Genomic DNA, 1,084,347 nt, shown 5'->3' on the forward strand with positions numbered 1-1,084,347 from the left:
CCAAACAGAGTTTTTGCAGAAAAGTGATTTTATTTTAGGTAGAGGAAGAGAAAAAGGAGAAGAGAAAACTTCCATGAAGAGTGTGGAAGGGGACTCCAGAGGGGAAATCCAGGAGAGAGAAAGACAGCTTCCACGAGGCTGGAAGGGGATCCAAACACTGTGTCCGAAGAGGGGCGGAAGAAGGGAACTTTTAACCTGGGAGGAACCCCCACATTCTCCAAGACCTCTGGCCAATGAAAGGACTTCCTTAGAACTTCCGCTGAAGTGATTGACTTTTTGATTCTTCCTGCGCCTGCGAAAATTAAAACAGAGACCGTTAACTCTCCCGGATGGAGAGAGATGGGAGTGGGGCATGGCGCTGGGAAGTTCTTGCCCATAAAACTACACCCTCTTGTGGACCCGGAAAGCGAACACATTCCCTCACTGGGATTACAGGCGTGAGCCACCACGCCTGGACTAATTTTTGTATTTTTAGTAGAAAGGGGTTTTCACCGTGGTGACCAGTCTGGTCTCGAACTTCTGACCTCAAGTGATCCGCCTGCCTCGGCCTCCCAAAGTGCTTGGATTAGAGGCATAAAGTGCTTGGATTACAGGTGTGAGCCACCATGCCTGGCCGTCAGTGTTCTTTTTTTTTTTTTTTTTTGAGACGGAGTCTCGCTCTGTCACCAGGCTGGAGTTCAGTGGTGTGATCTGGGCTCACTGCAAATTCCGCCTCCCAGGTTCAAGTGATTATCCTGCCTCAGCCTTCTGAGTCGCTGGAACTACAGGCATGTGCCAACATGCCCAGCTAACTTTTGTATTTTTAGTAGAGACAGGGTTTCACCATGTTGGCCAGGACAGTCTCTATCTCCTGACCTTGTGATCTGCCCACCTCGGCCTCCCAGAGTGCTGAAACTACAGGCCTGAGCCACCACACCTAGCTTAGTGTTCTTTATATATCTTTAGATACAAGTATATTGCCAAAGTAAAAGGCAAGCAAAAAAGTTTTTTCAAGAATGCCAGGATTACATAATATTTCAAAGTTATAAAAGGTTGTTTCCATTTAATCTTTCTCCTTTGCTGTGATAATGAAAATAGAAACACAAAATTTTCATTACTTTAAAAATATAGAGTAATAAAGATGTGTGTTAGAAGCTACAAGTACGGCTGGGCGCAGTGGCTCACGCCTGTAATACCAACACTTTTAGGCAGATCACGAGGTCAAGAGATCAAGACCGTCCTGGCCAACATGGTGAAACCCCGTCTCTACTAAAAATACAAAAATTAGCTGGGCTTGGTGGCGCACGCCTGCAGTCCCAGCTACAGGCTGAGGCAGAAGAATCACTTCTGAGGGAGGCTGAGGCAGAAGAATCGCTTGAACCCAGGAGGTGGAGGTTGCAGTGAGCACAGATCGCACCACTGCACTCCAGCCTGGCGACAGAGCGAGACTCCATCTCAGAAAAAGAAGGTACAACTACTGAAAAACAGGAGATATAGGTGAAATCAATAAAGAAACAAGTCATTTCTTAAGTAATTTAGAAGCACCTGTTAATTAAAAATCTGTCAGCTTTTTATTAAGGAAAAATTCAAGACAGCATCTGTTCCACTCGGTGGCTGCTTAAGCACTCACCCACACACACAGAACTGTATGCCAAAAAAAAAAGAGCATTTTATTTGTTGTGCTAAAACGTTAAATCTATAATATAAAGAGGTTTATTAACCTTGCAATATCTCAATGATGTACAGCTAAACTCAGAACTCAGGACCAGGTTTAGTCAGGATAGTTTGATATGAATTCTTTCATCGGGTTACACGGGATGAATTCCTAAGCCCTTGAGTTCACAATTTGATGAAGTGACAGTTTGCAGAAATAAGCTGCAAGGACTGCAGAGGAAGAAGAGCTGATCTGGAATTCAATTCCAGTGATTGTGAGTAAATAATCACTGAGGTAGGGATTAAGATTGTTCTCATAACTTTCTCTAATATTTTGTTTTCCTTTTCTGTTGGTTTAGGTTAGAAGCAAAAGCAAAACTGGGTAGGAAAAGTGGGCTCTAGTAAAAATAAAACTCTTACTGAAAAATCCAGAGTATCAAAAGTCTTAGTCCTTCCCCCCAAACTTTCTCTAATAATTTCATATGCCTTGGATGTCATCAGCCAAGTCTAGGCACACCTGAGGTATTGCTGGCAGGCCCAAGACAAGTGTAAAACAAAAGAGGATGGGGGAGAAAGGAAAACAGAAAGTGTGAGAGAGCTCAAAAAATGCTGCCAGAGATGCAACCTAAGTGCTCTCAGTTGCCCATCTAGGAAAGCGAGCCAAACACTTTTAAAAGAGAATTGGGGTCAGGCAAGGTGGCTCACTTTGGGAGGCAGAGGCAGGTGGATCACTTAAGGCCAGGAGTTTGAGACCAGCCTGGCCAACAGGTTAAAACTTTGTCTCTAATAAAAATACAAAAATTAGCTGAGTATGGTGGTGCACACCTATAATCCCAGTTACTCAGTGGCTGAGGCACAAGAATCCCTTGAACCTAGGAGGTAGAGGCTGCATTGAGCCGAGGTCACACCACTGTACTCTAGCATGGGGGACAGAACCAAACTCTGTCTCAGAAAAAAATAAAATAAAATAAAATAAAATTGGCCAGGCATGGTGGCTCACACCTGTGATCCTAGCACTTTGGAAGGCCAAGGCAGGAGGATCACTTGAATCCAGAGTTCAAGACCAGCGTGGGCAGCATAGTGAGACTCCATCTCTACAGAAATAAAAATAAAAAGCCAGGCATGGTGGCTGGCACACACCTGTAGTTCCAGCTACTCAGGAGGCTGAAGTAGGAGGATCACTTGAGCCCAGGAGATCAAGACTGCTTTGAACTGTGATCACGCCACTGCACTCCAACCTGGGTGATAGAGGGTTACTCTGTCTCTTAACAAAACAAAGCAAAACCAAAAAAACAGGACAGGTGCGGTGGCTCATGCCTGTAATCCCAGCACTTTGGGAGGCCAAGGTGGGTGGATCACCTGAGGTCGGGATTTCGAGATCAGCCTGACCAACATGGAGAAACTCTGTCTCTACTAAAAATACAAAATTAGCCAGGCATGCTGGCACATGCCTGTAGTCCCAGCTACTTTGGAAGGCTGAGGTAGGGGAATTGTTTGAACCCAGGAGGCAGAGGTTGCAGTGAACCGAGATTGCACCACTATACTCGAGCCGGGCAACAGAGCGAGACTCCGTCTCAAAAAAAAAAAAAAAAAAAAAAGCTTTTTCTTTTTCCCAAGCAAATGAAGAAGAAAATAGGCATGAGATTCTCAAAAGTCAACATCTACAGAGGTTACTAAGAATGTTAATTCTGGCTGGGCATTGTGGCTCACTTCTGTAATCTCAGCACTTTGAGAGGCTGAGACAGGAGGACCACCTGAGTCCAGGAGTTCAAGATAAGCCTGGGCAACACAGTGATACCCTTTTAAAAATAGCCGATGTGAGCACACTTGTGGTCCCAGCTACTTGGAAGGCTGAGGTTGGAGGTTTACTTGAGCCCAGGAGGTCAAGGTTGCAGTGAGCCAGGACTGAGCCACTGTACTCCAGCCTGGGCAACAAAGCAAGATCCTGTATTTAAAAAAAAAAAAAAGTCAATTCTCAGATATTATCCCAGAGATTCTGGTAGACCCCAGAAATTAGATTTTTTTTTCCAGTCGGATTCCCCAGATTCTGATTTGTGGGCTCGGCCTCGCTTCCTGGGTGGATGAGCTATGCTGTTGTTGCTCAGGGCCCGGTACTCAAAAAGGCCTTATGCTTAGGGTTGTTTTTTGTTGCGGGGGGAATGGCATTTCGCTCTTCTTGCCTAGCTGGAGTGCAATGGCGTGATCTCAGCTCACTGCAACCTCTGCCTCTAGGGTTCAAGTGATTCTCCTGCCTCAGCCTCCCAAGTAGCTGGGATTACAGGAATGCACCACCGTATCCAGCTAATTTTGTATTTTTAGTAGAGATGGAGTTTTATCATGTTGGACAAGCTGGTCTCAAACCCCTGACCTCAGGCAATCCGCCCACTTGGCCTCCCAAAGTGCTGGGATTACAGGAATGAACCACCACGCCTGGCCCCTATTCTCGGTTTGATGCTCTGTTGTTACTGTCTTGAATTTTTTAATAACTTTTGAACAAGAGACCCCTCATTTTCCCTTTGCGCTGAGCCCTGCAATTTATGTAGCTGGTTCTGTCCCCATGGACTACAAAACTGCAATGGGAGTTAGACCTTAGGCTTCAATCTTTTACTGCAGAAAATATTCAGACAGTTACATACATATATATTGGATTTTAAACCTGATATACAGCATCTGAATTAAATCACTTTACACAATTTCTACTTGGCACTTTGGGATCAGGGATCCTTGAATGAGCTTTTTCGAGAGAGAGAGCCCAGGCAGAGAAGTAGCTGTTGTTAAAAGAAGCAAATTCTGCTTTTCTAAACCCTTGGAAAGTGGAACCTTAAAAAAAATAAATTTTAAAAAATAAATAAAAATAAAAGAAGCAAATTCCTGGGGGCAGTGGCTTCAGGAACTCTCAGTTCTTTGTGCAAGGAACGGATAAAGGAAAAAAAGGCGAGACCCCCAAAAATAATTCCTGAAAAAAAATCACTCTCAGGTATTTGAGGAGAGGCGAAATTGACCCAACAAAGATGATCAGATAATCCTGAAACTCAATTATCTAAAAACTCTGATCATTAAAAGCTAGAAAAAGTCTGCTGAGGCAGAAGAATTGCTTGAACCTGGGAGGTGGAGGTTGCAGTGAGCTGAGATTGCGCCACTGCACTCCAGCCTGGGTGACAGAGCGAGACTCCTTCTCAAAAAAAGCTAGAAAAAGTCAAAGACCTTTGGAATGAATTCTAATCTGATTTACTTCGTCTAACCCTTTCAGCTGGGGAAGTCAGTAGGTGGAGATGGAGATAAAGGAAGTGTTTCTTAGACCGTCAGAGTGTTTTGTGGCAGAACTAGGAGAGATGAGCTTTAGGCCAGCTAATAAAAGTTCCCGTTTCCCCACTCGCTGTTTATCATGGTAGAGCATCAGCAATACACATTCCACGGGGGAAAAACAAACCGCGGCAAAGAGCCAGTTCCATCCAAGGCTGAAAAATAGAATCAGAATATATTTCAGCTAAATCTAAAAAACAGATAGCTTTTGCCGCTGTGCTTCAACCGGAATACAGCCCTCTCAGCAGTTGAGTCAGACTACCAAGCCTTTAGAGCCTGGCTGGTCATACACTAGAACAGGAAGGAAAGGGTGGTGTCAGCTTTACCTAGAATGACCAGCTGGGTAACATTTCCTGGGGTTGTTCATTGTCATTTGCTCCTTTTTTTTAAAAAAATCGTTTATTCCTAAGTAACTTTGGCTGTTGTCACTCTCTTAAGTGGCTTCAGGAAGGTAGAAGTCATCATAGTTGTCACCATTATTACCATCAATGCCACACCCATGTAATTATTATAATAATAATAGCTGATATATGTATAGAACATTTACATTACTATGCGCTGAGCATTTTCTGAGTTATTTATAGACATTAATTCATGTAATCCTCACCACAACCCCATGACATAATACTATTGTTATCCCCATTTTACAGATGAGGAAACTGAGGCACAGAGGGCTTAAATGACTTGTTTAAGGTCACACAGCTATTACACAGCAGAGCCAGGATTCAAATACAGGGAGTGTGACTCTCATGCCCAAGCTCATAATCACTAGTCTATGAAACAAAGGGCACTATTCTGGTAGCTGCATGAAGCAAGGCAAACAATTGCTCTGAACCTTTTTTGGGTTATAGACTCCTTAGACTATCTAAGTAGTATGCCCAATGTGATTTCAAAATGTCATTCAACTTTTAAATATATATGTTAATAAATTATATATAATAGATATAATAACTCCATTTCTTCACAACCATGTTTTGATCACCCAACCTCAGAATCAAGTAATTCAAGTTCTTCTCCAAGTAACTGCTTAGCTTTGTAGTCCTATTGCTTTTCATTCCGCAATTAAATGCTAAAAGTGACATCTCCAGAAAGCCGATGTTCATTTACATTTAGCTGATTGACAAACAAGTATGATACAATCCACAACAAATTGAGAAAGGGGAACTCACAGACAGGATATATATGAAAGCAACCTTAGAATATAGCAGGGCAATGGGAAAACAAATGCAAGCCAAGACATTTGGGTTGTCACCATGCTCACTAGCTATATAACCCAGTAGAAATAGGTGATTAAATTGTCCTGCTAAGAAATGTTAAGATTGAAAGTCCAGAGCAATAATTTCAGAAGATCTTATTAACAGTAGAAGCAAACAACAAGAGACCGCTTAAAACTCTTTGGACCGATGCTAGAAACAGTTGTTTATACTCTGTAGCGCTCCAGATTATTTGTTTTATTCTAATTTCTCTATTTTAATACTGTTTTTCAAATTGCACTGATGCATACTTTTTCGAGTCTGGGTTCAGATCAAAGGAGGGCTCTGGCTGGCTCGACAGGCTATTTAGCCAACATTTTATAAACAGCATGTGACTTCATTAGAGGATATCAGCAAGTCTCTAAGAGTTCAGAATGCTACTCTGCTGGGAAGTGACTTACTCTAGAGAATGATGTCATATGTCTGTATTGGCATCTCCTCTTGGCCCCAGCTTGGTTAATAACTACAATTATGCTTTGATCACTTCAACAGCTCTGAGTCTTTGTCAGACCTTATCCCTATTATGTGCCTTCATGCATTCCTGGACTACTGCAACAGGTTTCTAATTGGTCTCCCTGCTGTCAATCTCACCACCCTCCAATCCACTCCATCTACTGCTGCCAAGACCAACTTTCAAAATGAGTTAAGTTCAAAGCCTTTCAAAGGCTCTCAAAGTCCGAATTCCTTCAAGCTGAAATTCAAGGCCCTCTACAATCTGGCCCTAATTTACTATTTCAGAAATTTACTCACCTTACTACATGTGCCATGTACCAAGATCCTGCTAAACCAACTGTTTACCATTCACAGAATGTATCCTTCACTTTCTGCCTATCATTCCTTGGAAACCCTTTGCCTCCTACCAACTTATTACGAAGTCCTTCCTCATACTGAAACTATAATGGGCTCTCTCTCTTTAGCTATATTATAATGTTTTATTTATTTATGGGGAAAAAGTTGTACACTGGACAAAAGTATAACAATTATAAATTCTGGATTGTGAGAATAGGAGTGTTTGTCTTATTATTTATGCTTTCTATGTTATTATTTGTGCTTACATTTTTAAAATATCTTATAAATTTCCTAAAATTATAAAAATCTATGTATGTGCATATATTTACAATATTTTTATATTTAATATGTATTATATAAGAGTATATTTCTATATTAACATACATATTTACTTAAGGACAATTAAGGAGTCTGCAGAGCAATCTCAGATTTTGGCCTGGCTGGGTGTGGTGGCTCACACCTGTAATCCCAGCATTTTGGGAGGCCAAGGCAGGCGAGTCACCTGAGGTCAAGAGTTTGAGATCAGCCTGGCAAACATGGTGAAACCCTGTCTCTACTAAAAATACAGAAATTAGCTGGATGTGGTGACAGGTGCCTGTAATCCCAGCTACTACTTGGGAGGCCGAGGCAGGAGAATAGCTTGAACCTGGGAGGCAGAAGTTGCAGTGAGCCAAGATCTCGCCATTGCATTCCAGCCTGGGTGACAAGAGCAAAACTCCATCTCAAAAAAATAAATAAATAAAATTTTGGCCTAAAGACACCTATTGTTTTTTATTTTTGAGACAGAGTCTTGCTCTGTCACCAGGCGCCAGGCCAGAGTGCAGTGGTGCGATCTCAGCTCACTGCAACCTCTGCTTCCTGGGTTCAAGGAATTCTCCTGCCTCAGCCTCCTGAGTAGCTAGGACCACAGGCATTCGCCACCATGCCCAGCTAATTTTCGTATTTTTTAGTAGAGACGGGGTTTCACCATGGTCTCGATCTCTTGACCTCGTGATCCGCCCACCTCAGCCTCCCAAAGTGCTGGGATTACAGGCGTGAGCCACCGCATCCGGCAAAGACACCTATTTTATATAAACTATCTGGCTAAGATGTGTACTTTGTTGGAGTTATGGACCCACCCCATGAATGGGCACCTGCCAGTTTTCCTCTCCATTCTCCCATTTCTAAATTCTGACAATAAATTGATCCACATTTTCAGATGGCATGTCCTCAAGAGTTTAACTCCCGAAGAGAAGTCAGGGTAAGTTAGAGAGGAACGTTCTAAAGCCAAAGACAATGTGGTGGATGACAGAGACTTTTTTCTCATACTGATTTACTTGACATTTACTGTACTACCAGTAATGTAAATTACTAACAGTACAGTAAATGTCAAGTAAATAAATGCACTGCCATAGTAGGAATGGATTCTGTTTGAGATCTGTGGCTCTGTGGGCAGGGCTGTAGCCAGATACTAAGTAGACCAAAGGAGCTGGAGAAACAGGTCAGCATTCAGGGATTAGGGCAGCTGTCAGGCCTGAGGACAAGGGTCAGGTAGCCTGTTTGGCAGCTGGGATACAGCAGTTGCCTTAAGAGTGTTGGGTTTCAGGTAAGATTAAAAGTCAGGGTGTGGGGGCTGGGTGTGATGGGTCACATTTGTAATCCTAGCACTTTGGGAGGCCAAGGCAGGCAGATCACTTGGGGTTGGGAGTTTGAGACCAGCCTGGCCAACATGGTGAAACCCCTGATTCTACTGAAAATACAAAAATTAGCTGGCCGTGGTGGCACACACCTGCGGTCCTAACTACTCAGGAGGCTGAGGTAGGAGAATTGCTTGAATCCAGACAGCAGAGGTTGCAGTGAGCTGAAAAACGCACCACTGCACTCCAGTCTGGGCAACAGAGCAAGACTCTGTCTCAAAAACAAAAAAAGAGTCAGGGTGTGGCAACAGTGTAATTGCTGGTGGCCTGACCATTTATGGCAGGATCTCAGTGTGTATGCAGAGCTACTATTCTGTGGGGAGGAAGTGGATGATAGCTAGTCAAGGTATGACAACTGCATCCTAGGAGCTTAGAAAAGGTTCCTGCTTTGGTCAAGACTTGTTGGGTTCCAACAACAGAAATAATTGGGTGGCTTTGGCTTCTGATGCAATGAGATCGAAGGCTTGTTAGTTTTGTTTTGTTTTTGGGTTTTTTTGGTTCCTCTGTTGCCCAGGCTAGAGTGCAGTGGCATAATCTCGACACACTGCAATCTCCACCTCCCAGATTCAAGTGATTCTTGTGCCTCAGCCTCCCAAGTAGCTGGCATCACAGGTGCCCGGCTAGTTTTTGTGTTTTCAGTAGAGACAGGGTTTCACCATGTTGCCCAAGTTGGTCTCAAAATCCTGACCTCAAGTGATCCGCTCACCTTAGCCTCCCAAAGTGCTGGGTTTACAGGCATGAGCCACCAGCCATGGCTAAGATTCAGGGGTTTAAGTGATGAAATTGGAACTTTTTCACTTGCCATCTATGACAGTCAGGTATGCTATAATCATGCTATGTGATGACAAGTAGCCTCAGCCTCTCAATGCTATGTAACAAATAACCTCAAAATCTTGATGGCTTACAATAACAAGCATTTCTTTCATGCTCACAGGTCCACAGGTTGGCTGTGATTAAGCTAATAAGCCGCATTGGCTGGGCTTGACTGGGCTCAGCTGGACTCCTGACTTCAGGTTGGCTACAGAAGCGAGGCCTGCTGTCTGCTAATGAGCTCCATGTCTCCATCCTGTGACCAAGGCAGAAGGATTAACTGGGACATGTTCTTTTCATGGCAGAGGGGAGAAGCTTCAAAACGGTTGGTGGAAGGTCTTAAAGCCTCAGCTGGACATGTCCATCCGCAGCCTACTGGTCAAAGCAAGGCATGCCACCAAGCCTAAAGTCAATGAGCAGGAATTTGAATTCCATTTACTTTTTTGGGAAGCACTGCAAGGTCACAGGCAAAAGGTGTGGAAATTAAACAAACAAATTTTCAGGGAAGGCGTGCTGAGCTGAGAGTAATCCAATCCACCGTACTATGTCTGAACTTTGCTTGCCCTCGCTTGGTTCGTACTGGTTGCAGGCTCTGTTGGCAAGGGCCAGAGGGCTAGTAGTTGTCTCTGTTTTACTTTCTCCAAGTTTAGCAGCCCTGCTGGACAAAGACCATCTTTCCAGGTAACTATTTAAGAAAAAAAAAAAAAACTCTAAGAAGGACTCCAATTGAGCTGACGATGGTCTATACTTTCACCCTACCAATCACCACAGCCAAGGAGGATAAAGTCCCCTGATTGGCCAGCCTAGGCCACATTTCCGCACCTGGTCATCTGAGGGCTGGGCAGGAGATGGCGCCAGCTTTGCTAGCCTCACCGGGATCACATTACATTGTAGAGAATGCCTAAAGGAACTGATGCTGGCCATGGGCACTACAGGCTCTAATCATCATAAGAAACTAGAGGCCTGGGAAGCCAAGTAAAAGCCCAACCCAATGAAGTCAATGTGAGTGAAGCTGTCAGCGAATGCCAGGCCCCGGACACCTGAGCCACAGCAGCGGGGCTTAGGCTGAAATTTCTGATGTGCTTCTGATCCCTGTTGTGGACCCGGACAAGGACCCTGTGACGATGTGGAGCTTACTTGGTATACGTCCAGCCTTAAAAGCTAGAAAAAGCAATGGTGGGAGCAATGATGTCTGTGAAGCTGTATAGATAAAGTTTTATTTATTTATTTTTAATGTGAAAAAGTAAATGCATCTGAATCTCAGGGAAAAGCTACACCACTTCAGCTTCCAGATTCAGTCATTCCTGCTTGTTCAGAACCACAGGATAAAATGAGCACTGCATTTACAAAGGTCTAATCACAAGTGAGGACACCGTCTCAACCTTTCACCAGGCGTCAAGGTGCGGCGGCCTCTGTAGACTTCGTGACTCAGAACACCAGGCGAGATGCCTGGGAGCACATCTAGACTTTCTGACTCAGAACACCAGGCCAGATGTGCCTGGGAGCACATCTAAACTTCCTATGATAAAAAGGTATAATTTAGTTGAAGCAATAAAGTTGGTGAGTAAAGCCTTTTCAAATGAGCTGTAAGTGAGCGGAGGGGAGAGGACGCCCCAGGGGCACTGTGGAGTTGCCCAGAGTGGAAGCGAGGCGGGCACTCTGCTAATGAGCGCCCAGGCAGGAGGAGGGAGGATGCAGGCTGAGAACCTTTGGCCTCCAAGCAAGGCTTCCAAGGAAAACCAAAGGGCTGAGCTCCCCTTTCCTCCTGGTCTATTCTCTTTCCCTCGGGAGCCTGCCCTGCTCCCCACTCAGATTCTTAGCCTGAGAAAGTAATAGCACTCACCTCTACAAATTCTTCCAGAGATTAGAGTGTGGCAGGAGGACAGTGCGCTTCTGGCCTGAGCTTTTGGAGGCCATATGACTCCAGAATGAGTCCGCCTGGTTTTTGTGAATGAGCCTAACTAAAATGAATCCTCTTATTTTTTCACCAGAAAAAACAAGATGTGTCGAGGGGCTCTTCCGGCTGTGAAAGGGCTGTATCCCAGCAACAGCTCATGATGTTTCTGACAACTTATTAGCGTTTATTTGAGGGTGATTAAAAACAGCATGTGCAAAGCATTCAAATTGTACTCTATTATTGCAACAGTCTACTTCTCCCCATTCCTCCTCCCTAAATCAGAGCTCCTATTTGCCAGTTAAATAAGCTACAACCAAAATGAAAGGTCTTTCTAGAAAAGGATCAAGCCAGGTTAGGAATATTATAACTAGGCTTTCCAATCAATGTCAGGAGTTTCCATTTCTCCCTCTATCTGAGTCTGAAACCAATTGCACTTCCAGGCCGTGGGGCCCCAGGTGCTGATCTCGTGGCACCACGCGTGGGGCTCTGGGTCCAGAGGACAGTCTTTGCTGGCTGAGGCTGGAAGAATCATTTCATTGGTAGAAGTGACTTAGCATGACTTGGCCACAGGACATCTTGGCTCTCACCCAGACTTATTTCAAAGGCGAGACTAAAATAAAGAGGGCTGATCAGAGTTGGGACAAGCAGAGATTGGGCCATCGCTACAGTTACAAAAGCAGCACTGGCTCCTGTAGGGCAGCAGCGTCATCTCCTTGAGATACCAGATTCCCTCTGCCCTAGTTCTTTTCATAGACCAAAGACCAAGGCACTCCCCGAAGCCCAGCACTCGAGATATGCTCACACTCACGTATTATGACACTGGCTTTGGAAAGAAATTCAGCAAGGATACTGGTTAAAAGCTCAAAAAGCAGTGAAATGCCATCTGCCTGAACTGTAGCAAGGGGTAGCTTGGATTGGGTAAAGGTTTCCTTTGTGGTTTTTAAGTCGTTGGGTTGTTCTTCATTGGTTTTTGTTTTGTTAAAAAGCATTGTGTCTGTTTGGAGGGTGAAGGGTCGAGTGGGTGTCTGCAGTGTGGCTTTACTCCCTTGGCCAGCGTGGAAAAGCAGTGGGTTTACTGGACACTTCCACTTTGTGTGCAGGAAAGCTGAGATTCACTGCCTACAGCACATACGAGCTGTCTGTTGTTTTTAGTTTAGTTCTGTTGTTATTAGGTGTTTTTAAAACATATAACTGTGTGTCAAAGTTGTATTTCACACTCTTGGAAGAAAATTTACAGGAAAAAGATAAAGGAGTGTTTAGTTGAAGGTCAGAAGGAGGTAGTAAGACTGGTTAAATGTCTAGTGGAAGGTTTTAGGCATGTCAGGATTGTCAGTCAATTGGGTGGGTAACTCTTTTGCTTTTAAAATTGTGATAAAATATATATAACATAACACATACTATTTCAACAATTTTTAAGTAGACCCAGGCACAGTGGCTAATGCCTGTAATCTCAATGCTTTGGAAGGCTGAGGTGGGAGGATCATTTGAGGTCAGGAGTTTGAGACCAGCCTGGTCAACATCTCTAAACGTCATCTCTAAAAAAAGAAAAAAAAAATTGTTTTTTATATTTTTTGTTTTTTTTTTGACAAAGTTTCACTCTTGTTGCCCAGGCTGGAGCACAATGGCATGATCTCGGCTCACAACCTCCTTTTCCCAGGTTCAAGCGATTCTCCTGCCTCAGCCTCCCAAGTAGCTGGGATTACAGGCACACACCACCACACCTGGCTAATTTTGTATTTTTAGTAGAGACAGGGTTTCTCCCTGTTGGTCAGGCTGGTCTCAAACTCCCAACCTCAGGTAATCTGCCCACCTTGGCCTCCCAAAGTGCTGGGATTACAGGCATGAGGCACCACACCCGGCCAAATAAAGGTTTTTTTTAATTTGCTGGGCATGGTGGCACGTACCTGTAGTCCCAGCTACTTGGGAGGCCAAGGCAGGAGGATCACTTGAGCCTAGGAGTTCAAGGGTATAGTGAACTATGATCACACCACTGCCCTCCAGCCTGGGCAACAGAGCAAAAGTCTGTCTCTAAAGTAACAATTTTTGAATGCTCAAGTGAACAGTTCTATGACATTGAGTGCACTCATATTTTTGTGCCACCATCACCACCATTCTTCTCCAGATATTTTATTTCTTTCCCAACTGAAACTCTGTCCCCATTAAGCACTAACTCCCCAGCCTGCCCGGCCAGCCACTGGTGGCCACCGTTCTATCCTCTGTTTCTGAATTTGACTATTTGTAGTAGCTCGTATAAGTGGAATCATGGATAGTCGTCCTTTTGTGACTAGCTCATTTCACTTAGCACAACGCCTTCAAAGTTTATTCACATTGGTAGGTAGTTCTTTATGGTTTGTTTGTCATTGTTTGGACCCTTAATCTTTGTTTCTTGTTGAGGACTTAGTAGTCTCAGACACTGAGGACAGGATCGCAGACTAAGTTTGGCCAGGAGGCTCCCTGCTCCTTCTCACACCCTAAAATATCTTGGCCACACTGGATATATTTTTCTTTTTGAAATGGAGTCTCCCTCTGTTGCCCAGGTTGGACTGCAGTGGTGCAATCATGGCTCACTTCAGTCTCAACCTCCCAGGCTCAAGTACTCTTCCTGCCTCACCCTCCCAGGTAGCTACGCCACTACACCTGGCTAATTTTTTTTTTTTTACTTTTTGGGAGACATGGGGTCTCACTATGTTGCCCAGGCTGGTCATGAACTCCTGGCCTCAAGCGATCCTCCCCTTCTCCAACCTCCCAAAGTGTGGGGATTACAGGCAAAGAGCCACCACACCCGGCCCGTCCTGGACATTTCTCAGGGTTTTTTCCTGCCTGGCCTACTACCTAATTGGTGTGTTAATTAATAGCTCTCAGGGCTCTTAGCTTGGCCCACGCTGCTTGCTCCTCTAGGCAAACCATGAGGATTTCCAAAGCAGACCAGCCTTTCCGGGGTCTCTGTCTCTGCCTGTCTCTCTCTGTCTCTGTCTCTGTCTCTCTCTCTCTCTCTCTCTGGGTCTCCATCTCTGTCTCTGTCTCTCTGTGTCTTTCTCTCCTCCCCTCCTCAGCAACAGTATTTACCCACTGGCCTCAGCCAAAGGCTTCAGAGAGGGGAAAGAAGGCTTTTCTTTCCTCTTCCCTTCCTCTCAGGCTCAGGAGGCATGCCTTTTGTTTGCTTGTTTTTATAATCATTATTTGTAGGTAGTATATTCAAATGACAAAATATATGAGCAGTAAAAATGTGCAATGAAAAACCAGTCTCCCCACCCGCTTCCTGGTTGCCCTTTGCCAGGCCAGCCACAGTGACCTTGACTATCTTTCTAGGGACGTTTACACATAAACAAGCTCAGGGGGCCTTTTTTTACACAAAAGATACCATCTTATACCCAACCACCTGTATCAGGCTTTCTGGAAAAAATACAGAAAAATAAGAGTGTAATAAATGACGTCTCCACCAACCAGAGTTGATTAAAAAAAAATTTAGTATAGTTGTTTCTTTCTTTCTTTTTTTACATAAAATGAGTAAAACACTGCAGATGAAGTTGAAATATTCCTTGGCCTTTGTGGCCAGTCCTATATCTTTCCTCCCCTCTGAGAGGGGAGCACTATTAGAAATTAGTTATACCCTTTCTGTAATGTTTTACATATCGTATACACACATAGCTATATCACAGATGTATCTACGTATGTATATAATGCATATGTATGTATATATGTATGTATATAATGCATCATTTTGCACAGCAATCATGTTTAATATCCCTTCCCCCTACTGACAGGCATTTAGGTTCTTCTAGACTCTGCTCCCCAAATAATGCTGCAGGAAATTTCTTGGGCAGACGTCTTTGTGCACATGTGTGAGTGTATCTGTAGGATAATTTTGTAGAAGCAGGCTTACTGGATCAAAAGATAAGTGCTTTTTTATTTTGATAGGTTGTTTCAAAGAAAGGGTACCAATTTTTACTCCCACCAATAATGCATGAAACACCTATTTCTCCACATCTTCTTTCACACAGTAGTTTATCAGAATTTTTACTCATCTAACACATAAAAAATACCTTTTATACTTTGAATTTATCTATTGGAAACTGTGTGTTGGTAATTATTAGAAACATGATAAAAATATTTCTTTGGTTGTAAATGAGGGTGAGCACTTTTCATGTGTTTGGAAGCCAGGCATGTTTCTTTTTCTGTGGTTTTTTTTTTTTTTTTTTTTTAATTGAGATGCAGTTTCGCTCTTGTTACCCAGGCTGGAGTGCAATGGCGCGATCTCGGCTCACCGCAGCCTCCGCCTCCTGGGTTCAGGCAATTCTCCTGCCTCAGCCTCCTGAGTAGCTGGGATTACAGGCACGCGCCACCATGCCCAGCTAATTTTTGTATTTTTAGTAGAGACGGGGTTTCACCATGTTGACCAGGATGGTCTCGATCTCTTGACCTCATGATCCACCCGCCTCGGCCTCCCAAAGTGCTGGGATTACATTCTGTGGTTTTTTTAAGGTCCTTTGCCCATTTTTCTTTGGGGCTGATTATCTTATTCAGTAAAGTACTCTTAATGTACTTTGCATGTGAAGAAAATTAGCTGACGTATGTGTTGCAAATATTTTCTCATTTAATTGCTTATATTTTGGTTTGTCTTAGCTGTTTTTGCCACATGGACATTTTTAATTTGTATGCAGTCAATTTTATCAATACTAATGTTTTTAAGTGGTGATAAATTTACTGTTTTCATTTAATTTTCCTCATTTCTCCCTGCTTCTCATTTCTAACTCAAATCATACCTCAGATTCCTGGGTCTAGGGTGAGATCAACAGCTGGAAGCCACACCCAGAGTTAATCCAGGTGAACCCTGGAGGGTCAACATAACCCGGAAGGCTCCAGGGGCCCTTGACTCAACTTTGCCCTGCTGTATATTTATAGGGCATCCTAAATCTGTCCTAAACACTGACACTTCCCAGACTTCTTTCAATCTGAAGAAACTTCTGGTTCCAAGTTGGTCTCCTTAAATGACCTTTGCCCCAGGCAGGTCTGCACCCTTGGAGGCACCACGGCAGGGCTGGTACAGGAAAGCTGGGACCCTGGTGACCTACTGCTGCCTTTTCATTCTTTTCACTCCCTGTGGAACAAGGTTTCTTACTGGCAGAGAAAGGAAAGGAAGAAAACAAGAATGGACTCATGCTGTTGGTCCAGACTTGGAGGTTATCAGTGTGAACTCATGGTTTCCAATACATAAAGATATAGAGAGAGATACAGATGTAAAAGTATGTGTAATATTTTGAATCTACTTTTATGTGTTCTTTATTTTTTATTATTTTATTTTATTCATTTATCTTTAGAACAGGGTCTTGCTCTGTCACCCAGACTGGAGTGAAGTGGTGACATCATTGCTCACTGCAGCCTCAAGTGATCCTCCCAACTCAGCCTCCTGAGTAGCTGAGACCCCAGGTGTGCACCACCACACCCAGCTAATTTTTCTATTTTTTTGTAGAGACAGGTTTACATTATGTTGCCCAGGCTGGTCTGAAATTCCTGGGCTCAAGCGATCCTCCTGCCTCAGCCTCCCAAAGTGCTGGGATTACAGGTGTGAGCCGCTGCACCTGGCCTTGTGTGTTGAAATGTTTTACACGCACATCCTCGTCATCTTTTTCATTTAATCACCCTCCTGTAGTGTGTAAGGGCAGGGCCATGGTGGGCCAGTCCCAGTGTTCTTTCTCCTTCTCTTTACCCAAACACAAAGATCTGCACAGAACACCAGCATTCAGGCATCGGGGACTAAAAATTAAGACCAAAAAAGCAAAATAAAACAAGATCATTATTTGTCGTTGGGGACTGGGTGGACATTCCCTCATTCTTGCCTTCCATGATCCACCTTAGCAGCTTGACATTCTGCACCTTCTATTGGCTCTTGGCCTGGCTGCATCGTCCCTACGGACATTTTACCCCTAAGCAACCTCCTTCCTTCCTCCTTCCTTCTCTCCTGTTTTCCTCCTTCCTTCCTGTCTTCCTTTCTTCCTTTCCTTTTCCCTCCCTTTCTTCATCCCTTCCCTCCTTTCCTCCCTCTTTCCTTCCTTTCCTCTGTCTTTGCTTTCTTTCATCCTTCCTTTCCCTCCTTCCCTTCATCCATCCTTCCTTCCATCTCTCCTTCTCTCCCTCCCTTCTTCCTTTTTTCTTTCTCCCTTCCTTCCTTTATTCTTCCTTTAATTCCCTCCTTCCTTCATCAAATGTTTACTGCGCTGCTGCTAACAGAGTTCATGCTAAGCTTGGTGCTGGCAATTCTATAGTTAACAGTCTAACAGGTAACTGACGCTGCCTTCAGCAAAGGTACAATCTAGCAGGCATTCTACAGTGCATCAGTCACTACGTAACTTAGACCGCTTTTCCAGAGGCCATCTCTCTCTCCAGTGGCCACAACTGTAGCCACTCTCAAGCCTCCAGCATCAAACTGTGTGTCCTTAAGAAATATCATTGTTGGGCGGGGCACGGTGGCTCACGCCTGTAATCCCAGCACTTTGGGAGGCCGAGGTGGGTGGATCACGAGGTCAAGAGATCCAGACCATTCTGGTCAACATGGTGAAACCCCGTCTCTACTAAAAATATAAAAAAATTAGCTGGGCATGGTGGCGCGTGCCTGTAATCCCAGCTACTCAGGAGGCTGAGGCAGGAGAATTGCCTGAACCCAGGAGGCGGAGGTTGCGGTGAGCCGAGATCACGCCATTGCACTCCAGCCTGGGTAACAAGAGCGAAACTCCGTCTAAAAAAAAAAAAAAGAAATATCATTGTTGGGGCTTGGGTGCAGTGGTTCATGCCTGTAATCTCAGTACTTTGGGAGGCTGAAGCGGGCAGATCTCGAGGTCAGGAGTTCGAGACCAGCCTGGCCAGCATGGTGAAACCCCGTGTCTACTAAAAATACAAAAAATTAGCCGGGCATGGTAGCCTGTGCCTGTAATCCCAGCTACTTGGGAGGCTGAGGCAGGAAAATTGCTTGAACCGGGCAGGCAGAGGTTGCAGTGAGTCAAGATCACACCACTGCACTCCAGCCTGGGCAACAGAGCGAGATACTGTCTGAAAAAGAAAAATGAAAATCATTGTTTTGTCCCCACCAGAGGAGAAAGCTGCTAAGTGCTCTGACCCCTTTGCTTCCAGAACGTTAATACAAATTGGGATTTGGTGGCTTCACATGCATTGGCTCAGGATCCTCAGGGGAGAGGGAAGACGCCACGATCTGCATTTTACAGAAAGGAGGTGCAGGAGCGTGCTGGAGACCACAGGGAAGGGTTGGTGGGAAGCGACTGTCAGGCTGGGAGAGACATCGAAGGCCACCCTGAGCAGTCAGCCGTTTTCTTGGGGTTCCTGCTTCCGGACGGCCTTCCTGGACAAGAGAGCAGGCTGGGGCGGCCCTGCCTCCCTAGGGCCGCGCTGAGTGCCTGGTGCACCCCTTCACTCCGAACTCTGCCCAGCGGACCCCCCGCGGCCTCATGTTCACGGGCAGGTGCGTTGGCGGGCACGGAGCAGCGGGCAGCTTCTCCGGGTTAGACCGCAGGCCAGGCCCGGGGCGATGAGCGATGAGGACGGCAGGGTCCCCACCCTTGCAGCTGGTGGGTGAGGGCTAACCAAGCTTCAGAGAGCTCTGCTTGTGCCCTGAGGGGATCTCTCCGAGGTTGGGGGGGAAGCCGAGCACACACCAAGTCCGCCCTCCCCACAGCGGGTCTCTCAGGAGGGAGGGGAGGGGGGCGGCGGCACCTCAGGAGGCGCAGCTCGGGCAGAGCAGGTCGCGGCCGCAGGGGGCTGGGGCTGCGGGCGAGAGGAAACCCGGGAGGCGAGAGGAAAACAGCTGTGGGGCCGCGAGGCCAGGGATGAGGAATCGGGACAGGGGCGAATTGTCCCAAGTCTGCAAGGTTCTTTAGCCAACTCTGCAACGGGAGAAAACAGGAAGAGAGGGCTGGACCGCGGGCGGTGCAGGGGAAGGGTGAGAAGATGCACGAGTGGACGCTCTGCGCCCGCGAGGGTGGCCGTCTGCGCTGGGAGCAGCTGGCAGGGCCCCGCGGGGAGTGGCGGCTGACGGCGCCTGCAGGCCGTTCCCGGCGAGGGAGGCGGAGCCATCCCGGGGGCGGAGCTGCGCCCCTCCCCCCGCCTCCCGCCTCCCGCCCCCCGCCTCCCGCCCCCCGCCCCCCGCGAGGCGGTCTAGGGGAGAGGGCACTCGAGGCTGCTGCTGGGGCGGGGTTGGGGTGGCCGGCCGTGGGAGAGCCAGGCAGGGGAGGGGCGAAATGAAGTCCGGGAGGGCGGTTCAGAGGCGAAGGGCACAGCAGGGGTGGGGTCGCAGTGGGCTGCAGGGGGCGCTGAGCACAGGCTTCGGGTCCTGAGGGAGCGAGGTGGGGTGACTGGTGCCCAGGCGCGGCTCAGCTCGCTGGCGGATGAGGGGCTGGGAGGAAACGGCCTCGCGCCCCTGACCCTGGGTGCTTTGCAGAGATGCCCCACGGTGGGTGGAGGACAGGGACAAAATGCGGAGAGGACGGTGGGGCTGGAGAGACTGCCGAGCGAAGGGCTGCAACCCCGGGGTGTGAAGACCCCGAGAGCACCACCTCCCGCCCGCATGGGGGTGCCGGGAGGCCAAGAGCCTTTACTCAGAGGGTTTTCAACTGAATGACATTGTCAGAGAAAAGCCAGGATCTATATGAGACAAGAAGTATTAAAAGTATATTAGGAAAAGTAATTCAAAGCTCTATAAGATTGTATTTTCATGGAATCTTCTACATTCTTTCCCGAGAACCAGAGTCGCATTTTCCATTAAGTGAATGAAGCTCAAGTTTCAGGGTCTCTCCCTTGCCTTCTGAGCCCCTATTCATAATTTCATATTTGTAATTATTTAAACTGCCCTACCCTGATTATATAACATTTAGGTCCCGCAAAAGCTTAGCCAGTCTCTACCTTAGAACTCTAGGGAGTTTCTTGTTGCCCAGGCTGGAGTGCAATGGCGCGATCCCGGCTCACCGCAACCTCCGCCTCCCGGGTTCAAGCTATTCTCCTACCTCAGCCTCCGGAGTAGCTGAGATTACAGGCATTTGCCTCCACGCCTGGCTAATTTTTGTATTTTTAGTAGAGAAGGAGTTTCTCCATGTTGGCCAGGCTGGTCTCGAACTCCTGACCTCAGGTGATCTGCCCACCTTGGCCTCCCAAAGTGCTGGGATGACAGGCGTGAGCCACCAGGCCCGGCCTGAATTTTTTTTTCTGAAGGTGTTACTGTGACCTTGGTGAGGACACAGTTACCCAATACACTCTAGCTCAGCTCAGGGTGAAGGTTAGGTGGCATGTTGGCAGGACATGAGACTGTCACATGCACAGGTGTGTTCCTTGGGGCAGGCTTGGACTAGGCACCTGTGTGTGCCCAAGCATTTCTAGCAAACACTGGGACCTGAGTGGCTAAGCACAGGCCCACTTTATAGGGGTGAAACCCTACCCACCTCCCCCTCCTGAGAACTGTGCCTTTCCAGCCAGAAGTCACTCATACAGAATGTTCCCAACTTATGAATGGGCATTGTTCTCAGAAAGAGAATTTGTAAGTCAGTTGTTTAGAACGGGAGGGCATCTCCACAGATAAACAAGTGTATGTGTGATCTTTGTTATTCAGGACAGCCCAAAAGAACATCTTGTGTCCCAGAAATCAAAGACTGTACAATGGTAACTTTGAAACTCCAGCTGGCGTAATCATGTGGCCCTCAGAAAATGCCTTCCAGCTTCTAGCCTGAGATCCTGGGAATCTTATCCCCTGTCACAGACCTTCTGTGAGGAGGAGGGATGCTTTCCATGTGGCTGCCATGGCCTGGGGCAGAGGCCAGTGGGGAAAAGCAGCTGGGTGAGGGCCGCCAGACCCAGGGGTTGAGGGGCAGAGTCCATTCCCAAAGCTCCTTTCAGAGTCGGCTGCCTGTCCATGTCCTCGGAGGACACAGGGGTGGCTCCTTCCCTTTGCCTTCTTGAAGTCTCCTTGGCTGGGTGCGGTGGCTCATGCCTGTAATCCCAGGGAAGCCAAGGTGGGCAGATCACCTAAGTTCAGGAGTTCAAGACCAGCCTGACCAACATGGAGAAACCTCATCTCTACTAAAAATACAAAATTAGCCGGGTGTGGTGGCACGTGCCTGTAGTCCCAGATACTCGGGAGGCTGAGGCAGGAGAATCACTTGAGCCTGGGAGGCAGAGGTTGCAGTGAGCCAAGATCATACCACTGCACTCCAGCCTGGGTGACAGAAGGAGACCCTGTCTCAAAAAAAAAAAAAAAAAAAAAGAAGAACAAGAAGTTTCCTGAGGTCTTCATCCCTTAGGACAAAGTGGTAAACAGAATAGGGGGTTAAAAAAAAAAAAGGTCAGGCACAGTGGCTCACGCCTGTAAGCCCAGCACTTTGGGAGGCTGAGGCCGGCAGATCACGAGGTCAAGCTCTTGAGACCATATTGGCCAACACAGTGAAACCTCGTCTCTACTAAAAATACAAAAATTAGCTGGGCATGATGGCACACGTCTGTAGTCCCCGCTACTTGGGAGGCTGAGGCAGGAGAATCGCTTGAACTTGGGAGGTAGAGGTTGCAGTTAGCTGAGATTGTGCCACTGCACTCTAGCCTGGCGACAGAATGAGACTCTGTCTCAACAAAAACAAAAACAAAAACAAAAACAAAAAACAAAAAACTCCCATGTGAGGGGGATGGAATGCTCATTTTTCAGGTATTGGCCTTCTCAGGAAAGACCAAGGTCAACACGGAGAAAGATGGTGGATTTCTGGGTCTACAAAAGACCAAACAAATCCAGATCATCAAGGTTAGACCCCTTGCAGTTGTGGTTGGCTTCAATTGAGATGATTCCCAAGAGCTTACATAATACATTTTACTTTTTAAAAAAGCGTATTTTTATTGATCTTGCCATGATGAAAGCTAGATATATCTTATACACTTATCTGTATCTATATAAGATATACTGGTACTTTTTTCTTTTTCGCTACAAGGTCTTACTATGTCATCCAGGCTGGAATGCAGTCGCTTGATCATAGCTTACTGCAACCTCGAACTTCTGGGCTCAAGTAATCCTCCTGCCTCAGCCTCCCAAAGTGCTGGGATTACAGGCATGAGCCACCATGCCCAGCCTCAATATTTTAAAAGTTTATATTTTACAAAAGCCTTTCACATCCATTATTTAATTTAAGGTAGAGAGAGTATTGTTTCTGTTTTATTACAGAGGAAACTGCCTAGAATCACTTAACCAGTTGGTTGGGAAGCCAGGTCCTCTGCACTGAATCCTGTGCCCTTGCTGGCCCTTTTTTTTTTTTTTTGGAGACAGAGTTTCACTCTTGTTGCCTAGGCTGGAGTGCAATGGTGTGATCTCGGCTCACTGCAACCTCCACTTTCCAGGTTCAAGCGATCCTTCTGCCTTAGCCTCCCGAGTAGCTGTAATTACAGGCACATGCCACCGCACCCAGCTAATTTTGTATTTTTAGTAGAAATGGGGTTTCTTCATGTTGGTCAGGCTGGTCTCAAACTCCTGACCTCAGGTGAATCCCCCCACCTCAGCCTCCCAAAATGCTGGGATTACAGGTGTGAGCCACTGTGCCTGGTCACCCTTGCTATTTAGAGGCTGGTTAACTCCTGAAAAGGAGACAGGACTCACAAAACCTCTAGTTGAAATGAATCTCCGGTGAATGTCTGGTTTTCTCCCTGGCTCTAGACTCTACTAAATTCTAAAAACATCTAAATGCTCTTATTTTCTTAAACTTCTCTGGGGAATGAAATCTATCCTCTCAGTTACCTGTCCCAGCAACAAATAGCCATTCTGTTTAGAAAGCCATGCTGTAAGCCTGGGGGTGGTGGCCCATGCCTTTCATCCCAGTACTTTGGGAGGCCAAGGCGGGCAGATCACTTGAGGTCAGGAGTTTGAGACCAGCCTGGCCAACATGGCAAAACCTTGTCTTTACTAAAAATACAAAAATTAGCCAGGCATGGTGGCATGCACCTATAATCCCAGCTACTAGGGAGACTGAGGCAGGAGAATCACTTGAACCCGAGAGGCTGCAGTGAACCTAAATTGTGCCACTGCACTCCAGCCTGGGCCACAGAGTGAGATTCTGTCTCAAAAAAAAAAAAAGAAAGAAAAGAAAGGAAAGAAAGAAGGAAAGCCATGCTGTATTTCCACCTTTGGTCTTTTTGTTACCACACACACACACACAAAGTTTGTTTAGCAAAGAAAGTGGTTTTTGTTGTTGTTGTTGGAAAAAAGCAATAAGGGGCCTAGAAAACAAAGAACTAGCCTGTGGATACTGGGTCAGTACACAACAGTCAACAGCAGAACTGAAATAATAGTGAATGCAAGAATGGGATCATAAACATTTTCCAGAGCTCTTTCTCACTTCCTATGGCAGCTAAACTTTGCAAAACTCTGAGCTGGCACCGGGAACTGAGGAGCAAATAAAGCCTGGAAGCCTGATGCTTCTTCCTCAGAGGCTTTTGAACAAATTGACATCGGAGCCGGGGCTACAATTCTGATTTCTCTACCCTGGGATTAAAGAACTAAATCTCTGACCTGTCTTGGTGGTTTATGCCTGTTATCCCAGGACTTTGGGAGGCCAAATGCAGGACGATTGCTTGGGCCCAGAAGTTTGAGGCCAGCCTCGGCAACACAGTGAGACCCCAGTCTCTACAAAAAAAAAAAAAAAAAAAGGGCCTGGTGGTGCACATTGGTGGTCCCAGCTACTTGGGAGGCTGAGGCAGGAGGATCATTTGAGTCTGGGGTAATACAGCGAGACCCTGTCTCTACAAAAAATAAACAAAATTATCTGGGCTTGGTGGCATGCACCTGTAGTCCTAGCTACTGAGGAGGCTGAGATGGAAGGATCTCTGGAGCCCAAGAGGTCAAATCTGCAGTGAGCTATGATTGAGTTACTGCACTCCAGCCTGGGTGACAGAGTGAGACTCTGTCTGAAAAAAAAGCCAAATCTCTTTGCCCATCGAAAAGTCAAATTGACTTTACAGAGTAACTGAGTTTTCATTTGGCTGAGCTCTTAATTCAGCGTGCGGCCCCAGTTCCCAAATGCAGAACTACTGAAGACAGCCCCTGGGGACTTTCCCAAGAGAGAATATGAAGCCCCAGTTGGATGCTGGGCCAGTGCTGGGGCAGAGCCAGCAGCATGTGCATCTGTGTGGCTGCTGGCTTTTCCCTGCTCGGCCTTCATAGGAGCCAGCAACATTCACAGGCTTCTCTTGAGATATTATCCTTCAGGTCTGTCCAGATTTATGAGCTCTGTGATCTTGTACAGTCTGATTGCAAGGCTGGGTTTTTTCGTTTGTTTGTTTGTTTGTTTGCTCTGTCACCTGGACTGGAGAATAGGGCACCATCTTGGCTCACCGCAACCTCCACCTCCCAAGTTCAAGCGATTCTCCTGCCTCGACCTCCCAAAGTAGCTGGGATTACAGATGCACACCACCACGTCCAGCTAATTTTTTGTATTTTTAATAGAGATGGGGTTTCACCATGTTGGCTAGGCTGATCTTGAACTCCTGACCTCGTGATCCACCCACCTCGGCCTCCAAAAGTGCTGGGATTACAGGCATGAGCCACTATGCCCTGCCTTTTTCTTTCTTTTCTTTTCTTTTTTTGAGGAGGGTATCACTCTGTTACCCAGGCCGGAGGAATGTGGTGGCGTGATCACAGCTCACTGCGCTTTTGACTTCTTGTGCTCAGGTGGTCCTCCCACTTCTGCCTCCTGAGTAGGTGGGACTACAGGCAGGCACCACCATGCCCAGCTTGTTTTTTGTACTTTTTTGTAGAGACAGGGTCTCACTATGTTACCTAGGCTGGTCTCGAACTCCTAGACTCATGCAGTCCTTCTATTCAGCTTCCCAAAGGGCTGGAATTACAGGCATAAGCCACTGCATCCAGCCTTTTTTTTTTCTTTTTTCTTTTTTGTAGAAACAGGGTCTTGCTGTGTTGCTCAGGTTGGTCTCAAATTCCTGGTCTCAAGTGACCCCCCCACCCCGCCTCAGCCCTGCAAAATGTTGGGATTGCAGGTGTCAGCACCTGACCTGTTTACTTTAGATTCAGGATCCCCAAATTCCCCCTGCCATATGCCCTTATCAAATGAAATCTCCCTAGTCACTCTTCTTGTTCAAAATTCATGGTGGCAAGATAGGGAAGATTATTGTACATTCCCTGAGACTTAGAAGACACCCATTTCAGCTGACTGGATTCCTTACCTAGAAATCCACTGAGGAACCTGAAAGAGGTCTGGAGTCAGCATCAATTAATGACAGTGTGAGGCGAAGGATGCCACTTCACCGCTTTCAGTGTTAGTTTTCCCATCTGAAACATGTGGAGAATCCTGGCTACACAGCAGAGTCCTGAGAGGCTTGCATGTAATGTATGTAAAGCAGCTGGTACACAGTAGTACTTGATAAATGTCAGCTATAATGATTACTCACCTCCTTCATCATAACCTTCAAGCATGAAAAGTACTGTGGATGTCTTGAGGGTCCAGCCGAGCAAGACAAGGCATTCCTTTCATGTTTTCTTTCCTACTGCATTGCCCTCCTCACTCAATCTTTTAAAAATAAGTAAAATAAGACTGGCCTAATTCTTCCCATATTTATCCAAATGAAAAATCTAGAACTCAGCTTTGCTGCTGTCCAGATTCTGTTCTCTGCCATCAATCTGCAAGGACCCACCACCCAACTTTTATTTTAATTTACAATTATAATTTTTTTTTTTTGAGACGAGTCTCACTCTGTTGCCCAGGCTGGAGTGCAGTGAAATGATCTACACTCACCACAACCTCTGCCTCGCCGGTTCAAACAATTCTCCTGCCTCAGTCTCCTGAATAGCTGGGATTAGGCACAGGCTACCGCCCCCAGCTAATTTTTTGTATTTTTAGTAGAGATGGGTTTTCGCCACGTTGGCCAGGCTGGTCTTGAACTCCTAACCTCAAGTGATCCGCCCGCCTTGGCCTCCCAAAGTGTTGGGATTACAGGCATGAGCTGCCGCGCCCGGCCAAAATAAAATTTTTTTGAACCAAGGTGCGAGCCGGAGCTTTTCTGCTAGAACTGAGAGGACAGCGACACTTTGTGGCCAGACACAGAACTGCAGATCAGTCTCTAGTGCGTTCCGAGTGGATGATTTGCTCCGACCTAAGGCTGTGTTCTCAGGTCCATCAAAAAATTTACTTTCATGTTGGAAAATAAAATGAGGAAGGAAACATAGCACCTAAAAAGTGTGAGTGTAATTACTTCCTACTTTACAAATGTGTCCTGCCTGTCATAGCTTAAGATTCAAGGCTATATGGCTTTTGCTGTCAAAACAAAACAGACAAAAAAGAAGGCCAGCCACAGGAGGTAGGTCAGTTTCAAATGCCGCTGGGTGCCCCCAAGAGCTGTGGAAGATTTACAGAAAAATCCTGGCAACCCCTATTCCTCTCGGGTTTTCCTTTTTGGCATACGCAGGCCTTGAAGAACTAGGAAAATGTATGAAGGAAGCAATTGATACTATAGAGTGGTCCTGTCAGACTGAAAGTACCTTTAAATCATCCACAGGAATGACTGGACTTCAAATACAGCTTAATACTAAAAAAATGAACACACCTGTAGGGCGGAATGCCAGCCAGGGGCTGTCCTGACTCTAATCAGCTTCTTAGCAATTCTGCTCCCTCGACCCTACAAAGTAGAGGAATGGGTGTGTGTCCCATCCTGGGTTATTCAGAGAACAGAAGGCTTCCTCTTCACACTAGTGAGCTCAGGTTTTTACTTATTTTAGACAATCCTCAGGACTTTTCCTATAATTGTGCATTTTCACAGATAAAAGACTCCTCAATAAAGACATCATGAGAATTTCCAGGGTAAATACGTAGGGATCTCTGTTCACACCAGCCAGATTATGTGTTCTCTGGATCTAACTATCCACAGAGAAATTTATGAGAATGTGAGCAGCTCCTCTCACCTTGATGAGTTCTTCAGCCCCTCCACTCATTGACTAGACCGCTGCAAAGTCATGCAATGGCGGACAGAGCCCTGACCAGGAGCCCCTCCTGTGAATTTGGGACAAGGACGAGGAGAGATTCAGAGTCCCTTCCTGTGGCTGGAACTGTAGCCTAACTGGGAAGCTGTGTCCTGCCTTGTTCCCACCATGGGAGGCAGAGGAAGCTGGTTTGCGGAGGGAGGGAGGGAGGGAGGGAGAGAGGAAAGGAGAGAGAGGGAGAGAGAAGGGGCAGCCCTCAGAAAGAGAAAGGAGGAAAGGAGAGGTATCCAGAAGTGTTCAGGTCCACTCCTGAAGACCCTGGCATCTTTGAGACTCTTGGGATCCCTTGTGCCATACTCCTTCGTAATCTGGCTCAAATTGGTTTCTATTACTTCCAATTTTGATAGAACAAATGACATGGTGAACCAGGCAGTTAATCACATTATGCCTCAGTTTCCTCATCATTCATTCATTCACTCAGCAAATATTAACTGAGTGCTTGCTTTGTTCTAGGCACTGCTGTGGGTGCTGGCAGACATAGCAGGGAACAAAAGAGATTTTAAAAATTCCTTTGTGAAATACAACTTCTACTAAAAAGGTCTCTGGATATAAATATACGAAAGACATAACTTTCAAATCGGGTACCAGCCAAAGAGCCGGCTGACCCAACAGGCAGAGCACCAATATGGGATGGGGCCAGGGTCACTTAAAACAGTATTCATTCCTTTTGGCTTTACAATAAGATTGAATGAAAAGGGTTCACTCTTTCCATAGCATCTTTTCTTTCACATCTTTCCTTGGGACCTGGCTGAGGGCCCTCCTGATACTCTGCTGAATGCCTCCCCATCACCCGGTTTCCACGCCAGCAAACCCTCTCTTGCCCTGAGTGAGTCTTTTCTCTCTCTCTTTCTTTCTCTCTCTCCCTGTCTTCTGCAGTTTCTTTCTGGCTTTGGCTGTGAGCAGCTTTCAGTCTATTTTCAGTTCTCCTGTGGAGCTTCAAATAATACACATGCGTCTGTAATTCTTAAAATCTCACTTGAAGCACCCCTCCTCCCACCCAGTTGTTTATCAAAACGACTTAGGAGGCCTCAATGAACTGATTTGGCTCTGCTGCTGCTGCTGCTTCTGGTAGGGCTGCAAATGAGCAGCGTGAAGACCAGAAGGCCTGCAGCAAGGGGGAGGAAGCGAGGAAGGAAAAATCTACATGAGGAACGCCCAAATTCTCCAACAGGCTAGAAAATTACCTGTGGATGGGGTTCAGTCGTTCACACTGCCTGATGTCCGATCCTCCATGCTGGGCCCAAATCTTCTTACTTGAGAGAAAATTGGGCAAACTCCCGCGCTTCTTATGTAAAACCAGAATTAAAGCACCCTTTACTTACTGTTTTAGTATAAACACAATGCAGAGATTCTTACATAATACAGAACCAAGAGTAACACTTAGCAACCATGGCTCACAGCCCTTCTCAGCTCCCCAACATTCCTTCTAGAGATATGAAGCCTGTCATCACCAGCCAGGCAGAGGACAAACATTTCCAATAAAGATAGACAACCCATGCTCTGCAACGCCTCAGCCAGAAGTGTTGAGTTGTTTTTAATTTTTCACATACTCCATGCCTCTGGTGCGTCTCCGCCTCCACCTCTAAATTAATGAAAAACATTCATTCCTGTGGGCATAAGTACACGAGCGCAAACACTCTCTCTCTCTCTCTCTCTCTCTCTCTCTCTCTCTCTCTCACTGAGGTTCTCCCAAAATCCATGCACCCAGTGTCAGTGGTGTCTGGCAATGCAGCAGAGCCTGTTTTAAGATGGAAGCACTATTCTCCCCACGAGCTCAGGATGGTGTGGCTCTCTGCCCAAGGAATAGGCTTGTCTGATAAACTACTGCATCCGCAAGATTTCTATCTCACAGAGCAGTCATAATGACAGGACATCTTGCTAGCTCCTAAAACCCCAGGGGATGATGGAACTTAAATAAGGTACTAAAGATTAAAGCGAGGGAGCACGGCAATAGCCAATTTGAGGTTTCAATACAAATAGCAAGTTTTGTTTCTTACCTCAAAGGATGGAGAGTGGAAGAGAACAAACTGGGCTGTCCAAGTAAGGCCTTTGAACCCAAGTTCTGGGGACTTTGTCCACGATGCTTGGATGAATGGAGGCCTGCCCTAACCTTAACCACACCTGTGACTGCCTGCCTATCTTCCCATCCTCTAGTTGTCCATCCTGTCTTTTTATTAAATGGAGGCAGTCAGGCATACCTTTCTCTTAATTTTATCTTGAAGTTAAGGCAAAGACAAATAGCAAAGAACATATTGCCTTATTATAGACATTCAGGAATTGGATTAGTAGGCCCTTACCCATCCTAGGTGGAGAAGGGAGGTGGAACACAGTTCTGCTCTGGGGCAGAAAGCTCTTTCCTACTCATCAGAAAGGTTCCCCAGGATGGCTAGGACTGTTTGGTCCAGGCATTACACCCAATGCAATGATCTGGTTAGACTACGTGTTGATTATAACACATTTTGGATACTAGGGAACCCTGCCTGGGGCTGCAAAGAGCACTGGGCTGAGAATCAAGACCAGGCTCCCTGACTCCCGGCAGGTCTTAGCTCTCCGTATCCAAGTCCAGTGTAGCCTTTGAGCCAACAGCATCGGATCCCTGCAGGTCCCAGGCTCTGCCCCAGAGCAGCTGAATACAAATTCCTGGTGTTGGGGACCCAGGACTCTGCCTTTTTACAAGCACACTAAGGTGTGGGACCTGCTCAGGATCTGGAGGTCCTTATCTGGACCTTATCTAAAACTCTAGGGGATGACAGAGGTTAGCAACCATTACTATCTTATCTTAGCTTAAATAAGACAGTAATGATTAAAGAGAGGAAGCACGGCAGGAACTTTAATAACGATTAAAGCGAGGAAGCACGGCAGAATTTCCGAGGCGATAGCCGATTTGAGGTTTCAATACAAATAGCAAGTTTTGTTTCTCACCTCAAAGGATGGAGAGTCCCATCCTTTATCTGGAGCCCCAGGAACTTGAGTTGTAACTGTCACATTCCCTTCCTGCCCCAGCATTCTATGGTTCTGCGCAGAAGCCCACTTGCTTTTCTCAGGTTGGTTTCTACATTCTCCACCCACATTCCTACAGCATTACTGGTTACTTCACAGACAGCTGTCAACCAGCAGGATTCAACAGGCAAGTGACAAGTAACTCTAACTGTATTCCAACCAACTTAGAAAAATAGGTTGGTGGATGCAATAACCACACTGGTATTTGAACACAACTTGCTTCCACGTCAGAAAGAAAATTGGTTTACTCCACCACTTGCCGTGACTCTGCAGGAAAACCTCACTCTGATAAGGATTATCCATCTCCCTCCGTGAACATGGAAGTGATTTTTAGGGGTTGTGGGCAATCATTCTCAGCTAATTTCTGGGGGCTTCTGATAGATTAGATTTCAGCTCTTCAACAGTTTGAGCACCGGATACAAAGTAATTCCCCCAACCTCTAGCACTGATGTGGGGAAACGTCAAGTTAGCCAGTGCTTCAAAACCCTATTTTCATGGTTGATCTGTGCAGCTGGATAGTTATGGTTAAAGGCGGTTAAAACGGTTAAATGTTAACCAATGAAGGCAAGGATGTGGTGTTCATCTTTTGTAGACCAATTAACTTCAATCTTTTTTTTTTTCTTCGAGACAGGGTCTCACTCTGTTGCCCAGGCTGGAGTGCAGTGGCATGATCTCTGCTCACTGCAACTTCTGTCTCTCTCCCAGGTTTAAACAATTCTCCTGCTGCAGCCTCCCAAGTAGCTGGGATTACAGGCATGCACCACCACGTCTAGCTAACTTTTGTATTTTTAGTAGAGATGGCCAGGCCGGTCTCAAACTCCTGACCTCCAGTGATCCACCCACCTCAGCCTCGCAAAGTGCTGGGATTACAGTCATGAGCCGCTACACCTGGCCATAACTTCAATCACTTTCTTTCGTGAAAATGAAATGTCACTTTGAAAGTGTCAACCAAAGGAATCTGAGTAACAGCGTGAGTTAGCTGCTGGAAAAATAACTCTAGGTCTGAGGTTCTTGGTTGGGTCAGAACACTCTCTGTTAGGTACTAAAGAGACCAGTAGGATGTATGGCCATAAATGTCCTCAGGCAGAATCTCTTTTAAACAGTTTTGCAATATCGTTTTCTCATTATAACCAAGTTAACTCATTAATTTTATTATTTCTCCAGAAGTAAAGTTCTCTAGAATAAAACTGATGTCTTTCTGTAATTACCACTTAACCTGCAGGCTGGTCACTGTAGAGCTCAGCGTCTCTGTCTCAATCACTCCTTCCTCCCTTTTTAGGATAAGAATATCTCCCTTCCTGAAACCCCAAGCCTTACTCTCCAGGCCCCAGATACTGAAGTCCAAAACTACAGAGAGCAATGCAGAGGAGACAGCAAAGGGCATCCCCATTGCCCAGGCTTTACCAGGGGCCAGGGAACAAGCCAGTGTTTGCTTGGTAGGCTATCAAATGGGAGAAGGGAAAGGGAGGTAAATGTGAGGTTTCAACTTAAATCTCTGAATTTCCTTGGCCATGGCTCACACCTGTAATACCAGCACTTTGGGAGGCTGAGGCAGGCAGATCACCTGAGGTTGAGAGTTCAAGACCAGCCTGACCAACATGGAGAAACCCTGTCTCTACTAAAAATACAAAATAAGCCTGGCATGGTGGCACATGCCTGTAATCCCAGCTAGTCAAGAGGCTGAGGCAGGAGAATCACTTGAACCTGGGAGGTGGAGGTTGCAGTGAGCTGAGATCGCACCATTGCACTCCAGCCTGGGCAACAAAAGCAAAACTCCGTCTCAAAAAAAAAAAAAAAACCTCTGAATTCCCTTGTTCATAGTAGTAATATTAACAGCTACCACTTCTGGAGTGTTTAACTGTGTGCTAGCCCTTGGGGTGAATGCCTAAATGCATCACCTTATTTAATTCTCATAACATTCTTCTGTCCCTCTCCCTAATCACCAGACTATACAGTCTAAGGAGTCACAATTTCCTTACCCTCTTCCACACTGCAGAGCTCTAAAGATCAAATAAAAAATAAAAGGAGACTCATGAAAGATCAGCACGGGTCCAAATAAGGAAAGGGAGCGAAACCTCCGTGAAGGGCATTTAATGTCAGAGAGAAACTGTACACCTGGGGCAGAGATGATGAGTGCGCCGGCCGCCAGCCTGACCCGTTGCCGCGGCCTGGGGTTGCCAGGCCTCCCTCGGGTGGACGAGTGACAGTGGCAGCTTAAGCTTCCCCTCGCCGGGGGGAGGACAGCACAGTGTCCATGCAGCCCGGTCATGCCCCCAGGCTTCTGCAGCCCAGGCACAAACATTCAGTTCAGGGCTTTCCTGACACGTCAGGTCAAATGGCCCCCTTTCCTCCTCAGGCGGGGGACTTGTGGCAGCAGCTAGTCAACCGTGCAAGGTGAAGAAGTCACACTGGAAGGCAGGCCCGAAGTCTGGGATGTGCAGATCTCTTGGTGGTCACTGGGCCAGAGATGATATTGGACTTCTCCTCATTTTAGGGAAGGAGCCATTCCTGTAACTGTAGATACTGCACATATGAACGTGAATGAAGAGTAAGAGAGCACCGGGCCTCTTCTGCAACCAATCGACATTCCAGGCAAGACCCTGAAGACATCGGGGTTGAAGCTGAGTCCCCGCCACCTTCACAGGGCCTCTTGGCCTAGTGGCCAGGGTCATGGGCGGTCATCTAACCAACAAAGACTCCAGACTTCCAGACAAGATCATCTCCTCCATCCAACCACAACCTCCCTCCTCCAGGCCACAGTGGACAGACAGTAAATATTTCCAAGTCCCTACATCCTGAGAGTCCTCGCCAGAGAAAAAGCCCCGCCTCTCACCCCCCAGGAGGAGAGAACCAGCAAAGCCCACTCCTCAAAGACCTCCAGCGTCTCTTAAATAAGCTTTCCTTTCTGTTTGCATCTTTCCATTATTTAGCATCCATCCATTTATTTACACAAATATAAAATAGATTTATATAAATTTTTATAACATAGACCTTTGTGAGGCAGAGTGTGGGCGGGGCCGGGAGCAGGCCCCCAGGGCTATTTACAGATGTACTGGTCCACGATCTCAGCGCACTTCTTGCACTTGACGAAGCAGCACCAGTGGAACTTGCAGTGGCAGCGCTCCACCTGCACGCTCTTGAACTGGTTGTAGCCTCGGCCGCAGCACATGAGCTCACAGCCGTCCATGCCCTCTGAGGTCTTGTTGCAAAGGCGGCCCTGCGTGCCCAGGGAGCCCGTGCTCTCGTTGCGAAGGCAGTAGTCAGGGCTGGGGTCCACGTACACAAGGTCCTCTGGAGTGGGCTGGGTGAAGCGGCTGTTGACCAGCTCCAGCCGGCCCTTGCGGGTGATGCGCATGGCGGCCGCGCTGTCGTACTTCTCCTTCAGCCGGTCCCCCACCTTGCGGAACTCGGCCAGCTGCAGCCAGCAGGTCTTGAGGCTGCAGGACCCCGAGACGCCGTGGCATTTGCAGGCTACATCTGCCATCTTATACACAGCCTAGGGGAGGAGAAAGAAGTGGGTAAGAAGGAGGATCTGGCGGAAGAGGCCCAGAGGGTGGCTGGGGTAGCCACAGGCCTTATACAGAGACGGGGCAGGTAGGGTAGGGGAGAGACAGCTTTTCAAATGCATGCAAAGAGCTTTCCAGGATCCTCGGTGCTCAGTGGGAAAGCATAAAAGGGGCACCACAGAAAAGAACCCTGGGGAGGCAAGGCAACTTGTCCCTATCAGCCGGGAGGATGGCACTGAGGCACTTTCACTTTCTACTTTATCGGTTTCTCATTCCTCAAAACCTGTTACAATCAGTGCGTCGTTTTCACGATCAGAAAACAAAGGTATCTCCATCTTGATCAAAGTCTCAAACAAATAAATAATAGCCAACAAAGTGTAGCCAGGCACTATAGCGGGTGCCTGTAGTCCCAGTTACTGGGGAGGCTGAGGAAGGAGGATCACTTGAGCCCAGGAATTTGAGGATGCAGCAAGCTATGATCATGCCACTGCACTCCAGCCTGGGCAAGAGAGCAAGACTCCATCACTAGAAACAAAGCAAGACAAAACAAAACAACATGTGTCCAGCTTTTGCATAAATAGGAGCACAAGTCAGAAAAAAGAATCCAATTGTATCACAGAAATCACTGGCATAGCCCTGATTAGCTCAGAACTCTCCCTGATCCTGTCAAATACCCTGAGAATTAAATGGCCCCTTTGCCCACGTTACCATGCAGTCACTAACTCCATAAGAGTCATCAGCGGTCTTGCCGTAGCCATCCCATTTGTAAGCAAGACCACTTTCTTCCTCCCTAGCAGCCCCCAGGTCCTCCCTTGGGAGAAGTGGAGTAAGAAAGTGAGGCCAGGTGAAGGGAATGGTAAGAGGCTGGGCCTGCCGGCAGGAGCAGTTCACCCAAACAGGTCTACCCCAGAAGTCACAGGACCGCCACAACGTGGAGTAGACTGGAACTTGGGTTGTTATCCCAAATCAGAATGTCAAAGCAGGAGCAGACCAGAAAGCTGCTTACAGAGTGCTTTTCAGTGGCAGCAGACTCATGCACCATGGCAACCAAATCTGGCGGCAGGCCCAGACGTGCAGATGGCAGGAAGAAAACGCAAGCCGGCTGCAGAACGTTTTCTTATGCACGGCTATTGTCACCAACTGAGTCAGGACTCATTTTTCAAGGGTTTCTCTTAGATTTCTTTTCAAGAGCCCCTGGATTGTGTCTTTATTCAGAGCTAAGCAGAGACCACTGCAGGTGCAAGAGACAGCACAGCCATCATCTGGGCTTATGACTGTTGTCAAAAGTCTTCCTGAGTTCTTTCTGGTATAGAATTATTCCCACTATTTTATGGTGGAGAAACTGAAGCTCTAGAGAGGCTCACTAACCTCCAAGGCCACCCAGAAGGGAGTCAGAATAACAAGCACTTATCCACTCCAATCTCGGGGCTTAAAGGTGGCTTAGAGCAGAGGAGGAAGGAAGGCTCTTCCCAAGGTTAAAAGCACCAGCACTTGGCCAGGCAGCTCCAGGCCCAAGACATAAAGGAATTGACACCCCATTCCGACAGACACTTCAAAGACGGGACCTGCAATTACCCTTCTGGCCCAAATGCCCTGGGTCTGAGCTGCAGCCTGACATTCCTCTGGAAATGGTCCTTGGTTTAGAGAGGGATGGCAGGCATCTGGCACTGCTGAAAGGAGGAAACATTAAGGGTTGAAAACTGTGTACCTTGCCACTTAGCACTGGGGCACCGGATAAGCATCTCTTGCAGGGCAAACACTCAGGCTGCGCTGGGGAAGGAAAGTGGAAGCAAAGACTCCAAGGACCAGAATTTCAGGAAAACAAATCCGAGAGGAAGCACGCCAGTGCTCTCACATTTAAACACAACCCCCCATACTTCCCCTAATTCAAAGACATTGTAGAGATAGGAATATCTGTATCTTTTTTCACACGTTACTATTGATAATATATATAAGCTCCTTTTGTAGGTGATGGGGGAAATGCCAATTTTCGGCCCAGACTGCTAACTCAAAAAGAAAGAAAAAATGCTTTAAAAAATGTTCTGGTTCCACGATCTGTCCCTGGAAAAGCCCCCTCTAAGCTCCTCTTCCACTTCTATCTAATGGTGTCCCAAGCCTACTGACAGACGGGAATGTTACAGGATTAGGCACCAGGCTTTTATCTGGAAAATGCTTCGAAACCCTTGAGTGGCAAAACAACGTCAACCACTGGTGTTGCCATTACTGTCTAAGAAGAAGCTTCTAGAGGCTCTTGGGGGCCAAGAGAAACTTCTGGCAAAGTAGCCTAAGATTTACTCTGTGTCAAGACATCGGATCCTGGATAATCCTTTTTTCTTTTTAATCTGGTTTTAAAATGCTTGTCTATTTTCCATCCCAGCCACCACTCAGTCCTTGTTGGAGAACCTTGTACGTAGGTGTGAGGAGGCAGTGAATACCTCCGGCCTCAGACGGTGACTGATGACTGAGGCCTGTTCCTTGGAGAGGGGATTAAAAAATAGAGAGGGCAGGGGTCAGGAGCACTTTGGGAGGCTGAGGTGGGCAGATCACGAGGTCAGGAGATCGAGACCATCCTGGCTAACACAGTGAAACCCCATCTCTACTAAAAATACAAAAAAAAAAAAAGAGAGGGCCAGGAATTCCCAGCCTGGAGCAGATACAGGCAAAGAGAGAGATAAGGAGTTAAGGAAGAGGAGAGGTGTGGGGCCTGGAGGAAGGGGCTAGGAGGGAGACAGGGAAGGTGTGCAAGCCAGGAACAAGTCCAATGGGAGGGAAGGCTGTCAGATAAGAGCCTGGACAAGCAAATGAACAATTAAGGGCAATAAAGTGAGATGGACCCAGCAGCAGGGGAAAGGGGAAGAGTGGGTGTCACCTGCCTGGTCAAAGGCACCTGCGGACACCACAACACGGCTCAGCAGAGCCACAAGCGCCTCCGTGAATCTGACCTCTCCCGAGGGCTCCTGTCTGCATATGCATGTACCTCACCCAATACGGTACACGGAGGGTTAAAACAAAGAGGTAGAGAGGGCGATCCCTGCCCACAGGAACCTACCGCCAACCTGCCAAGGCAAAGGTAGAGCAGGGAATACCCGCGGAGAGCATGAACGCCCGAGCGAAGTTCAGGTGGGAGAGAGACAACTAACAGTGGGGACTGGGGCGGGCAGTGTTCCAACCAGGACCTCAACAACTGGATCCACTTCGGGCATTCCAGAGATCAAGTGTGGATCTTAACCCCTTCACTGACGTCTCTGCTCATCGGGCTCAGACACCCAAAGGCGTGGGCAAACGGACTGGGAGACAGGATGCCTGAGAGGACTGGGTGGCTCCACACCCAGCCTGAGCAGAAGTCACCTGAGACGGCTCCAGTCTCTCTGCCCGGGGTTAGCCCATAGAGATTAGCAACTACCAGAACTCCTCACGTCACCACAGACTGACACCACATTACACACACACTTTTCTGTGAAACAAAAGTAGCCTCCGGCTAGAGGAAGTGTAAGAAAGACCCTGTGCAAATAACCCACCCTGGTCCCTACCTGATGTCCCATGCCCGATGATGCTATGCACACAGGTGCACCACATTCTACCCAGCCGATACTACAAAATCCCCTTTCAGACCAAAGACACTTCCTATCCCATTTCTTTGATATGTGCTCCAATACATGAGTTCACTTTTTTTTTGAGACAAAGTCTCGCTCTGTTGGCCAGGCTGGAGTGCAATGGCGCAATCTCAGCTCACTGCAACCTTCACCTCCCAGGTTCAAGCTATTCTCTTGCCTCAGCCTCCCAAGTATTGGGGATTATAGGCATGCACCACCACGCCTGGCTAATTTTTGTATTTTTGTAGAGACGGGGTTTCACCATGTTGGCCAGCCTGGTCTTGAACTCCTGACCTCAGGTGATCCTCCCGCCTCAGCCTCCCAAAGTGCTGGGATTACAGGCGTGAGCCACCACACTGGCCGCCATTCTCATTTTTTAGTGAGTTCATCTTTGTTACAATACCTCACCTGTGACCTAGAGCAAGCTGACTTGACATAGACCCCAGTGGGGACAACACTCAGAGAAAGAAGTCCTTGCTGTTTCCCAAGAGGTCTTTTTCCAGGAGAAAGAGCCTCTCACCACCCAGCTCTCAGACCTCAGCCCTTTCTCAAGGGAAACCCAGTGCACACCCATGCTGCCCTCGGTCCCTGTCGACACTGGCTATGCAGAAGCAGCAAAAGGCAGAGCTTCCTGCAGGCAGGTCATCCAGTCTTGTGTGGCAGAGGCAGCCATGATGGGGGTGGGTAGCAAAGAAAAGAGGAGGCCAGATCTGTGGAACCAGATGCAGGCAGAGAGGGGCCACGCTCTCCAGCACACCACCTAGGGACCGTGACGCTGCTGCCCAGGTGTGCTCTGCAAGTACAATGAATCAAGCTCCCCTCAAACTGTATTGCCATCCCTACTGAAACTGAGGCTGAAAAAGTGGTCACATCTTACACGAGACTGGGGAGGCTGCTTGAGCCTTAAACAGACGGCTGTCTTCTCACACTTCTACTTAGGTTTAAGAACTCCTAGCACAGAAGGGTGTTTGTCATTAGTAATTGAACGTGTTTTTTGACTGGGTTTCTGGATGACTGGGTTTCTGTGATAGCAGTTCTTAAAAGTCGACTCTGGTTTTACTTGAGCCTTTAACACACCATAAACTCCAGATAAGATCTAATAGCGTAAACATCCAATGGCCTTATCTGTTCAAGTGGCAAAGCAGGGGTGGCCAAGACAAGAGCTCTGCTTTAATCCTGTGTCTGGAATTCGGATCCCAACATTGCAGCTAAGCCCTCTAGGGACTGTGGAATAATAAATAAAGTGTAAAAAAAAAAAAAGCACGTGTGCCCATTGGGAAGTGGGGCATTTTGAAAAGGATTTGTTCAATAATGTGGACATCTAAATTTGCAATTGTAGGGCAGAATCTTCATGGTCAGACTAGCCTGCTTCCCTCATGGCCAGGCCACAGCTGATGGCAGGGCCAGGGAGCAGCCCCGCGGGTCTGCAGTGCCGGGGAGGCTGGGGAGGCCGGGGAGGCCGGGGAGGCCGGGGAGCAGCCCCGCGGGTCTGCAGTGCCGGGGAGGCTGGGGAGGCCGAGGAGGCCCAGCTTACCCTGCGACCCGCCTCGTTGTTCTGCAGGTTCATGAGCACGCGGCCCTGCTCCTCCGATCCCTTAGCAAAGTTCTTCTCTCGCTCCCGGGCGTCGACGAACTCCTTGGCAAAGCGGTAGCCGTACTCTACATTGTCCCCACAGCCGCCCCACAGCCAGTCCCGGGGCAGGTCCTTGGGCCGCGCCGTCCTGCTGCAGCCACAGGTCGAGAGCTCGCCCTCGCGGCAGGCCCGGCTGATAGCGTTGACTACGCCCGCGGCGCTCACCGCGTAGGTGAAGGCGGTCTCTCGGCTACCTGCAAGAGGAGGCAGGGGCAGTAAGGGGGTGCACGCTCCTCTCCCGGAGACCTGTCCTGCTCCCCATCGCCCCCGACTGACCTGCACACCACAGCGTCCGCCGACACTCCTGGGGCAGGAGATCAGGAGGAGCACTTTTCACTTCCCAGAGCTCGAATGCTTGAAAACGTCCTTATAATGGGCTGAAATCGGCTCAGTTTTACTTCCGCCTCTTGGCCCTAGCTCAGCCCTCTGAAACCACACAGAATAAAACAAGTCCCTCGGCCTCGGCCTACACTAATACCCACTGCAGAAGAGCCTGCCTGACCAGTAGATTCCTGGGAGGGAGACCTCAGCGGAGGGGAGAATGGGCATTTGGAGACACACGGAAGTGCGAGTCCAACTGAATGAGGCTGAGGAAGAAATCGTGGGATCAATGACAGGACGTTGTATCCTAGCAGGAACGTCTGCCGCATAGATGCCACTTCTCACCACTCTCTGAGCTACACATCTGTCTGTCTGTATTGCTGCCATTATCTAGCCAGATAGTGGCAGAGGCCAGGAGTCAAAAGCAAACCAGAATTACAGTCTTCAAAAAATCCAAGCTGTCTCTCTCTCTCTTCCATAGGGATCCACACTGCCTCCTAACTCAGGAGCACTGGGAATCACATCTACAGCACCGACAATTCCAGGCACTCATCACGGTCCCTCCAAATACCCAGATCATTTTCCAGTAGGAAACCCCAACTATGTTCCCCTTTACTGCTGTGGCAAACTACCTAAAAATTCATATAATGTATGTTCTATCCCAATAAAACGTCTGTTTCACAATACTCAGCTATCAGGGAAATGTAAGCCCAAATCACATCCACTAGGATGGCTAGCATCAAAAAGACATCCAGTAACAAGTTGGAGAGAATACAGAAAAACCAGAACCCTCCCATACTGTCGGTGGGAAGGGTAAGCGGTGCTCCTGCTTTGGAAAACAGCCTGGGAGTCTAAGGCTAACAGTCAAAAGGTTAAACGTAGAGTCCCCATAAGACCCAGCAAGTCTACTCCTAAGAACATAGGCAAAGCTCCTCGTATTTGCTGTGCTCAGCTTTCTTGTGCTGTGCACGTGTTGTGTTATTTTTACAGACTGAAGGTTTGTGGCAATCCTGCTACACACCCATCACTGCTACTTTTCCAACAGCACGTACCTACTTTGTGTTTCTGTGTCAGCATTTTTTAGCAATAAAGTATTTTAAATTAAGATATGTATCTTTTTAAAAGATGGAATGCTGTTACATACTTAATAGACTATAGGATAGTGTGAACATAACTATTACATGTGCTGGAAAACCAAAACATTCACTTTATTGCATTATTCACTTTATTGCAGTATACTGGAACCAAACCTGCGCTATCTCAGATGTATGCCTTTATACCCAAGAGCAGTGGAAAACACATGTCCGCATAGAAACTTACACATGAATGCTTCTGGGAGCGTTATTCATAATAGACAAAAAATGGACACAATCAAACTGTCCATCAATGGGTAAATGGGTAACCAAAATGTGGTATTATCCATGCAATGGAATATTATTCAGCCATAAAAAGTGACTGGGCATGGTGACTCACACTTGTAATCCCAGAAATTTGGGAGGCCAAAGCAGGAGGATCACTTGAAGTCAGGAGTTTCAGAACAGCCTGGCAACACAGCAGTACCCCATCTCTAAAAAAGCATTTAAAAAAAAAAAATTAGGCCAGGCACGGTGGTTCATGCCTGTAATCCTAGCATTTTGGGAGGCTGAGGCGGACAGATCACCTGAGGTCAGGAGTTCAAGACCAGCCTGGTCAACATGGTGAAACCTGTCTCTACTAAAAATATAAAAACTAGCCAGGCATGGTGGCGGGCTCCTGTAATCCCAGATACTTGGGAGGCTGAGACAGGAGAATCATTTGAACCCAGGAAGCATAGGTTACAGTGAACTGAGATCGCACCATTGCACTCGAGCCTGGGCAACAAGAGTGAAACTCCATCTCAAAAAAAAAAATTAGCTGATATGGTGGCATATGCGTGTAGTCCTAGCTACTCAGGAGGCTGAGGTGGAAGAATTGCTTAAGCCCAAGAGTTGGAGGCTGCAATGAGCTATTATTTCACCACTGTACTCCAGCCTGGGCAACAGAGTGAGACCCTGCCTCAAAAAAATATATATATATAGACTATAACACAGATGAACCTTTAAATCATTATGCTAAGTAAAAGGACCCAGTCGCCAAAGGTCACGTATTATATAATCCCATTCATAAGAAATGCCCAGTAGAGGCAAATCCACAGAGACAGAAAGAACAGTGGTTGCCTAGCATTGCGGGTTGGGGTATGGAGAGTTGGGCAGCTCACGGGTATGCAGTTTCTCTGTGGAGTGTGACAATGTTATGGAATTAGATAATAGTGACAGTTGTGCAACCTGTGACTGTGCTAAAAGCCACTGAAGTGTGCACTTTAAAATGGTGAATTTCATGGTATGTGAATTACATATCTCAATAAAGCTGTTATAAGAAATAATAAATGATATTCATAGGGACTTAGAAATGGACAGAAGGGAGCGATTCTTGGCAGGAGACAGATTCAATCCTGATCTCAGAGATTAAACCAGGTAGAGTCCCACAGTCCCGTCTTGGAAGGTAGAGGGTGAAGCAGTCTGAAATCAATCAATAGGCCTAGAAAAATCTCCCCCTTTGCCCTACTTCTTGATTATCTGGGCATGACACAGTGAAGTTTACAAGCAGACCATGCTGAGTGAGTTTGCTTTTCTCTGTTAACCAGTGGCTGGCTTTTGGTCAGTTGTGAAATAAGAACAGCCCAAGAAAAACAGAAATGGTGGCAGGAAGTTACACTCACGATTCAGCCAATAAGACCTGGTCTAGGGGGCTCAGAATGTGACAAGGAGCACTGGGGATGGTAAGATGGCCAAAGAGGCTCTTAGGCAGGAGGGTCTGGGCCCCACTTGGAGGAACTCATCTCCTGAAAATGCAGCCTCAACTGCCTGACATAGCATCCTGGAACAGGAGGGAGCCTCCCGAGCTTCAGCCTCGAGCTATCCTCCATATCCACCGGGAGCTTTCCTTCTGCAGAGTTCCTCAGAGAAGCGGGCTGGACTTTCAAGACAACCCATTCCATCTTTTTGTAATGACTCTAATCACCAGAATGCTCCTTCTTGTATTAAGCTGAAACATGCCTCCTGTGATTTCTGCCTGCTGCGGTTGCACTGTGCTATAATCCCTTTCCCATTTGACAGCTCTTCAGTGTTTGAAAACAACTAATACGCCTTTTACATTTTCACTTTTCCACCCTACATATGTCTGATTTATTTCTGTCATTCTTTAGCAAACATATTTTTCAGAGTTGAATCAGCCCTCTCAGAATTGCCTTCTAAAACGAGGTACCTGCAGTTGAACTAACACACCAGACGTGATGCACTCTGATGGTTCTAACCTATCCTTACTCTCTGGGGTCCCAATTTGTCCTCCGCTGCACCGCCTGTCTCTTTCAGTTGGGTCTCCATCAGAAGCTGGGTGTGGGTAGCTCTGCCTTCATGGAGCAGCCTTTGGGCCCTTGGGTAAGCCCAGTGAGTACCCTCTACTGTTGCTACCCTCGGCAAGAAAGGGATAATTCGGAGCTTCGGAATGGATATGCAATATGGTGGTTTATCTATATATGCGACAGTTCAGAGTTGAAACTGTAACCATCTTAAGGATAAATGGCTAAAAAAAAGCAGCCATGGAGCTACTAGAGGGACACGCACCTTTCCCCTAGGGGAGACAGCAGAGCAATTTCATGCCCTCTCTCTCCCACAGGAGCCCGAGGTGCCTCCAAGCTTCCTAGGCAGAGGCTGGGCGACTTGGAGGCTCCTCCGAGGGGCTCTGCCGCCCTCTGGTGACTGACTTTTGCTACGGCTTCAAAGGCGAAAGGAAGCCTTAGAAAGTCATTCTCAATATAGGGCAAGGACTCACCAGGAGCTACTCTGGGCTCAGTGGGGAGGAAGGGAGGACAGCTTCCTAGGTAGCATGAGCCTTCAGGGAAGCTATAAAAAGGAAGGAGGAAGATGAGGCAAACAGAAGGGTTCCATTTTGTAACAGAATAGGGCACAGAGAGATGGGCTCTCTTCAACAGGGCGTGCTTTCTCTGGGCACCCAGGGCACCCCTGAACCCAGCGTGGTGTCTTTTCCTGCCAACCCCTTTCTTTCCTAAAGTACAGCCTCACTCTGAGGCTTTTATGCACATGAAACACACATGAAAAGGATCTAGCTAATAGCAGGCCTACATTAGGTCCCCAGTAAACATGAACTCCACTCAAGAGACTAGAGAACACTGCACCGAGGCTGTCCTAGTTTCCTTGCCCAAAACACAGGGCAGGGAGTACTGCCAAGGCTTTCGCCAGGGAGAAGAGGCAAATACCAAGTGGATTTGAGAAGAATCAAGAAACTGTGTGTGAATCACACTAAACCCCCAAGTCCACTCTTTTGGGAAAGCAGCCCCGTAAGACTGTCCCAGGAACACCAGGACCTTCCTTTTATATATCCTGAGTTACTGCTGAAGGAAGCAAGAGAGCAGCAAGTTTCAACATGTACTTTCCCCATCTTTAATTCCCTCTCCCTCTTTAAAAAAAATTTTTATAGAGACAGGGGTCTCACTATGTTGCCCAGGCTGTTCTTGAACTCCTGGTCTCAAGGAATCCTCCTGCCTCAGCCTCCCAAGGTGCTGGAATTACAGGCGTGAGCCACTGCCTTGGGCCCTACTTCTCAATATGGGACAGAGAGGGTAGGGAAAGAGGTCTGGAATAAGTGGGAGGGGGAAGGAGCCTTCCAAGTATTCTCCCTAAGAGAGGAGCAGGAAATCTCCACCTCCCCAACTCCCCTGCCAGGCTAAAATCCCTCTCTGGGGTGACTCCAGCCTCAGGTAACCTTTTCAAGGGAGGCGTTCTGGGAGAATGTTAGGGTGGAGGAACACAGCGTTCTAACACTTCCCTTTTATGGCCCTGGGGATAAGACCCAGTAGAATAGGGCCGGATTTCTCAATTTCTCGCCAGAGAGGGGAGGATTGCATTTCAAAAGGACGTAAAACAATTAGACCTCACATCACACCTCCAGCTAAGCAATTGGGTAGCCCAGGAATCCTCGGCCAGCAGTGGGAGAGGGGAAGGGACAGGAATCCAGGAAGACTTGGCCCTCTCCCTCTATCTTTGTCTTTCGTCTGACCCCTTCCCCCACGTTCACACGTCCCTTTCAAATGAAGAAGCTGGGACTGGATGGGGTTAGGGTAGTGACAGCTATCACCAGTTTGGCCCGATATTTCTATCCCTCTTTGGAAGGTTCAAGTGGAAGAGGCAAAAATCCTACAGACACTCAGGGCTGTAATTTCTTGTTCTCTACCCAAGGCTCTTCTTTGCACTGAGAGACAAAGGCCGTGGCAGTGGGCGGGCCTCCTAATCCACTCTAAATCAACTCAGATATTCTGCCCCCTCTCAGGTCGAGTCCCAAGCAGCCTGCCCCAGGTGAAGCTGGAAGGCAGAGGACTAGGGAACGCCAAGCTGTGGTTACTGCAGTCTCCCAGAGCCCGCTGCCTCGAGTGCCTCTCTCGGTGCACACTGCTGCCAAGCCTAGAGAGAACCCCATTAGGCTCCATCTGGGCTCTCCCTGTGCCAGTCCTGAGGGAGCTTAATTGCTCCCAGACAAGATGAGTGCAGTTCCTTAGCCCAGCCCTCTTACCTATCTGCATGACTCTCCCAAAGACAGACGCGTTGTCCACTGTGCTGCAGTTCCACCGCCGCTGCCGGAACTGGTGCTGGCATTCCTTGATGCCCGTCTTGGCTCCCTCCCCTATGTAGGCCATGTGCTCCTGGTACAATTGGCACAGCTTCCTCTGGCCAGGGGAGAGCCCAGGAAGCTGGCTGCACACAGGCTGGGCACCGATGATAAACATCTCAGGTCTCTGCACCGGGTTCATAGCTAATGACCTACAACAGCAATCCAGACAGGGGAAAACAGGCCCAGGAGTGAGCATACACCTGTGTGCAGCATGAAGTCATTCATTCAACACATTCATTGAATGCTTCCCTGTGTACAAGGCGTTGGAAAGAAAAATTAGTAAATCAGAGTGCTGGCCTTCAAAGGACAAATGAAGGAAACTGAGGCATGCGAGATTGCCAAATGCCTCAGACAGACTCGAGCTTCCTGATCTGCTGTGATCAGATAGGAAAATAGCTCTTACAGCTGAAGAGAAGCCTTTATAAGGAGATGGCCAGAGTTTGAACTGACTCTTAAGAATCGGGGAGCAGGCAGATAAGAAGACAAGGGGTCGGGGGCAGCTCTTCATTTTAGGTAGAGAGCAAAAAGAGCCAAACCTTAATGGGAGAGCACAGGCCTCATTCAAGGAGTGGGAGTGACTAGTTCAGGGCAGCCCAAGTGCACGATACACCATGGAAAGCATCAATTCCTTCCCGTGGAGCTCCCTCGTGCCTTTAAAATCCAATCGCTTTCCATACATCACAATCTATTCTCCACGTTTTCACTGCCATGTCTCGCTTCGAGCATCCCCTCATCCACTCTTCACCAGTTCAGAGGCTCTGCCTTTTGCTCTCAACTACCAGTCACATAGAGTGTTAGATGAGAAGGCTGCAGATTTGCCATCTGAGTAAAAATGCCAGTGGCAGAGACCATGCAAAATAGGTGGTGATCGCGTGTCATTTCCATGTCAGCTTGGCAATGACAACAGCCTTTAAAACACAAGAAGAAAGCCACCCATGGTGCTGTGAACCCCTCATCTGCTCTTCAGACTTAGAAAAGAGGAATTCTATCTCCTACCAGCAAAACACACAAAACCAGGGAACAAAAAACCACCAAGTACTGATATTCTTGTTGACCCAAGAGCAATTTCTAACAATTCATGGGCATGAGGGAAGGTCCAAGGAAAAGGGAATGTGGACAGGATTAGAGAAAGAAAACCAAATGAATGGGTCCTTTAACCTCAGGGAACCCTTACAAAGGTAAGCGTTCTTGAGAGAGACACAGAGCGTTCTTAGTTTTCCTGGGATAAAAGAGGCCCTTAGTATTCCTAGGAATCAAGGCATAGTGGTGACACACGGTGCCCTTCCTTCTCATCTCGGTCGCTGAAGGAGCCCTCAGGCTGTGCAGGCAGGACCTCAGCCCTTCTTACTCACCACCAGGAGTTGGCTTCTGTCAGAAGCTGAAGCCAGCTGGACAGCAGAGCAGCCGTGAACAGCAGCAGCAGGCTGGGCATGGTCGGCCTCAGCCCTCCCCAGTGCCCTGGGACTGACAGCTTCCAGAGTAGGGCTCCCTGGAGAAAACAAAAATGAAGGGAGAGTCGGTGTGGAAACTCAGCGGATAAGGGCAGACCAGGAGCCAGGGGTGAGGTGGAGAAAAGTGCGCTGATGCTTACACGCTGCTCACTCCCCACAAAGAAGCTCAGCCTCTTTCCAGCCTCCACCTCCCGCCGCTCATCTTCCCACCCTAGGGCTTCTGTCTCTTACCCCAAACTGTGAGAACCCTGCGCAGGACCTAATTCCCAAAGAAATAATGAGCTGAGAAACCAGAAAGAGAAATGAAAACAAATCATTTCAAGGGCAGAGCTTGCGCCGTTCCTCCGTTAGGTATCCGGGAGGCCACTCTGGCTGTGGCAAAGCACACCTGCCCGTGCTGCAGAACATCCACAGAAATGAGGCCCATCCTACCCAGTCCAGCCCCTCCCTGCCTCTCACTCCAGCCCAGAGACTTACTCCTCTGACCATCAGGCTCTCCTCTGTGAAATTAAAAAATGTTGGTGAATTGAATTTACCTGCGCCCAAAGAGGAGTGTCCCCTCTCCATCTGTACCCTTCTCACCCTCAGCAAGTTTTCCGAGCCCCAACCCTTGTTTACAGATCAAGGACTTTTCACTTTCTCAAGGCACCTTCTTCGAGAAATGTAAAAGTCACACCGCGAACCGCCGGCCCAGAAAGCTTTGGTGGCTGAGGTGGTGCCTCCCCAGGCGGCCCCTGCCCCTCCTGGCACCGTGGCCCTCGAGGGCGGCACTGAGCACCTTGCCCAGCAGCTGAGCCAGGGACACTGCCAGCGCCAGGCGGCAGTTCTGGCATCAAATGCCTGAGGACGCATCTTCCAGAAGCCACAGCCCTTCCCTGGTAGCTCCCAAGTCTCCCACCTCTTGGCCTCCTGCCTGCTCTAACTCAGTCTGTGCCTCTATCCATCCCCAAGAACCCCGGTCCCCAGCCCCTCAGACCCACGGCAGATCCGTGCTGCTGGACCCCAGAGCAAGCCTGCGCCTACAGACACACGCCCCCTGCGGCTCCCCCGCAGTCCTCCCGGGCCTCCATCTGGGAGTGACCCGCACCTCCAGCGACCTCCCCGGGGCCCCTGAGGCCCCGGACCTGATGCGCGCAGCCCCGCGCGCCCCGGCTCACTGCGCCACTCTCGCGCATCGGCGTCCCCAGGCTTTCCGGGAGGGGGCGGCAGGTGCTTCGGGTCATCAGCCCAGGAAGTATTTTTGTGCTGGGAACACCAGGAGAGGGAGGTGGCCCGAGCAGGGTCCAGGAGAGCTGGGACACAGCCTTTCCCCCACCCCCTTTGGGTTTTCCTTTCCGAAGTCTCAGCTGGTGCGGGGGCACCAACAGGCAGGTGTGTGGGGCCGGCAGGGGACAGATCAAAGAAGAAACTTGCTCTTTCCCTTTTGTCATGCAGAGCCAGCTCGGAAATGAGCCGGCCTCCAGCCAGGGACTAACAGCTCCCGCACCCGACTCTCCTCAGACCTCCCCTCCTCTGAAGGATGCCCCTCCTCCTCCCCTCTACCCCCATAAATCCTCCTTGTCCCCCAGGGCGGGAGGTATGTGAATGCACCGACTGGAACCAAGAGAGATGGAGCAGAGATAGGGCTGGCACCAGGAGCTAATGGTTTTATGGATGGGAGGGGACCAGGTCCCGGGTAGGGAGGACGAGAGAAAAGCTTCAAAGCGTTTCCTTGTCCAAATATCCTTAACTCCACCTACCAGTCCTTCCCGGGATTGCAAAGCTAGGGCTGCCCCAGGCCCTCCAGCTTCTCCAGCCTTCTCCCTGCGCCCCGCAGCCTCCTGCCCAGCCCGTGCCCAACACACCACCCTGCAGCCTGCAACACCTACTCTCCCAAGGGACTTTGATCCTCACACATTTCCACCGCCAGGTAGCAGAGTTCTTCTTCCCCACCTGTGACACTTGTCCCTCACACTAGTGCCTCTCACCTCTGTCACCCTTCCATCAGGCTCCAGTGAAATCTCTCTGGCCCTGCAGGTCCTAGTTGCAGCCCAGGCTACATTGTTTTCTGAGCCAAAGACAGGCGTTGGTCCCTGCTGGTGGTCACTGTGGCTTTGACTGCCTCAAGGACAGGCTGACACGGCAACTAGGGCCAGAATTCCCAGGAGCTGCTAATCCCACCCTCAGTGCCTAATAAACATATATGGAGGCAGGAATCACTCCCGCAGCTGTTTCCACTCCACCCCTCGACCCCCACCCCTGCCCTCAGCTTTCCACCAGACTCGCAGCCCATTAAAAATGTGTTTTTAAAATTGCCCCCAAAAATGGCTCTAACATGTGCAGTGGCTTCTTTCTCTGACTTCCAGATGTGTGGTATGTGAAATTGAATTCCCCCATACACACGTGGGTGCACGCTCGCACACATACACACACACACCAACCCCCTCAGGACGCTCTCTATCCTGGTGGACAGATGCGAGCCAATCCTTGAGTGGCCACAGAACTGAAGCCAGGCAGCTGTTTGCCCTCTCCTACATTCTTGTGCTGGGGTGGGCTGGGGTGGGAGGAGAAAGGACCCCTTAAAAGGTAAATGCTGGCGACTGGTTTCATCAGCATGAGCAGAATGGAAACTTCTTGCCTCAACCCAGCTGGGGAGGTAGGAAGCTGTATGCGGGCTGATGGTTTTGTGTTAATGAGCAGGTCACATCGGGACCCCATTTTTGGGTCACTATTGAGATTTATAGCAGGATTGAACCAGGGGAGGCTCTCTGTTGTGTAGGAAGAAAGATCTGGTAAATGCCCAGCAGGCAGGGAAAGGTCTTTGCAATAACTACAGACTTCCCCAGAGATCTAAAAAGTTTCCCCTTCCTAAGACGCAAATGCCAATTCAAACACACCAGACACAGTAGTTAAGAATGTGGGGCTCTTTGGGAGGCTGAGGTGGACAGATTATCTGTGGTCAGGAGTTCGAGACCAGCTTGGCCAACATGGTGAAAGCCCGTCTGTAATAAAAAAACACAAAAATTACCCAGATGTGGAGGCGCACACCTGTAATCCCAGCTACTTGGGAGGCTGAGGCAGGAGAATCACTTGAACCCATGAGGTGGAGGTTGCAGTGAGCTGAGATCGCACTACTGCACTCCAGTCTGGGTGACAGAGCAAGACCCCATTAAAAAAAAAAGAATGTGGGAATCAATGTCTCTATTCTTTAGTAATGACTGGAAGGCTGTGGGGAGGGAAAGATGCAAAATTCCCAATCAGGATCCTTCCACAAGCCAGAATGAGCTGGTCAGATATCTGCTCTGCTCCTCCTCTTCATTCAGCCATTCAGCCATTCAATACATTCATGAATCAAATGAATTATGCACGGGGTGCCTAGTATGTGCGAGTTGCTGCTCTAAGTGCCAGAAATATGGCAGCAAACAAACAAATACATAATACATTGGGTCCAGTGAATACTATGAGAAAAATAAAGGGGGGACCAGAATCAAGTATGGGAAGGGGTGGCAGTACACTTGTGCAGGTTTCTTGGGAAGACTACTTTCTGAAATATCTGTGCCCCCAAAACCACTGTGTAGGCAGGATGCTGGGAAGGGGTGTAACCCTGCTATACCTCCAAGACCCCCTCTAGGGCACATCCAAGAGACCGCACTGCCTCACTTCACCATCACAACCAAAGAGGCGCGTGTTTGAAGACAGGAACTCCAGGATCTCTTCCTTTTTCTGCTAGGACCTTCCTTTTTCTGCTAGTCACCCATTTTCATTCTTTTAAGGGGCCACATCAGACCTAGAGTTGAGACCTAAAAGAGGGCCCGGGACAGGTAGAGCTGAGCCCCCAAGCATGTCTGTGCTTTCTACCATACTTCAGAGCAGTGCCTGAAAAGAAATCCCTGCCCCACAGACAGACGAGGGGTGATTCCAGGTCCTCAGCCATTCACACAGTCCCACTGAAGCCTAGGACTGACTTCCCAGTGCCCAGAACTCCAGCATCTCCGGACTCCTTCGGGAAATGTAGCCACCTCCTGCCCCTGCCCCTCTCCCCAGACAGGCAGCCTCACATCTAGAAACCTATGCAGATATAGCCATGAGCCTACGTGGGCACCTCTTCAAGGTTGCTGAGTTCCTTTGTCATTGAGGTCATACCTTCCAAGAGGCCTTCCCTGATCATCCCTCCCAGAGAAGGTCCCTACTGCCGTTATTTTACTTCCAATTTCTCACATGCTTTTGCCGCAGCCTTTAATGTGACATGGAAGAGTGTGGCATGCTCATCTGTTGTGGCTTTGTTTCTTTCCCTCCTATGCTCTGGGAATGGTCTTATTTACCATTTTCTCCCCAGTGGATAGGATAGTACACAAGGGTATGTGGGAGGTGCTAGAAAAATATTTGTTGACTGAAAGAAAAGAAAAGCACTCTTACTTAGTCACCCAGTGGGGAGCTATTGAATGTGTGATTTAAAAATACACTTGGGGCCAGGTGCAGGGGCTCACATCTGTAATCCTAGCACTTTGAGAGGCCAAGGTGGGAAGCTTGCTTGAGTCCAGGAGTTCAAGACCAGCCTAGGCAACACAGCGAGACCCTGTCTCTACAGAAAATTTAAAAAGTTAACCGAGCATGGTGGTGCATGGGAGGCTGAGGCCCGAGGATTGCTTGAGCCGAGGAGTTCGAGGCTGTAGTGAGTCGTGATTGTGCTACTGCACTTCAGCGTGGGTGACAAATTGAGACCCTGTCTCAAAAAAAAAAAAAAAAAGAAGAAGAAGAGAGAAAACAGTCTGGGTGTGGTGGCTCATGCCTGTAATCCTAGCACTTTGGGAGGCCAAGGCAGGCGGATCACCTGAGGTCAGGAGTTCAAGACCAGCCTAGCCAACATAGTGAAACCTCGTCTCTACTAAAAATACAAAAGTTAGCTGGGCATGGTGGTGGGCGCCTGTAATCCCAGCTACTTGGGAGGCTGAGGCAGGAGAATTGCTTGAATCCGGGAGGTGGAGGTTGCAGTGAGCCAAGATTGCGCCACTGCACTCTAGCCTGTGTGACAAAGTGAGACTCTGACTCAAAAAAAAAAAAAGAAAAAATAAGAATACATTTGCAATTTTGTTAACATTCCTGGCGTAACAGGGTAGACCATCTTAACAGTCTTTGGAAAGGAAATGCTTCCCTTTGTGAACTCCTGGTTGCATTGCTGTCGAAGGGTGGGCCTCGGACTGGATGATTTCCATGGGACAGGGGCAGGGGCAGGCGGAGGAGGAGAGGAGTTGCTAGCTGGAGTCCTGTGCCTTCTCTCCCTTTGGCCACTCATTTATCCTACTGCAGAGGAAGACTGTTTATGGACCTCAGAACAATAGACAAATACCTCCTAAAATGTACATCAGGTTCACTCATATCCTTCCCAATTTCCAAGTGAGTACTCATCCTCCTGACATCTAAAAGCCAGAGTAGTTCTTCGTGGTCTCACTCACAACTGCACATAGATACAATACCAGTTTTCTCTAAAATACTAATTTTACATCATAATATTCTCCTACTTGAAAACTTATAGTGGTTCCCAGTTCCTTGTCTCCAACTTGGCTTCATCTTACCTCTTATTGTTTTCCTGACTTTCCCAATACCAGGTCTTCTTTTCCAATCTCCTTCCACTCCTAGTAGAACAAACCCTACTTTTCCCCCAAAACCTCATTCTGATCCTCTTTCCAAGGACGCATTCTCCTCTGCTCTGCTGCAGCCCGAATCTTAAGCTACTTTCCAGTTCATGCTCAAGATTCACTCCCTCCATAAAACTGTGCGTGATGGGCCTCACCCATGAAAATCTCATTCCCTGAGACCTCTTTGGCTTTTATGAATCCACGTATCTGCTCTGCACCTCCCTGCCCCACATATGCTGCCTTGGGCTGTTTTTCAGGTGAAGTATATACTTCTTACTTCTCTAGTAGATCAAACGGTTCCCGAAGGTTCAAACTTACCTTTTCTGCTTTCTCTGAGAGCCCTTTTGTGCCCAGCATTGTTTTACCCGGCAGTTACAAATGTCTCTTGATTGACGACCAGTGACAATAGCTAGTATTAATCAACGTTGATTGAGCCCCTTCTAGTGCACTGAACTAAGTGTTTTACATCTATTTTTCTCATTTAATCTTTACTAAAATTTGTGGTCTATGTCATTATTATTCTCACTTTGAAAATAGGAAACTAAAATTAAGTAATTGTTCATACAGCAATTGAATGGTTGACCCTAGCTTGGAATCCAGATCATTCTATTTTTTCCCAAACACAGGTCCTCTCTGTCACTAGAGCATAACGCCTCCTCTGCTTTCTTTTCTTTTCTTTTTGGAGACAGTTTTACTCCATTGGCCAGGCTGGAATGCAGCGGCATGATCTCAGCTCACTGCAACTTCTGCCTCCCAGGTTCAAGCGATTCTCCTGCCTCAGCCTCCCAAGTGGCTGGGATTACAGGTGTGCACCACCCCGCCCAGCTAATTTTTGTATTTTTAGTAGAGACAGGTTTCACCAGGTTGGCCAGGCTGGTCCTAATCTCCTGACCTCAGGTGACCCATTTGCCTCGGCCTCCCAAAGTGCTGAGATTACAGTCATGAGCCACCGCACCCGGCCTGCTTTCTTTTCTTCATCGCACCATTGCCCTGTTACTAAGGCTGCGAATGGCATGACAGTCAGAAAACAACATTCTGATATACAAGAGGTAACACAAAAAGCAAGGTTTGTAAAACATGCCAAGTTACTAGTATAATACACACATACATACACACAGAGCCTTGTGGGCGGAAAGAGCTAGACTTCTCCCCTAGCCAAAATGCTATGTGGGTTGAGAATAGGCCAGGCTGCTTAAAGCTGGAGGAATTAAAATATAATAGTTTTAAAGAGGTGGTACTTAATTTTACTTTGGGATGGAAAAGACAAACCAGGCTAAGAGCTAAAGGTCTGGCAGGGTGGACCCTGGTTTGGTGTGAGGGGCTCACGGGAGACACTGGCAAAGCTGAGGTACAGAGTGAATGTGAAGACACACAAGGTTTGGAGAAAACGTAGAAGGACGTTTTAGATCAGCCTTAACAGTGAAACTGACCAAGAAACTATGTCCTCAGCAAGAGAAGACTACTTTGATAGCACAAAATTGTCTTGCCTTTCCATGGATACAGCGACCAAAGAGCTCTTTACAAAGCCTAGATTTGACCACGTGACTTCTCTGCTTAAAACCCTTCAAAGGTTTCGTATCTCCTAAAGGATGGAGTCATGACTCCTCACCACATTACACGAGGCCATCCAGAATCTGACCCTGCCAACCTTGCCAGCCTCTTTAGGATTTCACTTTTTGCTCTAGAGCACCAAACTCCTTATATCTCCTCACCCAGCCGCACCCTGTTTCTCCCCACTGTGCCTTGCTGCCTTCTGGGAATGGTTTTTTTTCCTCTGTGCAGAGAAGCCTTCTTTGACATTGAGGTCACACTTTCCAAGAGCCCTTCCCTAACCATCCCATCCAGAGAAGGCCCCCAGCACCATCATTCTGTTTCCAGCTTCTCGTATGTTTTTGCCGCAGCATTTAACGTGACGTGGAACAGTGTGGCATGCTCATCCGTTGTGGCTTTGTTTCTTTCCCTCATATGCTCTGGAAATGGTTTTAAATAAATACCATTTTCTCCTCTGTGGATAAGTGCACAGGGGCATTTAGGAGGTGCTAGAAAAATATTTGTCGACTGAAAGAAAAGAAAAGCCCTCCCCTGGCTCTCAGGGAAAGAGGAAGCAGGCCACGAAGCCCAGCCTCTCTTGAAGACAAGGAGAGTCCCTTTGGCTTCCGTACAACTCGGTCCATTCACCTTGAGGGAGCTGCTTTGACTGTGCCTCCCCTTTTTGAGACTCCACTGCTAATTGAGATTTTGGAGATTTCTGGTCCCAGACGTATCTCTCTGACTTGAAGAATGTGAGACCATTTCCATGTTTTCAGTATTGCTTGTTTGTGAAATTTATGAAGTCCCTCCAAAATCTAATATGGCCCAGGCATGGTGGCTCAAACCTGTAATCCCAGCACTTTGGGAAGCTGGGGTGGGAGGATCACTTGAGGCAAGGAGTTTGAGACTGGCCTGGCCAACATGGTGAGACCTCATCTCTACCAAAAAAAAAATTAGCTGGACATGGTGGCACATGTCTACAGTCCTCGCTACTCAGGAGGCTAAAGCAGGAGGATCGCAGGAGGTCAAAGGTGCAGTGAGCTATGATTGTACCACTGCACTCCAGCCTGGATGACAGAGGTCTCCAGAAAAATAAAAGTTAGGCCGGGCACGGTGGCTCACACCTGTAATCTCAGCACTTTGGGAGGCTGAGGGGGGCAGATTATGAAGTCAGAGGTTCGAGACCATCCTGGCCAGCATGGTGAAACCCCGTATCTACTAAAACTACAAAAATTAGCTGCCCATTGATAATTCAGTATCAATTACCCAGGAAAACTCCCATAATGACATGCTTCCAGTTTCTGGGGCAACACTGCAGGAATGAGGTCGATGACCTAGGGGAACAGTCACCCTGGGTGCTGCCCTTCTCGTCATAAAATATGGGTTGAGTGACTCTTCCTAGAGAGCCAAGTATAGAAGTTAAAATGCTGATTGATTACACACTTTCATTTCAATCATGCATGTTCTCTGTCTTCCAATTCTCATCCTGGGTCCAGGACTGAAATCTTGGTATCTTTCTGACCCCTCCCTCTCCTTTGCCTTCCACGTCGAATCGATTGCCAAAGTCTCTTGATTGTATCTCTGTAGTGTTTTTTTAATATATTCCCTATCACTATTCCTACTGTCATGCTCTAAGCTACTAAAAGAGCCTGCTAATTGAACTCTTTTTTTTTTTTTTTTTTTTTTTTGAGACGGAGTCTCGCTCTTGTTACCCAGGCTGGAGTGCAATGGCGCGATCTCGGCTCACCGCAACCTCCGCCTCCTGGGTTCAGGCAATTCTCCTGCCTCAGCCTCCTGAGTAGCTGGGATTACAGGTACGCGCCACCGTGCCCAGCTAATTTTTTTGTATTAGTAGAGACGGGGTTTCACAATGTTGACCAGGATGGTCTCGATCTCTCGACCTCGTGATCCACCCACCTCGGCCTCCCAAAGTGCTGGGATTACAGGCTTGAGCCACCGCGCCCGGCCTTAATTGAACTCTTTTTCTCTAACAAATTGTAAGTGTCTTATGTCCCTTTTTTTTTTTGAGACAGAGTTTTGCTCTTGTTGCCCAGGCTGGAGTGCAATGGTGCGATCTTGGCTCACTGCAACCTCTGCCACCCAGGTTTAAGTGATTCTCCTGCCTCAGCCTCCCAAGTAGCAGGGATTACAGGCATGTGCCACACACATCTAATAATTTTTTATTTTTATTAGAGACAGGGTTTCTCCATGTTGATCGGGTTGGTCTCGAACTCCCGACCTCAGGTGACCCGCCCGCCTTGGCCTCCCAAAGTGCTGGGATTATAGGCATGAGCCACTGCACCCGGCCCTTATGTCCCGTTCTTGTCTCTTGAAAGAATAAATGAATTTCCCCGCGTCCAGTTATCTAACTTTCAAAGTAACAGCCAGTACCCAGGTTTCTCAAAGTGTGGTCTGCTGTATCAGCATCATTTAGAAACTTGTTAGAAATACAAATTCTTAAGCCCCACCAAGACCTAATAAATCTGATGCTCTGTGCACGGAGCCTAGCAATCTGTCTTAACAAGCCCTGCAAGTGATTCCAATGCCCATGAAAATTTGAGAACCACTGTAATTTAAGCCATCCATGGAAATAAGGAATGAATTAATACACTAAGCCCTTCAAGTAACATGTATGTATTTTATTTTATTATTTATGTGTTTATTTATTTTTGAGACAGAGTTTCATTCTTGTCACCCAGGCTGGAGTACAGTGGCATGATCTTGGCTCACTGCAATCTCCATCTCCCAGGTTCAAGTGATTCTCCTGCCTCAGCCTCCCAAGTATCTGGGATTACAGGCGCAAGCCACCACATCCGGCTAATTTTGTATTTTTAGTAGAAAAGGGGTTTCTCCATGTCAGCCAGGTTGTTCTCAAACTCCTGACCTTAGGTGATCCGCCCACCTCGGCCTCCCAAAGTGCTGGGATTACAGGTGTGAACACCTCTGCACCTGGCCTGAACTGTATACTTTCAATGGGTGAACTGTATGGTATGTAAATTATATCTCAGGAAAAGCTGTTACATTTTTAAAAGTGTCACTGATGATGCAGTTAATTCCACCCCACCATAGATGTCTGTGCATCAGGAAATAGATCAAGAATAGCAACACTCTTGACTGGTTGGGTGCAGTGGCTCACGCCTGTAATCCCAGCACTTTGGGAGGCTAAGGTGGGTGGATCATTTGAGGTCAGGAGTTCGAGACCAGCCTGGCCAACATGGTGAAACCCCACCTCTACTAAAAATATAAAAATCAGTTGGGTGTGGTGGCAGAAGCCTGTAGTCCCAGCTACTCAGGAGCCTAGGCAGGAGAATCATTTCAACCTGGGAGGTGGAGAATAGAATGGATAGAACAATTAACTGTGATATACTATGACAATGAATTATTATCCAGGAAGGAAAACAAACTACAGTTATACTCAACCACATGCATGGTTCTTATGAACATAATGTTGAGAAGAAGTAAGTCACAAGAAAGTATATGAACTACGGTTCCATTCATAGCAAAACTATCTCACTTAGGGATCCACACATTGGTGGTTAAGCCATAAAGAAAAGCAAGGAAATTATGATGTCAGGGAGGGAGGGGGCTGTGATGAGGAAGGGGCTGGAGGAAGTTCCCGGGATGCCAGCGATGTTCTATTTCCCAACCTAGTGGCGGATATGTGGCAGTTCACACTAGAGCTATTTATTAGGTGGTGCATATATTATGCTGTATGCAATTTTCTGCATTATATTATACAACAAAAATATTTAAAAATAAAAAAAGTCTTATTAATACCTAACGGATTGAATGAAGGTCATTATATATTATATTTTCTTGGTGGAAAGTACAATTATAGTCTCACGGGGCATGTGACTTTATATTTTTCGACTTAAAAAAGAGGATCGTCATACTCAAAAAGAAATAAATGTTGGGAAATTTAGGTACAGAGACAACCGAGTGAGATAACTATTTGAGGGCAAGTGGGGCTGGTGGGAGGGAGTTCTGTGCAAACCACATGGATATCTCGCAGACAGTGCCAGGCCTGGATCAACTGCACATGAACGGCAGCCACTGAGCCAGGGGCCGACTCAGCATTTCGCTTCTTCTCTTGCTCACTCCAGGAAATGAGGATCTGGCAAAATCACCCTCTGTCTCACTTTTTTTTTTTTTTTTTTTGGTCAGTTATTACTACTTAGTCCCTTAGCTAGCTGTTTCTCTTGCATGCATTTTTTTTTCTAGATACCATTCTTCCCTAAAAAACATTTTTTAAAAGTAGTAACCAAAGATGAATGCAATAATGTACCAATGACTTTATCTGCAAATTCCACCACCTCTTATAAGAATCCCCGGATGCTCATCTTTCTTCTCAGCTCAATTAACACAGCCTTTCCCTGCCAGCCTTAATTATTTCTCCCGAGGGTCTCTGTCTCTAGGTCTCTCTCCAGTTCTTCCTTCCAAGCTTTGCTCAATGAATCCACCTAGCCCTGAGGCATAGTATTCCTTTGTGTGATCTGCTTGTGTGTGTGTGTGTGTGTGTGTGTGTGTGTGTGTGTGTGTGTGTAATCTACAGTTGGTAGAGATGAAAATAAAAAATTGGGCAGGGAGAGGCTGTACCAGCTCCACCATGATTGCAGCAGTCCTTTGGGAAGCCTCATCTCCCAAATATTCTGTCTTTTCTCGTTGTTTCTCTATCTTGCAGGAGAACAAATGTCTTAGGGGTGGGGAGGGGGTGGGGGCTTGGTAGGAATGATGAGATTTAAATTCTGGCCCTTAAGAAAAATGCTAAACTACCTTTCCCCAGAAATGTGTATGTCATTCCCAATGATAATGTACATAATTTGGGAAGCATACAGCAAAACAGACCCAATGACAGTGCAGGGTGGCCGGGGCACAGAAATAAATTCTGAGGCCTCCACACTACAATCTAATGCTTGATGTTCCAGAGAATAGAGCTTCCCAGCTTTCAGCTCCTGGTGCCTGGAGCAGTGTGAAAGTGCCCAATTCATGCACTGTGAGATTCCACAAAGTAGGCCCAGCATATCCCTAACACTCTGGGTCACTGTACAGTTCCCAGAAATGGCAGATCCCAGCTGACTCATTTTACTTGGAAAAGCACAATTTTCTTCCCAGGTATTAAGCAAAAGTCCACTGGAAGTCTTATTCTGTGCAGATGATAAGAAAGAGGAGTTTTCCTTCTCCTGAATACTGATGAAATACTTTAAAAGATGTTCTAGAAAAGAAGGCGGAAGTGTATGGGCCACAGGTCAGTGTGGTTTAGGAATTGTTTCAAGAAACATGGCTGTGGACTTTCTTTTTTTTTTTTTTGGCTGCGGACTTTCTTTTCAAGGGCTGTAGGACTGAGGGGTGTTTAGATGCTCTTGTCTTGCAAGTAATCTATTTTTACCAGATCTAGAGTATAGCTGTACTCTAGGGGACCTCAATATACATATTATATATATAAATATATACATATAATTGTGTTTCTTATATATTGCATATATAATAATCATTGTACTAAATGCATTTATAAATCTGGATTTTCACATGTGGTGTTTTCTGAAAGTAGTTATATTGACTCTTTCCAAACAATTCTGTAATTCCCCCCCACCCTCAGAAACTCAGATAAGAAGTTATGGCCTAGGGCGCGGTGGCTCACGCCTGTAATCCCAGCACTTTGGGAGGCTGAGGCTAGTGGATCACGAGGTCAAGAGATCGAGACCATCCTGGTCAACATGGTGAAACCCCGTCTCTACTAAAAACACAAAAAATTAGCTGGGCATGGTGGCGCGTGCCTGTAATCCCAGCTACTCAGGAGGCTGAGGCAGGAGAATTGCCTGAACCCAGGAGGCGGAGGTTGCGGTGAGCCGAGATCGCGCCATTGCACTCCAGCCTGGGTAACAAGAGCGAAACTCCGTCTAAAAAAAAAAAAAAGGCCTCACCTAATTCCAGTCCTCTTGCTCTCTTGACATCTTACTGAAGCTGTCAACCTTCTCCTTCAAAAATTAGCAATTTCCGTTTGGAAGAGTAGGATAGTTATTTTATTTTTGTAAACAGGCAGGAGATGAACGTTGCAGTGAACGGAACAGCGGAGGTACAGCAGCCGGGCCCACAGCACTTTCAATGCGGAGCCCCAGAGCCTGTCTTCATCCGTCAGGACGCAAGGGCAAGGGCAAAGGCAACATGGCCGCGGCTAGAGGACTCTAACGACAGAGGGGAGCGGAGAGGCTGCAAGCGAATTCTCCTCGCCACTCTCTGCTCATGCAGAAATGACACATGGGTTTTTATTTGGGGGGAAACCAGTAGCTCTAAGTAATGTGGGTCTCTCTAATGCTGTCCCCAGCCGTGTGTCTCAAACTGCTCCTTCGATTGTGTGGGGAAGACCTTCCAGATCTTCTGAGAGAAGACAAGCCAAGCAGCTTGCCAAAGAAAATCACAGGCAAAACAGGTTCACGCCTACTCAGGCACAGCACCAGCTCCTTCCTCACCGATGAGAACGTTCAAAGTCAAGCTGCTCACCTTTCCTGTCTCCCCTTTCAATGCTAAGCAGCTTACATTCCCTTTGCCAAAACTAGAGTCCCTGCCAGCAAACCTCAGACCAGGTTTGTGAGTCTCACAAGCCCTGGTTTTGAGATTAACTTCTGTGGCTGCCTCAGGCAAAAGCATAATCACCAAATTCAGGCCTGGGCAGGTTACAGAGGCTTTTGGTTCACCATCAAAATTCTTTTTCTTTTATGGCTCTGCCGGGCTTCTTTTCACGGAACTCCTGACCCTCTTGCTAAATTGCTCCCTCGGCTGCCGGCGTTCTTGGTGAGGGCTGCAATGATGGGGGTCAAGCATTGCTGTCTATGCTGCCCCAACAAGGGACTCCACAGAAAATGAAGGTAACACGAGGACAGCCTCTGGGAAGCACCTAGCATTCAGCAGGCACTCAATAAATGTTAACTGTTCCTCATTTAACAAATGCTTATTGTAGGTTTACTGAGTACACAGTACTGGATAGGATATTTCAATAAATTAATAAAAAGCTACTCTCCTAGGAACTCAGTGTCACTGCCCAAGATGGTAGCCACTGGCCACACGTGGCTATTTAAATAAAAAATAAACTAAAATTGCTGGGTGAAGTGGCTCACGCCTGTAATCCCAGCACTTTGGGAGGCCGAGGCAGTTGGATGAAGGTCAGGAGTTCAAGACCAGCCTGACCAAGATGGTGAAACTCCATCTCTACTAAAAATACAGAAATTAACCAGGCATGGTGGCAGGCACCTGTAATCCCAGCTACTCGGGCGGCTGAGGCAGGAGAATCTCTTGAACCTGGGCAGCAGAGGTTGCAGTGAGCCGAGATCATGCCACTGCACTCCAGCCTGGGCAACAGAGACTCCGTCTCAAAAAAAAAAAAAAAAAAAGAACTAAAATTAAATGTTCATTTCCTCTGTTGCAGAAGCCACATTTCAAGGGCTCAGTAGCCCCAAGTGGCTAGTGGCTACTGAGAGTTTATGGACTCTCTTGTAGTGCTGGTCTAGAGTGGAAGCCAGGCAAGAAAACAAACCATCACTTGTACAAAACCAAAAGCTCCATTCGAAACGGAGCAGTAGGAGCTTTAACAGAGTCACTTGCAATGTACCATGGCACTCAAGGTAAGGGTGGCAAACTCTAACCTACTTGCCAGGAGTGACACCCCACCTACCAGCCATGGAGATAATCATTTTCTTTTTTTTCTTTCAACCCTAGCAGATGAAGGAAGAGACCACCATTTTCTATTCCAGTGACAACCTATACTTCCCATTGTAACAGATAATCATTAGGAACTAAAACAGTCATTCTGTAATGATCTTGAGAACAATTTCCCATTATCAGAACTAAATGATTTGCTATTTTAAATTTTTTTTTTTTTTTGAGACGGAGTTTCGCTCTTGTTACCCAGGCTGGAGTGCAATGTCACAATCTCGGCTCACCGCAACCTCCGCCTCCTGGGTTCAAGCAATTCTCCTGCCTCAGCCTCCCGAGTAGCTGGGACTACAGGCACGCGCCACCATGCCCAGCTAATTTTTGTATTTTTTAGTAGAGACGAGGTTTCACCATGTTGACCAGGATGGTCTCGATCTCTTGACCTCGTGATCCACCAGCCTCGGCCTCTCAAAGTGCTGGGATTATAGGCGTGAGCCACTGCGCCCGGCCTGCTATTTTAAATTTGTTAATCAGAGTAATCGAAAAAGTGTGGACCCAGTGAAAATGCCAAAAAGTAATTTAAATGGAATTCTTTCTGTGACTCTAATTCAAATCAACTAATATTATTGAGCATCTATTTGGTCTTACTCAAAGGTGAGTAACAGAAACTCTGATAATCTTGTAGCGGTGAGGCAGACATATGCGATTATGATATTTAGCAGGGCAATACTTTCTAATGAAGGTATCGATTACTATCCAAACACCTGAGAACGACTATGTTGTTTCAAGGGTGGGGATGCTTCCTGGGGGTGATGGTGTTTGAATCTGTCCCTAAGAGGACAGGCGGGGTTCCCACAGCTGGAGACAGGAGAATGAGACCTGCCCACTGAGCAAAGTCACAGAGGCCTGAAAAACGCATGACACGTAGTTTCAAGTCCAAAATTCAACTTCAGAAAACAGAAAAGTGAAGGGGGAGAGAAAGAGGGACACACAGAGAGAGAACCAAAGTCAAAATCTAAAGACAAACAAAAGTTATTAATTGTTGGTGAAGTAGAACCTTCCTACTGGGGCCCCTTACAAGGAGCGGGGCATCTCCCGTATCTGCAGGAGACCTCCGAGGCATTTGAACAGGGGAGGAATCATCAGATACGGATTTAGAAAAACTCTGGTAATCGTTTGCTCCAATCATGATGGACAGAGTGTGGAGGGTAAACGTCTGGAGGCTGGGAGCCCAGCTGGGAGGTCTGATTAGATAGAAACACTACAGGATACAGAATGAGAGCACTGCCAACCTGAGCAAAACGGAGGGGAGGAGGTGTGGTCTGTGCCTTATGCAGCCACGGCATGACGAATGTCATCTGCCAGAACCAACCACCAGCACAGGCCCCGGGCCGCTGGCCTCTGGTCACTGCTGAATGGAGATGAAGAGTCCTGACTGTATGCTATTGGCATGTGGCTTTGGCAGAGCCCACTGTTTCTGTGGTCACCTCCTCAGCTGCATGAGATGGCTGGAGCAGGTGTGATCTCCATGGGATCCAGCTATCTTGTAAGCACAGGCCATGGATCAGAAAGAGTCGCCACTCCTGAAAATACAAACAGTTTGAGGTACATATCCCATCACCTAGGAAGAGTCAGCAGACCCTCTTATTAAAATTAAGACAAAATGGGCCAGATGTGGTAGCTCATGCTTGTAATCCTGACACTTTGGGAGGCTGAGGTGGGTGGATCACCTGAGGTCAGGAGTTCAAAACCAGCCTGATCAACATAGAGAAACCCCATCACTACTAAACATACAAAATTAGCCGGGCATGGTGGCACATGCCTGTAATTCCAGCTACTCAGGAGGCTGAGGCAGGAGAATCTCTTGAACCCAGGAGGCGGAGGTTGCAGTGAGCTGAGATCAAGCCATTGCACTCCAGCCTGGGCAAGAAGAGCAAAACTCTGTCTCAAAAATAAAAAATAAAAATTAGGACAAAATGACTGTTAATAGTAGAAATTATTATTAATTATTTCTGCCTTCATAGGCATGTATGTATTTGTCCAAGAAATTACTTCACCCTCATATGATATTCCCTCCTTTGGACCCTCAAAGTCCATTGTAGCAGAGATCACTTGATGGTCACTAAAACTGCATGCTGCTGGACTACATCACCCAGCATCCATTACACTCAGAGTGGTCACACAACTGGGTGCTATCTAAAGGCATGCTAGAAGAAGTGATGTCTGCAACTCCCAGGCCTGGCCTCTAAAAATCTCCAGCCAGGAGTCCTCCAAGCTCGTTTGTCTTCTTTCAGCTTGATGCAGACAAGCATGGTGGCTTTCAAAGCCAGGCCAAAGATAGAGTGATAAGTCAGAAGCAGCCCAGGCCCCAAAATGACCAGAGAGAGAGCTGCCTGATAATAATGAACATCTATTTTAGCTTTTACATGGGTTAGAAATAAATTTCTATGATTTTAGAGCCAATTTACATTTGGGGGATTTGTTTGTTATGGGAACAGCAAGAGCTTAACTAATACAAACTCTTACAACACTTATTCTGTTTTGTATTAGACTCAGCTATATACTTTTTAACCCCTTTTAGACTGTAAACACCTTATTTTTATTTGTAGTTTCTCATGGGATTTCTAAGATTATCAAAGGGACATCAATTGTTCAAGGATTATTATCCCCATTAAACAGATCTAGGCTGGATGTGGTGGCTCACTTCTGCAATCCCAGCAGTTTGGGAGGCCAGGGTGGAAGGATCACTTGAAGACCAGCCTGGGCAACATAGTGAGACCCCTAACTCTACAAAAATAAAAACATTAGCCGGACCTGGTAGTGCACGCCTGCAATCCCAGCTACTCAGGAGGCTGAGGTGGGAAAATTGCTTCGGCCTAAGAGTTGGAGGTTGCAGTGAGCCATGATCATGCTGCTGCACTACAGCCTGGGTGACAGAGTAAGACTGTATCTCAAAAAATTTTTTTCCTAAAGATATAGAGGTATCCAGCCACTTAATCATCTAAGGACAAAGAGTGAATGAGGCAACAGTGTCTGATTCCTATTCTTTGAGGCCTAGGACATCTTGTCCGTCTGGAAAGACAGGGAAGAACACCCTTGAGGTATTGAAAAAAAAAGGTTTAATCCTATATGAAGCTACTTGCTGAGAGCAAGATCTAAATAAGAGCTCATCGTGTTTTACTAATGCAATTCCAGCCTCCGTACAATTGTGTGACCCTAGACAAGTCACACACGGTCTCTAGGTCCCAGCCTTCTCAGTTAGAAAATGACGGGCAGAGCCACAGAAGCCCTGAGGTCTTCTCCAGTCCTAACTTCTCTAGCATCTATTGACCAGTCAACCAATCCACTTAAATTGGACCATTAAGTTTATTGGGCCATTCATTACTCTTTCAAAATAAGTTATTTTGAGAACTCTCAACCTTTAATGAAAGTAAAGCCTAATAAAACGCTAAACTGAGTTTTAGTTTTAAATGACAAAAGTTAATTAAGATGTTTGGATATTATCATTTAAAAAAATTCCTTCTCACAATAGGGAAAAAATGCTCTCAAATTTTAAACTGCCTTTCTTTGATTATTCGTGAGGGTATACATTTTTTAGATGTTCACTAATCACTTGTATTTCCTCTTTCATAGTTTTTTTAGTTGTAAAAGCAGAACACTTGCGGTAGGATAACAGGAGGAGGTATTACCGCCTGTGTGTTTTAGCCAGCGGCCAACTAAAGAAGACTAAAGTATTTTGCCCAGAACTGTCACCAGCTCAACCTACTTGGAATTGCAGGACTCGCAGCATTGGTTCAGCTCTGTGCCTCTCAGAGTATGCCTGCCTTTCATTATGTGTGAAATTCAATGGAATAAAAGTGGCTGCAAGCATAGCATTGTGGGGTTCCATATTTATTCTCTTTCTGTGACAGCCGCATCCAATTTTCTCAGTTGAGAAGTCAAAGGGGTTACAAATTCCATCCAGGACCTGGAAATCCAGCTGGGCTGTTTGCGTTTTCTTCTACTTCTCCATGAATAAAGATTCTACAGAAGCGGCCCTAAACAAACAATGCTGCTAACGATGTGTGAGCCAGATGGGTCCGCAAACTCAACTGGCCAGGGGGACGCTGGCTTTGCCTGGCTAACTCTAGTGCAAAAATTTGTTTTTGCCAAAGAAACCTTGTAACTAGATATGTGCTTGAATCACATGGAGCGGAAGTGTTGAATCAGAAGGCATTTTTTTTTTTGTCCTGCTGCTTTTCCGAACCTAACCATGCTTTGTGGCCACAGCTGTCCTGAAATCACCCTCTGTTTCTAGGTGATACCATGCTTGTGCAGTGATTCAAATGATGGAAAAAACAAAACAACTCCCTCCTCCTATGTGGGTTCTGTCGGCAAAATAAAACAGCACTGTTGGTTTCAAAAGCATTTACAAATTTAGCTTAAAAAATAAAGTTAAATAACTGACAGAAAGAGAAATACCCTGTGCAAAAAAATGCCCAGTGGCCAGTGTCCTGAAGTTCAAGTCCAGGAAACATGAGTAAGGATCTCCTGCAGATCTCAACTACTGGAGCAGGACAAGGGAGGAGTGCCCTCTGTCTCCTGCAAAAGGGCCTCATCCTTGTGGACGCTGCTTTCTGGGACGGCTGGATCTGAAGCTCAGATACACCACAAATAAATGCGTGCTACTGGCACACGGCATCACTGTGGGTTCCTTGTCTCCCGGGCTGCATAAGAAAAGCGTCACTTCTTCTACTCATTTGTAAGCACATTCACTGTTCCACAGAAAGCCTAGGCTCCGGGTGGCACCCGCAGATGAAAGTGAGAACAGGAATGTAAAAACGCATCCCAGTGACCATCTCCAACTCAAAATGACTGAAGCCCTAGGAAAATTTCAGTGGTACAATGTTTTCATGTTTGTGTGAAAAGAAACCACACACCCAACACTAAAAGCCAATATCAATAACCAAAAAGTCAATGGAAAACAGCGCAGTATAACATAGCAAGTATAATATGACTGATTTGGTTCAGTAGGGAGCAGCATGGGGCGGTATGTGGCAAATGATAAAACTATTGCATTTTTCCAACATTAAGAAAACATTGTCAAATACAGAGTCAAAACCAGAACGCCTTGTGTCTTCACCCCAGCTCCTACACAGCCCCAGGCTTCTCCCCATCTGTACATTAGAAATTAGAAATCCTTTTTCCCCTTCTTTCCCATGCTCTGCCCACCCTCAACATATATTTTTTAAATTATTTTTAAAAAGGCCGGGCACGGTGGCTCACGCCTATAATCCCAGCACTTTGGGAGGCCAAGGCAGGTGGATCACGAGGTCAAGAGATCAAGACCATCCTGGTCACATGGTGAAACCCCGTCTCTACTAAAAATACAAAAATTAGCTGGGCATGGTGGCGCGTGCCTGTAATCCCAGCTACTCAGGAGGCTGAGGCAGGAGAATTGCCTGAACCCAGGAGGCGGAGGTTGCGGTGAGCCGAGATCGCACCATTGCACTCCAGCCTGGGTAACAAGAGTGAAACTCCGTCTCAAAAAAAAACAATTAAAAAAATAATTATTATTTTTAAAAAGATAGAGACTAGGTTTCACTGTATTGCCCAAGCTGGTTTTGAACTCTTGAGCTCAAGTGATCTTCCCAACTTGGCCTCCCAAAGTTTTGAGATTACAGGCACGAGCCACTGCACCCGGCCCCTAACACATATTAACCAGAGAAAAATAATCAAAATTAGAGTAAATATTTATTGAATGCTAACTGCATACGTTGTACTAGGGGCTGAAGGATGGGAGGAACAGCGGTCTGGTGAGATGAAGGTTAATGAAGAGAAACAAAATCCTTGCCCTAGTTCAGCAGTGAAAGCAGCCAGGCCAGAAAAGGCCAGGGAAGGAGTGGTAATCACAGGCAAGAGAAGGTTGTAGGGTTCAAGGGTATGGCCATGTTCCTATCTCTGTAAAACTCTGGGCAGCAGCTGCTGTAGAATCTGTCCCTGTTTGGTTACCTCGTTTGAACAAACAGACCTTGAGATAATTTGTATGCACAGAAGTAAACTTTTCTTGACCCATTAAACCCCTTCTGACCTAAAAATAAATAAAAACTTTGTTTTAATTGAAACAAAGCACACAGAGTAAAATGCACAAGTCTTAAACATACAGCTTGATGAATTTTCACACATGCATAGATCCATGAAACTAAGACCCAGACCAAGAACCACCTAACCATGGGCAAACCAAATTGATATACTGCAGATAAATGTAAGAGTAGAATCTGGTTGAATCTCCAATACACCTTTTAAAAGTTGTTTTAGCTGGGCACCGTGGCCCATGCCAGAAATTCCAGCACTTTGGGAGGCTGAGGCAGGAGGATCACTTGAGACCAGCCTGGGCAACATCGGGAGACCCTGTCTCTACAAAAAATTTTAAAATTAGCTGAGTGTGGTGGTGCATTCCTGTAGTCTCAGCTGCTTGGTAGGCTGGGGTGGGAGAATTGCTTGAGACCAGGAGTTCAAGGCTGCAGTGAGCCACGATTACGCCACTGCACGCCAGCCTGAGCAACAGAGTAGAGACACCCTGTCTCAAAAAAAAAAAAAGATAAGAAAAAGAAATAAAAGTATAAAAGTTGTTTCATTGTTGCTGTTTATTCTGATATTTAGAGATAGTTTATTCCTTGGGGGTTTGTGGATGGGAAATCAACTAACAAGGATCCAGGAAATACTAGGAAATATTCTCCTAGCAGGCACACATACACTCATTCAGGATAGAATTTTCTACTTGTTTGGGGATCGCTCAGAATCCCTAACATTTAAGAAATGTTTAGGAAAACAGGCTCTGACTTTCTGCCACCATGTATTTTGCATCCCTAATATTTAGGAACAGGGTGTGAAGCAGTGGCCTTTTACATGTAATCTGGGCGCTTCCTCTTACGTAACACCACAAACTTCTCATTCTCTCCAACTTTTTTTTTTTCCTTTGCAAGACATTTCTTTCCCACGGTAGGACGGTGACAGTTGGCAATGTCTTTTTCAGATTTCCATTCTTCTGTTTCTGGCTTTGTCTTAGAATTGAAGTGAACAGGTTCAAAAATAAGCTTGATTTTCTTTAAAAGAAAAAAGCAAAACAAACAAACAAAAAGCCTCAGTTTGGAACACAACCTATCATTGGAATTGAACCACCTGCTCTATCCCAGAGCCATGGATAATTCAATGTTAACCATGGGATTATGTTGGTGGAGGATTTCAAAATGCTCATATTTTAAGCACTTACTATCTTTTTTTTCTTTTTTTGAGATGGAGTCTTGCTCTGTCGCCCAGGCTGGAGTGCAGCGGCACAGTCTCAGCTCACTGGAACCTCTGCCTCCCAGGTTCAAGTGCTTCTTCTGCCTCAGCCTCCCGAGTAGCTGGGATTACAGGCATGCACCACCACGCCCGGCTAATTTTTGTATTTTTAGTAGAGACGGGGTTTCACTGTGTTGGCCAGGGTGTTCTCAAACTCCTGACCTCAAGTGATCCACCTGCCTTGGCCTCCCAAAGTGCTGGGATTATAGGTGTGAGTCACCGCGCCTGGCCCAGCACTTAATATCTCTTCTAAAGATACAAAGAATTAGCTGGCGTAGTGGCACACGCCTGTAGTCCCCACTACTCGGGAGGCTGAGGCGGGAGAACCTCTTGAATCCGGGAGGGCGGAGGTTGCAGCGCCACTATACTCCAGCTTGGGTGCCAAGCACGAGACTCTCTCTAAAAAAATAAATAAAAATAAATAAAGGCAACAAGAGCAGATGACTGCAATCCTGAGCATGCACCTGGGTGAGGAGACTCAAAGACGCTTGCGGGTCCGAGGAGAGATACTCTTAACCTGACTTGTTCCCATGACCCTGAGAAAGTGACTTCTCCTTCTATGCCTTAATTCATTTGTAGACAAACAAACAAAAAGCAAGCAAACAAAAAGCAAGCATTGTCATTAAATGTCTACACAGTGCTTTTATTAAATATCTACACCCTGCTTTGGGTGTCATCTGGTTACTAAGATTTGCTATTGGCCTAGCGCAGTGGCTCATGCCTGTAATCCCAGCACTTTGGGAGGCCGAGGCGGGCAGATCACGAGGTCAGGAGTTCGAGACCAGCCTGGCCAATATGGTGTAACACCATCTCTACTAAAAATATAAAAATTAGCCAGGTGTGGTTGTGTTCTCCCATAGTCCCAGCTACCGGGGAGACTGAGGCAGAAGAATCACTTGAACCCAGGAGGCAGAGGTTGCAGTGAGCCAAGGTTGTGCCACTGCACTCCAGCCTGGGCGACAGAGCAAGACTCCGGCTAAAAAAATTTTTTGCTATTATGTGACAACTCTCATTTAGGTTCCCTGAACCAGTTAAATTAAGGAATTCTTGATGGTTACAACAGTAGCCACTGATTTCTTACGTCAGTGACCTGAACTCTTTGGCTTTCAAGAGTAAGTTAGTTAGTTAATTTGTTTTTTTATTTTTTGAGATGGAGTTTCGCTCTTGTTGCCCAGGCTGGAGTGCAATGGCGCAATCTTGGCTCACCACAACCTCTGCCTTCCGGGTTCAAGTGATTCTTCCACCTCAGCCTCCCAAGTATCTGGAATTACAGGCATGTGCCACCATGCCTGGCTAATTTTTGTATTTTTAGTAGAGATGGGGTTTCTCCATGTTGGTCAGGCTGGTCTAGAACTCCTGACCTCAGGTGATCCGCCCACCTTGGCCTCCCAAAGTGCTGGGATTACAGGTGCGAGCCACAGCACCCAGCTCTTATTTATTTAGAGATGGTGTCTTGCATCGCCCAGGCTGGAATGCAGTGGCTCAATCTCAGCTCACTGCAACCTCCACCTCCCAGGTTCAGGTGATTCTCTTGCTTCAGCCTCCTGAGCAGTTGGGATTACAGGTGTAGGTCATCACGCTGGTTAATTTTTGTATTTTTGGTAGAGACAGGGTTTCACCATGTCGGTCAGGCTGGTCTCGAACTCCTGACCTTATGTGATCCGCCTGTCTTGGCCTCCCAAGTGCTGGGATTACTGGCATGAGCCACTTTGCCTGGCCAAATAGTAAGTTTAAAAATAAAAAATAAACAACAAAGAATCTCATTGAAGCTTAAGACTGAAGCCCCAGACAAGCTGTTCCAACTTTAGAGAAAATGTGGACAGAGTTTTTATGACTCTTCAATTTCCTGCACACAAGGGGGAAGGCCAGTGCTCGGTGTTGCTGACCTCTTTAGGAATGAATGGATTCAGGAAGGCATGGCATCACGTGATATAAAGGTGTGGTTTTATCTCAGAACCATCTTTTCTGGAGTGTGAAGAGTTAATGCTAGCAAGGCTGAGCCTTTGCTTTTCTGTCTTTTGAGATTCTGGCTGTTTTTTTAAACCTTTAACCCTATCCTCTTGGCAGAAAAGGGGCCCTGGCTGTGAACTCTGCAGCAGGGCCGATCCCTAAAGCTCCTCTGGGTATGACATTATGTAAGAAATGTAAATGCTTTGGCTCATCCAGATAGGACTTTCCAGCAAAGCCTGGCCCGGCGCCAGCACCTTTTCAGAAAGGGACTACCCTCTGCACTCCAGCTCAGACAGGCTTTAGGCGGCAGGGTCCTGCCTAACGTGGAGTTCCAGATCTGCTCTGAGTAAGACTCATCTTGATCCCCGCTTGCCTTTGAAATATGTATCAACATGCGAAAGCCTGTGAGGACCCTGATAAAAATGACCTTTACTGGCAGAGAGAACACAGCCCCAGGCTAGGCAGAAGCAGCCACGTCTGCTGTCCGCTGTCCGTTGTCCACTCCACGGTGGAGAAAGTTTGGAATTTAGTCAGCTCTAGGCAATCTCTAATTCTGTGCCTACTTCCCTTGGAAAACAGAATTGAAACTGCTTTAAAATATTGCCTCTCCATTCCCGCTTCGGCCCTCAGTATTGCAGTAATCATCCCACCCACAAACATAAAATGGCACTTGACAAAAACTGACATGCAAGAGCCTCCCTAGAGAGCTTCTTCTCTTCTTTCCTCTCCAGATGCTCTGCCTTGCCGGCTTCCCCTTCTGCTCTGCAGGGGTGCACTAATCATTATTCCTATTTGTACTTTTCACTCTCCCCAGATCCTGCCACTCTTTCCGTGCCCGGCCACACCTGCTTTTCCTAGCGCTGCCCCGCCATGCCGAAATCTCCCTGAACTTTTGCTGACTGGCTCTCGTTGGGAAGAGAGGTCACCGACACCAGGAGTGGGCTTTTCAAGCATAAGGGGCTAGCAGGGAAGTCACCGCTAGAGGGTGACATAATTACACACAAACACATTCCTTGTCATGCAAGGCCAGAGCCAGCTGTGGGCCTGAAGGCATAACACAGATATCAGCATATCTGCCCTCAGTACACACACTCACACAGGCACAAACACACACACACACACAAACTCTCTGTCTCTCCCTCACACACACACACTCTCTCTGTCTCTCTCACACACATACACACACAGTCTCTCACACACACAAACACACACACACAAACTCTCACACACACACACAAACTCTTTTTCTCTCTCTCTCTCACACACACACACCACAGACACAAACTCTCTCTCTCTTTCTCATACACACACACGCACAAACTCTCTTTCAGTCTCTCTCTTACACACACACACACACAATTTCTCTCTCACACACAGACACACAGACTCTCTCTCTGTCACACACACACACACACAAACTCTGTCTCTCTCTCTCTCTGTCTCTCTCTCACACACACACACACACACACACAGACCTACTTTGGCTAGCAAACCAACCAGAGCAGTCGAGTGTTTTGCATGATCACCACACCCCACCGTGGCCAGGTCCTGCTCACAGTATGGTCAGTGTCACTCACTGTTAACTCTACTTTTTTTCCCAAGCCAAAGGTACTTTATTTTATGAGGAGTTGTTCAAATACATAATGGACAGCAGTACTCTTCATAATAACGATCAAAACATACCGTACATTTACATGACGCTTTAAAGATTTCAAAACATATTTGCACATCTTCATTCCCTTTTATTTTCAGGTGACGTGTAAAAATTGTATGTGTTTATAGAGCACACGTTGCTATTTCTATCCATGTATGCTATGTGTAATGGATCCAATCAGGGTAATCAGCATATCCATCACCTCAAAAACCATTCCTTGGTGTTGAGAACATTGAAAATTCTCTCTTCTAGCTTTTGGAACAAATACAATAAATTGTTAACTACATTTGCCCTACAGTGCTTTATAACACTAGAACTTACTCCTCCTGCCTAGCTGTAATTCTACGTCCATTAACCAGCCTATTCCTGTCCCCTCTTCCCTGCTGCACTTCCCAGCCTCTTTCTTTCTTTCAGACATGGCCTCCCTCTGTCACCAGGCTGGAGTGCAGTGGTATGATCGTAGCTCACTGCAGCCTTCACCGCCTGGCTCAAGCAATCCTCCCATCTTAATCTCCAGAGTAGCTGGGATCCCTGGTGGGCATCACAATGCCAGGCTAATTTTTGAATTTTTGTAGAGATGGAAGTTTCCACATGTTGCCCAGGCTGATCTCGAACTCCTGACCTCATGTGATCCACCTGCCTTGGCCTCCCAAAGTGCTGGAATTACAGGCATGAGTCACTGTGCCTCCTCCTACTTCTATTTCTATGAGTTCAGTTATTTTTAGCGCCCACACATGAGTGAGAACATGTGTCATTGGTCTTTCTGTGTCATGGTCCCCTCTTGATGTGGCATCATAAAGTAATTCCACTCGCAAGGTGGCATGCTAAACTTATATTCTTAACCCAGCAAAGCATGACGGTTTGGATATGGGCTCTAGGTTCAGATCACAGAATTCAAATTCCAGTTCGGCTAGCCATTTGGTCTTGAGCAGATCACTTCTCTGGGCTGTAGTTTCCTCATCTGTAAAATGGAGATAATAATGAACTCTATTCATAGGTTGTGAAATGAGCTGTTGTGACAACTAGGTAAGTTTACATATGTAAAGATGTTAAAAGAAGGCCTGCTACTCAATAGCTGCTCAATAAACGTTATGCTGTTCTCATTACGGTCTGTCATTGCGCTAAGAGATTACACATATTATCCCAGTCAGCCCTCACCAAACTCCCAAGATTTGGAAATCACTAGTTCCACTTTAGAGATGAGACAATTGAGGCTCTTAGTGGTTAAATAACTTGTCCAAAGTCATCGAGCTAATAAGTGATACAGTCAAGATTTTATCCTAGAATTCATCTGACTATGAAACTTAAGTTCTTTTCACCATACCACTGGGGAAAATTTCAACCTTTATATCAGAGGAGCTTAGGTTCTAAAAGACAGAAGATAGAGTTGGGGGACTATAGTTTTTTCCTATATTATTTTTATTTTGCCAAAAACAGAGAGCTTTTAAGAAGTATAATTTAACAAAAGTTTTAAAGCAGGAAAAAAAAAAAAGGTAGTACTAGGAGGTTCTACCAGTGATTCTCAGTTCTGTGATCCCCAGTTTGCAGGTGATACTGACAACAATGTCAGCACATTCTCAAGCCTCTCCCCGTCCCCAGATATCCTGCATCGAGAAGCTCTCAAGTTTATTCTGACGCCTAGTCAATCCTGAGAACTACCACTCTAAGCAAAAGAAAGAGTAAGAGTTGGGCTGGGTGTGGTGGCGCACGCCTGCAATCCCAGCACTTTGGGAGGCTGAGGTGGGCAGATCACCTGAGGTCAGGAGTTCAAGACCAGCCTGGCCAACATGGTGAAACCCCATCTTTACTAAAAATACAAAAATTAGCCGGGCGTGGTGGCGGGTACCTGTAATCCCAGTTACTTGGGAGGCTGAGGCAGGAGAATCATTTGAACCCTGGAGGTGGAGATTGCAGTGAGCCGAAATTGTGTCACTGCACTCCAGCCTGGATGACAAAGTGAGACTCTGTCTTAAAAAAAAAGAACGAAAGAAAGAGTAAGAGTTGGCACTGAAGCCCTAGGTCAAAAGCCACAGGACGGATGGATGTCTGGCAGAAGAGGAGTTCTGGACTATTCCTTTGCGGGTGAACGGAACACGCTATTCTTCCTGACTTACAGAGAAGATAAGATGCAAGCAGGCGGCTGGCTCTACATGACGATCATTCTCTTATGCTCCTGCACTTTTGTTATGTTTCCGGTACATTTCTTTAAAACAGGAAATAAAGTTTAAAAAAAATTTAACTGTCAGCAAATGTACATCTGTATAATTTTGAGGCACATCTGTGCGGGTTTGTTTTTTCTTTTTCACAGTGCATCTTTATAAAAGAAAAAAACAAAAACGGCATTTACTAGGTCCCTACTATGTGTTGGGGAGGCACTAGCCCTTGCCTTTCTTGTAGATGTTTTCTTAACAAAGTCTCACTATATCTCTGTGAACGGCAATCACTTTCGTTTTATAGATGAGGAAATGGAAGCTCAAAGAATTGAGTGACTTTGTCATGCAACAAACTGCAATGGGAGAGGTAGGATTGAAACACACAGCTTCAGACTCCAAGTGTGGTGTGAATGTAGCTCATAGGAAACCAGAACAGAAGGCACGGGCACTCAGGGGAGAGTCACACGTGGACGCTGCAGGCAGGACGCCTTGAACCTCTCTCTTTCCATCCTTGTCTGGCTCTATTGTTAGAGAGAGAGAATGGGGCAAATGAGGAGAAAGCTGAAACATATATATATTTTTTTGAGGCAAATCTTGGTTGGAAAAACAGTTGCCAAGTCCAGACTATGAATTAAAATTTTCTGACTTCAGATACTGAATTCCAATTCTAGATACATAAGAGTTAAAATAAAGCTTTCTCTTTTTTCTCTCTCTTCTCTCTCTTTCTCTCTCTCCCCTTCTACCCCCTTCTCCCCCTCTTTTACTCAGGCTGGAGTGCATTGGTGTGATCACGGCTCACTGCAGCCTTGACCTCCTGGGCTGAAACTATCCTCCCCCTTCAGCCTCGTGAATAGCTGTGACTGCAGGTGCACACCAGTGTGTCTGGCTAATTTTTTTCTTTAATTTTGTAGGGATAGGGTCTCCCTATGTTGCCCAGGCTGGTCTTGAACTCCTGGGCTCAAGTGATCCTCCTGCCTCAGCCTCCCCAAATGCTGGGATTACAGGAATGATCCACCATGTCCAGCCAGGTCTCTTATTCTTGGGAAAATTAAATTTCCACTATAATGTAATGATATTCTTCCCATCAACACCCATTCAAATTCTAGGTTTCACTATGGATCCTACAAACTGAGAACTTTACTTCCATCCTCTGCTGGCATTTATAACACTAACAAATACTGTCACTGTCGCAGGTATATTCTACCTCACCTGCTGGATCCCAAGTTCTTAAAGGCAAACACATCATCTTCTACATCTTTTTTTATTTCATAGCACACAGAAATGTATATAATTTGTATTAATATTTTCCTGAATTTTTTTTCTTGAGAAATGGTCTCGCTGTGTCACCCAGGCTGGAGTGCAGTGGAGCAAGCACAGTTCACTGCAGCCTGGACCTCCTGGGCTCAGCGATATTCCTGCTTGCCTCAGCCTCCTGACTAGCTGGGACTACAGGTGCGTGCCATCACGCCTGGCTAATTATTTTTATTTTTATTTCTTGTAGAGATGGGGCCTTGCTGTGTTGCCTAGGCTGGTCTCAAACACTTGGGATCAAGCGATCCTCCCACCCTGGCTTCCCAAAGTGCTGGGATTACGGCCACCCTGCCGAGGCTGAATGACTGAATAAATTGAAAGCCCATCTTTCTAAGTGTTCAGTGACCTGGATATGGCTACATTTACAACACACTTTATTTTTCTAGAGTTCTTCTATCTACCTGTTTTGTAACAAGCACCTAAGGTGTTTGTCAACATTAACAAACAATAGCTGGTATTTGAGATTATTCTTTTACTGTATTTCTAATTATTTGGTTGGGTGCCTGAAACTATAAAAACACCTATTAGAGTTAACACTCAAAAGTTGCAAATAGGGGCCGGGCGCGGTGGCTCACGCCTGTAATCCTAGCACTTTGGGAGGCCAAGGCGGGTGGATCACAAGGTCAAGAGATCGAGACCATCCTGGTCAACGTGGTGAAACCCCGTCTCTACTAAAAATACAAAAAATTAGCCGGGCATGGTGGCGCGCGCCTGTAGTCCCAGCTACTCAGGAGGCTGAGGTAGGAGAATTGCCTGAACCCAGGAGGCAGAGGTTGCGGTGAGCCCAGATTTCGCCATTGCACTCCAGCCTGGGTAACAAGAGCGAAACTCCGTCTCAAAAAAAAAAAAAAAAAAAAAAAAGTTGCAAATAACAAATTACAAATGGCAATCCCATTTCAAGAGTAAAAGGGCATGACCATCTTGGGGCAGGGGTGTGTGTGAATAGTAATAGCATAGCCCTCCCTTTCACCTCCATGAGTTTTCCAGTGTGGACAATATAGTGCACATTCACCCTCACGAGAAGGCTCTTGCTACCCAGATCACAAGCCCTGATTTTTACAGTAGTGGATAAAGATAACCCTAAACCTACATTTACAAGATACAGCAAGCTAATAATTTGGGAGAGCATAAACAAACATCTCGGGGTTCCCGGCAACCTGTTGATGTGAGAATACTTTTCACCTATTTCTCTCTCTTTTTCTATCTTTATTTCAAAATGTTTGTCCTGCTAAAATATTTTTAAAATTTTAATTGTAAAGTACACATAACAAAATCTGTCATCTGAATCATTTTTAAGTGTACAGTTCAGTAGTGTTGGGTATATTCACATTATTGTGCAACCAACTTTCAGAACTTTTCCATCCTGTAAAACTGAAACTCTATATCCATTAAACAACTCCCCGTTCCACATCAACCCTCTCCCCAGCCCCTAGCAATGATTGTGTTTTCTGTTTCTATAATTTTGACTACTCTAGATACCTCATATCAGTGGAATTGTACAGTATTTGTCCTTTTGTGACTGGCTTATGAACTTAGCATAATGTCCTTAAGGTTCATCCATGTCGTACTATGTGTCAGAATCTCTTTCCTTTTTAAGGCTGAATAATCTTATTTTGTGTGTATACACCACAATTTGTTTATCTATTCATTTGTCAATGGACATTTGGGTTGCTTCTACCTTTTGGTATTATAAATAATGTTACTATGAACATGGATGTACAAATAGCTCTTCGAGCCCTTGCTTTCAATTCTTTTGGTTACATACCTAGAAACAGAATTGCTGAATCATATGGTAGTTCTATTTTTAATCTTTTGAGAAACGTCCACACCATTTTCCATAGCAGCTGCAAAACTTTTTATAATAGAGATGAGGTCCTGCTATGTTGCCCAGGCTGATCTCAAACTCCTGGGCTCAAGCAGTCCTCCTGCTTCAGCCTCCCAAAGTGCTGGAATTACAGATGCGAGCCCCTATGCCTGGCCCACAACTTTACATTCTTACCCACAGTGCACCAGGATTCTACTTTCTCCACATCCTCACCTACACTTGTCATTTTCATTTTATTAATAGTAGCCATCCTTATGGATATGAGGTGGTGTCTTATTGTGGCTTTGATTTGCATTTTCCTAATGACTAAGGATATTGATCATCTTTTCATGTACTGTGGGCCATTTGTATCTTCTTTGGAGAAATGTCTACTCAAATCCTTTGCCTATTTTAAAATAGGGTTTTTTTGGTTGTTGTTTCTGCTTAAATCTTTTATTTGCAATAAGTGAATCAAATCCTCACCCTCTCTTATCTTTACTATTCTGTCACCAAGAAGTGTCATGAGAGAGATGCTTTCCTACTTAGAAATACTTAGCAATAGAATGAATGTTACTCTCAGGAAACCTTGAAGTTGGAAAGGCAGCATTTTATTATAAACCCCAGATTACCACTGGCTGCCCAGAACTCTCCAAGAAGTTTTGATATATATGAAGTCTTTCATAAAGAGATTATTATTTATATTATTCATCTCATTCATTTCAGTTCAACAACATTGACAAAGTGTCTACTACTTAGCAGGGATTTTGCCATAAACACATGAGACTTCAAGGAAAATAGACACAAAATATTTTAACTTTTTTTTGAGATGGAGTCTTGCTCGGTCACCCAGGCTGGAGTGCAGTGGTGTGATCTCGGCTCACTGCAGCCTCCGCCTTCCGGATTCAAGCAATTCTTCTGTCTCAGCCTCCCCAGTAGCTGGGACTACAGGCACACACCACCATACCTGGCTAATTTTTCTATTTTTAGTAGAGCCAGGATTTCATCGTGTTGGGCAGGATGGTCTTGAACTCCTGACCTTGTGATCCACCTGCCTTGGTCTCCCAAAGTGCTGTGATTACAGGCATGAGCCGCCACACCTGGCCCAACTCTTACTCTTTATTTTGCTTATTTATTTATTTATTTAAGACAAGGTCTCTAGCTCTGTTCCCCAGGCTGGAGTGCAGTGGCACAGTACTAGCTCACTGCAACCTCTGCCTTCCAGGCAGAGGTTCATGTGATTCTCATGCCTCAGCCTCCCAAGTAGCTGGGATTATAGGCATGTGTCACCATGCCTGGCTAATATTTTTATATATTTTTTTAGTAGACATGGGGTTTCACTATGTTGGCCTGGCTGGTCTCAAACTTCTGGCCTCAAATGATCAGCCCACCTCAGCCTCCCAAAATGCTGAGATTAGAGGTGTGAGCCACTGCGCCTGGCCTATTTTAACTCCTTTGACCCAACCCATAAACTAGACTCTGGATCACTATTTTTGGAGATGTATGTACTCTTGAATGAGGAGTTAAAAACTACAGAGCTCTTCTGATCTTTCCTGCCAGGCCTTCCCCTTCTGAAGGAGAACGTATGAATCCTTAGGTAAGCCTGATCTTTGGCTTGGGCCTCTCAATTTTCCCACCCTACCCAGGTGAAACGCACACGCCATCTGAAAAATCTAGAATTTAAAAAAATTCTTGGTAAGGTTTTGGAGCAACTCCCTATACAAGGCTATCATTTCTGCTTTTAAATAGGCTGTAGTTCATTCAGAAAAAAAAATTTCTGGTTGCAACTTGTTAACTTATATACAAAAATCTCAATCAGTTTTAAAAATATGAACAGCAAGCCCCGGGATTTCCTATATTGGTATACGTCTTTGCCAGACAATCAGAGTCTCTTGTCTATACATACTCTCCATATATTTTTGTGTTCTAAGTCTGAGCATAAACCAAAACTCCCAAGAAGTTATTGTATGTGAAATTATTCTTAATATCTGAAGCCTTCATTAGGAACAACGCATAATTCCATGGGCTAGGTTCTTGGCTTCACTGAGTGTTCCTCCTGGAAAGGTCCCTGAAGGTTACCTAGTCAAATCACCCTGGTGTTACACAGGGAAACCGAAACCCAGAAAGGAGAGTCATTTTCTCAGCGGCATAAAGTCACCAGGTGCTCAGATTCTGCATAGGGCTCATTCTACGCCCTAGTTCCTTTTCCCCATGAATGCTTTTCTGTGATACTTCATGATGCTATATTTCTTAAATAAAAGGCTCTGTGTTAATAAAATTCTAGAGGTCAACTCAAGAAAAACTGTTGCCAGAACGAGGACCAGATGGCCAACTTCTAGAGAAAGTGCTTCCAGGCACCTCTGAATAACTCTCCAGATTTGAGAACAAAAGGCCTTTCTAGAGAAGAAAAACCATTAAGCTCCTTCTTAGTCCAAGCCTGGTCAGGCCCCCAGTCTAAAATTCCCCCCAAATGGGTGGGGTACTTTGTTTTGTATTAAGCAGGATTTCCTAAGTTACACTAAGGTGCTTTGGATTAAGGCCTTGATATCAACCCAAACACATCTAGGTCCGTAGAACCACCAAAAAGTGACTTTCACGAAGAATTTAAGGTAAAAGTTTAAGCAAAAGTGAGAGAAGAATAGAAGCCTGGATAAGCCCAGGAGAAGAGTGAGGCCCAGGCACACCCCAGAATCGTGACACTTAACTGCCACCGTCCATCTGGAATCATGTGGATGACTAACAGTACAGTCTATTTTTTCAGGAAGGTTATAAAAATCTATGGGCTTCACACTGCGTGTAATGTGGGTGAGGTAACAAGCTGGTGAGAATTTTTGCTTCTGCATTTCCTGATTTAGGAAAGAGGAGTGGTGGGGTGTAAAAGGTGTATTATGCCTATTTCTCAATCTGTATTTTTGGTCTAGTATTGGTTGCTTGGGCAAAAGTTACTCTCCTACACTGAATATGGAACCCCTACCAAATCTTGTTCAGGTCCTCAAAGAATCAATGAAACCATTTTCCTTTCTGATAAATCAGATTGTCTTGTATCTAGTTGTGTGGATCCATAAATTAAAATACAGAGGGTCATTTTCTCTGATCCAGAAATGCTTGGTTTGGGAGTAGTTAAAATGAAACTTCTGAAATTCTATCCTTAGTACGGACATTTAGGACCCAGGGGCTACATCCTAGAATGGAATATTGCCCTGTTTCCATAAAACAGCTCATAAACCAACAGACACGACTGGAGTGTCTTAAACCAAGTTTAATTGTCATTCTATTTTTATCAAAAAGTAAATAGGATTCAACATATACGAATATATTGACTATCAGTACAACTGAGCCATACAACTGATGGTCTAAGGCTGATGACAAGGAGAAAGCTCCTAAAACAAGACTTGGAGAAGGCTGTTACCCTCCAGGAGCAAAGCAGGCTGAGGGCATTGGTGGTGCAGCGGCTGCAGAAGTGGAGGGAAGTTTTGATGTATCAAGTACTAAGGGAAACACACACAGAGTGTCTGGAAACTATCAAAAGATGCTCGAAGAAAGTAGTCATGGATAATTCTAGAAATTTCTAGAACACCGACTGGAGGGGGTCATTGTTTACCTAAGATGAGTAAAGCCGTGTTTCTCTCCAATTTAAGACACAAGACTGGAGAGAAAGGAGTCGTAGTAAACTGCCCCTACTGCGGAGCTGGGGTGTAATAACGAGACGTAGTGAAGGGGCATTAGGGACAGTAAGAAAAGGAGAGTTGGGGTGATGATTACTGAGCTATAGGAGGAGGCTCTCGTAGAGATAATCAAGCGAGAGGGGTGTAAAGTAAGGGTCAGGAATTGTAGGGGTAAAGTGTGGGAAGGGGCTGCGCAGACGTCTACAGTAAAGAAAAAGAGAAGGGACGGGGTTGGGGCGTGGCCCAGAGAGGGAACAGCTCAATAACCGGCTACGGGGTGAAAAGAAGCCGGGTGGGGAGGTGCTCTGCTGACAGCTGCGGCTCCAGCACGGCGCCCACAGGGTTAAAAACCAGGGGCCACGGGACCAGGCCGAACTCGGTTTCCAGGGCAACGGCTCCACAGTTCCGGCAGCGCAGGCCCGTACCATTGCGCGGGCGCGGGGGAGCAGGAGCGGCGGAGGGGACGCGCGGCAGGGCGGCGGGGCCGCGGCCGGCCCGGACGCTACCAAACGCGCGGCCCGCCTGCTCACCCGGGCTTTGCGCCGAGCCGCGCTCCGGCCGGGCGGCCGCGGCGTCCTCGGTGCGGGGGCCGGCAGCTTCCAAGTGGCCACGGACGGCGGGGGAGAAGGAACACGCGCCGCCGGCCAGGATTGGCCTCCTGGTCCCCCCGCCTGGGTGGCGGAGTGCGGGCGGCCCGGGGCTGGGAGGTTTGAAAAGCGGGCGAGAGACAAAGGCAGCAGGAAGCCTCCTCGGCTCCCGGAGCCCGTGCGCCCGGCCCCGGGGCCCCCTCGCCGCCCGCCGGCCCGCGGAGCAGCGGCGGCGGCAGGAGGCGGAGGATGCGGCAGGGGGCGTGGGCGCGGCGGCGCGGGCGGAGCGGCGCGGCCCGGGCGCGGCGTGGGTAGAGCCGAGGCGGCGGCGGCGGCCGGCCTCCGGGAGCGAGAGCGAGGCGCCTTCCCCGCCCGGGATGTGAGAGCTGCGCGAAGCCCGGGGCGGGGGAGGGCCGGGCCGGAGGCGCAGCCGGCAGGAAGGAAGGACGGACGGACCAGGAGGAGGAGCGGCGGCGGCGGCGGCGGCGGCCGGAGCCGGAAGGCGGGGAGGAGCCGGCCGTTGGGCCCGAGGCGGCGGCGGCAGCAGCAGAGGCAGCGGCTGGGGAGAAGCGCTCTCGTCGCCTGCCCGGGGCCGGAGCGGTGAGGCCCGCGCCTCCTCCCCCCAGCGCCGCGGAGGGGGGAGGAGGAAGATGGAGACCCATATCTCGTGCCTGTTCCCCGAGCTGCTGGCCATGATCTTCGGCTACCTGGACGTCCGGGACAAGGGGCGCGCGGCGCAGGTGTGCACGGCCTGGCGGGACGCCGCCTACCACAAGTCGGTGTGGCGGGGGGTGGAGGCCAAGCTGCACCTGCGCCGCGCCAACCCGTCGCTGTTCCCCAGCCTGCAGGCCCGGGGCATCCGCCGAGTGCAGATCCTGAGCCTCCGCCGCAGCCTCAGCTACGTGATCCAGGGCATGGCCAACATCGAGAGCCTCAACCTCAGCGGCTGCTACAACCTCACCGACAACGGGCTGGGCCACGCGTTTGTGCAGGAGATCGGCTCCCTGCGTGCTCTCAACCTGAGTCTCTGCAAGCAGATCACTGACAGCAGCCTGGGCCGCATAGCCCAGTACCTCAAGGGCCTGGAGGTGCTGGAGCTGGGGGGTTGCAGCAACATTACCAATACCGGCCTTCTGCTCATCGCCTGGGGTCTACAGCGCCTCAAGAGCCTTAACCTCCGCAGCTGCCGCCACCTCTCGGATGTGGGCATCGGGCACCTGGCTGGCATGACGCGCAGCGCGGCGGAGGGCTGCCTGGGCCTGGAGCAGCTCACGCTGCAGGACTGCCAGAAGCTCACAGATCTGTCTCTAAAGCACATCTCCCGAGGGCTGACGGGCCTGAGGCTCCTCAACCTCAGCTTCTGCGGGGGCATCTCGGACGCTGGCCTCCTGCACCTGTCGCACATGGGCAGCCTGCGCAGCCTCAACCTGCGCTCCTGTGACAACATCAGTGACACGGGCATCATGCATCTGGCCATGGGCAGCCTGCGCCTCTCGGGGCTGGATGTGTCGTTCTGTGACAAGGTGGGGGACCAGAGTCTGGCTTACATAGCCCAGGGGCTGGATGGCCTCAAGTCCCTCTCCCTCTGCTCCTGCCACATCAGTGATGATGGCATCAACCGCATGGTGCGGCAGATGCATGGGCTGCGCACGCTCAACATTGGACAGTGTGTGCGCATCACGGACAAGGGCCTGGAGCTGATCGCTGAGCACCTGAGCCAGCTCACCGGCATAGACCTGTACGGCTGTACCCGAATCACCAAGCGCGGCCTGGAGCGCATCACGCAGCTGCCCTGCCTCAAGGTACTCAACCTGGGACTCTGGCAGATGACGGACAGTGAGAAGGTCAGGTGAGGGCGGCAGCACCAGCTCCCCTTTTCCCGCCCTGTTCATCCTCCCATCACCACCGTCCCCCACACACTCACACGCACACGTGTGCACAGATCATTGCAGCGGATGAGATGGGGCTGCGACAGAAGCCTCAGGCTTGTTTTCTCCTCCCTCCTCCAACCCCCTCCCGGCTTCCAGCCCATTCTCTTTGCAGCTGGGGTTCCTACCCTACCCTACTCCCAGCTCCTTTTCCCTGCGGATGGAAAGATGGACTCTGCTGCTTACCCACCCACTCCCCTGCAGGGGGTGGAGGACTGATTCAGCTACTGTATCCCCACTGCTACGACTGGAAATAGGGGTGGGGAGTGACTTGTCTTTTCAACCCTGGGGAGTTGAGGAAAATGTCTGCCTTCACTTCAGCTTTCATTTGAATACTGTGATCTGGTTTTTATTTTGAAATGTATAAAAAGCAAACCCAGCTACAATGAATGGCCTTTTCACCCTTCTTCCACTTTGTGACTAATCCCAGTCTCTTCTCATCACTCCTCCTTTTACAGTACTCTGCTATTCACACTCATTTCATTGTCTTAATTGTCTTTCCTTTTTAAAAATTTTTTTGGAAGAAATTTGAAACCATGGTCCTTTTTTTTCTGCTGAATATATTCTATATATTATATATATATAAGTTATATATATATATATACATATATGTGTCTGGCTACCTCGTTTTAGTTTACTTTTTTTCTGAAGCCCTGGAATTCTACAAGAGAGATATTTTGAGACTGAAACATGTTTGTGCCTAGACTGGAAAGATGCCCTTGGGTTTGTCCGTCTTTTTGTGTTGGCTTCTTCCCAGCCTCCATCCGTCCAGTGTGCCCCACTTCCACCTTCTGGCTATAATTTCTTTCTTCTCCTTGTCCATTGGGATGTGAGGACCTGTTTCTAAATCTTGACTTAATTTATAGCACAAATACGTGGGCGCAATGAGAGTTGAACCGTTGTTTTTGTTTGAGATGCAGATTGTGTCTTGAAAATGATGATTATATATGCAAATTCTGTCCTACCCTCATCCTCTTCCACGTTTCCCCACTAAAAGGTCACACAGTGCGGCTTCCACAGGAAGCAGGAGCAGAGCTGGCCTGCAGAGCCCCGGGGCTGTGATGAAGCTCATGTCTTATCTCTGTTCTATTAACAAAATGAGAGTTTGTGGGTTTAAAAAAAATTCTGTTTCCAAATGGAGGAATAGATGACTTTCTTTACTTTGGTGGGGATTTGGACTTGTGGCTTTAAAGAAATCACTTTTGAGTAGGATGTATATTTTTGTTGGATTTTTTTTGTTTATTTTTTTAGAATCCTCCACAGCAACATGAGAGACCATGGAGTTAAAAGAAACCCAGAGACCTTTATCAATTAATTGTACTGTTTGTGAATTTGTATAAATAATAACAAAGATCCTCTTAAAACGTTTATATTCTTACAGTAAAAGGTTAAACTGATATTTATATAATAAAAGAGGAAATATGAAGTATGTTTTTGAAAAAAAAAAACAGCCTTGTATCTTCGAATTATTTTTAAGGCATTGTGTGCTTGGGTACATGCCAAGGTAGGAGGTGCTGTTTGTATACTAAGAGGACGCAAGGTGGAGTTTGGTGCATCCTATGTGGGGGTGAGTCAGCTCATGGGTAAAATTTTATTCTGTATAAGGTTTACTACTGACATGTTTTGTGTCTAGAAATGTGATTAGACTGGAGATTTATATAATTTTTGGCTTTAAACTGTCAACGTGGAAATTTAAAGAAATTGAACAAAATGAAACTTTTTTAAAAACCAGATTTGTATGTAAGTCACAGTTTCCCCGAGTGGTCAGTTTTTCTTTGGGTAAAAGTGAGATCTAGGGGTGATGTTGAAAAAGTGGATCATGAGATGTGGACGTGGGGAAGAAAGATGGATTTCTTTGCCCTGGGTGTGGGGAGGATGTGAAGGTGGAAGGACCGAAGCCATTGTTCAGAAAAGTTAAAAAGAGCGCTGTCCTTGCGTGCTTGCCGGCTCAGTCATGCATACTGAATCTCCCAGTGTGAGTGAGGGTCCTGGTGGAAAGGAGGAGGGCAGCTCTAGCCCTCTTTTTAACATTCCCCTCCAGGCCCGGCTGTAAGGAAGCACTTTCCTGGGGGATGGGGAGCTTGGCCAGGATTCTTGCACATTTGCATTTTAGCACTTCCAACAGCCAAGGCTGGCCACTGGATTCACTCTGTCAAGGTTTTTTAGACTGAAACCGGGGCAGATTAATGAATACCAGCAATTCCAGCAAAGAGTTCCCTTTGGTAGACAATAACGAAATAATCTGACACCCTGTGGTTTGGCTGTGGAGACCTATGGGTATAAATGTTGCAGCAGGGGAGTGGTTCATATTCCTGGTTTCACATTGGTCTTGGTTGTTTCTGAGATTGTTTTTAAAAAAAATACTGATCTCAGCAAGAGCTGATAAGAGTGGTATAAAACTTTCCTGGATCAACCCCTCTTTCCAGGAAGAGGGCTAGAACCCAGGTTTCTCTTTGGGATAAGATTGTTTTGTAAAATGTCCAAGCTTTCTGCGTGAGCATATCACAAAAGCTGCATTGTTCCTTTTTGGAGAGCCATCACAATTGGGTCTAATTGAGCCTGACACTAGATCCATCTTCTGTTTCTTTGGGGAAGGTGTGGATCTCTTTCTTCCCACTTAGGTTACAGTGCTTAATGCCTGGAAAAAAAAATGTGTGAAGCCTATTAAGAAGTAGGGACTCTGAATTAGGGTCAGCTTTCTAATTTAGCATTTGACACAACTCATAAAGTTTACACAAGCTGTGAGTTCTTAGTCTGTTTTTCTTCCAAGAGACTGCATGGCTGTATAGATTCAACTGATAAAAATTTGAGCGCCTAAGTCTTAGGCTCTGTATTCACATTCTTCATTTTAATATGCAAAATAATCCTACCACCTGTAACTTGAAGCATGTTCTGTTTTGTCTCGTTTTTATGTTAAATATAAGCTTGACTAAAGGTTGGCAAATTAATGTTTGAAAGTTAAGACCATGGGTCTATAGTTATCCTGAATGAGGCATACTTAATAGAACTGGAGCTTCTCTGGAAAGGATGATAAACTACGGAGAGTGGTTAGTGAAGGTCAATTGCTAATCTCTCAGCCTTTTTGGATGGAAAGCAGTTAATGTGTTGAGAACCTATGTGTGCTTTACAAGGTACTTATAAGTTTTAATTTTCAAAGCAACCTGCTGAAACAGGTATTATCCCTGTTTTCCAGATAAGTCATAATGCCTGCGGTAAGTTACCCAACCAGTAAGTGAGGGAGCCAGGATTCAAACCTATTCAAACCTAGGCTCCATTTCCCTCCCTCCTTCCCTCCCTTCCTCCTTTTTTTCTTTTCTTTTTTTTTTTTTGACAGGGTCTTGATCTGTCACCCAGGCAGCAGTGCAGTAGTGCAATCAATCACAGCCCACTGCAGGCTTTACTTCATAGGCTCAAGTGATCCTCGGACCTCAGCCTCCTGAGTAGCTGAGACTACAGTTGCAAACCAGCCACTATGGCTGGCTTTTTTTTTTTTTTTTTTTTTTTGGTATTTTTTTGTAGAAATGTTTCTTCATGTTGCCCAGACTGGTCTCAACCTCCTGGGCTCAAGCAATCTGCCCACCTTGGGCTCCCAAAGTCCTGGGATTACAGGCGTGAGTCACTCTGCCTGGCCCAGGCTCCATTTCTCAAGTTCAGCTCGCTTCTGCTTGATGAGAAGGTTTAGTTACTCTTCATACCTTGGTTTCCAGTAAGGTGACCCTCATAGAAGTGAACAGTAGCTGTTTGAACACCATATGAACAAACTTATGCCATAAGGCACTACTTCAAAGGGAATAAGGGTGATTCTTGGTGGTATGAAAGGTTGATCCCCACCATACCCACAGGAATGGGAGAAATGCATTAAAGAATAGAAGAGCTGGCTGGGCACGGTGGCTCAGGCCTGTAATCCCAGCACTTTGGGAGGCCGAGGTGGGTGGATCACGAGGTCAGGAGTTCAAGACCAGCCTGACCAACATGGTGAAACCCCGTCTCTACTAAAAATACAAAATTTAGCTGGGCGTGGTGGCACACAGCTGTAGTCTCAGCTACTAAGGAGGCTGAGGCAAGAGAATCACTTGAACCTGGGAGGTGGAGGTTGCAGTGAGCCGAGATTTCACCACTGCAGTCTAGCCTGGGTGATAAGAGCGAGAATCTGTCTCAAAAAAAAAAAAAAAAAAAACAGAAGAAGGGCTAAAGGACATGAGCTGATAGTACACTTCGTGTGGTGGTACAAAAGTTAAAAGGCACTCCAGGGCAGTTCTAAAATAAATAAACTTGGTTAAGGTATTTGCTGAAACTTGAGAACTGAAAAAACATAGCGTAAACTTTGTGTAAACCTTATCATTTAGAAGTAATAAACCTCAATAGAAACTGGGTAGTCAAGGGACAGCTTCATTTCCCTTCTTTTTGTAAGTCTTAACGTGCATAGCCCTTTAATGTTCTTACTGAAAGGATTATCTACAAATGTACCTGTGGGGGCTCAGAGAACTGCTGCTCCCAAGCTAGACCTCTAACTTGTCCAACTTAATATTTACTAAAACTGAAAGCCAGTATCAGTATATCCTTAAATAGTTCAGAAAACTCAAACTGATCAGGTTCTTTCATAATACAGTTGAACAGCAAAGATCTAAAAAAGCAAATGTTCCTTTTTCTTTTGAAAGGTACAAACTTTATCTTACATTAGGACATGTGATGTGTAAATTAAAGCATGGCCTAGCTTCCAAATCCTGCTGCTTTCCTGAAGTGGTCACTAGATAGGTGCTGGTCTTAAAATATAAATAAAACCTTTCACTTTTGACTTAGAGAATTTGAATTCAAGTTTTCAAAGGGAAAGAGTAGTGGCCCCAGGGACCACTGTGTTTCTAAAGAATAAGAACCTCTTGATTAAAAGATCAGATTTGTAAAACAAAACCAAGACCTCATGCAGCTTCTGACAACTGTCTCTTCCCAGTTCTATGAAAGGGAAAGCCCTGGCCTCTGATCTTTGCTCTGTTCTGCGGTAGAAAGGGAGGGACTATAGTGAGTCATCTAGTGGTTCCTTCTCTCTGTTCTCTTTCTCTTCCCTGCATCAAACATCACCCCTTTTAAAAGTTAATTCCATCCCTTTAGTAGAGGGCAAGACCTAAATTTTGTGCCATTATGAACCCCTGAGGAGTCAGAGGGATGAAGCTTTTTGATGAAATAATGTGGATCATGAGTAAAGCACAGGATTAGAAATTAGCTGCATTCAAACCTAAGCTTAAGCTTGGGCTACGTATTTACCTCATTTCTGTCAATACTTGTTCAAATATTAGGCAGCAAGTTAAAATTTTTTAAAAGTGTTGTAAAACAGATGGTACATGCATATTTAGATCAGCACCAAATACTAATAATTTACTTAATGAAGTATCGAAGGTAAGTGCACAGTTGGAATAAGAGCATATATTCTTAGCTCTTGTATGGAAACAAGTATTTCTAGACAATTGGTAAATTTAAATGTCCACAAATGATCGGTTTCAGTCTTTTCCTCTTTTCTAGGGATTGCTCTGATTTTTGCCTGGTGGAGTTGCCTTTACCAATCCAGAATATTTGGTCGTATGTAAAGCCAAGTCCTCCAGTTGAGTTGCAAAAGAAAGTAAGCTTGAGATCTTAACTGAGCAGCACTAGAGTGGGGTATGTTAAACACCCCTCCCAATAAAACGGTAGAAATGGAATTCCTCTGCCTGCTATTTGTTAACCCAGAAAAGTGCATATATTTTCTTTAAAAAAAAAAAGACAAGTTTCTATTATTTCATTACTCTTCTACTTTACTGTTTAAGGAACAAATGCTATATATCCTTATAACAAACTTACAAGGATACTTGCATTTGTGATAGTGGAAACGAAGGCGTCTCAGTTACAGAGAAGAGAACTGGGTCTGCAGCAGCAGTGGCAGCATAGACACCCAAATGAGACAAGGTTAGGAATGTGAATGTGATCTGCTGAAGAATTCGCTCATAACGTAGTGTTCGGTTTCTCTGTCTCAAAATTTTTGTTTCCCCAAATTTGGCAGATACGGTGCTTTTATAAATGGGGAAAGATGCTTAACAAAGTGGAAAAGATTTTGCCTGGGTAATTAGAGGAGAACCTAGTCTCAGAACCAGGGCTGCTCTAGACTTAATGACCATCGCAGAAGGAGACCGACATGGAGACGGCTCGCAGAGGCACTGCAAAGCACCACCCTGTCTCTCTTCAGAAACGTGCTGCACCAAGCCAGGCATGCCACACATCTGTAGTCCCAGCTACTCACTAGGCTGAGGTGGGAGGATCACTTAACAGGGGAGTTCAAGAGCAGCCTGAGTGACAGAGCAAGACCCCATCTCTTAAAAAAAACAATTTTTTTTGGTCTTTTTTTTTTTTTTTTGAGACAGTCTCACTCTGTTGCCCAGGCTGGAGTGCAGTGGCATGATCAGAGCTCACTGCAGTCTTGGACTCCTGGGCTCAAGAGATCTTTCCACTTCAGCCTTTTAAAAGTTTCTTTAAAGGTGCTCCACCAAATCATATTATTTTCACTAGGAGTAAAAAAAAAAAAAAAACCAACGTGCTCCAAGTTATTACTATTTACTATGCACTACATTATACAAACCTAGATATGTTTGCAAGCATTATATAAGGTTATTTGGGAAACCAGAAGGCTAGTACAGGTTGTTAAATGGTCCGTTAGCTACCGTGTGAATCTGTTGCCTGTTGCCCTCAGAGGATTTGAGCCAGTTTCCAAAACACTGCCTTGTCACACATAGTAATGCGGAGTACTAATGCTGGTACATGCTTATGCTAGTTTCGAAGCTAAGAACTTACACGTATTTCACGGACTATCACTATCTGCCGCACAATCCTTCTATAAAATAGAATCGAGTTGCAAAAACTAGCTATTTTCTCTTAATTCAAGGGTAAAAAGGCTTGACTTCACAGATGTTTTAGTTACAAATCCCACTTGTCCAGAAAGAGGAAAAGGGTCTAAGTTGTTAATATTAGGCACCTTCTTATGTTTATTACTCCCCCATTTACGTAATCCACACTCCAGAAGGATCAGACCTACCACACAGCGGTGTGTCAACAATTACTTCTTACATCATGGATCTGAGACACTGGAACTGGACTGTGGGAAAACAGATCTTTGAGACCAGATTAATTTTTCATAAATATTATTATTTCATATGGCTTGGAAAACACTGATTTTCTCATCTAAAAAGGACATGAGGAAATATTTACTACCAAGGTTCATAATAGTTCTCCTTAGGAAATCTTGACCCCAAACTGGCATTATTTATGTACACACATGCTACCTTTTTCCAGACCAAGGCAAGGCTTTTTGAGAAGTGGTCACTAAACAGGGAGGAGCCAAAAAATTTAGTCCTGCTATTTCTCGGAATATCTAGAAAAATCACTGAGGCTAAAATTGGACACATGGTAAGAGAGAGAGAAACTGCAACAGTTACGCCCCTCAAATAAATGCTTAATGTTCTTAGATGGAAGACAACCATTTCTACTTTCAATAGTTTAAACCTTAACTTCGTTGCCCAAAAATCCACTGCTGTGAACTACAAAAAAAAAAAAAAAAAAAAAAAGATGGCTAGTAGGTGTGTCTTAAACGACATGAAAATGGCAAGATGAAAGTGACAATTTCTGCCTCTTCTAATTTGTTTCAAATGCACAGAATTTAGCCAGTTTTCAGGAATCTGTAAAAACAGGATGGCTAATTTCTGTGGACCCCTGAACTTTATCCACTAACAGCTGACTGTTGTAGGAAGCAGAGAAGGTCTTCAAATTTCCAGAGCCTGGAGTAGATAGAGGATTGGCTCTTCCAGCCCTAGCTGACGCCTGTGCACTTGAGACAGATGCCCTACCATTGTGCTCAGGGTCAGATGTCAACAATCAGAACAGCATGATCCACAGGAAGGCAGCTGGCCTCTCTCTTCCCCACACAGAAGAGTCTAATTTTCAATGGAATCGCAAGAGGAACTGCAGAAACTCATTAACGTAAGACACAGGATTTAGCAGCAAACAGCTTCATCACTGCTTTATTTATTTTTAGAGTTGAGGTCTTGCTCTGTCCCCCAGGCTGAAGTGCAGCGGTGTGATCATAGCTCACCACAGCCTCGACTTCCTGAGCTCAAGCAATCCTCCCATCTCAGCCTCCCAAGTAGCTGGGACCACAGGCATGTGCCACCACGCCCAACTAATTTTTTTCTTTTTTTATAGAGACAGGGTCTCGCTATGCTGTGTGGGCTGGTCTCCAACTCCTGGGCTTCAGTGATCCTCCCCCCTTGGCCTCCCAAAGTGCTGAGAATACAGGTGCCTACAACTGCTTACTTTAGAAATAAAAATGTGCTTAGTGGGTTAAGAGGTAAAAGTCAAGCACTACACATCATTGAAAAATAGGGCTGGAAAACTGTTATTGTCTCCTGAACTGTTCCTCAGCCTCCCCAACCCTCTGAACAACAACAACAAAACCCTCTTACACACGATTTACATTCCCCATTATGAAGCAGGTATGAAGCATATCCAAACCAGTATTGGAGGTAATAATAGCTAGGAGTCTGACCTTGTGTTTTCCTTTACTCCAAGTTTATGAAAATGATTTTAGGGTTCAATATAACGTAGTAAAATAAAACATGGTTAACGCAAAACTATTTGTTCTCCACTGTGGAAGCTAGGAAGTGGAGAAATCCACAAAGTCTGCAAGCCTTGTGTTTTGTCAGTAGGTGGCAGCATTGTCTGCGAGTTGGAAGCTATTTCCAGTGGGGAACCACAACCTCCTCCCATCTACAAATCCCCTCTGGTCCTTTCCCCTTCACCCACACCCCCAAAGTGTTTCCTCAGGGCATAAGAGTTGACAAGCGAGGAATCTCACTTCCTGGAAAAGATGAAATTGAATTTTAAAATATCAGTGAGGTTACTCCCTAGAGCCAGGTGCTATTTTGCAGCTCTCTGCTTTTGGAGCTAAGAGAATCAAACATCAACTTATAATGCTTTTTTTTTTCATCTTTAAACTTTGAATTCTTCTTAAAAGGCATTTCATACAAATCCTTGTTAGATTGCCATATCTGGGGAGTTTGGGAAAATGAAAAAATAGGGAAAATTTTAGTCATACACAGAGGTATCAATTTAAACAGCAAGAAAAAATGAGCTAGTTTTTAAATTATTATTACAAGAGAAAAATCAAAAGTGTATCATCTGTGATGAAAAATTCTAGAGATCCTTTGAGGAAAAACAACTTAAAAATTTTAGGATTATGTTTATTATTATTATTAAAAGGAGTATCTTTATTGCCCAGATGAAGACATCTTCATAAAATCTAAGAGTCTATGAAGATGAAAATAGTAAGAGCCCTGATGAAGAAGTAAAGTTGATCGCATGACCTAAATTCCTCCTACAGAAAACTGACATTAGGACAAGGTAGCAGAACTTAAAACAAAAAGAACTTCTGAGCCAACATGGCCAGATTCCGTAGAATGGCACAAGAGAGAGGCTGAGGGCAGGAGAGGCCTTTGAGTCTTGCCCTCCTGGCACTCAACAACCTGGCCTCAGGGAATCAGAGTGTGAATGGGAAGGGAAGTTGTATAGAAGTGGGGCAAAAAGATGGAGGTGGCTATCCCCTGCGGATGCTTCTACGAAGCCATATTGGCCAGAGAAGCCACAGCTTATAAGCTCTGTAATAGAGAAGTCATTTTTGGTAAGAGAATGAATAAAAAAAGAAAAGTTTCAGGGACTTGGGGCCTATGCATGAGGCAAATTACATTCCTGGCACCATTCATGAAAAGTCTTACGAAAGCAGAAGATTTCCCTCGGGCAACTTTTGGAAAATAATAGCTGAAATACACCATTTTTAGTGGCTATACTGGGTGCGGTGGCTCATGCCTGTAATCCGAGCACTTAGGCAGGCAGATCACCTGAGGTCAAGAGTTCGAGACCAGCCTGACTAACATGGAGAAACCCTGTCTCTGCTAAAAACATAAAAAATTAGCCGGACATGGTGGTGCGTGCCTGTAATCCCAGCTACTTGGGAGACTGAGCCAGAAGAATCACTTGAACCCAGGAGGTGGAGGTTGTGGTGAGCCGAGATCAGGTCACTGCACTCCAGCCTGGGTGACAAGAGTGAAACTCTGTCTCAAAAAGAAAAATACATATTCAGGGAAGACACCCCAAACAGAGAATACAGGCTGTAGAGGAAAGAAAAGAAAACACATATCATCCTGCACAAAGCCAAGGAGGAGAAAACGGGGCTGGCTGAGGAGCCAGAATGAGAACTGAGTGAGGGGAATGTGTGAGCGCTGAGGACCAGCAGTTCCTAAAGCTGCTCCTCAGAAGAAATGGGAGGGCTGCTCCTTGATTCATAGCCTCCAAGAACAGCTTTGCTGGACTTCATTTTCTTTCTTTTTTGGGTTTTTTTTTTTTGAGACGGAGTCTTGCTCTGTTGCCCAGGCTGGAATGCAATGGCACAATCTCAGCTCACTACAGTTTCTGCCTCCTGGGTGCAATTCTCCTGCCTCAGCCTCCTGAGTAGTTGGGACTACAGGCGTGTGCCACCACGCCTGGCTAATTTTTGTATTTTTAGTAGAGACGAGGTTTCACCATGTTGGCCAGGCTGGTCTTGAACTCCTGACCTCAGGTGATCTGCCGAACTTGGCCTCCCAAAGTGCTGGGATTACAGGCGTGAGTCACCAAGCCTGGCCCTGGGCTTCGTTTTCAAGAAGGTAGGCCCAATTCCTGTGGCTGCTTGAATTTGACTTTAGACAAATCTCCTGCAAATGTGGCCACCAGTCTGGCATGAGGATGTTCCTGTGACTGGACCTCTGAGGTAACAGCACTGCAAGCCTGAAAACGTCTTGGGCACAGACACGCAGCCCTCACTCTAGCTGTACGCTCACAGCAGTCAGGACCAACGTTGTTTAATCCGTACCCCGTTTTTGCCGGGAAGACAAGCTAGAGCAACAGTGTAGAGAGGGACAAACAGGAAAAGGTGTTTCTGGGGCAGGCCGGCTCTGACATTCCTCACATGGCCCCCTCAGGCAGCAATTACTCTACTGGCCTCAGGAGTCTCCATCCAACCCATGCGACTCCGGTTTCTGGGCTCCATTTTGTGAAGGAAGGTATAGCTGAGAGCTCCAGTAATCCCAAGAAGACCAGGTTTCGGTTTTAGGTGACCTTCCTCAAACCTTCACCCCAAGAGGCTCCCGCGGCTCAGTCTGCAAATCCACACAGCCCGGACACTGAATTGCAGGCTGACGGCCACTGCTGCTGCTTTCCTACCTTGCTCTGTGCTCTTGGCCTCTACCAGAGCACCCGCTCCCCAGCCTAAAGGTGTCCGTTTGCCCTTTAAAGGAGTCCAGCATGGCCACTTCCCACTTTTTGAATTTCTGATCGCCGTCTATGGAGACTGTCAAGAGGGGTGGAGTGTTGCGGGTGGGGGATTCCAGGTGATGTGGCCATACCTAACAGCAGTGAGGCCAGTCCCGTGGCTGTCTACACGCTGAAGCAGGTGTCAACAGCACCTTGCAGTCCTTCCTGATTTGGGCTGCCTTCCACTTGATGCCTCAGAGATAAAGCCTCCCTGTGCCATTTTCAAGCCTGTTAGTTCCCACTCCTGTATCCATTCCTACCTCTGCACCTGCCAGGAACTTGCAGAGAAACCAAGGAACTTGTGAGCAACCAAGGAACTTGTGAGCAAGTGGCTGCAAACACCTTCCCACTCTTCCCAGTGCCAAAAAATAAGCCCGCTAATGCTAATCTACCCCCTTACTTGCAGCTCAACAGCTTTTCTCCCCTAAGCCCTGGATAATGGTTTTACTAAAATCTCCCTTTGATGGGAAAAATCCCAGCTGGACATTTCAGGCCCCAGCACAATATACAAGTCTGCAGGTCCCTTTCCCCGCCTCACAAAGGCCTCTAATCAAGTGGAAAGTGTGCTGGAGGCCAGAGGTTTGGGTCTGCAATTATTTTTTAAGGGATTACTAGAGAAGAATAGGGGGCAGCAAGGACCCCTCCTCACTTTGTTTTCCATTTGGTCCTGCTTTTAGACACACGGAGCCAGGAGTAGCCATCCAGTTCTCCAAGCACAAGAGCTTTGTCTCTCTCTTTCCTGGTGGAAGAATGTCATCTTTGAACACTATTGCTTCAGAATGATGCAGAGAGTTTGGAAGCAATATGCAGATCCTATTTTGACCCCATTTAAGCCCTTATTTATAAAACCGCTATTGAACAGGATCCGGAGTGTGGAGAGAGCACTCATTCATTAACCTCTAACCTCTGGTCTGTTTTCAGAGGGGAGAGTTCGCTCTGTGTCCATATATTGCTAAGATTGGGGGCATTCACTTGGGCATCCCAGGCTTTGGAGGGCAAGAGGTCACGTTCCCAACCCTGCCAGATAGCCTTCTTCCTAGTTACACACATTCACCCTTCCCTCAACACTGAGCGAATGTCCACGATGCTCCTAATGTTTAATCTTGGAGCAAAACATGGATAAAAATACAAAATGTTAACTCTGTATATCGGTCTATTGGAACCTAAAATGTTAACTATGTGTGCCGGTCTACTGGAGGCTTCCTTAAGAATGTACACGATGGAAGGGGTCTGTCTTCCCTGTAAATTGCAAAGGACCTTTGATGTCATCTATGCATGAGTGTTCATTAAGGATTAATCAATGAGGATGAACATTTCAGGCCAGCCCTGAGTTCTCATCATTCTATTTCAGCATCAAGAGACTGCTCATTCTAATCCCAGCTGGTTAGTGATGTATGCAAACACCCAGTAAAAAGGAAATGACTACAAATTCCTAAACTCACTCTGGAATGATCAAGGATCAGCTCTGAGAGTTAAAAGTCAGCATATATTTCAAACTAAATACCAGCCTGAGTAATAATTTTCAGGTCCTTTCTTCAAAGTTCCTGAAATACTTTTGGTCAAAAACAAAAAATTGGTAACTACAGATTTTTTTTGAAATGGAGTTCCTCTCTGTCACCCAGGCTGGAGTGCAAGGGCACGATCTCGGCTCACTGCAGCTTCCACCTCCTGGGTTCAAGCAATTCTCCCATCTCAGCCTCCCGAGTAGCTGGGATTACAGGCATGTGCCATCACGACCAGCTAATTTCTGTGTTTTTGTAGAGACGGGGTTTCACCATGTCTCCCAAAGTGCTGTGATTACAGGCATAAGCCACTGTGCCCAACCCAGATTTTTAAAAAACCTCTGGTTTTGTTTTTGTCAGTATGAATGCCTTATTGATATATTTTGCTTTATTGACATTTTTGGTTTCCCCTCAGAAGACCCCTAAACAACTGAGAACTGGGCAGGGCACAGTGGCTCATGCCTGTAATCCCAGCACTTTGGGAGGCCAAGGCAGGTGGATCATGAGGTCAGGAGTTTGAGACCAGCCTGACCAACATGGTGAAACCCCGTCTCTACTAAAAATGCAAAAATTAGCCGGGCATGGTGCCATGCACCAGTAATCCCAGCAACTCAGGTGGCTGAGACCGGAGAATTGCTTGAACTCAAGAGGTGGAGTTTGTGGTGAGCCGAGAGTGCACCATTGCACTCCAGCCTGGGCAACAGAGCAAGCCTCCCGTCTCAAAAACAAAAAAACAACAATTGAGAATTAGATGAAGCACAAATACTACATTTAAGGTATTATGTTTAATACTTAATGCAAATATCATATTCATATTTTATGTTGGCTTTCATACTTCTTTTGGGGAGTGTTACAGGAAGAGGGGACCATGTAGTTTCCCTAAAGAAAGCAAGTAGGAGTGTGTTATCTGGAGCCCCCTCCCCAGATAATGACAGGCCCACTGAAACATACCAGCTGGTTGTCCCAAAAATGTCAGCTTTTTCCAGGAGTGAACAAGCTTCACCCTACTTTAGATGAAGATGAGCACCTCTAGAAAGGTGAAGTGATACAGTCATGAGCATCAAAGGAGACAACAGAATATCTCTAAAGCAAAGCCCCAGTGGCCTTTTTGAATGAGGAGGGAACCATGAGAGAAGTCTGCCTTAGAGGGAGAGCTGCTCCGAAGCCGCCTCTCACGGACACACATCCTGTATCACTGTGCAGATGCCTGTTTAGTTCTTTGCTTATCCTCATTAGTCTTCATTATCATTCTTCAACTTTGCCAAAATATCCGTTATTTTATTTTATAGACGGCATCTAGCTCTGTCACCCAGGCTGGAGTGCAGTGGCCCAATCTCGGCTCACTGCAACCTCTGCCTCCAGGTTCAAGTGATTCTCCTGCCTCAGCTTCCCAAGTAGCTGGAATTACAGGTGTGTGCTGCTACACCCAGTTAATTTTTGTATTTTTAGTAAGATACAGGGTTTCACCATATTGGCCAGGCTGGTCTCGAACTCCTGACCTCAGGTGATCCACCATCTTGGCCTCCCAAAGTGCTGGGATTGCAGGTGTGAGCCACTAGCACCCGGCCAATATCCATTGTTTTAAAAATCACTCTTCCTACTAGAAGAGTAAAACAGCATTTTGGAAACAATAATTTGATAAAATAGTAGCAACAATGCATCTCAGGTCTTTCAGGGCCATTGAAAATGTTAGTACTGTGGAATGTAATCATCTTTCAGAGTCTCATTAGAGGTGGCTAAATAATTCAAAAAACAAGATGAACATAATTAGAATTAAGTACAAAATATGTGCTTTGCAATTAAATAAAATTTTGTTCAAAGTCTAAAAAGGGAAGGAAATTATACCGAATGATGAAATGTTATCAGTCTAAAGTTCATTGCGTTGAACTGGCATGCCCAAAATAGGTGGGAAATGCCCTGAGTCCACGGATAAAAGAAATATCAGCTTCTCCCAGTCACAGTAGTTGGGGTAACTTCAGGGGGCAACGGAGGCTTGCTTCTCTGTAGTGTTGTCATTAGCTCCTCTGTTTATGCTCTTGATATCCAGGGTCTACACCAAACTCCTGCTCAAATATCTTTAGCCGTTGCTGTATTGCTTCCGATTTCTAAGTGATCCCTGTTCACTCTTCTCTCGTCATTTTTGGGGCATACGTACCTGTTTCACCTGCCATCTCCATGCCTGGCCACCTGAAGTCAGCATCTGCACTCCTGCTGTGAGCTCCCTGCTCACCCTGCCCTGCCCTCAGGGTCCTCCTGGGCTTCTCCCAGCAGCCATGAATGTTCCAGAACCATTCTAACTCTGCACTCTGTTTCCTCCAGGCTGGGGGTGGGCAGGTGACTGATAATGACCATCACTGTATTTGACCAGCAGTCTCTACACCACAGGGTTAAAAAACCATTTTATTAAAAGATGCCTGCCTATTTAAGGCTGCTCTTTAAAATAACACATAAGTCCTTTTTTAAATCCTATTTAAAATTCCCCCAGAATAGGACAACTAGATGACAAGGGAAAGAGAAGCTCTTGAATCCTCACCTAACCCTGCTGCCCTCCCCTGAGGAGGGGCTGCATCCTGTCTCCAGAGTTCCAACAGCAGTGAGGTGGTAAGCGCCCCACTCTCAGCGCTGCTAGGAGACAGTTGCTCTTGATTTGTGTAAGATCTTGAAATGAAGCATTTGTCCACACAGGCCAGGCCCCCAAAGGGTCTATGGTAAGCAGGCGGCATCAAGATTCTTTCTGCCCTGGCCTCCTGCTTAAGCATTGCTAGAAGTTTCTCTCTGGGAAGGATGAGGAGTTTATCCATGTAGTGCTGACAGCCAACGGCAGGACTGATAAAGCCTGTGGCTGGCTTTATCAGTGACACAGCTAAGGTGACTTTAAGAGCCCATAAAAATGCTAACAAATACTCCTGCAGATCAAGGCACTGCAGTAGTTTCACAATCGCAAGATCCTACCAGTTGATTGGGATTAATTACTAACTCATAGTTAAAATGCTAAAGTTTATGAATGACTTTTAAAAAATACAAATTAGTGTGGATTCAGGGCTATCTTTCACTCAGTAAATATTTATTTGGCAGCTTTTACAGGCCGAGTCCCACGTCGAGGGCTAGGGCGACAAGCTACATCTCCCACTTACTCGTATGGAGGTCTGCTTTCTTGAGTGGGAGAGAAAGAAGTGGGGTTTTACTGGGAACTGCTCCCAACCCACAGCCTGATTTATCTGTGCCGCAGCCTGCAATCTAGATATGCCCCATGGGAGTTTGTCTCATGCATTTTAGGGAGAAACAGTTGGGAATTGCTGCTTTACAGAGCTGGGCTTAAGATTCTTGGCGCAGAAGGGAGCCAGCCAGTCCCGATAAGGAGCGGGAACTGAGGTTAACATGTATTCAAGACTGAATTCCTTCTCAGTCCCCGAGCAGTAGCCCCAGAGGGTGACAGCCTCTGTCTGCACTGCTGCCCTCTTGGTCTCTCCCTGCCTTCTGAAAGCTGCTCTCAATGTCAGTTTCAACCTGATTTTACTGGTACGGAAATATGAGGAGTGAGGAGCCAACCCAGCACACAGTGACCGATGCTGCCCGCCCCCACACTGGCCACCCCACCACAGACACTGCCACCCTGCCTTCTGCCCTGGTCGGTTTAGTCTGTACAGATGTTATCAGCATAGCGCAAGCTAAAAAGTCTCCCAGGGAGGCCAGACCAAACCAGGTCCTTGATTTAAATGACAATTTGAATCACTCCCTGCTTCATCTGCAGTAATTTTGTTTTATTAGATAAAGGATTTGTAAGAAGAAAAGGAAATATTTAAGGTTTCCTCCCACTGTCCAAAGCTAGTTAAGTGTAAACAGAAAAAACCTGCTGGACTGTGCTGAGGCATTGCACACAATTTGTCATGTGCATCTCAGTGCTGACAAAAACACACATGCTGGCAGGCTTCATCAGCAAGAGAAGTGCTTCTGATCGTTTACTCAGGACAGGATCTTTCTACTGAAGATCCTGCAGAGGGAGAAAGTTCAGAGTTCATGCCAAACCTGCAGACCCCAGGATCCAGGCGAAAATGGTTCCCTAAGGACACTACCACAGAGACAGTGGCCCTCTCACGACTGTTCCTCAAACACGATCACACACACCACTCGATATTTTCCTACCGAGAAGTCACCAGGTAACTTTCCTAAACTCCCACACCTGTGGGCTGCAGATCCTGACCCCAGCATGGGCGGAAGCCAACAGCAACCTCCAGAGGCAAGGACTGCAGTGGTTTGGAGCTGGAGAGGCTGATTCGGAGGACCCCAGAGTCCTGCAGGGGCTTCAGATAGGAGGTTCCCAGGGCGGGTAGAGCTGTGAGCACAGGATTATCACTGACCAGTGAGGAAGACACTGTTTTCCCTGGGGGATCCTGAATGGCTCAGTGTCAGTATTTGCTCAAAGAACCATTAACCCCAGGGATGCAGATCTACTACTTATGACTGGAATATGGAATATTCAAAACCAGATAGATAGTATCTATCTCTATGTAATCTATCTTATCTATCTGTCTTGTAGATAAGATAGATTACATAGAGATAGATTAGATACACAGACATAAATACTTACTTTTTGTTCAACTCTTAATCAACCAACCTACTTTTATCTCAAAGTTAAGTAAAGCAAACTCAGTGAGCAAAGGAGGAGGAAGCTGTAGGGGATCTTTATTTTTATTTTAAAAGAAGTTTTTTTCTCCCTTGAGGTTTTGTTTATCTGTCCATACACATCCATAGAAAAATATTATTCTTAGAGTCCTGAGGCTATTCACATTTGTTTGCACAGACTTTAAAGGGCAAATAAAAGACAAGCAGAGATATTTTTCAGACATTGTTGTACTTAGATGATGTGTTTAGATCCCTCCATCTAGTTCAGGAGCAATTTGTTCATTCATTGCTGGCCAAAAAGTACTTTCAAAATAATTTTGAATTATTTCAAAATAAATTTATCAAAAATAATTTTTTTTTTTTTTTAAAGCTAACTTTTCAAATAAACTCCTACCAAATCCTTTCCAAAAGCCAAAGTAATACTCACATGGCACTGAAATGACCCTCTGGACACCAGGGGCTGTGACTAGATTAAGTCCCCAGAGTAAGGCGGGATTCTGCTGGCACAGCCAACTCCCACAGCCTCCTGCCCATGTCCAGTTGTTCAGGCAGGCTCGGGGTAGGACCGCAAAGCTTCCTGAGGTTCTGAACACGATGCTCTGGGGCATTTGAGAACTTGAATTTGAGATCCCTCAAAAGAAGGTTCTGCAAACTTTCTGACTACTTAGCGGGGTGACCTGTACCTGCTCTCAGTTGCTGTCCTTGTCCCTGCCTCCCAAGGTGCCTCCACTGCCACCAGCCTCCGCTCAGCCCAGCCTCCATCCACACTGCTGCCCTAGCCTCCCCCACCCCAGCCTCCATCCACACTGCTGCCACCAGCCTCCACCCACAGCACTGCCACCAGCCTCCCCTCACCCCAATCTCCACCCACACCACTGCCACCAGCATCCCCTCACCCCAATCTCCACCCACACCACTGACACCAGCCTCCCCTCACCCCAATCTTCACCCACACCACTGCCACCAGCATCCCCTCATCCCCAGCCTCCACATACACCACTGCCACCAGCCTCCCCTCGCCCCAGCCTCCATCCACATGGCTGTTCCTCCAGGTATGCTCTCTGGATGACTCACAGGAGAATCACTTGGGTGCTGGCCAAAACTGCATTTTTCAGGGGGCAAGTTTCACCATCTCTGTATTCTATCCCCAGAGATTTCATCCTAAAAATGTCATAGGATCACATGACTATCTTGTTTCAAAGTGCATTGACTTCCTGTTTCCTGAAGAACAAATCCCAACCCCATTACAGGGGCCCCAGTTACACCCATGCTACCTCTCCTGCCTGGTCTCATCCTCCTGATCACAGCCTCTTACTCTGGTCACACACAACCATTTCACTCTTTTGTGAACTTCTGTATGTTGTACCCATGGACCTAGAATGTTCTTCCTTCTCTGTTTGACTGGAGAACTCTTCCTCACCCTTTAAGTCCTGGCTTAAATGAACACTGTGCAGCCTTCCATTGCTGCCTCTGTGTCCCCTTGGCTGCCTGAGGCTCCCGTCCTGGTGCTTCTGGCCCGGCACTGTTACATCCTCCTTATGTCACCGCTCTCCCTAGAAGGACCCCCTAGTTGTGCGTGGCTGGGGTCGCATTCAGCTGACGAGGTTGAAAAGACCTTGGTTCCAGCCTAACAAAGCTTACAGTCTTGTGGGGAAGACAGACAAGAAATATAGCACCAGGTACTAATGTAACCCCATTCAAGAGGCCCTAACCTGGTCTAGGGGTCAGAGAATGCCTCCCAGACAGCGCTGGCATTTACCTTTGTGTTTCTAGCACTGTGCCTTGCACTCTGGAAGGCTCTGAGTCAGTTTTCTTAGCTGAAGTGTCACTCAAATGCTAAAGACCCTCAAATATTCAGCCCAGACCCCTGGACCCACAGACCAACTATTAGACATCTCTACTAGTGTATCCCACAGACATAGGAGCCCAAAATTAAACATATTTCCTCCCAAATCACTCTACTTGCCCAGATTTACAGCCTCCATAAAAGGCACTGCCTGACTGACCACACAGTCAGCCTGGAAGTTATGAATAACTCCTCTCTCTCTTCTTACCCGCTGTGCTCAAAGGATTGTCCCAGCCCTATGGATTCTGCCTTCTGGATTCTGACTGCATCATCTCCTCTCCTTTCCTCCCTGCACCGCCACTGCCCTAAGGCAGTCCTCATCATTTCTCATTCTGACCCACTTCCCAAGAGTGAATTTTCTAATGTACAAATCTGACTCTATCGCTTCCTAGTCACAATCTCCAGTGGGCTCCTTCCTGCTGATAGGTTAAAATCTAGACTCTGAGCACACTGCCCAGGGCCCTCGATAACTGGCCCTGTCTTCCTCTCCACTGCCCCCCATCCCGACCCATATGCGCGTCAGCACCGAGCGCCTGCAGTCACGGTTCCTCCAGTGATATACCACGCCCTCTCTGGGAGTGGGGCGGCCCTCTGGACTTGGTGGTCTAGTACCATATGGGCTCAGACCTAGGGATGAGGGTGCCTGGTGCATCTTACTTTGTAACAAACAAAAGCCGAATCAAAATGTTCTTGTGTTGAAAGAGGCACATTATTTGCACTAAAACATACCCTGCATCGGTTGCAAATGTGCAGTAGGAAACTCTTGGGAGCCAAGCAATGTTCTGTATTGTGACTGTGGCGGTGATTTTATGGGGGTATGCCTCTGTCAAAACTCACCATATTGTGCACTTTAAATGAGTGCAGTTTATTGTACATAAATTACGCCTCATAGTTATTGAAAAAGCTCCCTCTATCAACACTGGCTTGCACGAAGTGTCATACTCTCACCTAAAATGCTCTCTCCCCACCTATCTGCATATAAATCCTACTTTTTTCTTCACTGCCCCTCTAAAGCCTTTCCTGACTCCCCCACGTAAATGTGACTGCCACTTCTCTTGTTTCCCATAGTTTCCGTCATCCCTCCCCATCCTTGGCGGTAAAGTCGCCGAATTACCTCAGTGGGAATTTGTAGTTAAGGAACTTAGCACTTCATAGAAGTAATAGGCTTGGGGTGGTGGGGTCTCCAGGGACTAGAGCACAGAACTGTCTTCATTCTGGTACTCCCTGCACCCAGGAAAGTGCTGGATATATAGTAGGTGTTCAATCAATATTTGAGGAACAAGGAGATGGGAAGATCTGGAGTTGGTATACACACTCAGTATATTAGGCTCAGCTGATTCTTACTTGAAGAAGACAGATTGAACTATTAGTAGTGACTTCAAATGGGATAGGGACAATCTTGCAGTAACCTTGCTAGTGAGAAATCTATTAAAACCCAGCATATGTTAAAAAGTCACTCTTTGATAACTGCTGTGTCCTTGTCCCAAGGTAATCATTTTAAAGTCAAATAAACAACATGCATGATGAGGATATTTTAAGTGTCTTTTTCAAAAGCACTATCTCTGTTTATGCAACTGATGAATTGTGTTGCTTAAGCTCTGCTAACTAAGAAAGTGTTTTACACCAGCCGGGTGCGGTGGCTCACGCCTGTAATCCTAGCACTTTGGGAGGTCAAGGCAGGCAGATCACCTGAGGTCAGGAGTTTGAAACCAGCCTGACCAACATGGAGAAACCTTGTCTCTACTAAAAATACAAAATTAGCCAGGCGTGGTGGCGCATGCCTGTAATCCTAGATACTTGGGAGGCTGAGGCAGGAGAATCGGTTGAACCTGGGAGGTGAGTGAAGGTTGCGGTGAGGCAAGATCGCGCCATTGCACTCCAGCTTGGGCAACAAGAGCAAAACTCTGTCTCAAAACAAAAAAAGAAGAAGAAGTGTTTTACACCTAGTACCATGCAAAAGCATGCTTTTGGATATACACATGAGTGTATATAAAGTATAATATATACACAAGATTCTAAAATAGTGGCTGAAGGACCATGCAGTCAGGCAGTCATAGCAATGATAGCAGTGACCGTCATTAAATAACGGCCTATTTAACCTGCCACTGTCCTGCAGCAGCCGCTCACCGGGAGGATCAGCAGACAAGGGCAGATGGAGCTGTGTTATATGGCAACACTGGGCAACCTGGTCCAAACCATCACTGCCCCTCCCATCATTACCACACCACCTGGGAGACTACCAAAGGGAAGAAGATCAAGAGAGACGGAGGAGAATTATTACGACTCGGTCTCGATGATCATGTCATCAAAAATTCATTCACTGACTATTCGGCGTATGCTCTGGCTAAAATAGGCGCAAGTGATTGAGACACTGGATTCTGTTCTGCTCTGCTCACTCAGTCCCAAACTTGGCTGCCCTTCCCCGCACCGCCTCACTTTTTTCACTTGCAAAACCAGACAAAATGCTAGACATTCTACTCACCATCAGATCCAGGAAAGCCTACGGGGAACCACACGGTGTGAAATCAGCTCCAGCTCAGCAGGAAGGTATTGCAGGCAGAGCACGCAGCCGTGCCCACCCACATTTCCCACCTTCACCCTCAGGCACAAGACTGCACCTTCTAACCACCAGCTCCTGTGTTTCTTGGCGAAACGCTCTTGCCCACCTGGTAGGAAGGAGGTACCAGGGACGAGGGCTCCCTGTGACAGCCCTCGACCAGGGACAGGCAGGAGCCATTGTATAAGGACACGTGTTCTACCCTGGCTGAGTTCCCAGCAGGTTGGGCTCCAATGGCCCACAGCCATAACCAGTGTGATAACCCACTCTTGACTGGCTGCCTTCCCTTCCTTGTCTCACTTTCCCACTCTGATCAGTAGCTCCTTCAGGTCACAAGTAATCTTTTGACTCAAACTTGCCTTTGAGTCACTGTTTCAGGGTGGGCTTCTGCAGGAGCGCAAATTAGGACAACAGGTCTTCTCTGGACAGGACACCACATTAGACAAAGCTGGGAGGGGTTTAGACGAGAGAGGAAAAAGAATTCAACTTCAAACACAACAATAGCAAAACTGGTTCTCTTAGGAAGAGTCTGAATGTCATAAAGCCATCCTTCTTGTCTGAAAAGCTTCCTTGCAGAAAGAGCTCAGTGGGTCTGAGGGAAGGGGTGCACCTCTCAAGGCGGATGCCGGCTCTGCAGTGGGCATGCGGTGCCCCCTGCCCTCCGTTGGCTCTGCGTGTGCCTCGCTTCCTTTGCTCAGGGGACTGTGGGTGAGTGGCACAGCCTTCAACAAAAGTGGCTCTGCTCTTTGACAATGGTGTGTTTTCTGTGGCACAGCATAAAATGAGAATTAAACAAACTTCTAGGATGAGCTATGCTCAATAGCTATAAAGAACCAAGTGGTTTCTTAGCATATGAGAGCGTGGGGTCGAAGAGGGAAGAAGGAGGAGAAGTCTGGGGAAAAGGAGAGGGAATGGGAGGAAGAGGAGAGAAGAGGCAGAGAGAAAGAAAACATCAGAAATAAAATTAAGTTGATAAAAGTAAATGACCGCTGCACAAACAACCACTATCCTTCCTGAACCTGGGGAGGAAAATGAAAAGAGAAGCAAAACAAGCCCTGATTATGTAGATTAGCCTGTACTGAGAGGAAGATGCACCAGGTTTTCCTTTTTGTTCTGTGAAAACCTCACTGTATTCTTTATATCTCAATCCCATGAAAATACTTGTGAGCTTATAATTATGCTTACATTATTAAAGATAAGCATTCTGGGTTATTCTTGATGTCTCAGGACTGTGCCTTTTGCTACTCAGCCCGAAGTGACCTCACAGAAACACAATTTATGTGTGAAGTGGGTTTCTTGTACACAACGTATAGCTAGGTGTTGTTTTTTGGCCCACTATGACAATCTGTCTTTTGACTGGTGCATTTAGACCACTGACATTCAACGTGGTGACTGACACAGCTGGATTAACAGCACCATATTTTTTACTGTTTTCTATTTGTTGTTCTTATTCTTTGTTCCTATGTTTGTCTTCCACTCTTCTGCTGCCTTTTGTGGGGCTGTGTGTGTGTGTGTGTTTTGAGACAAGGTTTGCTCTGTTGCCCAGGAAAGAGTGCAGTGATACTGTCACAGCTCACTGCAGCCTCAACCTCCTGGCTTCAAGGGATCCTCCTACCTCAGCCTCCCAAGTAGGACTATAGGTATATGCCACCACGCCCAGATAATTTTTTATTTTTTGTAGAGACGGAGTGGGGGCAATCTCACCACATTGCCCAGGCTGGTCTGGAACTCCTGGCCTAGAGTGATCCTTCTGCCTTGGCCTCCCAAAGTGCTGGGATTACAGGCATGAGCCACTGCACCCATTTTCTCTCCTTTCTTAGTATATCAGTTGGTCTTTTTAAATTTTTTAACTTTTTTAGTGGCTGCCCTAGAGTTTGCATGTACAACTCATCTACAGCAATCCAAGTGCACTTTCTTTCTTTCTTTTCTTTTTTTCTTTTTTGAGACAGAGTTTCACTCTTTTTGCCCAGGCTGGCGTGCAATGGTACAATCTCGGCTCACTGCAACCTCCACCTCCCGGCTTCAAGCGATTCTCTTGCCTCAGCCTTCCGAGTAGCTGGGATTACAGGCATGTGCCACCACACCCAGCTAGTTTTGTATTTTTAGTAGAGACAGGAGTTTCTCCATGATCAGGCTGGTCTCGAACTCCTGACCTCAGGTGATCCACCTGCCTTGGCCTCCCAAAGTGCTGGGAGTGCTGTAATCCTCCCAAAGTGGGATTACAGGCATGAGCCACCGTGCCCAGCCCCAAGTGCACTTTCAAACAACACTATGCTGCTTCACAGGTACTATGAGTTCCTTATAATAACAATATAATCCTAATTCCTCCCTCCCATCCCTTGTAATATTGTTGTTACTTATTTTGCTTATACATAAGTATATATTTAAGTATACATAATACATTGTTGCTATTACTTTGAACAGTTATCTGTTAGATAATTAAGAATTAGAAAAATAAGTTCTTACTGTGCTTTCACCTATTCCTTCTCTGCACTTGTTCTTTATCTACGTAGATCTAAGTTTCTGACCTATATAATCTTCTTTCTCTCTAAAGAATTTCTTTTAACCTTTCTTGCAAGCCAGGTCTACTAGCAACAAATTCCCTGAGTTTTTGTTTGTCTGAAAAAGTCTTTATTTTCCTTTACTTTTAAAGGATAATTAAAGAATTCTAGGTTGGTGGGTTTTCTCTCTCAACCCTTACATCTCACTCCACTCTCTCCTTGCTTGCCTGGTTTCTGCGGGTAAGTCAGATGCTGTTCTTCTCTTTGCTCCTCTAGAGGTAACGTACTTTTTTCACTCTGGCTCCTTCCAGGATTTTTTCTTTATCTTTGATTTTCCGCAGTTTGAAAATGATACGCCCAGGTTCAGTTTTTCTGGCATTTTCCTGATTATCTGAGATTCCTGGATCTGTGGTTTAGTGTCTGACATTAATTTAGAGAAATCTCAGGCATTATAATTTCAAATGTTTCTTCTCTTCCTTTCTCTTCCTTCTCCTTCTAGTATTCCCATTACACATGCTACGCCTTTTGTAGCTGTCCCACAGTTCTTGGATATTCTGTTCTCTGTGTGTGTGTGTTTGTGTGTGTGCACGCATTTGTGTGTGTGAGTGCGCGTGTGTGTGATTGCGCACATGTGTATGTGGTTTTTTTTCTCTTTGCTTTTCAGATTTGGAGGTTTCTATTGAGATAAACTTACGCTTAGAGAGCCTTTCCTCAGCTGTGTCTAGTCCACAAATCCATCAAAACCCATCAGTGGCATTCTTCATTTCTGTTACTATGCTTTGCTCTCTGCCACTTAATTTGCTTTTTTCTTAGAATTCCCATCTCCCTGCTTACATCGCCCATCTGTTCCTGCGTGCTGCCTACTTATCCATTACAGCCCCTCGCATTAATCAGAGTTGGTTTCAATTTCCTGCCTGATAATTCCAGTATCTCTGCTGTCTTTGAGTCTGGTTGTGAAGCTTGCTCTGTCTCTTCGGCCTGTGTTGTTTGCCTTTTACTTTATTATTATTAATTCTGAGACAGAGTCCCACTTTATCACCCAGGCTGGAGTGCAGTGGCACAATCTTGGGTCACTGCAGCCTCCACCTCCTGGGTTCAAGTGGTTCTCTTGCCTCAGCCTCCTGAGTAGCTAGGATTACAGGTGTGTGTCACCACACCCAGCTAATATATATATGTGTGTATGTGTATATATACATACATACATACATATATATATATATATATATATTTTTTTTTTTTTTTAGTAGAGTCAGGGTTTCTCCATGTTGGTCAGGCTGGTCTCGAACTCCTGACCTCAGGTGATCCATCACCTTAGCCTCTCAAAGTGCTGGGACTACAGGCATGAGCCACAGTGCCTGGCCCTATTTGCTTTTTAGTATGTCTTATATTGTTTTCTTGATAGCGGCTCTGACTGGGTAAAAGGAACTACCATACAGAGGCCACGAGTGTGTGGTGGGAAGGTCTATTCTACAGACTACAATCAGGCCTCAGAGTTTTGGTGAGCTTGCACCCCTCAGCTAAACTTCACAAATGTGTCTCGGTCCTCCCTCCCACCCCCACCTTAAGTGGGCCGGGAGATGGCTAGAGTGGGCTGACGAGGGGGCTTCCCTTCCCCCAGGTCAGTTAGGTGCTGGCAAAGCAGCAGCGAGGTGAGGGGTGGCAACCTTTTTAGGAAGAGCAGAGTGCTCTGGCCTCTTTCAAAATGGTCCCTTTTCTTCTTCCCACTGCAGGAGGCACGAGGGGATTTTTCTCCATTATTCACTGTGAGAACTCGGGGAAGCTCCAGAAGGTGAGGGACAGGGGACGACAACTTGGTTCCTGCGGATCTTTAACTGTCAGACGTGGCCACTCTGCACCTCCAGCAACTTGGCGATGACAGCTAAGGTCTCCCTGCCTCAGCACTGCCCAGGGCTTCTGCTCCGGTACCTTGTGAAGCTGCATTCTCCTGAAGCCGGTTTCTCCAATTCTGGGGACAGTGGTTTGCTCTGTGACCTTGCTTCCCTTATGGATCCAAGGAGACTTGCTTTTTCAGTTTGCTCAGCTTTTTACTTGTTAGGATGGAATTGCAATTTGCAAGCTTCTTATATGCCGGAGAGGAAACTGGAAGTTCCACACTTTAATTTTATACATATAAATATATACATGTGTACATATATATGTATAGGGGTATTGTATATATACACATAAAATGATGATACATATAATGATGATATGTATTACTGAGAACGTAAAATATAATTACATAGTGATAGCTGGACATACAAGGAATTCTCAACTCCCCAAAGAAAATACATCTGGATGACCTGCCTAGGAATTTCCCCATGAGAAAGAGGAATGTCTCCGTATTTCATTCCCTGTTCCTGCCCTAAAACAATTTCAATCACTTGACAAATCATTATCATTCATTAATAATGTTTACCGAGTGCCCATATGTGAAAGAAATCCACTATACATTCCACAGATGCAGTTCCTCTCCCCACGGGGTTTCCATTTTAATGGGAACAATGCCGACTGTATCTGTCTTCCCTTTATATATTCCGTTTGGGTTTTTTGTTGTTCTTTTTGTTCTCTCTCTCTCTCTCTCTGGTCCAGAGGAATAATTTCCTGGTTTTGTAAACTAAGCTGGATCATTTCACTTCCATGAATCAGGGAATACTTTATGAAAGAATAAGGATTTACAGAGAACTGGGGATAAGAGATGGAGGGAAGCTGAACAGAAGGCAAACAAAACTGGCTGAGCCTCTTCAGAACAGAGGACAATTCCTGGTGGTGAGTCAGTTTGGACGGGGGACTGGGACACCTTACATGGGGATCAAGGAAGAATCAGTGGGGTCAAAAAGAGCATGTCAAGAAGAGATCACACTGATGACAAGCAAATATTGCCCCAGTATTACAACTCCTGTTGCCCAACTCAAAATTACCCTGTCAGTTTGATGGGATAAAATTCTCAGACCCCATTTCATAGCCAAAGACACTGAATCCCTTATTCACAGCTTAGGAAATCCGAAGAAGTAGACTGTATTTGTCTCTTCCAAAGCTCTCTACCAAAGATGATCGAGGTGTAGGAGAACTTTGTCTCTCTTAATCGTTCTGGTAACTGCTGTGCACATCCAGGCTAAAAATTCATTGATGATAAGAATTCTTTCCCTGCTGCCCCAATGCAACTTCTAGATTGTACACTAGTACAAGAGTACCAATGCAGGAACTTGTCTACATGCAGAAACTGGCTGACCTGGGCTTTCGGTGTAGGGACCCTTCCTAAAAACATGAGTATCACCCAGGGGTCTAAACAATTTGATGGGTAGACCATATATTGAATCACAAAGGTTTAGGAGTAGGAATTATCTAATTCAGTGTTTTGTTTTGTTTTTAAAGAAGTAGAACTCTATTTTTTCCACTAAAATCATATGTTGAAGCAAAATAAATAACATTTGTGTAGTTGAAAATTGGGGAGGGAATGGGATCTCCACTGGCCGCCAAGTAAGAACTGTCTCAAAGTTCTCAAAAACCACTTACCTAGCCCAATCCCTCAATTTTCACTCTTGTCACCCAGGCTGGAGTGCAGTGGCATGATCCCAGCTCACTGCAACCTCCACCTTCTGGGTTCAAGTGATTCTCATGCCTCAGCCTCCCAAGTAGCTGGGATTATAGGTGCGCACCACTACACCGGCTAATATTTGTATTTTTAGTAGAGACAGGGTTTGGCCATGTTGGTCAGGCTGATCTCAAACTCCTGACCTCAGGTGATCCACCCACCTTGGCCTCCCAAAGTGCTGGGATTACAGGCATGAACCACCGTGCCTGGCCTATTTTTATTTTTTTAAACAAGGTGTTGCCCTGTCACCCAGGTTGGCGTGCAGGGGCACTATCATAACTCACTGTAGCCTTGAACTTCTAGCCTCAAGCGATCTTCCCACCTTGGTCTCCCAACAGTGCTGGGATTATAGGCATGAGCCACACCGCACCCTGTGCAATCCCTCCATTCCTATAGGTGAGGAAATGGATACACAGAGAAGTCAGGTAAATTACCCAGGGTTACAGGACTAGGGGTAAATCTGGTTCCTGAGGCTTAATCTTCTGCTCTTTCTACTATAACACCCTGTCTCTGAGAATCTATTCTGAACCCACGAAACTACACGTGGTGATATTAAGCCACAAAAATTACTGACACAGTGCTTTCATTAAAGACTCCCCCTGCCCTGTCCATTTCCTGAGAACGAGAGGTTTCTAGTTCTTTGTACCACATTAACTCCAATTGGTAATTTTGAATTCCTTCTTGGCAGAAGTAATATAGATCAGATTCCATTAAACATATTGCTACAGTGAAAATTTATTTTATTTTTAAATTCAAACCCAGCTTATGGTCTACAGACTTCAGTGAGATTTAATCAGCGAAAGTTTAGTATTATAGTACAAAAGAATTTGGATGGTGTGTGGGATTTTACTATAAAAACGTTTTGCCTATATTGTGTATATTGGCCTCATGTTGGTCTCTTCAATAATTCTGACAGCAGTTGGCTTTCAAGTCCCTCACCATAAAAGTGGTTGCATATTATGAAATCCAACACTAGGATATCACTATCCCAGGACCCCAAGGAGTTTATCCCCATATCTCATTTAGTTACTTCCAAGTAATCTGCTGTGATATGCAATTTGCTACCCTGGCATAGAGAGGAGGAAAAGAACCATCAGCCACCCTAAGCCTAGAGTTCTGAGTCTCCCCCAAGGTTTCCTAGGCTCCCCCAAGGCCTCGATGTGGCCCTTCTAGGAGGTGGCTCTGTGATCCCAGCTTTGTCTGCAAGGAATCGGGTTATTTAAAAGATCAGAGTCCTTATTAATGTAATTCTGTTCAAGGCAAGTTAAATGAATGAAACAGGTATGGTGATGCGTATCTGTGGTCCCAGCTACTTGGAAGGCTGAGGAGGGAGGATAGCTTGAGCCCAGGAGTTCAAGGCTGCACTAAGCCGTGATAGTGCCACTGCACTCCAGCCTGGTGGCACAGCAAGACCCTGCCTCTAAAAAAAAATTTTTTTTTTTAATTTTAAAAAAAGAAGGGAATATAAGCGAGAATTTGAAAGAAATGATATACATATTTGAAAGACACAGGGGCAGGGTGGAAGCAGCCAGGGAGGACAAGGCGGGGCATCGGCTTGTGGGACTAGAAGTTCCATGTGAGCACCTCAGAGCGAGGTCTCTCATGGTCATTCCCACACCACTGAGATTGGGGTTTCAGTAAGGACTGATTGAGGAAGCAACAGCAATGAAAAGGAGGCCACAAAGAACGAGGAAACTGTCTACAAGAAGTATAAACTCAAGGCCCGCATCCAAGTAAAATATCAAATTGGAAAGAAAGAAACAGAAACATTTCAGACGGCAAAGCTGAAACTCAGTCTGCGATGTGGTGACTTCGGTCTCCCTCTCATGCCTGACAGTGGAGTCAGAGCCCTGTCATTTTAGAGGCTGCATCCCTGGCATGCGATGCCTCTGGTACAAAAGAACCCACTCACTGCGCAAGTGGTCTGGGCAGGGAAGTAGGTGTGTGGGGCCCACTCACATCTCTGACTCCTGTTTCTCAGCCATTAGCTCATATCTGAAACCTGGTATTAGAACAGTTCATGCCGGGACACTCTCTGAACTCCGTTTGCCCTAGTCCTGGCACTGCTGCCTTACAAAGGGAGGAGGATTTTAATAGCATTAAAAGAAAAAAGAAAAAGAATGAAATACTTGTAAAGCTTTTGATAGTATTGAGTCATATACATATAAGCATGCAAATGGTAAGAGTACTGAATATTCTAGAACATACACAATAAAAATTGTAGTAGAACTACCTTTTATATTGCCTCATGGAGCAGCAAGGCTAGGTTAGAGCTGAGAACAAAACTGAGGCTTCTAAACTGAGGCTTTTGAATATCTCTCCCCATATATTGTTTTGGAGTGACGCCCAGCTTTCTGAAGAACGCTGAGGGTGGAGCTTGGGCATCCTGCAGCACTGTAGAAAGAGCAATGGGCTTTAGAACTCAGTTATGCTGATTGGGCCAGGCGCGGTGGCTCACATCTGTAATCCCAACACTTTGGGAGGCCAAGGCAGGCGGATCACAAGGTCAGGAGTTCAAGAACTCAGTTATGCTGATTGGTTTCTGCATGACATAGAGCAGATGACCTAGCCTCTGGTCCTGTTTCCTCATCTTTATTTATTTATTTATTTATTTTTGAGATGGACTCTCGCTCTGTTGCCTAGGCTAGAGTGCAGTGGCATCATCTCGGCTCACTGCAACCTGGCCTCCCAGGTTCAAGCAATTCTCCTGCCTCAGACTCCTGAGTAGCTGGAATTACAGGTGCACACTACTGCGCCTGGCTAATTTTTGTATTTTTAGTACAGACGGGGTTTCACATCTTGGCCAGGCTGGTCTTTAACTCCTGACCTCAGGTGATCCACCCACCTCTGCATCCCAGAGTGCTGGGATCACAGGTGTGAGCCACTGCACCCGGCCTTGTTTCCTCACCTTTAAAATGGGACTATGAAAGCCTACTTCACAGGGTAGTGGTTGGAATAAATGAAATGAGATGATGTATGTAAAACTTCTACTCTAGTGCCTGGCATAGAGCAGATGCTTCATTCATTTGACCAATATTAATGAAACACCTTACTACATGCCAGGCACTGTGCAAGGTGCTGGAAATAAAAGTTAGTATGAACAGACTTGGTGTCTGTCTTCTCAGGGCGTGCAGTGTAGCCACCCATTGTGTCAGTAACAGTGCCACTTACTGTGAGTGGCCTGTCTTGACTGAGGTGCACAGGTGGTACTTACAAGATGATCAAAGTACAGGCACTGCTTCTGAAGTGCTTACATCTGATTGAAAAGCTAGGACAACCACAACCACATAATCAGGTGGCTCTGCCACTAATTAAGTGAGTGATCTTGGGAAAATTATTTAACAATTTTGTACCTCCGATTCCCCATAAGTAAAATAAGGAGGTTGGACTGGATTAAAGTTTCCCAAACTTGACTGAGTATGAGAATTGCCTGGGGAACCTTTTAAAAGTACATATTCCGGGGACCTACCCAGCCCCTGTGGGGCTCAGGGATCTGTAATGATTTTTTAAATGTCCCCAGGTGATCCAACACAGCTATCTTGTAAATATGTCCATATGTAAAATCCCTCTTTACAAAAGAGTTCTGGGGTAAATTACTGTAATCCAAAGCTGGAGCAAAGAGTGCCACAGAAAAGGCACCAGTAAAATGTCATGAGAGTTAGGAAAAGGCAAACATCTCTTGGGGTGGGGGGGCAGCAGCACTGAAGCAGAACTTGAGCTGGGCCTTGGATGAGGGCTGGAACCTGAACTTAAGAGGACAGAGAAAGGGAAGAGGATGGAGAACTGAAGCCAAACATTTGGTGGAGGACAGACTGCTTGAATGGGAATGATGGGGTCTAAGGCTGGCAAGGTAAATCAAAACCAACTTCTTTAGTTATTCCATTCATTCATCCATCCGTCCATCTGTCTGTCTGTCCATCCATTCATTCATTAAAATGTCCATCCATCCAGGCATTCAGGAATGCCTGACAGTGTGAATATGTACTATTCTAGGCCGTGAGGGTGGAAAGAGAAAGACAGAGTCCTGGCTTACCTAGCAGGGCTGCCGGCACCCAGGCAGTGACAGAAGCTAACGGTGCTAAAGGAAACGCAGGGCAGGCTGGGCGCAGTGGCTCATGCCTGTAACCCCAGTACTTTGGGAGGCTGAAGTGGGTGGACTATAAGGTCAGGAGTTCAAGACCAGCCTGGCCAACATGGTAAAACCCCATCTCGACTAAAAATACAAAACTTAGCTGGGCACAGTGAAATGCGCCTGTAATTCCAGCTACTCTGGAGGCTGAGGCAGGATAATTGCTTAAACCCAAGAGGTGGAGGTTGCAGTGAGCCAAGATCGCGCCGCTACACTCCAGCCTGGGTGACAAGAGCGAACTCCGTCTCAGGTAAAAAAGAAAAAAAAGTGCAGGGCAAAGGCAGCCCAGAAGACTAACTGTGCCCGGAAAAGACAGACATCTGAAAGAAAGGAGAGATAATTGGGTGTTACAGGTTGAACTGTGTCTCCCCAAAATGATATGCTGATGTCCTAACTTCCAGTCCTTCTGCAAATGACCTTAGGGGCTATCTGACTACAGAGACAGACATGCACTGTCTTTCTGAAAACAATGCGAAGACACAGAGAGAAGGCTACATGAAGGTGAGGGACTGAGTGATGTTCTGCAGCCTAGGAAGGCCAAAGACGGCCAGCAAATCACCAGATGTGGGGAAGAGGCCTGGAGCACCTTCTCCTCCCAGCCTCAGACGGAACGAATCCTGCCAACACCTTGATCTCGAGCTTCGGGCCTCCAGAACTGTGAGAAAGTAAATTTCTGCTGTTTGAAGCCCTCCAGCTTTGTGGTATTTTGTTCCCACAGCTCTAGGAAATCATACGCAAAGTAGATGCAAAAGGAGAGCTAAAAGATTGCATATTGTAGGCTCGGCGGCTCATTTTTGAATTGTTGGGTTAGCCAGCTAATTAAGCAGCTAGAGTGGTGCCTAGCACACAGCAAGAGCTGAATAAACACTTGCTGAGTCACGAATGGGAGACTGGGGAGAAGGAGTAAAGATGGGTTCCCGGGGAGAATGCTGGGAGGTGGAGGAAATGCAGACCCAGTCTCAGGCACGTCGAAGCTCTCCAGAGAGAGAGGGATCCAGAGGCAGCTGGAGCACAGCCGTGAAGCTTGGGGGCCAGAGATTAAGTTTTGGGAATCATCCATGTAGAGATAATAGATTAGATGCAGTTAAACATTATATAGAGAAAATACTAGAATGCTAAGGGCAGACACACTGTAATTTAGAGTCTCTGAAAAGGACAGCAAAAGAGAAGAGGAAAGAGACAAGTCTAGTATCACAGAAGACAGGAGAGGAGATTTCAGGGAGGAGGATCTAGCCACAAGAAAACAGAAAAAGAAGGCCTGTTTCAAGTGATTTGCTTTCCATGTCACAATTGCTATGTGTGTGTGTGTGTGTGTGTGTGTGTGTGTGTTAACATAAACCCATGACAATTCCTGAATGATTTCCAATAGAGCAGCTTTTGAATATGTTAATTTCAAGAAAGATTCTGGAGGAAAAGATGAAGATGTTAGTGTTTTAATCCTGAGTGTTTCAACAGAAATCTCAGCCTGTGGGATCAGGCAAACAATCTAGGAATGAATATTATGTCCCTAATAAAAAGACTCAGAGAAGTGAATATTCATGGCTTGGTTTTATGTAGAAGATCAGGTTCCAGTGAAAAGCTGGGTTCTGATTCTTGGGCAAATATCCAAATCAGAGCACCAGCCATTTATTTATTCATTTAACACATTATTGGCCACTTGGCACTGAGCTAGAAGCACAAAGATGAATAAACTCATCAAGGAGCTTACAGTTTAATGGGGAAGTCAGAGACATTATCAGGTAGTTTAAAAATATGTTGAAGATTGGCCTGGCGCAGTGGCTCACGCCTATAATCCCAGCACTTTGGGAGGCGGAGGCGGGTGGATCACGAAGTCAAGAGATCGAGACCATCCTGGTCAACATGGTGATACCGTCTCTACTAAAAATACAAAAATTAGCTGGGCATGGTGGCGCACGCCTGTAGTCCCAGCTACTCAGGAGGCTGAGGCAGGAGAATTGCTTGAACCCAGGAGGTGGTGGTTGCAGTGAGCCAAGATTGTGCCTTTGCACTCCAGCCTGGGTAACAAGAGCGAAACTCCGTCTCAAAAAAATAGAAAATAAAGACAAAAAATGTTAAAAAAGAATGTTGAAGACCTTAGCTAAAGAAACTTTAGAAATTAATAATATGGAGGTTCCCCAAAAAACAAAATATTCTGCCCCACTGTGTCCACAAGATCAACATGAAGGAAAGATTAATCTCAAGCCTTGTTGTTGTTTTCCTGGTTGGGTTTTGGACTTACTTGCAACTCCTTTCTTCTTATTTCTCCCTTTTGGAATGAAACATCTATCCTATACCTGTCCCACCATTGTATTTTGGAAGCACATTAACTTGTTTGATTTCACAGGTTCATAGCTGGGGAGCAGTTTGCCTCAAGATGAAAGACACCTTTGAGTCTCATCTGTGTCTGATTTAGATGATATTTAGATAAGATCCTGGTTTTTAGACCTTTGAGTTGGTGCTGGAAGAATTTAAGACTCTTAAGACTACTGAGACAGAACGAATGTATTTTGTATGTAAGAAAGACATGAGTTTAAGGGGGCCAAGGTTGAAATGCGATGGTCTGAATGTGTGTCTATACCCCAAAAATTCATATGTTGGAACTTAACCCCCAAGGTGATAGTACTAAGAGGTAGGGCCTTTTGGGAAGTGATTAAGCACCTTATAAAAATGGCTGAGAGGAGTGCGCTGGCTCCTTCCCTCTTCCATCCCTTCTGCCATGTGAGGACACAGGACACAGTAAGGTGCCATCTTGGAAGTGAAGAACAAGCCCTCATCAGAAGTCAAACCTGCTGGTGCCTATCTTTTGAACTTCCCAGCCTTCAGAACTGAGAAATGAATTTATATTGTTCATAAATTTTTTAAAGCCTAAAAATGGAATTACAATATGATCAAGCAATCCCACTTCTGGATATAGATCCAAAATCATTGAAATCAGTATGTTAAATAGATATCTGTACTCCCATGTTCATTTCAGCATTATTCATAATAACCAAGATATGAAATCAACCTAGGTGTCCATCAATGGATGAACGGATAAAGAACATGTGGCATATATATGTAATGGATTACTAACAGCCTTTAAAAAGAAGGAAATCCTGTCATTTTTGACATGAATGAAACTGGAAGATACTATGCTGAGTGAAATAAGAAAAACCGCCAGGCAAGAAAGATAAGTACCATATAATATAACTTACATGTAGAATCTGATAAAGTCAAACTTATAGAATTAAGAGTGTAGAATGGTGGTTACCAGATGCTGGGGGTGGGGGTGGAGAATGGAGAGATATTGACCAAAGGGTAGAAAGTTCCAGGTGGACAGGAGGAATAAGTCTTCAAGTTCTATTACCCAGGATGGCAACCACAGTTAATAATAATGTATTATATATCTCAAAATTGCTAAAAGAATAGATTTTAAATGCACTTACTACAAAAAATGATAAGTATGTGAGGTGGTGGATGTGTTAATTAGCTTGATATGATAATTCCACAATATGAAAACATCACATTGTACCCTGCAAGTCTACAATTGTTATTTGTCAGCTACAAATAAAAATTAAAGTTAAAAACTAAAAAGGTAATATTCTGTTGGGGGATAAGTAAACAAAACGTTGTATATACATACAAGGAAGTTCTGACGCATGCTATGACATGGATGAAATATTGATAAGTTTCATCCATAGATAAAACATGGGTGTTAGGTGAAATAAGCCAGACACAAAAGAACATATTTTATAATTCCACTTCTAAGAGGTATCTAGAATAGACAAATTCATAGAGATAGAAAGTCCGTCCAGGTGTGGTGGCTCATGCCTGTAATCCAGCAGTTTGAGAGGCTGAGGTGGAAGGCTCACTTGAGCCCAGGAGTTTGAGACCAGCCTGGTTAACATAATGAGACTCTGTCTCTATAAAAAGTAAAAATTAAAAAATTAGCAGAGTGTGGTGGAACACATCTGTAGTCTCAGCTACTTAGAAGGCTGAGGTGGGAGGATTGCTTAAGCCCAGAAGTTTGAGCCTGCAGTGAGCTATGATTGCACCATTGCACTCCAACTTGGGCAACAGAGCAAGTCTCAAAAATAAATAAATACATACATACATAAGAAAGTAGAAGTAGACAGAAAGAAGTGGTTGTCAGGGGCTGGAAGGCAGGAGAGACGGGAAGTTATTGTTTAATGTTAATTAAACAATGGTGTTAATTCTGAACAGAATTTCAGTTGCAGAAGATGGAAAAGTTTTGTAGAGAGATGTGGTGATAATTACACAACAATGTGAATGTGCCTAATACCACAGAACCGTACACTTAAAAATGGTTAAAATGGAAAATTTTGTTAAGTACATTTTACCATAATTTTTTAAAAAACCAATAATGTTTGTGAACCTATCTGATAATTGAAGAAACTGAAGGTCTTTTTCCATGAGTCCCTATTGGAACATAAAGCTTCTTCAGTTCAATGAATGAACTGGTTGTATCTGCTCAGGCAGATACAACCCAACACTGAAAGGAATGCATCCCACATTCGATTGCCCAATTTGATAGCTAGCAGCACCCCATGGGCCAAAAGACATATGAGGCCGGGCACAGTGGCTCACGCCCATAATCCCAGCACTTTGGGAGGCCAAGGTTGGTGGATCACCTGAGGTCAGGAGTTCGAGACCAGCCTGGCCAGCATGGTGAAACCCTGTATCTAGTACAAATACAAAAATTTGCCAGGTATGGTGGCGGGCACCTGTAATCCCAGCTACTCAGGAGACTGAAGCAGGAAAATCAAACCAGGGAGGCGGAGGTTGCAGTGAGCCAAGATCACGCCACTGCACTCCAGCCTGGGCAACAAGAGAGAAACCGAGTCTAAAAAAACAAAAGACATATGAGTCCTTTTTGTACTGTGACCTTATGTAACAGGTTTTACCCTGCACCACTAGGGATCAATGAAGCTGATAAACTGTTCCAGTGGGTTAGGAACCAATGCCTATAGTCAAGGAGAAATAAGGACTCTCCCAAGTGGCCCCCTCCCTCCCCCTGCCATGGAAGGGAAACTTCTACCATTGCCCCTCAGAAAGAGACCAAACTCAGACTGCAACACTCTGCCCTCTGCCACTCAGGCAGGTGATCTAGAAGGGTCGGGTGGCTTTCCCAGCGTCTAAGCCTATCAGAGGCAAGTCAGAATGAGAATTTAATGCCTACTCACCTACAAGAGCCTCCCTGCCACTCCAGTAACCAGGATAACCGGAACGATCGCCTAGCACATCCGGAGCCCCTGGCTAAAAATACAACCTTCTCTGAGATGGTTTCAGTTATATAAATGTTTGAGAGCCAGGCAGCACCTGAAAACCGCTGGGCAGCTGGAGGCCATATGTGAACTGCACCCCTACAGCCTCATGGCCCTGTCCAGCTCCCGGCACTTCTCTATCAAGGCCTTCCTTCCACCCTTTCTTCTGCCTGATTGCTGCTCTCCTTCACTCTTCTACCCCACCTGGCTTCTCTCCTCTGCCCAGGATGGAATTTCTCCCGCCACCTTTGTTCATCTGTTCCCTGCCACACCCCTATCATCCTCCCTTTCTACTCTACCCTCACCTGGAACGGTGTTTCCCTCTCTCGCTTGCCAGTCCAGGGGCTTCCTCCGAGTCCTTCTCAAATGTCATTTGTCTCGGAAAGCCTTCCACGGACCTCCCACACGGGTAGCTCTCCTGCAGCATCTGCTGGCCAGTCAGTCTCACCAGCGAGGGCTCGTTTATTGAACAAAATTTGCCCAGACCTGCTCCAGACCAAGCCCTTCATGAACGCAGGGCCACGGGCACAGTAGTAAATGGAAGGGGGTTTCTGACCTCAAAGACGGGGGTCCGCTGAGGAGGACAAACCGAAACCAAATAGTTAAAGGAATGTGCTAGGTTCGATATCAGAATTTTTGTGTACATGTGTCTTCAGGAGCTCGGAGGAGAAAGCAGCCCACTTGGAGAGGTCGGGAGGTGTGAATCTTGAGTAAACGTGGTCATCCCCCAGGCCTGTGGTTGCAAAAGGACACTGCCAACAGCAGCAGGGCATCACCAGGGCCACCAGGGTGGCTCGTCCAGCGTCATGCTCAGGAAAGCGGCAGGTGGCTCTGCATCGCCGTGATGCCGGGTCCATCCAGGAGGGATGTGGGAAATGGAATTGAATCGGGAAGGGCTTGGAACTCCAGCTCAGGAGTGAGTCCAGCTTCCTTCTGGGGCCACAGTGTGCTGCTCAGTGCTCCCTAGTAAAAAGGTTGTCACTGGCTGTGGTCTCACCCGACTGTGTGTCTAATTCCTATTTTTCATTTGGGAAAGTTCAGAGCAGTTTTCCCTTGGCATCAGTTCACAGCAGAGCCAAACTGTTGCTAATCGCATGGTTAAAGATTCACAAACATCACAGCAAGAGTCACTGTCACAGCGGCTCCTGTTAGAGCCACAGCGCCTGAGAAACGTCAGGTCCCCAGAACCTGAGAAACCTCAGCAACTGACCTCAGATGCTCAGGACGTGCGAGTGTGCTTGCCCACTAAACGTGGCAGAGGATCAGATCAGTGACGCGCTGTGACGAAGCATTCCACAGTCAAATAAGCATGGGATGCACGCCCTCCTGCTCCTGTGGGAGTCACACGGCATACGAACACATTAAAGCTCTGTGGTTTTAAAAACTGTGTTTAAACCGGCATTTCTCAAACTTACTTGATCACATAACCTTTTTTTCCTCCACGTGCCTACGAACTTCTCAGGAGGAACAGATGTTGGGAAGCGCTGGATTAGATGATTTCCAGCTGACTTTTCAACCATTAAAATCCACTGCTTTATGGCTTGAGAATAAGTCACGGGCCTGGAACTTGAGTAACCAAAATATACTTGGATTTTTAGATATACTAACATTGATTCCGAGAAGGCTTCAAAACCGGAATCAGGCATGACTTTATGAAGCATGATGATGAAAAGGGTCCACGGAGGCCAGATGGCCATGAGCGGGAGAATAACACAGAAAGCAGGAGAAAGAAAAGGCCTGAGAGGAAGGCATACTGGTTGAAAGATTCTGATTGGAAGAAGAAAAGGCTCTAGTAACTTAGGAAAGTTTGGAAAGCATGAGACAGCTTCACAGAAATTCTTTGGTCACCGAGAAAGGCTGAGATAGGGATCAAGAGGCTGTAAGGAGAATGGCCTCTGCTTCATGGCAGGGGAAACCTGTTCCCTTGTGGGCCACTGGAATGGAGAGAAGGAACCATGGCACAGCACGATGTGCAAGCCAGGAGGGCCTAGCAAGAAAGCACACTCAGACCCATCGAGAGAGGGGCCAGAGAACCATGGGGTGAAAAGTCGGAGAGAGGAAGGGCTAATGCACAGCTCAGACTGCTGAAGAGCAAGGGGCTGGGTACCTGTCATCTGCCCATGTCGCATGAGTAATTCCAGGCTAACTCCATTGCCTGACTCTCGATCCCCTCCCCTCTTGCAGTGCTGGGACCCTGCCCCACGAATCACCCTCCTCTCTAGCACACCTTAGGCCCCTGCCAACCTGCCTCCATGTTTTCATGGACACTGCTACTCCCTCCAATTACTGCCCAATTTCTATTATTTGTCAAACATCTTGAAAGAAGTTCCAGTGCCACATTTATAACTGCTTGGATAGACTAGCCACCTCAAAGTCAGCAGGTCCAAAAATGGCTCCATCCACCCTTTCCTCCATCCAGCCCCTAACTTAGTTATTCACCACTGCTCCAGCCATGTGCTGCCGGTCAGCCAGGCTCAAAGCTGCAGCCACCTCCCATGTCTACTTCAATGACAAGTCTGACATCTTCTTCAATGATCTTTTACATCTGTACCACTCTGCCCTCTCACTGCGCTGCCCTGACCCCAATCACAGTGGCCTTCTGAATGTTCTCCAAGGCTGGGAGGGCAAATCCTCATCCTTAAACACATGCCCCACCTCTTCCTCACCTGGAGACGAAGTGGAGGACATGAGTGATGGAGCAATGGAGTTCTTTCCCGTGGATGGCCTCACAATCCTCCCGAATGAAGTGTAGGGTCCTGGGAGGCCACCACCAGTCAGCTAAAGAGGGCATTCAAGATGACACAAGCACACATCTCATCCCAGCTAATGACTCCAGAATCCACATAGGAATTTAATGCTGGAAGCCAAACCATAGTCAAAACACAGTTGTTGCTGTCTCCGAATGGCAGAACTTGGTCCTAGTTGTCCTGTTCTTGTCACTCCAACTGAGTAATGTGCTTTGGTGGTATAAACAAGCCGAGTTTAATTGCCATGTCATCAAAAAGATGACAGCACGATTCAGCATTGAAACACAAAGTTTCAATTGTACACAGAAAGGCATGAACCTACATTTTATATTAGTGAATCAAATGTTTTCATTGGAGGAGTGACCAAAATTCTATTATTTTCCTGCAAATCAGCAACAAAAAGCTTCTTGAGACGTAAGAAAGGAGGATACCCATAGGTAGAAAAGCCTGGTTACCTCTCACTAAGATCTGCTTATCACAGGCTGTATTCATCCGTTCTCACACTGCTATAAAGACATACTTGAGACTGGGTAATTTATTAAAAAAAGAGGTTTAATTGGCTCATGGTTCTGCAGGCTGCACAGGCTTCTGCTTCTGAGTAGACCTCAGAAAACTTACAATCATGGGGGAAAGGTATGGGGAAGAAGGCTTGTCTTCCCAGGGCAAACAGGAGCCTGGGGGAAGAGGAAGGTGCCACACGCTTTCAAATAATTAGATCTCAAGAGAACTCTATCTCAAGATAGCAGTAGAGGGATGGTGCTAAACGATTAGAAACCACCCTCATTGATCCAGTCACCTCCTACCACGTCCCTCCTCCAACACTGGGAATTACTATTCAATGTGAGATTTGGTTGGAGACACAGAGCCATACCATATCATTCTGCCCCTGGCCCCTCCCAAATCTCATGTCCCTTTCACATTTCAAAACACAATCATGCCTCCCTAACAGTCCCCCACAGTCTTAACTCATTGCAGGATTTACTCAAAAGTGCAAGTCCAGAGTCTCATTCGAGACAAGGCAAGTCCCTTTCACCTATGAGCCCATAAAATCAAAAGCAAGTTAGTTACTTCCAAGATGCAATGGGGGTACAGGGATTGGGTAAATGCTCCCATTCCAAAAGGGAGAAATAGGCCAAAACAAAGAGGCTACAGGCCCTGCGCAAGTCTGAAACCCAGCAGTCAGTCATTAAATCTTAAAGCTCGAAAATAATGTCCTTTAATTCCATGTCTCACACCCAGGCCACACTGATGCAAGCAGTGGGCTCCCAAGGCCTTGGGCAGCTCTACCTCTGTAACTCTGCAGGGTACAGTCCCCATGGCTCCCTTCATGGGCTGGTGTTGAGTGCCTGCAGCTTCTCCAGGCACACAGTAGAAGCTGTCAATGGAGCTACCATTCTGGGGTCTGGAGGATGGTGGCCCTCTCCTCAGAGCTCTACTAGGCAGTGCCCTGTGGGGACTCTGTGTGGGGGCTCCAACCACACATTTCCCCACCACGCTGCCCCAGTTGAGGTTCTCTATGAGGGCACTGCCCCTGCAGCAGAATTTTGTCTGGACATCCAGGTATTTCCATAAATCCTCTGAAATCTAAGCAGAGACTCCCAAGCCTCAACTCTTGCCTTCTCCACACCTGCAGTCAACACCACATGGAAGCTGCCAAGGCTTGTGGCTTGCACCCTCTGGAGCAGTGGTCTGAGACATATCTGGGGCCCTTTTAGCTGCAACTGGAGCTGGAGCAGCTGTGATGCAGTTGCCATGTCCTGAGGCTGCATAGAGCAGCAGGGCCCTGGGCCTGGTCCATAAAACCATTTTTTCCTCCCAGACCTCCAGGTTTGTGATGGGAAGGGCTGCCACAAAGGGCTCTGAAATGCCCTAGAGCCACATCTTCCCCATTGTCTTGACTATTAACATTTGGCTCCTCTTTACTTATACAAATTTCTGCTGCCTTGAATTCCTCCCCAGAAAATGAGTTTTTCTTTTTTTTACAAAATGTTTAGGCTGAAAATTTTCCAAACTGTTATGCTATGCTTTCCTTTTTTTCTTTTTTCTTTTCTTTTCTTTTTTTTTTTTTTTGAGACAGAGTCACTCTGTCATCCTGGCTGGAGTGCAGTGGTGTGATCATGGCTCACTGCAACCTCTGCCTCCTGGGTTCAAGGAATTCTTGTGCCTCAGCCTCCCAAGTAGCTGGAATTATAGGCATGCATCACTAAGCCTGGCCAACTTTTTGTATTTTTAGTAGAGACAGGGTTTCACCATATTGCCCAACTGGTCTCAAATTCCTGACCTCAAGTGATTCCACCTGCCTCAGCCTACCAAAGTGCTAAGATTACAGGTGTGAGCCACCGTGTCTGGCCTGCTTTCTTTTCAAATATAAGTTCTAGTTTCAGATAATCTCTTTGCCCATGAATAAGAACATAGGCTGTTAGAAGCCAGGTCACATCTTGAATGCTTTGCTGCTTAGAAATTTATTCTACCAGATACCCTAAATCATCTCTCTCAATTTCAGAGTTCCACAGATCCCTAGAGAAAGGGCACAATGCTGCCAGTCTCTTTGGTAAAGTATAGCAAGAGTGACCTTTACTCCAGTGTTCAATAAGTTCCTCATCTCCATCTGAGACTACTTCAGCCTGGACTTCACTGTCCATATCACTATCAGCATTTTGGCCACAACCATTCCACAAGTCTCTAGGAAGTTCCCTCATTTTCCTGTCTTCTTCTGAGCTCTCCGAACTATTTCAGCCTTTACCCAGTAGCCAGTTCCAAAGTTGTTTCCACATATTCAGGTATCTTTATAGCAATACCCCACACCTGGCACCAATTTTCTGTAGTAGTCTGTTCTCACACTGCTATAGAGACATACCTGAGACTGGGAAATTTCTTAAAAAAGAGGTTTAATCAGCTCACAGTTCTGCAGGCTATACAGGCTATTCTTCTGGGAGTCCTCAGGAAACTTACAATCATGGCAGAAGGCAAAGGAGAAGCAACCACATCTTCACATGGCCAGCAGGAGAGGGGGTGAAGAGGTGCCACACACTTTCAATCAGATCTTGTGAGAACTCTATCATGAGACAGCACTAGGGGGTTGGGGCTAAACCGTTAGAAACACCCCTATTACCCCTGTTAAGCTAATCAACTCCCACCAGGTCCTACCTCCAACATTGGGAATTAAAATTCAATGTGAGATATGAGTGGGATGCAGAGCCAAATCGTATCACAGGCCAAACAATATGTCTGGAGGCAAGAAAAACAGACAAGTCCCCCAGAACAGACGAAAGAAAGTGCAGAGCAGGAGAGGCCTGCATGACTAACTCACATGTTTGAAATTACTCTCTTAAAGGCATTATTTTATAGGGAATTGGCACTGTTTTTCCTTCTTCGTGGCTCACACCTGTAATCCCAGCACTTTGGGAGGCTGAGGCGGGCTGATCACCTGAGTTCAGGAGTTCGAGACAAGCCTGGCCAAATGGAGAAAGTCCATCTCTACTAAAAATACAAAATTAGCTGAGTGTGGTGGCATGTGCTTGTAATTCCAGCTACTCAGGAGGCTGAGGCAGGAGAATCACTTGAACCCAGGAGACGGAGGTTGCGGTCAGCCGAGATTGTGCCAATGCAGTCCAGCCTGGGTGACAGAGCAGTGCTCTGACTCAAAAAATAAAATAAGATAAAATAAAAGTGAAGTCCCTCAATGGCATCTTAGAGTCAATGAACTTGGTTCATGTTGTCTTTAGCATTGTAGTAATTTTTACATAGAGTCCCCAGGCCAAAAGAAATACTTAGTAGTCTCCTTTATTAAGCAGTGAAATACAAACAACTTAATAAGAACTTATGTCTCAATAACACAGTAGCCATCTGAAAAGATGATACACATCAACTGAAAGAAAAACATTCTTATTCCATTCTTATGTAATTATGTCATAATAACCCTTTGAGGTGAATTTTCATAGCCCCTTTAAGGAGGAGGAAGTTCAAACTCAAAGAAGTTCAGCAACTTTCCCAGGGTCTTAGAGCTGCAAAATGGTTCTGCCTTGTAATAGTACTGTATGCAATTTTTAAATTTCCACTTAGACTATAACCTCCTGAAAGGTGAGAACTATGCCTCAGTCATGTTATAGAATCTTGCCACAAAATGAAGAGTAAGAAAATCCTTCTGGGATTAAACACTCTCTAGCAAAAGCACCCCTCTTCTTATGGCACCTTTTGCATTTTTAGTAGCTAACTTTGTGCCTGCCACATTGAAGAGGATAATGGAAAAATGGTACCAAAGGAAGTGGAAAGAAGAATGGATGGTTGACTGTAGCACCCTGGATAGAAGTGGCTGACAGTCACCCAAGTGGTGACCCCTCCTTGCCAGCAGCAAGCACACCCGGGGAAGCCTTAAACTCACGAGCCACTCCTGGGTAGCTTGGCCTTTTCACATCCCCACCTGGGGTGCCCCAGCCAGCTCTGCAGCACCAACATGAACAGAGGGACATGAGTCCTCAGTCCGCCGCGCATGAGCACCCTCACTGTGAAACCACATCAGTGTGACTGCCAAGGAGCTAACCACATGGACGCTAAAGCCAGCTGCACCAGAGGGCAAAGGGCGGACGGCAGAGGTTCAGAGCCAATGTCGGACACCCAACTCTCCTCTCTGCGGCGGTGTTCAGGGTCTCTGTGAGAGAGACTGGCGAATTTACAGGTTTGTGGAAACAAAAGCTTCCATCACAACTATAACCATCTAAGCACAATTGCAGCAGGACCCTGACAAGACGATGCATTGCTGAGCAGCACCAGTTGCATTTCAGGAGACCCAATTTGACTCCTGCTGTAACAACCAAACACAGTACAAGTCCAATCTTACACACTTAGCTGTGGCATGGGTGTGAGCCACATTGCCCAGTTATCTGTCCTAAAAAGGGCTTTTATTTCTCCTCTGAAGAAAGATCGCCTCTGAAGAAAGTGCAGAGTATGTTGGAGGGCAAACAGCTCCCCACAGGAATTCATTTAATTCACTTCACCTCACATACTCTCCTAAATCCTGAACCTGAGGTCTGTATGCATGTTTAATAGGGGGTGGCTGACAGAAAATGTGTCCCCAGGGACACAGCCAAGGAGAAACTCCATGAGGATTAAATGGATCTACCATGCCGAAATGCTGACAAGCCCCTGCAGTTCTGAAATGACAGCAAGTTAAGAACAAAGAATTCATAGACCTCCTGAGACCACAGAAGCCATCCAGTGGAAGTTACATGTGAGACAGAATGCTCAGTAAACAGGACTGGACAGAAACAACCTGGGGCCACGCAGCCCATCGGTTTGGAGACCTTGCAAAAGTCCCAAAGTGGGAAGCTCCCTTGTCCTTCTCTGAGACCTTCTGCTTCTCTGGCTGCTTGTCCTGATAGGGGCAGTCAGGGCGACACGGTGGAAAATAATCCTAGCAGCACCTCCACGAGGCTTCAGGTTTGTGGGAATGAGTGCAGTGTTCACGGCACTCTCACGTGTATCACTTCATTTGATCCTCACAGCACCTCTGGGAAATGGCAGATCACACATTAGCCCCCCAAAGAAACTGCTACTCATGAAAGCCAAGTGTGAGCCTCAGGTCAGACCGCTGGGTCTCAAATCCAGATCTCCTCAAGTCAGGACCTGTCTACCTCATCTTTAATCCAAGCTCAAAGCATTCTCACCCCACACCAGCAGGCAAATGGCAGGAGGAAGCGATTTGCTCGACTCACACACACACACGCAAAGCATTATCATCTTATTAATTGCTCTTGGAAAATGCTTCCCATAGACTCCACGGTTGCTGGCTGATTGAAATGGCAGCCAGGGCTGGACGCGGTGGCTCACACCTATAATCCTAGCACTTTGGAAGGCCGAGGCAGGAGGATCATGAGGTCAGCAGATTGAGACCATTCTGGCTAACACGGTGAAACTCCGTCTCTACTAAAAATACAAAACATTAACCAGGCGTGGTGGCAGGCACCCGTAGTCCTAGCTACTTGGGGGGCTGAGGCAGGAGAATCGCTTGAACCTGGGAGGCAGAGGTTTCAGTGAGCCGAGTTCGCGCCATTGCACTCCAGCCAGGGTGACAGAGTGAGACTCCGCCTCAAAAAACAAAAGAAACAAAAAAAAAAGAAAGAAAGAAAGAAAAAGGAAAAAGGAAAAGAAAAATAAAGGCCAGCAGTAAAAACAAAAACAAAAACAAACAAACAAAAAGAAAGACCAGCCATGTGTGGAGAGGGAGCCCTCACTCGCCACCGGCAGGTGTGCCATTGAAACGTGACTCCTGGAAGTGCGTTTCAGGGATTTTAACAAGATAGTAATGCTCAATTAGAAGTCTGTATTATCTCTGATTAGCTCCAATTATCTTACGAGGTATCATGACATATAAAAGTAAATTAACTTCCATTCTTCTTTCTTTAGTTATAAGATGCTCTTGCTCTGTCACTTAGGCTGGAGTGCAGTGGCACAATCATAGCTCCTTGCAGCCTCGACCTCCTGGCTTCACGCAATCCTCTTGCCTCAGCCTCTGAAAGTGCTGGAATTACAGGTGTGAGCCACCGCACCCAGATGATTTTTTTTTTTTTAACGTTTTTGTGGAGATGGAGGTCTCGCTAATCACATTTCCTTAAAAGACACACACCATGTGGTATTTTGGGAGAAGGGACAGCTGAGTTGTCACAACATATAATGATAAACACTTCCATTCCAAAAAGTTTGCTTACTTTTATTTTGGAGGACTTTCACTTCCCCCTAAACTTCTAAAATTGTGAAAAGATATTATGGGCATCAATTCAAATTCTCATGGAACTTGAACATCACTAAAATCCCTGAGGTCTAACCAGCAGGTGTCTCACTTAGTCAGTGCTCAGATTCAATAAGCCAATTGCCAGACTGGGCTTTGATGCACAAGTCATCTGTCCCAAAGGAAAGTCGTTAGGTTTCTTGGCTCCTGAAACTCCAGTGATATCAGTTAGTAATGATTTATAATTTTTTCTACTTATTATATAAGAAAACAATATTCAACATGCCAAATATACAAAGATTTACATTTTGTCAATTTATCACGGCTTGATGAGATTGTCTAAAGACATTCAGGTTACTTCCTTCACCAATAACTAATGCAGGCTGCCTCAGAGATCTATATTAGCTACCTAACATGTTGCAAACTTTTGTCTTCAGTGGAGCAAGCAAAGTACCCAAAAGTAAGTGACCCACAAAATGGGAACAACTATTTGTGAATCATGTAAGAACTCTTACAACTGAAGAATAAAACCTAATTTTTTTTTTTTTTGAGACGGAGTTTCGCTCTTGTTATTCAGGCTGGAGTGCAATGGCGTGATCGCGGCTCACCGCAACCTCCGCCTCCTGGGTTGAAGCAATTCTCCTGCCTCAGCCTCCCGAGTAGTTGGGACTACAGGCGTGCGCCACCATGCCCAGCTAATTTTTATATTTTTTTAGTAGAGACGGGGGTTTCACCTTGTTGACCAGGATGGTCTCGATCTCTTGACCTCGTGATCCACCCGCCTCGGCCTCCCAAAGTGCTGGGATTATAGGCGTGAACCACCGCGCCCGGCCAAAAAACCTAATTTTTTAAGTGGGCAAAGGATCTGAAGAGGCATTTCTCCAAAGAAGATATTCAAATGGCCAATAAACACATGAAGAGATGTTCAACATTAGCCATTGGGGAAATGCAAATGAAGGCCATAATGAAATACATTTCCTCTCTGCTTAGGCTGCCATAACGAAATGTTTTCCCACAGTTCTAGAGATTGGCAGTCTGATATCATAGGGCCAGAATTATCGGCTTCTGGTAAGGACCCTCTTCCTGGCTTCTCTTGGTGTCCTCACAGGGCACCAATCCTATCATAAGGTAGGATTAGTAATCCTAATTACCTTTCAAAGCCTCCATCCCCAGACACTACCACATGGGGGTTGGAGTTTCAGCATATGAATTTAGAGGGAACACAATTCAGTCCACAGCAATACCCTTTAGGGAGGCTACAATAAAAAAGATAATAACAAGTGTTGACAAGGATGTGAAGAAATTGGAACCCTTGCACACTGCTTGTGGAATTGTAAAATGGTACAGCTACTTTGAAAAACAGTTGACTATTTCCTCAAAACACTAAACATAGAGTTACCATATGACCAACAATTCCATTCCCAAGTATTTGCCCAAAAGCAGTGAAACATATTTCCACTTCCACATAAACACATATGCACAGATGCTGACACAGCATTATTCATGATAGCCCAAAGGTAGAGACAACCTTAGTGTCTGTCAGCTGATGAAAAGCTAAATAAAGGCGGCGGCTCACACCTGTAATCCCAGCACTTTGGGAGGCTGAGGTGGGTGGCTCACTTGAGGTCAGAGTTTGAGACCAGCCTGGACAACATGGTGAAACCCTGTCTCTACTAAAAACACAAGAATTAGCCCGGTGTGGTGGGGGGTACCCTGTAATCCCAGCTACTCAAGAGACTGAGGCAGGAGAATCGCTTGACCCCAGGAAGCAGAGGTTGCAGGGAGCTGGGACTGAACCACTGAACTGCAGCCTGGGCAGCAAAGGGAGACTCCGTCTCAAAAATAAATAAATAAAAGGTAAAATCCTTATTCAATAAAATATTATTTGGCCACAAAAATAAATAAAGTACTAATACATGCTATGATACGACACGGATGAGCCTTGTAAACATTATATTAAGTAAAAGAAGGAAGTCATAAAGACCACATATTACATGGTTCAACTTTTATGAAACATCCAGAACCGGCAAATCAACAGAGATGAAAAGTAGAGTATGATGAGGGAGTTGGAAAGAAATGGGGAGTGACTGTTAATGGGTATGAGTTTCTTTTGGGGAGGATGAAAACATTACAAAATTGATTATGTTGGTGGCTGCACAACTTTGTAATATACCAAAAACCATCCACTTGCATACTTGACATGGGTAAATTCTGTGGTATGTGAAATACATCTCAATAAAACTGTTATATATTTTTTAAAGTAAGTAGCAGTTAACACTCCTGGAATCCAGCTGAGACATGCCATAAGATAAGGAGCATGGCCTAGGGTAAGACATCATCTAGACCCAATCAAATAAAGTCTAAAACTAAGCCCTAACAAGACCTACAGGAAAGGTGGAATTAGAAGTTGAGTCCTGTCAAGTTAAAGTTTGTGCTTTTTACAGAGCCACACAAACAAAGTGTCCAACCAAGCCTACACTGGCATGAAGTGATCAGCCAGTCGCTGCACTGCCTGCAAAAACAACAATCAACACACTTCAAAGAAGAATGATAAAACCCAGAGTTTAAAAAATACATCACATTGTATAATATTTAATCAAAAATCACTAGACCAGCAGGGTGTGCAGGCTCACACCTACAAATCCCAGCACTTTGGAGGCCAAGGTGGGAGGATGTCTTGAGCTCAAGGGTTTGAGACCAGCTTGGGCAACCTTGTCTTTATTTAAAAAAAAAAAGTTAGCCAGACATGGTGGTGCCTGCCTGAAGACCTAGCTACTTGGGAGGTTGAGGTGAGAGGATCACTTGAGCCTGGGAGATTGAGGCTGCAGTGAGCTATGATTGCACCAGTGCACTCCAGTCCGGGTGACAGAACAAGACCCTGTCTCAAAAAAAAAAAAAAAAAAAAAAAAAAAAAAAAAAAATCCTTAGACCAATAAATAAATAAACAAACAGGAAAATGTTGAGAAAAAATAGTCAAAAGATACTTGACTTGACATGGCCTAGATGTTGAACTTAGCTGACAAAGACTTTAAGGCAGCTATCAGAAATATATTTAAATAGGGAAAGGAAAATATATTCAAATAATTTTATAAAAATATGGTCTTATCATAAAAATAAACAGGGAATTTCAGCAGAGAAGTGGAGACTATAAAAGAACCAAATAAAAATTCAAGAATTAAAGAAACTAAAATGAAAAATTCACTGGATAATCTTAATAGGAAGTTGGAGATGATAAAAGAAAGTGTCAGTGAACCTTTAGACATCAACAAAAATTATTGAATCTGAATAACAGAAGGAAAAATGGATTAAAGAAAAATTAACCAAATTTCGGGAACCTGAGTGACAGTATCAATCAGTCTAATATAAGTAGAATTGAAAGCATCAGGATGAGAGAAGGGAATGAGTTAGAAAAATTTTTTTGAATGAATAATGGCAAAAATTTTACCAAATTTAATGAAAACCACTAACTTACAGATCTAAGAAGCTCACCAAACTCCCAAGAAATATACACAAAAAAAGAACCGTGCCCAGACACATTACAGTCAAACTGCTAAAAAATAAATATAAAATCTTGAAAGCAGAAGTGGAGAGGGATGACATATTATGAACAGAGAATGATGATTTAAAAGAAGACAGTCTATAACTTGATCAAGACAGTCGAAGGTGAGCAAAAAAAAAAAAAAAAGACAGTTGACTTTTTAAAAAACTAGAGGTTGGCGGGGTGCGGTGGCTCATGCCTGTAATCCCAGCACTCTGGGAGGCTGAGGCAAACCAATCATGAGGTCAGGAGTTCGAGACCAGCCTGGCCAACATAGTGAAACCCCAACTCTACTAAAAATACAAAAAATTATCTGGGCGTGGTGACGGGTGCCTGTAATCCCAGCTACTCGGAAGGCTGAGGCAGGAGAATCACTTGAACCTGGGAAGTGGAGGTTGCAGTGAGCCGAAATCGTGCCCCTGCACTCCAGCACAGGTGACAGTGTGAGACTCTGTCTCAAAAAAAAAAAAAAAGAGAGAGAGGTTTTGGAGTTTTGTTTTTGTTTTTGAGACAAGGTCTCACTCTCTCATCCAGGATGGAGAGCAGTGGTGTGATCTCAGCTCACTGAAGCCTCAACTTCCCTGGGCTCAAGCGATCCTCCTACCTCAGCTTCCTGAGTAGCTGGGACCACAGGTGTGCACCACCACGCCTGGCTAATTTTTTTTTAATAGAGATGAGATTTCACCGTGTTGCCCAGGCTGATCTCAAACTCCTCGGCTCACGTGAGTCACCCACCTCATCTTCCCAAAGTGCTGGGATTACAGGCAAGAGCCACTGTGCCCAGACCAAAAATGAGAGTTTTTAAATAATGCTTTTAAAGTGCTTAAAGAAAAAAAAAAAATGTTTATATCCAGCAAAAATACCTTTCAAAAACAAGGATGAAATAAAGATGTTCTCAGATAAATGAAAGTTGAGATAATTTGTTATCAGCAGATCTGCACTATAAGAAATGCTACATATAGGATACCCATCAGGCTGGAAACCTTGATCTGCAGAAAAGAAAAACAACCTGTAATCCCAGCACTTTGGAAGGCCGAGGCGGGTGGATCATGAGGTCAAGAGATCGAGACCATCCTGGTCAACATGGTGAAACCCCGTCTCTACTAAAAAAAATACAAAAAATTAGCTGGGCATGGTGGCGCGTGCCTGTAATCCCAGCTACTCAGGAGGCTGAGGCAGGAGAATTGCCTGAACCCAGGAGGCGGAGGTTGCGGTGAGCCGAGATCGCGCCATTGCACTCCAGCCTGGGTAACAAGAGCGAAACTCCGTCTCAAAAAAAAAAAAAAAAAAATAGAAAAGAAAAACAAGCACCTGAAATGGTAAATAAGCAGGTAAATATTAAATACTTTCCAGTCCTTTCAAAATTTACTAAGAGACCACAGACTAAAGCAAAAATTGACATTTGGCAGATTGTCAGACATATATTTTAAGATAGACAATCTGCTAAGTGGGGAGAGGTAAGTGGAATACACTGTGGTAAGTTTATTATATCAGTGAAGTGTGGCCTGGGAAGAGGTACAATGTTGATGCTAAATAAACGCCGAAAGTTAAGGATGCATGTAGTTAGCCCCAGAACCACCACCATAAAAAAGGTGTGGTGCAGAGGGAGAAGAATGGAAATCAAATCGCAACATGGTAGACAAACAAACAATGATCAAAAGTTAATGTCACCAGTAATATCACATCATGCACTCCTTGATACGATGCACTGAGAAGGATACAATATCCACTTTTGTGATATGCTTGCCAGAACTGTGTAAATACATTCTAATCAGGAGAAAACATCAGACAAGCCCAAATAGAGAAGAACATCTTATAAATGTATCTTCAAAAATGAGGTCAGGAGTTCAAGGCCAGCCTGGTTAATATGGCAAAACCCTGTCTCTACTAAAAATAAAAAAAATTAGCTGCTGGTGGCTCACACCTATAGGCCCAGCTACTTGGGAGGCTGAGGCAGGAGAATTGCTTGAACCCAGGAGGTGGAGGTTGTGGTGAGCCAAGATTGCACCACTACACTCCAGCTTGGGTGACAGAGGGAGATTCTGTCTCAAAGAAAAAGGTTGAGGTAATAAAAGACAAAAGTAACACTAAGGTACTGTCACACACTGGAGGAGATTAAGAAGACATGATGACTAAATTTAATGTGAGATACTGGATTGAATCTGGGGCCGGAAAAAGACATTAGGGAAAAACTGATGAAATTGGAAGGTCTATAAATTAATTAACAATACTGTAACAATGTTAATTTCTTCTTGTTGGTCATTGTACTATGGTTATGTAAAATGTTAGTGTAAGAGAAAACTAAGTGAAAGGTACTCAATAATTCTCTGGGCTGGGTGTGGTGGTTCACACTTTTGGAGGCTGAGGCAGGAGGATCGCTTGAGGTCAGGGGTTTGAGATCAGCTTGGGCAACATAGTGAGACCCTCCCTCTACAACATTTTTAAAAATTAGCTAGGCATGGTGGTGTATACCTATAGTCTTAGCCGCTCAGAAGGCTGAGGGGGGAGGATAGCTTGAGGTCAGGAGTTTGAGGCTGCAGTGAGCCATGATTGCAAGAATGCACTATGGCCTGGGTGACAGAGCAAGACCCTGTCTCAAAAAAAAAAAAAAAGAATGAACTACTGATATCTGCAACAACCTAGATAAATCCCACAGATATTATCTGAGCAAAAGAGGCCAAAAACCAAAAAGCTGGGGAAAAAAAACCCCATAATTCTGGTATAAATCTGTTCATGTGAAATTCTAGAACAGGCAAAAGTAATCTCAAATGACACAAATCAGGTCAGTGGGTGCCTGAGTTGGGGTGGTGGTGGGGTGTGGCTACGGGGAAGGGAGACAAGGAGATTTGTGGGGAAGCAGAAATGAAGATCTTGACTGGGCTGATGCTGCATGAGTATTTGTCCAAATTTATTGATCTGTACATGTACAATGTGTGAATTTTATTGTATGTAAGTTATACTTCAATAAAGTTGATTAAGAATAAAAAGTCAATAGTATCTCCACCATTCAGCTGTGGCAACACAGGGTAGGGAGTGGAGAAAGAAATACAGAGAGGGCAGAGTGTGTGAAGCTAATGAATTTTGCACACTGCATGGAGCTAATGAATTTCACACTGTAAGACTCTCTCAACCGTGAAAGTAGGTTTGTGATATCTTCTCAGAAGTCTGTATTCCATACTGAATGCGAGAGATCAGTAGGACAGCATTTCCCTACAGCACATTTTTTGAGGGAAGGTCTTCTAGGTTTTTTTTTTTGAGATGGGATTCTCACTTTGTTGCCCAGGCTGGAGTGCAATGGTATGATCTCGGCTTACTGCAACCTCCACCTCCTGGGTTCAAGTGATTCTCCTGCCTCAGCCTCCTGAGTAGCTGGGGTTACAGGCACCTGCCACCATGCCCGGCTAATTTTTATATTTTTAGTAGAGACGGGATTTCACCACACTGGCCAGGCTGGTCTTGATCTGCTGACCTCAGGTGATCCACTCACCTCAACCTCCCAAAGTGCTGGGATTATAGGCATGAGCCATCGTGCCTGGCCAGGTCTCCTAGGCTTTTAAGCATAAAAGTGGGATGCTGCTTACGACTTCAGCACGTGGAGTGGGTAAAAGTGAACTTCAAGAATCTCATTTGAAAGGAAATATTTTAAAGCTGTCTGGTAAGGTTTTGGCCAGGATTCTTGATTTGGTTACTATATAAGACGCTATATGTGTCAAAAATGCAATCTTAGTTAGGTCAGGCTATTGTTGAACTGATATGTTTGTGAGGCTTATTAATGCCATGGTTAGGTATGAAAATAACACCACTCTATTCCTTCTTCCCAGACATACCAAGCTTTTGATTCTGTCAGCAGAACCAGTCACTGGCAATTGCACAATAGCATGTTTTGTGGTTGTTCAGAAGCATAAGAGCCAACGTCTTCCGGTGCCTTCTAAGTGCAAGGCCCTGCATGCATTTATAATGTAAGTGCTTTCTATTCATTTCATTTCATCCTCACAACAGCCTTTTAAGATTTTAGCAGATGAGGAAACTGGGGTCGAGAAAGTTTGGGTAATTCGCTCAAGGTCACCTCTGTGTGGTGGTTGCACTGCCAGTGAGGTTCTGGAGCCAAGATTAAGCCAGCACCTTTTGCACTGCAGAACTTCACTTTTTTAAAACACTGTACATAAGAGATTAGACTTACTCTTTCATGATAAATATATTTGTGTTAATGTTAACAATATTTTACACCACATTTTCCAATGCCAAGGCAGTGAAACAGGAAAGTATAAAATGAAAAAAGAAAAAAAGCTTGCATTCTATTTACAGGATGTAACTTCTTTTTGATCTTTTAGGATACTATTTCATCTTGCCAGACAAGCTTCTATAATTTCAAAGCCTCTCTCCTAGAAATAGACAAATAAGACAAGTGCCAGGTATGAATCAACACTGAGTCACCTGGGGCTGTGTTCTGTCAGTCTCTGGGTCACAAGTTCCCTTCTGCATATCAGGTCAGAACAGCACCTTATGTGGGTTATAAAGCACTTTCCTGCACACCACGTCGCTTGACCCTAACAATTCTATGAGATAGAAAGGGGTTACATTGTGAATCCATTTACAAATGAGAAGAGGAAGACGGGCAGTGATAAGCACATTTGCTCAAGATCCTCAGGAATGCAAGGGCAGAATCCTGGACTGCTGACTCCCAGGTGGCCACAGGCAGCGCAGCAGGTTCAAACATCAGGGTTCAGGGTCCATGGGACATCCAGTCTTTGCCTAGAATTTCCTCTCTCAATTTTAACTCTTAGTTAACGGATGTTCAATATGAAAGTGACAGGAAACAAATATTCTATTTGGCAAAATACAAAAGTGCATTTCCATGGAAACACCAAGGTAGGCACCAGGAAATAATGACAACAGGTCACCTTAGTGAACAGCGATCAATTACCTTATTTCACCAAACCTAAGAGGCTACTGATTCTAGAATCCACCATTATTTTGTACCACTAAGAAATAAAAGCACTTCTCATCAAACTGTCATACAATATTGATTCTGAGATGCATTCCGACCTCAGATATGTTGAAATGCATCTTAATATCAATGAAACGTGGTAACTCAAGGCTGACTTTATTGAAGTGGGGATGATAACTAGCTTAGAAGTCACTGGCTCATTAACTTGTCAGTATGGCTGAGTAGCAGCAATGCTGAGCAGTGGGATTATCAGCGAGGAGAGAGGAGCACGGACAAGGAGGACATCACTTCTGCCATTGAGGAATCCACATCGCCATTGGGAGGAACGTCCAGGAGAAGTCCAGGAGCCTGGAGCTGCAGAGCTCTCAACAGCTCTTTGGTAAAAGTCGCTGTCATATAAGTGAAATTTCAGGTCTCCTTTGTCTCCTTAATTGTCAAAATAAACCAAATTATGAAACACTCAGTTCTTCTGCCCAAACTCTGACTAGGTATTTGAGCATCTAGGGGACGATTTCTTGACACTTGCACTTCTTTTTCAATAAAGTGTTAAAAAGGAAGCTAACATTGACTAAGTACATAATATATGTCAGGCATTGCCCTAATTCACATAAATTATCACATTTAATTCTCAAAAATGACCTTAGGAGTTGGGTATTATTACCCCCGTTTAAAGAGTAAAGAAACCGGAGTTCAGAAAACCTAAATAGCCAAGGCAAGCCAATCAGGCTTGAACGGACAGCTGAGTTAGTTCAAACCTAAGTCCACCTGAGCCTCGAGGCCATGCGCTTTCCACTGGACAGGACGGAAAGCACAAGCCTGCAAAGACTTGCAAAAGCCTGAAAATCACCGCCAGACTAAACCAAGGGAGGCTGATACACAGTAAATAACAAAACCTCTTCTGCTACAGGACACCTCACTCAACTTGAGGAGCTGTTTAATCAGCAGGGCGGCCGTTCATGGGTGAAGAGGGTGTCGGCATGGTCCACCTGGGAGCAGTGGGGAGATGGCCTTGCGGGGATGGGCCAGGGACAAACAGCTAGTGAGAACGTGGCTGCCATAATTCACATCAGCTCCCCAACGGCCTGCCCTTGGGCAGTAGCATGGAAATAGGATATAAAACGGATAATATATCCACAGGATTCAGGGGAAGCAAAAACAAGGGAAGATTGTCAGGAAAAAAACAGAGAGACATTTTGGAGCAGCAGTCCCCACCCCCCAGGGTGATTCTGCTTCTTCCCACTGTCCCCAGGGGACATTTGGCAATGTGCGGAGACATTTTTGGTTGTCATTCTTCGGAGTAGGGTGCTACTGGTGTCCAGGTTTATTCTCAGACATCCTACAATGCACAGAGCAGCCCTCTTCAACAAAGAATTATTGGTTCCAAAACATCCAGTGTCGAGGCAGAGAAACCTGACTCCAGAACAACCTTGGGGAAACAAAAGTGATGAAGACGTTGTCCTCACCAAGCAGCTTATGAACCAAAAAGGCAAAGAAACTACAGGGACTGGCTCGGCAGGGACTACAGGTGCTCACCAGGAAACAGACCACACACTTGTCCAGTCATGCCTGTAATCTCCCACTGTGTGCACCTGATCCGCGCCAGGCCCGAGAGAGGACCTGGAGAGGAGGAGAACAGGCACAGCGCTGCCCTCAAGGTGTCACCGTCTGTCCGGAGAAGACGGGCATGTGCAGAAACACACAGCTGAGCCTATAAATACATGTGTGCTTGTACACATGGGCAGAAAAAAACGGAAAGGAAGGTTGTTCAGGCATGGTGGCTCACTCCTGTAATCCCAGCACTTTGGGAGGCTGAGGCAGGTGGATTACGAGGTCAGAAGATCAAGACCATCCTGGCCAACATGGTGAAACCCTGTCTCTACTAAATATACACAAATCAGCCAGGTGTGGCGGTACACACCTGTATTCCCAGCTACTCTGGAGGCTGAGGCAGGAGAATTGCTTGAACCGGGGATGCAGAGGCTACAGTGAGCTGAGATGGTGTCACTGCACTCCAGCCCAGGGTGACAGAGAGAATCCGTCTCAAAAAAAAAAAAAACCCACGAAAATGCACCAAAATCCTACCAATGATAACTCAAATCACCATTTTCTTCATATTTTCAATGAAAATATAAATAAATTTTTTTAAAAAGTCCATGTTTTTAAAACAGGCATATCCCAGGGCCACATGTTCTCACCAGCTGCCCACCTCTGTGGTGTGGTAAGGGGAGGCCAAGATGGGGAGGGAGCAATGGAGCAGAGGAAGAACCTACAGTTTTGTCTGTTGGTTTTTCAGACAAGGTCTCCCTCTGTCACCCAGGCTGGAGTGCAGCAGCACAATCACAGCTCACTGCAGCCTCAACCTCCCAGGCTCAAGTGATGCTCCCACTTCAGCCTCCCAAGAAGCTGTGTCTACAGGTGTGTGCCACCACACCCGGATAATTTTTCACATCTTTTGTAGAGACGGGTGTCTTGTTCTGTTGCTCAGGCTGGTCTTGAACTCCTGGCCTCAAGCCATCCCTCCCAAAGCACTGGGATTACAGAAATGAGCCACCACACCCAGCCTGTACCTACTATTAACACTCTTCCCTGCCAACTGGTGAAACCGCTGTCTTTCATCCACTTAAGTCCTTCAGCAAATGTTTACTGAACACCCACTGTGTATCAGGCGCCCCATGTAATGAAGATACAACAGTGGACAAGACAGGCAACAATCCCTGCCCTTGTGGTGTTTCTATTTTAGCAAGAGGAAGCAGAGGACCAACAAGTGAAATATAAAATACCTGTATGTTCCATGGGTATAACAGAGAGAACTAAAGCATAGAAGAGGGCTAGAGAATGGTGAGGGGGTCATGGTCTACATAGGAAGGTCACGGAAGCCCTGGCTAGGGTGTGGTCACAGAGGTAAGTGGGGGGCGGGCCACCAAGGGCTTGTAAGCCAGTGTGAGAACTTGCCTTTCTCCTGCATGAGATGGAAGGCCACTGGAAGGTTTTGAAGGGAAAAGTGACAAGATCTGACACGTTACAACAGAGTTGCTGCCCTAACTAACTCAGAAAGACCAATTAGGAGGCTCCTCCTAATGAGCCAGGATGAGCTGGGTAGAGGAGTGAGATGTCAGCAGGGTGCTGGGAATGTTCTGAATTTGGATTTGGCAAGAATCACTGATGGATTTTATGTCGGAAGGGAGAGAAGGCAAACGTCAAGAGTGACTCGAGGGTTTACAGCATGAGCAATGAGGAGGGTGAGACGGAGAGGGCTGTGGGAAGACAGGGATGAGCTCAGAGGCATGTAATTCTGCACAGGAGGCGCTGTGTCAGCAACACTGGTCTGGAGTTCAAGGGAGAGAAGCAGGCAAGACACAAAATGTGAATCTCCTAAGGGTAGAGACAGTGCTTACAGTCATCAGAGTGCACAGTACATCACACGTCGCCTAAAACAGGGATGCACCCTGAGAAACATGTCATTAGGCAATGTCACCACTGTGTAAATGTCACAGACCTAGATGGTAGAACCTATGACACACCCAGTGAGATGTTCCAGCTGATTGCTCCTGGGCTGCTAATGTGCACTGCTTGTGACTGTACTGAATACTCCAGGTGGCTGGAACACAGTGGTGAGTATTTGTGTATCTAAACAAATCTAAATATAGAAAAGGCAATGAAATACCTCATGCGACCCCTGTGGTCTATGCAGTCCATAGTTAACCGAAACGTCTTTATGCAGCATGTGACTGTACACAGAGAAGATAAGAGGTCCAAGGAGATAGAAAAACCAGGTAAGCAGCCACCAGTGAGTGAGAAGGGAAACTAGAAAAGGGAGGTGCCCTGGCAACCAAGGGAAGATTGTGCAGCAAAGGGGAGGCAATGGGCCAGGAGTGGTGGCTCACACCTGCAATCCCACAGCTTTGAGAGGCCAAGGTGGGAGGATCACTTCAAGCGGAGTTCAAGACCAGCCTGGGCAACAACATAATGAGACCCTATCTCTGCAAAAAAATTTAAAAATTACTCAGACATGGTGGTGCATGCCTGTAGTCCCAGCTACTCAGGAGGCTGAGGCAGGAGTATCCCTTGAGCTTGGGAGTTGGAGGGTGCAGTGAGCTATGACTGAGCACTGCACTCCAGCCTGGGCGACAGAGAGATACCTCTAAGAAAAAGAGTGGGCAATGATACACCTGCCAATGAAACTGGAGGCCTCTTTCCTATTAGTTCTTTTCTAATTGTATTTAATAAGGTCTTACTGAATACTAGTGCTGGCAACCTGGAACCAAAGAGATGAGCTGGAGATGGTGACGACAGTGTGGAATCTGGGCCCAGCATTGTTTGATTCAGCAATGACAGAGAGCCTGTGATGTGGGGCATTGGATATGGAGCACTCACGGAATCCCAATCCAGTTCCTTTCACCACTTCTCAATCTGATCCTACAGATAGGTGAAAATGGCAGCATCTGAGGACCCAGCCTGAGCAAGGGGTCAGCTCTGTGCTTCCTCCAGGTTCCGCTGCTCGGCCTGGGCAGCTTCCTCTGGTTTCCTGTTCTCTCTGCATTTCTACTGTATACTGAAAACCACCTTCCACGTGTAGCATCACAAGCTGGATCTCAGGGACAGGGTATGGGAGAATGGAAGACTTGAAGGTTTTGGAATACTGCACACTTCCTACTTGTACATCGTGGAAGTCACCAGAACAAGAGCTCCTAAAGTTTAGGAGCTATATATCTTTTTTCCTTTCTTTTTCTTTTCTTTTTTTATCTGTAGAGACAAGGGTCTCACTCTGATGCCCAGGCTGGAGTACAGTGGCACTATCATAGCTCACTGCAGCCTCAAACTCCAAGGCTTCCACTGGAAGAAACAGACAGGAACAGAGAGAAGCTGGGGCCAGTGGCTACTCCCAGGACAGGGCCTTTTTGAGATGCCAGAGCTGAAGGGCAGGGAAGAGCCACACCAGCACGGAGGGGAGCGGGGCCAGTCCGAGCAGAGGGAGCACAGGTGTGAGGGCCCTGAAAGAGCACGGGGTGTTCATGCAGCTTCAAGGAGGCCCCCATCAGGAACTGGGTGGGAGAGGGCGCTGTGCAAGATGAGGTTGCAGAGTCAGGGGGAGGCAGACGTGGAGGGCTTGGTAGGCCACGGTGCCAAGTCTGGGTTGTGTTGTAAGCTGCAGTGATGGTAAGGAGGGTATTCTAGGGCAAGTGTGAAATCTCCCCATTGATATCAGGAATGATACACAAGACTGGTAAGAAAGAGGACTAAATGTGTGCTTGCTCAGTACTTGACACCTCTCTTAGAGAAGCTGGGGGATTGTTTAGGTTAGAGCAGGGCTGGGGACAGTTGTTCCTGGGTCCTCACAAGTTAAAGGACCTGATCCAACCCCTTAGATTGGGTACTCACCTCCACACTGGAAAAAGGTCTTTATCAAGAAAGCAAGTTGGTCCCGCTAGTCAGCCAGAGACCCCTGCCTGGCAAGGCGCATGCTCATTAACAAAGGGTCCCTCACAGCACCCAGCCTGCTGCCGGGTGTTTGGGTGTTTGGTAGGGCTGACTCGGTGAGTGCTCATAGATGAACAAGATGTCTTTAGGTGGGAACACATTCGCAGGTCAGCCACAGGGGGCGCCCCTCCATTCCCTCTTGTATTCTAAGCCCTCTCTTCCCTCGCTCAGTTCAGCCACCTCCCTGGCTCCTGGGGCCCCCAAGTGGGAGGCCCTCAAACCTTTCCCTTCGCAGGCACACTGCCCTGTCTCACAGGATCAGCAGTCCTGGACTAGGGAAAAGGAAAAGTCTCAAGTAGGGTTTCACCCACCTTGTATTTAAAGCCAATTTTTTTTTTTTTTTTTTTAAATGGAGTCTTGCTCTGTCATCCAGGCTGGAGTGCAGTGGTGCGATCTCAGCTCACTGCAACCTCCACCTCCTGGGTTCAAGAGATTCTCCTGCCTCAGCCTCCCAAGTAGCTGGGATTACAGGTGCCCACCACCATGCCCAGCTAATTTTTAGTATTTTTAGTAGAGATGGGATTTCACCATGTTGGTCAGGCTGGTCTCAAACACCTGACCTCAAATGATCCTTGGCCTCCCAAAGTGCTGAGATTACAGACGTGAGCCACCGTGCCCAGCCTAAAGCTGATTTTTGATATGACTTCACAGAGGTTACTTTTTTAAGAATTACAAAATGCAACAAGTTAAGATTTTGAGTGATTTTAAATCCAAGGAATGGATCAGCATTTGCTTAGTTAAAACTACAGATGCCTCTGAGATGGGGTCAGCAGGACCCCTTCATTTCCACGCAGGGACTGGGCGGATTCTCAACCGTGCAGGGCCACATCAGCATCAAGCTCTCCTCTCCCATTCACCTGTCTCCCTCTTCCCCTCATGACAGCCCACCCTGAGCATCTGTGCTCTCCTAGTCATTCCACAAACCTCTGTTCCTGTCATGTCATGATCAAAATGACTCCTATGCCTGGTGGGACAGTCAATGTCCGTGAGACGCATTTCCCTGGAGAAGACCTGATACAAGCTGGTATAAACAGTGGGTGATGCTAGTGTCCCACATAAAGCAGCCTCCCTTTTTCAATCCAGAGCAAGTCCAAGGCAGGTGCCAAGGGGTTCTAGTGGTCCTGCCGGCCAGCTCCTATCAGTATCACCATAAAAGCTGTCATGTCTAGGGCCGGGCAAGGCTCCAGGTATGGTCCGGGGGCACTAATCCTAGGTATAGAGTTACTGTTTCCAGTATACAAGTAAGGAAACTGAGGCACAGAGAAGTTAGGTAACCTGCCGTGCCTCAGGTGACGTGGCTGTGCTGGGTTTGCATCCAGGAAGTCTGCCTCAAAAGCCCTCGTGTTGTCCTCCTCGTCCCAGAGTATACCCTGGCAGTGCAACTGAGAATGCCCCCTTTTCCCTCACTCACCAGCCCCCACTCTCAAGGGTGATCTTCTAGTTCTAAATTTATATATGCAATCTCTTTAAAAGTTTAATTGCTTTGATTGCAGGTATCATACCCCAAAACAGGATTTCTAAGAAAATTTTAGTCATTCTTTACTCAAAATTTCTCGGGAGAAACTTCTCAACAAATAAGGGTGAAATCTATAACCTTAGGGAGGAGTCTGTGACAGGCACTCAACTTTGCCCCAACCTCCCAGAGCAAGGCAAGCCTCCTATCATCTGGGGGTTATTCATCAGTAAGAGAAATGGGTGGGGGGCCAATGGCCTCTTGGCCATGTCCATCCACTGGTTAAGTTCAGGATGCGCCACCAGAGTAGGTGCCACACCAGCAAGAGCCCAAGAGCTCAGGGCTGCTCTGCAGCTGCGCACCTTTGGCCCTGGGCCTGACCTCTCTAAGAGAAGGCAGACAGAGCAGCGAACAGCATGGCCACGAGCTGGCCTCGGAAAACCTTTGTTACATTTCTCATGACATATTTTTGTGTTACAGTTTTTGCTCCCCCAACGGGACTCTGAGCAAATCCAACAACTGATTATTTGCAGATAACTCTAAAGTGACCTTCGGGGGCTAAAGTGTGTAAACCAAGAACTTTTTCATCCGCTGCCTTTTCTAAGCTAAGCCCAGCAATCCTTTCCCAGTCAATCTACTGTGTAAATTAGACAGGAGTAACCTTTTAGGAGTTAGCATTTCTGGGGCCCAAAGAGGCTACTGAGGAGAAGGGACTGCATCCCTTTAAGAATGGTTGGGGTACCTCCCCCTCAGGAACTCAGGCACCAGCCCTGAAGTCACCCAAAGGTGGAGACAGAGGCTTGTCAGAATCCCCTAGATGCTAGCAAACCACAGAGGCCTCTGGCAGGCCCAAGCCCAAAGCACAACCTGAGCCTCCAGCCTGACCACAAACCCTGCCTCTGAGACCACGATTGGTGAAATAGTAACTGTGAAAGCAGCAGGTCCAGAGCACCCCACCTCTCTGGTAGGGACACCCCAGGCCTGCCCACAGCAGAGGGATGCCAAACCTGAAACAGCTGGAGCTGTTCAGAGTGACAGGATGTTAGAGCTGGAAGGGGCCTCTGGGACCAACTAACCAAATGCTCTCGCTTTATAGGAAAGACAGGCAAGGCCGGCGAGGTGGCTCATGCCTGTAACCCCGGCAGTTTGGGAGGTTGAGGCAGGAGAATCACTTAAACCCAGGAATTCAAGATCAGCCTGGGCAACATAGTGAAACCCAATTTCTACAATTTTTTTAAAAAAATTAGCCAGGTGTGGTGGCGCATGCCTCCTACAGTCCCAGCTACTGGGGAGACTGAGGTGAGAGAATCACTTGATCCCAGGAGGCTGAGGCTGCAGTGAGCCATCACACACCACTGCACTCTAGCCTGAGCAACAGAGTAAGACCCTATCAAAAAAAAAAAAAAAAAAAAAGGAAGTCCGGGTGTGGAGGCTCACACCTGCAATCCCAACACTTTGGGAGGCCAAGGTGGGCAGATCATGAGGTCAAGAGATCAAGACTATCCTGGCCAACATGGTGAAACCCCCTCTCTACTAAAAATACAAAAATTAGCTGGGCATGGTGATGCAAACCTGTAGTCCCAGCTACTCAGGAGGCTGAGGCAGGAGAATTGCTTGAACCTGGGAGGCAGAGGTTGCAGTGAGTCAAGATCACACCACTGCACTCCAGCCTGGCAATGGAGCAAGACTCTGTCTCAAAAAAAAAGAGGAAAGAAAAGAAAATATTACTGAGACCCAGAGAGGAGAAGCTACTGTGTGCACCCCCACCCACTCAAACACCCTCCCCAGCAAAACCTCTAGAAAAGACAGTGATGGAAAGAACAGGACCTCCAGGTGGGTTGGCTTCCTTGGGGAGCTGGAGGTTTGGGGTGCCAAAGGCCATCTTAGACAATGTCCCTGTCCCTTTAAGGGCTGCACTGCTGCCAGCACCCTATGTACCTACTCACAGGGGATCCAAGAGCCTGGCAGCCAGGCTGCGTAATGATTAGTCAGCACAGCCCCCTGAGGACCTTAAGTGACAGCTTGAGTCTAGGCCTCCTGAGATCTCCATGCACAGTATCTGGAAGGGTTAGGGGAGAGTATCTTCCCCCAGTACCGAACCAGGTTCCAAATCACCCAGGAGGAAAGAGTTGGGAAGAGAGCCACATGGGTGGAGAAGCAGTGGGGAGAGAGACCAACTTTAGAAAGTCTAGAAGAGGATTCATGCAGCACAAAAAGACCAAACTGCAACCACAGGGGCGAAGAAGTCAGGAAATGCTGCCGCAGCAGCCAGCCCAGTGGCGAGACCACAAGCCAGTGGGTCAAACTGGGATGGAGGGGGCGGAGGTTTAAATTTAGCCAGGTAAACAGGGCTGGCCAGGGGTGGAGAAGGCCTGGTAGGAGCTGTGCAAACACCTGCTCTGCAGAGTTGGGACATTTCTCTCTGAAGGAAACAGTCCGGCGAGAATTGTACCAAACAGCAGGTCCATTTTCAGAGTTCCCCCAGAGTGCTGCTTGGGGGAGTGCACAGGCTGCACCCTAGAGATGGACAGAAGGTTAGTTTTACTTTAAAGGGTGGCTCAGATTTAAAATGAGCATGTCTTTTCATCTTTATGGCAATATTGATGCACAGTCCCTCTGCTGGATGTTTCTAGGCTCCTAGATTCGGTGATGACACTCAATAAAAACCAGCCAAGGCTGCCCTTATGTGGAGCTCCCACCTGCTCTCACCGCCCAGGGGGCTTTTACATCTATTGTTGTTGTGTGTCTTCAGAGACCTGATGAAGTTACCAAACAACCACCAACTACCACCACGACTGCATTCAGGAGTGAGGCTGGGGCAAAGGTGGGCTCTGAACACCTGGTTAGAAGATTAAGGAGATAAATGGCAGGAGGTCTGAAAAAGAGCCAGAGAGAAGAAACTCATGAATTGCGGACACGAAAGCTTCTGTGGACTGACTGATTTCTATTTCAGAGAAGACAAGGACTATCACTTCATGTAAAAACTTTCCTCCATGCTAGAGAAGTCAGACTGTGGAAATCCAGAAACCAGCAAAACCATCCTAGAATTAAAAATTAGAACAGACTAGCCTAGTCCTCTGCCTTTCTTGAACCTGAAGAAGGGCAAACAAAAACATCTTTCAACTGCCACTAGAGTCAGAGAGGGTGAAATACACAAGGGAAGAAGAATCCTGGATTTTTTCCTTTTCGCAACATATGGCTCCCAGCAATTTTGGCAACATTCCTTTAACTTACGCTTTTTGGACAGAAAAAAATTTAGAAAAGGGTAGTTTGAAGTCAGTAATGAAACCCTTGGTGATATTACAATGACCACATGAACTAAAGAGGGGACTGGTTTCAGTCACCCTGGAGAAACACAGACACACACCCTCACTCACCTATTCATATTCACATACATATGATATCAGAGCCTGGGAAAGTATTAAATTCATGGGTGGAAAAAGACCAACAAGCTCCTCCGAGCCTGGCTGCTGCTCCCCTGGCAGGCAGATCCCACAGAGCGTCGCATGCTCTTGGCCTGACTGTCTTTAAGAAGAGAAAAAGGAAGGAGAGATGTCCCTCCTGGCTGCGCTTGGGTATTACCCATCCATTGTCGCTTCAGGTTCCTTTACTCCCTTCACCTCCTGCCCTGGTGTCCGTGCCATCTGCACCTGTTAGTAAGAAGCCCTGGTTTTAATTGTGACCCTTCCCTTGGGCTGCTAGACTTGTCATCACCATGAAGACTCCAGCTCCATCACTCCTCTCACAAGGGTGCCTAAGAGGTCTCTTTCAGCACTGCCATCCTTCCAAGGAGACACACCTTCTCCTTCCTGCTATTTATAACCACAAATCTTGTGTGTCAAAGAGAGAACAGACACTTTTGAGATGGAGGAAAACCACCCCTCAGTCTTCCACTCTAATAGGTGGGTGTGTTTGCCAGGACTTGTGTGTGTGAGCCTAGGCAGGCGTGCGGGTGCAAGCTCCAGGTCTGGCATCTGCTCGTCTGTGCCTGAGATGGGGAGTACTGCCTTTGATAAGTGAATTCTGCAGGTTAATCGGATGGCAGGAGAGGCTGGGTCCTTAGGCTTTCTGAGGGTGTGCTGGCTGCTGCCTGGGCTCTCTGTTGCCTTAGGGGCCAGCCACAGGACGGGGCTCCCTAGACTTCCTGTGTGCCTGGATGAGTGCTGGTGGCTGGCCAGCAGCCAATCTTGCCCTACTGAACCAGGGTTTTCGACTCCACACTGCCAGCATGGGCACAGATGTCCCATTGCAGCTCTGGTGAGTGGGCACTTTCCGGGAGCAGTTCAGGGGATTGGTTCCATGACCCCAGCCTTTCTCCTCCAGGTACCAGGCTGAGCCTCTGCCCAGGGGAGTAGCAACTGGAAGCTGTTGCCAACGTGGCCAGGTGGGAAAAGCAGTGAAGAAGGGCCCGGATGAAGTGGAGAGGAACCGCCGACAAACACACCCCTTCAGCTGAGAAACCAACCCAGGGCCAGAGCCACCTCAGTTTCCCTCCCTGTAAAACAGAGCCAGTCAGCCTCCCCGAAAACTGAATTGCCTCTCCCAGCGATTTGCAGCATGCAAATATCCGGGAGTTTGGCTCTGACTGGAGCGCTGGCCACATGTCCACCGAGTCTCCAAGAAGGTGGAGGAGGAGGTCACGTCCCGCCTCTCCCACGGCGGGGACGTGGAGCGCTCAAGCAAGCGGAGAAACACAAAGCTGAGCGGCACTCGGGCTCTACCTGCCCGGTCGGGGCAGGAACGCAGGAACCAACTCGCTTCTGGCGGGTAAAGTAATCCAGATGTGGTCCTCGCGCGGGGCTGCTCGATGCGGGCGCAGACCTCGGCGGAGGGTCCAGGCCGGGCCCGACCAAGCCCGGGAGAGTGAGCGCGAAGCTCAGGGGCTCCCCCTCCTCGGACAGCCGCGGGCAGCTGCCGCCCCAGAGCCTACCTGCCCGAGCCGAGGGCCCGGCGGTCCCCAGCTTTGTTCGCGGCCCGGGCCGGGGGTGACTCCCTTCCCCCCACCTGACCCCGCCGTCGCCGCCGCGGCCCACCCCGGCCCTCCCCGACCCTCCCCGACCCGACGCCCGCGGCGCGCAGACCCACCCGGCAGAGACCCAGCGGGGCCTCGGGGCCAGGAAGGCGGGGAGCCACGCGAGGCTCAGCGGCCGGGGCAGCGGCGGGGCCGTCCCCGGGGGCGAGGGCCGGCGCTTACCTGCCTGTCCCGCCGCTTGTCAGGCCCGGGGGCTCCGGGCGCCGCTCGGCCCGGCCCGGCCCGGCTCTTCCTGCACCCGGCTGCGCTAGGTCGGTGGGTGAGGCGCGGCCCGCGGGGGCGTAGGGGGCGCAGGGGGCGGTCGGGGGCCCTGGCCCGCCGGCAGAGCCCGGGGCAGACCCTGCCCGCTCCTCTCAGCGCGCGGGCCGCTCTGGCCGCTGCATCCGACTCTTCATCCGCCGCAGGGGCGCGGGGCTGGCGGCGCGGGCGGGCGCGCTCCGCTCCCGGGGTCCCGCCAAGGCGTCTCGGGCCCCCCAGATGCTGGGGCAGCCTCCGAGGGGGCCAGCGGAGCCCAGCCAGGCAGCCCCGGCGCTCGGAGTCTGCGCACCCTCCTGCCGCCGGGAGGGCTCCCTGCTCCGCGCCGGGGACCCCCGAACTCGGCCAGCGGGGACAGTCGAGGGTGCGGAGCCCGCGGCCGAGCCAGAGGGAGGCCCTGCGCCCAGGGCGCCTGCTCGGGCGGCCGCCGACGGTCTCGCTTGGCTGCTCGCCCTGCTCCGGAGCACGGTACAAGGGGAAGTTTCGGCCCAAGTTGGCTGCGGGACTGGTGGCGGCCGCGGCTCGGAGTGCAGGGGCTGGCGCTGGGCGAGTGGATCCCGGGGGCGCCGCCGCCTCCGCCCCGCCTCCCGCGCCTCCTCCCCGCCCCCCGGCAGCCGCGCCGGCCCCAGCTCGCTCCTGCCCACCGGCCGGGCCGCGACACCCTCCCGAGGGCTCCTCCCAGGCGCTGGGACCGCGACCTCCGCACCTGCCTCCCGCCCGGCCCCCTGGGCCCCTGAGTAGAGCAGCCTGGGGGTCTCGCCAGGGGATTCGGACGGGGAGTCCCCGCCGCCCGGCCCCCTTTCCCCGGCCCCGCACGCCCGCCGCCTCCTTCTCCCGGAACTCGACCCGGTCCTCCAAAGGGACCGTGGGTCTTACCTTGGCTAGCAGCCCCCTCGGGGCGCCAAGGAGCCCGCGCCCGCCCCGCGTGATCCTGGCACGAGCGCCCACCTCGGGGTTTGCGGGGCCAGAGGTTCTGAGAGGGAGAGAGAGTTATGTCCTCCACTTTCTTGCTACGCCTCCTCCTTTGAATCCCCCAAAGAAGTAGAGAGATCCGGGAACTGCTTTGCCGCTTTGCAAACCCAGGTCATTTCCCTCCCAGTCGTGGGTCCTTCCCTACATCGCCCAGCTCAGAAAGACCCCTGGATTTGAGAGAAATGAGGAAGGTTTCAAGGGGCAAATGTGTTCTCTCAATACTTTTGTCGTGCATATAGGGCTAAATAATTATCCTGACGTTTTATGGGGAAACTGAGGCACAGAGCAGAGCAACGACCAACCCATAGTCACTAAAGAGGCTAATAGCTTGAGAAGATCGCTAGAGTTCAGTGCTCAGCCTTAGTTTAGATCCAAATTTAAATACTTTTCTGGAAGTCCCATGTCCTTTTGTAGGTAACGTCATAGCACCCCATGTGAGCTACCCAAGAGAGTGTCCCAGGAGACAAAGCAGGTGAGCTGAGGTCTCAGTGGAGCTGCTGGTCCTTGCTCCAGACCTAGGTAACAGGGACCAACCAAGAGCAGCCAACAGGATCCCAGGCCTGCCCTCCACCGCCTTTGGTTTTACATTCCGAAAAACCCAGTCTCTTTCATGAGTCTCTTTCATAAGGTCGCCTTGCTAAAGAAATTGCTTCCAATGCCGTACAGTGAGGGAAGGGAAGATACAATAGTAATAATCAAAGGCTTTGCCTTTTTAAAATGAGTAATCAAACAAGGTGACAGCCTCCCCCTTTCAATGGGGGAAGGGGCAGCAAGGAGGCAGAATGGATGGGGCCAGGAACCCACCACATTGGTCAGGCAATAAGGAGCTATTGTCCTCTGGATTTTACAATAGGAGGGTAAGAGCTGTGGTAGCAAATACCCGACTAATTAGAGGGCAAGGCTTCCTTGGAACTGTGCTGGCTTGGGCCGGAGGTGCACCGTGACTTTTCTCACCTCAGGTGCACCGTGACTTTTCTCACCTCGGAGTGAATGGGGTTTATGAGACTAGGTCCAGCAACCATAAATGAATGGCCTATAATTGTTGTGGGGGACCTGCCTGCACGGGAGGGAAGCTAGTTCAAGGCTTTATCTTGGGGACAGATGAGACAAGGAGAGCTGGCCTAAAGCAAGCAAAAAAACTTTGAATCCACTTTGTCAACAGGCTCAGTTCCTCTCTTCCTCAGAATAAAACATCAGTTCTGGTGTTAGGGTTTTTTTTTTTTTTTTTTTAAAACAGATCTCTTGTTGCCCAGGCTGGAGTGTGGCGACACAGTCTCGGGTCACTGCAACCTCCTTCTCCCAGGTTCAAGAGTTCTCCTGCCTTAACCTCCCGAGTAGCTGGGATTACAGGTGTGCACCACCACGCCCAGCTATTTTTGTATTTTCAATAGAGATGGGGTTTCTCCATGTTAGTCAGGCTGGTTTCGAGCTCCAAATCTTAGATGATCCACCCACATCAGCCTCCCAAAGTGCTGGGATTTCAGATGTGAGCCACTGTGCCTGGCCATGGTGTTAGGGTCTTTGCCAGAGGTCAAGGGAAAATCTTATCCAGGAGCCCCTGATCACTCCAGAATGCAACATGGGAGAGTCTGAAGATTCACTTCATCTGTTGAGCCCTAAACACCCAGAGATGAATGAGACCAGTTCCCACCCTCAGAAAGTTTACAGTCTAAGAATGAGGTGTGGGAGGCTGACCTCTAATTTGAAGCCTAGAACAAGCAACAAGGGATGACTGCTTGGCCCCGAGCTGACAGTCTAGGATGAGAACAGATGACAGCAACCCCAGCTGAATGCTCTGCAAGTCCCATACTTCCCGCCATCTCTGTCCAAGATGAGTCAAAACTTGTGGCACAGGGAGGGAAGCTGCAGTGCCCCCAGGAAAGGAGCTTGTGGCTGAGTAGCTGGAAAAACATTTGAATGAGGAGACAGCAGAGACGTGGGCCAGATTCCCCAAGGGAAGTGGTGAGCACCCCATAGCTTGAGTCACTGGACTGCTGGGGCATCTACCTCCAGCTCTGAAGGCAGGCACTGATGGGAATGCAGACAGATGTCACCCATGTTTTGTCTGTGACTGTTGGGTGGGGTCTCTTGCCTTCTTTCCCAAATAAAACACATCCCAATTTGGCATTTGTGATTAAAAAAGGACAGAATAAAGTAAGGAAGGAAAGAGAAGAAAAAAGAGAAGAGAAAGAAAAGAAAGACTATTTGGCCTAATGTAAATATGTAATGATCACTGCTCTGTTTATTGAAGACACTGTTCCCCTCTCCTGGTCATGCCCTCTCCTGGTCATGCCCTCGAAGGCCCCAATCCACATTCGGAGGTCCCCTCCCAGCCAGAAAGTCTAACGAAAACCCCATCAGAACTAGTCAGAGAGGAGGCTGAGAATCCTCCATATGTTTAGATCTCAGCGGCTTTCCTGTGGGGTGCATCTGGGGCTGAGCGCTGGTCCTCAGCCATGCTCTTTGACTGACTGCTCCATTTCAGCACCTCCAGTGCCAGGGGGAGGAGCTCTGGGAACACTGCTGTTCAGCTGCTTCTGGGTGCAGGAGGAAAGCACCCCTGTTGCAGGGCAACCCTCCACTCTATCCCAGTCCGCTTCTCTGGCACCTTTCAAAGGTATTTATTTTTTTTATTTTTATTTTTTGAGATGGAGTTTCGCTCTCGTTGCCCGAGCTGGAGTGCAATGACAGCCTCGGCTCACCACAACCTCCACCTCCCAAGTTCAAGCAATTCTCCTGCCTCAGCCTCCCCAGTAGCTGGGATTACAGGCATGCGCCACTATGCCCAGCTAATTTTGTACTTTTAGTAGAGACAGGGTTTCTCCATGTTGGTCAGGCTGGTCTCGAACTCCCGACCTCAGGTGATCTGCCCGCCTTGGCCTCTCAAAGTGCTGGGATTACAGGCATGAGCCACCACACCTGGCCTAAAAGGTGTTTTTTAAGAAGCACAGAAAACTTCTTGGAGGAACTGATGAGCCTTCAAAGCCCAGAACAAGACCGAGAGGCAAAGCTAATAATAACCTTTTATCCCAACAGCTCTTTCACAGGCACTTGACCCCATTGCCTGTGGTATTGTGTTATTCAGTGTTCAACTTCTACTCCTTGTCTGGATGTCACGTAGAAGTCACAGTTTTGCTAAGAAAGAGGGCTTTTTAAAAACTGGTAGAATCTGACCCAAATATCCAGACACTATCCATGGATTACCAACACTGACTCACAATAGCCAAGACAATTTGGGACAGCTGGATCAGGGGAATTCTAAGTGCTGAAGGCAGCAGGGTTGGTAAGAAGGAAACTGCTATCATGAGTTATAATCTGGTTCTGCAGTGAACCTGTACAAGGCAAAGTTCATACCAAGATGGCAGCAGCATAAAGGAATTTCTGTAACAGCAGAAGACAGTTCTTAACACCTCACATGTGCGTAGAGCTTACCAGTTTATAAACGGCTTTTCTTTTCCCTCTCTCCCTCCCTTTCTTCCTTTCTCCCTCCCTCCTTCCCTCTCTCTCTCTTTTTCTTTTTCTCTTTCTTCCCTTCATTTCCCTTTCTCTTTCTTTCTGTCTCTCTCTCTTTTCTTCTCTCTCTCTCTTTCTTTCTCTTTCTTTACCTCTTTCTTTTTTTCTTTCTTTCTTTTCAGGGTCTTACTCTGTTGCCCAGGCTGGAGTACAGTGGCATGATCATGGCTCACTGCAGCCTCAACCTCCCATGCTCAAGGTATCCTCCTGCCTCAGCCTCCTGAGTAGCTGGGATTACAGGAACGTGCCACCATACCTGGCTGTTCATATTTTTTGTAGAGACAAGGTTTTTCCATGTTTCCCAGCCTGGTCTCAAACCCCTGAGCTCAAGCGATTCTCCCACCTTGACCTCCCAAAGTGCTGAGATTACAGGTGTGCACCACTGTGCATGGCTGATATGGTTTGGCTGTGTCCCCACCCAAATCTTGTCTTGGATTCCCACGTGTTATGGGAGGGACCCTGTGGGAGGTGATTCACTCATGGGGGCAGGTCTTTCCCATGTTGTTCTCATGATAGTGAATAAGTCTCATGAGATCTGATGATTACTATAAGGGGAAATTTTCCTGCACAAACTCTCTTTTTTGCCTGCTGCCATCCACGTAAGATGTGACTTTGCTCCTTTGTGCCTTCCACCATGATTGTGAGGCCTCCCTAGCTATGTGGAACCGTAAGTCCATTAAACCTCTTTCTTTTATAAATTGCCGAGTCTCGGCTATGTCTTTATCAGCAGTGTGAAACCGGACTAATAAGGTGGCCCCCCCTCTAGTTTTATCTTAATGACGATTCATCAAAATGATGACAACCTTACTCATCTCACTTGGAGGGCTCTCCTCTAACCACTTCTCCCCAAAAGAGAAGTTGGTGCCCCTCCGGGGAGAAGACAGAATGGTTACTGAGCACGGCTGCAAGTCAGTGCTCACAGGTGAAATTCAGACTCACCACCTGTGTGATCTTGAGCAAGACTTTGATCTCTCTAAGCCTCAGTTTTCTAATCCAAAAGATAGGGGTGGTAAGATCACCTACCTGATGGCAATGTGAGAAGTCAGAGAATACATATAAAGAATCCAAGTACTGACTGGGAGGGGTGGCTCGCGCCTGTAATCCCAGCACTTTGGGAGGCCGAGGCGGGCAGATCACTTGAACTCAGGAGTTCCAGAACAGCCTGGGCAACATGGTAAAGCCCTAACTACAAAAACTACAAAAATTAGCTGGGTGTTGTGGCATGCACCTGTAGTCCCAGCTGCTCAGGAGGCTGAGGCAAGTGGATCACTTCAGCTCAGGAGGTGGAGGCTGCAGTGAGCTGTGATTACAGACCACTACACTCCAGCAGCCTGGGCAACAGAGTGAGACCCTGTCTAAAACAAACAAACACACAAACAAAAATCCAGTATTCTTTCTTTCTTCTTTCTTTGTTTTTTTTGTTGTTGTTGTTTTGTTTTTTTTTTAGATGGAGTTGCCCAGGCTGGAGTGCAGTGGTGCAATCTCAGTTCAGTGCAACCTCTGCCTTCTGGGTTTAAGCAATTCTCCTGCCTCAGCCTCCTGAATAGATAGGACTACAGATGTGTGCTACCATGCCCGAATAATTTTTTGTATTTTTTAGTAGAGACAGGGTTTTACCATATTGACCAGGCTGATCTTGAACTTCTGACCTCGTGATCTGCCCGCCTCAGCCTCCCAAAGTGCTGGGATTACAGGCGTGAGCTACCGTGCCCAGCCCCAGTACTATTTCTTACACATAGTATATATTCAGTGAGTATTAATAATTATATTATTATTATTAAATAGACATGACCTCATTTTCTGTTTGTCCACTCTAATGGAATGCTCTATCCTTGAACTCCTGGATTTTAATCCCTAGTTTTTTCTCCTAAGAGAAGACAGAGTTCTAAATTACCCCTTCAAGAAATTACTGCTTTATTAATACCTAGAATGAAGCAGTTGAAGGCATCACTGAAAACTGGCAAAATCTGGAGGCTCTAGACAACTGCAATGGGAAGAGTTTCATCGTTTCATTAGAACCACTCGCCAAGATCCTATTAAGAGAAAATGGGGGCCAGGCAAGGTGGCTGATGCCTTGTAATCTCAGCACTTTGAGAAACTGAGGTGGGAAGATCGCTTGAGGCCAGGAGTTCAAGACCAGCCCGAGCAACAAAGTGAGACCCCCTCCATCTCTTAAAAACAAACAAACAAACAAACAAAAGAATGGTGAACACATGGGAAAAACTAATGAATGCAATCCTGTTAATGAACTACTCAAATGCTTGACCAAAACACAAGACACTCTCTGGAATTATGATTGGCAAGAAATACATTTTCCCTTTGGAAACTCTAGCATCCCCATATGCCTCCTCTTTTTCCCCCATCTCAACTTTGACTGAAGCCCTTTAATGCTTTCTATACTGAGGGGCTTTTCAGAGGAAACAGAGACAGGGTGCTTTGCTCTGTGGTGGGCGGGTCACAAGTATCCGACGCCCAGGCCACGCACCTCTGGTGCCAGAGCCCTGGCAGCTCAAGGCCATTAGGACTAAGGGTGGTGGCCGAGCTGCTGCTTCCCTCTCTCCAACTAAGGAGCTGGTTTCCCCAGGGCAGGTCACTCGCCTTCTCTAGTCCTCACCTGTAAAGAGCATGGGTCTAAATACTCTCCAAGAGTAAACAAATCTATGATGGAGTCAAAGGGGAAATGGAGAAAGATGGAGGTTTGAGAGGAAGACAGTGAATGTGATGCCAAGACACTTACTTTCAAGGGTCAAGGGGGGCATTCAAGTGTCGACGACAAGAAATAGAGAATGGAAGGAGCGCTAGAGGTCAGGGTGGCTAGAGGTGCAGTTTCCAGAAGTGAACTGAAGAAGGACAGAGGGCGAGGGGTGAAGATGAGCGAGATGGCGGAGTAAGTGACCTGTGCAGACAGGACCTACAAGTTTAGGAGGAGGAGAGGGTGAACTGGAGGGTGCAAGAGGGGGCCCCAGTGTCCAGTGATGTGTGCTCCACAATAACGGAGTCACAATAAGACACGCACAAAGGCAGAAAGAGGCAAAGCGAGGAGCGAGGAGCATTAGCAGTTCCTGTTGGTAGAGGCGGCTGGGAACAAGGGGGAGAGGGAGCCAGGAACTCGGCAGGGGGCTGGCATTCCAGAGCGGGAGCAGCCCCTTCTTCCCTCCTCTCCAGAGACTGTTAGGAAAGGGAGAAGGGACGACCACAGTGCTCCCACAAGCAAAACTGATGTGGCCTCTCCAGCTGTCAGGGGAGGCTGACCCCTCCAATGTGGCTGCCCAGTGTGGGAGGAACACCCGTGCCAGGTGACCAGAGGGTGTCTCAAAGTTGTTCACTCACAAACACCTCCTTGAGGGGCTTCCTAGGACACTGAGGGTTGAGTCCCTGGTTTATCAGAATCTCCTGGGAAAGAATGTTTAAAATCCAGTTTCCAAGGCTGCGCCTCTAATCTGTGACTTCTAAGGCTCCACAGGCCATTCTGATCCTCAACTCAGCCAGGGATCCCAAAGGCCCAGCACCCAGTGAGGCTTGCGGGAGGGGAGAGGCTTGCTAACAGGTTCACCATAGCCCAGAAGAGCCGAGGCACCCCCCGCCCCCACCACCCAGGCCCAGGAAACACATCACTTAAGTTCCCTAGGGCCACATTGCAGTAAGGGTGGCAGAGGGGTGGTGAGAACTGGAGTCTGCTAGCTCTTCCACCATCCTGGCGTCTTCCTGCTTGGCCTTGCTGAGAACCAGGGGTGCTCAGCCTGAGCTGAGACTGGGTCCTGGGCCCCGCCATCATGTTAGCTTTTGCTAAATGATACTAACGAGGACGATAAAGGAAACCCACAGGTGATCCGGGCGCCTCAAGGAAGTCATGGTTTGTCTTCTGACCCACAATTCTTCTCAAAAGCATTTATAAACTATTGAATTCCACCCTATGAGCTGTGATGCTTTGCTAGAATGTCTTATAGGAAGCACTTGTTTGACTTCAGAAAAAAATGATTGTATCACCAGAGACAAACAGTAATAGGTGGAAATGCATCGTTGTCATGGACAGTTGTGTTTTTTTTTTTTGAGATGGAGTTTCGCTCTTGTTACCCAGACTGGAGTGCAGTGGCGCAATCTCGGCTCACCGCAACCTCCGCCTCCTGGGTTCAAGCAAACATGCTAAGCTTAAAGCATTTAGCCCGGCACCCTTCCTTTCTCTCTGATATTTTTCACTCTATGTATTCATACAATTGGCCCTCTCTATTCATGGGTCCCACGTTCACAGAGTCAATCAACCTCAGATTGAAAATATTTTTATTTTTTAATTTTTTTTTTGAGACAGTCTCACTCTGTTGCCCAGGCTGGAGTGCAGCGGTGTGATCTTGGCTCGCTGCAACCTCCCTCTCCTGGGTTCAAGAAGTTCTCCTGCCTCAGCCTCCTGAGTAGCTGAGATTACAGGCATGTGCCACCACAGCCTACCTAATTTTTGTACTTTTGTAGTAGAGATGGGATTTCACCATGTTGGCCAGGCTGGTCACGAACTCCTGAGCTCAAGTGATGCACCTGCCTCAGACTCCCAAAGTGCTGAGATTATAGGCATGAGCCACCTCGACCAGCCTGAAAATATTAAAATAATAATAATGATAATGCAATAATAAAAAATAATATTAATAAAAACCAATACAGTATAACAACTATTTATGTAACATTTACATTGTATTGAGTATTATAAGTAATCTAGATTTAAAGTATTTGGGAGGATGTGCATAGGTTATATGCAAATACTATACCATTTTATATCAGGGACTTGAGCATTCATAGATTTTGATATCATTGGGGTCCTGGAACCAATCCCCCAGTGGGTACCCAGGGACAACTGTATAAGCAACTGGGTCCTGATACGTAACTAACATTAACATCCTTTATTAAATGTTGAGGTTCTTAAGTATGTTAGTCAATGAAATGACCCATAGAAAACAGCAGTCAGGGTGATGGGCACGGTGGCTCACACTTGTAATCCCAGCACTTTGGGAGGCCAAGGCAGGTGGATTACCTGAGGTCAGGAGTTCGAGACCAGCCTGATCAACATGGTGAAACCCCATCTCTACTAAAAATACAAAAATTAGCTGGGTGTGGTGGCACATGCCTGTAATCCCAGCTACTTGGGAGGCTGAGGCAGGAGAATCACTTGAACCCGGGAGGTGGAGGTTGCAGTGAGCCGAAATCACATCACTGCACTCCAGCCTAGTGACAGAGCGAGACTCTGTCTCAAAAAAAAAAAAAATTAGTAAATAAATGAGGATGATATAGACAAAGGTGATTAGTGAAGAGATGGAAACTATATCCAGTGATTTTTTTTTTCATGTTTCAAACATGAGCCTTGAACACCTTTGTGTTCTAAGAGAAGAATGAACAGATAAATACCATAAGTTTTTATAGGCTTAGAAAGGTATTAGGGGTACTGATTTTCATGCTCCAAATCTGAGTTGACAGGAGGGAAACTGTCGATAGGAGGGAAGCTGATAATGAGAGAAAAGGGCAAGAGGTAACTTAGCCCGAGAGGGAGAAGCACCATCTAGTCACTTCATCCTCATGCAAAATGCTGACGATCTCTTGTATACCCACACTCCTACGTCCCCCTCCCCAGTGGCTTTTTTTTTTTTTTTTTGAGACAGGGTCTTGCTCTGTTGCCCAGGCTGGAGTGCCGTGCATGATCTCAGCTCTCTTCAACCTCCGCCTCCTGGGTTCAAGCAATACTCATTCCTCAGCCTCCCGAGTTGCTGGGATTACAAACGTGCACCACCACACCTGGCTAATTTTTTGCATTTTTAGTAGAGACCAGGTTTCGCCATGTTTTGCCATGTTGGCTAGGCTGGTCTCGAACTCTTGGCCTCAACTGCTCTGCCTGTCTCAGCCTCCCAAAGTGCTGGGAATACAGGTGTGAGCCACTGCGCCCAGGCCCTCTTCTCCCACTTTAATTTTCCTTTTGACTTTCTTGTAGCTTGATAACATACCTGTATCCCCACCTGCGTATTTTATTCTTGGGCTGACATTTGTGGTGTACTTTAAGCTGGAATTTCTGGAAACAGAAAGCTATGAGATCCACAGCAAAAGCTACAAAATGCAGTGGTGGAATTTCAGACACCAAGGCATCTGCATGGAGGAGACATTCCGGGGCCCCAGAGTGGGTGGGGAAGCTGCTAAGAGCCATCCAGTACCCTCAGACCCTATCACCCAGGCAGCAGCCTGCCCAGAGTCCACGTCCTTGGGCGGCTCTGCTCAGGGCTCCCCCATCATCTAGCAGGTGGGGAGATGATGGGGAGCTACTTTCCTTCTTTAATTTAAATGTACCTCCGGGTTTGCAGTAAGTTACAGGGACAAGGGGCTCTAGGAGTCGGCCAGGGAAGGGCCTGCCCAGGTAAGCAAGCCCATGTCAAGCAATCCACAGTCCTCAGGATTCTTCCTCCGGGGGTGGGGTTTTGACTGTGTGTTTTAAAGATGCCTTCATTGTAACAATTAAAGAATCAGAATAAATCTGGCTTCACTCAGAACTTTAAAACCTTCTTGCTTTGCACTTAAAAAACCCTTGGCATGGCCCTGCTTGCCACGGTGACTGATGACAGCAATCCAGACAGACAAGGACACTCACTCGCTACAAATGCTGAGCACATCAATATTTACTTAAGTACAAGCAATGGCCCGAGTGCCTTTTATGTAGTGGGGAGAGAGGAATGAATCACGCAGGTTGGCAGCTGGAACAAGACAGGGAGAGGAAGGGGAGTCTCTTCTCTGGGGAGCAGCTGTCTAAGAGCTGCCAGAAATAGGAGAGGGGGGATTAGAGCTGGGGGAACTTGAACATGGAGCATCCTGAGAGGATGTGAGAGAGGGTGGCCAGTGGGCAGCCCTGGGAGGACCTGATCTCTGCCTGGGAGGAGCCTCAGGCTGCTGCCTGGCAGCCAGTGCCAAGGACTGGAGGGGCCCCAGCCAAGTCTCACTACTGTTTGGAACAAAGAGTAGTTGAATCTCAGCCCTGCTCCCAGAGGGCAGAGGACGGGAGGCAGGGAAGAGTACACCTGGTGAGGGAGGGTTACCCATGGGGCCCCACAGAGCTGCCAGGGGCCTGCAGTTCCACCCTGCCCAGTCCTGGGCTCCAGAAGCCATCTGCCAAGAAGTTGTGTGTCTTCTCTCACATCAGTAGCACCATCACCCCTACTCACACCCCGCCCCTGGCCTAGACCCGGTTTTTCCCACAGAACCCCACTGAGACTTTATCTTCCATTTCACCAGGGTCAAGGAGTGGCTGACGACTGGTAGCCATAAAGGACGTTTTAAGCAGCAGAATCCACAGGTATCCACTTGGATCCTGGGGCTGGGAACATAAGTCCAAGCACTAGGCAGGGAGAGGCCCCAGGACAAGGTGGGACAGCCCAGTATGCACCCCTTCCTGTCTAACTCCTTGTCATTCAGCTGGCCACCAGCAAGAACTGCTTAACCAGCCAGGTGCAGTGGCTCACGCCTGTAAACCCAATACTTTGAGAGGCTGAGGCAGGTGGATCACCTGATGTCAAGAGTTCGAGACCAGCCTGACCAACAGGGTAAAAACTCATCTCTACTAAAAATATTTAAAAATTGGCTGGGCGTGGTGGTGCACGCCTGTAGTCCTAGCTACTCAGGGAAGCTGAGGCAGGAAAATTGCTTGAACCCAGGAGGCAGAGGTTGCAGTGAGCCAAGATTGCACCATTGCACTCTAGCCTGGGTGACACAGGGAGACTCCATCTCAGAAAAAAAAAAAAAAGAACTGCTTAACCTGAGGTGCTTTTGTGACTCCCGATTTGACCACTTCTCTGCTCCAAAGGGCAATTGAGAGAGAAGGAGGAAGGAAGTGGACTCTCTTTGGTCCTTGCTCCTGGCTTGGATAAGAGAAAGGGGGTGTTTACTCCTCCCGAGCCAGGACCTGGCCACCCCCTCTTTCTGCTGTCCCTCAGTAAACACCTGCACTGTGATCCTAGGCATGGTGGCTGTCATGAGGTGGAGGTGACGGGGTCATGGGAGGTGACAGGGTCAGGGAGGGAGCATCTTCTCCGGCACAATGCAGCTTTAGAACCATTGCCTCGGCAGCACAGACTCTGGAGTCCAGCTCCCAGAAAAAACTCCAGATTAGGATATTTCTATTGTTACTACATGTAGGCACTTTATCAGTTGCACTGTAGCTTTTCTGTACTGTACTGGCACGGGGTGTGAGAAAGTGACGTGCAGGGGCAGCAGCTCCCACCCAGGACTAACTGCTGCAGCAGAATTGTGATAACATTGGGAAAATAACAGTAATAACCCATTCTAATTGAGAGTGTATGGTGTACGAGGGAATTTAATCCTTACAGCAACACGATGAGGTTGGCTCTACTATCCCATTTCACAGATGAGAAAACTGAGGCATAGAGAGGCCAAATTACCTCCCACACTCACACAACTAGCAGGAGTCCAAGTCAGGCTTCACACCCAGTTGTAGAAAAGCCTGTCTGGAGAGAAATCTGGGAGACACCTGCTGCTGTTTAGGCCAAATTCTGCCCTGAACCATCACCACCTGGGAAGTGGTTCTTTATTCCTACTTTTCAGTTCTTTATTCCTACCTTTCTACAATTACTCAGGGCAGGAAATCTACCACTCTGGCCTTAATTCTATAAATAGGGAGGGGATGGGTTGGCTGGAAAGCTTGAGAGAAATGTCTAAGATGAAGTGCTTTTTTAATAATCTGTTCAAGTTCACAGTGAGGCAGGAAACCAATTTTCCCCAAACTAAGAACTGAGGAAAGGGCCGTCCTTTGATTCTTACCCCCATTTCTCACCCTTGTGGCCAGAGAGGTGTTGCTTTTAATAAAAGCAATTTCCAGGTGGTGCTTGGAACTCCATGGAACAAAAACCCACGAGAAATGGCTTGGGGTGGGGGCTGCCATGTCCTTCATTTTTCTCTTACTGTTTTCTTACTTCCACCAGGCTGGAGATCACAAAACAAGCCAGAGACCCCACCAAATCCCAGGGTGGGGAGCTCCCCCTAGTGGCCCAATGGGCCCCCTTGTAGATGGCCCCTGGGGTCTTGACAAAAGAAGGGAAAGGAGCGGATGTTTGAACAAGTCTAGAGTTTGGCATAGGAGAGAAAGGTCCACTCCTGAGCGTACACCCAAAGAATAGGGCAGGGACTCAAAGAGATATTTGCACAGCCATCCATAGTAACGTTATTCACGGTGGACAAAAGGCGCAAACAACCCAAGTGTCCATCAGTGGATGTGCGCATAAACAAAAATGAGGTATAACCACACAATGAAACATTACTCAGTCCTAAAAAGGAATGAAAGTCTGCCACAGGCCACAACATGGATATCCTGAAAGACATTATGCTAAGTGAGGTAGTCAGACACCAGAGGACAAAAACTGCATAATTCTACTTATATGAGGTACTTAGAGTAGTCAAACTCAGAGACACAGAAAATAGAATGGTGGTGGCCAAAAACTTGGGGGAGAAGGGAATGGAGAGTTGTGGTTCAGGTTCAATATATACAGAATTCCAGTTGGGGATGATTAAAAGGTTCCGGAGATGGTGGACTTGCACAACAATGTATGTATACTTAATGCCACCGAATTATACACTTAAAAATTGCTAAAATGTCCTGGCACAGGGCAAATGGCAATTTTATGTTATGTATCTTTTACCAAACACAAAAAATAAATAAAAAAGAGAAAATAGTTCCATTCATTTTTTGTGGAAAAATCACATCTTTTTCCAGGTTTTTAGAAATTTTGCCAAATCACTCAATTTAGGTTGAAATTCTTTGTACTTAGTCTCAGCCTAGAATGAAATCTAGGGTAAATATTGTATTGAAATATATTTCATTTAGGAGAATAAAATGTGGTCTTAGGCTGGGCGTGGTGGATCACACCTGTAATTTCAGCATTTTGGGAGGCCAAGGTGGATGGATCACTTGAGATCAGGAGTTCGAGACCAGTCTGGCCAACATGGTGAAACCTTGTCTCTACTAAAAATACACACACACACACACACACACACACACACACACACATTCGCCAGGTGTGGTGGCATGTGCCTGTAGTCCCAGCTACTTGGGAGGGTGATGCAGGAGAAGTGCTTGAACCTGGGAGGCAGAGGCTGCAGTGAGCCAAGGTCACACCACTGCACTTCAGCCTGGGCAACAGAGCAAGACTCTGTCTCAAAAAAATAAAAATAAAAAGGCCTTAGTGGAAGGATAGACAGGTCAATGGAACCGAACAGAGAACCCAGAAACAGGCCTACACAAATAATGCCCGACTGATTTTTGTCAAAGGCGCAAAATCAAGTCAATGGAAGAAAAAATTGTCTTTTCAACAAATGATGCTGAAGCAATTATACATCCATAGATTAAAAACATTAATCTAGATCTAAGCCTCATATTTTGTACAAAAATTAATTTAAAAGTTTCACTTGTTTCTCAGTTATTGAATTGTGTCTTTGTGTGCAGGATATCTTTGCAAAAATCAATAAGCATAAAACTTGATGTAAATTGTACCATGAATATGTAAAGATACAGTGACAACATTAAACTTGTACAAGTTTTAAAACTTAAAAAAAAAAAGATTTAAATGTAAAATATGAAACTATAAACTTTTAGAAAACCAGGAGAAAATCTTTGGGACCCAGGGTTAAATAAAGAGTTCTTAGCCTTAACACCAAAAGTATGATCCGTAAAGGGAAAAACCAGTAAAGGAAAAAGCCCTGTTAAGAGGATGAAAAGATTGGTTACGGACTGAGAGAAAATAGTTTTAAACTGTATCTAACAAAAGTTTATATCTAGAAAATATGAAGAACTCTCAAGACTCAACAGTAAAAAAAATCCAATTAGAAAATGGGCAAAAGAGATGAACAGGTATTTCACTAAAGAGGATATAAGGACTGCAAATAGGCACACAAAAGGACATTCATTGTTAACCATTGGGGAGATGGAAATTTGAAATCACAGTGAGACATCATTACACATCTATTAGAAAGACTCAAATAAAAATAGTGACAACACCAAATGTTGACAAGGATGTGAGGAAACTGTATCTTTCATACATTGCTACTGGAAATGTAAATTGGTTCAGCCACTCTGGAAAACAGTTTGGCAGTTTCTTAAAAAACAGTTTCTAAACATAAACTTACTATATGATCCATTAATTGCACACCTGGGCATTTATCCTGGAGAAATGACAACTTATGCCTACACAAAAATATATACACAAACTATCTGTAATAAGAGAAAACTGGAAAAAGCCCAGATGTCCTTCAGGGGGTGAATGGTTAAACAAACTCTGGTACATCCATATCATGGAATACTACTAAGCACAAAAAAAAGGAAGAAAGGAAGAAAAAAACTACTGATGCATGAAACAATTTGGATGGATCTCAAGGGCATGAGAAAAGCCAATCTCCAAAGGTTACTGGAAGAAAGATACTCTGTATGACTTTTGCAACTTCCTGTGAATCTACAATCATTTCAGAAACAACAAAGCCTGGGGGTAAAACCCAGTGCAATGCTGCAAGACACAAGGAAGAGAAGGGAAGTAAGCTTATGAACCATTTGCCCTGTGCCAGGACATCCAGGACGTGAGCCAGGCACTCTGTATGGGCCATCTTGTTTGATTCCCGTCAGGGCCCTGTGAAGTTGTGCCGTATCCCACATTACAGACAAGGAGACCAAGGCCTGAAGTATAATCATGTCAAACCAAGTCTGTCTGGCCCTAAAGCCTCTCAAAAGGGAGTTGAAGTGTATATGAAGTTTTGAAGTTGAATAGTCACGTCAAAGAAAAGTAAGTTTTTTATTGTTTGCCAAAGTTACCACCATCTCAGAGGTGAGCCTGTGCACTTTATTTCAATCAGTCTTCATCAATCGAATGGTTCATCTCCAGTTTATTCTGTTTGATATCATCCATATAAGCTAATCAGAACAAAGTCCTGCCTTCTGACAGTTTGTGTCCCTCCTTAAATGCCACTTTTGTTATGTCACTTTCTAGCCCAAATAGTTTCTAGGTAACTATTTTTTCTTTTGTTGATACATTGTATTTTATATGTTTATGGAGTACATGTGAGTGTTTGTTACATGCACAGAATGTGTAGTGATCAAGCCAGGGTGTTTGGGGTATTTATCCTCTTAAGTATCATTTCTATGTGTTGGTGTCATTTCAAGTCCTTTCTTCTACTTACTTTGAAATATATAAAATATTGTTGCTAGATATAGTCACCTTGTTCTGCTATCAAACATTAGAATTTATTTCTTCTATCCAACTATACGTTAGTGCCCATTAAACAACTTCTCTTCATCTCCCCTTCCACCAACCAACCCTGCCCAGTCTCTGGCACCTATCAATTCTACTCTCTGGATCCATGAGATCAAGTTTGTTAGCTCCCGAAAATGACTGAAAACATGCAGTGTTTCTCTTTCTGTACCTTTCTTATTTCACTTAACATAACGACCTCCAGTTCCATCCATGTGGCTGCAAATGACACGATTTCATTCTTTTTATGGCCAAATAGTATTCCATCGTCTACATTTATGACATTTTAAAATTCATTCATCTGTTAATGAACTTATAGCTTGTTTCCTTACCTTTGCTATTGTGACTAGTGCTGCAATAAACATGTGAGTGAAGGTATCCCTTTGATATACTGATTTCCTTTGGGTAAATACCCAGTAGTGGCATTGCTGAATTGAATGGTAAATCTATTTTTAGTTTTTTGAGAAATCTCCATATTACTTTCCATAGTGGTTGTGCTAATTTACATTCCCACCAACAATGTTTAAGAGTTCCCTTTTTTCCCACATCCTCCCCAACATCCATTTTTTTTTTGGTTTTTTATTACTTTTTGATAATAGCCATTATAACTGAGGTGAGATCTTATCTCTTTGTAGTTTTGATTTACATTTCCCTATGGCTGGTGATATTGAACATTTTTTCATATATCTGTGGGTCATTTGTATGTCTTTTGAGAAATGTCTATTCATATCCTTTGCCCATTTTTAATGAGATTATTCTTTTTTTTAGTGTTGAGTTGTGAGTTCCTTGTATATTCTAGATATTAGTCCCTTATTGGATGAGTAGTTTGCAAATATTTTCTCTCATTCAAGAAGTTGTCTGTTTCTTTTGCTGTGCAGAAGCGTTTTAGTTTAATGGGCTCCCATTTAGTTATTTTTGTTTTTGTTGCCTGTGCTTTTGAGCTCTTCGCCATAAAATATTTGTCTAGTCCAATATTCTGAAGAGTTTTCCCCTAATGCTTTTATAGTGTTTGGTCTTATGTTTAAGTCTATTTTTTTTTTTAAAGACAGGTCTCACTCTTGCCCAGGCTGGAGTACAGTGACACGATCATGGTTCACTGCAGCCTCCATCTCCTGGGCTCAAGTGATCCTCCCACCTCAGCCTCCTGAGTAGCCAAGAGTACAGGTGCACAGCACCACACCTAATTTTTAAATTTTTTTGTAAAGGTGGGGTCTCATTATGTTGCTTTGGATGCTGTGTTTAAGTCTGTAATCCATTTTGAGTTGACTTGTGTACATAGAGTTAGGGGTCCAGTTTCATTCTTCTGCATATGAATATCTAGTTTTCCTAACACCATTTATTGAAGGGTGTCCTTTACCCAATGTATGATAGTGGCAGCTTTGTTGAAGATCAGTTGGCTGTAAATATGTGGATGTATTTAAGGGTTCTCTGTTCTCTTATCTATGTGTTTGTTTTTATGTCAGTACCATGCTGTTTTGGTTACTATACCCTTATAATATGTTTTGAAGTCAGATAGTGTGATGGATCCAGCTTTGTTCTTTTTGCTCAAGATTGCTTTATCTATTCTGGTTCTTTTTTGGTTCCATATGAAATTTAAGACTGTGTTTTCTATTTCTGTGAAAAATGATGTTGATATTTTGATAAGGATTGCATTGAATCTGTAGATTGCTTTGGGCAATATGGTCATGTTAACAATATTAATTCTTCCAATCCATGAGTATGAGATGTTTTTCCATTTGTTTCTGTCCTCTTCAAATTCTGTCATCAGTGTTTTGTAGTCACTTTTAGAGATCTTTCACCTCATTGGTTAAATTTATTCCTAGGTTTTTAATTTTTGTTAGCTATTTTAAGTGGGATTGGCTTTTTGATTTTTTTTCTCAGCTAGTTCATTATAGGTGCTTAGAAGCACTACTGACTTTTGTATGTTGATTTTGTATCCTGCAACTTTATGGAATTTATCAGATCTAAGAGTTTTTTGGTGCAGTCTTTAGTTTTTTCTAGATATAAGATCATGTTATGTGCAAAGAGGGAAAATTTGATTTCTACTTTTTCAATCTGGATTCCTTTTATGTCATTCTCTTGCTTGATTGCTCTGGCTAGGACTTCTCGTACTATGTTGGATAGGAGTGGTGAAAGTGGGCATCTTGTCTTGTTCCAGTTCTTAGAGGAAAAGCTTTCAACTTTTCCCCATTCAGTATGATATTAGCTGTTGGTTTGCCATATATGGCCTTTATTATGTTGAAGCATGTTCTGTCTATGCCTAATTTGTTGGAAGTTTTTTTTTTTTTAATTATACAGAGATGCTGAAGTTTATCAAATGCATTTTCTGCATCTATTGAGATGATCAGATGGGTTTTCTTGATGTGATGTGTCACATTTATTGATTTGCATATGTTGAACCATCCTTGCATTCCTGGTATAAATACTACTTGATCATGATACATCATCTTTTTGATGTGCTGTTGGATTTGATTTGCTAATATTTTGTTGAGAATGTTTGCATCTATGTTAATCAAGGATATTGGCATGTAGTTTTCCTTTTTTTGTTGTGTCTGTGTCTGTTTTGGGTATCAGGGTAATGCTGGCCTTGTAGAACGAGACAGGGAGAATTCCCTCCTCTTCAATTTTTTGAGATATTTTAAAGAGGATTGGTATTCATTTTTGTAGGTTTGGTAGAATTCAGCAGTGAATCCACTCAGTCCTGGGATTTTCTTTGTTGGGAGATTTTGTATTACTGATTCAATCTTGCTATTCATCATTGGTCTGTTCAGGTTTTCCATTTCCTCCTGATTCAATCTGCTAGGTTGTATGTTTCCAGGAATTTTTCCATTCCTCTAGGTTTTCCAGTTTGTTAGCATATGGTTGCTCATAATAGTCTCTGAAAGACTGGGCATGGTGGCTCATGCTGTAAGCCCCAGCACTCTGGGAGGTTGAGGCAGGTAGATTGCCTTAGGTCAGGGGTTCAAGACCAGTCTGGCCAAGATGGTGAAACCACATCTCTAATAATAATAATAATAATAATAAATTTAGCTGGGCATGGTGGTATGCACCTGAAATCCCAGCTACCTAGGAGGCTGAGGAAGGAGAATTGCTTGAACCAGGGAGGTGGAGGTTGCAGTGAGCCGAGATTGCACCACTGCACTCCAGCCTGGGAGACAGAGTGAGACTCCATCTAAAAAAAAAAGTCTTGGATGATCTTTTATATTTCTGTGGTATCAGTTGTAAGGTCTTCTTTTTCATTTCATTTGGGTTTTGTTCATTTGGGTCTTATCTCTTCTTTTCTTGGTTAGTCTAGCTAGTGGTTTATCAATTTTGTTTATCTTTTCAAAGAGCCAACTATTCATTTCATTGATCCTTTGTGTTTTTTTTAGTCTCAATTTTATTTCATTCTTCTCTGATCTTTATTATTTAATTCTTCTGCTAATTTGGGGAATTAATTTTGTTTTTTTCTTGTGTTTCTAGTTCCTGAGGTACATTGTTAGATTGTTTATTTGAAACCTTTCATTGTTTTTGATGTAGGCATTTATTGCTATAAATTTTCCTGTTAGGACTGCTTTAGGTGTATCCCACAGGTTTGGTAGGCTGTGATTCCATTATCATTTGTTTCAATACATTTTTAAATTTTCATCTTAATTTCTTCATTGACCTAAGTATCATTCAGGAGCACATTGTTTAATTTCCATGTATTTTTATAGTTTCCCAAGTTCCTCTTGGTATTGCTATCTAGTTTTATTCAATTGTGGTCTATGACTTAGGTTTTTTTTTTAGATGGAGTCTTCCTCTTTCACCAGCTGGAGTGCAGTGGTATGATCTCGGCTCACTGCAACTTCTGTCTCCCAGATTCAAACAATTCCCGTCTCAGCCTCCTGAGTAGCTGGGACCACAGGCGCACACCACTACGCCTGGCTAATTTCTTGTATTTTAGTAGAGATGTGGTTTCACCATGGCCAGGATGGTATCGATCTCCTGACCTCATATCTGCCCACCTCAGCCTCCCAAAATGCTGGGATTACAGGCGTCAGCCACCACACCCAGCCAACTTAGGTTTTTAAAAATATGTTGAGATTTGTTTTGTGGTCTACCATATGGTCTATCCTGGAAAATATTCCATGTACTGATGAGAAGAATGCGTATTCTGCAGTTATTGCATAAAATGTTCTGTAAATATATTTTAGGTCTATTTAGTCAAAAGCCCAGCTTAAAACCAACATTTCTTTTTCAATTTTCTCTCTAGATAATCTGTCTAATGCTGAGAGTGGGATGTCAAACTTCCCCACTGTTATTGCATTGGAGTCTATCTCTCTCTTTAGATCTAGTAATATTTGCTTTATGACACTGGGTGCTCTAGTGTTAGGTGCATATATATTTAGAATTGTTATATCCTCTGGCTGGATTGATCCCTTTATCATTATATAATGACCTTCTTTGCCTTTTTAATTTTTTTACTGTTTTTGACTTAACGTCTGTTTTACCTAAGTATAGCTACTTCAGCTTGCTTTTGGTTTCCATTTGCGTAGAACGTCTTTTTCCATCTCTTTACTTGCAGTTCTTATGTGTGTTTTTTGTAGGCAGGTAAAGTGTGTTTTTTGTAGGCAGCATACAGTTGGATTATTTAAGAAATCCATTCAGCCAATCTATACCTTTAAGCAGAGAATTTAATGTATTTACATTCAAAGTTGTTGCTGATATGTGAGCTTTGTTCCTGCCATATTGTTAATTGTTTTCTGGTTGTTCTATATGTTCTTTGTTCCTTTTCTCTTATTGTTTGTCCTTATGGTTTGGTGGTTTTCAGTAGTGATACCACTTGATCATTTGTATGTTTGATTTCTCATTTGTATCTTTAGTTTACCAATGAGTTTTATACTTTTATGTGTTTTCATGATGGTAACTGTTGTTCTTTGCTCCAAGTATAGTATTCCTTTGAGCATTTCTTGTAAGGTTGACCTAATGATGATGAATTCCCTTAGCTATTGTTTGTTTGAAAAAGAATTTATTTAACCTTCATTTATGAAGGATAATTTTGCTAGATATAATATCCTATAGTGACATTATTTTTCTTTAGTATTATCTCCTAGGCTATAAGGTTGCTGCTGAGAAGTCTGCTGTTAGTCTGAGGAGGATTCCTTTACAGATTATTAGAGATTTTTCTCTTGCTGTTTTTAGAATTCTTTTTCTTCGACTTTAGACATTTTAGCTACAATGTGCTGTAGAGAAAACCTGTTCACCTTGTATCTGTTTGGGGATTACTGGGCCTCCTTTATCTGGTTGTGTAAATCTCTTGGCAAGTTTCATCTATTATTTCATTAAATAGATTTTAAACCTTTTTGTTTTCTCTTTCCCTTCTGGGGTACTGATAATTTGTATGCTTGGTTGCTTTATGGTGTCCCTTATATCATGAAGGCTGTGTTCATTATTTTTGTTTGTTTGTTTTTCCTGACAGGGTTATGTCAAATTCTGAGATTGTTTCTTTTGCTTAATCTCATCTATTGTTGAAGATTTTTTATGTACTTTCTTCTTTCTTTCTTTCTCTCTCTCTCTGTCTTTTTTTTTTTTTTTTTTTTTCCCAAGACAGAATCTCGTTCTGTTGCCCAGGCTGGAGTGCAGTGGTGTGATCTCAGCTCACTGAAACCTCTGCCTCCTGGGTCCAAGCAATTCTCCTGCCTCAGCCTCCTGAGTAGCAGGGATTACAGGGCGTGCCACCACACCCAGCTAATTTTTGTATTTTTAGTAGAGACGGGGTTTCACTATGTTGGTCAGATTGGCCTTGAATTCCTGACCTCAAGTGAGCCGCCTGCCTCAGCCTCCCAAAGTGCTGGGATTACAGGCATGAGTCACTGCACCTGGCATTTGATGTACTTTCTATTTCATTCAATGGATTGTTCAGTTCCAGAATTTCTGTTTGGTTCTTTTTTTAATTATGTCTATCTCTGTGATAAATCTCTCATTTTTATCCCAAATTGTTTTTCTGATTTCTTTGTGTTGTTTTTCAGAATTCTTTTGTATTTCAGTGAGCTTCTTTGAATTCAACATTTTTAATTCTTTTTCTGAAGCCAAGCATGGTGGCTCATGCCTGTAATCCCAGCACTTTGGGAGGTCGAGTTGGGTGGATCAGTTGAGCTAGGAGTTTGAGACCAGCCTCCTGGGAACATAGTGAGACGCTGTCTCTACAAAAAGCTTACAAAAATTAGCCAGTCTTTGCATGTGCCTGCAATCCCAGCTACTCAGGAGGCTGAAGTGGGAGGATTGCTTGAGTCTGAGAGGTGGTGGCTGCAGTGAGCTATGATCCTGCCATTGAACTCCAGCCTGGGTGACAGAGCAAGATCTGTCTCAAAAAAAAAAATCTTTTTTCTGTGATTTCATGAATTTTTCTTTTTTGGGGTGGGTGGTGGGTGGATGGGGGTCTTGGTCTGTTGCCCAGGCTGCAGTGCAGTGGTATAATTACAGCTCACTGCAGCCTTGAACTCCTGGACTCAAGTCATCCTCCCACCTCAGGCTCCCAAGTAGCTGGGACTACATGTACATGCCATTATGCCTGGCTAGTTTATAAAGTTTTTATAGAGATGGGGAACAGGACAAGGATGCACACTTTCCCCAATTTTATTCAACATGTTACTAGAAGTTTTAGCCAGAGCAGTCAGATAAGAAATAAAAGGCGTTCAACTAGGAAAAGAAAAAGCGAAATTGCCTCTGTTTGCTGATGACATGATTTTATATATAGACAATCTTTAGACTGCACCAAAAAACTGTTAGAACTGATAAACAAATTCAGTAAAGTTGCAGGTTTCAATATTAACATACAAAAATCAGTAGCATTTCTATACACTAACAATGAACTATCTGAAAATGAAATTTAAGAAAACAATACAACTTATAATAGCATAAAAATACTTAAGAGTAAAATTAACCATGGAGGTGAAATATCTGTACACAAACACAAGATGTGTCTTTGAGAAGACAAACAAATCACAAGATATCCCATGTTCATAGATTGAAAGAATTATATTCTAAAAATGTCCATGCTACCCAAAGCAAACTACCAACTCAATGCAAATTTCTATCACAATTCATTTTTCACAAAAATAGAAAAAACAGTCCTAAAATTTGTATAGAACCACAAAAGACTTCAAATAGTCAAAGCAAACTAGAGAAAAAAAAAAAAGCTAGAGGTACCACACTCCCTGATTTAAAAATAAATTATAAAGTGATTGTAGGCCAGGTGCAGTGGCTCACTTTGGGAGGCCAAGTCAGGAGTTTGAGACCAGCCTGACCAACATGGTGAAACCCTGTCTCTACTAAAAATACAAAATTAGCGGGGCATGGTGGTACATGCCTGTAATCCCAGCTACTTGGGAGGCTGAGGCAGGAGAATCACTTGAACCCATGAGGCAGAGGTTGCAGTGAGCCAAGATCACACCACTGCACTCCAGCCTGGGCAACAAGAGTGAAATTCCATCTCAAAAAAAAAAAGTGATTATAATCAAAACAGTATGATGCTGTCATAAAAACAGACACATTAACCAATCGAACAGGAGAGAAAGCCCAGAAATAATCCCAAATATTTACAGTCAATTGATTTTCAACAAAGGTACCAAGAACATACAATGGGAGAAGACAGTCTCTTCAAAAATGGTGTTGGGAAAACTGGATATCCACACGCAGAAGTAAATTGGACCCTTATCTCACACCATACACAAAATCACTTCAAAATGGATTAAGGACTTAATTGTAAGACCTGAAGATATGGTTGGGGGGGTGCGTGGTAAAAAAAAAAAGACCTGAAGATATAAAGCTACTAGAAAAAAATAGAAAACTCCATTACATTGGTCTGGGCAACGATGTCTTCACTAGGTCTCTAAAAGTGCAGGTAACAAAAGAAAAATAGGCAAATGGAATTACACCAAACTAAAAAGCTACAGAGTGAAGAGGCAACCCATGAGTTGAGAGAAAATCTTTTCAAACCTTACATCTTAATAAGGGACTAATATTCGAAAAATAATTGAATTACAAAATGAGCAAGGGATCTGAACAGAATTTCTCAGAGATAGAATTGGCCAACATATATATGTGTGTGTGTGTGTGTGTATATATATATGAAATATGAAAATGTGGGGCCCCTTGTTTAAGAAAGAGTATTAAATTTATATATAAATAATTTATATATATATATTCGAAACACATTCTAGCACACAGTAGGTGCTCAATACAGGCTTGTTGAATAAGTTCATTATGAACTTATCCCGTATGACCTGTTATTTGGATTCAGTGTGTATTTATAAACTGGCTTTACCTTTCTAACCAGATGGAAAGTTCCTTGGCTTACATTGTTTTATGTTCTCAGCAGCCCTTAGCCCAGTTGGTTAAACGATTTTTAAAACAGCCACTAATAATGAGAGCTCATTCTCACTCAGCACTGAGTATCCACTCTCACTGCAGTCATCCACGTGGATGACCTTGTTTCAGACACAGTCACTGGTGGGGTGCTGGTGGGCTTGGGGTCCAGCTGCCACTTTCTCCTTGTTCCTCCTCTGCTTTTGTGGAGAAGTTTGAGTTGCCAAGATCTGAAGACACACAATCTCTTAGCCGTAGCCCATCCACCCACCTCCCTCCTCATTATTTCCTTCAGCAACTATAGCCTTCCTTGGGGGGCTGACTTGGCTCCTTCCGTTTCAAGCCTGCATCTGGAATGAACTCACACACCAGCGCTCACAGCCCTGGTCATCCATCTCTGGGGATGAGAAAATCAGGAAGGAGCCATGCAAAGCGTAACTGAAGAATGGGTTAGCGGCTGGGGAAGGGACTGGGGCTAGTGCCATGAGTGGGCCTGACCTCACGGCCTTTCATAAATCACATGCGCTGGACTGAGGCTTGAGAGAGACACGCCAGAGGGAGGAAGGTGTTTGGGAAACTCACGTGACTGGGGAGAATGAGCTTGCGTCAGAGACAGTGAGCGGGAAGAGCTGCCTCTCCTTTCCGTTACCCAGGTTCTCTGAGCCAGCATCGCAGGGCTTGGAGACCCTCCTGAGGCTCTTAGACCTTAAGGCTCGAGGGGGCTTTTCAGAGGAGCGTTCTGGTTGTTCTTGAGCCTTGGAACACAGGAGTCAGGCTGGGATTCTAACTTCCAACCTCATTCCCCAGGAAAGCACTGTGGGATCCATGCAAAGAGGCTCTAGTGAAGGATTTGGCCATGTGTGCCTTGCTGCTGAGTCTGCTCAGGCAGAGGAGGAGAACCAGGATCATAACCTTGGAGACCAGAGGGACTTTGTATAGTGAGAGGAAGGGGAAGGGAATGGGGGCTTCACAAAGTGGCCCGACTTCCATCTCTACTGCCCTCATGTGGGTCAGGTCCAGGGTGTCAAAGGAATAGGTGCCGCAGATGCACGTCCCTCCTGTCACAGCGGTGTAGACACACGCAACTCTTGGTTACTGCTGACACCTCATTCCTGTGCCCCAGTGAGGTGGCCTGCTAGCACACACTGTGCAGAGAAAGCTTAGTAGCTTCCCAGGAGTCTGGGCCGCCACACAGAATTGCAACAAGAGGAAAATTATGGTATCCCCAAAGGTTTCTCTAAGGCAGGTGTTGGCAAGCTATGCCTCCCCATTCAAATCCAGCTCTGTACCTATTTTTGTAGGACTTGCAAGCTAAAATGACTTATATTTTGAAGTGGTTGGAAACAAAATTTTTAAGAATAATATTTCGTGACAAGAAATTCAAATTTCCGTGTACACAGATAGTTTTATTGCAACACGTGCAATCTTCTATGTGTTGCTTTAGCGCTCTGATAATGGCATCAGAGACCGTATGGGTTGCATATGCTAAAATCAAGACTGGCCACATCATTTGACATATGATATGAAAATGTGGGGTCCCTTGTTTAAAAAATTTATTAAGAATTCCACAATGGCAACAGTTGAGCATTAAACCAAGTGTGGCTCCTAAACCCAGGGTCCTGTGTGATTGCCTATGAATCCAGCCCTGACTAAAATATTTACTCTCTAGCTTTTTTTTTTGAAACAAAGTCTTGCTCTGTCACCAGGCTGGAGTGCAGTGGCGCGATCTCGGCTCACTGCAACCTCCTCCTCCCAATTCAAACAATTCCCCTGCCTCAGCCTCGTGAGTAGCTGGGATTACAGGCGAGCATTGCCACACCCAGCTAATTTTTTGTATTTTAGTAGAGGCGGGGTTTCACCATGTTGGCCAGGATGGTCTCAATCTCTTGTCCCCATGATCCGTCCACCTTGGCCTCCCAATACTCTCTGGCTCTTTACAGAAAAAAATTGCCAACCTTTGCTGTAGGGGCTAAAATACCAACAAATTTTTTCTCTTTTCTTTTGTGCTATTAATGTTAATTTCCAGCAAAAAATCCAGGAGAAATTATTAAAGTGTTTCTGGATACTTTGGAAAGGAATTATTAACCACTAGGACCCAATATGGGTTGACTAAAAATAAATAATTCTGGCCAGGTGTGGTGACTCATGTTTGTAATCCCAGCACTTTGGGAGGCCGAAGCAGGTGGATCACCTGAGGTCAGGAGTTCGAAACCTTCCTGGCCAACATGGTGAAAATTATGGTATCCTCAAAGTAATACCATAACTTTTAGTAGAGATGAGGTTTTCACTAAACATTAGCCAGCGCAGTGGCGGTCGCCTGTAATCCCAGCTACGCGGGAGGCTGAGACAGGAGAATTGCTGGAACCCAGGAGGTTGAGGTTGCAGTGAGTCGAGATCATGCCATTGCACTCCAGCCTAGGCAACGGAGTGAGATTCCATCTCAAAAAAATTAAATTAAATTAAATAAGTTTTAGAAAACAGCCAGGCACAGTGGCTCATACCTGTAATCCCAGCACTTTGGGAGGCCGAGGGGGGCAGATCGTGAGGTCAGGAGATGGAGACCATCCTGGCTGACACAGTGAAACCCCATGTCTACTAAAAATACAAAAAGTTAGCTGGGCATGGTGGCAAGTGCCTGTAGTCCCAGCTATTCGGGAGGCTGAGGCAGGAGAATTGATTGAACCTGGGAGGTGGAGGTTGCAATGAGCCGAGATTGTGCCATTGCACTCCAGCCTAGGCAACAGAGCAAGACTCTGTCCCAAAAATAATAATAAATTAAATAAATACATGAATGAATGAACAAATACATACATAATTTCAAATTAGACTCATTTTCTTTTTTAACAAAATGACCTATTGGGATGGGAGGGTGTGTGAGGCTGAGCAGGGAGTGCCGTAGATCTGTGCAGCAGCCCTTCGACTCAGGCAGCCATCCATATTGACACCAAAACTATCAGGAAAATTGTGTGACAATTTCTTCATGCATGAAGTTAAATTAAATGTGTAAATATTTCTTATTTTTCAGTCGCCATAATAGTTCATTCAAAAGTACTTCAGGCCGGGCGCGGTGGCTCACACCTATATTCCCAGCATTTTGGGAGGCTGAGGTGGGCGGATCACTTGAGGTCAGGAGTTAGAGACTGGCCAACATGGTGAAACCCCATCTCTATTAAAAATACAAAAATTAGTCAGGCGTGGATGCTTGTAATCTCAGCTTCTCGGGAGGCTGAGGCAGGAGAATCACTTGAACCCAGGAAGTGGAGGTTGCAGTGAGCTGAGATCGCACCATTGCACTCCAGCCTGGGTGACAGAGCTAAATACTGCCTTAAAAAAATACTTCAGATGCTTTATAATTGGGTTAAGTTACTTTTGAAAGTTATTTCAAGTCTTGGGCTTTTTCTCAAGCCATTTTCAGAGGTCATGAATGAAATTGATGCCTATGAGCATTTTTTATAAAAGGCATTCATCAGATTTGGTACATACAAGGCAGCCAATATAGTTTATGGCTCAAAACTAGGGAATGAGTGAATCCCGATGTTCATCCCCAAAGGCTCATGTCTATACTTTGTAGTTGCTGAATTTTAGAATCTGAGCGACGGTAGCAATTGGAAGCATCACACTGTTTTTTGCTGTCTCCACCAGATGACATCAGCTTATTAAATAAAATGTGACATGTAGCTTCTGTAGGAGATCACAATGGGGAATTCCGTTCTGGTTGAAGCAAACAGTATTGACCTTTGCTATTCTTTTTTTCTTTCTTTCTTTCTTTTTTTGAGACGGCATTTTGCTCTTGTTGCCTAGGCTGGAGTGCAATAGCGCAATCTCGGTTCACCGCAACCTCTGCCTCCTGGATTCAAGTCACTCTCCTGCCTCAGCCTCCCGAGTAGCTGGGACTACAGGCATGTGCCACCATGCCCGGCTAATTCTGGTATTTTAGTAGAGACGGGGTTTCCCATGTTGGTCAGGCTGGTCTTGAACTCCCAACCTCAGATGATCCGCCTGCCTCGGCCTCCTAAAGTACTGGGGTTACAGGTGTGAGCCGCCACACCTGACTGACCTTTTCTATTATTTCTGATAGAACAGATTTATGCTTACTGAGGTAGAAATGGACTGTGGGATGGGATTCAGGCTCCACCCATGATGACCAGTGTTTAATTGCTCAGCTCTTGGGTCAATCTTAGAAAGACACGCTCTTCACTTCCTGTGGACAGGGAGGTTCCCAGAGCAGGAGAGCACACTGTCAGGGCTGAGGCAGGAGGAAGAGCTGACTGTGGGGGAGCACATTAGCGGGTGTCCAGGTTAGCCGGGGCCAGCGTGCCCCAGCTCCGAGACCTTCTGCGTGCTACTGGAGGAAGCCTGTGGCCAAGGAGCAGGGTCTGGGTGCTGCCACGCATGGCTGTGTGACCTTGAACACATGGTGGTATTTTTGAGACCTGCCGTGTTTAGAATGAAGAGACTGGACAGGATTATTTCTAAATTCCTTTACTGCTTTAATCATCTATGAGTCTTTAAGGAAGAATTTTTTAACATAAAAATCTGTTCAAAAATAGAACTGGGTTGGCATGCTGGCTCACGCCTGTAATCCCAGTACTTTGGGAGGTCAAGGTAGGAAGGTCACGTGAGGCCAGGAGTTTGAGACCAGCCTGGGCAACATGGTGAAACCCCTCTCTACAAAAAATACAAAACAAATTAGCCAGGTATGGTGGCACATGCTTGTCATCTCAGCTAACGAGGAGGCTGAGGCAGGAGGATTGCTTGAGTTCAGGAGGTCAAGGTATGATTGTGCCACTGCACTCCAGCCTGGGTGACAGAACAAGACTCTGTCTCAAAAGAAAAAAAAGGGCTGGCTGCCGTTGTGAGGTAGAGGGGATATGTGCATGGAGGGGATTCTTTTAACCAGAGGGAAGTTGGGGTGACCCCCACTGCCCTCCTGCGGTGCCCTTAATAGAAAGCAGCCTTTCCTTTATTCTTATATAAAATGAGTTTCTCAGGAGGTTTCTGCTGTAAATCAAACAAATCAAGTAAAAAGTCGTTTACTCAACCTCCTCGTGCCCTATTCCCCATTCAGAAAACGGAAGACATTTCAGAGATGCCTGTTGACTGGGCGGGAGGGAGCCGGCACAGTGGCTAGACCGCCTGGGTCCGCAGGGCTGGGGAGGAAGGGCTGGGCATGGGGGCCAGGAGCCTCTCAGCAGCCCAGGGACACCGCCCTCCACCCAGCCCAGGGTAGGCACCAGCCCTGGCAGGCCCAGGGGTGCTGGGCCAGGGGCCTGTCCGGGGGAGGGGCCTTGGTGCCAAGCCAGCAAATTGGTTTTTCAAATTCATTAATTTCATTTTTTTTGGAGACGCTGTCACCCAGGCTGCAGTGCAGGGGTGCGATTTCAGCTCACTGGAACCTCCGCCTCCCCTGTTCATGCAATTCTCCTGCCTCAGCCTCTCAAGTAGCTGGGGCTACAGGCATGTGCCACCAGGCTGCATTTTTAGTAGAGACGGGGTTTTGACATATTGGCCAGGTTGGTTTCGAACTCCTGACCTCAAGTGATCCACCTGTCTCATCCTCCCAAAGTGCTGAGCCACCGCACCTGGCCAGAATTCCATAATATTTTTCTTTTTTTTGAGACGAGGTCTTATACTCTGTCGCCCAGGCCAGAGTGCAGTGACGTGATCCTGGCTCACTGTAACCTCCACCCCTCAGGTTCAAGCGATTCTCCTGCCTCAGCCTTTCAAGTAGCTGGGATTACAGGTGCCTGCCACTGAGCCTGGCTAATTTTCGTATTTTTTTAGTAGAGATGGGGTTTCACCATCTTGGTCAGGCTGGTCTTGAACTCCTGACCTCGTGATCCAGCCGCCTCAGCCTCCCAAAGTGCTGGGATTACAGGCGTCTGCCAGCACACCCAGCCCACTAATTTTCTGTTGTGGTAAAATGTACATATTTACTATCTTAGCCATTCAGAAGTACACAAGGACACCGTGAGTTATTTAATGCAGTGGCACTAAATACATTCACCACACTGTAGAACCATGACCACAATCTGCACCCAAAACGTTGCCCATCAGCCCTAACAAAAACTCCAGCCATTAAACAATAACTCACCCTTCCTCCCTTCCCCTCACTTTCTGTCTCTAGCTACCTTTCATTCATTTTTTATTGTGAAAATTTACACAACACAAAAGTTGTCACTGTAGCCATTTTTAGGTGCACAGGTCAGTGGCATTCAGTACATTTACATTCTTTGCGACCATCACCACCCTTCATCTCAGGACTTTTTCATCTTCCCGGATTGAAACTCTGTATACGTTCAACCGTAACTGCCCGTTCTGGACTCCCCCAGACCCTGCAAGCAGGGGCTCTATGAGGCGTGTAGAATGGACAGAAAGGCTCCGCTCTGTCTCTGTCACTTTGCCTATCCTAGGTGGCTCCTCTAAGTGGGATCCTACAGTATTTGTCCTTTTGTGTCCAGCCGGTTTTGCCCAGCATGTCTTCCAGTTCATGTATGTTGTGGCATGTGTCAGAACTTCAACCCTTTTTGGAGACGGACTAGCACGTGTATGTCTGCACCATCTCTCACGATCGGTTCATCTGGAGCTGGACTCTTGGGTGGGTTCACCTTCCAGCTATTGTGAATGCAGCTGCTATGAACAAGGGTGTAAGTGTCTCTCTGAGACCCTGCTTTCAGTTATTCTTCGTATATGCCCAGAAGTGGGATTGCTGGACCACAGGGTAATTCTATGTTTGATTTTTTTTTTAAAGAACCACCATACCATTTTGGGGTGTTCTTTGAAAGAGCACCACAAGCTACACACAGAGACGCTGCCACCAATGCAGGGAGGTGGCCGAGGAGGCGCTCTGGCTTGAGGACAGGAGGCCTGGGCTTCAGTCGGCCAGACCACTGCCGGGCTGCCCAACTCTGTAAGTGGCATTGCTGCTCTGAGCCTCAGTTTCCCTCATGTCCATTTATGGAAAGCATTTTTATCGAACACCTAGAATGCTCGGGACAGTCTCCTAAGCACAGGGATGTACTGATGATAACGCAGATGTGGGCCGTGTTCTCATTCAGCTTTGCATGGAAGGTGGTAACAGATGTGAAGGACAAGCTCAGCCTGACCCATCATAAGCACTTCATGAACTTGGTAGCTGGGAGTGTGTGTTGGTTGATCAAGGATACTGTATATTCTCGTATGAATAACCTCCTGTTGCAGTTTTCATATAAAGAACTCCTTTATAATTCCCTTTTTTGTTTGTTTGTTTTGAGACAGAGTCTTACTCTGTTGCCCAGGCTGGAGTACAGTGGCGCAATTTGCTCACTACAACCTCCATCTCCCAGGTTCAAGCGATTCTCCTGCTTCAGCCTCCTGAGTAGCTGGGATTACAGGTGGCCGCCACCACACCGGGCTAATTTTTTGTATTTTTAGTAGAGATGAGGTTTCACTACATTGGCCAGGCTGCTCTTGAACTCCTGACCTCGTGATCCACCCACGTTGGCCTCCCAAAGTGCTAGTATTACAGGTGTGAGCCACCACGACGGGCCTCTAATTCCCACTTTTAAAACTCAGAGAGGCCGGGCGTGGTGGCTCACGCCTGTAATCCCAACACTTGAGGAGGCCAAGGCGGGCAGATTGTCTGAGGTGAGGAGTTCGAGACCAGCCTAACCAACATGGTGAAACCCCGTCTCTACTAAAAATAAAAAAAATCATCTGGGCATGGTGGTGGGTGCCTATAATCCCAGCTACTCAGGAGGCTGAGGCAGGAGAATCACTTGAACCTGGGAGGCGGAGGTTGTGGTGGGCCGAGATCAAGCCATTGCACTCCAGCCTGGGCAACAAGAGCGAAACTCTGTCTCAAAAAAAAAAATAGAGAGGGCCACTGTGTAAAAACACAAACAAATCTATGGGGTGCTTGGTGTGGAGCAAGGAGCCATCTGTGTGAAGGCCAGGTTGGGCAAAGAAGGCCACAGCACCTCAGGCACAGCCCATGGGCGCGGGCCACCTGTGTCACACCGGTGCGAGTGGTGGGAAGTAGCAAGGTGGAGGCTGGCCATCCCGGGTTGGTTTGGTAACTAGAGTCCCTGACAGTGCAGTGACTGATGAAAACCTGAGACAAACACATGCCAGCAAACGTCAAAGGGCATCTCAACAAAAGCAAGTGAGCGACACAGAATGTAAATCATGGGGCTTGGGTCAGGAAACTCCTCCACCAACCCGGCCCAGCTGCAGACAGCTGCGATTTTGTGTCCTTGAGACCCAGGAGAAATTCCTTCCAATCTTCAAACCAGCCCTGAGCAGCACTCGAATAAGGAGAACTCTGGGCCACAGGCCCCCACGATTTCCACCCTGCGGTTTCCTGATCCTGGTTGCTACAGAGGGAGGAAGAGAAGAAAACATTTTTGTGGTGGGATCTTTTTAAGCATAGGAAAAAATAGGAGAGAAAGAAAACAAGGGGCTGGGCGCAGTGGCTCACGCCTGTAATCCCAGCACTTTGGGAGGCCGATGCGGGTGGATCGCAAGGTCAGGAGTTCGAAACCAGCTTGGCCAACACAGTGAAACCCCATCTCTACTAAAAAATACAAAAATTAGCTGGGCATAGTGGCGGGTGCTTGTAATCCCAGCTACTTGGGAGGCTGAGGCAGGAGAATCGTTTGAATCTGGGAGGTGGAGGTTGCAGTGAGCCGAGATCGCGCCATTGCACTGTAGCCTGGGAGACAGAGCAAGACTGTCTCAAAAAAAAAAAAAAAAAGAAAAGAAAAGAAAAAGAAAACAAAGGCAGCTCTGGGTGAGGGCCTGACAGGTTTGGAGTTGGAGATGCATCCCCCCAGAGCCCAGCTGGTAATTAGCAAGCAAGGGTGGGCGCAGGCGAGGTGGGCAAGCATAGGTGAAGTCACACAAGGAGGCGGGTACAGGTGACGTGGGCCAGGGTGTCGAGCGAGGGCAAGCAGAGCACTTCTTCCCTTGCTGCTGCCTCAAGAAGGGGTTCACTCTGCCGAGGGTCACACGCAAGTGGGAGCAGCCACTCCAGCCTGTGTGCGCTGCCTCTAGCATCTTGCTATTAAGGAAGAGGAATTAAGAGGAATTCCAGGAAGAGGTAAATTCACTGAATAGAAGCCCTGTTTTGCAGACCTGATGTCCAGTCTAGAGTATTTAATCATTGTCTGCAGAGACACTTACATTCACACATGGGTGAGGAATGAACCTGAAGGTCTTAGGTGAAGCCTCACAGGGCCCACCCCATGCCACAGACCTTCCGAGGTTGCAGAGATTCTGGGCAAAGCACCCATGCTCTCATGAGATTATCCTGGGGAGATTCAGAAGAATTTTGTGGCCAGTCCCAAGCTGTGCTGATAATTCTTAACACCTAATACTACTACCAATACTTTTGTTAAAACAGGAGAGACCAGTGGGTCTCCTGAAGCCATTTGGCCACTGAAGTCTAGGTGGCCAGAGAAAGGCATGCACAGAGCCGTGCCCACCACCAAGACTCCCTCCCCCCTTCCTCCATCTTCACTGCTTCCCTCAGGCCAGGAAATCAGAGATGCCAGCTCCACGGAGGCAGGCTTTGTCACATATAGGATGGGGTGGTCCCTGTCCTGGGTGCCACGAGGTCCTGTCCTTGGCAAGCTTATGTCGGATTGTGGGGAGGAGATGCAAGTTCAGTGATGCAGAATCACAAGAGCCTCTCGTGGTGCAGAAACGTCATCAATTCCAAGCCTTCTGGAGTTCAGCCGCCAAGGGGATAAGGCTGAGTGGGTGTGGGGGAGGTGCCTGAGTGGCAGGGCACTTGTCGGGAGTCATGGAGCCCACTGGGTGGAGGTGGAACCAGCTCTTCGCACTGTGAAAACTCTGGCTGGTCTGCCGCGCCGGGTCCTGTCCTGAGTCCCATGCTCACTGCTGAGTCGTATCTTCATTCTGATTCCTGCCCTGGGCGTGGAGCCCTCACAAGCAGGACTCTCCCATGTGTGTCTTGTGGGAGGCTGACATGGTCCCTGCCCTGCTGAAGCAGCATCTTGTGTCTGGAGGAGGAAGGGTCGCTCTAGGTGGGGGGTAAGGAACGGGTGTCCTTCATCAGTGAGGGGACCCACTGGGACTTCTCTCTCTTGCTAACCTAGCAAGTGGGCAATTCTGGCCAGTTCTCAGTCTCGCTGGAGTTGGCCCTCCCCTGCCTTGCTCTGGGCCCTGTAGGCATGAAGGAGGCTCCATTTGCTAAGGAAACAGTATGAGGAGAGTAGAACCAGGAACAGTTTAGAGGCCTGGTGGGCTCCTGCGCCATCCTGCTCTGGCCACCGGGTGGGCGGCTGCGTCGGGCTGTGCCTCGCTCTGCCGGTCCTGGTGGGACGTGCGGACTCACCCCCACCCTGCCGTCTTCCTCCACTTGATTCCTTCTGGATTAGCTCAGTGTAGCATTACCCCAAAGACTCTGTCCAAGTTGGCAAGAGTCGCACGTTGGGCTGTTTGGCTTTTAATAAAGTTTATGATTTAAATCTTGTGCTCTTAACACCTTCTTTGCAAGCCTCAGAGGGAAACAAAAATGTTGAAGTTGTTTACTCGTTTCCTACATAACGTGGAGACCCTCACACTTGGCCAGGGCCCGTGTGCGCGTTGACACAGAGTCAGGTTGTGTGGCTGCACACACATGCGCGCGCACACGCACTCACATGCACTCAGAGGAGAGGAGGAATCTTTGGGAAGACTGGCTGAATTTCAGTACCTGGCGAGTTTCCAGAACATCAAATGAGCCCTTAAGCAGAAAGCCTTCTCTGCAGCACTAACACCTGCGGTAGATTTTGAGCGTCTGCTTCCTCACCAGTCAGTAATGTTTCCAGGGAAGTAAGGAAGGAGACGTATCAGGCCTCTTGTGTGCCCCTGGGAGGAAATACAAGTTTAAAGAGCACCAGAGGACCTGTGTGGAGACTTCAGTGCAGGGGAGCGAGGGGAGGAGAGGAGGCCATGGTTGGATCTTCACACAGGATCCCGAGGCTCCAGGGTCGAGCCCCAGCTGCTTCCCTCCCGGCCGCTTCCCTCCCGGCTGCTTGCACTGGAGACGCAGTCAGGCCTAGTACCAAGGCAGCTCAGGCTGCAGCAGCCCCTGCTGTCCCGGACCCTGGCCTGGAAATAAGGAATTCTGCTGAGGCAGCAGATGGGATTCCCCTTGACATCAGGTAGCCACAGCGCAGGCTTGCTCTGACCTGCCCCACCCACAGGGGAAGCTGGGGTCATAACAATGTCCATGCTAATATTTCAAGGCCCGACATTTCCAATGACATGGGCTAGAACTGTGCCAGCTGTGGAAAAGAAGGTCCTGGAATAGGAAGCCCTGGGAAGCCTGCAAGTCCTGAAATCAGTGCTGCTCACTTGGCAAGGCCAAGTGTGTGTACAAGCATGCTCCACTGGGTGTGCAGAGGACCCAAAAGCAAGAACAGACACCTGCCCTGCCCTCAGGGGGCTTGCAGTCAGTGATGGGACAGGAGAAGGAAAGCAGGCTGCTTGTTTTAGGTGGGAGGCGACAGAGATCAAAGTGTTCTCTCGCTGCGGAGGCTGCCTGGGGACGCTTTGAGGGCCTTTTGCAATGTTTAGTCCATGTAGGAGAGTTTAGAGATATTGGAGCCAGGGATGTCTTGCACACTGCAGCCTGAACCCCATGACATGACGTCCTGACAATCCAATGTTAGGCTCCAGCTTCCTTGGGTCCCTTTTGTCACAGTGAGCAATAGGCAGGGCAGACAAAGCTCTCATTCAAAAGATCATCCTGGCTGGGTGTGGTGGCTCACGCCTGTAATCACAGCACTTCGGGAGGCTGAGGCGGGTGGATCACCTGAGGTCAGGAGTTTGAGACCAGCCTGGCCAACATGGTGAAACCCCGTCTCTACTAAAAATACAAAAAGTTAGCCAGGCATGGTGGCGGGCACCTGTAATCCCAGCAGCTACTTGGGAGGCTGGGGCAGGAGAATCACTTGAACCTGGGGGGCGGAGGCTGCAGTGAGAGGTGATCGCACCACTGCACTCCAGCCTGGGTGAAAGAGAGAGACTCCATCTCAAAAACAAAAACAAACAACAAAAAAAGAGCCCCTCCCTGCAAGAGGAGGACTCGGCCCCAGGTGATGAGGCTGGTGGATTGACATCTGGGCTCTTTTTCCCTCCTCGAGCAGAAACAATCTGATTGTGGGCATCTGGCTCCCTGACGGTGGGGTGGGGTGGGCATCACAGCCCTGCCTGGAGTGGCCTCCCAGGAAGGTGGGCCCAGAAGCCTCTGTGAGGGCTGGAGGGGGCTTGGAGCAGGGGTAGTGGGAAGAGGCCAGTCCGCCCTCATGTCTCTGGGAGAGCTCCCATTCCAGGCCTCAGTGCTCCCGTCTCTAGCTGGCTTCTACACTCATGGAGGATTTTAGATGCAGGAAATGGCCCTTGGAATAGGATCTGGTCAGAGAGGGATGTCCTCCAAAAGAGGGTGATGGTCCTGTTCTCAGGATTCTAGGCCTTAGGACAAATGATCCGAGGGTTTCCTCACAGCCCCTGGGGATGATGCCACCGACTCACCGCAGACACCGCCCAGCCAATTCCCAAGCAGGAGCCAGCCCGCCAAGGCCGACTGAATGCAACCATGGGGGCTGGGCCCTGCTGTGTGTGCGTCGGGGCTCATGTGGCCCCTAGTCCCTTGCCCACCTGCCTTCATGTTCAAGGCCAAGGTTCCCACAATCCAGGCCCCACTCTGCCCTGAAATGGAGAGCTGGTTCTTTGCCATTCCGCAGCATGTAGGTCCCACAGAGGCTGTGCTCCGGGAGGCCGGCGCAGTCGGAGGCAGCCTCCCTTGAGACAGGTCAGTGGCCCCTGGAGCCAGCCTCCCCCATCCCCTGCAGCTGGCCCCATGGGAGTGCCCAGGCCTGACCGTGGGATGAGCAGGGCCGACTGGCTTCTTGCCTAAAGGGCCAGATGGCTCCTCAAAGCTGCTTGGTCATCCTGACATCAGTACTTAGGATAAAAACCAAGAAGAACTTCGGGATGGAGAGACGCGGCGCGCCTTCCTGCACCCGTTCACCTGGACCTGCCCTGCTTGGCTAAGGTCGCTGCCTGTGTCCGCTGGGGTTTACCGCTGACCTCAAGGCCTGGCCCTGGCTGCCGCAAGAGGTGAGATGGCGGCTGGGGCACCGTCACACAGAAGTCCTCAATTCTGGGTTGTGTTCCCGGCACAGGAGCCTGCACAAAGGCAGAGGAAGGAGTCTGAGCTCTCCAACCCATTACAGCCTGCGCAAGGCCAGGTCAAGATGCAGATTCTCAGAACCCTGAAGAATAAGACCATGGTAACAAAAAATCGTGAGCCCAAGATGAACCCAGCAGGAACTATCTTTCAAGTGTGAATTCTTTCAGATGCCAGAGACCGCTTTTCATTATGGAAGAAGTTTCTCAGACATCTGATGCTTTTTTTTTTTTTTTTTCACACATCTGACTCTCCCTCTTCAAAGGAGCGAGTCTCAAGTTTTTCACCCGCACGAGCAAGGCTGAGGTGACCAAGTGCGGCTGAGACTGAGACCAAGGGTCTGGGAAGGGGCCAGGGCTGCCAAGACGGCACTGAGCATTAACTCGAAGGGAAAGATGAACGTCGCATGCTGGAAACAGCAGAAGAAATGGGAATAACACTGCTTCACGGCTGGAACTTGCCGAAGGCTGCGGGTATCCCAAGCCACCCTGTAAGCCATTGCCTATGGATGGGGATGGCTTCTTCCCCAGATGACAAGGCAAAGGAATGGTCCCTGTGGACAGGGAGGGCTGGCAGGGCATCACCAAGCCTACAGACCTCATTCCTGTCCCGTCAAGGGCCTGAAGGAGAGAATGTTCATAGGGCTTCATCGCCTCCTTCCCAGGAAATACAGTGCCCAGAGCCAAATGGAGCCTGAAATCCTGGTGTGACTCACATCCACCATAACGGTGACCAAGCCACTCATGGTATTTCTGTCTCTCCTCTGAAGCCCCCAGCCCCAGGGTGGCCCTGATGCCTCCACCTCTCTGAGGCTGTCGGGCAGTCTGAGGCCAGAGACAGCTTTGGAAGCTGATGGAGCCACTCTGAACCCAGGTCCAGTTAAGTTGCTGTGTAACTCAGGGCAATTTAATCTTTGATTTCTAGTTTCTCTGCCGGAAAAGCAGGTGAAGGGAGGCAAAATACACACGTACTGTTGAGTAACTGAAGATGAAGTGATGGCCTTTCGAAAGGGCCCACCTGCCTGGATGCAGTGAAGCTCTGCTAAATAATGTCACATGTCAGCTGTGCACAGTGGCTCCCACCTATATCCCAGCATTTAGGGAGGCTGAGGTGGGAGGATCACCTGAACTCAGGATTCAAGTCCAGTCTGGGCAACATAGTGAGACCTCATCTCTACAAGAGTTTAAAAAATTGGCTGGGCGTGGTGGCACATACCTGTTAGCCCAGCTACTCAGGAGGCTGAGGCAGGAGGATTACTTGAGCCCAGGAGTTGGAGGGTGTAGTGAGCTATGATTGCACCACGACACACCAGCCTGGGTGATAGAGCCAGAAGTGTCTCTAAACGTATAGATAAGAACATCCTCCTTGCCTTAGGGGAGCAGTGTCCTCTCCCATAGCTTCTCTGCATGCAGCCTGGAAGGCTTCCCTCAGGTCACAGTAACTCCAGAGTGGGTGTGTCCCGGTGTGTTTTCTTTTTTATATCAGCCCCTGGGGAGGCTTTTCTTCATTGGTAGCTGGGGAGGGGTCAGGACAACCGGGGCTGTGAGATCGTGTCTCTTAAGCTGGCCTCCTTCCTGGGGCCCTGGGGACCTGCTTTCATGCTGCACCTGTGGCCACCATGCCTGCTCCTTGTCGCTCTGAAGCCAGGCAGTACACACGTTCTCTGCCCACACTGGGCCCTTGTTGTCCCAAGTGTCCTCCTTGTACTTCCCTACCTCCCTGGTCTTGCTCATCTGTCTTTTTGGCCTCCCTTAACCCCTTGTCTGGTAAAATCCACCAGTCGAAGCTCTGTGATGAGCACTGCCTGCTCTTGTGCCCTGCTGCACTTCACTGGGCTGAGCTGTCCCCAGCAGACTGTCCTCCCTGGGAAGTGGCACAGCAGTGGGCTGAAGAACGCACACTCTGGAGACAGAGCCAGTGTGAATTCCGGTCTCACCACTAACACGCTGTGTGTTGCTGGGAAGGTCGTGAGTCCACTTTGCGCCTCTCCTGGAAAAGGGCGTAAGAGTACCCACCTTGTAGGACCGCTACACAGGTGAACTGACACCAAACCTGTGCAGTGCTCGGAACTGAAGCTGGCAGGTGGCCCACATGTCACTAGCTTTTATTATTTGTAGCCTGGAGTCTAGAACATAAGGGAGTACGGATTCTGAATGGAGCACTGCGGTGGCCATTTCTGAATGCAGATTGCTTGGATCTGGGGGGAAGAGGCCTGTATATGTTGCTTGGGCAAGTACAATTGAAGGTTGTGAATATTTAACTGATTCAGGAAAAATTCAAACACAAGAATAAGGAGAATGAACTAACAAACCCCATGCACCCAGTTCCCCAGCTTCCTAATTACCAACCTCTGGCCCATCTTTCTGTCTCCACATCCTGCTCCTCACCCTTGCTCCTCCCCAACAGACATGCTGGATTATTTTTAAGCAAATCACAGATGTGAAGAAAGCAATTTGTGCTCCTAGTCTTAAAGGAAATTTCAAAAGGAAAAAGATCATCCTATGGCATCTTCATTATGACCTAGGCTGCGGGCAGGGATGAAGGCATTCTTTCAGAGGGGAAGGAGAGGCTGGGAGGTCAAGGGCTGCAGTCTGCAAGTCCAGGCCTTTCCAGGATGCCCAGGAAAGCTCACAAACTGCAAACCAGCTTCTCCTTAGCCCCAGAGGCTAACTAGTTATTATTGAGACAGGGTTTCTCTCTGCACTCCTAGGCTGGAGTGCAGTGGTGTGATCACTGCAGCACACTGCAGCCTCAATCTCCTGGGCTTAAGTCATCCTCTTGCCTCAGCCTCCAGAGCAGCTGGGACAACAGGCACATGCCACTACACCCAGCTAAATTTTTAATTTTTTGTAGCAATAGAGGTCCCACTATGTTGTCCAGGCTGGTTTCGAACTCCTAGCCTCAAGTGATCTTCCCACCCTAGACTCCCAAAGTGTTGGGATTAAAGGTTTCCACCTGGTTGGGCACGATGGCTCACGCCTGTAATCCCAGCACTTTGGGAGGCCGAGGCAGGTGGATCACGAGATCAGATGGAGACCATCCTAGCCAACATGGTGAAACCCCGTTTCTACTAAAATACAAAAACTTGGCCGGGCGTGGTGGCACACACCTGTAGTCCCAGCTACTCGGGAGGCTGAGGCAGGGGAATCACTTGAACCCGGGAGGTAGAGGTTTCAGTGAGCTGAGATAGCACCACTGCACTCCAGTCTGGTGACAGAGCAAGACTCTGTCTCAAAAAAAAAAAAAAAAGTTTCCACCACAGCCCCTAACTAGTTCTTAATCATTTTTGAGCCAGTCTGAGATACTCCAGTTAAAACAAACAAACAAACAAACAAGTATTAGTAATCTTTTCTCAATTCAGAAAAAAAAATTAACGGATGGAATTCTTAAAGTTGTCACATTCTCCCTAAATCTATTGTCTCTGTGTCCACTTGCCTGCAACTTGGTGCTGGTAGAACGCAGGGTGAATAAATAGTAAAAAAGATGAATGGAAAACCCTGCAAACAGCTTACAGTGTAATCTGACAGTTTTCTGTGGACACATCTGCTTGTGGCTGTGATTTTATATTGTGCAGAATAATACATGCTTTGCTAGTAAAATTGTTCCTGCTTCATATGATGAAAGTACAAGCAACCTCAGCCCTGCAGCCCTGTCTCCTGGGCACTCCTTCCCTGGCAGAGCTTCCCAACAGCTGCTCTGGCTGCAGAGAGGGAGGCCAGGGTGGGACCCGGGCACTGGGAAGGCCGACCAGGAACGAGTGTGGACTTTCCTGCTACAATTCCCAAGTGCCAACACCCAGTGCACGACAGAATTTACATGGGAGAGGGAAGGAATGCAGGAAGCTGACTTGATTCCTTTCTGGGGTAGACACAGAAGTGAGGCTAAGCAAAAAACTAATTCTCATAAAAGATATTCCTGGGCCCAGAGCAGTGGCTCATCCTGTAATCCCGGCACTTTGGGAGGCCGAGGAGGGCAGATCACGAGGTCAGGAGATCGAGACCATCCTGGCCAACATGGTGAAACCCTGTCTCTACTAAAAATACAAAATATTAGCTGGGCGTGGTGGCACATACTTGTAATCCCAGCTACTGGGGAGGCTGAGGCAGAAGAATCTCTTGAACCAAGCTGGAGGTTGCAGTGAGCCCAGATCACACCACTGCACTCCACTCTGGTGACAGAGTGAGACTGCCTAAAAAAAAAAAAAAAAAAAAAAAAATTCTCAGAATAATTTCTTATTGAGCTTAAGGCCCAAGACAAACACCAAAGCTGGAAACGACAGCCACATCCAAGCACAGGGTTTCTTGGCTCCTTTTACTCTTGGCACTCACATTTTCTGTTGACACGGCCCGCACGCCCGAGTCAGTGCATCAGAGCACGCCCCACTGAAGCTTGAGTTCCAGTTCTGGGCAAAGCCCTCCCTCAATGGGCCATCCTCACAGCTCTTCTATCTTGGCATGAGAGCAACCCCATCCCTCAGCGCCAGGCACCTACCCTAAGCTCTGGAAGAGTGAGATATAACATGGAAAACCTGGCCTGGGGCTTAGGGTGTAAAGCAGGTAAAAGGGAACTGGGAATAGAAAGATGCAAACCCGGAGGTCAGGTGGGAAGGGAAAGGAGGCTCACTCTTCTGAGGTCACAACAGGCTGGGGGATGCAGCCCCATGCCCACCAGGGCTATGTGCAGTGACTCCCACACCCACTCTAAACTCTGGGACTCCCGGCTCTCCGGTTGCCTGCCACTCTAGTTGGCCTCTTGGGAACTGCGGGCCTCATCCATCTTTTCCAGCATTTGAGGACACATCTTGCCTAGATGATCAGCTGGGTGAGACTCAAAGAAGGACACAGCACATAGTTTTTAAATAACTTTATAATTCCTGGTGGATTTAGTTTGTGAATAAAAAAGAAAAAATGAACAAAGTGTTTACAATAATTATCAAGGCAAAGTTGAATATAACACGATTTTTTTGTAATGTCATTATCCTGTCAGTAACACAACTCCAGCAGGAACACACACATACAGTTGAAGGCAGCGGGTGCATTTGCATCACAGACACCACCATGGAGGCTGCTACTGTTACCAAAAGGAACTCAAGCTACAAGGGGGTGGGCCCGGTGCTCCTCAGCTCCTCCATAAAGTGCAACACTTCTCTTCTGGTGCATAGGGGAGCGAACCACAGGCCCCACTGGACATCCTGCAGTGCCCGGCAGGTGCCTGGGCCAGTCCTGCAATGGGCCACCAGGCCAGAGTGGGTGGTGCTGCCCTCAGGATGTGTAGCTGCAGTAGATGGATGCAATACTGGCGTGGTGTGGAAAGAGGGGCTGGACCCAGAGGTCTTGCTCTGGCCAGGGAGATTCTCTGGCTTCAGTAGGGTTCACTTCCTTTATCGACAGTGGCATTTCTGGGGCCAAGAGAGCGAGCCTGGGCCTAGGAGATCTGGGGTCTGAAAAAGCTCAAAGGGAAATAATCGAGGGCCCGAAGCCAGAAGGAACTGACATGGAGTACAGTTCGTTCCACCTGGATTGCAGGCTCCAGGCTGGTCAGTGCTCACCTATGCTGGGTGGGTCACTGGATGACATAGCACCAAGTGGGCAGGAGAGGTCCTGTGGCCTGCCAGGCAGGGGCTTCAGGGTCCAGCCCAGGTTACCATGCAGTATTAGGCACACTGAGCTAGGACCCACGTGGGGTGAGGGTGGTTATGGGGTCACAAACTGTGAAACCTCTACCCAGAGATCCTGAGCATGTATAGGAAAAACCTGGCACAGTGCGAGGCTCTGAGCCCCGAATTCTCGTTCCCTTTGCTCGGCAGGTGTCTCCCACCCAAGCAGTCACTACCTAAGCTGCCAGCCTGGGGCCACCTATGCCTGCTTGGGAGGAGGAGGGGAGTGTGGCTGCCCCATAGCTTGAATTCCTTTATTAACAAAATATTGGTTTGCATTTTTAAAACACAGCTCTTTTTCATTTCTACAACTACGTTTTAATCTTTTAATAATCTCAACAACAGACACAATGTAACTGCCCCAATTCTCTGAATCACACAGACAATATCGACAAGCAGAGAAAGAAGAGAGGAGGTGGGATGGGACAAAAACCCGCTCCCCCAAATCAAGCCCTAAAACCACTTCTCCCCAAGAGTCAGGAGAAGTACCTACAACAGGGTCACAGCACTTGCCAAACACGTTAGAAAAAATCAGGAGACAGTTGGTTACAGTTTTGACACTAAAAAGTCAGAGACAGTTTTTGCTTAAAAAGAGTAAAGACAGCCATTTTGTTCAGAAGGATTTCCCTGTAATGTATGTCTTTTCTTGCCTAATTATTCCCTAATTTGCAAGGGGGAAACTCCAGATTCTTTTTAAGACATTCCTTTGAGTGGTTCATGTCCCTTCCTGAGAAGCCCGGGGCTGGCAGTGATGGATGGGCTGGCCTTGCTCTGCGGAGGATGCTTCGTGTACTGCAGTCTCTTCTCATCCTTTTTCCTCAGTTCTGAACTCAGGCAGGTGAGGATGAGGCCAGGAGCAGATGTGAAATTACTGGTATTTGCTGACACGGGGTCCCCTGGGCTTGGGAAATGCCTTGTGGTGTCGCACTCCATGCAGCGAGGTCTTCCGCTTGGCTCTTTCCTCAAAGACTCCAAGGGTAGCCACAGGGCCTACACCCAAGTCACGCGGTCAGCAGGAGGGCAGGATGGCTCCGGGAGGAATGGGACTCTCCGGCAAATCCAAATGCCAGTGGATGGGCAGCTCGGAAACATCTGTATTTTGGGTTGACACATTATGGTTTCCTTCACAACCCTGACCCTCAATAGGGGAGGTCTTAGTTCAGCAGGTGGCTAAGACTGTGTCTGTGACAACTTGGCCTTCCTCTTCTCTCACTCTGGGGGTGGGTGAGCCCGCAAGTTCCTCATGGAAAATCAGACTTCAACTGACAAAAAATGGCAAATCACGATGCCACTCTCAACACTGGAGGCGGCCTTGGGTGTAGTCTGCTTTACAAGTTACTTCTAAAACCCAAGTGTGAGGAAGGCGGAGAGCCATCCATAGATCTTCTTTAGATTGTAAAGTGCAAGGACAAAGGTTAAAAGCTTAGAGCTGAGATGAATTTGGTGATTCCCATCCACATTTCTTTTTTATTTTCCTTTTTGTGGAGAACGGGGTCTTTCTATATTGCCCAGGCAGGTCTCGAACTCCTGGGCTCAAGCTATCCTCCTGCCTCTGCCTCCCCTAAAAGCTCAGTCTTGCTCTGTCACCCAGGCTGGAGTGCAGTGATGTGATTTTGGCTCACTGCAGCCTCCACCTCCCAGGCTCGTGATTCTTCTGCCTCCCAAGTAGCTGTGAGTACAGGTGCCCACCACCACGCCTGGCTAATTTTGTATTTTTAGTAAAGATGGGGTTTTGCCATGTTGACCAGGCTGGTCTCGAACTCCTGATCTCAGGTGATGTGCCTGCCTCAGCCTCCCAAAGTGCTAGGATTACAGGTGTGAGCCACCGCGCCCGGTCCCATCCATATTTCTTAACATGTTAAAGCCCATTCAAAGTCTTTCCCATTCCAAATGGTATCAAAGTCCTTGCAAATCTCAATGGAGACCCCTCATTAGTGATTCAATGAGTGCAGGGGTTAGAGGCATATGAAAGGATGGGAACCTCACACTGCACTTCTTCAGTTACAAAACCCCACTGGGATCACACCCACTCTTCTTGCCCTCTTTATGGTGACACTGACTTGGGGTACAGATCTTTAGGTGCTAAAGGGCAACTAGACTTGCCAATGGATGAGTCTGGGGAAGATTAAGGGCAACCCACAGTGGATTTTCAAGGCTATGTAACGTTAGAAGCAGGTGCGTGACCTTATGAAACCATGACTACTAGGAGAGGGCCATGGAATGACAAGTCCTAGTGAGATGGGAGTGGGACATTTGTTAAGTGTTGGTTCAGGGAATGTTCTAGACTCAGTGAGATACTCTGAATGCTACAAACTGCATCCACTCTGCCCTGCAGCGTAAAGGCAGGCCATGTTTATTACTGAACTCTTAGCCAGGCTCCAGATCATTAGAGATGCCAGACCAGTGCCCAAGAGGGACCAAGAAGATTCCTTGCTGTTCATAGAAACCAGAGAGATGATATCTGTCCCAGAAATTTTCTTCTCAGAAGCACTGTCACAGAGGGCTTCCTTCCGCAAGTTTTTCTGGAGGGGAAGTGATGGAGAATGTTGAGATGAAGAGAGAGTCACTCACCCAGTGGGTGAGAGTGGAGGTGCTGTACCTGATGAGAAAGGCCACGTGGGTGGGATCTGGGGCACCTGCTTGATGCCTTCCCTGATACACCAGAGGGATAACAGCTGGCCAGGGCCAGGGTCAGGCCACTTTAGACATGGCCTCGCCTGCTTTCTTGGTTCTGCTGTGGCCTGTGAAGGCTGTTATCATACCCCATTCCTTTACATTATGGTGGATAAAGTGAGATTCTAATACTCTTGGCTTGAAGTACTGGGAGCTTTCCACATGATTTATAGGTCCAGCAATAAACAGAATTGAGGTAATAGACCACAAAGGACCACCACTTACTGTCTAACTCCTGCACCCCTCTCTGGCCAGCCTCGCTATCAGGAAGCATCTCAGTAAGAGGTTTATGAGCAGAGTCCATTTAAACCTTCAGTAAGAAACGCTCCACAGTTTCTCACAGGGAGAGGAATTGTTTCACAGCAGGGAATAAGGGGAGCTGGAGATCTGACCATATAAGTTAATGAGACAGTCAAGGGCTGGTGGTGGGAAGTTCTTGGACTGATGGGGCTGTGCTGACTTTACAGAGTTTAAATTCTCTAAGTAAGTGGGGAAGGTGACAAGAAAATGCAAAACAAAAACATTTGAGTCCAGCAAGCAATTCTTATCAGAAGATGTGCGTATCTGCCGGGTTCTGGTGGTAGAGGTGGTCAAAGGGCTGGATTCGGGCTAAGTGGGCTACTTCTTGGTGCCTAATTACTTATGACTGCCACTGTCTATGCTTGGGAAGATGCCCTTAACAACGTCAATAACTTCCATTGGATTTGCAGTCTTGGGGTCCGCTTTCTGATTTGCAACATGAAGCTGGCTGAGTTCTACGAGGTACATGCAGGTGTCAGGAAATGGCCACCCACAAGTAGATACTCAGAGTCCCTCTAAGGGCAACAACGAACCGCAAAAATCCAGAATCATCAAATGGAATCCTACAGGCAAGTGGGTGACTGAGGCCCCCAAACTCAGGAATTCCATTAGGGAACTTTTCTAGAAAAGACACCTTTTCTTAAGATGGGGAGAGGGAAGGGCAAGCTACTTAGTGCTCCGGCTCAGGCAGGTGTGTCTCACAGACGCCACTACACCTCTCCCTCACTGAAAAGTGGCCCTTTCAAGGATGGGTGACTTGGACACAGTAGGCATTTTATAAATATTCTCTGAATGAAATGATCAAGGAAGGAATGTGTGTAGAACGAGAAACCTTCATTTATGCCAGAAGAAGGTTCCAGGCAATGCACAAGGCTGAGGTTATGAGAGGACGAGTCAAGGGCAGAGCTAGCAGGGTGAGTGACAGATCAACACTTCAGCGGCCACTGGGCCGCAGAAGTTCGGGACACGGGTGCGGGGCAGGCAGGCAGCCTCCTGGAGATGATCAGGGCATCTGCTACTGGGGCACAGCTGAAGGTGGGGACAACAGGGCCTCAGATGTCAACTTTGTATGTTTTCTTTTTAGTTTTTTGTAGAGACAGGGTCGCGCCATGTTGCCCTGGCTGGTTCTCTTTCAACCTCATATGCTCTCCTTCAATTAGAGATATTTGATCTAACACCTCACTGTGATAAGGTCAGCAGTCTCAAACAGGACAGTCTGGTGGAGAACAGTTCATACCATCTTCTTGTTAACTGGCTGAGGAACAGAGTGGCTGGGACAGACAGGCAGGGCTGGGTGAAGACTCAGACCGTGGAGGACAAGCACTCCCAAGCCGCCGTGAAGCCTGCTCACAGCTCCCTTGTATAAAGCATCTCACTGTAAAAAGAAGAGTCGATTTTCTCTTCCCTCCCCCTTTCTCTTTTTCTAATATTCTTTTTGAGATTGTTTTTTACCCTTTTAGGAGAAAGCACCTAATGTGATATTAAAATAGTCAGCTCTCTGGTCCGTTGGAGGCGTCGTCTCAGCCCAGTGAACTCCAAGTAGATTCCTGGTTTGTTTTCATGTCAGAGGACAGGAGGTGAGAGGCTCCTCTGCTCCATGGCCCTCTGTCAGGGCAGAGCCACCAGCTCCATAGTTCTCCACTGCTGATGACCAGGTGGCACTTCTTCAGAGACTCGGCCTTTTATCCACCCTGAACATCAGGAAGATTAGTGTAGAGACCACATACAAAGCAGAAAGGCAGAGTAAGATGGCAGATGTAGAAACGGTGCTGGAATCACACTTCTTCAAGTGAGCAAGGTGGGATGAAGTTTGTAGTGTTTGGTGCCAAGAAGGTTCCGGGCACCTGTTCCTTGTAGTTCTCCTTTCTTGGCTCCTGGGTCAACCACCTCAGGCTTCCGCAAAAAGCAGGGTCAGGAGGACTCTTCCAGTGCGTTGACCACTTGCTCTAGGATGTCGGGGCAATGGTCTGCTATCTGCTGAAGAATGGCGTTGGCAAACTCCTGCAGCTCTGCGTTGTCCCGCTCACCTTTCTCTAACTCATTCTGAAGCTGAAAGGAAAAGGAAGATGGGTTTCAGATACAACAATCCTATTTGCACTGAGCTAAGAATTATTGTTCATCAATAAATGACAAAAAAGGCACTTTCTATGTGAAGTGTCTCTGCATCAAAATTAACCGTAAGAAAAGTGTAAAAGTCAGTATCAAATGTGTCTTCATGAAAGTGAGGCCTGAGAAGTTAGTCACTGGTTTCAGGCCCAAAGCGGATCATTTGCAGAGCTGTGACTTCAGCCCTGGCCTCTCACTTTAAACAGAATGTTCTTTCCACCAAGTCAGACTCCTGAATGCAGGTGGGAGTGGGAGACAGGGGCGCTATGATCTCAGATGGGATCTTAACCTTGACAAGTGACCCCTGCCCTAGAGGAACTTATAATTAAAGGACTTCTCCATTTGCATGTATCACTTTCATTCGGTATATTAGCCTACCCTACCTGAGGCCTGCTGATTTAGCTAAAGAGATTACTTTGAGAAACACAGATAATCCCTTTGTTTAGAAGAAAGTATAGTTCTAACTTCCTGTTGTTTTTAACAACCTCTTTCACATTCCTTCAAGCATTTTAACCAACATTTATTGAGCTACTCTGTGCTGGGTGCTAAAAGCTGAAGGGATTTGGTCCTTGTCCTGAAGACCCATTGGAGACAAGGACATAAACAGATAAATGACCACCCAGCAGAGTGAGACCACAGCTGAGGCTTGAGCATGTGCGGGGCAGCCTTAAGAGTGACTGTCTCACCCTGGAGGAGTCTGAGGAAAAGCTACTCAAGGGGCATGGGGTCTGGATCTTGAGAGCTAACTAGAGTCTGCCTGGGAGATCAAAGACAGAAGAGGCTTAGAGCAAAAGAACAAAGGCTGATGCATGGAGCAAGGACAGGCCTGGCCCATATCTTGTGAAAAGGGAAGCCTCAGGATGGCAGGAGTGTAAGCCATGGGGAGTGGGTGGAGAATGACAGGAAATGGAGCTGAAGACACACTTGAGGGCCAGACTGAGCATGTGAAATGAGGGAGTTCCAGTGTGATCTGCTTAAAAACCAAACCAAAACCACAAAAAGGGAGTCCATGAGTTTTTAAGTGGTACAGTGACACGAGCATCTTCACTTTCTTAGATGACAACTTAGAAGATGTGAAAGACAGACTGAGCAGAAGGAAGAGTCCGTCAAGGGCAGTTCCTCTTCCCAGCCCAGGTGGGGCTTAGGCAGGGCTGAAGCCAAGGGAGGGACAGTGACTTGAAAAGGACACACAGGACTGAAAGGAGGAGGTGTTATGAGAGGGAGAATTGGAGAATCATTTCTGACAATTCTAGCTGGGGATATTGGACAAATAAGACAGAAAATGTAGGAGCCAGAGCAGGTTTTAGGAAGGAAAGGAGGAAAATGAAAAATGGAATATAAAGTATAGTTAAGAACATAGGCTCTGGAGTTAGGCTGCCTGGGTTTCAAGGTCAGTTCTGCCAATTACTTTATCTGACCTTGACCTCTCCGAGTCTCAGTTTCCTCATCTGTAAAATAAGGCAATAATAACATCAGGCCAATGTTTTAAATTTTAATTTTTTGGAGAGATGGGGGTCTGTGTTGCCTACGCTGGTCTTGAACTCCTGGGTTCAAGTGATCCTCCTGCCTCTGCCTCAGCCTCCCAAAGTGCTGAGATTACAGATGTGAGCTACTGCACCCTATCTTATAGGGCTGTTTTAAGGATTTAATGAGATAGTCATATAAAGTGCAGTGTAATGCCTAACACAGAGAAAATGCTTGACAAATGTTACGTATTCTGTTATTAAATGGATAAGATCACCCAGTAACAGCATATAGATGAGAAAGCAAAATGAGAGCTGGGTGCAGTGGTGCATGCCTATAATCCCAGCTACTTGGGAGGCTGAGGGTAAGAGGATCGTTTGAGTCCAGCCTGGGCAACCTGAAACCTCATTTTTCTTTCTTTCTTATTTCTTTTCTTTCCTCCCTCCTCCCTTCATCCTTTCCTCTCTCTCCCTTTCTCTATTTATTTGAGACAGGGTCTCCCTCTGTTGTCCAGGTCGGAGTGCAATGGTTTGATCAGGCTCACTGTAGCCTCGACCTCCTGCTGCAGCCTCTTAAGTAGCTGGGATTACAGGTGTGTGCCACCATGCCTGGCTAATTTTTGTATTTTAGAGATGGAGTCTAATTATGTTGCCCAGGCCGGTCTTGAAATCATAGCCTCAAGTCATCCTTCTGCCTCAGCCTCCCAAAATGTTCAAATTACAGGTTTGAGCCAGCTGAGATTCTATCTTAAAACAAACAAACAAACAAACAAAGGCAAAGCAAACTGAGAACCAAGTTTTAATTCCACGCAAGAATCTAGATGCTCAGCACCACAAGACAGGGAGGGGAAAAAAAAGAAAACAAAAAAGAATCTAGATGCTCTGAGCCAAGAATTAGCACAGTGCTTTTTAAACATATCAAAGAGTTAAGAACAGACCTAGCAATCTTCTTTCTGCTAAATGGTGACTAAAAGACCAGGACACTGAGGGGCCACATTTAGACCACACTGTCTTGGTGCATCTCAAGCTCTGGCTGTGCCACATGAATAAGAACCTCTTCAACAGGGAAACCTAGGAGGCTGGGTGCCTTGTAAATACAGTGCATAGAAAACCCAGAAATGCTGCTAAGTGAAAAGGCTACAAACTCTCAAGTCTCAGTAGAACTGACATCAACCAAGCTACAGAAGAGGCTGTGGGGCAGTGTTGCTTCAGTGTCCCATCTCGATCCTTCCCAGGAATATTCCAGACAATTCTAGTTTACATTCTGAGCCAGGTATCTCTTCTTCACTCTCTACAAGTCACTTATTTATTTTCCATGAAATATTCTTTATTCTAACTGGACTTCTGTTATGTTAAGCAGATAATCATTAAGTTACTAAAGGATACAATTTAGTTTAAGAACCTTTTTTCAGGAGTTTTCTGCAATTTAAAAGTGCTTCACAGCTGGGTACAGTGGCTCATGCCTGTAATCCCAGCACTTTGGGAGGCTGAGATGGGCGGATCCCTTGAGGCCAGGAATTCAAAACCAGCCTGGCCAACATGTTGAAACCCCATCTGTACAAAAAATACAAAAAGTAGCCAAGCGTGGTGGCACCCGCCTGTAATCCCAGCTAACTGGGAGACCGAGGCAGGAGAATGCGTGAACCCAGGAGGCGGAGGTTGCGGTGAGCTAAGATCATGCCACTGTACTCCGGCCTGGGCCACAGAGCAAGACTCCAACTCAAAAATAAAATAAAATTAAATTAAATTAAAAGTGCTTCACAAATATTGTAAAAACTTTGGAAAATAAAGAACTAAGAAAAAAATCACCTAGAATATTACCATCATCTAGAGATAACCACTGCTATATATTTTATCATGCATTATGTGAGGCATTGTGTACATGTGTATTTGTGTGTATAATACATTTCCAAACAAATTCTAAAAGTTCTTTTTGGAATTTGATAATGGATTCTAAAATTTATCCTGAAGTATAAGTATAAAGAAGAGCCAAGAACATATTTTAAAGAAAGAAGAATGATGTTAAGGCTTGCTTTACAAAGGCCAGGCGCAGTGCCTCACGCCTGTAATCCCAGCACTTTGGGAGGCTGAGGTAGGTAGATCACGAGGTCAGGAGATCGAGACCATCCTGGCCAACATGGTGAAACCCCCTCTCTACTAAAAATACAAAAATTAGCTGGGTGTGGTGGCACGTGCCTGTAGTCCCAACTACTCAGGAGGCTGAGGCAGGAGAATTCCTGAACCCAGGAGGTGGAGGCTGCAGTGAGCCAAGATCATACCACTGCACTGCAGCCTGGGCAACAGATCCAGACTCTGTCTCAAACAAACAAAAAAAAAGACTTGCTTTACCAAATAAAACATACTATAAAAGTACAATAATTAGAAAAGTATTAGGTTGATATCATTAAGTAGTAAGTGGGATTTAGAAGATGATCAGGAAGCATATGAAGTCAATGAACTGTCCCGGGTTAACAGGCCCATTTATGGTTGTATTCTTGCTCATACCACACAGAAATATACATTCCAACTGGTTAAAGATGCATACTTAAAAACATGCTGTGAAAGTACTGGCAGTAAATTTAAGAGCATATTTTTTATAATCTTGGGATGAGGGACAGAAAAGTATTTTAAATTTTATTTTGGGGAGGAGGGTAAGTGCTTTTAAATTCGGAAGTCATAAAGGAATAAAAGGGCAAATTGGACTATTTAGATATTTAAAATGTCTGCATGGAGACAGAAGAGCTATAAATTAAAGTACAAATGATTGGCTTGAAAAACATAATAAATACAAAATAAAAAGGATTGACATCAATGTATTATGAAGTGGTACCATAAGCCTAAAAACCTATAACCTAATTAAAAAACCAGGCAGAGAATATGAACAAAAAACTCACAGAAGAAATGCAAATAGCTAACAAGCACAAAAGTAATACCCAACTTCACTAATGATTAAAGAAATATGGCCAGGCTCAGTGGCTCACGCCTGTAATAATTGAAGCACTTTGGGAAGCTGAGGCGGGTGGATCACTTCAGATCAGGAGTTCGAGACCAGCCTGGCTAATATGGTGAAACTCTGCCTCTATTAAAAACACAAAAATTAGCCAGGTGGCTGGTGCCTGTAATCACAGCTACTTGGGAGGTTGAGGCAGAAGAATTGCTTGAATCTGGGAGGTGGAGGTTGCAGTGAGCTGAGATTGCACCACTGCACTCCAGCCTGGGTGACAAAAAAAAAAATACAAATTAAATAAATAAATGTAAACTTGAGGTATAGAGACTCACGCCTGTAATTCCAGCACTTTGGGAAGCTGAGGCAAGCAGATCACTTGAGCCCAGGAGTTCAAGACCAGCCTGGGCAACATAGTGAGACCTGATCTCTACAAAAAATTAAAATAAAAAATGTAGTCAGGCGTGGTTGTATGTGCCTGTAGTTCCAGCCACCGGAGAGGCTAAGGTGGGAAGATCTCTTTAGGCCAGGAGGTTGAGGCTGCGATGAGCTATATGATCGTGTTACTGCACTCTAGCCTGGGTAACACAGTGAGATCTTGTCTCAAAAAAAGAAAAAGAATGAAAAACTCAAAACAAACAAGAAATATAAATTACACAATATAGTTTTATATTTTTCCCCCATCACACTGGCAGACTTTTCAAGGTCACTGACAATCTGTGTTGGTTAGGGTGTGGGAAGTGGGAATACTGAAGCAATGACCAGTGGAATGACTGTAGGCGGGTGAGCAGTTTGGTCTCATCAGCCAAATTTAATTGTATATGTCCTGTGACCAAATAATTCAACTTTTAGAGTATGTTCAACAGAAACACAAGTAATAAATTTAAGAAGTTATATATAAGCATGTTTACCAAAGCAATTTATAAGAACAAAAATTTTTTAAAGACCTCAGTGAGACTAGGTGCAGGGGCTCATGCCTGTAATCCCTGTACTTTGGGAGGCTGAGGCGGGTGAATCACTTGAGGTCAAGAGTTTGAGACCAGCCTGGCCAACATGGTGAAACCCTGTCTCTACAAAAAAAAAAATCAGCTGGGCGTGGTGATCAGCGGTGGCTGAGGCAGGAGAATCACTTGAGGCAGAGGTTGCAGTAAGCTGAGATGGCACCACTGTACTCCAGCCTGGGTGACAGAGGGAGACTGTCTCAAAAACAAAAAAAACCCGAAAACCTCAGTGGATGGAAGGAGTTTCAATTTTACTGTACATATTTCTGTTCTGTTTATTAGCACAAGCAATATCAATTTTGCAATGAGGGATATAAACAAAAATATATAACATAGATACCCTTTAAAACTGTATATACTAACACATGGTTTCCTAAGGAAAAAAGAAAGAAAGAAAAAAAAACTGTATATACTTTTAAAGTTACAATTCTGATATACTATGATATTAAGCAGGGAAAAAGTGAAGTGTATAAAATATCCACTGAAAAAGTATTAACTGACTGGCCAAAAATAAGGAATAAGTTCTGACACATGCTACATTATGTAAAGCTACACTATGTAAAATATATAAAAACATTATGCTAAATGAAAGAAGCCAGCCTCAAAAGACCACATATTGTATGATTCTATTCTTTTTTTATTTTCAAGACAGGGTCTCATTCTGTTGCTCAGGCTGGAGTGCAGTGATGTGATCTCAGCTCACTGCAACCTCTGCCTCCCAGACTCAAGTGATCCTCCCACCACAGCCTCCCAAGTAGCTGGGACTATAGGCGTATACCACCGCACCTGGCTAATTTTTGTATTTTTTGTAGAAATGGGGTTTTGCCATGTTGCCCAGGCTGGGCTCAAACTCCTGGGCTCAAGTGATCTCCCCACCTTGGCCTCCCAAAGTGCTGGAATTACAGGCATGAGCCACCATGACCAGCCTGATTCCATTCTTAATGAAATTCCAGAGTAGCCAAATCCAGAGTTGGGAAGTAAAATTAGCAGCTGCTCGGGGCTGGGGTGGGATGGGGTGATTGCCAGTGACTGCTATGGGTGGGGCTTCTTTTTGGGATGACAAAAATATTGGAAAATTGATTATGGTGATGGCTGCACAACTCTGAGAACACACTAAATCTACCGAATTATGCACTTGCAATGGGTAAATTATATGTAAGTGAATTATATTTCAATAAAACTATAAAAAATTGGCCGGGCATGGTGGCTCACACCTGTAATCCCAGCATTTTGAGAAGCCCAAGCAGGTGGATCGCCTGAGGTCAGGAGCTCAAGACCAGCCTGCCCAACATGGCAAAACCTCGTCTCTACTAAAAATACAAAAAATTAGCTGAGTGTGGTGGTTGGGTGCCTGTAATCCCAGCTACTTGGGAGGCTGAGGCAGAAGAATTGCTTTAACTCAGTAGATGGAGGTTGCAGTGAGCTGAGATCACACCATTGCACTCCAGCCAAGAGCAAAACTCCATCTCAATAAATAAAAAAATAAATAAACAAACGAAACTATAAAAAATGGACAGAGTGGTCTATGCAAAATGCTGTGTAGTGAATGTCCACAAAGAGGTAGAGATAAAATGCTGTTGCCTTCAGTTTGGACAGAAAGGAAGGCAGGGGTTCAGGGGGTGGGGGCGGGTATTTTCTTGACAGCAGAGGCCAGAAAAGGGTCATTTCAAATGGAAACACAGTGTGAGCTGAGGCACAAAGGAGGAAAGGCACTGTGCTGCTCACTGCAGTTCAGGGGCACAGGAATTCAGGGGCACAGGAATCACTGGATCTTGACGGAAGCAATTCTAGCTCTTCAAGAGAGAAAAAAGGCCCCTGGGCTGGCCAGACGGGCACCACTCCTCAGCAGACCCCCATTCCATTACACAGTTTCAGCGAGGCCACACCTTAAGGGCGCTGTGTTCCATTTCAGACACCTCATTACCAGAAAAATGGAGACAAACTGGAGTAAGTTCAAAGAAAAATGGCAGCATGACTAAGAAGCTAAAATAATCATTTTATAAGGCAGGATTAGAAAAACTAAACATGTAGACCTGAACTAAGTAAAAATGAAGGGCAGGGAAATGTGATTATTACCTACAAATGCCAGGAGGGTGTAAACAAGAAGGGGGACGAGTGATTTAGCACTGAAGGAGGAAGTATAACTAGAAGCGGCGGAATAAGATTAAGGAGGAAGAAAAACCAGAGGCAGACTATAAGGCTATGCTTTTTCCAAGGTGTAATGTATGGTATACCTCGGAAAAGGTGTTTAAAAATAGAGGGAATCACAGAATCACTAAGTTTAGAGAAGGAAGTGCTCCTTCATTAGCTGGAGTTGCTTTCCATCTGGTAGGCCTTTCTCTGTTCTCCAGGGATTACACATGGTTCAAATTTTATCTGAAAGCAGTATTAAATGCGGGCACAGCTGAGCAGGGAGAGATTTCATTGGCACTTGATCCATTATATTCTTTCTTGGATTGAAAGAATCTCAAAGATCAACTTCTCTCGTGTAACTGTGATTACTTTTAAAATGACGATTTTTATTTTGTTGACTTTGATTGTAAAGCTTCAGTCATTCTGAAGTCAAAGGAGTACAGGCATGTGTTGTTAAAGCTTTCAGATTGCTCAGGAAAGAGAGGCAATGTGAAGAAACCAAACTAAAAACTTATATGGATGTGTTATACAGCACAGGTGTGAAAACAAAATCCGAAATGGATTAGAACCTCATTATAGTAAAATACAGCAGCGCCCCCTTGTCCACGGTTTCCCTTTCCACGGTTTCAATTACCCTCAGTCAACTGTGATCTGAAAATATTAAATGGAAAATTCCAGAAATAAACAGTTCATAAGTTTTACAGTGCATGGTGTTCTGAGTATTGTTATAACTGTCCTATTTTATTACTAATCGCTTACTGTACCTAATCTATAAACTAAACTTTATCTCAGGTATGTAGGTATAGGAGAAAACAGTATCTGTAGGCTTCAGTACCATCTATGGTTTCAGGCATCCGCTGAGGGCCTTGCAACATATCCCGCAGAGTAAGGGAGGACTTGCGCATTTCTTTAGCATGTGCATGAAAAAAGGCAGTTTTTGTATGGCTTTGGAATGCAATGGATTCTGTTGATAAGCTGGGAAAGGTGTATTTTAGGGTCTGAAACTTCCCGGAACAGATCTTACTGGAGACAGTCTTGTTCTCTTCTACCCCTTGCCCGTTACCCACACCCCCTCCCACACCTGCTTATCTTCCTCACCTCCTCCTCAAGGAAGGCCCCTTAGGCTTAAAACCAGAAAAGAATTTCCCAAAGAGTACAAATTAAATTGTGATTTAATGAAAGTGCTCACTACATTCTAGTCACGATGAACTGATTCCTTCTCTCCCCTTCCTTTTATTGCCTTGTTAAGGCTACAAATCCAAAGGTAGTAGATCTAAGATGGAGTAATCCAACGAGATTTTCCATTCTCCATTTTCTAATACTGGCAAGTAATCCCACTACTGCAAGTATGACAGTGAAAAATATTGTTTTCTTGTTTACTTTCTTAAAAACACCGTAATTATGGGCAGCACATAAGTTTACCCCATCACCTCCCTAGCTATGCAGATGCCACTTTCTGTGCATGTGCCTAAAGCTTTGTATCTAAAACCAAACAATAACAAAACACCTAAAACACCTCCAGAGTAAAACAATTTTTACTAAACTGCAAAACAAGTTTGTTTCCATGAATTCTGCCAGCCCTGTCTATAACTTAAGCATGAAGCCTCATATCTCAGCACCTTAGTTTCCTCCACATATAAAATTTCTACGACAAAATGTTCCTCAAGCCTCCTGGGCACTGCAAGATTTTGCAAAAATGCCCCTTTCCACCAAACCTTACATTAACTAAGATACTCTGGAGGAAAGGACTGTTGGAATGACAGATGCACAAGTATGTACCTCTAATAGAGAAAATGTGGAATATGCTCTGTTAAAATAACAAATTCTATATTCCAGGGGCTTGGAGGTGTGGCTGAGGACAGCCATGAGGGCAGCGTCCTCATGGACGCTGAGTGGTCCATGGACTGAGTGGCTGAGTCTTGCTGCTGCTCTCAGTGCAAAGGGCACTGCTCACAATGGTTCTGTGCTGTTGACTATGTGAGCACCCGGGGAGTCTGAGGTAATGCTGTACTGGATCCATCCTGCCTCAAAATGACCCCATCTGGCTTCTCCAGGCCAGCAGGGCTCCCTGCCCATACTCTTGAGCTAACTCTCCATGTCTCTGTCCCTTCAATGAACTCTATGTTTCCAAGGCCTCCTATCCCCTGATCTTTCTTTATGGCTTCTAAGGGCACTGACTCCTGCGTGTCCTGAAAATATGTTCAGAATCTGCATCTCTCAAGCTAGTAGCAACTTTTCTCTTCCCATCACCAAATTTCTCAAAAGAATAGTCTACATGTTCTCATTTCTGAGTTTTCTCCTAATAACTAAGAATTTAGTTTCTGCTATTTCACTGACATGCTCTCTCGGAAGATTACAAAAGCCTCTACACTGAAACTATAAAATATTTGGAGAAATTAAAAATGTCTTGAATGGAGGAATAAACATGATCAAGGATTAGAAGCCTCAGTTCTGTAAAGCTGTGAATTCTCCCTGAACTAATCTAGAGACTCAATGCAAGCCAAATCAAAACTGGCAGGTGTATATGTGAATAGACAAGCTGATTCCAAAGAGTAAGTGGAAATGCAGAGAGCCAAGAAAAGCCAAGATAGCCGCCAAGAACAAAGCTATACAAATGTTCCTCTCTGGAAGAAGACTGTCACTGCAAGGCAGCAGTGATGAACATATGTAACACTGGCATGAGAACAGACACACAGAACAATGGGACAAAAAGAGAATACGAAAAAACCCTACACATACATGGCCACTTGACTGTGGAGTGGGGAAAGGACAGTCTTTCTGATAAATGCAAAACAAATCTGGATTTCTAGCTTACACCATTCACAAAAATCAATTCACGATGAATACATATATAAATGTTAAGGGTGAAACAATAAAGCATTTACAAGAAAATATAAGAGACCATCTTTAGGGAATGTAAAGATTTCTTAAACAGAACATAAAAAGCAATGATCACAAAAAGAAAAAATTGATAAACTGTATCTACATTAAAATTAAGGATTTCTGTCTCTTAAAAGACACCATTAAGAGAGTGAAAGGGCAGTCCACAGATAGGAGAAACTACATATCTCATAGAAGATGCATATCCATAATATATAAAGAACTCCTATAAACCAGTAACAACAACAGTTAATAATAAAAAATAGGTAAGACACTTGAATGACCACTTCACGAGAGTATACTGAAATGGCTAACAGACATATAAAAGGGTAGATAACTCATTAGTCATCAGGAAAATACAAGTTAAAATCAGAAGGAGATACTACTAAATACCCACCAGAATGGCTAAAATTTAAAAAGACAGACAATAGCAAGTGCTGACAAGGATGTAGAACTATTTGACCTCTCTACACTCCTGGTGGGAGTGTAAATGGGCACGACTAGTTTAGAAAAACAGCTGGCAGTATCTACTAAAGTTGAATGCCAAGGCTGAACAAGTGGACTTCCAGGTGTATGTAAATTCACTTGAAGACACTGATAACAGTAAAAACCTGAGAACAACCCAAACGTCCATATTGAATGATGAATAGATGACAAATATTTTGTGGCATATTCATACAATGGAGTATCATATAGCAATGAGAATGAATGAACTATATGTATAACAAAACAGATACAGTTCATAAGCATGATGTTAAATGACAGAAGCCAGACACCGTAAGAGTCTATATGGTACAATTCCAGGCATAGAAAGTTTAAAAAAAGGCAGAACTAATCTGTGGTATTTGAGGTCAGGTTATCCTTGGAGGATGAGGAGTGACTGGAAGGAGGATGACAAGGGGCTTCTGAGGCACTAGTAACATTCTGCTGCTTGTTCTAAGAATCTGCTACATCAATATGTAATTCAGCTACATACATATGATTTGTGTACTTTTCTGTATGCAAGTTATATTTTGAAACTTAAAAAATACCCACCTAGAACCACCAAGGATTATCTAACTGTACGATCCAATCTGACCCTGAAAACACCTGCTAGGCTGTCTGTCCTAGACGCCCCCAACACCCATATGTTTCTGATTCTCCTCTGCCTGCCCCAACATTTCTTCCCTGTCCTGATGCTGTTCCTCTTCTTTCTGCTCAGTCTCACATGTGCAGGGGTTCCCTGAGGTCTAAGGAGTTTGTCCACTCTTCTTCCTCTCAGATCCTCTGCTTAGGGAATCTTGTTTACCTTTAGCTTTAAAAGGGGTGATGATAATAACAGCAATTAACTTACTGGGCATTTATTATGGGCCAAGTATTATTCTAAGTGCTTTAGTGCATTCACATATTTAATCCACTTTCTTTCAAATTTATTTCTTTTGAAGTAAGCATTTGTTCTTAAAAAATGTTATATCACAGAAAATATCACATGTATACAAAACAAACATAACTCTTCTATGTCCACCATCTACATGTAGCCATTATGAAGGTGGGTCAACACAATTAGAACTCTAGTTTCTTTCTCTACTGAGTTTCAGACTCACATCTTTCCAGTGCCTGGTAAACATCTCTTGGTGAATGTTCCCTTACACATCAAATCATACTGTTCATATTATTTAATGAACTGTTCTTTTCACCTAAGAATTAAAGTTTTTCATGTGATAAAATATTCTTTTAAAATAATTTATAATGGGCTACATTGTAAACCATTTTATTAATATATTGTAATTTATTTAACTAACTCCATTAGACATTTAGCTTGTTCTCAAGTTTTCATTACTATAAATATTAATGTATTATATTTTCCCATACATAAATCTTGGCATGTCTATGATTTTTTACTTAAAATTCCTGAGTCAAAGGGCATAAACCTGTGTAAAGCTTTTGATGAGTAACCAGACCATTCTAGAATAGCTGTACTAATATTCAGCCTATAAGCAAGAATACGGGTGCACATTTTCCCACTTTCTCAACATACTGGGGACTCAGACATATCCACCAATCCCAACCTCCCCAGTATGACAGCACTGTTTTCATTTGAGGTTCTTTCCATCTGTAGTGAAGCCAAAAATTGGGGTAAAACATTAAAAAATATATTTATTGGCCACTTCTTCTGTGAGTTTCCTATTAATGCTCTTTCTAGATTATGCTACTTCTAATTTAGTTTTTTCTTTTTTTCTTTTTAAGAGAAAGAGATTTGTTCTGTTGCCCAGGCTAGAGTGCAGGGGAGTGATCATAGGTCACTGTAACCTCCAACTTCTGACCTCAAGCCTCCTGAGTAGTTAGGACTACAGGAGAGTGCGACCATGCCTGGCTAAGGTGTTTTTTTTTTTTTTTTAATAAAGAGACAAAGTCTCACTATGTTGCCCAGGCTCTTGAACTTCCGGCCTTAAGCAATCCTCCCACTTCAGCCTCCCATGATGTTGGAATTACAGGTGTGAGCCACCACATCTAACCTAGTTTTTTCATTTCTGATCTCCTTGTCACAGTCCTAATTCAAGCTCTCATGTCCTAGCATCTTTTGCTTATTACAATAGCTTCATAACCATTTCTACCCTGGTGTAAGAGTAATCTTTCTAAAATAGGCTGGAACAGTTTCGTCCTCCTCTTCCGATATCTTAAATGATTTTCTTCCTACAAAATAAAAGACTAAGCTTTTTGGCATGGGAGCCACTGCTCCAATTTCATCTCCTGGTACAGACCTGCCATTCCTTGTCTTTGCTCTTCCTTTTCTCTCATTCTAGAATGTGGACAATCTTGCTTCCTACACATCTTTCTTCTCTTTCTCATCCTTCACTGTTGAGCTCAATTGCCCTTTTCTCTGTAAGGCATCCCTAGTTAGGAGTGTATACTGCTACAGTATTCATTTTGACCCCTCTTTCAAGAGTTGGTTATATGTTTAATTCTTCAACCGTTCTGATAGCTCTTTGGCAAATTCTTTTTTGTATACCAGGTCACCTAACAAAAGGCCTGCAAATAGCAGACAATCTGAAAATGACTGGTGAATAAAATAATGGAATAGATACTAATTCTGGGGAAGGCCTTGATAACATTCTAAAGAGCTATTTAAGATCAAATTTGAAGCACGTCCAAACCAAAACAGTCTGATGATACTGGCCCTTTGATAGATGGCAGAGTACAGCATCCCACTCTGTTTAAAGTTCTTAAGAGATGGAATATGGGACAAGTATAGGATACAAAGGTGGCCTCTGGCAGAAATTTTCTGGCTTTTGTGTGTTGAATGTTATTAAAATGTATTCCGTTCTTAGTAGCTGTTCCAGCCCTCCTTGAATTCAGAGTAGTAATATGATTTCTAGAGGGACTTGAGCCAAGAATCACAAATACAACAGCAACTCAATCTGAATGCTTAAAGCAACACACGCTGGAAGTGTATGCAGCAGAGGGAAGGGGAGAATGCCCGAGCCCCTACCACTGCAGGGAAGAAAGAGACAGAGGAAGCTCTGAGGAACGGGAACACTTCAGAGATGAGGCTCTCCAAGCACATGCTGGACAAAAGCATGGCTACGGCTGGCTGCAGGGAAACGGCTCAAGCCCCTTTCCCTCTCTGAGTGTTAGGATAACTGCCAGAGAACAAGCTGACAGTCTAAAGAATAAGGAATGCAAGGAGGCTGAATGGAGAAAGAGAAGCAGACTTCAGGGGTGGGCTGCTTGATTCAGGGAGATTGCCCCAAACATTTACTGCTCAGCACAAGTCATGATTTTAGAACAGGCACAACATTTTCTCTCCAGTAAAGATGTTAGAGAAAGCTACTAGAACTCCGTGAAATAAATTCGTAAAAGAGAAAAAAAACGGTTAAGAGCTCTGTAGACTTGGCCTGATTTCAAGGTAAACAACTCTATTCATAGTCACAAAGCATGAGGTGGAAGGGAGGATGTATTGATGGGTATAAGGAAGGGACGGTTACAAGAGGGGTCACTGAATGAATTCCGTTGTGGTTGGCAGTGACTCAGATTAATTCCTTTCTGCAGATGGTTTGGTGGAGGGCAGGAAATTATTCAGATATGCCTAGTTTGGTTTAAGCAGACAAGAATCTAAACCTGAGGTTCTAACAGCTAAGTCCCAGGATGTGTAGGCCGTGAGGTTTGAGATATAACCTGGCATGATGGTCAGAGCCTTTTGGAGCTGACAGGTCAAGTGGAAAAGGTGCCTGACCTGGCTAGATCTGGCCCACAAGCCCCTAATGTGAATCTGCAGGATTCTTAGGAGATATGAAGGGATAAAATTACTTCCTAGTTTGGAATTTTACACAACTGGAATAAATGGAAATGTATTTTGCCATAAGAGCATCTATTGAATAAGAAATAAAACTTACATGGTTAGAGGGATCTGTAATCTCTCTAACCCTAAATATTTTTTGCCCAGACATCTATTTTTCTACAGGCATCTGGTTACTTTTTTACTCTACAGAATCCCTTTAGTACCAGGGAAAACTAAAATTGTTCTTGAGGAATTTATCCCATGGTTATTTCCCACAGATTAAAGTTAACTCCAAAGTCCTCTACTCCTTACTATTTCCAGTCTGCACTTGCAGCAGACTCTGTGCAGGTGGGCTGGAAGTGGTAATGATTGTGAGGTTGCTATGGGGGCTTCTTCTCCCTCCCTGCCCTTTTTGTCTTTTTGAGATAGGGTCTTACTCTCTCCCCAGGGTGGACTGCAGTGGCAAGATCTCAGCTTACTGCAGCCTGGAACTCCTGGGCTCAAACTCTAAGGCTTCCTGCCTTAGACCCCCGAGTAGGTTGGACTACGGGTACGTACCACCACACCCAGCTCCCCTCTCTACTTTGTGATGAACTCCTTTGCCAGGTAATGTATGAATATGTTTTTACAGGAAGGAAAGGCTGTTGCTTAGATCAAAAGTAAGTAAGATGTTACTACTCTCCCATGACTAACCTTGAACAAAATGGCATAATAAAAACAAGAGTTTGGCTTCATTCGGGTCTGTCTATCCAAAGTCAAAATTCCACTGCTAAACAGCTTGATAGTCCACAGTAATCTCCTCCAGATTCAAATGATGATATAAAGGGACTTCCTCCTTTCCTTCCCTCATGATAGAAGATGGGATTCCCTGGATAGGAGGGAATCTCAAGTATGTAATTATTTTCCAATATTATCAACAACACTTTATGCCTGGCATGTAGTTAAGTGTTCATTAAATATTTATTGAGTGATGCTAGCCATATGCCTTAGGGTAGCTAGATTTATCGTCCTTCCTTCCTCCCTCCTTCCCTTCCTTACTTTTTTCCTTTCCTCTCCTTTATCCCTCCCTTCCTTTTTCTCTCTTTTCTTTTTGGAGACAGGGTCATACTCTGTTGCCCAGGCTGGAGTGCAGTGCTGTGATCATGGTTCACTGTAATCTCTACTTCCAGGGCTCAAGTGACTCTCCCACCTCAGCCTCCCAAGTAGCTGGGTCAACAGGCACATGCCACCATACCCCGCTAATTTTAAATTTTTTTGTAGAGAGGCAGTCTCACTATGTTGCCTAGACTCATCATGAACTCTGGACTCAAGCAGTCCTCCCACCTTGGCCTCCTGAAGTACTGAGATTATAGACATGAGCCAAGTCTATAGCTTGGTCTAGACTTTTTAATGTTAGGTCATCATATATTTCTACCACTCATTTTTAAAGGTTAAAAACAAAACACGCCAGGCACGGTGGCTCACGCCTGTAATCCTAGCACTTTGGGAGGCCGAGGTGGCTGGGTCACCTGAGGTCAGGAGTTCAAGACCAGCCTGGCCATCAAGGTGAAACCTCATCTTAAAAAAACAAAAACAAAAACAAACCACAAACAAATCAAGAGCCTCTGTTTCCCAACTATGGCACTGAAAACTCTGCAACTGACAGTGACTGCTCCCAGCTCTAAAAGAAATAAAACCATTAAGATTTCTTGTGAATTCTATTAAAAAACACAGCTCATCATTTACTTTTCCACCCTGTCCCTGTCCTCTGTCTGCAGCTCAGGCAAATACCCAACAATGGAACAAGCAGACAAATGCTACACCCAAAACAGGCCAATTCTGGAATTTAGACTCATCAGCCCAGAAGTAAGCTACAAGAAGTACCAGTTCCATTCTCTAACATTATAAGACAGCTGAGGTCTCAAGAGGTACAGGGCTGGGTACACAGGTTGGACTGATAGATCTGTCTGTTGTAGGAGAACGTAATATGTATCTATCAAACTCGGCATGGTTAGAGGATCAGGCTGTACTGCATCCAGGTGTACAAGCTCTCCATGGAGAAAAAGAGGAAGTCTTCCCTGCCTCAGAGGAAAGCTTTACAAGGAATCTGGTGTTGCTAGCTATCAGATCTCTTTGAGCTGTCACATCACTCACAGTTGCTTATTATTCTTTGGAAGGTTAGAGTCAACCATTATTTTGTGAAAGTCAACAACTGAGAGGCCAAGTAACCCAAGCAAAGGTGGATAAACGAATTGGGGTCAGTGGCAATCTATAGGACCAAGAAACACATGTTGCTAACACCTGTCATTCCAAATTAATCTCCTCATGCATGAGGAGATTAGCAGGAGCTGGAACCATGCAGTACAATACATGCAACAATTCAGTTTTAAACCATTATCTGGACATAAACCAGCAAAAATGTTTGCTTTCTGATGATTATATTTTGTACTTGCAGATGTCACCAACATAGTCATGTCTTAATTTCTAACTTACTTATGTCTAGACGCTTCTAAAATTCTGGCTGTCTTCCTGCCTAAAGCATTCTTCCCTAGCTGAGATAATCTCAGTTTTTTCTGTGTGATATACTGTGCCTACAGCAACTTTCCAGATTATCCTCTCTCCTGAAAAGTTATATATTTCTAATTTTTAAAAAAAATTTTTAGAGAAATGGTCTCACTATGTTGCTCAGGTGAGTCCCGAACTCTTGGCCTCAATTGATCCTCCTGCCTCAGCCTCCCGAGCAGCTGGGACTACGAGTGTGTGCCACCATGCTCGGCAGGTTTTATCTTGATGTGGGTATTATACCTTCTCTGAACAAGTTGGGAAGGGAGGGGAATAGAGGGTTTGGCAAGAAAACAGAAAACATGACTATAAAAGACAAAAATGGAAATAAAAAAATAAAACTCAACAGAATATTTACATTGTTCTGATGGGCCTCTTAACATTAAGAAAACAGGGAACCACGTCTTGTGTAGAAATGTCCCTGGGACACCAAAGAAACTGTGACGTGGTATGCCACTCAAAGAACAAGCCAGTTACCCTTCTGTGTGGAATGCTTGGATGAAATACAGTCCTGAAGGAAGAGATGGATGGATGGACTCTAGATGGTTATCAGGCCAAAGATTTGCTGATGTAGGCTTGAGAAAGTGTGGAGTATTCTAAACAAAGAACCAGATTTCCCAGCTAGGCAGAATTTTAATCCAGTTGTCTAAGGTGGTTTGGTAATATCTCACATTATTTCTTACAAATCTATTAACTGAAGTGAACAGAGACATTCAAATTTAGGGCCCGTCATCATAAAAATGGAGAAAACTTTCCTTCCTTGCCAAAGGGACCCATCAGAACAGCAGCAGCGCTCTGGGAATCGCAGACACAGCCAGGTTAGTTAGTCAGCCTAGTGTATTTGGTTTGGCTCTCAGAAATGAAAAGTGTCAAAAGGGAGAAGATGGAAAAAAAAAAAAAAAAAAAAACCCAAACCCAAACAACTAATAAGAAATCTAATGCTCAAACTGTCAGGGCGGTAAGAACAAGGCTTTGTTGCAGTTGAGATTTAAGTGCTAAACCAGCACAAAGCCTGATCCATGTCCAGCCAATCTCTCTGGCCAGGCAGGAAGAGAGAAGGAAGTTTCCCCCACAGCCACAGTGGCACGTGCTCAATGCACCCTCTATGTCCAGGACAGCACTCTGCTATTTCCAGTGCATGGTATCTGATTCCAGGGCCAGTGTGTCAGGGAGAGACTGGAAAGGCTCCCACAGAGAGCTATGGATCTTGCCGGATTCTCTTTTTTTAGTATAAACCCGATACATTCTATGAGTGGTATCTCCTGACTCCCTGGTGAGATGACAAAATGACCCTTTAATGTGATATAAACTCCTGGCCCAGTAACTCACAAGGGCCATGGAAGGGGTTCCATGGCTGCCAGAGCTTTGGGGTCCAGTAGGTTGCTCTGAGTGACCCCTGGGCATGCCTGCCCAGTTCATGGCACACCACAGTGATATGGCAAGTTGTGTCTGATTTGGCTGACACTGAGGAGGATGGGGGTGGGGGTGGGGTAGGGTCTGGAGTTGCATGTTACTAATTTTGGATTGCTAAAGGGAAGAAAGTATGTGATGTGATTTGAAAGCTCTTGGGGAAGGTTGGGGTTGAAAGAAAAATATTCCCACAGCCCCCTAAAGCTCAGAGAATTTTGCTGCGAGTGTTTACTTAGGTGAAGAAGGGTGAGAATGAGGGACTCTGGGAAATTTCCAGTCCAGTCTGGCTCAAAGAATGCTTAAGGCTCACCACACTTGTGAGCGTAGTTCCCCCAGAAAGTGTGGGTGAAGCCATGGCACTCCAGGCCCCACGTGGCTTCACACAGCTTTATTTTCACACGGAGGGAGGGCAAAGCTCGCACCACAGCAAGCACTCTGGAAGGATCGCCAGGTCTTCCTTCTTTGCTTCTCTTCCCAAGGAAACAGCTGGAGAGGGCGGTGGGCCCATCCCTCAAAGGAGCCGAGAGAGAGTAAGCTCCACACAGCCCAGAGGCATGGAATCACCCCACTGCACACAGCTCATGGAGGCTGATCCCACTCAACAGGTGTCCCAGCTACTCCCGTGTGTGGCACTTTATGACAGCTGCCTGCGGGCTGCAGGGTGCTGCACCACACGGTGCTCAAGAGCTGGGCTCAAGGAGTCCACCAGCAGGACAGGGAGCAAGAGAGCTGCACGTAGTCACAGCCTGCAGGAGACTCTTAATAAGATATTCTTAGTTATCTACTCTTCCTTTTTCTCCCCGCAAGAAATCCATAGTGCTTGGTTAGCACACAACACCTAGCACAGACAGACATGTGTCTATCTGCTGTTACGGTTTACTGAAATACTCTGCTTGAGCTAGAAGGCAAATGTCCCTGTGGCATCCTGCAGAGGAGTTAACGTTCATGAAGGAGAACAGTTACAGCCAGAGATGCTTCCGACGGGCTTTGAGGACTTTCTTCCCAAGGTTGCATGGGGAAGTAGTGAGAAAAGGTCTGAAGTGGAAGAAATGTCTAGTCCTAACTCTGGCACTTAGCTTTACTGTCTTGAGCCTCAGCATACTCTCTAGCATCAGCTTCCTTATGTGTATTAAGGGGAGATTAGATGATCTCTAAATTCTTTCCACATTTAATAATCTGTGACTAAACATAGCTCATCCCTGTTTTGCCTTATAAAATAACAGTAGAACAGTGATTCCCCAACTGAGAGCCTGCAGGCTATTTTTTTCTTCTTTTTGTTTTTTGAGATGGAGTCTTGCTCTGTTGCCCAGGCTGGAGTGCAGTGGCACGATCTCCGCTCACTGCAACCTCCACCTCCTGGTTCTAGCGAGTCTCCTGCCTCAGCCTCCCGAGTAGCTGGGACTACAGGTGTGCACCACAATGTCCAGCTAATTTTTGTATTTTTAGTAGAGACAGGGTTTCAGCATGTTGGCCAGGCTGACCTTGAACTTCTCACCTAAAGTAATCCACCCGCCTTGCCTCCCAAAGTGCTGGGATTACAGGCGTGAGCCACTGCACCTGGCCCCTGCAGGTTATTTCTAGTTGGAGTTTTTTGCTTTTGTGAAGGCTTCCCCCTGCAGCTTTTCTGTGTTGTATCATACAATGCTAAGAAAACTCATTACTCCATCTTTTCCATGAGTCCTACCTTCTTGCTAGTTGTATTCTGACATCTATCTGTGGCCTACTTACTTTAAGAAATAAGTATTTTTTTATTCAAATTTAGGCTCAATCCTTGTAAAAGGTTGATGTGATTTCTCATATACTAGATCGGGAGTCCCCAACTCCTGGTACTAGGTCCGTGTACTGGTCCAGGCCCTGTTAGGAAATGGGCCACACAGCAGGAGGTGAGGGCGAGCCAGGGAGTGAAGTTTCGTCTGTATTTAGAGCCGCTCTTGACTGCGTGCATTACTGCCTGAGTTCCGCCTCTTGTCAGATCAGCCGCAGCATTAGATTCTCACAGGAGCGCAAACCCTATTGTGAACCCTGCATGTGAGGGATCTAGGTTGCATGCTGCTTATGAGAATCTAATGCCTGATGATCTATCACTGTCTCCCATCACCCCCAAATGGGACTGTCTAGTTGCAGGAAAACAAGCTCAGAGTTCCCACTGATTCTACATTATGGTGAAGGGTGTAATTATTTCATGATAAATTACAATGTAATAATAATAGAAATAAAGTGCACAATAAATGTAATGCACTTGAATCATCCTGAAACCATCCCCTCCCTGCCACTCCCCTGTCTGTGGAAAAACTGTCTTCCATGAAACTAGTCCCTGGTGGCAAAAATGTTGGGGACCGCTGCTCTAGATGTATTAGGTAGCCTAAAATCAGAGAATCCTAAGAATAAAGATGCTTAATCATCAGGCCTGGGCTACAATGAAGAGGTCAAGACGGTTTTTAATCTGGCCACTGCATCCCTTTTTTGAATCTTCCTTTTCCCAGTCTCTCACTGTTTGTATCATCCTAGATACACTGGGCATGCTAAGGAGAAACTGACAACATGCTGCCCTTCCTAGAAAACTTGCACTTAAAAAGGCAGTACCTCAGAGAGATGCTTAATTCAAAGGAACAAATCGAACTAATGAAATTACAGGCATGCAGGTAGGAGCGATAAAGTCAGGCAGGACCCTTATCCAATATCCCATCATACTTTTCTGTTAAGTTGGCAATAAGATGGTGGTGTCTGACGTTTGGTTTAGAGTTTACATTAGAAAAGAATAAGATTTTTCCAGTCCGATAACATTAAAAACGACTATTTATCTTTAACAAGAACACCATGAAAAATCCCATCAATCTTTAGGGCTATTAAGCATCACTGCAGTTTTACAGCAAGATCTGTTATCTTTAGTGTTAAAATTAAAGGCCCTCTTTCACCAGTTCAGCATATGAGAGGTAGGGGCACTTCCTTTTGTGCCTAGGTGGTCTTCTGTATAAAAAGAGGTAAACAAAGCAGTAAGATAGCATTTATATAGTGTAGAAGAATACCATAATCTTATCTCCAGAAAAATTCCTGATTTCATTCACTTGCTAAACAAGCACCTACTTCACATATTACAGCTTTATGTCTAGTACACAGCTCTTTTAGAAAGGGCCAGTCACTAAGTGCCTTTCACACAGCGTTCTTTACTGAATTAACCAGCAGACCTTGAATGGCCCCTAAGGGAGTATTCAGTAATTAGTGGACATAACAGATTCGCCAGGACCCCCTACCTTTTAACAGGCAGAGCCCCACAGTTTATTTGGAATGCAGTTTCCAGAGCTTGTTTGGCAGTCAGTTATTTGAAACCCTTAACAATTACCTAAGTAGTAGTTAGGTTTGGAAGTTGTTACCATGAGCCTATTTTACCCATAATGTTTGTTATGGGCTGAGCTGTGTCCCCTCCTAATTGATAGGCTGAAGCCTAAATCCCCAGAACCTCAGAATGATGTGACTGCATTTGGAGACAGGGACTTTAAAGAAGTGATTAAATTAAAATGAGGCAGTTAGGGTGGTTCCTAATCCAGTATGACCAGTATCCTCATAAGAGGAGGAAATCTGGAGATACAGAAAGACGCTGGGGTGCACAGGAAGCGAGGTTAGACCACGTGAGGACACAGCCAGCAGGCAGCCATCTGCATACTGAGAGGGGGCCTCAGGAGAAACCAACCCTGCCAACCCCTTGATCTTCAACTTCCAGCCTCCAGAACCATAAGAAAATCAAATTCTGTTGTGCAAGCCATGCAGTCTGTGGTATTTTGTTACGGCAGCCTGAGCAAGCTAGTATAGTGTTGCTGGTGTGCAGTGCCACAGGACCTAACCACCATTTCATAAGTTTATACACTGCAAGGTGCCTTCTGAGTTCTAACTCCAGACATCAGGAATATATCTTCACCTGTCTCAGCGGCAACAGAATGTAGCCTGGCCCCATCTTTCCTGCTTAGCACCAGAAGGGGGTCTGGGAGAAAACCCCACCTCTGTGGCTGTGGCCCCAGCATCAGGACATTCTCACAAGGCACGCAGGAGACTCTCCAGAAGGCTCAGGGAGTAACAGCAACAATGACTAGTGCTGCTGTGGAGGGCTGGGCTTTTGGTGCTGGTGGTGGTGGGAAGGGTGGCTGTGGCAGCACTGCCCTCTACTCTCTGGGGGAAGTGAGGCTTTCAGGCATGGGCACAGGGGAGTCAACTGGAGAACAGCAGCAATGTCTGTCTGTAAACTGGAGATGGTTCATATTTCAGGGTTCCCGTCTGATTTTACAATTGGGCAGTCATGCCCCACTGGGAGAAGGGTGTGGCCCCACACCTTTTTCTTTGTTCAAATTTACACTGGTTGTCTAGAGATTACTGTTGTACATAGCTTCTGTTCTGTTCCTACAGAAGCTTCACATCCTTCAGGTGTTTTGAGTGTCCCTGGCATGCACCATTGTAGACACTCTATAAGAAATTTAAGTTACTTGTATTCCTAGGCTGTCTCAGTAAGATTGGTACCACCAAACCTTTTGTAAAGAACTTAAAAGTTGGAAGAAAACTGGGCAATCTATTTCAGATGCTCTGACCGGATGGGAAAACTATCATTTCCAAAGTTTCTAAGTCCCACTGGCTTTAGGTCTGCAGTGCCTGTGCAGGCTTCGTTCATGTTTTTTTGGTATTCACAAGGACTCATTTTCTCCTCTGCTTCGTTGGGGGAGCGTTATCTCTGGAAGATGACATTGGCGACAACAGACTCATGTTCAATGTCTGGATTATAGTAATTGTCAAGACTCATTAAAATTCCAGGATGGTAAATAATTGTTCCTGCAGGAACTCAGGGACTCAAGAGGGTAAACTTTCTTCTCTCATGGGAATACGTTCAACACAAAGGAAAGAAGCAATTAGGGCAGCTAAAGACCACTAAGATCTCCATAAGTGCAGAGCTTTGTATTTTATAAAGTATTCCATATTCATATTTTAGGACTCTAAAGAGTCCAGTGTGAGGCCAAGCTAATAAAATTAGATTAAAAAAGCCTTTTGTGGCCAGGCATGGTGGCTCACGCCTGTAACCCCAGCACTTTGGGAGGCCGAGGTGGGCGGATCACACCGAGACCATCCTGGCTAACATGGTGAAACCCCATCTCTACTAAAAATACAAATAATTAGCTGGGCATGGTAGTGTGTGCCTGTAGTCCCAGCTACTCAGGAGGTTGAGGCAGGAGAACTGCTTGAAGCTGGGAGGCAGAGGTTGCAGTGAGCCAAGATTACGCCACTGCACTCCAGCTTGGGCGACACTCTGTCTCAAAAAAAAAAAAAAGGCTTTTGCATTCTTTGCTGCAAAGCTGAAGGCATCTGAGAACTGAATTGAGAACAGGCATTTTTATGCTCAGTTTCATTTAAGCCTGGTGAGTCTCGGATAGGTACCGGTAATGAGAACCAAGAGCTGCCCTAGTGTAGAGGTGGACAGAAAGACCTGATAGGCGAGCTGTGAACACCAGAACTCCCCTTCTCTAAGATGAGCGGTAGAAGGAAATGGTTGGAACACTTGTATCGAAACGTTTTGGTCCACAGAGGTCTCCTAATATTTTCTCTTTCTTTCTCTTTCTGCACAAACAAGATATATTCTACATTTAGCACAAGGTCCCACATATACACCAAAACTGCATGAGGCTGTTCTCAACATCCATTGGAAATGAACTGCAAATAATACTCAGTATCTGTGTAATTTCAACTATGTAAAAGAGTTCCTTATCTCCTTTATACTCACGTGCCCATTTCCTCTTTCTTTCCCCAACTTCATTTGAGAGGATTTTGTCAGAAGGCAGCCATTCTGCATCCTAAGGTCCAACTTAGTACCCTGTCTTCCCATGGACCTTTGGTGCATCTGCCCATCTCTTCTCCATATTCCCCCCCGCCCCCACCTTTTTTTAAAGGAAGCTTTTCCTTGCCAGAGATTTCAACATCCAATTGGCAAGATACCCTTGTCTTTGCATTAAAAGGTTAATGGCAGCTGTCACAGGAAGAAGAAAGTGCCAGGCTGTGTGAGGGCAGAGAGGAGAAAACTACTCTATAGTGTTTCTCATCAGTTTGTCAAGACACACACACACACACACACTCTCTCTCTCTCTCTCTCTCTCTCTCTCTCTCCATCTCTCTCTCTCTCACACCCCATTCTCCAGCCCAGTCCCAATACAGACACACATTTATCTTCACGGCTCTGCAATTCTTTTTGCTGGATTGATGGACCTGCCTCCCACAGTCTCTCACACTATGCTGCCCTTAGGCTTTTGGACAAGAGTTCAGCATCTGAGCTGAGGGAACAAGTTCAGACATCACAAAAAGAAGAAAACCAGATCAGAAACATCCAGGCTGGGAACCAGAACAAAGTTTGCTGCCCCACAAAGAACCATTCTTTTTTCTTTCTTTTCTCTCCCTGCTGCCCCTCAGGCCCTGCCCCCAACAGCTATGTTCATTTGGCTACTTGTGCGATACACCCATCTCTTTATCTCTATGTATATGCCACCCAAATTCCATCACATCCTGGAAAATCTCCTTTTATCATATCCGTTTAAAATCCTCTCTCCTTCTGAGTCCTATGGAACCTATTGCCTGCTTAGTTGCCACTTTTCACTATTGCCTTATGCATTTTCATTTTTTAAATTTTATTTTTCTGTTGATACATAACAGATGTACATATTTTGGGGTACACATGATAATTCAATACACTGTATGTATTTTTCATATGGACATATGTATTTTTCATCTCTAGAGGCATTGTCTCATCTTCCTAATTAGACTGTAAGTTTGTGGACTGTAGGGCCATTTTCTTTGATATCCCATAATCTCCCATAGTAAAGGGAAAGGGAAACTAACATTTACTGAATTCCTGCTCCATGCCAGGTACTATGCTATATTCTTCACATATATTATCTGGTTTAATTTTTACACTACTTTGTGAATTATGTGTTATTAACTTTATTTTAGAGATGAGGAAACTAAGGCTCAGAGAGGTTAAGTACATTACCCAATATCACACAGCTAGAAATTAACTGAATTCATATTCCAGCCTAGTCCTGTCTTCAAAGCTCCTGGTTTTCCCAATACACTTTCCACATATTAGATAATTATTGACAACAGCAATTTTCATCCATCCTCCCCCTCTAAGTGCAATTTTATAGTATTTCATGTTGGTACTGTTTCTTAACTGTTTAAAGTGCACACTATTATTTATTCAAGTAGGTTGCCACCTTTGTGGGCAATACTATGTTCCATGCTTTGTGCCTTCATGTATATGCATTTCTCTGCAAATAGAGAGCCTTTGATATATATTTGCAGGATGCTTGACCAATGAAAGTCTTTTTAAAAACATAAATTTAAATAAAGAATCAATTAAAGTATGTTTTAAAATTTTTACACATGAGCAAAAAGAATAAAACTGAATTTAACAAATATTCTCTTTAGCCATCAAAACTCCTGATAGCCTCAATTATATTCACCCAGGTGACTTGTATTTCACTATTCTCTATTTAAAAAAAAAAGTCTACAAAGTCATGTCACCTGACAATTGAAATAGCTCTAAATCTCCTGGCAAACTAAATTCCCAAGAAAATCCACCCCTTATGAAATAAAACTATAGTGACAGGGAAATGTATTAAATTTTTATTACAGAGTCTTTTTTTATTATAAGTTCTGGGGTACATGTGCAAACATGCAGGTTTGTTACATAAGTATATATGTGCCATGGTTGTTTGCTGCATCCATCACTCTGTCATCTACATTAGGTATTTCTCCTAATGCTATCCCTCCCCTAGCCCCCCAACCAGCCCCAGTGTGTGATGTTCCCCTCCCTGTGTCCATGTGTTCTCATTGTTTAACTGCCACTTACGAGTGAGAACATGTGGTGTTTCGTTTTATGTTCTTGTACGTAGTCATTTTAAAGTATTTTATGATGCTTACATATTGGTCAATGATAACCTCCTGGGATCCATGTTAATGTATTCCAAATGTACTCATGAAATCAGCTCAAATTTTATTGTCTTCTCCCTCATTTAGCCATGTATGCAAATTTATCTACCACCTCAACTCCACTTGTTACTTTTGGCTCTGCTGGATTGATGTTGGGTATGGATGTTCTGAAACTAACAATATTGAGAGATGACTTTTGGGGTTTCTGAGCAGCTGAAGTGCCTGAGAGTGGCAGGTGTGGCAAAGTGGAAGGCAGCAGTGAGGGAGCTCACTGTAGCAGGTCAGCAGCTTTTCTAAATTAGTTGCAGTAATGTTTTCCCACCACTGGAGTAGATAAGGGAGCTTTGGATGGAGCTGCTGCTATGCTCATGGCCAGAAGTTCAGGATCTGTAATTCTACAGTAATTGCAATTTTTTTCTAGTACCTCAAAAGGCTGCACACATGCAGTGGATACTATATCTCAATCAGATCCTGGATTTGTGACTTGTTGTGCTTGAAATTTGATATTTCATATACCAGCAAGGGGCCTGGAGCTTCTCACAACCAGCTCAGTGTTGCCATGGTTATGCTTGCCCCTTTGGACCACTTTGTAATGAGGTTATTTGTGAGAGGATCTTTTGTTGTTGTTATTGAGTTGTTTCAGTTCCTAGTAAATTCTGGATATTAGTCCCTTGTCGGATGTGTGGTTTGCAAATATGTATTCACATTCACATTCTGCAGATTGTCTGTTCATTCTGTGGATTTTTTTTTTTGGAGACAGAGGCTCTCTGTCACCTAGGCTGGAGTGCAGTGGCATGATCTAGGCTCACTACAACCTTCACCTCCCAGGTTCAAGTGATTCTCGTGCCTCAGCCTCCCAAGTAGCTAGAATTACAGGCTTCTGCCACCACACCCAGCTAATTTTTGCATTTTTAGTAGAGACAGAGTTCTGCCATGTTGTTCAGGCTGGTCTTGAACTCCTGACCTCAAGTTGTTTGCCAACCTTAGCCTCCCAAAGTACTGGACCATCACGCCTGGCCAAATATTTATTTTGCTGTGCAGAAGCTTTTTAGTTCAACTAAGTCCCATTTGTCTATTTTGATGTCCTAGTGCTTTTGATGTCCTAGTCGTGAATACTTTGCATAAGCCAATTTTTTGGGGTTAATTTTTGTATATGTTGTGAAGAGTCCAACTTCGCACATCTGCAAGTGAATATCCAGTTGTCCTAGCACCATTTGTTGAAAATGTTATTCTTTCCCTATTGAATTATTTGGACACTCTTGTCAATTGATCAAATATGTAAGAGTCTATTTCTAGATTCTCACTTCTGGTGTATACATCTATCCTTATACTAGTAACATACTATCTTGATTACTGTTGCCCGGTAGTAGGTTTTGAAATTGGTGTGCATGAGTCCTCCAAATTTATTCCCCCTCTTCAAGATTGTTTTAGCTATTCTGGGTCTCTTGAAATTTCCATATGAATTTTAAGATCAGCTTGCCAATTTCTGCAAAAAAGGCTGCTGGAATTTTTATAGAGACTATTTTGAAACTGTGTATCTGTGGAATGTTGCCATCTTAACAATACTAAGCCTTCCAATCCATGAGCACAAGATGTCTTTTCATTTATTTAGATCTTTGATTTCTTTCAATTATGTTTTGTAGTTTTTCAATGTACAACATTTATACTACCTTTGTTAAATTTCTTCCTAAATAGGTGTTCTACTTGGTGTCGTTATAAATGAAGTTATTTTCTTTTTTTTATTGTTGGATGCTGCTAGGGTATCGAAATAAAGTTTTTTTATATATTGATCTTATATCTACATCCTTGCTGAATTCATTTCCTAGTTTAATAATTTGCACATGTGTGTGGCAGTGGTGGGAGAGGATACCTTAGGATTTTCTATATTTAAGATTATGTCACTGTGAATAGAGACATTTTCACTTCTTTCTTTCCAATTTGGATGCCTTTTATTCCTTTTTCTTGCTTAATTTCCCTAACTAGAACCTCCAGTACAATATTGAATAAAAGTGTCAAGAGCAGACATCCTTGACTTGTTTCTGATCTTAAGGAGAATTATTTCAATGTTTAGTCATTGAATATGTTGTTAACTGTGAATTTTTTTCTAGGTATAAGTAGAAGGTTATGTTATTGTTTTGAGATTCTATTTCTTTTTTCATACAGGTATTTTACAGCTATAAATTCTCCTCTAAGCATTCTGTGCTGCATTCCATAAATTTTAGTATGTTGCATTTTTGTGTTCATTCATCTCAAAGTATTTTCTAGTTTTCCTTGAGATTTGACTCACTCATGATTTAGGAGTATGTTGTTTAATTTCTACATATTTGTGAATTTTCCAAATTTCCTTCTGTTTTCTAATTTCTGATTTCTAATTTCATTCCATCATGGCCAGAGACTATAATTCAAAGGATGTTAATCGTTTTAAATGTGTTTTGGCTTGTTTTATGGCCTAGTACATGTTTTGTGCTAGAGAATAATCCAGATGTGCTTGAGAAGGATGTGTATTGTATTGTTGATAAAGGGTTCTACAGATGTCTGTTAGGTTGAGTTTTCACAAACTATGCGACAATACACAAATAATATTGTTCAAGTCTTTTATTCCCTTGTTAATCTTCTGTCTGATTGTGCTACCCATTATTGAAATTGGTGCAATAAAGTTTCTGACTCTAATTATTGAATTTTCTGTATCTTTCCTCAAATTTGTCCATTTTTGCTGCATACACTTTGGATATAAGCTGTGAGTTGGATATCTGCATTTTCTGTTTGCTGAATCATTTGGAATTAAGTTTCAGACATAGTGACACTTTACCTCCAAGTACTTTAGCATGCATCTCCTAAGAACAAGGACTTCTCCATCAAAACCACAGTACTATCACCACACCTAAGAAAAATTAACAACAATTCCACAAAAGTGGGATAACTACTTCATATTCAAATTTCCCCAAGGTTGTTTTTACAGGTGTAACTACTTTTTTATTTACCCAGCTGAGGGTTCAGTCAAGGTTTGCATTTTATAATGGGTTTCTTTAAGTGTTTCCTGATAAGCACTTTCAACAAAAAATAAAAGCTTATTTTCTTCATCTGATTCAGCAACTGCTGTCTCAAACCAATAAACGAACATTATAGAGATGGGTTTAGGATTAAATAATAAATAACCTTAAAGGCCTCCTTGCTATGCTCACGTGGGAAGTGGGGTTGCTAGGGTCAGAGGCTGGCCCAGACTTGCACCTGAAGCCTGCCTTGTTTGCAGTGGCACTGGGTCTCCGCCTTGCAATTTGGGGTGTCTCTTAAAATGGTCCCCCGGGGATATGATGGAAAGTAAAGACAAAAGCGCCACCCAACAGAGTTGCTCCTGGTGCTGGGTCCCCTAGTCACCATGGGGGTGCTCTGCCTTTGGTGGGGGGCCTCATTTTAAGGCCCCCTCACGTTGCATTGCCTTGTGGTTCTCAGGGCCTTTCTCTTTGCCACTTTGCTGCTGCAGCCCCATTTATGTTACAGAAACCACCAACATCGAGGGGGCCAGGGTCCTGCTTCCAAGTGTTTAGCGGAGCCGCCTAGCTTTGGCCAAGCCACAGCGTGAGAAGGCAGCATGTGCATCACGGGGAGAGGTAGAAGTTGGGTGAGGTAGGGTCCCAGCCGGGCCTGCAGCCCGGGCCGACTTTCTTTTGGCGGGGGGGCTCGAGGTGGAAGTGGTGGGTAAGGAAACCCCTGCAGCTGAGTGTGCTGTGGGGCCCTGGGCTGGCTGTCCTGGAGCAGAAGATGAGGCCTGGGCTGCAGCTGAAGCAGCTAGATCTGAAGATGAACGAGCCCGCTTCAAGCCGCGGGTTCCCTGCTGCTGCCCATGAAGGACCACAGGTTTGGGCTGGGTGGTGGCTGCAGCGGTAATGGGAAGTTTCAGTCCTGGGCTGGGACCACTGACCCTCTGTCCGGCCAGGGTGGTGGTGTCCTTTCCGGAGGCTGTGCTGGGGCCCTGGGCTGGCTGGCTTGGAGCAGAAGATGAGGCCTGGGCTGCAGCTGAAGCAGCTAGATCTGAAGATGAACGAGCCCGCTTCAAGCCGCGGGTTCCCTGCTGCTGCCCATGAAGGACCACAGGTTTGGGCTGGGTGGTGGCTGCAGCGGTAATGGGAAGTTTCAGTCCTGGGCTGGGACCACTGACCCTCTGTCCGGCCAGGGTGGTGGTGTCCTTTCCTGAGGCTGTGCTGGGGCCCTGGGCTGGCTGGCTTGGAGCAGAAGATGAGGCCTGGGCTGCAGCTGAAGCAGCTAGATCTGAAGATGGACGAGCCCGCTTCAAGCCGCGGGTTCCCTGCTGCTGCCCATGAAGGACCACAGGTTTGGGCTGGGTGGTGGCTGCAGCGGTAATGGGAAGTTTCAGTCCTGGGCTGGGACCACTGACCCTCTGTCCGGCCAGGGTGGTGGTGTCCTTTCCGGAGGCTGTGCTGGGGCCCTGGGCTGGCTGGCTTGGAGCAGAAGATGAGGCCTGGGCTGCAGCTGAAGCAGCTAGATCTGAAGATGAACGAGCCCGCTTCAAGCCGCGGGTTCCCTGCTGCTGCCCATGAAGGACCACAGGTTTGGGCTGGGTGGTGGCTGCAGCGGTAATGGGAAGTTTCAGTCCTGGGCTGGGACCACTGACCCTCTGTCCGGCCAGGGTGGTGGTGTCCTTTCCGGAGGCTGTGCTGGGGCCCTGGGCTGGCTGGCTTGGAGCAGAAGATGAGGCCTGGGCTGCAGCTGAAGCAGCTAGATCTGAAGATGAACGAGCCCGCTTCAAGCCGCGGGTTCCCTGCTGCTGCCCATGAAGGACCACAGGTTTGGGCTGGGTGGTGGCTGCAGCGGTAATGGGAAGTTTCAGTCCTGGGCTGGGACCACTGACCCTCTGTCCGGCCAGGGTGGTGGTGTCCTTTCCGGAGGCTGTGCTGGGGCCCTGGGCTGGCTGGCTTGGAGCAGAAGATGAGGCCTGGGCTGCAGCTGAAGCAGCTAGATCTGAAGATGAACGAGCCCGCTTCAAGCCGCGGGTTCCCTGCTGCTGCCCATGAAGGACCACAGGTTTGGGCTGGGTGGTGGCTGCAGCGGTAATGGGAAGTTTCAGTCCTGGGCTGGGACCACTGACCCTCTGTCCGGCCAGGGTGGTGGTGTCCTTTCCTGAGGCTGTGCTGGGGCCCTGGCCTGGCTGTCTTGGAGCAGAAGATGAGGCCTGGGCTGCAGCTGAAGCAGCTAGATCTGAAGATGGACGAGCCCGCTTCAAGGTGCTGCTTGCAGCTGGGAAGCGGGCAGGAATCAGCGAGGTGACCTGGGCTGAGTCCCGGGAGTGTGCAGAGGTGGCAGGAAGGGGGTCTGAGGAGGAGACCAAGGGGTCTGCTGACTTGCGCTTCCTCCCAGACACAGGAGGTCTAGAGGGGGACCCTGCAGCAGATGGTAGGAGGGCCACGGGGTCCCGGCGGTCTTGGGACTTGCATCTCTCCTGCTGTGCATCCCTGCTGGGTGCTTTAGGGACAGAAGGCAAAGAAGACGTCCCTGTTGCAGGTGAGGCCAAAGCGTGGGAAAGCAGTGAGGCTCTGCACTCAAAGATGCCCTTGGCCTCACCCCGCAGTGCACTGTCAATGCACAGCAACGCCACCTTTTTCTCCAGGTCCAGGTCTTCAGCAGTGACCCGGAACCCCAGCTGTAAGGGAGGTGACAGCATCAGAGGCTCCCCTTGCCTGCGTGGCAGCAGAGGGAACTTTCGTCTAGGAGGCCTAGAGGCCTGAGATGTCTGGGAGCCACTCCTGGGGGCCGGTTTCTCCCCAGGTGCTGAATCTGCCGCCTTTTCACACTGGGTCTGACCCCGAGAGACAGCCGGAGGGCTGACCTCACTCACTGTCTTTGAAGAAGTGAGGGGCAGCTGGCAGTGGGATGAGGCTGGCCCCTTCCTCCTCTTTAGCCACGGGAAGCCTCCCGTGGAGCTGTAGGAGCTGGAGATGGCATTTCGTTGGGTCCAGCAGCTCATCCCGGAGGGCTGGTATTTCTTATCAGATGGGATTTCTGACCTCTGGGTATGGAGGTCTCTGTGCAGGGGCCCAGGCCTGGGCACGAAGGGAGAGAGGCCTCCATTGTCCCGCAGCGGCCTAAATGCAGACCGTGCATCCCTGGTGCCCTCAGGGCCCCCTTTCTGATCATCAGGCTTCTCTTGGGCTCTGGGGTCCTTGTCCTGCACAGGCATCCCTGTCCCACTCACCTTGAGGGCCCTCGACGTGATCTTCTCTGGATAGGAACGTGGGGCACAGCTGGGTGTTGTGGGCCCCGAAACGGTGACTACCTGCTCCAGTGCCTCACTAAGAGTCCTTAGGCTCAGTGCACTCGCTGAGCTGCAGGACATTCTGCTATTGCGAGCACACAGCACTGGCTTGCTGCGGTACCTGTGCCTCAAATTGAAGGCAGGATTGCCGGAACGGAACACAGGACTTGTAGGATACAGAAAACCTTGGAGTTCTTTCGACACCAGGCTGATTCCGTGTGTCTGGGTACTCGTAGGATGGCTTGCCACTCCGTCCAGGGGCAGGAGCAACGGAGAGGTCCCACAAGGAAAATGAACTGAGGGATGCGGGCAGCAGGCTCAAGGCACCTGAGTCCTACTGGCCGGTCCTCGGCCCCGGGACGGGACCGGGACAGGGATAAGGGGCACAGAGTGTCCAGGTAACCGCTCCTGGGAGCAGTGGGGTATTTTCAGACCCTTGAACTCTCGAGAGCTGGGCTCTGAGCGTCCTCTTGTCTGCTGCCAACTCGGCCGAAGGCTAAGAGAACATTCTCCTGTTGCCAGGAAACGCATCATTCAAATCTGAGCAGTTGTGACATCGACAGATGAGAGTCACAATCAGTGATCTGCAGGTGACAGATCCGCACCGGAGGTGCAACCTTACGGGATTCCCGGGACAAGGTATGCGCGCCAGGCACCCGCTGGCAATGCGGAGTCGGCGGACACAATATGAGTGCGAGGCACCTGCGGGCAATGGTGGCGGGGGAGGGCGCGGGGGTAGAGAGGGCGCCTGATAGGTACTGGAAGGAGAGGCGCGCACACAAAGGACGCCAGACCTTAACGGTTTGGCCGGCAAGGTTCGCGCGCAAGGCACCTGATGGCAACGGAAGGGGTGGCGCGCGCATGAGGTACTGTAGGGAGAGGCGCGCGCACTAAGGACCTGGGACCTTAACGGATCGGCGCGGCAAGGTATGGGCACAAGGCACCTACTGGCAACTGCGGGATCGGGGGCGGGGTAGGGAGCGGTGCGCGCACTAGGTACTGGAGGGAGAGGCGAGCATAAAGGGCTCGGCATCTTAACGGATTGGCGTGGCAAGACACGCGCACAAGGCACTTGCTGGCAAGGGCAGGAAAATGGGGGTCCGGGCCGGGCGTGCGAAATAGGTACTGGAGAGAGAGGCGAGCACAAAGGACCCGGGACGTTAAGGGATCAGGGCGGCGAGGTATGCGCAAAAGGCACCTGCTGGCAGGAGCGGAAGAGGGGTCGATGTACACGCGCGAGGCACCTGCTGGCAATGGGGGGCGGGGGACAACCGAGGCGGGCGGAGAGGGGCGCACAGTCGACCAGATAGCTCAGACTACAAGTGTGGGGACCACACCCGGCCAATGTTTTGTATTTTTTTGTAGAGCCGGGGTTTCACCTTATTGCCGAGGCTGGTCTCGGACTCCTGAACTCGAGCAACCTTTCTGTTTCTGCCTCCAAAAGTGTTGGGATTGCAGCTATGACCCCCACCACGTCCCGCCTAAATATTTTTGAGATTCATCAAACAGGTCTCTAGATGGACCCCAACAGGTCTCTAGATGGACCCCAACCTCTGGAAGGGCTGGGCCAGAGAAAAGAATTCGCCACTTCAGGGTCTCACACCTTCCTCTCCTCCAGCACATTTCTCTCTCCCTTTGCCTCACCTTCACTTTTTCTGCTTCCTCTCTGCCAGCCTCTCCCCTTCTCTTTCTTTCTTATCTGCTTCTCTTCTCCTACCGGCCCGACCGCACCTTCCCAGTATCGCTGCTTCCTTTTCACTCACTCACTCACTCACTCACTTTTGCGTCTCGCCAGTCAGATTCACCATCCTTCTACAGTTCCCTGCATTTATGCTGCTTCCCTCCCACACCCGAAGGTCTTGCTCGCTTTCTCCCTCTTCTCTATACCCGGCGAGTAAGAGCCTCCTCTGAACGCCAAGACAGGAGGGGCTGCCCTGGGTCATGGCACCGCCCCGCGGTGGGTGTGTGAAGGTCAGGGTGGCCGTGAGGCGGCGCCAGCGGCGGGAGGGAAGCTAGGTCCGGGGAAGAAGGAAGCTAGCCGAACGCTGGGCTGCCAGGATCCCGCTCCCTCACGCTCCCCGTCACCCGCCCAGGCGCACGCAGGGCACAGGCGGCGGGTGGGCGGCTTGGAGAGGCTGCCGGAGAATCTGGTGCGCCGGGCTCCACCTCAAGGAGCTCAGGGCCATCGTGCAGAACCAGCAGAGCCTCGCCGAGCGCTGTGACTCACGCCTGTAATCCCAACACTTTGGGAGACCTAGGTGGGTGGATCACGAGGTCAAGAGATCGAGACCATCCTGGCCAACACGATGAAACCCCGTCTCTACTAAAAATACGAAAATTACCTGGTAGTGGTGGCACGCGCCTGTAGTCTCAGCTACTCGGGAGGCTGAGTCAGAAGAATCGCTTGAACCTGGGACGCAGAGGTTACAGTGAGCTGAGGTCGTGCCATTGCACTCCAGCCTGGCAACAGAACGAGACTCCGTCAAAATAAAAAAGAAATAGAACCAAAAAGAACCAGCAGAGCCTTGTCCACACCCAGCGCCAGAGCGTCGACGAGCTGGAGCGGCGGCTGGAAGAGCTGAGCGCGGAGAATCGCTGCTTGTGGGAGCATCAGTTGTGTGTATCAGTAGTTCATTCTTTTTTTATTGCTCAGTAGTATTCCATTATATGATATATAATCATTCTAAAATACCTATTCTGTTAATGGACATTTGGGTTGTTTCCACTTTTGGACTTTTTCCAATAAAGCTGCTATGAACACTCTTACACAAGTCTTTTTGTGGACATATGTTTTCAATTCTTTTGAGTAAGAATGGAATTCCTGGGATACAGGACTGATGTACATCTATAAGAAACTGCTTATCAGTTTTCCAAAATCTTACAAAATTTTACACTCTCATCACAACGTATCAGAGTTCCAGTTGCTCCACATCCTCACCAACATTTGGTACTGTCAGTTTTGTTAATTTTAGTGATACTGTAGTACTATCTCTTTGTGGCTTTCATTTGTATAAACATTTATTAATGTGCTTACTTTGTATATTTGGAGAGTCTGTTCAAGTCTTCTGCCCATTTAAAAACTTATGCTGTTTTAAATATCTAATAGATATTAAATATACATTAAATATATTTTGTTACTGATTTTTAAAATATCTTCTCGATACAAGTACTTTGTTGTGTGTGTGTATGTATGTATGTATTTAGTAAGTATTTTTCCCCAGTGTTGGTGAGCAGAAGTTTAAAGTTTGATAAAGTCCAATTTACCATTTTGTTCTCTTAAGTTTAGTGATTTATGTCTCTATGTCTGCTGAATTGGGGGTAGTTTTAGCAATATATGTTATGTGTCTTTTGGTTAATATCTGGAATTAAAACACATTCTGTATTAAGGCTTAAAACAACCACCCATTGCTACAAAGACTCAATTTTATTTTATTTTAATTTTTTTATTATTATTATTTGAGACAGAGTTTTGCTCTTGTTGCCCAGGCTGGAATGCAATGGTGTAATCTCGGCTCACTGCAACCTCTGCTTCCCAGGCTCAAGCAATTCTCCTATCTCAGCCTCCTGAGGAGCTGGTATTACAGGTGTCTGCCACCAAACTAGGCTAATTTTTGTGTACACTTTCAAAAATATTCAATCATTTAACATACAAGTCATACATGTCTCATCTAATTGGCCATATATTCCATGTGGCTAATTAGATGAGATGATCTGTATCAAATGGGTACAATATTGACAAGTATGGTGAGATTGGGGAGGGGGCACTAAATGTTGGGGATTCAACCTTAGTTTTTAAAACTCTCCAAAAGGATGTGGGAAAAATCTTGGAGAATTTGGGCACTGAAATAAATGATTATAACATATTATAACTCTCTGAGTAAAACAGAAATCTATGAGTCTATTCTGGTATAGACTTCACCCAGATTTCTTAATTGCTAACATTTTACATTTGCCGTATCATTCATTCATGAATTCTCTATCTTGATAAATAGACATGTGTATTCACATCTGTCTATATCTGTATCCTTATCTGTGTCTCTATCTGTATCACTCAGTGAATGTTTCCTAGTGTTAAATTCAGGTGATAATCGTTTGGCAAGAATACCACCTGTGTTCTTTTCAGTGCATATGACCAAGAAGCACATGTTGATGTGTCCCATTATTGGAGATGCTAACCTTAATCACTTGGTTTAGATGGTGTGTGTCAGATTTTTCCAATGTAAATTATAAATATTTTGTGCTAATTAACTGAAAGACATTTTTGTGTGTTTGAAGAGAAATTTTCAGTCTATGCAAATAGATTGTTTTTAGCAAACCTGTACCCAGTGGTTTTCACAATCATTGATGATACTTGTCCAAATCAGTTACTACTATAATGGTGCCAAATGGAGATTCTCTAATTCCGTAATTCCGTCTACATTATGCTGGCATTCAAGTACAGGGTAGAGTTTTCCTTTCTCCTCCATTTATGTGTTCACTCATTCATTTCTTTATATCATCACAGATTCATAGATTTCTATTTTATTTAATAGAATATTGATTATTTCTAGTCCTGAGATCTGAAAGAAATTTCTCCCCCATGGGTCCTCATAAAACATCTAATTGTAAACGACATCTTCGGTATCCTTCCATATATACAGCTATGAGGTTTAGAGACTTTTTTTTTTTTTTTTTTGAGATATAGTTCACTCTTGTTGCCCAGGCTGGAGTACAATGGCACAATCTTGGCTTACCACAACCTCCGCCTCCTGGGTTCAAGAGATTCTCCTGCCTCAGCCTCCCAAGTAGCTGGGATTACAGGAATGTGTTGTTATAATCTGTTACCATCATTACTTATTTTGATGCTCAAATTCCTCAAGATTTTCCCCATGTTATTTTGATATATCCCCGCCACTCTTGGAATGCTTCCTTACTTTCTGGGATTATCATCTGCTTTCCCACACATAGCCCTAGACTCAGTCATTTCTCCAAAGAGCTCTGGTTCCTTCTGGTGAGAAAAGGCATCTAATAAACCAACATTTGAGTACTAAGTGAGCTCTCTGTTACTGGGTATCACTGCTTTCAGGTCACTTCAGCAGAATAAGGTTAGAAAATACATACATGCATATGTATGTATATATACACACACACACAGAGAAATCTAAATCTATTTATCTGTTTAAAACCATGAATTCATATCAATACCTCTAAAAACAATCCAACACGGTAGGGTTTTCTGTATCTGGTACTCTTATTTCCTATCATGACAAACACATTATCCTCAATATATTAGCCCCAATAATTTACTCATTTGCTTGATATCCTGGTATGTAACCAATCTCTCAACCATGTTAGCTACCTTCTTGGCCCTGGCCTGCTATTTCCACTCATGCTAGCTGAGTCCTCAGCCCTTGCCTGCCAAAAATGTTGGCTATTCGGGTTGGCTTCTTGGTCCCCAGCCTGACAAACACACCAGCTATGCTAGCAGAATCCATGGTCCTGCCAAATGCCCACGGCCTGATCCTGAGGACCAGCTTCACTACCAAATATATCAACCATGCTGGTCAAATCCTGTGCCTCTGTCCTGCCAATCATTTTGGCTGTATCAGTTGAATACTTGGGACCAGCCTCACTGACCATGAAAGGTGATTCCTTGGCCACAATAAAGGGGAAGGGGCAGATTGACTTTTTTTTTTTTTCTGTTTTTTTTTTTTTTTTTTTGAGACAGGGTCTCACTCTATGGCTCAGGCTGGAGGGCAGTGGTGTGATCTTGGCTCACTGCAGCCTCAACATGTTGGGCTCAAGTGAGGCTCAGCCATCCAAGTAGCTGGGACCACAGGCATGCACCACCATACTTGGCTAATTTTTTTCCCTTTTTCAATTAACTTTTAAAGTGTATGGCTCTATACTTGAAAGGAACACTGAATAACTACATTCTGGTAACTGTCAAAGAGTAGATCCTAAACATATTGCTGCTTAATATACAAAAAAATTTGGTTGAGACAACTAATATTTAGAGTATTGCCTAAATCTTTCCAAATACTTGAAAATGTATTCCCTATATTAAGTAGTAGATTAGACATCTGAGTGCTTGGGCAGCAATCTTTAGAGTCTACTAGGAAATAGTTTTTATGAAATGTACTTTGGCATTATGGTATTGCTGAGATGTTTCTTAAAAAAAGAAGTCTTCTGAGCCTCATGGCTGTACATACGGAAGGATGCTGAAGATGCTGCTTACAATTACATTTTTTATGAAGACCCGTGGGGGGGGAATTTTTTTCTGTTTTTGTCTTAATCTTGTGGGAGACTATAAACTGCATACTACAGACGTGTCACTTAATGATGGTGATATATTCTGAGAAATGCATCACCAGGTGATCTTGTGGGAACATCATAGAGTGACTTACACAGATCCAGGTGGTATAGCTACTCCACACTGAGGGTATATGGTACAGCCTACTGCTTATAGGCTACAAACCTGTACGGCATGTGATTGTACTGAATACTGTAGGCGACCGGAACACAGTGGTATTTCTAGATCCAAACATATCTGAACATAGAAAAGGTACGGTAAAAATATGGCATTACCATCTTATGTGAGCACTACGGAATATGGAGTCTGTCACTGACTGAAACATTGTCATGTTGCACATGATAATAATTAAATCTCTGACAGTGCCTGTGACCTCACTCCTGACTTCCCCTTACTTTTTCTATCTTCATTTTCTCTAGATTATTAGAATTAGGGGGATGGGAATGCAGAAAAGAACAAAGTTCTTCTGGCGATTCTGATGACCCACCCTCTCTGACAGCTGCCACCGTCTCTGAGAAGCACAGCTCCAGAACTACTTACTGCATCTCGAGGACTGTGAGACTCAGACCCAAGTTTCTGTCTGCTTATTCCATCTTCTGACGTGTGCTCCCCCTTAGCCTTACATTACAACTATATGATATTATGAATATAACTTCCAATTTTATATAAAGAAGTAAAAAACATCACATGAACTAGATAAGAAAATTACTTTGAAGAGATAAAATAATGGCTGTTCTTTCACATATGCAAGATATTTAGGAACAGTATCTTCTTGGTCATAAGGTGTCTCCAATCTGACCTGGTCCAAGTTTACTTAGCTGCTGGAACTTGACAAGATTGCAGCTAGAGGTAAAGTGGCCCTGAATTCATTATTTCAACAACATAAGCTTGGTAGAATCTAGAGACAGGAAATCCAAAGAAATAGAAACCAAATACTTAAGTCTTCAAAAAATACCTGCAAACCAAAATAAAGTATGCAGAATTAACTACATATAGGTAGCCAAAACCAAATCTACTGAATCAGACTATCCAACTCTGACCAATGTGTATAAAATCACAATACATAAAATTTCTTCAAACTAGGATACTTTTGAGGAACAATATTATGCCCCAACTTTGTTACCACATTCACTTTATAATTACATGAGCCATTGCACTGGTGACAACTTGAAAAGTTGAAGTTTATTGTTGCAGGAAAATTGTGTTACACAGCACAGTGGTGTATGAATAACAGAGCCATAGGAGGCTCATAAATGTTTCTTCACCTCATTGTAAAGCTGAACACAATCACTTGCAGCTATGAGAAAGATCACATACTTTAGTGTGGTCTTTCTAATATCTGCACCTGTGGATATAGAACTTTCCCACTCTGTTGCATCTTTCAAAACAAAGGAATTAATGTGTAGCACATGTTCACTACTGCCTTTCAAAATCATACACAATGTTTATGTAAAACCCATTGTTACCCTTCACAAATGCAGCAGGACTCAAATCTGAGTTCTATGAAAAGGTTTGAAATTTTCAAAATAAAAAACTTTGAATTTATATACAAGAGATGATTTGTCAAAAATGTTTTCATTGAAAATTTCTCACAATTTTTTTTTTTTTTTTTTGAGATGGAGTTTCACTCTTGTTACCCAGGCTGGAGGGCAAATGGCGCGATCTCGACTCACTGCAACCTCCGCCTCCTGGATTCAAGCAGTTCTCCTGCCTCAGCCTCCCGTGTAGCTGGGACTACAGGCGCATGCCCCCATGCCCAGCTAGTTTTTGTGTTTTTAGTAGAGACGGGGTTTCACCATGTTGACCAAGATGGTCTTGATCTCTTGACCTTGTGATCCATCTGCCTCGGCCTCCCAAAGTACTGGGATTATAGGCGTGAGCCACCACGCCCGGCCTTCTCTTTTTTGAGATGGAGTCTTGCACTGTTGCCCAGACTGGAGTGCAGTGGCATGATCTTGGCTCACTGCAACCTCTGCCTCCCAGGTTCAAGCGATTCTCCTGCCTCAGCCTCCCGAGTAGCTGGGATTACAGGTGTGTGCCACCACGTCCAGCTAATTTTTTGTGTGTTTTTAGTAGAGATGGGGTTTCACCATGTTGGTCAGGCTGATCTCAAATTCCCAACCTCAAATGATCCTCAGTCTCCCAAAGTGCTGGGATTATAGGCGTGAGCCACCATGCCCAGCCTTCTCCCAATTTTCATGGAGTTCAACTTAAAAGCCACTAACAGAACTCCCTGAGTAGATTTTAGTTCTATGTTAGCTAATGCCAATGCTGAGTTCATGGAGGCACTAACAAGGCTTCCTGTCCAACAGATGGCAATAGGGCTTGGCAGTGCAACCAGGGCATCTTATATATGAGGAGAAGTTCTAAGTGCAGTGCAGAACCCCTGGACCTGGAATTTCAGTGATCTGTGATTCTAAAAGCTAACACAGTGGTCAAATATGGGAGCGTCCTAAAGTAAACAGAGAAGATGCTTAAATCTAAAACTGAACTTGAGAGGACAGTAAAGGGGTTGGGGCGAGCTGAAGAGAGGTTGATTAGGGGGTAAAAATATAGTTAGATAGAAATAAGACCTAGTGTTCCATAGATCAATAGGGTGACTACAGTTAATATTAATCTGTTGTACATTTTATGAAGATTAGAAGAGAATTTCAAGGTTCCTAGCATTAAGAAAGAATATTTAAGGTGACAGATATTCCAATTATTCCCATTTATTACACTATATACGGATGTATCAAATTATTATCCATACTCCAAAAATATGTATATCTATGATATATCAATTGAAAAAAACCCTTAATTTAATAAAACCTTTTTCTTAGTGCTAGGTCAAGACACTCTGTACCACAATAGTGTTCCACCTTGACATTATCTCTGTCTATTTTTTTAAAAAAAAGCTTCTTTAGGGCTCCAGGACCATAAATAAAATGGTCTAAGAATCACCTTCTCTGAAAAATTTCAATAATATGTTTTCTTCAAATATCAAATGACTAGAGGGCCTGAGTTCAGTGAGTAATAATGAATTGCCAGCCTAAGTAGTATGAGACAATATATTTCAAATTTATATCACACTAAACAATGTTGTACATTGTTTATGGAAACATGAAAAATGTATTAAAAAGCTAAAAATGTGGACTATAAAAACGCCCACCAATTTAGGACAGTGGCTGCCACTGTAGTTGAAAAAAGAAAAATACAGCTGAGAAGAGGTACAAAGAAGACTTTAATTGTTATTAGAGGCAGGAAAAACCAGTGTTTTTCCTAATCTAACTCAGTCAACACAACTCTTCTGACAATGGAGGCACCAACTGGATGTCCTATAATTTAATTTAATTCTGATACTAATTACCTGGAGACAGTGTCAGACCCCATAGATTAAGGGCTCAGTCCCACAATATCCACCCTCCAGCTTTAGATGCCAATCACAAGCCCAAGGTTGTAACCTGTGCTTCTGACTGACCAGCTATAAACTGGAGTTCCCATGATCCCTTCCTTGGATTAGGTTAATTTCATAGAATGGCTTACAGGACTTGGGGAAAGAAACACTTTACTTATGTTTATCCATTTATTACAAAGGATATTTCAAAGGATACAAATGAACAGGCAGATGAAGAGCTGCATAGGGCAAGGTATGTGGAGAGGGGTGTGGAGCTTCTACGCTCTCTCTGGGCACTATCCTCCAGCACCTCCATGTGTTTGGCTGGCTATCTAGAACCCATTTGGACACTATCCTTTGAGTGTTTATGGAGGATTCATTTAGTAGGCATGATTAATTACATCACCGGCCATTGGCAATCAACTCAACCTGTAGCTCCCCTCCTCTCCCTAGAGGCTGGGGTGTGGGCTGGAGAGCCCCAACCATCTATCACAGGGTTGGTTCCCTTGACAACCAGTCTCATCCAGAGCTCCCAGCCACCAATCATCTATTAACATTAAAAAAACACGCAGCACTCTGGAGATTCCAAGAGTTTTAGGAGCTGTGTACAAGGACCCAGGGGCAGAGATCAAATATATATTTCTTATTATATCACAATATCATACTATATTTAGCATTAAAGAAGATCTGAAGCAGATAGGACAAAGTAATATTTGTTAATTCTGGGTATAAAAGTAATGTTATATTAATCTCTATACTTTTCCAAATGTTTGAAATATTTCATTAAAATTAATTTGATACAATCACACACAATAAAGAAAAAAGCCTGGGGACAAAAATAGAAATAATATATATATTATGTAAAAAATGATAAGTGAAGGTTTTCACAGAAGAAATCTTCTGGAATCCTCTGCAATTAATTTTTGTGACTCCTAAAATATGCATGTTTAAGACTGCTTTCTTGGATCACAACATGGACACAGAATGACAGGGAGCTTGACATTAAGAAAGCCCAGATGTGAGTAGATATAAGGTCGAATTTTCCATACTCAACATTCTAGAACAAGGAAAAATTCCAAAGTTGATGTGGGGCTATCAGGCTGCTTCTTGAGAAAATACTAGCTGAAAATGATGATGATGATAAGAGCAATAACCACTACAACCTCTAAGCATTGTAATTCTCACAACAGCATTGTGCCCACTGCAAGATGAAGGAATGGATATAGAGATGTACTGGTACCAAAACAGAGATATAGACCAATGGAACAGAACAGAGACGTCGGAGGCGACACAACATATCTACAACCACCTGATCTTTGACAAACCTGAAAAAAACAAGCAATGGGGAAAGGATTCCATGTTCAATAAGTGGTGTTGGGAAAACTGGCTAGCCATATGCAGAAAGCAGAAACTGGACCCCTTCCTGACACCTTACACTAAAATTGACTCCAGATGGATTAAAGACTTAAACATAAGACGTAACACCATAAAAACACTAGAAGGAAACCTAGGCAAAACCATTCAGGACATAGGCGTAGGCAAGGACTTTATGACCAAAACACCAAAAGCATTGGCAACAAAAGCCAAAATAGACAAATGGGACCTAATCAAACTCCACAGCTTTTGCACGGCAAAAGAAACAGTCAATAGAGTGAATCGGCAACCAACAGAATGGGAAAAAATTTTTGCAGCCTACCCGTCTGACAAAGGGCTGATATCCAGAATTTACAATGAACTAAAAAAGATTTACAAGAAAAAAACAAACAAGCCCATTCAAAAATGGGCGAAGGATATGAACAGATACTTTACAAAAGAAGACATACATGAGGCCAACAAACATATGAAAAAATGCTCATCATCACTGGTCATTAGAGAAATGCAAATCAAAACTACATTGAGATACCATCTCACGCCAGTTAGAATGGCGATCATTAAAAAATCTGGAGACAACAGATGCTGGAGAGGATGTGGAGAAATAGGAACACTTTTACACTGTTGGTGGGAGTGTAAATTAGTTCAACCACTGTGGAAAACAGTGTGGCGATTCCTCAAGGACCTAGAAATAGAAATTCCATTTGACCCAGCAATCCCATTACTGGGCATATATCCAAAGGATTATAAATCGTTCTACTATAAGGACACATGCACACGAATGTTCATTGCAGCACAGTTTACAATAGCAAAGACCTGGAACCAGCCCAAATGCCCATCGATGATAGACTGGACAGGAAAAATGTGGCACATATACACCATGGAATATTATGCAGCCATTAAAAAGGAGGAGTTCACATCCTTCGTAGGGACATGGATGAACCTGGAAAACATCATTCTCAGCAAACTGACACAAGAACACAAAATCAAACACCACATGTTCTCACTCATAGGCGGGTGTTGAACAAGGAGAACACATGGACACAGGGAGGGGAGCACTATACACGGGGGTCTGTTGGGGGGAGGGGGGATAGTGGGGGGGGTGGGGAGTTGGGGAGGGATAGCATGGGGAGAAATGCCAGATATAGGTGAAGGGGAGGGAGGCAGCAAATCATACTGCCAGGTGTGCACCTGTGCAACAACCTTGCATGTTCTTCACATGTACCCCAAAACCTAAAATGCAATAAAAAAAAAAAAAAAAAAAAAAAAAAAAGAAAGAAAGAAAGAAAAATATAAAAAAAAAAAAAAAAGAAAATTCAGATCAAACAGGAAGTGGAGGGGATGCAAAGCAAATCCAAGTCTGTCTGACTCTAAAATGTAGGCCCTTACCTTCCAACATGCACTGAAGCGGCCACCACAGCACGTGGCACTCGTGTACATCTGTCTGCCTATCATCCACGTACCTGTCTACTAATTCAGTTCAATCCAAATGAATATATCATGCCCAAAGAAAACTCCAAATAGTATAAAATTTGGGGGCAGACTTACAAAATGCAAAAATGAAAAGTCACTGCTATGAACAGATTCAAGGGAGAACCTAGAAAGGAGTTCATCATGTTCTGCCAGCTAGCAATCCTGTAACTGTCATTAACTTACCACAGGAAGTCTGATTTAAAAAAAACTTACTAATTTTATGGGTTTAAATAATCTGACTTTCAAAAATGGAGCGTTTTACTTGGAGTAAATCCATGCCAGTTCAGTCTACTGTACAGCACCAGGAATAAAATGACAGCAATCATCATATTTCCTAAATAGACAATTACGGAATTCTGACACAATGATAAGACTTTACTTCCTAATTCCTTCTCAGGCTCTGCCTTGAATCTATTCATAGCAGTGACTTTTAATTTTTCAGTTTATAACTCTGACAAAAAAGTTCATATTCTCATCTCTTGATTTCTTTTTTTAAGAGACAGTGTCTTGCTCTGTCACTGAGGCGAGAGTGCAGTGATGCAATCATAGCTCACTAGTCTTGAACTCATGGGCTCAAGTGATCCTCCCATTTCCGCCTCCTGAGTAGCTAGGAATACAGTGTGTGCTGCCATGTCTAATTTATTTTATTTTATTTTAGAGACAGGGTCTCACTATGTTGCCTGGGCTGGTCTTGAACTCTTGGCCTCAAGTGATCCTCCCATTTCCCAAAGCACTGGGATTATAGGTGTGAGCCATTGTGGCCAGCCTGGGTTTTTTTTCTTTAAAGATAAGATTTATTCATTGTTCTGAATTTATTTTTCTTTTTTTCTTTTTTTGAGATGGAGCCTTACTCTGTAACCAGGCTGGAGTGCAGTGGTGCGATCTCAGCTCACTAAAACCTCCGCGTTCTGGGTTCAAGCGATTTTCCTGACTCAGTCTCCTGAGTAGCTGGGACGACAGGAGTGCACCACTATGCCCAGCTAATTTTTGTATTTTTAGTAGAGATGGGGTTTCACCATGTTGGCCTGGCTGGTCTTGAACTCCTGACCTCGTGATCCACCCACCTCAGCCTCCCAAAGTGCTGGGATGACAGGTGTGAGCCACCGTGCCAGGCCTATTTTTATCTTTTATGATATAATACTATGGGTTGTACAAGAACAAGTGCCAAATGTACAACTGTCTTAAAAAAAAAATCTTAAGGAATTGAGAAAGGCTGACTAGTCTATAGGGAGAACCTTGGATGAAGTGATTCACAATTGAACATATGGCCTGATATTCACCTGAAAACACCATTACAGAGTGTTTCTTTGTAACTATTTAGGTAATAATATCTCATTAAGCCAAAAGCAATCCTGGGGGCCAAGTATTATCCCTGTTTTAGACTTGAAAAGATTAGGGCTCAGAAGGATTAGGAGTTCTTCCATGTCCAAAGCCAGAAAGTGACAGAGCTGAACTTTGAACCCAGATCTGTTTTACCAGGGGTCATTATTTTTCTACTATGCCACTCTGTGTGCACTATGTGTGTGTGTATGAGAGAGGGAGAGGGAGAGGGAGAGAAGGGAGAGAGAGGAGAGAGAGGGGAGAGAGGGGAGAGGGGAGGAGAGGGGAGAAGGGAGGAGAGGGGAGAGGAGAGGGGAGGGGAGGGGAGGATAAGGGAGAGGGGCGGAGAGGGGGAGGAGGGAGGGGAAGGGGGAGGGGGGAGAGGGGAGAGAGTGTAAGATGTGGGGACCATTCTCTTGAGTATGTTCCTTGAGTTTTATTTCTACTTGGTCAAAAATGATTTTTCAAACTGGTTGAGCAGAAGGAACACCTTGTTTCCCCTCTGATTCTTCTCATGCTACAATTCTTTTTTGACGGGGAGGGGTGAGGGGTGGAGTCTCATTCTGTCCCCCAGGTTGAGTGTAGTGATGTGATCTCAGCTCACTGCAACCACCACCTCCTGAGTTCAAGTGATTCTCCTGCCTCTGCCACCCGACTAGCTGGGATTACAGGAGTGTGCCACCACGCCCAGCTAAATTTTGTATTTTTGGTATAGAGGGGTTTTGCCATGTTGGCCAGTCTGGTCTCAAACCCCTGGCCTCAAGTGATCCAGCCGCCTTGGCCTCAAAAAATGTTAGGATTATAGGCATGAGTCATAGCGCCTGGCCTCATATCATTATTCTTTAAGGACATGAGACGTTACCATGTTCTCTCTCTTGCTGTTCAAATAGTCCACCTCGCCTATCCAAGTAAGCACAAATTAAAGTACCAGTAATCTGTCAGCATTCAAAAAGCCTAAGAATGCATATGCAATGGGCTGTTTTAATCATCTCTCTTTTATATGTATTCTATACAGAAATGTATTTTAAAAATTGGCACATAAGTTTAATAGACTGCAGCTGTCCAAGTAGGCAGAACTTGAGGGTGCTAGATAAAGAGAACTTTGTGTAAACATGTGCAAAGGACCAGGAGATGCTGAAAGCCTTAAAATAATGCCCTTTGTATACTTTCTTTTCTTTTTTTTTTTTTTTTTGAGACGGAGTCTCACACTGTTGCCTGGGCTGGAGTGCAGTGGTGCGATCTCGGCTCACTGCGACCTCCGCCTCCTGGATTCAAACGATTCTCCTGCCTCTCAGCCTCCCAAGTAGCTGAGACTACAGGCATGCATCATCAGGCCCAGCTAATTTTTGTATCTTTAGTAGAGACAGGGTTTCACCAAGTTGGCCAGGATGGTCTTGATTTCTTGACCTCGTGATCCACCTGCCTCAGCCTCCCAAAGTGTTGGGATTACAGGTGTGAGTCACCGTGAAGGGTCCCTTTGTGTATTTTCTTCTTTTACCTTGAAAACTGACAATAACCCAAGTTTATGAGGAGTTCCACTACTGCACAGAATGTAGAAATCCCTAAAAGAACATTGTTCCCACACTAACAAGAACAGGCTGGACAAGCTACAAAATAAAAAAAAATTTTTTTTAGCTCATCGGAGTGGCAATCCCAAGGTAACGAGGTTAACTGAATTGACAGGTGATGAGCCCATTTGAGGAGAGATGGGACACACTTCTGGTAGCACACTGGAGGAAGAGGTGGCAGCCGTAAAGCGGGTAGAAAGAAAAGAGCCTGACAGATCCAAATCCCTCAGAGCCCCAGACACAAAGGAGTACACACCCACTGTCCAACTCTTCCACTGGCTCCCACTGGCTTTGTTGGAAAGATTGGGCACAGAGCAGGAAACTGAGAGAGCGCTCCTCTATGGTGCAGAGGTGTGGGCCTGCCAACACTGAGGGCAGAGCAGGAGCATGACAGAAATCGAGCCATGCTCTGGCCTGCGTGAGCACAGATGTGACTGGCTCCGGTGGTGACAGGCCCATGAGTTCCACCTGTACCCTGGGCTTTCCTTTGATATGAAGAAAAAGAAATGTGCCAGGGAAGAGATTTTCCAAATTGGGCAGAAAGAGCATCTTAAATCTCTTCTGATTCTTATGCTACTGTACTTTAAGGACACGAGACCCAGAGAAGGGCAAGAAAGACTTCAGTGCCTGGAACCCAGCCCTACTGTGACAGAAAAAGCTGTGTGCTCCTGGGGGCAGGGAAGAAACCTTCACGGCCTCTGTTCCTAGGCTAGAAAAGGAGTATAAAATCTGCCCTACCTCTTGTGCTGACATTAAGCAGCAAACTGTTGCCAGGAAGGAGACAGGGAGTCCAGTAGGCCCCCTAAATTATGAACCGATTCAAACAGAAGTCTGCTGCTACTGCGGACAGGGTGGGAAATGGGCCAACAGTCTAGACCTGTGCTGAGTAGGCAGAGATGTTGTCTGTCATTGGAGGTGGGACAGAAGCACCAAGATCAAGACTGGAGCAGGAAAATGAAGAAGCCACCCCTGACCAACCCTGAGTCTTATAACAACAGCAGTCTACTGCTTGGAGAAGGACAAGAGCATGGAGAGAAAGCCCTCTGCGGTGCAGGCACGAAGGACACGCTGAAAGCTGAGAGAGAAGCATGAAACAGAAACGTCAACACCATAGAACTCACATTAAGCGTATGAAAGTGGCAATCCACTGGAAATCTTAGGGCCTGTGGCGCAATGAAGGTAACTATAGTGGAAAGAAGCCCAAACACAGCTCAATTAGAGACTTGATTCAGTCCCCAATGCTAATGGCCTGACAGAAGAAGAGGAATGTATATTTCCAGATATAAGTATTATTTACCTTGGTTTCTACTGTTCTTTTTACTTAGACTATTAACATTTAATACACTTGATCTTAGCCAAAAGGCTTCGCAATGACATTTAATAAAAAATTATGAGAAGCACACAAAAAGAAAGTGAACTTAAAGATAGATCAATAGAAATTATCCAAACTAATAACAGAAAACTTCAAGTTTAATAAGAAAATGTGGAAAACAGAACAGAACAGAAATCCAAGAGATATGGGACAATCTCAAATGATCTAACAAATACGTAATGGTAGTTATAAAAGGAGAAGAAAGAAGCGGGCAGAAGATACATCTGAAGAGGTAATGGCCAATAATTTTCCAAAACTAATGAAAGACAACAAAACGCAGATCCAGAGAAGGGGCTCAGATAATTCCAAACAGGATAAATATACAGAAAAACACAACTAGGTACATTATCATCAAATGGTTGAAAATTAAAGATAAAGAGAATATCTTGAAAGCAGCTGGAGAAAAAAGAACATGGTTTATCAACCAACAAACCAGACAACCCCCCCACCCACCCACTCACCCCAAAACAAAGCTATATGAATATAGCAGACTTCCAGCTGGGTGTGGTGGCTCACACCTGTAATCCTAGCACTTTGGGAGGCCAAGGCGGGTGGATCACCTGAGGTCAGGAGTTTGAGACTAGCCTGACCAACATGGTGAAATCCCACCTCTACTAAAAATACAAAATTAGCTGAGTATGGTGGCACATGCCTGTAATCCCAGCTGCTTGGGAGGCTGAGGCAGGAGAATCACTTGAACCCAGAAGGTGGGGGTTGTAGTGAGCAGAGATTGTACCATTGCACTCTAGCCTAGGCAACAAGAGCGAAACACCATTTCCAAAAAAAAAAAAAAAAAAAAAAAAGAAAATAGAAGACTTCCACAGAAACTATACATGCCAAAAGAAAATGGAACCACATCTTAAAAGTATTAAAAGAAAGAGGAAAAAACAAAATCCCTGTCAACCAAGAAATCTGTGCCCAGAGGAGAACATCTCACAAACAAGGTGCATTAGTTTTCTAGGGTTGCCACAGTAAAATACCACAGTCTGGGTGGCTTGAACAACAGAAATTAATTTTTTCACAGTTCTGGAGGCCAGAAGTCCAAGATCAAAGTATTAGCAGGTTTCATTTCTTCTGACGCCTCTCTCTCCTTGGCTTACAGATGGCCTTTCTTGCTTTGCCCTTACGTGGTATTTTCCTCTGTGTGTGTACCCTGGTGTGTCTCTTAAAAGGATACCAGTCACACTGGATTAGGGTTCACCCTAATGGCCTCATTTTAACTTAATTATCTCTTTAAAGGTCTTATCTCTAAATATAGTCACACTTTGAGGTACTGAGGGTTAGGACTTCAACACAGGAATTTTAGGAGTGGGGACACAATCCCAGCCATAGCTAAAGGTGATTAAAAAACATTTTTTCAGACAAATAAAACAGAATTCATTACCAGGTGACCTGTACTACAAGACATTTAAAAGGAAGTTCTTTTTTAAAATTTATTTTTAATTTACTGAGATAGGGTCTCATGCTGTGGCCCAGGCTGGAGTGCTGTGGCATGATCATAACTCACTGCAACCTTGAATGCCTGGGCCAAAGTGATCCTCCCACCTGAGCCTCCCGAGTAGGTGGGACTGCAGGCACACACACCACTACATCCAGCTAATTTTTAAATTTAAGTTTAAATTTTTGTAGAGGTAAGGGTTTTACCATTGTCCAGGCTAGTCTTCAACTCCTGGCCTCAAGCAATCCTCCTGCTTTGGCCTCTCAAAGTGCTGGAATTACAGGCATGAGCCACTATACCCAGTCTCAATAAGTTATGAGACTTCACGAAAATAAAAGAATTTATACATCAAAAGACATTATTAACACAGTAACAGTAAGAAGGTAACCACAGAATGGGAGAAAATATTTACAAATCAGATATCTGATTAGGGATAAATATCAAAATATGTAGAGAACTTCTAAAACTCAGTAACAACAACAACAAAATCTGATTCGAAAATAGGCTGAAACTTGAATAGATATTTCTCCAAAGAAGAAATACAAATGGCCAATAAGCACATGAAGAGATGCTCAACATCATGAATCATTAGGGAAATGGAAATCAAAACTATGAGACGGCACCTTACACCCATTAGGATGGCTACTATTTAAAAAGCACACCAAAATAAATAAATAAATAAAAAATAAACAAACACACCAAAGACCACAAAATAACAAGTGTTAGCCTTATGGAGAAATTGGAACCCTTGTATACTGCTGTTGAGAAATTGGTACAGTGGCTGTGGAAAACAGCAGGAAGGTCACTCCAAAAACCGAAAATAGGATTACCACATAGCCCCACAATTTCACCTCTTTTGATTTTATACCAAAAGAACGTAGAGCAAGATCTCAAAAAGATATTTATATACCCATGTTCACAGCAGCATTATTCATGATAATAAAGCTAAAACGTGGAAGCAACCCAAGTGTCCATCAATGGAAGAACGAATAAGGAAGATGTGGTATATGCATACAACAATAGCCTTAAAAAGGAAGGAAATTCTGACACAAGCTACAACAGAGATAAACCCTGTGAAACCCTGATGAACCTTGCTAAATGAAATAAGCCAGTCACAAAAAGACAAATACTGCATGATTCCATTTACATGAAGTCCTTAGAGTAGTAAAATCAGAGAGAAAGAAGATAGAATAGTGGGGGAAGGGAGGATGGGGAGTTATTGTTTAACAAGTATAGAGTTTCAGTTTTGCAAGATGAAAAGAGCTACAGAGATAGATGGTGGTGATAGTTTACATTATAAATATAACACTGAACTGTACACGTAAAAACTTTTAAGATGGTAAAATTTATGTTTGAAAAAAGTTAACTGATTAAAGCAAAAAGAGTAACAATGTACTATGGGGTTTATAATACATAAAGGAATAAAATGTATGCCAACAACAGCATAAAGTGTGAGACAAAGGAAACAGAAGTGTACTATTGGCAGGTTCCTATACTATGCCTGAAGTGGTGTGTTTTCAAGATTTGACTATGATAAGCTAAAACTGTATATTGTAAACCACAGAGCAATCACTTAAAAGGGGTGGGGAGTTGAGCTTTAAGCCACTAGTGGAAATAAAATGAAATAATAAAAAATAATTAATTTAAAACAGAAACAGAGGAAAAAACAGTAGATGAAACAAATAAATAAATATAAAGATGATAGATTTAACTCGACTATGTCAATAATTATAACAGGTGCAAATGTTCTAAACATTTCAATCAGAAGACAATTACTGATTTGATACATGCTCTCTATAAGAAACCCGCTTTAAATATAAAGACACCAGCCCATTCTCATGCTGCTATGAAGAAATACCCGAGACTGGGTAATTTATAAAGGAAAGAGTTCAAATGACTCAATTCTGCATGGCTGGGAAAGCCTCAGGAAACTTACAATCATGGTGGCAGAGGAGAGAAGTGCCAAGCAAAGGGGAAAAAGCCCTTATAAAGCCATCAAATCTCATAAGAAGTTACTCACTATCATGAGAACAGCATGGAGGGGTAACCACTCCCATGATTCAATTACCTCCCATGGGTCCCTCCCACAACATGTGGGGATTATGGGAAATACAGTTCAAGATGAGATTTGGGTGGGGACACAGTCGATCCATAGCTTTCTGCCCCTGGCCCCTCCCAAATCTCATGTCCTCACACTTCAAAACACAATCATGCCTTCTCAACAGTCCCTCTAAGTCTTAGCTCATTCCAGCATTAACCCCAAAGTCCAAGTCCAAAGTCTCATCTGAGGCAAGGCAAGTTCCTTCCACCCATGAGCCTGTAAAATCAAAAGCAGGTTAGTTACTTCCTAGATACAATGAGGGTATAGGCATTGGGTAAATAGACCCATTCCAAATGGGAGAAACTGGCCAAAACGAGGAGGCTACAGGCCCTAGGCAAGTCCAAAATCCAATGGGGCAGTTACAAAACCTTAAAGTTCCAAAATGATCTCATTTAACTTCATGTCTCACATCCAGGTCATGCTGTGAAAGAGGTGGGGTCCCGGGCACAGCCCCCCTGCCAGCTGCTTTCATGAGCTGGCATTGAGTGCCTATGGCTTTTCCCGGTGCACGGTGGAAACCAGTGGTGGATCTACTGTTCTGGGGTCTGGAAAACGGTGGCCTTCTTCTCACAGCTCCGCTAGGCAGTGTCCCAGTGGGGACTCTGTGTGGGGGTTCTGACCCCACATTTCCCTTCTGCACTGCCCTAGCACTGAAAAAGACAGACAAAGTTCTTGTCTTGTCCTCATGGGGGTGGTGTTGGGGGGAGCATGGTGGCATGAAATGCACTGGAGATATGAGGTGAAAAATACAAATGTCAGGAGCAGAAGGCTCTGCATCACAAAAACAAAACCATAAACAAAACATGCACACAAAATAAAACAATATGCATATTTGGCAGTGACTCACATCTTATGTTTCTTGGCCTTTAAAGCTGAAGTCAAAACTCTGATCACAATACTTTCACAGGCAAGTCATTTTGTATTGTTAGACAACCTATATTACCCCCTTACATTCTTACTTGGATGTAAGGAAGCAGGAAATGGGTTGGTTTCTCCACCAATCTTTAGAAGCTATGAAGAAACTTACAGTAGGGATTGTTAGTTGTTGTATTCCTCTGTAGATGACCCAGGTCTCTCGTTTCTCAGGGACTATTGAGGAGAATACAATTTCACACACCTCAAACAATAACTTCAGTAACGGAAGTACATTCTCAATTAAGGGGAAACATGACAATATTAACAGAGTTCATGTGTGTGAGCACAATTGTTTGGATGAGTGCAGTAGCTTGACTGTAACACAATGTGCAATGGGAAGTTTATTAATCAGGTTTCATTCACTCAAAACTGGCTGAAAAATCCTTAGTTTGAAATTTTCTGTCTTGGTCTCACCCTGAAGATGTTTTTTTTTCCCTTTGGTAAGATTAAGTCCATCCAGGCATATTGAAAATACAAGACTAAGCAGAAATACCTTTTCCATTTCAAAGACAAGCAGGCCAGGCATGGTCATTTATTCCTGTAATCCTAGTACTTCAGGAGGCCGAGGCGGGCAGACTGCCTGAGTTCAGGAGTTCAAGACCAGTCTGGGCAACATACTAAAATACAAAAAATTAGCCAGGCATGGTGTGGTGCACCTGTAGTCCCAACTATTCAAGAGGCTGAGGCATGAGAATTGCATGAACCTGAGAGGCGGAGTTTGCAGTGAGCCAAGATCGCATCACTACACTCCAGCCTGGGTGACAGAGTTAGACTCTGTCTCCAAAATAAAGACAAGCTATTTTACAAAGCAATAATTTAATGCCAGTTAAACTTTAATACATTAAGAAGCACTAAGGTTTTTTTTTCTTGAGATGGGGTCTTGCTCTGCCACCCAGGCTGGAGTACAGTGGCACAATCTCAGCTCACTGCAGCCATGACTGTCCAGGCTCACTCCATCCTCCCACCTTAGCTACCTGAGCATCTGGGGCTACAGGCATGTGACACCGTGTCTGGATAATTTTAATTATTTGTAAAGACGAGATCTTGATATGTTGCCCAGGTTGGTTTTAAACTCCTGTGCTCAAGAGATTCTCCTGCCTCAGCCTTCCAAAGTGCTGGGATTACAGGTGTGAGCCACTGTGCCTGGCAGCACTGGTTTTAAGAAGCACTGTTTTTCTGCAAAATTCTGAAGCAAAAGTCTCTAAAATGAATAGCCATGGGCCCTGTTTCCGATGGGCTTTTGATTGCATTGCAATTATGTATATATTTATTTATTTCCACTACATTTTTACTATATGGTTATCAATATAAAAAGGAGCTATTAGGAATTTAATATGGTCCTTCTTTTTTTCCTTTCTTTTCTTTTTTTTATTTTTGGAAACAGGGTCTCACTATCTCACCACCCAGTCTGGAGTATAGTGGTACAATCATATCTCACTGTAGCCTTGAACTCCTGGGCTGAAGCAATCCTCCTGCCTCAGTCTCTTGAATAGCTGGGACTATAGGTGTAAGCCACAGCACCTCACTGAATTTAATACTGTCCTTTACATTTTTTTCCTCTTTCAAGAAAGAAAGAAAGAAATTAAAATTCCTGGGCCAGGTGCGGTAGCTCACGCCTGTAATCCCAGCACTTTGGGAGGCTGAGGTGGGCGGATCACCTGAGATCAGGAGATCGAGACCATCCTGGCCAACATGGTGAAACCCTGTCTCTATTAAAAAAAAAAAAAAAGAAGAAAATAAAATTCCTATGGCAACATGCTAAATTTGAGAAGTAGGTCTTATCTTTTCACATCAAATAAACGAGGTGCCTTGGATAACTAGTTGGGCTGTGAAATATGTCTATGAACTATTAGGCAATATCCACATCACGGGAAAGAAAGTACAGCTCTAAGTCTCACCAGGTTGCATTTCTTGACTTGTGGGTTGTCACTGTTATCTTTAATATCATACCACAGGAATTTTTGTATTAAATACAATTTACCTTCACATACCATGAGTAAACAAACAATATTTAAGAAATAGAAAGTATTTAGCTAGAAATAGTGCATAGCTTCAAAGTTCTGATGAAGAGTGTTAGTAAGTTTATAACATCTGTGCATTTCTTTAGACTTCTGTTGGTATGATTAAGTCTGAAAGGGGTAAGGAGTATCACTGACCTCTATCAGTAAACTAGGAGCAAAAGGAGCTTTAAATTTAAAAACTGACCTGTTTTTCTCTTTTTCTATTTCTCAGTGTTTATCCACTTTTTCTTTGCTTCCCTTTCCATGTCTGTACTCTATCCCTATCTTCATCCTGTCTTCTGTTTCTTTTATTCCTGATTTTTGTCTCCAGGCTAGTATTACCCTGTCTTTATTGAAATAAAAATCATAACATGTAAAAAAAATAATCACTGGATTTTTATAGGTGACAGTAAACAGAAAATGTAGTATAGGGAGTACTATGGACGGAATGTTTACCCTCCTCTCCTTAATTCATATGGTGAAATCCTAACCCTCAATGTGATGGAATTAGGAGGTGGGCCTTTGGGAGGTGATTAGTTCATGAGATCAGCAGAATGGAATAGGGAAAAAGGAACCAGGAACCAACCATGCTGGGGCCCCTGATCTGGGACTACCAGCCTCCAGAACAGAGAGAAATAAATGTCTGCTGTTTATCAGCCGCCCAGTCTGTGCTACTTTGTTTTAGCAGCCTGAATGGACTAAGACATGGGATTAACCTAAACTACTCAGACCTTCCTTCAGTGGCTACCACTTCTATGTAATAACTTATGACAATGTTAACAGATTGTCCTTAGCCTTCTCCCTTATGAATCAGCCCTTCCTGATACTTGAGTAAGTTACACTGAGGCAAGAATTGAGTGGTATTTCCCTCAAAACGTAATTCCAAATATCTGTTGAAGACTATTCATTGTCAAGAATCTTGAATCTAAGAGGAAAATAGTGGTTACCAGGGGCTGGAAAGATGTTGCTGAAAGGTTTCAAAATTTCAATTAGACAAGGAGGAATAAGTTCAAGAGAGCTAGTGTACAACTGGCCAGATCTGGTGGCTCACGTCTGTAATCCCAGCACTTTGGGAGGTTGAAGTGGGCAGATCACTTGAGGTCAGGAGTTTGAGACCAGCCTGGCCAGCATGGTGAAACCCCATCTCTACTAAAAATACAAAAAAATTAGCAGGGCATGGTGGTGCATGCCTGTAGTCCCAGCTACCTGGGAGGCTGAGGCAGGAGAATGGCTTGAACCCAGAAGGTGGAGGTTGCAGTGACTGAGATCGCACCATTGCACTCCAGCCTGGATGACAGAGCAAGGCTCTGTCTCAAAAAAAAAAAAAAAAAAAAAAAAAAAGAGATCTAGTGTACAACATGCTGACTACACTTAACAACGTATTGCTGAGAGTAGATTTTAACTGTTTTCACCACACACACACTCAAAAATGAAAAGTATACGAGGTAATGCAAATGTTAATTAGCTCTATTCAGCCATTCCACAATGGATAAACATTTCAAAATTAAATGTTGTACATGAGAAATATATATTTTTAATTTGTGAATTAAAAAAATAAAACAATAAAAAAGCAATTAAAAATCATTAAAAAAATGGTATCTGGAAACCCCTCACCACCCCAAAATCTTGAATCTGAACATGGAATTCCCCAAGGTAGCTCCACTGCATCAACCTACATAGCAAATGGATTTTCACAAGCTCTTGTCAAAGTATGAGTGAGAGGCTCACCTGCCCCTGGGTCATCTTCTGCAGCTCATTCTCCCAAGCCGCCTGGTCATCGTCCAAGTTATAGGAAGCTGGTGGAGTGAGTCCACGGAGGATCAGAGGGTCTCGGTCATGGCAGAGGGCTGTCAGGTGTCCAATGTACAACTTTAATTTACTTCTATTTTGGTCAAGTTCTAAGAGGGGCTGGATGATCTAAGGCAAAAGAAATCATAACAATAAGAAAAGTCAAGGTCAGTCTGAAATGAGGGACTCAAATATTCTTTATGCCTCCCAAGTAAAAGAAAATTGACCAGAGACTAAAGCTCTTCTAATCACTACTGAAATCTTCAAGATTATAGAAACATTGTCACACAGTGTCACACATTTGTGCTGTCACACCCAGCTGCCCTTCTGGGAGACAGGAAGAGAATGCTGGCTTAATATATCCACACTAGAGGATAGCTTTGTATTGAGGCAGGGATTAAGCACAGGACTGATTTGTTTTTACAGAGATGCTATTCCTGATACAGAAAGACTCCAGTTACCTCACAATTTCTCTTTTCACTTATGTATGAGTGAATTACAAAAAACTGCTGGTGAAAGCTGCTCATCTGAAATCCTGGACTACATATACTTCAAATGTTCCTCCACCTCCTGGAATGGAAGAAAAATTCCATCTCTGGAGAAAGTGCATGTTTTTCTTGGCCAAGAGATGTGATGAGGGAACTCATTATGAATTCTGCCTCATCCTGGCTTATGCTCCCCTCATTCATTTCACAGAGGTTATCCGATACTCTTCTGAAACAGTGACTGATAAATCCTTATATAACACCAAACACCTGACTCACAGTCAAGGACTTTAAAATTCTTAGTTGTAACATTGGTTCTGTGTTTTTCTTAAGGAACAGACTTGCTCTCCATTTTTTCTTTTCTCTTTCTTTTACCCTGCATGAACAGTTACTCCTTTGATTCCTTCTGGAAGCGCACTAAATGACTGATGACTCCTGACCCAGGATTTCATTTGACAGCTCTCGTGACAATAGTCTGGTCAGGTATTTGGGAAGTGGTCAAAGCCTGGAGTGTTCAGGAAGAGAGTGGGGCCAGACCTCACATCACAGAACACTGAAGCGTTAGAGCAGCACCTGCTTGACACATAGCAGCTGTGAGCACTGCGAAGCACTGCCAAAACGCTGGCAGTTCTCAGTGTGTTCCCAGGGCTCACACTACAGAGGTCTGCACCTGTTGCATGTCACCAGCCTGGCAATTTTCATCAACAGGACACCTCTGGCCTAACTAATGAATTGGGAGCTCAATAATCTTCAAGTCAACAGAAGCAAGGCCTGGTATTACTTTCCACAGTAACAGTGATTCCTCCTTGGACCCCCTCAGAGGACTGCTCCTGTCACCTTCCGTTATTTCTTTTTAAGTAAGAGTTCCTTAAGCAAATATAGTTTTATGTTTTTATTATAAAAACAATATACATTTTACTCCAAAACGCTGGGGAAAAAGGAAAAATATAAAGGAAATAAGACAACTGCATACACTTCCATCAAGAAGTAATCATTTGTGACATTTTGGTAATTTTTCTGCCAAGTCTTTTAATAAATTTATATAAATCAGCTTCTAACAGTATCATACTTCACATTTCGTTTGACACATTCTTTAACTAACATTGTATTGTGAGTACTGTTCACTGCATTATATATGACTGAAAATATGTTTTCAATGGCTGCATAATAAATACAGCATATTTCCTTTGTTTCTAATATTATTTCCAGGAAATAATTAAGAGAGAATAAAGAGCAAGAGCTTAGTGGCTAAAACAATCTTTAGTTTACTAAAAAGATCAGAGTTCAGTTTAGGTCTATACAGTATAAAATAACATAGAAGCTGGAGTCTGGCTAGACAAACCAGAGAAAATGAATCAATTTAGCATTATAATTTTTTTTTTTGAAATGGAGTCTTGCTCTGTTGCCAGGCTGGAGTGCAGTGGCGTGATCTTGGCTCACTGCAACCTCTGCCTCCTGGCTTCAAGCAATTCTCCTGCCTCAGCCTCCCCAGTAGCTGGGACTACAGGCATGTGCCACCACACTCAGCTAATTTTTGTATTTTTAGTAGAGATGGTGTTTCACCATGTTGGCCAGGATAGTCTTGATCTCCTGACCTCATGATCTGCCTGCCTTGGCCTCCCAAAGTGCTGAGATTACAGGCGTGAGCCAGTGTGCTAGGCCAGCATTATTTTTGTTTTTAAAACTCTCTCTCTCTCTAAGAATAAAGGATAAACACCAAAGTGCTGCTGTGAAAGGCTCCTGGCCTCTAGAAGAGACTCCTAATCAGCAGGTTTCTGGTACCAGTTCTGTGCTGGAATTTCCTACCTACGACAGGGATGTCAACACAGCCTGTCACAGAAAAAAGAGAATGTTTCAATCAAGCAGAGAATTTAGAGTGGGGAAGTTGGATAGCTTTTGGCAAACAATGCCAACCTTTCAAAAATATTGTATTTTATTTCTGAGCATAAATATATACTTGTTGTGGCTGGGCATGGTGGCTTATGCCTGTAATTCCAGCACTTTGGGAGGCCAAGGCAGGCAGATCACTTGAGGTCAGAAGTTCAAGAGCAGCCTGGCCAACATGGTGAAACCTCGTCTCTACTAAAAATACAAAAATTACCTGGACGTGGTGGTGTGTGCCTGTAATCCCAGGTACTCGGGAGTCTGAGGCTAGAGAATTGCTTGAACCCAGGAGGCAGAGGTTGCAGTAAGCCAAGATGGCACCACTGCACTCCAGCCTGGGCAACAGATTTACACACACACACACACACTGCTTGTGGAAAATTTAAAAAGAATTCTAAGTGCAGTCTTTAAAGGTAACATTATTTTAACTGCAAATACGCTTTGTGCACCAATGACGAAACAGTTTGATCATGGTTCTATTACTATATCCTCCATGATGCCAGGTAATTCATCCCTATTCTGTTCCTCATTTTTTAAAAGCTTGGTTTTCTCTATCTTCTTTCACAGATAAATTGATTTTAAAAATCACTTTTGGGATTTTCATTGGGTTTGTGCAATTTATTCCCATTCTCTTAGTGCACACAAGTATGTTTGTGTGTATACAGCTGCCATTACAAATGCCACATCTGGGCTGCAAAGGCTGAAAGAGCTGATTATCTTAGGTAATTATTTTTGATTGACAAACTGGAAGAAAAAAGTATGACCATGAAGAAGGGGACAATGTGATAAATGGTCATATTGAGAAGGTCAAGTTCCTTATAGTAAAATGGAATTTTAAAAGCTCACTCCAACTACTACTTTGACTAGGGATCCTGACTTTTTAGGCCCTTATTCTTAATAAAAAATAAATTTCGGCCTGGCACAGTGGCTCACGCCTGTAATCCCAGCACTCCAGGAGGCTGAGGTGGGCAGATCACTTAAGATCAGGAGTTTGAGACCAGCCTGGCCAATATGGGGAAACCTCGTTTCTACTAAAAAAATACATAAACCAGCTGGGCATGGTGGTGCGTGCTGAAGTCCCAGCTACTCGGGAGGCTGGGGCAGGAGAATTGTTTGAACCTGGGAGGAAGAGGTTGCAGTGAGCCGAGATCTTGCCATTGCACTCCAGCTTGGGCATCGCAGCGAGACTCTGTCTCAAAACAAACAAACCAACAAACAAAAAACCAAACCAAAAAAATCAAAATGATTTAAATTCATTTTATGCTGAAGGATAATTGATTAAATAAACATGATGGCATTTGATATTCTGAAAAATTTCAGAGTCCATAAAGCTGAGGTTGGGTGTGGTGGCTCATGCCTGCAATCCCAGCACTTTGGGAGGCAAAGGTGAGTGATCACTTGAGGTCAGGAGTTTGAGAGCAGCCTGGCCAACATGGTGAAACCCCGTCTCTACTAAAAATACAGAAAGTAGCTGGGCGTGGTGGCATGTGCCTGTTAGTCTCAGCTACTTAGTAGGCTGAGGCATGAGAATTGCTTGAACCCAGGAAGTGGAGGTTGCAGTGAGCTGAGATTGTACTACTACACTCCAGCCTGGGCAACAGAGTGAGACTGTCACAAAAAAAGAAAAAAGTAAGGGTGAGGCAGGAGGACTGCTTAAGGACAGGAGTTTGAGACCAGCTTGGGCAACACAGCAAGCCTCTGTCTCTACTTAAAAAAAAAAGAGGAAAGAATGGAATTTTAAATAGCTTATCCAGGATAAAAATTCATTTTACAAAGAAAAGATAAATGTTTGAGGTGACAGATATCTAGATTACTCTGATTTGATCATTTATGCTGTATAGAGGTATAAAAATACCATATACACTCCCAAAATATATACAACTAGGATATATCAAGAAAAAATACAAACTCTTACTCCAAAACAAAACAAACAAACCTCATTCTATGCAATGACTAGAGTATCTATTATTTTCTTCCCCTGTCAAAGGGAAATGTCTTAAAAACAAAACTATTGAGCTTACTTTGTGAAAGCATATGGAACTGCCCAGCTAGCATCGTCCCCAAATCTATCTATAAAAAAACTACTTAAGCCTCTCTGGAACACATGAACCATGTCAATCATGTGGGAAATGCCCTTATCTCTTCCTTTTTCTCCCTATCTAATTTGAGCAGGCCACTTAGAAAAGAAACTGTGTTTCCCACAAGGTAGAACTGCCATTGCCTAATCTCAAGAGGGAAGAGGGACATTTGCCAAGTAGAAAGAGAATGCCTTATAGGACCCATTAAGTTATAACTTTTTTCCACATACAACCTCAATACATTGGCAAGGAGTCATACTAAAAATTATCAAATATGTGGTCAGGCCAAATTGGTTGTACAGCTATGCTGAACTATAGTTAAATATATTTTTCTGCACTAGGAAAAAAGAAGTTAAAAAATGAACTTTTCACAAGAACCTTTGCTTGTACCAAATACGATGCCAAAATGTCAATATGGCCTCAATGTTACATTTACAAAATTGTTAAGGAAATTTAAATTATAAAAAGGGATGAGATATTTTTGGTTAAGTACTAAGAACTTTGTTTCATCTTATAAAGATTTATTTTTTTATGCATTAGATTCTCTAACAGGTTTCAGAGGTCAGCATTTGATGGCATAGTGACAAGACCAGTAATCTTCCAAAGGTGTTTATTTTGACCTAGTTTCCACTTAAGTGAGGTTAGATAACTAATGTTATTTAGGAAGACAGATAAGTTGTTCCTGTGTCATTCAATACAAATAGTAACAGAAGATTCTACAGCATTCCATTTCTGCAACTCATTTATCTATGAGATCTAAACATACTTTCTTGGGCCATGTGACTTCAATACCTGGATGAAATGTGCAGTGTGAAAGTTCTGTCCAATAGGCCTGCTTTTCTCTTCCCACTCTACTGTTTCTGTGCCAGATAGTTACTCGAAGAACTCATTTTGAGAGGTATAAATTTTATTTTCTTGCATCTTCTACTTTTCAGAGTTTAGCTCTCAGCTGGGACCTTCGAACAAGAATGCCATTCTAAGATGATAATATTTATGGAAAGTTAATCTGTTAGTTATTCTGGGACTTTCTTAATGTACTCTACATTGAGAGACAGCAGTGCAATGATAGTCCAACAAGAAATCAAAACTACCACTAGCATTTACGCAGTTAATATATGGACAGTTGAATGTGCCTCTGAAGACTTCAGCAGGTAGGTAAAAAGAACAAAAAGATTTTGTAGCCACTTCAGGGCTGTGAGCTAGCCACAGAAGCCTCCTCATAAAGATTAGATGAATAAGTACTGAGTATTATTTGAGGCTTAAGGTATTTGCTCATGGGGTACTACTATTTTGTCCTTTGAAAGATGTCATTTTTTATAATAATTTTTTTTTTAAATTAAGACAAGGTCTTGCTTTGTCACCAGACTGGAGAGCAGTGGTGCAATCACAGCTCACTGAGGCCTCAGCCTCCAGGGCTCAGCGATTCTCCTACCTTCCACCTTAGCCACCCAGGTAGCTGGGACCATAGGCATGTACCACCAAACCTGGCTAATTTTTAAATTTATTATAGAGAAAGGGTCTCACAATATTGCCTAGGCTGGTCTTTAACTCTTGGGCTCATGTGATTCTCCTGCATCAGCTTACAAAAGTGCTAGGATTAGGGGCGTGAGCCATTGCACCCAGCCTGAAAGATGCCATTATTTTTTTAAAGCTAACATTTATTGATCACATATTGTCTTCCTGGCTAATTATTCTTAGGTCTACTATGATTCTTCTGTGGCTAGCTCACAGCCCTGAAGTGGCTACAAAATCTTTTTGTTCTTTTTACCTACCTGCTGAAGTCTTCAGAGGCACATTCAACTGTCCATATATTAACTGCGTAAATGCTAGTGGTAGTTTTGATTTCTTGTTGGACTATCATTGCACTGCTGTCTCTCAATGTAGAGTACATTAAGAAAGTCCCAAAATAACTAACAGATTAACTTCACATAAATATTATCTTAGAATGGCATTCTTTTCCAGAGGTCTCAGCTGAGAGCTAAACTCTGAAAAGATGCAAGAAAATAAAATTCATTAAGTCTGCCTCAAAGTCTTCACCCTCAATAAGTAAGATATCTTCTTGGTCAATAATGTATGTCAGGGTCAGGAAAATGGAGAATAGTGTGTCAAGCCTTGTCACAAAGGTTTGGAGCAATGTGTTACGTTCTCATTTAAGCACTGCTATTTTGTGAAAGAAGAGGTCAGAAAATCTTGTAATTCAGTTGCTACTAGGAGTTCGGGTCCAGGGACCACTAGGTCACTGAGATGAATAAATGTTAATCAGAAATCTCACTACTAATAGAAATATCTGGTTCTAAAAGCAGAAACTTGCTCCAAAGGTTTCAGATTTTAAAGGGCTTTATGGTCTGTCAAAGCGTAAGTGTGCCTATAAAAACCACAAAAGATTATAGGTTTTGAAATGTGAAGAAACGTGAGAATCATTCTTGAAAATAACAAATGATCATTTCTTCTTAGTTTTACAGCTCACAAATCTGTTGCCAATTTTTCTTTAAGGATGCATTACCACTCTAGCAAACAAAACAAAACAAAACATCCTCTATTTCTGGACTCTGATATGGAGAGAAAACATTATATCCTCAAAGCTGTAAGGAGATAAGAAACAGTGTTCAAAATAAAATAAATCTTTAAAGATTTATTTCAACTATATAGCTGCTATAGAGCTGCTAACTGCATTCTGCCTATTCAATCTTCCTTCAGTTAAAATCTCTTTTACCTTATGCATTATAACAAATGCTACTCAAATGAAATCTAAGGGATGTGCATAGGGAGCAGACTGTTAGGGGCTTGCCCACTGGTGAAGGAAGGACATCTCTGGTTGAGTGTATCTATGTATCTCTTCATATGCTACAAAGGATGTCAAGACTGTAGGCATCTCTATACTTGCTTTAGTGCTTGGAAACTTAAGATATATTAAAACCAGGTCATTCACCAGCAGGTGGGCTAACATGTATATACAGATGAGGACAGCACATAGAAATGGGGTGAAGACAATGCTACGAGGAAGCATAGAAGCTATTACAAACCAAGCCATCAAAGGTACATACAGTATGCACCCTGAAAGGATGGCTGCTAAAAGTCAATGAGATAACCAGAATCAAGAAGTCAAGAAAGCCACTCAGAATGCCACTTACTGCTGCACTCAGAAATTCCAGGAGCAGAAATGTGTTCCAAAACTCTTTCTTGCTGTTAAGAGTTAACAAAGATGAGAAAACATTTTCAATTCGGTTCTTGGCTTGAGGCTTGCCTCTCCACAACAAATCACTCGTGTTTTAGTGAAAAACGGGAGTTAAAGGGAAGTGCTCTCTCTCTATATATATATGCTCTCTATATTAGCACTCAGAGATATATATATATATATGAATGGCTTCCCTACTGTACAGTTCCAGGACTACAGATTTATGAATGAGACATTAAGGGAATAAAATCTAGGCATGTGGAAGAAACATGAAGCAAAAGAGGGCAAAGAGACAGTCATAGTTTTTGAGCAGGCAAGCCCAACAAGTACTGATGCTGGATTTCAAAGGAAAAGCTAGGTAGGCAGTTGACCTCAAGGAAAAATGGTGGCTTGTAACTCCCTGCATGACTGTGTAAACATGTAAGCACTGAAATTGATAACTCTCACTCCATTCTGACCCTCTGAGGCCTGGTACCTCATGTGCCCTGCTATAACTGCTACAGTCAAACACAACAGCACCTTTTGGCATTATTACATGTCTGCTAGACAGATGGATCTGAAAAACAGCAATATGTTTGTTGCCTACTGGGCAAAACAGTGTAATAACCTCATTATCACATTATATTTTCTCCTTTCTCTCCTATGGCATTGAGAGTGGAGGGGAAGGGCAAGCGAAGTTACCCAGGTTAAACAAAAGGGACCTCCTGACCTTGACAGCATCTCAATAAACAACGAACAACGTAACAAAGATGTGAACTGAAATTATGAGGAACACGTTTACTGGCTCCTTTTCAGTCCGTGGACTACAAAGAAGAGCCAAGTATGATCGTCTAGTCACTATGAGATTTGATAGCTTATCTGTACAAAGGTTCCCAAAGACAGGCCAGTCTCTGGAGGAGATGTCTGTGAGTGGCAGTTATTTCAAGGTCAGGTTAAGAGGGCATGTGTGTGTGTTTGTGTCTGTCCATCTGTCTGTACATGGAAGGGGTGGAGGAGTAGGCAGAGACAATTTGCCATTAGTCACCTTATTATTTGAACTCTAGTGTCAAACCAAACACAATAGACTATGCAGATATAAGTCTACTACTGAGTGCTCACAGATAGGCTACAGCCACTGAGGGTCTCATTCTGCGTCTAGAGCCTGTGGCAGACATGGCTTCTCATTAGAGTGCTTAACAAGAACACAGCCTAAGAGGGCACAGGTGGCAGGGAAGAAGAGATGGGTATCACCCAAAATCCAGGGGAAATTATAAATGTATCTGTAGCTGTGTGTAAATAACAGAAATGGGCATCTTTTCATTGGAGAAAGGAAAGTCACATACAGGAATTTGATCTTTTTTTTTTTTTTTTGAGACAAAGTCTTACTCTGTTGCCAGGCTGGAGTGCAATGGCGCAATCTCGGCTCACTATAACCTCTGCTTCCCAGGTTCAAGTGATTCTCCTGCCTCAGCCTCCCAAGTAGCTGTGACTACAGGCAGGCACCACCATGCCCAGTTAATTTTTATATTTTTAGTAGAGACAGGTTTTCACCATGTTGGCCTGGGTGGTCTTGATCTCTTGACCTCATGGGACTGCCTGCCTTGGCCTCCCAAAGTGCTGGGATTATACGTGTGAGCCATCGTGCCTGGCCAGGAATCTGATCTCTTAATGCTAACATTGGAAACAACCAGAAAACTGTTTCTCACTGTAACAGGTGAGAAATTGTTGTAATTTGGTGTTTAAGAATGCATGGGGGCACGAAGTCCAGATGGGAGGAGAAATCTGAGCAAAAGGGCCTTCAGCCAATATTTTCAGCTTAGTATAGCTTAGTTTTCTCTGAAAATAGTGGCACAAGAACTTTGTATCACCAAGAGGATGAGGAAATGTTTCTTAATATTATTAAAGAGCACTTCAAGAATGAAAACATACCAGGACAGAAGGCACTAAGGGTGTCTCCCTAGCTTCTTGCTCTCAGTACTATAAACTGAAGTAAAGCTGTTTTTTCAGGGGCACAGCAGCTAATTCCAGGAAAGCCATGGGTATATACAGCTGCCTCCCCTGACCTTAGCACCTTTGCTTTGTGTCTATGTACTATTATTCTCTTCCTTTCTTCTCCTACTTCTCCTCTCTCTGTCCAACCTGCCCACGGGAAGACTCTTTTCTTCCACTCCACACATGCACTAAAAAAATCTCATACATCTGAGAAGCTAATAAGGATCTTGGCTACTCTGACAGAGTTGTACTTCCTGGATTTATGTCTGCTATAGTCAATCAGGAAATCATATTTAAAAAGCAAATTCTTTCTGAAAATTTTATACACCATGAACAAATCCCATGAATTAACGATTTCCAGACATCACCCCTTTCACCTTGGGAGTAATCCAGGCTTTGGGTGGAAAAAAAGACTTGGGAAAAACAAACATGAGAAAGACTGCTTTCTCTACCAACTTCCTTTATTTGAGAATAAAACCACCCATGCAGTCACTGAATTACTCTCTCTCTCAAAATGCTAAATTGCTTAGCACAACACAAACTCTGATGGTCATCACCACTTCAATATTAACAGTTGTGGATGCTGAAGCAAAGCTTTATTGTTTGAGGATATAAAATTGACAATGACAAAAGAGGCTCAGCATGGTAAATACCAGAGATCCTACAAATGGTGGCTGATGTTTTAAGTTAACATCCAGGAGAATTCAAGATTAAACAGCGTGGACCATGATGAGCCTCAGGATTTCCAGTCAGACGACCCTTTGTGCGTATGTATCACTCATCTCTGGAAGAAGAACCCATGTGCCCTGATTCCCTCTGCTACAAACAAGATTATTAAGCACGAACTGGTTCTGAAGGGTAGTGGCAAAGTGGGGCAGCCCCACTGGAAAGTGGGAAATGAAATGTGCAGAAAGAACAAACCCTAGCATTTGACAGAACTGACTGATCCTCATGAGGGAATAGCAGAGTACTGGCAAGTGAAAAAATGGGGCACAGGCAGGCCACAGAAGGAAGTTCCAAGGGATACATGGTGTATACATCTAGACTGAAGCACGGGAAACTACATGAGTCAGTAAAGACTAAGCAGGCTCCTAGTTCAGCTGTAAAGTGACCCAAAGTTAAGTTTATATAGAATCTTCATATATCTATTTGTTAATCTCCCAGGCTCTCATACCAGTGCCACTTTTTAGTACTCATAAAAAAGCTACTGTGGCCGGGCGTGGTGGCTCACGACTGTAATCCTAGCACTTTGGGAGGCCAAGGAGGGCAGATCATGAGGGCAGGAGATCAAGACCATTCTGGCTAACACAGTGAAACCCCATCTCTACTAAAAATACAAAAAATTAGTTGGGCGGGGTGGCGGGAGCCTGTAATCCCAGCTACTCAGGAGGCTCAGGCAGAAGAACTGCTTGAACTCGGGAGGCGCAGGTTGCAGTAAGCCGAGATCATGCCACTGCACTCCAGCCTGGGCAACAGAGCGAGACTCTGTCTCAAAAAAAGAAAAAAAAAAGCTGCACAAATGAAGCCACATCCAATTTTAGTGAGGAAGTCCAAAGGATGAAGATCACATTTTTTTATATAATCTGAGTACCTAAGGTGTTTAGAAAGTAGGAAACAGAATAAAGAGTGAAATGATTAATTCTAAGTCTTTTTTTTTTTTTTTTTTTTGAGACAGGGTCTCAGTCTGTTGCTTAGGCTGGAGTGCAGTGGTGTGATCACAGCTCACTGCAGCCTCAGCCTCAGGGAGTATACTTTCGATATCACAGACATTAACAGCAATTCCTACTTTAACAGAAGAAATAGCTCTCTCTATGCTTTAAGCAGTCTGCCAAATTAGACACAACATACAGCGTTGAGGAATTCTCCATACTCAGTTGCCTTGTGGGCTTCAGCAATTGTAATCTTCTTGCATGAGGCTGACAGGAAATAGAAAACCTTTGTTGGACCAGCCACAGGGAGCAAAGCCTCTGCCATCTTGTTCATTTAAGCAATAAAATCTCATGCCATTGCTCAGATACACTTCTAATTAATAATCTTCTAGCTAGCAAACCATTTACATCATTTCTCAGATGCAGCATTTCAAGGAATACTGCAAAGCCATTCTAAGGTGGGTGTGTGTGCCTGAGACTACCTGTGAGTTCAGTGCTGTACATTCTATGTACGTGAAGGTTTTTACCTTCCCCTGATTTCATTAACACATTCTGTCTCAATGATTATGTATCTCTGTACACAAGAATAAAGCATCAGGTTAACATGCTATTTAAAACACACATGTGCATATAGCTACAAAATGTCTGATTGGCTGAAGCCAGGCTCATCTGAACTAGGACTTCTACATCCTGCCATCTCTTCGAACAATTACAACTTGTACCTTCTAGGAAAGTGCAGCTGTTTGCCTGGATGCTTGCCCTTATCTGCTCTAATGTCAGTTACTTCCCTCACGGAATTTCTAAATTAGCCTGGAATTAAATTAATTTAGGTGATCTTCTGCATCTCATAATCTTAACTAATAATTGCACTGGCTGGGCGTGGTGGCTCACGCCTGTAATCCCAGCACTTTGGGAGGCCGAGGCAGGTAGATTACGAAGTCAAGAGATTGAGACCATCCTGGCCAACATGGTGAAACCCCGTATCTACTAAAAAATACAAAAATTAGCTGGGCGTGGTGGTGCACCTGTAGCTGAGGCAGGAGAACTGCTTGAACCTGGGAGGTGGAGGTTGCAGTGAGCTGAGATTGCACCACTGTACTACAGACTGGCGCCTGGAGACAGAGCGAGGCTCTGTCTCAAAAACAAACAAAAAAAACAAACAAAAAAGAACAAAAAAAACTAATAATTGCATCGACCTGAACATTTCTTTGGCAACAGCTGCTGTGGCATCACAGCACCTTACAGTACTACAGTGGATGCAGACATAGTAGTCCATCCTTTAGTTACCAGGGAAGGCAATGTGGTTGCTGTGGCTATAGCCGGAAATAGGACCCAGCCAAACACTGTTGAGCCAGGAGCATGCAGGCTCTTTGGCTGATGACATCATGTTAATGACTGGGTATTCAACTTCAGAGACTGCGGTGAAAAAAGTTTTTTTGGTTTTTGTTTTTTTAACTCAGAGGCTACCCTCACTAGAGACAGATTTGTATCAGTTATGTGCTATGATATTTTTGCACAGTATTGATAGTTCTGTGCAACAGAGCAGAACTACAGAGTGATACAGAGGTGAAGAGCATGGGCTCTGGAGACAAACTGTATGGCTTGATTTCAAGGTTACATTCTAGGTAGGAGACCTGGAACGAGTTGCTCTGTCTAAAGTTTATTAGTTAATAGCCTCATTCATTCATTTACATATTGCCTATGGCTGCTTTCACACCACAACAGTAGAGTTAAATTGTTTTGACAGGAAGTACATAGTTTGCAAAGCATAACTATAGGCTGAGCCTGATGGCTTACACCTGTAATCCCAGCACTTTGGGAGGTTGAGGTAGGAGGACCACTTGAGCTCAGGAGTTCGAGACCAGCCTGGGCAAAACAGGGAGACTCATCTCTATAAAAAGTTTAAAAAATTAGGGCAAGGTGGTGCATACCAACAGTCCCAATTACATAGGAGGCTGAGGTAGGAGACTGCTTGAGACTGGGCAGGAGGTTGAGGCTGCAGTAAACTGCGATTGTACTACTGCACTCCCTGTCTCAAAAACAAACAAAAAATGAAAGTGTAACTATACACTATTTACTATCATTAAAAAATGTTTGCCAATTTCCACAATAGACCAATCTCAGATAATAGGCTAAATATAATGTTGAAGAAGAAATTCTTATAATTTTCTAACAGATTATTTTTAAAAAATAATAATTACAATCTTAAATATCCATTCACAATGAAAATTACTTGTATCAAAAATAATATTAACACAAAATAAAATACTGGCTAAATGGAACACTGGATTTGGCAATAGGCATAAAACAAAAACTGACAGTTGCAGGAAGTTATAATTAGTAAAATCTATAGGCCAGGTGTGGTGGCTCATGCCTGAAATCCCCTAGGCAGGTGGATCATGAGGTCAGGAGTTCAAGACCAGCTGGGCCAAGATGGTGAAACTCCACCTCTACTAAAAATACAAAAATTAGCTGGACATGGTGGCAGGCACCTGTAATCATAGCTACTCAGGAAGCTGAGGCAAGAGAATCGCTTGAACCCGGGGGGCAGAGGTTGCAGTGAGCTGAGATTGTGTCACTGCACTCCAGCCTGGGTAACAGAGTGAGACTCTATCTCAAAAAGAAACAAAAAACCAAAGAAACAAAAAACTCTGATAAATAAAATCATACAATTCAAATATGAAAAAGAACTGACACTAATTAAAATGATTCAATAGTATAAGAAAATTTAAAAATCTGAACATTTTCAACTACATGTATAAATTGATCAAGATATTAAGTTAACTTTGTTTCAGCTCCAGAAAACAGTAAAAATTCCTTGACATTGGTATAACCTGAATTAAATATCTCTGAACAGGTTAAATGTTTCTACTGGGTCAAATGTTCTCAAGGTTAGACAAGTCTAAAACACTAATTGGATCAAATCAGCATCCTGTGCTTATTTTGAGTACAGAATATAAAAGATGGAAGGAATTTCAGAGATCATCTACCCTCTTCCCCTTGCCTAACTTTCTAAATGAGAAGTTCAAAATCCTGAGGTGACTTGATCTGCAAAGATGACCAGGAGTTAAGTTCTCAGTCAGCATCAGCACATCACAGGTCGTGGTTCTTCCCTGGACTGATTACAGAATTTTTAGGCTTTATTTCATTGTTTTTACCTGAGTAGTTCCTGTGGGCAAGTTAACTTTCTGAATTATAACTGGGCTTTCAGATGGTGTTCTCTATTTTCTAAACCAAGAGAGACTGGAAACCATTTGGGACATTCCCTAGAAGAACCAGAGCTTCTTGATAATGCACATATTCTCACTTCTAAACTCTTTCATCACTGCACCCATTTAGGCCCTTGGCACCACTCTCCAGGATAAAGTAGTAAGCTCTGAACTGGCTGTCTTGTTTCCAGTACACTGCCCCGTGTACCTCCTTCTCCACCTGTCCATCCTCTACAGATTGCATGCTAACATCTTCACGATCCACCTGCAGCTGACTGCACCCACCTAATGGCTTGTTTCTCCCTCTCTGACATCCTGTAGTAATTTAAAAAATAAGCCTGAAAATTATTTAGCATTCCTTCTTTCAAAAAGTGGTGCCTAAGCCTTAATACCCCACTTAGTGAGGGATGGTCTAAGTGACTCACTTCTAAGGAACAGAATGTTGCAGAAGTGATGATATGTAACTTATAATTCTAGATCATAAAAGGCATTGCAGCTTCCTTCTGGCTCTCAATTCTTGGACCTTTCATTTTGGGTAAAGCTGGCCTCCATGTCACCACATCCAGCAGCTCTAAGGAGAGGTTCCATATGGCAAGGAGCTGAAGATTCCTCCCAATAGGCAGCACAAACTGTGGGTGCACAACCCTGGAACTGGCTGTTCTATCCCCAGGGAAGGTTTTAGATAACTGCAGTCCCATGAGAGACCCCAAGTGAGAACTACCCAGCTAAGCTGCTGCTGAATTCCTAACACATAGGAACCATTGAGATAAAAATCATTTATTGTTGTTTTATGCTGCCAAGCTCTGGGGTAATGTGTTGTGTTGCAAAATATAATTGATATACACCCTAAGTACTATCTATAATGAGCTACCAAGAATATACTAAATTTGTTATGTTGTTTATGCTTCTGTATCTTTGCAAATATCTTTGTCTAAAATTATTTCTGCCTGGCAAATGCCTATTATTGCTTCTTCAAGAGTTAGCTCAAGTGTCACCTTCTCTGTGAACCCCTGAATCTCTTTGGAGACCTGGGTTTTTCTATTGCATCTTGTATAATTTTTTTCTGTTGGAGAAATCCATCATTTAGCATTTGTTTCAATGTCTTGAAACACGTATTTTTTACCATGTACCTAATGCAGTGTTAGGCACATGGTAGATGTCCCCAAAATATTTTTGAATTAATCTTATTTCTCATTTCAGTCAGTTTAAGCCAAAACAATAACAGTTTTATATCACACTTACAGAATTATTCTACATAAACTTGAGGACTCAGATGTAAATGATAAAGGAGTGTAGAGAATGTACTTTTCACTTAAAACATGAAATCAGAGATAAACATCCTGGTTCAATTCTTAGAAGATATAACAATATGACACTAGATTTTTAAATAGTGACCCAACAACAAAATGATTATGTGACCAAATGTAAGATGTTTTCATTTGATTCTAGAATGCCAAAAGCAAAATTGTAATAACCTATTTTATATTCACATGAAAACCCAGACAGTCTGATATCTTTCTAGGCTTGCCAAATCCCTCCTTCTGCAAAAAATTTGTGATCCTAGTCTTGAAATTCAGGAAGAAACAGTGGTATGTATTCAGTGGTGACTATCTTTCAATGAAAAGAAATGAAGTCTTGCTAACAAGTGTTTTGCCTTAAAACCTGAATTTTCACCAAAAAGAACAAGCCATCTGTTTTGAATATTTTATAGACCAAGCCTCTATTTGTGCTCTGCTTTGATCTCCTGGCATAATAGGAAGCCAGTGATACAGTCCAGCTACACCTCAATCAAGTGTGCTCATTTAATTTATCCCAGAAATGCCAAGCCAGATCCAGCTGGAAACTTTTGCCTTGTTGTCTTAGGATGAGGAAGAAGAAGAAGGAAGACACATCAGGGAGAATAGCTCTTTTGTTTTGGTTGATAATGCAGTTTTGTGTCTAAGAAAATATTCCTTTAACCCAAAACAGATAGTAATCCTGCAGACAGAGAGTGGGTATAGAAAGTAACAAATTAGTGGGGAGTTGAGGACAAGTTAATGAAAGCAGTACTGCAGAGTCCTATCGTAACGAGTCTGCTGCTTAACATTTCAGATCAAATATGAGTTGAATCATATCTTCCACAACATAACTCTATAAAATCAAAATGTGATATGATACGCAAGGGTCAGGCCTGTCTTCCAAAACTCGTATAAAAAAAGGTCAAATCATAGGCTGAAGGACGTGAGTAATGAACTGAATGATATAATATTCTAGAAAGCACACTAGGTATTGACTGGAGCTAAGATCAGCATGGGACACTGATACACATGAATGGAATCAGATTATAGGATAACCTATTAGGGTGCAAGGAGAAACCAAAAGATTAAAAACAGCTACTATCACTGCATAAAACTGTAAATAACATACAAGCAACTTTAGGGTAAAACTGACCAATGTTTTCATTTAATAAATATTTATTAAGCTCTGTAGCATCCCCACATTTTCAGATGACTGTGTGAGAAACAAGAAATACATGAAGAGTTTTATTTGCAAAGTACAAAGATATTTTGTTGTCTAGGAAGAATATCTAACTCACAAATAATACCACATATAGGGGAAGACAGATCTTCATTAGTAAAATGCTCCTAATCATTAAGATATGAACCCAAAGATCTGAGTGCCTATGTTCCTGAGATACATAAAATGCTATATAATTTTCAGTCTAAGAAATAAATCAAGTGAGTCACAGGACAATGTTACCTTAAATCATTCAACAGAAAGCACAGAAATGCAGGATCTACCTGTGAAACACTATAAATGATGTCTTAAAATATAGTAAGTGAAAGGTTCTACCCCAAATTACTTACAATGCACTCGTGTAGCCTAAGAGGTCTCTGCCTCAATGGTACCCTCACTGTCATTTATTAAGCATGTCCTATATGTCAGGCCAAGGGCTGAGTGCACTGACTACATTATTACATTTAATTCTCACCATAACCTCTGGTATACGTTTTATGACTGCCATTTAACAAATGAGAAACCTGATGCTTAGAGAAGAGGTTAAGTGACTAGTGGGCAGATAGCCACCATGCTGAATTCAAATTAGGTCTTAGGGCAAAGCGTACTCTTTACCACCAAGTTAAAGGGCCCTCAAAATAATACAACTGCCCTGTAGGGGAAGCAAAAGAAAATATATTTTGCCAGTTTTATAGGTGGGATGTAATATATTTAAAAAAATAGAAGACAGAAATTTATAGGTGCACTATTGTCATGTATCACAATTATGACAACACCACAAAAGAAAAACAGTAATGCTGATCTGTGATACACCAAAATATTAACTGAGACTGCATCAGGGTGGTGAGATTATGGTCGATTCTTTTTCTTTTCTATTTTCCAAATTATGTGGTTACTGTTGACTATAAATCTCTCTTTCAATCCAACTTCCTTATGTAAAAGTTCTGATATGCATTGAGGCACCTAGATTTCACACAAAGGAGGCCCCCAATAGTAATTTACACAGTATGTGTAGTGTCTGCCAGGTAGAGAGCACATGTTAGACCTACTCCTTTCTTGTCAGCTTCTGGAATGGGAAAGTGGAATTCAGTATACTTTTGTCTTGATGGTCATTTAGTTCTGGAAGGGTTTGTCTGGGATTTAAGAACACAAAGAGTAGGTAAAAGCAGGTCTGAGACACTTCTAGGCTGGTGTCCAGTTATCAGAGAAAACCTAGTCGAGAATAAAATACATAAACCTGCCTGTAGTGTCCCCAGCATTGCAGCTCTCTGGACATACATGTTCTAGTGGGGCGCTAGAAGGAGGGCAGACACAGCTGTTTTGAAGGAATCCCAGTGGTTCTTATACTTGTATGGAGAAAAAATGCTTTTTATGAAAAAAGTGGAAGACAGAATCTGGTCCAGTCACAAACCACTCTAAATTATGAAGATAAAAAAAGAATAATACACTGAATTTAGAGGTACAAAGACAGAACATGGTAAGAAAAATTGGAGTAGAATTAGGAAATAAAAGCAGCATTCCATTGCTATGATAATGTTGACAGAGCTTTCAAATCTGAAATAGTATTATGCATTACTATACCACGTTATATGAATTACTGTAGTTCACAGTCTAAATTTGGCAAAAACTGTATAGTCTAGAGCAAAGATCCTAGAATTCTGGGAATTTCTGCAAGTTATCCAAAAGTAATTGAGTTCTAGAGAATTTTAATGTTTAAGAAGAGAGACTAACCCTAAAAATACAGAAATCTGGTATCTTCCAACATTAGTAAACAACTACACCCTGCTCCCATTGACATTCCTCTAACTTACCTGTAAAGAATGTTCTAAAGGCTGGGTTTGGTGGCTCACACCTGTAATCCCAGCATTCTGGGAGGCCGAGGCGGATGCATCACCTGAGGTCAGGAGTTTGCGACCAGCCTGACCAACATGGTGAAACCTTGTCTCTACTAAAAATACAAAACTAGACAGGCATGGTGGCATGCACCTGTAATCCCAGCTACTTGGGAGGCTGAGGCAGGAGAATCACTTGAACCCGGGTGATGGAGGTTGCAATGAGCCGAGATCGCACCATTGCACTTCAGCCTGGGCAACAAGAGCGAAATTCCATCTCATAAAAAAAAAAAAGGCCAGGTGCGGTGGCTCATACCTGTAATCCCAGCGCTTTAGGAGGCTGAGGTGGGTGGATCACGAGGTCAGGAGATTGAGACCATCCTCACCAACATGGTAAAACCCCGACTTAAAAAAAACAATGTTCTAAAAACTCCGTGTTAGACTTTAGATACTATGCAAAAGGTATACAGAAGTACATGTTGGCTACCTGCAGGTTAGTAAATAACAGCTATTAATTATATGGCAAATTATGGATTTACAAACTACTTTCACATTAATTACACCAATGCCTCAAGAAAAGTAGGATAGTTATCATCACACCCATTTCAGAGATGAATTAACAGAGGTACCAAGAGGTTAACGAATTACTTTGAAGTCTCTGACCCTGATTCAATGCTTTTTCTATTACTTTAAGTAGATGCCTACATTTTTATTGGATAATTCATATTACACAGAAAAACAGACATATCTGAACCTCGAGGAATTTAATAGCTGAGTGTATCAGGGCCAGAAAAATGATAGTTGATCCTAATACTAAGTCTGTCAGAAAAAAAGTAACTTTGGCTGTTAAAGGTTGTGCTAAAAGCTCTAAGTCATGTAAACAGATCAACACTGTCCCACAGTCATTCTGTAAAGCCAAAATCACATTGAGGAGAAATAACTCTATGAGACCTTTGTTCACAGAGGAATGATGATTACTGTAACCAATTCCTTTTCTGTTCCAGTCCTTGCTATGAGTAAAGGCTGGATAGGTACAGATGACTGGCATGTTTTAGTAGAGTCAAAGATTCAGGAATTTGGGCTGGTGAGAATGCTGGTACAGAAAGTTTGTTTCTTTGCTCTGTTTGTCAAGAGTTTCTCTAAGTCTATGGGGAAAGGGAAGAAAGCAGAATGCAGAAGAGGTCACCATCCACTGAAATGGGAAAATATTCCTATAGCCACAAGAGATGTGGCTATGCCATCACACTAAAAACTGCTCTCACTGTCAACTACCACACACAATCCAGCATAAGTGCCTACTAAAATTATGCATGTGCTTTATATTCCAGGAAGTAGATAGTTTTCTTTACCCAACAGAAACACAAATTTAAAAGAAATAATACTCCTGGCAGCAAGAATTTTAACCCTGTTCTACTCTAAGCAGTAGCATGCTATTCCAATCCCCACTACCCACAAAAAATTAACAGGCAACTGAACAACACGGAAGGAAAAAAAAGGTTCTTAGGTTTTAAGAAACTTTTAAGAAAAAGCTTCTTGAGGTCTCAAGCTACTCTGACATCTCCTTGGCTATGTGTTAGTGAGCTATTACTGAGCAGTAGAGATAGATTATGTGTATATACATATCGAGCTCTTCTGAAGACATACTTTTAGCAGACAGCTGGGTAAAGAGAATCACATGGGATTACTTCAGTGTTTACTTCTTTTTCAAATGTCAGAACCAGTTTTAGTTTGTTTACTTCTAGGGATAAAGAAACAAGAGAGGAAAAGGGGAAGATTATAGTGAGCTTCCTTAAGGCTGCATGGGTCTCTCCTATTTTCATGCTTAAGACACCGCTTGAGGATCTTTAGAATTAAGAAAAACTACTCTTTTTTTCCCTTTTTCCAATGGTTCTTTTAGAGACATGAGCAATTGATCTTTTTAAATAGTGATACGAAGTAACCACTTTGTTTTAAACAACTAAAGAACAGAACAGAATTGTACTTGTGTTGGTATATAGACAATGAGCTTTGGTTTAAGTAAATATCAGGAAAGCAGTAAAAATGTAGGCAAAGGTCATAAGATCATGTATTTATGAAGCTGCCCTTCCTGACCTGCTCTAATCCTTCTATTCTGCCTCTATTGAAAACATCTGACATTGTATGTGCAATCGTTTAGTTTTTTTCTCTAAAGATTTCAGCTAGATTGTCTACACATTCATTATGTCATTATGAGCTGCTTCTTCCTTCAATATTAGATATTAGAAGGCTAGGACCAATGCTCAGTCAACCTTGGAGATAACTAACTTCCTGAAGTGAGTACTGTTTTATCCAAAGCCTCTCATCCACTCCAAAACTTAGAAAATAGGTTACTAGAAAAGAAACACACACACACATACCCCCACACCCATATTATCTGGCAATCTGCCACCCAGAAAATACTAAAATTCAATATTCAACAAGTATCCACTGAATGCCTATTACTTGTTACACAATACTTACATCTATCTTTACTGTCACTTTGTAGAATCCCTTGCTGATTTAAGACAGGCAAAGTGGACAAATAATATTTCTAAAAATAAAAAGGGATGTTTCATAGTGATAAGAAGGCCAGTTTATCAGGAGTATACACCAATCATAAATGAGTTTGCAAACAACGCAGACAGAGTTTCAAAATACAATGTAAAACCTGAAAGACTTCAAAGGACAAACAGAAAAATCTCCAATTTTTGTTGGAGATTTGAATGCTCCTTTCTCTGCAATTAACAGACCTCTCCCTCTACAAAAATTCAGTGAAGACATGGAAGATCTGACAAACTCTATCAACACCCTGACCTAGTTGATACTTATAGAACACTATATGCGACAATTAAAGATACCATTCCTTTAAGAGCATAAGGTATATTCAGTGAGCTGAATCATATTTTGGGCCATAAAACAAAAGTCTCAAAAATGTAAAATAATTAAAACAATACAATGTATGGTTTGTGATCACAGTGAGATTAAACAGGTGTTCAAAGATAAACAAAGGCAAATTAAAATTTTAAAGAGTTTATTTGAGCAGAGAGCAATTCATGAATCAGGCAGCATTAGGCCATAAGTGGTTGGGGGTTCTGATGAAGAGACTGGGAGAAGACTTTTGTAAGGTGAAAGCAGAAGCATGGCAAAGAAAATCTCTGATTGGTTAAAGTGGGGCAGTAATGCTTTTTAGATCATTCCAGTGGAAAGTCCCTGGTTAGAGGTTAGCCAGGCAATTTCTGATTGGTTAAACTTAACTATTGGAGAGCCCATAGGTAGGGGGTTAGTTGATGGCTTCTGATTGGCCTAGAATATGACTGTTTGCAAAGAGTTGGGTTTCAGTTTGTTTATGTAGGAACTCAGGGCGTTGGAGGCGCCTTAGCCTCATGGCCTCCCAACCGAAATTATACTAAGTTCGCAATAGGTATATGAAAAAAATGCCAAACATTGCTAATCATCACACAAATGCAAACCATGATGAGATACCATCACACACCAATTAAAATGGCTATTATATAAAATCCCCAAACAACAAAAAATAAATGCTGAGAGGATGTCTTATAAGCTGTTGGAGGCAATATAAATTAGAACAGCCATTATAGAAAACAGTATGGAGGTTTTTCAAAATACCAAAATAGAACTATCATATGATTCAGCTATTATACCACTGGGTATGTATCCAAAGAAAAGGAAATCAGTATATCAAAGATATAACTGTATTTCCATGTTTAGTGCAGCACTATTTACAACTGCCAAGATATGGAATTAACCTAAGCATCCATCAACAGATGAATGGATAAATGTGGCATATATATACACACAGCAGAATGCTATTTAGTGATTAAAAAAGAAAAGAACAAAATTCTGTCATTGCAGCAACATGGATGAGCTTGGAGGACAATATGTTAAGTGAAACAGCCAGGCACAGAGAGATAAATACCATAGGTTCTCATTCATGTATGGAAACTTAAAAAGTTGATCTTATAGAAACAGAGAGTAGAATAGTGATTACTAGAGGCCAGAAAGGGTAGGGGGAAGGGGAAAGCCAGAGGTGGGTTAATGGATATAAATTTGCTTTTGCAAGAATTATAAAAGTGAGAGAAATCTAACCTAACTGACTCCATCTTCTTCTAAACTCATAAGCTAACTCCCCTTGCTCATTCCTGGGCATAGGCCAAGCTAACTATGGGAGGAATTTAGTTTATAGTTTAACTTTGAAGCAAAGGATGATAACAGTCCCTCCGCAAGCTGACCCCCTCTGGGGACTGAAACTGTCTTTGAAAGATGAATGAAAGTCCGCAAGGTTGGGATTATGGCAAAAGACTGAATTCTGCTAAGATGTAGGTGTAGTTAAATGATAATCAGCCATTGTTCCCTAGCTTACTTTTCTATAATTGCTTACTCCTCAAGAGTCATGTAGCTGGAGGTTATAAAATTTGTAACTTCCCCAATTGCTCCTATAGATAATATCAGTGTTATAAAACCTAAGATTGGTCTTTAAGATATTTGTCAGACTTCTGCATTCTGGCAACCAACTGACTCCACTCGAACCTGTTACTCATACCAAGGAACTGACTCAACTGGTCCTGTGACCCTCATCTAGAAACTGACTTAGTGTATGAAGATAGTTTTTGACACCTCTATGATCTCAACCCCAACCAAGCAGCAGTACTCATTCCCTAGCCCTCTGCCTACCAAATTATCCTGGAAAACCCTAGCCTCTGAAATCTTGGGGAGGTGGATTTGAGAAATATCTCTTGTCCTCTGATCAGCTGCCTTGAGATAATTAAACTCTTTCTCTACTGCAATGCTGCTGTCTCAGTGTATTGGCTTTTCTGTGCAGTGGGTGAGAAGAACCCACTGAGCAAGCAAAGGACAGCTAGATAAGAGGAACAAGTTCTAGTGTTCTATAGCACTATAAGGTGACTACAATTAATAACTAGAAGAGTGGATTTTAAATGTTCCCAACACAAAGAAATGATAAATGTCTGAGGTGACAGATATGCTAATTACCCTGATTTGAGCATTACACATTATACACATTTATCAAAATATCACAGTATCACTGTACTCCATAAATATGTAAAATTATTAGATGTCAATTTAAAAATCATAATAAAAGATTTAAATACAACAATAGTATGCTTTACAACAACAACAAAAAAAAACCCCACAATCTCCCTCCCACCAAAAAAAAAAAAAAAAAGCCAACCAAATAAACCAAAACACTGGGCTTGGGAAAGTAAACCAATAAATGCATACCCTTGCCCTCCACACACTGTTCTTCTTACAAAGAAATACACTCATTTTGTAAAGCGGTCCAGATAACTCTCCTGTAGGGTTTTGCTTAAAAATTTAACCTCACAAAACAAAACAAAAAATGTTAAAAAAAAAATCATTTAATTGATGTTGGAAAATTATTTAAAAGTTAGTACCTGGTTCAGAGTATTTTTCTAAAAGTATTTTTTCTAAGAGATTTCAGAGTAATTTCTAAAAGTTGGTCACCAAATTTGTATCTTTGTTGAATGAAAAGTGCTTCAATTTATTAAAAAGTTCAGTTTGTAGCTGTTAAGTTGCCTAAATAGTCACTCTTTGCAAAAGGCACAGGTGTGTAACTTTGTTAAGGGAAATGCTGAATGTGAACATATTTTAAAATAATAAATTTTGCGAATGCTTCTTTTAAAGACTTCTAAGCAGTTCAAGTGAAGAACAAACAGTGAAATGCTTTAGTATGCTAATAAAGCAACCAGTTAAATAAACAAACAAATAGTCCAGTTCCCAAGCAGAGAGCAAAAGCCTAAAATAAAAGTCTCAACGATAGTTCTTTTCCATTTCAAAACCTTGAAATATTTACCTGGGAAAGAGAAAGATGCCCCTTCCTCTTCATTAAGAAAAATTTTCCAAATAATATTCAGCTCATATTTCGAATACATTTTTTTTTTTGCCAGAAAATCACCATTACTTCTTTTTTAATTAGGAAAGTTTTAAAACTGTAGTAAAATACATGTAACATAAAAGTCACCATCTTAACCACTTGAAGCTCACAGTTTAAGAGTGCCAAGTACATTCTCATTGTTGTGCAACTATTCTCCAGAACTTTTTCATCTTGTTAAACTAAAACGCTACAGCCATAAAACAACAATTCCTCATTTCCTCCATTACTTTGGTTTTTCACAAGGTTTTATGTTTTGAATGAAATGATGAAAAACATGGCTTCCATTTTGATATAAAACATTAAGGGAAAAATAAATGTAAATGTAGAAATTTATTTTATTGTCAGCTTTTTTTTTTCTTCTCAAGAATGAGACCTGAGAGATGGTTTACTAGATAGAATAAAGGATGTGAGTTCCAGCTTTAAAAAGAACACATTCCTGGAGGCTTCTTACACTACATTGTATTGATATTTGAAGCAAGAAAGGTATGTCATATCAACATAATGTATCCAGGACTTATAATTTTGAAGAAAAAGTACATTTGTAGTATACTAATCCTAAAATGCATTATTAGAAAGATTAAGGTAAACACTTAGGAGAATAGTTATAAATTAGTCTAACATACATACATTGCTACCATGGGGTCCCTTTCTACTCAGCTAGATTTTAAAAGGAGTTTATCGACAGTCTTCATTATTTAGAATTGGATATTCTTATGGGAATATTCTTACAGGAGAGATTTTCTTTTCTCATCCATTGCTAGGTTAACGGGGGAGAACCCTATAACAGAGATTAGAAAGACATATTTATTTACCGTAAATTTTACGTAACATGGGAGCCTTCAGAAATGAAGACCTCAGTCGGGCACCTGTGGCTCAGGTCTGTAATCACAGAACTTTGAGAGGCTGAAGTGGGAGGACTGCTTGAACCCAGGAGTTTGAGACCAGTCTAGGCAACATAGTGAGACTATGCTTCTACAAAAAATACAAAAATTAGCAGGGCATGGTGGTGCATGCCTGTAGTCTCTGCAACGTAGGAGTCAAAGGCAAGAGAGTCCCTTGGCCCATAAGTCTGAAGCTACAGTAAGCTATGATTATGCCACTACATTCCAGTCTGAGCGACAGAGAGAGACCTTGTCTCTAAAAAAAGAAAAGAAAGAAAGAAATGACGACTTCAAAAAAGAAGAAAATCTGTGTATTTTTATACTAAGTTAGATGAAGAGTAGACAGTCATGGAGAAATGGATTTGAGGACAAAAGGGTATAATCTAATGGTAATAAACTGGGGGAAATTTAGCAAGGCCTGTTTGTTGTTCTTTGTGTTCCTCTGTCTTCAGAGATAAGGACATTCTTTTCCTCCAGCTATAGGGTGGGTACCTCTGCAATGAAGGTTTTATGACTTACTTTAGAGGCAGGTCAGAAAATTCTTTTATAACTTGCTTCAGGAGAGAAGGGTGAGGGGAGGGTCAGAGAGACCTTCCTGCTTCTGTTGTTTTATCCAGTGCCAAGGTCCCATATTCTGGGTTAGCATGTTCTGAATCCCATCATTTACTCTCCTTTCTCTTGTACTCAGTATGAACACAAGAGCATATAAACCTCTTTAAAAAAATGCTTCTAGCTATGTTTTCTTATCAGAGGTAGGTCAAACTGTGGTATAATTAGACATATCTGGCTTCAAATCTGACTTCTACTATTTACTGGGTATGTGAACTTGGATAGGTTAGCTAACTTCTCCATGGTTCAGTTTCCTCGGCAGTAAAATAATGAAAATGGTATCTATCTCCTAGGATTGTTATATTGGTTTCAATGAAAACATGCTTACAATGTGCTTACAAACTTACAACTCATTGTTTGGCACTTAGTAGGTATTTTTAAATGGTAACTATTAGCATCACCCATCATTTAGTCTTTATTTCCCAATGTCTTTGCCAAAAATAACTATCTTTTCCAAACTCTTTTTTTTGTTGTTTTTCTGAAAAGCAGTCTTCCTCTGTTGCCTAGGCTGGAGTACAGTGACATGATCTTGGCTCACTGCAACATTTGCCTCCTGGGTTCAAGCGATTCTCCTGCCTCAGCCTTCTGAGTAGCTGAGATTATAAGCACACACCACCACGCCTGGCTAATTTTTGTATTTTTAGCAGAGATGAGGTTTTGCCATGTTGGCCAGGCTGCTCTCGAACTCCTGACTGCCTGCCTGGGCCTCCCAAAGTGCTGGGATTACAGGCATGAGCCACTGTGCCTGGCTTCCAAAATCTTTTTTGATTTGACACAGGTTCAAGCTGCTTGGGACAGGGGGGCGGCGGGGGGGCGCAGTTATGTGTTTCCGTATATGCTCATGAGAAGGATAGTGGCTCAGAGAAGATGGGGGCCCATAGAAGGAATCTGCTGAGTATGGTATGCAAAAAGGGCTGGTGGAAAGCTTGGCATTTAATAGCAGAAGGCAGAATTCTGAGACAGCTAGTGAGAATCTAGGACAGAAGGATGAGGTGTAAAGGGAGTAAACCCTCTGGAAATAGTGAAAAGCAGAAATGAGGATTTTAAATTTCTTTGTGGAGAGGAGGGTAGAAGAGAAAACTGAAAAGCAGAAAGCAGATAGTGTATGTACCGAGGTCAAACAATAAACTAGTTAAAGACATTTCTGAGCATATAGACAAAACACTATTAAACTGGAGTTCAGGTGGTACAAGAATAGTTTTATTCCAGAATTGAAAAGTAAGAATGGTGTATGTACTGAGGTCAAACAATAAACTAGTTAAAGACATTTCTGAGCATATAGACAAAACACTATTAAACTGGAGTTCAGGTGGTACAAGAATAGTTTTATTCCAGAATTGAAAAGTAAGAAACTCTCATTCAATCCTCCCATTAAAAGAGAGTCAAGAGGAAGACAGAGAAAGTGAGGAAGGGAATTAACGCTGTAAGTGGTCAGCTTGTGCCTTCAGGTTAAAGCCAGTTAATAGCTAACATTAACTGAGCAACTATTGATACGCAAAAGCACTGTTTTAAGGGCTTTATATTACTTCATTCAATCATCAAATAGCCCTCTGAGACAGGTATGTTATTATCCTGATTTTACAAATAAAGAAAGTGAGGCACACAGAAGTTTGAAAGCAAGTAGTCTGGTTCCAAAGCCCACCTTCTGACTAGGACCTGAAAGCAACAGAACTAGATAAAGGGGTAATCAACTTAGAAGACAGTGTTCAGACAATGTCCAAAGGAAGCTGATTACTATGTTAATCCTCTGTAACGCTCGATATGTAACTGTTCTTGTGAACTCCTCACATTTGTAATTATTCTATTTGAATTATGGGTGCCCAATATTAAAAGTGTGGGTGGGGGATAACCATGGAACGAATGAAAGGACAGAGACACTTTCTTTCAGAGGTTCCAACCTAAGAATGAGAATATGATGTGTAGGGGCTGGTGAGGAAACTAACTTCAAGGAGATAATACGACGTATAGGGGCTACTTCCAGCCCCTACACATCATATTCTCATTCTTAGGTTGGAACCTCCTTGAAGTTAGTTCCTATCTAAGATACTTTTCCTGTTTCATCTTCCCAAACTACTCAACCTTCAAGACCCACTTTTTCTTCCTTCTATGGTTCCAAATTCCTCACTAGATTCCTGGTTAGTCACATTTATAAAAAATATCAGTGAAGTCAGAAATTGCTTAGTTTCCTTTCAGTGAGGGGCTGTCTTGGGTTACCTACAGACATTCCTTACCAGCAAAGCCCATTTTGTTATTCCCCCAGTTAGGAATGTAATTCAATTCAACCTGCTTCTACAGAGTGTCTACTATGTCCAAGGAACTAGACTGGAAAATGGAAGACTCCTCTTTTTGGTATGGTGTAATGAAAAGAGCAGGGGGTCTGGAGTCTGTCTTGGATTTAAATATCTGCCACTTGTTAGCTGTGTAATCTTGGAAAATTATTTAACATCTATGAGCTCTGTATGAGATAAGATATATGAAAGTGCTGGGCCCATAGTAAATGCTTAATAAATGTTCACTTTCTCCCTCCTAATTTCCTGCAGCTAGATCCTTGTGCTTCTTGAATTCTACTGGCTTTTCTAAGCATTCCAAGAGAGAAACTTCTTGCTAAAATCTCTGATCCACTTCTGAAAATAGAGGATCAAATTTGTCTTTGTCTGTCATATCAAAAGTCAGTCCTGCTATTCGTCCAAATTGATTTTTGGACCATTTTCTCCATACCAAGAAAATAGTGCAATTCACTGCTTCATTTAATTCTGCAAGATAATTTAACACTTCCCTTCTACAGATGTATTCTCTAGAGATTTAAGACTTCCATTGTTGCACTATTGCAATGAGAATAATTATAGGATGTTTCAATCTGCTTAGGACATTGACAACTCCACTAAGACAGACAAAAATAAAATGCCGAAAGAGAAAGAGACACTTGTTATACAACACTTGTCTTAAAAGACTGTGTTAATATTTACATCATTCTAAGGAGATAAGGAAAGCCTCATAACATATTGGTCCAAATCCTGTTGTGAGATGCTACAGTGCTGATCTAATAGGCATGCCATTTCCAGATTTTAGTAAGTGGCATGTTCTTATACCAAGACCAACTTCTAAGCCCCTTGGTAGGTACATCTTTTACTGGAGGGACCTAGCACCAGTTTACACAAATGCTCCACAGGATAATGTCCAGAAAGACCACATGCTGCTCTTCTTGATGGCTATGAACCCATAGGTTATTAGAAAGAAAGTTTCTACCCGAAGGATTTTCAGTTGGTAAATGAAAAAGATTTCAGAATTACATTCAACTCCATTTTATTAGCATAAAATTTTAGGAGGCAGGACTTCATTATGATTTTCCTTTAAATTTTCAACATTTCTCTAAAATTCTTTTGTTTCTATTCATCTTTCTTATCTTCCCTTTCTAAACTTCCCTTTCTTGTAATAGCAGTGCTGACATTAAAGCTAACAACCAATTTTTATGCTCCTGGTTTCAATGTAAACTTTATTTTACTTTTCTGGATTTTTGTCAATTCAGTAGTTAACTAAATAAATACACACATACACACACACACACACACACACACACATATATTTACTGAGGACCTACTATATCCTGGGCATTGTTAGTGTAAGGTCTGACCGTGCCATGAATGGCATGGTAATCTCTGTGACCTGCAGGTACATCCCAGATGAGTGCCAGTAAGAAATGATCAACCCCTGCTGAGCCTAACTAACCTGAGACATTCTTCTATTGTTTCTTATTCTGGCCTCAATTGACAAGGCCACCGGCCTTTGTAACCGACCTTGGCCAACCTCCTGACTCCATGTCCTACGACCCCCTGATGAGAATCTAACTGATGGCTGATGAAGCAAGGTAGAACAGTTTCATCCTGAAGCCATCTCCTCCCAGCCCCCGTTGTGGAAAAATTGTCTTCTATGAAACCGGTTCCTGGTGCCAAAAAGGTTGGAGACTGCTGGTTTAAGCCATCCAGTCTATGATATTTTCAATAGCAGCCTGAGCTGACTGAGATAGTAATGCAAGACTTCATGCTATTAGACCCAATGCCATTTAAACAAATTACAATACACACATTTATTCAAGTGATTTACTGAACAGTTATATAACCATTATCAAATCATGCTCAAATTCTACTTAGTTACTGAACTTAAAACACCTAACATGAATGTCTGGGCAGAAGAACATGTGTGAGAGAGAACCAATTTCTTTTTTCTTTCTTTTGAAACAAAGTCTCACTCTGTCACCCAGGCTGGAGTGCAGTGGCATGATCTCAGCTCACTGCAACCTCTGTCTTCCAGGTTCAAGTGGTTCTTGTGCCTCAGCCTCCCAAGTAACTGGGACTACAGGCGCCCACCACCATATCCAGCTAATTTTTGTATTTTTAGTAGAGATGGGGTTTTGTCATGCTGGCCACGCTGGTCTCAAACTCCTGTCTTCAAGTGATCTGCCTGTGTCAGCCTCCCAAAGTGCTGGGATTATAGGTATGAAGGAACTGTCATTTTTTCTGAGTGGAGGCAGTCCTTGCTTCAGTCTGTGTCTTAGGAGGGCTCTTGACAGTTAATTCTTTCAAAGAAGATTTCACTGACTAAATGTCATTAAATAGGGAATTTCTTTATAAAACTCAAGGTGTTTCCCCAAGGGAAAAAATTCCTCAACACATAGGAGATCAAACTTGTGGTGATGAAAGAGAGCTATCACCATCAATATGTCTTCACTATTTCTTCTACTGTCAGCTATTAGTTATTCCTTCCAGACCACAGAAATGCCTGGGAACCTTAAGTCACAACTTTTAAATCTTTGTTTTGCAGCCTGACCTATAAAATGAGGGCACTGGGTTAGATGATGATATTAATAACAACAGTAACTAACATTTATTGAAAACTTACTATTTCCTGGAGGTGGATCTAAGTTAATGATGACAACAGCAGCAATAGTATAATAACAGCACGCAATAACAGCATGTATAATACTATTCAAAACATTCTACAGATATCAACTTATTGATCTATCCAACAATCCTATGAAGTAGGCATTATCAAGCCCCCTTTTTAGATAAAGGAACTGGTTCAGAGAGTTTAAATTACTTTCCCAAGGACATAGGGCAGGTGGAGAGGTCTAGATTCAAAGCTGTGGAGTCTGGCTCTAGAGTCCATGCGTCTTACAATTCATCTACTCCCCACAACAACTTCCATCCTAATGATGAAGAATTGAAGTACAGCATGATTACATACCGTGTCCAAATCAGAATCTAGTACATGGTGTTGTTAGAATTTGAATATAGGCATCCTGCTCCAAAGCCTACACTCTTAAGCATTATGCTTTACCACCTCTCCTGAAATGGTCTAACTTCAGAATCCTTTCAGCTCAGAATGTCTATGATTCTCTTCCCATCTATGGATTATATCAAATAAGGCTCATACTTGATTAATATGTACTGGTGTCCTAGAAAATGTTTCAGATGCAAAACACATGTTCTTAAGTTTGATAAGGTAAATCATCAATTTCAAAAGTCTGAATTTTTAAAGATAATCTATTTTCTGTAAAATTAGTAAGAAACAGGAGAAGGAAAGTGGATAGCCAGTCAAAACTTCTGCAGTGTTTTAGGGGTCACTCACACATTTCTTTAGGTAAAATCTCTGTGATATAATGAGGTTTACAGCATATTTTATAAAGTTGGAAACACCATATCATAGAAATCCTAGCTATGGCTGGCTAATTGCAACTGCATGGTATTAAACCAATGAAAGTTAATATATTAATGCAGTATGCTCAATAGTGTGATAACTGGAATAAGCTAAGAGTTATTCTATTTTGGTAAAGAAAGGAAAATGAAGATTTCAGGAACAAGTTTGTGTGCTGGTTTGTTTACTTTTTAGTCTCCTGGTGAAGTTACCTATGAGTCTGTTTCCCAGAATACTAACAGCCTTCCTCTGATTCGCCAGAAAAAGGATTCGCATCAAAAATATAATCGTGTCCACGTATGTAGTGCTTCCAGCTGTGGGAAGCTAAGAAGCTCCTATGTTCTGCCAAAATAGACAAGGTAGAGGTAGAGGCATGCTCATTTCTAAGAGACCAGTAAACTACATCCAGCTACTGCATGGCCTCACATGGTTGATGATGACAAATACCTACCCTTTTAGGGTGCAGATAAATTAGCACACTGGTTGCTCTCAGTGTTAGCTTTCTCTGACGTGCAGCATTCTAACCTGAAGAGCTTTCTGGTTGATCCTGTGCATTTCACCTTCATTCATGCCATCAGGATAAAGCCACCTGGAAAGCTTCCCACCTCACAGTCTAGGGCCCCTTTCCACAACTTACCTCTCCATCCTTCTTGGTTGTGTTTGATAGTTAAGAGGTCTACACATGTCCTCATCATTTTAAGCAGTTTAACACCAAGACAAAGACATTTCAGGGAGAACTGACTCCAAAAGAGTGAGATCACTGATAAGCATGGGCAGTGAATCCAGGGAGTGCAAGGCCACCAATATGTGTGAACTTATTAATCATAATTATTATTTTTTCTAAGAAAAGTATTTCCTTAGTCAAGCCTCAAGGGCATCAGATCAAGGGGAGATACTGCCACAGCTGGACTACACTTTCCAGCCAATTGGCCTGAAAAGGAGAATCTAGACAGTGTCCTGGCAACTGTTGAACACAGCCGCAATCCATGAAAAGGGAGGGAAAAGAATTTTTAAAATGACTTCTAAAAAAAGTCTCCTTGTACTTTGCTCCTCCCTATTTTTAGGGGTAGTTTGAGGGTAATGTCAAAGCCCTAGGGGATGTGTCCTAGGTGCTGACTGTGGAGTTCATTCTTCTATAGATAGAAACAAAAGGAGGTTTTAGTTCACAGTACAGTTTTTTTTTTAAACACCATGCATTTATAGTTAATCATCATAAAAAGTATACCTCAAACTCGGGCCAATGGCAAGAGTATTGGATCAATTTTCTATTGCCAGTTTCATATAAGTTACTATAAACCTTGCCAGGACACTGTAAAATCACCCTAGAAAGGGTAATTTATTAATAAAATCACAACTGGAGAAATTTAGTTACAAGTCCTAGAAGTTCTCCCAAAAATGTATAAAAAGAAATTATAGAAGTGACTATTAACACACACAGAGAAAAAAAAAAGCCACAAAATCCAAACCCCACTATGTCAGAAGCACAGCAATACACACAAGAATCATGTGAAAATGAAAAAACAGAAAGCACACCAGGGATTTCATGAATTACAGCGAAATGAGACGTGAGAGTTACCGTGTAGAAAGAAAAATGAAAACAAACAAAAACCATTTCTATAGTTAAGGAAAACTGTTTCTCACCGTTCTGAACAAAATGGCTGAACTAAGAGCCTCTGATTGGCTATGCCCATATACCCTCCTCCTCATCCTACAGGGAGAGAGATGACAAGGGGGCAATGCCCCAGAGCAGCATGGAATGAAAAAGAGGTGGTTAGTATTTAAAACAAAGATATAAGCATAATGTAGCAGAAGAGAATTTCTTGACTCTCTTATACAGATTGTAATTCCCTAAACTATCAAAATTAGTAGCTACTGTTGGTCCTCTGTATCTGCGGGTTCCACATCTGTGTATTCAACCAACTGTGGATAAAAAAATATATATGTATATATGCATAAATAAAAAACCAATAAAAAATAACAATGCAATGATAAAAATAAACTAATTTTAAAAAATACAGTATTAACAGACCAGATGCCATGGCTCAAGCCTGTAATTCCAGCACTTTGGGAGGCTGAGGCAGGCGGAGCCCAAGGTCAGAAGTTTGAGACCAGCCTGGCCAACACAGTGAAATTCCATCTCTACTAAAAATACAAGTATTAGCTGGGTGTGGTGGTACGTGCTGCCAGCTACTTGGGAGGCTGAGGCAGGAGAATTGCTTGAACCCAGAGGTGGAGGTTGCAGTGAGCTGAGATCACGCCACTGCACCCCAGCCTGGGCAACAGAACGACACTCTGTCTCAAAAAAAAAAAAAAAAAAAAAAAAAGACTAGCAACTATTTACATAGTATTTACACTGTATTGTAAGTAATCTAGAGATGATTTAAAGTATATGGGAGGGGCCAGGTGCGGTGGCTCATGCCTGTAATCCCAGCACTTTGTGAGGCCAAGGCAGGCAGATCACCTGAGGTCAGGAGTTCCAGACCAGCCCGGCTAACATGGTGAAACCCCATCTTTACTGAAATACAAAAATTAGCCAGGCGTGGTGGCAGGCGCCTGTAATCCCAGCTACTCAGGAGGCTGAGGCAAGAGAATCGCTTGAACCCAGAGATGGAGGTTGCAGTGAGCTGAGATCACGCCACTGCACTCCAGCCTGGGCAACAGAGCAAGACTCCGTCTCCAAAACAAAACAAAATCAACTATATGGGAGGAGGTATACAGCTTATTTGCAAATACATTTGCCATTTTATATAAGGGACTTGAGCAACCATAGATTTTGGTGTTTGTGAGTGGGTTTGTCCTGAAACCAATCCCCCAAGGATACTGAGGAACAACTGTAGTTTGTCATTATACTTCTATTCTTCCTACTTTCCAAGATGCCATTTCTATCTCAGGGCTAGATCTGGGCAAAATTATCAAGTTAGAGGTTTTTCTTTATGTTTAGCTTTCCCTTCAACCTTTCTGTTTGCCTCTTCCTACTCCAGGCATCCAGTTCTCTCTATTATCAAAAAACTGTTTTCATGAGGAATCTAACGTGCATCTTATATACATTGGCATAAATTCAATTCCAAGTATCAGGAAGCAGGCAGAAAAGGTAAAGTGATCTCTTGGCAGGGAAGGACTGCTGACGCCAGGCAGACAGCTCTCCATTCTGCCCACATTAAACACTGATACTGTTTTCCTTCTAAAATACAAAACTTGCCTCAACTGGCTTAGTAAATGTCATCATAATAGGACTATACCTTCTGAATCTTAGAAACAACAGCAATTTGAATACCACTGCTGCTTTCATTGCACTATTTCTGCTGCTTCTGCTAAGACAATGCCATAGCTGTTATTTAGTGGAGATGTTTAGCAGGAGTTTTCCTCAATGCTTTAGTCATATGGAGGTAATTACTTGACTGTTTTTTTCCCTTAGCTATATATTTTAAGGCTGGGTGTGATGGAGATGTTAAAATTTGATTTTTGGCAATGGGATATGAGGTAATCTGTTCACCACTCTCTCCCATCCATCATTTTCAAGATTTTGGGAGAGTTCCCTTCTTCCAAGAAACTAGAATTGAATATGGTTCCCTTCAGATTCATCAATGTCTCTTTTGCATTGATGAGAAGTTGAAGGCAACAATTTTCCTTGAGCATGCCATGCTGGAGGGATCCACAAGAACAGGGAGTGAAGAACTAAGTTTCAATCTTCACTTTTAATAGGTAATGAACACAGAGTTCATACTTTACAATTAAACAGAAATAACCTCTAAATTAAGCTGTGCCCACTAAGCTTGCAAGGAAAGAGTCTTGTTTTTCTAATAAGGCACTATTTCCTTAAAAAGGAAATCAAGACAGTTAAAAATTAGTATGTATCTCTGAGGTTAATTTTTTTTCTCAACCCAATTCAAGGATTCTTTATTGTTCAAGTCTTACAAATATCTGCTCTTAAAATATTCAGAATCACTACCTTTCCATAAAGAAATTGAATTTTTTTAAAGAAAAGTTTTCAGAACTGAATTAGCTATTTATTTTTCTTCTTCTAACTTATATCTCAGAATTTGCAATATGCTAGTATAAAACACGTCAAAATTCAAGTTTATGGGTTTTAAAATAAAACATTCCAGAGCCATCTTACCTGGTCCGGGGAGGGCTTGTGATTTGTTTGATTGGAATGGGAGGATTTGAAGTGGTCATCCTCATAGTTGTCGGCCATTAGCTTCATTCGATTTTGTGTCTAGGAAGAAATTATTGATAAGGTTAAATTTAAGTTTCTATGACACACTGTAATGAGCATTTTAGGGATTTCATAAGAAAGGATAAAACTAATCCTGTCTGCAGTAAAATAAACTACATATAGGATTTCTGAGGATACTGGAAAGAGTTTAGGCACTACTATGGGGTGAATTGTGCCCCCCAATATTCATATGTAGAAGCCCTAAACCCCAATGTCACCATACCCAGAGACAGGGTCTTCAGGAGGTAATTAAGGTTAAATGAGGTCATAAGGGTGGGGTCTTAATCTGATAGGACTGGGCTTTGGAAGAAGAGGAAGTGAAAAACAGAGGAATTTCTCTTTATTTCTCTGCCATATGAAGATCCAGTAATTAGGCAGCCTCTGCAAGCCAGGAAGAGCCTTTGCTAGGAACTAAATCAAACAGTACCTTGATCTTGGACTTTCCAGCCTCCAAACTATGAAATAAATTTCTGTTTGATTAAGCTACCCAGTTTATGGTATTTTATTATGGCAGCTTGAGCTAAGACCGGCACTTAAAGTGATACAGAAATTTTGGGGGAAGAGGCCAGGCACAGGGTCTTATACCTGTAATCCCAGCTACTTGGAAGGCTGAGGGAGAAGAATCGCTTGAACCCAGGAGGCAGGGGTTGCAGTGAGCCAAGATCACGCCATTGCACTCCAGCCTGGGCGACAGTGCAAGACTCTGTCTCAAAAACAAAAAAGAATTTTTTGGGGAAGAGGCAGTATCACCAAATCAAGTACTTCATGATTTATTTTTTTTCCAAAGAGGCAAGGTCTCACTATGTTGCTCAGGCTTGTCTCAAGCTTCTGGCCTTAAGTGATCCTCTGGCCTCAGCTTCTCAAGCAGCTGGGACTATGGGGACAAGCCACCATGCTCAACTGATTTTTTAAAATTTTCTTTTTTTTTTTAAATTGCATTATAGGTTTTGGGGTACACGTGAAGAACATGCAAGATTGTTGCATAGGTACACACGTGGCAGTGTGATTTGCTGCCTTCCTCCCCTTCACCTATATCTGGCATTTCTCCCCATGCTATCTCTCCCCAACTCCCTACCCGCTGCTGTCCCTCCCCTATTTCCCCCCAACAGACCCCAATGTGTAGTGCTCCCCTCCCTGTGTCCATGTGTTCTCACTGTTCAACACCCGCTGATGAGTGAGAACATGCGGTGTTTGATTTTGTATTCTTGTGTCAGTTTGCTGAGAATGATGGTTTCCAGGTTCATCCATAACCCTACAAAGGACACGAACTCATCATTTTTGATAGCTGCATAGTATTCCATGGTGTATATGTGCCACATTTTCCCTGTCCAGTCTATCATTGATGGGCATTTGGGTTGGTTCCAGGTCTTTGCTATTGTAAACTGTGATGCAATGAACATTAGTGTGCATGTGTCCTTATAGTAGAACGATTTACAATCCTTTGGATATATACCCAGTAATGGGATTGCTGGGTCAAATGGAATTTCTTTTTCTAGGTCTTTGAGGAATTGCCACACTGTCTTCCACAATGGTTGAACTAATTTACACTCCCAGCAACAGTGTAAAAGTGTTCCTATTTCTCCACATCCTCTCCAGCATCTGTTGTCTCCAGATTTTTTTTTTTTTTTTTTTTTTTTTTTTTGAGACGGAGTTTCGCTCGTTACCCAGGCTGGAGTGCAATGGCGCGATCTCGGCTCACCGCAACCTCCGCCTCCTGGGTTCAGGCAATTCTCCTGCCTCAGCCTCCTGAGTAGCTGGGATTACAGGCACGCGCCACCATGCCCAGCTAATTTTTTGTATTAGTAGAGACGGGGTTTCACCATGTTGACCAGGATGGTCTCGATCTCTTGACCTCGTGATCCACCCGCCTCGGCCTCCCAAAGTGCTGGGATTACAGGCTTGAGCCACCGCGCCCGGCCGTCTCCAGATTTTTTAATGATCACCATTCTAACTGGCGTGAGATGGTATCTCAATGTAGTTTTTATTTAAAATTTTCTTTTGTAGAGACAGGGTCTCACTAAAAAAAATCAATTGAAAAACTATTATAATTTACTACAGAGTTTAGTGAGGTGATCAGACAGAAGCTGTACATACACACACACACACGCACACGCACACACACACATATATGTAATCCAATAGCTTTTCTTTATACCATCAATAAACAATTTGGGTTTTAAAAACAAGTAAAAAAGTTCTGAAATCCTTCTCCTCAACCCTAAGCCAGAAGAGGGCTATAATTCCATTGTCTTTTCTCCATCTTTACCAAAAAGGAAGACTGGATTGGTGATTCTGTGTGAGTGGTTAATTTAGGCCTTGAACAAATGAACAATATATTGAACACTTTAGAGAATTAACTCTGCAGAGTAAGCAACTTAGAAAACGCAGGGTACATGATGCATAAAATCAAACAGCAATATGTTACACCAATAAAATATTGTTAAAACTTGAACTTATAAAGCATTAAAAATAAACTTGCCGATACCGAATGATTTAAAAATGCTCACTATAGATAATTTGGATTTTCTGTGTTGTTATATTTTAGAGAGAGTCTCATTCTGTCACCCAGGCTAGAGGGCAGTGACACAATCACAGTTCATTGCAAACTCAAACTCATACGCTCAAGTGATCCTCCCAACTCAGCCTCCTGAGTAGCTGGGACTAGAGGTATGTACCACCACATCCAGTTAATTAAAAAATTTTCTTTTGTAGAGACAGGGTCTCTATGTTGTTTAGGCTGGTCTTGAACTCCTGGCACTATAGACAATTTAAAAAATAAAGTACAAACAAAAAAGAGGAAAGAAAGAAAAAAAAACCATCTATAATTCCTCCAGCAGTGATTATCACTCTTAGTATTTAGGTGTACCCAGTCTTCCTGTGAACATAAAAAGTGCCAAGCTCTTCTGATTTAGTCTATTTCATCTCTATTTCAGCTACACTGTGATATTTTAAAAATTACTATATCTTATAGCATATTTTCATACCTGGTGGGATATGTCCACCAATTCTGCTTTGTCAAAATTTGATTGGTTATTTTTAACATGTTTTCTTTTCTAGATAAATGAAAAATAATTTGTCTAGTTCCATAAAAAAAACTTACAGAGATATGTAATGATGTCTGAGCAAGGGCTTTAAAAGTTGCCTGAGTTTAAATTCTATCTCTGCCTCTCACCAGCTGACTTTAGGCAAGCTACTTAAATGCTATAAGCCTCAGTTTCCTCACCTTTAAAATGGGGATAACAATGGTATCTCTTACATAAGACTGTTGTGAGGATTAACCTGTTGAATTAATACAAGGAAAGCACTTAGAAAGGTGCCTGGCATAAAGCTGACACCCAATACATGTTAGCTATCATCATTATCATGACCATTTTTTCATGTCATTAAATAGTATTCTAAAATCCTGTTTTTAAAAAATTACATATATATGTATATATATGTGTGTGTGTATATATATGTGTGTGTGTATATATATGTGTGTGTGTGTGTGTGTGTATATATATATTTATTCATTTATTTTTTGGTTTTGGAAAGTGTATTTTCTTCTAGAAACTGTAGAAATGGGGTCTTACTATGTTGCCCAGACTGGTCTTGAACTACTGACCTCAAGTGATCCTCCTGCCTTGGCCTCTCAAAGTGTTGGGATTACAGGCATGAGCCACTATGACCAGCCTAAAATCTACTTTTAACTGGTTGCACAGCACTTAGCTGAATGGATATCCTTTTTTTTTTTTCTGAGATGGAGTCTAGCTCTGTCGTCCAGGGCTGTGGTGGTACGATCTCAACTCACTGCTACCTCTACCTCTTGGGTTCAAGCGATTCTTCCGCCTCAGCCTCCTGAGTGGCTGGGATTACAGGCGCCTGCCACCACACTCAGCTAGTTTTTGTGTTTTTAGTAGAGACAGGGTTTCACCATGTTGGCCAAGCTGTTTTCGAACTCCTGACCTCAGGTAATCCGTCCGCTCTGGCCTCCCAAAGTGCTGGGATTACAGGTGTGAGCAATTGCGCCCAGCCCTCTGAATGAATATTTAATGAGTACCATATTGTTGGAGATTTAGGTTCTTTACATTTTCACCTAATGATGGAAGCACATTTTAAAGTCAATTTCTCCCTCTAGTATATAGCAATAGGAAAAAAACACCTATTAATAAACTGTGAATCAAATTTCTCTTTTCTGGGATGACCCCCAGTGATCTTTGCTGTGTCTGAATGTTTCTGTTCCCCTCAAATTCTTTTTTTTTTTTTTTTTTTTTTGAGGTGGAGTCTTGTTCTCTTGTCCAGGCTGGAATGCAGTGGCACCATCTCTTATCACTGCAACCTCCGCCTCCCCAGCTAAGCAATTCTCCTGATTCAGCCTCCCAAATAGCTAGGATTAGAGGTGCATGCCACCATGCTGGCTAATTCTTTTGTGTTTTTAGTAGAGACAGGGTTTCACCATGTTGGCCAAGCTGTTTTCGAACTCCTGACCTCAGGTAATCCGTCCGCTCTGGCCTCCCAAAGTGCTGGGATTACAGGTGTGAGCAATTGCGCCCAGCCCTCTGAATGAATATTTAATGAGTACCATATTGTTGGAGATTTAGGTTCTTTACATTTTCACCTAATGATGGAAGCACATTTTAAAGTCAATTTCTCCCTCTAGTATATAGCAATAGGAAAAAAACACCTATTAATAAACTGTGAATCAAATTTCTCTTTTCTGGGATGACCCCCAGTGATCTTTGCTGTGTCTGAATGTTTCTGTTCCCCTCAAATTCTTTTTTTTTTTTTTTTTTTTTTTGAGGTGGAGTCTCGTTCTCTTGTCCAGGCTGGAATGCAGTGGCACCATCTCTTATCACTGCAACCTCCGCCTCCCCAGCTAAGCAATTCTCCTGATTCAGCCTCCCAAATAGCTAGGATTAGAGGTGCATGCCACCATGCTGGCTAATTCTTTTGTGTTTTTAGTAGAGACAGGGTTTTGCTACGTTGGCCAGGCTGGTCTCGAACTCCTGACCTCAAGTGATTTGCTCACCTCAGCCTCCCAAAGTACTGGGATTACAGGAATGAGCCACTGTGCCTGGCTCCCACCAAATTTATATGTTGAAACTTAACCCTTGATTTGGTTAGGTATTATGAAATGGGGCCTCTGGAAGATGATTAGGTCAGAGGGTGGAACCCTCATGAATGAGATTAGTACTCTTATAAAAAAGGCCTGAGGTATCACACAATATACCTAGGTAATAAACCTGCATCTGTATCTCCTGAATCAAAAATAAAAGTTGAAAATAAAAAGAAAATAATGAGGAACAAGGTTCTGCTGAAGTTTGTACTTTGATTTGGGAGATACAAATATCTAGTTGTATCACTGGTAGGAGATTGAAATCCTAGAGGATAGTGTCTTACTCAAAAGAGAAAATATGAAAACAATTTGTTTTTTTCCTTCTGTTTTTGCTTTCCCAGCACACTTTGCTTGTGAGACCAACTATAGATTTTTTATATAGAACTGTTATCTTCATTATCAAATTAATGGCAAATAACATACTTTTTTTTGTTTGCAAACAGTAGTTGCTCAAAGGATAATTGTAAATGAATGAATAAATATGAATGAGTAAATAAATGTTTTCATTATGCTTGGAAAACAAAATGGCCCGAAGGAGCCTGTTTGCCCTTCTGCAGTGTGAAGATGTGGCAAAACAGCACTATCTATGAAGCCAAGAGCAAGCCCTCAGCAGACACTGAATCTGCTGCTGCCTTGATCTTGCACTTCTAGCCTCCAAAATGGTGAGCAATAAACTTCTATTGTTTTTTAAAATTACTCAGTCTAAGCTATTTTATTATAGCAGTCTGAATGGACTAAGACAATCATGAAAAGATGTAGGCTAATTTTTCTCATGGCATGTGGTATTTCATGACAAAGTCTTCTGCAAAGCAGCTCTCAGGAAAAAAGGAAAAGAGGAAAAGAAAGAGGAATATGCAGAAAGTGAGCAAAACATCTGTATCATGTCATTCATTCAGTTAGGAAACCTTTCCATGTTCACTTTAATAGGAATGCCAAAAGTATAGTTGACTATTTATTTTCTTAGAACATGAGACAATCTTTACTATCTGACATCCAGCATAAGTTTAAAAACTTAAAAAGAAATCCTAATAAAGTACACAAAAATCCATTTTCAAGGCAGAATGCATTTAAAGTACTTCTTAGGAATGAGTATGTATGCTTGCCTGAAGAAACTGATCCAAGTGGATTTATCTGTCCAAAGATTACTAAGATTAGTAGATTATAAGATTATAAGACCAAAGATTACTTATTTGATCCACGTCAGAGAATGAAAAAAATAACTGTAAGAACTTACTTCTCCATTTCCAAAAGACATGAAGATGATCAAAGTTTAGCATTCCTTGGTCTAGTATGAGGAAACTTGGTGTGAAGTCTGTTCCCTGCATAGTTATGATGTTGAGCACTAAGTATCTGACAGCTCACAGAGCATTAGATGTTACACAGATCATATAAATGACTCTGTGCTCTTAAGGGGCTCTCATAGTATGCTCTTCTCAAGATAAGACCAAAAGGCAAAAGGAGTAATTCCTTCATGTTTCACTGACATGAAAGATATTTTATATCCAAAAGTTTTTCCTCTTGACCATGCCAGGTGCATGTGCAGATAGATGAAATCCTCTGGTCCCAATGACATAAAGAATAAGATTGCCTGAAGGAAGGAAGGAAGGGGGAAGAAAAAGGAAGAAGGGAAGAAGGAAGAAACCTGCTGAAATAGACTTCTTTAGCTATCAATGCCTATCTGTGTATCCAGGAATACATACTGTCCCAGAGGAAAAAGGAGTGGTTTATTCTGTGAATCTTTTCTTCTAAGACAAAAACGTCTATGTCCCAAATGTTAAAACAAGTTGTTACAGAAACGATATTCACAAAAGAATACATAAGATCAGAAACAGGATAGGTTTCTGGTTATCTAAACCCAGCTATTAAAAGAGAAAGTTTAAATTTTAATCAGATTTATGTTTTAGTATCATAAAAAATCTGAGAGTTCAGTTGCAGGTTCTGTTTACCAGACTGAAAGCAGACTAATTAATTCTATGGTAGTAGAAATCTGAAGGGACATCAGATAAAGTCACTGTTAAAATTATTATAATATCTGGTCTTTTCTTCTTGAACAATCTGTCCCACTAAATATTTCACATCTAATTAAGTCATTAAATCCTGTCATGTGCCTCTTCTCCAAGAATCAGCTTTTAGTTTCACTTATCTTCTCTATAGATTCCTCCCCTCTCCCCTCTTCCTCTCTCTCTCTCTCTCTGTCTGTCTCTGTTTCTGTCTCTGTCTGTCTCTCCACATAGTCTTGCTCTGTTGCCCAGGCTGGAGTGCAGTGGCATGAACTCGGCTCACCACAACCTCTGTCTTCCACATTCAAGTGAGGCTCAGCTAACTTTTGTATTTTTACTAGAGATGGGGTTTCACTGTGTTCGACAGGCTGGTCTCAAACTCCTGACCTCAAGTGATCCACCCACTTCAGTCTCCCAAAATGCTGGGATTACAGGCGCAAATCACTGTGCCCAGCCACTAGTTTTCTACTTCATTTAATTTCTGCTTTTATTTTCTTTCTTCCGTGTGTGTGTGTGTGTGTGTGTGTGTGTGTGTGAAGGGGGTTACACAGATGTTCTTTTTCTAATTTCTTGATTTGGATGCTTAGCTCATTAATATCCTTTTTTTTAATTTTTTTGAAACAGTGTCTCTTTCTGTCGCCCAGGCAGATTTCTATTTAATGTATGTGTTTAAGAGTATACATTTTCCTCTAAAAACTTCTTTAGCAGCATCTCACAAATGTTGATGTATAGTGTTTTCCCTGTTCTAAATATTTTGCAATTTCTTTTTATAATATTTGCAATTTCCTTATATTCTAATTTGCAAAATTTGTAATTTCCAATTTTTAAAATGTATACTTTCCTATTTTGCAATATTGGTCCTTCTGAATTTTCTCTATGGTCTTTCTCAAAACTCCTATCAGATGAATGTACCTTCTCAGTCTGTTTTCCATGTTTCCTAACCCCTCTTTGATATTTTCAATTTTGTTTTATCTTTCTGCACTGCATTTTGGATAATTTCTGCAGTGTTATCTTCAAGTTTATTAATTCTCTTTTCATATACATTAACTGGCCACTAAGTTTTAAACTGAATAACTAGATTTATTGATTATTTGGTAAATCTACATGTACTTTTAAAAATAGTCTTTTTTTATGCCCCTCCCAAAAAAATAGTCACTTTCCAAGCCAACATTTATTGAATACTTAGTATGTGCCAAGCAATATTCTAACAGCCTTAGGTAATTTAATCCTCATAACAACTATATGAAGTTGGTACAATTTTCATGTCAATCATGAAAAACTGAGGTACAGAGAGCCTAAATAACTTTGTGACATTCTCATGATGAATAAGTCACAGGGCTAGAGCTGTAATACAAACAGTCTAGCTTCGGAGCCTGTTCCCCTTTTAAAACTAAAACAATTCTATTTTATATTGAGAATTTCCAAACATACACAAAAGGAAAGAATAGGAAAAAAACCCATACATCTACGTCCTCCTTCAGAAATGATTCTACTGCTCTACTTGTTTCCTTTATCCTCCTTTCCCTTTATTTGCTGCAGTATTTCTTCTACTGCTACCACTACTATTACTATTAGTACTGCTTCTATTACTACTTCTTCAATTTTTTACAGAATTGTAAATTCACATGGGGTTTTAAAAAATAATACAAAAACGGCCAAAACAATATTGAATGAGAAGAATAAGTTAGGAAGACTCATACTTCCTGATTTCAGAGCCTACAGTAAAGTAGGTTTACCTACAGCATGTTATTGGCATAAAGATAAACAAAGAAATCAATGAAACAAAATTGAGAGTCCAGAAACAAATCATAATTTTTTTTATGGTCAACTGATTTCCAACAAAAGTACTAAGACAATCTAATGGAGAAACAATACTCTTTTTATCCAATGGTGTGGGACAAATAGAAATCCACATGCAAAGAAAATGATGTCAAACCCATTATGTCTCAGAACATATAAAAGAATGAACTCAAAATGGGCCAAAACCTAAATGTAAGAGCTGAAGCTATAAAAACTCTTAGAACAAAACAGAAGAGTACATCTTTGCCCTGGGTTAGGCAATAATTTCTTAGATAAGATACCCAAAGAGCAAAAAGTGGCAAAAGAAAAAAAAATAAATTGGAACACATCAAAATGTATAAAATTTTATGCTCTAAACAATATCAACAAGAAAGTGAAAAGAGAATGACAGGATAGAACATGTTTATAAATCATATATATGATAAAGGACTTTTGTCTAGAACTCTTACAACTCAATAAAAATCCAAACACCCCAGTTAAAAATGAGCAAAGGATTTGAATTTTTTCAGTCAACAAAGAAGATTTACAAATAGGCAGTAAGCACAAGAAAAGATGTGCAACATCATTAGGGAAATACATATCAAAGCCATAGTGATCTACAGGAACAATGGAGAAGCAATAAAATATAAAACAAAACAAACAAAACCCCACAATGAGATACCACATCACATCCACCAGGATGGCTATTTAAAAAAAAGACAATAACAAGTGTTGGTGAGAATGTGTAGGGATGCTCATATACTGTTGGTGGGGTTGTAGAGTGGTACAGCCTCTTTGCAAAACATATACATATATGTTTTGTTTTGTTTTGTTTTTGAGATGGAGTCTCACTCTGTAGCCCAGGCTGGAGTGCAGTGGTGTGTTCTTGGCTCACTGCAACCTCCGCCTCCTGGGTCCTGGTTCAAGCAATTCTCCTACCTCAGTCTCCCAAGTAGCTGGAATTACAGGCATGAGCCACCATGCCCAGCTAGTTTTTGTATTTCTAGTAGAGATGGGGTTTCACCATGTTGGCCAGTCTGGTCTTGAACTCCTGACCTTGTGATCTGCCCGCCTTGGCCTCCCAAAGTGCTGGGATTACAGGTGTGGTGGCTCACGCCTATAAATACATATTTTTAAAATGTATTTTAAAATTTAATATATTTAAGGGAGAAAATTATTGGTTAACAGTAATGTTTTAAATTCACATTTAAGATTCACAGATCTCATATCTTGAAAACTGGGTTTTTACTAAACTATTTTGATTTTTTTTTTTAAAGACGGGGTTTCACCATGTTGGCCAGGATGGTCTTGATCTCCTGACCCTGTGATCCGCCCACCTCGGCCTCCCAAAGTGCTGGGATTACAGGCGTGAGCCACCACGCCCGGCCAACTACTTTGATTTTATACTTTATATCTTTTTCTCTTATGCTGAAAAACTTTAGTTCCTAACAATAACATAATTACTTATTTGTTTTATCTATCAATATAATGCTTTAAAAATACCAAAACCAATACAGTTACTATCAATATGCCTTCAGGATAAACTCTCAAATTTATTTCAGCTAGGTGTGGTGGCTCACGTCTACAATCCCAGCACTTTGGGAGGCTGAGGAGGGAAGATCATTTGAGCCCAGGAATTTGAGATCAGCCTGGGCAACATGGTGAAATCCCATCTCTACAAAAAATACAAAAATTAGCCAGACACAGTGGCATATGCCTGCAGTCCCAGCTACTTGAGAGGCTGAGGTGGGAGTAGGGATTGAGCCTGGGAGGTTGAGGCTGCAGTGAGTGGCAATCATGTCATCGCACTACAGCCTGGGTGAGAGTGAGACCATTTAAAAAAAATTATTTGCATTTTATCCTTCTACTTGGAGTTTATCCTACTAAGGATGTGCAGTGAAAAATCAGTATTATAAAGTTAGCTGAAATAATTATTTGCACAATGCAAATAAGTTAACAATTAATATATAATTAGATTCATTTGTTTTTAAATTTCAAGGATTGCTTTTTTCCTTCTTTCTGATCTAACTTCATTTTTTATTATGTAACACATTCAATTAATTTTAAAGTCAATATAACCAGGTCCAATCACAGAAGGCTTGCTTCCACCCCTGTCTCCTCTATCCTGTTCCCTCCTTTTTATGGGTAATTTTTTTGGATAAATTTTTGATTTATCCTTCAATTGTTTATTCTTGCAATTATGAGCAATCATATACTCATATAATTGTACATGTTACCCCTTTTCTTATATAAAGTCATATGTTAAACACATTATTCTGCATATTGCTTTTTCATTTAACAGTATATTCTGGGAATGATTCCATATCAATAGAGATCTTTATCATTCCTTTCTACAGCTGCACAGTATTTCACTCTGTTGGATATACTACAGTTGACAACAAATATTGTACTGTGTAACAACTGGGTTATTTTTAATCTATTGCTATTACAAATATTATAGCAGTGAATTACCTTGTGTATATGTTACTTTGTATATTTGAAGATGTGTCTGTGAGACCAACTCCTAGAAGTAAAGCTACTGGGTCAAAAAGGCAACTCATAGATAAACAATTTTGCTACATATTGCCAAATTACTGGTTCTATCAACTCAGTACCTACTAAAATTGCCAGCACAGATAAGATCCTTAATATATATGTTTACTGAATTCAAGAATCATTTTTCCATAATCGGTACAAAATGATGATAGGTTTGTAGCTCCCACCTTTCCTATCATTAAGGACCATTTTTTTTTTTCAGCAATTACCTTAACATTTTGAATGCTTTTTCTATAAAACTTCCTTTATTAAATAATTCATTTTCCTCTTTGTATTAATAAAAAACAGATATATCATTACCAATCAGAATTTAAAACCCAGTGTTACCACAATGAGTTATCTCAGTCAAAAGCAAAGAAAATAGACATTTTAATTGCACAGTTTTTCCCCAGATAAAAAGACAATTTCTGTTCCTCACACTAGTTTCGAAAAAGAACTGCAGAATCCAGGGACTCCAGTTTACAAGTATTTATAAAGTTTTCTCCTTCATTTCCTTATACACAAACAGATTTAATATGAAAAGAAAAACTTTTGATTATGTATATTGACTACTTTACTTTAGGACTCAGTGAATTTTTTTTAAAAAAGACTCCTAGTAGTTTTTCTTCTATCTCAGGGTATTCTTGGACACATTACCAATTATGGCATTAAGCTCACAAGATATCTGTTCTTTCAACATATTCTGTATTTCCCATGAAAACTACTTTTTCACCCTCTTTTGGTAGAAAGCAAAGAAAAAAAACAATTTTTTTTTGTTTGTTCATTCTTAAGAAACTGTTCTCTTCCATCTCATCATGACCATTTTCGTAATCCTTAGAAACTCTTGTATGGGATTCCTGGCTTCTGTAACACAGACACATAACCTAGCTGGGTGGACTTATAGCTTATAGTTTTTCCTTAGCTGAAGATATTCCTTCTTAGCTGCCAGAATGAGTATGTTCATCTTAATGGTTAATTCTAATTACCATATATATTTAGCACTTTCTCATATGCTGTGCAGACTTTAACTTCAAACTCTGGAGAGGAGCAGCCTGTGTTTTCTGTCTTCAAACATATACTAACACAAGGATAAAGACATAGTCAACATTTTAAAACTAAAAAAAAAATTACAAATTTCTATTCCACTCCTAATTTTTGAGAGTTTTCCTGTTTTCTGGCAAGGCCATGGTATATAATTATGGTACATTCTGGTGAAAAAGTAACAGATCTAAAAAGCCATTCCTAAAATTAGGTCATGAACTTAAGTTCCAGGAATGAAATACTTTGTGGGCCAATTTGCCCGTACCGGCCCAGTACAGTATCTAAAATGAAACTGTTCAAAAAGAAAGAGTGGCTGAGCCTTTGCTCCTGATCTCTGCCACATTTTAGAGTACCGATCTCCACATCCTTGCAATAAACCTGGCACAATCCAATTCTAGCTTTAATGTCATAGGATCATTTCTCCCAGCTGTCTCTGTTCTCAAAGAACAGAATGTTTAAAGGGAATTATTAGCTGGATCCAGTGAAACTCAACACTGTATCTAAAGAAAAGAAGAAAATGTAGGCAAGTGTTTTCTGTTAGCCTAAAAATCAGTGAACAATGGTCAAGATCCAAGAACATTTACCACAGTTTGTCTATAATTTAGGTTATCTGAGTGGCTGAGTGTATTAGTCCACTCTCACACTGCTGTAAAGAACTAACTGAGACTGGGTAATTCATGAAGAAAAGACGTTCAATTGACTCAGTCCCTCAGCCTTAACAGGAAACATGACTGGAAGCCCACGGGAAACTTACAATCATGGGGGAAGGCAAAGGGGAAGCAAGCACCTTTTCCACATGGTGGCAGGAGAGAGTGAGAGCACATGCGATGGGGAAGTGCCACACACTTTTAAACCATCAGATCTCTTGAGAACTTGGGAGGAATGCTGCCCCCATGATCCAATCACCTCTCACAGGCCCCTTCTTTAACACTGGGAATAACAGTCAACATGAGATTTAGCTGGGGACACAAAGCCAAACCGTGTCACTGAGTACACAGTTGTATTTTACAGATGCAGAGGCCATGAAAACCGGAAGTAATACCAAATTTCTTCACCTCTAACAGAAAGACCATTTTTTTGTGTGTGATTTTAAATGGTGCTAAAACGCAAGTTAAAAAATTATTTTCTCAAGGATAGTGGCACAAACTGCATCCCAACCCAATTATTTTACTACTGCAAAGTAGGTAAGTTTAGTAGTTCCTCTTCAAATAAAAGTATAGGACAGGAATGGTGGCTTACACCTATAATACTAGCACTTTGGGAGGCTGAGGTGGGAGGATCTCTTGAGGCCAACAGTTCAAGACCAGCCTGGGCAACAAAGCAAAACCCTCCTGCCTCTATAAAAGCTTTAAAAAAAATTAGTTGGGCATGGTGGTGGGCACCTGGAGTCCTAGCTCCTTGGGAGGCTATGATTGTGCCACTGCACACCAGCCTAGGTGACAGTGGGAGAACCTATTTCTAAAAAAAAAAAAAAAAAAAAGTTTTTTGAAGTATGATCATTTCCTTACTAAATATACAGAAATTAAATTGCTTAATGCTTTTCATAATCACATAAATACAGCACATTTTCTCCCACTTGAAGAAAAGCTAAGGAGAGAAAGTGACCAAGAATCCAAGCACTTTAAATACACACACACACGTGCTCTCTCTAAAGGAAAAAAAAGCACCTTAGATCACAAGAATAAAAGTTATTTTTAATATTTAAATTGAGACAGGGTCTCCTCTGCTGCTCAGGCTGGAGTGCAGTAGCACAATCATAGCTCACTGCAGCCTTGATCTCCTGGGTTTAAGTGATTCTCCCATCTCAAGGAGCTGGGACTACAGATGTGCACCACCATGCCCAGCTAATTTTTAAAATTTTTGTTGTGTAGAGATGAGGTTTCCCCATGTTGCTCAGGCTGGTCACAAACTCTTGGGCTCAAGTGATCATCCTGCCTTTCAGTTTCCCAAAGTGTTGGGATTACAGGTGTGAGCCACCACGTCCAGCCAAAGTTCTTAAAGCTAGAAGTTCTGAGGAAATTTTGTCTTTTCTTCTTACAAAATCATGGTCCATATGTGGTAAGAAAAGAATACAACTGACTCAAAACATAAGCCAACTATACACTTGTGTGTACATATAGTGAAGTATCTTTAAATAAACCCAGAGGATATAAAAGCATTTTTAGATTCTTTCTGAACCATTCAGATTGAAAGCAAATGATATAAGGCCAAACTCTCCAATACCACTTTTTCCTCCTATTCTGACCATTCATTATAAAAGGATTTCTCTGTATACATGTATTTGTACAAATGTATATGTGGTTATATTGTTAAAATTTTCACACAACTACTATTGCATTCTTGATGTTTTTTTCTGTTCTCCAAAGTTTTTTTTTTGTACAACTGAGCTAAATGGCTTTCAGTCTTTTGTGTAGAAGAAAAAACAGAAAACCACCATTTATTAAAATCAGGCTTTTCTAAAAAAAAGTTATTGTACCTTAAATGATCTATCTCTTCATAGTTGTTGAAATATTTCCATTTACAATTTGATAAATTCAAGAATTTGAAAAACTTTGATTTCTAGAAATATATAAGTATCAGGTATAGATTGATTCTGATAAGAGATGAATATCCATTAAGGACTACTTAAAATGAACTGGAAGCTGAATAAAGTAATGACACTAGACATCAAAACTTAACTGCTGCCAGATAGAGGTATGGTTTTCCAAAACACATAAATATGTGACTGGGGCTAAGGGATGAGGTAGTAATAAAAATTATGGCTTTAAAAAATTGGTTATCTGCATGTAAGCACTAAAATTCAACCTACTGATTACTTAGATATCTAAGCCCAAAACATACATTTTATTTTCCTAAAGAGAAAAGAAGTTTGCTTCCTTCAAAAATAAATCCCTACCCTTGATGTCTGATCAATCATGAGATCCGATCTGATCAAATTTCTCAACTCCCACTATCAATATGTCATCACCCACTCCTGTTGAGTGGGTCTGGCAAGAATACCCCAGCTATGACGTTTCTTCTTAGTAATTTTCCATCACTGATCCCCACGCTGCTCCTTGGATACACATCACTATTGGTCCTTGTGTATTCTGATTAAGCCTGATCTCTGTTCTCTAACACAAATCCCCATCTCAGTGGTCCCCTGAATACAGTATGCCTTCCCATCTTTAAGAAGTATCAGGAATATTTTTTCCCAGCACATTAAGTATAAAAGTACAATAAAAACTACACACAGAGAGAAACATTATTAAAAAGGCAGAGAGAAGGCAGATCGGTCAGGAATGCTGTGACCCACAGCTTCCTGGATCTTCTTTTTGCCTTATATATCCAGATGTGGAGCTGAAAAAGTCGACAGCCTGGAAATGCCAACAGGCATAGACAAAAAAGCCTCAACACAGAAGCCCACTCTCTCTAGCCAAAGAAGCCTCTAAAGGAAAGGGACAGCCTAGCAAGATAGAAATCTGTGGGACAATAATCACTCTATTCTAAAGACCACAGAAAGAACTGTGTTAATTATAATTTAATTATAATTAAAATTATTAAAAAAATTTATGATTTTTCATAACAACACTGTCACTCATGTCAGTAAAGACCAAGTGGCAGGTCCCGTGCTCAGTAGGTTATGAGGAGATGCTTCGGCCTCTTCTGGCTCCACTGGAAGGTGTTAGGGAAAGCCGGGGGTGGCAGGGCTTTAATCTCCATCTGTCAGCAATGAAGTCTCCCCTCCACAGTGTCACTGGAGACTAGGTGAAGATTCTAGAATTCCACCCCCATGGAGCAGTAACAGCTGTGTCTCCTAGTGGAGAGTCAGGACCTCCACTACTGCACAGCAGTAACTAAGCCCCCCTTCCTTCACCCCCACAGCGTTAGTGTAGGCCTTCCTACCCCAACCAGGCAGGGATACATCAGTGAAGCCTAGTGGAGACATGAATGCCCATCTCTACCCAGGGGTAACAAGGAGACTCTATCCCTTGTGTGTCAGCAGGGTCCAAGTAGGGAACCTGGACTTCTACCTCCACTGGGTAATACTGAGGCAGCACCCCACACTTCCCCTGCTGGAGTGGTAAAGAAAACCAGCTAAAACAGAAGTCTAAATAAGACCCAGAGTCACATAGCATAACATCCAAAATGTCCAGGTTTCAACTGAGAATCACTCAACATCCCAAGAACCAGGAAGATCTCAAACTGAATGAATAAAAGACAATTATGATTAAAGGCACAGCAGGGAGCTAAAACATTCATCTTACAAATAGGGCTAGGTAATTAGACAGCAGCGGATTAGCTACCATAGCTGGGCTACTGCTGGGCGCCAGGAGTTACAAACTGCTCTCACAAGACACACCAACATAGCTGCTCCCTCCCTCATCAAACTTGTCATTAAGGTTTCATTAATTTCCTCTCCACTCCTGCGGTGGGATGGTTGAATCAGAGCGGGGCTGTGTGTGTCTGGAAGTGATCTCAACTTAATCAGACTTCAACTCAATCAACCAGGAAACTTCTAGGGCAGAGCAACCTATTCCAGTCTCAGTCCTTGCAGTAATTTGACCACAGTGAATTTACAACTGGCTTCTTTTAATACTACAAAACTCATTGTTGACCACAGTTTTATTTTGGTGGTGATTTAAACTACCCCCACCTCTGGGAGATGAACCAACAATACCTCTGGGCATCCTAAGCATGTTCTGGTAAGTCCTTTTGACTTTCCTTCCAGTTTTTAGGTCCAGAAAAATTCATTCTTTATCCCATGTTTCACCTTCTCATTTAGATTAATAATAATAAATGTTAATTTTATTAACTCAGTAACATATCGATTTAGTAATTTTTACTTATATCAATTTGAAAAATTAAATTTTATTATTTTTTAAATTTATTGACTTATTAATTAATACTAATGGACAGTTGGTATTTACTATATCCTTGATTAAAAAAAAATTAATTTATGTCACTGTGAGTTACACTGTCCTAGAAATATATAGAGACATACTGGCTAGTGATCAGTTTTAATTATATCAAGAGACAGGTTTATCACTAAACAGGCTGACTTATCCTTGTTTAGATGTTTGTTATAAGCTAATCACTAATCATAACATACCAGTGTTTACTACCATAATTAGAAGGAAATAATCTACCAAAGAGAACAAAATTTTAAACAAAACATCTACTGGTATTTTGAAGTATAATTTACCACCCAAATATACAAAGATAAGTTCATGAAATAAGTGTGGCACTTAAAATGGAGATATTAACCTACCCAAGAGTTTCTTGGCTGTTGTTTCTTTAAAAGCACGACATATTTTTGCTAAGACACTGAATGCAAAACAGATTTTTTAATTTAAGATGCTTTCAAGGAAAGCAGACAAAATACCCTGGAATTAATAGCATTTGGACAGAATTCTTTTCCTGAAGGACTGCTTTTCAAGACTACATTTATGTTAACTCTTTGGAGTATTCATGTAGCATTATCCTCATTTCCAGGAACAGAGCTTTATTAATTTATATATCAAAACAGCAAAATGGCTGTGGGGTACATAACATCACAATCACCTGCAATATATTGTGCCATAAATGCCTAAAGCATTTTCAACACACGTAAGACATAAAAAAAAAAGTCTTAAAAATCCTAGAACTGAATAAAAACTTCTAGCAATGACCACCCAGTAAAGCAGTTCTGAAATCCATTGCCAACAGGCTGTACAGAGGCCATATGCTCATTGAGTTATAATCTATAATGATGAAAAGAATGGCCTGTGTTAATATTTATGTCAGAAAACAGTAAAAAGTAAATATAACTTGCGTATATTATCTCTTAAGTAAGCTATTCCATTTTCACAAGTTTAACTAGTATTTCTGTTCTGATGACTCCAAAATTGATATTTCTAGCTCTCATCTTTACCTGGAGTATCTCTAGCCAATGACCTTCTTGACATATCTATTTGCATATAAATCACCTCAAGTTTAACTCTACTAAAAAGAAGCATGTTATATTCTCTTCCATATATGGTCTTTCTTCTTGATTACTCATTTTAATTAGGGAGACCACTTCCACTTACTTGGCCAAACCAGACATCTGACTGGCCAGTGGTCTGTGGGTAGTGACCTTGGGGCCTAAACACAGAAGAAACAGCACGGAAACCACCAACTATTTGTTCCTTTGCCACAGTGACCAAGAAGGTCTCATACTGAAAGAGCTAAACTAGAAAATTTTAAGTAGAGTTGGATCACTGAATTGCTGCATGGAGGACAACTTCCTCATAGAGTCAGCAAGATCTGCAGTGGGCTTTGTATAATCAAGAAATTAGTGTTTACTGTGTTAAGCCACTAAGATTAGGGGGTGTTGATACACAGAATGGCCTAGTGAATACATTACTCCATCTCAACTATCCTGTATTCTTGTACTCATCATTTCATATTTGGGTAACTGGAATAGATTCTTAAACAGTCTCCCTGTTTTTAATCTTACCATCTTCTTACTCCAGGCTCCCCTTAACTTCCTCCATTAGCTGCCAGAGTGATTTAGCTAAAAAAGAAAACTCTAAAAACATCAGTGAGACTGAGAGCCTCTCCATGGCTTGGCATTACCTACAGGAGCAAGTCCAAACTATTCTCAGCACTGTCAATACAGGGGTCTCCAAGACCTGTCCCCTCCTAGCTCTGGAGTCTCACATCACTGCCTAGGAGCAGTGTAGACTTGGTAATAAGAAGCTTTGTATAGCTCCCTGATCTCATGATGCTTCATGCTTCAGCATCCCCGGCCACACTGATCCCTCTGCCTAAGAGGCTCCTTTTCTAGCTCATTCATGAAGATAGATAGTATTCTCCCTTCTCTGAAAATGTTATTTGACTTCTTCTGCCCCCCAGGCTGTCTTAAAGATGTCTTCTTTGCAAATATCTATCAACAAATGCTAATCATTAAGCAGAGATAATTTATTTACCTTTTTCCTTCAAATAAAGGGAACCCTAATACACTCAGGGGCAACAAGCTTGTCATACTCATACATGAACTTGAGAAGCTACTCCATGTGTTAGTTTCCTGGAGCTGCCATAAGAAATGATCACAAACACATAAACACCACATAAATTTACTCTCCCACAGTTCTAGAGGCCCCAAGTCCAAAAGTAAGGTGTTGGCAGGGCCACATTCCCTGTGGAGACGCTAAGGGAGAATCTTTCCTTGACTCTTTTGGCTTCGGTGACTGTGGACACTTCTTGGTTCATAGCCACACAGTCTAATCTCTGCCTCTGTCTTTATATCACCTTATTTTCTGTATCTGTCTTCTGTCTCTTATAAGGACTTGTCATTGGGGTTAGGGCCCCACCTGGATAATCAAGAATGAGCTTTTCTTGAAATCTTAATCTAATCCCATCTGCAAAGACTCTTTATCCAGATATGGTTACATTTACAGGTTATAGGAATTTGGATGTGGACATGTTTTTTGGGGGCTATATGTTTGGGGAGGGCATATGTTTTGGGGAGGCATTCAATCGATTACAGCCTGCCTTCTAGTCTCACCAAATTCATATGTCTTATACACAAAATATGTTCACCCCATTCCAGTATCCCCAAAAGTCTTAACCCACTACGGCATCAACTCTAAATCCAAAATTCTGTCTAAGTAGCATCACTCAAAAGTCCCAAACCTTCTTATCTAATTCATCTGAATTGGGTATGATGGAGACTGAGTATGATCCATCTTCTCCATCTCTGGATATGTGAAATAGAAAACAAGTTATCAGTTTCCAAAATACAACAGTGGGACCAGTATATGATAGGCATTCCCATTCCAAAAGGGAAAAACTGGAAGAAAAAAAGGGGTTATCAGTCCCAAGCAAGTCTGAAATCCAGCAGAGAAAATTCCATTAGGTTTCAAGGTCTGAGAACAATCCTCTGTGGCTCAAGGCTGTGCCCTCTGCATGTGGTGGCTCCATTGGCTTCTGCCTCTGGGTCCCTGGTTGCTGTGCTGACACAGAATCTTAAATTTAGATTTTTAAAAAATATAACTAACCAATACTGTTAGAATTCAGAAGAGTGGTTCCTCTTGCAGGAATAGGCAGGGGATGGTACCTGAAAAGGAAGTGTAAGAACTAGTTGCAGGGGTGTTGGCAATACTCTGCTTCCTGGATATAGAAGCTAGTTAAATGAGTGTGTAAAATTTCACTGACATGCATACTTATGACATGTGTACTTTTAAATGTATGTATTTCTTTTTCTTTTCTTTTTTTTTTTAGATGAAGTCTTACACTGTTGCCCAGGCTGGAGTGCAGTGGCGCGATCTTGGCTCACTGCAACCTCCAACTCCCAGGTTCAAGCGATCCTCCTGCCTCAGCCTCTGGAGTAGCTGGGATTACAGGCATGTGCTACCATGGCTGGTTAATTTTTGTATTTTTAGCAGAGACAGGGTTTCACCATGTTGGCCAGGCTGGTCTCAAACTCTTGATCTCAAGTGATCCGCCTTCCTCACCCTCCCAAAGTACTGGGATTAGAGGCGTGAGCCACTGCACCTGGCTGTATGTATTTCAATTAAATTTTTTTTTTAAAGGCTGTATTGCAAGAAGCTTTAAGCAATGGAGCAAATGATCTCTGACAAGTAATTTCTGTCAATCATGGCTCATGTTTTTTCTTCTATAGTTATATCATTATGGTAATAAAAAGAAAGATATTTAAGTTATGGCTCATCTTAACAGATGACATAAAAGTGAGAGACCCACTTAGTCTCAGATTGTTAAAATATGTATTAAGGAAATAGTTATTTCAGTGTACAGCCATAAGAACAGCTGCAAGTCAGTTGCTGGTAATTTCATCAACCATTCAGGAGGACAATCCAGGCTTAAGGAACATTGCTGTGATTGCTGTCTTGACGTGTAAATACAAAGAGAGCTCTAGATGGCAATCAGCTGAACTAGAACCAGCCTTAAAGACAGGTTTCCTTCAGTTCTCCCTAGCTATTGTTGCTCAATAATAAGACAGATAGGAAGGTAACTGTGAAGAAACTTGTTACGAAAGATAACTTGATTATAAGAATATTCCTTTTAGCAGAAATTGAAATTAAGAAATGTTAAACACTATAGACTAGGGGAATATGATGCAACTGTGTCCTTGGTTTCAGGCCAATGACTGAGAACCAACCAGGCTTCTCTAAGTGTGTTTTATAATCTGGGTCTCAGGAGACAGTTCGGTATTTGTTTCAGGTCTGTAATTTGGGTATGCTCGTAACGTGCATATGTAGAGTTAAACATAGTATTATCCATTCAATCTCTTTGTATATTTCTAATGAAATAGTTAAAAGTTAGGTAGGCCCAGATTGTACATGTTCAAAATTATTTTCGGAGAACCCATAATTTTAGATTTAACCATTAATAGGTTGCAATTTCATGCAAGTCCAGGAAAAACATCATATCCAATTCAAAATGCTCCATTCAGGAACAATACCATAAACTTTAAGCATTCTCTGCCTTGAAAACCAACTACCAAAAATACTGTTTTGGTATTACAGCTAAATTTATTGCTTTAAATTCTTATATTTCATATAATTTTTGAAATACAGGGGGAAAAATACTGAACTTCATGTATGATAGATGTTCCTTCTTCAACAGTCACTATTTTCTATAAACTTTTCAACAACACTTTTCCAATCTCTCATCTCGTCTTATGAGCTATGTGACTTAGAGCAAGTTACTTACCCTTTTTCCCTCTCTGTAAAATGAGGACAACTCTCAGGGCTGTAGTGAGGATTAAATGAATCGATTCACATAAAGAACTCAAAATAGGGCCCAACTGTCTAGACTTTAAATATTGTCTTCTTTGAGATGACTAATGGCATGAATACTGTTTTCTAGAAAGTCATGTGATAGTACATTTGGTCATGTAAATTACAGCTTCTGAAAACGGCACTCACTGACAGCTAATAGTTTAACACCACTCCTCTTGTCCTTGAATGCAAATATCATTTAATTCCACGTTTGCTTTTTCTGTCTGTGTGTGTGATGGAGTCTTGCTCTGTCACCCAGGCTGGAGTGCAGTGGCGCAATCTTGCCTCACTGCAGCCTCTGCCTCCCAGCTTCAAGTGATTCTCCTGCCTCAGCCTCCCTAGTAGCTGGGATTACAGGTGCATCCCACCACACCTGGCTAATTCACATTAGCTTTTAATGAGTATCTAAATTAGTTCAAGAGACCAAAAGAGGTAGCAGGAACAGATTTTTGGAATATATTGGTCTGACTGATTCCCACCAAGAGAAGTTTAATGGAGGAGAGAACGACCCTCAAACTAATCTTTCTAGTTTTACATATGCTAATGAGATCCTCAGACCAAGGTCAGTGAGCACAGGAAAGGCAGCTATAAATTATACCACCTGACGGACACAGAAGAAATAGGGAGAGGAGGGCACCAGCATACGGGCAGGAAACCTAGGTTGATTTATCTGCATTGAGACAATTCAAGAGGGATCAGGAAACTCAGAAGATTTATAAATTAATGCCCTGTGGCATCATAAAAGGCAGCAGTTTGACGATAGGAAAGGCAAGTTAGATTTGATGCTGGAAGTGAAGGGAAGAGTCTTATCAAATTGTTGTGAGGGATTTTCCTACATCTGGAATTGATGACAAAAAAAATGCAACAGATGGATGAAAGGAGACTGGGATGAATCCAGGTTTCCCACATTCCCAGCCTCTGGACTTTTTACTTATTAATAACTCCAATCAAGCAGAATTCATCAAAATATGATCCATTTTGTGAAGGATTAAAAAAAACCCAGGATTTTTTCATCTTCAAAATGCAATACTTTTTTAGTAAAAGTAGTAATACTTTCATTAAAAAAAAGTGAATTTCTATAGACAGATTTAAACTTTACACAAGTTTTCTTATGCTTTATGATTGCTTCTTTTAAAACTCTTAACATCAGCACTTAGCAGATGATACAGCTAAAGGTAAATATGTTGATTTATCGAAATAAAGAAAATAATGAATTTTAGACTTTAAAATCATTTGATCTATCCACCCAATATTATAGACGAGGAAAATAAAGCCCAGAGAGGTGAGTTAGGCAGCTTGTGGCCTTATTTATGCTAAAAAAAAAAAAAAAAAAAAAAATTAAATCAGCCTTGTGGCCTGATTTATAAAAAAATAAAAAACAAATTAGTTGCCAACACTTAGACATCAAGAGATTTATATAACAATCTGAATTCTCCAGGGAAAAATGGATGCTTGAATAACACAGGGCTCACATCTTACATCTTATGTGGTCACAACGAGCTGGAATTAAAAGCGTCTGCCTCTTTAGACAACAGCACGTGGCCCCTAGTTTATCACAGTTCTTTCTCCTGTGGCCTTAAACCACTTCACTCACTCCTTTTATTTATGACATCTGTCTGGCCCATACAGCCCTGGGGTTAGGCACTATTAAGTATCTGAATAGTACTTTGTAAAGTGTGAAGTGTTTTATATTCGTTGATGGTGTTACTATGTTCAAGATTATATAGTTAGTTATCAACAGAGTTGGATCTAGAGCTCAGGTTTCCTGACACTCAGTTTAATGCTATTTTTGTTGTACCACCACTGTACATACAAACAGGAAAACAAGATAGCAATGGTTGCAGAATGGGAATTCTTACATTTGAATAAATAATCACACCAACAAGAATAACCTGGCTTAACATGAAGAATAAATAAAATTACCAACTCTAGTCCAAGTGAAAAGTTTCTTTCTCTTTCTCTCTGCTCCCTCCCTTTCTCCTTTCTTCTCAACTTAAGCCCAAGGGAAAATGAACATTGGAATGAAAAAAAGCACAGAATGGCTTTGCTAGTGATAAGGAAAAATATGGACTTCATGGCTAGGAAATTCCAACCTATGATGATGAGTCTTGAAGAGAAGCTTAAAGTGGAGATTAAGCCAAGGAAGTAAAGGGCAATTCCAAAAGTGAGGACAGTGAATGGAAAACGGTTTGCATCTAGTTCCTTTCAAAACAATCTAGATACCATCAGAAGAAACAACCTAGTTGATCTTCGTATTTGTAATGGTTCAAAGGAAGACATTTGAGTACTTAATATGCAAAAATTTAGGGTTAAAAGGAGATAAAATAATTTTTAAAAGATAAACATTTTTATATTAACTAGTCAATAAGGGCCACTGAGGCCAGTTGTGGTGGCTCATGTGTGTAATCTCAGCACTTTGGGAGGGCAAGGTGGGAGGATGGCTTAAAGCCAGGAGCTATGATCGCACACTGCACTCCAGCCTGGGAAACAGAGTGAGTCTCTGTCTCGGTTAAAAATAAATAAAATAATAAGGGTTGTTGAATTATTAAATACTGACTGAACTGTAATCTTCTGAATTTCCTGAATTGTAATCTTCTGTCAAATTCTGAATATTCTAACCAAAGTTTTTATATTCTAGGATAAAACAGCAGTTACCATCAAGGAGATAATATCATACAGGACAGCTGGGAGGATGATGCTCATGTACACAGCAGATACAATATGAAGCAGGCACTGTCAAGGGCAAGGTAAAGGGCCCTGGCAGTGCCTAACATAGATATGTTTTGAGGAATGTCTGTTCAGTCATACAAAAGGCACCTGACATTATAAATGACAGATTTATATATAAAACAAATGGGTACATAAATGCTCTTAGAGACTGGCCTCATTATCAAGAATTTAAACTAAGAGAGATGAACCGATGTTTACAACATTTTACTTTCCACAAACAGCTTCTGTAGCACTCAAGCTGTTGTAACACTTGCTATTTAATTTTCCCTTTTTTCACTAACAACTCAAGAGTTCTCTGTAGTTTTATTCCACCACTGTTATCTTCTTTTAGAATGTAAGTAAAACAGTTTTAATAGTATGATAAACGGGCTTTTCCAGTTGTTATAGAATTGTTGACAAAAAAGAGGTAAGCAACCAACATGTATAAAGGCAGCTTAGTGGCCAGTGGCTTAAAAGATACTACTGTCAGCAGTCCAATGCTTCAACAGGTGCCCCTTCATCCATGTGTCTAAGACTGGTGTGAGCATAGTGCTAAGGCTGGCAGAAGGACTCGTTATATGGAGAGTATGTGTTCATTCACAAGAGAGTCCCCTTTGCCTTAGCTAAGAGAGAGAGGGCTCAAGGAGAACCACTCCTAAAGATTGGGTGTTAGTACAAGACAAGGAGACCGGCATCTCATTCCTTCATTTCGTATCTGCTTAGGCATCAGACTTGTTCATTTGCCTTGTGCTTATCTGAGGAGGAGACAGATGGCAAATGGAAACAGAAGTACCAAGGCGGCCTATATTCTCACCATTTGGGATGGCAAGGATGCATGAGCTTTCTGTGGGTCAAGTGATGTTACAGAAAGCTTCCAGGTTTGTCTTTTGGCTGCTGCTTCACCCCAAAGGAAGCAATGTTGGCCAGAGAAGCAGCATCAGAGGATGAAGAAAGCAGAATGGAACTTGTCCCTTTCCCCCTGCAGGTCCCTCAAGTGAGTTGAGGAGGGGAAGAAAAGATGAAGTAAGTTCTGCTTTGTTGTCTGATCTGCTTTCTTACACTCTATAGTATGGTGGAATCATACAGTGTGTACCTTCCTGTGTCTCCATTTTTGCTCAGTGTGTCTTTGCGGTTCATCCAGCCTGTTGTGTGTATTTGTAGCTCATTTCTATCTACTGCTAAGCAGCATTTAATTGCATGAACATACCAAATTTGTTTATTCATGCACTTGCTGCGGTAGTCAGCCTTCAGGATGGCCTGCAAGAATACTGTCTCCAAGTATTCACATCATTGTGCCGTCCCTTCCCATACTGTATAAGGATTGGTCTGTGTGATCAACAGAATAAGGTAGAAGTGACAGTATGTCACTTCGGAGGTTAGGTTATTCCATTCTGGAATTCCATTTTGGAGGCCCTCTTTTTCCCTCTTGCGTCACTTTTCTGGAGAGGCTGGCTGTCATGTCCTAAGTAACCTTACAGAGGAGTCTATATGGTGGAGAGCCAAACTATCTCTGAAGAGAAAACAGGAACCCCGCCCCAGGAGAAGATGGAGGTGTTAAGGTTCCAGATGTCACTCCCTGGCCACAAGGACTGCGGGACCATCCTCATAGTTTAGAACATTCCACAGGGCATTCAGGGTCCCGAGCACCCCAACCCTGGAAAGCCGTTCACCACCAGAGGGTTTCCTGCCAGTGCTACTGTCCAGACAACGCCCAGAGCCACAAGGTCCCAGAGCTCCTGAATGTGGCCCGGAAGGGGCGGCTCATCTTCACAGTGGGCATGTCTAGCACCATGGGCGAGACCAACACTGTGCTGTGGAATGAGATCTAGCGCAACATGACAGGCCACAGCCACCATGACCAAAACTACCTGCAGAATGTGCTGGTTGAGCTGGCCTCCCAGGGGGTGACTGAGGACCGCCTGGAGCAGCAGTGACCTCTCACCACAGCATGCCACCTCTGATGGCCGTCCCACTGCCCCATGGCTGGCTGGGTGGGCAGGTGGGAAAGCACCCAGCCTAAGAGGCTGGAATGTTTGTTGGGGCATGGGGTGTGTCCCACCTGAAGCAAGGGCTCCACCTGCCTGCCTCTCCCTCCTCCTCCCCTCCAGACAGGGATCTGCATGGGAATTGGGCAACCCTGAGGAGTTGTTGGGGCTTAAGATACAGCTACCTCAGTGTGCCAGGCCTGTTTGTCCTCTGGGGACTGCTTTGGGCCTGAGGTGCTTGGGGTCTGATGTGGGGATAAGTAGAGATAGCCCCAGCCTGGGTGGGTGTGGGTTCTGGGTCAGATTCTTTTACCTCAATTTTGTTTGCAATAAATGCTCTATAGCTGAATGAATGAATGAATGAATGAATGAATGAATTGGAAGTGGGTCCTCCATCCCTAGCCAACCCTTCAGATGACTGAATACTTAGCCAAGAGTCTGACTGCAAACTCATAAGGGACCCTGAGTCAGAATCATCTGCTAAACCGCTTGCAGATAGATTCCTGATCTTCAGTCACTGTGTGAGACAATAGTTATTACTTTAAGCCACTAAGTTAAGGGTAATTTTTTTTTTTTTTTTGAGACGGAGTTTCGCTCTTGATACCCAGGCTGGAGTGCAATGGCGCGATCTCGGCTCACCGCAACCTCCACCTCCTGGGTTCAGGCAATTCTCCTGCCTCAGCCTCCTGAGTAGCTGGGATTACAGGCACGCGCCACCATGCCCAGCTAATTTTTTGTATTAGTAGAGACGGGGTTTCACCATGTTGACCAGGATGGTCTCGATCTCTTGACCTCGTGATCCACCCGCCTCGGCCTCCCAAAGTGCTGGGATTACAGGCTTGAGCCACCGCGCCCGGCCAAGGGTAATTTTTATGCAGTAATAGATAACTAATAGATTTTGGTATAACTGGGAATGGGGTAACACTGTAACAAAAACTTAAAAACCCGGTGTGGCTTTGGAGCTGGGCAGTGGGTGGAAGCTGGAAGATGCAGACAGATTCTGAGGAGAGTACTAGCGCAGACCTAAAGTGCCTTGAATTGGCTGTTCGCTGAAATAGGGGCTTTTAGGAGGCTGCCACTGGATCTTAAAGGAAGTGAGGAACTTGTTACTGGGATCCTTGATATGCAGTACCAGAACTTTAGCAACAATGTCATCTACAGTTGTGTGGAAAGTGGAGAATGTACTGAATGAACTGAGAGATCTAGCTAAGTAGATTTCCATCTAAAGTACTAAAGGTGTGGGCCTGGTTTCTTCTTGCTGCTTAAGGTAAAATGCGAGAGGAAATACACTAGTGTGGCCACCCCAAAGACAGCTTAGCATGACCCTTTTATGTATTTATGGGAATTTACAAACAGCGTAAATCTAAAATACATGTATTTACAAACCTCCCTATGTGTGTTACAGCAACAAACTGAAAGTGAAAAATTAGATCAAAATATCACATAATATATTCCCTAAATTAGTCAATATTTGGCCTGAAAGTAGTGTTCTTTGTGATGTACTTCCCTTTGATAGTGTATTTATCAAAACCATGAAGCCCCTAATGGGAATCATAGGTAGAAAATACTCTATGCAATTTATTTCAGGATGTCATCTGAAGGTTCAGATGCAATAATGTAACCAGTCAAAGGTATTCTCTACCCTCATATTCCTTAAATTTTAAGTCTTAACTTCCTGCCTCTGTAAGAAAATTTAGTTTTCTATTGGTTCAGAAAATAGGACAAAGAAAAGGAAGGGAAGACTGCTGTAGAAAATAGTTAATAAAACTGACTAGACACACTTGTATGTCTGGCTCACCATTACAATATAGAATAACGGCAACTTGAGATTCTACATCATGTATGTGGCTTTAAAAGTTGATTCTCCATTATTCTTATTGGCAACAAGCTTCCATCATGGGTTTCATTCATAAGGAAAAGCCTTTAAATCACTAAGTAGACTACAGACAGATGTATTTTCTTGGCTAGTTAGGAGAATTTTTCATACAACAATTCTTTTTCACAGAACAAAATAAGTCCCAAAAGGTGATTTTCATCAAACTGAGTTCATATTAGATCATTAGTATATCTTCAAAGGATTTTAGCTTTGTTCAAAAACAATTCATGTATACTACAGAGAGCCAACAATCAGTTTGACAGATAAGAATCCGATTATTTATTGCCTTCCAACTTGGTGGTCCTAAATATTGCTCCAGTGAGGAGGGGTCAGGACCCTGGGCTAAGAATTTAAAAACCAAATTTGAGCATTTTTTTAAAAAAAGTATCTGACCCTTAAATTCTTCAGATCAATGTTAAGCCAGTTATTCCTAAATTTTGGTAAATAAGAACAAGTCACATTTTTCATATACAAAACAACATTTTATATTCTTTACAAAAAACTTCGAGATAGGAAAACGAAGATACATTTCAAACCAGTAAAATGCTTTGAGTTTGGCTAGAGAAGAATGAATAATAAAACTTCATTCTCTCATAAAAGATGTGATCAAAGAACATGTGCACCAAAATTGAAGCTGAAACAGATACTTTATCGTTGTCATAACCCTCCATTCCAAACAGAGAGTTTACTGAACCTTCAAAAAGGTATTCTCCTTTGTACCATAAAAAATCCTGGGAAATTTTAATCCGAGTATATTTATTTGGAAAGTTTCAAGTGCCTAGAGTGTCTTTTCAACCACAACTTCATAATTAATACACCATGCTACTATAATAGACATTGGCCTTCAATGCCACAAGGAGGAAAAGATGATATATGGCAATTTAAAGGTAGGCCAATGGCCAGCCCTACATCATGTGAGAAAAGATGTTAAAGTCAAAATAATAAAGGTATTAATCTATATACATTTTCTATTCGCTAACAATGAAGGAGTAAAATAATCCTAAATAAGTGAATCAAAAGAAATTGTTTCTGAGTGGGATATGTGGACAGAGCATTGAATCCTGTTATTGTAGTAACCAGCGTAAGAATAGGGATGGGGAAGTGTGAAAGCATGTACAAATGTGGGTTCACAGATGAGTGAAGGTGTGCTAGAATGTCTGTTAGATTGCAGAAATGGCCAATTCAAAGCATAGGGTGGTTTTCCCGACCTAATCAGCAAATGTCAAAGTACGCAGCTTTACCTGATGAAACAATAAGTAAGAAGAGTAAAGGTATGATACAAGGTATCATATGCAGTGCCACAAGAAAGACTAAAAATTGCTAACTAGATAGTGGACAGAAGTTAATAAAAGACAGTTACTCAAAATATCATTCACTGGATTCAGGTATTTTTTCATACCATACCTACTGAAAGTACTTGGGGCAACAGTGAAATACTCTTTCCAACAAGAACTTAGCGATTAGGGAAATAAAGCAGTCTTGGGAGGATTAAACAAGTAAAATACACACAACACAGTAGAAAACTACTCCACGGAAATACTTGACTGAAGAATATGGGGTCATTCCCAACACCAACTGGATCACCTGATGTAATCTCAAGGAAGTAGTACTGGGATGTCTGGAGAAAGACTGCCTGTACAGTAATGTGAGGCTCAGCCTGGAACAGTGAAAAGGAAAACAAATCACACCATTTCTTTTTTGTTTCTGTTCTTTATAGACAGATGGGAAGGGCTGGAGTATAAATAGATACCCTTTTCTGTCTCTCAGGGGAACAAATCAGTATTATAAAAACATAAAATAGCATTGTGTGTATTATTCTAATTCTAATACAATCTAATTGCTAACCATCTGGAATCTTCACATAAGAGAGAACAGTGAGAAGAGAATCAATTCTAATTCTAGGCCCACTATTTCCATATTTTGTGGAAATTTAGCCACACTTTTAACCTTTTTGGGTCTGAAGTGCTTCCTCTACATAATGAAGACACTATCCAGACCTGTAGGGAAGATCCTGTGATAGAAAGCCCTTGTGCCCCACCTGCTACAGTCAAATGGTACATGGTGGCCATTACTGTCACTGCTCTATTTTTACAGAATTCTGAAAAGTTATACTACTCAGGGATATATGGAATAGAGAGGTAACATGGGGAAAATCACAGAACTAGAAGGCAAGTGAGATGGAATGTATGCTTGGGAGTTATCATTTTCCTAAAGTTGAGGACTTCAAGCAGATGGGCATTTAAATGTTCTTCAGTGACGAAAATGTAAGATTTAAGAAAGATATATTAGAATTTAGAATTATTTTTTAAAAATTCTATATTACATCCATATTATTAAAAAGAACAAGTAGAAAAAAGAAAGGATAAAAAGTACCTCTACCTCTTTTTCCTAACTGCCCTGAGAAATACATTCTCCTGAGAGAAGTGGAACACCATGTGCTAGTTGTGTAATTCTGAACACTACGTTAGTCTGCACATTAAATAAAGTCGTTAGAGATAACCAAGAATGAGGGCCATATTTACGGAGACTACCCCTCTCTCAATGTACAATGTACCATGTGTCACCTATGCCATAGTTCTCACTATGAACAGGGCTATCAGTGATAGGGAACGGAAATGGGGATTCTAAGCACTTTAGGTTTGCTATCTTATTTAATTTCACACCAACTCTGTGGGGTAAATCTGAAGTAAATGGGTAAATAAGTTACATAATGTTTGGATGACCTGCTAAAGCTGTCAGTACAAAAAGATGGGAAGGCCAGGACTACCATCTATAGAATGTGATATGATTCGGCTCTGTGTCCCCACCCACATCTCACCTTGAATTGTAATCCCCATGTGTCAAGGGAGGGGCCTGGTGGGAGGTGACTGGACACTGGTGGCAGATATCCCCTATGCTGTTGTCAAGATGGTGAGTTCTCATAAGATCTGATGGTTTGAAAGTGTGTGGCAGTTCCCTGTTTGATCGTACTCTCTCTCCTGCCATCATGTAAGATGTGCTTTGTTTCCCCTTCAACTTGTGCCATGATTGTTAAGTTTCCTGAGGCCTCCCCCAGCCATGTGGATCTGTGAGTCAAGTAAACCTCTTTTCTTTATAAATTACCCAGTCTCAGGTAGTTCTTTAGAGCAGTGTGAACATGGACTAATACAGAATGGTTCTGCCAAATGTCTAGAACAACCAATGTTTTATGCATTAGCCTGAGTTCCTTTAAGACCAGTACTGTGCCTTTTATCCCTCATGCCTATAAAATACTGGAATCAAATAATATGTTGTATGACAATTAATTCTAATGTAGAAGATTACAAAATTGCAGTTGTAAATGAGATTAACTAGATTCAAACCAAATCAGTTTAAGTTTGTAGCCTTTACTTTTATACTGTTATAGCTGATGCTTAAAAACAGAAAAAAAAATCCTAGCCTGTCTTGCAAAGCCCAGCCTGCCTATGACACATCTGTGTAGAGCACACACGGGCAAGGCAAGATTTCACACTAGCAACCAATACAATATGGAGGTTGTAAAATTCTGGAGGTGAAAAGAAGAAAATAATGCTGAGAGAAAGGCCATCTTGTGACAGCTGCTGTGACTAAACAGATTGTATTAATGCTTTCCAGGGTTCTATCTGAGTTTACATTAAATCTCGTGCGGGGGCCTGACAATCACAGTGGGGGCTCTTCTTCATGACTTAAGGTCTAAACACACTGGTTGGCACCCACCACAGAACATCTGGAGTTTGTTAGACAACCTTTAGTTTTTATTTTTTTCATTGGCCCTGACCCCCTTCCTCTGATGCAGCCTTTCCAAGTGCTGCTTTGCCATGAATGAGTCAAGGAGAAGTTACCCTGCAGGGGGCAGGGTGGGGGGTGGTGAGAGGGGATAAGTAAATTGGGACCATATTAGAAGGTGACCCCCAAATCTATATATCCCTCATTGCTTCACCTCTTTCTGACGATAGGAATCACATGTGAACGCCAAAAGCCTATCAGGCAGCTCCATTTGCTGGAAAGCCTGGTCAATGCTGACTGCTTCCCTGTTAGGAAATAGCCTTTAGATTGAGGCACATTCCAGCAATTCAAGTACTAGAAGCTTTAAATTAAAACAACATTGATACCATATCCTCTTTCCAAAAGGCTGCTCCCTTGTCCAAAAGTTAGTACACACTCTTGGAGGAATTAAGGAATCAAATGCCTTTGGCAAAACTCCTTCCTTCTTGCTCACAGCATCCAGATACATTTTGAAAGGGCAGGAATGTGAAAGGGAGACAGGAGAAGACTATAGGAAGGACTGTTATTATTTTTCTCTTTATAAAGGGTACATCACTACAGAAAATTCAAGGCATATAGTCTGATATAAAGACACTGAGAATTTTTTTAGCTACTTCCTTCTAAGATTATAAGCTCATAGATTAATTAATTTCTTTTCTTTTCTTTTTTTTTTTTTGAGATGGAGTCTTGCTCTGTTGCCAGGCTAGAGCATCGTGGTGTGATCTCAGCTCACTGCAACCTCCACCTCCTGGGCTCAAGATTCTCCTGCCTCAGCCTCCCGAGTAGCTGGCACTACAGGTGTGTGCCACTACACCCAGCTAATTTTTGTAGTTTTGATAGAGATGGGGTTTCACCATGTTGGCCAGGATGATCTCAATCTCCTGACCTCATGATCCGCTGGCCTCAGCCTCCCAAAGTGCTGGGATTATAGGTGTGAGTCACTGTGCCTGGCCAATTTCCTTAACTTTCATATAATGAAAACATACGGTCTTCAGAGAGCAGTAATCAAAAACCACTACAAATGAGGTATAGAATTCTGGTCTGCTAGATATTCTATTCTAGCTGGTGTCTTAAGTAAAAGGATCATAAACTGCTTAAATCATATGCCTATGTATTCAAGACTATTTAACTGATATTGCTAAATATATAAACACACAGCGGTAAACTCCTTTCTTTAATAACACCCTCCAATTTGCTATTATCAGCTTTGATGAGCCAAATTTCAGTTTTCAACTACTGAACAGATGTCTTTAATAATAAGCACATTCTTCCTATTTTACATAACAGGTAGTCAAAATATTAGATGATGTCCTGTTCTTATTAAAAAGTATTTTAGGACCCTGGAAAAGTTTCTTTCACTTGTGAATGAGCAATGGGTTACTTTTTGCTAGTCAGCTATCCATCCTGCAGAAAAGGAAAATTTTTTGGTATTTTCTCTGCAAAGTGTGCAACATAAATACATACATATAAAGTCTATTTCTAAGTAGTTTTAATTTGATCCAGAGAGAAAATAACTTCGTTGTTTAAATATTGATTCTTGTTAATATAAACATATGCCAAAATACCATCAATTGATGACTGACCTTCAAATATAGAAAAAAAGGAATTTATTCACTTGAAAAGCTCTTTCTTGGTCTCATTACTTGAGGGAAAAGAGCACACTTGGCAGCCAAAATGTAAAGATAATGTGACTAGGAACGCAGGGTATGGTCACAGAGGCTGGGATGCGGACACTGCGCACAGCCAGGAGCACGCAGTGAAGAGCGCTGAAGTTCAATCAGGGCTGTGATGTAAACAACCGGCACTCTCCTTATCTTCAAAGGGAAATGTTTTTCCCCTTTTTTTTATTGTGGTAAAATATGTCTAACATAAAATGTTATCATTTTAACTATTTTTAAATTGATGGTTTTGTGTATTAGGTACATTCATACTGTTGTGCAACCATCATCAAAGGGGAACTTTTTAGCTTTTATTTTGACAAACAAAAGGTGTTACATTAATATTAAGCATTAAATTTTGAGAGGGTTTAGGCTGGAAAAGAAAAGGGCCAACCCTTTGTTCTTATCTTCAGAGCTTACCTAATCCTTAATAACTGAAAATCTTTTAATGAAAATATCCTTAGTACCTGCTGTCACAGAAATCGTTGGATGTTAAAAAAAAAAGCCTTTTCATGTCAAATGGGCTAATTTCACTAATTTCTACAATCCACTGTACAAAGTTAAAAAACATCCTCATAGAAGACCTGTGTGACATTGTCCAAAATAGCTCTCTTACCAAAAATAATCTGCATTTCCTAGACACAGTCACAGATTTGTGGAGATAAAAAGTCTCTAATGATGGAAATTAACTAGATCCAATTATTGGATGTCTAATATGAAACATGAGACCCTTAAAGTACAAGCTGGCAAAGACCTGTGTAGAGAATGCTGTGAAAGCTGACCCCACTGACCCTCCTCCTGGCATTTAATAATACCTGCTGCTTAAGTTGCTGTACTAGACGATCCTTCTCCCGCTTCAGTGCAGCCACTTCCTCTTGGGTCTTTTTCTTAGAGGATGAAAGCTCCAAGAGGGCTATATTGGCATCTTTTTCACTAATGGCAGCCAGAAGAGCTTCTTGCCTACAAAAGAAAGAAAATGCCAACAGTGTGATTAACCCCTTCTAACAATTCTTTGAAGTCACTATTATCATTACCTCCATTTTAAGGGTGATAAAACCAAGACTTTAGAGTTTACACAGCTTGCCCAAGTTCACACTTGTAGTAAATGGTGCAACCAGGAATCCTGTTCAGGCTATTCTGACTCTAAATGTCTTTATCATGTTATATTGCTATCTCAAAAAGTTCCCCTATATTATGCTAAGTGAAATAAGCCAGTCACAGAAAGACAAATACTTCATGTTTCCATTTACATGAGGTATTTAAAATAGTCAAACTCATGCGAACAGAGAGTAGAATGGTGGTCACAAGGGAGAGGAAAGAGGGGAAAATGGGGAGTTGCTAATCAATGGGCGTAAAGCCTAAGTTATGTAGGATGAGTAAGTTCTAGAGATCTTCTGTATGACATTCTTTCTATAATTAACAATAATGTATTGTACACTTAAGTGAATAAGAGGGTACATCCCATGTTAAGTCTTCTTACTACAATAAAATAAAGTTTAAAAAACATTTAGGCCAAGCACGGTGGCTCATGCCTGTAATTCCAGCACTTTGGGAAAGCAAGGTGAGTGGATCACTTGAGGCCAGGAGTTTGAGACCAGCTTGGGCAATATGGCAAAACCCCATCTCTACGAAAGACCCCCCAAAAATTAGCTGGGCGTGGTGGCACATGTCTATGGTCCCAGCTACTCATTATTCGGGAGGCTAAGGTAGAAAAATATCTTGAGCCTGGGAGGAAGGTTGCAGTGAGTTGAGATGGTGCAACTGCACTCCAGTGGGTGTAACAAAGTAAGACCTTATCTCAAAAAATAAAATAAAATTGTTAACCTTAAAAAAAACTTTATTAGTAAGAACTTAGTATTTCATATTTCAAAAAAAGAGTTCTTAGATATAGTTGTAGGTGAACTTAGAAAGTAAAAAAAGTTACTTTCTTTTTGTTCTTAATATTGTCACTTATATGCTTTATTCATTTAGCTTATTCTTTTGATAATTATTCTGTAGCTTCCAAACAAACTGAGGCATTACTGACGCTGAAAGCATTTTCATGCATACGGTGTACAACAAATCACAAACTTTAATAAAGTGGATATAGAAACACAGCCATCTATTCCTAGTGCACTATGAACATCAATCATTCTTTTAATCTCATCAATGCAATTAAGTTTGCAGTTGTGGCTTTATTGGCAATGATCTGCACATTTTGAAATAGTAATTTAAACTTTACTGATTCCTTGTGATTTAGCTAATAATTACTTTATGGTTTATGTCCAAAAGGTAAAAAAGGTGGATTTAGTGGGGAGGCTGATGTAAGAAATTTACAAAATAATCAGAATGAAGTTGTTGAACCATTAGTTTCATAATCTAAAATGTATTTCTCAGTAGCTCATCTTTTATGAAAGAAGACGTATTTGATTTATAGGAACTATATAAGTGGCCTGAGCTTTTGACCTGAGGAAATGCTGAATCTGAGAACACACTGCCCAAGTTTATCCTTGCTTCTGTCTTTTGTTAAGATAATTGAGCTTCAATAGCAGTCATATGGAAGAGTTTTAGTTTAGCCACAAACTGGAAGACTATCTACTGAATGTTCTAATGGATATTCTTTATTCCGGATGTGTAGGTATACTCAACTCTGAAAGCAGTACTAACAAATGGAAGATGTATATACTCAGTTTACATCATGAAAATAAAGATTTGTTTCACTAGTTTTGCTGCTAGAAGAGGAGAGAAGATTATTAATGCACTGTCCCCACACTATGTAATTCTAAGAAATGGAAGGCAACTTATACTACGAGGATCCAGTCAAAGCTAAAGGGATAATGACAGTCTAAATATATCCACTGACCACTTGAAAAAAATATGTTAAGTGGTGAAACGAGCTTAAAGGTGAAAGAGTTCAAGATGGTCTAACTATGCAGTTTCCTGTTGATTGTGGTCTTCTGTTCCCTTTCGGGAAGCTCAAAGACTGACAAAGCTGGAATAAGAAGCATGCTTTCCCAATGAGGGTGCTACATTTCTGTGCACCAATAGTCAGAATCACACATAGTAGCAGGCAAACAGGAGAAAATGAATGACAAATAAATTACTCTATCTAATTAGACTGAAATAGCAGCAGAAGATGAATGACAGATAAATGACTCTATCTAATTAGATTGAAATATCAGCACCTTTGCTGAAGGCAAAATACAAAGGTGATTGGTGAGGCATATTTTGTGCTTAAAATATCGTAATATGACATAGTAAAAATGATTCCATATTGCTGAAGCTTCTTGACTGCATTCCAAACTCTCATAAATGGTATGCTTGGCCAGCCAGTGTGGTACAGTTAATCTCTGGGGTAAAATGTCAAATTTGCAAATCACCATATAACAGATGACAATTTAGATTTCTAATTTCAAAGTTTTAAAGAATGTGGCATTGGAGTCTGAGCCACTGGAATAATGTCTTTTTAATAAGATATATAATTTGAAATATCTTTTATGCAATTCAAATAGAGATTTTATTTCATTGATGCTATTTTTTACTAAGCAATAATATGCTATGGAGTGTACAGAATCAAATTTTCTCTATGGCCATGGCTCTCATCCTCTAAAAATTCCCCAACAGATTATCATCCAAAAAGTCTTTGTCCTTTCCATTTAAAACGTATACTCACGATAGTGATTTCTACATGTGCAGGTGCCTAAGAAGGGCAATTCATAGTCAAGAGAATAAAATGTTTTGATTATGTATTATAAATATAATCACATAAATTCTGAGTAATGTCTATCTTTGATAGGTATACTAGCTTTTAGGTTTCTATTTTCCAAAAAGGACAAAGATAATATCGTTCTCTTGGTTACAGTTTTGGTATGTGAAGTGGATACTGTGAGGGAGAATAACTTCTTGGAAAAAAATTTGGAAGATAGGCAAGAATGTGAAAGCTAGTAAACAGTAACAGCCATGACTTTTAGGGAATAAGAAAAAATTGTTGTTCCTCTAACACATCTCATAGAAAGGACCATATGGTATAGTTGAACTTACATGATGAAGTTTTACATGGCACACTTGAGAGTGTCTAAACTCCAAAATTTTGTTAAAAATACTCTGCTTTTCAGAGGGAATGGAATTCACAGTGGGGAAAAAAAGCAAACTGAAAAAGAATCTTATTTTAGTAGCTGTCTACTCAATATAATTGCTTCTTTGAAAAAAAAGTATTTTCTGATAAAAGTAGTACACAGTCATTGAAGAAAAACTGAAAGATACAGAGAACTATAAAGAAAATAAAAATTACCAGAAATAAGTCCTTTTTATAACTTCTTTTAATATGAGTCAATGATTTGAGATCATCTATTCTAATACTGATTTAAAGAAACTGGACCTTAAAGGGAATTAATCACTGACTTTAAGAGCTTTACTAACTAAAGACTATCCACAGAAGGGGAGACTTGCTAGGGTAGCACATTCTGACTTCATTCCCATGAGTCCCTAGGGAGTAATACAAGCACATAAAATGTGAACGGTAATAAATGTATGCCACAAGCCCAGGGCAAAATAAGAACTGCAATGCTCTTCCTGTCAAATTCTTCTCCTTGTTCTGTTCCCTTCTTTTCCACAGTTAAAAAAAAATGTGGAAGCGAAACCTTTCAAAGTGGTTAGTAATCGCCCCCTGCATGACCAACATGCACATTACTAGCATAATGAGTAGGCAGCAGCAGAAATCTAACTTCAAGTTATTACAGTAGTCTATTCACTCTATCCCTGGTGCTTTCAACTACCAGGCCAGTTGGACCTGCCCTTTGACTGCAAATTCTAATAGAATCAAGATGTCTCTAAAAGGACTATGCTGTGGCATCCGAGCTTCAGGAAATAGTAAGACCACACCCCCATCCCCTTCCCCCATCTGGGCAAATTTCAGAAACTGGACACAAACATCAAAGGCAAATGGAGCTCAAAATCCTTTTGAATAAAATTTCTGAATCCTTGAGAACACTACCACATTAGCCTTCTATTGCCAGTAAGTAAGAAACCATAATTAGCGTTGGAATATAGTGGCTAAAAATCCGAGTGAATCCTAAATATGTATGTATGTTTAACAGAAATGCAAGACAAAAATAGTATGAACGAAGTGATGTGACCAAAGTTTATTATTCACTCCTCCAACTGAGTATGTTAAATTGAAGGATTACATAATCATGTTATATACATTCTATAATCCTGAAAACATCAGGAAAAATATCAGGTGAAAATTAGAACAAGATAAGTAGCTTTGGACATTTTAATGTCATGGACATGTAGGAAAAGTTTAATTTACTCTAAGATAAATCTGAAGTCTAGATTCTCTTACTGATGGACTAAATAAACCATTGATTCTGATGTCCCCTTGCTATTTAACCAGTTAACTACCCAGAGTGACTAGTAAACCACCAGTATATCTTTTCTACTCTTTTATCTCTTCTCCTGAAGAAATCCTCTGATGATTCTTCAGCTTCCCTTGCAGAGATTTCAGAGTATGGTAGATACACTATCTTAAATAAGCTCTGTGAAAACCACAGTCCATAGGAAAGCCTTTGTGGGTGAACCTCACTGAAATACCTGCTCTCTCAAACTTTGGTCCCTGTACATCTTATGTCCTCTCTAGGTCATCTTTATTTAGGTACCCACAAAAATCTCTTTAATGTAAAATGTCAACACTTAATTAACCTTTCCTTCCAACATAACAAATTACCCTTTTAATGTTAATAGAGCCATCATATTCCTGGATCCACAGGTCAACATTTAAATAATTTGATTTTGTCTTTGCTCTCACTGGCTAATATCCCAGTTTTGCTCATTCTTCTTTTCTAATAGTTTTTAATGTACCCACTGTTTTGTATGTGCAGGTCACTCTCACCCTTTTATCTTGGGCCTACATTACTCTTAAAGCCTCTTCTCTGACTTCTCTATCATTCTACACTGTCCTACTTTTCCAAGGTCACTGTTATTAGGTTTCTTGCCACAGCAAATATTTTGGCCTAATATTCAGTATTACATACAATTTTTTAACCCATTTCTTCCTTATTGTCTTCCAAGGACTCTCTGTCATACAGCTGCTGTGTTTTCACTTAGGTTTATGTTATGTCCTCTGCCTGAAATGCCAGCAGCTTTCTCTCCTTCAAAATCTGGCTTCTCACTTAACTGCTAATTTTTCTCGATTCAGCATCTCCTTTCGGCACTTACATAGTCTGGATGATATTAACAGGCATTTGCTGTTAATCAAAATGATTTTTGTTTCTTCTACATGTGCAGGTTCTGTTTCTCTGATTATAGTATGTTTATGGTTTACCTCTTCAAAATTGTTTAATGTCTCTAGTATTTGTCTATTAGCTCATTAATTTTTATCTTTCAGATTTTTTTTAGTTGTAGTAAAACACACATAAAACTTACTATGATCATTTATAAACAAACAGTTAAGTACATTTACACTGTTGTATGACCAACCTCCAGAAATCTTTTCATCTTACAAAACTGAAACTACACCCATAAACAATAACTCCTCCTTTCCCCCTCCCCCAGCCTCTTAACAGTCATTTATTTTTTATCTCTATGAACTTGACTTACCCTAGGTACCTCATATAAGTGAAATCAAACAGTATTTATCTTTTTATGACTGGCTTATTTCACTTAACACAATGTTTTCAAGGTTCATCCATGTTGTAGCATGTAGCCGAATCTCCTTTTTTAAGGTTGAATAACATTCCACTGCATGCACATACCACATTTTGTTTATCCATTCATCCATCAGGGATACTTGGGTTGCATTTACGTTTTCGGTTTTATGATAATGCTGCTATTTTTACGTTTAAAAAATGTCTTCCTTCTAGAGTCCTGGTTCATAAATTTTACTAGAAGCTTTCAAATATTGTTAACGCTCTGGATTGCATTAGCCTAATCTGCTTAAACTTTCTTGTTTTACTTTATTTAGGGCTGCAATTACTGTATAAACTCTATACTCAGTGCACTCTGTTATTTGCTAGTCTTCACTGTTTCCCCAAAGCTTAGGAATACTTGGAATACAAACGCCACAAAGACAGGATCTTTGGGTATTTTGTTCTGTAATGTATCCCAAGTACTAAGAATGGTTCCCAGCACAGTACGCTCATAGTAAATATATTTTAAACCGATAGCTCCTCTGATTCTCACTTCATTTCTATCTGTTGTGGTGGTTTCCCAGCTGTTCAGTGTTTTCACTTATTTTGAAGCTGTATGCCACTGTACTTTTAAGGTCTTTTTTTTTTTTTTCAGGCCAGTAGCATCTAGGCAAGTAAGCAGAGTGTTAGCGTAAAAAAGAAAAACATAAAAGAAACCATGACTAGAAAGAAACCATGAGATTTGGGCAATTTACATTTCATTTAGAGTTGCGTTTTTCTCTAACTGAACAGCTGTCTGTTCACTTATAACAGTGACTGCTCTAAGTTCACTAGGTTCAATTCTATATGCCATAATTTAAGAGGTAGTACAAAAGTAGAAGGTATCAAAGGAAGATGACATAGTGGGATTACATAAGGGTATGTTAATCTAAAAAGATTTACTAACATAGCACAATCATTGCTACCAACATTTTAAAGGTAGGTTTTGCAAAAACAAAACACTGAATCTTTGTTTGTCCAGAGGGCACAACCGTTACCAAATCGGGGGAAGTCACAAAAGAGAGAGATTTTGGTTTATAAAAGAAACATCCCGAAAAGCTAAAAAATTATAGACCTTCCCATGACTAGGTGTTTAAAGAGATTATCAGAGATACTGTGTAAGTGGTTATGTTTTCAGGGGTGAGACTGTCCTTTTCAACTCTAAGATTTTAATATAACTAATGAGATGAAACAATAAGTGATAAGTGCCAAATACACTATAGGCAGTAAATGTCGAAGTACGACAGCAGAGAGAAATCACCTTAGGCTAACGACGTGGGAACTGAAATGGGACCTATTTTCACAGAGAAAGAAGAAAGAGTGGCAAGTGTAAGAGCAACAGTCACATGTGAGAACACATTGTAGAGCTGGATTAGAGTGTCTACAGGGACAGGAAATGGCAGAGAAGCTGAAGAGGTAGCCCTAAATCAGAATAGAGATGGTCTGGAACGGCAGAATACGGAATAAACACTGAATGTGAAATCCTTGAGGGTTCTAACTGGAACCCGGCAGGCAGAGGGTACACAAAAATGTTGAATGAGACATGATGTGCTTTTGTGTATAATACAGAAATACCAAAAGTTTTAAGACAAGTAAAGAAAGGTCTCAAACTGAGTTGAAGGTAACGAGGAGAGACTAGAAGATTCTGCAAGGAGAAAGGCCAGGATGCTACTGCTAGAGTAAAAATATTATATTACAAAAACAGTTCCTAAAGAATGAAGAATAAATGCTGCTGTCTGATTCTTGAATTCAAGAATCGCAGGTAAGACTAAGTGAAAGACTGCTATGCTAGCCAATGAATATACAACACAAAGTAAATATCACATTTATGCTTAAATGTTGCAAAGAAACTTTCAAAGGTCACCAAATGTAGACTATTTTAGGGCACTGTTCCAACAGTGCATGCTGGGGTCCTTCCTAGCACAGCCTTTCTGCAGCACAATGGCAAGTCCCATGCAAAGCACAATGTCCAAGTCTTCTCATTTGCTGTTCACTTCATGTTTCTCTATCTCCTGAAACAAGGGAAAGGAACTGACCTACATTGAGAAATACACTCATGGTTGGGCAGGGTGGCTCACACCTGTAATCGCAGCAATTTGGGAGACTGAGGTGGGTGGATCACTTGAGCCCAGGAGTTCAAGACCAGCCTGGGCAACATAGTGGAACCTCATCTGTGGGAAAAATAAAAAAAAAACTAGCTGGGCATGGTGGTGCATGCCTATAGTCCCAGCTACTTGGGGGGCTGAGGTGGGAGGATCCTTTGAGCCCAGGAGGTCGAGGCTGCAGTGCACCCTGATTGTGCCACACAGCATTCCAGTCTAGGCGACAGTGCAAGATCCTGTCTCCAGAAAAATAAAAAAAAAAAAAAAGGAAAGAAATACATTCAAAGGGAATGGGTAGAGAAGCTATCTCAATATGAACTGACTTCCATTTTTCATAAGTTCTTGAAAAGGATCAAAATTAACACCATAAAGGCAGAAACTGCTGGTGATTATAGCTCAGTAAATGACGCTGACTGAACAAAATTGTAGGTGGAAAACTTGCATTCAGTTTTTTCCTTCCCCTTTTCTGAAAAATGAGCATGTTCATATAAGACCATGGCAAGTTTAGAAGACTGTTTTACTGTGCTATTGAGACTTCTGCTATAAAGCCTCTACCTGCTTCTCAGATGGGCAAAATCTCGACATTCGTATCTCTACTTGTTGAAAAATAAAAGTTTATATATTCCGAAATTGTTTAAAAAATATAAAAATGAATTGTAATTTAATCACAAGGACAGAAGGCAGAGCAGTCGTTGCCAGGGCCGGTAGTGGAAATGGAGAGTGACTGGAAAGGGGCAGTGAGAAGTTCCTGGAAATGACTGTAGCTTGACACACTCACCAAAATGTATGTCTAAAATGTGTGCACTTTATTGTACTTATATTATACCTCAATCAAGTTACTTTAAAAACCATAAAATCTTCTGAATGAGGAATGTTCTAATATAGCAAACATGATTAAGTATAAGCAGTTTTTTAAAATTTTGGTCAAATATATATAACATAAAATCTACCATTTTAATCATGTTAAAGCATACATTTTTGTGGCATTAAGTACACTGACATTGTTGTGCAACTGTCACCACCATCCATATCCAAAGATCTCATTTTCTCAAAAAGAAACCCTATACCTGTGAAATACTAACACCCCACCTCTGCTCCCTCGAGGCCTTGGCAGCCACAATTCTACTTCTGTGTGTTTGAATCTCATTACTCTAGGTACCTCATATAAGCAGAATCACACAACATTTGGCCTTTTGTATCTGCTTTATCTCATGTAGCAGGATTTGAGCACAATGTATTTTTATAGTTCCAAATTTAAATAATGTTGAAGATAAAAATTACCCTATGAATATTTTTTCTTCAATTCTTCTTTTCAAACTCTTCATTACTATATTCTTGAGAGAGAGAGAGAGAGAGAGAGAGAGAGAAGATTTATAAAGATCAATGGTTCTTATGTAGCCACTGCTAGATTAAGAAGGCAGAGTTGTCAAGTGCCAAGATCAGATGGACTAAGCAGATGAGAAAAGGTCTAGGGCAGAACTCATAAGATCTGGTGAACTTTGGCAACTTTGCTGGGGTCCTGATGTCCTTTTTTATTAAGTTTAGTCAAAAATATACAACCACAGCTTTAGTGCTGTCAGACTGAATATGATGCAGAATCTCTGTGAAAGACTTGTTTTTGGTCACTTAATGTTAAATATCATTTATAGTGATACTGAAAAATTGTTCAAGAAATGTGATACTTATTTAGAGAAATTCCAATATTTGGTTTAAATTCACATGCACATAGTAGCGTGTCTTATCTTCTACAGGGCTGTCAGATAATGACACCTGAAGAAATACTAGCAACAAAATAAAGCAACTTGGAGATAAAAGGTCTAAAAGCAAATAAGGAACTGCATGGAAAAACAGAATGACTTTAAGAAGCGCTGGAATGCAGATCCTTTTCCATGAATATTTTCAATAAAATTCAGCCCCATGGCTCTAACGAAGGTCCCAGTGAATTCTGGACATTCTTTCCACTCTTTCTCCCATACTTCATACAGAGAGTCAAGCTGCTAGTTTCATCCCATACTGTGTTGATGAGTTGATAGTAAGTAAAGGCCTTCCAAAAACTACATCCTCGGTTTTTTAATGAATAATCATGGTCTTATAAATGCGGTACTCTGTAGCCCAATGTTCCTAAGTTTTGCTTTCCTGGAGGTGCTTTCATGAAAAACAACTTCATGAGATATTTCCATTCCATATTTGTGACAGTGGAATGTGAATTTAAACTAAGTTTTTAGATATAGGTCTTATTTTTAGTGCTCAAGATTAAGAAGGTAGCAGGGCTCCTGGTATTTAAGCACAGTTCTAGCTTCCCTTATGAAGGTGGCATCTAAAACTCATTTAATCGAATCATACATTTCTATAAATTGTTTACTAAATAAAAACAGGCAATTATTTTTTCAGATCAGAGACTGAAATAGCATATCCTCAATTTAGTGGGTCTTTGAGTATCTTTCATTCTTCTTTCATTTGTCTGCTTATTTATTTATTTATTTATTTATTTTTAGAGATGGGGTTTCTCCATGTTGGTCAGGCTGGTCTCGAACTCCCAACCTCAGGTGATCCCCCTGCCTTGGCCTTCCAAAGTGCTGGGATTACAGGTATGAGCCACTGCGCCCAGCGCTTCCATTCATCTTCTATGCCCTTTTTTTTTTTTTTTTTGAGACAGAGTTGCACTCCTATCACCCAGGCTGGAGTGCAGTGGTGAGAACATGGCAAACTGCAGCCTAGATTTCCCAGGCTCTGGTGATTCTCCCACTTCAGCATCCTGAGTAGCTGGGACTACAGGTATGCACCACCATACCCAGCTAATTTTATTTATTTATTTATTTTTACTAGAGAGGGGATTTTCACCTGGTGACCTAGGCTGCTCTTCTGGGCTCAAGTGATGCTCTCACTTCCGCCTCCCAAAGAATTACAGGTGTGAGCCACTGTACCTGGCCCTATATTTCCTTAAATGTTGCTTCAGCAAAATTTATCTACCTGTTTCCTTTGTAAAATATACCTATACTTATACTTCAAATGAAAGATATGTTCTTCAAGGAATTAATTTTGAGAAGTTACACAAAATTTATTCTAGTGATGCTGTCAAATTTGTCTCTAAGCTGGCTCCAAAGTTTTGTTGCATTATTTATGTATTTGGAATTATCACAAATATTCTTTTTATTAAACTGAATTTTAATTTTAACACCGAATCTTGTGCACAATGAATCAGAGTGATATGTTCTGGATCATAATGAAGTCTAAGTACAAAGTTATTTTTAGGGGCATCCTGTAAACTGGCTCTGAAAGCAATTCTCAAGAAAAGGATCACAAATATATTTGAACCATGACAGCCCCAATGAAGTAAGTGTAAAACCACCTATATGACTATTGTGAGACTCTACTGGATCCTACGTTCCAACATTCTTATTTTTGGATAGAAATATTCTTCTACTTCATAACCAAGCTTCACTTTCTTCATGACTAGAGATTCCCTTCTGCTGAATATGACATCCAGATCCTTGTTTTTTATATTCTAAGCTTCTTTACTTTTGAATTATACTTAATAAGGTCTTTCAACAGTAAAATAGACAATATAACTGAAATCAAAAAATCAGAAGAAAAATTAAGAAATTACAATAGGATAGAGATCCAAGATGGCCGGTTAGGAGGAGCTCAGGATTGCAGGTCTGAGTAAAAGCACAGAGGGTGAGTGGACGCCACATTTCCAGACGGATTTTTACTGCCCACAGACCAGGAGATTCACAGGCGGAGAAGCCCCACGGGTCACCAGCGCGGCTGTTTTGGCCAGTGCGGCTGTTTGGCCTGCACCCTGGCACAGCAGTTCCCAGTGCAGAGTAAACGAGACTGTGTCCCCTCTTAGCCAGCAAGGGGAGCTGAAGCAGGGAGCCAGGCCAGGAGATTCCCGGGCAAAAAAGCACCACGAATCTCAGAGGCTCAAAATAAAGGGATGGAGGAAGATTTACCAAGCAAATGGAGAGCAAAAAAAAGCAGGAGTTGCAATTCTCATCTCTGATAAAATAGACTTTAAAGCAACAAAGATCAAAAGAGACAAAGAAGGACATTACATAATGGTAAAAGGATCAATGCAACAAGAGGAGCTAACGATCCTAAATAGATATGCACCTAATACAGGAGCACCCAGATACATAAGGCAAGTTCTTAATGACTTACAAAGAGACTTAGACTCCCACACAATAATAGTGGGAGACTTCAACACACCATTGTCAATATTAGACAGATCAACGAGACAGAAAATTAACAAGGATATCCAGGACTTGAACTCAGACCTGGAACAAGCAAACCTAATAGACATTTGCAGAACTCTCCACCCCAAATCCACAGAATATACATTCTTCTCAGCACCACATCACACCTACTCTAAAATTGACCACATAATTGGAAGTAAATCACTCCTCAGCAAATGCAAAAGAACGGAAACCGTAACAGTCTCTCAGACCACAGTGCAATCAAGTTAGAACTCAGAATTCAGAAACCAACCCAGAACTGCACAGCTTCATGGAAACTGAACAACTTTCTCCTGAATGTTGACTGGATAAACAAACAATGAAATGAAGGCAGAAATAAAGATGTTCTTCGAAACCAACAAGAACGAAGACACCACATACCTGAATCTCTGGGACACATTTAAAGCAGTCTCTAGAGGAAAATATATAGCAATAAGTGCCCACATGAGAAGAAAGGAGAGATCTAAAATTGACACCCTATCGTCAAAATTGAAAGAGCTAGAGGAGCAAGATCAAAAAAACTCAAAACCTAGCAGAAGACAAGAAATAACTAAGATCAAAGCAGAATTGAAGGAGATAGAGACACGAAAAACACTTCAAAAAATCAGTAAATCCAGGAGCTGGTTTTTTGAAAAGATCAACAAAATAGACAGACCACTATCCAGATTAATAAAAAAGAAAAGAGAGAATAACCAAATAGATGCAATAAAAAATGATAAAGGGGATATCACCACAGATGCCACAGAAATTCAAACCATCATCAGAGATTATTACAAACAACTCTATGCACATAAACTAGAAAACTTGGAAGAAATGGATAAATTCCTGGACAGTTGCCTCCTCCCAAGCCTAAACCAGGAAGAAGTCGAAATCCCGAATAGACCAATAACAAGGTCTGAAGTCGAGGCAGCAGTTAAGAGCCTACCACCCAAAAAAAGCCCAGGTCCAGATGGGTTCACAGCCAAATTCTACCAGACATACAAAGAGGAACTGGTACCATTCCTTCTGAAACTATTCCAAATAATCCCAAAAGAGGGAATCCTTCCCAAATCATTTTATGAGACCAACATCATCCTAATACCAAAACCCGGCAGAGACTCAACAAGAAAAGAAAACTACAGGCCAACATCCATGATGAACATAGATGTAAAAATCTTCAATAAAATACTGGCAAGCCGATTACAACAGCACATCAAAAAGCTTATCCATCATGATCAAGTAGGATTCATCCCGGGGATGCAAGGCTGGTTCAATATATGCAAGTCTATAAATGTAATTCACCACATAAACAGAACCAAAGACAAAAACCACATGATTATCTCAATTGATGCAGAGAAGGCCTTTGACAAAATTCAACAGCCCTTTATGCTAAAAACCCTCAATAAACTAGGTATCGACGGAACGTATCTCAAAATAATAAAAGCTATTTACGACAAACCAACAGCCAATATCATACTGAATGGGCAAAAACTGGAAGCATTCCCTTTGAAATCTGGTACTAGACAAGGATGCCCTCTCTCACCACTCCTATTCAATATAGTACTGGAAGTTCTAGCCAGAGCAATCAGGCAAGAAAAAGAAATAAAGGTATTCAATTAGGAAAGGAGGAAGTCAAATTGTCTCTATTTGCAGATGACATGATTGTATATCTAGAAGACCCCATCATCTCAGCCCAAAATCTCCTGAAACTGATAAGCAACTTCAGCAAAGTCTCAGGATACAAAATCAATGTGCAAAAATCACAAGCATTCCTATACACCAATAACAGACTTAAAGAGAGCCAAATCAAGAATGAACTGCCATTCACAATTGCTACAAAGAGAATAAAATACCTAGGAATACAACTAACAAGGAACGTAAATGACCTCTTCAAGGAGAACTACAAACCACTGCTCAAGGAAATAAGAGAGGACACAAACAGATGGAGAAACATTCCATGTTCATGGTTAGGAAGAATCAATATCATGAAAATGGCCATACTGCCCAAAGTAATTTACAGATTCAACTCTATGCCCATCAAGCTACCAATGACCTTCTTCACAGAACTGGAAAAAACCACCTTAAACTTCATATGGAACCAAAAGAGAGCCCGCATAGCCAAGTGAATTCTAAGCAAAAAGAACAAAGCGGGAGGCATCACACTACCGGACATCAAACTATACTACAAGGCTACAGTAATCAAAACAGCATGGTACTGGTACCAAAACAGAGATATAGACCAATGGAACAGAACAGAGGTGTCAGAGGCAACACAACATATCTACAACCATCAGATCTTTGACAAACCTGATAAAAACACGCAATGGGGAAAGGATTCCCTGTTTAATAAGTGGTGTTGGGAAAACTGGCTAGCCATATGCAGAAAGCAGAAACTGGACCTCTTCCTGATACCTTACACTAAAATTAACTCCAGATGGATTAAAGACTTAAACATAAGACCTAACACCATAAAAACCCTAGAAGAAAACCTAGGCAAAACCATTCAGGACATAGGCGTAGGCAAGGACTTCATGACCAAAACACCAAAAGCATTGGCAACAAAAGCCAAAATAGACAAATGGGACCTAATCAAACTCCACAGCTTCTGCATGGCGAAAGAAACAGTCAATAGAGTGAATTGGCAACCAACAAAATGGGAAAAAATTTTTGCAGCCTACCCGTCTGACAAAGGGCTGATATCCAGAATTTACAACGAACTAAAACAGATTTACAAGAAAAAGACAAACAAGCCCATTCAAAAATGGGCGAAGGATATGAACAGATACTTTACAAAAGAAGACATACATGAGGCCAACAAGCATATGAAAAAATGCTCATCATCACTGGTCATTAGAGAAATGCAAATCAAAACTACATTGAGATACCATCTCACGCCAGTTAGAACGGCAATCATTAAAAAATCTGGGGACAACAGATGCTGGAGAGGATGTGGAGAAATAGGAACACTTTTACACTGTTGCTGGGAGTGTAAATTAGTTCAACCATTGTGGAAGACAGTGTGGCAATTCCTCAAGGACCTAGAAATAGAAATTCCATTTGACCCAGCAATCCCATTACTGGGCATATATCCAAAGGATTATAAATCGTTCTACTATAAGGACACATGCACACGAATGTTCACTGCAGCACAGTTTACAACAGCAAAGACCTGGAACCAACCCAAATGCCCATTGATGATAGACTGGACAGGAAAAATGTGGCACATATACACCATGGAATATTATGCAGCCATCAAAAACGATGAGTTCGCGTCCTTTGAAGGGACATGGATGAACCTGGAAACCATCATTCTCAGCAAACTGACACAAGAACACAAAATCAAACATCGCATGTTCTCACTCATAGATGGGTGTTGAACAATGGGAACACATGGACACAAGGAGGGGAGCACTATACACTGGGGTCTGTTGGGGGGGAATAGCGGGGGAGCGCGGGGTGTGGGGAGTTGGGGAGAGATAGCATGGGGAGAAATGCCACATATAGGTGAAGGGGAGGAAGGCAGCAAATCACACTGCCATGTATGCACCTATGCAACAATCTTGCATGTTTTTCACATGTACCCCAAAACCTAAAATGCAATTAAAAAAAAAAAAAGAAATTACAATAAGTTTCAGAATGCCTTCTTAAACAAACAAACAAAGATGCCAGAGGAAAAAGGAATACCTTGTTATAATGCCTGCTCATTTGGTATAGTTTCTTGTTTAGAAAAAGATCCACTAAAAATTTTTAAGATCTAGATTAATTTGCAAAATAATGGCACATAGTATCTTTCTTTAAAAAAAGTCTACATTTATAGAATTAGTCAATTATCAAACTGTATATAAAATGTATCTATATATTCTCCATGTTAGAAGACTGTAATGATGATGTAACTCTTTTGTGATACACAAATATACAGAGCCCAACAGTTCTTTAAATATAATATGTAGGGAACTACAATTTACAGTGAAACATTATAACAGAAAGGAAAACAACATCAATTCAGTTAAGACTGGGCCAAGGTTTGACTATTTGTTCCCTCCCAAACCATGTTGAAATTTAACTGCCATTGTAACAGTATTAATGGGTTGCACCTTTAGGGTATGTTAGGCCATTACCCATGTGCCCTCATGAATGGATTAATGCCATTATCATAAGAGTAGGTCTGCTAACAAGGAAGCCGGTTCTCTGTAAAAGGAGGAGTTTGACCTCCTTTTGCCTGCCTTCTGCCTTTCTCTTACCCTCTCTTTGCCCTTCCACCACGGGATGACACAGCAAAATGGCCCTTGCCAGGTGTCAGTTCCTTGCTCTGGAATTTCCAGCTTCCAGAACCATAAGCCAAACTTTCTGTTCATTATAAATTACCCATTCTGTAGTACTCTATTATTGCAGCATAAAATGAACTAAGACCATGTTAGACTGTTCCCTACAGTCATAGTTCTAGTAATTTGTCTCTATTTCAGTTGAGTATATAAGTGATTACTGGATTCTACTTTATGTCTACCTATTTTGACAGAACTCATAAAAATAAAGAAAATGTGTTTTATTTGACCTAAAATGATTTATTATTCAAGCCCTCACCAGGCTCTAATTACTGATGCTCAGGGAGAAAGCCTCTACTGAGCCTACTTTTCCTTAAAGCTGTTATGCTTTCTCTTTCCCCACCTTGGTCAAAGTTTTGAGGACTCCAATATAGTACTAATGACAATTTTGGATACCTGACTTCAAGGCAGCAGAGCAAAGACCTCTCAGTGACATTTTCCTCCAGAAAATTACTCCCAAACACAAGAACAAAAAAAAAACAAAGCAAACTCTATCTTTCTTGATATAAGATGATTTATGAAATGCCAAACTATAATGGTTAAAGTGAAAAAGGGTATGGAAATTCTAAATGATTTAGCATATGAAAATCAATCCAGAGTGCCTATACAGGGAAGTATCTATGAGAGGGAAGCAGCTTTTCGCTGCAGAACCCAAGAAGTGCTCACGAATAGGTCAACGGCTGTGGAGAGTTGTGTAGCTTATTAAATGGTATCAGATTTGCTTTACAATAGTGGTTCTCAAACATAAAAATACAAAATCAAAATGGAAGTGTGTGCTTTATTCCAGACCTACTGAATTTCTGGAATGGACATCTATACTTGAGATTCACTGTTTTAGAGGAAGATGAGCTAATTTAGACCAACATTAAGCTATTAGATACTTCTGATTCACAACATCCTTGCCAAGACTGGATTTTTAGCATTTGTATCTACTTTCCTAATTCAATAAGTATATAAAAAGAATCTTTCAATTCCTTAGTGAAAATGATCAAAGTAATTTTCAACTTTTAAATTCTGATGATATTGCAGGCACTTATAATGTTAATCATTACTAGACTTAGAAATATCATCTAAAGATGACTTCTATGGGTTAGTTCTATCTAACAGATTATTTGAAAAGAGTTCAGGATAATTTCTTTTTTCTTTCTTTTTTTAAATAGACAAGGCCTTGCTATGTTGTCCAGGTGGGGGTGCAAGGTTTTGTATTACAGGCATGATCATAGCTCACTGTAGCCTCAAACTGCTAGGCTCAAGCCATCCTCCCAAGAAGCTGGGACTACAGGCATGTACCAAGAGAACATCCTATAATACATTCTTGGGCAAATCTCCTCCTATCTTCCTGGCAAGGGCTATCACAAGACAGATAGGTGAATTTAGAATCTTCTGCTTTCTATATATCTGCCTTTAAAAACAGCTGGCAAGCCAAGGGAGTTTCTGTCAGGGATTTACTCAAATCCTATCAAAATCTCTACTGAATTATGTCTTAAATCCACTGATCTGTGCTGGAGATCTGGGGATGGAGTTGGAGGAGGAGAGGCTGAGCTTCAGCCTCAAGAGATGAAGTTAAGTAGTAGGTTCACAGTAACATCTGGAGATGGTCTGATAAAAAGATTTATATTGGCTTTTTCTCTCATTTTGTCTTTATTATTTTACAATAATATGCCCTTTCTGCTTCATGTCTAACAGAAAATTTCAGAATACAATCTTCCCATATGAAGATGCAGTCCCTTCAAACTAAGGTACACCTGTGATTATATATTCCTACGTTTGGGCTACACCATTTATCTTGTCTTCTTTCCTTAGGAAGTCTCTGTCTCCAAAAGAAAATAAAGTCTTACATTGTCTCTCAGAACTCAAACTCCAGAATGCTTCCACTTATTTAGATGTCTGTTTTAAGAATTATTGAATGCTTTCAGCAATTAATCTCTGCACTTTGTCACTGTCCCACTGTTTATTTAACCTTTCCCAGTTTTAGATGGATAACATGTCCATACCAGCTGTCCATACTGTGCTACCGAGGGGGCTGGCTTGCCTTTCTTTAGCCTGTGCTGCATTCCAAATCTGTTTGCTATGACATTTGCTAGAAAAATGCCAGCAGTGTCAGGGCACTCAGTTCTCTACCTCCAGCATAGTCAAGATCCAACTGTGTCTTGATCTCATAAAATAGCCAAGATTATATAGAATATCTAATTTTTGGATTTGTGGTACACTTAAAAGTAGGAACCGCTCCAATCAGTAAGTATCCAAGATATACTCCTATAGCTGTACAGGAAGCTTATTAAAGCTGTCAGGGATATATATGAGTGCATGCTGGGATGTGAAGACAGAACTGAAGACACTGGGGCTACTGAGATCTTGGAGGACATCAAAAACATTTGTTGGCCAAACGGATAAAAACAAACCCTGTAATTTATTACCTTCTTGCATTAATTATTCAATAATTTTATTATTCATCAGCTATCAATTTGTTGGCAAAAACTATAAAAATGCCTTTTCTTCTACACTGGTTTGGAGTGAGACATCTGGTATGTAAATTCTGGGGAAATGGCCAAATGACTATGCTTGTATTAGGTAGATGAATTATCAGCTGGGATGATCCCATCTTTTCTGCAACCTCCTATTGGTCTAGCTGCTTGTCAAATGCTAGACGAAATTTAAAAACAATGCTTACTATACCAATTTTTCCTTTTAATAAAGGGCATATGGTTAAAGTAGGTATAAAAAGATGGGAAGTGCAGACTTTTAAAATGAAAATGTTTTTGTTTTTAATTTGAAGGTTCTCTCCTTAGCTGTGGCATTATTTTTATTAGGGAAAAATATGCTCAAAATAGTAAAGCAATAACATTTACTGCCTACTGAGTCAGTCACATATCCTACTTCTCAAAGATACAAAAACTAGCAACTGAAAATATTATTTCAAAGCAAGTTTTAGAATTTTATTATATGCAAACTCAATTTTTTTAAGTTTTAAACTTTTGTATATTTTTAAACAATAGCAGTAAAGATTTCGAAACTTTAGAAACCGATACCTATTACTGTTTATATTTTGCATATGGCCTCTGCTCACTGCAGCATCGACATCCTGGGCTCAAGTGATCCTCCCACCTCAGCCCCACAAGTAGCTGGGACTACAGGTATGTGCCACCAGGCAAGGCTAATTTTTTTTGTAATTTTTGTAGAGACGGGGTTTCATCATGTTGCCCAGGCTGGTCTTGAACTTCTGAGCTCAAGCAATCCACCCACCTCAGCCTCCCAAAGTGCTAGGATTACAGGTGTGAGCCACTGTACCTGGCCAGGACTGAATATTTTATCTCACTTAGAGCACTTCTATTTTATTTTATGTTATAGCCATTTTTCCCATTTCTGAAGCTGGTTAATGGAATTAACTTCATCATGTCCACCCTCAATTCAGCCAATCTTTGACTCAGCTTCAGTGGTTGACTGGTGCCTACCTCACAGAGTGAATTCAATTTCCCAAAATACCATTCTGTCTGTCACCAGTTAGTGCTGATGATCAGAGCAAGAGGAATAAAGACGAGATGCTTTCTCTTGTTATTTACAGTCTGCTCCACAGGCCAGACTTTACTTCTGGTGTATATAGCTATTCTCTAGGTCAGTATTTCTCAAAAGTATGTTCTACAGAAGTACAGCAAGAGGTAGTAACAAATGAGCATGGCAAAAGATTCCCATGATCAAATATGTTTGAGGAACACTGGTCATAATAGCACTGCTGCAGAACTTAGAAAAACTTTTTATGGTGTAGGTTGCATATCTTTAACAGGAAACTATAAAAGAATGGCTTTTCCATTTTTAAATGGTTGAAAAAAAGAAAATAATATTTTTATGACCCAAAATATTATAATTATATTTTGTGGAAATTATATGAAATTCAAATTTTAGTGTCCACAAATAATATTTTAGGGGAACAAAAACATGCTTATTTGCTTACATATTTTCTATGGCTGCTTTGGTGCTACAAGAGATTTGAGTAGTGTGACAGGGACCAAATGGCTCACAAAGCCCAATAAGTTTACATTATGGCATGTGAAAAAGTTACAACTCTACCTATAAAGTATTTTCCAAACTTAATTAATCACAGAACCCCATCTTCTTTTTTTTTCTGGGTGGAATATCACCTAACACCTTAAGGGATACTAGTATACAAGAAAACAGTTTGGAAACTGGTGATTTAAAGATAATCAGTGGGCGGGCTGCTGTAATCCCTGCATTTTGGGAGGCAGAGCTGGGCAGATCACCTGAGGCCAGTAGCTCGATACCAGCCTGGCCAACTTGGTGACACCCTGTCTCTACAAAAATGCAAAAACTAGCTGGGCGCACTCCTGTAGTCTCAGCTACTCAGGAGGCCGAGGCAGGAAAATTGGTTGAACCCTGGAGGTTGAAGTTGCAGTGAGCCGATATCGCACTTCTGCACTCCAGCCTGGGTGACAGAGCAAGACTCCATTGTCCCCTGACCCCAAAAAAGGATAAATGGTTCTTCAACAGTACGAATGAACTGGATAAAAACTCACTATATTAGCATTACCAGCATGATTACTATAGAGCAAGATATTTTACTAGGCACCTTCAACCACATAATTTTTTTTTTGAGATGGAGTTTTTGTTCTTGTCACCCAGGCTGGAATGCAATGGCACAATCTTGACTCACTGCAACCTCTGTCTCCTGGGTCCAAATGATTCTCCTGCCTCGGCCTCCTGAGCAGCTGGGGTTATAGGCACCTGCCACCACGCCCAGCTAGTTTTGTGTTTTTAGAAGACATGGGGTTTCACCATGTTGACCAGGCTGGTATCAAAATCCTGATCTCAAATGACTGGCCCACCTTGGCCTCCCAAAGTGCTGAGATTACAGGTGTGAGCCACCATACCTGGCATCAAGTAAGTAATTTAATCCTTACATCACCCGTATGAATTTTGGGAGATATCTGGTAGGCAATTGTACTGACAGTTCTGGAAGACTATATGGGAAGGATCAGCATTGAAAGCAATTGAAATCACAGGAGAACATGAGACCACCAAGATAACAGGAGGGGCACACAGCATGGGTGGAAGAAGTCTATAATAAGTGAGGGGGAACAGTCTCAGAGGTAAAAGAAAACAAAAAGAAAGTGTTCTCTTGGAAGCTAAAGAAAAAGAAAGTTTCCAGAAATAATAAGAGATTAAACATGTTAAAGTGTTCACAGGGAGGTCAAGATAAAGAACACAACATTTCCACTGGATTTAGTTTTTTGAAGGTTACTGCTTTTGAGAGTAGTTTCAGGGCTGGAGGCAGAAGCTATATTGCAATGGGCTGAGCAGTAAACAGCAGTGAAGAAGTGGAAAGAGACCATAAATTGGTCTTTTAAGATCACACACAAAATCAGAATCACAAACTCTTAGCATAACAAGAGATATTACAGATAAAATCCATTCATGAAAACCACGACTTGCTTTTGATCCACCACATGGCTACCAAGTGGCCCTCCAGCCTATGTTTAAACACACTGAATGAGTTGCAGTCTATACCAGCTTTGACAACCTCTTAGAAAATTACTTATAGAACTGATCTTGAAAGTTGTCTCTGTTTTTAATTTTATTTTTTATTTTCTTGCATAATTATTAAGAATGAAAGAGCTGTCTCTTTGTAACCTTACTTCTATTCCTTTAAGTTCCGTAAAGAAATTTTATCACTTTTTCAAATAACTATTCTTAGTGTTCTCCTGTCTCCTTAGTGTTAAAGAATTATTTGTCAAAAATTTGACCAACTTGGCTGTGGCTTAATTTAGCTCTTCCCTAAGCTCAAGTATACTGAATCAAAGTCTTAAAGAGCCAGGTAACCTGTATGAACTGGTGGTTGATGGGCTGATTTGTTGATGTATTTTTCTAGGATATGGAAATATGTCTGGAATATTTTATTTAAAGCAATTATAAACTGTGTCATGTGTAAAATCATTTCTTAAAATCTTAGACCAGACATGGTGGCTCTCGCTTGTAATCCCAGCACTTTTGGGAGGCTGAGGCGGGTGGATCCCTTGAGACCAGCCTGGCCAATGCAACAAAAACCCTATCTTTAGTGAAAATACAAAAATTAGCTAGGCGTGGTGGCGCACGCCTGTAATCCCAGCTATTTGGGAGGCTGAGGCATGATAATCACCTGAACTCAGGAAGCAGAAGTTGTAGTGAGCCAAAATCGTGCCACTACACTCCCAGCTTGGCTGACAGAGCAAGACTCTGTCTCAAAAAAAGCAAAAACAAAAACAAAAACCACCTCAATTAAACAGTCAATACATGTTGGAGGCTCCTGTCCTGATGATTTTATAGAATAAGGTAAGCCTTAAGAAATTAGTACAAAGAGTACAAACAACAAATATGGATCCTTAATGGCTTGTTCATGATTTGACTGATTTAAGGAAATTAAATCAGTCAGATATTAAATCATAACATCTTCTCTTAATTTATAAAGATCATTATTTTTCTTGTTCAAACACATCTCTAGAAAAGAAGACTTGATTGCTTCTCATGCCCAAGAATTTTATCAAGGTGAGAGCTAAAAGATCTGACTGAATATACATACTTAAATCATACTCACATCTATATTTTTAAAAGAAAAAAGTCATTTCAAACTTAAAGTAGTCCTTTAAATACACATTCCCTTACATAAGTTATAATGAATATGTATTTGTACATACTTTGAGAGAAACAAAAAGAGAAAAGCAATAGAAAGAAAGTAAAAACAAGTGTTACACTCTCCAAGAAAATAATCTCTAATTAAACACATTATTTTCACCCTCTCAAATTTCTGCGATCACTATGTGCATGTGCAAGTGTACTAGAAAAAGTGTACTAAGAGCTTTGACTGAAGGTCAATGAGTACAAGAAATTATTTGGGGGCTGGGGCCTACTGACAGATCTCAATGTGATGTTTTCTGAATTAAGAAGATAAATTCTAAGAACATTCTAGCTATTATAATATGAAAATTCACTGTTCTACAAGAAAGGTAAGTATATATAAATACATAAACTCACATGACAATATTTGAACCATTTGCAGTTTGGTGCCAACCTAAATTTTCCAGCCTGATGCTCCAGTGATTTAGAAATTTCTCATATTCCTCCAATAGATGCTGCCTTTCCCAGTGTCTTTTTAATCCTTTTCAATTAAAATGGCAGTCTTCTAAATCCCTTTTGCCCTTGCTGATTCAGCTCAGTTCAGCACACATTTATTAAATGCCTTCTATGAGACAAAGCTCACAAGAAGCACTGAGAAAACCAGGATGGGTACTCAATCTCGAAATGCTATCCTGAGAAAGCTCCTAAGCAACAGGAACAGGGTGATATGATAAAGGCTTATGGAAAATGGAGCCTGGTGAGCTCTAAGAGTCCTTGATGCAATGAGATGGGTAAGGCCCGGGGACTTTCGAAGCTCTGGGGAGAACTAGGAATTTCAGAATGTTGTGCTGGGTTAAAGCTGGAGGCCTAATGGATCCTTGGGCCCTTCGAAGCAGTATATATACTCAGTAGTGATTTACTTACCAACTCTTTAACCATTATTACATGTGTTTAAATATTCAAATATTAAGAGAATGAGAAGTCACAGACTGGGAGAAAATACTTGCAAAAGATACATTTGATAAAGCACTGTTATCTAAAATATACAAAAGACACTTAAAATTCAACACTAAGAAAATGAATGATCTGATTTAAAAATGGGCCTTATAATACATTGCATGTATTAAAACATCACTATGTACCCCATAAATATGTACAATTAAAAATTAAAATTATAAAAAAAAATGAAAAAAATGCATCAGAGACCTTAACAGACACCTCACCAAAGAATATATACAGATGGCACACAAGCATATGAAAAGATGTTTCACATCATATGTAATCAGGAAATGCATATTAAAACAATAAGATACCACTACATACTTATTACAATGGACAAAATCCAGAACACTCACACTACCATATAATGGCAAGAATATAGAGCAACAGGAATTCTTATTCACTGCTGGTGGTAATGCAAAATGGTACAGCCACTGTGGAAGACAGATTGGCAGTTTGTACACAACTAAACATACTCTCAAGATCTGGCCTCTTTCTCTAAACGAGACATAAAGATTAGTTAAAAAAGAAAAAAAGAAAAAAGATCTGGCTACTGTACTCTTAGTATTTACTCAAAACATAGAAATTATTTGAAAAACATGGGCAACTCTTTATAGAAATAAATCCAAGAGAAAATATCAGTGAGAACAGTACTAGACTATATTTCAGAGCTATTCTTTAGATTTGTAAGCAGTAAATCCAAGACTGGGTAAAAAAACACACACACAGAAAGTCCTAGGTTATTGCTATGGTGTGGATATGGTTTGTCTGTCCCCACCAACACTCATGTTGAAATTGAATTCCCAGTCTGATGGTGTTGGGAAGTGGGGCCTAATGGGAGGTGTTCAGCTCATGAAGGTGAATCCTTCAGGAATGGCTTGGTGCTGTTCTTGTGACAGTGAGTTCCCACTCTGACAAGACTGCATTAGGTACTGAAGGAACAAATTAGTTCCCAGGAGAGTGGGCTGTGATAAAGCCAGGATGGACCCTCAGGTTTTCCTGTATGCATGTGGCGCTTTCCCCTTTGACCTTCTCCGCTATTTTGTGAGGCAGCATGAAAGCCCTTTCCAGAAGCCAGGGCCATACCCTTGAACTTCTCAGCCTGCAGAACCATGAGCTAATTAAACCTTATTACATTATAAATTACCCAGGTGCAGGTATTCTTTTATAACAACACAAGACAGACTAAGACAGATACATTCTAAGAAGGATGAAGAACTTAATTAGCTCTAGAACTCTAAGTCCCTATAAAATAGGAAGAAATCTTATAGACGACATGAGCTGCTGCTGGCTCTGTGCTATCTGTCCTTATGGATTTGTGGCAGTTTCCCAGTTAGAGGCCCATCCCATAGACCATGTGTGGCTTACATACTTGCCATTCCTACTGTGGTATGGCATAAATAAATCATGAGGCTTGGGTCAGTACAGCCAGCCTGTAAAGTGATTCATGGAGCCAGAAGTACCATCCCCTAGGACTGTGTACTTTATTACAGTAAACCTCAGAACAAGATACAATTTCCTGACTTAAGAAGCAGCCTTTAAATCAGGACACCTGGACAGCCTTGGAACCACTTAAAAAATACAATAGGTCTCAACCCACCACTGTTTCTCAGTGCTGGCCTACGCTTGCCCCAGGCCTGTTCCTTTAAACAATAAATACTAAATTCAGAATGAGTCCCTTCTGAGTGAATTACTGTGGTGAAAGAACTACAGAATAAATTTAATGCATCCCATCCTCTTATCTCCATTGTTTTCTGGTTTTTACCTGATTTTACTTACCCACTAAAGAAAATAACATTCCCCATGACAAATTTTTTCCTGATCCTTTAAAACTCATAAACCAGGAGCCCCTTTTGGTGTCAAAAGAAGAAAGCACAAGACTTTGAACCTACTTTCCCTCTAGAAACTCAATAAGGAGAAGTAGAGTGGACCTGGAGACCAAGTTGTCAGAGTATTCTCTGCTTGGAGACCTATGCTTCGGTCAGTGCTATTTATGTAAATTATATATACTTTAAACCAAGATTGGCAAGAGACCATACTCCTGTTTAGGAAAGCTGGAACTTTAAACAGTTGTAAAGGTTATGTGTTTATTGAACTCTTAAAAGCTCTTTAAGATCTAAGTATAATCACCAAGCTATCTTTTACGTTGTCAACTCTTTGAATAAAATACTGGAAGCAGCTAAAATGGCCAACATATTCCGAGGTATCAAAAAGCTCTTTTTAAGCCAAGATCTCGAACACTTTTTAGCTAGACAAAAAGCTATTAATTCTAATCGATCTCACTTTATGGATGTACTGAAGCCTCTAAGCCAAAGGCCAGTCACATACTAACACTGTTTTATGCTTCTTCTTGTAGAAACCCTGGAGAAAAAGAAATGTTGGGACTCTATTATAAACATGGAACTGACTCCAATGTCATAGTTTTCTTGGGTACAAATGAGGCAAATTTACTTTTTTTCAATAGACATCTACTTATTGCATATGGTTTGGGGACATACAGCCAACAACAGACACAAAAAGGACATTGCATTACTACATTCCTTTACAATAAGAACATAGGACAGAAGAAATACGAAGTCTAGCTCATCCTCTTCACATCTCCCCAAGTCATTGAAATGAGTGGACTGTATAAGTGCATGAGGTGTGCAGAAATCTGAGCATGGCAATGGGAAGACAAAGTATATTGAAAAAATCAAATCAGAAACATTTCAAGGCTCGAAGCTTTCCAGTGAATCATAAAATCGAGTTATCAAAAAACCTACATTCTGGTGACCAACGTATTTTAAGAGACAAGGGTCAGCAGTTACCAAAAAACCTACATTCTAGTGACCCAAGTATTTTAAGAGACACAGGTCTTTTTATGTCCTGAGTAGGAAATCTTGTTGCATTATATTGTGAGACATTGTACATTCTTTTTTTTTTTTTAGACAGAGTCTTCACTCTGTCACTCAGGCTGGAGTGCAGTGGCGCAATTTTGGCTCACTGCAACCTCCACCTCCCAGGTTCAAGCAATTCTCCTGACTCAGCCTCCTGAGTAGCTGAGATTATGGGCACCTGCTAACATACCCAGCTAATTTTTGTATTTTTGGTAGAAATGGGGTTTCACCATGTTAACCAAGCTGGTCTTGAACTTCTGACCTCAAGTGATCCGCCCACCTTGGCCTCCCAAAGTGCTGGGATTACAGGTGTGAGCCACTGTGCCTGGCTGAATATTATAGATTTTTTTTCCCCTTAACCTGATCATTGGCTACACAGGCAATGTATGGTTCAGTAGGTCTCCTAAAAAGAATTCAAGTAACAGAAGTCCTTTAATGAATAAATATAAACACTTTTGGAAACAAGAGTGGCAGACATGCTCCTCCTTAAAGACGTCTGGCTCCTGTCTTGTAGCTGTATTTTGCTAGGAAAGAAATCCAAACCAGGAAGAGGCACTGGTAGATCATTTACATCGGTCAGAGTGGTTCCTTATTAGCAAATGCCACCAACCTTTGTAGTCTGCCAGACAGTGTAAATAAACACTGCAGATAACACATTGTAAAATGTATCACACTCTAGAGAATCAACTAGGTGGAGAGACATACTAGAAACCTGTGTTCATTTTTAAGTTTTATTTTTTTTTTCTTGGGACAGTCTCACTCTATTGACCAGGTTGGAGCGCAGTGGCATGATCGCTGCTCACTGCAACCTCTGCCTCCAGGTTCAAGCGATTCTTGTGCCTCAGCCTCCTGAGTAGCTGGTACTACAGGCATGCGCCACCATGCCTGGCTAATTTTTGTATTTTTAGTAGAGATGGGGTTTCACCAAGTTGGCCAGTCTGGTCTCAAACTTCTGACCTTAGATTATCTGTCTGTGTCAGCCTCCCAAGTGCTGGGATTACAGGTATGAGCCACCGTGCCTGGCCCTGTGTTCAATTTTGTAAGCCTTGAATTCTTAACCTGGGAGCAAAAAGGACAATTTATGTGGCTAGCGTGAAAACTGGTATCAGTCTCAAAATTTATACTATATATTTTTAAAATACATCTTACGAACCTTCGAAATAGACAAGCCTGAGTTCTACAGATTTTCTCTATACAGAAATTACATCTTGAAAATTGCTGAATATAGATTTTAAGTGTTCTCACCATGAAAAATGAGAAGCATATGAGGTATGACTATGTTAATTGGCTTGATTTAACAATTCTACAAAATGTACATATTTCAAAACATCATGCTGTATATGATGGACATACATAATTTTTATTTGTCAATTAAAAAACTAATTGTTTAAAAAATAAATTGTTGTACTGTATTATCTCTACTTCCCTTTTCAATTGATCTTAGCCAAATGGCCAAGAAACGATTGACTTCCCTTTTCAAAGTAGTTAATTTTGCATTGGTGCATTTTACACTGACTAATAAGCAAACTTTGAAAAGGCAAAAAGGTACCTAAAATATGCTAGTATTTCACTGACACATTTCAAAAAAGGTACATTTGAAAATTGCCAGGAGTGAGTCTTCACAAAGATAAATAATTGTGTTTGCCTCAATTTTATTACCTTATCTCAATTCTAAATATTTTCTCTGGACTGTAACATACCATTCTCAAAGGATCAAAACAAACAAAACCCAAAAAACCTGAAAGCCATCATCTTTTAAATAAACCAATGTCACAACATACCCTGTTTCCTATACACTATAGTAACTGACTGATAGAATGTATTTATTCTATTAGGGTCAATCAGTGGTTCTCCTAGAAATGAAAGAAAGATTGTCAGTGTTTTTGAGTTAGGCTGCAGGTAAGAAAATGAAACAAAAATTTTTGTAAAAAATAGTGTGGCTATTTACACTATTCTAAGCCCAGAAACAATACAGAAGTGAGGTGATAAAAATGTGAGAATTCCCAGTAATATCCCCAAATATGGAGAAAAACGGATTGAAAGGGTGAATTGGTGGTTTAAGAGATGGGTCAGGACAAAACATTTAACTATAGCAACCTCATAAAGGCAAGACAAATTACCATCATTCACAGATGAACTGAACCCTACTCACGCTTACCAGGATGAATACATGACATTTATCAAATTTCTGGGGAAAAAAAAAACACCTGAGTCTGGACTTCCACAAAGACTGTGCAGATCCCTAGCTAAGCATGGTCCTAGCACCTCACATTTCCCAGGCTACAGAAAAGCAGAGTGAATTAAATTCCTAGCCCTTCTGTTCTGACTCAGAGGGGTGACATCAGATACAGTGATGGTAGGAAGAGAACATCAGGGAACATTCATCCACTTTGCATTAGAAGAATACACCTAAGAATATCACAGCCAGCTAAGTAATACTTCAAGTAGAATGACAAACAAAGTACTATCAAGCATGCAAAAATAAAATTCAGTATCAGCCTTTCCTGAAATAGTCAAGTGAAGATAAAATTCAATAAGCAAAAAGATAAAGCAAAAAACTCAGAGGTAGGAAAAATGTGGCAAAAGGTGATTAAGTGCTGAATTTAAATGTAGAACCTAGACTAAGTAACCTGAGAGTTATAAAATAAGATGTAAATGTTATAAACCTTGGTGACGCTGCTATAAAAATGTATCTTTAAAAACTGGTGGTCAGGCATGGTGGCTCACATCTGTAATCCCAGCACTTTGAGAGGCCAAGGCGGGCAGATCACGAGGTTAGGAGTTCAGGACCAGTCTGGCCAACATGATGAAACCCAATCTCTACTAAAAATGCAAAAATTAGCCAGGCATCATGGCATGTGCCTATAATTCCAGCTACTCGGGAGGCTGAGGCTTGAACCTGGAAGGTGGAAGTTGCAGTGAGCCAAAACTGTGCCTCTGCACTCCAGCCTGGGTGACAGAGCAAGACTCTGTCTCGGAAAACAGAAACAAAAACAAGCAAACAAATTGGTGAGGAGAAGTGCTAATTTCATTTTTTAGAGCATGGCATAAATTAATATTGATTGAAATAAAAATAAAAGATGCTGTTGTAAAATAAAACCAACTTCTTTTTTCTTAACCTTGGAAGGATGGCTTAGGAATTCTTCTCCTTTATAGTAAAGAAATATTCTACTGAAACTCTCTTTGTTTATTCTGCTAATGTCAAGTAAAATTAAATTCAATTTTTATTTAAAATGGCATGTTATTATGATCATGTTAATTTTTTTCTAATGTGTGTAGGAATAGGACAAGAATCCTGCTTACCTACTACAAATGATGATTATTTTCTAGGCAGTTGACTTCGGGGTTATTTTGCCTTTATTCTACTTTTTACCACCACTGCTTAAATTTATAATCATACAAGCTGACTGAAGAAGTACTAAAATACAGAAGAAAAAGCATGTGGTTTGGAGTTGAATAGTGCTGCATAAACTAGCTGCTTACTAGTTGTATGACCCTAGACAAGCATTTTCCTGACCTTCATTGTTTTTATCTATCAAATGGAAATGGAAATGTGTAAACTTACCAGAGGTGTTATTAAGATTGAGATAGTATAAAATAATAATCACACCTTTCTTACAGATATGAATCTGACACATGGCAGGCTCTTAACAAATGTTAGTTTTCCTAGAGAGCTCAGGTTCCAGCAACAGAAAGAGGAAATGGAATTACCACTCTGGGTTTTAGATTTATTTTTAATTGTATCTTTTAACCTTGAGTCAAGAGTTAAATGGATATTTGTTTTAGTTCCCAAAATTGGTGTTGTTGAGAACTGTCAGCTTTGTTAAAACACAATGACCAAAATGTACCGTCAGGGTTTCAGGGTTCCACAGCACAAACCTTCATGTGGTTCCAGTCTCTCTTTTCCTCCTTGAGAGAACAGCTTCTTCACTCAATGTAAAGAGAATATTATATTAAAACTGTATTAAAATCCCTCTTTCCCCCACTGAGATGCTGACTGAATCTACTGCACATTCAAAGTAAAGCTCATGATTAGCGAAGAAAAGCCACCACCACAGAACTGGGCCAGATATCTTTTAAAAATAAGTAAGTAAATAAATGACAGACCCCACCCAACCCTGACTCCCCTCTTAAAGTATTTTAGTAAAATCAGATGTTTTATTCATAAACAAAGATGAAAACGTTTTTACATATGAAATCTACAATTTAAATGATAAGCCTCAGAATATATTTTATTTCAGCACATCAGCATGTAGTTTAGAAGCTTTAAAGTAAAGCCCTGCAGTCACTGGTATTAGATGATGTGCTCATCTTTCCTAGTAATATAAAGAATGAAAAAGCATCTAAGACTTGGGTGAGAAGTGAGACAGTGTTAAGTGGCACAGATGTTCAGAAAGGGTAGTTAAGTGAATGAGTGATGAAAACACTGAGCCACTAACCACCACAGAACTCTCTAAAAATAACTCAGTATCAATAGGAAGATAACTAAATTCTTAAGTTGTGAGAGAATCTGCTTCAGGGAAGAAAGACATAGTTTTTATACTAGGTATGGTATTTCTGGTGCAGCTCATAGGAACCTTTTAATTTAAAGCAGCATAATGACTGCCTGGGATATTTTCATGCCAAAATAATCAGCAGAGCACTGAAACTGAAATATAAAGACTAATACCAAAGCTGCTATAATGTGAATGTCCCATGAACTAATTTAGCATTAGTAATACAGATAAACAGGGAAAAAATACCAGTTGGGACAAATTGTACATTCTTTTGAAGAAGTCCAAAATGGAAAAAAAAAAATGGTCATTTGCTTATGCTTGTTTGCATACGGCTCTGTTGGCCTCACGGTGTCTACAAGAGAGGTCCCCAGAAGTGCTGTAAAGCCTGCTTTAAGTCTGGGTGCTCTAACTCCTGTCTGTTAAAACAGGCCTGTTTTCTTAATAAACATTTCAAAGCTGCCTAGTGCCTGGACTGATTAGTTTAGGGGCTGGAAGGAGTTGTGAGGACTGCATGAGTGACAGGCAAAAAAGACAGATCACATAGATACTGGCATTTATTTCATTAGGTGTGTTTAACAAATTTCATGTAATGGATTATACAGTCAGCATTATCTTCCTGAAATATGGATTGGATCACATCACTTCCTTGCTATAGAGTAATAATTTAAATTGGTGGCATGGCATATAAGGCCCTTCTAGCCTTTTCCCTCAAACATTCTTTGTTCCAGCAATACTAAATTTCTTATAGTTCCTTAAATACAGGTTAATATTAATATTTCATACCTCTGTGACTTTTCATCTGCTATTTTATCAATTAAAAATACCTGTAATGCTCTCTTCTCTGATTTAACCTTCAAGAGCTAGCTAAAAGACTAGGAGGTCTGTACGATACCAGGTAGACTTGGGATGATGTACTCTTAGATTTAGTCTGGGTTCTACATTTAAATTCATCACATCACTTTTTGTCGCGGTTTCTCTATCCCTGAAATTTTGCTTTTTTTTTTTTTTTGAGACGGAGGTTTGCTCTTGTCACCCAGGCTGGGGTGCAATGGCATGACCCTGGCTCACTGCAACCTCTGCCTCCCAGGTTCAAGCAATTCTCCTGCCTCAGCCTCTCAAGTAGCTGGATTACAGGCACCTGCCACCATGCCCAGCTAATTTTTTTTATTATTAGTAGAGACAGGGTTTCACTATGTTGGCCAGGCTGGTCTCAAACTCCTGACCTCAGGTGATCCACCTGCCTTGGCCTCCCAAAGTTCTGGGATTACAGGCGTGAGCCACTATGCCCAGCCTCCTTTATCTTTTTGCTTACCGAATTTTATCTTTACTTGACTTTTTCAGGAAAAACTCTCTAGAAGCTCCCAATGAAACATGTTCATACTTCCTTTATTTCTATTATTACAGTACACTATTAATATAATTTCCTGTTTTGCATATTTCTTCACAGTAGATCTGGAAAGGTAAAAACCATGACCTTTCATCTATGAATTCCAAGAAGACAGTACAAACTTTACCATTCAATGAAATATAAAAAGAAATTATTACTTTTCTGAAGTTCAAATGAAGTTTTGAATATCCATTCAAACTGTTAACAATTTACCCAAAGTATTCCAGGCTGATCTCAATGCTTCAAATTTCTTACCTCCTAAAAAACATAAATCCTGACACTTGGTATTTATTGTTCTGGAAGAATAACACTTAAACAATGGTAGCATACACTGGCAATGTACCACTTAGAATTGAAGTAACAAGAAATGGAAAACACATCCTTAAAGGAGAGCACTAGGTTGGACATGGTGGCTTATGCCTGTAATCCCAGCATTTTCAGCAAGGCAGGAGGGCTGCTTGAGCCCAGGAGTTCCAGACAAGCCTAGGGAATATGGAGAGACTCTGTCTTTATATTAAAAAAGAGGGGGAGGGATAGCCGCCAAGATGGCCAAATAGGAACAGCTCTGGTCTGCAGTTCCCAATGAGAATGAGCCAGAAGGCGAGTGATCTCCATATTTCCAACTGAGGTACCAGCTTCATCTCATTGGGACTGGTTAGACAGTGGGTATAGCCCATGGAGGGCAAACCGAAGCCCAGTGGGGTGTCACCTGACCCAGGAAGTGCAAGGGGCCAGAGAACTCCCTCTCCTAGCCAAGGGAAGCCATTAGGGACTTTTCTGGACACTCTGGTACTCTGGCTCAGATACTGCACTTTTCCCACAGTCTTCATTACCTGCAGACCAGAGATTCCCTCCGGTGCCTACAACATCAGTGCCCTGGGTTTCAAGCACAAAACTGGGCAGCTGTTTTAGTCACAGCAGTTTTTTCTTTTTTCTCACATACCCTAGTGGCACCTGGAATCCCAGAGAGACAGAACCACTCATTCCCCTGAAAAAAAGGGGGCTGAAGCCAGGGAGCCAAGTAATCTGGCTCAGCAGGTCCCACCCCCACCAAGACCAGCAAGCTAAGTAAGATCCATGGGCTTGAAATTCTCACAGCCAGCACAGCAGTCTGAGCTCAACCTGGAACATTTGAGCTCATCAGAAGGAGGGGCGTACACCATTACTGAGGCTCAGTAGGCGGTTTCAACCTCGCCTGTGTAAACAAAGTCTCCAGGAAGTTTACACAGCAACTGGGCAGAGCCCACAGCTCAGCAAGGCCTCTGCAGGCCTAGACTCCCTTCTTGCTGGGCAGGGCATCTCTGAAAAAAGGCAGTAGCCCATCAAGGACTTATAAATAAAGCCCCTATCTTCCTGGGACAGAGTGCCTGGGAAAAGCGGTGATTGTGGGTTCTGCTTCAGCAGACTTAAACGTTCCTATTCAGCAGCTCTGAAGAGAGCAAAAGATCTCCCAGCACAGTACTTGAACTCTGATAAGGAACAGACTGCCTCCTCAAGTGGCTCCCTGACCCCCATTTATCCTGACAGGGAGACACCTCATACAGGAGAACTCTGGCTGACAACTGGCTGGTACCCTTCTGGGATGAAGCTACCAGAGGAAGGAACAGGCAGCAATTTTTGCTGTTCTGCAGCCTCTGTGAGTGATTCCCAGGCAAACAGGGTTTGGAGTGGACATCCAGCAAACTCCAGCAGACCTGCAGCAGAGTGGCTTGACTGTTAGAAGGAAAACTAACAAACAGAAAGAAACAGCTTCAACATCAACAGAAAGGACATCCACTCAGAGACCCCATCCAAAAGTCACCAACTTCAAAGACCAAAGGTAGATAAATCCATGAAGATAAAAAGAAAAGGATGAAAAGCACAAAAGGGCTGAAATCGCCAAAAACCAGAATGCCTCTTCTCCAAGGGATCACAACTCCTCACCAGCAAGGGAACAAAACTGGATGGAGAATGACTTTGACAAATTGACAAAAGCAAGCTTCAGAAGGTGGGTAATAAGAATCTTTTCCAAGCTAAAGGAACATGTTCTAACCCAATGCAAGGAAACTAAGAACCTTGAAAAAAAGTTAGATGAAATGCTAACTAGAATAACCAGCATAGAGAAGGACATAAACGATTTGATGGAGCTGAAAAACACAGCACAAGAACTTCACGAAGCTTACAGAAGTTTTAATAGCTGAATGGATCAAGTGGAAGAAAAAATATCAGAGGTTGAAGATCAACTCAATGAAATAAAGTAAGAAGGCAAGATTAGAGAAAAAAGACTAAAAAGAAATGAACAAAGTCTCCAAGAAATATGGGATTATGTGAAAAGACCAAATCTATGTTTGATTGGTGTACCTGAATGTGACGGGGAGAATGAAACCAAGTTAAAAAACACTCTTCAGGATATTATCCCAGAGAACTTCCCCAACCTAGCAAGGCAAACCAACATTCAAATCCAGGAAATACAGAGAACATCACAAAGATATTCCTCAACAACAGCAACCCAAAGGCACATAATTGTCAGTTTCACCAGGGTTGAAATGAAGGAAAAAATGCTAAGGGCAACCAGAGAGAAATGTTGGGTTACCCACAAAAGGAAGCCTATAAGACTCACAGTGGATCTCTTGGCAGAAACCCCACAAGCCAGAAAAGAGTGGGAGCTGATATTCAACATCCTTAAAGAAAAGAATTTTCAACCCAGAATTTCATATCCAGCCAAACTAAACTTCATAAGTGAAGGAGAAATAAAATGCTTTACAGACAAGCAAATGGTGAGAGATTTTGTTACCACCAGACCCGCCTTACAAGAGCTCCTAAAGGAAGCACTAAACATGGAAAGGAACAACCAGTAGCAGCCACTGTAAAAAAATACCAAATTGTAAACACCATCAACACAATGAAGAAACTGTATCAACTAACCGGCAAAACAACCAGTTAGCATCAAAATGGCAGGATCAAATGTAAATGGGCTAAATGCCCCAATCAAAAAACACAGACTGGCAAATTGGATAAAAAGTCAAGACCCATTGGTGTGCTGTATTCAGGAGACTCATCTCACATGCAAAGACGTACACAGGCTCAAAATAAAGGGATGGAAGAAAATTTACCAAGCAAATGGAGAGCAAAAAAAAAGCAGGGGTTGCAAACCTAGACTCTGATAAAACAGACTTTAAACAAAGATTAAAAGAGACAAAGAAGGGTATTACATAATGGTAAAGGGATGAATGCAACAAGAAGGGCTAACTACCCTAAATATATATGCACCCAATACAGGAGTACCCAGATACACAAAGCAAGTTCTTAATGACTGACAAAGAGACTTAGACTCCCACACAATAATAGTGGGAGACTTTAACACCTTACTGTCAATATTAGAGAGATTTATGAGATAGAAAATTAACAAGGATATCCAGGATTTGAACTCAGATCTGGACCAAGTGGACCTAATAGACATCTACAGAACTCTCCACCACAAATTCACAGAATATACATTCTTCTCAGCACCACATTGCACTTACTCTAAAATTGACCACATAATTGGAAGTAAATCACTCCTTAGCAAATGCAAAAGAACAGAAATCACAACAAACAGTCTCTCAGACCACAGTGCAATCAAATTGGAACTCAGGATTAAGAAACTCACTCACAACCACACAACTACATGGAAACTGAACAACTTGCTCCTGAATGACTACTGGATAAATAATGAAATGAAGGTAGAAATAAAGATGTTCTTCGAAACTAATGAGAATGAAGACACAAGGTACCAGAATCTCTGGGACATATTTAAAGCAGTGTCTAGAGGGAAATTTATAGCAATAAATGCCCTCATGAGAAGCAAGAAAAGATCTAAAATTGACACCCTAACATCACGATTAAAAGAACTGGAAGAGCAAGGTCAAACAAATTCAAAAGCAAGCAGAAGACAAGAAATAACTAAGCATTCCTATATGCCAATAACAGACAAACAGAACCAAATCATGAGCGAACTCCCATTCACAATTGCCACAAAGAGAATAAAATACCTAGGAATACAGCTAACAAAGGACGTGAAGGACCTCTTCAAGGAGAACTACAAACCACTGCTCAAGGAAATAAAAGAGGACAGAAACAGATGGAAAAACATTCCATGCTCATGGTTAGGCAGAATCAATATTGTGAAAATGGCCATACTGTCCAAAGTAATTTATAGATTCATTGCTATCCCCATCAAGCTACCATTGACCTTCTCCACAGAACTGGAAAAACCACTTTAAACTTCATATGGAACCAAAAAAGAGCCCACATAGCCAAGAGAAATCCTGAGCAAAAAGAACAAAGCTGGAGGCATCATGCTACCTGACTTCAAACTGTACTACAAAGCTACAGCAATCAAAACAGCATGGTACCAGTACCAAAACAGAGATATAGACCAATGAAACAGAACAGAGGCCTCAGCAGTAATGCCACATGTCTACAACCATCTGATCTGTGAAAAACCTGACAGAAACAAACAACAGGGAAAGAATTCCCTATTTGATAAATGGTGTAGGGAAAACTGGTCAGGCACATGCAGAAAGCTGAAACTGGATCCCTTCCTTACACTTTATATAAAAATTAACTCCAGACGGATTAAAGATTTAAACATAAGACCTAACACCATAAAAACTCTAGAAGAAAACCTAGGCAATACCATTCAGGACATAGGCATATGCAAGGACTTCATGACTAAAACACCAAAAGCAATGGCAACAAAAGCCAAAATAGACAAATGGGATCTAATTAAATTTAAAAGCTTCTGCTCAGCAAAAGAAACTATCATTAGGGTGAACTGGCAACCAACAGAATGGGAAAAAATTTTTGCAACCTACCCATCTGACCAAAGGCTAATATCCAGAATCTACAAAGAACTAAAACAAATTTACAAGAAGAAAACAAACGACCCCATCAAAAAGTAGGCAAAGGATATGAACAGATACTTTTCAAAAGAAGACAAATTTGCAGCCAACAAACACGAAAAAAAGCTCATCACCACTGGTCATTAGAGAAATGCAAATCAAAACCACATTAAGATACCATCTCATGCCAGTTAGAATGGTGATAATTAAAAAATCAGAAGATAATGGATGCTGGAGAGGATGTGGAGAAATAGAAACGCTTTTACACTGTTGGTGGGAGTGTAAATTAGTGCAACCATTGTGGAAGACAGTGTGGCAATTCCTCAAGGATCTAGAAATAGAAATACCATTTGACCCAGCAATCCATTATTGGATATATACCCAAAGGATTATAAATCATTCCATTATAAAGACACATGCACACATATGTTTATTGCAGCACTGCTTACAATAGTAAAGACTTGGAACCAACCCAAATGCTCACCAAGGATAGACTGGATAAAGAAAATGTGGCACATATACACCATGGACTACTATGCAGTCATAAAAAAGGATGAGTTCATGTCATTTGCAGGGACATGGTTGAAGGTGGAAACCATCATTCTCAGCAAATTGACACAAGAATAGAAAACCAAGCATAGCTTGTTCTCACTCATATGTAGGTGTTGAACAATGAGAACACACAGACACAGGGAGGGGAACATGATACATTGGGGTTTGTTGGGGAGTAGGGGGCTAGGGGAGGGAAAGCAGGGTTGGGGGGATTGGGAGGGATAACATTAGGAGAAATACCTAATGTAGATGACAAGGGGATGGATGCAGCAGACCACCATGGTACATGTATACCTATGTAACAAACCTGCACATTCTGCAAATGTACCCCAGAACTTAAAGTATAAAAAAAATAAAAAAATAAAAAAGAGGGAAAGGGCAATATTTTTAATAAAACTAAATGCAGCCAGGTGCCAGCGAGAAACCAAGATGACTGGCACAATCCTAGTAGACCTTCAGAGAGAAGGCAGTGAGAATCGATGAGGGGAAGACACAGAAGCTAGGCTGAAAGGGGAGAATGCTGGGAACCTTGCACTAGGCTACTGCACATTGGGACTCATTCCTAGCCCCCAACAACCCCGAGGGAATGAGTGAATTGTATGTGCAAAGAACAACCCATTCTTGCTACAGGCCTCTGGAATTCCAGCAGAAGATGACCCCTCAGCCACCACAGACACCAATTTGGCAGGGAGAGCTGCTTAGAGAAGTGAGGGCAGCAAGTCAGCTGAGGTGGAACCCAGAGGGTTTGGTGTGGTAGTGTCTGTAGTGGAGCATGGTTACAGAAGCCTCTCTCCCAAGGCTCTACTTGCTCCCATAGGAGACTTTAGCTCTAGGAGAACAGTTGGACCCAACCTCTGCAGAATGTGAACTCTTGTCCATCAGATGGGGCTGGTCCAACCTGGGCACCCCTTGGTCTACTGGACTCTCCAGGGACTACAGCCTAGCTGTCCCTGGTTGCAGGACAGCCTTGGGTACCCTTGGAGGCCATGATTATAGCTTCTATGCTGGTGAACTATGCCTGACTGGCAGAGATCTCCAGCAGGCTGGCCTCCATGGTCACACACTGGCCATGTACCAGGCCTGCCTGCTTTCTCTGCACATTGCAGCTTCCCTCAGGCCTACAGCAACTCTCCACATTTCTTTGCCAGCACCTATGTGCGTGGGCAGATTTTGCTTTCCTTGCCCCGCCAGTGTGCATGTGTGTGTGCAACCTGCCCTTCCACTGCTGTGCACCCTGCCCCCTGTTCCCTGCTGCTGGACCATCAATGCAGTTGGAAACTTGGTGGGCACAGAGCCAGTCAGCCCCGCCCTTGTGCCAACACTGTCATGGGAGTGAAACTAGGCACAGAGGAAAGCAGACCCTCCCCAACCGTGAGCAACCACCCCTGCCTGGGGCACAGAGAGACCTGTGCCCACCAGTACTCCACCCCCATGTAAACACCACCACCAGCGACATCACATGCACAGTCACCAGCAAAGCCTCCCCAGCTCTCCAAGCTGAGCTGCATCTGCCACTGTGGTGAAGGCCTGCATGGGGGCAGGCACCCTGGCACCTGCTAGCACACTGTCACAGTTGTCCAGTGTGCACTCTGCTGTGCTGCTGCTGTTACTGGCATGTGCAAATGAGGACAAATCTTGCTGCTACTACATTATGAAACAAATTGGCAGACACCACCCATTGCAGTGTAGTGACCAGCAATCCTAGAGCACCTCGGTCCCCCCAGCACAGTGAACACCTAACCTTGAGGAGCCAGAGAACAAAGTCAGGGCCCAATTCAAGTCCCCCATAGTTAGAGCACACAGTCTAGAAGTTTAGAGCTGAGTGTTGGCCCCCTAAAATCTTCCAGAAACAAAGTCAGTTGGCTGAATCCACCTTGTACCACAATCAAACCCTGAAGGTCATCAAATAGTATAAAACAAGAAGAAAAAAAAAACCTATCCAAAGGTCAGCAATTTCAAAGACTGAAGAAACATCAGCCCAGAAAGATAAGAAAGAACCAATCCAAGAACTCTGACAACTCAAAAAGCCAGAGTGCCTTCCTTCCTCAAAATGACTATACCACCTCTCCAGCAAGGGTTCTGAACCGTGCTGAGATGGCAGAAATGACAGAAACAGAATGCAGAATATGGATAGAAATGCAGATCGCTGAGATGCAGGAGTATGTTGAAACCGAATGAAGGAAGCTAAGAATCACGATAAAGCAATACAGGAGCTCACAGACAAAATAGCCAGCAAAGAAAAGAATATAATCAACCTGACAGAGCTGAAAAACACACTATAAGAATTTCATAATGCAATCACAAGTATTAATAGCAGAATAGACCAAGGTGAGGATAGAATCTCAGAGCTTGAAGACTGGAGTTCTGAAATAAGGAAGTCAAAACATAATAGAGAAAAGAGAATATAAAGGAATAAACAAAACCTCTGAGAAATGTGGTTATGTAAAGAAACCAAATCTATGAATCAGGTATCCCTCAAAGAGATGGGGAGAGGGTAAGCAACGGAAAACATATTTCAGAATGTCATCCATGAGAGCTTCCCAACTCTAGCTAGAGAGACAGATAATCAAATTCAAGAAATGCAGAGAACCCCAGTAAGATCCTTCACAAGAAGAACATCCCCAGGACATAATCATAAGATTCTTGCAGGTTAAGATCAAAGAAAAAAATAAAGGCAGCTAAAGAGAACGGTCAGATCACTTACAAAGGGGAAGTCCATCAGACTAACAGCAAACCTCTCAGCAGAAATCCTACAAGCCAGAGATTGGGCACCAATAATCAACATTCATAAAGAAATTCCAAGCCAAAATTTCATATCTAGCAAAACTGACCTTCATAAGTGAAGGAAAAATAAGATCCTTTTCAGATCAGCAAATGCTGAGGGAACTCATGACCACCAAACCTGCCTTACAAGAGCACCTTAAGGAAGCACTAAATATGAAAAGGAAAGACTATTACCGGCCACTTCAAAAACACATTTAAGTAAACACACCAGTGACACTATAAAGCAACCACACAAACAAGTCTGCATAATAATGAGCTAACATCATGATGACAGGCTCAAATTCACACATGTCAATACAAACCTTGGATGTAAATGGGCTAAATGCCCCAATCAAAAGGCACCAATTAGCAAGCTGGATAACAACCAAGACCCACTGGTATGCTATCTTCAAGAGACCTATTTCATATACAATGACACCCACAGGCTCAAAATAAAAGGAGAAAAATCTACGAAGCAAACATAGGAAACATAAAAAAGCAGGGACTACAATCCTAATTTCAGACAAAATAGACTTAAACCAACAAAGATTTAAAAAAAAGAAAAAGAAGGGCATTACTAAATAGTAAGGGGATCGATGCAACAAGATGACCTAACTATCTTAAATATATATGCATCTAACAGAGGAGCACCCAGATTCATAAAACAATTTCTTACAGATCTTCAGAGAGACAGACTCCCACACAATAATAGTGAGGGCTCCAATACCCCACTGACAGTATTAGACAGATCAAAGAATAAGGCCAGCAGTGGTGGCTCGTGTCTGTAATCCCAGCACTTTGGGAGGCCGAGGTGGGCAGACTACTTAAGGTCAGAGTTTGACACTTGCCTGGCCAACATGGTGAAACCCTGTCTCTACTAAAAATACAAAAAAATTAGCTGGGCATGGTGGTGCATGCCTGTAGTCCCAGCTACTCGGGAGGCTGAGGCAGGAGAATTGCTTGAACCCAGGAGGCAGAGGTTTCAGTGAGCTGAGAGATTATGCCACTGCACTCCAGCCTAGGCAATGGAGACAGACTCTGTCTCAAAACAAAACAAAACAAAATAAAACAAAACAAAGATATTCAGGACCTGAACTCAGCATAGGATCAAAGGGACTTGATAGGAATCTACAGAACTCTCCAGCCAAAAGCAACAGAATATATATATATCCTTCTCACCTTCACATGTCACATACTCCAAAATTGACCACATAATTGGACATAAAATAGTTCTCAGCAAATGCAAAAGAATTGAAATCATAAACACTCTCTCAGACCATAGCATCTAATAATCAATATCAAATTAGAAATCAAGGCTAAGAATTTTGCTCAAAACCATACAATTACATGGATATTGAATTACCTGCTCCTGAATGACTTTTGTATAAATAATGAAATTAAGACAGAAATCAGGAAGTTCTTTGAAACTAATGAGAACAAAGATACAACATACCAGAATCTCTGGGACACAGCTAAGGCAGTGTTAACAGGGAAGTTTACATCATTAAATGTCCACATCAAAAAGTTAGAAAGATCTCAATATGACAACTTTGTATCACAATTAAAAGAACTAGAAAGCCAAGAGTAAACCAACCCCAAAGCTAGTAGAAGGCAAGAAATGACAAAAATTAGAGCTGAACTGAAGGAAACTAAAACATGAAAAACCATTCAAAAGATCAATGAGTCTAATAGACTAATAGACTGCTAAACAGACTACTAAGAGAGAAAATCCAAATAAACACAATTAGAAATAACAAAAAGGATATTATCACTGAATCCACAGAAATACAACCACCAGAGAATATAGGAACACCTCTATGCATGTAAACTAAAAAATCTAGAAGAAAGGGATAAATTCCTGGACACATACACCCTTCCAAGACTGAACCAGGAAGATCCCTGAACAGACCACAAAAAAAAAAAAAAATCCCAGGACCAGATAGATTCACAGTTAAATTCTACCAGATATACAAAGAAGGGCTGGTACCATTCCCACTGAAACTATTTGAAAAAAATTGAGGAGGAGGGACTCCTCTCCAACTCATTCTATCAGGTTGGCATCATCCTGATATCAAAACCTGGCAGTGATAAAACAAAACAAGAAAACTTCAGACCAATATCCTTGATGAACGTCAATGCAAAAATCCTCAATAATATCCTGACAAACTGAATCCAGAAGCACATAAAAAAGCTTATCCAGCAAGATCAAGTAGGCTTTATCTCTATGATTCAAGGTTGGTTCAATATACAAAAATTAAAAAAATATGATTCATCACATAAGCAAAACTAAACACAAACTACATGATTATCACAATAGATGCAGAAAAGGCTTTTGATAGAATTCAGCATCCCTTCATGTTAAAAAACTCTCAATAAACTATGTATTGAAGGAACATATCTCAAAATAATAAGAGCCATCTATGACAACTCCACAGCCAATATCATATAGAATGAACAAAAGCAGAAAGTGTTCCCCTTGAAAACTGGCACAAGACAAGGATACCCTGTCTCACCACTCCTATTACAATGTAGTATTGAAGGTCCTGGACAGGGCAATTAGGCAAGAGAAAGAAATAAAGGGCATCCAAATGGGAAGAGAAGAAATAAAACTATCCCTGTTTACAGATGACACAATCCTGTATTTAGAAAACCCCATCGTCTTGGCCCAAAATCTTCTTAAGCTCATGAAAAACTTCAGCAGTTGGGCATGAGGGCTCACACCTGTAATCCCAGCACTTTGGGAGACTGAGGCAGGCTAATCATCTGAGGTCCGGAGTTCGAGACCAGCCTGACCAACATGGAGATACCCTGTCTTTACTAAAAATACAAAATTAGCTGGGTGTGGTGGTGCATACCCGTAATCCCAGCTACTTGGGAGGTTGAGGCAGGAGAATCGCCTGAGCCTGGGAGATAGAGGTTGCAGTGAGCTGAGATTGTGCCATTGCACCCCAACCTGGGCAACAAGATTGAAACTCCATCTCAAAAAAAAAAAAAAAAAAGAAAAAGATAAAAGAAAAAACTTCAGCAAAATCTCAGGATACAAAATCAATATATAGAAATCACTAGCATTCCCATACACCAACAGTCAAGCCAAGAGCCAAATCAGGAATGTAATTCCATTTACACATACCTGAAAAAGTATAAAATACCTAGGAATATAGCTAACCATGCAAGGAGAACTACAAAACACTGCTCAAATAAATCAGAAATGACACAAATGGAAAAACATTCCATGCTCATGGATAGGAAGAATCACTATCATTTAATGGCCACACTGCCCAAAGCAATTTATAGATTTAATGTTGTTCCTATCAAACTACCAGTGACATTCTTCACAGAACTAGAAAACTATTTTAAAATTCATATGAAACCAAAAAGAATCCTGAATAGCCAAGGCAATCCTAAGCAAAAAGAAAAAAGCTGGAGGCATCACACTACCTGACTTCAAACTATACTACAGGGATATAGTAACCGAAACAGCATGGTAACTGGTACAAAGACACACAGACCAATGGAACAGAATAGAGAGGCTCAAAATAAGGCTGCACACCTAAAACTATCTGATCTTCAACAAACCTGACAAAGCAAGCAATGAAGGAAAGAACTCTCTATTCATTAAATGATGCTGTGGTAACTGGCCAGCCATATGCAGAAGATTGAAACTGGACTCCTTCCTTACACCCTATACAAAAATTAACTCAAGATGGATTAAAGACTTAAATGTAAAACCAAAGATATAAAAACCCTGGAAGACAACCTAGTCAATATCATTCAGAACATAGGCATGGGCAAAGATTTTATAAGGAGGATGACGAAAGCAACTTCAACAAAAGCAAAAATTGATTAACATTATCTATATAAACTAAAGAGTTTCTGTAAAGCAAAAGAAACTTTCAACAGTAATTATACAACCTACAGAATGGAAGAAAATTTTTGCAAGGTATGCATGTGACAAAGGTCTAATATCCAGGATCTGTAAGAAACTTAAACAAGAAAAAAACAACCCCACTAAAAAGTGGGCAAAAGACATGAACAGACGCTTTTCAAAAGAAGACATACATGTGGCCACAAGCACATGAGAAAAGCTCAACATCAGTGATCATTAGAGAAATGCAAATTGAAGCCACAATATTATCTCACACCAGTCAGAATGGCTATGATTAAACAGTCAAAAAAATAACAGCTGCTGGCAAGCTTGTGGAAAAAGGAAGCTGAAACCTTACACGTTGTGGTGGGAGTATAAATTAGTTCAACCATTGTGGAAGATAATGTGACGATTCCTCAAAGAACTAAAAACAGAAATACCATTTGACCCAGCAATCCCATTATTGCACATATACTGAAAGGAATATAAATTGTTCCATTACAAAGATACATGCACATGTATACTCACTGCAGTACTATTCACAATAGCAAAGACACAAAAAACCTGAATGCTCATCAATGATAGACTAAAGAAAATGTGGTACATATACACCATGGAATACTATGCAGCCACAGAAAAGAACAAGATCATGTCCTTTGCAGGCACATGGATGGAACTGGAAGCCATTATCCTTAACAAACAACACAGGAACAGAAAAGCAAATACCACATTTTCTCACTTATAAGTAGTAGCTAAATGACAAGAATACATGGACATGTAAAGGGGAACAAAGGACACATAGAGGGGTACAACAGACACTGGGGCCTAATGGAGGGTGGAGGGTGGGAGGAGAAAGAGGATTGGGAAAAATTATGACTAATGGATACTGGTTTTAATATCTGGGTGAGGAAATAATCTGTACAACAAACCTCCATGACATAAGTTTACCTATGTAACAAACCTGCACATGTATCCCTGTACTTAAAATATTTTAAAAAAGAAAGTCTATTTTGAATAGCTGTAATAGTTGCCCCTCCTCACCTCTCTACATCCTTATACAGGACATGCAGTTTATTATTTTCTCTACCTATAACAAGTAAGCAAACAAAGAAACCTGAAGGAATCTTCTCTATGATACTAAATAAACTACTGGAATGATCTAGGACTGCTTATATCACAGTTGGTCCTCCAGAGTAAATTCCTTTTCATTCTCAAATTTGGGGGGGTGCCTCCAACCTAACAGCGGATCCACACCATCCATCATAAAGAGATGTCTGCCAATGGACAGGTTCTGCCAGGTATATAAAGCTGCTAGTTAACTGTACCACCTAGAGCAGAGGTCTAGCAGAGAAGTAAACCTACAAACACCACCAAAGGAATTTCAATTCAGCCATGAACCACAATCAATCCAGTTCTCCTTAAACATGAAGGGACAATGAAGGATCATCAACTAATATGTGAAAAACCTCTAAAATAAAAGAGAAGATATGAATCTAGCAACTAAGGCTGTAGGAAACACAAATAATTCAGGAAATAGAAGAACATTTCCAAGAGGAAGCTAAAGCTACATAACAGATACAGCAGGTTATGAAAAAGGACATTCCAATAATAAGAAAGTTAAAATTGTCTTTAGAAAAAAAAATTCAAAAGTACTGTAAGATAAAGTCAAGGATATTTCATCCCCCCAGCCAAGAACTAGAAGAAAGAAAAGGAGATAAAAAATACAGAGTTAAAAATTTAAGAGAAATGTAAATCCAACAACTAGGAGTTTTAGAAGGCGAGAATTAGTGAAAATGAAGGAAAGGAAATGACCAAGGAAGTAATACAAGAAGTTTTCTGAGCTTAAACAAAGGAAAAAAAAGAAGTCATAAATATATCCCTAAATCCAGGAGTCTTCAGATTCAAAGAAATACTTCTGGCTAAGATGGTTTAGTAAAGTCACGCTCTGAGATATAAAATACATAGCAACGACAGTAAGGAGAGATCTAGAAAGCTATAGCTGGGCTCAAATACAGCTTAAACCTATGTGTGGGGCATAAATGGAACAGAGCTGCAAAATGATACAACATGGCCTGCCAGGAACATGGTTCCAAAAGCAGCCTGGGGGAGCTAGAAATCTCACTCCTACTGGATGATAGGGACACTTTATAGAAAATACAGGCTCATCAGTTAACACCAGGAACTACAATTGTGTACTCAACTCCTGTCCCAATTACTAATTACTCATTAGAATCAGGGCATAACAAATCAACCAGATGGATTCAAGAACAGAAACAGAACCAAGATATCTACAGGCTCTGTGACTGGATCTCTGTGACAGCCTCAATATCTCCCTGGGTCAAGAACCACTACTATATGGGAAATGTTCATGGTACCACTATTTGTAAGAGCCCCAAACTAAATGATCTCTGTCTCCATCAACAGTGAATAAGTAGACAGATAACTGCCAGACAAATAAATATTATATAGCCATGCAATATAATATCATATGGCATGAAATTGAAAGAACTATTGGCTGCATGTAAAAACATGAATAAAGAGTACTTATGTTATAACTCCATTTATATATAACACAAAAACAGGTAAAATTAAAACATGCATTCAGAAGTTAGAATAGTGATTACTCAAGGGAGGTGTTGCTCACTGGAGGGAAGCACAAAGAGGGCTTCTAGTACTAGGAATATTGTTTCTTTATCTGGTTGTCGGGTTACATAAATTTTTCAGACTGCAAAAATATATTTAACTAAACTGACAGTACACACATTCTTTCAGAGGTATAGCATACACTTCAATAAAAAATTTAACAAGTATGTTAGTAAAATTACAGACAAAAACTAAGTAAGTAGGAGACAGTACATTGAATGTAGCTGAGGACAGAATCAGTGAATTGAAAGATAGTACTAGGAATTTACTCAGAACATGGAACAGAGAAATAAAGAGAGAAAAAAGAGAAAAAAATAAATTAAGAGACATGTAAAAAGACAGAGACTCATTTAATATAAGTGTACTAGGAGCTGCAGAACAAAACATTAAACAGTATTTGGGAGAATAATTGTGCATAATTTTCCAAAATAGAAGGACAAGATGAGTCTTCAACTTTAAGATATTGCTGCATGTCTTGTGTAAATGAATAAAAAGAAAAATTCAACTGTCAGAAGTTAGAAAAGGGGAAGAGAGAAGCAGGGAGGGGAAGAAAAGTGGAAGAATAGAGATACGGATAACCGTATTTTACATGGTGACTAGGCAGACAGCCTGTGGGAAGATGATGAAGAGAAATTAAGAGTTTTAAGTGTATGATTTAAAGTTACAAAGGTAACAAATAGGAGTACTAAAATAATAATAATAATAAAAACTGGGAGAAAGAGTGAGGGAAGGCAGGGAGCAATTTATTGACTGTCAGTAGCAAGGAGTCTATAAAAAATAACATTATGAGTCTGAAGTTTTGAGTGATGACTGCTTGTCAGCCTTAGCTAAGATCAAGTGCAAAATTTTGACTGGAGAAACCTCAAAAGGATCATTCACTATACGACGTGGAAAGGAGGACAGAAAAGGCAGAGGTGTTGTTGATTCTCCTTACAGGCCTTTCTGTACTGACTTTTCACCATATTATGTATTATGTTGCTTATGTATTTCACAGAAGAAAATAAAATGTTGATACTGTAAAAGATGAACTTGCTCTTTCTAGTTAAATAACAGATGATATTGGTTCTTAGTCATAAAACAAAGGATACTGCTTGAAACTTCAGGGTTGAATCCATTGCTGCTGGGTCTAGGGTTTAAATATCCCCATCTCAGCTTTTATAATTTACTTCCATTGGGAACTGTTAAACTATTCTCCAGAATGTCTTTGAAGGAGAAACCAAGAACACTAAAGAGTGGGGTCAAAAGTCCTGGGAGCTTTTAGCTTAAATCATCTTTAACTCCTCCCTTTCCTTCAAATTCCACATATCCCTTTGTCATTAAATCTTCTGTTCATTCTACCTCCTCAATATTTCTTGATCCTCCACCTCTGACATAACCCTAATTCATAATTTCTTGCCTGAATTACTTTAACATCCACTTTTTTGGTATCTTATTCACATTTTCCTCTCTCCCAGCTAGGTAAGATCTAGAAGAGCAACATTAGATAGCAAAAGGAAATCAAAGTAATGGATCTGTTCCTTTCCATTTATTGGTATAATTGGGAAAATTACTCACTTTATTACAGTCTCAGTTTCCTCAACTATAAAACAAGTACAATGAAAGCAGCTTTCTCCCTCATAGTCACATGGAAAATGTAAAATAATATATTATTATTGTTTCATTTATTACATCATTTTGGAACCCCAATAGAGATGGAAGGCCATTATTAATATGTGTGTAATTGATTTTATTTAGGCTATTATAAAATTATTTTCAGATTAGAGGAATTTATATTGAAAAATTTAGTAAAAAAAAAAATCTTTTCTTTTTTTTTTTTTTTTTTTCCTGGAGACAGAGTCTTGCTCTGTTGCCCAGGCTGGAATGCAGTGGCGCGATCTCAGCTTACTGCAACCTCTGTCTCTGGGGTTCAAGTGATTATTCTGACTCAGCCTCCCGAGTAGCTGGGATTACAGGCATATTCCACCATGCCTGGCTAATTCTGTATATTTCAGTAGAGATGCGGTTTCGCTATGTTAGCCAGGCTGGTCTCAAACTCCTGACCTCAAGCAATCTGCCCACCTCAGCCTCCCAAAGTGCTGGGATTACAGGCATGAGCCACTGCACCTGGCCTCTAAGTCTTTTTTTTTTTTAAACTCACTTTTAAATAGACATTTATTCATTTGTCAAATCAGCTCTAAAAGGTTCCAAGAATGAAAAAGACAAGGACCCTCCCTCCTCAAGAACAGAAGCTATCTTATTCCAGGTGATACTGCTAACAGGTAGAACCATGTCTAACACTGAATTAGATGCTCCTAATACAACAGAAAAGAAAACATGTATATAGATAGTTTTAATCCATGATAAGAAAAAAAAAAGCAGCAATAATAGAGGTTCAAAGCAAACTCAGAGAAGGAAATGACTTCCTGCTGTAGCATCATTTGTCATGGAAGAAGTAGCATCTCAATTGAGGGAGAAAATGGGAGAGGGGAGACAGGGAAAAGGGCAAGAGAGGGAAAGAACTGAAAGAGAGAAAGGACAAAAGTGACGTACTGTAGGCCAGGGAATGGTGCACAACAGGAGAGGCCAGATTAGGGGGAACCTTCAACGCCAGGCTTAGGAGTCTGAATTTTATCCTGAAAGGATAAGTAGCCTTTGGAGAATTTTAAGGGGAAATAACATGATCATATATGTGTTTTCAAAAGCATTAAGGCTAGGTGCAGTGGCTCATGCCTGTAATCCCAGCACTTTGGGAGGCCAAGGTAAGAGACTGCTTGAGTTCAGAGGTTTGAGACAAGCCTGGGCAACATAGTGAGGCTTCACTTTTAACAAAAAAAATTAACCTGGGCACCATGGCATGTACCTGTGGTCCCAGCTACTCGGGAGGCTGAGGCAGAAGGATCACTAGAACCTGGGAGGTTGAGATTAGAGTGAGCAGTGATCATGCCACTGCATTCCACAAAAGAAAAAACAAAAAACAAAAAAACAAGTATTAATCTGGAGGAAGCAGAAGAAAGGACTGGTAAAAGGCAAAACTAGTTAGAAATTAGCCAAGATGCTGCTGCAAAAACAAAGTGATAAAATAGAATAATTTCTGTGAGGAGAGAAACAAAATGATGTGGAGATATGTCTTAAAGGTTGAATCAACAGGACATATGATTGAAAAAGCTGTGAGAAGCAAGAGAAAAAAGGTTGTTAAGAACAATTTAATTAGTTTCTGGCTTGAACAACTGAGTAAACAGATTACTTTTATTCATGCTGAAAATATTGAGGAGCATATTTGTAAAAAAAAAAAAAAAATGAGATAATTTTAGATATGCTGAGATTGTTTATAAAATGTTCAAGAGGTCAGATGCAGTTGGCAGCTTATAGAGGCCCAAAGCTTAGAAGAGAGATATGGGCTAGAGTAAATCACTTGTGTATTTATTTGTACTTGGACATCATGAGCATGTATCAATAGCAGTTGATGCCACTGAACAGATAACAATACTTTGGGAAAAATATAGGAGAAGAAAGTATAGAAGGAGAAGAGAAAGGAGCTAAAAGTGTACATGGGGACCATCAATCGTAAGGGAGAGAAAAAGGAAACTTTTAGAGAATGGCTAAAGACACAGGAGGAAAACCAAGGTAAGTATTGAACGAACCAAAGATCAACTGTCAAATATAGGCAATGTGAAGAATTTCCTACAGAAAAATTTATTTGGGGGCTACGTATCACTTAATGTTACATAATCATGGATATAAAAGACCTCCAAATGCTACTGCAGGTAACTCTAAAATACTTGTGTAAATATACACACATCTGCTAAAAGTAGGTTACAAAAACTTTATTGTTAGAACATAAAGATATAAGAAATGATTCCAGGGGATTGATCCATAAAAATCACTCATGAATATAATAGAAATGTCTAATATTTTTCTTTTCCAGAGTGACTGGGCCTCAAATTATAAGGAGGTTACACATTTGAATTAATATGGTAATTAGTAATTTAGGACACAAGATTTAGAATCAAAACAAGGCCAGTAATGTGAGATGAAATTTTAAATTGTGTTAATTTTTAATATTAGATATAAAAGAGTTAAAGACCCCCCGCATTTATGAACCAATGACCATTAATGAGGTAACATAGACATGCATTTGTCACAAACTGATAAACATTAGTTCCAGTAGGATGTAAGTCAGCTTACACATTATCCACAGATTTTTGGCATTATTAAAAAGCACACACAAAGTGTCTACAATTGAGTCTGGAGAAATGTGACTATGTCACACACTATTTCAGAGAAAAACATGCAGAGACAGGAAGTTCTACTTTCTGTTAGCAATCTATAACCTTTCCAAGAGGGAGAAATCATGAATTTAAAGTGACTGACAGCAGTACCCTGTGAACTATTCATAAACACAGAAACTAAAAAATACCAACTTTTCAACCTAAAACATTTGCCCTTATAAGCAATTTTTTTCAAAAACTCAAGGGAGACTTTTTGTCTCTACATCTAAAGTATCACCTTTCAAACACAAAGAATTACAGTACCTGGTCTGTTCTAACTTCTTATTGCATATAGTCTTTCTAGCTTTGATAAAGAATGCTGGGCAAGGTATAATTGGAAAATGGTACTGTCAGGAAGGATCAAAACTTAGTTTGCATCCTTTTTTGACACAGATGAATTGCTTTTCTGCTTCAAAGGCTAAGCTTTGTCACGAATGTCTTTGGCATTGTAGATTCAGGATTATCCCAGTCTGACTAGAAGTTACCAGTTGATAAACAGACAAAATAGGTGAAATAATGGGACTTAACGCAGTTGATAATTCAATCTAATTTGAGAGGTCAAGGACTTAGGCCAGACTCTGACTTACCTTTTTCATTTACTGGTATTTGAGTAAAATGTCTTAATTCTAACCTTGTTCACTTTACCAGAGTCTGCAAGTCAATAAAATAATGAGGATTTTTTTTATCTTACTTTCAGAAAATAAGGATTCAGAGATAAGCTGGTGAAAGTTTCTGGCATTCTTCCATGAAAAGAAATCAAAACGTATTTCCAGGATGACCACTAACAGGCTAATTTTCTCCAAAGGAACAAGAAGTTTTTGAATCATGAGTATCAAAATAGAAGATTGCTAGTTTCACATCACAAGCATATCCCTGAAGCCTGTAAGGTTTATCTGACTTTAGCAAATATCAAACTAAAGAGACTTTATACAATGGTAACAATTAATGACCAAATAAAAAATGAGACACAACCAAAGATGCAAACTGGTTTGGAGTAGCAAAAAGGAATGAATAGACAAACTGGTGCATATCTTGTAGTATAAAAGAGATAAAGGAGAAACTATACTCATGGAAGAACTGAGTCAAAACTATAATCCTCAGATTACTCTTTAATGTCTATAAATTTTTGTTTATTCCATTTGTTTTTTAAGAAAGAGGAATAAATGATTGGTATGGTCAACTCTAAGAATTACAATCTAAAATATCTAATTTGAAAAGTGAATAGAATCAAAGAAAGTTAAAAAATATATAATACCCTCTTTATTTGAACTGTCTTCTCAAAATTCTGTCCTTCTAATATTAAATTTATAGAGTTTTATGAAACATGCCCTCATTCATATATTTACCAATAAAATCAATAAAACTAAGGAAAATCAGGTCTGAAAAAGGAAGTCAGAGATAATTTGAGATAGCTGAATTAATCCAGCAAAATCACGGATGTTTTGTCTGTTCTAAAATGGACAAATTAAGGTTGCCAAGCTGGAAAACCAAGTTAAAAGTTCTGAAAATATAAGCATGTTCAAAATGGAAAAACAATTACTGAGACAAGTTACATCAAATTTCAATCAAGGTAAAGAGCTTAGAATTGGAAAATTTTATCAGTTGAGAGGGGTCAACCTAAAATAAACAACTGAGAATTGGGGAATTATCATTATTAAAGATGTTTGTACTAGAACTCAACATCCACCTCTCTGGCATGGGTTTATGTAATAAATGCTTACTTCTTAGCAATTTCTGTAAGTACTAGATTATTATCAATTTCTGTAAGTACTACATTGAAGAAAGATGAACTGATAATTTCTGCTCATTCTTTTCTCATACAAAATTGTACAAATGAAAATAAATTAATATGAATGCTGCTTGGTATAATGGAAAGAATCTAGCTGCAATCAAAGTCATGGATCTAGTCTCAGTTCTATCACTAAATTAGTCTTTTGACTATGCACAAATCACTTACTTATTCTGAGTATCAGTCTCTTTAAATGTAAACTAAGAGAATAGAAAGGAAGAAAACCAGCATGAAGTGTGAGCCTACTATCTACTGTACATTCTTAGTTAATAATACTCATTTTATGTTTATAGCATTCTTATGAATTAGTTATTATTATGCTCATTTTAAGTGATAAAACTTGGTTCAAAAAGACTAGTTTGCCCAAGATCACACTTTTTTTTTCAACTGGTTTTTTATTAAATCCACAGAAGTACAAACCGTATTAAGAGGAACTGAGGGATGGGGCCACCAAGGAGTGGGAGTCAGGCCACCAGGGGAGTGGGGATAGGGTGACAGGACAGAGAATGGAGTCAGACTGGGTTGGCCACCAAGATCACACTTTTATGACAGGCAGCTGAGCAGACTTTGTGTTCATCTCTATTTTACTCTGATTTCCATAATAAAACATTAATTGCCTCTTAACAGCCCCCAAAGGTACCAGTAGCCTTAATTCTCTGTGGTTTTGCTAGTTAGAAATTTGCCATCCCTATTGCCATCAAGATTTTTCTGCTAGCATACTCTGTGCCAGCTCCTGAGAGGGTCTCCTGCCCCTAGCCTCTAACCTCCTTGATTTAGTTCTTATATTGTTACCACAGTGATACTCCTAGGAAATACAAACTTTGTATTTTCACATCTTTGAACAAAGGCTCCAAAGATAGAAAAAAATGATGCTAAAATCTTTGGAAGCACATATGGATGTCTTCATAGTCTGTTTTCAATTCTCCCTCCTAATTTTCATTGTGATGGTTAATATTAGGTATCAACTTGATTGGATTGAAGGATACCTAGATAGCTGGTGAAGTATTGTTTCTGGGTGTGTCTGTGAGGGTGATGCCAGAGGAGATTAACATTTCAGTCAGTGGACTGGGAGAGGAAGGCCCACCCTCAGTGTGGGTGGGCAACATCCAATAGGCTGCCAGCATGGCTAGAATAAAGGAGGCAGAAGGTGGGATAAGCTGGTTCACTGAGTCTTCTGGCTTTCATCTTTCTTCCGTGTTGGATACTTTCTGCCCTTGGACATCAGAATCCAGGCTCTTCTGCCTTTGGACTCTTGTACTTACACCAGTGGTTTGCCAGGGGTACTAGGGCATTTGGCCACAGACTAAATGCTGCACTGTCGGCTTCCCTACTTTTGAGGCTTTTGGACTTGGACTGAGCCACCACTGGCTTCCTTGCTCCTCAGCATGCAAACGGCCTATCATGGGACTTCACCTTGTGATCGTGTGAGTCAACTCTCCTTAATAAACTTCCTTTCATATATGCACATATTCTATTAGTTCTGTCTCTCAAGAACCCTAATACATTCACCACTCCAGCCACAATGACCTACTTGCTATTGCCAGAAAACGTCTATGCCTTTGGGAAGGCTGAAGATGTGCCTGGCATGCCATTCCTCATTCATCCATACAGAAAAAATGTCCTTGACCTTTAAATGTAGTCTGTTTTTACCAAGTACTGTAACTTCCTCCATGCAATTACCCTGCTCACCAATCCAGACTGTATTTCTTCCTCTTCTCTACTGGCAAAATCTTAAATCTTTAAAATGCCACTCAACTGTCACCTCCTCTGTGACTTTCCCTTCCAAATTCCCACTGAGCTGATTTTTCCTTTGAGCTTCCATATAGCATGTCATGCATACCTTTATAAGATATTATCTTACATTACTTTTTGAGCCTGTCTTCTCTATTGTCCTTCTCTTGTTACCCAGCACTGTCTAATAAATAATTATTACATTTAAGTTTGTTAAATGAATTAACAAATCTGAAAAGGATGTTTTCATTATCAGTAAATATCATTACTTCTTCATTGATACTGCAGTGGTCCCATTTCCAGCAAGACATATCAAGTCAGGAGAGGTCAAAAATCATCTTGTTTAGGATGTATGTGCATATGGTGCAAGAGTAAGGGAAGGGAGAAGAGGAAAGAAAAGAAAAAAGAAGGAGTAGAAAGACGGGTTAGGAACAAATTGTGCAGGGCCTAGTGAGGCTAGAGAAGGGATGAACTGCAGGGGCAAGGAGGCGTGGTCAGGAGTAGGAATCCAAGTTTTAAAGTTTAGGGAACTCAGTTGAAGCTAGTGCCTTTTCTTTTTTGAGATGGAGCCTGGTAACAGCAGAGGATAGTTTTGAGACAGCTAGTGAGAATCCAGGACAGAAGGATTAAGAGTAAAGGGAGTGGGTGTTCTGGAAAATCATGAAAAGCAGAAGTGAAGATTTTAAATTTCTTTTTGGGGAAGTGTTAGAAGGAGAAACCATAAAGGCAGAAAGTCTGGGACAAAAAATTATCTAGTTAATGACATTTCTACAGGAGACATTATTATTATTATTTTGGGTAACATGGTCTCGCTCTGTTACCCAGGCTGGCGTACACAACCAGAGCTCACTTCAGCCTTGAACGCGTGGGCTCAAACAATCCTCCTGCTTCAGCCTCCTACAGAGCAGAAATTACACGTGTGTGCTACTATGCCTGGCTAATTTTTAATTTTTGAGACAGGATCTTGCTCTGTCACCCAGGCTGCAGTGTGATGGCATGATCATTGCTCACTGAAGACCTCCAGGGTTTCAAGAGATCTTCCTACCTCAGCCTCCTGAGTAGCTGGGACCACAGGCACACATTACCATGCACGGCTAATTTATTTTTTTTGTAGAGACAGGGAGGGTCTCAGTATGTTGCCCAGGCTGGTCTCGAACTCCTGGGCTCAAGATATTCTCCCGTGTTGGCCTCCCAAAGTGCTGAGATTACAGGCGCAACCATGCTAGGCCTAATTTTATTTTGTGGAGACAGGGACTTACTATGTTGCTCAAGTTGGTCCTGAACTCCTGGCCTCAAGTGATCCTCCTGCCTAGGCCTCCAAAGCACTGGGATTACAGGCATGAGAGCCACTGTGCCCGGCCAATACCATTATCTAAGGTAGGAAATATAAAGGCAGGATACATGCACAGGTAGAAATCATGACTTAAGCTTTAGTTTAAAATTCCTGTAGGGCACTTATTTGAAAATGCCCAATGGCCATATGAAAATGTAAGTCTTGAGAGTTTCAGGATAAAAGGTTTGGAAGTTAAAGATACATACACGGCAACTGAGGATTAGGAAGAAAAAAACAAGCACTCAAATCTGACATTGATTAAGGGCTTTCTAAATATCAGGTATGATTCTAAGAGCAAACGGGGATCAATGCATTACATCTTTAGAATACAGGACAGAATTTTTATTATCTGCATTTTAAAAATAAGGAAATAAAGAAGAAAAGATTTCAAGTATTATGTTGCCAAGCTTATATGGTTAGAAACTGGTAGAGCTGGGATCTGTACCCAGGAAATCTAGTTTCAGAGCCCCGCTCTCTAACATAACGTCTGAGTAGTTAGTTTAAGAGAGGAAAAAATGTCCAAGGTGAAACTGCATATGGGAGATGAGCAACCTCAGGCTGGAGGGGGAACATCAGCATTTAAGGAGTGGCTATAGCTTACTTCATAAACATTTACAAAGTATCAACTACATACCAATCAATATGTTCTAGATATTGGAAGGTAAAAAGGTAAATAAGAAACGATACACAGTTAAATAGGGAAAACAGACTTTTAAACAATGAACTAAAATATGTAACGATGATTCAGTAAAAAAAAAAAGGCCATTATCAAAGGATTAAAAGGAATAGTTGAAGAAAAGTACGAGAGTGAGGTAACACACAATCCAAGGGAGGAAACAGTTTCAAGAAAACATTTTAAAGTTTTAAAGAGTATTTAGTAGGGTGGCAAATGCTACTGAGTAGCCACATAGAATGAGAACCAAATAGATGATAATGGCCTGCTTCTTTCAAAAGTTAATTTGAAAGAAAACAAATTCTGAAATTTCATTTTGAAAAAAGTCGCATCTCTGGTTAGTATTTTCTCCCAGGTATAGATTAGAAAGTCCCATTATTCTAAACCCTACATATGATTAATTCAAGCATCAAAGACTTTTAACAGTACAGGATCTAAGTTCTACTGGTTTCCTCACTTGCATCAGTGAGACGTATTATTATTTAAGTATATTATTCTGCATGAGCACAGGGGCACTTATTCAATCTACTATCACAACCTTAGAAGCAGATGACTACTTCTCAAAAGCATCAAAACACAGAGGATGCCTTGATTAGTAGGTCTAAAAAATATTACCACTGCTGAACATGGCATGGAAAAAAAGACCATTTTTTAAGGAATATGCTATGAACTTGGGAGTAACTGTCTTTTGCTTAATTTTATTAGCACAAAAAGAGATTAAATGCTTTGCACTGTATAGATGTGTACAGTGAATTCAATAAACTTACAGAAGAGATGTAGGAAATGGTTAAGGAAGGCAAACATTTGTTATGCTGAACACTCAAGTATTATTTATAAAGCCTTCTAAAGCAACTGCATGCTTTTGCAGTATATTACCTAAAGACATGAGTAAGATACTCTATTTGAAGAGCCCAAAGAGAACATTCATCAGGAAGAGAACAAGCTTTAGAGGTCTCAAGTTTCTAGGAGTGAAGCCATTTTGCCTTTAAATTATACTCAGAAGTAAAACATAATTCAAAACAGAAGCTGCATTTTCCATGCTGACAACTCTATGTATAATTGATTAAATAAAAGCATCATTGACAAGCAGGCTCCACACTGTATGAATGCAACAGGCAATTACTACCTTTATAAGAAATATCTGTGCCACATATGGCACAATATAGAGCAAATATATATATATGGAGCAAAAAAAAATAAGCTGGAGAAAATCTGATGCTGAGAAAATAAGAATGAATCTAGCTAGCACCAGAAGTACAAGGCAATCAAATACCGTTGCTACTCCTTATCCACGATAGCTATGTTGTATAAAATAGCCGTGAACACTGAATTAGCGAACACTGAACCAGTGGTCCTAAAAGAAACACGGGTTTCTGGAAGATTAGGTTCCTGGAAGCCTCTAGCCACAACATTTCTATCATTCAATCAATGCATAACCTTGTTTTATGTATGTTTCTGTTTAAAAACACCTTATTTAGGCCGGGTGCGGTGGCTCAAGCCTGTAATCCCAGCACTTTGGGAGGCCGAGACGGGTGGATCACGAGGTCAAGAGATCGAGACCGTCCTGGTCAACATGGTGAAACCCCGTCTCTACTAATACAAAAAATTAGCTGGGCATGGTGGCGCGTGCCTGTAATCCCAGCTACTCAGGAGGCTGAGGCAGGAGAATTGCCTGAACCCAGGAGGCGGAGGTTGCGGTGAGCCGTGATCGCGCCATTGCACTCCAGCCTGGGTAACGAGTGAAACTCCGCCTCAAAAAAAAAAAACACCTTATTTAATACATACATGTGTGTATATAAAATATATATATTTGATATGTTAACATTGAAATCACAGCCAACAGCCCTATAATGCATGCCTGAAAGCTTATTTAATACAGTATTTTCCCTGTACAGCACATCACAGCCTTCTTGTGCTTAGGAAGAGTAGATTAGCCTTTAGCACTATGCTTGGGGGACATTTTTTAACAGGGAAATCACCAACAAAACATACAAATATGAAATATGTGAAAATGTGGTGCTAAACAGACCATGAAAAGGACACTGGATTACCGTAGGAGAGCTGAAACAAGAAGACAGAGCATCACCTTGTTTTTTTGTTTGTTTGTTTTTTTGAGACAAAGTCTTGCTCTGTTGCTCAGGCTGGAATGCAGTAGTGCAATCTCTGCTCACTGCATCTCTGCCTCCCAGGTTCAAGCAATTCTCCTGCCTCAGCCTCCCGAGTAGTTGAGACTACAGGCATGTACCACCACACCTGGCTAAGTTTTGCATTTTTAGTAAAGAGGGAGTTTCACCACAACGGCCAGTCTGTTCTCAAACTCCTGACCTCAAGTGATCTGCCTGCCTCCGCCTCCCAAAGTGCTGGGATTACAGGCTTGAGCCACCATGCCTTGCCCATCACTTTGTTTGACTGCAGCCGGGAACATGAACATTGAGGGACTCAAAATTTTCTGCTGCTCTGCCCATGTCTGTGAATGACTGTGAAAACATCATGAGTATTGATTTGGGCATTACAAATACATTTTAGCAAGGTGAATTCACAAATATGAAATCTACAAATAATGAGGATTAACTTGTTTCTAAAGTTGTACTTGTTTCTAAATACAATAAAAACAAACTAATTGATTTTCCACCCCATCAATCAATACTGCTTCCTATTAGAGTGACCATCAACTGACAGGGGCTACATCCTCTTTTTGCTTCTAGTTTAGAAAAGAAGGAATGAGGCTGCATATCAAGAAATGTGTCCTAAGTCTAGGACAAAATATCTGAGGGATCTACCAGCCTTCAATCAGAACATCACGGAGTCATGAATAAGGACTTGTAAAAAAAACTGCAGGTAAATAAAGACCAAATTTATAAATGGATCCAAACAAGAAATCAGAATTCACAATTTTTTACTCCCTCAGGTTACACTTCATATAATAAGGATTCTCTTGTGCCAATTCTAAGATAAATTTCACTCCTAGTGAATTCTTGAGATAGAAAGGTTCAGAAAGGTAAAGGTCTGATCATAGCTGTTATCAGTATTCTTCCAGCAACTGTAAGAGGTTAATTTTATATGTAAATACTCTATCACTGATTTCACGTAGCCAACTTTGCTTCTAAGTTAGAAATAAAAATGTGTTCAATGGTCATAATAATGGGAGAATTTGGCTAAAATATGGAAAAGTTGCTATTTAACAAACCCTACTATTTATAGACAGTTTACTTTTCCATTACAAAGGCCTATGAGTGAATATTAACTAAAGTAAAGAGTCTGAGAAACAGGGCAGAATTTTTTTTAGGTTATTTTAAGAATGGCAGTGAGTATTGTCTAATTTGTGTTTCAACACTAGAGTAACCTCCTTCCTCTTTCCCTCTATATACTCTATGCTATTTAATACTCTAGAAATCAAAGTTACAAAAATAAAAATAACATGCCTTCAATAAGCTCAGAATCTGCTGGAAAATACTGTAAGAGGCAAATAAAACATAATGTGGTCTATTTGTATTATCTCCAAACTGCAACAACTCAAATTTCTATTTATGGTTGAATGGATAAAGTATAATATAGTCATAGAGTGGAATACTACATAACAATGAGAGTAGATAAATTAGTATTACACCCAGGGATAGCAGAAAGCAGGGACATAGCATGAAGAGCTGTATATGCATATCAAGAAAACACTTTTTTTTTTTCCTGATGAAATGAGGGGAGAGGATGGGGACACTGAAGAAGTTTAGGCAGAAGATTCAACACACCTGAATTTTATGCCAGTAATTTTCGCAGGCAATGTGAAGACTGTATTGCAATGGGACAAGAAGACTGATTAAGAGGCCATTAAGGAAATAAAAGCTAGAATGATCATGATGATACAAATTCAGCAGTGACAGCAATGACGTGTTTAATACTGGAATCTGTTTTTTAAAAGTATTTTTGAATGTTATATAAATTGAATAGTTCTTCTATGCCATATAAGTAGAATGGGATAGAAATAGAAAATTGCATACCTGCTCCATGTTGTGTATGTTGTAGTTCACATGCAAAAACTGTAATATTTACAGAAAACCAACCTACATGGAGGCTGACCTTACAGGGAAAATATCTGAAAACCACTGAAGAGTTTTATCTTCAAAGACTTATTAAGAATAGAAATACTGGTCATCAGAATTTGTGATGAACAAAGAACATGGTAGTATCCCTTACTTCGGTGCTGTTCTAACTATATTAAAACAAATGAAACAATAAAATACCTGAATGTTCTGCATGTAGACTGGAAAAGTCTTTTTTTTTTTTTGAGACAGAGTCTTGCTCTGTTACCCAGGCTGGAGTGCAGTAGTGTGATCTCGGCTCACTGCAACATCTGCCTCTCAGGTTCAAGCGATTCTCCTGCCTCAGACTCCTGAGTAGCTGGGACTACAGGGGTGCGCCACCAAGCCCGGCTAATTTTTTTATTTTTAGTAGAGACAGGGTTTCACCATATTGGTCAGGCTGGTCTTGAACTCCTAATCTTGTGATCTGCTTGCCTAGGCCTCCCAAAGTGCTGGGATTAGAGGCGTGAGCCACTGCGCCTGGCCTGGAATAGTATTTCATAAAACATTTTTTCAGAAATACAGAATGTAGTGTGGGTGTATACATTATACATTCAGATATTTTACTGAATTTGAATAAAGGTCATCCAAAAATGTATAAGTAGATACTATATGTATAAGTAGATACTATATTAACTTTAGAATAAGTTACAGTGCTTACATATGTTTCTGAATATGAATTATTATAACATTTCAGAGGAAGGTATACAGAACAGTCAGATTAATAGTCTATCAAATCAATCTAATTACGGCACTTAAAATCACTTCACTCTGTTCTTTTCAGCAGTAAATATAAAAAGAGGGGCTTTCAGGCAGGCGTGGTGGCTCATGCCTGTAATCCCAGCACTTTGGGAGGCTGAGGCGGGCAGATCACAAGGTCAGGAGATCAAGACCATCCTGGCCAACATGGTGAAACTTTGTCTCTATTAAAAACACAAAAAAAAATAGTTGGGCGTGGTGGCGTGCGCCTGTCGTCTCAGCTATTCAGGAGGCTGAGGCAGGAGAATGGCTTAAACCTGGGAAGCGGAGGTTGCAGTGAGCCAAGATCATGCCACTGCATTCCAGCCTGGCGACAGAGCGAGACTCGATCTCCAAAAAAAAGGAGCTTTCAGAACTACACATATATTTGTGTCAGTAAATAACTTATCTGTTATAAATGCTGACTATCTGAAGTGGTAAAAAGTTATCAGGTAAGAGGAGACTGGGTAATCTGAAGCATATCCAAGCAAACTGATACAGAGGAAAAAAAGATAAAAATTAGTATAAAATATGCAAAATTTTAGCAAGAGCAAAAAGGAAAAAAAGAAAACAACTGCACTAGAAAAAAACTGCACTTAGGGTTTCTTCAATTATTTGGGGTTTGTAACTATGCTCAAGGGCAGCTTGGATGTCAACAAATGGCTAGGAATAAACTCTTTAGCAGTGTTTTCTAATTTGACATCTTTGACAAGATAAGTTTTATGAAGTCTTTGTGATTCAAATGATTTGGAAGGGAAAGGTGAAGGAGTAAATCTGGAAGGAACACCACACATTTAAAAACACCGTTGGTGATAACATGTACTTGTTATTTAAGAGTTGATATTTTTGCACTGTTTGTGTGTGTGTGTGTGTCACTAATTCAAATTTATTTCTGTAGCAATTACTCAGAAGCTAAATGGCACTGGCTTATAAGCAGATCCAGTTCTATGCGTGTGCGCATGCGCGCGCGCACGCGCACTCACACACACACACACACACACGCTGCAAGAGTATACACACGCCTGGTAACGTATGAAACTGGCTTAAGGATTGCTTGCAGCAGCCATAGCTTCCAAGTAGGTGTTTTCCTCACTGAAGTACTACAACAGCTCTATTCTATACTTTTTTTTTTTTTTGAGATGGAGTCTCACTGTGTTGCCCAGGCTGGAGTGCAGTGGTGCAATCTCAGCTCACTGAAACCCCTGCCTCCCGGGTTCAAGTGATTCTCCTGCCTCAGCTTCCAGAGTAGCTGAGACTACATGTGCCCGCCACCATGCCCTACTAATTTTTGTATTTTTAGTAGAGGCGGGGTTTCAACATATTGGCCAGGTTGGTCTCAAACTCCTGACCTTGTGATCCGCCCGACTCGGCCTCCCAAAGTGCTGGGATTCCAGGAGTGCGTCACTGCACCTGGCCTCTATACTCACTTTTAGGCATATCAGTTTCCTGCTCATGTTCATTTTTCCACCGTCTGGTAACATTTTTATGACTTCTTTTAAAGTTACTATCTTGCTGCTTTAGTTGTGTGGTGGTTTTTTTTTTAAAGTCACTGTCAAAATCAAGCCAGGGTTAATGGCCTCCTTTCCGGTAAAACAAATGGGTCACTTGTGCCTCCATGTTCACATTTAAAAAGAGAAGAATAGACAACAGACATTCCATGACTAAGTTTTCTCTCTCTAAATATAATCTCTCAGGGATTTCATATTACAGAAATAACTTTGGCAGAGTGAAGGAAATCTAAAAGAACTTACTACATGCATCATATGCTGGCCATGGTGTCATATAATTTCACATGCAATTTTTCATTTAATTATCACAATACTACCAAACAGGCATTTATTAGTTTCATTTACAAACATGTGGGAACTGAGGCTCAGAGTAAATTAAATGTTTATGTCCTGTTGTGACCTAAGTCACAATATACCCTTAATTTTAATTCTAACTTGAAAGTTTATTTTCCTCCACACTCACCATGTTAATTAACATGTATGCCTGCACATGAATATTCTTATGCCCTTCACCTTGTAAACAAATGGTAGCATACTATTTTCCATCTTCCTTTTTTACTTAATACTATCAACTAGAATTACGAATACATGCACCCTCTGTCACATTTTAGAATTTATCCTGTAGCCATACTTGCATATATATAAAATTACTTTTGTAATAAGGTTATTCTTAAACTTATGAAAATTTCATATTCCAAATTTGTTAAGATTTTGTAGCATCATATGTAATGGCAAACTGTTAGAAGTAACTTAAATATTCATTAATGGAGGACTAATTAACTGTAATACTGGGAATACCACTCTGCTGCAGGGAAAAGAGTGAGCAATGGTGTAGAAAAATATCTCAAATATAAAAATCAGTTGGCAAAAATTTAAAAGATGGATAGTATCCAGTACACCTAACAAGGTGAGGAAATGTACACTCTCATACACATGTGGGTGAAATCACATGTGAGGCAGAGCCTTTTTTAACAGCGCTTGAGCAACAGGTATCAGAATAAAATATGCATTATGTTTCGACCCAGCAATTCCGTTATCTATCCTAGAAAAATACGCTTACATATGTGATAAGATGCAAGTATAATGAGTTTCTTTACAGTATATTCTGCAATACTACACAACTGGAAATAACCCAAATAACGTTCAACCAAGAAAGGATTAAATAAATAATGCAGTATCTATACACTGGAACACAAAGCAGTTGTTAAAGAGAATACAGCAGATCTTTATGCTGACATTAAAAAATAACCATGAATATTCTTCCATTGAAATATAAATTGTAGAATATATCTAACATTGTATTTACATAAAATCATAAAAAAAGGCAAAAATAAGACCCCCCCTGCCTACAAACACACACAAAAGTATTCTATATGCTCTTCCATTTCTATCATAGCTTTAGATACTTTGAAAAGTTATTACAGGTGAGTGAAAAAAAATACAGATTTTTTCTTCTTTTGAGATGAAGTCTCACTCTGTAGCCCAGGCTGGAGTGCAGTGGCACAATTTCAGCTCATTGCGACCTCCACCTCCCACGTTCAAGTGATTCTCCTGCCTCAGTCACCTGAGAAACTGGGACTACAGGCACCCACCACTATGCCTGACTAATTTTTAAAAATACAGAATTTAAATATGCCAAGCATATTTTTGTGACGGCCCAAAGTATGAAAACAATTACCAAAATTCTGAGGCCTTCATTTTCTAATGATGAACTCAATTAATGAATTTGTTTCAATAATGATACCAAAATGTAATATATATGAACCTAAATGGAAAGGCAAAGTCTGAAATATATCATTACAATAAAGTCTTGCTAACAAAATAATCCAAGTGATATTTTTAGTAATGTAAATATATGGAACTGACCAGCTATGCATGGATATTGCTTGTTTATTTACTTGAAAGACAATCATAAATATCTCATATAGGACCTAATAGTATCTTGCATATACAGAGAGCTTAGTAGATAAATAGGAAAAAGCAATGTAAGAAACAGAAATTCTGTAGGATAGAAACTCAAACTGAGTCATGTGATAACAGGCACATGCTTTGAGACTTTCAAATTAGTTACCAAATTAGAGATGGGGATGAGTGAGTGAGAATTTTTCTATTTGGTATATGAAGGAAAGCAGAAAGCTAACAAATAAAGGTAAATACTATCCTTAAAGCACATATAAAAAATATACTCACGTATAACATAATATGGGATGAATTAAAATCAAAATTTATAAAGTTTCACTCTTAGCATAACTGGATAGTATCACTGTTGACTCTTAAAAATAGGCAATAAAACTGACACTGACTTGAGACGAAGGGATGAAAAATGAAGAAAATGATCACGATAGAACATAAAATAGCAGAAATAATAAGACAGCTATCATAAAGCAAGCATCAGTTCAGAAGTCAGGAACATGGAATAAATAGGCCAAAAGTTCTGTGCTTTGTGAACTTTCCTCTTTTATTGGGGAATGGCATTTTCTGACACATAATTACTCCCACAGAGGAAATGCTCTTCTATAACTTCTTCTTCAAAATTACAAAGAGCTGAGAATTACACAGTAAATTTTTGGCAGTTAACTTGGAGAGACTGTTGCTTGGAGCTGCTGCACCCAAACACTGAGCTTTCTCAGAAAACAGAGCCTGCTGCAGCCCATAAACTAATCTCTGTGGAGGGCCCCACTGAGAGACCCACATGTTCTGCAGCTCAGTGCCAACACCCTTTTCAATACTCCAAAGGTTCACTTGCAACTCTGCATAAATTGCCAGTTTCTCTTGGCTCCAGAGACAGCTTCACCTGCAGGGTTTCATTTTTCTGTTTGACACCTTAATGTTGATTTTCCTACGCACTACAAAAGAGCCTCTCCAGTGCTTCTCACACAATTACACAATCACTCTATTGTAACTCAGAAGAGGATTAATGATTGAATTTTATTTGATTATAGTCTTGATTAATCCTGACTTTGTTTAATTTGTGACCTTTGCTGGAATCCCAAGGGCTGGGAATTAGAAAATGCACACTGTACCACTGTACTCTGAACAGTTTCAGCTTGCCAATTTATTTCATGCCTCATTAGCCACAAAAGCTATAAAATTTTAGTCCAAAAACAGCTTCAGATTTTTTCAGTGTACGGGTACAAAATTTTGTATGAGCTTTTCATTTTGATTTAAATACAGTAAGCCAATAATTAAGTCTACCCTAGTTATACCCATAGGGTTCTAATTCCAACTGGCAGGTTATCTCAGCAAAATACCAAACCCCAGGCAAGTCACATCATGATGCAGCTGCCCTGATTTCCACAGGCTCAGAATTAGTTTTTGTGAAGCGCAGAAAAAATAAAATCTGTTTTTAAAAACTCCTCTCAAATTTTAATATTCCTTGATAAATAAATCTTAAAAGATATCACATCATGGAAATTTTAGTTCTGACTTGAAAGCTCATTTATACTTATTTACTATTAAGAATAGTATTGGTAATTTTTTAGTTGTTTACTATTTCAGAATTAGGTCTTTTAAAACATTTTCATACACAATTTACAATATACACATGCTACATTAAATATTTACCTTTTAGAGTTCCCAGAATTAGCAAATTATTTATGAAAAATATAAAAGAAGCCTTTTTTTCCTTTTTTTGAGACGGAGTCCTGCTCTGTCACCAGGCTGGAGTGCAGTGGTGCCATCTTGGCTCAATGCAACCTTCGCACCCCTCCCTGTCCAACCCCAATTCCCCTGGCTCAGCCTCCCGAGTAGCTGGACTACAGGCACACCTCACAACACTTGGCTAGTTTTTTGTATTTTAGTAGAGACGGAGGTTTCACCATGTTGTCCTGGACGGTCTTGATCTCCTGACCTCATGATCCGCCCACCTCAACCTCTCAGAGTTGGGATTACAGGCGTGATCCACCGCACCCCGCCAGAAGAAGCCCTTTTATGTGACACTCAAGTCAGCTGGCTGATTAACTAAAACGTTTCTTAAATGAAAGAATGAATAAAGTATGTGTAGAAGTATACGCTGCTTTGCTATTTTTTTATGGAGGCAAGATCCAAAGCTCATCATATAATCTGATGACTTAGGTTCAGTCCTATCTTTTTCACATCCTTTCCAGTTCTGCTTTTGTGAAAATGGGGCTAGCCAGTACATAGACATTTGAAAGCCAGTGTCAATTTCAAACTTTAAGATTTCCAAAAGTCTCCCAATATTCAGTAACTATTTGTTATCTAATTCAAAAACAGCAATTCTTTTTGGATTTGATTTTTTAAAATTATTACTATACTTTAAGTTCTGGGCTACATGTGAAGAATGTGCAGGTTTGTTACATAGGTGCCATGTTACATGCCATGGTGGTTTGCTGCACCCATCAACCCATCATCTACATTAGGTATTTCTCCTAATGCTATCCGTCCCCTAGCCACCTCATCTCCCAACAGGCCCTGGTGTGTGATATTCCTCTCCCTGTGTCTATGTGTTCTCATTGTTCAATTACCACTTATGAGTGAGAACATGCAGTATTTTCTGTTTCTGTGTTAGTTTGCTGAAAATGATGGTTTCCAGATTCACCCATGTCCCTGCAAAGAACATGAACTCATCCTTTTTTTTTATGGCTCTGTAGTATTCCATGGTGTATATGTGCCAAATTTTCTTTATCCAGTCTATCACTGATGGGCATTTGGGTTAGTTCTAAGTCTGCTATTGTGAACAGTGCTGCAATAAACATATGTGTGCCTATGTCTCTACAGTAGAATGATTTATAATCCTTTGGATATATACCCAGTAATGGGATTGCTGAGTCAAATGGTATTTCTGGTTCTAGATCCTTGAGGAATTGCCACAGTGTCTTCCACAATGGTTGAACTAATTTACACTCCCACCAATGGTGTAAAAGCGTTCCTATTTCTCCACATCCTCTCCAGCATCAACAGCAATTTTAAATGACTCACGTGCATCCTTTTTCAAAAACATTTTGCTTTAGTGTCACAGAAATATTTTTTTAATATGAGTAGTCACTGTTTTTTTATAATAAAAATGTATAATTAAAATATCAAGAATAACTGAAATAAACAAGCTTAAGAACAAAATATAATTTTTAGCAATAATACAACTCAAAAGGTTAACAGAGCCATGCCTGGTATATTTGAGAGTAATCTAATAGCTTTTCCAGCATGCTCTGGGCATTATTAATTGGCAAGGTTAACAGAGAAAAGAAAGTCTCAACCTAGCAAGTAGTTATGAGTTAAGTGGAAGTTGGTTTAGAAAGCTTCTTATATTTAATAGTGGTTACTACTCAGCCTGACAGTGCCCATTAGCTATAAAAAGATGCTTACCATTTCAAACTGTAAATTCATGTTTCTAGAAATGATATGATTATCAGTTTTGTAAGTGATGAAAGACCCATGATTCACTTCACTGTCTTTCTATGAACTCGATTATATCATCTGTCCCACCTTGTTCTTCCTTCTTCTCTCTCTGGCTCTCTCTCTAATGTCCCATTCACAGAAAAAAAAAAAAAAAAAAACTAGGAAGGAAATAGTCTGAGAATAAATTTGGGAAGGGGCACAACTTCATGTTTTAAAATACTGTAGAAAACTTCTGAATGTGGACTGGGTGCAGTGGCCCACGTTTATAATCCTAGCACTTTGGAAGGCTGAGGTGGTTAGATCACCAGAGGTCTGGAGTTCAAGATCAGCCTGGATAACATGGTAAAACCCCATGTGTACTAAAAATACAGTTAGCCAAGTGTGGTGGTGCATGCCTATAGTCCCAGCTACTCAGGTTGCTGAGGCAGGAGAATCGCTTGAACCCAGGGACGTGGAGGTTACAGTGAGCAGAGAGAGAGAGACTCCATCTCAAAAAATGAAGAAAAAAAGAGAAAGAAAGAAAATTTATGGACTAAAATCCAATGAAGACAGAAGACAGAAGCAGAAGTCTTTATGGCATTAAACCATTATACAAGTTTCATTTGGAAATACTTCATTGAAATAGTTAGAAGAGTACTTCTCAAAGTTGGGAGAAGAGTTAGGAAGACTGGTTGCAGTAAACATAGAGACCAGAGGTAAAACAAACAAAACCAAAATGGACAGATGGATTGAAATAAAAATGAAATAAAAATTGAAAAAAATGAGCAAAGAAATAATAATTTTTATTTTTAAAAGATTGCCATCATCCTCCTAATACCATGTAAAAGAAAAACATATTAAATGTTCATGGCTTAGATTTTCTAAAAGAAAAAAGGTTTGACAGTAAATTATATATTTACTTGTAAGGACGCTTCACATAAATTACTACAGGAAAGAAAAAAACTGGCTGGAGTTAAAAATACCTTATGTCAACTTACCAGGGTCAATCATTGTGTGCTTGTCAAAAATTTTGGTAGGAAAGTTCCTCAAAGTAGAATTGCAGGGCCAAAAATTTTTGCACATTTTTAAAAACCTTTGATAAATATACCTAGTTGTGCTGGTTTACTACTTCAGACTATATTTAAACTAAAGTACTTGTTTCTTTATATTCTTATTGGCACTGGGTATTATATCCCTGCTACTATGTTACATTTTTAGAAAGGAATTTTTTATTTAAACTTCATCTTATCATAAGTAAGGATTAATGTTTTCTTATAGCTTTATTGGTCATCGCATGCATGGTTTTGTGAATTGCTTGACTATGTTCTTTGCCGACTTTTCTATTATGATTAATGTTCTCATTTCATGGATGGAGAAACAGAGGCCCAGATAGGGTAAGTATTTTTCTTAAGGCTCTACAGTAAATGAATCACCTCTATGGAGTTAAAATTTAAGCAACCTTCTCACCTTTCAAATAGAAAATATTGCTGAAATAGGGAGTGAGTTAGCAGGTCAGCAACGTAGACTCACCATACCCTCCAGCCTATTACAATCACCACACACAAAAAAAGAAAAAACAATTCTATTTTATTTTATTTATTTTTTTTGAGACAGAGTCTCACTCTGTTGCTAGGCTCCAATGCAGTGGTGCAATCTGGGCTCATTGCAAACTCTGCCTCTCACATTCAAGCAATTATCCTGCCTCAGCCTCCCAAGTAGCTGGGATTACAGGCGCCTACCATGCCAGGCTGATTTTTGTATTTTCAGTAGAGACAGAATTTTACTATGTTGGCCAGGTTGGTCTCGAACTCCTGATCTCAGGGGATCCGCCTGCCTTGACCTCCCAAAGGGATTACAGGCACAGGCCACTGCATTCAGCCAAAAAAAAAATTTTTTTAGAAAGAATATTTGATAATTCCAGAAAAATACTGAAATGTCAAAAAATAAAAATGTTTTTGGTCTTTACATGTATTTTGTTCAATTTTTTTATACAATTTGACTTACATATGGGAGGTGATTAGCCTCTTTTCAGTGGTTAGTGCCTCTAAATGTCTGATTCTAGTCTTGTAAATCTACATAGAATAGATAGAATTAAAGCAATATATGAACTTATAACATGTTTCTGAACAGGAAAGCTGAGGTACACACTGCTACTTCTGCTTAATATCCATCCACTCCATCGTCATCCTTTACTAATGGGATCTGGATTTTGCACTGGACAGTCACAGCCCAACTAAAACGTGACATTCCAGGCTTCTTTCCAGCTTGTTGTATATGGTGGGTGGGCATGCTACGTCCCTTTTTCCCCTTGTCTTTCTTCATAGTCTGGAGTATGTATGAAAGGCTTCTGTATACCACCATTTTGCAAGCATGAAGAAAGTCATATACTAAGGACAGTGGAAAAGATAGAGCCCAGAACCATTTGGTGTTATGGAGCCACTGTAGCAGCCCCAAATTGCCTATTAATAAACCCTTATTCTATTAATGTTATTAATAAACCCTTATTCTATTAATTTTTATCATTAATAAACTATTATTCTATTAATATTTTCTTACGCTTTTATTGCAATAGTAGTATCTTTGGGATTTTCATTAAAAATGAACTAAGACAATCCTAAATGATACTGCTGTAACCTGTCAAAAGTAGTAACTGAGAGAAATAATTCTAGCATTTATATGTTAGGTAGATCAGAGCTAAGAGAAGAGTTAAGAAGACTGGCTGCCAAAAATAACATGATAAATGTTACAGTGAAAGTGGCTGCAGTAGAAACAGAAGGGCTTTTAAACTGACCAACTCATAATATAGTGGATGATTCAAGCCTAAAAATAAATGTTAATTTAACCGAGGCAATTATCTTAGAAGTGAGGCAAGAATCAACCAAAGTCAATATATTAAATGCTTATATATCAAAAAATTGCTTTGGCCGGGTGTGGTGGCTCACACCTGTAATCCCAGCACTTTGAGAGGGCAAGGTGGGCAGATCACTTGAGGTCAGGAGTTCAAGACCAGCCTGACCAACATGGTGAAACGCTGTCTTTACTAAAAATACAAAAATTAGCTGGGCATGGTGGCAGGTGCCAATCCTAGCTACTCAGGAGCCTGAGGCATGAGAATCGCTCAAACCCAGGAGGTGGAGGTTGCAGTGAGCCAAGATCTTGCCATTTCATTCCAGCTTAAGTGACAGAGTGAGACTCTGCCTCAAAAAAAAAAAAATTGCTTTACTTCTCTGAGAAACAAATAATACAATGTCAAGGACTCAGAGGTGCCATCAGTGGGTTAGGAGGACACAAGCAAACAGACTGACTCTGGCAACTGCTTTTCTCTGAGACCTTTGCTGCTTAAGGCTAGAGGTCAAGCTCAAGGTACTAAAGAGGCAGTTGGCAGCACTAACTTCAAAAGAAAAAGTCCGTATGGGGTATGCGATCATACTTTTGATTACAGATAGATGTCAAGAACTCCACTTCTTCCTGTAGCTTGATGAAATAATAGAAATAGTAGCTACAAACAGCAGAAAATGCATTTCTAAGAGAAGAAATTATGCTATCCAATCCCTGCACTGAGATGCAAAAGACAAAATGATGTTCTTGAGGAAAAATGGGGATACAGTTTTCAAATAATAAACCATAATAAGAAATAACTAGTTTAATTTTACATAGTGGAAATTCAATCATATAAAGCCAATGGGAAAGTTATTATATTACTCAAATTTTATCAAATTTCATATTATCCAGCTGGTGAAAAGACTTACTTTTGGCCATGTATCTCCACAGGAAAAAAGACAAAACATGGCTATTTCAAGTGAAATAACCAGAAAAATAACTGATAACTCTGAGTAAAGCAATTGCACCTTTTTGAGGAAACAACAGAATAGCGCTTGCAAATTTTATGCCAACTGGATAGGTACCATTTCCAAGAATTTCTGGTCTAAAGTAAGTTATTAGTCTTAGTTGCCTGATACATGAGAAAAACCATTATCACTTCACCTATATAGAAAAAAAAAGACTGTTTCAGATACTCACAGGAAAAATAAAAGGTCCCCATTAATAGAACAATTGTGTATTTAGGTTAGAAGTGACGATAAAAATTAGATTAATAAATTATTTTCCTATAAATAACAAAGGTCAAAGGCCTTTCTTGCTATCTTAGGCACATAAAGTCTTTCTTACTAATCAACTAAGGCTGATCTCATATCGCTAACACTACCGAAATTTGTTAAAAACAAACATTAATAAATTTAGGGGAAGAGAAGTCAGTGGTCAATTTTTCTTGCAAAGCAGTTTTGTCTGTTTTACAGCTGTTAGAAATTCTAGGATGCCTGCGCCAGTTCAATTAAGTGACATAGGCAGGATTCAAACCCTGGCATATCTGTTCTTAAAGTTCGCGCCAGAAAGGATACCTAACTACTAAAAGTTACGAAACATGAACTTGACTATGGGCCTCCTGTATCCCTATAAAATGTTCCCTTTGTTAGGGTGATATTCTCATTCTCCACATTTCTGTGCTTATGTTTCCAGTCTTACTCCCTTGTGAGTGACCTCATTGGCAGATTTTGAAGAAACAGGTGAACACAATCAGTTCAGCCCTTTCTGCTCTCCTAAGACCTGGCTGTCTATGCAGAAGGTCCATCCTGTTCTACTCTCTGCCATGAAGTAAGAAGCCTGCAGTTATACAGCTGTGCTGGTGGGCAGATCTGTCTACTTCAGGAGTAATATACTAGTGAAGCTATTTGGGTGCAAATATAAAGTCATGTTCTCTAATCAGCTTTGTCAGTAATGAAAGACAGTATTTTCTTCTCCCCTATTTTGACTCCCCTGTTTACCACTCAACTGGATCCAAATTCAGGAGGATAAGTATGAACAATCTTTGGCAAAGAATACATAATCTATCTGCCCAGGAGCAGAAATTCAGAAAAGCCTTTTGCCTGTATGTAGTAACCTTTAGAGGAGAGAACTATTGCATCTCTCTAATTTCCCAAATGTTTTAGCCTCTGATTATTCATTGAGATTCTAGTAATAAAGCAGTAATTACTGATCAAGAACTGTTTAAATGGCCGGGCACGGTGTCTCCTGTCTGTAATTCCAGCACTTTGGGAGGCCGAGGCAGGTAGATCACCTGAGAACAGGAGTTTAAGACAAGCCTGGACAACATGGTAAAACCCCATCTCTACTAAAAATACAAAAAAAAATAGCTGGGCATGGTTGCTCCCACCTGTATTCCTAGCTACTTGGGAGGATGAGGGAGGAGAACTGCTTGAACCTGAGAGGCAGAGGCTGCCGCAAGCCAAGATCATGGCATTGTACTCCAGCCTCGGTGACAAGAGCAAAACTCTGTCTCAAAACAACAACAACAACAACTGTTTAAAGTGTTTTACATGTATTAAATTCCTTAAAATCCCCTCAGCACTAGGTACTATTACAAATTCCCATTTTATTGATGAGGAAACTGAATAACTCAGAGATTAAATATCTCGCTTGCAGTCATAGATAGGAAACGGTGAAGGCCATTTTAAAATCAAGTCAGGCCCTCGAGTCTGTGACCTTAATTAGTTTTCATCAGTTCTGTAGGTCTTAAGGAGAGACACACACACACACACACACACACACACACACACAGCGAGAGAGAGAGAGAGAATGTTAAGAGTGCACATAGTAAAAATGTTGTTTTGTTGCTTATTTCATTATGTATGTGTCTGTTAGAGTGAGAGATAAAGAAGAGACAAAAAGGGAGAGAGAAGGAGGTACAGAGTATTTTTTTTTATTGGGGTCAGAGTCAAAAAATAGGCCACGCTGTCTCTCCACAGGTGGGTGAAGAAATTCATAATCATTCTGTTAACAGACTAGTAAATGATTTATTCACTTCCCCTATAGTCTGACATACTAATAATTATTCCTAAACTAAGATGCCATCAATACTTATTATTAGATAATCTTACTATCTGCAGTACTACCACAATTCCCAAATTGTGCACTGTAGCACCCCAGGGGAATTAACGGAGTACTGTAGAGTATTTTAAATTTTGAAAAACACAGTGACCTGTCAGAAAGTGTGCAAATTACTAGCTTGTGATATTTCACAGTTCAATACAACATCATGCAACATTATTGTCCACTATGTTGTATCTTTTTGAAATTGAGTTTTTGATGGTTGCTGTGTATCTTAGTATATTTGAGCTGCTGTAACAAAATATCATAAACTAGGTAGCTTATAAACAACAAAAAATTATTTCTCACAGTTCCAGAGCCTGGAAAGTCTGAAATCAAAGTGCTGTAAGATTCAATATTCTGGTGACAGTCCACTTTCTCGTTCACAGATGATGTGTACTCATAGCTTTTCTCATATAGTGGAATGGGCAAATGAGTTCTCTGGATCTCTATTGCAAGGACACTAATTCCATTCATGAGAATTCCACCTTCAAGACCTAATCACTTCCCAAAGGCTCCACACCTCCTAATATCATCACCTTGGGGGTTAGAATTTCAACGTACGAATTCTGGGGGGACATAACCATTCAGACCACAGCACTGTGACTAACAGCACAACACAGTTCTGCACAGAAATTAGTATGGGACAAGAAATGAAGTTGGCAGTGTCCAATCTGATTCCAAGGTTTAAAAAACTGTGCAGTGCCCAACAAGCACACATTTGTAGTAATTAGAATGAAATTAAAATATTTTATTTCAATTTATTATGAATATGTCTATTATTTTTTCACATAATTACAAACTGTTAGAACATAAATATTTAAACTGTACAAACCTAAGTACTGTTAGGAACTGTTAAGTATTTATTTTGGCCTAAAGGTCATGAAAAATTTAGTGATTGTGCTGGAAACCTCTGCCCTACCACAAAGAAATGGACCTCCTTTAAGAAAGCTGTAAGCTAATGACTACCATTAAAGTTGAAGAATTTTCAAGTATTCTATCAATTTGTACATGCAGAACAACGTAAACTGCTTTAGTTTTTTTATTGAAATGTCCTCATTTTAATATAACTGAATATAAGCATGTTTTTCCCTTTATCTCAGGTCTTTATTTGCTGCTAATCTGTTGCAATACTATGGGATTCAAGGGGAATTTGCCTGTGAAGTAATTGGTACCATTCATGCAATAATAATAATAATAATAATAATAATAATAAAAACAGCTAAAGAAGAAACAGAACCTCAACTACAAAAACATTACTATTTGGCAGCCACTGATTCTCATCTTACCTCTATCCCTGTCAGAGGTTAGGACACTGCTCTATCTTAAAAGCAACATTGCTATCTTTAAAATAATAAAACAATGTCTTATATGCTCAATGACCATTCACACAAATGTGACCTTTGAGGTTTATCTCCTGATATTTTGAACTATGTTGTCAGTATTTGGATGGGATTTACAATGAATCAAAGCTACTGCTGTTCACACTACATTACATCTACAATAGAGTGCAATGAGATACCATAATGCTTTCATTTGGTACTTTTTATTAGCCTACAGTTCAGTTCAGTTCAGTTCAGTTCTAGTCAATGAAGTACAGAGTATTTTTTTGGCTGAAAGCCTCTATTTAAAATACTGCTTTAAGAAGCTGAGATAGAGGAGGAATACCACAGAGGACATCAATCCTAGGACCTAAAAAGCAAGTTAAAGATGCTCAATTTTAAATAAAAAAGTCTTGGGTAGGATAAAGAAATCATCAACTTACCTAAACAGTGATTGATGACTAACTAAAGGGGTGCTCTGGTATTAGTTTAAAATAAAAACCAAACAAAGCTCTGGAACGGTCTTATGCTTTAAAAGTGAAAACAAGAATATAATTTTTAGCAAGATGCAGAAGGGATGCACCCACAGCTGAAAGCAGAAGGGGAGAAGCAGCTACGACAAAGAAACTCCTTCGAACCAATGACATCCAAGTTAACTGTGCAGAAAAGTCATTTCACTCAAATTCAGTGTGTAACTTCTACTTAATTCCAACTACTAATAAACAACAAACACCTTATCTAACATGGTTATAGGGCCTGTGGACTCATTATTCTACACAACACCACAAAGTGGGCGGCAGGGAGTTGAAAAGGAAGAAAACTCATGCCACCTCAACCTGAGGTCAAATCACAAAGAACTTCTTTTATGCAACACTTATTAAACTCAATATTCTTTTACTTATTAGTCCAAAATTAAATGACCTGGTTAGCTGTCTTCAGGAAAAAAAAATACAAAGCTGATTTATCTTTCTCTTTAAGACAATCAATCCACAGAACCTGACAACACCTAAGCTTTAGTAAAATAGCTATCTTCTTAGTGATCAAAGAGATGAGACACAAATGAGCACTGACGTGTCATAAACAGTCTCTAGGGCCTCACTTGCTCCGGAGCCTGTCAGCACTTTCCAGAATGGCAACTGGGAAGAAGAGGGCATGTGCCCACATTATCTCCATATGAAACCTCCCAACTACAACCATGCTGAAGTTCACCTACTGTTTGCATGTGATGTATCCATAAAAGTTTATGTATATTGTGCAATTATTCAGGTACTTTCTAACAGATGAAATTATAATAAAATGAGTAATTAACCCACTGAAACAAGTATACATGTCTGGTCAAAAAGCTTTCTGAGCCAGGCACCTATCTCAAGAAAACAAAACAAAACTGTCTGATTAGGCCCTCTTCTACATCTGGAAATTACTAACAGCTTCACACAATATTATTTCACACAATCCCAAGCAAGCTGAGCTGCAGCATCTATTTAATAATGTAACAACTTCATTCATCTCCTCTGCCAATAAAATAACAACAAAAAAAAAATCAGTCCTAGAAATAAAAATAAATGTTTTCCAACACAGTTTTACATAGAGAGATGGAAATACACAAGCAGTGTGACTGTCTTATCGCCACAGGAAATTAGCAGCTGAAAGAGGTTTACCCCTCCAGTTTCTACTTCAATATTAACGGGTTGAGCAATTGCCACATGGAACAAGCCCCTTTAATACCACCTGGTCTACTTCCCAGCAGCAAGTTCCACTCCCAGGTTTGTCATGGCTCATTTAAATAGTACAGTATGCTCCCTCTGTAAGTCTGCTCCTAGAGCTTAGAGAATTTAAGATATAATGAGATACGAAGGTGTTTATCATGAGGTAGAATGGAACTCTGAGCCAAAGCAACAGGAGCTGGATGTCATGAGCAGGCTGAGAACAGAAAGTTTTTTTTTCTTTAAAGTATACTGGAAAAATAAACTATTCCAGAAGACACCATAAAGTTTGGGTAAAGGCAGAAGTTTTAAGCAGAAGTAACTCTTACAGAAACTCAGAGAAAAGAATAAGATTTCAGAAATAGAGATGAAGAGCAGGAAGTACATCTTTCATCATTGCCTCGAGTGCCTATCCACAAAAACTGTTGTTTAAGAGAGTTGTAATTCATCCCATCCCATAAGCAATGGCAAAAACTTTGCAACAGACACTCTATCCAAAAACCAACAATCAAATCCATGTGATGCATTTTGAAGACTTCAGCAAGAAAAAGTATGATTATAAAAGTAACAGCTGACAAAAATTAGGACAGAAGGAGAAAAGAAAACCTAACAGACTGAAAATAAATTAGTTTAAATTGGAACTTACACGTGTGATAAATATTGTGAAGGAGCCCAACATAAAAGGACCCCCCCCTTCTTCCTCCAAACTCATAAAAATAGTGCATAAAAAGAAAATAAAAATTAGGTATTGAACTTTAGCCAAACCAGAAGTGCTAATAAGAAAGAAAGAATTCAGTTATAGCTGACAAACTTAAGTGGAAATAGTTTATGGGGCTGGGGCGAAGGAGCAGTAGGTAAAAAACTGGGTTATAAGCCTCAGGGAGGAGATCCCAGGATTCAGGCTCAGGAGGAGATGGAACTAACCTTTCTGCATAAAGTTACAGTCAAAAAGGTTGACTACCTCTGTAAAAACAGAGACCTTCAGAAAAACTCTACTAACTAGCCCAATGAAGCAACAAAGACTCTTTGGCTACGGGTAGGAAAAGAATTACTCATGAGAAATCATTAGTACATGACAGACACACAGAATCCCAAGCACAGAAATTAACATAAAAACTGGTCCAGAAAGAGTAAATGCACTAAGTCCCCAGAGAGAGAAATCTGAAGCTGATCTGAAGGAACAGGACTCAGAAGGAAAGTAACTCCACAGAAGCAGAGCTCATAATCAAAGATTACCAACCAGATGAGAAAAAAAGTCCTCATTAAGGACAGTTAAGAGTTACAACAAACAGAAGACTTCACATTGTAAAATTAGAAATAACAGAACTGTGTGAAAAGGCCTTTAAGTAAGTATAACAGATGTTCTCCTAACAGAATGCCAATTATCAGACTCTCCAGATCAACCAATATTCTTTCTCCTTCCAATAAATTTGCTGATACTCAGGCATATTAAAAGACTGCAACTCAGAGAAAATTGAAGATTCATTTGGCTGATTAATCAATATCCACACTCTTAATTTTGTGCTTCCAGTTGTTTTTTATGTATCTAGCCTTCAACAGTATGCCTTAAAGACTATCACTAAACCTCAGAGGTAGATGCTGATTAGACTAAGCCAAGAAAAGTCCCACTTTTCCCACTCAATGACTTGGCATGGGACTCAGTTTGGCCTAACAAATGTGGAGTAAAAGTATACTGTTGGCGGAGGATGGATATCCAGACTTGTGAGAAACAATTTGAATATCTAAGAAAGAGACGTAGGAATATTTAAAAGGATGGCATCACTTGACACCAGCCTGAGGACAAAATCGACTAACAGTCCAATGCCAGTACATCTGGTCAGTGGATAGTTTTTAAAATCTTGACTGTGGTTGTATTTATGCCTCCTGTGATTTCCTTTTATAGACTATGCTTTCTCACCACAATACAGTGATACTGTGAAATCAACAACGAATACATCATTCCCAACCCCCAATTTTATGAAATGAAACCACCATACTGTAGATAGGTTAAAAAGAAATGCTTACAAATCCAAAGACTTCATCATATATATATATATATATATATATATATATATATATATATAACCTTGGATATAGCTAATGGAATTCTTTTTTATTGAGACGGGGTTTCGCTCTTGTTGCCTAGGCTGGAGTGCAATGGCGTGATCTCGGCTCACTGCAACCTCTGCCTCCCAGGTTCAAGTGATTCTCCTGCCTCAGCCTCCCAAGTAGCTGGGATTACAGGCATGTGCCACCAAGCCCGACTAATTTTGTACTTTTAATAGAGATGGGGTTTCTCCATGTTGGTCAGGCTAGTCTCGAACTCCTGACGTCAGGTCTGCCCACCTCAGCTTCCCAAAGTGCTGGGATTACAGGCATGAGCCACCACGTCCAGCTAATGGAATTTTTAAAAGAAAAAAACATAGTCTTTTATTATGACTAAAAATATTCAATACAGTTAAGCTAGGGGGAAAAGCATGATAAATATAAGAAAGTAATAATAGAACAGAAACCAATGGCGTAAAAACAACAAATACAAAATAGAGAGTCAACAAAATCGAAATCTGGCTCCTTAAAAAGAAATATAAACTAGACAAACCTCTCGCAACACTGAATAAGAAAAAAAGATAAAAGTCACAAACTGTAGGAATGAAAACAAGGCATAAATACAGTACAGATTTAAAAAGCACTCACCAGTCAGAAATAATAGCACTGGAATGCTGGGCAAGTAAGAAATAAAATTCTACTGTAGTAAGCCACTGAAAGTTTGGGGGTTCGTTTTTTATAGCAGCTTATGTTATTCTAATAAAACAAATAAAAGTATGATAGGGTATACAATAGCAAATTTTAAAAAATAGCCTTTCTACACACCGGGGATAAAAAAGTTTTAAAATTTAACAGAAAAATATCATTAATGATAGCAGCAAATGAGCTATCTAGGCATAAATTTAACATGGGTGTGTACGTAGTTTCCTGAAAAAATGTGTAAGATATTAGGAAAGTCATAAAGGAGAAGTTAAATGAACAGATAAATAGGTCACATTAGTGGATGACAAGACTCACTGTTATAAAAATACCAAATTTTGCCTAACTGCAAATTGTTATCAAAGTCCCAAAAGGATTTTACAGGAACTAGTCAGCGTCATTATAAAATTCATATACAAGAGTGAACATTTTAGTCATTTCTGACGAACATTAAAGAGAGATTTGTTCTACTATGTACCAGAATTCAAACAGTAAGTAAAACAGTAATAAACTAGTACAGCAACAACAAATAGGTGAATGAAAAATTGTACAGAGACTAGAAACACACTTAAGCACACACAGGACCATACTACATTATGTGGGTAGTACTATACATAACCAGTTTTCCATAGGGAAAAACAAAAATAAAAAATTTTCCTTGTACTAAACAGGTCACTATATTAAAATCCTACATGTGAAAACAAAACTTAAACCATATACAAACAACTCTATTAAAATATATTGTCTCTTCCAGGATGTCTTATCAAAAGATGTATCTCGTTCACATTGGCTATTTATGTTTATGCTTATATTCACCAAGAGAACTCTATGCATTGCTCTATAATATACTCATTTTTCAAAAAACATTGTGTTTGTGTGTGTGTGTAAGTCTGTGAGTTCTATGAAGGAAGGAAACATCATCTCAATGAGTATTTTATCCACAGTGCCTTGTACAGTTTTGGAGCATGCAGTCAGTCCAGAAACAAGGCATTAATAGTTTAGCTCCAAAACCCAAAACGAAACCAAACAAAACACAGAGCTAATTTATGTGGAGGGACAAGTGTTGACTGAGAAGATTTAGGCAGGTTTCTTAACAGGCAGCATCATCTGCTGTAAGCCTCGAAAAAAGGGTGGAACCTTAAAAGGCAAAGTTGTGAGAAAAGTATTTAAGACAGAAGAAGTTTTAACAAAAGCATGAAAGAGACAAATATAAGGTAAATCTGAATAGGCAGATGTTTCTGGAGAATAGTGATAAGAAGTTTAAAGCGAAATAACGCCAGAAATGTATCTAGAAACAGTATTAAGGAAGGCTGAATGAAAAAATGGAACTTCCAAAGGTTTCTAAACTTAAGTGCAACATGGACTTATGTTTCTAATAAAGTATAAAAATTTATCTCCATTGAGCAATTTAGAAAGGGAAAGAATGTTCTGAACACAAATCCTTGTATTAGAAAGGTCATCACAGTACTTTCATCTAGTTCATATTTAATTCAGTAATGTGGATTATGCTATACACAACCTGAAGATAAAAAGAGAAAAACAAATAAAAATAGTAATATGAGATTTATTACATTTCATGTTATAGGAGGGGAAACCATGGTATGAAATAAATACTTCTAACATCTGCCTTTTACCAAAAGAAAAGTGACAATGAGTAGAGATCCTGATTGTTATTTAAATATTAATATCCATGTACATATATGAATCAATTATGCTTTTCCAAAAAATGAGAACTCCCAACTCCTAACAAAACCCGGAGTTAACCCCTAACTCCAGGTTTTGACCATTAGATAAAAGCATTTTGGCAATCCCGAAGACTACAAACATTTTATAAATAAGCTGAGAAAAGGTAAACATAAAAAAAATATAAACAGGGAAGACAGTAAGGTAAAAATCTAAAACAAAAGGCAGGCATGCAAGGTAGATGTCACCAAAGACAAAGTAACAACAAGGGGGCTACAATGTATCTGTGGATGCTTTGAGCTAAAAAGAGAACTCCAAACACAGTGCCAGAGCCCTGCACAGGCAGAGGCATTCTCACAGGTTCTCTCCAGATGTACACACTGCCACCTGGGAAACTCAAGCTTAATTTCAAGATCAAGAGTATTTGCTATCCTGCTAACTAGTAACCACCTTGCTCTTAAAACAGTATTTATAAAGAAACTGACTCAGAACCACACAACTTCATGGAAACTGAACAAATGGCTCTTGAATGTTGACTGGATAAACAATGAAAAGAAGGCAGAAATAAAGATGTTCTTCGAAACCAACGAGGACAAAGACACAACATACCAGAATCTCTGGGACACATTTAAAGCAAGGAAAGATCTAAAATCGACACCCAATCATCAAAATTGAAAGAGCTAGAGGAGCAAGATCAAAAAAACTCAAAAGCTAGCAGAATACAAGAAATAACCAAGATCAGAGCAGAAATGAAGAAGATAGAGACACAAAAAAGCCTTCAAAAAATTAATAAATCCAGGAGCTGGTTTTTTGAAAAGATCAACAAAATAGACCACTAGCCAGATTAATAAAAAGGAAAAGAGAGAAGAATCAAATAGATGCAATAAAAAATGATAAAGGGGATATCACCACAGATTCCACAGAAATACAAACTACCATCAGAGATTACTACAAACAACTCTATGCACGTAAACCAGTAAACCTGGAAGAAATGGATAAATTCCTGGACACTTGCACCCTCCCAAGCCTAAACCAGGAAGAAGTCGAAACACTGAATAGACCAATAACAAGGGCTGAAGTTCAGGCAGCAATTAATGCAAGGCTGGTTCAACATACACAAGTCTATAAATGTAACCCACCTCATAAACAGAACCAAAGACAAAAACCATGATTATCTGAATAGATGCAGAGAAGGCCTTCAACAAAACTCAACAGCGCTTTATGCTAAAAACTGTCAATAAACTAGGTATTGATGGAACGTATCTCAAAATAATAAAAGCTATTTACAACAAACCAACAGCCAATATCATACTGAATGGGCAAAAAGTGGAAGCATTCCCTTTGAAATCTGGCACTAAATAAGGATGCCCTCTCTCACCACTCCTATTCAGTATAGTATTGGAAGTTCTAGCCAGAGCAATCAGGCAAGATAAAGAAATAAAGGGTATTCAATTAGGAAAGGAGGAAGTCAAATTGTCTCTATTTGCAGACAACATGATTCTATATTTGGAACATCCAACGTCTCAGCCCAAAATCTCCTTAAACCGATAAGCAACTTTGCACCAAAGTCTCAGGATACAAAATCTATGTGCAGAAATCACAAGCATTCCTATACACCAATAACAGACTTAAAGAGAGCCAAATCAAGAATGAACTGCCATTCACAATTGTCACAAAGAAAATAAAATATTTAGGAATACAACTAAGGATGTGAAGGACCTCTTCAGGAGAACTACAAACCACTGCTCAAGGAAATAAGAGAGAACACAAACAGATGGAAAAACATTCCATGCTCATGGTTAGGAAGAATGAATATTGTGAAAATGGCTACCATATTGCCCAAAGTAATTTATAGATTCAACACTATCCCATGAAGCTACCTATGACCCTCTTCACAGAACTGGAAAAAACCACCTTAAACTTCATATGGAACCAAAAGAGAGCCCACATAGCCAAGTCAATTCTAAGCAAAAAGAACAAAGCTGGAAGCATCATGCTACCTGACTTCAAACTATACTACAAGGCTATAGTAATAAAAACAGCATGGTACTGGTACCAATACAGAGACATAGACCAATGGAACAGAACAGAGGCGTCAGAGGCAATCCCACACATCTACAACCATCTGATCTTTGACAAACCTGACAAAAATAAGCAATGGGGAAAGGATTCCCTGTTTAATAAATGGTGTTGGCAAAATTGGCTAGCCATGTGCAGAAAGCAGAAACTGGACCCCTTCCTGACACCTTACACTAAAATTAACTCCAGATGGACTAAAGATTTAAACATAAGACCCAACACCATAAAAACCCTAGAAGAAAACCTAGGCAATACCACTCAGGACATAGGCATAGGCAAGGACTTCATGACTGAAACACCAAAAGCAATGGCAACAAAAACCAAAATAGACAAATGGGATCTAATTAAACTTAAGAACTTCTGGACAGCAAAAGAAACAATCATTAGAGTGAACCAGCAACCAACAGAATGGGAAAAAATTTTTGCCATCTACCCATCTGTGAAAGGGCTAATATCCAGAATCTACAAAGAACTAAAACAGATTTACAGGAAAAACAAACAAACTCATTCAAAAGTGGGCAAAAGACATGAACAGACATTTTTCAAAAGAAGACATATATGAGGCCAACAAACACATGAAAAAATGCTCATCATCACTGGTCATTAGAGAAATGCAAATCAAAACCATATTGAGATACCATCTCACACCAGTTAGAATGGCGATCATTAAAAAATCTGGAGACAACAGATGCTGGAGAGGACATGGAGAAATAGGAATGCTTTTACACTGTTGGTGGGAGTGTAAATTAGTTCAACCATTGTGGAAGACAGTGTGGCAATTCCTTAAGGACCGAGAAATAGAAAGTCCATTTGACCCAGCAATCCCATTACTGGGTATATATCCAAAGGATTATAAATCGTTCTATTATAAAGACACATGCACACGTATGTTCATTGTGGCACTGTTTACAATAGCAAAGGCCTTGAACCAACCCAAATGCCCATTGATGATAGACTGGACAAGGAAAATGTGGCACATATACACCATGGAATATTATGCAGCCATAAAAAACAATGAGTTCGTGTCCTTTGTAGGGACATGGATGAATCTGGAAACCATCATTCTCAGCAAACTGACACAAGAACAGAAAATCAAACACTGCATGTTCTCACTCATAGGCGGGTGTTGAACAATGAGAACACATAGACATAGGGAGGGGAGCATCACACACTGGGGCCTGTTGGCGGGGATTAGGGGAGGGACAGCAAGGGTAGGGAGTTGGGGAGGGATAACATGGGGAGAAATGCCAGATATAAGTGATGGAGATGGAGGCAGCAAACCACATTGCCATGTATATAACTATGCAACAATCCTGCATGTTCTGCACATGTACCTCAGAACCTAATGTGCATTATATATAATATATATATATATGAAAGAAAAAAGGACACTAATAAAGTTAATTTCATATATATATTTGGCAAATATAAATGCCAATAAATAAAAACAGTATTTATAACCAAAAAAAAAATGCATAGTCATAAACACATTGAAAAAAACCTTTATTCTGTGTTGAACCAATGTTGATAGGATATAATAAGAATGTCATCCTGTGAAAGAAAAGGCAAAGAAGAAGAGAAAGAATGAATGTAGCCACAGTTGCTTTCATATGCATGGCAATGTTAGCTTCTGCTCAAGTGGGAGGTTCGTCTGTTTTCTGATAATTTCCTATGTGTAAAATTGATACATACATCATAAATATTTTCCATAGCAACTGTTTGTAAACAGAATGTATCTTTTACTTAATTTCCTAGAATCTTTTTTTTTTTTTTTTTTTTGAGACGGAGTTTCACTCGTTACCCAGGCTGGAGTGCAATGGCACGATCTCGGCTCACCGCAACCTCCGCCTCCTGGGTTCAGGCAATTCTCCTGCCTCAGCCTCCTGAGTAGCTGGGATTACAGGCATGCGCCACCGTGCCCAGCTAATTTTTTGTATTTTTAGTAGAGACGGGGTTTCACCATGTTGACCAGGATGGTCTCGATCTCTTGACCTTGTGATCCACCCGCCTTGGCCTCCCAAAGTGCTGGGATTACAGGCGTGAGCCACCGCACCTGGCCCTGTTTGATAGCATTTTACCCACAGTAGAACGTCTTTAAAAATTGGAGTCAATCCTCTCAATCTTGATGCTGCTTTACCAACTATGTTTATGTAACATTCTAAATCCTTTGTTGTCATCTCAACAATGCTGAGAGGTGAGGAAGAGAGGTGAAGAAGTTGCAGAGGGTTTGAAGCTAGCAGAAGCTGGGTCATGGGCTTTAGGAAAGAAGCCATCTTCATAATATAAAAGTGCAAGGTGAAGCAGCAAGTGCTAATGGATAAGCTGCAGCAAGTTATCTAGAAGATCTAGCTAAGATAATCAACGAAGGTATCTAAACAACAGATTTTCAATGCACATGAAACATCTTTATATTGGAAGATGCCGTCTAGGACTTTCAGAGCTAGAGAAGAGAAGTCAATGCCTGGCTTCTCAGCTTCAAAAGAGTTTCAAAGGACAGGCTAAAATTCTTATTAGGGGCTAATACATCTGGTAACTTAAAAGCTGATGCCAATGTTTATTTATTATTTTGAAACTCCTAGAGCCCTTAAGAATTATGGTAAATCTACTCTGCCTGTGCTTTATAATTGGAACAATGAAGCCTGGATCACAGCCCATCTGTTTACAACATGGTGTACTTAGTGTATTAAATCCACGCAGAGACCTACTCCTCAGAAAAAAAGATTGCTTTCAAAATATTACAACTCACTGACAATGCATCTGGTAACCCAAGAGCTCTGACAGAGCCGTACAATGAAATTCATGGTTTTTTTCATGCCTGCAAACACAACATCTATTCTGCAGCCCATGGATGAAGGAGTATTTTGACTTTGAAATCTTATTTAGGAATACAATTTGTAAGGTCACAAAGCCATAGACAGTTATTCCTCTGATGGAGTTGGGTAAACGGAAAAGCTTCTGGAAAAGAGTCACCATTCCTGATGCCAGTAAGAACATTTGTGACTCATGGAAAGAAGCCAAAATATCAACAATAAGAGTTTGGAAGAAGCAGATTCCCACCCTCATGGATAACTTTGAGGGGTTCAAGACTTCAGTGGAGAAAGTAACTGTGGATGTGATGGAAATAGCAAGAGAACTGGAAGTGGAGCCTGAGGATGAGACTGAATTGCTACAGAGTTGCTTCTTGTGTTTTATTTTGAGACAGAATCTATTACTAGTGAAGATGCTATGAACGTTGTTGAGATGGCAACAAAGGATTTAGAATGTTACATAAACATAGTTGGTAAAGCAGCATCAAGATTGAGAGGACTGACTCCAATTTTGAAAAGTTCTACTGTGGGTAAAGTGCTATCAAACAGTATCACATGCTTCAGAGAAATCTTACGTGAAAGGAAGAGTCCACTGATATAGCAACTTTATTATTATCTTAAGAAATTGCCACAGCTACCCAAACCTTCAGCAACCACCACTCTAATCAGTCAGCAGTCATCAAGACATAGGCAAGACCCTCCACCAACAAAAAGATCACGTCTCCCTGAAGACTCAAGATGATCACAAGAATTTTTCTAAAGTATTTTTAAAGTATGAACATTTTTTAGACACAATGCTACTGCACACTTAACAGACTATAGCACAGTGTACACACAACTTTTTCTTTTTGAGACAGGTCTCACTTTATCACACAGGCTGGAGTGTAGTGGCGTGATCACAGCTCACTGCAGCCTCAACCTCCAGGGCTCAAGCAATCCTTCCACCTCACCCTCCTGAGTAGCTGGGACCACTGGTGTGTGCCACCATGTCCAGCTTTTTATCTTCTTTTTTGTAGAGACAGGGTCTCCCTATGTTGCCCAGGCTGGTCCTGAACTCCTGGGCTCAAGCAATCCACCTTCTATGGCTCCAAAGTGCTGGGATTACAGGCGCAACCCATTGCACCCTGCTTATGTGTAACTTTTATAAGCACTGGGAAACTAATGAATTTGCGTGACTCACCTTATTACAATATTCACTTTACTTCAGTAGTCTGGAACAAAACTTGTAGTATCCCCAAACTATGCCTAAAATGCCCTAAACAACTATGTTTATAAATAAATACAGTTTTAGAATTTCCTTTTGAACTTTATTCTCCCTCCCTCCTTCCTTTCTCAAATCACTAGTATTGAATAGGGGTGTAAATGTAGACATCCTTATCTCTTTTTCAACTTCAGGGTTCAGCTTACATCATCAGGTATGATGTTAGCTGTAAATTTTTCGTGATTCTCTTTATTGAGCTGAATTACCTTCTATCTCCAGTCAGCTAAGATATTTTATCACAAATGGGTGTTGCCTTTTATTAAAAGCCTCTTCCGAATGTTCTCAAGTGACTAAATGATTTTTTTCTTTATTTTGTTCAGGTAGTGAATTAATTCGTGAATACTGAACAAATCCTGCATTCTGGAAATAAGGCCAACCTGGTTGAGATATATTAGCTTTCTTACCTTGAATTCAAATTGCTAAGACTTTGTTAGGGACTTTTATGCCAATGTTAATGAGTGACACTTACGTGTAATTTATTCTTTTGTAACATCTTTGTGAAGTTTAGGCATAAGGGTCACAATTCTAAGCTGACTTGGGAAGTATTTCTTTAATACCTTTTTTATTTTATGAATGCGTTTCTCTATATCTTGCTCACACATTTGGTAGAATTCAACAGTAAAGCCATCTGGGCCTGGAGTTTTCTTTGTAGGAATGTTTCTGATTATGAATTCAATTTCTTTTTCTTCTTAATTTTTATTTTAAGTTCAGGGGCATATGTAAAGGTTATATAGGTATACTTATGTCATAAAGGCTTGTTGTACAAATTATTTCATCGTCCAGGTATTAAGCCTAGTACCTATGATCAATCTTCCTGATCCTATCCCTTCTCCCAGCCTCCAGCCTTCAGCCTCCACCCTCCAATACGCCCCAGTGTCTGTTGTTCCCCTAGATGTGTACATGTGTTGCCATCATTTAGCTCCCACTTGTGAGAACATGAGGTATTTGGTTTTCGGTTCCTTTGTTAGTTTGCTAAGGATAACGGCCTCTAGCTCAATCCATGTTCCTGCAAAAGACAAGTCCTTGTTCTTTTTTATGGCTGCATAATATTCCATGGTGTATAGGTACTACATTTCCTTTATCCAGTCAACCACTGATGAGCATTTAGGTTGATTTCATGGCTTTGTTACTGCAAACAGTGCGGCAATGAACATATGTGTATATGTGTCTTATTTCAAATAGCTTTTGGGGTGTAAGTGGTTTTTCGTTTCATGAATGAATTATACAGCTGTGAATTCTGAGATTTTAGTGTACCTATCAATGGAGTAGTATACATGGTACCTAAAATATAGATTTTATCCCTATCTTATCTCTCATCCTCCCCCTCAGAGTTTCTAAAGTCAATTATATCACTCTGTATGCCTTTACATACTTATAGCTCAGCTCTCACTTATAAGTAAGAACATAAGGTTTTTGGTTTTCAACTCCTGTGTTACTTCACTTAGAATAACAGTGTCTAGCTCCATCCAAGTTGCTGCAAAAAAACCATTATTTTGTTACTGTTAATGGCTGAGTAGTATTCCACGATGTATATAGGATAGAATGATTGATAATCCTTCGGGTATATACCAGTAATGGGATTGCTGGATTGAATTGTATTTCTGTTTTTAGGTCTTTGAGGAATCACCACATTGTCTTCTAATGGTTCAACTAATTTATACTCCCACCAATAGGATGTAAGTGTTCCTTTTTCACTGCAACCGCACCAGCATCTGTTACCTTTTGGCTTTGCAATAACAGCCATTCTGACTGACGTGAGATGGTATCTCATTGTGGTTTTGATTTGCATTTATCTAATAATCAGTGATGTTGAGCTTTTTTTCATGTGCTCATTGGTCACATGTATGTCTCCTTTATTTTTTTATTACATTTTAAGTTCTGGGGTACGTGCAGATCTTCCAGGATTGTTACATAGGTATGTACATGCCATGGTGGTTTGCTGCCTCCATCGTCCCATCACCTACATTAGGTATTTCTCCCAATGTTATCCTTCTTAAATCTCCCCACCCCCTGCTATCCCTCCCCTAACTCCCAAGCCCCAAACAGACCCCAGTGTGTCATATTCTCCTCCCTGTGTCCATGTGTTCTCATTGTTCAACACCCACCTACGAGTGAGAACATGCGGTGTTTGATTTTCTGTTTTTGTGTCAGTTTGCTGAGAATGAAGGTTTCCAGATTCACCCATGTCCCTGCAAAGGACATGAACTCATCTTTTTTTTATGGCTGCTTAGTATTCCATGCTGTATATGTGCCACATTTTCTTTATCCAGTCTATCATTGATGGGCATTTGGGTTGGTTCCAGGTCTTTGCTATTGTAAACAGTGCCACAATGAACATAAGTGTGCATGTGTCTTTATAATGGAATGATTTATAATTCTTTGGATATATACACAGTAATGGGATTCCTGGGTCAAATGGCACTTCGATTTCTACATCACTGAGGAATCGCCACAGTGTCTTCCACAATGGTTGTACTAATTTACACTCCCACCAACAGTGTAAAAGCATTCCTATTTTTCCTCATCTTCTCCAGCATCTGTTGTCTCCAGATTTTTTAATGATTGCCATTCTAACTGGCATGAGATAGTATCTCAATGTGGTTTTGATTTGCATTTCTCTAATGACCAGTGATGATGAGCATTTTTTCATATGTTTGTTGGCCACATAAATGTCTTCTTTTGAAAAGTGTCTGTTCATATCGTTTGCCCACATTTTGATGGGGTTGTTTTTTTCTTGTAAATTAGTTTTAGTTCCTTGTAGATTCTGGATATTAGTCCTTTGTCAGATGGGTAGCTTGCAAAAAAAATTTTCCCATTCTGTTGGTTGCCGGTTCACTCTAATGACTGTTTCTTTTGCTGTGTAGAAGCTCTTAATTAGATCCCATTTGTCTATTCTGGCTTTTGTTGCCATTGCTTTTGGTGTTTTAGTCATGAAGTTCTTGCCTATGCCTATGTCCTGAATGGTATTGCCTAGGTTTCCTTCCAGGGTTTTTATGGTGTTAGATCTTTTGTTTAAATCTTTAGTCCATCTGGAGTTAATTTTTGTATAAGGTGTCAGGAAGCGGTCCAGTTTCAGCTTTCTGCACATGGCTAGCCAGTTTTCTCACCATCATTTATTAAACAGGGAACCCTTTCCCCATTGTTTTTGTCAGGTTTTTCAAAGATCAGATGGTTGTAGATGTGTGGCATTGCCTCCAAGGCCTCTGTTCTGTTCCATTGGTCTATATCTCTGTTTTGGTACAAGTACCATGCTGTTTTGAATACTGTAGCCTTGCAGTACAGTTTGAAGTCAGGTAGCATGATGCCTCCAGCTTTGTTCTTTTTGCTCAGGATTTCTCTTGGCTATGTGGGCTCTTTTTTGGTTCCATATGAAGTTTAAAGTGGTTTTTCCAGTTCTGTGGAGAAGGTCAATGGTAGCTTGATGGGGATAGCAATGAATCTATAAATTACTTTGGACAGTATGGCCATTTTCACAATATTGATTCTGCCTAACCATGAGCATGGAATGTTTTTCCATCTGTTTCTGTCCTCTTTTATTTCCTTGAGCAGTGGTTTGTAGTTCTCCTTGAAGAGGTCCTTCACGTCCTTTGTTAGCTGTATTCCTAGGTATTTTATTCTCTTTGTGGCAATTGTGAATGGGAGTTCGCTCATGATTTGGTTCTGTTTGTCTGTTATTGGCATATAGGAATGCTTGTGATTTCTGCACATAGATTTTGTATCCTGAGACTTTGCTGAAGTTGCTTATCATCTTAAGGATATTTTGGGCTGAGACAATGGGGTCTTCTAAATATATAATCATGTTGTCTGCAAACAGAGAGTTTTACTTTCTCCTTTCCTGATTGAATACCCTTTATTTATTTTTCTTGCCTGATTGCTCTAGCTAGAACTTCCAATACTATGTTGAATAGGAATGGTGAGAGAGGGCATCCTTGTCTAGTGCCAGATTTCAAAGGGAATGCTTCCAGTTTTTGCCCATTCAGTATGATATTGGCTGTGGGTTTGTCATAAATAGCTTTTATTATTTTGAGATACATTCCATCAATACCTAGTTTATTGAGAGTTTTTAGCATAAAGGGCTGCTGAATTTTATCAAATGACTTCATTGCATCTATTGAGATAATCATGTGGTTACTGTCTTTCATTCTTTTTATGTGATGGATTACATTTATAGATTTGTGTATGTAGCATCCCAAAGATGATGCCTACTTGATCATGATGGATAAGTTTTTTGATGCACTGTTGCATTCGGTTTGCCAAAATTTTATTGAAGATTTTTGCATCAATGTTGATCATAGATATTGGCCTAAAATTTTCTTTTTTCATTCTGTCTCCACCAGGTTTTGTATCAGGATGATGTTGGTCTCATAAAATGAGTTAGGGAGGATTCCCTCTTTTTGTATTGTCTGGATTAGTTTCAGAAGGAATGGTACCATCTCCTCTTTGTATGTCTGGTAGAATTTGGCTGTGAACCTGTTGGGACCTGGACTTTTTTTGGTTGGTAGGCTATTAACTGCTGCCTCAACTTCAGACCTTGTTATTGGTCTATTCAGGGATTCAACTTCTTCCTGTGTTAGTCTTGGGAGGGTGTAAGTGTCCAGGAATTTATCCATTTCTTTTTAGATTTACAGGTTTATGTGCATAGTGTTGTTTCTGATGGTAGTTTGTATTTCTGTGGGATCGGGGGGGATATCCCTTTTATCATTTTTTATTGCATCTATTTGATTTTTCTCTCTTTTCTTTTTTATTAGTCGGCTAGCAGTCTATTTTGTTGATCTTTTCAGAAAACCAGCTCCTGGATTTCTTAATTTTTTGAAGGGTTTTTTTGTGTCTCTATCTCCTTCAGTTCTGCTCTGATCTTAGTTATTTCTTGTCTTCTGCTAGCTTTTATATTTGTTTGATCTTGCTCCTCTAGTTCTTTTAATTGTGACAATAGGGTGTCAATTTTAGATCTTTTCTCACTTCTTATGTGAGCATTTAGTGCTATAAATTTCCCTCTAAACAGTGCTTTAAACGTGTCCCAGAGATTCTGGTACATTTTGTCTTCGTTCCCATTGCTTTTGAAGAACATCTTTATTTCTGCCTTAATTTCTTTATTTATCCAGTAGTCATTCAGGAGCAGGTTGTTCAGTTTCCATGTAGTTGTGTGGTTTTGAGTGAGTTTCTTCATCCTGAGTTCTAATTTGACTGCACTGTGGTCTGAGAGACTGTTTGTTATGATTTCCATTCTTTTGCATTTGCTGAGGAGTGATTTGCTTGCAATTATGTAGTCAATTTTAGAGTAAGTGCAATGTGGTGCTGAGAAGAATGTATATTCTGTTGATTTGGGGTGAAGAGTTCTGTAGATGTCTATTAGGTCCACTTGTTCCAGATCTGAGTTTAAGTCCTAGATATCTTTGCTAATTTTCTGTCTCATTGATCTATCTAGTATTGACAGTGGAGTGTCAAAGTCTCCCACTCTTATTGTGTGGGTAAATCTTGTAGGTCATTAAGAACTTGCTTTATGAATCTGGGTGCTCCTGTATTGGATGCATATATATTTAGTATAGTTAGCTCTTCTTGTTGCATTGATCCTTTACCATTATGTAATGCCCTTCTTTGTCTCTTTTGATCTTTGTTGGTTTAAAGTCCGTTTTATTAGAGACTAGGATTGCAACTCCTGTTTTCTTTTGCTCTCCATTTGCTTGGTAAATTTTCCTCCATCCCTTTATTTTGAGTCTATGTGTGTCTTTGCACTTGAGATGGGTCTCGTGAATACATCACACCAACAGGTCTTGACTTTTTATCCAATTTACCAGTCTATGTCTTTTGATTGGGGCATTTAGCCCATTTACATTTAGGGTTAATATTGTTATGTGTGAATTTGATCCTGCCATTTTGATACTAGCTGGTGGTTTTGCCTGTTAGTTGACGCAGTTTCTTCATTGTGTCGATGGTCTTTACCATTTGTTGTTTTTGCAGTGACTGATACCAGTTGTTCCTTTCCATGTTTAGTGCTTCCTACAGGAGCTCTTGTAAGGTAGGCCTGGTGGTGATGAAATCTCTCAGCAATTGCTTGTCTGTAAAGGATTTTGTCCTTCACTTATGAAGCTTAGTTTAGCCGGACATGAAATTCTATGTTGAAAGTTCTTTTCTTTAAGGATGTTGAATATTGGGCCCCACTCTCTTCTGGTTTGTAGGGTTTCTGCCAAGAGATTCACTGTGAGTCTGACTGGCCTCCCTTTGTGGGTAACCCAGCCTTTCTCTCTGGCTGCCCTTAGCAGTTTTTCCTTCATTTCAACCCTGGTGACTATGTGCCTTGGGGTTGCTCTTCTTGAGGAATATTTTTGTGGTGTCCTCTGTATTTCCTGGATTTGAATGTTGGCCTGCCTTGTTAGGTTGGGGAAGTTCTGGATAATATCCTGAAGAGTGTTTTCCAGTTTGGATTCATTCTCTCCCTCACGTTCAGGTATACTGATCAAATGTCAATTAGGTCTTTTCACATAATCCCATATTTGCTTTGTTCATTTCTTTTCACTCTTTGTTCTCTAATCTTGCCTTCTCATTTTATTTCATTGAGTTGATCTTCAATCTCTGATATCCTTTCTTAGGCTTGATCAATTTGGCTAATGAAACTTGTGTATGCTTTGTGAAGTTCTCGTGCTGTGTTTTTAAGTTCCATCATGTCATTTATGCTCTTCTCTAAGCTGGTTATTCTCATTAGCATTTCATCTAACCTTTTTTTAAAGTTAATTTCTTTGCATTGGGTTAGAACATGTTCCTTTAGCTCAGAGGATTTTATTACCCACCTTCTTAAGCCTGCTTCTGTCAATCTGTCAAACTCATTCTCCATCCAGTTTTGTTCCCTTGCTGGTGAGGAATTATCCATTGGAGGAGGAGAGGTGTTCTGGGTTTTGGCGATTCATCCATTTTGTGCTGGTTTCTTCCCATCTTTGTGGATTTATCTACCTTTGGTCTTTGGAGTTGGTGACTTTAGGATGTGGTCTCTGAGTGGGTGTCCTTTCTGTTGATGTTGAAGGTATTTCTGTTTTTTAGTTTTCCTTCTAACAGTCAGGCCCCTGTGCTGCAGGACTGCTGGAAGTCCACTCCAGAACCTGCTTGCCTGGGAATCACCCACAGGGGCTGCAGAACACCAAGTATTCCTGCCTGTTCTTTCCTTTGGTACTTTGTCCCAGAAGGGTACCTGCCAGATGTCAGCCAGAGCTCTCCTGTATGAGGTGTCTTTCTGGATATACAGGGGTCAGGAAGCCGCTTGAGGAGGCAGTCTGTCCCTTATCAGAGCTCAAGTGTTGTGTGGGAAACTCCGTTGTTCCCTTTAGGGCCGCTGGGCAGGGACGTTCCAGCAGAACTCACAACCGCCTTTTTTCCCAGGTGCTCTGTCCTGGGAAGGTGAGGTTTTATTTATAAGTCCTTGACATGCCTTGCCCAACAAGGACGGTGTCTAGTCACAGTCCGCCTGTAGAGGCGTTGCTGAGCCGCAAGGGGTTCCAGGTAAACTTCCTCGCACTTTTGTTTACAAAGGCAAAGAAAGTTAAACTGCCTCGGCAATGGTGAATGCCCTTCCCTGCATCGAGCTCAACTGTCCCGGGTTGAGCTCAAGCTGCTGTGCTGGCTGTGAAACTCTCAAGCCAGAGGGCATCAGTTTCCCGGTCTTTGTGAGGGTGGGAGCCATGGAGTCAGATCACTTGGCTCCCTACCCTTATTTCAAGGGAGCAGAAGGCTCTGTCTCACAGGCGTTCCAGGCCCCAGCCACAATGGCCACCCAGATTTGTGCTGAAAACCTGCAGTGCTGGCTGCAATGGCAGCTCAGATCTGTGCTGGAAACCTGCAGCTCTTACCTACCCAGTGGAAATCTCCTGGTCTCTGGGCTGTAAAAATTATAGAAGCACAGAATCTGAACAGGCATGCCAGAGTGGCTGGAAAAGCCCCTGACGTCCTCTGTTGGGTGGAGGGGGGAGGGGGATCCTCCGGCTAGTTGCAATTCTCGGCTGAGGCAGTGTCCCACCCTGCCTCAGTTTGCCCTCCTTGGGCTACACCCACTGTCTAACCAGTCCCACTGAGATAAACCTGGTACCTTGGTTGGCAATGCAAAGCTCACTCGCCTTCTGCATTGCTCTTGCTAGGAACTGTGCTCTGGAGCTGTTCCTATTCGGCCATCTCAGTGGACTCCTGTATGTCTTCTTTTGAGAAGTGTCTGCTCATGTCCTTTGCCTACTTTTTAAGGGTTTTTTTTCTTGTAAATTTGTTTAAATTCCCTATGGATGCTGGATATTAAACCTTTGTCACATAATTTGGAAAAATTAACCCCCATTCTGTAGGGTGTCTGTTTACTCTGTTGATAAGTTTTTTTGCTGTCCAGAATCTCTTTAGTTTAATTACATCTCATTAGTCAATGTTTGCTTTTGCTGCAACAGCTTTTGGTGTGTTTGTCATGAAATCCTTGCCTGTGCCCATGGTATTACCTAGGTTGTATTTCAGGGTTTTTATAGTTTTGGGTTTTACATTTAAGTCTTTAATCCATCTTGAGTCAATTTTTGTATATGGTATAAAGAAAGAGTCCAGTTTTAATCTTCTGCATATGGCTAGCCAGTTATCACAGGACCATTTATTGAATAAGGAATCCTTTCCCTGATTGCCTTTGTCAGGTTGGTGGAAGAGCAGATAGTTATAGGTGTGCAGCCTTATTTCTGGGTTCTCTATTCTGTTACTTTGCTCAATGCATCTGTTTTACTACCACTACCATGGTGTTTTGGTTACTGCAGTCCTGTAGTATAGTTTGAAGTCAGGTAGCGTGATGCCTCTAGCTTTGTTCTTTTTGCTCAGGATTGCCTTGGCTATTCGGGCTCTTCTTTGGTTCCGTATGACAAATTCAATTTCTTTAATAGATAAAGCCCTGCCCAATTATCTATTCCTTCTTAAGTCAGTTTAATGAATTGTATTTTTCAAAGAATCTGTCTATTCATTAAATTTATTGGCATTTAGAGTGCAAAATATTCTCTTATCTTTTTAAGTGTCTTTAGAAACTGGAGTAATAACCTCTCTCTCATTCCACATATTGACAATTCATGTATCTTCCTTTTTCCCTTGATCCATTTATTAGGGACTTATCAATTTTTTAAATTCTTTGAAGAAAAATGGTTACAAATTTTGTGAATTTTCTGTGTTGATTCTCTGTCTTCTATGTGTTTTATTTCTGTTATCTTCACTATTTCTGTTATCCTATTTGCTGTGGTTTACTCTGCTTCTTTTTCTGGTATCTTAGTGTAAAAACTAAGATCACTGAAATTCAACTTTTCTTCTTTTCTAATGTAGGTATTTAATGGTAAAAATTTCATACTAACCACTTCTTCAACTGTGAAATACAAAATTTCAGATTTGAATTTTCATTCAGTTCAAAATGATTCCTAATATTCCTTATGACTTCTTCTCTGAGCCATAGTATTTAGAATTATGTTATCTAATTTCCAAACATTTGAGAAATTCTCTAAGTATCTTATTAACTTCTAACTGAATTCTACTACGGTTAGAGAACAACTTTGATATATCTCAGTCTTCTGAAATTTACTGAGACTTACTTTTCATTTTAAGGCCCATATGGTGTGTATCTGTGAAACTTCCATATGCACTTAAAAACATATATATTCTTCAGTTGTTAGAAGTAGTATTCTATAAATGTTAAAGAAGTTAACAGTCTTAAGATCTTCTATATTTTGGATTGCTTTTGTTTACTAATTCTATCAATTTCCAAGAAATGGAGCTCAAAATCCTCAGTGATGATTGATGACCACAGATCTGTTTTACCTTTAGTTCTGTCAGGCTGTCCTTCATGAATTTTGAAGCTTTATTAGATATATATTTATTAAGAATTATGTCTTTCGGATGTGTTGTCCCCTTTATCTTTATGATATGTTTTTTATCTCTGGGAATACTCTTTGTCTAGAAGTCTCCTTTGTCTAATATTAATATAGCTATGCCAGGTTTCTTATAATTATTATTTCTAAGAACTACTTTTTTCCATTCTTTAATTCCAGCCAGTGTTTATGGTAGTATAAGTCTTACATACAGCATTCAGTTGAGCTTTGCTATTTTCCCCTAATAAACCCATTCTAATATCTCTGTCCTTTACTTGGTGTGTTTAGTATATTTCACTTTGCCATAAATATTGATATGGCTGAATTTACATCATCTATTTGTTGATCCTTTTATTGGTTCATTTGTTGTTCCTTTTCTGTCTCTATCAGTTGGATAAATGAAATAATTTTTAGTATTACATTTTATTTCTTCTATTAGCTCTTCAGATTTTTCTTTTTGGTGACAGTCTCATTCTGTTGCCCAGGCTGGAGTGCAGTGGTGCCATCTTGGCTCACTGCAACCTCTGCCTCCCAGGTTTAAGTGATTCTCCTGCCTCAGGCTCCTGAGTAGCTGGTATAACAGATGCCCACCAACATGCCCAGCTAATGTTTGTATTTTTAAGAAATGGGGTTTCAACATGTTGTCCAGGCTGGTCTCAAATTCCTGACCTCAAGTGATCCACCCGCCTCGGCCTCCTGAAGTGCTGGGATTATAGGCATGAGCCATCATGCCTGGCTGCTCTTCAGGGTTTAAAAAATTTTTGTTGTTATTATTTTGGTAGTTGCTCTATAGCTAACAATATGCATGTTATCAAAGTCTATTTAGATTAGAAACTGTACTACTTCAAATATAACACTTCATATATTTTTTTTTTATGTTAGAGACAGGGTTTTACTCTGTCACCCAGGCTACTGTGCAGTGGCACAAACATAGCTCACTGTAAACTCAAATTCCTAGCTCAAGTGATCCTCCAGTCTCAGCTTCCCAAAGCACTAAAATCACAGGCATGAGCCACCATGCCAAGTTAACACTTCGAAGTTTCTACTTCACGAATGTAACAACAACCTTACAATACAATTCTACCTCCTAATATTTTGGGATACCGTTGTCCTATATTTCACTTTTACAAACATTACAAATGCTCATCATGTTATTTTTCCTTTAAACAGTTGTCTTTCAAGGAAATTCCGAGAAGAAAAAATACATTTTCTGTTATGTATCAACTGATTTACCATGTCTGGTGTTTCTTTTTTTTTTCTGGGTGGGGAACAGAGTCTCACTCTATCACCCAGGCTGGAGTGCAGTGGTGTGATCTTGGCTCACTACAGCCTCCATCTCCTAGGCCCACGAATCTTCAATTTCAGCCTCCCAAGTAATTGGAACTAGAGACATAAGCCACTATCCTCAGCTAATTTTTTTTTTTTTTTTTTTAGTAGAGACAGGGTTTCGTCATGTTGTCTAGGCTGGTCTCAAACTCCTGGACCCAAATGATCCTCCCATCTTGGCTTCCTTAAGTGTTGAGATTACAGGCATGAGCCACAGTGTCAGCCCATGTCTGGTATTCTTCATTCCTTCCAGTAGATTCATGCTCCCATCTGGATTCATCTCCCTTCAGCTTGAAGAACACCCAATAGCCTTTCTTGTTGCATACTTTATAAATTCTTTTCATATTTGTTTATATAAAATTGTCTTTAATCCTAGTTTTTAAAGGATCTTTTTCTTTGGTTACAAAATTTTAGGCTAACAATATTTTTTTCAGCCTAAAACGAAACCCTAAAAGAAGTTCCATTTTCTTCAGGTCCTCGCTGTTTCTGACAGGAACTCCGCTATCATAGTTTCCCTTTATGTGCTGTGCTTTTTTTCTTAGGCTGCTTTTATTTTTCTCTACATATTTTGTTTTCAGCAACTGGATGTTTCTAGTTGTGATTTCTTTTTTTTTTTTTAATCCTGCTTGGTTTCACTTCGTTTCTGGGATTTGTAAATTAAAGATTTATGATTTCAAATTAAATTAGAGAAATATTTTGGCCATTTAAAAAAATATTTTTTATCTGCTTCATTCTCACTCTTTTATCCTTCTAGTGTTCCAGTTACATGTATGTTGACCCATTTGAAATTGTCCTACATGTCACTGAGGCTCTGCTCATTTTGTAAAAATCCTCTGACTCCTTCTTCTACAGATTGAGTAATTTCAATTGATCTATTTTGAAGTTCACTGACTCTTTGACAGCTTAATTTGCCATTAAGACTATCCAATAAAATTTCCATTTGTTTCAATTATCAAATTTCCATTTTTTAAATTATTTTTTTGAGACAGGGTCTTGTTTTGTTGCCCAGGCTGGAGTACAGTGGCTCAATCAAACCTCACTGTAGCCTTGATCTCCCAGGCTCAAGCAATCCTCCCACCTCACCCTCCCAAGTAGCTGGGACTATATAGGTGTACACCACCACACCTGGTTGATTTTTAAAACAACTTTTGTAGAGACAAGTTCTCACTATGTCAAATTTCCATTTTTAAAGAGTTTTCCTTTCTCTGTTGAGATTTCCTATCTATTTCATCATCAACATGAGATTTTTCTTTAATTCTTTGATGCATATTTATAAGGGTCAATTTAGGTTTTTTTCTGTTAAACCAAGTAGGACTCCTCCATGGTGCATGCTCCTTTTCTACACTAGAGATTGTATGTTCCTGATTCTTTGCATGTCTGGCAATTTTTAAAAGTTTAATATGGGATATATTTCAAATACGGTTCTGTCAATTTCTTCTAAGGAGCAGTGATTTTTATTCTAGTACATAAGTCAGTTAATAGTTGACTCCTTGAACTTGTATAGGTTTGGATTTAACCTTTGATATGCTGTATTTCCCAGGCTTCTCTATCTTGGTAAGACTCATCCTCCAAATTCAGTCTACCCTGTAGGACCTACTTGGGGCCATGTTTTACTTGTCTTAGCCTGGATCTAGAGAAGGCCTTATATTGGATCATGGTCCTTGTTCCTAAAACCTATCTTCTTTGTTATCTCGGCCAGATAAATGGAGTGTTAACAAGGATTTCTCCATGCTGACTGTGCTAGAACTCCAAATTCCCCCACTGTGCTATCTCTAATATTACAATTCCACTCTCATTCTGTAGTATCTAATCTCTTCTGGTAAGCCTTTGGCAGTCACATTCAGTGAACATGTAGCCTAGCCCTCAGCCAGGAATCATATCTGGCCTCCAACTTCTCCTCAGTATACTGTTTATATATGAATTATTTCCCTGATTTACTCAGGACATTTACAACTACAGAATCATGGGACCTCAGGAGGTCATCTGGCCAAAGAAGTACACAATTTTTAAATTGATGGGAGATCTTAAGATTTAGGAAACCCTTTTAAATCTGAATGAGGGCCGGGCGCGGTGGCTCACGCCTGTAATCCCAGCACTTTGGGAGGCCGAGGCGGGTGGATCACGAGGTCAAGAGATCGAGACCATCCTGGTCAACATGGTGAAACCCCGTCTCTACTAATACAAAAAAAAATTAGCTGGGTATGGTGGCGCGTGCCTGTAATTCCAGCTACTCAGGAGGCTGAGGCAGGAGAATTGCCTGAACCCAGGAGGCGGAGGTTGCGGTGAGCCGAGATCGCGCCATTGCACTCCAGCCTGGGTAACAAGAGCGAAATTCCATCTCAAAAAAAAAAAAAAAAAAAAATCTGAATGAGAAAACTGCAAACCTGAAAAGTTAAGTGGTTTTTCCAGGTGAAAATAAGAAGGTACAAATTGGATTTTCAGTTGTAAATATCATGCTTTGCAAACATTCAGCTTTACTAACCTCCACGTTTTTGCTGTCTCATTTGATCCTTACAATAACTTCATGAGGTGGGCCTAAGTATTATTACACCTGTTTTACAGGTAAGCAAACTGGCTCAAAATGTAAGCACATTCTTTGCTACACAGAGCATCTTCTAATAATAATTTTTCCTTCAGTAACCTCTGAAAGAAAAGCTCATGATTAAATGGATAGATTACTATCTTTGACATTCATGGCTTGAGGGGAGTTTTACTTATTTGCAGAGTGAGTAGCTACCTATAGGATACATTCTGAAGGACAACGAAAAAGATGGTCCTAAAAAGAAAATTTAAAAAAAAATCCAACAAAAATTCAAACAAAACAAAAAAACCCTGCCATACTGGTAAATTATATATCAGATTTTCTTCAAATGAGTATTGCAATTAGGTTAAGGCATCAGGTTACCTACCATTGATAATTAACCTTTTAAATGATTCATTTATATTTAACAAAAGGGATCAAGGTTGACCCTATAACTACAGCAGAGAAAAAAGGAAAACCTAAGGAAAAAGTAGGACAATAATCTCACTTGCTTCCTCTTGTGAAGAGGAGATGACAGACATTCTTAATTTCATCCCTACACAGGTAAGCACATTTTTACATGTGAACCATATATTGACAGAGGGAGAGAAGGAATTTTGAAAGCTGAAAACAAAAGGGACTGTGGGGACCTTTATCTGAAAAGATTAGTTCTTTATTTGCTACTTAGACCTTATTCCAGCCACTTGAGGTTTTTTACATAAAAATATTATTAGGGACCAGGCGCGGTAGCTCAAGTCTGTAATCCCAGCACTTTGGGAGGCTGAGGTGGGCAGATCACAAGGTCAGGAGTTTGAGACCAGCCTGACCAACATGGTGAAACCCCATCTCTACTAAAAATATAAGAATTTAGCCAGGCATGGTGGCACCCGCCTGTAATTCCAGCTACTCAGGATGCTGAGGCAGGAGAATCTTTTGAACCTGGGAGGCAGAGGTTACAGTGAGCAGAGATCGTGCCATTGCACTCCAGCCTGGGTGATGGAGTGAGGTTCCATCTCAAAAAAAAAAAAAAAAAAGAACATTAGGAAGCATGGATTTTTTTTTTTTTTTTAAATGTGGTTTCTTCTATTTGGAAGTTATGCCTGACCTTAAAAAGGTAAAATGTGGAATAAGTTTAAAATTTAAAGAAGAAGAAAGGCAAGGAATCTTTAGAGTTATTTGTAATTTATTCCAATTCAGGTCACAAGAAAGTAAAAAAATTTCTATAGGGTGGGCCACATAAGAGCACTGAATATCAGGGCAAAAAAAAAAGGGAAGCACAATGAGAGAGTTCAGCAAAACTGAGAAGTCCCAAAGGATAGCTGATTGTAGATATAAACTTTGCTTTATAATTTTAACTAGCCCCAGACCTACTAACGCTATTTGTTTAGAGCTATACTGTACAACATATTTTGTTTTCTTTTTCAAGTGTAAAATAATTTTATATTAATTTACGTGGGTTTCCTACAGAACATTTAACCTCATTATTCTAGCCCACTGTGAAAAATGCTCCCAAGTCCACTAAAAGCTCTTTATCATATGTCTTCAGACTTAAAAAAAAATGTCTTTTGGTGGAAGTATAAATAAATATGGCTTTGTGATGAGTTTACATGCTCCTATATAACTCAGAATGTATTTTCACTTTTATTTCCCCCCTAAATTGTTACTAGGATATAATTTGAATAACTATTTACAATTTTGTGGCTAATCTGGAATACTATGTCATAAATCCCCAATGAGATTTTTTTTTGAATGTCAGCAACCCTACAAATTTTTTTAGAGTTTCACTCTTGTTGCACAGGCTGGAGTGTACTGGTGCGATCTTGACTCACTGCAACTCCTGCCTCCTGGATTCAAATGATTCTCCTGCCTCGGCCTCCTGAGTAGCTGGGATTACAGGTGCATGCCAACAAGCCCGGCTAATTTTTTGTATTTTTTAGTAGGGACAGGGTTTCACCATTTTAGCCAGGAAGGTCTCGAACTCCTGACCTCAGGTGATCCACCCACCTCCGCCTCTCGAAATGGTGGGATTACAGGTGTGAGCCACCACACCTGGCCAAAAATTTTTTAAATAAAATACTACAGGATATCAGAAGATAAAAAAACTCAAAATACAGTTTCATTTTAATTATTTGAAGCATAACAGAGTGATCACCCAACTATAACTATCCCCAAATAGTCTGAACATTTTCCAATAGCTACGTTTTACAGCTCTGTTTTTTTCTTTCTATTTTTGGAGATGGAGTCTCGCTCTGTCACCCGAGCTGGAGTACAGCGACATGATCTTGGGTCACCGCAACCTCTGCCTCCCAGGTTCAAGAGATTCTCCTGCATCAGCCTCCCGAGTAGCTAGGACTACAAGTGCCCGCCACCATGCCTGGCTAATTTTGTATTTTTAGTAGATGGGGTTTCACCATGTTGGCCAGGCTGGTCTCAAACTCCTGACCTCAGGTGATCCACCCACCTCGGCCTTCCAAAGTACTGGGATTATAGGCATAAGCCACCGCCCCAGCCTGTTAATAGCTCTCTTAATCGCGACTGTACTCTACTTTTCTCTCCTAACAGTTAAAAATTTTTTAAATGTCAGAATTCAGATGATAGTACTGGACTGTTCTTAGGTACACAGGAAAATGTATTCTCTGGATGTGGGAGACCTTTTCTTAGCCAAAAAGCATCTAATGAGTATATAATTTAACCCACAGATATTTGGATTTCTCTGCCAGCTTTACTTGTTTCCAGAGAAGACCAGTCTTCTAAACATGTCTGTCTAGTCAGTTCAGGAGATTCTAATATTTTTCCTTTTTCATCTGTGTTGACATTACCTTTTAAATTATATTTATTTATTTATTTATTTATTTTTTTGAGACAGAGTTTCGCTCTTGTTGCCCAGGCTGGAGTGCCATGGCGCGATCTCGGCTCACCACAACCTCCGCTTCCTGGGTTCAAGCAATTCTCCTGCCTCAGCCTCCTGAGTAGCTGGGATTACAGGCACGGGCCACCATGCCCAGCTAATTTTTTGTATTTTTAGTAGAGACGGGGTTTCACCATGTTGACCAGGATGGTCTCGATCTCTTGACCTCATGATCCACCCGCCTCGGCCTCCCAAAGTACTGGGATTACAGGCATGAGCCACCGCGCCAGGCCATATTTATTTATTTTTAAGCTCCTAATCAGTATAATGATTTAACTCCTACTCATTCATTTCATTCTTTGAATGAAGTCATATAGGAACTGCCTGCATATAAGAGGTTACCTACTGAATAACTCTAAACTCTGAGTGAGACCAAAGAGCTCTGCCACCCCTTCCCTGAACAAACCAGTTTTCAGGGCAGTCAAATTCATAGCTTAATAAAAATTTTACTAAAAATAAAAAACGGACCTTGTAAGCTTTATTCTGAATGCTAATGTAGGGTGGGACTGCAGGAGGAGTTTGGATGCAGGGCAGCGTCAAATGAACTAGCTCATCTAGAACTCTTAATGGTAAACCTCATGACCTCAACTGATACTTAAAATTTATTACAGTTATTAGAGTTGTTATTTTATTATTTTTCCCCTGCTCCCTTTTATCCTTCTTTCTTAAGGGAAAAAGGCTAACATAAAAGTGGAATAAAAAAGTAATGGTTAACAAAACCACAGCATAAGGAAGAGAAGAACCACTGTGGGATCTGCCAATAAAAATGTTCCTTCTCTTCAGGGCTGGCTAACCAACACAAATGTTTCTAATGCACCACTGGCAGGCTACCAAGTGAACCGTTTTACATTTCCCCAAACTCATGGTCACTTATCTGTAACAGACGTTCAAACATTACAATAATATATGCTAGGAATGGAAAATAACGATTAATTCATTTCTCTCGGCTTGATGAGGTCAGGATTATTCTAGAAAACAGGATATTCTAGTGCTTTGCTGAAGAATTTTCTATACAAATGGGCCAAATACCTTTTCCTCAGGGAAGACTATTTCTTATTCTAGATCCAAAGTCACACATATGCATGTTTCAGTCTCCCTGCACATTTCACTCCCCTCATATTTCTACCTCTTAAGTTCTCTAAGTAGAGAACTCTAGGAAGAGAAGTCTTTTTGCTTGTTCAATCAATAACTGAATATTTTAAACCTTTAAAATATGGTGGATCCTGCAATGACTACAGAGTGAAGAATCTAGTGTCACTGCCAATAGTCATAGGGAGGACTTTCCTTTCTCCTCTGAAATTTGCAAGCTTTTTTCTCATGATGCTACACAGAACTCTAACCTCTCCGAATTCTCCCCGTATAACAATCGACTTCTGGCTTCACTTACTCATTACTTCCAAGACATATTACCTGTAATGCTTTTCTAAAAGGAAAGAATCTCTTAGCCTCGCACTGTAGCCCAGGAACCTGTAGGCACAGAGGACACATCAACATTCTTAGGCTGCAGTCACAATATCGCAATCATCGCATCCCATGAGAATTCATGAACAGGGTATTATGGCAAGATCCTCTACTGCTCTATTATTCAGGTATTCAAAGTTTATTGACAGCTCATAGCAGAAAAGTAAACTGATGTCAGTTTACAGCACTGTTGGAGTGAAAAAATTTATTTTAGGCCAAAGACAGACTGTGTATTTATGAAGAGAAGTGAGCAAGGATTATGTGAGAGAGAACTGACAGCGAAAGGTTGCTCAGATGGGGACTTAAAATCTGTGACAGAAGTAAGAATCTGGCCTTATGAAGAAGAAAAAAAAATCTCTCCTCTGAGACAGAAAAGACAACAAAAATAAAGATAACGCTGACATAACGAAGGTAACTGAGGAATCCTGGGATAGACCTGGTTTCAGTAAAATAAGAGTAGGACCTTTAGGTAAGGGGAAGGTTTAGGAATGGCAAATGAGAGAGTACAACTGGATATTCAAAAGAGACATGTTTGTTTTAAACAGAAGGTCACTGAGAAGAAAAAGAAACATCTACTATGTATGATTAGATGTATACATGCTTCACAACAGATTATAGTCTCAGCAATCTATAAAATGTGGGGGAAGTAGGAAAATGTTGTATAGCAAAGTTTTGCTAAAAGTGACAATTTTCTAAAAATTTGCTTCCAGTGTGGCAAAATGTTAACTGCTGAATCTTGGAGATAGGTATATGGGAGTTCATTCTCTCTACTTGTGTGCATCTTTGGAAATGTTTACAATAAAAAATGTGTTTAAAAATTGCCTAGTCTTCATTTGACCTCAGAACAAACAGCCCTCTTCTCCAGTAAGTTCACCATTTTGCCTGAACTTTCCAGAAGATCTTAGGAATTTCAGAGAGGTAATTATACACAGATATGTGTATGTTAGAAGACTTGAAATTTATTAAAGAGGAGTCAAATATATTTCTTTTATTTTTTTGGAGATGGAGTCTCACCCTGTTGCCCAGGCTGGAGTGCAGTGGTGCAATCTCGGTTCACTGCAACCTCCACCTTCCCGGTTCAAGCAATTCCCCTGCCTCAGCCTCCTGAGTAGCTGGGATTACAGGCACATGCCACCATGCCTGGCTAATTTTTTTTTTTTTTAGTAGAGACAAGGTTTCACCTTTCTATTTGACCAGGATTTATTCCACCTTTGACCAAATTTATCGTAGAGAGTGAGAAATACAAGTTAGCATTAAAATTAAGTAAGTGTATTGTGGTAATAAACAGAGCCAGAAGATGAATGCAGGGAGAAAAGGTATTTCCGCTAAGCATGTTCTTGAAGAATAAGACTACAAACACTTACTTCATCTCCAGAACTTCCTCTAAGTGTTTCCTTCTCTCTGCCCGAAGATTAGTCAAGTGAGTTTCCTTTTCTGCTAGAGACTGCTGGGTAGAGGACAGCTTTGCTTTCATGGATTCTAGTTCCTGCTTTACTTTCTCCATGGCCATCAGTAACTCCTCCACCTATCATAAATATGGGAAGGAGAAAAACAAAACATCTTGATAAATTAAAGTCAGAGGACCTGGGTTAAAAGAAAATTGAAGAGACACAGGAATATATTAAAAATTCTGTACCTTTTCTGGATATGTGTATACATATCAAGAATCAATACAGCAGATGATAATATCCCTACAGTATAATTATTTTCAGTTTAGGTCAGAACGAACCTAATACATGCAAGGGCATCCAAATCATCAGTTTAAGAAGTCACACTCTGCCACAGACAATACCTTTTAAAGAAGTTCTTTGGAAATGATCCAGAAATTTCCATGGAAATAATACAAATATATATATTTTAAAAATCATATACAGAATGATTTTAGGAAATAAAAGACATAAACTTGACTAATAACAGATTCCCCATATACATACATGAATAATTTTTAGTCTTCTAAACTAAAATTTTCCTGTTTATATCATTAAGAATTTCTTTTAAAAGAAACTGCTAGAATTCAATCAGATAATTTCTTGCTCTAAAGCCAGGTAGGTAGGGTTTCTTTTTTAAGTAAGGCAGGAAGGAAATATATACCTATATAGATATATGTATGTATGTATGTGTATGTGCATATATATAAAACCAGATAGAAAAGAGACAGAATGCTTTAAAATGAAAAAAATAAAAATAAAAAAAGCCTTGACAGAAATAGACCTGAAAAACAACAAACAAAAAAAACCACCAGAGAAGAAAGACAAAATGCTAAAACAGAAGGAAAAGAAACAGAGAGCAAGATAAGTACTTTATCAGTTGTTTCCACTTACTCGAGGTGGCTACCAAATCAGAATTATTTAAATAAACATGTTCATTTTCATTCAGAAGCAAATGTAATCAAACAGCCAACTGTATCAATTACATGGATTTATGTTAGACTGTTAATTGCCAAGAAATAATCCTGGTAATAACCAGTCTTTTCAGAAGTAGATGGTAGGGCAGGTAGAGATGGTGCATTTGCCGTTCATTGACTCCTACGTAAAACCCATTTGTGTGGTACTAAAACAGAGAAGCCTAGAGTCAAAAATCAGCATGAGAAATCAAAGTTGTTTCACTGACCCTTGGAAATTAGTGCTTCATACCTAAACAAAGTTTCCACGTTGATTGGTAACAGCTGTTAAACAATGATAGTAAGCAGATGCATTTAGTTTTTTTGGCACCTAAATTACTTTATCCTTCCAGAAGTGGGCTAGGTAAATGTCTTCAGCTAACAGCATCTTCACAGTCCCGGCTGCTGTAATTAAGGCCAGGCGAGGTGGCTCACACCTGTAATCCCAACACTTTGGGAGGCTGAAGCAGGTGGATCACCTGAGATCAGGAGTTTAAGATTAGCCTGGCCAACATAGCAAAACCCTGTCTCTACTAAACCAAAAAAAAAAAAAAAAAAAAAGGGAGAATATATTACTATGTAATATATCCACATATCTGCAAGCTTTACATGAACATATACCTATTGATTCCATTTTATCAGTTTAATTCATGTAAAATCTTATCTAAAATTGGGTACAAATCATACACCAAGCTATGTTCTTATAATATCAGTAATGGATAAGAACCATTTATAGGAGGTCTGATGCATAAAGCATAAGATGTGTCCATCTTTTATGAACTTATCTTAAACAGATCTCAAAAAATCTTCCTCCCATCATCTTTTGCCACTCCAGGCAACCAACACTGTCACTTTCTTACATAACTTGGACAGATATTTTACATATACACAAGCAAGCATGTATAAATAACCTATTCCTCCCTTTTCTACACAAATGGAAGCCCATTCTATAAATACCCCTATGCATTTAAACACTTTGGGAAACTTTTTATTAAAATACAAAATAAACACATAAAATAAATGTACAGCATGAAGAATTTTCTGAGTGAACATATCTATGTCATCAGCACACAGAACAATAAACTAAACGTTACCAGTACCCCAGAAACTGCCCGCATATCCCCTTTCCAGATAAAGAGTAACCATTATTCTTTTAACACTCTAATTTTGCCCGTTTATTTTAAATTTATACAAATGAGCTTATGTAGTATATAATTTTACAGATTTTTAAACTCAGTCTCAGCCACCCCACTGCCAGCTAATTTCTTTATTTTTAGTAGAGACAGGGTTTTGCCATGTTAGCCAGGCTGGTCTTGAACTCCTGACCTCAAAAGATCTGCCTACCTTGGCCTCCCAAAGTGCTAGGATTACAGGTATGAGCCACTGTACCTGGCCTTTGTTGACTACTTTTTAATGGTGCCATTTAATGTCCTGTCCTCATTTTTCTTTAAACTGAAAGATTTAAAGGCTTTAAGGCTTCACTAGATCTGGGTTCAATATTTTTGGTCTTTTTGATAATAATATTTCATAAGTAAGGCTGTGTAGTTCATAGTATATCACACAAGACACATAACTGATTGTCTTTCTTTTTTTTTATTATACTTTTAAGTTCTGGGGTATGTGTGCAGATGGTGCAGGATCATTACACAGGTATATACACACATTGACTAGTGACTTCAGATGACAGCAGTATAACAGAAATCTTTATTTTCTATTTTAATTTTTTTAATTTTTTATTTTTTTCAGACAGAGTCTTGTTCTGTTGTCCAGGCTGGAGTGCAGTGGTGTGACCTCAGCTCACCACAACCTCCACCTCCTGGGTTCAAGCAATTCTCCTGCCTCAGCCTTCCAAGTAGCTGGGATTACAGATGCCCATCACCACACCCAGCTAATTTTTGTATTTTGGTAGAGACAGGGTTTTACAATGTTGGCCAGGTTGGTCTTGAACTCCTGACCTCAGGTGATCTCACCGCCTCAGCCTCTCAAAGTGCTGGGATTACAGGCGTGAGCCACTGTGCCTGGCCTTATAGAAATCTTCATTAAAAATTTATTAATTAATCTTTTATCAAATTATTTAATCATCTAAATAACCATCAGTGAAGTTACACGTTTTATTTGTTTAGGAGCCATTTATACTTCTTCCTTCAAATTCCTAGCCCCACCTTCCCACACCACCTATCCCCATCTTCCCATACCACCAACAGCTTGTTTTTCTTAGTCTTGTTGATTTAAAGGAGTTATAAACGTATTAATGAACGTATATTCTAGATACCAAGCCTTTATCAATTACATGTGTAGCAATTTTCTTCTCCCAGATTATGGCTTATCTTTTCCTTTCATTATACTGGCTTTAGATAATCAGAAATACAGTTACATGCCACATAACACTTTGGTCAACAACAGGCCACATATATGATGGTGGTCCAGTAAGATTATAATGGAGCTGAAAAATTCCTATTGCCTAGTGACACTGCTGCCATCATAATGTTGCAGCACAATGCATTACTCACGTGTTTGTAGTGACACTGGTTAAACAAACCTACTGCACTGCCAGTTATATAAAAGTATATAGCATATACAATTATGTATAATACATAATACTTAATGAACAACTGTTACTGGTTTATGTATTTATTGTACTATACTTACTACTTCAGAGTGTACTCCTTCTACTTATTTTTTGAAGATAACTGTAAACCAGCCTCAGGCAGGTCCTTCAGGAGGTATCCAGAAGGCAATGACATCCTAGGAAGATGACAGCTCCATGTGTGTTATTGTCCCTGAAGACAGACATTCCAGTGGGACAAGATGTGGAGGTGGAAGATAGTGATATTGATGACCCTAACCCTGTGTAGGCACAAGCTAATGTGTGTGCTTATGTCTTAGTTTTGGGGGAAAAAATGTTTTAAAAGGTCATAAAGAAGTAAACATTTTTCAAAATAGAAAAAAAGGTTACACAATAAGGATATAAAGAAAATATTTTTGTACAGCTATACAATGTTTGTGTTTTATGCTAAGTTATTACAAAAGGGTAAAAAAGCTTTAAAAAATTTAAAAGTTTATAAAATTAAAAAGTAAGCTTAGTAAGCTAAGGTTAATTTATTATTGAAGGAAGACAAACATTTAAAAAACAAGCATAGTGTAGCCTAAGTGTTTGGTGTTGATAAAGTCTACAATAGTGTATGGTAATATCCTAGGCCTTCACATTCACCCACCACTCACTCACTGATTCACCCAGAGCAACTTCTAGTCCTGCAAGCTCCACTCATGTTAAGTTTCCTTAACAGATGTATCTTTAAAAAAAAATTTATATTGTACTTTTACTGTACTTTTCTGTTTAGATATGTTTAAATACTAAAACACTTACCTTTGTGCTACCACTCCCTACATTATTCAGTACAGTAACGTTTTCTACAAATTTATAGCCCAGAAGAGAAAGGCTATACCATTTAGCCTAGGTATGTAGTAGACTATACCATCTAGACTTGTGTAAGTTCACTCTATGATGTTTGCACAAGAAACACTGCCTAACAATGAATTTCCCAGATGTAATTAAAGTCTTTGTTGTTAAGCAATGCACGACTATACCATATATAAATATATTTAAATTTATCAAACATTTATTTTAGAATGTGTGACATTTACATTCTGTTTAACAAATCCTTTCTTATACTCAAAGTCCTATTTCTTTTTATACTGCCTTCATTGGTAGACTGAATTCGTGCTCTCAATTATTCATTCCTCTATACTAAAAATATATATCTATATCCTTGCTATGGACTCATGATGGGCAGATTATCTTGAGTACCTTTGGCTAGGCTACATGACTTGCTTTGGGCAAAAAGATGTTTGCAGATATGACACAAGCTGAGGTTTACAGTCTAAGTGGCTAAGTTGCATTTCTACCATTGCCAGGAGAACATTTTGCCTAGCTGCTATCCCTCAGTTGGGCCCTAGAAAGAGCCATGTGGAGCAGAGCCACCCCATTTAAAACTAATGTAGAGCCCTCCATGCTCACCCTCCATGTATGTGAATGAGAAATAAATGCTTGTTATTTTATGTATATTAGTCAGAATTCTCCAAAGAAACAGAGTGTATATGTGTAAATAAAGACAACTTATACGAAACTTGCTCACAAACAGCAAGATCTATAAGGTGAGATGGCAAGCTGGAGACCCAGGAAAGTCAATGACATGATTCTAATCCAAATCCAAAGGCCTGAAAACCAGGAGAGCCAATGGTATAGTTCCAGTTTGAAGGCTAGCAGGCTCCAGACTGAGGAAGAGCCAATGTTTCAGTCTGAGTCTGAATAAATGCAAGGAAAAGCTAATATCCGAGTTTGAAAGCAGTTAGGCAAAGGGAATTCTCTTTCCCTTGGGAAGGATCAGAGTTTTGTTCTACTCAGGCCTTTAACTGATTGAATAAGGCCCATCCACATCAGGGAGGGCAATCAGCTCTACTCAATTTTGCTGACTTAAATGTTAATCTCATCCCCAAATACCCTCACAGAAACACCCAGAATACTATCTGAGCAAGTATCTGGGCACCCTGTGGCCAGTCAAGTCAACACATAAAATTAACCATAACAATATGCTACTGATATTTTGTGGTTGTTACACAATGTCTGATTGATAAACTTTCTAAAAGTTTTAAAGTACTGCTTTTCATATTTAGTCCTTAATCCATCTGGAATTCATTTTTGTATATGGTATAAGGCAGGAGTCTGATTTCATTTTTCCCCATATGGATAGCCAATGTTGCATTACCATTTACTTAAAAATCTATTCTATCTTAACCTTTGACATACATCAAGTATATTCATAAGCATGGATATTTCCATACTTTCTATTATGCTCTACTCTCTTGCCTATTCCTGCACCAATACCACATTCATTATCTTAATTATTATCACGTTATAAAGCTTGATATCTAATAAAATAAGTCTCACCTTGTTCTCTTCAAGAGCATCTTAGCTATTCTTGAACTTCTGTAAAAATATTTAGATTTTTATCATATGCCTGGTACTATTCTAGAACAGGTAATGAATATATTTTTAGACCTTTAATATCAAGTTTAATAATTTTTCCCATTAAGATGTTAAACATCCTAATAATATTTATTCCTAGGTACTTTATACACCTCTTAATGTTCTAGCAAATAGTATAATTTTTACAAAAAATGTAAATTTTCTATTCAGTGCCGATTATAGAAACTGAATTGATTTTTTTATACTGATTCTGTATCTAGCAGTCTTCTTAAATGCTCTTATTTACTGACAGATTTTGAAGTTTACTATATAGACAACTATGATAGTTTTATTTTCTTGTAATTCTTACAATCCTCATTTCTTTCACGTACATGCCTTGTTGCACAATCTAGAATGACTACTACAATGCTGTACAGACATAATGATAGCATGCACTCTATTTTATTCGTATTTTTAAAAAGAATGCTTTATAAGTTTTATCTATAAGTAGTACAATTTTTAATAGATACCCTTTTTAAGTTAAGGAAATTCCCTTCTATTGCTAGGTAGTTAAGAAATTTTTAAAATTATAAATGAATGTAAATTTTCTGCATTTCTTGAGATGATCATATAACTTTTCTTCTATCATCTTTTACTGTGGTGGATTATAGTAATTATTTTCCTTTTTTTTTTTTAGATAAAGTCTTGCTCTGTTGCCCAGGCTGGAATGCAGTGGTATACTCTCAGCTTATTGCAAACTGTGTCTCCCTGGTTCAAGCAATTCTCCTACCTTAGCTTCCCGAGTAGCTGGGATTACAGGTGTGCGCCATCACACCTGGTTAATTTTTGTATTTTTAGTAGAGACGGGCTGGACTCGAACTCCTGACTTCAAGTGATCCACCTGCCTTGGCCTCCCGAAGTGTTAGGATTAGTCCCAAAGTGCTGGGACTACAGTCATGAGCCACGACCCTGGCCCCCTATTGGCTATTTTTATGTTGTCTTTTGAGAAATGTCTATTCAGATCTTTTATTCATATTTTAATCAAATTTTTTTTGTTTTGTTTTGGAAGAGTTTTGAATGAAGGGTAAAATGTGTCTTTAAACATGAGACTTGATGCTGGGAAGTAACTTTCACAGAAACAACTGAAGATAATAAAACATGCCTTTATGTGTTGGTAAAACGTAAGAAATTCTCAGATCAGGGATGAACAGGCAGAGAATTCAAAAATAAGTACTTGATAAGCTGTTGAACATTGGATTTTGTATCTTCATAGGATAAAAGAAAAGATCAAGGCAGCCCAAGTTAGTCAAGTGAGAAACCAAATCCCTCTCACCCTTTTATAAAATGAATCCACAAAGCCCAAAATTCATTCTTTGAAAACACTAAGAAAGTCAGCTGGTCTTTCTTGAGACTAAAAGAGAAAAAGAAAAATGGCACAACGAACAATATTTATTTTAGAATGATAGAGGGTTCACAACTACTAGTCTTGCAGGTGTTAAAAAGATACAAGGGTATCTTTGCCAGTACATTTGAAAATGCAGACTAAATCATGAAATGCCAAGGAAAACTGAACTTAGCAAAGCCAGCTAAATATGAAAAAGAAAACTTGAGAAAAATGAGTCAGTAACAAAAATTTTTCACACAAATTTCAAGCCCAGAGATTTATAGTGGTAACTTTTGGCAAATATAAAAGGAACAAATAGTTTCAATCTTGCAGACACAATTCGGAAATATAAAAGAGAGGGAACAATCACTCAACGATGTATTTAATAAGGCTCACATAACTTCACATCAAAACTTTACAAATTAATACGGGAAAAGAAATTAACACAGGAGAAGAAAAGCTTAGGCCTGTCTCAATCCTGAACATGTAGCAGAAGTTCCTAAACATAATCACACCAATCCAGAATTAGTGTACACAAAAAAGAAAAATGTGCATGAGCAAGTTAGTTGTATTCCAAGAGTTCAAGGCTGGCTTAACAGTAGAAAAACTACTATAATCCTGACTGGCTGCGGTGGCTCATGCCTATAATTTGAGCACTTTGGGAGGCCAAAGCAGGAAGGAGGAGTTTAAGGCCAGCCTAGGCCACATAGTGAGACTCCATCTCTACAAAAAAATTAGCCAGGCACCGTAGTGCACACCTGTAGTCTTGCCCATTCTGGATGACTACCTGAGCCCAGGAGTTTGCAGTTGCAGGGAGCTATGATCACGGCACTGTGCTCCAGACTGGATAACAGACTCTGTCTCCCACCACCAATCACTCCTAAAAAACCCCCGCAATGAGATACTATCTCATCCCAGTTAAAATGGCTATTATCAAAAAAGTAGACAATAACAAATGCTGACAAGCATGCAGAGAAGGGAGAACACTCATACACTGTTAGTGGAAATGTAAATTAGTACAGCAACTATGGAAAATGCTATAGTGTTTCCTTAAATAACTAAAAATAGAACTATCTCGTGATCCAGGAATCCCACTACTGAGTATATATCCAAAAGAAAGGAAATCAGTATATCAAACAGATATTTGTACTCCCATGTTTATTGTGGCACTATTCACAACAGCCAAAATATAGGATCAACTTAAGTGTCCATCAGTGGATGAATAAAAGAAACATGGTATGTATATACACACACACACATGCACACACGCACGAATATTCAGCCATAAAAAGAATGAAATCCTATCATTTGTAGTAACATGAATGGAATTGGAGAACATTATGTTAAGTGAAATAAGCCAGGCACAGAAAGACAAACGTTGCTTGCTCTCACTCATATGTGGGAGCTAGAAGAAATTTGATTCCATGGAGGTAGTGAATAGAATGGTGGTTACCAGAGGCTGGGAAGGGTAGGAAGGAGAGGGGGATGAAGGGAGGTTGGTTAATGGGTACAAAAATACAGTTATATTGAAAAAGTAAGTTCTAGTGTTCAATAGCACAGTAGGGAGATTAGAGTTAACAATCATTTATTGTGAATTTCAAAATAGCTAGAAGAGAAGATTTGGAACGTTCCCAACACAAAGAAATAATAGATGTTAAAGGTGATGGATACCTCAGTTACCTGGATTTGATCATTATACATTGCATACATATAGCAAAATATCACATGTACCCCATAAATACCTACAACTATTACATATTGTTAAAAAAAGTTTAAAAATCTCTAACTTCCAGAATTTTATCTGTTAGTAAAATCATTTTCTTAAAGATTGCCTAATTTTCTCATCCATTTGAGTGCCAGATCCTCAAAGTATTTCTGCCTCAGATTATACATATATCCAAGTAAGTTCTAAGCATTTTGATATTCAAGGCAAGAATGGCACCATAAACCAGGATTTCCAACTAATCATCCGATTTGCTCTCTGGTTCTAAGCCAGGGAAACAGTTTCAAAGTCAAATTCAATTACTTCATTTTCTGTTACCTTTCCACAATCCAGGAGAACACTTTCAGCTAGAACCATTTGGTTCCATTTCATGCCTACCACTGGGCAGTTGTACAGTATGGGTACAGCCAGAGAAAAGAAGATAAAGACCGCTGAGTAGAAGAAGAGATAAATCCTATACAAAACAATAAAGAATTTCTCTACACTTTTAAAATATCCAGGTCACAGCACAATTTTCAAAAGCAGACGTTTTAAAACACAGAAAGGCTCAGGCCAGAGCTGGGACTCAAATATGTAACTTAACCGCCTCCAGTAACATATTAAGGAGAAAGCACGGGGCTTGACAGTGCGCAGCGCCAGCAGGACCAGATGGTTTGCTTAAATCACAAGCTAATAAACTTTTGCTCTGAATAAGAAGGGAACAAATTATGACTTTACCAGAGACCTATTTTCCTCAAGAAAGCAGCACAACAGGGGGCTTCGGAGGCAGGCAAAGCCTGCTTCTTCAAGTTTCCCAGCTTCTCTTCCACAACCAGGAGAAAAACACATTTTGTAGTTTCTAAGACGCATATGGAAAATCTTGTTATACTCTCTTAGAAGAGTAAAAGGCTTAAGTCTCCAAAGGAAGAAAACAATTAGAAGAAAAAGGGAGTGGTACAAAAAGATTATCTAAAGGTTCAGCAGTCATCACGTAAGTCAGATTGCCACTTGAGAAGTCCACTAGTTTCCCTAACTAGAACAAAATTCTAGATTAAAACCTACTCTGTTTTATAATTACAAAGAAAACAAGGTATCAATATCCTGGGTTGAGGAGCATTTGTGAAGTATTAGCGAGAAAATACATACATATATACCTACATAGATATATTCTATCATCCTTTCCTAGGAAATTCCTTTAGGGGAATCTCACAATCATTGCTAATGAAAATTTAAATTTACATTTCCCAAGAGAGCTTTAGGCTAGTATTTACACTAGAAATCTCTTTTTTCCAATATGTTCTTTTTGCCAACTCATGGTAATTATTTTACAAGATATATACCAGTGGTACAATATAAGTATGGAACAGCAATAGTTGTTGCAATAATAATTACTTACATTATTTGAATACTTTGAAGGACACTGTTCTAAGTGCTTTAGATGTATTGTCTTATTAAAGTCTCAAAATGATCCTATATAGTGGTATAAAGTATTATTATCCACATTATTATGCGAGAAGAAACAGGGTTAGTGGGTTAAGTGCCTTGCCCGAGGTCACGCAGTCAGAGAAAGCAAAGCTAGGATTCCAATCTAGGTAGTCTGACTCCAACCTACTATACACACCGAATGCTGCTTTGCTATGATACATGAGTGTTCAGGACAAACATCCACAATAGCATCTAATGAGTCACTCTGGGGAGTGTTCCCATTCCCACTCTTAAAAAGAGAATGGAAACATATCAGTGTGAGAGAAATGCTTCTTTTTCAAGCCATCTCAATTTTCCTTTTCTTTAAAAAAAAAAAAAATCAACTCAGAAGGCTTAGGTAGATAAATCCTGTAATAAGCACTCATCACTCCTAACCAGAGCTTGAAAAATCACACACAATAAAATGTGGCTGCACATTTTCAAAGCAAACATCACCCTGCTGCTATGACTGCCAGCATCTTGTGTCACTGATGTTGGAAAGAACCTAAGACGGACTAATGTTTCATCACTGCCAATTCTACTTAGGTGACTTTGACAGCATGCACCAAAAGTAAAAAATAAAAACCTGAATTAATGCACTGAAAAAGTATGTTTTTCAAAATATTATTTCATTTTTTTCTCTTTTTTTAAGTCAGTCTACATCATGCTGTTTGACAGCAAAATATTATTTATCTCCCATAATTTGCTTATTTCAGCAAGAGATTGTAACAAAATTAATTAGCACAAAAAAAATTAATGATTACTGGTACACATAAGCTCCATGGTTCTTCTGTCCTCCTGGAAGAAAGGAGGACAGAAATAATCTAAGTAACAGATTGCATTTTCTTTCTCCAGCAGCAGTAACAAAGAGATGTGGCAACTACCATTTTATGCTTTCTTCTGCATCTGGGTCTGAGAGCTCTTTATATTTCATGAGGGTTTCTGATGAATGTCTAATTTAGGAAAAGAAATTTGAATAGAGGTAGAATGACAAAGACCATCCCTAGAACTCTGAGCTCTGGTAAGTTCCCTTCTGAAAAGGCATTTTTTTTCCTGTTTTGCTAGGCAGTTAAGACAACAGGATAAAGCAGGTGTTCAATGGCTATATAATTTGTCCAGATTTTGGAAAGAAATTTTATTCTTAGTTGAAATAATCTGATCATTTCAAATGGAGAAAATATTTATTACATTCTACTCAGAAAACAGCAAACAAAACAGATCATGTAGGGCTTGAGCCCTTCTTCTAAGATCAAATGAAATAATGTTTAAGTAAAACAGATTCATACTGTTTCCTTAAGTTTTCAACAAAGATAAAAGTTCACTGGCATTTTAACTGGAAATTTTAATCCTTCTTATTTGCAATGCTGAAAAAAATCAAACTGCCCCCTAGAAATAAATAAAGTTGACATTTTATTAATTAGACACACACTTTGTGGAGAAAATTTATTTCAACATAACCCTGGACAATTGTTAGAAACACAATGTTGGCAAATAAAATGACACTTACTTGACCTTATCAAAAGTATACTATTAGCCAAAGGAGAAAAGTAAAAGGATGGGATTTTATGTCTGGTAACCCTAGAACATCAAGAGGGAACTCATAAATATCATGTAAGTGTATGTATAATACATGTGTGAATGTTCACGTATGATATATGTGTGTATGTGTATGTCTGATATGTTTGTGATTTTGGCCATAATAAGGTTCAACACTTGTATGCTGCCTTTATAAGCTACTAAAACCCTTGCAAATACTTATTTCAATGTGAGGTAATGAGTGGATACTTTTGGGGATAATAATTTCTTCAATCTAGGTGAGGTTACAGATACTTAGAGAGATTACAAGACTTATGCCAAATCACTGTTAGTACACAGAACAAGGATTAGAATCCACATCACTTGACTTCTAATCCAAAGCACTTTATACTAATTTTATTGCATCTTTATTCATTTATTAAAGAGGGTGAAGAGGAAAGGACAACTGAATGCCAAAATAGGGCTTGGGACATGACACACACAAACTATCTGTTGAATAGAATAAATCCCACTGTACACATTTTTCCAGAAAAAAATATCTTCCATTGAAACATCCAGGAAGACACAGCCAAGGAGAACATAAACTGCATATAAAAATCAGCGGGAAGCCATCTGGCTCCCATGGCTTCACCTTTAGCCATAGCTTGGATGACTGCTTCTATGATCAACAACTTGGTTTATCAAACTTCTCAGTAGGAGAAAAGAAATAAGAGCCAAACACCCCAGGAACTCATTACAAGCAAATGATATATTACTTGTTATAGATCTGCCGCATAGACTCCAAGAGTGCTTCCTTGTATAGAAGTTGTTCTGCAGTTTAGATAGAGTACATAGTAGGCCAGGTACGGTGGCTCACGCCTGTAATCCCAGCACTTTAGGAAGCCAAGGCAGGCAGAGCACAAGGTGAAGAGATCAAGACCATCCTGGTCAACATGGAAACCCAGTCCCTCCAAAAAATATAAAAATTAGCTGGGTGTGGTGGCAAGTGCCTGTAGTCCCAGCTACTTAGGAGGCTGAAGTGGGAGAATCACTTGAACCTGGGGAGGCAGAGGTTGCAGGGAGCCAAGATCACGCTACCGCACTCCAGCCAGGCAATAGAGCAAGAATCCATCTCAAAAACAAACAGAGAGAGTATATAGTATAAAAACATGTCTGGCTGGGCACAGAGGCTCACACCTATAATTCCAGCACTTTGGGAGGGCAAGGCAGGTGGATCACAAGGTCAGGAGTTTGAGAACAGCCTGGCCAACATGGTGAAACCCACCTCTACTAAAAATACAAAAATTAGTCGGGCGTGGTGGCATGTGCCTGTAGACCCAGCTACTTGGGAGGCTGAGGCAGAAAACTTGCTTGAATCTGGGAGGTGGAGGTTGCAGTGAGCTGAGGCCATGTCACTGCACTCCAGCCTGGGCGACAGAGTAAGATTCCATCTCAAAAGAAAAAAAAAAAGTCTGCTTTGAAAACCAGTATCTATAGACTTCTAGCAGTCATTTCTGCAGTTTAATTTTGGAAGTGCCAAAGCTTTGTTTCCACTGTAGTTCATTTTTTCATGTGGCTATAACTTTTGAAAACACCTATAGTCCTTTTGCTGAATAAAAAGAAAATTTAAGCCTAAATTTAAAGGCATAGATATTTCTTGAACTTCTAGACAATACTATCATGTGTTACATTTGCTACTTTGTCAAAAATTTTTCTGGAGGAAGAAACTAAAAGAACAAAAAAAAGAGACAAATCCAAACACATTATTTGAAGAGCAACTACTTATGTTTCTAGAGAACTTTTTGGTCATACCATGTCATGTGGTTATTTCCTGGGGGCTTCAGTCCTGCTTCAGAATTTCTTTAGCAGTTATCTACTGACCCCATCTGGCAAAATTATAGAGGAAGTTACAGTCACTAAAGCTTCTGTCAACTCAATTTCTAAAAATTTTATGTAAAGAGAAATTTTAAGAGAAATAAGAAAATAGGAGATCAGGACAAAGCAATCTGAAGATCTTTAGTTTTATTTTCCTATAACACATAGAATGAGAGAGAAAACGCATAATTAGGAAAAGGTCATGCCATTCACTTAAAAGGATTTTAAATTCCAACTAATCCACACTCCAGTTTCCTATCACATATAAAATCTCTATATTTTTTACTGTCACAATATTTATAAAGTTTCCTATTTTCTTTTTCAAGTATACTAAACATTACTTCATGAAAGGGATGTCTTCTAGGGCTATCCGTATTCTAAAAGAAAGAGTTCATATTGCTGCCTTTTCCCTTGTTATTCTTGAAGATGCTTGTTAGTACTCTGACCTTTTATTAAGGGTTCTATTAAAACTCTGAGGCTTTCTTTGTTGCTTAACATAAACACAAGGTAATTATGTCAAAATTGTATCTAGCAGAAAGGGATGAATATAATTTTAAATACAGTACAAGGTAGCTTCAAATTTTAAGTACAAAGTCACTAAAAATGGAGAAATGTCAGTTTTAATCATGCAAATTAGACTTAACGATTAAAGATTTGTGCTGTTTTCCAATCTATCAATATTCAGAATCTGAGTCTACTAAAAGGGCTAGAAACTACATGAAGAAACAAAAAGTTTTAAAAACATATCGAGTTTCATTTTCTTTACCATCTTATTTCCACATTTTTTTAAGGCTGCTACAGCAATACTATGGAGTTTCAACTCTTCCTTTGGACATTCATTCTCTGAGACATTGAGTTTTTAAACCTCCTGTTTTTAGAACATATTTCGGTAATTTCCATCAATAAATGGATCAAAATGCAGAATACTGGGTTGCCATTACTAGAGACTTATCATTGCTCTAACTTAAGACATTTCATACATTTTTCTAAGATCAAAAGAAGGAGAAGTCTAAACATGGAGATTTCTGGTAGGGCAGGGTACAGCTATTTAACAACTTCTTTCAACAAGCCAGAGATGGCAGAATTCTCTTTGAAGTGGCAGCCCTGTTGGCCTTTGAAGTCCCTTGTCAATTGTAGAATGGCTGTGGTAGGGTTTGTTTTGTAGCCAGCTGTCACCATGAAGGCAGACATGACGTATTTCCAGTAGTCTCACTTCAGGGTCTGTCAAGTGACTGATTTCATAACCAGTCACCATAACAAAGGGGATTCAAACTCCTTGACAGTAGAGCAAGAGTCTACAATGAAATTTACTAAGTTCTTCTTGACAGAACTTAATTCAAATAGTGAACTGATTACACAATGGCAAAGAGAAAATGATTGTGAATTTAACTGTCATATCTCTTAGATACCTGAAACATTAAAAATATACTTTCTATATGCTTATCAATATCATGTTTCATAGTAGCATCTTACATTTTTAAAATGAACTATCTTTGAGCAACAGTATCTACAATCTGTGCATTGACCAAACATGATGAACTTCTGCAGAAACCCGTAAACTACTTTACAAGCATAGGTTATGCTGCTAACTTAACACTATATATTTTTGTGAGACAGAACGATTCTACATAGTTCTGAATAACGCTTCTAACTCTAACACTTTTGGACTGCTTAGCTACTCATTTCAAGTACCTTTCAGAGAGATTAAGTTTAAGACTTACAAAAGTAAGTAAAAGAATTTAGGATATGTTAAGAAGAGACTTCTGTAAACTATTAAATGTAACCCATTACAGCACTATATAAAATGACCCATTCTTAATAATATTATGAACCTAATTCCAAGTCAGGGAAAGATGACACAAATCTTGAAAAACCTAATGTCAAATTTACCAATGACAGTCACACTAAAAGGAAATAAAGTAGGATCAAAAAGATTTTCTTTTTTTTTTTTTTTTTGAGACGGAGTTTCGCTCTTGTTACCCAGGCTGGAGTGCAATGGCACGATCTCGGCTCACCGCAACCTCCGCCTCCTGGGTTCAGGCAATTCTCCGGCCTCAGCCTCCTGAGTAGCTGGGATTACAGGCACGGGCCACCATGCCCAGCTAATTTTTTGTATTTTTAGTAGAGACGGGGTTTCACAATGTTGACCAGGATGGTCTCGATCTCTTGACCTCGTGATCCACCCGCCTCGGCCTCCCAAAGTGCTGGGATTACAGGCGTGAGCCACCGCACCCGGCCAAAAAGATTTTCAAACTAATCTAATCAGTTTATATCTGCTCTGCAGAATGTTTTGAATTATTACATGTTTTCATAAACATGGTTGTCTGGTATTTCAGAGTGGAAGGCTCACTGCTACATAAGACTTTCAGTTAGCTCCCAATAGTTAAAAGGCCAACAAAAATGGGCCTAGAATTTTGCACATTCATTTTTGAGACATATAAGCTCTCTGTTCTCCCACTGAAGGACAGGTCAGGGATAATAATAATTTCTAAATTTTATTTTTCCACTCTGGCTACCATGTTTTAAAATCAAGCACAAAAAAATGTACATAACTTTCAAATAATTATCTGTTCTGATTCTTTAAACTTACAATTCTGACATCTTTTAACTTTTTCTGTTCAAATGAAAAGGTACTTTCTCAAATCCAGTGAAAAAGCAGTTGCAACAAAGAATAAAAACATTTCAAAACACTGTTTAGATAAGTACAGAAATATGATAAAATTACCATTAAATCCTAAATTGTTTAGTAAGTACAGTGATGCTGCAAACATTAAAAAGTCAGAACAAAATTTCATTCATTCATTCATAAGTTAATTTATTTACTCAGTAAATATTCATTGAATGCCATTGTGTACCAGGCACAACCGTAGACACTGAGGATAGAATAGTAAATAAGACACAGCTCCTGCCCTCAAGGAGCTTTCATTCTGTGAGACAAAATGAAGACAGTCTCTTAAAGTAATAGGTGGTAAATATGTAATAATAATGCAGTGTTATTTTAAAAAACATAGGGCTAAGTACGGGTGTAGTTCAAAAACATGAGAGACCAGGCGCGGTGGCTCATGCCTGTAATCCCAGCACTTTGGGAGGCCGAGGAGGACAGATTGCCTGAGGTCAGGTGTTTGAGACCAGCCTGGTCAACACGGCAAAACCCTGTCTCTGCTAAAAATACAAAAAATTAGCCCGGCGTAATGGCAGGCGCGTGTAATCCCAGCTACTTGGGAGGCTGAGGCAGGGAGAACTGCTTGGAGGTTGCAGTGAGCTGAGATCGTGCCACTGCACTCCAGTCTGGGCAACAGAGCGAGACTCTGTCTACAAAAAAAAAAAGGAAAAACATGAGAGAGATAAGTAACTCAGATTTGGAAGGTCAGAGAAGGTTTTATGGAAGAAGTAGGATTTATCCAGACAAGGGAATAAGGTAAGGTTGAAGAGACTGCTTCACTCAGAAGGAACATGTAGTTTAAGAAATGTAAGCCATTCTTTTTTTTTTTTTTGGAGACGGAGTTTCGCTCTTGTTACCCAGGATGGAGTGCAATGGCACGATCTCAGCTCACCGCAACCTCCGTCTCCTGGGTTCAGGCAATTCTCCTGCCTCAGCCTCCTGAGTAGCTGGGATTACAGGCACGCACCACCATGCCCTGCTGATTTTTTGTATTTTTAGTAGAGACGAGGTTTCACCATGTTGACCAGGACGGTCTCGATCTCTTGACCTCGTGATCCACCCGCCTCGGCCTCCCAAAGTGCTGGGATTACAGGCATGAGCCACTGCACCCAGCCAAGCCATTCTTTACTCTTCTGAAAAAGGACCCAACAAGCACTGATACTTGTTTTCTGCTTAGAAAAGATTACATATATATGAGAATCTGTTAACAACTGACTAATATTATTAAGAAAGTATGTATCACAGCGACTGGCAGGCAGTAGCTAATCAGTAAGTGTCCGTAAATCTACAAAAATTGTAGTTTGTATTAAGAATAAGAGGTACTCTGCCTTCTGACACAAGTGGAAGGAAGCCTGGTTTTGGATTCCGGTTTTCTTTTGGTTTCCAGATTCTATCAAGCTATTTCCATCATTAGGGTCTCCACACATGTGCTTCCTGTTGAAGTAAACTACTCGCCATTCTTAATTTCACTAATTCCTACTTACTTTTCATGTCTCAATTTAAATATCAATGTGTTAAGAGATGCCTCCCAGCCAGGGGCAGTGGCTCATACCTGCAGTCCCAGCACTTTGGGAGGTCCAGGTGGGCGGATCACAAGTTCAGGAGTTTGAGACCTGCCTGACCAACAGGGTGAAATCCCATCTCTATCAAAAATACAAACATTAGCCAGGTGTGGTGGTGTACACACTCATATGCAACACTCATGTTATAACTTTAAGCATCTACATGACACTACCACATGAATATTGAAGAAAACACTCATATGCAATTATAATATCCCTTGAAAGTGATGTCTTCTACCATTATTTCTTAAAGGAAAAATTACTTTGGCAAACATGGTTTTAGGTCACATATGTTTTTCCAAAAACAAAAATTTTTAAAATGACCAACTATTTCAGAAAATACTTGTATTTGAATATCCTAGTATCACAATTCTGCCAGGCTTAGGAGGAAAAACTAATTAGTATCTGCTATGGATGGATGGATGGATGGATAGACAGACAGATAGATAGATATCCATGGATCTGTCTGTCCATCCATCTGATCATTTGACTGACCATCCATCCATCCATCTGTACTATAGAGTTGAACCGTCCAATATAGTAGCCACTAACCAGATATAGCCATTAAAATTTATTTAAAATTAAACAAAAGTAAAATATCAATTTTTCAAGTGCTCTAGCCACATTTTAAGTGTTCAATAGAAATGTGGCTAGAGGCTACCATCTAGGTAGAACAGACATAAAACATACCTCTGCTTTAGAAAGTTCTATTCAACAGTGCTGCCATAAAGAATACAGAGGTTTCAGAAGCCAATAAGCACTTGTGAAGAAAAATGTATACAGTATTCACTTTATGCAAAAAAAAAAAAAGCCATTTCTCTTTAGATTTCAAGTCCTTCTAATATTGAATAGTATTCAGAAACCGTATCCGAGCACTAGGAATGAACACTGCTTCTGAGAAGACAATTTGTTTTCTAGGTATTTGCAGTACATAGGAAATGCATGTGTGACTATGTGTTTAAGAGAAGCCATAAATTTAAACAAATACTTCCAATTCCAATTTAAGATTACAAAGACTAAACCCTTAAATCATTTTTACAGTCTTAAAATTTCCTTATCTTCTTGCTTTTAGGAATTAGATCTAAGGATAATGTTCTAAAACTAATACTTTGTTTTAACTAATGCTAAGAAAGTATTTTTCCCCTCCCTCCCTTCCTTCTGGAAACTACAGAACATCTGGCTTAGTAAAACTGAAAGCACTAGAACTGGATTTTATAGCATATATTTCTAGCAGTTTACTAAAGCTATTCAAGCTATTTATATGAGAAGAGCATGGATGTAAAATGGGAAATAATGTACAGATTAAGAACCTGTATGTATCTAAGAGATACAGAGAATGAATAATCCGTCGATAAGAACAATGTCTATCTGATCAGCCTATTAGGTGACTGTGTTATTCTCATTTGATGTAAATATACAACTTCTAAAATATGAGACTGGATGGGAAAGAGGACAAGAATTTCCTTGAGTCACAGTATTAAAACTTTACATAATGTAAATTAGAATTTAACAATAAGTTTGTCACTACTGATGCTGAATCGACCAGATAAGGTCTATAAATACCGTGTTTCTCTGGGGCCTTCAACCAACCAGTCAGAGCAATGCCTTCCACTGGAACTACAGAGGACAGTAGTGGTGACAACATAAGTACCAATAGTGGTAGATGTTCATTATGGGCCTACTACGTGCCAGAATCTGTTATAAGTGCTTTATACAGATATCATCTCTTTAATATGGCAGATAAAATAACTATTTCTTTTATAGTTCAGGGAACTGATCCACAAGTAACTTACCTAAGATCATAATTTGTAAGTGGTAGAAGCCTAATTCCAACTAAGGCTTCTAACTCCAGAGTCCACTTTCTTAGCCATTACGGAATACAGCTTCCCTAAGGTCCTGGAATGAACTTCTGAACTAGAGAGCCACAGCATAAAAATTTCTGTACCTAACCTATCACTTCTCCCTTTCTTAGACTTGATTTCCCTCACATTCAGTAAGCCTATTTTCAGCTTTGTAAAGATTACAAAGAAGTTCTCTCAGATGAGATGAGCAAGCCTGAAGGAAAAACTGGTTTGAAGGTAATAATCAAAAGATGGAACCTGGACAGTTTCTGGTTGAGATATCAACGAAACATTGGTGTAAAGATATGAAGTGGGCTGTTGTCTGTTACATACATTTGGATCTCAGAAGAGAAAACTGGGCTAAAAATATAAACTGTGCATGCATACAGTCCCAGCTATGTTGAAGGGTAGCCTGAGCCCAAGAGTTCGAGGCTGTAGTGTGTTACATTCATGCCTGTAAATAGCTACTGCAGTCTAGCCTGGACCATGCATCAAGACCCCATCTCTAAATAAATAATAAAAATAAACCTATCTGATATGGTAACAATTCTAAAATTGATGATAATGTAGCTAACATTTCTTTAACACCAGGTCTTGCTTCTTATCCTCAAACAAATTTTTCTCTCAGGCTTTTTCACCTCAAAAAATTGTACCACCAGTCTCCAAGTTGGTTAACCAGAAATCCAAGGGCCTTATTTGTTCTTATCTATCCTTATCCATACGTGTAATTCACCAAATCCTTTTAGCTCTATTTCCAAAAGACATTTTAAATCTACCTATTTCTCTTTATCTCCACTGTCACTGTGGAATCTCTTTAACAATTGCCTGATCTGCCCAACCTCTTGCGTAGACCAAGATTCTCTACACATTTTTACTTGTATACCTCCTAAAATAGTTTATACAACTATGATTTTAAAATTTATTTTTGCATTTTTTTTTTTCTGCTCACAAACATACTGAGACAGAATGATTTTAACTTGATATATAAATTTTTTACATCGTAAGTTTAAAGAGTTGTAAAGGATCTAATTTTATGGTATTAAAGACTTTTTTTTAAAAAGCGTCACTTTTTTTAAAAAAGGAAGTATCCAATAAAATACAAATACCATACTTGGTATCCATCATCATCTATTTAAAAACTGTAAGGAGAAATTATTATTTACATTTTCCTTTTTCTCTTTGACCTTATGTTTCCATTCTACTTCTCCATAATATTTTATACTAATGTAATTTACTTTGTGCTAGACTGTTTGCGTGGATCCTTTCTTGTACTTTTCTCAATAAAAAATATTTATATAAATTTAAATTTGATATTTTAATATTTTCCTGTGGTCATAACGCTTAAAAATTCTTGTGGACTGAGCTGTCATTAGAATCACTAGTACTAAAGTATCAATGAAAAACCAATATACATATTAAATATGAGAAAATTATTAAACATAAAGAATACATTTTAATTAAAATGTATTAAATACATCTTTCTTAATGAAATTAATGGGACTTTTATACTTTTATTAGTTTAGCTATTCCTTGTTAATGTTACTTATTAATAGAAAGATAAAAGTTCAGGCCGGGCACAGTGGCTCACACCTGTAATCCCAGAACTTTGAGAGGCAGAGATAGGCAGATCACCTGAGGTCATTTTGAGACGAACCTGGCCAACATGATGAAACCCTGTCTGTACTAAAAATGCAAAAAGATTAGTCAGGTGTGGTGGTGGACACCTTTAGTCCTGGCTACTGAGGAAACTGAGGCACAAGAATCACTTGAACCCAGAAAGCAAAGCATGCAGTGGGTCAAGATGTCACCACTGCACTCCAGTGTGGGTGACAGTATGAGACTCCATCTCAACAACAACAAAAAAGGAAGATAAGGGTTCAGTATCAATTCTATTGGTATTTTTCACTTTCATAGATGTAAGCACTAAGAAAGCATTTTCACATATATAAATGAATAGGAATGGAAGTAGTTTTGTTATAGCAATGTATCTCAATTTTTTGTATTACTTCAGAATTACATGCCTTAAACCAGATGGTAACCTGTCACTGAAAATTATTTATAATAATCTACCAACTGGCAACTTAACTAGGTTTTATTTCAATTCTGTTGAGAACAAAGAACTGAAGAAAACCTGACAGACTCATCCATTATTTTAACACCAACATGCTGAACTGTCCCTTTGCTATCACTCCAGAGTTCTTTCACCTCTGAGGAATATAGGATAGCAAAAATCAGGAGAGTTGTGTCTGTCATAAAGTGAGGGGTGCACAACTGTGAAGGAAAAAGTGAAAAAGGAGAATCTGTACACCTTAGGAGCCTTTTGAGCAGATCAATTTCAGGTATACACATGTTGACAGGCTGAGAGGCTGTGTCCATCTGCCTTTTGGGAAAGTGCTCATGCACTCAGGTGTATGCATACCTCAGTTAGAAGATGTCCAGTCTACGCTTCTTTAATAACCCATCTGATCTTCCCCCTTCCAGTCTTACCCTCCACCAATTCATCCTCCACCCAATACCCAGAATGATCTTTTAAAAACATAAATTGGATGATGTCATGCCCTCTTTAAAACTCTTCAATGGCTTCCATCCCTCTTATGAAGCACAGACTTCTACGACGGCTTACATAGAAAGCCATGCATAGCTCGCACTGTTCTTGCCCACCAGTCATATTAGTCTTCCTTAGACATGTTCAGCTCTTCTCCACCTTATTACCAATGTAATTGCTGCTTCTGCCCAATTGTCACAAGACAAGCTTATTCTCAGCCTTCAAGGCTCAGGAAAAAAGCTACTTTCACAGAGGATCCTCTCTGAGCACTTAACCTAAAATAGTTGCTAACTTTCAATAAATTATTGCGTATTTCTGAAAATCTATTCTTTTCTTTTGTCACAACTAGTAACTAAATGTTATTTGCTGGGTTAGTGTCTGTGTCCCCATCTGAACTGTAAGGTCTCAGGCAAGAAACTACAGCTACTTTATTTATCACTATGTGTTATCCAAGACTACCATAGCACCCACTGAGTAAGTAATAAAGATCTGTTGAATGAATGAATGAGCAAATAAGTTAATAACAAGCATTATTCTCTGCTTCAAATGCTTCAGTGGTTCTCCACTACCTTGAATATAGAACATGCTTCATACGGCATGATCTGACTGTGCACACCTGTGCAAATGACCTCTCTTACTCTCTCATCTTTTTCTCTTCTTTACATAGTTCTTGTCATTCCTATTTACACTCAATAGTAGCTACTAACAATCATTTGGTTTCCTAGACACTTCCAGCTTTCACCTCTGTTCCCTCTACATGGAATACGCTGAACATCTTTCACTTCTTTGCCTAATACTTTGTTTTTAAGACTCAACTCACACACAGACACCTCCTTCATGAAGCCTTCTGTAGACCTCCCAAATCTAGATTTCAGGCTTGCCCCTCTTCCTTTATTCTTAAAGCTCTGTATTAAGATCTTTATCATGGTAGTTATCAAACAGAACCATAATTATAAATTCATTCTTCAGTCTTTCCCAATAAACTACAAGCTTCTTGAAGACAGAGGCTGTATCTATTACCTTTGCATTTTCAGTGCCTAATGTGGCACTGGAAAAGTACAAGATATTTTTTAAACTTTTGTAGAAAAAAAAGCACAAGTGAAAGTATAACTTTATTTTCAGAGTATCGCTGCCATTTAATGAACAATGAGGAAAATATAACTTAATATTCAGACCAGTAAAGAATTATGTTTAAAAAGTAAAGAATAAATTGTACACTCTGGGAATTGCTAAAAGTTAAAAAGGCAATAAGAAAGACTAAGGAATACAATTATAATTCTATTAGTGCACATCATCTTCTACAGACATACCCTTCTACTAGTTTTGCTTCTGTAGTGGGCAACTGTTCGTTGTGAAAATGAACTTGGGTATTCTGGTGATAACTGCTGCATAAATGACAGGGGAGATTTTTCAGCCAGTGAAGAACTTTATGTATTAAAAAAAATATGTAAGCCTTAAAAATGCTCAATAATGTATATTTACCTAGCAAACCATTATACAGATATAATCCTATGACCTCGAACGTCAAGAATTTATACTTAACATATAAGCCATATAATGTCAAAATGGCAATCTGAAAAAAATCACTGTTTATCACTAAGTATCGCTGTTAAAAATGGGCTTTTAATAGAAAAATTTAATTAATATGTGCAAATGTTGCTGTTGTTATTATTATTTTTAAAGACAGGGTCTCACTCTGTTGCCCAGGCTGGGATGTGGTGGTACAATCATGGCTCACTGCAGCCTCAAACTCCTGGGCTCAGGTGATCCTCTCACCTCAGACTCTCAAGTAGCTGGGACTACAGGCATACCCCATCATGCCCAGCTAATTGAAAAAAATTTTTTTTCTGGGACAAGGCCTCGCATTGTTGTTCAGAATGGTCTTGAACCCTTGGCTTCAAGTGATCTTCCAATTTCTGCCTCCCAAAGTGCTGGAATTATAGGTGTGAGCCAACTCTGCCCGGCCCCAGTGAAGATATCTAAATCATTCTTTTAAAGTGTTAGAAGAAAATTCAAAAATTTAAAGTTCATAATAGCACAGCTGAACTAAGCATGCTGCTCCTTAGCCCCTGGCAATTCTGAGACTTATTTAGGAGATGTTGTTTACGCTCAGTTTAAGAAAACAGACACTCACATTCAATAGAATACAAAACCTACCAAAAGTTAAACAGAGAAAGTTTCCGGAAAAAGAATCGCCACGTGGAAAGGGACAAACCAAAAGTAAAGGAGCCGCTGGGTTCTCCCCTGTGGGGATCATTCACTTCCAACTCTCAATTTGTTCACACAGGTTAGGGGGAACCTTCCTTCATTAGGACATTACACAACTTCTCTAAATTTCTAGCATGGGCTCAGGGTGGGGCAGCATGTATCAAGAATAAACAAACTATAAGGGGATCTTGTGAGAATAAAGAAAAGGTGGCCGGGCACAATGGCTCACACTTGTAATCGCAGCACTTTGGGAGGCCGAGGCGGGTGGATCACGAGGTCAAGAGATCGAGACCATCCTGACCAACATGGTGAAACCCCATCTCTACTCAAAAAAATACACAAATTAGCTGGGCGTGGTGCCGCACACCTGTAGTCCCAGCTACTCGGGTGGCTGAGGCAGAATTGCTTGAACTCAGGAGGCGGAGAGAGCAGTGAGCAGAGATTGCGCCACTGCACTCCAGCCTGGCGCCTGGCGACAGAGTGAGACTCTGTCTCAAAAAAAAAAAAAAAGAAAAGAAAAGAAAAGGCAACAGGAGATGTTTTCTTATGGGAGTTCTTCCTTTCTCGAACTTTGGAAGGTTCTACGTCTTTTTTTTTCTTTTGAGACAGAATCTCACTCTGTCACCAAGGCTGGAATGCAGTGGCACGATCTTGGCTCACTGCAACCTCCCCCTCCCAGGTTCAAGCAATTCTCCTGCCTCAGCCTCCGAATAGCTGGGACTACAGGTGTGTGCCACCACACCTGGCTAATTTTTACATTTTTTAGTAGAAATGGGGTTTCACCACATTGGGCAGGCTGGTCTCGAACTCCTGACCTTGGGATCTGCCGGCCTCGGCCCTCCAAAGTGCTGGGATTACAAGCGTGAGTCACCATGCCCGGCTAGTTTTACATCTTATTTTAATAAGAACTATGGCTCCCATACAATTTTACTTTGCTCTTGGATGAATTCAGAGATGTAGATATCCTACCTTTGACAGAGGGAGTCATTCTTTCCCAGAAGCTAAATTTAAGTGAGAAAGAGGTAACTTTTTGATCTGAGAAAGATAAGAATAATGTTCTTAAACAAAAAAGCTTCATTTAAGGCATTTCAAAAGAACATTTGTAGAATATCTCAGTACATATAATTAATATACATAAGTAAAATTAATAGTAGAGCTAGGCTGGGTGTGGTGGCTTACACCTGTAATCCTAGCACTTTGGGAGGCTGAGGCAGGTGGATCATGAAGTCAGGAGATTGAGATCATCCTGGTCAACATGGTGAAACCCAGTGTCTACTAAAAAACAAAAATTAGCTGGCCGTGGTGGCAGACGCCTGTAATCCCAGCTATTCAAGAGGCTGCGGCAGAAGAATCGCTTAAACCTGGGAGGCGGAGGTTGCAGTGAGCCAAGATCGTGTCACTGCACTCCAGCCTAGAGACAAAGCAAGAGTGTCTCCAAAAAAAAATAATAAATAAAATAAAATAGTGGACCTAAAAGACAGGAAAAGATGGGCTGGGCATGGTGCCTCATGCCTGTAATCCTAGCACTTTGGGAGGCTGAGGCGAGCAGATCATTTGAGGTCAGGAGTTCTAGACCAGCCTGGCTAATATGCCAAAACCCTGTCTCTACTAAAAATACGAAAATTAGCTGGGTGTGGTGGCACATGCCTGTAGTCCCAGCTACTTGAGAGGTTGAGGCAGGAGAATGGTTTGAACCTGGGAGGCAGAGGTTGCAGTGAGCCGAGATCGTGCCATTGCACTCCAGTCTGGGCGAGAGAGCGAGACTTCGTTTCAAAAAATAAAAATAAAAAAGACACGAAAAGATTAAAAATAAGAATAAAAAATGGGAGAGAAGAAGACAGTAGATAAATGTTGTAAGCCTTCAGAAGTATAAACATAAAAGCAATTTCTTCATACCTCGAACCACTTAAAGTTCAAATAACTGGTCTCATGCAATATCTCATGCAACAGCTTCAGATAGGCCATGAGTAGCAGAATGGTAGAAAATGAGAAAACCGAAAAGGCAAAAAGCTTGCAATTAAAAGCAAAATATACACAGCCACTTTGGAAGGCAGCTTGGCAGTTTCTTCCAAAACTCTTACCATATGATCTTACCACAGAATCCAGCAATCACACTAACAGTTATTTATCCAAATAAGCTGAAAATTTATATCCACACAAAAGTCTGCATGTGAATGTTCACAGCAGCCTTATTCCTAAGTGCCAAAAACTGAATGGTACCAAGACGTCCTTCAACAGGTGAAGCAATGAACAAACTGGCATATCCGTACAATAGAATACTATTCAGAGATAAAGAGAAATTAGCTATCAAGCCACAAAAAGAAGAACCTTAAATGCAGATGCGAAGTGAAAGAAGCCAATCTGAACATGCTACATACTATATGCCTCCAACTATCAATAAAGGAAAAGGCAAAACTACAGAGGCAGTAAAAAAGATCAGGGATTGGGAAGATGGGAGAGGAATAAATCAGTGGGGCATAAGACTTTCAGGGCAGTGAAACTACTCTGTATAACACTGTAATGGCACATACATGTCATTATACGTTTGACAAAACTGATGAGATTGTGCATCACAAAAAGTGAACCCTAAAGTAAACTATGGACCACACAGTTAATGATAATGCATTAAAACTGATTCATTAACTTTAACAAACACTACACTAATGCAGTATGTTAAAAATAGGGAAAACTGAGGTAGAAATGGAGTAAATGGAAGCTCTTTGTACTTTCTGCTCAATTTTTCTATAAAGCTAAAAACTGCAAAGTCTATTAACCATAAATAAAACATACCCCCAAAGCATATTATAATCAGTTCACACAATAGCCTCAAAAAGGAAAATAAATAACAGAAGTCTATATCCCATAATGGCATAATCTATTATTAAACTGCCAAACTCTCTGCATGATCTCTGATTTTGTGTGTGTGTGTGTAATAAGTTGGGTGTTCACGGGTCTCCAAGAGGAAGGCAATAATTTGTGGTGTTTCCCAAACTTATATACCAGAAGAACCTTTGTCCAAGAAACATCTTTTGGTTCAGGGGTTTCTCACTCTGGGAAATACTGATTTGTGGTGGTGTTCTTGCTGCTGCTACTGCTGCTGATACTGAATCTCGGGAAAAATGTGGAGGGGGGTTGTTTAAATGGTGTATTCTACAGTTCAGGCTTTATGCCTTTTTTTCCCCCCTAGTAACCTAGTTTTTACCCTTGGAATGCTCAGCACTTTTTTTTTTTTAAGGAAGAAAGAAAGAGAGAAAGAAAGGCCAGGCATGGTGGCTCACGGCTGTAATCCCAGCACTTTGGGAGGCCGAGGTGGGTGGATCACGAGGTCAAGAGATCGAGACCATCCTGGTCAACATGGTGAAACCCCGTCTCTACTAAAAATACAAAAAATTAGCTGGGCATGGTGGCGCGTGCCTGTAATCCCAGCTACTCAGGAGGCTGAGGCAGGAGAATTGCCTGAACCCAAGAGGTGGAGGTTGCGGTGAGCCGAGATTGTGCCATTGCGCTCCAGCCTGGGTAACAAGAGTGAAACTCCTTCTCAAAAAAAAAAAGAGAGAGAAAGAAAAAAAAAGAATGAAGGAGAGGAAGAAAAAGGAAGAGAAAGAGAGAGAGAGAACGGGAGTATTGCTTTATTGCCCAGGCTAAAATGCAGTCTAAAAATGGGAATTGAAAACCTCTTTTATGCCAGTAATTGTGCTTAACAATGGAGACAGGAAGGAATAAGGGAAGAAAATAACAAACAAGCAGTCAACCAATATTTCATTTAAACCTATGAAATGCTATGCAATTACTGAGGAGTGATTTACTTCCAATTATGTAGTCACTTTTGGAATAGGTGTGATATGGTACTGTTAAGAATATATGTTTTGTGTATTTGAAGTAGAGAATTCTATAAATGTTTATTAAGTTTACTTGTTCTGGGTCTGAGTTCAAATCCTAGATATCCTTGTTAATTTTCTGTCTCGTTGATCTGTCTAATATTCACAATGTGCTGTTACAGTCTCCCACTATTATTGTGTGGGAATCTAAGTCTCTTTATAAGTCATTAAGAACTTGTCTTATGTATCTGGGTGCTCCTGTATTGGGTGTGTATATATTTAGGATCGTTAGCTCTTCTTGTTGCATTGATCCTTTTACCATTATGTAATGTCCTTCTTTGCCTCTTTTGATCTTTGTTGCTTTAAAGTCTATTTTATCAGAGGCGAGAATTGCAACTCCTGCTTTTTATTTATTTATTTATTTTTGTTCTCCGTTTGGTTGGTAAATCTTCCTCCATCCCTTTGTTTTGAGTCTTTGTGTATCCTTGCATGTAAGATGGGTCTGGATGCAGCATACCAATGGGTTTTGGCTTTTTATCCAGTTTGCCTGTTTGTATCTTTTGATTGGGGGATGTAGTCAATTTAAATTTAGGATTAATAATAATATATGTGAGTTTAATACTGCCATTTGATGCTAGCTGGCTGTTTTGCCCATTAGTTGATGTAAATTCTTCATCACATTAATGATCTTTACTTTTTGATATATTTTTGGAAAGGCTGATACTGGTTGTTCCTTTATATATGTAGTGCTTCTTTTAGAAGCTCTTGTAAAGCAGGCCTGGTGGTGGTGAAATCTCTAAGTACTTGCTTGTTCGCAAAAGATTTTATCTTTCCTTCGCTTGTGAAGCTTAGTTTGGCTGGATATGAAATTCTGGGTTGGAAGTTCTTTTCTTTAAGGATGTTGAATATTGGCCCCCACTCTTTTCTGGCTTGTAGGGTTTCTGCTGAGAGATTTGCTGTAAGTCTGATAGGCTTCCCTTTGTGGGTAACCTGACCTTTCTCTCTGGCTGCCCTTAGTATTCTCTCCTTCATTTCAACCCTAATGAATCTGACGATTATGTGCCTTGGGGTTGGTCTTCTTGAGGAATATCTTTGTGGTGTTCTCTGTATTACCTGGAGTTGAATATTGTCCTGCCTTACTAGGTTGGGAAAGTTTTCCTGAATAATATCCTGAAGAGTATTTTCCAACTTGGATTCATTCTCTTCTTCACATTCAGGTACACCTATCAAATGTAGATTAGGTCTTTTCACATAGTCCCATATTTCTTGGAGACTGTGCTCATTCCTTTTTATCCTTTTTTCTCTAATCTTGTCTTCTCATTTCATTTCATTAAGTTGGTCTTCCACCTCTGATATCCTTTCTTCTGCTTGATCAATTCGACTGTTAAAACTTGTGCATACTTCGCGAAGTTCTCGTGTTTTTCAGCTCCATTAATTCACTTATATTCCTCTCTAAATTGTCTATTCTTGTTAGCATTTCATGAAACCTTTTTTCAAGGTTCTTAGTTTCTTTGCATTGGGTTAGAACAAGTTCTTTTAATTCAGAGAAATTTCTTATCATCCACCTTCTGAAGCCTATTTCTGTTAATGGAACACACTCGTTCTCCATCAGGCCTTGTTCCATTGCTGATGAGGAACTGTGATTCCCCTGTAGAGGGAGAGGCATTCTGATTTTGGGTATTCTCTACCTTTTTAGGCTGGTTTCTTTCCTTCATTATAAATTTATCCATCTGTCATCTTTGTAATTACCAACTTTCTAATTAGGTCTCTGAGTGGACATCCAACTTGTTGATTCCCAGCGCCAGAATCTGAGCAATCCACTGCACTGGCCAAAACAGCAGTGTTAAGATTGATGGTGCTTTTCTGCCCGGGAATCTCCAGTCTGGCTCCCTTCTTGAGGCCATCCTTCAATCAGCTGAATAGGCGACTCTGCCTTCCCAGAGCTCCAAACGTCGGCCAAAAGGGGACCCAGTCCCGCTTACTCTGCACCAAGGACCACCGCACCAAGGTGCTGGCAAAACTGCCAAGCCGGCCACAAGAGTCGCACTGGCAACCTGTGGGGATCCTCCGCTGGGAATCTCCTGGTCCGTGAGCAACAAAAATTCATCTGAAAGTGTGGCATCTTCTCGTTCTCTGCGCTTTCACTGGGAGCTACAATCCCGAGCTGCTAGTGATCAGCCATCTTGGATCTCTCCTGATCTCTGAATTTTAATACTTGTCAATAAATAATGAGGCCAAAGCAGAAGAAAATCTTTATTTGAAAAATGACAGAGAGAATGTAAAAAGGGTAAAATCAAGATTAAAGAAAATTCTTCCCCACCCTTGGGTGACACAATGGCTGTTGCCATCCCTCCTCTGAAGCTCTCCACTACCCAAGTTCTATGTGACTGTGCATTACGAACATATTTGAAGAAAGAGTAGACAAGGCATTTATCTAGGAACAGGGCACTGAAAGGCACTCATTCTGCAAAAAGTTAAATTCTCTCTCAGTTTTGCTAATAAAGCTCGTCTTTCTTTCTATACTTGACACAAAAGAAACAATATCCTTGTATCTCGCACAGCTATGAAGGGACTCCCTGGGGCATATGCTATGTTTGCCTCAGAAACATACCCTTCTTTACTATAGCTACCTTAACTCACAATAACACCAGTGGTCTGACCAAGGGGGTTCCTCGAAAGATTCCTGTTAACCTTTTCATTGAGCATTTTTTTCCTGTTTAACATTTATATTTCTCCCACAAAGAAATGGAAAGGAAACAATTACTGCAAAATTAAGTGTTATGAACCTCTGTGTCAGATAGATTTGAAATCTTAAATCACATTCTCATAATGGGAACTGGGATTATAACCTCCACTTGTTAAAACTATTTCTTCCATTCACATTTCCCATCTATAATTATTCTTCCTGATGAAAAGTCAAAAGCAAGAGTATGGGGATCTTAAAAGATACAGAAATATATAAAACAAGCACCACAAACTGCCACAGCAGAACTCTTCAGCAAGTCCCTCCAAGGCTGAGACATGCTTATCTGGGACTCAAGTGCATGGTTTCTGTGTCCTTCATGCTCACTATTAATCTTAACTTGTTACAACCTTAAGTGTTCTCTTGAATGAGGCAGGGTATGAAATGAATAAACTATTAGCTATTTGAAATAAACATTTTTCAGTCAGAAATGTTTGTGTTTTTTCATTCAGTTTAAAAGCCAGGGTTGTGCCCAGTCTTGTAGCAGACAGACAAACTCCATTTCATCTCATCCAATACATTAGCACACACTACGTAAATATATATGGGATCAGACCTAAGTTATTAATGCAGAGACCTCTTGTGTTACATGAGTCAATTCTCATACAACTTTATTTCAATTCTTATTTAAGAAAGAGTAGACAAGGCATTTACCTAGGAACAGGGCATTGAAAGGCATTCAATCTGTGAAATAAATTCTCTCTCAGCTTTGCTAATAAAGTTGGTCTTTCTTTCTATACTTCACATGAAAGAAACCGCATCCTTGTATCTAACACAGCTATGAAGGAACTCCTTGGGACTTATACTCTATGAAGTGGTTTTGAAATCATATAAACATAAAATATGTATAGTTTACCTAAACTACACTGGTTGTGTTTTACCTTTTGCTTAGCCAGCAGCATTGCTAGGAACTGTATAAAATAGCAGACCTGTTTTTCAGCATTGGTCCTGGCTGATTCCTCTTGTGCTAGCACCATTTCCCGCTCTGCAGTTATCTGTACACTTTCTCTTAGTGCTTCTTCCAGCTCTTCAATCCTGTCATCCTTCTTACGGAGACTGTCCTAGAAAATGATGGAAGACTAGGTGAAGTAGATTAATTAGTTGACCCAGGGAGAGCCTATTTATTAAGAAAGGGCTATTTGCTTATTAAATGTTCTTCCCATCAGAAGCAAATCCTTGTCAACAAGGTATCGTCACAGAGGAAATAATAAAGCAAGGAAAGTAAAGAAGCCTGAAGAAGTATATTGTTAAGAGCAAAGGGTCAAGTTAGTTAAGCAAGATAAATGTGAGGAATTTGCTCTCTGTAATAGAGGGAATAAAACTGTATTAGACAGCAGAGGCAGCAAGGGCTTGATTTTTAAAAGCACAAAGTTGTTTTTGAACTACTCTCTAAGCGTAAGCCAGCTTTGATGAAATAGTAATTAGATTGAATATCAAAACATTCTCTTTTCCTGCAGTTAAGCCTAGATGAAAAAAGTTCAGTAAACAGCATGATCTTTCAGATTATATTCTTCATAGACAATTGTTGGCAAACAATTTCTTAAAAGACATTAAAAAGCAAGTGATACTTCCTAACATTTCAAGAATGTGTAGTTTTCTCATCATCTCATATGAGAAAACCAAAAATGACAACTGGATATAAGTGACTAAGAAGGAGCTAAGAAGGAGCAATTTTATTAGCCAATCAAGCAATTCCCAGCCCTCATGTTCTACACAAGTTTAAAACACAGCTTCTGAAGAGATGAAAGTTGACCTATTAGAAAGTCAAACAAAATCCCATGGAACTTTGAGTTCATGTAAGATAGGAGAGATCTTAAGAAGACTAAATGAAGAAGAGTTCAAGTAGGACGGAGAACTGGATTCATCAGATTATTATAAGCACTTCCCTTTTTAACTTATGAAACTAAAGGATTAAGAGTAAAGTGTTTCCTTTTAAAAATATATAAAATAAAAGAACAAGATTTGCTAAAACATTCTCCAATTTTCAGAATACTCTTATCAGGAAAAGATATCAAAGAATTTTTTCTTTTATCTAAGAAACTCAATTATACTGCAGTCCACTTTGGTAAGTCCTTTTTGACAACTTTGCCTTCAAAACTCTAGAACTTGCAATCTGTCGAAGATAAGTCAGATTTTTCTCCCCATTTTGGAAGTACAGAATCTATTATTTAACATTCTTTCTAATAAACAGTTGATAAACCATTTGCTCTCTCATTTTTCTAAATTTTAAAAAATGAGATTTGGAAAAAAATATTCACAGTTTGAGGATGTACGTTATGTTCATCTTAAGAGACAAGTTTTCATTCTTCTCAGAGATGTTATAAAATACCGTGATCTATTCCCATAAGTAAGGTTCTGTTTTATGCAGGGCAATTTAGCTGTATCAAAAAAAATGTTCTTTGTTGAAATCCTTGTTCCCTCTGTTGACTTGCCATGAACAGCAGAGTACAGTGAAGGTTTTTAAAGGGATGCCACGCAGAGAGACAAGGAATGATGCCAGTCAAAACAAAGGCCAAGGTGGTTTCTTCAGAATCAAAGAAAACTAAACATAAAAGAAGGATTATGGAGTATGAAGGATTACGAAGTAAATTATCAACAGACAAAGTTGATAATGTTTCTCATTAGCAACTTGGGGAAAACTCAGTATTATGTCTTTGTGCAGTCTACCATATCCCATTCTTAAACTGTTTTTTGGAAGTCTAGTGATAGGCTTCTATTATCTAATTCAGGCTGAAACAGTTAATTCCAAATAACTTCCCAGGAATCTATTTCAAGCAAACAATTTTACTTGTACATCTGTGTGGGGTCAAAAAAGCTTTGTGGCTTTATCAATAAAAAAAGTTTAGGGAGAAAATGATTAGTAATTTGTCACAATGTAGGAATCAGGTTTTCATAGTATTTCATTACAGAACTTATTTCATAACTTTATTTGAAACCAGCAGTGAAACTATAGCCTACCACATGAGCTCACTACTCATGGCCATTTATTTAAAAAAAGATTTCTGGACTTAATAGCAAATCTGGTTAAAAATCTTTCTTGATAATAAGGATACAAAACAAAAGGCAAGTGAAACTACAAATAAAAGGAAACAACTGGTAAGTAATATTTATGTGATAAGTTGCATAACATTTTAATGTAAAGCTAAGTATGGAATCATTTGCTCTAAGGCAACTGTATCAAACTTGGATACTATAATACAAGAGAATGAAGATAGCAAATCCCCTTTTCACCTTCATTAACAAAGTCCCAAATTACTTAATCTATCTAGTGAGTAAAATCTGGCACCAGTTTTAGTTTTGGAATATTGAGAGATCTGCTAAAATAAACCAAGGAAGTTTATCTTGTGTTGAACCACAGCTTGAATCTCCTATTTAATTTAATAAAATATTGAGCCAGTGTAAGAAATAAACAGTAAAGCCTTTGTGTCCTACAAATACCCGAGTATCAACAGCACTGCTAGGTAATATTACTAATCATTCTTTCTTGTCCTTGCTCTTTCAAAAAGTTATTAAATCCATCACTTGGTGCTTGGATGATAATATGAATGCTTTTTGAAAAAAGTTTAGAACACTAGAGGAAAGAAAACATCTTGAAAACTTTTAGAAAGGTCAAAAATGATCACTCGTAGGATCAAAAAATCAGAAGACACTGGAGTTTTTAATGGCAACACAGGAAACTAAAAGACAATTTGAATAATACTTTCAAAACTCTGAGGGAAAAAAAAGATTACCAATCTAGAATTCTGTATCTAAACTACAATCAAATATGAGAGTCGAATGCAAAATCCCTAAAAGAAAAGTACCTCGCTCAAAGACTCTCTCAGGAGGCCCCTTGGGTATACTCTACTAAAATGAAGAGGTAAACCTGGAAAGAAGATGTGAAATCCAGAAAAAAGGAGCTCTACCATAGGTGAATGGTGAAGAGAACCACAAGGATGACAGGAAACTTAGAGGCTAAGTACACATTACAGTGGAGAAAAGAAATTAATGTTTCCAAGAAAAAAAGCAGATGTATAGATTATCTGAAGGCGATCAATAAGGTGTGATGTATTTTATAGTAGTAATGATGTTGGGAGGAATTTCACAGGTATAGACAGAAATTTGGGAATAGATACCCAAGAAAGGAAAAACAAAAAGGAAAACTAAGGCACATCAGGAAAAACCAAAATGTAAATCATAATATACTATGTGCCTCAGATTTAATAACGTAGACTTAGATATAATTATATTGGGAGGGCAGAAAGAAGGAAGCGTGTGTGTTGGTTTGTGTAAAAACACTAATTCCTCATCATCTATAAGAAGTCAACAGATGATGCCCAAATAAGAAAAATAACAGAACAATAATATAAAAATGTCATTTGGAAAGATAAAAATAAACAGCAGTAGAAACAACCAAAAGAGGTGATAGTAGTCATCTCAGAGGAAGAGGAATCAGAGTTAGACAAGAATGAGAGAAGCGACTATTATTCTAAGACATGTAAGTATTATTTCATTGTGCAAATAACATAAAATGTATACTGTTCTGATATAAAAGTAAAAGCAAATTGGAAAATATGCTAAAAGAGTATCTTGCACAGCAGGATATAAAGACCTTCTGGAAACAGTTACAACTGTCATTGTTTAGATAACTGATACTCTAAATATGTAAGTTAACTGTTTACTGTGAAAAGAGAAAAGCAGACCAGGCAAATACATCCTCAGGCAGTGCTCACAGTCAAAAAAAAAAGGTAAAGAGAAAAAACATGTATGGATTATATGTCATTGTGCTCTTCAGCTTTTTATTCAGAAGTCCTATGAATTTCTTCATAGCAATATTTTACAGAAGTGGGTCAGAATTATGATGAGAAATTCCTTTCAACTCTTGATAACCATGGGATATTCTAAATAAGAACATTTTTTAAAAGGGACAATATTATCATAATAAGTTCTTCCATAAATTCTGAAGATTCTGAAGATAAATCTCAAAAAGAAAAATCTCTGTCAATATCAGACTTTGAGTTGAAGAAGTGACAGTTATCATTAGCTTCCTTGAAAATGAGTGAGCCAATAAGATGTCATATTAGACTTTAGAAAGTATAAAATGCAATAGACTTCACATACTTGTATTCTCAGGACCACATCTGATGAAGTAAGGGGATGTGCTAAAACCCCTGGAAGGTGCTTCTTGGTGGCTCAAATGTGAGAGTGATTATACCACATATAGCCTGAGGCTTGGAATATATGCTTCACATACTAAAGTGTATTTTCTCCTTCAAAAGGTCCACATTCACTAACCTTCATGATAAACTATGAGACAGTAAAACCATTCTGAGTCTGTAATGCTAAAGAAATCTATGTACGCCATCTACTATGCCTAATTTCTCCGATCCCTATATTCCTCAGGTTTGAAGAATCTGAAACATCTGGAAATTAGCTGATTTACTGAAACTAAATGTAGCTTGAGATTAAGGTAGGACATGCCACACTTAACTTGAGAAAATAATTCCTGTTGTTTATAGGCATTCTTAATCTGCTGCTAGCTTAGAAGAAAATATTCTTCTTTAGCTAATATACTATTTGTACTGTCCAATGCAGGAGCCAATAGCAACAAGTGGCTAGTCCAAATTGAGATGTGCTATAAATACACACTAAATTTCAAAAACTTAGTCTTAAAAAAAGGAGGTACACTTTAATAATTTTCATATTGTATGTTGAAATAATATTTTGGATATTAAATAAAACATTATCAAAATTAATATGTTTCCTTTTCTTTTTTTTGAACCTATTGAAAATTCAAAATTATACATGTGGCTCACATTATATTTCAACTGGAGAATGTGGCACTAGTTAGAGCAGTTTTTACATATGAAATAAATCTGTAAGAGGCCATATGACACATCATGTTTTACATACGTTTGTAACTCTCTTCCCAGTTTACAGGCTATCAGCACACAAATATGAGTTATATAGGTAATAAACACCAACAAAAGCTCCAACAGTACTCAACCCTGATAATTATTACCATGGTGATAATATTAATAAAACAATTTAAAATAGCATTTACTATTCTAACTGAGAAAACCAAACTGTGGACTTAGGGGGAAAAAAAATCAGACTATGGTAGATCACCTTAACACTTAAAACATAAAATACCTGTATTCATTGTTTATTGTTGTATTAATGAGTTACTTCAAAACTTAGCAGCTTAAGAAAATAGTGAACACTGATTATCTCACACAGTTTGTATGGGTCAAGAACTCAAAAGCAGCTTTGCTGAACAGTTCTGGTGCCAGGGTCTCTTATGAGGTTGCAGTCAAGATGTCAACGAGGCTTCAGTCCTCTGCTTCCACTTAGATGGCTGGCGAGTTGGTGCAGCTATTGGCAAGAGGCCTCTATTCCTCTCCACAGGGCTGCTTGAGTGTCATTATAACATGAAGGCTGGCTTTCACCAGGGCAAGTGATTCAGGAGTACAAGGCAGATGCATCAATGTCTTTTATGATCTAGCTTCAGAAGTCAGCGCCATCACTTCTGCCTTCTTGTACTGTTCACACAGACCAATCCTGATAGGGTGTGGGAGGGGACTACACAAAGGGATGAATGCCAGGAGGTAAGGATGATTTGGAGTCAAACTGAAGGATGAGTATCACAGAACCTGAGGATGTAGCTCCAGTATAACAAAATTGGATTATCGTTGAAGACAAAATTTCTTCTCAAAGAAAAATGCTTCTGTTAAGCTAATAAGACCTCTACTACAAAAACACAGCCACTGGTATGAGACTATATTAAAATGGAACCCAAACATACCTAAAATATAAACGCAGATATTAAGGAAACTATAGAATTGAAATATGGCTCAGCATTTCACTAAATGTGAAATCAGCAAAATATGCATTATGTCAGGAATTATTCAGAATAAAATCTGCAAATGAATTGAATTCTAATCAGAGATATCTTCCTATGACTATGATTATAAATTAGAGTAACTCAACGTATTCGTGAATAGTTCAACACCAAGAATACTCAAGAATACTCAGTGACATTTGATAATCATCAAAGTTCAATTGAAAAAAAATTGGGCAAATGTTTTAAGAGATATACACTGGAGGTTTAGCAATAAGCTTAGTAATCATATTTGAATGAATCCTCACATTTGACTGTTTGGAGAATCAACTCTTTTTTTTTTTTAAAGACGGGGTTTCACCAGGTTGGTCAGGCTGGTCTTAAACTCCTGACCTCAGGTGATCTGCCCAGCTTGGCCTCCAAAGTGCTTGGATTACAGGCGTGAGCCACCACGCCCGGACTTTCTTTTTTTTTTTTAATTGAGACTTGAGTCTCGCTCTGTTGCCCAGGCTGGAGTGCAGTGGCACGATCTCAGTTCAGTGCAACCTCCGCCTCCTGGGTTCAAGCGATTCTCCTGCCTTAGCCTCCTGAGTAGCTGGGACTACAGGCACGTGCCACCATGCCTGGCTAATTTCTTTTACTTTTAGTAGAGACGGGGTTTCACCGTGTTAGCGACGATGGTCTTGATCTCCTGACCTCATGATCTGCCCACCTCGGCCTCCCAAAGTGCTGGGATTACAGGTGTGAGCCGCCACATCCAGCGCTTTTTTATTTTTAAGAAATATGAGAATGAAATACTCAGTCTGTTGGTCCCCAGTGAATAAAGACCTTCTTTAAACTCCTGGTTCCTCATGAATTTTCATTACAACTGATTCTAGTCTTAAAGTAGACAGGGGAAAAGGGTTAAAAAAAAAATACGCCAAAAACAGATTCTAATTTGAAGTTACATACTGTGTATTTCAAAATTGTTTCCAAAAAAGCAGATTTGAGATGTTTTCACCACAAAGAAATAAGTATGTGAGATGATGGATATGTTAATTAGCCTGATTTTATCATTCCACAATGCATATATGTATTCAAACATCACAATGTACCCTATACAATTATTACTTGTCAATTAAAAATTAAGCCTGCAATCCCAGCACTTTGGGAGGCTGAGGTGGGCAAATCACCTAAGGTTAGGAGTTCAAGACCAGCCGGTCAACATGGTAAAACCCCGTCTCTACTAAGAAAATACAAAAATTAGCCAGGTGGTGGCACACACCTGTAATCCCAAACACTCAAGAAGAATTGCTTGAACCTGGGAGGCAGAGGATGCAGTGAGCCGAGATTACGTCACTGCACTTCAGCCTGGGGGAAGGGAGCAAGACTCTGGCTCAAAATAAATAAATTAATTAAATAAATATAAAAAAAAAATTTAAAAATTACAAGGATGAATTATTAGGTTGGTGCCAAAGTAATTGTGGTTTTTGCCATTAATACATGTAATGTTTGGAGATAAGCCATTTTATAGCACTCATTAATTAGAAAAAAAGCATTAAATTGGCAGCCTAGGGAAATAAGATTAAGTAGAGGGAGAGTTTTATTTCATTCACCTGTCCTAACTTGGCTTTTTTACTCTGCTTAAACAATTCAGGAAACCCAAAATTTAGAAATGTATTGTGTGTCAGACATTTCACTTAAAAGCTACCTAGAGATAGTAAAGGAACATGCTTTATAATTTTAAATAGTTCATATCACCTAAAATGAAAGCTGTATCTTTAGAGTTTTACTTCAACTACTATTAATCACATTTGCACTCACCAAAATGAACCCAGACTATTTTTCCTACTACTGGATTATGTAACTGAAGCCTACTTTTGCCAACCTCATCATATTTGCCGAAATCAAATAAGAATACTTGATTTACATAGCATAGGGTTCACGGCAGGAGGTTTGTGTGACTACTTTGAGGGATCTGGTAGAGTGAGAAGGAAGACCTATCAAAAAATTCCTCATTTCCTTAAATAAGAAGACTCCTATATTGAAAGAGGTAAGGGCAGAAGTTGGGACAGCCTAACTATAGCTTCACTCAGCCAGATTAACAGGGAGAGACTGGACCCTACAGCAACTCCCATGATACCACTCCTAATACATCTCTCAGAACTTCACTTCTTGATATCAGTTCTATCAACACCAAGCTACGCAGCACGGCAGCTGTAAGACTCTAGCCTCCACTGCCTTTCTTTCCAATCAAACATTTAATCAGGATAGCAAAGGCAAACAAGAAAGAGCAATTAAAAATTAGTTTGTTGTTCCCTCAAACATCTCCCTCAAAAATCGTTAAAAGGCTCTATAGTATAGTAACATAAAAAAGAACTACTTGATAATGGCAGATCTTACTATGCTTTTGCCCTTTTCAGCAACAGAAAGAAGGTCAATTCAGATTTCACAAAGATTATCCAAGGTAACAATCTCCCACATTCTCTCCCCGCTCTCCCAACTCTCACTCTGACAAGGTAATAGAAGTCATTTATTTGAATTAATATTAAGAGCTGCTTCCTTGGGAGTAAACACCACTTACCAGATAGACTTTAACCTGTTCTGAAAGATATTAACGTTAACTGTTATCCATTATCCTTAATGTAAAGAGACAGTAATTCTTTATTATCCTCGACTCCACTGCTTATTCTGCCTCCCTCTTCCCCATTCCCTAAGCATATATACACATGCAGAAGATTTCATTAAAATCATTCAACATGTCAGAATTCATTTACCAACTTCTTAGACATTTTGTGTGAAAAAAAATTAAAGCCAGATGCGTTCATGAAGTCAATTTTAAGAAAAGAAAGCTAGCATAATATAGAGACAGAATTTAGTTACACACCAACTACTTTAAGACAATACTGTGGATTAAAATTTAAAAACATTCTCTTCCCTCTTCTCTTTAAAACCCCTCAAATATCTCCCCTCAGTTAGAGTGGTGCTCTGTTATAACCTCAATTGTTAAAAACCAAAGTCAAAAGCAGATGTATTTCATCAAAGAAACAGAAAAAATACACAAATAAAAATGATGCTTTATATCAACAAATTTTACAGAGCATATAGCACAATTATCCCATATAGACTGGGGGGATTCTCATCTTGAAAATCATGGTAGCTGAGTATAAGAAACTTGGGCAAGGACATGGGGTTTACCTAATCCTAGGGCACTATACATCTGTGATTTGTAATGCTTATAAAAAGAACAAGCACATGTTTTCAAAACCTTTACCAAAAAAATCCCAAAAATAACTTTTCCTTAAAATAACGGACAAATGATGCGGTCCATAAGAGGTTGACCTTTGCCACTGAGTCATAGAAAATGGACTATTTGCATACCTGCTTCTGGTCTCTTAAAAAATAAAAGGACTAGGCCGGGTGCAGTGGCTCACACCTGTAATCCCAGCACTTTTGGAGGCCGAGTTGGGTGGATCATGAGGTCAGGAGTTCAAGACCTGCCTGGGGAAGATGTGAAACGCCATTTCCATTAAAAATAAAAAAAAATTAGCCAGGCATGGAGGCAGACACCTGTAATTTCAGCTACTTGGAAGGCTGAGGCAGAGAATTGCTTGAACTCAGGAGGCAGAGGTTGCTGTGAGCTGAGATCATGCCACTGCACTCCAGCCTAGGGAACACAGTAAGACTCCGTCTCAAAAATAAATAAATAAATAAAAATAAAAGAACTAATATTCAGTGGCATAAGACAAGTATAATTAACAACACTTTGTTGTATATGTTAAAATACCTAAAAAAGTAGAATGTTCCTAACAGAGAAATGATAAATGCTTGAGGTGATGAGTACCTTAATTATCCTGATTTGATCATTACACATGGCATGGTTGTATCAAAACATCACAGGTACCTTGTAAATATGTATAATTACTATTATGTAGCCATTATAATTAAAAATAAAAATAAAATTTAAGAAAAAAAGAATCTTATTGGAGACTTCTTCCAAACACAAACCAAGAAGAGCTCACACAACACAAAGGCAAGGAGTAAACCATTTCACTAACGTGAGAACTTAGTAGTTCACTTTTTAATAATTTTAGTGCCTAAAATAATTTTATTCATTATTTTATGGAGAGCACGTTAGTACTGTCAATAAACAGTCTTTCAATAAATTTCACTGCTATCAAATTGAACTGACATTTGGTCAGAGGGAAAAGTACTATACAGTCCACTTCAAACACTGCAGAGTTTTAAAAAAATAATATTAAGCCCTGTTTTGTTATTTTTCTAAATGGTAAAAAGTGGCCCACTTTGAGATGGGAGTTTTTAAAAGTTGCACACATAACTAACAATTTGTATAGATGCTTCACCTGCAGTAAAAGAGAATATTCACGTGTAATTTCAGCAACTATCCACAGGGATGTAAAAACAGATGCTGATTTATACGCACACTTTTCTTCTATTATGATCCGTTATTCTAATATTCATTAAGAACACCATAAAAACTCACACATGACAATATTCTATATAGAAAAAGCCCTGTTTTACTAAGAAAAATTTTTTATTAAAAGGAAGAAATGATACAGGATTAAACATTTAAACAGGTGAAGGAGAAGTTCTAGAAACAGAAAACCAAAATTTATTTTTGCAAAAACAAGAACCTTAACATATTAGATGTATCTAGCATGTGACAAACCACATACTATTTCTAGAAATAGTATTTCTAAAAAGATGTCAATCTTAATTTTTAAAAAAGGTTTCCTTAAATAATTATCCCCCTGGCAAATCTAAAAATTAACAATAAGCAGTGTTCATTTGAGAAAGGAAAAAAATCTCTTATCAAAATGAAGAAACTTTTTTTGTAGACAGAGTTAAATCAAATCTCAGAGAAAAACACAAATGTTTCATTGACTATATAGCTAAGAAGAGAATATGCTTAAATATATGTAAAGCTGATTTTCCTCATCTCTATTTCTATTGGTTTCACCTTCTTTGAACTTTATTCTTAATATTCATTGGTCTCCGGAGAGCTGACTCACAGCACCACAGCATTCTTTTAGCAGTTCCATTAATCTCTCTCACAGCAACCTCTTTCAAGGTTAAATTCAGATACTTATCTTTGTTATAAAGAAAAACAAAGCCCCAAACCACCATTGATAAGAGCCTCATTTCAGTCCACTCTACTTTGCATTATTAGCATGAGACTAAAACTTACAGCCTTGTGGAAAGGTATATCTGAGTGTTACTGCTCAAAGAATTAATATTCTCAAATAAGGGAAGATGGCATTTCCTTTGTTAAAACGTATAAGGCTCTTAAAGGATAAGCTATGGAATTTTAGAGAATATTTATTAGGATGCTGAACTGAGTATCATTCAGTTTCAAAAAACATAACTAAATTAAATTTTATTATTTATAACTCAGTAAGTACAGCTATAATTAATGAACCTATGTAAAACAATGTTTAAGAGAGACTGAAAAGAAATTTTAAAGTAATTCTTCACTTATGGCAGATATAAACTAGTTGAGAAGGGAAAATTAAATTGGTTAAATCACACAGAGGCAATTATAAAACAATGTGTATTGAAAAGTATAAAAACAATAAAGCATGATTTAACATACAGGCTAAGGAACAATGGATAAGACAGTAACAAGTTCAAGGAGAGTTCATCAACAAAGGTTAATTTTAAGGCAGAATCTTTAGTAAAACTGGAAATCCACAGGAAAAAGATTCTGCCTAAGTAGAAGAGTATACATTAGGAAAACAATATGTTATATTCAAAGAACACCAACACTGTTGTCACCTTGTGTAAAACAGAGAAGCCATGAAGGTGAGCATCTTACCTAAAGATGAGGTTAAAAACACTTAGCTTAACAGGAGACTCCAAATGCCAGGTGCAATGATCTGAATCAGATCAGATCAGAATCAGAATCAGAATTTTGTGTGCCCCCAAAATTCATATGTTGAAATCTAATCACCAATGTGATAGTATTAGGAGGTGGAGCTTTTGGGAAGTCATTAGGTCATGAGAGCAAAGCCCTCATGGATGGTGTTAATGCCCTTATAAAAGAGGCCGCAGAGAGCTACCTTGCCCCTTCCACCATGTGAGGACACAAGAACATGCCACCTATGAACCAGATAGTGGGCTTGTACCAGACACCACATCTGCTGGTTCCTTGATCTTCGACTTTCCAGGCTCAGAAATGTGAGAAATAAATTTCTATTGTTTACAAACTAGCCAGTATACAGTATTTTGCTATAGCAGCCCAAATAGACTAAGAGACCAGGCTAAGATGCATGTGACTGAAAGTTCTTGACATCTATAGATAACAATAAAAATCAATAAACATTTATGAAGTACCAACTATATGTGAAGTACCAAGACATGATTCCCAAACTCAAGTATGTGAAGGAACCAGCACATAATTAGTATATCATACCAAGTAATATAAAATAAGTCCCAAAATCAAAGCAGAAACTCATGAAATTACGACAGAAGGTATGATCAATTCCAACTGTGAGGATTTAGGCAGGCATCACAAGAAAAAGTATTTGACCCTTAGAAGATGGGTAGGCTTTCAAGAGAAAGCTTTTTTTCATCCTCAAATCACCAACAGTCAAATCAGCTAAGACTATGCTTCCACGTGTTTTATTTGAAAAGTTCTTGGCCGGGCGTGGTGGCTCACACCTGTAATCCAAGCACTTTGGAGGCCAAGGCGGGCGGATCACCTGAGGTTGGGAGTTTAAGACCAGCCTGACCAACATGGTGAAACCCCATCTTAAAAAAAAAAAAAATTAAAACAACAAAAAAAGTTCTTGATGTTGCTGGAATTTACCTGATTGAGTTCTGTGTGTGGCAATTACTATAACCGAAATTATTGTAATTGTACTATAACACATCTTTTGATGTCCAGCAGAAAAAAAAAAGTTATAATAAGTAATGTAAAGTATAATCCATGCACTTTGGAGGCCAAGGCAGAAGGACTGCTTGAGGCCAGGAGTTCAAGTCCAGCCTGGGAAACATAGCAAGACTCAGTCTCTACTTAAAAAAAATTAGTGCTCTCTTCGGCAGCACATATACTAAAATTGGAATGATATAGAGAAGATTAGCATGGCCCCTGCGCAAGGATGACACGCAAATTCGTGAAGCATTCCACATTTTTAACCGGGTTGTTCACCTTGTTGGCACTTGGAGCAGAGCCACTGAGCTTAGTACTTCATAAAATTTGCTTGGAAGAAAGTAGGGAGGGCATTCCAGGTAACTGAAGCATTGCTATGCAAAGTAAGCATTTGCTCTCTAAAATATTTTAACAATTTTTATAGAAACCTTTCTCAATTGCATTAAACTTTATAAACTGTAAAATTTATTTGGCTCTGTTATACCTTTCTATCTTTTTACTCTGCACAGGCAGCCATAAGTGCTGGATATGTTTTGAAAACATTGAACCTCGAGTGTACATATCATTCTGTGCCATTAAATATTCTTATTTCATCATCGAAAAAAAAAAAAATTAGCCAGGTATAGTAGCAAACACCTGTAGTCCCAGCTACTCCAGAGGCTGAGGCAGGAGAATCACTTACATCCAGGACTTTGAGGCTGCAGTGAACTATGATCATGCCACTGAACTCTAGCCTGAATGACAGAGACTGTCTCTAAATAAAAACCTCTCTCCTCAGTTCTCACAGAGCCCTTACCAGAATGTGAGATCTTGAGAGTAAGGAGCTTGTTTGTCTTGTGCAATATTACTACTTCTAGCATAGAAAACTGCACAGCACAAAAAAGGCATGAAATAAATAGTGAGCAAACACTTTCATTATAATGACTCTTGTCCTACTCCAACCATTCTCCAAATATTGCAAACAAACAGTATCCTGAAAATGCAAATAAGATCCTGTCAATTTTTCATGTAGAATGTTTCGCTACTTATAAAATCTAAACTTATCATGGCCTACAAGGTCCCTTTTGATCTGATCCTTACCTATTCTCTACCTTGATAATGCCAAGCTTTTCATTAACCTCCATTTTAAACAGTTTTCTCCACTTTTTATATGGCTTTTTCAGATCTCAATGTTATATCCTTTGGGAGAATGCCTCTGATGTCACTACCTAAATTTGTTGCCCAACATATTTCCCTCCCCCATCATCTATCACAGTATTCTCTTTATTTCTTTGTAGTATTTACCCTGGTTGATACTTACTTATTTGTTTAGTTTTATTGTTTCTCCAAGAGACAATATGCTCCAGAAGGGTGGAGAACATGTCTTTTCAGTACCGTATAACCAAAGATTAGCAACAGTGCCTGACACTTACAAAGTATTCAATAAATTTATATTGAAAAAATGAAAGACATCTCAAGTATGTCTAAAAATGAGTAAAATTAAACCTTCTGTGCTTGAAGGATACAGGCAGGTCAAAGTTCATCTCTAGGTCTAGGTATAACTCTACTAACAGTCATATTACATCATCATGGCTTGAGGATTTGAGTCGAATCTTTAGAATGATCAACTTGATCAGCTACATTCTTAATTAAACTATGGGTTTAGGAAGTCAACGAGATGGAGAACATAATATCTGCATTACAAATTCAGGAATAGTACAGGAAAAAAGCCTGAGCTAACTATCCTGTAGTGCTAATTTTGGAAGTAAGACATTTTTAAATTCAAAAGCATACTTATTTCAAAGGGATTGCAAAGTGAAGTGGGTGATTAAAAATGCTGAGATATATAAATTTCTTTTTTTTTTTTTTTGAGATGGAGTTTCACTCTTGTTACCCAGGCTGGAGTGCAATGGCGCGATCTCGGCTCACCACAACCTCCGCCTCCTGGGTTCAAGCAATTCTCCTGCCTCAGCCTCCTGAGTAGCTGGGATTACAGGCACGCGCCATCATGCCCAGCTAATTTTTTGTATTTTTAGTAGAGACGGGGTTTCACCATGTTGAACAGGATAGTCTCGATCTCTTGACCTCGCACCCGCCTCGACCTCCCAAAGTGCTGGGATTACAGGTGTGAGCCACCGTGCCTGGTCCATAAATTTCTTAAATAAAATTTTTATTCTGAACTAATTACAGACATACAGAAAAGCTGCAAAAACAGAGCAGAGCCCATCTACTCCTTATCGAGGATCCTCTAATGTTAACAGCTTACATAACCATAGTAAAACAAAGAAAACTAGGAAATTAACATTGGTACACTACTATTAACCAAATAGAGAATCATACTTTCGTTGTTTTTCCACTAATGTCCTTTCTGGCTTTTCTTTTCTTTTTTTTTTTTTTTTTTGAGACAGGGTATCACTCTGCCCCGTAGGCTGAAGTGCAGTGGCATAAACAGGGCTTACCACAACCCTCAAACTCCTGGGCTCATGTGATCCTCTGTCTTCAGCCTCTCAAGTAGCTGGTACTACAGGTATGTACCACTATGCCCAGCTAATTCTGTTCCTTTTTCTGAAATCTGCTTTAATCCAAGATCCCACAATTCATTTATTTGATATTTCCCCTCAAATCCATCTGAAACTGCTCAGTCTTTCCTTGTCTTTCATCATCTTGACATATTTAAAGTGTACTGCTGAGTTATTTTGTAAAATGTCTCAGAATTTGGGTTTGTCTAGCATTTTCTCATTATTGTAATAAGGTTACGCATTTTTGGAAAGAATAACACGGAAATGACACTGTGTCTCTTTCAGTGCATTATATCAAGGGTTCATGATGTCAATGACTCTTTATTACTGGTAATGTTAACTCTAAACACTTTGTTAAGGTCCTCTGGTAGGTTTCTTTACTGAAAAGTTATAGTCTTCTGTTTAAATAAACATCTCAGGGAAAACATTTTGAGACTATAAAAGTCATGTTTAACCTCAATCTTTCACACACGAATTTTCACAACCATCAGTTTGTCTCATGGTGATTTTCTTTTGGTCTATTTCCATCTATACTTATTAATTGAAATTCTTCTATAAGAAAGAGCTGTCTGCCCATATGCCATTTATTTTTATATTTGATTACTTATTTATATCAGTATAAACTCATGGATATATATTTCATTCCACCATTAAAATACTATCTTTCTTTTTTCAAATATTTCATTTCTTTTTTAAAGTTGCCAGTCTCTTTTGTGTAGATTCACCATAGTGAATTTAAGCACTCTCCTACCTACAGTCAATTAGGTTTACAAAATTTTGCAATCACCAATGTTATAAGTCACCTTGTACATATGTATTTTTGTATTTTTGGACATGAATATTCATATAAATCTAGACATGGGATAGCTGGCTCAAAAGCTCTGCACATGTATATGATATGATATATTAAAAAATCACTTTGAGGCCCAGTGCAGTGGTTCATGCCTATAATCCCAGCACCCTGGGAGACCAAGGTGGGAGTATCACTTGAGGCCAGGAGTTCAAGACCAGACTGGGTAACATAGCGAGACTCGGTCTCTCTTTAAAAAAAGAAAAAAAAAAAACACTTTGGGAACTTTAATAATATTTAAATGTAAAAAGCCTTCTGATTCCAAAAAGTGTGAGATAAGTTACTACAAATCACAGCAATTAACTGTCCAAAACACAAAGGTACAAATAGGATACAACTGAGTGGCAATGTGACATAAGGAAGAGTATTCATATCTAAGACCATGATAAATGACAAAAAGTGTTTGGAATTTCTGACATCCTTAGATTCTCTCAATTTTTCAGGTATCATTTTCATTTCACATGTAAGACAGCTGTTTAATCTAATCAGAACATCTTTAATGTGCTAAACCAAAAACAAAAAGCAAAGTAACCACTTACTTCCAAACCCACTTTCTGCCAAAAGGAATGCTTTTGGTACTATCTGAAGTATTCAAAGAATGGATGATTGTAAAGAAATGAAGTTGTCCTTTCAGAACACTTTCAATATAAAATGGAATTCTGAATTAAATAGAAAACACTGTACAAGGACAATAAAAGAGTGGATGCTACATACAACTAATACAAATGAATCTGACAAATAATGGTCAACAAAAGAAATGAAAAAACATAAATATAATAATTCCATTTATTGAAGTACAAAATATACATAACTAAATCATTTTTGTTTGATATATGCGCAGGTCATAAGAAAAGCAAAGAAGAAAAGTCACAATAGTAATCTCTGGAGGAACAGAAGAGAAAAAACATTGCAAAGGAATATACATATGATTTCTGGGAGATCAACAATATTCTAATTTCTTGAGATGATCATTTTATAAGTATTCTTTACATGGTTTATTTGTATGTGCATGTACGTACTGTTAAAAATGTATTTTATTGTTTCAAAGTTAAAAAAGAAAAAAAATAGAAAAGTTGTACTACTGCTCTCCGGCAAACTGTAACTTCTACCTGGAAGAGTGAAGCCAATGATGAGCTCCCATCACAACTGGCAGTCACTGAATTAACAAAAAATGAAAATGAACCTTCCAGGTTAAGTGTTAATCTTCACAAATAAAATACATTTACTATGTGCTTATTAAAGTAAAATTGATCTTTGAATACCAAAATGGGATCTGATAAAGATTAAACATTAACTAGTCAACAAAATTCAAAACATTAAGTATAAGGCTAGGCATGCTGGCTCACACCTGTAATCCCAGCACTTTGGGAGGCCAAGGCAGGCAGATCACGATGCCATGACCAGCCTGGCCAACATGGCGAAACCCTGTATCTACTACAAACACACATACAAAACTAGCCAAGCATACTGGCACATGCCTGTAGTCCCAGCTACTTGGGTGGCTGAGGCATGAGAATCGTTTGCACCAAAGAGGAGGAGGTTGCAGTGAGCTGAGATCGCGCCACTGCACTCCTGGCTGGGTGACAGAGCAAGACCGTGTCTCAAAAAAAAAAAACTCAGAAACCAAAAAACAAAACCCATTAACTATAAAACACTTAACACTTAATGAATATTTTAATCCTAGAGTTATTATAAAAGTAGAAATACTAAAATTATTCCTTCAAGAAACAGAAATAAGGTAGTAATGTTTCCCTTTACTTCTCCTATATCATGAAAATATCAACAGATCACCCAAACAGCCAGAAATTTAAAACACAAAACATTTCGATAAAAATGTTTAAAATAAGAAGCCTCAATTAATCGCTATTCTACTATTCTATGACACACCAAAAATATAACCAAAGTCATTCGATTACAATTGTGTGACAAGTATTAAATATTTCTAGAGCACCCAGTCTTCTTTAACAATAATACAGAATACTTCAATCACATGGTATATTTACTTCAATCTGGAATTATATGCCTGAAAGTGATGGTTAATGTGTATGTTATGTAAATTACTCACTCACCACAACTTTCCTAGCATTATTTCACACCAAATTAGAGTATGATACCCAAAAACTATGTGCCTAGGCAATATTATTTGGTCCTGTGCCACTTTCACTACAGAGTTTTAACTTAAAAACATTGGTCTTAGCTGTACATAGAAAAAAATATAAATATGACCATATGTACTAGATTTCCAAAGCTAATCATGAAAACTTCATCCACAGTAATACTTTGGATAAAGAACTGGTGTTCAAAGGGTGGCTAAATCTGGTTTCAAATCTTGGCACTACTTGCAATGTGGGCTGAATAATTCTTTGCTGTGGGGGCTATCCTGTGAATTACAAGATATTTAGCAGCATGCCAGCACTCGACTCACTCGATGCCAGTAGCACCCCTCAAGTTGCAAACATCCCTAGACACTAACAAATATTCCTTAGGGCCAAAATTGAGCCCTAATTGAGAACCATTGCTGTAAATGACGTAACATGAGGCAAATTTCTCACATAATTCTATTGGAAAAATTAAAAGTTCTCTCCTAATGAAGTCAGTGCCTCCTTTTACAAAAAAATTACAGAATCTCTCATGTTTCGTTACATCCCTAGAGTAGCACCTCAGTATCTTTTGAGATCTGATTCTAAGACTCCCCTGGAATATGAAAATCCACACATGACAAGTCCCTGATATAAAAAGCTGGAGTATTTGCAGACAATCTATGCACATCTTCATATATATTTTAAATCATCTGTAGATTTCTTCAAATACTCAATACAATGTAAACACTATGTAAATAGCTGCTATACTGCATTAGTTTCTATTTATTTTTTATTGTTGTACTATTTTGTTTAATTGGGTGTTTTTTTCCATATTTTCAATCCATGGTTGGCTGAATCCAAAAATGCAGAACCTATGGATATGGAAGGCCCACTGTACCTGTTATGTTACTACTAGCTAGTCCAATCCTGTTAACATTTGCTCTTATAGAAGCTTTTACATGTATCATCTCATTAATGCTCACAACCTTTAAAGACAGAAGCTCTGTAAGGAATTTGTCTCAGTTTTCATATGAAGAAACATTATTTTACAAGTGAATACATTGCAGAGCATTTCCTAATTTTTTTTCATCTTTTTTATGGCTCGAAGTTTCATTTACCTTTTTCTTCTCTGTGATCTACCAAAAATCTTTAATAATTTGGTTGTAATCTGGATATAAGATTTATTTAGAAAATATTTTATATTCCTTAAATATTTTTAACATAATAAATAATAAATACACATAGGAATAAAAGAGGAATGAATTTAGTTCCTGGCTGGAGATGACTGAATAAATTACAAGGGATAATATTCTTTTTTTTTTTTCCATGCTATTCTCGGTAAACAATATAAGATATTCTTTATTAGTATAATTTAACAAACTAAAGAGACTCAAATGATATTTCAAAGGTTATTGAAAAAATTGATAAATTCATCTAGAAAAAAGGTTTTGAGATAAAGTTAATGATGCTGAAGACGACCTACTAACTTTGTAAACAAAGTACAAAAGAAATACAAAAAGGCCAGGCGTGGTGGCTCACACCTGTAATCCCAGCGCTTTGGGAGGCCTAGGCGGGTGGATCACCTGAGGTCAGAAGTTAGAGACCAGCCTGGCCAACATGTTCACCCCGTCTCTACTAAAAATACAAAATTAGCCAGGTGTGGTGGCTTATGCCTGTAATCCCAGCTTCTTGGGAGGCTGAGGCAGATGAATCACTTGAACCCGAGAGGCGGCGGTTGCAGTGAGCTCAGATCACGCCACTGCACTCCAGCCTTGGGGACAGAGCAAGACTCTGTCTCAAAAAAAAAAAAAAAAAAAAAAAGAAGAAGAAGAAGAATTGGATTAAAGCCAAAATAATAAATCTAGAATAAAATGGAAATTTCTATGTTTAGAAGTTCTATGTGATTATCCACCTATGTGATTAGGTAGATTTAAATTTTTTTTTTTTTTTTCAAGAATAACTATTTACTAAATGCTACCAAGAGAACTGGGTATCAGGGTAAAGAAAGAGTACTTTAAATCTATGTTTTATAAGATATATCAAATAAATTCCACAGGCATTAAAGCAATGAATATTTACAAGAAACATACACATAGCTAAGGAACTAAAAGAAACTCATATGTCTCACTCTATTGCAAATGAGAGATTAAATGGAAAAAGAGCCTTGAAAGGACAAGATAAGCAAATTAAAAGATTTTTTGTGAAAAGAAGTTTAACAACAAAATCTAATAAATTCCAAAAGAAAAATGACTGAAAAAGAAAAAATATATAACAATCATCATTCCTCAATGTAATTCATAACATAATCAATTCAAAGTAGGTGACATACAAAGATCCTCATAAGTAGTATATGTAATTAAAATTTGACAGAAATTTCAGATAATAAATCATTACATGTGAAAAACGAAACGTGTCACTGAAGAAATCAAATATAACAACTTGAAGACATCATTATATGTGTGTAAAATGAGCAAAAAATTAAATAGAACCAAAGTGGCTATCGAGAAAATAGAATGCCTGCAAACTGCCACCTTTGGTAATAGAAATTTGGGAAAAGCTACAACACTTCATATACTTTGACTGAGTAAGTTTGCTCTGAGAAATAGCCAAAGAAAATCACCAAACTGAGAACAATTTATCTGTACAGATTTGTTCTGGGAAAATTGAAAATTAAGAAATGCCCAGAGAAAGGGGAGCGTGTACAAAACTACTGAACTCTGGATTCAATTGAAAATAGTAAGTATAAGCATCATTTTGAAACACATAACTCTTGGAAATGTTTAAATGATATAATATAAAGTTTTTAAAAAGCAAGATACAAAAGAGTATATGTATACATATAACTATTATGAATAAGTAAAATTAAAGTTTAAAAAAATGTAGAGGGATATAAACAAATAAATACTATGGATTAATTTTTCTGGTATGTTAATTAAAAATTATAATTTTAAACAAAAGCAAAGGTATATTACCTTCAGTTTAAAAACTGAAGAAACCAACTCCATGAAATTCTAGCAAAAATTTGAAAAAAAAAGTTACTTGGAAAATACAGAAAATATTTCTCAAGTAAAGGGAAAATACAAATAAGGAGTTTGGCTAAGAAACTAAGCCAGAGTTGGCTGGGTGCGGCGGCTCATGCCTGTAATCCCAGCACTGTGGGAGCCTGACGTGGGTAGATCACGAGGTCAGGAGATTGAGAACATCCTGTCCAACATAGTGAAACCCTATCTCTACCAAAAATACAAAAATTAGCCAGGCGTGGTGGCACATGCCTGTAATCTCAACTACTCAGAAGACTGAGGCAGGAGAATCGTTTGAACCAGGGAGTCAGAGGTTGTAGTGAGACGAGATCGTGCCACTGCACTCTAGCCTGGTGACAGAGGGAGACTCCATCTTAAAAAAATAAATAAATAAAAGAAGGGCCAGGCGCGGTGGCTCACACCTGTAATCCCAGCACTTTGGGAGGCCGAGGCGGGTGGATCACGAGGTCAACAGATCGAGACCATCTTGGGTCAACATGGTGAAACCCCGTCTCTACTAAAAATACAAAAAAATTAGCTGGGCATGGTGGCGCGTGCCTGTAATCCCAGCTACTCAGGAGGCTGAGGCAGGAGAATTGCCTGAACCCAGGAGGCGGAGGTTGCGGTGAGCCGAGATCGCACCATTGCACTCCAGCCTGGATAACAAGAGCGAAACTCCGTCTCAAAAAAAAAAAGAAAGAAAGAAACTAAGCCAGAGTCAAGGGCTCCGTTCCAGTGCTATGTAAATATGGTTAAAAAGCTAGTTTAAAACTGAAAGACACACTAAATTCCAAGGAGTGAAGTCTTAATCTGTCTTAAGACTCGTTTTAGAGACATGAAAATTTCAAGCGGTTAAGTGATATCTTTCTTTTTCAGCATTTTATTAGGGACAATTTCAAACATGCAAAAGTATAGGGAAAATAATATCATAAACCTCATGTCACCATCATTCAGCTTCAATAAACTATCAAAAACTGGTGAACGTTTCCCTCACTACCATTGGAATTTTATAAGTAAATCCCAATGTTAGGGCATTGGTGCCCCAGCAATCTCCAAATTATTTTTATAGTCTCATTATGAAGTTTCTGGATTTAAAAATACTTTATTTGTTTTAAACAACTGTACCCATTAGTCTTTCTTAGGCTCTAACTGTCTATCCTAGGCCAAAGATAGCCCCTTCATTCTTGCTTCTCTGTCCATCCTTATATGACCCTAGTAGTCTTTGGTAGGTTCTTAATTTTTGATATCACATGATGCTATAGTGCAGTGCTTTTCAAAATGTGGTCCCTGGTCCAGGAATGTTATCATCACCTAGGAACTTGTTAGAAATGCAAATTCTTGGGGTTTTCCTCAAACTTACTGAATCAAAACCCCTAGGGACAGGAGACAGCAATCTATTTTTCTAATAGCCCTCCATGTAACTCCAATGCACTCAAGTTCGAGAACCACTAATTTAGGTTTACCTTGTACATTTCTTGCTCCAATCCTGGAATGAGTCATTTCTCCAAAAATTTCTAACTTCTTTTATTTCTATTTAATTTATTTTAAAGACAGGGTCTTGCCCTGTCACATATGCTGGAGTACAGTGGCATAATCATAGCTCACTGCAACCTTGACTCCTGGGCTAAAGTATTTCTCCAACCTCAGCCTCTAAAGTAGCTGGGACCACACGTGTACACCATCCTGCCAGGCTAATTTCTTAAATCTTTTTTAGAGACAGGGTTTCACTATGTTGCCTAGGTTGGTCTTGAACTCCTGGTCTCAAGTGATCTTCCACCTCACCTCCCGAGTCACTAGGATTAGTATGAGCCACAATGCCTGGCTATATTTCTTAATTATGTTGTTATAAATGACAACCCAGTGGTAGCGAGTATCCCTAATTCCCAGATTGTGATCTCTGTGATTCATGGGGCCAGGCACAGTGGCTCACACCTATAATCCTAGCACTGTGGGAGGCTGATGCAGGAGGATTATGTGAGGCTAGGAGCTCGAGACCAGCCTAAGGCAACATAGTGAGACCTCATCTCTACAAAAAAACTAAAGAATTACAAGCCTGCAGTCCCAGTTACTCGGGAGGCTGAGGCAGGAGGATCATACCACTGCACTCCAGCCTAGGTGACAGAGTGAGACTGTCTCTAAAGTAAGTAAGCAAGCAAATAAATAAATAAATACATAAATAAAAAGAAATATACTTAAGTAACTGAGTAGTTAGTAAAAGAACTGATATCAGATCCTAAGTATCCTAACTTGTAGTCCAGTGCTCTTTTCACTGTATTTGAATGAATTACATCTCTGTGTAACTTGCACATGGACATCAGCTATCTTTTTCATAACTTTGGTATCCATAATTTAGTTAGACACCTTGGAGAAGTCAGTAATCCACTCTAAATTAGTTTTCCTTATGTGTAAAATATAAATAAATAATATAATCTATCTTATTTATCTTTTAGTTTATATAAACAGGAAATAAGAGATTACATATGAAAGCACTTTTGGTGTTATCATTAACAACTGACAGAGGATTAGAAGAGTATCTTTGGTTTATAAAGACAGACGGCTAAGAGAAAACATATTAAATGGCAGCCAGGAGAAGAGAAGACAAATGAAACAGTTAAAGTGCTAACATAAAGATGGGCTTGCCTTATCACAAAATAAACATTTTCTATAATTAAAAAACAATGTGGCCATAGTTCAAGAAGGGAAGTTAAACTGAAATCTTAGATTAGTCATCAATTTCATAAAATATAAAGACATCAATTAAAGTTTGTGAGCAATGAAATAATTTCCTATAAACATTCTAGTGAAGTTAGCAATAAAGAAAAAATATCTTCACCATACAAATACCATAGAATGAATTAAATTAAAAAGTAAAAGTAAAAATATGAAAGCACAGAACAACTTAAAAGTATTTATGTATAAATTTATACTCTCAAAATGGGGACAAACCAAGCAAAAAATCCATGGAAGGAAAAGCTAACATGGAAGAGAGATTTAATTTATATTTAAAAACAAAAGAAAATTCAAGACATGAAAAAACAATGTCACTGGTAATCAGAGAAACATAAATTAACACAAAATGAAATATTTTCCACTCATCAGATTTGTATTTTGTTAAAAAAAAAAAAAGGAGGAAAAACAGAAAGATGAGAACATTACCAATATTAACTGCTATTGGCAAGGATGAGGAAAACTTGGTATGCTGCTTTTTACAAGATTTGATGCATTTGAGGAAATTTATACTTTTCTATAATCAGTAAAAGTTACATAAAAGAGGAATAAGAAAAAGAAGTAAAAAGTAAGGTCTTCATGTCTTAAATGAATTTGCTGTAAAGCCTCAAAATGACTTCTAGATAGTAACTCCTCCAAATCTATCTAGTAAAGATTGCAATTGCGGCATACACATGGTATCAGACCCAGTTAGAAATTGTTAACTAGAGAAAAACAATCTGTCAGTGGCTTAGCAGTCTTAGCAAGAGTTTCAGAGACTCCAGCATGTTTATGGTATTCTTCCCTATAATCTAAACCTTCATTCTGAAGCATTATCATCAGGACAAAGAGGATAGTCTACAGATTCAGAAAGTCCCAGTTAAAATCATGGCTGAGCTACTTAGAAGTCATTTGTGTTTATGTAAGTAATGCAATGTTTCTGAATTTATTTCCTCAGGTGCAAAATGTACACAATACCACCTGCTCCATTTGAATTACTGTGCAGGTTAGAACAAAATTAATGACCCCAGCCTAGTTTCAAATACTGAGGACCTAACTGGCCCTTATAATATGGTAGGTGCTACTGCTGCTATTGAGTCTCATTTAATTAATGTGTGAATAATTAGGTTTACGCATCAATTATCACTCCACTGAAGTAAAAAAAATGTAGTTTATAAGTCACATCCTGTATGACTGTAAAATATTCTCGCTAAATTGAATATTTAAAAAAAGAAAAGGAAGGAAAGATAGAGGGAGGTTAGAGAGGTAGAAGGAAAAGAGAAAGGAAGAATGGAAAAAAGGAAAAAAGACACAAACTAAGATTAGCAATCCATTTTAATGAATGGAACTGGCCAAGAGTTATACTGACAACCCTGAAGCCTAATATAACCCACTGATTAAACTGTCATTGAACTTACCAATTACGTGTGGTCAACTTGAAGCAAGATGAACTTTCTCCTATGCTGAGGTGTCCTCATAAAGCTGTGGAATAAAACTTGCATTTTCTATTTAAAGCCATTCCTTCATTGCTAAACAGTTGGTCTGAGAGGAAGGCAGCAAGCAGGGTTAGAGAAAAAAGAGGAGGATAAAGATGAAGAGAAAAACAACATGCGATTATGGATCAAATCTCTTCACCCGATCCTTTCAGATTCTCCTCATGTTCTAACCTGTAGCTGCTGAGAGCTGTCGTTGAGATTGTCCTCCCGTCGTCGAGCCTCCTCTAGCATTTGTGCACTCTTCTTTTTTTCCACCTGTTCCTTATGCTTCAGATTTGCTACCTTCTTATTCTGGTCTTTCACTTGCCTAATGATAGAAGGAGAAAAATGAAGCTTTGCATATGTATGCATAGAAATGAATATATTTATTTAGAGACTTACACCAGTGACAATAAGGAATCATTGAAAATCAACAAATAAATATATGCTGCAAATTTTCTCAACAATTCCAAATTCTTTTCCATCAATGGTAGCACATTTGTTCACAAAAATAAGTTTTACCCTAAAGAATATGTATTTCAGCATGTACTCTATAAAGAACAATGAAATCATAAAACAAAAGAAAGGCATGGGATAATTTGAAATGACTAATAAGAAACTGAATTGGAGATTTTGGAAATATGGAAGCAGTCTCCTGACATCAATGTGCTGAAATATTAGAATGGCTGATAGAAAAAGAAAGTTTTGTAAAACAACTTTAATTTTACCATTATTAAATATTTCAAACATTCAATACACTATATATAATGTAGATGTATATAAAAAAACAACATAAAAATCTAGAAACCTAGCTTAAGAAATGGAACATTGTATTTACTTCTGAAGCTCCCTATTGTGTCTCTCTCTACTATTGGTCTATCCTCCATTAATAAGAACAACCTATATCTCAAAATTTATGTTTAAACCCCTCTTGCTTTTATTATTGTTTTGCTATATATGTGTGTGTAAATATATATATATATATAAACTTCATTTATAGTTCATATGTTTTTGAGCTTTGTAAAGTTTACTGATGATTATTCCTTTTTTAGTACAGAATGATATTCGACATTATTTCTTTTCAATATGTTTCGAGACTTAGACCATTCAAAGAGTAATGTATCTTTTAATCCTCTCCACTTTCACTGAAGTAAGAAATAATATATGGCAATTGGGTTGTTTCCATTTTCTTGCTATTTTAAGTAACACTGCTAGGTACACTCTGATATACCTGTGAAAGAACATCTCCAATGTGTAGGCCTAGGGACTAAAGTGCTAGGACATACAGCAGGTACACCTTATTTTATTTTCCAAGAAGCTATATTAATTTATATTCTTGCTAGCAGTGCATAACAGTACCCATTATACCTCTTGCCATCCACTAATGCATGGTACTGACTTTCTAAATGTTTCCAATCTCGCAGAAAAAAAAAATAGTACCTTATTATAGTTTTAAAATGCATGTTTCTAACCACCTAGGCTGAATATCTTATCTTACAATATTTGGTCATTCCTGTTTCCACTTCTGTGAAATAGCTATTCATGTCTTTTGTCCATTTTCAGAATTAAGATATCTTTTTCTTAATGATTTATAGGTATTCTTTACATATTAAAGATAATGTTTTATGTTATATGCTATGTATTTTATTCTAGTCTATGATTTCTTTACATCTTTTCATTTATAGAATTAAAAAAAAATTTTCAAGATGGAGTCTCACTCAGTCGTCAAGGCTAGTGTGCAGTGGCACAATCTCAGCTCACTGCAGCTTTGACCTCCCAGGCTCAAGATTTCTCCCACCTCAGCCTCTTAAGCAGCTGAAATTACAGGCAGGTGCCAACACAAATAGCTAAAAATAGCTAATTTTTAGTAATTTTAGTAGAGATGAGGTTTTACTATGTTGCCTATGCTGGTGTTGAACTCCTGGACTCAAGCAATCCACTGGCCTCTGCCTCCCAGTATTGGGATTACAGGCATGTGCCACTGCGTTCAGTCTAAAATTTTTAATTGTTTCAAATGTATCAGTCTTCTCCTTTATAATGTACAATTCTGTGACATTTCTACAAAATCTTGTCCATCCCACGTTTATAAAGATATTCCCCTAAAACTACATTAAACTTTGTCTTTTACATTGTAGTCATTAATCCATCTGAAACTGATGTTGTGTATGTTATGAGTTAAGAATATACTTCCATTTTGGGGGATCTGGTATAAGACAAGAATAAAATTTCATTTTTTACATGTATTTATAATGAATTTTCCCAGGAATACTTACATGCATTGCCACTTCTGGCATGTGTACAAAGTTTCTATATACATATGTACCTGTTTTGTGGCTATGTTTGTATATTTCTATGCCAGATCTATATACCACCTTAATTACTATACCTTTACAAGAAGTAACTAGTAAGGTAAGGCTTCCTACCTTTTTCTTCTTCAAAACTGTCTTAGCTATTCTTGGCCCTTTACACTTCGCACAGAAATTTCAGAACTAGCCCGTCAAGTTCCACCAAACCAACCAACCAACTACAGTAACAAAAAACCCAACAGCAGCCTCTGGGATTTTGATTCCAATTACACTGAAGCAATATAAGTTTGGGAAAAACTTATGCTTTGGATCTTTCAATTCATTAACATACTATAGACGATCCTCAACTTACCATTGGGCTATATCCCAATAAACCCACCCTAAGTTGAAAATATCCTAAGTCCAAAATACATTTAATACACCAAATCTGAAAGTATCAGTTGTTTACCCTCCTAGTTGTGTGGCTAACTGGAGTCTGTGGCTCACTGCCACCGTCCAGCATCACAAGACAGTATCATACTACATATAGCTAGTATAGGAAAATATCAAAACTCAAAGTATGGTTTTGCTAATGTGTACCACTTTTGCACCATCGTTAAGTTGAAAACTTGTAAGTCAGTCTGTATTATCTATTTGTTTAGGTCTCCTTAAAAGGCTTCTAACAAAGCGTTATATTTTCCTCCATAAAAGATGTGTATGTATTTTATTCCTAAGCACATTACATGTTTTGCCATCATTTAAAATTCCAGACACCACATCATTACACCCTTACACATGCTTCTTTATGCATCTCCAAAAAAGGAGCATTTTTAACAATGTAAATTGTAACAAAATTAATAATTCCTCAATATAAATATATAGTCCATATTGAAATTTCCACATTCGTCTCAAAGTTTATTTTTACAGCTACTTTATTTGAATCAAAATACAAAAAATGCCCACATATTTTGCTTATTTGTTAGATCTTTCAAATCCCTATTCATCTAGAGAAAAGTCTCTTACTTCCTCCAAAGTACCCTTTTTGAATGCCAGTGATTTTTTTATTATAGGAAATCAATTGTTACATACAATGACTCACACTCTAGATTGTATGTTTGCTTCTTCATGGTGAAATTCAACTTCTCTATATCTCTTGCTTTTTGTTTGTTTTGATACTGAATATTAGCTTTTAAAGACTTGAATATATTCCATTTCCATTTTTAGATAAAAATAAATAAATAATGGTGTTGTATAACTGACACTGCCTCAGATCTGAGAGCATATAATGTCTGATTTTCCTCACTTTTTTTGCTGTTGTTGTTGAGACAGGGTTTCGCTCTGTTGCCCAGGCTGAAGTGCGGTAGTGCAATGTCGTCTCACTGCAACCTCCACCTCCCAGGTTAAAGCCATGCTGATGCCTCAGCCTCCCAAGTACCTGGGATTACAGCCATGCAACACCAAGCCTGGCTAAGTTTTGTATTTTTAGTAGAGAAGGGGTTTTGCTATGTGGGCCAGGCTGGTCTCAAACTCCTAGCCTCAAGTGATCTGCCAGCCTCAGCCTCCCAAAGAGCTGGGATTACAGGCGTGAGCCACCATGCCTCGTCCTTGGTTTTCTCACTCTTAACAAAGCTAAGATTAACCAGTGCTTTAAGGCAGTGACAGAGTGGTCTCTTGTGTGTGTAGAATTCACCTTTTATCAACCTTTCACCTAGTGACTCCATGCACTAATGAACTTTTCCTGAATAACTTATTTTAATAACTTTTTAAAATTACATTTTCTAGGGGCTTTTTGCTGGCATACAAACAGGAACATGATTCCTGTATATGAGTATTATATCTGGAAAACCTGTTAAATGCTCTTGCTAATTCTAATTATTTTCCTACAGATTCTTTTCAGTTTTCTATGTATATAATTATATAATACATCACTGAACTAAACCAATAAAGCCCTTATGACTGATCCCAAAGGAATGGAGATCCATGAAACGACTGAGAGAATTAAAGATAATCATTCTAAAGAAGCTTAATGAGATTCCAGAGAACCCAGAAACAAAAATCAGGAAACTCAACACAAAACAGGACAACAATACATGAACAAAACAAATAGTTCAATAAAGGAATAGAAACTCTAAAGAACCAAACAGAAATCCTGCAACTGAAGAACACACTGATAACTGACAAAAAAAAAATTAATAGCTTCAATAGGAAACTAGGCTATGCAGAAGAAAGCATGACTGAACTCAAACACATTATTTAAAATTATCCAGTTAGAGAAACAAAAAAGAAAAATGAATTAAAAAATGACAAAAGCATACAGAGACGATGATGCAGCATCAAATGAATGAACATGTGCATTATCAAGGTCCCAAAAGAGAAAAGAAGAAATATCTAGCTTACTTAAATGAATGTTGCCTGAGAATTTCTCTCTTGAAAGAAATATAGACATCTAGATTCATGAAGCTCAAAAGCTCAAGTTAAAGATTACACTGAAACACATTATAAGTGAATGTTGAAAAATCAAAGGCAAAGAGGAAATTTTGAAAGCGGCAGAAGAAAAGCAACCTATATAATACAAGGAAACCCCCAATAAACACACATACCACCATTACCACCACCAATAAAGCAATCAGTGGATTTCTCAGCAGAAACCTTGTAGAATAGGAGGGAACGAGATGATTCAGTCAAAGTGCTAAAAGATAAAAAATTGTCAGCCAAGGATATTATACATAAGAAAGTTGTCCTTCAGAAATAAAGAAGAGATAAAGACATTTTTAGACAAACAAAAGCTAAGGGAGTTCATTGCACTAGACCTGCCTTATAAGAAATGTTAAAGAGAGTTCTCCGAGTTGAAACTAAAGGACACTAAATGAAAACAAGGCCAGGTGCGGTGGCTCACACCTCTAATCCCAGCACTTTGGGAGGCCAAGACGGGCGGATCATGAGGTTAGGAGTTCGAGACCAGCCTGACCAATATGGTGAAACTCCGTCTCTATTTAAAAAATAAAAATAAAAACAAACAAACAATCAATCACACGAAAACGCATTAAAGTATAAAACTCACTGGTAAAAATAAATATACAGTCAAATTGAGAATACTGTAATGCTGGTACAAAAATCAATTTTAACCAGTATAAAAGTTAAAAGACAAAAATATAAAAAGAACTATAGCTACAATTGTTAATAAGTATACAAATATAAAAAGATGTAAAGGGTGACATCAGTAGCATAAACTGTGAAGGAAGGAGAAGTAAAATTGTAGAATTTTTGTAGGTAGTTAAAGTTTAGTTATTATAACCTTAAAACAGCCTGTTGTGTTTTATGTAACCTTCATGGTAACCACAAAGAAAACTAACCTCCAGTAATATATAAAAGACAGAAAGGAATTAAGCATACCACTACCAAAAAAAAAAAAAAAAAATCATCAAATCACAGAGGAAGGCAGCAAGAGAGAAAGGAACAAAGGATCTAAAAAACAGCCAGAGAACAACAAAATGGCCTTACCTGTCAATAATTACTTTAAATGAATTAAATTCTCCAGTTAAAAGATACAGAGTGTTTAAGATTTTTTTTAATAATAACTTTAAATGAATTAAATTATCCAGTTAAAAGATATAGAGTGTTTAAGATTTTTTTTTTTTCAGTATCCAACAATATGACGCCTAAAAGAGACTCACTTTTTGTCATAAGGATACACACAGGCTGAAAATAAAAGGATTAAAAAAAGAGATTCCACGGAAATGGTAACCAAAAAAGAATAAAAGCGGCCTTACTTACGTCAGGTACAATAGACTTTCAGTCACCATCAGTCACAACAGACAAAGAAGGTTATTATACAACAATAAATGGGTCAATTCATCCAGAGAATATTACAGTTGTAAATGTATTAATACATATGCATCCAACCTTAGAGCACCTAAATATATAAAACAAATACAGAATTGAAAGGAGAAACAGACAGCAATACAATAATATCAGAGGACTTTACTACTCTACTTTTAATAATAGATATGTCACTCAGTCTACCAAAAAGAAAACATTAGACCTGAATGAGAGTATAGAGTAAATAACAGACTATATGGAACATTCATCCAACAGCAGCAGAAAACATAGCCTTCTCAAGTACACACAGAGCATTCCCCAGAATATATCATATGTTAGGCCACAAAGTGTTAAACCTGACTATGCTAAAATCATATCAAGTATGTTTTCCAACTACAATGGTATAAAATTAGAAATCAACAATAGGAGAGAAATTATAAAATTCACAAATATATGGAAAGTAAACAAGATACTCTTAACAAAACTATTGGGTCAAAGAAGAAATCAAAAGGAAAGTCAAAAAGTCAGGTCGGGCGCAGTAGCTCATGCCTATAATCCCAGCACTTTGGGAGACCGAGGTAGGCAGACCACTTGAGGTCAGGAGTTCGAGATCAGCCTGACCAACATGGTGAAAACCCATCTCTACTAAATATGCAAAAATTAGCCAAGTGTGGTGGCACATGCCTGTAGTCCCAGCTACTCCAGAGGCTGAGGCAGGAGAATTGCTTGAACCCAGGAGGCAGAGGTTGTAGTGAGCCAAGATCGTGCCATTGCACTCTAGCCTGGGTGACAGAGCGAGACTTCAACTTAAAAAAAAAAAAGAGAGAAAGAGAGAGTCAAAAAGTATCTTCAGGCAAATAAAATGGAAACACAACATTCCCAAACCTATAAAATAGAGCAAGCAGTTCAAAGAGACAAGTTTATGGCAATAAAGTTGAAGGAATAAAAAGATCTCAAATAAACAACTTAACTTTATACCTCAAGGCAATAGAAAAAAAAAAAAAAAAAAAAAAAAACTAAGCCCAACGTTAGCTAAAGTAAGGAAATGATAAAGAGAAGAAATAAATGAAAAAGACTAGAAAGACATTTTTTTAAAAATCAACATAATAGTTGTTTGTCAAAAGATAATCAAAATTGACAAGCTTCCAGCTAGAATAACTGAGAAAGAGAATTCAAATAAATAAAATCAGACATGAAAGAGAAGACATTACAACTGATAAACAGGAATACAAAGAGAATATTATGAAAAATAATACATTAACGACTTGGATAACTTACAAGAAATGGATATGTTTCTAGAAACATATATCCTAACAAGACTGAATGATTTAAAAAAAAATGAAGACTTTTTTTTTTAAAAGAGATTAGTTCTTGCTCTGTTGTCCAGGCTGGAGCACAGTGGCACCATCATAGTTCATCAAAATTATGGGGTCAAGGGATCCTCTCGCCTCAGCCTCCCAAGTTGCTACAACTACAGGCATACACCACTGCAACTAGTTATTTTCTTATTTTTTTGTAGAGACATGGTCTTGCTGTGTTGCCCAGTCTGGTCTCCAACTCCTGGCCTCAAGTGATCCTCCCGCCTCAGACTCCCAAAGTGCTGAGATTACAGGTGTAACCCAGTGTACCTGGACAAGTGAAGAAATATTAATAGCTCAACAGACCAATAACAAGTTAGAAGACTACAGCAGTAGTTAAAACCTCCCAACAAAGAAAAACTGAGGACCAGATGGCTTCACAGGTGAATTCCAGCAAACGTTTAAGGACAAACTAGTATCAGCTCTTCTCGAATTCAACCAAAGAATTAAAGAGGCAAAAACACTTCCAAACTTATTTTAAAAGGCCAGTATTGATCTTATACCAAGACCAGATAAGGATACTATAAGAAAAGAAAATTACAGTCCAATATTCCTAATGAAACTAGATGCAAAAGTTTTAACAAAATACTAGGAAACTGAATTCAACAGCACATTAAAAGGATCATTCACTATAATCAAGTGGAATTTGCAAGAATAGTTCAAAATATACAAATTAATAAATGTCATATACCACACTAACAGCATGAAAGATAAAAACCACACAAACATCTGAAAAAGTATTTGACAAAATTAAATATCCTTTCATAAATTAGGTAAAGAAGGAACGTACCTCAATACAATAAAGGCCATATATGATTAGCCCACAGCTGATATACATAATGGTGAAAAGTTCAAAGCTCTTCCCCTAAGATCAGGAACAAGAAAAGGGAGCCCTACTCTCGCCACCTCTCTTCAACAGAATATTGGAAGTCCTAGTCTATTAGGCAAGAAAAAGAACTAAATGGCACACAAATTGGAAAATAAAAAGATAAATTATCTCTATTTGCAGATGACACGACCTCATACATAGAAAACCCTAAAGCCTACACAAAAAATTATTAAACTATAATAAATTCAGTAAAGTTGCAGAATATAAAATATATAAAAATTAGTTGTTTTTATACACTAACAATGAACTAGCTAAAAAAGAAATTTTAAAAAATATTATTTACAATAGCATCAAGAAGTTCATAGGAATAAACTTAATCTTAAGTGGCTGAAAGATTTGTACACTAAAAACTAGAAGACAAAGGAATTGAAAAAGATACATACAAATGGAAAGAAAATTTATGTTCATGAATTGAAACAATTAAAGTTGTTAAAATGTCCATAGCACTCAAAAGCAATCTACAGATTCAATGCAGTCTCTATCAAAATAAAAATGGCACTGTTTCACAAAAATAGAAATAATAATTCTAAATTTTGTATGGAACCATAATAGACCCTGAATAAGAAGAACAAAGCTGTAGTCATCACACTTCCTGATTTCAAACTATATTACAAATCTATAGTAATCAAAACAAACACTATGGCATTAGCATAAAAACAGACATCTATACCAATGGAATGGAATAGAAAGCCCAGAAATAAATCCATGCATTTACAGTTAATTGATCTTTGATAGAGATACCAAGAACATACATTGGGTAAAGTATGCTCTCTTCAATAAACGGTGTTGGGGAAACTGGCTATCTACATTCAGGAGAATGAAATTGGACTTTTATCCCTAACCATATACAGAAACTGACTCAAAACTGATTAGACTTAAACATAAGACCACAAACTATAAAACTAGTAGAAGAAAACATAGGAGAAAGAAAGCTTCCTGATGTTTACAATGATTGTTTGAACATCACCCCAAAAGCACTGGCAACAAAAGCAAGAATAGACAAATGAGACTGCATCAAACTAAAACGCTTCTGCACAGCAATGCAGACAATCAACAAAGTAAAGAAACAACCTACAGAATGGGAAAATATGCCTGAAAATCTATCTGATAAGGAGTTAATATTCAAAACATCTACATAACTCAACAGCAAGAAAACAAACAAACTTATTTTAAAATGGGCAAAGAATCTGAATAAACATTTCTCAAAAGAAGACTTTCAATGGCCAAAGGGCCACCAAGTATATGGAAAAATGCTCAACAGACCAAAGGATAGCTAAATATGAAAATATGCTCAACATCACAGGAAGATGCAAATCAAAAACCACAATGAGTTATCACCTCATACCAGTTAGAACGGATACTATGAAAAAGACAAAAGATAACAAGTATTGGCAAGGATGTGGAGAAAAGAGAATCCTGGTACACTGTTGGTAGGAATGTAAATTGGTACAGTCATTACAGAAAACAGCAAGTTTCCTCTATCAACATTAAAAACAGAACTACCATATGACTCAGCAATGCCACTTCTGATACATAAAAACAACTGAAATCAGGATCTCAAAAAAGGTATCTGCACTCTCATGATCACTGCGATATTAGTCACGATAGTCAAAATGTGAAAACAAGTAAGTGTGCATCAGATGAATGGATAAAGAAAATATGGCATATATAATCAAATGGAATATTTATCAGCCATAAAACAAACAAACAAAAAAGGCCAGGCATAGTGGCTCATGCCTGTAATCCCAGCACTTTGGGAGGCCAAAGCGGGTGGATTACTTGAGGCCAGCCTGGCCAACATGTCGAAATTCCATCTCACTAAAAATTAAAAAATTAGCTAGACTTGGTGGTGTACGCCTGAATCCCAGCTACTCAAGGGCTGAGGCAAAAAAATTGCTTGAGCCCAGAAGGTGGAGGTTGCAGTGAGCTCAGACTGCTTTGCTGCACTCCAGCCGGGGTGACAGAGTGAGACTCTGCTTCGAAACAACAACAAAAGGGAAATACTGCCACTGTGACGTGAATGAACCCAAAAACGTCAAACTCACAGAACTCATAGAGTAGAATGGTGGTTTCTAGGGGATTGGGCAAGGGGGAGATCATGAAAGATGTTTGTTAAAGGACACAAACCTTCAGTTATATGAATAAGTTCTAAAGATTGAATGTATAGTGTGGTGACTATAATTAATAATACCGTATGGTACACTTGAAATTTGCTAACAGCAGATCTTAAGGGTTCTAACCACACACAAAATAACTAGTATGTGAGGTGATGGATATGTTAATTAGCTTGATTGTGGTAATCCTTCACAAAGTATACATAATGTATCAGATCATGTTGTACACCTTACTTAAATGCACACTATTTTATCAATTTATACAATAAAGCTGGGAAAAATTATTCAAGATAAAATCGTGAATTAATGACATAGATGGTAAGATCAAAATTCATTCTCCATTGAAAAGGTATACAAAGAAGTTACATTTCAGATCTTCACTTTTGGCCATCTTCAATATCTACAGAAGAATTCAGCCACAGACAATATAATAAAATCTGTTATCACCAGAGGAAGTAAAAAGAGAAATAATGTTTATATTCATTCTCCTTACTCTATAATTTTTTATTTCTCATTTTAACAATCTGATATTAATCATATTAACTAATGGATAAAGCAGACTGGCTCTTGGCATTAGAAAAGAAAAAGAAATGGAGCAAAATTCTGTTTTTATGAATCAAATTGCTTTTTCTCAAAATTAAGTTCCTCATAACATTCACTTACTAGATGCAAAAATTTTGCTCTGAGAGAGAGAAAAAAAATTAAATGGTGTAGAAATTCCTTTCATCTTGCATTTCTGAATTATTCCAGATGGTGCTGGCAACCATTAATGCCTGTAGCAGTAGCCTGGTTATTTGGGGCATTATGACACATGGAATAAAGAACTGAATTAAAACTACTAGATTATGTTTTGATTAGAAGGCAGATATTTAATCCAATCATAGCCAATTTCATTCCTCAGTACTTCTTACCACAATTATATCAGAGTAATTTTTAAAATCCTACTTTACCTACAAATCATAAAACTAGGTTATGGTGTTTTCAGCTGTGTTTCACAAAAAAGAATTCAAGAAATTCATTGCCCTCATCCTACCCAACCACACCCCGTGTGTGTGTGTGTGTGTGTGTGTGTGTGTGTGTGTGTGTGTTTGTTTTTTAAGAGACACAGCCTCACTTTGTGTCCTGGCTGTAGTATAGTAGCATGATCATAGCTCACTACAACCTTGAACACCTAGGCTCAAGTGATCCTTCTGCCTCAGCCTTCCAAGTAACTGGGATCATAGGCACACACCATCAGGCCCAGTTAATTTTTTAATTTTTGTAGAGACAGCACCTTGCTATGTTGCCCAGGCTGGTCTTAAACTCCTGGCCCCAAGTGATCCGCCAGCCTCGGCCTCCCAAAGAGCTGGGATTACATGTATGAGCCACCATACCTGGCCTTTTCTCTTTTTTTAAATTCAATTTTTTTCCTTTTCTTTTTTTTTTTTTTTTTTGGCATCAGTATTTTTATTTATTTATTTATATTTTTTTAAAGAAAAAAAGAAAGAGAAAGAGAAAGGGGGAGAGAGAACAGGAGACTTGCTCTATTGCCCAGGCTGGAATGCAATCTAGAAATAGGTATTAAAAACCTCCTTTATGCCGATAATTGTGCTTAACAGCGGAGACAGGATGGAATAAGGGAAGAAAATAACAAACAAACAGCCAACCAATATTTCATTTAAGTCTGTGAAATGCTATGCAAATGCTGAAGAGTGATTTACTTAGAATTATGTGGTCACTTTCAAAGTAGGTGTAATGTGTTACTGAGAAAAATGTATGTTCTGTGGACCTGGGGTGAAGAATTCTATAAATATTCACTGAGTTTACTTGTTCCAGGTCTGAGTTCAAATCATAGATGTCCCTGTTAATTTTCTATCTCGTTGGTCCGTCGAATATTAACAATGTGGTGTCAAAGTCTCCCACTTTTATTGTGCGGGAGTCCAAGTCTCTTTATAAGTCATTAAGAACTTGTCTTATGTATCTGGGTGCTCCTATATTGGGTGCTTATATATTTAAGATCACTGACTCCTGTTGTTGCATTAATCCTTTTACCATTATGTAATATCCTTCTTTCTTTTAGACTTCGTTACTATTAAAGTCTATTTTGTCAAAGACGAAAGTTACAAGTCCTGTTTTTTTTTTTGTTTTTTTTTTGTTGTTGTTTTTCATTTGATTGGTGAGTCTTCCTCCAACTCTTTGAGTCTTTGTGTGTCCTTGCTTATGAGATGGATCTGGATACAGCGTACCGATGGGTTTTGACTTTTTATTCAATTTGCCTGTCTGTGTCTTTGATTGGGACATTTAATCCATTTAAATTTAGGATTAATATTGATGTTTGTGAGTTTAATATTGTCATTTAATGCTAGCTGGCTATTTTGTCCATTAGTTGATATAGATTCTTCATTATGGAGATACTCTTAACCTTTTGGTAAGTTTTTGGGATGACTGATACTGGTTGTTCCTTTCTGTGTGTAGTGCTTCTTTCAGAAGCTCTTGTAAAGCAGGCCTGGTGGTGATGAAATCTCTGAGTGCTTGCTTGTTCGCAAAAAATTTTATTTTTCCTTCATTTATGAAGCTTAGTTTGGCAGGATGTGAGATTCTGGGTTGAAATTTCTTTTCTTTGAGGATATTGAATATTGACCCCCACTCTCTTCTGGTTTGTAGGGTTTCTGCTGAGAGATCTGCTGTGAGTCTGATAGGCTTCCCTTTACGGGTAACCTGACCTTTCTCTCTAGCAGCCCTTAGAATTTTCTCCTTTATTTCAACTCTGGTGAATCTAACGATTATGTGTCTTGGGGTTGCTCTACTTGAGGAATATCTTCGTGGTGTTCTCTGTATTACCTGGAGTTGAGTATTGTCCTGCCTTACTAGGTTAGGAAAGTTTTCCTGAATAATATCCTGAAGAATATTTTCCAGCTTGGATTCATTCTCTTCATGACATTCAGGTACACATATCAAACGTAAACTAGGTCTTTTCACATAGTCCCATATTTCTTGGAGACTTTGCTCATTCCTTTTTACTCTTTCTTCTCTCATCTTGTCTTCTCGTTTCATTTCATTAAGTTGGTCTTCCACCTCTGATATCCTTTCTTCTGCTTGATCAATTCGACTGTTAAAACCTATGTGTACTTCACGGAGTTCTCATATTGTATTCTTCAGTTTCATTAATTCACTTATATTCCTCTCTAAATTGTCTATTCTCGTTAGGATTTCATCAAACCTTTTTTCGAGGTTCTTAGTTTCTTTACATTGGGCTAGAATATGTTCTTTTAACTCACAGAAGTTTCTTATTATCCACCTTCTGAAGCCTAATTCTGTTAATGGAACGCACTCGTTCTCCATCAGGCCTTGTTCCCTTGTTGATGAGGAACTGTGATCCCCTATAGAGGGAGAGGCATTCTGATTTTGGGTATTCTCAGCCTTTTTACACTGGTTTCTTCCCATCATTGTAAATTTATCCACCTGTCGTCTTTGTAATTACTGACTTTCAAATTAGGTCTCTGAGTGAACGTCAAACTTGTTGATTCCCAGCGCCAGAATCTGAGCAACCCACTGTGCCGGCTAAAACAGTGGCATTAAGGTTCACGGTGCTTTTCTGCCCGGGAATTCCCGGTCTGGCTTCCTTCTTGAGTCCCTTTTTCAATCAGCTGAATGGGCGACTCTGCCTTCCCGGAGCTCCAAACATCGGCCAAAAGGGGACCCAGTCCCATTTACTCTGCATTGAGAACGCCGGCGAAACCGCTGCACCAGCCACAAGAGTCGCGCTGGCGACCCATGGGGCTCCTCCGCTGGGAATCTCCTGGTCCATGAGCAACAAAAATTCATCTGAAAGTGTGGTGTCCTCTTGTTCTCTGCATTCACTGGGAGCTACAATCCTGAGCTGCTAGTAATCGGCCATCTTGGATGCCCCCCCTTTTTTTTTTAAAGACAAGGTCTCACTTACTCATCTAGGCTACACTGCAGTGGCGCAATCATAGCTCACTTCCCAGGCTCAAGTGATCTTCCCATGTCAGCCTCCCAAGTAGCTGGGACTACAGACACGCCACCAGACCCAGTTAATTTTGTTATTGTTTATTTTTCATTGTTCAGGCTGGTGTCAAACTCCTGGGCTCAAGGAATCTTCCAGCTTCAGCCTCCCAAAGCGTTGGGATTACAGGCATAAGCCACAGTGCCCAGCCTATTTTCTTTTTTATCTTTTTTTAATAGTCTAAATTTCTACTTTAGACATAAAATATTTTAAAATTTTCTTTAAAAGTTGCTTTTAAAAAGAGATATGGCTGTATCTCAAAATAGGTTCTTTGCCTATATCAGACTAGACAGAAAGTAGTACAGTATGGCACATTTTGCTTTGGTCTTTGATTCTTTTTTTGGTCTTTGATTTTCGTAATCCATTTTCTATTCATATTTTAAGTCTCTTATCTTTAGTTTTACCACTATTATTTCTACATCTTTATTCTATAGGCTAATTGATGACTAAATATCAAGATTAAAAGGTTTTACCTATGATAGGCAACCAAGAAAAGTACAGAAAATTTTGAGAGAATTAAATCAATCTCCTTCCTACCCCCACCTTTCTTATGTGTGTGCGTCAGTGTGTCTGTATACATGTGTGTATATGCACAGGTGTTTATGAATGCATGTATAGTTCTGAATTCATGAATTAACTAGAAAAGATAAAGACACACAATGATTTTCTTGCCTCCCTCTTATCCTTTCCAACATTGTTTCTCTGGGAAGAAATGTAAGAGGGAAAATCATCTAAATATATATTAAAAGAGTAAAAGGAGGATATTTCTGAAATATACATTTAGGAGTAAACATTCTGAGACATACAGTAACTGAAATGAGGAATTTCTTCTTTTTCCTTATAAGTAGACATCTATTTGATTTAAATCTAAATTCTCAAGAAAACCCAGATGTTTGTAAATTCATATTGTAAGGTGCCATAGATTTAATGGTTTAGATTTGTTAAAACTCTCTCAACTGCTGTTTTGCCTGAACTAATTTGAATTTAATTCAAAGTGCACATAGATATTTTATCATTCTTCAAGCAGGAAGAGGAGAAATTAGAGCAATTCATACATAAATTAATGCTTTGAAATTAGATTCACAATTACTAAGCTCTCAACTATTATAATAAGCAATGTAATTATGAATAAAAGATTTAACTCTCTCCACTAGCACACAGATATAAGCAAACAAAAGTGTAAGAAGAGAGAAAAACAAAGATGGGAAAGAAAACAGTAGTCGAATTTTTACTGGTCTCTGCCACCAGAAGTATTACAAAATGTGGTCCACAATCTTGCTATTTAAAGTGCGACCCATGAATTACATCATGTGTATCACCTTAGTGCTTAGTAGAAACACTGAATCTCAGGCTCACATCCGACCTATTAAATCAGAATCTGCACTTTAACAAGGTTCCCAGGGGATATGAATGCACATTAAATGTACAATGTTAAGAAACAACAGTCAACACAGACTATTCCAGGCAGGCTCTGCCCATATTTACTTTGTTATAGCCACCCTTAGACACTGTCTCTTAAAAGTTCAAACTCAAATTTAGGTAAATCTATTAGATCATTACTATTAATGGATGCTCCTAACGCCAATACCACTTTAACTGAATATATCTTATATATCTTATAACATGTTAACTTGTTCTCCATATTAGGGGAGATAAACCTGTCTTACTATACTTTATGAACATGCCTTTCTAGAAGTTAAGGTCCTCCTCTGATATATTTTCAAAAGCTACAATTCCTAGCACAGTTCCTTGTGGTTTATACGTGCTCATTAAACATTTGTTGAACAAATGCATAAAAAGGAAACTAATCATACGCTACTGACAAATCCATCCAAAACAAAACTCTGAAGGAAAATAGTTTATTTGAAGTTCTAAAACAATGGCAGCAGTAAAAAATAAGTATCTCCCTTATATCTTAAACACCTAGCAAAATTAATTGGGAAAGGAAATATTGTTATCTGTCTTTAACTTACTCCTTCCTATTAAGAAACTAACAACATTTGTCAGAGACTACACTTCTACTGGCTGTTTTGCTTTACCAAAGAGAGAGATACATATGGTTAGTGTTATACATTATTATGCCATAAAATCTCCCACACAAATTTAAGAAAAAACAGGATGATTATATTGCCAAATTTTTAAAAATAGTATCAATCGAATTTCACTCAGATATCTGTGTTTTCACTCGAGAAGAGAAGTTTAAGCTAGGGCTTAAATATACAATAATTAAGAATAAAATGACATTGCTAAAGCATTGTATATAATAAACATCTATAGTATTTATAAAACGTTACATATAGACAATATGGGCCAGAGGTGGTGGCTCACACCTTTAATCCCAGCACTGTGGGAGGCCAAGATGGGTGGATCAATTGAAGTCAGGAATTTGAGACCAGCCTGGGCAACATGGCAAAAATCCCATATCTATTAAAAATACAAAAATTAGCCATGCATAGTGGCACCTGTAATCCTACCTACTCGGGAGTCTGAGGCACAAGAATTGCTTGAACCCAGGAAACTGAGGTTGCAGTGAGCCAAGATCATGCCACTGCTCTCCAGCCTGCGCGACGGAGCAAGACTCTCTCTCTCAAAAAAATAAAAAAGAAAAGAAAAAGAAAAAAAAGGAGAATATATATATATTCATAATAGTCATACAGCACATAATGATAATGTTTTGGTCAACAATGAACTGCATATAAGATTCGATCTCATAAGATTATAATACTGTATCATTACCGATGTTTACATGTTTAGGTACACAAATGTCACCATGTTATGCTGCCTATGGTATTCAGTACAGTGACATGCTGTACAGGATTATAGCCTAGGCACAACAGTCTGTACCTTACAGCCTAGCTGTGCAGTAGGCTAGACTATCTAGGTTTCTGTTAGTATACTCTATGATGCTTGTACAATGACACCACATAGTCATGCATTTCTCAGAACCTATCTCCATTTTACAGTGACTAATGACTATATATATTGCACAAGTGCACACACACACACACTTTCTCATTTTACCTTCCCCCAAAGAACTCATAGTTAACATAAAAATTAAACATAATATTTTATACTACCTAAATACCTAATTGTTGCTTTAAAAAACACCTGCCCAAAAAGTAACCACACAACTAAAAATAAAATGATAGTTTCACTTGTTCTTTCTCTAATTAAAATGCTTTTGACTATTTCAAAGGCTTTCTAAATATAGGTTTTATTTTCACAGAACCATATCCCTAACTGTCTAAAGAAAATAAGGCATAATGAAAAGGAGAAAAGATATCAAAACAGAACATAAAACTGTTAATTACTTGGGGTTTTACATAAACACTTTAAACTTCTGCAAAAATATTTTAAATGATCAATTCAACATTTTTGTAATCAGCAAGGAAACTGCATGACAATTAGTCTCATCTTACATTTAATTTCTTTTATTTCTATGCTTATCATCACTACTACACTGATTTCTTTGAAGACAAGGACCCATTTTATACATCTCCATAAATCTGAGATGAGGACTGTCTTATGGCAATTAATCAATGTTTACTGAAGGGTTTTGATTCTTTTTTTAACACTGGTTTTCAAAATTACTTCTATTACCATTAATTCAACAAATATTTAATAAAAGCTTCTACTGACCAGGCACTATCTTTGAAAATATGGCCGTAAACAAAGCAGACAAAAAATCTCAGCCCTCATTGAGTTTACTGTCCACTGGAGAGAAACAGAACATAAGTAAAATACATGGTATGTCAGACACTGATAAGTCCAATGGGAAAAATAAAAGAAGAAAGGAGATTAAGTGTATAGGAATGGGTGGTGGGATTGGAATTTAAATAAAGCGCTCAGGAAAGGCCCCACTGCAAAGGCAACAGCTAAACATGTGAAGGAAGCAAGGGAGCAAGCCTAGTGTTCCACAGAAAGGAAACAGCAAATGCGAATGCACACAAGTCCCAGGTGAAGCAGACGAGAGCAGCAGGCCGCTAATGAGGAAGGCAGGTAATGAGGGCCACTGCCTCCAGCAAGGGTCAGCAAACTTTCCTTGTAAAGGGTCAGAGAGCAAATATTTTACATTTTGTTAATCATATAAAATCTGTCTCATATATTTTTATATTTTTGTTACCCTTTAAAAATGTAAAACCCATTCTTAGCTTGCAGGTTTTACAAAAATAGGTGCCAGGTGAGCTGTAGTTTTTCAATCCCTGCTAAAGAGCTTTGTAGGTAACTGGAAAGTCTTCTACATTTGGAAGCAACTACTTGGCATCACAAAGTGCAAACGAATTGCTCAAAAACACAAAACTAACAGTAACCTAATAAGCATTCAGTTTCTCTCAACAGGTAAAGCCACATATTTGTCTATCATTTAAAGCTAGCATACATTCTCAATTGTCAACTTTTTCAGAAAAGAGCCGGCCCTTGCTCATCTATTCAGCACATATTTACTGAATGCCTGCCAAGAGTTAAATACAGCTAATGAAGAAAACAGTTCAGGCCAGGTACGGTAGCTCACGCCTGTACTCCCAGCAGTTTGGAAGGTAGAGGTGGGAAGATCGCTTGAGCTCAGGAGTTCGAAGCCAGCCTGGATAAAATGGCAAAACTCTGTCTCTACAAAAAATGCAAAAATTAGCCAGGCATGGTGGTGTGTGCCTGTAGTCCCAGCTACTTGGGAGGCTGAGGAGGGAGGATGGTTTGACCTTGGGAGGCAGAGGTTGCAGTGAGCCAAGATGATGCCAGAGTACTCCAGTCTGGGCAACAGAGTGAGACCCTGTCTCAAAAAAGAAAAAAAGAGTTCAGTCTGATTGCTATGGAGATGGGAAGTATAATATAGAAGCAGATAGCAGCTGAAAAACTGCTGCAGTAGTTTGAGCAAGGGATAATGGTTCATAGAAGGAATAGAGTGGAATCACTGAATTACAGATACACTTTTGAGGTGTGATATGGCTTACTAATAGATTTAATGTAGAAAGTAAGAGAAAAATCAGGGATTGCTTGGTGATTTATTGCCTGCACAATGAGTGAAGGGTAGTACCATTTCTTGAGGGTGGAAAACTGGGGAAGAAGAGGTTTTGAAAAGGGTGGGCCAGATCAAGAGATCTGTTCTGAGTAAAACTAAATTTGATATTTAACTAAAGACACTGCGTAGGTAATTAGTATTCTGGAGCACCTTGTATATTATTAATTTGGTAGCTATTGCTGTGTTTTTGATAATGACAGCATCAGACCTGACGAAGTCTGAGGCCAGGTGCAGTGACTGCCTGTAATCCCAGCACTTTGGGAGGCCAAGGCGGGTGGATCGCCTGAGGTCAGGAGTTCAAGACCAGCCCAGCCAACATAGTGAAATCCCATCTCCACTAGAAATATAAAAATTAGCCAGGTATGGTGGCACACACCTGTAATCCCAGCTACAAGGGAGGCTGAGGCCAGAGAATTGCTTGAACCTGGGAGGCGGAGGTTGCAGTGAGCCAAGACAGCACCATAACCCTCCAGCCTGGGCGACAGAGTGAAACTCCATCTCAAAACAAAAAAAAAGAAGAGAAGTCTGAGAATATATATATATATGAACAGGACTGAGAGTGGAGCCCTTTAGAGGTCTAGAGGAATGTGGTAGAATCAAAAGCAACAGAAAAGGAATGACAAGTGAAATAGGGAGAAAATAAGGAGAAACTGGTATAAGAGATAACAGAAGAAAATAGTGTTTCAAGGAAGGAAGTGCATAGAATGATGCTGAAAGGAAAGTAAGATGGGGCCATAGAAGTGATTTTTGTATTTGGTAACATGGATATTAATGATAATTTGACAAGAGCAGATTTGCAGGAGTACTAAAAATAGAAACCTGATTAAACAAACATGAAGAAAGATAAGGCAAGGCAGATAGCAATTACAGTCAATTTTTTAAACAAGAATTGCTGAGAAGTGAAAGAGAGAACAGGGTGGCAACCAGAATAAGACATCGCGTCAAGGGAAGGATTTTTTAAAGATGGTAAGTGGAACTTTGAAGGCAGGTTAGTACACTTGTGAACTAGGAGAAAGCAAAAATTTGAAAATAAAGGAGGCAGAAAGATAATGAGGGAGAAGCATCTTTAGGTTGGGGAACTGGGATAAGATCAAGAGAAAAGGCAGCAGAGCTGAACTCAGGAATAGTAACACTATTCAGGCAAAGGATACAGGTATAGATGCAAGTAGGCTGGTAATTTAATGATGGGGAGACACAGAGGGTAGCATCCAATTATTTTAATTTTCTCCATGTAATATGAAGTGAAGCCAGAAACTGTGAGTGGAGGGGAAGGATTTGCAGATTTGATAAAAGAAGAGAATTATACAGTTACCTCTGAGAATGGGAAATCAAATCTAATAGTCCTCTTTTATTAGGACTGCCTGCAGAATTAGCAGCAATTTGAGATCTGTGGCCATACATTCCATGTGAGACCAGTCCGCAAAGCCGTGTGACTTTTCTTTCCTGGTAATACGCAGCTGCTCAGGGCAGAGGCAGTATAGGAAGACACTTGCTTTAAATCAGAATTGAGGTTTTGCAAGCAAGTGTGATAGAAGAGAAAAGCAAGTAAGTCAAGGGGATTTTGAAGGGAATGATTATACTGCAGACCACGAAATCTGACCCAGGTAAGGAAGGAAGTGTGAGGACATAAGAGATTAAAAACAAACAAAAAAAGGAGTAGGTTGTTGTTTCAAGGTCCTAATTAGATGGAATAATTAGAGTGCAGACAAGAGTAAGTGAACTGGGAAGACAGGAGGTGCTGGTCAGAGCTGCAATGTATCTTTCAGCAACATCATTCCAAGGTGGAGAATTCTGATGTGTAGCAATCTATTCCACATACTTAGAGGCAGTTTTCCTCTACCCAAAACAGCTACACAATGTCCTAAATCAGAGAAATGACACTGTCTAGGAATGGCAGTAGACTAGAGGAAAAGCAAAGCAGAGAACCTATTCTAACATACCACAGCACAATTTATAGAGCTGTTTTTCTAAAACAGTCATTGTCCATTTCCCAAACTGTGTAAAGATAAAAATCTAGTATTGTTGGTATAGTCAAAATCAATTTATAAAGTTTGATAAAACAGACCGAGGATATGACACAATACTATGACTGTACTGTGCCAAGAAATTTGAAGGTGTGGTTGAGAAGCAGAAAACCAAAGAAAACCCCTGCCATAAAATGTGGACTTGGCTTTTTGGATCTATTACAGAATAAATATGTTGTCAACTTTTTTCCCTGTTTAAAAAAAGGAGGGGAGGGAACACTTTTACGTTGCTCACTTCTAGATTTCTCACTGATTAATTCATAATGACAGAGGAAAGCATCAAGCACTTTTACGGAGGAAAGCATCCATTTATGTTAAGCATTATCATAATTTTTATCACCGTATAAAACAGGACATGCAATCTTAGACTTTTGAGTAAAATATTCATAGTAAAAGAAGTAAGTGTAAGTGTATATAACCTCTTCCTCTACCTCTATTATTTTCTCTCTTAATTTTATTATTATTCTCCAACACTCCTAATTCATTTAATTTTCCTCTCCCTTTCATATTTTTTGTTTATAAGCCTCAGGCCTCAAAGGATCAACCGGGGATTCAACCTTCTTGGTAGAAGTCAGATCTAAAGCGGTTGCTAGCCCCATGACTTAGGAAAAGTAATGTACTAATCTGAACAGACAATATGGCCTTTTATTTTCCTGTTATCTTGTTTCACTCTCCCCATCTGAAATATGTTTTTGTAGATATCATTCCATTTACATTCCCCCACAAGGCTATGTCAATGATGAAAGCTGTAAATGCTACAGTTTAATTATACTGCACGAGTAGCATATGATAATGTATATGCAGGAATAGTAATGCCATCCATATTTCTCCACTTGGTGCACAGAGCTCAGTTTAAAAACTGATTTAACTCGGACATTTCACTGTAACATACATAATAAACAGAGGTAACAGCTGGAGGCTAACTGGGAAATCAAGGCATAAATAAAATCATTAATAAAAGAGCTCTATTAAGTAAATAATAGTAACTTTTTTTCTGTGCAAATCAGTATTAGTGATCAGAAAATCTCATAAGTAGTTTTCTCCATAAATGTTGGTTAAAATACACTGAAAATCAATAAATCAATTGGATAAAGGACTATTAATTGCTAAAGTATCCAAGTGAGATGGGAGAGAAGAATAAAGTTGCAAGTTTCTGATTTCATTATTAAAGGATGAATCTAGAGGAAAAGAAGGAAAAAGGGATGAACAAAAGAAGGAGGAAGAGAGAGGCCAAAAAAATGTAACTTATAAATCTGAAAATTTGGGGACAATTTATTTTCATACAAAATATTTACGTTTCATTTCCAAACAGTCTTTAACCAATAAAATTGATTTTATTTAACATGACTAAATTTACAAAGATTCCACATGCACACAATTGAATTATAATAGTTGTTTATATTCCCATACTTTTTGCTTTTTTTGGATTCAAACTACGTAATAAAATCCAAATTCCCTTAATTAGCACTAAAGGTCTTTAACAACCACCTATATGTTTAATATTCCCTCATGCAGTAAGCATGAGGAATAGATTCTTTTGTTTTTTGTTTTTGCCTGTTCAGATGTCTTAGCATCCTTGGCCTTTCCCTTACCCTGTCTTTGCCCAGCATATATGCACTCATTCTGCCAGAAGCAGCATAAATGGCAGTATCTTGGCAAAGCTTTCCAGCATTCCCCTAAACAGAATTAATTCCTTCATCTTCATGAATTAATGGGTCTGTATCTAGATAGCAGTATAATTTAGTATAATTGTAAAAGAAAATATTTTTTAGATCCACTACTGATAAATTGTAATACTGTAAAAAAAAAAAAAAATGCAAATCTTATAACTAGAGTTCCCAAATTCAATTCAATTCAAACGAAAAGACAAAATTAAAAGTACCAATATTAATTGAATATGCTGTTAAATTGCTGCTCACAGTGCACTTATGGTACTTACTACTATGGTCTAAGTTGTTTTGTTTTGAGCCATATGATGATCCAACTGTCTCAGAAATTTTCTTGGTCAAATTACTTTTTTAAAAAGTTTGCTTGTTATAGTATATTATGACATCATTTGAACTCTGCTTGGTTAAAAAGCAACAGTATGGATTATGCCTACCACTGTTCTTTTCTCATTGGCCCATGACAATTACAATGGTAATACCTGAAGACAATGAGATGATATCCATAAATATAAATGAAACTACATAGGGTATTTCATTTTAAGATATTCAGCCAGGTGATCCAGAAAATGTAAATAAACCTTTTTTTATTTTGATTGAAATGAAAATACAGAATCATAAAATTTACATACATGGTAACTGGTGAATCTCAGAGTATGTTCAAGATCTCCCAAGGGAAGTGAGGATCCCTAACAGGAATACAATGGTAGAGAGGTTAAAAGTAAAAGTTTTAAAGGTTAAAGAGTTCTAGGTTAAATACTGACTCACTATTCATTATCTATATGATCTTTAGTCTCTCTAAGTTTCAGAGTTTTATCTTTTTAATTTATTACATGGGAACAATGCCTAGCTCTTATAGAGTTGTGAGAAGTAAATGAAATAATACATGAAAAATGCTTAGCATAAGATTTGGCACACTGCAAGAGGTTACTAACATATCCTTTCTCTCCCCACCCCAAACATATGTATGTGTGTATACATATAAGATGTGTATATACACAGATGTGTGTATATACACACACATGCATATTTATGTTTTATATGTTAATATATAAATTTAAATATCTAAATTTGCCCATACATTTAAGATCTAAATAATCATGGAATATGCTTCTTCTTCATTCTTTGAGGGGAGGCAGGGAAGTGGGGAGTGGAGGAAAGGAGGATATTATTCAATGTTATATATCTAACTCTAGCCTATGCTAAATACTATAATAACTCTTATAAGTGCTTATTATATACCAAGCACCTTAATGTTTATCATTGCGTATTTATCATCTCGTTCAAAATGTTCTTATAAGATTTTATTAACTCCACATTAAAAATGAAAAGAGCAAACCTTCAATAAAATTTAATCATTACCCAAAATCATTTTTAAACATCCCAGAACTAGTACTCAAACTCAGGTCTGTCTGAGTGTAGCTATAATACTTTAAACCTCTCTACTATAGTAATTATGAGCAAACATTGTTTACCTGGAAAATCTCTGACACCAAACACTAAATGAAGATGGCATACATAGTACATATATCAGAAGGAAGAAACCCACTGCTCTACAGAGTTGTTACCTTACCAGGATTCTATTACCATGGTTAACTACATACATTCCTCTGTCCTTAAGAAATGTCATCTTTTAGTGTCTTTTTTCTTTCCAAAAGTATAGCATAGCCAACGATGTAAGTCCCCTGGCATTCTCATATGGATTCATTTTATTTTTTTAAAACTCAACTTTTTTTTTTGGAGATAAAGTCTCACTCTGTCATGCAGGCTGGCATGCAGTGGCCAGTGGTACAATCTTGGCTCACTGCAACCTCTGCCTCCTGGGTTCAAACGTTCAAGTGATTCTTTGCCTCAGCCTCCTGAGTAGCTGGGATTACAGGCATGCATCATCATGCCCAGCTAATTTTTTTTTTTTTTTTTTTTTGAGATAGCGTCTTGCTGTGTCGCCGAGGGTAGAGTGCAGTGGCAACAATCTCGGCTCATTGCAACCACTACCTGCTGGGTTCAAGCGATTCTCCTGCCTCAGCCTCCTGAGTAGCTAGGACCACAGGTGCCCACCACCACACCCAAGTCGTTTCTGTATTTTTAGTAAAGATTGGGTTTCACCATATTGGCCCTGCTGGTCTCAAACTCCTGAGCTTGAGTGATCCGCCCACCTCAACCTCCCAAAGTGCTGGGATTACAGGCATCAGAGACCGCACCTGGCCTTAAAACTCAACTCCTCTGAAAGCGAGCTTCGAATCTAAAACAGTATTTCTATGCACTTTTCCTTTTAAAAACTACCCCTTTCTTTCCACTTGAAATGATGAGTAATAACAGGATGAGTCTTTAGTTCTTCCATAGAATTTATCTCTTCACTCGTATTAGATGGTCAATGTGAAAGTGCGCCGTAAGCTACTAGGTACTAAATAAATGTAAGACACTATGGTTTTTTTTTTCTCCTCTTTATGTGAACAGTCAAAATGGAAGCCAAAGGATTTAGGCAGAAAGAGTCAGGAAATAATTTTATATTTAGAAAAAAACTACCTATAAGTTAGAAAACTAGACTAAATGCTAGGTTACAGGTAAAGAAGGTAAAGAAAACTAACCTTACCAAAGGGCAGAATCAGGATTACTAGACAACTAAAAAATATGCTTTAGGTATTGCCCAGGAGAATATAGCCTCTGGGATGTAAGAGGATCTACATTTATCCAAGCTTTGACAGCCTGCTGAGTTTTTTACATATTCACTACTCATTAAATAGACAAACATTTCATTAAATACTACTATTATATATCAAACACTGAGGATATAATTTTGAGAGATCCAGGTAGGAAGGAGTCCCCAGAGAAACTCCAGCCAGTAGCACACTGGAAGGAGTGCACACTGGGGTGAAGCAACAGAAATTTGCACCTTGTGCAGCAGGGAGGAGCTTAGCCCCTCCTTTTCATGGGTGTAACCTGGGATTCAATCTGCAAGACGGGAAGCACTCTAGCAAGGACTCTGGCCTGCAGAGAGTCCCTGTTTCCCACTTTTCCTTTTCACCCAATAAAACCCTGCCCTACTCACCCTTCCAATCATCTGCAAGCCTAAGTTTTTGTGGCCATGTGACAAGGTCCCCTGTCTTCAGCTGAACTAAGGAAAAGTCCTGCAACAATTTCATGAATAAAAATGATTCTTGTTCTCAAATACCTCCCAGGCATCTAAGGAAACACAGTATATAAGTGCTATTAAAGTGGACAGGAAAGAGACCTAACCTAGTCTGGAGGTGGGGGTAGTGGTAAAGATCAGGAGAGGATTCCTGGAAAAACAATACCTGAACTTTCCTAAGGCATTATTAGTCCAAGTCACTAGGCAGGTGATCCAGAACTAGGCATAAAGAACACTATGAACAAAAACCTAAGGAAAAGGAGAATATGTTATGTTGGGGAAAACCTCATGGTTCAGAATGACTATAGCTTAATTAAAGTTGGAGGAGAGAGAAAAAGGAAGCTAAAAGTAAGCAAAACCAAATAATTCTATGTTAAGCAAGGAATCTGTAGCTTATCAAAGTATTTAAGAAATGATATAATCAGATTTCCCAAAATTTGGAACAAGCTGAAGGGAAACATAATGAGAGTGGACAGGAGGAAGCATTAGATAGCTTTTGCAGTAATGCAGAAAAGATCAACTTACTCTACTATTGCATCGATAAACTAATAATAACAATAAGCAAGCTACTATGGTTTATATTTAATTGACCTCCTTTAAATAAGGTAAAGATAGCCTGTGGAGAGTTTTCCTCTCACAACACATTCTATAAAAGTTCTGATTATGGCCAGGTATGGTGGCCCACCTGTAATCCCAGCACTTTGGTAGGCTAAATCAGGTGGATCACCTGAGGTCAGGAGTTCAAGACCAGCCTGGCCAATATGATGAAACCCTATCTCTACTAAAAATACAAAAAATAAAAATTAGCTGGGCATGGTGGCAGGTGCCTGTAATCCCACCTACTCGGGAGGCTGAGGTAGGAGAATAGCTTGAACGCAGGAGGCAGAGGTTGCAGTCAGCTGAGATCACAACATTGCACTCCAGCCTGGGCGACAAGAGCGAAACACCAACTCAAAACAAACAAAAAAAGTTCTGATTATATCCAAGCTATATCATTATGAATCACTTCCCCAAGCCAATTATTCCTTGTAGTTTTCTTGGAAAGTCATCTGTAAAGAACTTTCAACATCTCAGTTTAGGCCGGGTGCGGTGGCTCACACCTGTAATCCTAGCACTTTGGGAGGCTGAGGCGGGCAGATCACCTGAAGTCGGGAGTTTAAGCCCAACCAACATGGAAAAACTCCATTTCTACTATAAAAATACAAAATTAGTTGGGTGTGGTGGCACACACCTGTAATCCCAGCTACTCAGGAGGCTGAGACAGGAGAATCACTTGAGCCCGGGAGGCGGAGGTTGTGGTAAGCCGAGATCGCACCATTATATGTTGCCTGGACAACAAGAGCAAAACTCCACCTTAAAAAAAAAAATTCTCAATTTAAAAGATATTTGAAGGGAATTATTTTTCACTAACACTTTCAAAATAGTTGTGTAACATACTTAAGTGATTTTTGAATTCAGAAACATAGTAACATTGAAATTTGTAATATCTAGCCCAAACAGCAAGCTAAAGAATCTTAAAACTGTCTTTTGTAGCCATTGAGAGCAAATATCCCAAACACCCAGGAAAAAAAAAAAACCATAATAATGAAGAAAAACGGAGTGAAGAAAAATTTAAACATACGTTTCCCTCCTTCCTATGACAGAAGTCAAGTTTCTGAATCCCATTACACTATACCTTAAAGATGAGATCTGCTTGCAAAAAGAACTAGTTTTGCGATCTTTGCTATCATGGTCAAACATTTGACAACTCAGACAAGAGCTAGAAGGTTAAAACAAAAGAATACAACTTCACCAACAAAGAAAATGCCAACAGTGGAGATACACTTCAGCTTAAAAAGACTGTCTTAAATAGAGAGCAATTCCAATGTGTACACAATTAAACCAAATCACTTATAGATCTGCTAGCTGCCAGTTGAGATCACTGATTTCCTCATCTATTTCTCCCAAAATACAATCTCAAATTCTGGGACCTTAAACCCACATATGTGAAAAACAGAAACTGGAGGTTGGAAGGAAGGTTTCTGTGAAAGCATAAGCCATATCCAAGAAGCCAATTCAGTAGTTTTGAAGTTTGTGACTCTCTTCTCCAGTTGCCTCACCCTAAATTTCTTGTCACTGTTACACTGTTCAACATGCTTTTATACATTTAAGTAACGAGGTAACAGGTGCCAATGAAAACAGTGCTTTTGCTCTAACATCCTGAAATTTTAACTTGACTCTTGTACCCATGCCAATAGAAAACCTCAGACGTACTTTAACAGAGGCAAAGGGTCACCTTGATATCCTAAAACCAAGGAAGGATCAATTTTTATAACAAGTTCAAATATAAATTGGTATAAATAAATCAATAGGAATATTGTTAAATATTTGTGAATTTTTTAAAAAAGGAGGAATATCTATTCCAAAAACATTAACTCACTAAAGTCTTTTGAGTGCACACATACTCAACAGACCAACAGTATCAGTACCAACTGGGACCTTTTAGAAATGCAGAAAAATTCAGGGCCCAACCAAATCCATCAAATAAGAACTGCATTTTAATAAGGTCCTATTCAATTTGTATGACACTTAAATTTGAGAAGCGCTGTTCTAAAGGATCTTATATAAAATAATCAAATTACCCAATATCTAAAATACAAGTTGTATTACAGAACATTTCTTGAGCAAGGCTGAAAATGCTGATAAATAGGACAACACAAATAAACTAGTCAATACTATAGGAACATCTCATACTACAGCCTGTAAATGGTGACAGACTAGCCATTCTCACCTAAGAATTAGAGCAAAAAGAAAAACATGTTACAAAGAAATCCCAAACATTGCTACATGAAACCACAAGTTTGTTTAACTGTGTGAATTCCAAATATATTGATAATCATAGGGAACAATACATACCAACAGCCCCCCTGAAAATAAGCCCATCATGAGACTGCTTTAAAAAGTTTATTACACCTGTAATCCCAGCACTTTGGGAGGCCGAGGCAGGTGGATCATATGAGGTCAGGAGTTCAAGACCAGCCTGGCCAACATGATGAAACCCCACCTCTACTAAAAATACAAAAATTAGACAGGCGTGGTGGTGCATGCCTCTAATCCCAGCTACTCGGGAGGCTGAGGCAGGAGAATCGCTTGAACCTGGGAGGCAGAGGTTGCAGTGAGCCAAGATGGTGCCAGCCTGGGCGACAAGAGCAAGACTCCGTCTCAAAAAACAAAACAAAACAAAACAAAACGAAAACCCAGTTTAATTGCTGACTGCCATATCATTATTTTGTTCAGAATTAATCAATTTCCTACACAAGATAGTTTTAGTATACAATAAACAAAAGAAGACACAACTGGAACACCAGTTGCCAACAGTTACCAAGTAAAAGACAGAGCTGCATACAGTTTCCACTTCAAGACAACACATTCTGCTTCTCTGGATACTGTGCAAACCAAATAATACGAGTAATCCAACCCTCCACCCCCATGCTCCAAAGATCTAAAAACCATAAATTTAAAAAGGTATTATAACCTACATGTCATCTCTAGACTTCACAAAGACGTAACAGAACAAGATATAGAGCAGGGGTGTCTAACCTTTTGCCTTCCCTGGGCCACACTGGAAAAGTAAGAATTGTTGTGGGCCACACATAAAATACACTAACACTAATAATAGTTGATGAGCTTAAAAACAAATGCAAAAAAAGCTCATAATATTTTAAGAAAGTTTACATATTTGTGTTGGGCCAAATTCAAAGCTGACCTGGGCTGCATGCAGCCCATGGGCTGTGGGCTTTGGGTTGGACAAGTTTGATCTAGAGGAAAGGAAAGTGTGTGGTTAACTTGAAATCAGACAAACTAGATTTGTACACTAGATTCTGCCACTTAGTAGCTATGACCCTAAGTAAATCCTCTAATCTCTCTAAACTCAATTTTCTGATTTGTGAAATGGGAAAATGTCATCCAATTCATATAGTTGTTATAAGTTAAAGTGAGATAAAGAATGTGACAACATTTTTAACAGTGTCAAACTGTAATTAGAAATTAGACATGTTAGGCCAGGCACAGTGGCTCACTCCTGTAATCCCAGCACTTTGGGAGGCTGAGGCGAGCAGATCATGAGGTCAGGAGATCGAAACCATCCTGGCCATGGTGAAACACTGTCTCTATTAAAATACAAAAAATCAGCTGGGCTTCGTGGCACACACCTGTAGTCCTAGCTACGCAAGAGGCTGAGGCTGAGGCAGGGGAATTGCTTGAACCCAGGAGACAAGAGGTTGCAGTGAGCCAAGATTGTGACACTACACTCCAGCCTGGTGAAAGAGCAAGACTCCGTCTCAAAAAAAAAAAAAAGAAGAAAGAAAGAAATTAGACATGTTATTGTGGTTTTTATTGAGATGGGGGAGTAGAGTAAGTATGCTCCAATATTTACTGTAAGACATACTAGAAGATTATTTGTGGTTTATACGAAATTTAACCAGCCATCCATATTTTTATTTGCTAAATCTGGCAACTCTATAAAAACTCACATTTTGGCTAATTTTAAAATTATTCTTTCCTTTGAATTTGCCATCTTCAGCTCATTTACAGAATTGATCTTCAACTGTAGTGATCTACAACTGCTATCTAGAAAAACATTTACCATTTATCAATGCATATAAATCTATCATTTTCAGTAGAAGAGTTAGGAAAATCAGCGCAAGTCTGTATTCACATATTTTTTTCTACGAATGAATTATTCAAAAGAGTATATGACTACATCAGCAGATGTTATTTAACAGAGAAGATGGCTACATTTGCTTGTGTAGACTATTACAAAAACATTAGGCACTATTATTTGAAAGGAAAATAGGAAAATATACTCTTGAACAATAAAGCTGCTTAAGAGAGCTAAAGGAATGAAAAGTGGAAGCCAAAAATGCAAATAACAACAAATCATTCTCCTGGGTTAAAAACTGTTGCCCATATGTCAAACTCCTTGTAAATAGATCTTATGGGATCAGAAACTTTCTAGGATATATAAAGTTTGGAAAGCTTTGGCTAAAAAAATAAGAAACTAACTCTTTCAAAAATACAATTACATCTATTTTTGTCAGTAACATATCTTATGAGGTTTTAGTGACTAGTGCCTTTTCTTTTTTTTTCTTTCTAATAAACCTATCAGATATCAGACGAGTATCTTTTCTTAATAAACTCAGACAACAATGTAAAAAATTTTTCTAAAGTGTGCAGAGAAAGAACTATTTGAGTTAGATTTTAGAAATCAATGTAAAATGTTTTCATCGAACAATATAAAACAGACTGTAACAATGGGATTTTTTTTGAGCAAAGTATAAAAGTATTTTAACTTTTAACAACATAAAGATTCTGGTCTTAACACATTTATGCCTAGTGTTCTATTATCGGAATGCTAAGCTTGTGGGACTTATTTATATCCTGCTGCTCAATGTCATCGTGAAGATCTGATTTTTCACACAAAAAAAGTGCAATCTCCGGCATAAATGGGTTAATGAAGTTGGTAGGAACTATCACACATATTCCAAACATTTGTTTTGAAAACAAGTCTATAATGGTAACTGATATGAAACATAGATACTAATAATACTAAACTTAATTTTAGACCTAAATGTTAACAAGAATAAAGAGATGACATTTATAGCTCTCACCTCTGAATGACCGTTAGCCAAAAGAAGAATTCTGAATCAAATCATACATTTTCATCTATATATGGAATAATTTCTTTGTATTCATTCTCTGGTGCTAATGTCATTAACAAGAAATAAAAAGACGTATATGTCTAAAGACAGAAAATGTGAGTCTTCAGTCGCTCTAAAAATCTCACTACTCTGTACTGAATGCAAAGGAAGACAGAGGAGAGCAGGGGAAGAAGATAAGGGAGGAAGAGAGGAACAAAAATAAACCTATCCAAAATGGAAATGCTTAGTGGAGACACTAAAATACAAATACTACGCTAAGTATCACTATTAACACAAAAGAAGTGGTTAAATAAACACTGAAAGGCTAAGTATCTTGCCCAAGGTCATATAATAAAGTCACTCAAACACCCAACCCAATATCAAAGCAGTAATAAATTACACTCTCTTGACGACCTATTTAACTGGACTTGGCAAAATCATCATTAAAATGGTAAAATGTTTCTGTCTAGGAAAAAAATACTGCACTAAATTATAATCTGGAATGAAGAGAGACTTTAAACTTTTGCATACTGCAGCTAAGATGACCTTTGCCACTGAAAAAACAATAGCTATTTTATTTTGTATTCCTTGGAAAATAAACTTATTTCCCACTAAAATATGAGTCAGCTTGAAACTTAAGTTAGAGATAAACTTCTCTAAACACACGGCAAAACACTTCAAGAAATTTTTTTTACTAAAACTCAACTGCTTTCAGATTTTGCCATAATTGGAATTACTTAAGTGGTACCCATACCGTTTTACTACAATATGTGAAGAAAATGTTTAGAACAGAAACAGGAAAATCATTTTTTAAATGCAGTATTTGTTTGCTGTTTTTATTACAAACACTGTAAGAATACAGCTTACTCAAAATGGGGGAGGGCATAAATTTTTTCCAATTTATTTTCTTTTTTGGGGGGCTAACTCTTTAACACATCCCAGTTTAACTCATATGCTAGCTATGAGGGTCAAAAAGGTGCTTTTATAAACAACAAATACATTAAAATATATATATTATCATCATTATTATTAGGTAATTGCTAGGTAAAACACATCTGATATTAACAGGCTCATTTCTGAATCCTATCAGAAATCCTCACACTTTGTATTGCCATGACTCATGGAAAATAAAGAACTTTTAAAATGCAGATTTCTGATTGTTTTGTGCCACTTCTCTTACTATTTACTTACTAATGAAGAAGTTAATGATCTGTGCACTTGTGCTTTTTCACCTAAAAAATGCAAATAATAAATCTCCCTGCATAGTTGCTGAGATGAACTGAAACAAAATATGTTCTACTACAGTGCCTCTGGCACATATAAGTAGCAGTAATGGTGGTTGTTTTTGTTATCACTAGTTCTACCAACCAGCAGAATCACAAAATGAAACCAAAATTTAAAGGATGTAGGAGTGTATGTGTCTGAAGGTTAGTCTCAGTAAATAAATCAGTTTCTTCTATGAAACTACAGACAGTTGTGACTTTCCCTCCATCATTCTTGCTACGCTTTATCCTGCTTAACAGCTAGAATGTCTCTGTTGAATTTTTAATTAAATTAACACAGTATCCCCCGACCCCCCACCCTGCTCCTTTGATTGCTCTTTTCATCTCCACTTCTCTCTCAGTCAAAAAACCTGGCCATCTGGCTTTTGATCTCTGATACTCACACTACCTTTCAAAGACAAAAATCTGAACCCACTCTTCTGATAAACCCAATACTCCTGACATTTTATAGCCACACCTAGATTTCTAGACATCTCTCTCCTGGAATAAGTTCAGTTCCCGATAAGAATTCAAGGTAATATTCGCAAACAATGCTCAATCACATAATCTTTGTTTTCATACAAGATACTGACCTTGAGGTGAGACTGAAGGAAACAGCAAATCCAGGATGAAAATGTGAAAGAGAAAGTTAGAAAGAATTAATAAGGACAATATTCAGAAATAATATTATTCATGGACACAGGCAAACATAAAACACAGGATTAAGGAAGAGAAGGAGTCACAAATTCTGCACAGTCACTAAAAAAAGTTATTTCAAATTTTCAACTCTCAATAAATTTCTTATTAGATTATACCAATGTACTTTAATGAAAGTTTCTAAAGAAAAAAAATTTGTCTAAAATTTACCATTGCATGGGACAGAAAAACAAATTTCTTAAACACTAAGAAAAATAGAGAAGTTTAGGCATCTCATTCTCATTTAAGTAGTTAGAACTGGCATTAAGTAACTGCACAATTTTAGTCTACTTAGTTTTTTTTTTTTAAACTACTGAAGATTTATTTAAAGCACCTATAATAAGGAAATAGACTAATAACCAAGGCAAAGGGCTGCTTCAGCTCAGAGAGTTTAATGGGTTTCCATGGCAGGAAAGACTATTGCCTGATGCAGCTTCCCAGCACTTGTTGGCATGGGTTGTGAGCAGTTTTCTGCTGCAGCATCATAGGCTTTAGCTTGTCAGTCATCATTTTTGCTTTTTTTTTTAAATTGTACTTTAAGTTCTGGGGTACACGTACAGATCTTGCAGGATTGTTGCATAGGTACACACATGCCATGGTGGTTTGCTGTCTCCATCCCCCCATCACCTATATCAGGTATTTCTCCCAATGTTATCCCTCCCCAATCTCCCCAGCCCCCACTGTCCCTCCCCTAGTCCCCCAGGCCCCTAACAGACCCCAGTGTGTGATGTTCTCCTCCCTGTGGCCGTGTGTTCTCATTGTTCAACACCCACTTATGAGTGAGAACATGCAGTGTTTGGTTTTCTGTTGTTGTGTCAGTTTGCTGAGAATGATGGTTTCCAGATTCGTCCATGTCCCTGAAAAGGACATGGATTCACCCTTTTTTCTGCTGCATATTCCATGGTGTAGATGTGCCACATTTTCTTTATCCAGTCTATCCTTCATGGGCACTTGGGTTGGTTCCAGGTCTTTGCTATTGTTTAGTGCCTCAATGAACACACGTGTGCATGTCTTTATTTTATTTTTTTTTTTAAGTTTATGTAAAAATTTATTTGACCAAAATGTAGAAAAGTGATACTATTATATATGATACAGTTGCAAGAATCTAAAAGAAAAGTGTGGATTTCATTCAATTGCACAATTTGCTAGTGTATTTCCTGGGTAGTGTGGTGCTGAATAAATAGGAGCGGGGTGGTGGGGCGGGGCGGATAGGGGATTCAAATAAGCGAGAAGCAGGGTGATTTTTAGTCGGAATTGTAAATTTTAGTTGGCCCCGACACGCTGCTGGGGAATATGGAATGTTCCAGCTCTGAGATGTTAACTGAGAAAACAGAAGTAAAACAAAGCCAATGTGTGCAGCCCTGTCTATAAAATCCTCCATTATCCAGTTTAATCAGGAGTTTCTTGGTCTTTTATTAACTTGGTCCCAAAGAAGGAATTCAAGTCCTAGATAAGTAAATCTTCAGTTTGCTATTCCCTGAAGTATGGAAATGAAGTTGGGCCAATTTTTAATCTCTGCTGCCAGAGAGGCCCTTTCTGCTAAGAGAAAAGAAAAACTCTTCTGCTCAACTTATTAATGACTTGTGGTCTTTATGGCTGACCTGAACTGGACTGAACTCCACCATATTCCTGCTGAGTGGATGGGTCATTATTGGAATGAGACATTTGCTCCTCAGAGAACAACTTTATTTTTATTTTTTTTTGAGATGGAGTCTCACTCTGTTGCCCGGGCTGGAGTGCAGTGCCATGATCTCGGCTCACTGCAACCTCCACTTTCTGGGTTCAAGGGATCCTCCTGCCTGAGTCTCCTGGAGTAGCTGAGACTACAGGCAGGCACCATCATAATTTTTGTAATTTTAGTAGAGACCAGGTTTCACCATGTTGGCCAGGTTGGTCTTGAACTCCTGACCTCAAGTGATCTGCCCACCTTGGCCTCCCAAAATGTTGGGATTACAGGCGTGGGCCACCACACCCGGCAGGAGAACAACTTTAGAATGAAGGAAATATGCAGAACATCACATCAAGGATCTATCCAGAAAATATGTGGGTAATTATGACTATTTCCCAAGCATTCTACGTTGACTGCTTGAGAGGATGTTTGTTCTGCATGGTGGAGTGTGGAGAAGGGCCAGGATTCTCAGGTTAATCTATCCATGGGTTATGATTTCCCACAATGCTCGCCCCCCGCCCACCCCGCCCAGCCCTTTTATTGGCTCTGGATGGAAAATCCCCACCCATGTGATGGTCCCTGTTCTCTCCTATAGTTCGACCAACCTTGACCCAAAAGGTTATGTTCTTCAGCATTTTAAACAGATCCACTAGATATTGGGGTCTGCGTTCTTCAAAGTGTGGGGCTGCCTATTCTCCCAGGAACCAAATGCCCTCTGTCTTAAGAAAGATGCTTACTAGGAAATACCCTGCCTACCTTAGGAATAAATGCAACTTAAGGAAAAAATAAGAGAGCTGAAAAAGCTGGTGCCATTTGGGGGGAAAAAAAGGAAAGGAATGAGATTTAACTGATGCTCAAAGCTTCTCCGATACAAAATATTTGGTCATGTATTCATAATTTGCTTGACATATCCAGCAAAGCGAAGATGGCAATAATAAAAGGAACGTCTTACAAGAGAAGAGAAAGACCCACGGAGCTCCGGAGTTTCTGGTGGAACAAGACTCTTCTGTTTTGATTATATACAGTTAAGTTCATTTAGTGTCTGATCCAGTGTCTGATGTAAGCCCACGTTCTCTTCTTTGGCCTGGGCAAGTTTCTCTTCCAGGTCATCAATGGTCTTTTCCAGTTTTGCCACTGTTCTCTCTGCAAATTCAGCACGGGTCTCAGCCTCTTTCAGTTTGTCAGACAGAAGTTTAATTTTTTCTTCATATTTGTCTTCCTTTTCAGAATACTTTTCAGATGCAGCCTCCAGCGACTTCAGATTGTTAGTAACATTCTTGAGCTCTTCTTCCAGGTCACCACATTTTAGTTCAGACACCTCCGCACGCTCCTCTGCCCTCTCCAGCTCACCCTCCAGGATGACCAGTTTCCGAGCTACCTCCTCGTATTTGCGGTCAGCCTCTTCCGCAATGTGCTTGGCCTCTTTGAGCTGCATCTCCTGAATCTCCATCTTCTCCTCATCCTTCATGGCCCGGTTTTCTATCACCTTCATTCCTCTCTCACTCTCATCTGCGGCCTTTTCCGCCTCCTCCAGCTTCTGCAGGGCTGTGGCCAGTCGTTCCTGAGCCCTGTCCAGCTCCTCCTCAACGAGCTGGATGCGTCGGTTAAGAGCGGCCACATCACCTTCAGCTTTCTCGCGCCGCTCACGCTCGCCGTCCAGCTCCCGCTGCAGGCCCTGCGCGCGGTCTTCCGCCTCGTCCGCCTGCTGCTGCAGGGCCTGGATCTTGCGTTTCACCGCCTCCAGGGAGTTGAGGCCGGCCATGGCGCGGAGGCGCAGAGGCGCACGGGCAGCGGCGGGCGCTCGGCTAGGCTGGGCTCGGCTCGGGCGAGAGCTGCACGGCCGCGCCCCGGCCCCCCAGCCTTTGCCTGCGCGGGGGCCGCCCCCGCCTCTCCCCGCCCCCCCTTTTTTTATTTTTTTAAAGATGAGGTTTCACCCTGATGGCCAGGCTGGTCTTGAACTCCTGACCTCAGGTGATCCACCCACCTCGGCCTCCCAAAGTGCTAGGATTACAGGCATGAGACACTGCGCCCAGCCTGTCTTTATAATAGAATGATTTATAATCCTTTGGGTATATACCCAGTGATGGGATTGCTGGGTCAAATGGAATTTCCATTTCTAGATCCTTGAGGAATCGCCACACTTAGTTATATAGACTCCCACCTTTAAACTGACTATGCCTTAACCAACCCATTCCATTAAAAGGGTCCAAGCTAATTAACAAAAGCAAAAGCAGAAAAACACAGCTTCTATAGACTACAGAACTCTAATTTACTTGGAATAACTTGAAATAACTTTCTCAAATGTTGAAACATAATTTTATCCTAATAACAACCAGTATTTCTCACTCCACATCTTCCAAAATCCTCAAATGGTACAATCTAAAAGCAATGATGAACAAGAATACACAGGTCTGTTCACATCAATTCATTTCCAATGCAGCTTAGCAGCAGGAGATGCAAAGCAGCCATGCTTAATATTCCTACATAGTGTGTATCCCTTACAGTTCATGATTGCCTTTTACAACAAAAAGCAGTTTTTTTTGCTTTTTAAAAAGTAATCAGTTTCAATGAAATTAGTATAATCCTCCAAATAGTTAGGACTTCTAATGACCAGTACCATCTGGATTATCTTCATTATCTAAATTTTACTTTAAAAATCTGAAACAAAATATTTATTTCTTGAATGCAAGCACCATTTCCATTTACACTTTTATGTTTTCTAAAACAGACTATTTCTTGCAAAAGTATAATTCAGTACTTAAAGGTTCTAAAAAGCTATTGTGAGAAAAAAAGATAAGAAAGACAAGATTTGTTAAAAGATGAAGAGATGAAAAACAGAAACAAAACGACTTGCTCGCAATCACATAGTGAGTGAGTGGCAGATCCAGAATAAGAATGTAGCAGCTGGGCACTGTGGCTCACACCTGTAATTTCAGCATTTTGGGAGGTCAAGGCGTGCAGATCACCTGACATCAGGATTCAAGACCAGCCTAGCCAACATAGTGAACCCCGTCTCTACCAAAAACACAAAAATTAGCCAGGCATGGTGGCGCACGCCTGTAGTCCCAGCTACTCAGGAGGCTAAGGCAGGAGAATCGCTTGTACCTGGGAGGTGGAGGTTGAAGTGAGCAGAGATTGTACCACAGCACTCCAGCCTGGGTGACAGAGCGAGACTACGTCTCAAAAAGAGTAAGAATGTAGGCCTGCTGACATCTCACCTGGGCACCATTTATATGTTTTATGATGCTTCCTTAGGAATCTATAAAACTCCATGGACCTTTAGCATCTATAACACAATGTAAAATGTGGACAATGTTCAAAGGCAGAAAAAACAATCTAAATGATTGCTCCCTATGTTTTTTTTTTATTTTATTGGTCATGACATAGGAAGTCAAAATAATTTTAGATGAACAAGGACATTAACTGAATCTCCTTTATAAGGAAGCTTTTATATAACACAGGGGTAAATCCATGGGAAAAAACTGAATGTATTCCTTCCAGAGAGCAACTTTAATTATTAATTTTTTACCTATTTTATTACTCATGAATCATATTTCACTTGAGCATCAAAGTATAACTTTTTTTGTGGGGGGAGGATAGGGTTTCAACTGTCACCTAGGCTAGAGTGCAGTGGCACGATCTCAACTCACTGCAAACTCTACTTTCCAGACTCAAGTAATCCTCCCACCTCAGCCTCCCAAAGAGCTGGGACGATAAGCGTGCACCACCACATCTGGCTAATTTTTGAATTTTTTGTAGAGACGAGGTTTCACCATGTGTGCAAGCTAGTCTTGAACTCCTAGGCTCAAGCAGTTAACCCACCTTGGCCTCCCAAAGTGCTAGGATTACAGGCATGAGCAACCACATCCAGCCAAACTATAACTCCCGGGAAATAACTTTAGGGGAAAAAAATCTGCACATCAAATTATATGTAATCCTAATGTTTATACTTTTAGGTAAAACATTACAGTAGCCATTAAACACAGATTCCTGTAAGACCACCGTAACAAATCATATAGTGCTGTGCCCACAAGAAACTTTGGGAAGATAACCTAACAGAACTGACTACATAAAGCTTTATAACTTACTCTCCTTTTAAAGGAAATCAATGATATTGATCAAGGAGGAAGAAGAAACAAGCAGCTTCTCCAGAAAGCAAGGTGAAGCAAGCAGGATCAGACAAAGAACCAGTCATCTTCAGTTGTAATATGCTGGCATCTTTCTTTTCCTTTTTAGTTTTTTCATTTTTAAACATAGACCATTCTCCTTCAAGCAAGAATACACATTATATAATTACACTGAGCCACCATCAGCAGCCCCAATCATCTCTCTTCTACTATAACCACATTAAGAGCATATTCTCTGACATTCTACTTCATGGACTGAAGATGCATATCCATAAATTTAAAAGTAAGAATTTTTTCTCTAAGGAGACACTTTCCTCATGAATTATACAGCAGTTTATGTCAAACTTGCATATGACTTAATTTCTGTATCATAGATATTTGAAGACATAGCAAATGAGTATTAATTCAAGATTTAAGGAAAAATATTTACAAGAATAAAGACTAAATACCTAGATTTACATTTTCAGGTTATGCTATGCAATAGATGCCTGAATATCATCTGATACTAACATAAAATATCACAAAGCCCATTTTTCCAATAAAATGGTCCAAAAGAAACCATTTTGGGTCAACCTAAATAAACAAACTCAGGATACAGATAAATCAGTCAAATATCTAATTTACAATATATAATAGTAAATACAATCATTTGATTACTACATATATATTTAAAATGGAATATATGACAAAACAATATTAATTTAGAAATACTATTTTCTTCTACTCCCACGTTCAACAAAACAATTTTATTCACTCTCTTTGAATGTATCCTTAACATTAATTCACCAACGATAGAAGATGCGTCATGGTAAAAAGTATTTTATATTACTGAGAAAGAAAAAAAGTTATACCATGCCATTACTTGTATGTGTATCCAAATTTTATAGATGTTAAAATACAAAAACAAGGTCAGAATTGGTATTTCCCTGTGACAAAAAGGGGAAAGGGAAAGTTATCTACACTTCTGTTTAATCTATAAATCTAAAAGTAATTCGACTGAATTATATTAAATGGTATAAAAATATTTTAGGCATATAAGTGTACTTACAGGAAAAGCCTGTGTAAATATATATGTACGCATATATAAACATGTATATGTGTAAACATATTACGTACACATAAAAGAAATATAAAAATAATATTTTCAATATAATATCAAGGTATGGGAGAATACTGAATCTCTATCTTTTTTAATTTCTAAAGGGTCTGAATATTATGGGTGATGGCAAGAAAAGGAAATGTGAGATGATCAGATAGCAGAAAGAGAAAAGAGTGCTACTTCTATTTTTTAACATATATATATTGGTCTCTCAATAATGTACAGTCACAGGACAGAATGTGATAGTTACTACTGGAAAAGCACAAGTAAAGAAAAGAGAGATTACTACTGAAAGAAGGTCAGTCAAGTTTTCTTGAATCAGGTCAGATTCCCACAAACAGAAAAAGGGAACAAAAATGTTAGTCAAAAAAAAAAAAAGAGTAAGAAAAGCAGGTCAGAAAAAGCATTCATCTTCTAAATTCAACTTCTATTTTCTAAGAAAATAGTAAATTCTTCTCAGGCTATCAAGTCAAAAATTGGTAATATCATCCTATGAACTAGTTCAAGTTTGCCAACACATTTTAGCAGATTTATGAAAAATAAAAACCTCCATTTTCATTGTAAAATATTTTAGGAACTACCTATAATATTTTTAAAAGAAAATTTTAAAACTCAAAATGCAATGATCTTTTCCCAAATGCCACCAGAAAAGTTCTCTTTCTCTTACACATACACACATGCAAATAACACTCCCAGATTAAAAATCCCTACTGTCATGATAGGAAAATGACCCCATTCTTTGTGTTCAAACTCAGTTAACTCAACTAATTGATTTTTGATCCAGAGAAATACAAGATACCTCTCACTTACCAAAATAAAGTTAAAAGTTACTGCTTTGGCCAGGCACAGTGGCTCACACCTTTAATCCCAGTACTTTGGGAGGCTGAGGCAGGTGGATCACCTGAGGTCGGGAGTTCAAACACGGAGAAACCCCGTCTCTACTAAAAATATAAAAGTAGCTGGGTGTGGTGGCGCATGCCTTTAATCCCAGCTACTTGGGAGGCTAAGGCAGGTGAATTGCTTGAACCCGGGGGTGTAGAGGTTGCTGTAAGCTGAGATTGAGCCACTGCACTCCAGCCTAGGCAACAAGAACAAAACTCCATCTCAAAAAAAAAAAAAAAAATTTACCGCTTTTAACAATTCAGACAGTCAATTCAGGGGCTCTCTTGTGTCTAAATTCTGAGCATACTAAGAACACCCTTGATTAAAAACAGAAATCAATTAGATTAACCCAAATCCTATGAACAGATACGTAACTTTTTTTTTTTTTTGAGATGGAGTTTCACTCTTGTTGCCCAGGCTGGACTGCAATGGTGCAGTCTCGGCTCACTGTAACCTCTGCCTCCTGGGTTCAAGGGATTCTAGTGCCTCAGCCTCCCAAGTAGCTGGGATTACAGGCACCTGCCACAACCCCGGATAATTTTTGTTTTAATCTATTTTTTAGTAGAGATGGGATTTCGCCATGTTGGCCAGACTAGTCTCAAACTCCTGACCTCAGGTGATCTGCCCACCTCGGCCTCCCAAAGTGCTGGAATTACAGGCATGAGCCACCATGCCCGGTCATAACATTTTTTAAACAAAGCCAGTTGTTTATAAATTAAAATATAGCTCCCTTAAAAACAATACTATAAATACAGACTAGGTTGTTTTGGTATTTTGTAAAATTAAAGTTTAATCATGATGTAAAAGCTAAGAGCTAATAGTTCTAGATGCGTGATATGGCTTGGCTCTGTGTCCCCACCCAAATTTCATGTTGAATTGTGATCCCCAATGTTGGAGGTAGAGCTTGGTGGGAAGTGACTGGATCATGGGGATGGTTTCTAATGGTTTAGCATCATCCCCCTAGTGCTGTCTTCTGACAGAGTTCTCATGGGATCTGGTTGTTTGAAAGTACTCTCTCTCTTTGCTGGCTCTCTCTCTCCTGCAAGCCATGCAAAATTTGCCTGCTTCCCCTTCACCTTCTGCCATGATTATAAGTTTCCTGAGGCTACTACAGAAGCAGAGGCCTGTACAGCACACAGAAACATGAGCCAAATAAAACTCTTTTCTTTATAAATTACACAGTCTCAAGTATGTCTTTATAGCAAAATGAGAATGAATACAATGATGTACAGAAAAGACGGTTAGCAAAGAAGATAAAATTAACCACCACAAAGTAGAAAAACAAAGTTACCTCCATCATAACTACTCAAAAGGCTAGCCCTAGAAATTTTATGTATGTATGCCCAATAAACCTGATCTCTAGTTCTGTCTTTCTCAGAATAATTGTAGCAGTACAATATCCTGACTTTCCCTCTGTATTCTGTATCTCTTTACTAGAGCTGGAGGACCTAATATTAGTATTAATTGTTTAGGATCCAAAATTACTTATTAACCTTCTACTCAAATAACACCCAAGCTACTATCATTTAATATTGGCTTTAAAAATGGAAAGACCCAAGACTTAACAGTCCAAGGTTCAGGGCTGGGTGCAGTGGCTCAGCTCTGTAATCCTAGCACTTTGGGAGGCTGAGGCAGGTAGACTGCTTGAGCCCGGGAGTTCGAGACCAGCCTAGGCTATATGGCAAAAACTCATCTCTACAAAAAAAAAAAGTACAAAAATTAGCTGGGCATAGTTGCATGCACCTGCAGTCTCAGCTACCCAGGAGGGTGAGGTGAAAGGATCACCTTAGCCCAGCAGGTCAAGGCTGCAGTGAGCCATGATAATGCTACTGCACTCCAGCCTGGATGACAGAGTGAGACCCTATCACTAAATAAATAAATAAATAAATAAATCTGAGACCCTATCACTAAATACATAAATAGAGTCCAAAGTCCTTTCTTTTTGATACTACTACATTCTGGGCACATGTTAACTGAAATGACCAGTTTCTGTGGTATGTTAAATGATTCCTTCCAGTAGAACTCAACCAGACCTTAAGGAACTAAAATTTCATCACTGGAATTTCTAGCTATTAGACAAGCTATAGAAAATGCCAATACTAGCATCATGTACAAAAGAAATGACAATTGCTTCTGTATTGATGAAGTCTTAGTCTCTCGGAGCCAGATGCATCCCTTTAATGTGTAGAAAAACTGGCCCCTAGCATCAAAACAACCCACATGTCAGTTCCACAATACCTGTCCTATAAGAGGGCATTCCAGCATGTGGGAAAAGACTTTGGCCTCAGTAAGATCCTCAAGTGAACAGACTCTGAATCATCCAGCTGTCTATATCCTTCTCTTCTAGGAGGTGAGGTCATTAATGAAAACTGAACACCTGAAAAGGATTTCTTTTCAGGAAGAAGAAACATACACTGGAATTGTTAGGCATGATTCCGCTACCTACTTATGTAATACAGGACCAGTCATTTAACCTCAAACATCTGTCTAACAAAAAGCTAGTTACTGGCTAATGCCTGTAACCCTAGCACTTTGGGAGGCCAACGTGGGCGGAAGACTTGAGGCCAGGAATTTGAGACCAGCCTGGCCAACATGGGTGAAATCCCATCTCTACTAAGGTTGCAGTGAGCCAAGTCACACCACTGCAAAACAGCCTGGGTGACAGAGAGAAACTCTGTCTCAAAAATTTAAAAAAACCTCTCTCTCTCTCTAAAACCTCTCTCTCTTGCTCTCTCTCTATATACTCCCCCCACAGGTGTGGTGGCTCATGCCTGTAATTCCAGCACTTTGGGAGGCCGAGGCAGGGAGATCACCTGAGCCCAGGAGTTCAAGATCAGCCTGGGCAGCATAGTGAGCCACTGTCCCTACAAAAAATTAAACAATTAGCTGGGCATAGTGGTGTGTGCCTGTGGTCCCACCTACTCAAAACACTGAGGTGGGAGAATCGCTTGAGCATGGGAGGTCTGGGCTATAGTGAGCTGTGATCACCCCACTACACTCCATCCTGGGCAACGGGGTGAGATTCTGTCTAAAAGAAAAAACCTATATAAAAAAACCTTTCCAACACCTACCCCTCAATCCAAAAAGTCATGATATAGAAGGGGTAGCTAAAATGAAAAAATATAACAAATTGCATTAAAATTTTTGGATATCTTTCTTAAATTCAAAATACACCCCACTTTAAAGTAGTTGCCTAGTTGGAGGCAAAAATCTGCTATATGTATTCCTCTCAAAAGATGAAGGGGTGAGATTTGTTCCAGGCATTAGGGTGGGGCGTGAGGTGGAAGCAGAGAGAAAGCAAAATAAAGAGGACTAAAACAAAGGAAAAGTAGGATTGACACCTGCGTGAGCTGATCTGAAAAGAATGGCATAGCAGAACAATCTATGACTGGTTTAACTATTACCCTCAAATTACCACCTTATTTTAAAAGAATCAAAATGGGGACTTCTGCCAAGATGGCCGAATAGGAACAGCTTCAGAGCACAGTTCCTAGCAAGAGCAAAACAGAAGGCAGTGATCTCCGCATTTCCAACAGAGGTACCAGGTTCATCTCAATGGGACCAGCTGGACAGTGGGTATAGCTCAAGGAGGGCAAACCGAGGCAGGGTGGTGCGCTGCCTCACCCAGGAAGTGCAGCAGGCTAAAGGACCTCCCCCTTACCCAACGGAGGCCACTGGGGACTTTTCCAGCCACTTCAGCACTCTGGTTCAAATGCTGCGCATCTCCTGCAGTCTTTGCAGCCCACAGACCAGGAGATTCCCTACACAGGCACCGTGGGTTTCCAGTGCAAATATGGGTGGCCAATTCAGCTAGCACTGCAAGTTTGCAGCACAAAGCTCAGCAGCTGTTTTGGCTGGCACTCAGAGCTGCCCATACCCCTGAGAGAAAGGGGGCTGAAGGCGGGGAGCCAGGTTATCTGGCTCAGCAGGTCCCACGCCCACAGAGACCAGCAAACTGAAACCCACTGGCTTGGGATTTTCACAGCTAACACAGAAGTTTAAGCTTCAACCAGGACAGTAAACCTGGGTGGCAGTTAGGGCTTCTGACTTTACTGAGGCAGTCCGCCATTACCGAGGCAATTCTAACCTTACCTGTGTAAACAAAAACAAAAGGAAGTTTACACAGTAGCCGGGCAGAGTCTGTGGCAGGTCCGCAACGCCTCTGCAGGCAGACTGTGACTAAACTCCCTCCTTGCTGGGCAGGGCATCTCTGGAAAAAAGGCCCCTGGGAAAAGGGGCCATGTGAGTTCCGCTGCAGGAGGATTAAATGTCCCTGTCCAGCAGCTCTGAAGGGAGCAACAGAGCTAACAGCACAACACTTGAGCTCTGATAAGGGATAGACTGACTCCTCAAGTGGCTCCCTGACCCCCATATATCCCTATAAGCCACCTCATACAAGAGAGCTCTGGCTGACATCTGGCAGGTACCCTTCTGGGACAAAGCTACCAGAGGAAAGAAAAGGCAGCAATCCTTGCTGTTCTGCAGCCCCTGTGGGTGATTCCCAGGCAAGCAGGGTCTGGAGTGGACCTCCAGCAGCCCTGAGGCCTTGAGGCCTGACTGTTAGAAGGAAAACTAAAAAACAGAAAGAAATAGCTTCAACATGAACAGAAAGGATGTCCACTCAGAGACGCCATCTGAAAGTCACCAACTTCGAAGACCAAAGGTAGATAAATCCACGAAGATGGGAAGAAACCAGCACAAAAAGGATGAAATCACCAAAAACCAGAATGCCTCTCCTCCTCCAAGGGATCACAACTCCTCAACAGCAAGGGACCAAAACTGGACAGAGAATTAGCTTGATGAACTGACAGAAGCAGGCTTCAGAAACTGGGTAATAAAAAACTTCTCTGAGCTAAAGGAACATGTTCTAATCCAATACAAAGAAACTAAGAACCTTGAAAAAAGGTTAGACGAAATGCTAACAAGAATAACCAGCTTAGAGAAAAACATAAAAGACTTGACATAATTTAAAAACACAGCACGAGAACTTCGTGAACCATACACAAGTTTCAGTAGCCAAATCAATCAAGCAGAAGAAAGGATATCAGAGATTGAAGAGCAACTCAATGAAATAAAACGAGACGGCAAGATTAGAGAAAGAAGAGTGAAAAGAAATGAACAAAGCCTCCAAGAAATATGGGATTATGTGAAAAGACTTAATCCACTTTGATAGGTGTCCCTGAATGTGACAGAAAAAATGAATCCAAGCTGAAAAACACTCTTCAGGATATCATCCAGGAGAACTTCCCCAACCTAGCAAGGCAGGCCAACATTCAAATCCAGGAAATACAGAGAACACCACAAAGATGTTCCTCAAGAAGAGCAACCCCAAGACACATAATCATCAGATTCATCAGGGTTGAAATGAAGGAGAAAATGCTAAGGGCAGCCAGAGAGAAAGGTGGAGTTACCGACAAAGGGAAGTTCATCAGACTAAAAGTGGATCTCTCGGCAGAAACACTACAAGCCAGAACAGAGTGGGGGCCAATATTCAACATACTTAAAGAAAAGAACTTTCAACCTAGAATTTCATATCCAACCAAACTAAGCTTCATAAGCAAAGGAGAAATAAAATCCTTTATGAACAAGCAATTGCAGAGAGATTTTGTTACCACCAGGCCTGCCTTACAAGAGCTCCCAAAAGAAGAACTAAACATAGAAAGGAACAACCAGTACCAGCCACTCCAAAAATGTTCCAAATGGTAAAGACCATCAACACATTGAAGAAAATGCGTCAACTAATGGGCAAAACGTACCAGCTAGCATCAAAATGGCAGGATCAAATTCACACATAACAATATTAACCTTAAATGTAAATGGGCTAAAAGCCCCAATCAAAAGACACAGACTGGCAAACTGGATAAAAAGTCAAAACTCATCAGTGTGCTATATTCAGGAAACCCATCTCACGTACAAGAACACACATAGGCTCAAAATAAAGGGATGGAGGACGATTTATCAAGCAAATGGAGAGCAAAAAAAAGCAGGAGTTGCAATCCTAGTCTCTGATAAAATAGACTTTAAACCAACAAAGATCAAAAGAGACAGAGAAGGGCATTACATAACAGTAAAAGGATCAATGCAACAAGAAGAGCTAACTATCCTAAATATATACGCATCCAATACAGGAGCACCTAGATACATAAGGCAAGTACTCAATGACCTACAAAGAGACTTAGACTCCTACACAGTAACAGTGGAAGACTTTAATACTCCACTGTCAACGTTAGACAGATCAACGAGACAGAAACTTAACAAACATATCCAGGACTTAAATTCAGATCTGGACCAAGCAAACCTAATAGACATCTACAGAACTCTGCACTACAAATCCACAGAATATACATTCTTCTCAGCACCACATCGCACCTACTCTAAAATTGACCACATAATTGGAAGGAAATCACTCCTTCGCAAATGCAAAAGAACGGAAATCATAACAAACAGTCTCTTAGACCACAGGGCAATCAAATTATAATTCAGACTTCAGAAACTAACTCAGAACCACACAACTTCATGGAAACTGAACAATTGGCTCTTAAATGTTGCCTGGATAAATAATGAAATAAAGGCAGAAATAAAGATGTTCTTCAAAACCAATGAGAACAAATATACAACATACTAGAATCTCTGGGACACATTTAAAGCAGTGTCTAGAGGGAAATTTATAGCAATAAATGCCCACATGAGAAGCAAGGAAAGGTCTAAAATTGACACCCACATCACCAAAATTGAAAAAGCTAGAGAAGCAAGATCAATAAACTCAAAAGCTAACAGAAGATAAGAAGTAACTAAGATCAGAGCAGAACTGAAGGAGATAGAGACACAAAAAAAACCTTCAAAAAATCCATAAATCCAGGAGCTAGTTTTTTGAAAAGATCAACAAAATAGACCACTAGCCAGATTAACAAAAAAGAAAAGAGAGAAGAATCAAATAGATGCAACAAAAAATGATAAAAGGGATATCACCACAGACTCCACAGAAATACAGAATACCATCAGAGATTACTACAAACAATCCAAAAAGAGGGAATCCTTCCCAAATCATTTTATGAGACCAACATCATCCTGACACCAAAAACCAGCAGAGACTCAATAAGAAAAGAAAACTTCAGGCCAATATCCATGATGAACATAGATGCAAAAATCGTCAATAAAATACTGAAAAACCAATTGGAACCACACATCAAAAAGCTTATCCATCACAATCAAGTAGGCTTCATCCCGAGAGTGTAAGGCTGGTTCAACATACGCAATTCTATAAACGTAATTCACCACATAAACAGAACCAAAGACAAAAACCACATGATTATCTCAACAGATGCAGAGAAGGCCTTTGACAAAATTCAGCAACGCTTTATGCTAAAAATTCTCAATAAACTAGGTATCAGTGGAACGTATCTCAAAATAATGAAAGCTATGTACAACAAACCCACAGCCAATATCATACTGAATGGGCAAAAACTGGAAGCATTCCCTTTGAAATCTGGCACTAGACAAGGATGCCCTCTCTCACAACTCCTATTCAATATAGTATTGGAAGTTCTAGCCAGAGCAATCAGGCAAGAAAAAGAAATAAAGGGTATTCAGTTAGGAAAGGAGGAAGTCAAATTGTCCATATTTGCAGATGATATGATTGTTTATTTAGAAGACCCTATCATCTCAGCCCACAATCTCCTTAAACTGATAAGCAACTTCAGCAAAGTCTCAGGATAAAAAATTAGTGTTCAGAAATCATAAGCATTCCTATACACCGATAACAGACTTAAAGAGAGCCAAATCATGACCTCATGACCAAACTCCCATTCACAATTGCTACAAAGAGAATAAAATACCTAGGAATACAACTAACAAAGGATGTGAAGGACCTCCTTCAAGGAGAACTACAAACCACTGCTCAAGGAAATAAGAGAGAACACAAACAGATGGAAAAACATTCCATGCTCATGGTTAGGAAGGATCAATATTGTGAAAATGGCCATACTGCCCAAAGTAATTTATAGATTCAACACTATCCCCATCAAACTACCTACGACCCTCTTCAAAGAACTGGAAACAAACACCTTAAACTTCATCTGGAAACAAAAGAGAGCCTGCATAGCCAAGACAATCCTAAGCAAAAAGAACAAAGCCGGAGGCATCACACTACCTGACTTCAAACTATACTACAGGGCTACAGTAATCAAAACAGCATGGTACTTACTGGTACCAAAACAGAGATATAGACCAAAGGAACAGAACAGAGGCCTTGGAGGCAACGCCACACATCTACAACCATCTGATCTTTGACAAATCTGACAAAAACTAGCAATGGGGAAAGGATTCCCTGTTTAATAAATGCTGTTGGGAAAACTGGCTAGCTGTGTGCAGAAAGCAGAAACTGGACCCCTTCCTGACACCTTACACTAAAATTAACTCCAGATGGATTAAAGACTTAAACATATGACCTAACACCATAAAAACTCTAGAAGAAGACCTAGGCAAAACCATTCAGGACATAGGCATAGGCAAGGACTTCATGACTAAAACACCAAAAGCATTGGCAACAAAAGCCAAAATAGACAAATGGGAACTAATTAAACTCCAGAGCTTCTGCACAGCAAAAGAAACAATGATTAGAGTGAACTGACAACCAACAAAATGGGAAAAAAATTTTGCAATATACCCATCTGACAAAGGGCTAATATCCAGAATCTACAAAGAACTAAAAACAAGAAAAAAACAAACCCGTCCAAATGTGGGTAAAGGATATGAACAGACACTTTTCAAAAGAAGACATATATGAGGCTAAGAAACATGAAAAATGCTCATCACCACTGGTCATTAGAGAAACGCAAATCAAAACCACATTGAGATACCATCTCACACCAGTTAGAATGGCGATCATTAAAAAATCTGGAGACAACAGATGCTGGAGAGGATGTGGAGAAATAGGAACACTTTTACACTGTTGGTGGGAGTGTAAACTAGTTCAACCATTGTGGAAGACGGTGTGGCAATTCCTCAAAGACCTAGAAATAGAAATTCCATTTGACCCAGCAATCCCATTACTGGGTATATACCCAAAGGATTATAAATTGTTCTATTATAAAGACACGTGAACATGTATGTTCATTGTGGCACTGTTTACAACAGAAGGACCTGGAACCAACCCAAATGCCCATCGATGATAGACTGGAAGAGGAAAATGTGGCACATATACACTATGGAATAGTATGCAGCCTTGAAAAATGATGAGTTTGTGTTCTTTGTAGGGTCATGGATGAATCTGGAAACCATCATTCTCAGCAAACTGACACAAGAACAGAAAATCAAACACCGCATGTTCTCACTCATAGGTGAGTGTTGAACAAGGAGAACACATGGACAAAGGGAGGGGAGCATCACACACTGGGGTCTGTTGGGGGGAACTAGAGGAGGGACAGCGGGAGGTAGGGAGGTTGGGGAGGGATAGCATGGGGAGAAATGCCAGATATAGGTGATGGGGGGATGGAGACAGCAAACCACATTGTCATATATGTACCTATGCAACAATCCTGCATGACCTGCACATGTACCCCTGAACCTAAAGTACAATAAAAAAAATCTAAAAAAATTATACCAAAGAGATTCCTACTCATTATTAATCTAAACAGAAACTCTAATATGTTCCTTTTAGGAGAGAAATTCTCAGTTACATTCAGGGTTCCTGAGGCTAATCTAAATTTACCTACTTTTCTAATGACTTTTCAAGCTCTGGTTTGTTTGTTTTTTCTATAGTGTCCAGAACCACCAGATGATGACTTTTTTGAAATATTAACTTGGCTACACTACAGTGCCCAGTTACTCCATCAAATATTAGTCTACATGGTCCTTGTGAAGGTATTTTGCTGACATAATTAAAGCCTCTAATCAATTTAAGTGAGGAAGACTATCCCAGATAATCCCAATAGGCATAAATGAATCCTTTGGAAAAATTTAAAAACAGGGATGAGGTTTCCTCAGGAGAGAAAAGAAATTCTGCCTGTGGACCACAGCTTTGGCTGTGCCTGCAAAAGATTCCATCCTGCTCATGATCATCTCTTCCTGACAGCCTTCCACAGGGATTTCAGTCTTGCCTGGCCAACCCCACAATTTTTTAAGACTTTATTCTCTGTAATAAATATCTTAATATATGTAGGCATGTATGCTTCTGTGTGTGTTTGTATATGATTGTGTGTGTGTATATATATATTTATCTGTGTGTGTGTGTGTGTGTGTATACACCCTACTAATTCTGCTTCTCAGTGAATTCCAACTAATATGCACCACAGTATGGAATATAAATTTATAAGAACTACTTCTTAGATTTAATTGGGGAAAATATTTTATATTTACAGATGTATTAGTGGGCTTGCCCAATCCTCCATTTAAAATTGCAGTGGGTCAAGAGTGTAGTATAACACTAAATCATCTTCTGACAAGACTATTTTCTGTAACAGCCAACATGGGAAGAAACTATTCATTTATTTCTTTAGATCACAAAGAACAAGCCTGAGAATCCTTCGTAATATAATCTGAACATTTTAATATTGGAGATCCTTATATAAGAAGCACTATAAAATGAAAAGAATACTAAGGATTTTCTTGAGTTCAATTATTGTAACAGTCTGCTTTTGTTTTTGCACTTAGTAGATTGCTGAACATCCTTAAGACATTAATTCTACATGCTGAATCTACGGTGTGGCACTACGGTTACATTAGTTGAGGAACTATTTAAAGAGTGTTCCAGCATAAGAACAACTAAATAAAAGATGGGCTAGAAACAAAGATGAAAACAATTACAACTAGCAATATCAGAACTTTACCAGAACGAACACAGACTGATTTTTATCAAAAATCAGGGTACCTAAAGAGGTATAGTTCAACATGACATAAAATCAGCTGTTGTTTAATTATGATCAAGCTAAATTCCAAGCAAGCCCCAGCAGTAGTAAAAGCAGCAGCAGCAATTCACTCTAGTGTAAGACTATAGCCTTATATAATACTCACTTTCCCAGGAAGTCCACAATAAAACCCCCTGATGGTACAGGGACAGAAACCTGGTGCGGAAGATACAATTTGCAAGAGATTGGCTTTCTGAGAAACAGCCTGGCCAAGGGGCAGAAGGAGCATACACATATAAACACACAGACACCAAAAACCCCAACGGAACAGGACCATGGTAAGACAAAAATAAAGATGAAGAAAGTCAAATGATAAATTACAGGGAGTCAGACACACACATAGAAAATAGTGGAATGACAACATAAGAAGCAAATGGTTAGTAAGAAACACAGAAGCCACACACATGCAAATCAGTACTAAATCTGGGAATAAGAGGCAAAATGTAATTCCAACTGTCTTTGACACAGAATGCACTGATTATCTCCTAAAATAAGAACTCAGTTTATAAAAATGGCATTCAAGGGCATAAGTGAAACCAAAATCTACCTTAGTTTGTAAGCAAGCCATAATACTAAATATAGCCACTTCTGCTTAAGACATTGGGTCTAGATGGGGTAAAAGAATAAATCACCTAAGGGTAAGGAACCTTCAAATAACAGTTGTCAAGAAGTCCAAAAAGAACATAACTAACCTTGGCAGAACAGAAAGAAAATTGAGTTGGAATTTACAAACCCCATTCTATTAGCTCTGGCTCAACCACTGTGTCACTTCAGGGATAACTTCTCTGGGTCTCGGTTTCCTCTTCCATAAAATGCTATGCTAGATTACTTTCACAAATTCTATGATTCTACTGTTTATTCAACATCTTAAACTGTGTTACCAAGTCACAAATTCAAAGCTGGTAGCAAAAGCTGAGTTATGAAAGCTGTTTCCTTTTTTTTTTTTCCAGTAGCCAAGAAACTGTGTTAAATCCTAAAAAAAATTATAATGCTATAGGGCCAAAGGACAGAACTGTAAAGTGCTTTTTCCAACTTTTGAAAGAGTTACATTCTGTGGAAAGAGTAGATCATTTACAACTCTTTCTAAAAATGTGAGAAATATAGTGGCTAATAAAAGTTGCTATTTGGTGCGCTTTGGATGTCAAATACAGACTTAGTCCTATTTCTTAATCTCCTTCCATTCACATCCATCTCCCAAAATCAATACTGGCACCCAAAATGAATAAAAAACATTTTCAAGCAAGCTGCCTGGAATAGCAAACAATAATTACAAATGTAGACTTCTAATACAAGAAATCAAACCATAAAATAAAACTTATTCAAAGAATTTCTTTAGTGAAATATATTTAGTGGAAAGTCACTAATCAATCAAAAGCACTATATTTTTAGTATCTATGCAGTACTGTTGCAGATTTTAGGCCTTTCCAAAAGCCAAGAGAGGCATGTATTCACATAAGTATGTAAGGGGTGAGGGCGTATATACACATGCATGCACATGTGTGTTGTGGGGGAGAGTGCAGTTCAGAGATGAAGATATAAAAAATGCACATAATCAAATTTTGAGGCGATGGTAATTTTAAAATTCTGACTTAAAGAATTTTATCCATATATCTTATCCAGAACTGAAGAAAATGAATAGCGTTAATACCAAAATAAGATCCTTCGTGTTTTGGTGAGCAGGTAATCAGCCCATGTAATTTACACTTTCAGTACAGTGAAGAGCTGTGAAGGTTAGACTTTATAGTTTCGGTTTCTTTTGTTGTTTGTTTCTGAGACGGAGTTTTGCTCTTGTCACCCAGGCTGGAGTGCAGTGGTGTGAGTTCAGCTCACTATAACCTCCGCCTCCCGGATTCAAGCAATTCTCCTGCTTCAGCCTCCTGAGTAGCTGGGATTACAAGCGCCTGCCACCATGCCCAGCTAATTTTTGTATTTTGAGTAGAGACAAGGGTTCTCCATGTTGGTCAGACTGGTCTCAAACTCCTGACCTCAGGTGATCCACCCGCCTCAGCCTCCCAAAGTGCTGGGACTGCAGACGTGAGCCACTGCGCCCAGCCTAGTTTTGGTTTCTTGAAAATTAAAATTGTATGACTGTAGAATGGTGAAAAAATAACTTCAGAGGACCATATCAAGTCAACCCAAAACTTCAAATCTTAGTAAAAAATTTATGGAAGTACTCTAATACTTCTCAGCCTTCAAGAGCATGAAAAAAAATATTCTTAAGGATCAGTCCTCAAAAGGCCACGTAGATTAGTGACACCGTTCTGTGACTGTCAGTCTTTCTGGCTGTTCAGAATATAGGTAATTAACAAAGTTCTACCAGCAGAGCTATTTCTGCACACTTCTAAATTTACGTTAAATATATGGTGTCAAAGAAGAGGTGAAGAGGCAAGTGCTTGACCTTTAGCATAAAATAATAAGAAAAAACACCAAAAAACTTCTAAGAAAGATACCTGTCTGCCTAGATTTGTTCAAACACAGAATATTTTGAAGAATTCCAAGTAAGAGACAGCTTCATAAAAAACACATCCAGGGCTCCTAAATTGTCCTCAAAGTGTCTCTCCTCCTAATTTTGATCTAATGCACTGATGTAACAGCTTGCTTTTCAACAATAAAAATTGTGAAAAGTCTAAAAATCCCAAAGGAGCATTATTAGCTCAACAATGAAGGTCTCAACCGGTGATAAAAGATTAACTCCTTATGCTTGAGGATCATTTTTTCACTATATGAAGAAATTAAAAAGTAGACATTTGTCCTCTCTTGATTTGCCAGTAAAAACACTAATTTTAAATTAATGAATACTTTCTCTTTTGCCAATCAATGATGTCGCAGTGCATAGCTTCCCAATTTACTCCCATTCTATGTTCCTTTTAGATACTGCAACAAAGAATGTACACTGACCTAGAAAAAAGGCAGCTAATAGCTAGGACTCAAGAACCTAAATTCAGAGTCAGATACACTGAAAAAGTATATCCCCAAAAGCATATACTTTTAAAACCATACTTTAACCTCATGAGTCCCAATCAGCTTCCCTTTCTTACCTTTCCAACTCAGCTATCTTCTTATCTTTGTCATTCTTCTCATTTTCCACCTCCTTCAAGATTTCTAAGAGTCGATCAACTTCCGCCTGGGCCTTGCTAGATTCATCTTTGTACCTGGTGATCTCTCTCTCCAAGTGCTGTATTCGGTCACTCATCTCTGGACTGGCCCTGGCTTCCAATGCTGCCTCATGTGCCTAACAAAGAAAAGCATTTCAATCCTATCAGACACACACAGGTGGCAATGGGCAAACCGTGTCCCAAATAACTATTTATATTCCAATTTAAGAACCGTATTATCAAATATCTAACAGCTAGTCTGCAATTTATAAGGTTTTTATCTGCTTAAGTATTACATAGAAAAATATTAGTAATAAATGGAGAATTATCTTAGGTTCCAAATAGATTAGTTGTTTTAATTAATACATCTCCGAATATTATTAGATTAAAAATCATCATAAGCCAAAAGATGCTTCAGAATTTAGTGAGACAAACAAACAAGTCATTGGACTGTTACTGATCTCTCCAAGATAATATCAAAAGGCAACACCAGGGACTCACTGCTGATCTTATAACCGGACCAGTGCAGAGACTTAATTCCCACTAGACTAACTTCCGTTTCCATCTCCTATATGCTGCTTTACCTAACTTGTGTGAATCACATAGCCTTGGACATCTAGAACCATACAGATACTGTCAGTGTGATGCCATAAAAATGTGAGTTAGATTAAGAAAACAGCTGCTACCACCACCACATAGGTAGCTCCCTCATGCAAGGATTACAGAATTTACAAAATAATATGGAAGAAACAAATGAATTCAGAAATCAAGAACCACACTTAGGGCTGGGCTCAGTGGCTTGAGCCTATAATCCCAGCACTAAGGGAGGCCCAAGCAGGGGGATTGCTTGAGGCCACAAGTTGAAGACCAGCCTGGGTAACACAGCAAGGCCCCATCACTATTAAAAAATATATATATTAAAAAAAATTTTTTTTAAAGAACCATACTAAGATCTGAGAAAAAAATTTTTCTTCAGGATCCTATTATAAAAGTCAACTAATATTGTTAATGCATTTTGGAATACAAAACAGTTGCAATAATTACAAACTAATTTTCAAGACCTTACTTTTCTGCTGGAATGCAGAATGTATTTAATGAGAAGACAAAAGCTGTTTTTTCTTATTCAATAGACCACAGAATATATTTAGTCCCTTAAAATGGTTTGAAAAAATATTAAAGGAGAAAATATATATTCTTAGGAATATTTCAGAAAGCTCTGAAGCAAAGTACCTTGAGTAAATGAGAAATGTTTGGGTAAATTGTGCTAAATGCTTGGTAAAAGTAACAGCTATACTTTTAAGATAAGTCCTTTCTCAAGTTCATTTGTTTAAGGCTTCACACATGTAGAAAAAAAATCTTTTATCTGTCTTAAATACAGACTTCCCTAACCCTTAACCTTGAAAAACATATGAAGTATATTTTAAGAAACAAAAATCGTATGTAAGTTTGGAAGGTAAGAAGAGATCATTGTTCTGCACTGAATGCTGTCCAATGTCTAAAATCACTTGTTTCACATGGTTTGCCAGCTTCTGAGTTAATTGTAGAAGAGAAACTCCTGTAGCAGTCAATCTTTCATGGGCAGAAGGTGGCTATAAATACAGTACATCTAATAGAAAAGCAGAAAGGGAAGAGAGTATAAGGAGTACCAAGATCAGGAGATATTTCAATAGAAAGCTGATCATATTACACATAAAGGGAGGGGGGAAAAAAGGGAACAGACTGAAGATGCAAACAAAAGCGGAAGTAACTGAGAAAATTCTCAGTATCCACAAAGAAAGAAGGTGATGAAATAGGCAATAGGAGGAGACTTGATGTAGGGGCACAAAAGATGACTGTGTAAACAAATGTGAAGGCCAGCTGCCATTTAGTGTCACTGAGATAATGCTGACTTCTAATAATTTATTATAAATATATTATTTGTAACTCCACAAATATAACTACTACATATCAGCATTCTGGGTCTTCATACATGCTGGTGAGTCCTTACTTTGAGGTCTCAGCTTAGAAAGGGTCACTTCTGTTAGGAGGTACTCCATAACCTTGACCTAGGTTAGTTTTCTTTGATATAAGCTTACCTCACACCGTGTGATTTACTACAATTATCTTCTTAAGTGTCTACCTTCCTGATAGAGGCTATAAATTATATGAATCAAGGGACAGGTCTGTCTTGTCCACCATTATATCCTCAGTGCCCAGTGTAGTAACTGACAGAGTAAAAACTCAATTATTTGTAGAAAAAATGAATATGCGAAAAGCAGTGGGCTAGTTACCATTTGATGTAAAACAATCCATAGGCCTAAACGGTAGGAAAAGAAAAAATGGGAAGAAGAGATATTAATCAGTAATTAAATATAAATGTAAGACTAAATGTAGCCCGGAAGATGATTAAGAATATGGAATGAGGCCAGGTGCAGCGGTTCATGTCCCTAATCCCAGCACTTTGGGAGGCTAAGGTGGAGAACTGCTTGAGTCCAGGAGCTCAAGATCTGCCAGGGCAACATAGTGGGACCTTGCCTCTACAAAAAAATGATAAAATAATAACAATAAAGATGATAAAAGAATATTAAATGACAATCTTTAAAGACAAAATAAATCAAACTAGAAAAGAAAATCAAAGATACTGTAAACCTTCCCTTCCCTTATAACAACAAATTCTGTATCAGAGTAGTTTACGTCTAAACTCTTGCTGAGTTAATTTGTACTTTTAAATAAAATTCTAAGAATTTTAAACCACCTTAAAAGATCCTTACAACTTTATAAATTACAATACAAACTCCAAAAAAAGGCACATTTTTCAAATCAGTGTTATAAACATCCCTTTAAAATGTATTTCTAGGCCAGGTGCAGTGGCTCACACCTGTTATCCCACCATTTTGGGAGGCCAAGGTGGGTGAATCACCTGAGGCCAGGAGTTCAAGACCGGCCTGGCCAACATGGCAAAACGCTGTCTCCACTAAAAAGTACAAAAATTAGCCGGGCGTGGTAGCGCACACCTATAATCCCAACTACTTGGGAGGGTGAGGCATGAGAATTGCTTAAACCCAGGAGGTGGAGGCTTCAGTGAGTCGAGATCATGCCACTGCATTCCAGCCTGAGTAACAGAGCGAGATTCTGTCACAAAAAAGTAAATAAAAATAAAATGGATTTCTAAATTGTGGAATACGACATTTAATTCAAGATGCAAGCATTTCTTCTGTGCATAGAGTCACTTATCACAGTATCAGTATGAAAGGTATTTTCTGGATGAAGTTATTTCATTTCATGGCTTCATTCTCTTCTCTCCTTTCTTACTCATTAAGTTCTAACTGTATGTTAACCTATGTTTTAAAAATGCAGATAATTATACACCTTGCTTTTAGAATGTGAGGTCAAGAACATTCAGAAGCAAAAGCTACAAACTTTAGTGAAATAACAATATTAAATATTTGTGTAAAATATCACCTTTGGACAAAAGAAGCTGACCTAACAGTGAATAACCATCCTTAAAATACTGAGTTGAAGTTAAGTCTTCCATCCACAGGCCTTGTTCTGAAAAATACCTACCTTTTACATTATTAAAACCACAATACTCGTACACTGGAGGCAGATTTTGTTCTTTTGTATTTCATACATGTCATAGTAAAACACGTAAGATTACAAAACCATGCAGATAATCGTATTCCCATAGAAATCAACATTTTTACCACATAACCTATTTAATGAGAAAGTAAAGACTAAGACAAGTTTTGTTTTTCTTATTCAATAAACAACAAAACATATTTAGTCCCTTAAAATGGTTTCAAAAAATATTAAAGGGGTAAATATATATACTTAGGAAATCTCTGATTCAAAGTACCTAAAGTAAGAGAAATATTTATGTACATTTTGTTAAATGCTTTGTGGAAGCAACAGAGGTACTTTCAAGATTAAGTTCTCTACCAATTTCGTTTCAGGTGTCATCAGTTGTCAAAATGCAGTTATTAAGCATGGCCTTTATAAAAGACTCTACTGGCAGATACATATTTTAATGTGTTAGCAAAACTGTACCCTAAACTGGTGTGGCTAAAAGCCACAACACAGTGGAAATAAAAGGAAAGAGAAGCAGTCCTGAATGGATTAACTCACTAAGAACAAAACAAAGCAAAGGCAGCAGAAATGCAAACACTTCCCAAAGTATGAGGAAAAATTTTGGTCTAAGAGAAACGTTTCTATTTTGTATTAACCTCAATATACTTTGGAGAGGAATAATTTTAAAAAAATCATAAAAAAATTACAATAGAGTTCCTATTTCAGGAAGGGAGAGATGAGAAAGTTAAATATATTCATTTATCTATTGGGTGATAAAAATGTCATTCCCACAAAAGCCAGAAAAAACTACAACTGGGACTATGTACCACTTGGCTAGCTCACTGACTGGCTTGGATGAGTGGCCCCACACTACTATAGGATGCTAAAGACAGAAGCATCAGGCAGAAAAGAAGAAAGAAAAGTAGAGAAAATGTTTTAAGAGTAGGATAATCAAGGGAAAGAAAATTAACAGTTAAAAAAATATGGTGAATAAGTTTCAACAAAAAAAATCAGAGTCTAGAAACAAACATTTCACCCTAGAAAGAAAAAAAAAAAAGAATTAAGCATTTTAAAAATTCTGTTAACTCAAGGCTGAGCATAGTGGCCTTGCTGCCAGTACTCTGGAAGGCCAAGACAGAAGGATCTTTTGAGGCAGGGGTTTGAGACCAGCCTAGGCAACATGGCAAGACCCCTCTGCTAAAAAAAAAATTTTTTTTTGTAACTTAGTCAAGTGTTGTGGCATGGGTCTGTAGTCCCAACTCTTTGGGAGGCTGAGGCAGGAAGATCGCTTAAACCCATCAGTCTGAAGTTACAGCAAACTATGCTTACACCACTGTACTCCAGACTGAACGACAGAGCAAGACCCATCTCTAAAAAAGAAAAAAGACAAAAAGAATTTGATAACTCAAAAGTTGAGTTTCAATCCTTTCCTTAATAAAGTCTGAGGATGTTATCTCATGTTGAAGACACGGAATGCCAGCATTCAGATACAGGATATAAATTCTTAAGCTATAAAATAGGTCAAAAATGACTTCAATTATCATTACCTCAAGACCAGTCATTTCCTACTCCAAACAAAACAGAAAATAAATCTTACTTTAAAAATTTCAATGATAAGCACAGGGTTTTGAATAAATATAAATTAGAACACTAATAATACACAAGTAATAGTTTCCAAGAAGAAAATATGCCAAATAGTCCTTCACGTAAATCTACAAAGAAACTATAAAGCAAAAAACTAGAACCTAATGTAGAAGGTAAAAACAAAATTCTAGGCCTAATAAATTGCTATGAAAAATTAAAAGTATAACAAATAAAAAAAAACTTTCTGACAATATGCACCCTGTCTTTAAAAAAATGCTAGGAAATTAACATTCTCCAAAATGAGATAAAATCTGAAACAGGATATTTAATAACTGTTCTGAGTCTCAGATCTTACTCCATAGGTTAAATTAGCAAATACGCTCTCACTTATTCTTTTTTTCTGTTTTTAAGAGACGGGGTCTCACTCTGTGGCACAGGCTGGTGTCCAACTCCTGGCATGAAGTAATCCTCCCACCTCAACCTCCCAAGAAGCTGGAATTACAGGCATGAGCCTGTAATTGTATAAAATATCACCTTTGGACAAAAGAAGCTGACGTAACAAGTGAATAATCATCCTTAAAATACTGAGTTAAAGTTAAGCCTTCCATTCACAGGCCTTGTTCTACTGAAAAATACCTGCATTATATAAACACCAATAACAAACAGACACAATGCAATGATTAAGCAAACAAACTAATTATATTCCGGCGAACTTAACCTCTTTCTCTGAAAGGTCGCCTTGCAATAGGCTGACTTTTTCCTTCAAGTCTTTAAGATCTTTTTTGTAGTTATCAAGATCTTTTTTGTAGTTCTGTACCTGGCAGAAGCCTGATTCTAATGGAAGAAAAATATCAGGTAATTGAGATTTTCACACTGTGCTCTCATATTTTACTCACAAGGGAGTTGCATATTTTTCTTTCTCTGAACTGTCAATTTTCTATGATTTGGGGGATTATCTTGAATAAAATAAAGTAGAATAAGAATGCTAAGAGAATTAATTCAGACATATATGGTATTTTAAAGTTTGGGGATTATTATTCCATTGGTAAATTATTCCCTATAAACACCCTAAGGTTATCTACTATGCTCTTAAAGCAAAGCAAAAAAAATGTAAAAAATTTTCTTTAACCTTTTTCAATTGTGATTCCATTTTCAGACACTCCTCCTTCTTCTGCTCCAAAGCAATCTCTAGTGTCTTAAGCCGTGAGTCCTTTTTCAGTCCTGAGGATGCCAGAGAAGAAGCATGCTCTTTCAGATCCAAAAGTGAAGCCTAAAAGAGGCAACACACATCTAGAATAACTAACTATAAAGAAAATAGAGATTTTGAATTTTATATTTATTATCATGGTGGCTGTCAGTTCCTTTCCATTACCAAATACTGATATATTTCCATTTCAAGATAATCCAGGAAATATGAAACAATATTAGCTCTAGCTTTCAACTCTTAACAAATAAGATGGATTCTCAAGAAATACCAATTAAACAGTGATTTAAAGAGTTCTGTTAATACATACCCATTCTCACAAAATAAACGAAAGTAGATCAAGCTTTGTAAATTTAAGTAGTCAAACCTCAGTAGCTACATTAACTTAAACATAAAACATTTTTCAGCCAGATGCCAGGTTTCCATGCCTGTAATCCCAGCATTTTGGGAGGCCAAGGCAGGGGGATCACTTGAGGCCAGGAGTTCAAGACTAGCCCAGGAAACATAGCAAGACCCTGTCTTCATCAAAAAAAAAAAAAAAAAATTTAACTTAGGCTGGCATGGTAGTACACACATATAGTCCTAGGTACTTGGAAGACTGAATAGGAGGATCCCTTGAGCCCAGGAGTTCAAGGCTGCAGTAAGCTATGATTATGCCACCGCACTCCAGCCTGAGCAACAGAGTGAGACATTGTCACTTAAAAAAAAAAAATCACATTTTTCCCTATTAGAAGAAAAATTCTATTAGGAATTTAAACCTCCATAACATTTCCTAAAGATATTAGAAAGAAAATCCAGAGAAAGATGCTAAAGCTCATGCATTATGATCATCTGATTACATGGCATGAGGCATCTTTGCTATTTATGTCACATTAACAGGATTCTCCAAAACAAGATCAAAATATATTAAGTCACCTAATTTAACAGCTGTTGTTTTCTTTGATAGCTGCTATACATAAAATTTCTTCCTTTTGCATATTGCTTTTATCTGTCAACTTTCTTATCTTTAGCACACTATTTCTCCAAATGTATCTGAGCTTCAGTTATTTTAGGGTCTATAAAAATACTATTAACAAGTAAAAAAAAAACTCAAAACACAGTAACACTTAGAAAATGAATGAACCAATCTTTCTGAAATATTCCTTAAGGTATTCACAAAAGTCTGCTAAAAGAATTTTTTTTTTTTTTTTTGAGACGAGTCTTGCTCTGTCACCTAGGCTGGGGTGCAGTATCGTGATCTCAGCTCACTTCAACCTTCACCTCCCGGGTTCAAGTGATTCTCCTGTCTCAGCTTCCCAAGTAGCTGGGACTACGTGTGCCTGCCAACACGCCCAGCTAAATTTTGTTTTTTAGTAGAGATGGTGTTTTACTGTGTTAGTCTTGACCTCCTGACCTTGTGATCTGCCTGCCTCGGCCTCCCAAAGTGCTAGGATTACAGTCATGGAAATGTGGCACCGGGCCTGGCTTGCCTACTAAAAGAATATTAAGAAAATTTTCCATCAAATACTTTTTTACATGCATTATATAAACACCAACAACAAACACACAAAATGCATTGATTAAGCAAACTAATTATATTTTGGTGAGCTTAACCTCTTTCTCTGAAAGGTCGCCTTGCAATAGGCTGACTTTTTCCTTCAAGTCTTTAAGATCTTTTTTGTAGTTATCAATTTCCTCTTGCTTCTCCCGCTCATCTCTGTCCCTCTGCTCCTTTAAGCGTTCAATTGTCCGCTCCTGATGAGAGAATATATCAACATGTGAGGAAATTCCTTTTTGTACTTATATGACTTTAATTTTGCTTTTAGCTGATAAAATTTCAAACTTCTATATTCAAAAGACAATGGTGAGTTTTTAAAGAATCCACTTTTTAAAGAATCCTTCTTATTCATCTTGCCATAACAAGGATGTAGCTTTATTCAACTGAATCCCAAGGTTTTTTTTTTCTTATGATCTCAACTAGTATTTGATATTGCTAAAGTATTCTTTGGGAATATTTCCATTTATTTAATTTCCAAGTAACTAAAAGCTTATATATATGCCATAAGGACAATAAGTAACATAATAATTAACAATTTCTTCTCTATATATTATTCACATGTTGCCTACAAGGCAATGGAAACTGCCTACAAGGCAATGGAAACAACTCACAACTCACACACCAAAAAAGGGGGCAATGGGAAAGATTTTGATATTTTGAGCTTAAAATATAAAGAAGGGTAAAGAAAAAAGAAATCATCAAAACTTTCTGTCAGCAGATACTCATGAAGTTTGAAAATTACAGCAATTTGGCCAGGCACAGTGGCTCACACCTGTAACCCCAACACTTTGGGAGGCCATGGCAGGTGGATCACTTGAGGTCAGGAGTTCAAGACCAGTCTGGCCAACATGGCAAAACCCAGTCTCTACAAAATATTAGTTGGTCATGGTGGCTCATGCTTGTAATCCCAGCTACTTGGGAGGCTGAAGCAGGAGAGTCACTTGAACCCAGGAGGTGGAATTTGCAGTGCGACAAGATCACACTACTGCACTCCAACCTGAACAACAAAGTGAGACTGTCTCAAAAAAAAAAAAAAATAGAGCAATTTAAGTGTATTTTTGGGTACCATTTCTAAATATATTCAGGAATAAAGCCTCGATCCCGGCAGGCAGCCTGAAGCATTCTGAATCCAAGAGACTTAAAGAACAGTGACCCCCTCATCCCGTTAAAAAAAAAAAAAAAAAAAAAATCCAATTACAATGACCCAAGAAGATGCCCTAAACCTCCTTCCAAGACATTAACACTGGTCAGAGGTTTGGGTTACTGCCTTAGTCAACCATTCCTAAAAAACTAAGTTTGTTGGCAGGGCGCAGTGGCTTACGTCTATAATCTCAGCACTTTGGGAGGCTGAGGCAGGCAAATCACAAGGTCAGGCGTTCCAGACCAGCCTGGCCAATTTTAATAGAGACTAAAATTTTTTAGTCTCTACTAAGAAATATAAAAATCAGCCAGGCATGGTGGCAGGTGCCTGAAGTCCGAGCTACTCGGGAGGCTGAGGCAGGAGACTCGCTTGAACCCAGGAGGCAGAGGATGCAGTGAGCCAAGATAGCACCACTACTGCACTATAGCCTGGGCGATAAAGTGAAACTCTGTCTCGAAAATAAATAAATAAATAAACAAAGAAACTAGGTTTGTTTATAAAGGCAAAAGAAGGTAGCAAGGCCAAGACTAGAAAATTAGAAAGCACATTATATTAATAACTAAAATCCAGGAATATACTAGGTACCAAAATGGGATAGTAAAAGAGGACTTATTATGTAACGCCTCCTGATGATCATGTCTGCTATTCCCACATACTCAAATTCTAGTTGACCATATAAATTTAAAAATTTTTTCTTTTTCTTCAGAAGATAGGAAATGGAGAAAATCTGGCTGACTCTTTAGAAAATGTGGCCACTGCTCTGTAGTGTAGAGTACATCTTGCCTAGCAACAGATGCTTAAACTGGCCACAACTCAATGGAGTTTCTTTTCCCTTCAAACTACATATGTCAGCAATAGCACACAGTAGCTCTTTTCCCTTTTGCCCACAGGGATGTCTTCTGTATTCTATACCCAGTTTTAGATTAATGAGAAAGCAGGAAACGTGTGTGGAGAGTCGGGCTAGTCACTTACTTTCTCTGCAAGGGCCTCCTCCAAAGTTGTCAAGGCAGTGTCAGTATTGGTGGTGTCAGCCTGCAAGGATTTGACCCGTTCTTTCAAGCTGCTCATCTGCTTTTCCTTATCTCTAAGCTGCTCTTGAAGATTTTCAATCTAAGTGTAAATAAATATTTAAGGGAAAAAAGAGAACATTTTTAAAAAACAATAGCACAATCAAAATCATTTTAATTTGAAAACAGCTCAGGGTTGTCTGCATGCCTTCTGTAGAAATTATTTAATCCTAAATTTCAGAATTAAATACAAAACCTTAAACCCAGGAATTTGTAGGCAAAACAAACAAAAAAAGGTACACAAGTATATGGACACATATACACAAATCTCTAATAAAATAAGAAAAGTAGCCAGCAGAAAAGATCCAATATAGAGATGGCCATGTAGACAGGAAAGCCATGAGGACTAGGATTACTTCTAAAATGACATTGTAAATGCAAGGGGAATTCCTTCACAAAGAATAAAGGGAAGACAGAGAACAGATAAGCTAAACAGTGAGAAAGATGAATCTGTTGTGTAAAGAAAAGGCTGTTCTTAAATGCTAGTGTTATGTTAGATATATATCATCTTTTCTCTAAGCAGCAAACATTTTTGTAGTCATTCATTCATACACACTTACATGTATTAATTTACTCAAAAAAGTGTGTTGAATTCTGTATTACATGCCAGACACTACTGATATGAAGAAAAATGAATATGCTCATTTTTATTCTATTATGAGATGGTAAGAAAATGCATCATTATACAGCTAAAGTCAAGCTATAGAAGAGCTTGTGTGCCAACCTAAGGAGAAATGAAAACCATTCGAGATTTTTAAGCACAGAAGTGGTCTGGCCAGTTCTGTACTTTAAATAAATAACAGTGCCAGTGTTGGCAGTGTCAGCATGCAAGGATTTGACCCATTCTTTCAATGAAAATTTAAGAGGACTTGCATATAGACATGGAAAACCATTAGGGGTTGTATCAATTCAGGTAAGATTATGGGGACTAAACACACTATGAAATAACATTGTGGAAATAGCATGTTATCACTCAAGTACAACAAGCTGCATGTTATCATTCAAGTACAAGGAGACTAAAGTACAATAAAAAATTATTCAAGTAAAAACTATGAGGAAATTCTAAGGAGATATCCTTAATAAGCTAAAGGAAAATTATAAATAAACCGGATACTCACAAAGTTCATTCATTCACTATATATATATACAAGTTTAACTTCCCGCTATAGATCAGGCACTTTTCCAGTTGTTGAGGAAACAGAGTAATGAAAACAGACCAAATCCCTGCCTTCATTGAGCTTACATTCTAGTAAGGTAGACGAATGAAAGCAGGAAGGAATAAGTGATCAAACAAATGAATGAATCAATATAGCATAGGGTAGAGATAAGTTCTATCGAGAAAAATGAAGCAGGAGAATATAATCACAGTCTCCTCTTGAGCTGATACTGAAACTACCTGATTTTATTTACATGGTTTTCAAAATGCAAGATAAACATTATCTCCTCTGGGAATAGTCTGTCACCCTCACCCCCATGAGAAAAACTTGATCATTGTCTGTATACCATTAATGATACATATACATGTATATATTATATATAAATACACACTCCTCCATTCTTCCATGTATCTATGTATTGATCACACATCTACATTCTTCCAACCATCATTATAGCACTGATTAGTGTACATAACCATATGTAATTCTTTGTTTTACACATGTCTCCACAAGTAGACATAGATCCTACCCCTCCATCTGTTTTGTACCTTCCTAAATGGTACATCTCAGATCGTAAACATTAATCGATAAATGAATAAAATATAAGTTTGGACTTTCATAAACTGCATTTAGGGATTCACAAAAACTCCTGCCAAGAAGGGAATGACAAAACAATCCTGGATCGAATTGTCAGGTAGTTTCTTACATTAATAAATTTAACACAAGCTCTTTAAGGTACCTCTCTAGAGTCAAGAAGAACTTGACAGGCAGAACAAAAAAACTAAGAAAGAGATGTGATAAGTTTAGAATAGGGTACATGAATATGCTGAAGCTTAAATTTTCACTTAACAAAGAGATAATCATACAGCTGAACCATGCATTGTCTGAAATGGGCTCCAATCTATCTAGTGCCAGTAAGAGTCCAAAGCCCATTGTAAGAACTGAGTTCATCACAGATGGAAAGTATTAGTCTCCCTTGATTTTATTAGATACTTCTACTAAAATCTCATATGAATCGATACTTAGGTAAACTCATAACCATTAAAGAGAATTTTGCCACTCAAAAATTCATATACTCCAAAAATTCGTATTCTTCATATACGGGTATACCTCGATTTCTTACGGTTTGCTTTATTGCTCTTCACAGATACTGGTTTTTTACTAACTGAAGGTTTGTGGAAACCCTGCATCAAGCAAGTCTATCAGCACTAGTTTTCAAGAGCAGGCTAACTTGGTGTCTCTGGCACATTTTCGTAATGCTTGCAATATTTATTTTTCATTATTATTATATCTATTATGGTGATCTATGATCAGTGATCTTTGATGTTACTGTTATAATTTATTTGGGGTGCCATGAACTCTACCCATATAAGTTGGTAAATTTAAGAAATTTTTCAGATGATCCAATATGGCCGAATAGGAACAGCTCTGGAGTGCAGTTCCCAGCAAGAACAACACAAAAGGTGAGTGATCACCGCATTTCCAAACAAGTTTTCACTGCCCACAGACTAGAAGGTTCCCTGGTTGAAAAGTGCCATGAGTTTCCAGCACAGCTGCTTCAGCCAGAGCCACGGGTTGGCACACAGAAACTCACATAAATCTCGGCAGCCATTTCAACTGGCACCTGGAATGCCTGGGAGACAGAGCCACCCATTCAACTGAAAGGGAGGGGGCTGAGACAGGGAGCCAGGTGATCTGGCTCGGCGGGTACCACCCGCACAAAACAAGCAATGTGAAATGCTCTGGATTGAGAGTTTCGCAGCAAGCACAGCTGGACCCAGGACAGTCCAGCTCGGTTGGGGGAAGGGTGTCTGCCACTACCAAGGCAGTCGGCCAATACTGAGGCAGTTCTAACTGTACCTCTAAAAACAACACCTGAAGGAAGTTCACACAGCAGCTGGGCAGAGCCCACAGCAGCTCAGCCATGCCTCTGCTGGCAGACTATGACTAGACTATCTCCGTGCAGAGCAGGGCATCTATGAAAAAAGGCAGCAGCACTCAGGAACTTATAAATAAAGCCCAACCTTCCTAGGACAGAGCACTGGAAAAGAGGTGGTTATGAGTTCCACTGCAGCAGACTTAAACGTACCTGCCCAGCAGCTCTGCACAGAACAACAGAGCTCCCAGCACAGCACTTGAGCTCCTATAAGGGACAGGCTGTCTCCCCAAGCAGCTCCCCAACCCCCATATACCCAAAGAGACACTTCATAAAGGAGAGCTCAGGCTGACATCTGTCAGATACCCTTCTGGAACAAAGATAATGGAAGAAGAAACCAGGAGCAACCCTTACTTTTCTACAGCCCCTGCAGGTGATCACCAGGCAAGCAGGGTCTGGAGTGGACCTCCAGCAGTAATGCAGCAGAGGGGCCAGACCATTAGAAGGAAAACTAAGAGACAGAAAGAAACAGCTTCACCATCAACAAAAAGGATGTCCACTCAGAGACCCCAAATGAAAGACACCAACTACAAAGACCACAGGCAGATAAAGCCACAAAGATGGGAAGAAACCAGCGCAAAAAGGATGAAAACACCAAAAACCAAAACGTGTCTCCTCCTCCAAGGGATCACAACTCCTCACCAGCTAGTGAACAAAGCTGGATGGAGAATGAATCTGAAGAATTGACAGAAACCGGCTTCAGAAAGTGGGTAATAACAAACCTCAAAGAGCTAAAATAACACGTGCTAACCCAATATAAAGAAACTAAAGACCTTGAAAAAAGGTTAGAAGAAATGCTAACTAGAATAAACAGCTTAGAGAAGAATATAAATGACTTGATGGAGCTGAAAAACACACCAGGAGAACTTTGTGAAGCATACACAAGTTTCATAGCCGAATCGACCAAGCAGAAGAAAGGATATCAGAGATTGAAGATCAATTCAATGACATAAAATGAGAAGGCAAGATTAGAGAAAAAAAGAGTGAAAAGAAATGAACAAAGCCTCCAAGAAATATGGGGTTATGTGAAAAGACCCAATCTACGTTTGATAGGTGTACCTGAATATGACGGAGATAATGCATCCAAGCTGGAAAACACTCTTCAGGATATTATCCAGGAGAACTTCCCCAACCTAGCAAGGCAGGCCAACATTCAAGTCCAGGAAATACAGAGAACACCATAAAAATGTTCCTCAAGAAGAGCAACCATAAGGCACATAATCATCAGATTCACCAGTGCTGAAATGAAGGAAAAAATTCTAAAGGCAGCCAGAGAGAAAGGTCAGGTTATCCACAAAGGGAAGTCCATCAGACTCACAGTGGATCTCTTGGCAGAAACACTACAAGCCAGAACAGAGTGGGGGCCCATATTCAACATCCTTAGAGAAAAGAACTTTCAATCTAGAATTTCATATCCAGCCAAACTAAGCTTCATAAGCAAAGGAGAAATAAAATTCTTTATGAACAAGCAATTGCAGAGAGATTTTGTCATCACCAGGCGTGTCTTACAAGAGCTCCCAAAAGAAGCACTAAACATAGAAAGGAACAACCAGTACCAGCCACTCCAAAAATGTTCCAAATGGTAAAGACCAACAACACATTGAAGAAAATGTGTCAACTAACGGGCAAAACATACAGCTAGTATCAAAATGGCAGGATCAAATTCACACATAACAATATTAACCTTAAATGTAAATGGGCTAAATGCCCCAATCAAAAGACACAGACTGGCAAACTGGATAAAAAGTCAAAACTCATCAGTGTGCTGTACTCAGGAAACCCATAATACATGCAAGGACACACATAGGCTCAAAATAAAGGGATGGAGGAAGATTTATCAAGCAAATGGAGAGCAAAAAAAAAACCAGGAGTTACAATCCTAGTCTCTGATAAAATAGACTTTAAACCAACAAAGATCAAAAGAGACAGAGATGGGCATTACGTAATGGTACAAGGATCAATGCAACAAGAAGAGCTAATAATCCTAAATATATACGCACCCAATACAGGAGCACCCAGATATATAAAGCAAGTTCTCAATGACCTAGAGAGAGACTTAGACTCCCACACAATAATGGTGGAAGACTTTAACACTCCACTGTCAATATTAGACAGATCAACAAGACAGAAAATCATCAAGGATATCCAGGACTTGAACTCAGAGCTACACCAAGTGGACCTAATAGACATCTAAAGAAATCTCCACCCCAAATCCACAGAATATACATGCTTCTCAGCACTACATTGCACCTACTCTAAAACTGACCACATAATTGGATGGAAATCACTCCTCAGCAAATGCAAAAGAACGGAAATCATAAAAAACAGTCTATCAGACCACAGGGCAATCAAATTAGAACTCAGGATTAAGAAACTAACTCAGAACAGCACAACTTCATGGAAACTGAAGAACTGGCTCCTGAATGTCAACTGCATAAACAATGAAATAAAGGCAGAAATAAAGATGTTCTTCGAAACCAACGAGAACAAAGACACAATGTACCAGAATCTCTGGGACACATTTAAAGCAGTGTCTAGAGGAACACTTATAGCAATAAATGCCCACATGAGAAGCAAGGAAAGATCTAAAATCAACACCCTATCATCAACATAGAAATAGCTAGAGGAGCAAGATCAAAAAAACTCAAAAGCTAGCAGAAGAAAAGAAATAACTAAGATCAGTGCAGAACTGAAGAAGATAAACACAAAAAAAAAACCCTTCAAAAAAAAAATCAATAAATCCAAGAGCTGGTTTTCTGAAAAGATAAACAAAACAGACAGACTGCTAGCCAGATTAATAAAAAAGAAAAGAGGGAATAATCAAATAGATGCAATAAAAATGATAAAGGGGACATCACCACAGACTCCATAGAAATACAAACCACCATCAGAGATTACTACAAACAACTCTATGCACACACCAGTAAACCTGGAAGAAATGGATAAATTCCTGGACACTTGCACCCTCCCAAGCCTAAACCAGGAAGAAGTCGAAACACCGAATAGACCAATAACAAGGGCTGAAGTTGAGGCAGCAATTAATAGCCTACCAACCAAAAGAAGCCCAGGTCCAGATGGGTTCACAGCCAAATTCTACCAGATGTACAAAGAGGAGCCAGTACCATTCCTTCTGAAACTATTCCAAACAATCCAGAAAGAGAGAATCTTTCCCAAATCATTTTATGAGACCAACATCATCCTGATACCAAAAACCAGCAGAGACTCAACAAGAAAAGAAAACTTCAGGCCAATACCATGATGAACATAGATATGCAACAGCATATCAAAAAGCTTATCTATTACCATCAAGTAGGCTTCATTCTGGGATGCAAGGCTGGTTCAGCATACGCAATTCTATAAATGTAATCCACCACATAAACAGAACCAAAGACAAAAACCACGATTATCTCAATAGATGCAGAGAAGGCCTTCGACAAAATTCAACAGCCCCTTATGCTAAAAACTCTCAATAAACTAGGTATCGATGGAATGTATCTCAAAATAATAAAAGCTATTTACAACAAACCCACAGCCAATATGATACTGAATGGGCAAAAAACTGGAAGCATTCCCTTTGGAATCTGGCACTACAAGGATGCCCTCTCTCACCACTCCTATTCAATATAGTATTGGAAGTTCTAACCAGAGCAATCAGGGAAAAATAAATAAATAAATAAAGGTTATTCAATAAGGAAAGGAGGAAGTCAAATTGTCTCTATTTGCAGACAACATGATTGTATATTCAGAAGACCCCAACGTCTCAGCCCAAAATCTCCTGAAACTGATAAGCAAGTTCAGCAAAGTGTCAGGATACAAAATCAATGTGCAAAAATCACAAGCATTCCTATACACCAATAACAGACTAAAAGACAGCCAAATCAAGAACGACCTGTCATTCACAATTGCTACAAAGAGAATAAAATACCTGGGAATACAACTAACAAAGGACATGAAAGACCTCTTCAAGGAGAACTACAAACCACTGCTCAAGGAAATAAGAGAGAACATCAACAGATGGAAAAATATTTCATGCTCATGGTTAGGAAAAATCAATATCATGAAAATGGCCATACTGCCCAAAGTAATTTATAGATTCAATGCTATCCCCATGAAGCTACCAATGACCTTCTTTACAGAACTGGAAAAAGCCACCTTAAACTTCATATGGAACCAAAAGAGAGCCCGCATAGTCAAGACAATCCTAAGCAAAAAGAACAAAGCTGGAGGCATCACGCTACCTGACTTCAAACCATACTACAAGCCTACAGTAATCAAAACAGCATGGTACTGATACCAAAACAGAGATATAGACCAATGGAACAGAACAGAGGCCTCGGAGGCAATGCCACACATCTACAACCATCTGATCTTTGACAAACCAGACAAAAACAAGCAATGTGGAAAGGATTCCCTATTTAACAAATGGGAATCCTTTTATTAAGGATTATTTTTATTATAATAATCTTTCTGCAGAAAGCAGAAACTGGACCCCTTCCTGACACCTTACACTAAAATTAACTCCAGATGGATTAATGACTTAAACATAAGACCTAACATCATAAAAGCCCTAGAAGAAAACCTAGGCAAAATCACTCAGGACATAGGCATAGGCAAGGACTTCATGACTAAAAAGCAATGGCAACAAAAGCCAATATAGACTAATGGAACCTAATTAAACTCCAGAGCTTCTGTACAGCAAAAGAAACAATCATTAGAGTGAACCAGCAACCAACAGAATGGGAAAAAATTTTTGCAATCTACCCATCTGACAAAGGGCTAATATCCAAAATCTACGAAGAACTAAAACAGATTTACAAGAAAAAAAAAAACCATCCAAACGTGGGCAAAGGATATGAACAGACACTTTTCAAAAGAAGACATATCGGAGGCCAAAAAACATGAAAAAATGCTCATCATCATTGGTTATTACAGAAAGGCAAATCAAAACCACATTGAGATACCACCTCACGCCAGTCAGAATGGTGATCATTAAAAAATCTGGAGACAACAGATGCTGGAGAGGATGTGGAGAAATAGGAACACTTTTACACTGTTGATGGGAGTGTAAATTAGTTCAACCATTGTGGAAGACAGTGTGGCGATTCCTCAAGGACCTAGAAATAGAAATTCCATTTGACCCAGCAATCCCATTACTGGGTATATACCCAAAGGATTATAAATCGTTCTATTATAAAGACACATGCACACATATGTTCATTGCGGCACTGTTTACAACAGCAAAGACCTGGAACCAACCCAAATGCCCAACAATGATAGACTGGACAAGGAAAATTTGGCACATATACATCATGGAATACTACGCAGTCAAAGAAAAGGATGAATCCATGTCCTTTGCAGGAACATGGATGAATCTGGAAACCATCATTCTCAGCAAATTGACACAAGAACAGAAAATCAAACACTGCATGTTCTCACTCACAGGCGGGTGTCGAAAAATGAGAACACACGGACACAGGGAGGGGAGCATTACACACTGGGGTCTGTTGGTTGCGGGGGCGGGGTGGCCAGCAAGTGCTAATGGAGAAGCTGCAGCATGTTATCCAGGTCTAGCTAAGCTAATCAATGAAGTTGACTTAAACAACAGATTTTCAATGTATTCGACTGGTGCAAAAGTAATTGTGGTTTTTGCCACTGATGACAAAAATTATTTTTGCATCAACCTAATAGATGAAACCACCTTTTATTGGAAGAAGATGCCACCTAGAACTTTTATAACTAGAAAGAATAAGGCAATGTTTGGCTTCAAAGCTTCAAACATAGCCAGGTATGGTGGCACATGCCTATAATCCCAGCTACTCAGGAGGTTGATGCAGGAGAACTGCTTGAACCAGAAAGGCAGAGGTTGCAGTGAGTCAAGTTCATGCCACAGCACTCCAACCTGGGCAATGAAGCAAGACTGTGTCTCAAAAACAAAAACAAAAAACGAAACAAAAAAACAAAAACAAAGAAAACAAAGCTTCAAAAAAGAGAATGACTATCTTATTAGGGGATAATGCAGCTGTTGACTAAAAGTTAAGGCCAATGTTCATTTACCATTCTGAAAATCCTAGGGCCCTTAAGAATTATGGTAAATCTACTCTGCCCATGCTTTATAAATGGAACAATGAAGCCTGGATCACAGCCCATCTGTTTACAACATGGTGTACTTAGTGTATTAAACCTACTGTGGGGAACTACTGCTCAGAAAAAAGATTCCTTTCAAAATATTAATGCTCATTGACAATATATCTGGTCACCTGCTCTGATAGAGAGGTACAAGGAGATTGCTGTTTTTTTCATGCCTGCCAACACAACATCCATTCTGCAACTCATTAATCAAGGAGTCATTCTGATTTGTAGTCTTACTATTTAAGAAATATATTGCAGCAAACGACATTGTCATGTATGTACCTATGCAACAATGTTGCATGTTCTTCACATGTACCCCAAAACTTAAAACGCAATAAAATATATATTTTTAAAAAAAAGAAATATATTTTGTAAGGCTATAGCTGCCACAGTTGGCAATTCCTCTGATGGATCTGGGCAAAGTAAATTGAAAATTGTTTGGAAAGGATTCACTATTTCTGATGCCATTAAGAACATTTGTGATTCACAAGAGGAGGTCAAAATAGCAACATTAACAGGAGTTTGGAAGAAGTTGATTCCAATCCTCATAGGTAACTTTGACAGGCTCTTCAATAGTCACTAAAGATGTGAAAATACCAAGAGAATCAGAATTAGAACTGGAGCCTGAAATTGTAACTGAACTGCTGCAATCTCATGATAAAATATGAACAGATGGGCCAGTCATGGTGACTCACGCCTATAATCCCAGCACTTTGGGAGGCCAAGGCAGGCAGATCACTTGAGGTCAGGAGTTTGAAACCAGCCTGCCTAACATGGTGAAACCCCGTCTCTCCAAAAATTACAAAAAATAAGCTGGGTATGGTGGTGGGCATCTGTAATCCAAGCTACTCAGGAGACTGAGGCAAGAGAATCACTTGAACCTGGGAGGCAGAGGTTGCAGTGAGCCGAAATTGTGTCATTGCACTCCAGCCTGGGCAACAATAGCAAAACTCCATCTCAAAAAAAAAAAAAAAGAAAAAGAAAAACAGGTATATAGCTGCTTCTTCTGAATGAGTAAAAAGAGTGGTTTTTTTGAGACAGAATCTACTCTCAGTGAAGACTCTGTGAACATTGCTGAAATGACAACAAAATAAGTAGAGTATTACATACACTTAGAGGATAAAGCAATGTCAAAGGTTGAGAGGATTGACTCCAATTTTGAAAGAAATTCTACTGTGGGTAAAATGCTATCAAATAGCATTGCATGCTTCAGAGAAATCTTTTCTGAAAGGATGCATCAACTGATGCAGCAAACTTTATTGACATCTTACTTTAAGAAACTGCCACAGCCACCCCAACCTTGAGCAACTACAGCCTGATCAGTCAGTAGCCACCAACACAGAGGCAAGATCCTCCACCAGCAAGAAAATTACGACTTGCTGAAGGCTCAGAAAATTATTAGCATATTTTGCAATAAGATATTTTTAAATTAAGGTATGTACACTTTTAGATATAATGCTATTGCACACTTAATAAACTACATTATAGCATAAATATAACTTTTATATGCTCTGGGAAGCCAAAAAGTTTGTGTGACTTGTTTTATTGCAGTGGTCTGGAACTGAATCTGCAATATCTCCAAGGTATACCTGTATACACAGAACACAATGCCTTCGTGTTTACATATTTAACCAGCTGCACAGGTCATACCAGTTGCTAACATATAGATCTTATACAAAGAAAAGCTATGGCCATGTGGTTGATTAGACTTTCTTGTCATAAAAGGGCAGTACAAGAAACATTATTTAAAATGAAATTTTGTAGAACCAACCAAGTTTTACATTCAAGAAGACATATTTGTTTTATGAGCCCATCTAATATATAAACAGTCCTTACATACTTAAGGATAATAGCCTTCTTTCTACTCCATCATCTGCATCTAGGGAGAAATTAAGGAATTAAAATGTTAACAATTTCACTTTTATACCCTATATGTAGTTAAGTTAAACTATTAAAGCAATCCTTTTATTTTCTTTAATAGTTTTCTGGTAAACACTTCTGCTGATATTCTTTGCTGGTAAACACTTCTGCTGATATACTCAGGTGCAGAAGCTGTGAAACCAGGTTAAAATCCCATCGGCAAGTTCTTGACGAGCTACTTTCTTTTTCAATTACTCACTCTAGACAGACAGATTGTTGAGTTGGAGGGGTGAAAAGGGATGGCTATTCTTAGACTTTTATTTACTTCTAAAAGAGAGAAACAAACACTCCATAGTGAAAGGATTTCACAAAAAAAGAACAGTGGACACTAAGATTACCTCCTCTGGGCAAGTTGCCATCAGTGAGGAAGACCCGAAATAGACACAAATGGGTGCAAACTAGCTGTGTTAGCACTGAACAAACCCAAAACATGCAGGGGGTGGGAGGTGGGTGTTCAGGGTGGAATGTGTGTCTATAAAAATCCTTCTCTTTCCATTTATCCAGCATCATAATGGATAACAGTGGAGCCCCACTGAAGGCTCCTGTGATATATCCTTACTTTCGTTATGATCAAGGACCTCTGGGTTTATATGTGTCACTAACCAGCTGAAGTATGAATGCTACCCCATTATCCTTATCATTATTCTCTTTTTTTCTACAAAGCTAATGTTGAGGTTATAAATGATGTTTATACTCTGATAGTCTCATATCATTTCAGTATGTATTATATAATTTTTATAAATATTCAGCAGAGATCCTATTCTATACTAAGTTCAATTATCCACAGGATCTGAAATACACAATTTATAAAAAGCTTTGAACAGCCAAGAGAAAAACTGGATCCATTATGCACATACTAGAATATAAAGATAAAAACAATTGTTCAGAATCACATTTAGTGGAAAAATACCCTTTTAAATATCCTCAGAATATCCACTTTTAAAAAACTCTCCATTGTTTAGGACTATAAACCACAGAATCCCTAAAATACAGTAACAAGAACAATAATAACTGCGGCAGTGGGGAGGTAGATTATAGGGGCAGCCAACACTAAAAACACGCCAGGTACTGGTGTAAAGACTTTATATGTAACAATGATTTAAGCATCACTACAAGACTACAAGAAAATCACTAGGCAATCTAGCTCCGGAATCTACTCTTAATTACCACTCTATAAATACTATGTTCTATGGTGAAAAACTGAAAAAGTAATCACATAAAGCATCTTTCCATAAATGATTCCTTATTATCATAGTGTTTATAAATATAGTACATCATTACTACAATGATGTATTTAAAACGTACCCCCTACTGAAGCAAAGAATAAAATGAACCCCAGAAGAATGAGGTACCAAACCACTGCAAATGGAAAAGTGCATCCTTCATGGACGAAACATATATCCAATCACCATACACTAAAGGGTGGACAAAGCCAAAGGTACTTGACATAATGATTTCAGGGCCACAATGTTATTAAAATAATCTGTTTAGCCTAACTTTCGAGGCTAAAGGAAGCTAGTTTATTTACAGAGAGGTTGACCAAAGAGGATGTGACAAAATATTTAAAAGGTTTTTCTTCTGTTACATAAATTAGTTTTAAAATTGAAATTAATAAAGTAACTGTTGTAGAAAATGATACATTCTATAATCCCTTTTTTTGTTGTTTCTTTGAGACAAAGTTTCGCTCTTGTACCCAAGCCTGGAGTGCAATGGCCTGATCTTGGCTCACTGCAACCACCATCTCCCCAGTTCAAGAGATTCTCTTGCCTCAGCCTCCTGAGTAGCTAGGATTACAGGCACCTGCCACCAAGCCCAGCTAATTTTTGTAGTTTTAGTAGAGACAGGGTTTCACCACGTTGGCCAGGCTAATGTCAAACTCCTGACCTCAGGCGATCTGCCTACCTCGGCCTCCCAAAGCGCTGGGATTACAGGTGTGAGCCGCTGTGTCCGGACAGGCTTTTTTTGTACAAACTCTCCCTGACATAGAAAGAAATCACTACCTATTAGCATGTATTCAATTTTTTTTTTTTTTTTTTTTTAGAAATGGAGTCTCGTTCTGTTGCCCAAGCTGGAGTGCAGTGGTGCAATCTTGGCTCACTGCAACCTCTGCCTCCCAGTTCAAGCGATTCTCCTGCCTCAGCCTCCCAAGTAGCTGGGATTACAGGCACCTACCACCACACCTGGCTAATTTTTGTATTTTTAGTAGAGATGGGATTTCACCATGTTTGTCAGCCTCCTCTCAAACTCCTGACCTCATGATCCACCCACCTCAGCCTCCAAAAGTGCTGGGATTACAGATGTGAGCCACCGCACCTGGCTGTTCAATTTTGTATTAGCAAAATTTCATAGAGATCAAAGGAACTGGCATTTATTCTAAACATCTGTGCCCTCAATGATAAATAGAAGGGGGGCTGATATCAAACAGGTTTATATATGCAGTTTACTATCACAGATAATTATAATTATTGAGTGGCAAACTCAAGAAATACATATTTGTTTGCTTTGTTTTTGAGGCAGGGTCTTGCTCTGTCATCCAAGCTGGTATATGACAGTGCAATCGTAGCTCGCTGCATCCTTGAACTCCTGAGCTCAAGTAATCCCCCAGACTCAGTCTCCAGAGTAGCTGAGACCACACGTGCATGCCACCACACCAGTCAACTTTTTTTTTTTTGTAGAAATGAGGTCTTGCAACATTGCCCAGGCTGATCTCAAATTCCTGGCCTCAAGTGATCCTCCCACCTCAGCCTCCCAAAGCATTGGGATTATAGAAGTGAGTCACTATACCCAGCCCAAGGAAGAAATATTTTTAAATTAACTGTGTGGAGAAAGACAACATTATTCCTTAAAATGGCCTCTGTAATCATGGTATAGTTCTGTTTACTAGGGTGGAAAAAAATAGAAATAAAATAGTTGTTATTTTATAGTGAGGCTTTCTTGTCCTCATACAATTTTGATTTTAAGAGAGAAAAACTGATGAAATCAGAGGAAGTCTAATGCTGACTGCAATGCTACATAGTGAATTCATCAAATCTGCATACTAACTTCACATTGGCACATATTTACTGACACCTTTTCTTTTGGCTTTTATCAGCACTGCCCAGTTGTCAGGAGCTATCACATTTCCGTGTGGGTGATTTATTTCTAGTCAAGTGGAACCGATTACTCTGCCTTTGAGGCCCAAATCACTGGACAAACGCAGAAGATGCTTCCCGTAGTACATATTTCTGATGGCAAGACATCTCAAAACACTTCTTGCAATCACCTGGCTCACTTTAAATATCATTTAAAGGAAAGGAACATTTTTGAGGATGCCTCCACAGTCGTTTTAAGTAGCCATCAGCATCAAATTTATTGTGTGAAGCCAGTTATTCAAAAAGGCTCTGACCTTTACTTTGTTGGTTAATAATACTTTTCAGTATTGATGGCAGAAGTACAGTCTGGATAAACTGGTCATAACCAGTTGGCAAAGAGGGATCTAAAATAGTGAATTTTTCCTTTTCATATTCTAAGTCCCCTGATTTCTAGTCAACAGTTTGTCCACCACCAGACACTTGGACAAAATGTACTAACAAGACAAAACTATAATGTTTTGCCCAAACTATTACATCTAAATTTTGCTTCTCCATTTGTTTCCAGTGATTAGAAGCTGCAAGACTGACAAAACCGTAGCAAATTCTAAGCTATGTTTTAAATTCAATTTGGTTTTTTAAAAAAGTTTTCATATCAGTATTTTCAATTACTGCTTATGGTCTTCAATAAGCCCAGCAAAGACTTCAGACAGCAATTAATATTTCCTTGACTGGCTTTACCTCTCAGTTGTGCTGTTCTCTCATAGGACAGATTATGGAATGAATTATTGTAATGAATGACTAGTTACGTGGCATTGAGCAATTTGCTTAATCTTTCTCATCACTTTAACTGTAAAACAAAAGACACTATCTTTTTCAATTCTAAAATATAACTATATTCTTATAAGGAAGATAAGAACATTTAAAAAGTAATAAACTTTACCAGAATACTACTATATTTTATCTTTAAAACTGTTCAAATTTAATTATACAGGCATGGTACAGCCCTTAAGAAAATATATTTTCAGAGTCCACTGCTCCAGACAGATTTTATTAATTGCTGGTAAGGAAGAAAGTTCCTTGAAAGATTTGCTCATGGTACAGATCACGAAACTAGGGGCCTCTTGCATTAGAACAAGTAGATAAAATGACACAAAAGCTGGTGAGACCAAAGGTCACTGCCAGTCAAGATCTGTCTGGTAGATAATTATGGAAAATAGCTCAAACCCTTCTTTTTCTATCTAGGCATTTGTAAAGAATTGACAGACCTCCCTGTGCTAAAATTGCTCAAAAGACCAAGAGGCCACATAAATCCACAATGGCAATCCTTCTGTGGCAGTAGCAATGATGAGATTTCACTGAGGCCCTCAATTCACATCATCTATGTGAATGGCATCCCTTGAAGTTGTTCAGATACAGTGGCTATCTAGGTAGCATAGTCTCAGATCTAACAGTTCAATACATTTTAGTGGCAAGAGATCCAATATTTTTTTAAAAACTAAAGCAGGTGTAAGGGTCTTAATTTTTTTTAAGTTCATTGTATTATACTAATTTAAAAATTGGGAACAATTAAACACATAACAATAGAAGGCTAGCCAAATTAAATACGGTCTATCCACTGGGTGGAAAGAATATTACACAACCATTACAACTCATATTCTTGAGAATTAAGAATACGAAAACTTACTTATTATATGCTATTGACCAAAAAGCATGTGTAATATTATACCAATTTCAAGTGAGGAAAAGTTTATTTTTATATAGATTTTTCCTTTTTATAGCTTTTCCATACTTTTAATGTATTTAGAATGGACATCTATAATTTTAATGATAATGACAAGACCAAATATTTTATAAATACAATCCAAGAAATTTAGGAAAGGGAGATTCTCTTATCATATTCACTTGTCAACATGAAAATCTCTAGGAGTTTCTTTGGGGCATGTAAGCAACTATTATTTAACCCATACCTTTCACAAGTTCATAATGGGTAACCAAACAAATCAAGCTTTCAGAGATTTGGGGAGTTTTCTTCAATGCCAAAGAAAGACTGAGAGACATAAATAAATTCAAAGAAACTAAGACTTTCAAAAACTACTTGAACATAAGGTCTGAAGGAAATATGATGAAATGTTTCACTTATTTTTAATTTAAATTCAAGTTCATTTCACTGATTTTTATTTTAGCCAGGTCTAGTTTCATGGGTTGAAAGATGCTAATTTGTACTAATATCCTACCCTATATTCCACCCAAGGCAGGGTTTCCCAAGAAGTAGACCCTGAGATAGACATTATTATGCAAGAAGTTTATTAGAGGGTGCTCTTTGGGATCATTATCAGTAGAAAAGAAGAGAAAAATCAGGACTGTGCAGAAAGAGAATTTCGGCTGCCATGAAGTCCCAAAGGATTGTGACAACCCCATGAGGAGCTCTGAAGCTGCTGTCCCAAGTAGGGGAAAGGAGTTCAAACCCTGGTACCGCATAAGGATCAGTCACTAGACGTCCTAGATGTCCATGGAAGCGGGCATGCCCTCGGGCAAGGTGGTATCTTTAGCCAAGACAATCTCTCAGGAAAGTTGAGGGCTTTCTGTCAGTAACACTTCCAGCAATCTGGGGGAATAAGTCTTTCAACACTCAGGAGAGATCCAGGTCACTCATTGAAGCATCCATTATACCACAACAGCTATACTCTTTCTAGTTAAATTATAATTAACATGAAATTGCAGTTACCCTAAATTTGAACCATATACATATTTTATGATTTTGTAAAACCCAGAGACCAGCATATATCACACCAGCTTGGTTGTTCCACAGATGGTGTTTTCATTTATTTTTTCTTCACCGTGTCATGATGAAAGGTGGGTGTTTTTAATCAGAAGTTCATGAATAAACTTTAAGGTGTTTATTATATCCCAGTTCACATGAGTGAACTATGCACACTTTTACATGGAGAAATCCCATGGCTTTCATCAGACTGTAAAAAGCATAAGAGAAGATACTAACCATTAATCAGTGGCATTCTTTTCAAGAATCCAGAATGTTGTTTAAAATAACCAGCCACTTCATTTAAAGTTGTTTGCTTAGCTGCTTTATAAAAGTGCCAAATTTGGCCAGTGCAGTGGCTCACGCCTGTAATCCCAGCACTTCAGGAGGCTAAGGCGGGTAGATTACTTGATCCCAGGAGTTTGAGACCAGCCTAAGCAACATGGTGAAACCCATTTCTACAAAAAATATTAACAATTAGCCAGGCATGGTGGTGTGCAACGGTAGTCTTAGTTACTTGCAGCGCTGAGGTAGGAGGATCACCTGAGCCCAGGAGGTTGAGGCTGCAGTGAGTCATGATTGTGCCACTGCACTCCAGCCTGGATGACAGAGACCCTGTCTCAAAAAAATAAAAATAACAAATTTGCTGTGTATACAAGCAGAGTTTGGCCTGGGTGGGATGTAAGGAGAACAAATCCAAATGTCAGTTCCTTACCTATATGCAATGTATACATGAAGCCCAAAGATCAGCCAGGCACAGTGGTTCACAAGGTCAGGAGATCACGACCATCCTGGCCAACATGGTGAAACCCCATCTCTACCAAAAATACAAAAATTATCCAGGTGTGGTGGCATGTGCCTGTAGTCCCAGCTACTCAGGAAGCTGAGGCAGGAGAATCGCTTGAACCCAGAAGGCAGAGGTTGCAGTGAGCCAAGATCACACCACTGCACTCCAGCCTGGGCAACAGAGCGAGACTCTGTCTCAAAAAAAAAATAAGCCTAAAGATCTTATAGAATTTTTCAACCTTTTCTCTGTAAAAGTACATGATTTTTCTAATCTGAAAAACTCCTTGAGGAAAAGAAATTGTTAGGAGAAAAAAATGAGGAAGTCTGGCAATTAAAGGAAGATAAAATAGATAAAGAACAAAATACATGTCTGATTCTTGAAGCTATTTTCTGGTTAGGATATACATACTGGTGTAGTAGGAAAAAGGAAGAGCATAAAAGACCGCTTTGTCAGAGTCTGATTTAATAACTTCTTCAAGTGGTTGGTTACTTCAGTTTCTCAACTAGAGTTGACAGGTACCTGGGCATCTAATCAAACAGCCGTTCCCACAGATAAGAATGCAGTGTAACATAATTCATGTCAAGTTATAAGCATTTTTAAGCAGAAGAAAATACTGACTCTGCTTTAAAACTATGGACCAAAGCCGGGAGCGGTGGCTCACACCTGTAAACCCAGCACTTTGGGAGACCAAGGTGGTGGATCACCTGAGGTTGGGAGTTCAAGACCAGCCTGGCCAACATGGCGAAACCCTGTCTCTACTAAAAATACAAAAATTAGCCAGGTGTGGTGGCAGGTGCCTGTAATCCCAGGTACTCGGGAGGCTGAGGCAGGAGAATCGCTTGAACCTGGGAGGCGGAGGTTGCAGTGAGCTGAGATCGAGCCACTGCACTCCAGCCTAGGTAACAAAGCAAGACTCCATCTCAAAAATAAACAAATTAATTAATTAAAATAAAATAAAACTGTGACCAAGCATTTTTCCCAAAATCCTTTGTCTCTTTCTATGTGTGTCTATATATTTATTACTATGACAAGTTCCTGCTACAGGGTCTCCTGAGAAACAACTAAGAACAATCTTTGTTAGAAGAGAAATCTGACCCTTCCTTATTGACTTGTTAATTATCGTTTTTCAAGTTTAAAATGTGTGCTCAGTCTAAACACTCAACTAGAACTTGCAAGACACCGAGAACATTAATGTGGTGTACTATCAACAGATAAAAAAGGAAGACACAGATAAGCATAAATCCTCAAATTATCACTAAGTTACTTAAAAACCCAAAGAAATAATGTTTAGTAAAAGTCAGAATTATTTCCATGATGTAATAATATCACAATATAAGCCTTTGAATACGTCCATTTATATTACACCTTAGCACCTGCAAAGTAAGCATTTAACCAAAGGCTGTATTCTCTCAGATCCACTTCTATTGTCACCATAATAATGCTGGCAGAACAAGTTTCTACATTCATTCAGCTGAAAAACACAAAGATATTTAAAAACACATCTATTTTTACCCAGGAATGCAAGGTTAGTTTCAAAATACAAAAATCAATCAATATAATGTACCACATTAACAGAACACAGGAGAAAAGCCACATGATCATCTCAGTAGCTATAGAAAAAGAATTTTATAAAATCCAACATCTTTTCATGATAAAAATATGCAACAAGCTAGGAATGGTAGGGAATTCTCAACCTGATAAATACTATCTATAAAAAAAACCCACCACAGTCAACATCATACTTCAAGGTGAAGACTGAAAACCTTCTGTATTTGTCCATTTTCATGCTGCTAATAAAGACATATCTGAGACTGGGAAGAAAAAGAGGTTTAATGGATTCACAGTTGCACATGCCTGGGGAGGCCTCACAATCATAGTGGAAGGCAAGCAAGTCACATTTTACATGGATGGCAGCAGGCAGAGAGAGAGCTCGTGCAGGGGAACTCCTCTGTATAAAACCATCAGATCTCATGAAACTTACTCACTATTGCAAGAACAGCATGGGAAAGATCCTCCCCATGATTCAATTGCCTTCCACTGGGTCCCTCCCACAACACATGGGTATTGTGGTTATTACAATTCAAGATGAGACTTGGGTAGGGACACAGCCAAACCGTATCATTCCACCCCAGTCCTTCCCAAATCTCATATATCCTCACATTTCAAAATTAATCATGCCTTCCCAACAGTCCCTCAAAGTCTTAACTCATTTCAGCATTAGCTCAAAAGTCCACAGTCCAAAGTCTCATCCAGAATAGGCAAATCCATAGAGACAAAAAGGAGGTTAGTGGTTGTCAGGGGATGAGGGGTTATAATTGCCAGCAGGTGTGAGTTTCTTTCTGAAGTGATGAAAATGCCCTGAAATTGGACAGTGTTGATAGTTGCACAACACTGTAAATATTCTAAAAACCACTGAATCATATAGTTTAAAATGGTAAATTTTATGATAGGTAAATTCTATCTTGATTGGAAAAAAATTCCATCCAAATTAACGCCTCAGTGCTAGCTCAAAGCAATATCCATCAATGAAGTGTCAAAACACTCTGTGTTCTGAAATGTATCTTACTTTATTCCCCTCAAATAATTCAAAACAGTTTATCCAAGCTTATCTGTTCTTAATGTTCTTTTTTTTTTTTGAGACAAAGTTTCACTCTTGTTGCCAAGGCTGGAGTGCAATGGCATGATCTCAGCTCACTGAAATGTCCGCCTTCCAGGTTCAAGCAATTCTCCTGCCTCACCCTCCTGAGTAGCTGGGATTACAGGCATACATTACCATACCTGGCTAATTTTGTATTTTTAGTAGGGACAGGGTTTCCCCATGTTGGTAAGGTTGGTCTTGAACTCCCAACCTGAGGTGATCCAACTGGAGTAGGTATTTTCCAAAAATGGTCACAATATGTCCCATCTCACATGCTCTTTTGCCATGAACTCTACCTCTTCCCAAGAAAGAGACAGAGTACCATTCTTGAACTACCACCAGACCCTGCTTTAATAAGTGCAGGTCCTGTGACTCTGATGAACAACAGAATACAACAGAAGTGACCTGCTACTTCTAAGCCACTTCCAAGAATAACCCTTAACTGACCAAGCAGCTTCTGGTTCTGACATCTATAAATCTGGAAGCCAGCTTCCACATTAGAAGTGTGACTACTCTCCTCATGCCATGAGGAACCCAAGGCATCTCCAGAAGTGGGACAAAAGACAGCATGTAGGTCAGGCATGGTGGCTCAGGCCTGTAATCCCAGCACTTCAGGAGGCCAAGGCAGGCAGATTACTTGAGGCCAGGAGTTTCAGACCAGCCTGGCCAACATGGCAAAACCCTATCTCAGCAGTGAACTGAGATCGTGCCACTGTACTCCAGCCTGGGTGACAGAGCAAGACTCTATCAAAAAAAGAAAATATGTAGACAGAGGCTAAGAAGCAAAGATAGAATATATGTAAGTGAATAAGCCATCTTTATAGGAGATCATCCAATCATAGACACTTCCAGGTAAAAATACACAATTTAAGAACAAACAACCTATGTGAGCCCTTCCAGAATTACTAATTCACAAATAAATAAGCAAAATAAAATGGCTGTTTATGCCACTGCGTTTTAGGGATAGTTATTATGCAACAATAGAATTTGCTAAATCTATCATAATACATCAATTTTTATTGTTGTTTTAATCACTTATATCTGAAGTTTATTATTTCTAGATTATCATAATGTAGGGATGGGGGTGTTTTGTTATTTTTTTAATATTTTTTGGAGAGGAGTGTTCTGAAAGTAGAAGTAATAGATAAAAGATTTACATTATAACAAGGTAAAAAAAACCTTCCTTTCTAAGAGAATTCTTCAATAATTATAAAATATCACTTGCATAGGATCAGCATCATTTAAAACCAGAAACCTGTTGACATACAGAAGTTAAATCAGACTTTCCAAGTTAAACTCTCTACTTCCTTAAGGTTTACTTTTCAAAAGAGAGGAGAAAAAGTTGTATGAAGCAATGTAAATTTACACAGAGTTATTTCCTTAGTTACCAGTAAAAAATATCATCATCAAGTCAAACTTCATTTACTGTGCATTTTTTCAATAAAATGGTATTTCAAGAGTTTAACTATACATATTCTCCATCCACAAAGAACTGCAAAGTGAGTTCTATTAGACAATTATAACGAAAGAAAAGGAAACAATTCTAGTATCTAACTAAATCATGTTTCAGACTTAAAATCCAATTAGTCCTGACAGTCTTCTCTAAACTTAGCTTATTTCACAGCTGGGTTAAAATTTAAAATAATAACATTTAGAAAATAAAGGAACTGATTCTTATTAAAAATAAAAAGGCATGATTTTTAACGTAAAATATTTTCTCAGAATATATTAGTAAATATTATCTTAAAAAAAAAAACTTACTACCTTACTCTCTGGTAGATTTTATGATACAGAAAAAATGAAGAAATTAACAACTAACTGCCTTATCCAAGACTTCACAGAAAACAAACAGAACATACAAAGGACCTATTCTTTCTGACCTCCTACCCAAAACAAAATAGAAGAGACGTAAGGAACCAACTAAAATCAAATAAAAAACCTTCTATATATCAATCAGCTTTCTGTTCCTGCTAAATCTAAAACTCTAAATATAAAAACCTAGGAAACTGGAGATGCAAGCAAAATGAAATAAACAGAAGTTACAGAAGCATGGAAGGGAATGTTGATAGCATCTGTGTAAGCAAATTAAACTCCAAGCTACATTATCATTTATAATCAATCAAGCAAGAAGCTGTACAATTTTTACACAGATTCTGAATGTAGCTCAGATTCAATGCTCAATTACATTTTCCAGGTCAGTGATTTATTATAAAGATAAGAAATTTACTGTAACACAAAACTACTTTAAACCATAGGGGAGAACCCTGGGAAGGAGGAGTCCAATACTAATCCCATTGTACAGCACGCTTGGCCATCTGCTATTGTCTCATTTCATTCTCTAAGCACAGTGTTACCCTAGTGCATACAAATATGCATACTACTACCTAGAAAGCAAGGAAGATGATGGGTGGACAGTGGTGGCCCAGACAGAGAGAGTATACAGTATGTGACTCTAACTTATAACCCAGCAATTATCATAACTGCCATTGTGCTCAGAAACAAAAATTTTTTAAAGCGTATCTAGATAAATGCCAAAACAGCATATTGTTTCTCAGTATTCCTCCCTAAATATTACAATATTTAAATATTAAATATACAACTATAAATAATATTCATAAAAGAAATGATTAGAGAATGTAGACACCAAAGAACAAGAAAAAGATAAATGTAGCATTACCTTATTCTTCTTCCGTATGGAACAAGTGTCTGAATCAAGAAGCAAAGTACAGAATTAAGGCTTGTTGTACATTAAGGCATCTTTCCAGGGATACCTAAAGTTCTACCCTGAAAGTTTTACAATATCCCACTGAAGATAAATCTTCTGGGACAGAGGAAAAAAAAAAACTGAATTGTTTTATAAATAAACAGGACAATAAAGATGACCACATTCACTGAAATGTTTCCCATTATGTAAAAATTAGGTGTAATTTTCCCAGAGCAAGTGATTTCAGAGTTCATAATAAGACAGAAACAGCATTCACATGCAGAGTTCTCCCAGAAATTTTTAAGAGCATATACTACAAATGTTTAAAGAACAGAAGTGAAATGCCAGAGCATGACACACCCCTCCTCGTTTTTATTCACACCAATCCCTAGGCTTAGATGCCCCCTTCTCTGTCTACCTAAAACCAAGATATTTTAGATTTGGCCCTGTATGAAAGGAAATCTAAGGAGATTTCCTTACATTTCCTTTCATATCATTCTGTGATATGATTCATATCATACCTTTCTAAACTCCCATAATTCTGGGACTCCTGAGAGCAGAGATATGTCTTTGCACTTAACACAATGCCTAGCATATGGTGGAAGATACTATGCAGAATGAGGACAGTTTAGAAAACTGGGAAGTCTGGGAGACCCACAAGAACATAATTTTGACTGTACAACTATAAATGTACTCATTAAGAGAAAAGAAGAAGAAACAGCAAAGACTACTGCAGTGCACACACTGCTTAGAATGCTAGGAAAATATGTGTAGGTGGTGGTCCTGAAAAAGCCAAAACAGTCGGGTATGCTGGTGGTTCACTATCAAGGCATCATGATTAGAAGGAATTTCAGGCTGGGCACAGGGGCTCATGCCTGTAATCTCAGCACTTTGGGTGGCCAAGGCAGGAAGATTGCTTAAGACCAGGAGTTTGATACCAGCCTGGGGAACACAGTAAGACCCTTTATCTACAAAAAGAAAAATAAAGAAAAATAAAATTTAAAGAATGAGTTTTACAGGCTGATCTTAGATTTTTGTTTTTTTTCTTTGAGATGGCATCTCGCTCTTGTCACCCAGGCTGGAGTGCAGTGGCACAATCTCAGCTCACTGCTACCTCCGCCTCCTGGGTTCAAGTGATTTTCAAGTCAGTGAAAATTTAAAAAGGTTTGATAGCAAATGTTTAATGAAACTGTGCAGAAAGACATTCTTAGTATAAACCAGTGCAAGACTTTTGGTGGACAATTAAACAGCTATCAATATTTTAGATGCATACAATATTAAACTATGAATGAGATGGTTATATCATTATGTGTTACACTGTTATAATATACAAGAGGCTGGGCATGGTGGCTCACTCCTATAATCCCAGCAGTTTGGGAGGCTGAGGTGTGCGGATCACAAGGACAGGAGTTTGAGACCAGCCTGGCCAACATGGTGAAACCCCGTCTCTATTAAAAATACAAAAATTAGCCAGGCATGGTATCACATGCCTACAATCCAAGCTGCTCGGGAGGCCTAGGCAGGAGAGAATTGTTTGAACCCGGAAAGCAGAGGTTGCAGTGAGTTGAGATCGCACCACTGCACTCCAGCCTGGGCAACAGAGCAAGACTATGTCTCAAAAAAATAAAATAAAAATAAAACAAGAAAAACCCCTATATTCATCTACCTATAAAGCTTAAGGTATTAGTTACACTATGGTAGAAGTATGATTCAGAAATCCATGTAGATATTTTTTAAGATGAGATAAAGCTGCATATAAAATGATATTAAAATGTTCATTTTTAAATTAATGAGTATGACTCCAGTTATTTTTTAGAAGGTGTGTAACACATAAATGCTTGTATATGCATAGAACTTTATGAAATGGCACACGAAGAACTGTTAACAACAGTTAATATCCCTAAAGAACTGCACTGGGAGGAGCAAAGGAAGGGAGAAGGAACTTCAATTTCACTCCACGTTTTGGTAAGTCCCTTTTTTTTTTTTTTTTTTTTTTACCTTGAATGTATATTACTTTTATAATGTTAATACTAATAATTCTTTAAATCCTACACTGTCATTTCTCAGTGCTTTTAAAAAATACTTATCTAGGCATTTTGAAAGTTTAATTTTCTTTATCCATTCATTGGTTGATGGGCACTCAGGCTGATTCCATATCACAGATGTCTTTTTTTTTCAGAATTTCTTTTCCTTTGGGCAGATACCTAGTAGTGGAAATGCTAGATAAAATGATAAATGGTTTTTTGTTTTTTTTGTGTGTGTTTGTTTGTTTAGATGAAGTCTCACCCTGGGGGTGCAGTGGTGCAATCTCTACTCTGCTCACTGCAACCTCCACCTCCCAGGTCGAAGCAATTCTCATGCCTTAGCCACCCAAATAGCTGAGACTACAGACGCATACCACCATGCCCGGCAAATTTTTGTATTTTTTAGTAGAGACGAGGTTTTGCCATGTTGGCTATGATGCCAGGTTGGTCTCGAACTCCTGACCACAGGTGATCCGCCTGCCTTGGCCTCCCATCCCAAAGTGCTGGGATTACACAGGCGTGAGCCATCACGCCCAGCCTGAAATAATAAATCTACTTTTAGTTCTTTGAAAAATATCCATACAGTTTTCCATAAAGGTTGTACTAATTTACATCTGCACCAACAGTGTGTAAGAGTTCCTTTTCACCACATCCATGACACCAGCTATTGTTTCCTGACTTTTTAATAATAGCCCTTCTGGCTGGAGTAAGGTGGTAACTTCTTGTGATTTTAATTTACATTTCCCTGATAATTGATGATATTGAGCATTTTTTCATACATTTTTTGGGTAAGTGTATATCTTCTTGTGAGAAATGTCTATTTTCCAGTTGCCTAACCATTTGGGGAAAAAAAGAGAGAGAAATGTCTATTCACACTATTTGTCCACTTTTTGTGGGATTTTTTTTTCTTGCTGATTTGAGTTCCTTGTAGACTGTGGATATTAGTCTTTTGTTGAATATGAAGTTTGCAAATATTTTCTCCCATTCTGCAGGTTGTCTATTTACTTTTGATTATTTCTTTTGCTGTACAGAAGCTTTTTAGTTTAAGTCCCATTTATTTATTTTTATTTTTGTTGCATTTGCTTTTGAGATCTTAGTCATAAATCTATCTTCACCTAAGCCAATGTTCAGAAGGGTTTTCCTATGTCATCTTCCAGAATTTTTATGGTTTCAGGTCTCAGATTTAAGTCTTTAATCCATCTTGGTTAATTTTTATATGGCGAGAGACAGAAAATATTGTTTGTGTGTATATGTATATGTGTATACACACACACACACACACACACACACACACACACACACACACACACACACCATGGAATACTATTCAGCCATGAAAAAATGAAATCATGCCTTTTGCAGCAACCTAGATGGAACTGAAGGACATTATCCTAAGTGAAATAACTCAGGAATGGAAAGCCAAATACTGCATGTTCTCACTCATAAGTGGGAGGAAGTGCTAAGTACCCAAAGGCATATAGAGTGGTATAATGGACATTGGAGACTCAGAGCAGGGGGAGGCAGGCAGGGGAGAAATGAAAAATTACTTATTGGATACAATGTACATCATTCAGGTGACAGGTACACTTAAAGCCCTAACTTCACCACTGCACTATTCATCTATGTGACCAAAACCACTCATACTCCTAAAGTCATTGAAATAAAATTAAAAAAATAAGAGTTTAATGCATTTTTATTTCAAATATAATAGTGGTTCTAGATTACATATAAAAACCAGAAAAAAAAGTTTCAGTGGCCAAACTTTTACAATGGTTATATAATCCTCTCTCCTCCCAAGGGATACTTTGGAATTATTTTTTCTATTAAAAAAAAAAAAAAAGACTGCTGGCATGCTAGCAGTCAGTAGCAAAGCTATAGCAATAAGCCACAGCAGAAATAACCCAAGGGTTTGTTGGCAAGCCAAAACATTAATGTACGTTGGCCAAGAAAAAAAATACTGAAGTTGTATAATATCTTTTGTAAAGCTAATGTGTTTCAAAGTCTCCAATTCAAAAGCAACATATGGGCAATATAGCAACATAGTTTCTTACAAACTAAACATAGACTAACCATATATCCAGCCATCATACTCCTGGGTATTTATGCAAATAAGTTGAAAATTTATGACAACACAAAAATCCACCCAAAAATGTTTATAGTAGTTTTTCAAACTTATCAAAAACTGGAAGCAACCAAGATCATGACGTCTTTCAACAGGTAATTAGATAAACTGTGGTATATCTAGACAATGAAATACTATTCAATAATAAAAGGAAATGAGATATCGAGCCACAAAATGAATGAAGGAAACTTAAATGCATATTGCAAGTGAAAGAAGACAGTCTGAAAAGAGTAATGATTCCAATGATGTGACATTCTCGAAAAGGCAAAACTATAGAGATAATAAAATGATCAGGGCTGGCTAAGGTCTGGGAGGGAGTGGGAGAGAGACATATGAAGTGCAGAAGAGTCTTAGAGTACAGTGAAACTACTCTGTATTAGACTGTAATGGTGGATACATGCCATTAGATATTTAGCAAAATCCACAAATCCCCACAAAACAAAGAGTGAACCCTAATGTGAACCATGAACTTCAGTTAGTAAATAATGTGTCAACACTGGCTCATCAATTTTAACAAATGTGGCATACTAATAAAAGTGATACTAACAGGGCAAACTGTGAGCAAGGAAGAAGAAGTATAAGGGAACTTCCCAAACTACTCTAAACAAATAAAGTTATTAATTAACAAAAAACAAAATGGAGTATCCCGAAAGTGCAGGGAGGAAATGGGCCAGGGGAAGGCACATGGCTGGGAGGCTGTGATCATGTAGGCCAAAATCAGACCATGTCAGGAAAGGAGAGCCCAGGAGGGCAAGCCCAGCATCCACACACATGGCCAGGGAGGGGCTTCTAAACACCAGCCCCTCTTGGCAAACTCACAGTGATCCTTGTTTTACCTTCTCCGAGTTCATGCACTCTTCAAGCTTTGGTAACTGGAATGTTTGTCTTTTCCGGCTCAAAAACAATCAGTGGTAAAGGAACCAAAATTAAGTTCCCATCATGTGTCAGGACTCACCTGGGAAAACTGTGAGCTGCTGACTGGACTGCTTCTCTGAATAATCTCGTACTCCCTTTTGTCTCTAATTTTAAAAGCTCCCAGGTGGCAACCTGAAATCCACAATCTCTTTGGAATGGATGGGGAATATTCAGAAGACATAGTTAAACACATACAGGTCTCAAGCCTTAAAAACAGCCAAATGCCAAAGGCAAGAAATTGTGGAGCTTTGCCCACAGTGGTGTGATAACCTGCAACTGTCTAACATATTCAGCATGTGACCATCAGAGTGCCAGAGCAGAGAGAAATCTTGGGATTCATCTGATTTGGGAAAAGCCTTTAACTGTATCTAGGAGTCACACTGATGTTCTTCATGTAATCAAGCCTTGGGGGTTTTCTGTTGTGGTTTGCTCTCTTCTGATGTACAGTTCCCAGTATTATGAAATGGAAAGATGACCTTTTACAGAAAACTATGAAAGGAGAAGCTATGAGTGTGAAAGAGAAAACTCCCAAGAATACCCTCAGAAAACCATCCAGGCGATTTTTCTGTAGTATCCAGGGATCCACAGGAGGCCACCTGGAGGAACATCCAGAGTAATACCAGAGGCTTAGGAGCTGGGAACTTCCAGGGGCTAGAGATCTCCTGCTGTGGTCCTTTCTATCATCACACTGACAACAGCTCTCTCCAACACCATTCTGCTTAACACCATCTTCCTCACCAGGAAGCTACATATACCAGTCAACTATTTCACTGGCTCCCTGGCAGCACCAGTCTCTTGGTTTTCATCTTGTTCATATCCATGAGCATCACATATACCATCACATACACCTGGAAATTTGGCCAACTCCTATGCAACATCTGGCTGTCCTCCAGCATCACATGCTACATGGCCTCCATCGTTTATTCTGTACTGTTGCTCTGACCAGGTACTGGGACATCACCAATACCATGTAGTACAGTAAATGGGCCATCTCAAATTGTATCTCTATCCCAGTGCTCTTCTCCCAGATCTCTTGCATCACCTACTCAACATGTAAGATGTTCTACATCCTGGCTGTGTTGTCCCTCATCTTCACACAGTGCCCAGCAAGAACATCTAGAAGCCATCATCACAGCACCATTGCCCAGGTCATCACAACTCACTCTGCTCCCTCAAACCCCACCTCCATGAGAGGCATAGGTGCTTGACTAGCTCCCCTCTGCTTATTAGCCACATGAAAATCAAGCTTGCTGAAAGTGTCCCATAACAGGAGAAATTTACTTTCAAGCAAGGAAAGTCATAGAAACCCTGGGGATCATTTTAGGGGCCTGTATCATCTGCTGGCTGCCCTTCTTTATTGTGTCTCTGCCAGCCAAGATTCCCAACCATAATGAACACCTTCATCTTGCTGGGCTATTTTTTTTTTTTTTTTTTTGAGACAGAGTTTCGCTCTTGTTACCCAGGCTGGAGTGCAATGGCACGATCTCGGCTCACCGCAACCTCCGCCTCCCGAGTTCAGGCAATTCTCCTGCCTCAGCCTCCTGAGTAGCTGGGATTACAGGCACGCGCCACCATGCCCAGCTAATTTTTTGTATTTTTAGTAGAGACGGGGTTTCACCATGTTGACCAGGATGGTCTCGATCTCTTGACCTTGTGATCCACCCGCCTTGGCCTCCCAAGTAGCTGGGATTTCAGGCGCCAGCTGCCACTTCCTACTAATTTTTGTATTTTTAGTAGAGACAGGGTTTCACCATGTTGGCCAGGCTGGTCTCAAACTCCTGACCTCAAACGATCCAACTGCCTCAGAATCCCAAAGTGCTGGGATTACAGGCATAACTCCCACGCCCAGCCTTGCTGTTTTTTTATTGTAGTGTATTGTATTGTATTGCCTATTAGCTTCTGGGGTACATGTGAAGAACGTGCAGGATTGTTGCACAGGTACATACATGATAATGTGGTTTGTTGCCTCCATCCCCATCACCTGTATCTGGCATTTCTCCCCATGTTATCCCTCCCCAACTCCCTACCCCCTACTGTCCCTCTCCTAGTTCCCCCTCAACAGACCTCAGTGTGTGATGTTCCCCTCCCTGTATCCATGTGTTCTCATTGTTCAATACCCACCTATCAGTGAGACCATGCAGTGTCTGATTTTCTATTCTTGTGTCAGTTTGCTGAGAATGATGGTTTTCAGGTTCATCCATGTCCCTACAAAGGACACAAACTCATTGTTTTTTATGGCTGCATAGTATTCCATGGTGTACATGTGCCACATTTCCCCTGTCCAGTCTATCATCGATGGGCATTTGGGTTGGTTCCAGGTCTTTGCTATTGTAAACAGTGCTGCAATGAACATACATGCGCATGTGTCCTTATAATAGAACGATTTATAATCCTTTGGATATACACCCAGTAATAGGATTGCTGGGTCAAATGGAATTTCTATTTCTAGGTCCTTGAGGAATCACCACACTGTCTTCCACAATGGTTGAACTAATTTACACTCCCACCAACAGTGTAAGAGTGTTCCTGTTTCTCCACATCCTCTCCAGCATCTGTTGGCTCCTGATTTTTTAATGATCACCATTATAACTGGCGTGAAATGGTATCTCAATGTAGTTTTGATTTGCATTTCTTTAATGACCAGTGATGATGAGCATTTTTTCATATGTTTCTTGGCCTCATGTATGTCTTCTTTTGAAAAGTGTCTGTTTATATCCTTTGCCCACTTTTGAATGGGTTTGTTTTATTCTTGTAAATCTATTTTAGTTCTTTGTAGATTCTGGATATTAGCCCTTTGTCAGATGGGTAGATTGCAAAGTTTTTTCCCATTTTGTTGGTTGTCGGTTCACTCTAATGATTGTTTCTTTTGCTGTGCAGAAGCTCTGGCCTTTAATTAGTTCCCATTTGTCTATTTTGGCTTTTGTTGCCAATGTTTTTGGTGCTTCAGTCATAAAGTCCTTGCCTATGCCTATGTCCTGAATGGTTTTGCCCAGGTTTTCTTCCAGGGTTTTCATGGTGTTAGGCCTTATGTTTAAGTCTTTAATCCATCTGGAGTTAATTTTAGTGTAAGGTGTCAGGAAGGGGTCCAGTTTCTGCTTTCTGCACACAGCTAGCCAGTTTTCCCAACACCATTTATTAAACAGGGAATCCTTTCCCCATTGCTTGTTTTTGTCAGATTTGTCAAAGATCAGATAGTTGTAGATGTGTGGCGTTGTCTCTGAGGCCTCTGTTCTGTTCCATTGGACTATATCTCTGTTTTGGTACCAGTACCATGCTGTTTTGATTACTGTAGCCTTGTAGTATGGTTTGAAGTCAGGTAGTGTGATGCCTCTGGCTTTGTTCTTTTTGCTTAGGATTGTCTTGGCTATGCAGGCTCTCTTTTGGTTCCATATGAAGTTTAAGGTGGTTTTTTCCAGTTCTTTGAAGAGGGTCATAGGTAGTTTGATGGGGATAGTGCTGAATCTATAAATTACTTTGGGCAGTATGGCCATTTTCACAACATTGATTCTTCCTAACCATGAGCATGGAATGTTTTTCCATCTGTTTGTGTTCTCTCTTATTTCCTTGAGCAGTGATTTGTAGTTCTCCTTGAAGGAGGTCCTTCACATCCTTTGTTAGTTGTATTCCTAGGTATTTTATTCTCTTTGTAGCAATTGTGAATGGGAGTTTGCTCATGATTTGGCTCTCCTTAAGTCTGTTATTGGTGTTGTGATTTCTACACATTGATTTTGTATCCTGAGACTTTGCTGAAGTTGCTTATCAGTTTAAGGAGATCGTGGGCTGAGATGATAGGTTCTTCTAAATATACAATCATGTCGTCTGCAAACACAGACAATTTGACTTCCTTCTTTCCTAATTGAATACCTTTTATTTCTTTTTCTTGCCTGATTGCTCTGGCTAGAACTTCCAATACTATATTGAATAGGAGTGGTGAGAGAGGGCATCCTTGTCTAGTGCCAGATTTCAAAGGGAATGCATTCAGTATGATATTGGCTGTGGGTTTGTCATAAATAGATTTTATTATTTTGAGATACATTCCGTCGATACCTAGTTTATTCAGAGTTTTCAGCATAAAGGGCTGTTGAATTTTGTTGAAGGCTTTCTCTGCATCTATTCAGATAATCATGTGGTTTTTGTCTTTGGTTCTGTTTATGTGGTGAATTAACGTTTATAGACTTCCGTATGTTGAACCAGCCTTACACTCCCGGGATGAAGCCTACTTGATTGTGATGGATAAGCTTTTTGATGTGCTGTTGCAATCAGTGTGCCAGTATTTTATCAAAGATTTTTGCATCTATGTTCATCATTCTTATTGGCCTGAAGTTTTCTTTTCTTGTTGAGTTTCTGCTGTTTTTTTCTATCAGGATGATGTTGGTCTCATTAAATGATTTGGGAAGGATTCCCTCTTTTTGAATTGTTTGGAATAGTTTCAAAAGGAGTAGTACCAGCTCCTCCTTGTATGTCTGGTAGAATTCAGCTGTGAACCCATCTGGACCTGGGCTTTTTTGGTTGGTAGGCTATTAATTGCTGCCTCAACTTCAGCCCTTATTATTGGTCTATTCAGGATTTCGACTTCTTCCTGGTTTAGGCTTGAGAGGATGCAAGTGTCCAGGAATTTATCCATTTCTTCCAGGTTTATTGGTTTATGTGCATAGAGCTGTTTGTAGTAATCTCTGATGGTGGTTTGCATTTCTGTGGAATCAGTGGTGATATCCCCTTTATCATTTTTTATTGCATCTATTTGATTATTCTCTCTTTTCTATTAATCTGGCTAGTGGTCTATTTTGTTGATCTTTTCAAAAAACCAGCTCCTGGATTTATTGATTTTTTTAAGGGTTTTTTGTGCCTCTATCTCCTTCAGTTATGCTGTGATCTTAGTTATTTCTTATCTTCTGTTAGCTTTTGAGGTTTTTTTTATCTTGCTCCTCTAGCTCTTTCAATTTTGATGACAGGGCATCGATTTTAGATCTTTCCTTGCTTCTCATGAGGGCATTTATTACTATAAATTTCCCTCTAGATACAGCTTTAAATGTGTCCCAGAGATTCTGGAATGTTGTAAATTTGTTTTCATTGTTTTCAAAGAACATCTTTATTTCTGCCTTCATTTCATTGTTTATCCAATCAACATTCAAGAGCCACTTGTTCAGTGCGGTTCTCAATTAGTTTCTGAATTCTGAGTTCTAATTTGATTGCACTGTGGTCTGAGAGACTGTTATGATTTCCGTTCTTCTGCATTTGCTGAGGAGTGTATGTGGTCAATTTTAGAGTAGGTGTGATGTGGTGCTGAGAAGAATATATATTCTGTGGATTTCGGGTGGAGAGTTCTGTAAATGTCTATTAGGTTTGCTTGGTCCAGGTCTGACTTATTCGTGTTAATTTTCTGTCTCGTTGATCTGTTTAATATTGACAGTGGAGTGTTAAAGTCTCCCACTATTATTGTGTGGTAGTCTAAGTCTCTTTGTAGGTCATTAAGAACTTGCTTTATGTATCTTGGTGCTCCTGTATTGGGAGCATATATATTTAGGATAGTTAGCTCTTCTTGTTGCATTGATCCTTGTACTATTATGTAATGCCCTTCTTTGTCTCTTCTGATCTTTGTTGGTTTAAAGCCTATTTTATCAGAGTAGGACTGCAACTCCTGCTTTTTTTTGCTCTCCATTCACTTGGTAGATCTTCCTCCATCCCTTTGAGGCTATGTGTATCCATGCATGTGAGGTGGGTTTCCTCGATACAGCACACCAGCACGTTTTGACTTTTTATCCGATTTGCCAGTCTGTGTCTTTTGATTGGGGCATTTGGCCCATTTACATTTAAGGTTAATATTGTTATGTGCTAATTTGATCCTGCCATTTTGATGCTAAGCTGGTTGTTCTGCCCATTAGTTGACACAGTTTCTTCATTCTGTCAATGCTCTTTACCATTTGGTACGTTTTTGGAGTGACTGGTACTGGTTGTTCCTTTCTATGTTTAGTGCTTCTTTCAGGAGCTCTTGTAAAGCAGGCCTGATAGTGATGAAATCCCTGAGCAATTGCTTGTTCATAAATAATTTTATTTCTCCTTCGCTTATTAAGCTTAGTTTGGCAATATGAAATTCTAGGTTCAAAGTTCTTTTCTTAAAAGATTTCTTCTACTTGGTCATTTCAGCTGCTGAAACTTGTGTATGCTTCACGCAGTTCTCATATTCTGTTTTTCAGTTCCATCAATTCATTTATATTCCTCTCTAAGCTGTTTATTCTCATTAGCATTTCTTCAAACCTTTTTACAAGGTTCTTAGTTTCTTTGTATTGGGATAGAACATGATCTTTTAGCTCAGAGAAGTTTGTTATTACCCACCTTCTGAGGCCTGTTTCTATCAATTCTCCATCCAGCCTTGTTCCCTAGCTGGTGAGGAGTTGTGGTCCCTTGGAGGAGGCAAGGCATTCTGGTTTTGGGTATTTTCATCCTTTTTGCGCTAGTTTCTTCCCATCTTTGTGGATTTATCTACCTGTGGTCTTTGTGGTTGGCGAGTTTCAGATGGGGTCTCTGAGTGGACATCCTTTTTGCTGCTGATGAAGTTATTTCTTAGTTTTTTCCTTCTAACAGTCAGGCTCCCCTGCTGTAGGATGGCTAGAGGTCCACTCCAGACCCTGCTTGCCTGGGGATCACCTGCAGCAGCTGCAGAACAGTAAGGGTTGCTGCCAGTTTCTTCTTCCGTTATCTTTGTCCCAGAAGGATACCTGCTGTCAGCCTGAGCTCTCCTTTATGAGGTGTCTCTTTGGTTATATGGGGGTCAGGGAGCTGCTTGAGGAGATAGTCTGTCCCTTATAGGAGCTCAAGTGCTGAGCTGTGAGCTCCGTTCTATTCAGAGCTGCTGGGCAAGTATGTTTAAGTCTGCTGCAGAGGAACTCATAATCGCCTTTTTTTCCCAGGTGCTCTGTTCCAGGAAGGTGGGGCTTTATTTATAAGTTCCTGATGTGTTGTTGCCTTTTTTCAGAGATGCCCTGCCCAGCGAGAAGGTAGCCTAGTCACAGTCTGCCAGCAGAGGTGTTGCTGAGCTGCCGTGGGCTCTGCCCAGCTGCTTTGTGAACATCCTTGCAGTTTTGTTTATAGGGGTATAGTTACAACTGCCTCAATAATGGCAGTCTGCCTCAGTAATGGCAGATTGCCTCTGTAATGGCAGACTGCCTTGGTAATGGCGGACGCCCTTCCCCCCGCAGAGCTGGACCATCCTGGGTCCAGCTGTGCTTGCTATGAAACTCTCAATCTAGAGCGTTTCAGGTTGCTGGTCTTTGTGGGGGTGGGACCAGCCGAGCCAGATCACCTGGCTCCCTGTTTCAGCCCCCTTTTTTCAGTTGAAGGGGCAACTCTGTCTCCCAGGCAGTCCAGTCGCCAGTTGAAACGGCGCCCGGATTTGTGTGAGTTTTTGGGCGGAGACCCACTGCACCGACTGAAACAGCTGCGCTGGAGACTCATGGAGCTTTTCTGCCCGGGAATCTCCTGGTCTGTGGGCAGTAAAAATTCGTTTGGAAATGCGGTGATCACTCACCCCGTGTTTGCGCTGGGAACTGCAATCCAGAGCTGTTCCTATTTGGCCACCTTGGATCGTCCTCGGGTTATTTTTAAACTCCATAATCAATCCAGTGATGTACATTCTGTCTAACGATCAGTTTCAGCAAGCATTTCAGAAAGTTGTCTTTTTGCAGAAAGCCTCCCAGTCTTATTTTGGTGGCTACTTGGTCATCCTTACCTGCTGTCTCCTGACCCACCAAAAGTTGGACAAATAAAATTAGATTGACTACTTTGTACCCTTCCTTATTACCCAATAAATTCACACCACCTTAATGTTCTCAAGGTAAAATCCCTGATCTCCCCCAATGAAGTATATTTATAGGTTTTGAGTCCAGCAAGCTTTGAAAAGAATGCCATTCCAAATTTTTTATTTTTGAGCTCTCTCAAAATCACTGGTACTTTATTTTTCTTAACCCTAATACACTGCCAAATTTGAATGGATTTTTAAAATGCACTTTTTGTTTAGAATAGTTTTGGATTTGCAGAAAGGTGAGGATGATACAGAGAAGGTGATGCAGAGAGTTCCTGTGTATCCAGAGGCCAGATTCCCATACTGTTAACATCTTACATCAGTATGACACATTGTCATAATTAATCAACATGAACACATTATTCTTAATAAGAGTCCCTGCTTAATTCACATTTCCTTAGTTTTTGTCTACTGTCATTTTTTTACATTTGGATGGCATGTCTCCTTGGGTTCTTCTTGACTGTGACAGTTTCTTAGATTTTCCTTGTTTTTGGAGGCTTGGCAGTTTTGGAGAGTACTAGTCAGGTGTTTGGTGGAATGTTTTTTAATATAGGATTTATCTATTGTCTTGTTCATGGTTTGACTGGGATTGTGTGTTGTGGGGAAGAGAACTACAGAGGTGAAATATTATTGATCACATTAAGTGCACATACCGTCAAAATGACTTATCATTATCAACAATGACCCAATTATTTTTTATATCCCATTCTCATTAGGAATCTTAAGATACTGACTCATCAAATATGAAGCCTGAAATATCATGATCCAAAAATAAGCAATATAAAGAATAATAAAAATGGTAATAACTGCTCAAATCACATTACACTGGCTATTTTTATTTAATCAATTTATATGTAATGGTTTGAAGATAAAAGATTTATAAATAACTTTCAATTTATCCTTTCCCTACCAATATATTCTGCTTCTGGAAAATATTTTAGTTCTACTGTTCTATTTTTACTGCTACTACTATTAAGAGAAGCCTCTGACCAGAAGAGAGAGAGTAGGAGGTTGTTGCTACCAGCTAACTCAGGGTTCAGCAGTAAACTATGAGCTACATCGTTTCTACATATAAGTATGCCCAAACTGTATCTGAGTTCCTTTAGTAGGACAATGTCCTATACTGTCTGGAGGAACTGCTTCAAAGACTCTGCTTAAAGATAACACACAGAGTTATGAACATTTTATCCCATGCCAAAATGCTTTGTACTGCAAGCTTCAGGAGAATACACTGTAAATTCCCCTAAGATATTCAAAACAACCTTCCCCTAAAGCAAAACCTTGACTCGATTCTTCTCAGTCTTGGTTATGGCCAAGGGACTATGGTCCCAGAAATTAGTTCAAGTAATATTAGGTAAGTGAAATTTTTCTGTTTTCTCCACTACCACCCATGTCATTCATTCCTAATACCTCACAAAGCAGGCAAATGAATAAAAACTAAATAATAATATTCAATCTGAAGTCTTGTTCAAGTAATACACTTTATCTCCATGACATTTTGCCTGTCGATATCTACGTATTTGTCTCTATACAGCATATTGGCTGAGTTTCAGAAATAAATAATGATATGAAATGAAAAAAAGACGTCAGGCATGGCAGCTCATGCCTGTAATCCTAGCACTTTGGGAGGCCAAGGCAAGCAGATCTCTTGAGTCCAAGAGTTCGAGACCAGCCTGGCCAAAATGGCAAAACCCTATCTCTACAAAAAATTAGCTGGGCATGGTGGCATGTGCCTATAGTCCCAGCTACTCAGGAGGCTGAGGGCTGCTTGCGCTCCCGACACAGAGGCTGCAGTGACCCATAACTGCACCACTGCACTCCAGCCTGGGCAACACAGTGAGACCCTGTCTCAAAAGCAAACAAACAAACCAATATATATTATCTGTATGTATTTAAACTAAGTTTCAGCTGTAAGCACCACTCTTCTCTTCATAGTCCTACACACAATTTCAAAAGTTTAAACAGTAAAAACATGACTAGAACAATAAATGCTGTTCTGACCTTTGCTCTCTGGATGGAAGTGTGCAAAAAGTTGTTACCCCTGCCTAAAAATACATAAAACTGCATGTCTTACAAAGAAAAAAAAATGATTACTTATTTTAAAGTTATTTTCATATAATTTTTTAAAAAATACATAGATGCTTTGAGAACTTTAAACTGTCTCTAAACCTACTGCGTGCATTTTATTTTTCATAGATATAAAATGTAAAGCTATCTCTATTTTATCAGCAAACAATGGTGCTGGAAATACATCACAAATGTTGATTCTGACCACATTAATACAGTAATGTCGACAAAAAAAGTACACAGAACGTGAAAGACCTAAGCACTGAAAATAAAAGGCATAAAGGTAATTGTCTAAAAAGAAGTACTAGGCCAAGTGTGGTGGCTCACACCTGTAATCCCTGCACTATGGTAGGCAGAGGCGGGTGGATCACCTGAGGTCAGGAGTTCGAGACCAGCCTGACCAACATGGTGAAACCCCCTTTATACTAAAAATACAAAAGTTAGCTGGGCATGGTGGCAAGCACCTATAATCCCAGCTACTTGGGAGGCTGAGGCAAGAGAATCACTTGAACCCAGGAGGCTGAGGTAGCACTGAGCCAAAATCACGCCACTGCACTCCAGCCTGGGTGACAGAGCGAGACTCAGTCTCCAAAAAAAAAAAAGAAAAAAGAAAAAAAATTAAAAATTAAATAAAATGTAAAAAGCACTAATAATATAAACCAATTTTGAAAATAGTTGTATTAACTATTTGATAAGTTTTAAGACAAATCAAAGTTTGTAACATGATGAATTACTGGGGCAGTGCAGTGTACTAAGAGAGCACAATTACTGGTCCTCTGCTGCCTCCTGTGAAGGATGAAGAGGAAGGACAAAGAAAATAGATACAATATTTGCATGATGCTTCACAGTATCAAAAAGCATTATCATGCAATCCTCCCAACAAGGAAGTTGAGGTAATGAGAAAAGTTGCATTCTGGGATGTGAGGGCGATCTGGCTGCAACATCTGTCACCCCACTGATTGCCAGGGTTGATTCTGCTGATCTGGCTGGCTAGGCGGGTGTCCCCTTCCTCTCTCACCGCTCCATGTGCGTCCCTCCCAAAGCTGCGCGCTCGGTCGAAGAGGACGACCATCCTCGATAGAGGAGGACCGGTCTTCGGTCAAGGGTATACGAGTAGCTGCGCTCCCCTGCTAGAACCTCCAAACAAGCTCTCAAGGTCCAAAAGCTGCATTCTGGAGTAAGACCAAGCCTGTGTCAAAATCTGAAGCTATCATATTCTGGCTAAATAAACTTGTGCAAATTAACCATGCTTAACATATAACAGGTTTGGGTTTGTTTGCTTTCGGTTTGTTTTTGTTGCAAGAGGAGGAATAAGGAAGCATAGGAGAGAGGACACTCAAGGGAAAGAAGGTGTTTTATTTGTGGATACTGAAATAATAAAATAGGTCAGAATGAACTTTTTTTTTTTTTTTGGATACAGAATCTTGCTCTGTTGCCCAGGCTGGAGTGCAATGGCGTGATCTTGGCTGATAGCAACCTTGGCTCACTGCAACCTCTGCCTCCCAGGTTCAAGTGATTCTCCTGCCTCAGCTTCCCGAGTAGCTGGGATTACAGGTGCCTGCCACCATCCCCAGCTAATTGTTGTATTTTTAGTAGAGACAGGGTTTCACAATGCTGGCCAGGCTGGTCTTGAACTCCCAACCTCAGGTAATCTGCCCGCCTTGGCCTCCCAAAGTGCTGGGATTACAGGCATAAGCCACAGTGCCCGGCCAAACTTTTTAACTTTCCTTTTAAGGAACAGAATATAGTTCAGAGCACCTTTCATAAAGTAAGAGTAAGTTCATTTTGTGAAAGTTCTGTTTCAGCTTATCATTCTAAAGATCAGTTGTATATGCAGATACGGGTATATGTGTATACTGGGTCACAATGTAAAATATATTTCTTATGTGTTATGGTCCAAAAAAAATCCCACTTATTGTGATAGAGTAAGGATTTAAAAGATACTGCCAAGAGTTGTTAAGAATTAAACAAGATTACAAATACAAAGTGGCTAGCACAGTCCCAGAATTCTAATTTAACAAACTATGATTATTTCCAGATAATGAGGTGTTAATTATAACAAATTGTTGGTCACATTATCAAAAAGTGATAATGGTTTGGCTCTGTGTCACCACCCAAATCTCACCTTGAACTGTAATGCCCATGTGTCAAGGGAGGGAGCGGGTAGGAAGTGACTGAATCATGGGAGTGCTGTTCTCGTGATAGTGAGTTCTCTCGAGATCTGAGGGTTTAAAAGTATTCAGCAGCTCCTCCCCTCTGTCTGCCCCCCTCTCTCTCTCTGCCTCTCTCACTCTCTCCTGGTGCCATGTAAGATGTGCCTTGCTTCCACTTACCTTCTGTCATGATTAAGTTTCAGAGGCCTCCCCAGCCACTCAGATAGACCTCTTTTCTTAATACCTTACTCAGTCTCAGGTAGTATCTTTACAGCAGTGTGAAAATGGACTAATACAACAAAAACTTTTCTAAAATTTTTTACCTAGTTAAAAATAAGAAATGCATTACTTCCAAACAGTCTTTGAATTCTAACCAGTATATCTTTTCTTCCAGTAATGTTAATCATCTAAGGCTTTTTTAGTAGCTTGTTCTCATGATCTGAAAGGCAAAGTTTAATGATGACTAAAGACTCATGCAATTTTTCGACATTTTGGTTTTAAATGAAGTAATCCTTATAGAATGAGAGCGAAGAAAACAAGAGCTGAAAAATAAATGTTTTTAAAGTAAAATATATGCTCCTAACACTGATCACCTAATAAAAGTGATAATCCATCATGTCACAACATTTTGGGTATAATCAGCCTACAGCAGACAAAGATGCTGTTGGCACAGTAGTGAATCAAGTCTCTGAGCTTCAAGATGCCCTCAGAAACTTGCATTGTATGAAACTAAATAATGAAATCACTCCCCTCCTCACAAACTCCACAACTACAATAACCAATGACATTTTAAAAATTCATATTTAATTAATAATATCCTACACTTAAAGAAAAGTTGAATAGGAAACAGAACCCAAAAGGCTCACACATTATTAATCATAGTGAAAATTACAAATAACTTCTTATCCACTAAGTTATCTGGTCATATTTCTTACCAACATAGTATTGTGCCTAATAAAAAGTAAATGTATGAGAAGCACGATGAGAGAAAAATATACAATGATCAAGTGCATGAGAAGTGAAAAATGTTTTGAAACTATTAAGTCTATTACTTGAAAATATTACTATTGCAAAATCAAAACTAACAAACACCCAACCCACTTTTATGGCTGCCAAAAAAAATGTGTGATAAGTATCTGACATTCATAAAAGTATCTGTCTTTGACTAAAAACTCATTTTACTGAAGAAAAAAAAAAAAAAAAAAGGCAGATAGGAGGCAGTACTAACTTACAGCTCCTACTCAGACAGTACAGCATCTGGAGACTCACATTGTGAACTTTTGCTCCAAGAACCACTGCAGGAACGTATCAGGAAAACTGAAAGAATCCTTTGAAAGAATCAGCTTGCCTCTGTAAAATCTGTGAGACAGCCAAAAAACTGTCCGTGTCCAAAGTGTGAGGAAGGGAATGCTGGCCTCCTAACACACATCCTCACTGGGAAATCTGAAAATCCAGATCACAGGAGAATAATTTAACCTTACCTAGAGCTGAAACGAATTTAGAGAGCCAAGTGAAATATAAAAGTGACGCAGCAGCAGCAGCGAGAAGAGACCTGTAGGCATTCCTGGACCCCAGGGAAGCCACTTCTGACTTGACCTCACTGGAGCCCTTAGGGAAGGCAGCCAGTGGAATTGGGGAAGGGCCACAGGGAGGAGACTTTCAACTGAATTCTGCAGTAATTTTGACTGAGCATAAATTTTTCCAGGTAAAATCTGGGGGTGGGGAGTGGGAAGGAAACTGCAGATAGGTGCACAGAAGCCCCAACAGACTGGGAGGGGCAAGGCCTGAAAGCCCTGCTTGCTTTCTCAATGAGGAGGCTTATAGCTTGGGGCAGTATCTCAACCATGCACACAGGAGGCAGGGATACAAATTCCATTCTGTTAGGTACTAGGGGAGCATGGCAGGACTGAGACTGAACTTGCTGGCTACATGGGAGCTAGGTGAAGCCTGTCACTGCCAGCTTTCCCTCACTTCCCTGACAACCTGTACAAAGCAGCATAGGCAGCCATAATCTCCCTCGGAACATAATTCCATTGGCCTGAGAACCGGCTGGAGCAAGCCCCGCACAAGAAGAGTCTGGGTTAAGAACACCCAACCTTGTGCTCACCTGATGGTCTTTCTCTACCTGCCCTGGTAAACAAAGACAGAAGACATAAAACTTGTGGAAGTTCTGTGGCCCTGCCCATCACCCAAGAAATCAAATACTCATTGTAAGGTGTTTTAGGCTGACTGATGGCACCACGGATGCCATGTTAACCTCTGTGACCTGCACGGACACTCCAGATGAGTTTCTAGAAAATCTGAAGTAACTGGAAGACCATGAAAAGAGGAAGAAATGAGCAACTCCTGCAGCACCTACTTAACTTTGAGACATTCTCTATTGTTCCTTATGCCCCCCACAATTGATAACACCATTGGACTTTGTAACTGAACTTGGTCTACCTCGTTACTCCATACCCTATGATCCCCTCCCAGCTTGCAAAAAACTGCCCTAAACTGTAACTTCTATAACTTTCCACTGCCCACCCCAAATCTGTAAAACCAACTCCTATCCCACCACCCTTTGCTGATGCCTTCCTTTTTCGGCCTCAGCCTGCCGGCACCCAGGTGAATAAACAGCCATGTTGCTCACAGAAAGCCTGTTTGCGCAGTGGTGTCTCTTCATTCAAAGCACGCATTTAACATTCATTCAGGCAACCTCAGGGCAAACTTGTATCCCCCATACTACTGCAGTTTATGCTATCTTGAAACTGCCACCTCCTGGCTAGAAGCCAACCAACCCAAGCCATTAAGCAGCTCGTAACAGACAAGCCTGCTCCAAGGAAGGAAAAAACAGCTAATTCCACGCCTGCAACATCCTGGCTACCCAGAGATCCTGAGTTTGTCCATGTGACAATTTCACTGCTAGCATAACCAGTATTCGAGAAAACCAGAGCACCAAACAAAACTACAACCAAAAACTCTGAGTCCACTTCACTCCCCTGCCACCTCTACCAGAGCAGGTGCTGGTATCCACGGCTGAGAGACCTAGACACAGATCACATCACAGTGTTATAGGAGTTATTAAGAAAGTATTTTAGGCAGATAGAAAGGAAAAAGGGGTCTTTTTTTTGTTTCTTTTAAAGCAGCTCCAGAAACATTTCTTGTCTAGTAGGAAAGCCCAAGCTCCAAGCTTTGATATGCAAATGCAGGCCATCAGAAACTGGGTTCACCCAAACATGGTGATTCCCACCATCTTCTTGCCCTTGCCCCTACGTGTGCCTAGCAACGTGGCTGTCCCCACAAATGTAGAACGTCAAGGTGCCCTGTATTTGCATATTAAAAGGCGAGAGTGGGAGGGCCAGTCTTTCCTGCGGGCTGTGTGAATGTCTTACCTGGTCAAACCAATCCCCTGAGCTGTATGCAAATCAGATACCACCTCCTCCAGCTGCCTCATATAACTGGCTGTTTTCTGCTGCACTCCAGATTTTCTTTGAATCACCCCTACCCTCCGTCTCTGTACTAGAGAGCTGTTTTCTTCTTCCTTCCTTCTTTCTTGCCTATTAAACTTTTCGCTCCTTAAAACCACTCCACGTGTGTCCCTGTCATTAATCCTATCAGCGCAAGACCAAGGACCCTGGGGCTGTATTAACAGGACTGCTTCCAGACACTTACCAGTACCAGCCCAGAGCCGGGTAGCTCTGCTAGGTGGCTAGACCCAGAAAAGAAATAACAATTACTGCAGTCCAGCTCTCAGGAAGCCTCCTCCCTAGAGGGGGCGCTCACACTAAGGGATCACCTTGTGGGACAAAAGAAACTGAACAGTAGTCCCTGAGTCTCAAATCTTTCCTCTCACATTGTCTACCCAAATGAGAAGAAATCAAGAAAGCAATTCTGGCAATACAACAAAACAAGGTTCTATAAAACCCCCAGAAGATCAATCATACTATATCACCAGCAATGAATCTAAACCAAGAAGTCATCTCTGAATTGCCAGAAAAAGAATTCAGAAGATCAATTATTAAGCTTTTCAAGGAGACACCAGAGAAGAGTGAAAATTAACTTAAAGAAATTTTTAAAATAATATTGGATATAGAATTTCAGAGCTCAAAGATACAGATTTCAAATTAACCCAGTCTGACAAAGATAAAAAAGAATAAAAAATTTAAAAAGTGAACAAAGCCTCCAAGAAGTTTGGGATTATGTTAACCAAACTAAGAACAATTGGCGTTCCTGAGGAAGAAGAGAAATCTGAAAGTTTGCTAAACTCATTTGAGGGAATAATTAAGGAAAATTTCCCTGACCTTGCTAGAGATCTAGATAACCAAATAAAAGAAGCTCAAAGAACACCAAACATTAATCACAAAAAGATCATTACCTAGGCACATAGTCATCATGTTATCTAAAGTCAAGATGAAGAAAAAAATCTTAACAGCTGTGACGCAAAAACATAGGAAACCTACAAAGGAAAACCTATCAGATTTACAGCAAGTTTCTCAGCAGAAACCCCACAATCTAAAAGGAACTGTGGTCCTATCTTTAGCCTCCTTAAAGTAAGTATCAGCTAAAAATTTTGTATCTAGCAAAACTAAGCTTCACAAATGAAGGAAAGATACAGTCTTTTTCAGAAAAACAAATGCTGAGAGAATTTACCACTACCAAACAGGCACTACAAGAAAACTGCTAAAAAGAGTTCTAAGTCTTGAAACAAAACCTTGAAATATACCAAAAGAGAACCTCTTTAAAGCATAAATCTCACAGGATCTATAAAACAGTAACACAATGAAAAAAAAAAAACCACCAAGGTATTCAGGTAACAACTAGCACGATAAATGGGATGGTATCTCACATCTCAATACTAACATTAAATGTAAATGGCCTTAGGGCTCCACTTAAAAGATACAAAATGACAGAATGAATAAGAATTTACCAACCAAGTATCGCTATCTTCAAGAGACTCTCTAACACATAAGGACTCAATAAACAAAGTAAATGGGTGGAAAAAGATATTCCATGCAAATGGCCACCAAAAGTAAGCAGGAGTAGCTACTCTTGTATTGGACAAAAACAGACTTTAACGCAGCAACAGTCAAAAAATAAAATGAAAAGGAACATTATATAATGATAAAAGGACTAGTCCAATAGGAAAATATCACAATCCTAAATATATATGCACCTAATACTGGAGCTCCCAAATTTATAAAACAATTACTACTAAACCTAAGAAATGAAACAGACAGCAGTGCGATAATAGTGGGGGACTTCAGTATTCCACTGACAGCACTAGACAGGTCATCAACACAGAAAGTCAACAAACAAGAGGACTTAACAAATACTTACAGAACATTCTACCCAACAACTGCAGAATATACATCCTATTCATCAGCACATGGAACATTGTCCAAGATAGACTATATGATAAGCCACAAAACAAGTCTTAATAAATTTTAAAAAATCAAAATTATATCAAGTATTCTCTCAGACCATAGTGGAATAAAACTGGAAATCGACTACAAAAGGAACACTCAAAACCATGCAATACTTGGAAATTAAATAATCTGCTCCTGAATCACTGGGTCAACAATGAAACCAAGATGGAAATTTAAATATTCTTTGAAATGAATGATAATAATGACACAAGGTCCAGCTATTTAATCCTTGTTTTTGACACAACCTATCAAAACCTCCGGGAAATAACAAAAGTGGTGCTAAGAAAAAAGTTCATAGCGTTACATGCCTACATCAAAAAGTCTGAAAGAATACAACAGACAATCTAAGGTCAAGTAAATGATAAAGAAAAACCTATCAGATTAACAGCCTATTTCTCAGCAGAAACCCAACAAGCTATTAATAGAAAGGATTGGGGTCCTATTTTTAGTCTCCTTAAACAAGTAAGACAATCTAAGGTTACACCTGGAGGAACTAGAGAAACAAGAAAAAAACAAACCCAAACCTAGCAGAAGAAATAGCAAAGATCAGAGCAGAGCTAAATGAAATTGAAACACACACACACACAAATACAAAAGATAAATGAAAGAAAAAGCTGCTTCTTTGAAAGATAAACAAAATTGATGGACTATTAGTGAGATCAGCCAAAAAAAAAAAAGAACAGAGAAGATCCAAGTAAGCTCAATTAGAAATGAAATGGGAGATATTTTAACCGATACCATACAAATACAAAACATTATTCAAGGCTACTATGAACACCTTTACATGTACAAACTGGAAAACTTAGAGATAGATAAATTCCTAAAAATATACAACCCTCCTAGATTAAACCAGGAAGAAATGGAAACTGAACAGACCAATAATAAGCTGTGAGACAGAAATGGTAATTTTAAAAACTGCCAACAAAAAAAAGGTCCAGATCCAGATGGATTCACAGCTGAATTCTATCAGGCATTCAAAGAAGAATTGGTAACAATCCTATTGAGGGACTGTGCTAGAGGGACTTCCCAGGGTTGGCTGGGGGCATTGTTTTAAGTGCAGGAATTTTCTGATTTTCCCACCTCTGGCCCACTAGGGCCCTTTGTTTCTACTTTCCCACCTCTGGCAGGCCAGTTAGGACCTTTGTTTCTATTTTCCTGCCTCTGGCTCTTGGAGGTGGGGGTGCTGTGATTCAGGGTTGTAAAATGGTAAAGGATCCAAAGATCAATTAATCCAGAAGAAATCTGAAAGAACCCCTCTCACTGGATGACAACATGAATGGGGAGGAAATAACTCAGGGGTAAAAACTCTAACCGCCCCAGCTGGGCTGGAATCCTCTCTGGATTCCCTTCCACGGGGTGGAAGCTGTCATTTCACTCTGCCTAATAAACTGCACTATCACACACTCTTTGGGTCTACAAATTCTATTTCAGCTGTAACACTCACCACCCCGAGGAGACCCCCTTGCCCCATTCTTGGGTTTAGGAAGGCCAAGAACCTATGTTCTGGCTGCAGCTATTCCACTTCCATGGTGGTCTAATGGTTAGGATTCCTGGTTTTTGCCCGGGGGCCCGGGTTCAACTCCTAATTTGGGAACCAGGGAATCCGGCTGTAGTTACTCCGGTTACACCACTAAAACTACTCCAGAAGATAGAGAAAGAGAAAATCCTCCCTAGATCAGACTATGAAGTCAGTACCACCGTAATACCAAAACTAGGAAAGGACATAACAACAACAATATACTACAGACCAGTATTTCTGATGAATATAGATGCAAAGATCCTCCACAAAACACTAGCTAACCGAATCCAACAGTGTATCAAAAAGACAATTCGCCATGATCAAGTGGGTTTCATACCAGAAACACAGAGATGATTTAACATACGCAAGTCAATGAATGTGATACACCAGATAAACAAAATTAAAAAAAAAATCAGATGATTATCTCAATAGACTCCAAAAAAGCAGTTTACAAAATCCAGCATCCCTTTATGATTAAAACCCTCAGCAAAACTGGCACATAGTCATCATGTTATCTAAATTCAAGATAATAAAAGCCATCTATCACAAAGCCACTGCCAACATGCTGAACGGGGAAAAGTTGAAAGCATTTCCCCTGAGAACTGGAACAAGACAAGGATGCCCACTTTCACCAGTTCTATTCAACACAGTACTGGAAGTCCTGTCCAGAGCAACAAAAAAGAGGAAAAAAAATCAAGGACATCCAAATCAGTAAATAGGAAGTCAAACTATCATTGTTCGCTGATGATAAGATCATATACCCAGAAAGCCCTAAAGACTCATCCAAAAGCTCCTAGATCTAATAAATGAATTCAGTAAAGTTTCAGGATACAAAATCAATGTACACAAATCAGCAGCACTACTATACACCAATAGTGACCAAGCTGAGAATCAAATCAAGAATTTAACCCCTTTTACAGTAACTGTAAAAAAACAGTAAAATACTGAGGAAATGTAGCTCAACAAGGACATGAAAGACCTCTACAAGGAAAACTACAGATCACTGCTGAAAGAAATCACATATGACACAAACAAATGGAAACGTATCCCATGCTCAGGGATGGGTAGAATCAATATTGTGAAAATGACCACACTGCCAAAAACAATCTACACACTCAATGCAACTGCCATCAAAATACCATCATCATTCTTCACAGAACTAGAAAAAAAATCCTAAAATTCATATGGAACCAAAAAAGAGCCTGCATAGCCAAAGCAACAAGACTTAGCAATAAGAACAAATCTGGAGGCATCACATTATCCAACATCAAACTATACTACAAGGCTATAGTCACCAAAACCAATCATGGTACTGGTATAAAAATAGGGACATAAACCAATGGAAGAGAATAGAGAACCCAGAAAAGCAGCCAAATACTTACAGCCAACTGATCTTTGACAAAGCAAACAGAAACATAAAGCAGGCAAAGTACACCCTATTCAACAAACAGCGCTGCGATAATTGGCAAGCCATATATAAAAAATGAAACTGGATCTTCATCTCTCACCGTATAAAAAAACCAACTCAAGACGGATCAAAGACTTAAATCTAAGATCTGAAACCATAAAAATTCTAGAACATAACACTGGAAAAACTCTCACAGACATCAGCTTAGGCAAAAACTTCATAACCAAGAACCCAAAAGCAAATGCAATAAAAATATAAATAGATGAGAGTTAATCGAAAAAGTTTCTGCACACTAAAAGAAATAATCAGAAGAGTAAACAGATAACCTACAGAGTGGGAGAAAATATTCTCAAACTGTGCATCCAACAAAGGACTAATGTCCAGAATCTACAAGGAACTCAAATCATCTAGAAAAAAAACAAATAATCCCATCAAAAAGTGGACTAAGGACATGAATAGGTAATTCTCAAAAGAAGATATACAAATGGCCAACAAACATATAAAAAAAGCTCAACGTCACTAATTATCAGAGAAATGCAAATCAAAACCACAATGTGATACCACATTACTCCTGCAAGAATGGCCATAATTTTAAAACCAAAAAATAATAGATATTGGCATGGATATGGTAAAAAAAAAAAAAAAAAAAGGACATTTTTACACTGCTGGTGGGAATGTAAGCTAGTACAACCACTATGGAAAACAATATGAAGATTCCTTAAAGTACTAAAAGTAGACCTACCATTTGATCCAGCAATCCCACTACTGGTACAGAGGAAAAGAAGGCGTTATATGAAAAAGACACTTGCACAGACATGTTTATAATAGCACAATTCGGGCTGGGTGCAGTGGCTCACATTTGTAATCCCAGCACTCTGGGAGGCTGTGGAGGGTGGATTATGAGGTCAGGAGTTCGAGACCAGCCAGGCCAACATGATGAAACCCCATCTCTACTAAAAATACAAAAATTAGCTGGGCCTGAATGGCAGACACCTGTAATCCCAGCTACTCGGGAGGCTGAGGCAGGAAAATTGCTTGAACCTGGGAGATGGAGGTAGCAGTGAGCCAAGATAATGCCACTGTACTCCAGCCTGGGTGACAGAGCTAGACTCTGCCTCAGAAAAAAAAAAAAAAAAAAAAACCACCACAATTTGCAATTGTAAAAAATATGGAACCAGCCCAAATGCCTATCAATCAACAAGTAGATAAAGAAATGTGGTATATACACACCACAAAATTCTACTCAGCCATAAAAAGGAATGAAATAATGGCATTTGCAACAACCTGGATGGAGGTGGAGACTACCATTATTCTAAGTGAAGTAACTCAGGAATGGAAAACCAAACATCATATGTTCTCATTTATAAGTGGAAGCTAAGCTATCAGGACAAAAGGCATAAGAAAGATACAATGAACTTTGGGGAGTCAAAGGGAAGGGTGAGAGGAGATCAGGGATAAAAGACTACAGATTGGGTCAGTGTCCACTGTTCAGGTGATAGGTACACCAAAATCTCAGAAATAACCACTAAAGAGCTTATTCATGTAACCAAACACCACCTGTTCTCCAAAAAATATTGAACCAAAAAATAATTTTAAAAAATTTACTCATTTTATTTCAATGGATACTTTCTTACTTTATTTATCAATTCTAACACAAAAGCAAGCATTGTACTTTAGTGGGAGAGAACTAAAAGCATTCTCATTCAGCTCAGGTATAATAGGTATAATGTGAAGATGTCCACTATCATATAGTGTGGTTTCGGATGCACTGGGACACATAAATAGAAAAGAGAAGAAAATGGGGTATATACATTAAAATTGAACACAGGAAAATAATCACTGTTTAGAAATGATATCACTACATATTTGGAAAAGCCAAAGGAATCAACTAAAAAAAAAAAATCCAAACCTTTAAGAGAATTCAGTATAACTAAGTACAAACTGATACACAGAAATCACAAGGCTTCATGTGTACAAAAAAGAAAGCAGTTAGAAGATATAATGAAAAATGTTAACACTTTATAACAAACAAAAAACCTAGGAATAAACTTAATTAATGTATAAAATCTATATGAAAGAAACCTTAAAACATTTCTGAGAAACAAAAAATGAATTCATGGAAAGATATACCCTATTGTTGTCAATTCTCTATAAATTAGTAACTACAAATTTTATGTAATCACAATAAAAAACACAACAGCAAGAATTAAAGGCAGGAGATGATAAAAGCCAACTCTAAATTTCAAATGGAAAGATAGCCAAGAAAAAAAAAAAGCTAGGTTACTTCTGAAAAAGAAAAGTACCTTGGAAGGAATTAGCTATTATTAACATATATCACAAAAACACAAAAATGAAAACAATGTTACTGGATGCATAGATAGATCAATATCAGTAGAAAAGAAACATTCTAAAATAAAACTTTTGTAGTATGTCACAAAATCCAGAAGCCTTAAACATTCACCTTATTTAAAAAGCCTGAAAACACACACACACACACGTCAAAAGGAAGGCTTAGGTGGGAAGACGGCATGGGTCCAGGAGTTTGAGACCAGCCTGGACAACATTTAGAAAAAAAAAAAAAAAAAAGAGCCGGGCATGGTGGCTCACACCTATAATCCCAGCACTTTGGAAGGCCGAGGCAGGTAGATCACTTGAGGCCAGGATTCAAGACCAGCCTGGCCAACAGTGTGGTGGAACCCCATCTCTACCAAAGATACAAAAAATTAACCAGATGTGGTGGCGGGCACCTGTAGTCCCAGCTACTTGGGAGGCTGAGGCAGAGGAATCACTTGAACCCGGGAGGCAGAGGTTGCACTGAGCCAAGATCGCACCACTGCTCTCCAGTCTGGGCAACAATGCGAGACTCCATCTCAATAAATAAATAAATAAGCCAAACAGGAAGAAATGTTTAGAACTCACATTAGACAAAAGAGCTAATTTTTAAATTGGGAAGGGATTTCTACAAAACAACTTTTAAAAAAGCAGAAAAGAACTTAAAATAAAAATGGATCAAGCATATGAACAAATAACAGAAAACACGAAGGATTTTAAATATAGAAATATGTTCAACCTTACTAATAATGAAAGAACTGCAACTACACTGACATTGTTTCCTCACCTATAAGACTGCTAAAAAGTACAAGTCTTTTAACACACTTTGTAGACAAGTATGTCGGGAATATAACACTTTCATCACTGATAGTAGAAATGAAACTTGGTACAATCTCTTTAAGGCTACTTGGCAAAATTATAAATGCATATCCTTTCACTCAGCAGTTCAACTTCAAGGAATTTATCCTAGAAATATACTTGACTTGTATAAACTAAATATAAATAAAGAAATATACTTGACATATGTATAAACTAAATATGTATGACACTTTTTACTATAGAATCATTTTATGTAAAGGAAGAAATTTTTAGCAAAATAAATGTCCATCGGTAGAAATTTTGCTAAATATAGTACACCCATACAATGCTATTATTAACAACAATGAAGAAACCCTTGGAAAGAGTACCAAAATATATTAACTTTTCTGAAAAAAGGGGAAAGAACAAGCAGTAAGGAACAGTAAGATTTGTAGTGAAATACACAAACACGCACTTTTTATGAATTACATGTTTGTCTAGATGCCACTGCTCTCGGCTTGAAATTGTCATCTTATTAAACACATAAATGAAGTTGTACCATCCCAAGTTCATGTACTAAACCAATTCAGTACAGTTTCAATAAAAGACAGAAGAAGCAAAAGAATGTCAGTTCAAATACTTTGGCAATTTACAAGGCACTTGTGAGAAACAGCATGAATAGCACTATTGGAAGATATTAACAGTGTTTAAATTTTCAAAAACTGATTATGTAGAGCAGTCCTAACAATCTACCTACTGCAACAGCAGTTCCAAATTACTAATCACAAAAACATAAACTGAGGAATGAGCAAGAAACTCTGACAACATTAAATTTGACTTAGTGGTAGGAGTCAGGATGTATGAGGAGTGGGCCACTGAAATCAAAACACCTACACCTTACCTTCTTCTGAAGAACATTAACCTTCCGCTCCTTCACGTCCAACATGTCCTTGAGGTCATGTATCTCTCCGGCTTGTGTCCCCTTCTCCTCAGCCATATCCTGAATTTGTTTTGTCTTTTTATTCAACATGGTTTCCTTCTCTTCCAAACGCAATCGGAGAGCATCCACCTAAGAATAAGAATGTAAGAGTTTTACAAGTGATGAATTAAGAGAAAAGAATGTAATTCCTTTCAAATAGGTAAGTTATAAAGGTTACAAGAAAGTTGCATTTTGTTATGCTATCAAACTGGTATAATCTACATCTATGTTTCTCTGGATTCAGAGTCCAGTGTGCTCACCATTATAGAATGGAACCTCTACAACCACGTTTCTCAAACTTCATGTGCATCAGAATCATCTGGAGGGCTAAATCAAGATTGCCAGGTCCAGCCCCTAGTTTCTAATTCAACAGGGTTGGGGTTCAAAATTAGTATTTCTAACAAGTTTCCAAGTGAAGCTACATTGCTTTAAAAGTCTAAAACTAGGAAAAGGAAACAAAAAAAAAGGATCACCAAGCATAACACTGGTTCTATCAGATAATACAATCTAGTCATAAGCTATGATGCTCTTATGAAAACAACCCCATAATGCACTTAGATATCCATACAAAGCAAAAGCAAAGGTCTACTTCTAGATAGCAAGACTAACGAGCTAAAATGTCTGGTATCTAGTTAACTTTATCCCTGAAGTTTAATGCCTTTCATTAGATATAACTTTAAAATAACAGGAAATTTAATGATATTTATTTTAAAATCCATTCACAAGACATTTTATTCAGCTTTTAGCACCCCATAAATATTCACACCAAATTTGTTTTTTGCTTTTCCACCAAGGATTAATAACAAATAGTTAAACATTTGATTATAAGAAAAGAAGAAAGTGGATTTATCTAAGACAGTGCTGTTCAATGGGAAAATAATGAGTCATATTTTCAAGCCTAAAATTGTTAATAAGTTGTTACATTCTTTTTTCATTATGTCATTTCAAACATATAATCCATATAAAAAACTATTAATGAGCTATATTTTTTTCATACTAACTCTTTGACATCTGATGTATATTTCACATTCATATCACATTTCAATTTGGGCTAGCCACATTGCAAATGCTTAATAGCCACAAATGGCTGGTGGCTACCACATTGAACAGTGCAAATCTAAGAAATCAAGTATGGTTCTATGGTCTCTCATCTTTAATTTGTCTTATCTTATTTTTCCTCTCTGACCATGGATTAAGCCACAAAGACTAATATGAATAATGTTTCACATTTAGGGTACATCAAAGCACTCAGGAAGATCTAATAATACAGGTTGACCATCCCAAAATCTGAAAATCCAAAATCCAAAGTGCTCCAAACTTCTGAACTTTTTGAGCACTGACATGACACTCAAAGGAAATGCTCACTGGAACATTTTGGATTTTTGGATTAGGAAGGCTCAACCAGTAAGCATCAGTAAAATGCAAATATTCCCAAACTCAAACCCTGAAACCCTTCTAGTCCCATGCACTTTAAGTAAGGGATATCCAATGTGTAGTGTATCTCAACTACAAGGTATCTGAGAACCAATATTGTATGGTAATACGGTGGTACTTCCTGCTCCATTAAGTAGTATGGAGATTTTCTTTTTTTTTTTTTCCTGAGACGGCGTCTCGCTCTGTTACCAGGTTGGAGTGCAGTGGCACTATCTCGGCTCACTGCAATCTCCACCACCTCCATGCTCAAGCGATTCTCCTGCCTCAGCCTCCTGAATAGCTGGAATTACAGGCATGTACCATCACACCCAGCTAATTTTTGTATTTTTGGTAGAGATGGCATTTCACCATGTTGGCTAGGTTGGTCTCAATCGCCTGACCTTGTGATCTGCCTGCCTCAGCCTCCCAAAGTGCTGGGATTACAGGCGTGAGCCACCATGCCCGGCTGGAAAATTTCTTTTTTTTTTTTTTTTTTTTTTTTTTTTGAGACGGAGTTTCGCTCTTGATACCCAGGCTGGAGTGCAATGGCGCAATCTCGGCTCACCGCAACCTCCGCCTCCTGGGTTCAGGCAATTCTCCTACCTCAGCCTCCTGAGTAGCTGGGATTACAGGCACGCGCCACCGTGCCCAGCTAATTTTTTGTATTAGTAGAGACAGGGTTTCACCATGTCGACCAGGATGGTCTCGATCTCTTGACCTCGTGATCCACCCGCCTCGGCCTCCCAAAGTGCTGGGATTACAGGCTTGAGCCACCGCGCCCGGCCTGGAAAATTTCTTAAGGGACTAGTCTCATTGGAGACTGCTATACTAAGTACTTGCTACTACTATAAGTACTTACGAATTATGTTGGACTGTACTGGAAAGGAAAAACATGTAGATAAACCATATTTCACTCTGCTAAACTACATTTCTACCAACCACTTCTATGCAACCAGTCTCACCAAGCCAGAAAGTAGAGAACAATCATTTGAGCTCCCATTTATAATTCTTCACCACAAGTTTTACCATGCTCCTTCAAAAGACTCTTTCATTTGTAATTTAACTCTATTCTACTTCAATAAATATACATTGTTAACCTAATTATAATCTGGAAAGATCTACCTGAGAACTTTCAAACTCTAAAGATCTTTTTTTCTGAATCACAAATACTATTCTTTTCTTTCTCCTACACCTACTACATCGACCCTTTGTCCATAGCATGACTTCTATCATCCTTCTTTTTTTGTCATGCATCTCTATTCTGTTTTTGTTTTCCTCCCAGCCCAAGCAATGATGTCAAACAGTCTCATATCTCCTTTAAAAAAAAAAAAAAAAAAAAACTGATTTTTAAATAAATAAATTTAAATGTTTAAATTTAAATAAATTACTACTTTATTTCTGAATTAAACAGTTTTCTGGATCTTCCTGCATGTGTTCATGTATATTCTTGTCACCATATACAGTAATCCCCCCCTTATCATCAAGGAATACAATCCAAGACCCTCAGTGGATGCCTGAAAGCACAGACAGCCTATACATACTATGTGTTTTCTTCTACATACATACCTATTGGATAATAAAATTTAATTTACAAATTAGTCACAGTGAGAGATAAATAATAAGTAGTAACAAAATAGAATAATTATAAAATATACTACTATCATTACTCTTGTGCTCTGAGGTCATTAAATAAAATAAGGGTTATGCGAACACAAGCACTGAGATAGTGCAACAGTCGATCTAATAACCAAGACAGCAACTAAGTGACTAAAGGGCAGGTAGTGTGGATACATGGATATACTGGATAAAAGGATGATTCACATCCAGGATGGAATAGAGCAGAATGACACAAGATTTCATCACACTACTCAGAAAAAAGCATAATTTAAAACCTGTATGCTGTTTTTCTGTAATTTCCCATTCAATATTTTTGGACCACAGTTGACCACAGGTAATAGAAACCAAGGAAAGCAAAAACGCAGTTAAGGGAGGACTACTGCATACAGTACATTAAAATCCTCACAGTTCTATTCTCAGGTATCGTATTTTTTTCCCTTGCATTCTCCCTGTGGAAAATGTCATACTCTTATGGCAATGTGGGAAACTGGGCCTTAGAGAAGGTAGCAGGCCCAAGATCTCACAGCTACAAATAAGCACCAGAACAGAGATTTAAGATTAAATGGTTTTGCCTCCAGATCCCACAGTCTTAACCACTAATTCTCAAATCCACCCTACCCCCTAGAATGCCAGCAGGGAATTCAAGGCCCTCCATGGTCAGACGGTCCCAATATATTACCACTGCCTAACCTTTACCATATGCCTCCTTGTCCCACTTCCAGTGACTCTCTTCTCCAGCACTACTGCCAGTCTCTGAATAAATACCATTCTTTCTTTCTTTCTTGTCATTGTTCACATTTTGTCCTATACTTGTAATATTCTTAACCTCTAACACTTAAAAAAATTTTTGCCTATTGAACACATCTTTTAAGGCCCACTTCCTATGCTACCATTTTAATAAATATTTTCCAAATCCCCCAAAAGACAAGTACTATGTCCCTCATCCTTTCCCAGGGCATTTTGTTATAGAATTTAACACTTTTTCTTTTTCTTATAGAACATAATAACATTATCATACAGAACTTACCATATTTCTATGCTTCTTAAGGAACCATATTTTGCCCACCCTTTAATCCTGAGTAATCCTATTTCATTTAAAACATAGAGCACTGTAAAGAAGCTAATATTATCTCCCTGTTTTAAAAGATGATAAAACTGTGACTTGGGGGAGTTAAATAGTTTACCTCATATGATATTATAGAACTGGTGAATAGAAGGACTATGGCCTGGTGCAGTGGCTCACGCCTGTAATCCCAACACTTTGGGAGGCTGACGCAGGCAGATCATGAGGTCAGAAGATCGAGACCATCTCTACTAAAAATACAAAAATTAGTTGGGCATAGTGGCGCATGTCTGTAATCCCAGCTACTTGGGAGGCTGAGGCAGGACAATTGCTCGAAGCAGGGAGTCTGAGGTTGTGGTGAGCCAAGATCACGCCACTGCACTCCAGCCTGGCGACAGAGCAAGACTCCGTCTCAAAAAAAAAAGAAAAGAACCAGTGAGTAGAAGGACTGGAACTCAAAGACTAGATATGACTTCAAAGATTATAATCTGTTATCACATACCAAAGAATACCATCATAAAGGAACACAGGTGAACACAGGCAGGCAGGGAAATCTCTCCTATAAACAGCATGTCTAAAGAGTCAGCAAAGTCTTCTAAAAGAAGAAATGTCTGAATTGGTTTTTGAATGATGAGCAGAACATCACTAGATACAAAAGGGAAGGCAGAGAGAAATGCACAGACATTCTAGGAAGAGGAAATGTGATATTTAAAAATATAGAAACATGAAACAGCATGATATACTTATAAATTCATTTGGTATTGCTTAGCATAAAGTAACAGAAGAAAGACAAGAGACAAGTCTGAAAAGATAGATCATAAATCCTTGACTGCCAAAATAAGATGCTTAAATTTTATCCTACTTACAAATAGAAGTAAGTGAAGATTTTTAAGTAGGGGAAAGTCATGGTATTTGTGCATCGGAAAGATTATGCTGGGCTGGTTACCGAAGGCACAAAGATAACTAAGATATTCCCTGTCTTCTGCAGAAGTTACAACCTAATGGAGAAGAATGTTGCAAAAATAGGTCACATAAATATATTACAGAAAATGCTGCAACAGAAGTATAGAGAATATTTTCTTAAAGTACAGAAAAGAAGCACTCAGCTTGCTTGGAGATACCTCAAAGCAGGTAAAGATGAGCCAAAGGCGGCATAAGGAAGATAACGGAAGAAGCTTTGAGCAGAGATACAAATAATGAAGATTAGAAAGGCTGTTAACTTCTCAGAAAGCTATGAATAGAGAACTGCTAAAGCATAGAATAAGTGGTAAGTTACGTGAGGAGCAGCAGAAGACAAGGTCCTAGTCATGGAAAGCATTAGTGCCATGTCTAGGAGCTTGAATTTTATTGGCTGTATATAAGGGATAAAAGAGAGAAAAGTCAAAGATGGGTTCCCAGGTTTCTGATGAGGAAGACTGAATGGCTTTTAGCTTTCAGAGAGACCAAGAACTTTATTTTTGGTGTGTTACTTCTGACATGACATATAACTTAACAGCCTCCCTGATAATACCTGAAATGCTTGATAATGACCTGAAAATATTTGATAATGACCTGAATATGAGCTAGATCTCCAGAAAAACCTAACTGTTTTACTTTCTTAGGACTGCCCTAACAAAGTACCACAAACCAGGTGGCTTTAAACAACAGATTTTTTTCTCTCTCAAAGTTCTGGAGTTTAGAAGGCTGACATCAAGGCGTCAGCAGGGCCTTGCTCTCTATGACACTCTAAGAAAGAATCCTTTCTTGCCTCTTGCTGTCTTCTGGTGGCTCCTGACAATCCTTGTCTTGTAGATGATGCATCACTCCAATCTCTGCTTCCACCTTCACTTCACCCCCTTCTTCATATCTTTATATGTCCTCTCTCTTCTATAAGGACACCAGTCATTGGATTTAGAGCCCACCCAATCCATCATGATCTTATCTCATACCATAACTAATTATATCTTCAAGACCCTATTTCCAAATATGGTCACACTCTGAGTACCAGGTAGACAAAGATTTATGGAGGATACTATTCAACCCACCAGACCTACTGCTACAAAACCCCCAGAAATGCTAGATAAAGCACAACAAACTTCTTTTTAAATTCACAGATTAGCATGCATATGTACACATACAGAAGTGCACACATACGGAAAGAGATAAAATCACTAAAATGTTGAAAATAGAGACTAGAAGCACAAAGTGGTAAGCTTATAACAGAAATGACGCCTGTCCTCTTGCTTCTTCATTTACTTGTTTCTGTGACCTAGAGAACTGAGTTTGGAAGAAGCCTCCAGTAACAGAAAATAAGATACTGGGGCAACACAAAGGTGAAGTTGGAACTGAAAGCAAAATCCCAAGCCCCCTTTGGGCAACTGCTCTGCTCTAGAGGAGCCTCAGGCACCCAAATGTTCTGAATGTTCCCTTACAGTACCATTCTCAGACCCTTTGGTCTCAGGACTCCTCAGTACTCCTAAAAATTACTAAGGACCCCCAATTATTGAGCTTTTGTTTATGTGAGTTATATCTATCAATATTTGCTATAATAAAAATTAGGGCCAGGTGCAGTGGCTCACATCTGTAATCCCAACACTTTGGGAGGCTGAGGCAGAAGGATCACTTGAGGCCAAAAGTTCAAGACCTCCTTGGGCAACATAGCAAGACACTATCTCTACAAAAAAATGTTTTAAAAATTCACCAAGCATGGCGGCACACACTTATAGTTCTAGCTACTCAGGAGGCTGAAGCAGGAGGATCACTTGAACCCAGGAGTTCAAGGCTGCAGTGAGCTATGATCACACTAGTGTACTCCAGCCTCTGTAGCAAAGCAAGACACTGTATCTTTAAAAAAAAAAAAAAAAAATTAGAACAGTTTTTAAATAACAATAAGCCCATTATGTTAATAAAAGTAACATATTTTAATTTCAAAACCTGTATTTCCCCACTCCAAAATAGTAAGAAGAATACAATTGTTTTAAATTTTTGCAAATCTCTTTAATTTCTGGCTTATAATTGGGGCGGGGCGGGGGGGGCATGAAGAAACTATCTTTAAAATAAATGCAATTTTGGTACCATCTAACAAAGCTTAAATGAAAGACCCAAAAGAATGAAACCATTTCCAAGGACTTTATCTGCATCACACATCAAAGTTCAGCAATATTTACAGGAATATAAAACACCTAGCACCCAACAAGATAAAACTCACAATGCCTGCCATCCATTCCAAACTCATCAGACATGCAAAGAAACAGAAAAAAACAACTCATAATAAAGACAAAAAGCATTCAATGAACACTGAAATCAGAAATAATGCAGATAATGGTTTGATCTCACATACAGAGTCTTTTAAAAAGTTGAACTCAAACAGAATAGAATGGTAGTTACTAGGGTCTGGGGATAGGATACAGGGAGAGGAATGGGGAGATGTTGATCAAAAAGTACAAACTTTCAGTTATAAAATGAGTAAGTTCTGGGATCTAATATATAGTACAGTGTAATTAATAATGCTTTATCATATACTTGAAATTTGCTGAGAGTAGAAATCAGAACACTCCACCATGAACAAAAAAGGTCCAAAAGGGAAGTGTCAGAACAGACTGAATATTTATTCAGTTGAAAGAAAAGGACTGCAACCACAGAGTAAAGTCCTCAGTGGAATACAAAATTCAACAACCAGGTTGCTCAAGATGCCAAAGAACCCACTGACCCTTACCCATTGGCATTCAGGCACAGCTCAAGCCAGCCAGTGTCACTACTAATCCCATTTGACAGTATTAGATCTAGTTCCTATTACCTGAACCCATTACAGGGCATCAGTCACATTGAGGGTGCTTACTGAATCTGGTGACCCTTCTACACAGTTAAGGAAGTCAAAGTCTTAGAAAAGTATACATGTTAGAAATTTTAAAAGTAAATAAATCAATAATCATTTGCATCTAATTTCTACATGCTAATCTGTATTTTGTATACTATACATTCTTCTACTACTACCTCTAACCAAAAGCAAAAACCAAAGCAATTAATTTAAAAAAAAAAAAAAAACTGGCTGGGCATGGTGGCTCACGCCTGTAATCCCAGCACTTTGGGAAGCCGAGGCAGGTGGATCACCTGAGGTCAGGAGTCTGAGACCAGCCCCGCCAACATGGTAAAACCCTATCTCTACTAAAAAATTTTTAAAAATTAGCCAGGTGTGGTAGCACATGCCTGTAATCCCAGCTACCTGGGAGGCTCAGGCAGGAGAATCACTTGAACCCAGGAGGCGGAGGTTGCAGTGAGCCGAGATTGCGCCACTGCACGCCACCCAGGAGGACAAGAGCAAAACTCTCAAAAAAAAAAAAAAAATTAGTTTACCCTGTATCCCCTAAATACACAATTAAATAATTAAATTCTTACTATAATGGCAAAAAGTCAAATATTCAAACCTAAAGTCTCAACTGACTAATTTACTTGTCTCAGTTCTTCTAAGCATTAATTTCAGAAAAATAAAAGGTTTTCCATCTGTAGGACATGGATCTGTATGTAGGAAAACATCCCTCTCACTTCTAAGTGTTTTTCATTCTGATGGCACCAATATCACATAGGAAGACATTTGTGAGACCCCACATTACTGCTTCTTTATGAAAGGTACCCAGATGCCCAAGCTGCACTTTATATTGGATTCATGATTCAGTTAAGTGACCAGGAAATGTATCAATGCTGACCAGACATAAATACCTGCATGGCATTGAGAGAATGTCAAGTATGAATTGGTGACCAAAAAAGGTGAAGAATAAGAACTCTTGTTATAACATATAAACCTTTAGTGTAAGTGTGGCTGAAAACATAGGCTTTGATATAAAAAATATTAGGTATTATAAATATTGGACACAGAAACTGCCCAAGTCCATACCCCTAATTAGTAAATGATCTTTTCCTTACTAAGTATTCAATTCAAATCACCTGTGTACACTTTTTCTTAGTCTGCTTTTTGGTGCAGTACAGAATTTAAATATGCTAGTCTGGAGATTTGAGATAAAAACCACCACAAAAACCACTTTGTTACAACTAGATTAATTGCTCTGAATTCTACACTGATCTTTTGGTTTGGAATGAACTAAATTTGTAGCGTAATTTTGCATAGGGTCCATATTTTGCAAACCACAAAAAACATATTCAGGAAAACCCTTTAAAGGCCAGCAGGACACACAGTCATCACCCTAACACCACTCCTAGCAGGAGGAATAAAACCTTGTTTATTCACATCAGTGGAGCTGGAGGAACAGCATTCACCCAGCTTTCCAAGTTTGTCTGTGGCAAACAGGTCATGCCAACTTCAATAAAAACAGAAGGCTTTTGTCTACAAGGTTTTCTCTACCAATGGAAGTGAACAGAAAATGGCTACCCTACTGTTTTGGCCTCTCACTTCTAATCAAAAACAATTAATTCTCTCAACCTACCTTAACTTTCATTTGTCTTAAATCAATAAATAGATCTATCTAAAGGCACGTTAGTTGTAATAATTAGTTGCATGGAAATATGGCTTGTTTCCTCTTTCCTCTCTTGGCTGTGCCAACAATGACACTTTCCCTTTCTAACTCTGTGATCCCACCTTTTCAGAGTCCTCCATCCTCTGTCATTTCCCCCTCCTCACATCTCACTGCATGGAGCCCCCTCTGGAGAAATTAATCTAATTCTAAGGCTTTAGCCACCACCTCCACAGTTTCCAGATCTTTATTCCTGGCCCCAGCTAGTTCTAAAAACCAAAAAGTCTAATAATTTTTATTTAAACCACATCTTCCATTGATTAGTTTAGAATGAGACATTTTTAAGAACTTTTTAATATATGTTAAATCTGACTGGTATCTATTATATTTTCTGCATTTTTCCTGTATTCTGCAGTATTTCATAAATTTTTTAAGAGTTAAATAATTTAATTTAAACTCCCAGCTTTCAAGCTGAGGAAAAATCAAGGCCTAAACTAATTAAGTGACTTGCTCAAGTCCACTATAAATTATATATCCTATGATTACATTTCCCATTGTTCCCACCTAGATGGGAGGCTGAAGGCTAGGTGAAGGGCACTTAGCCATGGGACTGATAGAATTACAGACCACACGTAAGTAAACCTTTTAGAGTACTATTTCAACAAACTGCATTGAGCTCTGTTTGATGCACCATACTTGACAAAAGGATGAAAAGCTCAGATATCAAAATAGTCAAATTAGAAATGAGCCACTCCATAGCAAACAGTTTTTCAAAAAAAAAAAAAAAAACTATACATTTCACAGATTTATATTCTGAAAAATTAATGTTGATATCTTCACTCACTTTCCCTTGAAAATTCATAGCAGAAAAAGAAGACACAGCATTGGCTATACAAAGTATACTGCAATAAGTGCTTTTCAGGTATGCAGCCTCAAGAAAAATGTGACTACTCCTGGCCTCTGCAAACCTAATAAAGCATGGCAGTCAGTCAACCTACTTTGACCCCTTTAAGCCAACATATACGTAACACTTCTTCATTTTGGTATCAGAACTAACATCAACAAAGCCTTATAACTCTATGTGAAAACTTCACAGAAAGGGAGAATTCCTTGTATCTTTCTCTATGTGAAAACCCTCCTGGGCTCAAGTGATCCTCCTGTCTTGGCCTTCCAAAGTGCTGGAATTAACAGGCACGAGTCACCGTGCCAAGCCATTGCAGAGGTCTTTATGCTTTCTTAAAATTTCTCTCTTCACACACCTTGAGCTTCATTTTCATTTTGCCACTGTTGAAATATATATTCTACTCATTTCATTTCTATGCTCTTCTTGACAGGGAAGACAGAAACAATCTAGATGCAGAATTCCACCTGCTCTATTATTTAGCAACATTATACTAACAAGGAGAAGCAAAAGACAAGCTGTTCCTTTTGTGATCTTTCTCTGAAATGTTTCACCTTTACTGAATAAGCCTCAATTGATTTTGAAGTTTTGGCTTTAATGGCACTATTACTGTAAGGTCTATGCCATACTATCATATTGATATTAGATTATTTTTTTCCTATTTGTTACATTAATACCTTTTTTTGTCTCCTGCGTTTTCTTGGATCTCATTCTTTACTTCTGAATATAATTTCTTTCTTTCTAACATATATCTTTTAACAGTTCTTTCCATAGGGATCCTGAGTAGTAAACTCTCATTTCTATTAATCTGAAAGAAAAAGTCTTTCTTCAGTCTTTACTGAAGAACGGTGATAGTTCAGCTTGGTACAGAATTCTGAGTTGCCAATGTTTTTCACTAAACTTTGAAGATTTTACATTACTATATTCTCACTACTGTTGTTGCAAGTGAAAAGTCTGAAGTTGGCCTAATTGTTAATTGTTTGTAGGTAATTTTTTTTTCTCCCTAGCAGGTTGTCATCTTTTTTAGAGACAGGGTCTCGCTCTATTGTCCAGGCTGTAGTGCAGTGGCATAATCATAGCTCACTACTGCCTTGAACCCCTTAGGCTCAAGGGATACTCTCACCTCAGAATTCTGAGTAGCCAGGACTACAGGTTCACACCACCATGCCTGGTTAGTTTTTTTTTGTTGTTGTTTGGGCTTTTTTCTGTCTTTTTGTTTTTTTGTAGAGACGGGGGTCTCATTATGTTGCCCAGACTGGTCTCAAACTCCTGGTCTCAACTGATCCTCCTACCTCGACCACCCAAAGTACAGGGATTACAGGCATGAGCCATCATGCCCAGTCTACCTGGCAGTTTTTAAGATCAGTTTATCTATGGTTCCATTATGCTCTATGTAGGTATAGATACTTTCCTGCTCAAGAATAATTTGTTTCTGAATTGAAGGATTCATTCCTACCATCAAAATCAGAAAAATTCTCAGCAATCCTTTTAATATTGCCTCCCATTTTCTTTATCCTCTCCTTTTGAAACTTGTGTAGATGTAAGTTGGGCCCAATCTCCAAAGAGTTCTTTTTAATGAGTCCTGTCCTATCTTCCTGTCTTTCTTATTGTTTTCTGGGTAATATCTCAACAGATCTATGTTCCAATTCACTTACTGTTCCTGCAACACTCTATAATCTGCAATTAAACTAATATACTGAGTTTTCCATTTTAGTTACTATATGTTTCATGTCTAAATCCTGTTTTGATCTTTCATAACCCAGTTGGTTTTATTTACAGTGCCTTGTTTTTTTCTCACGCATTTCTTTATGCATTATGCATTTCATTATAATAATAGCAGCTAATATTTACTGAGTGTTACTATATAGATACATTAACATTTAATTCTCACAACATTGAGGTAAGGCTATTATTCTTCTCACAGATGAGAAACTGAGGCAAAAAAGTATACACTCATACAGTAAGTGGCAGATCCAAATTTCAAATTCACTATACTAAACAGCTAGTGCTAGCTGGGCGCAGTGCCTCACACCTATAATCTCAACATTATGGGAAGCTAAGTGGGGAGCATCGCTTGAGCCCAGGAGCTGAAGAACAGCATGGGCAACATAAGGAGATTTTGTCTCTATAAAAATTAAAAATTAATAAAAATTAAACACCTTGTGCTACCTAGCTGTTTACTTGCTACACTGCATCAGCTTTTGCTCTCAATAGTTCTGAAACAATACCCCAACAAGATATATCTGACCATCCATTCTGGAGAGTGCTCCCATGCGTCCTAGTCCATCCTTTAATCATTTAATTTATAGTCTCATTCTATTATCCAACGTTCCTAAGGGTTGAATCACTCTATTTGTTCTTACTCCCATTATTTCATTCTAAGCAATGCTTTTATCTGTGGGAATCTACGTGTACTAGGTTGAAAGAATGTCCCTTCAAAATAGTTATGTCTATTCACACTCAAACCTGTATGCTGAGAGACCTTTTCACTAAATCAAAGCCCAGGAGAATAAGTCAGTCTCTCATATTGGCACCAATACTGGTAGGAGGAATTTTTTTTCTCAACCAACCTTTCCCAGAAGAGTACTAGATTTATGCAGAGGGCTTGGCTTCAAATCTCTATTAGGACCAAGGTCTATCTGCTATCCACATGTTATCACTGATCCATGTAAAGTTCTACTCTTGTTTTACTGGTTTTCCATTTATGTCCAATACCCATCCCTCCTTCAATATGCAGCTATTCTAACACCTTTTAATATGTTCCTGAATATGTATCTTAAAACACAGTGGGTGATTTTTATATTCATACATGTTTTCAATTTATATTAATGCTATATACCTCATCCTGTTTTTTTACTTTTAAAAAACGGGATGGATGCTGTTTTTTAAACAATATACTACTTGTAATGAGTACTATAAAGTGAGGCAAAATCGTACCACTGCACTCCAGCCTAGGCAACAAGAGTAAAACTCTGTTTCGAAAAAAGAAACATGTATAGTACTTTTATCTAACCATGGTCCAATGTATACATGGTTCTGTATCACTGTTTTTGACTTTTATACAGTATTCCATGGTACATATCCACGATAATGTATTTATCCAAACCCCTAGTAATAAACACTTTATGCTGCTTTTAATTCCTTGTTCCCACAAATAATACTGTGGTGAACATCCTTACACATGTCCTTCTCTGGACCAGTGGGAACGTTTTCTGGGAAATATACCAAGGAATGGGATTACTGAAAGCACCTACGTCATTTGTGTTACTGTTTGCCCAAATCCTCACAAGCTTATCTTATTTTCTAATTTTTATCAATTTGATGAACAAAATATAGTATTTCATCATCTTTGAAATTTGCATTTCTTTATTTACTAGTGAGATAGAGGATATCATAGCATAGTTGTTAACCACTTAGGTTTCCTTATCTGTTAATTGTCTATTCAAATCCTTCTCTCTCCCTATAGTCTGTTTCTTACTGATTTTCAAACTTCTCATTTCTATTCTACATCTGAATCCTTACTATTTTAAGAGGCCCTGAAAAAACTCTTCTCCCAATCTCATTTGTTAACGTTGCCAATGGTTTTCTTTCTTGAACAGAAATGCTTCAAGTTTGATGGAGTCATTTAAGTTATCTTATCCAATATATTCCTACCCAGCATTTTCATTGATTAGCTTTGTAGTTTAACATTGAGGTTTTTAATCAATCTAGAGTTCACTGTTTCATCTAGCATGTAGTAGGTGGCCAACTTTATTCTCCCTTTGATATCTCAATTTTCTCATACTTGCTTAATTTCCACTAGTTTATGATTGACTCTCCCTCCACATAAATGTTTCTGATTTCACACTCCCTATTCTTTTCACTATCTGCTCCTTCCTGTGCTAGTACTGCACTGTTCTGAGGTGTATTATTTGGTTTCATTTAGTTTATGACTCTATATTTTCATGTCTCATAGGGCAGGGTTCTCCTATCTTCTCTTTTTCTTTACTCTAATGTTAGAATAGCTTTATTCATCCATATAAATTGTTAAAAATTTAACAGTGGTAAAATATACAGGTATAAAATTTGCTATCTTAACCATTTTAAGTGTACACTTCCATAGTGTTGAGTATATTCACACTGCTGTACAACCAATCTCCAGAACTCATTTCATCTTGCAAAACTAAAATTCTATACCCATTGAACTTCCCATTCTCTCCTTCCCAGTCCCTAGTAACCACCTTTCTACTTTCTGTCTCCATGAATTTGACTCTAGGTATGACAAATGAAGTCATATTAGTATTTATCTTTTTGTAACTCATCCTTACAAAATTTAAAGTAAAATGAGTTCCTAAAAAATACTGCTTGTTTTTTTTTGTTTTGTTTTGTTTTTTCAGATGGAGTATCACTCTTGTCGCCCAGGCTGGAGTGCAGTGGCACAATCTTGGCTCACTGCAACCTCCGCCTCCCAGGTACAACTGATTCTCCTACCTCAGCCTCCCGAGTAGCTGGGATTACAGGCATGTGCCACCATGCCCAGTCAATTTTATTTTTAGTAGAGATGGGGTTTCACTATGTTGGACAGGCTGGTCTCAAGCTCCTGACCTCAGATGATCCACCCACCTTGACCCCCCTAAAGTGCTGGGATTACAAATGTGAGTCACTGTACCTGGCCTACTGCTTGGTGTTTTCGTTGGAAATGCAAAAGAATATATGCATTAACTTCAGGAAGACTCATACCCCTGCAGTATTAAATTATACCATCTATTGATATGGAGTAGCTTTTAATGTATTTGATTTTCCCCATATCCTTTGGTAGAATATTAGGCCTTCTTGTTTTTTCTTGGGGAGGGGAAACAACTTGAGGATGAAATGACTATTTTCAAATATTTGATAGAAAATATCAAATATTTTCTCCTGGAAAGCCATCTGGGCCTTAGGATTTGGTAGGGAAAGGGGTTGAGGATGATTACCATTTCAATTTCTATAATGACTGTTGTTCATGCTTTCTCTTACTCTTGAACTTATTGTCATTTTATATTTTTCCATAAATTTATTTCTGCTTGTTTTTCAAGCTTATTAGAATTGTTTAGAGTTGTGATACATATATATATATATATATATATATATATATATATATATATACATATTTTTTTTTTTTTTTTTGAGATGGAGTCTTGTTCTGTCTCCAGGCTGGAGTGTAGCAGTGTAATCTCAGCTCACTGCAGCCTCTGTCTCCCAGGTTCCAGCGATTCTCCTGCCTCAACCTCCCAAGTAGCTGGGATAACAGGCACACACCACCACACCTGGCTAATTTTTGTATTTTTGGTAGAGATGGGGTTTCACCATGTTGGCCAGGCTGGTCTCTAACTCCTGACCTCAGGTGATCAGTCTGCCTTGGCCTCCCAAAGTGCTAGGTTACAGGGGTGAGCCACCATGCCCAGCTGTCTTATATTATTTTTAAACTTTGTAGTACTACTAGTTACTTTTCCTTTATCATCTGTAAGAGCTGTTCCTGTCCTATTAACCTTTTTCAAATAACTACCTCTTGGTGTTGTTTTATTCTCTACTTTGTTAATTTCTCACTTTATATTTATTACTCTTTAATTTATTGTTTTGGATTAACTGTTACTTTTTTCATTTGAACACCTAGATTACTTGCTTTTCTTACTTTCTGATAAATACGTTAAAAACTAGACATTTCCCTCTAAATACTGCTTTAGTTATAACCCACAGATTTTCTACTTATGTTCCACAAATTTTTATATAGAGAGCTTTCACTGCCACTCATTTCTAAAATGTTTGTATTTCTCTAACCCACAGGTCATTTCAGTAGTATGTTTCAGATTGTAGACTTTGGTTTTATGTTGCTATTCTTTACTCCTGATTTCTAATTTTAATGCATTAGAAGTCAGAGAACATAGTCCATGTGATTTTGATTCTTGGGAATTTTGAAGTTTCCTTTATGATCCAGTACATGGCTGACTTTTATTACTGTTCAGTAAGTTCTCGAAAATATTGCTTATTCTCTGTTAGTACAAAATTCTATATACACATCTATGAGCTTGAGCTTGTTAATGTTATTAAAACTTTCTATTGATATTTGTTTACTTCATCAAATTCTGACAGGAGCACATCCAAATGACCAACTACAATTGTTGATTTATCTATTTCACCTCATTGCTGATATATATATATATATATCTGACAAATATATATGATATATATTTGACATATATGCATATCTGATATATATATTTGACATATATACATATCAGATACGTATGTACGTATGCATGCATGTGTTTTTCTTTTTTTAGACAGAATCTCACTCTGTCGCCCAGGGGCATGATCTTAGCTCACTGCAACCTCCGCCTTCTGGGTTCAAGCAATTCTGCCTCAGCCTCCGGAGTAGCTGAAACTACAGGTGTATGCCACCACACTCAGCTAGTTTTCCTACTTTCAGTAGAGATGTAGTTTCACCATGTTGGCCAGGCTGATCTCAAATTCCTGACCTCAGGTGATCTACCTACCTCGGCCTCCCAAAGTGCTGGGATTACTAGCATGAGCCACCATGCACAGCCTGCTTTATATATTTAAATGCCATGTTGTTAAACGCATAAATGGACACGATTATATTTTCTTGACCTACTGTTTCTTTTATCAGTATATAACATTGCTCCGTGTGCCTTAAAAGATAATTTAATATTAAAGTAAATCATATTTGAGGAGGCATATTTTCCTGACATAATTTTTATTTTTAAATATTTTTCTATCTCTGTATTTTTAACTTTGCTGTTACTTTTTTTTTTTTTTGAGACCAAGTCTCGCTTTGTTGCCCAGGCTGGACCGCAGTGGGGCAAACTTCGCTCACTGCAACCTCTGCCTGCTGGGTTCTTGCAATTCTCCTGTCTCAGCCTCCCGAGTAGCTGGGACTAGAGGTGTAAACCGCCACGCCCGGCTAATTTTTTGTAGTTTAGGAGAGACAGGGTTTCACCATGTTGCCCAGGCTGGTCTTGAACTCCTGAGCTCAGGCAATCTGCCTGCCTCGGTCTCCCAAAGTGCTGGGATTACAGACATGAGCCAAAGCACCTGGCCTGCTGTTACTTTTTATCTCCGTTTAACTCATGTTGACAGTATATTTCTATATCTTTTTAGTCCAATTAAGATTTACATTTTTATTTTAATCCAAGTACTTATTTGTATTTATTGACTTTCCCATTATTTGTACTTATTTCAGCCTTCTTTTTTCATGATGTCCACAAACCATCACATTTCTTTCTCTCCCCTCCCCATCCTTTTCTATTTTCCACTGGGTAAATTGAGTTTTACTCTGATGGTTTGAAACTTATACATTCCATTTTGATTCTTCTAGTGTATTAAGAGTCATACTTACGCGTATATTTTCTTGTCAATTTCTTAAGCTTATCATTATCTACATCTTCCTGCAAACAGGACATTACTCCATCACCACTGTAAGCAGTGCCAACTCACCATCTGGAGCTGGGGGAGTGGTTGTGGCAGGAAGGAAGCCTCCCAGATCAGAAAGCCTCTGGTATAATCATCTGTACCACTGCTACAACAAATGCTCTGCCCCAAGTATAGAGGGGAAGCTGAAAGAGGAAGGAGCACTCCAAAGCCAGTCTACCTTCACAAGCAGACTTGAATATCATGCCAATGTCACCCTGCAGCACCCCACCCAACCCCTACCCCATAACTCATACAATCCACCTAGAGAGAAACACATTCACTTGAAAAAGATTCTAAGCCCTATCTCTCTTCATAGTACCCAGTCCTCTTTTATTCTGAGCAGCTGTTTCACAGAGATATAGATAGATACAGATATATTAATAGATACAGATGGAGATATAGATCATCAGACTTTCTGTTTTATTTGCCATTGTATCCCCAGTGCTTGGAAGAGTTCTCAGCAGGTACTCACAAAACCCTGTTGAATGAATGAAGAAATCAATCAATACATCTTTCTCTTCTTTCAAAATCTCTTGTCACAAAAGATGCATATCTCTTTCTGAGCCTATATAATTCCATCAATCTAAATCCTTTTCTCCTCTCTACCAACATGAATTGTTTCTTCTTCTCCCCATCTTTCTTCGTGGTTAGTCCCCAACCTACCAATCAAACAAGAGTCATGGTCATCTATGCATATCATAATTAGCAAAGTCAGAAAAGATGAATTCCAGTCCCAAAACTAATGCCAAGTAGTTGTATAGGACTTTAGTATGTCATTTATACTCTCTCTGCACAGAAAGGAATTGCAGCATTATGATCAAGAACTTAAGTTTGGGGGTTTGAACTGATAGGGCGCTAGGTCATCTAAACCTCAATCTCTCTAAGCTGTAGCTGCCCATCTGTAAAAATGTTATAGCTATTCTTATTTCTGAGAAGGTACTCTAAGAATTAACTGGGAAAATGAAGTATACAAACCCTCCACAGGTACACAGAAAGCACTCAGTTTAGATACTATCATACATATTCTTTAAATTACAGAAAGACTAGATGATCTCTAAAAATGCCCTCTAGTTCTAAGAATGTATTACTAATTCTAAGTATGCTGAAGAAGTCAGAACCTAGCTTAAAGTGGCACTGCGCTGGGCCTGCAAGCAGAAGGTGCACATCACAGAACAGCATCCTCTCTCTACTGCCTAAACATCCTAGAGCAAGGGCAGTTCCTCACCTTATGCTAGATGCTGATCTCCTGAGCACCTCTGAAAAAAGAACCACTTCCTCTTACTAAGATATAGATTATATTGCTTACCTATAACAAACAGAAGTCTAAAACAAAATTTCCTGGAGAAGTAAGGAAAAAAAAACTAAACTACTTTGAGGCAGTGAGGTCTACATTATTTTGGTTTATTGATAAAATCAGCTCTGCTCTGCACATTGAGAATTCATCCTGAAAATATATTTAATGGTAGATCCCTGGTATGGCATCACGATTTTGGAACAAGAAGAGAATTCTAATTCCTGAGAATATTGTAACTGATATCAAAAGTCCCAGGGTTACTAGCAAGAGCAACTTCAAGTGCCAATCAAAACTGGTATGCTAATAAGCAGTTCATAAAATTCTGAATTATAAAAGCAAAACAACAATACCTATCTTGTCAAACCCATGCCACTACTATGAAGAGCAAATAAAACAATGAAGATCAAATCAAATCAAAGTGTTATAAACTGAAAGGTGTTTTAAAATTTTAACACACTGAATTTAAATTTCCCTCCATGGCTGGGCACAGTGGCTCTTGCCTATTAATTCCTGTGCTTTGGGGGCTGAGGCGGGAAGACTGCTTGAAGCCAGGAGTTCAAGAATATCCTGAGCAACACAGTGAATCCCCTCTCTACAAAAAATAAAAATTAAAAAATAAACCAGGAGTGGTAGCCTGAATCTATAGTCCTAGCTACTCAAGATGCTGAGGTGGGAGGATCACTTGAGCCCAAAAGTTCAAGGTTACAATGAGCTATGATCATGGCACTGCATTACAACCTGGATGACAAAGTGAGATCTTGTTGCAAAAAAAACCCATAAAATTAATATAATAAAAGTCCCTCCATATTCAGATGAGAACATAATTAAACACCTAGCCATAAAAACCTTAGGAAGTTGTTATTATCATTATCCTCATTTTATAGATGAGGAAATGGAAAATTAAAAAAGTAAAGTAACTCTTGGGCCGGGCACGGTGGTAGTTCACGCCTGTAATCCCAGCACTTTGGGAGGCCAAGGTGAGTGGATCACCATCTGGAGCTGGGGCAGTGGTTGTGGCAGGAAGGAAGCCTCCCAGATCAGAAAACCTCTGGTATAATCATCTGTGCCACTCCTACAACAAATGCTCTGCCCCAGGTATAGAGAGGAAGCTGAAAGAGGAAGGAGCACTCCAAAGCCAGGAGATCGAGACCATCCTGGCTAACACGGTAAAACCCCATCTATACTAAAAATACAAAAAATTAGCCAGGCGTGGTGGCATATACCTGTAATCCCAGCTACTCAGGAGGCTGAGGCAGGAGAATCGCTTGAACCCCGGGGACTGAGGTTGCAGTGAGCCAAAATTGTGCCAGTGCACTCCAGCCTGGGCGACAGAGCAAGACTCCGTCTCAGGGGAAAAAAAGGAAGTAAAGTAATGCTTGGCCGAGCGCAGTGACTAATGCCTGTAATCCCAGCACTTTGGGAGGCCAAGGTGGGTGGATCACCTGAGGTCGGGAGTTTGAGACCAGCCTGACCAACACGGAGACATCCCGTCTCTACTAAAAATACAAAATTAGCCAGGCGTGGTAGGGCATGCCAGTAATCCCAGCTACTCGGGAGGCTGAGACAGAATTCCTTGAACAAAGGAGGCGGAGGTTGCGGTGAGCCAAGACCACACCACTGCGCTCCAGCCTGGGAAACAAGAGCAAAACTCTGTATCAACAACAAAAAAAGTAAAGTAACTCCTCTAAGGTCACACAACCAATAATGGTGGAGGGTTGGGTTTCAAGACTACGTCTGACTCCAAAGATCATGCTTTTAACCACTATGTTACTAAATCCAGACTACCACTGTGATAATCACCAGATCAAAAGAGATTATTACAAAACAGGAACGATTCATATATATTGTACCTTGTACAACACCAAGGGACCTCAGTCCATGTAGCCCAAACAGAAAAAAAAAATTAGATCTTTTCACATATAATTGTTTTACTTAAAGAATTTTTAAAATTTTTTAAACCCCAGGTTAGGCACAGTGGCTCACACCTGTAATCCCAGCATTTTGGGAGGCAGAGGCAGGAGGACTGCTTGAGCTCAGGAGTTCTAGAACAACCTGGACAACATAGTGAGACCCTGTCTCCGCAAAAAAAATTTAAACATTAACCAAGTGTGATGGTGCATGCCTATAGTTTTGACTACTTGGGAGGTTGAGGCAGGAGGAGTGTTTGATCCCAAGAGTTCAAGGCTACAATGAGCTATTAATATAATCGTGCCACTGCACTCCAGCTTAAGTGACAGAGTAAGATTCTATCTCTAAAAAAAGAAATAAATGAAAAACTCCATGATCCATGTTCTTTTTTCACATTTACTTAATTTAGTGATCTGAGTATTAAAACCAAGTCTAGGATAGTTACAGAAAAGAGGATGAAATCAGCTAAGAGCAAATTATAGAAATACATGAAAACTTTCAAAGAGCTGGCACAAACTGCCTTTTACTAGGCTCTAACATTGGAAAGTTGCTTTGGAAAAGGGGACTCTTGTCAAGTGTCATCAGAGTAATTTTTTAAGTAATGCTAATAAACAGACATATTACATTCTTAAAATCATTCCAAATTCAAAAGGAAGTTAGCTTTCATTCTTTTCTCTTTTATGATCATATGGTTCTATTTGAGCAGTGGCCCTAGTAACTTACAGAAATAATCATGAGACTCAGCTACTCTTGTAATGGCTAAAAACAAATATAAAAACCATTCAAGAATGACAACAAATACAATCTATTCTGTATGGTACAAGAAACCAATCACAAGCCCATCTGGGTGAGACCTGGCTAATAAGAACATTATTTGAGAGAGGTACAAAGAGAAGGATAGATTGCTAAGGGGGAAAAGTCATTTATTAGACTGTGACAAGCTTTTAAATGTTTGCATTATCATTAACCAACTGCTTGGTTCTCTGGTTTGCACACCTGCCACCTCCAACCAAAGCTATTACAGTAGCAAATTTGGAAGTAGGGCTGACCTCTAGAACACTGGCACCCTCTTCTGACCCTTTTGCAGTATTACATGTACTCAAGCTTTTACATTTTAAAATAAAGTGTAATTGGATTGTTTGTAACTCAAAGGACACACGTTTGGGGGATGGATACCCCCATTCTCCATAATTTATTTATTTCACATTGAATGCCTGTATTAAATATCTCACATGTCCCATAAATATACCTACTATGTACCTACAAAAAATTTTAAAAATTAATAAAGCTATAAATGAGTAACTTTGCAGGTAACATTTTCTAGATAATTTTATATTTGTAATTTCTGAATAAACCTAAGTTTAACTTAATAAAAATATGAAAAAGCAGATCTTCTAAACAAAACTGTGGCAATGAAAGAGAAAACTGTTCTCCTAACATCTCAACAGCATATCTATTAGTTGATTTTATTACAAGAATTATAAAATGATGGCAAAGACGAATGTCCAAAGACTTACTATGTGCCAAACACTAGCAGTGAAGAAATGAGTTTAATTCTAACAACAAACTTATGAGTTAAGCACTACTATTCTCTTCATCTTACAAATGTGAAAAGTGAGGCGTAATGAAGTTCAATACATTCCCAGGATCATGCGACTTGTAGGAAATGGTAAAGATGAAGTCCAAACTCTAACATGACTCCAGAGTCAGAGTCTTAGCCACTACTGCATCTCATGATTTTATATCCAAAATATCTGTGAGATAGAATGGAGCTGATATCATAACAAAATGAAACATAACTAAAATAAACTGTAAGTTATAAGAAAAATTACAAATATGTCATCTAAAATATCCCATTTTTATCAAAGCCCCAAATTGTACAGATAAAAATATTACATGAAACAGTTTAGGTTCCTTCTTCATTCTTCCTTACTTAAAGATTCTTGTCTTCTAAGACTATGATGTTTTTATTCTTTCTTTTCCTCCTCATTCCTTTTTTCCATCAAATTATGCTCTTATCTATTATGTTTCTTTAAAGAAAAAAAGCTAATTTACATCATATGCTTTATGTTTCTTTTATAAAGCAAAACTACTTATCTATTCTTAAATTACCTATTTCACTGTGACCTTTAAAAAAACGTCATATTAAGACAGTAAATCCACATAGCATCATCAACTCTTTCTCTCTGATCATTGAAAATAAGATAGATAAGAATCCATCTGGGATTATTTAGCTATACGCTAAATATCTACCTAAATATGCCTATCCGAAGATGGTCAACGCCTATCTGAAGTCATAGCCAACAGTCTAGATAATCTTCTAAGATTTCTAAAACCACTAACTTTATTTTCAAACAGGATATAAAGACACATTGTCTAATAATCTGTGGTTTAAAATTAGACTATCTAGAACTTTAATATATTCCAGTTTCCTATACACAGTTATTCATAGTATCACAACTTAAGAACACTTATATATACTCCAAACACAGCATAACCAAGCTCATTGTCATTCGTGAAGCTTCTAAATCAATGATTTCTCTTTTACAATTATCTTTTCATTTTTAATACTGTTAGTTTATAGTTTGAAGTACAGACTTGGTGAAAGTTTAAAGAATTAAAAACAAACAAACTGCACCCATTTTAACTTGTTAGATCTAACAAAAACTGAAACAAGATGGTTACATTTTAGTACAATAACTTATCATGCTGCTAAAGAATAAATCATAAGATTACTCATATTTCCCAATTCTAAATATAACAAAAATAGAACAGGTAATGCTTATGAAAAGGTGCCAAGAAATCAACTCCCCACAAATCCCAGAATTCTTTTTACCTCAGTCTGCAGGATGGCAGCCCTCTGCTCTTTAGCAGTCAAGGACTCCTTCAGCACTTCAATGTGCTGTTTACTATCTGAGAACTGGTTTGTGAGTGTTTCTAGCTTTGTCTGCAGGGCAAGTAATTCTGTGTCCTTTCTGGACAGCTCCTGTTTCACCTGGCCAATCTAGAAAAGAAGTAAAACACTTTAAGGAAAAAAGAAGTAAAATAAGCAGCTCTTATGTGGATCTTTGACAAGGGTGAGTCACAAAATATGAAACTAAATGCAGCACAAATGATATGATAGAACATATTCACCTTTTTGCATCCACCTAATCTTAGACCCCTCCCCACCAAAAAAACTAAGCTTATTCAACAAATAGGGAAATGTCCAGTTTTCATTTATTATGTCTTCTAAATATTCTTTGAAACCCCTTAGAAAGAGAATGAAGGGAAAGAAAATTCCAATTCAATTAGATGACAATGAGATGGCAGTAAGCAAAAGAACACCACTGTACTGATAAAATGGTTTTCATTTTTTCAGGTGAGACCTCTTCAGAACACTTCAGATGGATCAAATGCAGGATGAGTGTAGATATAATAGAAAAGGGAAAAAAGAAACCTCCTAGTACTACTATTTAAATTCAAAATCTGCTGCAGTGCTTATTTTTCATTAAGTTATATTTTTCATTCTCAAAAGTCTGCATAAAATTCTTATCTTAAAAAGCTACTTTTAACGTTATACATATGTGCTTTTGTAAAATCCTAGAATTTGATGTTATGTATATTAATTTCTCTCTTAACATTTAAAGTATTTTCTTTCAAACATCTTCTTTACATTCCTACTATTTGCAAGAATTTTTAAAATAGTTTTTTACCCTAAGTATAAGCCAAGTAAACAGAAATTAAATCTGCTTTTACATTATGTCTACAACCTAGCAAGGAACTAAAAAATACATTAATTAGTAGAAGCATAAAATTGACAAGAAGTCAGAAATTTCGGTGTCACTAATGAAAAAAAAAAGTTACCTTTTTATTTTTAAAAATTTGAATGTATATAAAGTATTATAACTGTAATAATCTTAGGTATAAGGGATAAAGCTTTTAAGAACAATTTCCCATGAAGAAATAAATTTTACATTAATTAAAATTAGACTTTTGAGGAGCACCAAAAATAAATTTCCAATTTAGCCTTCTCTTTCAAAAAAGATAACTATTTTTCTCATATGCATGAAATCTTTGCTTAGAGATATAGTTATTTATTTATTCAACAAATGTTTCTGTACGCTTATTGTATACAAAGTATCTGAGGATACTAAAAACATAAGTGGAAGATAATTGTAAATGGTGGCTATATTCATCCAGCAAAATAGGTATGTACCCAGGAGTTACCACACACTGTAACAATGTGAAGTCTTTTATGATATCCCTTTACCAATAAAAACCACCTATTACTATTATTCCATTCCCTAACACACTGATTATAACACAAATGCATTTGTTGGATGAATGAATATTTGGGGGATGTTCAAAGTGTTACCATTTTCTCACAGCTAAGGAATTATGACTTAAAGTTTATTCAAATTCCCAGCTACCTCCAATCATGTGGTCAAAAATAAATATAAAAATCTGTTTAATCATAATCTGTATTATTAAGTAAGCTTCAAATAATAGGCTATATTGACCTTAAATACTAAGAAAGGAAAGAAAATATTTTAAATGAAAAGCAGAGTTTAGGCCGGGCACGGTGGCCCACACCTGTAATCCCAGCACTTTGGGAGGCCAAGGTGGGTGGACCATGAGGTCAGGAGATCGGGGACATCCAGGCCAACATGGTGAAACCCCATCTCTACTTAAAATACAAAAATTAGCTGGGCGTGGTGGCGCGTGCCTGTAATCCCAGCTACTCTAGAGGCTGAGGCAGGAGAATCGCTTGAACTAGGGAGTCAGAGATTGCCGTTAGCCGAGATCACACCACAGAGCAAGACTCCATGTCAAAAAAAAAAAAAAAAAAAGGCAGAGTTTAGAAGCACGAATTTTCCTTAAAGACTGAGAAGGGAAGAGATTATAAATAGGAAGCAAATACAATACAAAGCTTAGGAGCACAAGGATTTGCAGACAATCACACATCAGAACTAAGCTAGCTATGTGTCTCTGAATAATTCCCTTCCTATTCAGTTTCCTAATCAGTAATAAGGAGAAATTAGATCAATGCCACTGTACTGTTTATGGATTCAATAAAATAAAGTGTGAAACGTACTTAGCCTGTTGTCTGACACTAAAAGTAGCTATTTAAAAAAGGAAGTTATTGATCAACCTCCCCTCTAGATACTATATGGTTTCCATAAACCAAATTAGACCCTTTCTATCAAAATATTTCACTCTTCAAATTCAAATAAACTCTAAGTGATAGGCCTAGAACAACTGAATCTATTCTGGTACCTAGGAAGAAAAGAAGACCACCATTCATATAAATCAACAATAAGGGGTTGAGAAAAAACAAGCTTTGAAATGCCATCCATAGAGTGACAAAAGCAACAATAAAGTACCAGGTATAATAAGGCTTCCAGAACATGTGAAGGCTCACTGCACACAAAGTGACATGTGGGTCAAACTGGTGAACAGAAGTCAGTTAAAGAGCAGAGCAGGCTGGTTAGTGCTAGTAATGGGCAAAGCTGCCAACCATAGAGAATGAAAGTGTAAGCCACCCAGAAGCCATAGAGCTAGCAGGGTCCCACTGTGGGATCACTGCATACAGAGAGGTAAATCTTACGGCAAAGACCTCAGCCTGAAGACCAGCCGCTCTCTTTTTCAGCTCCTCCCCTTGAGCCTCTTTCGAACTTAGTTCCTCCTTCAGTTGTTCTACCTGTCACGACATTATTATTTTTATTCACTTAGGAATCAATTTAGGTCTTCTTATTATCTGCTTTTGAGCCAGAATGGTAACTGGAAATAACAGTAACTTATATAATACAATCAAATCTGTTCCCCTCATTCCCTCCCTCTTTAGAGAGCCATAGGTAGTTTCTCTACGTTCACACGTTTATTTTCCCCCACAGTGGACTGTAATGTGCTAATCAACAAATGAAAAACATAAACACAGAGATTATACTGCACTATGTTTTATTCTCAAATTAGGGTGAAAAATCCAAACTAACAGAAAGTTGGGTATGTGAGGCCAGGCACAGCAGCTCACACCTGTAATCCCAGTACTTTGGGAGGTCAAGGCGGGAGAATCATTTGGAGTTCGAGACCTGCCTTGCCATCATAATAAAACCCATCTCTACTCTACTAAAAACTACAAAAATTAGCTGGGCATGGTAGCAGACACCTGTAATCCCAGCTACTCGGGAGGCTGAAGCAGGAGAATTGCTTGAACCCTGGAGATGGAAGCTGCAGTGAGCCGAGATCATACCACTGCACTCCAGCCTGGGTAACAAAGCAAAACTCCATCTCAAAAAAAAACAGAATAAAAGAAAGTAAGTTGGATATATGAGTTTTTATGTTCTAAAACTGAAATGAAATTAGTAGAAATGATTAATAATAGAGTCTCAAGGTAGTAGAGGAATATTCTGTAGACTTATATGCCAGGTATGGGTATCATGGCAAGAAGCCAGAAACTGGAAGTTATGATTATCATTCCTTCACATTACTGGGATGTTTCCATTTTCATTTCTAAGAACTTGGAGAATACAACTGGGAAATAAAGGGGGAAAACACTTATTTTCTAGCTAAAACTTTATAATTGCATTCATGATGTTTAATTAAACTACAACAAAACTGGTAAATTGTAACAGTGATATACTAAATCCTCCAACTTGCCTAAATAGTTTAGAGAATCAAACTAAATGACTTTGGATGCAAGGAAGGAATTTTGTGACTGATTTTACCAACACAGACTGATAGGTCTCGGTGGTATCTATTTTTGTCATATTACGCCTGAAGTGCACATGGGAAGCAATAAAACTGACAGCAAGTGGATCTTCCCCACAGGATAGGGCAAAGAAAGGGCTTTCCTTTACAGAACTGTATTTGGAGGGGAAACATAACTTCATTTAACCCATTTCATTAAAAAGCCTCTTAGGATTGGGCAAGGTGGCTCATACCTGTCACCTCAGCACTTTGGGAGGCCGAGGTGGGTGGATCACCTGAGGTCAGAAGTTCAACACCAGCCTGGCCAGCATGGTGAAACCCCATCTCTACCAAAAATACAAAAAATTAGCCAGGCACAGTGGTGTGTACCTGTAATCCCAGCTACTCGGGATGCTGAGAATCACTTGAACCTGGAAGGCAGAGGTTGCAGTGAGCCAAGATCATGCCACTGGGTGATCCAGCCTGTGTGACAAGAGCAAAATTCCGTCTCAAGGAAAAAAAAAAAAAAGAGCCTCTTTGGGTTTTAACTTTTTAAATAATTCACAAGAGGTAAAGAACTTGATGTTTCATATAGTGAGAAAAACTCATCTGAAGTTTAAATTAAATAATCTCAGAAGTACTAATAGATATGAAACGTTAAACTGTGTCAATACATTTGTAGTGTCATAGAGAGAACTGTCTTTTTAAGTAAAAACTTATAATAACTATGTCAGTAATTCTGACTTTAATTCTGGAGAAGTTTCATTTGAAAGAACTATGCTAGAAGTATTCTTCCCTGAAGTCTGATAAAACAGTATAAAATACAGCTTTATCATCGCTAGAGAAGTAAAAAATATGCATCAAATTTTCAAACCCCTTTTAAGAATCAAAGTCTCACATGCCATTACCTTATTTTTCATAAATTTAGAATGGCTCCGATACACCTCCATTTGCTTCATTTCTTCTTCCCGTTCCTCAGTACTCAAAGCCCCGTTCGATTTCAGCATCTGAATTTCCTCTTCCAGGTCTCGAAGCCCACGCTCCATAGAGGAAATTTTTGAATCCTGAAGACAACAAAAGATTTAGTGATTGAACTATTCACAAAAACCCAGAAAAGCTGAATAACATAATATCTAAAGATGTTACATTTAATAAAGATAAACAAATATACAGAAAAATTGCTGTCTGGCAATTGGTGCCTTGCTGCCTTTTTCTGAGATGGAATCTTGCTCTGTCACCCAGGCTGGAGTGCAGTGGTGTGATCTTGGCTCACTGCAACCTCTGCTACCCGGGTTGAAGCAATTCTCCTGCCTCAGCCTCCCAAGTAGCTGGGATTACAACAAGTGTGTACCACCACGCCCAGCTAATTTTTGCATTTTTTTTAGTAGACCGGGTTTTGTCATGTTGGCCAGGCTAGTCTCGAACTCCTGACCTCAAGTGATCCACCCACCTCAGTCTCCCAAAGTGCTGGGCTTAATTACGGGCATGAGCCACCATGCCCAGCTTTACAGCCATTTGTGTGGAAGGAGAAGCACTCATATCCACAGTATAACTTTGCCTTCATGGCTGCCTCCAGTTTTGCATCCTTTAAAGTTGAAATAATTAACTAAAGAAGTAAATGCAATGAAAAACTGATTAAAATTTCTTTGCATGAAAAAATTTGCAAATTCTAATATTTTATCATTTTACTTGGTGACTCCTAAAGAGCACATTATGCCCCAAAGGAAGGGAAAAGAGTAAGAGGGTTTCAAAGATTTATACAGTAATGTGTACAGCTATATGTGCAATAATAAAAATTACATAACATCCCATTGCAGAAAAATGAGGGAATAAATAAGTTGTTACTTTTAACATGTTAGAAATCCTTACTGTCTTATACTTCTCCATACATTTAAAGTAATTCATAATTTTTTAAAATCACTGTCCTTATAAATCATTATCACTATCACAAACATCACCTTCTAGTACAACATTATTTCATATTCAATTTCTTGATTTTGTTTGTTGCAGTACCTAGTTTCTCCCCAGACTGCTTTACATGTCATCAATTACAGAAAGACTCCTACATGGAATGAATAGTTTCATATACCTGCAGTTGCATATGCTTACTCATCAAAGAAATAGAGACCTTAACGAACATAAATTAAGTATAGTTTTATTTTACTTGGAGTTTTAGAGAAACCGTTCCTTTGGAAGCTACTTTGAGATTAACTTCCTTTTCTACTTTACCTCATTGATTTCTTGACTAAGTCTCCTCCTTGCTATCATAATTCTCAGAGCATGAAGATAAAAGAGTTTAAGGATTTATCTTGAGAAAACTACACCTTGCTATTTTCAGGTTCAAGGGAGGGGAAAAGAGAGGATTTATTCCTCTGTCTTGCTCATCACATGACCTTTAAAAATATCACAATGAAAATTTCCTTTTATAAATTTATTAAAATTAAACTTAAAATGTATTTGTTCAAAATCCGTTGTATTAAATTAATACAATCAGAGACATTCTAAACCTAAACCAGGGTGGGTTTTGATTTACTCATGTAAAAGAACTAACTATAAAGAGTACTACTTCATGTGCACTACCTGAAAATTCACTTTTAAGATTGCTATAAAATTTCTCTGGAAATATCAAAACACAGTCCCTTTAAAAAGACTGAAATACTAGGCATAAGCATATGACCAGCCTACAAAAGAAAGAAAGTGAAAGTGAAATATAAGTTCTCCTCTGTCATTACCCTGGGTGGTAATAAAACTGGACCAGCTGAAAGACAGGTCTATCTTCAGTAGCACTGGGGCTCCACCCAAGACCATTTAGCCTCCAAGTAGAAACTCCAACTCTGTACATCATGTGGTAGCTTCTATCTGTACAGAGCCTCTAGAAAGTCTCCACAAGGCCCTTAAAAAATATTATCTTCTCCCCTAACCCAAACGGAGACAAAGGCAGCTCTTGACAAATTAGCACCCTCACTACCAAATCGTGTGCCATAAAAACTTCTTCCCAAAAAGGGATCATGACTGCCGCTCTGAAAACCAGGAGGAAAAGAACCTACCAAGGAAATCAAAAGGCCTGATACTCTCAACTAGTTCTAGCACCAACCCAATTAGTACTAATGCTAGATTTGAGGAAAGTCATTCCAACCAAGTTTCTTCCTCCTAGAATGTGTAATATTTAAATAAATAAATTCCTTTTCACTTTACTACACTACACTTCCCTAGTCCCAGCTCTCCCATCATTGTCCAACCAATCCCACTGGACTTGCTGAAATCCTCTGCTTTTTGTCAAATTCCCCCAAATCCTCAACCTTTTCACCATGAACTCTCTCCAGTGAAGGCCAGTAATAACCCCAACACCACAAAGGAGCAGGGTTTGAAAGGGTTGAAGTTCTCCTAGTTCGTTCCTCAAGGCTGTTTCCCTTTATGGAAAGCTCATATTCCTTTTCACCCTACCCTCCTCATTGCTGCCATCCAGGGACTTCTCAATCACTCCTGCCCACTTTTGGTAGTCTTTGGTACCTGACTTACAATATCCCCTTCAATTGCCACTCTTGCCATAATCCTAGGATTGCAATGTCAGAATTCCTTGACGCCCTTAATTGCAATGACCTCATCCTTGAGTCCACTTCAGTGATCCAGTTTATAGGACGGTACTCTGGATCCTATCATCACCCAGAATTCTCTTCCCCAGGCATGTTATACCCTCACTCTGATTATTTCCTGTTCTTCAACCTCACAGGAGAACTCCACTTTCCTAACTGTTACATTTTCTCCCAACCCGTCCGTCCACCTGCATTTTCTTTTTTCCACATCCAGGGTACAGTCCAGGACCAACCTCCAAACTACTCTGTCATCATAACCATCAATTCATTTACATTTCAATCACTCTGCCTTATCTACCCCAACAAAACTCTAACCCTAGAGCAGTACAGTAATTATTCCCTGTTCCTCCACTGGTAAAGGAAAAACAAACAAACAAAAGTAGAAAAAGGGGAATAGGAGAAAGAGAAGAAGAGGGGCAAAGAAGGAAAGGCTGGAATGAGGGAAAATGGTGAGAGAAGGGATAAGAAGAAAAAAAGAGGAGGAAGAGGAAGAGAAAAGAGGAAAAAGAGGAGAGAAAAAAGAAAATTTCGACACATTTAAGATTACTGGGCTCTTTTACTTCAATCATCTTTCTTCCTTATTTTCCCTAAAGACTATTCTAGATTTTCCTAATTCTCTCAAGTGCATTCCACATTCTCAGCAACACAGCTATTTCTGTTGCGATTTCAGCATCACATCCTCTTGACCCCACTGGGCCACTAGAATCTTTTTGCTTCTTAGCATAATGGCTGAAGGTTCACCCAAGTTAAAATACATCCACTGCCAAGTAATACTATTATTTCCCTCATTCCATCAAAAGGTGGTTAAACAAATAATTTTGTGAACATAGATACATTCATGTGTTTTATTCTGAGGTTTTAACAGGGCTCAGGAAATAACATGACAAATAAACTTGTGGTGAATGTGAAAAAGGTAAAACCATGCAAGCTGAACCATCCTAAAGGCCCTTCAAGACTACTAATTAACTACAAAGAACCCAGAATCCACTAATTTGGAATTTGTTTGGTAAATTCTTTCCCCACCAAGAATAAAAATGTATTCAATATTTTAAAGTTTTAAGAGGAAATCATGCAAATTAAGACAATAGTTCCCATAACTACTTCAAAAGTATCTATTTACAATAAAATTATATACCATTAACTAAATATTCTTGTCATATCAACAACTATTAAATGGAGGTCCACAATGCAAAACACAGTACTGAGCTTTCTAGGGCATACAAAGTACCTGTGGGGGGATGTCCCTATCTACAAGAGATTTTATGAGAAAGAAAAGATTGTTAACAAAAATAATAATAGCAGCAGCAGCTAGTATGGATTGAATGTTTACTATGCACTAGGTCCTGTTTAAAGCGTTTTTACATATTTTAACTAATTGAAATCTCAAAATAACCCACTTGGACGGTACTATTACTATCACCATTTGTTGATAAAGAAACTGAGGCACAGGTAACTTGCTCCATATTTTACAATTGGTTAAGTGAAGTGAGATTTTGAATCCAGGGAGTTTAACTTAGAAAGCAAGCTCTTAAACACTATACTGAACAGCCTAAAGATTTCTAAATGTTCATTAACTTAAAGCAGAGGTTTTCAAAGGATGGCCTATGGAACCCTCAGGGTACCCTCAACCCTTTCACAAAGTATGCATGATCATACTTTGTGAACTATTTTTATACTTTTATGAACTATTTTATACTTTTATAATCATACTTTTATGAACTATTTTCATAATAATACCATGATATCACTTGACTTCTCCACTGTCTAAAATAAAGATATAAAGCAATGATGGGCAAAATGCTAGTGCCTTAGCACAAATCAAGGCAATCGCATCAAACCATACTTGTAGTCATTTTATTAATATTTGTCACTGTCAGACACTCGAAAGAAAAGAAAATGAAAAATAAGAAATAAAATTTTTAAAAGACCACTTCAGACTGTCCATGAGGAAGCAGCAAAAAGTATTACTTTTAATAAATCTCAACTCTGGAGTATACATACTGTTAATATTGGGTGTGACAAGATGGCATGAGGCTGCATACTGAAATACGACGGTTGTCCCTAAGCAAAGTACTTGTATGTTGCTTTGAGTTGTAAGCTGAATTCAATATTTTCTTCATGGAACACTATTTTTACTTGAAAGAAGAACTGACAAGCTATGGTTACCCAGATTTGGTATTTGGCAGCCATTTTCTTAAAATAAAGGAAGTCTGCCACTTTAAGAGAATAAAGAGGTCCTGAGACCAAGAAATTTGCAAATAGCTAATTTAAAGAAATTCTGTTCAACTCATTTTGGTCCAATTTACATTATGGTCTATAAGTGAAAGGAAATAAAATTGAAATTATTTTAAGATGTGATTTTCATTGATTCTCACTCTCAATCTCCAAATAAGTGAAATACTATTATATGCCATTTCCTAACACTTACACGGGGAAGTTTTTGATTACTTAAAATAATAAGGTGATTCATACAATTCTTTACTAGATTCTCACTTACCTTCATCTCAATAACAGTTTGTAGGGCTTTTGTTTTGGCAGAATCAGGAGCATTCTCAAACCTTCGATGCATCTCCTATACAAAAGAGGCAAAAACAGATTCAGTCCTCTCCTGCTCACTTTCATTTTTCTGAAAGGGGAGAGAGGGCAGTTGTATGCAAAAGATCACTACAGCCTTGTAAGACACTGACCCCTCTGTGTTATCAACCCTTCCCTGTGAATCAGGGAATCCACAGACTGCATTCAGGCTCACTCAACCATCCAGGCATAGAAGGATCCCTATCTCTGAACACCTTAGTTATTTAAAATCAGTCACACAGATGCCAACTACCGTAACAGTCGAAACTACTGTTTCACATCCCCAGGTTGTGTGTCAAATCTTCCACATGACTCCAAGATACGTAATCAGAATTCCAAATGACCCAAAAAGGGGATTAGAAATGCTCCCTTTTCAAAGGAGAAATAAACACCATCACAATCAGTCTTCATTGCACAAAGCTATGGAAAGCAATCTGTGTTGACAACATCCCCTCCACGACATCCACCCTAGAGTAACAACCACCTGGTTACCTATGATGAAGATCTCTTTCCAGTGGTGCTACAGTTAGGAAGAAAAAGATGACACTGTTGAACAAGGTTCCTAAGTAGTTCAGGTTCAGAAAATGTCAGAAAAACATATTGTTTTTAACCCAAATTTTACTGAGTTCAGGATAGAAAAGGAAGGAAGGGATATCAGAGTCTTCCAAGTTACTAAACCACCTCAGTGATTTTCTTGTCCGACTCTGAATGTCTCTAAATAAATCAGTCAGTAGTTTTCAAAGTACCCTGGGGACAGGCTCTCGGGAACCCAGGGAATACAGAGATGAATGCTTTCTGCTACCTCTCTCCCTACCTCCAGCTTTAACTATCCACCTAGTTATTCCACTTTCAAGTTCAACAAACATTTCAAACTCTTTGTGCTCAAAACTCAACTCCTGGCCAAGTGTGATAGCTCACACCTGTAATCCCAGCACTTTGGGAGGCCAAGGTTGGAAGATCACTTTAGCCCAGGAGTTCAAGACCAGCCTGGGCAACATGGCAAGACATCACCTCTACAAAAAAAAAAAGAGAAGGACTCAACTCCTGATGGTGCCCCCAAACTTGCTCCATCCTTCCTGTTACTCAGGCCAAAAACCTGTGAGTCTTCTTAATGCCTTCCTTTCACTCTCAAGCCATAGTCAGGAAATCCAGTTAACTCTAGCTTCAAATCATACCCGAAATCCAAGCACTTCCTGCCATCTCCACTGCCACCACCTGGAATGAGCCACTAAGCAAAAATACACCTTTTAATCCACAACAACCTTCTAACTGAGCTTCATCTTGCTCCACTACAGTGTATTCTTAATGGAGCACTTAAAGTGACCCTTTCAAACATAAAGTTGTCCATGTCGGTTCTCTGTTGAAAACCCCATCATAGTTCACCATTCAACTCAAAGTAGAGCCAAAGTCCTCTTGGTAGCCTGCAAGGCCTCATCTCTTCTTGCCCTTCCCTCGGTCACCATGCTTTAGCCACCCTGGACTCCTTGCTGCTCCTCAAATATGATAAGCATGCTCCTGATCCTTAAGCCCTTTGCACTAGCTGCTAACGGAAGGCTTCACTTCCTTGAGAGTCTGGGCTCAAATGCCTCTTTTGTATCATTATTAGGTTTAGTTGCTGTGATAACGCCATTGTCATTATGAAAGAAAATGTCCCTAAATTTTAGAGATGCATATTAAAATCTGCAGAGGAAAATCACATCATGCCAGGAATTTGCTTTAAAATCTTTAGTAAAGAAAAGAGGAAAAAGAAAAAAAGGATACATGAAGGAAGTGTGGCAAAATTTTAGTAACTGGTACATAAGGTTAGGGTTAGGTTTAGCCACCCAATGTGCTGAGATTACAGGTGTGAGCCTCATCAAGTACTTTGAAACAAAATCTTGTGACATGAAGAAGCCAGGACATCAATATTTACGGACAATTTCAGCAATGGGTGGCAGAGGCAGCAGCTATCTCAGGCTTCCAGACACACCAACAGCAGAGGCTCCAGTGGTGGTAAGCAGTGTCAGTGATGTCAGTGTAACACACTAACATGCCTGTGCCACGCAGCACTGTCATCACCAAACCAATATAGGAGTATGATTGATTCGAGGCATTGTTCTTGTCTACATAACTTCTGAGCCAAGTTCTCTAGTCTTCCCAGAGGCTCTGGGACTTATGTATTTATCCCATTTATGCACTCCAGGAACTAAGTTTTGGAGATAGAATGATGAGAAATAACATATTTGGTCCCTTTTATCATGGAACGTTTAATAGGAAAAATAGAGTTTCATCAAATAATTAATCATCTACATAATTCATCAGGGTCACTGACAACCTTCACATGGCTAACACCCATGATTCATCCTTAGTCACTGTACTTGATCTACCACCAGCATTTTACACAATTGCTCAATCCCTCTTCCTTATTCCACTCTCTTCCCTTTGTATCCAAGCTATGGCACTCTAAGCTTTTCCTCCTGGCTTACTGGTTCCTTTTCTTCCCAACTCCTCAGGAGTGTCTCAGGTATCAGTCCTTTGTACGCTTCTCTTCTCCACCTATACTCATTCTCTTGGTATTTACCGTTCAACATCATGCACATAGTGATAATTCCCAAATGTTTACATCCTACCAAAATCCATAGTTGCATGTACTTGTGGTTTATTGGCATATTGAATTACCTGCCCCACTATTAACACATCTACAAGTGACCTCCTGGCCTTCCCCTCTAAACTTGCTTCACTCATCCTGCCTTCATTCATGGTATGCATCCAGCCAGTTGTTCAAGCCAAAAACATAGGAGTCTCTTTTTTTCTTACACCTACATCCAACTCATCAGGAAATCCTGCTCTTCCTATTTTCAAAATATATCCTCAAACTTACCACCTCAACTGTCACACTGCTCTAAGTCACCATTATCTTTTGCCTGGATTACACCAACAGTCTCCCAAATCTATCTCGCCATTCACAATAGAGCATCTAGAGTGATCTTTTTAAAATAGAAGTCAAAACATGCTTGCAATTTTCGAAACCCTCTCTTTTCACTCACAGTAAAAGTCAAAGCCCTTATGCTGACCTAGAAGGCTCTACATGATTCACCCCTGTTACCTCTCTGGCCTCATCTCTCATACTTCTCTCTCTCTTCCAGTCTGCTCCAGCCAGACTTGCCTCTTTGCTTTCCCCCAACACGTCAGTCAGCCTCTTAAGGCCTTTGCACTCACTGCTCCCTCTGACAGGTTCTGTCCTTCCTTTAACTGTTGAAGTCTGTTCAAAAGTCAAAAACTCAAGCAGGCTCATCCTGATTTTAAATTACAATTTGACTCTATTATACACTCCCAATAACCCTAACCAAGGTCTACTTTTTTCTTGGCATTCGTAACTATTAATTAGCACATTCTTTATTTATGTTTATTGTTTGTCTCTTCTATCCCAGGGATTTTTCTTGTTATTTGATGCATATCAGACACCCAGAATGATACACAGCACAATGACAGTACTTAAATATTTGTCAAATGAAGAAAGTAATTTTTAAGTAACTATATAATTCATATGTAAAAAGTGTTATAAAGAAAATATCCATAATACTGTAAGAGAGTAACTAGGAGATCCTGACCTAGTCTTGGGATCTTGTCAAGGTTCCTGAGAAACACCTGAGAGCTGAAGGATGAACAGGAGTTACAGTGGGCAAAATGAAACCACAAAAAGGGAGGGGAAAGAAGATCTCACAGGTATGTTTTCGGCCAATTAAAATGCAGAAAATGACATGTGGGAGTTGAGAATCTGAAACTGCCCTGCACACTACCCACACACCACTGGAAAGTCTTTGGGAACTCCAAGGTGTTCAAATACCCACCCTGAAGACTGCTGGTCCACACCTGCCATCTCTCCTTCCTCCTCTCCCATTCCTTCTTTTTAATTAATTGTAAAATATTTTAGACATATAAGATCCCTTTACTCATAAGAGCAGCCTAATCTGACTTCTTTCTCTACTCCTCCATTGAAACAACTCATCAAGACCACCAACAAATTCTAAGTTACCAAAACTAATGAACACATTTCTGTCCTCATCTTCCTGGAACTCTCAGAAGCATTCAAAGCAATGACCCAATCCCTCCTAGATACGTGTTTTGTCTTGACTATTATGACCCCACACTCTCCTGTTTTTACTTCTCTCTTTCCAATTGCACTTTCTCTGTTTCCTTCACAGGTTCTTCCTTCTAAATTAGACCTCCAGGTCTAAATTAGACCAGTGACCAGGTCATAAGTTCTAACCTTTTTCTCTTTTCCATCTAAACTCTCTAATCTACTATGTGGTTTAAAATACAATGGAAATGCTGACAAATTTCTAGGCCTGCCCTCTGCTCTGATTTCAGGACTCATACATCAACTGCCCATTTGGCATCTCTATTTAGATACCTAATAGGCAACTCACATATATTTTATCCAAAAAAAATTCTTGATTTCTTCTTCTTCAATCTCACCCCTCATCTGATGACTGATGAGAGATGGGTCTTCTCTTTCTCATTAGTGGTACTGCCATTCCAGTGGCTTAAGCCAAACACCAAGCTCTCCTTTTATTCCTTCTGATTTTCATTTCTCATAACCAAGTCAACAGCAGATCCTAATTGTTCTAGTGCAAAAGTATTTCTTGAGTCTAACCATTTCACCCCATTTCCAGTCTAGTTTGCAACAGCCTCTAGTTAGCTTCCTTCCACCTACTTGGTCTTTTTTTTTTTTTTTTTTAAGATGGAGTCTCACTCTGTCACCAAGCTGGAGTACAGTGGCACAATCTTGGCTCATTGCAACCTCCGACTCCCTAGTTCAAGGGATTCTCCTGTCTCAGCCTCCCGAGTAGCTGGGATTACAGGCACACGCCACCATGCCCAACTAATTTTTATATTTTTAGTAGAGCCAGGGTTTCACCATGTTGGCCAAAATGGTCTCCATCTCCTGACCTCCTGAGCTGCCCACCTTGGCCTCCCAAAGTGCTGGATTACAGGCATGAGCCACCGTGCCCGGAGTCAATTTTTAAGAGAGCACCAAGGTGATCTTCATAAAACAGCCACAAATCATCACATTAATCTGCTTTAAATCTGTCAATAAATTTACCATTATACTTCTCACTTTGACTGTAATGTGAGTAACAGATATAAGACTGGCCCTCCTGTCATAAACTATCATAAAATTAAACAAAACGCATGATATAATGGTTTTCAGACACTGGACAACAAGCAGTACAGAACTATGGTCCTTGAGAGAAAAAAAAAGGTGATGGCCCAGACATGTCTAGTATGTGACAGAGACAGGGCAAGCCCAAACAAAGAACAGTAGTCTTACAAAGCTCCAAAGACAGATTAATGGGTAAGGTTCCCATTAATCTGTGAAAAATTGCAGAGCAAAATAACAAAGGGCTGGGCACCATGGCTCACACCTGTAATCTCAGCACTTTGGGAGGCCAAGGCAGAAGATCACTTGAGGCCAGGAGTTCGAGACCAGCCTGGCCAACATGGCAAAATCCTGTCTCTATCAAAAATACAAAAACTAGCTGAGCATACTGGGGGGCACCTGTCATCCCGGCTATTCAGGAGTCTGGGGAAGGAGAATCGCTTGAACCTGTGGGGCAGAGGCTGCAGTGAGCCGTGAAAGCACCACTGCACTCCAGCCTGGGCAATGGAGTAACATTCCATCTCAAAATAAATAAAATAAAAACAAAACAACACAGAGAAGGAAGCTCACCAGAAAAGCAGCAGTGTCTAACCTGACAAGGGTCCCCTTGAGTCTTCGGCCAAATACGAAGCTGTGCATGTATAAGGCAAGCCTCCACAACATGAGATAAAGAGCTACTGGGGAAAGAGCAACTATCAGGGAGCCATGAGTTGAGCAACTACCTGAACTCTCATAGGGCTGGGAAAAATTCAAGTTCCAAATAGTGGGGAAAACAGAGTAGAGACTTAGGAGTGGAGCTAATGTAGCCCTAGAGGAAAGGCTATTCTAAACCAGCCCTAAGAGTTCAAAAGCAAGTCTTGAAAGGATCACATTAATCCACAAGTAAATTACCTCTTGCAAGACAAAACAACACTTTATTAAGGAAGATACCAAAACCCAGATACTCAGTAACCTTGTGTCCATAATGTCGGTTATACAACAAATTCTATACATACAAAGTAGGAAAATATGACCTATAACCAGAAGACAAGTCATTTCACTGAAATAAACATGGATATTATAAAGATGATGGAATTACTATTCCAGCTTATAAGCTAAGAAATGGTCGAACTGCATTAGAAAAAAAAAGGAAGAATTAAGGGCAAATCTGTAATTAAGAGATTTAAAGCATATTTTTGAAAGACAAAGCAAAGCCACAATTCTTAGGGATAATATCTAGGAATTATATTAATTTACGATATAACAATACTATAATGTTAAGGATTAGATGTGATAAATATAATGAAAGCAAAGGCATGATAACTATAAAATCCGTAATACTGGTTATTTTTAGAGGGAAGAAAGAATTCTGACTGGGATGGTTCACCTACAGGGCTTCTGGGTGGCTGTTAAAGTTCTACTACTAGACCTAGGTAGTGGTTACAAGGGTGCTTATTTTATAATTTACTTAACTATACATCTGTTTTATTCTATTTTCTACATGTATTCTATATTGTATCAAAAAACAGTTTTTAAAATCTCCTAAAATTATTTTTCTTCCATCCTAACACCTAACACATTAATTAGTTTAGGCCATAATCTCTCACCTGCCTTAAAACGACAAACCCATCAGTTGCCTTCCCAGCCTACAGTTTGTCCACATTGAATCTATTCTCCACACTACAAGGTGATCAACTGGGCACACAGTATTTAATAACGCAGTAGATATTTAATACTATTTGTTCATTAAATGAGTGTCAAACTTTAAATAGTCTGAGTAAAAATAAAATGAATTCTGCTAATTGTAAACAATCTTCATCTATTTGACAAAACTTTATAACCTATACAACATTTTTTATTGGTATTTCTGTATCTACTTGAAAACATTAAAACTGCCCCCCGCCCCCACTTTTTTTTTTGGAGACAGATTCTCGCCCTGTCGCCCAGGCTGGAGCACAATGGCATGGTCTCCACTCACTGCAAACTCCACCTCCCAGGTTCACGTGCGATTCTCCAGCCTCTGCCTCTTGAGTACCTGGGATTACAGGCGCACACCACTACACTGGGCTAATTTATTGTATTTTTAGTTGAGACGGGGTTTCACTATACTGGCCAAACTGGTCTTGAGCTCCTGACCTCGTGATCCACCCGCCTTGGCCTCCCAAAGTGCTGGGATTACAGGCATGAGCCACCTCGCCCAGCCAAAGCCGCATTTTTTAAAAAAAACCATACAATTTAGATTTTCAACTTATTTCATCTGACTTCTCCTCTTTAGCACTATCTAATTCCAAAATGATTCACTTTAAGATGAAACTATTATAATTTCATTTGTAAGTCCTAGCAAGCACACAAGCAAAATATAAAGAAAACAGAAATCCATTTGAATAAAAAGTCCTGACTAGGTGCAGTGGCTCCTGCCTGTAATCCAAACAGTTGGGGAAGCCGAGGCAGGCAGATCACTTGAGCTCAGTAGTTTGAGACCAGCCTGGGCAACATGGTAAAACCCCGTCACTATGAAAAATCCAAAAATTTAGCTGGGTGTGGTGGTGCTCACGTATAGTACCAGCTACTTGGGGGCTGAGGCAGGAGGATTACTTGAGCCTGGGAGGTTGAGGCTGCAGCAGTGAGCCAAGATCATGCCACTGCATTCCAGCCTAGGTGACAAAGTGAGATCCTGTCTCAAAAAAAAAAAAAAAAAAAAAATCCTTCTCTGCATACAATAAATAATTGGGATGTATTTTAAATCATTCATAAGCATAAAGCTTTTCTACAAAGACATTGTAAAACCCATTGCTCAAAACAAAATCCCATTCAGAAACCTGCATCTTAAAGTTCACTATGAACACATCTTCCAGTCAGTGAGCTGGTAAACTCCCTTTTCCTACCAAGCACATCAAGCCTATGCTCCTGCACTGTCAATTAAAGAGAGAAGACTGAAAACAAAAGTACTATTCAAAGAAGTATAAGAAGTAGATAGAATATGCTATTTGTTCACTTTTTTCACTCCTTTTGGGCTCAAAATTTTCATTCAAAAAAATTAGAGGTAGAATTATCTGTATCTTGTTATACTTTTTTTGTCTTATTCCATTTAATGTTACTATATTATACTTTCAACTGTGGTAAACAATAGAAAATATGTTCATTTTCTCTCATTAATTAAGAATAATGACTAATTTACAGTTAGAAAATAAACAAGTTAGATATATTTTTTTTCGAGATAGAGTTGCTCTGTTACCCAGACTGGAATGCAGTGGCACGATCTCAGTTCACTGAAACCTCCACCTCCTCGGTTCAAGCGATTCTCCTGAATCAGCCTCCCAAGTAGCTGGGACCACAGGCATGCACCACCATGCCTAGCTAATTTTTGTATTATAGTAGAGAAGGGGTTTCAGCATGTTGGCCAAGCTGATATTGAACTCCTGACCTCAAGTGATCTGCCCACTTCAGCTTCCCAAAGTGCTGGGATTATAGGCATGAGCCACTGCACCCGAGAAACAAAATTTAATAATTCTCCTTTTGTTTCTTTGTAAAACTAAGTCAGTTTTTACTTACACACCTGAAAGAAAGAAGTATTTGTAACTAAAGAGCAAAACTTACATCTGAAAAATTTTTTTTAGGTTTCAAATTTTAGCCCTCAGCACCCTTGGTCCAAAGCTTCACATTGTTCGTGAAGTCCCTTCACAGATTCAATCCTCCACACGAGTTCTGAATTTACCATACTCACAACACAGAGGAAACAGAAATAAAGAAGAAGGGAAGGTAAACGGAAAGAATCCTCACCACTTTTTAGTATCTTAACTCATCCAGTGTCACACACCATTGTACTTGAACCTGTTACCATCTCTGGTAATAGCACTATGCTGAGAAAATGTTATTTTGTCAAAATCGAAATGGAGGACAAATGATGTAATTTTTAAAAAAGGAGAGAAAGGACCAGGCACAGTGGCTCACATCTGTAATCCTAGCACTTTAGGAAGCCAAGGCCAGCAGATCACTTGAGGTCAGGAGTTCGAAACCAGCTTGGCCAACAGAGTAAAACCCCATCTCTACTAAAAATACAAAAATTAGCCGGGCGTGGTGGTGCATGTCTATAATCCCAGCTACTTGGGAGGCTGAGGCAGGAGAATCACTTGAACCCAGGAGGCGGAGATTGCAGTGAGCCGAGATCACGCCACTGCACTCCAGCCTGGGCAATACAGTGAAACTCTGTCTCAAAAAAAAAAAGGAGAGGAGGAATAAATAAGGCATGCAGTTGTTCTCATTTTCCAAAATCGCTACAAAAGATAAACTAAGAATTTCTTTTTCTTTTTTGGCTGGGTGTAGTGGCTCATGCCTGTAATCCCAGCACTTTGGGAGGCCGAGGCAGGAGGATCACTTGAGGTCAGGGGTTTGAGACCAGCCTGACCAACATGGTGAAACCTCGTCTCTACCAAAAATACAAAAATTAGCCAGGTGTGGTGGCAGGCACCTGTAGTCCCAACTACTCAGGATGCTGAGGCAGGAGAATCGCTTGAACCAGGGAGCTGGAGGTTGCAGTGAGCCAAGATTGTACCACTGCACGCCAGCCTGGGTGACGGAGACTTTATCTCTTAAAAAAAAAAAAAAAAGAACTTTTTCTTTTTAAATTCTGCCTATTTGTTGTCTATTTTTTCTATATATATGTTTCTTTTTTTCACCAATCTCCTCTGCTTATACCTTCTAACTACCAATAATACTGACAAGCAGTCCTCAGATACGCTAGCTAGATTCAGAATTCCCTAGCCTAGAACATATTCAAATATTCGCACTTTTAATCTCAAAGATTTTTGCAAACCTAACATGATAGCAGTTGTACTGATACGGTTTGTTGATTAAAATATAGACAAAAAAAACTAGTAGACTGCAATAATGTTTTAAAACAGAGTTGCATTTTATTAATCACAATAGCATCTACCGGTTTTTAAATAGGTAGGAGCAAATACTGAAATATATTATTTAGTTGGCCTATAGACAATGTTTGGTATGCATATGGATTGAAGACATAAAAATTCCACAGCTAACTTAGGTATCCTCTGTTAGCAGACTGAAAACCAAAGTTGAGGCCTCAAGTGTTGGTGTTTAACAGAATCACCCTGTCAAGCCGCCAGCACTAAGCAAGCCTTGTCTGTATTTCAGCATTTGTCCAGTAGATGTCCCCACTCTTCTATTAAATGAAAGCTACAGCAAAATAATACAAAATCTATAAGCAGTCACACAACAATGTGATTTGAGTACAAACAGAAAATACAATGCTTAATTGAAATCTTACTTTTTATCTTTCAGCTTTTTTCAGGGGAGAATTATTTACCTGCTATCTACAAAATCATGTTCATAAAGAAAATATAGGCAAGAGAGCAAGACTGTCTCAAAAAAAATGTGAAATTACAAATATTACTATTAATAGCTACAAATGCCATTTTAATGCTACCTTATTTCATCAAACCTAAGATGCCACTGATTATAAGATATACTATTGTACATGCTGAAAAGAAATAGGGGAAATGCCTCCAAATAAATCATGGCACAAAACTTTATCATTTGGGAGTTTGTGTGTTTGTTCGCTTGTTTGTTTTTGAGGCAGAGTGTCACTCTATTGCCCAGGATGGAGTGCAGTGGTGCAATCCCCGCTCACCGCAACCTCTGCCTTCCGGGTTCAAGTGAATCTCCTGCCTCAGCCTCCCGAGCAGCTGGGATTACAGGCGTGCAACCACACCCAGCTAATGTTTGTATTTTTAGTAGAGAAGGGGTTTTGCCCTATTGCCTAGGCTGGTCTCAAACTCCTGGCCTCAGGTGACAGCCCTGCCTTGGCCTCCCAAAATGCTGGGATTACAGGAATGAGCCAATGCACCCGGCCTAGAATTTTTACTTAATACTGATTGCAAGAGTTAGTTTTTTTAAACTTATTTAAACAGAGTTTAATCATATATCATCATAAACTGTTTTCATAACTTTCTCCATACCCAGTAAATTCCTTTCAATGCTGATTCACAGAATATTCACATAGACACACTGAACAACAAAGTTAACATGGGAAATACCAACAATGCTCATACCTCAGCTGAGATGACGACAAAATGAATGGCCATGGTTATTGTATCTGTGAATACACAGGCAAACAAATATACCAGGACTGCTGCTTTGCTGATAGAGATTGTTAAGATGAAACCAAGGGTTAAGACTTAACTCAATTTCATTGTTAAAATAGGGAAAGCTGTGACCTTTAGAATTGATTAGATGCCAATTTTTAAAAGATGGACAATAATTCAATAAATAATGAAAATTTTGGATACCCTAACACTGCTGGCCCATAATTCTTTCTGCTTCTGGATACGCTAGTGATAGTCTGTATATCTCCAGCAGTCATTTCAAGTCCCTATTCCCTAACCTAGATTACAGCAGTTAAATTACTCCCTTGTTCATTCTTGTCTCTTCTTCCTCCATTTATTCTCAGCACAACCAGAGTAAATTTTAAAAGCTAAATCAGATTGTGTCACTCCCTTAATTAAACATTGGAATGGTTTTCTCTCCCATTTTGAATAAAATTGTTGCATTATCTGCAAGAACCATAAAGGCAGGTACTTTTCCTTAAAGACAGCATGGATTTTGTTTTGTTTGCTGCTATATCCTTAGTGCTGTGCACATGGCTGATTCCAATAAACATGTGATGAGTGAATCTGACTCTGGCTACCTCTCCAACTTCACATCTCATTAAGTCTTCCCCTTATACAGTATATTTTTGCCTTCCAGCCTCCCTCCTGTTTCCTCAAAACTCCTTCCTATGAGATCTTTGAAACTGTTAGTGCTTCTTCATGAAATGATTTTACTCAAATGCTCAGCAAAGCTGGCTTCTCTTCAGATCTCCACTGAAAGGGCACCTCCTGAAGGACACTTAACCCTATTACAAAATCCCCTTCCCAACGTAATTAACGCTCCACCCAGAAAGTCTTACTGAACAGTGCTGATGCCCAGTATTCCACCTTTGCAAGAGAAAAAAAGAAACAGAAATAATGAAGGAATGTATAAATAATAAAAATGGGGCTGGGCATAGTAGCTCACGCCTGTAATCTCAGCACTCTGGGAGGCAGAAGCAGGCAGATCACCTGAGGTCAGTAGTTTGAGACCAGCCTGGCCAACATGGTGAAACCCTGTCTCTACTAAAAATACAAAAGTTAGCTGGCATGCACCTATAGTCCCAGCTACTTGGGAAGCAGAGGCAGGAGAATCGCTTGAACCCGGGAGGCGGAGGTTGCAGTGATCCAAGATTATACCACCGCACTCCAGCCTGGGACAGAGCAAAACTCTGTCTCAAATAATAATAAATAATAATAATAATAATAATAATAATAATAGTAATAAAAAGGGCCAGGCATGGGCGTACTGCCTGTAATCCCAGTACTTTGGGAAGCCAAGGTGGGAGGATTGCTTGAGGCCAGGAATTCCAAGACCAGCCTAGGAAACATAGAGAGAGACTGTCTCTACAAATTTTTTTTTTTATTTTAAAAATTAACAACACATAGTGGCATGCACCTGTAGACCTAGCTACAGGGAGGCTAAGGCAGAAGGCTTGCTTAAGTCCAGGAATTCAAGGCTGCAGTGAGCCATGATCATGCCACTGCACTCCAGCCTGGGTGACAGAGTGAGACCCTATCTATAAAAATAAAAATTTTAAATTAAAAAAAAAAATGGGCCGGGCGCGGTGGCTCAAGCCTGTAATCCCAGCACTTTGGGAGGCCGAGGCGGGTGGATCACTAGGTCAAGAGATCGAGACCATCCTGGTCAACACGGTGAAACCCCGTCTCTACTAATACAAAAAATTAGCTGGGCATGGTGGCGTGTGCCTGTAATCCCAGCTACTCAGGAGGCTGAGGCAGGAGAATTGCCTGAACCCGGGAGGCGGAGGTTGCGGTGAGCCGAGATCGCGCCATTGCACTCCAGCCTGGGTAACGAGAGCGAAACTCCGTCTCAAAAAAAAAAAAAAAAAAAAAAAAAAAATGACTGGAAGCATACACATAACAAAAGTTAACGATTATTACTAGGTAACAATACCTTGGATTATAAGTTTTTATTAATCTATTTCCTAATTTTACAATAGATTTCCAATGTAATAAAATCATGTTTTTAAAAAATAATGATGTTCTACTTCAAAAATAAAAATGACCCTCATTGTATATAAATATTTCAGACTTTTGACAAAAGGAAAAATTATAGAACAACCTACAAACTTAAAAGTATTTTTTCAATTATTATTTTGCTGCTTTGGGAATATGCCATTTTTTTAACCTCCTTCTTCACATTTCATTTAAAAGAAATTATTCAGACTCATACTAACACAAATTGGGGTTTTATTTTCCCCTGCCCAAATATGAAAATTATCTGAAGTCTGACCATATATAGAAATATTATGGCTATTAATTTTTTTAATTCAATATAAGATGATTTCTTCCTTTATGTCTTCTTAAAATGATACATTATTTAGAAAAGTAAAAAATTATCACTACTCACCCAGGTCAGCTAAAAATAAGCAACACCGTGTCTCTACATCACTCTCTTCAGCTATGCCTCCATAGCAGCCAATGCTTTTTATCACATATCTTTTACAGCAAGGCAACAGTTTCCATGGAAACCACAGGGCAAATATCCATTATTGCTGCCAAGGACTTTTATAAGCAAACATAAGCTGAGATAACTGCTTACTCTCTTTTATTAATATTTTTAAATTGAGCAATAGCTACTCTGATTCTGGTTTTGTTGTGTTTGTTGTCTCTATGAACAAATCTAGAAATGAGTGAAAAATCAAGAAAATTCTGTACCCCTCTAAGCAACAAATGAACTCTCGAAATTAGGGGAGCAGGAGAGAAAAGACCCAGAAAGTCACTAAGCCAGCATACCTACCAGACAATGTCATCCCATACAACAGAACAAATCAGAATAGAAATCAGTGACGCACTTAAATACAAAAGATGAAATTCTCTTTCACTAGCACAGCAGAGTACGTACATTAATCGGGGCCAAGATGCTGATTAATCAGGGGAAAAAAAGACAATCAATAAATCACAAAACTAAAAAAGTAGTCACATACCTCTCTCAACATATTGTTCTCTTTTTCCTTCTGTTCTAAAAGGCTTTCTAGGTGGTGAACATGCATCTCTGCCTCTGCCAGTCGTCTTGTTCTCTCATGGTCTTCCTCAGTAGCCTTGGCAGAAAGTCCTTTGCTCTGCAACATCTCCAGAAGCTTCTTGATGGATTCATCCCTAGCATTTAGGGTCTGCTTTTGAGTCTCAATACGCAGCTCCATTTCCTCCAATGTCTTTCGAAGAAGAAATAGCTCTTTGGCCTGCCGCTCATGCTCAGCATGAAGCCTCTGAAAGTTCTCCTCCGTCAGCTCTGCTACACAAGGTTCGCCAGTCCTACTGCTACTATCTTGCTGAAACAGCTGATTCAGGTCCCTCTGGATCCGCAATTCATCCTGGAGAGCCTGGATCGTCATCTGCATGTGCTAGAACCAAGACAAAAAGAAAACCCCAAATCAGCTTTCCTCCTCAAGTAGCAAATCAGAGCAGACTGCAGGAATCAAAAATAGCTACAAGAAATCTGCATCTAGCAAATTAGGATTCACCTTACTCTGTTTTACAGGTCCTTAAAAAGTGATTGAGATAACAGGCAAAATGTCAGTAATTTAACTTGGGTTTATTCCCAACAGGAAGCAAAACAGTATGGCACTCCTCACTTGGCATAAACGATAATAAAAACACTGTTCAAAATTAATAGAAGGTGTTACACAGAAACTAAAGTTGAGTGAATGCAGGAAATGGGAAATCTACAGCAATATGAATACATTCATTCAAAAAATTTCATCAAAAAATACAAAGGGTGGCCAGGCATGGGGGCTCACACCAGTAATCCCAGCACTTTCAGGGGCCGAGGCAGGCGGATCACCTGAGGCCAGGAGTTCGAGACCAGCCTGGTCAACATGATAAAACCCCATTTCTACTAAAAATACAAAACTTGGCTGGGCACAGTGGCTCGTACCTGTAATCCTAGCACTTTGGGAGGCCAAGGCAAGCAGATCACAAGATCAGGAGTTTGAGATCAGCCTGGCCAACATGGTGAAACCCCGTCTCTACTAAAAATATAAAAATTAGTCAGGCATGGTAGTGCACACCTGTAATCCCAACTACTCCAGAGGCTGAGGCAGAAGAATTGCTTGAACCTGGGAGGCGGAGTTTGCAGTGAGCCAAGATCAGGCCACTGCACTCCAGCCTAGGTGACAAAGCAAGACTCTGTCTCAAAAAGAAAAAATAACAAAGCATAGCAAAACACAAAATGACTTTTAAGTATTATAAACATTAAATAATAAATATTAACATTTAACAAGTGGTTTGTATATGCCAGATTGTGCCACACATTTTTATGTTATTCAATCTTCATGATGACCTTTATTATTTTATTGTAGTAAAAACCCTTAATGTGACATCTACTCTCCTAACAATTTTTAAGTGTACAATACATTATCGCTGCCTACAGGTACAATGTTGTACATCAAATCTCTAGAGCTTATTCATCTTAACCAAAAGTTTATGCCCGTTGATTAGTAACGCTCTATTTCTCCCCATCCCCGGCAACTACCATTACACTTTTTGATTCTGTGAATTTAACTGTTTTAGATACCCAACACATGTACTATTATTTAATTTTATAGATAAAAGCACTAGGCTGAGAGAGGTTTAAGCACTTGCCCAAGATCACACAGTAAGTTATAGAGCTGGCATTCAAAGCAATCCTTGCAGCCCACTGAAACTAGAACCAAGACAAACAGAAAACTCCAAATCAGCTTTCCTCCTGTAGTAGCAAAAACAGAGCAAACTGAGGAAATCAAAACTAGTAATACCCAAAGATGATAATACAGCAAAGTTTTTTCTAGTTAGAATATGAAAAGCTTTTTATACAGGGGACAATAACAACATGGGTGACTAATTAAAGGTGTTAATGCAGATAAACTACTAAAAATGTTTGAGAGGGCATATCTTTAGCTTGTATCCCTAAAGAGGGTATATGAACCTTTAATCTGAAAGGATAAGTAAATTCCAGCACATTATACAATGAATTCCAAAAGGCTGTTACATCAAGAAACTTGTCTTTAGGAATGAAGAAGCAACAATAAAAGATCATTCCTTGTATTCAAGGCCTAGGAGTGTACCATACTGGGAAGAACACTAAACTGTGATGAAAAAACATGAGTTTTGGTTCTGGCTCTCACACTGACTAGTTATGACATTTAGACATGTCACCATCTTTCTGGGTTTCAGGTTCCTCATGCTTTAAATGAGGGTATAAATACCTGCATTATCCATTCAAAAAATCTTTTTTTTTAAACAAGGTGCCTGCTGTATTAGTTTGTTTTCACGCTGCTGAAAGACATACCCAAAACTGGAAACAAAAAGAGGTTTAATTGAACTTACAGTTCCACATGCCTGGGGATGCCTCAGAATCATGATGTGAGGCAAAAGGCATTTCTTACATGGCAACAGCAAGAGAAAATAAGGAAGAAGCAAAAGCAGAAACCCCTGATAAACCCATCAGATCTCATAACACTTATTCACTATCCCAAGAATAGCATGGAAAAGACCAGCCCCTATGATTCAACTACCTCCCCCTAGGTCCCTCCTACAACATGTGGGAATTCTGGGAGATACAATTCAAGGTAAGATTTGATGAGGGACATAGCCAAACCATTATCACCTGCCAATGTTTTTCAGCCTTAAAAAGAAAGAAATTCTTATACATGCTACAACATGGATGAACCTTAAAGACATTGTGCTAAGGGAAATAAGTCAATCATAAAAAGACAAACACTGTACATATCCATTCACATGAGGTATGAGAGCAGTCAAATTGATAAAGAAGGAAATAGAACAGTGGTTGCCAGGACGTAGGAGGAAGAGGAAATGGGGAGTTATTGTTTAACGGATATAGAGTTTCAATCTGTCAAGATGAAAAAGAGTTCTGGAGATAGATGGTGGTGATTTTGCAACAACATAAGTATACTACTAAACTGCACAGTTGAAAATGGTTAAGACAGTAAATTTTATATGTATTTTGCCATAATAAAAAATTGGTTGGAGAGAAGAGGTCTTTCATAGAATTCCACTTATGGATGTTTTCTCATTTTTCACTATTTCACTAGATGCACTTTCACATATGTATCTTTATACATGAACCCACATTTCTCTTGGGAAAAAATTCTCAAAGAAGGAACTGCTGGATCACAAAGTATGCACAATTGTAATTTTTATACATATTACAAGTTATTTCTATATGTATCTTTGTATATCTACTTTTGTGACTCCTCTCTCCTTGTTTTTTGCCCATTTTGCCATTGAACATTTTTTTCCTAATCCATTTTAAGAGTTCTTCATATCAGGAAAATAATCTTTCACCTGCTCTGTATGTTACAAATATTTTTCCAAATCTGTTATTTTTAACATTTTTATGATGACTTTTAATAAATATTTTTTTATTACAAAGACAATGACATTTTCCTTTATTATTTCTGGTTTGGGTATTATGCTTTTAGCAAGCAGTGAACTTTCAATTCTGGTAGTCTTCAAACTCTTGAAAAGCACTGCTATTTCTTCAAAGAATAAACTTACCAAAAAAAAAAAAAAATCATGGACCGGGTACGGTTCCAGTACTTTGGGAGGCCAAGGCGGGCAGATCACGAGACCAGGAGATCAAGACCATCCTGGCCAATGTGGTGAAACCCCGTCTCTACTAAAATACAAAAAATTAGCTATGTGTGATGGTGCATGCCTGTAGTCCCAGCTACTCAGGAGACTGAAGCAGGGGAATCACTTGAAACCAGGAGGCATACATTGCTGTGGGCCGAGATATCTCACCACCGTACTCCAGCCTGGTGAAAGAGCAAGACTCCAACACAACGAAAAAAAAAATCAGGTATTTAAATTTACAAATATAAATTTAAAAATGCATTTCACTACCAGCATCATCTTTTAAAGATTAACAGCTGCTGGAGTTCAAAAGACCCTCAATAAAAAGATGTATCAAAATGCTAATTCTCTGAAGCCTAGATTCTTTCCCCTGGAAATCAAAAAAATCCTAACACTCCTGAGTGAATATATCCCAAAGGGAAATACCAGAAGTTAAATTCAACAGGGAAGCTGATTTCTCGGTATGACTATTCCTTCTTTTTTGAACACTCATCATCAATTCATTCAAGTCAGGAGAAATATGGCTACAGCTAATAGTTTCACATACGCTTTGGCACATACGGCTAAATGTAGCATGGCAATTACTATTTTGGTAAAGAAAGAAAACTACTAATGTGTTTGGTTCTTCAGCTCTGCTTGCACCCATTTTATCATAGTATAAAAATAAAACAATGCTCTGACTGGTAGCCTAGAAGTCTACACAGCAGTTTTCCCCACTGAAATATAAACCAACATTTCCTCTTTCGGCTACAATCAGGCTAGCTTTATTTTATAAAAATTCCTGCCAACTCCTTCAGAAGAAGAAAAAAAAAAGCAGACTATAAGCCAGGCTACTCTTTCTCCAGCATATTCACACAGAGGATAAAACGGGCACATTCACACATCACAGACATCTATAATGATCAAACAAAAACAGATACATTGAGTTTAAGGAAACATCTCAGTTGTAAGACATTACTAGAATGTCTATTTGGGAAGTCTGTTTCCAACACACTGCAAATTTTATAGCAACACCCACTAGTCTACTTCTCACTCTAACACTCAGCTTGATTTTAAAGGGTTGGGAAAGTATTTGCCTAAAATTTACTCCAGGGACTGTACTATTATTACACCAAGCAATATCTCAATGAAATGGTAGGATATTGTGAGCAACAGCAATGAAAATTCTTAACTATCTGACAGGGACTATGACTTTTATTACAACAATAATGTATCTGCAAAAACAATGATAGATCACAACTACTATTCATATATTTTAGATAAATATCAGAAGCTCTTCTGAGGCAGAACTTCCAATAAATAAACTATCATTAGTTTCTTAGAACAAGAGTACACTTTGATCCCATTTATTCTCATTCCTAAAATAACTGAACTATGTAGACTAGAGATATTTTTAGTGAAAAAAAAATTATAGATACATAAAATGGTCATGATTACATACAATATATCACAGAAAATTCAATATACTGTTTATCAAGATCAGAGTCAGAGAAAACTCCAGTATTGTACCCTATTATAAATGTTAAATCAAAAACAATTTTTTTCTGAAACATAAATACATGTATTAAATAACTTTATTGATGCAACATGCAAAAGAGTTTTAAATAATTCTTAAGTCAACCAAGTCAAGTTTCCAGTCTCCTTGGGCTATCTGATGTTCTCTGTGCTGCCCAGGGCTGTATGTATATCGATAAAATAGCACTTATCGAACTGATCTGCAATTTAATTCTTTGTATTTATTGTCAATAAACTTTCTAGGACTTAGGACTGTTATCTTTTTACCCTGGGCACAGCACAGTAATTGACTACCATAAGGGCTCAATAAATTTCTGATGAAAAACTGACAAAAATTTAATGTTGAGAAATTATGTTGAAAGTAAATGGCTACTGTATACTAGTTGCAATTCAAGTATCTGGGAAGTTATTATACCTCTTCCTTAAAAAAAAAAAAAAAAAAAGCAGTGAATTACTCTTATTCTAAAAAAAAAAAAATCATGCCTGTAATCCCAGCAATTTGGGAGACTGAGGCAGGAAGATTACGAGGTCAGGAGTTCAAGACAAGCCTGACCAACATGGTGAAATCCTGTCTCTACTGAAAATACAAAAATCAGCCGGGCATGGTGGCACGTGCCTATAATCCCCGCTACTCAGAAGGCTGAGGCAGAAGAATCAATGAACCCTGGGAGACGGAGGCTGCAGCAAGCCGAGATCGTACCACTGCACTCCAGCCTGGGAGACAGTCTCAAAAAAAAAAAAAAAAAAAAAAAAAATCAGTTCTACTCCAACCAATACAAATAATTCTTCTTAAATCCAAACTGACCAAAATACAAAACACAATCCTATTAAAAATGTTCATTGTATACTATAGGTTTATTCAGCATCTGACCTGAAGCAAAAAGAAGCATTTTCAGATTAATAGTCAGCAAGAATCTTTCATAGTTTTAATACTATAAAAAGCACACCAAAAGTACAGGATGAAGTTCTTATCCAAAAATAAAGCTCACAAATGGGTAAAACCTAAGAGTTACAACCTATTACAAATTTTAAATTAACTACAACATTCAAGAAAGACAAAAGGAACACAGATAAAGCATTGTAAGCTTAATTCATAAAACTTTAATATATCTCTATGAAAACAAAGTACAGTTGACTCTTGCACCACACAGGTTTGAACTTTGAGGGTCTGCTTACACATGGATTTTCTTCCGCCTCTGACATCCCTGAGACAGCAGTATCAACCCCTTTTCTTCTTCTTCCTCCTCAGCCTACTCAAAGTGAAAATGATGAGGATGAAGATCTTCATGATGGTCCACTTCTACTTAATGAATAGTAAATGTATTTTCTCTTCCTTGTGATTTTCTTTTTCTTTTTTTCGCTTCCGAGACGGAGTCTTGCTCAGTCGCCCAGAGCTGGAGTGCAGTGGCACCATCAGCTCACTGCAACCTCCTTATAGGCATGAGCCACCCCGCCCAGCCAATTTTCTTAATAACATTTTCTTTTCTCTAGCTTACTTTATTTTAAGAATGCAGTATACACATAAAATACAGACCAGGCATAGTGGCTCACAGTTGTAATCTCAGCACTTTAGGAGGCTGGGGCGGGTGGATCACCTGAGGTCAGGAGTTTAAGACTAGCCTAACCAACATGGAGAAACCCCGTCTCTACTAAAAATACAAAATTAGCCAGGTGTGGTGGCACATGCCTGTAATCCCAGCTACTCGGGAGACTGAAGCAGGATAATCACTTAAACCCAAGAGGAGGAGGTTGTGGGGAGCCGAGATCGCACCATTGCACTCCCCAGCCGGGGCAACAAGACCAAAACTCCATCTCAAAAAAAAAAATACATGTTAACATACATACAAAATATATATTAATCAACAATGTTATCATATCAGTAAGGCTTCTGGTCAACAGTAGGCTAATAGTTTAATTTGGGGGGAGTCAAAACTTATACACAGATATAACCCCCACTTAGTGCAAAAGTCAACTGAATTCTAATTTCCATTATTTTAAAAGAGGAAACTAGGTAACTAATTTAATGAGTTTGAACCACAGAGAATGAGACAGGGAAGAGCCTCCAAGGTAATTCGTTCCTCCTGATTGTTAGTTCAGTATTCTTTGAGTTAATGACAGATTTATTTTCTGTAAAGCAAAGCACACTGAATGCCCTCAAATATTTAACCAAATCAAAGTTTTCAGACTAATCTAAATGCCAGCAGGAGACTCCCCAAAATCCAAGAAAGACCCACACTAGAACTCAAATGGATGGATTAAACTGTTTAACATTCTCAACCATTATCTGGAGCTAACTAACCAAAATTATTCTCCTCTAAAAAAATATGTCAGAGTCAAGAAAATGAACAAGCAATTACACTAGAATTCTAACAACTCCTCTCTGCCTCTGAATCCAGGAAAAATAAGATTATCTTTTTGCTCTGCAAATGCTGTACATAAGTAGCAAGATATTCTTGGGGAACATCAAAATTTGGACAACAGGTTTATTTCAGCAATAGACACAATCCATCTTTACGCTACCACAACCCAGAACAGAAGTTAAATAATAAACGAAAATGTGGTCAGGCGCAGTGGCTCATGCCTGCAATCCCAGCACTTTGGGGGGCTGAGGTGGGTAGATCACTTGGGGTCAGGAGTTGGAGACCAGCTTGATGAACATAATGAAACTCCATCTCTAAAACTACAAAAATTAGCCAGATATGGTGGCTGGCGCCAATAATCCCAGCTACTCAGGAAGCTGAGGCAGGAGAATCATTTGCACCCAGGAGTCGGAGAATGCCGAGATCATGCCACTGCACTCTAGCCTGGGTGACAAAAACTCTCTCTCAAAAAATAAATAAATAAATAATAAATATACTATCAAAATGGGGAAGTCCTACTGTCATAAATGCATGTATGATGGTGGCTCTGTTACATTACAATGGAGCTAAAATTCCTATCACATTGTTATAACCATCATAATGTTGTAACACAATGTATTACCCATGTGTTTGTAATAATGTTAGTATAAATAAATCTACTGCGTTGCCAGTCATATAAAAGTGTGGTACCTACAATTATATACAGTACATAATACTTGAAGATAAATGACTATATTGCAGGTTTTTGTTGTTAGTTTTTATTTCCAGATCCTTTCTGTTCTTTATTTTTTATTTTTTTTGAGACACAGTCTCTCTCTGTCGCCCAGGCTGGAATGAAGGGTATGATGTCAGCTCACTGCAACCTGCGCCTTCTAGGTTCAAGTAATTCTCATGCCTCAACCTCCCAAGTAGCTGGGATTACAGACAGGCATACGCAACCATGCCCAGCTAATTTTTGTATTTTTAGTAGAGATGGAGTTTCACCATGTTGCCCAGGGTGGTCTCAAACTCCTGACCTCAGGTGATCCGCTGCCTCGGTGCTGGAGTAAAGGTGTGAGACAGCCCACCTCTTAGACAGTAGCATTTTATTGTTCTTACATCTCATGTATATTTTTCACACACTGCTGAAAATTTATTTTTGAAGAATTTATTGGCTAGGTGCAGTGGCTCATGCCTATAATCCCAGCACTTTGGGAGGTGGACGCATGCGGATCACCTAAGGTCAGGAATTAGAGACCAGCACAGCCAACACGGTAAAATCTCTACTGAAAATACAAAATGTAGCCAGGCATGGTGGTGCATGTCTGTAATCCCAGCTACTAGGGCAGCTGAGGCACGAGAATTGTTTGAACCCAGGAGGCGGAGGTTGCAGTGAGCTGAGATTGCACCACTCACTGCACTCCAGCCTGGGTGACAGAGCGAGATTCTGTCTCAAAAATAAAAACAAAATAAAAGAAATAAAAACAGAAAGGAACTGGAAATAAAAACTAACAACCAAAATGGTAAAACTTGCATAGAGAAGACCATAAATTTTTCTTTGAAGCAAAAAATCATGGTATAAACATTTGTACACAAACCCTTAATATTTTCAATAGCAATCATCAAATTAGATGTGTCTAAGACTCTTTTGCACATGTGTTTGTAAAGACATTAAGTAGATAAAAAGCTCAAGAAAATTAATGAAGAAAATTCTTATAACAGACAAACAGAGAGCCAAATCATGAGTGGACTCCATTCACAATTGCTACAAAGAAAATAAAATATCTACAAATACAACTTACAAGAGATGTGAAGGACCTCTTCAAGGAGAACTACAAACCACTTCTCTGCTCAAGGAAATGAGAGAACACAAACAGATGGAAAAACATTCCATGCTCATTGTTAGGAAGAATCAATATTGTGAAAACAGTCATACTGCCCAAAGTAATTTATAGAGTCAACACGCTGCCCCCATCAAGCTACCATTGACTTTCTTCACAGAATTGGAAAAAAAAACACCTTAAACTTCATATGGTAACAAAAGAGAGCCCACATACCCAAGACAATCCTAGGCAAAAAGAACAAAGCTGGAGGTATTGCTACCTGACTTCAAACTATACTACAAAGCTACAGTAATCAAACCAGCATGGTACTGGTATCAAAACAGAGATAATAGATATGGAACAGAACAGAGGCCTCAGAATTAATGTCACACATCTACAACCTTCTGATCTTTGACAAACCTGACAAAAACAAGCAATGGGGAAAGGATTCCCTATTTAATAAATGGTGTTGGGAAAACTGGCTAGCCATATGCAGAAAGCTGAAACTGGATCCCTTCCTTACACCTTATACAAAAATTAACTCCAGATGTATTAAAGATTTAAACATAAGACTCAACACCATAAAAACCCTAGAAGAAAACCTAGGCAACACCATTCAGGACATAGGCATAGGCAAGGACTTCATGACTAAACACCAAAAGCAACAGCAACAAAAGCCAAAATAGACAAATGGGATCTAATTAAACTTAACAGCTTCTGCAGAGCAAAAGAGACCATCGGTAAAGTGAATTGGCAGCCAACAGAATGAGAAAAAAATTCTGCAATCTACCCATCTGACAAAGGGCTAATAACCACAATCTACAAAAAACTTAAACACATTTACAAGAAAAAAACAACCCCATCGAAAAGTGGGCAAAGGATATGAACAGACACTCTCAAAAGGAGACATTTATGCTGCCAATAAACATATGAAAAAAAGCTCATCATCACTGGTCATTAGAGAAATGCAAATCAAAACCACATTGAGATACCATCTCATGCCAGTTAGAATGGTGATCGTTAAAAAATCAGGAGACAACAGATGCTGGAGAGGATGTGGAGAAATAGGAATGCTTTTACATTGTTGGTGGTAGTGTAAATTAGTGCAACCATTGTGAAAAACAGTGTGGCCATTCCTCAAGGATCTAGAAATAGAAATACCATTTGACCTACCAATCCCATTACTGGGTATATATCCAAAGGATTATAAAACATTCCATTATAAAGACATATGTACATGTATGTTTATTGCAGCACCATTTACAATAGTAAAGACTTGGAACCAACCCAAATGCCCATCAATGATAGACTGAATAAAAAAAATGTGGCACATATACACCATGGAATATTATGCAGCCACAAAAACGGATGAGTTCATGTCCTTTGCAGGGACATGGATGAATCTGGAAACCATCATTCTCAACAAACTGACATAAGAACAGAAAACCAAACACTGCATGTTCTCACTCATAAGTGGGTATTGAACAATGAGAATACATGGACACAGGGAGGAAAACAGCACATACCAAGGCCTGTCAGGGGGTGGGAGGGAGGGTTGGGGAGGTATAGCAGGGGGTGGGGGGATTGAGGAGGGCTAACATTAGAAGAAATACCTAATGTAGATGACGGTGGGTAGAGGGGATAGATGCAACAAACTACCATGGCGAGTGTATACCTATGTAACAAACCTGCATGTTCTGCACATGTACCCCAGAACTTCAAGTATAAAAAATTTTTTTTTAATTAATGCAGAGAAAGGCAATCAATTTAGGTAGTAAACAGTACAAAATATTGCTTCATGTTTTAGCAGCACTGTTAAGAGCAGATTAAGAATACCACATAAAATCTTCATGTCATTTTTAAAATGAAAATAAATTTGCTTTCCTGGTTATCGCCAATGCTATCACACAAACCCCAATAAATATATTTACTACCATTATTTCCAGACAGACATTTAATTACTGCATCTATACTGCAGAGGTTTTACACACCAAGTTTTATCTGTAATTCAAATGCTTAGGTCTATGATCACAAAACCTTTCACATCACTTCAGCAGTACTTTTTTTCTTTCTTTTTTTCTTTTTTTTTTTTTGAGAGTGAGTCTCACTATGTTGGCCAGGCTGGAGTGCAGTGACTCGATCTCGACTCACTGCAACCTCCACCCTCCAGGTTCAAGCAATTCTCCTACCTCAGCCTCCAGAGTAGCTGGGATTACAGGTGCCCACCATCGAACCCAGCTAATTTTTGTATTTTTAGTAGAGACGGAGTTTCACCATGTTGGCCAGGCTGGTCTCAAACTCCTGACCTCAGGTGATCCACTAGCTTCAGCCTCCCAAAGTGCTGGGATAACAAGCGTGAATCACTGTGCCCAGTCTCAGATTTACTTTTAAGGGAAAGATATTTATAGCTATGTTCGGAAGTACTAATGATAAAATTTTACATTTACAAATTAGACTTCAAAATTTTTAATTTCTGCTTATCAAGAGACCATTATATCATATAGAAAGAGAAATGAGGAAAAATTTTAAAAAGAAAGAGACCACTATAAAAATAAAATTGGCTTGCCACATAGAATAACTGTCAAAGGACTTGAATCCAGAATATATACACAACTTCTACAACTCAGTAATAATAGTAATAATAAACCAACTTTTTAAAAGTGGGAAAAGACTTAGATACTTCAAAAAGGAAAATACATTCCTGGGGAAGATGAACATTCTTCTAAAGACAATAAGCAATTGAACTAACCAAGAAGCAAATGAAAAAGTGACTAGTATCTTTAGTAATTGGGGAAATGCAAATCAAAACCACTATAAGTACCACTACACATCCACCAGAATGGCTAAAATTTACACAACTAACAATACCAAATGTTGCCAAGGATGTGAAACAGCCAGAACCAACAATGAAAATTGATCTGGTAGTTTCTCGTAAAGTTAAGTAAGCACCTACCCTAGGACCCAGGAATTCCACCCTTAGGTATTACCCCAAGAGAAATGAAAACATGTACCCATTAACTAAACCATTTAAAAATGTTTACAGCAGGCCGGGCGCGGTGGCTCACGCCTATAATGCCAGCATTTTGGGAGGCCGAAGTGGGTGGATCACGAGGTCAAGAGATCGAGACCATCCTGGTCAACATGGTGAAACCCCGTCTCTACTAAAAATACAAAAATTAGCTGGGCATGGTGGCGCGTGCCTGTAATCCCAGTTACTCGGGAGGCTGAGGCAGGAGAATTGCTTGAACCTGGGAGGCGGAGGTTGCAGTGAGCCAAGATCGCGCCATTGCACTCTAGCCTGGGTAACAAGAGTGAAACTCCGTCTCAAAAAAAAAAAAAAAAAAATGTTCACAGCGGTTTTATCCATAAGAGCCAAAAACTGGAAACAACACAAAAGTCCATCAATAGAAAATTAGATAAACTGATGGTACCATATTCATACAATAGAGTATTATTCAGATTTAAAACAGTAACTAGGGATACGGATAAATGCAACAACATGGTTAAATGTAAAAAACAACATGCTGAACAAAAAGAGCCAGACACAACAGGGTACAGACTGTATGATTCCATTTAAATGAAGTTCTAGAACAGGTAAAATTAAAGTAAAAGGAATCAGAACATTATCTGTGCTGGGGGGCAGGGATGACACTAACTGGGAAGGGATGCAAGGCAACTTTGTGGGATGACGGAAATGCTCTGTATCTTGACAGAATTGTAGATTACATAGGTGCTGGCATTCGTCAAAACTCATACAACCAAGATACTTAAGGTGTGTGCATTTCACTGTATGGAAACTGTATCTCAACCAAAATATGTTTTGAAAAGAAGTAAAACATATAAGGTTTAAAAAAGGAAAATAAATATTCAAGAGAATCTCTTAACAAGTAGGAATGACTTCACATAGAAGAAGAAGAGCAGACCAGACACAGTGGTTCACACCTATAATCCCAGCACTTTGAGAAGCCGAGGAGGAAAAACTACTTGAGCCCAGGAGTTCAAGACCAGTCTGGGCAACACAGATACTGTCTCTACAAAAAAAAATTTTTTAATTGACCGGCTATAGTGGCATGCATCTGTAGTCCCAGATACTCCGAAGATTCCCTTTAGCCCAGTAGTCTGAGGCTACAGTGAATGGTCATCATGCCACTATACTCCAGCCTGGGTGACAGAGACCGACCTTGTCTCAAAAAAAAAAAAGGTAATTTAAATAATTTTAAAGAACTCTTAAAGTTCTAACATGCTTTGTAGCATACTCTTATTGCCTAATTCAATGTACCCTTACATTTTTAAGGTAAAAGAGAAGATTTAAAAGCAGAAGTTTGGGGTTATAAAGACACATTCGAACATACAATAAAGTAAGAAAACCACCACCAATAATTTGCCTTATTTGCTTCAGATTTCCGCCTCTCTCTCTCTCTCACTATTGCTTATTTAAAATTCACATAAATGACTTCATTTGCACAAGGTTATCTTCGCAACTTCTTTTTGTTACTCAACATAATATGCTTGAGATTTATCCACACTGATATATGAAGCTCTATTTCATTCATTTTATAAACTGTATAATATGGGTTCACAATTCTTTATCCAAAAATCTAAAATCCAAAAAGCTGTTAAGTTTTTCCATAGCTTAATTTTAAAATGTAATTAACCCAAATGGCATGAAGACATTTATAATCTATTTATCACATTTAATATGAATATGCATAAATTTTGCTACAGAAAAATTAGTATGTTTGATTATGAGGTGTTTCCCAAATCCTAATGGGAGTGTTACACAATAAATGGTATACATACTGAATTACCTTTAATGTTTGAAAATCTCTAAATTCCAAAATACATCTGCCCTAAGTATTCTGGAGAAAAGGATTATGTACTTAAATTCCACTACACGAATAAATATCAATTTATCCATTCACTTACTAAGGAACAATTAAGTATTTTTGTACTTACTCACCATTTTTTTTTTTCTTTTGAGATGGAGTCTTGCTCTGTCACCAAGCTGGAGTGCAGTGGTATGGTATCTTGGTTTACTGCAACCTCCATCCCCAGGGTTCCAGCAATTCCCCTGCCTCAGCCTCCTGAGCACCTAGGACTACAGGCATGCACCACCACACCCAGCTAATTTTTGGCATTTCTTAGTAGAGACCGAGTTTCACCATGTTGGCCAGGATGGTCTCGATCTCCTGACTTTGTGATCCACCCACCTCGGCCTCCCAAAGTGCTGGGATTACAGGCATGAGACACTGCCCCTGGCCACTTATTCACTATTTATTATAATAAATACACCTCCATCTATCTAGATTCTTGAGCACATAGGTAAAAGTTTCTCTCAAGAAGACACAAAAACAGAACCACTAGGTAGCAGAGTGTGCTTCCAACTTTACCAGTCATTTAAACTTGCTACTTTTCCACTTTATATACAGCTAAGTACATCATGCAGTTGATAAAAGGAATCAGATATCCAGCCTGGAATGTTTCTATCTAAGGAACTTTTATACCTAATCATAGTAGCACTAACTTTTGGCATAAATGATCAAACTGCTATTTCATAAAAACAAAACAACCTACAAATGATCGTGCATTCAAGTCCACCAATAAGAAATAAAGGCACAGAATTTTCAAAGCTGTCAATTACAAAGCTGCCTTAGCAGAACCCTCACTTCATTCTGAGGCAGGAGAAATATTTTATTTAATATGGAATATTAAATAATTCTATCTCTCAATATAAGACCTTATGTTTCTCTATTCAAACAAAGAACCACTCGCCAAAAAAGAAATAACCTTTTGTGTCTTAATGTGTTCCTTACTGCCATTTTCAAGATAGTTTAGCTTACTTAAGAAGGTATACAGAAAGATGCCATCTTCGTGCTCTACATATGCAGAGATTATGCAATGCTCCAGTGAGAACACAGTGTAAGAAGGTGAAATTTCCCTGTTGAAAAAAAAATTAGTCTACTAATTGGTGATCCAATTAGTAGACTTCTTAAGACAAAAGAACCAAACTGATAAGCAATCAGGTATAAGAGGAGAAATCAATAAGTTTACCATGCCAGTATGTTTTGAGGTTTTGTTCACTTAAGAAACAAAATTATCAATAAAATCAGAGCTTAAAGTGTATGAAATGAAACTAATTTTCATTTTTTTCAAGGGCTTTTAACATCATTTTACTGTTAGAGGAATAAAAATTATTCTACAAAAACTTGAACCTCTCTCTCCATCTATGTTCCTTCCCACCTTGCTGCTTCCTCTTTTCAACTATAATCTTCTCTCTCAAAAAAAGAATTCGAGAGAAGAAACAAAAAAGATTGGGAATAATTCTAATTTCTCTACTCCTTTCACCTAACATCATAAAATAACATCTTTCCCTGAGAATCCCTACAAAATGCCAAGTACTGTACTTGTACACTAAGGTGCCAAAATTTTGATCTCAAAGATCCCTATATATCTTGGAGATAAGAAACCTAAAGGCTTAAAAGACACAATAATCGAGTTTCTCTTCTGGCCCTTTCTTACTTATTGCATACAAAAAATAATTACTTTTCACTTTAGGAATTAAAAAAACTTATTAGTCACCCAGGGATACCTGATTCTTTACTGATGCTTAGCATTTTTTTAATCCAAATATATGAGCTAGGATAGATGTTTATATATGTCTTTTTTCTGACAATTTCTGTGTGCTAGTGTGTGTCTGTCTGTGTGTGTTTGTGCATGTGTGTTTAATAGAGAAATAGGAGTTTCAATTTATTGCTCAGATTGATCTCAAATTCCTGAACTCAAGCAATCCTCCCACCTCAGCCTCTCCAGACTAGCTGGGACTGCAGGCACACATGCCACCATGTGCAGCTTTTTCTGACAGTTTCTAACAACAAATTTTTTGGTCCCCATATTATAGGGGTAATTGACATTTCAGATAAAGCTACTTGTTTAACTTTAAGGTGTCTATACAAAAACAAGAAAATTTAAATGCGGTATTCACACAAGAATATTTAATAACCTTAGTGAACCTAAAATTTTCACACCAGAAAGAAAGGAAGTACTCAATAATAGGAACATGTCTAACAGACACAGGAGTGAGCCTGAATGGGCTCCCACTAGCCAACTCTAGGACAGATTGAGCATCAAATTCAATAATGGTGGTTACATACAAACTATTGAAAAAATCAGGGATCTATAAATCCATACAGATATGATATAAATAAATTGAACATTTGATGAGAAATGAGATATTTACATAGTCTCAAGGCATCTCCTCACAAAATAAGTATTAATTACAAAGGGAGAATATCTGTCCAGTGGAGAAGCTGGACAGATATTATCACCTTGCTCAAGTGATCAAAGTGATCATCTTCAGTAATGAGATGGCCTGACAATCACGTGCCATCTGCCAGGGTGCAATGACAAGAACAGATCATCACTTCTGTGATATTCTTTTCAATGATATACAACCTGAGCATACAATGAAGAAACACAGGACAACCCAGAAGTATATTCTATAAAATTACTAGTCTCTAATCTTTTAACATATCCAGGTCACGAAGTCAAAACAGACAGAAACTGTCCCAGATTGAAGAAGATGAAAGAGACATACAACCTGTGGATTGAAGGAGATAAAAGAGACATGTAACCTGTGATTCTGAACTGAATTTTTTTACTTACAAAGATTATTTTTATTAGAACAAATGAAATTTTAATTTAAAGGTAATTTCCTGAATATGAGGGTTATAAAAAGGTCCCTTTTTGTGGGAAACATACACTACAGAAAGGGATGAAGTATGATGACATATAGGTTGGCAATTTATTCTAAAATGGTTAAGGAGGCAAAAAAGCTACTGTGTCTGCAATTTTTCCCTAAATTTGTAATTTTCCTCTAAATTTGAGATTGTTTGAATTTTTAATTACTCAAAAAATATGACAAAATTGGTAAAACCCCGTCTCTACTAAAAATACAAAAATTAGCCAGGTGGGGTGGCACACGCCTCTAATCCTAGCTACTTAGGAGGCTGAGGCAGGAAAATCACCTGAACCCAGGAGGCGGAAGTTGCAGTGAGCCGAGATCAGACCCCTGCACTCCAGCCTGGGCGACAGAGCCAGACTCTATCTCAAAAAAAAAAAAAAAAAAAAAGATTACTTAAGATGTAAAGTGAGAAGGGCATTCTTACACACTGCTGGTGAGGTGGTCTAATCTTTATGGAAAACAATTTGTCAATAGGTGTATCCAGAACAGCCTTTCTAAACCAGTACTGTATTCTGCTAAAGAACTAAGCCCTACATCAAGTAATTTCATGACTGAGCCAATATAGTTCAAGATGCTTAGGAAATAAGTTAATTTCACTACACAGAGTAAATACCTCAGGACATTAGAGCTTAATTTCCTCAAGGACCGAATTGAGAAAGGCTGATCAAGATCTATTTTAAAAATATGTATTCTTTAAGAATATTATAATAGTCCTCTTTCATTTTACAAGCACAATTGTGTCATTATCAAGAAGCTGAGACTGTATTTTAGCAATGTTGCTTTTCTCTCCAAACACAAGGTAGATAATATAACAATCTGTGGACTCATGTTTGTAACATTTTTCTCATTACAAGGTAATGAATACTACGTTAAACACTTTAAGAATGTATAATGTATATGGGGTGAAAAAAGGACTCTCCTATACTTCCTTTGATCATCTTTGACAAATAGATTCAATGATTTAGAAATTTACCTTAGGAAAATAATCAGAAAATGTGAATATGTATTAACAAAGTTAGTCATAACAGTATTATAACAAAATGAAGACATATCCTAAATATCCAACAATAAAAGAATGGCTAAAAGTATGACATCATTTCATACAGTCATTTAAAATAACCTTCCTGAAGAATATTTAATAACATTGGGCAGATGCTCTAAAGTTTTTAAATTGGTTTTTTGAAGTAATATAAAGAGTGTGTGGGCCAGGTGTAGTGCCTAACACCTGTAATCCCAGCACTTTGGGAGGCTGAGGAGGGAGGATTGGTTGAGGCTAGGAATTTGAGACCAGCCCAGGCAACATAGCAACACCCTGTCTCTACAAAAAAATTTTTAAAAATTAGCCAGGACTATTGGTTCACACTTGTAGTCCTAGCTACTCAGGCAGCTGAGACAGAAGGATCACTTGAGCCCAGGAGTTTGAGGCTCAGTTAGCTATGATTGTACCACTGTACTACAGTCTGGGTAACACAGTGAGACCCTGTGTCTCTAAAAGAACAAAAAAGTATGTGTGGTATGTGTACACATACATGCATAATCCCAATTGGGTATGTCTATAACACATAGAAGTACAGAAGGTTTTTTTCTTTTTTTTTTTTTTTTTTTTTTTTTTTTTTTTTTGAGACGGAGTTTCGCTCTTGATACCCAGGCTGGAGCGCAATGGCGCGATCTCGGCTCACCGCAATCTCCGGCTCCTGGGTTCAGGCAATTCTCCTGCCTCAGCCTCCTGAGTAGCTGGGATTACAGGCACGCGCCACCGTGCCCAGCTAATTTTTTGTATTAGTAGAGACGGGGTTTCACCATGTTGACCAGGATGGTCTCGATCTCTTGACCTCGTGATCCACCCGCCTCGGCCTCCCAAAGTGCAGAAGGTTTTTTTCTTATATACCCTTTAGCATTCTTTTTTTTTTTTGAGACAGAGTCTCACTCTGTCATCAGGCTGGAGTGCAATGGCGTGATTTTGGCTCAGTGCAAACTTCCCCTCCTGGGTTGAAGCCATTCTCCTGCCTCAGCTTCCTGAGTAGCTGGGATTACAGGCATGCGCCACCATGCCCAGCTAATTTTTGTATTTTTAGTAGAGATGGTATTTCACCATGTTGGCCAGGATGGTCCCAATCTTCTGACTTCGTGATCCACCCACCTTGGCCACCCAAAGCGCTGGGATTACAGGCATGAGCCACTGTGCCCGGCCTTACCCTTTAGTATTCCTAAACATTTTTTATTATATGTTGAGTACTACTTTGTAATGAGAAAAAAAAATGTTAAAGAAATAACTCTATAAATTACTATGTTACCTACTCTGTGTTTAGAGAGAAGCAACATTGCTAAAAGATAATGAATGCTTCCTGAAGATGGTACAATTGTGCTTATAAAGTAAAGGAGACTGAATATAATATTCTTCTTGAAGAATACAGAAATCAGGCCAGATGCAGTAGCTCACGCCTGTAATCTCAGCACTTTAGGAGGCTGAGGAAGAAGAACTGCTTGAGCCCAGGAGGTTGAGACCAGCCTAGGCAACAAGGTGGGGCCCTATCTCAACAAAAAAAATTTTTAGATTAGCCTGGCATGGTGGCACATGCTTGTGGTCCCAGCTACTCAGGAGACTGAGGTTGCAGGATCCCTTGAGCTGGGGAGGTCAAGGCTATAATGAGCCATTATCATATCACTGCACTCCAACCTGGACTACAGAGCGATACCCTGTCTCAAAAACAAACAAAAAATAAGAATCTTAACAGTGCTACTCTCACAATACACTCTTCCACGTACTCCAAAGTCAGTTCCAAAGGTAATCTCCAGTCAAGAAACACTGATTACAACTAATGAACTCTGAGTTAACTAAATGTGTACTACAGTTAGTATATTAAAACTAAGAAATTTGCTGAACCTTCAAATATACACTAATGAGGGACATTTTAAAGCTAGTAAGCAATAGTTGTCCTTGAGATTTTGGCCTATAAGTAAAATCTGCCTACTTTTTGAAAATGCCTTCCCCCTCCCCAGTATCATCAAGGTCCTAATAAAGTTAAAAGTTCACTTAAGTATTAAAGTTAGGCAGCAAATAACCTAAAATCAATACATCAAAGCTTTCTTAGGCAATACAATCTTCAGAGTCAAGGGAAACTCTCATTTAAGCACTACACACAGAGTTTACAGACAAAACAACAAAGAAACTATAACATCATCTTAACAATACTCTTAACAAACAAAGCACCAGTGAGTTACGCCTATCATTCAAGAACTCTGAAGTCACTGTTTGACATTTGGCAAAAGACTATAATACAATCTTTGAAATAAAATGTCAAACTGACACAACCAGCTATGGCAATTACTCTACAAAGCAGTGGCTAAAATGAAATACAGTAAAATTGGCAAACTACAATGGACACACATATAGACTGTTTTGCTCTAAATCTATTTTTAATAATATAAATTAGCTCATACACTATCATAGTAAATAGAGGACTATCATTACAACAAAGCTGTGCTGGTTCATATATATCTTTTCCTAGGCAAAAGAACGACAGAGGCAGAATTCCAAAGGAAAATGCCCTTGGCTTGGCTGCTGCATAAATCGTAATCCTTTCAGCTTTATTTTAAGAAAACTAAAAAAGAGCACCTGCATCCAGGGCTCCCTTCCTACAAGGGCACATCCCTAAGCACTTACGGCTCTCTGCTCAAGACAGACTGCACTTTCTCCTGCGCTAAGAGATCCACTTCCATCAGCATTTTCTCAGCACTGGAAGCAAGCATTTCTACTCAATTATTTCTGTGAGTTTTCAATATATGTCGAAGCATTCTCTGGCTACTATGACCTGGCATCCTAGGGCTACCCAGGTAATCTCCTAGGTACCATTTATTAATATTACTTCTGTTCGTGTTATGATTACAAAGTTACATATATTTAGAATAGTCTTCCCCAAACCCTAACTTTCCAATAGTGATATTTTATAGAATCTGATGGTCTTCAAAGGATAGCAGAAACACTGGCATTTTACACTAGCAGCTTTTCAAACTGCCTTGTTATAAAATGAGTTGTAAAAACAATTTAGTGGTTGAGTGCCAACCTTTTCTCATTAAAAGAAAATAAAATTTAAAATATCTAACATCTCCCACAAAGCAAGTGTTACACCATGACCCTTATGTTTTGGCCAGGCACAGAGGCTCACGCCTGCAATCCCAGCACTTTGAGAGGTGGAGGCAGGCAGACTGCTTTGAGGCCAAGAGTTTGAGACCAGTCTGGGCAATAAGGCAAAACCCCATCTCTACAAAAAATACAAAAATTAGCTGGATGTGGTGGCACATGCCTGTAGTTCCAGCTACCAAAGAGACTGAAGTGGGAGAATCACTTGAGCCCAGGAGGTTGAGGCTACAATGAGCCATGATAGACCAATGCACTCCAGCCTGAGCAACAGAGTAAGACCCCATCTCAAAACATACATACATACATAAAACTTTTGATTATTAAGACATATATGTTTCCACAATGGGTTATGGTCCAAAAAGTGATTCGTTTGTGCTAAATTAAAATATATATCCCAAAAACAATTCAAAATGTTAGATATTACACAGCTTAAAAAATATATTAATGTTAACTACTAAATCCTATTAAAAGTTTTCATAAAAATGACCACCAGGTTTTAAAGTCAAAGTGCTATTGAAGGATACAAAGCTTCATTCGTATAATTTTACTGAACCAGCCATGCCTAAAACACCAATATTTGACAAACACAAAAAAAGAGTATTATATTTAACCAGAATTTACAACTAGATGTGAAAAAAAGAAGGGGAGGAATAGACAATCAAAAATGAAACTCTTTTCCAAGTTAAAAAAAAAGAGAGAGATTTACTAATTCTTTTAAATAAGTCTCTTGCTTAAATTATCTCATACAACGCAGATATATTTTTGTTAACTTTTTTTTTTTTTTTTGAGACAGAGTCTCACTCTATCACCCAGGCTGGAGTACAGTGGCATGATCATGGCTCAATGTAACCTCAAACTCCTGGGCTCAAGTGATCCTCCCACCTCAGCCTCTCAAGAAGCTGGGACTACAGGTGCATGCCTCCATGCCTGGCTAACTTAAAAAAAAATTTTTTTAGAGACAGGGTCTTGCTATGTTGCCCAGGCTGGTCTCAAACTCTGGACCTCAAGCAATCCTCCTACCTTGGCCTCTCATATTAAATTTTTAAGTGTAATTTTCATAGTGTCTTCAAAACATGGTTTCAAATACAAACTTCAAATACATTGTTTCAAATATAAATAACTTTTCTATGGCAAAAAACATATTTTCAACTATAAAACTTAAAATTGAAAACTAAAATACAGAATTCAAATAAATATAAGTTAATAATCAAATGCTTCTACCTGATAATTTTTTTTGAGACAGTGTCTCGCTCTGTCTCCCAGGCTGGAGTGCAATGGCACAATATCAGCTCACTGCAACGTCCACCTTAGGCTTCAAGTGAGTCTCCTGCCTCAGCCTCCCAAGTAGCTGGGATTACAGGCATCTACCACCTATAAAATATCTGGCTAATTTTTGTATTTTTATTAGAGATGGGGTTTCGCCATGTTGGCCAGGCTGGTCTCAAACTCATGACCTCAGGTGATCTACCTGCCTCAGCTTCCCAACGTGCTGAGATTACAGGTGTGAGCCACTATGCCCTGCCTCTAGCTGATAATTTTCAAAGTATCAAACTCATTCAACAAATCTGTGTTTATGACTTAAGATGCTCTAAACATAGCCAGAGCAATGTAAATAACATGGGTGACCCCTACTGTCCAGTCCCCGATTAAATTTCAAGGGCTCACTTGGTTTGATAAACAAGGTGTAAAGCAGTTTAAAGCCACTATTTTAAACCACTAATACAGATCTTTGTTTCTGTTCTTCCTAGTCTATCTTCCAATGCTGACATAAGGCTTAGAATCAATATAGGTGAAGACCCCAGCCCACAGTAAATACTCAACAAAGGGCAATTATAGTAATCACAGTAGTGAATATTTGTTTTTATTTATGACTGTTCATAGAACTTTAAAAAAAATAATGTATTGTGGTGTCGTTCACATCACATAAAATTAACCATTTTAAAGTGAATAATTCAGTAGCATTTAGTACATTCACAATGCTCTGCGCAATGACTACCTCTACCTAGTTCCAAAATATTTCCATCATTCCAAAGTAAAATTGCTTACCCCTAAAGCAGTTTCTCCCCATTCCTCATTCTTCCCAGCTTCAGCAACCACCAATTAGCATTCTATATCTGTACATTTATCTACAAAAGATATTACCAGTAGGCTGGGCTCAGTGGCTCACCCCTGTAATCCCAGCACTTTGGAAGCCTGAGGCAGGCAGATTACCCGAGGTCAGAAGTTCGAGACCAATCTGACCAACATGGAGAAACCCCGTCTCTACTAAAAACACAAAATTAGCCAGGCATGGTGGTGCATGCCTGTAATCCCAGCTACTCAGGAGGCTGAGGCAGGAGAATCATTTGAACCCAAGAGGTGGAGGTTGCAGTGAGTCGAGATCGTGCCATTGTACTCCAGCAGCCTGGGCAACAAGAGCGAAACTATCTCAAAACAAAAAAAGATACTACATGTAAATGGAACCATACAATATGTGACCTTTTGTATCTGGCTCCTTTCAATCAGGATACATTTTTGGAGGTACATCCACACACTGTAGAATGTATCAGCACTTCATTCCTTTTAATGGCTGAATAATATTCTATTGTACAGCTAAAGCACATTATCCAACCAATACTATAGATATACGTATAGGAAAAAGTATTTCCTCACAAACACTGCTCCCTAAAATTAGAAGGAGTAGCTGGTTGCACCAGATGCACAGATGCCAACGTACAGACACACAAAACATAAAAAAGCAAGGGAAATACAACACCTCCAAAGGAACTCAATAATTCCCCGGGAACAGATTTCAAAGAAAAAGAAATCTCTGAAATGCCTGAAAAAACAAAACAATGATCTTAAGGAAATTCAGCAATACACACACACACACACACACACACACACACACACACAGAGAGAGAGAGAGAGAGAGAGAGAAACAGTACAAAGAAATAAGGAAAACAATCCATCAGTGAGAAATTCAACAAGGAGATACATAGACTGGCTCCATGATTCAGTTACCTTCCCTTGGGTCCCTTTCATAGCATGTAGGAATTCTTGGAGACACAATTCAAGTTGAGATGTGGGTGGGGACACAGCCAAACTTCTTTGAATATGCACTACTTCTTCCTGGTCCAATCTTGGTAAGTTCTATATAACCAGGAATTTATCCATTTCTTCTACATTTTCCAATTTGTTGGTGTATGGTTGTTCATAATGGTGCCTAATGATTCTTTGTATTTCTGTAGTTTTCTTTTTTATTTCAGATTTTATTTTAGTCTTCTCTCTTCATAGCCTAGCTAATGGTTTATGAATTTTGCTTATCTTCTCAAAAAACCAAGTTTTTGGCTGGATATAGTGGGCCACACCTGTAATCCCAGCACATTGGTAGGCTGAACTCGGCAGATCACTTGAGCCCAGGAGTTCAAGATCAGCCTGGACAACATGATGAAACCCTGTCTCTACTAAAAATAAAACGCAAAAATTTGCTGGACATGGTAGCATATGCCTGTAATCACAGTTACTTGGGAGGCTGAGTCATGAGAATTGCTTGAAACTGGGAGGCAGAGGTTGCAGTGAGTTAAGATTGCACCACTGCACTCCAGCCTGGGTGACAGAGCAAGACTGTCTCAGAAACAACAGCAACAAGAAGAAGAACAAATCCCAAAACAAGTTTTTGTTTCATTGACCTTTTACATGTATCTCTAATTATCTATTCTAATCACATCTACCTCCACATTTCCATTTCATTTGTTTCATTTTTTTTTTTTTGAGATAGAGTCTCACTCTGTCCGCCAGGCTATAGTGCAGTGGCACAATCTCAGCTCACTGTAACCTCTGCCTCCCAGGTTCAAGTGCTTGTCCTGCCTCAGCCTCCTAAGTAGCTGGGTTTACAGATGCCTGCCACCATACCTGGCTAATTTTTTCTATTTTTAGTAGAGATGGGGTTTCACCATATTGGCCAGGCTGGTCTTGGACTCCTGATCTCATGATTCACCTGCCTTGGCCTCCAAAAGCACTGGGATTACAGGCATGAGCCACCGTGCCAGGCCAACATTCTATTTTAAAAGGAAAGCAGAGCACAAAAGTTGGGAACATTTGCAGCCTGACCATGCGATCAAAAAGAAAAACCCATTTTCTGGGGAGAAATTCAGGCCAGCTGCAGAAATTTCCTTAAGTAGCAAGGAGCCTACTGTTAATCCCCAAGACCAGGGAGAAAATATCTCCAGGTCATGTCAGAGACCTTCATAGCAGCCCCTCCCATTACAGGCCTGGAGGCCCAGAAGGAAAAAGTGGTTTCCTGGGCCAGGCCCAGAGTCCCCATGCTGTGTGCAGCCTAGGTACTTGGTGCCCTGTGTCCCAGCCACTCCTTCCGTGGCTGAAAGGGGCCAAAGTACAGCTCGGGTTGTGGCTTTAGAGAGTGGAAGCCCCAAGCTTTGGCAGCTTCCACATGGTGTTGAGCCTGCGTGTGCACAGAAGTCAAGAACTGAGGTTTAAACACCTCTTCCTAGATTTCACAAGATGTATGGAAACACCTAGATGCTCAGGCCAAAGTTTACTGCAGAGGTGGAGCTCTCATGGAGAACCCCTGCTAGGGTAGTGCAAAAGGGAAATGTGGGGTTGGAGCCCAGACAGAGTCCCTACTGGGGCACTGCCTAGTGGAGCCATGAAGAGAGGACCACCATCATCCAGACCCCAGAATGGTAAATCCACCAACAGCTAGCACCATGTGCCTGGAAAAGCTACAGACACTCAATGCCAGCCCACGAAAGCAGCTGGGAGGGAGACTGTACCCTGCAAAGTCAGAGGAGTGGAGCTGCCCAAGACCATGGGAACCTACCTCTTGCATCATTGTGACCTGGATGTGAGACCTAGAGTCAAAGGAGATCATTTTAGAGCTTTAAATTTTGACTGCCCTGCTGGATTCTGGACTTCCATGGGCCCTGTAACCCCTTTGTTTTGGCCAATATCTCCCATTTGGAATGGCTGTATTTACCCAAAACCTATGCCTCCATTGTTTCTAGGAAGTAACTAGCTTGCTTTTGATTGTACAGGCTCATAGGCAGAAAAGACTTGCCTTGTCTCAGATGAGACTTTGGGTTAATACTGAAATGACTATGGACTTTTGGGTTAATACTGAAATGAGTTAAGACTTTAGGGGACTGTTGGGAAGGCATGATTGGTTTTGAAATGTGAGGACATGAGATTTGAAGGGGTCAGAGGTGGAATGATATGGTTTGGCTGTGGCCCCCACCCAAATCTCATCTTAAATTGTGTCTCCCAGAATTCCCATGTATTGGGGGTGGGACCCAGGGGGAGGTGATTGAATCATAGGAGCCAGTCATTCCCATGCTATTCTTGTGATAGTAATAAGTCTCACAAGATCTGATGGGTTTATCAGGGGTTTCCACTTTTGCTTCTTCCTCATATTCTCTTCCTGCTGCCATAAGAAGTGCCTTTCACCTCCTGCCATGATTCTGAAGCCTCCCCAGCCATGTGAAACTATAAATCAAATTAAACCTCTTTTTCTCCCCAGTCTTGGTATGTCTTTATCAGCAATGTGAAAACAGACTAATACAAGTAGTAAACCTCAACAGAACAATAACAAGTAACAACATTGAATCAGTAATAAAAAGTCTCCCAACAAAGGGAAACCCAGAACAGATAGCTTTAATGTTAAATTCTACAAAACTTTTAAAGAACACCAAATCTTCTCAAACTATTCCAAAAAGCTGAAGAGGGGGTAATTCTTTATAACTTATTCTATAGGGCCAGCTAGCATTCTCTTGATGCCAAAACCAGACAAGGATGCAAAAACAACAAAAACTACAGGTCAACATCCCCAATGAACATAGATGCAAAAATCCTCAACAAAATACTAGCAAATGAAATCCAATAGCACATTAAAAAGGTAATACACCAAGACAAAGTGGGATTTATCCCAGGGATGCAAGGATGGTTCAACATACATAAAACAATAAATGTGATATATCACATCACTAGTATGAATAACAAAAACCATATGATTATCTCAATAGATGTAGAAAAAAGCATTTAATAAAATTCAACATACCTTCCTGAGAAAAACTCTCAATAAACTAGGCACTGAAGAAACATATCTCAACATAATCAACAACACATATAACAAAGTGACAGCTAACATCACACTTAATAGGGAAAAGTTGAATGCATTTCCTCTAGTAACTAGAACCAGACAAGTATGCCCACTTTCACCATTCTTATTCAACACAGTACTGGAAGTCCCAGCTAGAGCTGTTAGGCAAGAGAAAAAAATAAAGGGCATCCAAATTCCAAAAGAGCCAGTCAAATGTCCCTGTTTACAGACATATTCGTATATCTACAAAAACTTAAAGACTCCATTAAAACACTCTTAGAACTAATAAACAAATTCACTAAAGTTGAAGGATAGAAGAAAAAAAAAACAACATACAAAAATCAATAGTATTTCTATATACCAATAACAAACTAGCTAAAAAAGAAAGCAAGAATGCAATCCCATTTACAACAAGCTACAAAAACAAACTCTAAGAACAAATTTGACCAAGAAGGTATAAGATCTCTACAATGAAAACTACAAAATACTAATGAAAGAAATCGAAGAGCACACAAAAAAAATTGGAAAGACATCCCATGTTCTTTCCAATTTTTAAATACTGTTAAAATGACCACTGTAGTGCCAGCTACATGGGAGGCTGAGGTGAGAGAATCATTTAAGCCCAAGAGTTTGAGGTTTCAGTGAACTATGATATACTACAATGCTCCAGCTGGGGTGACAAAGCAAGACCTCATCTCTAAAAAAACAAACAAACAAAAAGACCATACTTTCCAAAGCAAACTACAGATTCAATGCAATCCATATCAAAATATCAGTGACATTCGTCACAGAAAAAAAAAAAAATTCTCAAGTTTATATGGAACCACAAAGACCCTGAATAGCCAAAACAATACTGAGCAAAAAGAACAAAGCAGAAGGCATCACACTATGTGACTTCAAAATACACTACAAAGCTATAGTAATCAAAACAGCATGGTGCTGGTATAAAAACAGACACATAGACCAAAAGGACAGAATAGAGAAACCAGAAACAAATCCACATATTTACAGCCAACTAATTTTCAAAAAAAGAGCCAAGACCATACATTGGGAAAAGGACACCCTCTTCAAAGAATAGTACTGGGAAAACTGGATATCCACATGCAGAAAAAATTAGACCCCTTCCTTTAACCAAATACAATAATCAACTGAAAACTGATTAAAGACTTCACTGTAAGACCTGAAACTATTCACATAAAACTATTAGAAAAAAAATGTACAGGAAACACTTCAGGACATTGGTCTAGAAAACAATTTTCTTGGTAAGAGTTCAAAAGCACAGGTGAGAAAAACAAAATAGACAAATGGGACTACAACAAACTTAAAAAGCTTCTGCACAGCAAAGGAAACAATCAACAGAGTGAACAGAAAATCTGTAGAATGAGAGAAAACATCTGCAAACTATGCATCCGACAAGGGACTAATATCCAGAATATACAAGGAATTCAAACAACTCAACAGCCAAAAAAAAAAAAAAAAAAAAAAAACTAATCTGATTTTAAAATGGGCAATGGATCTAAATAATCTAATAATCCTAGGCATCTGAGAAAAATCACTTTAAAAAATTTTATGGACATCCTTCAAAATAGTTTTGTTATGCTGATATTCACCTTTTTGTAAAAAGAGTACAATAAAAGTCATAATTAATGCTTACCAAAGGCCAGCCTCTGTTTTATTTTTATTTTCATTTATTTTTTAAACAGACACTTCTCAAAAGAAGATATACAGGCTGGGGGCAGTTGCTCGCCCCTGTAATCCCGGCACTTTGGGAAGCCCAAGGCAGGTGGATTGCTTTTGGCCAGGAGTTTAATAAGACCACCCCGGCCAACAGGGTGACACCCGGTCTCTACTAAAAATACAAAAATTAGCTGGGCATGGTGACACACACCTGTAGTCCCAGCTACTCAGGAGGCAGGAGAATCACTTGAACCCCAGGAGGCAGAGGTTGCAATGAGCCAAGACAGCACCACTGCACTCCAGCCTGGGTGACAGAGTAAGAGACTGTCTTAAAAAAACAAAAATAAAACAAATTAAAAAAAAAAAACCTAAAAAATAGAACAAGCATATGATCCATGGTAGTTCTGTCACGTTTGCCATGTTTTCTATGCTAAATTATGAACAGCTTCAAGATAAAAACATCATCATCTATGTAGATCATTCAATGTCATTCAAATATTTACTAACTTCCTAGCAACTAATTCTAGATTTTATTGTGTAACTGATTCAGGAGGTAGAAAGAAATTATTTAGGCAAATAATAAGGGCAACAGAGTCCTTGGCAGAATTTCCCCTTTTAACAAAAAGCAGCCCCAAAAGAATTTTCTTTTCTAACAAAGAGCAGGCTGAAAAATCAAGCTGCAAACATAAATAAGCAAGTTGGAAGCTTGCACAGGTGAATGTCAGCAGCTATGCTAATAGAAAAAGGCTACCTGGGGGCCAGGTATGTTCAACATGAAGGCTCCACCTTCCCTTTTCTTTGTCACCACGTGTACAGTAAAGAAATAGACATGGCGCTGGCCAGGCAAAGAATCCATCTGTATAATAAAAGATTAGCATCGGAGATGGCCAGATTTTCGTGCCCTAGGCAAATGGAATGCCTAGCCCTAACCAGTTTTCATAAATGGCACACCTGGTCCAACCAATCTTCGTGCCCTATGTAAATCAGGCACCACCTCCTCAAGCTTATCTATAAAACCCCTTGCATTCCACCACAGAACCAGCAACCAACTTCTCCAGAACCCCTCTCTGTGGCAGAGAGTTCTTCTCTTTCTTTCACCTATTAAACTTCCACTCCGAACCTCACTCTTTGTGTGTCCGTGTCCTAGTTTTCCACGGCTGTTAAGACAACAAATCTTGGGTATTTACCCCAGACAACGACACTGCTTCATAAGGATTCATACAAACATTCAGACTAAATCTTATTCTTCATTATATTCTACTTTATTATACCAGAAACACATGTTCATTATAGGGGGAAAAAGGAATTACAGACAGAAAGAAAAATTAATAGTCCTATGAATCTGAGAAAAATCACTAAAAAATATTGTATGGGTATCCTTCGAAACAGTTTTTCTATGCTGACATTCACTTTTTTTTAAAAAAAGCCTACGATAAAATAATTACTGCTTACCACAGGCCAGACCCTGTTCTATTTTTATTTTCATTTTTATCTTTTTTTTTTTTAGACACAGGGATCTTGTTACGTTGTCCAGGCTGGTCTCAAAACTCCAGGGCTCAAGCAATCCACCCACCTGGGCCTCCCAAAATGCTGGGATTACAGGTATGAGCCACCATGCCTGGCTAGCTCCTTTTCTGAATGCTTTATGCATTCTAACTCGTTTAAACTTTACATTTCACCCATAATGTACCATTATTTTCACTTTACAAAAAAGGAAACAAATAATAAAATCGACCTGTCCTGAAGTGGCAGAACCATCCAGCAATCTTACTTCATAGCTTGTGCTTTTTATACTATGCTGCTTCCAAAAATTGATCTCTCTCTCTCTCTCTCTCTCTCTCTATATATATATATATATATACACACACACACTATATACATTTCCCCTAAAATATTATGAGCATCTTCCTATTCCAAACATTTTTTAAATGCTGAAATTGTGGGAAATTCATCACATATTTTAAGATATACTAATTGTGTAAGTCTCTATATCAAATACCACATTTAAAGAAATCCTTAATAAGCCAAGTGTAGTGGCTCACGCCCATAATCCCAGCACTTTGAGAGGCTGAGGTGGGCAGATCACTTGAGGTCAGGAGTTTGAGACTAGCCTGAGCAACATGGCAAAACCTCATCTCCACTAAAAATACAAAAATTAGCAGCATAATGGCACATGCCTGCAGTCCCAGCTGCTGGGGAGGCTGAGGCACGAGAACTGCCTGAACCCAGGAGGTGGAGGTTACAGTGAACGGAGATCATACCACTGCACTCCAGCCTGGGTGATGGAGTGAGACTCTGTCGAAGAAAAGGAAGGAAAAAAAAAAGAAAAGGAAAAAAAGGAAAAGAAGGGGAGGGGAAAGGGCAAAGGGGAAAAGGGAGGAAAGGAAAAATCCTTAACATTAAATATCTCTCTCACATGAATAAGTTACACCTCAATGAGAAAACAATTCACTCTTTTTCTTTTTCTTTGTTTTAGATAGAGGTTTCCCATCACCAAGGCTGGAGTGCAGAGACACTGCTCATAGCAGCCTGGAATTCTAGCTTAAGTGATTTTACTCTAAAGAATAATTCAATTCTGGAAGCTAATGCAAAATACTCCAGAATTCTGCTCCTCCAAAAATTCATGTTCATAAAACTATACAAAATATATATATTTCATGTTAACATTATTTTAAACTCAAATGCATGGTTCTTTTTCTTTCTACCCTGCCCCCTTTTGAAAACAAACTCTCAAAGTACCCAGCATACTACTGGGCATTCATAATAGGCACTCAATAAATATGTATTGATGGACTGATTAGACAACGCTTTGTTAAAGTAGAGAATGTGTACAAACAAAGGTCATCTTGTGAGAGTGAATGCAGCCAGACCTCCCTTCTCCCACTGGGAAACCACACAGATATTCACAAAGCATGCCATCCCAGATAATGCACAGTGACATGCCAGGAGAAAAACAGCTAACACTGCCATCCATTTTGCCTAAATGCTGAACTTTGACTGCAGCACTGTCAAAGGTCAGTTAAATATAACTAGTAGCCAAACAGGCAAGGTACAAAGTAGGTAATTTTTTTTTTTTAAAGAGCTGGGGGTATGGTAGGGAAGACTCCTAGTGAAATATAAGTAAGTTAAAACAAAAATCCTAAAGGACTCCCAGTATGCAGTTCCTAACCAAGGATACTTGCTCTGTGATATTCATCACACTATATAATATACCCAGGTCCTGGGAAAGTACCAGCCTTAGAACAGCCCTCTACAAAGAAGAAAGTTATTGATTAGGCTTTAATTTGAATGTTTGGCAAATCCTCATGAATTCAGAATTGTGACAGTACAAACTTTGAACACATGCTTTTTATAGCACATATAGTCAAAATAATTTTCTCTTTGCTAGTTTTGGAATTCTTAACCATAAATTTAGGAAATCCAGTTATAAAAATAACCACCTTTATTTTTTCTGAATCCAGAAGATCAGGACAATAAAAATAACATTAAGAAGAGTGCTTTTTTTTTTGACATGCTGGTTCTAATTACTACAAACACTTGAAAGATAAGCACAGACTACCCAAAAGGTCAATGCTAGCTTAAAGATCACACCCTCATCTGCAAGACAAAACAGAGGTGGTTTCCAGGGAAAAAAGACCAAACTCCCAGACTATATGAAAACTGAAGTAAACATACCATAATTTGCAAAGTATTTGCTTTCATCTGTCTTCTACTATCTGCACATACATTATGAGCTATAAAAACAAGCTGGCCTCCCTGTTAAAGGAAACATGGGAAGGACTCTTAAAGTTTAGTTAATGAGTGAAGATCAAGAGTTCTAGCAAGAAGGAACAATAGTCCAAGAAGGAAGCAAACAGAAGAGTCTGGAAAGACAAAATAGAAAATAAACAAGTGTGTCAAGAGAATAATTTCATGAAAAATAAATGGGAGGGCAATTTGAAGCTATACAAGGATTTTCAACAGACAGTAAGTCCATACTTTCCAAAGCCACGTTCAAATCCTTACTTCAAAGAATGGTGAGGAGAACTTACAGAAGCTAGCAAAGTTCAGGGAATCCTAGTATTAGCTCCAAGATGAAAAGATACACAGCAGTGATTAATAATGCCTCTTCAGGAGACTATGAAAACAGCTTTCTTTCTATCTGACAAAACTAACCTGGCTGGGGTGATCTCTTCCTGAATGAAGTATGTATTTAATGCAAAACAAAAAGCTAGGCAAGACTGATGAAAACTACTTGAACTGTTCCACAATCAACTTGACAGTCCTGAATATGAACTCAGTGTTTGTTGAGTAAATAATACCCATTAATACTTTTTTCCTTCTTGACCTATACCAAGCATAGGGGAAAACAAGTCATTTTAGAATTGAACAAGTGTTTTAGAATTGAAAATAATGTTTTCACCACATATTTAAATTTTTTATACCATACATAGCAGTTTATCATTCTCCTCCCAAGTTTCTAGATATAGAAATAAATTCAACTTATTAATTCTGTAAACTATTCAAATAAGCTATTCAAACAGAAAAACACAGGATAAAATAATTGCAGCTGACAATTTATTTCACTTTCAAATACATAATACTTTTTAATGTTTTTTTCTCAGATTGTGTATATAATTTAGATTGTATTGTTTTTCTTTCCTTATCTCATTTGGTTGCCTAAAAGATTGATCAAACAAGTTAATGGAGCACTATTTTCTCTTCAATGTTACAGCTTTCCCTAACAAGCACTTATCTCAAGCCCAGAAAATTCATCATACTTTTTATTACTTGTGCTCAAAAGTGTGAAATAAAATACAACAGCATATTATCACCAAAAAGGAAATATTTATTCATAATATTAATCCACACACCCATTAACATCTACTAATTCAAGGTGATGAAAACACAGGTTTGTGTTTACATAATTATTTTTAAAGTTCACTGGATATATATAAAATATATACAGACAATAAATGTCAGGCTAATGTTTTAAGTTTTCGGCTTGGTTGACTAGATTAGTATCTCTTCAAGTGTAGTTCCCTGACCAGCAGCGTAAGCATCACCTAGGAAATTGTTACAAATACAAAATCTTGTGCCTCACCCCAGACCTAATCAATCAGAAATTCTGAGGATGAGTCCCAGTAATTTGTGTTTTAACAAATCCTCCAGTTAATTCTGATACACACTTAAGTTTGGAGACTAGCTGACTATTTAAAAGATCTTACTGTTCATCAAGAACAGAAAACAAGAGAAGCGGGCAGGGGCAGAGGAGATCATAAGGACAAGGTGCCTTAGTGCTTTATCAATTCACCTTCTTTTCCCCTTCCTCTGCCCACATCCCCTAGTTGGTCACTGTGGTGTTTTTCATTCTTGTTTTAAGACATGGTCTCGCTCTGTCACCCAGGCTGGAGTGCAGTGGCAGGATCAGGACTCACTGCAGCCTCAACCTCCTGGGCTCCAGCAAATGCTCCCACCTTAGCCTCCTGAGTAGCTGGGATTTACAGGCAGGCACCACTGCACCTGGCTAATTTTTTTTCTTCCTTTTTTTTTTTTGATAGAGACAAGGTCTTGCTATGTAGCCTTTGCTGGTCTCAAACTCCTGGCCTCAAGCAATCCTCCACTTCAGCCTCTCAAAGCACTGGGATTACAGACATGAGCCACCATGCCCAGCCAGTCTTCTTTATTTCTAATTATACCCAAATGAATTTATTTTAGTACACATGAATTTATGCTTCTTAGTCTAACTGCATTATAAGCTTTTCAACCTCTAAATCCTCAACCCAGAATATACATTACAATTACCGTAGAGAGTGTTTTAAAAATCCTAATGTCCAGGTTGTAGCCCAGACCAATAAAATCAGGGGATGTGAACTGACCAAAAGTATTTTAAAAGCACTCCAGGCAATTCTAGTGTTCAACAATAGCTGAAAATCATGCAATCTAAGTGAAATTTAGTATGATGCGAAAACTATCTATATCAGAATTACTTACCCAAAATGATATTAAAAATAATCTTCAGTGGTATATATATGACCTTTTTCTTAATAGTTCTGTATTTATTTTACATTTTCACTTTTTATTTTTTGGCAAATGTTTTCCATGTGCAGTAGTGAGAGTTTCATTTTAAAATAAGATTCCATTTTTTACAGTGAGTCAATTCTAAAAATTACTAAATAAAGCTGGGCATGCTGGCTCATGCCTGTAATCCCAGCACTTTGGGAGGCTGAGGCGGGCAGATCACCTTAAGTCAAGAGTTCGAGACCAGCCTGACCAATGTGGAGAAACTCCCACTTCAACTAAAAACACAGAATTAGCCAGGCATGGTGGTGTATGCCCATAATCCCAGCTACTCAGGAGGCTGAGGCTGAAGAATCACTTGAACCTGGGAGGCAGAGGTTGCAGTAAGTCGAGATCCTGCCAAGATCACACCATTGCACTCCAGCCTGGGCACCAAGACTGAAACTCTGTCTCAAAAAAAAATTACTAAATAACTAATAGAACAAAAAATGGGGAAAACATTGAATAGATGGTAAGCAAACAAAAAAAGGTTCAGGTAACCTTCACAAATACAGATTCCTGAGCCCTCTCTCAGCAGTCCTAAACCAGAAACTTTGGGAGAGGGGTCCAGAAATTTTAAATTTTAACAAGTGCTCACAGGTGATTCTCATATAGATATATATATACACACATATATGTACATAAATATATGTACATATATGTATAGTAAAGCTCAACAAATGCTCTAATAAAGAAAAATTTGAGCCTTCTGCCACTAAGCAAAGAACAAAGGGACCCTCTCATTCCATCCTGTTTGTTACCACCTCTTCCCAGTCTTACACATCTTGGGTAAGGAAGAAGTCCAGTTTCCGCTCCAAGTCTTAGATCTTATCCTGACATCCTGTTCCATCCTTTCTTTTTTGGTCAAGTCCCAAAATCCAGGGCTAATTATCATTTTGCTCTCTTCTTCTCTCCTTAACATGGAGTGGGTATCCCCACCCCAACATGACAACCTCTTGTCCCAAGGCAACTCTTTTACAATGTCATTGGCCATGTGCAGTGGCTCACACCTGTAATCCCAGCACTTTGGGAGGCCGAGGTGGATGGATCACCTGAGGTCAGGAGATTGAGACCAGTCTGGCCAACGTGGTGAAACCCCAACTCTTCTAAAAATATATAATTAGCCTGGTATGGTGGCATGCGCCTATAATCCCAGCTACTCAGGAGGCTGAGACAGGAGAATCACTTTAACCCGGGAGGTGGAAATTGCAGTGAGCCAAGATGGCGCCATTGCACTCCAGCCTGAACAAGAACGAAACTCCATCTCAAAAAAAAAAAAAAAAAGTCACAAAACACTGGTAAATCACCAAATGCCAATGATAACCATCCTCTATCCATTCAAATTGCAAATTGTTTATATATTGGGGATGGTCAGAAAAGCCCCTCACTAGATTGAGGATGGCAAATACATTTCAGTTCATACTACCAACTCTTATTCATTAGTAGTAGCCAGTGGTTCTCAACCTTGACTTCACATTAGAATGACTTGGGAAGATTTTTTTAATCCCCACAGCAAGACCACCCCCAAACCCAATTAAATCAAATTATCTGAGGGTGTGGGTGAGATTCAGGCATCAGTTTTTGGGTTGTTTTTTTAAGTTTCTCAGTGATACCAATATGCAGCTAAGGTTAAGAACCACTGATCTGGGTCCAGCTAGAGATGTTACCAAGACAGATTTAGAGATGATCTGCTATAAGTGGGCAACAGTTTTGCCAAACCTGCACTAGATTCATTTAGCCAAGTACAGGAGACTCTGACAGAACAGTAACTTCTGAGGACAGAAATGTCAAATTCCAGTATCAATGATTAAATATGCAAATATTTGTTTACATTTATCTGGGGGTATTTCTTGACAAAAAAACATAAAAAATATTTGTTTGCTCTGGCCTGCCAGGTATTTTTAAAAACCAAACACCAGGTGTGGTGGCTCACACCTGTAATCCCAGCACTTTGGGAGGCCAAGACGGGCGGATCACGAGGTCAGGAGATCGAGACCATCTTAGCAAACATGGTAAAACCCCGTCTCTACTAAAAACTACAAAAAATTAGCCGGGTGTGGTGGCGTGCAGCTGTAGTCCCTTGAACCCAGGAGGTGGAGGTTGCAGTGAGCTGAGATTGCAACACTGCACTCCAGCCTGGAGATGGGTGAGAGTCCATCTCAAAAAAAAAAAAAAAATACCTCTGAATAGGCACAGTAGCTGTATGAAATTAACCTGTCTCAGATACACACTTATAATTTTCAACAAGGCCTAAGATGGTAAAATTTATAAAGTATTTAGCTGAATCTATTCAAGGGGAGATCCAAAACAAGAGAGTTAAAATAGACAAATACTACTGTTTATATGTACCACAAAGCATATGCAATCACAAGTTCAATACCACACATCACAAACAATTCTAATTGTTCCTGAAGTCTCTGTGATACAGCAGATCCCTTTCATAATTACATTATAATAGTGAAATTACAGTTACTCATTCAATGTCTTGCAGAGACTATAAATCTTTGAGTATGTGAAATTCAGATTTTAAAATCTATTTTGTAATAAATTTGCCACCAAAAAATATTTATAATACAACATAAAGTGAAAAGCATATTCTAAAAAGTAATAAAATTTAGCTTTACTCTTGATGTGACAGAGAAATAATGTTTAATTTTAGGAAGCGCAGTTTTTCTAATAAATGAACACTTGGCACAAAGTATCGCAGTTGTATCCACTTCCTGCCATAAATGCCAGCAGCAAGTACATCCTATTTCAAGTTCCTCTGAAGCCAATGAGTGGGCAGAACACAACCAGAGCCAAAATGGGGAACACATGGTATTCATTCTTTGAAAAAAATCAGCAGTAGATTACAACCAGGAGGGGAAGCCATCTGTCACAAGAAAAAGAGGTGGCAGGAGCTGTAACATGCCACCTCAACCTGCACAGTCATATTTTAGATTTTAACCCTTGTAATGAACAATAGTTTTCAAAATTATTAGCGTCAAGGTTATGGATGGAATGGGAAGAGGAAGAAAAACCACCAACACCGTAATTCTACCAATACTATAACCGTATCTCATACTGGGAAGAGCAACAATGTAGCAGCAAACAGAAACCAAACAAATGCAAAAAAATCAGAAACAAGTCAACACTGAGAAATTCAATCTCCTCTAGTATGGGAAGCGCTGGCAGTTGTTATCTGCATCATCTGCATCTAGCCTACGAACATTTGCCCAAAACTTCAAAACGAGCAAAAGAAGACAACTTCCACAATTTAAAGATAAGTGAACTATGAGTCAAAAATCAACCTTTATCATTCAATTCCCCCTACCTTTACCCACCCTAATTCATCCACCATCACCTTCTTTGGGATTTCATCTTCAATAAGGTAAAGTCATTAAATAGATTTGAAAAAAAGAATCTTACTAAAGTGTCAGTCATATCTTCTCTATGGTCTTAAACCCATTAAAACCCATTTTAGACATATATAATAGGTTTCTAACCTTCAGAGGAGCACAAAACTAACATTAGTTACTGTCATTTTTAAATCTCAGACTATAGTGAGGTTTAACTTAGAAAAAGTATAGCCACTAAACCTCTATTTATTTAAATCAGCATTTTATACTGTCATTACAATGTAAGAACTTTTATAACATACAATGTAAGAACACTGTAATGACAGTATAAAATAGACACATTATAAAATAAAAACATTATTTGTGAAATCAGAAGTGGTCACACTAAGTCTAGTTTATTCACTTACTTGTCAATATTCTTGCATTCAACCAGTTCCTGAAACCTTACCTCCTCCACTCAAAGCTATCTCTAAAAAGAAAATAGTGATTTTTCCTTGAATAGATTCAGCTAAATACCCAACTACTGGTAATTTAATTCTTCTTTCAGGCTTTGGCATACAAAGACGTATCTATTATACCAAAAAAAAAAAAAAAAACCATTTAACAACTCTTCAATTAAAATATTTCTGTATATGTCAATAAATGTTTTATTTTTAAATTAAATCAATAATGGGGGGTATGCCTTATGCTCCTTAACAACAACACAATAAATATTTAAGATAGAGAAATAATTACCCTCCACCAAGTTAACAGTGTAATTTATAATTTTAATTAAAATTTATTTTAATTTCAAAAATGAACTCAACAGTTCAGAAATGACAGATTTATTTGTTCAAAAGCTCAATAAGTAGGACGTCAATAAGTAGGACATCTCAATAAACAGACCTCTGGGGAAAATCCACTGGGTCACATAAAAATACACCAAATGTTCATGCATCATGAAGTAATGCTGAATTGATGAATTCTTTTTTTTTTTTTTTAGACAGAGTTTCGCTCTTGTCACCCAGGCTGGAGTGCAATGGCACAATCTCGGCTCACCGCAACCTCCACCTCCTGGGTTCAAGCAATTCTCCTGCTTCAGCCTCCCAAGTAGCTGTGCCACCTCCCTACAGGCGTCTGCCACCATGCCCAGCTAATTTTTGTATTTTTAGTAGAGACAGGGTTTCACCATGTTGACCAGGATGTTCTCAATCTCTTGACCTTGTGATCCACCCGCCTCGGCCTCCCAAAGTGATGGGATTATAGGCGTGAGCCACCGAGCCTGGCCAAGTAATGCTGAATTCTTAATTCAACTACTCAATGATAACATTTTGGGCAACTATAGAATAAGGCTACTTTCTTCTTTTCCTAAAACAACTAAGGCAAATGTGAAGGGTGTGTCACATCCTGAAGTCTTTGTTTCCCTTCTCTGACAGCCAACAGCAATGAGAAAGTGCATACCACGGAAGGCTGCCTCTGCCACCTGACGGCCATGTGACCTTGGGCAAGTTACTCTCTCTCAGACTCAGTTTCTACTTCAATAAAATAATAGTACCAGCTGGGTGCCATGGCTCACCCCTGTAATCCCAGCACTTTGGGAGGCCAAGGTGGGCAGATCATAAGGTCAGGAAATCAGGACCAACCTGGCCAACATGGTGAAACCCTGTCTCTATTAAAAATACAAAAATTAGCTGCAAATGGTGGCGCGCACCCATAGTCCCAGCCACTCGGGAGGCTGAGACAAGACTGCTTGAACCCAGAAGGCAGAAGCTGCAGTGAGCCAAGATCGCACAACTGCACTCTAGCCTGGGCAACAGAGCAAGCCTCCGCCTCAAAAAAAAAAATCATAAAATTGTTATGATGGTTAATAACATAGAGCACATAAAACAGGGCCTGTTCCTTAGTAAACACCACACAAGTGTTAGCTATTATTATTTATTCTGTTATCTAAAACAAGTACTGAAAAACTTTGTAAAAAGGCCAAAGTAAACATTCTAATGCAGGTCTAGCAAGTCATATAGACTCTATCACAACTCCTCTATCTACCACTGGTGTGAAAGCAGCCATACATAATACAGAAATAAGCAAAGCTGTGTTCCAATAAAACTTTATTTATGCACATTGAATTTTGAATTTCATATAATTTTCACACATCACAAAATATTACCTTTTTAATCATTTAAAAATGTAAAAGCCATTCTTTTCTTGTAGGATGTACAACTGTAGGAAGGATTTGGCCCATGGGCTAAAATATGGTGATTCCTATTATAAACTAATGCTTCTCAAAGCCAGTCCATGACCAAGTTTCCTTAATAAAATTATCACTACAAAGTTAAAATCTGTATTTTCTTGAAAGAACTGTCTCTTACTGTGAAATTATGCATAATTCCTCTGGTGTTAGAATGACTTTCCCCTTATAAAATAACAGTAATAGTAATGTAGTCATTTAAAATCTTTTTTAATTGTTTTTATTTGACAATCCTATGCCAGTCTCCCCTACCTTTTTTTGGTTATTTTTTATTTTCCTAGTGTGTGAAATCCAAGCCTGGGAATCATTAATCTAATGCTTTCTGCCTAATCAAAACAAGAAAAGTACTGATGCATGTCATTAACACCTGATACTGTTTAAACTAATCAAGTTATATTTATCATCTTATCAACTGATCACCTATTATTTCTTTTCTCTACCCCTTCTCTCAATGTTAACCCCTTCTCAGAAGCCTTTGGAGTCTGATACTCCTATTCTTGTATTTCCTCCTCCAACTAAAACACAGAGGAATTTTAATGCCATCTTTTACATTTAATAAATAACTGAATAAATATTAATTTTTCAATAAATATTTTAAACAAGTATGTACGCTTCATTCATCTGTCCTTAGTCAAAAACACTACAATGACATTTAATTGGCTTTGTAGCCAGACGGACCAATATCTGCTGCTTGCTAGATGTGAGACCTGAACAAGTTCCTCTCTTAATTTTCAATTTCCTCACCTATAAATGAGGACAACATTGCTTACCTACAGAATTGTAAGTAAGGATTAGAAGCAATGTATATGAAAGCATCCAGGATGGTATCTATAAATGTTTTATAATAATTATTACTAGCATCTATAATTGTCTAGATATATTAGTATCTATATCTATAATATATATTATTAATACCTTCACTAGTTCTCTATCATAGGTACTCAGAGATGCATTTGATAACAGTATCACAGTAAGACATTTTCACTGACAAATCTACTATAGTATTTTTTAAAGGACACAACATCAGATGATACATAAAAACCAAAGGGAACCTCAGATGTAATGTTACAATTTTAATGTCAGTAAATAATAGGGATATTGTGAGCAAAGTATACCTTTTAGTGACATACACTTATGTAAGAATTTTAAAAGCACAGTACAGAAATTAATAATTTAAAATAAGCAGAATAAGAAAATATAAGCATTCTATGTTGCCCATTCAAGAGAAATCTCCACTGCCTTGTGAAGGTTAAGTGTTCTTCATACAAAAGCATGTATTTTAAATTATTTGTGGAGAGTTTTGGGACCAACGAACCAACCAGGAACCCCTTACCACAGAAAGAAAAGAAAGCAATAAAAAATTTATTTCCAGCAATACTACATTTCTTTTAGGAAAGCACTCAATTAATTATTCATGGATGAGTCATTGTGGAAATAAAAATGTTAAATAATGAATATGACTGTAACTGAAAATCCTGAGAGCTAATTACCCTATTCAAAGTTCCTGATAACTCCTTCAGGAATATTAAGGCTGGGCTGGTAGTGATGAGTTATCCAAATGAAACTTATTATTCACTGTGACCCACTTTCTAAAAAAATTTTATAGGTCCCATGCTACTGTTCACCTCTGGTAGCAGATCATGAAAGGTATATTTCATACTTCAAAATATTTAATAAAATGTATTTGTATTTAAGAGATATTTGACTTAATTTTAACTCAACTAACATTTATTATACTGCATACCTATTATGTCAGGTAGTCTTGTCCGTAATTTACACATATTATCTTCTTTAATCTCACTTAAATATTGCACCAACAATACATGTATTATTATCCCCATTTGTCAACTGATGAAATTCACATGAAGGCTCTTTTCCCTTTATATGTAAACACTGATTTTATGCTACCTACCTTGAAAAGAACTTCATTAGTTATGTATTTCTCATTCTCAGAAGCACTCAACTTGGTTATATAAATCAATTCTGAATTTGGCCATTATGATAAAAGTGAACAGACTCTTAGAGAATTCCACTAGGATAATTGACAAAAACAAAATCAGGTCATTTCATAAGAAAGAGTCTCTAAAGATCACATAGTCCAACTCTTTGGGTTTTAAAGATGAGGAAACGCATTCAAAAAGCTTAAACACTGCCATGGCTATACACCTGGCAGAGTCAAGATCAGAACTAGAACGCAAATCTCATGATTTCAAATTCAGTTTTCAATCTATTACACCAGTGAATTTCAGGCTTATCAGACTTAATACCCTCACATTTTATAATAAACACTTTATAAATATGCCCTTCACTATCCTGAAATGCACAGATCATAAGCCCACTCCCACATACAATTTCAAAAAAAAAATTATATAATGCTGTATGAAGGAAAAAAGAAAGAATTTATAATAAAATAGTATGCATGTAAACATCTAAATGCTAGGGCATAGCTACATCAAAAGCCATATACAAACGAGGCTAAAGAGACAGCATTAGCAACATTAGCAAACAGAGGCTAAATAGACAGCATAGCAATGTTGCTGTTGAAGTGGTTTTCCAAAATGGCAAACCTCAAGGTAAAGTTACAAACAAAGTGAAATATAATCCTCTATCAACTTCCTCCTCAAACAGTGCTAATGTACTTAAACATTTAGTTAGGATCTAGGTTCAAATGACTATAAACAGATTTTTTTACCTATCAAATTTCTTTTTTTTTTTTTTTTGAGACAGAGTCTTGCTCTGTCGCCAGGCGCCAAGCTGGAGTGCAGTGGCGCAATCTCGGCTCACTGCAACTGCTGCCTCCAGGGTTCAAGCAATTCTCCTGCTTCAGCCTCCTGAGTAGCTGGGACTACAGGCATGCGCCACCACACCTGGCTAATTTTTTTTTTTGTATTTTTTTTAGTACAGACAGGGTTTCATCATGTTAGCCAGGATGGTCTCAATCTCTTGACCTCGTGATCTGCCCGCCTCGGTCTCCCAAAGTGTTGGGATCACAGGTGTGAGCCACCGCACCCAGCCCCTATCAAATTTCTAGCAAGATGTATGAAAATCATATGGTACGAGGGAAAGCTTTTCAGTATGCAGACCTGTCCTAAGCAGTGCAGGGGATGCGGTAACTTTAAGCCCTTTCCACCCTATATCCTATAAACACTTTCTGCCCCCCAATTATTCTAATAGCCAGTGTTCCCACAACTTCCCAAACAATTTAGATCCAATACACTATCCCTTGAAAATAAGTATCTTTCATCAGAAATACCAAAAAGAAATCCAAAAATTTATCTGCTACCATTTAAGTAGATAACCTTTTACCCGCTTCATCTCTTGAAAATACTCTGTACCATAAGTAACATGTTTTCATAGGAAAATAAGAAATAGACCCTCATGAAATTACAAGATAGGAAGGGCTAGAAACATTCACTAAAGTATGCTTCTCTCCTAAGAATGTGGTCCCTATTTTAAGTTCCTAAGCCCACGAAGAAGAGTCATGTGAAAAGAAGAAATTACTAATTATGCAGGTTATCGAATCCATGAAAGATAATCAAAAGAATATTTTTGGAATGTATTCTCCCAATTTTTGAATAGATTTTAGGTCCTATAAAACAAGTTCCCAAAACTGTTTCTCTGAAATATAATAAACTTTGTAGGTTTGTAATGTAAATACAGTGCAACTGTGTTTAAAAAAAAAAAAATTAAAAATACTAGCCAGGGTGCGATGGCTCACGCCTGTAATCCCAGCACTCTGGGAAGCTGAGGCAGGCAGATCACTTGAGGTCAGGAGTTTAAGACCAGCCTGGCATGGTGAAACCCCATCTCTCTTAAAAATACAAAAATTAGTCAAGCACGGTGGCAGGCGCCTGTAATCCCAGCTATTCTAGAAGCTGAAGCAGGAGAACCACTTGAACCCAGGAGGCAGAGGTTGCAGTGAGCCAGGATCTTGCTACTGTACTCCAGCCTGGGCGACAGAGCTAGACTCCATCTCAAAAATTAAAAATACTGTGCTTAAAAAAAAAAAAAAAAACTCATCTGTAAACAGCTAATTATGACAATTTTGCTTTCATTTTAATATCATTAGACAAACAATGGGAATGACATTCATGTACAAAGAAATAAAACTATAAATACCATCCAAAACTCTTTACCCCACAAAGATAAAGCGTAACATACTATTATTTATATGTTTGATGATAAAAATACCTGAATTACAGACACATCTCTCCTTAGATTTGACAGGAAATGAAAAAGTAAATAAAAACACTGAAAAAACCTGAAAAACTATTTTCAAAGAAAGAAAAAAATTAAAATCTCCTTCAACATGGCTGTACATCAAATAGAGTATAATTAAAATGCTGCAAGTCTTCTCTTCTTGAGTTCCTTCAACCATCTTATAAAGCATTTCTCATAAAGTTTCCGTGCACCTCCTATACTCTTCTGGGCATAACAGAGCACTCACAATAGATGTCAAGTTCCAGAAGGTGGTACAATTTTAAATGGTAAAATGAAACCATGACCTCCACTGATTAACATTAATGTAACTAAAAGCTAAACCCATTTTCTGATTTCTTTTGCACAAGAGAATAAAAAGTAGAACTCTCAAATTGTATTTAAAATGCTATCTGCAAATTTGCTGTAAATTAGCAAATCTCTAAAAACAATTTCACTGAGATGAAATCACACACTACACTGCACTGTGAAATTCAAAAAGACAGAGGAAAATAAAAAGTGAGTGAGATTCCAATTATCTGGCAAACTCTGCCCTTATTTCCTCATATAAGCCCTATCTCATATTTGTGCAACATTTTTATTAGAGTTGCTGAATTATTTTTCATAAAACTTCACTGAGTTCCAGATAAGTAAACTTACCAACTATAGAAGAAGCAAATTTCCCATACCCATTTAAATACTTTCATGTATGATCAAGACCTGGTAAATGGGTAGTTCAAATTTCTGTAACCCATATCTGAACAAATTTTGCTTCTTGAAATGATTGTTAACTCCCCAAAAGGAAAATTATCTGTTTTACATTTGATTTCATTTTCTCATGGTACTCTGCATAGTGCCTTTAACACATTCCCTTTCTGAAACAACAAAAAAGATTAAACTTATCTGGACAATAAACAAAGATATCAATTTATCTACATCTCCTTGTTAAAACAGAATTATTGAAAAGAAAATTTAAACAATAATCTAAGACATAAATCTCAAATTTTAAGATCAGACTTTAAATGACCATGAAACAATCAGCAACCTCATGAAAAAGTTTATTTAAGGCTGGAAGCAGTGGCTCACACCTGTAATCCCAACACTTTGGGAGGCCAAGGTCAGTGTCCTGAGGCCAGGAGTTCAAGACCAGCCTGGCCAACATGGTAAAACCCCATCTCTACTAAAAATACAAAAATTAGCCAGGTGTGGTGGTGGGTGCCTGTAATCCCAGCTACTTCAGAGGCTGAGGCAGGAGAATTGCTTGAACCCAGGAAGCAAAAGCTGTAGTGAACCCAGATTGAGCCTTTGCACTCCACCCTGGGCAACAAGAGAGAAACTCTGTCTCAAAAAAAAAAAAAAAAAGTTTATTTAATGGCAAATAATAAAGGCTTTTACCATGTGGCAAATCAAGGTATAACCTAAAATTATATAAATGTTAATAGTTAAAAGTCTCCAAATAATGAGAAAAAAATGACAAAGAATTACACAGGGTTAAGTTTATCGTTTTGCATTTCTAAACTAGAAATTCTCTTGATTCCTAAGTAAATGAGAATTGTAAAAATCAAACTCCAAAAAGAAAAGAAACATACAAGGCAAAAAACATTAAATTCACCCGCCATCCTATAATATTAAACAGTATTCTGTTCATGCAAAATTTCAATAATAGTGCTTTAAAATAATTATTTTTAAAATAAGCTTCCAAATAAATTCAACATATATAATTATTTCAAGGCATAATTAAGAATGAAGTATGATATCTGGTTAAATGCTGTTTAGAATAAAAATATATAAATCATCCAAAGTCTGATTAGCTCTGCAATTCCACCAAGCTCACTAGATTTTCAATCTTCGTGAAGGAAACATACACTAAAAACCTTCCTTATTCCCAATTTTAAAAAAGAAAAAGCCTTCCCTGTTAAACACATGCTATTCTAACTCTCCAACCAGCACTATTTCAAGTTCAGTAACAAAAAAAGGATAAGACAAAAAAAATAGCTGAGTGTTTATATTAGAAACTATCTTCTAAAAGAACTCCATAATAAAGAACCACACATATCAAGCAATTCTAAGCAAATATGTTTTTACATTTGATAGAATCCTAGACCAAGACCTCTATGGTCCAATCAGATCAAATATTTAGAATGGACCTAAATCCCCAGTCTCAAATTGAAATGGGGAAACTATTTAATTACTGTAAATCCTATTAAACCAATCCTCTTTATAAAGTGAAAGATGCCTGACCTCTGAGGGCTACAGAGGGTATAATGAATGCAGAGTTTAATTAGGCCCCACTGCTGGCAGACTATAATCTATTAATTAGCATTCTCTGTCTCTGTATCTCATTGCAGTGTTCCACTTTACTTTAAAATTGCACCCTTCATTTTTTGGACCAAAGTTATACAATTTTAGGATTGTGTAATAATTACAGTGGGTATAGGAAGAATATATCACTGCCAGCACTGATGTTTAATTAGGGCAAGGGGTGGAATCTAGATAAGGCAGTGTTCACCATTCTTCAGCACATATGGGTTTTTTGGCATGAAAATCCTATGGGTTGTTTCACTGGAACTGAAGTATCCACTGTTGTCTTTTCAGAAGATTCAAATGTTTTGCCTTTGAATGCAGACTGATACTTTGAAAGTATATTACATATTTTCCACACAGCTTCTGAAGGATAGGCATAAACAATTGCTTCAATTATTTCAAAATGAACAAGTATGACAATAACTTTTTTCATTAAAATGGACATTTCTGAATCACTTGATAATAAAAACCATCTTGATGAGGGGCATAGTTTCAGCATCATCAACAAGGTATAATGGTGACTAGCTAATTCAAGGTATAATGGTGATAAATCCAGTAACTTCAAATCTACTCTAAATTTGATACACACACATAATCTTATATACACATATACTGTTAATCTATTCTTGAAAAGTAGAGCCTTTAAAAAGAAGTGTTTATTCATATGCAATTTTCCACAGTATTTCTTAATTATTTTAAATTTTAATTTTTTTTTAAGAAGCAAGTGCTCACTATGTTGCCCAGGCTGGTCTCAAACTCCTGGACTCAAGAGATCCTCCTGCCTCAGCCTCCTGAGTTGCTGGGACTACAGGCATATGCCACCATACCCAGCTCACAATATTCATTATAATAAAACATTATGTCTCAGCCACTTTTCAATTAAATCTAAGTAAATTGTAATTCTTTAATTAACAATACATTTGATATTATATAATATCCAAATATGATACACTATGATAATTATCTAAATACATATAAAGAACCTCATATTTGGGCACTACATTACATAGTCCAAATTTACCAATTTCATGTTTACCAAGAAAGAAAAAACAAAAACAAAAACAATACAACCCCTAAGAATACAGATACGGTTTCCAAGACCTAGGTTATACTGACACATAACCACAAAACTAAAAGAAGCAAACTCATTTTTTTCTCCTGATATTTACAATTCAATACCAAACTATAAAAACTGAGAATGCAGGTCAAGCGTGTTGGCTCCTGCCTGTAATCCCAGCACTTTGGAAGGGTGAGGCAGGCAGATCACCTGAGGTCAGGAGTTTGAGATCATCCAGGCCACCACAGCGAAACCCCGTCTCTACTAAAAATACAAAAATTAGCTGGGCGTGATGGCACGTGCCTGTAATCCTAGCTACTTGGGAAGATGAGGCAAAAGAATTGCTTGAACCCGGGAGGCAGAGGTTGCAGTGAGCTGAGACTGCACCACTGCACTCCAGCCTGGGCAACAGAGTAAAACTCCATCTCAAAAAAAACAAAAAACTGAGAATGTACTATTACTTTATATTTAAGAATGATTTTTTTTTTTTTTGGTGTTGTACTTCAACTGACAAATACAACTGATTTACTTGATAGTACAATGCAAATTAAAAACTAAATTGTCAGTGTTGTACTGACAACTCAAAAATGTCAAGTTAAGAAAACATACTTCACTGTTCTGCTGTCATATATCATTTGAACATTTATCTTGTGCAGCAATGATTCACAAGGTAAGGAGACATCAAAATCACCTGGAGGGCTCTTTTTAACTAAACATATCTAAGATTTTAAACACCCTTTTCCCCTGCAAACACCCCATCCACTGAGGGTCCCTGTCACAGTTAATGATCATTATGAACAGGAGAGGTCACAACCCTGAGATGTAAAGTGGCAGAATAAAGGATGAGACATACTGAGCGAATAGTCCCTTGTTTCTTTTCCCTTCTTTTACAGTTGAACCCAAAAGTGCCAAAACAGAACCATCACAAATTGACAGACAGGCAACAGACAAGAATTAGATTTACGCCAGGTGCAGTGGCTCGTATCTGTAATCCCAGCACTTTGGGAGGCTGAGGCGGGCAGATCACAAGGTCAGGAGTTCAAGACCAGTCTGGCCAACATGGTGAAACCCCAACTCTAGTAAAAATACAAAAAATTAGCTGGGCATGGTGATGCACACCTGTAATCTCAGCAATTCGGGAGGCTGAGGTAGGAGAATTGCTTGAACCAGGACCCAAGGAGGTGGAAGTTGCAGTGAGCCAAGATTGCACCACTGCACTCCAGCCAGGCTACAGAGCAAAACTCAATCTCAAAAAAAAAACAATTAGGTTAGATTTTCAGATTTACTAAATTCCAAAGATCCCAAGAGTGGTTTCTCATCAGAACCACCAGAGAAGCTTATTCAAAACATAAGTTCCTGGGTCCCATCTCGAGAGATTGTACTTAGCTAGTATAAAGGAAGGTCTGACAATCTATGTTTTAACCAAATATACCTGTTGATGTTGTTTCTGAGCCAGCATTTAAGAACGCTGTTCTTAATTTTAGACTCTATCAGTGGGGTCTACTTTAGCTTTTTTCTTTCTTTACAGATTATTAAAGTCCTGATGGCTCAAACTCAAAGAACTTCCTAAAGAATATTTTTTAAAGGACAATTTCTCTTTAAAGAAGCTAGTTCTCTAAGAAAGAGATTTAAGTAGCTGGGTGAAGTGGCTCACACTTGTAATTCCAGCATTTTGGGAGGCTGAGGCCGGCGGATCAGAAGGTCAGGAGTTCAAGACCAGCCTGACCAACACAGTGAAACCCCATCTCTACTAAAAATATAAAAATTAGTTGGGCATGGTGGCGGGCACCTGTAATCGCAGCTACTCAGGAGGCTGAGGCGGAAGAATTGCTTAAACCTGGGAGGCGGAGGTTGCAGTGAGCCAAGATCATGCCACTGCACTACAGCCTGGGCAACAGAACTAGACTCTGTCGCAAAAAAAAAAAAAAAAAAAAAAAGGAGATTTAAGTATATTGAAACATTCAAATTTTGAGTAGTGACAACTTAAATTTAATAACCAATTAAAAAGTAAAAGCAAAGTAGTTAGAAGTTATAATGTATCTAAGAAAGAATAAAATTACCATAATTTCTAATTACTTAGAAATCTCTGATTCAAATGAATTCAAGGTTCAGTTTTTAATTTGCATTGTACTACCAAGTAAATTTGAAGAATTTTGGCCCTGTGATATTAATTTAACTAGAACAGATATAACAGAATAGCATGAGGCATTAAAAATAATGATTTAGATATATATTAGAGGCCTTTAATATACAGTAGAAATGTTGTTACCTAAAAAAAGGTCACAGCAAAACACCAACAGTATTCCAATCAGGTAAATCTGTTATGTGTGTCTGCATAGAGATATTTCAGTAAAGAGAAATATCAAAATGTTAACAGTAGAATAGCTAAGTTATCAGTAAATGGGAGGATCTGGAATAAATTTTGCTTTCATATCTATGATTTTCTGTTTTATATTTATGAACAGAAAAAATGAGCTATTTTTATTGTTGAAAATGTGTCTGGAGATTTAACACACAAAATGTAATGTAACTAGAGATCTTCAAGTAGCCAAAACAATTGATCTGAATATCTGGATGGCATATTAGTAAGAATGGTAAGACAATCAACAGAAATCTTAAATTAGATTTACAGTCATATCTGGCTTAATAACAGAAATACGTTCTGAGAAAGGCGATTTCCTCATTGTGCAAAGATCATTGAATGGACTTATACAACCCATCTGGTACAGCCTACCACACACCTAGGATACAGGATATAGCCTACTGCTTCTAGGCTACAAACCCGTACAGGATGTTACTGTATTGAATATTGTAAGCAACTGTAACACAATGGTAAGTATTTGTGTATCTAAATATATCTAAGCATAGAAAAGATACAGTGAAAAAACTATATTATAATCTTTGTTTTGTTTTTAGAGACAGGGTCTCACTCTGTCACCCAAGCTGGATTACAGTGGCCCAATCTCAGCTCACTGCAGCCTCGACCTCCCAGGCTCATGTGACCCTCCTGCTTCAGCCACCCAAGCAGTACAGGTACCTACCACCACACCCGGCTAATTTTTTTCAATTTTTTGTAGAGACAGGGTTTCACCATGTTTCCTAGGCTGGTCTCAAACTTCTGGCCTCAAGCAACCCTCAACCCCTCAGCCTCTCAAAGTGCTGGGAGTACAGGCATGAGCTACCACACCTGCCTAATACTATATTGTAATCTTACGAGACCACAATCATACGTGAGGTCCATCACTGACCTAAACTACTTTGTGTGGCAGATGACTTCTTCATCAAAGACACAGATCATTTCCAATTCCTTCTTTACTTCTTTGTATCATTTAAAAACACTGCAGAAATTGAGATCAGTTAGTTTATAATTTTTATTAACCTAATCCAAAAATAAAGTGTAATACCAACAATGAGGTAGCTAATTTAAAATTCTCCTTTAAGAGTCTAAGACAACTTTTTTAAGGAAAAACAAAAAATATCACGCTCAAAAGTTTAAGTTCTAAAAGTACGGACAACCTGGGCCATAGGGGGAAAAATGTAAAAAGAGAAAAATTCTGTAAATCTTTTAAACAAAAAGTATGGGCTGGGTTCAGTGGCTCACGCTTGTAATCGCAGCACTCTGGGAGGCTGAAGCAAGTGGATCCCTGAGGTCAGGAGTTTAAGATCAGCCTGGCCAACATGGTGAAACCCCATCTCTACTAAAAATACAAAAATTAGCCAGTCATGGTGGCAGGCACCTGTAATCCCAGCTACTCAGGAGGATGAGACAGGAGAATTGCTTGAACCTGAGAGGAGGAGGTTGCGGTGAGCCGAGATTGCGCCACTGCACTCCAGCCTGGGAGACAGAGCAAGACTCTGTCTTGAAAAAAAAAAAAAAGGTATGTTAACATTTTAAATGGCAGAGCCTGAATATGATTTGTTCATATCTTTGGAGTCATCAGCTTTCTCACTGAACATGACATGGCTATCACCAAACATCAACTATAACCTGGACGAGCACAGAAAATTAAGTGAATGTTTCCTATAGCTGATGTGACAGCACTTAGCTCTCCAACTACAAAGCCCCATAATTATAATGCCCAGTCATCTCATTTTTTTCTTTTTCTTTTTTTTTGGTATCTCATTTATTTTCTAAAAGCAAACAATCACATCAAGTTGCTTTTCCTCCACTTTAAATGTATAGAATTAAAGAACAAAAAGCTACATAAGCATCCTGAAGTTAAAACTTTCATGAATGGCAACAAAAAGAACAGTTACTTATTGTTAGTACTTAAGAAATACATCATTCAACATCAACTTTTTTTTTTTTTTTGAACCAGAGTCTCACCCAGGCTGGAGTACAGTGGCAGGACCTCAGCTTACTGCATCCTCTGCCTCCTGAGTTCAGGTGCTTCTCCTGCCTCACCCTCCCGAGAAGCTGGGATTACAGGTATGTGCCATCACACCCGGCTAATGTTTGTATTTTTAGTAGAATTGGGGTTTCACCATGTTGCCAGGCTGGTCACGAACTCCTAACCTCAATGATCCGCCCACCTTGGCCTCCCAAAGTGCTGTGATTACAGGCGTGAGCCACCGCACCCAGCCAACATTAACTTTTTAAAAGTAATTTCTGTTCTGAGCTGACAATACTGGCCAACATTACCCTGCGATAGTCATTTGTTTTGCTTTTTTAACAACTTTTTGACATTATGACAAATCTTAATGGTATACCTTACACTTAAGTTATCTAGTCTAAATAAACTTGGTAGTAGATATTAAGAGTGTGTGGCAAAATTATACTCACAAGAATTGAAAAAAAAAATAACATACGCTGAAAGGAAAGACAGGAAGAGAAACAGAAACCAGAGAAAAGAACCAAGCAAGAATGGGAGCAAGCACACATGGGCAACTAGAAAAAAACAGGACACAGGACCAAATTTGGAAAAGGCTGAGAAATGGAGGATAGAAAATAGTAAAATAAGCAGGAAAAAGGAAGATGCATATACTACAAAGGGAAAAATCTAAGACGGGGGAAAAAAAGGTTGTTTCATTTATATACATGAATTCGACCAATAAAGGTAAACACACATGTAGAACTTACCTGGTTTTCCTCCTGTACAACTCTGTACTGTTCCTTCCAAATGGTGATTTTGGAAGCTTCATCTTTTCTCAGGGCTCGTTCTTTCTTCAGCTCTGGGCTCCAGAAGGTCTTGATGCTATTCATTGAAGAACTCAATTTGCTCTCCTTTACTTCCACATCCTTCCTCAAGAGATCATTTTCCCTTAATACTTCCTTCAGCTGTGTCTGCAGATCCATGATTGTATTATCTCTTGCCTGACGAAGAGAGTGAGGTACAGTCGATGCCATACTCACAGGAGGGAGGTGATGCTCTCCAAATGCTATGGTGTCACTAGCAACCCCACTGCTAGCTATATTGGGGCTACTACCCATAGCAGTCATCCGAACACCATAAGGCAGACGTCCCCCAGAACGGCCAAGTGTCATGGTGCTTTTAGGTGTTTCTGAACCCACATTTTCATGGTCACTTAGGTACATAGGGCCAGATGTGGCATAGGCAGCATTCAAAGATTGTATATTTTCCATTGAAAGGGTTTTCCCACTGCCACCTCCAACGCTGCTTCCAGAACTCCCTCCTGTACTATTGGTTCGACGATGACCCAAGCGAGGGGAACGTGGAAGCCTAGGTGAACGCCCAGGACTCTGGTTGCTTGGTTCCACCTTCCCAACAGAGCGAGCACTTCCATACATGGTTGCCAGGTCAACTTAGGAGTCAGAAAAGGTGTAAAGCAGAAAAAAAAAATGGGAAATTTGTGAGGTGTCTCTGTGGCTGTAAGTCGGTTTAAGGTTAATCAGAAGAAGGTCCCAGCTGTCCAATCTTGAAGAAGTACCTTACACCATATCTGCAATTAAAAGATCACATGTTAAATCCTCCAATAATAAATATTTCCCTTCTCAAAAACTTTCCATTTCCTTCACTTAAGGAAGATCTATCCCTTCTACCATGTACTTACTTATGCATTCAAAATGTGATTACAGCATTATGTACTTCATAGTAAACAATATTTTAGAGATATTTTAGATGTCTCAAAACTGAATGCTGAAAAGATACCATACAACTGAAAAAGAAAAAAAAAAAAGTGTCAGGTGCAATGGCTCATGCCTATAATCCCAGCACTTTGGGAGGCCAAGGTGGGAAGATGGCTTGAGAGGCCTGGAGTTCAAGGCCAACCTGGGGTACATAGCAGGACCCTGTCTCTACAAAAAATAAAAAGAGAAAAACAAGAAGCATAAAGACTGACACGAAAGAGATTAAAATAAATATCTGAATATATAATTTTCTAACTGAAAACCCAAGATAATCAACTGACAAGTTATTAGAATAACAGAACTCAACAAACTGGTCAGACTCAAGATCAATATATAAACACCAATACTTTCACATATATTTCAGTAGTAACAACTAGAAAATGCAGTTTATAATTTAAAAGAAATTTTAAATTCCATTCACAACAGTAACAAAACCGTAAAAGCACTTTGATTTAAATCAACAAAAATGTGCAAGCATTTTTTGGGGGAAAAAAACTATAAAACTTTACTAAAAGACATAAAAGAAAACTACAAAGAAAAGTTATCTGTGTTCATGGATGAGAAGACAAACACTATTAAGATTGAGTTCTGGCTGGGCGTGGTGGCTCACGCCTATAATCCCAGCACTTTGGGAGGCTGAGGTGAGCAGATCACAAGGTCAAGAGATCAAGACCATCCTGGCCAACATGGTGACTAAAAATACAAAAATTAGCCCAGCGTGGTGGCACGCGCCTGTGGTCCCAGCTACTTGGGAGGCTGAGGCGAAGAATCACTTGAACCCAGGAGGTGGAGGCTTCGGTGAGCTGAGATTGCGCCACTGCACTCCAGCCTGGCGACGGAGCAAGACTCTGTCTCAAAAAAAAAAAAAAGATTCAGTTCTTCCCCAACTACTTAGTACAATCCCAATGAAAAATCTCTACAGGATTTTGCTAGCCAGCTATAGATCCGTTGCTTTCACAGGTGCTGAAGGATTTTTCAATTAACTCAACAAGCTGACTCTAAAATTCAAATGGAAAGTAAAGATACAAGAGTAAACAATTTAAAATAGATGAACAAAGAAGGAAGACATCCCTCAACAGCAAGATAAATTACAAATCCATAATTAATTATTTGTACTGCAAAAATCCAAAATCTCTGAAAATAAGTTTTTCCTTAACTCATCTAGCAGCAAAACCTGACCTGATTTGAGCTTACTGTTTATATGTATCCCACATAGTGTGACTTCACATATTTCATTGAGAAAACACACATATTTCAATGTGTGTGATTACTGAATACTACATAATCCCCACTAAGTATTACTGGAAAAAATTCCTGACAACAAAACCACATCTGACCAGCAAGGTTTCTCATAATATATTGTAGCCTTGTAAAGCTATAGTAATGAAAATGTATAGCACTAACTCAAGAATAGGGTCTAAATTACATACGGGAATTTAATGTATGTTAAATGTAAACTATATATGGAATTTAAAATGTTAAATGTAACATTTCAAAACAGTGAGTGATATGGTTTGGCTGTGTCCCTACCCAAATCTCACCTTGAATTGTAATAATCTTCATGTGTCAAGGGTGGGGCCAGGTGTACATAACTGAATAATAGGAGCGGTTTCCCCTCTACTGTTCTAGTGGTAGTGAAAAAGTCTCAAAAGATCTGATGGTTTTATAAATGGGAGTTCCCCTGCACAAGCTCTCCTGCCTGTCACCATGTAAGATGTGACTGCTCCTCATTCACCTTCTGCCATGATTGTGAGGTCTCCCCAGCCATGTGGAACTGAGAGTCCATTAAACCTCTTTTCTTTTTAAATTACCTAGTCTCAGGTATGTCTGTATTAGCAGCATAAGAACAGCCTAATACAGTTAGGAAATGAAGAATCACTCAATAAATGAAGTCTGAATAACTGGTGCTCTTTGAAAAAAATAAAGTACATCTCATCTTCACATAGTACACCAAAATAAATTCCACATGTGTTAAAGATATAAATTTTTTAAACCATTAAAAGTACCAGAAGAAAATTTTGAAGACTATCCTTATGAACTTGAGTTAGGATAGGGCTTCTTTAAAAAACCAAAAGCAAAAACCATAAAGAAAAACAACTAATACTGAAACCAGCTCGGCCGTAGAGACCCCTACCCAGGCAGCGCTGAAGGAATTAAGCAGCAGACACCCAGACAGAACAGCAAAGTGGGACTATCCAGGGGTCAACAGCCTTCCAAGCTGAGAGCCTCAGGGGGCTGATGGGCTGAGGGCCTCGAACAGACTCTGACCCACGTATTTATTCTCTCTGAACAGGTAATTATTATTAACAGATGTTCTGTGTTTTCTCATAGAACCAAAACAAACTAGGTAGTCAGCTGGTGCCTGCTTACCACTGATCAAGGGCAAACTAGAAAGTATTCTCCACAAGGGAGCCACGGGGGCAGGGTCACATATCCCATGCTTAAACAATTGTTTTAACCAGTGTATGATATACATATACTGTTTTGCTATTTTAGAATGCCCCAAGCAGTTTTCCATTGAGGGGAGCCAGCCAGGTTTTCCTTGCCATCATTTTCAGCAAACAGTATAATTTATCATACACATTAGGACTTGTCCCAGTACAATTTTGTCAAAATGACAAAATATTATACCAAAAAATGCTGTAAATAAAGTTAAAAGATAAACCAAAAGCTAGGTGAAAAATACAGTCAAAATATGTATAATGATCTTTAAACAGAATATGTAAAGAACTCCCACATGGGACATGCCAATTTTGAAACAGCAATAATTAGAGGGAAGGAAATTTGTGTTATAAAGGGGAAAAATATTTGCGTAGGCTTTAGCTCAGCTTATAAAGCTTTATACTCCAACTACCATAAAGCACCCGATTTTTTTTTAAAAAAAAGAAAACATGTTCATACTCTACAAGTATAATTAAAACAAATTTTAAAAACACAAGCAGTTGTCCCTTGGTATCTGCTGGAGATTGGCTCCAGCAGAAAGTTTACAGATATCCAGGAACTGCCCCCCACCTCCCCACAAGACACCAAAAATCCCAGGATGCTCAAGTCCTCGAGTCCCTGATATAAAATGGCACAGTACTTGCATAAAACCTATAGACATCCTCCAGTATACTTTAAATCACCTCTATTTGTAATACTTAATACAATGTAGATGTTATGTAAATCGTTTATACTTACTGTGTTTATTTGCATTATTTTTTCTTGTATTATTTTTTTCCCAAGTATTTTCTTTTATTTCACCCCCCCCCTTTTTTTTTTTTTCAAGGTGACTTTAAGATTCCTTCTCAAATATTTTTGGTCTACAGTTGGTTAGATTTATGAATGCAGAACTCACTATACTATACCTATCAACTTTATACACTTCTTTCAAAGACAATACAGATCTAAACTAGATCTCTCTGATTTCCTGGCATGATTTAAAAGAATTGGCTTAGGTCAAGAAACAATAGGCTTCACCATATTAAATAATATTTTCCCAAAATCCATTGTTATGTAAATTGATTATTATAAGTGTTTCTTCATTGAAAATAGTACCCAAGTAAATTATATTGTCAAAAACAAGATTCTAAAGACAGTACCTATTCTGGTCAAACTCAAACAAGTTAAAAATCCTAAAAAATGTGAACCATACAGGTGGTCTCATCTTTAAATTAGTGAACCAGTAAAGAAAGCCCTGGGCTAACAACAAACAAGACAGGAAATACACAGAACCTGAATCTTTCAGGAAAGACTCCAATCTCCTTCCATCTCAGAAATTGCTATGGTACACTAAGTTCAGAAATTGCAATATTTTGCTAGTAATGTTAAGAAACTCCTTTCCAGGACTAACCTAGCTCATGAAGTAAAAATTCCTTTTCATGTGTAAGCTGGACTGTGAAGTGGTGAGAGACAGTAATCTACAAATCACTACTTAAGAAGAAATCTATTTCAAGATCAAAGAGGGATACAAAGTTTTTTTTTTTAAGTAATTTAAATATTGCTTAAAATAAGGGAGCCATTATCTGGAATGCTTTGAATGATAACAAAAGCTAACATTTAGTGACTGTTTCATATGCCAGGCATTATACTATGAGTTATATAAGATTTAATATTTATATATTAATATTTATATCTAATATAAATATTAAATATTCATTTATAATTTAATATTTTGTATGAATAAATAAGATGGGTCCTGTCATTATTTCCATTTTACAGATGAAGAAAGTTGAGGTTTATAAGATTTAAGTGACTTATCTAAAGACACACAGCTATTAAATGGTAGGGTCAAGATTCGAGTTCAGGCAGCCTAATTCCAGATCCCTGGAGGCTGTTAACTATCGTGCTCGATCACCATCATCTGCTGATGTTAACGTCTCAACTGTCCATAGGGTATTAAAGGCTCTCACAATTTTAAGGTAGTGTATCCTATTAGTTTACCACTCTAAATCTAAACTTTAGGTTACATCTTACATTTCCCAAGTGTAAAATTTAAACAATCACTTATATCTATTAGGTAGGAGAAAGTCCTTTTTAAAAGATGGCAGGCAGAACAAAATAAGTAAAACAATAAAGAATACTTTAGAAATTCAAGAGTTTCAGGAATCACACCATGAGAACTTGAAACTGCCACACTCATGAGAAAAAAAAAAAAAATCCCAACCGTGCCGCTATGCAGAACTCTATCTTCATGTAGTGGAGTAACTAAATCACACTAAATAGGCTAAGATCCAATAGCAAAAACTCACACTGTTTTCAACATTAGCAGATGCACTCTAATATTCAAGTCACTTTGAGATCCAAAATGGTATTTATAAGTGGAGTCTGTTATTTTCAGAACTATATTCATTTATATGACCGGGGAAAGAATTCATCACTCTTTCTGAAGGAAGCCTTCGTATCAGCTTTTTAACCTCATGAGCTTCAGGGAAGATAAGAGTTTTTAAAAAATTCTTTCTAAAAATATGGAAGAAAGCCACAAAATAATAATCCTTGCACTTTAAACAATTTGACCAAAAATATAACCAAACAAAAGTCATACAGTATGACTCAATTTAGGTAAAATTCTAGATTTATTATGACAGAAAGCTAACAAGTATATGACTAGGGACTGGGTGGTGAGAGGCATGGATCATAAAGTGGCAGGGGGAAATTTTTGGGGGTAATTAAAATGTTCTCTATTGTGTTTGGGATGATGGTTTCACAGGCATATGTATGTCAAAATTCTGATCAAACTGTATACTTTAAATATGTGCAATTACTGTATATAAATTATACCACAAAAAGTTTGGAAAAATAATTGCACACATTTTAAACTCTTTTGCCCTTAAATAACCCTAAAGAAGCCCCTTTAGTGATTTATATACCTGGAGTCCTGATTGCTGCTGAAGAAAATCATGCGGCTGTTCAGTTTGATTTCCTACCTCAGCTGTGGCCATGATTCCCCCAGAATCCCACAAGTCCCTTAAGTTAGGTTCCTAAGCAATATTTGTTATGATGGGTTATTTCAAATCTTGGTCTTCTGCCTCTCGCTTTCAGCAAATGACTTCATATTACAGGCTGAATTGTGTCCCCCAATCCAAAATTCTTAAATTGAAGTCTTAACTCCCATATCTCAGAATGTGACTATATTTTAGATAGTGTCCTTAAAGAAGTAATTAAGGTTAAAGGAGGACATTGGGGTGGGCCCTAATCCAGTTTGATTAGTGTCCTTATAAAAACAGATTAGGACACAGACAAGCACAGAGGAAAGACCATGTAAAGACACCAGAAAATGGCCATGTACCCAAAGAGGAGAGGCCTCCAGAAGAAACCAATTATGCCAACATCTTCGTCTCAGAATTCCAGCTTCCAGAATTATGAGAAAATAAGTTGTGCTGGGCACAGTGGCTCAGGCCTGTAATCCCAGCACTTTGGGAAGCCAAGGTGGGCAGATCATCTGAGATCAAAAGAAGACCAGCCTGGTCAACATGGTGAAACCCTGTCTCTACTAAAAATAAAAAATTAGCTGGGCATGGTGGTGCACATCTGTAGTCCCAGCTACTCAGGAGGCTGAGGCAGGAGAATCACTTGAACATAGGAGGCGGAGGTTGCAGTGTACAGAGATGGTGCCACTGCACTCCAACCTGGGGGACAGAGTGAGACTCAGTATCTGAAAAAAGAAAAAAAAAAAAAAACAAGTTTGGTTGCAGTTTATCAAGCTGATTTCACAACCTACTATTGGGTCATAACCCTAAGTTTGAAAAACACTGATTAGGGGACTGATATGGTTTGGCTGTGTCCCAAGAAATTTCATCTTGAATTGTAGTTCCCATAATCCCTACATGTCATGGGAGGAACCTGTTGGAAAGTAATTGAATCGCGGAGTCAGTTACCCCATACTGTTCTCCTGACAGTAAATTCTCACAAGACTGAATTTTTTTTTTTTTTTTTTTTTTGAGACAGTCTTGCTCTGTCACCTAGGCTTCAGTGCAGTGGCACAATCTCAGCTCACTGAAACCTTTGTCCCCTGGGTTCAAGTGAGCACATCCAGCTAATTTTTGTATTTTTAGTAGAGATGGGGTTTTACCATGTTGGCCAAGCTGATCTCGAACTCCTGACCTCAAGTGATCCACCGACTTCAGCCTCCCAAAGTGCTGGGATTACAGGCGTGAGCCACCACGCTCAGCCTGGAACTGATGGTTTTATAAGGGGCTCCTCCCCCTTTGCTCAGCACTTCTTCCTGCTGCCACGTGACGAAGGATGTGTTTGCTTCCCCTTCTGCCATGATTGTAAACTTCCTGAGGCCTCCCCAGCCCTGCAGAACTGTTGAGTCAATTAAACCTCTTTTCTTTATAAATTATCCAGTGTCGTGGGCAGTTCTACATAGAGCATGAGAATAGACTAACACACCTATACTAAAAATACAAAAGTTAGCCAGGCCTGGTGGCGTGCACCTGTACTCCCAGCTACTCCACAGGCTAAGAGAGGAGAATTGCTTAGACAATCGCTTGAACCAAGGAGGTGGAAGTTGCAGTGAGCCAAGACCACACCACTGCACTCCAGTCTGGGTGACAGAGTGAGACTCTGTATAAAAGTAAATAAATAAATAAAACAAATTCCACAAACTGACAACTTCCTGTTGTCACGTACATAGTACATGTCTTGCTATTCATTTTTGTCACCTACCCCCTGACAATAATAAACTAACTAAATAGGCAAGAATTCAATTTTTTTAAAAAAAACTGTTCTTCCTGCCTTAACTAAAAATAGAAACTTCTGTAGCTAAATCTTAATTCCAAGAAGATGGCATAAGCTCAACAACAGACTAATGACCCTCATCTAAGAAAGAAATTAAAAATTCACACACACAGAGCAATCACATGCAGAAAATATCGTGTCTGTAGGGAAAAACTGGTTCTCAATACTAAAAAGTCTCTATTAAACTCTATGTCAGAGACCTACCAAGCCAGAGACATACTAACTCTTAAGATGAATTTTGTACCCTATACTTTGAGTTTTTAAAAAATACCAGATGCCCAGGCACGGTGGCTCACTTTGGGAGGCTGAGGCGGGTGCATCACTTGAGGCCAGGACTTCGAGACCAGCCTGGCCAATATGGTGAAACATCATCTCCACAAAAAATATAAAAATTAGCAGGGCATGGTGGTGCACGCCTATAGTCCCAGCTACTTGGGAGGCTGAGGCATGAGAATTGCTTGAACCCAGGAGGCGGAGGTTGCAGTGAACTGTTATCGTGCCATTGCACTCTAGCTAGGTGACAGAGCAAGACTCTATCTCGAAAAAAAAAAAAAAAAAACTAACAGAACGGTAGTTAAATCAAATCTCTTCAGGTTTGCCAGGATTTACATTTGGAGAAATTTCCTAAAATCTAATTATAAGGTGAATATTACCAGAAATCTGGCTTATCTTAAATTATGTGTTTATTAACAATACAGTTTCAACATCAATTCACTACTATTCACATCACAAAGCCTGTCAGAAAAAAACACAAAGAATATTCAGGCCAGGCGCAGTGGTTCATGCCTGTAATCCCAGCACTTTGGGAAGCTGAGGCAGGTGGATCACCTGAGGTCAGGAGTTTGAGACCGGCCTCACGAACATGGCAAAATCCCATCTCTACTAAAAACACAAAAATTAGCTGGTGTGGTGTCACGCGCCTGTAGTCCCAGCTATTTGGAAGGCTGACACAGAAGAATTGCTGGAACCCGGGAGTCAGAGGTTGCAGTGAGCCAGGATCACACCACTGCACTCCAGCCTGGGTGACAGAGCAAGACTCTGTCTCAAAAAAAAAAAAAAAAAGGAATATTCCAGAATCATTTTTCCCTACAAGAGAAGCATTAAGGCCACAGTGGCTCACACCTGTAATCCCAGCACTCTGAGAAGCCAAAGAAGGCAGATCGCTTGAGGTCAGGAGTTTGACACCACCCTGGCCAACATGGTGAAACCCCGTCTCTACTAATAATAGAAAACTTAGCAGGTGTGGCGGTACATGCCTGTAAACCCAGCTACTCGGGAGGCTGAGGCAGGAGAATCACCTGAACCCAGGAGGCAGAGGTTGCAGTGAGCTGAGATCCCACCACTGCAATCCTGCCTAGGTGACAAAATGAAGCTGTGTATCAAAATAAAAGACAAAAAAAAGGCCGGGCGCGGTGGCTCAAGCCTGTAATCCCAGCACTTTGGGAGGCCGAGGCGGGTGGATCACGAGGTCAAGAGATCGAGACCATCCTGGTCAACATGGTGAAACCCTGTCTCTACTAATACAAAAAATTAGCTGGGCATGGTGGCGCGTGCCTGTAATCCCAGCTACTCAGGAGGCTGAGGCAGGAGAATTGCTCGAACCCAGGAGGCGGAGGTTGTGGTGAGTCGAGATCGCGCCACTGCACTCCAGCCTGGGTAACAAGCGAAACTCCGTCTCAAAAAAAAAAGACAAAAAAAAAGAAAAGAAAAGCATTGATCCCTATGGTTCTATACATACTGTGAGAGAAAAACAGCCCCAGTCTGGCCCCACCCCACAGAAACCCATTATACTCAGACGTCTAAAAATAAAAATACTTCTACCCACAATGATTGTATGTTAGCCTTTAATTCTCACTCTTCCCACAAAAAGCTACATGTATAACATGCAACTGCAGACAGCAATCTCTCACTCTCCTCATAGATTAGAAAAATAATAATAGCTCTTTACGACCTGAGTCTCCAAAGGAAAACCAAGTATTCTTAAGACAAATGAAAGTAAAAAATCTTCAATAGCAACATAGTAGCTTACTTCAAATTAACTACAATTGACTAGGCTGACACAGATGTGCTATGATATTTATAAGTTGAACCAGAAAATATTACATACCACCCATTAGCTATTTAAAGAACTATAGGTGAAATTCTGAAATAAATCTCAAAATTACTAGTCCAACCTGATGTAATGGGGTTATGCTCTTCAACAAGTCAAATATTTTTAATACTGTATTTCAACATTTTTAAAGATCCTGTCCATTTTCTCAAAGCGTTATAAATATTACCAGGGGCGAGAAATATGCTGCTATCCTAGACACCGTATGAAAAGATTAACAATAGACCAAAATTTTAAAATCCCACTGAAGTAGAATTTGGCATAATCTATCAAGATTTAAAAAGTGCACACTGCTGAACTAGAAGTTTCACTTTAAAAATTATTCTCCATAAAATATATTTTCACAGGTTCAAGTATATAATGTGCAATGATACTGAATTACTGCATTGTTTTTACCAGCAAGGTGACAGCTTACATTTCCAACAACAGATTAGCTGAATAAATTTATGTATCTCTAAACTATAAAAGACAATGCTGCTGTAAAAAAAAAAAAATTCGATCGATGACGAGTCCTACAAAAAAACATTCCTTGGAAAAGCTGAATAAAATGAGTGAAAACTCATACCGTCGTTCTCACCAGTAAAGCAGGAATTGGAAAGAATCAGAGTATACACGAACAGAGTCAAGGAAATAACAGACAAGAAAAAGGCTGGCAAGCTGGATAGAGGTGCAGCTTCAAGATTTGTAAAAAAATGCTCTCTGGGAACCAAGACCAAAAAATGCATCAAAAGTTGACAATAAAGGAAAAAGTAAAAGTTAACTTTTTGATTTTGATGTATGCATATTCAAAAAGTACATCATTTTTTTCCATAAAATAATTCTGTGGCAGTGCAAAGTTTAAATGTGTTTCTTATTGAATTAATATATATATTTACAGTAAATCTGTAAAGCTGAATACTTTCCTCTCCAAAGATTGTTATCTTTCTTGATTTGCACTATGAGGATTTAAACATTGTGATATATTTTAAAATTTACCATCTCTTTTGATGAGACTCATTTCTTTATATAGGTCAATCTCGCAAGTACCATTTTATAAGCAACTGTGAAATTTAAGTAAAATGTTCTTTGTAAACATATGTACTATTTTAAATGAATAATGACCTTATGAAGTATGCTTTCTGTAGACTGAAATTATAGGTATATCTATTTTCACTATATGACATTAAGAAAGCATGAAATGACCTAAATGTTCATTTTTTTCTGTATAGTTACTTTATCATGTTTTCATGATTTTAGGAATTACTGCTTTGTTGATATTCAGAGTGTGAAACTAAAACTTTATAGTTGTACTTTAATTCTTGGCATGTTGCCTCAATGTCCCATTTAAAATAAAATACATTCTCATTAACTTTAAAAAAAAAAGTCAGACAATCCTAATTTTAAAAAAAAGAAAAACAATGACTAGGCATAGTGGCTCATGCCTGTAATCCCAGCACTTTAAAAGACTGAGGTGGGCAGATCACTTGAAGTCAGGAGTTCAAGACCACGCTGGCCAACATAGTGAATTCCCATCTCTACCAAAAAATGCAAAACTTACCTGGGCAAGGTGGTACCTGACTGTAAGTACCAGCTACTCAGGAGGCTCAGGGAGGATCACTTGAACTCAGGAGGCAGAGGTTACAGTGAGCCAAGATCCTGCCACTGCACTCCAGCCTGGGCAACAGAGAAAGACTATCTCAAAAAAAAAAAGAAAGAAAAGAAGAAGAGGCCAGGCATGGTGGCTCATTTTGTAATCCCAACGCTTTGGGAGGCTGAGGCAGGCAGATCACCTGAGGTCAGGAGTTCAACACCAGCCTGGCCAACATGGCGAAACCCCATCTCTACTAAAAATACAAAAATTAGCCGGACATGGTGGCACACACCTGTGATCCCAATTACTTGGGAGGCTGAGGCAGGAGGACCGCTTGAACCTGGGAGATGGAAGTTTCAGTGAGCCGAGATCCCACCACTGCACTCCAGCCTGGGTGACAGAGCAAGACTTCATTTCAAAAAAAAGGAAAAGAAACAAAAACAAACAAACAAAAATAAGTAAATATCTATATCTGACATGCAAAAACATATTGTGAAGTAGAAAAGAAACCAAGTTACAGAAGAATGCCTACAAGACAATCTCATTTGTATACAAAAGATATATATATGTATGTTTGTATATACACAGAAATGATTTGTATGGTAACATCATATTTCTGAAAAACCAGATGGAATCACCTTTTTCCCTGCTTATATACTTTTCTTCTCTGTTCCATTTTCTTTTTATAGTGAGCGTGTGTTACTTTTACTTTTTTTCGGCCTGGTGCAGTAGCTCAGGCCTGTAATCCCAACATTCTTGGAGACAAAGATGGGTGGATCTCCTGAGGTCAGGAGTTCGAGAACAACTTGGGCAACATGGTGAAACCCCGTTTCTACCAAAAATACCAAAATTAGCCAGGCATAATGGTACATGCCTATGATCTCAGCTACTCAGTAGGCTGAAGCACAAGAATTGCTTGAACTTGGAAGGCAAAGGCTACAATGAGCCAAGAACATATCCCACCATAAGCAATAGGGTAAAACCCTGTCTCAAAAACAGTAATAAACTTTTTATTAAGCCTCATTATAAACTAAGGGTTTAAATAAAGACCTCCACAACCATTCAGCACTAATTTACACAGCAATTAATGGGCTAGGCACAAATACTGATTACTAATGTCTCTGTAAATAGCAGGAGGTTTGAAAAAAAAACTTAATAGCAAAAATCTCTGAAAATCCAAAAATTTGTAACTAATATGGTAGTAAAACCAGACCTGAACTGAGTCAGTAATCCCAAAGTGTTTGATGAAGAAAGTAGGGAGCATTCACCAAAACTTGCTTGAAAAGTTAGGTTATACATGCAAATCACATGTCTAAAAATCTGAAAAAAATTCTGAATTCTGGCTCAAAAGATCTTGGATGCAGACTTGTACTAATGGTTAAGAGTAAATATCAGCTGGGCGTGATGGCTCACATCTGTAATCCTAGCACTTTGGGAGGCCAAGGCGGGCAGATCATGAGGTCAAGAAATCGAGACCAACCTGGCCAACATGGTGAAACTCCGTCTCTACTAAAAATACAAACATTAGCTGGGCATGGTGGCACACACCTGTAGTCCCAGCTACTCAGGAGGCTGAAGCAGCAGAATCGCTTGAACCCAGGAGGCGGAGGTTGCAGTGGGCCAAGACTGTGCCACTGCACTCCAGCCTGGCGACACAGCGAGAATCCGTCTCAAAATAAATAAATAAATAAAGATTAAATATCCACATCACTGTTGGTAAATACAGATATTTATAACCAGGAAGAGCTGCACGGGAGTTTTTATTCTGTAGCTGTTTATTTCTTAAGCTATGTGGTAGGTACACGGATATTAATTACATAATTCTCTATATCTTTTTGCACGTCTGAAACATTTCGTAAGTTTAAAAAGGTTTAAGTGAGGCCGGGCAAGGTGGCTTATGCCTGTAATCCCAGCACTTTGGGAGGCCGAAGTGGGTGGATCACCTGAGGTCAGGAGTTTGAGACCAGCCTGACCAACATGGAGAAACCTCACTTCTACTAAAAATACAAAATCAGCCAAATGTGGTGGCATATGCCTGTAATCCCAGCTACTTGGGAGGCTGAGGCAGGAGAATAGCTTGAACCCAGAAGGCAGAGGTTGCAATGAACTGAGATTGTGCCACTGCACTACAGCCTGGGCAACAAGAGTGAAACTCCTGTCTTAAAAAAAAAGGGTGGGGGCTGGGCACAGTGGCTCAAGCCTGTAATCCCAGCCCTTTGGGAGGCCCAGGCAGGCAAATCACAAAGTCAGAAGTTCAAGACCACCCTGGCCAACATGGTGAAAACCCACCTCTACTAAAAATACAAAAATTAGCCAGGCATGCTGGCACGTGCCTATAGTCCCAGCTACTCGGGAGGCTGAGGCAGGAGAATTGTTGGAACCCGGGAGGCAGAGATTGCAGGGAGGCAGAGGTTGCAGTGAGCTGAGATCACGCCACTGTACTCTAGCCTGGGTGACAGAGATAGACTCCATCTCAAAAAAAAAAAAAATGGTTTAAGTGAAAAATTGTAGGTATCCAATAAGCATTTGTTTCTTCCCAAAAACAATAAATGTATCTGAGAAGCAGCAAGTTTAAAAATGGTTATGTTAAGGGTCTTAAAAACACATCTTTTGATCCAGTAATTATATGAACAGGAAAAATCAATCTACTCAAATGATCCAAAATGTAGATAACAGTTTATAAAGACATACCAGCTTTATTAGTACTCATTTCATTGAGAAATGTTTAAGTGAAATCTGTATGACTTAATATGAAGCCTACAAAAAACATTTACAAACCAATGTCTGCCATTAAAAAATGTTTATAATATGATAATGAAAAAGAATATGCTTTTTTTTTTTTCAGACAGAGTTTCATTCTGTCGCCCAGGCTGGAGTGCAGTGGTGCAATCTCAGCTCGCTGCAACCTTTGCCTCCTGGGTTCAAGCGATTCTCGTGCCTCAGCCTCCCAAGTAGCTGGGACTACAGATATGCACCACCACACCCGGCTAAGTTTTGCATTTTTAGGAGAGACGAGGTTTCACCATGTTAGCCAGGCTAGTCTCGAACTTCTGACCGCCGGTGATCCACCCAACTCAGCCTCCCAAAGTGCTGGGATTACAGGCATGAGCCACCGTGCCCAGCCTTCAAGAATATATTTTAATGTACAGTATACTCTCAATTTTGCAAATAAAAGCACAGCTAAAAAATGAAACTAAACCTAGTTTTTTTCCCAACAGTTGTCAAAATTTTCCAAACAGGTAAACTCTACTTTTTTAAAAAAGGAAAATGTTGACTGGGTGCAGTGGTTCACGCCTATAATCCCAGCACTTTGGGAAGCCGAGGCAGGCAAATCACGAGGTCAGGAGTTTGAGACCAGCCTGACCAATATAGTAAAACCCCGTCTCTACTAAATATACAAAAATTAGCCAGGTATGGTGGCAGGTGCCTGTAGTCCCAGATACTCAGGAGGCTGAGGAAGGAGAATTGCTTGAACCCAGGAGTCAGAGATTTCAGTGAGTCGAAATCGCACCATTGTACCCCAGCCTGGGCAACAGAGCAAGACCCCATCTCAGAAAAAAAAAATAATAAAGAAAAAATAAAAATAAAAATAAACAGGAAAATGTTAGTCGAACAAGGTGGCTCACACCTGTAATCCTAATAGCACTTTGAGAGGCCAAGGCAGACAGATCGCTTGAGCCTCGGAGTCTGAGACCAACCTGGGCAGTATGGAGAGACCCTGTTTCTACAAATATATTTTTTCACTAGCCAGGCAGAGTGGTGCATGCCTGTAGTCCCAGCTACTTGGGAGCTGAGGTAGGAAGATAGCTTGAGCCCAAAAGGTTGAGGCTGCTGTGGGCAGTGATGGCGTCACTGCACTCCAGCCCGGATGACAGAATAAGACCCTGTCTCAAAAAAATAAAAAAAGGAAAAATGTTAAGAAGACTTAAAGGAAAAAGCCACTATAATTCCAGGGTGAACATTTTGTCCTTTTGTAACTAGTCTCAAAACCATTTTCAACACAGCACTTGCAGTTGCTATCACCAAATGTAGTTGGCACATATAAAATATATCTGTTGGCCCTAAAGGCATCATAAAAATTTTTCATTATTTCCAATAATACAGATGTAATATTATTTCAGAACTAAATGGGTATACTGAAACTACCACAAAAAAGGCAGCAAGATTTCCCAGTACACACTGTGTATACAATGCATAGGTAAGCATTTCTCCAAGAAACTGGTGGAATGGCACACGGCCAGAAGATGAGACTTAAGAAAAAGACCTCGGAAAACAATTTGCAGAGCATTAAAAATCATATAGCTGGCTGGGTACGGTGGCTTACACCTGCAATCCCAATACTTTGGGAGGCCAAGGCAGGTATATCACCTGTCAGGAGGAGTTCAAGACCATCCTGGCCAACATGGTGAAACCCTGTCTCTACTACTAATAAAAAATTAGCCAGGCAAGCTAGCGCACACCTGTAATCCCAGCTACTCAGGAGGCTGAGGCAGGAGAATCGCTTGAACCCAGGAGGTGGAGGTTGCAGTGAGCCGAGATCACGCCATTGCACTCCAGACTGGGCGACAAGAGTGAAACTCTGTCTCAAAAAAAAAAAAAAAAAAAATCCTATTTCCTTTCTGTTTTGTTTGTTTGTTTGTTTGTTTGTTTGTTTGTTTACCATGGAGTCTCTGTTGCCCAGGCTGGAATGCAGTGGTGCAATCTCAGATCACTGAAACCTCTGCCTCCCAAGTTCAAGCAATTCTCCTACCTCAGCCTCCCGAGTAGCTAGGTACAGGAACCTGCCACCACACCCAGCTAATTTTTGTATTTTTAGTAGAGATGGGGTTTCACCATGTTGGCCAGGCTGGTCTCGAACTCCTGACCTCAAGTAATCCGCCCACCTCAGCCTCCCAAAGTGCCGGGATTAAAGGCATGAGCCACTGCAACCAAACAGTATTTCCTTTCTCTTTGACCTGGAAAAGTCCATTTTCCTCCCCTCAGTTACCATAAACTCTACCAAGGCAGTTTTTAAAATAGTAATTCTTTATATGTGTACACACAAAGGTAGAATTACAGCCTCTTAAGTTCTGCAGATTCAGCCTGGAGAAATCATAAAAGTATCTGAAGAGATTCAAGCAGAATTCAGTGGTTCCTGAAATAACTAAGAAAAGGAGTTATACCATCATGCATTTTAAAGTTTTCAGAAGTAAAGAGATTTATATTGCAAAATCTATTTAAGTGAAACTTTACAACAGAAATATGGTATTACACTGCGTGTTTATAAAAATCAAACCTTTTACATAGCCATATAAAGTGTTTAACACAGTATCTAGTTTATAATGAATACTCATCAATATTAATATTTGCAGATATACAGTTTTTCATATTTTAAAGTTTCTGAATTGGGATGCAGCTTATAATTAACATGTATAATTAAATTATGTTTCTTTTTTTCCTAAAAGAATAAATTATTAAGTTGATGGTACACCCCACCAAAAAGAAATGGCAACTTAAAAGTAAAGAAATATGGTATTATATGTAGTAAACACTTGTCACAATACTTCATTTAATCCTAATGGCAAACCTTTCAAGGAGAAAGATTTTATTATACCAGTTACAGACGAGGAAACTAAGGGTCAAGAAGGCCCAGTAAGTTGCCCAAGATTACACAGCTCTATCGGACTCTAAAGTCAAAATCTTCACCACTGCAAGATACTGCATATTCATCTACTATTATACTCTCACCAAGATGCCTTTATCGCTTTTATTTTAAATGGATCACAGAGCTTAAAATTAGTTTGTTCAAACTCACAAACTTTTTTTTTTAAATCCTCATGTTCCTCCACAATTCCTCCCTTCTAACTTCTGCTTCATTACCTGCTTCCTAAACTCCAGACCTGAATTTCCAACTATCCAGTGAATATAGTTATTCTAGAGCTGTGTTGTCCAATATGGCAGCCACTAGCTATCTGCAGCTGCTGAGTGCTGAGCACTTGAAAGGTGGCTAGTGAGACTGAGGAACTGAATTTTTAATCTTATTTAATGGGAATTAAAAGTCAAATTTAAAAAATGATACTTAATTTTGTTACTGGAAAAGTTTTAAGCACGTTTAGAATAACCTGGGCATATAAATCTACTTTTTCAACTGTAAATTTTATGATTTACAGATATAAATGCAGATGAAATACTTCTAATAAAACTAGGCTTTTGAAAATAACAAAGGAACAAAAAAACTTAGCAGTTCAATTAAGATATACTATAAAAGTATATAATTGATTTCAAAGATCTAGTACTAAAAAATAATGTGGCTGGGCATGGTGGCTCACACCTGTAATCCCAGCACTTAGCGGGGCTAAGGTGGGCAGATCACTTGAGCCTAGGAGTTCGAGACCAGCCTGGGCAATATAGCGAGACCCTGTCTCAAAAAAAAAGAAAAAAATTTTAATGTAAACAGCTCATTAATTTTTAAATATATTTTAATGTGTTATATATCATATTTTAGATATAATGGGTTAAATAAGTTATCAAATCCAATTATTTATTTTTACTCTTTAATATGGCTACTAAAATTTTTTAAATTATGTATGTGGCTCATATTTCTAATAAACAGTGCTTTCTAGAGGTTGTTGTCCCCCACCACAACCATCAATAGCTCAATGAATGACATCAGCATCTCTTTAGCTCAGTGCTGACCAAAAGAACCTTCTCTGATTACAGAAACATCCTATATCTGATGATTGGGTGATGGTGGTTGACAGTAGTAAGATGGTATCTAGCAGAATCCCTGGCTAGCAATATCCCACAACAGAATATTGTGAAGCCAAAGTTCTTAGGAGAATAGAGAAAACCACCTGTTACTCTGACTTTCCTCTGGGGAGAAAAGAAAGTAGAAACCAAAAACTGCAGAACAGTGCTGTCCAACTGAACTTTCTGTAACAGAAATAATCTATATCTGCACTCTCCAATACAGAGGACACTAGTCCCATACTGCTGTTAAAAACATATAGCCAGATATTCTTTTCTGCTTGACTCTCTGTGGACACTCTTGAATTTATAACTTCATAGTACTCTGGACTAAATCTGCAGAATTTAAGAGTCTGCAATATATTTGTATGGTTCGTGCAACTGAAGAACTGAATTTTTTATCTTATTTTATTTAGTTTAGACATACCTTAATGGCCATGCATGGCTACTGGCTACTGTACCCAACAGAGCTGTTCCTAGACTATGGGTTCCATCTGAAAATCTGGGAGTCACCTGGGTCTTGGTCCTCTCCATCAACTGTCCTTTCCCCACAAAGTGTACACAGACACATACACACACACAGATAAGAATTACCCAGTACTGTTAAAGCTTTCAACTCTGCAGGTGTCTCTATCCTCACTGTCACTACTTCAGTTTTTAGACTTTAGTGGGAACAGGTCCACAGCCTCCTACTTGGCTTCCTCAGTTAGCCTTTTCCTATTCATTTGTTGTAAAACACAAATATACACTTGTTATTTCCTTTACTCAAAAGTCTCCAAAGTCAAGTCAGATTTGGCCTGGTGCGGTGACTCATGTCTGTAATCCCAGCACTTCAGGAGGCTAAGGCTGACGGATCACGAGGTCAAAAGATCAAGACCAGCCTGGCCAAAATGGCAAAACCCCATCTCTACTAAAAATACAAAAATTAGCTGGGCATGGTGGTACACACCTGTAGTCCCAGGTACTCCGGGGCTGAGGCAGGAGAATTGCTTGAACCTGGGAGGCAGAGGTTGCAGCGAGACACTGCACTCCAGCCTGGCAACAAAGCAAGACTCCATCTCAAAAAAGGAAAAAAAAAGTCAGATTTTAACAGGGTTTACAAAGCCCTTCAAGATCCAAACCCAATTTCCAGCCTCTTTCACCACTCCCTTACACCTTCCAGTTGTTGCACATATCTTTACCACTTATCACACTCAAATTAATTGCCTGTTTACTGTCTCCCTCCCTGGTCACCAGCATCCTGAGGGTGGAGACAGTGCCTCAAACATTGTACTGCCAAGATGAAACACAATATAGATATATATATATTTTTACACACACACACACACACATGTATACACACACTATACTATATATATTATATTTACTATATATACACATATATATACTGTATATTAGATTTTCCATATTCTTTGAATGAGAAAAGAGAAAAAGAAGAAAGGAAATATATAGGTACTCTTGAACAACTATAAAAATGAAAAATTTACAAAGCAGATATTTTTGCTATACTATTAAAAAAATTGTATCCTAGAGCTTTTGGAGGCCGAGGCAGAAGATCACTTGAGGCCAAGGAGTTCAAGACCAGCCTGGACTGCAAGACCCTGTCTCTATTTAAAAAAAGAAAAGGCCAGACACAATGATGCACACCTGTAATCCCAGCACAATGGGAGGCCAAGGTGGGAGAATCACTTGAGCCCAGGCTTTTGAGACCAACTTGGGCAACATAACCCCATCTCTACAAAAAAAAAATTACAAAAATGAGCTGGGTATGGTGGCATACCCCTGCAGTCCCAGCTATGCGGGAGGCGAGGTGGGCAGATGGTTGAGAGCATCTCAAGACTACAGTGAGCCAAAATTGCATATAGGTGACATAGTGTGACATGCTGTCACAGAAAAAAGAAATTTGTCAGGCATGCTAGTGCATGCCTGTAGTTCCAGCTACTTGTAAGGTTGAGACAGAAGGATTACTGAAGCCTAAGAATTCGAGGCTGCAATGAGCTCCAGCCTGAGCAAGAAAATCCGTCTCAAAAAATAGTAATAATACTGGCCAGGCACATGGCTCATGCCTGTAATCCCAGCACTTTGGGAGGCCAAGGCGGTGGATCACGAGGCCAGGAGTTCAAAGCCAACCTGGCCAAGATGGTGAACCCCCATCTCTACTAAAAATACAAAAATTAGCCAGGCATGGTGGTGGGTACCTGTAATCCCAGTTACTTGGGAGGCTGAGGCAGGAGAATCGTTTCAACCCAGGAGGTACAGGTTGTAGTAAGCCGAGATTGAGCCACTGCACCCCAGGCTGGGTGACAGAACGAGACTAAGTCTATTTTTAAAAAAAAAGTAATAATAATACAAATTTCAATATAAACTCTTAAGAATCAAAACCTAATTCTAAACTTTTGAAGGAAATCCTGATTGATGATTTAAAATATGTATGTATATACTTGATACATAGAAATATTAATAGCATTATGTTTTACCTGCATTTGTCAAGTTCAAACTTAACAAATAATTTATGCCCATTTTCAATTAATTTATTTTTAAAATATCAGGAAACCAGAAAAGAATTGCTGTTCTACAAAAAGTATCAGGCCCAAAGCATAAGAATAAACAATCACTAGCCGGAAGCGGTGGCTCACACCTGTAATCCCAGCACTTTGGGAGGCCAAGGCAGGCAAATTACGAGGTCAGGAGTTTGAGACCAGCCTGGCCAACATAATGAAACCCTGTCTCTACAAAAAATACAAAAATTAACCAGGTGTGGTGGCACACACCTGTAGTCTCAGCTACTCAGGAGGCTGAGGTGGGAGAATCACTTGAACCCAGGAGGCAGAGGTTGCAGTGAGCCGAGATCATGCCATTGCACTCCAACCTGGGTGACAGAGTGAGACTCCCTCTCAAAAAGAAAAAAAAAAAAAAAGAATAACAATCACATTATTCAAAATGGATTCAGAAACTTGGCAATACTATAAAATTGACTATAGTAATCACCAGAAAAATCACATGAAATAGCCAATAACCATCTACCTTCAGTAACTTTTTCTGTTTAATAACTTTATATCTAAATGCAGGGGAGAATAACATCAAGAAAAGATTCAGCACTTCGGGAGGCCAAGGCGGGTAGATCATTTAAGCTCAGGAGTTTGAGACCAGCCTGGGCAACACAGTGAAACCCCATCTCTACAAAAAATTAGCTGGGTGTGGTGGCACACTCCTGTAGTCCCAGCTACTTAGGAGGCTGATGCAAGAGGATCGTTTAAGCCTGGGAGGTTGAGGCTGTAGTAAGCCATGACAGCACCGCTGCACTCTAGCCTGGGTGACAGAACAAGACACCCCAGGTCAAATAAAGATTTCTTTTAAAATGTTTTAAGTTTAGAAAAGGGATGAAAACTAATTTGAAGTACTCAAAATTACTTGCCTTTAATGAAAGTGAATACTATCATGAAGATAGAAAAGTCACCTACGTGGCATCTGAAGATGTAAAACATAGTTTCTTACTTGAAAAGAAACCCTATGAGTCTCTCAGACCATTAATAATAACTTCTTTATGATAAATCAGAAATATGGTCTTTCTATTGGAGCCTTCGATAGCTCAGTTGGTAGAGCGGAGGACTGTAGTGGAAGAAATATGGTCTTTCTTCCTTGAAAAGTTCAGCGATGTGAATTCTTTATGAACAATGAAAAAAACAAAAATTTATACACACATACACACACACACACACACACACACACACACACACAGAAAAAGGCAGGCAACCAGAAAGAAGAAAGTCATCAATAATAATTTTTTTTTTCAAATAAACAAAATCCTTCTAAGGAAAAAAAAAATGCTTAGAAATTTGTTAACTGGGCCAGGCGCGGTGGCTCACGCCTGTAATCCCAGCACTTTGGGAGGCCGAAGCGGGTGGATCACGAGGTCCAACATGGTGAAACCCCGTCTCTACTAAAAATACAAAAAACTAGCTGGGCATGGTGGCGCGTGCCTGTAATCCCAGCTACTCAGGAGGCTGAGGCAGGAGAATTGCCTGAACCCAGGAGGCGGAGGTTGCGGTGAGCCGAGATCGCGCCATTGCACTCCAGCCTGGGTAAAAGAGCAAAACTCCGTCTCAAAAAAAAAATTTGTTAACCGGTAGAAATTAATTTTTAAATCCATGTAATTGGCTATATTAATGGGTTGAAAGAGGGGGCATCCAATCTCAATAGATATGAAATACATTGGACAGATTTTAACATTTACTAATGAATAAAAAGCTAGGTATAGGAGGAAACTTTCATCATCTAATAAAGGATATATGCAAAAGTAACTATAACAAGTATCTGTAGGGAAACGGTTCCACCATGGTGTTCTGATGACCTGTAGCTTATCTGAGTCTAGGAGGAATGCCCTGTAATCCTCCCAGAACAGGAGATGGTGGAAGGCCTATAAGGAGCTGCTCAAGGACCATCTCCCACCACTTCCCTATCTTCCTTAGAAACTGTCATGATAGTTTTTCATGGCATCCTGGGTTCTGACAAGACATAGAACCTTCACCCCTGCCTAACTTAGAACAGAGCTGTGGAGTACAAAACCACTTAGCAGCAGCCTAGAATAGGTTCCTCATTAACAGAGTATCCCAGACTCACACTGCAGGCATCAGCCCCTTTTGTTGTGGTGTTATCCTTTTTGGTATGTGGGACAAAGATCACAGGGAGCAGGAACCTTTGGCTTATTCTTCTTTCTGCTGACTATATAACTGATAAACTGTCTGAGTCTAAAGAGGTTCACTGTGTCTTTGCCAGTGAAATCAGACAGGGAAGGTCTTAGCCTTGCCTTGTCTTGTGTAAGTGTGCTTGACAACATCATACCTAACAATGAAAAGCTGAACAACTTCCCTTTGAGGAGGGAAAAGACAATGACATCTCCTATCTCTATTCAACAACATGCCAGAAATCCTAGCCAGTGAAGTAAGGAAAGAAAAAGGTGTAAGAATTGCAAAGAAAAACAGAAAACAGTAATTATTCACAAATGATATGGTTATATAAGATGGAAAGCCAAGAGAATCTACAGATAAAATTATTATAAGGCCTAATTAACAAAACACAGTCAGTACTCAAAAATCAGTTTTATTTCAATATACCAACAAGAAATGGAAAATAAAGCCGGGCACGGTGGCTCATGCCTGTAATCCCAGCACTTTGGGAGGCCAAGGTGGGTGAATCACGAGGTCAAGAGATCGAGACCATCCTGGCCAACACGGTGAAATCCCATCTTTACTAAAAATATAAAAATTAGCTGGGCGTGGTGGCTCGCACCTGTAGTCCCAGCTACTTGGGAGGCTGAGGCAGGAGAATTGCTTGAATCCAGGAAGGCAGAGGTTACAGTGAGCCAAGATCACACCACTGCACTCCAGCCTGGCAACGGAGCAAGACTCTGTCTCAAAAAAAAAAAAAAAGAAATGGAAAATAACATTGATCTTAGAATTCTACTTATAATACCATCAGATACCTAGGACTAAATATATGTAATACTGCACAGAAAACTATAAAACATTACTGAGAGTGAAATACAACATAAATAAGAGATTACCATATTCAATTAGTCAAAGATTCCACATTACAAAAATGTAATTCTACCCAAATTTATCTACAAATCCAATTAAATTCCAATCAGGATCCCAACATACTTATTTTCTTTTTTGAGTCAGTTTGGCTTTTTTTTTTTTTTTTTCCCTCCATAGAGATGAGGTTTCGCTACATTGCCCAGGCTGGTCTCAAAATCCTGGTCTCAAGCAATCCACCCTCCTCAACCTCCCAAAGTGTTGGGATTACATACAGGAGACACGGTGCCTGGCCTCCTTAAGATGTCTTAAATGGCAAGCTACAAAGTGAGGTGGAAATACTTGCAACACAAATAACCAAAGTAGGGGTCATTCCAAAATATATAAGGAAATCCTATAATTAGGAAAAAAAAAAAAGGATAAACAAAATTAAGCAAAACATTTGAATAAGCATTTCACAAAAGGTTTCCTAAGTAACCAACATAAAATTATTCATCCTCATTAGTAATCAGTGAAATGCAGATTAAAACCAAGAGATACTACTATAAATCCACTAGAATGGCTCAAGTTAATAATATTGACAATACTAAGTATTGATAAAGACACGGAACAAAACAAACTCTCAAACACTGCTTTGGGGCATGTAATTTTGTACAACCACAGAGAAGGAACACTGTTTGGCAATTATCTAAAATTGTACATACATATATATATACATCCTATGACCCAGGACTTTCACTTCTGGCAAAATACACAAAAGAATTATATACACATATGCACTAAAAGACTTGCATAAGGCCAGGTACAGTAGCTCATGCCTGTAGTCTCAGCACTTTAGAAGGCCAAGACAGGCAGATCACTTGAGCTCAGAAGTTCAAGACCAGTCTAAGCAACATGGTGAAACTCCATCTCTACAAGAAAAATGCAAAAAAAAAAAAAAAAAAAATTAGCCAGGCATGGTGGTATGCACCTGCAGTCCCAGTTACTTGGGAGGCTGAGGTGGGAGAATTACTTGAGCCCAGAAGGTCAAAACTGCAGTGAGCCATGATCACAACACTGCATTCCAGCCTGGGTAAGAGAACAAAACTGTCTCCAAAAAAAAAAACACAGGCACTGTGGCTCACACCCGTAATCCCAGCACTTTGGGAGGCTGAGCAGGCAGATCATTTGAGGTCAGGAGTTCAAGACCAGCCTGGTCAACATGGCAAAACCTGTCTCTACTAAAAATACAAAAAACAGCTGGGTGTGATGATGGGCACCTGTAATCCCAGCTACTTGGGAGGCTAGGGCAGGAAAATCACTTGAACCTAGTGAGCAGAGATCACACCACTGCACTCCAGCCTAGGCAACAGAACAAGACTCCATCTCAGGGGGAAAAAAAAAAGACTTTACAAGAATAGTCATAGTGGCATAATCCATAATAGCCCAAAACTATAAACAACCTAAATATTCATCAGTAATATAATAAACTGTAGTATATTTATACAATTGACTACTATTTAGCGATGAAAATGAACAGCTACATGCAAATGTGAATCTTACAAACAAAATGTTGAGTCAAAACCAGACATAAATACATACAATATGATTCCATGTATATAAAGATGCAGAACAGTCAAAACTAAGCCAAAATAAAAATGGTCTACACACACACACACACACACACACACACACACACACACATATATAAAGCAAGAAGGTGATTCCCCTACAATCAGGACAGAGATTACATTTATGAGATAAAGCAAGAAGGTGATTCCCCTACAATCAGGACAGAGATTACATTTATGAGAGAAGGAGTGGGTTGTGATTGGGAAGCTGCAAGGAAAACTTGTGGAATGTCAACAAGGTCCTAGTGCTTGACCTACATGATGATCATACAAGTGTCTAATTCATAAATTGTAAACCTTTACTTTTGTTTTACATACTTTTCTACATATGTGTTACATTCAAGAAGGAGTTCAAGGCTGGGCACAGTGGCTCATGCCTGTAATCCCAGCATTTTGGGAGGCCAAGACAAGAGGATCATTTGAAGCTATGAATTCAATACCAGCCTGAGCAACAAAGCACAACCCACTCTCTACAAAAACAAGTTTTAAAATTAGCCAGGCAAGGTGGCAAGCACCAGCAGTCCTAGCTACTAGGGAGGCTGAGGCAGGAGGATCACTCGAGCCCACAAGTTTGAAAATGCAGTGAGCTATGATCTCACCACTGGACCCAGCATGGGCAACAGAGTGAGGCCTTCTCTCTAAAAAATAAATTAAAAATAGGCTGGCACAGTGGCTCAAGCCTGTAATCCCAGCACTTTGGGAGGCCAAGGCGAGCAGATCACCTGAGGTCAGGAGCTCGAGACCAGCCTAGCCAACATGGTGAAACCCCATCTCTACTAAAAACAAAAATTAGCCAGGCATGGTGGCCCATACCTGTAATCCCAGCTACTTGGGAAGCTGAGGTGAGAGAATGGCTTGAACCTGGGAGGCGGAGGGTGTTGTGAGCCAAGATCACGCCATTGCACTCCAGTCTGAGCAAAACTCCATCTCAAAAAAATAAATGAATTAATTAATTTAAAATAAATACATAAATAATGGCTTCAAGAAGGAATTCCTTCAAAAGATAAGCTATATTCCTACAGTAAAATTATGTTTAAGTTCTGAACTTTCATTTCTTGAAAAGTTTTTACAATTTCAGAGACTTAATTTAAGTTCACACAAATTTTCATCGAATTATTTTTTATTTTATTTTTTTTTTGAGACAGAGTCTCACTCTGTTACCCAGGCTAGAGTACAGTGGTGCAACCTCAGTTCACTGCAACCTCTGCCTCCAGGGTTCAAGTGATCCTCGTGCCTCAGCCTCCAGAGTAGCTGGGATTACAGGTGTGCACCACCACACCGGCTAATTTTTTTTATTTTTTAGTAGAGATGGGGTTTCGTCATGTTGGTCAGGCCAGTCTTGAACTCCTGGCCTCAACTGATCCATCTACCTCAGTCTGCCAAGGTTCTGGGATTACAGGCATGAGCCACTGCACCTGGCCTGATTATCTTATTTCTGTGCAAAAGGGTTTTCAAACATAAATGCTTAAAAATAAAACAGAAAAAAAAATGAAAATGATATATACAAAAGGGCTGTCAGATGAAAATTATTGTCTATTCATCACTTAGCACACCATAACAAAGAAAGTTAAAAAGAATACTATTTAGTTTCATTCTTTGGTGAACGACTAAAAATGACCGTACAAGAGTTGCTACCTTTCTGAAGCACAGCCCTGATTATGCATCTCCTATTCAAAAATCTTCAATAGGTACACAAGCAGTATCTCGAGATTGGAAGGAACCTTAAAAATCACCTAGCAGGCCAGGTGCAGTGGCTCACACCTGTAATCCCAGCACTGTGGGAGGTCGAGGTGGGCAGATCACCTGATGTCAGGAGTTCAAGACCAGCCTGACCAACATGGAGAAACCCCGCCTCTACTAAAAATACAAAATTAGCTGGGCATGGTGGTGGCACATGCCTGTAATCCCAGCTACTTGGGAGGCTGAAGCAGGAGAATCGCTTGAACTCGGGAAGTGGAGGTTTCAGTGAGCTGAGATCACGACATTGCACTCCAGCCTGGGCAATAAGAGTGAAACTCCAACTCAAAAAAAAAAAAATCACCTAGCACCAGGTTCAATGCTTGCAACCTGGCAGAGGATGCACTACCTCATAAAAACATTCACACTATCACTGAACAGCCATGATTTTAATAAAATAAATAAGGAATAGTAAAATGGAAGGTGGAGGAGAGGGAGAGAACAGCACACACGTTTCTGGCTTAAGCACCCAGTGGTGTCATTTAACAAATTAAGAAACACCAGAGGAAGTGCAGGAATCATACATTCCGTTCTGGATGTGCTCAGTTTGAGGGGCATCCAAATGGAAACATTCAGTAGCAATTAGATATAGTGGTTCTCAAACTCAGGAGAAAGGTAAAAACTGAAGACATAAAAATGAATACTCAGCATACAGATGAAAAATGAAATAGAAGATGATGAGAAAGCCCAGAGAAATTCAAACATTTAATAAATGAGAATAGAAACATTCAAAAGATGACTGAGAGGCTGGGCACGGTGGCTCACGCCTGTAATCCCAGCACTTTGGGAGGCTAAGGTGGGCAGATCACCTGAAGCCAGAAGTTTGAGACCAGCCTGGCCAGCAGGGCAAAACCCCATTTCGACTAAAAATACAAAAATTAGCCAGGTGTGGTGGTGCACACCTGTAATCCCAGCTACTGGAGAGGCTGAGGCAGGAGAATCACTTGAACCTGGGAGGCGGAGGCTGCAGTGAGCCACGATCGTGCCACTACACCCCAGCCTGGGCGACAGAGCAAGACTCTTGTCTCTCAAAAAAACAAAAAAGGTGACTGAGAAAAAGCCCAGAGAACCAGCAAGGAAAACAGAGAAGTGTTTTGAAGACCTCAAGAGAACAAAGAGCTTTACAAAGGAAGGAGAGGTGTTCACTGTGTCAAATGCTGCTGTGATAGGCAGTCCTGAAACGGCTCTGAATGGTCTCTGCCTCCCAATATTCATACCATTGTGAAATCCTGCCTTGAGGGCGCTAGACCTAGTGACTAGCTGATAATGAACAGAATACAACAAATAGCACATCACTTCCAAGATAAGGTTACAAAAAGACTCTAGCTAATATCTGTCCTCTTCCCCAACAGACCTTTTGATACAGAAGTAGTGAGGAACCATATTTTAAGTAATCCTACACAGAAACCCAAATGGCAAGGGACTGATCTCTCCAGGAAGCAGCCAACAAGGACCTGAGGCCTGCCAACTGCCCCATGAGTGAGCTTGGAAACAGCCTCCCCAAGTAGAGCTTTGAGATGACTGCAGCCTTGTAAAAGACCTTGAATCAGAGGTACCAACCACACCCACATTCCTGACCCATAAAAACTGTGAAACAATAAATGTTTCTTAAGTTAGGGAGTAATTTGTTACCTAGCCAACAGACAACCAGTACAGCTGCTAAGAGGTTAAATAAGAACAGGATAGAAAAATAGACATTGGCTATTTTCATATTTCCACTGGCTATTTTCAGTTTCACTGAAATAGTAGAGATAGAAACAAGACAGAAATAAGTTGAGAAGAAAGTCACAGGTGAAGAAATGGAAATATATAGCAAATGCAGTCAACTCTTCTTTAACAGTGTGGCTGTAAAGCGGAGAGCAACTTACAGCAATAAAGTATGAAGCTGGAGTTTTTTATCAAGATGAAGAGACATTTTAAAGTTTAAATGATGATAACATGAATCCGACAGGGTGGAAAAATACATTCTCATGGAACTTCATTCTGTTATCAAGAAACTCCTCTACAAGTCCTCAACTTCCTTGGGAAATGTTCTTGCTACCTCTCTGCCTTAACTGAAACCTAGCTTTCCAATCAGGACACCTCATTTCATATAGTCCTTTTAAGTGAAAGCTACTCAGTCTCTGACACTCCACACACAATACTGGGAAATGAGGCTGGTACTTTCCTTTCTGCCAGTGCCAGTTCCAGACCATTATTCTTGAACCCTTACATAAAATGCTTAGTCTAATTCTCATGCTATTCAGCAGCACAGTCAACTTCTTTCTACCTCTTCACTATCACCTAATGACGACCTGGACATCCCCCATACTCAGTAAGGATATGCTGGCAACTAGTTCACAGCTGCCATTATCCTCTATGCCACCAGTCTTGCTTCCATCCTGTGTCATTTGAGTTACACCAAGTTCCTCAAACCCATCATTCTCAATAAGCACCTCTTTATTTCCTGGGGATAGCCATTCAACAGGTTGTAAATTCACATTATTATGCTAGCATCCATTTATTCACCAAGTATTTAGTAAGTACCTATTAGATAGTTCCAGTCCTCAAGAAATCTAGGACACATATGTTCATACTTTCCACAAAGATGGCATGAAAAAACCTAGCTGACATCTAGATAAAGTCCAACTATTGCATTTCCTTTATGTATCAGTTAAGTAACCAAGTCAATTCTAGGCAACTACTGTCTGATGTGACTTAGTGAAGACATGTTTGATCCTAGCAGTCATTATTTCCCTTGACAGGCTTCTAAAACTATCTTTTAAATAATCTATTCTAAAATAGTACCTGGGCAACATAATGACAACTTGTCTCTCTACATTTTTTTTTTTAATTAACCAAGCATAGTGGCACATGGCTACAGTCCCAGCTACTCTGGAGGCTGAGGTGGGAAGATCGCTTGAGCCCAGGACTTCAAGGTTGCAGTAAGTTATAACCACACCATTGCATTCCAGACTGGATAACAGACTAAGACTCTTCTCAAAAAGTATAAAATATTACCAAGGTTCAATATCAGAGTGGGAGATAAAATATTTCTTATATTTACGCAATTTTAGAATAGCTAAATGCCATATTACACAGAATTTCACTGGTTAGAAAGAAAAAACAAGAAACTGTAAACAGTGACTGCCTTCAGAAAGAACTAAATAGGATAGGAAAGACTTTTAACTGCATATTCTCTTGTACTTTGTAATGTAGTACATATATTACCTATTTCTTAAAATAAGTGTATATAAAATTAACAACAACAATAAAAAGTAACATACCTTTCCTTAGCACTCCCAGGCTGCCTATTTTGTTCTGAAAAGAAAGAATTTTTGTTTTAATTAGAGATGAGGTCTCACTATGTTGCCCAGGCTGGAGTGCAGTGGCTAGACACAGATGCAATCACAGCATACTACATAGCCTTGATCTCCTGGGCTCAAACAATACTCCTGCCTTAGCCTCCAGAGTAGCTAGAACTACAGGCATGCGCCTGACTGAAATATTTCTTAAAAATCAACCCAGAGTATAACTCAATCAAGACAGTTGCAGGTGGGAAAAAAAAAAAAGAAAAAAAAAATCAATGCAGAGAAGTAAAACACTAAAAGATTCTTACATTTGCCTCATCTATCTCATACTAAAACTTATTTAGTCATTTCTCTGTTATTAGACATTATAATCAAGCAGAATTCTCTCTTACTCAACATTCTGACACAACTTTAAACAATGACACAGTTGATCATTCCCTCCTTGTTGAAAGCTGCCTTTCCTTCACTTCTAGAACATCATACTCCCCTGATTTTCCTCCCAACTCCATGATTTATTATTACTCTCCTTTACCGGTTCCTCTTCAATCCCCCCCCACCGCCCCTTCCTGACCCCCTGATGTATCTAGAGGGTAAGTTACATGAAGGTGAAGATTTTGTTTCTTCACTGTTATACCCCCAATGCCTAAAAAAGTACCTAGAAGAACCATACTCACTAAATAACTTCTGAATAAATAAGTGAATGAATCAGTGCCCAAGGCTCAAACGTCTGGATCTCTTCTCTACCAAAATTCACTCCCCTGATGATCTCACCTACCTCATAATTTTAAATACTGCAAATACTGCAAATAAGCTGAAAACAGTCACATTTCTCACTCTTCCTAGACATCACCCTGAACTTCTGGTTTCTCCACAAACATGCTCCACCAATTACCATTCTCCATCTCAGTTACTGGCAACTTTATTCTTCTAGTTTCACAGGCCAAAAACCTTGTTCTTTATTCTTCTGTTTTGCTCACATCCCACATCCAATCACCAGCAAATTCTATAGGTCTACCCTCAAAATATATCCAAAATCCAACCCCTTCTCACCATTCACCTTGGTCAGATATACTCTCAACTGAAAAAAGTACAATATAAGCTCCTATTGCCCTTTCATTCATTCATTCATTTAAGATGGAGTCTCATTCATACTGTCACCCAGGCTGGAGTGCAATGACAAAATGACAGCTCACTGCAGCCTTGAACCCCTGGGTTCAAGTGATTCTCCTGCATCAGTCTCCTGAGTAGCTGAGACTATAGGCATGTACCACCATGCTAAATTTTTTTATTTCTGCAGAGACGTGGTCTCACTATGTTGCCCAGCCATGCCTCCCAACATGCTGGGAGACCCATTCACTGCTATGATACCAGCATGTAGAATATGTGGTACATAATACGTATTTAATATATACTTATTAAGTATAGTATTCATGGTAAAACTTAAAAAGATGTTAGTGAACCAGCTAATTATGTGCTTAAATTGTTCTAAATATATGAATTAATTCATCTGACCAGTTTAAGAGGTTAGGTACTGGCCGGGCATGGTGGCTCATGCCTGTAATCCCAGCACTTTGGGAGGCCAAGGCGGGTGGATCATGAGGTCAAGAGATCGAGACCATCCTGGCCAACATGGTGAAACCCTGTCTCTGCTAAAATTACAAAATATTAGCCGGGCGTGGTGGCACATGCCTATAATCCCAGCTACTTGGGAGGCTGAGACAGGAGAATCACTTGAACCTGGGAGGCAGAGGTTGCAGTGAGCCAAGAATGCATCACTGCACTCCAGCCTGGGCAACAAGAGCGAAACTCTGTCTCAAAAAAAATAAAAAGAGGTTAGGTACTATTGTTATTATTTTTATTTTGCAGTGAAGAAATTAAGGCATAGGTTAAGGTTGGGAAATAAACAACACTAAGCATTTTGGCCTACATCATACCATGGCAAAGCCAGGATTTGAACTCAGGCACTCTGACTCTAAAACCCAAACTCTAATACACTGCAAGACTTGGCAACAGATATAAATTATATTCCATACAAAAATAAAAATAAAATAAATAAGAGGCCAGGTGCAATGGCTCACGCCTGCAATCCCAGCACTTTGGGGGGCCAAGGCAGGCAGGTCACAAGGTCAGGAGTTCAAGACCAACCTGACCAACATGGTGAAACCTTGTCTCTACTCAAAATACAAAAATTAGCCCGGTATAATGGCATGTGCCTGTAATTCCAGCTACTTGGGAGGCTGAGGCAGAAGAATCACTTGAATCCAGGAGGCGGAGGTTGCAGTGAGCCATTGCACTCTAGCATGGGCAACAGAGCAAGACAACTCCATCTCTCCCAGCACTTTGGGAGGCCAAGACGGGTGGATCAAGAGGTCAAGAGATCGAGACCATCTTGGTCAACATGGTGAAACCCGGTCTCTACTAAAAATGCAAAAATTAGCTGGGCATGGTGGCGCGTGCCTGTAATCCCAGCTACTCGGGAGGCTGAGGCAGGAGAATTGCCTGAACCCAGGAGACGGAGGTTGCGGTGAGCCGAGATCACGCCAGTGCACTCCAGCCGGGGTAACAAGAGCGAAACTCCGTCTCAGAAAAAAAAAAAAAAAAAAGACTCCATCTCAAAAAAAATAAAAAATAAGAAAAAAATTATATTCCACATAATCTGTATACTAAGTTTATTTTATTATATCTCTGAAAACTGATAATGTACTGATTCTTAACCAAAATACTTCATTCCTTGATCTTTCTCCATTAATGTTTCTGATAGATTATGTGTAAAATGCACATTTAACAACTCTCATACTACTTCTAAATGTAACCATAGTGTAAAACAGAGCCGCTGTTTCTATAAGAACCTTCACTTTCAAGTTTACAGTATTAATGTTGAATTAACAGACTGGCAGACTTATCTATGATGTAGGTAATGAAGGAAAAAAAAGAACACCTCAGTAGGCTCAACAAGGGTATCACAAGAAATGAATAGCAAGCAACATTTTGTGAAAAATAAAATGTAGGCATATTTTCAGGCACAAGAAATGCTAAATGAAATAGCTTACTTTTACCTTAGACTTTCCCCCAAATTATTTGATTTCATTCCAAGAACAAGAATCACAGCTTATTACCAGCCATGCAAATGTCGTTTTAGGAGTGCACACAAATTTTACCCAGTATCTTAGTTCACATTTGTCCCAATTGCTTAAATCTATGTATAATTTAAAAGCCAAAACTAGACATTTTAAGTTTTCCTTCTAACTAATCCAAAGTCAAAACTATTCACTTTATCAAATGAATTAACTGAATACAGTTAATTAAACCTTTTATTTATAATTGTAAATTGGTCCACACACTTTCTCACTTAATACCTATTATATCCTGTTTCCCATACCTCTTTACAAGTAGAAGTATTTGCTGGAAGACAATAATCTGCTCATTAAGTAGGCACTTAGAAAAAGCAATGATCTGCAACTACTGAAATTCTTAACTGTATATTTCTCTTTTGAGTTACAGGAAAGCACTTCGGCTATTTTCCCAAACAACCTGGGTAAGTCTTGGGAAAGTCACTGCTTAAATCTCACTTCATACAGTTTCTCTTCCTGCATAAATGAATTTTTGAGAGCCATGTCTACTTCCATCCATTACATAATACAGGTCATCGTGGGACCTGTTTTCTGAACAAGAAATAGCTTAACTGACACTAACCGATAAGTAGGGCTAGTGAATACAGTAATCTAACAGGGAGCAAGAATCCAGAAAAGAAGATTCTGATTCACAGTGCTAAGTTGTGAAAGAGTGATGTGAAGAACACTGAACGCTGCTTACTCTTAGTAACATTTCCATGCGAAGTGAGACACATGCCCCCAAAATGTTTTCAAAGCACTTGACTCCAAGAACATTTCTCAGAAATTGAGGGGCCTACTAAAAAAACAAAGTTTCAATAAATATAACTGCAAATGAGAAATAAAAATCCAACAATTCATGTGTTCAGACTATATGAGGTTCCATGGCAAAATTATTAAAAAAAAAAAAAAAAACAACAATTTAGCACTGAATACAAAATGTCTAAAAGTCAAGGTCTACTGAGCAACACGCTGTAAAAGACGGTTGTACTTTAAAACATTTAAGCATTTTTCCTGTAATTAGCTCCAACAGAACTGTTCAAATTGTTCACTTTATCCACCCAAAGCAGTCAACCACAACCACCTGCAACTATTACTCAGAAATGTGTCTTCCAAAGCAACCACCTGAATCTGGGGCCTTCTCGCAAGGGTCCATAAAGCCTGGGTATAAACAGATCTTTTAGGCACAGGGAAAAAAACAAAACAAACAAACAAAAACTGGAAGACACCACCTTGAAGGAGCTAAGTGTAATGCGACCCATACCCAAATGGTGGGTGCCAGAACGAAGTTGTCTAAATCGAAGATCTCCCTCTTCTTGGGTGTAAAACTTTCAGATCCATCCACGCTTACAATTTACCTGAGCCAAACCAAGAGGATAGTCTTCTCTCTCCCACCTCCCCTCCCACCCCGCCAGAAGAAAAAGAATCGAACCCTAAAGTAGAAACGTGAGATCTAGTGCAATAGGTTCTCCAACTGCCTCAAAGGCAACATGCATGGCTCATCTTCCTTTTGAAATACAACACTTCATCTTTTATCTCACCATTTCATCAAAATGAAAAGAATCATCTTCATTTTACATCACTCACCTAACCCACAGATCCACCCTGACCGCACCCTAACCTCATGGCTCCCTAATTTCCTCGTCTCCTCACTACCTCGTCCGCAGTCTCACGACTCCTAAGCCTCCCACCCTTCGCTCCCCGAGTGCCCAGAGCCCCTAGTCCCCCGCCTCCCACCTCCCGCCCGGAGCTCCCCACATCTACCGCCTCGGCTCCCGCCCAATCCCAGAGCCTGGCTGGGTGGAGCCCGCGGGTGGGCGCCGGTGGTCCGCGGGTCTTGGGTGGGGCCCGCCCCTCCTCACCCCCGAGCTGGCGAGGAGGGGGAGGGGGTCCCGAAGCCTCACCTACAGCTCCGCCCCTCCCCGGGGGCGCGCTGCCCTGCCCTGCCCAGCCCAGCTCGGGCCGTGAGCAAGAAGCCGGGTAGGAAAGGCGAAAGCCTCAGCGCTAACGACAGGGTGGAAGCTCTGGGTCCCGCGCGACTTCCGCGCTGCCGCCACTGCGGCCGTCTCACCCTCCTCGGGACTGCCGCTGTTGCTGCCGCTGCCGCCCGGGCGCTGCTGCCGCCGCCGCCGCCGCCGCCGCCGCCACCACCGCCACCACCGCCGCCACTACCGCCGCCGCCGCCACAGCCACAGCACTGCCCGGGCGCCCGCGACGTCACTGCGCCCCGCCCCTGCGCGAGACACCTAGTCCCGCCCTCAGCCCCGCCGCGGGACGCCGCGCGCCTCCCCGGGCTCCTGGCCCGGCTGCCTCGCTTTTTTTCAGCCTCCCGGGAGCGTGACGCGTCGGCCCGGGGACCTCCGGGCGCCTTCCGGAGCACGCTGGTGAGGGGCTGGGAAGCGGGGGAGATTCGGCCCCACGGTGGTGGATCGGCACCGAAACAGAATGATGGGCGCTTAGCGTCCTTGCGTACACACCCACATACACTCTCACACACGACCCCTGAGGCCAAGGGAGGGGAGAGACGGGGCCAGCTCCGCGAGCGCAGGGCGGCGTTTGTCTCCTCCTGCTTGCCGTAGGAAGTGGACGCTGGAAGCCCGAGGAGCAGCGTCCTGTCTTCCCAAACCTAAGCGGCGCCCCACCCCCTTCTCGTGGCCCGTTACCCACGCCCGTGGCCGCAAGCGCAGCGGGAGCAGTGCCAGGATCATTCCGGGCTACCGGGTTAACGCTTTGTGCCAAGGAACCTTTTTTTCCCCTTAGCTTCGCAGAACGTGGCCACGAAGTTAGTGGTCATCTGACCTGAGACGTGCAGTACTGCGCACACGGGCATCGCCGAGGACCCCAGTACTGGATGTCGTGTTCTGTGGTGATCCGACCAGGACGTGGGAGCGTGGGCGGAAATTAGTGTCCACGCTTCGACCGTGCACTGTGCCAAACACTGCTTCGAGAGCTGTTTATTTAGCCTCCGACAGCAAGGCGAGGTGGCGGGCAGCTGGGTCCTGGAGTCTGGCAACCCGATTTTCTCGTGCAGACTCAGCAGCCGGTTTTGTTTTTTGTTTTGTGTGTGTGTGTGGGTTTTTTTTTTTTCTTTCTTTTTTTTGGAGCCATGCAGAGGGTAGCCATTAATGTAAGGATGTAGATAAGCTATCTCTAAACCAAGAAAATAAGAATGGTGTGAATTATAGTTATTCCCAGCCTTCCAGTGTTTATTAAAATAATTTTCGGTGTCCTTGAGAGGAGTTAAAAGCCATCATTTTACTCCTACTTACCCCCACCACCATAATTAACCACTTTATATTGACTCATAATCCCTCCAACAAATTCCAGTCGCTCCTCAGCGTTCACATTCATTCACTCACCAGTTTCTACTGTTTCATCCTGCCCGGACTCTAATTATTCCCTCCCAGGATCGACTCGCACTTGGATCATTGCAGTTCCTGGGCCTGCTGTCATCTCCCCCTACAGTACTTCCTGCATATGACTACCAACTGTTAGACGATGTGCTGCCAGACCAGCATTTCATTTCTTGGACATCCGGCTTATTACCCAGGAAAAGTCATCCTTTGACTATTTTTCATGACCTTTCTCATCTGACTCGTGGTCCCCCCATCTTGTTACTCCCTAGCAGTGTGGTAAGGTAAGAGAAAAGTCAACTAGGAGTCAATAGATCTTTCTGTTCTCATTCTCCCACTGTCTACTTGTGTGGCCTCGGGCAAATCATTCTACTTCTGGTCTTAGCTGTAAAGTGAGGTTTGAAGCAGGTGTCTGAAATACATCGTGTCCTTAACAAATGTGGATCTGGAGAGTCACGTTACTAAGCACTAAGGTATATACAGAAATACTGTCCTAACACCGATTCAGATTTTTATTTTTTGCCACCACACTGGCAAAAAATATAATTTCCTACCCTGCTCCAGATATCTTTTTTAAAGCCTACATTTAGGATTTTTGATTAAAGCTAGCTAACTGAGCACATATATTTACTGCCTCTTCTTCCTGAAACCCAATAAAATGATGATAAATTAAAATGATACAAGATAGATAATCAGAAGGGGGCCGTCAGAAGATAGTTTTTTTAAAAATTGACTTGCAAAAAAAGTAAGTGTGGTCTGACAAAATAAAATGGCGAAAACCATAATGTAGAATGGGTGTAGAGGGTACTGCAGAAATGAAGGGGACATATCAGCCCAGAAGTGCTTTAGGGAAACTGAGATTTGGAGATACTTACAAGAAAGAGCAAGAGTGAGAAGCAGGGTTGAGAACAGGTAGACTAAATAAAGGTCTGTATAAGAAAGAGCAGAACCCTCCCTATATCTCAGTAACAATATCTAGGCATTTATCCCAGGCTACAATTAAGCATTCTCATAATCGGGAAATTTGGGACAACTGAGTATTGAATGGCCTAAGACAAAAGCATTCTTTATCCTAGCACAGTAGCTGGTTTCGTACCCACTCCTACTTCACTTTAAAGTGAAGTTGGGCAATTGACAGGAAATTCCTGCTATGGTTTGGATATGGTTTTTTTTTTTTGTCTCCACCAAATCTCATGTTGAAATTTTATCCCCATTGTGATAGTCTTGGGAGGTGGGGCCTGGTAGAAGGTGTTTGGGTCATAGGGGCAGATTCTTCATGAATGACTTGGTGTCATTTTTGCAGTAGTGAGTTCTCAGACTTGCAAAACTACATTGGTTATCAGGAAAATGGATTTGTTCCTTTGGTTTGTTGTAAAGCCAGGACTCACCTCAGGTTTGATCTCTCTTTGCATGTGCGCAGACACTTTCCCTTGATCTCCTCCACCATGTTTTGATGCAGCACAAAAGCCCTCACCAGAACTGAGCAGATGCCTGTGCCTTGCTTCTTGTACAGGCTGCAGAATCGTGAGCTAAATAAACGCGTTTTCTTTATAAATTACCCAGCCACAGGCATACCTTTATAGCAACATAAAATAGACTAAGACACCTCCCAAGGTCACAGGACTCCTCATCAGCATTCCAACTGCCTCATCTTATATATGAACAGACAACTAAGAGTTATTAGATTTTTAAGAGAAGTCTCATCCAAGTCACAGCACCAGAAAAAAAAAAAAAAAGAATGCTCCAATGTGGAGTGTGGGGGAGATAAACAGAAACTTCAGAGATTTTAGAAAACCTAACTAGTATGCTAGCATACTCGGATGAAGTAACATCCAAGATTTAAAAGTAGATCTTGGCCAGGCACAGTGGCTCATGCCTATAATCCCAGGACTTTAGGAGGCCAAGGTGGGCAGATCACCTGAGGTCAGGAGTTCGAGACCAGCCTGACCAACATGGCGAAACCCCATCTCTACTAAAAATACCAAAATTCGCCTGGCGTGGTGGCAGATGCCTGTAATCCCAGCTACCCAAGAGGCTGAGGCAGGAGAATTACTGGAACTCAGAGGGCAGAGGCTGCAATGAACCAAGATTGCACCGCCGCACTTCAGCCTGGGCCACATAGCAAGACTCCATCTCAAAAAAGTAGATCTTGAAATTTAAGAAATTGGCCAAATTATAAATTTAATTAAAGTATTGAAAGATAAAGTCACTGAACTTTAAAAAAAAAATAGAAGAAGCCTGCGGAACATAGAGAGACCCCATCTCTATAAAAATTTTTAAAACTTAGCCAGGTATGGTGATGTACACCTGTGGTCCTAGCTACTCAGGAGCCTGAGGTGGGAGTATTGCTTGATCCTGGGAGGTCAAGACAGCAGTAAGCCAGGATTGTGGTGCTTCACCCCAGCATGGGTGACAAAACAAGAGACCTTATCTCAAAAAACAAAAGAAAAAGAAAATAGGACTAGGTGCAGTGGCTCTCACCTATAATCCCAACACTTTGGGAGGCCAAAGGCGGCAGATTGTTTGAGCCCAGGAGTTCAAGAGCAGATTGGGCAACATGGCAAAACCCTGTCTCTACAAAAAAATACAAAAATTAGCCAAGCATGGTGACTTGTGCCTGTAGTCCCAGCTACTCAGGTGGCTGAGTTGGGAGGATGGCTTAAGCCCAGAGGCGGAGGTTGCAGTGAGCCAAAATAATGCCACTGCACTCCAGCCTGGACAGCAGAGCCAGGCCCTGTCTCAGGGAAAAAAATAATTAGAATAAATATATAAAGAGTTGGAAATTCTGGGAGACAATAAGATAGATAAAGAATCAGTTCAACAGTGCTATTATATGAGAAAGAGAAAACAAAGTAAATGGACAGAAAATTATCAAAAAAAATGCAAAAAAATTTCCTAGAACTGAAAGCATCCACAAGTACAGAACTAAAACAAAACAAACAAACATTAACCATGTGAAATGTTTGAACTCTAAATATAAAGAAGATTCTAAGTTTCCAAAAAGGAAAAAAATGGAGCCCATAAAAGAGCAGAAATCAAACTGGTGGGCCAGGCAAGGTGGCTCACAACTGTAATCCTAGCACTTTGGGAGGGAGATGTGGATGGACCTTGAGGTCAGGAGTTTAAGACCAGCCTGTCCAAAGTGGTGAAACCTTGTCTCTACTAAACATACAAAAATTAGCCAGGCATAGTGGCATGTGATTGTAGTCCCAGCTACTCGGGAGACTGAGGCAGGAGAATCGCTTGAACCCAGGAGGCAGAGGTTGCAGTGATCTGAGATTGCATCACTGCACTCCAGCCTGGGTGACAGAGCAAGACTCCATCTCAAAAAAAAAAAAAAAAAGTCTGGGCGCAGTGACTCACACCTGTAATCCCAGCACTTTGGGAGGCCAAGGCAGGCGGATCACCTGAGGTCTGGAGTTCGAGATCAGCCTGGCCAACATGGCGAAAACCCATCTCTACTAAAAATACAAAAATTAGCCAGGCGTAGTGACAGGCACCTGTAATCCCAGCTACTCAGGTGGCTGAGGCAGGAGAATCACTTGAACCCGGGAGGCAGAGGTTGCAGTGAGCCGAGATTGCGCCATTGCACTCTAGCCTGGGCAACAAGAGCAAAACTCCATCTCAAAAAAATAAAAATTTAAGAAAAGTTTCTAAAAAAGAGTCACTTAAACATGTGCTCAAGCAAAATGAGGGAGAAATCAGGGTATCTGACAACATCCAGTAATCACTAGATCCAATTCAGGAAAACAGTAAAGGGAAGTCCCAAGAACTAAGTTAGATTGGAGCAGAAGAATAGGAGTTGTGGGAGAGAAAACTCCCGGAAAAGAGAAAATTTAACAGAATAATTGGTTACTATGATTAAAAAAAAAAAAAAGAATATGCTGCTTTTAGGGGTTTCAACTTTTACACCCAACCTATTAACTAACTGTAGATAATCTCGCTATCATTAAAACAGTTCAGGCCAGACACAGTAGGTAGCTTACATCTGTAATCCCAGCACTTTTGGATGCTGAGACGGGAAAATCATTTGAGGACAGGAGTAACAGACTACTCCAGGCAACACAGCAAGATCCTGTCTCTACAAACAATTTAAAAAATCATCTGGGCATGGTGGCACACACCTGTAGTCCTTAGCTACTTGAGAGGCTAAGATGGGAGGATCCCTTGAGCCCAGGAGTTCAAGGCTGCAGTGCACTATAATGGCACCATTCTCTAGCCAGGGCAACAGAGTAAGACCCTGTCTCAAAAATAAAAACAAAAAACAGGCTGGGTGAGGTGGCTCACTCCTGTAACCTCAGCACTTTGGGAAGCTGAGGCAGGAGGATTGCTTGAGCCCAGGAGTTCGAAGCCAACCTGGGCAACAAAGTGAGACACTGTCTCTATTAAAAAAAAAAAAAAAAAAAAGTGGTGCTCGAACAATTGTATTTCACATGCAAAGAGTGAAGTTAAACCCCTACCTCACATACATAAAAATTAATTCAAAATGAATCAAAGACCTAAATGTAAAGCTAAAATTAAAATACTCATAGAAGAAAATACAGGTATAAATCGTGACTTTGGATTAGGCAATAGTTTCTTAGCTGAGACCAAAAGCACAAGTAACAACAGAAAAAAATTAATTGAGGCCAGGTGCAGTGGATCATGCCTATAATTCCAGCACTTTGTGGAACCCAAGGTGGGAGGATCACTTGAGCCCAGGAGTTTGAGAGACTAACCTGGGCAACGTAAAGAAATCCCCATGTTTACAAAAAATTTAAAAGATTAGCTGGGTGTTGAAATGGAAAAAAAGACAAAAAATTTAAAATTGTGAAAACATTGAAAAGGAAAAAATAAAATTAAACTAAAAAAAGATTAGCTGGGCATATTGGCAGACACCTATTGTCCCAGCCACTTGGGAGGCTAAGACAGAAGGATCCCTCAAGCCCAGGAGATCAAGGCTGTAGTGAACCATGATTGTGCCACTGCACTCTAGCCTGGGTGACAGACCAGGACCCTTGCTCCAAAAAAATAAAATTAATTGGACTTCATCAAAATATAAAATTTTTGTATTATTCAGCCTTAAAAAGGAAGGAAATTCTGGCATATACTACACTGTGGATGAACCTTAAAGACATTCCACCAAGTAAAATAAGCCAGTCATAAAAGTATAGACATTATATAATTACATTTGTATGAGGTACCTAGAATAGTCAAATGTATAGAGACGGCCAGGCACAGTGGCTGACGAGTGTAATCTTAGCACCTTGGGAGGCTGAGGCGGTTGGATAATCTGAGGTCAGGAGTTGGAGACCAGCCTAGCCAACATGGTGAAACCCTGTCTCTACTAACAAAAAAATTAGCTGGGCATGGTGGTGGGTGCTTGTAATTCCAGCTACTTGGGAGACTGAGGCAGGAAAATTGCTTGAACTCAGGAGGCAGAGGTTGCAGTGAGCCTAGATTGTGCCACTTCACTCTAGCCTCGGCAAAAGGGTGAAACTTCATCTAAAAAAAAAAAATTCATAGAGACAGAAAAGCATAATGGCAGCTGCCAGAGAATGGGGGAGAGGGAAGAGGGAGTGTTTAATTGGTATAGAGTTTCCATTTGGGAAAAAAGAAACATTTCTGGAGAAGATAAGGGTGATGGCTGCAGATCATTGTGAATGTACTTAATGCCACAGAACTGTACACTAGAAAATGATTAAAATAGTGTATGCTATTTATATTTTACCACATAAATGAATATTTTAAAACTTGTGTGCATCCATTACACTGTTATAAACTGAATTATGTTCCTCCAAAACTCATGTTGAAACCCTAATTCCCAATGTGACTATATTTGTAAATGGGGCCCTAAAGCGGTAATGAAGGTTAAATAAGTCATAAGAATAGTATCTAATCCAGTAGGACTAGTGTCCTTAGAAGAAGAGGAAGAGACGGCCGGGCGCGGTGGCTCAAGCCTGTAATCCCAGCACTTTGGGAGGCCGAGGCGGGTGGATCACGAGGTCGAGAGATCGAGACCATCCTGGTCAACATTGTGAAACCCCGTCTCTATTAATACAAAAAAATTAGCTGGGCACGGTGGCGCGTGCCTGTAATCCCAGCTACTCAGGAGACTGAGGCAGGAGAATTGCCTGAACCCAGGAGGCGGAGGTTGCAGTGAGCCGAGATCGCCCCATTGCACTCCAGCCTGGGTAACAAGAGCAAAACTCCGTCTCAAAAAAAAAAAAAAAAAAAAAAAAAAGAAGAAGAGGAAGAGATACCAGGGACACATATCAGAGAAAAGACCATGTGAGGACGCAAGAAGATGTGGCCTGCCGGCTGCAGTGGCTCATACCTGTAATCCCAGCACTTTGGGAGGCCAAGGCAAGTGGATCACCTGAGGTCAGGAGTTCAAGACCAGCCTGGCCAACATGATGAAACCCTGCCTCTGCTAAAAATAGAAAAATTAGCTGGGTGTGTTGGCAGGCGCCTGTAATCCCAGCTACTCTGGAGGCTGAGGCAGGAATCATCACTTGAACCTGGGAGGCAGAGGTGGTGGTGAGCCAAGATCCTACCATTGCACTCCAACCTGGGCAATGAGTGAAAAAAACTTCCATCTCAAAAACAAAAAAGAAGATGTGGCCATCTGCAAGCTGGGGAGAAAGGCTTCAGGATAATCCAGCCTGCTGATACCTTGATCTTGGACTTTCAGCTTCCAGAATTATGGCAAATAAATTTCTGATGCTTAAACTACCCAAACTGTATTATTTTGTTAGGGCATCCCTAGCAGAATAATGTAGATTTTTATACCAAGAAGTGGAGTCCTGCTATAATAAATAATTTACAAATGTGGAAGTAACTCAGGAACTGGATAATGGGTAGAGAATGGAAGAGTTTTGAGGTACATGCTAGAAAAAGCCTAGATTCAGCCATGTGCAGCTGCTCACACCTGTAATCCCAGTGCTTTGGAAGGCTGAGGCAGGCAGATCGCTTGAGGTCAGGAGTTCGAGACCAGCCTGGCCAACATGGCGAAACCCCCATCTCTACTAAAAATACAGAAATTAGCTGGGCATGGTGGCACATGCTTGTAACCCCAGGTACTCAGGAGGCTGAGGCAGGAGAATCACTTGAAACTGGGAGGTGGAGGTTGCAGTGAGCCAGGATCATGCCACTGCGCTCCAGCCTGGGTGATGGAGTGAGACTCTGTCTCAAAACAAAACAAAAATTAGCTGGGCATGGTGGTACATGCCTGTAGTCCTAGCTATTCAGGGCAGGGGGAAGCTGAGATGGGAGGATCACTTGAGCCTGGGAAGTGGAGGCTACAATGAGCCATGATCCCAACACTGTACTCCAGCCTCTGTAACAGAACAAGACCTGTCTCAAAAAAAGGAAAGAAAAAGTCTAGATTGTCTTGAAGAGATTGCTGGTAGGAATAAGGAATAAGGGTGATTCTGGTGAGGTCTCAGATGGAAATTAGGAACACATTATTTGAAAGTGCACAAAAGGCCATCCTTTCCTCCACAAAGAATTTGGCCAAATGGTGTTCTAGTGTTTTGTGGAAAGTGTAGGTTCAAAGTGATAAATTCAGATATTTAGCTGAGGAGATTTCTAAGCAAACTGTTGAAGGTATGGCCTAGCTTCTTTTAATTAGTAAAATGTGAGAAGAGAGATAAACTGAAGGAATTATTAAGCAAAAAAAAAAAGAACTTGAAGATTTGAAAAATTATCGGCATGTTCTAGGGAACATCCTGATGATGTGGCTAGAAAATCTTTCATAGAGATCATAGGTGCAATTTACACATTTATTCAGCTTTCTCAGTGCAAGCCAGGAAGAGAGATGAGATTATACCAGCATAAACACTGTCATCTTGGACTAAAGGGGACAGAGATACAACAGAAGGAAAGAAGGCTGTCAGACATCTGGGATCCCAAAGCATGGGGCAACAGAGTTATCTGGCTGTGAACACACATTACCCTTTAAGAAAAGGGAAGACTGATCCCAAAGGAGATTTAGTTAGCAACAAGGCTGCCATTCGAACTGCAGGCTCAGAGGATACAGATCTGGGGAGCTAAGATGTCTCCTCAGTTCCAGAGAGCCAAGCTGCTGCCATCCAGTGCCTCATGCCTGCTACCCAGGACCAGTAAGGCCAAGGGGGTGATGCTGCCTCCCCAATGGCCCTGGAAGGCAAGCCTGCTAATCCACTGGGCCCAGAGAGCAGAGCGTCAAGCCAAAGACGATTATTCTTGAGCCTTAAAGTTTAAAAAAATTTATCTTGCTAGGTTTTATTTTATTTAATTATTAATTGAGACAGAGTCTCATTCGCTATGTCGCCCAGGCTGGAGTGCAGTGGCATGTTTTCAGCTCACTGCAACCTCCACCTCCCAGGTTCAAGCAACTCTCCTGCCTCAGCCTCCTGAGGAGCTAGGATTACAGGCACACACCACCATCCCCAGCTGAAGTCTTACTAGGTTTTGAACTTGCTTGAGACCCATGTCCTTGTCTTCTTTCCATTTTTTCCCTTTGGAATGGGAATGTCTGTTCTATGATTGTCCCACTATTATGGCTCTGGAAGTACATAACTGGCCTGGTTTCATAGGTTCACAGCCAGAAAGGAAATTTGCCACAGAATGACTCATATCTCAAGTCTCATTCACACCTGATTTAGATAATATTTATTTTGAGTTTTCGTCATGGTTGTGGTTGTTGTTTTGAGACAGGGTTACACTGTCGCCCAAGCTAGAGTGCAGCGGCACAACCTTGGTTCGCTGGAAGCTCTGCCTCCCTGTCTCAAGTGATCCTCCCGCCTCAGCCTCCCAAGTAGCTGAGACTACAGGCACATGCCCCCACACTTGGCTAATTTTTGTGTGTGTGTGAGTGTGTATTTTTGGTACAGACGGAGTTTCACCATGTTGCCCAGGCTGGTCTTGAACTCCTGACCTCAAGAGATCTGCCCACCTCAGCCTCCCAAAGTGCTGAGAATACAGGTGTGAGCCTCTGCGCCCAGCCTAAGATATTTTCAGATAAACAAAAGCACTAGGCTTACTAGCAATCAATTTTCATTAAACAAAAAAATCTACATGATACTTCAGAAGAAGAAAAATAATCCTTAAAAAAGGTCTGAAAGATAGGAGATGGTGATCAAATAAATTGGTGAGCATGTTGGTAAATCTAAATATATATTGTCTGTTTTTCTCAAAATTGATTCAGGAAGAAATCATAAGCCTGAATGTTTCTATAACAAAGAAATTTAATAAGCTGGGCGTAGTGGCTCACCCCTATAATCCCAGCACTTTGGGAGGCCAAGGTGGGCAGATCTGGAGGTCAGAAGTTCGAGACCAGCCGGGCCTTTCATGGTAAAATCCCATCTCTACCAAAAATACAAAAAATTAGCCAGGCGTGATGGTGGGTGCCTATAATCCCAACTACTGAGGATGCTGAGGCAGGAGAATCACTTGAACCTGGTAGGCAGAGGTTGCAGTGAGCTGAGATTGTATGTGCCACTGCACTCCAGCCTTGGCAACGGAGCAAGACCATCTTAGAAAGAAATTTAATTGATAGTAAAATCTTCCTTTTTAAATTAAGATTGAAGCCTGGGTAACACAGCAAGATCCTATCTTGAAAAAAAAAAAAGGTAGCCAGGCATGATAGCACATGCCTGTCCCAGTTACTCAGGCGACTGAGGCAGAAGGATCACTGAGCCCAGAAGTTCAAGGCTACAGTGAGCTATGATTGTTCCCCTGAATTCCAGCCTAGGTGACAGAGGTAGACCTTGTCTCAGAGAAAAGAAAAAGAAGGCCGGGCACAGTGGCTCACGCCTGTAATCCCAGCACTTTGGGAGACCGAGGTGGGCAGATCACAAGATCAGAAGTTCAAGACCAACCTGGCCAACATAGTGAAACCCTGTCTCTACTAAAAATACAAAAAATTAGCTGGGCATGGTGGCGGGTGCCTGTAATCTTAGCTACTCAGGAGGCTGGGTCAGGAGAATTGCTTGAACCCAGGAGGAGGAGGTTGCAGTGAGTGGAGACCGTGCCACTGCACTCCAGCCTGGGCAACAGTGCAAGACTCCATCTCAAAAAAAAAAAAAAAGAAAAAGGAAATGTCTCGCAGGCGTGGTTGTGCATTCTACTTGTAGTCTCAGCTATTTAGGAGGCTGAGGTGGCAGGATCGCTTGAGCCCAGGTGTTTGAAAACAGCCTGGGCAACATACTGAGACCCCAGCTCTTTAAAAAAAAAAAATAAGTATGGCCAGAGGCAGTGGCTCACACCTGCAGTCAGCATTTGGGGAGGCCAATGTGGATGGATCACTTGAGGCCAGGAATTTGAGACTAGCCTGGGCAACATGGCAAAAACCTGTCTCTACTAAAAATACAAAAATTAGCTGGGTGTGATGGTGGGCACCTGTAATCTCTGCTACTTGGGAGGCTAAGGCACACAAATTGCTTGAAACTCAGAGGCAGAGGTTGCAGTGAGCCAAGATTGCACCACTGCACTTCAGCCTGGGTGACAGAGCGAGACTCTGTCTCAATAAAAAAAGAGAGATACACAGAGAAAATGATATCTAAATGACCCATAAAAAGCTGAGCATTGTGTAAAAAAAAAAGAAAAAAACAAAAAAAAGCTGAGCATGGTGGTCCTTACCTGTAGTCCCTGCTACTCAGGAGGCTGAGGTGAAAGGATCACTTGAACCCCAGAAGTTGAGACCAGCCTAGGCAACATAGCAAGACCCTGTCTCTAAATTTTAAAAAATTAGTTTTAAAAACCCCGTATGTTTATATGAGATGATGCTCAACTTATAATAAATGAAACGCAAATTGAAAGTACATTGAAATATCATCTCACGTTATCAGATTGGCAGAGAAGCACTTTTTTGTTTTCTTTCTTTTTTTTTTTTCAAAACAGGGTCTCACTCTATCACCCAGGCTGGAGTGAAGTGGCATAATCTTGGCTCACAGCAATCTCTGCCTCTCAGGTTCAAGTTATTCTCCCACCTCAGCCTCCAAGTAGCTGGGACTACAGACAGATGCCCACCACACCCAGCTAATTTTTGTATTTTTAGTGGAGATGGGGTTTCACCATGTTGGCCAGGCTAGTCTCGAACTTCTGACCTCAAGTATTCTGCCCACCTTGGCCTCCCAAAGTGCTGATGGTTCTCACCTGTAGTCTCAGCTACTCGGGAGGCTGAGGTGAGAGGGTCGCTTGAACTCAGCTCTCCCTTTTCTAGGAATTTACCCTAAATAGATACCTCCCCCAAACATTAAATAACATACACACAAGATTATTTTGAGACATTATTTATAATAGCAAAATACTGAAAATGTAATTAGATAAACTGTGATATATATATAATAGAGAAATGCAGTTGTAAAAAAAGAATGAAGATGATCCCTAGAGTCTAATAGAGTGACTTACAGGTATATTGTTCCTTTTTTTTTCTTTTTCTAAAACATCCTATTATAGCAACTATAACAGGTATATTGTTATGTACAAAAAAGTACTGTGCTACTTTAGTGTAAAAAATGTAAATATATACTTATTTTTTTCAAAAACATAGGAAGCATAAACCATGGTTAAGCATAAACCATATAATGGTTTTTCGAAAGCATAGGAAGCATAAAACATTTAATGGTTAACTAATTAATGGTTACTGTGTTAATCTGTGAGAACTGCCATAACAAAATACTGCAGACTGAGTGGCTTAAATAACAGAAATTTATTTTCTCACAGCTTTAGAGGCTAGAAGTCCAAGATCAAGGTGCTGGAAATTTGGTTTATTGTGAGGCCTCTCTTCCTTCTCACTGTGTCCTCACATGACATATTCTCTGTGTATGCACACACGCACACACACACACAGAGCACATGGGCTCTGGTGTCTCTTCTTATAAGAACACCAGTCCTATCTAACAACAGCCCCATTCTTATGACCTCATTTAACCTTTCCGTGTGTGTGTGTGTGTGTGTGTGTGTGTGTGTGTGTGTGAGACAGAGTCTCACTCTTTTGCCCAGGCTGGAGTGCAGTTGCACAATCTTGGCTCACTGCAACCTCTACCTCCCAGGTTCAAGCGATTCTTATGCCTCAGCCTCCTAAGTAGCTGGGGTTACAGGCGTGCACCACCATGCCCGGCTAATTTTTTGTATTTTTAGTAGAGAGGGATTTTGCCATGTTACCCAGGTTGGTCTCAAACTCCTGAACTCAGGCAATCCACCTACCTCAGCCTCCCAAAGTGCTAGGATTACAGGCATGAGCCCAGCTGATTTATATATTTTTAAGAACTTAATTCAAAAATGATGAAGCAAATCAACCTAGTTATATAAAATTGATACTATAGGCATGCTGAAAAATTTTAATTCAAGTTACATTTGAGCATAGTATTCTGGCTGCACATCCTTAATTGTATGTAGTCTAAGAACTACAAACAAATTTTGAAAGTTACTTAGATCTTGTTGTTGGTGACATCAAAGGTATAGTAATTAAAACTATTTTGTCTTCATTATAAGATAGAGCAAATCTGCAAACATATTGATGTTATTATGGGAAATAAGAAATTCAAATATGGAATGCAGGAAAGTGAACAAGACCCCTGTAGTGTTGGATTTAGTTCAAAGTTATCAGTGTGAAGTCATGATTTTTCCCCCTAGTTCTATCCACTGAAAGGTCTAGAAGCAAAGAAATTCCAGTAGCAATGAGCACATCTAGCATTGAGATCTTGTTGGGTTTTTTTGTTTGTTTGTTTTGAGATGGAGTTTCACTCTTGTTGCCCACTCTGGAGTGCAATGGCACAATCTTGGCTCACCACAACCTGCACCCCGGGTTCAAGCGATTCTCCTGCCTCAGCCTCCTGAATAGCTGGGATTACAGGTATGTGCCACCAAGCCCGGCTAATTTTGTTTTTTTGAGACAGAGTTTTGCTCTTGTTGCCCAGGCTGGAGTACAATGGATTGATCTTGGCTCACCACAACCCCCGCCTCCCAGGTTCAAGCGATTCTTTTGCCTCAGCCTTCTGAGTAGCAAATTTTTTGTATTTTTAGTAGAGATGGGATTTCTCCATGTTGGTCAGGGTGGTCTCAAACTCCTGACCTCAGGTGATCCGCCTGCCTCAGCCTCCCAAAGTGCTGGGATTACAGGTGTGAGCCACTGCATCCAGCGGAGATCTTGGTTTCTAAATAATATTTCCCTCTAAAACAAACAAACAAACAAACAGAAAACAGAACTCCTTGGAGAAATTACTGATGACAGACTCCCCAGATCTGGGGAGATCAAAAGTAATCTGTAGGATGATATTTGTCATCCAGGCTGGATGGAGTACAGTGACGCAATCTCAACTCACTACAGCCTCCACCTCCTGGGTTCAAGCAGTTCTCTTGCCTCAGCCTCCCAAGTACCTGGAACTATAGACATGTGCCACCACGCCTGGATAATTTTTATATTTTCAGTAGAGATGGGGTTTTACCATGTTAACCAGACTGGTCTTAAACTCCTAACCTCAAGTGATCTGCCCACCTCAGCTTACCAAAGTGCTGGGATTACAGGCATGAGCCACCACGCCCAGCCTGCAGGGTGATATTCTGAGATGATGTGAATGAATTAAATAAAAAACCTCAAAAGAGACAAAAATACCTTTATAGTAGTGAAATGTTGCAAGTGCCATCTAGCCAATTGATTAAACTTAGCATCACTATTTGTAAAACAAACTGGCATGCCTTCACATAGGATGCAAAGGACAGTACATACCTAGAATTCTTGAGCAGAAAAAAATGTTTAACCCGAATCTAATCCCAAGGAAACAATCAGTCAAAGTCATTGTCAAGAACTATGAAGGGTCTAAAATTATACCATACTTGCAAGATAACAGATTAGCCTGCAGTTTCATGGGTACTGACAGTTTCAGTGGATACTGTTAGAAGAATCCTGGATTAGGCCAGGTGTGGTGGCTCATACCTGTAATCCCAGCACTTTGGGAAGCTGAGGCAGGCGGACCACGAGGTCAGGAGATCGAGACCATCCTAGCTAACGCAGTGAAGCCCCGTCTCTACTAAAAATACAAAAATTAGCTGGGTGTGGTGGCACACGCCTGTAGTCCCAGCTACTTGGGAGGCTGAGGCAGGAGAATTGCTTGAACCCAGGAGTCGGAGGTTGCAGTGAGCTGAGATTGCGCCATTGCCCTCCAGCCTGGGAGACGGGGGAGACTCTATCTCAAAAAAAAAAAGAAGAATCCTGGATTAGAGACCAAGGATAGTTTATCACAGCAGCAGCAGTAGTCAAGCATCATCATTTTCTTGTGCCAATTTCCTAAGCCCCAGTTCCTAAAGATTGATACAGTGAACACCGGATACATGCCGTGGTTGAATTATAGGAGAGGAATCCCAAATTTAGGGAGTCTAAATCTTGTGGTATTTTGTTTTGTTTTGTTTTGCTTTGAGATTCCACTGTGTCCCGGGCTGGAGTGCAGTGGCATGATCACTGCTCACTGCAGCCTCAGCTTTCTGTATTCAGGTGATCCTCCTGCCTCAGCCTCCCAAGTAGGGACTACCGGTGTGCACTACCACACCTAGCTACTTTTTTTGGAGAAATAGAGTTTTACCATGTTGCCCAGGCCAGTCTCGAACTTCTGAGCTCAAGTAATCCACCCACCTTGCTCCTGAGAAGTGCTGGGATTATAGGCCCATGTCTTTATAATGTGCAGACAACCCTGCCTGGCCTTTGCCTTAAAGAGAGACGTTGCCGTTATTACACTGGATTGTAAACAAACCTGTCCTCAAGAGAGACATTGTCTCTAGCTTCTGAGCTGTTCACAAGCTAACTGTCTTTGGAAAGATAGTCCAGAACAAAAGGACAGTTGGTGCCTCTCCTCACAGGGATTGAAGAAACACAAGACCATGGAGAACTATATCTCAGTAGCCAGTCTGTGGGACATTCTATAAGACAACTAGCCTGGAATCATTAAAAATATCAATCTGTGTCAATGTCACTGTCATCGTAGTGAACGTTGTCAGTGTTCTGTCCATATTCACTCAACTTGATCATTTCAGCGTCCCATTCACAACTGATGTCGCACTCATAGGTTTCATATTTCTTTGCTCAAGGGCTTTTTCCCTAAACCCATATCTAAGGCAGAGAATTAATACCCTTCCAGAAGCAACCCTCAACTAGTGACTGATGAAAGTCAGTGTATAAATATTCCAGCTCCCTCACCCTCTGAGTGAGATAACTCTGAAATATATGGTTACACTAGTTCCCTGAGGCCCCTAACACTCCCAAAGCAGTGTTCAGTGGTGACTGGCTTGATAACACACCCTATTGTCTGCTTTCTTTCCCTGTCTCACTTCCCCATTACCTACTGGTTTTGTTAGTGTAGTTAGATAGGCAGATATGAGCAGGGAAGGATAGGGGCCCAAAGAATGTCAGACAACTATCAGGTGACTGCCAGGCTAATGACAGGCAGCTGGTGAAAGAGAAGGGGAAATTTTCCTAATAAACAGGAGACATCTTGAGCTTACAGGTAACAACTTCTTGGTAAGAACTTAAAATGGTGGAGTTTGACCTTCCTCGAAGGACATGGCCAGGCATACACAGTAAGGTGTAAAATGGCAGAGTTTGACCCATATGTGACCTTCCTCTAGGGCACTAGACCAATAAGGGAAAATTTCACTAAGAGAGTATGCACATAACTTCAGCATGGCACATGTGCCCCTCCCAGATACTGGCAAGACATTACACATGCAGCAATTAGCCAACAGCCTGCCCAGGGGGAGGGACAAGAGGAAGAGACGGGGGAAAAAATCAGAAAATAGTAAATCCATAAGAGTCCTGAGCCAGCAATCGGGCAGAGTACTCAATTTTGAGTTGCCTGCTTGGTTCCTTGCAAGTGTTTTTTTCTTTGCTTCAATGAACTCTTGTTTCTGCCTTAAATCTACTTCTGTCTGAACCAAATTCATTCTCCCAAGAAGACAAGGATCGACGACTGTGGAGCCCACCCAGACTTGCCACTGGTAACAGCGTTTCCTGGAATTGCCTCCCAAATAAACTACTTGTACTTGAACCCTTGTCTCAGATTTGACTGTTGGAAGAACCCCAGATCAGACAATCTGCGAGTAGAAATGTCAGATAATGCAGTTAGTTATGAATCTGGAATTCAGAGGAGAGGCTCATGCAGTTTGTGAGTCATCATCAAAAAGACGCCATTTGTTCTGGTTAACTACTGCAGGAAGGCAGATCACTCTAAAATTTAGTGGCTTAAAACAAGTATATTTTATTGTAGCTTATAATTTTGTGGATTGGGAATTAGAGCCTGTCTCTTCTGGGCAACTCTTCTGTTCCACATGGCATCACCTGAAGTCACTCCATGGTATTCAGCTACCAGACGAACTCATCTGGAATATCCAACGTGCTTCATGCTCATATCTGGCACCTTGGCAGGGATGACTGGAAGGCTGGGCTCAGCTGGGACTACTGACCATAGTATCTACATATGGCATCTTCAGTATAGCTTCTTAAATGGCTGCTCGGAGCTACCAAGAGACAGGAAATAGAAGCTACTAGTTTCTTAAGATCCAGAAACTGGTACAATTTCATTCCTGCCATTGGTCGAAGCAGTCACAGAGCCTTCCAAGAGGAAACACAGACCCTCACTTCTCACTGGAAAGTATGTCAAAGAGTTTGGGACTATCTTTAATCGACTACAACATTGCAAAGTTGTGAGCCAGGATGAGAACGCCAGAGGTATGAATGTGGATTAAAAGTCCAAGCACTGAAACTTTCAACATTTAGAGACAGAGGAGATAAGAACCAGCAACAGAGTCTCAGAACTATATCATAGTCTGCTGATAAGCCAATGAGATGATAATGATAACTAAGAATTGATATTGGCTTTAGTGACGTAGACATAACTGGGGACCTTGACAAGAGCAGTTTACTGTGGGTGGTTGAGTTGAAAGTTTGACTGGTTCAAGAGAGAATGGGATGGGTGGAAAGATAGGTCGTGTATGCTAGCAATTATTTAGAGAATTTCTGCTGTAAATGGGAGCAGGAAGATGTATCAGGAGCTAACAGGAGAAATGAGGTCAACATTATTTCCTGTGTAGCTTTCTCTTATGCCCAAATTCCACTGGATATCGTCACTTCTGGTTACTTCTGGTTTGGGATGTATAGGTGAAGGAGTAGTTTTGGATCCTCCTATATTACCTACTTTATTTGCATCACTGGACAATAACTAAATTTGCTTTAAATATCTCTTAAAGTATTTTAAATTCAAAATTGGAGAGAGGAATATGAAAGTGGTTTTTGGGCATTGTTTAGCCATATACAATATTGCCTTTTACACTCTGCATTTGAAGTTTTTTGATACCTGAAGATAAATGTTTGTATTGTGTAGTTGAAAAAGAATTTGCCACCTGAAAGTTTATATTTGTAGTTTTATGTCAAGTTCTTTACAGCAGTTCCCACCATCTTTATCCCCCGACTTGGAATTATCTAACTTTTGTTCCCCCACTTGGAATATCCAAGACCCCCAGTGGATGCTTGAAACTATGGATAGTACCACATCCTATGTATATATTATGTTTTTCCTATACATATACACCTATGACATTTAATTTCTAAATTAGGCAGAGTAAGAGATTAACAACAATTAATAATAAAATAGAACAGTTATAGCAATATACTATAATAAAAGTTACATGAATATGGTTTCTCCCTCTCAAAATATCTTACTGTACTATACTCACCTATCTTTGATCCCTGGTTGCCCTTATATGAAACAGCCATTTCTTCATGCACTTCCTGTTCCCATATCCTGTTTTATTTTTCTCCACCTGATATACTATATATGTGTAAATGTATATATATGTGTACTCTGCTTGCTTGTTTCTTTTTTTTTTTTAGACCTGAGTCTCACTGTGTCACCCAGGCTGGGGTGCAGTGGCACTATCTCGGCTCACTGCAATCTCTGCCTCTTGGGTTCAAGCAATTCCCTGCCTCAGCCTCCCAAGTAGCTGGGATTACAGGCACCTGCCACCACGCCCAGCTAATTTTTGTATTTTAAGTAGAGACGGCATTTCACCATCTTGGCCAGGCTGCTCTTGAACTCCTGACCTCATGATCCCCCTGCCTTGGCCTCCCAAAGTTCTGGGATTACAGGCATGAGCCACCATGCCCAGTTGTTTGTTTATTTTCAGTCTCCCTCATTGAAATGTAAGTTCCATGAGAGAAAAGACTTTCTTGTATTACGTGTTTCACCCCTAGTGCTTGGAACGTAATAAGCACTTGAAAAACATTCGCTGAATGAATAAATAAACAAATCATATTGAATATTAGGGTTGCCTCTAGGTTTGTGCTTATTCCTTCCATATTTTGTGATTAATTTCCCTCTACCTACTCCCAAAATGAGATTATTGAAACAAAAGGTAAAGGTATTTTTTGGCTTTTAATAAAAATTACTTTCAAAAATAGCTTTCAAAAACAAAGCAATTATGTAGAGAGTATCATATGAGTTATATGATATTCTTTTTTTTCTTTCTTTCTTTTTTTTAAGACAGGGTTTCACCATGTTGGCCAGGCTGGTCTTGAACTCCTGACCTCACGTGATCCGCCCGCCTCGACCTCCCAAAGTGCTGAGATTACAGGCATGAGCCACCTCACCCAGCCCATTATATGATGTTCTTGTTAAGTGTTGTACTTTCAAACTTTTCCACAAATTTTATAGGAAAGACTAGCAAAATTGATTATCTTTCCATACTTATTTACAACCAATAATATGACTTTTGAATAAATAATATAATATTGTTTAAAGTATTTAAAAACTAAAATCTTGTCCAAAGGCTTTCTCAGGTTTATTCACCTTTTTGACTCTGACCATGGCTGCCTGTAACCAAAGGTGAACTTACTAACCTACTCTGAACACTGCTGCTTATTTTCCTCCGTTAAGTTCAATACCTGCCTCCCCAGTTCAGGATTCTAAGTCCTAATTCTCACACTAGAGGAAAAGGCAGTCTTTTTTGGCTCAATGACGATGTATTTTTTTTTTAAATACCATGTCCCTCCCCACTATGTTTTCTGTATCCTCTAATAATGTGAAACAAAACAAAAGGTTGATTAAATAGGCATATATATTGGTTGCTTCATAGTCATCCCAAGAGTAATATTAGACCCCAGTGAAAGTAAAGACATACACGTTCCTTTTCTTCTCCAACCAAAGGAGCCTGCTGCTTAGATTTCAAAATCTATATTTTGCATATAGATTATCCAAAAAAATTCCATGGAAAAAATGGTGACATATGCACATAAATCTACTTCTACATACATACACTTTGACTCTTAGCAACAGCTACTATGTAACACAATCAGGTATAGATTTATTGCCTCTATCTCTACATATATATTTGGTTCAAAGTCTCAGCAAAAGATATTCCTGGCTTTGGTTATTGATGAGAGAAGTACTTAGTATAACATTCAGATTGCTATGATATTCTACCCAAAATAGCTCAGTTGTTAGTTCACTTTCTTCAGATACCTCCTTGTCTCATGAACCACCTACTTACTCCCAAATGTCATTCTGAACAACCATTTGTAACCACCTCCTCCCAAATGCCCGCTCCCAACTGCCTTTCTAAATCAATGTTTCACAGTCCTAATTTCTTACCGTTCTTCCTAGTTGTCATTTTAACCTAAGAGCTAATTATCTTTGCTGAACACCATTCCTAATCGGCTAAACTTTCAAACTGAAAAGAAGAATCTTAGGAAGTCTTTTGAGGCCAGGAGCGATGGCTTACGCCTGTAATTCCAGCACTTTGGGAGGCCAAAGTGGGTGGATCACAAGGTGAAGAGATCGAGACCATCCTGGCCAACATGGTGAAACCCCGTATCTACTAAAAATACAAAAAATTAGCCAGATGTGGTGGCGCATGCCTGTAATCCCAGCTACTTGGGAGGCTGAGACAGGAGAATCGGTCGAACCCAGGAGGCGGAGGTTGCAGTGAGCCGAGAATGTGCCATTACACTCCAGCCTGGGCAACAAGAGCAAAACTCTGTCTCAAAAAAAAAAAAAAAAGGAAGTCTTTTGGTAAAAAGAAATGTTCCCTTATTTTTTGTTATTAGTATTTTGTTTTTTATTTTGAGCTGTGAATAGCTTCTTGACCGCCTAAGATTGTGCTACATAAAAATCCAGCAACTACTCTAATCAGCAAAATGATATAATAAAACAACTCCAAAAGGAATGTGACTAGGACTAAATTATGGTTTAGTTTGGTTTTGTTTTTGAGGCAGAGTCTTACTCTGTCACCCAGGCTGGAGTGCAGTGGCTCAATCTCGGCTCACCACAGCCTGTGCCTCATGGATTCAAGTGATTGTCCTGCCTCAGCCTCCCAAGTAGCTGGGATTATAGGTGTGCACCACTACTCCTGGCTAATTTTTTGTATTTTTGGTAGAGATGGAGTTTCACCATTTTGGTCAGGCTGATCTCGAACTCTTGACCTCAGGTGATCCGCCCACCTGGGCCTCCCAAAGTGCTGGGATTACAGGCGTGAGCCACTGTACCTGGCCGATTTTCTTTAGATGATGTCTTATTCTGTTGCCCAGGCTGGTGTGCAGTGGTGCCATCTTGGCTTACTGCAACCTCCACCTCCTGGGTTCAAGTGATTCTCCTGCCTTAGCAACCCCCTGGCCCACCCAAGTAGCTGGGATTACAGGCACCTGCCATCACACCCAGCTAACTTTTTTATTTTTAGTAGAGATGGGGTTTCTCCATGTTGGCCAGGCTGGTCTTGAACTCCTGACCTCAGATGATTTGCCCACCTTGGCCTCCCAAAATGCTGGGATTACAGGTGTGAGCCACAGTGCCTGGCCCTAAATTATGTTTATATCACTAGAAATGGAGTGAGATATATGAATACAATGTGTCTCCATTCACTGATGCAAAGTCTGTCAACAGAATGGAAGCAAGAATTCCTGAATTAAGTTATCACCAGTATATATGGAATGCTATTTGATAAACCTCTTTACATAGTTTCTTCATTTTACTTTTCCCAGATTTTGTAATTCTTAATATCGTATACACATACTAAAATCTTTTTCTTTTAAGAGTTAGGGTCTTGCTCTGTTGCCCAGGCTAGGGTACAGTGGTGTGATCATAGCTCACTGCAGCCTCAACTCCTGGGCTCAAGAGATCCTCCCACCTTAGCCTCCCAAGTAGCAGGGACTACAGAAGCATGACAACATGTAAAAATTAACATAGGGAGACAGGGGCTCCCTATGTTGCCCAGTCTGGTCTCAAACTCCTGGGCTCAAGCAATCCTCCTGCCTCAGCCTCCCAAGGTGTCAGAATTACAGGCATGAGCCACCATGCCTGGCCTAAAATTCTTGTAATGAGAATAACTATGGTCAAAAGTAATAAATTGTGAATATATATATATATATATAAAATAAAAGAAATGAAATGTCGGGGCCAGGCCCGGTGGCTCACGCCTGTAATCCCAGCACTTCGGGAGGCCGAGGCGGGTGGATCACGAGGTCAAGAGATCAAGACCATCCTGGTCAACGTGGTGAAACCCCGTCTCTACTAAAAATACAAAAAATTAGCTGGGCATTGTGGCACATGCCTGTAATCCCAGCTACTCAGGAGGCTGAGGCAGGAGAATTACCTAAACCCAGGAGGCGGAGGTTGCGGTGAGCCGAGATCACGCCATTGCACTCCAGCCTGGGTAACAAGAGCGAAACTCCATCTCAAAAAAAAAAAAAAAAAAAGAAGTGAAATGTCTATTTCATATAATTTATATGACAAATATAATACAATTAGTGCAGCCCCACCAAAGTCTCATCTATATAAAATTATTGACTATTATACTTTTGGCATGAATCAATTCTCATTGTGAGAATATTAATTCTTTGGTGTTCCTGGGATGCAAATACATGTAGTTGTTCTTCAGTATCTGTGGTGGATTGGTTCCAGTACACTTTTCCAAAACCAAAATCCGCAGATACAGTTGCTGATATGAAATGGCATAGTATTTGCATATAAGCTATCTACATCCTCCTGTATACTTTAAATCACCTCTAGATTATTGTAATATCTAATACAATGTAAATGCGATGTATATTGTTGTTATACTGTATTGTTTAGGGAATAATGCCAAGAGAAAAAACAGTCTATACATGTTTAGTACAGATGCAATCATCCATTTTCTTGTTCAAATATTTTTTATCTCCAATTGGTTGAATCCATGAATGCACAGAATCCAGAGTCCACGGATACGGAGAGCTGACTCTGTGCGTGTGTGTGTGTGTGTGTGTGTGTGTGTGTGTGTGTACTCACCAATTCTTCACTTATTCAACAAATATTTATTGAACTTCTACTATGTGTGAAGCATAGTTCATGATCCTGGGGATATAGTGGACAAGCTCCTTGCCTTATTGAGCTCACATTCCTATAGGGACGGGCAGGTTCAAGGCCTTCTCAGATCTTTGCTGGGCATGCACACAGCCCTATGCATATGCTGCTTCGTAGATTCCAGAATGAGTTAGAGCTTTTCAAAGCTCCTAGGGACATACCATCCTCTAGCTTTTCCTTTTGAGCTTTAGGTTAGCCTCTTTTTTTTCTTTTTTCTTTTTTACACCTGACAGCAATAATTTAAGTGAGAGGGTTAGCCTCTTGTTTGCCCTAATATCATCCGTTACTCAGGCAGGAATGACGTTAAACAATGCCTTGAAATATTTTCAATAAATCCCTCTGGAGAAAAGGGTTTTTATCTTTTTAACCCTGGATAAGATCATAGTTAGATTAAATAAAGACAGTCTTGCAAGTGGGGTCTTCCAGGGAAGCACCAGACAGACAAACAACTACAGTGTCATGAGACTGAAGCTTTGAAGGTGCTCTAACCCCATTCTTCTTTATCCAGTGGCTGCCAGGTACATGGGGTCACCAGGATTGTGGACTCTTGGTTTCCAAGGCTGCCAGGGAGCTGGAGAAAGGGAGATGGAAATAGGATAGCTAAAATGCCACAAACCTCATTGTTCTTACTAAGATTCAACCATTTGTCTTGAATAAATGCTTCCCAGATTGCTGCAAGCCTTTGGTTAATTTCCAGAATTCTGATAAAGTTAATTCTAACAATTTTTAACAGTTTTCTACTTGCTTTTACGAGGAAAGAATTGTGGGAGTTTCTTACTCCATCATTTTCACTGCCATCACTCATAGGGATTAATCTTACAAACTTAATGTCATGAAATGAAATGGAAAAGGCACAAAATAGTACATAGGGCATAATTCTATGAATATAAAGCTCAAAAATAGGCCAAACACAGCGGCTCACACCAGTAATCCCAGCACTTTGAGAGGCCAAGGTGGGAGGATCACTTGGGCCCAGACTGGAAAGCAGAGGTGTGATCTCGGCTTACTGCAACCTCCACCTCCTGGGCTCAGATGATCCTCCCACCTCACCCTCCCAAATAGCTGGGACTACAGACATGTGCCACCACACCCAGCCTCAAAAAAATTTTTTTAAAAAAATTAGCCAAGTGTGGTGGTATGCACCTGTAGTCGCAGCTACTTAGGAGGTTGAGGCGGGAGCATCACCCAAGCCAGAGAAAAAGAGGCTTCAGTGAACTTTGATGGCACCACTGTACTTCAGCCTGGGAGACAGAGACCCTGTCACACACACACACAAAAGTTCAAAAATAGGTAAAAACCAAACGACATAGGCAGGGATGTGCATATAGGTGATAAAATGCTAAAGAAAATGAAGAACATGATAACCATAAAATCCAGGATGGTGCTTCTTGAGGAGGATTGGGAAGGGGTACCCACCAGCCCTCTAGGGCTACAGTCAAGTTCTGTTTCCTGAGCTAGGTGATGGTTACGTGGGCAGGAATATCACAACTATTTGTTAAATTGTACTTATATGCTTTGTGCACGTTTCTTTCTTTCTTTCCTTCTTTCATTCTTTCCTTCTTTCCTTCTTCCCTTCTTTTGACAAGGTCTTGCTCTGTCACCCAGGCTGGAGTGCAGTGGTGCAATCTCAGGTCACTGCAACCTCTGCCTCCTAGGCTCAAGCAATCCTCCCACCTCAGCCCCCCAAATAGCTGCAACTATAGGCAGGCGCCACCACCCCCAGCTAATTTTTATATTTTCAGTAGAAACAGGGTTTCACCACGTTGGCCAGGCTGGTCTGGAACTCCTGACCTTAAGTGATCTGCTCACCTTGGCCTCCCAAAGTGCTGGGATTACAGGCATGAGCCACTGCGCCCAGCCCACATTTATTTATGTGTATTATATTTCACAATAAAATATTTGAAAATTAAATAGATACTTCATTTATAATTTGCACCAAGCAGGAAGTGAACACATTCCACCCACACAGAACTCAGTTGTATGCCATCATATTTAACTACAGCACAGGGAAAAGTAAGGCAGTATAGCCAAAATTGATTTTTTTTTTTTTACCTCACAATGCAACAGTGAAATAGATGTTATAATATCTACTCATTCATAGGAGAGCCTTGCTGGCCTTATTTAAAGGCCGTCTATTTTTATTACTGTCCAACAAACTTGGTCTTCTGTTTCCTCAGTAGACAGCAAACTCCTCAATATTGTTTGAGCTCCTAGGACAGATCCATGTCTGTTTTGCTTACAATAGCATCTCTGGTACTTAGCCGATTGTAAGGACTCCATAATCATTAAATCAAGAATGAATGACAGCAAATTAGGAAAAAAGGGAAAAGGTTGATATAAGTAAGTGCACTGATTTTTAAGTCAGGAATGGAAAGAAAAAAAACAATAGAAGGCAAAAATAAACAGAAAAACCATGAGAATTAAAATGGAGTATGCCTTAAACAAGTTACTTTTTCTCATATAAAAAAGGAATGGAGGCGGCACGGCAGACTTTTATATCATCAGGAGCCCAGGTGCCCATCTTTCTGCTTGACCATCCTCAGTTCATCGTTTCTCGTCTTGAGGTCACCTCCAGGTCCAAGATAGCCGCTAATACTCCATTATTATATCCAGGAATAAGGAAGTCAAAGTAAAGGAGAACACCATATTAAGGCGATTTCCAGAAGTTCCGTACAACACCCCAATTTACATATTGGGCCCATCATGGTGGCTTATGCATGTAATTCCAGCACCTTTGGAGGCTGGAGTGGGAGTATCTCTTAAGACCAGGAGTTCAAGACCAGTCCGGACAATGTAACAAAAACTCGACTCTACTAAAAAAAATTTAAAAATTAACCAGGCCTGGTGGCACACGCCTGTCCAGAGGCTGAGTTGGGAGGATAGCTTGAACCCAGGAGGTTGAGGCTACAGTGAGCTATGATCATGCCACTGCGCTCCAGTCTAGGTGACAGAGGGAGATCCTGACTCAAAAAACAAACAGCCAGGCACAGTGGCTCATGCCTGTAATCCCAGCACTTTGGGAGGCTGAGGCAGGCAGATCATTTGAGGTCAGCAGTTCGAGATCAGCCTGGCTAACATGGGGAAACCCAGTCTCTACTAAAAAAACAAAAATTGGCCGGGCATGGTGGCATGTGCCTGTAATCCTAGCTACTCCGGAGGCTGAGGCATGAGAATCCCTTGAACCTGGGAGGTGGAGGTTGCAGTGATCCAAGATTGAGACACTGCACTCTAGCCTGGGCAATAGAGTGTGACTGTGTCTCAGGTTAAAAAAAAAAGAAAAGTGAACAAGCAACAACTAGAAAAATAAAAAACAAATACATCTTACTGGCCAGAACGTAGTCACCTGTTCAAATGTAGATATAAGGAAAGTAGGGAAATACAGTCTCTTATCAGGGCAGCTAATACTTGGGATTCCATTCACTAGGGAGGAGGACAGATTAGATTTGTCTCTGCCACAGGAAGAATTTAATCAGAAAGCAAATAGATGAACCTGTACACATCAAGAGATCCCGAGTACAGCATAACTCTACTACATAACAATACAAAGCAATCATAGTTGTTAATAATACAGATTCTGAGACATCAAGAAAATATTAAATTATGTGTACCAATCTTCTGTAAAAAAAAAGCAAAGATGTGGTCGGGCGGGGTGGCTCTTGCCTGTAATCCCAGCACTTTGGGAGGCCGAGGCAAGCAGATCACAAGGTCAGGAGATTGAGACCATCCTGGCCAAAATGGTGATACCCCATCTCTACTAAAAATACAAAAATTAGCTGGGCATGGTGGTGCACACCTGTAGTCCCAGCTACTTGGAAGGCTGAGGCAGGAGAATCTCTGGAACCCGGGAGGTGGAGGTTGCAGTGAGCCGAGATCGTGCCACTGCACTCCAGCCTGGATGACAGAGCAACACTCTGTCTCAGAAAAGAAAGGAAGGAAGGGAGGAAGAAAGGAAGGAAGGAAGGAGGGAGGGAGGGAGGGAGGGAGGGAGGGAAGGAAGGAAGGAAGGAAGGAAGGAAGGAAGGAAGGAAGGAATAGGAGATGTGTATAATATATTTTCTGAAGAAGTCTGTCCAAAACTCACTTGAGTTTGGAAGGTTGAAACGGCAGTGAGCTGCGACTGTGCCACTGCACTCCAGCCTGGGCAGCAGAGTGAGACCTTGTCTCTAAAATAAATAAATAAATAAATAATAAAAATAAAATTTAGGGCATATAGATAAGCAAAACCTAATATCTAGAAGTCAGATCCAATGTAGCTAAGATTTTGCTATAATGTTCTAATATCTTTTAAAAGAAACTGGTCTGAAACTTTCACTTAGAATTTGCTCAAATTCAAATTTTAAAAGCAGCCATATTACTTTCAGGAATCACTCTCAAAAATAAGAAAAGAGGAAAAATCTGCTTTTTCCCTTAAAAAAGTCAATTTAACACAATAGCAGCAATGAAAATTAATCTAATAAAAGCCACAAATAAATTTAGTTTAATAAATTTGCTTTGACTGATTTGGATATTTCTCTTAAATACTGATAATGTGGTTCATGTCGTAGAACAGACTGCATATTCTTTGGTGAATGTATGTGCTTATTAATGAAAAAGATCGCTTGGCTATACAGACAGTAAATGCAAATACCATTTCAGGGGCCCAGAAGTAGGAAACAAAGTGACTTGGATTGCATTATTATTGTTAATTGCATTAAAATATATACAATAGAGGTGACCAAATTGCTTTAATTTTAATAGCTGACTACTAGAATGATATATATCACATATATAAATTTATCATAGATAGATACCTTAGTTAATCAACATCACTGACCTTTGGTGTTAGGTGAATGTTATTTGACTCACTCAATAGTTAAGAATAACATTTATGATTAAAATAAAAATAATCTTGGAAATTTTATAGTTAACTGACTCCTCTCTTTTCCTCTCAGTCCACATCAAATTAATCAGCAGCTCTTTGGATTATGCCTTCAAAGGATATACAGAACTCAACCTCTTCTCCCCAACTCGCTCATTTCTTGGTCTAGAAAACATTGAATTGTCTCTCAACCAGATTATTGCAATAGGAATCTAATTGGTCTTTTTTTCTTTCAAAATGAGTCTCTCTTTGTCACCCAGGTTGGAGTGCAGTAGTGTGATCTTGGATCACTGCAACCTCCGTTTCCTGGGTTCAAGCGATTCTTCTGCCTCAGCCTCTACACTCTAAATTTGTTTGCTTGTTTATCATGTCTCTGTCTCCTAGAATACAAGCTCCATGACAGCCTGGAATTTGTTTTGTTTCCCACTGTGTTTTAAATGCCTGGATCAGTGCCTTTCACATGGGAGTGGCTTAATAAATATTAGGATGAATAAACTAATGAATGAGAGATATTAACACTGTTTACTCTGCTACAGGAGTCCTTGGCTAAAAACATTTAAACCAATATGTTATACAACACTCTATGCAAAATGAAAACCACCCGTACATTTCACATGGAAGCATAAGACAGTTTTAACTAAATAAGTGAAAGTGTTTTTTAAAAAAATTACTCTTCTACTTTTGTTTCAGTATTTCATCACACTCCTTGAGTCTAGAAAGAATAAGGTGGCCAGGCGCAGTGGCTCATGCCTATAATCCCACCATTTTGGGAGGCAGAGGCAGAAGGATCATTTAAAGCCAAGAGTTCAAGACCATCCTGGGCAACACGGCAAAACCCCATCTCTATAAAAAGCATAAAAAATTCCCACAGAGTTAAAATGTAAAAGTAAAAAGAAAAGTACAAAAAATTAGTCAGGCAAGGTGGCATATACTTGTAATCCCAGCTACTCAGGAGGCCAAGGTGGGAGGATGGCTGGAGCCAAGGAGGCAGAGGTTGCAGGAAACTGAGTCATGCCATTGTACTCCAGCCTGGGTGACAGAGCCAGACCCTGTCTCAGGAAAATAAATAAATAGATAGATGGATACAGAGATAGATAAATAAGGCATGCAAACATACTTGAATATCTGTCTTAAAAAATGTCTTCTGGGCCGGGCGCGGTGGCTCAAGCCTGTAATCCCAGCACTTTGGGAGGCCGAGGCGGGTGGATCACGAGGTCAAGAGATCGAGACCATCCTGTTCAACATGGTGAAACCCCGTCTCTACTAATACAAAAAATTAGCTGGGCATGGTGGTGCGTGCCTGTAATTCCAGCTACTCAGGAGGCTGAGGCAGGAGAATTGCCTGAACCCAGGAGGCGGAGGTTGCGGTGAGCCGAGATCGCGCCATTGCACTCCAGCCTGGGTAACAAGAGCGAAACTCCGTCTCAAAAAAAAAAAAAAAAAAAAAAATGTCTTCTGGCCGGGCGCGGTGGCTCATGCCTGTAATCCCAGCACTTTGGGAGGCTGAGACAGGCGGATCTCAGCCCGTCAGGAGTTCAAGACCAGACCGGCCAACATGGTGAAACTCCATCTCTACTAAAAAATACAAAAATTAGCTGGGCATGGTGGCTCGTGCCTATAATCCCAGCTACTTGGGAAGCTGAGGTAGGAGAATTGCTTGAACTGGAACCCGGGAGTCGGAGGTTGCAGTGAGCCGAGATCAGGCCACTGCACTCCAGCCTGGGCTACAGAGCAAGACTCCGACTCAAAAAAAAAAAAAAAAAAAGCCAGGTGCGGTGGCTCACGCCTGTAATCCCAGCACTTTGGGAGGCCGAGGCAGGTGGGTCACGAGGTTAAGAGATCAAGACCATCCTGGTCAACATGGTGAAACCCCGTCTCTACTAAAAATACAAAAAATTAGCTGGGCATGGTGGCGCGTGCCTGTAATCCCAGCTACTCAGGAGGCTGAGGCAGGAGAATTGCCTAAACCCAGGAGGCGGAGGTTGTGGTGAGCCGAGATCGCGCCATTGCACTCCAGCCTGGGTAACAAGGGTGAAACTCCGTCTCAAAAAAAAAAAAAAAAGTCTTCCTTGACCTGACATTTCCTTCCAACTACCATCTAATTCTCTGGCCACTTTCATGACACTTCTTGAAAGTGTGGCATATAGGGGCCACCTCTACCTCCTTACTGCCCATTCTCTTGATTCTACTCATGCTTCCAGGAAACTGCTCTTATTAGAGTTGGTAAGATAACCTTGTTTCCTTGCTGGTTGTCACTTCTCCATCTTTATTTTGCCCTGCCTCTTGTCAGTATCCTGCACAGTAGACCATTTCTCTTATTTGAAATATTTTCTTCTCTTTGCTTCTAGAATAAAATACTGTAGTAGTTTGCTAGGGCTGCCATAACTAAATACCACAGACTGGGTGGCTTTAAGAACAGAAATTTGTTCTAGAGGCTAGAGTCTAAGATCAAGGTGTCAGTAGGCTTGGTTTCCCCTGAGGCATCTCACCTTGGCTTGGAGATGGCCACCTTCTCACTGTTCTCACATGGCCTTTCCACTGTATGGCCACATCCCTCTAGTGTCTCTCTCTCTCTTTTTTTTTTTTTCTCTTTTTTAGGGACAGTGACTCACTCTGTCACCCAGGCTGCAGTGCAGTGACTCAATCTTGGCTCATTGCAACCTCTGCCTCCTGGGCTCAGGTAAGCCTACTGCCCCAACCTCCTGAGTAGCTGGGATTACAGGTGCACGCCACCATACCCTTCTAATTTTTTTGTATTTTTAGTAAAGACAGGGTTTCGCCATGTTGGCCAGCCTGGTCTCTAACTCCTGGCCTCAAGTAATCTACCGACCTCGGCCTCCCAAAATGCCAGAATACAGGCATGAGCCACCACACCCAGCCATAGTGTCTCTCTTTGTGACAAAATTTTCTCTTCCTTTAAGGACACAGCCCTAATGGCTTCATTTCAACTTAATTATGGCTTTAAAGCCTCCATTTACAAATATGGCCACATTCTGAGGTATTGAACATTAGGGGTTCAACACATGAATTTTAAAGGAACGTAATTCAGCCCATAACAAGTAGCTTCCTGACTTTCTTCTTTACCACATTGGTCATTTTTTTTTTTTTTTTTTTTTGAGATGGAGTCTCACTCTGTCCCCTAGGCTGGAGTGCAATGACACTATCTCAGCTCACTGCAACCTCCATCCCCTGGGTTCAAGTAATTCTCCTGCCTCAGCCTCCCAAGTAGCTGAGACTACAGGTGCATGCCACCATGCCCAGCTAATTTTTGTACTTTTAGTAGAGACGGGTTTCTCCATGTTGGCGAGGCTGGTCTCGAACTCCTGACCTCAGGTGATCCCCCCGCCTTGGCCTCCCAAAATGCTGGTATTATAGGCATGAGCCACGATGCCCAGAGTTGTTTTTTTGTTTATTTTTTGTTTTTTGGGATTTTTTTGAGATGGAGTCTAGCTCTGTCGCCCAGGCTAGAGTGCAGTAGCGTGATCTCGGCTCACTGAATCCTCCACCTCCCGGGTTAAAGCGATTCTCCTGTCTCAACCACGTGAGTAGCTGGAATTACAGGCATCTGCCACCACGCCCAGCTAATTTTTTTTTTTTTTTTAATATTTTTAGTAGAGACGGGGTTTCACTGTGTTGGCCAGGCTGATCTTGAACTCCTGACCTTGTGATCCACCTGCCTTGGCCTCCCAAAGTGCTGGGATTACAAGTATGAGTCACCATGCCTGGCTTTTTTTTGTTTTTTGTTTTTTTTAGAGTCGAGATCTAACTCTGTTGCCCAGGCTGGAGTACAGTGGTGTAATCGTAGCTCACTGCAGTTTCAAATTCCTGGACTCAAGTGATCCTCCTGCCTCCTGAGTAGCTGGGACTAGAAGTTTATGCCACTGTACCTGGCTAATTTTTAAAATTTTTTGTAGACATGAGGTCTCATTATGTTTCCCAGGTTGGTTTTGAACTTCTGGGTTCAAGCAGTCCTCCTGCCTCAGCCTCCCAAAGTGCTGGGATTACAGGTATGAGCCACTGCACCTGGCATGGCCATTCTTTTTCAATTTTCTTTTCTTATTTATTATCTGTCTTCCCTCTACATGTTAGGGTGCTTAGAACTCAGTGTTGGGGTTCCCTCTCATTATTTACACTTTATTCTTATCTACTCCTATGGCTTCAAATAATACCTATGTGCCAATGACTTCTTTTTGTATATTTCTAGCTCTGCTCTTTGTCCTGACTTCTGCTTCACATATTAAGTTGACATTTTCATCTGGATGCCTAACACGTAATATATTAACATATTTGAAACAAACTTTGGTTGGGTGAGGTGGCTAACACTTGTAATCCCAACACTTTGGGAGGCTAAGAAGGGAGGATTGCTTGAGGTCAAGATTTCAAGACCAGCCTGGGCAATATAGCAAGACCCTGTCTCTACAAAAAACAACAACAAAAATAGCAGGGTTTGGTGGCCTGTGCCTATAGTCCCAGCTACTCAAGAGGCTGAGGTGGAAGGATTGCTTGAGCCCAGAAGTTCGAGGCTGCAATGAGCTATGATCTGCCACTGCACTCCAGCCTGGGTATCAGAGCAAGGAAACAAAAGAAAATCAGACCTCTCCATTTCTCTAAACCTGCTCCTGCCTCTGTCTTCCCTACTTCAGTAAATAACACTGACATTTACCTAGTTACTCAAGTCAAAAACCCAGGTATTATCCTTGATTCCTTTCTTTACCACCATTATCCAAACTATGGTCAAGTCCAACAGTTTGGATCCTCTATAGATTATGAACACTTTTTCCATATCTGTTTATTTTCTCTCCAACTCACTAAGCTACCATCTCTCAGCTCCTAGCTGGTGCCCTTGCGTCCACACATTTCCCTACAATCCAGTCTCTGTACAACAACCAGAGTGATGTTTCTATTCAGATCTGGTCATTTCCCTTGAAATTTCTAAAATGCCCTTGGTCCTTTATGAATGGTCCACCTTATGGGGGTCCCATAAAACTTAGAATAAAACCCCAAATCTTTACCTTGGCTTAAAGGCCTGTGTCCTCCCTCCCTACATCTTGTACTAATCTCCCTTTGACCTATTACCCAAACTCCTTCCCACCTCTCTGGACCTTTGTATTTGCTGTGCCCAGCATTAAAAGAATTGAATTTGGAGAACATTAGGCTGAAACAGCTCCAAGGCCATGGGTTTCTCAGTAAGCAAACTAAAGCCCACCTCAATGTAAGGGGTGAAACTTCAGCTTAACCAACCAGAAGCCAGCCACCACCCCTAACTAGGACTTTACTGATCAGAAACTTCCAACTCACTTTTAACTAGGGACTTTCTAGTTTCACCAATCAGATACATTGTCTTTGTCTTGCTTCCGAGAACACCTTGTGAGGGTTCTCCTCCTGCACACCACCCCTAGTGGAGCACTGAACTTCTTGGGGTCTAGTACCCCCTGATTCATGAACAGCTGTCTGCTGAAATACACTTTTCAAAATTTAAATGTACCTCAGTTTACCTCAACACCAGCCAGAATTACTTTTTCCCCAGCCTTAGCCATGATTGGTTTTTTCTTGTCACTGAGTTATCAACATAAAGTCATTATCAAACATCACTCTCATTTAATGTCATCATAACATATGATCTGCTATTTTATTGTAAGCTTTGTGACAGTATAGACTTTATTTGCTTCATTCAGAAGTGTTTTCTTAGTGCTTAGAACAATGCTCACTCCTGATGTGGGCTAATAAATATGCAATAAGTGAGTAAAATTATAGATTTAACTATAATACTGTGGTATAGCTAAGAGGCACTGCAATCAGACTTGGATTTGAGGTCCTACCTCTAATACTCCCTAACCTTGACACTTACTTCAATCTCTAAACTGCAGTTTCCTAACTGTGAAACAGAGATGATGCTAACGCCTGGTTTTAGAGTCCTTTTGGGAACTAAATAAGAGAATGCAGAGGAAGCCCTCAGCACTTGGTTGAATAAACATTTAATGTTAGCATTGTTCTTATTTTTTTAGAATTCTCCTGTGAAATATTAAGTCATATGCCTAAATGCACCTTTCTCTGGTGGGCAGAGTGGCAGTGCCTGGATCAGTAGTACAACTGCTATCACACAATAGCCAAGGACAGGAAATACAAAGAATACTCTATCCCCTGAGGATCACAAGGGAATTCAACAGCATACAATGTTATGACTAGATTTGGAAGCTGGCCGACTTACTAATACCACCATAGGGTGGTTGAGGAAAATGCCCCCAACCTCCCAAAGCCAACCTCCATCCTAGCTGCGTGCCCCACCTCCTCCACTTCATGTAGAAGGGCCTGTGAATCACCGCATCCATTCTGCAAGACCCAGATCCATCCCATTTCAGCCTGTGCTCCACGTGAAGCACATCATAGGCTGCCAGCCACTTCATTTCCTGGCCCAGACTGTCAGTATTCTGTGCCCAGCAGCATTTTCCAAAAACGACTCTAACAACAGCACCGGTTCCACATGTTCTTCTTCCACATGACTTCGGCAGTCTCCCAGTGAGAGGTGAGGCTATGTTTTCTTCTTAGGCCAGGTCATAAAAGGCAATACAGGCTGGGTGTGGTGGCTTATGCCTGTAATCTCAGCACTTTGGAAGGCTGAGGCGGGAGGATCACGTGAGGTCAGGAGTTCAAGATCAGCCTGGCCAACATGGTGAAACCCCCATCTCTACTAAAAATACAAAAATTAGCTGGGCATGGTGGTGCACGCCTGTAATCCCAGCTACTCGGGAGGCTGAAGCAGGAGAATGGCTTGAACCCGGGAAGCAGAGGTTGCAGTGAGCCGAGATCGTGCCACTGCACTCCAGCCTGGGCAACAAAAGCGAAACAAGAGCAAAACTCCATCTCAAAAAATAAAATAAAATAAATAAATAAAATAGAAGATGATACAGCTTTCTGATGTTCTCCTGGAATGCTCACTCTTAGAATCCAGTCATGCACCCTGAGAAATCCCAAGCTGTCTATGGAGAGGCCCATATGGAGAGGAACCCCATGTTCCTCCCAGGCCCTGAGCCCCCGAACTCTAGGCTAGGAGCCAGCACCTCCTTGCCGGCCATGTGAGTGAGTCTTATGCTGAAGAGCAGATCCTCCTCAAGCCACCAGCTCTTGCCACAGGTGCAGGAGTGAGACTGCCCTGGCAAGCTCTCCCCAAAACAAGATTCAGCAAAACAAATGACGATTCCATCTCCAGACAAATATTCCTGATAACAAAGTAGACAATTAATATGCATAAAGCCCATTTTTGCTAATGTCTAGGCCAAAATGGCAATGCTTTTTTTTTGTTTTTAGTATTTATTTATTTATTTTTGAGACAGGGTCTCATTCTATTGCCCAGGCTGGAGTGTAGTGGTTCGATCTCCACTCACTGCAACTTCCTCCTCTTGGGGCTCAAGTGATTCTCATGCCTCAGCCTCGGAGTAGCTGGGACCACAGATGTGTGACACAACACCCAGCTAAATTTTTTTTGTATTTTTAGAAGAGATGGGCTCTCACTATGTTGCCCAGGCTGGTCTCGAACTCCTGGACTCAAGTGATGCACCTGCCTTGGCCTCCGAAACTGATGAGATTACAAGCATGAGCCACCTGGTAATTCTTTTTTTTTATTTTTTGAGATGGAGTTTCACTCTTGTTGCCCAGGCTGGAGTGCAAAGGCATGATCTTCACTCACTGCAACCTCTTCCACCTCCCAGCTTCAAGCGTCTCTCCTGTGCCAGCCTCCTGAGTAGCTGGGGTTACAAGCGCCCGCCACCAAGCCCAGATAGTTTTTTAGTAGAGTTGGGGTTTTACCATGTTGGCCAGGCTGGTCTCGAACTCCTGACTTCAGGTGATTCACCCGCCTCAGCCTACCAAAGTGCTGGGATTAGAGGGGTAAGCCACTGTGCCAGGCTCCAAAATGGTAATTCTTTTTTTTGAGATGGAGTCTCACTCTGTCGGCAAACTGGAGTACAGTGGCATGGCACAGTCTCATCTCACTGCAACCCCTGCCTCCCAGTTTCAAGCGATTCTCCTGCCTCAGCCACCCAAGTAGCTGGGATTACAGGTGCGCACCACCACACCCAGCTAATTCTTGTATTTTTAGTAGAGACGGTGTTTTGCCATGTTGGTTAGGCTGTTCTCGAACACCTGACCTTGTGATCCACCTGCCTCGGCCTCCCAAAGTGCTGGGATTACAGGTGTGAGCCACCGCACCTGGCCCAAAATGGTAATTCTTAATAAGTGAAAATTTTATTTCAGATTCCTTTTTTTTTGAGACGGAGTCTCATTCTTGTTGTCCAGGCTGGAGTGCAATGGTGCGATCTCCGCTCAACACAACCTCCATCTCCTGGTTTCAAATGATTCTCCTGCCTCAGTCTCCCAAGTAGCTGGGATTACAGACATGTGCTGCCATGCCCAGTCTATTTTTAGTAGAGACAGGGTTTCTCCATGTTGGTCAGGTTGGTCTCAAACTCTCAACCTCAGCTGATCCTCCTACTTCGGCCTCCCGAAGTGCTGGGATTACAGGCATGAGCCACCAGGCCCGGCCAGATTATTTTAATTATTCAGTTTGTCTGCTCCTTAAATGTTTGGCATTTTTAAAAAACTGAGACCTGAAGGTAGTTGGCCCAGATAAGGAGTTTTGTCTGCATGAAATTTTTATGCTTCTCTCCTTTTATCAGGTGGGTTTATTGTAAGATGTGGCAGTGAAAAAGAATGCAATTAACATTACAGAAACATCTATTAAATGTCAGATATTAAGCTGTGTGTTTTATATGCTAACTCATCTAATCCTCCCACAACTCTAGTAGGTGTTATTTATTCTGACTTTAAGAATAAGGAAATGGAGTTGGGCGTGGTGGCTCACTCCTGTAATCTCACCACTTTGAAAGGCCAAGGTGGGCGCATGCATATCTGAGGTCAGGAGTTCAAGACCAGCCTGGCCAACATGGTGAAACCCTGTCTCTACTGGCTGTGGTGGTGGGTGCCTGTAATCCCAGCTACTAGGGAGGCTGAGGCAGGAGAATCATTTGAACCCAGGAGGTGGAAGTTAGAGTGAGCCAAGATCGCGCCCCTACACTCCAGTCTGGGCAACAGAATGAGGCTTCTTCCCTCCCCGCCAATAAATAAATAAATAATAAGGAAATGGTCTCAGAGGTTTAGAGCTTCTGGAATCCAAAATTCATGCTCTTTTCACAATTTCAGTCTTTTTCCCCCTGGAGCCTCCACGAAATATTACTATAGGTGAATCTTGCCTCAAGTTTAAATACCATATCAGAATGTGTTCAGGCCTGGCTCATGCCTGTAATCCCAGCACTTTGGGAGGCCAAGGTGGGCGGATCATTTGAGCTCAGGAGTTTGATAACAGCCTGGGCAACATGGTGAAACCCCATCTCTATCAAAAATACAAAAAAATTAGCTGGACCTAGTGGTGCACCTCTGTAGTACCAGCTATTTGGGAGGCTGAGGCAGAAGGATCACTTGAGCCTGGAAGACAGAGGTTGTGGTGAGCCAAGATCAGGGCACTGCACTCCGGCCTGGGTAAAAGAGCAAGATTCTGTCTAAAACGACAGCAGTGTGTTTAGCTGTAAGTAACAGAAAACCCAACCAATAGTGTCCATAGGACACTTATTGTCAACAGAAGGATTAGAAATGCGAGTTTGCACTGTGGTTCCAATCAGGAGTAGCTATATAATTTGTGGAGCCCAGTGCAAAATAATAAAACAGGGCCCCTTGTTAAAAATGATTAATAACTTCTAGTACTATAGAACATTAAACCAAGCACAGGGTGGTTCTAAGTGCTGAGGCTTGTACAACAGGTTCAGAGGCTGAAACTAGTTCTAACGCTGTCAGAACTTTGCGTTGGCATCTGAAATTTTCTTGTCCCTTTTTATTGGGTTGGAAGATGGCTATTGTAGTGCTAAACAGAAGAGGATGAACAGAAAAGTTGAAGACTTCTACTTGCATTCTGTTGGCCTGAACTGAGTCATGTGACTGCCCCTTGTTCAAGGGCATATAGGAAGGGGAGTAGCAGGCAAAGGGAACTAAATTGCCACAGTGAACTTAGATCAATCAAGATTTAACCTCTACAGAAGAGTACATTGCGCCGGGCGGCCAACATGGTGAAACTCTCTCTCTACTAAAAATACAAAAATTAGCCAGGCGTGGTGGTGTATGCCTGTAATCCTGGTTACGAGAGAGGCTGAGGCATGAGAATCGCTTGGCCTTGGGAGGTGGAGGTTGCAGTGAGCCGAGATGGTGCCACTGCATTCCAGCCTGGGTGACCAAGCGAGACTCTGTCTCAAATTAAAAAAAAAAAAAAAAAGCCCAGGTGTGGTGGTTCATGCCTGTAATCCCAACACTTTGGGAGGCCAAGGCAGACAGATCACGAGGTCAGGAGTTCAAGACTTGCCTGGCCAATTTGGTGAAACCCTGTCTCTACTAAAAATACAAAATTAGCTGGGTGTGGTGCACAGGCCCGTAGTCCCAGTTACTTGGCCTGTAGTCCCAGTTACTTGGGAGGCTGAGGCTGGAGAATTGCTTGAACCTGGGAGGTGGAGGTTGCAGTGAGCCAAGATCGTGCCACTGCACTCCAGCCTGGGTGACAGAAAAAAGGAAAAAGAAAAAAACGGAGGAAGAAGAGTACATTGCTATCCCAAATGAGGGTTCTATTAGCAAGATGATGGGTTGGGGTCATGGCCGTTGACTAAGCAATCACTATATCTTCTACAATATCTTTACAGAGTCAGCACACACTAAACCTTCCTATATCCTGTGGTTCAGCCAAATTGGAATATACTATAAATATACTTTTAATTTCTTGACCTTGCCTTCTTACTTATGCTTTTTCCTCTATTTAGAAGTCATCATACATAGGATTTTGTATGCATATGAAACTTACCCATACTTCAGTCTACCGAAAACGTCATTTCTGTCATGAAGAATTATCTGGTTCCCCCAATAGGGTGCAATTGTCCCACCTCTAAATCCTTAAGTACTTACCTAGACCAAACGTGGTGGCTCACGCCTGTAATCCCAACACTTTGGGAGGCTGAGGCGAGAGGATTGCCTGAGCTCAGGAGTTCAAGACCAGCCTGGGCAACCTGGTGAAACTCTGTCTCTACTAAAAAAAATAGAAAAAATTAGCCAGGCATGGTGTGTGCCTGTAATCCCAGCTGTTCGGGAAGCTAAGGCAGGGGAATTGCTTGAACCCGGGAGGTGGTGGTTGCAGTGAACCAAGATTGTGCCACTGCACTCTAGCCTAGGCGACAGAGAGACACTCTGTCTCAAGAAGAAAAAAGAATACTTACCTCTAAATTCTAATTAATGTGTATATTTACCTTATCACCCCTGTAATGGATACTGTTTTTTCTGCCTAGCACTTAGTAAGGCATCTTGCTAAATGGGCCATAATAATGGGCATGCAACCCAATCCAGTTGGTCAGAGTCTTTCTCTGTAATTTTTCAAATTGGGTCTAGGGAAAAGAATCCCCTTTCCTCACTGGTCACAGAATTAAAAACTTGTATAACTGGAACGCTTTAGATATGTCCCTAATGTATCCCTAACCAATGCCCTGTGTCAAGGAAAATTCTAAATGAAAGACCTCATTAAAAAGAGTATTCATCAAGGTTTAATTTTGAATTTTAATAGAAAATATAAATCAGTATTTTTGTGACCTATAACCAGAAAAATATATATATATTTTTTTGAGACGGAGTTTCGCTCTTGTTACCCAGGCTGGAGTGCAATGGCGCGATCTCGGCTCACCACAACCTCCGCCTCCTGGGTTCAGGCAATTCTCCTGCCTCAGCTGGGATTACAGGCACGTGCCACTGTGCCCAGCTAATTTTTTGTATTTTTAGTAGAGACGGGGTTTCACCATGTTGACCAGGATGGTCTTGATCTCTTGACCTTGTGATCCACCCGCCTCGGCCTCCCAAAATGCTGGGATTACAGGCGTGAGCCACCGCACCCGGCCCCAGAAAGAGATTTTTAAATCCAGTTTTAAAAGCATGAATCAATAAGGAAAAATATCTATGACTGGTTTTTTTTCTTTTTCTTTTTTTTTCTGGTAGCTGGTATGTAGCTATATGACTATTATTACATAATTTTTTGGTTGGGGGATGAAGTCTCGCTCTGTTGGCCAGGGTGGACTGCAGTAGCACGATCTTGGCTCACTGCAACCTCTACTTCCTGAGTTCAAGCGATTCTCGTGCCTCTCTCAGCCTCTCAAATAGCTGGAATTACAGGCGTGTGTCACCACGCCCTGCTAATTTTTGTATTTTTTGTAGACACAGGGTTTTGCCATGTTGGCCAGGCTGGTCTCAAACTCCTGACCTCAAATGATCCACTCGCCTTGGCCTCCCAAAGTGCTCAGATTATAGGCATGAGTCACTGCGCCTGGCCTGTTATTACATAAAATTTAAGGATTTCTGTTTAGGAAATGACACTATGGACAAAGTTAATAAGCAGCTAACAGAGTAAGACAAGATATTTACAAAGTCAAAATCTGACAAGAGATTAATATCTAGAATCTCAAAGAATACCTGCAAATCAACAAGAAAAAGGCAATGACCACATCCAGAAATGGGTGAATGATATGAACAGCCAATTTAAAAATACAAACCCAAAAACTGAGCATGCACAGGAAGTGCTTAAAATTATTAGCAATCAGAAATGTAATAAAAAAAGTAAGACTTCACACTCATTACACTGCAAAAAGTTTTAAGTCAGCATGATGTCAAGAACTGGCAGGGATGTGGAGATGCAGGAACCCTCATGCCAGGGTTGTGGAGAGCAAGCTGGCATTACTTAGGCAAATAAAATAGACGTCTGTCACCCAACAATTCCACTGTTGTATGTACAAAAAGTTCTCACACAATTTATTAAGGAACATACAGGAATATGTTCGCTGTAGTATTATTTATGATGTCCACAGTGGGGAAGGTAGATGAGTGAAATATGGTGGATGTACATCAAGGGAAATTCCGTAGCAGGCAGACACAATGGATTAGAAATAACATTGTATTTGTTTCCTAGAGCCACAGTAACAAATTACCACAAATGTGTGGCTTAAAACATCAGAAAGTTCTTAAGGCTCTAAGTCCAAGATCAAAGAACTTGGCATGGCTATGTTCAGAAGTAAATAATACTAGAGTGAATATGTTCACATATGTCCCTTCATAAATTGTATGAGATCTTTTTGTACACAGGAGTGGAATCATTGGATCATAGACATACACTTTATTTGACGAAGTAATGACAACTTGCTCTCCACAGCAGGAAAGGATACTTCCTTGCCTTTTCCAGTTTCCGGTAGCCTCATGTTCTTTGGCTTCTGGCATAATGACTGCAATCTCTGCCTCTGTCTTCACATGGCTGTTTTCCTTCTGTGTCTTTGTCTCTGTTTTCTTATTTTTATTTTTATTTTTTTGAGACTGAGTCTCACCTTGTTGCACAGGCTGGAGTATAATGGCGTGATCTTGGCTCACTGCAACCTCTGCCTCCTGGGTTCAAGCAATTTTCCTGCCTCAGCCTCCTGAGTAGCTGGGATTACAGGCGTGCACCATCACGCCTAGCTAATTTTTGTATTTTTAGTAGAGATGAAGTTTCACCATGTTGGCCAGGGCTTTTGTTAGAGACACTCTACTAAACATTTTAGTAGAAAACGTTTTTTTTGTAAGAGACAGCACCTCACTGTATTGCCTGGGCTGTGGTGCAGTGGCACAATCATAGCTCACTATATAGACACTCTGCTAAACATTGTAGTAGAAAATATTTTTTCTAAGAGACAGCACCTGACTTGTTTTCTTATAACAGCAATTACATGATAGGTCTCAAATTCCTGGCCTCAAGTGATCCACTGCCTCGGCCTCCCAAAGTGCTGGGATTATAGGCGTGACCCACCGCATATGGCCATCTCTATTTTCTTTTCTTTTTTTCTTTTTTTGAGATGGAGTTTCACTCTTGTCGCCCAGGCCACAGTCCAAGCAATCTTGGCTTACTGCAACCTCTACCTCCTGGGTTCAAGCGATCCTCCTGCCTCAGTCTCTCAAGTAGCTGGGATTACAGGCACCTGCCACCACTGCCAGCTAATTTTTTTGTGTACTTTTAGTAGAGATGGGGTTTCACCATGTTGGCCACGGTGGTCTCAAACCCCTGACCTCTGGTGATCTGCCTGCCTTGGCCTCCCAAAGTGCTGGGATTACAGGTGTGAGCCACTGAACCCGGCCTATTTTCTTATAACAGCAACTATATTGAAGGTCTACCCTGAATTGAGTATGACCTCATCCTCTTTGATTACATCTACAAAGACTCTATTTCTTTTTCTTTTTCTTTTTCTTTTTTTGAGACGGAGTCTCGCTCTGTCACCTAGGCTGGAGTTTGCACTCCAGCCTTAGCTTCCCATCTCCCTCAGCCACCTGAGTAGCTGAGACTACAGGCGTGCACCACCATGCCTGGCTAATTTTTTATGTTTTTAGAAGAGACAGGATTTCACCTTGTTGGCCAGGCTGGTTTCAAACTCCTGACCTTGTGGTCCTCCTGCCTTGGCCTCCCAAAGTGCTGGGATTACAGGCGTGAGCCACCTCACCCAGCCTGACCCTATTTCTAATAAAGGTCACATTCACAAGTACTGGAGGTTATAACTTCTACCTGACTTTTTGAGGAACACAGTTCAACCCACAATAAAGAATAGCAGGAACTATTTTTTAAATGTGATTTTTAGAGCCGAGCATGGTGGTTAGCACCTGTGGTCCCAGCTACTCAGGAGGCTGAGGCAGGAGGACGGCTGGAGCCCTGGAGTTCAAGACAAGCCTGAGAAGTACAGTAAGAATACCTCTCTAAATTTTTTTTTTTTTGAGACGGAGTTTTGCTCTTGTTACCCAGGCTGGAGTGCAATGGCGTGATCTCAGCTCACCACAACCTCCGCTTCCTGGGTTCAAGCGATTCTCCTGCCTCAGCCTCCCAAGCAGCTGGGACTACAGGCGCACGCCACCATGCCCAGCTGATTTTTGTATTTTTAGTAGAGACGGGGTTTCACCATGTTGACCAGGATGGTCTTGATCTCTTGACCTTGTGATCCACCTGCCTCGGCCTCCCAAAGTGCTGGGATTATAGGCGTGAGCCACTGCGCCCGGACTCTAAATTTTTTTTTTTTTTTTTTTTTTTTTTTTTTTTTTTTTTTTGAGACGGAGTCTCGCTCTTGTTACCCAGGCTGGAGTGCAATGGCGCGATCTCGGCTCACCGCAACCTCCGCCTCCTGGGTTCAGGCAATTCTCCTGCCTCAGCCTCCTGAGTAGCTGGGATTACAGGCACGCGCCACCGTGCCCAGCTAATTTTTTTGTATTAATAGAGACGGGGTTTCACAATGTTGACCAGGATGGTCTCGATCTCTCGACCTCATGATCCACCCGCCTCGGCCTCCCAAAGTGCTGGGATTACAGGCTTGAGCCACCGCGCCCGGCCTCTAAATTTTTTTTTAATTCGCCAGTCATAGTGTCATGCACCTGCAGTCCCAGCACTTTGGGAGGTCGAGGTAAGAGAATTGCTTGAGGCTAGGAGTTCAAGACCAGCCTGGGCAACACAGCAAGACCCTGGCTCTACTAAAAAAAACGTTTTTTTACTTACTGGGCATGGAACCCCTGTAGTTCTAGCTACTTGGGAGACTGAGGCAGGAGGATCACTTGAGCCCCGGCATTTGAGGTTATAGTGAACTATGATCATGCCACTGCACCATAGCCTGGGCAACAGAGTGAGGTGCTGTCTCTTAGAAAAAAATGCTTTTAGTAAAAAAACAAAAACAAAAGAAAACAATATATTATATTCAATTACATGCAGTTAGGTATCTTTAAAATACATTTACCTCAAAAATTATGTTTTAGAATTTGTAAGATTCAGCTAAAGGAGTTCTTAGAGGAAAATTTATAGTTTAATAGTTTAAATGCTTTTATTGAAAACAAATAAGGTTCAAAATCATAGGTTTAGCTTCCACTATAAGAAACAAAAAGTGGTCGGGCACAGTGGCTCACGCCTGTAATCCTAGCAGTTGGGGAGGCTGAGGTGGGCGGATCACGAGGTCAGGGGATCAAGACCATTCTGGCTAGCACGGTGAAACCTCATCTCTACTAAAAACACAAAACATTAGCGGGGTGTGGTGGCATGCATCTGTAGTCCCAGCTACTCAGGAGGCTGAGGCAGGAGAATCGCTTGAACACAGGAGGCAGAGTTTGCTGTAAGCTGAGACCACACCACTGCACTCCAGCCTGGGTGACAGAGAGAATTCATCTCAAAAAAAAAAAAAAAAAAGAAAAAGAAAAGTAAAGTAAACCTAAAGTGAGCAGAAGAAAGGAAATGATGACGATAGCAGTGAAAATCAATGAAATAAACAAATGGAAAAACAATCGTAGTAATTAATAAAACCAGAGCTGGTTCTTTGAAAAGATAGGTAAATTAATAAATATCTAGCTGGACTAGTGAAAAAAAGAGAGGACACAGATTACCAAAACCAGAAATGAAATGACACAAAAAAGAAAATAATTAACAGAGTGAGAGCAAATATTTGCAAACCATATCCAATAAGGGGCTACTATCCTATTCAAATTATGTAAAAAAACCCAAACAACTCACAGCAAAATCAGATAATATGACTAAAAAGGGGGCAAAGGGCACCAGGCACACCGGTTTACACCTGTAATCCCAGTGCTTTGGGAGGCTGAGACAAGAGAATGGCTTGAGGCCAGGAGTTGTGACCAGCCTGGGCAACATAGGAAGACCCTGTCTCTACAAAAATAATTTAAAATTAGCCAGGTGTGGTGACACATGCTTATAGTCTCAGCTACCTGGGAAGCTGAGGTCTTACCAGGAGTTAGAGGTTGCAGTGAGCCATGATTGCAGCACTGGAGTACAGTCTGGGCAACAGCTTGGCAGCTTGAGGCCCTGAGGCCCTGACTCAAAAAAAAAAAAATTTCTCAAAAGATGATATACAAATGATCAACAGGTTCATAGAAATGCTTAATATTGGCTGGCTGTGGTGGCTCACGCCTGCAATCCCAACACTTTGGGAGTCCAAGGCAGGTGGATCACAGGGTCCGGAGTTCAAGACCAGCCTAGCCAACATGGTGAAACCCCGTCTCTACTGAAAATACAAAAATTAGCCGGGCACCATGGCAGGCAAGCCTTTAATCCCAGCTACTTGGGAGGCTGAGGCAGGAGAATCGCTTGAACCCGGGGGGCTGAGGTTGCAATGAGCCAAGACTTCACCACCGCACTCTACCCTAGGTGACAGAGTGAGACTCCATCTAAAAAAAACAAAACAAAACAAAAAACAAACAAACAAAATGCTTAATATTGGTCAGGCACCGTGAGTCATGCCTGTAATCCCAGCACTTTGGGAGGTAGAGGCGGGAGGATCACCTGAGGTCAGGAGTTCGAGACCAGTCTGACCAACATGGAGAAACTCCGTCTCTACTAAAAATACAAAATTAGCCAGGCGTGGTGGCAGGCACCTGTATTCCCAGCTACTTGGGAGGCTGAGGCAAGAGAATCGCTTGAATCTGGGAGGTGGAGGTTTCAGTGAGCTGAGATCATGCCATTGCACTACAGCCTGGGCAACAAGAGAGAAATTCCATCAAAAAAAAACCCAAAAAAACAAAAAAACAATACCACTGTTAGGGAAATACAAATTAAAACCACACGAGATATCACTTCACACTTGTTAGAATGGCTGTTAACAAATTAGTACAGCCATTATGGAAAACAGTATGGAGGTTCCTTAAAAAACTGAAAAAACTAGAAATAGAACTACCATATGATCTAAAAATCTCAATGCTGGCATATATGCAAAACATTTTAAAGTATATCAAACAGATATCTGCACTCCCATGTTCATTGCAGCATTAGTCACAATAGCCAGGAAGTAGAATCCACCCAATGTCCATCAGTGGAGAAATGAACAAACAGACTGTGGTGTATATATACAATGAAATATTATTCAACCTTTAGACAGAAGGACATTTTGTCATTTGTGAGAATATGGATACACCTGGAGGATATTATGCAAAGTGATATATGGCATGCACAGAAAGACAAATACGGCATGATCTCACTAATATGTGGAATCTGAAAACGGCAGACTTGGCCGGGCACATTGGCTCACGCCTGTGATCCCAGCACTTTGGAAGGCTGAGGCAGATGGATCACCCGAGGTCAGGAGTTCAAGACCAGCCTGGCCAACATGGTGAAACCCCATCTCTACTAAAAATACAAAAATTAGCCGGGTGTGGTGGCGGGCACCTGTAATCCCAGCTACTCAGAGGCTGAGGCAGGAGAAGTGCTTAAACCCAGGAGGCAAACGTTGCAGTGAGCTGAGAACATGTTATTGCACTCCAGCCTGGGTGACAAAAGTCAAACTGCATCTCAAAAACAAAACAAAAGAAAAAGTCAGAGTAATAGAGGTTGAGAGTAGAATGGTGGTTAGCAGAGGCTGGGGAATAAGGGGGTGGGGGTGAGGGTTGGGGAGGAGAACGGGGAGATGAAGATGTTGGTCACAGGGTACAAAGTTACAGTTAAACCGGAAGAATACAATTTTGAGATTTATTGCACAGTGTAGTGACTATAGTTAATAATAATTTATTGTATATTTCAAAATTGCTAAGAGAGCTAGTTGAAAATACCTCGTCACACACAAAAAAATGGTAAGTGGGCTAGGTGCAGTGGCTCATACCTGTAATCCCAGCACTTTGGGACGCAGAGGCAAGAGGATCACTTGAGGCCAGGAGTTCAAAACCAACCTGAGCAACATAGCAAGACCCTGTCACTACAAAAACTTTTTGAAAAATTAGCCAGGCATGGTGGTGCATGCCTGTAGTCCTAGCGACTCAGGAGGCTGAGGTGGGAAAATTGCTTGAGCCAGGGAGATCAAGGCTGCGGTGAGCCATGATTACACCACTGCATTCCAACCTGGGCAACCAAGTAAGACTCCATCTCTAAAAAACAAAAAGATGGCTGCATGTGGTAGCTCATGCCTGTAATCCCGACACTTCGGTAGGCCAAGGCAGGTGGATCACCTGAGGTCAGGAGTTTGAGACCAGCTTGGTCAACTAAGAATACTAAAAATTAACTGGGCGTCGTGGTGGGTGCCTGTAATCCCAACTTCTTGGGAGGCTGACGTAGGAGAATTGCTTGAACCTAGGAGACAGAGGTTACAGTGAGCCAAGATTGCACCATTGCACTCCAGCCTGAGTTATCGGGCACAGTGACTCATGCCTGTAATCCCAGCATTTTGGGAGGCTGAGGCAGGAGTTTGAGACCAGCCTGACCAACAGACTGAAATCCCATCTCTACTAAAAATACACAAATTAGCTAGGCCTGGTGGTTTGTGCCTAAAGCCCCAGCTACTAGGGAGGCTGAGGCAGGAGAACTGCTTGGACCTGGGAGGTGGAGGCTGCAGTGAGCCAAGATCAAGCCACTGTACTCCAGCCTGGGTGACAGAGCAAGACTCCAACTAAAAAAAAAAAAAAGAATAAATAGATAAAGCTATTAAATAATAGTCATGTATCTCTAAAATAAATTAAATTTGTAGTTGAAAATCTTTGCAATAAGGGCCAGCATGGTGGCTTAAGCCTGTAATCCCAGCATTTTGGGAGGCTGAGGCGGGCGGATCACGCGGTCAAGAGTTCGAGACCAGCCTGGCCAACGCGGTGAAAACCTGTCTCTACTAAGAATACAAAAATTAGCCAGGCGTGGTGGCATTTGTCTGTAATCCCAGCTACTCGAGAGGCTGAGGCAGAAGAATCGCTTGAAGCTGGGAGGCGGAGGTTGCAGTGAGATCTCGCCACTGCACTCCCGCCTGGGCGACAGACCAAGAATTCGTCTGGGAAAAACAAAACAAAACCTTTGCAAAAAGAACATTTCAGATGACCTTACTACTGATAAACATTTTCAGAGAATTAAAGAGGGTGGAATACTTTCCAGGTAGTCGTGTTTTTTTTTTTTTTTTTTTTAAGATCTTCTTGCCCAGGCTGGAGTGCAATGACATGGTCTCTGCTCACTGCAACCTCTGCCTCCCAGGTTCAAGTGATTCTCCTGCCTCAGCCTCCCGAGTAGCTGGGATTACAAGCTTGAACCACCACCCACACCCGGCCAATTTTGTATTTTTAGTAGAGATGGGGTTTCACCATGTTGGCCAGGCTGGTCTCAAACTCCTGACCTCAGGTGATCTGCCTACCTCAGCTTCCCAAAGTGCTGGGATTACAGGAGGAAGCCACCGCTCCCAGCCCTTCCTAGTTAATTTTAGGAGGCAAGCATTAACCTGATGCCAAAACCAGACACATATAAGAAAAAACAAAAAATATGGATCAGTATATCTCATGAATATATATGCAAAAAAAACAAGCAAAATTTAGCAAACCAAATCTAGTAGTATAAAATCTATCATGACCAATTAATTCAACACTGCAAGATTGATTTAGCATTGGAAAATCAGCCAATGTAATTCATATTACTAACAGACAGAGGCCAGGCGTTTTGGCTCATGCCTGTAATTCCAGCGCTTTGGGAGGCTGAGGCGGGTGGATCACTTGAGGTCAGGAGTTGGAGACTAGCCTGACCAACATGGTGAAACCCCATCTCTACCAAAAATACAAAAATTAGTCAGGCATGGTGGCAGGCACCTATAATCCCAGTTACTTGGAAGGTGGAGGCATGAAAATCGCTTGAACCCGGGAGGTGGAGGTTGCAGTGAGCAATCTCCTTTCCTTTCCTTCTTTTCTTTTCTTTTCTTTTTTGAAATGAAGTCTCGGTCTGTCGCCAGGCTGGAGTGCAGTGGTGCGATCTCGGCTCACTGCAACCTTTGCCTCCTGGGTTCAAGTGATTCCTGCCTCAGCCTCCCAAGGAGCTGGGACTACAGGCGCGCGCCACCAAGTCCGGCTAGTTTTTGTATTTTTAGTAGAGACAGGGTTTCACCATATTTGCCAGACTGGTCTTGAACTCCTGACCTCGTGATCCGCCCGCCTACGGGCTCCCAAAGTGTTGGGATTACAGGAGTGAGCCACCGCACCCGGCCATTTTTTTGGACTGAGTTTCGCTCTTGTTGCCCAGGCTGCAGTGCAATGGGACGATCTCAGCTCACTGCAACCTCCCCTCCTGGTTTCAAGTGATTCTCATGTCTCAGCCTCCAGAGTAGCTGAGATTACAGGCACCTGCTACCACTCCCAGCTAATTTTTTGTATTTTTAGTAGAGAAGGGATTTCACCTTTTTGGCCAGGCTAGTCTCAAACTCCTGACCTCAGGTGATCCACCCGCCTAGGCTTCCCAAAATGCTGGGATTACAGGCATGAGCCACTGTGCCTGGTGTGCTTTCTCTCTTAAGACTGGGAACATTTTAAGGTTGTCTGCTCTCAACATATCTATTCAACAGTCTAGTTGAATAGATCCTAGTTGGTTCAACAAGGTTAGAAAAAAAGCAGGAGGGGAGCACAGTGGCTCACACCTGTAATCCAAAGCACTTTAGGAGGCCAAGGTGGGTGGATCATTTGAGGTCAGGAGGTCGAGACCAGCCTGGCCAACATGGCAAAACCCCGTCTTTACTAAAAATACAAAAATTAGCTGGGAGTGGTGGCACATGCCTGTGGTCCCAGCTACTCGGGAGGCTGAGGCATGAGAATCGGTTGAACCTAGGGGGAGGAGGTTGTTGTGCACAGAGATCTCACCACTGCACTCCAGCCTGGGCAACAAAGCAAGACTCTGTCTAAAAAAAAAAAAAGCAGGAGGGAAAGGCACATATTGATTGAGAAAGAAGATATAAAACAGTTTTTACTTACAAGTGGCATAATTGTCTATGTAGAAAAGCTTAAGAAAACTACAAAAAAGCTACTTATAAGTAAGTTTAGCAAGAACAAAAAAAATGTTACATATGTTCCCACTAGTAACAAATGAGTGTTAACTAAAATAAAAATACCATTTACAATAGCATCAAAAATATGGAATACTTGGGTAAAAATTTAACAAACTGCAATACTGAGAGAAATGAGAGACCTAAATATACGGAGAGAGACACCATGTTTATGGACCAGAAGACTCAATATTAAGATGTCCACTGGGCATGGTGGCTCACGCCTGCAGTCCCAGCACTTTGAGAGGCTAAGGCAGATGGATCACTTGAGTTCAGGAGTTTGAGACCAGTCTGGGCAACACAGCGAGATCCTGTGTCCACAAAAAATGCAAAATTAGCTGGGTATGGTGTTGTACACGTCTAGTCCCAGCTACTCAGGAGGCTGAGGCAGAAAGATGGCTTGAGCCTGGGAGGTACAGATTGCAGTGAACGGAGATCGAGCCACTGCATTCCAGTCTGGATACTACTGCGAGATCCTGTCTCAACAAAAACAAAAACAAAACAAAACCCAAAATGTCAATTTTCCTTCAAATTGATCTGTAGATTCAACATAATCCAAAGAGAAGTTTCAGGAAGATTTTCTATAGAAATTGACAGGCTTATCTTAAAATGTATATGGAAATTCAAAGGATCCAGAATAGTCAAAACAATTTTGAAAAAAAAAAAAAAAGCTGAAAATCCAACCTGTTTAATAAATGGTGTTGGGAAAACTGGCTAGCCATGTGCAGAAAGCAGAAACTGGACTCCTTCCCGATACCTTACACTAAAATTAATTCCAGATAGACTAAAGCCTTAAACATAAGACCTAACACCATAAAAACCTTAGAAGAAAACCTAGGCAAAACCATTCAGGACATAGGCGTAGGCAAGGGTTCATGACTAAAACACCAAAGGCACTGGCAACAAAAGCCAAAATAGACAAATGGGATCTAATTAAACTCCAGAACTTCTGCACAGCAAAAGAAACAATCAGAGTGAACTGGCAACCAACAGAATGGGAAAAAACTTTTGCAATCTACCCATCTGACAAAGGACTTACATCCAAAATCTACAAAGAACTAAAACAGATTTACAAGAAAAAAACAAACAAGCCCATTCAAAAGTGGGCAAAGGATATGAACAGACACTTTTCAAAAGAACACATATATGAGGTCAACAAACATATGAAAGAATGCTCATCATCACTGGTCATTAAAGAAATGCAAATCAAAACTACATTGAGATACCATCTCACACCAATTAGAATGGCTATCATTAAAAAATCTGGAGACAACAGATACTAGAGAGGATGTGGAGAAATAGGAACACTTTTACACTGTTGGTGGGAGTGTAAATTACTTCAACCATTGTGGAAGACAGTGTGGTGATTCCTCAAGGACCTAGAAATAGAAATTCCATTTGACCCAGCAATCCTATTACTGGGTGCATATCCGAAGGACTATAAATCGTTCTATTATAAGGACACATGCGCATGTATGTTCATTGCAGCACTGTTTGCAATAGCAAAGACCTGGAACCAACCCAAATGCCCATTGATGATAGACTGGACAGGGGAAATGTGGCACATGTACACCATGGAATACTATGCAGCCATAAAAAATGATGAGTTCATGTCCTTTGTAGGGACATGGATGAACCTGGAAACCATGATTCTTAGCAAACTGACACAGGAACAGAGAATCAAGCACCGCATGTTCTCACTCATAGGTGGGTGTTGAACAATGAGAACACACGGACACAGGGAGGGGAGCATCACACACTGAGGTCTATTTGCAAGGGACTAGGAGAGGGACAGTGGGGCTAGGGAGTTGGGGAGGGATAACATGGTGAGAAATGCCAGATATAGGTGATGGGGATGGAGGCAGCAAACCACATTGCCATGTATGTACCTATGAAACAATCCTGCATGTTCTTTACATGAACCCTAGAACCGAAAATACAATAAATATATATATATATTTTTTTTTTAAAAAAAGAATAAAGAACACTAGTATAAAAAAGAAAAAAGAAAACCCCCAAGGATGAATCTGCCAATGAGGAGCCAGAGGCCAGAGTCACCGCCCAGAGTGAATCTGTGCGGAGACCCTGGGAGAAGAACAGCACAACCTTGCCAAGGATGAAGTCGTCTTCTTTGGTGACCACTTCTGAGACCCACCCCCGCACGACCAGCTCCAGCGATGACTCAGACCTAGAGAATGTGAAACAGGAGCTTCTGGAAGAGGTGAAGAAGGAATTGCAGAAAGTGAAAGCGGAAATCATTGAAGCCTTTGTCCAGGAGCTGAGGAAGCGGGGTTCTCCCTGACCACGGGGACACAGAAGACCAGCTTCTCCTTTCCGCACACCCCGCCTGTCACCCTGCTTTCCAGGCCTCTACTTGACTTGGAATTGGCTGAAGACTACACAGGAATGCATTGTTCCCACTACCCATCCCACTTGGAAACCTCCAAGGGGGCGTGGCTTCCCTGGCGGCCCTGCCCACACACACACTGGCTGCTGATTGGCTGGGGAGGCCCCCGCCCTTTTCTCCCTTTGGTCCTTCCCCTCTGCCATCCCCTTGGGGCCCGTCCCTCTGCTGGGGATGCACCAATGAACCCCACAGGAAGGGGGAAGGAAGGAGGGAATTTCACATTCCTTTGTTCTAGATTCACTTTAACGCTTGATGCCTTCAAAGTTTTGTTTTTTTAAGAAAAAAATATATATACATTTGGGTTTTGGGGGAAAAGGGAAATTTTTTTTTCCTCTTTGGTATTGATAAAATGGGGTGTGGGAGTTTTTAAATGCTACAGCCCCAGGCTTGCCCCATTTGGGGCAGCTATTTAAGAGGAGGGGATGTCTCACCAGGCTGGGGGTGCCTCCCCCCACCCCAGGGACTCTTCTTCCCTCTGGCTCCTGCCCCTTTTCTATGAGGAATTAAGATGCTGTAACTTTTTGGAACCTCAATTTTTTTACTTTTTATTTGGGTAGGTTTTGGGGTCCAGGCCATTTTTTTACCCCTTGGAGAAAATAAGATGAAGGACAAAGGAAAAGGGGAAGAAACTTCTCCCCTCCCACCTTCATCTTTAGCTTCTTGAAAATGGGCCCCTGCGGAATAAATCTGCCAGTTTTTATAAATGCAAAAAAAAAAAAAAAAAAAAAAAAATTTTTCCTGACCTGTTTGAAAGTTGCTGCCCTTTACTCCTAAATATGCCAATGTATATTTTCATTATTTTCTCTTCAAATTCCTTTTTACCATGATGTGTATTTTCTAATAACAAATATAATCTTTTACATAACCACCACATAATTTTCAAAATCGGGAATTAACATTAATATAATACTATTAGCTAATTTACATATATTATTCAAATTTTGATAATTGTTTCAATAGAAAAACAAGTTTCAAGTCCAGGTTGCATTCAGTTGTCATGACTCTTTAGTCTTCAATCTGCTAGAGTTCCTCGAGTTTTTCTTCTTTTTTCTTTTTGAGACAGAGTCTCACTCTGTTGCCCAGGCTGGAGTGCAGTGGTGAGATCTTGGCTCACTGCAACCTCTGCCTCCCGGGTTCAAGCAATTCGCCTGCCTCAGCCTCCTGAGTAGCTGGGACTACAGATGCCCACCACCATGCCAGGCTAATTTTTGTATTTTTAGTAGAGAGAGGATTTTGCTACATTGGCCAGGCTAGTCTTGAATGCCTGCCTCAGCCTCCCAAGTAGCTGGGATTACAGGCATGCACCACCATGCCCTGCAACTTTTTGTATTTTTAGTAGAGAAGGGATTTCGCCATATTAGCCAGGCTGGTCTTGAACAACTGACCTCAGACTAGCCTGGCCAACATCTGCCTGCCTCAGCCTCCCAAAGTGCTGGGATTACAGGTGTGAGCCACCTCATCCGGCCATCTTTCTTCTCCTTCATGATGTTGGCATTTTTGATGATTACTGGCCAGTTATTTTGGAAAATATCCCTCATTTTGAGTTTTTCTGATGTTTTATTTCCATCTTTGGAAGTATGGGAAATAAGACTCAAAAAAAGTCTGAAAGATGGGTAATAAATGGCAGAACTAAGCAAATTTGGGTCTTTTGATTTCAATACAGATGACCTATAGTCATAATAACAACTCAATTCACCTATGTGTATATATTACTTACTTTTGCATATATTATAATGTCTATCAACACAGGTGCTCAAACATGGGCAGGTTGATGATTTTGTAGGTAAGTAAACATTGAATGGGAATGGATAGTGATTTTCAGATTATTCTGCAGAGGCACCTCAAGACTAAGCGATCAGGGCCATGGCTTCCTGCCCCAATTTCAGCTAGGGCAGAACCACTCTATTTTCTGTATTGGGGAGACATCTACAATTTCCTTTGAGAAAAAGGATTCTGCTTTTAAGAATCTGAAAAACTTTTTTTTCTTCCCTTTTTAACTTCTGCAATAAGAATTTGAAAAACTAGGCCGGGCACAGTGGCTCATGACTGTAATCCTAGCACTTTGGGAGGCTGAGGCTGGTGGATCACAAGGTCAGGAGATTGAGACCATCCGGGCCAACATGTTGTGAAACCCCATCTCTACTAAAAATATAAAAATTAGCTGGGCATGGTGGCATGCACCTGTAGTCTGAGCTACTCAGGAAGCTGAGGCAGGAGAATCGCTTGAAGCTGGGAGGCGGAGGTTACAGTGAGCCAAGATATCGTGCCACTGCACTCCAGCCTGGGCTACAGAGCAAGACTTTGTCTCAAAAAAAAAAAAAAAAGAGAATTTGAAAAACTGTCTGGACGTGGTGGTTCATGCCTGTAATCCTAATACTTTGGGAGCCTGAGGCGGGCGGGTCCCTTGAGCCCAGGAGTTAGGAGACCAGCCTAGGCAACATGGTGAAAACCAGTGTCTACAAAAAATAAAAAAAATTAGCCGGGCGTGGTGGCACGTGCCTGCGGTCCCAGCTACTAAGGAGGCTGAGGCGGGAGAATCACTTGAACCCAGGAGGTCAAGACTGCAGTGAGCAGAGATTACACCACAGCACATCAGCCTGGGTGACAAAGTGACACCCTGTCTCAAAAAAAAATTTTTTTTGATGGTCTTTAAGCTTATTTCAAGCCATGTTCAATGGAATAATCAATAAGAGAAATACAGGTAGAGATTTATACACTGTTATGCAGGAGAAAGAAAAAAAAAAAAACAAATGGCTAAAGTTACTCAAGAAAAAGCGGTTCTAGAAAATTCAATACATTGCAGAATAATGTTCCTAGGTATTACATTAGATATAGTATCAATCAATCTATAGTCTGATATTAGTCTGGATGTATAGGTATTAAATTCCAGTTCATGTGCTATTTCCTCCATGAAGCCTTTCTGCTGCCTCTTTAGAGATAACGTCTTCATTCATCTCAATTTTCTTATCTGGACTGCTCATCATTTACTACTTTTAGCTTATGTTGTAGTTATCTTGGATATATGTCTCATTTTCCTACTGTAGTGTAAATTCCTTAAGAGTAGGTACTGAGTTTCATTCTTTTTTTTGAGACAGAGTCTCGTTCTGCCACTCAGGCTGGAGTACAGTGGCGCAATCTCAGCTTACTGCAACCCCCTCCTCCCAGGTTCAAGCGATTCTCCTGCCTCAGCCTCCCGAGTAGCTGAGACTACAGGCGAGCACCACCACACCCAGCTAATTTTTGTATTTTTAATAGAGATGGGGTTTCACCATATTGGCTAGGCTGGTCTCAAACTCCTGACCTCATGATCTGCCCACGTTGGTCTCCTGAAGTGCTGGGATTACAGGCGTGAGCCACTGTGCCCGGCCTTGACTTTCTTTCTTTATACTCCCTATTGTTTCCTGCATAGTGTTTTACACATAGTATATACTCAATAAATACCTCTTGAATGAATGAAATCCAATCAGTTCCCACATTATTTGGAAAAATAAAACCAACACACTGTCATATGAAAGAGGCATTCAACTTGTTCTGTGTGATCCCAAAGGATAGATCAAAAAGTGCAAAATTTTGATTCAGAAGCACTTTCTTTTTTTTCTTTGAGTAAATGCTTAACATCCAACAGAAACACTTTCTTTCAATTAGACTTGTCTAAAAAATAAATTTGCTGAATTGTAAGGTAGTAATTTCCCGTCTTGGGAGATTTCTACCAGAGAAATGGGATGACCACTGAAGATGCATAGAGCATTATCTTACATGGCTCTGAAAGTCTTTTAGTGGCAAAAGCACTGACTCTGAAGTCAGAGTGCTTTGACCACCTACGTTGAAAGTCCTGATAAGGCAATAGCTGTGTGGTTTTTGGCAAGCCATGAAATCTCTCTGTACCACAGTTTCCATACAGCAAAATAGGGATAATTTCTTCGATTCTAAGATTCAATTATTTGAACACTTCAACATTTCTGAAATTGGGATGCTTCTTGCAATTATTGTCAACCAGCTGGCAGTTGTGATATGACTGTCAGTTCATATTGTTCATACTTGGAGTTCTGTGTCATTTGAAATGTCTTTCAAAAGATGATAGTATAAATTGCCACTGAAACTCAAAGCTTTTGTGTATTGAAAAAGACATGGGGCCGGGTGTGGTGGCTCATGCCTGTAATCCCAGCACTTTGGGAGGCTGAGATGGGAGGATCACTTGAGAACAGGAGTTCGAGACCAGCCTGGCCAACATGGTGAAACTGTGTGTCTACTAAATATACAAAAATTAGCTGGGCGTGGTGGCAGGCACCTGTAATTCCAGCTACTTGGGAGGCTGAGGCAGGAGAATCGCTTGAACCCAGGAGGCAGAGGTTGCAGTGGCAAGATCGTGCCACTGTACTCCAGCCTGGTGACAGAGCAAGACTCTGTCTCAAAAAAAAAGAAAGAGAAAAGAAAAAGACATGGAAACAGAGCAGAGGGGAGTCAATTTCAGATTAATGAACAAGCATTTACTGATAATTGGAAACTTTTTTTCCTTTCCCCCTCAGAGACCTTTGTTCTAATTTTTTTCCTTTCTTAATAGTAAGTAAAATAATGGTAAATCTTAACATTGACTTAGTCAATTTAATTCATTGATCTTAGTCAATGAATATGGCATCTCATTATGTGGCAGGCCAGGTCTCACTAACGCAGGGCTCCATAACAACTGTTTCAGTACTGATTGGATAAGTTAAATACTAAAAACTAAAAAAAAGCCAGTACCCATATATCAAGGCTGGAATATAACAAAAGCCCATCAAGCATTTTGCCTAGGCCTTTTCTCGGACTTAAAGCATGACAAAATAACAAAGGAATTCTTAACAGGACACATTTAGGATTAAATAAGTTTTAATGGGAGTCTGAAGAAACTCCCCAAGGCCTCCACAAACAAGTTTATTGGAGGTCTGAAGGAAGTCCCCAAACCTCCTGTGATTTAGCAGTAGACAAGATAAGGGTAATCACCCCAGCACCTCAACCCATTTAGATTAAGTAAATTTACTGAGGCTCCAGAGGAAAGTCTTTAAGACTCAGACCTTAGTTATAGATTAAAATAAGTTATTCACTTATGTCTAGATAAAGGCACACTTACAAGCAGACATATAGCTTAGAAGTTATATAAGCTCTATAGAGGCTTGGGAGCCTTAAAAAAAAAGAAAGAAGGGCCGGGTGCGGTGGCTCACGCCTGTAATCCCAGCACTTTGGGAGGCCGAGGCCGGTGGATCACGAGGTCAAGAGATCGAGACCATCCTGGTCAACATGGTGAAACACCGTCTCTACTAAAAATACAAAAAAAATTAGCTGGGTATGGTGGCGCATGCCTGTAATCCTAGTTACTCAGGAGGCTAAGGCAGGAGAATTGCCTGAACCCAGGAGGCGGAGGTTGCAGTGAGCCGAGATCGCGCCATTGCACTCCAGCCTGGGTAACAAGAGCGAAACTCCGTCTCCAAAAAAAAAAAAAGAAGAAAGAAAGAAAAATATAAGCTCTGGAAAACTTTGTAATTTTGAGTTGGTCTGGCGATAATTTCTGGGCCCTTCTCCCTGTAACTGGTTGCAGAAATAAAAACTCTCTTCCTCCCAGTTCATCTGCATCTTGTTATTGAGCCACGAGAAATAGCAGCCTGATCCTCAGTTTCGTCCAGGAACAATTAGTTGCCTTAGGAGGTTATTGTAAACATTATAAGAATTAAATGAATTAATATATGTAAACTGTTTAGAAAAAGACCTGGGGAAAATTAGCACCATTGTAAGTACTATTATTTTTAAATATTTTACAAAATGAGTCATTATTAATTTTAACAGTTGTACCCTTTAGCTTCTAATGGGTTATTATCAGCAGTAAGTTTATGGGCATTGCAAAAGGACAGTTAGAAGTTTCTCCGATGTGAAAATGTGGCCATAAAAGTAGAAGGAGCCCTGTGAAAATATAATACAGCCTTTTAGAACCAGATTCTTTAAACTCTTCTCAATGAAGATGAATGTAAGTGAAAAGAATCTGAAAACAAAAATACCAAGGTTGGCTGGGTGCAGTGGCTCACGCCTGTAATCCCAGCACTTTGGGAGCCCGAGGTGGGTGGATCACCTGAGGTTAGGAAACCTGGTGAAACCCCGTCTCTACTAAAAATTAGCTGGGCATGGTGGTGGGCGTCTATAATCCCAGCTACTCGAGAGGCTGAGGCAGGAGAATTGTTAGAACCCAGGAGACGGAGGTTGCAGTGAGCCAAGATCGCACCATTGCACTCCAGCCTGGGCGACAGAGAGCGACTCTGTCAAAAAAAAAAAAAAAAAAAAAAAAAATCAAGGTCTAGGCCAAGCATGGTGGCTCACACCTGTAATCCCAACACTTTGGTAGGCTGAGGTGGGTGGATCATGAGGTCAAGAAATGGAGACCATCCTGGCCATCTCTATTAAAAATACAAAAATTATCTGGGCATGGTGGTGCGGGCCTGTAGTCCCAGCTACTTGGGAGACTGAGGCAGGAGAATTACTTGAACCTGGGAGGTGGAGACTGGAGTGAGGCGAGATCATGCCACTACACTCCAGCCTGCGAAAGAGTGAGACTCCATCTCAAAAAAACAAACAAACAAACAAAAAAAAACCTTTTCCCAGGGAGTAGATTAATTAGAAAAATATGTTTGCATTGAAGTAGGGTAGTTCTGATCCCAGCTGGCTCCATCACAGAAGCAGTGGTTTGGATATTCTGTCTCGGGTGGGCTCTGTGGAATGAAAATTATTGAAAAAATGTAATATGGAGATTTCCACTTGACAGCTGCTACTTTGAGTTTTGAAAGCCTCTTATTTTCTTGTTAAGAAATAGGCAGTGAAATATAGGAAATTAAGGGCTAATTGGGTGTACTGCCTTGGCTGAGACCCATGCCTCTGTATTAAATGTCTCCTAGTATGTCAGCTACTGCTATTCAAAAAATAGTAGTTAATTAATCATCTGTTAAGACTTTACTAGTTGAAGCAGGCATGGTAGCCCACACCTGTAATCCCAGGTACTCAGGATGCTGAAGTGAGAGGGTGCTTGAGGCTAAGAATCTGAGGCTGTAGTGGGCTATGATCATGCCATTGTACTCAAACCTGAGCAAGAGTGTGATACCATCTCAAAAACAAACAAACAAACAAAAAACTTTACTAGTCATAAGAAAGAAGAACAAAATGGCCAGGTGAGATGGCTCATGCCTATAACCCCAGCACTGTGGGAGGCCAAGGTGGGCAGATCACCTGAGGTCAGGAGTTGGAGACCAGCCTGGCCAACATGGTGAAACTCCATCTCTACTAAAAATACAAAAAAATTAGCTGCGAGTGGTGGTAAGTGCCTATAATCCCAGCTCCTCAGGAGGCTGAGGCAGGAAAATCACTTGAACCTGGGAGGTGGAAACTACAGTGAGTCGAGATCATGCCACTGCACTCCAACCTGGGCAACAAGAGCGAGACTCTGTCTCAAAAAAAGAAAAAGGAAAAGAAAATAAGCATTGGCTAGGTTGTGGAGAAATTAGAACCGTTGTGCACTGTTGGTTGGAATGTAAAATGGTGCAGATGCTAAGGAAATCAGTATGGTAGTTCTTCAAAAAATTAACAAACAGAATTACCATATGATCCAGCAATCCCACTTCTGAGTGTATGTCTGAAAGAACTGACATCAGGATATGGAAGAGATATCTGCACTTCCATGTTCACTATAGCCAAGATATGGAAACAACCTAAATGTCCATTGACAGATGAATGGATAAAGAAAATGTGGTACATGAATACAACAGAATATTATTCAGCCTTAAAAAAGAAAGAAATCCCTGCCATATGTTTCAACAGGGGTGAACTTGGAAGACTCTATGCTAAGTGAAAGAAGCCAGGAGCAGAAGGACAAATATTCATGATTCCACTAATATCAGGAATCTAAAATAGTCAAATTCATAAAAACAGAGAGTAGGCCAGGTGTGGTGGCTCATGCCTGTATTCCCATCCTTTTGGGAGGCAGAGGCGGGCAGATCACGAGGTTAGGAGTTCGAGACCAGCTTGACCAACATGATAAAACCTTGTTTCTACTAAAAATACTAAAATTATCTGGGCATGGTGGTGCGCACTGTAATACCAGCTACTTGGGTTCAAGCGATTCACGATTCTCCTGCTTCAGCCTTTCAAGTAGCTGGGACTACAGGAATGCACCCCATGCCCAGCTAATTTTTGTATTTTTAATAGAGACGGGGTTTCACCATGTTGGCCAGGATGGTCTCGATCTCTTGACCTTGTGATCTGCCCACCTTGGCCTCCCAAAGTGCTGAGAATACAGGCATGAGCCACTGTGCCCAGCCTATTATTGCTTTAATTGCATGGGTTTTGGAGGTCTTACCTAAAAAATTTGCCCAGACCAGTATCTGGTAGCATTTCTCTATTTTTTTTTTAAATTTTTTTTGCAGAGATGGGGTCTAGGGTTTCACTATGTTGTCCAGGCTGGTCTTGAGTTCCAGGCTTCAAGTGATCCTCCTACCTCAGCCTCCTAAACTGCTGGGATTACAGGTATAAGTCCTGACAAGATTTTTCTAAATATTAGATAATGTCATCTGCAAACCAGAGTAATCTGACTTCATTCTTTTCAATTTGGATGCCCTTTATTTCTTTCTCTTGCCTAATTGCTCTGGCTGGGACTTCTAGTACTATGTTAAATAAGAATAGTAAAATTAGGCATACTTGTCTTATTCATCTCAGAAGCAGTGGTTCTGAGTTGGCCAGGCACAGTGGCTCACGCCTGTAATCCCAGCACTTTGGGAGGCCAGGGAGGGTGGATCACCTGCAGTCAAGAAATTTGAGACCAGCCTGGCCAACATGGTGAAACCCCATCTCTACTAAAAATATACACAAAAAATTAGCTGGGCATGGTGGCAGGCACCTATAATCCCAGAAACCTGGGAGGCTGAGGCAGGAGAATCGCTTGAACCTGGGAAGCAGAGGTTGCAGTGAGTCAAGATCACACCATTGCTCTCCAGCCTGGGTGGCAAGAGCGAGACTCCATCTCAGGAAAAAAAAAAAAAAGAAAGAAAGAAAGAAAAAGGAAAAAAAGACAAATCTTAGTGGAAAGACTTTCAATATTTCCTATTCAGTATGATATTAGCCCTGAGTTTGTCATATACGGCCTTTGTCATGTTGAGGTATGTTCCTTCCATACCCAAGTTGTTTTTATCATAAGGAGATGTTGAATTTTATGCAATGCTTTTTCAGTACCTTTTTGACTAGGAATCTCACTCTATCGCCCAGGCTGGAGTGCTGGACTGGAGTACAATGGTGCAATCTCGGCTCACTGCAACCTGTGACTTCCGGGTTCAAGCAATTCTCCTGCCTCAGCCTCCTGAGTAGCTGGGATTACAGACGCCCACCATCACACCTGGATAAATTTTTTGTATTTTTAGTAGAGACAGGGTTTCACCATGTTGGCCAGGCTGGCCTCAAACTCCCGACCTCAGGTGATCCACCCACCTTGGCCTCCCAAAGTGCTGGGATTACAGATGTGAGCTACTGCGTCCAGCCTTTCAGCACCTTTTCAAATAAAAAAATCTGGTAGAGGGCAGTCACGGCAGGCAGTAGCAGCAGAATGTTGGCTACCAGCATATTTAGCCTAGTTGGCAAGCGAGCAATTTCCACCTCAGTGTGTGTACGAGCACACAGAAGTGTGAAGCTCAAAGAGTGAAGACTATTTGCTCCCAGCTTACGTGGACTGGCGTGACTATCCCTTGCCGGATGTGGCCCATATCAAGCACCTGTCTGCCAGCCAGAAGGCCTTGAAGAAGAAAGAGAAGGCCTCCTGGGGGCAGCCTCTCCATGGATGAGAAAGTCGAGCTGTAACATATTCAGTTCAAGGAGAGCTTTGCTGAGATGAACAGGGGCATGAACGAGTGGAAGACGGTTGTGGGTGCTGCTATGTTCTTCATTGGCTTCATGGCACTCATTATCATCTGGGAGAAGCTCTATGTGTATGGCCCCATCCTGCACACCTTTGACAAAGAGTGGGTGGCCATGCAGACCAAGAAGATGCTAGACATGAAGGTGAAACCATCCAGGGCTTCACCGCCAAGTGGGACTATGACAAGAATGAGTGGAAGAAGTGAGAGATGCTATCCTGCACCTGAGCCTGGCTCTGTCACCTCCATGCGACTCCATGCCTATGTACTGGAAACCTGTTATGCCAAATGGTACTGCTGCTAATAAATGACCAGTTTCCCTGAAAAATAAAAAACAGAAAAGATATTTAAAAATCCAACAACATTCCTCAAGGAACTAGAAAAGCAACAAAAAGCCAAACCCAAAATTAGGAGGAAAGAAATAATAAAGATCAGCATAGTGGCCAGGCGTGGTGGTTCACGCCTGTAATCCCAGCACTTTGGGAGGCCAAGGCGGGTGGGTCACCTGAGGTCGGGAGTTCAAGACCAGCCTGACCAATATGGTGAAACCTGGTCTCTACTAAAAATACAAAAATTAGTTAGGATATGGTGGTGAGCACTTGTAATCTCAGCTACTCAGGAGGCTGAGGTGGGAGAATCACTTGAACCCGGGAGGCAGAGGCTGCAGTGAGCTGAGATTGCACCACTGCACTCTAGACTGGGCAACAGACCCTGTCTCAAAAAAAAAAAAAAAAAAAAAATTAAGATTAGTGCCGAAAGCTGGGTGTGATGGTTCACGCTTCTAATCTCAGCACTTTGAGAGGCTGAGGCAGGCAGATCACTTGAGGTCAGGAGTTTGAAACCAGTTTGGCCAAAATGGTGAAACCCCATCTCTACTAAAAATACCAAAAGTTAGCTGGACATGGTGGTGGGCACCGTAATCCCAGCTACTCAGTAGGCTGAGCAGGAGAATTCCTTGAACCCAGAAGGTGGAGGTTGCAGTGAGCTGAGATTATGCCACTGCACTCCAGCCTGGGCGACGAGAGACTCCATCTCAAAAAATAAATTAAAAAAAAAAAAATCCTGAGATATTTAATCAGCTTTAGAAAAAAAAGAAAAATTTAAAAAAACCCACTACTAAACAATACAAAAGGTCAATAAAACAAAAAGTTGTTTTTTAAAAAGATAAAAATTGAAAAATCTCTACAAGAAGAAAAAAGTTAGGTTACTATTACTAAAAAAAGAAAAAAAAAGAAAAAGAGAGAGAAAACCCAAATAAATAAAATCAGAGACAAATTACACTGATATCAGAGAATACAAAAGATCATTACAGACTACTATGAACATCTATGTGCCAAGAAATTGGAAAGCCTGGAAGAAATGGATAAATTCCTGGATATATACAATCTACCAAAATCAAACCATAAAGAAATAGAAAACCAGAATACCCTGTTGCTTGGTCATCTGAAAAAAGAAAAAGAATACCAGAACAGATCAATAACAAGTAACAAGATGGAAGCTGTGATAAAAAGTCTCCTATCAAAGAAAAGTCCAGGACTTGATGGATTCACTGCTGAATTCTACTAAACATTTAAAGAAGAATTAATACCAAGTCTATTCAAACTATTTATTTCAAAAAATTGAAGTGGAGAGAATACTTCCAAACTTATTCTGTGAGGCCAATATTAGCCCAATACCAAAACCAGACAAGGATACAACAATATCCCTCATGAACAGAGATACAAAAATTTTCAAAAAAAAAATCAGCAAATCAAATTCAACAACACACTGATAAAATGAAAAAGTAAAAGTAAATTTAGAAATACAGATTCTAACAAAAAAAAAAAAAATGAAAGAAAGAAATTATTGCCCACACTTTCTCAGAAAGTTACAGAATAAGGTCTCCATCAAAATGTAAAAGGAAATCAAGAAAGAGGAAGGTGCAGGATTTAGGAAACAGGATCCGACACAGAAGAAAGGTCAATGAAATTCCCGGGATGAGAAGTACAAATCTTGGGAAGGTAGAATTCGTCAGGCTAGAAGACCATCAGTCCAAAGTAGAGAGGATGAAGAGCTCCAGGTGGAATAGCTACATTGAGAAGTTCTAGATCATAAGAGGTAGAGGAAGTATCTTAAATGGAAATATCTAGAATTAAAAATTAAAAAAAGTGTAATATTCTCTTCCCATACAAAGTATCAGGTTTCATAAAAAGCATCAGGAATTAGAATGGCATTGGACTTCCCCAGTGCAGCAATCGAAGCTAAAACACACTAAAGCACACACATTCAAAATTCATTAAGAATGTGCTCATGTAATGTTTGTGTAAAATATTTCAATTTCCTAATTTAATGGGTGAAATGATATATTTGTTTTAATATATACATTTTTTACTTTTATTGAAGTTAAACCTTTTTTCATATTTATTGTATTTCTCCTTTTGTGAAATATTCACTCGTTTCATCTATTTTTCTTTGAAGTCAACTTTTAATATATGAACTCCCTTACCATATGTGGTAATAATATTTACCTTTTTTCTTGTTTAAAGTTTTGTTAGTCTGGGTGACAAAGCATGAACCTGTCTCCACAAAAAAATTTAAAAAATTAGCTGGGCACAGTGGCATGTGCCTGTAGTTCCAGCTACTTATGAGGCTGAGGCAAGAGGATCCCTTGAGCCCAGAAGTTCAAAGTTGCAGTGAGCTATGATCATGCCACTGTACTGCAGCCTGGACAACAGAGTGAGACCCTATCTAAAAAAATTTTTTTTAACAAGTTTAAAAAGTTTTATGTAGGTACTTACATTTATCCATTTACTTTATGATTTATTGCTCAACTTTTATACTTAGAAGGCCCTTTTATATATACATATATATATATATTTCCAACCCCCCGCCCCTCGGCCCGACAGACGGAGTCTTGCTCTGTCACCTAGGCTGGACTGCAGTGGCGCCATCTTGGCTCACTGCAACCTCTGACTCTCGGATTCAAGCAATTCTCGTGCCTCAGCCTCCAGAGGAGCTAGGACTACAGGCGCATATCACCACACCTGGCTAATTTTACTTTTTTGAGACCGAGTCTCGTTCTGTCGCCAGGCTGGAGTGCAGTGGCACGATCTCAGCTCACTGCAATCTCTGCCTCCCGGGTTCAAGCGATTCTCTTGCCTCAGCCTCCCAAGTAGCTGGCCACCATGACCAGCTAATTTTTGTATTTTTAGTAGAGAAGGGGTTTCACTATATTGGCCAGGATGGTCTCGATCTGTTGACCTCGTGATCCGCCCGCCTCGGCTTCCCAAAGTGCTGGGATTACAGGCGTGAGCCACCATGCTCGGCACCAGGGGACACTCTAGAGAGGATCTCGTCGCCCAGCACTTCTCCATTTCCCTGCAGTCGTCGCTAACCTAAGGCGCCATCCGGTGACGACTGGATGTGGGCGGCGGTGGTGAGGGGCCTGGAAAACCACCACGTCCACTCTGCCTCGGCCCGGGAGGAATCTGGGAAGGGCTCTGACAACCATTCTTCCTAAGATTTTTCCAACTGTGCGTGGGTGGGCCCCGCATCCTAATGGGCACTGGGCTTCTGAAGTGTGCACCACACGGGCCGAACGAGCCCCTGAAGCCGCCGCGCCCACCACGGGGCAGCAGAGATCCGGAGCCCGCGGACCGACGGACGCTGGAGGGAAGTGGGAGACTTACGGTGCGCAGGGAAGGGGCGGAGCGAGCGGCTCAGCACGGAGACGTCAGCACCACGCCTCCAGCTTACTTTACGGCTGCCGCAGGCAGCTTTGCGGCTCGTTTCCTCTCGGACTTGATTTACGTTTCCTCCTCCGTTCTGTTTTATCTTCCCCTCCGGCACTGGTCGTGGGTTCGGACCTTCTTCCCAGGGATCCTCGTACACCCTTCCCATTCTCCTCCGCGCGGCTTCCACCTAAGTTCTCTTCCTATTGTCCGTAGCCTATATCGAGCTCCCTGCGTGCACTGCGCGCTGCCCGAGGCGCGTAAGTGGGGAGGAGAGCGGCTTCCCCCCGGGTGGTTCCGGCTGTGGGTGTGGAGCGTGGGACGGCTCGCCTTCCGAGTCGAGCACCTGGGGCTGCGGTGGAGCTGATCTCTGAGGTCTCAGCGTAGAGATGCTGAGTCCAGAGGCCTGTTCTAGTGCAGTGTAGGGCTAAGTATCGGGGCTTCCCGAGAGATGGGTAGGAAGGCAGGGTACAGGAAACTTGCACCAACGTGCCGGGACCCCACCGCGGTGCGGACACGGCTGTCCGTGGTGGCGTCTCCCTGGAGATGCTGCTTGTAGACAGGCGTGGGGAGTCTGCAGTTTGTGGTAATAGCTAAACGGAGTTGAGTTCCAGGGAGCGGGGAACGCTGGGAATAAATGATCTAAAAGGAATTTGACGCCAGGCGTGGTGGCTGCATGCTCCCAGATTCCCGGGAGGTCAAGCCTGCAGTGAGCCGAGATCGCACCCGTACCACTGCACACCATCCTCAGCGACTGAGCGAGACGCTGTCTCGGCAAAAAAAAAGAAAAAGAATTTGACGCTCAGTTTAGCTGAGTTTTGAGCCTTGCTATAAAATTGAGATACAGGCTGGGCGCGGTGGCTCACACCTGTAATCCTAGAACTCTTGAGAGGCCGAGGCGGGAGGATAGCTTGCGACCAGGAGTTCTAGGTCAGCTTGGCCAACATAGTGAAACCTAGTCTCCACTAAAAATACAAAAGTTAGGCAGACGTGGTGGTGGGCACCTGTAATCTCCGCTACTTGGGAGGCAGAGGCATGAGAATCGCCTGAACCCGGGAGTCAAGGGTTACAGTGAGCTGAGATCGTGCCACTGCACTCCAGCCTGGGCGACAGAGCGAGACTCCATCTCAAAAAAAAAAAAAAAAAAAAATTGAGATATAATTCACATACAATTAAACTCTCCCCCCGCCCCCCCCCCTTTTTTTTTAAATGGAAGCAGAGTCTCCCTCTGTTGCCCAGGCTGGCATACAGTGGCGCCATCTCGGCCTACTGCAACCTTGACTCCCCGGTTCAAGCGATTCTTTTGCTGGGATTACAGGCACGCGCCACCACACCCAGCTATCTTTTGTATTTTACACCATTTTGGCTAGGCTGGTCTCACTTTTGTCCTTCGGCCTCGCCCTTCCAAAGTGCCGGGATTACACGTGTCAGCCACCATGCCCGGTCTAAATTCATCCTTTTAAAGTGTGCAATTCAGTGGTTTTTTTTAGCATATTCACAATGTTGTGCAACCACCACCATTACCTAATTCCAGAACATTTTTATCCCCAAAAGAAACCCTGAAACCCATCAGCAGATACCCATTATTTCCTCCTACTACCAGCAGCATTAATATACTTCTATGAATTTGCCCATTCTCAATACTGTATCATAATATTTGTTCTTTTGTATTTAATTTATTTCACTTAATATTTCAAAGCTCATGTGTGTTGTATGTAGCATGTATCAACTTCATTTTTTTTAACTGAATTATTTATTGTGTGGATATACCGCATTTTGTTTCTCCATTACTTGATGGCTATTGATGGCTTTCTAGGTTTTTACATCTATTCCTCCACAGAACTCGCAGTCTGGGGCAGACATTTAAAACTTAAGGTTTTGAAAACTAGCATTTAACTCTTGGGTTGGATCAGGTAATTCAGTGGCCTCACGTCTTGTATCCTTTAGGGGAGGTTTTTTTCTTTTTTTTTTTTTGGGATAAGGAATTTCGCTCTTGTTGCCCAGGCTGGAGCGCAATGGCATGATCTTGGCTCATTGTAACCTCTGCCTCCTGGTTTCAAGTGATTCTCCTATCTCAGCCTCCTGAGTAGCTGGGATTATAGGCGCCCACCACTATGCCCGGCTAATTTTTTGTATTTTTAGTAGAGACGGGGTTTCACCGTGTTGGCCAGTCTGGTCTTGAACTCCTGACCTCAGGTGATGAGCCCACCTTGGCCACCCAAAGTGCTGGGAATACAGGCGTGAGCCACTGCCCCTAGCCCGGAGTTTGTTTTTTACAGTCTTCTATTCAGTTCAACACTTATCAGACCATTAATTATAGTGTTAACAAGCAGAGCCGTGTTTGTGTGCAGGTCTCAGGGAGGCAGAAATCATCAGAGGTTGCTGTTGTGTAATGTATACCAAAACATGTTATCTTGTAATATAAACTGGGTGTAGTTGGAGATGAGTGTATGAAAAATGTAACTGAGCTAGCTGTGGGAGATAGTTGTGATAAATTTTGAGTTGCCCACTGTATGCTTTCCCAGCTGCAGTCAAATAAGGTGACACTCTGGCTGGGCGCAGTGGCTCACACCTGTAATCCCAGCACTTTGGGAGGCCAAGGCGGGCGGATCACGAAGTCAGGAGTTCAAGACCAGCCTGGATAATATGGTGAAACCCTGTCTCTACTAAAAATACAAAAATAGCCAGGCGTGCTGGTGGGCTCCTATAGATCCAGCTATTTGGGAGGCTGAGGCAGGAGAATTGCTTGAACCCAGGAGGCAGAGGTTGCAGTGAGCCGAGATTGTGCCACTGCACTCCAGCCTGGGTGATGAAGCAAGACTCTGTCTCCAAAAAAAAAAAAAAAGGTGACACTCTGCCTTCCTGTTTCAGCTCTAAAACTGTTCATAAGTGTCCTTTTGCCTGTATACGTAGTGCCATTTTTTTTTTTTTTTTGCATTTTTGTACTTTTGGTGATTTTGCTGTTTAAAATGGCCTCCAAGAGTAGAAGTGCTGTCTAGCATTCGCAAGTTGAAGGCTGTGATGTATCTTATAGAGAAAAGATAAGCTTTTAGATAAGCTTTGTTCAGGCATCACTTTTGTTGTTGGCTTGAGTTCAGTGTTAATACATCAACAATATATATTAAATAAAATATCTTTAAACAGAAGCACATACAAAACAAGGTTATTTATTGACCTGTTGAGTAACCCTGTATTTCCCCAGTATTTGCTAGTTCAGTGTTCATGGTGGCTTTACTAGGACATAACTACCTTGAATAATGAGAATTGACTGTCTCAGCAATGGTTAAGGGGCAGAAAGCATAGTGGATATTTTTCCATCTCTTCAGCTTTTAACATTTCTTCACTCAAGGCACTCGTTTCTAATACTAAACTGGCAGTTGTGATGTGGAGAAAAACTATAATAAGGCTAAAATGCTCTTCACACTATGTGCTGGGTGGAGACCATGCTGAGTATGGGGGATTCAGTGGTTAGTGTACAGCCCCACTGTTCTCTAATGGCTGAGTGTGGGAATGGGGAGAAATGATCATATTGTGATAGACTTAATCCTGTGTTCCCACAGATTTTAAGACATACTTCATGCTGGGCGCAGTGGCTCATGCCTGTAATCCCAGCACTTTGGGAGGCTGAGGCGAGCAGAACACCTGAGGTCAGGAGTTTGAGACCAGCCTGGCCAATATGGCAAAACCCGGTCTCTACTAAAAATACAAAAAAATTAGCTGGATATGGTCATGCACGCCTGTAGTTCCAACTACTTGGGAGGCTGAGGCAGGAGAATCACTTGAACCTGGGAGGCGGAGGTTACAGTGAGCCAAGATTATACCACTGCACTCCAGCCTGGGCAACAGAGCAAGACTCTTATCTGCAAAAAGGAAAAAGGACGTACTTCAGAGTGTGGTGAGCTGGATAAGGCTTTAGAGGTAAGAACTTTTTGAGATTTCTTTCTTTTCATTAACGAGTTTTTTCTACTTTTTTTTTTTTTAATGAAACGGAGTCTCCCTCTTGTTCAGGCTGGAGTGCAGTGGAGCGATCTCGTCTCACTGCAGCGTTCGCCTCCCTCAGCCTCCTGAGTAGTTGGGATTATAGGCACCCATCAGCATGCCCAGCTAATTTTTGTATCTTTAGTAGAGATTAGGTTTCACCCTGTTAGCCAGGTTGGTCTTGAACTCCTGACCTCAGGTGATCTGCCTGCCTCAGCCTCCCAAAGTGCTGAGATTACAGGCGTGAGTCACCGTGCCCAAGCCATTTTTTTCTACTTTTGCTAATTCTTTTTAATGTATCATGAACATTACAGCACTGTCTACATAAATGAAAATAAAAGAGGCCGAGCTCGATGGCTCATGCCTGTAATCCCAAGTGCTTTGGGAGGCCGAGGTGGGCGGATCGTGAGGTCAGAAGATGGAGACCTTCCTGGCTAACACGATGAAACTCCGTCTCTACTAAAAATACAAAAAAAAAATTAGCTGGGCATGGTGGTGGGTGCCTGTAGTCTCAGCCACTCGGGAGGCTGAGGCAGGAGAATCACTTGAACCTGGGAGGCAGAGGTTGCAGTGAGCCGAGATTGCGCCTGGGTGTTGGAGCGAGACTTTGTCTCAAAAAAAAAAAAGAAACTTGCTCCAGTCTTGTTCATCAAGCCGTTCTTGACCTTCACAGTCAGAATCTCACCCATCACTGAATCTTGTCAAGTCCCCCTCTTGTACTGTATATCCAGAGTCCACCTGACTCATTCTTTAGCCCTCCACATATAGTAAGAAATGCTTTTGTGAGCCGAGATTGTGCCGTTACACTCCAGCTTGGGCAACAGCGTGAGGCTCTGTCTCAAAGAAAAAAAAAAAGAAAGAAATATTTTTAGGTGATAAGGAAATGGAGAAGAATAAAACATCTTTACCAGTCTACCTTTTTAATATCTAGATTTCAGGATTTCTTGCCATAGCCACTATTCTAGTCTAGGCTCTTCCTCCTGCCCCCTGAGGTTTTCTTTAATCATGTTTTTATTTCTTCTGGGAAAATGCCTATCAGAATTTTGGGATCCTATGACAGATGTATATTTAATTTCTTTCTTTCTTTTTTGAGGCAGGGTCTTGCTCTGTTGCCCAGGCTGGAGTGCGGTGGGGTGATCATGGCTCATTGCAGCCTTGGCCTCCTCCTCACCCCTGCTCAAGTGATCCTCCCACCTCACCTTCCTGAGTAGCTGGGACTACAGGCATGCTGCACCATGCTCGACTAATGTTTTATTTTTTGTAGAGATGAGGCTTATAGATACAGCCATGTTCCCTAGGCTTGTCTTGAACTCCTGAGCCTCAAGCGATCCTTCCACTCCAGCCTCCTTAAGTGTTGGGATTACGGGCGTGAGCCACTGCTCCTGGCTTTTCCTGTCCCATCCTGTCCCGTCCTGTCCTGTCCTGTCCTTCCCTTTTCTTTTTTTTTTTTTGAGAGGAAAATAGGGAGGAGGAAAAAGGAAGAGAAAGAGAGAGACAGAATGGGGAGGAGGGAGAAGGAAAAGAAAGGGAGAGAGAATGGGAGTATTGATTTCTTGCCCAGGCTAGAATGCAATTTAGTAATGGGTATTGAAAACCTCTTTTATACTGATAATTATACTTAATGATGTAGTCAGGAAGGAATAAGGGAAGAAGATAACAAACAAACAGCCAACCAATATTTAATTTAAACCTATGAAATGCTATGCGATTACTGAGGAGTGATTTACTTCCAATTATATAGTCACCTTTGGAATAGGTGTGAGGTGGTAATGTATGTTTTGTGTATTTGAAGTGGAGAGATCTATAAATGTTTATTAAGTTTACTTGTTCCGGGTCTGAGTTCAAGTTCTGAATATCCTTGTTAATTTTCTATCTCGTTGAGGCGCATGCCACCACGCCCAGCTAATTTTTGTATTTTTAGTAGAAACAGGGTTTCACCATGTTGGCCAGGCTGGTCTTGAACTCCTGATATGATCCACCCACCTCAGCCTCCCAAAGTGCTGAGATTACAGGAGTGAGCCAGTTGCGCCCAGCCTGTAAGTGTTATAGTTTAAGTTTTATGTTTAGACCTATCATCTATCTCTAGTTTATGTGAATGGTGTGAGATATAATTAAATTTTTTTTCATATAGATATTTAGTCATTCCAGCACCATTTGTTGAAAATGCTATTGTATTGCATTTTCAAAATTAAGATGACTGTACAAATGGTGATTGATTTCTGTGCTCCCTTTTCTGTTCCATTGTTCAATCTTTATGTTAGTACCACACTTTTAATTACTGTAGCTTTTTAGTAAGTCTCGAAGTCATGTAGTTGTAGGTCCTCTGATTTGGTTGTTGTTTTTCAAGATTGATGTGAATATTCTAGATCCTCTGCATTTCCATATAAATATTATAATTATCTTACCAGTTTCCACAGAAAAGTCTGGTAAAATTGTGATTGGGATTGCATTGATCTATGGATCAATTTGGAAAGAAATGACACCTAAACTGTATTGAGTCTCAAATATATGAACTTGGTGCACCTTCCTTCTTATTTTAGGCCTTTTAAAATATCTTTTTAGGCCAGGCGTGGTGGCTTAAGCCTGTAATTCCAGCACTTTGGGAGGCTAAGGTGGGCAGATCACCTGAGGTCAGGAGTTCGAGACTAGCCTGACCAACACGGTGAAACCCTGTCTCTGCTAAAAAATACAAAAATTAGCCAAATTTTCTCGTTTTTTAGCAGTTTGCCTGTGGTGTTTCTAGTTGTCCTTTTATTTGTATTTATCCTGCTTGAGATTTGCAGAGCTTCTTAAATCTGCAAATTTATGTCTATCAGCCAATTTGGGAAATTTGGAGCTATTATTTTTGTAGGTCAAGCTGGTCTCCGAACTCCCGACCTCAGGTGATCTGTCTGCCTCAGCCTCCCAAAGTGCTGGGATTACAAACGTGAGCCACTGTGCCCAGGACTGAAGCTATTACTTTAAAAAATATTTCTTCTGGGCCGGGCGTGGTGGCTCACGCCTGTAATCCCAGCACTTTGGGAGGTCGAGGTGGGTGGATCACAAGGTCAAGAGATCGAGACCATCCTGGTCAACATGGTGAAACCCCGTCTCTACTAAAAACACAAAAAATTAGCTGGGCATGATGGCGCATCCCTGTAATCCTAGTTACTCAGGAGGCTGAGGCAGGAGAATTGCCTGAACCCAGGAGGCGGAGGTTGCGGTGAGCCGAGATCGTGCCATTGTACTCCAGCCTGGGTAACAAGAGGGAAACTCCGTCTCAAAAAAAAAAAAAAAAATTTCTTCTGTTCAATTCTCTTTCACTTCTTCTGGGACTTCAATTACATGCGTGTTAGACATTTTGATATTAGCCCACAGGATCCTGAGGTTCATTGATTCTTTTCAATCTTTTTCTAAGTTTGCATTTGTGAGCAGGGGTGATAAATCATTCAGGATGATTTTTGAGATTCCTAGTTCAAGAGTAGTTCCTATTCTTTTGTAGGTGTAGTAAAGTATGGTTTCTAATTCTACTAGAAGGCTTTTTTGGGGTGGTAGGGGAGATAGTTATATGTCCTTTGGCTTTTAAATTTTCTTTTATCTTTCACAGCACAGTTTTCAGAGGATACCCTTTCTTTTTTCTTTTTTTTTTGAGATGGAATCTCACTCTGTCACCAGGCTGGAGTGATCTCAGGTTACTGCAACCTCCGCCTCCCCAGTTCAAGCGATTTTCTTGCCTTAGCCTCCTGAGTAGCTGGGACTACAGGTGCATACCACCACGCCCAGCTAATTTTTGTATTTTTGGTAGAGACAGGGTATTACCATGTTGGCCAGGATGGTCTTGATTTCTTGACCTTGTGATCTGCCTGCTTCAGGCTCCCAAAGTGCTGGGATTACAGGTGTGAGGCACCACGCCTGGCCAACAGAGGGTACCTTTTCATTTCTTTTCTCCTTCTCCCCAGAAAGCTTGCCTTCTCAAGACTGCCTCATCAAGTTCTGCATGTATTAATGTGTCTCTCCCCAGCCCTTTCTTCCTCTCGCGATTTAACAGAATTATTTGTCAGCATTTGCATACCGTGAGTTTTCTTTTTCAGGGAGATATTTTAGTTCTGTCTCAGGCTCTCCATTCTTCTCTTCTCTCTTCTTTGCATCTCTCTTCCTATCTGGATCCCTCTTTGCTGTTCTTAAAGAGCTGGACGAGAGGTTGAGAAACATCTCCACCAGTACTTCCAGGTAATTCGAAGCTTGTAGTATTTTTAGTCTTCTAAGTATGTTGAAGATAGGAGATGTTGGTGATTTTCTTTGTTCCACCTGTTGGTTGGTCTGTATCGTTTTTGGAGGATATGTTGGGATATTTGGATTTATGTAGCTGCCATAACCTTGGCTATGCAGATAGTCTTTCTTAACATTTTATTCTGAAAGCTATGAAGCCTTTGGACAAATTTTACAATGGGCTGGGTGCAATGACTCACATCTGTAATCCCAGTGCTTTGGGAATCCGGGGCAGGAAAATTGCTTGAGCCCAGGAGCTCGAGACCAACCTGGGCAACATAGTGAGACCCCTGTCCCTACAAAAGAAAATGAGCCATGTGTGGTGGTGTACAACTGTAGTCCCAGCTACTCAGGAGGCTGAGATGGGAAGATCACCTGAGCCAAGGAATTTGAGGTTACAGTGAGTCATGATTGTCTCACTGCACTCCAGCCTGGGCAGCACAGCGAGACTGTCTCAAAAAAAAAAAAAAAAAAAGAAAATTTACAATCAAAGTCTGCATATCCTTCACCTAGGTTCATAAATTTGTTACTTTTGCTTTATCTCCTTGCCTTTTTCTTATTCCTTCTATACCCACACAACACACAGAAACACACTATTAGTTGAATGAATTGAGAGTAAGTTGCAGAAAACATGACACTTTACTCCAATACTGCATCATACACTGTCCTACATAACCATGATATACTTATCACACTAACCAGCTGTGGTGGTGTGTGCCTATAGTCCAAGCTACTTGGGATGCTGAGGCAGGAGGATTGCTTGAGGCCAGGAGGTTGCAGCTGCAGTCTCATATTCATTCCATCATCAGATTTCTCCCATTGTCCTAATAATAATCTTTATAGCTTTTCTTTATCCCTGATCCAAAATGTTATTGAAGATCACACAGTGCATTTAGTTGTCATGTCTCTTAAGTCTCTTTTTATTTATTTATTTATTTATTTATTGAGATGGAGTCTTGTCCTGTTACCCAGACTGGAGTGCAGTGGCACGATCTTGGCTCACTGCAACCTCTGCCTACTGGGTTCAGGTGATTCTCCTGTCTCAGCCTCCTGAATCGTTGGGAATACAGGTGTGTGCCACCACGCCCGGCTAATTTTTATGTTTTTAGTAGAGACAGGATTTTACCATGTTGGCTAGGCTGGTCTTGAACTCCTGAGCTCAGATGATCCACCTGCCTTGGCCTCCCAAAGTGCTGGGATTACAGGCATGTAATCCTAGCCTTAAGCCTCTTTTAATATAGAAAAGTTCACCAGCCCTTCTGTTTTGTTTTGTTTTTTTGAGAGACTGATGCTTTTGAAGAGTCCAGGCCAATTGCCTTGTAGATTTCAACTTGTTTGATTATCCTCATGATTAGATTGGCAGAAATACTACCTAAGTGATTTGACCTTCTTAGCCCATCCATCAGGAAGCACATGATATGACTACAATTGGTGACATTAAGTTTATTATTTAATGATTAAGGTGGTAGCTCCCAGGTTTGTACATTGTAAAGGTATCTTTTGCCACCCTCCTTTTTATTCTCAATTAGTTTATTTGGAGATTATTCCTTTACACTGTGGTAGAGGAAAGGGGAAGGGAGACAGGAGAGGGGAAGAAAGACAGGAAAGGAAAACTCGATAACAAAGGACGAGTTATCAAGCCTGTTGCCACTGGTAGCAACCCAACCTAATTCCACTGGGGAAGCTCATGGCTTGGTGGTATCCCACAGAGGGCTAAGAAATCTAGGGTGTTTCAACATCAGCTCCTGTCAGGTACCATTTGAGGGCTGCTGCCAGGGTGATTCAATTCTCTGGTGCTTACAGCTTGCCATAAACAGGTGCAAAGTAGTCTGGATACCAAAGAAAGCTCTCAGGTGACAAGATGCATATGTTGGCATTTGGAAGTCAGACCGGGGTGCACTATTGTGGTAAGAGCCGAAGGGATGATTAGTAGAGCATTCGTAGTGTCTGTTATATCTCAGTACCCTGGAACCTAGAGAACCTAGAGCTTGATGCAAGAACTTATGTGCTATTACTTTTTCAAGAAGGGTACTTTCAAGCAGAGGTAGGGGAAAGGTGAGTGAGGGGAGAAGGAGGATTAAATCCATTCAAAGGTGTGTTTTGAGGCCGGGCGCGGTGGCTCACGCCTGTAATCCCAGCACTTTGGGAGGCCGAGGCGGGTGGATCACGAGGTCAAGAGATCGAGACCATCCCGGTCAACATGGTGAAACCCCGTCTCTACTAAAAATACAAAAAATTAGCTGGGCATGGTGGCGCATGCCGTAATCCCAGCTACTCAGGAGGCTGAGGCAGGAGAATTGCCTGAACCCAGGAGGCGGAGGTTGCGGTGAGCCGAGATCGTGCCATTGCACTCCAGCCTGGGTAACAATAGCGAAACTCCGTCTCAAAAAAAAAAAAAGAAGAAAAGAAAAAAAAAAAGGTGCGTTTTGAAGTTGGCCCCCTTGGTGCAAGTACAGTTGGTTGCTGATCTCCTAAAGCTGTCTCACAGGAGGATGTATAAATAACTGCATTCCAGGGCAATCCATCTAAAAGAAGGAAGGATGGTCCCCTCAGCTTCTGTATCTCATTGGAAAAAGGTTTGCTTCATAGCACATTAATTCCCACAGACTTCTGGGTTATACATGTGTGGGCACCAGGTGGGTCCCATAGGCCTTTACACCTCAAAGGCAAGCGACAAGCCAAGGGTGGGAAGCAATAGGCATCCAGTATGAGCAGGAGGTAAGGGACCATGGGGTTGTGCCTGTGGGCAGTTGGTTATAACCCAGATGTATTTGATCAGCCCAGTGACAGCTGGGGTGGAAAAAGTGCCCAAGGGCCTCAAGGTCATACAAAAGAAAATTTCAGGTGCTGCGTAAGATATGCCTAATGCATTTGGATTCTACGTTTGTTTAACAAATATGCAGACATATAAAACACATAGACAAACACAGTCACATAGACAGAAAGACAGCAGCTATCTCTTGGTGAGATCCAGCTGAATTTTACTTCCATATTCTCTGATATGTGTTTTAAGCTTTCTACAATAAAGATATTTTAATTTTATAGTGGAGGCTGGGCATAGTGGCTTATGCCTTTAATCTCAGCATTTTGTTAGGCCAAGGCAGGAGGATTGCTTGAGCCCAGGAGCTCAAGACAAAGCTGGGCAACATAGTGAGACACTCATCTCTGAAAAAATTTTTTATTAATTAGGCAGGCATGATAGCACTCACCTGTAGTCCTATATTCTCAGGAGACTGAAGTGGGAGGATCACCTGAGCCCTGGAGGTCAAAGTTACAGTGAGCTATGATCACACCACTGCATTCCAGCCTTTACAGAACAAGACCCTATTGCTTAAAAAAAAAATGTTTTTTTTTTTTGAGATGGAGTCTTGCTCTGTCACCAGACTGGAGTGCAGTGGCACGATCTCGGCTCACTGCAACTTCTGCCTCCTGGGTTCAAGCGATTGCCCTGCCTCAGTTTCTTGAGTAGCTGGGACTACAGGTGTGTGCCACCAAGCCTGGCTAATTTTTTATGTTTTAATAGAGATGGGGTTTCACCATGTTGGCCAGGATGGTCTCATGACCTCTTGATCGCCTGCCTTGGCCTCCCAAAGTTCTGGGATTACAGGAGTGAGCCAACAGTGCCCAGCCTTTTTTTTTTTTTTAATTTGTGTAATTGGAAAACCATTGTAGACAGTGTTAGGAAGGAAGGCAGAACAGTAAGCATCTTTTTCAAAGTAAAAGAGCAAAAAAAGCAGAAAATATTTTGTGTTTACTTTATGGACAAAGATAAGATTGTCCTTCAATAAATGGCTGAATTTTTTTTTTTTTTTGAGAGGGACTCTGGCTCCATTGCCCAAGCTGGAATGCAGTGGTGTGATCTCAGGTCACTGCAACCTCGGCCTCCCAAGTAGCTGAGACTACAGGCATGCACCACCATGTCCAGCTAATTTTTGTATTTTTAGTAGAGATGGGGTTTCATCATGTTGGTCAGGCTGGTCTTGAACTCCTGACCTCAGGTGATCTGCCCGCCTCAGCCTCCCAAAGTGCTGGGATTATAGGAGTGAGCCACTGCACCTGACCTGGCTGTTTTAATTTATTTATAAAACTAGAACAAGTTACTCTTATATTTATATTATTATTATTATATTTGAGACAGAGTCTCATTCTATTGCCCAGGCTGGAGTGCAGTGGCATCTTGGCTTACTGTAACCTCCGCCTCCCGGGTTCAAGTAATTCTCCTGCCTCAGCCTCCCTAGTAGCTGGATTATAGGTGTGCATCACCACGCCCAGCTAATTTTTGTATTTTTAGTAGAGACAGGGTTTCGCCATGTTGACCAGGCTGGTCTGGAACTCCTGACCTCAGGTGATCCATCTGCTTTTGCCTCCCAAAGTGCTAGGATTATAGGCAGAAGCCACCATGCCTTGCCACAAGTTGCTCTTTAAATGTAAGAAGTGTTTGGACATGGTGGCACATGCCTGTAATCCCAGCACTTTGAGAGGCTGAGGAGGATGGATTACCTCAGGTCAGGAATTTGAGAGCACCTGGCCAACATAGTAAAACCCCATTTCTACTAAAAATACAAAAATTAGCCAGAGTTGGTGGTGGGCACCTGTAATCCCAGCTACTCGGGAGGCTGAGACAGGAGAATTGCTTGAACCTGGGAGGCGGAGGTTGCAGTGAGCTGAGATTACACCATTGCACTCCAGCCTGGGCAACAAGAGTAAAACTCCATCTCAAAAAAAAAAAAAGTTTTAAAACATACTTTGTATATGCTGCATTATGTATATCATTCACTTATTTATTTTTTCATGCCACTTATTCATTCATTTAATTAGTCAAGAGCTGTTACTCAGCAAATACTTCCCAAGGCCCTATTTATGAGCCAGGGTCTATGCTAGTCACTGATGATGCCAGGAAGAATCAGAATCTCCCACCTTCTTGGGGCCCATATTGGAGTAGGGGGAATGAGTTTTGGTAGACAGTACTTAGCAAATATTCAGATGCCCCCTTTGCAGCTTTGGGGCTATGTACATGACACGTTCTCATCAGTGTGTTGTTATCAGAAGTGGTAGTGTTACATAGGGTGGAGGCAGCTATGAACTGGTGTGACTCCAATTCTCTCTACCCCTGCAGTGTTGACCTTGGAGCCACATAGGCTACAAAGTGGACCCGTCCACCCTGCTGTGTCAAGTGTACTTTCCAGTGGCATTAAGTACATTCACAAAGTATGCCCTTTTATTTCTGACAACCCGATTGGTGCTTATGTGAGACTCTGTGAATGTCCTGTTTCCCACCAACCATTTAGTATTCACTAATGATCCTAGCTGGAAGCTATTATATCATTCTGATATAATAAACATAGGATGATCTTATTAATATTCCCTTTTTTAGATGAAGAAACCAAGGCACAGGCAGGTTAAGTAATTGCCCAATTTAAGAAACTTGCCTGGTGGAGCTGGATATTGAACCACATCTGACTAGAGTTCAAAGCATGCTTTATATGGGGGTTGGCTCACTGTGTTCTGTGGGCGAAATCTGCCTGTTTTGTAAACAAAGTTTGGGACACAACCATGGCCATTAACTTAGGTACTCTGTGGCTGCTTTCACTAAAATGCCAGAGTTGAGTACTTGTGACAGTGACTGTTGAGCCCAAGAAACTTAAGAATATTTACTGTCTGCTGTCTGGTCCTTGACAAAATAAGTTGGCTGACCTCTGCTTTGTAGAATAAGTATTTAAATCTTTGTTTCTACTAAAATAATACATGTGCATATTTAAACAGTGAAATACTGTAGTACTAGACATTTTACTTTGATAATAGAGGAGCTCCCTTCTGCACCATTGCCCACCCCAGCCTCACACCTCAGTTGGATTTATTACTTCTAACTCCCTTTTCTGGCATTTGCATCTACATTCTAAAACCCTTATTCACTATTTCTTGATTTAACAATTTTAGACACTTATTGACTAACCTAGTTTAGGCTACTATCCTACTTTTTTTTTGTTTTTTTGAGACGGAGTCTTGCTCTGGCACCCAGGCTGGAGTGCAGTGGTTTGATCTTGGCTCACTGCAACCTCTGATTCCCTGGTTCAAGTTATTCTCCTGCCTCAGCCTCCCAAGTAGCTGAGATTACGGGCATACACCACCATGCCCAGCTAATTTTTTTGTGTTTTTAGTAGAGACAGGGTTTCACCATGTTGGCCAGCTGGTCTCCAACTCCTGACCTCGTGATCCACTCACCTTGGCCTCCCAAAGTGCTGGGATTACAGGCATGAGCCACTGCTTGTGGACTTTCCTACTTTTTAATGATAGATTTAATGCTGAACTTATCATTCTTAGCTAAAGAGTAATGTTTTACGATTAGTTAAATAGTTTTCCAGGCCAGGCATAATGGCTCATGCCTGTAATCCCAGCAATTTGGCGTGCGCCACACCCAGCTAATTTTTTTTTTTTTTTTTTTTTTAGTAGAGATGGGGTTGCACCATGTTGGCTAGGCTGGTCTTGAACTCCAGACCTCACGATCTGCCTGCTTCAGCCTCCCAAAGTGCCGGGATTACAGGCATGAGTCACTGCGTCTGGCACTTTCTTTTTTTTATTTTATTTATTTATTTTTTTTAAGATGGGGTTTCACCATGTTGGTCAGGCTGGTTTTGAACTCCTGACCTCAGGTGATCCGCCCACCTTGGCCTCCAAAGTGCTTGGATTACAGGCGTGAGCCACCACGCCCGGCAAGCACTTTATTTTTCAAAGATGGGGTCTCACTCTGTCACCTACTAATGTTTTTTATTTTTTCTAGAGATGACATCTTGCCATGCTGCCGAGACTGGCAGAATTTGATCTCTTAAACATTGCATTGTACATAGTCCTCCTTATCCTTGGGGATATGTTCTTTTTTTTTTTTTTTTTTGAGACAGTCTAGTTCTGTTACCCTGGCTGGAGTGCAGTGGCACAATCTCACCGAAACCTCTGCCTCTCTTTGGGGATACGTTCTAAGATCCGCAGTGGATGCTTGAAATAGCAGATATGCCAAACCTTATATACACTGTGTTTTTTGAATCTGATAACTGAGAGGGCTACTAAGTGACCACATGGCAGTACTGTCTATAGTTTGGAGACGCTGGACAAAGGGATGATTCATGTCCCTGGCAGGCCAGAACAGGATAGTACGCGATTTCATCATGCTACTCAGAATGGCATGCAACTTAACACTTAATAACTTGTTTATTCCTGGAATTTTCCACTGGGAAATTTTGGACTGTGAACTGTGGGTAATGAAAACTGTGGATGAAGGAGGACTATTTCTTTTTCCACTTAACATTATGCCCAAAAGAGGGGGGACTATTGTAATGTCATGAAGAGCACCATGCTACTTGACAATCATGAATTCGTAGTTCTGCTATTTGCAATTAATCTGAAGATCTGTAATGTGCAAATTTGCTGAGGCACAACTGAAACTTTCGTTTGCATATAGGGGTATTCAGGCAGGGGCTTGGCCAGTTGTCTATGATTGCTCCGAGGGTAGGTGTGCTTTCTAATTGGACTTTATAAATTTGCATAGGCTTAGTCAAATGCATTGGCTCTTAAAGCACGCCTGGCTGTGCTCACCCCCAGAGTTTCTCATTCAGGAAGTCTGGGGTAGGGCCTGAGAATTTGCATTTTGAAAGGTTCACAGGTGACTGGGTGTGGTGGCTCACGCCTGTAATCCCAGCACTTTGGGAGGCGAAGAGAGCAGATTGCCTGATGTCAGGAGTTTGAGACCAGCATGGCCAACATGGTGAAACCCATCTCTACTAAAATACAAAATTTAGCTGTGCATGGTGGCATGCACCTGTAATCTCAGCTACTCAGGAGGCTGAAGCAGAAGAATCTCTTGAACCCAGGAGGTGGAGGTTGCATTGAGTTGAGATTATGCTACTGCACTGCAGCCTGGGTGACAAGAGCAAAACTCTGTCTCAAAAAATACGAAAAAAAAACACAGGTTCACAGGTGATTGGTGATGCTGCTGGTCCAGGATGTGAACTGGCTTACTGGCTTATTGCTCTATAGGGCCTTACTGAATGTTGGGGGTCTCCTGCTTTTCATTTGTTTAATTTTTTTTTTTTTTTTTTTGAGATAGAGACTTGCTCTGTTTCCCAGGCTGGAGTGTAGTGGTGTGATCTCAGCTTACTGCAACTTCTGCCTCCCAGGTTCAAATGACTGACCTGCCTCAGCCTCCTAAGCAGCTGGCTTTATAGGTGTGCACCACTACACCTGGCTAATTTTTGTATTTTTAGTAGAGACAGGGTTTCACTGCATTGGTCAGGCTGGTCTTGAACTCCTGACGTCGTGATCTGCCCGCCTCAGCCTCCCAAAGTGCTGGGATTACAGGCGTGAGCCATCGCTCCTGGTTCTCATTCATTTCATTTCTGTTAGTCTCCTCCTTCCAGCCATCTTGTTAGCTCCTGGAAAGCATTTCAGTGATTGTGGCTTCTTTTTTTTTTTTTGAGACGGAGTTTCGCTCTTGATACCCAGGCTGGAGTGCAATGGCGCGATCTCGGCTCACCGCAACCTCCGCCTCCTGGGTTCAGGCAATTCTCCTGCCTCAGCCTCCTGAGTAGCTGGGATTACAGGCACGCGCCACCATGCCCAGCTAATTTTTTTGTATTTTTAGTAGAGATGGGGTTTCACCATTTTGACCAGGATGGTCTCGATCTCTTGACCTCGTGATCCACCCGCCTCGGCCTCCCAAAGTGCTGGGATTACAGGCGTGAGCCACTGCGCCCGACCCGATTGTGGCTTCTATTTCTTTTTGACTCCACAGTAGTGATCAGGGTCATGCTGCCTATATAGTAGGGAGCAGTAAGTTGAGGTTTGTTGTTGTTGTTGTTTTTTTTTTGGGGGGCGGAGTCTCGCTCTGTCGTCCAGGCTGGAGTGCAGTGGTGCGATCTCAGCTCAGTGCAACCTCTGCCTCCTGGGTTCAAGTGATTCTCCTGCCTCAGCCTCCTGAGTAGCTGGGACTACAGGCATGTGCCACCACGCCCAGCTAATTTTTATAGTTTTAGTAGAGACAGGGTTTCACCATGTTGGCCAGGATGGTCTCGGTCTCTTGACTTCGTGATCCACCTGCTTCGGGCTCCCAGAGTGCTGGGATTACAGGTTTAAGCCACCATGCCTGGCAGGTTTTCTTTTTTTATTTTTGAGACGGAGTCTTGCTCTATCACCCAGACTGGAGTGCAGTGGTGCAATCTTGGATCACTGCAAACTCTGCCTCCTGGGTTCAAGCTATTCTCCCACCTCAGCCTCCAGAGTAGCTGGAATTACAGGTGTGCGCCACCACGCCCAGCTAATTTTTGTATTTTTATAGAGACGTGGTTTCACCATGTTGGTCAGGCTGGTCTCAAATTCCTGTCCTCAGGTGATCTGCTCGCCTCGGCCTCCTAAAGTGCTGGGATTACAGGCGTCAGCCACTGCCTCCAGCCGATAATTGTATTTTTCTCCTGGAGAAGCTGAATAAACTATGTGTTGTGTGCCTGCCTTTTTGGTTTTTTTTTTTTTTTGAGACAGTTTTGCTCTGTCACCCGGGCTGGAGTGCAGTGGGGTGATCATAGTTCATTGCAGCCTCAAACTCCTGAGCTCAAGCGATTCTCCCACCTTGGCTTCCTAAGTAGCATACCACTGTGCCTGGCTAATTTTTACATTTTTTGTATAGATATGGTTTTGCTGTTTAGGCTAGTCTCAAACTCCTGGGCTCAAGCAGTCCTTCTTCATTGGCCTCTTAGGGAGCTGGGATTATAGGTCTGAGCTACCGTGCCTGGCCATCACCCTTGAGATACAGCACATCATATTGGCACTCAAAATGTTTTGGATTTTGGAGCATTTTAATTTTGTATTTTGGGATTAGCAATGTTCAACCTATAGTAAAGTTGTTTTTTTTTGAGAAAGAGTCTCACTCTGTTGCCCAGGCTGGAGTGCAGTGGCACAATCTTGACTCACTGCAGCCTTTGTCTCCTGGATTCAAGCAGTTCTCTGCCTCAGCCTCCCAAGTAGCTGGGATTACAGGCGCCTGCCACCATGCCAGGCTAATTTTTGTATTTTTAGTAGAGACAGGGTTTCACCATGTTGGCCAGGCTGGTCTTGAACTCCTGACCTTGTGATCCACCCCCCTCGGCCTCTCAAAGTGCTGGGATTACAGGCGTGAGCCACTGTACCCCGCTTATAGTAAATTTTTTGCTTTCCCATAAAGAATATTTTTGTAATTTTGATTTCATAGTTACAAATGTAATATATTCTTATTGTAAAAGTCACCTTTAATAGCACCACCACAATAGCAAACATGTTTATAGAAAGTTAGAAGCAAACCTTAAAGGATCTTCAGCAGCTTGAGAGACCGTAGCTAACCACTGAAGAACTCTTCTAGATTGGAGCAGTGCTTAGAAGTTTATAAATAACTCATAGGATGTTGCATATGGATGCTTTATGTGATATTTCAGTAGAGACTCTTGCCTTTAAACATTCTTTGAGATTTTTAAAAAATTCTTTTATTTATATAGAGGTCAGCCAGAATCAAGATGTCTGGGACTGAGGAAGCAATTCTTGGAGGGCGTGACAGCCATCCTGCTGCTGGCGGCAGCTCGGCGTTATGCTTTGGGCAGGTAACTGTGGTTCCTTCATCCCTGGAAAGAATGCGGTTAAGTGAGTAAAGTTAGGGCAAGGCAGTTTGTAGAGCATCATAGTACATGTGTGAGCAGTACATAGTACATCTATATATAGTACACATGTGAGCTATTTGTTGTTACTCGTTCTTTAGATGCATTATTTGGGGGTCTTTTGTGATCTCTGGAGGGCATTTTGGAACATTAGCTATCAAAAGACTGATAGTACTGGGGATTAGATTTAGATTTAAATTTATTTTTTGAGTAGATAACATATTTATATGACATCAAATTCAAAATGAAACTGTGAAAAGTCCCCCTATTTTCAGTTGCTCCTGTCTGCATGCCACCCAGTTCTCTTTTTCTTTTTTTTTTGAGACTGTGTCTTGCTCTGTCACCCAGGCTGAAGTGCAGTGGCATGATCTTGGCTCACTGCAGCCTCCACCCCCTGGATTCAAGCAATTCTCCTGCCTCAGCCTCCCAAGTAGCTGGGATTACAGGCATGCACCACCATAGCTAATTTTTGTATTTTTAGTAGAGATGGGGTTTAACCAAGTTGGCCAGGCTGGTGTTGAACTCCTGACCTCAGGTGATCTACCCGTCTTGGCCTCCCAAAGTGCTGGGATTACAGGCATGAGCCACCGTGCCTGGCCTTAATTTGTTATATTTTTAGTAGATACTTGGTTTCACCATGTTGGCCAGGCTGGTCTTGAACTCATGATCTGCCCACCTTGGCCTCCCAAAGTGCTGGGATTACAGGCGCGAGCCATTGCGCCTGGCCCCAGTTGTCTTTCTTGGAGGCATGGAAAGTTACTGGGGGTCATATTACTTGTAGGGACATCGTGTGCATAGAAAAGAGATTCTTGCTTTGCCCACTCAAACTCCATCTTTGTCTTTACCAGAGGGTTGTTTGTGAGTGTTCATCTCATCCGATTAGGGCAAGGGGTACCCGACCCAAACCAGCAAGCAGTAGTGTGTTTCTGTTTGTGCAGGATGGGAAACCATTGCATTGGAGAAGGTGTCAGTCTCTGGAAAGGACAAATGGAAGCAAGGCTTCCTGTCCCCGTGCTCTTTCCATACGTGCTTCCTGTGCTGACGTCATTTACAGATCTGGAGGCAGGACATTTTAGTTTCCTAAGCTTCAGAAACATTTATAAGGATGTGGTCCTGGAACCCCTGGGGTTATAATAATGTGGTCCTGGAACCCCTGGGGTTTCTGAAGATCTTTCAGAGTCCAGGAGGTCAAACTTATCTTCATAATAATACTGTTGGCCTCTTTCACACTCATTGTCTCGTGAGTGAACGGTAGAGTTTTCAGAGACTGCATGATATGTGATGTCATTGGTATAATGCCTAGTGGCATGTATGCCTTAAAAGTTTCTCAGTTTTAATTCCTAATAGGATAAATATAACCCACATAAACAAAGGTTGCGGGAGGGTGGGGGGTGGGTCTTTGCTACTTTTTAAAAGTATAAAGGGGTCCTAAGGCCAAAAAGCTGGAGAATCAGTGATGTGAGAAATGGTGGAAGTGTGAATTTAATTTTTGTTTTTGGGATTGCAGCACCAGTACACAGCAGAAGAGTACCAGGCCATCCAGAAGGCCCTGAGGCAGAGGCTGGGCCCAGAATACATAAGTAGCCGCATGGCTGGAGGAGGCCAGAAGGTAGGAGAATTCATGTGCCAGAAATGGAATACATTGGAAAGCAGGTATCCATACAACAGACTCAGATGGTCTTGCCAGCTCCCTCTCTGGGTCCTCAGGGATTCTGAAGGCACTTGTTAACTGTTTCTGGAGGTTTCCCAGTGCCCCTGGGAGGGGACAGGTTCTAGACTTCATTTTCATTTGAAGGGGTCCAAGCATGGTCTTGACACTTGCATAACCGCCATCTTAAGATTTTTACATCATCTTTTTTTTTTTTAAAGAAAGAAAGAGAAAGAGAAGGGGGAAGAGAGAACAGGAGTCTTGCTCTATTGCCCAGGCTGGAATGCTATCTAAAAATAGGTATTAAAAACCTCTTTTATACCGATAATTGTGCTTAACAGCAGAGACAGGAAGGAATAAGGGACGAAAATAACAACCAACCAACCAACCAATATTTCATTCAAGTCTGTGAAATGCTATGCAAATGCTGAAGAGTGATTTATTTCCAATTATGTGGTCACTTTTAAAATAGGTGTAATATGATACTGAGAAAAATGTATGTTCTGTGGACCTGGAGTGAAGAATTCTATAAATATTCACTGAGTTTACTTGTTCCAGGTCTGAGTTCAAATCATAGATGTCCCTGTTAATTTTCTATCTCGTTGATCCGTTGAATATTAACAATGTGGACTCCGCTATTATTGTGCAGGAGTCCAAGTCTCTTTATAAGTCATTAAGAACTTGTCTTATGTATCTGGGTGCTCCTGTATTGGGTGCATATATATTTATGATCATTGACTCCTGTTGTTTTTTTTTTTTTTTTTTTTTTGAGACGGAGTTTCGCTCTTGATACCCAGGCTGGAGCGCAATGGCGCGATCTCGGCTCACCGCAATCTCCGCCTCCTGTGTTCAGGCAATTCTCCTGCCTCAGCCTCCTGAGTAGCTGGGATTACAGGCACGCGCCACCGTGCCCAGCTAATTTTTTGTATTAGTAGAGACGGGGTTTCACCATGGTGACCAGGATGGTCTCGATCTCTTGACCTCGTGATCCACCCGCCTCGGCCTCCCAAAGTGCTGGGATTACAGGCTTGAGCCACCGCGCCCGGCCCTCCTGTTGTTGCATTGATCCTTTTACCATATGTAATGTCCTTCTTTGTTTCTTTTAGTCTTTGTTACTATTAAAGTCTATTTTGTCAGAGATGAAAGTTACAACTCCTGCTTTTTTTGTTTGTTTGTTTTTGTTTTTTTCGCTCTCCATTTGATTGGTAAGTCTTCCACCAACCCTTTGTTTTGAGTCTTAGTGTGTCCTTGCTTATGAGATGGATCTGGATACAGCGTACCGATCGGTTTTGACTTTTTATTCAATTTGCCTGTCTGTGTCTTTGATTGGGGTATTTAATCCATTTAAATTTAGGATTAATATTGATATTTGTGAGTTTAATATTGTCGTTTAATGCTAGCTGGCTATTTTTCCCATTAGTTGATATAGATTCTTCATTATGGAGATACTCTTTACCTTTTAGTAAGTTTTTGGGATGACTGATACTGGTTGTTCCTTTCTGTGTATAGTGCTTCTTTCAGAAGCTCTTGTAAAGCAGGCCTGGTGGTGATGAAATCTCTGAGTGCTTGCTTGTTCGTGAAAAATTTTATTTTTCCTTCATTTATGAAGCTTAGTTTGGCTGGATATGAGATTCTGGGTTGAAAATTCTTCTCTTTGAGGATATTGAATATTGACCCCCACTCTCTTCTAGCTTGTAAGGTTTCTGCTGAGAGATCTGCTGTGAGTCAGATAGGCTTCCCTTTATGGGTAACCTGACCTTTCTCTCCAGCAGCCCTTAGAATTTTCTCCTTTATTTCAACTCTGGTGAATCTAACGATTATGTGTCTTGGGGTTGCTCTACTTGAGGAATATCTTTGTGGTGTTCTCTGTATTACCTGGAGTTGAGTATTGTCCTGCCTTACTAGGTTAGGAAAGTTTTCCTGAATAATGTCCTGAAGAATATTTTCCAGCTTGGATTCATTCTCTTCATGACATTCAGGTACACCTATCAAACGTAAATTAGGTCTTTTCACATAGTCCCATATTTCTTGGAGACTTTGCTCATTCCTTTTTACTCTTTCTTCTCTAATCTTGTCTTCTCGTTTCATTTCATTAAGTTGGTCTTCCACCTCTGATATTCTTTCTTCTGCTTGATCAATTCGACTGTTAAAACTTGTGCATACTTCGTGGAGTTCTTGTGTTGTATTCTTCAGTTCCATTAATTCACTTATATTCCTCTCTAAATTGTCTATTCTCGTTAGGATTTTATCAAACCTTTTTTCAAGGTTCTTAGTTTCTTTACATTGGGCTAGAACATGTTCTTTTAACTCACAGAAGTTTCTTATTATCCACCTTCTGAAGCCTAATTCTGTTAATGGAACGCACTCATTCTCCATCAGGCCTTGTTCCCTTGTTGATGAGGAACTGTGATCCCCTGTAGAGGGAGAGGCATTCTGATTTTGGGTATTCTCAGCCTTTTTACGCTGGTTTCTTCCCATTATTGTAAATTTATCCACCTGTCGTCTTTGTAATTACTGACTTTCAAATTAGGTCTCTGAGTGGACGTTCAACTTGTTGATTCCCGGCTCCGGAATCTGAGCAACCCCCTGTGCCAGCTAAAACAGCAGTGTTAAGATTGATGGTGCTTTTCTGCCCGAGAATCTCCGGTCTGGCTTCCTTCTTGAGTCCCTTCTTCAATCAGCTGAATAGGTGACTCTGCCTTCCCGGAGTTCCAAATGTTGTCAAAAAGGGGACCCAGTCCCATTTACTCCGCACCAACAACCGCCACGCCGGCCACAAGAGTCATGCTGGCGACCCATGGGGCTCCTCCGCTGGGAATCTCCTGGTCTGTGAGCAACAAAAATTCGTCTGAAAGTGTGGCGTCCTCTCATTCTCTGCACCTTCACTGGGAGCTACAATCCTGAGCTGTTAGTAATCGGCCATCTTGGATCTCTCTCTCCTACATCATCTTTTTTAAAAAAAATTTTAAAGACAGGGTCTTGCTGTGTCACCTAGGCTGGAGTCCAGTGGTGCCATCTCAGCTCACTGCAGCCTCCACCTCCCAGGCTCAAGTGATCCTCCTGCCTCAGCTTCCTCACTAGCTGGGACTACAGGTACACACCACCATGCTTGGTTAATTTTTAAATTTTCTTTAGAGATGACATCTTACCATGTTGCTCAGGCTGGTCTCGAACTGCTGGGCTCAAGTCATCTCCCACCTTGGCCTCCCGAAGTGCTGGGATTACAGGAGTGGGCCATTGTGCCCAGCCTTTACACCATTAAAAAAGTATTCCTTTTGCCATTTGCTTCTTTTTTTCTTTTTAAATTAAATAATTTTAAAAGAACTTATAATTGACACATAATTGCATATCATTTGCTTCTAATTTTAACTTCTGTGTATATTTTTGGTCTTCCATAAAATATGTCAAACAGAGATTTTTATTTTTTGCAAACTGAATTTTACCAACTGCTGTGTGAGTGGCTGTCTTTCTCCTCTAAGTCTAGTTCCTCCTCCCAGCAGACTGTTAGTTCTCTCAGGCTCCATCTAGAAGATTTTTTAAATAAATTCATTGAGAATTTTCTTGAAAAAAAATTTTTTTTTCTTAAGGGTCTCTCGCCTAGGCTGGAGTGCAGTGGCATAATCATAGCTCACTGCAGCCTTGAGCTCCTGGGCTCAAGTGATCCTCCCAGCTCAGCCTCCCAAGTAGAATGTTTAAGGGCAGTTTATCCAAAAAAGTAGATGAGGAATACATTATGTAAATTTTGATTCACATTTAAGTGTGGTAAGGAATTAACACAACTTTTCTTTAAAAAATTGCTTTTTTCTAGGTGTGTTACATTGAGGGTCATCGGGTAATTAATCTGGCCAATGAGATGTTTGGTTACAATGGCTGGGCACACTCCATCACGCAGCAGAATGTCGGTGAGTTTGCGCTCAAGTGCTGGGGATTTCTGCATTGTCTGACTCTTGGTGAGGGGATGTTGTGGGTGAGGAGGTAAGGTAGGTGGACTTAGTTGCCAGCAGGAGGGATGGTTGTGGCACAGGGCTCAGTGTCCTCTTCAACTTGCTTTCTTTCCCACTCCTAGATTTTGTTGACCTGAACAATGGCAAGTTCTACGTGGGAGTTTGCGCATTTGTGAGGGTCCAGCTGAAGGTGAGGGGGATGGAGTAGACCTGCTTCCCGGAAGGATCAGTGGGTGGCAGGAGAAGGTGAGCAGGTAGGGATGTAGGGAGCCGGACTGGGACACAGCCAAGCTGGAGGCAGCCTCCAGAGTTGTCTCAGCCTGTGTTCCCTGGAATGGTGGGATTCAAATATTCTTGCTCATATGCTTCCTAAAAGAATGTGGAAAAATTATCCTCTTGCACATTTTCAAGTTGACACTTAAGTTTTCACCATATATAAAAATTGTTGCAAGGGGTGTATTTTTTGGCATATGGTAAAATCTGACATTCTAAAATAAAATAATTTTACCATCACTGATAAGTTTTTGGAAGCTGCAACTTCAGACAAAGCAATATAGAGCAGGTCCTTGAATAGCGTCCTTTTGTTATAAAATTGATAGAAACAAAATTGGTTTTGTTATAAGTTGTTTCACGTAAAGTCAGTTATTTAAGATGTTAAGTGAGGACTTACTATAAATCTGTTACATCATTGTTAAATATTCCAGTGGACTCTAAATACTACAGAGGATTAGATCTATCATTTATTTATTTATTTTTGAGACAGAGTTTCGCTCTTGTTACCCAGGCTGGAGTGCAATGGTGCGATCTCGGCTCACCGCAACCTCCGCCTCCTGGGTTCAGGCAATTCTCCTGCCTCAGCCTCCCAAGTAGCTGGGATTACAGGTGTGCGCCACCATGCCCAGCTAATTTTTGTATTTTTAGTAGAGACGGGGTTTCACCTTGTTGACCAGGATGGTCTCGACCTCGTGATCCACCCACCTCGGCCTCCCAAAGTGCTGGGATTACAGGCGTGAGCCACCGCGCCCAGCCCCCGTAGAGCTATCATTTATGAAGAAATACAATGAACAAGCTTTTTTTTAATCATTAGAAATTTTACATTGTTCTTTCTTTATCTGAACTCATATTTCTATCCTATTTCCCCACTGGTTTTTATCCTAATACATATTTATGGTTGAAAGTTTGGCTAGGCGGGGTGGCTCATTCCTATAATACCAGCACTTTGGGAGGCCCAGGTGGGAGGATTGCTTGAATCCAGGGATTTGAGACCAGCCTTGGCAACATGGTGAAAGAAGTCTCTACTAAAAATACAAAAAATTAGCCAGGCATGATGGTGCATGCTTGTAGTCCTAGCTACTCAGGAGACTGATCACCTGAGCCTGGGAAGTCGAGGCTGCGGTGAGCTATGATTGCACCACTGAACTCCAGCCTGGGTGGAAAAAAAGGAAACAAAAAAGGAAAGCTTTGGCTGGGCACGGCGGCTCACGCTTGTAATCCTGCACTTTGGGAGGCTGAGGCGGGCGGATCATGAGGTCAGAATGAAACCCTGTCTCTACTAAAAATACAAAAATTAGCTGGGTGTGGTGGCGGGCGGCTGTAATCCCAGCTACTTGGGAGGCTGAGGCAGGAGAATCACTTGAACCCGGGAGGCTGAGGTTGCAGTGAGCTGAGATCACGATACTGCACTTGGCCTAGGCGACAGAACTAAACTCTTGTCTCGCCAAAAAAACAAAAAAGGATTAAAATAAAAATTTTTGGTAAATTTTCAGTGCACTTAAGGCTCTAAATATTAAAAGATTTCTTTTGGATTTAGTTATAGCTACTGTTGATTTAGTTATAGCTACACAGTTGATCAGACAATTGTGTTTATGGTGAAGATAAAACATAAATATAGCAAAATTTTGATACTTAGAAAAATTAAAGATATTGAAACGCCACAAAATAAAAAAATTAAAATAAAATATAAAATTTATGGAAAATGAATATCTTAATGAGATGGGTGGTGCTATTTCTTTTCAGTTGATTTATATATCCATAGTTGAATATTACTTATTTCTTGAATGAACAATTCAGCATTCTCTTCTGACTTACTTTTCTAAACAGTACTTGAAAAACCCTTTATCTATGAGTAAGTAGCTGAGAATGGAAAGAATTTTGTTACAGTGTTACTCATTTCTTTGAGTGCTTTCTGAGTCGTTTTTTAAAAAATCACAGAGCACTATCATCAAAATTGTATTTAATTTTTTATCAGCAAATGATTTGCTCAGGTCCACCTTCACTTTTGGTGAAAGGCAGGAACTGGATACCACCTGACTTACAAAAGGATTTGCTCTCCAGTCCTTAGAGACCATTAGATCCAATATTCAAATTATCCCTTCGTTTGATATCTCAAGAGGTATTTTTTCAAGATAGAGTCTTGCTCTTGTCGCCCAGGCTGGAGTGCAGTGGCACAATCTTGGGTCACTGCAACCTCTGCTTCTCGGGTTCAAGTGATTCTCATGCCTCAGCCTCCTGAGTAGCTGGGATTAAAGATGCCCGCCACCATACCTGGCTAATTTTTGTATTTTTAGTAGGGATGGAGTTTCACCATGTTGACCAGGCTGGTCTTGAACTCCTGACCTCAAGTGATCCACCCGCCTTGGCCTCCCAAAGTGCTGGAATTACAGGCGTGAGCCACTGCACCTGGCCATCCCAGAGATTTTTAACCTTAGGGTAATGCACCTTGATAGGATTTTGGGTGGGTCTCTAATGTGCCCTTTGTGTGTCAGAGGGAAGTTGGGAAGGGAGGTTCGTCTTGACACCTTGACCACAGGCTCATATCCATCCAGGCAGACCAGGTCTAGGAAGCAATACCAGAAATGGATTCTCATCCGACCTCTGCCCGTGCCTGCTGTAGCAAGGCCGCCAGGTGGTATATTCCTGGTTTGAACTTTTCTGCTTGAGGAAAGGGGGAGTTGTGGTGCGCCTGCTGCTCTCTTGTTGAGTTTGACTCCTTTTGTGCCCCCAGGATGGTTCATATCATGAAGATGTTGGTTATGGTGTTAGTGAGGGCCTCAAGTCCAAGGCCTTATCTTTGGAGAAGGCAAGGAAGGAGGCAGTGACAGACGGGCTGAAGCGAGCCCTCAGGTGAGCATGAGGCTGGGAGTCTAACCTGCGTCATCTCAGCTCTTGCTTCAGAGCAAGTTTCGGTTTTGTTTTTTGGAAGAGGTAATACATCCACATGGTTCAAAAATCTAAGCAACATGGAAGGTAAGTGTCACCCCGTCCTGGTTCCTGTCTGCCCTGTTTTCCCACTTTTGTTAGTATTTTTTCAGTGTTTCAGCTTCAGGCTTCCCTTGCGGGGAATAAGTGGTAGAATCCTGTATTCTCTCTTCTCCCCATACTCAGAATGTGTGGGAGACCTTTCCACCCCTACTGCGAGTGCATAGACAGCACCCTCATTCTCTCCGTGCGCCTCAATGGTCCTCCGCTGTGCACAGGTAGCACAGTTCACTTAGTTACATAGTCACGTGGATGTCTGTGTTCGTCCGTTTGCATTGCTATACAGAATACCAGAGGCTGGGTAATTTATAAATAAAGGAGGTTTAATTGGCTCATGATTCTGTGGACTGTAGTGGAAGCCTGGTGCCAGCATCCGTTTCTGGTGAGGCCTCAGGAAGCTTCTAATCATGGCAGAAGGCGAAGAGGGAACATGGAGAGAGAGAGAGCAAGAGAAAGAGGGAAGAGGTCCCAGACTTTTTAATTTTATTGTTTTCATTTTTTGAGACAGGCTCTTGCTCTGTTGGCACAGGCTAGGGTGCAGCTATCATTGCTCCTGGGCTCAAGTGATCTTCCCGCCTCAGCCTTCCGAGTAGCTGGGATCACAGGCACATGACACCACGCCCAGCTAATATTTAATTTTTTTTTTTTGTAGAGACAGGGTCTCCTATGTTGCCTAGACTGGTCTCAAACTCCTGGGTTCAAGTCATCCTCCTGCCTTGGTCTCCCAAAGTGCCGGGATTAAAGGCATGAGCCGTCATGCCCAGCCCCCAGACTCAAAACCACTAGATCTCTCATGAACGGAGTGAGAACTCACTTATCACCAAGGGATGGCAGTAAGCTGTTCATGCAGGATCCACCCCATAATCCAGTACCTGCCACCAGGCTTCTGGCATTGGAGGACACATTTCAACATAAAATTTGGAGGGGACAGACATCCAAACCATCAAACCAGAAAAACCTATGAATTCTGTAGGGGAGTCCATAGATCCCATGTTAATAACTTTGGTCATGGAAGGTTGTGCCCTCGAGCCCCGGGCCCCAGGTGTGTGTTGCCTACCCTGCTGGGAAATTGGAGCAGTCTTTGGGGAAAAAAAAAATCTGCAATTTGTTCTCCATGTCAGGAGGTGGCTAATGGGTTTTGTGAGTGGCACCTTAGTCTTTTCATACTCATCACCTCTGTGTGGGCAGGGATTTGTGTCTTGTTCTTGCTGCAGTATTCTCAGAAACTAACACAGTGCAGGGACACGGCAGGTGCTTCCCAGACATCAGTGGAATGCACGTCGGGGTCCATTTCCTCTGCTGCACCTGAGAAGCAGCCTGCACAAAAGTTGTAACTCTGTTCTCTGATATTCATGTGTAACAATTCTTAACTGTTTCACTTTTTTTTTTCTCTCTCTTACCCTTAGGAGTTTTGGGAATGCACTTGGAAACTGTATTCTGGACAAAGACTACCTGAGGTCACTAAATAAGCTTCCACGCCAGGTATATTAGACATGGATGAGTGCTGTGAATATAATGCAGCAAACTCTTCTGTGTCATGGTTTGAGTATTTGGAGAACGCAAGGAGAAAAAGTGAGGACTCAGCTATTTAGAGGGTCTGGAATGTTTATTTCAGATTTTGAATGTTAGGGCTACCAGGAACTAACTAATCACATCATTTTACTTTTTAAAAAAATCACATTATTTGAGAGGAATGTGAGGTCTAGAGAATTTGTTTTACTTGTAGGTAGAGAACTGTGGTTGGGTGTAGTCTATGAATCCTCAAAGCTACCACACAGCCCTCTGCAGCACCGCTTTCCTTCCCAGACGCTCCCAGACTCACTGTTGAGCATTCTTTCTTTTCCTTAGCTCCGGTGTCATTAAGATTTAGATGTCCATTATTTCTGTCAATACCTATCACGTGATCTGAGCATTCGCCTTTGGAGAATGGGGTCTGTGGCTGAGCACCCCTGGAGTCACACCTGACATTCATTGTGATGAATGGCCTCTGGAGTGTTCCTCCTGCCTCATGCTGCTCCCTGAGGTCCCTGCTGTGTCGCCGCCCAGGGCAGCATCCCCATCCTGTGCCTGAGGGATTCTTTTCCTCATGGAGTGACACGAAGTTGTGTTGCTGGGCATCTGTAAAAACTCCTTTTAAAAAATCATTTTTAAACATTATTGGGTTCAGTTTGCTAATATTTTGTTAGGCATTTTTGTATCTATGTTTATGAGAGATATTAGTAGTTTTCTTTTTTTTTTTTAGACGGAGTCTCACTTTGTTGCCCAGGTTGGAGTGCAATGGCATGATCTTGGCTCACTGCAACTTCCATCTCCTGGGTTCAAGCAATTCTCCTGCCTTAGCCTCCGAAGTAGCTGGTACTACAGGTGCCTGCCACAACGCCCAGCTAATTTTTGTATTTTTAGTAGACGGGGTTTCGCCATGCTGGTCAGGCTGGTCTTGAACTCCTGACCTCAAGTGATCCGTCCGCCTCGGCCTTTCAAAGTTCTGGGATTACAAGCGTGAGCCACCGCGCCCAGCCTTTTCTCTTTTAAAATTGTAATAGCTGGGCGCGGTGGCTTATGCCTGTAATCCCAGCACTTTGGGAGGCCGAGGCAGGCAGATCACGAGGTCAAGAGATCGAGACCATCCTGGCCAACATGGTGAAACCTCGTCTCTACTAAAAATATGAAAATTAGCTGGGCATGATGGCGTGTGCCTGTAGTCCCAGCTACTCGAGAGGCTGAGGCAGAAGAATTGCTTAAACCCGGGAGGCAGAGGTTGCAGTGAGCCGAGATCGAGTCACGGCACTTCAGCCTGGCGCCTGGCGACGGAGCGAGACTCTGTCTCAAAAAAAAAAAAATTGCAATAAAACACATAATATTGTTACTATTTTTAGTGTATGATTATGTTTAGTGCATTTACGTTGTTGTGAAACTGATCTCCAGAACTTTTACATCTTGCAGAATTAAGACTCTATACCCATAAAACAAGAACGCCACATTTGCCCCTTTTCCCAGACCCTTGTAACTACTCCTACTTTCTTTTTTTTTAAAGTTGATTTATGAAAATGAGGTCTTGCTCTATCACCCAGGCTGGAATGCAAGGGCACAATCATCATTCACTGCATCCCTGAACTCCTGGGCCCAAGGGATCCTCCTGGATCCCCCTGCCTCAGCCTCTCAAGTAGCTAGGACTCCAGGTATGTGCCACTACACCTAGCTAATTTATTTTTTAAAAAATTATTATTTTTTGTAGAGACAGAATTTCTCAGGGCTGGTCTTGAACTACTCCTGGCCTCAAGTGATCCTCCTGCCTTGACTTCCCAAAGTGCCGCGATTACAACATGAGCCACTGCACCTGGACCCAGCTAATTAACTTTTTAAAAATTATTATTATTTTAGATATGGGGTCTTGCTGTGTTGCCAAGGCTGGCCTTGATTTTTTTTCTTTTTTAAAAAATTAGGTTGGGTGCTATGGCTTATGCCTGTAATCCCAGCATTTTGAGAGGCTGAGGTGGTTCGATCACTTGAGCCCAGGAGTTTGAGACTACCCTGGCCAAGATGGTGAAACCCTGTCTCTATTAAAAAATAAAAAAATTAGCTGGGCATGGTGGTGCCTGCCTGTAATCCCAGTTCCTCTGGAGGCTGAGGCATGAGAATCACTTGAACCTGGGAGGCGGCGGCTGCAGTGAGCCGAGATCTGTGACTGCACTCCAGCCTGGAAGACAAAGTGAGATTCTGTCTCAAAATAATAATAATAAAATAAAAATAAAATAATTTTTTTTTTGTAGATATGGAGTTTTGCTGTTGCCCAGGCTAGTCACAAACTCCTGGCTGCAAGCGATCCTCCCCCTCAGCCTCCTTAAGTGCTGAGATTATAGGTGTGTGTGTCTACTTTGTTTCTATGAATTTGTCTACTCTGGATACCTCATATAAATGCAATCACATAATTTTTGTCTTTTTGTGATTGGCTTATTTCACTTAACATTAATGTCCTTAAGATTTATCCATGTAGTAGTGTGTATCAGAGTTCCCTTCCTTTTATGGCTTAATATTCCATTGTATTTATAGATCACATTTTGTTTATCCATTCATTTGTTGATGGATATTTGAGTTGCTTTCAACCTCTTGGCTATTGTGAATAATGCTGCTGTAAACATGGGTGTGTAACTATCTCTTTGAGATCCTGTTTTCAGTTCTTTTAGATATATATTCTGAAGGGAATTGCTGGGTCATATGGTAATCCTATTTTTAATTTTTTGAAGAGCTGCCCTACTGATTTCCATAGCAGTCACCCCATTTTACGATTCCACCCGATAGTCACATGAGTTCATATTTTTCTAAAACCTCACTGACACTTGTTATTTTCTGAGTTTTTGGTTTTTTAATTTTTTTTTTTTTTGAGTAGCCATCCTAATGGGTGATATTTTATTGTAGTTATGATTTGCATACCCCCTGATGATTAGTGATGTTGATCATATTTTTTTTTTTTTAAGATGCAGTCTCACTCTGTCACCTAGACTGGAGTGCAGTGGTGCGATCTTGGCTCACTGCAACCTCTGCCTCTGGGTTCAAGCAATTCTCCTGTCTCAGCCTCCCAAGTAGTTGGGACTATAGGTGCCTGCCACCATGACCGACTAATTTTTGTATTTTTAGTAGAGATGGGGTTTCACCATATTGGTCAGGCTGGTCTCAAACTCTGGACCTCAGCTGATCCACCTGCCTTGGCCTCCCAAAGTGCTGGGATTACAGGTGTGAGCCACCACACCTGGCCAGCCATATTTTCATATGCCTGTTGGCCATCTGTTTATCATCTTTGGAGAAATGTCTAATTCAAGTCCTTTGTCATTTTATTTTGTTTTATTATTTTAATTTAATTTCCTATTTTGTTTTTTTTATTTCAGATAGGGTCTTACTCTGTCACCCAGGCTGGAATGCAGTGGTCTGATCATGGCTTGGCTCAGTGTAGCCTCAATATCCTGGGCTTGAGTGAGCCGATCTCAGTTCACTGCAACCTCCACATCCTGGGCTCAAATGATCCTCCTGTCTTAACCTCCCAAGTAGCTGGGACTACAGACATTTGCCACCATGCCAGGCTAATTTTTGTATTTTTTGTACAGAATACAAAAAATTTCACCATGTTGCCCAGTCTGGTCTCAAACTCCTGGCCTCAAGTGATCCACCTGCTTTAGCCTCCCAAAATCCTGGGGTAGCAGGCATGAGCAACCATGTGTGGCCCAAGTCCTGTTTTTATTGAGCTTTTTCGTATTGTTTTTGTGTTCTCTCTTTCATTTATGTTTGCTTTCATCTTTTTAAAATTTTCTTTCTTTTGCTAGCTTTGGGTGTAACTTTTGTTTTTCTAGTTCTTTGAGATATTACGTAGATTTGAGATCTTTTTTTTTTTTTAATGTGTGTGTGTACCTTCCCTCTTATGACTGCTTTCACTGCATCCCAGAAGTTTGGCATGTTGTGTTTCAGTAAGGAATTCTTCTGAGTTTCCTTGTTACATTTTCTTTGGCTTTGCTTAAGAGTGTGGTGTTTAATTTCTACTGATTTGTGGATTTTCCAGTTTTTTTTTTTGTTGTCATGGTTGTTGTTTCATTCTATTGTGATTGAAAAGATACTTTATATAACTTTATATAATTTCAGTCTTCTTGAATTTGTTAGGACTAGTTTTGTGGACTAACGTGGTCTGTCTTGGAAAATGTTTCATGTGTACTTGAGAAGAATTTATTTTCTGCTGTTGGTTGCTGAAATGTTATGTATATGTCTGTTAGGTCCAGTTGGCCTATAGTATTGTTCAAATACTCTGTCACCTTATTTATCTTTTGTTTGATTGTTTTATCTGTTATCGAAAGTCGGGTAGTGAAGTCTCCTACTCTCTGTTTCACCTTACAATCCTATCAAAGTTTGCTTCATATATTTAGGACCTCTGATGTTTGGTGCATAAATATTTATAATTGTTATATCTTCTTGGTGAATTGGCATTCTTGTCATTATTTAATACCCTTGTTTCTTATAACAATTTTTTTTTTTTTTGAGATGGAGTCTCACTCTGCCACCCAGGCTGGAGTGCAGTGTCGCGATCTTGGCTCTCTGCAACCTCCATCTCCCGGGTTTAAGCGATTCTCCTGCCTCAGCCTCCTGAGTAGCTAGGACTATAGGTGTGCACTACCAGGCCCAGTTTTTTTTTTTTTTTGAGGTGGAGTTTTTGCTCTTGTTGCCCAGGATGGAGTGCATGATCTCAGCTCACTGGAAGCTCCACTTCCTGGGTTCAAGAGATTCTCCTACCTCAGCCTCCTAAGTAGCTGGGACTATTGGTGCCCACCTCCATGCCTGGCCAGTTTTTTGTATTTTGTAGAGACAGGGTTTCACCATGTTGGTCAGGCCGGTCTCAAACTCCTAACCTCAGGTGATCTGCCCACCTTGGCCTCCCAAGGTGCTGGGGATTACAGGTATAAGCCCCCACGCCCGGCCCTAAATTTTTTTTTTTTTTTTTTTGAGATAGAGTCTTGCTCTATTGCCCAGGCTGAAATGCAGTGGCACGATCTTGGCTCACTGCAACCTCCACCTCCCAGGTTCAAGCCGTTCTCCTGCATCAACCTCCCAGGTAGCTGGGATTACAGGCGTGCACTACTGTGCCTGGCAAATTTTTGTATTTTGAGTAGAGATGGCATTTCACCACGTTGGTCAGGCTGGTCTTGAACTCCTGACCTTGTGATCTGCCCACCTCGGCCTCCCAAAGTGCTGGGATTACAGGTATGAGCCACTGCGCCCCACCACGATTTTTGACTTGAAGTCTATTTTGTCTGTTATTAGTATAATCACCTCTGTTCTCTTTCGTTTACTATTTGCATGGAATATCTTTTCCCATCCTTTCAATTCCAGCCTATGTGTGTCCTTAGATCCAAAGTGAGTCTCCTGTAGACAGCATAGTGGATCCTGTTTCTAAATTCATCCATACAATCTATTTTTTTTTGATTGGAGGTTTAAGTCTATTTACACTTAATTATTGATAGAGAAGGACTTACTGTGACCATTTTGCTGTTTTCTGGTGTGTCTTGCAGCTTTTTTATCTCTTCTTTCTTACTGCCTCCTTTGTGTTATACTGATTTTTTTCCCCAGTAACATTTAATTCCCCTCTAATACCCTTTTGTGTATTTTCTGTGTGGTTACCATTGCAATTGCATGTACATTTTTAATGTTACAGCGTTCTATTTTAAACTGATAACTTCTATTGCATGTGAAAAATCTGCTTTATAAATCAGAATCCATCCCGCTTTGTTATTGTCACCAATTATATCTTTTATATATTGTATACCCCTTAGCATAGATTTGTCATTTTTTATGGCTTTGCCATATAAATTCTATGCATTAACATTCAGTAATATGCTTCACTATATCTGTCCATGCACTTACCTTCACTGGAGCACTTTGTATTTTTTATGGCTTCATGTGTCTGTCTAGTGTCCTTTCATTTCAACTTGAGGGACTCCCATTAGGACTTCTTGTATAGTAGTTCTAGTGATAATGAACTCTCTCAGCTTTGTTTTTTTTTTTTTTTCTGAGACAAAGTCTCGCTCTCGTCACCCAGGCTGGAGTGAAGTGGTGCGATCTTGGCTCACTGCAACCTCCGCCTCCCAGGTTCAAGCGATTCTCCTGCCTCAGCCTCCCAAGTAGCTGGGATTATAGGCACACACCACCATGTCTGGCTATATTTTGTATTTTTAGTAGAGACAGGGTTTTACCATGTTGGCCAGGCTGGTCTTGAACTCCTGACCTCAGGTGATACAACCACCTGCGCCTCCTAAAGTGCTGGGATTACAGGCATGAGCCACCACACCCGGCCCCATTTATCTGGCAGTCTTAAAGTTTCTCCATTTTTTTTTATTTTGAGTGAGTCTGCCTCCTGGGTTCAGGCAATTCTTGTGCCTCTGCCTCCCAAGTAGCTGGGACTACAGGTTCGCACTCTTACGCCTGACTAATGTTTTATATTTTCAGTAGATCAAGGTTTTGTCATGTTGGCCAGGCTGGTCTCAAACTCCTGGGCTCTAGTGATACACCTGCCTCAGTCTCCCAGAGTGCTGGGATTACAGGCGTGAGCCACTGAGCCTGGCCCCAGATTTCTCATTTTTTTGTTGTTGTTGTTGCTGAGACAGAGTTTTGCTCTTATCATTGAGGCTGGAGTGCAATGACGTGATCTTGGCTCACTGCAACCTCTGCCTCATGGGTTCAAGTGATTCTCTAGCCTCAGCCTTCCAAGTAGCTGGGATTACAGGTGTCCGCCATCATGCCCAGCTAGTTTTTGTATTTTGAGTAGAGACGGGGTTTCCGCCATATTAGCCAGGGTGATCTCGAACTCCTGACCTCAAGTGATCCACCTGCCTCAGCCTCCCAAACTGTTGGGATTATGGGCATGAGCCACCGTTTCATAAGTGAGCACAGCTGTTCACCTCCCAGACAGGGAGACAGAGCTTTATCAGCAGCCCAGAAGCCCCGTTTTGCCCTCTTCCAGTCACTGCCTTGCTTTCCTTTTTTCAAATGTCTTCTATTCTGACTTCCATTGATTACTTTTTCCTGTTTTTGAACATTTTTTTTTGAGACAGCATTTCACTCTTTTGCCCAGGCTGGAGTGCAACAGTGCGATCTTGGCTCACCACAACCTCCACCTCCTAGTTTCAAGCGATTCTCCTGCTTCAGCCTCCTGAGTAGCTAGGATTACAGGCATGCGCCACCACGCTGGCTAATTTTGTATTTTTAGTAGAGATGGAGTTTCTCCATGTTGGTCAGGCTGGTCTTGAACTCCTGACCTCAGATGATCTGCCTGCCTCAGCCTCCCAAAGTGCTGGGATTACAGGTGTGAGCCACTGTGCCTGGCCTGAACTTTATGTATGTAAAGTTCACAAGTGGAATTGTACAGTTTATACTTTAAGAAAATTGACTGAAGTATTAAAAAGTACATATAGACATGTAGACAAGTGCAGATATCATCCATGTTCAGCTTGATGAATTTTCAAACCAAACACATCCACATAGCCAATATCTGAATCAAGACAAGACATTACCAGTACCCAGAAGGCCCAGCTGTGTTCCTTGTAGCCACTGCCATCCTCTGCCCTACTTCCCACTACTGAGCAAAACCACTTTTAACAACACAGATTGGCTGGGTGCGGTGGCTCACGTCTGTAATTCTACCACTTTGGGAGGCCAAGGAGGAAGGATTGCTTGAACCCAGGAGTTAGAGACCAGCCAGGACAACATAGTGGGACCCTGTCTCTACAAAATAAGAATTAGCTGGGCATGGTGGTGCATGCCTGTAGTCCCAGCTCCTTGGGAAGCTGATCTGAGAGAATTACTTGTACCTAGGAGGCCCAGGCTGCAGTGAGCTGTGATCACACCACTGCGCTCTAGCTAGGGCTGCAGAGCGAGACCCTGTCTCAAAAACAAAAACAAACCACAGATTTGTTTTTATTGTTATGTACTTTTTTGGAATCCTACAGTTTGAACTCTTTGTATCTTACTTGAATTCAGCATTGTTGTGAGATTTCATTGCCGTGTAATTTTATTTTGCATGAGTATATGGCAGTTTATTTTTCTAGTCATAGATATTTTGTTTTTTGTAGCTTTTGGCTGTTTTGAATAGAGCTGCTGTTAGCATTCTTTTGGTGTACACGTGCACTCATTTTTGTTGGGAATTCTTGGGTGAGAAGGTAGCTGCATGTTTAGTTCCAGTGGGTTCCTACTGTTTTCCTGTGTGGCTGTATTGATTCACACTCCCACACGGCATTGTCTAAGTTCCAATTATTCCAAATCTTCGACACCTCTTGGTATTGCCAGTCTTTCATATTTTTCAAAGCTCATTTCTTCTTTTGAGACACAGTCTTGCTTTGTCACCCAGGCTGGAGTGCGGTGGTGCAATCTTGGCTCACTGCAAACTCTGCCTCCTGGGTTTAAGTGATTCTCCTGCCTCAGTCTCCTGAGTAGCTGGGATTATAGGTGTGTACTACCATGCCCAACTTTCTTTTTTTTTTTTTTAACTTTTAGTAGAGATGGGCTGTTACTCAGGAGCTCCTCTGATTTTTTTGTATTTTTGCAATGTTGGCCAGGCTGGTCCTGAACTCCTAGACTTGAGTGATCTGCCTCAGCTTCCCAAGTGCTGGGATTACAGGCATGAGCCACAGTGCCCAGCCAAAGCTCATTTCTTTTTAAACGACTCATTTATCTTTCAATGTAGATATGAAATCTACACTATAATTTTCATTTTCAGGTTTTCAAAATGTAATCTTAATCCCTTATATTAATTATTCCATCATCGTCAGTTTTATGAATTGAGAGATGTTTTCCCAAGTAAAAATGTTCTGGATTTCTGTAGGAATCACAGTGTGGAAATGAAATCATTTGCCCTGTGCCATGCAGCACAGGATTGTCCCTGTCACATTGATGAGATGCAGGAAGAGCCCCCCACTGGACGATTCCTGGCAGCCTTGGCTGGCAGCTGACGTCCGTGTCTCCCAAGTGTTCTTCCCTCTGTCGTTTGAAGGGTACTTTATTATGCCACAGCATGCCTGAGGCTCCCTCAGTGATGAGTGCGATTCCCAGGGGTAGTCCTTGCAGAAAGCATTGAGAAGGTGCAGACCTCCACAGAGACTGTGGACTCATTTCTCTGGAAAAAGGACAAGGAGGCAGCAAAGACAGACCCAGCGGCCACGGAAAGATTCAAATTAGATTTTACAGAACATTTGCCCTAGGTCAAAACCAAAGAAAGATGCCTTTTTATCAAAAGTTCACTTGTTGAAGGGTATAAAGTAAAACATGTTGTTTTACTTCTCCTTCTCATAGAATTACAAATATTACTTGGAATTTGTAGATCCTTTGCCTCAGGCTCAGCATGACCTAGAAGGCATGATGGATGGAGGGTGTGAAATGCGATTTTCCAGGAATCTAAATCTGTGAGTCAGGGAGAAGAAGCGGAGGGCAAGAGCTAGTTGAAGGAATTTTTTTCTCCTCCTTCTTTCCTTATTAGGTGCCTCTTGAAGTGGATTTAACTAAAGCGAAGAGACAAGATTTTGAACCGTCTGTGGAAGAGGCAAGATACAACAGCTGCCGACTGAACATGGCCCTGGGACACCCACAACTACAGGAGGTGACCTCCCCTTCTAGACCAAGCCACGCTGTGATACAGGGGAACAAGGACTGCAGCTCCCGGTATGTGGCCTAAGTCCCCTCCTTTTCCTCTCTGGCCCCTTCCTCTGTCACTGGGGCTGCCTCCACTCCTCCTTCAGAGCCAGCCAGCTGTGTGCGTGCTCCCAGGAGCTGTGGCTGTTACTTAGGAGCTCCTCCTCATCCTGTTGCTCCCCTGATGCAGACGCCTGACCTCATCCGCTGTGGAAAGCGAGGCTTCGTACCAGCGGAAGCTCCGGCAAAAGCAGCTGCAGCAGCAGTTCCGGGAGCAGATGGAGAAGCAGCAAGTCCACGTCTCCACCCCGCCAGTTGAGAAGAGTGAGGGTGTGTGAGTGGATGGGAGCAGAGCCCTGGGAGGTGTCTGCAGGAGGAAGTCTAGCGACAGGGTCACCTGATTCTCTGCCAGTAACCCTGTGGCTGGCTCTAAACCAGGCCTTGCTGGGACTTCTCTCAAGCTACATGCAGGAGAGATGAGCCCAGGAAATTTAGATATTTAAATCTGCTATACATTTTCCCATTTCTAGAGACAATGATCTTTTTTTTTCCCTATGGAAGTAAGTGGGCCTTGATGTAATCTTCTAGAATTAGAAATTTCAGAGTAAATAACTTTTTTTTGCTGCAAATGCTTTGGCCATCTCTACATTAGAAAGCCTTGGCAGGGCACAGTGGCTCATGCCTGTAATCCCAGCCCTTTGGGAGGCCAAGGTGGGTGGATCACTTGATGTCAGGAGTTTGAGACCAGCCTGGCCATCATGGTGAAACCCTATTTCTACCCAGAATGCATAAAAATTAGCCAGTCATGGTGGCACACGCCTGTGGGACCCCCTACTTGGGAGGCTTAGGCAGGAGAATTGCTTGAATCCAGAAGGCAGAGGTTGCAGTGAGCTGAGATTGTGCTATTACACTCCAGCCTGGGCAACAGAGTGAGACCTCGTCTCAAAAAAAAAAAAAAAAAGCCTTGTATTTCTGAGATGTCTTTGAATATAAGGCCAAATTGAGACTGAGGATAACAGGAGCTTTTGGCAGATATTTATCAACTTTAGTTTATTTCAGAGTCCAGATTCAGTGGGAATAGTGATACAGACTCTTCTTTTCTTCTCTGTTTCTCTCCTCACCTCTTCCCCACTGCCCCGTCCAGGGGTAGGTAGTCCTTACTCAGAGAGTGGAAACAAAGAAAGGGCTTGTCCCAGATCCATTGAGCTTTTGCCCAGTTTTTCCCTACCAATTGTGAAGAAGATTCATAGAAGACTTGCTTCGTGGTTGGTTCATATGCCCCTCAGCACTGACAGGCTGAAAGTAATATAAAAACCAACACAGAACCACTTCCTGTTCTGTGGCTGTCCTTACTGATGAGTTATTCTAGATGTTTAGCTTCTTACACTGCAGAAACTCCCCTGTGAAGTGTGGAGGAAGCGGCCATCCAGGCCTTTCCTACCCTTTGGCAGACAACCAGAGCCATTGTTATTTTAGTCCATTTCACACATCCGATTTTGGCTTAAGATTTTGATTGTTGGTTTGCTTTCAGAGAGGGTCTTGCTCTGTCACCCAGGCTGGCGAGTAGTGGCACAATCAGAGCTCACTGCAGCTTCGACCTTCCTGGACTCAAGTGATCCTCCTGCCTCAGCCCCCTGAGTAGGTGGGACTACAAGTGCCTGCTACCACACCTGGCTAATATTTTACTTTTTGTAGAGATGGGGTCTCGAACTCCTGGGTTTAAGCAATCTTCCCACCTCGGCCTCCCAAAGTGCTGGGGTTTACAGGTATGAGCCACTGCGCCTGACCAGGTTTTACTTTAAGATTTTTTTGAGCAAGGGTTACGGCTGTAGCAAGCAAGCCAGACGCTGGACTAGATGGCCTCTAAGAGCCCTTCTACTTTTGCTGTGAAAGGAGAAAGAAACTCATTTCCCTACTTTGGTGAGAAGAATTCAAACCACAGACAGATCCGTAGGTAGGACTGGGACTCGGGAATCTGAAGTTCTTATACTGGCTGAAGCAGCGTAGCCTTACGCAGTGTTGCCCTTCTGAGAGTGTTCCCTCTAAGAAGAGGTCAGTGGGCTTACTCTCTTAAATCCCATGTAGGGTGTGATTATGACTTGTCCTTTGTTTCCTCTGTGAACCGTAGCAGCGCCTCCGGCCCCTCCTCTGACACACAGCACTCCTGTAACTGCGGTCTCAGAACCACTCCCGGAGAAAGACTTCCTTGCAGGAATGACTCAAGAATTAATCAGTAAATACCTTGAAATGCTTGTAAGCTACTGTGCTGTATGTTTTTAGTTAGCCACAGAATACCTTTTAGGCAGCATAAAAATCCTCATTTTCATCTGTTTTTGTTGGGGGCTGGGGGATTCTGGCGGATGGCATATGTCCAGTTCCTCTTTGATCCGAACTGAAGGGAAGCTTCTTCAGTGTCCTTTTAGGGGTAGGGGAGAGAAATTCCAAAAACTTTCAGAAAGAACTCGACATGGAATTTCTGATGGCCAGTTTTTCCAGTGCTTTGTGTGAGAATACTTCATTATTTGTTGATGATACACTTTTCCTTTTCTCTGTAGAGACTCTTGAAGACAACTCTTTAAAGTGGGCTGTGACTCCAGATGCAGGGGATGGTGTGGTCAAGCCCTTGTCTAGAGCAGACCCACCCCAGACCTCTGACACACTAGCCTTGAACAACCAGATGGTGACCCAGGACAGGACTCCACACAGCCTTTGCCACCAGAAACCACAAGCGAAATCTGGACCTTGGGACCTCCAGACTTACAGCACTGACCAACGTATAACAGGTAGCAGAGAGGTGTTTAGGAACAAAAATTAAAGGGGAACTTAGCTTTAATTCTGGGAATTTTTGAGGAAGGATGACATTTCATTTCGATAGAATAATTCCCAGGGAATAGCACTGCAGGTGGAAGATAACCGGGGGCCTGGTTTGAGAGCCAGAACTTTTCCTTTGGGCTCCTGAATTCAGGTGCAGCCCTTTTCAGCGCTTGATAGTAGCAGGAAGCAGAAGCGCCACTGCATGGACAGCTTGCCCTCCTAGCAGCAGGGCTGTCATGAGCACGATGCCACTTGGTCTAGGAAAATGATCTGCCTTCCTCCTAACAGAAATTCTTATTCTTGGGCTTAGTCTAAATTAGGATCATTAACTAATAAAATCCAGAATTCATTAGCTGTCAGTTTATTTTAACCATGGCAGTTACATTTAAGCCATTTTGTCTTCCACAGGAAACTGGGAATCTCATAGGAAGAGCCAGGACATGAAGAAAAGGAAGTATGATCCATCTTAACTGAGGCTCAGGCCACGTGATTGGACCTTGTCACAAAGGGACTTTGGAAAACTACTTGTCATGAAATCGTTCATCACTCCTGGAGAATGAACTTTACTGCTAAGGATTTATCTTGCTTCATTCTGAACCTTCTCAAGAGGATCTGACTGACAGCCTACTGCAGTTAGAGCTGAGCACTTTTAAAAAGCTTGTCCCCGGCCAGGTGCGGTGGCTCATGCCTGTAATCCCAGCACTTTGGGAGGCCGAGGCAGGTGGATCACCAGGTCAGGAGTTCAAGACCAGCCTGGCAAAGATGGTGAAACCCTGTCTCTACTAAAAATACAAAAAAATAGCTGGGTGTGGCAGTGGGCACCTGTAGTTCCAGCTACTCGGGAGGCTGAGGCAGAGAACTGCTTGAACCTGGGAGGTAGAGGTTGCAGTGAGCTGAGATTACACTGCTGCACTCCAGCCTGGGTGACAGAGTGAGACTCTGTCTCAGAAAAAAAGCTTGTCCTCCACTCTAGTAGGGAGAGGCTCTGGATGGGTGAAATATCTTTTCTTTGGTTTGTGAGGCTTCCCACTATTTATTACTAAACGATTGTTAATAAAGAAGATAGACATTTTAGGAATCACCAATGGCTGCTTGCCCTTAAGCAATATAGGCCAGACTTAGTACTAAAAGTACCTGCCTTAGCAATTGCCTACATTCAATTGTTTTGCATTACCTCTGCCTTCTTTCCTTTAAGGCCCCATGCCTTTAATGTCCACTTTAAGCACTGTGGATCATGACAGGAAAACAGTTGGAGTAGTGCTTTTTACTACTTTGTATCAATCTAGGCTACAATCTTCTTCATTTAATCTAAATAAACTAATTTATGGGTTTATGACATTACAATCCTGCATTCTTTCAAGACTGACATTTTTCCCTAAGAAGGAAATAATCATCTAAGGTCAAGGAAAAATGTTTTTTTTTTTGAGACGGGGTCTTGTTGTGTCACCCAGACTGGAGTGCTGTTGGTGCAAACAGCTCAACCTCCTGAGCTCAAGTGATCCTCCCACCTCCGCCTTACAAAATGCAGTTATTACTGGTGTGAGCCACTGTGTCCAGCCAGAAAAGGCATTTTGAGAGAGCAAACTGTATACTTTATAAGAAAACAGAAAATATACATACTGCTTATCCCTTATCTGAAATGCTTGAAACCAGAATTGTTTTTCATTTTTTGAATATTTGTATATACTTAATGAGACATTGTGGAGGGGACCCAAGCCTGAACGTGGAATTCACCTGTTTCATATATATCTCATACACATAATAATTTTGTGCACGCAGCAAAGTTTGTGTCTAAGATATACTGCAGCTGAAGGGGGCTGAGTCCTTTTTTCTCTGAGGGTTGCTGAATAAACTGTTTTGTGCCTGGTGCTTTGACTGTGGCTTGTCACACGAGGTCATGTGTGGAATTTTCTACTTCTGGCATCATGTCAGTGGTCAGAAATTTTCAGATCTCGGAGCACTGCAACTGTTTCTACTTCTGCATTTCAAATGTGAGATGTAACCCACCTTGATCATAAATTGGCTTTTCATAGTGTTTAGATGTTTTATAATTTTTTCCCCCAAATAATGAATTTGCAATTTTATTTTATTTTTGAGACGGTGTCTCTCTGCATCCCAGGCTGGAGTGCAGTGGTGCGATCTCGGCTCACTGCAACCTTCACCTCCAGGGTTCAAGCGATTCTCCTGCCTCAGGCTCCTGAGTAGCTGGGATTACAGGCGCCGTGACCATACCCGGCTATTTTTTTGTCTTTCTTTTTAGTAGACAGGGTTTCTCAATTGTGGCCAGGCTGGTCTAGAATGCCTGACCTCAAGTGATCTGCCTGCCTTGGCCTCCCAAAGTGCTGGGATTACAGGCATGAGCCACTGAGCCCAGCCAATTTAGTTTTTTTAAAGACGTATTTTGGACTGGGCTGTGCCTATCTTGAAGCAGTGACTTCTTTTTTTTTGGCTCACAGACACATTTGTGGGAAGCTGTGAACCGAGATAAGGAAGTCTGAAAGTACTAGCCAGCAGCCAACTGTTTTTCTATTCCTTTGGAAGATGAAGAGGTAGCAAAAGAGCCCCCAAGAATTAGGAATCCGGTTATAAATTGCACTTAAAATAGTGCTAATAATGAAAATGTGAAGGAATTTTCTGTAAATGAAACCCCACAGCTCAACAAAAGCAAGTTTGGTTTATTTGAATGGTTTCATTAAATAAGTCTACAAAGGTAACAAACTGAAGCACAAAGCGCAATCTTACAAGAAGCGCAACACCCAGAGTTAGTGCAAAATGTACAATTAACGGCTGCTGAGAAACCCCCGAAGTTTGAATTTTTATTTTTTTAAACAGTGTACATTGTTAAATAATGTAAGGAAAACACTTATAATTCAGAAAGTTTTTTTTAATGTGGAAAAAGATATTCAAAGTGTACTATTAACACAAAAATAATTTAAACAGTTCAGTAGCACTAGTTCATTCTTCTAGGCTTCAGTTATTTCATCCACAGGAAGATGAATTAACAGTAAATAAAACCAGTTCTTTTTGTGTACGAGTGAAAAAAATCTCAAAATTATTAAACTCAAATAACAAATGCTAACGTGCTGCATTAGGCTCCCCTGCTCCTCTGGTATAAAGTATTTTCACTCTTAGATGGTCCCTTTTTCAGCTACTCGGCTCCTTGTTGGTTCTATCCTTCTTACTCTTACTCTCTCCACAAGATATATAAGCAGAGAATAAATAAGTAAATATTTTTAAAGCAGGGCCTATTTGAAAACCCTGCCCTTTTCCTTTCTACCTTTTAAAAACCTTCAGCTCTTATTTGCATACTTAGGGCCGTAGACCAACTTACTAAGGGAAGCAGGGCCCGTAAGGAATGAACAGGGTACGGAGAGCCTCAGCTTCTTTCTGTGGTGGTGGTGATTCCCGGAATATGCCATTGACGTGGGTAAAAGATTAGAAATATGTCAGTTTCCCAACTAAGAGTCAAGAAGCACCCCAAAATTAAGTCTTAGCTTCTCTGTCCGTCTTCAGAGATAACAAAGATCCCAAACATAGCCAATTAGGACAGTATTTCCGGAAAGTTCTGAAAACAATAGAACTACCCATTACAAGTAGGCATAGCACTAAATAACACTGATTGGTTGCAGTTATTACTTAAGGGGAATATTTGACAATGTGAGCATATTAGTTGTATTTCTGGAAATAAAGGTGGCACAATAGATTATCCTGCAACCATTCGGACATCATAAAGGAAATGAGTAGGAATAAGTATCCTTTCTTACGATGATTATTAATTCAGATGTGGAAAGATTCACTTTCCACAAAATATAGTACCCCAAGCTGAGAACTGCATGGTACATGTGCAACAAGAGGAAAGCAATCCAGTTTTTCTTAGAGCAACTTTCTCCATCTGTGACTTTTCACTATCAGGTTTCCCAACTTGATAACTAGCCCCCACCCCCTTTTCTTTATGTTCAATTTCTTCTAGGTCACATCTGTTCAAGCCTAGCTCAAATAAAGGTTTATATGACAGTCATTGGCCAGGCATCACGTATCTTCAAAACAAGTTTGTTTCCTCATTCTTTAGTCTTTGTCTTTCACCCAGCACATACCATTCTTAGTCTTTTAAGCTGCCCAATTTTGTTGTAACACCCCCTCCTCACTCTTCCTGAAACAGAACTTTGTTTTTAACCACTAATGCCAACTTAACTTCCCACCTACTCATCTTACACCTGCTCTAGACAAAGTTGTTGAATGACTTAAAAAAATACTTTTTCTATTTCCCTTTGGCATATCCCCTGCTGGGGTCACATGGACCTAAGATTTCCTTCCACATGCTCTTTATTGATCTGGGGTCTGGTAAGTTGATGCTAATGGCAGAAGCAATGTAAGTCCAAGGCACTAAAATGTCCAGCAAGCAACACTGGGAAACAGAAGTATTCAAGTACAGTAATTTATACAATTTTACATTCACATTTATTTATCTAATACAATGGAAATACAAAGGAAAAAGTTAAAGTGTCTCAATAAGTAAAGGACAGAGCTAGCTTTTTTTGGAACTTTTTAAACGTTTCATATTTTACTCTTAAAACTACTGTTGTCCAACAACATTTTATATATCACAGTGTTTCCACATCAAAACTGATGGCAAAGTTACATGTCCGCAGGGAACTTATTTTTTTTTTTCCTAATTGCTGATGCTGCAGTCAAAGCTGCTAGTATCTTTTGCTTAAAGCACTAATGACCTATCATAAGAAAGGGTTGCACCCCAGTCCCCTGGTATTTTTCACTGGGTTCTAAAGAGCAAAGAAAAACAAAATCAAAAAGAGAAGGGGGAGGAAAAAGGGAGGAAGGCAGGGTAGGAGAGAGCCCAATAGGTTGTTTTTGTCTTGTAGTTGATTCTTGAGGGAGTAAAGGATTTGGGGCATGTACCAAAATCAAGAGCTCCACCCACTCAAAATTACAGATGGGGTTTGATTTTACATTGAGTTCTCTAGCTTCCTTATGAACAAGACTTTCCTAGCCCTCATCCTCACTACTTTGTACAGATAAACAGGAAAGCATGGTCTGAAGCTGCCCCTTTACAAGAAAGCTGCTCTTTCCTTCCTCTCCTACTCCAGTTAGTAGAGCAGGGGAGACTCTCCATTCTGAGGACTCAACGTGGAATTAAAAACATTCCCTTCTGGCAAGAAATAACCAGTTAAATGCAGCACTAGTAGTTAGTATATAGGCTACTCCCACCCCCCACCCCTCCCCCCAGCATTCCATCTCCTGCCCCCAGATCTATTCAGTTAATGTCTCTAGGTCTAAGTGGTCCGCAGGTTGGAACCTGGGGGGTTGCTGATGGATTTCTGCAAATTGCTGATGTTGAAATTCTGCAAGGAGGCAGTTCCCACAGGTTGGAACTGGCCGAGTGGCTGTGGTGCTGGACCACCTGTCCCACTCCACTGAGCGCCAAATGGGGTAGCTGGAAAGCCATACTGCTGTGGGGGGCACATAGATTTGGTGAAGTGACCTAGAGAGGTAGCTGATGCTGCAGAGATGGGGGCAGAGCCACCCAGGTTCGAGGTCATGGAGATGCAAAGTTGCCCAGGTGCAGAGAACTTCCTTGCCATTCCCGGGCCCTGAAAACAAAACAACTGCATGTCAAGTCTGGGGTGGGTTTAAGAGACATGGGTGTAAAATATGTGGTGCTAACATACACTTCTGGTCTAATCCTGTAAGATACAGCAAAAGAGTCTTCTATAGTATTTATTGGCTCTTTATATTTATCAAGTAAGGGTGAAAATAATCCTGATGAGAGGGGAGGGATGTCATGTGCATGTGTGTGTCTGTGTGTGTAGTTCAGGATGATGACAGAAAAAGGAAGAAGAAAAAAGTTGAGCTGACCAATAAGATTAGGAATTCAGGGAAGAAAAAATAAAAGGGTACCTGGGGGATTTCTGCCTTGTTTTTCTAAAATGTTAAAATTAATGAGCTACTAAAGAAGGTCCTGGTATAAGACATTAAGCAGCAGCCTAGTAGTTTACATCACCTGGATTCAGATGTGTGTTACGTAATTCTCTATGGCAAAAGATAGACTTACCTCATAATTCATGTGCCCTTTGCTTCCTCTCCTGCCTGACAGATTCATGGCATCTCGGGCCCAATTGTCTACCAACTTGTGCAGGTCATCTGTGAATGTGCCTTTCCTGTTGGACGTCATGGCAGGAGGCTGAGCTTGGGCGGCTTGGCTGTTCACTGTTCCCCCAACAGTATTTGTGCTGCTGGTCCCTATGACAAGCAACAGAATATAAGCATTAAAAGGAGCCTACGTTACAATTTCAGGAAAAGGGAAAACTTCACGGGGTGATGAACGGCAAGCCACAGAATGGGGAGAGGATGAACTGGGAAGCCATGCAAGAAGGGTTCCAAGGTTTTGTTTAGCCACTGGTTTTGGTATAATAGGGTGATGAAAACAGTTTCTCTTCAGTAGCTGCTGATAAGGCTGAACAACTCAGGATGACGGTAGGTACACAAGGCAGGGGCTTCTTTCACAAAGCACCTAAGAGTACTGGAACTGCTTGCCAGTATGCCATTCCCAGCATCATGTTGCTGATGGAAGTGTGATACGATTAGCAAGGCTTGTTGCTCTGAAATTTTGCAGAATGCAGGACGAAAGAGGATTTCTTGTGCCTTGGGCAAGGTTAAAGTAGGAGTAGGAATAGATGCTTGGCTAAGGAGAAGGGGTTTCCAAGCTATGTGGACACTGCCACCGGTTTTTTTTTTTTTTAAGACTTACTCTCTTGCCCAGGCTGGAGCACAATGGTGCAATCTCAGCTAACTGCAACCTCCACCTCCTGGGTTCAAGCAATTCTCCTGCCTCAGCCTCCAGAGTAGCTGGGATTACAGGCGCGCACAACCAAGCCCAGCTAATTTTTGTTATTTTAGTAGAGACGGGGTTTCGCCATGTTGGCCAGGCTGGTCTTGAACTCCTGACCTCGGGTGATCTGCCTGCTTTGGCCTCCCAAAGTGCTGGGATTACAGGCGTGAGCCACCACGCCTGGCTTTTTCTTTTCTTTTTTTTTTTTTTAGGAAGAGTCTCTTCTCTGTCACCCAGGCTGGATACAGTGGCACAATCACGGCTCACTGCAGCCTCAAACTCCTGCCTCAGCCTCCCAAGTAGCTTGGGACTAGAGGTGTGCACCACCACACCCAGTTACCCAGTTAATTTTTTAATATATATATAGACGTAATCTCCATATGTTGCTCAGTAATGAACTGCTGGGCTCAGGCAATCCTGCCATCTCAGCTTCGCAAAGTGCTGGGATTACAGGCGTGAGCCACCATGCTCAGTCTAGCCATTCTTTAAATAGAGAGAGGTAATAAGAGAAGTAGCATGCTGTGTTCAGAAAACTTTTTCACCCATAAACATGAACGTGCAAACATAAACTTGAGAGGGGTTAACCTCTCCTAATTTCCTATGAGTAAAGGAACAAGATTACTCATGAGGAAAGGACTGTATGGTGTGCCTGAATCTTTCAACTCCAGGAAGACATGGTTTTCCCGAAGATGACCTCAGTTTCAGTTGGCTCAAGGATTCCCACCGCTTCTCCCCATCTTCCCAGAACAGCAAGCACTCCCATGTAGAAGCGACAGTAAAATGCAGCTGAGGCAGGGTGCAAAGAGGCGGCGGAAGCTTTGCGGTTACGATGGAGGAACTCTATTTCTATGGTTTGATGAGAAAGGAAGAAAGAGTCTATGTCCTGCCTGATTTCGGCTCTGCTGGAGGGCACACTGAAGATTATTCGAAGAGGCACGTTTTGGGGAAGAGGGAAAGAAGAGTCATGGTCTTGTCTGTTTTCCTCACCCCCCCACTGTCTTACCAGATCTCACATGTTAAATAAAAGCTGCTAAAGTAAGTTGTGAGTCACTAGTCTTTAAGATATCTAAGTAAAGCTGGTGGTAAATAAGTGCATGCGTTTTCCTGCTTTCAGTCAAAGCAGCATCAGACACAGCAGCACACCTAATGCAACCCTGCCACTTAAAAGCCTGTTATTGACCATCACTGGTCTCAAGTCAAGCTTATATCCTACCACCAGGGGAACGGCACACACAAGCATGTCTGTGCTGGAGTACCAGCTAATTCTGAGGTGAAGCTGCAGAGTGAGGAAGGTCACATGCTTCTTACCACTATGGCAAGACATGGAACTATTGCAGTGTGAGTGTCAGCTCACTTCTTGGTGCCTGCTGGAGCCAGAAGGGGATGGCTATTGCACATACAGTGTAAAAGGAAGAGTAAGTTCCCCTACAGTACAGGAAACCCAAGTGGAAAAGTATTAAAGCACAGGAAACAGCTTTCCATGAACAGCAAATGTGAGAGGGTGGTGAAGTGGGAAGCACAGGCAATGAGGATGCGCAGTCATGACAGTGAGTGCCTCAATCTTGAAAGCGAGCATATCACATGCATGGGGACTGTCATCCTGTCTAAATGATTATTGCTTGGCGAGCTTGATGTAAGAGTCAATCAAAACAAAAACCAGAAATAATCATAGGGGAGCAGGGCTGTCAAAAGCTAAAAATACACGAAGCTCAGGGGACATGACCATTGCTTATACACAAAGAGCTCATGCTGGGAGACACACCTCTCTAGTTTGATGCTAGTCTGTTGCCCCGATGCTGCGAGGCCCCTTTAGAACCAAATTTCACTTTTCATTTTAACCTACATAACCTAATACAGGATTTTCTTCCCATGAGGAAAGAGAAACCACGAGGAAGAGTCAACCATACAGTTAAACCTTTACATTCTGGATTCTGTATACAGGCTTCCCACTAAAGAATGAAACAAACTTATCTTTTTCTGACCAGAAATTAACTCCTAAGAAAAGGAGACTTAACTATAAAAGCTATAGAGAATATGCTAACTTCTAAACCTTTTTTAGTTCTTCTGGAAAGCCCTAATAAATAGTATAGACTTACCCTCAAGATTCATTTTTAAATTTCCTCCTGCCATTATAATACATTTTCCCTACTCCCACCCCACTAGATCCTAGTAACAATAACCTATTACGAACCATAACTTACAGCCCAGCATCCCAAGTACAGAATTTCCCTGTTGACCCTACCTAGAACATTGTAAATGGTCTGCTGGGTTGCCGAACTATCTGTACTTTAATGAGAAGCCATAGTCTAAGAAGACAAACTCTACAAAGTGGTGTTTCTCTCCTCACTGATCTAGCTGACATCTCCCACTTCAATATGAACAAAGGGAGGGCATGGTTCCTGATGGGGTAATAACACTGCCCGGCAGATACTTGCTGACTAAAGGATCTCTCTCCCATAGGAACTAGGCATCCCTGATCTCCCTATACACATCCATGGCCATTACCAATCCATGTCTGTCACAAGCTAGGCTGACATGGGGTTATCAATGAGGGCATTAACTGTGAGATAATTTCTTAATCTAGCCAGTAGTTAGCAGTTAAGCATGTTAAATATTTATTAGAATAAGGTACAGAGATAGATGGAAGTTAGGAATCAGGGAGCTATGAGACTGCAGAGTTCAAAGAACTCATGGTTAACAGGCTTTGCAATCAAGGACCAAAAATAACAGAAAGAAAAGATAATTACTACAGAGCTGGTTGCAAGGACAGACTTTTTTCACCATCTTCCCTGAAGCACAAAGAGAGAAGCAATGTGTTAAATATAAACATCAGTGTAAAATATTTAGACTCTCCAAACAGCACACAAAGGCCCAGCAAGAGAAAGCAGGAGGGGAGACAGATAGGTAGGACTTGGTAGCCCTTGCATAGACACAGTTCTAAAGAATGTATCTAACTGGCTCTTAGCCTTAACATGATTATCTGATGTTACCTGGCTGACAGATGTTGAGTTTCTACACCCAATCTTTGTATCTAAATGAGTAATGCCCTGCATGGAGGTTCCAGAATCGGAGAGGAACTCCAGTCTCTCAGGTCTCACTGCTTGAATTTCAAATACCCAAGCAGCACTTCCACTGATCCTGTCCCACTTCCTGTTTCTCCAGCTGGGCTGTTAAAAAGCACTCAATTAAATGCATTAGCAATCCCACCACAGTAGGCTGATAGTATCATTGTTACAGTTTTAAGTTCATTTAAGTTGGCTATTATATTTCCACATCCTAGACCATACTAACCCCTTCCCTTCCAGAATAATTTTTAAAAGTATGTGGAAAACAAGCAATCTCTGAACATAAATATAGCAGTAAGCCAAGCCGTGCTTCCAAATCATATCTATTTTGAGAGCATAGAATAATACATCCCAAGCCAGTAAGATCCCCACTCTTTCCAGTACCTGTTTCCTTTCCATATTTCAAGTCTGTCTCTTGGGATTTGTTCACCAGGCTTACATGATGTATCCTGATGTGACTTCAACAGATGTAGGGCTTCTCATTTTATACCCAAAGGGAAGTGACAAGATTCAATATTTCTGACCACTTTCATTTGAACAACAGGGGTAATACCACCTACCTTTAAAAGTGGGATGAGAATTTATGGAATTTAATTAAAGTGGTATTTGTCACATTGTATTTCATAAACAGAAGCTTTGGTTCTCTTTCTTCCCTCTCAGACATTTCAGGCAGTAGACCATAGGCCTGACATGTCACATTCTACTTCAAAAACACCCAGCTCCTACTATTAATGTCCTTGCAACTTTCTAGGTGGACATGCAAATTAAATGCTTATTCAAGTGTCAAAGTACTGATACGCACAGTCCAGGAAGGTCTGATTAGAAAAATTATTGATCTGAGTCCTCAAAAAACCCCCACAAATGCCTGGAAAACTATCGAATTGGGTAATGCCTTCCACCCTCTTCTTGGTTAAATAGCCTGGGACTAGTGAATGTGGAGTAGGTCAGTAAAAGACTGTCTCTCAAGTAGAGCCAATCTATTACTAATGCAGGTAAAAAGAATAGGGGTGCTAGAAGGATTATAAATGTGTGAGGGAAATGGAAGGTAAATGTGTTATACTTCCCTTTAAATTTGGTCACTACAGAGCACAAAGGGAGATGTAAATTCTTCCCACCATGAAGAGGCCCAAGGACCTCTGACCCGTACTCAGAAACAGTGATGGCCTGAGCACATGCATTTAAAAAGCACTTCAATAACCACGTCAGAAGTTTGAGGCCTTAATAGAGAAGATCTTTATCCAAATCATAACAAAGGTTTTTCTACTTTATGTTTTTGTTTGTGTTTTAAGCTTTTCTTCAACAAACAGTTATTGACTACCTATTATGTGCCAGGCAGGCACTATCAGAGAGAAATCACAAGTGCTTTCTAAGTGCTACCTGTCTCTCTGTACTTGTACAACGGCCATAGGACAATGGCATCATCTTCATTTAACATATGGGGAGGACAAGGTGACTTGCTATTGTGCCTTATTTTTAAGTAAAAAGCTGGGAAATTCCAGAAATCATGTTAAAAGAATAATTTTTACTTGCAGGTGCTGGGCTTTGGTCTTTATTAGACTAAGTGCGTTATGGAATAATTGAACTAAAACCCCTTTTGAACTACTGATTTTATGGGGTTGGAGGAGAGTAGTGGTGGAATGATCCAATGAAGAGATTCTAGCGTCTTTTCAACTGGTAGATCTTAGGCTTAATTGAGAAGAAAAAGAGATTTCAATCTACTCTTTCAAAGAATAGGAAAAAAAAAGGTACATAACTTTTACCTGCTGCCAGGATCTAAAGGCATCATTGGTCAAAATGCTTTCTGTCATTTCTTTTCTTTTTTTTTTTTTGAGATAGAGTCTTGCTGTCATTCAGGCTGGGATGCAGTGGTGCAATCATGGCTCACTGCAGTCTCAACCTCCTGGTCTTAAGGTAGTAATCCTCCTGCCTCAGCCTCCCAGGTAGCTGAGACTACAGGTGCACACCACCATGCCAGGCTAACTTTTTGTTTTTTTTTTTTTTGGTAGAGATAGGATATCACCATGTTGCTCAGGTTGGTCTCAAGCTCCTGGCCTCAAGCAATCTTCCTGTCTGAGCCTCCCAAAGTGCTGGGATTACAGGTGTAAGCCACCATGTCTGGCTGATTTCTGTCATTTCTAATGATAGGGCAGAGAGAGAGCACTGACTACAACTGTGGAGTCCAGTCTTCATTATTCTAGACGACCCAGCAATCTATTGCCTAGACACCATATCTACTCTCTGTCACAGATCTATGAAGAAGCACTTCTATCAGAAAGTTATATTGAAATTTGTAGAAACTTGTTGACTTTTTAAATCGTAATTAATATGGGGGCCCAAACTTCTGAGGGTAATAGTAATTTAGCAAGCCACTGAGTAGATGATATACAAAAAGAGACAAATGAAAATGGATTGCGTGAAACATCAGATCCAAGCAGCAGAAAAACAAGGACAAGGAAGGAGTAAAGGTGTTACACACAAAGAGCCAAGCAGGGCGTACTCAGAAATCGGGTCCTTCTGCCACCAGGTTTGAATGTCACCTGTTCAGATGCACAGTTAAACTTCGCACAGCCTGTGAGAGGGGAAAAACAGGGAAGAACAGAGAGGAGAAGAGACAGAACACAACTACAAGATGTTAGAAACTCGAAGCTGGAGTGGTGAAATGCACTAAGATGGCACATAGAAGAACAAGCTTCTGGGAGAAGGTCAGATATGTAAGAGATGAAATATTAGGTCTTAATTCTATCCATCTGCAAAATGCGGAAGCTTCTCTTAGTTGGAATAAAGCTAGCTAGTTTGCCCTACTTACCAATCAAGTGCAATCATCTTGTGAAGAGACTATCTAATCTCTAATTTCTATGAAACTGTGGCAAAGGCATATAAGCCAGTACCTATATATTTTTCATTTTTCTTGCCCAGATGCCCAAGTCTTGATTCTTGTTCTAATACTACTAGAAGCTCTTTCCTCTGCAGGAATGTTTTCAGCAATCATTAATAAACAGAACTATATTTGGAAAGTAGATTATGGATAAAATATTGAATTGTAAGGCTATTCATTTTAGTATACCACTCCTATACTTAAAAGTAATGAAATTCTACAATGGCTAATAAAATACATTAGCTTTCAGAAACTGCTAAAAAGCCTTAGAATTTCATCCAGGAAATCTCAGCCGAGTAGCAAAGCATAAGTTCTAAATCCCAAATGAGTGATTCATATAGGTCACAGATGTAACTTTTCACTGTAATTTCTTGAAAAAAAGTAATTTCACCTAACGGGAGCAGCAATGAGCCCACTGATTCTCATTATTATTCCACGTCCCTTTTCACCCAAAGATTCTTAAGTGTACAACACACAGGCTATGTATGTTCTGGTCAGCTTGCCTCCAACCCGCCTTAACAGGCTTTTGTCTCAGTTATGGCAACATCTCCATTTTATCGTTTTTGGACGATGATGGTTGCTTTATTACCTTGACCTGGAGCAGAAAGGCTTGGTACTGAAATGGCACCATCACTGGTGAAGGCTGAATAGAGGTTGTCACTGGAGGGAGATGGCTTAAGGGGCTGTAACAGCTGATTCTGCCCGGAGTCTGGGATATTGCCAGGAGGGTGGAGGGTGTGCTGGGGGTGCAAGACTGAAGCTGCACTCTGACCAGACAGGTTACCTGCCAAAAGATAAAGTGGCATGAGGAAACATGTCCGGCTTTCTCCACATATTCATTAGGCACTGTTCTTAGACATTTGGTTTGTTTCACCAAGTGGTAAATGATGGATCAAAAGCTATAAACTGATGAAAGAACAAAGTCCTCACTAATGGGAGAAGTGAGGAATGACACTAAGAATCAATAGGTAGGCTAGGCGCTCACACCTGTAATCTGGTACTTTGGGAGGCTGAGGCAGGCAGGTCACCTGAGGTCTGGAGTTCAAGACCAGCCTGGCCAACATGGTGAAACCCTGTCTCTACCAAAAATATAAAAATTAGCCAGGCATGGTGGAGGGCACCTGTAATTCCAGCTACTCAGGAGGCTGAGGCAGGAGAATTGCTTGAACCTGGAGGCGGATGTTGTAGTGAGCCGAGATCATGACATTGCACTCCAGCCTGGGCAAGAGGTACGAAACTCAGTCTCACAAAACAAACAAACAAACAAAAAAACAATCGATAGGTAATACAGAGCTATATATATACTATTCCAGAAGCTCTTTAGCTTTAGAAAATCTAGAGGGGACACACATCTGAGCAGAGTAAAAAGACCAGAGTATGAGGTGGATACTCAGATTCCAATTTGCAATTCCACGATTGCTTTTTTTTTTTTTTTTACCCTATTAGAAAACGTGTCGAATCATGTTTGTTAGGCAGTCTCCACTTAGACTTTCTTATAAACATGCATCAGAGATCAGATACAAAAGAGGTGCCAAAAAATGATGTAGGTGACTACAAAGCAACGGATATTTAAAATTATTTTTGGTTTGGCTGATTTCTCTCTTACAATTACATCTCTACTAATGGGCTGCATGAATTGGTCCTAATGTGCTAGATTTGGATATCTATGAAATCTTCCAGAGAATGGAACTGCTAAGAAGTTTGCAACTGCTTTCTAACATATTTTAACCTTCTTTTTCTTTTCAATTAATTGGGTTAACACTACCATGATCTCGCCTAAAGATTAGGAATTCTCTGTCTATCCCAATTAAAATATAGTCCAAAGTTAGCGGGGTGTGGTGATATGCACCTGTAGTCCCAGCTACTCAGGAGGCTAAGGTGGGAGGACCACCTGAGCCCAGGAGTTTGAGGCCGTTGTGTTGTGTTTTATGATCACACCACTGCACTCCAGCCAGGGCAAGAGAGTGAGACCTTCTCTCTTAAAAAAAAAAAATACACACACACACACACTCCATTACAAGAGAGTATAACTTATTTCTCTGATTTTAATGACTAGCAAGTTCTCTAACCTAATATAAATTGAAATAAAAACCTTAATCAAGAAGTTACCACTTAGACATACACACAAATATCCATTTGACAATTACATTCATCTCAGTTGCAATTATAATTAACTCATCCACTAAAAGAAACTACCCAAACTTTATTAAACAGAGAATAATGTATTTTCTTCCAAATGCCCAAGAGTCTGGTTAAATGTGAGTTATATGAATTAACAGGCAAAGCTAAATGTCTGTCCTTAAGAATAACTATAAATAAAGACTACCAGTAGATAGCAATATGGATTACAATGGAATAAGCCACTGTACTCACTAAGTCTACTTCTACACATTCAAAAAGAGGTACAATAAATATAAGTACAGAAGTCAAGGAAGCAAAAGTATCAGGAGAGCCAAATTCTTTTGAAATTTAACAAAAATAACAAATGTTCAGCAGGTTACATACAGTTGAGACAGAAACAAAAGACAGGAGAGCTGTGGCTGACCTAGTCCAGTGCTTTTTACCTGAAAGCTGGGGGCTTTTATTCCCCAAGGAACTGCTTCGACTAGACTTGCTGCCTTTGCTTTTAGTGGGTCGTCGTCTTCTCCCTGAAAGGGGAGCCGCTGGGGGAATAATAACAGCAGGTGGCACCTTGCCCAGTTTGGTATACAAAGATTCAATTTCATGCTTTTGGCGACTCTGCAGGTCCTGAATCTCTTTAAGATGTCTAAGAAAGATAACCAAACATAATTTAAAATACCATAATCATCTTCATTCAAACAAGAATTAACAGCATATTCCTAAATCTGCTTTCAAGTATGTACTAGTTACTAATGAACCTTTTCCCGAAATGTACTACCATGTGGTTCTAGCTTGTCAACTCACCTTGCTGGCCTTCATTACCCAAGCCATATTCCAGTAAGCTCCTAGCCAACAACAAATGGTTGATAATGTTTTAGGGGAAAAATATTTCCTGACTTTTGAGGCCATGCACACAATAGCTGAATTTGCTACTCTGATTCAATTTGCCAAACAAAATCTGCCAACATAATCGTATATTCCAGTGCCATTACCAGATTCATTTGGTGGACTAATAAAGAGCAGTTAATAGTGATAAAATCTACTATTAGTAAAAATAATAATAATAATGATAACAGTAACAATACAAAGGTGCCAAAGAAGTTCTAGAACTAGAAATGCTGTGGGTCTTTATGAGTACAAGAGAAGCTGCTTGTGCTTGTGAGTCAGTAGTTGGGAATCCTGTGTGTGTGTGTGTGTGTGTGTGGTGGGGTGGGAAGGGGTCAGGGGTAGGGTGGGGATTCTGTGGCACTCTCTTTAAAAGAAAAGAGACATTAGCATGTTGTGGCAAAAATAATACTAATCTTGGTTCTAGGATCTAGGTTTTAAAACCTTATCCGACATTCTTTCACAAGAGAAAATATACTTACTTTTCCCGTAGTCGTCGCAGCTCTAACTTTAAGTCTTCATCTTCGATATCTGACTCATTGTCACTACTCATGTAAGAAGAGTTAAACGAATTACTAAGGCTTTGACTTAGATTCTGGATAGGAAGGCTCTTTGAGCTCAGTTGATGAGGGGAGTGTGGACTACCAGAACCATCATCCACATCCCTACTTAAAAAGGCAGCCTCCAGGTCAGAAGATGGCCCATTTAGATGTGAAGGCTCTGATAGTTCAGGCTTTTCTTTCTTTGGTATCACAGCAGGAAGAACAGCTTGTTCTGAATCCATAAAAGGAGGAGATGCCACTGGTCCTTCTTTCTTTGCATCAGCAATCTTGTCCTCAGTTTTTGATACAGAGAAACGACCCACTTTGTTTGCTGTCGTTGTCACCTGAAAACGTCCAACCTTGGTAGGCTGCCCAGTGTCTGACTTTGCCTCTGAGGCAGGACTTTTGTGGGCACTATCTGGCACATCTGAAGAGATACCAGGGATGGTTATCCCATTTGGCTCTGGCTTCACCAAGGTACTCTCTGGACTACTACTTGACAGCACCGAGGACTCTGAAGTGCTGGATTCAAAATGAACAGACTTTGCATCTTCTGACTTATTTTTACCCTCTTTCTGGGCATCATCTGCTGCAACTGAAACCTGATTAAAAAAAGAACAAAGTAAGATTAAAAACTGAAGTTCTCAGTATCTGATTTCTATCACAGACAATTTTAAAAAAGAAAAAAATAATCACTTTATTTTCCTCTCAACAAGTAGGCTAATTATCTCTTTATATAGTGCTTCCATCTTTGACTCTGAAGAAAAATTGAATACCATAATAGAGAACACATCTGTACTTAGATATAGAGTCTGTGTGGCTGGCTAAGCTTACAAAGTAAATAATTTAATTTCATATTTCATGTCATACACAGAATTCAGATTCATGCCTTAGTTGACATATAAATAACCAAAGTTCAGGGGCGGGTGTAGTGGCTCACACCTGTAATCCCAGCACTTTGGGAGGCTGAAGTGGGCAATCACTTGAGGTCAGGAGTTCGAGACCAGTCTGGCCAACAGGGTGAAACCCTGTCTCTACTAAAAATACAAAAACTAGCCAGGCATGGTAGTGCATGCGTGTAATCCCAGCTACTTGGCAGGCTAAGGCAAGAGAATCAATTGATGTCAGGAGGTGGAGGCTGCCATGAGCCAAGATTGTGCCACCGCACTCCAGCCTGGGCAACATAGTGAGACTCTGTCTCAAAAAACTAAATAAATAAAATAAATTAACAAGATGTTGTAGAATTTTTAGGGTTGCCTGTGAATAAGAAAAACTACAACAGTTAAATCCAATAAATGTTAAATGCCAGCTAAGCCTCAAGAATCAACACAACTAACTGGTAACTAAAAAAGAGGATCCAGATCATTGTTCTGGTTTGTCCATGTATTTACAAATACAAACTCAGCCCACTGATAAACTTTCAGGACTTGTTTACAAATGAGAAAATTATCACCTACTCTCCCCAGCCAGAAAATGCTCACATGATGGACCAGCTGGTAAAATAAAGTGATATGGTATCATGTGTTTTCATTAAAGAATTAATCCTGGCCGGGCGCGGTGGCTCACGCCTGTAATCCCAGCACTTTGGGAAGCCAAGGCGGGCAGATCACGAGGTCAAGAGATTGAGACCATCCAGGCCAACATGGTGAAACTCTGTCTCTACTAAAAAATACAAAAAATAAGCTGGGCGTGGTGGTGCGCGCCTGTAGTTCCAGCTACTTGGGAGGCTGAGGCAGGAGAATTGCTTGAACCCGGGAGGTGGAGGTTGCAGTGAGCCCAGATCGCGCCACTGCACTCCAGCCTGGCACCTGGTGACAGAGTGAGACTCTGTCTCAAAAAAAAAAAAAAAAGAATTAATCCTATGACAAATATTCTAAATGTGGAAAATATTTTTATATACAAAGATGTTACTTAAGTTAGAAAAATTAGAAATGACAATGGAGATTGGTTAGGTAAACCAACTGCTGGATGGGAAAAATAGCTATAACATTCAGTACAGGAGAAGTGAAAGTCTATTTTAGATACACATTTGTACAGAAAACATGGAGTGAAAGGAAATACACCCCAAAAAGTAATCTTGGGAGATGGGCAGGTAGATAGTATGACTATCTACCATGTCTTTACTGTTGTAAGTATTCTATATTTTCTTTAATTAGTATTTATTACTTTTATTAGGAAAATGCTAAAAAGAGCTATAAAGTACTATGTAACAGAGATTGCTAGACTGGTAATTATGTCCCAAATAGGTAGGCAGTAATTTTATTATAAAAACAACTCCTCCAAAGGAAGGAATCAAGGCAATGCAAAGTGACTGTCTTACCTGAAACCGTCCCATCTTAAAAACACCAGCTCCTGAACTAGTTGCTAGGACAGGGCCTTCTGTGACTCGAGAAACTGAAAGAAATACATGAATGAGGAAAATATAAGTGTCTCTTTCCAGTTAACTTCTTTTCCCTTCTATTAGAAAAACAGCAAAATCAAACTACACATGAGGAAAGCTGTTGGCTGCAAATATAACTTCCCTATCTCCTCTCTCCATGAGGCTTTGTCCAACAGGGGAAAATAGTTATTGTTTGCTCTACTACTAGATACTAACTACAACATTAATACATACTATAAAAACAAAGGTTAACAGGGACTAAAAACTCAATTACTTTCTTTAATTCAGAGATATAAGTAAGTGAAATGAAGGATGAGATTTTACTGAGGACATTAAAGACCTATGTTTATTTTATTTTACTGAGATGGAGTTTTGCTCTGTTTCCCAGGCTGGAGTATAGTGGTGCATTCTCAGCTCACTGCAACCTCTACCTACCAGGTTCAAGTGATCCTCCTGCCTCAGTCTCCAGAGTAGCTGAGATTATAGGCATATGCCATCACATGTGGCTAATTTTTGAATTTTTAGTAGAGACAGGGTTTCACCATGTTGCCCAGGCTGGTCTCAAAGTTCTGACCTCAGGTGGTATGCTTGCCTCAGCCTCCAACAGTGCTGGGATTACAGGTGTGAACCACCATGCCCAGCTAAGACCCATTTTTAAATGAAAACCAGCTAATTTTATTTTCTCAGTGTAACACTTAGGTAAATTCTAGAATAGGACAGTACAGTTCTCAGAATTATTGATAAGTAGTTTGGGACAATTTTAAAACTTTTCCAGGGAACAACACTTTGAGTTTCTTTCTATAGATATATTTATTTTATGCAGCTAGTATGATATTGACTGATTTTGATGTTTTCATGTAATTCTCTATCTTTGAGATCGTTCCATATCAATACCTTATTCTTTTTAATGACTGCATAGTGTCATACCCTATGCATAGAACATACATATATATTTCATATTTTAATCAGGCTTTTACTGATGGGCATTTAAATTATTCAGAATTTCTTTTCTTTTCTTTTTTCCCTGACACAGGGTCTCACTCTGTCATCCAGGCTAGAGTGCAGTGGTGCAATCACAGCTCATTACAGTCTCAACCTCCCAGGCTCAGGTGATTCTTCCTCCACAGCCTCCTGGGACGCTAGGACAACAGGTGCATACCACCACATCTGGCTAATTTTTTTTTTTTTTAAGATGGAGTCTTGCTCTGTCATCAGGCTGGAGTGGAGTGGTGCAATTTTGGCTTACTGCAACTGCAACCTCTGCCTCCCGGGTTCCAGCGATTCCCCTGCCTCAGCCTCCCCCATAGCTGGGACTACAGGCACATGGCACCACGCCAAGATAATTTTTTTGTATTTTTAGTAGAGACGGGGTTTCACCATGTTGGCCAGCATGGCCTCAATCTCTTGACCTTGTGATCTGCTTGCCTCGGCCTCTTAAAGTGCTGGGATTACAGGCGTGAGTCACCGCGTCCAGCCCACATCTGGCTAATTTTTAAAATTTCTTGTAGCATGGGGGTCTCACTATGTTGCTCAGGCTGGTCTCAAACTTCTGGACTCAAGCAATCTACCTGCCTTGGTCTCTCAAAGTGCTGGGATTACAGGCATAAGCCATCATTCCTGGCCCAGAATTTCTTGCTATTTTAAATATAAATATTCTCTTATAGATTTATACAATAAATACTCCATAAAGGAAGTGCTGAATTATTTCTATTTAAGACTGCAGTAGACATCACTATTATAAACTGATCCCCACAGAGGTTGTAGGTGGCTATCAGACCCTTGAATTTACCAATGAGAGGTGAGAATGGCTATCACTTGTAGCCTTACTTTGTATTTCTATCATTACGGACATTGAGTTTCTTTTTCTGTATCTTTTGATCCTTTTTTGGTTTATGTTGAATTTTAGAAACTCTTTCTTTATATTAGCAAAATGAGTTCTTTTTGTGATATGAATATATATAACCCCCCCCCACACAAATATATATACTTCCCCAGTTTTTCATTTATCTTTGCACTCAATGGTACTTTTCTTCCATGCAGAAAATTTTGTATCCATTACTACTTGTTTCTGGATTAGACATTGAACTTAACACCTCTATTAAACTTATCTGAGAACTCCAAACTGATCCATGGACCAAATTCAGCGTACTGCTTGTTTTGTAAATAAACTTTATTGAAACACATATTCATTTATTTATGTATTGTCCATTGCTACTTTTGAGTTCTGAGTAAGTTGCAAGAGACTATATGGCCTGCAAAGCCTAAAATTTGTACTATTTCGCCCTCTACAGAAAAAAGTTTGTCAACCCTGTTCTAGACAGTCGAAAAAAATCCCCTTATGATTTCATATAGTACTATTTATCATATAATGTTTCATCTTTGGTCCACTTGGACTTTACTTATGTCTAGGCTAGTGATCCGCTTTTGCTTTTTTCCAGATGGCTTTTGAGCTGTTCCAAACCACTTATAGAAATATTCCATCTTTCAGCTGGGTGCAGTGGCTTACGCCTGTAATCCCAGCACTTTGGGAGGCCGAGGTGGGTGGGTAACCTGAGGTCAGAAGTTCGAGACCAGTCTGACCTATATGGAGAAACCTCGTCTCTACTAAAAATACAAAATTAGCAAGGCATGGTGGTGCATGCCTGTAATCCCAGCTACTCGGGAGGCAGGAGAATTGCTTGAGCCCAGGAGGTGGAGGTTGCAGTGAGCCGAGATCACACCACTGTACTCCAGCCTGGGCAACAGAGTGAAATCCATCTTTGAATGATTTGAAAAGCCACCTTTTTCATATTCTATATTCTCTTTTTATTGGTAGTCAACTTTTAATTTATTATTTTCATTGTATATATTTGATAATCTACATGATCCTTTAATTTTTCCATTTCTAGACTCTCTAGACTGTTCCAATGATTTACAAGTAACTTATTTTAAAATGAGAGCCAATTGAGAATATAATTGCCTTGAAAATAAAAATAATGTTTAAATTGATTAACTGAAATCTTACATTTGTATTTCCAGACAAATACATGTCCAGGCTTTCAAGCTTTTCTCTATCCCTACATATCCAGTGTCACAAAAGCTAAGAGGTTATCAGTAAATTAACTTTTCTAAATACAGTATGCTTTGATTCCCTAATCTGTAATAGCAAGGATCTGGCCTAGCTAATAATGAAGCGTCTTATCATTACCTCCTGTATAACTTTCCCTCTGCCAAGTAATAACAGAATAGATCTCCTTATTTGCTAATCTTTCACATTTTAGATATTACTATCAATGCTCCTCAATTATCAAATACATGAAACTATGTCTTTGAAACAGTAAACCTCCTGAATTCCTACAGGTAGGAACAGAATTAATAATATAAAGGATGTTTCTCACCATCCTTCTGAGGCTGTGCTCCTGCTTCTGTAACTGCTATGGGAGCCACCACGGACACAGGCTGTAAAACACACAGACAGACAAACCACAAAATCTTTAGCTTCAGTCACTCAAACTTTTGCCTCATTGCCTTTCCTATGGTCTTTGTAAAAGGGTAGAAAGACGGTATATGTGATGAAACAGTTATGTCTGAGGGAATTTTCTTTTCTTTCTTTTTTCTTTTAAAGTCTAAAAGTCTGATGTAAAGAAAGGCACCTTTTAGGGCTGGGTGTGGTGGCTCACACCTGTAATCCCAGCACTTTGGGAGGCCAACGTGGGCATATCACTTGAGGTCAGGAGTTTGAGACCAGCCTGGCCAACATGGCGAAACTTAAAGACAAAAACTAGCCGGGTGTGGTGGCGGGCACCTGTAATCCCAACTACTTGGAGGCTGAAGTAGAAGAATTGCTTGAACCCGGGAGGCGGTGGCTGCGGTGAGCCGAGATGGTGCCACTACACTACAGCCTGGGCAACAGAGCAAGACTCTGTCTCAAAAGAAAAGAAAAAAAAAAAGGCATCTTTTAGAAGAAGGAACGTCTACTCTTTCTTGATTGCTTCCTTAATTTTTTCTCATAGGATGCTTAAGGGTATAACTTAGTATTCACAGAAAAGTAGTTTCAATCGAAACATTATTTTATCTGACAAAATTTAGCCTTCTCTAAAACAAAAATACAAAATCCATAGAATTGATCTGTGGTACAATCTAACCAGACATACAACTAGAAAAGTGCCTTTCAAATAAAATCTCTTCCATAGTTACACTCCTGGATCAGCATTAATCTTTCATTAATCTGTCTCATTTCTTTTGGAGAGAACAAGCAGGGACTCTGAATACATGTTAAAGGTATTAATAATGGTTTAGGTTACAGTTTGTGTCCCAGGCATATAATATATTAGGGTTATGAGGAGATTTTATCAAGACTGTAAAAACTTACACCAACTGCAGAAGTCACTGTGATAATCTCTGGACTAAGTGTTCTTCTCAGTTGAGCATCAAGATCCTCTAGAGGTTGCTGAGACTAAGTGAAAACAATCAGAGTAAATACAGTTCCTTAGCACCTTCAGAGCCACTATATACAGCCAATTTAGATAGGACACACTGTTTTATGCTTTGTATTGGCACAACATAACATTTGTCTTTACAGAACATATAAAACTATACTCAAATTTAATATACTGCTTTTTTTGCCACTTTTTCCAGATTGTGTATCAGTCTCTCAAGGCTTAGAGTAGTAGTTCATGTTTTTGCAGTTTAAGAAAAGTCTTATTACATTCTATGTTTGATGTTATTCAAAGTGGTAGAAAGAGTTATTCGTGCTCTCCTTAAAATATATTGTGAAAAATGTACAACGATCTATTGGTAGATTCACTGTATCTCATGTTCCCTATTTTCTTTCTCAATTTCACACATCTTTCTGGGAAGTTGCCCCTATGAATAAAAGATGGCATTAATACATTCTGTCACTATCACAGGATATTATTCTCTTCTTCAGGTCTTCCATGTATACTTCTTCCCTACAGATGGTGGCAGGGAGGTCTGAGTGTTCCATCCTGTTAACCATTCTGTCCACCCCAAGCACACAGCATCCTTCTACCCTTCCATTCTCTAATCCTACATCTGTCTTGGCTTTTATCAGTCTATTCTTGCACAGCCTTCACTTATGCCTTTCCTGCTATATCTAGGAGCTATTTACCCTAACCCCTCCACATGTCTCACTTGCTATTTCTCATCACACTTTATACTCCCTTAGAAGTCTGAATACATGTTTTTAAATGAGAAAATAAATTTAAAACTAAACTACTGATTTATGGACTTTGACAATACACTTTTCCCCAAATTTGGTGGCTAATGGAGTACTTTCTCTATTGGAGCTAATATTTTATTGTGGAAAGTTCCTTATATGGTGTTACTCTCTACATTGGGACCAAAGAAATAGGGATAAATTCCAACTCAGCTTCTCAAATAAGCAATTTACCACGTTTTTCTTATTTCTTATATATGATTCAAAACTAAATTCCTAATTTAGTTTAAAAGTTTACTGGCTTGTCTCATGTCAGAAGCTTTTTCCTGGTCACAACAGACTCACAATTAGTACTTTTCTTATGGAAATTCAACTAAATGTGTTGGTGGTGGGCTAGGGTGGGAAAGGGAAATAAAAAATACTACAGGTAATTCTGACCACCACTGCACTCAATGAGCAGAACTGACTGTGAGATGAATCTCAAGTTCACGTGGTTGGTCTCAGTTCCTCCGTAAGTAATCTTATAATGTTAGCATTTCACTGAGCTGGGTGCCTTTTATTTTAAAAGACACAGCACACATCGTTTTCATGAAACATCATCCCTTATACCTACTTATATGTAAGCTAATTACTTCATTAGGTGGCTAGTAAAAGAAATGATAAACATTCAAGAAAAAAATGGTTGCTCTGGACTCACAGAGAAAGTTTATCAGATGCTATTGTGCTTCTCTTTTCTAAGGCACTTTCAAAGTTAATTTTGATTATATATATGCAATTTCACTATTCTACAGAATGTGAATGATAAAAGGAGCTATATGAGTCTGGCAAAATGTTAGCTTTGCTGTTTTCTTCCTTCATAAGATTTAAAAAAATTAGTATCAAGTGTTTTTGCATAACCTGAAGCAACATTACAAACAAAAGAGCTATGAAGTTTCTTACTTGAAGTAGGACCTGAGTCACTAGCTATACTGTTTTAAAAGGTGTTACTAAGTCAAAGCCAAATAGGCAGAAGCCAAGACCATATAGTGGAGAACTTTAACAAGCTTTGTCAAAAAAAGTAGGGCACAGGAAGAAATTTGTCAAGTCTTGAGGCACCTGGGTTAGAGGTCCTGGAAAAGGTGGCAGTTGCTCGCTGGGCAGAGTACCTGCGGGAATTTCATTACCCACTGGCAGCACCTACAGACAACGAAGGGAAATTCAAGTCCATGAGCACTAAATAGTAAAGACTGAATACTAAAGAGCAAATCAACTAATCTGAATGGACAAACATAAGAATAAAATATATCTCGTTAAGGCATGTTTATCACCAATGTTACACTCTGGTATCGGTCTTAAATAAAGTGTATGACAACTAATGACATTAATATAGTGGTTACTATATAGCTATAAAATGGTATATAAAATGAATAGTAAAATACAGTAAAAAGTTGTTCCCTAGGAAAAACAGAACAAAGGCTGTATGTACGTAAGTGGCAATGTCCAGATATTCTTGAGCTACTTATTTGATACAGTATTTATCAGGCTTTTGCCATGCAAAACAAGATTTTCTGAGAAAACAGTAGTTGGTTAAGAACCATCGGGCAGGTCAGATAACAAAAGGCATCAGAAATCTTATACTATTATCAAGAATTTCTATTTTATCTGAATGAAGACTCTGCATTATCATACTATAAAAAGAACCTCACATCCATGAAATGCAGAAAGATGGCTGAAGCATACAATACAGTAGACGTAACATAGCCTTGTTATTTGGAGAAGGTGGCAGAACATGAGGAAATCCACCACAGCATTAATTAGATAATACGTTCTAGTTACTTCAGTCCTAGGATTAGGACTCCTCTGCATCAATTTCCTCACTAACTTCCAATTTTTTATAAACTCCAAATTGTACAACTGTGGAATCTACAACAAAGCCAAAAATTTGCTTCATTCTCACTGAAACAAAGATTATGAACTGCTGTTATTATGTACGTTTTGCTAACAGATGCATTTAGATCCCTTTTGGGATAGAGACTTCTTCAGTTTGTACCAATTCAGAAGAAATACCCATATTTTACCCAATAATTATACATTCTTGGAAAACTGCAGCATAATTAACCCCCAAATCCTGCCACATTTGAAAAAAAGAAAAATCTCATGTTCATTGTATATATATACCCTCAAATTGCCATCAATTTGTTTAATAAATACTATAAGCCAGGTACCTTTATAACTATGTTTCTAACTTGCAAAGCTGAATTGAAAAATGTACTTATTAGGGAGAAAAAAACGGATATTTATCTAATTATTTTAAAACAAGAATTTTACCAGAGCCTTAGTTAAAGGTGGCTTTGAGGGAGCAGTTCCAGGTTTCATTCCTGACGTAATAGTGCTGACTGGGGTAGAAACTTGCCCAGGTGTGGCCACTGGTGTAACTGGCAAAGCAACTGTTCCTAGTGGTAAATTAGTTGGTGGTAAGCATGTACTTGTGGTAGAAGTCAGGAGTTTGCTTGGTGCAACAGCAGTAGTTGGGATGCTTGGTGTGACAGTACTCTCTATGACTAGTGATGTCTCCAGTGAGACAGAGGCATGCTGAGCTCCAGATGAGCTGTGCTCACTGAAGAGAGACCGCAGCTTTTCTTTCAGAGTCTTTATGTCATCAATCCCAGGAGCTTTGGGTTGTGTATCAGAATCTATTTCAGGACAATGAGTATGGGGCTGGTTGGGAAGCAAAGCTGGTTGAGGCTGACTATGAATTAGTGTCTGCTGTACAGCAGGTACATTGGCAACAGGCTGTACCAAGGGTGGGATACTAGGTACCTGGGGTAATAAAGGTGTAGAAGTAGGTCCTGTTACTTGGGGAAGAATAGTAGTAGAAGCCATTGCTGATGGAATGACCAAAGGATGCACCCCACCAGGTTGATAAACAGAACTAGACACTCCTGTTCCAGGAGAGGAAGAGGAAGATGGTGCAGAAAGGGACAAAGCCAATCCAGTTGTACTGTTATGAGATGTCTTATCTAGTGAATGTGCACTAACTACCACAGTTTCAGCTAAAGTAGGAGTAGAAGTACTACTGCTAAGCTGAATGGATGGCTGTGAAGCTGTGCTTGGGAATGAAGTGGTGGTAGAAAATGATGTTAATGTGGCTCCCACAGTAGTGCTGCCTGCTGCCTGCTGAGAGACTACAGCTGGAGGCTTAGCACCTAGGATAGCAGTACTGCCCCCTGCAGAGGCTAAAGTTGCTGAAGCTGTTATAGAAGGATACAGTGCTGTACTAGAAACAATGCTCTCAGATGTGGATGTGGCAACTTGAAGTGATGGGGATGTAGTAGATATTGAGACTACTGCAGGTATTGTGATACTCGAAACTACACTGGAAAGTACTGGTGATTCAGACACAGGTGGTATAGGGAGACCACCTGAAGTTACCACACCTGTGCAGGTGGCAACTCCAGCAATCCCCTCTTCAGTGGGCACTGTAACCTCAGACTGAATTACTGATGTGGAAATGTCATTAGGAGCGCTGCTTGTTGCAGGGACTGGTACTGTGGGTGCTGCAGTGGTTGGGACTCCAGCAATGCTATTTAAGAAAGGAGGTACTACTGGAAATGTTGGTCCTGTATGACTAAAGTTTGGAGGTGCTGTATTGGGTCCTTCTGTCATTTGGGCATGTCTAAGTTCAGAAAAGGCCTGTTGTAGACTAAGGGATGATGCAGAGTGAGACAAGTTCATTCCAGGGCTCTGAGATGTAGAGGCAGCAACTGCAAAGGAAAACAAAAAAATAAGAATCAGCCCATTCTCAAAGAATGGATTCAAAAGATTGTCCCTGTCAGCCTAAGTCAGTTCCTATAAATATCTATTTTTGATAAAAAATATGCAGTAACCTTAAAACATAGACAATATACTAAGTATAGAAATAAACACATACTACAATATCTATTATACAGGCTATATCTACATATGGCTGTGCTTTTTGGCTTTTTCTGTAATCCTCTCTATTCTTCACTATTTCCCTCTCCCATATGTTTATCTGTTGGTTATAACTTCAGTTTTCTCTTCTTTTTTATTATCTGTGTCATCATAAATTACTGCTTTATGATTAAGCTTTCAACATAGCAAAGGCACTGTAGAATTTACATTAACAATGTGGTAGAATCAGTTCCTTACCTGTATCTGATATTTCACTGGTGAAAAGTTTTGATTCTCGTAATCGACTTTCTGGTACAGGACTCACTATAAACCGTCTTCCAGCAGAATGAACAACTTGAGTTAAAGAACTGGTAGGAATGCCTGGTCAAAAACAAACAAATAACTTAATAACATTATTATTATAAATATTGTTAGACTTCCTTACTGGCACACACAACTGCTTTTTTTTTTTTTTTAGCACTCTGTCACCCAGGCTGGAGTGTAGTGGCGTAATCTCAGCTCACTGCAACCTCCGCCTCCTGGGTTCAAGCAATTCTCATGCCTCAGCCTCCCAAGTAGCTGAGACTTCAGATGCCCACCACCATGCCCAGCTAATTAATGGCTTCTGAAGTTAAAGGTAAAGACAAACAAGAAAATAAACTCACCTATTTGCTGTGGCATGGAAGATGCAGGAATTGGTTGTTTGAACTCTCCTTCCAATTTCTACAACAAACAAAAGTGATTAAATGCATTCTCAATGACTAGGAGAAGCAAACTGCTTGCCACATGTGAAGAGAACATAAATGTTTGTGGTCAGTCATGGGTGTCAGGTGATATCACTGGACATTTTGCATAGCAAATTTAGCACTATTAAAATACTTTAAATCAACAAAGCTTCACTATGGGAGTGGCGAACCTACCTGAGAACCTGAAAAGCCATAATCATCCTTTCCCTGTAGATTCTCCAATCCCTGGTCACCCTCTGGTTCCACGCTGACATCCTCACTGAGCATTTCATCAGCTTTTTCAATAATTTCCCGCACTTGATCCACAAATGACTCTCTCTCTACTGCTAGAATAAAGTCATTGTTCACCTGTAAAAGAAATGTGATGTCAGTCCAATTAGTGTCATTTCTCGAGCTTTATGTCATTCAACTATCACTTTTATGACTTCTATCCTATCTGCATACTTACCTATATTTATTTTGTACTCAAGTTAGCTCTTCTCTTTAAGAACTTCAGTATCTAGTTAGACATAGCCTAGACAAAAACATCACTAAATCACAGGTTGAGTGTGCTAGTTTTATTCACATTGAAGTAAATGCATAACTTTAAATAAACATGGATTACAAAATATGGCATATTTGCCTAGAGCGATGGATATTAAGATCAAGTACTAAGGAAAAACTTAGAACTCCAAATGCAGACATACCATAATTGTTGCTATCTCCTCAGGGTTGTCACCATCTAGGTCAAATTTGAATGTAACCATTTTCCGATTATGAGTCTCTAATTGACATTCTACTACTCGGTCTCCTTTATTTGAAACCTAAAAAGAAAACAGGTAGATCATCTCTGAAGACCATATTCAGCTTTACTACCGAATTTCTGAAAAGCAATGCAGATTAGCACTTGACTTTATGTCTAAGGAAGCACAGTGTTATCACAGCTCCTTGGAGCCCTAGTTTGGAGCACTAGTACTTTGTCTCAAACTGGTAGCAAAAAAAAAAAAAAAACCTTTGAGATGTCAGCCTTTGAGCTACTTACTAAAACACTATTCTTTTTCTAAAAGGTAAGTAGTGCTTTATCATAGAAATATGGAATGTAAGAATATCATTTAGCTAATTATAAGATCCTATACATTCATCAATTCATCTAAGCCTTAAGAAATATTTAAATGATATGAACTGCTGGCCCTACCATAGCTGTATGAACTACATTTTCATTTTTCTAAAAATGTGATATTCAAGTCAAAGAGATTGTTACGATTAAATGAGAAGAGTACTATATAAATTATCTGGCCAGGTGAGGTGGCTCACACCTGTAATCCCACTACTTTGGGAGGCCAAGGTAGGTGGATCACTTGAGGTCAGGAGTTTGAAACCTGCCTGAGCAATATGGTGAAATCTTGTCTCTAATAAAAATACAAAAATTAGCCGGACGTGGTGGCGTCCCAGCTACTTGGGAGGCTGAAGCAGGAGAATCGTTTGAACCCGGGAGGTGAAGGTTGCAGTGAGCCGAGATCATGCCACTGCACGCCAGCCTGGAAGACAGAGCGAGACTCTTCTACCAAAAAAAACTGGCCAGGCACAGTGGCTCACACCTATAATCCTAGCACTTTGGGAGGCTGAGGTGGGCGAATCACAAGGTCAGGAAATCAAGACCATCCTGGCTAACACGGTGAAATCCCGTCTCTACTAAAAATACAAAAAATTAGCCAGGCATGGTGGCACATGCTTGTAATCCCAGCTACTCAGGAGGCTGAAGCAGGAGAATTGCTTGACCCGGGAGGCGGAGGTTGCAGTGAGCTGAGATCATGCCACGCACTCCAGCCTAGGTGACAGAGCAAGACTCCGTCTCAAAAAAAAAAAATTATCTTGGCCAGGATGGTCTTGATCTCTTGATCTGCCCACCTTAGCCTCCTAAAAAAAAAAAATTATCACAAAAAGATAGTTATCTTTATTTTATGAAGTGAGTGGTTTGGATTTGATGACTTCTAAAATCTCTTTAAATGTCAAATTCCTTTAACAAGATGAAACCCATAAATCAGGAATACTTACATTCAAAATTCTTAATTTTGGGCGTGAAGTTTTTTCATGTCGAGAGCGACTCCTCACAGATTTTCGGTAATGCCGTTTTGTAGTTCTTCCTTCATGTCTTCCACTGGAAGATGGGACATTCTCATTGCCATCACTCATACCTGAAGCAACATCTGAATGTGCACTTTGAAATTAAAAAAAAAGTTCAGTTTATGAGATTTAAAGGTGTGATATTTTGGAGTTTCATACCATCCTATTTACCACTCAAGGAAGGAAAAGTCTAGTTTTACGTACCTGTCTATAGAAGAAGCCAAAGTGGTAGGCTGGGTAGGTTGTGGCTGTGCTACTGGAACTGGCTCTGGAGGAACAACCTGAGAGACTCCCTGAGTACTCTGTAAATCAAAAAGATAATTGAAATCTTGGTAGTAATATATTTGTCATTCACTATCCCCAATAATCTACTTATTTTTTTTCTTATCCTTCCCCACTAAGTCCTAGAAGCACTAAATTTACTAGTAAATTCTCAATATTCAGCATCTAGACACAATGGTCTTAACATTCCAAAGGAAGTTTCTAAAGCTAGTCTCTGTTATAGACTGCAATGGTATGAGGTCGGCCAACATATTTTCTAGGCAGTGTGAACCTACAACTTGCCATGCAGCCAGAATTTTACCAGAAGTTTGCAATAAGGCAGGCAGAGCAAAGTACAAAGATAAATTCAGATCTTTCTCCTAGCAGGGCAAAAATGATTGCTGAGAGCACAGGAGGATAAGATACTCTTATGACTGCCAATGGAAACAGTTTGTGAAAGGACAAGAATAATGGCTAAAGTACTAGCTAGAGAAGTGAAGTGCTAATACGGTTAATCTTCTCCAAGGCACACTCACTTCCCAACACAACAGCCAGTGGAAACAAGGACCCCACATTGGCATTTCATTCTGCTGTAAGAAAAAGTCATTCAGAAGTTAGTCTGACATAGTCTCCAAGTCAGTTCTAAACAAGGAGAGCCTATGTTTCCTTCTCTTTTATTATTTTTATCTGGTTATATATATGTTTTATAGATAAACATGCAGTAATCCCATTTACCTCCAAAACTGCTTGCTGGGAGGATGTAGTGGGGGCTTGTGCTAAACTCACTCCTGGCTGGGACACTTGAACCTGTCCTCCTACACCACCCATAGGAACTAAAAGATTTGATTCCACATAAGGCTGTACCACCGTGGGAAAGTACCCAGGTGTAGCCAGTACTTCTGTCGGCATGGGAGGGGACAGGACTGTAGAATGGATGCAAACAGAAGCCACGTTGGAAGGGGGAGCAATATTTGAATCTCCTGGGTATTGTGGTGGCAGTCGAGGTGGGAAGCCCTGTGACAGAAATGAGGAAGGTGAGTTAGAGCAGGTCGGGGTCATTAAATTAGCAAAACAGCAATACATGCCAAAAAAAAAAAGAAAGAAAAAAAAGCACACAGCAAAGAAGAGTAGACAATCTCTTTCTAATAATCTAAAGGGGATATAAAGACCACATTCTTGAAATGAAGTAGTAGGCTGGGTCCAATAGAAGAGACAGGACTCTACAGTAATACTTTAGATTGTTGGTTGTCTCCACCTAGAGACAATTTAAATAGGAACACAATTTCTTCCTAGTTAATCTTATATGGAGGAATGCAAAAATTCTTCCACATAAGAGTCATGTCATGAAATGCAAAAATTCTTCCACATAACAGTTATATCATGAAATGCTAATCTTCCCAATCTAATCCCTGAAGCTTTTCGTTGATACCATGTTGGCTATTGTATTTATTCTACCCATAATATGTAAAAGTTGCCAGGTGTACTATTAACCACATCTAGCATTCAATCAGCTTACAATGAATACTGACAGAACCATTTTTCTCTGAAGAAGTGTCTTAAGAAAAATGGATCAGGTATCACTGAACATCATTACTTAATCCTTTCTCAGAATTTTACTATTTTAGCTTTTCTAATTGACATTTGTTATTGCTAGTTATTCTGACACTCAACTATAAGATTTCCATGTTCTTGATGGTCTACTAGGATCAAACCCCTCTTTTGCTAGCTAACACAATACCTGGTACAGAACATCTCCAGAGGAAAGTGGAACCTCAGCAGCTTGTCCAAGGTTAGCTGGTATTCCCATGGACTGAACTGCTGGTTGTAGGAGCTGTGGGTGAATCTGACTTGGCAGCTGAGTCACAGGCTGCAGAAGGGTTGGAAGCTGACTAGGAACCACAGTTGATACCCCTGGGATCGCAGCTGTTGTAGCAGATGAAGCCAATGTGAGCAGAGGCTGAGTAATGCCAGCTGCCATCGTGATGGGAAGGGATGAGAAACCTGTCTGAGCCGTAGACACATGAGTAGTTGATATGGGAATTTGAGAGACAGGGTACTGAGGGAGTAAGGAAGTAGGGAGTGGCTGTCCCACTGGAAGGAAATGAGCACCAGAGTGGACTGGAACAACTGAGGGTTGTGTCGCAACTGGGATCTGAGGTTCGCCTTGGATAGTTGGTACTGGCTGGGAAACTGGAAGCTGGGAAGGTAAAGAAAAACAAAACAGACAGGCTTTTAAAAAAAAAAAAAAAAAAGCAAGGCTGCCAAAAGCAAGATTTACGTATTAGCCAAAAAGAAGGGGTCGGGGGGACCAAACACCCTGCATATATTAGTGTTAATATGCCTCATAAGAATACGGAAAGGAGAGCAGGAGATAAAGAGGCTAAATAGACTGTTACTATCTACACTTTTTGTTGTAGAAATATTTGCTAATGCTTCAGCACTTGGCAATAAAAAGTGGACCCTTCCATAGACAAGGGGTTTGCTTTTTTTTTTTAAATAGCTTTATTGGGATATATCTTATATACCATAATACTATCACTAAAGTTATGATTGCTATTACAGTAGTTACTGAAATTCAAATGAATTCCTTTCCAGTGGAATTAAGACTTTATTCATATTATTTCTAAAATTCTTAAGTCTAATGTGGCTATATAAAAGTTGGTATATTTAACTGATTCTAGGATGCAATCAACCCTTTCCATTATCTGATCATTTTAACATGTGAGAGATTGGGATCTATCTTATAATTGATGATGTGGTACATAAAATGTGGTACATTTTAAAGTTGATAGCATCCCAGATGTGATGAAACATTAGAGTAACAACACATTGTGCACATATATGCACAACAGTACTCAAAAATAAAGTTGAAAAAAGGTCATTCAGAAGAGCATACCTTCTACGGGTACTTTTCAAGTGATTAGGACTACTTGGGAAAAATAAAAATTCCACACAGGAGAATTTCCATGACTTACTACTCTCAGTAGACAATGAAGGAGGAAAACAGTGCAGAAATATACATGAAAATAAAGCATAGTTGCAAACCCAGAATAGCTGACACAATTCCAGGGAATGTCATAGGTTCAGTTACCAAAGCACCTTTATTTAACCCATTATTTCTAATACCTGTTAAACTGATTTTGGACTGGTAAGACTAAAAGTGAAACTTTGGATTGTCACTACTGTCAGTAACGTACCCATCTACATTAAACAATGCACATGCACAAATGAAGTGATTTTCATTTCATTTTTGCAATGAGATTAATCTACTTCAAGGGTTGGCTACCATTAGAAGAAAGGATAGAAGTCTATCCACATGAAAGGACAAGTTACATGGAGATCCCTTTCAGAAATTAAGAGTTTACCTGTATTTTTTTTTTTTTTAAAAAGTTTACCTGTTTTCCAGCTGATACTTGAGGCAAGACTTGTGGAGCTTGAGGTTGACTCACTGGCTGTGCAGTAGTGGCCTCACTGGAGGTTGATGTCTGTGAAAGTGAATACTGCACTGTCTGTTGAGGAGCAGCTGTCTGCTGTATTCCCTGCTGCTAAGAATAAAATACAATGATTCAGTTTTATTTCAAATCAGTACTGTTTCTAAGGAAGCATGTTTACCTAAAGCCTTCAGTACCTGTAAATAATGATGATTTTAGTAATCAAGACCTGCACAAACCCAAATTCATCAATTTCCATTATATATTTGTTTTCCCTCCGATGTTCTTTGTGATGGTGCCACCAGGAACAATTAACCAATGTTTTAAAACTTGAGTTACCATTGGCTCTTCACCCCAGTATCTCCCTCACCCCAACAGATACCATATCCAGACAGTTCCTTTCCCCATCCCCTCCCTGCCATTCCCTTTTCCCTATCTCTTGACATCAGCTTTCGCTTTGGCACCTATATTAGATAGATCCAGTTGCTTCCTTTAATCTTTTTTCCCTACCCTATTTTATCAACTGTATAATTAATATGCTTGAAGAATAGCTTTGATTATAGCTACAAAGTAGTAAGGAAAGCACTGGACTTAGAATCAAGAGACATTTTCAAATTTTAGCTTTAACATTTATGAGCTGTTAATAACTTAGATTGCTTGTTTTATTACAAAAATGAAGTTTCTCTTTTTGAAACAAGGACATTATTATTTAACTCAAAGTGAGGCAAAGGGAATGACACCTGGGAATCTACTACGTACTAGGCATGGAACATAATTATACACCTAATTTAATGCATGGCATGTAATTGTACCCGAATACTAAATTTTATAAAAAGCAAATAAAACAGGACTATGACCCCTAGAGCACTGACCCTTCTGGCTAACAAAAATTTGAGGCCGGGAGCAGTGGCTCACGCCTGTGATCCCAACACTTTGGGAGATGGAGGCAGATGGATCACCTGAGGTTGGGAGTTTGAGACAGCCTGACCAACATGGAGAAACTCCATCTCTACTAAAAATACAAAAACTTAGCCGGGCGTGGTGGCACATGCCTGTAATCCCAGCTACTCAGGAGGCTGAGGCAGGAGAATCACTTGAACCCAGAAGGTGGCGGTTGTGGTAAGCCGAGTTGGCACCACTGCACTCCAGTCTGGGCAAGAAGAGTGAAACTCTGTCTCAAAAAAAAAAAGAAAAAGAAAAAAAAATTGAACTTTTACAGCTGACTCTCAAGATCCTCTAATACCTAATTTAAATTTTTCTTTAATACAACATCTGCTTGTAATAAAAATGTTACCTGGCATATCAGATTATAAAGTTAATGAAAATATTCCTAATCCTGTTCTCCAGAGGAAACCACTATTAGTAGTTTGGTGCATAACCTTCATGGATTTTTTTCCATGCATTAAGTGGCCATTTTCACAGAGTTTTCTTTTTTTTGTTAAAATAAACAAAAAAATGTCTTTCCTATACATAGTGTGCTATAGCATACTACTTTCATTTCATTTATCAATGGCATCAATCTCCTAATGATAAACACTTTGGTTGTTTCATTTGCTACTTAAAGCTGCAAACAATAGCCTTTTATGTATGTGCTGGTATACCCATACAACTAATTGGTTACTGCTGGTATAAAAATAAGCTATTTATTTGTACATTTATTATGTATCTTGCCACCTTGATAAGTGTCTTAGATTTTGTTAGATGATAATCTAAAAATAATATTTTTGCTTTCTTATATTTATATCAATTAAATCACCAAAAGAATGCTAAAATATCATGGCAACAGCAGTCATGTTTGGTTTATTCCTATTTAATTATTTCTGATAACGTATAATTATTTTAACTTTTAAGAAAACAGAAATGGCTGCTGAATTACATGAAATTTATTTTCTGCAAATTAAGATATATCATATGTAGCCAACTCTAAAGCCACTCTGAATGTAAGCCAATTAATTTCTCACCTGAGAAAAAGGAACTAAAAAACCAGAAAACTTTTTTTTGCCAACTTGAATATATTTAAAATTTAAGGAAGGTGAATGAGATATCTATAATTATCTAACTCATTAATTTATACACCTAAATAAGATTGCATATTAAATATATTAATTCAGAAACTTTGCTGCCTCTCCCCCAAACTCTTCACGGGTAAAGACACCAGCATCTCTACCTTCATTGAAGCTAAACAATAAACTCTCCTGCAGTTTTCTGGCATAACATAAGATGTTCCCTCTGAGCTGTGTCTTCAGGCAAATTGTGCAGTGAAAAGCACCTATTTATATAACATTAAAATAGCTATAATTTTTTTTTTTTGCATTTCTCTTAATAGGTTTTTATTAATGTAACTCTTGTACTAACATCTTAAAGAGATCTTTAAACCAGTTGTTTAAAATCACATACAGTCCTCAGAATAGTAAAGTCACATTGCTGAGAATAAGGACTAAATCTATGTTTAATCTATTGCTTTAAAAAACAACAACAACAACAACAACAATTCTGTCTGATGTTCTCAATAAACATTTCCAACTACATGGTCTAAAGTCCTTGCAGGCACATTTGTTCTCACCTGTTTTGTTTGATTTCATTCACCTTTTTTGGTTTGTTGTTGTTCAAAGGAAAGTGAAAGCCTTGTAATATGAGAGTACGATAAAGGTTTGAATACATGGTGATTCTCCTCTTTTCTAAAGGATAGAGGAAGAATCCCCATGTTATCTTTGGTCATATGGTAATCATATGCTCCTGACTCCCAATACATCCTTCTTAATTCAAAACTATGCTCATATCAAAATTTAGACTCTTATCAACTCTTTCCTGAACTTATACCTTCACATATCGATGTTCCAGTTAAACCAAACTAAAGGCACATTTGCTTCTGTCCCATATTTTTCTATCTTTGGGCCTTTTACCTTGCTCACAGTATAATTTTTTTCTCATGTGGCCTAAAATATTCTTTATTTCTACATCTGAGTCTTTCTTATAGTCAAAGTCCATTTCAAATGCCTCCTTTTTCCTAAAGTCTTCCTGATATTCCCTTTCCTGCTTGGGAGAGATGTTAATTTCTTCCCTTTTTTGGACATAATCGGGTAGTAGTCAAATGGTGAGCCACTGTGGAATTAGACTATTTGCATTTAAATTCTGCTTTCACCTCTTATAAGCTGTAAGTTTGGGTAAACTACTAACTTTCTCCAGATCTCAGCTTTCCCATAAGTAAAATGGAAATAATTATGGCATCTATACTTACAGGGTTCTTAAAGATTAAATGAGAATGTAGGTACAATGTGCAAAGTTTAATATTAGCTATTATCCTTATTTGTTTTGTAGAAATTTACATATATATTTACTATATTATTTAAACTCTTTCCAATTAGTCATATCTGGTCCATCTTGGTAGACCTTCAGTATCTGAACTCAATTAGGAAAAAAAGCTGAAAGGACTGTCAAAAATTAGCAGTTTTATGGACAAATTATTTCATTCTTTGCTTAAGATAACTGAGAAGCATCTATGCCAGTAACCCTTGTATTAACATCTTAAAGATATATTTTAAACCAGTTGTTTACAATGGCTAATGGTTAATGTTATATCTTAGAGCACCTGGGGAGAAGTGGCATATCTGGGTATGCCAGAAGTACATGGTAATCTGCTATGCACAACCCCACTGACTAATAATCAGCACTTCAGCCAAGCAGATATGATCTAGCTTAACAGTTTAGCATCATGCTTTGCCTAAGCTTGCCTCATGAAACCAGTTCAACAGCCTTTAGTAGGGTAGGTAGTTCACAACTTTGGTGCCTTTTTTTTTTTTTAAGATGGGTCATGTTCTCTTGCCCAGGCTGGAATGCAGTGGCACTATCATAGTTTACTGCAGCTTTGAACTCCTGGGCTCAAGTGATCCTCCTGCCTCAGCCTTCCAAGTAGCTGGCACTGTGTCTGACAAAGTTCACAACTCTGTTTGCAGTTACAAAGTTTTTCAGCAGAGGCAGCTATTTTTGGTACCTCATTAAGATCTGGCATATCACTATAAGAGATTCTTCATAAAAACACAAAAAAGCAATTCCTTGTATACATGTTCAAGAAACCCATGAAATAAAGTAAGTTTTATCAAAACTACCTTTCTTTCATCACTATAATAAAATAAGAGATATGGTTCCCTAAGGTGAGGTTGGGACCTTAAAGTATGTAAAACAAAAATCCTGTCTAAAAATAGACTATACATATAGTACAAAAAGTTTTCAACCTTTCTTTTTTAAAATGTGGAACTCCAGTAATTAAAACAAATAAAGACAGCTTCTGGGGTACTTTTGCAAAATTATTAAGTCCCTGTAGAACTTTATTTAAAATGGACAAAAGAATACTATTCTAGAAGTCTTGAATTCTGGGTTATAATTTGCAGCTCCCTTATTATCTAGGTGACCTTGGAGAAGTTAATTATTCTACACTGAATACACTTCCTATATATATTGAGGACTCAATTTTATGGTTCTAGAACATATGCTATAAAAGTATCTAAAATAAAAACATCAATGAAACAAAAATTAATTTTTGTTTTTTCTGCAGAGATAGCACTTAGCCATATTTTTTTCCCCAGGAGAGGGAGCTACCTTATTCTTTTAACCTGACATTTACGGTACTGCTCTCTTCTCTTCTCACACTCTTTCTCACCATAAAACTCAATGAATTATTTTATTATCTTCATTTGGTAGTAAGTATACATATATATATTCTCAAATACAAGCTATATAACAAATTCTTTTGGAAAAGGAAAAACAGAGCACATACAATTAGCTCAGTTCACTGGTGTTGGTCTACATCCAAAGATAAGCAGTTAGGAGATTAGTACTCAGTACTTCCATTCTCAACTAACTTTATGTGACTTGTAATTTGCATTCTAATTAGAAACTGTTAATAGAAGAAAACAGATTTTGTTAAGGTTGGCAAAAATACAACTACTTGAATTTAACCAGTCTTGTTTGGAAGAAGGGACAGGTGCAAAACAAAGCATGTAAGTCCCAGTCCTTCAGTTCTACAGAGGTACTGATCACCGAGCAATGCATGTATAACCAAACTAATCAATTCTTTCTGTAGAAAGTGCCTTTAAGTGATTTTTATCTTGTACAAGCAACACCTGATCTTAAACCAGTATCCAATGACTACTTGACCATATGTTAAACTGAAAGAGGGCCATTTGTAATTAAGAATTGAAAACTTTGTTTCAAAACTAAAAACTAACAGAAACAGAAACCGATTTATAGTTTGGTGATTAAAAAACACACATGGGGAACTTTCATTAGGAAGTTTGTATTATATACATAGTGCCAACAAATTTAATGTAGAACAGCTAGTAAGTATTCAATTAAGACAAAAATGCATTCTTCCCTTGCAAATAATTACTATTAACTAATATTAGTGATGCACTATAAATATTTAATCTTAGAATTACCAGTTTTACTGTTGGATGTATCAGGATTACACTACTCTCTTGAATTCCTTGAACTTTCTGGAACAATCCCCCGAAAACAGAGGTTAAAAATATTTAAATATTAAAAAAATATATTTTGGCTGGGCAAGGTGGATACTAGCACTTTGGGAGGCTGAGGCAGGCTGATCACTTGGGGTCAAGAGTTCAAGACCAGCCTGGCCAATAGGGTGAAACCACATCTCTACTAAATTAGCCAGGCATAAGTAGAACACAATACAAAAATTAGCTGGCTCAAGAACTGCTTGAACCCGGGAGATGGAAGTTACAGTGAGCTGAAATTTGCACCACTGCACTCCAGCCTGGGTGACAGAGCAAGTGTCTCAAAAAATAATAATAATAATTAAAAAATGTTCCTGAAGTAATTGTTCTTAGGTTTTCATTCAATCCTTCTTAGCATAAAATCTGACACATCATTCTACAGATTACAAATAATTAAAAAGAAGTGCAGGATTAGTAAAGGCAAGCACAATGAAGGTAATGACAAATCACTGTTGCAAGCAGTGGGAAAAAAAATAATGACAAAATGATCATATGTAGACAAGTCATAAGTAGAAACAAACTGATATTCTTTGTACTGTAAATTACATGTAGAATCCAGGCCAGGTGAGGTGGCTCATGCCTATAATCCCAGCACTTTCGGAGGTCTAGGTGGGTGGACCACCTGTGGTCAGCAGTTTGAGACCAGCCTGGCCAGCATGGCGAAACCTCATCTCTACTAAAAATACAAAAATTAGCTGAGTGTAGTGGTAGGCACCTGTAGTCACAGCTACGTGGAAAGCTGAGGCAGGAGGATTGCTTAAACCTGGGAGGTGGTGATTGCAGTGAGCCAAGATCACACTACTGCACTCCAGTCTGGGTAACAAAGTAAGACTGTCTCAAATAAAAAAACAAACAAACAAACTGTAGAATCTTCTTTTAAAAAGATAATTACATCAGTAATAATGTATGTCTACTAAATTGTTCAAAAGTACATGAATCAAAAGAGAGTTTTCTAAAATGTTACTCAACAAAAGACATGTAATGCCTCTTAATTTTCCTTTCAAAAACTTAGCAGGCCATTTGCATCACAAATCACAAAAGCTCAAATAGTGTTCTGGCCACTGCTAATCTATAAAACATTGCAATGCATTGTTCTCACCTGCTGAGGATGTTGTATGGGTTGGGAAGATGAAACCCCTGTTAAGCTACTTGAGGATGGCTGACCCTGGCTCTGCCCCTGTGCCTGAAGGAAAGAAGTGAACACAACAAATTAGAGAAGGCCTAAATTAAGTGTACAGAAGTCAGGCTTTTGCAATGAATATTTAAGCTCCTCAGAGTTTGCTCGATCAAAATGAAACATTAACCTGATTATGTATGGGAGAGGCCGCTAGGTCATCTTTTGTAAGAAAAATTTTAGAGAAGGATCATTCCACACAACATGTTCTGATACCAACCCATGCAAAACCCACTGATAGTGAAAAACCTAACCTGTCAATGCTGCTCAGACTGTATTATCACTGCTGCTCAGGCTGTAATTTTAGCTGGCTAGAATAGTCAGATTCATAATAAAATTTATTAGAAATATATATTTAATATGTATATAACATAGGAACAAAGTAGAAATACTATCAATCTGAAATTTATCTGAAAAATTAAAGAAAAAAGGTATTTAGTAATGCTAATTTGGTAATATTTCTTGTAGTGCCACGATGACTTTTTTCAAAAGTGTCAAAAAATCTGTAATCAACTGCTAAGTACCTAGGGCAATCGCTGCCATCCAGGGGCAATTATGCCACCCCCAGGGGGGCACTTGGCAATATGTGGAGACATTTCTGGTTGTCACAACTGTATTTAGGAGGTACAGACCATGGATATTGCTAAATATCCTATAATACATAGAACAGCCCTCCACAACAAAGAATTATCCAACCTCAAATGTCAACAGTGTTGAGTTTGAGAAACCCCAACTAGAGTGTTCTGATTATTGAGAAGTCCAAATTAAAATAAATGAGAAACCGAGAAATAAATGCAGGACTATATATAGATACGTTAAAGAAATGAAAAGGCTTCCACTTTTGTCGTTCCATTTCAGTTTAGAAGGGGTTCCTTAAAGCTTACATAGATATATCACATTCCACTATTAAAATAGTTAACTGCAGCTTAACTATTTTAAGTATTGATTCCTTCCATAGCATGTCTATAAATTAACTACCTGGTATCTGAAATTTTACTTTGGAAAGTCTAAAGGATAATTACTGGTGATACATTAATATTCATAATAGGGGCTGCAACTTGAATACTGATGTGAATATACTGCATGCCCATGTACAGTTTTCAAGCTTCTGGATCTTTTTGTGTCTTAGTACAACTCTAAGTAACTGACATTTTGTGCACATTTTGGGATTCGTTTATGCCCCTGAACAGGAGAACATAGCAAGAAAGTAGGAAGAACAACACATAGTACTTTTTAAAGGAGTAGAATATGTAGGATATTCAAACATTTTCACTATGTAACTGCATAGTCTTCTATGTAGATTTTACAAGATATACATGTTTGATAAAATACATCAAATGAATATATAAAACAGTAAACACTGACTGTACTTTTGGATTCTATTACATTCATTATGCTGTCTTTATTTGCTAAGTGTGTATATGCTCATACGCATACATAAATTAAATTTGTTGAGAAAAATACAAGGCCTGAGATGTCTAGTGTTCCTTAGCTTGTAACATATCACAAATTCTTGTAACAAAAAAAAAGCCCACCACCCACTAGACTGTTAGTTGCTAGAAATTAGAATCAGTCCTTAATTTTATGAATTAGCATTTTATTTGGACATATAATAATACATAGCAACTTGCTTGACTGATGCCAATTTAAAAAGATATTTTCATTTATTAAGGCAAATTCCTAAACTGTTTCCTTTTCTAACTTTTTTTTGTTCCCATAAGATATATTTTGTCTTTTTATATCCTTCTACACTAATGAAAATTCTGTGTATTAATATTACTCCAAAAAAGCATTCCCTATTTTCTATTCTTTATATTTTATAGAAAAAACAATTATCCTTTTTTTAAAAAAACTTGTTTAGAGGAAGAAAATAATACTTAAGATTTGTATTCCTAAATAATGTTGGGTCAACCATACATTATATACACTTGCATTTTCACTACTGGTTTAAAATAACATGCATAGGGATAAAAGTCGTTGATTTTGATGAATGACTAAATTTCTGGTTTTTGTGTTTTTTTTTTTCCACCGGTTTTCACAGATAGGTAGATCAGGGAGCTTCTCTCATATTTTGTTTTTAAATACATATATGTAGTCACAACCCCACAAAGATGGGGAAATTCTACTTATAAAATTAAACAATATTTCTCATAAATTCATGATTCAGGGAATGAGGGACAAAAAATTTAAATGTTATGGTGCATAGTAGGGTGGTTTAAAGTAATTGTGGAAGTTTTCCTGTAACCTGTGGATGAAGTGCAGATCCTCCTGAAGAAAATGAGGCAGTTAAGACCTGCTGAGATGTGGTTCCTTGGGGGAAACAGAAGAAAAGTGGGGATTCCTGTAACACTGTCTGAGGCAGACGGATAAAGGGTAATGAGACGTCAGAGCCAAAAGATGCAGCTGCTCCCCCTGTAGGGGGAGGTGACTGAAAATCACTGGGGTCTGAAGAAGTGATTTGTGAGGAATCACTGGAATATTCTGGGCTTCCTATTGGCCAGTTCTGTCCGATAGGCTCTACCACAGAAACGGTCAATTCTGGGGTATGGTAATTATGCTTTTCTTCAGACACAGGCTGCAGGTAGCCATGTAATCCAACTGATTGAGGAGTCAGTTCTTCTTGATTCAAGTCCACTGCAACCTGCCGATTTCGGTAAACACGCTGAGGTAAAATTCCACCTCCTTCTCCTGAAGAGGAGCTTGGTGTGTGAACATGAAATTCAAATACACAGTTGCTTCTGCTCTCATTGTTATGAGTTAATACAGCGGGCGCAGAATGAGGAACAAAGACAGGGTGAAATTTCAAACGTGTAGCATCTGTACTGATAGGTGCAGAAATACTAGAGAAGGGAGATCCTGGACTCAATCCAGAATCTAATCTTAGATTCTGAAGGTGTCCTACCAGGAAAGCCTGTCCAGATGGAAATTCAAAGACAGAACTTGAAGTAGGGCCCCCTTGTACTGGCTTCTGTTCAGGTATCTGTTTCATAGGACTTGACAGTACTGGTGAGTTGTATGGAATGCCCTCACACTGTTCTGAAACCCGGGCCTGGTAATGTACCCCAGCTAGATACACTGCTTCCTGAGGAATAAAATAGTGAGCTTCTTCTGGAAGTACTAGTCCAGGTCTATAGTCACTGTAAACTTGAGATGGTTCAAACATAGGCTGGACCTGTATCTCACATGACTCTCCAGTGACTCTACCGGCTGTAGTACCCATCATAACTACTGCCTCTGGTGTCCAGTTAGTTGGGCTGCCACCAGGTGGAAGAAGATTTTGACCAACAGTCCTCAGCAGGGGTTGGAAGTGGTGAGTTTGGGCTTCCAGGAAGGAGGTGCTCTTACGCCGCTGGGAAATGGCTACTTTCGGTGGGCAGGTGGGAGGTGGTGAAAAAGAAACTGGACGTTCATGAATAGTTGGGAAAAATATCTGTGATTCTGGGTATGTTGGGGTCCCCCCATACGGATGCGCCATGGACTGAGGCTGTATCAACATGAATAAGACAAGTAATTCATACATTCATATGTGAAATTACATCAGACATGCACAACTGGGTAGTTTTGTGTAACCCTATGAAATGGTTACACCAAATTTATAGTTAATAAATAAATAACAATGCTTCTGGAAATTATGTGCATAGTAAAAATCCATTAAATACATCCAGGGCCAATGAAATCAATCTGTGGGCTCTTTGCTTTAGATAAGAGCTGCTTTTCCATAACTTTCCTCTCGCAAAGGAAATGGAAGAATTAAACCTTGTAAGTAATTATTTTGTTTTTACCTACATTTAAAGTTTCACTCTTAAGCATTAATGTAAATTACACCAACAGAAAAAGAGTTAAAGGAAGAATAAGAATTAAACGAAGGCATAAAAACCTGACTAGTTCCATATTGTAAAAAGTATGCTTTAAGCAATTGAACTAACGTTTCCTATATTCTTATTACCCTGTGATATGTTAGAGGCCTTCAGTGTTATTTTCTTATCAATTAATAGTATGCCTTCTAAGCAGAAATCAGAGGAGATTTTTGGTGGATAGTAAAAGACAATTTGACTAGTGACAGTAATGTCTTTCTCCTGTCTATCCCAAACTACATATGGTTAATAGATTTATATGTGTGTGTGTGCATATATATATATGTATATATACTATATATATATAAAATGTATATATATACTATATATAATTATATATTAATATATATATTATGTGTATATATATTATATATATATATATATTTAACTATGTGAAACATGTTCCAAAGTTAAATAAAAAATGTCCACTTTTCTGATCCAAAATAAGAGTTGCGTAACCATGAATTTTCATTTTTCTTTTTCTGAGATGGAGTCTCACATCGTCACCCAGGCTGGAGTTCAGTGACGATCCCGGCTCACTGCAACCTCTGCCTCCTGGGGTTCAAGTGATTCTCCTGCCTTAGCCTCTCAAGTAGCTGGGACTACAGGTGCATGCCACCACGCCCAGCTAATTTTTGTATTTTTAGTAGAGATGGGTTTTGCCATTTTGGCCAAGCTGGTCTTGAATTCCTGACCTCAGGTGATCTGCTCGCCTCTGCCTCCCAAAGTGCTAGGATTACAGGCGTGAGCCACCAAGTCCCACCATAACCATGAATTTTCTGAATCTGACATACTGGTGTTCAAATCAGCTGAAAAGCATAATATAAATGACAGCCAATTTTATTTGATAGAACTTTTTATTCAAGAAGCAGCTGTAGATTTAAGACTCTAAATTTAGAAACACAGCTTGCCAAATGCAAAAGATATACACTATAATAATTCACTATCATGGACTCTCCCTTTTAAAATAATTCAGCTTCATCCTTCCATAGAGAAGATCCTTATCAAGTTGACAAAGTAGACCAGCTGTTCACAATAGCTAAAAGAGGATTTCCATTTTCAATCAGAATGCTCATTTTATTGTTAGTTACTCATGGTATGTCTCAAAGCCATAACACTGTACACTTCATTCTCCTAAGTAAAATTCTGAGAAGTCTAGGGTTGCTAGTTCAGAAAGTTAAACTATACTCTTTATTTGGAAAAGCAGCAGCAAGGACCCACATGCTTAAAATAATTTTAAAAGATAGATCTTAAGAAAGTCATACATACTATATATGTATCTAATGTATTCATCAGAGCTACAGTCCCACCCTAGTCAACCTAAGGAAAAAATACTTCCATGGGGGAACATTATGTACCCTTTGGTTTACTGACACATCATCTCACATAAATGATTAAATTAAAATAAACATTCACTCCGAGGTTATTCTTTGCTGACTGAGTTATTAAAAAAAAAAAAAAAGAACTCATTCAGTTTCATTAGTGTCTTCTTAGAATAAAGTGAGGAGAAAAAATGCTTGGGTAATGGTTAATAAAATTTGCTTTTGATTAAGGCAATGATAACTTTAAGTAATACTTTTAAAGCTAGAATATGAAAATAAAAGAATTTTATGTCAGTAGCAGATAGGAAGATATAATAAAAGGTAAAGTTTATTGGACACATGCTGGTATGTGCCAAGGACATTGTTAAGTATTCTCTCTCATTACCTCCTTGCTTTTTATCCCCCCTTAAAGCTTATTACAAAAAAGTTTCCTATAGGAATAACTGGTATCCTAGAAGCATAATATAACCAAGTTTAGTCCTGTTCTTTATTCAATTTTAATTAAAATTCTTGATGCCTGGATGTATTCATTGGTAATAATTGTTCATTTGTCAGAAGTTTACAGTTACATACAGTACTGACAAAGAGGGAAGGCAGGCTGGAGCGTCGGTGCTTGCGCTGGGAGGCAGAGTGCATAGGCAGGACACTCTCCAATGCTTTAGAAAGCTTTTCGGCAAAAGTTTCCTCAGGGGCAGTCCGAAGGAGGGAAGGAGAAAGAGGTGCAGACAGCACTGGTGGTGGGGTGGAAGGAGCACTGGGAGAGATGCGGGACAGAGAGGGAACAGCAGAAAGATGGGGAACACAAACCGACATGCTACGGCCACGACGAGGCTAAACAGAAAACAAACACACACATGAAAAACACAGTACTTTGAAAACAAAATAACCAAAAGTACAATGATAATAGGGCATAGTTGCATAAAGAAATGTTCCATCATCTCTCAATTCCACAGAGTCAACTTTTTTTTTGAGGAGAGCTGTAACTCAACATAGCACATCTGACAGATCACAACTATTCACAACTATTCTTTCTACGTTGTCAGTCAGGCACAGGTTTTATTTTAATGAATGATCATGATAACGATCAATTATCACGCTAACTATCTGAAATAACACCAAGTGTTATGAGTGTATGAATTTAAGAATGACCAACTGACTGCAGGGTGCAGACAGGGAAAATGAGGAATATTAGCTTGCAACTTTGGCAAACTGAAGATTCCACAAGAATGAATTCCATTAGTTTAAAGTACATTAAAAGATACAGAGAATTTTAAGATTGGATTATTTTGCAAGAGTTCTGGAAACCTCAGAAAAAGATTCTCATTTCTATTTTAGAAGACATGAGATGTAAAGTTTTTGGCTCACAGTATTTCTTATACTTGCCACTCTTTATTTGTAAAGTTAAAAAGTCATCATCTACTAGGAAAAAGTTTAGCTTTCTAGAAGACATTCACAACTGGATATAGAAAATAGTTTGCATTTTTACAAAGTAGTCAATGGGAGAATACCTTCAATCTGAATCTCTAAAGAATAATTTAGGCAGAGTGTGGTGGCTCACACCTGTAATCCCAGCACTTTGGGAAGTTGAGGCGGGAGGATCACTTGAGGTCAGGAGTTCAAGACCAGCCTGGCCAACACAGTGAAACCGTAGCTCTACTAAAAAAAAATACAAAAATTAGCCAGGAGTGGTGGCAGGTGCCTATAATCCCAGCTACTGGGGAGGCTGAGGCAGGAGAATCACTTGAACCCAGGAGGTGGAAGTTGCAGTGAGCCAAGATCATGCCACTGCACTCCCACTGGGGAAAGAGTGAGATGCTGTCAAATAAGAAAAAAAAAAAGAATAACTTAAAAAAAAAATTCAGGCACAGGGTTTAATATAGCTGCAAAGCAGTATGACCAACACTGTAAAGGATGTCTTGAGTAAGAATGTTATTGTTATTTTCCTTTTAGATGTTGTGAACTATGAAACTATGTTTTCTTTTCCAAAACTTGGCTTCGTAGAATGCTTTGGGCCAAATCTGTGGCCACCAGGAGCAAGTATTTCAATATCATCATATGATTATTTAGTTTCATTCCTGTTTTTATTTTTCTTCAGCCTTATTTCTTTTATTCTAATTTCTAAAATTTCACTTATATAATGTGTTTATATTCTTGTAAGCCACAATAAGTTCCCCCTAAAATGAGACAGGAATAGGATTATAAAAAATTTTAAATTCTCAATAATTCTTTAATAATTCTTCATAATACCTCCATATAACATTGTCATGATAAAGCAAGAAAGTCTGCTTTTAGAGCATCAATAAATATAGCTATATTAGTAGCTCAAATACTTAATATCTTCATGTCATTCTACTTGCTCTTCTAAAATAGAGACCTAATGTTTCCCCATGACGAGTATGTACAAGAGAAAATAAAGAGTTTTAGCAAAATCTAGTTATGATAATTAAAAAAAATCAAAGGTAGAAACTAACAAGAAGTGCTGACAAGTAATACTCGTCAGAACACAGAAATATATTTTCTGTGCAGTCTTTATAAAGTTCTTCTACCCTACCCTCACTTAATTATTTTAAAGAGAGAAACTAGATTGTTAAAAAAAAAATTAGTACATTAGTTGTTTTTTATTTGTGTTACTGTGGCCATTCATCTTCAGACCTAGCCAAAGCAGGATTAAGCAGACTCTGAAACAAATGAACATGTTTTATTCCAAGCTGTAGGATAAAAAAATCAGAACAAGCAGAAGTATTTTCTTAACAGAGAAAGATTTTCATTTAAAGAAGAGCAAGATTTCCACAAAGTTTAGATTAAAAGCTTTCTGAGAAGGAGGGGAAAATTGTCTGCTTAAAGATTTCACTAAACAGGTGCTATACAGTGACAAGTTACTTATTTTCTAACACCTTTCAGAGGCAGATGATGTATTTTATTTTCCTCTGAAGTCAACAAAAGAAATGGGGTATTAACTGATGATCCACTTTAACATTCTCTGTATGAGAAGCAAGAGTGGCTAATGTAAAACATAGGATAATTTGTGTGTGTGTGTGTGTGTGTGTGTGTGTGTGTGTACAAGCATAAAATGTTTCAGGAAATAATTTCCGTAAGTTGATTCTGAAAATAAATCAGTAATAAAACAGATACCAAGTAAAGGGAAAAAGCAAAAGAACACATAGTGGGGAAGGAACTTGTGTCCAACAAAGACTTTAAAGGCAGGAACACACAGAGCAACTGATGATTAACTAAACACAAGCGCTAAATTAAACAGTCATTCAAATAAAGGATTCTCTCTATCTGGGGTACTCACATGCAGCATTCTATAATGGTTTGAAGGTCTTACCTGTGTTTTGTACAATAGGGAATCTTACAGAAAATACTTAGTAATTATTTTAACAAGTTTTTGAAAAACTCTCCTTGCCCCACCCACAAAATATTTATTTGTATATCCAGCTTATGTTGCTGTGAATGGTTTCAACTCTTAAGTGCTAAAGAGAGCATTACCTTTAGTAAAAATGCAGGCTAGTCTAAATCTTGTACATAGTTGCTTCATGTAGGCAGTTTAGCTAATGCCCACACATTAATGTGTATATCCTACTCTCTACCAGAACTACTCTAATTGTACTCTATAATAGCCTATTTTTTTTTTAGAGATATAGCATTTTATATTTCCTACTTTAGACTCATACTGCTACTTGGTGTGTACAAATAATTTTAATTTAGCAGACTATCCATTGGCTCTTACTGTAGTATTACATTCTCTTAAGCATTTACTTACCACACTTGAGGGTGGATACACCCCATGGGGCTGAGATTGTGCTTGGACAGTAGAAGGTATATGCCCTGGGACTGTGCCTGTAGAATGTGCCTGTTCATGTTGGGAACCATATGAAACTGTCTGTTGGCTGCTCACTCGAGATTCTGTGAAGACAGATGATCCTTGACCACTGTCAACCGTACCATCAGCTAAAGGAGAAATGAATCACCAAAAAAAAAAAAAAAAAGAGAGAGAAAGACAAATCACAAAACAGAGGTTCACATTTTCTCATCATATTTTAGACCCATTATATTAGGGGTTACTAGTTATTCTTTGCAGAGATTTGAACTAAATAAAAAATGAATTGTAGCCACATTAAGTCGATTTCTATATTTAAATGAGGAAACCATATGGAAAAGTCTGAATGTCTTCTTTAAAAAAAATTCTGGCTATCACAGAATCTTATCACTTGAAGAGTAAGGAAACAAAATGGAACACTGTAAAAGCCTTAAATTTGACACAGCTTTCAAAGTCTTAACTATGGAGGCCTGGAGGTTCTCAGTATTAAACAGGTAATTAAATTAATAACCAGTGTTCTTATTACTTTTTAGTCTATACACCATCCAGTTTTGCTAAAAGAGCTCAACCAGACTGATGGATTCAATTTTAGTAGCCAAGCTTGTTCGTTCTTCATTATTAATTCTATTTTATTCAAATAAATTGTGAAAAGTAGAAATCTACAAATTCAAACCTCCAAAATGTTAGAGCTTATAAAATTATTTTATATCCTAATCACATTTCCTCACTACTCCATCCTTCTATTCTCCTAGTCATGAACATTAAAAATAAAAAGAAGCTAGGTGACAACCATTCCAAATTCTGTATAATAGTAGGATTCGTAATTCAAAACCAAAAAGCCAGTGCAAAATGATAACAAGCTAAAAAAAAAATCAATTAAGAGAATCATTAGCATATCTGTCCACTTCCCAAGATACGTACATAACACAGATATACTGGGTTGCTGGTACTGTAGTTGTTGATGTTGATCTGCCTCGGGTTCTTCAGGTTCTACTTGTGTAGAAACTGAAGCTGAAGTGGTAGAAGCAGTAGGTATGCCGGTGCTAGCAGAAGGGAGCTGCTTGATTCCTGTCTGGGAAGCATTTGATTGTTCTACCTGCTGTTTGAGACTGCTCTCTTCCTGCTTTTTTTTTTCTTGCTCCTCCCGTACCAACTGCCGCTGTTCTCGTTTTCTTTTAATTAATGATACTCTGTCTTTGATAGCTTTAGCCATGGTCTTGTGATCACCTTCACAGACATACCCAGACTCTACCTACAAAATAAAAGGGTATATTAAGCAGTAGTATACTGAAAGAAAACAACACCAAAAAAAAAAAAAAAAAGGCATTGTACATTATCCTGTTGATTATACATTCTTTTACAAAGCAACCCCATCTGTACTGATAAAACCAACTGTGGTACGAATATGAAGATTTAACACTGCTCCTCCCCTCCAAAAAAGCAAAAAAGCTCAAACAATGCAAACAACTAACAATTAAACGTAAGTAACTCTTTCATACCTGATCTCTTCTCAGAGGCAACTACCACTTTTGAATGCTTCTTATAAATCCGAGTATAGATATTCTGAGTTATCTTTTCGTAATAATTAGCTATTTTGGGCACTATGTCAAGCAGAAATTTGGGGAAGGGTTTCCTTATGGAAGAATGATCTTTTAGACATACTTCAAATAATAATACACCAAAGGCTTCCTACTAATATTTGATCAGGAAAACTCTTCAAAGTAAAAACAATTAATGGTTCTATGTCTGTTTACAGAGTTGATCCAGACAACTGATCAAAGGCTAATGTACCAATATGTAGAAACATAACTTGTCATTTTAAATAAATGATGCTTATACAAACTGGGAGTCACTCAATCTTATGGACTTTTCAAAATGACATACTCCCAGCACTTTGTGAGGCTGAGGCGGGAGGATCACTTGAGATCAGGAGTTCGAGACAAACCTGGACAACTTGGTAAACCCCATCTATACTAAAAATACAAAAATTAGTCAGGCATGGTGGCACATCCCTATGGTCCCAGCTTCCTGAGAAGCTGAGGCAGAAGGACTGCTTGAGTTCAGGAGTTTGAGGCTGCAGTGAGCTGTGATTATCAGGCCACTGCGCTCCAGCCTGGTGACAAAGCAAGACCCTATCTCTTTCTCTCTCTCTCTCTCTCTCTCTCTCTCTCAAAAAAAAAAAATTGCTTTTAAAAACGACTATAAAATCTAACACCCATTATAAAAGCAATACAAAGAAGGGAGTTAAAAAAACAACAACAACAACACACACTGGAAAATCCCACGACTCAAAAATAACATTTAGGGCCATTACAATTTTATGTCTATGGCATATGCCACACACGCCACTTCATAAACTGCTTTTTTGCTTAATAATAGTATCAATGTATATAAGAAGTATAAATCAATTTTTAAATGGCTAATGTCAATTTACCATTTCTTGAGCAACATCTTCTGGGACATCTCTCTCTAAGTCAAAAGAAAACTCAATAGCTTCATTGTCTTTGTATTTTCCCTTTAATTTCTTAATATCTTCAATACGTAGCCATAATTTTATGGCTATTTTTTCTCCATCATCTTCTTCTGCTAACTCTACCCGTACTCCTGTTTCCTCCTGGAAGAAGGCATGGTTCAAAAGGTCTTTGATGGAATATCTTCCAAACAGAGGAAAAAGAAAAGGAACAAAAATATAATACCATTAGTTAGAAAAAATAATTTTCAAATTATTTTTGGCCATCACAGAACAGAGAAAAAAATTGAAAAAATACCTGGGAACATTTATAACTCATTTTTACATTGCTGCATTTGAATGGTAATTATAGAGGTTTTCTCTCAAGTTATAGATCATAACAATCTCATTCATGATTAAGAGCTGATATTGATAATTTTTAAATCTAATGATCTCATTAGCAATAATATACTAGTAATGACAAGTAATGCATAGACAAAGCTTCAAAATACCACATGATCATTTACACGGTATTTATAAGTAACACAAATCTTCATATTTATGATCTTGTCTGACCAACACCCAATTTGGTATCATCTCCTGATTAAGAAATGGAGGCTCAGAAAGGTTGAGAATCTTGCTCACAGTTATAAAAGCTGTAAATGGTGAAATAAAAACTAGAAAATAAATATTTTTGTTTCTAGTTTGGTACCTTCTACTACAGCAACCTTTATTTACAGCAATAAGTTCTCTTAATTCCTTGTTCAATAACTTGTGTACTGGGTAAGCAGAAAGCTGATTGTGAAATAATCTTCTTTAGATAAAATGGTTTCAATATGCCAGTAATCTAATAAACTGCTCCATCAAGAATTGAAACAGGCTGGGCACAGTAGCTCACACCTGTAATCCCAGTACTTTGGGAGGCTGAGGTGGGTGGTTCACCTGAGGTCAGGAATTTGCAACCTGCCTGACCAACATGGTGAAAATGTGTCTCTACTAAAAATACAAAAAGTTGCCGGGAATGGTGGCGTGCACTTGTAGATAGAGAACTGATTGAACCTAGGAGGCAGAGGTTGCAGTGAGCCAAGACTGTGCCACTGTACTCCAGCCTGGGTGACAGCGCAAGACAGTGTGGAGAGCAGATGAGGGGAGGGGAGGAGAAAAGAGTTGAAACAAACATTCCTTTGTTTATAGTAAAAAAAAAAGTTCTTAAAGAGATTTAAGGACCCAGCATATATAAAAACGAAAACTCAAACTAAATTTTTACTTAACAAAGCCTTAAAAACCATGAAGTTAAGCTCTTCTAAATAATGATGTTATAAAAAGAATGAGATGGAGAGGTGAAAAGATGGAATTCTTTAATTTAGTTGATACATTTGATTGCTCTCATTCTTCAGGTGGTAGATTATGCTCAACTTGCAATGTATATTTGTACTAGTTGGTCTCTTTTCTTTTTTAGAGGATGGAGGGGGGTGGCAAAGATAGACTGTTTTCCAAAAACAGACACTGGCCCTTTGCCATGCCTAACGGGTGATGAATCAGCTATATGCAAGATCAGATACTTGCCACTCCTCTAAGAAAGTCTTCTGTTAGTACAAATGACTAAGCCACATCTCTTTCTAACCCCCAGGCGAAGTCTTCTGTTTTTGCTCAAGGAATTTTGATGTTTTGCTCTTCTTCAATTCTGGCATTAGGATAGAAAATTAGACCTGTATAGCTGAGTTAACTTTAAAGAGCCAAGGTTTTATTTCACCATTTAGAATTCAATGGTAAAGGAATAAAAGAAAGATTTCCTGCGTTAGATATTAAACTCTTTTGAGTTTTATAAATCATGCTGAAGCTGTAAGTAGTTCTCATGGAATATAGCTATGTTTATGGTGGTAGTTGTTTACTTAAACTCTACCAAACCGTATTTTTATAGTGTTCCAGTATATCAAATCTGAATAAGCATAATGAACAGAACCCTACTTTTAAAATTGTTACAGGCATAAATGGAGAAACCAATCACAAATCACAAATGTTAAATATACCGTAGAATAAGTGTTGTACTAAAAGCACATTACCTTTTTTTTTTTTTTTTTGGAAACCTAAGTCTCCCTCTGACGCCCAGGCTCAAGTGCAGTGGTACGATCTTGGCTCACTTCAAAGCACATTACTTTTTAGGTTTTGTTCAAATATTACCCAGGTCAAAAGAGGCAACTTACCTTTCATCTTTGTTTTGTCGTATGCATCCTTCAATAATTTCCTTCACTTCGGGAATTGCTACTTTGTCAAAACTGGCTGGCTTCACCCCCTGAAAACCATAAACAGAAATACATTAATAAAAGCAGGGCCTTTGAACTTTGTTTTTTAAAGTTCCAATTAAGTTTCATCTAGGTTGCTTTCTTACTATCCTGGCTTTTTTTCTGATTCACCTGCAGGAGTTGGTCCATGCAGTGTCAGAGTTGGGTAGTGGCAATTTAGCTGTTCACAAGAAAACAAGGACAGTGGGGTCACTTCCACGTGTGGCAATCAAAAAATTTAGGCAGATGCTAATATCTTCTGCTGTGTTTCAAGTAAAGGAAATTATTGGCTAAAAAGAAAGCTAAATGTTCTAATTGGTTAGAAGATGTTTTCTTCAACCTGATTCCCTAAACACATCAATCAATACAGCATTTAACTATTTTGAACACTCAACCCATGTGTGGGCATGAATTCACATGCTTAGTTTGGCAGGCGTTATATTATTACAGTAATCTTTAACAAACTCAAAGGAATTGAAGATTTATATTATTTTGGCATGATAACTAAAGAGCAAATTGTCTTGCACAAATAAAACACAATGAAAAGTAATATATTGGACCCATATGAAAGATAAGCTCTGCAATTAATCTCAGAAGAAAACTCATTACTATTACATGTGATACTACATAACAGTCATCACAGTAGTAGTTTAGAATCTTTATAAAGTAAAAATAAATTCTTTTTTTTTTTTTCTGAGATGGAGTCTTGCTCTGTCACCTAGGCTGGAGTGCAGTGGCATAATCTTGGCTCACTGCAATCTCCGTCTCCTGGGTTCAAGTGATTCTCCTGCCTTGGCCTCCTGAGTAGCTGGGATTACAGGCACACACCACCACGCCCGGCTAATTTTTGTATTTTTAGGAGAGAGGGGTGGGGGGGGTCCTCCATGTGGACCAGGCTGGTCTTGAACACCTGACCTCAGGTGATCCACCAGTCTCAGCCTCCTAAAATGCTGGGATTATAGGCGTGACCCACCGTGCCTGGCCAATAAATTCTTTAAAAATAAATTTTCAGGCCGGGTGCGGTGGCTCTTGCCTGTAATCCCAGCACTTTGGGAAGCAGAGGTGGGCAGATCACGAGGTCAAGAGATCAAGACCATCCTAGCCAACATGGTGAAACCCATCTCTACTAAAAATACAAAAATTAGCTGGGTGTGGTGGCACGTGCCTGTAGTCCCAGCTAGTTAGGAGGCTGAGGTAGAACAATTACTTGAACCCGGGAGGCAGAGGTCGCAATGAGCCGACATTGCACCACTGTACTCCAGCCTGTGAATAGAGCAAGACTCTAACTACAAAGAAAAAAAAAATCTTTTTTCAGTAATGTATGGAAAATATACATATAAGAGCTACTCCAAGAATGTTATGAAGAAAAAATAAAAGATATAAGAACAACAAAATGCTACTGTCTAAGAGGTGGGGTGGAAGAAAAAAAAAAAATCTCATTTATTCTAACCTCATCTAAGTGACCACATGGATCAAGAGATGAAACACCGACATGCTGCTCAAGTGGCACTGTAAGTCAATAGACACATAAAACAAAAGGAATGGAGTTGGGGTGGGGCATTCCAAAAAGTAATTAAATATATATAAATTCTAATTATCTATAATCTAAGTGACAGATAGAGTAAAACAAAATTAGTGACCAATAAATCACAAAAATGCATGTAGTCTCTCATAGATCTAAATGAAATACATAAAATGATTAGCTTTAAAGTCTTTAAGTATAAGAGTTATATCCAAAGCTGGATAATTAAGTAATTACTCATTATATTATTCCAAAGATCAATCTGGAGAATTCTATTCCCAGGGCTAACTTTTCACAGCAAGGAACTGTGTAGTAGGGCTGACCCTAAAGTTAAATTAATGTTTTTAAAAGCTTCATTTATGAGAATGACTACAAAGATCATTATTTGTATTTTCCTCAATCTTATTTTTCCAAATCCATCTAAGTTTTCCCCAACTTGTTTTTATCTTCACATAATTTTAATGAAAATAAAATAATGCTGCTGAAGCAAAAGGCTGCTTTAATTAAGCAAGCTGGTATTTCAAACTTATACTTATGAAAACAGGTAATGCAAGAAAAAAATGAATGCCACATACTAAAAGTTCTCTGGTAGTAGGAAAACTGAGTACAGTTGGCCCTCCTTACTCATGGTTTCCACGTCTGTGGATTCAACCAACTGCAAACTGAAAATTCAAAAGAGAAAACTGCATCTGTACTATATATGTACAGGCTTTTCCTTGCCATTATTATCTAACAATACAGTATAGCAACTGCTTACATAGCATTCACAGTGTATTAAATATTGTAAATAATTTTATATGCAAATACTGTGGCTCATTTTATATTTCTGGAACTTGAGCATCTTCAAATTTTGGTGTCCACCGGGATGTAGGGTCCTGGAACCAATTCCCCAGACAGGGAGGAACAACTGTATTTTGGTTTATATTTGGTTTTAGTTTTCTACAATAAATATGTAAAACTGCATAAACTTTTTTTTAAAAGGCAAGTTCTTGCTCTGTTGTCCAGGCTGGAGTGCAGTGGAGGGACTGTGGCTCAATGCTGCCTCAAACTCCTCCTGCCTCAGCCTCCCAAGTAGCTGGGACTACAGGCATGTGCTACCATGCCAAGCTAACTTTTTATCTTTTTGGAGAAATGAAGTCTTGCTATGTTGCCCAGGCTGATCTTGAACTTCTGGGCTCAAGTGATCCTCCCACCTTGGGCTCCCAAAGTGCTGGGATTACTGGCATGAGCTAACCCAACTGGCTCTTCTGATTATTTTTATAGCATTTTAAAAGTCCAGGGCCAGGTGTGGTAGCTCACACTGATAGTCCCAGCACTTTGGGAGCCTAAGGTAGGAGGATCACTTGAGCCCAGAAGTTTGAGCCCAGCATGGGCACAAAGCAAGACCCTCTAAGAGACAGAAAATTAGTGGGGCATGGCGGCACACATGCCTGTAGTCCAGTTACTCAGGAGGCTGGGCCAGAGGATCATTTGAGCCCGAGAGGTAAAGGCTGCAGTGAGCCATGATCGTGCCACTGCACTCTAGCCTGGGTGACAGAGTAAGAACTTGTCACACAAAAAAAGTTCCTTCTTCCATAAGCACATACATTTCAGGGGAATGTATGTGGCCTACTGGCAATAAAACTGTATATTAATTTAACCAAGCAAATATATACTGATTCTTCTGTTTTATTCTAGCATAGGCATACTGAAAGGACAAAAACATTTAACAATAAAAAACTTGAATCCAGCGTGAACTGGACAAGCAGAAGTAGTTCTGAGCTTCAGATTTCCTGTCTAGCCAATAATGATAATACCTGTCTAACTTGCCTGTCTAAATTTACAACAGCTGAATTCAAATGCCGTACCTGGGTTCAAAGCTCTTTGAAGTATTAAGTTTGCTGACCCAAGGCTACCTTTGAGTTTAAAGGCAATCACCAAAGATAATAAAGCAAGAAAAATCTTCTCTTGAACCTACTCTCATCCTTGATTATCCTTAATAATAATCCTCTTGTTAAACCTATCCATGCAAACATGTATGAATTTATGACTTTACAAACAGGAATGCTTACTGAGCAAAAACAGACATTAAGATATAGCAAAACCAGTAACTGTGCATAATACAACCTTAAATTTACTAGGTTATACTGCTTCTTCAACCTATAGCCAAGAATTTTGTAGAGAAAATTCCATATTAATGCTATACCATATATTTAGATACTACTACTTCCTTAAAAAATGTACTGTAGGTGCCAACGTAGCTAATAAAGCTGAAACACACCTTGCAAGTCCAGTAGCTGGTATTAAAAGATTAAGACTGCTTACTGCTACCCACTTAGATACTGAAAAATATAACAAGGAATTTCACCAGTGAGCAACCATCAATAAGCCAGGATTATCAAAATACCTAGCAGAGGTATTCTGAATCATTTAAGAAGCAAGCATAGACAGGTATTGTATATTAAAAGTAAAAGTGTACATGGGATGATTATGAAACCTCACTGATCCTAAAAGTGACCCACAGAAAAGTCATCTGGGACATGTAATAGAAAGCTGTTTAAAATAAATACAAAATTACAGTTTTTTTAATATGCTATACTTATACTCATAGGTTTCTTGTTCTTAAGACATAACTCAATGTAATTTTTATAACTAATAATTTTTTAAAGTTGAACTCGATTACTCTAAAACACAATTTTAAGTACCAGATAGAACAAAGTAATAATAACAAGATGTTTTCATGATAAAAGAAGAAAAAAGTACTAAATTGGGCTAATCTTACACAGAACAAAACTAGAGTTTGTTAAGGACATACAACCCTCTCAATCCACTCCTCCAAAGCCAACAACTCACTGGCTCTACAGATATTTTTCTCTTACTTTTCTAATTCACAAGAATTATCTTTAGGTAGTAGTGTCATTATTTTTTTTGTCATGGGACAGTAGCTTATTTTTCTTCACTAAATGTATTCCTTGAATATCTACTGTATGCTCATTACAAAATGCAAAGGACACTTCTGCACAATTTTAAATGGGATACAAAAAACTGTAACTCTATAATAGCACATTGAGAGTCTGATAGAAGATAAATGTTTATCAAATTTTGTTGCATTATTTGAACTAAAAAAAACCCCACAAAAACCATATGCACATTTTATAGACTGACTTCTCATTTGAATTCTATATACTATGTTTTGCCAATTAATCTGCTAGAAAAATAAGAGTGAGTCATAATACAGAATTCTGTGATTCAATCTTTCAGATCCTAAAAATTGCCAGCACTTGCTTCTTAAATGCTCTTGCTTCTTATGCTCTGAATGTGGTAGGGTAACATTAATACTAACTCTTAATAAAGGTAAACTTTTCCCTAACCATTCAGAATTAAGAAAAGCCTACCTCCTCCTCACAGAGAATACAGTATAAATTCACTAAATTATAGAACTCTAAATATTTTTAAAAGCATTCTCAAGTTAACAATTTCAGTACTTTAATTGAAACTTTCTACGAATATCACCAAAAAAGGCTACAATATAAACTGCTATATATACTAAAAATTCTTACCTACCTCATTTACACAATCCTTTTGAGGGCAGCAGCAGCAATGAGAATTTATAATGACAAATACTGAGCAAAAATCTTTCTTTGTAATATCCATCAGAAAAGGCAAAACAGATTTCTTATTGGAGGAAAATGAGGGAAAAAATGGGTGCGATGTACATTAGCCCACAGCATAAGGAAGGCAGATATCAAAGTCAGACTGAAGCACAGTTTCCTGTTTAACACTAGCCATGCTTCCCCAACTCTCAGACATGAATTTGCTCTACTCAGCCAACAACAGATTTATTCTAGATTGACAAAACTGCATGCCTAACAGCAGGAAAACTATTGTTAATATTCCTTCTGCTTCTCCACCAACAGTAATAGATCCCTGGACAAGCAAAATGAGATTTTTACTTGCTCAGTGCTCCACCTACTTTGTCCACAGGTTCTGTCTCCTTGACCTATCAAAACCTTTCTTGGATGCCTGTTTCCATTTACCAAAAACACTCCCTTCCCCCAATCATTTTGAAAGTGTACTTTAAAAGAAAAAGGGGACTGAGTTCAATGAACAAGGTGTAAACTCCGAATATGTAGCCAAAACGAACACTGGACGAGGAATCACAATACTGGGCTGGGTTCTCAGTTCAATCCATCATATACTGTTTGTATGACCTGGACCATATACCTTAAACTCACTTTTAAAGTGGAGATACTAGCTCCTCTGTTCACCTAATTTAGAAAACAGAGATATTAAGGTAGATTGCTTTACTATTCTTTCACTGTATATTTTTTAAAATCAACAGTATTTATGTACATAAGTGGTATGAATTTTTGCTTCTTCTTCTCCCTCCTGTAACAGTCTCAATATACATTAAGCATTCCATTTGCTAGGAAGATCTCATAGTCCCAATTAAAAATTACTTTAATTTTAGTTATTAAGGGAAAGTTTTTCTTTGGAGCATTAACAAGGATTGTAGACATAGCATTGCTCATTGCTTTGTTATAATGGGTAACAGATTAAAGTCTTCTCTCCCTTATAATTTTGTAAGCTTGAATCCTGATCAAGACAGTGGATGCTAAGGCTTCAATTACCAAGAGTAGCATAAGATAATGGCTTGGAAGCTGTTTGGAAGGAATATATCTAAAGGTTAGAAATGCTACTAATTCGAACAGGCTATCTCAAAACAACTACCACTATCTCTGGCTCAACACAATTTGTTACTACTAAGTCTAGGATGCCTGGTATTTCGGAGAAATGCAGCAACATGTGCTGCAAAAGTGCAGTCTACCTCTACCTTAAGTATATGAGCAAGCCTGCGCAGGACTATGCTTGGCAAAATGAAAGAGCTAGAAAACAAGTGCATGTGTCCTGCCTCAAAGGTCTATCAGATGTAAAGATGTGGGTAGTTTTAAAGTTCTTAACAGGCAACAAATAAACCAAGCTGAGCGGCCTTTTACGGGGCTGAGGAGACAAAGGCATGATGTAGGCACAAATATCTAGATTCTATAAGGAACAACCTTTTCTATAAATCCAAATAAGAGTTTTCAATAAACACAACAAAAATACCATTCACAAATAGGTAACAGTTTACATATCTGAACTAATTCCTCTTTCTCTCAAAGTCAGTGCCTTTCTCTGGATTTCCCTCATTTCTTTCAATCCTGTCATTACTTCCATAGCCCAGAAAAGAAACCTTAGTCATTGCTGGATGCTTCTTCTCCCACAATATTTAAGTACTATTATTCTCTATGGGCTCTTGAAACAAAGATAAAGTTAAAACAACTAGAATATGATTTTGTGACTAGTACTCTTACTCTTCTCCAACAGCCAAAGATCGCTGACCAGCTCCCTGCCCCTCCCCCCAAAAAAGTTTTTGCTGCCTTCTTTGCTACCCAAGTCGTTGTTTTTGTATTACAAAAGTGACCATCAAAGTCCTGATTTCTAATACCTCATCTCTTTAAGCTTAGACCAATTTAAGATGGGCCTCATATTTCCATTCTCTTCATTTCCAACTTGTGTTTTACATTGGGTCTAGCTCCAACCATCTGACTCCATTTAAGCATCTGACATTTCCAATCATCTGGTATCTTTTAACTCATAATCACACTGCTCAAAAATGGTTAATAGTTCTCCACAGCTACAAAATCATCATAGGATCAAAGCTCTAGAATGAACCAGATTAAGAGTCCTCCCTTGTTCAAACAACAGAAATATGGCCCAGAGATTAATGCTATGTCAAAGTTAGAACTGATCCATTAATTCAACTGGTGACTATAGAGTGTCTCATCTAGTCTAACAGCTATCAAGCAATCTGCTAGATACACTGCATCACCTTCAGCACCTAGAAGACAAATACAAATCTGTATTCCAGTTAAGTATGGGCCTAATAAATGGTAAAACAAAAACCAGAATCCAGATTTTCCAGTGTCTAGTTTAATGTTATTTCTAGTCCATGTTACTGTGCTTTTAATTGTGGTATGAAAATCATAACCTAACTTCCACCTACATCTCTATCCAATCTCCCCCAAAGTAAGTTCAGTCAAACTGGTTACTTGTTCACTGAATACTTTAGTGAGCACTTCTACCAACAAGAATACTTTTCCTATTCTGCCCCCTTTTTTCAGTCAACATAGTCTTATGCTTCTCTCAAGGTGTATGTCAAATCATATATACATATAATCCATTAGAGAAAGTAGCAATTACAAAGTATCTATGAATCTTTTAGCATCTGTTATTTACACTATACAGAAAACAGTACTGCTGTATTTAAATTTGGAAAACAATCTTTCTATATCCTATCAGTTTTTATTCTGTAGTCTACCGCCTTGTGAATTACAGATTAATATTCAGGGTAGATAAGTAAGGTCACCTTTTTCAAGGAATTCTGAAATAAGGATTCCATAATTATTCTTTAGTACCTAAAACACTGAGAATGCTATCACCTTTAATCTTAATCAAATCATAGAATTATGAAATGCTTCTGAAAATCATGCAAAACGTTCCTAAGATAATTGAAATGTGTATGTTCCTCAATACTTGAACTTTTCTTTTACATTTATAATCTAAATTTGCTGGATGGACATAGAAACAAAATTTATTAAGGAACCAGTTCAGCTAATTCCAATGGATTTTCACTGAGATAGCACAACAAATTCTACTGCTAAAGAAATAAATACAAAGTTTCCTTCAACTTTTCAAACAACATCTAATCAGGAATCAGTTTCACTTGTTTCATTAAAAAAGTAGGGTGAATTGCAATCTGTTATATAAAAACTAAAAGGAATTTTACCCTAATGGCTTTAATTCTGTTTTTCTCAGACAGAATGTTCAAACCTTGCAATCAGAAAGCTAATGGAATTGGTGACAAAGTCAAATTACACAAACAAAGTAATTAAAAATCCCCATTATTTCTAAGTTGGTTGTTATAGGGCTGGATCCAGCCAGATTCTTACCGGTATGAGCCATTACTTTACAGGAATTTGAACATACCTTATGATCCCATTGGAAAACAAGCCTTTTCAAACTCCCTACCAAATCAAGCTAGCTCTATCAAAGGAAATTAACTTACTCATGATTCCCCAAGGCTCGTTATTCTCTGAATACATGAAAGCTTGTGTACTGCTCCAACCTCAAATGCACTATCCTTAATATAAAAAGTTGATGCCATTGCTTGCTGCAGTTTTTATTTTAAAAGCAGACCAAAGTTGTGCTAAATATATTACTACTTTTACTTGGATCTTCTCATTACCAGTGGCATAGACTTTCATGATAACTGGGTCAAGATTACAGGTATAGCATACAATTAAGTTTTTCTCTGTTAAATAGGGGGAATTAAAATTAACTTTTACTCAGAGCTCAAAACTGCAGTACCAGACTTATGCTACTCACATCTCCTAAACTTTTTACCCTCAGTTTTCCTTGCAGTCTAGAAAACAGGTTAAAAACAAAACAAAAAAAAAGAGGTAAAGGAAATAATGTTACGGTTTGTATTAGTGTCATGTTAAGAGAACCTTGATTTCTGATTACTATTATTTCTCCTCCATGTCCTTGGGCAAAATGCTTAACCTCTGAGTCTATTTTCTTACCTGTGAAACGAAGACTCTATTTATCATGACATAAAAAATTACAATAGGATATGTAAAGCACCTTGCAAGGTGATTGACAGATTACAAATAAATATTAGCTCATTTTCCCATTTAAAGCTTGATTTTATGTTACACTTATGAAACACATTTAAATTAATGCAATTTACTGAATGTCACTGGCTAAAATAATGGAAAAAGGGATAATTTATTTTACTACTAAATGTGTATTAATAATAATGATGTTGATGATAATGGGGATAACTATTAAGTACTGATTAGTAACTGTATGCCAGGCACTTTGCCTTTCTCATTTAATCTTCACAAATGCTTTAGGCTGAGAGAATTAAATAATTTGCTCATAGTCTCATAGCTAGGCAATGACATTATGGGATTTGAATGGAAGCAGATCCAACTCCAGAGCTGATTTCTTCCACCTAAAAAGGAAATCCTGAGCTGTTAAATACAAATTCTTCTTTGTATTCTTTTTGTAAGTTAGTATTAAACCTACAGAAGGGGGAGAGTGGCTTACTGGTTACTAATAGTCAGGGTATACATAATAGACCTGGGATGAAAACCAGAAATTTACAGAGTGGCTGGAGTCTCTGGGTGTGTTTGCATCAGAAAGCCCTAGGATCTCTTCCAATGCATAATCACACCTGTTTCTTTAATAAGTGTGCAACAGTTAGGCAGACTGACACTAACATTATTTTTAAATTAGTTAAATTTACTAATTAAAATTTTAAATCCCAAGCAGACTTAAAAAAGGTACAGTATTTCAAGGCCTATTTCAACATACAATCATCATGATTGCTTATATAATTATATAAATCATTGTATCATCTAATAACATTATTATTATTATTATTATTTTGAGACGGAGTCTATCTCTGTCGCTCAGGCTGAAGTGCAATGGCACAATCTCGGCTCACCACACCCTCTGCCTCCCGGGTTCAAGCAATTTTCCTGCTTCAGTCTCCTGAGTAGCTGGTACTACAGGTGTATGCCACCATGGCTGGCTAATTTTTTTTGTATTTTTAATAGAGACAGGGTTTCACCATGTTAGCCAGGATGGTCTTGATCTCCTGATCTCGTGATCCACCCACCTCGGCCTCCCAAAGTGCTGGGATTACATGTGTGAGCCACCATGCCCAGCCTCTAAGAACTTGTTTAAACCCTCTATTTTTACCTTGATACCCAAAACATGAGAGGGCTTTTAGAAAAGTAACAGACCACAGCCCTTTTTATTCTTTACTAGAAGCCAGAAGATGGGAATGGAGATTGGTAAAATCCAAACAGTATTTCCTAGACAAGAAGTATGGAAATCGACAGTGCAGAATTAAGGATTGTACAGCATATACAACTAAATTTTCACAGCTTAGAGGAAAAATAAAGCACAAATGTACACCACCTGCAACATCCTTAGAAACGAGGGATTCTAGCACAGTTCCAATAAACTTACTCTTCAAACTTTTTATTCCACATTTTCTGCAGGTTGATTTATTGGTTTTCCTTTTTAAAAAAGCAACCAGGCCTGGCACAGTGATTCACACCAGTAATCCCAGCACTTTGGGAGGCCGAGGCCAGTAGACTGCTTAAGGTCAGGAGTTCGAGACCAGCATGGCCAACATAGTGAAACTCCGTCTCTACCAAAAAATACAACTTAGCTGGCTGTGGTGGCACATGCCTGTTGTCCCTCCCAGCTACTCAGAAGGCTGAAGCAGGAAAATCACTTGAACCCAGGAGGCGCAGGTTGCAGGGAGGCAAGGTTGTGCCACTGCACTCCAGCCTGGGTAACAGAGCAAGCCTCTGTCTCAAAAAAAATAAAATAAAGAAAAATAAAAGCAACAACCAAAAATGCAGAAAAAATACAAAATTAGAAATAAATGCTATAATAATACTATAATTTTTAAGTCAAATTGGTTACTTATAATGCTACTTGAAAGTTTACATAAATGACTGAACAACAGTTTATTTAAATAACATTTTGGTGTTATACTATATAGCTTACTTTTTATTTAACCAAATAAAGGTACATGGAACTGAAAAAGACCATAAGAGTCTTTTTCATGTACACACAAATCACCCTTGGACTATGTAAAATGCAGATTTTAATTTAACAGGCCTGGGATAGGGCCAAAATTTTACATTAAATATAAGCACCCTGAGATGCTGATCCTGTTGGTCTGAGGGCTGCATTTTGCATGGTTTGCTAAAACTGTGGTTCTCAAAGGTGTGATATAAAGACCCTTCAGGGTCCTCAATATCTTTTCTTGTGGCCTATAAAGTATTTCATTTTGCAACTACATATCTGCATGAGGCCAATTTTCTTTGTATATTTCAACCCAAACAACATATTGTAACAGGCTGAATAGAAAAGCAGATATAAGAATTCAGCGATCTTCTTTTAGACCAGACATTAGATTTGCAAAAATGTGGAAATGCCCCTCTTCTCAATAAATTTTTAAAATTTGTTTTGGAAAATAATTATTTGTAATAAAAGTGTTATTACTGATGCCAACATATATAGGGCTTATGTTATTTATCATTTTTAAATCCTTTTTAAATTTTTTCTATTTTAATTTATAATATGGTAGAGTAGATAGAACACAAGTAAATAAAAGCTCTTTGGGGTCCTCTAAGAGTGTAAAGGATTACTATTACCAAAGAGTTTGAGAGCCACTGAACTAAATCACTCAAATGTGGGCCGGGCACAGTGGCTCAAGCCTGTGATCCCAACACTTTGGGAGGTCGAAGCAGGTGGATCACTTGAGCTCAGGAGTTCTACAACAGCCTGGCCAACATGGTGAAACCCCCGTCTCTACACAATAATTAGCTGGGCATGGTGGTGGGCGCCTGTAATCCCAGTTACTTGGGAGGCTGAGACAGGAGAACTGCTTGTACCCAGGAGGCAGAGGTTGCAATGAGCCAAGATCGCACCACTGCACTCCAGCCTGGACGACAGGGAGACTTTGTCTCCAAGTAAATAAATAAATCATGATCCCGTCTCAAAAATTCTCAGATTATAGAATCTCAAACCTTCACCACCAAGGCCTCTGAAATATTATACAATGTTGCCAAGTTCATTATGTTTAATTACTGATTTTCTTCCTTCTTAACTTCCTCAAGATCAAGAAAACAGTTGCTGAGCATCTCCCTCTTCTAATAATGCATATAAGCTGCTTCCCTCAAGAAATTCAAAGGAACAAGTTTTACAAATTGAATGATGGGTCTTGACAAAAAAGGACTCCTGACATTAGGAAAACTGTCTTGAAACATTTGAGGGACTACCAAGGGAAATTACAATTTGGTCTGCCCTATGAAGTCTCAGGGAAGAAAACAAAGTGAGAGTAATTATAGGGTAAAAATTATGGGGAAATACCTCAAAACAACAACAATAAAAACACAGACCTAGCCCCATAATGGAAAGAGTTAAGCTAGTTGTTCAGAAATTACAACTAGGAGATTTGAGAACATACAGAAGAGCCTTTTTAGTCCTGGGATAACCTATTTACCTATTATTCGATTTTCTGCTTTATTTGCACCAAACAGTTTTTCCTATTCTATTAGGTTGGTGCAAAAGTAATTGAAATTTTTGCCATTAATATAAAATATATTGCTTTTATAGGTACATCAGTTTCTACTTGCCACTATTCAACTTCATTTTAGCAGGATAATTTTGAAGGTCACCTTAAATTTCACTTCTCTTTCATAGAGTAAATACAACTCTCCCAAATTTACATATTTAATTTTGACTATATTTGATATTCCTTTGAATCATTTCTTCCTCAAAATATTAATGAGTGCCTACAGTGTGCTGTGCACAACAAATACAAACAAGGATATAATAAACCAAGCTCTAGGACAATACCTTTTAAGACACTATATACTTCCTCCTTCATGTATGCTATAGTCTGAATGTTTGTGTCCCCCTAAAATTTTTGTGTTGAAACCTAATGTCCAGTAAGACAGTATTAAGAGGTGAAAGTCTTTGGGAGGTGATCAGGTCACGAGGGCAGATCAGGTCATCAGGGGAGAGCTTTGAAAGGAATTACTGCCCTTATAAGAGTCCTAAGGGAGCTTGTTTGACTCTTCCACAACGTGAAAACGACACAAGACAGTCCAGTCTATGAGGAACAGAACCTCAATAGATACCAAATCTCATGGTACCTGATCTTGGGCTTTCCAGCCTTCAGAACTATGAGAAATAAATGGTTCTTGTTTATAAGCTACCTAGTTTATGGCATTTTTGATACAGCAGCACAAACGGACTAAAACACTATTGTCAATCTCTCTCCAGATTAAGAGGTAGCTATAGATTCAAGCAGTTTAACATTAAGAAAAGGAGGAAGAAACTACAGAACTAAAGGGAAATAAAACCTGCTGAATAGAACAAAATGTAGTATATACACACAATAGAATATTTTTCAACCATAACAAAGTACTGATACATGCTACTACATGGACATACCTTACAAACATTTTGCTAAGTGAAAGAAGCAGATACAAAAAGCCACTTATTGTATAATTCCATTTACATGAAATACCCAGAATAGGAAAATCAAATCCAGAGACAGAAAGCAGATTAGTGGTTGCTAGGGGATGGGTTGGAGAGGGAAATGGAAAATGACTGCTAATGAGTATGGGGCTTCATTTTGGGGATGATGGGAAGGTTCTGGAATTAGTAGTGAGAATTGTATAACATCATGAATACACTAAAAACCAGTGAACTGTATAGCTTAAAATGGCTAAAATGGTTAGTTTTATATGAATTTTGTCTCGTTTAATAAAAAACAAAAACTGCTGAACAACCAAAAACAGGTTAAACACTATACTGAGAATACAGAAACAGTGACACTAGTCTTTCTAGGTTCTATTAAACTTACTACCAAAGACATCTTTCAGGTAAGAAGATTTTCTTCTCAACTGAGCTTTGAGTTTGTATTTGGCAAATAAAAATGTTAAAGTTTTATTTCTACTTTTAACAGAAAGAAATGACTGACTATAAATTTTCTGTCCTGTTAAGTAGCTACTTGGTTGCACCAAGATTCTCATGTCTACTACAAGTACAGAGGCTGACGCATTCTTATAGAAGAACATCACCACTACTTTCATGGATCAGTAATTTCTTAGAGAACTCTACAGGGGAACATGTTTTACAAAGTTCTGGAGACATGTTTAGCACAGGAGTGAGTAACTTTTCCTGTTAAGAGCGTAATAGTAAATATTTTAGGCTTTATGCATCATACAGTCTGTTCCATTACTCAGCTCTGCCATTATAGTGTGAAAACAGCCATAAATAACGTGGAAGTAAATGAGCATGGTTGTGTGCCAGAAAAACTTTATTTAAGGACATGGAAATTTGAATTTCATGTAGTTTTCGTGTCATATAAAATAGTCTTCTTTTGACATTTTTCCCAAACACTGAAATATAAAAACCAGTCAGGCATGGTACTCATAACTGTAATCCCAGCATTTTGGGTGGCTAAAGTAGGAAGATCACTTGAGACCAGCCTGGGCAACACAGTGAAACCCCACCTCTACAAAAAAATTTCGAAAAATTAGCTGAGCCTGGTGGCACATGCCTATAGTCCTACAAATTCAGAAGCCTGAGGCAACAGAATCACTTGAGCCCAGAAGTTCAAGGTTACAGAGCCCTATGATTATACCACTGCACTCAAGCCTGAGTGACAGAGTGAGACTTTCTCTCAAAAAATTAAAAACAAAACCAAAAACCATTCTTATGTCATGGGATGTACAAAAATGGGCACCAGGCTGGATTTGGCCAGGAATCATTGTTTGTTACTTCATTTAGAATATGACAGAATGGGTCGGGTGTGGTGGCTCACACACACCTGTAATCTCAGCACTTTGGGGGCTGAGGTGGGCGGATCACTTGAGGTCAGGAGTTCAAGACCAGCCTGGCCAACATGGTAAAACTCCATCTCTACTAAAAAAAAAAAAAAAAATTGCCAGGCATGGTGGTGGGCGCCTATAATCCCAGTTACTCAGGAGGCTGAGGCAGGAGAATCACTTGAACCTGGGAGGTGGAAGTTGCACTCGACACTGCGCCATGCACTCTCCTGCCTAATTGACAGAGTAAGACTCTGTCTCAAAAAAAAAAAAAAGTAATGATTGGTAAGTTAGTAAATAAAATATGTAAACCATTTCATATACAAATTATACATTTTATAATCCCCAAATCTAATATTTAACCTCACAATCAGGTTTGATATTGTTTGATCTTAAGTATATATGTGTACCTGAGCATTTATTTTCATGTTAAGTGGAAAAAAAAACAAATGAGGTTAGCTCAAATCTCTAACCCATCCATTTTGGCCTTCTCTCTTACAACTCCTTATTTCAGACTATTAATCATTTCCCTTAGATTACTATAATACCCTTTTAACTGGGTTTAACATTTAGTCTTCCTCAGAAATCCATTCTCCATTCTGTAGTCAGAATAATCTTTCTAAAATTTAAGTCTGTATGTGTTGACATACATGAAACCAACCAACTTTTAAAATAGTCCCCTCAGTACTCTACATTAAAGTCTAAGCTTTCCTTTTGTCCCTTATCCCTTGCCTCTTCTTTTTCCTACATCCAAACTTGGTGATATACAAAATTATCGATCTTCACATACAACACTATCTTAGTCTTTTTCTACTTCTTTAATACTATATCTCTAACTTGTCCAAACTTGATTAGGTACCACTCTTATGTGCTTTCATTAAGTACCTATCCCTAAAATAAGTGTTTTCTATTGTATGGTAACTGTCTGCTTTACTTGTTTGTTCCCCTTCCCTTAGTAAATTCTTTAGAGACAGGGACAGTGTTTGACATAACAATAATATCAATATCTAGGATCTAGAAAAAGTCTGGAACATAGAAGAGACTTGAATATTTGTTGAATGAACCCATGAATTGTTATGGGGTTGAATTGTGTACTTCAAAAAGATACAACATGGTTCTAATCTCCAGTACCTTACAATGTAAATTTTTTTGGAAACGAGATCATTGCATAAGTAATTAGTTAAGACGAAGTCATCTAGGAGCAGTGTGAGTCCTTAACCTAATGACTGCTGTCCTTTTAAGAATAGAAGACACAGGCTGGTGCAGTGCTCTCACCTATAATCCTAGCACTTTGGGGAGCCAAGGCAGGCAGATGGTTTGATGTAAGGAGCTCGAGACCAGCCTGGGCAACATGGCAAAACCTTGTCTCTACAAAAGACACAGAAAATTAGCCAGCATGGTGGTGTGCGTCTGTGGTCCCAGATACCCAGGAGGCTGAGGCGGGAGAATTGCTTGAGCCTGGGAGGCAGAAACTGCAGTGACCTGTGATCACGCCAATGCAATCCAGCCTGGGTGACAGCGAGACTCTGTCTCAGAAAAAAAAAATAATAACAACAAGAGTTGGCAAGAATATGGAGAGATCAGAACTCTCTCACACTGAGAGAGATCCAAGATGGCCGATTAGCAGCAGCTCACGATTGCAGCTCCCAGTGAAGGTGCAGGGAGTTGAGTGGACGCCAGACTTCTAGATGAATTTTTGTTGTCCACAGACCAGGAGATTCCCAGTGGAGGAGCCCGATGGGTCACCAGCGCGACTCTTTTGGTTGGCGCGGCTGTTTTGCCAGTGCCCCGCCATGGCAGTTCTCAGTGCGGAGGGTGCGGGACTGGGTGTCCTCTTAGTTGGCGTTTGGAGCTCCACGAATGCAGTCGCCCATTCAGCTGATTGAAAGGGGGACTGAAACAGGGAGCCAGGTCGGGAGATTCCCGGGCAGGAAAGCGCCACGAATCTCAGTGCTGCTGTTTCAGCCAGTGTGGTCGCCACACGGGAAATTACATAGATCCCGGCACCTTTTCGGCGGGCGACTGGGGCACCTGGGAGAGAATCCACCGTTCAATTAGGAAAAGAAAAAAAGGGGGCTCCGAGGCAGGGAGCCAGATGATCGGGCTCAGCTGGTCCCACCCCCACAAAAAAACAGCAATTGGAAACGCTGACGGTTGAGAGTTTCACAGCAAGCACAGCTGAACCCGGGAAGGTCCAGCTCTGTGGGGGAGGGGCGTCCACCAAAGGAAAACAAAGAAACAGAAATAACATCATCACCAACAAACTGGACGTCCACTCAGAGACCCAATCTGAAAGTCAGCAATTACAAAGATGACAGGTGGATAAATCCACAAAGATGGGAAGAAGCCAGCGCAAAAAGGCTGAAAACACCTGAAATCAGAATGCCTCTTCTCCTTCAGGGGATCACAGCTCCTCATCAGCAAGGGAACAAGGTCTGATGGAGAATAAGTGTGATGAATTGACAGAATCAGGCTTCAGAGGGTGGATAATAAGAACCTTTTGTGAGCTAAAGGAACATGTTCTAACCCAATGCAAAGAAACTAAGAACCTTGAAAAAAGGTTTGATGAAATGCTAACGAGAATAGACAATTTAGAGAGGAATATAAGTGAATTGATGGAGCTGAAAAACACAATACGAGAACTTGGCGAAGTATGCACAAGTTTTTTTTTTTTTTTTTTTTGAGGCGGAGTTTCGCTCGTTACCCAGGCTGGAGTGCAATGGCGCGATCTCGGCTCACCGCAACCTCCGCCTCCTGGGTTCAGGCAATTCTCCTGCTTCAGCCTCCTGAGTAGCTGGGATTACAGGCACGCGCCACCATGCCCAGCTAATTTTTTGTATTAGTAGAGACGGGGTTTCACCATGTTGACCAGGACGGTCTCGATCTCTTGACCTCGTGATCCACCCGTCTCGGCCTCCCAAAGTGCTGGGATTACAGGCTTGAGCCACCGCACCCGGCCTGCACAAGTTTTAACAGTCGAATTGACCAAGCAGAAGAAAGGATATCAGAGGTCGAAGACAAACTCAATGAAATGAAACGAGAAGACAAGATTAGAGAAAAAAGGGTAAAAAGGAATGAGCAAAGTCTCTAAGAAATATGGGACTATGTGAAAAGACCTAATCTACATTTGATAGGTGTACCTGAACGTCACGAAGAGAATGAATCCAAGCTGGAAAATATTCTTCAGGATATTATCCAGGAAAACTTTCCCAACCTAGCAAGGCAGGACAATATTCAACTCCAGGTAATACAGAGAACACCATAAAGATATTCCTCAAGAAGAGCAATCCCAAGGCACATAATCGTCAGATTCACCAGGGTTGAAATGAAGGAGAAAATGCTAAGGACAGACAGAGAGAAAGGTCAGGTTACCCACAAAGAGAAGCCTATCAGACTCACAGCAGATCTCTCAGCAGAAACCCTACAGGCCAGAAGAGAGTGGGGGCCAATATTCAACATCCTTAAAGAAAAGAACTTTCAACCCAGAATTTCATATCCAGTCAAACTAAGCTTCATAAGTGAAGGAAAAATAAAATCTTTTGTGAACAAGCAAGCACTCAGAGATTTCATCACCACCAGGCCTGCTTTACAACAGCTTCTGAAAGAAGCTCTATACACAGAAAGGAACAACCAGTATCAGCCATTCCAAAAATATACCAAAAGGTAACGAGCATCAACATAATGAAGAATCTACATCAACTAATGTGCAAAACAGCCAGCTAGCATTAAATGGCAGTATTAAACTCACATATATTGATGTTAATCCTAAATTTAATTCGACTAAATGCCCCAATCAAAAGACACAGACAGGCAAATAGGATGAAAAGCCAAAACCCATAGGTATGCTGCATCCAGACCCATCTTACATGCAACGATACACAGAGACTCAAGACGAAGGGATGGAGGAAGATTTACCAACCAAATGGAGAGCAAAAAAAAAAAAAAGCGGGAGTTGCAGTTCTCGCCTCTGATAAAATAGACTTTAAAGCAATAAAGATCAAAAGAGGCAAAGAAGGACATTACATAATGGTAAAAGGAGCAATGCAACAAGAAGAGCTAATAATCCTAAATATATATGCACCCAATACAGGAGCACCCAGATACATAAGGCAAGTTCTTAATGACTTACAAAGAGACTTAGACTTCCACACAGTAACAGTGGGAGACTTTAACATCACATTGTCAATATTAGACAGATCAATAAGACAGAAAATTAACAAGTATATCCAGGGCTTGAACTCAGACCTGGAACAAGTAAACTTAATAAACATTTACAGAGCTTTCCTCCCCAAATCCACAAAACATACATTCTTCTCAGTACCACATCACACCTACTCTAAAAGTGACTACATAATTGGAAGTAAATCACTCCTCAGTAATTGCATAGCATTTCACAGGTTTAAATGAAATATTGGTTGGCTGTTTGTTATTTTCCTCCCGTATTCCTTCCTGTCTCCATTGTTAAGCACAATTATTGACATAAAAGAGGTTTTTTTTTTTTGAGACGGAGTTTCGCTCTCGTTACCCAGGCTGGAGTGCAATGGCGCGATCTCGGCTCACCGCAACCTCCGCCTCCTGGGTTCAGGCAATTCTCCTGCCTCAGCCTCTCGAGTAGCTGGGATTACAGGCACGCGCCACTATGCCCAGCTAATTTTTTTGTATTAGTAGAGATGGGGTTTCACAATGTTGACCAGGATGGTCTCGATCTCTTGACCTCGTGATCCACCCACCTCGGCCTCCCAAAGTGCTGGGATTACAGGCTTGAGCCACCACGCCCGGCCCATAAAAGAGGTTTTTAATACCCATTTTTAGACTGCATTCCAGCCTGGGCAATAGAGCAAGATTCCCATTCTCTCTCCCTCTTTCATTCTTTTTCTTTCTTTCTTCCCCGCCCCGCGCCCCCCCCCAAAAAAAGAACTCTCTCATACTGATGATGGGAATGTAAAATGGTACAGCTACTTGGAAAATAGGCTGGCAGTTCCTCAAATGGTTAAACATAGGATTCACATGTAACACAGCAATTTCACTTCCAGGTATATATCTAAAGGAAGTAAAAATAGATATTCAAACAAAAACCTGTACATGAATATTCTTCAAAGCAACTCTATTCACAACAGTCAAGTGGTAGGAACAGTCCAAATGTCTACCAATGGATAAATGGCTAAACAAATTGTGTTTATATATACACAATGGAATAATATTACTACTTAGAATTAAAAAGGAATGAAGCATGAACATTTGCTATGACATGGATGAACCCTGAGAACACTATACTAAGTGAAAAGAAGCTAGTCACAAAAGACCACATATTAAATGACTCTATTTAGATGAAATGTCTAGAATAGGAAAACCTATAGTTACAGAAACAGATTAGTGGTTGCACAGGAGTGGGGGGAATGTTTGTATAGACAAGTGATCGCTGGACAGGTGCAGTGGCTCACACCTGTAATCCCAGCACTTTGGGAGGCCAAGGTGGGCAGATCATGAGATCAGGAGTTCAAGACCAGACTGGCCAACATGGTGAAACCCCGTCTCTACTAAAAGATACAAAAATTAGCTGGGTGTGGTGGCTCGTGCCTGTGATACCAGCTACTTGGGAGGCTGAGGTAGGAGAATTGCCTGAACTGGGATCTGGGAGGTTGAGGTTGCAGTGAGCTGATATCGCGCCACTGCACTCCATCCTGGGCTACATAGCAAGACTCCATCTCAAAAACAACAACAAAGAAAAAAAAAAAGTGATTGCTACATGGTATAGAATTTCTTCATCACGTGATAAAATTATTCTAAAGTTGACTGTGGTGATGGTTGCATATATCTATTGTTAAAGCAAACTAAATATGGCCTGAGAAGGACTCTACTTCTAATTTGAGTCTGTATGGACTGACTGAAACCTAAATTAGTAGGTAGACAAGACTGAAAACCTAACTTATGAGTATATGCCTGTAACAACTGCTGAGTCTTGGCCAATCCCAGCAGCCAAATTTCTTTTCTTTTTAAGACAGGGTCTCATTCTGTCACCCAGGCAGTAGTGCAGTGGCGTGATCTCAGCTTACTGCAATCTCCACCTCCCAGGTTCAAGCGATTCTCCTGCCTCAGGCTCCTGAGTAGCTAGGAATACAGGTACCTGCCACCATGCCCAGCTAATTTTTGTATTTTTAGTAGAAATGGATTTCACTGTGTTGGCCAGGCTGGTCTTGAACTCCTGACCTCAGGTGATCCACCTGCCTCGGCCTCCCTAAGTGCTGGGATTACAGGTGTGAGACCCCAGCAGCCATATTTCAACCACTCATACACTGCTGAGTGTTCAAACTGTGTTCAAATAAGGCAAACGCCAAGCTGTAACCAATCCAGTTGTTTCTGAACCTCACTTCTGATTTCTGTACATCACATCCCTTTTTCTTGTCTATAAATTTGTTCTAACCATGAGGCATCCCTGAGTGTCTCTGTATCTGCTGTGATTTTGGGGGCTGCCCAAACATTTGTTGCTCAATTAAATGCCTTTAAATTTAATTTGGCTGAAGTTTTTATTTTAACACTGTGAAGATGCTAAAACCAGTGAATTATACACTTTAAATGGGTTAATTTTACAATATATATCTCAGTAAAGCTGCTAGAAAAAACCCTAAATGTACATTTTAGTATGCACATACAATAAAGAAAATTATTCCTGATTAATACTGTGACTTGGCACATTATGCAATGCAGAGAATCAATGCAATAAGCACAAAATATTCTATTAACAAATTTCGCAAATTCACTGAAGGATAGAAAGCAGACTTTAAGGACTACTGAAAGCCTATGACTTGATTATGTAGTCAGAATCATACTTTAAAGTTTCAATATATGGACATTAATCTCTACACAGAATAATTTGTCATCTATTTACTTTTTTATTGAAAAGTTGGGGCATTTTTAAAAATAAAATGCCTTGAATATATCACAAACACAGATTTTTTAACTTCTGTACAAATATGAGCCTCATTACACTTAAACCTAAGTCAAACCATTCTGAAACATCAAGAATCTATTGAGATAGAAGATATTTCAGAGTTGATCTAGTTATATGTAAAATATAACAAATACATTTTCCAACTGTTTGAAATATACTTTCTTATATAATTTCAACAGATTTGTTCTTCACAACCTTAGCAGGCCTGGCAGTTATGACTACCATAATCATATGAGGAAATTAAGACTCAGAAGTCACATAACAGAAACATTTATTACTATTTACCAATATCACTCATACAGCATGTTGATCTATCTACAAATCAACTTTGATACACCACAACTTTTGTTACTTTTCCCCTCACTTTTGAATCTGCTGGCTTATATTTCGTCCCTAATTACTTCATTACTTATTTTAATTAAAAAAAAAATCAGATTGCATTGGTACCTAGTCATACATTTCAGGCAAAAAGAAACGATTGAATCGCTGTGCTTTAACAATAAACCTAATTCAGCTTTTCACCCTGTATCTCCTATCTATACTAGACATGAACCTTATCACTCTAATAGAGTTATCAATTTTTTTTTTTTGAGACCAAATCTTGCTCTGTCACCCAGGCTGGAGTGCAGTGGTGCTATCTCAGCTCATGCAACCTCCGCCTCCAGGGTTCAAGTGATTATCCTGCCTCAGACTCCCAAGTAGCTGGGATTACAGGTGCATGCCATCATGCCTAGCTAATTTTTGTATTTTTAGTAGAGATGGGGGGTTTCACCATGTTGGCCAGGCTGGTCTTGAACTCCTGACCTCAAGTGATCCCCCAGCCTTGGCCTCCTAAATTGTTGGGATTATAGGCGTAAGCCATCACGCCTAGTCAAGTTATCAACTTCGACCAACATCTTTTTTTTACACAACTGAATGTAAACTCCAGGTGAGGCAGAACTTTTTGACTTGGTGTATCCCTGGTACCTAGTATAGTGCTTGGCCACAGTTTATAATTTATAAATATTCACAAATACACAGATGAAACTTATTAAGTGGAAAAGACACCAAGTAAAATGAACTTTTCTCTCATGAAACCTAACTCATTTATATCAATAACTTATCATATTCTATTCTTCAAACCCTGGTACACAGAATTTAGAATATAGAAAACTGAGGACTAATTTAGCAATCTAAGCTATTGTGGGGGTTTTTTTTTGGTTTGTTTTATTTGAGACAGGGTCTCGCTTTTGCCTAGGCTGGAGCACAATGGCACAATCTCAGCTCACTTGCAACCTCTGCCTCCCTGGCTCAGGTGATCCTCCCACCTCAGCCTCCCAGTGGCTGGGACTACAGGCATGCACCACCATGGCTAGCTAATTTTTTTTATTTTTTGTAGAGATGAGGTTTCACCATGATGCCCAGGCTAGTCTTGAACTCCTGAACTCAAGCAATCCACCCACCTCGGCTTCCCAAAGTGCTAGGATTACAGGTGTGAGCCTACAGGCCCAGCCTATTATTGGTTATTCACAAGAAAGAAGTATGTAATAGGTAAACATTTGCTCTTTTCTACTTGCATACACATAGACACGACTACAAACAATGTATTCATTGTTTATATAATAGTGCATATCAATGCTAAAAATGAAGATTCTGAATGCCTGGTGCTGCTTCACAATTATTACTTCCTAATCAGATCAAAGTTTCATAGATGTTATTTTAAGCCTTTATCATCGTTAAAGGCCATCTTTCATTTTACACACCCCCCGCAAGAAGATGACAACTCATATTTTACAGAAAATAACCAGAGCCTACTATCAATACCAGTACCAGCCACTGTGCTAAGCAATCTGTAAGAGGGTAACGGTATCTCTTTTACAGAGAACAAAATAATTAAGTATGGAGAAATTAAGTGACTTGCTCAAGATAATATAGTAAGAACTAGGGCAGGGATGTGAATCCGAGACTTTGCTTCCAAAACCCATCTTGCTTCCCTTATCTCATCTCAGGAGAAAATCTTGCCTATCAAGACTTAGCATTATACCATGTCGCAAGCCCACTGAATCCTGGATATTACTCTGTCTATCCACTACCACCCACCATCTGAATCCTGGATATTACTCTGTCTATCCACTACCACCCACCATCTGAATCCTGTATATTACCCTACTCTATCCACCATCATCCACCATGATTTTTACTTCTCTCTCTCTTCCTCTTGCTCCCTCCAAAAGCCTATAAACAAACAAGGTCTCTTTTACCATTAAAACACAACAATATAATGGAGCAGCAAAAATACACATATCAGGAGTCAGAAGTTTGCGGCTTAATTACTGACCCCAAACTCTCTGCTCTGAGATGAGACAGGATTTAGGAGAAGGAGAAACTAAGTAGCAACTGAATTGCCCCTCCTTTACAACCACAAGACGAAAGCTTCACTCTATTTGATCAATTTGCCTTTCCTTCCATTGTACTACTGTTTGGCACCTCAGCATTCATGTAAATCCTATTCTTGCTTCTTAGAATGGCCTCTCACCATTCTTCCATCTTCTCTTTTTGACAGTTCATATAACAGCTTTTTTTGGGAAACCTTCTCTAATCCATAGCATGGTTAACCATTCCTCCTCCACTGTCCTTAGTGCTTATCTCCATTAAAATACTCACCATAGTGTAATTATAATTCTTCATTTACATATTAATATTCTATATTAGAGGTAGTTTTCTGAAGAAAGGGAATATGATTATTCACCTTTACTTACTATCAAGCTCTGGGCATGGGACATAGCAGGGATATGGAAAATGTTGCATTTATTAGTCTTGAGATTTATTTTGTATTTAGGATAGTGCTACAGATAAGGATGAAATTATACAGATGTACTAGATTAAAATATTTTAAATAATATAAAGCAATAAAAATAATAAGCAATAAATACATTAATTCAATTTATGAATTTATAAGAATAACCAATTATAAACAAAATTTTATAATTCATATCAATTGAGAAGAATCAACTCAGAAAAGGCAAAGATCATTATACAGTGAAAGCAATCAGATAAAATTTCATGAAGGAAGCCTGTTAAGTATATGGATTGACTGGATAGCATAAAAGCTTATAGAGGAGGTACAGTATTTTTTTGTTTGTTTATTTCTCTTGTGGGCAGGACTTTAAACCAGTAGATGTACAGTATTATATAACATTTACAAATGGTTAGGAATATAGAAAAGGATGTGGCATATGTGTGAGATAATGAAGAGAACTGATTTAATTAAAATAAAGTGCTTGAATGAAGATGAAGAATAGCAAAAGATTAAAAATTTACACTTGCTCTGATATAAGCAAACTGGTATCATAAGTTCCTTATACCAAGTAAGGACAGCAAGAAAGCTCAACCAGTTTAAGTGAAATAAAAATAAATAAATAAATTCACAATGTAAACTACTTCTGGAATATAATGTAAGGTGTGAAGTAAGTAAGATGTGAAATCAGAGTTGTGACAATGGGAATGAAGAAGGCTTGCATCTAAGAGGTATTCTAAAGTAAGAATCTTATAAACTGGAAGTAATGAGTAAAAAAAAAACCAAGAAATCAAATATGCCTCTTGAGTTTTCTACAATTTTAAAACAAAATAAAGGAGGAAACAATAACCAGTCTACCTTATGCTCCAAGGGGTTGGGGGGGAAACAGAGAATGTAAATTACTATACAATAGGGGAAGAAAGGGAAATAGTAAGAGACGTGAACTGGGAATGATGACATAGAACTCTGAAAGGCAAAGCAGATGAGCTTTATAAGGGCATAAATGTAGGGTACTTATCAGAATCATCTGAAGGCATAAAAAAAAAAATTCTCCTGCTCCCATTCAGCCCAAACTGAGAGTAGTGCTTCAGGGATTAGAATCCTATCATGTATCAGAATCTGGGTGAGTATTAAGAAGAGGTTAATAAATGTAACAGCAAGGCCTCAGGACAGAGACTTGGAGACATACACCTAATAATAACAACTCCAATTACAAAGCCAGAAGTAACTTGAATTATGCTGCTTTCTCTCCAATTACAAAGCCAGAAGTAACTTGAGTTATGCTGCTTTCTCTGTAAACAACAGCTGTCATTTTTACTGGGTATGAAGACTCCACCAGTTCTTACACTTCATATGAAATTAAATTGTCCAAAGTAGCTCCATATCCATCAAACAGAATCACGTACAAATATACAACAAAGATATTGAAAGAATATTCATAGCAATAAATTATAATTAAACTTTGATTTCAAAGATTTCTTCCAAGCCCTTGTGAAGAGGTAAAATTTGGTCTGCCTAAAGCAAAATGTTTCCTCTCAGTTTTTAAAAATAGACATTTCTGTTCAGCTATCAAAATCTGAATAAGCAATTGATAATTATATCTTTTATATCAAAATTCAATTAAATTACATTACTAAAAATGAGATAAGATACTATGAGCCTCTTGGTGCAATATAACACACACAGCACTACATATTAAGTATTCTTGCAAAAAATGTTTGGCCTAAATTTTATCAAGATTTTGAACAGTGGTTCTCAAACTTTTGTCTCAGGATCCCTTTATACTCTTAAAATTAACATTATTGGGGACCTCAGAGGGGTTTTGTCTATATGTGTTATATCTATTAATATTTACTCCATAGCAGATGGTAAACCTGAAAAAGTTTAAGAATATTTATTAATTCATTAAAAACCGTAATAAAACTCATTATGTTAATAATATATAACATTTAAAATTTAAAACTCAGTATTTTCCAAAATAGGAAAAATTTAGTGAGAAGACTGGTATTGTTTTACGTTTTTGCAATCTTTTTAAACATATTGTTTAATAAAAGACAAATTTTTTTTTTTTTTTTTGGAGACAGAGTCTTATTCTGTTGCCCAGGCTGGAGTGCAGTGGCATGATCTCACCTCACTGCAACCTCCACCTCCTAGGTTCCAGTGATTCTTGGGCTTCAGCCTCCAGAGTAGCTGGGATTACAGGTGGGCATCACCATAGGTGGCTAATTTTCGTACTTTTAGTAGACAGAGTTTCACCATGTTGGCCAGTCCAGTCTCATACTCTGACCTCAAGTGATCCACCCACCTCACCCTCCAAAATGCTGAGATTACAGCCATGAGCCACTATGCCTGGCCCTACAAATGAATTCTTATATCTGCTTCTGTACTCTGCTGCAATATCACACATGCAGTATCATATAGCCTCTGGAAAATGACACCACACACTCTTGGGTGAATGTGAGTATAAAAGACAAAATTAGTTTTACATTGTTAACCTACCCCAACTATTTTAAGGTAAACTTCTTTTTACAGAAACATAGAAGAATAACCAGTAAAATGACACCACAAGGAAGCAAACAAATTCAGAATGTGAAACGTTCCTCAGAATAATCTAATTTTTTCAATAATCTCTGGCATGCTGAAAAAGAAAGTAAAAGCAATAGCTCTAGATTAAGAACTACAACAATAAAATACCTTCTGTGGACCTTGATGGAGCCTATTTTGAACACTGTCAATGGACATTTTTGAAACAATGGAGAGAATATCTGAATAGGTTCAGGGTGTTGGATGATCCAGAAATTGCTGTTAACTTTTTCAGGCATAATATGGTTATGTAAGAAAATGTCTCTATTTTAGAGTAGCATAATGAAGTATATAGTGATAAAATGAAATTAATCATAGCAACTACCTTTCAGGTTTCAATTAGACAGCTGTAGAAAATATCTGTCAGCAGACATGAACTACCATGGGTAATTTAAACTACAATAAGATATTTATTATTGTAGGTACTAATATATAAGACTTCATAAATCAACTCAAGTCATTCAGATAAAAGTCAGTGAACAAATTAACTTGACAAAGCATCTTGAGTTAAAAACATTACTTTTAACTCTAATCTATGTGGTGGGAAACAGTGTGAGTTTAGCTGAATTAATAGGGGGTTAAAAAGTAGGTAATGAGGGTGTGTTTTAAAATAATAAAGGTTTAAATGAATGCAAGGTGGGTACAGGATAAACTAGTGGTTCTTTGATCTTTATCTTTATTCTCACTATATCATGAGCAATAGCCGTACACATACCTCAACACCACCCTCACCCCAACGGCTCGCTCAGTATGCCTTCTACTATTGTCCTCTTTTAGATGGTTTGATGTTATCCACCTTGGGATTCTTTGTTAGAAACGACCCAAGTTCACCCATCAGGGGAAGACTTACACTGGTCACTCGGCGGTAGATCTGAGCAGCATTTTGGCACTCTGAGTAAGGATATTCAGATGTAGCCATCTCAAGCATGCACATCCCAAAAGCATAAACATCAACGGATTCATCATATTTCTCCTCATACATTTCAGGGGCCATGAACTCTGGGGTACCTTAAATTAAAAGAACGATTCAGACTCAATGCGAGCAGAAGCTTCAGACGTTACTCACCGGGGAGAGAGGCAGAGGGGAGTTGACCTGTGAGAGAAAAGAAATTGGAATGGGGAGAAAAAAGGAAAGGGGGGAAAAAGAGGAAGGAAATCTTCTCAGTCAGTCTGTTCCATCAAATATCTCATAAAAGATGTTCCACTGCAAGGCCTTTATATGAAACTGGAATAAGGTCAAGTATCTATTTATTAATTTACTGTGTAAAAGAAATTCCTTTGTCAAAATAGAGCCTTAGCTAAGAGATAAACTAATATAACTCATATTGAAAACAAATGGAAAGAAAAGGTAAGACACTAAGCAAGGAACAAAGCAAATATAATGGTACATCTGTAAGATAAGATGATGGGTTTAAAAAGATCAAAATACTTGTCTGCCTACTACTCTATGGTAGTTGTAAGGTTAACATTTACAGCTATACTCTTAACACTCAATTTGATTAGTTTCACTTTTTAAGAAGGACTTGCAGTGAAAATATTCAATATATTTTTTTAAAAAAATGAAAGAAAATGTAATTGTCTCCAAAGGCCACTCACCAGAGCCCTTTTCTTCACATACTTACCAACCCATCTGCAGTACATAAATAAGCCTACTACAGACACAAGAAATATAGTGAGGGACATCCTACAGGCAAATAAAGACATACACACACAAATACAGAACTTAAATACAGACTGATTTATGAGCACAAAGTGTGTGACCCCACAAGACTAGGTTGTATAATGCTTCCTGAAAATTAAGTCTGCATACCTCAAATTATAAGGCATTTCTAAGAAACAGGCATGCACACTATGATTTAATAAACAAACAAAATAAAAACTCGATTGGGCCAGAGATTTCAGGATGCCAAAGACAATCAAAAAATGTTTCCTGTGAAGAAGGCAAAAAAAGAAATTCAGCTTTAAATGATACTTTTCCCATTCTTCTTGTGAATGTATTATAAGAAAATATGAAAGCATTCCTAACCCTAGTTACATAATATTCCAAGGAGAACACTATTTTTGAAAGATGTGCAAATAACTGGTGTTCTATGCTTTTCCTAGCAATACTTAGGATTCAAGTTCACTTAAAAATTAATGGGTTTCTTTTGTTATTGTCACCTTTTGGAGTAGAATAGTGTTTATGAAGACTTCAAGTTTTTAAATTGTGATACCCTCTTCATAAGGTGAAAGCTTATCAAAATAGGCATTAAATTAATTTTTCATCTTTGAGTTTCTAACATATAAAGTCTGAAAGGGATAACCTTGTTCTTTAGATAAGTGATTCTCAATGGGGGCAATTTTGCCCTTCAGGGGCCATATGTAGCAATGTCTCGACACATTTTTTGGTTATAACAACTAGAAGGCAGGTAGGCAGGGAGCGTGCTACTGGCATCTAGTGGGTACAGGCTGGGAATACTGCTCAGGAATCTTAAAATGTACAAGACAGCCCCTTACAACAAAGAATTGTCTAGCTCCAAATCTCAGTAGTGCTAAGGTTGAGAAACACTTGTTTAGATAGATCATAACTTCTGAAGAGTGAGACTAAGAAAAAAGATGATAAAACCAACTTTTCAGAATGAACTGTCATAATTATTTTCAGAAAATATTACAGAGGCTAGATATTCCTTTTTTTTTTTAGACAAAAGTCTTGCTCTGTTGCGCAGGCTAGAGTGCAGTGACGCAATTTCAGCTCACTGCAACCTCCACCTCCCGGGTTCAAGCAATTCTTCTGCCTCAGCCTCCCAAGTAGCTGGGACTACAGGTACCTGCCACAATGCCTAGCTTTTTTTTTTTTTTTTTTTTTTTTTGTATTTTTAGTAGAGTGGGGTTTCTCCATGTTGGCCAAGTTGGTCTCAAATTCCTGACTTCTAGTGATCTGCCCACCTCAGCCTCCCAAAGTGCTGGGAGTACAGGCATGAGCCGCTGCGCTTGGCTGATCAATATTCTTGAATATACATATATATTCAACCAACATTTTATATGTTCAAAAATTTTTTTAATTTTAGAAACTAAAATATAAATTCCATTTCTTTTATGAAGTGACATACTGTATGTATTATATAAATGGTACATAATATGTATTATATAAATAGTGCATAATATTATCAATAGTGTGTAACAAAAAGATTGCTGGCCGGGTGCCGTGGCTTGCGCTGTAATCCCAGCACTTTAGGAGGCCGAGGCAGGTGGATCACTTGATGCCAGGAGTTCGAGACCAGCCTGGCAACATGGTGAAACTGCATTTCTACTAAAAATACAAAAATTAGCCAGGCGTGGTGACATGTGCCTATAATCCCAGCTATTCAGGAGGCTGAGGCATGAGAATTGCTTGAATCCAGGGGCTGGAGGTTGCAGTGAGCTGAGATCAAGCCACTGCACTCCAGCTTGGGTGACAGAGCGAGACTCCATCTCAAAAAAAAAAAAAAAATTGTTACATTAGGTTTTATCAACAAAGTTCACTTTACTTCTTGTAATGTAATGTTATCAATAGTCTCAAACATGATTCCAAAAAGCACCAATATAGAGAATCCTACATCTCATAAGTAGAACTGATCACCTCCTGAGTTCAAGCTATGAATTTCTGAGAGTTTATTTTACTTAATAATAGGGCCAGGATTCTAAATAAAAGGAACGGCAGAAAGCTAGTCAGGCTCCAAGGTACACCAGAAACATACCTATCACACTCTTGGCAAAGGATGCCCGCTTCAGGGTTGCCAGACCAAGGTCTCCAATCTTGACTGAGCCAGTAGGGCCAGTGATAAAGATGTTGTCACATTTAAGATCGCGGTGAATAATAGGTGGAGTTCGAGTATGAAGAAACTGAAGTCCTTTGAGGATCTGACGGCACCAGCTTCTTAGAACTTTGATCTTCATCACTTTAAACCTTTTCAGATACCTAGAAAAAGCAAAGTACACCAAACAAGTTATCAATGATATGAGTTTGTTGCTTTGAAGAATTCCATTAAATTCTAACATGACTGGAGATGGGAATATCAAATTTAGAATACTAAGATTCAGTAACTTTAAAGGTTAGTAATACTTTTTTAAGCAGGGCTACGATCGTTTAAAATAAAGATTATATTAAGAGACACAGAAAAATAAGTCTTCCAAATACTTTTTCATCTAAACAATGATAGTGTTAGGTAACCAGTTTTTTCTTAAACAAATAGGAGATCAAGTTGGTTATATCAGCTAAATATTTCAGAGTTAAAAATATTTAATTGGTGATTGGAAGAGAATTATGATAACAAAGCACAAACTATAAATTCCTTAAAATTAGGTCACTATTTAAATGATTAAGTGGTAGAGTTCTGCTTCTGTTAAATAGTGGGGTAGTTCTATCAGACACAGATGTATTTATAAACTCTGGTTAAAAATATACAAAACAACTATTACTTGAAGGTTCTGGAGAGCAATTAAAATCAGTCATAGGCAGGTAGGGACAAAGGGAAAGCACTGCTAAGAGTTTCCTTCTTTGTAATACCTTTTTACCTAAAAATAGGCCCTCTTCTGATTTTGCAGGCCTGCTATACCCCAGACAGAAATGGGGACTCAGTTTCTGGAATGAGCACAGCATCAAGAACAGTGCTGTCTAATTGACCTTTCTGCAAGAATGGTTTGTCCAATAAAGTTGCGACTAGCCAAATGTGACTATTCAAACGCAGATTAACTAAAATAAAAAATTCAGTTTCTCAGCTGAGATTGGTTGCTCATGCCTGTAATCCCAACACTTTGGGAGGCGGATCACGAGGTCAAGAGATCAAGACCATCCTAGTCAACATGGTGAAACTCTATCTCTACTAAAAATACAAAAATTAGCTGGGTGTGGTGGTGCCCCTATAGTCCCAGCTACTTGGGAGGCAGAGGTTGCGTGGGCCTAGATGGCACCACTGCACTCCAGCCTGGCAATTCCATCTCAAAAAAATAAAAACAAAAACAAACAAACAAAAAAACCCATCTCTCAATTGCACTAGCCACATTTCAAGTGCTCAATGGCCACATGTGGCAAATAGTTACCATTCTGGATGGTGTACATTATACAACATTTCCATCATGGCAGAATGCTCTAGTGAACAGCAGAGATCTAGAAAGGAAAGGAGGAAATCTCAGAAAGCAGACACCGAGCCTTAAATTCTGCATATTCACTCTGCCCAAATCTCTAGTTGACCTCTGAAATACATATATGTAGGAAAGATTCCAAGCAGCCCAAGTATGCTAAAAGAACTGAATAGAGATCTCTGATGCTACTCACTATAGAAAAGACACATCTGAGGATTGAACTCCAATGCTTATTTTATCTGGAAATATTCAGGAAACAATAGAGCACTAAAAGTGTTAAATATAAAATATGACAGGCCGGGCACGGTGGCTCACGCCTGTAATCCCAGCACTGTGGGAGGCCGAGGTGGGTGAATCATGAGGTCAGGAGTTTGAGACCAGCCTGGCCAAATCGTGAAACCCCGTCTCTACTAAAAACAGAAAAAATTAGCCGGGTGTAGAGGTGGGCCCTGTAATCCCAGCTAATTTGGGAGGCTGAAGCAGGAGAATCACTTGAACCCAGGAGGTGGAGGTTGAAGTGAGCTGACATGGCACCACTGCACTCCAGCCCAGGCAACAGAGTTGAGACTCCATCTCAAAAAAAGAAAAAAAAATTAGCTGGGTATAGTGGCATGCGCCTGTAGTCCCAGCTACTCAGGAGGCTGATGTTGGAGAATCGCTTGAACCTGGGAGACGGAGTTTGCAGTGAGCACAGATCGCACCAATGCACTCCAGCCTGGGCAACCGAGCAAGAGTGTCTCTCTCTCTCTCTCTCCCTCTCTCTCTCTCTCACACACACACACAGAGATGTAGCAAGCATTTCAGGGACACATGCACATACACACACACACACACACACACACACACACACACACAGATGTAGCAAGCATTTCAGGGTCTTCCATTATAACTGATTTTTGCCCAATCACATTGAAGAAAAAGCCCAGTTGCTAAAAAGCTCTACTCTTATAAATGGAGTTCTTAATCAGTTCTTCAGTACTAAGATATTTACGAAAACAATCAACTCATGGTTAAATGGGGATAATTACAGTACCTATGCCAAAAATTGGCAGACTAAATACTGGGAACAATGGCTGCTAAATGTTAGAGTACAGAGAATACTCTGTTCAAGTAGAGAATATCAACAGAGAGACAGAAATTTTAAAAAGGATCCAAGTAGAAATTCAGGTGCTGAAAAATACAGATTCACTAAGGGATCTGAGTAGCATATGTGAACATACAGAAGAAAATGGCAATAAACTTGAAAATAAGAGGTGAAATCATACAGTCTGAGGAGCAGAAATGAGTACAACTAAGAGACCTGCAAGACACCATCAAGTTGACCCAAATATACACAATGGGAGTCCTAGAAAAAGAGAAAAGAACAGAAAGAACATTTGAGAAAATAATGGCCACAAATTTCCCAAACTTAGTAAATGACATGAATCTATACATCCAAAAAGTTCAACAAACTCTAAGGATAAATGCAAATAGATCCACAATGAGAAACATATTCAAACTGTTAAAAGGCAAAGACAAAGAGAGAATCTTGAAAGTAGAAAGGGAGAAGTGACTTATGACCAAGGGATCCTCAGTAAGATTATAAGCTGATTAAAAAAAAAATTATGAGCTGGTCTTTCAGCAAAAACCATGGAGGGCAGAAAGCAGTAGGATGACATATTTAAAGGGCTAAAAGAAACAAAAGCAAAAGCAAAAAAAAAAAAAAAAAACCTTAAGACTGCCAACCAAGAATTATATATCCAGCAAAATTACACTACAGAAATGAAAGAGACATTAAGACATTCCTAGGTAAATAAAAGCTAGAGGAGTTTGATAGTAGTACACCTTCCCTATATAAGAAGTGCCAAAGAGAATCATTAGACTGAAATAAAAAGACACTAGATAATAACTTGAAGCAATAAAAACAAATCAAATCTCTGGTAAAATCCAATACATATTAAGTATTAAAACCAATATTAATGTATTTTTGGTTTATAATTCCTTTTATTTCCTACATGATTTAAAAGACAAATGCATGTAAAATAATGATTATGAAACTATGTTAATGGGTACACAATGTATAAAGATAAAATTGGAGACAATGAAAACATAAAATGGGCAGGAGGGGTGAGGCTGAATAGGATCAGAGATTTATATGCTATAATATTAAAGCTAAACTGGTATCAATTCAGGGTAGACTGTTAAGAGATTTATGATGTTAATTGTGATCCTCAAGGTAACCACTGAAAAAATATCTAAATATATACACAAAAGGAAATGAGAAAGGTATAAAAATGGTATACTACAAAAGAAAAATAAACACATTTTAAAAGTCAGAAATAGAGGAGATAAGGAGCAAAAAAAGGTATAAGACTGTCTCTAGGAATGTGACACACACACGCACACATGTACTATATATGTATGTACCATATATGTATACAGGGTACATGGTATGTGTGTGTATATATGGTACAAAACATACAAATAACAAACAGCAAAATGGCAGATCATTCATTTGACTAATCAAATGTAAATAAACTCTCCTACCAAAAACAGAGATAGGCAGAATGGATTTAAGAAAAAGAAAAAAAAAAAGAGCTAACTACATATACTGTCTACAAGAGACTCAGATGAAAGAAAAATGATATTCCATGCTAACAGTAAATAAAAGAGGGTGAGGTAGCTAAACTAGCATCAGGCAAAATAAGTAAAAATATTGATGCAAGAGATAAAGAAGAGCATTATTTACTGAAAAAAGGGCCAATCCATTTAAAAAATAACAATTATATACATCAAACAATAAAGCCACCAAATAATGAAGCTAACACTGACAGAATTAAAGGGAGGAAATTAGTAGATACTACAGTAGTTTTAGTTGGAGACTTCAATATTCCACTTTCAATAATGGATAAAACATCTAGATAGAAGATGAGTAAGAAAACAGAGGATTTGAACAATATTATAAACCACCAAAAGGTAACAAGACATGTATAGAACACACTGTCCAACAACAAGTGAATACATATTCTTCTCAACTGTACATGGAACATTCCTTCAAGAAATCTCCAAACAACGAAAAGTTTAGGACTGGATGGCTTCACTGATGAGTTCTACCAAACATTTAAAGGAGAATTAACACAAATCCTACTCTTCCAAAAAGTATAAGTGGGGGAAACACTTTCTAAATCATTCTAAGGCACCAGTATTGCCCTGATATTGAAGATACCACAAGAAAACTATAGGCTAACACTCTTATGAATGTAGATGCAAAAACTCTCAACAAAATATTAGCAAGCCAAACCCAAATGCATAGCAAAAGGATTATACGCTATTTATCTATGAAATGCAAGGGTGGTTCAACATAAGAAAATTAATAATCAGTATAATATGCCATGTTAATAGAATGAAGCAGTTTCATGATTATCTAACTTGATGCAGAAGAGCATTTGACAAAATCTAACATCTTTCCATTAAAAAAAAAACAAAAAACTTAACAAACTAGGATAGGAATTGCAGAGAACTTCCTCAACAAGATAAAGAGCATTTATGAAAAACTCACAGCTAACATATACTCAATGGTGAAAGACCAAAAGCTTTCTTCTTAAGATCAGGAATGTGAAAAGGATAATCAGTGCTATCCATAATGAAAGTTCTAGCCAAAACAGTTAGACAAGAAAAATAAAGGCATTTAAACCAGAAAGAACTATCTATTTACAGATTATTTGATCCAATATATAAAAATCCCAAAGAATGGCCAGGTGTGGTGGCACACACCTGTAATCTCAGTACTTTGGGAGCCAGAGGCAGGGAGATCACTTGAGGCAAGGAATTTGTGACCAGCATAAGCAATATACTGAGACCTGATCTTTACAAAAAATGTAAAAATCACCCAGGCATGGTGGTACACACGTGGAGTCCCAGCTACTCAGGAGGCTGAGGTGGGAGGATCCTTTAAGCCTAGGAGTTCAAGGCTGTAGTGAGCTATGACTGCACCACTGCACTCTAGCCTGGTGACAGAGTGAAACCCCATCTGTTAAAAAACAAACAAGCAAGCAAACAAACAAACAAATCCCAAAGAACAAACACACATACACACAAACACAAGCTAATACAAGAATTCAGCAAAGTTACAAAACAACAAGACTGACACACAAAAATCAGTTGTATTTATATATACCAGCAATTAACAATCTGAAAAGGAAATTAAGAAAACTATTCCATTTGCAACAGTGTATAAAAGATCTAGGAATAAATTTAACCAAGAATGTGAAAGACTTGTATAATGAAACTACAAAATAGTGCTGAAAGAAATTCAAAAAGACATAAATAAATGGACAGACACCCTGTGTTCATGGATTAGAAAACAATATAGTTAAGATGGTAATACTATATATACAAAGTGATCTGCAAATTCAACAAAATCTCTGTTAAAATTCCAACAGCCTATTCTTGTAGAAATGAAAATCTAATCCTCAAATTCACATGGAATTTCAAGAGGACCCCAACTATCAAAAACAATAGTGAAAAAGAAAGAAATTGAAGTCACTTCTAATTTTCAAAATTTACTACAAAACTACAGTAATCAGTTTTGTGGTACTGGCATAAGAACAGACATATAGACCAGTGAAACAGAATTGAAAGTCCAGAAATAAACCTATACATATGATTAAATAATTTTTGACAAAGGTACCAAGACCATTCAATGAGTAAAAGTCTCTTCAGATGCTGGGACAAATGGACATCCAACGTGCAAAAGAATGAAATCAGATCCTACCTCATGGCATATACAAAAGTTAACTTAAGAATTGAACAGTAACTTAAGTAGAAGAGTTAATTGATAGAACTCTTAGAAGGAAACTTAGGGATAAACCTGCATGACCTTGGTTATGACAATGGAGTCTTCCATTTGACACCAAAGCCCAAGCATCAACAGACAAAACAGATACAATGGATTTCATCAAAATTTAAAGCTTGGCACAGGTTTGAGCATCCCAATCAGAAATCCAAGATCCAAATGCTCTAATCCAAAATCTGAAACTTTTTGAGCACTGACATTACACACAACAAAAATGCTCATTTGAGCATTGTGATTTCAGATTTAGGATGCTCAACTGGTAAGTATAATTCAAAGTTCCAATATCTGAAAAAATTCAAAGCCCAAAATACTTCTAGTCCCAAGAGATTTCAGATAAGGGATACTATACTCAATTTGTACATCAAAGAACATTATCAAAGGAGCAAAAAAGGCAACCTACAGGACAAAGTATCGCCAAATCATAGATCTGGACAAAGGTCTAGTTTCTAAAATATATAAAGAACTCTTATAAATCAACAAAAAGACAAGCAATCCAATAAAAAATGAGCAAATAACTTGAATAAACATTTCTCCAAAGATATACAAAGAGCCAATAAGCATATGAAAAGATGCTCCACATCATTAATCATTAGGGAAATGCAAATCTAATCCATCATGAGATACCATGTCATTCCCAGTAGAACGGTTATTAAAGATAGTTTGGTGGTTCCTCAAAAAGTTAAACATAGGATTTCCACAAGATTCAGTAATTCCATTCCTAGTACACAGCAAAAAGAAATGAAAACAGGTACTCAAAAAAAAAAAAAAACCAGTGCACAAATATTTACAGCAACAGTACTTATAACAGCCAAAAGGTGAACACAACCCAGATGTTCATCAATGGATGAATAAACAAACTGTGGTATTTCCATGCAATGGAATGTTACTTAGTCCTAAAAGGGAATGAAGTACTAATGCGTGCAATCATGATGATCCTCGAAAACACTGCTAGGTGACAGATGCCAAACACAAAGATCCATAACATACTTTAAGAGTCTATTTATAGGACATATCCTGATTACATAAATCCATAGAGAGATGGTAAAACGGTAGTTGCCAGGAGCTGAGGGTTGGAGGAAATGGGAAATTGTTCCATGGGCATAGAGTTTTAGTTTTGTGAAATGAAAAGCATTCTAGAAATTGCACAGAAATGTGTATGAATTAACACTACTGAACTGTACACTTAAAAATGGTTAAGATGGTAAATATTATGTTTTTTACAATAAAAAAAATCCCATCTACGAATGGATGGTCCCAGAGATCAGCTAGTCCAACTGCTTGTTTTACATACACATGGGGAACTGAAGCCCAAATAAGGTTAGATATTTGCCCAAAATTACAGTTGGTCAGAGGCAGCGCTGGGAGTAGTCACAACTTCTATTCCAAGTCTAGCACTTGTTCTACTAAATAAACTCTCCTGTTGGCATAAGCCTCTGAGGCTCAGAAAGTGAACATTTCTTTTTAAATTTAAAAAGAACTTAGATAATGCGCAATTAAAGAAAAAATACGATGCCTGGGCTGGAGGAAGGGAAATGTGGAGTAACTGCTTAACAGGCACAGAGTGTTCTTCTGAGGTGATGAAAATAAATGTTTAGTAACTTGACAGATGTGGTAGTTACACAACACTGTGAATGTACTAAGTGACGCTGAACTGTACACTCTAAAATGATTACTTGTATGATCTTTGAATTTCATATCTATTTTAAAAAATAAGTCTAAATTTATTTCAATTTTTTAATCCAAATCTTCTTTTTTTTTTTTTCTTTTGAGATGCCATCTCACTCTGTAACCCAGGCTGGAGTACAGTGGCACAATCTCGGCTAACTGCAACCTCTGCCTCCTGGGATCAAGCAATTCTCCTGCCTCAGCCTCCCAAGTAGCTGGGATTACAGGTGCCTGCCACCACGCCCAGCTAATTTTTTCTATTTTTAGTAAAGATGGGGTTTCACCATGTTGGCCAGGCTGGTTTCAAACTCCTGACCGCAGGTGATCTACCCACCTCATCCTCCCAAAGTACAGAGATTACAGGCATAAGTCATCACACCTAGCCTTAATCCAAATTTTCTAACTCATACATTCCCATCTTATTTTTCAGCTATGGGTGCTGTATTTGTTTCAATGCAAATATACACATAGAACAAAGGTAGAAATTCAAAAGGTCAAAAAAGCATGTATTTTGGAATTAATTCCTATTCCTTCCCAATTTGCCTCTCCAAATGCTGCCAATGGTCCTAGTTATTCATTCTTCCAGCAATGAATATGAATGTTTTAAATCTACTTGCTTAGGAATCTGTACATATTCTCAATGAGAATTCTTGAATTCTGAAATTATTCTTGTTCTCATTCTCTCTACTCTTACATTTTTATTTTTATTTTTGGGATGGAGTCTCACTCTGTCACCCAAGCTGGAGTGCAGTGGCACGATCTCGGCTCATTGCAACCTCTGCCTCCTGGGCTCAACCGATTCTTCTGCCTCAGCCTCCAGAGAAGCTGGGACTACAGACACACCCCTTTTAGATAATTAAGTCTAACTGGGTCTTCTCGTTACTATGTTATCCTCTTTTAATATTTTCTGTCTTTTTCGTGCCTTCTGTTGCTCATTTCTTCATAGCTATTACTCCTGTCAATTCAATTTAGTCTGTTGTTTAACCTAATCATTTGTTTGAAGTTTAATATTCTTATTTCTAGAAGCTCTTCAGAATCTTTTAAATTATGCCTGTCTTCTTTTATGGTGTCTTATTTCTTCAATTCTTCTTTTCTCTTCATATACTTCATATATACTTACATATATCTTTACTGACATCATTATGTAAATAATAGCTTGTAATCACTCTCAGACTTGTCCATAATATCTTTAATTGTTACAGTGCTATTTTCTGGTTGTGTCTATTCACCTTCATTGGTGTGATTTGTAATTTAGTTGTAAGGTTATCTTCTTTGGAAACTGTTTTGTCTCTGGACACTGTGACCAAGGATCTGTGAAAATGTCCCTGGGAGTTTTCTTTCAGTTCCTGATCGATTATGATGTACATTTCTTGGCTTGGATTCCTGTACCAAGCAGATGGTATAAATTTATTTTATAGAGCCATCTACATATGAGCTGGAAGAATATTGAACAGGCTGGGCATCATGGCTCATGCTTATAATCCCAGCAGTTTGGGAGGCCAAATTGGGATGAGCTCAGGAGTCTGAGAGCAGTCTGGGGCAACATAATGAGACATTCTCTCTACTTAAAAAAAAAAAATTTTTTTTCATTAACCAGGTATGGTGATGAGCAACTGTAGTCCCAGGTACTGGGGAGGCTGAGGTGAAAGGATTCTCTGAGCCCAGGAGTTTGAGGCTGCAGTGAGCTATGACTGCACCACTGTACTCTGGCCTGGGCGACAGAGTGAGACCCTGTCTCCAAAGAAAGAAAAAAAAAAAAAGAAAGAAAGAAAGATAAGATCACAGAATAATTAAGAACGCTAGTAGCATCTGATGGGAATTTCTATTTTTCACAGGGTCTCCCCCTCTTATCCACAGTCTTGTGCACACAGGCAAAATTCCTTGCAGCTTTCACTGGCTGGGGCACTGAGGTCTCTCTTTTCTTGGATAATTCAGTTTTTGACACAGGCTAAGTTCTAGCTTCCCTCTCTACCTAGTTCTAAAGCCTTTTGTCCTTTTATGGATATTAAAACTAGCATCAACTCCTCAACCAACATGCGGTCTAAAATCCCAGAGTATAAGTTCCTGTTTTGGCTTTGAGTTATCTCTGCTTATTATCTGGAGGTTAACCTTTCTTTTCTTAAAGCTTGGATATGTATTGAAAAAACTTTTATTATATTCAACACTTCAGTCTGTTGATGGGGGACAGCTATTCCATGGGGGCTTACCCTACTATATTACCCCCAGTATAGTTTTCAAAACAAGTAAACCATTGTGTTTTAGGGTAATCTTAGGCATGCTGGACAAACTGTTGACAACCAACTAAGTATCCAAACCAGTGGAAAGAATCTCAAGATGTACACATAATTACTACCACATAATTTTCCTTAATTCATTCAAATACTTATCATTCAGTACTACATCCTTCCACTAGAATGTGGTATCTAGCACTAGTTCATAGTGCTAGGTATATACAGCTAGTTAGCATATTCTAGTGGAAGAAAAGAGAATATCAAGAAGCCTAGCTAACTAAGCTAACTAGGATAAAGGTATTGCCATAAACAAGAGTGGAAGTTGGGTAAAGAAATTAGAATTTCAAGACAGAAATGATCTGCTGATGTTTCAACATGTTAATTTTAAGTATTTCAGAACACATGCAAGTGGCCATATCCAGGTGCTATAACACTGTATTCCAAAGATCTGGAATTAATCAGCTCAGCAGTATTAACTTTAAAAAGTAATAAAGAATATATGCAACAGTGACAATTTAAAAATATCCAATTTCATCAAATAAAAAAATTTATACCAGGTAATTTACAACAGGTTCTTCTCTGAGTAAAAACAGATCCTCTAAGATACCAGGGGTCCCCAGCCACTGGTCCACAGATTGATATAAGTCCATGGCCTGTTAAGAACCTGGCCACACAGCAGGAGGTGAGCCGCAGGCGAGCAAGAAAAGCTTCATCTGTATTTATAGCTGCTCCCTCATTGCTGGCATTACCACCTGAGCTTCGCCTTGTGTCAGGGGCATTAGATCTCTCATAGGACCATGAACCCTATTGTAAACTGTGCATCCAAGGGATGTAGGTTGAGCGCTCTTTAGGAGAATCCAATGCTTGATGATCTCTGTCACTGTCTCCCATTATATTTTAATGTAATAATAATAGAAATAAAGTACACAATAAACATAATGTGCTTGAATCATTTCAAAACCACTCCCCTATTCCTAGTCCATGGAAAAACTGTCTTCCACAAAATCAGTCCCTGGTGCCAAAATGGTTTGGGACTGCTGCTCTAAGAAACCTGGGAAAACCCGCTTTTCAAAAAAAAAAAAAAGAAGCAGCAGCCTGGGATTACAAAGGCATACTCCAACTCTTACCAAAAGCTCTTTTCAACAACTACTACCGGGAAATTCCTGCATTTAACCTATTTCCATGAAAGGAACGATAGAACTAGCTATTTGGGGATCAATTTCTGATGCTATGGGAAATGGAACTAAAAGTATTTTTAAAGTGATAACTGTTACAATATAATCTGCATTTGATATAAAAGTTACAGCAATGTAGCAAAGCACAATACAAATGAAAAAAATGGCTAGTTTCTCAATAACCTTAATTTCATTTTAACCACTAGAGGGCTACCTTGACATTTGATTTCTGATCCCTTCGCCACTCTTTTTTTTGTGTGAGACGGAGTCTCCCTCTGTCGCCCAGGCTGGAGTGCAGGGGCACGATCTCGGCTTACTGCAACCTCTGCTTCCTGGGTTCAGGCAATTCTCCTGCCTCAGCCTCCTGAGTAAGTGGGACTACAGGCAAGTACCATCCACGTCCAGCTAATTTTTTATATTTTTAGTGGAGTTGGGGTTTTACCATGTTAGCAGGATGGTCTTGATCTCCTGACCTTGTGACCTGCCTGCCTTGGCCTCCCAAAGTGCTGGGATTACAAACTGGACCCACCACAGCCAGCGAAGCCACTTCATTTTACAAACACCAATCAGTATGACTTAAAATAACTAGATTTACTTTGCAATAACTTCTCATTTCTTTCTTTCTTTCTTTTTTCTGAGACAGAGTCTGGCTCAGTTACCCAGGCTGGAGTGCAATGGCGCGATCTCGGCTCACTGCAGCCTCTGCCTCCTGGGTTCAAGCGATTCTCTTGCCTCAGCCTCCCAAGTAGCTGGGATTACGGATGCACGCCATCATGTTCGGCTAAGTTTTGTATTTTCAGTACAGACCAGGTTTCACTGAGATGGTCAGGCTGGTCTCAAACTCCTGACCTCAAGTGATCTGCCCACCTCGGCCTCCCAAAGAGCTGGGATTACAGGCATGAGCCACCACACCCGGCCATGACTTCTCATTTCAATACTTACCAAGAAATAATTATCAAATCACTTTATATACCAGAGGGCTTTTGGGCAAGGAAATATGTTAATACAGTAACATCTGGAAGGATTGTTCCTTTCTTAGTAGGCTGGACAACAAAAGTAAAACTTGTAGGCCTGAAATTTCAAAAATCAAATTCTCTCCTATTTCTTGGTCAGCTTTTGTAATACTGATGCACTTACGTTTTAAGTGTTCCAGACGTCATAAGTTCAGTCACCAAAACAATACACTTCTTTCCTTTTACTGTGGATTCCCAGGAATCATAAAATCTAACAATATTGGGATGCTGAAGACCCTTTAACATTTCAGCTTCTTCTTTAAATCTCTGCCTCTCAGACTTTGTTAACTTTCGATCCTAAAATCAAAAACCAAAACAGAATGTGGTTTAAAATGATAAAACACCAAATCAAACAGTTAATCTTAGATACTAAACATTACTAAATCATGATCAATGGTGTTTAAAGAATCCAAATGCTAAAAATGCTAATGACAGATTTTGGATTATTTTATGAATTCATGCTTGAGATCATTTTAGTATCTTTACTGTTAATGTATACCTCAGATATAGTCTCATTTTTGTAAGGTGCAGTTAACTTTCCACATCCAAAATAAGTCATCAATTGCTAGACATGCAATTTAACGTCAGGAAATGAACATATAGGCTTTGGAGGCAAAAAGACCTAAATATAAATTCTAGTTCTATCTTTGTATTGATTAAAATAAATGTATCTTTAACCAAAACATTGTTTTTTTTGTTTTTTAAGGCTGGAGTGCAGCAGTGCTATCATAGCTCACTGTAGCCTCAAATCCTGGGCTCTAGGGATTACACCTCAGCCGCCAGACTAAGTAGGACTACAGGCATGTGCCACCTTGCCTGGCTAACTTTTTAGTATTTTTGTAGAGATGAGGTCTTGCTACGATGCACAGGCTGGTCTTGAACTTCTGGTGATCCTCTTACTTTGGCATCCCAAAGCCTGGGATTACAGCTGTGAGCCACTGTGTGAAGCCTTTTTTTTTTTTTAAGCAATAATATTCAAGTATTTGTCTTCAAGTCAGGAAAATTCTGTTATTATCTCTCTAAACACTGTTTCCTCTCATTCTCTTTCCCCTCCCAATTCTTCTTTTTAAACAATTTTTAAATGTGTGTGTGTATAACCTTATTTTATCCTTAATATCCTTTAATTTCTCTCTCATTTTCCATTTCTTTCTCTCTGCTACTTTCTGGGCAATGTTTTCAGATCTACCTTCTTGTTCATTAATTTTTCTCTTCCGTTATTACATCAATTATTAATTGAACTTTGAGTTCTCAGTCTGTCACCAAAAGTACCCAATGAGGAATGTAATAAATAGAAACTACCAAGTTACTACTCCTGTTTCTACTCTGTCCACTAGCATCAAAACCAATGGATATGGGAAGCAGGAAGGCTAGGCGCATACCAAAAGCTTCAGTGGGGGAGAAATTCTCCAGCCATCTTACCAGGCCTAATGGCTGGGGGAGGCATCTGTTCCTCCCCACTCAGCAGTAACCCTATATTTGAGATTTTCAATGAGGCATGATAATCAACAGCACAATTTGCAATGATTCCCTCCAATCTCCACTCCACTCCTGCTTCATGAACACACAGGTTTTCCCAGCATCTTGGGAACTTCCTCCCTCTCTCTCAGGGTTTTGCTCTGTCTTCAAATTATTACTGCAAGATTAGCCTCTCTCAAAGTTCCACAAAAGCCCCCTTTTGTACTCCTTTTTCACTTTTATTCTAACCCCTCAGTCAGAGGCTACATCCTGCATCCATAAAGTCACATACCCTATCTAGTAAGCCTCAGATACAGGCAGCAGAGCTATTTCATCCTGGATTATCCTCCTAAAATGTGCCTTTCCCAGAGAATAGAGAGGCAAAGTCAAGTCAAAGTATCTGGGGACAACGGGTGAAGAAGGTGGCACTTCTCATTTAGTTAATTTCAATGTATTTTTATTTCCTGAAGTTCTATTTGGGTCTTTATCAAAATCAATCCTTCACTGTGCCTCCCTATTACACACATCTTGCTGTTTTAGTTTTTTTGGTTTTTAGTCCTTTTACGTTTTTTCACTTTGTCCATATTTTAGTCAGAATATTTCTTAATGCCCATGTAATCAATTCTTAATATGCCTATTTAATTCTTAGAAATACTATTTTTGACATTTTTAATATCTCTGAAATCAGAATGTATCAAACAAATGGAGTCTAAGTGTCATAACTCTGTTTAAAACTTTTTAATAGCTTTCTACAGTCTTTAGGATAAAGCTAAAAATCATTGTAATCTAGAGGTTTCACATAATGATCTTCACCTAAACTTTAAGTCTAATTTCTTGCCACATTTATTTTTTCCATTCTCAAACATATCATGCTTTTCATATATGTCGTTCCCTCTATCTAGAGTGCCTATCAGCCTTTTCTGCCAAGTTAATGCCCAGTCATCCTTCAAAGATCAATTCATTTCCTCGGGGACATCTTCCCTGACTGTCTCTCATTCTAGGGTAAATCATTCCCCTGACCCATATTTTTATGAACTATGTGCACATGCCTCTTTCACAGCACTTAATCACAGGTAACATTGACTCTTATCCTGATAGAATAAGCCCTCAGAGGCTTTATTTTGTTATGAAAAGGCAGTGACGAAATACCTTTTTGGTGTTCTATCTTTAGCACCTGACAGCCTAGCATAGTGATTTGTTCAACAGCCATTTGTTGAATGAATTCCATAAATGTGTTTTCCCCTCAATACCCCTTTAAAAGTGTGTATGTTTGTGTCTTAATAAGCAGTTAGCATTTCCCCAAGGACAAAAAATTCCTATGACTTAAAAGAAAAATGAGAATTGAAATTGGGCCTCTGACTCTCAGTTAAGTCCAATACAACCCATACAGAATGACCACTTGCAAAGGTCACAGCTTTTGATTTTTAAAAATGGTTTGTAAAAGCTTATTGTAAAAAAGCTGCCAACTACTTATTTATAGCAAAGTATAGAGGGAGAAAAAACAGAGGGGACCTTCTTTGCCATCAAAAATCCATATCTAATTTTCCTTTAGAATACGCTGAATGACAATCTAAAAATTCCATAGAAATATTTAATTATTTTATCTCTAATTTGCCTAGAGGACATCTATTCTGTAAATAGAGGCTACTTTACATATCTAAGTGTTTTTATCCTTTCTGAAAAGTATTATTTATTTTAAGGGATCTGAGAACCCCTGCTTAATGTTTGAAGTTAGAAATACAGTTGCATGAGAACAGACTATCATCAACAAAGCAGGGGATGGGGGAACCTTAAATAATTTGGGGCTTCTTTCAATAATATGTCTACTTGTTCCGTCCGTAACTAAATCTTGTTTTTTTTAAATCTAGAATCATTTCATAAAATATCTTAGAGAAGTACATTATTTTAGCACCCATTAGACTTTAAGACAATAATAAAGTAGATCAAAACTAACATAAACAACACAGACCAGAAAGAATAGCTGAGGTTTTAAAAATAATTTTTGCCAAGTATTTGCTATTTACTAGCTGGCTGCTTTACTTCATTTAATTCTCAGAAAAACCTTGTGAGATGAACTGACTCAAAAAATTTTATTATCTCCCTCAAATTCACATGAAAAACAGAACCAAGAGATAAAGATTTGGTTCAAAGCTCATGTTTCATTGACAACAAATACACCCTAAACATTTTGCAAAACTTATAATTTTCTTCTCAGAAGATTCATGTTTATATCTGTTATTATATAAGGATTATTAAAAAGAAATAGAAACTTTCTACTAAATGACAGCTGAAGGTAAAATAAGAGGAACCATATATTGTTTAAATATTACCAACTGTCAAGCAAATTATCATGAATACAACTGATAAAAGTTTAAAATACTGTATCAAAAAATAGCATTAAAACGTCAAGTAAGACTCAGAACAGATTAGCCACTGTTGCTTTTTAGAACCTTCTCTTCACCATTATGGAGCTGGATATTATGGATATATTTTAGAACCTTCTCTTCACCATTATGGAGCTGGGACCTTAATATACTATACTATCCCAATGGCAGCATTCATTAATGACCTTCAATATAAACTAAAGTTGATACAGCGAACCCACTCTATTCATTTCATTCATTTCTTTCCATCTACATTAAGTTGTTTTGACAGGATAAATGAGCAAAACCAAGGATCACTGTCACATGATCTCTTCATAACATGCAGAGCAGTAGTTCCAGGCTACTCGGGGATGGGGAGTCAGGCAACAACTAAAACAATTGTTCATCTCAGTACTACCCAAATTACAGTACTCAGCAGATTATTTGCCGATGTAATTTCTTGAGTGAGAAGCACAATTCTAATGTTTAATACAATGACCTCATAACAATTTGCACATCTTTGGTACCTTGCTTTTAAGAAGTTATTTCATTTTAAATATCCTCTGGCATTCTCCTCTCTTTACCCTAATATTTCAGTATTTTTAAAGCAGTAATCCCATCCTTTGCTATTGTTCACTTTATTTATCCAGAAGCAAACCTTCCAAACCAATTGTGCCAATGAAGCAGTGAAAGACTGGTATTCATTCATTAAACTTGAAATTTTTACTTTACAGCAAACAACTGATAATTCCCAAAATTATCTGGTCCTCAAGTCTTATTAACATTTAAATTTCTCTAGTATTACATATGTGCAATATTCAAAGTTTTACTACTAAATTAAGACTACATATGGTAAGTCTACATATCAAAATATGGGTGGAGAAAAGTATCTGGAATTCTTGATTAAAATATTTTAGGTCAATATTGGAATACACCCTCCTTATCATTTTCTGCACCACACTGAGTTAGCAGACATGGGCATCTATTTCATCTTTTAAAGTGATACTAATTGTTGTTGGGTGTTAGGGTATAGAAATAAAAACTTGTCTTTAAGCAGAGAGTACAGCAGTTTGAAACACTGCTTTCGAGTGCAGCATGGGTTTCAGTTACAATTTACAGAGAAAAAAATTTTAAAGAATTATTCTATATGTTAAAAGAAATTAAACATATAAACAATTATTTAAGTCTGGCAACTCTCTCATAGGCCTATAAGATATAAGAGCAATTCAAAGATGACAGAAGTATTAACTGTGGGTAACTAACTCTTCTTTAAAACTTCAGAATAATTAGAGATTGAAGGCCTAGGAAAGGTTGGAAAAATGACAACTAGAAACTAACAATTTTCATGCAAAAATTATTAACTGTTAAAGACAGTAAAAAGACTAACATGGCTTTTGAGGTTTTTTGAAATACAATATAAAAATTATACCTGCATTTTATGTGGCCAAATCTACAGATTAAATTCCTACTGCAGATTTCTTTATGATTTTCCAGTCTGGCACCCTTAGAGATGAGACTCAGGTTTTATCCCATAAAGAAGAAAGTCAATGTGAGTCCAACTTTCCTCAACAGGTGAAAAGATAATTATAGGAGAGAGGGATGGCAGGTAAACATAGCATCACATACCCTGGTTCTCCATGGAGACTTTAACCTATCATTCTGAAATAGTACCAGTTTCAGACAGACAAAAAAAAGAAAAAAGTTTTCAAAAGAATAGTTAAAAAAAAAAAAAAATCTGGTTATAAGAGAGATAGGAGGCCAGGTGCAGTGGCTCATGACCGTAATCCCAGCAATTTGGGAGGCCGAAGCAGGCAGATCACCTGAGGTCAGGAGTTCCAGCCCAGCCTGGTCAACATAGTGGAATCCCATCTCTAAGAAAAATACAAAAATTAGCCAGGCATGGTGGCGGGTGCTTGTAATCCCAGCTACTTGGGAGGCTGAGGCAGGAGAATTGCTTGAACCTGGGAGGTGAAGACTGCAGTGAACCGAGATCACGCCATTGCACTCCAGCCTGGGCGACAAGATTGGAACTCCATCTCAAAAAATAATGATAATAATTTTAAAAGACAGTGAGAGAGATAGAAGAGTTTTCTCAAGCCAGATGTATAAGAATGTATAGGTTCTATACATTAGGCAGCCTTCACTTAAACCCCAAATCTGGGCCATGAGTATGTAAAAGTTGGGGTCTAAGAGGCTGTTCTCGCCACTCCTCTCTGGAGGGCACAAAAGCCACATAGGATTCCAAAATACCTGAGACTTGGCATAGACAGGAAGCTTTAGGTTAATCCTAAAAGTAGGTGATACATATAATAGCTGAACCACAAAAAGAAAAGAAACACAATTAGTTCTATTAGAAAATGGCTTAGAACATGTGGGAAAAGGCAATAAAAAAATACATAAATAATAAAACAGAAAATGGCAAACTAGGGCTAGGCATGGTGGCTCACACCTATAATCCCACCATTTTGGGAGGCTGGGGCAGGAGAATCACTTGAGGCCAGGAGCTTGTGAGCAGCCTGCAACATAGCAAAACCCCATCTCTAAATAAAAGAAAAAAGAAAAAAAAAAAGGCAAACTATTTTAAGTGACTTACAGTATCTATTGCATAGCAAAACTTAGAACAATACCCAATCATTCATGTAAATTTGAAAAGTTTTTTTTTTATTAAAGTAGATTAAATTGATTTGAATGTGAAAGCAGCTAACTAACAGGGTTAAACTCAAACTACTATAGGTGAGGTTTTGGAGGAGATCTTCCTGAAGAAAGCAAGAAGGCTGAGAAGGGGAGGAAAAGGGAAGATGAATGTGAATGAGAATAAAAACAGAAAAATTATTGCTCACTATTGGAAGGAAATCTTACACTTCAGAGAAAAATGTTACTCTGCATGCAGCAAATGGGGAGGAAACAGTTCCCAGAGGTTTTTAATAGGATAATGTGGGTTTGCCAAAGGGGAAACAAACAAAACAGAACTGAAAAGCTCAAATGGAGTTATTAGCACTGAAACTTAGTGGGTCATCCTGTAAGAATCTGCCACCACAGGAAAGCAAAAGTGGTTGTGCACATCACAAAGACAGGCATCTCAAAGAATTGTTTTATTTTGTTCAGGAAAGAAATCAAGAAAAAAAATAAAACCCAGTATATAAAAACAAAGTGTTAGGTTTTCAGCGTGCCTGATGTGATTTTCACTTAAAGAAATAAAAGCAAAAAAGGGAGGACTCACAAACTTAAGGAAAAAAAAAACAAAAAAACAGAGTCTCACTCTTGTAATTCTCTGCCTTGGCCTCCCAAACTGCTGGGATTACAGGTGCAAACCACTTGGAGAATTCATTCAAGTAATTCTCCACCTTGGCCTCCAAACTGCTGGGATTACAGGCATGAACCACCACACCCAGCCTCTCGTTAACTTTAAATATTTGGGTACTACCTTCCCCCATCCCCACAGGGTCTTCTCCTTATCAGCTCAGTCTTAACCTTTCTCTCCCTCTTCTCCATGCTTTCTGGGGAATAAGGAATAACTATTTCAAATTTATAGGGAGATCTAGCCCAGAAACCCAGTGTGAAGATTTGAAGAGTCCAGAAACACAAAAACTGAAAGAATTTCTACAACAAATGCAACCCGAAACTGAGTTTTACATTGAGAATATATGATATTGAGAATGTACGTAAGAATATACAGTATCTTTAAGCCTGGCAAGGTTTGACTTAGTGTAATGCTTTACTAATTCTGGAATTCAAATTAGATTTCCAAATATCTACTGGACATTTTATGAGCAAAGACTCAATATATGTTCAAGCCTAGAAAGTCTCTCCACAAATCAGCTTACCTACTCATTCCCTATTTCCCTTTGTCTTCCCAGGCAATCTCTACAATTCCATGATTCCCCATATTTCATTTTCGTGGTCTCAAACTAACAAAAGCCACAACTATATCACATCAAAATAAATATTGCCTGATATCTTTCTTCACCCTTCAACCTACCCTTTAGATCCAGATATTCCCCCAGATACTATTTTTATGACACTAAGCTCCTCCTTGCTCAAAAATAGTAAATTTATAATTAACCAATTCTGCTTAAGTATAACTATCTTCAGGGACACTTGTTAAGAAAAAAATTCTAGGACCCTGGTCCCAATCTCCAAGGAAGGGATTTCTTATGACCAGCAAGTTTGGAAAATACTCCATTACATCAAACCCGAATTCCAAAATTAATTAGATCCATCTTATTTCTCAATACTTTCCAAAAACAGCCCACTACAGATAAGGATTCTTATTATTGTCACATGCCATGTTTATTCCTTCTTTTGCACTCCTATTTCTAAAGGAACTGCCATGAGTTTTAGTTTTCTTGCTTGTAAAATGGAAACACCACCTTTCCTGAATAGCTAAGAATTATTTTGAGAATTCAACATATTTTAAGTGTACTTTGAAAACTGAAAATAATTACACAAATTAAGAACATTATTTTTATGGCAGCTACTCCATTCACAGTGATTTATTCTCCCATATGTATTCCTGAATATATTTCACAGGCTCAAACAGGCGGTTGAAGTAGTCATCAGGAAAAGTTAGTATTTTCTTAATTTTGGACTATCAATATTATCAGAGGTGGCAAAAAGAATTTTGTTTTTCTTCTTTAAATTAAAAAAAAAAAAGAATTTTGGGTTCTTACACAACTAATTAAAAATTAACATATGTATATTGTGACTCATGTAGGTGACCCCAAGACTTTATTAGGCAGTTTACTTTTTGAATCATATTAGCAACCAAATGATAACCTAAACGACAATTTATAAGTTTGATACATTAATCATTAATTTTGTTAATTAATTTTGACTATAGGTAGTTTGGCATGTCCTAATGTCAGCAAATTTCCCTAACTATTTACTCTGAATTCCTTTACCAGTTAAACTTTCGGCAGTTATAATTTGTAATTGAAATAGATACTCTCACATAAGATTAAGTTATTTAAAAGAAGACAGTCACAATTTGGTTTAGACTGTCAAAAACATTAATTTTAGTAGGTTTTAATTTGCACTTAAATTGAAAATTGGTTTTGCTTTTATAGCTGTGTAAGATCATAAGTCACAAGGAGTGTGTATGTATTTTTTCTATTTACACATACAATGTTTTAACAATTTAAGTCACATTAAAGAACTGTCCTTTTTTCCTTTAAAGTATGTCTAGCAATAAGATAACCACTCCACACCAATCAGAACGGCTGTTACCTGCCCTGCCCTCAAAAAAAAAAAAAAAAGTGGGGCCAGTAGGGAAACAAAAGAGTTGGCAAGGATGTGGACAAACTGAAATCCTTATGCACTGCTATTATTGTAAAATGGTATATGGTATAGACAACGTGGAAAAGAGCATGATAGTCCCTCAAAAAGTTGAACACAGAATTACCATGTAATTCAGCAACTTCACTTCTAAGTATATACCCTGAGAAACTGAAAGCAGGCACTCCAACAGATACATGAACAACGTTAACAGCATCATCTTTACAATAGTCAAAGGTAAAAATGACCCAAGTGTCCATCAACAAATGAACAGAAAACAAAATATATACATATAAAGGAGTATTATTTAATATTTACAAAGAATCAAATTTTGACACAGGGTACAACTCAGATTAACCTTGAGAACATTATGCTAAGTGAAATAAGCCAGAAACAAAAAGATAAAGAATGAGGTACACCTAGAATAGGCAAATTCATAGGGACAGAAAGTAGAAAAAGGTTACCAGGGACCAGGGAAAGGGACAATGAGGACTCAGTTTTTAAGAGTTAAGATTTTCAGTTTGGGGCCAGGCACGGTGGCTCATGCCTGTAATCCCAGCACTTTGGAAGGCTGAGGCAGACTGATCACCTAAGGTCAGGAGTTGGAGACCAGCCTGGCAAAACCCCATCTCTACTAAAAATACACAAATTAGTTGGGCATGGTGGCAAGAGCCTGCAATCCCAGCTACTCGGGAGGGTGAGGTAGGAGAACTGCTTCAACCTGGAAGGTGTAGGTTGCAGTGAGCTGAGATTGCACCATTACACTCCAGCCTGGGCGACAGAGCAAGACTCTGTCACCAAAAAAAAAAAAAAAAAAAAAAAAAAAAAAAAAAAGTTTCAGTTTAGGATGCTGAAAAAATTCTGGATATGGATGACAGTAATTGCACAACACTGTGAATGTGCTTAATGCCACAAAATTGTATACTTTTAAGTTACTTTTAAATGGTTAAAATGGTAAATTTATGTTATATATATTTCACTACCAAAAAGGCTGAACATTACTTGATTTTGACGAACCTTGCCCTTGACACTTAAGACAAGAAAATGAAATGTAAAATTCAGTATGGGGAGGCAGGAAGATATTACTAGAGAGAAGTACGCTAAGAACTTCGAAGATACAGATACTGTTCTACTTCTTATACTTGGTAAGGACTTGATGTACATGAGAAAAAGTGTCTATTGGTTATGTTAGCTCCTTAAATAAGAGAAAAGTTTAAAATTTTACGTTTTCTTATTTGCAAAGCAAGTAAATAATTCTACTTCAACACTGACCTCTTGATAAGTGTTACTAGAAAATAGAGTTGTCTGCATTAATATTGCTACAATTTAATCCAATTGTCATTTCACTCAATGGATTGGTTTTAGCATATTACTTTTTAAAAGTCACTGTTAGATGATCAGTAGGTAATTACACATTTAAAAAATTTACATAAACTTTTTCAAGCATACAGAAATGTGAAATATACAAGCCCCTATATATGTCCCTCTGATATTTGTCACTTCTTGTTTTGCCATATTTCTTTTAGATTATTTTCTATGAAATAATACCACTATTCCTCTCTCCATATCCCCAAAGCCACTGACTAGAATATGGTATTTATCATGCTATTGTATATTTTTATATCTTTACAACATATTACTTATTCGTGAGTGATATACTATACTGTTTTGCACTTTGATTTTTATATAAATGTTATTTCTGTACTTACATTGCTCAATTCTGCTATTTTATAATCTTTTAAAATGAACTAATTTTCTACCCCAACAGGGAAGGCCATCTTAGTGTATAATTAAATAAACACATTTCCTTGTCAAATCAGCAGCATTTACAGTGAATTTTCAAAGTAGCCATTATTTATCTAACTATAGTTTATATTACATAAAACTAACCTGTGAATTAGCATACTATTAGAAGCTGCTTATCAATCAAGGGAAAAAAGAATGCACACATTAATTTTTTCAAATTTATTCTTTTTCTTTTTTGGTGATGTGTCTGAGTCATAAGAATGTGGATATATTTTTTGACTAAATCTTGTTCTTCAAGTTCAAAATATGAATACTATCAAGAAAGGTTCTTATTTATTGAACATATCCATCTTACTTTATGAAACTAGTTCTGACTACATTTATTTATGGCCTCAGGCTGGCTACAGAATCTGAAAAAAAAAAATCAGTTGCTGCTTCAAAAATATTTCATTTACTGCCCATCTTCACACTGTAGTTTCAGTTTACATAGAATCATAATATTTTCATTTAGAAACACATATAATTCCCCAGTCTTAACCTTTAAACTCTGTGACAAGAGATCCGTTCCAACCCCCTACACTTCCAAACCGTTTTCAAAGAAGAAACTGAAAATTAAGTAAAGGATGTTTTTTGTTTGTTTGTGGTTTTTATTTTTGAGATGGAGTTTCACTCTTGTTGACCAGGCCAGAGTGCAATGGTGCAATCACAGCTCACCGAAACCTCTGCCTCCTGGGTTCAAGCCATTCTCCTGCCTCAGCCTCCCGAGTAGCCTGGATCACAGGCATGCACCACCAGGCTCAGCTAATTTTGTATTTTCAGTAGAAAGGGGGATTCTCCATGTTGGTCAGGCAGGTCTTGAACTCCCAACCTCAGGTGATCTGCCCGCCTCAGCTCCCCAAAATGCTGAGATTATAGATGTGAGCCACCACGCCTGGCCAGGATGCTTTTTTAAAACTGCCTTTTTTACTTCTAGAGGAAAAAAAAAGATTCAACAAAATCAGATTTGTTTAGTATCAGGGCTTCAGCAATAAGTCAAAGTCATTTCCATATCAATCATAATACAACTTGATATTGAACAAGGACATATCATCCAAACCTAGTGTTCATGACGAGAAAATCAGAAGAAAATCTCAGAATGAAAGACATGCAGGCTGGGTGCGGTGGCTCATGCCTGTAATCCCAGCACTCTAGGAGGCCAAGGTGGGTGAGGGAAAGGTGGGTGGATTGCTTGCGCTCAAGAGTTTGTGACCAGCCTGGAAAACAGGGTGAAACCCCATCTCTACCAAAAAAGATACAAAAATTAGACAGACATGGTGGCGCATGCCTGAGGTCTCAGCTACTCAAGAGGCTGAGGTGGGAGGATTGCTTGAGCCCAGGAGGATGAGGCTACAGTAAGCTGAAATTATCATGCCACTGCACTTTAGCCTGGACAACAGAGCGAGATTCTGTCTCAAAAAAGACATGCTCACCACGACAAAAATTCAACGAAAGCTTGCAAAAATAATGTTAAGCTAAAATGTCAGGCAAGTAGTTGGGGACAGGGGAAGGTTATTACAAGAATTCCAACGTACAAATAATATATGCCCTGAAAAAAAGAGAATACAGAAAAATGAAGGAGTGAAGAATATCCAAGAATCGAAACACTTACCAAAACAGAAAAACATATTACAAGGGTCTACAGATGGTAGAGAAAAAGTAAAAACAGATGGTACAATAGATGGCAGAGAAAAAGTAAAAACAAAACTAAAGAGGGAAGACCCATTCCATTAAGGGAAGTTTCCAAAACCAAAACATCTAGGGGATGGGGAGAAATACCAGGAGTGTCAAGGAGGAAAATGAAATAAACAGAATCCTAAACAAAACCAGATTTTTTTTTAAAAGGAAAAGTATTTCATATGTGGAGGCAAAGTTTATTATACATGCATATTTTCTTACTAGCAAGACACTTAAATATGTATTCATAGATTTTAAAATAATTTATTAAAAAGAGGAACATGATTAAAGGAAAAAAGAAAAAGACAGCTGTACAACAAACTAAGAAAGCAGTAAGTTCAGATTAGCAGGATAGAAAAGTCTGAAGAATTCCTTAGGAATGCAGAGGATTTGAAATATTGGATGGGAAAATGAAAACTTTGAAAATGCATTAAGAAAAAAAACCAAGGCAAATTGAAATGATAAGCAGAACAAGGAAGTACAAACAGGAACTCTATCCATAACTACTAACCTTAGAGATAAATGTCAGCCAGAAACACTTGCTTTTTACTTTTAGACATTTTAAAACACAGAAGGCAGATATAAATATTACTCATCTTCACAATGTAAAATACATAGAACAGAAATTAGTGATTTTTTTTTTTTTTTGACATGGAGTCTTACTGTCACCCAGGCTGGAGTGCAGTGGCACAGTCTCTGCAACCTCCACCTCCCAGGTTCAAGCAATTCTCCTGTCTCAGCCTCCAGAGTAGCTGGGATTACAGGTGCCTGCCATCATGCCCAGCTAATTTTTTTGTATTTTTAGTAGAGACAGGGTTTCACGGTGTTGGCCAGCCTGGTCTCGAACTCTTGACCTCAGATGATCCGCCTGCCTCAGCCTTCCAAAGTGCTGGGATTACAGGCGTGAGCCACCTCGCCTGGCCAGATAGTGGTTTTAAGAGAGTGAGGGTATTATGGTCATCTTACAAAGTAGAGTAACTGTCTGAATCTGATGCAATAATAAATAAAAGTATGGCATAGGTAAATTACCTAAAGTTAAAATTGACACTAACTGAATACTGATAATTTGCATACTATCATTAGGATTGCTGCTGTATTATTATGATCATTTTAAAATCTCATGTTCCCCCCAAATCTACCTTTTAATAAAACTTAAATTTATTAGTATGAAGAAATTTACATTACAACACTGGTTCAAAACCACTAATCTGATGTTTCTCTTATATAGAAAATAACCATAAAAATGGAAGAATGTTACTAAATTCTAGTTAAATTCTGCCAATCTTTATTGGACCCAATATCCATCTAACAATAATAGCAACAGCCTGAAAGAATTAATCACAGTAAGAATGACACAATCAGTATAAGAAGAACGTGTAAGTACAATAAGGTGACAAAATAAGAGATTAATTTCTGTCTCAAAGGATTCTTTAAATAAACATTTACTTATTTGAATGACTATGAATCTAATAGGAATGCAAAAAGAATGTGTGTGGAATGAAAATCAGCATGTGTGTAGTATCTTAAAGTCTAGGAATTTTTATATAATTTTAGAAGAGATGGTAGGAAGAGAAGATTGGATAAACACTAAAATCTTGAGAACTTCACACAACAATAGGAGATTAAAATTTATACTGTGGAGAATAGGGCACCACTGAAAATCTTAAAAGATGTGATCAGATTTGCATCTTATAAGATTGAGCATGCTTGCATTGGTGTGAAACACAGTGCAGTGTAATTAGTCTTAGGAAGATCATTTTTGATGTATTGGTGCAGAAGAGGGAGAATCAAAATGACAAGGTGGTTGATGAGAAATGGGAAATGAAGCTATAAAGGAGGAAGAGAAGTCTAAGATGATTCTCAGAACTTTTTGGTTTCATTTTTTAGAGGCAGGAAAAATGGTTAGTAGGGAGTCTTCTTGAAATAGATCTGTCTATAGCCACAAAGAAATTTAAGTTATCCCATACTGATCATTCAACCTCGATGAGATTTCAGTCGGGCTTGGTGGCTCATGCCTGTAATCCCAGCACTTTGGGAGGCTGAGGTAGGTGGATCACCTGAGGTTTCAAATTTCATTAAGAATTCTGATTATATTCTTTCTGAATTTCTCAGATATTCACTCCCCTTTCCCTTTCCAGTTATCAAGCTCCTTATTGCATAACATAGGAAAGTATGTATTTCCTACTCCTCTGCCTTACAATTTTTCTGGTTCCTATACTTCAGAAAAATACATGACAAGTAGCACAATGGATTGAATAAAGGAATTGAGAATATACTGTTACAAGGTCCTTATACTAACCTTGAAGGGTAGAATATTATTTGAAGGTAGATTAATTTAAAATGTGTATTATAAGCACAAGAGCAATCACTAAAAAAAAAATAAAAAATAAGATACATGGTCAGGAGCAGTGGCTCATGCCTGTAATTCCAATACTTTGGGAGGCCAGGAAGGGCAGATCACTTGAGCTTGGGAATTCAAGACCAGCCTGGACAACATGGTGAAACCCTGTCTCTACAAACACATACAAAAATTAGCTGGGCATGGTGACAGGCACTTGTAGTCCCAGCTACTTGAGAGGCTGAGGTGGGAGGGTCACTTGAATCCGGGAGGTGGAGGTTGCAGTCTGCTGAGATTTGCGCCAGTGCACTCCAGCCTGGGTGACAAAGTGTGACTCTGTCTCAAAAAGAAGAAGATACTTATTAAGCCAATGGATAAAAAGAGAAATGTTAAATTAACCTTAAGGCATAAAAATTTTTTTTCTTTAAAGGGATAAAGAGAAAATAGTAAGCAACAGTATCAGTAAAGCTATTACATTTACATGGCCCATTATAATGGGCATACTTCAAGAAACTGTAGAGCAAGAGAGTAGATGATCTAGATAAAATGGAAAGAAATTCCTAGAAAGACACGAACTATAGAAACTGTATTAGTCGGTTTCTATGCTGCTGATAAAGACATACTCAAGACTGGACAATTTACGAAAGAAAGAAGTTTACCTGGACTCACAGTTCCACGAGGCCTCAGAATCATGGTGGAAGACGAGGAGGAGCAAGTCATGTCTTACAACAATGGCAGCAGACAAGACAATGAGAACCAAGCGAAACAGTTTCCCTTTATCAAACCATCAGATCTTGTGAGACCTATTCACTATCATGAGAACAGCATGGTGGAAACTGCCCCCATGATTTAATTATCTCCAGCTGGCCCCACCCTTGCCACATGGAGATTATTATAATTCAAGGTGAGACTTGTGTGGGGACACAGAGTCAAACCATAACAGAAACTGACCCAAGAAAAAAAAAGAAAATCTGAATAGACCTATAATAAGAAAGGAGACTCAATTAGTAATTTAACAAACTTTCCACAATGAAAAGCCCAGGCCCAGATCACTTCACTGATGTATAAAACACTTAATAATTGACATCAATTTTTCAAATTATTCCAAAAAATATAAGAGGAATTCTATGAGGCCAGTATTAACCTAACACCAACACCAGATAGAGACATCTCAAGAAAACTAAAGAACAGTATCTTGGCCAGGCACGGTGGCTCATGACTGTAATTCTAGCTTTTGAGGAGGCCAAGGCAGGAGGATTGCTTGAGGTTAGAGCAAGACCAGCTTGGGCAACACAGCAAGACCGTGTCTCTACAAAAATTAAAAAAAAAAAAAAACAAAAAAAAAACAGCCAAGCATGATGATACATCCCCATAGTCTTAGCTACTTGGAAGACTGAGGTGGGAGGATTGCTTGAATTCAGTTGAGCCATGACTCTACCACTGCACTCCAGCCTAGATGACAGAGGAAGACTGTCTCTAATAAATGAATAAATATTTTAAAAGAACAATATTCCTTATGAATACAAACACAAAAATCCCCACCAAAATACAAGCAAAACACATCCAGCAACAACTAAAAACGATTATTTCCCATGGCCACATGGGATTTATCCCAGGAATGCAAGGTTTAACATCCAAAAATCAGTGTGGCACACCCCATAAGAGTACAAACCCATACGACTATCTCCATAGACACAGAAAAAGCACCGAACAAAATCCAACACCCTTTCATTAAAAAAAAAAAAAAATCAACCATTCAACCAAGTAGGAGAAAGGAACATCTTCAATCAGATAAATGGCATCTAGGAAAACCCCACAGCTAACATTATCCTTAATCTTATTAGTGCAGAAAAGGATGTAGAGAAATTGAAACCCTCATTCACTGCTAGAGAGAATGTAAAATGGAACAGCCACTTTGAAAAACAGGTTGGCAGTTCCTCAAAAGGTTCAACAGAGTTACCATATGACTCAGCAATTTCACTCTTTAGTATCTGGTCAAGAGAAATTAAAGTATATGTTAATATAAAACCTTATAAGTGAATGTTTATAGCAGCATTATTCATAATAACCCAAAATTGGAAACAATACAAATGTCAATCAACTGATGAATAAACACAATGGTATCTCCATACACTCAAATATTATCCAACCATAAAAATGAAGTGCTGATCCATGCTACAACATGGATGGATGTTAAGATTATGCTAAGTGAAAAAATTCAATCACAAGAGACCACATATTATATGGTTCCACTTATATAAAATGTCCAGAATAGGCAAATCTAGAGACAAAGTAGGTTAGTGGTTATCCACACAGCTGGAGGAGTTGAGGGGAAATTTTTTTTTTTTTTTGGAGGAGGCGATTAAAATGTTCTAAAATTTAGTACTGTGATGTTTGCGCAATTCTGAATATATTTTTAAAATCACTGAATTGTACATTTTAACCAAGTGAATGATATAGCATGTGAATTATGTCAACAAAGCTGTTTATAAAAATGCAAAAATAATGCAAAACATCATCATATAGATTTAAGAACTGCCATATTTAGTCAAACTATAGTGCTTCTAATCCAGTGTTCTGTCTCAGGGCCAGACAAGAACATATATATATATATATATATATATATATATATATATGTTCTATATATATATACACACACACACACACATATATGTTCTATATATGTGTGTGTGTATATATATATACATATATATGTTTTATATATATATATATATAGTGAGAAGAAATGGCCCACTTCATTTAGGAAAAAGTAGGAGAGAGAGTTCTAAAACCATACTGTCATCTAATATGAATATCTATTATCCTGATCCTTTTGAAAACTGTTACCAACCTCTCTATTTGGAATAATTATTTCCAATGTTTACTACCCATTGAAAAAAGAAATACTATCATTATTTTTGACTTAAATTTACTATTTAGCTCTTTAAGTGGTCTCCTTGTTTTAATGTACATCAATTATGAGAACCAACACGTTTTCTCCTTTTTAACTTTATAGACTTTTCTAGTCATCCTACTTTGGTAAGCTCTACTTTACAAAGTTCATCCATAAAACAGCTAAGAATTAGGTATCTCAATGATTCTAAAAACCACAGAGAAAAAGGTCTGACTCATTCATCATAAAAAGCCTATTATTTGGTAACAGTAATTTTTACTAGGCCACATGAAGATGTTACTCTCTAAATTTAAATGGTTGGTGATTGTGCTCTATTGCTTTATTTCTTAGGTACAGGAGGATCATATAGAACTATGTTGGACTGTTTAGAAGTATGTTGGAATGTTGATAGAAGCTTATTAATAATACCAGCTACTGTATGTTAGTTTACCCACACTTAGTTGCCACACTGAAGAGTCCATATGTAGTCTCATATAAACCTTGTAATAACCCTAAAAGATATACACCATTACCCTCATTTTACACATGAAGAAAACAGAAGCTTAAAGGTATTTAAATCCAAGTTGTGTCTCTTGTCCTACGTTCACTAGACCTAATAAGAACTCCATAAATTAGAGTTAAAGGGAAAAAAAATTATAGAATGTTTATATAATTTTTTTTAAATGTCAGCATATATTTGTGTAAAAGCATGAAAAATTGGAAACACATACAAATATATGGTTGCCTCTGGGCAAACGAGTAAAGGAGGTTAGGGTCAAGAAGGAACTTTCAGATTCTTCTGTAAATTTTTTATATGGTTTTACTCTTAAACAAAATAATGTAAATATATTCCTCTTTGTAAGTTTTTTCCTACAAGAATAACAGTATTGGCTGGGCGCAATGGCTCACATCTGTAATCCCATCACTTTGGGAGACTGAGGCAGGTGGATCACGAGGTAAGGAGTTCCAGACCAGCCTGGCCAACATGGTAAAAGACCATCTCTACTAAAAATCCAAAAACTTAGCCAGGTGTGGTGGCATGTGCCTGTATTCCCAGCTACTTGGGAGGCTGAGGCAGGGAGAATCACTTGAGGCCAGAGTGCAGTGGTGTAATCTTGGTTCACTGTAATCTTGGAGTGAGCCAAGATTACACCACTGCACTCCAGCCTAAATGAAAGAGCGAGACTCCATCTTAAAAAAAAAAAACAACGCTATCACAAAAATAGAAACATTTATTAATCAGAACTAATACATATACTACTGTAGTTCTGTGCCAAGCTCTCTCTCACCTTTAGACCTATGCTCTTCCTCAGCTTACAATATATATTTTTTCCCTCTCCCATTTCATACGGCTAACTTCTTCCTTCAAAAAACTTTGCCTTCACAAGCTCTCTCACTTTTGTGGGGCTAGGGTAGGGGAGTAGCAATGTTTAGGTATAACCAAGATAATTTAAAAGTTCCTGTATTTAGGCCTACCAGCAGTTTGGCGTACTGGGAAATCCTGTAAATTCCCCTCCTCTGTTATGTACCCTCTGATAGGACCTACGTAGAATAAAACCGCTATTTCCAACTGGATCCTGGAAGTGAAGGCAGTGGCATTATGATGTGTTCTAAACCTGAGCTAATACATGACTCTTGGATCACCATATGTATAAAAATAAAAAGACTAAGAAGAAAAATCCTCTCCCAATTTAAGATTAGAGATTAAAAAAATTATCAAGAAAGGGCATCAATTATATTAACATCATATATTTTAAACACAATATCCTGTGGTAAGTAAGCCATAAACGACAATTGTATCTGCCCTCTTCAATATCTTTCACAAAGTGATATCATTAATACCTGATGAACTAAAATGGCTTTCCATCTTAGGGTGGCAGGCTAGATATGAAATGTAATAAGAAATGTAATTTTTTAAAAAAAGCTGTCTCGAAGAAACTTTTGGGTCAAGTATAAGCTAGAAGAGAATGGTATTAAAGAAAAGCACAGTTCTATATTTCAGATAAATTAAGAACCATGCTGTACAAAAAAAAATTTCACATACATTATATAATTTATAACTGCACTTTATGACCATTATTTATAACAGCACTCTGTTATCACTGAAATCTTGTGCATATACATAAAAATTTCCAGATAGGCCTCTCTATTCATGTGGTAATTATCTCTTTTTCTCTTAGTTAATAAGAAAGTCCTTTATTATATGTTCATAATTTTAAGTGTGTGAGAGTGTGTGAGTGTGTGTGTGTGTGGCATGAGAAAGAGAAACAGTAAAATTCTGTTACTGACATTTCTATTCTAATTATGTTACTTAATTACTACATATTTTGGCACTATGACATCCACAATATTTACTACAATTTGCCAACCCTTAAAAAAAAGTTTTATACCCCCTATTTCAAATATCAAGCTGTCTTGAGTTTAGAAGATCTTAAGGGAATTGTCTCTAGAATCTAAAAATAGCTCATTCCCCTTATTTTTTCACTATAGCTATAATTCATTTCCCTAGAAGACCTGGCTAAACCTGGCTTTCCTAGTCAAATGATCAAGTAAATCCTCTTTGGACTTCCATATTTTCATCTCTAAAATTAAGAGGAAGAGATCAGGCAGAAAGAACCAAAAGATAAACTTAAGTTCCCTTCAAAAAGAAAAAGAAAAAGAAAGAAAGGAAAGGAAATGAAGGAAAGAAAAAAGAAAGGTAAGACAGAGTAAACACTAAACAAAATAACAGGCTATAAACTTGTAATAACACTAAGATATGAGACATCAAAAGATTTTTGTCTTTTTAAAATTAACTGTGATTAGCAGTTTTTCATAAGCCCTTAATTTCACAGAGCATGTTGCATTCAACTAAACTGGTTATTATATGTTCTTTTTCAAAAAGTCCACAATGTAGCTTTTACACAAACATACACAGGTCAAGACAGATTCCTTGGGAATTGTTAAGGATATTCACTATTCTTAAAAATCAAAACAAGCGGCCCAGTTGGGTGCAGTGGCTCAGGCCTGTAATCCCAGCACTTTGGGAGGCAGAAGCAGGTGGATCACTTGAGCTCAGGAGTTCGAGACCAGCTGGACCAACATGGAAAAACCCCATCTCTACTAAAAATACAAAATTAGCCGGACATAGTGGCTCATGCCTGTAATCCCAGCTACTTGGGAGAACCTGGCAGGCGGAGGTTGCGGTGAGCCAAGATCGCACCACTGCACAACAGCCTGGGCAACAGGAGCAAAACTCCATCTCAAAAAAGCAAGCAAGCAAGCAAGCAAGCAAGCAACAATACCCATAGACAACTAAGGGCTCAGAAGGATAAGGAAAAATCTTTCTCCCTAATAATCTCCATTTCTCCAGGCTAGGCGCGGTGACTCATGCCAGTAATCCCACCATTTTGGGAGGCCAAAATGACAGGATAGCTTGAGGTCAGGAGTTTGAGACCAGCTTGGTCAACATAGCAAGACTCCATCTCTAAGTCAAAAAAAATTTTTAATTAATAAAAAATAAAAAACATGAAAAAATAAAAAGAAATCACTTTCTCCAAAAAGTTGCTTCCTTCTATTCTACTATAGCCCCAACCTGCTAGACTGTGTTGAGTATCTTACCTCCCTATCTCGCTGCTTAACTTACCTCCCTACTTAACTTCAAGACTGAGTTAAGTAGCAGGCACTGTTGGCAGTCTACTACCGGTCATTCCCAAACCCGCTCTTCCTTGCTAACTTTAATCCCTTATTTGTATCTATCCTGTACTAGAAGAAAAGCAGGCCCCACCTCCAATCAAGAAAGTCATAATTGGCCAAACCCAATCATGGAAGTTCCATTTCCATACTTGATCTAGACATGGGCATGTGACCCATAACTCTGACCAGTGAGATATGAGGCACTATAAAAGAAACTGCTTCTTCTGCTGCTGAATGCTGTCCAGGATGCATGTGATGGCTGAAAATAGGAACATAAGGGGCATTAGCCTGAAATACATGCCGAGAATGGCAGAGAGACATTTGATGACATAACTGAATCAATCTGTCTGGCACTGCCTTACTGTCTATGAAAAATTATAAAAATATCCTAAAAACTCTGTGCTTTCAGAAGACACTTAAAACAAATATCACAGAAAATATTTCTATCACTGAACTTTTCTCACTCCATTTTAACAAAGATTATTTGCAACTCAAAGGCAGAGAATAGCCTCTGGATCCTTGCAGTAACTAAAATCAGAGTATACATCCTAAATACATGTTCCTTGAATAACTGTGCTAATGTATGTGTGTATGGTGGGAAGAGGAGTTGAGGCTAAAAAATGCTGGATGACAGAAAAAGACTTAACTAAGTTAAGTCAGAAGTTCAAGACCAGTCCGGGCAACACAGTGAGACCCTATCTCTAGAAATGTTTTTTATTTTGTTTTGAAACCAAGTCTTGCTCTGTCACCCAAGTTGGAGTGCAACGGCGCGATCTGACCTCACTGCAACCTCTGCCTTGCAGGTTAAAGCGATTCTCCTGCCTCAGTCTCCTGAGTAGCTGGGATTACAGGCATGCACCACCACGCCCAGCTAATTTTTGTATTTTTAGTAGAGACGAGGTTTCACCATGTTGGCCACGCTGGTCTTAAACTCCTGACCTCGTGATCCACTTGCCTCAGCCTCCCAAAGTGCTGGGATTACAGGCGTGAGCCACTGTGCCCGGCCTAGAAACGTTTTTTTTAAATACTAGCCAGGCGTATGGTGGCACACACCTGTAGTCCCAGCTACTCAGTGGGAGGACTGCTTGAGCCCAGGAGTTCAAGGCTGCAGTGTGTATCACTGCATTCCAGTCTGAGTGACAGAGCGAGACTGTCTCAAAAAAAAAAAAAAAAGGATAAGTACACAGTTTCTACTGGGACACTGAACAGAGAACAAAGGACTAATTATACAGGTATACAGGTAATAGAACTGGGGACAAAATCTAAATTTTATCACTAGCAGGGTGTACCATTTATTAGTACACTACCACACTATACTAAGTAAAAGTTATTCTTTCATTTTAACAGCAAAGAATTCTATGTCTTTTATTTTTTGATCTTATCTACCTATACATAGTACAGTGTTATGCTTCTCACCGAAGAACTAGAATGGAAAATCAATAGGGTTTTGTATTTGAAACTATAACTTCTACCAAATTTATGATTCTTTATCATAAATCAGAAGCTCTGTTGGTGCCATCAACAAAAAACTACTTTCTCTCAAAATTATGGGCTTAGAATCTCATCTTTCTTTTTTTTTTTTTTTTTTGAGACGGAGTTTCGCTCATTACCCAGGCTGGAGTGCAATGGCGCAATCTCGGCTCACTGCAACCTCTGCCTCCTGGGTTCAGGCAATTCTCCTGCCTCAGCCTCCTGAGTAGCTGGGATTACAGGCACCTGCCACCGTGCCCAGCTAATTTTTTGTATTTTTAGTAGAGACGAGGTTTCACCATGTTGACCAGGATGGTCTCGATCTCTTGACCTCGTGATCCACCCGCCTCGGCCTCCCAAAGTGCTGGGATTACAGGCGTGAGCCACCGTGCCCGGCCTAGAATCTCATCTTTCTACTTCCCAATCTACATCTGTTCTAGTTTCTACCCTTTCCTTTACTCCTGATTTCACCAATAAAAATGTAATGTAGCCTCAGTATGTTCTTTCATTATTATGCCTCAAATGAAGGAAGCATGTGGACTTCATATTTGATAATCAACTAATAAACTTTCCCACAAAAACAGTTATAAGCAAAGGTTAAAGTCTAAACTATTAACATTACTGGCACCAAATAAATGTACAGTGTTTAACATTGCTCACTTTCATTTTTGAGTATGTCTTCCATATGTAATATATTTCAGATATACTGCCTGGGTATCAGCTTTTGCTGGTGATTCTGGCAACAATCATTTCTAGTACTGGCATTACAGGCCTTTTTCACTTAAGTCAACAAACAACTCACAAACTTTTAGAAATATGACCATTAGTGCATAAGTTGATCTCATGTTAGCAGAGTATAACTATAAATTATATTTTTAAAAATCTGGGCAATGTTTAATTTCCATATAGTATTACACATAGTAGCTTTTTTTAATTTCAAGAAGCTGATGTGAAGGACAATCTATCATGAAACAATATACCCATTTATGATGGTTAGTTTTATGTTTTCAATTTTGCTACAGTACTCAAGTCTATCAAACACTAATCTAGGTGTTGCTATAAAGGCATTTTTGTAGATGTGGTTAAACCTACAATCAGCTGACTTTATGTAAAGAAGACTACCTTCAATTATGTGAGTGGGTCTCATCTAATCACTTACAAGGCAGTAAACTGAGATTTCCTGAGAAATCCTAGCTAAAGACTGAAGTATCAGCTGCTGTCCTAGAGTTCCCAATTCAATGGCCAGCTCAACCAGAAGACAAATTTCAGACTTGCCAGCCCCAACAACCAAGTAAGCCAATTCCTTGAAATGAAATATAGTATCTATCTGTTATATACAAAACTAATGGTTTTGTTGCCTTAAAGAAACCTGATACCATTTTTCACACTAAAATTACACACACGCGCGCATGCGCATGAAATGTAACTAAAGCATCCAGATATCCATGACAACATCCAGGTTTTCAACATTTTTTTGTTGTACCTGTTCTGAGATAGAGAAAGAGTGGAAATGCAGAGGTCCTCGGTCCAGCAGAAGACAGACGAAGTCTTTACAACAGAGTAGCTTACGTACATTAAAGTGTCTAAGAATAATGAAAACCAACTTACACAAAAGATAAAGATGCTTTTTAAACACACAGAAAGCTGATATGGTTTAAGAACCAGGCAAGCATTAAACACAGCAACCCACAAAAACTATGCTAATAATGTAGTTTCAAGCTTTTGTTAATAACTGACACTAAATAACAATAGCTAACATTTACTGACTTCCACACCCTATTCTGGTGCTTTACATATACTAACACATTTAAACTCAACAACATCTCTGTGAAGTAGGTACTGTTAATATCTTCTCTTTAAGGAAGGAGAAATGAGGTTGGGCTTGGTGGTTCATGCCTGAAATCCTAGCACTTTGGGAGGCTGAGGCAGGAGGAACACTTGAGCCCAGGAGTTCCAGATCAGCAACAGTGAGACCCTGTGTATACTTTAACCAAAAAAGAAAAAAAAAAAAGAAAAAGAAATAGAGGCACAAGAGGATTACAATTAAAAAGTGGCAAAGCCAAGCCAAGATGTAAACACAAGCTGCCTTGTTCTAGAGTCTGTGCTTTGCCATTCCATGATACCACCTATGAAAGTAGAGAAATGATGTTATTTTTAAAAAGCAGAAAACTAGTAACTAGTACTAAAATGTTAGGTTTCAACACAGATTTAACATCTGTTAGGTACTTAAAAACTAATAATGAAAATTACATAAAATATAGACTACTAGGTATAAAATGCAAAGAAAATAAATCTAAGAAAGGAAAGGCAGAAATAAAACATAGAAAGCAAGAAAAAGACCAACTCCAAACACATCAATTATTACTATAAATGTAAATATGTTAAAGTTCTCTATTACAAGAAACCTGTGTAACAGGCTTTAAAGAAAAGACTAGCTAAACATTGTTTATTTATAAGAAACACATCAAAATTAAAATGACATAAAAAGGAAGATAAGGGGCCAGGTGCAGTGGCTCACACCTGTAATCCCAGCACTTTTGGAGGCCGAGGTGGGTGGATCACCTGAGGTCAAGAGTTCAAGACCAGCCTAACATGCTGAAACCCAGTCTTTACTAAAATATAAATATCAGCTGCGTGTGGTGGCGGGAGCCTGTAATCTCAGCTACTCAGGAGGCTGAGGCAGAAGAATCGCTTGAACCCAGGAGGCAGAAGTTGTAGTGAGGTGAGATCGCGCCATTGCACTCCAGCCTGGGCAACAAGAGTGAAACTCCATCTCCAAAAAAAAGGAAGATACAGAAACAAGTAAGACAAATGTGAAAAAAGAATGACAGTATTAATATAAAAAGGGAATGTGTTAAGCAAAGAGAATTATTTTTAAAACGCTGCATATTTTATATTGATAAAAAGTACAATTATTTAAGCATATAACATTCATGCTTAACCCAGCCTAAGTATAAAGCTATGAATAGGTAACATAAAAACCATTAGAAATATAAACAGAAATGGACAAATCCACAATTATTATGTAGGGCTGACACATTAATCAAATATCAGCTAATCAAGTAGTCTAAGGCAGCAAAAATATATGGGATTTAAGTAATACAATTAACAAATACAGAATATTTTCCCTTAATAAGTAGAATATACTATTTTCAAATAAACATAGAACTTTAATTTTTAAAATGCCATACATTAGACTATAAATAAAAAGTTTTAATAAAATCTCTAAAGTAGAAATCACAGAAAGCATGAGTTATACTTTGCCATATGAAACTAGGAATCTGAGTAGTGTAAATGAAAAGATCTAAAGATCCCAACATCTGCATTTCCTAAGATGCCAGAACAGCACGGTCAGATTATACTGAGCCCCACAATCAACAAACCCCATCCACTGTACTTAACAGTTGTCAATGCCCAACTCAAATAAAAGCAGACAACGAAGGCTCATGGAATTACTTGAATAAAGCCTTTAAAATTAAAGAGTATCCAATCTACATGGGAAGCTAATAATAAAATTTAAAAAGCAACTAAAATCAGTAATAAATAACAACCAAAAAAAGTAACGTGGAAAAGTCAGGGTCATGTGGTAACTCATGCCTGTAATCCCAGCACTTTAGGAGGTTGAGGTAGAAGAATCGCTTAAGCCCAGGAGTTTGAAACTGGCTTGGGCAATATAGCAAGACCTCATCTCTACAAAAAACTAAAAAAAAAAAAAAATTAGCTGGGCACTACTCAGATCCCTAGTTTTATATGCCGAAGTATAGCTTATGCTTTATGATTTCTAGTTTACACTACTTAGATCCCTGGTTTTACATGCCGAAATACAGCTTATGCTTTATGTGATTTCTACTTTAGATATTTTATTGAAACTTTTTATTTATAGTCTAATGTATGGTGTTTTAAATAATAAAGTTCACTGGAACTTCTAGGCTCCAGTGAACTCCTAGCCTAGGAGTTCCAGTGAACTAGTTGTGATGAACCATGATCACACCACTGTACTATACTGGGCAACAGAGCAAGATCCCATCTTAGAAAAAAAGGAGAAGTAGAAGCTATAAAACGAAGTGAAAAATTCAAGAAGGAAAAAACCCTCTAAAAACAGAAAATGTATACATAAACAAGAGCCTATTAAAAAAGAAAAAAAAATCTCTTGGAAGTTAAAAATATAAAATGAAACTCAATAGTATATGATCAAGCCATAACTTTCCATGAGGAAATCTCATAGAAAACAAAATCAAAAAATAATATGAAAAAAAGGAGAAAAAGATATGGATAGGCTGGGCGCCGTTGCTCACGCCTGCAATCCCAACACTTTGGGAGGCCAAGGCAGGTAGATCATGAGGTCAGGAGTTGAGACCAGCCTGGCCAACATGATGAAACCCCATCTCTTCTAAAAATACAAAAATTAGGCTTGGCATGGTGGCTCATGCCTGTAATCCCAGCACTTTGGGAGGCCAAGGCAGGTAGATCACCTGATGTCAGGAGTTCGAGACTAGCCTGACCAACATGGAGAAACCCTAACTCTATTAAAAATACAAAATTAGCCGGGTGTGGTGGCCCATGCCTGTAATACCAGCTACTTGGGAGGCTGAGTCAGGAGAATCACTTGAATCCAGGAGGCAGAGGTTGCAGTGAGCCAAGATCACACCATTGCACTCCAGCCTGGGTGACAAGAGTGAAATTCTGTCTCAAAAAAATAATAATAATAAAAACAAAAATTAGACCTAGAGCGTGGTGGCGCATGCCTGTAATCCCAGCTACTTGGGAGGCTGAGGCAGGAGAATTGCTTGAACCCAAGAGACGGAGGTTGCAGTGAGCCGAGATCATGCCATTGCACTCTAGCTCTAGGCAACAGAGCAAGACTCCGTCTTTGGGGGGAAAAATGATACAGATATTAGATCATTCATCTGACAGAACTAACATATATCTAACAGGAGTTCTAGAAGGGGCAATATAAAAAACAGAGGGCAAGAAATGAAATGAGTAGAAGGTAAATTTCAGAATTGATAGCCAGTGAGTTTCTAGACAAAAAGTCACAATGGGAAAAAGAGACCCATACTAAGGCACATCGCTGAAATTTTAAAACGCTGAGGGCAAGACAAAAAAAAAAAGAAAACCTAAAAACTTCCAGAGGGGAAAAAAATAGGTTACAGGAAACAGAGAATCCTACTGGCCACAAACTTTAACAGCAATACCGGCAGCTAGAAGAAAACAGAATAAATGCCTTTAAAATTCTCAAATAAATTATTTCCAATGTGATCCAAACTACCTATTAAAGACAGGAGGGAAAGGAAGATGAAGAAAGATATTTTCAGACATGCAAGGTCTCAAAAAATATGGTTATCTCCCAAATGAACTTTCTCAAAGAGTTATGAAGCTATATTTTCATAAATGAGGAGACCAAGAAAGAGAAAGAAATGGGATTCTGGAAGCAGGATACAAAATCAGCTACATATAAGAAGAATCTCCAAAATGAGAAGGAAGATCCCTGACCTGAGCATCAACCTAGAATGCAACCAGTACAAACTGGTGAAGCTTAGAAGTTTAAGAGAGGTTATCTCCAAAAAAGAAGAACATCTGAAAGTTTCAATGTAGTGACAGGAGATGTACACAACTAGGAGCAAAGACTTCAGGAAAATAGTAATAAATATCTTGACTGTGGTAATGGTTTCATGGATGTGCAAAATATGGGCATTTATGTCAATTATACCTAAATGCTATTTTTAAAAATAAAAACAAGAAATGCCAACAAAAATATTCATATTAAATGCTAACATACATTATAAGACACAATCACATGAAAGGTAAAAATTTTAAAACTGTAAGAAAAATCTAGGAAGACAATAAACCAGGTGAAAATTCACTAAAATGTTGCCAGTACTATTTTTAGATGGTGGAAACATAGGTAGTTTTTCTATTTCTGGATTTTTCAAACTCTGTATAATGAGCAAATTATATTAAAAACTTTTACAATGAATACATTTTCTGCAACTTGTAACTGGGGAAGAGAACTCAGAAACAGATCATCTATGCCAGCAACTACTGATAATTCACTACTGATAATTTTTATCACCAACTTCTTGAGATGGTAGGGAAAGGTTGCTGAAGAACAGTTTAACAAAAGGTACTTGGCATTCAGAAATTGAACTGTCCAGTAATAGTAGCCAATTAAAAAAAAAAATGCCTATTGCATCTCAGCCTTTTGGCTATGATTAAATGTAAAAAAATTCCTTCAGCCAGGCGTGGTGGCTTATGCCTGTAATCCCAGATTTTGGGAGGCCAAGGCGGGCAGATCACCTGAGGTCAGGAGTTCAAATCCAGCCTGGCCAACATGGTGAAACCCTGTCTCTAATAAAAATGCAAAAATTAACTGGGAGTAGTGGCAAGTGCCTGTAATCCCAGTTGCCCAGGAGGCTGAGGCAGGAGAACCACTGGAACCTGGCGGGGCAGAGGCTGCAGTGAGCTGAGACTGCACCACTGTACTCCAGCCTGGGCAACAGAGCAAGACTCCATCTCAAAACAAAACAAAACAAAACAAAATAAAACAAAAAAACTTAAAAAAAATTCCTTCAAGATTCACACATCTGGGTTTTAAATAAATAAATAAAATACAATTTCTTTAGAGATGAGAATCTCTGATGCCCAGTTTGGAGTACAGTGGCACAATCATAGCTCACTGTGGTCTCAAACTCCTCAGCTCAAGTAGCTGAGACTATATGCACATGTCACTGTGCCTGGATAATTTTGTGTATGTTTTTGGTGGAGATGGCATCTCGGTTTGTTGCCTAACCTGGTCTCAAACTCCTGGGCTCAAGCAATCCTCCCACCTCGGTCTCCCAAAGTGCTGGGATTATAGGAATGTATGTGTCACCATGCCCGGCCCCAAGTATGGTTACTGACTACTTCACTGAAATGTTGCCAGTGTGAACTGAGATACATTAAGTGTAAAACACACAGTAGATTTTTAAGATGTAATAGAAAAGAATATATAGTATTTTTATAATTTTTACACTGATTATACACTGAAATGATGTTTAGGTCAGGCACAGTGGCTCACGTTAATAATCCCAGCACTTTGGCAGGCCGAGGCAGGAGGATCACTTGAGGCCAGGAGTTCAAGACCAGCATGGGTAACATAGTGAGACCCCCATCTCTACAAAAAAATTTAAACATTAGCAGGGTGTGGTGGCACATGCTTGTAGTCCCAGCTACTTGGAAGGCTGAGGCTGGAGGATTGCTTAAGCCCAGTAGTTCAAAGCTGCAGTGAGCTGATAGTGTACCACTTACTGCACTCCAGTCTGGGTAACAGAGCAAGACCCAGTCTCAGAAAAAACAAACAAACAATGTTTAGATATAGTGGATTATATGAAATATATTATCAAATTAATTCCACCTGTTTTTTTAAATGTGGCTACTAGAAAATTTAAACTAGGTTGGGCACAGTGGCTCATGTCTGTAATCCCAGCACTTTGGGAGGCCAAGGCGGGCAGATCACTTGAGGTCAAGAGTTCGAGACCAACTCGGCCAACATGGTAAAACCCTGTCTCTATAAAAATACAAAAATCAGCCAGGCATGGTGGTGCATGCCTGTACCCCTAGCTGCTTGGGAGGCTAAGGCAGAAGAATCGCTTAAACCTGGGAGGTGGAGGTTGCAGTGAGCAGAGATTGCGCCATTGCGCTTCAGCCTGGGTGAAAGAGCAAGACTGTCTCAAAAAAAAAAAAAAAAAGAAAAGAAAATTTAAACTACATATGAGATACACATGTTTCTATTGAATAGTGCTGAATTAGGACTTTTTTAGAAATCTACTTAACCTATCAGAGATACACTTAAGATGGAGTCTCTTATTACAACTTTATCCTTGGATTTCAATTAGATTTCAAATTTCTCATTAATTTCACAGACTTAGGAACACCAGATATATCCAGTGTTATTCAACTAAGCCTTCTAAGACTGGATCTCTGATTTCAGAAACATTATTCTATCAAATAGTTCCCTTGGTTTTCTCAACTATAAAATAGGAATAACAACATACTATGTAGTTACTGAGAGAACTAAATAAGATGTACTACAGGACAACTAAGTGGCATGTTATGGACTTGCTATATAGGTCAGCCAGCAATGTAACTACTTCTACAGCATTTTCTCTCAAAATGAAACATTCACATTCAGGCCTACTAAAATTATAATTAGGTCATGAACTTTCAGGGTCGCTTTAGAGCAAAAATCTCAGCAGTTACTTTCCAAAGTCAGTCTATCACAATGATTTAAATTATATAAAACTTCAGGCCAGGCACAGTGGCTTACGCCTATAATCCCAGCACTTTGGGAAGCTGAGGCCAGTGGATCACCTGAGGTTGGGAATTAGAGACCAGCCTGAGCAACATGGAGAAATCCGTCTCTACTAAAAATACAAAATTAGCCGGGCATGGTGGCACATGCCTATAACCCCAGCTACTCAGGAGGCTGAGGCAGGAGAATTGCTTGAACCTAGGAGGTAGAGGTTGCAGTGAGCTGAAACACCACCACTGGACTCCAGCCTGGGCAACAAAAGCAAAACTCCATCTCAAAAAAATAAATAAACAAAAATTTAAAAAATAAAATATATAAAACTTTAAACTGTACTGTGAGTCTTCCACATTTTTTGTTGTTATTTAAAATAATCCAGCCAAGTACACAAAACTGTCATTTTCAGATGAAGAAAAAGGCTTAGAAGTTAAGTGAGTAGGATATCCAGATTTACAAAAATATTAATATTGCCAGAAAACTTCATTTTAATCATCAGATTTTAAAAATAAGACACAAATCCAGTGAGAACTCAACTACTGGGGAGGGGGAACAAAGAAATCTGACAGAACTAGAGAAGACTGGGAATTTTAATTTAAGTTCTCAAAAAAACAAGAGTTATCTCGATTATTAGAACACAAAGCATAAAGCCCATTTATTTAAAATAAGAGCACATTTAATACTTTAAAATTAAATCTGTAGTCTCCACAAAATATCTTTCAAAACCTCAAATCCAAAAAGGTTCTGAAGATTTTTAGTGCCATTGGTTTGTGTTATAGCTACAATATCGTGCCTATCAATAAGACTAAATAAAACGCAAAAATAAAATATCATTTAATTATCTACATTGAAGATCAGCAATTATAAAACTTTACATGCACCTAACTTCAGCTGTTATACAAAATTATAATCATTTGTTCCTTTCTAAGAAGGAATACAGCGTTCAAAGCTTATGTTATTATTAATGAACAATGACAAGAGCTAAAATTTATATAGCCACTATCTTTTCATTTTGTGGCAAATAGCTCTCAATAACTTACCGTTTGATTTAATTAAGTAGTTAAAAGGATGTAACTTCAAGTTTATAATCTAAATACAATGTTTTTCAAAGAGTGGACAGTACACAGTTTTCCCACCTGTGGAAAAGCAGTTTTTCATTTTTCCAAAAATTGTACCAAAGTAAAGCAAAGTTCTAGATGATGGAGGCATGTTGTGTAGGTGTTAGCAGTACTGCCCTCACTATGTACTCACTGGACAGTAGTACAACCCCAAGAAAAGGATGGTTAACAGTTTTCGTTGTTGTTGTTAAGGAAATAAAACAAAAAACAGCTCATTGCTAGTAAGGAAACTATTCTGTGAAACTTTCATTTTTTTGTGTGCGCATATACTGGGTCACAATGTAAATGTTCTTAGAATGGGTCTCAAAAAGGTTTGAAAGCCACTGCAAAGTAGTCTATCTATAGCAAACTATTATACATTCAGTAATTGGAGGAGTGTTGCAGGAATCAGACTGTACCAAGGTAAAAATCCTTTTTGATTGTGAGAGGATAAGAAGCATATTTAAGGCATGGGCCTAAAGCTGACTGGATTATCTATCCAACTCTACCACTCACTTTACTAATCAGACAATAAACTTACTCAAGGTCATTCTATAGTTTGCATTAGAACTAAGTCTTCCACTCTAATTCTCAAATTAAGCTGCAGAAAGCATGTAAGTATTAATTCAGAATTTCCTATTTGGTTTTCAATAACCAAAAGAAACTGCAGCTTAACACATGCAACTATTTCCTCAAATACTATTCTACCAGATTAATGACCATGCCAGCTCTCCCATTAAAAGCTTTTTCTAGCTAGTTACTTGGTACTTAGCTTTTTATAGCACTTTTCTTTTCCCATTATGCTCAGTAGTGCATGCAACACACTACATTTAGGAATGCAACAGACTTCCTTTGGGAATGCATAACCGTGGCCATAAATATGACTGAAATTTTCGTGACTTTCTATAATGTGTCTAAACTTAGAAGCAAAGTACTACAAAACCAAGCTAAATCAGACCGCATTTTTTGATTAGCGTACCTCACTATTAAAACATCGTATGTATTCTAAGAGGTATCATTCAAAACTTGAAGTATATCCAAAATACTCCATTCCCATGTCCTGATAAATAAATCTTCACTGACAACTGAGTTGGTAAGGAGAGAAACAAGTTAAGGACAGAAGTTAAAACTGAATTAGACAAAGATGGGGCAGATTATCACAGCTTCATACTATAAGCAAAGGTTTATTTCTACATCCTCTTTCCTAATATCCATAATAAACTCATAATATTACTTTCAAATAACCCCAAAAAAGGTGCCTCAAATTATTTCCATAAAGAAAACAACATTATTCCCTATTAAGCAATTCTGTTAATGACTATCCACAAAATTCCAAATTAAAAAAAAATTGCCAAACACTGGGAATGGCAGAGATACTGAGCCTTATTATGACTAGCCAAGCTGGTGAAGCACACAAAAAATGCAGGCAAGAGAAAAAGGAAGCTGAGTCAAGTACAGAGTCCTTTGCATCCACAGAGAAAATGCACTATTTTTATTTCTCAAACTTGCAGTATAAAGACCAAAAAAATCCACTATTTTAATTTGACAGTCCAGTCAATTCATATGACTGTATGTGAACTTTTCTTTCAGAAAATTAAGGGAAAGGAGACAGGCACAGTGGTTCACACCTGTAAACTCAGCACTTTGGGAGGCTAAGGCGAGTGGATCACTTGAAGTCAGGAGTTCAAGACCAGCCTGGCCAACATGGCAAAACCCCGTCTCTACTAAAAAATACAAAGATGATCCAGGTGGGGTGGTGCGCACCTGTAATCCCAGCTACTCAGGAGGCTGAGGCAGAAGAATTGCTTGAACCTGGGAGGTGGAGGTTTGCAGTGAGCCCAGATAGTACCACTGCACTCCAGCCTGGGTAACAAAGCAAGACTATGTCTCAAAAAAAAAAAAAAAGAAAAAAAGAAAAGAAAAGAAAATTAAGGAAAAGGGAATTTACAGTGTGCCTATGCATTTTAATATTATATTCACAGCAAGATAACCTAAATTACTTTCCCAACAGGGAATTCTAAATCTGAAAGCAAATACTACTCACATGTCAAATAAAATAACTACCAAAAATTTACTCACTCATTTTTATAAAATGTTATGAAAATGAGTACATTCTTCAACTCTTTTGGAGAAGAGTAGACAATATGATTTAGAAAAAAACCATATAATTAGTGGCAATTTTAACAGAAGAGAATGCTTTCCCACTGAACTTCATAAAAACAAAACAAAATCCAGACTTCATCCGTTTTACATTTTAGAGCAGCAAAATTCCTAATTTCTCATTTCCCAAATAATATTCCCCATTATTGTTTACTCCCCCTGAAATGTTTATTCCTCCCTGAGTTCCAAGATTCCCAGGTATGGATTTTGAATTTCCTGAACCTTCCTGTGACTCTGTGGAGTTCACCAAAAAGAACATCAGAGAGAGGTCATACCTGTGTTAATAACTATTATTACCAGTATTACTAAGAATTTAAAATTTTTGCTCTAGAGTTTTTATATTTTAATAAGTCATTCATAATCTCAAGCTCTAATCACAATGAGTGTTAGCACGAGAGATATCTCCTTCCAATTCCTACAAACTTTTCTTTAAAAAGGAAAAAAAAAAAAGACTATTGGCCGGGTATGGTGGCTCACACATATAATCCCAGCACTTTGGGAGGCAGAAGCAGGTGGATCACTTGAGGTCAAGAGTTCGATATCAACCTGGTTAACAAGGTGAAACCCCATCTCTCCTAAAAATACAAAAATTAGCCTGGTGTGGTGGCCTGTGCCTGTAATACCAGATACTTGGGAGCCTGAGGCAGGAAAATCGCTTGAGCCCGGGAGGCAGAGGTTGCAGTGAGCTGAGATTGCACCACTGCACTCCAGCCTGAGTAACAGAGCAAGACTCTATCTCAAAAAGAAACAAACAAAGACTATTTTACATATATTTCGAGGTTTTCAATGCCTTTGAAACTAAAACATCAAACAACAATCACAGGTATAAAAATGTTAAATATTTGCTGGGTGCAGTGGCTCACACCTATAATCCCAGCGCTTTGGGAGGCTGAGGCGGGCAGATCACCTGAGGTCGGGAGTTCGAGACCAACCTGAACAACATAGAGAAACCCCATCTCTACTAAAAATACAAAAATTAGCTGGGCATGGTGGCACGCGCCTTCCCAGCTACTCGGGAAGCTGAGGCAGGAGAATAGCTTGAACCTGGGAGGCGGAGGCTGCAGTAGGCCGAGATGGCGCCACTGCACTCCAGCTTGGTGACAGAGTGAGACTCCATCTCAAAAAAACAAAAAAACCCCACCACATTGAGCTCTAACTTTAACTTCACATTTTTAAAATGTAACAGCAAACAGCAGCTTGAAAACTGAAAAAGGCAGCCGGGCGCGGTGGCTCACGCCTGTAATCCCAGCACTTTGGAAGGCCGAGGTGGACAGATCACGAGGTCAAGAGATCGAGACCATCTTGGTCAACATGGTGAAACCCCGTCTCTACTAAAAATACAAAAAATTAGCTGGGCACGGTGGTGCGTGCCTGTAATCCCAGCTACTCAGGAGGCTGAGGCAGGAGAATTGCCTGAACCCGGGAGGCGGAGGTTGCGGTGAGCCGAGATCGCGCCATTGCACTCCAGCCTGGGTAATGAGTGAAACTCCGTCTCAAAAAAAAAAAAAAAAAAAAAAACTGAAAAAGGCCAGGCATAATGGTTCACACCTGTAATCCTAGCACTTTGGGAAGTTGAGGCAGAAGGGTCACTTATGGCCAAGATTTTGAGACCAGCCCGGGCAACACAGTAAGACCATGTCTCTACAAAAATTTTTTAAAATTAGCCAGGCATGGTGGTACATGTCTGTAGCCCCAGCTGCTCAGGAGGCTAAAAGAGAAAGATTGCTTGAGCCCAGGAGTTCGAAGCTGCAGTAAGCCATGATCCTGCCACTGCACTCCAGTAAAAAAAAAAAAAAAAAAAAGAAACAAGAATGATCTAGGCTCCACTCCAACTTCTATGTTTATTGGATATAAGCTTGGCAAATTATTTCATTTCAGTCTCTTCACCCTGTAAAATGGGACTGATACCTCCCCTTCAGGTGACACAGAATATATGACACAACAATAAATGAGAATATATATAAAACACAGTGTCTGGTTCATAAATAGTATCAAATTGCCATCCTTTTCTCACCGTTTTGAGACACCAGCCCTTCAAATATACATAGTTCAAACTATTTTTTTTTGAGACAGGGTACTGCTCTACTGCTCAGGCTAGAATACAGTGGCACGACCATAGCTCACTGCAGCCCTGAACTGTAGTTAGGACTCCAGGCATATACCACCTCATTCAGCTAATATGTTAATTTTTTTTTTTTTTTGGTAGAGATGGGGTCTTGCTATGTTCCTTAGGCTGGTCTCAAATTCTTGACCTCAAGTGATCCTCTGCCCTTGGCCTTCCAAAGTGCTGGGATTACAGGCCAAATTTGAATAAACTTTACATCAAGCCCTAAAAAAAGTTGCCATTGAAAACACAACTTGCCATAACAAGACAAATTTAAAGACAACTGATTTAAGAACTCTTTTGTGTTACAAGAAAGAGTATTACTTGGTATGCCACTTATTATATATAGTAATGTCTTACTCTCTACTAGTAAATACAAAATAAGGGAATAGCCATTATTGTAACTGCAAAAGTAAAATTTTAAACATTGATAAGGAGCTAGTATATTTTCAAAATCTAGTTTTTGTATATTAAATTTTGGATTTTAATACTATAACACAGATATATCCATGAAGATAAATCAATTTTAAACACCAGTATCAAGAAGATACAAAATCAGAAATTCACCTATCAAGTTCAGAGAGAAGATTCACTATACGCAAATGAAAAAAAGAAAAACAGAATTAAGGTGACTAACCAATTTGATGTTATAAACAGTGTTATACTACTGACGTTAAATTCTTGGCACTGAAAAATATTTGCAGAAAATATGAAAGGATTCATTTTGATATAAGGAACTTATGAAAACTAGTTAGGGGAGAAAAGCACCTGAAAGCAAATATATATCAAAGGACAAAAGAGGAAATACAATTAGTTATTATCAAAGCAAATGGGGAAAGTTCTACAGACATAAACTATAGTTTATGAAATATGTAACATAATAGTATTGATAAGTGGGGAGTAAAATAAGAACTCTCACTTGGGTCACTGAAAATATATGTAAGTCTTTGGAAAACAATCTTACAATGAATAGAAAATATTTAAATACTCATGCTTGTAATTCCATTTCTGAAATTTAATCCTAAGCAAATAGTTTTAAACAGTGAAATCTGAGGTATTGATCGGTGTTCTGTTCAAAAGACTAACTAGGTAAATTCTCTTCTCCTACTCCAAGCCTTTGTGGGTCTCTGGCCTCAAGACTGTTATTTTAGAACCAACAATTAGAAGACAATCTCCTCAGCTGGCTTCTGTCTGAGAAAGTCCAGGCCCAAAGAAAGGAGTTTGGTTGGACTACACTCAAGTGGGAGGCGATGAGAATGGAGTTTGAGAGGTAGATGCTGGAGGAAAGGAGGGGAGTAGAGGATTCATCCAGACACGATCAACACATTCATCCTCCTCTCGAGTTGCAGGGAGAAGGGAGGACGATGGAGAGACAATAATGGTAAAAACTTTCCTTTGGAAAATTACGCAAAAAATCCTATCACCCAATATTCTCTGTAACAAGGCCTTAAAGAAACCTTCCAGACTTACATAAATGGCCATGTCAATGACAAGGAGTGTAGGTGAAAGACTGGAGGAAAGCCCTTTCCTGATAAAGTTCTGGAATGTACAAAGCTTTCCAAGGATTAGGGGAAGGGGGATTTGTGCAAGAAAATAATGGCCAACTCAATTTGGTAAGCATACGACACAGATTAAATTTGGATTTCATAAAACAGAAATATATTTCATAGTTACAATCTTGTGGAGTAAGACCCTTGCCCACTATATTTATAACAGAAAAAATAACAATACCTAACACTGTGGGGAAAAGAAGGAAATTATGGTATATGCACATAAGGAACTATCAAGCAGCTATTAAAAATATACGATTTCTTATGTTATACTGAATTATAAAATTATCAGGATATAAAATTGGAAACACACATCTATGATCTCACTACAATATCTGTTCCATGAGGGCAGAATTTTTTCCTCTATTTGCTACCTAAGACAGCCTCAAGCACATAGGAGTACAATAAGCATTTAGTGAACAAATATTAAAATCCATCATGAGAGGGAGGAACAGGCAAACATTCTAAATGATATATCGACACTGTCTTTTAGTGATGAAACTTTAGCAGGGTTATCATGGTTTTTATTTTTCCTTGTTTTATAAGATGTCTCTGAATATATATAACTTCTGTAGTGGAAAAAAACTGATTATGAAGTAGTTCCCTTTAAATGCGTTAAGAATTTCCTATATTTTCAAAATATATTTGGTATGCTCAAGAGTACATGTAACAGTTTAAATAAAGGAAGCTGACTTAGGTTATCTTGAGTGGGTAGGAAGTGGAAAAAGCACACTAAGGCTTTTCCCCCTATACAGCTTAGTCAATATACGAAACTAAACTTCCTCAAAGACTTTCAATGTACTGTTATTTAAGCCCCTAACACTTGGCTTTTACAAATCTCTGAACCAAACAGTACCACTGTTCTAAAAACAAACTACTGCATTATAATATTCTGACAATACCCCAAATTATATGCGAAGCAGTGAATGGACTTTCTTGCAAATCTTTGAACAAAGGTTGGAAGTGAAAAAAATAATTTAATAATTTAGCTTTGTAATATATCAACCATGACGTCTAAACTTCTGTTCAGAGTGATCAAATGTATTAATGACCAATTTACTAGATTTAGTTCTAACTAAATGTTTGTATCGGTGGGATAAACAGTCTAATTAATTTTCTTTTACTGAGAATTAAAAAAATAATAATAGACACTCAGGAATTCCAGTGTTTTTTACATTTAACTTCAAAATTTTAATGTGGGAAATGGCTTTTCTATAAGGTAAATTAGGCAAATTATGCCACCATACAGCAACGTAACTGTGTGTGTGCATATATACGTATACACATAATTATGTTGCTGTATGGTGGCATACATATATACATACACACACCCCTATACATACACATACACACACACACACCAGTTATGATTACTGTGTACAAATATTTTGCTGTTTTTTAATCTAAAAACTTCAAAATTCTTAAACGGGAAAATGCTTTTGCTATGTGGTAAAACAGGCAAACTGTACCACCATACAGTATACTGACAACACAGAAACCAGTGTGTCATACATAGTAACAATGCTTATCTCTGGATGAAGGTACTGACTGCAGGTGATTTTTTAATTTTCTTTTTCTTCCTCTAATTTCCTAATTTTTTTTTCTTAATTCTTCTTAATTTCCTAATTTTTATAATGAGAGTGTTTTACTAATTTTTAAAGCATCTTTTTTGTGTATGATTTAAGGATGGTTACAAAAACTAAGGTATAAATAAATGAAGTTTGTAATTCAGATAATTTAGTCAAAATCAAATTAGTTTGTAGCCATAAACAATGACTATCAAAGGCCCTCATGCAAAAAGAAAGTAAGCTTCTGTAGTCATTAAACTAAGAGGGTTTCTCAAGCCTGTAATCCCAATACTTTGGGAGGCTGAGACAGGAGGATTGCTTGAAGCCAAGAGTTCAAGACCAGCCTGGGTGACAGTGTCTTAAAAATAAAAAATAATTTTTAAAAATTACCATTAATAGTTTGAAGAGCATGGTCTTGGCATCTCAACTATTACAACTTTTTCCGAATAAAGCAGTTAAGGCCAGACTGCTTATTAGAATTAAGTAGTTAAGGCCAGGCATAGTGGCTCACACCTGTAATCCCAGCACTTTGGGGGGATCACCTGAAGTCAGGAGTTTGAGACCGGCTGGGCCAACATGATAAAACCCTGTCTCTACTAAAAATACAAAAGTTAGCTGGGTGTGGTGGCACACCCATGTAATCCCAGCTACTCAGGAGGATGAGTCAGGAGAATTGCCTGAACCCAGGAGGCAGAGGTTGTAGTGAATGGACATCCTGCCACTGCACTCCAGCCTGGGTAACAGAGCAAGACTCCCAACTTGGGTTAAAAAAAAAAAAAAAAAAACAGAATAAAGCAGTTAACTATATTATCACTAAACATCTTTTCACCCTTATTTGTTGTAAAGGCACAAAGAATTTAACTATTTTGGCCAGGCAAGATGGTTCATGCCTGTATTCCAGCACTTTGGGAACTGAGGCAGGAGGATTGCTTGAGCCCAAAAATTCAAGGCTACAGTGGGCTATAATCACGACACTGCCCTCCACCAGGCTGGGTGACAGAATAAGACCCTATTTCAAAAACAAACAAAAAAATTTAACTATTCTAGAAAAACTCAATGCTAATAGCTGAATAACAAACAGTTTACCTTTCATAAACAAGAGGCAGATACCAAAAACCAATTTAACCTATTTCTCAGTATCATTAAGATATGAATTAGGACACTAAAATTAACAAGCTTAAGAAGTCACAATGGCCAGAAATTCTAAAGAATATAAAGCAGTAAGTTTATTCATTTAATGTATTCCAAACATACACTGCAGTTTATCTGAAATAAACCAAAATACTTACCAAATATTTCAAGATATTTACAGTAAACACTTTTAATATTCTCTTAGCAACAACTAAAGTACTCAAAGAACAAGGCCAAAAAGAAATATCGTTTCTGATTACTGGACATGCTGGCATAAATAACAAAAGATAATAAAGGATGAAGATTCCAATTTTCTTAATAATCTGATATTAAAAGCATCACAAACCACTAAGAGTTTAAAACCCCACATTTCTGTGTTCAATAACAGCAAAGAATTATGGCTTGTAAAGGATACTAATGCAAGAAACCACAAAAAAGAAGGTGTTAAGGTATTTTTTAAAAGGAAGTAGTAAACTTATTGTAGCACCAACTTTCATAGGATTTTAATAGTCTAAATTAGCAATGGTCAACAGAAACACAATGTGAGCTAAATGCAATTTAATTTTCTAGTAGCCACATTAAAAATGTTAAAAGAGGCCAGGCGAGGTGGCTCATGCCTGTAATCCCAGGACTTTGGGAGGTCAAGGCTGGTGGATCATGATGTCAGGAGTTCAAGACTAGCCTGGCCAACATGGTGAAACCCTGTCTCTTTAAAAAAAAAAAAAAAAAAAAAAAATTATTTTTTCTACTTTTTGTTTTCTATTTAACCACTATACCAACGAGGAGTGAACTCCCATCTCTACTAAAAATACAAAAATCAGTGGCAGGCGCCTATAATCCCAGCTTCTCGGGAGGCTGAGGCAGGAGAACTGCTTGAACCCAGGGGGCGGAGGTTGCAGTGAGTTGAGATCCTGCCACTGTACTCCAGCCTGGGCAAGACTCCGTCTCCAAAAAAAAATCTTCAGGTTCTGTATACACAGGTTCTGCATCCATGGATTCAACTAACTGCAGATGAAAATACTGAGGGGGAAAAACAATAACAAAACACAATAATAAAAAACAACACAAGTTTTAAAACACCACAGTATAAAAACTATTTACATAGCACTTACATTGTATTAGGTATTTTAAGTAACTTAGAGATTATTTAAACTATATATGAGGAGCCAGGCGGTGGCTTACACCTGTAATCCCAGCATTTTGGGAGGCAGAGGCAGATGGATCACTTGAGGTCAGGCGTTTGAGACCAGCTTGGCTAACATGGTGAAACCCCATCTCTACTGAAAATACAAAAATCAGCTGGGCGTGGTGGCGGGTGCCTGTAATCCCAGCTACTCCAGAGGCTAAGGCAGGAGAATGGCTTGAACCCAGGAGGAGGAGGTTTCAGTGAGCCGAGATCGTGACACTGCACTCCAGCCTGAGCAACAGAGTTAGACCCCATCTAACACCCCCCCACACCCCCCCCACACACACACACTCTCTCTCTCTCTCTCTGTCTCTATTCATATAAAATTAAGTTTGCTACCTGTCAAAGGCATAATCCTCCTCCAAACAAAAATAAAGAGCTTCTGAGAGTTCTCTTCAAACTGAAAAGCTCCCCTTTTAAGATTTGAGAAATTAAGTTGACAAAGCAAAAAGCTCCCAAAATTCAACTAAGTTTACAAGTTCCATTTGTAACAGGTGACAACGTACAGCCTTCTAAATGAATATTTAAAGTGCCTTTTCTTGTATTTTACATAACACTTAACATTTTTCAAAGTACATTCACATAGTATTTCAGTTGATCTTCAGCAACCCTAAATCAGTAAGACATGTTGCTAATGATCAACATTGTAGATTAAGTTCCTTACTCAAGATCAGAAAACTGGGTAATCTAGAACTCAAGTTCTGCCTTGGTGCTCTTTTTCATTATATAGTATTCTATTATACCATAGTGAACTTTCAAAGAATAATGGATTAGACAAAGTATATAAACAATTTTAATATAATAAATAAATACTGTAAGAATTATATATGAGACACACCAAAAGAAAAAATACTTTCCAGATACATGCAAAGAAGATGAGATAAGCATCTTAGCAGATTCTGAAAATAAGCAGGTCAGAAAGGTGGCATTTGGGTGACAGGTCACAAAATTAGAATGTTAGGCGAAGGCCAGGTAAAGCTAAGGAATTTAAAAGCACCAGTAACATAAAGATCAATACCTGCATTCCTCCTCCTCCTCTAAGAATAGTAGTTAATAAGAGTTTTGCTATATGATTTTTCAAACATAAACAAACAAAATCTACATAGATTCCCTCAAAAGTACAACCTAAAACAGATGCAGCATCATCATAGTTAATATTTATGTGGCAGGCCCTGTCCTACATGTTTTATATATGTTAATTCATTTAATCAGCACAATTCTATTAAGTGGGTACTCTTTTACACCCATTTTACAGACAGGAAATTGGTAGCACTTAACTTGCTCAAGGTGACACAATCATGTAGCTGAACCATGATTTGAGTCCAGGCAATCTAGTTCTTAACTACTAAGTTACAAGGCAGAAAAGTGGCCTCTTCAAACATAAACTGAGGTCATGCTAAGTCTCACCTGCAGACCAGGTTAGTCTTATGTTAGAACAAAAGAAAAAAGTCAAATAAAATGCAAGTTACTAAATATGTAATTTAAATTATCAACATAATTTAAAGAACTGGTATAGCACAGGTGTACTAACTGTAATTGTTATGAATTATTTCATAGTGTGCTAAATATTTTCAGAAATTGTAATTGAGTATAGCTGCTGTTGCTACTTTTACAGCTCTATCTAAAAAATTTAAAAGCTACCAAAAAACCCAAGTAACAGGTTTAGGATGACTTCTGATAATGAGAGCCCAGTTTTAGTTGAGTGTTTCTTTACACAGGGATGAATGAACTAAGATGAATTTTATTTATATTTATATAACTATATTTTTTTTAATTTTTTTGAAATTTTTTGATAAGCTGCTGGTGGAGTAAGATGAATTTTAAATGACTAGGATCTTGCATCAGAATCTGAATGTCAATAAATGAATTGTCACCAGGCAACAACAGATTCCTAGTTTGTTTTACATGAAAACAAACTCTTTCCAGGTTTTTAGATTAATTCTCAGACTGTTTTACCATGGGTCAGAAAAAAAGGAAAGTAAGAGAAAAAATTTTGCCAATACTCCTAATCAGTGACTTTGAGGATTTAAGAACAAACTCCAAAAACTATTCCCTGAGATGACAAGTTATATTGATTCTCATCCTGAAAATATAAGAAATGTGGCACAAATTTAAAAGAGGGAAAAAAATCACCAACATTCATATGGAGAGATTCAGTTCAATGAGATATATCAAGAACTATAGCAAAGAAATAAATTATCGTTTCTTAATCACAGAGCCACATCCCATTTCTGTAACACTGCTAAACTTTTCACAAAATATTAATGTCATATACTCATGACACATAGTCTTAATAAAAGACAGAGAAAAGTAAGCAGTTAAGCATATTGGAGCTTTAACAAAAATATGGTTTGACTTCTCTTTTCAGGTAGACGGAGAAACAATCTCATCAACATATAATGTATCCTATGAACTCTTCAGAGCCAACTTGGGGGGAAGGTACTTAAATCATTCTTAAATCTGTGCATCAATGTTTTCTTAAAGTAAATTATGCTATATTTCCTGAAAAACAAGATCCCTTCCTAGAAAAGCAACGTAAACTCTGCAGAGTCCAGCAGTAACATTTTCTGACCAAGACAACCAAATATTAAAATTAAGGTGCACCATTTGTTTAATAAAACCAGGTAAAGAAATTTGCATCTTAAACGTCTTGGTAATTACTGCAGATCCTGTGGTATCAAAATATCACCTAGTATTATTTACTAAGAATTAATGCTTGTAATTAGCTGGGTGTTGTGGTACATGCCTGTAGTCCTAGCTATTCAGGAGGCTGAGGGAGGAGAATAACTTGAACCCGGGAGGTGGAGGTTTCAGTGAGCCAAGATCATGCCACTGCACTCCAGCCTGGTGACAGATAGAGACTTTGTCTCAAAAAAAAAAAATTGATGCTTGTTTTAGTAGACAGCAATGCATAGCATACTATGACTCTAAAAAATAAGCTTGACAGAAAATAGCTTAATTTGTATACCATATTCATCCATCCACAAAAGCCTATTTATATCTCAATTTGAAGTGATGAAAATCAATACCCAAAACAGAAGCCTGAAATTTGCCTTGGGTATAGGACCAGGTTTCTCCAGAAATCTAACAGCCACTTCCACACCAAAACAATATTGCTTTATTTGAAATTACTGATTAGCCATTACTGGACTACAGATGCTTTATCATCTCCCAAATTATTAGATCCTAACTAGCTTTTGTTCTTCATCTACCTAATCAAGTTATTTACCTACTGTATGATTTCATGTTCCTTATTTGTCAAATAAATAGCTAGGCAGGATAACCTAAGATTTCTTCTTCCAATTTTAATATACTAAGATGTTTAACTCAACAACGTAACACAGTATTCTCCTGTCTTACTACAGAAATACATGTATATTAAAAGTATACATTTAGCAAAAAAGTTTCTATCTTCCCAATGCTTTAGTAATCCCTTGGCTTGTTCTAATTTGGATCCAAAGACAAAAGTTCAAACACTGACCTAATGAATACTTTATTAGGCAGGTAGTGCAGGTGTACTAGTCAAAAAACCAAAAATACTGCCTAACTACTACGGCTATAAAGGATTCTTCAGAAAGGATAATCTTTTCAAAATCAAAACAAAAAATTATAGAACCACAGTTAAAACACACGGCAGTTTCTAAACCAGGTACCACTTAATAAGCTAGGATTCATCTAGTTCTACAGCCAAATCCTGAAATGACTCAAAAATAATATGCGATATAAGATTTTCTTTAGTTTGGTCATGCTCATGCCTAGATAGAGAATTAAAAATCCAAAAAGTTACAAGTTCTAAGAAAACCGGAGAAGCTTAGACAAAGTTTTTATCCTGACATTAGACAAATTAAGTTTTTTTTATTGTATTATCAGTTCTAAGATAACAAAGTATAAGAAAATTTCAGGTGACAAAGGGAAAACATACATCACATTCTGAGACATCTCAGAAGTGAAATAATTAAAACTAACAAAATTAATTCATAAAGTGCTCAACAAGTAATTGGGTCCAGTCTTAAGAAAGTAAAGTAACCAGTTAAGAAAAGAAATTCTTAAAAAGCACCTATTTAAATACAAAACTATAATGGAAGAATAAAATTCCAGTATCAGTAGCAACAGACATTGATAGTACAAGAAATGTGTCTACCTGTAAATTTCTGCCTATAAACCAAAAGGAATCAGACATAAGTTTGAGTATGACTGACCAAAATGAATAAAGTTTTCGTTTGACAAGGTTTTTAAAAAAAAAAAAATCTGTCACCTTTGCAACTCTAAACTACTATAAAATTAATGAGTAGTTTTAATTTCACACTAACTTAGAAGTTCTACATCATTAACTGTGAGTTAAAGTTAAGCAATGATTATGTCTGTAAAGAACTTCTTAGTTTTTTTTTTTCTTTGAGAGGAGAGAAAGAGAAAGACAGAGAGAGGAACTTCTTAGTTTTTAAGTTCACTTCCACATGCTGTGTTAATTTCCTTTCACATTTGATATGGCCTTGGTTAGCTGGAAGCTGACATTCAAAGGGCTAAGTGTTAACATATTAGTTCATGGATAAAATAAGTTCCAAGATCATTCAATTATTTTCATATCCTGTATCAGGCTGGTATATATTCTTGGCAAGATTAATATCGATAATGACATTTTTTATGGATGTGTAATCTGGCTTTTTTTCCTTCAGTGTAACTCTGCTCCTACTAATAACCTATGTTCACCTATGCCCAGTGAGGACAACATTCAAGCAAGCTGCATCACTAAGTCAAGCAACAAGTAGCTCAAATTCAGCTTTTTTTTTTTTTTTTTTTTTGAGACGGAGTTTCGCTCTTGATACCCAGGCTGGAGCGCAATGGCGCGATCTCGGCTCACCGCAATCTCCGCCTCCTGGGTTCAGGCAATTCTCCTGCCTCAGCCTCCTGAGTAGCTAGGATTACAGGCACGCGCCACCGTGCCCAGCTAATTTTTTGTATTAGTAGAGACGGGGTTTCACCATGTTGACCAGGATGGTCTCGATCTCTTGACCTCGTGATCCACCCGCCTCGGCCTCCCAAAGTGCTGGGATTACAGGCTTGAGCCACCGCGCCCGGTCAAATTCAGCTTTTTAAACCTAGAATGTAGTTACTAGTCAACCGGAATGACACACCATTATTTACACCACTAGAGGTTAAAAAAAGGAAGTATTTCGACTCCTTCGAACTCTTGGGAAAGTTTAGCTTAAAATTATTTTATAAGATTAAAACAATGATGACATTACAACTCTCAAAGCACTTACACAATTTTGCACGGGCTCCTGTACTATTAGCTGTATAGTGAATGGGTTGAAACACATTGGTTTAATGAACAATATCAGAACAATGCTGCTACTGTAAGGCTTAAGCATCATTAGGTAGAACAATATCAAACATTTATTTGTACCTCATTACTGACAAGGCATTTACCCAAAGGGGCAGAGAAGAATCTTTTTTTCATAATTATTTTATACTAAATGCTTGTGCAACCATCAAGTAAGATATAACCAAAGGAACAAGGTCGTTCTCATTTAAAAAGAACAGCCTGATCTCAGAAATGGAAACACGCTTCTACACACAGAGGCAGTTCATCACTGCAGAGCACTTGATGAGACAGAAAAGCACAGAGTTAGAAGCATCTGTACTTTCAACTTCCCCACTCAGGCCAAGTTTCCTGCCAAGACACTAAACCAGGAGACAATTCGTTTGTACTAAGACCTTCACCACCCCTGCCCGGTAGCAAATCCCACTGGCTACCAGTAATTCTTATCCTATCCCAACACCTAGGCACATGCTCCACATTCTCCTAATTTCAACCCTTATCAAAAGGCGGCCTCCCTCTCCCACTCGGAGTCCAACAGTTAAAGAATGCTAAGTGAAGGGTGAACTCGACCAACTGGCTTCACCGAGCCCAATTTAGGATCCAAAGGATGGTCAAATAAAGAAGTAGGTGGGGTTTTACCTGCAGTTCACACCAGGCGACTTCCACTGTGGTTTCAGTGTCCAGACCTTTGTAGACCGTCTTAAAGGAGCCTCTGCCGATTTCGATGTCAAACTTGAGAAAGCGGCCGTCGTTAGACATTCCTACGGCCTTGGTCTCCAGCTCTTCGATATCATCCTGCTGTTGGCTCCGTTCCTCCTGCGGCTCCTTGGCACTGCCGCCGCCGCTGCCACTTCTCGCCGGCGGCGGCTCCTCTTTGCTCCCCACAAGGCTAGGCTGGGACACTGGGCGGTCTTTGCTGGTACTGCTGGGGGCAGTCGAGGCAGCAGGGCCCGCGACGGCCTGTTCCCCAGGGGCGGCAGCGGCTGGAGGCTGCTGGGCTACCTGGGAAGCGGCAGTGGCAGTCAAGGTCTCCCGGTGGGGATCTGCTGGAGCACTCTGCGGGACAACCGCGGGGACGCTGGGCTGGGGGAGGGAAAGAGGGAGGCCGGGCAGCTCCAATGCAGTGGCATTGGAGTCGCAGATGACACTCCGGCGGAAGAAGCGGTGCTCAGTGGTGGTAGTGGTCGCGGCCGCCCCACGGCTGTCCTTGTCCATAGTGTGGCGGCGGCGCCGGTACTCCTCGGTCCTGCCGGTCCCAGCGTCGGCCGCCGCGGCCCCCAATTTCTCCCCCACGGAGGAATCGGAGCTGGAGCCATTCTTAGGGGCAGGAGCCGGCGGCGAGAGGAACAGGGAACTGGGAGTGCTGCTCTGCTTCTCTGAGGCGCCGCCAGACATGGTCGGCCTGTTGGAGAGAGGCGAGCGGGCTCGGATTTGTGAATGAAAAGGGAGCGAAGGGCCGAGCCGCCGGCGCAGAGGTCTGCAGGGCACCGCGGCCGGGCGAGTTCGCGCCGAGCCGGACGACGCCTCACTCAGCACTGACAAGCCGCCCTGAGGGAGAGGCGGGCCGCTGGGCCCAGCTGCGGCGGCTGCTGGCACCGAGGCTGCTGCAGCTCAGGACTCGAAGGCGGGCGATTCGGGAGCAGAGCCACGGGGGTTAGCGCCGCACGGTCCGCATCCATCCTGCGGCGAGCGGCGGCCGGGCGGGCGGTGGCAGCAGAGGCGCTGCAGTCATGAGGGGAGGGCCGGGGCCGGCACCGAGTCGAGGCGGATGCGGCGGACGCGGCTCCCACCGCCACGGCTCGCCGAGCTGGGCGGGCTAGGCCCAGAGGGCGGCGGCACCGCGAGCACGGGACCAGCTCCGACGCCCGGGCGGTGGCAGCCCTGGGGCAGAGGAGTGGGAGGGGCCGAAGCCGGCGAGAGAAGGCCGCGGCCCGGCTCCGGGTCACTCGGGCGGCCGCCTCCTCCCACACACTCCCCCAGAGATGGGGACCGGCCTCACAGGTCTCCCATCGCCCAGAGGCGAAGGGCCGGAGCCACGGAGCCTAGGCGCCTGAGGAGCGGGCCCTCCCTTCCCCGAGGCCTCCCCGCCCGCCCCAGGCCTGGCAAACCCGTCTCCTCCCGGGCCGGTGCCGGGGGCTGACGGAGGAGGGAACGGTGGGGAGGGGAGGGCCGCTCACCGCGGGGCCCGAGCTCCGCTGCTTCTCTGAGGAGGACTTGAGGAGAGGAGAGGAGACCGAGAGGACTGGGTGAGGGGGGATAGGGAGAAAAAACAGCAGTCACCCCCCACCAGGCGCCTTCTGTCACCGAAGATGGGGGTGCGGAGTGGCCAAGAGAGAAGCCCCGTCCGCCGGGAAACTCTCCGCGCTAAATGGCGCCGGGAGTCTGAAGCCTCCACACAGCCCGCTCGGATCCCGCCCCCCGCCGCCCGGAGCAGCCCCACCCCCAACCTCGCTTCGGGGCTCTTGCGCAGGCTTGCCAGCCCCGAGGCACTCTGGGACTTGTAGTTTAGGGTTAGGAGGATGAACTGGACCTAGGAGAAAAGTGCCTACGACTTCCGTGATACCTTGCGGTTGCTGTAACCTCGTGGGAGTTGTAGTTTTCTTTGGAAACCGTCTCTTCTGAAAGGCTGATGGGAGCGTCGTCGCGGGTCGCTCTACTCCATCCCGAAATCCACGCGAGCTTAGGGAAATCACTATTTAGGGATTAATTGTGGAAGAAGGGAAGGAAGAAAAAAAAAAAAAGAAGGGAAAGCGGAGGAGATGGAGAGGAAAGACTCCCATCATGCTCTGCTAAGCGAGAGAGCTCTTAGGGTTGCCATGCAATGAAAAATGATCTGTTGTTCATCTTTAATGGAGAGAGTCGCAGTGGTGTTGAGTGACTGGAGGGCTATGGGGGTGGAGGGGAAGGGCAAAGCAAGATAGCCAGAGCCTGAGCTCAGAGTCGGGGTGTGGGGGAAGAAACTTTGTGAAGATTGTGCATGAGATTAATATTTATTTAATGTATTGAAGGAGGAGACAGGGAAGATTATCTTCCATCCTCCTCCCCTCAACAATTAAGGCCACATTCTCAGCTCTTGCCCCAGACGGATATTCTGGCTCTGAAAGATGGACCGCCTTACTAAAATCAGGGATCCTAGTGAATTCTATCTTTGCTTTGCCGGAAAAATTAATAAAGGGGGGCGGAGAAGGGGTGGATTCAAGAAAAGATAAGGGCTACGGATCTGTGAGTCTTTGACCACACACTTGATGGGGCTGGGCTGACTTCTGCCTTTGTAATTGGCTGAAACTTATTTTCCACCTTTCTTCTGCTTGGTGGTTTCGTGAAACAACACTCCCTCTTTCTCTAGAGCTACCAAGGCTCTGGGCCCGGGAAATGTGGATCCAGCGGCTTGCCGCCGCAGAATGTTTTTCTTGAAAGCATCCTTGTCTCCCCTGGACCCGTGTGCTCCTCTCAACTACTGAAGAAGTGGAGGGGATGAGCACCAGGGGGCACCAGCCGGAGTAGGAAGCCGAATTCTGGAGCAGACGGCAGTTTAAAAGCCTCAGTCCAACCGATGAAGAGCGGGAAGCGCTGAAAACGTGCGCAACCGCATCAGAGCGTCCGCTGAGGTACGAGCTCGGAAGCGCCCCTCCCGGCCGAGGACCACGCTGTGAGCGAGCAGCTAGCAAGGAAGTTTGCAGAAGGTCCCTTAGCACATTTATCGGATGAGCTCTACCTACAGAAGTCTTGCCTTACAGTTCATGTTAATTCATCTGATATGTAAAATGGTTAACGCTGTTTTTCTTTTTTTTGTTATCACAAGCTACACTTTCAAGTTTACAAAAATGTTTTCAACCTATGGTTGTTAGGTTTCATGAAGCTGACAAGTTATGAACATTTTAAAAATGCCAGTTCAGTAGGGGCAACTAGAGTACTAAAATATAAGTGTTCTATTGCTTTAGAAAGTGTGTCTTTCGGCCGGGCGCGGTGCCTCATGCCAGCACTTTGGGAGGCTGAGGCGGGCGGATCACTGGAGGTTGGAAGTTCGAGACCAGCCTGACCAACATGGAGAAACCCCTGGCTTCTCCAGGGCTAAATACAAAATTAGCCGGGCGAGGTGGCACATGCCTGTAATTCCAGCTACTTGGGAGGCTGAGGCAGGAGAACTGCTTGAACCCAGGAGGCGGAGGTTGCGGTGAGCCAAGATCGTGCCATTGCACTCCAGCCTGGGCAACAAAAGTGAAACTCCATCTCAAAAAAAAAAAAAAAGAAGTATCTTTCGTTTGTTTGCTGTTGGTAATGGTAAATAATCCTATTATGGTAAATGGAATTAAGAGCGTGTTTCTAATGGTAAACTTAATGTAAAATACATTTTTATTGTACTTCTTGAGGCCATTTCTTAAAACTTGCCCAATTGTTGCTTCACTAGGAAAAATAGTCTGCTTTTAAACATAAGGCAGCTAATTACAAATTGGCAAGTTAAAAGGAGATAAGTAAATCACAATGTTTCCTTTTGGCACCATAAAAAAATTAGGATATTTTTGTATGAGTGATTATTAAAGGATTTTGTTATTGCCTGTTTCTGTTTACTAAGCCTTGAAACTTTGGCCACACTGCATTGGACACAAGTCCCTTGATAATCACCATGCCCCTATCAACATGTCTTTTCAACCAGGAACGACTAAATTCATTGCAAATAATTTAATTAACTAACTGTTGACTTAAAACCACACTTGCCTAGGAGACAGCTTTTCGCACTGTGTAATGTTAGCTTTACAATGAAAACAGATATGATTTTAAGTTGAACATAAACTTATTATGTACAATGATTAGATGTAAAGGTTATGTTGGTTAGTGTGCATGTTTTACTAACAAACACTTTTTTTGCTCAGTTCTTTTTTGTTTTTTTTTTTTTGAGACAGAGTCTTGCTCTGTGGCCCAGGCTGGAGTACAATGGCTTGATCCCAGCTCACTCAGTTCTTTTTAATGCTTACCAACCTACCTCCATCCAAGTAAGTGATATTTTCTGCTACTCATTACTATAATTCCTAATGTACTTTTCCTTTCTCTGTCATTTCGATTATTGAGTAAAGAATCAACTTCTCTATATTCCATATAAAACATCAAGTGACTGCAAACAGAGATAACAAAGAACCCAGGATACAATAAATGCACTAAGCTCAGAGGTTTGACTTCTTGACATCTGGCTCCACAAGAAGAATACAAGTATGTTATTCTCTCTTTTCTCTATTCTCTCTAGTTCTTGTTCATGTTCTCGCATTGATTGATTCATATTTCCTTCTTTTTTTTTTTTTTTAAGATGGGGTTTTACCATGTTGGTCAGGCTGTTCTTGAACTCCCGACCTTAGGTGATCCGCCTGCCTTGGCCTGCAAAGTGCTTGGATTACAGACGTGAGCCACCACACCCGGCTGATTCATGTTTCCTTCTATTCCCATCCATTCACATTTTTTGTTTACATGGTTTCTGTTATTGGTAACTAACAACGAAAGTTCGAGACACCTTTGATTTAGACAGTGGCTGAAATATCTTGAACATGCAAAATCTACTTTACTTTGAACATGGCATAATATTAATACATAGAATTGCTTCTTGAAGTGTAGGTGAAAAATTGTCCCATCTTAAGAGCATTTCTCTTTTTTTTTGTCTCCTTTCCCTCATTTTCCTATGCTAATTTGTTTTGCCTATGGGTAATTTTTATTTTACCTCTTTGTCATCTGGAACTCTGTTGTCTGGAAGTAGGTCATGAGAATCAGGCAGCTAAATAATGAAGAATAGGTTTTTTAAAAACTTTATATTATAAATGAAATAAAGTGGGATTTTTCATCTATCAAAATATAAAACCATAAAATTAAATCTGTATGGCATTGAGATAAACATAGGTAATAGAACAGAAGAGAGAATACAGAAACAGTCTTACGTATGTATGGAAATTTTATATATAAGGAAAATGGCATTTGAAGTCGGTGCAAAATAATAAATGGTGCTTCGACAATTAGTTATTCATTTGAAAAACAAATTAGGTCAGTGTTTACCTCAGACTGTTCACAAAATTAAATTTCCATAAAGATCGAAGAACTAAACTTTTAAAAAATGTCTGTAAAGAATTTTTTAAATATAGGAGAACATAGGGTACTAAAGGGCTTCAAAGAACACAAAGAAAAAATATTTGACAATATCAAAATTGATAATCTATTCAACATAACACAAGTGACAAGCTGCCAGAAAAACTCTGGAAACTGTATAACAATAGACTAATATCCAAAAGATATGGAAAAAAAAATCTTCAATCACTGAGAAAAAGGCAAACCACTGTATAGAAAAAGGAGAATATGAAAACATAATTTAGAAAGCATTAAATACCATGGTGCCTCACACCTGTAATTCCAGCACTTTGGGAGGCCTAAGTGGGAGGATCACTTGCAGTCAGGAGCTCAAGACCAACCTGGCCAACATGGTGAAACGCTGTCTCTACAAAAAATACAAAAATTACGCAGGCATGGTGGCGCACATCTGTAGTCCCAGCTACCCGGGAGGCTGAGGCATGAGAATCACTTGAACCCAGGAGCCGAGATTGCACCACTGCACTCTAGCCTGGTTGACAGAGCAAGACTCTGACTCAAAAAAAGAAAAAATAAAGCATAAATGCAAATAACAAAAATAAACATGAAAAAAATGCTGAAACTCAGTAACTAGCAAAATGCAGATTAAAATATAATATTTTCTCTCATAAAATTGAAAGATTCTCATTTTTTGAGACAGGGTCTCACTCTGTTGTCCAGGCTGGAGTGCAGTGGTGCAATCACAGCTCACTGAAGCCTCATATTTCTGGGCTCGACCCTGCCAGGTAGCAAGACCACAGATGTACACCACCATGTCTAGCTAGTTTTTAAATTTTTTGTAGAAATGAAGTCTCACTATGTTACCTAGGCTGGTCTGAACTCCCTGGACTCAAACAGTTCTCCCATTTCAGCCTCCTGAAGTGCTAGAATTACAGGTGTGAGCCACCATGCCTGATCTAAATTGAGCCTCTTAGTGTCACCATCATGCCAATTTGCAAAAAATTTTAAGGATTCATAATATCAAGTGTTAGCAAGGATGTGGGGAAACATGCTATTAATGATACAGTAAATTAGTATAGCCTTTTTTGAGGGCAATTTGTTAGCAATTATTAAAATGTACAATGTGCATCACCTTTTTCTTTCTTTTTAGTACCTACCTTGGAGAAATACTTGCACATGTTTCCTAAGACATAGCTATAAAAATATTCACTATTGCCAGATGTGGTGGTATGTGCTTGTATTCCTTGCTACCTGGAAGGTTGACATGGCAGGATTACAGCCCAGGAGATAGAGGCTGCAGTGAGCTATGATCATACCGCTGCATTCTAATCTGAGTGACAGAGCAAGACCCTGTCTCTAAAACACAAAAACAAAACAAAAAAGCTATGGCTAAAGCCATTCACTATGGCTTTATCTGTAACAAAAAATCCAAATGATCTGCATGTCCATCAATAAGAAAATAGTTAAGTAAACTATGGTATATCCAATTTTGGCAGCACCATGCAACAGTAGGAAAAAAGGAGGTAATTATATATGTGGTGCCATAACTATTAAGTGAAAAACTCAAGTTTCAGGATAATATGCCCTGGATCATATATTGTATTTTTTTAAAAAAGTTATATTTTGGCTGGGAGCAGTGGCTCACACCTATAAATCCCAGCACTTTGGGAGGCCGAGGCAGGCGGATCCTGAGGTCAAGAGATCAAGACCATCCTGGCCAACATGGTGAAACCCCGTCTCTACTCAAAATACAAAAAATTAGCTGGGCGTGGTGGTGCGCACCTGTAGTCCCAGCTACTTGGGAGGCTAAGGCAGGAGAATCACTTGAACCCAGGAGGCAGAGGTTGTAGTGAGCTGAGATTGCGCCACTGCACTCTAGCCTGGCGACAGAGTAAGACGCCTTCTCAGCAGGGAGTGGGGAGGCAGGGAAGTTATGTTTCTATGTGTATTTAAAAGCATGCAGAAAAAGTCTAGGTAGTACACAGGGGATTACTTCTGGGGAATACTCATATCTTTTTCTTTTTCTTTTTCTTTTTTTTTTTTTTTTCCTGAGGCAGAGTCTAGCTCTGTCGCCCAGGCTGGAGTACAGTGCTGCAATCTTGGTTCACTGCAACTTCTGCCTCCCAGGTTCAAGTGATTCTCCTGCCTCTGCCTCCCAAGAAGCTGGGACTACTGGCACACACTACCATGCCTGGCTCAGTTTTTATATTTTTAGTAGAGATGGGGTTTCACCATGTTGGCCAGGCATGAGCCAGTGTGCCCGGCCGAATACTCATATCTTTGTTTTTGTGAATTTCTTAATAGATTCTCACTCATTACAGATAATTTGAACGTTACAGAATAAATATAGAAGAAAGTGAAAGTTACCAGAAAACCTACCTAGCCGTAGATAGCAACCTTTAATATGTAGGCATATTTCTTTCGAGACAGATAAAAACGTTTATAATTATGTCATAAGCTTTTCCAATGTCATTACATACTCTCTGGAAATATCGTTCTTTAATAGCTGCATAGTATTTCACCATATGACATTACTAAGTGTAAGCTTTTCACATTATCTGGAAAGAACATGGGGGAAAATATTTTTAAAATGCTCCAGGTTGGGGCCGGGTGCGGTGGCTCACGCCTGTAATCCCAGCACTTTGGGAGGCCGAGGCGGGTGGATCACGAGGTCAAGAGATCGAGACCATCCTGGTCAACATGGTGAAACCCCGTCTCTACTAAAAATACAAAAAATTAGCTGGGCATGGTGGCGCATGCCTGTAATCCCAGCTACTCAGGAGGCTGAGGCAGGAGAATTGCCTGAACCCAGGAGGCGGAGGTTGCGGTGAGCCGAGATCGTGCCATTGCACTCCAGCCTGGGTAACAAGAGCGAAACTCCGTCTCCAAAAAAATAAATAAATAAAAAATAAAATGCCCCAGGCTTTAACACGCTCTCACAGGAAAAGATTTATCAGAATCACCTACAAAGCTTTTACACAATACACCTGTTGGACTGTTTCACCTCTACTCCTCATCCAACCTAGGCATATTTTTTGGTGAGAGAATTCATTGCAAGCAGACCTGCATTGCAAGAATTTTTTAAAGGAAAGTATTAGTATATTCGTAAAAGGATTAGTAAATTAAGATTTAAACAAGGAATGAAAATACCAGAAAAAAATGTATGTTGGAAAATATAAAAAGCCAAAAATAAAAAAGAAAACATAAAAGGCACTTTATTAGTCATGTTAAAAGGTAAATGATGGTTTCAAGTAAATGTAATAACAAGGTATGATATGCATTATAATATATGAAGAAGTAAGCGGGACATACTGGCTCATGCCTATAATCCTAACACTTTGGGAGGCCAAGGTGGGAGGATCACTTGAGGCTACGAGTTTGATACCAGCCTGAGACAGAGTCTCGCCCTCTCACCCAGACTGGCGTGCAATGGTGCCATCTTAGCTCACTGCAACCTCCGCCTATTGGATTCTAGCGATTCTTCTGCCTCAGCCTTCTGAATAGCTGGGATTACATAGACATGTGCCACCACATCAGGCTAATTTTTTTTTGTATCTTTAATAATGCGGTTTCACCGTGTTGGCCAGGCTGGTCTCCAACTCCTGACCTTGTGATCCACCTGCCTTGGCCTCCCAAAGTGCTGTGATTACAGGCATGAGCCACTGTGCCTTTTTTTTTTTTTTTTTTTTTGAGACGGAGTTTTCGCTCTCGTTACCCAGGCTGGAGTGCAATGGTGCGATCTCAGCTCACCGCAACCTCCGCCTCCTGGGTTCAGGCAATTCTCCTGCCTCAGCCTCCTGAGTAGCTGGGATTACAGGCACGAGCCACCATGCCCAGCTAATTTTTTTGTATTAGTAGAGACGGGGTTTCACAATGTTGACCAGGATGGTCTCGATCTCTCGACCTCGTGATCCACCCGCCTCGGCCTCCCAAAGTGCTGGGATTACAGGCTTGAGCCACCGCGCCCGGCCTGTGCCTTTTTTTAAGTAAATAAATTTGCAAAAATACTAGTATATATAGAAGTAAATGTATAAGGGTTATAGCATAAGGGACAAGAGGAGGAACTGGAAGAATATGTTATTAGGGTCTTAAACTATATATGAAATGGTATAATATTATTTAAAGGTAAACTATAATAAGTTCAAGTTGCATATTGGAAACACTGAAGCAATTACTAAAATTATCAAATACAGAGGTATAGGTCATAAACCAGTAGTAGGGATAAAATTGAATCATTAAAAAATACTTAAATAATTCAGAAGAAGGCAGAAAAAGAACAAAAATAGAACGAATGAAACGACTAGAAAACAGATCAACGAGGGGATTTCAGTTCAACCACACTGACAATTATGTTAAAATTAAATGTAAATGGTTTAAACTCTTAAACTCTCCAACTCAAAGGAAGACATTAAGAGATTGGATAAAAAACAACACCATACTACCTGCTGCCTATAAAAAAAAAACCTTTAAAGATTAAGACACAGATTAAAAGTAAAAGGATGAAAAAAGTATATACTGAGAAAACACCCACCAAAAGAAAACAAGAGTGGCTTTATTAATACAAAACAAGGACTATTAACAGGGATAGAAGGGCGCTCTCATAATTACGAAGTGGTCAATTCCTCGAGAAGACATTTCAATTCTAAATAAGGGTTAAAACTATAACACTTCTAGAAGAAAACATGGAGAAAATATTTGTGACTCTAGGTTAAGCAAATAAATTATCTATTTATTATTTTTGAAACGGAGTTTCCCTCTGTCTCCAGGCTAGAGTGTAGAGGTGTGATCTCGGTTCACTGCAACCTCTGCCTCCCAGGTTCAAGTGATTCTCCTGCCTCAGCCTCCCAAGTAGCTGGGACTACAGGTGCATGCCACCATGCCAAGCTAATTTTTGTATTTTGAGTAGAGGTGGGGTTTCACCATCTTGGCCAGGATGTTCTTGATCTCGTGATCCGCCTGCCTTGGCCTCCCAAAGTGCTGGGATTCTGGGTGTGAGCCACCACGCCCGGCCTAAGCAAAGAATTTTTAGGGCCAGCTGCAGTGGCTCACATTTGTGATCCAACACTTTAGGAACATGGGAAGATTACTTGAGACCAGGAGTTCAAGACCGGGTTGGGCAACATAGCAAGACCCTGTCTCTACAGAAAATAAAAATAAAAGAATTTTTAGGACACAAAAAGCACAAACCATTAAAGAAAAAATTGTTAAACTGGACTTCATCAAAATTAGAAATTTTTGTTGTTTTTGTTTGTTTTGTTTGTTTTTATAGAATAGAGACAAGACCTTCCTGTACTACCCAGGCTGGTCTCAAACTCCTGGACTCAAGGGACCCTTCACCTCAGCCTCCCAAAGTTCTGGGATTACAGGTGTGAACCACCCAGCCAGCCAGAAATTTTTGTTCTTTAAAGGTGATATTACAAAAATGAAAGGGCCACAGACTGGGAGTCAATATTGCAAAACAAATATCTGAAAAAATATTTGTAAACAGAATATATAGGAAACTCTTACATTTCAACCTTAAGATAATAGTACAGTAAAAAAAAAAAAAAATGCAAAAGATTTGAACAGATACTTCACCAAACAATATAAATGAATGACCAATAGGCACATGAAAAGATGTACATCATTAGTCATTAAGGGAGTGAAAATTAAAACTACCATGAAAGGCCGGGCGCGGTGGCTCAAGCCTGTAATCCCAGCACTTTGGGAGGCCGAGGCGGGTGGATCACGAGGTCAAGAGATCGAGACCATCCTGGTCAACATGGTGAAACCCCGTCTCTACTAATACAAAAAAAAAAATTAGCTGGGCATGGTGGCTCGTGCCTGTAATCCCAGCTACTCAGGAGGCTGAGGCAGGAGAATTGCCTGAACCCAGGAGGCGGAGGTTGCGGTGAGCCGAGATCGTGCCATTGCACTCCAGCCTGGGTAACAAAAGCGAAACTCCGTCTCAAAAAAAAACTACCATGAAATATCACCACGTACCCACTAAAATGACTAAAATTAAAAATGGTTGGAGAGGATGTAGAGCAACTAGCTTCTCATACATTGCTACTGGGAGTACAGTGGTTCAGCGAGTTTGAGAAATAGTTTGACTCTGTAATAATTAAAGTTGAATATACACTTAGCATATGATCCAGCAACAGCAATTCCACTGCTAGATATTTACCCAAGAGAAATGGAAACTTATGTCCACACAAAGACTTGCATGGAAAATTTCATAACAATTTTACTCATGATAGCCAAAAACTAGAAACAAACAAAATATTTATCAGCTGGTGAATAGGCAAGTAAATTGTGATGTGTCCTTATGATGGAATGCTACTCAGCAATAAAAAGAAACAAATGGTATGTAAAATCATATGGATAACTCTCAAAAGCATTATGCTAAATGAAAGAAGCCAGACTCAGAAGTCTACTGATTTCATGTACATGACCATCTAGAAAATGCAAAACTGTGGTGGCAGAACGATCAGTTCTGGGGTTAGAGGGGAGGAAGTGAACTGCAAAGGAGCACAGAAAACTTTTTGGGTGATAAGAATGTTTTCTGTCTTAATTTTGGTGAGGGTTACATGACTGTATTCATTCAAAACTCATTAAGTGAGTGATTATACTTCCAAAGACAGGGTCTTGCTCTGTTGCCCAGTCTAGAGTGCTGTGGCACAATCATAGCTCACCACAGCCTCAAACTCCTGGGCTCAAGGGATCCTCAGGCCTCAGCCTCCTGAGTAGCTGGGACTACAGGTGCACACACCATGCCCAGCTAATTTTTTTTTTTTTTAGTAGAGATAGGATCTTACTATGTTATGTAGGCTAGTCTTGAACTCCTGGCCTCAAGTGATCATCCCACCTTGGCTTCCCAAAGTGCTGGGATTACCGGTGTGAGCCACTGCACCTGGCCCTGACTATACTTTAAATGGGCAATTTTTTATTGTATATAAATTATTATTCAAGAAATCAGATTTGTTTAATGACATTTAGTTCTGCCAAAATTATTGAAACATAATATATTCTACAAAGCATCCTATTTTGCTTACAAACTATTTGTGTCAATACCCAAGAGATATGAAACACACCTGAAAAGTCTACATAAACTTTATGGGTAAAAATTTAAAAATGGGCTGGGCGCAGTGGCTCACACCTGGAATCCCAGCACTTTGGGAGGCCAAAGTGGGCAGATCACGAGGTCAAGAGATCGAGACCATCCTGGCCAACATGGTGAAACCCCATCTCTACTAAAAATACAAAAATTAGCCAGGCGTGGTGGTATGCATCTGTAATCCCAGCTACTCAGGAGGCTAAGGCAGGAGAATCACTTGAATCCGGGAGGCGGAGGTTGCAGTGAGCTGAGATCACACCACTGCACTCCAGCCTGGCAACAGAACAAGACTGTCTCAAAAAAAAAAAAAAAAATTACGAATTCAGTTTGAATTAGTGTTTTCCCTCCCCTACTCTTCCTCAAATACTCTGAAATGTCTTTTGCATGCATGTCTAGATGAGGTTCCCGCTGAAGAAGCAGCATGTTGAATTTCACATCTTGTATGCTATGCAATTTTCACTCTTCAATCGGGTACCAAGCAATAATTATAGTCATGATGATAAAGGGGCCAGACTATGAATATGCATGTGTACAAGGAAACTAGATACGAATGTGGGGGGTCCCTAGAGAAAAACAAGGTAATGTGGCCTCATAGCTTAGCACAGGTAGGGAGTAGCTTCTCACATTAGATCCTGTCAGCTGCCAGACTGATTTCAGCTCTCTATCTATGCATCTCTACAGTTCTCACCATGGAGCTTTGACAGAGGTATTACCTTATGACAGAATAGGATGGGGGGGATCTTATCACTTGTCTCTGTCTATAGCAAGCCAAGACAGGTTGAAGTGTTGGCTTGGCTTCCAAAAAGAATCAGGACACTAGGGCTAGGCCTTGATTAGAAAAATAAAGTCTGTCAATCTGTCTTTGTCCACAGGTAGTCATTAGAAGGGAGCCTAGAAGGCTGAACACTGCCCCAAAGAGAAATGCGAAGCCCCTGTAAAAACTTAACTCTTATTTCCAAATCAATTCCGATTCAATTTTTGAAATGGAAAGGAAGTCTCACCTCTGTAGATACCTGTGATACATGGATACCACCTAAAGATAGATGACATTCCAAAACAGATTTCCTAAGAGGCTTTCAAATATACAAAGCCTCTCAAGAAGCATCTTCTGATCATGGAGTTCCATGAATGAAAATCTGTGTAGCAGCTTGTTGAAAAACTTATCGGCTAACCAGGAGGATCATTGTTAACATTGCTACATACTTCCACAATCAGATGTAAGCCGGCTGAGAATTAGGTCTATTTCTCACATTTACTTGGGTCCTCTCTGAGAAGGCCTTGGGCACAGCAAATGTTGATTAACTACGTGATTTACTTAAAATGTTAAATTTGATTTTGTGTATCCAAGTCCACTCTCACATACATGTATGTACACTTACACACACAACACACTAGGCTATTTATTTGTTTTTTGAGATGCAGTCTCACTCTGTCACCCAGGCTGGAGTGCAGTGGCACGATCTTGGCCTCACTGTAACCTCCGCCTCACGGGTTCAAGTGATTCTCCTGCCTTAACCTCCTGAGTAGCTGGGATTACGGATGCGTGCCACCATGCCTGGCTAATTCTTGTATTTTTAATAGGATGGGGTTTCACCATGTTGGCCAGGCTGGTCTCGAACTCCTGACCTTGTGATCTGCCTCCCTTGGCCTCCCAAAGTTCTAGGATTACAAGCATGAACCACTGTGCCAGACCCAAACTAGGTTTTTTAATGAAATGTGCTCATCATAACAGTAAAAGATATACTTTTAAAAAATTATTTTATTTTATTTTTTCAAAACAGAGTTTCACTCTTGTAGGCTAGGCTAGAGATCGCAACAGTGCGATCTCGGCTCACTGCAACCTCCATCTCCCGGGTTAAAGCATTTCTCCTGCCTCAGCCTCCCAAGTAGCTGGGATTACAGGTATACACCACCACGCCCAGCTAATTTTTGTATTTTTCGTAGAAACAGGTTTCTCCATGTTGGTCAGGCTTGTCTTGAACTCCCAACCTCAGGTGATCCTCCTGCCTCAGTCTCCCAAAGTGCTGGGATTACAGGCGTGAGCCACTGTGCCCCGCCAAAGACATACTTTTAAAAATTACATTATTTCTTCAAAGGCCAGAAAATCATGATATTTCACTTTTTATTTATTGTACTCTTTTAAAAAGTAACTTTCATTACTTTTTCATTCCAGCAATAATAGATGTTCTTTTTAGAAAATTTGAAAAATAAGAATAAGGCCGGGTGTGGTAGCTCATGCCTGAAATCTCAGCACTTTGGGAGGCCGAGGTAAGCGGATCACAAGGTCAAGAGATCAAGAACATCCTGGCCAACATGGTGGTGAAACCCTGTCTCTACTAAAAATACAAAAATTAACTGGGTGTGGTGGTATGCACCTGTAATCCCATCTACTCAGTAGGCTGAGCAGAATCACCTGGGAGGTGGAGGTTGCAGTGAGCTAAGATCGAGCCACTGCACTCCAGCCTGGGCAACAGAGCAAGACTCTGTCTCAATAAAAAAAAAGTACTCATAATTCCTACCACAGAGAGAAAACCTCGTTAACATTTAATATATTTCATTTCAATATTTTTTTCTATGCTTTTATGTATGGGTATATGTTTCTTCTTTTTTACTGTATGTTATTATCTTATAATTTTATCAATATAATTTCATTTTACTAAGTTTTAAATTATAATATTTTAAATTGTAGCATAGTCTTCCATCATATGGCTGAGCCAAAACGTATTTCATTTTTATTTTTTTCTGAGACAGAGTCTCGTTCTATCACCCAGGCTGGAGTGCAGTGGCACAATCATGGCTCACTGCATCCTTGACCTCCCGGGCTCATGGGGTCCTCCCACCTTAGCCTGCTTGTAGCTGGGACTACAGGCATGCACCAGCACACCCAACTAATTTTTTTTTTTTTCTGTAGAGACAGGGTCTCACATATTGCCCAGGGTGGTCTTGAACTCCTGGACTCAAATGACCCTCCTGCCTTGCCCTCCCAAAGTGTTGGGATTACAGGCATGAGCCACTGTGCCAAGCCTCAAAACTTACTTAAACACTACCCCACTTGGGGACTTTTAAGTTGTTACTAATATTTCACTATTATAAATACGATGCATTTTGAAGATCTGTCTTTATCCCCAGGTGTGTAAGTGGAAGTTATATGCAGTATAGATAGAGATAGGGCAGAAATAGGAACGGACTATCACAGAGACCTCCTTCCCTTGTCCTCAGACCTGACACAGCAACAGACCTCCTTTGAGAAATATTTTTTCTTTTTTGAGACAGAGTGTCGCTCTGTTGCCCAGGCTGGGGTGCAACAGCATGGTCTCAGCTCACTGCAACCTCTGCCTCCTGGGTTCCCGTGATTCTCCTGCCTCAGCCTCCCGAGTAGCTGGGAATACAGGCATCCACCACCATGCCTGGCTAATTTTTTATTTTTAGTAGAGACAGGGTTTCACCATATTGGCCAGGCTGGTCTTGAACTCCTGACCTTGTGCTCGACCCACCTCAGCCTCCCAAAGTGCTGGGATTTCAGGTGTGAGCCCCCACATCCAGCCACAATTTTAAAAAACCTTTCTCGGCCAGGCATGGTGGCTCATGCCTGTAATCCCAGCACTTTGGGAGGCTGAGGTGGGTGGATCATTTGAGGCCAGGAATTCGAGACCAGCCTGACCAATATGGTGACACCCCATCTCTACTAAAAATACAAAATAAGCCTACGTGGTTGTGCACGCCTGTAGTCACAGTTACTCAGGAGGCAGAGGGAGGAGAGTCACTTGAACCCTGAACCCGGGAGGTGGAAGTAGCAGTGAGTCGAGATTGTGCCACTGTGCTCCAGCCTAGGCAACAGAGCTAGACTCCATCTCAAAACAAAACAAAACAAAAAAGTTTTTAAAATTATTACTATTATTATTTAAATACTAAATAGAAGATACAGAGTTTCATATTCATTACTTCTCCATCCCAGCTTGACTAACCCATTCATCCAATCTCCTCTAGCTCCATCTTACATTTGTTCCTCCTTTTCAAAATTCAGGTTTTCTCTTCACTCTAATCTTAATGATACTTTGTTTTATAAGACCATTTCAAAGCTTATGCAATCTGATCATCTTAGTACATTTTAATTACATGTAGAACATACATAATTGGACTGAATATAATCACTAGAGCATTGTGGTGAGGAGTGAGAGGAAGACCATAATGAATTTCTTAAGGAACTTTGTGTTAGAGGCTTTTCATTCTTACTGTTTAGAGGCTCTGGAATGAGTCCAGTTAGAAATATTCCAGTAAGAAGGAGAGATGACCTGCCAGTCTGTGTTGTTTTTGATCACATTAAGGCCTTCAAAGTAATATTTTTTTTTTCTGTGACCACTGAGAATAACAAGAGTTGACAATGGGGAAAAGGTGGGGAAGGAAATAAATAGGAAATTGTGACAAATGGTTACAAGAGCCAAGCTCCATTTTAAAGGTCAACAGATCCATTTAGATATTATGATAGCTTGTCAGCTTCTAACACACTGTAAGCTTTTACTATTTATATGATATTAACTGGAGTTTTAAAGGGCCTTCCCAGTCAGTTTTATATTTTTTAGGCAAAAATAAAGGCACCAGGGAAAGTCAATGTTGTGTCAAATAAAGACTGACCGGCCTGATCCTGACAACAGTCCACTTCACAGTTAAAATCCCTCATTAACAATAGTCCCTGGAGTTACACCGGCAATTTATGTGACTCTTAATTTAAACGAGGCTGGCTGGCGTAATCCTCACATTCAATTTAGGATTAGTTTTCTACCTGGGCTTGCATGTCTGTGTTTTAAAAGGTGATGCAATGGCCCACTCAAGTTGGTTATTTTACTGGTTTTAACTCCAAACTGTTTATTGGTCTTTTTCTTTTTCTTTTCTTTTTTTAGGGGAGGAGGAACAGGGTCTAACTACTTCGCCGAGGCTGGAGTGCAGTGGTGTGATCTCAGCTCACTGCCGCCTCCAACTCCTGGGCTCAAATAATCCTCCCACCTCAGCCTCCCCAATACCTAGGTCTACAGGTGCATGACACTGTGCCTGGCCTGTTTGTTGGTCTTCAATGGCTTATTGTTCAGGACAGATAACTTCTAATGGCATCTTCTATTTTTCCAGTATCTGTTTCTCAAACTCAAAGCTCTCGATACGTCATACACTTAACCTCCTTCTCCCACATTCCCTTTGAGGAAGGGTGCAAACTGGGATAAAATAGATGGAGAACCTGAGAGACAGAAAGGGGATGAGTTCGGCTGTAGAGGCACCTACCCAGTGACTAACTTGACTAGTAGGTTATTGTATGTCCAAATATAAACTCCATCTAGACCCAAGGCACTGAATCTTAGTAAATGTTAGGATTTTCCCCCTCTCATATTTACTGGTTAGAAAGAAACTTGTCTACCTTAAAACATATTTTCCCGGGCAAATAACAAGTGCTACGAGTGCTCTATTCTTTCTCTTTGACAGATAAATAGTGTGGAACCAGGATAGACATCCTGAGAGAGGAAACTAAATTTGCAGATAATTATTAAAAGTTCAATGTTCCTCTAAGTCTGAGATTTTTTAGTGACCAGGCTCTATATACACATGAATTCTCTAGACAAACCCTGGGTTCAAACCCTGGCATTGTCACTTAGTAGCTATTTAACTTGTCCAAGCTCCTTTACCTCAATAAAATGGGGATAATAGTAGCACCCACTGCATCAGTTGTTAGATTAAATTAGCAAGTGGGTGTAAATCCTTTAGAACAGCCCCTATTGGTAAGTTCTATATATGTTGGTTATTACTCATGTATTATTTTCACAAATCTTAGGAGCACAACTGTCACATAAAATGATAAATATGTTATCAAACCCTAAAACTAACTCCTTGTTATAATGCCCATCTCCTTTTCTGATAAGAGCACTAACCTTCTGAATCAGGGAAATGCTATAAGACATGGTGTCCTTTTACGAAGTCTATTAGGCTTATTACGAAGTCTATTAGGATATTTTCGTGGGCACAATGGAGAAATATGAGCTAGAAGATACCAAGAGCACAGCTGGATGGAGGGAGGACCTCAGGCATATGCCAAATTTTGTCTTTGTTCTATACTATTCAACATCTTAATGACTCAGTAAACACTGAAAGAAACACAAACTAAATTTTCAGAGACATGGGCTTGGTTGGTTTGTTGTTGTTAATGTTAATATCATGTCCAGCAAATAAAGAATTTTGTGCCTATATTCTTTTATGGGAAGGTGTGTAGTTTTCATTGGATTCCCAAAGGTGTGTTTGATCCCCACCTCCTCAAAAAAAAAAAAAAAGAGCTTAAGAGGCATTGTCAGGCACGGTGGTTCACACCTGTTATCTCAGCACTTTGGGAGGCTGAGGCGGGTGGATCACGAGGTCAGGAGATCGAGACCATGCTGGCCAACATGGTGAAACCCTGTCTCTACCAAAAATACAAAAAAATTATGGGTGTGGTGGTGCATACCTGTAGTCCCAACTACTCAGGAGGCTGAGGCAGGAGAATTGCCTGAACCCAGGAGGCGGAGGTTGCAGTGAGCCAAGATTGCGCCATTGCACTCCAGCCTGGATAACAAGAGCGAAAGTCCATCTCAAAAAAAAAAAAAAAGATGCTACTGGATAGATGACAGTCAAAACCATAATGATGTACTGATCACATCCACTAAGATGACTATAACCAAAAGATAGATGGGTCACAGTGGCTCATGCCTGTAATCTCAGCACTTTGGGAGGCTGGGGCAGGTGGATTACCTGAGGTCAGGAGTTCGAGACCAGCCTGGTCAACATGGTGAAACCCCATCTCTACTAAAAAGACAAAAATTAGCCGGGTGTGGTGGGAGCTACTTGGGAGGCTGAGGCAGAAGAATCACTTGAACCAGGGAGGCAGAAGTTGCACTGAGCCAAGATTTCGCCATTGCACTCCATTTTGGGTGACAGAGCAAGACTCCATCTCAAAAAAAAAAAAAAAAAAGATAGTATTGATGAGGATGTGAAGAAATTGAACCCTCATTTACTATCGGTGGATATAAGGTGATACACATTCCACTGACTTGGAAAACAGTCTGGCACTTCCTTAAAAGTTTCAACACAAGTCGGGGGCAGTTACTGATGCCTGTAATCCCAACACTTTGGGAGGCTGTGGCAGGAAGATCCCTTGAGCCCAGGAGTTCAAGACCATCCTAGTGAGACCCCATATCTAAAAAACAAAAATTAAAAATTAGCCAGGTGTGGTGGCACACACCTGTAGCCCCAGCTACTTGGAGGCTGGGGTGGGAGGATGGCTTGAGCCCGTGGGGCCAAGGCTTCAGTGAGCCATCATTGCACCACTGCACTGCAGCCTGCACAACGGTGCAAGACTCTGTCTCAAACAACAACAAAAAGGTTCAACACAAACTTGCTATACAATTTTGGCAATTCTAGCTTGTTCCAGCAATTCCACTACAAGGTACATACTCACAAAAAATAAAGACATATATCTACACAATAACTTGTACATGAATGTTCATAACAGTATTATTCATAACAGCCAACCCAAATGTCCATCAATTAATAAATAGATAAATAACATGTGGTATATCCATACAATTGATTAGATATAAAAAAGAATGAAGTAATGTTACACACTAAACATGGATAAACTTTTATTTTTATTTTTATTTTTATTTATTTTTTTTGAGATGCACTTTCGCTCTTGTTGCTGGAGTACAAATGGTGCAATCTCGGCTCACTGCAACCTCTGCCTCCCGGGTTCAAGCAATTCTCCTGCCTCAGCCTCCCGAGTAGCTGGGACTACAGGTGCATGCAGTCACGCCCGGCTAATTTTTTGTATTTTAGTAGAGATGGGGTTTCACCGTGTTGCCCAGGCTGCTCTTGAACTCCTCAGCTCAGGCAATCCGCCTGCCTCAGCCTCCCAAAGTGCTGGGATTACAGGCGTGAGCACCACACCCAGACCCAACAAATATTTTGGAGTTAGTTCTGGGACACAGTTATTTGGAAACAGTTTGATCCTTTAAGGCCTTGTTTTTAAGATTTGTTAGGCAAAACCAGAGCAGCCTTTAGGCTAGGGACAATTTTGGTCCAGAACTGAGGCAAGATCCTTCTGAGTACTTCAACCATGCCCTGTGAATAATAGACTTCCAATATGCCTGGTGAGAACAGGCACTACTTCTGGCCCCATGTGAGTTCTAGCTACTGGGGCCTCAATACTTTCAGGTGATTCTGTCCCCAGCCTGGAGCAGTATCCTCACATTCATGTCCTATCGAGTACTGTGCTGTATACTCAAGGGGGGCCCTCTGAAGATATGTGGATTTGCTGTTGCTGTGAGTCTTTTTTCTCTCTCTGTGCAGCTCTCTCCTGTCTGGTATTCTGCCCTGTTGACTCTAGCTGTCTGGGTCACCCTGGACTCTCAGCTCCATCTCCTCACCTCAGGGTCTGCTAGGCTCTACCTAGGTTCCACCTTTCTGTGCCACCACCCAAAAACTTTCTCTGGGCAGTAGGCTAGGCAATCATAGGGCTTGCTTCCTTTGTTTCCCATCTCTCATAAATTATTGTTCTTCATGGCCTGATGTCTGACGTCTTGAAAACAGTTATTTTTAAAAAATATATTTTGTCTAAGTGATTAGTGGGAAGGTAAATTTGATCACTGTTATTCCATCTTTGTCAGAAGTAGACATCCACACTCACGCTATGTTTAGCAAAAAAGGTAGAATTAGGCCTGGCGCAGTGGCTCACACCTGTAATCCCAGCACTTTGGGAGGCCAAGGAGGGTGGATCACGAGATCAGGAATTCGAGACCAACCTGGCTAACATGGTGAAACCCCATCTCTACTAAAAACACAATTAGCCGGGCGTGATGGCGGGCACCTGTAATCCCAGATACTCGGGAGGCTGAGGCAGGAGAATTGCTTGAAACTGGAAAGCAGAGTTTGCAGTGAGCCGAGACCGTGCTGCACTCCAGCCTGGGCAACAGAGCAAAAAAATAAAAAAATAAAATAAAAAAAGGAGAATTAATTGGCTCGTGTAATCCAACCATAGAAAGGAAGAAAATACACTGGCCTTAAGATTAATTGGATAGATCATCTCAAATTATACCAGTATGCTTTATCTTTTTCCATCTCTCCAGCTGATCTCTACTTCTATATGTTGACTAAATTCTAATGGAAGACATGGCTACTGATAGTTCTAGAATCCCAGCCACATAGCCAGAATGCCAGAGGCCAAAGACCGAACTCCTTTTGTATCTCCAACTTGGATAATTCTGTAGTCGTGGCATCTTGTGTCTGTGTCTTTTAGCAAACACTGAGATCAAGGGGCCACTACAAGGATTGACCCAACAAACCAACAAAACATACATGTTGATATGGTGTGGATTTGTGTCCCTGCCCAAATCTCACATCGAATTATAAACCCCAAGGTTGGAGTGGGGCCTGGTGGGAGGTGACTGGGTAGTGGGGACGGATTTCCCCCTTTGGTGTGGTTCTGGTGATAGAGTTCTCAGGAGGTCTGGCTGTTTAAAAGTGTATGGCACCTCCCCCCGACCCTCTCTCTTCTTTCTGCTCCGGCCATATAAGACATGCCTGCTTCGAATTTGCCTTCCACCATGATTGTAAGTTTTCTGAGGCCTCCCCAAAAGCAGACGCCACTATACTTCCTGTACAGACTGCAGAACCATGAGCCAGTTAAACCTCTGTTCTTTACAAGTTATCCAATCTCAAATATTTATTTATAGCAATGTGAGAATGGACTAATACGTATATCATCTACATTGCCATTGAATACATAGGTTTGGGCATTTGTAAGTATTCTCTTGGAATAACTACCTCAAAATGAAATTGCTGTGTCAAAGGTTTTGGACAAACTTTTCTCAAATGTTGTCAACTTGCCCATCAAAAAGTTTATACCACTTTACGTTCCCATCAATGATGTGTATATGGCACATTTCTCCTCACCATTACCAACACTGGGTATTAATTTTTTTCTTCATTACTGCCAAGCTGACAGGTGAAAATGAAGTATCACTGTTATATTTTAATTTGTAGTTCTTAGATTAGTCCTGAAGTCAAATGTTCTTTCATAGACATTTATTCATATGGTGGCTATTTACTGTGTGCCAACTATGTCACATACATAACAATATTTTCAAATGTAAGTCATTTACCTTTATTTTTCTTTTAATATCTTATTTTTTTTTCTTTTTAGAGATGGATTCTGGCTATGTTGCCCAGGCTGGACTTGAACTTCTGCCTGGCCTACTTTTTATAACTTTGATGTACAGCTTTTTAGTATCTTGTGTTAAACCTATCAATTGTTTTCTTTATGATTTCTGCCTTTGATGTTGATACAATCTTCATATACTTTTAGCTGGTCCCATTTGGTATGACAGGCAGATTCTGTTAAGACTTGCCAAGTCATATGTAAAAATCAGCCTTTGGCACATATCTCTTCTAGATCTTAATCAACTCCTGCTATTAAAAATTCCCAGTGCCATAGGCAGCAATTCAAAACGTGGTTTTTCCCAAAAGGCTAATTAACAGAAGCAGTACTTCTGCTGTGTTTACCAAGTTCATCAACAACTTGAGCTCTAAGCAGATATTCTAGTTGATGATGCTCTCTGATTATTAAGAAAATCTATGAATACCAGTAAGTGATATACACTCGTTTTTCATTTAGGAGCTTTTTTTTTTTTTTTTTTTTTGAGACGGAGTTTCGCTCTTGTTACCCAGGCTGGAGTGCAATGGCGCGATCTCGGCTCACCGCAACTTCCGCCTCCTGGGTTCAGGCAGTTCTCCTGCCTCAGCCTCCTGAGTAGCTGGGATTACAGGCACGTGCCACCGTGCCCAGCTAATTTTTTTGTATTTTTAGTAGAGACGGGGCTTCACCATGTTGACCAGGATGGTTTCGATCTCTTGACCTCGTGATCCGCCCGTCTCGGCCTCCCAAAGTGCTGGGATTACAGGCGTGAGCCACCGCGCCCGGCCCCTGGGAGCTTTTAAAATTTGGCTTGCTTTGGACTGATAGCTAGCTTATTTCCTGGTAGTCCAGAAGGAAAGTAGAACTATTGCCTCTACAAACATAGATCCCCAAACATAGATCCCCAAAAGCTGCTTCTCTCATATCAACTCATTTTTCTGAAACAAAGATGCCTTCTACCTTTTCATCAAACATCTTGCATATTCAATAAGAGTAACAGATGAACAGGAAGACTGTGGCTTGGCGATGTCAGAAGGGGCCTTCTAGGGTTTCCTGGCAGTTTCCCAGCCTCAAATATAGTTTTTTTTTTTACAAACTGTAAAATAGTTGTTTTACAAGCTATCTTTTGCTTGGCAAAAGTGATGTCCAATGGAACGTTCTGTGATGATGGAACTGTTCTGTATTTGTACTGTTCAAGATGGTAACTATTAGCCACATGTGGCTATTGAGCACTTAAAATGTGGTTAGTAGACCAAAGAACTAAATTTTAAATTAAATTTTAATTAAGTTAAATTTAGATACTCATGAGTAGGGTTATCAGATTTAACAAAGTACAGGATGCTCAGTTAATTATCAGTTACAAATAAGCAACAAATAATTCTGTGGCTGAAGTACACTCCAAATATTGCCTGGAACACACATGTACTATAAAATCATTCTCTTTTATCTGAAATTCAAATTTAACTGAGCACATCATATTTTACCTAGCAACCTTATACATGTGGCTAGAGGCTACATATTGGGCACTGCAGGTGCAGAGCGTCTTGTTTTTTACAAAGTTCTTTGAAATTACTCGCAGATACCTGTAGAATCTAAATCAAGGAGGAAAAAATCATGATGATCGTATTTTGACAAAAAACTGAAAAGCTACCTGTCTTCTGAAAGAAGGCCATTAGATACCACAGCCAAGTACAAAACTGATAAAATTCAATTCAAAATTGTTTATTGGATGCCTTCTATGTGTAGAACAAATATTCAGCTCTATACAGCAATATTGCCATGCAAATTGCTTTAAACCTGTGTCAGTTTGAATTGGTAGGTGCCTGTGCTGTACTGAGTATCAACTATCATGAATATCATCCTTCACTAGGAGGAAAATGGGATAAGTCTTGAGATCTCCTTTCCAGGAACTCACAACTGGTGGAGAAGCCAGACACCAACTCCAAAAACAGACCAACATTAGCAAGCATTGGGTTTCTGAAAAACAAACAAAATAAACAAAAAGTTATTTAATACAAGACATATTATAAATAATATACACAAGAAAAATGCTTTGGAAATATAAGGGGTCAGCCATAGAGGGAACCAGTGGATGGGTGATATTGCTTGTCTATTTTTTGTTTCTTTTTCTTTTTCTTTTTGCCAACATCTAATAAGCTCTCATCTTTTCTTCCAAGGGCTTGACAAATAAGGCTATTTTGTTGTTGTTGTTACCCAGGCTAGAGTGCAGTGGCATGATCATAGCTCCCTGTAGCCTTGACCTCCCAGGCTCCAGCAATCCTTATTTGTGAGGCTGAGGTAGGAGACTTGTTTGAGCCTAGGAATTCAAGGTTAAAGTGCCACTGCACTCCAGTCTGTGTAACAGAGTGAGACCTTATTTCTAAAAATAAAAAATAAATCAACATACCAACATGTTTCATAGATTTTGAGTTTTAAATATGACTCAGAGTTGCACAGCAGGCTATGGTGGATATTCAGATCCTTGCTAGCTGTTGGCGCCTCATAGCTGAATCCATCTCCTGGAAGGGCTCTCAGCAAGGGCCTTGCATGAGACTACACCCCTTCCTTGGGGTCAGGCAGCATCAAATGAATGGTCTCTAAGGGATACAAAGGCCCACATCTTGTCTCATTGGGGGTAACTTAGCACTTTTGTCATTCTGTGGCCCCCAAGGCCCAGCTGAAGCCTCTATAGCAACGATACTACAGTTCAACTTCTCCCTCTGTCCAGTTCTGCTTCCCTCACTCCCAGTTGTCACTCTGTACTCCCCATAAACAACAAACCAATGAGCCCTGCATGCACATCTCTGTCTAGGAGTCTGTTTCTGTGGAGCTTTACCTAAGACATAGGTTGTTAAAATATGTTTTAAGTAACCTTCCAGATTCTTAGGACAAACTTCCAGCTTTGTTGAGATTGGCTTTTTCTACTGCTTGGGAAGAATGAGGCCCGAATTGCCTTTTTCCAGACAGATGTGCAAACTTCATAGAGTCAGGAGACTTAGTGGTTTTTGGAATGAGAGACGAATTTTCTGGGGCTGGTTACATTAAGTGGGATGACTAGACTGGCAGGTGCCTGCAATTAATCTTCCCTTCCTCAATAAAATGCAGACAACTCAGTGAGATCTGTAGATCTTTGAATGCCCTTGAACTAATCCAATTCTGGCCAACAAAGTAGTTACTCATCACAGTAAAAGAATCCCATGGACCAATTTCACCCTCTGCTTGGAATAAATACTTCCTCTTTCTTCCATTAGGTCTCTCACTGATCCCTCTCCTGCCTAACTTTTCCTGCAAGACTAAAAGCTCCTCTTTGGAATCTTGGGAGTGGACCTTGACACCTCTGATTCACAATCACGTAAGCCTGTGGAATCTGACTAACATCTCTTGTCTTGCCAGCTGTCATCTTTCATCTCTCCTCTTGGCTTTGTGCCTTCTTTCAGCTTAGCTGCAAAGCAGAGATGAGGCTAGAGGGGAGGGTAGTGTTAACGTGTGAAGTTCTTTCTATGTACCAAGCACTGTTCTGGGCACTTCACATTATCTCATTAAACCTCACAATAACCCTACAAGGCAGAAATGGCTGCCCTCTCCCTCTGACACACACAACAAACACCGCAGTTCAAAGAGTTACGTAATTCAGGTCTTTGAGATGTGTAACCTCTCCTTTTTAGGAAGTTATCAGACTCAGCTAGGTCTGCATGGCACTGTGAAGCAGTGTCTTGAGTTAATTCTAATGTCACTAATGTTAGTCTTGGAAGAACTCAGTTTGATAGTGGTTTGGATATGAAAGGATCTAACCCTGATTTTATTCCTAAGTCCTTTACAGTCTGAGCCATCCTAAGGTGTAGGTCAGAAGAGGCATCTGAAACTGGGATGGTCTCCTAATAGCTGCCCAACATTCTTGGATCATGAATGAACTGATTAATGAATTCATTTAACAGGTGTCTACTGCATCTTTACTGCTGACAATGGGCAGAAAGTACTATTCAGAGGTGCTATGGCCCGGTGGTTAAGACTCTCAAATCAAGCTACTTGAGTTCAAATCCAGGCTCTACCACTTAGTAACTGTTTTCACCTTATACCAGATATTATATTAATCTTTTGGGACTTCAGGTTTATCACTTGTAAAATGCAGATAAAAATACTTCATGGGAAGTAGCTGTGAGGCTTAAGCAGGATTGCCCGTGTAAAGGGCTTGGCATACAAGTAACTTCTTGAACCATGGTAGCTGTTATCTTATTATAGGACAAATCAAGCCATGGAAGAATGGATTCGAATCTCAGGAAACACAAAAGCTAGAAGAGGAGATGACATGTGTGCCTAAATAACGATAACACAAATTTAGAAAGTGATGGATAATATGGAGGTAAAAAGCATATAATAAAACTTGGAGGAAGAAAAGATTACTTCTAGGTAAGGAGATCAGGGGAGGCTTCCTGGTTGAAATAACATTCAAGCTGATAGATTATAAACACAGTTTTAAACCTGTGAGCAGAAACCCTGTTGTAAACCAGCAAACACTAACCGAAGTCAAAAATAATACCAAACGACAGGCTGCCGGTGCAGAGTCCCGGAAAACAGCACTTTGAATCTGGGTGCCCGAGGGGCAAGATCAGCATAGGGCAAAACCAGTCCAACCCACAGATCTGCTTTCCAGTCAGCTCCGCAAGGGTCATTCTGACCCAGGCAAGACTTCTGTCTAGTGACCTTCATCAGGATTAGCTCTGGAGAAGACTCCAAATCAATGACTGTCAGCAAAGGTTCATTAAGTGCATACCACGAGCCCAACACTGTAGGTATGGGGAAGGATACCCCACGTATGCACGAGTGACTCCCTCTCTCACGGAGTTAATTTAGTCTTGTTAGGAAGATAAGATTAACATACGAAATGATTTTTATGGCATTTATCATTTTTCCTGTTTGTAAGAACAACACGAGTTCACTGTAGAAAATTCAGAAAATACAGATAATTACATATAATAAAAGCAAATTTATCCCAAATCCCACTACCCAAGATTAACCATAGTTAAAAATTCAAATTATGAATTTTTACAGCCCAGTCCCTGAGACAGGCATCTCATCCCCTCACCTAACACTTGCTCATAGGATGAGATTCTTGTACAAGTGGATCATACGTTTTCCCGTTTCTTCTTTCCCTTCTGGATATGTCTGCCTGGGAATGTGATTTGGCTTCAAGTACAGAGAAGGCAGTTATTTGAACGCTATTTCAGGTTCTCAGTGTAGTCTTCCATCAACAGGCAGCTCTGGGAAGTCTCCTGGTTCTTCTGCAGGTAGCCCTCTGGGCCTTGTGCTACCATATACTACGAGGAGAAAGGAAGTGACTCACACAGCCCTGCACAAAAAACCTAAAGCACTGTTCCCATTTGGGCAGGGAAGAGTCAGCACATATTATGTTGCATATAGGGAAATGGTCTCCTTCCATAATACAGCTCCAAAATATACTGGTATGAGAGAGAGAATATTAATTGGGCATGCCTCTGTGTGTGTGTGTGTGTGTGTGTGTGTGTGAGAGAGAGAGAGAGAGAGAGGGAGAAAGAGAAAGAGAGAGAGAGATTCTGGATGACTAAAAAGAAATCCTCATCCTGTATCACCCAGTGGCAGTGAGATCTTAAAAAGGACTCATAGGTCATTTTGGACTCATCTGCTGCAGGGAAGGCCCCCTGTGGTGATGGTCTAGACCAGAGATCCCAAATCAGGAGCCCCATGCTGTGTTGGCTTGTACAGTGTGTTTAAAAATCAAATTAGTTTTCAACATGAAACCTTCAGGAGATATCATATAAAAATTTGGAATTCCAGTTTGAAAAGAAGAAAGTGAGAGAGAGAGAGAGAGAATGAATAAATCTGGCAATCTAAGGAAATTAGCTTTTTGAGTGTCACTAGGTTTTCCCAACTTATTATTTGTTTTTTGACTTGATTGGGAGTGGGTGAGCTTTTTATTATTGCTAAAGTTTGTTTTTGCTTTTATGCAGAAATTTTCCATTTTTATGCAGTTAAATTTATCAACTATTTCTTTTACGGCTTCTGAACCTTGTATCTTGCTTAGAAAGATTTAACCCCTGTTTGTCTGGATCCTAATCTCTCCTTATAAGGACACCAGTCATATTGGATTAGGGCCCACCCTAACGACTTCATTTTAACTTAATTACCTTTTTGAAGACCCTATCTGCATATACAGTCACATTCAGAGATACTAGGGGTTAGAGCTTCAAACCTGAATTTTGGGGAACACAACTCAGTTTATAGCATCACCCAGAATTATTTTTAAAAATTCTCCCATGTTTTCTTTCAGTACTTTTATGGTTTAATTTTTAAATGTTAAAATGTGATTCATCTGAAGTTTGTTTGGTATAAGAAATGAAGCCGGGCACGGTGGCTCACGCCTGTAATTCCAGCACTTTGGGAGGCTGAGGCGGGTGGATCACAAGGTCAGGAGATTGAGACCATCCTGGCCAACATATTGAAGCCCCGTATCTACTAAAATACAAAAAATTACCCGGGCGTGGTCGCGTGCGCATGTAGTCCCATGCCACTGCACTCCAATCTGGCTACAGAGTGAGATTCCATCAAAAATAAAAATGAGATAGGGATCCAATTTTATTTTTTTCTAGATACTAAGGTAAATGATTTAACACCATTTATTAGTAATCTTTCCCCTTGGATCTTAAAATTCTACCTTTGTTTTATACTCCAGCTCCATGTATATTTGGGCCTATTTCTGTATATTATTTTATACCATTAATGTATCTATTCCTGTGGCACTACCAAGCTTTTAATTATGATACTTTTATATTTTAATCTTTCAGGGTAGATGTTCCTCTGTGGTTTTTCTTTCTCAGAATTTTCATTACTATTTTTGCACATTTACTTTTCCCAATTTACTTTAGCTTTGCCTTGTGTAATCTTAAAATATTCTGATAGCATTTTTACTGGGATAGGGTTAAAGATATAGATGAATTTAGGAAGATTCTACATGTTTATATTGTTGAAATACTTATCTTTGTATATCCTTTGTACTGATGGAATTTTGAACCATGTACATGTATTATTTTTATGACAAGGAAAAATTTAATTTCATTCTTAAAAAAAATAAATAATAAAAGAACACAGCAGAGGTAAACAATGATTAGCAGAGATAAATTTATCTGGAGGAGCCATTTTGGAGTTCCTTAAATTCTAAACCCCACAATTAGAACTTCTCCTCTGTTTACGGATGTCTTACTTTCTCATGGTTAGAATAAAATAGATTGGGCAACTTATTTTGACAGTCTGCATGGTGTACTAACGAGAAATGCTAGCTCTCCCCTCTGCTCTTTCTCATTTCTGCCAGTTCAGGAGATACACTACTCTCTCAAAGGTTGTCTAGGCTAAGAGGCAGACTGTAAACTTGGCAGGTTTCCCTAACATTCCCCAGCCAAGGCAGTTATTATCTGCCTAAACCGAAGAGGGTCAGGTTTCTGGTGACAATGAAGCTGCTTCAGGTCCTCCTCCCATCTCACCAGTAGCCAGCTGCTTTTCTCTCATGAGCTCTAGTGTCTTCCCTGCCCCTCCTGCAGAGCTGCAAGCCTAAGGAGAGAGCTGCAGCAAGCAACGCTGGCACCTTAAATGGTGTTTATGTCTGTAAGACGGTGAGGAAGCAACCCTGGGGTTATATTTCTCTTTAGGAGGTCATTGCTAATGTTTCTTGGTTCCCAGATTAAGTAAGGTCCTATGAGTCCATTTTCTTTCTTTCTTTCTTTCTTTCTTCCTTTCTTTCCTTTCTTGCTCTTTCCCTCTTTCTCTTTCTTTTTCTCTCTTTCTTTCCCTCTTTCTTTCTCTCTTTCCCTCTTTCTTTTCTTCCTTTTCTTCCTTTCTTCTTCTTTTTCTATCTCTCTTTCTTTCTTTCTTTTTGAGAAGGATTCTCGCTCTGTAGCCCAGGCTGGAGTGCAGTGGCATGATCTCAGTTCACTGCAACCTCCACTTCCCTGGTTCAAGCAATTCTCCTGCCTCAGCCTCCAGAGTAGCTGGGATTACAGGCACATGCCCAGCTTTTCTTCTTTTTCTTTCTTTCTTTCTTTTTTTTTGAGATGGAGTTTCCCTCTTGTTGCTGAGGCTGGAGTGCAATGGTGGGATCTTGGCTCACCTCAACCTCTGCCTCCAGGGTTCAAGCAGCCTACTGAGTAGCTGGGATTACAAGTGCACGCCACCATGTCCAGCTAATTTTGTATTTTTAGTAGAGATAGGGTTTCTCCATGTTGATCAGGCTGGTCTTTGAACTCCCGACCTCAGGTGATCTACCTGCCTTGGCCTCCCAAAGTGCTGGGATTACAGGCATGAGCCACTGAGCCTTACCCTCTATTTTCTTTCTTGTCTCCATTTTCTGTTTTTTTTCTTTAGACAGAATCTCGCTGTCACCCAGGCTGGAGTGTAATCGCATGATCTTGGCTCGCTGCAACCTCTATCTCCCAGGTTCAAGCAATTCTCCTACCTCAGCTTCCCGAGTAGCTGAGATTACAGGCACCCACCACCATGCCCAGCTAATTTTTTGTATTTTTAGTAGAAACGGGATTTTACCATGTTGGCCAGGCTGGTCTCGAACTCCTGACCTCAGGTGATCCACCCACCTTGGCCTCCCAAAGTGCTGGGATTATAGGTGTGACCCACCATGCCTGGCCCCTTGTCTCCATTTTCTTCCACTCACTCCTTTGCTTGTTCACCCATTCTTTCACATTTAGCACATGAGAGTGATCCTACTGAGATGTAAGCCAGAACCATGGCCTCTGCTCATAGCCCTGCACTGGCTTCTCACATCGCTCAAAGGAAAAACCAAAGGCATTACAATGGACAACTTAGGCTTTACGTGATCCGTCCTCCATCCTCACTATCTGTGACCTCATCTCCAACTTCTCCCCTGTCACTGACTCACTCCAGCCACACTGGCCTCCTGCTGTCTCCTCCATGCCTGATGCTCTTACCTCAGATGAACTTGTATTCTGACCTCCTTAAGTTCTTGATACAAGTATCACCATCACAGTGGTTAGGAAGAAAGTGTAAATAGAGAGGAGAAGGGGCTCTAGGTGATATGGTTTGACTCTGTGTCTCCACTCAAATCTTTAATCTCAAATTGTAATCCCCATGTGTGGAGGAAAGGGCCTGGTGGGAGGTGACTGGATCATGAGGATACTGCTTTGTGATAGTGAGGGAGTATCTGATGGTTTTAGGAATGGTAGTTTTCCCTGTGTGCTCTCTCTTTCCTGCTGCCGTGTGAAGAAGGTCTTTCCCTCCCTTTGCCTTCCACCATGATTGTAAGTTTCCAGAGGCCTCCCCAGCCATGCAGAACTGTGGGTCAATTAAACCTCTTTTTTTAATAGATTACCCAGTCTCAGGCTAAAAACAGACTAATACACTAGGACTGAGCTCTGTATGATTTAGTTACTTCATCTATCACACTAAGTTTGGGTAGAAGACAAGGGCCCTCCAAAAGAGAACAAAAGGAACAATCAGAGACCTAAGACTAAAACAGAATTGCCTGAACCCAGGAGGCGGAGGTTGCGGTGAGCCAATATCACGCCATTGCACTCCACCCTGGGTAACAAGAGCGAAACTCCGTCTCAAAAAAAAAAAAAAAAAAAAAAACCAGGGAGGCTGTGGTGTCATTGAAGCTGAGAAAGGCGTTTGAAGAAAAAGAGAGCTCTGAGCTATGGCAAATGCTGCTGAGAAGTCCAGTTGTAGAAATGAGTGCAGATTCATAGGTTCAAGCAACAAGCAAGCCATATATTGTTAAGAAACATGAAAAAATCCATTTTTCAGTGGAGGGATAGGAACAGAGAAGCAAGGTAGTGTAACTGAGTATTCCCATTTTTTCTAAGAGATATTTTAATTATTTTTTCTCTCTCTCTTCTTTTCTTATTCCCTTGGTTTCTCACCTCCTACTTAGCCATTTAGAAATGCAAATATAGCCTTTTACTTCCCCTTCACCAGACACTCCCTACAGGGCAAGTTCATCTAACTGTGCTTCCAGACAGAACTCTCCTTGAGAGTTAACAGTCCATTTGCAGACCAAAGTATGCCCACGATGGAACTCTCACCCTCGAGGATGTTGCCTATAGCGGTAACAGTCAAAAAGCATGCCCACTACTCTCTCCCACTTGGAGAGTTTCAGCCTAGTAAGATGCCAGCAGTCACCAGCACAGCTGCCCAGTAGATAAGGCATCAAGCTAGCACATGGACCCCTACTTTGCTCGCTTCCTCCCCTGCCTTTTAAAAGTGCCTGCTTTCTGCTCCAAAAGAGAAGTATTTGTTTAAAGGTAGGATGCCTGTGCCTCTTCTCCTAAGCTAGTTTTGGAAATAAATCACTTTCTTTGTACCACACCTCACTCTTGTCAATTGAACTCTGCAAGCAGAGTGACTTGCAGACTGACTTGCACCTCAGTTGCAGTAATAACAGGAGGAAGGGGGAATGGAAGGCGAAGGAGTAGTGTGTGAAGACTTAACTCTAACAAGAAGTTTAGCTCTGAAGAGATCAGAGACAAGGAAGGCTCCTGGAGAGAGATAAGGAGTCAAAGAGGACAGCAGCAGGGAAATAGTTGTAGATGGAGTGAAATTAAAGACACAGGGGCCTGGCGCGGTGGCTCACGCCTGTAATCTTAGCACTTTGGGAGGCCGAGGTGGGTGGATCACCTGAGGTCAGGAGTTCAAGACCAGCCTGGCCATCAGGGTGAAACCCCATCTTAAAAAAAAAAAAGAAAAAGAAAAAGAAATTAAAGACACAGGAAAGGGAAGGGATAATCAAGGAAGCCAAGTCCTTGAGGAGGTGAGAGGAAATGATGTCAGGGACACGGGTGGATGCAGAAAGAGAAAGATTTATCGCAAAGTCAATGAAGCCAAAGCCTCGGGGCTCCTCACTTGCATGGGCCTAACTTTCAACACTTACATTTTATTTATAATTTTCTATTCTTTTTCTTAATGAGGGCCCCTGAGTTACGTAGATTTTAGACTTCCACAAAATATGGTTCTGTCCCTGTGTAGAGGGACTGACCTTGATAGAAAGAGAGATGCCCCAGTGTTTCTCAGACTTGAGTGATGACAGTAAAGTAAAGCAACCCCAAAAAGTGTAACTGATAGAGAAATATAACAGAGGAACCCCGGGCATTGGTGTCCCTCAGTTTGAGAACCACTGATCTGCTTGAGACATTCACACACCTGATTGGGAACCACAAGATCTGAGGTCTATGTCTGGCTTTACATGTACCATGTAAAGGGCTGCTTCCTGGGCAAGCAATCTATACAGGGCCAGAGTTCCCATGCTTGGTTTAGTGCTTTGCTGTCACTGTCTTGAAATTCCTCATAGTAATTGAACAGTCCCACAGTTTCCTTTTGTGAATGAAAATTCTGTAAATGGGGCCTGTAAATTCTGTAACTCATCCTGGTCAAACATTGATTTAGTAGCCTTATTTTGTGACCTTGGGCAAGATATTTGACTTAAAAAAAAAAAATTGAGCTGCCCAGGTACAGAGGCTCACATCAATAATCCCAGCACTTTGGGAGGTCAATGCGAGTGGATTCTCAGAGGTCAGGAGTTCGAGACCAGCCTAGCCAACATGGTGAAACCCCATCTCTACTAAAAATACAAAAATTAGCCAAGCATGGTGGTGTGTGCCTGTAATCCCAGCTACTCGGTAGGCTGAAGAAGGAGAATCGCTTGAACCCAGGAGGCAGAGGTTGCAGTGATCCGAGACTCTGTCTCAAAAAAAAAAAAAAGCTATGTCTGGGTGTGGTGGCTCACCCCTGTAATCCCAGCACTTTGGAAGGCCAAGTCAGGAGGATCACTTGAGCCCAGGAATTTGAGATCAGTTTGAGCAACACAGGAAGACCCCCTTCCTAATTTAGTCGAGCACAGTGGCACCTGCTTACAGTGCCAGCTACTTAGGAGACTGAGGTGGAAGGATAACTTGAGCCTGGGAGGTGGAGGCTGCAGTGAGCTGTGATTATGCCACTTCGCTCTAATCTAGGCAACAGAGCAAGAGACCCTGTCTCAAAAAAAAAAAAAAAAAAAAAGAGGGATAATTAACATACCGTAAATACTTGAGTTATTTGTGCCTCAGTTTCCTCATCTTCAAGAAACCATAATAAATATCCCCTCCCAGGGAGGTAGTGTGACAATGAATGCAAGTTGTCAATGAAAGACAATGAAAGTTCTGTGAGCTTCTCCGATGAGGTGTTTTTTTTTCCATGAGGCGAGTGCTCACACGTGTTGCATACCCCTGCTTATCATTCCTGGGCTTCTTGCAGCTGCTGATGAGGCTTTCTATTTTTAACCCACTCTGACACACTTTTTTTCTTCCTTTTAACACCCAACAACCTTTGCCAAATGAGAGCTAAATACATTGATCGCATCTTACTCTTTCCCAAGCTATCTCTGCTTGCTAGGGTTTGAGTCTCTCAGTGATTCCCCTATAAAGAAGGCATAGCTGACACAAGTTGAAGACAGGAAAGGGCAAGGTAAGTGCTTTGGGTTCCCTTCCTTATTTTATGTTTTTGAGATGGAGTCTTGCTCCATTACCCAGGCTGGAGTGCAGTAGCATGATCTTGGCTCACTGCAACCTTGCAACCTTCACCTCCCAGGTTCAAGCGATTCTCCTGCCTCAGCCTCTCAAGTAGCTGGGACTACAGGCAGGTACCACCATGCCTGGCTGATTTTTTGTATTTTTAGTAGAGATGGAGTTTCACTGCATTAGCCAGGACGGTCTCGATCTCCTGACCTCGTGATCCGCCTGCTTTGGTCTCCCAAAGTGCTGGGATTACAGGTATGAGCCACCGCGCCCAGCCCCCTTCTTTTAATGAGAATGCTAAGAACATACCTCAGCAGAGTTGGCAAGAAGAGGAAAAAAGAGAGGGGGGATTGCTTCTAATATTTGCAAGGCCCAAAGCACAGATGAAGAAAGAAACTCTAGACTTGATATTTAAAATTTATAAATTAAGTAAGCAAATTGTTAAAATTTTATATCCTTCTACCTTGACAAATATGTTGTCATAATGTTGACCAGATTTAAATTTAGAAGTTTGGAGATCCCTGGAGTTCTTGCAGGGACACAATTGTGTGAGATGAGCCAGACTCTGGTCCTCTCCACTTCTTTTCCCATCCTTGGCTCAAAGAGTGTTAGGGGATGATAGAGAAGTATCCACAGAAGGCCAGAAGACAGAGAGGATAAAGAACTTTCAAATTTTTTCAGGCATAGTGGCTCAATGCCTGTCACCCCAGCACTTTAGGAGGCTGAGGTGGAAGGATTGCTTGAATACAAGAGTTCAAGACCAGCCTGGGCCACATAGTGAGATTCCGCCCCCGCAACCATCTCTACAAAAGAAGTAAAAAATATATATATATTTAGGCATGCTGGCATGTGCCTATAGTCCTAGCTACCCAGGAGGCTGAGGTAGGAGGAGAGGATCATTGTGTGAGCCCAGGAAGTTGAGGCTGCAATGAACCATGATTGCACCACCACACTCCCGCCTGGATGACAGAGAGAGACCCTGTATCAAAAAAAAAAAAAAAGAAAAAAGTCTAGGCAAGGTGTCTCAGGCCTGTAATCCGAGCACTTTGGAAGGCCAAGGCAAGTGGATCACCTGAGGTCAGGAGTTTGAGACCAGCCTGGCCAACATGGCAAAACCCTGTCTCTATGAAAACACAAAAATTTAGCCAAGCATGGTAGTATGTGCCTCTAATCCCAGCTACTAGGGGGACTGAGGCAGGAGGATCATTGGAACTTGGGAAGCAGAGGTGCAGTGAGCCAAGATTGTGCCACTGCACTCTAACCTAGGCAACAGAGCAATACTTCATCTCAAAAAAGAAGAAAAGAAAAAAAAGAGGCAAAAGAGGCCAGGTACGGTGGTTCATGGCTGTAATCCCAGAACTTTGGGAGGTCAAGGTGGGAGGTTCGCTTGAGCCCAGGAGTTCAAGACTAGTCTGGGCATCATCATGAGATCCCAGTTCTGTTAAATCTTAAAAGAAAAGAACTTCCAAGTCTTATCCTTGAGTTGAGCTGAGCTTGTGAAGGCATCCTAGTTTTTATTACTGGTTTTATTATGGTTCAGCTGTTTGTCCTCTCCAAATCTTATTTGGAGATTCCCAATGTTGGGGGTGAGTCCTGGTGGAAGGTGATTGGATCATGGAGGTCGATCCTTCATTAATGGCTTAGCACCGTCCCCTTGGTGGTGAGATCTTGCTCAGTTAGTTCATGATAGATCTGGTTGTTTAGAAGTCTAGGACTTCCCTTCTTTCTCTCTTGCTCTCACTCTGGCCGTGTGATATGATGCCAGCACTATGTTTTACGTACAACCTGCAGAACTGTGAGCCAGTTAAACCTCTTTTCTTTATAAAGTCCCCAGTCTTGGGTATTTTTTTAAATTATTATTTATTCATTTTATTTCGAACTTTTAGACAGGGTCTCACTCTGTTGCTCAGGCGGGAGTGCAGAGGTGCCATGACAGCTCACTGTAGCCTCAACCTCCCAGGTTCAAGTGATTATCCTACCTCAGCCTCCAAAAGTACTGGGATTACAGGCATGAACCACCATGGTCAGCATCAAGTATTTCTTTTCTTTTTTCTTTTTTTTTTTTGTGACAAAGTCTTGCTCTGTTGCCCAGGCTGGAGTGCAGTGGCACAGTCTCGGCTCACTGAAACCTCTGTCTCCTGGGTTCAAGCAATTCTCCTGCTTCAGCCTCCCAAGTAGCTGGGATTACAGGTGCCTGCCACCATGCCCAGCTAATTTTTTGTATTTTAGTAGAGACAGTGTTTCACTCTGTTGGCCAGGCTGGTCTCAAACTCCTGACCCCAGACAATCCACCTACCTCAGCCTCCCAAAGTGCTGGGATTACAGGTGTGAACCACCCAGCTGGACATACTGTCTTAATTACATATTCACACACAAATACTAGGTGTAAGCATTAACATAAATAACATGGCAGATGCCAGGAAGTATAAGAACACTGTTCCCTCCTTCAAGGAGTTTATCAAGTTAATCAGGAGATAAAAATCTGTGAAAGGAAAATGAAAACTCAACACCCCAATTCACTCTGCAGAAAGAAAAAACTGAAACTGAAAACTGAGTCATGCAAAAAAGCAGCCTTTTCTTTTGTTCCTAGGCAGACAGCTACAGATAAAAGGCTAAAGACCTCCACAAGCAGCTACTCCATGTTCACCTTATCTTATGTACAGTGCCAATTTACTGAGTATCAGATGAACACATAATTGACTGTTCCCTGCTCCTTTTTCTTGCAACATATGGATTACCACATCCTCTTCTCTCCTCTTCATCCCATTTTTCCCTTTTAGATATTGAAGTCTTCAAAATCATCTTTGGAGAAAGACACAGACCACAGACTGTTTCTGCAATCCCATATTATGTTCTTTTGGGCATGTCCATAACCTTGGCAAAATAAACTTCTAAATTGATTGAGACCTTTTTCAGACACTTGTTGGTTTACAAACCTAAATAGTATATCCAGAAAGTTAAAAAATATATGTAAGCACTTTTGAAAATAGTGTGACAGTTTGGCAGTTCCTCAAAAAGTAACATGGAGTAACCATTTGATCCAGCAATTCCATTTCTAGGTATTTACTGAAGAGTAATGAAAACAGGCCAGGCGCAGCGGCTCAAGCCTGTAATCCCTGGGTGGATCACCTGTCAGGAGTTTGAGACCAGCCTGGCTAACGTATCAAAACCCCATCTCTACTAAAAAAATATAAAAATTAGCTGGGCGTGGTGGCATGTGCCTGTAATCCCAGCTACTCGGGAGGCTGAGAGAAGAGAATCGCTTGAACCCTGGAGGCAGAGGTTGCAGTGAGCCGAGATTGTGCCACTGTATTCCAGCCTGTGTGACAGAGCAAGACTCTGTCTCAGATAAATAAATAAATAGTAGTGAAAACATATGTCCACACGAAAACTTGCAAACAAGTGTTCACAGCAATCTGTTCACAATAGCCAAAAGGCAGAAATAAGCCAGATGTCTATCAGCCAGGGCATGGATAAACAGAATGTGATATATCCAAAAAACAGAGTATTACTCTGTAGGATATTATTCATTCAAAGGAACAAAATATTCTGGTATAATAAGAAATAGTTCAATAGTACAGTAGGGGGATTCTAGTTAATAATACTTTATGGTGTATTTCAAAATAGCTAGGATGGTATTTGTAATGTTCCAACATAAAGAAAAGATTAATGAGGTTGGGAGCAGTGGCTCATGCCTGTAATCCTAGCAATTTTGGAGGCTGAGGTGAGAAGATCACTTGAAGCCAGGAGTTTGAGACCAGCCTGGACAACATGGCAAGACCTCATCTATACAGATAATAAAAAAATTAGCTGGGTGTGGCGATGAATGCCTGTAATCCCAACTGCTCGAGAGGCTGAGGTGGGACAATCGCTTGACCTCAGAAGGTTGAGGCTGCAGTGAGCTGTGATCATGCCACTGCACTCCAGCCTGGGTGACATAGTGATACTCTGTCTCAAAAGAAAAGATGAATGTTTGAGGTAATGGCTAGCCCAGTTACCCTGAGTTGATCATTACACATTGCATACAGGTATGAAAATATCACAGATACCCCCAAAATATGTATAACCCATATATATAAAATTTTTTAGGCTGGGCTCCGTGACTCACGCCTGTAATCCCAGCACTTTGGAAGGCCTAGACTGGCAGATCACCTGAGGTCAGAAGTTGGAGACCAGCCTGGCCACCATGGTTAAACTCTATCTCTATTAAAAATACAAAAATTAGCTGGGCATGATGGTGTGCCCCTGTAATCCCAGCTACTCGGGAGGCTGAGACAGGAGAATTGCTTGAACTCAGAAAGTGGAGGCTGTGGTGAGCTGAGGTCGCTCCACTGCACTCCAGCCTGGGCCACAGAGTAAGACTCCATCTCAAAAAAAAAAAAAAAAAAACCAAACATATATATATATATATAGAGAGAGAGAGAGAGAGAGAGAGAGAAAGAGAGAGAGAGAGAGGAGAATTTTTTAAATATAAAAGATAAAAATTAACATAATGAAAATAAAATAACAAAAAATAAAAACCCAAAAATAGGATAAATCAAGATTTCCATTTGCTAAAAAGAAAGAAAGAAAAGAAAAATATGCTTGGTCTTTGTCCATGCTTCCTGGCACAGGGCTCCTAAAACCCTTGAGATAGGGGGACTGGAGTGTCTTTTGTTGTTCATAATGAGCTTCTTTCAACCATACCTAAGTTTATACTAACAGGATGCCTCTTGCTGGTGGGAGGTGGCTGTTGATAGCTTCACCATGGAAGCCGGTTGCCAAGCCTTGATTACAGGATTTTGCCCTCACCTCCCACCTCTGACCTCCAGGGAGGGGAGAAGGGCTGGAGATCTAGTTCCCAATCACCAACAGCCAATGATTTAATCAATCATGCCCATGTAATGAAACCTCCATAAAAGCCCTAAGTGACAGGGTTCAGAGAACTTTTGGGTTGAACACATTAAAGTGCTGGGAGGATGGTGCCCTGGAGAGGGCAGGGAAGCTCCACCCTAATGAATATGGGTTTCTGTTTGGAATGGTCAAAATGTTGAGGAATTAGTGGTGGTGATTGCATGACTTTATGAATACACTAAAAACCACTGAATTGTACACTTAAGAAAAAAAAACTTTTTAGGCCAGGCACGGTGGCTCACATCTGTAATCCCAGTACTTTGGGAGGTCAGGAGGTCAGGAGTTTGAGACCATCCTGGCCAACATGGTGAAACCCTATCTCTACTAAAAATACAAAAAAAGCTGGGCATAGTGGCACACGCCTGTAGTCCCAGCTACTCAGGAGACTGAGGCAGGAGAATCGCTTGAACCCGGGAGGCGGAGGTTGTGGTGAGTTGAGATCTCACCACTACACTGCAGCCTGGGCAACACAGTGAGACTCGGTCTCAAAAAGAAAAAGAAGAAAAAAACCTATCTTTATTTTAAAGGCAGGAGCAAAGAGTGGGACAGATATAAGAAAGATTATCCCACCCGCTGTCCTCATAGAGCAATGTTTTGTGAAGAGGGTACTATAGTGACAGACAGGAGAAATTATAGCTTCTAGTTCACCGACAGTGACTTCCAAATAACGGTGGCCATTTTTAGGCTATTGCTTTTGTTTAGTGAAATACAGAAATCAAGTACTTCTATCTTAATCACATACACATACTTTCCGATTCTTAACAGTCACTTTCCTCTTAGTCTTACATCATTGGTTGCAGGATATCATTTGTTATTTTAAACATATATATATATACATGAGATGTCTGGGCACAGTGGCTCACACCTGTAATCCTAACACAATCCCAGATGTTCAAGATGAGTCTGGCCAACATGGTGAAACCTCATCTCTACAAAAATACAAAAACTAGCCAGGTGTGGTGGCATGAGCCTGTAGTCGCAGCTACTTGGGAGGCTGAGGCAGGAGGATTGCCTGAGTGTGGGAGGTCAAGGCTGCAGTGAGCCAAGATGGTGTTGGGGGTGGGGAGGAAGGGAGTGATCCCCTGGAACTGGGAAGAGTGAAACAGGAAAGGAGGAAAAACCATCATAAAGGCATCTTCTCAAATTGTTCACTGTGGGCAACTAGCAGTCTATCTCTCTGGGGCCTTCTGGGGAGCCATGTAGAATAACCTAGAATGATCCACCTGAGGTAAGGAAGGACTGGTTCCTGTCCCCTCTGGTCAAAGTTTGCCCCATGGATGTGCTTGCACGGGTGAGTAGTGGTCTTCAAGTTCTGGGACAGAACAAAAGAATTATGCTCAAGAAAAGTAGGTTGCTGGCCGGGCACAATGGCTCATGCCTGTAATTCCAGCACTTTGGGAGGCCAAGGTGGGTAGATCACCTGAGGTCAGGAGTTCGAGACCAGACTGGCCGACATGGTGAAACACCATCTGTACTTAAAATACAAAAATTAGCTGAGCGTGGTGGTGGGTGCCTATAATCCCAGCTATTCAGGAGGCTGAGGCAGGAGAATCGCTTGAACTCGGGAGGCAGAGGTTGCAGTGAGCCAAGATTGTGCCACTGTACTCCAACCTGGACTCTGTCTCAAAAAAAAGAAAAAGAAAAAAGGAGAAAAATCAGTTGCCTCAACAGTGGCTGGAGTGAAATGTTAATCTTTTTTATTTTTTCTTTTGAGATGCAGTCTCGCTCCGTTGCCGAGGCTGGCAGTGGCACTAGCTCAGCTCACCACAACCTCTGCCTCATGGGTTCAAGCAATTCTCCTGCCTCAACCTCCTGAGTAGCTGGGATTACAGGCACCAGTTACCAACCCTGGCTAATTTTCATATATATATATTTTTTAGTAGAGACAGGGTTTCACCATGTTGGTCAGGTTTGTCTCCAACTCCTGACCTCAGGTGATCCACACACCTCGGCCTCCCAAAGTGCTGGGGAAAGGTAAATTTTAATAAATTTGATGATTTTAAAATGTTTAATAATTTAAGAAATATTAACTTTGGAAGGCTGAGGCGGGTGGATCACGAGGTCAAGAGATAGAGACCATCCTGGTCAACATGGTGAAACCCCGTCTCTACCAAAAATACAAAAATTAGCTGGGCATGGTGGCACACGCCTGTAGTCCCAGCTACTCAGGAGGCTGAGGCAGGAGAATTGCCTGAACCCGGGAGGCGGAGGTTGCAGTGAGCCGAGATCGCGCCATTGCACTCCAGCCTGGGTAACAAGAGCGAAACTCCGCCTCAAAAAAAAAAAAAAAAAGAAATATTATAGACAATGCTAAGAGACGAATGAAAGGAATTACTCTAGGGTGAGGAGGTAGGGCATCATAAATGAGGTGAAACTTAGATTTGCAGTATTAACATAGCTCTATGTAATAGTTACCTGGTTTAATTCTCATATTTACTTAAATGTATGTTGCTTATGCATTGTTTACAATTTATGTAATTACCACTTTTCCTTCCATAACAAGGAAACTAAAAGTATGTAAACATAAAGTAAATTAAGGCTGGGAAGGGACAGTCTCTTCAGCAAATGGTGCTAGGGAAACTGAATATTTACAAGAAAAGAAGGAAGTTGAACTCTTACCTACCGAATTTACAAAAATTAACTAAAAATAGGTCAAAGACCTAAAATGTAAATGTAAGAGCTACAACTCTTAGAAAGTCTTAGAAGAGTTAGCATAACATTTTTATGACATTGGGTTTGGTAATGATTTCTTGCGTATGACACCAAAAGCACAGGAAATAAAAAATAGATAAATTGAACTTCATCAAAATTAAAAACTTTGTGCATCGAAGAATACCATCAAGAGAGTGAAAATACAACCTATAAAATGGGGGGAAATATTTGCAAGCCATATACCTGATAAGAGAATAATGGAAATAATATCCAGAATATATAACTCTTGGCTGGGCGTGGTGGCTCATGCCTGTAATCCCAGCACTTTGGGAGGCTGAGACAGGTGGATCACAAGGTCAGGAGTTTGAGACCAGCCTAACCAACAAGGTGAAACCTTGTCTTTACTAAAAATACAAAAATTAGCCAGGCATGGTGGCAGGTGCCTGTAATCTCAGCCACTGGGGAGGCTGAGGCAGGAGAATCACTTCAACCTGGGAGTCAGAGATTGCAGTAAGCCGAGATCATGCCACAGCACTCCAGCCTGGGTGACAGAGCAAGACATCATCTGAAAAGAAAAAAGAAAAAAAAAAAGAAAGAAAGAAAAGAAAAGAAAAGAAAAAGAACTACAACTTAACAGCAAAAAACAAAACCAAAAAACACATCCCCCCAAAAAACTTAGAAAATATACAGATGGCCAAAAAGTACGTGTGAGCCACCACGTCCAGCCCATCTTTGCTTTCAGAACTTAGTCTTGGAGGGCTTTGAGGCATTTTTCTTCAGAGGAGCTGAATGGGGTTTCAAGAATTGTTTTTTGGGTTCTTCCTGTTTAGCACCTGCTACTGTGATTGCCCTCACAACAAAGTCTCAACAAATGGTTTTTCCTTCCAGTTTATTTTGGCTGTGGCATGCAACCACCTTCAGTTAGTTTGCAGCCCTGAGTGAACCCAAGTGCTTGCTCCACGCTCTTCTTCATTCTTCCCCATTCAGAGTACCTTTGCAGGACACAAGAAGTGCCTGCCCCCACAGACACCACACATCAACGCTGTGGCTTATGGCAGGCACGCCTGCACTTGGCACTATTTCCCCTGAGAACTTCCTGCTTGTTCTTTTTCTACTTTTTCATGGTTCTTCAAGGCTTTGTCTTTCTCTGGTTGCATACTTTGGGGAAAAATTTACATCTCTCTTTCCAAGACTTACAACTGGGCAGGATCTCAGATATACTACCATTTTCAGAGAATTATATACCCACAAGCAAGTTTGAGAAAGGCTCTCTTAAAAATGTCCCCTTGCCAAAATTTAATTGTGAAATCTGTCCTCATGAAGGATTTTTTAAAATTGTGATTAAAAAACACATAACATTTACCATCTTAACCATTTTTAAGCTGAGCTGGATAGTATTAGGCCAGGCACAGTGGCTCACACCTGTAATCCCAACACTTTGGGAGGCTGAGGCAGGTGGATCACCTGAGGTCAGGAGTTTGAGACCAGCCTGACCAACATGATGAAACCTTGTCTCTACTAAAAATACAAAATTCGCCAGCATGGTGGTGCAGCTACTCGGGAGGCTGAGGCAGGAGAATCACTTGAACCCAGGAGGCGGAGTTTGCAGTGAGCTGAGCTTGTGCCATTGCACTCCACCCTGGGCAACAAGAATGAAACTCCATCTCAAAAAAAAAAAAGTGTATAGTATTAAGAACCTTTATACCGTTATGCAACCAATCTCCACAACTCTTTTCATCTTTGCAAAACTGAAACTCTGTACCCAATTCCTCCTCCTCCAAAACCCTGGCAACCATTCTACTTTCTGTCTTCATGAATTTGACTACTCTAAGTACCTCATGTAAGTGGAATTATACAATAGTTGTCTTTTTGTGACTGGCTTATTTTACTTAGCGTAATGTTCCCAAGTTTCGTCAAGTTGTGGTATGTGTCAGAATTCCTTATCTTTTAAGGCTGAATAATATTCTATTGTGTCTGTGGGGCACATTTTGCTTGTTTATTCATCTATCAATGGACATTTGAGTTACTTCCACTTTTTGGCTCCTGTGAATGATGCTGTTATAAACATGGGTGTACAAATATCTCTTTGAGATCTTGCTTTCAATTCTTTTGAGTGTATACCCAGAAGTGGAATTGCTGGATTATAGGATAATTATAATTTTGATTTTTTGGTGAACTGCTATGTTACATAAAAGTTTTGGAGAAAAATAAAGTCACCCAGAAATGATCAATGGAAGAACATGGATTAAAGTGCTGCAAAATCATAAGTCTGGCATCTTTAAAATTTATCATGAATATTGTCTTTGTTTTTGGTTGGCTTTTCCATGCACCTGTCTCTCTCATTTTGTTTCAGCCTATAGAGTGAAGATGGTACTCTTTTGAGTGCCCTAGGCCTGTGGTAGGAGGCTCAGGCTGGGTTCTTGAGGAAATAGACTCTAAGGCAGAGTTTTGTGTATATAATGTTTATTAGGGAATATCTTTGGGGCCAATGACTGAGAAAGGTTAGGGGCGGGTGCAGGATTGAGTAGGGGAGAGGCTCAGCTGCAATGCAGGCCTGATGACAGCCTCATCCAACCCTACAGGCAGCTGTGGAACTCAAATGGCTTAAATTATTCCATGTTTGGCCAAAACAGCAGAGTGTGTATACCTCATACCTTCATTGGTCATTGGATATGGGATGCCTTGGGAAGGACATGACCTTGGGCTGGGGGTTCTGCCGCAGTGAGAATGCCAGAAGCATGCAGCTGTCAGCCACTTTCCCAGCAGCTGGGGCCACAGGTTCATCCTTGAAGGGGGTCTGGGAAGCGAATGACCACATCCAAGGGAAGCTTCAGAAGCACAGGAGGCCATGGGCCACAGAGACAGAAAGAACATGGCAGGGCCAGTACAAGGTCTGTCCCGCGCTCTGAGTAAGAAGGCCTATGAGTGCGGTTAAGAGCACACACTCTAGAGCCAGAGAGCTGGATTTGAATCCTCAGCTCTGCTACTTCCCAGCTGTGTGAGGTTTGCCAAGTTACTTGACCTTCCTGTGCTTTGGCTTCAATGCATAGAAGTCATCCTAGACGCTATCTCATAGGAGTGTTACAATCATTAAATGAGTTCATATATATACGGTGCTTATGACAGTGTCATGCACATACAGGCACTCTAAGTGCAGTCATTATTATATGGAGTTTTAGGAAGGCTTCGAAAGAACGTAACATTTTATAAGTTGTAGAAGCAATGGGAAAACTGTAAGTTGAAGGGCTCAGAGAGCTAAATGAGCAGGGAAGCACTAGAGGATGAGAAATGAGAGACACAGAGAAAATAATAGATACGATGGGAGAAAAAGGGTCCAACTGAATATGAAAATCAAAGAGCAACCAATGAAACAATTTGGGAACATGGGTAGGAAGCTGGTTCTCAGAATATTCTGAATATTTGAAGAGTCTTAGTTGTAGCAAAATTTCTTGGGATTCCCACTCCCTTTTCCTCTTTCCAGCCATCCCATTCTATTTCACCTTCTTCCCACGAATTTTTCAAGTTCCAACCCTTTACTGACCAGTTGCTAGGAACTGCCAAAGTAGGCACGTTTCAAATGCAAATACAGTGCACTCTCTTAACAACATAACATGGGCATCAACAAGAGTGGAAACCTGTCAACATCATGGTGAGAAAACAGTCCCTCCCACCCCCTTTCACACGGAGCCATCACGTGTCCCAGAGGAAAGAAACTGTACCTGCAGGAGTGTAATAGAACCATCAAGAGCACACAGAATCAGTCTTGATTCTGTGACAGAGTGAATGAAGACTGTGATGACATATGTAAAAATCACACATTTTCCAAGATAGAACTTCAAAACAAAAAGGTTAGAGCATCTTTGTATACTAACCTAACAATCATTTTTTTTTTTTGAGACGGAGTCTTGGCTCACTGCAACCTCCGCCTCCTGGGTTCAAGAGATTCTTCTGCCTCAGCCTCCCGAGTAGCTGGGACCACAGGCACATACCACCACTCCTGGCTAATTTCTTTGCATTTTCAGTAGAGACGGGGTTTCACCATGTTGGCCAGGATGGTCTCGATCTCTTGACCTCTTGATCCACCTGCCTTGGCCTCCCAAAGTGCTAGGATTACAGGCGTGAGCCACTGCGCCCGGCCGACAATCATCTTTAATTGCTTTGACTAAGTGAGAGTCCTGCCACAATTTCATCTGTGTGAGCTCAACTTCTTCCCAGACATGTTAGTCCTGCTATGCTTACGCTGTGAGCTGGAGGATTCTGAAGAGTTTACTCCACGCAAACCTGTAAGGATGGAGTTCTCTTTGTCTAATAGGTATGGTTTGAGTTCCAGGCCATTTATTTGTATTCTTCTTATTATTATTATTTTAGAGATGGGGTCTTGTTCTATTGCCAAGGCTGGAGTGCAGTGGTGTGATTATAGATCACTTCAGCCTTGATTTCCTGGACTCCAATGATCCTCCTGCCTCAGCCTTCCAAGTAGCTGGGACTACAGGCATACAACACCACGCCTGGCTAATTTATTTTAATTTATTTTTTGTAAGGAAGGGGGGGTCTCACTATGTCACTCAGGCTGGTCTTGAACTTTTGGCCTCAAGCAATCCTCCCACCTCGACCTCTCAAAGCACTGGGATTACAGGATACGCCACCATGCACACACTAACATTCTTATTGTGTGCGTGGTTCAAGGTTGTATTGGATACTAAATTCCTCCCCTGGCTTCCCAGCATAACAGTACATCTTTGAAAAGTGGCTGTGCTTCTGAGAATACTCAGAACGAAAGGAGAGCAGCAGAAACTGATCCCCAAGTTCAGAGCCCCATCTTTAGCTGCTATGTCAACAATAGAAGTGTTATTCTCCCTCCCTCAGCAGGACCCATTGTTCTCTGGTTACAACAGGAGTGAGATAAACAGCAGCTGCGAGGACCCTGCCCTTCCTCCCTGCAGGCCTGGGCACTGAATGTGAGAAGCCTGGCGTTATTAGCACAGAGGGTTCCAACAGCTCCTGAAGGACAGAATTGACAAAGATGGGGGCATGAGATTCACTTTTTACAGGCAAAATGTCATCTGCAAGGATAGCAGGAGGAGGCTGAGATGTAGCAACAACTGTTTTCCCTAACCATTTCCTGTATTCTGGCAGATCAAATAACTAGAGAAACAACATGATTATACAGTATATATATAAAATAAATATACAATAAAATAAATATACCACAATAAATATACTACAATAAAAATATAGTACAATAAAATAAATATATTATAAAAATAAAATAAATATACATACATATATATATTTGCATTTGCCAAGTCTTTGAGTCAATTTTGAACTTTTTCTCATTTTTTTTTGTTTTGATTTTTGTGGTTCTTTCATGTGCCTTGACCCTTCACATTCCTTACAAAATGCAGGAGATTCTCGTTTTCCGTAAGGTTACTGTGAATACTGAAACATTGCTCCTAGGGGCAACACAGGGTGAGGTTCCTGCGAGCCATCTTTCATCAACCAATCAAGCACTTTGGGAGGCCGAGGTGGGTGGATCACGAGGTCAAGAGATCGAGACCATCCTGGTCAACATGGTGAAACCCCATCTCTACTAAAAATACAAAAAATTAGCTGGGCATGGTGGCGCGTGCCTGTAATCCCAGCTACTCAGGAGGCTGAGGCAGGAGAATTGCCTGAACCCAGGAGGCGGAGGTTGCGGTGAGCCGAGATCGCGCCATTGCACTCCAGCCTGGGTAACAAGAGCGAAACTCCGTCTCAAAAAAAAAAAAAAAAAAAAAAAAGATATTTGTTATACATTGTTGATTCATTAACATTAGATCTATGGCCAACAGTGCTATAACTCATGCCTGAATGAAGCTCATTTAACACACATATTTTCTCTGTAAGGCACATTACAGCTTTCTTGTACTTAGGAACAGTCGACAGCACTTCAACACTCTGCTTAGAGAACATTTTTAAAGAGTGAAATCACCAACAAAAAGCACAGAAATGTCAAAATAAGGCACTACATATACTGCAAATAGGAAGGACACTGGATTAGCATGGAAGAGCTAAAACAACAAGGCAGGGCCTCACTTTGTTTGACCGCAGCTGGGAATGTACATCACCGTGGTTTGAGTGACTCAAACTTTTCACTTCTCTACACATGTCTGTGAATGGCTGAAGGTACTGCAAGGATGGATTTAAGGGTTCCAAATAAATTTCGGAGAGTAGGCAAATTCCCATATATGAAATCCAGGAATAATGAGGATTGATTGTAAGCATGCACATTCAAGAATAAAAATATTTTGTGGGTGAAATCTTGCAATGTAAATCAGAAGTCAAGAACACATGGTTCTATCAACTCTTAGAACATGGGGAATTCTTTTTTATCTTTTTTTGAGAAGGAGTCTTGGTCTGTGTTGCTAGGCTGGAGTGCAGTGGTGAGATCTTGGCTCACTGCAACCTCTGCCTTCCGGGTTCAAGCGATTTCCCTGCCTCAGCCTCCCAAGTAGCTAGGATTACAGGAATGCGCCACCACGCCTGGCTAATTTTTTGTATTTTTAGTAGAGATGGGGTTTCACCATGTTGGCCAGGATGGTCTCGATTTCTTGACCTCGTGATCCACCCGCCTCGGCCTCCCAAAGTGCTGTGATTACAGGTGTGAGCCACTGCACCTGGCTGGGGAATTCTATTCTAAGGGCACTTTGGGATGTGCTAGCCTTCCCATACGAAAGTGATACTGTCACGTTCCCTAATTCCACTGTCATTAGAACATGAACTGGGAAGTGCTATTTCCATTCCTGGAGACTGTTAGCTCTAAGGCAGTTAATCTCAAGGTGGGTTCTGGATGGACTGACATCTTGTTAGAAGCGTAAAGTGTCTGGTTCCACTCCAGACCTATAGGACCAGAAACTCAGAGGGTTGGGTCCAGTCTTCTGTGTTTTAAAAGGCTCTCCAGGAGAGTCTGCTGTGTGCTCAACGTTAGAGAACAGTGCTCTAAGCCACCCAACTCATCCAGCCCCTCTTGTGGCTAATGGCCTGTAGGAGGCCTGATTGATTTTCCTTTGGTGTGGAAAGAGCAAGGCCTTGATAATCAGAAGACTTGCACTTCTGCCTTTTATAATGGAGACCTTGTTACTGAAATACTCTGACCCTCCAGTTTCCTCACCTATAAAAATGTGGAGATTAAAAGAAACCATGAATGAGAAACTGCCTAGTTTGCAAAAGGACCTCAGTAAATGTTAGCATCTTTATCTTCCTCTCTTTTATTATTCCATCCTGAATAAGACATTAAGGATGAAGAAAAAATACGAGGAGACAGTTTTCTTTCCTTAGCATAGAGCTCAGTTTTTTATCTCAGAGGAAACAATCACCATCATTTATCATTTTCATCATTGCCTCTCTCTCTCCCCCTTCTCCCTCCCTTTCTCTCTCAGCAAGGAAAGGTGGTGCTCTGGTCTCGGTGTATCTATAAGAGGAAAAACACACTAAAGTCATTCAAAGAAGAATGCAGAATATTTGAGAGTTCCTACCCTTTAATATACAATTAAAAGCAAGTCCTCTGAACTCATTACCTTCTGTCTATTTTCCTTCTACCTCCACATAACAACTTTTTTCCCTAAGGGTTTAGAAAAGCTTTTTTTTTTTTTTTTTTTTTTTTTTTTTGAGATGGAGTCTCACTGTGTCATTCAGGCTGGAGTGCAGTGGCGCAATCTCTGCTCACTGCAACCTCCGCCTCCTGGATTCAAGTGATTCTTCTGCCTCAGCCTCCTGAGCAACTGGGATTACAGGCATCCACCACCATGCCTGGCTAATTTTTATATTTTTAGTAGAAGTGGAGTTTCACCATGTTGGTCAGGCTGGTCTTAAACTCCTGACCTCAGGTGATCCATCCACCTTGATCTCCCAAAGTTCTAGGATTATAGGCATGAGCCACCGCGCCCAGCCCACATAGCAACATCTTTGAAAAAAATCATTGTTTAAATTATTGAAATGTGGCCTCACTCTGTCACCCAGCCTGGAGTGTAGCCCCATAATCAGAGCTCACTGCAGCCTCAAATTCCTGGGCTCTAGCAATCTTCCTGCCTCAGCCTCCCAAGTAGCTAGGACTAAAGACATGTATCACTACACCTGGCTAATTTTATTTATTTATTTATTTATTTATTTATTTATTTATTTATTTATTTATTTGAGACAGGGTCTTGCTCTGTCAGTCAGGCTGAAGTGCAGTGATACAATCATATAGCTCACTGTAACCTTGAACTCCAAGGCTCAAGCAATCCTGCCTTCTCGGCCTCCCAAGCATTTGGAACTACAGACATGTGCCACCATGCCTGGCTAATTTTTTTATTTTTTGTAGAGACAGTCTCACCAGCCCAGGCTGGTCTTAAACTCCTGGCTTCAAGTGATCCTCCCTCCTTGGCCTCCCAAAGTGCTGGGATTACAGGCATGAGCCACCGGGTGCCCATCCCACATAGCAACTTCTGTGCTCTTTGAGCCTGAGGAACAAGAATTCCTTTCCGTTGGCTCACTAGGAGCCTTAAAGACTTAATTTGAAAATTGGATGAGGACAGGTTACTACCACCCACTCCACCAACTCTCCCTGGTTGTCGCTGAAGGAGAATTCAGGTCTCAATTTACCAGCCCTTTATCTTGAGCCATGCAGTAAATTAAACTCAAAACAGAAGCCAGGGAGTTGTTAGCAGAGATTGTAACTCTGCATATTGGAAGGATCTTTTATTTGACATTGCCTGTTTTGGCTACTCCCTACATTTGTAGTTCTCTGGGTGCATGCAATAACTGTCTTCCTGACTTTCTCTGCGGGAGTCAACCTTGCAGACCTGCTATTACTACCAGCGTGTAACATTGTTTCTTCTGATCTCAACTAGTTTCCCCTGAGCATTGGTAATGTCCAATAGTGGCTAACCAACATTTACAAAGAGGAAGAGAGGGTTGTAACTTTGGAATTTTAATGGTAAAAACCAAAGGGATTTTAATGGTAAAAACCAATTGCCCTGTTTTAAGTCAGGGAAATTCCTTAACACAGGTTTCAAGATATCTCACCAGCTTTCCCCAGCTTTCCTCTCACTCCAGCCCACCTTAATTTTTTTTTTTTTTATACTTCAACTTAGACTGCTTCAGCTAGACAAACCTGACTGCCATTTCCTTTCCCATGCAACTTCCTTCTCTAAAAAATAGAGCTGGAGGAAGTTGAGACCCAGAAAAGAGAAACAAGTTACCCACATCACATTTTGGTCCAGGTTTCTTTCTCCAGCATCACATATCTATTCCTACTTGAGAAAAGAAAAATAGCTCAGGTCAGGCACGGTGGCTCAAACCTGTAATCCCAGCACTTTAGGAGGCTGAGGTGGGTGGATCACAAGGTCAGGAGTTCAAGACCAGCCTGACCACGATGGTGAAACCTGTCTCTACTAAAAATACAAAAATTAGCCTGGTGTGGTGGTGGGCATCTGTAATCCCAGCTACTCGGGAGGCTGAAGCAGAGAACTGCTTGAACCCAGGAGGTGGAGGTTGAAGTGAGCCACCGCACACCAGCCTGGGTGACAGAGCGAGACTCCATCTCAAAAAAAAAAAAAAGCTCAGAGGGGTCTCTAGTCTCCCATCCCACAACCACCTATATCCCCCAAACCCCACCTCCATGCCCCTGGGTGCAATTGTTTAAAGGCATTTTGTTCTTTCTTTTCTTCCTTATAGTTTCCTAACTAGCTGACTCACCCATTATCTTCATGTTCCTGGAATGTGTGATACAAATGACAATGTATAGCCAATCAATAGCTTATGTTATTTTTATGTAAATTCTTGCTAAACCGTTTAGGAGTTACATTTTTCTTTTCCTTTTTCTTTTCCTGTAAAAGGAGGAAAAGGCTGGTCAGCCTGGTGGCTCATGCCTATAATCCCAGCACTTTGGGACACTGAGGTGGGCGGATTAGTTGAGGTCAGGAGTTCGAGACCAGCCTGGCCAACATGGTGAAACCCTGTCTCTACTAAAAGTACAAAAATTAGCCGGGTGTGGTGGCATGTGCCTGTAATCCCAGCTACTCAGGAGGCTGAGGCAGGAGAATCGCTTGAACCTGGGAGGCGGAGGTTACAGTGAGCCATAATGATGCCCCTGCACTCCAGCCTGGGTGACAAGAGCAAAACTCTGTTTAAAAAAAAAAAAGGAAAAGGCTACTACCACTTGTACCTGTTAGAAGAAATAAAGTTCCAGGAAAAAAAGAAAAGAAAATCCCACTTGTAGTCAGGGCACAGTGGCTCCCGCCTGTATTCCCAGCACTTTGGGAAGCTAAGACAGGTAGATCACTTGAGCCCAGGAGTTTGAGACCAGCCTGGGCAAAATGGTCAAACCCTATCACTACCAAAAATACAAAAGTTAGCCAGTCTTACAACCCAGTCTCAAAATAAATAAATAAATAGATTTAAAAAAAAAAAAAAACACTTATAACTGCTGCTATTGGGAGGATAGATTGAGGGCAACTTGAATCTATGCTTCTGGGTTGCAGTCCTCAAACTTGGCCCAAGAAAACTATCAACTCAGCATGAATTTTCCTTTAGGTCGATATAGCTGGTGTAAGTCAGCAGGATTCAGAGTGAATCCTCTATAGCAACCACCCATTGTTTTTCTCTGAAGGCAGTGCTTGGTATTAGCAAAAACCCATTGCGTTCTCCATCTTCAGACGTCTCATCGCTGTTGCAGGTGAGTTCTCCTGAATCCAGACCTCCATTTCTTTGGTGGAAGTGTAGATTTTATTTGGGCGGTTTCTCTTTGACTCTCTCTGAATGAGGGTTCTGTCTCTGACTTTCCTATTTAAGGATATTTTTCTGCCAACACATAGGCCTGCAGTTGGCAATTTGCTTTCTTTTTCAGCTAAGACATGGTTGTATCATGACCTTTCATTTTGGAAATCAAACTTTTATGCATGACCAACCTCTCTTAGATTCCCTTTTTCTTTTTTTCTTTTTTCTTTTTTTTTGAGACGGAGTTTCGCTCTTGTTACCCAGGCTGGAGTGCAATGGCGCGATCTCGGCTCACCGCAACCTCCGCCTCCTGGGTTCAGGCAATTCTCCTGCCTCAGCCTCCTGAGTAGCTGGGATTACAGGCACACGCCACCATGCCCAGCTAATTTTTTGTATTTTTAGTAGAGACGGGGTTTCACCATGTTGACCAGGATGGTCTCGATCTCTTGACCTCGTGATCCACCCACCTCAGCCTCCCAAAGTGCTGGGATTACAAGCGTGAGCCACCGCGCCCGGCCCCCCCTTTTTCTAATATATGAGAGTGGATTCTTCACTCCAAAGATAAAAGGCACTTGCTCCCTCCAGCCCATTAGGGCACTCTAAATAATTAGAGACTTACTAGGTAGGGGTATTGGGACTTTCCTGCCTTAAAAGGTTTTCTCTCTCGGGAGAACATCCATAATCTCTCTCACTCTGCCAACAAATGTACATAAAGTTTGGTCACTTAGCACTCGTGAGGACTCTGTGACCCTCTGGGGACTCAATGTTTCTGAGACACATAAAAAAGTGGACATAACTCAGTAGTGACACAGTAAGGAGTTACACTCACAAGCAGCACATTTTGACCCAAAACACTGCCCAGAGCTTGGTTGTGAGTGATTCAGGCCTCTAAATTATGGGTGCAAAGCATTCAAGTCTGAAGACTCCTTAAGGAGGCAGCCTACCCTGGAAACATCGGCTGTTTTTTTATATAACACTTACGGAGATTTGTCTTGCAGATATTTGGACAAATGGGACCACAGGACTTCAGATGACCCTAAATTACAATGGCCAAAATGGAGGTCCTTTGAAATGCCTAAAACAACTCATTTGTGCACTCAATCAGAAAAAAAAAAAAAAAGCTGTTTTAGAACCAAACAGAATGGGAGACCTACTTTCTATTTGTCTTGGCTGAAGTCTGATAAAAGATTTGAAAAAAAAAAAAAAAACTTTTTAAAAGAGCTCTATGGTTAGAAATCAGCTTAATTAAAAGCTGATATTCAGGCTATAATTTTTATTGACAAAAAGGACCTTTCTGCTTTTTCTCCCTGGGATCCTGTTCCTGGGAATTTTTTTTCAGTTGACTGAAACTCCTTTTGAAAAAAAAGCTTTAATCCCTCTGTTTGCTTCCTTTCTTGTTGGCATGATTTTGCTGAGAAAAATGTAAAACTTCATTGGCCTTTTAGAAAATTTAAAATCTTTCCAAATTAGCTCCTCTAGGACTTCTTCTTCCATTTCCTTCCACTTCTGCTCCTCCTTTCTTTGACCATTTTTGATACCACATGGAGAAATCTAGAGGAGACTTCTAGCAGAGACTTCTGAGACCCCTTGAAGAACAAAGGAAAAGCTCCCCCGCCACACACACACACACACACACACACACACACACACACACACACACACCCCGTTTTACTCTTTTGGGGTTTTCTCTTTCTCTTGTGGAGTCTTGAGAATTGTGGGTGTGCTTTTCTCAGGTCTAAAAGCTCTGCTCTCTTTTGCATTGAGTTTCCTGACCTCTTTGGCTTTTGGAGTACAAAAGGATTACTTTGTATTGAGAGAGAACTTGACCTTTTCGTGTGCAATGGCTGGCAAGTCGCTGGCAAAAGCTGCAGTTTGGGAAGTAGCTGACAGCAAATGCAGTGAATGGTTATTACTGCAGGGGGCTACTTGTTTCTTTGTGTGTTTAGATAAGAAAGGTGAAGTTCGAATGCTTGGAGGTTATGAAAATACTCTCCAAAAAGGAATAAGACTCCTGTGGGGGATGGCGACCACAGAGTGGGCTGATGTCGCAAGGAGCGCTATGGAAATAGTGTGTGGCCCGGACCCATGGCATTTTTTCCTCCTTTGGGGACCTGCGATTCAAAGGAGAAGTGGGATTCTTCCCAGCACTTTGGGAGGCTGAGGTAGGCAGATCACCTGTGGTCGGGAGTTTGAGAGCAGCCTTATCAACATGGAGAAACCCTGTCTCTACCGAAAACACAAAATTAGCTGGGCATAGTGGTGCATACCTGTAATCCCAGCTGCTCAGGAAGCTGAGGCAGGAGAATTGCTTGAACCCAGGAGGTGAAGGTGGCGGTGATCCAAGATCGTGCTATTGCACTCCAGCCTGGGCAAGAAAAGTGAAACTCCATCTGAAAAAAACAAAAAAAGTGGGATTCTTGATATTTAAAGATCTAGCTCACCTTCCCAGCTATGCCTATTTTCATGTATTTAATTATTAGGCCCTGAGAGCCGCAAATGCTTTCTTGGCCCTATTTGCTGATGGGCTCCACCCCAAGCTCAGTAATCCAGTTAAGAAATGGAAACTAAATTTTAAAATCCACCTATCTAACTAGATTGGTCTTCAAAATACAACTTTCTGGCATTTGGCTGGCTATTTTGAAAAGGTTTTGGTGCAGGACAGGCAAGCCCCCAAATCGGGGCTTAGCCTGGGAGGGTTCCCAGCTTTGCCCAGGAAAGAATTCAGCAACTTTTAATGAAGTGGCAGTGCATGCACAGCAGCAGCAGAAGTGCTGCTTCTTGTGGAGCAGGGTTACCCCATAGTAGCCCGGAGTAGCAGAGTAGCAGCTCAGAGGCGGGTCTGCTCTCATATTTATACCCACTTTTAATTATATGCAAATTAAGGAGTGGTTCAGGTAGAACTTTCTAGGATGAAGGGGAGAACAATTGGGTCCTCCAGTTGTTGCCATGGAAAGGGGCAGTAACTTCTGTGTTGTCATGGCAATGGTAAACTGACACGGCACACTGGTGGGTGTGTTTTATGGAAAGCTGCTTCCTCCCTGGACCTGCTAGTCTTCAATTTGGTCTGGCGTCCAAACCCCACCTTCCAAGTTGAGTCCTGCCTCCTACCTCAGTTTCTGAAATTTTTCTAGGCTTATCTATGTATTTCCTTGTAAAACTTTCTAGTGAATTCCTATGATTTTGCATTACCCTTGCATCCACTTTTAATCTTCCTCTAACACATCTAAACTCCTTGAAAATGCTTACATTGTCTCTGCTTTGAGATGCAAATTTGCTTCCCTGTTTCCCTAAAACTTCATAAGGCCTTGCAAAAACTTTAATCTGTTCCATTTACAGAGACAGAATTTAATCCAACTGTCCTTTTAAATTAGTGAGTTTTACCTGTCTGAGGACTAGAATTTAAAAATCAAAGATATAAAAATCTTTTTTTGGGGGGTGGTGGGGGACGGAGTCTTACTCTGTTGCCTAGGCTGGAGTGCAATGGCATGATCTTGGCTCACTGCAACCTCCACCTCCTGGGCTCAAGTGATTCTTCTGCCTCAGCCTCTCGAATAGCTGGGACTACAGGTGTGCACCACCACGCCAGACTAGTTTTTGTATTTTTAGTAGAGATGGTGTTTTGCCATGTTGGCCAGGCTGATCTTGAACTCCTGACCTCAAGTGATCTGCCTGCCTCGGCCTCCCAAATTGCTAAGATTACAGGCATGAGCCACTACACCCAGCCAAAGGTATAAACATCTTAATTTGTGTCTGTGTCTATTTTTATGTGTATCTGTATACATGGCTGTGTTTTTATATTGTCCACATGGTACCAAGTTGAATTATAAATAAGTGAGCACTCATAAATTAAGTAAATAAGGCCAAATGCTTTTGAAGTTCACATGATTTTTAGTAACCTTTGGTAAATAAAACTAGTTTTTATTTTTTATTTTTTGAGATGGAGTCTCGCTCTGTTGCCCAGGCTGGAGTGCAATGGCGTGATCTCGGCTCACTGCAACCTCCCACTCCTGGGTTGAAGTGATTCTCCTGCCTCAGCCTCCTGAGTAGCTGGGATTACAGGTACATGCCACCATACCCAGCTAATTTTTTGTATTTTTAGTAGAGATAGGGTTTCGCCATATTGGCCAGGCTGGTCTTGAACTCCTGACCTTGTCGTCCACCCGCCTCAGCCTCCCAAAGTGCTGGGATTACAGGCATGAGCCACTGTGCCTGGCCAAAACTAGTTTTTAATTGTTGATAAAATTAAGTTAGAAAGTATTCAAAATTATCAGTACTAAATATAATTCAGACATTTTTACCCAGATCTATTTATCAAACAGATGTATACTGTCTCTGCTAGATGTTTTAGCAGATTGTAAAACTGTTGCTTCAGCTGAGTGTGGTGGCTCACGCCTATAACCCCAGCACTTTGGGAGGTGGAGGTGGATGAATCACTTGATTAGCTGGGTGTGGTTGCACACACCTATCATCCCAGCTACTTGGGAGGCCGAGGCACTAGAATCACTTGAACCCAAGAGGTGGAGATTGCAGTGAGCCAAGATCGTGCCCCTGGGCTCCAGCCTGGAAGACAGAGTGAGACTCTATCTCAAAAAGAACCCACAAAAACAACAATAACAACAAAAATTGTTGCTTCTGTGATATTTTTGATACCTGCTTAATTCGTCTGTGAGCTAAAGTGGTGAGGGCTAGCTGCTGGACTTCCCTCAGACCTTGAATGCATTTTACTGTGAGCTAACATCTTTGGTTTTCGAGCCTTTAGATTCTGGGGTCCAGACAGGTGGCCTTGGTGAGGCCTGAAGACATTGGTATGTCCATAGCACCAAGGAATTAGCTGCAGGGCAGGCCCAAACCCAGTATGTCCTTCCTGGCCCAGCTGTGCCTCCTGGGGCCATGCTGGGAAGGGTTGGCCCCTCTAGGTATCTCTACAGCTCTGTCCTCTGTCCTAAGCTCTACACCTGGTGTGTAAATTTGGGACCCAGATGGTCCCTGCCCTTTGTAGCCATTCTGAGTGCCATATGGGTACTTGGGACCCAGGACAACTGGAGAAGGCATTAGGGAGGGTACTTGTATAGTAATTTCAAAATTGCTTTCAGGAATTTAAACTCGAAAAATCATGTTATGTTAAAGCCAAGTGCTATGGTTTACATCTGTAATCCTAGCACTTTGGGAGGCCAGGAGTTCAAGACCAGCCTGGGCAACATAGCAAGATCCAGCTATAAGAAAGAAACAAACAATTAGCCAGGCATGCTGGCATGTGCCTGTGGTCTCATCTACTAGGAGGCAGAGCGGGGAGGATTGCTTGAGCCTGGGAGGTTGAGGCTGCAGTGAGCTGTGATTGCACCACTGTACTTCAGCTGGTGCAACGGAGCGAGATCCTGTCTCGAATAATAATTGTCCTTATTTGCATAATATTTTTAATTCTTAAATTGATTATGCCTTATCTTTCTAGATGTCTAAAATGTAAATCAAAAAGTATCTGGGACAAGTCTCAATCAATTTAGAAAGTTTATTTTGCCAAGGTTAAGAACACACCTGTGACACAGCCTCAGGAGGTACTGAGGTGTTTGTGGGTATAGCCTGGTTTTATACATTTTAGGGAAGCATGTGACATCAATCAATATATGTAAGATGTACATTTGTTTGGTCTGAAAGGCAGGACAACTCAAAGCAGGGAGGGGCTTCTAGGTCATAGGTAGAGAAGAGACAAACAGTTGCATTCTCTCTTTTTTTTTGAGACAGAGTCTGGCTGTCACCCTGAGTCTGGCTGGAGTGCAGTGGCACAATCTCAGCTCGCTACAACCTCTGACTCCCGAGTTCAAGAGATTCTCCTGCTTCAGCCTCCCAAGAAGCTGGGACTACAGGTGCATATCACCACACCTGGCTAATTTTTTTTCTATTTTTAGCAGAGATGGGGTTTCACCGTGTTAGCCAGGATGGTCTCAGTCTCTTGACCTAGTAATCCACCTGCCTTGGCCTCCCAAAATTCTGGGATTACAGGTGTGAGCCACCGAGCCTGGCCTTTTTTTTTTTTGTTTGAGACAGAGTTTCACTCTTGTTGCCCAGGCTAGAGTGCAATGGCGTGATCTCAGCTCACCACAACCCTGCCTCCCAGGTTCAAGCAATTCTTCTGCCTCAGCCTCCCAAGTAGCTTGGATTACAGGCATTTACCATCACGCCAGGCTAATTTTGTATTTTTAGTAGAGATGGGGTTTCTCCATGTTGGTCAGGCTAGTCTTGAACTCCCAGCCTCAGGTGATCCGCCCACTTCAGCTTCCCAAAGTGCTGGGATTACAGGTGTAAGCCACTGCACCTGGCTTTTTTCTTTCTTTCTTTTTTTTTTTTTTTTAAGACAGTCTCATTCTGTCTCCCAGGCTGGAGCGCAGTGATGAGATTATTTGGTGTGGTGGCACATGCCTGCAATCCCAGCTACTGGGGAGGCTGAGGCAAGAGAATTGCTTGAACCCAGGAGGTAGAGGTTGCGGTGAGCTGAGATTGTGCCATTGCACTCCAGCCTGGGCAACAAGAGTAAAACTCCGTCTAAAGAAAAAAAAAAAAAAGACAAATGATTCAACATGCCGTGGCTCCTTTGTAAGCAGATGACATGACTGAGCTCTGTTCCTTTATTACTGGATGGAAGGTCTTGACTGTGAGTTGTCCAGGTTCTTGGTGTTTTGAACAAAGAATTGAACAAAACACACACACACACAAAACAACAACAGAAGAAGCAATGAAAGACATACAAAACAACAAGAAAAGCAGAGTAACAAAGGCACAGATCTATTGAAGAAGTGAAAGTACAACTCACTGTGTGAAAGCTGGCGTGAGCAAGCAGCTCAAGAGACACCTCAATTAGGGTTTTTATTAAGCTGAAAGAACTAGGCAACGCCTCTGTGCCCTTTAGAGGCCTCCAATTGGTTACACCCTATGAAGGATTGGCCTGAGACCAATCAGAGGCTGAAGTGGAGGCTCGGCCTTCAGTCAATCAGAAGCTGAAGTGGAAACTTCTGTCTTATTACCATAGGCCTGAAGATGTGTCCTGTATGCTGCACAATCTTGCCTAGAACTGGCTGCACTTGCTGTTCTCTTGCTTATGGGAACTGACTGCACCTGCTATTCCTTTGCTTATGCCCAACCCTTGCCTGCCCTAATTCCCTATTCTCCTGTCTCACCTTTGTGCTGCCAAGCAATTTGGCCTTGAGACCCATGTTCTTGAGCCATAGTATTTCTTTCCTTTTTCCCTTTGATGTGCTTCACAGTGATGTGGGACAAACATCTAAAATGTTGATCATCAACACTTTTTTTTGAGACTGAGTTTCACTCTTTTCACCCAGGCTGGAGTGCACTGGTGTGATCTCAGCTCACTGCAACCTCTGCCTCCTGGGTTCGAGCGATTCTCCTGCCTCAGCCTCCTGAGTAGCTGGGATTGCAGGCATGTGCCACCACACCTGGCTAATTTTTTGTATTTTTAGTAGAGATGGGGTTTCACCATGTTAGCCAGGATGATCTCCCTCAGGTGATCTGCCCACTTCAGTCTCCCAAAGTGCTGGGATCATAGGCATGAGGCACCACGCCTGGCTAATCATCACTACTTTAAGAAGAAAAAAATTCTGATCAAAAGGGAGAAATGAAAGAGAAAAATAGCTCAGAGTAGTCAGAGCTATGTGAAGTATGCAAAATGTATCAGGCCCAGAGAGAAATGAGTATGGGACTTCAATCACATGCATGCCCCCACCCATACCCAGGGGCAATTATTTGAAGGTATTTTGTTCTTTCTTTTCTTCCCTGTAGTTTTCAGACTAGCTGCTTCACCTATTGTCTTCATGTTCCTGGAATTTCTTGATACAAAGAACAATGTATAGCCAATGAATAGCTTATATCATTTTACTGTAACTTCTCGGTAAACAACTTTGAAACTTGTCTCTTCTTTTCCTTTAAAAATTTACTTGCAACTGCTGCTAATCAGAGCATACATTCAGGGCAACTTGATTCTGTGCTTCCAAGTCACAGTGCTTAAACTTGGCCCAAATTAACTCTCTACTTACATTTTCAGTTTCTTCTCTTTAGATCAACATACTCCCAAGCCATTATATTGGGCCCTCTCTCCCAGCCAGACTTTGCCTTTTTCCCTTCCACCTGCAAATTGAAAATAAAATTTTAAGGCTCTCTCCACCCATCTCAATGGACCCCTCCTCTTGGCCCAGTGTATTCCAAAGTTAACCTGAAAAACTAGTTCAGGCCATCATGGGAAGTGAGGGTCTGACATTCTTCATATATGCTCCTCCCTTTTGGAATTTAGGAAAAGCTCACTAGCGTTAACATTAACACAGACCTTAAGTCTGATAAGAAACATTTGTAATCTATTCTCTCTGAAGCCTTGCTACTTGGAGGCTTCACTGCATGATAAAACTTTGGTCTCTACAACCCCTTATTGTAACCTAGACATTCCTTTCTATTGATAATAACTCTCCAACCAATTGCCAATCAAAAATGTTGAAATCTGCCTATAACCTTGAAGCTCCTGTTTTGAGATGTCCCACCCTTCCGGATCAAACCAATGTAAACTTACATGTATTGATTGATATCTCACGTCTCCCTAAAATGTATAAAAGCAAGCTGTACCCTAACCACCTAGGGTGAGACTGTGTCATGGGTGCATTCTTAACCTTGGCAAAATACACTTTCTAAATTGAATAAGATTTTCTCAGATACTTTTGGGTTTGCACACCAAAGGCTGTCCTCAAGCCTTTTAAATCTCTCTTGAAGATTCATCTCCTAAGAAACCAGACCTTGTTGATCCTCATCTGGCTGTAATCACCTCATTTATTTCAAGATCCACTTTATCCTCTAGGCATAGAATTATACACTATAGGATCACAGACATTTCTGGCTCAGAGGGTCATTCCAATTTTTATAGATATGGACCACAACTAGCCAAGTGATTAGTCTGAGATCACTATGTGAATGATCTTTTTTTTTAAAAAAAAAAAAAAAAGGAAGAAAGAAAGCAAAAAAAAAGAAAAAGAAAAAGAATGAAGAAGAGGAAGAAAAAGGAGGAGAAAGAGAGAGAGAGAATGGGAGTATTGCTTTCTTGCCCAGGCTAGAATGCAGTTTAGAAATGGGTATTGAAAACCTCTTTTATACCAATAATTATTCTTAATGATGTAGACAAGAAGGAATAAGGAAAGAAAATAACAAACAAGCAGCCAACCAATATTTCATTTAAACCTATGAAATGCTATGCGATTACTGAGGAGTGATTTACTTCCAATTATGTAGTCACTTTTGGAATAGGTGTGAGGTGGTAATGTGTGTTTTGTGTATTTAAAGTGGAGAGTTCTATAAATGTTTATTAATTTTACTTGTTCCGGGTCTGAGTTCAAGTCCTGGATGTCCTTGTTAATTTTCTATCTTGTTGATCTATAGAATCATTAGCTCTTCTTGTTACATTGATACTTTTGCCATTATGTAATGTCCTTCTTTGCCTCTTTTGATCTTTGTTGCTTTAAAGTCTATTTTATCAGAGGCGAGAATTGCATCTCCTACTTTTTATTTCTTTGTTTATTTTTACTCTCTGTTTGGTTGGTAAATCTTCTTCCATCCCTTTGTTTTGAGTCTTTGTGTATCATTACATGTGAGATGGGTCTGGATGCAGCATACCGATGGGTTTTGGCTTTTTATCCAATTTGAATATATATGAGTTTAATACTGCCATTTGATGCTAGCTGGCTGTTTTGCCCATTAGTTGGTGTACATTTTTCATTGTGTCGATGCTCTTTGCTTTTTGATATATTTTTGGAAAGGCTGATATTGGTTGTTCCTTTATATGTATAGTGCTTCTTTCAGAAGCTCTTGTAAAGCAGGCCTGGTGGTGGTGAAATCTCTAAGTACTTGCTTGTTCGCAAAAGATTTAATTTTTCCTTCGCTTGTAAAGCTTAGTTTGGCTGGATATGAAATTCTGGGTTGAAAGTTCTTTTCTTTAAGGATGTTAAATATTGGTCCCCACTCTTTTCTGGCTTGTAGGGTTTCTGCTGAGAGATCTGCTATAAGTCTGATAGGTTTCCCTTTGTGGGTAACCTGACCTTTCTCTCTGGCTGCCCTTAGTATTTTCTCCTTCATTTCAACCCTAATAAATCTGTCGATTATGTGCCTTGGGGTTGGTCTTCTTGAAGAATATCTTTGTGGTGTTCTCTGTATTACCTGGAGTTGAATATTACCCTGCCTTGCTAGGTTGGGAAAGTTTTCCTGAATGATATCCTGAAGAGTATTTTCCAACTTGGATTCATTCTCTTCGTCACATTCAGGTACACCTATCAAACGTAAATTAGCTCTTTTCACATGGTCCCATATTTCCTGGAGACTTTGCTCATTCCTTTTTATCCTTTTTTCTCCAATCTTGTCTTCTCGTTTCATTTCACTGAGCTGGTCCTCGACTTCTGATATCCTTTCTTCTGCTTGATCAATTCGACTGTTTAAACTTGTGCATACTTCGTGAAGTTCTCGTGTTGTGTTTTTCAACTCCATCAATTCACTTATATTCCTCTCTAAATTGTCCATTCTCGTTAGCATTTCATCAAACCTTTTTTCAAGGTTCTTAGTTTCTTTGCATTGGGTTAGAACAAGTTCTTTTAATTCACAGAAGTTTCTTATCACCCACCTTTTGAAACCTGCTTCTGATAATGGAACACACTCGTTCTCCATTAAGCCTTGTTCTGTTGCTGATGAGGAACTGCGATCCCCTGTAGAGGGAGAGGCATTCTGATTTTGAATATTCTCTGCCTTTTTAGGCTGGTTTCTTCCCTTCATTATGTATTTATCCCTCTGTCATCTTTGTAATTACCAACTTTCTAACTAGATCTCTGAGTGGACATCCAACTTGTTATTCCTAGCGCCAAAATCTGAGCAATCCACTGCACCAGCCAAAACAGCGGTGTTAAGATTGACGGTGCTTTTCTGCCCGGGAATCTCCGGACTCTGCACCAAGAACTGCCACGCTGAGGCACCAGCAAAACCGCCGCACCGGCCACAAGAGTCACCCTGGCAACCCGTGGGGCTCCTCCGCTGGGAATCTCTTAGTCCGTGAGCAACAAAAATTCGTCTGAAAGTGTGGCGTCCTCTCGTTCTCTGTGCTTTCACTGGGAGCTACGATCCCGAGCTGCTAGTGATCAGCCATCTTGGATCTCTCTCCTGTGAATGATCTTAACTCACGTAGTTAAGGGACAAAGCCAAGTCTAGAACCCAAGTCTTTGAGTCCTTAGCTCAAGATTCTTTTCACTACATGGAGGTCTATTATTTGTGTTCCTTTCCTCTATCTATATTCTCATGTTTTTTTCAGGGGGCCCATCCTTCTCATTTCTTTTATTGCTGTTACCATCATCTTTGGCATCATAAAGAACACCATCACTTCAGCTGTTCCCAGAGCCCCCTACAAAGTACCAGTGGGTACACTATAACTATTACTGATGGTGCAGCTTCTTAAGCCTTTTATTCTATGCCAAATGATTACACTTTTATCGCCCTGTGAGTATCAATTGTCCAAGACTCGAGGAGACCAGAGTTGGTAGAATGAAAGAAGCATTGTTACTGATGCAAGAAATCCAATGCTTTATTTCAAATGTCAAAATACAACTTGCTGTACTGAAAGAGCTGGCAAGCTGGGACTATAGTGACCACAGTATGGGGGAAGTTGACCCTGCTCTTGCCTATTAGAACTCACAGGAACCATTGAGTGTGAGGATGCTGGATTTCAGAAGGGCCTGTTAATTGCTTACACTGTGACCTACCCTGGCTGTAACGCTCCATGCAGCAATGAACTCCTGACTCTAGCTGGGCCAATCTGACTCGCTAATGGCAACTTAGAACTGAGGCCCAGAAACACTGGGCCTTGTCCTGTAGGGGCTAGAATTGTAAAGTGATATAAGGCTAGTGCCAGATAGTCATGCTGGTGAAGCTCAGAAAGAGAGAATGAAGGAGAACCTCAGAGAAGCAGAGATGAGAGGCCCCAAAGAGAGCAGTCATGGGTCCAGACTCCCACTCCAGCTCCCACCTTTCTGTGATCTATACAAAACCCAGTATCTACACAAGCCCTTCTTCTTTTTTCTGCTCAACTTGAACTAGTTGAGTGGGTTGCTTTTGCAACCAAGGAGTCTTAACTAAGACCCTCCCCTTCTCCACAGAGCTGAAAGATGAACCTGGCAGCTGCGCACAGTTGGAAGGTCAGGGAGTGGGTTGCCAAGAATTTGAAGGCATTGTTTCCTTCTCTGTAGGAGATGGTGCTTGTCAGTCTGTGATTTTTCTGTGAATCAGATCTCATAATCACAGATATGCCTCTCTGCCCCAACCTCCCCACCGCAGATAAACACAGCAACCATTGCTAACCTTCAGCCTTCACTGAACTTCATTTCCTCTCTTGCACTGGAGCCTAGAGGAGACTTGTTTGGTTGGGGACAGAAACAAGCTCAAAGCCTTGTTAATGTGTATCTGCCAGGCATAGTGGTGCATGCCTGTAATCCCAGCTACTCAGGAGGCTGAGGGAGGAGGATCCCTTGAGCCCAGGAGTCCAAGGCTACAATGAGCTATGATCGCACCACTGCACTCCAGCCTGGATGACAGAGTGAGAGTCAAAACAAAACAAAATAAAATAAAACAAAAAGCCTCGTTAAGGTGAATCTAACTGGGCTTTGGCTTACCTTCTCTTTTTTGGGAGGTAGAAGGTTTTTGGAAGGTAGAAGGATGTATTGCATTGATTCCCCAAATTCAGACACTAACACACTACCTTCATGATTTTTGACATTTCCACATATCACTTGTACTATTATTTTCTTAGATTTTATTATTTTCTTATAAAATAATTAATTTATTTACTGCTTCTTGTGGAGCAGGGCTAACTCGTAGGCAGTGTGCCCAAAGTCAGTGATTTTATTATTTTCTTACCCTCACTTATGATATTTGTAAATGAAACCATGTAAATGAAACCATACATGCAATGCATATATTTTTTTTCAAATATACATTAAAATGCAAAACTGTTAAAATAATTTTTTTTTTACCACCTAAAATCATTTCAGGTGTACCACCTTTGGAAACAATGTCATATAGGCTTTGGAATGAGGCAGGCCTGGTTCAGGTCTTGCTCTGCTTCTTAATACCCGTTTGTCTTTAGGCAAGCCCCACTCTCTAACCTCCAATTTTGTCATAAGTGTGTCTTCCTTGGGATTTTGGTGAGGGCTAGATGGGTCAATTTGTGTGTACGTGTCTGTGTGTGTGTCTGTGCATGTAGACGTGGGTCTCACTATGTTGCTCAGGCTGGTCTCGCACTCCTGGGCTCAAATGATCCTCCCGCCTTGGCCTCCCAAGTGCTGGGATTACAGATGTGAACCACTGCACCCAGCCCTAGATGGGACGATTTAAAAACTGTATTTCAACTGCCTAGCACATGCCTAACACCTAGTAAGTACTCAGTCAATGTTAACCATTGTTGCTGTTCCTGCACTATTTCTTCACTTCGTTTCTCTTTCTTTCCTTTTCGGTCTGTTTGAAACAGGCACCAGCATGAAATGGGTTTGCTTACTGGAGTAGATGCCGTTTATATAAAGCCCTCAGGGACCAGGACAGAAAGGTAAGTGTGGAGCACCTGCTAGATGTGTATAACAGAATCTAATGATGTGACTTGTTATCCATTCTTGCTCATGTGGCTGAGATAATAACATTTTTCTATAGAACCTGCATTACACGGTGTTCAAAGCCCTCATGGACATTATCTAGCTCATCTCTACTAAGTGTGGACAAAATCTTTTTCATTTTTCAGGTGGAGAAATCAAGGCCCTAACAGAGGCCTGACCCGGTTACTCAGCAATGCTGTGGCAGAAACACACACATGAGTCCCCGGCTTCTGATTCACAGGTCAAGATGTTGCCTTAGCATTCCCCATGTTGATGTGGAGAGTAGTAATGGAAGAGAGCAAAAAAGTGATCCAAGCACAAATAAACTTGTGAACGCTAGATTCAACAAAGTTAAAATATGGTTTTTTATTTTTATTTTTTCTGTAGGGCTTCTTGGTCTTCCATAAGATTTTTTATTTTAATTAATTAATTAATTAATTAATTTCTTTATTTATTGAGATGGAGTCTCGCTCTGTCACCATGCTTGGAGTACAGTGGCAAGATCTTGGCCACTACAACTTCTGCCTCCCGGGTTCAAGCAATTCTTCTGCCTCAGCCTCCCAAGTAGCTGGGATTACAGGCATGCACCACTGTGCCCAGCTAATTTTTGTAATTTTAGTAGAGATGGGATTTCGTCATGTTGGCCAGGATGGTCTCGATCTCTTGACCTCGTGATCTGCCCACCTCAGCCTCCCAAAGTGCTGGGATTACAGGCGTGAGCCACTGCACCCAGCCTTTCATAAGATAATATGCATTATGATTCTCCGAGAGAGAGAGCAAATATCATTTTCCAAATTTGACCACGAAGTACTTAGAAACTCTAAAGATAGTGTTCCTCAGAGCACTAGTTTGGGAAGTAGCATCTTAGTTGATCATATTGGCTTGAAAGCTACTCTTCTCATTTCTTTCTGTTATAAAAGAAAGCTGATTTTGGAATGCTAAAACAAAAACAAAAACAAACCCCATGTCTCAAATCATTCTACCCCCGTATCACCCTAGTCCACCCTGGACACTAAGATTTCATTTCTGTATCACTTGCTGCTACTACATACCTGGGGAACTGCCTTTGATCACATGCTTACTAATGTGCAATATTTCAACTCTATTTGGTTCTTATTTTCTTAATTCATAATTTTTCCTTTTTTTTTTAAATTTTGAGGAATTAAAATAATACAAGAAAATAATCACTTCTAATTTTTAAAATGAAAGTATTGATAGAAAGTTAGTGTTAAGCTGGGCACGGTGGCTCATGCCTGTAATCCCAAGACTTTGCGAGGCTGAGGTGGGTGGATCACTTGAGGTCGGGAGTTCGAGACCAGCATAACCAACAGGGAGAAACCCTGTCTCTACTAAAATACAAAATTAGCCGGGCGTGGTGGCACATGCCTGTACTCCCAGCTAACTCGGGAGGCTGAGGCAGGAGAAGCGCTTGAAGCCAGGAGGCAGAGGTTGCAGTGAGCCGAGATTATGCCATTGCACTTCAGCCTGGGCAACAAGAGTGAAACTCCATCTCAAAAAAAAAAAAAGTTAGTGTTAGGAGAAATGTCCTATTAAACAGAAAGGAAGCCAAGTCCCACAGAGGCCAGGTCACATGGCAGGACAATAACATACCCACAAATAGAAGAGAAGTATCCTGTCTCTTGGCACAGACTGTTTTTCACTCCTGAAATGTTCCTTTGCTTTGTTTTATAGGCGAGGTGTATTGCTGAGCCATTTGAATGATCTTGACTCTGTGTTTCTCATTTAGATATTTAATATAAAATACTGTGTGGGAAGAAAAGGAAGTCATGGAAGCATCTGCTTTACAAATATGAAGTAGACCCAAAGCTTCATATCCACAGGGAGCACTCCTTTATTATACCAGTGTGAGAGGTCAGGACCAATCCCACGTTACAGGCTCACCCTGCTCACAGTCAGTGCGGAGGACCTGAAAAGGAGATGATGTGATAGAGGATTCACACTTTATCACTTTCGTTTTCTGAAGAGGTTTGAGATGGCTTAAAATGAAGAACATGCATATCAGAATTGTTTAAGAGAAAGCAAAATGGGAAGGCTGTCATACATACTGAACTCTGAGCTTCCTGGCAACCATAACAAAAAAGAAATAAGCTATGAAGAAAGGTGGATGCCTATCAGTTACTCACAATAAAAAAAGATTTTCAGTTGGGTGCGTGGCTCATGCATGTAATCCCAGTGCTTTGGGAGGCCGAGGCAGGCAGATCATGAGGTTCGAGACCATCCTGGCTAATATGGTGAAACCCTCAAAATACATACCAAAAAAATTAGCCTGGAGTGATGGCATGTGCTTGTAGTCCCAGCTACTAGGGAGGCTGAGGTAGGAGAATCGCTTGAACCCGGGAGGCGGAGTTGCAGTGAATGGAAATTGTGCCACTGCACTCCAGCCTGGGTGACAGAGTGGGACTCTGTCTCAAAAAAAAAAAAAAAGATTTTCGGCTGGGCACGGTGGCTCACGCCTGTAATCCCAGCACTTTGGGAGGCTGAGGCAGGCGGATCACAAAGTCAAAAGTTTGAGACCAGCCTGACCAACATGGTGAAACCCCATCTCTACTAATACAAAAATTAGCCAGGCCTGGTGGCGCACACCTGTAATCCCAGCTACTCAGGAGGCTGAGGCAGGAGAATCACTTGAACCCGGGAGGAGGTGGTTAGAGTGAGCTGAGATTGCGCCACTGCACTCCAGCATGGGCTACAGAGTGAGACTCTGTCTCAAACAAACAAACAAACAAACAAAGTTTTCTTGGAACAAAATTCCTAAAATACACTTTTTTCTTACATAGAACCTTATTTTAGGGGCCATTGTACAATATATGGACAATGTCCTGGATAGTAGCTTTATAACAAATGCAGAAAATCTTCAATTTCCTTGTATAAGGTTGGATGGGAGTCAAGATTATTATAGCAAGGCCTAGTGGCCTGTGCCCGGCCAATACCAGAGGACTTTAAAAAAAAGTTCACAAAAAACAAAAAAGAATAAGGGTAATATAAGACTCATGCACTCTCCATTCAAAATGAACAAATGTTAACACTTAGTCATATGTTCTCTAGACCTTAAAAATAAAAATAAGGAGCCAGGAGTGGTGGCTCACACCTGTAATCCCAGCACTTTGGGAGGCCGAGGCGGGCGGATTGCCTGAGATCAGGAGTTCGAGACCAGCCTGGCCAACAAGGTGAAACCCCGTCTCTACTAAAAATACAAACATTAGCTGGGTGTGGTGGCACGTGCCTGTAGTCCCAGCTACTTGGGAGGCTGAGGCAGGAGAATTGCTTGAACCCAGTGAGCTGAGATCGTGCCACTGCACTCCAGCCTGGTGCCTGGCGACGGAGCAACACTCTGTCTCAAAAATAAATAAATAAATAAATAAAAATAAAAATAAGGAATGCAACATTACAGATGAAGTTGAAGTCCCTGTATCAATGTGATGGACTAGCTATACTACAGTAACAAACATATACTCCCACAATTTTCGTGGTGTAAGGAAACAGAGGTTATTTCTCGGTCATGCCTCATGTTCCCTGTTGGTCATTTGGAAACTGTTGTACACTGTCTTCATTCCAGGTCCCAGCTGATGAAGTGGACTGAAACACTGAAACCTGAACACTGATGATCACTACAGCAAAGGGAGGAGCTCAGTAAATTGTGCATATCGTTCTTAAATCTTCCACCTAAGAGTAACACTTCCACTTTCATTTTATTGACCACAGTAAGTCATATGGTTGTGCGTAACTTCAAAGAATATAAGGACATACAATCCTACCATGTACTGAAAGGAAATCCAGAAGATTCTTAAAGAGACCTAATGACTATCACAGTCCCAGAACTGCTTCCCCCTCCCTCAGAAGCTGCCACGTGAATGTGATGTGTATCTAGGCCCTATTTTATATTTTTACCACAAATACACTGTACTATAGATGGTATTCATTTGCGTATTTTATAAAATATTGTTAATGGGATCATCCTTTTATAATGTTCTACAATTTTTAGTCAATATTTTATTTTCAGGATTTATCAATGCTGAATCATATAGATCTAATTCATTGATTTAAACTGTTATATAGAATTCCACATTAGAAATAAACTGTGATTTATTTATCTCTTCTCCTACAAATGAACAAACTATTTCCAATATCTTATTATTGCTAATAGTGAGGTATTATAAATATGTTTGAGAGATTCCTTTGCAGTCTTTCTCAACTGGGTTTAACAAGACAAATTCTGGCCAGGTACGGTGGCTCATGCCTGTAGTTTCAGCACTTTGGGAGGCGGAGATGGATGGATCATGAGGTCAGGAGTTCGAGACCAGCCTGACCAATATGGCAAAATCCCGTCTTTACTAAAAACACAAAAATTAGCTGAGTGTGGTGGCGGATGCCTATAATCCCAACCACTCAGGAGGCTGAGGCAGGAGAATCAGCTTGAACCTGGGGGGTGGAGGTTGCAGTGAGCCAGGATGGTGCCATTGCACTCCAGCCTGGGTGACAGAGAGAGACTCTGTCTCAAAAGAAAAAACAAAAAGCAAAAAACATAACAAAACAAAACAAGACAAACTCTAATGTCGTAATGCAACCACTGTATGTGATAACTTCTCCTATGCATCTGGAATGATGCTAGTTATGTACCATCCTTGGGAGTGTTGAGAAAATAATCATTCAAATAATTTTCTATGTACTATGATTCAGAAGAAGAATCTCAGTGGAGAAAAGCTGCTTGGAATATGACTAGAAGTGGATTGCAAGGTCTGAGACTATGGACATGTTCAACTTTTCTAGGTATTGTCAAGTTATTCTCACAAATGACCTTGTCATTTATACTTCTGCCAGATGTGCATGACAGTTCTCATTTTCTTTTCTTTTTTTTTTTTTTTTGAGATGGAGTCTCTGTTGCCCAGGCTGGAGTGCAATGGCACAGTCTCAGCTCACTGCAACCTCCACCTAACAGGTTCAAGTGATTCTCCTGCCTCAGTTTCCAGAGGATCTGGGATTACAGGCTCCCGTCACCACACCTGGCTAATTCTTGTATTTTTAGTACAGACGGTGTTTCACCATATTGGCCAGGCTGGTCTTGAACTCCTGACCTTGTGATCTGCCCGCCTCAGCCTCCCAAAGTGCTGGGATTACAGGCGTAAGCCACCACACCCGGCCTCCTTTTTATACACCTTTGCCAACATTTGCTATTGTCAAACATTTTACTTTTGGCCAGTTCCATGGGTGTGAAATTGTATCCTATTGTTTATAAACTGTGTGTCCCTGGTTGCTAGTGAGTGGAACCTTTTTTTCACATTTGGCCATTGAGTTTCCTTTTCTGCACAGTACTGTTTATATTCTTTGCCCATTGCTTTGCTGGGCTGTTTAGGTTTTTCTTATTGATTTTTAGTAGCTCTTTTTTTTTTTTTTTTTTTTTTTGAGACAGAGTTTCACTCTTGTTGCCCAGGCTGGAGTGCAATGGTGCAATCTTGGCTTGGTGCAACCTCCGCCTCCAGGGTTCAAGCGATTCTCCTGCCTCAGCCTCCCGAGTAGCTGGGTTTACATGTGCCCGCCACCACGCCCAGCTAATTTTTGTATCTTTAGTAGAGACAGGGTTTCACCACGTTGGCCAGGCTGTTCTCAAACTCCTGACCTCAGGTGATCTGCCTGCCTCGCCCTCCCAAAGTGCTGGGATTACAGATGTGAGCCACCGCGCTTGGCTCTTTAGTAGCTCTTTATACCTTTTGAATCTAACGCTTCATCCGTTTTGTCCATTATACATGTGGCCATCTCCAGGTGATTCTGGCATACCCTCTCCGTACATATCAACCACAATCACCAGCCATTCTTTTTGTTGTTGTTTTTGAGACAGGATCTTCTCACTCTGTCGCCCAGGCTGGACAGCAGTGGTGATCTTGACTCACTGCAACCCCCACCTCCCAGGCTCCAGCAATTCTCCTGCCTCAGCTCCCCAAGTGGCTGGGACTACAGGCATGTGCCACCACACCTGGCTAATTTTTGTATTTTTTGTAGAGACAAGGTTTTGCCATGTTGCCTAGGTTGATCTTGAACGTCTGAGTTCAGGTGATCCACTTGCCTCGGCTTCCCAAAGTGCTAGGATTACAGGCATGAGCCACTGCACCTGGCCCACAGCCACTATTCTATCTCTAACATTTTATGTATCTGTGTCATGACTTTACATACATGTATATCTAAGCCTAGGAAATTTTAAGCCAAGATAGCGAGAGTTTTACTAAATATATTGATGTGGCTAGGTGCAGTGGCTCACACCTGTAATTCCAATACTTTGGGAGGCCAAGGCAGGAGGATTACTTGAGCCCAGGATTTTGTCACCAGCCTGTGCAACATAGCAAGATGCTGTCTCTACAAAAAATAAAACAAACAGAAAACAAAAAAAACCTTTTTTAAATTAAAAAAAATTTGAAACGAAAAAATATAGAGACTCATTTTATATATTCCTCTATCCCTAAGTAACCCCTTCCATGAATAGAGGATGTATTCTGTATTTGCAAGGAATGTTTGAATGGCTAGATCTGGACAAGGTTGTGTTGGGTTAAGCACAGTTATTGTTATCCAAAGATCAGCCAGTCCAAATGCCCTTCTCATAGCAAACTTCTTCGACCTAGCAGGCAATGGAAGTGTTTAAAATAAGCTGACCAGCTCCTTAAATGAAACTGAATTTGTGGCTACTCTCTAACAGACCAAGGCTGAGCAGTCAATCGTGCCCTATGCTCATGAATTGGCAGTAGTACCTTGCAAAGGGACCACGAGCTGAAAAGATATTCTAAGTGCAAAAATAGTGTAGTAATTATAGGAGTAAGTGGAGAGTCAACTTCTTCTTAAAACATCATCATTATTAAAATAGACTAAGTGCAGGGGTGTTGGGATCATGACGTCATTTACGTTTTTTTTTTCTCCTCTCTATTCTCCAAATCTTCTATAGTGGACTTACACTATATTAATAATTTAAAAATCATAATGAGAAGCAAAACCAAAATGTAACTCACTGTGATTATAAGGATTCTCAGTTTCTTAAGTAGGTGTTCACCTCAAGCAGTAAAGGGGGTGGGGAAAAATCCAAGGCAGAAAAGTATAAGGGTCTTTCCCATTTGCAAGCTTTTCAAAGTCAAGTTGAAAGTGCTAGAAAACTGCAGTTTTACGTAGAGAATGGAGAGGAAGTGGCCAAATGCTGTGACTGAAAAGTTTAAAGAAGAACTGGTGATGGAAAGGGAGGAACAAAATGGACGAGGAAGGAACAGAAGCTTGGCTGAGTTCAAGGTGTCCTGGAATAGTAGGTGTGTACGCCTGGGGGAGTAAGGCAGCAAGCAAGAGAGGAAAGAATACAGGGGGATTTGATGTCCAAGACTCCCGTGGAAGCTGTGGCTCTGCCCCTTGCTAGTGTTTGGCCATAGGCTCATGGCGCAGCCTGGTCTGTGAAATAAAGGGGTATGCAGAGTCGTCCTGTGACTCACGTGTAATGACATATAGGAGAACATTTGGGGAACACGGAGGTTCTGTCCTCAGGTTACTTAGTCTTAATGAGAAAAGGGCTTGACTTCAGCCTCTTGAAGAAGGAGAAAAAAGAGAGAGTAAAGGGTGCCAGACAAGTGCTAGTAAAGAGCAGACAGAGAAAAAAACCTCCAGGCCAGGACACAGCATGAAGAGTGCATGTGAGAGAACAGCATTAGAGCCCCCACACACGGGCTCAGCCACTGTGTCCCTTCTCATTCATTGTGAGTGACCTGGGGTTACGTGCATGCTGGGCTCCCAGGAGACAGATTTGGGGGGACACTGTACATGCACTGTATATATCTAAAGTCTAATCATGTTATTTAAAAAATTTTTTTTTTTTTTAGCGACAAGGTCTTGTTCTGTCACCCAGGTTGGAGTGCAGTGGCATAATCATAGCTCGCTATAATTTACCACCATGCCCAACTAATTATTTTTATTTGTTTTTTGTAGAGACAGGGTCTTGCTATGTTGCCCAGGCTGCTTTTAAACTCTTGGGCTCAAGTGATCCTCTTGCTTTGGCTTCCCGAAGTGCTGGGATGGCAGGCCTGAGCCACCACGCACAGCCTGTGATTTCTTGTTAAATCTCTTTGCACAGCATTGGGAGAGCTCGCCAGCAAAAGGCAGCAAGTCATCTAGAAAGATGCATTTTGATAGGTGGAAACTTAACACCCAATGAGGAGGAATTTCTTTTTTTCCTGCCCCAATGGCCCTCACTTTCTGTGGCCTGAAGCTTGTGTCCCTCAGCTGCTTAAGTTCCCCAAGACTCAGCTGACTTCAGGGACAAATCACTACCTTAGTATGCTCTCCCTCACACATCTTGAAAGCTGAGGATTGTGTTTTGTGATTTTTTTTCTCCCTAAGAGGTAGCTGTACTCCATCTTCCTTTTAACCACAGTTTCCTAGAAAATAAGAACTGTGACAAATGAAAGGAGATGGGTACAGGAATAAGCCTGACAGAATTCTCTTCTCCCCCAGTTCCTCAGCCCCAGATCCCAGGGACCCTAATCATGGTTGCAGTTTTCATTGATGAATTAAGGCCTACAAAGAAAATCTAATTCGCAGTAACCTAAATTTAACTCTTGGCTTAGAAATCCCAGCTTTAGGAAAAGCCTACCTGTCAGGTTCTCTCCTCATTCCACTGTTGAGGTAGCTCTTATGAGCTTTATTTTAAAAATGTGGCTCCTTAGACTTAGAGAGATTAAGTCAATCTCCCAAAGTCTGCAGTGGTGTATAGTAATATTTTTAACATTACCTTCATAACTGGCTCTTTTTTTTTTTTTTAAGAAGGGGTTTCACCATGATGGCCAGGCTGGTCTTGAACTCTTGATCTCAGGTGATCCATCCACCTCAGCCTCCCAAAGTGTTAGGATTACAGGCGTAAGCCACGGCGCCTGGCCATTTTTTTTTTTTTTTTTTGAGACAGTCTCACTCTGTCACCAGGTGCCAGGCTGGAGTGCAGTAGTGCGACCTCGGCTCACTGCAACCTCCGCCTCCCGGGTTCAAGCAATTCTCCTGCCTCAGCCTCCTGAGTGGCTGGACAACAGGTGCGCGCCATCACGCCCAGCTAATTTTTTTTTTTTTGAGACAGAGTTTCGCTCTTGTTACCCAGGCTGGAGTGCAATGGCGCGACCTCGGCTCACCGCAACCTCCGCCTCCTGGGTTCCGGCAATTCTCCTGCCTCAGCCTCCCGAGTAGCTGGGATTACAGGCATGCGCCACTATGCCCAGCTAATTTTTTGTATTTTTAGTAGAGACGGGGTTTCACCATGTTGACCAGGATGGTCTCGATCTCTTGACCTCGTGATCCGCCCGCCTCGGCCTCCCAAAGTCCTGGGATTACAGGCGTGAGCCACCGCGCCCGGCCGGAACTGGCTCTTTTTTACGCATAACTCAGTGATTGCCAAAGAGGATACGAATGCACACCTCCATAAGGATATTTGAGCATGTGTGTGTGTGTGTGTGTGTGTGTGTGTGTGTGTGTGTGTAAGAAGGTTGAAAATTCTATTCCATATAATATTATTTATGTTTGACAAAAGAACCCAATTGTTTTTGTTTTACAATGGAATTTTTACTTCTATGAAAAGTAAAATTGGACAGAAATCTTCTTGACTGCTGGGAATCTGCAAAAATATCCTCTTTAATGTGAAAGATGTTCAGAGCAAGGAGAGCGAGATGTTTCTATTCTATTTTTTTTGAGACGGAGTCTTGCTCTGTCGCCAGGCTAGAGTGCAGTGGCCTGATCTTGGCTCACTGCAACTTCCACCTCCCAGGTTCAAGCGATTCTCCTGCCTCAGCCTCCTGAGTAGCTGGAACTACAGGCGCGTGCCACCATGTCCAGCTAATTTTCATATTTTTAATAGAGGCAGGGTTTCACCATGTTGGTCAGGATGGTCTCCATCTCTTGATATCGTGATCTGCCCGCCTTGGCCTCCCAAAGTGCTGGGATTACAGGTGGGAACCACCACAACAGGCCTTTTTTTTTTGAGATGAAGTCTCGCCCTGTCACCCAGGCTGGGGTGCAATGGCGTGATCTCGGCTCACTGCAACGTCCGCTTCCTAGGTTCAAGCGATTCTCCTGCCTCAGCCTCCTGAGTAGCTGGGATTACACGGCCAACTAATTTTTGTATTTTTAGTAGAGATGGGGTTTCACCATGTTGCTCAGGCTGGTCTCGAACTCCTGACTTCGTGATCTGCCCGCCTTGGCCTTCCAAAGTGCTGGGATTACAGGTGTGAGCCACAACACCCGGACCGAGATGTTTATATTCTATTTATCAGACAGGGGATGTGGGTTAAATACAGCAGCCTAGCCTTTGCCAAGTCTCCACTGGCAACATGCTCCATCTTCGACTCATTCATATTTTGTATTTAATCTAATATTGTCATGAAATTCTCGGTGCTTTGTCATTTATGACTTCACTCTTTCTCATAAATAGCCACAGTTTTTCTCCTATATTTAATAAGAGGGGAAGAAAAACACTCGTGATATAAAATGGAAAAGAATGCAATATAAGATTTTATGGGCTGGGTACAGTGGCTCACACCTGTAATCCCAGCACTTTGGGAGGCTGAGGCGGGTGGATCACCTGAGGTCAGGAGTTCAAAACCAGTCTGGCCAACATGGTGAAACCCCGACTCTACTAAAAATACAAAAATTAGCCAGGTACGGTGGCAGGTGCCTATACTCCCAGCTATTTGGGAGGCTGAGGCAGGAGAATTGCTTGAACTGGGGAGGCGGAGGTTGCAGTGAGCCAAGATCGCACCACTGCACTCTATCCTGGCGGACAGAGCAAGACTCAGTCTCAGAAAAAAAACAAAACAAAACAGATTTTAGGTATAGTATAATCTCAACTTTATTAATAATTTTAAAATTAATTTACAAAAGTTAGTGTGAGAGGGAATGTGCTGCAATGGAAGACGCCAGAAAGCCTCGGGTGTGAATATTGCCTCTGCACTGACTAGCTGTATGAACTTGGGCAAGCTGCTTAAACTCTCTGATCCCCAGTTGTTTTATCTGCAAAAATGGGGAGGGAGAAGAATTGTATTTATATCAGAGAAGCTGAATTAAATTACAACTAATTAAATGAAATACTTGACACACTGAGAACCTGCAGTAAATGATCTTATTATTCTGAGTAGAGAATACAAAGAGCCTGCTTCATGGGCACATGACACACAGCCAGACAGGGCTCCTGACTGGATTCAATGCTCTGCTGTTGCCTTCTGGAAGTTCTTCATCATTTGGGAACAAGGAGCCCTAGGTTTTCATTTTGCATTGGACTCTGCAAATTACACACATGCACGGCACACACACACACGGAAAAGATTAAGAAGCAATATACCAATTATATCAAATGGTTTTTTGTTTTGGTTTTTTGTTTTTGAGACAGTCTTGCTCTGTCGCCCAGGCTGGAGTGCAGTGGCATGATCTCGGGTCACTGCAACCTCCACCTCCCGGTTTCAAGCGATTCTTCTGCCTCAGCCTCTTGAGTGGCTGGGACACCCGCCACCAAGCCCCGCTAATTTTTGTATTTTTAGTACAGGCAGGTTTTCACCATGTTGGCGAGGCTGGTCTCGAATTCCTGACCTCAAATGATCTACCCACCTTGGCCTCCCAAAGTGCTGGGATTATAGGTGTGAGTCACAGCGCCCGACCTACATCAAATTTTTTTTTTTTTTTTTTGAGATGGAATTTTGCTTTTGTTGCCCAGGCTGGAGTGCCATGGCACGATCTCGGCTCACTGCAACCTCTGCCTCCTGGGTTCAAGCAATTATCCTGCCTCAGCCTCCCAAGTAGCTGGAATTACAGGCGCGCGCCACCACACCCAGCTAATTTTTGGTAGAGACTGGGTTTCACCACGTTGACCAGGATGGTCTCTATCTCTTGACCTCGTGATCCACCCGCCTCAGCCTTCCAAAATGCTGGGTTTATAGGCTGAGCCACCGCGCCCCAAATCTTTAATGTAAATAAATAAAAACAAAAAGCAATGAACCAAAATTTAAACCATGTTAAATCTCTGGGTGGTTTTCTTTTTCTTTTCTGTTCTTTTTTCTTTTTTCGGGCGGCAGGAAGGGTTCGCTGTGTCACCCAGTCTGTAGTGCAGCGGCACAAGCTTGGCTGACTGCACCTTAGCCTCCCAAGTAGCTGGGACTAGGCGCTCACCACCATGTCCGGCTAATTTTTATATTTTTTGTAGAGACCGGATTTTGCCATGTTGTCCAGGCTGGTCTGGAACTTCTGGACTTAAGGATATACCCACCTCTCAACCTCCTACAGTGCTGGATTACAGGCGTGAGCGACCGTATCTGGCCTCTGCGTGGTTTTAAGTGGGGACTTTTATTTCTCACACGTTCTTCTGTATATTCTATATTTTCTACAAGAAATATATATTACTTTTCTGATCAGGAAAAAAAGTGAATATATGCATGTGCCTTTACAAAATTGTTCTCATTTTGCAGATGAGTGAAACCAAGGTAACAGATGGGAAGGAAATGACTCATGTAAGATC

The 1,084,347-nt window shown here is 40.6% G+C and overlaps 6 protein-coding genes, 1 long non-coding RNA gene, 2 other non-coding genes and 2 pseudogenes across 49 annotated transcripts; 6 read left to right on the forward strand and 5 right to left on the reverse strand.

Moving 5' to 3' along the window:
• Positions 1-32,451: 32,451 nt before the first annotated feature.
• On the reverse strand, positions 32,452-48,681 carry WNT5B (Wnt family member 5B). Of its 3 annotated transcripts, none has more exons than XM_012476339.2 (5): positions 48,550-48,681; positions 46,484-46,620; positions 45,033-45,280; positions 39,009-39,301; positions 32,452-33,871 (listed from the first exon to the last, which is right to left on the reverse strand). In XM_012476339.2, exons 2-5 carry the CDS (start codon positions 46,561-46,563, stop codon positions 33,413-33,415), a joined length of 1,080 nt encoding a protein of 359 aa, XP_012331762.1. In that variant the 5' UTR covers positions 46,564-46,620; positions 48,550-48,681; the 3' UTR covers positions 32,452-33,412. The 3 variants fall into 3 exon arrangements, with proteins under 3 accessions (XP_012331762.1, XP_012331764.1, XP_012331763.1); XM_012476341.2 differs by lacking the exon at positions 48,550-48,681 and adding an exon at positions 47,707-47,747 and having other exon boundaries at positions 32,453-33,871; XM_012476340.2 differs by lacking the exon at positions 48,550-48,681 and adding an exon at positions 46,723-46,773 and having other exon boundaries at positions 32,453-33,871.
• A 33,000-nt stretch (positions 48,682-81,681) lies between these two features.
• FBXL14 (F-box and leucine rich repeat protein 14) lies at positions 81,682-116,550 on the forward strand. Of its 3 annotated transcripts, none has more exons than XM_012476337.2 (2): positions 81,682-83,667; positions 109,864-116,550. In XM_012476337.2, exons 1-2 carry the CDS (start codon positions 82,469-82,471, stop codon positions 109,898-109,900), a joined length of 1,236 nt encoding a protein of 411 aa, XP_012331760.1. In that variant the 5' UTR covers positions 81,682-82,468; the 3' UTR covers positions 109,901-116,550. The 3 variants fall into 3 exon arrangements, with proteins under 3 accessions (XP_012331760.1, XP_012331761.1, XP_012331759.1); XM_012476338.2 differs by having other exon boundaries at positions 81,682-83,620; XM_012476336.2 differs by having other exon boundaries at positions 81,943-83,662.
• Positions 116,551-194,400: 77,850 nt separating this feature from the next.
• Positions 194,401-750,587, reverse strand: ERC1 (ELKS/RAB6-interacting/CAST family member 1). 11 transcript variants are annotated; one of them, XR_010343042.1, is made up of 20 exons: positions 750,544-750,585; positions 714,557-715,377; positions 661,333-661,749; positions 647,037-647,111; positions 641,855-642,010; positions 639,868-639,960; positions 637,114-637,281; positions 613,111-613,278; positions 560,472-560,609; positions 558,415-558,555; positions 556,747-556,887; positions 550,431-550,624; positions 494,965-495,100; positions 469,381-469,512; positions 437,151-437,311; positions 329,259-329,403; positions 294,159-294,257; positions 258,093-258,281; positions 235,481-235,598; positions 200,170-200,230 (listed from the first exon to the last, which is right to left on the reverse strand). XR_010343042.1 is itself a non-coding variant. In XM_064377596.1 (19 exons), exons 2-19 carry the CDS (start codon positions 715,223-715,225, stop codon positions 200,093-200,095), a joined length of 3,360 nt encoding a protein of 1,119 aa, XP_064233666.1. In that variant the 5' UTR covers positions 715,226-715,377; positions 750,544-750,586; the 3' UTR covers positions 194,401-200,092. The 11 variants fall into 11 exon arrangements, 10 of the variants coding, with proteins under 10 accessions (XP_064233666.1, XP_064233669.1, XP_064233667.1 ...); XM_064377596.1 differs by lacking the exon at positions 235,481-235,598 and having other exon boundaries at positions 194,401-200,230; positions 750,544-750,586; XM_064377599.1 differs by lacking the exon at positions 235,481-235,598 and having other exon boundaries at positions 194,401-200,230; positions 639,877-639,960.
• LOC135275447 (U6 spliceosomal RNA) lies at positions 482,300-482,406 on the forward strand. The gene has a single exon (XR_010343080.1). It is a non-coding gene; the product is annotated as a U6 spliceosomal RNA (small nuclear RNA).
• On the reverse strand, positions 531,242-532,142 carry LOC105705179 (tropomyosin alpha-4 chain-like). The gene has a single exon (XM_021667485.2). The coding sequence runs from the start codon at positions 532,140-532,142 to the stop codon at positions 531,396-531,398; it is 747 nt and encodes a 248-aa protein (XP_021523160.2). The 3' UTR covers positions 531,242-531,395.
• Positions 725,392-725,489, forward strand: LOC135275521 (small nucleolar RNA SNORD116; annotated as a pseudogene).
• Positions 750,588-812,915: 62,328 nt separating the features above from the next.
• LOC105705188 (cytochrome c oxidase subunit 4 isoform 1, mitochondrial-like) lies at positions 812,916-813,429 on the forward strand (annotated as a pseudogene).
• Positions 813,430-817,029: 3,600 nt separating this feature from the next.
• Positions 817,030-863,640, forward strand: RAD52 (RAD52 homolog, DNA repair protein). Of its 8 annotated transcripts, none has more exons than XM_012434954.3 (13): positions 819,867-820,850; positions 825,077-825,119; positions 835,670-835,771; positions 837,333-837,434; positions 841,282-841,375; positions 841,540-841,607; positions 844,422-844,540; positions 846,082-846,157; positions 855,678-855,859; positions 856,020-856,159; positions 857,958-858,062; positions 858,385-858,612; positions 859,052-863,640. In XM_012434954.3, the coding sequence occupies exons 3-13, from the start codon at positions 835,688-835,690 to the stop codon at positions 859,111-859,113; spliced, it is 1,260 nt and encodes a 419-aa protein (XP_012290377.1). In that variant the 5' UTR covers positions 819,867-820,850; positions 825,077-825,119; positions 835,670-835,687; the 3' UTR covers positions 859,114-863,640. The 8 variants fall into 8 exon arrangements, with proteins under 8 accessions (XP_012290375.1, XP_064233680.1, XP_012290377.1 ...); XM_064377607.1 differs by lacking the exon at positions 819,867-820,850 and adding an exon at positions 822,390-822,946; XM_012434952.3 differs by lacking the exons at positions 819,867-820,850; positions 825,077-825,119 and adding an exon at positions 817,030-817,192.
• On the reverse strand, positions 861,299-1,006,368 carry WNK1 (WNK lysine deficient protein kinase 1). Of its 18 annotated transcripts, XM_012434929.2 has the most exons (32): positions 1,006,166-1,006,368; positions 1,004,628-1,005,390; positions 956,786-956,958; positions 944,360-944,580; positions 941,494-941,651; positions 913,282-913,370; positions 911,063-911,282; positions 909,550-909,880; positions 908,572-908,759; positions 899,558-899,641; positions 892,910-893,059; positions 891,253-891,711; positions 890,250-890,528; positions 889,458-889,555; positions 889,185-889,347; positions 887,837-887,953; positions 887,325-887,498; positions 887,070-887,127; positions 886,663-886,785; positions 884,821-886,256; positions 883,609-883,689; positions 881,707-881,790; positions 880,733-880,793; positions 877,296-877,369; positions 874,916-875,577; positions 873,992-874,194; positions 872,017-872,211; positions 871,029-871,121; positions 868,235-868,276; positions 866,375-866,401; positions 864,711-864,898; positions 861,299-864,249 (listed from the first exon to the last, which is right to left on the reverse strand). In XM_012434929.2, exons 2-32 carry the CDS (start codon positions 1,005,381-1,005,383, stop codon positions 863,932-863,934), a joined length of 7,305 nt encoding a protein of 2,434 aa, XP_012290352.1. In that variant the 5' UTR covers positions 1,005,384-1,005,390; positions 1,006,166-1,006,368; the 3' UTR covers positions 861,299-863,931. The 18 variants fall into 18 exon arrangements, with proteins under 18 accessions (XP_012290352.1, XP_012290353.1, XP_012290354.1 ...); XM_012434930.2 differs by lacking the exon at positions 1,006,166-1,006,368 and having other exon boundaries at positions 892,910-893,056; positions 1,004,628-1,005,422; XM_012434931.2 differs by lacking the exon at positions 1,006,166-1,006,368 and having other exon boundaries at positions 871,050-871,121; positions 1,004,628-1,005,421.
• LOC135275542 (U4atac minor spliceosomal RNA) lies at positions 989,031-989,156 on the reverse strand. Its single transcript, XR_010343164.1, has one exon. It is a non-coding gene; the product is annotated as a U4atac minor spliceosomal RNA (small nuclear RNA).
• Positions 1,006,369-1,006,608: 240 nt separating the features above from the next.
• On the forward strand, positions 1,006,609-1,075,941 carry LOC105705184 (uncharacterized). 3 transcript variants are annotated; one of them, XR_002477972.2, is made up of 6 exons: positions 1,006,609-1,007,596; positions 1,008,890-1,008,979; positions 1,009,096-1,009,193; positions 1,030,597-1,030,697; positions 1,071,710-1,071,784; positions 1,075,405-1,075,941. It is a non-coding gene; the product is annotated as an uncharacterized LOC105705184 (long non-coding RNA). The 3 variants fall into 3 exon arrangements; XR_010343043.1 differs by lacking the exons at positions 1,030,597-1,030,697; positions 1,071,710-1,071,784; positions 1,075,405-1,075,941 and adding exons at positions 1,009,288-1,009,379; positions 1,022,043-1,023,424; XR_001104616.2 differs by lacking the exons at positions 1,030,597-1,030,697; positions 1,071,710-1,071,784; positions 1,075,405-1,075,941 and adding an exon at positions 1,009,288-1,011,707.
• The last annotated feature ends 8,406 nt before the right edge of the window (positions 1,075,942-1,084,347 follow it).

The sequence above is a fragment of the Aotus nancymaae genome, unplaced genomic scaffold (genome assembly GCF_030222135.1).
Source record: "Aotus nancymaae isolate 86718 unplaced genomic scaffold, 86718_ANA_hifiasm-v0.15.2.pri h1tg000016l, whole genome shotgun sequence".
NCBI classification, from domain to species: Eukaryota; Metazoa; Chordata; class Mammalia; order Primates; family Aotidae; genus Aotus; species Aotus nancymaae.

Excerpts from the sequence above, each read along its gene's own strand:
- WNT5B (XM_012476339.2), bottom strand. The coding sequence starts at position 46,563 with ATGCCCAGCCTGCTGCTGCTGTTCACGGCTGCTCTGCTGTCCAGCTGG. Across the intron at positions 45,281-46,483 it reads ACAGAAGCCAACTCCTGGTG|GTCATTAGCTATGAACCCGG; the intron begins GTGAGTAAGAAG and ends TTGCTGTTGTAG. Across the intron at positions 39,302-45,032 it reads TGGGAGAGTCATGCAGATAG|GTAGCCGAGAGACCGCCTTC; the intron begins GTAAGAGGGCTG and ends CTCCTCTTGCAG.
- FBXL14 (XM_012476336.2), top strand. The coding sequence starts at position 82,469 with ATGGAGACCCATATCTCGTGCCTGTTCCCCGAGCTGCTGGCCATGATC. Across the intron at positions 83,663-109,863 it reads AGATGACGGACAGTGAGAAG|GAGGCACGAGGGGATTTTTC; the intron begins GTCAGGTGAGGG and ends TTCCCACTGCAG.
- LOC105705179 (XM_021667485.2), bottom strand. The coding sequence starts at position 532,142 with ATGGCCGGCCTCAACTCCCTGGAGGCGGTGAAACGCAAGATCCAGGCC.
- ERC1 (XM_064377596.1), bottom strand. The coding sequence starts at position 715,225 with ATGTATGGAAGTGCTCGCTCTGTTGGGAAGGTGGAACCAAGCAACCAG. Across the intron at positions 560,610-613,110 it reads TTAATGTTCTTCAGAAGAAG|ATTGAAAATCTTCAAGAGCA; the intron begins GTAAGGTGTAGG and ends ATTTACACTTAG. Across the intron at positions 556,888-558,414 it reads GCGACCTTTCAGAGAAAGAG|GCTTCACTTTTGGATCTGAA; the intron begins GTTAAGCTCACC and ends TGCCTCTTTTAG.
- RAD52 (XM_012434952.3), top strand. The coding sequence starts at position 835,688 with ATGTCTGGGACTGAGGAAGCAATTCTTGGAGGGCGTGACAGCCATCCT. Across the intron at positions 841,376-841,539 it reads CATCACGCAGCAGAATGTCG|ATTTTGTTGACCTGAACAAT; the intron begins GTGAGTTTGCGC and ends TCCCACTCCTAG. Across the intron at positions 858,063-858,384 it reads AATGACTCAAGAATTAATCA|AGACTCTTGAAGACAACTCT; the intron begins GTAAATACCTTG and ends TTTTCTCTGTAG.
- WNK1 (XM_012434929.2), bottom strand. The coding sequence starts at position 1,005,383 with ATGTCTGGCGGCGCCTCAGAGAAGCAGAGCAGCACTCCCAGTTCCCTG. Across the intron at positions 908,760-909,549 it reads ACCCAGTATATCTGTGTTAT|CTGATGGTACGGTTGACAGT; the intron begins GTACGTATCTTG and ends TTTCTCCTTTAG. Across the intron at positions 868,277-871,028 it reads TACGCCCTGCTTGGCTCTTT|GGAAGATGGTGAAAAAAGTC; the intron begins GTGTGTAACACC and ends TTTGTGCTTCAG.